The following is a 1,153,433-nucleotide window of genomic DNA, read 5'->3' on the forward strand; positions in this document are numbered from 1 at the left end:
CTTCTTACATACCAGCGCTAAGAACCGTAGAATATCCTTGTGATACATAATACGTATGCTGGAGGGAGAAACCTAAAAGCTGCTACGTATGATTGCGCATGAATGATTGAACCAACCTTGAGGGTACTAGGAATTCTTTACTGTGTTTTTGCCCCTTGGGAGCGTCTCTCCATGGTAACTGGCTTGCCAGGATTCATGTGAGGACACGTCTCTGGCGGCATACGCATAAAGAAGGCTGCGTACGTCCTCTCGGAGAGTGCTAGAGGTACTATTACGGTGTTAAAACGCCGTTACAGACAGGATAGGTCTATCCACCTTCTATTCTGTCTGATACGCACAAACTGCCCTCTAGTGGTGCTAAAGAACTTTGAGGTAATAGGGATTACATTAGCCTGCATACTAATGATAGCTTTAGTCTTCTGGTTGATAAATAAGATCTCTGAGTATACAAGGCTCAGCAGGTTTAGTTGAGGGAAAAGATTTTTACTGGGCTAATAAGAAAATTTGGGTCATATTAGTCTGCCTATAGTTAATTGGATTTGCTCTCTGGTTGATATATAGAATTGCTGAATACGCTAGGACTAACTGTAGAGAAGTGCCATCTCATACTGAGTACGTAGAGATTTAGTGTTAGATGACCAGGAGGGTCATGGCCAGACCACTAAATAGTTAACCTTCTTATCAAGGTTCCCATGGGTTTGATACCTATCAACTGATCAGTTTCAGTTTAGGACACGCAAGTTCAAACATTGAGCGGGAACCTCATAAAACAACGGGATGCAGTCTATGTCGGCATAGATATTGCTAAGCAGGAGTGATAAAGAAGAAGTAGACTTGTTGAGATGTGGGCACACAGTAATAGCGTATATTAAGAGAATAAGTGAATAGCAACCAGAGAAAGAGGCAGATAGAGAGATACGGTCTAGGTGCGGCCTGTACATTGAGTTAGCGAAGTGCAGTCAGTACGGGTCCGCAAGCCATAGGCATTTTACACTTTAGGACAAGCCAGGAGAATTTTTCGCCCCAATACAGTCAAGTATCAACCAGAAAACATAGATAGGATTTTTAGCAGGAGCACCAGGAGGTAATAAGCTTAAGCAGTTAACAGTTTACTGAATCTGTGTGAAGGAATGTGAATGACCTTTGAGACTCTCTGCTGATAAGTGGAAGTGCATGATCTCATGTGTGAAATTCTGTTGTATTGCTTGCCGTGTGTGTGGGTGTGTGTGAGCCAGCTATTCCATGAGAAAATGTCGTGCCCTAATTGCACATTTGGATTAATGTTGCTTATATCTCCTGAAGGTTGGAGAATTGTCAAAATTATACCAGGAGGGTATATCCAACAGCTCACTGGTTTTGGATTTCTGTCAGACAGATTTCCAGAGTATAAAGTGTTTAGGCTCAATGTGCATGGTATTCCTGCAGTTCCCTGGGTCGACGGAATTTCATTAAGTGACATAGAAAATTATAATCTTGTCAGATGTCCATTATATAATGGGCAACCAGAGACGTACCTGGTTGAAGCGCAGCTTGCTGCTTTGCTCACTGGATTCACATTATAGCATAATACGTATTTGAAGAAGGTGTACAGCTAGTTTTTCATAATGTCAAGTTTTTTTTTTTAGAATGCATGTTGATAAGAAAAAAAGGAGAGGCAGATGGTTCAAGGTACAAAGTTGCCTTTGACTTGAAGCAGTGTTAGATATCCATGGAAGGCAATTGTCAGGTAGTAAAGATAAGGAATGCTTTTAGTATGTGTTAAAAAGAAAAAAAAAAAAAAAAAGAGGAAATCCCGTTATATGTGTAATGGAAATCCACCACTCTGCCACCTATTCGGTATTAATATGGTGATTTCCAAAGGGGGGGAGAAGAGAGGAGAGTCAGCTATTTTTAAATATTTTTAATCCATAAAGGTATCTCTCATTAATTTGGATTTTGAGTTTTTCTTTCCGGAAGGTCCAAGAACCTGGTTGTATGGCGATCACACAGCATGAGATAGTAGAAAGCAGAACCACTCCTCCCTCATAACTCTACAGGGGAGGTGGAGTTGACGGCACTCATTGAGGCGTTTAGGGGGCTTTAAGGTAAGCAAGACACCACATATACAAGTCATTGTTTTCAGGTGAACCTACAACTGCAGCCCCATATGGGGAGGAAAGGTCTTTTCTTACATCAACAGGCCCTGGAAGAGGTTGCCATAGTGGAAGTGAGGGTACATATGAGAAGGAACCCGTGGAGCACGAAGCAAACAAAGTGGCTGGGAATCAGCCAGAAGACCAAGGTACTGGGAGACCCCTGAGGCGCCTCCACTGGTCATGGTGAGCATTAAAGATAACCAGTTAGACTTAAGTATCTTACAGGCTCTGACTCGGTCACCAACCGGGGAAGAGACTGAAGTCTGGTCGGAAGCTGGAGCTCAGAACCGTGGATGGTGGGACAGTGGGTATGTTTGCCAAAATCCTTGCACCATGTGATGGCTCATGACTCAACGCACGTGAGTGAAGACAAAAACTATGTGCTCTGAAGAAAGATGCTGGGTCCACCTGTTTAGCTTTACATTTTCATAGATTAGATGCGCACAACAAGATAGACTAGAAAGATGCCATAGACATACACGTGCGCCTGGACCCTCCTATCCGTTTCAATGACTGCAGATTGACTTCATACAGGCTGCCCAAGGTAAGATGTATGAAGTATGTGCTCGTGTGTGTTGATCTCTTTTCAGGGGACTGGAGGCCTTCCTGATGTCAGAAGCTACCACAACTGAGGTACTCTTTTGTCCACATAGATGTTGTAACTATTTGACAACCCCTGCAGTAGGTCCGGAGTCCAGAAGGGACTCCCATTTGTGTACAAATAAGTTTTTGATTCTATTTTAGTTAATCCAGACATTGGTTGCTGACCAAAAGACACGAAGACCACTGGAGCCACTGGTTGATGGTCCCCGCTAAGCCACATCCGTAGGGTTAAACGGAAGACCGGTCTACACAAGCTACTATGAGGTCCTGGAGTGGAAGAATATGGGTCCTGTCCCTGATGATGTTGGCAGCTCTACTGCAAGAAGGACAACTGGACGAGACACTTCAGAATAGCACATCAGTAACCTTGTGGTTTGACACCAAGGCAGCAACAGCTACATTTAGGGTGGACTTGTGTCAGATAGTGAAGTGTCAATGGAATCTTAAATTTGGGAAGAAGAGTAGCAACCCCAATTATAAATATCTAACAGGAGTTGAAGGGGCGGTGGTATATATCTGTGTAACTAGACCTGGAAATGAGAACTGTAATTCTTGGTCAGATGCAGCTTGGAACACGGGAACGTCATGGGGGTATAAGCCAGAGGAAGCCATGACTCGTGTTAGTTCATCAGGAAAGCCTCTCCTCAAGAGGATGAATATTGCTGTACCCATTCCAAAATGGGGTTGTGATCCAGAGGTTTTGGACTGGAGATTCTCTTGCAATCCTCTCCTTATAACACTGGATGAACCCTCTCTTGGAGATGAAGGTCTCTATGTATTGGGACTGTATACCCCAGGTAGACAGGTTCAGCAGGGAACATTTTGGTTAAAAGCTGTTCCTGCACAGGACAAGGAACAAGAGGAGGACAAACCCCAAAGGTCAGGAGAAATGTTGGATGTTGATGGAATTGGAGAATTAGGCTATGAGGAGAAGTTAGCCGTAGAAACAGGCTACACAGAGAGGAATGAATGGTTGCTATGGATGAAGTATACTACAGAGCAAAATAACAAAACTGATTGTATTGCATGTGCAACCGCTAGGCCCCATTTAGGGACTATTCCCCTCAGATATTCAGAACAGGATCAAGTAGACTTACAGTGTATTCTAGCTTTGTATAATGCCACATATGACCCTAGTGATAATGTTCTGTGTCAATCTCTATCAGTCCGGTATCCAATAGCAAAAATTGATCAGGTACCACCTAGAGTTTATGCATATCCAGGTGACTACACTTGCTTCCTGAGAACAGGACCAGGAAGATGGGTAGGAAATCTAACTTCAGAGTTTTGTCACAACACCATCCCAATAAATACAGATACAGGAGGGTTTAAAGCCAGTTGGTTTCAAAACCAAACTATAGCAAGGAGTGACATATGGTGGTTATGTGGAGATATGAAATTGAGGCCTAGGTTGCCACCAGGTTGGGTTGGCAGCTGTGCTCTAGTTCAAGTGCTCATGCCATTTAAAATAATTTCATCAGAAGAGATTAAAGGAGGTGGAATGAATGTTGAAACCCTACACAGAAATAGAAGGTCAGTACCTGCTGGGTCCTTTGATCCTAGAGTTTATATAGACAATATAGGGGTACCCAGAGGGGTACCGGATGAGTACAAGGCCAGGAACCAGATAGCAGCAGGTTTTGAATCAATTTTCTTTTGGTGGGTGACAATTAATAAAAATGTGGATTGGATAAATTATATTTACTATAATCAGCAAAGGTTTATAAATTACACAAGGGATGCAGTAAAAGGGATAGCTGAACAATTAGGCCCAACTTCTTTAATGACACATCAGAATAGGATGGCTTTGGATATGTTGCTAGCGGAAAAAGGGGGCGTGTGCAAGATGTTTGGAACGTTTTGCTATACCTTCATCCCCAATAATACAAGTCCAGATGGGAGTATCACCAAGGCGTTGGAGGGTCTTACATCCCTGTCCGAAGAATTGGCAGAAAATTCGGGTATCAACAATCCCTTCATGGACTGGTTGGAATCCTGGTTCGGTAGATGGAGTCATCTTGTGTCCAGCCTCCTCATCTCTCTGGCAGTAGTAGCAGCAGTACTTGTGACCTGTGGATGCTGCTGCATACCATGTATCAGAGGACTACTTCAAAGACTGATTGATGCGTCTATTACTAAAACTATGTATATTACAATGAAACCTTACAATAATGATTATGAGCAAATGGTTTGAGGTTGAGAATTAGATATGATCTCCCTTTCCCTATGGGGAATTCGGCAGAAGAAGGGTTAGGAAGTCCGACACTGGCATTAGGCCTTTGAATGTACCTATATGTGAATGGTAGAGTCATATCTGTTCTCAAAAGGGGGGACTGACAGGGAATTCTGTATGTCCTTTTAATATCAATGTATTTCTGGGGTCTTACATGCATACTCTGTATATGAAAATGCTGTCTCATGATAATGATTACCTATAACCTTATTCTTCATAAGAAATTGTACGTGATGGATAAACTGTTTACTGCACCCAGTTGGACATTGAAACTACACGTCCACATATTAGGTAGATACTGGGGCCATGAATACTTAGTAAGACAGGTTAATGAGGCTAATGGAGCTATAACTGTCATGAGGATAGATTAATGAGAATGATATTGGGGTCTTGTGTAATTTACCCAAGACCTATTAAAGCTTTCAGCACGTCTACACAAATACTAATAATTAACAGCCGAGTACAATCTGATTGGTTAACGAATATGAATATGATTGGTTGGAACCATTTATGCTTACTGTTGAATGATCAATTGTCCAATGAAATGTGATGATGTAATGTTACCGCCTACTCGAATGAGCATATAAGCTACCTAATTAAATCAGGAAAGGGGGAACATCCTGCAGATACATACCCTGTCTCTGTGTGTGTTTGTTCTCCGCTACTCGAGTAGGCCTCAGACCATAATCTGGCAACCTTCCAGCATATCGATCTCCCTTTGAGAGATAAAGATCAAATCACAAACTCATCAGTGGCTACATGCAGACCACGAAACTTATGGCTGGCTCGTATTGGTGGCCGCACAGGGATCAGGACGTTAAAAAATTTATTCGGGCATGCACCTCATGTGCTCGGGATAGCCTTCCCAGATGGAGTGTGGCGACGACCGCCGACACATGGCGGCGTGCCGCTGTAACTCCCGCTCCCATCGTCTCCCGGGTGTCCCTTCTGAAACCTGGCGATCTTGCCTCCTCTGATGCCTTCCGTGTGTCCCGGTTTACTGTGTCTCCTACTAGGACACGAGGCTCGTTTTCGGACGAGTCTGAGCCCTATGCCACAGTTGGGCATAGGTTGGTGGCTTGGAAGGCTCAGGGAGAAGGGGGCCCTAGGAGGGGGGGTAATGTTAGGAGACAGATTTCTGCCCTTACCATGCAAGAATCTCGACCCTCACATTCTGCAGTCTCCTGCTCAGCTTCTACTACAGAAGAGACTGCAGAGGAGATTGCTTTCCAGCAACTCTCTCCGGAGGCTAAGTCCTTCTATTAGTCTTCTGAGCATGCTCATGGGACAATCTCCCATTGGAGTTCGGGAGTCAGGTGCTCAGGTCCCGCTCCTAATTCCATTGGTGCAGCTCAGAGTTTGGAGACTTCTGGAAGGTCCTGTTTGCTATAAAAAGCGTGCATGGCTGTTCCGCCACGTGCTAGTATAGCCATACTTGCTGCTGTGTGTATGTTGATGGATGCATGTTCTGGTGAATGATTCATTTGAAACCCCATTCCTTTGATATTACGATTGTGTGAGGGATTGAGTTCAGTCAGTATCTGCGCCAGCGCCAGCGCGCTATTGCTCCACAGGCATACCTGCTAGCGTCCAACATCGCGCCAGCGTTATAGCGGTGTTTATCTGCGGCACTGTTCTCGCCGCGCTGCAGTAGCAGCTTTATTGTGCGTTCGCGGTTGCAACGCCATACACACGAACTAATACGGTAGGTCTAGACGGATGCAGTACTGTCATCTAGGGCTGATCCTGTGACCAATTACCGCGTGTGTATCGCTGAGTTCCTGTGCCTCTAATAGGTTCAGCGTTATTTGGTTTTTCCTTTTGTGCTTGCAGCTCTGTGAGTTCAACAGAGATAGCTTGGTGCACCGGGTTGACCTGTAACCCTGTGCACATTACCACCTGATTGCTCTGCCACCATCTAGCAGCGGTTTTTAACACCTACTGCACGGTAGACCCCAAGCGGCGAACGCACTTTATTTACATTTTTTATTTAGTGCGTTACGCCACTCCTAACACATTGCTGACACAGCCTCCAGCTCTATCGCCTCCTCTTCTGAACTTTCAAAAAATAAAAGCACTGAGTCGTCATTGGAGGCTCATGGTCAGGAATAACACCTTTCCTTGTGTCCTTCACCCCTACCAAAAGTAAAGGATGCGGCAGGCCACACTACAGATTACTTTTAAAGCCGGAGTATCAGGAACAGGTTTTGGCGTACATTGCCGAAACAGCCACCAGCTCTATTGCCTCCTCTTCTGAACGTTCGAAACCTGCAAGCATGGAGTCATCAGTGCAGGGTTCTGGTTAGGAAAAACACCTTTCCTTGTGTCCTTCACCCCCACCAAAAGTTAAGGATGCGGCAGCCCACACTTCAGATTACTCTATGGAGCTCTTTTCACATGCCATGCCTGGGTTATCAAGTCAAATCGTGAATTACCCAGTCCAAGAAGAATCTGGCATGGAGTGCACTGATGCACAGCCACTGCTAGATTTATCTGCTGGTACATTCACTCAGAGCACTACATTGTCCTCGCAGTGTATTGAGAAAGAATCTGACGTTGATGAAACTCAGGTGCCCCTTCCCGCATACTATACCACCTTACATGGTGACACAGAGGAAGGTGCACATGACGTTGAAGAGGAGGTGATGGATGACCCAGTTGTTGACCCAGATTGGCATCCATTGGGGGAAGAGGGTGCCGCTGCCAATAGCCCAGAAGAGGAGGAGGAGCATCCGTAGCAGGCATCGACATCGCAATAGCTGTTATCTGGCAGGCCCGGAGCAGTTCAAAAACGGGTTACAAAAACCAAAAGAGTTGCAGGACAGCTAGGCCAGATAGTCAAATTAGCACAGCGTGCAAGGCCTCAAAATGTCTTCCATAGTAGGAAGAGTGCAGTGTGGCACTTTTTTGAACAAAATTCTAATGATCAGGCAAAGGTTATCTGTAAGAAGTGTGCAAAGACCTTTAGCCGAGGGAAAAATCTGAGAAATTAGAATACCAGTTGCATGCTTAGACATTTAACCACCATGCACTTGCAAGCGTGGACGGACTACCAAACCTCACGTACCACATGTGCAACTGCTCCCAAATGAAGGTAGTCAGCAACGCTACATCGTTTCCCCCACTGTAAGCCCACCGGTTAGCACACCACCAGCAGCAAATGTTGAGGTGTTGTCGCAAGGCCAAAGCAGTCAGGGAATCACAATGTTATTGCTACGAAATACTGAATCTAGGCCATCAGAAAGAACACCAACTCCATCACCATCATCAACCCTCAGTCCGCTATGTCCACCGCTAGTTCCACCATATTATATCTCAATTTCTGCCACAAATTTGTGCAGACATAACAAAGGCAAATAGGCAAAAATAGATGAATCAATAAAACCAATCATTTATTAATAAATTTCATAAAAATTTTTACAAGGAAATTTCTAAAAAAAACAAGGTACAAATGTAATGATAAATACTCACAGAGTTCAGCTTTATACAACATAATCACATATCATACAAACATTTTTTTCAATCTTTTTTTTCCCATACAAATAATGTTCATTACTTAGGCATAAATTCATATAGCTATATATATTAAACTTCCATCTGAATGTTTAAGGAAAAAGCCCAATAGTTCTAAAAGAAGAAGGAACACATCCTTAATTAAATAGTGTAAAATACACACTGCTAAAGGTAAGTAACAATTTCGCCGAGCTCCCTACATTATATGTCTGCCGTAATGATCAAAGGCAGAACTAACTAATCCTTAAAGGAATAATCACAATGCATTAATGCTCAAATAGTAGCGACTTTTGTTCTCAGCGTTTCTTTTATCAATTGCAAATACTTACAAACAAAGATACATGATTGCTGCATAAGCTTACTCAATTGTATAAATGTTATAATAAAGGAACAGCCTAATTGCGCTTGCTGCAGGGAAACTTACTCCTCAGTTCAAACATATCAGATGCCTAGTGCAGAGAACTACAGGTTAATCACTGCTTACTCATGTGCCCTGCTTCATGTGCCGGCTATACTGATCCAAGTTAGAGTGAGCTATTTAAAGCTAATACTGCTTTAAATTAACAACAACTTACATGTATAAAACTTCTGTGGCTCTCTCATACACTTACCCGGCTACCCCGACAGCGTCGTTTCGCCATACTGGCTTCCTCAATATGTTTGAACTGAGGAGTAAGTTTCCCTTCGGCAAGCGCAATTAGGCTGTTCCTTTATTATAACATTTATACAATTGAGTAAGCTTATGCAGCAATCATGTATCTTTGTAGGGAGCTCAGCGAAATTGTTACTTACCTTTAGCAGTGTGTATTTTACACTATTTAATTAAGGATGTGTTCCTTCTGCTTTTAGAACTATTTGGCTTTTTCCTTAAACATTCAGATGGAAGTTTAATATATATAGCTATATGAATTTATGCCTAAGTAATGAACATTATTTGTATGGGAAAAAAAAGATTGAAAAAAATGTTTGTATGATATGTGATTATGTTGTATAAAGCTGAACTCTGTGAGCATTTATCATTACATTTGTACCTTGGCTTTTTTAGAAATTTCCTTGTAAAATTTTTTATGAAATTTATTAATAAATGATTGGTTTTATTGATTCATCTTTTTTGCCTATTTGCCTTTGTTATGTCTGCACAAATTTGTGGCAGAAATTGAGATATAATATACTGTATTGAGGTGGCTATTATTTTTTGACTAATTTGTTATGTATAGTTCCACCATATGCAGCTCTCAAGTCCAGCTCACCCTACCAGAGACTATGAGTAGGACAAGAAAGTGCTCATCCTCTCATCCGCATACACTGGGTTTGAACACCCATATTGCCAAACTAATCTCGTTAGAGATGATGCCCTACCGGTTGGTTGAAAGCGAAGCTTTCCGTGAACTCATGGCCTACGCAGTACCACGCTACGACCTACCCTGTCGGCACTTCTTTTCTCACAAAGCCATCCCAGCCCTCCACCTTCATGTGAAAGACCGCATTGTCCATGCACTCAAGCAATCAGTGAGTGGAAAGGTCCACCTCACAACAGATGCATGGTCCAGTAGGCATGGCAAGGGCCATTACGTGTCCATCACTGTGCACTGGGTTAATGTGGTGGATGCAGGGTGCACAGGGGACAGCGGCGGTGGGACAGTGCTGCCTAGCCCACGGTATAGGCAACAGTTTGGTGTAGACGTTCGACCCTCCTCCTCCTCCTCCAGAAGCAAAAGCTCGTCCACAGAGCGCAGTCGCACGAGCACTCCATCCGCAGCTGCCAGTGTTGCACACTCGGTGTCCCACTATCAAACAGCTAGTGGTAAGCGTCAGCAGGCTGTGTTGAAGATGATGTGTTTGGGTGACAGACACACCGCGGAGGTACTGGCTGACTACTTTCAGCGACAAACTGAGTCATGGCTGGGCAGTCTACATCTTGAGGCAGGCAAGGTAGTTAGTGATAACGGCCGGAATTTTGTGGCAGCCACAGCCCTTTCAAAACTCCGACACATACCTTGCCTGGCTCACACCTTGAACCTGGTGGTGCAGTGCTTCCTCAATAATTATCCGGAGTTAACAGGCCTGCTCCAGAAGGTCCGAAGACTGTGCTCGCACATCCGCCGGTCACCCGTACACTCCAGTCGTATGCAGAAGCTGCAGCGAATGCTCCGACTTCCCAAGCACCGCCTAATTATCGACATTGCAACAAGGTGGAACTCCACTCTGTGCATGGTTGAGAGGCTGTGCGAACAGAGGCAGGCTGTAATGCATTTGTGGGAGGATACACTGCCAGGCACTTTGAGGGCAGACATGGAGTTGTCGGGTGTGCAATGGTAGAAGCTGAAAGACCTCTGTAAAGTCCTTCAGTGTTTTGGGGAATGCTCACAACTGGTAAGCGCAGACGACGCCATCATAAGCATGAGCATCCCACTTATGCGTCTGCTCAATCAAACTTTGACGCACATTAAGGAGCAGGCGTCTGCAGCCGAGGAGGTTGAGGAAGAGGAGGAGGGAAGCCTTGATGACAGTCAGCCATTGTCTGCTCCAGGACCTCTCCTGGACGAGGTAGAGGAAGAAGAGGAAGAGGAGGAGGAGGATGGGGATGATTATTTAGGGGAGGAGGATGCTTCTCGTGGGGCAAGAGAAAATGTTGGCATGGCAAGGTCTGGTACAGGGTTTGTGCGTGACTGGAGGGATGTGGATTTGCCAGAAAGTGCTCCTCTACCCAGCACTCACAGTGCACCAATGACACCTGGAACATTGGCCCACATGTCAGATTATGCCTTGCAGATCCTAAAAAGGGACCCCCGCATTGCCAAAATGATGAACGATGACGACTACTGGTTGGCCAGCATCCTGGATCCACGCTATAAAGCCAAATTCCAAAACATCATACCACAGGAGAACCTTGACCAAATATTGGCTAACAAACAAGCAATTCTTTCCACTATCTCACCCGATTTGACTCGTGCCCTGGAGAAATTTCAGGAGGACAAACCTGAATGTTGCCTGTTATGAATGAGTCACCGGAGGAGGAAAAAACAAAAACACAAGCTAAGTCCAGAAAACCGGAGAGGTTGGTAGCTAGCGGATTGCAGACCCCTGATCCTATTCACCACAACTAACAGTAGCCGTGAGGGGTTCCTAAGGTGCCCTAGACCCCTCGTCACAGCCGGAGAGCTAAATAAGCCTAAAGAAAGAAAGGGGAAATCTAAACTGCCCCAGAGCAGACCCCAAAGCAATAGACAGCCCCCAACATGTATTGTCGGTGAAAAACAGATGAAAACACAAACACAGACAGAAAGACAGGCTGAGCAAATGATGGGGCCCTCACTAACTAGATAGGAAAGGACAGAAAAGATGCTGGCTGCAATCACGCAAAAAACCCTGCCAAAAAATAATGTCCAACACGTCTGATAGAAAAGGCCCTGAAGTCACTAGACTTCAAAATCACTATATCAGCACTCAGGTGTATTCTGAAGACAGAGCAAAGAGATCAACTGATCAGAGACAAAAATGGAGTTCAGCCCGTCCCAACCAGGGCAGGCTGAACACAAACACTAAGTAAACAGACAAAATCTCATGGAAAAATAGCAGAGCAAAAACTTAGCTTTTAGTAGACAGGAACTAAACTGGATGCAAGAGCTCAGAGCAGAAAGGATCACCAGCAACTCTGCAGGGCGTCGGCTGCCTTATATCCACTCAGAAATTCCGGATGTCCAATCACACTCCACCTGTTCAGATGACAGGTTCTTCCCATCCAGATCAATTTCACTACCTCCTTTCACCAGCAGAGGGAGTTCTTCAGACATCAGAGGTGAAGGAAAAAATGAACTCATAACAGTACCTCCCCCTTGAGGAGGGGTCACCGAACCCTCATCCACGCCACCAGGGCGATCAGGATGGGCCCGATGAAAAGCACGAGCCAATCTTTCGGCATGAATATCGGATGCAGAGACCCAAGAATTATCCTCCTGGCCATAACCCTTCCATTTAACCAAATACTGGAGTCTCTGTCTAGCCAGACGAGAGTCCAGTATTTTCTCAACCTCATATTCCACTTTACCTTCAACCAATACAGGGTCAGGAGGTGCTACCACAGGAACTACTGGCTCAACAAATCTCTTTAACAGAGACTTATGAAACACGTTATGGATCTTGAATATAACAGGAAGAGCCAATTGAAATGAGACTGGATTAAGAATCTCCAAAATCTTGTAAGGTCCAATAAATCTAGGTTTAATCTTTGGAGAAGCCACCTTCATAGAGATATTCTAACTAAACCATATCATCCACCTTAAACCGGGGACCAATGGTCCTATGCCGGTTGGAAAACCGCTGGGCCTTTTCCTGGGAGAGAGACAACTTATCCACCACTTGGTCCCAGATCTGGTGCATTCTCTCCACCACAGTGTCAACACCTAGGCAGGCAGAAGACTCCACCTGCCCTGAAGAGAATCGAGGATGAAACCCAAAGTTACAAAAAAAAGGTGACATCAAAGTGGCAGAACTAGCTCTATTATTTAAAGCAAATTCGGCCAAGGGCAAAAATGAAATCCAATCATCCTGATCAGCAGAAATAAAACATCTCAAATACGGCTCCAAAGTCTGGTTTGTTCTCTCTGTCTGCCCATTGGTCTGAGGGTGAAACGCAGAGGAGAAGGACAACTGAATTCCCAGCTTGGAACAGAAAGTCCTCCAAAATCTAGAAACAAACTGAACTCCTCTGTCAGATACAATGTTCTCAGGAATCCCGTGCAAGCGAACCACCTGTTGCAAAAACAAGGGCACCAACTCTGAGGAAGATGGCAACTTAGGGAGTGGTACAAGACGGACCATCTTAGAGAATCTATCACAAATCACCCAAATAACAGTCATTCTCTGAGAGACAGGCATATCAGAGATAAAATCCATTGAAATATGGGTCCATGGCGTCCTGGGCACCGGCAAAGGCATCAACAACCCACTAGAGCGAGAACAAGGTTTAGACCGGAAGCAAGTCCCACAGGACTGCACAAAATTCCTGACATCATGAGACAAGGCGGGCCACCAAAAAGACCGACTCACCAAATCTCTAGAACCAAAAATACCTGGATGACCAGCCAATGTGGAGCAATGAACTTCAGACATTACTCTCTTCCTCCACTGGTCAGGAACATACAATTTTCCAATGGGACAACGCTCAGGTTTGTCCTCCTGAACCTCTTCCAGAGCACGTCTCAAATCGGGCGAGATGACAGAAATAACTACCCCCTCACCTAAGATGTTAGCAGGCTTGGTCACAATAGGAGAATCAGCAAAGAAACTCCTAGAGAGGGCGTCTGCCTTGACATTCTTAGTGCCCGGAAGAAAAGAGACCACAAAATCAAAACGTGTGAAAAACAAGGCCCACCTAGCCTGTCTAGGATTCAAGCGTTTGGCCGACTCCAGGTAAATCAAATTCTTGTGGTCAGTAAGGACCACGACTTGATGTTTAGCTCCCTCCAACCAATGTCTCCACTCCTCAAATGCCCATTTCATGGCTAACAGTTCCCGATTCCCCACATCATAGTTACGTTCGGATGGGGAGAACTTTCGGGAAAAGAAAGCACAGGGATTCATTTTAGATGTTACAGGATCTTTTTGGGACAAAACAGCTCCTGCACCAATCTCAGAAGCGTCCACCTCTACCTGAAACAGGAGTGAGACATCAGGTTGCCACAAGACCGGAGCAGAAGTGAATCTTCGCTTCAGCTCCTGAAAGGAAGAAACAGCCTCCGGAGACCAATTCAGCACATCAGCACCCTTCTTACTCAAACCAGTCAATGGGTTGGCAATACCAGAAAAATTAGCTATAAATTTACGATAAAAATTAGCAAAACCCAAAAACTTCTGGAGGGCCTTCAAAGAAGTGGGCTGAACCCAATCATAAATGGCCTGTACCTTGGCCAGGTCCATTTCAATAGTTGACGGAGACAAAATAAATCCCAAAAATGAAATCCTCTGTACCCCAAAAAGGCATTTTGATCCCTTGACATACAGGGAATTCTCCCTCAAAATCCGGAACACAGTCCGAACATGTTCCACATGAGAGTCCCAATCCCTGGAAAAGATCAAAATATCATCCAGATAGATGATCAAAAATTTATCCGCAAAGTCTCGGAAAATATCATTCATGAAGCACTGGAAGACAGAAGGGGCATTAGTGAGCCCAAAAGGCATCACCAGGTACTCAAAATGTCCCTCCGGAATATTAAACGCCGTCTTCCATTCATCCCCATGCTTAATGCGAATAAGATTATACGCCCCCCTGAGGTCAAGCTTGGTAAACCAGCAAGCACCTTTAATTCTGGAGAATAGATCAGAAATCAGGTGTAACGGATACTGATATTTAACAGTAATTTTGTTGAGGGACGATAGTCAATACAAGGCCTTAATGAACCATGTTTTTTGGCCACGAAAAAAAAAACAGCACCTAAGGCTACTTTCACACATCAGGTTTTCGGCGTCAGGCGCGATCCGGCGTCGTGCCGGAACGCCGGATCCGGCAAATGTTTAGTAAAACCGGATGTGACGGATCCGGTTTTCTGCCGGATCCGTCTTTTTCTTGACAGACAAAACCGGATCCGTCTCATCCGGTTCATCCGTTTTTCTATCCGTTTTTCGACGGATTACGCCGGATCCGGTTTTTAAAATTGACCCTTGTGGCCTTCCGAACGGGATTGGCTACTGGAAAACTAGATATAGCATGTTCCTACGGCCCTTCTTTGACAGGTTGTAGAGAAGAAAGTGCAGGTTGGAGAGAAGAGCAAGTTACTGGCGAAGATGGATGTTGTCATTGGAAATATTACCACTAGAAGTTCTGTGACGGTTTCAGGGACAATTTTCCACTATACTTTATGTCACCTCAAGGCAGAGTACACTGGGATGACAGAGTGTGAGAGATTTTTGCCCTAAACTTGTGTACCTTCTGGACCAACAGTATATACCTTTGCCAACCAAAGTTGGCTATCTTGTCATGGTCTTACTATTTTTACCTTTAGGCCACAGGTGTGTACCTGGTTGTGTTTTATGCAAAGTATTTCACCTTTTAACAAAAGTTGTGTACATTGGTAGGAAATCACCAACAATAAACACAACTTTTTAAGTGAAATACTTTGCTTCAAACACAACCAGGAACACAACTGTGGCAAAAAGCTAAAATTTACCCACAGTTATATACCTGGTTTTGAATACCTTTTTACCTTTGAAATACCCTGTATTTAACCTTTTTTTAAAACATAGTTCGCCGCAGAAAGAAATGACAGACAACCATTGTGAAACGATAATTTAACTTTTATTTAAATTTTTTTTTTTTTTGTAAAATGTTTTTAAAGTGCAAAAAAACTTTTTTAGAAAGGTTTTAAACCCAATGGGCATTTTTATTACAAAAAACACACATTACAATTCTGTGTACTGTGGGGTGGAAATACTGCTGGAGGGGCTGCGGGACACTTCGACACTGGGTGTGTGGAGAGAGGACTGGGATCTTGGTGGGGAAGGAACAGTTAGAGGTGAAGGTGTGGAAAAAACTACAGAATGGGTGGACATGTGGGAAGCAGAAGAGGTGGTGGGTGGTGGAGTGGAGGGTTGGGCAGGGACTGTAGGAGCAGATGATGTTGATGGAAAGTTGTATGGGGAAGGAGTTTGGTACGGGGAAGGAGTTTGGTATGGGGAAGGAGTTTGGTACGGGGCAGGTTGCTGGAAGTGGGGAGATGACTGGTACTGGGGAGGTTGCTGGTACTGGGCAGGTTGCTGGTATGTAGTAGGAGGGGGAGGATGAAAAGTGGCTGGAGGGGGTGCAGATGTAATAGGAGGGGGAGGATGGAAAGTGGCTGGAGGGGGTGCAGGTGGAGGAACTACAGTGGTGGGAGGTGGAGGTTGGGAGGTAACCTGCTGTAGAGCACCGTGGCACGAATGCATTACATGCATCTGCTGGGCAGGAGAGAGCGTTTCCATGCGCTCCACAACAGACCTGAAAAAGGTGTGGTTTGGCGAAGATCTTGCTTCTGAATGCATGGTTTGCAGAAGTGTCTTCACCTCCAGAATGCTGGAGTTGATCTGCTGAAAGCCTGCGGAGATTTGCTCTGACAAGACTTTGAGACAGTTCTGGAAAGATGCATTCAGATGCAATAACTCTTGCGCATAACTCTTTTCCTGACCCCTCTGCCGCTGTCGCCCAGTACCCGCAGGTGTACTAGAGGCGGCAGGGGCAGAAGGGTGGGGTAAAGGGAAAGCGATCTCCTCACCAGCAGCTTCATGTAATGTAGGCGGCCACGATGCTCCTGTGCTGGTGGATGGGACAGATGGGTCGAATGTGTGGGAAGGCAGGGAAGGTGCAGATGTACCGGGGCGGTCGAAGTGTCCCTCGGTGCCGGTCTCCTCAGGGATCGCCTCAGAAGGGTCCAATCGTGCAGGCTCCCGAGTGCTGCTCACCGTGCTGTGGGATAAAGAGAAAAAAAAACAATTAAAATACTGACATGGTATGGCCCTGGCTGAAAAAAAAAAGTTACATCTAACATTTTTTTCACATGTGGTGTGTAATATTTACCTTCTGGTGAGCATTGTTTCCCGGAGGAACGACAGGGCTTGTGCGTACTTGTACTTGCTCCTGCGTCCTCCAGATCCACTCGGGGCCCGCATCTCTTTATTGAACTCCTTCTTGAAACGATCCCTCACAGACCGCCACCGATTCACAATTCTGTTCCCTGAAACGAGAAAGGAGTGGTTAGTATACAACATCAGTGTTTCACAAACTCCAGTCCTCATGGTCCCCAGGGGTCATGTTTTCAGGATTTCAATAGTAAATAGAAATCCTGAACACATGATCCGTGGGGACCACGAGGACTGGAGTTCGGGAAACACTGGTTTACATCAAGCAACCGTTACTGTATATACTTACGCTCTTTAATCTGGTCCCGAGCTTCGAGGTCCTCCCAGCGGCCCACAAGGAGAGAACAGATTTCCTCCCAGAGTCGTCGGGTAATGATCAGGTCAGTGTGGCGGCGGTCAGCCATATTCCAGAGCGGCTCCCTTTCTCTGACGAGATCGATGAGGCGGTCCACATCAATCCCTCCATCCTCACCGTCAGAGTCGGGAGCACGCTGTGAAGGCTGTTAAAGAAAAAGACAAAAATAACATAATTAGCCTCCACAAAAGAAATGAAATAAAAAGTGCAAAAAAACAAAGCAAAAATATTTATACTTACACGCTGGTGACCGCCGCGTTGCTGTCGCCGACGACCCTGGGAGGCACTGCGAGGACCTCTTGGCCGAGCACCAGATTGGGAAGACTAGAGAAGAAAACAAAAAATGTTATGAGTTTGGATGTAGGCATTTGTTTGCTGTGTGTGGTCTGCAGAACATTGTTTTCTATGTGTTGTGTGTAGTGTGATGTTGTGTTTCTGCGTTTGATGCAAAAAACTTACGAATTGTGAGCCCACTCCAAGCGTCTGTCCACCCCTTCCTTCTTCTTCTGGGAGCTCCTCTTCATCTTGTGATTCCTGTTTTGAAATAAAAGGCAATGAATAGACATATATTACAGAGATGAAGGATTTTGGAAATAAAAACTTACCGTCAAACGCTGACGATGCGAGGGAGGGCTCCCAGAAGAAGATGTGCTGTCCTGTTGATGGCCAGACTCCATGGCTGTGGGTATTGCTGCTGCCAGTGATGCCATTTCTGCTGCTGCTGCTGCTGCATCTCTTTGGCGGCTGTTGAATAAAGAGAAACAAAGGGCCAATGAATATCTTGATATTCCATGGCCCTAGTTTGGAGGAATGGGGGATTTGATAATTACCGTCTCTCATCTGCTTCTGGACTCCCCTCCCGTTCAGCATGCTGCTCCATTTGGGGTGGTGCTGATGGTGCTGCTGCTGCATCTCTTTGGCGGCTGTTGAATAAAGAGAAACAAAGGGCCAATGAATATCTTGATATTCCATGGCCCTAGTTTGGAGGAATGGGGGATTTGATAATTACCGTCTCTCATCTGCTGCTGGCCTCCCCTCCTCAGCATGTTCTATTTGCTGCTCCATTTGGGGTGGTGGTGGTGCTGATGGTGCTGCAGTGGTCTCCTGCCTTCTCCTGCTTCGCTTGGTTGCTTTCTTGGGTGGCATGTTGGGTGTGGCTGTGGGTCCCACTGTCTTGCTTTTATATATGTCTTGTGGGCAGAGCTACTGAGCATGCTCAGACCAAAAAACCGGATCCGGCGCATTGCGGCGCTCATAGGCTTTCATTGTGTGAAAAAGCCGGACGCACCGGATCCGGCGTGTCCGGCTTTTTCGCCGGAGACAAAAAACGTTACAGTAGACGCCGGATCGCGACACATTGCGACACATTGCCGGATCCGGCGAAAACCGGATGAAACGCATGGCCATCCGGCGCGATCCGGCGCAAATGCAAGTCAATGGGGGTGAAACCGGATCCGGCATTGCATTTCGCCGGATCCGGTTTCTGTCAAAAGCGCCGGATCGCGCCTGACGGCGAAAACCTGATGTGTGAAAGAGGCCTAAGGGTGAAGAGGATGGTCTAATATGAACCTTCTCCAATGACTCCTTAACCCCTTACCTACAATGGATGTAATATTCTGTCCATGTGACCCTGGACCTAATTTCCATGGACAGAATATTACGTCACAGCGATCAGCGGCGCCCACGTGGTGAGCGCCGCTGATCGCTGATTATCACAGCTGACACCCGGCACAATGTGTCAGGGGCGGTCACGGGCCACCCCCGACACGATAACCCCTTACATACCGCCATCAAACATGATCGCGGTGTGCCGGGGGTTAAAGGGAAGCATTGGCAGGGAGGGGGCTCCCTTCGTGCTTCCCTGAGCCCCCCACGGCAGCGCAATGTGCAGCGCTGCTGCGGGGAGCTCCTTTCCTGCAGGTCCCTGGATCCAATATGGCGGCGGGGACCTCCGGGGGCCTGCAGGAAGCTGGCTTCATCAGTGCCTGCAAAGCGCAGGCATGAGGAAGCCTTCTGGACTGCCTGTGACTGATCGCTGATCTGTCACAGTGATCTGTGATGTGACAGATCAGCGATCTGTCACAGGACAGTTATGTCCCCCCTGGGACATTGTAATAAAGTAAAAAAAAAAAAAGTGTAAAAATAATTTTAAAAAAATCGCTAAATAAATTAAAAAAAAAAAAAAAATATTCCCCAATAAATTCATTTTTTGGAAATAATAAAAAAAAAAATAAAAGTACACATATTTGGTATCGCCGCGTCTGTAACGACCCGCCCTATAAACCTGTCCCAATAGTTAACCCCTTAAGCGAACCCCTTAAAAATAACAATAAAAACGAAGCAAAAAATAATGATTTATTATCATACCGCCGAACAAAAAGTGCAATAACGCGCGATCAAAAAGACGCATATAAATATCCATGGTACCGCTGAAAACGACATCTTGTCCCGCAAAAAACAAGCTGCCACAGAGCATCATCAGCAAAAAAATATAAAAGTTATAGCTCTCAGAATAAAGTGATGCAAAAATAATTATTTTTTATATAAAAATTGTTTTCATAGCATAAAAGCGCCAAAACATAAAAAAAGACCTAAATGAGGTATCGCTGTAACCATACTGACCCGAAGAATAAAACCGCCTTATAAATTTTACCTCAGCCGGAACGGCGTAAACGTACTACCCAAAAGAAATTCATGAAACGCTGGTTTTTGTAAATTCTGCGTCCCAAAAAACAAAATAAAAAGCGATCAAAAAATGTCATGTGCTCGAAAATGGTACCAATAAAACGTCAACTCGTCCCGGAAAAAATAAGACCTCACATGACTCGGTGGGTCAAAATATGGAAAAATTATAGCTCTCAATATGTGGTGATGAAAAACTATTTTTACAATAAAAAGTGTCTTTTAGCGTGTGACAGCTGCCAAACAAAAAAACCGCCGTAAATAGTAAATCAAACCCCCCATTATCACCCCCTTAGTTAGGGAAAAATAATAAAATTAAAAGAAAATGTATTTATTTCCATTTTCCCGTTAGGGCTAGGGTTAGGGTTAGGGTTAGGGTTAGGGCTAGGGCTAGTGTTAGGATTAGGGCTAGGATTAGGGCTAGGATTAGGGTTAGGTGTGTGTTGGGGTTAGGGTTGGAGTTAGAATTAGGGGTTTCCACTGTTTGGGCACATCAGGTGCTCTCCAAATGCAACATGACGTCTGATCTCAATTCCGGCAAATTCTGCGTTGAAAAAGTCAAATGGTGCTCCTTCCAAACTCTGCCATGCGCCCAAACAGTGTTTTACCCCCACATATGGGGTATCAGCCTACTCAGGACAAACTGCAAAACAACTTTTGGGGTCCAATTTCTCCTGTTACCCTTAGGAAAATAAAAAATTGGGGGCAAAAATATCATTTTTGTGGAAAAAATGATTTTCTTATTTTCACGCCCGGGCGTTATAAACTTCTGTGAAGCACTTGGGGGTTCAAAGTGCTCACCACACATCTAGATAAGTTCCATGGGGGGTCTAGTTTCCAAAACTGGGTCACTTGTGGGGAGTTTCCACTGTTTAGGTACATCAGGGGCTCTCCAAAAGAAACATGACACCCGCAGACCATTCCTTGAAAGTCTGCATTCCAAGACGTCACTACTTCCCTTCCGAGCCCCGACGTGTGCCCATACAGTAGTTTTCTCCCACATATGAGGTATCAGCGTACTCAGGACAAATTGGACAACAACTTTTGGGGTCCAATTTCTCTTTGTACCCTTGGGAAAATAAAAAAATTGGGGACTAATTGATCATGTTTGTGGAAAAAATACGATTTTTTTATTTTCATGCCCGGGCATTATAAAGTTCTGTGAAGCCCTTGGGGGTTCAAAGTGCTCACCACACATCTAGATAAGTTCCATGGGGGGTCAAGTTTCCAAAATGGGGTCACTTGTGGGGAGTTTCCACTGTTTAGGTACATCAGGGGCTCTCCAAAAGCAACATGACACCCGCAGACCATTCCATCAAAGTCTGCATTCCAAAACGTCACTACTTCCCTTCCGAGCCCCGACATGTGCCCATACAGTAGTTTTCTCCCACATATGGGGTGTCAGCGTACTCAGGACAAATTGGACAACAACTTTTGGGGTCCAATTTCTCCTGGTACCATTGGGAAAATAAAAAAGTTGGTGGCTAAAAGATCATGTTTGTGTAAAAAATACGATTTTTTTTATTTTCACGCCCAAGCATTATAAACTTCTGTGAAGCACTGGGGGAGTTCAAAGTTCTCACCACACATCTAGATAGGTTCCTTGGGGGGTCTAGTTTCCAAAATGGTGTCATTTGTGGGGGTTTCCACTGATTTGGTATATCAGGGGCTTTCCAAACGCGACATGGTGTCCGATCTCAATTCCAGCCAAAAACGTCAAATGGCGCTGCTTCCCTTCCGAGCTCTGCCATGCGCCCAAATAGTGGTTTACCCCCACATGTGGGGTATCAGCGTACTCAGGACAAATTGCACAATAACTTTTAGGGTCCTGTTACCCTTGGTAAAATGAAAATTGGGGGTGAAAAGATCATTTTTGTGGAAAAAATATGATTTTTTAATTGTACCGCTGTACGTTATAAACTTCTGTGAAGCCCTTGTGGATTCAAAGTTCTCACCACACATCTAGATAAGTTCCTTGGGGGGGTCTAGTTTCCAAAATGGTGTCATTTGTGGGGGGTTTCCACTGTTTTGGTACATCAGGGGTTTTCCAATCGCGACATGGTGTCCGATCTCAATTCCAGCCAAAAATGTCAAATGGCGCTCCTTCCCTTCCGAGCTCTGCCTTGCGCCCAAACAGTGGTTTACCCCAACTTGTCGGGTATCAGCGTACTCAGGACAAATTGCACAATAACTTTTAGGGTCCTGTTACCCTTGGTAAAATGAAAATTGGGGGTGAAAAGATCATTTTTGTGGAAAAAATATGATTTTTTAATTGTACCGCTGTACGTTATAAACTTCTGTGAAGCCCTTGTGGGTTCAAAGTTCTCACCACACATCTAGATAAGTTCCTTGGGGGGTCTAGTTTCCAAAATGGTGTCATTTGTGGGGGGTTTCCACTGTTTTGGTACATCAGGGGTTTTCCAATTGCGACATGGTGTCCGATCTCAATTCCAGCCAAAAACATCAAATGGCGCTCCTTTCCTTCCGAGCTCTGCCTTGCGCCCAAATAGTGGTTTACCCCAACTTGTGGGGTATCAGCATACTCAGGACAAATTGCACAATAACTTTTAGGGTCCTGTTACCATTGGTAAAATGAAAATTGGGGGTGAAAAGATCATTTTTGTGGAAAAAATATGATTTTTTAATTGTACCACTGTACGTTATAAACTTCTGTGAAGCCCTTGTGGGTTCAAAGTTCTCACCACATAACTAGATAAGTTCCTTGGGGGGTTCTAGTTTCCAAAATGGGGTCACTTGTGGGGGATTTCCACTGTTTAGGCACATCAGGGGCTCTCCAAACGCAACATGGCGTTCGATCTGAATTCCAGCCACTTTTGCATTGAAAAAGTCAAATGGCGCTCCTTCCCTTCTGAGCTCTGCCATGCGCCGAAACAGTGATTCCCCCCACATATCAGGTATCAGCGTACTCAAGACAAATTGCACAATAACTTTTGCAGTCCAATTTCTCCTGTTACCCTTGGTAAAATAAAAAAATTGAACCTGAAGTATTTTTTTTGTGAAAAAAAGTTAAATGTTAATTATTTTTAAATATTCAAAAAATTCCTGTGACGCACCTAAAGGGTTAATAAGCTTCTTGTATGTGGTTTTGAGCACCTTAAGGGGTGCAGTTTTTAGAATGGTGTCACTTTTGGGTATTTTCTATCATATACACCCCACAAAGTGGCTTCAAATGTGATATGGTCCGTAAAAATAAAATGGTGTTGCAAAAATGAGAAATCGCTGGTCAATTTTTAACCCTTATAACTTCCTAACAAAAAAAAATTTTGGTTCCAAAATTGTGCTGATGTAAAGTAAACATGTGGGAAATGTTACTTATCAAGTTTTTTGTGTGCCATATCTCTGTGATTTAAGGGCATAAAAATTCAAATTTGGAATATTGCAAAATTTTAAAAATTTTCGCCAAATTTCTGTTTTTTTCACAAATAAACGCAAGTTATTTGAATGAAATTTTACCACTAACATGAAGTACAATATGTCACGAGAAAACAATGTCAGAATCACCGGGATCCATGGAAGCATTTCAGAGTTATTTCCTCATAAAGGGACAGTGGTCAGAATTGTAAAAATTGGCCCGGGAGTTAACGTGCAAACCACCCTTGGTATTGAAAGGGTTAATATAGGATCGCATAGCCTCGTGCTCGGGTACAGATAAATTGAAAAGTCAACCCTTGGGAAATTTACACCCAGGGCTCAGCTCAATTGCACAGTCATAACTCCTATGAGGAGGCAAAGACGCAGACTCATTCTCACTAAATACATCATAAAAATCAGCCAAATAGTCATTAACATCATGCGACTGGGGAGAGGTGTAGAAAACAGGAGCGTCACTAAGGGCACACCAACAACCCCAACTCACCACAGACAAAGATTTCCAATCCAAAACTGGATTAAGGATTTGCAACCAAGGAAACCCCAGAACAATGGTATCATGCAAATTATGCAACACCAAAAATCTGCAATTTTCTTGATGGTCTGGGGCGACCCGCATTACCACCTGGGTCCAAAACTGAGGTTTATTCTTTGCCAAAGGAGTAGCATCAATACCCCTCAAAGGGATAGGCGTCTGCAGAGGCGTCATAGGAAACCCACAATGTTTAGCAAAATCCAAGTCCATCAGGTTCAGAGCTGCTCCCGAATCCACAAAAGCCATAGTGGAAAATGTGGACAGGGACAGATCAGAGTAATTGCCAGAAGAAACTTAGGTTGAACACCACCCACAGAAAATGTGTGTCCAAAACGTTTCTCTCGTTTAGGGCAGACAGAAATAATATGAGAGGCATCTCCACAAAAAAAAACACAGCTTATTACGCCTTCTGAACTCCTGACGTTGCTCCCTGGACAAAACTCTATCACATTGCATAGGTTCAGACATTTGTTCAACAGGTGGCAACACCTCTCGTGCAGTTTTGTGTTCACGCAAACGCCGATCAACCTGAATGGCTAATGACATAAAATCGTCAAGACCAGAGGGAACAGGAAATCCCACCATAGTATCCTTTACGGTTTCTGACAAACCCTTCCGAAAGAGAGCTGTCAAGGCACCATCATTCCAGGTAGTAAGGACCGCCCACTTTCGGAATTTTTGACAGTACAACTCTGCAGAATCCTGACCCTGGCTCAATGCCACCAGGGCCTTTTCAGCCTGATCAATAGCATTAGGTTCATCATACAACAACCCCAAGGCTTGAAAGAATGCGTTCACATTAGTTAGAATAGGATCATCAGGTTTTAAAGAAAACGCCCAATCCTGGGGATCGCCGCGCAGCAAAGAGATGACAATTTTATCCTGCTGCGCGGAGCTCCCCGATGAGTTAGGCTTCAAGGCAAAAAATAATTTACAATTATTCTTAAAATTCAAACATTTAGACCGATCCCCAAAAAACACATCAGGAGTAGGGATCTTTGGTTCAGCAGCATGTGAATGAGCAAGATAGGCAGAAATTGCCCGCATTTCAGCAGTGAGCTGCTCCACACGATCAGACAATTGCTTAATCTCCATTGAGAACAAATTCCCCCTACGGCCTCAGAGAAATAGAGGAATAAATATACACAAAAAAAAAAATTCTGACTCTTTTTTTTTTACAATACTTTCCTGCTATTGAGTACCCTAGAATCTGCAGTATGGCTGGTGATTCTGTTATGAATGAGTCACCGGAGGAGGAAAAAACAAAAACACAAGCTAAATCCAGAAAACCGGAGAGGTTGGTAGCTAGCGGATTGCAGACCCCTGATCCTATTCACCACAACTAACAGTAGCCGTGGGGGGTTCCTACGGTGCCCTAGACCCCTCGTCACAGCCGGAGAGCTAAATAAGCCTAAAGAAAGAAAGGGGAAATCTAAACTGCCCCAGAGCAGACCCCAAAGCAATAGACAGCCCCCAACATGTATTGTCGGTGAAAAACAGATGAAAACACAAACACAGACAGAAAGACAGGCTGAGCAAACGATGGGGCCCTCACTAACTAGATAGGAAAGGACAGAAAAGATGCTGGCAGCACTCATGCAAGAAACCCTGCCAAAAAATAATGTCCAACATGTCTGATAGAAAAGGCCCTGAAGTCACTAGACTTCAAAATCACTATATCAGCACTCAGGTATATTCTGAAGAAAGAGCAAAGAGATCAACTGATCAGAGACAAAAATGGAGTTCAGCCCGTCCCAACCAGGGCAGGCTGAACACAAACACTAAGTAAACAGACAAAATCTCAGGGAAAAATAGCAGAGCAAAAACTTAGCTTTTAGTAGACAGGAACTAAACTGGATGCCAGAGCTCAGAGCAGAAAGGATCACCAGCAACTCTGCAGGGCGTCGGCTGCCTTATATCCACTCAGAAATTCTGGATGTCCAATCACACTCCACCTGTTCAGATGACAGGTTCTTCCTATCCAGATCAATTTCACTACCTCCTTTCACCAGCAGAGGGAGTTCTTCAGACATCAGAGGTGAAGGAGAAAATTAACTCATAACAGTTGCCCTATGGGAAAATTATATGTCCCTGACCAGTGGAGGAAAAGAGTAATGTCTGAAATTCATTGCTCCGCATTGGCTGATCATCCAGGTATTTTTGGTTCCAGAGATTTGGTGAGTCGGTCTTTTTGGTGACCTGCCTTATCTCGTGATATCAGGAATTTTGTGTAGTCCTGTGGGAATTGTTCTCGGTCCAAGCCCTGTTCTCGTTCTAGTGGTTTGTTGATGCCCCTGTCGGTGCCCAAGAGGCCATGGACCCATATCTCAATGGATTCTCTTTCTGATATTCCTGTCTCTCAGAGAATGACTGGTATCTGAGTGATCTGTAAAAGATTTTCTAAGATGGTCCATCTTGTACCACTCCCAAAGTTGCCATCTTCTTCTGAGTTGATGTCCTTGTTTTTACAACAGGTGGTTCGTTTGCACGGGATTTCTGAGAACATTATGTCGGACAGAGGAGTCCAGTTTGTTTCCAGATTTTGGAGAGCTGTTTGTTCTAAACTGGGAATTCAGTTATCTTTCTCCTCTGCATTTCATACTCAGACCAAATGGCTGACTGAGAGAACAAACCAGACTTTGGAATCCTATTTGAGATGTTTCATATCTGCTGATCAAGATGACTGGGTCTCATTTTTGCCCTTGGCCGAATTCGCGCTAAACAATAGGGCTAGTTCTGCCACTTTGATGTCGCCTTTTTTCTGTAACTTTGGGTTTCATCCTCGATTTTCTTCAAGGGCTGGTGGAATCTTCGGCCTGCCCAAGTGTGGATTTTGTGGTAGAGAGAATGCATTAGATTTGGGACCAAGTAGTGGATAAGTTGTCCCCCTCTCAGGAAAAAGCCCAATTGTTTTCCAACCGGCATAGGACCATTGGTCCCCGGTTTAAAGTGAGTGATATGGTTTGGTTGTCTTCAAAAAATATTCCTATGAAGGTTGCATCCCCAAAATTCAAGCCAAGATTCATTGGACTTTACAAGATTTTGCAAATCCTTAACCCCATTTCTTTCCATTTGGCTCTTCCAATTGTGTTTAAGATTCATAACGTTTTTCATAAATCTTTGTTGAAGAGGTTTGTGGAGCCAGTAGTTCCCATAGCGGCATCCCCTGACCCTGTTTTGGTTAAAGGTAATTTGGTGTATGAGGTACAGAAGTTATTGGATTCTCGTTTGGCTAGACGGAGACTCCAGTACTTGGTCAAGTGGAAGGGTTATGGCCAGGAGGATAATTCTTGGGTCTCTGCTTCTGACATTCATGGCGAGAGATTGGTTCGTGCTTTTCATCCTGACCGGCCTGGTGGAGTGGATGAGGGTTTGGTGACACCTCCTCAAGGGGGGGGTACTGTTGTGAATTCTCTTTCTGGGCTCCCTCTGGTGGTTACTGGAGGTAGTGGAGCTCGTCAGATTGACAGAGATCTGCCACCTGATGATGATGATGACGATTGGAGATCTGTGGTTACTGATTGGAGTGTTTAAGTCAGCTGACTTCCTTCAATCCCTGCTGGTGATTTCCTTCCTGTACCTTCTGATGTCTGATGTCTCCTGCTCTGTTCCTGCATGCTTCAGCTAAGTGGTTCATTTGCTAATCCTTTGCATCTGATCTGGTTTGGTCTATATCTGCTTTGTGCAGCTTCAGTTTGCTCCTGCTGGGGCTGTGCTGTATCACCGCTCCATATGTTACTGTTTGTGACAGTTTCTTCAGTCCCCTGTTATATTGGTCTCTTTTTGCTTTGCTTCCAGTATATCCCGGAGTGATGTCCCGTACCACACCGCTGACTGTATACAGAGCGGGCTGCAAGTCTGACCAGGGGGACCACGCGCGGGTCAGAAAATATACTCCCGACCTCCGCCGCTGACCTATATCCATCCAAAATGGTTCCGGAGGCTACGGCCCCACCGACACCTTGATCCGTGACTGCGAAGCTACGTATTGGAGAGTCAGGACACATCGCGGCTGTCAGGAGACAGTGCCTCAAGTTCCTTCAGGACCAGGCAAGAGACTTCATGGGTCATCTGCGGTGCCACCGTGGGATCTTCAAGCCTCCACCCTCCGAAAACATCAGACTATTAAGTTTACCTTTTTGTTGAATATTTACTCTTGTGTTGAATCCCAAACTCCCTCTTTCACCTTTTTATCTACCTGCAACGAGTAACACCTGTAATAAATACCCGTTAATCCTAGATCTGCCTGCTGCTTGTCACTGCATCCCGCGCTCCTGCTATTTGCTCTCAAATGGCCGTTGCAGTCCCCCAGTACCAGTTGCCCAGTCGCCATTACATCTCTAAGAAGGATGTGCCTGCACTGCACCAGCATGTCGCAGACAACATCAACTGTTCGCTTTAAAAATCTGTCTGCCAGTGTGCCAATCACCACTGACACCTGGATGAGCAAGCATGGCCAGGGGTGTTACATCTTGGTGACTGGGCAGTGGGTGACTCTAGTGACTGTGGGGCAGGCAGGGAAGCATCTGCTTCACAATTCTTGGTATCCCCAAGGCTTGCATGGCACTTGGGGATGGGAAACTAAACCGCTACACACCAGAGGATGGAAAACTAAACTACTACACATCAGGGTTTAGAGAACTAAACTACTAAACACCTTGGGTTGGAAAACTAAACTAAAGCACCCCACACCAAGGGATGGTGAACTAAACCACTAGACACCAATGGATGGAAACTAAGCCACTACACAGCAGAAGATGGAGATCTAATCTACTAGACAACAGAGTTTGGAGAACTAAGCTACTAAACAACTAGGGTTACAGAACTAAACCACTGTACACCAGGGACGGAGAACTAAACCATTACACACCAAGTAATGGTTAACTAAACAACTATACACCAAGGTGCTCCACAAGTCTTGGAATCCACAAGACTTGTGGGACAAACCTCTGTATATTACACTTCATCCACTGCTTCTGCCTTCTTTACCTCCTTTAGGGCATCCACCTGTGCCTTCAACCTCTCCCTTAATGAGTCTCTCATTCCAACAGTGCAGAGAGAATCCCACCTACCTCTGTACTGCACAGCCAGGGCTTACAGCAATCAGGCAGTGTTTAAATTAATATGCCTTGGAGATTGCTGTCACACAGCTCAAAAGTTGTGGACAGCTATCCAGGCTGAGTTTGAGCAATGGCTGTCTGAACTGAACCAGGAGGCAGGGAAGGGTGTGTGCTTTAGTGTTTGAATCTGTTGGCAGCCCTACGTGGGGGCAACCTCACACACGTTACTTGCAAGGCTCACATCCTCAACCAGGTGGTACAAGCAATTTCTCTGCTACTATCCCGGCCTGGATGCCCTGCTGCACAAAGCATGGCCATTGTGTGCTCACTTGCACGGGTCATTGACTTGCATTGCAACAGAGATCTTTTGGGCTACAGGTTAACTGATTCATATGCAATTTGCCAACACTGTAGAATTCCACACTGCACATGTTGTGGCAACTGTGGCAGCAGCAATGAGTGCAGTATGTCATTTTGAATAGTCTGGGTCAATGCAGTCTGGACGTGGTGAAAATCGTGCTTGCGGAGTGGGCACAGATGAAGGAACTCTTTCTACACAGTTTTGAAATGGCTAGTAAGAAGGGTAGTGCTAATGATGCTATCATCAGCATCACTATTCAGTTTATCTTCATACTGGAGCACACTTTGAATAGTCTGTGCGAGGAGGTGATGGTCCCAGAGGAAGAGGAGGAAAGAGAAAAGGATGTAGAAGGGATAACGATATATCTAAGTTCTAGACTGTCACCGCATAAGCAGGTGCCATGAGAGGGTGGATAACAGCTCGATCGAAGGGGCTCATGGCACCAAACAAACTGTTAGTGAAGGTGCAGGAGCTGAGAAACAAATGGAGGTGGAAGCGGAGGAAGAGGTGATGGGTGCGCAACATTCAGGGGATGAATAGGATGATGATCTCTGTTGTCTGTGGTTATCAGGAGGTGACGAAGGAAGCAAGCTTGAGTGTTACATGGCCACCAACACACCATGGACTTGGACTCTTATGAAGCACCCAACACATGAGCACCTTCTTGCTGCTCTATCTGCAACATGATGCACGTATTGTTACGATTAGAAATAGTGCTGACTACTGGGTTGTCACTCTGTTAGATCAAGAACAAGAAGCACAAGAATATATTTTGCTAGATGCTTCTTCCTCTGGAAAGGGATGTGCGCATGCTGGAGTATCGAAACACCCTTGTAGACAAACTTAAAAGTAGTTTTCCCCGAGACATCGTTTGACACGTACTGAACGTCAGGAGAGGATGGTGCAGGAGTATCTAAAGCTCAATTTCAATGCCATCAGGGGGAGTTTGGACCCTTTAGCATTTTGGTCTTTAAAAATAGGAGAGTGGACCGAGCTCATCTGTCACATCTTTGAGGTTTTGTCAGAGCTGGCAGCCAGTCGTCTTTCAGAACGTGTCTTTACTGAAGACTCTTCAGCGCTGCTGATGGTGTCCTGATGGATAAGCACATCCAGCTGGCCCCTGAAAGTATAGACTGCTGAACTTTTATCAAGATCAACAAGTAATGGATCTCTAATGATTTTTAAACCCAGTCACAGACTGGACAGACTAAGCAATGGTGTAGTTTTTAGTGTGCTGCATTGATCTCACATTATTACACTCTATGACACCTTTGTTGTGGCTTCTGTGCTTGCTGTTCCTACTGCTCCTGATTTTACAAATAATTTTTTGAAATGTGGAAACTCGTAGTTGTGTATCCATGTGCTGGGTTGCCTGTAGTGTAAGGGGTGTCAGAGCCCTATTATACTCTTTCTATTCTGGGGAAATTGATGACACATTAGGGGTGTCTGCCCCTAATTTTTGGAAAGGTCTTGGCTCCAAGTTGGGTGTCCCTAATATGTGCTGGCTGTAGCAATAGGGTTCCCAGACCGACAGGCCAGCACTTTCTTTCAGTCAACTACCTGTGTTTCTATCCTTAATTTTATTAAACAATAGTAGTCTACGAAGCTTATATTTGTGCCACCTGATTCTGGCTGTGCAGAAAAGCAGTATGAGCTGTTGCATGAGGTATCAGGGTTCCCAGCATAGCAGGCTTACACTGGTCCCTCACCAACCTCTTAATTTGAACTTAAATTCAAAGCTGTAAATGCTGGCCCAGGTTCTGGCTCATAAATGGCCCATGTCTAACTGCTACTGTGCTATTATAAAATGTTCCACTATTGGTCAATTGATGCCACTTTTCCTGGTGTCTGCTCCTAATTCTTGGAAATGTTTGGACTTCAAGTTGGCTCTCCTTCATGTGTGTTGTCTGAATTTTGCAGGGCCTACACCAATCACTCGTCCACCTTTTGCTGATTCATTTTTAAGCTAGAAATGCCGGTCCAAGCCCTGTCCCATGCATCCATGCTGCGCAATTTTGGAGAGTTGTGATGTGGGGGGAATCAAGGGTAATTAGGGTGTCACTTCAGAGGACTGTACTGTCTGTGATGTTAAGGTGGAGGAAGCGGAGGAGAGGTCACTTGATGCATGCTGGAGTATCAAAACACACTTGTAGACAATCGGATTAGTGGTTTTCACCAAGACAGCAGTGAGGCACACAGTGTGCATCATAGTTCTAGATGTCCAACCGTTGGAATGCCAACGTGTCATCGCAAAAACATTAGCAGCAGCAGTGTAATTAGCATAAGCAATTTCCGCAAGTCATTTCACACATTTTCTAGACCAGCCCGTGCACCAACAGAACAGAGTACAAGTCTGTCACGTTTGGAACGACTGTAGAGGATAGTTCAGGAATATCTGGAGTTCAATATCAATTCCATCAGCTCGCCTGTCACGCTTTAGAGGTTTTGTCATACCTTGCAACCAGTGTTCGCTCAGAACATGTCTAGCACTGCTAGTGGTGTCCTGAAGGATAAACACATCCAGCTTTTTCCTGAAAGTGTAGACCACCTAACTTTCATCAAAATGAACAAGTCTTGGATATCCAATGACTTTTGCACCCCATTTGCACACTGGGCAGACTAGACGATGGTGTAGTTTTTGTCATGCATTGATGTCTCTTTATTGCAGTCTGTGCCTGCTCTTGCTACTGCTGCAATTTTTTGAAATGTGGGGACTTGAAGATGTGTCTCCATTTGATGGGTTGCTTGTAATGGAAGGTGTGTCAGAGGACTATTATACTGTTTCTACTCTGTGGAAACTGATGAAAATTTTGTGACGTGTCACAATTTTTTTTGAAATGTAGAGAATTCAAGTTGGGTGTCCTTTATATGTGTTTACTGTAGAAGTAGGGCTCCTAGATAGGCAGACCTGCACTGACATTCACTCAACTACCTGTGTTGCTTTCCTTACATTTTTTGTACTAATAGTACTCTATGAAACTAATGTTTGTGCCATTTGAGTGTGGCTGAATAAAAAATAAATTGGAGGTGTCGCATGAGGTATCAGGGCTCCCAACAAAGAAGGCTTACACCGATCCCTTAACCACCAGGTCTTCATTGAAACTTTGATTCAAAGCTGTAAATGTTGGCTTAGTCCCTGATACCTCATGCATGGCACATGGCTGACTACTTCCGTGCCATTGTAAAATGTTCTACTGTGGGTCAATTGATCAGTCAACTACCTGTTTTACTTTCTTTATTTCTTTTCTGTCAATAGTATTATGGTCGGCGGAACGCACCAGATATAAAATAATAGGAGGTGCGTTCGCCGCCCGGGGTCCACCGTGCAGTAGATGGTAAGACCGCTGCTGGGTAATGGCAGATGCACCAGAAGGTGACATAGTGCGCACGGGTTAACATCACCCGAGCGCTAGGAGCGGCTCTGTTCAGACACAGAGTCGCTTGGCAGAAATAAATGTAAAGACGCTGGCCCTGTTAACGTCACAGGAGCCGGCATGTGGTGTCGCAGCCGCTAACACCAATAGCTGCTGTTAATGCAGTGCAGCGGCAACTATAGCCGCAAGCGTTGGCGCCGAGAACCGGGCACCGACGGACGCTAGTGTAGGCGTGGAAAGCACTGGGGCGTGTAGCTTGCCACAATCTGGAGCTGACTAACCCAACACACAGTCACCATTCGTAGTATCCAAGGGAAGGGGTTTCATAATAAGTCAGTCACCAGTCCATGCATCCATCACCATACATACACAGCATAATAAGTCTACACTAGCGCATGGCCGAGCCGCCATGCGGGCTTTTTATAGCCATGCGCTTCCGGGACCTTCCAGTACCCTGAAAAGGACAAATCAGATCCGACACAGGACCTGAACATGTGACCCCTGCTCTCCAGTGAGAGGTCACCTTGCGGGCATGCCCAGTAGCACGGCATGAGGACTTAGCCTCTGGAGCGGTTCCCTGCAGAGCAGGTTGCACTACCATTGCTGCACCAGAGGTGGCAGCAACATCGACACTGTCAGAGCGAGTCTGAGCAGCACCCAGAGTGGTCGGAGGAGAATGGGAGACCGCAGGATGTCTGGCTCTGGATTCCTGCCATGCAGTGTCAGGAATCCGACGCCTAACATTACCCCCCTCCTAAGGCCCCCTCCCCTCTGCGCTTCAGTGCGCTCAAAAGCCACGATCAGGAGCGGTGCGTGGATGTTCTCCACCGGCTCCCAGGTTCGAGCCTCGGGCCCATGACCCTTCCAATCCACTAAATACATTTTTTTGCCACGGACAAACCTGCGCCCTATGATGGCATTAACCTCAAAATCGTCAGATGATAAGTCTGACGACCCGGCCGATGACTCAGAAAAACGGGCCATGTGAACTGGTTTGAGGAGGGACACATGAAACACGTCCGAAATGGCTAAATGTGGAGGAAGAGCCAGGCGGTAGACCACCGAGCTAATTCGCTCAATGACCTTGAATGGTCCAATATATCGCGGCGCGAACTTAGGGGACTCGACCCGTAGTTTGATGTTTCGGGTGGAGAGCCACACCATGTTGCCAGGGGAGAAGCTTGGAGTGGGTCGCCAATGCGTGTCGGCGGACGCCCTCATCCTCTCCTTAGAGGCACAGATAGCATCCTGAGTGTGATCCCAGATGTCCCGGGCCTCCACTGCCCAGTCTGCCACCCTGGAGTCAGTGGAGGACACTGGCATCGGGACAGGGACGCGTGGATGTTGGCGTAGTTTAAGAGGAAGGGTGTCTGTCCAGTGGAATCAGCCACCACATTGTTTAGGGCAAATTCAGCCCAAGGTAGCAGGGATGCCCAGTCATCCTGCCTGGCAGAGACAAAATGCCGTAGATAGGTGACCAGGGTCTGGCTGGCTTTCTCAACCAAGCCATTCGTCTCGGGATGGTAGGCGGAGGACAGATTTAGCTCGATGCTGAGTAGGCTGCAGAGCTCCCTCCAAAACCGAGACGCAAACTGGGGACCTCGGTCACTCACGATTTTATCCGGCATGCCATGCAAATGGAATACGTGCTTAATAAACAAAGTGGCCAGACCTCGAGCGGAAGGCAGGCGTGCGAGTGGCACCAGATGCACCATTTTGGAAAAATGGTCGGTGACCACCCAGATGACCGTACTGCCACCAGACTTGGGCAGGCCAACTATGAAATCCATGCCAACCATCTCCCACAGTCTATCCGCCACTGGCAGGTGATACAACAACCCTGCCGGCCTCTGTCTAGAGGGTCTGTTACGAGCACACGAGACGCATGCTTGCACGTATTCCTTGACATCTCGAGCCATATGTGGCCACCAATATGACCTTGCCAGGAGTTCGGTGGTCTGTTTATTGCCAAAATGACCACCCACCCTGGAGAGGCGAGGACCTCCGGCCGTAGCTGAGTAGGCACCAAGGTCTTGCCTGGTGGCACTGACTCGAGAGCGACTGGAGCCACGGTCGTAAAACTCTCCGGCGGGAGAATTAACTGAGGCTCAGCCTCTCCTTCTTCTGCTGAGACCACCAAGCGTGAGAGAGCATCCGCACGGACGTTCTCTCCTGAAAGGTAGTGCAGGGTGAAGCGGAAGCGGGAAAAGAAGAGCGACCACTTAGCCTGACGGGAGGGCCGTCTGTAAATAGACCAGATTTTTATGGTCCGTATATACCTGGAAGGGAAACCGAGCCCCCTCCAGGAGATGTCTCCACTCTGAAAAGGCCAACTTCATGGCTAGCAGCTCCCTGTCACCGATGGAGTAATTCTTCTCTGTCGGTGAGAAGGTCTTTGAGAAGAAGAAGCAGGGATGCTTCCGACCTTGAGCGTCCTTTTGGAAAAGAACTGCTCCTGCACCGACAGAAGAGGCATCTACCTCTAGTATAAATGGCTTGTTCACATCGGGGCGATGTAGGATGGGAGCGCCAGCAAAATGAGACTTTATAGCCGAGAAGGCCTTGGAGACCTGTTCAGACCAAGTGTTGGGGTTAGCTCCTTTTTTGGTGAGAGCAACCAAAGGAGCTACCAGGGTGGAAAAGTGTGGTATAAACTGGCTGTAATAGTTCACGAACCCCAGAAAGCGCTGCACCGCTTTGAGTGAATGAGGTTCTTGCCAGTCTATTACCGCTTGCAGTTTGGCTGGATCCATAGCCAATCCCTGGGCCGAGATGATGTAGCCCAGGAACGGCAAGGACTCCTGCTCAAACTGGCACTTATCCAGCTTGGCGAACAGAGAATTCGCCCGTAGATGGTCGAAGACCCTCCAGACATCTCTCCGGTGGGTAGTCAAATCTGGTGAGAAGATGAGGATGTCATCCAGATAGACTACCACCAAGGTCGAGAGCATGTCGCAGAAGACGTCGTTGACGAAGTCTTGGAAGACAGCAGGCGCATTACACAGGCCGAAGGGCATGACCAGATATTCATAGTGGCCATCCCTGGTATTAAAGGCTGTCTTCCACTCGTCTCCCTCGCGAATGTGAATCAGGTTGTATGCTCCCTGCAGATCTAGTTTGGTAAAGATCCGGGCCCCTCGCAACCTGTCAAACAGTTCAGAGATCAGAGGAAAAGGGTATTTATTTTTTATTGTTATGGCATTGAGACCTCTGTAGTCAATGCAGGGACGTAACTCTCTGCTCTTCTTCTGAACGATGAAGAACCCTGCACCAGCCGGCGACACCGACTTCCTGATAAAACCTCTCGCCAGGTTCTCCCGGACATATTGTGACATAGCTTCTGTCTCAGGAAGAGATAATGGATACACACAGCCTCTAGGAGGTTCTGTGCCTGGCATGAGGTCTATCGGGCAATCGTATGGACGGTGCGGTGGGAGCATCTCCACAGATTTTTTAGAGAAGACGTCCGCGTACTGGTGGTAGGGTTTTTGTAGAGCGGAGAGATCCGCAGGCACTTCAGTGGAAGCCACCTGAAGGCTGCCCCTCAGACACCTTCCCACACAGTCTTTGCTCCAGGCCAGTATCTTCCCTGTCGCCCACTCGATATGAGGAGTGTGGCAACGGAGCCAGGGAACCCCTGAGAAGCACCTGATCGATGCCATCTGGCAAGATGAGCAGGAACAGAGTCTCACGATGAGAGGGTGAGATAGAGAGCCCAAGTGGAGCTGTCTGATGGGTCACCTGGGATGGTAACGGTGCTCCGTTAACCACCTTGATAGTCAGAGGCTGAGGTAATAGTACCAGGGGAATGATGTGTTTCTGGGTGAAGGTAGAAGACATAAAGCTCCCCTCGACCCTGGAATCCACGGTAACCTCTGCCTCCCAGGTGGAGGACCCACTGTCTAAGATGCCCCGGAATACCGGTTTGGGTGAGAAGGGTTTCATATTGGACTGCCCACCACCTACGGCCACTGGGCGTGGACGCCTTTTCGCCCGCAGAGGACACGTGCTAGCTGGGTGACCAAACTGTCGGCACTGATAGCAACGTGCAGAGCTTCACATCGGTCGTGGCTTTGAGCCTGTGCAAGACACCTCCATAGGTTCGGAAGGTGGAAGCTCCTGTGCGGGGTATATTAGTGGTTCGGTGAATGTGGGAGCCAAGTTAACCCTACGTCTGGATTGTGCCCGTTCCAGCCTGCGCTCCGTAAACCGGAGGTCAATGCGGGTGGTCACGGTAATCAAATCCTCCAGACTTGCGGGAACCTCTCTGGTAGCTAGAGCGTCTTTAATGTGCTCAGCCAACCCTCTCCAAAACACCGGGACTAAGGCTTTGCCCAGCCACTCTAATTCGGACGCCAATGTCCGGAACCGGACGGCATAATGGCTGACCGAGAGTGACCCTGTGTTAGGGAGAGTAATTGTAAAGAGGTGTCGTGCGTGATCCGTGGTCCCAGAAAGACCTGCTTCAGAGGAACTGGGCAGCACCCTGAACCACCATCATGTTCATCACGATCATCACTTTCCCACAACTGTGTAGCCCACTGTAATGCTCTGCCAGACAATAATGAGACGATAAATCCCACCTTAGCCCGATCTGTAAGGAACTGCGCAGCCAGTAACTCGAGCTGAATTGAGCACTGGCTGATAAATCCCCTACAGGTGGCGCTGTCACCCGAGAACTTGTCGGAGAGCGGGAGGCGAGAGATTGTCGGCGTGGGCAATAGTGTGGGCACACGTGAGACAGCTTCAGCAACTGTCTGAGTGGCAGTCAAAGCGGTATTCGCAGCTGAGTTGGCGCTCTCCAGCTGCCGAATATAGCGCTGCAACTGCTGCACGTCTGCCATAAACAGCCAGACCCTGGCGCTAGTGTAATGTTAAGGTCGGCGGAACGCACCAGATATAAAATAATAGGAGGTGCGTTCGCCTCCCGGGGTCCACCGTGCAGTAGATGGTAAGACCGCTTGCTGGGTAATGGCAGATGCAACAGAAGGTGACGTAGTGCGCACGGGTTAACGTCACCTGAACGCTAGGAGCGGCTCTGTTCAGACACAGAGTCGCTTGGCAGAAATAAATGTAAAGACGCTGGCCCTGTTAACGTCACAGGAGCCGGCGTGTGGCGTCGCAGCCTCGAACACCAATAGCTGCTGTTAATGCAGCGCAGCGGCAACTATAGCCGCAAGCGTCGGCGCCGAAAATCGGGCACCGACGGACGCTAGTGTAGGCGTGGAAAGCACTGGGGTGTGTAGCTTGCCACAATCTGGAGCTGACTAACCCAACACACAGTCACCATTCGTAGTATCCAAGGGAAGGGGTTTCATAATAAGTCAGTCACCAGTCTATGCATCCATCACCATACATACACAGCATAATAAGTCTACACTAGCGCATGGCCGAGCCGCCATGCGGGCTTTTTATAGCCATGCGCTTCCGGGACCTTCCAGTACCCTGGAAAGGACCAATCAGATCCGACACAGGACCTGAACATGTGACCCCTGCTCTCCAGTGAGAGGTCACCTTGCGGGTATGCCCAGTAGCACGGCAAGAAGACTTAGCCTCTGGAGCGGTTCCCTGCAGAGCAGGTCGCGCTACCATTGCTGCACCAGAGGTGGCAGCAACATCCAGACTGTCAGAGCGAGTCTGAGCAGCACCCGGAGCGGTCAGATGAGAATGGGAGACCGCAAGATGTCTGGCTCTGGATTCCTGCCGTGCAGTGTCAGGAATCTGACGCCTAACAAATAGTACCATATGAAACTGATGTTTGTGCCATCTGAGTGTGGCTGAAAAAAATGGAGGTGTTGCATGAGGTATCAGAGTTCACCGCAAAGAAGGCTTACACTCCTCCCTTAACCACCATGTCCTCATTGAAACTTAAATTCAAAGCTGTAAATTCTGGCCCAGACTCTGATACCTCATGCATGGCCCATGGCTGACTGCTGATGTGACATTTGGAAATTTCTACTGTTCGTCAGATGATGCCACTTTTCACGGTGTCTGCCCCCAATTTTTGCTGTTTGGCAAGCTTTCTGTCACCCCTTAAGGTGTTGTGTATACATTTGTTTTGGCCATCCATTGAATTTAATAGGGTTTGGGTACGTTGGTCGAACTAATCAGCAAACATGTTTGGCGAATGTCTATGGTTGGTTTTCACTGATCGAAACCCGACCATAGCGAGAGGTTGGTCATGAGGTCGCCGATCAGAGCGCCAAAGTCACATTTCAAATAATGCTTCCAGCGCCTTTTCTCAGCCAATGATGGAGGACGCACACTGTGCTCAACGCGATGGCATGGGCAGCGGCCACCACCATCTTAGAGAAGGGCATTGAAGTGATTGGCTGGCTTTGTGCGGCGTCACAGTGGGTATGAAAGGCTGTGACCGCCAACTGCCATCTTACTTCTGCCAATTTTAGAATAGGGAGAGGTGCTGCTGCTGATTCTGAACAGGGAGAGCGTTAGGCAGGGAAGAAGAAAAAAAACTGCTTCTGCTGATAGCGTTTTTCACTGTACAGTTAGTGTACAATACATACTGTGAAAGCGTCTGTGAATAACAAAATATATACGTAGATTGAATTTTTTAATACACGTTACACAGCTGGACGCTCCTCATACAGTGACATCTCTCTGCTGGTATTTTGGTACATTTTCCCAAACATGAGGAAGTATCATGGAAGAGTCCGTGGATGTGGACAGGGGGGTGCAGCTGGCACTAATGGTGGTGGTGCATCGGCTGGTTCTGGCAAAAGCACAATAGCAGCTAAGGCAGGAGGTGTTGAGCCTGCCTTATCGTCTGGCCCAAGAAGGCCTGTAAGGTTGCCTTTTCTTGGAGTAGGAAAAATGCTCTATTGCCTCCTCTTCTGAACGTTCGAAACCTGCAAGCATGGAGTCATCAGTGCAGGGTTCTGGTTAGGAAAAACACCTTTCCTTGTGTCCTTCACCCCACCAAAAGTTAAGGATGCGGCAGCCCACACTTCAGATTACTCTATGGAGCTCTTTTCACATACCATGCCTGGGTTATCCAGTCAAATCCAGAATTCTCCAGTCCAAGATGAATCTGACATGGAGTGCACTGATGCACAGCCACTGCTAGATGATTCTGCTGGTACATCGACCCAGAGCACTACATTGCCCTCACAGTCTATTGAGCCAGAATCTGACCCTGATGAAACTCAGGTGCCCCTTCCCGCATACTATACCACCTGACACGGTGACACAGAGGAAGGTAAAGAGGAAGGTGCAGATGACTTTGAAGAGGAGGTTATGGATGACCCAGTTCTGGACCCGGATTAGCATCCATTGGGGGAGGAGGGTGGCGCTGGCAATAGTTCAGATAAGGAGAAGGATCCGCAGCAGGCATTAACATCGCAGCAGCGGTTATCTGCCAGGCCGTAGCTGTCCAAAAACGTGGAACAAAAACTAAAAGAGTTGCAGGACAGCTTGGCCAGATGGTCAACTTAGCACAGCGTGCAAGGCCAGAAAATGTATACCATAGTAGGAAGAGTGTAGTGTGGCACTTCTTTGTCCAAAATCCTACTGATGAGGCAAAGGTTACCTGTAAGAAGTGCGGAAGGACCTTTAGCCAAGGTAAACAACTCAGAAATTTGAATACCAGTTGCATGCTTAGACATTTAATCAACATGCACTTGCAAGCGTGGACGAACTACAAAACCTCAGGTAGCACGTGTGCACCTGCTCCGACTGAAGGTAGCCAGCAACGCTCCATCACTTCCCCCACTGTAAGACCACCGCCACTGTTAAGCACACCACCAGCAATAAATGTGGAGGTGTCGTCGCAAGGCCAAAGCACTCAGGGAATCACAATGGTTTTGCAACACAACACTGAATCTAGGCCATCACCACCAATACCATCACCAACCCCCTCTCACTCCGTCCGGTCCACCGCTACTTCCCCCATATGCAGCTCTCCAGTCCAGCTCACCCTACCAGACACTCTGAGTAGGGCAAGAAAGTACGCATCCTCTCATCCGCGTACACTTTGTTTGAATGCCTACATTGCCAAACTAATCTCATTAGAGATGATGCCCTACTGTTTGGTTGAAAGCAAAGCTTTCCGCGACCTCATGGCCTACGCTGTCCCATGCTATGACCTACCTCACCTCTTTTCTCGAAAAGCCATCCCTGCCCTCCACCGTCATGTGAAAGACCGCATTGTCCATGCACTAAAACAGTCAGTGAGTGGAAAGGTGCACCTCACAACAGATGCTTGGACCAGTAGGCATGGCCAGGGCCGTTACGTGTCCATCACTGCGCACTGGGTTAATGTGGTGGAAGCAGGCTCCACTGAGGACAGCGGCGGTGGAACAGTGCTGCCTAGCCCACGTAATAGGAAACAGTTGGCTGTAGGCTTTCGCTCTATCAGCGAAAGCTCGTCCACAGAGCGCAGTCGCACGAGCACTCCATCCGCAGCTGGCAGTGTTGCACATGAGGTGTCCCACTATCGAACAGCTAGTGGTAAGCGTCAGCAGGCTGTGTTACAGATGATGTCTTTGGGAGACAACAGACACACCGCGGAGGTACTGGTCAACTACTTGCAGCGACAAACTGAGTCATGGCTGGGCAGTCTACATCTTGAGGCAGGCAAGGTAGTCAGTGATAATGGCCATAATTTTGTGGCAGCCATAGCCCGTGCAAAACTCACACACATACCTTGCCTGGCTCACACTTTGAACCTGGTGGTGCAGTGCTTCCTTAAAAATTATCCGGAGTTAACATCCCTGCTCCATAAGGTGCGAAGACTGTGCTCGCACACCTGTCTCTCAAACGTCCACTCCACTCTTATGCAGAAGCTGCAGCGATTGCTCCACCTCCCCAAGCAACAGGGTGGAACTCCACCCTGCACATGGTTGAGAGGCTGTGCGAACAGAGGCAGGCTGTAATGCATTTGTGGGAGGATACACGGGCAGGCAGTTTGAGGGAAGACTTGGAATTGTCGGGTGTGCAGTGGCCATCATAAGCATGAGCATCCCACTTATGCGTCTGCTCATGCAAAGTTTGACGCAAATTAAGGATCAGGCGTCTGCAGCAGAGGAGGAGGAGGAGGGAAGCCTTGATGACAGTCAGCCATTGTCTGGTCAGGAAACTGTCCTGGATGAGGTGTAGGAAGAAGAGGAAGAGGAGGAGGAGGAGGAGGGGGATGATTATTTTGGGCAGTAGGATGCTTCTCAGGGGGCAAGAGAAAATGTTGGCGTTCCATGGTCAGGTACAGTGTTTGTGCGTCACTGTAGGGATGTGGATTTGCCAGAAAGTGCTCCTCCACCCACCATTGGTAGTGCATCATTGACACCTGGAACATTGACTCACATGTGCGATTATGCCTTGCGGATCCTAAAAAGGGATCCCCGCATTGTCAAAATGATGAGGGATGACAACTACTGGCTGGCCAGCATCCTCGATCCACGCTACAAAGGCAAATTACACAACATCATGCCCTAGGAGAACCTAGAGATAATATTGGCTAACAAACAAGCAACTCTGGTAAACAGGTTGTTTGAGGCTTTCCCAGCACACAGCAGCAGTGCTGGTTCTCCCACGAGCCGTAGTGGGCACAATGGAAGAGGTGTTCGTGGTGCACACAACCGAAGTGGCGTTGGAGACAGGGGTTTAATGACCATGTTGTGGAATGATTTCTCAAGTACCGCTCACATGACTGCTAATACTACATCGATTAAAAGTGACAGGAGACAGCAGTTGTCAACTATGGTTACAAACTACTTCTCCTCTGATATCGATGTTCTCCCTCACAGGTCATTCCCCTTTGACTATTGGGCCTATAAACTGGACGCCTGGCCTGAATTGGCACAATGTGTCTTACAGGAGCTCACTTGCCCTGCTGCTAGTGTGTTATCTGAAAGAGTCTTCAGTGCTGCTGGATCCATCCTGAGTCCTGACAGAAAAAAGGACCCGTCTGTCTACCCAAAATGTTGATGGTCTAACCTTCATTAAAATGAACAATGCATGGGTTTCAAAGGATTTTGTCCCACCTTCCCCTGATGACACATAGGTTGCCAGAAAACTGCCTCGCTTTTGTCCTCCTCTTCCTCGGACTTGCCCAATTACACCCTTTGTAGCAGCTGAATGTCCAGCCAACACATCAACATATGCCATTTTTTAATCCTCCCTAAGTGGGCTGCCCACCCCCCAATGGCTCGGGTCAACACCTGGCGCACCCGGGCAAGTGCCATTGCTCTGAACAGGTGGATGGGCCCACAGATGGCCGACGGCACTGACACAGGGCCCCTCATCGTACAATACAGTGTCTCTGATGGTGGGGGAGCCCACTCACCGTCAGACACACCAGCATACTATGAGGGACCCTGTGCCAGTACTGTCGACCACGAGTGTGCCCCCCGCTTGGTCATGGCCACAGCACTTGCAAGTTGCAATACTTACCTCTCCCTGCTCCACCGCTGTGTAGTCTGGGCAGTTAAATCCTTCACAGGGACGGCCACTATAAATTTGGTGTATTGATCGATGATGGTTAAGATGTAGCTATGCCCTCTCCTGCTGGCCTCTACCTTCAGATGATCAATGGCTACCATTTGTAATTGATGTCAAATTACAAGCTGATGCAGTGGTGCTTTATGATCACCTTTCACAGTTGTGATAGTCACAGACGTGTGACATTCCTGCCACCATTTTTCAATGTCTCCTCTCATGCCAATCCAATAGAATCGCCTACGGTCTGTGGCTTCTGTCTTTTGCACTCCAAAATGACCAGACACATCATGATAGGCAGTGAGGACCATGTCTACATCTCTCCCTATGATCACAATTTGATGGAGACGAGTAACGGTGATGTGATCCATGCTACTGCGATAAAGCAATCCTTTCTTCACAAAGAACCATTTTCGCTGTCTCCACAGACACAGTAATTGAGGGTCTGCATCGCCTCGGCAACATATGCCGGGAGGTTTTCCCGCGATGAGTAATTCCCAAATTTCTGATAACACTCGACTTTCCATATGTACTTGTATCCATGTAGTTTCCAGTATCAGAGAGTCTGGACTTTCTTACTGAGATTGAAATATATACGAAGATTTAAAAGTACCACAACACTGTATACTGTTGCACGCTTTGACTACCTTTCCCTTTTTCTACTTGTTAAATTCAGGTGTAATACATAGTGAGACTGTGAGTGTCTGTGTCTGACTACGGAAGTATAGACGGAAATTTACAATTACTCTTTCCATATGTACTTGTATCCATGTAGTTTCCAGTATCAGAGAGTCTGGACTTTCTTACTGAGATTGAAATATATACGAAGATTTAAAAGTACCACAACACTGTATACTGTTGCACGCTTTGACTACCTTTCCCTTTTTCTACTTGTTAAATTCAGGTGTAATACATAGTGAGACTGTGAGTGTCTGTGTCTGACTACGGAAGTATAGACGGAAATTTACAATTACCCATAGACTGGATACACCTGGTATTGCTGATACAGTTCCTTTGTTCAAAATTATGTATTACGGTATCATCCATTGCGAGTGAGCGTGTGTGGTTTACGCCTTCTATATATATGGTGAATCAGAGATACCAATTTTTACCTTATACTCGATTCAGCTTGTATCTTGTTATACAGTACCTTTGTTTGACATTTAGTATTACGGTCAAATCCATACTGAGTAAGCATCTGAGACTGACTATGGGACTATGTATACCGATATTTCAATTGTACCCTATAATATATACTTGCTATCTTGTTATCCAGTACCTTTTTTACAACATTTTTTACTATGGTCAAACCCAGACTGAGTGAGCGTCTGAGGGTGACTCGGAAATAAATACCGAGATTCCAAATTTGGCCAACACTTTATACAGCTGTACGCTTGTGTTACATTACCCATTTACAGCTTTTCATATTCTTGTGTAATCCATACTGGGCCTGAGAGCGTTTGTGTCTGCCTCCTGAAATGTATACAGAGATTCAGAATGTTTACCCTATACTATATATACCTTGTATCTGGTGATACTGTACCCTTTTTCACCTTTTTATTTTATTGGGTAATCCATACTGAGCCTGTGAGCGTCTGTGTATGACTCATGAAATATATACAGAGATTTACTGTTATCCCTAGACTGTATAGAGCTGTACGCTTCTGATACAGTACCATATATCTGCTGGTATTTTGGGTCAATTTTCTAAAACATGAGGAAGTATGGTGGAAGAGAACGCGGACATGGGCATGGGGGACCACCTGGTACTGATGGTGCTGGTGGTGCATCTGCTGGTAGAGCCAAAAACACAATAGCAGCTAAGGCAGGAGGTGTTGAGCCTGAATCATGGTGTAGCTCTGGAAGGCCTGGAAGGCTCCATTTTCTGGGAGTAGGTAGACTGCTTTTAAAGCCGGAGCATCAGGAACTGATTTTGGCTTACATTGCTGAAACAGCCTCCAGCTCTGTCGCCTCCTCTTCTGAAGTTTAAAAAAGCACTGAGTCGTAAGTGCAGACTTCTGGTCTGGAGCAGCCACTTTCCTTGTGTCCTTCACCAACACCAAAAGTCAAGGATGCGGCAGCACACACTTCAGATTACTCCATGGAGCGCTTTTCACATACCATGCCTGGGTTAAATAAAAATGGGGCCCATCATATACTGGAGCATTCAAAATGGGGGACATCTGACACTGGAGCATCATCCATGAGGCCCATCATATACTGGAGCATTCTAAATGGGGCAGATCAGACACTGGAGCAGCATCTATGGGGCACATGATACACTGGAGCATTAGAAGTGGGGCCCATTATATATGGAGCATTATTAGGGCCCATCATACACTGGAGCATCATCCATGAGGCCCATCATATACTGGAGCATTCCAAATGGGGCAGATCAGACACTGGAGCAGAATCTATGGGGCACATGATACACTGGAGCATTAGAAGTGGGGCCCATTATATATGGAGCATTATAAGGGGCCATCACACACTGGAGCATTATCCATGAGGCCCATCATATACTGGAGCATTCCAAATGGGGGACATCAGACACTGGAGCAGCATCTATGGGGAACATGATACACTGGAGCATTAGAAGTGGGGCCCATTATATATGGATCATTATTAAGGCCCATCATACACTGGAGCATCATCCATGAGCCCATCATATACTGGAGCATTCCAGATTGGGGACATCAGACACTGGAGCAGCATTTACGGGGCCCATTATACACTGGAGCATTAGAAATGGTGCCCATTATATGTGGAGCATTATTTGGGCCCATAACACACTGGAGCATCGTCCATGGGGACCATCATATACTGTAGCATTATGTGGCGCTCATCATATACTGTATGGAACATTATACAGTGGGGCAAAAATGTATTTAGTCAGTCAGCAATAGTGCAAGTTCCACCACTTAAAAAGATGAGAGGCGTCTGTAATTTACATCATAGGTAGACCTCAACTATGGGAGACAAACTGAGAAAAAAAAATCCAGAAAATCACATTGTCTGTTTTTTTTTCATTTTATTTGCATATTATGGTGGAAAATAAGTATTTGGTCAGAAACAAAATTTCATCTCAATACTTTGTGATATATCCTTTGTTGGCAATGACAGAGGTCAAACGTTTTCTGTAAGTCTTCACAAGGTTGCCACACACTGTTGTTGGTATGTTGGCCCATTCCTCCATGCAGATCTCCTCTAGAGCAGTGATGTTTTTGGCTTTTCGCTTGGCAACACGGACTTTCGACTCCCTCCAAAGGTTTTCTATAGGGTTGAGATCTGGAGACTGGCTAGGCCACTCCAGGACCTTGAAATGCTTCTTACGAAGCCACTCCTTCGTTGCCCTGGAGGTGTGCTTTGGATCATTGTCATGTTGAAAGACCCAGCCACGTTTCATCATCAATGCCCTTGCTGATGGAAGGAGGTTTGCACTCAAAATCTCACGATACATGGCCCCATTCATTCTTTCATGTACCCGGATCAGTCGTCCTGGCCCCTTTGCAGAGAAACAGCCCCAAAGCATGATGTTTCCACCACCATGCTTTACAGTAGGTATGGTGTTTGATGGATGCAACTCAGTATTCTTTTTCCTCCAAACACGACAAGTTGTGTTTCGACCAAACAGTTCCAGTTTGGTTTCATCAGACCAAAGGACATTCTCCCAAAACTCCTCTGGATCATCCAAATGCTCTCTAGCAAACTTCAGATGGGCCCGGACATGTACAGGCTTAAGCAGTGGGACACGTCTGGCACTGCAGGATCTGAGTCCATGGTGGCGTAGTGTGTTACTTATGGTAGGCCTTGTTACATTGGTCCCAGCTCTCTGCAGTTCATTCACTAGGTCCCCCAGCGTGGTTCTGGGATTTTTGCTCACCGTTCTTGTGATTATTCTGACCCCACGGGGTGGGATTTTGCGTGGAGCACCAGATCGAGGGAGATTATCAGTGGTCTTGTATGTCTTCCATTTTCTAATTATTGCTCCCACAGTTGATTTCTTCACTCCAAGCTGGTTGGCTATTGCAGAATCAGTCTTCCCAGCCTGGTGCAGGGCTACAATTTTGTTTCTGGTGTCCTTTGACAGCTCTTTGGTCTTCACCATAGTGGAGTTTGGAGTCAGACTGTTTGAGGGTGTGCACAGGTGTCTTTTTATACTGATAACAAGTTTAAACAGGTGCCATTACTACAGGTAATGAGTGGAGGAAAGAGGAGACTCTTAAAGAAGAAGTTACAGGTCTGTGAGAGCCAGAAATCTTGATTGCTTGTTTCTGACCAAATACTTATTTTCCACCATAATATGCAAATAAAATGAAAAAAAACCAGACAATGTGATTTTCTGGATTTTTTTTTCTCAGTTTGTCTCCCATAGTTGAGGTCTACCTATGATGTAAATTACAGACGCCTCTCATCTTTTTAAGTGGTGGAACTTGCACTATTGCTGACTGACTAAATACTTTTTTGCCCCACTGTATGTGGCCAATTATTCTGTATGGAGAAATATATGGGGCTCATTATTCTGTATGGCGCACAATGTGGTGGCCATAATACTGTATGGAGTAATATGCTGTCCTTTTTTTGAGCTATTGTACAATTTAAAATAGATCAGTCATGTCTCTCAAACGTCCACTTCACTCTTATGCAGAAGCTGCAGCGATTGCTCCACCTCCCCAAGCAACAGGGTGGAACTCCACCCTGCACATGGTTGAGAGGCTGTGCGAACAGAGGCAGGCTGTAATGCATTTGTGGGAGGATACACGGGCAGGCAGTTTGAGGGAAGACATGGAATTGTTGGGTGTGCAGTGGCCATCATAAGCATGAGCATCCCACTTATGCGTCTGCTCATGCAAAGTTTGACGCAAATTAAGGATCAGGCGTCTGCAGCAGAGGAGGAGGAGGAGGGAAGCCTTGATGACAGTCAGCCATTGTCTGGTCAGGAAACTGTCCTGGATGAGGTGTAGGAAGAAGAGGAAGAGGAGGAGGAGGAGGAGGGGGATGATTATTTTGGGCAGTAGGATGCTTCTCAGGGGGCAAGAGAAAATGTTGGCGTTCCATGGTCAGGTACAGTGTTTGTGCGTCACTGTAGGGATGTGGATTTGCCAGAAAGTGCTCCTCCACCCACCATTGGTAGTGCATCATTGACACCTGGAACATTGACTCACATGTGCGATTATGCCTTGCGGATCCTAAAAAGGGATCCCCGCATTGTCAAAATGATGAGGGATGACAACTACTGGCTGGCCAGCATCCTCGATCCACGCTACAAAGGCAAATTACACAACATCATGCCCTAGGAGAACCTAGAGATAATATTGGCTAACAAACAAGCAACTCTGGTAAACAGGTTGTTTGAGGCTTTCCCAGCACACAGCAGCGGTGCTGGTTCTCCCACGAGCCGTAGTGGGCACAATGGAAGAGGTGTTCGTGGTGCACACAACCGAAGTGGCGTTGGAGACAGGGGTTTAATGACCATGTTGTGGAATGATTTCTCAAGTACCGCTCACATGACTGCTAATACTACATCGATTAAAAGTGACAGGAGACAGCAGTTGTCAACTATGGTTACAAACTACTTCTCCTCTGATATCGATGTTCTCCCTCACAGGTCATTCCCCTTTGACTATTGGGCCTATAAACTGGACGCCTGGCCTGAATTGGCACAATGTGTCTTACAGGAGCTCACTTGCCCTGCTGCTAGTGTGTTATCTGAAAGAGTCTTCAGTGCTGCTGGATCCATCCTGAGTCCTGACAGAAAAAAGGACCCGTCTGTCTACCCAAAATGTTGATGGTCTAACCTTCATTAAAATGAACAATGCATGGGTTTCAAAGGATTTTGTCCCACCTTCCCCTGATGACACATAGGTTGCCAGAAAACTGCCTCGCTTTTGTCCTCCTCTTCCTCGGACTTGCCCAATTACACCCTTTGTAGCAGCTGAATGTCCAGCCAACACATCAACATATGCCATTTTTTAATCCTCCCTAAGTGGGCTGCCCACCCCCCAATGGCTCGGGTCAACACCTGGCGCACCCGGGCAAGTGCCATTGCTCTGAACAGGTGGATGGGCCCACAGATGGCCGACGGCACTGACACAGGGCCCCTCATCGTACAATACTGTGTCTCTGATGGTGGGGGAGCCCACTCACCGTCAGACACACCAGCATACTATGAGGGACCCTGTGCCAGTACTGTCGACCACGAGTGTGCCCCCCGCTTGGTCATGGCCACAGCACTTGCAAGTTGCAATACTTACCTCTCCCTGCTCCACCGCTGTGTAGTCTGGGCAGTTAAATCCTTCACAGGGACGGCCACTATAAATTTGGTGTATTGATCGATGATGGTTAAGATGTAGCTATGCCCTCTCCTGCTGGCCTCTACCTTCAGATGATCAATGGCTACCATTTGTAATTGATGTCAAATTACAAGCTGATGCAGTGGTGCTTTATGATCACCTTTCACAGTTGTGATAGTCACAGACGTGTGACATTCCTGCCACCATTTTTCAATGTCTCCTCTCATGCCAATCCAATAGAATCGCCTACGGTCTGTGGCTTCTGTCTTTTGCACTCCAAAATGACCAGACACATCATGATAGGCAGTGAGGACCATGTCTACATCTCTCCCTATGATCACAATTTGATGGAGACGAGTAACGGTGATGTGATCCATGCTACTGCGATAAAGCAATCCTTTCTTCACAAAGAACCATTTTCGCTGTCTCCACAGACACAGTAATTGAGGGTCTGCATCGCCTCGGCAACATATGCCGGGAGGTTTTCCCGCGATGAGTAATTCCCAAATTTCTGATAACACTCGACTTTCCATATGTACTTGTATCCATGTAGTTTCCAGTATCAGAGAGTCTGGACTTTCTTACTGAGATTGAAATATATACGAAGATTTAAAAGTACCACAACACTGTATACTGTTGCACGCTTTGACTACCTTTCCCTTTTTCTACTTGTTAAATTCAGGTGTAATACATAGTGAGACCGTGAGTGTCTGTGTCTGACTACGGAAGTATAGACGGAAATTTACAATTACCCATAGACTGGATACACCTGGTATTGCTGATACAGTTCCTTTGTTCAAAATTATGTATTACGGTATCATCCATTGCGAGTGAGCGTGTGTGGTTTACGCCTTCTATATATATGGTGAATCAGAGATACCAATTTTTACCTTATACTCGATTCAGCTTGTATCTTGTTATACAGTACCTTTGTTTGACATTTAGTATTACGGTCAAATCCATACTGAGTAAGCATCTGAGACTGACTATGGGACTATGTATACCGATATTTCAATTGTACCCTATAATATATACTTGCTATCTTGTTATCCAGTACCTTTTTTACAACATTTTTTACTATGGTCAAACCCAGACTGAGTGAGCGTCTGAGGGTGACTCGGAAATAAATACCGAGATTCCAAATTTGGCCAACACTGTATACAGCTGTACGCTTGTGTTACATTACCCATTTACAGCTTTTCATATTCTTGTGTAATCCATACTGGGCCTGAGAGCGTTTGTGTCTGCCTCCTGAAATGTATACAGAGATTCAGAATGTTTACCCTATACTATATATACCTTGTATCTGGTGATACTGTACCCTTTTTCACCTTTTTATTTTATTGGGTAATCCATACTGAGCCTGTGAGCGTCTGTGTATGACTCATGAAATATATACAGAGATTTACTGTTATCCCTAGACTGTATAGAGCTGTACGCTTCTGATACAGTACCATATATCTGCTGGTATTTTGGGTCAATTTTCTAAAACATGAGGAAGTATGGTGGAAGAGAACGCGGACATGGGCATGGGGGACCACCTGGTACTGATGGTGCTGGTGGTGCATCTGCTGGTAGAGCCAAAAACACAATAGCAGCTAAGGCAGGAGGTGTTGAGCCTGAATCATGGTGTAGCTCTGGAAGGCCTGGAAGGCTCCATTTTCTGGGAGTAGGTAGACTGCTTTTAAAGCCGGAGCATCAGGAACTGATTTTGGCTTACATTTGCTGAAACAGCCTCCAGCTCTGTCGCCTCCTCTTCTGAAGTTTAAAAAAGCACTGAGTCATAAGTGCAGACTTGTGGTCTGGAGCAGCCACTTTCCTTGTGTCCTTCACCAACACCAAAAGTCAAGGATGCGGCAGCACACACTTCAGATTACTCCATGGAGCGCTTTTCACATACCATGCCTGGGTTAAATAAAAATGGGGCCCATCATATACTGGAGCATTCAAAATGGGGGACATCTGACACTGGAGCATCATCCATGAGGCCCATCATATACTGGAGCATTCTAAATGGGGCAGATCAGACACTGGAGCAGCATCTATGGGGCACATGATACACTGGAGCATTAGAAGTGGGGCCCATTATATATGGAGCATTATTAGGGCCCATCATACACTGGAGCATCATCCATGAGGCCCATCATATACTGGAGCATTCCAAATGGGGCAGATCAGACACTGGAGCAGAATCTATGGGGCACATGATACACTGGAGCATTAGAAGTGGGGCCCATTATATATGGAGCATTATAAGGGGCCATCACACACTGGAGCATTATCCATGAGGCCCATCATATACTGGAGCATTCCAAATGGGGGACATCAGACACTGGAGCAGCATCTATGGGGCACATGATACACTGGAGCATTAGAAGTGGGGCCCATTATATATGGATCATTATTAAGGCCCATCATACACTGGAGCATCATCCATGAGCCCATCATATACTGGAGCATTCCAGATTGGGGACATCAGACACTGGAGCAGCATTTACGGGGCCCATTATACACTGGAGCATTAGAAATGGTGCCCATTATATGTGGAGCATTATTTGGGCCCATAACACACTGGAGCATCGTCCATGGGGACCATCATATACTGTAGCATTATGTGGCGCTCATCATATACTGTATGGAACATTATACAGTGGGGCAAAAATGTATTTAGTCAGTCAGCAATAGTGCAAGTTCCACCACTTAAAAAGATGAGAGGCGTCTGTAATTTACATCATAGGTAGACCTCAACTATGGGAGACAAACTGAGAAAAAAAAATCCAGAAAATCACATTGTCTGTTTTTTTTTTTCATTTTATTTGCATATTATGGTGGAAAATAAGTATTTGGTCAGAAACAAAATTTCATCTCAATACTTTGTGATATATCCTTTGTTGGCAATGACAGAGGTCAAACGTTTTCTGTAAGTCTTCACAAGGTTGCCACACACTGTTGTTGGTATGTTGGCCCATTCCTCCATGCAGATCTCCTCTAGAGCAGTGATGTTTTTGGCTTTTCGCTTGGCAACACGGACTTTCAACTCCCTCCAAAGGTTTTCTATAGGGTTGAGATCTGGAGACTGGCTAGGCCACTCCAGGACCTTGAAATGCTTCTTACGAAGCCACTCCTTCGTTGCCCTGGAGGTGTGCTTTGGATCATTGTCATGTTGAAAGACCCAGCCACGTTTCATCATCAATGCCCTTGCTGATGGAAGGAGGTTTGCACTCAAAATCTCACGATACATGGCCCCATTCATTCTTTCATGTACCCGGATCAGTCGTCCTGGCCCCTTTGCAGAGAAACAGCCCCAAAGCATGATGTTTCCACCACCATGCTTTACAGTAGGTATGGTGTTTGATGGATGCAACTCAGTATTCTTTTTCCTCCAAACACGACAAGTTGTGTTTCGACCAAACAGTTCCAGTTTGGTTTCATCAGACCATAGGACATTCTCCCAAAACTCCTCTGGATCATCCAAATGCTCTCTAGCAAACTTCAGACAGGCCCGGACATGTACAGGCTTAAGCAGTGGGACACGTCTGGCACTGCAGGATCTGAGTCCATGGTGGCGTAGTGTGTTACTTATGGTAGGCCTTGTTACATTGGTCCCAGCACTCTGCAGTTCATTCACTAGGTCCCCCAGCGTGGTTCTGGGATTTTTGCTCACCGTTCTTGTGATTATTCTGACCCCACGGGGTGGGATTTTGCGTGGAGCACCAGATCGAGGGAGATTATCAGTGGTCTTGTATGTCTTCCATTTTCTAATTATTGCTCCCACAGTTGATTTCTTCACTCCAAGCTGGTTGGCTATTGCAGAATCAGTCTTCCCAGCCTGGTGCAGGGCTACAATTTTGTTTCTGGTGTCCTTTGACAGCTCTTTGGTCTTCACCATAGTGGAGTTTGGAGTCAGACTGTTTGAGGGTGTGCACAGGTGTCTTTTTATACTGATAACAAGTTTAAACAGGTGCCATTACTACAGGTAATGAGTGGAGGAAAGAGGAGACTCTTAAAGAAGAAGTTACAGGTCTGTGAGAGCCAGAAATCTTGATTGCTTGTTTCTGACCAAATACTTATTTTCCACCATAATATGCAAATAAAATGAAAAAAAACCAGACAATGTGATTTTCTGGATTTTTTTTTCTCAGTTTGTCTCCCATAGTTGAGGTCTACCTATGATGTAAATTACAGACGCCTCTCATCTTTTTAAGTGGTGGAACTTGCACTATTGCTGACTGACTAAATACTTTTTTGCCCCACTGTATGTGGCCAATTATTCTGTATGGAGAAATATATGGGGCTCATTATTCTGTATGGCGCACAATGTGGTGGCCATAATACTGTATGGAGAAATATGCTGTCCTTTTTTTGAGCTATTGTACAATTTAAAATAGATCAGTCATGTCATGTACTACACCTATATTTCTGTGCCGTATTGGAGCATCATGAGTTGTGGTATGTGTTAAAGGGGCGCACTGACACTCTTTGGCCCAGGGCACACAAATACCTGGAGCCAGCCCTACCCTCCCAAAACTTTAGCCAAATAACCCCGTTTTCAATGCGCAACTATTATTATGAAGTAAATTAAGGTTGACAAGCTTCAGTAATAAGAATTGATGTTTTTAGCATTGAAATGGGCACTGTAGGTATGTTTCTGTCCCCCACTCCCTGCCGACTTTGCTTCCCCATTGACTTGCATTGGGTTTCGTGTTTCAGTCGGCCGCCGACTTTTCCCTATAGTCGGCCGATTTCGTTCGACCCGACTTTTGTGAAAGTCGGGTTTCATGAAACCCGACTTGACCCTAAAAACGGCAAAGTCGCTCATCTCTAGACTGGAGGAGATGTGATGGAATGGGGTCAATGGTGCAAGTAGTAGGGCGAGAAGATGCAAGGAGACTGATTACTTCTTCTGTGACTGGTTCAAATTCAGAGAGTGAGCTAGATGCAGTGGGGGAGGGAGGACAGTGCATGGTATGAGGGGATTGGGAGATAATTTCCTCTCGGATGTGGTCAATTTTTTCTTTGAAATAATTGGCCAGATTGTCAGCTCGGAGATCCATGGTTGAGGCCTGCACTCTTCAGTTGAGTAGGGAATGAAAAGTGTCAAAGAGACCTTTTGGGTTATTGGATAGTAAGGTGATGAGGGTGTTTAAGTAGGTTTGTTTGGAGAGGTGAAGGGCAGTGTTCTATAATTTAAGCATAAACTTAAAAAGGATGAAATCTATGGGTAGATTGGATTTTATCCACAGATGTTCAGTGCACCTGGAGCACCGCCATAGGAAACGTGTTTGCAGCGTGTGCCAGGGTTGGTGTGGAAAGTGGGGATGACCTTCGAGGGTGTCATGATCCATGCTGGATCATGACAGATTAAATGCGCTAGTAACCTTTTTTTTTCCTTAAGCTGTGGTGCTTAGAGATAGTTTTGCCCTCGGTGGCCATTAGGGTCATTGCACTGTGGTGGTTTCAGTTCTAGTTTTGCCCCCGGTGGCCATTAGGGTCATTGCACTGTGGTGGTTTCAGTTCTAGTTTTGCCACCGGTGGCCGTTAGGATCATTGCACTCTGGTTTCTTTAGTTTAGTGCATGTGATTATAAAGCAGGTGTGATTGCTCTGGCTTTGCTATAAAAGAGTGTCAGGTGTTGCAATCACTGTTGGTGATATTGCTCATTTCCAACCAAGACTGGTGAAGGAAGGAGAGAGAGAGTTCTTGGCAGCCCAGTCAGAGTCCTGGTGAGGAAGGAGTCAGAGAGGATTTCCTTGCAGCTCTGACAGTGCTTGGTGGCAGCTATTCAGGAGGAAAGCTGCATTCTGGTGGTAGACTCTGTTGGTGGGAGCAAGAGCAACAGAGCAAAGCTAAGTGGTGTTTCCCTGTTTGTATTTTTCCTTGGTGTGTATTAGTACAGCGGTGGGGCCAGTGCCTGCACCACCCAGCTCCCTAGCAAGGGATAGGTGTAGGGTGTGCTAGGGTGACAGGTTCCGGCTCAGCGACAGGTGAGGAGCCTGTATAGGGAACGCTAGGAGTGTGAGGGACACTGACTCAGGGGAGTGCAGGAGATCTCCATGTCCCCGTTCCCTATTGCAGGGCCCACCGTTGTAACTGTTTTCACTTCCCCCGTGTCTGGTCGTTTTAGTTACCGGCCTGTGGGTTGTGTCACACAGGACAGTGACACGTGCCGTGTCTTGTTGTCTTAGTTACAGGCCTGCTGGTCGTGTCACACAGGATGGGTCCACGTGACATTGTCACCAACCATAACATTTTTCTCTGTTGAGCCATGGGCCAAGTGCAGACCGGTGAGCAGTTGCTGCTGGCCCTCACTGAGGAGCTGAATGATGTGTTTCAGCAGCACCTGCAGCGGAATTATGGGTCTGAGGCCTATCCTCTATATGGGTCTATATACGGCTTTGGCTAGGATGTGCCGTGGAGTCCCTGCTGGGGAGCAGGACTTGCTTATTCAGGCGGACGTACCCAGGCAGGTGGGTGGAGTCAGTGTCCCCATGGTGCTGCCTGGTGTTCCCCAAGGTGAAGGGGTACATCTCTGTAGTGAGCAGACTAATGATTTAGTCCTTGGCACTGATGCCAAAATTTCTGTACTATCAGAGAAGCCGTGCCCCCCTGGTCGTGTGGAGGAAGACGACCTGGGAGTGCATATTTCCTCCTCGCCCTCAGAAGGTACTATGTCAGCAGAGGTGATGGTTGGCGAGGTACCTGAGGGCATACCGGTGCTTGTTAACAGTGGAGCAGAAGTCAGTCTGGTGGATGCTCAGTTTGTCCAGTCTCATGGTCTGAGTGGTGAGACGCCGGACAAACCCATAAGCGTCTAGGCCATTAACTCTGTTCCACTGAGCCAGGGGGGGGTTAAACCAAGTCGTAGAAGACATTGTGCTGTATAGTGAACATCATGATGAGTCCCAGTCATACTACGTCTTTAAGTGAAATAAAGCACATATCGTTGTGGGCCCCCTTGGTCTAAAAACACAACCCGGTTTTAGATTGGCGGACTAGGGAAGTAGTCAGCTGGGAGCAGTCGTGTGAGGGCTGCTGCCTCTGCTGTCTCTATACAATCGTCCCCTTCCTCTCCAGTGAGAGCAGCGGAGGTGCTGCAGGACAGTAGGGGCAAGGCTCAACCCTCGCCATTAGCCAACCCTGAGAGGCGCAGACCTCGTAGTAGGAGGGGTTGGAGGGTGGTGTTTCCCTCTCTGAATTGTGGGGGTGTGAGTGTGGTGACACAGGGGGACGCCTCTGTTGTCAGTTCCAGAAAGAGTTCACCGTATTGTGACAAACGAATGTGTGGCAATAAACATTCAGGTCCAGACCTGTGTGATCGAGCATGTATGGGTGGCCACCAAAAACATCCAGTGGAAGTGTGTTGCGGGGGTCTGGAATTCTCAGGTGATTGTGACATATCTGGTGTCGGCTGTCCAGGGCCCGGAGACTTACCAGCTGGAGTTACCCACATACTTGCCCATACACCTCCCGTTCCCCAGATCGGCGCTTTGGAGATGGGTGGTGCCTCCGGAACATACATTGCCAATACCAGCAGTGCTCGTTTGTCATAAACCTGAAGTGCAGGTAGTTGCTGGGATGAACTTTGGACCTGGGCGTCCCTGCTGTAGGTGGTTCCCTGATGAGGAGTGGTCTTGAGGGTCCAGAGGCCCCTCATTAAGGGGAGGGTACTGTCATGATCCATGCTGGATCATGACAGATTAAATACACTAGTAACCTTTTTTTTTTCCTTAAGCTGTGGTGCTTAAAGATAGTTTTGCCCCTGGTGGCCATTAGGGTCATTGCACTGTGGTGGTTTCAGTTCTAGTTTTGCCCACAGTGGCCATTAGGGTCATTGCACTGTGGAGGTTTCAGTTCTAGTTTTGCCCCCAGTGGCCGCTAGGATCATTGCACTCTGGTTTGTTTAGTTTAGTGCATGTGATTATAAAGCAGGTGTGATTGCTCTGGCTTTGCGATAAAAGAGTGTCAGGTGTTGCAATCACTGTTGGTGATATTGCTCATTTCCAACCAAGACTGGTGAAGGAAGGAGAGAGAGAGTTCCTGGCAGCTCAGTCAGAGTCCTGGTGAGGAAGGAGTTAGAGAGGATTTCTTTGCAGCTCTGACAGAGCTTGGTGGCAGCTATTCAGGAGGAAAGCTGCATTCTGGTGGTGGACTCTGTTGCTGGGAGCAAGAGCAACAGAGCAAAGCTAAGTGGTGTTTCCCTGTCTGCATTTTTCCTTGGTGTGTATTAGTACAGCGGTGAGGCCAGTGCCTGCACCACCCAGCTCCCTAGCAAGGGATAGGTGTAGGGTGTGCTAGGGTGACAGGTTCCAGCTCGGCGACAGGTGAGGAGCCTGTATAGGGAACGTTAGGCGTGTGAGGGACACTGACTCAGGGGAGTGCAGGAGGTCTCCAGGTCCCCGTTCCCTATCGCAGTGCCCACCATTGTAACTGTTTTCCCTTCCCCCTTGTCTTGTCGTTTTAGTTACCGGCCTGTGGGTCGTGTCACACAGGACAGTTAAACGTGCCGTGTCTTGTTGTCTTAGTTACGGCCTGCTGGTCGTGTCACACAGGAAGGGTCCACGTGACAGTGGGCTTGCAGTTCTTGATAAAGAATGAAAGAAGGTTGTGGTCAGAGTGGAAGAGGGGAGTTTGGAAATCATCCACTGAGCAAAGCCGAGAGTAGAACAAGTCGAGGGAGTTTCCATCTTCATGCATAGGAGAGTAAGTAAGCTGAGAAAGGCCGAAAGAGGTTAGAGATAATAGGTGAGTGGCAGATGGAGAGAGGGGAAAAGCAATGGGGATGTTCAAATCACCCATGATGAGTAGTGTTGAGCGATACCGTTCGATACCCAAAAATATCGTATCGGATGGTATCGGCCAATACGAAAAAAATATCGGGTATCGCCGATTCCGATACCGGAAGTCCCATTCAAGTCAATGGGACTTCCGGTATCGGAATTAAAAAAAGCCCTTTATTTCCTTGTTGGCTAATTCTACATAATGGAAAACAAATAAGAATCATGTAGAATGTATTGTGGGAGGTGGAGGAGACATTAAAGGCATAGTGGTTTATTCAAATCACATATATTTGCATGTTTTACATATTTCCCATAAGGGATGGGAGCAGTGCTCTAGAATCACTGCGTTGAGAAACACGTGATGGTGTCTCCGCAGTGTCGGATGTTGATCTCCATGAGGTCATTCATCCTCCTCTTTTCATATTCAAATCACATGGCATAGCATTAATTCTAATTTTTTTTTTCAAGACGTTCGGAGTTAAAAAGATATTGACTATGTTAACTTTTTTATATTTTGTCAGATATGTATGTTTCACAACTTCCATGCTCTTCACCTTCTTTTGTACTTCTCCCAAACTTTCTCCTTCATGATCCGCAGCAGTAGCATTTTTTTCATCAACTTTTTCTTCACCTTATTCATCTTCTTCTTCACCTTCTTCCCATTAATTTTTTTTTTCCATTCTTCATATTCTTCTTATTCGGCTACTATTAATTTTCATATGCTATTTCTTCATCTTCTTCCTATTCTTCATTTTCTTATGGTGACAGGCATTCCTGTAGTACTTATCTATAAAAGTTATAAGATTACACCTTACGTTCTGCCTGTCACAAAAGATTTACAACCGGATTTGTCCGCGTTCAGTTTGGCCTGCAGCAGCAGGCATTTTCCAGGGGCACCACGAGGAGGAACGGACTCACCCCCATTTACTGCTTAGTCTTCTTCTGCTTATAATTTTGATTTCTTCTATGCTGATTTTTAGTCTTATGCTTAATTTTCTTCTGCTTTCTGTTCTTCTGCTTTTGCTTCTTCTGCTTCTTGTTCTTCTGTCTTTTGTTCTGTATCTTCGTGGTTGTCGTCATGTTCTTTGTCATCTTGGTCTTCTTATTTAGGGTCATATTTCTGGTCTTCTTTGGTGTGGTCTTCAGGGTCGTCGTCATCAGGGTCGTCGTCATGGAGATCAATAAGGATTACCAAAGACAATTTCAAAAAGCTTGATCTTGGAAATGTAGCGGAAGGTACAAGAAGGCTGAGAAACTGGCGAGAACCAGCTGACAGTACTGGAACCCGTAGTAGCAGCAGAAGGAACAATAGCCAATGGGACTAATGAGGAACAGTTGACTGTGCTGGACCCCGGTTACTATGCAGGAGGTACATGTGCTAGAAACCACTACCAAGGACCAGCTGACGTTGCTGGACCTCAGATACCGAGATGGAGGCACCTAGGCCAAAGGCTCTGGCGAGAACCAGCAGACAGTGCTGGAACCCGGATGGGTAGCAGAAGGAACAAGAGCCAATGGCACTACCGAGGACCAACTGACGGTGCTGGACCACGGTTACTAAGCAGAAGGTACCTGTGCTAAAAAGCACTACCAAGGACCAGCTGACGGTGCTGGACCTCGGATACCGAGATGGAGGCACCTAGACAAAAGGCTCTGGCGAGAACCAGCTGACAGTGCTGGAACCCGGGTGGGTAGCAGAAGGAACAAGAGCCAATGGCACTACCGAGGACCAACTGACGGTGCTGGACCACGGTTACTAAGCAGAAGGTACCTGTGCTAAAAAGCACTACCAAGGACCAGCTGACGGTGCTGGACCTCGGATACCAAGATGGAGGCACCTAGGCCAAAGGCTCTGGCGAGAACCAGCAGACAGTGCTGGAACCCGGATGGGTAGCAGAAGGAACAAGAGCCAATGGCACTACCGAGGACCAACTGATGGTGCTGGACCACGGTTACTAAGCAGAAGGTACCTGTGCTAAAAAGCACTACCAAGGACCAGCTGACGGTGCTGGACCTCGGATACCGAGATGGAGGCACCTAGGCCAAAGGCTCTGGCGAGAACCAGCTGACAGTGCTGGCACCCGGGTGGGTAGCAGAAGGTACCCATCCAAAGCAAAGTAGCCAGGCCGCAAGCCGGCCGCAGTTACCGAAACCCACAGTCCTACAGGGGGTCCATGTCCCATTGGCACTACGGATCCCGCCTTCAGTGCCAGTTCCCGCAGCCCACATAGGAGTCACCTAAACTGCAGGCACCGTAGAGTCGGCTAACCCGGCCGCAAGACGACAGGACTACGGATTGGTGGCATAGTGACCTTGACACTACCCGGAAACAGCTGGCGTGCTGGAACCAGGCTGGGCAACAGGGAGTACCCGTGCCAAAGACACTGCCGAGAACCAGCTGGCGGTGCTGGAACCCAGATGGGTAGCAAAAGCTACAAGAGCCAATGGCACTACCGAGGAAGAGCTGACGTTGCTGGACCACGGTTACTAGGCAGGAGGTACCTGTGCTAGAAAGCACTACCAAGGACCAGCTGACGGTGCTGGACCTTCGGATACCAAGATGGAGGCACCTAGGCCAAAGGCTCTGGCGAGAACCAGCTGACAGTGCTGGCACCCGGGTGGGTAGCAGAAGGAACAAGAGTCAATGGCACTACCGAGGACCAACTGACGGTGCTGGACCACGGTTACTAAGCAGAAGGTACCTGTGCTAAAAAGCACTACCAAGGACCAGCTGACGGTGCTGGACCTCGGATACCGAGATGGAGGCACCTAGGCCAAAGGCTCTGGCGAGAACCAGCTGACAGTGCTGGAACCCGGGTGGGTAGCAGAAGGTACCCATCCAAAGCAAAGTAGCCAGGCCGCAAGCCGGCCGCAGTTACCGAAACCCACAGCCCTACAGGGGGTCCATGTCCCATTGGCACTACAGATCCAGCCTTCAGTGCCAGTTCCTGCAGCCCACATAGGAGTCACCTAAACTGCAGGCACCGTAGAGTCGGCTAACCTGGCCTCAAGACGACAGGACTACGGATTGGTGGCATAGTGACCTTGACACTACCCGGAAACAGCTGGCGTGCTGGAACCAGGCTGGGCAACAGGGAGTACCCTGCCAAAGACACTGCCGAGCACCAACTGGCGTTGTTGGAACCCAAGGACAATCATGGTGAAGGCCGAGGCCTACTTGGTGGTAGTTTGAGATTGTTTGTAGTCTACAACAGACTGTCAACATGCTCCAATTAGGCATCTGTCTCCACTCTGTTTCCAGGATTTCACGTGAGCACCAACACCGCCAGTTGCGTACAGTAGCCATCTGCCCAATCCACACGTGTTCCTGTGTTACGGGGGTTCTGTAATGTCAGCAGATCCCCTGATGTGTGTCTGCCAATGTCTCCTGCTCTGTCCACATTCCCACCACTTGCAGTGGGAAGGTGGACAGCGCAGGAGACTGTGGCGGACACACATTGGGGGATCAGCTCACGTAACAGAACACCAGGAACACAGGAACACGTGTGGAATGCGCGGACGGCAACTGTGAGCAGGAAATGGCGGTGCTGGAGGTCAAGGGAAATACTAGAGACAGAGTGGAGACAGAGGCCAAATCAGAGAATGTTTAAATCTGAAGTAGTTACAATTTGGAGGCAGCAGCACTTTACCCTCCACACAGCAGGGGATCAGCTGACGTTACCGAACCCCACTTTCACATGAACGAGTGTTTTTTTCTGTGTGGACAGCACTTCCGAGCACCAACCAGCATTGTTGGAGCCCAGGGACAATCAGGGTGCAGGCCGAGGCCTACTAGGAGCCAGGTGTAAATCTGAGGTGTTTTGACTTTGGAGGCAGCAGGAGAGTTTGCCGTACACACAGCAGGGGATCAGCAGACGTTACCGAACCCCACTTTCACATGAACAAGTGTGTTTTTCTGTGTGGACAGCACTTCCGAGCACCAACTAGCATTGTTGAAGCCCAGGGACAATCACGGTGCAGGCCGAGTCCTACTTGGCGGCAGTTTTAGATTGTTTGTAGGCTACAACAGACTGTCAACGTGCTCCAATTAGGCATCTATCTCCACTCTTTCTCCAGGATTTCACGTGACCACCAACACCGCCAGTTTATGCGTACAGCAGTCGTCTGCCCAATCCACACGTGTTCCTGTGTTACTGGGGTTCTGTAATGTCAGCAGATCCCCTGATGTATGTCTGCCACTGTCTCCTGCTCAGTCCACTTTCCCACTGCTTGCAGTGGGAAGGTGGACAGCGCAGGAAACAGTGTCGGACACACATTGGGGGATCTGCTCACGTAACAGAACACCAGGAACACAGGAACACGTGTGGAATGCGTGGACGGCAACTGTGAGCAGGAACTGGCGGTGTTGGAGGTCAGGGGAAATACTAGAGACAGAGTGGAGACAGAAGCCAAATCAGAGAATGTTTAAATCTGAAGTAGTTACAATTTTAAGGCAGCAGCAGTTTGCCCTCCACACAGCAGGGGATCAGCTGACGTTACCGACCCCCACTTTCACATGAACAAGTGTGTTTTTCTGTGTGGACAGTACTTCCGAGCACCAACTAGCGTTGTTGGAGCCCAGGGACAATCAGGGTGCAGGCCGAGGCCTACTAGGAGCCAGGTGTAAAGCGGAGGTATTTTGACTTTGGAGGGAGCAGGACACTTTGCCCTCCACACAGCAGGGGATCAGCTAACGTTACCGAACCCCACTTACACATGAGCGAGTGTTTTGTCTGTGCGGACAGCACTTCTGAGCACCAACTGGCGGTGTCGGAGCCCAGGGAAAATCAGGTAGTAGGCCGAGGCCTACTTGGAGCCAGGTGTAAATCTGAGGTTGTTTGACTGTGGAGGGAGCAGGACACTTTGCCATACACACAGCAGGGGATCAGCTGACGTTACCGAACCCCACTTACACATGAGCGAGCGTTTTGTCTGTGCGGACAGCACTTCTGAGCACCAGCTGGCGGTGTCGGAGCCCAGGGAAAATCAGGTAGTAGGCCGAGGCCTACTTGGTGGCAGTTTTCGATTGTTTGTTTCTAGACTACTACTAACTGTCAACGTACTCCAATTAGGCCTCTGTCTTCACTCTGTTTTGAGTATTTCCTCTGGCTTCCAACCACGCCAGTTGCTGCTCTGAAATGCCGTCTGCACAACCCACACTTGTTCCTGTGTTACTAGGGTTCTGTAACAGCAGCTTCTCCCTACAGGTGAGTCAGGCAATGTCTCCTGCTCTGTCCACTTTTCCACTACAAGTAGTGGGAATGTAGACAAAGCAGGAGACATTGCCGGACTCACCTCTGGAGATGAGCAGATGTTACAGGACCCAGGTAACACAGGAACAAGTGTGGATTGTGCAGACGGTATTTGAGAGCAGAAACAGGCGGTGTTGTAGGCCGGAGGAAATACTCAAAACAGAGTGGAGACAGAGGGCAAATCAGAGAACATATTAAATCAGAGGTAGTCAGAAGTTGTAGGCAGCAGTAGAGTTTGCCCTCCACACAGCAGGGGATCAGCTGACATTACCGAACCCCACTTACACATGAGCGAGTGTTTTGTCTGTGCGGACAGCACTTCTGAGCAACAACGGGCGTTGCTGTAGCCCAGGAAATAAAGTTCAGGTCATAGAAACATGAACACAACAGGAGACCTGGATCCTGTTGCCAGCCAATTATTTATTCTGGAAGAGGACTGGCAAATTCAGGTGAGATCCAGGCCTTGTTCATTTTTAGAAAAGTAAGCCGGTCAACATTATCGGCGGATAGTCGCGTGCGACGGTCTGTTACCACACCACCTGCAGCACTAAAGACACGTTCCGATCATACACTGGCAGCAGGGCAAGCCAGCACCTCCAATGCATACTGGCTAAGCTCTGGCCATGTATCCAGCTTAGAGACCCAATACTTGAACGGGGAAGAGCCGTCTGGGAGTACACTAACAGGGCAAGACAAGTAGTCTGTCACCATCTGACGGAAACGTTGCCTTCAGCTGACTGGAGCCGTCTGTGATGGTGTAGCCGTTTGTGGCGGTCCCACAAAACTTTTCCACATTTGGGCCATACTGGCCTTGCCTTGTCCTGTGGCACTGCCTCTGCTACCTCTTTGTGCAGAGCTTCCTCCACTGCCTCTACCCACATGGCTGCTTTGAAAAGCACTACCAGCAACACTTGCGGGGGGAATGGAGAACATGATGGCCTGCACAAGTGTTTCTTGGTACTCCCGCATTTTTCGCTCCCGGTTCAACTGTGGTATGAGGCTTTGTAAGTTGTCCCGGTAGCGAGGATCTAGGAGGGTGTACACCCAATAATCAGCCGTGTGGAGAATGTTGGCGATGCGGCGGTCATTTTACAAACACTGCAGCATGAAATCAACCATGTGCTGCAGACTGCCAACTGGACCGGAAACGCTGTCCCCAGCTTGAGGCAGCATCTCAGCCTGCTCAGCATCACCCCACCCTCGCTGTACACACTGACTACTAGAGCCTTGTGTACCTCCCTCCTCTGGAGAGATGTGTTCCTCCTCCTCCATTGACTCCTCGTCATCCTCCTCACTAAGTGTCCCCTGCCTGGGCCTTTGTGTGGAGGCACGTTGCGCAGACTTGCCAGAAGCAGATGGCATTTCTGACTCCTCATTCTCGACCTCTTCAAAAACCTCCTCGCTTAGTGCTTGTAAGGTTTTTTGAAGCAGACAGATAAGGGGGACAGTCATGCTGACTGCTCACACAACCGCTCCAACATATGTAACGTTGAATTCCACCTGGTGGGGAGGTCACATATGATGCGATGTTCTGGCAGGCGGAATCGGCGATGCAGAGATGCAATGCGCGATCTTGCCATGCTGGAACGCCGCAAGTGAGCACACTCTAGGCGAACCTTGTGCAGCAGTGCATCAAGATCCGGATAGTCCCTCAGAAAGCTCTGCACGACCAAATTGAGCACGTGTGCCAGACATGGTATGTGAGTGAGGTTGCCTAGGCCCAGAGCTGCCACTAGATTTCGGCCATTGTCACTCACTACCAAACCTGGCCGGAGATTCGCTGGCACAAACCACACATCGCTCTCCTGCTTGATGGCATTCCAGAGCTCCTGTGCTGTGTGGCTCCGATTCCCCAAAGAAATTAATTTAAGGACAACCTATTGACGTTTGGCCACACCTGTGCTCATATCTGGCCTAACAGGCTCATGCAGTGCTGATTCCGAGGAACTAGAGTAGGAGGAGGACTTAATATGTACAGACTGCATTCCTGCAATCCTTGGAGCTGGCAGAATACGTACAGAGCCACTCTCCAGATCTGTACCCGGCTCCACAACATTGACCCAATGGGCAGTGAGGGAAAGGTATCGTCCCTGTCCATGGCTACTTGTCCACGCATAGGTGGTCAGGTGGACCTTGCTACTGATGGCGTTTAGTAGCGCATTTTTAATTTTTCCCTCCACATGCTTTTGCAGGGCAGGGACGGCTTGCCTGCTGAAATAAAAGCGGCTGGGCACATTGTATTGTGGAACTGCCAATGACATCAAGTTCCGGAAGGTGTCAGTCTCCACCAGCCTGAATGACAGCATCTCAAGGGCCAGTAGTTTGGCAATGCCGGCATTCAGAGCCAGTGCTCGGGGATGGTTTGCCGAGTATGGCCGCTTTTTCTCCCATGCCTGTGCTACCAATGGCTGGTGAGTGGCCTGGGAGTGTGCTGATGACTGAGAATGTGGTTCATTGGGTGGAATTTCACTGGGTCTCTGGACAACAGTGGCAGTGGTTCTTCCATGGCGTTCCAGTGAGGAAGCCAAACCAGCTGTGTGTGAGCTGGAGGAAGAGGCCCCAACACGAGCTGAAGAGGTGGTAGGTGCTGCTGAAGGTTGGCCTACATCTTCAGTGTGTCTGTGTAACTCCACCTCGTGCTTGGTACGCACATGTTTCCACATATTTGTGGTATTGAGGTTGCTCACATTTTTCCCTCGTTTCACTTTCTGATGACACAGCTTGCATTTGACAAAGCAAATGTCATCTGCAACTGTGTCAAAAAAAGACCATGCACTGCAAGTCCTGGGAGCGCCCATTTTCTGTTTTGGAAGAGGATTGCTCCTCACGGGTGCCAAAGTGGAGGCTACAGGCAACCAAGTCTGCCCCCGCCCTCTCCCTCCTCTTTTGGCCGTTCGGGGAATCTCTTCCTCAGAGCTGCTCCCACCACCTTCCTGGGGCTGATGCCATGATGGGTCAAGGACCTCATCATCTCCACTCCCCTCTTCAAGCACCGGCTGGTCCTGGGTTGTCTCGCCAGCACCGTACGCACCAGAAATTGGCAACTGAGTCTCATCATCATCATCAGATGAGCACTGAGGTGTGCTGACAATAGGCACTGGCCCACCCACCTCTTCAGATTCAGAGGGACAAAGCAGTTGCGCATCACTGCATACTCCTTCTTCTTCACGCTCTAGAATGCTGCTTGGCTGGCCACCTCTTTCCAAGCCAACAGATTCTGAGAACAGAAGTAAAGATTGAGATGGCTCCTGTCCAGGGCTCTCAGACTGCCTGGGCAATTTGGCAGGTGGTGAAGAGACAGATGGTTGCTCTTCAGTGCTATGGCCCTGGGAGGAAGCGGAAGTCATTGAAGTGGATGCGTTAGCTGCCATCCATCCGACAACGGCTTCAATTTGTTCGTCACGCAGCAGTGGGGTACGGCGAGGTCCTACAAAGCTGCGCATGAAGGACTGTTGCCTGGTAAAAGTGGGGGATGCCGGGTCACTGGTGGCCGCAGCAGACACCGAATCCCCCCGTCCTCTCCCTGCTGAAACTCCACGGCCACGACCACGTGCCTTACTCCCTGCCTTCTTCATCTTAGTAGACTGATAAAGATAGGCAGAAAAGTAAAAAAGGGGTGGCTTAGTGTTCTTATTCCTAAACACCTGCTAACCAGTATAAGAAACACTAGTTTGGCTAAGAGTGTGTGGACTACACTTTAATATGGTCTAATGTGGCCTACACAACTGTAAAGTGGAGTGTTTGGTGAACTTTATTTCCTTATTTTTTTTTTGGGGGGGGGGGAGAAAAGGATGTGACCAAAGTTTGAAAGCTATAGTATCGCAAACTTTTTGGAGCGATTACAATGCAGGAAGCTAACCTACAATGCAATTGATGAGGCTCCAAAAAATAGGGTGATACTAGTCTGGCTGGCCCTGAAGGGCACAAGCCAGCAAAAGGCTCCTCTATCTAATCCTATATAGTGTTTGCAACCAACCAATGACAATGGATGCGGATGGAAGCACACTAATATAGGAGCAAAAATCTGGATAAATTAGCTGCAAAAAAAGGACTATGTATGAGGCAGTGACGCACGCTGAGCGGACTACAGCTAGCGGTGGCTGTAGAACACACTGTAACGTGAGCTGCACTCACACACAGAGAGACCTATCAGACAGCCAAAAACAGTGCAGAGAAATGGGCTATAGCACTGAAAGGCTGCTGAAAGGCTCCGCTGTCCACTCCTTTAGTGTTTGCAACCAACGTACACTCACTGGCCACTTTATTAGGTACACCATGCTAGTAACGGGTTGGACCCCCTTTTGCCTTCAGAACTGCCTCAATTCTTCGTGGCAGAGATTCAACAAGGTGCTGGAAGCATTCCTCAGAGATTTTGGACCTATTGACATGATGGCATCACACAGTTGGCGCAGATTTGTCGGCTGCACATCCCTGATGCGAATCTCCCGTTCCACCACATCCCAAAGATGCTCTATTGGATTGAGATCTGGTGACTGAGGAGGCCATTTGAGTACAGTGAACTCATTGTCATGGTCAAGAAACCAATCTGAGATGATTCGAGCTTTATGACATGGCGCATTATCCTGCTGAAAGTAGCCATCAGATGTTGGGTACATTGTGGTCATAAAGGGATGGACATGGTCAGCAACAATACTCAGGTAGGCTGTGGCGTTGCAACGATGCTCAATTGGTACCAAGGGGCCCAAAGAGTGCCAAGAAAAAGTTCCCCACACCATGACACCACCACCACCAGCCTGAACCGTTGATACAAGGCTGGATGGATCCATGCTTTCATGTTGTTTACGCCAAATTCTGACCCTACCATCCGAATGTCGCAGCAGAAATCGAGACTCATCAGACCAGGCAACGTTTTTCCAATCTTCTACTGTCCAATTTCGATGAGCTTGTGCAAATTGTAGCCTCAGTTTCCTGTTCTTAGCTGAGAGGAGTGGTACCCAGTGTGGTCTTCTGCTGCTGTAGCCCATCTGCCTCAAAGTTCGACGCACTGTGCGTTCAGAGATGCTCTTCTGCCTACCTTGGTTGTAACGGGTGGCAATTTGAGTCACTGTTGCCTTTCTATCAGCTCGAACCAGTATGCCCATTCTCCTCTGACCTCTGGCATCAACAAGGCATTTCCGCCCACAGAACTGCCGCTCACTGGATTTTTTTTCTTTTTCGGACCATTCTCTGTAAACCCTAGAGATGGTTGTGCGTGAAAATCCCAGTAGATCAGCAGTTTCTGAAATACTCAGACCAGCCCCTCTGGCACCAACAATCATGCCACGTTCAAAGGCACTCAAATCACCTTTCTTCCCCATACTGATGCTCGGTTTGAACTGCAGGAGATTGTCTTGACCATGTCTACATGCCTAAATGCACTGAGTTGCCGCCATGTGATTGGCTGATTAGAAATTAAGTCTTAACACACAGTTGGACAGGTGTACCTAATAAAGTGGCCAGTGAGTGTATATGGATACGTATGGAAGCACACTATAGAGGAGAAAAAAAAAGCAGCAATAAAATAAAAATGTGTATGAGGCAGAGACACACGCTGGGCGGCCTACAAGCAGACGTGCCTGCAGGACACACTACACAGCGTGGGTCTGCACTCACACAGCCCTTGCAGACAGCTATTAAAACAGCGCTGCTGGGCTACAAAAATGCTACAGTGGTGGATTATGTAGCCTGGGTAGAGCAATAGATATTTTAGATGATTGCTATTTCTAACTGTCCCTCACAGTCTTCAACAGCAGCCTGTCCCTAACTGAATTCACAGCAGAGTGACCAGAAATAGCGGCTGCAGCGGTTTTTATAGTGCATCATGACATCATTTCAGCAGCCAATCACAGCCATGCCAGTAGTTAACATGCCTACATGCCTAACAGGATGTGCCCACACTTCTGAGGATCCCCATTGGCTGAATCAAATCGAGCGGGCTCCTAGCATTATGGGAACTTCCGATTCCGGTATTCGATATGAAAAAAGTATCGGAAGTAAGTATCGGAATTCTGATACAGCTAATATCGGCCGATACCCGATACTTGCGGTATCGGAATGCTCAACACTAATGATGAGGGTGGGGATGTCACAGAAGAGAAAATATGGAATCCAGATGGCAAAGTGATCCAGGAACTGATGAGAGGGGTCCAAAGGACAATACACCACCGCCACTCACATGGAGAAGGGGATGTAGAGTCTGACAGCATGGACCTCACAAGAAGGTAAGACAAGTGAGGGTACTTGAGGGATAACCTGGAAGGTACATTTACTTGATAGGAGCAGACCAGCGCCTCCACCTGCTCTGTTGCCTGATCCTGGGGTATGAGAGAAGTGTAGTCCACCATATGAGAGAGCAGCAGCAGCAGCGGTTGTGTCTGACTGCTGGATCCAGGTTTCAGTAAGAGCCAGAATGTTTAGAGAATCAGAAAGGAAGAAGTCATGGATGAAGGTGAGTATATTACACACTGAGCGAGAGTTCCAAATGGCAAAATTAAAAGACACAGAAGACAAGCATGGAATATTAATGAGATTTGAGGGGTTTCTGAGTGTAGCAGTTGAGAGGTTTGACTTACTATAACATGGGGGGCCGGGGTTGGGAGAGATATCTCCTGCGACTAGGAGATGGAGGATAGATAGAGTAAGCAGATGGTTAAGTGATTTGTCATTGCTTCTCTTGTGTTGGATGGTGGGACTGAATGGATCTGTGCAGTTTAACAATGAGAAAAGAGCATGAATGCTATACATAGGAGAGGAGAGAACTGAGGGATCAATATGGATGAAGTGTAAAGAGTTAATGCAAGAACGGTGGATGTGAGTGAATGCAGCAGCCAGGATATAAATTATACAAATGCATATGTTAAATATTTGTTGTAATCCAAATGTAATTAAGTGATCCAGACTGTTGGCTGGTGAGACTGCACCATGTGGAAAACTGGATGGTACTGCCAAGCATGCTGGAAGCATGGAAGCATTATCTGCTTTCCAACCGACCACCTGTTGGCACTGCTCTGGCTTAAGAAGTAGTGTACTGTGTCTTCCTGCAAAGTGGGACAGGAACCTATGTGTCGTGGATGGGCGCTTCTTGTGCTCCAGCAACCTGCCCCACGTGCTCAGTGACTACGTGCAAATTCATCAGCACTTCCACTTCTTCCCTTACTGGACAACTTGCACGTATTAATGTTAGGTTTTTTGAAACCAAGTTTAGGTTTAATTTAAAAAAAATGTGGTCACCTGCAGTGGTCAAAGCATTTATTTGAAGTTTAATACTACCGTTATGTACCACAAATCACGTAATACTCTATGGATGAGTAATTGAATAGAGAAAAATGTTTCTCAACACTTTTGTAGACTGTTATATAACACTGAAATGTATCACAGACCATATAATGGTATATGGATGAGTAACTGAATACAGAAAAATGTTTTGATGCTTTTTTGGAGTGTTGTATGCCATTGAAATGTATCACTGATCACGTTATATTAAATGGATGAGTAATTGAATGCATTAAAATGTTTCAACGCTTTTTTCGACTGCTATAAAACACTGAAATGTACCACAAACCAGATAATAGTATATGGGTGAGTACCTGAATATAGACAAATTGAAGTGTTATATACCACTCTAATATCACAGAAAACACCTAATACTCTTTCGATAACTAATTGAATACATAAAGATTGAATACATAAACATTTGTGAGAACTTTTAAACTTTTATGAAGCATTTCTTAACACAGAAATGTACCAAGGAGCACATAATACTCTATGGATGAGTAATTGAATACTGAAAATGTTTCGAATTTTTTGGAGGGTTATATACCACTGAAATGTAAAAGAAAGCAAGCAGTACTCTATGAATGAGCAACTGAATCAAGATAAATGTTTTAATGCATGTTTTAAGTTTTACATATTACAAAAATGTACCCCAGAGGATGTAATACTTTATGGATGTGTGTGAATACAGAAACATTTTTGAACACTTTTTTTTAGTTATATACCAGAGAAATGTACCCTAGAGCATGGAATACCCTATGGATGAGTAAGTGACTATAGAACATTTTTTCAACTCTTTCTTAGTGTGTCATGTGCCACAGACATGTACCACAGAGCACAAAACAACAGTTTATAGTTGAGTAATAAAATACAGAACGTTTTCAACATTTTTTGGACTGTTATATAACATTAAAATGTACCACAGACCACATAATAGCATGTGGATAAATAATTGAGTTCAGAAAAATGTTTCAACAGTTTTTTGTAGAATCATATAACACAGAAATGTTCCACAAAGCACCTAATATTTTATGGATGACAATATAGTCAAATTTTCACCCAAAAAAGAAAACTGTGATCAAGTGCCGCAGCTATATATTTAGCAATGTACTGCAAAGTCCTAATCCCTGCCTAGATACTGCAATCAACCACTCTCCCTGCTACTGTATCTCTCTCCCTAAGCAAAATTCAGACTGTATCTGATACAAACAGCAAAGCACAAGCTTAGCCTTTAGAAGGGCTGTTAGTATGATGGTTCAGTTTCAGCCCTAGTTTCAACACTACAGGACTCTGATTCGTAAAACTGTGAACACACATGTCTGGGCAAGCACACTCTCCTGTTATGAATGGGTCACCGAGGAGAAAAAGATTAAACAAGCTAAGTCACAGAAAATCAGAGAGGTTGGTAACTGCAGATTGCAGATCCCTGATCTTAACCATACAACTAGCAGCAGACGTGGAGCGTGCCTACGATGATCTTAGACGCTTCATCACAGCCGGAGGACTAAATAAGTCTAAAGCAAGAAAAGGGGAAAACTAACTGCCCCAGAGCAGACCCCAAAGGAAAGACAGCCCCCACACATGTATTGACGATGAAAGCACAAACACAGGCAGGAAAATAGGCTGAACAAATGATGGGCCCAAACTAACTAGACAGAATAGGAAAGACACTGTCTGCAATCTGCCAAAAACCCTACAAAAATAATGTCCAACACTTCTGATAGCAAAATTAACCCTGAAGTCACTAGACTTCTCCCACTATATCAGCACTCTGAAATATTCTGAGACAGAGCAAAAAGAGGCCAATCTAGCAAAGGAAAAAAAAAAAGCAAATTGGCAAATACAGATAAATAAGAGTGGAAATTCAGCACAGCCCCAGCCGGGGCTGGCTGACCACACAAAGACCTGAATAGACCAACAAAATCAAGTGTGAACATTAGCAGAAAAACTTAGCTTGAAATGACTGGAACAGAGCTGAAGACCAAGACCTGACAAGCAGAAGGAATCACCAGCACCAGAATAGAGCGTCTGCTGTCTTAAATCCAGTCTGAGATTCCTGAGGTCCAATCGTCATCCTCATTATCAGGTGGCAGATCTCTACTGATTAAATCAGCCTTAATACCTCCAGTTACCACCAGAGGAAGCCTGGAAGGAGAACTCGCAACTGGTGGACCGGAAAATGAACTCACAACAGTACCCCCCCTTGAGGAGGGGTCACCGAACTCTCATCCATGCCACCAGGCCGATCAGGATGGGCCCGGTGAAAAGCATGAACCAATCTATTGGCATGAATATCAGAGGCAGAGACCCAAGAATTATCCTCCTGGCCATAACCCTTCCATTTGACCAAATACTGGAGTCTCCGTCTAACCAAACGAGAATCCAATATTTTCTCTACCTCATATTCTACATTGCCTTCAACCAACACAGGGTCAGGAGGTGCTGCCATAGGAACCACTGGCTCAACAAACCTCTTCAACAGAGATTTGTGAAATACGTTATGGATCTTGAACGTAACTGGAAGAGCCAATCAAAAAGAAACAGGATTAAGAATCTCCAAAATCTTATAGGGTCCAATAAATCTTGGCTTAAATTTTGGAGATGCAACCTTCATAGGAATATTCTTAGATGACAACCAAACCATATCACCCACTTTAAACCGGGGACCAATGGTCCTATGCCAGTTGGAAAATCGCTGGGCCTTTTCCTGAGAGAATGACAACTTATCCACCACTTGGTCCCATTTCTGCTGCATTCTCTCAACCACAGTGTCCACACCTGGGCAGTACGAAGATTCCACTTGCCCTGAAGAGAATCGAGGATGAAACCCAAAATTACAGAAAAAGGGTGACATCAAAGTGGCAGAACTAGCTCTATTGTTCAGTGCAAATTCGGCCAAGGGCAAAAATGAGACCCAATCATCCTGATCAGCAGATATAAAACATCTTAAATAAGACTCCAAGGTCTGGTTTGTTCTCTCAGTCTGTCCATTGGTCTGGGGAGGAAACGCGGAGGAGAAGGATAACTGAATTCCCAGATTGGAACAAAAGGCTTTCCAGAATCTGGAAACAAACTGGACTTCTCTGTCGGACACAATGATCTCAGGAATCCCATATAACCGAACCACCTGTTGTAAAATTAAAATGCGTGAAAAGCAAGGCCCATCTAGCCTGTCTAGGATTCAAGCGTTTGGCCGACTCCAGATAAATCAAATTCTTGTGATTGGTGAGGACCATAACTTGATGTCTAGCTCCCTCCGGAGTATTAAACGCCATCTTCCATTCATCCCCATGCTTGATGCGAATAAGATTATACGCCCCCCTGAGGTCAAGCTTAGTAAACCAGCATGCACTCTTAACTCTGGAGAATAAATCAGACATCAGAGGTAACGGGTACTGATATTTGACCGTCATCTTGTTAAGGGAGCGATAATCAATACATGGTCTTAATGAACCATCTTTCTTGGCCACAAAAAAAAAACCTGCACCTAAAGGTGACGAGGATGGTCTAATATGACCCTTCTCCATCGACTCCTTAATATAGGACCGCATAGCATCATGCTCGGGTACTCATATATCATAAATCCAATGAGGAGGCAAAGACGTAGACTTACTCTCACTAAATACATCAGAAAAATCGGCTAGATAATCAGGAATATCATAAGACTGAGGAGAGGTGGAGAAAACAGGAGCGTCCCTAAGAACACACTGACAACCCCAACTCACCACAGACCCAGATTTCCAATCCAAAATTGGATTATGAGTTTGCAACCAGGGAAAACCCAGAACAATAGTATCATGAAAATTATGCAGCACCAAAAATTTACAATTTTCTTGGTGGTCAGGCGCAACTCGCATTATCACCTGGGTCCAAAACTGAGGTTTATTCTCCGCCAAAGGAGTAGCATCAATACCCCTCAAAGGAATAGGCATCCGCAGAGGCATCATGGAAAAACCACAACGTTTAGCAAAGTCCAAATCCATCAGATTCAACGCTGCTCCTGAATCCACGAAAGCCTTAGTAGAAAACGTGGATAAGGAGCAGATCAGAGTAATTGCCAAAAGGAACTTAGGTTGTACACTGCCCACAGCAAATGTGTGTGCAAAACATTTCTCTCGTTTAGGGCAGACAGAAATAGTATGAAAGGCGTCTCCACAGAAAAAACACAGCTTATTACACCTTCTAAACTCCTGACATTGCGCCCTAGACAAAATTCCATCACATTGCATAGGTTCAGACGTTTGTTCAAAAGGTGGCAGCACCTCCCGTGTAGTTTTACGTTCACATAAACGCCGATCAACTTGAATGGCTAATGGCATAAAATCATCCAGACCAGAGGGAACAGGAAATCCCACCATAACATCTTTTACGGTCTCTGATAAACCCTTCCGAAAGAGAGCTGCCAATGCACTATCATTCCATGTAGTAAGGACCACCCACTTTCGGAATTTTTGACAGTATAACTCTGCAGAATCCTGACCCTGGTTTAATGCCAACAGGGTTCTCTCAGCTTGATCAACAGCATTAGGTTCATCATACAACAACCCCAAGGCTTGAAAAAATGCATCCACATTAGTCAGAATAGGATTTTCAGATGTCAGAGAAAAAGCCCAATCCTGGGGATCTCCGCGCAGCAAGGAGATGACAATTTTAACCTGCTGCACAAAGCTCCCCGATGAGTTAGGCTTCAAGGCAAGAAATAATTTACAATTATTCTTAAAATTCAGAAATTTAGACCAATCCCCAGAAAACACATCAGGAGTAGGGATCTTAGGTTCAGCAGCATGTGACTGAATGAGGTAGGTGGAAATTCCCCGCACTTCAGCAGCAAGTTGATCCACACGATCAGACAATTGCTTAATCTCTATTAGGAAAAAAAAAATCCTCCTACGGCCCCAGAGAAAAAGAGGAAAAAATAAATAAAAAAAATAAAAAAAATATTCTGACACTTTTTTTTTCCTTTTTTCTTATTCTTTCAATTTTAACAACTTTTTCCTGCTTTTGAGTACCCTAGAATCTGCGGTATGGCTGGTGATTCTGTTATGAATGGGTCACAGAGGAGAAAAAGATTAAGCAAGCTAAGTCACAGAAAACCAGAGAGGTTGGTAACTATGCAGATTGCAGATCCCTGATCTTAATCACACAACTAGCAGCAGCCGTGGAGCGTGCCTACGATGATCCTAGATGCTTCGTCACAGCCGGAGGACTAAATAAGTCTAAAGCAAGAAAAGGGGAAAACTAACTGCCCCAGAGCAGACCCCAAAGGAAAGACAGCCCCCACACATGTATTGATGGTGAAACAAGATGAAAGCACAAACACAGGCAGGAAAATAGGCTGAGCAAACGATGGGGCCCAAACTAACTAGACAGAATAGGAAAGGAAAGACACTGTCTGCAATCTGCCAAAAACCCTACAAAAATAATGTCCAACAGTTCTGATAGCAAAATTAACCCTGAAGTCACTAGACTTCTCCCACTATATCAGCACTCTGAAATGTTCTGAGACAGAGCAAAAAGAGGCCAATCTAGTAAAGGACAAAAAAAGCAAATTGGCAAATACAGATAAATAAAAACTTAGCTTGAAATGACTGGAGCAGAGCTGAAGACCAAGACCTGACAAGCAGAAGGAATCACCAGCACCAGAATAGGGCGTCGGCTGTCTTAAATCCAGTCTGAGATTCCTGAGGTCCAATCGTAATCCTCATTATCAGGTGGCAGATCTCTACTGATTAAATCAGCCTTACTGCCTCCAGTTACCACCAGAGGAAGCCTGGAAGGAGAACTCGCAACTGGTGGACCGGAAAATGAACTCACAACACTCTCCCTCCAATAACAATTGTCATAGAGCTGAGCAATGGCATCAGTGTGCCAAGTCTGGCTGCACCTGTCCTTTTATAACCCCTGATGATGTCACATGGCCAGCCAATCACAGTAATACCACTATCAATATGGCTTCGTCATTACATTGATGCGCTGGCAATCTCCACATGCTTATTGGCTGTGTAACAAGCACCAAACATGCTGGGCTAGGATTCCAGTTTGAAATTTAGCTACTCAGTTACTCAGCTAATGTTCGCTGAGTAACAAGTACATCCGAGCACTCAGATACGAGAGTGATTTCCGAGTATAACCAAGCACATTCACTCATCCCTCTCCATTAACCATTGTAAAAATTACAAATTTGGGTCTAATATACAATTTTACTGGAAAAAATGTAATTCTTCATTATCACACCCAATTGTTGTAAAGTTCTGTGAAGCACTTGTTAATTCAAAATAATCAACACACCACTAGATGAATCTATCAAGGGGGTTAGTTCCAAAATGGGGTCAATTTTGGAGGTTTCTGCTGTTTGGTACCTCAGGTACTGTGCAAATGAAACATGATGTCAGCAGTCTACTCCAGCTGAATTTAAGCAACAAATACCAGATATCATTTCTTCCCTTCCAAGCCCTGCCGTGTGCCCAAACAGGAGTTTTTGACCACATATGAGATATTGCCACATTCAGGACAAATTATGTAATACATTTTTGAGTCAATTGTAACCTATAATCCCTTGTGAAAAATAAATGTTTTCAGCTAAAGCAATATTTTAGTGAAAAAATGTAAGTTTTCGTTATTTCAATCAACTTTACCTTAATTCCTGTAAAATACCTGAAAAGTTAGCAAATTTCCTAAGAGTATTTTAGAATAATTTTAGGTGTGTAGTTTTTAAAATGGTATCACTTTTGGAGATTTTTCGATAATTAAGGCCCCCAAAGTCCCTTCAAAACTGAATAGGTCCGTAAAAAATTGGATTTGCAAATTGAAAAAAATTAAAAATTGTTCCTAAATTTTAACCCTTCTATCATCTTAATGAAATAATATGACTTTTGAAAACTGAAACTCTTTATGGTTCTACTGAAGAAATTGAAATACCTCAAAACGCGTAGAGAATAAACCATAATACCAATTCCTTTGCCTAATTCTGACTCCTTGATTGGATACACACCAGAAGCGCAGCTCACCCACCATCTCTCAACTACCCACTGAAAAATGATGCTGACATAGACATGTGAGAAATATTATTTATTAACTATTTTGTGTAGTAGGAGAATCTGTTTTACGGATATAAGCATTTGAAAAATTTTCAAAATTATCATCAAATTTTACATATTTTCACAAAAAACGAAAGACTTTTCAACCTAAATTTACCACTAACGAAATGTATCATGAAAGAAACATTCTCAGAATTATTAGTATATATAGAAGCATTCCAGAGTTATTGCCACATAAAGTGACAATGGTCAGATTTTAAAACGAGGGCTTGGTCATTAAGTTCAAAATTGTCACTCAGAGTTTAAGGTGCTCTTGCTGTTGTATATCACAGATACAGTAAGGCTATGTGCCCACGTAGCGTTTTAAAACGCACACTGAAAACCCGAATCCTTCCCAGAAATTGTGCGTTTTTTCAGCGCGATTTCACCGCGATTTTACTGCGATTCTGTTTGCGATTTTGCCGCGATTTTCTCAAGCACTTTCCAAGCGATTTGAAGCAGCGCTTGGAAAGTGATTGACAGGTTAGTCACACTCGTCAAACATAGTGTTTGACAAGTGTGAGCAGCTTTTTACTATTGAGGCTTAACAGAATCGTGGTAAAATCGCGGTGAAAAACACGCGATTTCTGGGAAGGAGTCCGGTTTTCAGTGTGCGTTTTAAAATGCTACGTGGGCACATAGCCTAATTCACAGTCAGGCTGTGTGCCCACGATGCGATTTTTAAGCGTTTTTGCTGCGATTTTCAGCGCGAAAACGTTTAAAAATCGTGTACAGAACGCCCCCCATGCATTCCTATGGCATTCCGCACATGCTGTGCTAATGCTGCGCTTTTTTCCGCGGCGGAATTGCATCGCGGAAAAAATCACAGCATGATCATTCTTTTGTGCGGAATCGCAAAGAATTGCCGCTATTCCGCACCCATAGGAATGCATGAGAATCGCTTACTTCCCGCATGTGGCTATGCCCACCATGCGCGAAGTTAAGCGTCTCATGTGCGGTTGGTACCCACGGTGTGGAGGAGAGGAGACTGTCTTCCAAGCCCTGGGTACCATACCCCTGTAAAAAAAAGAATAAAAAGTCGGTGTATATTTACCTTCCAACATCCAGCGCTGCATTCCCAGCCTCAGCGTTCCCAGTAATGCCTTGTGGCAAGGTCCTGTGATGACGTAGTCTCGCGTGACTCTAGCGGTCTCGTTAGATCGCTATAGCAACGCGAGACCAACGTCATCACAGGTCTCGCAAGGCATTACTGGGAACGCTGAGGCCCGGGAAGGCAGCGCGGGACGTCGGAAGGTAAATATATCCCGATTTTTTTTATTTTTTTATCATTTTTAACATTCTATCTTTTACTATTGATGCCGCATAGGCGGTCTTAATAGTAAAATGCTGCTCACACTTGTCAAACACTATGTTTGACAAGTGTGACCAACCTGTCAATCACTTTCCAAGCAATGCTTCAAATCGCTTGGAAAGTGCTTGAGAAAATCGTGGCAAAATCGCGAACAGAATTGCGGTAAAATCGCGGTGAAACCGTGTGGAAAAAAACACGCGATTTCTGGGAAGGAGTCCGGTTTTCAGTGTGCGTTTTAAAGCGCTACGTGGGCACATAGCCTCACGGTGGTGATGATGAGACCCTACAAAAGTTCACTGTATATCACTTAAATCTTGGATTTCTTTTCAAAGACTGAGACTATCACTCCAATTTTCAATCTGGTTCATCAACCCTAAAGAAGTATAACACAGACGCATTAGGCCTTTTTCTATCCCTTAGGTTTTAATTACACATCAGTATAAAACAATATGAAAATTGGCAGAAAAAGTATATGGTGATTATAGATGGGTGAATATGTTCAGAAAACAATCCCCAAACATAAATTTAGCATGAATAAGGTACATTCAGATTCGTGATCGGTAACACAAGCATTTTTCCTAAAATCAGAAAAAGTCGGTAACTTTTGGTGAAAGATAGAATAAAAGCCGGTAATTCACGTGCCGCGTTCAGTGAAATCACTGCGTGACAGGTTAGAATAGAAAAGATAAAATAGGTATATGCACATAGAATACATATACTGTATATACAGATAGATGTCAGTGACAAACACATATAATATATATATATATATATGTATTGCATAGATCTCTAATGGTGATCTTCGGGACATTGTCATTAGGCATTTATGGCAAAAACAGTAACTGAGTTAGGGTAGTTTTTAGTCTGAATTTTTGAGTAACTATCAGTCAGGAACTATCAATCTGTCAAACTATCAATGAGGAACTATCTCTCAACTAACTACAAGGTAAAAATAGAATGTGAGCTTGAGCTAGGCCTCCACCTTTAAATGTAATCATGACCTCTTCCTATATAATAAGTACACCATTGGTTATATTTAAATTTCTTCTCAGTTTTTTAATATCTAACCTATTAGTATGCCTCATAAGAACCTAGAGACCTCAATTATAGGATTCCAAATTCAAGATGTGAAGTAACAGAGCACCAACAATAGAAAATAAATGGATTTTTATTAGTAAAATTAACAAATGTATGTGAGGAACAAATCTATCTGGCTCTTGACTACATGTTCTGGAGGATGAACATCATGTGTATTGTGAGCAACAGTCATGTCCCAAGAATCAACCACAGCAACAGGAAGATTTCTGAAGACATCTTTCAAAATCAGGTTGTGGATATATCCATGGAAGTCACTGAATCTTTCTGAATTAAGACCATCATTTCTTGTATTTTCATTTTTGATGATGACTTTGGTATCGGGACTCCTCAAAAAGAGACGAATCAAAGATTTTTGCACCAGAATAACTCTTCTTATAAATAGTTGGACTGGGAAAGGCCTGAAGTGCTGACCCAAACAAATGACAATCACATAATTGGAGCCTCCTGCTAGTTGATCTATCTGCTCATGGACATAAGCATCATCCTTGACCATGTAAATGCGACTTGCAACAATTGGATGACTGTGCTTCTTCCACTGTAAATTAATATTTCTTTTTTGATCTACTGCTACCATCAAAGTATCCATTCCTGCTCTATGCAGATTAAATGTCTTGAGACCTGTTCAAAAAGACAGAAAAACATATACTTTAAAACATCAAGACCACGTAATACTACAGTCAAAATCATGGGGCAGTTGCAATGGTTCTGTTATAGCCTATGGATCATGACAAATGCAAAGATGTAATTACCTTGGGCCCTTGAACACTTATAGGCCATCTATATGCTTGAAGCCTACATTATAATGCTGGCCATGTTATAATTTAGTAAATTTATAGTGTTCTTCAGGAACTACAATATTGTATCTGCATATAACTCCAGAGTGATTAAATATTCCTCTGAATAGTGTATGTATTGAGGTATTTTCCCTTAGAGGAATTGGTTTGAGAAGTTCCATTTAAATTCTACTAACTTTTTACCATTACAAAGCACATAACTTCAAGTCTTTCATATTACCATTAATATCTTGTTTGTAGATAAGATTTGACCAAATTAGAAAATATGTCTGTGGCACTCAATGTTGGACCTGGGCAGGGCTGGCGTTAGGGGCAGGCAGACCAGGCAGCTGCCTAGGGCCCCCCCGCTCCCACAGGGGCCCCTGAGAGGCAGGGGGGCCCACCTGCCCCCAGCGCCGACTCTCCCCTCCACCGCGGCATTGAATTATACCGGCGTCTGCCGGTACAGTTCAAAGCAATGATGGAGGAGAGAGTGTCAAGGGTGCCAATCTCCACATTAGGTAGGGTCCAGGTAAACTAGGGGCCTTAGGGAGAGAATAGGGCACCTTTCCCCTTTCAATTTTCGGTGTTTTGATCCAAGGAAGTTGGCTGGTATAAATACATACGGTAAAAAAACTGTGTTTTGTCGATTCCTTAGAGGGTAACTCAGATCTAAAAAATCCCTCTGTGGTGACCTCTTATTCCCTCCTCTATTTCCACCCTGACTACCTCTCCCTCTTCCCCTCTGATGTCTAGATCTTTTCTCAGTATCAGAGACCTCCGCCTCAGAGGAGGAAATGTCTGTCTCGGGTACCTTCAGATTACGGCTCAGGGACACTGAGTAGGCCTTGTTCTCTCTAAATTCTAACAAATCTCTGTTATAGAGTTTGTGTTTCCGTTCCTTTAGATGGAACTGGAATCTTTTGAGACTATTCTGTAGGCTTAGCTCTTTTGCTGAGAAATCGGGCTCACTTGAAAATTTGTTCTTTCAGGGTGTCACTTAACTTGTTTAGAGTGGTTTTTTCTTCTTCCAATAATAATCTCATTAGCCTAATAGAGCTCTCCGTGGCCTCCTTTTCCCATTTAGCTATTAGTCCCGGGCTCTTACATCTATATCCCGATGCAAGATTTATTCTTAGATGTCGTGGGACTATTCCGGCCCTGATGTAATTGTCTAAACTCTGCACCTCCCACCACGATGATATCTGGTCTTTATATGTCTTTGTCAATTCTTTAAAGGCGGCATTGTATGAGAGGGTGTATCTCTTCTATATGAATGTACGATCTGAGAAAACATCTCTAGCTTCAGATATCCAAATATTCGTGTCAATTCCTGTTGAGAGGAACCCTGCCATAGTCTACAAATCAACCAAAAAATACAGCACTAGTAGATCCACTCCTAAATAAATGTGTAGTAGCGACTGGATAAGGATTAAAATATAACTTTTATTATTAAACATAAAATACCAACGTGCAAGGTGCTCAAAACAAACAACACACAAAATGAAGCTGGTGTGCTATAACACACTCCTACCCAACAAAAGTTGGTCAGGTACCTACTTATCTATAGAGTAAACGAAACGCGTCGGGAGAAGGGGTATTATATTCACCACAATGGGGATGAAGGCACATTTGACCAGAACCTGCAATTTGGTGAGACGGTTCTTTTTATTTGCCAGAGAGTCCTGAGTCCAGAGAGTTCTGTCCTATGTCATGCTATAGAACCTTTCATTAGAAAGATGTGGTTATAAGAAGGGAATGCATGACTAAGTTATGTTTTGGTTTAGGACAATACAACCGCGACTCGCATTTTATTGTGTATTGATTTAAAATCCCTAAGAACTCGCAGCATATGACTGCAGTCATTTTAGGGTTGAAGCTATTTGTGCTTTTTGGAGACAGTACACCATGTGCATATTATTTAGGTTGGTTATGCTAGATGAATGTTTAGACCCATGTATTGCTTTTGAGTAATGCATTTAGAAAATATTTAGGTGTCATATGCAATACCAGCGTATTGGGCAAAAGTCTGGCAAACCAGTATGTCATTATATTTCTGATTTATGTGGCAATGTGCAATGGAGTACTATGGTGCTACTGTAATAATAATTAGTTTGCAGCACCGGGACCAATAGGCCTGTGTAGATAAATCCATTTTTGGTGGGCATCTGCAATAAGCATTCTAACACCATTTAATGGTGTATCTGGATGCAGACCCTGGCAGGCATTCCCCTGGATAAATTTGGCGGGCAAGATGCAATAATTGGTGATGGGGGTTATCAGTATTGTGCCAACCAATCAATAGGTGTCTATAGATAAGTAGGTACCTGACCAACTTCGGTTAGGAAGGAGTGTGTTATAGCACACCAGCTTCATTTTGTGTGTTGTTTGTTTTGAGCACCTTGCACTTTGGTATTTTATGTTTAATAGTAAAAGTTATATTTTAATCCTTATCCAGTCGCTACTACACAGGAGAGAGTGTCAACTAATCAACAATAAATCAACAATAGAAAGAAATCTTATCACTTTACTGTTAAAGCTTCAAATAACCTAGACTAAGGGGAAAGATTAAATGAAAATGACCTAATACTCAACAGAAAGAAAGAACAGGTATGGTATTCCCAAAAATAGAAAGTATTAGTTGGATTTTATCACCAAAGAAATGTGACAAAATAGTCAATATTTTGTAGCAGTAAATAAACACCATAGTTTATATAAAAAAAGAATCCAAATGGAATTACATGTAGGTATAGATTGCAATGCATACAGTGTAGTATACTTATGGTCAGCTACTATGATATAAACTATCGTATTGCCAACATTTTCGACTTTAGATGAACATTTAGGGTGCATTTACACAAACTGATTTCTGACCATTAAGCGAGGATGATGGGTGCAGATCGATCACTAATAAATCATTCTGTCCTCATATAGTATCATGTTTTCAGCAGCACATATCCTGTTTCCAACCGTCCAGAACAATTTTTTTACAGCATAAACAATACACGATAAATGAGGATCTTTCTGCTCGCTTGGGTTATTATTGACATGTTTACATCTATAAACTTTTGTCTGGGCTGCTGGCATTTAGAAATGTGCTACTGAAGACATACTATACATATCACAAGTGACACAAACATTATATGTTATATATACATCAGTATTAAATAAAAAAAACAATACAGGAAACAAATTTATATGCAAATTGATCTAAAACTTATTTTTAAATAATGAAGAACATAATATAAAATTAGGAGAATTACTCAAAGGAAACCACTAAAGGGTTGTATAGGATAAATAGTGCAAATGTAGAAGTTTACATTACATTGTAAATCACTACTGACTACAGGGTAACATCATGTGCATGCATAAGCAAGATGGTGGGACACTTGTAAAGCTTACAAATAACCATCCTAATGCTCTATAACATAATTATCAAACCCGTTCTTATCAGAAACTAAATAGTATACAAAATCTTCCTGAACACATACATACACACATATATGCTCAACACATACATACACACATAAATTCTGAACACATACCGTATTTTTCGGACTATAAGACGCATCGGACCATAAGACGAACCCCAAATTTTGGGGTGGAAAATAGCAAAAAAAAAGATTTTCATATTGTGGGGGTCCATCTTATCGTCCGAATTTAAGGTATTTTACCTGAGGGCCGGAGGCGGTAGAGCGGGGTCATGGAGGCATGGCCCCTTCCTCAGGAAACCGGCAGTGGCAGAAGTGAGCAATACTGCAGTCGCAGGGCATTCCCACGGTGTGATGCTGCGGAACCGGTGTCGGCGGTGAGGCAGAGCAGAGTGCGTTGCATGGAGCAGGGTCTGTTCCTCAGGATGACGGTGGCAGAAATGTGGCGATGCTGCGGCCCGGTGTCCATGGTGAGCAGAGCCGAGTGCATCATTGGTTTCTCTGCGGCCATTTTCCTGAAGCCGAGGGCTGCTGAGATCTCAATCTTTCCACGCGCAGCCTCCAGCTGCCATTTTCCTGAAGCCAAGGGCCGCCGAGATCTCAATCTATGCACATGTGGCCTTCGGAGGCCATTTTCCTGAAGCCCACAGCCTCAGGAAAATGGAGCACGAGTAGCCAAGCCGAGATCTCAATCCGGTGGCCAACGGCTTCAGGAAGATGGCCGCAGGAAAACCAATGATGCACTCCACACTGATCATCCCGACATTGAGCTTCAGCATTGCCACACTTCCTTGAGGAATGTGTGCTGCTACACCACTGCCACAACCCCCCGTTAAGCCTGTGTTTCGACTATAAGACTCACCCCCATTTTCCTCCCAAATTTTTTTGGGAAAAAAGTGCATCTTATAGTCTGAAAAGTACAGTATATCCTTTCTCTTGGAATCTCCTCTGTAAAAGTATGAGCTTCATGACTAAAGTCATGTGTACAATTTGTAAGAATATGTCAATATTGCTACTATGGTTTATTTATAATCCACTTGAGATAATGGCTACTTGAAAAATCTAAATGATTTAGTGTAAAAAGATGGACAACAGGTCCTCAAGGACCTGTTGAAGCGCATTGTGCATGAAACGGCTGTTGCCCGTCTTTTTACATTTCTCCCATGCCAACATCCATGCCTATGCCTTGTTTTAATGAAATAAAGTGAACTGCTTTATGAGAACGGTGAGTGCCATCCTACTTTCTTTTTCACTATGACATGTCATGTTTTTTTCATATGGGATTGAGCACCCGTTCAGTGTGGATCTAAGGTGTTACATCAATTGCGGTAATTCAGATATTATGTGGGTGATTTCTTTCCAGTAACGGTGCCGGATTTTTTTTCTTTGATTTCTGATTTTAATATAAAGTCAATGCTGTGTAAAAGAAACTGTGTTTAGTTGATGCGAATTGAATTATTCCAAAAAAGAAGAAATCCAATAGATTTTAGCGCTAAATAATGCTCTATATTATAATATAATGGGTTTGAATCTAAAAATAAGACTACTTGGAAGGGACCAGTAGTTTATTGATTTCCGTAATGAAGTGGGATGAATCACATACATGTGATGGTTATTCGGTTCCATATTGACAAGCCTATAACCTGCAGTAACCACCGATCGACCAAACCGCTGCACGACCAGCTCTACCCTCGCCTACTGTATTCTCACACATCCCTTGTAGATTGTGAGCCCTCGCGGGCAGGGTCCTCTCTCCTCCTGTACCAGTTATGACTTGTATTGTTTAACATTATTGTACTTGTTTTTATGTATACCCCTCCTTACATGTAAAGCGCCATGGAATAAATGGCGCTATAACAATAAATAATAATAATAATAATATTGTTGGAGAGACAAATCAATATAGTGTAAAAGATGATCTATAATGGATTTGATCCCATATAAGGCGGGATGATCAGGAAGGTGAAATAAACTTTTTGGGATTTTAGGTAAAAAAAATAAGGTTATTGACATTATTTAATACAAAGAAAATATTTGTTTTTTTAGAAGATTGTTCTGTTTGATTTAATTACCAACTTAATCATTGTACTGTTTGAAATAATGTAAATAAGGATCCTATGATAACCTTTCATTATATTGCACATCACTCAGGATTAGTGTTGAGCGATACCATCGGACCCATACCCAAAAAGTATGGGGTATCGTCGATTCCGATGCCGGAAGTTCCATGCAAGTCTATGGGACAGAAATATCGGAAGTAAAAAAAACCCTTTCTTTCCTTGCACATCCAGTTCGGGAGGGGGGAAGAGTGTGGGCAGTGCGTGGGTGGACACTGTGCGTGTCTGTGTGTGCGGGGTCTGTGCGGGCCTGCCGGGGGTCTGTACAGGCCTGCCGGGGGTCTGTGCCGGCTGCCGGGGGTCTGTACAGGCCTGCCGGGGGCCTGTGCCGCATGCCGGGGGTCTGTGCCGGCTGTCGGGGATCTGTACGGGCCTGCCGGGGGCCTGTGCTGGCTGCCGGGGATCTGTACGGGCCTGCGGGGGGTCTGTGCCGACTGCCGGGGGTCTGTACGGGCCTGCGGGGGGTCTGTGCCGACTGCCGGGGGGTCTGTGCCGACTGCCGGGGGTCTGTACGGGCCTGCCGGGGGCCTGTGCCGACTGCCGGGGGTCTGTGCGGGCCTGCCGGGGGCCTGTGCTGACTGCCGGGGGTCTGTGCGGGCCTGCCGGGGGTCTTGTGTGAGTGCAGGCATCGTCCGATGGAACTACAAGTACCATCGGGCTATGCCTGCTACAATGACAGTGATTGACACATTAGCCATTGATGGGACAGTAGTAGTCCCATCATCCGGCTAATGTGTTGAATGTTAAAAACACATATATATACATACTACATGTATACAGCATTTATACAACATACATACATACTACATACATACTTCATATATACTACATTCATACAGCATACATGCATACATACTACATACATACTACATATATACTACATTCATACAACATATATACATACATACATACTACACACATACTACATACATACTACATAAATACAACATTCATACAACATTCATACATACTACATACATACTTCATATATACTACATTCATACAACATACATACAGTCATGGCCAAAAGTATTGACACCCCTGCAATTCTGTCAGATAATACTCAGTTTCTTCCTGAAAATGATTGCAAACACAAATTCTTTGGTATTATTATCTTCATTTAATTTGTCTTAAATGAAAAAACACAAAAAGAATTGTCCTAAAGCCAAATTGGATATAATTCCACACCAAACATAACAAAGAGGGTGGACAAAAGTATTGGCACTGTTCGAAAAATCATGTGATGCTTCTCTAATTTGTGTAATTAACAGCACCTATAACTTACATGTGGCACCTAACAGGTGTTGGCAATAACTAAATCACACTTGCAGCCAGTTGACATGGATTAAAGTTGACTCAACCTCTGTCTTGTGTCCTTGTGTGTACCACATTGAGCATGGAGAAAAGAAAGAAGACCAAAAAACTGTCTGAGGACTTGAGAAACCAAATTGTGAGGAAGCATGAGCAATCTCAAGGCTACAAGTCCATCTCCAAAGACCTGAATCTTCCTGTGTCTACCGTGCGCAGTGTCATCAAGAAGTTTAAAGCCCATGGCACTGTGGCTAACCTCCCTAGATGTGGCCGGAAAAGAAAAATTGACAAGAGATTTCAACGCAAGATTGTGCGGATGTTGGATAAAGAACCTCCACTAACATCCAAACAAGTTCAAGCTGCCCTGCAGTCCGAGGGTACAACGGTGTCAACCCGTACTATCCGTCAGCATCTGAATGAAAAGTGACTGTATGGTAGGAGACCCAGGAAGACTCCACTTCTTACCCCGAGACATAAAAAAGCCAGGCTGGAGTTTGCCAAAACTTACCTGAAAAAGCCTAAAACATTTTGGAAGAATGTTCTTTGGTCAGATGAGACAAAAGTAGAGCTTTTAGGGCAAAAGCATCAACATAGAGTTTACAGGAGAAAAAAGAGGCATTCAAAGAAAAGTACATGGTCCCTACAGTCAAACATGGCGGAGGTTCCCTGATGTTTTGGGGTTGCTTTGCTGCCTCTGGCACTGGACTGCTTGACCGTGTGCATGGCTTATGAAGTCAGAAGACTACCAACAAATTTTGCAGCATAATTTAGGGCCCAGTGTGAGAAAGCTGGGTCTACCTCAGAGGTCATGGGTCTTCCAGCAGGACAATAACCCAAAACACACTTCAAAAAGCACTAGAAAATGGTTTGAGAGAAAGCACTGGAGACTTCTAAGGTGGCCAGCAATGAGTCCAGACCTGAATCCCATAGAACACCTGTGGAGAAATCTAAAAATGGCAGTTTGGAGAAGGCACCCTTCAAATATCAGGGACCTGGAGTAGTTTGCCAAAGAAGAATGGTCTAAAATTCCAGCAGAGCATTGTAAGAAACTCATTGATGGTTACCGGAAGCGGTTGGTCGCAGTTATTTTGGCTAAAAGTTGTGCAACCAAGTATTAGGCTGAGGGTGCCAATACTATTGTCCGGCCCATTTTTGGAGTTCTGTGTGAAATGATCAATGTTTTGCTTCATTCTCTTTTGCGTTTTTTCATTTAAGACAAATTAAATGAAGATAATAATACCAAAGAATTTGTGTTTGCAATCATTTTCAGGAAGAAACTGAATATTATCTGACAGAATTGCAGGGGTGTCAATACTTTTGGCCATGACTGTACATACTACATATATACTACTTTCATGCAGCATACATACATACATACTACATATATACAACATTCATACAACATACATACATACTACATACATACTTCATATATACTACATTCATACAGCATACATACATACTACATACATACTACATTCATACAGCATACATACATACTGCATACTACATATATACTACATTCATACAACATACATACATGCTACATACTACATACATACTACATACTACATACAATACATTCATACATTCATACAATACATACATATAGACATACAGTACATATAACAGAGTACATACTCACCATCACTTGTCACTTTGATCCTCGAAGCAAGTGTCATCTGTGAAAAATATGAAAATAACAAACAACTTATATACTCCCTGATCCGCAGAAATCCACGAGTGTCCCACGACGATCTCCCGTGGAGAACAGCAGCATCAGCTGATGCCACCGCTCTCTAGGGGCCCCAGGAATACAATGACGGGAGGTAGGTATCCTTCCGCACTGTATTACTCCACCACTGTAAAAAAATAGTCCCTAGTCTCACTTTTGGCATTGCTGTGTGAGAAAGTTCCCACGCAGCTTTTGCCATAAAGTGAGACCAGTGAACTATAGTAACCTCCCAGTGATGCAGTGCATGAGATCATCGTGGGACACTCGTGGATTTCTGCGGATCAGGGAGTATATTGGTTGTTTGTTCTTTTCATATTTTTTAAAATTAGATGACACTGGCTTCGGAGAACAAAGTGACAAGTGATGGTGAGTATGTACTCTATGTTATATGTACTGTATGTCTATAGTGTATGTATTGTATGAATGTATTGTATGTAGTATGCATGTAGTATGTATGTAGTATGCTGTATGAATGTAGTATATATGTAGTATGTATGTACAGTGTTGGCCAAAAGTATTAACACCCCTGCAATTCTGTCAGATAATACTCAGTTTCTTCCTGAAAATGATTGCAAACACAAATTCTTTGGTATTATTATCTTCATTTAATTTGTCTTAAATGAAAAAACACAAAAGGGAATGAAGCAAAAAGCAAAACATTGATCATTTCACACAAAACTCCAAAAATGGGCCAGACAAAAGTATTGGCACCCTCAGCCTAATACTTGGTTGCACAACCTTTAGCCAAAATAACTGCGACCAACTGCTTCCGGTAACCATCAATGAGTTTCTTACAATGCTCTGCTGGAATTTTAGACCATTCTTCTTTGGCAAACAGCTCCAGGTCCCTGATATTTGAAGGGTGCCTTCTCCAAACTGCCATTTTTAGATCTCTCCACAGGTGTTGTATGGGATTCAGGTCTGGACTCATTGCTGGCCACCTTAGAAGTCTCCAGTGCTTTCTCTCAAACCATCTTCTAGTGCTTTTTGAAGTGTGTTTTGGGTTATTGTCCTGCTGGAAGACCCATGACCTCTGAGGGAGACCCAGCTTTCTCACACTGGGCCCTACATTATGCTGCAAAATTTGTTGGTAGTCTTCAGACTTCATAATGCCATGCACATGGTCAAGCAGTCCAGTGCCAGAGGCAGCAAAGCAACCCCAAAACATCAGGGAACCTTCGCCATGTTTGACTGTAGGGACCGTGTTCTTTTCTTTGAATGCCTCTTTTTTTCTCCTGTAAACTTTATGTTGATGCCTTTGCCCAAAAAGCTCTACTTTTGTCTCATCTGACCAGAGAACATTCTTCCAAAACGTTTTAAGCTTTTTCAGGTAAGTTTTGTCAAACTCCAGCCTGGCTTTTTTATGTCTTGGGGTAAGAAGTGGGGTCTTCCTGGGTCTCCTACCATACAGTCCCTTTTCGTTCAGACGCTGAAGGATAGTACTGGTTGACACTGTTGCACCCTCGGACTGCAGGGCAGCTTGAACTTGTTTGGATGTTAGTCGAGGTTCTTTATCCAACATCCGCACAATCTTGCGTTGAAATCTCTTGTCAATTTTTCTTTTCCGTTCACATCTAGGGAGGTTAGCCACAGTGCCATGGGCTTTAAACTTCTTGATGACACTGCGCACAGTAGACACAGGAAGATTCAGGTCTTTGGAGATGGACTTGTAGCCTTGAGATTGCTCATGCTTCCTCACAATTTGGTTTCTCAAGTCCTCAGACAGTTCTTTGGTCTTCTTTCTTTTCTCCATGCTCAATGTGGTACACACAAGGACACAGGACAGAGGTTGAGTCAACTTTAATCCATGTCAACTGGCTGCAAGTGTGATTTAGTTATTGCCAACACCTGTTAGGTGCCACAGGTAAGTTACAGGTGCTGTTAATTACACAAATTAGAGAAGCCTCACATGATTTTTCGAACAGTGTCAATACTTTTGTCCACCCTCTTTTTTATGTTTGGTGTGGAATTATATCCAATTTGGCTTTAGGACAATTCTTTTTGTGTTTTTTCATTTAAGACAAATTAAATGAAGATAATAATACCAAAGAATTTGTGTTTGCAATCATTTTCAAGAAAAAACTGAGTATTATCTGACAGAATTGCAGGGGTGTCAATACTTTTGGCCAACACTGTATGTTGTATGAATGTAGTATATATGAAGTATGTATGTAGCATGTAGTATGTATGAATGTTGTATGAATGTTGTATGTATGTATGTATGTTGTATGAATGTAGTATATATGTAGTATGTATGTATGTTGTATGAATGTAGTATATATGAAGTATGTATGTAGTATGTATGCATGTTGTATATATGTAGTATGTATGTAGTATGTATGTTTTTTTTGTTTTTTTTTTACATTCCACAGATTAGCCGGATGATGGGACTACTACTGTCCCATCATTGGCTAATGTGTCAATCACTGTCATTGTAGCAGGCATCGCCCGATGGGACTTGTAGTCCCATTGGACGATGCCTGCACACACACAAGACCCCCGGCAGGCCAGCACAGACCCCGGCAGTCGGCACAGACCCCCGGCAGGCCCGTACAGACCCACGGCAGTCGACAGACCCACGGCAGGCCCATACAGACCCCCGGCAGTCGGCACAGGCTCCCGGCAGGCCCATACAGACCCCCGGCAGCTGGCACAGACCCCCGGCAGGCCCGTACAGACCCCCGGCAGTCGGCACAGACCCCCGGCAGCCGGCACAGACCCCTGGAAGGCCCGCACAGACCTCCGGCAGCCGGCACAGGCCCCCGGCAGGCCCATACAGACCCCTGGAAGTCGGCAAAGACCGCGCATCATGATGTGCACAGACCGCGCATCATGATGACATCATTTCAGCAGCCAATCACAGCCACAACAGAGGCTCATTGCATTATGGGGACTTCCGATTCCGGTATCCAATATTGAAAAAATATCGGTACTCGGTATCGGAATTCCGATACAGCAAATATCGGCCGATACCCGATATTTGCAGTATCGGAGTGCTCAACACTACTCAGGATCCGTAGCGCCTCATTCACATAGGTGGACCATTGTAATGTAACAATTGTGCCTCTCTTCACTTTGGTGCATAATACAACCTGATTATTAATTTTCAAGGACGTGATGGCCTGGCGCTTTGCTTTGCTGAGATCATTCATTTTCCCAACATGGTGAAAGTTTTGTTTGACCTTTAGTTTGGAACAGTTTATGCGAGAATGATAACCTTCCCCACAATACAAAGTTACATAGTTATTAGAGTTGAGCGACTTTTGGTTTTTTAGGGTCGAGTTTCGTTTCGTGAAACCCGAATTTTTCCAAAAGTCGGGTCGAGCAAGATCGGCCGACTATAGGGAAAAGTCGGGGTCGTCCCGAAACCCAATGTAAGTCAATGGGGAATAAAAGTCGGCAGTGAGAGGAGGACAGGAAACACTCCCACAGTGCCCATTTGAATGCCAAAAGCATCAATTCTTCTTACTTAAGCTTGTCAACCTTAATTAACTTCATAATACAAGTTACGCACTGAAAAATGGGGGTTATTTGGCTAAAGTTGTGGGGGGGTAGGGCTGGCTCCAGGTTTTCATGTGCCCTGGGCGAAAGAGCGCCCCTTTAACACATACCACAACTCATCATGCTCCGATACGGCAGAGAAATAGCGGTATAGTACAATGAAAAATACTTCACTTTTTACATCTCATGACGAGGCCCATCTATTTCTCCATACAGAATCATTGGTCCCATATAATGTTTGAAACAGTATATGATGAGCTCCACATAATATGTTGGTCCCCATGGATGAAGCTCCACTGTCTTATGGGCCCAAATAATGCTCCAAACATAATGGGCCCCATTTCTAATGCTCTAGTGTATAATGGGCCCTGTAAATGCTGCTCCAGTGTCTGATGTCCACCTTTGGAATGTTCCAGTGTATGGTGGGCCCCATCTATCATTCTCCAGAGTATAGTGCTCCCCAAAAATTGCTGTCCCAACATTGAAAACAATGAAATAAGTCTCCTCGCTAGGGAATCCCTGTACTAGTCTGGACTCCTCGTCGTTCCCATCTTCCATCTCACTGCACAGTATTTCAACCTTGCAAGTGCTGTGATCCTGAGCAAGCAGGGGGGGCCCACTCGTTGGCGACGGCACTGGCACAGGGCCCCTGATAGTACGGTGGTGTGTCTGATGGCGGGTGGGCCGAACCTGCACTTTCATCTGCAGCTTCCTCTTTGTCACCGTGTAAGATGGAACTGTATATGGGAAGGGTAACCTGAGTTTCATCAGGGTCAGATTCAGGCTGTGTAGCGTGCGAGGGGAATGTAGTGGTCTGGGTCAATGTACCAGCAGATTCATCGAGCAGTAGCTGGGCATCAGTGCACTTGTGTCGCCCCCAGGAGTACGGTCGTCACAGTGGCATTACCTTCCTCCTAGGGAGTGTGATGTCATGCTTGGGAGCAACGAAGGATCTCTCTAGCAGGTTAACTGATTGGGCGGCGTTATTCCCACGAGTCATGACCCTCCAAACAGCGTTCATGAAGGCAAAGTGTTTGTTTTACGTGGGCAGTATGGTTGCAAAGATGAACCTTAAAGGAATGTCCAGAAGGGCACCACCAGGAGTGGAGCCTACTGTTTAATTCGACTCCACCTGGGAAACCTCAACCATGCCAGCTACAGAAAAGATGCACACATTGCAAGCTTAATTCCGTTAACGAACGAGACTCCGTCATGCCCCGCGGTCCGAGTCCGGCTTACTAGAGGGACACGTGAGGCTCTGGCTCATGAGATTGGCCAATAACTGGTGTGTCATGCCCTTACATGTCCGTGGCTGCATGTGCGCTACACTGAAAAGGCCAGCGTTTGTCGCTTACAGGTGCAGATAACCCGCTGAACAACGTTAGTGATGGGGATCTGTGATTACAATTATTACAACCGCAGTTCCGGAATTAGGCCTAACAGTCATTCCTGAAAAAATGAAAAACTTACGTGTGCAAACCACAGGTGCTGTAGCTTGCTTAACAGCTCGCCAGCCGTTCTCAGGCCCAGTATGGATTACACGTGATTGCACAAAGGTGAGAAAGGGTACCGTATCCCTGGATAACATGTATGGATAGCATAGTATACACATTCAAAATATATGTCTATACATCAGGAGGCAGGCTCAGACGGTGTCAGGCACAGTATGGATTTGACGGCCCAGACTACACAGCGGAGGAGCAGGGAGAGGTAAAGACTGCAAATGCTGGGGTCCTACCCAAGCAAGGGGGGCCCACTCGTGGGCGTCGGTACTGGCATTGGGCCCCTCATAGTACGGCGGTGTGTCTGACGGTGGGTGTGCACCACCACCGTCAGAGACACTTGATTGCACTATGAGGGACCCTGTGCCAGTGCCCGCGCCCAAGAGTCGGCCTACCAACCTGTCCAGGGCAACGGCACTCGCACGGTGTCGTGCGCTAGGTGGTGACCCTGGCCATGGGGGGGAGGCAGCACAATAAGGGAGTTTTAGAAAGCGGCATATGTTGATGTTGGACATTCAGCTGATGCAAAAGGCGAAATAGGTCATGTCCCAGGAAGAGGTGACCAAAGCAAGCCATTTTTCTGTCACCCTATGTGTCATCAAGGTAAGGTGGGACAAAATCCTTGGAAACCCATGCATGGTTCATTTTAATGAAGGTTAGATCATCCACATTTTGGGTTGACAGACGGGTCCTTTTTTCTGTCAGGATTGATCCAGCTGCACTGAAGACTCTTTCCGATAGCACACTTGCAGCTGGGCAAGCGAGCTCCTGTAAGGCATAATGTGCCAATTCAGGCCAGGTGTCCAGTTTAGTGGCCCAATAGTCAAAGGGGAATGACCTGTGTGGGAGAACATCGATATGGGAGGAAAAGTAGTTTGTAACCATAGTTGACAACTGCTGTCTCCTGTCACTTTCCATCGATGCAGTATTACCAGTTGTGTGAGCGGTACTAGAAAAATCAGTCCACAACATTGTCATGAAACCCCTGTCTCCAACGCCACTTCTGCTGTGTGCACCACGAACACCTCTGCCAAGCTGCCCCCGGCCCGTATGGCTCGTGTGAGAACCATCACCGCTGCTGTGTGCTGGGAATGCCTCAAGCAACCGATTTATCAGAGTTGCTTGTTTATTAGCCAATATTAGGTCAAGGTTCTCCTGTGGCATGATGTTTTGTAATTTGCCTTTATAGCGTGGATCCAGGATGCTGGCCAACCAGTAGTCGTCATCGTTCATCATTTTGGCAATGCGGGGGTCCCTTTTTAGGATCTGCAAGGCATAATCTGACATGTGGGCCAATGTTCCCGGTGTCAATGATGCACTGCGAGTGCTGGTTGGAGGAGCACTTTCTGGCAAATCCACATCCCTCCAGTCACGCACAAACCCTGTACCAGACATTGCCACGCCAACATTTTCACTTGCCCCACGAGATGCATCCTCCTCCCCTAAGTAATCATCCCCATCATCATCCTCCTCCTCTTCCTCCACCTCGTCCAGGAGAGGTCCCTGAGCAGACGATGGGTGAATGTCATCAAGGATTCCCTCCTTGTCAACATTGGCTGCAGACGCCTGCTCCATAAGGTGCATCAAAGTTTGCATGAGCAGACGCATAAATGGGATGCTCATGCTTAGGATGGCGTCGTCTGTGCTTACCAGCCGTGTGCATTCCTCAAAACACTGAAGGACTTTACAGAGGTCTTTCAGCTTCGACCACTGCACAACTGTCAACTCCATGTCTGCACTCAAAGTGCCTGGTCGTGTATCCTCACACAAATGCATTATGGCCTGCCTCTGCTCGCACAGCCGCTCAACCATGTGCAGGGTGGAGTTCCACCTTGTTGCAATGTCGATAATGAGGCAGTGGTTGGGAAGGTGGAGCAATCCCTGCAGCTTCTGCATACGAATGGAGTGTACAGGCGACCGGCGGATGTCTTCGCACCTTCTGGAGCAGGGCTGTTAACTCCGGATAATTTTTGAGGAAGCACTGCACCACCAGGTTCAAGGTGTGAGCCAAGCAAGGTATGTGGCTGAGTTTTGAAAGGGCTATGGCTGCCACAAAATTACGGCCGTTATCACTAACTACCTTGCCTGCCTCAAGATGTACACTGCCCAGCCATGACTCAGTTTGTCCCTGAAAGTACTCGGCCAGCACCTCGGCGGTGTGTCTGTCACCCAAACACATCATCTGCAACACAGCCTGCTGACGCTTTCCACTAGCTGCTCGATAGGGGGACACCTCATGTGCAACAGTGGCAGCTGCAGATGGAGTGCTCGTGCGACTGCGCTCTGTGGACGAGCTTTCGCTTCTGGAGGAGGAGGGTCGAACGCCTACAGCCAACTGTTTCCTATACCGTGGGCTAGGCAGCACTGTCCCACCACCGCTGTCCCCTGTGGATCCTGCATCCACCACATTAACCCAGTGCGCAGTGATGGACACGTAACGGCCCTGGCCATGCCGACTGGACCATTCATCAGTTGTGAGGTGCACCTTTCCACTCACTGACTGCTTGAGTGCATGGTCAATGCGGTCTTTCACATGATGGTGGAGGGCTGGGATGGCTTTGCGAGAGAAGAAGTGGCGACTGGGTAGGTCATAGCGTGGTACTGCATAGGCCATGAGTTCGCGGAAAGCTGCGCTTTCCACCAACCGATAGGGCATCATCTCAAACGAGATTAGTTTGGCAATGTGGGCGTTCAAACCCAGTGTACGCGGATGAGAGACTGAGTACTTTCTTGACCTACTCATAGTGTCTGGGAGGGTGAGCTGGACTTTAGAGCTGCATATGGTGGAAGTAGAGGTGGACAGGGCGGACTGAGAGAGGGTTGATGATGGTGATGGACTTGGTGTTCTTTCTGATGGCCTAGATTCAGTATTTCGTTGATATAACAGTGGGATTCCCTGACTGCTGTGGCCTTGCAACGACACCTCAACATTTGCTGCTGTGCTGACCGGTGGGCTTACAGTGGGGGAAACAATGTAGCATTGCTGACTACCTTCTTTGTGATCAGTTGCACATGTGGTACTTGAGGTTTGGTGTTGTGTCCACGCTTGCAAGTGCATGGTGGTTAAATGTCTAAGCATGCAACTGGTATTCAAATTTTTCAGATTTTTCCCTCGGCTAAAGGTCTTTGCGCACTTCTTACAGATAACCTTGGCCTGATCATGAGGATTTTGTTGAAAAAAGTGCCACACTGCACTCTTCCTACTTTGTCAGACATTTTGCGGCCTAGCACGCTGTGATATTTTGACCCTCTGGACAAGCTGTCCAGCAACTCTTTTAATTTTTGGAACCTGTCTTTGGAGTTCTCCGTGCCTGCCAGATAACAGCTGTTGCGATGTCGATGTCTGCTGTGGATGCTCCTCATCTGAGCTATTGGAAGCAGCACCCTCTTCCCCCAATGGATGCCAATCTGGGTCAACAACTGGGTCATCCATCACCTCCTCTTCAATGTCATGTGCACCTTCCTCTGTGTCACCGTGTATGGTGGTATAGTGTGCGGGAAGGGGCACCTGAGTCTCATCAGGGTCAGAATCTGGTTCTGTACACTGCGAGGACAATGTAGTGCTCTGAGTGAATGTACCAGCAGAATCATCTATCAGTGGCTGTGCATCAGTGCACTCCATGTCAGATTCATCTTGGCCTGGGTAATTCACCATTTCACTTGGTAATCCAGGCATGGTATGTGAAAACAGCTCCATGGAGTAATCAGTAGTATGGCCTGCGTCATCCTTCAATCTTGGTTGGGGTGAAGGACACAAGGAAAGGTGTGGTTCATGAACATGAGCAATGACGACTCAGTGCTTTTACTTTTTACAACTTCAGAAGAGGAGGCGATAGAGCTGGAGGCTGAGTCAGCAATGTAAGCCAAAACTTTTTCCTGCACCTCTGGCTTTAAAAGCGGTTTGCCAACTCCTAGAAAAGTAAGCCTTCGAGGCCTTGTGGAGCCAGACGATGACGCAGGCTCAACACCTCCTGCATTCGGTCCTATTTTGCTTTTGCCACTACCATCAGATCCACCACCAACACCATCATTACCAGCTGCCAACCCCCGCCCAATTCCACCGCCTCTTCCACCAGCCTTCCTCATTTTTGGTAGAAATGTAGACAAAATCCAACAAACTATATAGTAATGTAAAACAAGGTACAAGGTGTCTATAGGACAGGGGAGATTTTGAATTTCTGCACACACTTGTGGACACTGGACACTTATGGATTGTGTGAGGCCCACTGAATATCAGAGCGCTATGTCACAGGCTCGATGGCACAGGTATGAAAAAAGTGACTACACGATCACGGAGATTTTGAATTTCTGCACACACTTGTGGACACTGGACACTTATGGATTGTGTGAGGCCCACTGAATATCAGAGCGCTATGTCACAGGCTCGATGGCACAGGTGTGAAAAAAGTGACTACAGGATCACAGAGATTTTGAATTTCTGCACACACTTGTGGACACTGGACACTTATGGATTGTGTGAGGCCCACTGAATATCAGAGCGCTATGTCACAGGCTTGATGGCACAGGTGTGAAAAAAGTGACTACAGGATCACGGAGATTTTGAATTTCTGCACACACTTGTGGACACTGGACACTTATGGATCGTGTGAGGCCCACTGAATATCAGAGCGCTATGTCACAGGCTCGATGGCACAGGTGTGAAAAAAGTGACTACACGATCACGGAGATTTTGAATTTCTGCACACACTTGTGGACACTGGACACTTATGGATTGTGTGAGGACCACTGAATATCAGAGCGCTATGTCACAGGCTCGATGGCACAGGTGTGAAAAAAGTGACTACACGATCACGGAGATTTTGAATTTCTGCACACACTTGTGGACACTGGACACTTATGGATTGTGTGAGGCCCACTGAATATCACAGCGCTATGTCACAGGCAGAAATTGGCTAGTGTATCACAAACTACAAGGTGTATATAGAATTGGGCAGAATAGGAATCTCCCTAGAGTGTAGGTCTGTAAGAACGGAACAAGTCCTCCACTTATCCTTCCACAGTGACACACAGATAGCTTCACTGTGGCTGTGATAACAGCCGTTACACGGTACTGAGAGGAGCGTGCACGTACACTGCTGTCCGGTGTACGTAAAATTGTCAAGCTCCGTGTTTTTTAAGTATACGGACTGACACACGCTGTCTCTCTATAGTTTTGAATGGGATCAAACAGCAAATATATTTAACTGTTTGAAAGCTAGACAAAACTAGAAGGTGCAGGTCTGTAAGAACGGAACATGTCCTCGACTTATTCTCACAGAGTGACACACAGATAGCTTCACTGTGGCTGTGATAACAGTCGTTACACGGTACTGTGTGAGGAGTGTGCACCACTGTATGGTGTGAAAAAATGCACGCTCAGTACCTCAGCAGGACAAAAAAAAAAAAAAAAAATTGGGATTGCTTTTAAAAAAGCAGTTTGCAGAGCAGTGGGTAAACAGCAATGCAGCCGTCAGGAAGCCTTAGAAGGCAGCCTAACAACCAACACCGCTGATCCACCAAAATATAGCCTCCCCTTGCACTGCACACACAGTGACTGGTGTGTTGTACAGGCAAAATCGCTAGCAGCAGAAGCAGTTTTTTTTTCTTCTTCCCTGCCTAACGCTCTCCCTACAGAATCAGCAGCAGCACCTCTCCCTATGCTAAGATCGGCAGAAGTAAGATGGCGGTCGGCGTGCACGCCCTTTTATACCCCCTGTGACGCCCACCAAAGCAAGCCAATCACTTGCATGCCCTTCTGAAAGATGGTGGTGACCCCTCCCTATGTCATCACGTTGCCCACAGTGTCCGTGGATCCTGATTGGCTGAAAAAGAGCGCAAAGCAAACTTATGAAACGCGACTTTGGCGCGTAAGTCGCCGACCTCGTGGCCGACCTCATCCTAGGGTCGGGTTTCGTTTCATGAAACCCGACTTTGCCAAAAGTCCGGGACTTTTGAAATTTTTCGACCCGTTTCGCTCAACTCTAATAGTTATACATCGTTACAGTGTTTTTCCAGTTTGAAGAAAATGTCTATCAAGTTCAACTCAATAATAGGAAAGGATAAATGGAAGGGGTATATGTAAAAGCACAATGCGTCATCCGGTCATCCCCAGAAGCGCTACTATCTCCCTACTGATCCCAATTGGATTAAATATTCAGAAAAGAACTTTTATTTATGTTATTTTCTTCTAGAGAAGCATTTAAGCCTTTTTGAAACCAGCAACTGTCCTGATGTGATCAGTAGAGATAAGTGAACTTTCAAGGTTTGGTTCGTTTCTTTTCGCCAGACATTTAGATGTTCGCTGAACATGATAGCCAAACGGTTCAAAGAACGTGCCAAAACACCATTAGATTCAATGGGAGTCCAAGGCAAATGTATACACAACACCTTAAGGGGAGACAAAAAGCTTCCCAAACAGCTAAAATTAGGGGCAGACACCATGAAAAGAGGCATCAATAGAATCACAGTAGAAATTTGCAAATGGCACAGCAGCAGGCAGTCATGGGCCATGCATGAGGTATCAAGGTATGGCCCAGCATTTACAGCTTGGAATTGAAGTTTCAATGAGGACCTGGTGGCTAACACCTCCTTTTTTTTATTCCAGCTACACTCAGATGGCGCAAGCATTAGTTTCATACAGTAATATTGCTAGAAAATGTAAGGAAAGTAAAACAGGTAGTTGACAGAAAGTAAGTGCAGGCCTGCCTGTCTAGAACCGCTACTTACAGAGGCAACCCAACAGAAGGAGACCCAACTTGGAGTCTCCACATTTAAAAAATGATTGTCACACACCACTAAAATGGCATCAATTTCCACAGAGTAGAAACAGTATAGTAGGTGTGATGGTGGGGATGATGGCAAGTGGGTATCATTGTGTCTATATCCATATTTTATTGATTTTCAGTGTAGTATAGTGGCTCTGTGTCCCTCTGTGTTTTCCCTCTAATGTTGACTTCTCTTGTAGGATAAGCTGATATTTGTTTATTGATGAAAAGCTGCTATTTGCCATCTGATACCAGTTCCCACAGTTCCCACAGGGTCAGTGAATAATGCTGTATGCTAATATGCTAATGACTAGAGATAAGCGACTTTGCCTTTTTTCGGGTCAAGTCGGGTTTCATGAAACCTGACTTTCGCAAAAGTCGGGTCGAACAAAATCGGCCGATTATCGCGAAAAGTCGAAGGCCGACTGAAACACGAAACCCAATGCAAGTCAATGGGGAAGTAAAGTCGGCAGTGAGTGGAGAACAGGAAACACACCTACAGTGCCCATTTTAATGCCAAAAACATCAAATAATAGTTAGGCATTGAAAACTGGGGGTTATTTGGCTAAAGTGGTGTGGGGGGTAGGGCTGGCTCCAGATTTTCGTGGGCCCAGGGCCAAAGAGTGTCAATGGGCTCCTTTAACACATGACACAATTCATCATGATCCTCTGATACAGCAGAAAAATAGCGGAATAGTACAATGAAAAATACTTCACTTCTCACATCACATGACTGATTTCCATTTTAAATTCTCCAATAGTTCCAAAAACAGACAGTATATTACTCCATACAGTATTATGGCCACCGCATAGTGCGCTATACAGAGTAATCAGGCCCATATATTTCTCCATACAGAATCATTAGTCCCAAATAATGTTCCATACAGTATATGATGAGCTCCACATAATGCTACAGTATATGTTGGTCCCCATGGATGAAGCTCCACTGTCTTATGGGCCCAAATAATGCTCCAAACATAATGGGCCCCATTTCTAATGCTCCAGTGTATAATGGGCCCTGTAAATGCTGCTCCAGTGTCTGATGTCCACCTTTGGAAGGCTCCAGTGTATGGTGGGCCCCATATATTATTCTCCAGAGTATAGTGCTCCCCAAAAATTGCTCCCAACCTTTAAAACAATTAAATAAGTCTCCTCGCTAGGGAATCCCTGTATTAGTCTGGACTCCTCGTCGTCCCCATCTTCCATCTCACTGCACTTGGACTGTTTAGGCAGAGGGCATACAGACGTGATGTCATCTCGTTCTCTGACCAGAATGTCACAGTCAGGAAACGCAGAAGACGTCACGGCGGTGGAGCAGGGAGAGGTAAGTATTTCAACTTTGCAAGTGCTGTGATCCTGAGCAAGCAGGGGGGCCCAGTTGTTGGCGACGGCACTGGCACAGGGCCCCTCATAGTACGGCGGTGTGTCTGATGGCGGGTGGGCAGTGTGTCTTATGGCGGGTGTGCAGTGTGTCTGACGGCGGGTGGGCGCTCCCACCGACAGAGACACTTTTGCGTACTATGAGGGGCCCTGTGCCAGTGCCGTCGCCCATGAGTATGCCCCCCCCACCTGCATCTTCCTCTTTGTCACCGTGTAAGGTGGTATAGTATGCGGGAAGGGGAACCTGAGTTTCATCAGGGTCAGATTCTGGCTGTGTAGAGTGCGAGGGGAATATAGTGGTCTAGGTCAATGTACCAACAGAATCATCAAGCAGTGGCTGGGCATCAGTGCACTTGTGGCGCCCCCAGGAGTACGGTCGCCACAGTGGCATTACCTTCTTCCTAGGGAGTGTGATGTCATGCTTGGGAGCAACGAGGGATCTTTCTAGCAGTTAAACCAACACACAACACAGTTCTCACTCTAGGCCAGCAGAGAGACCTCTGAACCTGACTGCTGAGGAGCTGCTCTCTGTGGTCAGGAGGAGGGAAGTTAGGGCAGTCTGTGAAGGGAAGGGGAAGTGTGTGGATGTGAGAAGGGGAGCTGGAGGATGAGCAGAGTAAAGGCTCACTCCTAGCTGGAGCGCATGGTCCGGATTCCGGTCTCCGAGTTTGTAGGGACACTGACGGTCCTGCAGCAGAAACCGGAGGAAGTAGCAGCTGTAAATGCTCTGTTCTCAACTAAGGCTCGGAGGCCCCAGCAGCGAATTGTGTGAGCCAGAAGCAAAAGGCTACGGCTGCCTGCCTTACAAGAAAGTTTCAAAAGAGAGTCAACAGGGGGAACTTCAGCGAACTCAGTACTGCGAGTACCTCAGATAAGGGATAGAACGGAGGCCACACTACATATCTGCAGAGAGAGAATTCCTAATTTGCTTCCAGGCTGACCAACTACTTCTCCATCTGTACTCTAGGTCCTGTACGGCACTTACCAAGTACAGGCAAAGGAACTGCACGACTGTGTCTGTCATCTTTCTCCTGTGCCTGGCACACGGCTCTGCTACATCCTGCACTGCACACCATCTACCAACTCTTTCATCTGCCCTGCGACTACAGCCCTACCTGTGCAGGGCTTCTACATCTTAGCTGCACCACAACATCTGTCCCAGAGAAGCGACACTGCTGCGCTGGTCAATCTGATCAGAAACCACAGGTGGCGTCACGTATCATTCCCTATAAACGTTATTCACCCCTTTGCATGGACGCCCATGCACACAGACTGGGCCACCACCGTGACATATCCCTCTGAGACCCCGGCCCGGTACCGATTAACCCCACTGCCCTGGCTGGCCACCCACACTCATCTTGGACTGGGGAATTCACGATTTGACTTAATAACCCAGGCATGGTATGTGGGAAAGAGCTACATGGACTAATTTGAAGTGTGGCCTGCTGCATCATTCACTTTTGGTGGGGGTGAAGGACACAAGGAAAGGGGTTCTTCCAGACCAGGAGCCAGCACTTGATGACTCAGTGCTTGCATTTTTTGAAACTTCAGAAGAGGAGGGCATATTTGCTGGAGTCTGTTTCAGCAATGTAAGCCAAAACCAGTTCCTGATGCTCCAGCTTTAAAAGCGGTTAACCCACTCCCAGAAAAGGTAGCCTTCCAGGTGTTCCGGAGCCAGACCATGACGCAGGCTCAACACCTCCTGCCTTAGCTGCTATTGTGCTTTTGCCACTACCAGCAGATGCACCACCACCATCAGAACCAGCTGGCCCCCCCACGCCCACGGCCTCTTCCACCATACTTCCAAATTTTGGAGAAAATGTACCCAAAATAACATCAGATATATGGTACTGTATCAGAAGCGTACAGCTCTATACAGTCAAAGGATAATTGTCAATCTACCTATATATTTCATGAGTCACACAGAGACGCTCACAGGCTCAGTATGGATTAGACAAGAATATAAAAAGTAGAAAAAATGTACAGTATCATCAGATACCAGGTATATATAGTATAGTTTAAACATTCTAAATCTCCATATATATTTCAGGAGGCAGACACAGACGCTCTCAGGCTCAGTATGGATTACAACACAATATAAAAAGCCGTATAATGGTAATGGATCTGAAGCGTTCAGCTGTACACAGTGTAGGGGTCACTGTCAATCTCAGTATTTATTTCCACAGTCAGAAACAGACTCTCACTTGGTCAGTTTGGATTAGACCAGAATATAAAAAGCAGTAAATGGGTAATGTATCACAAGCGCAGAGCTGTATACAGTGTTGGGGAAATTTCTAAATCTACATATAAATTGCAGGAGTAACCCACAGACTCTCACACGCTCAGGATGGATCACACCACAATATAAAAAGAAGATCCGCAAGAAATAATCACACATGTGGGCCAATGTTCCAGGTGTCAATGATATACTTAGAGTGGTTGGTGGAGGAGGACTTCCTGGTAGAAAGGGTACAGTATCACCAGATACCAGGTATATATAGCATAGTTTAAACATTAAAAATGTACGTCTATATATCAGGAGTAGTGTTGAGCCACCCCGCTAGTGTCCGAGTTCGGTTCGGTTCGTCGAACAGGAGGCAAGTTCATCGAATGTTCGTTAAACACATACAAACACATAGAAAACAATTACAAAACACCTTAAAATGTGTCCCAAAGCAGACACAATGCTCAGAAGACAAAAATAACATATGGAAAAGGGCAACTACATATAGAAAAGAGGTGGAGGAGTAAAAGGAGGAGGAGGAGACACAGATATAGGAATGTCATGCCCTTATAAAGTCAAGAAAGGCTGGACTAAAAATCTAAAATAAAAAAAAAAATCTAAAATTCTAAAATCGAAGACGACCATATACCGATGGACGTCCCACCATAAATTATGCCAGCTGCCGATCGGGTGGCGCTATTCACACGACCCTCTGAACAACGTCCTTGAAGGCAAAGTGTTTGGTTTCCGGGGGCAGTATGGTTGCAAAGCTGAACCTTAAAGGAATGTCCAGAAGGGCACCACCAGGAGTGGAGCCTGCGGCTTAATTGGACTCCACACGGTCAACCTCAACCATGCCAGCTACGGAAAAGATGGACAGATTGCAAGCTTTGTCGATTCTGTGGGTGGTGGTGCATGACCATTTTTAGTTGTGCTAGCGATTTGTCAGCTTAATTCCGTTAACGAATGAGACTCCGACATGACCCCGCGGTCCGCGTCCAGCTCACTAGAGGGACACGTGAGGCTCTGGCACGCGAGATCGAGCAATAACAGGTCTGTCATGCCCTTACATGTCCGGGGCTGCATGCGCGCTACACTGAAATGACCAGCGTGTGTCGCTTACAGGTGCGGATAACCCGATGAACCACGTTAGTGATGGTGATCTGGGATTCCAATTCTTCAACTCGAAAGAGGATTTCCCAGTAAGTGCAGGTCAACCGGAATTCCGGAATTATGCCTAATCGACATTCCAGAAAGAATGTGAAAAAATTAATTGTCCAAACCACAGGTGCTGTAGCTTGCTGAACAGCTGGGCTCCTCTGCTGAGTAGCACGCAGTTCTTACATAAACAGGCGGCATAGCTTGGTTCACGGGTGGGCAACTCTGCTGAGTAGCAGACAGTGCTTACATAAACAGGCTGCATAGCTAGGTTCATGGGTGGGCTCCTCTGCTGAGCAGTAGACACATGTACTAGGTCCAAAGTATTGACTGGGCAAAATGGAGTTAAAAAATGGTTCTTACATAAACAGGCGGCACAGCTTGGTATACGGGTGGGCTCCTCTGCTGAGTAGCAGACACAGTTACTTGGCCCAAAGTATTAACTGGGCTAAATGAAGTCAAAAACTGTTTTTTTCATAAACAGGTGGCATAGCTAGGTTCATGGGTGGGCTCCTCTGCTGAGTAGCAGACAGTGCTACAAGGCCCAAAAGGATTTTCTGGACAAGATGTGGTAAAAAATTATTAGAAACACACACGGTGTAGCTCCTTGACAGGTGCACTACACCGCTGGCTACCAGACACCGCTACTATGCCACGAAACTGTCTATTAACATTTAAAGCCATTATTAATGTGAAAATAAAGTTACGCTTTTGGTGAATGAACCATTCTCGAAAGGAACCTCTAACAGCCGAATTTTAAGCAAAGTGTTCGAGTTCGACGAACGGTTCGAACACCGCCCAAAACAGCTTGAATTTGAACTTGGCGAACAGGTCGACTCGAACACCGCTCATCTCTAATCAGGAGGCAGACTCAGACGGTCTCAGGCCCAGTATGGATTCGACATGATTGTACAAAGTTGAGAAAGGGTACAGTATCACTGGATACCAGGTATATATAGCACAGTTTAAACATTAAAAATCTCTGTGTATATTTCCATAGTCCAACAAAGACACTCACAGCCTCAGTATGGATTAGACAAGAATCTAAAAAGTAGAAAAAGGGTAATGTATTCGAAGCATACACCATTATACACTGTTGGGGTATTTTTCAATCTTCATATATATTTCAGTCTCAGTAAGACAGTCCAGACTCTCCGCAAGAGGAAACGAGATGGATACAAGTACAGACGGAAAGTTGACTGATTGCAGAGATTTTGGAATTACTAATCACGGGAAAAACTCCCGAGAGAATTCTCAGAGGCGATGCTGACCCTCAAATACTTGGTCTGTGGAGACAGCGAAAACAGTTCTTGTGAAGAAAGGTTTGCTGTATTGCAGTACCGTGGAACCCATCACCGTTACTCATCTCCATCAAAATGTGATCAAAGGGACAGATGTAGACATTGTCCTCACTGCCTATGATGATATGTCAGGTAACTTTGGAGTGCAAAAGACACAAGCCACATGCCGTAGGCGATTCTATTGGATTGTCATGAGAGGACACACTTAAAAATGTGGGCAGGAATGTCACACGTCTGTGAGTCGGAAAACCGTGAAAGTTGATGATAAACCACCACTGCATCTCATTGTGAGTCGACGTCCATAACAAATGGAAGCCATTGATCATATGAAGATAGAGCCCAGCAGGACAGGGCATAACTACGTCTTAACCATATTCTATCATTTCACCAAATTTGTATTGGCAGTCCCAGTGAAGTATTTAACAGGCCAGACTACACAGTGATGGAGCAGGGAGAGGTAAGTATTGCAAGTGCTGGCGCCCTGAGCAAGCAGGGGGGGACCACTCGTGGGCGGCGGTACTGTCACAGGGCCCCTCATAGTATGCTGGTGTGTCTGACGATGGGTGTGCACCCCCACCGTCAGAGACACTGGATTCTACTATGAGGGACCTTGTGCCAGTGCCAAAGAGTGTGCCCACCCACCTTTCTAGGGCAACGGCACTCGCACGGGTGCATGCGCCAGGTGGTGACCCCGGCCCTGTGGGGGGAGGCAGCCCAGTTAGGGAGGTTTAAAAAATGGCATATGTTGATGTTGGACATTCAGCAGCTGCAAATGGAGTAATTGGAGAAGTCCGCGGAAGAGGAGGACAAAAGCAAGCCATTTTTCTGGCAACCTACGTGTCAACAGGGGAGGGTGGGACAAAATCCTTTGCAACCCATGCATGGTTCATTTTATTGAAGGTTAGATCATCAACATTTTGGGTCGCCAGATGGGTCCTTTTTTCCATCAGGATTGATCCAGCAGCACTGAAGACTCGTTCAGATAACACAGTAACAGCAGGGCAAGCGAGCTCCTGTAAGGCACATTGTGCCAATTCAGGCCATGTGTCAAGTTTACTGGCCCAATAGTCAAAAGGAAAGGACCGGTGAGGGAGAACAGCGATATGGGAGGAGAAGTAGTTTGTTACCATAGTTGACAACTGCTGTCTCCTGTCACTTTCGATCGATGCAGTATTACCAGTCGTGTGAGCGGTACTTGAAAAATCAGTCAACAACATGGTCATGAAACCCCTGTGTCTAATGCCACTTTGTCTGTGTGCACCACAAACACCTCTTCCATGTTGCCCCCTATGGCTCGTTGGAAAAACATCACCGCCGCTGTGTGCTGGGAATGCCTCAAACAAACGGTTTACCAGAGTTGCTTGTTTGTTAGCCAATATTAGCTCTAGGTTCTCCTGTGGCATGATGTTTTGGAATTTGCCTTTATAGCGTGGATCCAGGATGCTGGCCAACCAGTAGGGGGTCCCTTTTTAGGATCGGCAAAGGCATAATCAGACATGTGGGCCAATGTTCCAGGTGTCAATGATATACTGCGAGTGCTGGGTGGAGGAGCACTTTCTGGCAAATCCACATCCCTCCAGTCACGCACAAACCCTGTACCTGACCTTGCCACTCCAACATTTTTTCTTGCCCCCTGAGAAGCATCCTCCTCCCCAAAATAATTATCCCCAACATCATCCTCCTCCTCCTCTTCTTCCTCCACCTCGTCCATGAGACTTCCCTGAGCAGACAATGGCTGACTGTCATGAAGGCTTCGCTCTTTCTCTTCCTCCTCAGCTGCAGACGCCTGCTCCTTAATGTGCGTCAAAGTTTGCATGAGCAGACGCATAAGTGGGATGCTCATGCTTATGATGGCGTCGTCTGCGCTTACCAGCCGTGTGCATTACTCAAAACACTGAAGGACTTTACAGAGGTCTTTCAGCTTCGACCACTGCACACCAGACAACTCTATGTCTGCCTGCAAACTGCCTGCCCGTGTATCCTCCCACAAATGAATTACAGCCTGCCACTGTTCGCACAGCCTCTGAACCATGTGCAGGGTGGAGTTCCACCTTGTTGCAATGTCGATAATTAGGCGGTGCTTGGGAAGGTGGAGCAATCGCTGCAGCTTCTGCATACGACTGGAGTGTACGGGCAACCGGCGGATGTGCGAGCAGTCTTCGCACCTTATGGAGCAGGGGTGTTAACTCCGGATAATTATTGAGGAAGCACTGCACCACCAGGTTCAAGGTGTGAACCAGGCAAGGTATGTGTCTGAGTTTTGAAAGGGCTATGGCTGCCACAAAATTCCGGCCATTATCACTAACTACCTTGCCTGCCTCAAGATGTAGACTGCCCAGCCATGACTCATTTTGTCGCTGCAAGTAGTCGGCCAGTACCTCCGCGGTGTGTCTGTTGTCGCCCAAACACATCATCTTCAACACAGCCTGCTGACGCTTACCACTAGCTATTCGATAGTGGGACACCTCGTGTGCAACACTGGCAGCTGCGGATGGAGTGCTCGTGCGACTGCGCTCTGTGGACGAGCTTTCGTTTCTGGAGAAGGAGGAGGAGGGTCGAACGCCTACAGCAAACTGTTTCCTATACCGTGGACTATGCAGCACTGTCCCACCGCCGCTGTCCCCTGTGGACCTTGCATCCACCACATTAACCCAGTATGCAGTGATGGACATATAACGGCACTGGCCATGCCTACTGGACCATGCATCTGTTGTGAGGTGCACCTTTCCACTCACTGATTGCTTGAGTGCATGGACAATGCGGTCTTTCACATGCACGTGGAGGGCTGGGATGGTTTTTCGCTAAAAGAAGTGCCGACTGGGTAGGTCATAGCGTGGTACTGCGTAGGCCATGAGCTCGCGGAAAGCTTTACTTTCAACCAACCGGTAGGGCATCATCTCTAACGAGATTAGTTTGGCATTGTGGGCGTTCAAAGCCAGTGTACGTGGCTGAGAGGATGAGTACTTTCTTGTCCTACTCAGAGTCTCTAGTAGGGTGAGCTGGACTTGAGAGCTGCATATGGTGGAACTAGCGGTGGACATGGCGGACAGAGAGGGTTGGTGATGGTGATGGTGTTGGTGGAGTTGCTGATGGCCTAGATTCAGTCTTTCGCAGCAATAACATTGTGATTCCATGACTGCTTTGCCCTTGCGACGACACCTCGACATTTGCTGCTGGTGGTGTGCTAACCGGTGGGCTTACAGTGGGGGAAGCGATGTAGTGTTGCTGACTACCTTCATTCGGAGCAGGTGCACATGTGGTACGTGAGGTTTGGTAGTCCGTCCACGCTTGCAAGTGTATGGTGGTTAAATGTCTAAGCATGCAACTGGTATTCAAATTTCTCAGATTTTTCCCTCGGCTAAAGGGCTTTGCGCACTTCTTACAGATAACTTTTGCCTGATCATTAGGATTTTGTTCAAAAAAGTGTCACACTGCACTCTTCCTACTATGGAAGATATTTTGAGACCTTGCACGCTGTTCTATTTTGACCACCTGGCCAAGCTGTCCTGCAACTCTTTCGGTTTTTGTAACACGCTTTTGGACTGCTACGGTCATGCCAGATAACAGCTGTTGCGATGTCATTGCCTGCTGCGGATCCTCCTCCTCCTCTTCTGAGCTATTGGCAGCGGTACCCTCTTCCCCCAATGGATGCCAATCTGGGTCAACAACTGGGTCATCCATCACCTCCTCTTCAATTTCATGTGCACCTTCCTCTGTGTCACCGTGTAAGGTGGTATAGTATGCGGGAAGGGGCACCTGAGTTTCATCAGGGTCTGATTCTGCCTCAGTACACTGCGAGGACAATGTAATGTTCTGGGTGAATGTACCAGCAGAAAAATCTAGCAGTGGCTGTGCATCAGTGAACTCCATGTCAGATTCATCATGGACTGGGGAATTCACAATTTGACTTGCTAACCCAGGCATGGTATGTGAAAAGAGCTCCATGGAGTAATCGGTAGTGTGGCCTGCCACATCCTTCACTTTTGGTAGGGATGAAGGACACAAGGAAAGGTGTTGTTCCTGACCAGGAGCCTCCACTGACGACTCAGTGCTTTTATTTTTTGAAACTTCAGAAGAGGAGGTGAGGGTTGGAGGCTGTGTCAGCAATGTAAACCAAAACTTGTTCCTGAAGCTCCGGCTTTAAAAGTGGTTTACTTACTCCCAGAAAAGAGAGCCTTCGAGGCCTTGTGGAGCCAGACGATGACGCAGGCTCAGCACCTCCTGCCTTAGGTGCTATTGTGCTTTTGCCACTACCAACAGATGCAATACCACCACCATCGGAACCAGCTGTCAACCCCCACCCACTTCCATGGCATATTTCACCATACTTCCTCATTTTTGTGAAAATGTAATCAAAATACCACCAGCTATATGGTACTGTAAAACAAGGTAGAAGGTGTATCTACTATTGGTGAGAATTTGAATCTCACTATAGATTTGAGGACGCGGAAATATTGTCTTAGGCCCAGGAGAGATTACAACTCAATGTATAATGCTGCTCCCTCAAAGGGTATAATGCTGCTCCCTCATAGGGTATAATGCTGCCCTCCATAGGGTATAATGCTGTACCCCTCATAGGGTATAATTCACCCCCTCATAGAATACAATGCTGCCTCCCTCACAGGGTATAATACACTCCCTCATAGGGTATAATGCGGTCCCCTCATAGGGTATAATGCACCACCTCATAAGGTATAATGCACCACCTCATAGGGTATAACGCTGCCCCCTCATAGGGTATAACGCTGCCCCCTCATAGGGTATAACGCTGCCTCCTCATAGGGTATAATGCACCCCCAAATAGGGTATAATGCACCCCTTCATAGGGTATAACGCTGCCCCCTCATAGGGTATAATGCTGCTCCCTCAAAGGGTATAATGCTGCTCCCTCATAGGGTATAATGCTGCCCCCCATAGGGTATAATGCTGTCCCCCTCATAGGGTATAATTCACCCCCTCATAGAATATAATGCTGCCTCCCTCACAGGGTATAATACACTCCCTCATAGGGTATAATGCAGCCCCTCATAGGGTATAATGCCCCCCCTCATAGGGTGTAATGCTTTTAAATAGAGACAGATAGAGAGATATAGAGATAAATATGAGATAAATAGATAGCTCTATGGATGGATAGATAGATAGACAGATGGATAGAAACATAGGGATAGAGAGAGATATAGGGATAGAGAGAGATATAGGGATAGAGAGAGATATAGGGATAGAGAGAGATATAGGGATAGAGAGAGATATAGGGATAGAGAGAGATATAGGGATAGAGAGAGATATAGGGATAGAGAGAGATATAGGGATAGAGAGAGATAGATAGATATAGAGATAGGATAGATAGAGATAGATACAGAGATAGAAGAGATAGATAGATGTATAGATAGAATAGATAGAGATATAGGGATAGATAGATATAGATAGATAGATACTGTAGATAGAAAGATAGACAGCTAGAGATAGCTAGATAGATATAGAGATAGCTAGATAGATATAGAGATAGCTAGATAGATATAGAGATAGCTAGATAGATATAGAGATAGCTAGATAGATATAGAGATAGCTAGATAGATATAGAGATAGCTAGATAGATATAGAGATAGCTAGATAGATATAGAGATAGCTAGATAGATATAGAGATAGCTAGATAGATATAGAGATAGCTAGATAGATATAGAGATAGCTAGATAGATAGATATAGAGATAGCTAGAAAGATAGATATAGAGATAGATAGATATAGAGATAGATAGATATATATATAGAGATAGATATAGAGATAGATGCTAGAGATAGATAGAGATAGAGATAGATAGAGAGATAGATAGATAGATAGATAGAGATAGATAGATAAAAGGAAAAAAAATAGGCAGCACTCAAATTAAATGTGAAAAAAGTGGATACTTTACTGATCCTCAGATGGCAACGTTTCTATAGAGATAGATATCTAGATAGATATAGAGATAGATAGACAGACAGACAGACAGACAGATAGATATAGAGGGTATAATGCACCCCCTCATAGAATATAATGCTGCCCCCTCACAGGGTATAATACACTCCCTCATAGGGTATAATGCGGCCCCTCATAGGGTATAATGCCCCCGCTCATAGGGTGTAATGCTTTTAAATAGAGACAGATAGAGAGATATAGAGATAAATATGAGATAAATAGATAGCTCTATGGATGGATAGATAGATAGATAGACAGATGGATAGAAACATAGGGATAGATAGAGATATAGGGATAGAGATAGATAGATAGATACAGAGATAGATAGATATAGAGATAGATAGAGATAGATACAGAGATAGAAGAGATAGATAGAGATATAGATAGATAGATACTGTAGATAGAAAGATAGACAGCTAGAGATAGATATAGAGATAGCTAGATAGATATAGAGATAGCTAGATAGATATAGAGATAGCTAGATAGATTTAGAGATAGCTAGATAGATTTAGAGATAGCTAGATAGATATAGAGATAGCTAGATAGATATAGATAGAGAGATAGAGAGATAGAGAGATAGAGAGATAGAGAGATAGAGAGATAGAGAGATAGAGAGATAGAGAGATAGAGAGATAGATAAAAGGAAAAAAAATAGGCAGCACTCAAATTAAATGTGAAAAAAGTGGATACTTTACTGATCCTCAGATGGCAACGTTTCTATAGAGATAGATATCTAGATAGATAGACAGACAGACAGACAGACAGACAGACAGACAGACAGATATAGAGGGTATAATGCACCACCTCATAGGGTATAATGCTGTCCCCCTCATAGGGTATAATTCACCCCCTCATAGAATATAATGCTGCCCCCTCACAGGGTATAATACACCCCCTCATAGGGTATAATGCTGCCCCCCTTCATAGGGTATATTGCTGCCCCCCCTCATAGGGTATAATGCTGCCCCCGTCATATAGTGTAATGCTTTTAAATAGAGATAGATAGAGAGATATATATAGATATGAGATAAATAGATAGCTCTATGGATAGATAGATAGATAGATATAGAGATAGCTAGATAGATATAGAGATAGCTAGATAGATATAGAGATAGCTAGATAGATAGATATAGAGATAGGATAGATAGAGATAGATAGATATAGAGATAGAATAGATAGATAGAAATATAGGGATAGATAGAGATAGATAGGTATAAAGATAGGATAGATAGAGATAGATAGATATAGAGATAGAAGAGATAGAGATAGATATAGGATAGACAGAGATAAATAGATAGATAGATAGATATAGAGAGATAGATAGATAGAGAGATAGAGAGATATAGAGATAGCTAGATAGATATAGAGATAGCTAGATAGAGATAGATATAGAGATAGAATAGATAGATAGAGATATAGGGATAGATAGAGATAGATAGATAGATATAGAGATAGATAGATAGATAGAGATAGATAGATAGATATAGAGATAGATAGATATAGTGATAGATACTGTATAGGGATAGATAAATGATAGATAGATAGATCGATATAGAGATAGATAGATATAGAGATAGAAATAGAGATAGATAGAGATAGATATCTAGATAGATAGAGATAGAGATAGATAGATAGATAGATAGATAGATATAGAAAGAGCTAGATATAGAGAGAGAGATAGATATAGAGATATAAAAAACAAAACACAATACTCACCTCTTCTTCTCGCTCCCACGCTGATTCCGGCAGCCATCTTCAGTGTCAGGAGCTGCCCCCTCTGCCAGAAACACAGCGGGTGCGTGATGTAGTGACGTCATCGCGCATCAGCTATGTGAGTCAGCAGAGAGGACTGATGGGACTCGGGAGAGAGAGCGGCGTCATCTGACGCTCTCTCCCATTACAATTGAGGGCAGCACCAGCCCTCACTTACTGCCGCATAGCGGCTTACTTGGCTGGGGACGGGGCCTCTGGGGGAGAGTGGAGTGCAGACAATGAAATGATATTCACTGCTTTCCACGACCATGTGGGCGTGGGAAGTAGTGAATATTAATTTCCTTTTAGCAGCGGAGACAGGGGCTCCTGGCTGCTGCTCCGCTGGCACAGAGCCCCCATTAGCAGCTGTGTGGTGTGCCGCTATTAGCGACACACCACTGGCTGGGGGCCCCTGGAGCGGCGGGGGCCCTAGGCAACTGCTGGCCCTGTATGCCAGCAGGTGCCAGGGCCCACCGGAGAATCCTCCGGTTCTCCGGTGGGCCAGTCCGACACTGGCGCTGCAGGAGTCTCTGTCCAACATGTGTGTTGCTGCTTGTCTATCGGTAAAGGGGGACGCACCTTGGGGCCTTTCACCTGGCACACACTCCTCCGCACAAGAACAGCCCTCTGCCTAGCCCAGCGCGCGGCGCTTTGCACACTCACTGTCTGTCTGGAGCGCTCGCTTAATTTCTGTCGCGGCTCGGCTTCGCACTGTCTGTCACCCTGCGGAGCGTGCCGCACACCTGCTTTTGCTCGCGCTGCTGGTGGGAAACTAACTCTTACTTCGCACGCTTTCAGCTCTGTTTCTGGCTTAAATGCGCCCCCTCTTCCTGGGTCATAGGACCTGTCAGGTCCCATATTCCTTCCTCAGGGCAACATGGGACACAGCCATGACAGTTCTGGACATGGCTCAATACAGGTACCCACAGCCCGGTCTTCCTCCTTACACCATCATGCATGTAAATATACAGAGAATTATTTCATATATGTATTTTACAGCAGAATCTATCAACATTATGACCTCTAACTAAATACCCCTAGTCAAAGAAAAAAGGAAAAACAATTTTTAGCTAGAAAATATACTGCTCAAAAAAATAAAGGGAACACTTAAACAACACAATGTAACTCCAAGTCAATCACACTTCATGGGATATTAATTTTAAATTACAATAATCATTTTTATGTTTTACTAGCTGAAGAGCCTGGCGCTGCCCGGGCTTAGCAACTAACTACGGTTAGTTATAACAAATTATAATGATTATATATATATATATATATATATATATATATATATAAAGCTGAGTGTAGAGCCCCGCCCACTCTGCATAGCCACATTCACTATAATATCCCACATCATCCTGTCAGCCAGAGCTACTGGACTACTACTCCTAATATCCCACATCATCCCGTCAGCAAGAGCTACCAGACAACTACCCATAATATCCCACATCATCTCGTCAACCTGGAGTCAGAACCAGAGCGCTGAGTGGAATGGTCCTAACTTCCATACTGGGGATCCCTTTAAGAGAGGCCTGGCGTCAAAACCAGAGCGCTGAGTGGATTTGCCCTGACTTCCATACCAATGATCCCTTTAATAAAAGCCTGGGGTGAAAATCAGAGCGTTGAGGGATTTACCCTAACTTTCATACCGGAGATCCCTTTAAGAGAGGCCTGGGGTCAGTACCAAAGCGCAGAGTGGATTTTCCCTCACTTCTGTACCGAGGATCCCTTTAAGAGGGGACTTGGGTTAGAACCAGAGTGCTGAGTGGATTTGCCCTAACTTGCATACCGGGGATCACTTTAAGAGAGCCTGGGGTCAGAACCAGAGCACTGAGTGGATTTGCCCTGACTTGCATACCAATGATCCCTTTAATAGAACCCTGGGGTCAGAATCATTGCACCGAGGGATTTGCCCTAACTTCCATACAGGAGATCCTTTTAAGAGAGCCTGGGGTCAGTACCAGAGCATTTGAAGGCAATTGCCCTGACTTCCATACAGGAGATCCCTTTATGAGAGGCCTGGGGTCAGAATTAAAGTGCTGGATGGATTTGCCCTGACTTCCATACCGGAGATCCCTTTAAGAAGGGCCTGGGGTCAGTACTAAAGCGCAGAGTGGATTTGCCCTAAATTCCATACCAATGATCCCTTTAAGAGACCCTGGGGTCAGAACCACAGAGCTGAGTGGAACGGTCCTAACTTCCATACCAGGGATCCCTTTAAGAGATGCCTGGGGTCAAAACCAAAGCTCTGGATGGATTTGCTCTGACTTCCATACCAATGATCCCTTTAGGAAGGAAGATGTGCCTACGGGATGGAGGATGTGTGATGGGTATATGGGCACGGGAGGGGGATTCATTTTTGTCATGTGCTCTCTGCTCCTTTCAGGGGGCAGACAATGGCTGGGGCTTATGTTCTTATATCAGACTGACTCATTAAGAGACGCACATATTAATGTTCTTCGACGTTTTGCCAGGAACATAAAAATCCACCTTATCCTTGAAGGACATGCTTATTGCTGAACTTGAGGCTAATATTGTGGAGCTTGGCTGCTGGCAATGCATATAAGCCCACCATGGATGGTTTTTGATTAATATTTTCTGTTATATACATAATATACAGCTGGATATACTGTTTGTCATCTTTTGTCCTTCATAAAGGGAAGCATAGGCGGCATAGCACAGGTTGCTGTTTTATTTGCACATATGCACGAGCACTTTTTTGGCACTTCTTCGGCACTTTAATTGTTTTTAATGACTGATTAAAAGTTAAATTTTAATAATCAAATTTATATCAATTTGCTACAAATGAGCTTATGTTCCCAGGGATGCTAGATTTCTCCCACCATGTCAGTGTCTGCTGAGGTGTTGTCAAGTGGGAAAACTGTTGGTCATAGCAACCAGTCACAGCTCAGCTTCTTTTAACCAGCTCTGGTGAAATGAAAGATGCTTTGTGATTGGTTGGTGATATACACACACACACACTTTCATTTTTATATATAGAGATTGCTCTCAATGCATTACATGTGTAATGGAAAAAGATTTGCAACAGGAATAGTTCATTCAGTGAACAAGTCCCATCGGGCGATGCCTGCTACAATGACAGTGATTGACACATTAGCCAATGATGGGACAGTAGTAGTCACATCATCCGGCTAATGTGTTGAATGTAAAAAAAAAAAAACCATACTACATATATACTACATTCATACATACTGCATACTACATACATGCTACATATATACTACATTCATACAACATATATCCCTTTATTTTTTTGAGCAGTATAGTTGCAAATCTAATACATCAAAGATGGTATGTGAATGTACCGGGCAGGGGTGGATTAAGGGTAGCCAGGGCCCGGGGCAGTTCAGACTCTGTGGGCCCCCCTCGTCACGTGACGGGTGTCACGAATCGTAGAGCCACACTCTACATAGAGAATAATGGGGCCTCCAGCACCGACCTCCACCCGCAGAGCCGCACTCCACATAGAGAATAATGGGGCCTCCAGCACCGACCTCCACCCGCAGAGCCACACTCCACATAGAGAATAATGGAGCCTCCAGCACTGACCTCCACCCGCAGAGCCGCACTCCACATAGAGAATAATGGAGCCTCCAGCACCGACCTCCACCCGCAGAGCCACACTCTACATAGAGAATAATGGGGCCTCCAGCACCGACCTCCACCCGCAGAGCCACACTCTACATAGAGAATAATGGGGCCTCCAGCACCGACCTCCACCCGCAGAGCCGCACTCCACATAGAGAATAATGGAGCCTCCAGCACCGACCTCCACCCGCAGAGCCACACTCCACATAGAGAATAATGGAGCCTCCAGCACCGACCTCCACCCGCAGAGCCGCACTCCACATAGAGAATAATGGAGCCTCCAGCACCGACCTCCACCCGCAGAGCCGCACTCCACATAGAGAATAATGGGGCCTCCAGCACCGACCTCCACCCGCACTCCACATAGAGAATAATGGGGCCTCCAGCACCGACCTCCACCCGCAGAGCCGCACTCCACATAGAGAATAATGGAGCCTCCAGCACCGACCTCCACCCGCAGAGCCACACTCCACATAGAGAATAATGGAGCCTCCAGCACTGACCTCCACCCGCAGAGCCACACTCCACATAGAGAATAATGGAGCCTCCAGCACCGACCTCCACCTGCAGAGCCACACTCCACATAGAGAATAATGGAGCCTCCAGCACCAACCTCCACCCGCAGAGCCACACTCCACATAGAGAATAATGGAGCCTCCAGCACCGACCTCCACCCGCAGAGCCACACTCCACATAGAGAATAATGGAGCCTCCAGCACCGACCTCCACCCGCAGAGCCACACTCCACATAGAGAATAATGGAGCCTCCAGCACCGACCTCCACCCGCAGAGCCGCACTCTACATAGAGAATAATGGGGCCTCCAGCACCGACCTCCACCCGCAGAGCCGCACTCCACATAGAGAATAATGGAGCCTCCAGCACCAACCTCCACCCGCAGAGCCACACTCCACATAGAGAATAATGGAGCCTCCAGCACCGACCTCCACCCGCAGAGCCACACTCCACATAGAGAATAATGGAGCCTCCAGCACCGACCTCCACCCGCAGAGCCACACTCCACATAGAGAATAATGGAGCCTCCAGCACCGACCTCCACCCGCAGAGCCGCACTCCACATAGAGAATAATGGAGCCTCCAGCACCGACCTCCACCCGCAGAGCCGCACTCCACATAGAGAATAATGGAGCCTCCAGCACCGACCTCCACCCGCAGAGCCGCACTCCACATAGAGAATAATGGGGCCTCCAGCACCGACCTCCACCCGCAGAGCCACACTCCACATAGAGAATAATGGAGCCTCCTGCACCGACCTCCACCCGCAGAGCCGCACTCCACATAGAGAATAATGGAGCCTCCAGCACCGACCTCCACCCGCAGAGCCACACTCCACATAGAGAATAATGGAGCCTCCAGCACCGACCTCCACCCGCAGAGCCGCACTCCACATAGAGAATAATGGAGCCTCCAGCACCGACCTCCACCCGCAGAGCCGCACTCCACATAGAGAATAATGGAGCCTCCAGCACCGACCTCCACCCGCAGAGCCGCACTCCACATAGAGAATAATGGAGCCTCCAGCACCGACCTCCACCCGCAGAGCCGCACTTCACATAGAGAATAATGGAGCCTCCGGCACCGACCTCCACCCGCAGAGCCCCACTCCACATAGAGAATAATGGAGCCTCCAGCACCGACCTCCACCCGCAGAGCCACACTCCACATAGAGAATAATGGAGCCTCCAGCACCGACCTCCACCCGCAGAGCCGCACTCCACATAGAGAATAATGGGGCCTCCAGCACCGACCTCCACCCGCACTCCACATAGAGAATAATGGGGCCTCCAGCACCGACCTCCACCCGCAGAGCCGCACTCCACATAGAGAATAATGGAGCCTCCAGCACCGACCTCCACCCGCAGAGCCGCACTTCACATAGAGAATAATGGAGCCTCCGGCACCGACCTCCACCCGCAGAGCCCCACTCCACATAGAGAATAATGGAGCCTCCAGCACCGACCTCCACCCGCAGAGCCACACTCCACATAGAGAATAATGGAGCCTCCAGCACCGACCTCCACCCGCAGAGCCACACTCCACATAGAGAATAATGGAGCCTCCAGCACCTACCTCCACCCGCAGAGCCACACTCCACATAGAGAATAATGGAGCCTCCAGCACCGACCTCCACCCGCACTCCACATAGAGAATAATGGAGCCTCCAGCACCGACCTCCACCCACAGAGCCGCACTCCACATAGAGAATAATGGGGCCTCCAGCACCGACCTCCACCCGCAGAGCCGCACTCCACATAGAGAATAATGGAGCCTCCAGCACCGACCTCCACCCGCAGAGCCGCACTCCACATAGAGAATAATGGAGCCTCCAGCACCGACCTCCACCCGCAGAGCCGCACTCCACATAGAGAATAATGGAGCCTCCAGCACCGACCTCCACCCGCAGAGCCGCACTCCACATAGAGAATAATGGAGCCTCCAGCACCGACCTCCACCCGCAGAGCCGCACTCCACATAGAGAATAATGGAGCCTCCAGCACCGACCTCCACCCGCAGAGCCGCACTCCACATAGAGAATAATGGAGCCTCCAGCACCGACCTCCACCCGCACTCCACATAGAGAATAATGGAGCCTCCAGCACCGACCTCCACCCACAGAGCCGCACTCCACATAGAGAATAATGGGGCCTCCAGCACCGACCTCCACCCGCAGAGCCGCACTCCACATAGAGAATAATGGAGCCTCCAGCACCGACCTCCACCCGCAGAGCCACACTCCACATAGAGAATAATGGGGCCTCCAGCACCGACCTCCACCCGCAGAGCCGCACTCCACATAGAGAATAATGGAGCCTCCAGCACCGACCTCCACCCGCACTCCACATAGAGAATAATGGAGCCTCCAGCACCGACCTCCACCCACAGAGCCGCACTCCACATAGAGAATAATGGGGCCTCCAGCACCGACCTCCACCCGCAGAGCCGCACTCCACATAGAGAATAATGGAGCCTCCAGCACCGACCTCCACCCGCAGAGCCGCACTCCACATAGAGAATAATGGAGCCTCCAGCACCGACCTCCACCCGCAGAGCCGCACTCCACATAGAGAATAATGGAGCCTCCAGCACCGACCTCCACCCGCAGAGCCGCACTCCACATAGAGAATAATGGAGCCTCCAGCACCGACCTCCACCCGCAGAGCCGCACTCCACATAGAGAATAATGGAGCCTCCAGCACCGACCTCCACCCGCAGAGCCGCACTCCACATAGAGAATAATGGAGCCTCCAGCACCGACCTCCACCCGCACTCCACATAGAGAATAATGGAGCCTCCAGCACCGACCTCCACCCACAGAGCCGCACTCCACATAGAGAATAATGGGGCCTCCAGCACCGACCTCCACCCGCAGAGCCGCACTCCACATAGAGAATAATGGAGCCTCCAGCACCGACCTCCACCCGCAGAGCCACACTCCACATAGAGAATAATGGGGCCTCCAGCACCGACCTCCACCCGCAGAGCCACACTCCACATAGAGAATAATGGAGCCTCCAGCACCTACCTCCACCCGCAGAGCCACACTCCACATAGAGAATAATGGAGCCTCCAGCACCGACCTCCACCCGCAGAGCCGCACTCCACATAGAGAATAATGGAGCCTCCAGCACCGACCTCCACCCGCAGAGCCACACTCCACATAGAGAATAATGGAGCCTCCAGCACCGACCTCCACCCGCAGAGCCACACTCCACATAGAGAATAATGGAGCCTCCAGCACCTACCTCCACCCGCAGAGCCACACTCCACATAGAGAATAATGGAGCCTCCAGCACCGACCTCCACCCGCAGAGCCGCACTCCACATAGAGAATAATGGGGCCTCCAGCACCGACCTCCACCCGCACTCCACATAGAGAATAATGGAGCCTCCAGCACCGACCTCCACCCACAGAGCCGCACTCCACATAGAGAATAATGGGGCCTCCAGCACCGACCTCCACCCGCAGAGCCGCACTCCACATAGAGAATAATGGAGCCTCCAGCACCGACCTCCACCCGCAGAGCCACACTCCACATAGAGAATAATGGAGCCTCCAGCACCGACCTCCACCCGCAGAGCCACACTCCACATAGAGAATAATGGAGCCTCCAGCACTGACCTCCACCCGCAGAGCCGCACTCCACATAGAGAATAATGGAGCCTCCAGCACTGACCTCCACCCGCAGAGCCACACTCCACATAGAGAATAATGGAGCCTCCAGCACCTACCTCCACCCGCAGAGCCCCACTCCACATAGAGAATAATGGGGCCTCCAGCACCGACCTCCACCCACAGAGCCACACTCCACATAGAGAATAATGGGGCCTCCAGCACCTACCTCCACCCGCAGAGCCACACTCCACATAGAGAATAATGGGGCCTCCGGCACCGACCTCCACCCGCAGAGCCCCACTCCACATAGAGAATAATGGAGCCTCCAGCACCGACCTCCACCCGCAGAGCCGCACTCCACATAGAGAATAATGGGGCCTCCAGCACCGACCTCCACCCGCACTCCACATAGAGAATAATGGGGCCTCCAGCACCGACCTCCACCCGCAGAGCCGCACTCCACATAGAGAATAATGGAGCCTCCAGCACCGACCTCCACCCGCAGAGCCACACTCCACATAGAGAATAATGGAGCCTCCAGCACTGACCTCCACCCGCAGAGCCGCACTCCACATAGAGAATAATGGGGCCTCCAGCACCTACCTCCACCCGCAGAGCCACACTCCACATAGAGAATAATGGGGCCTCCGGCACCGACCTCCACCCGCAGAGCCACACTCCACATACATGGCTGCTCTCTGTGCTGTGCGCACAGGACCTGTGATGAGGTCACAGGAGGGGAGGAGACAGGGGTCACATGATCGCAGGCCCTGACACCTTACCTCCTGTGATCTCATCACAAGCCTTTGCACGCTACCAGCAGCATCAGCGTTCACGCTACTTGTAGATGCTGCTGGTAGCAGAGCACATAATGCCGCCCCCACAGTCACTCACTCTTAGGTGTGGAGAAGATGGAGTGCCATTGCAGCAGCCAGCAGGAATGTGGTGGGGGCCCCCTTAGAAGCTCTTGTGGTGGGGGCCCCGGGGCTGAAGCCCCGCCTGCCCTGCCTATAATCCGGCCCTGCGCGGTGGCGGATTATAATGGGGCAATTTACTGGCCTGGGCTGTGGGCCCCTTAACCCCACTGGGCCCGGGGCAACTGCCCAAATTGACCTCATTATAATCCGCCACTGGTACCAGGGTAGAGTGTACATGTGTTAGCCCACCAGCCCCAACGCACGTTTCACCCAAGGCTTCATCCACATATAATTCTCAGCGCTGAGATCTCATCTCTCGAGATCTTGGTGCCGAGATCTCCAACTGTGCATGCCCCGGCAGCCATTTTCCCGGAGTCCACCACACAGTAAACCATGTAAGTGCGTGGGCTCTGGGCTGTCCAAAATGTCGGCAGAGCCCCTGCTCCACCGAACACCCGCAGCAGTGCACATCGGAACACCCCCTCATCCCAACCTGCTACCTGCAGCAACGCTCCACTCTTGCCTCCTCCAGCAGCGACCCTGGGACCCTGCTCCACAGCAACTGGTAAGGTATATCCATATTATAAGACACACCCCCATTTTCCCCCAAAATTTTGGGGAAAAAAGTTTGTCTTGTAATCTGAAAAATATGGTACCTTTATTTGACAATATTATTTACTATGCAAATCAATAGCCATCCACATCATCTTACCTTTAAAAGTTTGCACTAGCGATGTAAACCATTGTCGTACCGTTGAGTCTCCCATGAAGTAGATCATTTTGTCATTTAAACAATTGTACCTCTGCTCTTGGTTAGTGAAGTTGGAAATGCTGCAAAACACAGGTTTCCAGCTATTTTCTAGCACAAAACCACTGGGAAATGGAGACTCCATTCCAATCTTACATTGTTCCAGAGTCAACAGAGAGGAACCTGAAGGAAACAAGGAAAAAACATCAATGGACAATCATTACACACTTGTAGGTCCAAGACACACATTTCATTAGGGCACAGATGAAATATCAGAGTGATTAACAGAGTGAGCTCTGTTCTGATTGCAATGGCTGTTATCAGATCTCTGTCATCTAACCCCTTACATGTTTCGGTCAACAGCAACAGGGACATCTGAGTTTGACAAAAGCAGTGGAGTATTGCTGGGTTAAAAATTTCACAGTAAAGTCCACGTAATAAAATCATATTATTTATTAGATATGCATTAAAAGGGATCAGTTAATAATGTGCCAACCACACAAAAAGGTGTGGGTAAAAAAAGGCAAGAATAATTGTAACACACCTTTGTTAAAATGCCATGTTTTGTCATGTAAAAAAATCAAACCAAGAAGAATAAATTCAGAACATTTTCCACCTTTAAAGTCACCTATAATCAGGGGCTGGCTGGCACTTTTCAACCTGGGGACAATCACAAGGCAGTAGCCCTCGAGTTGTGGTGGACCTCCTTTTCCCTTCTTATCTCTGGCCATTGCATTAAAGCAGCAGCGATAACAGGCTTTAAAAACAGGCTGGTACATAGATATGGGAACAGAACGGAGCTTGCTGCATAGATATGGGAGCAGAACAAAGCTTACACCAGAGATATGGGAGCAGAATAGAGCTTATTCCAGCGATATGGGAGCAGAACCGAGCTTACTACAGAGATTTGGGAGAAGAACGGCGCTTACTCCAGAGATATGGGAGCAGAACAGAGAGTATGACTCGCCCCCAGAGGCTGTGGGGTACTCGGTGCCGGACCCGTTGATTACAATGGGAGATGTCACAGTGGCAGTGACCCGGTCCGTGGCCTCAGGCGGTTAATGTAAAAGGGGTAGAGTGATGGGGATAAAGTTGTTGAGATGATTTGTGATGCCACCCGTGATTTCTGGTCAGTTTGACCAGCGCTGGGTTGCTTCTCTGGGACAGATGGTGTGGTGCAGCAATGATTTTGAAACTCCCCAGGGCAGTGTAGATGAGGCTGGCAAGTGGGGAGATGGTGTAAAGAAGTAGATGTAGCAGAGCCAGGTGTAAGGCGCAAGAATAAGTGGAGGACACAAGAGCATGTAGTTCCAAGGCTTTACTCACAGTCTGGTGCACACAGATGCCCGCTTCTGTGCCGTGTCCTCCAGGTCAGGGGCTCAGCCAACTACCAGGCAAGGTAAAGTACACCTTTCCAGCACTCCTCCAACATGTGCCTTCTCTGAACGTCTCCACACTAGCGCCCAATCTGAAGTACTTGTAGTTGCGTATTAAACTCAAATTCCTCCTTCTTGATGTTACTTGTATGGCAGACAGCTGTAGCCTGCTTCGGGGACTCCTTGCTATCATGTTCTGGCTCTCCCACGTTGTTGTTGTTCCCCCAAGTCTTAGATGGGAATAAAGTGGTGATGACTTCTATTCCTCCGGTTTCTGCTGCAGGAACATCAGTATCCATACAACCTCGGGGACCGGACCCCGACCATGCGCTTCAAACTTGAAGAAGGGCTCTACTCTGACCCTAGTCCTTAGTTCTCTTCTTCTCCTTACGTTCCGTACTAAACTATCTTCCTTCTGAAGAATCAGGCTTTCTATGGTTCTTTCCTGTGCCAGCAGCTCCAGGTCACAGGAGTCTGCTGCAGCACTTCCTTCACTCCATCCCTCTCAGGGGATCTTCTCTCACAGACTGACCTTTTCCTAATATCCTCCCGCTCTCTTGTGCAGTCTAAGCGCCACTCACCTCCCAGCACTCTTCGTGTTCCAAGCAGGGAGCCACCAAAGTTGCTCTGCTACACTACTGGTGTGCGTGTGGGATGTCAGTGTTGGAGTGTGGTCAGGTGTCCCCACCTTACCTGGATAGTGGGGTACCACACCTCAGGAGGAGGTGCAGTACCTCTGTGGCGACTGAACCCTCAGGGGCGCCACACTTACACCAAAAATATGGGAGTAGAACCGAGCTTAATCCAGAGATATTGGATCAGAATGGTGCTTACTCCAGAGATTTGGGAGAAGAACGGCGCTTACTCCAAAGATTTGGGAGCAGAACAGAGCTTACTCCAGAGATATAGGAGCAGAACAGAGCTTACTCCAGAGATTTGGGAGCAGAACAGAGCTTACTTCAGAGATATGGGAGCAGAATGGAGCTTACTCCAAAGATTTTGGAGCAGAATGGAGCTTACTCCAGATATTTGGGAGCAGAACGGAGCTTACTTCAGAAATATGGGAGCAGAACAGCTTACTCCAGATATTTGGGAGCAGAACCAAGCTTGCTACAGAGAAAAAGGAGCAGGACCGAGCTTACTACGGTGATAAGGGATCAGGACTGAGCTTACTACAGACATAAGGGAGTAGAATCAAGCTTAGTCCAGAAATATGGGAGCAGAACAAAGCTTACTCCAGAGATATGGGAGCAGAACCGAGCTTACCACAGAGATATGGGAGCAGAATCGAGCTTACTACAGAGATATGGGAACAGAACTGAGCTTACTACAGTGATAAGGGAGCAGAACAGAGCTTAGTAAGTCCACTACATGGAACTAAGCCTGCTACATAGAAACTGGAGCAGAACCGAGCTTACGGCATACATACGGTACCATAATCTACATTACTACATTGATACAGTGCCAGAACCACGCTTACTGCTTAGATATGGTGCGATAACTGAGCTTACTTACAAACATTAATACAACAATACTGCTACACAGTGCCTACTACTATCACCACTACACAGCGAATACAGTACATAATATTATAATATCACCATTACCTCTACATGAAACGCACTCTATGCAAAGACCAATGATACCACAATACACCTTTTACTATAATGACTGAATTACATTAAGCTGCTACTGAATAAAAAAATGCTACTTAAAAAGAGCAATATTATATTATGTTATAGCCTATGCAGCGAGTGGATGGGCTGCCAAGAATTACGACGCACCCCAATACCCCTTTCACGAGATGTCCAGGAGGGCTTCCATAAAAAATGTTGCATTGAATGCAAGGCCTGCCCTGCTACCAAGTCATATGCACCCCAATAAGCCTTTGAACCCACATACTGTATGGGCACAGGAAAATCCACTTCACATTATTCATTTTGTACTCCCATACTCTTTTCTTATGCATTAACAGCAAGGCCTGCCCTGCTGCTAAGTCATATGCACCCCAATAAGCCTTTGAACCCACATACTGTATGGGCACAGGAAAATCCACTTCACATTATTCATTTTGTACTCCCATTCTGTTTTCTTATGCATTGACTGCAAGGCCTGCCCTGCTACCAATTCATATGCACCCCAACAACCCCAATCCCCCATTGGAAGAAACATGTTGGGGGGCCTCTTAACAAAAAATGTCCCATTAAAAAGGTACGGGTCTCCTAGACTTGTAATGCCCATACTCTAAGTGCATGGGCTGACAAACATTTCTCCATGGGGGCTGTATTTTTAAAAAATATGCTATGGACATCATAGACACCCTTGCCAAATTTTGGACTGCCTGTAGCATCACAGAACACGTTATCCCTGGTCATCTAGTGGTGGAGAATGAGGAGACATTGATGAAGGCCTCTTTAAAAACTAGGCCCAATGTTAAGGAGCGGGTCTCCTAGACTTGTAACGCCCATACACGAAGTGCATGGGCTGACAAACATTTCCCCATGGGGGTACATTTTTCAAAAACATACTATGGGCATCATAGACACCCTTCCCAAAAATTGGACTGCCTGAAGCAGCACAGAACATGTTAACCCTGTTGATCTAGTGGAGGAGAATGAGGAGTAAATCAGACTGAAATCAACCAAATAAATAAAAAATGACTTCACCTTTGATAGAAAATAACAAAAGGGAGGGGCTAACACAGGTTCATAGATATGAAGACAGAATGTGTACAACGAGATATGTTTGTCCCTAGCAACCGCTCAGAGACAGGGATATAAATTAAAATATAATATAATAGTATTTCAATATTTTTCTATTGTAGAGGTATACACTAGGTCCTAAGAGGATGGTACAGAGATAGTAAAACTGGAAAATATAAGAATAAATGGGAAGAATATATATACATCTCATTTTTATGACAATTCCCCCTGGGGGAGTAACATTTATTTTGGTTTCAAATTAGTAACGGGCATCATAAAAACAGCCTTGCACAAAAATTGAGTGACTTTTGCATCGCGGAATACATTCACCCTGGGGTTCTACTGGTTGTGGATGATGAGGATGAGGATAAGGAGGAGGATAACACCAAACAGACCAAATCAGGAAGCGGATACCCATGTGTGGTTGTGAAGAGGTGCATGAGGATACACCTCCACAAAAAAGACAATGTATTTGAGGTTATGTTTCGCTGTTTTCATTCGGTGGTGTACAGAAGTCTTGCCAAATCCTGCCCTTGGTCATTTTTATAAGAGTCAGCCTGTCAGCATTGTCAGTTGACAGTTGGATGCACTTATATGTTATAATTCCACCAACGGCACTAAAAACCCGCTCTGACAGAACGCTAGCGGCAGGGCAGGCCAGTACCTCCAAGGCATAGAGAGCCAGTTCATGCCATGTGTCTAGCTTGCATACCCAATAATTAAAAGACACAGAGGAATCCCAGAGGATGTTTGTATGCTCTGCAAGATACTCCATCACCATCTTCCCAAACATTGCACTTCTTGTGCCAGCACCCCTTGCCTCTGTGCCGGCACGATGGGAGGGTCTGAGAAAACTGTCCAAGAACTTTGCCATTGTTCCCCTTCCTGAGCTGGATTGTACTTCTGTCTCTCTCGCTTGAACTCCTTGGTTGCACAACAAACTCTGATGTCTGCTGCCAGCATTCTCACATGGGAATTTTTTCAGTAATTTCGCTATGAGGGCCCTCTGATACAGCAACATTTTTGTACACCTCTCTGACTCTGGATGAAGAAATTGAAAGTTCTTCTTGTAGCATGGGTCTAGAACTGTCACCAACCAGTAATGAGTGTCACTGAAAATTTTTATAATGCGAGGGTCACAGGAAAAGCAGCGCAACATAAAGTCAGCCATGCGTGCCAGACTGCTAACAGGCAAGACTTCCGTGTCCTCACCAACAGGATGACTGACCATGCTGTCCTCCTCCTCCCTGTCCTCAGGCCATCCCCGCTGAACAGGCGGTATGACAGCTGTGCTTGTAATATTGTTTATAGCGCATGAAAGTAGCTCCTGTTCTTCCTGCTTCTCCTCCTCCTCATTGTCTACCAATCCACATTGTGATGACATGAGGCTGGGCTGAGTGTAATCACCCTGTATGGTTCCTTGTCCCATGTCCTCATGCTCTGCCTGCAATGCATCCTCTTTAATTGTGAGGAGAAAAGTTTTCAGAATGCTGAGAAGTGGGATGGTGATGCTAATTATGGCGTCATCGCCACTCACCATCTTGGTGCAGTCCTCAAAGTTCTGGAGGATGATACATATGTCTGACATCCATGTCCACTCCTGAGGTCTTATGTGTGGAGTCTGAACTAAATATCGATGCAGACAGATGATACCTGATTTGTGGGGGGGAACGACTGTTTCGGCGCATGGCAGAGCTCAGAATGGAAGGAGCGCCGTTTGACTTTTTCAATGCAAAATTGGCTGGAATTCAGATCGGACGCCATGTCACATTTGGAGAGTCCCTGATGTACCTAAACAGTGGAAACCCCCTACAAGTGACCCCATTTTGGAAACTAGACCCCCCAAGGAACTTATCTAGATATGTGGTGAGAACTTTGAACCCACAAGGGCTTTACAGAAGTTTATAACGTACAGCAGTACAATTAAAAAAATCATATTTTTTCCACAAAAATGATCTTTTCACCCCAATTTTTATTTTCCCAAGGGTAACAGGACCCTAAAAGTTATTGTGCAATTTGTCCTGAGTACGCTGATACCCCACATGTGGGGGTAAACCACTATTTGGGCGCATGGCAGAGCTCGGAAGGGAAGCAATGCCATTTGACGTTTTTGGCTGGAATTGAGATCGGACACCATGTCGCGTTTGGAAAACCCCTGATGTACCAAAACAGTGGAAATCCCCCACAAATGACACCATTTTGGAAACTAGACCCCCTAAGGAACTTATCTAGATGTGTGGTGAGAACTTTGAACCCCCATGGGCTTCACAGAAGTTTATAACATAAAGCCATACAATTAAAAAATCATATTTTTTCCACAAAAATGATCTTTTCACCCTCAATTCTTATTTTTCCAAGGGTAACAGGACCATAAAAGTTATTGTGCAATTTGTTCTGAGTACGCTGATACCCCACATGTGGGGGTAAACCACTATTTGGGCGCATGGCAGAGCTCGGAAGGGAAGCAGCGCCATTTGACGTTTTTGGCTGGAATTGAGATCGGACACCATGTAGCGTTTGGAAAACTCCTGATGTACCAAAACAGTGGAAACCCCCCAAAAATGACACCATTTTGGAAACTAGACCCCCTAAGGAACTTATCTAGATGTGTGGTGAGCACTTTGACCCCCCCAGTGCTTCACAGAAGTTTATAATGCCCGGGCGTGAAAATAAATAATTCGTATTTTTTCCACAAACATGATCTTTTAGTCACCATTTTTTTATTTTCCCAAGGGTACCAGGAGAAATTGGACCCCAAAAGTTGTTGTCCAATTTGTCCTGAGTATGCTGATACCCCATATGTGGGAGAAAACTACTGTACGGGCACACGTCGGGGCTCGGAAGGGAAGTAGTGACGTTTTGGAATGCAGACTTTGATGGAATGGTCTGCGGGTGTCATGTTGCCTTTGGAGAGCCCCTAATGTACCTAAACAGTGGAAACCCCCCACAAATGACACCATTTTGTAAACTAGACCCCCCAAGGAACTTATCTAGATGTGTGGTGAGCACTTTGAACCCCCCAGTGCTTCACAGAAGTTTATAACGCCCGGGCATGAAAATAAAAAATTCGTATTTTTTCCACAAACATGATCTTTTAGTCACCATTTTTTTATTTTCCCAAGGGTACCAGGAGACATTGGACCCCAAAAGTTGTTGTGCAATTTGTCCTGAGTATGCTGATACCCCATATGTGGGAGAAAACTACTGTATGGGCACACGTCGGGGCTCGGAAGGGAAGTAGTGACGTTTTGGAATGCAGACTTTGATGGAATGGTCTGCGGGTGTCATGTTGCCTTTGGAGAGCCCCTAATGTACCTAAACAGTGGAAACCCCCCACAAATGACACCATTTTGTAAACTAGACCCCCCAAGGAACTTATCTAGATGTGTGGTGAGCACTTTGAACCCCCCAGTGCTTCACAGAAGTTTATAACGCCCGGGCGTGAAAATAAAAAATGTGTATTTTTTCCACAAACATGATCTTTTAGTCACCATTTTTTTATTTTCCCAAGGGTACCAGGAGAAATTGGACCCCAAAAGTTGTTGTCCAATTTGTCTTGAGTATGCTGATACCCCATATGTGGGTGAAAACTACTGTATGGGCACACGTCGGGGCTCGGAAGGGAAGTAGAGACGTTTTGGTATGCAGACTTTGATGGAATGGTCTGCGGGTGTCATGTTGCCTTTGGAGAGCCCCTAATGTACCTAAACAGTGGAAACCCCCCACAAATGACCCCATTTTGAAAACTAGACCCACTAAGGAACTTATCTAGATGTGAGATGAGCACTTTGAACCCCCAAGGGCTTCACAGAAGTTTATAATGCCAGGGCATGAAAATAAAAAAATCGTATTTTTTCCAGAAACATGATCAATTAGTCCCATATTTTTTCATTTTCCCAAGGGTAACAGGAGAAATTGGACCCCAAAAGTTGTTGTCCAATTTGGCCTGAGTACGCTGACACCCCATATGTGGGAGAAAACTGCTGTATGGACACACGTCGGGGCTCGGAAGGGAAGCAGTGACGTTTTGGAATGCAGACTTTGATGGAATGGTCTGCGGGTGTCATGTGCGTTTGGAGAGCCCCTGATGTACCTAAACTATTGAAACTCCCCACAAGTGACCCCATTTTGGACACTAGACCCCCCACGGAACTTATCTAGATGTGTGGTGAGCACTTTGAACCCCCAAGTGCTTCACAGAAGTTTATAACACTCGGACGTGAAAATAAAAAAATCATTTTTTTCCACAAAATTGATATTTTTGCCCCCAATTTTTTATTTTCCTAAGGGTAACAGGAGAAATTGGACCCCAAAAATTGTTTTGCAATTTGTCCTGAGTAGGCTGATACCCTACATGTGGGGGTAAAACACTGTTTGGGCACATGGCAGAGCTTGGAAGGGAAGGAGCACCATTTGACTTTTTCAACTCAGAATTGGCTGGAATTGAGATCAGACGCCATGTTGCATTTGGAGAGCCCCTGATGTGCCCAAACAGTGGAAACCCCCAATTATAACTCCAACCCTAACCCCAACACACCCCTAACCCTAATCTGAGCCCTAACCCTAGCCCTAGCCCTAACCCTAGCCCTAACCCTAGCCCTAACCCTAACCCTAGCCCTAACCCTAGCCCTAACCCTAGCCCTAACCCTAAGGCTGTGTGCACACGCTGCGGATTTTGCTGCGGTTCCGCAGCGGTTTTGGCTGCTGCGGACCCCAGTACCATGATTCCCTATGGGAATCAAAAACCGCAGTGCAGACGGTGCGGAATTTTCCGCGCGGATTATCTGCGGTTTTCAATCCGCAGAAAGAATTGACATGTCAATTCTTTCTGCGGATTCTCCTGCGGTTTGCCATCTCCTCTATTGAGGAGATGAAAAACCGCAGGACAAAACCGCAGAGCAATCTGCAGGTAAAACCGCAGGTCTTTTGACCTGCGGTTTCACCTGCGGATTTTACAAAATCCGCGCGGATGAATCCCCACCTAATCCGCAGCGTGTGCACACAGCCTTACCCTAACGGGAAAATGGAGATAAATACTTTTTTTTAGTTTTATTATTTTTCCCTAACTAAGGGGGTGATAACGGGGGGTTTGATTTACTATTTATGGCGGTTTTTATGTTTGGCGGCTGTCACACGCTAAAAGACGCTTTTTATTGTAAAATAGTTTTTGCATCACCACATTTTGAGAGCTATAATTTTTCCGTATTTTGACCCACTGAGTCATGTGAGGTCTTATTTTTTGCGGGACGAGTTGACGTTTTTATTGGTACCATTTTCGGGCACGTGACATTTTTTGATCGCTTTTTATTCCTATTTTTGGGACGCAGAATGAACAAAAACCATCGTTTCATGAATTTCTTTTGGGGGGGTGCGTTTACACCGTTCCGCGTGCGGTAAAATTGATGAAGCGGTTTTATTCTTCGGGTCAGTACGGTTACAGCGATACCTCATTTAGGTCGTTTTTTTATGTTTTTGTCGGTTTTATGCAATGAAAACTATTTTATATAAAAAATAATTATTTTTGCATCGCTTTATTCTGCGAGCTATAACTTTTTTATTTTTTCGCTGATGATGCTGTGTGGTGGCTCGTTTTTTGCGGGACAAGATGACGTTTTCAGCGGTACCATGGATAATTATATGCGTCTTTTTGATCGCGCGTTATTACACTTTTTGTTTGGCGGTATGATAATAAATTATTATTTTTTGCTTCGTTTTTTATTTTTATTTTTTAAGGGGTTCGCTAAAAGGGTTAACTAATGGACAGTTTTATAGGGCGGGTCATTACGGACGCGGCAATACCTAATATGTGTACTTTTATTGTTTTTTTTTTTATTATTTTCAAAAAATGAATTTATTGGGGAATATTTTTTTTTTTTTACTAATTTATTTGGCGATTTTTTTAAATTTATTTTTACATTTTTTTTTAATTTTTTTTTTACTTTATTACATAGTCCCAGGTGGGACATCACTGTCCTGTGACAGATCGCTGATCTGTCACATCACAGATCACTGTGACAGATCAGCAATCTGTCACAGGCATTGAAGCAGACTTCCTCTTGCCTGCGCTTTGCAGGCACTGAGGAAGTCAGCTTCCTCAGGTCCCCGAAGGCCCCCGTCGCCATCTTGGATTCGGGGGCCTGGAGGATAGGAGCCCCCCGCAGCAGCGCTGCACATTGCGCTGCCGTGGGGGGCTCAGGGAAGCACGGAGGGAGCCCCCTCCCTGCCGATGCTTCCCTTTAACTCCCGGTACACCGCGATCATGTTTGATCGCGGTGTGCAAGGGGTTAACGTGTCGGGGGCGGTCCGTGACCGCCCCTGACACATAGTGCCGGGTGTCAGCTGTGATAATCAGCTGACACCCGGCCGCGATCAGCGGCGCTCACCACGTGGGCGCCGCTGATCGCGGTAGACGTACTATCCCGTCCACGGTCATACGGGCCCGGGTACCGTGGACGGGATAGTATGTCGGATGTCAGGAAGGGGTTAATTACTATTTGTGAATAGATGCCCTTGGGATGGTGGCTTCCTGCGTCAACCATGACTTAGCCCATAGAGCTAATTTTTACAAACCCTATGTACATTGTGTAGTGGATAAAGCAGGACAGTATTCCTACTCCAGCCTAACTACTATTAGTGATTGGAGGCCCTTGGGATGGTGGCTTCCTGTGTTACCCATGACTCAACCCAAAGGGCTAATTTTTACACACCCTATGCATCAATGTGCATAGGGTTTGTAGAAATTAGCCTTTTGAGTTGAGTCATGGGTGACACATGCAGTCAGGGCCAGCTCCAGGTTTTTGAGGGCCCTGGGCGAAAGAGTCTCAGTGCACCCCCCTTTAACACATACCACGATTCATGATGCACAGATACAGAGAAGCCCCTTAGTGACCACCACAAAATCGTGTATTACTGGTCACTAATGGGGTCAGTGCCCACCCGTTACTGAAGCTGAGACTGAACTGCTCGATATCTGTGGGGCGCCCGACAGAGCGCACCAGCTGTGCCTTGACCAGGAAGGCACCCAACCACACCTGTGCGCCACAGCCAGGAAGACTGATGACTCCCCACCCTCTCAGCCACACGCCACGGCCAAGAAGACCGCCCACTTCATGCCATGGCTAAGACTGACCCCCTCATGCCATGGCCAGGGAGACTACCCCTCCCCCCCTCATGCCACGGCCAGGGAGACCGCCCCTCCCCCCCAAGCCACTACCAGGGAGACTACCCCCCCAGTCACACACCACAACCAGGTAGACAGCCCCCCCAGGTAGACAGCGTCCTGACTTTCCTCTCATGTGGCAGAGTACATACACTATAACATCACGTGGCCACTGACACGAGAGAACAGACAATGATAATCAGTACATGGCTGCCTGAGGACCACCTCACCTTCTCTGAGCTCGGCAGATCCCGTGCATCACTACCATATTCTGCCTCGGGGGGTGAGATATTAGGGCTCGTTCACATCAGGCAGAAGCCCCCAAACCCTTTCGTCCCCATGCACACAGGGCCGATGTGCGGAGGGCTGCCTGTGTGTAGGGGGCGCTGCGGCTCTACACAGCATGGCAGTTCCCACCCACTTGTTTCCCCACCTGGATTTCTCTGCACATGTCACACCTACATTCACATTGGACATTTTCAGGTGTAAAATCTCTTGTGGATTGTATCGCGGATCCGCAGCAAAAATCTGCAACTATCCCAGGAGGTCTCGAGGCGGACGTGCAGCCGATTTCACGTGTTGAACAGAAAAGATGAAATCTGATGGGGAAAGCCCCTGTTAGGCATCGGGTACCTGTCGCTGCACAGCAGGAATCCCGATCCTTACTTCCAGCGGTCTCCCATTCCTCTCCAGCCACAGAGGAGGTTGCTCAGCAAACTCATCCGTCCCGGCTCTCTGCCCAGACCAGCTCCATGGGTTTGCTTGCTGCTGCCACCTCTGGCACAGCTATGGCAATGCATGCTGCTCAGCAGCGAGATTCTCCAGGAACTAAGTCCCCATGTCGGGCCACTGAGCATGCCCGTGGAGTGATCTCCCATTGGAGATCAAGGGTCACGTGCTCAGATTGCCCCATCCGAGAAGCCAGGAAGGTCCCGGACGCTCGCGGCTATAAAAGGTTCGCATGGCCGCTCGGCCATGCGCTAGGATAGCCTGTATTTTCAGACTATAAGGAGTGAGTGGTGTATGCATGTAAGAATGTCTCTGGTGACTGACTCATTATGAAACCCCTACCTTTGGTATGCATGTGTTGTGTAGCCTAGCCTACTAGCGTCCAGGCTTAGGCGTAGGTAGGTCAGAGTTTGAGTCAGGCATTAGCCATCATCAGTGACTCCTCAGTGCCCCGTGCTCCATACTCCATAGTCAGCGTCTATAACTGCGCTCGTGGCAGTGACGCCACGCGCTCAGTGGGCCTAGAAGGACTCTAACCCCATGTCCTTGGGGTAGAGTTCTGTGGCCGCTTGCTGTGCGTTCTTTGGCTGGGCTCTGTGAGTTAAACAGGCTCCGGCATCCACGTTCAGCGGCTGTTCGGCTCTGTGAATTAACAGAGTCCCCTCCTGTTCACTTTGGGTGACGTAACCCATGTGTGACTGTTTTTACGCCGCTCTATTCTTCTGCCACTACCTAGCAGCAGTGTACCACCTCTGCACGCTGGACCCTGGGCTGCGAACGCACCTACTATTATTTTATAATTTGGTGCATTCCGCCAGTCCTAACAGCCTCAGACACAGCCGACAGCGGAGGAGGCGTGGCCCTGAGCCCCCTGCAGAGAGGACAAATCACACAAATCTGCCCAGAAATCCGCAGCCGACCCTCAGAAGTTTGTGCTCATCGTGCAGCCGATCATGACAAACTTTACAGCCAAACACTCAATCTGCATCTGTCAGGCGACTGTCAACCGCAGCCCGACCAGCCCACTATTCACACGGTGCCATCGCTCTGTACTCACTGCTGCAGGAGCCGCCACTCGGAGGAGCCTCAGCGAGCGCCGGGATGTGTTGGATCGTTTCTCAGAGCTGTGCACAAAGCTTCTGTATTCCGCCTGCCTCGTCCTGTCTCCGCCTCGTCACTTCCTCCCTGCGGCACCCATGAGAAGGGATAGGAGAGCTCTCCACCAATCACAGGAAGACAATCCTGACCGTCTGGACTCTGATTGGCTGACTGCGCATAATCATTGTCCTGAATCATATTTTGAATATTCGTCCAATAAAAGCGCGTCTGCTGACGCAGCCACTGGCTGTGACTACTAGGTTATTAAGGTGAGGCTTTCCTATTTGGTTAGTGGGAAGGGCCTCCGCTTATGCCTCTGGGGAAATAATGAGGATTGGCTGTTTTATTACTTATTTCATAATAGACTTTACAGTACTTCAAAGCTGAACTCGCTATTCAGTTGGTTGTTATTAAGAAGAGTTTTCAAGTCCCTCCTAAAAGTGGTGTAAAACTTGGACATTACCCAGAACAAGAATGGATGTGATTACTGAACAAGCAGGGGATGTCGGGAGAATTCATCGAGTTTACATTTTAAGTGATGCTGTGACTATTATGGAGTGTGGGAACAGACTGTTGTGTGCTGTGACTTCTAGAGTACTAGGGTGGGACTTTTCTGTGCCTATTGGGGTAATAAGGAGGGTCTTGTCCTCTACAGGGCCTTCATGGGAAGGGTGCTGCTATGACTAGTGGGAACCTTCTCTGCCTATTAGTGAATTGGAGGCTCTGCTTGGATGACTAGGGGTTCTTTTATAAATACTGGAGGAGCACCGCTCAACTGAACTCAGGCATCTTGCATTTGTTCTGGAATCCCAGAGTTTTACTATTAAGTGCCGACTACTGCTTTTCAATGACCCTATGGATGTTTTTCATGTTGCATTAAATAGGAGCTACTGCTCCCACACTGCAGGGGCAGCACGGAGTGAGATTCCTAGCACATTCCCAGCAGCAGCTTTATTAACCGAGCACATACATGTGCCAGAGCAAGGCTCACAGTGATGTTTATTGTTTTTGAGTTTGAGAGAAGTGGAATAATAGGAATAGGATCTCCCGCTGGACAGTGACAATTTCAAGAGACCCTCAGAGGAAACCCTGATCTGGAGGAAGAAGTAAGGCTGGCTTCACACTTGCGTTTTATCGCGCAGCGCATTGTGCGCTATCGGTCGCACGCGCAATTGTCCCTTATCTTTAAAATAGCATGCGCAGTGTCCAGCGATTGCATGTGGACCTCAGCGTTTGCGTGTGCTGCGCATTTTCCAGGTGTGCGACCAGACGCGCTGGACGCTACATGTTGCCTTTTTTGTTCCACCCAACGTCGTTAAAAAAATCGCATGCGCACGTCAGCGCACACAATGTGCAAAAAAATAGTATTATAGTCTATGGTGTCGCTGACGTGCGCTGTGAAGTGTGCATGTCAGCGCTTTGTGAGCGCGCATGATTTCAGAGTAAACAATGTCTAGACACTTGTTTAATACACCCCCAAAACAAGCAACATTGTTTTGGAGGAGGGTAGATAAAACAAGGGGTCTGTAGTGCCAGATCATTACTCTCCAGACAGACTGCAAGACAAAGAAGACCAGACAACACCCAGCCAGCCAGAGACAATCCACTACTTTGGAGAACACAGCAGCTATAATGTGGGTATTCTAAAATCAATTTATGTGAGCCTGTCCTTTAAAATATATTATGTACTAATGTTTTTTTTTAATTTTTCCAGCATGTCTTCTGGATTCCAATACAGTCCTTTCAGGGAAGAATTGGAAGAAGCAGAGCGTGAGGTGAGTATTTTGCTGCCTTTGTGTAAGTATACCGGCCTCTAGAAATGGGTAAATATTTCTGTTCTTTTTTACAGACCTCAGCATCGGACCAGCCAAGTGAGCCGGAACAGCCAGAGCAGTGTACACAAGTCGCGGCGGGGAGGAGACGCAATGTAAGTATCCATTATTTAAAGTTACCTTTTATTTTAAATTCTGTTTTCTATTCCTGTTTTTATGTCCTGTCTTTCATGCTCTATTTTTTTTTTCTCTATACCATTCTCCACAATTTCCACGATTCTAAATGTATTTCTTTTCTAGGTTCCACAACGGGATGAAGACCTGTACAGTACATTGACAATGAGCAACTGATCATCCTTGTCCAGGAGCGTGTCCCGTCATGGGACAGCCGTGACCAGCAGTACAAGGACATAGTGGTGACCCGGAAGCTATGGAATGAGGTGGCCGCTGCGTTGATGGAGGGCTGGGACAGCGCCTCTGCAAATTTAAAGACAGCTTTTAGTAAGTATTTCACTGTTCTGTGATGCCGCATTGAGTCTTTGTCCTGTTGTTTCCTGATAGATAGATTCTATCAGGGACCATAACAGTGTCCTCAGGAACAGGATTGAATGCATTGTGAATTGTAATGTTGAATTGTTCATGCTTTATCTCTTGCACCTGATGATACTTGTGTATTTCCTGCAAGATATATTCTTGCAGTGAAAACACAAGTGTCCTCAGGTTCAACAGTCAATGCATTGTGTATTGATTTTTTTTTATGCCACATTGACTGTTTGACAAGGGAAATCAGGTGTGCGTGATTATATGAGAGGTTGCCAGCTGTGCATTGTATAATGTTTATTTTATTATTTTTTCAACAGTGAACAAAGTCTGCACACGTTGGCGCTCGATGAAGGACCGCTTCAACACTGATGTTCGTGCTGAGGGACAGGTTCCCAGTGGCTCATCGGCAAGGAGCAGAACCAAGTACCGATATCATCGCGCTTTGGAATTCCTACGACCGGTCCTTGCCACCAGAGCGTAAGTATAATTTCCTTTTTTTTGTGTGTGTTTTCATTGAACATAATCGGTGATTTTATCTTCCACAGATGATCCTTCTTGTAAATGCATGATACTAATTTTTAACTTTTGTTTTCACAGCACCTGGAGCAGCACCCTGCAACCTGTCGCTGGTGCGGTTCTTCATCGATCGACCTCGGACCCGTCCCAGCCATCCGACAGCCAGAAAGCAAGTTGCAGGTCAGCAACACAGACAGCTGGTGATCAGGAAGCTGGTCAATCAGGTGTTCCCCTGTCCCAGGTCTCTGCCACTGGTTATGCGGGCACTACCTGCCAGTGGCAGAGGGACTCGGACAGGAATGTCATGCCCGAGTGTATGCACTTGAGCGAAACCTTTCATGCCAGCCTCAAGACGCTGGCTGAAAGAGTGGAAAGTGGTTTTTCACTAATGGAACGTGGTTTTAACCACATGGAACACCTCTTCCACTCTTCCAACCAGCGCTTTGAACGGCTGGAGGCCGACCTCAATAGACCAGCGCACCATTTCTTTAGCCCTCCGTCAGGCGCAATAGATCTGACAGGCACACAGTAATTAGTTTCACTTCTCTCTCCTTGCCCACTTATCAGAAAACCCCACCCCTCCTAGTTATCTCCTGACTCTACAGGCTCTGTGAAACCTGATATCACAGTGACTCAGCAGACCTTCTAGTGAGCAGATATCAACACTTTGGCTTCTCAGGCACATTGCGCCTGATTTCAACACAAATTGAAAGGTTAGTATTTTCTTTTTTTATTCATCACGATTGTGTATTTAGCTTGTTTTATGAAGGATTAATGCTAAGTTAGTGTACATAAGTACTGTTTTCTTAGACAAAAGGAGGGTGGCTTCTAAGGCACATTGCGCCCTAACACATACTCTTTCTCTCTTGCTTCAGATTTTCTGCTGCAATGGCCAGAAAACAGTATGATTCATCTAAACCCCTTCATTTAGAAGAAATGAAGATTTTTTTGTTAGAAGATGATGAGGAAGAACCAGCAGTAACTGAGGATTTAGAGGAATCTAGTGACATTTCATCTGAAGATGAGGTAGCAGAATGTAACACTGATTCTGGAACAGAGCAGGATGGTGATGACACTGATACAGAGGAAACAGACACAGATCTAGCTTATTATTTGGGCAAAGATAAAAATACAAAGTGGAACAAAAAGGCACCCAAGAACAAACAGCGCAGAGAATCCCACAATATTATTACACACCTTCCTGGAGTTATTGGAAGTGCTAGAAAAGCTAAAACTGCAGTGGAATGTTGGAGTAATCTAATTACAGATAGCATGTTGGAAACTATTGTTCGGTTCACTAACCAGTATATTGACACAATCAAAGAGCAATTCTCCAGAGAGAGGGACATCAAAAACACTGATGTGATTGAACTCAAGGCATTTATTGGCTTGTTATACCTAGCTGGTGCTTTCAGAGCAAATAGGCAAAGTTTGGAGGAGCTGTGGGGGACAGACGGTGATGGCATCGAAAAATTCAGCCTTGTGATGAATCTGAAACGATTCAAAGTCCTGATCCGTTGCCTCCGTTTCGATGATCAAAGTACCCGGACAGAACGAAAAGGTTATGACCGGCTTGCACCAATTCGGGACATATTTCAACAATTTATTATGAATTGTCAAAAAAGCTATTGCCCGGGGCAAAACCTCACTATTGATGAGATGCTTCCAGGTTTCCGTGGAAGATGTGGTTTTCGGCAATATATACCATCAAAGCCAAACAAATATGGAATTAAAATTTTTGCCATGGTTGATGCAAGGATGATGTACACTATGAACATGGAAGTTTATTGTGGAAGACAGCCACCAGGTCCTTTCAATGTGAGCAACAAGCCTAGTGATGTGGTAAAGAGAATTGCTGAGCCAATGTTTGGATCTGGTCGAAATATCACTGCTGACAACTGGTTTACTGACTTTGATCTGATTGATTTTTTAAAAACGAAAAAGCTGTCATATGTGGGAACTGTTAGAAAAAACAAAAGGCAGTTGCCGCCAGATTTTCTATATACAAAAGGCAAACAACAGTATAGCACTATGTTTGGGTTCAGTAATGGAAAGATTTTAGTTTCTTACATCCCACGCGAGAGGAAAAATGTGATTTTGGTCTCTTCATTACATAATGATTACACCATTGATCCAGAGTCTGGGGAGCTAAGGAAACCAGAAATCATAACTTTTTATAATTTGACCAAAAGCGGCGTTGACACTGCTGACCAAATGTGTGGCAATTTCAATGTAAGTCGAAATACCAAACGCTGGCCGATGGTAATCTTCTTTACAATGCTGAATGTGGGTGGCATCAACTCACAAGTAATTTACCTCGGTAATGAACTTAAACAAATGCGCAGAAGAATGTACCTAAAACAATTGGCTAATGAACTGGTGAGTGGAGAGCTAAGCCTAAGAAGTACAAAGACGGTTGGAATGCCCCTTGCCCTGCAACACCGGTTGAAGAGATATCGTCCCAAGGACGTTCCAGAACAAACACCGACTCTACCACCTTCTAAAAGACGCAGTTGTACTACCTGCTCATTTGTATCTGGTTTCAGAAGGCTTTCTAAATATGACTGCAAAATATGTAAAGAATCAATCTGCCTTTCCCATGCAACTTTCGTCTGCCAGCCTTGCTTTTCTAAGTGTACCTGTGCTGCTTCTGCTGCAATTGAAACCACTGAAGATGAGTAGAAAATAATTAAGTAACATCTAAGTGCAATATCCTTTTAAGTTTTTTTCCATAATTTTATATTTAAGCAATAGTTAAGTAAAGATAACTGGAGCCTATTTGGCGGTACTACCGAAAAGTGGTACTTTTAGTTTTAATAAGTTTATGGTTAATAAATGTTTTTTTTTGCATCTGATTTGGTGTAATCTCTTTTAATACATTCCTATGAAGGTCACTGACTACTTCTATAGTCCTGAAATTGAAATATGTAGCTACTATAGGTGGTTTTCTGACCTGTGCTTGTCAGGCACATTGCGCATGAACTGAGGAGAATCTATATTGCGCCTGACGGAGGGTTAGTAAAATTGAACGGGGCATGGCGGATCACCTTAGTCCTGAGCAACAGCTGAATGTGTTACATGCCTGCAACACTGCTTTCTTGCAGGCTATGCAGCAGAATCAGTACGTGCAGCAGTCTGTGGTGTCATTCCCACCTGTGCCACCACTGACTCGCTTCACCACAGTACCGACTTCTACTGCATACCACAGCATGGCCACCTGCATTCCTAGCCAAGCCGGACACCACGACATCACACCAATGCCGAGTGCTGCTGGACACTCCACCCCTGCCACCACCATGTCAAGCACTGCTCCTGTCTGGAGCACCAGTACTGCCACCGTTTCCACATCACGGCGCACCTCCAGCGCAAAATCTGCTTGGCCCACCGCCACATCTCTTGTTCGGACCACAGAGACTACATCATCTCCGAAACGGAGCAACACCACTTCGCATCATCAGCATGGGAGCACAGCCACAACTCCTCATCATTCCAGGAGCACCTCCACCACTCATCATCAGAGGAGCACCGCCACCTCTTCTCCTCATCGTAGCATCACCACCACCACTCTTCAGAGGAGCACCGCCACCGCTTCACCTACTCGGAGCACCACCACCACTCCTCTTCAGAGGAGCACCGCCACCGCTTCGCCTACACGTAGCACCGCCATCACTCCTTATCACAGGAGCACCGCCACCGCTTCACCTGATAGGAGCACTGCCACCTATTCTCCCACCATAAGCACCGCGCACACTTCACCTTCAATTAGCACTGACACTACAAGTTCTCCTGCAAGGAGCACCACCAGCGCCTCCACCGAGCAGCGCAGGGGAAACCCACATTCCATATTTTATTCTTCACAGACACGGTCCAACATCTCAAGGCGGTCAACAACTGTAAGGCGGTCACAAGGTGGTAGTCGGTACAGGCAGGTGACTCCTGCCCCAAAGAAGAAGAAACAAAAGACTTTGTTAGTCAGTCCCCCCTCTCCTTCCAACGTTTCTCAACCAGCCTCCAGTTCCATGCCTGATCTCCCTTCCCCCAGTACTTTAGAAGCCACATCACCTAGAACCCCTTGCTCAATTTCCAGCCGTTGCTCATCTCTCCACACCCCCAAAGTATCCCACTCTTCCCCCCAAACATCCTTCAAAATAAAACTAACCTTTTTTTTAGTTTTACAAAATAAATGTGCAATTTTTCTGGTTCAAAAAAAGTTTGGTTTAATGTGTCTCTCGCCGCCAACACACACTGCGCTGTACACACACTGCGCCATACATTTTTATTTTTTTTTGTCAACACATAGCTCCATTAATGACACGTTTATGTGTGTCAATCTTGGAGATATGTGTAGTCAAAACAAGAAATCTAGATGACTTGTATTTTCCACATCAGTCTCTTCAGTCAGGTAATAAAACACAGACTGAATAGAGGATGGTGTTGAGTGCAAGGCCTATCTATTGTCACCTTGGTTTGCATCCCAAACAGTAACTTCACTATGGTGTTTTTTAACATCATTTAACTTTTTTGGATACAATCCAAGGATTTTATAGCTAGACCTTGTAATTAACCTCATCCTCTATTCAGTGTGTGTGGATAAACTGAGTAGATGATGTTGAAAATACCCGCAAATTGTACAATACCCTGGCCTTGTATCATAACGATCACACCTGGGCAGGTGAATACACATGAGTTGTGTTTCAATATTTTTTATTATTCATTTTAGAATTTTTTGAGGGAAGGGGAAGAGGGTACAATATACACATGAGTTGTAACCAGCAGCGTCGCTTCAGTCTGCATATATATATAACTCAGACTGTAGCGCTGCTGCAGTTAACCTCTTATGTGTATTCTCCTGACAATGTGTGATAAGCGTCTGAAGTGTGGATGCGTTAGTTTTGCCGTCCTCACTTCAGCATGACACCAGGCCTGGGTATTGTAGAAGTTGTATCAACTTTATTATGTCTACAGTCTTGAGTTCTAAACTGGCCACAGTGATGCTAATACAACTAATATGGATATTCAGTGTTTTTAGGTATCATAAATAGTTAGGGATGCTCCTGCATTCCAAAATGAATAATTGTAACATCATGACAGGTGACACAAATATTAGTGGTATTATCTCCACCGTCGCATCACACCGAACTCAAAGTGTAAAGATAATAAAGATCATACAAGTTGTGTGTATGTGTATAGTCACCTGGTCTTGAGTACTATTAAATGAAGGATGCACAAAACACAGCATCATGAATTCAATCATACACCTGGAAAGTTGATTATTATATTGAAATGTCAAAAGACAAAGGGCAATTGGTACAGGTATCAACAATTTTTTTTTATTAACATAAACACAAAAGTAAACTTTGTTACACCATTTGGTCTTGCCAGGCCACCCGTCCGAGATCTGAGTTGAAGTAGGCCGCAAATTGGTCCCTCATTTGGCCAACTTGAACGGATGACCTGAGAGGGTGCTGATTACATTCTGGCAAGGGGTTAGGAGCGGCATCATCGAGTTCAAAGTTCGGGTGCTCTCTAACCATAACAAAATTGTGCAGAACCACACAGGCCTTCACCACCTCATCCACTGTTTCCAGTTTCAGATTAATGGCTGTGGTTAAAATGCGCTATCTAGAGACAAGTATACCAAAGGCACACTCTACAGTTCCTCTTGACCTGGTCAGCCTGTAATTAAAAATTCTTTTGTTGTGGTCCAAGTCCCGGCTGGAGTAGGGTTTGAGGAGGTTTTGGCACATCTGGAATGCCTCATCCCCAACCATTACAGAGGGCTGTGGTGGACCTTCGGTGTTGGGAAGAGGACGTGGCATGGGGAAATTGAACTGGTTGCCATACAACCTCCGGCCCATAGCCGAGTTCTTAAAAGCCTGGGAGTCATTCCCACAGCCAAATGCACCAATGTCCACTGCAACAAACTTACAGACTGCATCAGAAATGGCCATGAGTACTGTAGATAAGTACTTTTTGTAATTATAGTACTCTGATACAGTTCTTTTTGGAATTATAATCCAGATGTGTTTCCCATCCACCGCACCCAAACAGTTGGGGAAATTGCAGACTGTCCAGAATCTTTCTGCATTTTCAATCCATTTTTCCACGGTGGGGAGGGGCAGAAATTCGGGACAGAGAACGTCCCACAAAGCCCGGCAGGTGTCCGCAACTATTCCCGACAAGGTGGAGATTCCAAGCCGGTACTGGAAGTGCAGTGAAGAGAGGGTCTCTCCAGTAGCCAGGAATCTGGGAAACAGAGAAACAACAAAAATTAATATTTGTGTATCTGGAATTTTTACAACACCAAAAAATAAAATTACAAACCAAGAAAAAGGCATAAACATAAATATGCAGCCTTTTCTTTACTACATGGCATAAAAATAATGCTGCAGCCTTTGGTTAAGTACATAGAAGAACAATAATTCATAGTACGGCAAAAAAACACGGCACTCCAGAGAAAAAGGAAGGTTGTTCGGTGCTCAAGTAAGTTTCCAACCCATAAATATGTACAAAATTGCTTGGCACTCAAAAATGAAGAAGCAGTATATTCTTTATTTAGCATCCAGACAAAAATAGACTCATATCGTATTTACGTTTTCGGTCCAACAACGGACCTTCATCAGAAAGGTTTTTTGGTTTCTTTTGGTAGAAAACTGCAAAAGATACCGATAGGGTAATAGATATCCTTAGGTGGTAGCAAAGTCTATACTGCTTAGTGCCTCTAGGAGGAATCCAGGGTGCCGCTGTGTGAGGAGGACCTCATTTTTGAGTGCCAAGTAATTTTGCATAAATAATTCATAGTACATCTGAGAGAACAAATAAAATTAGGCAGGCATTGTTTTTTAAATACTACATACCACTACGTACCGTAAGGTGACCAGGAGCCATTCCTCAGGAGGAATCACACGACGGAGATGTGTGTCCTGTCTCCGGATGGCATCTTGGACACGACCTAGCAAATACATGAAGCTTTGTTGGGACATCCGTGTGTAATCAGTAAATTTATCCGGGTTTGCCTGGAGCTCGCTGTAGAGGGTGTGGTATGCTCCACGGCTCTCCCGGAGTTCAACAATCGGATGTATCCACAAACGCCGCCACTGCCATCTTCGCTGTCTCTCTCTCTCCCTTTGCTGATGGCAAGCAACTGCATAAGCCTGAGCAATCTTGATGTCCCGATCCAAGTTGAATTAAAATGTCTTCCAGCGCAGATTCATGTTGTCAAGAGAAAATCCAAGGAAATGTGAAGAATTCAGCTGTAAACTGGGTCTATATAAAGAATTTCCATAACACAAGCCCACTGCTGTCCCATTGGTGGTGTCTGATGCAAGAATTTTTCTAGAATTTTCCTCCTGCGATTATGACATCATGCGCATAAAAAATGCATACGCATGGAAAACACTTGAAAACGCATACAGACGCTGTGTTTTTTTGCCTTACTGCGCACGATAATGCAACAAAAAACACAACGTTTACAAGCATTTTTATGCATTTTTGTCACGCGTTTGATGTGCGCACCAAACGCAGCGCAGAAAAACGCTAGTGTGCAACTAGCTTAAGAACAACACCTAACCTACACTGAGCAAATCCCATTAACACCAGAGGGCAACTACAGAGAAGAACAAGAAACTCCTGTGGGGAGAAAGTAACAGGAGAAGACCGAAAAAACAACATTGTGTCTATAGGTCACGTGTGGTCTCAGAGAATAGAACAGTCCTACAGTACCAGAAATACTCCATAGTAACATAATATAAACATACCAATACTGCTCTATAGTCACATAATATAACAGTACCAGCCACAGGCTAATGACGGACAGGACATAGCACCTGCCTGAGGAGATGAGGGAGCCCGAGAGGCTGGAGTTGCTGGATGCTGCCTTGCTGGACAGCTCTGGCAGGCAGTAACTCCCCTCTAGCCTATGTCGCCAAGGCTGCAGCCTCCCACTACTTCCTGCTCTATCAGATGAAGCATGCTCCCGTTCCTCCAGGTGTCGGTGTGAGCTGCTGTCACCGAGGACCCGCAGCCTGAGCCGGGATGAGCAGTGCCCACCACCCGGGCAGCAGCCGGCAGCCTCCGCCCCCTGTGCCGTGTGATCACACAGGCAGTGCTGGAGATGGCAGCGTGCGGGGGGCTGCACCGTGCTGGCCTGTCTGTGCTGCCAGAGCAGAGAACTGAAGAGTGAACTTGTGGATGGCATCCAAGTGCTGCTGTCTGCAAACATTGCACAAGATGTGTGTGTGGGCGTGGCACTTTCATTGGTCGCATTCCCAGACAGCGTGAGTGAGCCCCCAGTCTCGCCAGGGCCCCGGCACTTGCCCGGGTGCGCCGGGTGCTGACGCGAGGCCTAAATGCAGTGGACAAACCAGGACAGTATTCCTATTCCAGCCTCACTACTATTTCTGATTGGAGGCCCTTGCGATGGTGGCTTCCTGCGTCAACCATGGCTCAGTCCATTGGGCTTATTTCTACAAACCCTATGCACATTGTGCAGTGGACAAAGCAGGACAGTATTCCTACTCCAACCTCACTACTATTTGTGATTGGAGGCCCTTGGGATGGTGGCTTCCTGCATCAACCATGACTCAGCCCATAGAGCTAATTTTCACAAACCCTATGCATATTGTGCAGTGGACAGACCAGGACAGTATTCCTACTCCAGCCTAACTACTATCTGTGATTGGAGGCCCTTGGGATGGAGGCTTCCTGCGTCAACCATGACTCAGTCCGTAGGGCTAATTTTTACAAACCCTATACACATTGTGCAGTGGACAAATCTTGAATATAGAGTGGTCCTACCAAACTAATATTTGTCATTGGAGGACCTTGTGACAGGTTATCCCATATTGTAACTGAGATAGGGGATACTTATTCAATAGAAATCTAGGTTTGGTAGTTGTTCTTGTGTATCTGTAAAAGTGGCATAATACTGTGACAAACTTAATCCCAGAAACCATATGTGAGTCAGAAATGCATGCAGGCATATTCTCCAGGCTATTCTTATTCTATTTTTTCACTTTCCCATCCATTTCAGCCATTTCCTCAGGCCCGCAGTCCCCTTAGCAGGGTCCAGCAGAAAATGACTCGCATTTCCCATTGACTTGCATTGTATTCGTTATTCGGAACAAATACGCGATTTTTACAACGTACTTGTTACGAGTATAGCGATTATGAACATTACGGAACTCGCTCATCACTACTTGTAAACTATGTGTTAAAAAATGACGCCTGAATTGGCGAATAAAACAAAACATATTCTTAACCCAACAAACAAAATTAAAGTAATTAAAGTAACATTCACATACAGTACATCAATTGAACCCACATATAACAATCAACGTAATTTACAAAATGCTAAATACTTACTGTTACATTTCTCAACATCAACATATTCAGGGTTTTTGGGAATTTCTATTGCAATGTTCTCTCTGAGAAGAAAATGATAAACCAAGGGTATTAAAATTATTGCTAAACTATAATACAGACCAAGAGAAAAGTAAAAAGCTGTTGACTTTTTTTTAATTACTGTGTTCTAATCTGAGCTATTATAAAAATATTCATATGGAATTACAACACCAAAGTTTCCACCTTAAAAATCGTATCAGCGACAATGAATTTAAAAAGCTACACATAAAATACCATGCAATCCAACATTGACATTTATGCCTCTAAAATGTCCAGGTGCACCCCTACACATTAATTACAGATGGTTTGTATTGTGTGCATTTCACCTAGATTCCTTTCTTAGGGTAGGTGTAGACAAGCATATTTTCGGTCAGAGTGCAATCTGATAAAACATCGGATCACTCAGACCAATGTTAGTTTATGGGCCGTATACATGTCAGAATTTTACCTCGGACCACACCACTCAGAGGAAAAAATCTCAGCATGTCATAGTTTGATCCAATATTGTGAACATACTAGGCTATGCAAGTCAATGAGTCCATGGAAACCATCAGAATGCACTCGGATGACATCTGAGTATAATCCGATTTCCACGGTCGGTCAGAATGGAGAAGATGGAGAATTTTTTTTACATCTTCTTATCTGAGAGAATTAGATCAGACTCTTATCGTTCGTTCATAGTTTGATTGCATAATTGGCCCTATTCTCTTGGATGAGAAAATACATGGTCATCTACACCTTATTCTTTTAAAATGAATCATCCAGGAAATTTGGTAGTTGGGAGCTGTGTATTTCAATGATTAATTTAGCCAAAACATGTAGGTTTTTGGTAAGCCTAATCACCGACAATGCTCAGAAACACTTTTAACATTGGGTCAGGTGTATCCCTGGCACTCCCAAGTTCAGGCTCAGTGCGCCTGACAGGCACAGGTGAGGGAACCGCCAATAAAATCTAATTATCTCAATTTCTGGGCTCTAAAAGTAATCAGTGACCTTCATAGGGGTCTATTAAAAGAGAGAAACAAAATCAAATGCAATAAAAAAAGTACTAATAATAACCATAAACGTAATAAAACAAATAGTAATCAAGCTTCAAATCTACAGCCAAAACCTTCTAATTTGTAAGAAAACCATACTTATATCCACAAACATAGCAATATTCATTCATAAAATGAGCAAACTAAACAATTGTAATGAGAAAAAAGCCAGAAGGTACAAACTTTTGATTGTGAGAACCTTCAGGCACAATGAGCCTGAGAGGCCACCATGGTCACACCTGCTATCCGCAAGGATGACGGTAAAACTAAGTGGGGGGTTACAAGCAATACCTAAAGATTGGAACGTACTGGGAGGGGCTGGATCCATTGCTACTTTGGAGAGGAGGGGGAAACAAAAATGTGTGAACTGTGCCTGTCAGTCCTATTGCAGAAAAGGGATATATGGCATTCCTGGTGAGTGACTCTGGTGCCCAGGTGGTGTTCCAACCAAAAATCCAATAGCAGCAATAAACCTGGCACATTAGGATAGTTTCAACACATAACAAATTTATTGGCAATCAATAATTTAGACCTTCATAAGAACTTATTGCTATGTGAGAATTGACAGAAAAGAGCACTGACACAGGGCAATCTGAATTTCTGCAGAAAGGCACCTTGCAAGGCTTGGAATGAAAACAGTGCTATTTGCTTTCTGGTGCGCAGATTTTCCTAGAATAGTTTGTGGACTCCATATACAGAGCCCCCAAGCGCTAGAAGAGCAGAATACCCCCCTCAAATGACCCCATTTGTTCGAAATTACACCCATTAGGGAATTTACGTAGTGTGATGACTTAACTCCATGGGTGTTTTCCAGAAAAAAGCAGCAGTAGATATTGCGGAGTTAAAAAAATTTCAAATCTGTTATTGTGGTGCCCGGACTATGTAGTGCCCAGTATACTGTAGTGTCCAGTGCATTATGACCAGCTTGTGCTTCTGGAGACAAACACCTATAAATTAGGCGGGCTCTGATTGCTACAGAAATGCCAAACGTGGACGCTAAATGTGGTTTAAGCAAATTGTGGGGCTCAGAAGGGAGGGGGCATTTGAATTTAGGAGTGCAAAATTCACTGGATTTGTTTTGGTGTATAAAGCTTTTCCAGACCTTTTCTACTACCAGTAATGTGGAAACCCCTATATTTCCATTGACAGATGACAGACCTGAGTGGGGATTTGCTTTTTTGTGGATTGAGTTGAAAATTTTGTTGGGAACATTTTACATAACATTTTGTATCAGAAATATTCTGCGCTCTATGCTGAGCACTTGCATTGGGGTTTCCATCTAAATCTATGAATGACGTTATTCAGATGAAACCCCCAAGGGGTTCCTTTCACTATAAAGAGGCAGAAGAGTTACTCTGGTCTTCCTCTGATCTCTCTTCAGTGGTGCACAAAAATGTGGCTTACCATGCTTTTATGCATGCTGAAAAAGACGGACACCAACAGATCACAGGCGACACTGCTCAGTGCTTGGCTCCTTCCAATACCTCTGAATGCAAGCTGTTTGTCCCTGTGTTTCTCAGATTATGCCTCTTGCAGGAATTCCATGATTCTGTGCTGAGTGGTCATCCTGGGGTCACTGCCACCCAGAAGGCAGTTGCTAGACTCTTTTGGTGGTTCGCTATGCACAAGGGTATTAGAGATTTTGTGTCTGCTTGTGAAACTTCTGCACATGCCAAAGTACAGCATTGCCGGCCGGCCAGCTGGAGAATTGGCTCCTTGGCCAATTCCTGAAAGACCATGGACTCATTGTTCATGGATTTCATTTCAGATTTACCGCGGTCTGGGGGGATGACTGCTATTTGGGTGGTAGTCCATCGCTTCAGCAAACAAGCTCACTTCATCCCATTATCTGGGTTACCCAATGCTGAAACTCACTCCAAACTGTTTATTATTCATGTGGTACGATTGCATGGGATTCCTCTACATATTATATCTGATAGGGGTGTGCATTTCGTCTCTAGATTTTGGAGGGCTTTCTGCAGAAAACTGGGGATTGATTTGTCCTTTTCCTCTGCTTATCACCCTGAGACTAATGGTCAGACAGAAAGGACAAATCAGTGTTTGGAGCAAATTTTAAGATGTTTTGTCTCTGATCAGCAGGAGAATTGGTTATCGTTTCTACAGCTGGCTGAGTTTGCCTGTAGCAGTCGGGTTAAGCAATCCACCGGGACCTCGCCGGTTTTCTGGAATTACGGGTTTCATTCTTATTTTGGTGAATTTTCCAGGGTAAGTTCTGAGTGTCCTGGGGTGGATGTCACCATTCAAGAGCTGAGGTATGTTTGGAGGAAGGTTAAAAAGAACATTGAGGTGGCTCAGCATCGGCAGAAGCGCAAGGCCAGTAGGATACGCTCATCAGGGGTTGCTTTCAAAGTAGGAGATAATGTATGGCTTTCCTCTAAGAATATTAAGTTGAAGGTGCCCTCGCTAAAGTTGGGTCCGTATGAAATTCTGGAGGTGGTCAAACTAATTGCCTTCTGATTAAAGCTCCCTCGGTCTTTCCGTATTTCTAATGTGTTCTACAAGTCGTTTTTGAAGGAATTTATTCCCCCTGTTTTGTCTTCTTCGCCCCGTCTCCTCCTGTGTCTATTGAGGGAAGCTTGGAATTTGAGGTACAAAGGGTCATTAATTCCTGAATGGTCCAGAATTCCCTTCAATACCTGGTACATTGGAAAGGGTATGAACCTGAGGAAGGATCCTGGGTTCCGACATATTCTGTAAGGGCTGATCTGTTGGTCCAGGCCTTTCATCGGAGGTTTCCTGGGAAACCTGGGGGTCTGGTGGCCCCCCCTTGAAGAGGGTATACTGTCACGATCTCCACTCTGTTTCTGTCTTTTTGTTAGTTTTTGTCGGGGCTGTCAGTCTGCGCTGCAATCACCTGTGTTCATTTTCCTTAATCAGGCTTCTACTTAAGCATGGTAGTTCCTTCCCCCAGTGTCAATCATACACTTACTGTTGCCTGTGTAAAATTGATCTCTTTGCGCTCTATGCCTGACCCAGCTTGACTTGATTCTCTACCCGGACTCAGACCCTTTGCTTGTGACTTGATTTCGCTTGTGCCTGCTCCCTGTATACTGTTTTGTCTCTCTGGCTTTCCTGACCTTGGCTCATGTATTGGATTCCGTCTCTGACTTCCCTTTTTGCACTGCACCATTTCCTGGACCTGACCTCGTTTTGTTTGACCTCCCTTTACTTACAGTAAGTAGTATATATATTTACCATAGTGACTCACGTCACACTCAGCAGTCTAGTCCCGAGTCGGAGTCACCACAGCAAACTTGGTAAAGTGGTCATTCATCACCAGACAATGTTCCTACTCGAGATGAGCTGGGCCCACGGATAAGTAATCGATCATGAAGGGGCAGAAGTCATGATGGTCTGCGTCAGGGTTCTCTGCTCTGGAAGTTTGGCTAGTTCACAGCTCTGACATCATTGACAGGCCTCTTCTACTGCAGTCTTCAAGCAGGGGTGATATACCAGTCTCTGTAGCCACTGGACCAAAGTGAGCCCCACTCTCATGGGCCTCTGTAGCCACTACAAGGAGCAACTTCTCTGGGAGCATCACTTGCCAGGTGATCCCAAACTCCCGCACCAACTGCACTCTTCTATACAGCAAGCCGTCCTCCTACTGGAGTCTCTCCCACTGTCTCAGAATCTGTAGAGACCTCAGGGATAGAGTGTCTCTCTCACGCCAGCTGGGAAGTCACTTCAGAGCCATTCACTGTCTCAACTGGGCAAGTTCCTTATCTGGTTGCTGGAGTTGCACCCAGTCACCCCGAGGTCGTCCCAGCACCTGTTCTTCAGACGCCTCTCCGATCTGTCCCTGCATCACCACCAATGACCTAGCAAGGTCCTGAAAACTAGGAATCTCTTCGGCCTCCAATTCTTCATCTCGGTCATCTTTAGGCAGCTCACGGGTCACTCTCAAAAGAACATCCATGTACATATATTCTCATCTCCGGCCTGATAAGCGATCTTGTACCAATACTTCGCAATGCAGACCACCCATCACTGTTCCAAGGCCCCAAATTTATTATTTTCCAGGTGGGCTAGGGGATTATTATCGGTGGACTATGACTATGACAAGTGTTTTGCAAACTTTTCGGTTATCGCCCACACCAGCGCCAGCAATTCCAATTTGAAGGAGCTGTAATTGTCCGGGTTCTGTTTTGAGTTGTGAAGAGACTGGTTGGCATAGGCAATCACTTGTTCGTTCCCTTCCTGAATTTGCGATAGAACTGCCCCCAGGCAATATAAGCTTCCATCGGTGTGAAGGATTAAGGACTGCAAGAAATTGGGGCCCCAGTCAAGGCCATCTTCAAGGATCTGAAGGCTTCTTCCTGGCTGCTTCCCCATTGGATAGCCCAATTCTTTGAGCCAGACGGTACTCCCTTTAGCAGTACTAGCTGCAGATTAGTGATGTGGGTGAAATTCTTCACAAACCTTCGGTAGAAACCGGTAAGCCCCAGAAAGGCAGGAACGTCTTTCACTGTCTTCGGGGTGGGCCAGTCCTGTACTGCCGCTCTCTTCTCATGGGAAGGTCTCACTCCCGATGTGTCCCAGGTACTCGATTTGTTTGCAGAAAAGGTGACATTTTCGGGGCATCCGATTAAGTTCAAACAATCCCATAGGCAGTATGAATGCTGTCTTCAGCACATCGCGTTCAGCCATCTGCATCTGCCAGTATCCGCTGGCCAGATCCAGGGATGAAAAATGCTTTGCCTTTCCTAAGGCAGATGCTGGGCAATGGATAGGACTTCTGCACCGTACAAGTCATCTGTAATCGACACAAAAGCGCAGGGTTCCATCCTTTTTTCAGACTAGAACAATGGGAGCCACCCATGGGCTCTGACTCTCCCGTATGACTCCACTCAGCAGCATGTGAGCCAGCACCTCCTTTACTTCCTTGTACATCTGAGGCGGTATCTGTCAATATCTCTCCTGGACTGGGGCAGCACTTCCTGTAGGAATTTTGTGGGTTATAGCCGTGGTGCACTCAAATTCATCTTCATGACAAGCGAAGACTTCCTGGTAGCGCTCCAGTACAGCTTCCACATGTTGCACCTGTTGCCGGGATAGTCCTGTCAGTTCGGCCCTCATCTGATCCAGAATTCAATGATCCTCCTTAAGGCCTCCAGGTGGATGTTCCGTTGTCCTTGTGATGGCTAGGGTCCAGGGGTCCCCTTGAAAGGCTGCCAACTGTTCAGCCTCCGGTTGTACCAGCTCTTTCGGCATTTCCAGTCACCTTTGTGACATCAAGTCCCGAGGTTAGTAATGGAGAGGCGTCAATAAGACCACCCTTTTACTAACCCCATAGTCAAATTGTAAATAAAGCAGACACCCAGTAAAAAATCCTTTAATTGAAATAAAGACACAGACTCCTTTAATATTCGTAATTAAACCATACTTACTGCATTGCCTAATTCCCCAACGCCCTCGATCTCCGGTAATAAAAGTAATATAATAAACCATCTCAAATACTTCCTGTCCGACGTAGTCCTAAATAACGAGTGTCCCACGGCAATCTCATGTGTAGAACAGTCAAATCAGGAGATGTGACTGCTCTACAGGGCCTCCAGTGACACACTGACAGGAGATGATCCTCCTGTAGTGTATCAGAGTTCATCATAGTTCATTCTCTCACTTTACGGAACTATCGCTGCATGAGAATTTTCTCACACTGTGGTGCCGCACGTGACAGCATGAACACCGGTGAACTCACAGCAGCAGAGTGATACCCTGCGGGAGGATTAGCTTCTGTCACTCTATCACCAGAGGTCCTGTAGAGCTGTCACATCTACCAATGTGACTGTTCTACACATGATATTATCGTGGGACACTCATTATTAAATGGACTACAGCGGAAAGGTAAGTATGGGCTGGTTTATAATTATAATTTGTTGCAGGAGATCAAGGGCATTGGGGACTAGCTATTTGCTGAGTATGAATTTTTTCTACTATTCAACATAGTCGCCGGATGATGGGGCTACTATCCCATCATCGGCTCATGCTGTCACAGCAGACATAGCCGGATGGGAGTAGAAGTCCCATCAGACGATACCTGCCTACACAGATACTCACACACACAGTCCCGCACACAGCCGTGCACACACCTGCAGACTTCCGCAGACACACACAGATACACACAGACACCCACAGAAAAACAAAGACATATTCTCTGCTCACACATTTTCTCCGCCCAAACACTCTTCCTCCTGCCTTTCGGCAGCGTTTTTTTGCAGCAAATCCGCAATCCTTTTTACACCTGCAGTTTTGCAGTGGATTTAACTGAGAAATAAGTAAGTATTTGATCCCTCTGGCAAAGAAAACTGAATACTTGGTGGCAAAACCCTTGTTGGCAAGCACAGGAGTCAGACTTTTATGTAGTTAATGATGAAGTTTGCACACATGTCAGGAGGAATTTTGGTCCTCTCCTCTTTGTAGATCATCTCTAAATCATTAAGATTTTGAGGCTGTCGCTTGTCAACTTGGAGCTTCAACTTCCTCCATAAGTTTTCTATGGGAGTAAGGTCTGGAGATTGGCTAGGCCACTTCATGACCTTAATGTGCTTCTTTTGGAACCACTCCTTTGTTGCCTTGGATGTATGTTTAGGGTCATTGTCTTGCTGGAAGACCCAGCCATGACCCATTTTTAATGTCCTGGCGGACAGAAGGAGGTTGTCACTCAGGATTTTACGGTACAAGGCTCCATCCATTCTCCCATTGATGTGGTGAAGTTGTCCTGTGCCCTTAGCAGAGAAGCACCCCTAAAACATAATGTTGCCACCTTCATACTTGACAGTGGGGATGGTGTTCTTTGGGTCATAGGCAGCATTTCTCTTCCTCCAAACACGACGAGTTGAGTTAATGCCAAAGACATCAATTTTTGTCTCATCTGACCACAGCACCTTCTCCCAATCACTCATAGAATCAATTTACAGTACCAGATGTTCATTGGCAAACTACAGATGTGTCTGCACATGTGCCTTCTTGAGCAGGGAGACCTTGCAGGCACTGCAGGATTTTAAACCTTTACGGCGTTATGTGTTACCAATGGTTTTCTTGGTGACTGTGGTCCCAGCTGCCTTGAGATCATTAACAAGTTCCCCCCATGTAGTTTTAGGCTGATCTCTCACCTTTCTCATGATCAAGTATAGCCCATGAGGTGAGATTTTGCATGGTGCCCCAGATCGATGTCGATTGACTGTCATTTTGTATTTCTTCCATTTTCTTTATATTGCACCAACAGTTGTCTCCTTCTCACCTAGCGTCTTATTTATGGTTTTGTAGCCCATTCCAGCTTCGTGCAGGTCTATGATCTTGTCCCTGACATCCTCAAAAAGCTCGTTGGTCTTGCCCTTGTGGTAGAGGTTACAGTCTGACTGACTAACTGAGTCTGTGGACAGGAGTCTTTTATAAAGCTGACTATCTAAGGCTGGTTTCACATTTGCTTTTTTTGCGCTTGAAAAAAACGCATACGTGCGCATGCGTTTTTTCCCCCTATATTTAACATGGGCGCGCTTACGTGCGCGCTGGCATGCGCACGTATGCGTTTTTCATGCGCTGCGATTTTTTGGGGTGTGCGTTTGTATTTTCCAGACGCAACATGTTGCATTTTTTGGTCCGCCCAAGCACTGCAAAAAAGCGCATGTGCACGTATGCGCACGTTTTGCGCTAAAAATGGCCATTATGGCCTATGGATGCGCATACGTGCGCACTGGCATGCGCATGTATGCGTTTTTTTAGCGCTGCGTTTTTTGGTGGTGTCCACTAGTTGTACTAGTTATAAAATTCTAAAGTAAAAAAAAAAAGTCTATATAAAGGAGGTGCCTGCCAAAACTCTGCCACTACTACACTGACAGATTGGAGAGCAGACAGTCACCAAGGAACCCATCTTCTATCAGCGTCAAGAATGTGAGTATTATTACATCATATGCCTGTCCTTTTAAATTATGTATGTACTAATGATTTTTATTATTTTTACATGCAGTATGTCTTCAGAATCAGAATATTCCCCATCGCAGCAGGAATTGGCGCAAGCAGACTGTGAGGTGATTATTTTCGTGCATCTGGTAAGTATATCTGCTGCTACTCCAAATCTCTTACGTTTTTTTCAACTTTTTTAAACATCATCATCATTTTCTGCGGACGGGACTACTGAGGGCGAAGAGCAGGAGCAGCGAAGCCAAGTCCCGGTGGTGATACGGAATGTATGTATCAAATGATTTGTAATGTTCTTTATTTTTTATCTTCTATTTTTACTCTTTTTTATGTTTCTTTTTTTTGTAACTTTTTATTCAATTTAATTTGATTATTCTAATGAATGTGTTTTGTCTAGGTTCCACAACGGGATGAAGACGTCTACCTGGATAATGAGCAGCTCATCAGCCTGGTCCAGGAGCGTGCGCCGTTGTGGGACAGCCGTGACCGGCTGTACAAGGACAATGTGGTGACCCGGCGGCTCTGGAATGAGGTGGCCGCAGCGTTGATGGATGGCTGGGACAGCGCCACAGCATCCTCCAAAAAGGCGTTTAGTGAGTATTTCCCTGCTCTGTATTGTGCCGCAGTGACTGTTGTCCTTGACGGCACTGGTGGGTTTCGTGCTAGGTATATTCTAGCAGGAAACCCAACAGTGTCATCGGGCTCTACAGTGACTGCTTTGAGTATTGTATTGCTGTATTGTGCCGCAGTGACTGTTGTCCTTGACGGCACTGTTGGGTTTCGTGCTAGGTATATTCTAGCAGGAAACCCAACAGTGTCATCGGGCTCTACAGTGACTGCTTTGAGTATTGTATTGCTGTATTGTGCCGCAGTGACTGTTGTCCTTGATGGCACTGTTTTTTTTTTCCCAACAGTGGACAAAGTCCGAACACGTTGGCGTTCGATCAAGGACCGCTTCAACAGTGATGTTCGTGCTGAGGGCCAGGTTCGCAGTGGATCTGCGTCAAGGACCAGAACTAGATACCGTCACTATCATGCGTTGCAGTTCCTAAGACCGGTCCTTGCCACGAGATCGTAAGTATTATAAATTGTGGGTTTTTAGTTTTATTAATCTGTGTTTTTCTAATCCACAGCTGATGCTTCTTGTAAAGGCATGGTAGTAATGATTTTCCTTTCTTCCACAGCACCTGTAGCAGCACCCTGCAACCTGGCCCTAGAGCGGTCCTTCCTCGGACGTCCTCTGACCCGTCCCAGCCATCCGACAGCCAGGAAGCACCTTGCAGGTCAGCCACACACACAGCTGGTGACCAGGAAGCTGGGCCATCAGGTGTTCCCCTGTCCCAGGTCTCTGCCACTGGTTATGCGGGCACCACCCGCCAGCGGCAGAGGGCCTTGGACAGGAATGTCTTGCCCGAGTTTATGCATTTGAGCGAGGCCTTTAATTCCAGACCCAAGTCGCTGTCCGACAGAGTTGAAAGCGGTTTTGCACTCATGGAACGTGGTTTTAACCACTTTGAACACCACTTCAATTCTGTAGAACAGCGCCTTGACCGTCTGGAGGCCGACCTCAACAGACCGGCACACCATTTTTTTAGTAAGATTGAAAAGGGCATGGCGGAACACCTTAGTCCTGAGCAACAGCTGAATGTGCTGCAGGCCTGCAACAATGCTTTCTTGCAGGCTATGCAGCATAATCGGTACGGTCAGCAGTCAGTGGTGTCATTTCCACCTGTGCCACCATTGACTCGCTTCACCTCACTACCGACTTGTGCTGCATACCACTGCACGGACACCTCTATTCAAAGCCAGGACACCCACCGTTACACCACCACAAGTCTGAGTGCAGCTGGTCACTTCACCGACACCACCATGGCAAGCGCTGCTCCTGTCTGGAGCACCACCGCCACTCCCATGCATGCGTGGAGCTCAGCCACCACTAGGCAAACATGGAACAGCCCTGCCGCTACAACAACATGTAGTAGCCCTGCCACCACCACTCCGCAAACCTGGACCATCACTGCCGCCACCAGTCCTCCTGCAAGGACGAGCACTGCCAACCAAGAGCAGCAGCAGCAGCCACCTCAGCAGCAGCAGCAGCCACCTCAGCAGCAGCAGCCACCTCAGCAGCAGCCACCTCAGCAGCAGCAGCAGCCACCTCAGCAGCAGCAGCCACCTCAGCAGCAGCAGCAGCCACCTCAGCAGCAGCAGCCACCCCAGCAGACGGGGGACCTACACTCAATATTTGCCCCAAGTTCAAGGCGAAATCAATCAAGGCGGGCATTGGGCCAAAGTCGGTCCAGGCACACAAGCCTACGGCGACATGCCATTACAACAAATGTACCTGAACAGATTTCCTCTCCTCCAAGTGTTCCTAGTTTAATTCCCTTAACTGGACTACCTTCCCCCACAAGTTTTGTTGCCCCTTCCCCTCAAACACCGTCTTCAACTGCAAGTGCTGCATATTCCCTGCACACCCCCAAATTGAAACCATCTGCCCCCAAACGCCGAAAAAAATAATTTTTTTGTTTATTTTTGTGGTTAAAAATAAATTTACATTTGTGGTTCACCATTACAAAGTTTGATTAATGTTGTTTGCGCCGCTCACACACACTGATGGGTAAATACATGTTAAAAACCAACCCAAGGCCTAGTATAGTCATATGTGAAATAACACGGACTAGTATAGTCATACCAAGGCCTAGTGTAATAACTCGAGTTTTACCAACTAGGATCTGGTTTCATGAAAAACAAACTGTTGAAACTTGTCTAAAAAAATAAGTTTCTTTCTTAAAAAATGTTTCAATTTTTTTAGTCAAGTTTCACCAGTTTGTTTTTCGTGAAACAAGATCCTAGTTGGTAAAACTCGAGTTATTACAGTAGGCCTTGGTATGACTATACTAGGCCGTGGTATTTCACATATGACTATACTAGTAGGCCCAAGGCCTAGTATACTCATATGTGAAATACCACGGCCTAGTATAGTCATACCAAGGCCTACTGTAATAACTCGAGTTTTACCAACTAGAATCTGGTTTCATGAAAAACAAACTGGTGAAACTTGTCTAAAAAAATAAGTTTCTTTCTTAAAAAATGTTTCAATTTTTTTAGTCAAGTTTCACCAGTTTGTTTTTCGTGAAACAAGATCCTAGTTGGTAAAACTCGAGTTATTACAGTAGGCCTTGGTATGACTATACTAGGCCGTGGTATTTCACATATGACTATACTAGTAGGCCCAAGGCCTAGTATACTCATATGTGAAATACCACGGCCTAGTATAGTCATACCAAGGCCTACTGTAATAACTCGAGTTTTACCAACTAGAATCTGGTTTCATGAAAAACAAACTGTTGAAACTTGTCTAAAAAAATACGTTTCTTTCTTAAAAAATGTTTATTTCTACACTACCGCAATTTTAAATAAAAGTTGGAATTGAGCTGATTACATTCATCCACTCAATGCTGACTTGTATTCCCCATTGACTTTCATTGGGGTTGGGTTTTGAAAAAAATCACATACTTTTTTTTCAACTAGTTGGACAATTTTCTCTTTAAAAAAATTGGTGGCCTGGTTAATACGCATGAGATTTAACATGCAGCTTTGCTTACGTTCCAATATATTTCACGCAGACTAGCAATGCTGCATTTTAACTCATATGTGTATTTACCTGCGCAGGTGTGTGAACATCAAAAACTTTACAGTTATACATGGGAAGTTTTTTATTTAATTGGAGTTTAAAAAATATAGTGCACTCAGTAATGGTATCAAAGGTTTTTTATTACCATAAACAAACAAAAACATTACACCATTTCATCTTGCCAGTGCACCCGTCCTACATCAGAAATAAAGTAGGCCGCAAATTGGTCCCTCATTTGGCCAACTTCAACGGATGACCTGAGAGGGTGCGGAGTGAATTCAGGCAATGGGTTAGGACCATCTTCGTCCAGTTCAAAGGTCGGGTGCTCTTTAGCCATCACAAAGTTATGTAGAACCACACAGGCCTTCACCACCTCATCGACTGTTTCAAGTTTAAGATTAATGGCCGTGCCGAGAATTCGCCATCTGGAGACAAGAATCCCAAAAGCACACTCGACAGTTCTTCTGGCCCTGGTCAGCCTGTAATTAAATATTTTTTTGGTGTGGTCCAAGTCCCGGCTGGAGTAGGGTTTCAGTAAGTTTCCGCACATTTGAAAAGCCTCATCGCCAACCATTACAAAGGGCAGTGGCGGAGCTTCGGTGTGAGGAAGAGGCCGTGGCATAGGGAAATTAAATTGGTTGCCATACAACCTCCGGCCCATGTCTGAGTTTTTAAAAGCCTGTGAGTCATTACCACGGCCAAATGCTCCAATGTCCACTGCTACAAACATACATCCGGCATCCGCAATGGCCATGAGTACTATTGAAAAGTACTTTTTGTAATTATAGTACTCAGATCCCGTTCTTTTGGGTTTGATGATCCGTATGTGTTTACCATCAACAGCTCCCAAACAGTTGGGGAAATTGCATACTGTCCAGAATTTGTCAGCAATTTCCATCCACTTTTCAGCGGTGGGCAGGGGCATAAATTCTGGACAAAGAACATTCCAGAGAGCCCGGCAGGTCTCCGCAACAATTCCAGACAAGGTAGAGATTCCAATACGGTACTGGAAGTGTAGTGAAGATAGGGTTTCTCCAGTTGCCAGGAATCTGTGAACAGAGAAAGAAGTTAAATTAATATTTATGTATATTATTTTAAAAAACTATAAAATAAAATATTAGTACATTCACGAAAACTAATTACCCAAGGTTTTGAATATTAAATTTTAAAAAAAAGCAATCAGACCGCACCCCTTGGTTTTTAAATATTACGTACCGTAATGTCACCAGTAGCCGTTCCTCAGGAGGAATCGCACGACGGAGCTGTGTGTCCTGTCTCCGGATGGATTGTTGGACATGAGCAAGCAAATCCCTGAAACTTTCTTGGGACATCCGGATATAATCTGTAAATTTCTCCGGGTTTGCCTGGAGCTCGCTGTAGAGGGTGTGGTATGCCCCACGGTTCTCCCGGAGTTCAACAATCGGATGTATCCACATACGCCGCCGCTGCCGTCTTCGCTGCCTCTCTCTCTTCCTTTGTTCATGGCAAGCAACTGCATACGCCTGAGCCATCGCGATGTCCAAATCCAAGTTGAAGTGAAAACTCTTCCAGCGCAGATCCATGGTCACGAGAAGAATCAAGCAAATGGGAAGAATACTGTAGACAGGGTCTATATATTAACATACCACACCCACAATGAAGTCCCATTGGTCTTGTGTGTTGTTGAATGTTTTTTTTTTCTTTTTTGGGGGGTTGTCCAAAAATCTGTAAAAAAACGCAAACGCACAAAAAACGCATACAAACGCACAAAAACGCTGCGTTTTTTTCCTGCATGCGCATAAAAATGCTTGAAAAAAACGCAGCGTTTGTATGCATTTGTATGCGTTTTTTCTATGCGTTTTTTTGCGGGAAAAACACGCTGCAAAAAAAAGCAAGTGTGAAACCAGCCTAAGACAGCTGTCTTTAATGCAGGTAACGCATTGATTAGGAGCATTTAATTGGTCTGTAGGAGCCAGAACTCTTAATGGTTGGTAGGGGATCAAATACTTATTTCTCACTGCAAAATACAAATAAATTTATATAATTTATACAATGCGATTTTCTGGATTTTATTTTTGATATTCTATCTCTCAATGTTAAAATTAACCTACCCTTAAAATTAAAGACTGTTCATGTCTTTGACAGTGGGCAAACTTACAAAATCAGCAAGGGATCAAATACTTATTTTCCCCCACTGTATGTGCTACAATTAACTAATGATGAAGGAAGCCTACCTTTGCTTCTGTGAATCCAAGACCTGACCTAACCTCCTTGATTTTCCTATGGATAAGGAGAGGAGATAGTTTGGCTTATCCTAAATCCACCCAAGGTAGTCCCAGCCAGTGTCGGACAGGAGCACCTTGGGCCCACCAGAGAAATTTATTCTTGGGGCCCAATATGTAGCTGCATAGAAATAAATATAAGACCACCAATTGTGTGGTAAAACATGCTAATATCAGGGTTTAATATAAAGTAGTACACGTCTTAATTATGTAGCAGGGGTTGGGGTAGAATCATAGAGGGATAGCCCCCTCATAGAATATAATGTAGCCTCCCTTATAAAATAATGTAGCCCTCTCATAAAATATAATGCATCCCCCTCTCATAGAATATAACGCAGCACCCCACAAAATATAATGCAACCCCCTCATAAGGTATAACGCAGTCCCCACCCTAGAATATAATGTCGCAACCTCATAGGGTATATTCCAGCCCACCTCATATAGTATAATGCAGCCCCACCACAAAATATAATGCAGTCCCCCCATAGAGTATACTGTAGCCCCCTCATATAGTAATATGTAGCCCCCAGAATATAATGTAGTCCCCTGAGAGAATAATGCAGCCCGACCCCAGAATATAATGCAGCCCCCCATAGAGTATACTTTAGCCCTCTCATATAGTATGATGTAGCCCCCCAGAATATAATGTAGTCCCCTGAGAATAAATGCAGTCCCCCCACAGAATATAATGCAGCACCCTCATAAAGTATAATGCAGCCCCTCTCCACCCCATCATTGTCCTCATCACCACCTGCATCAATGCCTTCTCCCCCACCACCCCTATCATTCTCCCCCACCACCCCCATCACTGCCCATTCCACTACCTTAATCATTGCCTCCTCCCTCACCACCATCATTGTCCATTTCATCACCTCCATCATTGCCTCCCCCACCTCCATCATTGCCCATCACCTCCATCATTGCCTCCCCCCACCACCATCATTGCCCATCACCTCCATCATTGCCTCCCCCCACCACCATCAATGCCCATCACCTCCATCATTGCCTCCCCCCACCGCCATCATTGCCCATCACCTCCATCATTGCCTCCCCCCACCAATATCATTGTCCTTCCCCACCACTCCTCTCTCACACACACACACACGATGCACCGCATCACTCTATCACACATACAAAGCACGGCACCACATACACACTCACAGGCACACAGACACACAGCACAGCTCAACTCCCCGCAGCAGCAGCACATACCGGCAACCTCTTCCTCGCCGGCAGCTTTATGTCTGAGACAGCGCGCTGGATGATGACGTTATCCATTTGGGCTGTCTCAGACAGGAATCGCTGGACAGGAAGCCAGGACATGCTGCACTGTGTGTCTGCGTGCCTGCATGTGTGTATGTGGTGTGGTGCTTTGTGTGTTTGTGGTGCGGTGGTAGAACTTTACATGCGGGCAGTGTTAGCCATAGGGGCATGGGGATGCATGAATATTCATTTCGCTTTAGCAGCAGGGACAAGATCCCGTCTCCAGCTGCTGCTACGCTGGCACAGGGCAGGCCCCCTTGACTCAGGGGCCCCATAGCCCCTGAGTCATACTTTTACATGTGGTACTCCCCTTTGGGGCACTCTGTGACTTTTAATTATGTAATTGGATTTTAACTATTATTAATAATAAAGCTTTAATTTTTTTTATGGATCTCTTCATTTCTTTCTGGAACTACTAGGTACCAGAATTTGTGTTTATGCTAGATTTGAAGTGCTATCAACTTATTTTACTTTACATTTTTTGTGCTAATATGCTCCTGTGTATGTAATCCCTGATGAAGGATGTTGCAACCTTTGAAACCAGATATGAACACGAAATTAGTCCAAATATAAAAATTATGGCATTTCAACATAAATAAGTACACAAGATAGGATACTGGTGTCATGAAACCACAGACCCAGTGAAGAGATCCAAAGAAAAATGCATATAATAGAATAGTAGATTTTATTTCTATCACATAAATATGCATACAAAAAATATGGCACGGAATATAAGCACAGAAATTGCATCCAGAAGGGGGCACCCAAGCAACACTCAATAAATAATCCTGTATACTTCCAATATAAGAAAATATATATTGCGAAAATTCAAATGATCAGGCAAACCATTTTATATAAAAAGTGTCCAAAGGTAAAAAATTCCTACAATAGACCAAGTTCATTCTGGCACAACTAAACAGTAAATGATTCCCATAATCAAATAAGATAAGTTAATGGCAAATAATGTGGCGCTAAAATTTCTCCAGGAGATTTGAATTGCCCCAAAATGCACATAAAAAGAATCAAAATACCCATAATAATGTGACCACTATCAGGACCGCCATGTATAATACCTTAAACGGTTGCCGCAAGTACAAAGGAGTGAGCCGTCCATGCCCCCTCGCCCCGATGCGCGTTTCACCTGCAGCTTCCGGGGGCGTTTCCAATAGGGGTTTAGGAGGGTTTCTTATACCACACGGTGGCCAATAGAGACAGTGGATGTGATTAGGAGGACGAACTGCCGCGATGACTCACTCAGGACTTTTTCGTCAGAATCCCTCCCAATTCACAATAGTACTTCCCAGAATAGCGCCAACTGTATCGCAAGATAGCACACAAAGCGAGCCAGAGATAAGCGCTCCAGGAAGTACATGGAGGGATGACGGTATGCGCATGCGCACAGTCCAAAAGGAGGCAGAAAAGGAAAAAGTGAAACCAATTAAAAACGCAGTGAGAACCGGAGTGGAGTGTACCGGACTATAAGAAAAAAGTGAGCAACCGTCAGCGCATAGAAATAAAGTGAATTTAATCTAACAGCAACAAGTGTTGATTTTAATGTGCATTCCAAATAGTCCTAAAAATCCAATACATATGAGTGTAATAGAGTGACCGTACAGCTAAAAATGGGGAAGAAAATTAAAGTGACACATGTGTATAGCAGTGCCTCATACTTTGTACAAAATAAAGCATCATATGTAACAGTGATAAAGGGACTCATACAATAGACACAAATATAAAGTGACATGTGCAATATTAATATTGGGAAAACCCAATAATACTATCATTGTTGATAATACATGAGCCAATACAAAGTGACAAGTGCATGAAAATAAAATCACATACTTATTCATTAAACTAAAGTGAAAACTATGTATGCATAATATAGAGCGCAAGACTCATTAACATGCAGTTCAACACATAAAAGACCATACATAATTGAAGAAGACACATTATGCAACCGTTTTTCTTTGGAAAATTATCAGGATAAAAAAATCATACCGAAGGGTTTTAAAAGTTCAACTTTTTCCAACATATGATTTAGGTGACTCAGAGTAAATCAATAAGTGGATGGCGGCAGCGTCTCGTTGCTCTTTTGATTTTATACAAATCTTGATAGAAAAGAATACTTCCTCATTAATAGAGGTGGATAAAGATTTGAATACGATTTTTAAAACTTTGTCCAAGGAACTGCCTACAGAACAATTTTCTAAGTGGTCTGAAGATCTGGAGTTAGATATAACAAAATGGGAGGATAAAGTGAGTCAGGATAAATTACGTAAATATCAAAGAGACGTTGCTGATTTTGATAATAATCGGATTTATAGATGGCAACAAAAACGTATTAAACCAGTCTCTGTGTCCAGATCAAGATCAGCATCTGAGGCTTCAGGCACTTCAGGATTTGAGAGCACCACATCCGCTAATGAGTCCGAATCCTCTCGGGATTTTCACCTTAGGAGTGGAGACCGGAGGAAAAAATTTCCTGAAATCTTTAAAAATGTTCGGAGGGGAAGAAGGAATAAAGATCAATTTCAGGTTATTAATTTATCAACACATGAATTGACTTCTGATCAGTTCAAAGTGTTACAACGTGGGTTAACTTTTTCTCCCTCATGTAAACTAGATGCGTTCACGTCTGTGAAGGACACTCATCTATTTGCCAGGAAATTGGTCCTGAAAAAATTGCACGCTCAGAAGTTGGATCCTGGATTATGTACTACCAATGAAGAAAGGGTGGCCTTAGAAGCTTTGATTTCCTTGGAGGAGGAAAATAATTCCCCTCAGGTGATTATGATTCCTCAGCATTTATTTTCAAACTCAAAGAAGTTTCCATCATTGGGTCTTTGTGCAGCGGTAGATGTATTTACCAAACTCGTTTCACAAGACATAGAGGAATTAGCTAGAAAACAGAATTTTCATTCCAACCTCAATAGGAAAGAACGTTTGGCTATCACTGAATTAAAAACATGGGATGATGTGGTCTTTAAGCCAGCCGATGAAGGTGGCAACCGTGTTCAATATGAACATCAAGCCAATGTGTTGTTGGATGATCCGACTTGCTATCATAAACTCACCTATAATCCCATATCTTCATTTCAGGCTTTATTGGTCGACATTATGGAGAAAGCATTTTTTAAGGGGATTATTTCAAAGAAACTTTTGGATCGGGTTTGTGAAGATCACCCTAGGTTCCCCACATTCTATCTGATCCCTAAAATTCATAAGAACAGTCTGGACCCCCCTGGTCGCCCCATTGTTTCCGGGATCAATGGACCGTGTGAGTTGAATTCGGACTTGGTGGATTACTTCTTGAAACCACTTGTTATTGACTTGCCATCACATATAAGAGACACGACTTCAGCGCTTCAGCGCCTGGATCAACTTTGTCTGGATAAAGGTATGGCTATTATCACGGCTGACATTGAATCATTGTATACCTCCATCCAGCATAAGGATGGCCTGGAGACTGTACGACTCTTTTTAAATTCTAGTTCTCTTGATGATGCACTGCCCGATTTCATCTTAATTCTTTTACAATTTTTGTTGACCTACAATGCGTTTATTTATTCAAAATATTTTGAAATGCTGGCCACACACTTGACAAGAAGACTGATGGAAAGAGGCTATAGTAAAAGATCTATCAAGAGAGGAAAAAAACTAACGGAATTAACTTCTCTACGGACCATCTCGGTCATCCAAACAGGATTCCTCTAATGAGGTACGCTTCATTTCTACATATAATAATCAGTGTAATGAGTTAAAATCTATCATTAGGAAACATTGGGAGGTGTTGAAGGTGGACCCATTGTTACGACAAGTGTTACCATCCCAACCTTCTTTTGTAGCGAAAAGATCTGCCAATTTGAGAGACCAGTTGGTCCATAGCCATTTTGAGTCCACAAATCGTATTAGACAGCCCAGGTCACCAGGTTTCTTTCCCTGTGGTCTGTGAAAGGCCTGCCTTAATCATACGAAATCAGGGACTTTTGTTAACTACGATGGATCTCGCTCATATACTATACGGAAACATCTGACATGTAGTTCACAGGATGTGGTCTATCATGCCCAGTGTCCTTGCAGAAAAGTCTACATTGGCATGACGATGAGACAACTAAAGGTAAGGACAAGAGAGCACATTAGGGATATTGATAAAGCTATGACGTGTGAGGATGATTCCACACTAAAGTCTATCCCTAAACATTTCAAGGCCTATCATGCATGCAATTCAAAATTGTTGGTAGTTAAAGCCATTGATCAGATTGATTTGGGACCCCGGGAGGGGACAGAGCCAGGGCGGTGGCTCAATTGGAAAGTCGGTGGATATACCGTCTTGGCACTGTCAATCCAGGTTGTCTAAATGAAAACTTTGGGTTTGCATCTTTTCTTTACAGGAAAGATGTATATCTTTGTACCATGTTAGTCAGAATTGAGAGTCCTCAGTGGTTGATTCCTTTTAATGGCTAACTGAAAAGATGGTAACACATTGCAAGCTTTCGAGACTACTCAGGTCTCTTCTTCAGGCTAGACTATTGTATTAGTCTAGTGTTGTGAGTTCATTTTCCCCTTCACCACTGAGGCCCGATTAACTCCCTCTTCTGGTAAAGAAAGGTAGTGAGCCTGATTATCAAGCATCTGGGCCTAATGATGATGACTGGCTGAGTGGAGTTACTGACTGGATATAAGGCTGCCGACTCCCTTCTGCCCTGCGGGTGATTTCTCTGTGGGATCCTTGGAGACCAGTCTGAATTCCTGCTCTTCTAAAGCTAAGTTTTCTGCTCTGCCTTTTGCATTTGTGCTTTGACTTTGTTTTGCTGGATTTCTGCCATTCCCTGCTGGGGTGAGCTGAATTCCTTTAGCTCTGTCTTCAGAAAATACCTGAGTGCTGATTTAGTTTTTGAAGCCTAGCTGCTTCAGGGCCTTTTTTCATATCAGCCTGTTGGCTTATGTCTTTGATAGGGTTTTGGCAGATTGCAGACTGCAACCGTCCTTTCCTGTCCTGTATAGTTAGCTTGGGCCCCATTGTTTGCTCAGCCTATCTTTCTATCTGTGTGAGTGTTTTTTCATCTTGCTTCACCGTCATTATATGTTGAGGGCTGCCTTTTACTTTGGGGTCTGCTCTGGGGCAGTTTAGATTTCCTTTTCTGTCTTTAGGTTATTTAGTTCTCCGGCTGTGATCGAGGGGTCTAGGGCACCGTAGGAACCCCCCACGGGTACTGCTGGTTGTGTTGATAGGTTCAGGGGTCTGCAATCTGATAGTTGCCAACTTCTCTGGTTTTCTGGCCTTAGCTTCTATTTTTGTGTCTGCCTCCTACGGTGACTCGTTCATAACAGAATCACCCGCCATACCGCAGATCCTAGGGTACTCAATAGCAGGAAAGAATTGTAAAAAAAAAAAAAGAAAGTGTGTATATTTTTTCCTCTATATCTCTGAGGCCGTAGGGGGAATTTTTTTTTCTCTCAATGGAGATAAAGCAATTGTCTGATCGCGTGGAGCAGCTCGCTGCGGAAGTGCGGGGAATTTCCGCCTACCTTGCTCATTCACATACTGCTGAACCAAAGATTCCCACACCTGATGTATTTTTTGGGGATCGGTCTAAATTTTTGAATTTCAAAAATAATTGTAAATTATTTTTTGCCTTGAAGCCTAACTCGTCAGGGAGCTCTGCGCAGCAGGTTAAAATTGTCATCTCTTTGCTGCGTGGCGATCCCCAGGATTGGGCGTTTTCTTTGAAACCTGATGATCCTATTCTGACTAATGTGAACGCATTTTTTTAAAGCCTTGGGGTTGTTGTATGATGAACCTAATGCCATTGATCAGGCTGAAAAGACCCTGCTGGCATTGAACCAAGGTCAAGATTCTGCAGAATCGTACTGTCAAAAATTCCGAAAGTGGGCGGTACTTACTACCTGGAATGATAATGCCCTGGCTGCTCTCTTTCGGAAGGGTTTGTCAGAAGCCGTAAAAGATACTATGGTGGGATTTCCTGTTCCCTATGGTCTTGACGATTCTATGTCATTAGCCATTCAGATTGATCGGCGTTTGCGCGAACGCAAAACTGCACGAGAAGTGTTGCCACTTGTTGAACAAATGTCTGAACCAATGCAATGTGATAGAGTTTTGTCCAGAGAGCAGCGTCAGGAGTTCAGAAGGCGTAATAAGTTGTGTTTTTTCTGTGGAGATGCCTCGCATATTATTTCTGTCTGTCCTAAACGAGAGAAACGCTTTGCACACACGTTTTCTGTTGGTGGTGTTCAACCTAAGTTTCTTCTGGCTATTACTCTGATCTGCTCCCTGTCCACATTTTCCGCCAAGGCTTTTGTGGATTCGGGAGCAGCTCTAAACCTAATGGACTTGGATTTTGCTAAACGTTTTGCTTTTCCGATGACACCTCTGCAGACGCCTATCCCTTTGAGGGGGATTGATGCTACTCCTTTGGCAAAAAATAAACCTCAGTTTTGGACCCAGGTGGTAATGCGGGTCGCCCCAGACCATCAAGAAAATTGCAGATTTTTGGTGTTGCATAATCTGCATGATACCATTGTTCTGGGGCTTCCCTGGTTGCAAATTCATAATCCAGTTTTGGATTGGAAATCTGTGTCTGTGGTGAGTTGGGGTTGTCGGTGTGCCTTTAGTGAGGCTCCGGTGTTTTCCACCTCTCCTCAGTCGCATGATGTTCCTGATTATTTGGCGGACTTTTATGATGTATTTAGTGAGAATGAGTCTGCGTCTCTACCTCCTCATAGGAGTTATGACTGTGCAATTGAACTGAGCCCGGGGTGTAAATTCCCCAAGGGTCGGCTCTTCAATTTATCTGTACTCGAGCACGATGCTATGCGATCCTATATTAAGGAGGTGTTGGAGAAGGGTCATATTAGACCATCCTCGTCACCCTTAGGTGCCGTTTTTTTTTTTTGTAGCCAAAAAGGATGGATCATTAAGACCTTGTATTGATTATCGTGCCCTCAACAAAATTACGGTTAAATATCAGTATCCGTTACCCCTGATTTCGGATCTATTCTCTAGAGTTAAAGGTGCTTGCTGGTTTACCAAGCTTGACCTCAGGGGGCGTATAATCTTATTCGCATTAAGCATGGGGATGAATGTAAGACGGCGTTTAATACTCCGGAGGGACATTTTGAGTACCTGGTGATGCCTTTTGGGCTCACTAATGCCCCTTCTGTCTTCCAGTGCTTCTTGAACGATATTTTCTGAGATTTTGTCGATAAATTTTTGATTATCTATCTGGATGATATTTTGATCTTCTCCAAGGATTGGGATTCTCATGTGGAACATATTCGGACTGTGTTCCGGATCTTGAGGGAGAATTCCCTGTATGTCAAAGGATCTAAATGCCTTTTTGGAGTACAGAGGATTTCTTTTTTGGGATTTATTTTGTCTCCGTCAACTATTGAAATGGACCCGGCCAAGGTACAGGCCATTTACGATTGGGTTCAGCCCACTTCTTTGAAGGCCCTTCAGAAGTTTTTGGGTTTTGCTAATTTTTATCGGAAATTTATAGCAAAATTTTCTAGTATTGCCAAGCCATTGACTGATTTGACTAAGAAGGGTACTGATGTGTTAAATTGGTCTCCAGAGGCTGTTTCTTCCTTTCAGGAGCTGAAGCGAAGATACACCTCCGCCCCGGTTTTGCGGCAACCTGATGTCTCACTTCCGTTCCAGGTAGAGGTAGATGCTTCTGAGATTGGTGCAGGAGCTGTTTTGACCCAAAAGGATCCTGTAACATCTAAAATGAATCCCTGTGCTTTCTTTTCCTGAAAGTTCTCTCCATCTGAACGTAACTATGATGTGGGGAATCGGGAACTGTTGGCCATGAAATGGGCATTTGAGGAGTGGAGACATTGGTTGGAGGGAGCTAAGCATCAAGTCGTGGTCCTCACTGACCACAAGAATTTGATTTACCTAGAGTCGGCTAAGCGCTTGAACCCTAGACAGGCTAGGTGGGCCTTGTGTTTTACACGTTTTGATTTTGTGGTTTCTTTTCTTCCTGGAACTAAGAATGTCAAGGCAGACACCCTCTCTAGGAGTTTCTTTGCTGATTCTCCTGTGGTGACCAAACCTGCTACCATCTTAGGCGAAGGGGTAGTTCTTTCTGCCATCTCGCCCGATTTGAGACGTGCTCTGGAAGAGTTCCAGGAGGACAAACCTGAGCTTTGTCCCAGTGGAAAGTTGTATGTTCCTGACCAGTGGAAGAGGAGAGTGATGTCTGAAGTTCATTGCTCTGCTTTGGCTGGTCATCCAGGTATTTTTGGTACTAGAGATTTGGTGAGTCGGTCTTTTTGGTGGCACTCCTTGTCTCGTGATGTCAGGAATTTTGTACAGTCCTGTGGGATTTGCTCCCGGTCTAAATCGTGTTCTCGCTCTAGTGGGTTGTTGATGCCTTTGCCTGTCCCCAAGAGGCCATGGACCCATATTTCAATGGATTTCATCTCTGATATGCCTGTCTCTCAAAGGATGACTGTTATTTGGGTGATTTGTGATAGGTTCTCTAAGATGGTTCATCTTGTACCACTCCCTAAGTTGCCGCCTTCCTCTGAGTTGGTACCCCTGTTTTTGCAACAGGTGGTTCGCTTGCACGGGATTCCTGAGAACATTGTATCTGACAGAGGAGTTCAGTTTGTGTCTAGATTTTGAAGAACTTTCTGTTCCAAGCTGGGAATTCAGTTGTCCTTCTCCTCTGCTTTTCACCCTCAGACCAATGGGCAGACAGAGAGAACAAACCAGACCTTGGAGTCATATTTGAGATGTTTTATTTCCGCTGATCAGAATGATTGGGTTTCATTTTTACCCTTGGCCGAATTTGCTTTAAATAATAGAGCTAGTTCTGCCACTTTGATGTCACCTTTTTTTTGTAACTTTGGGTTTCATCCTCGATTTTCTTCAGGGCAGGTGGAGCCCTCTGCCTGTTCAGGTGTTGACACTGTGGTGGAGAGAATGCACCAGATCTGGGACCAAGTGGTGGATAAGTTATCTCTCTCCCAGGAAAAGGCCCAGCGGTTTTCCAACCAACATAGGACCATTGGTCCCCAGTTTAAGGTTGGTGATATGGTGTGGTTATCATCAAAAAATATTGCTATGAAGGTGGCTTCTCCTAAGTTTAAGCCTAGATTTATTGGACCTTACAAGATTTTGGAGATTATTAATCCGGTCTCTTTTCGTTTGGCTCTTCCTGTCACATTTAAAATCCATAATGTGTTCCATAAGTCTTTGTTGAAGAGGTTTGTTGAACCTGTTGTTCCGGGGGTGGCACCTCCAGACCCTGTATTGGTTGAAGGTAACATGGAATATGAGGTAGAGAAAGTACTGGATTCCCGTCTGGCTAGACGGAGACTCCAGTATTTGGTTAAGTGGAAAGGTTATGGTCAGGAGGATAATTCCTGGGTCTCTGCCTCTGATATTTATGCCAAAAGATTGGTGCGTGCCTTTCATCGGGCTCACCCTGATCGCTCTGGTGGCGTGGTTAAGGGTTCGGTGACCCCTCCTCAAGGGGGAGGTACTGTTGTGAGTTCATTTTCCCCTTCACCACTGAGGCCCGATGAACTCCCTCTTCTGGTAAAGAAAGGTAGTGAGCCTGATTATCAAGCATCTGGGCCTAATGATGATGACTGGCTGAGTGGAGTTACTGACTGGATATAAGGCTGCCGACTCCCTTCTGCCCTGCGGGTGATTTCTCTGTGGGATCCTTGGAGACCAGTCTGAATTCCTGCTCTTCTAAAGCTAAGTTTTCTGCTCTGCCTTTTGCATTTGTGCTTTGACTTTGTTTTGCTGGATTTCTGCCATTCCCTGCTGGGGTGAGCTGAATTCCTTTAGCTCTGTCTTCAGAAAATACCTGAGTGCTGATTTAGTTTTTGAAGCCTAGCTGCTTCAGGGCCTTTTTTCATATCAGCCTGTTGGCTTATGTCTTTGATAGGGTTTTGGCAGATTGCAGACTGCAACCGTCCTTTCCTGTCCTGTATAGTTAGCTTGGGCCCCATTGTTTGCTCAGCCTATCTTTCTATCTGTGTGAGTGTTTTTTCATCTTGCTTCACTGTCATTATATGTTGAGGGCTGCCTTTTACTTTGTGGTCTGCTCTGGGGCAGTTTAGATTTCCTTTTCTGTCTTTAGGTTATTTAGTTCTCCGGCTGTGATCGAGGGGTCTAGGGCACCGGAGGAACCCCCCACGGCTACTGCTGGTTGTGTTGATAGGTTCAGGGGTCTGCAATCTGATAGTTGCCAACTTCTCCGGTTTTCTGGACTTAGCTTCTATTTTTGTGTCTGCCTCCTACGGTGACTCATTCATAACAGTCTAGCCTGAAGAAGAGACCTGAGTAGTCTTAAAAGCTTGCAATGTGTTACCATCTTTTCAGTTAGCCATTAAAAGGTATCAACCACTGAGGACTCTCAATTCTGAATATGTTTCCATCTTTTCTTTAGTTTTTAACATAATGAGGCATTATTTTAGGGGTTTTTCAGGGTTGTTTTGGGTTGTTCCTGGTTTTTATATTATTTTATTTTATTTGATTTTAATTACCTTTCTTTTTTTCATAATTTATTAGATACTGTTTGGGGATTTTTCCTGACCTACGGTGGCCTTCCTGCTTGTGATTTTTGGAGGACATTTCCTTTCTTCTATGTTGAAACCATTGGACTTATATTTTTATTGGCATTATTATTCATATATCTGTGCATATTGATTTCTATAACATTATGTATATACTTTTTGTTCTATTGCATAATATGTCTTCAATTATGTATGGTCTTTTATGGTCTTTTATGTGTTGAACTGCATGTTAATGAGTCTTGTGCTCTACAGTATATTATGCATACATAGTTTTCACTTTTGTTTAATGAATACGTATGTGATTTTATTTTCATGCTCTTGTCACTTTATATTGGCTCATGTATTATCAACAATGATAGTATTATTGGGTTTTCCCAATATTAATATTGCACATGTCACTTTATATTTGTGTCTATTGTATGAGTCCTTTTATCACTGTTACATATGATGCTTTATTTTGTACAAAGTATGAGGCACTGCTGTACACATGTGTCACTTTAATTTTCTTCCCCATTTTTAGCTATACGGTCACTCTATTACACTCATATGTTTTGGATTTTTAGGACTATTTGGAATGCGCATTAAAATCAACACCTGTTGCTTTTAGATTAAATTCACTTTATTTCTATGCGTTGACAGTTGCTCACTTTTTTCTTACAGTCCGGTACACTCCACTCCGGTTCTCACTGCGTTTTTAATTGGTTTCACGTTTTCCTTCTCTGCCTCCTTTTGGACTGTGAGCATGCGGATACCGTCATCCCTCCATGTACTTCCTGGAGCGCTTATCTCTGGCTCGCTTTGTGTGCTATCTTGCGATACAGTTGGCGCTATTCTGGGAAGTGCTATTGTGAATTGGGAGGGATTCTGACTGGCGCATGCGCCGCAAAAGTCCTGAGTGAGTCATCGCGGCAGTTTGTCCTCCTAATCACATACACTGTCTCTATTGGCCACCATGTGGTATAAGAAACCCTCCCAAACCCCTGTTGGACACACCCCCGGAAGAAGCTGCAGGCGAAACGCGCGTCGGGGCACGAACGGCTCACTCCTTTGTAATTGCGACAACCGTTTAAGGTAATATACATGGCGGTCCTGATAGTGGTCACATTATTATGGGTATTTTGATTCTTTTTATGTGCATTTTGGGGCAAGTCAAATCTCCTGGAGAAATTTTAGCGCCACATTATTTGCCATCATCTTACCTTATTTGATTATAGGAATCATTTACTGTTTAGTTGTGCCAGAATGGACTTGGTCTATTGTAGGAATTTTATACCTTTGGACATTTTTGATATAAACTGGTTTGCCTGATCATTTGAACTTTCGCAATATATATCTTCTTATATTGGAAGTATACAGGATTATTTATTGAGTGTTGCTTGGGTGCCCCCTTCTGGATGCAATTTCTGTGCTTATATTCCGTGCCATATTTTTTGTTTGCATAGTTATGTGATAGAAATAAAATCTGCTTGTCATGATCCATGCTGAATCATGACAGATGAAATGCACTAGAAACCTTTTTTTTCCCTTAAGCTGTGGTGCTTAAAGATAGTTTTGCCCCCGGTGGCCATTAGGGTCATTGCACTGTGGTGGTTTCAGTTCTAGTTTTGCCCCCGGTGGCCGTTGGGGTCATTGCACTCTGGTTTCTTTAGTTTAGTGCATGTGATTATAAAGCAGGTGTGATTCCTCTGGCTCTGCTATAAAAGAGTGTCAGGTGTTGCATTCACTGTTGGTGATAGTGGTCATTTCCAACCATCCTTGGTGGAGGAAGGAGCTAGAGAGAGTTCCTTACAGCTCAGTCTGAGTCCTGGTGTGGAAGGAGTCACAGAGGGGATTTCCTTGCAGCTGTGACAAAGCTTGGTGGCAGCTTTTCAGGAGGAAAGATGCATTCTGGTGGTGGTCTCTGTTGCTGGGAGCAAGAGCAACAGAGCAAAGCTAAGTGGTGTTTCCCTGTTTGTATTTTTCCCTGGTGTGTATTAGTACAGCGGTGGGGTCAGTGCCTACACCACCCAGCTCCCTAGCAAGGGATAGGTGTAGGGTGTGCTAGGGTGACAGGTTCTGGCTCGGTGACAGGTGAGGAGCCTGTATAGGGAACATTAGAAGTGTGAGGGACACTGACTCAGGGGAGTGCAGGAGGTCTCCATGTCCCCATTCCCTATTGCAGGGCCCACCATTGTAACTGTTGCCCCTTCCCCCTTGTCTTGTTGTTTTAGTTACCGGCCTGTGGGTCATGTCACAAAGGACAGTTTCACATGCCGTGTCTTGTTGTTTCAGTTACCGGCCTGCGGGTCGTGTCACACAGGACGGGTCCACGTGACATTATCACCAACACATAACATTTTTCTCAGTTGAGCCATGGGCCCAGTGCAGACTGGGGAGCAGTTGCTGCTGGCCCTGAGTTTAGTGAGGAGCTGAATGATGTGTTTCAGCAGCACCTGCAGCGGAATTATGGGTCTGAGGCCTATCCTCTGCCTCAACTAGAGGGTCCATATACGGCTTTGGCGAGGATGTGCCGTGGAGTCCCTGCTGGGGAGCAGGACTTGCTTATACAGGCGGACGTACCCAGGCAGGTGGGTGGAATCGGTGTCCCCATGGTGCTGCCTAGTGTTCCCCAAGGTGAAAGGGTACGTCCCTGTAGTGAGCAGACTAATGATTTAGTCCTTGGCACTGACGCCGAAATTTCTGTACAACCAGAGAAGCCGCACCCCCCTGGTCGTGTCGAGGAAGATGACCTGGGAGTGTATATTTCCTCCTCGCCTTCAGAAGGTACTATGTCAGCAGAGGTGATGGTTGGCGAGGTACCTGAGGGCATACCGGTGCTTTTTAACAGTGGAGCAGAAGTCAGTCTGGTGGATGCTCAGTTTATCCAGATTCATGGTCTGAGTGGTGAGACGCCGGACAAACCCATAAGCGTCCAGGCTATTAACTCTGTCCCACTGAGCCAGGGGGGTTAAACCAAGTCGTAGAAGACATTGTTATGTATAGTGAACATTATGATGAGTCCCAGTCATACTACGTCTTGGAGGGAAATCCAGCACCTATAGTTGTCGGCCCCCCTTGGTCTAAAAAACTCAACCCAGTTTTAGATTGTCAGACTAGGGAAGTAGTCCGCTGGGAGCAGTCGTATGAGGGCTGCTGCCTAGGGGCTACTGTCTCTGCCGTCTCTCTACAAACATCCCCTTCCTCTCCAGTGGTAGCAGCTGAGGTGTTGCAGGAGAGTAGGGGCAAGGCTCAACCCTTGCCATTAGCCAACCCTGAGAGGCACAGACCTCGTAGTAGGAGGGGTTGGAGGGTGGTGTTTCCCTTGGTGAATTGCGGGGGTGTGAGTGTGGTGACACAGTGGGACACCTCTGTTGTCAGTTCCAGAATGAGTTCACCAAATTTTAACAAACGAATGTGTGGCAATAAACGTTCAGGTTCGGACCTGTGTGTGAACGAGCATGTATGGGTGGCCACCATAAACATCCAGTGGAAGTGTGTTGCGGGGGTCTGGAATTCTCAGGTGATCGGGCCGTATCTGGTGTCGGCTATCCAGGGCCCGGAGACTTACCAACTGGAGTTACCCACATACTTGCCCATACACCTCTCCTTCCCCAGATCAGCGCTTTGGAGATGGGTGGTGCCTCCGAAACATAATTGCCAATACCAGCGGTGCTAGTTTATCCTAAACCTGAAGTGCAGGTAGTTGCTGGGGTGAACTCTGGACCTGGGCATCCCCGCTGTAGGTGGTTCCCTGATGAGGAGCGGTCTTGAGGGTCCAGAGGCCACACATTAAGGGGAGGGTACTGTCATGATCCATGCTGGACCATGACAGATAAAATTCACTAGTAACCTTTTTTTCCTTTAAGCTGTGGTGCTTAAAGATAGTTTTGCCCCCGATGGCCATTAGGGTCATTGCACTGTGGTGGTTTCAGTTCTAGTTTAGCCCCCGGTGGCCGTTGGGGTCATTGCACTCTGGCTTCTTTAGTTTAGTGCATGTGATTATAAAGCAGGTGTGATTCCTCTGGCTCTGCTATAAAAGAGTGTCAGGTGTTGTAATCACTGTTGGTGATAGTGGTCATTTCCAACCATCCTTGGTGGAGGAAGGAGCTAGAGAGAGTTCCTTGCAGCACAGTCAGAGTCCTGGTGTGGAAGGAGTTACAGAGGGGATTTCCTTGCAGCTCTGACAAAGCTTGGTGGCAGCTATTCAGGAGGAAAACTACATTCTGGTGGTGGACTCTGTTGCTAGGAGCAAGAGCAACAGAGCAAAGCTAAGTGGTGTTTCCCTGTTTGTATTTTTCCCTGGTGTGTATTAGTACAGCGGTGGGGCCAGTGCCTGCACCACCCAACTGCCTAGCAAGGGACAGGTGTAAGGTGGGCTAGGGTGACAGGTTTCGGCTCGGCAACAGGTGAGGAGCCTGTATAGGGAACATTAGGAGTGTGAGGAACACTGACTCAGGGGAGTGCAGGAGCTTTCCATGTCCCCGTTCACTATTGCAGGGCCCACCGTTGTAATTGTTTCCCCTTCCCCCTTGTCTTGTTGTTTTAGTTACCAGTCTGCGGGTCGTGTCACACAGGACAGTTTCACGTGCCGTGTCTTGTTGTTTCAGTTACCGGCCTGCAGGTCGTGTCACACAGGACGGGTCCACGTGACATTACTATTCTATTATATGCATTTTTCTTTGGGTCTCTTCATTGATTCTGTGGTTTCATGACACCAGTACCCTATCTTGTGTACTCTAACCTTTGAAACGCGTTGGATGATTAGCCGCACTCTTCTCTTCCTATGTGAAGGAAAGTTTGCGACTTGAGTGACGTCACCCAGGCACAGGATGGGTGACTCCTACAAAGCAGAGTGAAAACAGACGTGACCGGCCAGCATGCTGTCTGCACAACCGGAGGAGGATCAAGCACAAATCCATGACAGCTGACACAATACCTTGGGTAGATCCAGGATAAGTCAAACTATCTCCTCTCCCTATCTGTAGGAAAAACTAAGGAGGGCACGTCAGATCTTGGATACACAGAAGCAAATGTAGGCTTCCTTTAGCATTAGTTAATTGTAGTGCATACATACCCTCTTTTCTTACTTTATGTTTTTTTTATCAAATATTTTGATAATTTCTTTATTGTCGTTCTTTTTAATGTGTGAATAGGGGGTTAATTTGAAATTTTACGGGGTTTTTTCATTTCTTTTTGCTGTATTTATTATTCCTCTTAGGACTTGAGACTGCATTACTTTGATTTCTTGTACATTACACAGCAATACCACAGTTTTGCTGCATATAGTAAAAATCATGGCCCTCTTTTCAAAGGAACTATGATGTCAGGCACTGAGGTCTACAACAGACCATCGGTTCTCATAGCTACCCCTCCATGCCATACAATCGCCTCAAGGGGTGCCGATGGGAGCGTAGATAGGTGTACAATACACCCATGCCCACTTCTTGTTAGTGCTACTGTCAAAGTTTGATAACAGCTTTAACAGGTAAATATTTGCAAGTGGAGCTATCCTCTACCTGCAGCTGTTAGAGGCAGGTCTTTGCTGTGTGTCACAGCCATTTATCCTGATAAGTATAGGTCAGAGTCACCTTGTGAGCCCGCTCCATACACCCGCTCCCAACTTTCACCATACATGTACGACCGATGACAGCAAGTAGTTATAGGGAAGATTGCTTTTCTCCAGTTTACCAAATAAGCTTTTAGTCTATCAAGATGTTTGAGAGAACCAGGTGAATAATTCCCCCAGAAAGAGGTAACTCTTCTCCTCCAATGATGCAGAAATCACCATCTTCAGCAAGCTATAATCTAATGCATACAAGGCTTTAATCCAAATAGATTAAAAATAAAAATTAGTTCTAAGTACAATATATCCGTACCTTTCTAATAGCTTGATTCCAAGTGGATTTAGGAATGAGAGATCCTTATTGAAGGATTGGAGAAAGGCTAGTGACCCACAGCTCAGAGATTCTGGTTTGTAGCAATAAAATACTTCATCATTTTCCTCATTTCTATATTCACAAATGTTTTTGTCAGAGTCCAGCTGGAATCCACATTCACTTTTGACTTGTTGATCACCATTCTCAAAGGTTCCTATGAAGTATACAAATCCATAATTCTTGTTTCTTGCTTTCCATAGAGCTGCAACTGCTTCACTTGGGTGGTAGAGTACAATAGAAATATAAACTCTCCCCTCCCAAAATAAGGAGAAATGGACATTATAAGTTCCATTATTGAAATCTACAACTTTGCCAGATGCTGCTGCCTTGAGGTCAGGTGTGGAGATTCTTACTTTCATGAAGTCTCCTCCATAAGTTTTCTTGTAACCTAAATTGTCAAACATGTCAATTCTGACAATTAAGTTGTCTCCGACACAGTATTTCTGTTTGGGATAGACTATGGTGGCTCTGCTCCTCCTGGCATTTGATGTTTTGTTAAGGTCAGTCGAAGTAAGGTTTGGCATCATGGCGGATATCATGTTGAACATTTCAGTAGTTTTAAGTTCATCTTCTGATGGTGTTGGGATAGCAGCTGACAGATGTTTTACTTCATGTCTTTCAGTTTTTTTATCTTGAGTAAATTTGGTTTTCAGCTGAAAAAAAGGTAATTTGAAATAATTAGAAAGATCACGTGTCTTATGGAATAAATCAAGGTTACGATTCATTAATATATTACATTGTATAAATTCCAAATTGTAGCTAGTTGTGAACCATCATACACATCTATTGGCATCTTCTCAATGTATCTGAGAAATAAATCCAAGAATGAAACAAAATGAACAAGTAGCCTGCTATAAATAAGTAAAAAGCAGGTATATCAGCTGCTCATTCAGTCATTTTGGGCTATGGGATTCTATCCAAAATCCATGTTTTCGTTGGATTTTATTTCTGTCCCAATAACCATGTCTGATGGATGGCTACATAGCCTCAACTATACGAAAGGAGATACAATTACAATCCCCCCATGCTTACGGTTAACATGACGTGCCAATGAGGTGTCTCTGCCATGCCATATATCCCCAAGATGTTTAATTATGCATATATGCAATTCCCATTTGGGTTTCCCAAGTACAAAGATAAATTACCCCCGAGGTTTTACAATTGGCAAAGGATTTCATTAGGTAAGTCCTATTGGTTACAGTGCTTACAATGCTTTTTGAGTTGGAAAGGTATTGGCAAAAGCTGCAGTAGCCACACTTAAAGGTGCCTATAGATCTATTGTGCAGCCAGGTCCCTTCCTTTTTTGGTGGATTAAAATGGCTATGCACCACATCTTTTATTTATTTACCCCTTCTGTATGTAATCAATGTTTTAGGGGAGATAATTAGATTGTGAGCCCCATTGGGGACAGCGATGATAATGTGTGCAAATTGTAAAGAGCTGCGAAATATGTTAGCGCTATATAAAAATAAAGGTTATTATTATTAGATAAAGCTACAAATATCCTGGCTTTAAGTATACCCCAATGCCTTTTTACGACATACATCATTTTATTCTACTAATGATTGTATGTTCCTATCAGTCTTGTCAGGGAATATGAGTCAGGTTTTTGATTGGGGGTCAGTAGAAATGACCTACTCACTGCTATGGCATGTTCATGTGCTGACTCAATGATCCCTTTGGGGCAACCCCTATCCAGGAATCTCCCTTTTGATTTCTTGATTGAACCTGAAAGTCCCTCCAAGATGAACAGATCCTCCTGACTGTAACTAAAGCCCCTTGGGGATACCTCTCTTAAGTGGGGGCAGATGGTAGCTGTCTCACTTAAGTAGGCTGTTGGTTGCCATGGGCTTCAGAAACAAATAGGTTTTTAAAGAGCTATCCTTGTCATTTGATATGCTTACATCCAAGAATGAAATATTGTATTTTTCAACCTACTGGGTAAAGAGCAGACCCATCTTGTTCAAGTTGAGATAGTCAACAAATGACCCAAAAACTGTTCGGTCATCTGCCCAAAGGACGAGGATGTCGTCAATGTTCCTACTCCAAAATAATATTCTGGGGCACCAAACAACATCTTCATCTTCTAAAGACCACAATGTCTTCCCACCAACCCAGGAGCAAGTTAGCATACATGTGGGATGCAGGGGCTCCCCATCATCATACCCCTGAGTTGGTGGTAGTACTTACCATTTAACAGAAAAAAATTATGTTGTATGACAAACTCCATTAGTTCTTCAAGAAAACTAATTTGAGGCCCCAATTGTGAGCCCCTACACTTAAGGTAGTATTTGACTACCTTTATTCCATCACTATGTTGAAAACTATTGTAGAGAGACTCTACATCAATTGAGGCCAGGACTGTCCCCTAGTTTATTGTAATTCCTTCAAGTTTATTTAAGAGGTTCATCATATTTCTCAAATACAAGAGAAGGGACACCCCAAATGGTCTTAGGAGTCTTTCCAAATAAATACTGTAATTTTGACCCAAATGATCAATCCCTCAGATGATTAGTTAGGCGTCGGGATTATCCTGCTACACAGGATAGATTCCAAACGTTGTCTGGTGCAGCAGTCTCTCATTCAGGCTTGGCCACTGTGATGACTGCTCAGCACTGACTCCAGACCTAGCACCTTGTCCAAGCTCATGTTGCATGTGTAGTTGTTGCTGGCTCTCCAGCTAAGCCTATGGTGACTACTGGTATACACGTGCAGTGTTGTGCTCTGGAGCCTAAGTCCGGATTTCACCCTACTGAGCATGTCCATGATATGACGCCTTCTCATTGGTGCTCGGAAGTGAGCTGCTCTGGTGAGGTGGCAGCTTCTGATTGGTCCACAAGCAAGGTCCTGTCTGGACTTGAGCTAAAGGTATAAAAGGGGTGTGTGTGTGTGCGTGCATGCGTGTCAGGTGCTTTGCACTTTGTTTATACCTAGTGACGTTTAACTTGGTGTGTTTACGGTGCTTACTCATGGCTACGCTCTGGCACTGTCCTCTAGCTGCGTTTTCTCCATCACTGCACGGTGGTCCCCGGGTTGTGAACGCATCTTATTATAATTTACATTTGGTGCATTCAGCCAATCTTAACAGTATACTAATGCCATGGTCTGGTTAGCAATGGCGGACAATCAGCATCTTCAGCGGTTCATCCAGCAGTTTGAGAGCAAGTTGACCACTCTAAAACAGGCACCCTCAGCTGTGGACCTCACTGCAATGGTAGCACAAGCAGCCACCAAAACTGCTACTAAGGTTGCTGCTGAGGCTCCTGTTTCCTCAGTGCCGCATTTTTCGCTGCCCAAAAAATTTTCTGGGGCTAGCAAGGCTTGTAGAGGATTTGTGAATCAGTGCTCAATCCACCTTGAGTTACTGGCTTCACAATACCCAACAGAGCTGTTACTCCCAGTTCTGGCCCTGCACCCGGTTCTGGCACTGGCACTGGTCCCTCTCCGGCTCCTGCTCGTGAGGCTGTCCCCTTACCTCTGCGAGGTCCCTGTCAGGATCCTCGCTCTCTGTCAGTCCCTCGGCGTTCTGCTGCTGCCTCTCTCTCCTCTGCTTCCTGGAGTGCTGCCAGCAGGCCTCCAGGGAGAGTGCTTAGGATGCACGTGAGCTTACCTCTGGTCTCTTAAAGAGACAGCGTGCATTTTTTAAAAAATATCAATTAACCAATGGCAGTGCACTGATTACTATTTCTGGCCCCTCTGTCACAAGGAGGGTGCCAGAGCAATGAGTATCTACTCATGCTAATCCCAGTTCTGGCTCTGTTCTGCCTATGCTATTATAGCATTCCGTTTAGCACTCTGCTTATGCTCTTTGTCTCCGCAGAATATCAGTGACCTGTTGTTCGACTATCCTAGACGACATCTGTACCATTACTCTCAAGTTCCATCCCGTTTCGCCACTCGCCCTCCGAACTCTTGGACAACGCTAAAGTTGCTGGAGCCAGCTTCCTCCTATCTATCTGGAACCTGACTATCCTCCCCAGAGCCACCTTCACCTCGTATACCTAGTGTCCACCGGTCAGCTTCACAATATTTGTAATATCTGTTTATTGTCTCGCTGTAACAGCTGCCACGTGTCCGGGGTCTAACTGGAGATGGCACTTGTATCCCCCAGGTATTCCATTCTGGTCCTGTTCGAGGGATCTTACTACGGGTACCTGGTGCTCACTAGTTATGCCCCCATCGAAGCCCCCCGGACCGTGGTCCCGAGGTTCCACTCAAAAAATAAAAGACGAATGTGAACTTCATCACCTGTGCCTGTGCTTCCATTCGCTCCATGGAACCCACTGGATCCCAGAGACCTCCGACTGTGGTGCTTTGCCAAGAGGTGACCCGTCTAAGGGATCAACAGGATTAGATCATGACTTATCTACGCAGCTTGTCTACCCGCATGGATTCCCTGCTGTCCTCGACTGCAAGTGACTTGTACACCGGCATCCAGGTACCCGCCTGCAAGGCAAATAAAGGTCCTCATCAGGCAGCCCTCACTCGCTTCCATGGTGAGCCCACTCAGTTTCAGGGTTTCATCAATCAGTGCAGTCTGCACTTCAAAATCCTGGAGCATATGTTTGCTTCTGACCCAGCAAAGGTGGGCTTCATAATTTCACATCTCACGGGAGAGGTCCTCACCTGGCTGAACCCTCTGTGGGAGAGAGGGGATCCTCTGTTTAATGATCTTCAGTCTTTCCAGAAGCATTTTGCAGGACCTTCGATGAACCTGGTCATGTCACGTCGACAGCTTCAGCTCTGCTCCTCCTATATCAAGGAACTCACAGTGCCTCAGTATACTGTACGGTACCGCACTCTGTCGGCTGAATTATCCTGGAACAACAAGACCTTGGTGGCTACTTTCTGGGAGGGTTTGTGGGGAAGAATCAAGGATGAACAGGCAGGATGGGACAGGCATACTACCTTGGATGATCTGATATCTCTAGCAACCCAGATAGATCTGCATTTTCAAGAACACTCCAAGGAGATAAAACGAGACAAAAGGCCCTACCACCTGGGCTCTAGTTCTCCTATGTCGTCTACCTCGTATTCCTCCCCTGAGGCCATGAAGGTTGATCGTGTAAGTTTGGCCAGCTGCCACCAGGAGGCACGTCGCAAACAGGGAAGTTGCCTCTACTGCGGTAGTCTTGAGCACCTTATTCGTATCCGTCCAAAGAGGTCGGAAAACTCCCATGCCTAGGCTTGGTAGGAGAAGCCACCCTAGGTAGAGGACATTCCTCTCTATCACTGCAAATCTCAGTCTCCGTGTCCTTTGGAGAAATAAAATGGTCTGAACTCTGTTTGTTGGATTCTGGAGCCGCCGGGAACCTCATCCAGCAGGCGGTTATGAATCGTTACCGCCTACTAGTCCATTGTCTTCCTGACCCTTTGCGGGTGACCGTCATTGATGTCAAACCCCTGACCGAGCTCGTCCAGTTTCAAACCGAGCTTGTTGAACTCCGGGTGGGTCTAACACATTCTGAAAGAATCCGTTTTTATGTCTACCTCGGTTTGTCTCACCCATTGCTTTTAGGTGTACCATGGCTTCAGATGCATGAACCAGTCCTAAATTGGAGAATGGGAGAGGTTCTGCATTGGGGAGATTCCTGCATGAATCGATGTCTAACCCAGATTCAACCTGTTTCACCTCCAGTCCAACCAGTTACCCTGCCAGGGTCGCCTTCCTCTTACTGGTCCTTCTTTGATGTCTTTGGGAAAAAGGAGGCAGAGAGACTACCTCCACACAGGTTGTATGACTGTCCGATTCATTTTCTCCCCGGAACAACCCTGTTAGGCATCAGGTTTCTGCATCTGCTCTGCAGGAATCCAGAGCCTCACATTCTGTGGTCTCCTGCTGTCTATCTACTGCAGAGAAGATTACTTTGCAGCAAACTGCTCCAGAGACTAAGTTCCTCTGTGCTCATACTGGGCATGTTCATGAGACGATCTCACACTGGAGATTGGGAGTCATGTGCCCAGGTCCTGCTCCAGATCTCGGTCCATCTCGGAGATCTGGAAGGTCCCGCACGGCTATAAAAAGCGTGCATGACCGTTCGGCCATGCGCTAGTATAGACTATACTTGATATGTGTGAATGGTGACAGATGTATGATTCTGGTGACTGACTTATTAAGAAACCCCTTCCTTCTGATATTACGCATGTTGATAGGGAATTAGTTCAGCAGTCAGCGCCAGTCAGTGGCAAGCCTTAGGACAATGTGCACACCGCACCTCTGCGCTAGCGTCTGACATTGCGCCTGCTTTGTAGCTGTGTCGTCCTGCGGCAGTGTCCTACGCCGCGCTGCAGTTTCAGCCAAACTTGGCGCTCACAGTAGCGACGCCGCACACACGGTAGGTCTAGGCGGATGCAGCTCCTCTGTCTTAGGTCCTGCTCCTGTGACCTGATACCATGTGTGCATTTACCTGAGGCCTGTGATACTAACAGGAAGAGTGTTTTTGTATGTTTATGTTGCGGCTCCTCTGTGTGTGAACAGATCCCGCTTTGCGTACTTCGAGTGAAGTCTAACCCGTGCGCATTATACCGCCATATTGCTTGTCTGTCGCTACCTAGCAGCGGTGTAACATTTACTGCATGGAGGACCCCGAGCGGCGAACGCACTTTATTATTTATTTTTATTTACTGCGTTCTGCCGTTCCTAACATTATACTAGTGCCAGGGTCTGGCTAGTGATGGCAGAACAGCAGCAACTCTTACAGTATATTCGGCAGCTGGAGGGCCGGTTGGCTACTCTTGAGTGCTATCTCAGTTGCGAAATCCACTGAAGCTGCTGTACAGGCAATCGCAGATGAGCTTTCACGTATGTCCACGTCCTCCCACACGCCGACAGTTACCCGCCTCCCATTGCCCGATAAATTTTCTGGCGAAGGCGCCTCCTGTAGGGGTTTCGTCAGCCAGTGCTTTATCCAGCTGGAGTTACTGGCTGCGTGATTCCCTATGAAACGGGCCAAGGTGGGGTTTATTGTTTCTCTTCTGTCGGGCAAGGCGTAGGAGTGGGCTACGCCACTATGCGAGCATGGTGACCCAGAAGTTCGGACCGCTGCTCAGTTTTTAACAGCTATTAAGCAGGTCTTCCTGGGACCACGGGTCACGCATGACACCTCTCTTCAGCTACTTGCTTTGACTAAGGGATCCCTCTCAATTAGTCAGTATGCCGTTTGTTTTCGGACACTGGCTTTCGAGCTGGAGTGGTCTGACAAAGCCCTCATCCCTGTGCTTTGAAGAGGTTTGTTAAGGATGCTCTCTCTACCAGAGAGGTTCCTGCAAGTTTGTAAGAGCTGATTGCCATTTCCACCCGCATTGCTCTCTGTTTTTCGGAGCGCGGCCTGGAGCGTGCTCAATCCAAACAGAAGGTTACCTCGGCTCCCAACTTTTTTGAGCCTCTGGAACCACCCGAGCCAGAGACTCCACTCCCAGAGCCCATGGAGGTGTCTCGTGCCGTTCTCGAGGCGCGTCTGGCACAAAATTCCATTTGTGGTTACCATTGTCAACACGCTGTTCCCCAGGATAACGGGGCCCAGCAAAGGCCAAACTCTGTGCCGCCGGGCAAGACCTTTGTCCCCACTCACCTTCGGCCGAAGGTTCTCGCGTGGGCACACGCATCCAGGGCAGGTGGTCACTGTGGCTACATGCAGACCACAAAACTCCTGGCAGGGTCTTATTGGTGGCTGCACAGGGCTCGGGACATTAAAAAATATATTCAGGCATGCACCTCATGTGCTCGGGTTAGCCTCCTTAAACAGAGAGTGGAGACGTCCGCCGACACACTGCGGCGTTCCACTTCAACTTATGCTCCGGGAGGTTTTGCCGCTCCCGTTGTCTCCCACGTGTCCCTTCTTAAACCTGGCGATCTTGTCGGCTCTGATACCTTCCACGTGTCCTAGTTTTCTGTGTCACCTACCGGGACTTCAGACTTGCCTTCGAACGAGTCTGAGGCCTATGCCTTTGATGGGCACAAGGTGGTGGATTGGAAGGCTCAGAGGGGAGGGGGACCTAGGAAGGGGGGTAATGTTAGGCGTCAGGTCTCTGCATCTGCTCTGCAGGAATCCAGAGCCTCACATTCTGCGGTCTCCTGCTGTCTATCCACTGGAGAGAAGATTACTTTGCAGCAGACCGCTCCAGAGACTAAGTTCCTCTGTGCTCATACTGGGCATGCTCACGAGACAATCTCCCATTGGAGATCAGGAGTCATGTTCCCAGGTCCTACTCCAGATCTCGGTCCATCTCGGAAATCTGGAAGGTCCCGCACGGCTATAAAAAGCGCGCATGACCGTTCGGCCATGCGCTAGTATAGACTATACTTGCTATGTGTGAATGGTGACAGATGTATGATTCTGGTGACTGACTTATTAAGAAACCCCTTCCCTCTGATATTACGCATGTGGATAGGGAATTAGTTCAGCGGTCAGCGCCATTCAGTGGCAAGCCTTAGGCCACTGTGCACACCGCACCTCTGCGCTAGCGTCCGACATTGCGCCTGCTTTGTAGCTGTGTCGTTCTGCAGCAGTGTCCTACGCCGCGCTGTAGTTGCAGCCCTTCTTGGCGCTCGCAGTAGCGATGCCGCACACATGGTAGGTCTAGACGGACGCAGCTCCTCTGTCTTAGGTCCTGCTCCTGTGACCTGATACCGTGTGTGCATTTACCTGAGGCCTGTGATACTAACAGGTTCAGTGTTTTAGTATGATTATGTTGCGGCGCCTCTGTGTGTGAACAGAGCCCGCTTTGTGCACTTCGGGTGCAACATTTACTGCACGGTGGACCCCGAGCGGCGAGCGCACTTTATTATTTATTTTTATTTAGAGCGTTCCGCCGTTCCTAACAATCCCCTTCTCATGGGAGAGTTTATCCTTTTTCTCAAGCAGAAACTCAAGCCATGTCTGACTACATCCTAGAGAACCTGGCCAGAGGATTTATCCGAAAGTCATCTTCACCAGCAAGAGCAGGATTCTTATTTGTGAAGAAAAAGGATGGATCCCTGCGGCCCTGTATCCCTGTATCGAGCACCAGGGCCTAAACCAGATCACGGTGAGAAACAGGTATCCATTACCTCTTGTTTCAGAGCTGTTTGATCATCTCCGAGGGGCCAAGATCTTCACCAAATTGGATCACAGAGGGGCCTACAACCTGATCCAAATTCGTGAAGGAGACGAATGGAAAACAGCCTTCAACACCCGAGATGGCCACTACGAATACCCTGTAATGCCAATTGGCCTAAGCAATGCACCTGCAGTTTTTCAGGAATTTGTTAATGACATTTTCATTGATCTGCTCTAGACTTGTGTCGTTGTCTACCTGGATGACATTCTGATCTTTTCTGCAGACTTGGCCTCTCACCGGAGGTAAGACTCAGAAAGAACAGGCTTTATGCCAAATTTGAGAAATGCCTCTTTGAACAATCCTCTTTGTCTTTCCTCAGTTACTTAGTGTCCTCTGCAGGGTTAAAGATGGACCCGGAGAAGTTGTCTGCAGTCCTCAAGTGGCCTCGTCCGTCTGGGCTGAAAGCCATACAATGGTTCCTGGGGTTCGCCAACTACTATCAGCAATTCATTCCATACTTTTCCACCCGAGTGGCACCCATCACAGCTTTAATCTGGAAAGATGCAAACTCCAAGGAATGGTCCCCGAGGCAGAGGAGGCCTTTGTTTCTCTCAAAAAAGCCTTCGCTTCTGCAGCCATTCTCCATTGTCTGAATTCTAATGAGCAATTTTTTTTTGAGGTAGACACTTCCTCCATAGGTGCAGGACCCGTTCTCACCAAGAAATCGTCTACTGTTTGGATGATCTCCTGTGGTTTTTTTCTAAGGTCTTTTCCACCGCAGAGTGGAACTATTCCATTGGAGGTCAGGAATTGTTGGCTATCAAATTAGCCCTGAAAGAATGGAGACACCTTCTTGAGGGAGCTCTTCATCAGATTGTCATATTCACAGATCATAAAAACCTTGCCTACCTCCAATCCACACAAAGGCTGAATCCCCATCAGCTTTTGGCTCGATTCAATTTTGTTCTTGATTTCCACCCAGCTGACAAAAACGTCAAGACAGATACACTCTCCAGAGCCTTTCTGCCTCCTGATCTGGAAGAAGAACCTCAGCACATCATTGAGCCATTGAGGATAGTCTCAGTGGCCTCTGTTGATCTTGCCCGGCTTTCCCCAGGGAAAACTCTCATGACCACCTCGGAACGTAACCGTGTCCTTCGGTGGGGTTACTCTTCCAAGTTGGCTGGTCTCGCCAATCAGAAAAAGATTGCAACTCATCACCAGTTACTACTGGTGGCCTTCCATGGGTAAGGATATCCAGGAGTATGTCGAAGCCTGTCCTTTGTGTGCCCGTAACAAAACTGTTAAACGCCTGCCAGCCGGTCGACTTCAGCCTCTTCTGATTCAATCTGCTCCCCGGCAGTACATCGCTATGGATTTCATCACGGATCTTCCCATCTCTTCTGGCTGCTCAGTGGTGTGGGCTGTGGAAGACCATTTCTCTAAAATGGCTCACTTCATTCCACTACCCGGTCTCCAGTCTGCTCCTGAACTTGCGGATCACTTCATTCAGCACATCTTCCATCTCCATGGATTTCCTCTCCACATTGTGTCCGCTAGGGGTGTCCAGTTCACCTCAAAGTTCTGGAAAGCGGTCTGTTAACTGGTAAAAATAGAACTGGATTTTTCTTCGACATACCATCCCCAATCCAATGAGCAAGTGGAGAGGACCAACCAAATCCTGTCTGGATTCCTGTGCCACTTTGTCAATGCACACCACTATGACTGGGTACAGATACTGCCTTGGGCATAATTCTTCTACAGTAACCAAGGAAGTGAATCTTCTGGACAATCTCCCTTTCAGATTGTGTTTGGACTCCAACCCGGAATTCCTCTTCCTATCTCTGGACCGTCTGGCATTCCGGCAGCCAATAACTTTACAGAAGATTTCTCGAAAGTTTGGAGAGATACCAAGTCTGCTTTGGAGAGAGCCTCGCAACGTATGAAAAGGCATGAGGAGAAAAGACGCCTGGATGCTCCCACCTTTCTCCCCAGACACAAGGTATGGCTCTCCTCCAAGTACATCCACCTGAAGGTGCCTTCCTACAAATTAGGTCCCCGTTTCATTGGGCCCTTTGAAGTCTTGAGAATGATCAACACGGTCTCTTACAAACTGAAATTGCCTGCTTCTTTACATGTGCCTAACTCTTTTCATGTTTCCCTCCTCAAACCAGTAGTTTTGAGCTCCTTCTTTAAGGATCCGGGTACCATTCCAGATCCTGTCTCTGAGGATTATGTCTTTGAGGTAGAGCATATCTTGGCCACTAAGAGAGTAAGGAGTAAGACCTATATGCTGGTGGACTGGAAGGGCATTGGCCCTGAGGAGAGGTCTTGGGAGCCTAAAGAGAACATCCAGGCCCCTCTCCTTCTTAAAAGATTTCACGCTGGCTTGAAAGAGAGGGGGCATAAAGAGGGGGATACTGTTACACCCGGTTCTGGCGCTGGCACTGGTTCTGGTCCTTCTCTCACTCCTGCTCCCGAGGCTTCCCCTATACCTCTGCGAGGTGCCTGTCAGGATCCTCATTCTCTGTCAGTCCCTCGGTGTTCTCTGCTTCCTGGCACGCTGCCAGAAGGCCTCCAGGGAGAGTGCTTAGGACGTACGTGAGCTTACCTCCAGTCTCTTAAAGAGACGATAAGCATTTTTTGCAAATATCAATTAACCAATGGCAGCGCACTGATTACTATTTCTGGCCCCTCCACCATAGGGAGGGTGCCGGAGCAATGAGTATCTACTCTTGCTAATCCTGGTTCTGTCTCTGTTCTGCCTGCACTGTTATAGCATTCCATTTAGCACTCTGCTTATGCTCTTTCTCTCCACAGAATATCATTGACCTGTTGTTCGACTATCCTAGATGACATCTGTATCATTATTCTCAAGTTCCATCCCGTTCTGCCACTCGCCATCCGGATCCTTGGACAACACTAAAGTTGCTGGAGCCAGCTTCCTCCAGAACCTTTAATTCACAATTTTAAAGGGGTTGTCCGGGCTTTTCACATAATCTCAGTACATATGTGGGCTGCAGAATGCTGACAATAAGTAATTTACCTTCTGTGGCCAGTTTGCAGGGTTTGCTAGATATCAGCTCTTGCTAAGAAAAACGTCCAGGGGGGGTGTTCTGGCGTTGAAATGAGAACTGGTCATTTCCTCCTCACTAGTTTCACTTTCCATAGATCACAGTTCAGCGTGTGTCTGTGGGAGGAGCAGCTGGGAGCACATGTAACCCATGATACCGAACTGCAGCTCCTGGCTCTAACTCAGGGTTCGTCCATGGTTTGCCAGTTTGCCATCAAATTTCGTACTTTGGCTACCGAATTGGAGTGGCCAGATAAAGTCCCAATACCTATTTTTTGAAGAGATAACTTCATCTGGGACCCCAAGCAGCCAAACAATATTCTGAATCACTAAGTTCACAGTCTCTTTAGCTGACGGGAGGCCGGCAGAAAGAGTAAAATGAGCAGCCCTAGTTAAACGATCAACCACCACTATCATCGTATTCATACCACCAGAAGTAGGAAGATCCTGTTAGGAGTCAGATTTCTGCCCCTACTATGCAGGAATCTAGACCCTCACATTCTGCAGTCTCTTGCTCATTTTCTACTACAGAAGAGACTGCAGAGGAGAGTGCTTTGCAGCAACTCTCTCCGGAGGCTAAGTCCTTCTTTCCGTCTTCTGAGCATGCTCGTGGGACGATCTCACATTGGTGTTCGGCAGTCAGGTGCTCAGGTCCTGCTCCTAATTCCATTGGTCCAGCTCAGAGTTCTGGAGACTTCCGGAAGGTCCCGTTTGCTATAAAAGGCGCGCCTGGCTGTTCCGCCAGGCGCTAGTATAGTCATACTTGCTGATGTGTGTTTGTCGATGGATGCATGTTCTGGTGAATGACTCATTTGAAACCCTATTCCTTTGATATTATGATTGTGTGAGGGATTGAGTTATAGCCAGTACCAGCGCTAGCGCACTATTGCTCCACAGGCACACCTGTTAGCGTCCAACATCGCGCCTGTGTTATTGCGGTGTTACTCTGCGTCACTCTCCACGCCGCGCTGCTGTAGCAGCTTTATTGTGCGTTCGCAGTTGCAACGCTATACACACGAACAATTACGGTAGGTCTAGTCGTATGTAGTACCGTCATCTAGGGCTACTCCTGTGACCATTTACCGCTTGTGTGTCGCTGAGTCCCTGTGTCTCTAACAGGCTCAGCGTTATTGTATTTTCCTTTTTGTTATTGCAGCTCTGTGAGTTCAACAGAGTTTGCTTGGTGCACCTGGGTGACGTCTAACCCTGTGCACACTACCGCCAGATTGCTCTGCCACCATCTAGCAGCGGTTTTAACACCTACTGCACGGTGGACCCCGAGTGGCGAACGCACTTTATTTATATTTTTTATTTAGTGCATTCTGCCACTCCTAACAGATCCACAATGAAGTCCATAGAAATTGAGCCACACGGACAAGATGGAACTGGTAATGTTTGAAGCAGACCTGTAGGAGAAGCATGAGGAGTCTTATAACGAGCACATACCTCACAAGAGAGAACATAGTCATTAGTATCTTTCAGGCAAATTGGGCACCAGAAAAAAAAAAATCGGCTCAGGAATCTTTGTGCCAACTTAAGTATCTGCAGATGTACGGCCTCAAGAACATAGATACATCGATCACGGAACCACAAGCCTCCCTTAAGGACAAGATTGAGATCCACAGCCGGGTTAGCAAGAAATACAAAACCATCATAGGCCTCCTTGATCTACGTCCACAGGTCTGGATCATGGATTACTCTGATGAAGTTGGCATCCGATATAATGGTCTTGGGCGGGGATCCAGGTACAAAATCTTCAGAATGGATTCGGAACAAAGAATCAGCCTTCCCATTACGTGAACTTGGATGGTACGAAATAACAAAATTAAATTGGTTAAAAAATAAATTACACTGACCCTGACAGGAAGACAAACATTTAGCAGATCTGAGGAATTCTAAATTGCGATAATCGGTCGGCACTATGATCTGTTGTATGACCCCTTGCAGATGGTCTCTCCATTCCTTAAAGGATTCAATAATCACTAGAAGTTCCTTATCTCCCATGTCATAGATCCTCTCGCAGGGGTAAGCCTATGGGAAAAGAAAGCAAAGGATGTATCAGAGCCTTCTCTCCAGTTCTTTGAGAGAGAATGGCCCCCAACGCCCAATCAGAAGTGTCCACCTCCACGGTGAAAGGAAGTGCTGGGTCCGGATGAATCAAAAGCGGAGCTGAATTGAAACGTAACTTAAGCCGATCAAAGGCTTCCTGAGCCTGTGAATACCACTTAAAGGATTTCTCCTTCTTAGTCAGAGAAATGCTGCGATGGATAATCTCTGAGAAATTTCAGATAAAACGTCAATAAAAATTTGTAAAGCTGATAAAGCATTGAACTTCCTTAATGTTTTTAGGCACCGGCCAATCAAAGATTGCTTGAATCTTACCAGATTCCATGTTTATCCCTTGAGGAGAGATGACATACCCTAAGAATTGTATTTCAGAATGATGGAATTCACACTTCTTTGGCTTGATATTAAGATGTCGTCCAGATAGATTACAACAAACTCGTCCAGTAAATCTTTCAAAATATCTTTTGCCAGATGTTGAAAGGTTGCATTGCACAGCCCAAAAGGCATCACTAAGTATTCAAAATGTCCATACCGACATCAGAAAGCTGTCTTCCATTCATCACCAGGACGGATACGTACCTGATTATATGCCCCGTGAAGATCCAATTTAGAAAATACCTTGGCATGATGGATTCTTTCCAATAGTTCTGGAATCAAAGGCAAGGGATGTCTATTCCGGATGGTCACCTTGTTGAGTTCCCGACAGTTGACACAAGGTCTTAGAGTCCCATGCTTCTTTAAAAAAAAACAGGCGCCCCTGCTTCTGAGGAAGAAGGATGTATAAAGCTCTTGGCCAAGTTTTCATCGATATACTCCTTCAAAGCTTGGCGCTCAGGAGCCACCAACGGATATACATTACTGAAAGGAATGGCTGCCCCTGGAAGCAGTACAATAGGACAATCATCAGGTCTATGTGGTTGGAGCTGATCTGCCTTCTTCTTATCACAAATATCGGAGAATTCCTTAAACACAGAAGGTAAAGTGAGTAATGGTTCTGGAGGTTCTGAATCAAGGGACATCGGCACAGCTTCTATTAAAGCTGAATCACTCCTTGTTGGAAATGTAATCTCTCTGGTCTCCCAGATGATCATTGGATTCTGTGAATGCAGCCAGGGAATGCCTAGAATTACAGGAAAATTAGAAGAGATTAATATGAAGGAGAGCTGCTCCTGATGCTTTGGCTCCAATACAATGGTAAGAGTTTTGGTCTCCTGATCAACAGGCCCACAGATTAAAGGTGACCCATCCACCATCTCCATGGCAATTGGGCAAGCTCTATGCAGAATCTCTATACCGTGTTCCTTGGCAAAAGCAATGTCCATGAAATTACCCCCTGCACCAGAGTCAATCATGGCTGCACTAGAGATCCACTGTCCAGAGAATAAAACCTTTATAGGTAGTGAACAGTGAGAACTCCTCTCCTTCTGCTCAGTGGAAGAAGTAGTCATCGAGAGTGAACAGAAAACAGCATTCACTGATATGCTAAATTCAGAGACATCTGACTCAGCATTGCAATTATCATATTCTCTTACCGCTGCTATCACCTTGCTAGGCCACTTGGGACAGTTGATCAGGAAGTGGTCAGATTAACCACAAAAGAAACAAACTCTCCCGGAGGTGGTGCTCTCAGCATTCATTACTCTCCCGCCTCTGCGCTGAGTCAATTTGTATTGGCACCACCTCTGTCTACCGAGTGGCTTTACCTGCAGGTTCCCTGGGAGAAAGGGAATAGTTAGACATGAGACTAAATACCACCATTTTCCCCTTTCTACGCTCAGTAAATGCGTACACAATGTTGAATAAAGGTTTTTAGCTCTTGTGGTGACTCAGAACGCTTTATAACACTAGACAGACCTCTCCTGAAAATAGGCAATTTTGCATAATAATCTCAATTAGTATCCACAGCTAACCTTCTAAAATCAGTGGCATATTCAATAACTGAACATTTACCCTTGTGTAAAGACAATAAAGCGGTTTCAGCAAAGGCATGGCAGTTAGGATCATCGACCATCAAGGCCATAGCAGCTAAAAAGTCTTCCAAAACATTTAGACGTGGGTCACGAGACTCGATCATCGGATTTGCCCAGGCGAGTGCTCGTGATGTCAATAACATAATTATACACAAAACTTTAGAATGATCGGTGGGAAAGTGGTGGATGCGCAGATCAAAATACAACATACACTGGTTTACAAAACCACAAAATTTGTTGCGATCGATATTGTATCGGACTAGCTGCCTGTGGTTGCCCAGAGAGTAAGGCCACCTGAGTGGCCATCTGAGCACTTAAGTCCTGAAAGGCCTGTCAATACTGGGACTCCATGTTCTTAAATTTACTTTCCTGAGCGTCCATTCGAGTAATCAGATCTTGCAGAGTCTGTCCAAATGGTTCCCAAAAAAATGTCCACAGGAAAATTGCCCACACGGAAAATTGCCCACTCAGAAAATTGCCAATTTCAGCATTACAAAGTTTCAGATCTATGATATTTGAGTCTGTGCAAGGTGAGGATGTTCACATGATATGTGATTACCTTGTGATTTACAGTTGACCTAGTGCAAAACTGCAAAAATGATGAAGATCTGTAGTTTGTAGCAGTCTGTCACTATCAGCAATAGATAGATGTAGTCTGCTCTCATCTCTCACTGATTCTGCCTTACTCCTCCCACCAGCCCAAAACAGCAGCACATGCAGAACCAGAAGCAGTGTGAGCTATAGGAGCCATCACTGCTATCAGTACTCACAAAAGTATCACTGTATAATCTGTGGAGCTACATGGGACTGCAGGTTACATCTAATACATTATCATCTCTGTGGGAGCCCACCAAAAGCAGGGAGCTGCTGGAAGAGATAGTTGTTCCTAGAAGCCCAGAAGGCACAGCAGAAAGGTGAGATTCTGTCACTTTTACCACCTTGTGCTCTTGCTGAGAATGTATATGTTTTTGCAGTGGTGTAACTGGAGTCCGATGGGCCCCAGTGCAAAATTTGGACCTGCCCCTCCACACACACAGGTTGGTCAGATGTATGAGCCCCTGTTGCGTTCTAAATTCTATAAAGACTTATGAACTGCCCTGCTCCCCCTTCATTATGTAGTAATGTCCCCTATCCTGGTATATATGCCCATCATCCTGGTGAATATGTCCGCATCCTGGTATATATGAACCAATGCTGGTATATACAGTATTGTTCCCATCCTGGTATATATGCCCATCATCCTGGTATGTATGGTCATCATCCTGGTGAATATGTCCGCATCCTGGTTTACATGGTCCCCAATCCTAGTTTATGTGTCCCCATTTTGCCCCTAATGCATAATTAAAAACAAAAACATTCTAGTCACCCTTCCTCTGCTCCGACCTTGCCCTGTGTCTTTTGTAGCCACCGCACAGCCCGGCAGCTGACATCGGAGTGTGCGCCATTGTCATCCGCAGCTCCCTGTGGCTGCACCTCCGACATCAGCTCACAGCCACTGCGACGGCAGCATGTATCGCATTGCAGGGACCCGATGGGTCTCTGCAACGCGATGCATGTCATCTGGATCTTTGTCTTCAGTGAGGATGCAGATCCAGCAGAAGCAGGCATATGTACCCCCGTGCCTTGTCGCGGCCTTGATCCCGGAGGCCACAGTCCTTACACCGGTGTTTTTTTCTACTGGCTAACCAATAGTCTTACCAATGTGTGTTCCCTTCACCCTGGTGTTCTACCCACGGGTATCAAGTGCGGGCGTTCAGTGGGATGAGCCCTGTTCTTGCAGGCTCTCGAAAGACAGCCAAGCCAGCAGACAAGAGCACCCACTGACCGGTGTGTCTCCATAGTGATGTCACTGACCAACAGAGGAGGTGGAAGTGCCATAGCAGTGCCGCTCTCCCATTGATTTCAGTCTCAGTGAATCTGGTGCCTGCACTTCCTTTCTTGTCCACTTATTACTATCAAGAGTAAGAGTGAACAGATCCTACATAGTTATGTATCATACACATATACTGCAGGTGTAGGCAGGCATAGGATGAAAGAAAATGCAGAATGGATTTGAATAAGGGTCTTTCGACCCATACATACCACACTGAGAGTGGAATTATTTTTAGCACTGAAGTAATCTCAGGAATGCGGGATGTCGTTACGGTAGGAGACAGATCAAGAGTTAACAGATTTATTAAGAACAAGTATACTCCGCGCAGGGAGTGACGGGAGACGGGGTCAGATAGGGATTTGGGTAGAACTAGGAGCTCAGTAGGGATAGGACAGGGGCGAATGATAGTTCAATAAGTAAAAGGCAGAAAAACTTATCAGTCTGTAGTTGTCTTGATTGCAGCATCTCGGTTCTCCGACGATAGCATCGACAACAGTGGCACGTAATGTCCTGAAAGTTTCCGAGTTCCGTTGGGAAGGCTGTTCCAATCCATGGGGCAGGGGGAGAGCCCTTGATGAATGAGGGGAGCTTCCACTCTCCCAAATGACAAACACTGTGCTCAGTTCAGTACAGAAAACCACCGGAGCGAGGTTTCGCTCCGCGCTGTATACTGGTACTTGATTAACATGCTCTGGCCAAGTCACTTGTTGATTACTGAGCCACGCACACATTACAGTCTCTGGCATCCAATTTGAGACACCTCGCGGCACGGAGGATAGCGGGAAACTGTCAGTCAGTAGTCCTTCTGCAGCGGAATGATGAGTCAAGGTGCCTTGCGTTCACGGGGTACTCTGCTCTCACAACCGATACGGTACCTTAACATCCACTTAGCTATCCCACCTGGACTCTGCCCTAATTGCTGCACGCAGCACTTTTTAAAGCAGCCCCACCTGCCGCAATCACATGCAAGGGTCGGTCCTTGTCCGAAAGTCTTCCCACTGCAACATTGGTGACAGCCCCAGTGGTTCCGGAACCAGTATGAGAGCTGTAGTCCCAATCTTGTCCTTCCTCTTACAGCACAGTGGAATGACAACTCATAAGAGCAGAATCTGTTCTCTGGGACTAGGTATGAGTGAACCAAACCAGTAGAACCTGGAGAAGTAAACTGGACCCACATACCTTTGTTGAAATCCATTCTGCATTTTCTTTTCTGCTTGTGTTTTGCTGTATTGTATTTCAATTGAGCCCATGGAAGTCAATTGGTTTTCCTTGTTGACATTATTTCAAATGGGCCTTCCAGCGTTCCCCCACCCCCATTGTTTCCAATTAGCAATCATGTCATTCCTTATTTCTTTTCAATAAAAGTGTATTTTGAGTTTATCTAAAGTATTCTATTTCTTCTTGTAGTGCAAACAATGGAGTTTTCAAGAAGCAAGAGGAACAACAAAGTTATGATTTACTTGTGGTTTGAATATCTTGCATTTCATGCAGTGGTGACTTGGAGATGTCGACTGCATCGCTCCTCAAAGTGCCATTAAATTCTCAAAACAAAAGATGGCAACGTAGTTCAAGAACCAACAGAACATTGTCATGACTCCTGCCCTCAAAAAGCAGAAGCAAACATTGCCAGAAGCAAAATGAGAGAAGACATGAGAGCAGTAAGTGCTACTCCTCGCAATGTGATGGGAAAGGAGTTGTCTGTGTTGAGTAATGATGTATTGGCCTATATGCCCAGACAATCATCTCTTGCGAGAAGCCTGGTCTATCATAGAGCAGATGGTAATTTGCCTAACCCAAAAACTATACATTTTTGCATTCCGGAAAAGTATAGTCAATTGATACTTCATGATGCAGGAAAGGCTGATCGAAACAGAATTCTTGTTTCAGGAGATAGAGATCTTATGCTTGAACTGAACAAAGATACTATATATGGAGATGGCACCTTTGATAAAGTGTCCAATATATTTTACCAACTGTACACTTGGCATGCCAAGGTGGGTAACTCATATCCGCCATGTTTGTACATTTTACTGCAAAGAAAGGACATGAACATGTAAAAGAGAATGTTTGAAATAATGAAGCTATTGATTCCAAATCTGGCACCTTAAAATGTATTAGTGGATTTTGAGAAGGCTTGTATGACTGCGGTAATGATTGTCTTTCCACTTGCTGATGTTTAAGGCAATGTGCACACGTAGCGGAAGTTACCGCAAGAATTCCGGAATTCCATTCTGTGAGAAAATCGCATTTTAAATTCCTGCGATTTTCCCGCTGAAAAATTAGCGATCTGCCAGCGTAATTAGCTTGCAGAATGCTAGCATTTTCCAAGCGATCTGGAGCATTGCTTGAAGAGCTGATTGACAGGTTGGTCACACTCGTCAAACATAGTGTTTGACAAGTGTGACCAACTTTTTACTACTGATGCTGCCTATGCAGCATTGGTAGTAAAAGATAGGATGTAAAAAATAATAAAAAAAATAAAAAATATTGTTATTCTCACCTTCCGGCGTCCCGCGCAGCCTTCCCGCCTCTCTCCACACTCCCGGCATCTTCCGGTCCCAGTAATCCTTTACACGAATGACCGCAAGACGTCGCGCTCCTGCGACGTCATCGCGAATGACGGCGAGACGTCGCGCTCCCGCGAGACCGCGACGTCATCGTGGTCATTCTCGCAAAGGATTACTGGGACCAGAAGATGCCGGGAGTGTGGAGAGAGGCGGGAAGACTGTGCGGGACGCCGGAAGGTGAGAATAACAATATTTTTTATTTTAATTCTATTTTTTACAGGGATATGGTACCCAGAGCCTGGAGGACAGTCTCCTCTCCTCCGGACCGTGGGTACCATCCGCAAATGTTCTGCTTACTTTTCGCATGGTGGGCACAGCCACATGCGGAAAGTAAGGAGAACAATGCATTCCTATGTGGGCGGAATCACCGTGATTCCGCTAAATTAATGAACATGCTGCATTTTTTACCGTGAAGCGATTCCGCCGTGGGAAAAACTGCAGCATTAGCACAGCATTGCGGAATCCCATAGGATTGCATAGGATGCTTATTTTTTGCGTTTTCACGGCAAAATAGCGCGTTTAAAGCCGCCGCGAAAACGCGAAAAAAGTGCGACGTGTGAACGCAGCCTAAGGGTGTTATTTTCATCTTTGTCAGAGTCTCATTGGAAAAATAAAAAACGTTGGCTTGAAAACAGAATATGAATCTAATATCAACATAAAAATTACACTGAAGTCTCTTGCTACCTGCATTAGCCATTGTGCCAATTGAAGATGTGAGATGTGTGTTTGATAAGCTTGCTGCCACATTCCCAGATGAAGAATGCTATAATGAGGTGCTCACATACTTTTTTTCTACTTATATTGAGGGTGTAGCTGGTAGAGATCCTCAATTTCCTATAAAAATATGGAATCATCAGGATGCAGCCCTGGAACAGTCACCAAAAACCACAAACTGTTGTGAGGGATTTCAGAATGCACGTAATTCCATGTTCCACTGCAGTCATCCCAGTTTGTGGTTTCTCTTTGGTGGATTGCAGAAGGACCTGGCTTGCCACAAATTAACACTGGCTAATGCACAGGCAGGTCGCCTTGAGATAAAAAAGAGAAAGTATGGGGTGCTGTATCACATGGTTACAACTTCTGTACTGGACTATCACCAGATCGAAGATAAACTAAAGTACTTAAGGAGAATAGCTAATTTGCAGTAAAAATAGCTAATTTGCAGTAAAATGGCTAATTTGCAGGTGTGCAATGATTGTTTGCTAAACAGGAGTTATTGTTCTTAGACCTCCTTAATAAACTGTTCTTATTAAACTTGTGGGTAATTTTCTGTGTGAGCAATTTTCACCAACATTCTACTGTGCTGCAGAGCATCTCACCTATAACGCTGTACTGTTTTCTCGTGGGTATTCATGTCTGTGGGCAATTTTCTGTGGGCATTTTCCACATATCATGTGAACATCCTCACCTTGCACCTCAAATATCATAGATCTGAAACTTTGTGATGCTGAAATTGGCAACTTTCTGTGTGGGCAACTTTCCGTGTGGGCAACTTTCCGTGTGGGCAACTTTCCGTGTGGGCAATTTTCCGTGTGGGCAATTTTCCGTGTGGGCAATTTTCCATGTGGGCAATTTTCTGTGTGGGCATTTTTCCGTGTGGGCAGTTTTCCATGCGGGCAATTTTCTAATGGGGCAATTTTCCTGTGGGCATTTTTCCTGTGCGGAATTCTGTGGGCATTTTTCCTGTGGGCATTTTTCTGGTCACCGTGTTTTTTGCACTTTATTTTTTTCAGGGTGCAGCTGGGCCCAGGTGGCTCTGTAAACTGTGGCCTTTGTTCACACAAGATGTATTTTAGTTAGCACTGGGCAGTCCGCCTGATCTAAGAGTATGGGCATCATTAATAGGCTGCAAGCCAGATGCTCTGCATCTTCTATGTGTGAATGATGCCGCGTACAGATTGCGTCTTTTGTGCACTGGTGTAAAAAACAGCCAATCCCTGATTGTAGGCTGGCTGACTTTTCGGCATTACTGCATCTGTGTAGCCGCCATCTTTATTTGGGTCCAAAGCACCCTGATAGTGCATTTGTTTTGATGCCTAGGCAAGTAAGCATCTCTGCCTTTTCCTGTAGTTTTTTATAGATTTTGGGAGGATTTCCAAGTCCTCTTTTTGTGGTTTTTGCGCTGTTCCTTTCTTTTTCTGACTGATTCAGCACTTTCTTGTTGCTACTGTTTAGACCATCAAGATCTCTCTTTCCATAACAGATAAGATACATACAATAGGCTCATGTCTAGGATGGCTATTACATATTTCCTCTGTGACTAATTTAAGAGAGATGTCAATACTTCCCATGTCACCCAGTGGGGGTCATCCTTGTGCTCTAAAGTTTTATATATGAAAAGGAACCTTTTCCAATCCCTCTTTGACCTTCCTTGGAGAGTTCCGTGAGTAGCATAACATCTGGATGGTCATTCGGGGATATGCCCATTTGCTGACACTTCTGCCTGTCATTGTGCACAAAGAATCTTTTTTATTTTATTTTTCTTATGAACAAATTAATATCCTTAATCCATCTAAATGGATCACATCTGGATGTGTGGAAAAATGTTAATTGTTTCATTAACACAGATATTTCTGAATCCGATAGTATAGGGTGGGCCATTTATATGGATAAACCTAAATTAAATGGGAATGGTTTATGATATCAACTTCCTGTTTGTGGTACATTAGTATATGGGAGGGGGAAAACGTTTCAAGATGGGTGGTGACCATGGCGGCTATTTTGAAGTAAGTCATTTTGGATTCCAACTTTATAATTGGCCCTCCCAAGTGTATCCATATAAATGGCCCACCCTGTATATGTAAGGACAGATTGATTATTTGGTTTATTTTCCTGGAATGAGTCTTGATTATCTCTACCTACTGTTTGTTGCCCAATAGGGGGGTACAATCCCATAGAAGCCAGGGACCAAACCCCTGGCATCTAACAAAGAAGAAGAAATAGAGAGTGAAGCTGAACCAAAGGATGATACTTGAGTGTTTGAATGAAATGTTTACCTCATCCAATGAGCTCTTTGTCCCTGCAATCTTTTGTGATTTCCCCTCCCTAGGTCCCTTTTCGGATCTAAAACTTAAGAGCCCAATGATGTGCCCCGCTAGTGACATGGGACGTAGTGACATCTTTCCCAAATTAGTTAGAGAGGAAATTCATAATATCAATCCTAGACACGAGACTATCCAACCTAACTTGTCTATTATGGAAAAGTGAGCTCTTGATGGTCTAAACAGTAACAACCAGATATTCCTGAAACCATAAGAGAAAGGTGGGAACATAGTATTGATGGACAATGCGAAATATATAGAGATGTGTTGGATGATTCTATCAGATCACTCTACATACGATGTTCTCCATAGGGATCTCACAAAGGAGATAAAGGAGCATACCTTAAAATTATCCAAAATCCTCTTGGAAGCCCTCCGTATAGTTCTGCTATCTAAAAATGAGTTACATTTTCAATTGCTGAAATGGCCGGTAACAGAGAATTTCTATGCACTTTCAAAGATTCACAAGAACATCAGTCTCCATGAGAGACTAATTGTCTCGAAGATTGGTGCCCTGGTTGAAATTTCCAGCTTTTATTTTTTACAAACCAGTAAGACCATCTATGATGGCCCTTCCCCCATATTTGAGAGATATGATGGACCTCTTAAATAAACTTGAGGGAATTACAAGAAACCCGGGGACAATCATGGCCTCGATTAATGCAGAACCTCTCTACAGTAGTATTCGGCATAGGGATTGCCAAAAGGCAGTCAAATACTATCTTAAGAGTAGGGGCACACACTTAGGGCCTCACAATAGATTTTTGTAGAACTAATGGAATTTTTCCTATGACAATTTTTTTCTCTTCAATGCCCCCCTGTAGGCCAATTGGCTCATGGGTTTGTGGGAAGACAATGTGGTCTTTAGGGATGAAGATATCATCTTCTCTAGGATGGAGAAGACAGTATTTCATTCTTGGATGTACTGTAAACATATCAAATGAGAAGGATGGCTCTTTAAAAGTCTCTTTGTTTTTGAAGCCCATGGCAACCAACAGCTTATTTAAGTGGGAAAGCTACCATCCATCCCCACTTAAGAGAGGTATCCCCAAGGGGCATTACTTACAGTCAGGAGGAACTGTTCATCTTGGCAGGACTTCCAGGTTCAAATAAAGTGATCGCAAAGGGAAATTCCTGGATAGAAAGTACTCCAAAGGGATCACTGAATCAGCACATGAACATGCCATATGAGTGAGTAGGTCATCTCTACTGACCCCCAATCAAAAATCTGACTGATTCCCTGACAAGACAGATAGTCATAGTAAAGGGCCTTTCACACATAGCGAGATCGCGGGTGATCTCGCTAAATCATCACTGTCACGTGCCCCGTCCTGTGTGACACGGCCAGCAGGCCGGTAACTAATACAACAGGACATGGCACGTGTAATTGTCCAGTGTGACGCGGCCGGCAGGCCGGTAACTAATACAACAAGACACAGGGGATAGGGAAACATTTACAACGGTGGGCCCTGCGATAGGGACCGGGGAATGTGGAGACCTCCTGCACTCCCCTGAGTCAGTGTCCCTAACACTCCTAACGTTCCCTATACAGGCTCCTCACCTGTCGCTGATCACGAACCTGTCACCCTAGCACACCCTACACCTATTCCTTACAAGGGAGCTGGGTGGTGCAGGCACTGGCCCCACCGCTGTACTAACACCAACATGAGGAAAAGTGACAAACAGGAAAACACTTAACTTTGCTCTGATTCACTTACTCCAGGCAACAGAGTCCAACACCTGAGTGCATCTTCCTCCCACCGTGTCCAACACCTGGGTGCAGCGGTTCAGCAACGGAATCCAGCACCTGAGTGCAGCTGTCCAGCAACGGAGTCCAGCACCTGAGTGCAGCGTCCAGCAACTGAGTGCAGCTCTACACCATAGCTGCCACTCCACCAAGCTTTGCAAGAATTCTTCACTGACACCATAGCTGCCACTCCACCATGCTTTACACAAACTCCTCGCTGACACCATAGCAGTCACTCCAGGACTCTGACTGAGCTGTCCAGGACTCTCCTCAGCTCCTTCCTTAACCCAGAATGGTTGGAAAAGACCAACAATATCACCAACATCAGTGAGCACAACTGACACACCTTTATTGAGTAAACACACCTGTTAGTGATTCCCGTGCAATTACACTAACCACCACCGGGGGGCAAAACTATCCCTAAAAACATCAGTGCAATGACTATACCGGCCACCAGGGCTAAACTATCTCTAAGCACAAAGCTTAGAGAGAGGAAAAAAAGGTTACCAGTGCTCTTATCTGACATGATCCCACATGGATCATGACAGTACCCTCCCCTTAATGAGGGGTCTCTGGACCCTCAAAACCGCTCCTCATCAGGAACTACCTACAGAGGGGATGCCCAGAGTTCCCCCCAACAACCACCTGCACTTCAGGTTTATAACAAACGCACCGCTGGTATTGGCAATATAAGTTCTGGGGAACGAGTTATATATGTGTATGTTTGATATGAGCTGGTAAGACTCCACAACACACTCCCACTAGATGTTTTTTTTTGGTGGGACCCATACACACTCGTTCACACACAGGTCTGGACCTGAATGTTTATTGCCATACATTCGTCTGTCAATAATCGGGGAACTCTCTCTGGGATCGACAACAGAGGTGTCCCCCTGTGTCACCACACTCACACCCCCGCATTCCACCAAGGGGTACACCACCCCCCAACCCTTCCCACCGCGAGGTCTGCGCCTCCAGGGTTGGCTAATGGCGAGGGTAGAGACTTGCCCCTACTCCCCCGCAGCACACCTGCTGCTCACACCAGTGAGGGAGGGGCCTGGGATATGGAGGAAAAATACACTCCCTGGTCGCCTTCCTCCACACGACCAGGAGGGGGCGGCTTCTTCGGTGGTATGGAAGATTTGGCGTGAGCCCCACGGACTATAACACCAGTCTTCTCACTACCGGGACATACCCCTTCACCTCGGGGAACCCCAGACAGCACCATGGGGACACCAACTCCACCCACCTGTTTGGGTGTGTCCGCCTGTATGAGCAAGTCCCGCTCCCCAGCAGTGACTGTAGGGGGCTTCATTGCCAACCGCTATTTGATTTCCTGGTTGAGTCAGAGGGAAGGCCCCAGACCCTGATTACTGCTGCTGGAACTGCTTACACACCATGCAGCTCCTCACTCACCTCAGTGAGGCCCAGCAGCAAATGCTCACAGGTCTGAACATGGCCCGAGGCTCACCAGAAAAAAAAAATGTATGGGTTGGTGATAATGTCACGTGCCCCGTCCTGTGTGACACGGCCAGCAGGCAGGTAACTAATACAACAGGACACGACATGTGTAATTGTCCAGTGTGACGCAGCATGCAGGCTGGTAACTAATACAACAAGACACAGGGGATAGGGAAACATTTACAATGGTGGGCCCTGCGATAGGGAATGGGGAATGTGGAGACCTCCTGCACTCCCCTGAGTCAGTGTCCCTAACACTCCTAACGTTCCCTATACAGGCTACTTACCTGTCGCTGATCGCGAACCTGTCACCCTAGCACACCCTACACCTATTCCTTACTAGGAAGCTGGGTGGTGCAGGCACTGGCCCCACCACTGTACTAACACAAACATGGGAAAAGTGACAAACAGGGAAACCCTTAGCTTTGCTCTGATGCACTTGCTCCAGGCAACAGAGTCCAACACCTGAGTGTATCTTCCTCCCACTGTGTCCAACACCTGGGTACAGAGGTCCAGCAATAGAGTCCAGCACCTGAGTGCAGCTGTCCAGCAACGGAGTCCAGCACCTGAGTGCAGCTTCCAGCAAAGAGTCCAGCAACTGAGTGCAAGTCTACAGCATAGCTGCCACTCCACCAAGCTTTGCAAGAATTCTTCACTGACACCATAGCTGCCACTCCACCATGCTTTACACGAACTCCTTGCTGACACCATAGCTGCCACTCCAGGACTCTGACTGAGCTGTCCTGGACTCTCGTCAGCTCCTTCCTTAACCCAGCATGGTTGGAAAAGACCAACAATATCACCACCGTCAGTGAGCACAACTGACACACCTTTATTGAGTAAACACACCTGTTAGTGATTCCCGTGCAATTACACTAACCACCACCGGGGGCAAAACTATCTCTAAAAAACCAGTGCAATGACCATACTGGCCACAGGGGCAAAACTATCTCTAAGCACAAAGCTTAGAGAGAGGAAAAAAAAAGGTTACCAGTGCTCTTATCTGACATGATCCCGCATGGATCATGACACTCACCGATTTTGTGACGCAACAGCGATATCGCTAGCGATCTCGCTTTGTGTGACACATACCTGCGACCGGCCCCCCCGCTGGATATCGCTGATCACACTAGAATGGCCTGGGTCATTTTTTCATCATTGGCGGCCCGCTGGCGCCGACTAGCGACGCATGGACGCAGGCGGAAGTCGTCATCATCGCTGCTGTGTGACAGGTAAGAGCGACCCCCGACGGATCGCTTATCGCTGTTGCGTTGCTGGTGAGATCTGCCTGTTTGGCAGCTCATTAGCGACCATTTAGCGATGCACCAGTGATCCTGATCCAGTCGTATCGTCGGGATCGCTGGTGCATCGCTAAATGTAACGGGACCCTAAGTTATCAGTGGAATAAAATCATAGATGTCTTAAAAAGGCACTGGGATAAACTTAAAACTGAAGCGGATATTTGTAGCTTTATTTCCCCTAAACCACATATTACATACAGAATGAGAAAATCAATAAAAGACCGTGTGCTGCATAGCCATTTTATTCCACTAAAAAGGAAGGGACCTTGCTGCAAAATAGATCTATAGGCATCTTTAGGTGTGGCTACTGCATCTTTTGCCAATACATTTCCACTGAAAAAACTTTGTAATCGTTGTAACCAAAAGTCTTACTGTACTGTTAGGGCTGGTGGAACGCACCAAATAATAAGAAGGTAGTAATAAGGTGTGATTGCAGCCCAGGGTCCACCGTGCAGAGATGTTACCTGCTGCTCGGCAATGGCGGATACTATATGGCGTTATAATAGAAGAACACACGTAGGTTAACGTCACCTGGTGTGTACAGAGGCGGACTCTTTTGCTTCACCGAACCGCACTACCGCAGAATATAAATGCGGTAGCCTGTTAAAGCTCACAGAACTCAGTAAAGTGAGCGCTAGGGTGCAGTCACAGAACTCTGCCCCAAAGACACAGGGATAGAGTCCCACTAGACCCACTAAGCACGCGGCATCGCACCTGCAAAGACTAGAGTTGAGCGACTTTTGTTTTTTAGGGTCGAGTTTCGTTTCGTGAAACCCGACTTTTCCAAAAGTCGGGTCGAGCAAGATCGGCCGATTATAGGGAAAAGTCGGGGTCGTCCCGAAACGCGAAACCCAATGTAAGTCAATGGGGAATAAAAGTCGGCAGTGAGAGGAGGACAGGAAACACACCTACAGTGCTCATTTGAATGCCAAAAGCATCAATTCTTCTTACTTAAGCTGGTCAACCTTAATTAACTTCATAATACAAGTTACGCACTGAAAAATGGGGGTTATTTGGCTAAAGTTGTGGGGGGGTAGGGCTGGCTCCAGGTTTTCATGTGCCCTGGGCGAAAGAGCGCCCCTTTAACACATACCACAACTCATCATGCTCCGATACGGCAGAGAAATAGCGGTATAGTACAATGAAAAATACTTCACTTTTTACATCTCATGACGAGGCCCATCTATTTCTCGATACAGAATCATTGGTCCCATATAATGTTTGAAACAGTATATGATGCGCTCCACATAATGCTACAGTATATGTTGGTCCCCATGGATGAAGCTCCACTGTCTTATGGGCCCAAATAATGCTCCAAACATAATGGGCCCCATTTCTAATGCTCTAGTGTATAATGGGCCCTGTAAATGCTGCTCCAGTGTCTGATGTCCACCTTTGGAATGTTCCAGTGTATGGTGGGCCCCATCTATCATTCTCCAGAGTATAGTGCTCCTCAAAAATTGCTGTCCCAACATTGAAAACAATGAAATAAGTCTCCTCGCTAGGGAATCCCTGTACTAGTCTGGACTCCTCGTCGTCCCCATCTTCCATCTCACTGCACAGTATTTCAACCTTGCAAGTGCTGTGATCCTGAGCAAGCAGGGGGGGCCCACTCGTTGGCGACGGCACTGGCACAGGGCCCCTGATAGTACGGTGGTGTGTCTGATGGCGGGTGGGCCGAACCTGCACTTTCATCTGCAGCTTCCTCTTTGTCACCGTGTAAGATGGAACTGTATATGGGAAGGGTAACCTGAGTTTCATCAGGGTCAGATTCAGGCCGTGTAGTGTGCGAGGGGAATGTAGTGGTCTGGGTCAATGTACCAGCAGATTCATCGAGCAGTGGCTGGGCATCAGTGCACTTGTGTCGCCCCCAGGAGTACGGTCGAAACAGTTGCATTACCTTCCTCCTAGGGAGTGTGATGTCATGCTTGGGAGCAACAAAGGATCTCTCTAGCAGGTTAACTGATTGGGCGGCGTTATTCCCACGAGTCATGACCAACAGCGTTCATGAAGGCAAAGTGTTTGTTTTACGTGGGCAGTATGGTTGCAAAGCTGAACCTTAAAGGAATGTCCAGAAGGGCACCACCAGGAGTGGAGCCTACGGTTAAATTCGACTCCACCTGGGAAACCTCAACCATGCCAGCTACAGAACAGATGCACACATTGCAAGCTTAATTCCGTTAACGAACGAGACTCCGTCATGCCCCACGGTCCGAGTCCGGCTTACTAGAGGGACACGTGAGGCTCTGGCACATGAGATTGGCCAATAACTGGTGTGTCATGCCCTTACATGTCCGTGGCTGCATGTGCGCTACACTGAAAAGGCCAGCGTTTGTCGCTTACAGGTGCAGATAACCCGCTGAACAACGTTAGTGATGGGGATCACTGATTACAATTATTACCCGCGAACGATGATTTCCCAGTAAGTGCAGGTCAACCGCAGTTCCGGAATTAGGCCTAACCGTCATTCCTGAAAAAATGAAAAACTTACGTGTGCAAACCACAGGTGCTGTAGCTTGCTTAACAGCTCGCCAGCCGTTCTCACGCCCAGTATGGATTACACGTGATTGCACAAAGGTGAGAAAGGGTACCGTATCCCCGGATAACACGTATGGATAGCATACACATTCAAACGATATGTCTATACATCAGGAGGCAGGCTCAGACGGTGTTAGGCCCAGTATGGCTTGCACGTGATTGCACAAAGGTGAGAAAGGGTACCGTATCCCAGGATAACATGTATGGATAGCGTACACATTCAAAATATATGTCTATACATAAGGAGGCAGGCTCAGACGGTGTTAGGCCCAGTATGGCTTGCACGTGATTGCACAAAGGTGAGAAAGGGTACCGTATCCCCGGATAACATGTATGGATAGCGTACACATTCAAAAGATATGTCTATACATCAGGAGGCAGGCTCAGACGGTGTTAGGCCCAGTATGGCTTGCACGTGATTGCACAAAGGTGAGAAAGGGTACTGTATCCCCGGATAACATGTATGGATAGCGTACACATTCAAAATATATGTCTATACATCAGGAGGCAGGCTCAGACGGTGTCAGGCACAGTATGGTTTTGACGGCCCTGACTACACAGTGGAGGAGCAAGGAGAGGTAAAGATTGCAAATGCTGGGGCCCTGCCCAAGCAAGGGGGGCCCACTCGTGGGCGTCGGTACTGGCACTGGGCCCCTCATAGTACGGCGGTGTGTCTGATGGCGGGTGTGCATCACCACCGTCAGAGACACTTGATTGCACTATGAGGGACCCTGTGCCAGTGCCCGCGCCCAAGAGTCGGCCTACCCACCTGTCCAGGGCAACGGCACTCGCACGGTGTCATGCACTAGGTGGTGACCCCGGCCATGGGGGGGGGAGGCAGCACAGTTAGGGAGTTTTAGAAAGTGGCATATGTTGATGTTGGACATTCAGCTGATGCAAAAGGCAAAATAGGTGAAGTCCCAGAAAGAGGTGGACCAAAGCAAGCCATTTTTCTGTCACCCTATGTGTCATCAGGGGAAGGTGGGACAAAATCCTTGGAAACCCATGCATGGTTCATTTTAATGAAGGTTAGATCATCCACATTTTGGGTTGACAGACGGGTCCTTTTTACTGTCAGGATTGATCCAGCTGCACTGAAGACTCTTTCCGATAGCACACTTGCAGCTGGGCAAGCGAGCTCCTGTAAGGCATATTGTGCCAATTCAGGCCAGGTGTCCAGTTTAGCGGCCCAATAGTCAAAGGGGAATGACCTGTGTGGGAGAACATCGATATGGGAGGAAAAGTAGTTTGTAACCATAGTTGACAACTGCTGTCTCCTGTCACTTTCCATCGATGCAGTATTACCAGTTGTGTGAGCGGTACTTGAAAAATCAGTCCACAACATTGTCATGAAACCCCTGTCTCCAACTCCATTTCTGCTGTGTGCACCATGAATACCTCTGCCAAGCTGCCCCCGGCCCGTACGTCTCATGTGAGAACCATCACCGCTGCTGTGTGCTGGGAATGCCTCAAGCAACCGATTTACCAGAGTTGCTTGTTTATTAGCCAATATTAGGTCAAGGTTCTCCTGTGGCATGATGTTTTGTAATTTGCCTTTATAGCGTGGATCCAGGATGCTGGCCAACCAGTAGTTGTCATCGTTCATCATTTTGGCAATGCGGAGGTCCCTTTTTAGGATCCGCAAGGCATAATCTGACATGTGGGCCAATGTTCCGGGTGTCAATGATGCACTGCGAGTGCTGGTTGGAGGAGCACTTTCTGGCAAATCCACATCCCTCCAGTCACGCACAAACCCTGTACCAGACCTTGCCACGCCAACATTTTCACTTGCCCCACGAGATGCATCCTCCTCCCCTAAGTAATCATCCCCATCATCATCCTCCTCCTCCTCTTCTTCCTCCAACTCGTCCAGGAGAGGTCCCTGAGCAGACAATGGCTGAATGTCATCAAGGATTCCCTCCACCTCTTCCTCCTCGTCAACATTGGCTGCAGACGCCTGCTCCTTAAGGTGCGTCAAAGTTTGCATGAGCAGACGCATAAGTGGGATACTCATGCTTAGGATGGCGTTGTCTGCGCTTACCAGTCGTGTGCATTCCTCAAAACACTGAAGGACTTTACAGAGGTCTTTGGGCTTCGACCACTGCACACCTGTCAACTCCATGTCTGCTCTCAAAGTGCCTGGCAGTGTATCCTCCCACAAATGCATTATGGCCTGCCTCTGTTCGCACAGCCGCTCCACCATGTGCAGGGTGGAGTTCCACCTTGTTGCAATGTCGATAATGAGGCGGTGGTTGGGAAGGTGGAGCAATCGCTGCAGCTTCTGCATATGAATGGAGTGTACAGGCGACCGGCGGATGTGTGCGCACAGTCTTCGCACCTTATGGAGCAGGGCTGTTAACGCCGGATAATTTTTGAGGAAGCACTGCACCACCACGTTCAAGGTGTGAGCCAAGCAAGGTATGTGGCTGAGTTTTGAAAGGGCTATGGCTGCCACAAAATTACGGCCGATATCACTAACTACCTTGCCTGCCTCAAGATGTACACTGCCCAGCCATGACTCAGTTTGTCGCTTCAAGTACTCGGTCAGCACCTCGGCGGTGTGTCTGTCGCCCAAACACATCATCTGCAACACAGCCTGCTGACGCTTTCCACTAGCTGCTCGATAGGGGGACACCTCGTGTGCAACAGTGGCAGCTGCAGATGGAGTGCTCGTACGACTGCGCGTTGTGGACGAGCTTTCGCTTCTGGAGGAGGAGGAGGAGGGTGGAACGCCTACAGCCAACTGTTTCCTATACTGTGGGCTAGGCAGCACTGTCCCACCACCGCTGTCCCCTGTGGACCCTGCATCCACCACATTAACCCAGTGCGCAGTGATGGACACGTAACGGCCCTGGCCATGCCGACTGGACCATGCATCAGTTGTGAGGTGCACCTTTCCACTCACTGACTGCTTGAGTGCATGGACAATGCGGTCTTTCACATGATGGTGGAGGGCTGGGATGGCTTTGCGAGAGAAGAAGTGGCGACTGGGTAGGTCATAGCGTGGTACTGCATAGGCCATGAGTTCGCGGAAAGCTGCGCTTTCCACCAACCGATAGGGCATCATCTCAAACGAGATTAGTTTGGCAATGTGGGCGTTCAAACTCAGTGTACGCGGATGAGAGACTGAGTACTTTCTTGACCTACTCATAGTGTCTGGGAGGGTGAGCTGGACTTGAGAGCTGCATATGGTGGAAGTAGCGGTGGACAGGGCGGACTGAGAGAGGGTTGATGATGGTAATGGAGTTGGTGTTCTTTCTGATGGCCTAGATTCAGTATTTCGTTGATATAACAGTGGGATTCCCTGACTGCTGTGGCCTTGCAATGACACCTCAACATTTGCTGCTGTGCTAACCGGTGGGCTTACAGTGGGGGGAAACAATGTAGCGTTGCTGACTACCTTCTTTGTGATCAGTTGCACATGTGGCACTTGAGGTTTGGTGTTGTGTCCACGCTTGCAAGTGCATGCTGGTTAAATGTCTAAGCATGCAACTGGTATTCAAATTTTTCAGATTTTTCCCTCGGCTAAAGGTCTTTGCGTACTTCTTACAGATAACCTTGGCCTGATCATGAGGATTTTGTTCAAAAAAGTGCCACACTGCACTCTTCCTAGTTTAGCAGACATTTTGCGGCCTAGCACGCTGTGATGTTTTGACCCTCTGGACAAGCTGTCCAGCAACTCTTTTGATTTTTGGAACCTGTCTTTGGAGTGCTCCGGGCCTGCCAGATAACAGCTGTTGCGATGTCGATGTCTGCTGTGGATGCTCCTCATCTGAGCTATTGGAAGCAGCACCCTCTTCCCCCAATGGATGCCAATCTGGGTCAACAACTGGGTCATCCATCACCTCCTCTTCAATGTCATGTGCACCTTCCTCTGTGTCACCGTGTATGGTGGTATAGTGTGCGGGAAGGGGCACCTGAGTCTCATCAGGGTCAGAATCTGGCTCTGTACACTGCGAGGACAATGTAGTGCTCTGAGTGAATGTACCAGCAGAATCATCTATCAGCGGCTGTGCATCAGTGCACTCCATGTCAGATTCATCTTGGCCTGGGTAATTCACCATTTCACTTGATAATCCAGGCATGGTATGTGAAAACAGCTCCATGGAGTAATCAGTAGTATGGCCTGCGTCATCCTTCAATCTTGGTTGGGGTGAAGGACACAAGGAAAGGTGTGGTTCCTGAACATGTGCCTCCAATGACGACTCAGTGCTTTTACTTTTTACAACTTCAGAAGAGGAGGCGATAGAGCTGGAGGCTGAGTCAGCAATGTAAGACAAAACTTTTTCCTGATGCTCTGGCGTTAAAAGCGGTTTGCCAACTCCTAGAAAACTAAGCCTTCGAAGCCTTATGGAGCCAGACGATGACGCAGGCTCAACACCTCCTGCATTCAGTCCTATTTTGCTTTTGCCACTACCATCAGATCCACCACCAACACCATCATTACCAGCTGCCAACCCCCGCCCAATTCCACGGCCTCTTCCACTAGCCTTCCTCATTTTTGGTAGAAATGTAGACAAAATCCAACAAACTATATAGTAATGTAAAACAAGGTACAAGGTGTCTATAGGACAGGGGAGATTTAGATTTTCTGCAGACACTTGTGGACACTGGACACTTGGATTGTGTGAGGCCCACTGAATATCAGAGCGCTATGTCACAGGCTCGATGCAACAGGTGTGAAAAAAGTGACTACAGGATAAGGGAGATTTTGAATTTCTGCAGACACTTGTGGACACTGGACACTTGGATTGTGTGAGGCCCACTGAACATCAGAGCGCTATGTCACAGGCTCGATGCAACAGGTGTGAAAAAGTGACTACAGGATAAGGGAGATTTTGAATTTCTGCAGACACTTGTGGACACTGGACACTTGGATTGTGTGAGGCCCACTGAATAACAGAGCGCTATGTCACAGGCTCGATGCAACAGGTGTGAAAAAAGTGACTACAGGATAAGGGAGATTTTGAATTTCTGCAGACACTTGTGGACACTGGACACTTGGATTGTGTGAGGCCCACTGAATATCAGAGCGCTATGTCACAGGCTCGATGCAACAGGTGTGAAAAAAGTGACTACAGGATAAGGGAGATTTTGAATTTCTGCAGACACTTGTGGACACTGGACACTTGGATTGTGTGAGGCCCACTGAATATCAGAGCGCTATGTCACAGGCTCGATGGCACAGGTGTGAAAAAAGTGACTACAGGATAAGGGAGATTTTGAATTTCTGCAGACACTTGTGGACACTGGACACTTGGATTGTGTGAGGCCCACTGAATATCAGAGCGCTATGTCACAGGCTCGATGGCACAGGTGTGAAAAAAGTGACTACAGGATAAGGGAGATTTTGAATTTCTGCAGACACTTGTGGACACTGGACACTTGGATTGTGTGAGGCCCACTGAATATCAGAGCGCTATGTCACAGGCTCGATGCAGCAGGTGTGAAAAAAGTGACTACAGGATAAGGGAGATTTTGAATTTCTGCAGACACTTATGGACACTGGACACTTTTGGATTGTGTGAGGCCCACTGAAAATCAGAGAGCTATGTCAAAGGCTCGATGGCACAGGTGTGAAAAAAGTGACTACAGGATAAGGGAGATTTTGAATTTCTGCAGACACTTGTGGACACTGGACACTTTTGGATTGTGTGAGGCCCACTGAATATCAGAGCGCTATGTCACAGGCTCGATGGCACAGGTGTGAAAAAAGTGACTACAGGATAAGGGAGATTTTGAATTTCTGCAGACACTTGTGGACACTGGACACTTTTGGATTGTGTGAGGCCCACTGAATATCAGAGCGCTATGTCACAGGCTCGATGGCACAGGTGTGAAAAAAGTGACTACAGGATAAGGGAGATTTTGAATTTCTGCAGACACTTGTGGACACTGGACACTTTTGGATTGTGTGAGGCCCACTGAATATCAGAGCGCTATGTCACAGGCTCGATGCAACAGGTGTGAAAAAAGTGACTACAGGATAAGGGAGATTTTGAATTTCTGCAGACACTTGTGGACACTGGACACTTGGATTGTGTGAGGCCCACTGAATATCAGAGCGCTATGTCACAGGCTCGATGGCACAGGTGTGAAAAAAGTGACTACAGGATAAGGGAGATTTTGAATTTCTGCAGACACTTGTGGACACTGGACACTTGGATTGTGTGAGGCCCACTGAATATCAGAGCGCTATATCACAGACTCGATGGCACAGGTGTGAAAAAAGTGACTACAGGATAAGGGAGATTTTGAATTTCTGCAGACACTTGTGGACACTGGACACTTGGATTGTGTGAGGCCCACTGAATATCAGAGTGCTATGTCACAGGCTCAATGCAGCAGGTGTGAAAAAAGTGACTACAGGATAAGGGAGATTTTGAATTTCTGCAGACACTTGTGGACACTGGACACTTGGATTGTGTGAGGCCCACTGAATATCAGAGCGCTATGTCACAGGCTCGATGCAGCAGGTGTGAAAAAAGTGACAACAGGATAAGGGAGATTTTGAATTTCTGCAGACACTTGTGGACACTGGACACTTTTGGATTGTGTGAGGCCCACTGAAAATCAGAGCGCTATGTCACAGGCTCGATGGCACAGGTGTGAAAAAAGTGACTACAGGATAAGGGAGATTTTGAATTTCTGCAGACACTTGTGGACACTGGACACTTTTGGATTGTGTGAGGCCCACTGAATATCAGAGCGCTATGTCACAGGCTCGATGGCACAGGTGTGAAAAAAGTGACTACAGGATAAGGGAGATTTTGAATTTCTGAAGACACTTGTGGACACTGGACACTTTTGGATTGTGTGAGGCCCACTGAATATCAGAGCGCTATGTCACAGGCTCGATGGCACAGGTGTGAAAAAAGTGACTACAGGATAAGGGAGATTTTGAATTTCTGCAGACACTTGTGGACACTGGACACTTTTGGATTGTGTGAGGCCCACTGAATATCAGAGCGCTATGTCACAGGCTCGATGGCACAGGTGTGAAAAAAGTGAATTGTAGAATTGGGCAGAATAGGAATCTCCCTAGACTGTAGGTCTGTAAGAACGGAACAAGTCCTCCACTTATCATTCCACAGTGACACACAGATAGCTTCACTGTGGCTGTGATAACAGCCGTTACACGGTACTGTGTGAGGAGCGTACACCGCTGTATGGTGTGAATAAATGCACGCTCAGTACCTCAGCAGGACAAAAAAAAAAATTGGGATTGCTTTTAAAAAAGCAGTTTGCAGAGCAGTGGGGAAACAGCAATGCAGCTGTCAGGATGCCTTAGAAGGCAGCCTAACAACCAACACCGCTGATCCACCACAATATAGCCTCCCCTTGCACTGCACACACAGTGACTGGTGTGTTGCACAGGCAAAATCGCTAGCAGCAGAAGCAGTTTTTTTTTCTTCTTCCCTGCCTAACGCTCTCCCTACAGAATCAGCAACCTCTCCCTATGCTAAGATCAGCAGAAGTAAGATGGCGGTTGGCGTGCACGCCCTTTTATAACCCCTGTGACGCCCACCAAAGCAAGCCAATCACTTGCATGCCCTTCTGAAAGATGGTGGTGACCCCTGCCTATGTCATCACGTTGCCCACAGTGTCCGTGGATCCTGATTGGCTGAAAAAGAGTGCAAAACAAACTTTTGAAACGCGACTTTGGCGCGTAAGCGCCGACCTCGTGGCCGACCTCATCCTAGGGTCGGGTTTCGTTTCATGAAACCCGACTTTGCCAAAAGTCGGGGACTTTTGAAATTTTTTGACCCGTTTCGCTCAACTCTAGCAAAGACCACTAATAGACGCTGGCTACCATGGAGTGCAGACCGAGTGCACAGTTGCGTACAGGCCAAGCCACTACTTGGAGCTGATGCTAGTCCCTGACTCTGCCTCCTACCTGCACTCTCAGCCTAGGCACTAACTGGCAAGGCTGAACAACACATGTGTATCAAGGGTAGGGATTTCATAATGAGTCATTCACCAGAGACATTCATACGTGCATACAACACTCACTCCACGTCGTCTATACCAGCTAACAGCCGTGCGGCCATGGGATCTTTTTATAACTGCAGCCTTCCAGGATCTTGCCGATGGCCCAATCCGAGCTGTTTGAGGACCTGAGGATGTGACCTCCAACCACCAATGAGCGGTCGTCTCACAGGCATGTTCAGGTGAAGAAAAGCAGGACTTAGTCCCAGGGGCGTCTGCTCACTGCTGACTAATGCTGGATGCTTAAAGCTGAACCTGGGGCAGCAGCAGCAACCAAACACACAGCATTAGCCTGAGCAAGATGCTGGGACCGATGTCTCTGCTGAGCAGGAACATCTGTGGCTGAAGAAGAATGGGAGAACGCAGAGGACATGGCTTGAGATTCCCCTGTGCAGTGACGGGAACTTAACACTTACCAAATAAAATGCCTTGCCAATTGTAGAACCTCAGGGGTAGTTTATTTTTGTACCTGCACATGCCCCATGGGTTACAATGAGAAAACCAAACAGAAATTGCATATGCGCATAAGTGACCATCTTGGGGATAAAAGGCATGGCAGGGACACCCTATAGACATTTGGCACGTCATATGAACTTTAAACATGGAGGGATTGTAGTTGTATCTCCTTTCGTGAAATTGAGACTATACAACCACCCATCAGACATGGTGATTGGGACAGAAAAAAAATCCAGTGAGAAACATACTCGGTATTTTGGATGGAATTCCTTTGCCCAAAAGGACTGAATGAGCAGCTGAGCTTCTGAAGTTTCTTCTGACAGATATAGATAATATTTTGGTCACATAGGACCAGCCTTTTTCTTTCCAGTCCTTATGTGTGGCCATGTTTTTGAATAAATATGATCAATTTGGATGTTTTCATCTCATTTATATTTTCGTCTTTTGGGATGTTTTGTTTATAAATACTGTATAGGACATCTGTATCAATCTGACATAAGACCCAAATTGAGCATAATAATGTATTATTTGATATTTACTTTTGGCAATTGAATGTCTATGCCCTCTTTTTTTCTGAGATTTTCCATTGTGGGTATGTTATTATATTATTTTCTTAGGAAGATCATGGTGAGCCATTGTGGCCTTGCTACTCTCTGGTTTACGTACTTTCCCCTCCTTTGAGATATGTCTTGCACACTTTCGCAGTAGGATGGGGTTCCCCTCTAATTCTTGAAAAGTGTTCTGATGCTCTGAAATACTATGTCTATGTGTGAAACTCATGTGCACGCCACGTCCTCGATTGGCAGACATCATTTCCGGTGCATATCATTTTGGAATGCAGGATGCGTTCCACGCGTCATTGTAGGCGATTCATACCTCGTTTTGAAACTGGAAGTGACGCGGATAACCTCTATAAGATGGGAAAACCTATAGGTGAATGACATACACAGTATCCGTGTGGCCTGCTGGAGGGATATTTCTACCTCCCACGAGTCTCATGAGGAGCGCTGGAAATAAAGGGCGGAAACGCGTCAGGACAAAGGACACAGACCCTTATGTCATCATGATTTAGTATAAGTATATATTTTTGGAACTGACTTTATGTGATTCTCATATGGATAGGTACTCTGCTATATGCTCCTGACTATGGGGCATGGTGAGATGAGTTTACTATTTGAATCAGCAGAAAAACAGTGTATATACGTATCTGCATGCTTATTGTCTCAATGACGATTAGTTTACTATTATGAGGTGATGTGTTATGAGAAATATCTTGTTGCTTGGGTTATAAGTTAGTGTTGTTGCTTGGGTTATAAGTTAGTGTACCAATTTATGCTAATAAATCTGCATACCTTGAAGAAAGTTCAAGTATAAGGCTATGTGCACAAGTGTGGAATTGCCGAGTAAATTTCCGCAGCAATTCCGCAACTCCCTGCCACGGGAAATTCACGTGAAATCCGCATGCGGAATTCCCATGAAAAACTAGCATTTCGCAAGCGTAATTAGCTTGCAGAATGATAGCAGTTTCCAAGTGATCTGTAGCATTGCTTGGAAAACTGATTGACAGGTTGGTCACACTCGTCAAACATAGTGTTTGACTAGTGTGACCAACTTTTTACTATTGAGGCTGCCTATGCGGCATCAGTAGTAAAAGATACGATGTAAAAAATAATAAAAAGCATAAAAAATATTGTTATTCTCACCTTCTGATGGTCCTCGATCTGCTCTGCGATGCTCCCGGCATCTTCCGGTCCCAGTAATGCTTTGTGCGAAGGACCTGAGATGACGTCACGCTTACGAGAGCACGACGTCATCGCGGTCATTTGCGCAAAGCATTACTGGGACCGGAAGATGCCGGGAGCGTGGTGAGAGACGGGAAGGACATCGGGGGCCATCGGAATGTGAGAATAACAATATTTTTTATTGTAATTCTATTTTTTACAGGATTATGGTACCCAGGGTCTGGAGGAGAGTCTCCCCTCCTCCAGACCTTGAGTACCATCCACACATGAAGTGCTCACTTCACGCATGGTGGGCACAGCTACATTCGTAAAATGAGCATTTCAATACAGTCCTATGGGTGTGGAATCCCCGCGATTTCGCAAGAAGGATGAGCATGCTGCGGATTTTTCTGCTATGCGATTCTGCAGCGGAAAAATCTGCAGCATTAGCACAGCATTGCAGAATACCATAGGATTGCATGGGATGCTTTTTTTTGGATTTTCACGGCGATATCACACGTAAAAAAACGCCGCGAAAACGCAAAAAAAAAAGCTACGTGTGCACACAGTCTAATGGTACACCCCTACATTTTGAGGATATGATATTTTCCCCAGTTGATATGTGCATGTCTTTCCTCTTTATATATACACACATGTTTATGCTATCTAATCAAGATCTTTTCATTGCTCTTAATATAGTGTAGATTTAACCGGACATTTAGGGACACAATTGTTGAGCAGGGGCACCTTATCACTAAAATTAGGGTGCCAACCTCCGCAGTCAAGTAGGGTGACTAACAGGGATTATTAGGGATTCAATAGCCCCTCACACACCCTATTTTCATATTCCTGTACCTTATGTTTTCACCTGAATATTTTTCACAGATCACATCTCACACATAATCTATTTTCAGAGTGTATTCTGTTCTTTTTGAGAGTATTTAATAATATTAATAAAAGGTTTCTTTAGGAGTCTATATTCTTACGATTTCTATGACCATTGCAACCAACTGTCAGAGACATTTTGAAATCACTGATGCAACCGATGTGGTCACAGGCTAAGATATGGCCGCACGTTAAAGTTTAGCTCAACAATCACACCTATGACTGTTCTACAGACCATATGGCTATTTTAAAAGGGACAATGAAGATCAAGTTTTAGACTGAAATACTAATTCTATATGTGGTTGTACTAGAGGTATGAGAATCTGGCCTAAAGTTGGGTAGAAAATGTACCCCACCCAATATGACTGCAAGATCTAATCAACGTATCTCATATAGAAATGTTTTAACCCCATTTGAACATAATTTTGCAGTTTGTCAATGTGTAATCAATATACCTTTATTCTAGGAATCTAAATACATTAACACTAAACAGCAGAACAAAAATAATAAGCATTAACTACTAAGGATACATTTAAAAACCTGAAATATTAAACTAAAAGCAATTTTTTAAGACATGTACAAATCTTTGCTACATGATAGTCCTTTTTCTAGTAAAAAGAATGATTGTCCTTATATTTTGTTTCTAATAAAATATCACAAAAGATTGACCTTTTCTAAATGTATCTGTGTCCCAAAAAAAATAACACATACACATAACACATAATTAACAAATGTAAGAAAGAAACAGATTGATTTGATTTTTAATGACTATTTCTGGTGGATGGACATGATATGATCCATAGGCTGTGGTCATGTCCCAAGCATCAATTACACCTATGTTAAGTCCCTTGAAGATGTCCTTCACCAAGAGATATTGAATGTATCCATGAAAATCACTAAATCGTTCAACATCGTTATTTAATTCCCTGATGTTTCCTGTCTTTACGATGACTTTTGTATCCGGGCTTCTTACAAATAAATTTTCAATTGCTTTACGAATATTAAGAGCTCTCCTGATGAACAGGCCAAGAGGAAAAGGTCGGAAATGGTGTCCTACAGAAATGACGATTATTGTGTTAGCACCTCCACCAATTTTGTCTATTTCATTAGCGATATAGGCATGGTCCTTCACTGAAAAGAAGTTCTGAGTAACGAAGGGGTGTCCATGCTTCTTCCACTGCATGTAAATTTGATTGGTCATATCGAATTCTAAATATGTCTTATGCCAACTAATTCCATGATTATTAAACAACTTAAGTGCTGAAAACGAGAGAAAAAAAATGAATTGCTTTTAACGTCAAAATAGTTCATTAAAGTAATTTGCTTAAATTGTTATTAACATAATAACATAATTAACTAAAATATTACATATAAAATGTTATAAAACAGAAATCAAATGAATTACAATTCCAAAACTAATTTTATTACATAGTCATGTTCATATAATATAATTTATATAGAGAATGTCTATCTAGTTGTGTCAATTTCAATTTAATTGGACTTACTTAACTTACAGAGTTGGGATCATACCTATATTATCTGATCCCAAGATAGGCAATTACTTGTTAATCTCTGGGGGTTTTACCAGGAGAGTAAGGATCGCAGTTGTAGAGGGTGCGATCGCGACCAGGTCCATGCTGGAAGGGGCTCAGCTATTTAAAGCTGGGTGTTCATTCAGGGATAGACCTCCTGCTGATATGTATCGCCGGGTCTCTGCATTGCAATACACGCTGCCTACGAATCAGAGGCCAGCAGCTGACATTGGAAGGTAGCACATGGCAGTGACATCAAACGTTGCCCACAGCAGGCACGCCAATGTTATCTGTTGTCCTCTATGCCAGCTACAGACGAGGACGCCGTGTGACATGAGAGCCAGGAATGGGAGTAGAATGTGTTTTTTATGCATTAGAGAACAGTGGAAGAACGAGGACATACAGTGGGAAAAATAAGCGTTTGATATACGGCCAATTTTGCAAGTTTTCTGACCTACAAAGAATGGAGAGATCTGTAATTTTTATTGTAGGTGCACTTCAATTGTTAAAGACAGAATCTAAAAAAGTAAAAAAAACAGAAAATCACGGTCTATGATTTTTACATAATTAATCTGCATTATATTGCATGAAATGAGTATTTGATCACCTACCAACCAGCAAAAATTCTGGCTCTCGCAGACATGTTAGTTTTTCTTAAAGAAGTACTCCTACTCTGCATTCAATACCTGTATTAATTGCACCTATTTAAACTTGATACCTGTATAAAAGACACCTGTCCAAACACTCAATCATACTCCAACCTCTCCACCATAGAAATATAGAATATTAGAGTTAGAAAGGAACTCAAGGGTCATTGTGTCTAACCCCCTACTCTATGCAGGATTCACTAAACCATCTCTGACACATGTCTGTCCATCCTCTGAAAACTTCCATTGAAGGACAATTCACCTCTTGATGCAGCAAATGAGAATAAGGCCGGGGTCACACTAACCGACGCAAAATAAGGTCCGTAGTTTACATGCGTAATACGGATGAATGACCCCTAAATAGTGCTCCGTATGTCATCCATAAGCAAGGTGTGGTCGCGTATTTTGCGCATGTCAGCATCCGTATGTAATCCGTATGGCGATATTTTCTCGCAGGCTTGCAAAATGGACATTTAACGGTTTTGAGGCCTGCTAACTATTTAAATCATTAGCCTGCACCCTATTTATCGTCTCAGGAAAAGGTGGCTGCCTCCATTCTGTCCATTTGTGACCTTGCCTTGACTAGGTGTGTTGCTGTTGTATGTGCAACATGGCAGACAGTCTGAGTTTCAATACAACTGAGCAGGTTCTCTTCAACTGGCTTTTGTTACGCCGTTTTGGTCAACCATACCCAGTGATAGTGGATCCGCGGAGGAGGAGACGCAGGTGGGTCCATCCACTTTTGAGGCAACGACTCACAAGAGGTCATTTTCACAGCCTCTATTCTTGTCTGCGGGAGCATCCGAAAAAATTCTACCAATACTGTCGCATGAGCATTGCAACATTTGATCTACTCTTGGAGACAGTGCGCTCTGGGATAACCTTTCAGGAGACAAGGATGCACAAAGCTATATCTGCAGAGGAGCGACTTTTACTCACATTACGATATGTACTACACAACCACATTCTCTATGTTCATGATGTGTTGCCCAAAGTATGTATTTTTTGCTGCTTGGACTAAGTTTAATGCCCTCATCTTATTCCAGATATATTTAAACTTACAGACCAGAATGTTATGTGTAATAAGTACTGAATATCACTTAGTCATTAGTCATTGTGCGACCAAATATATGTGTGTTAGTAGATCTGAATTATTAACAAGTTTGGTATGTATGTACCTGGTTTTTAGTTAATTTGATAGCAAACATATCCGGGTGTGTAAGCCGCCGAACTCTGGCTCCCAATTCTACAATTATAAACAATACTTTTCTGTTGTATTGTTGGCTCTTGCCGACCCTCAATACAAGTTTATAATTGTTGACATTGGGGCCTATGGAAGGACGGAGACTATAGAGTCTTCAATACTTCCATTATGGGTTGGTGGCTACGCACCAACCAGTTGCATCTACCACCACCACACCAGCTACCAGGCTCCACTCAAGAATCAGTCCCTTATGTCCTTGTGGCAGATGAGGCATTTCAGTTAACGCGCAATGTCATGAGGCCATATCCCCGGCGCAACCTGGACCACCGACGCAGAATTTTTAAATTGCGCCTATCACGTGCTCGGCGACTGGTAGAGTGTTCCTTTGACATTCTTTGTGCCAAATGGCGGGTACTCCAGTCTGCCATTCAGCTGAGTGAGCAAAATGTTAATGAAGTTGTTAAAGCCTGTGTGGTTCTTCATAACTTCACCAGGATACATGATTGTTCCTCCTCTGTTTGGTGTTGTGCGTGGGTCGGACAATGTGCGTAGGGCAAGACCACCTATCAACCCTCAAAGTAGACCGCTCACTGGGCTCAAAGTGCGTGATATTTTCACAAATTACTTTATGTCACCTGAGGGGGAATCTTCTTGGCAAGAGCATGCTGTGTTTAGGTTATAATTTTTTGGTTTATGTCTGTCTAAATATATATATTTAAACACCTTATGATTCTATGACTGTTTAATTGCATTGGTAAGCGTATGTTAGTATGCTGTCACTGTTTTTTTGAATTGAGACAGAGTCGTAAAATGTAGTTGACAAATGTTTACTTTTGCCTTTTTTTTTTTTTTTGAAGCAAAACATATTATTGCCATATTGCCATATGAGAAATGTGGCAATGGGCCAAATTGGCCTTTGTGCAGATGTGAAAATTGGGTACAATTAACATTTTCGGACATATAAAACAAACAAAATACCATTAGGCAATAACAAAATAGCAAAATTATAAATTTTGGTACGTCAGGGGAGGAGAAGGCGGAAGACCAGCCTGTGTTTGCTGCTGGCTGTTTTGCCAAACTTGGCCATCGCCCTGTGTGGGGGCATACTGTTGCCCATGATGTGGGTAGTGTACTGCCTCCTGGGATTGTGCTTGGTACTGGCCAGAGTGATACTGGAGAGGGGCCTCTTGTTGGGTCTGGTAGGCCCGTGTCTCATACCCACCAATATAGCCATGTCGTCCCCAACCAGGTTGGGACCAGCCTCCAACACTGGATGGGAACAAGTGGCCATATTGGTGAGGTTGACTAGAGCCAGACATATGTGGCTGCTGTTGGAAAGGTTGGGTAGGGGGAGGAAGGGGGTGAGGTGTAGGCCCATGTATTTGAGGATCCTCAGAGCCTGCTTGAGCAAGCATGTGTGTGGGGTGTCTAAGGCACATTAGATTTCTGGGTGAAAGCTGCCACCTCTCCAGATATTCAAATAACTCATATGGGGTATTGGGGTGTGTGCTTGCATCAAGCAGGATCTGAAAACATCCTCGAATACGGAGACTCACCTCACGGGAAAGGGCATGAAGATAAAGGGCCAGTCTGCGTGAGTATGCCTCCACGCCATCATCGTTATTGACTCTAGCCAGATAGTTCAGTACCCAATGTCCACATTGGTACGGGTATCTTGGGCAGGGATATGGCGCCTTCTTCTTCCTCACCGGGATGGTCCAGCAGGCTGTGGGGAGCCCCGGATCTGGCCATTTGGGCTGCTGCTCATGTTGCCCTGCTCCTCCTGTATGGCTGATGGTGCAGCTGCAGACGGTCCTGCTTGTGGATGTGGTCCTGGTGGTGGGGTTTGTGGCGCAGGCACTGGGTTTTCCTGAGAGGAATTTTCACCCATGCTTCTTGGAGGGGGAGAAGATGGGCCAGCCACCTCATCCCCTACAGACCCAGGATCTATGATGGGCTCGGTATCTGAGCCAGTTCCTCTCTCCGTAAGGTTGGACTGAGTTCTGTTATGAAATAGAACAGAGCCAAAAATAAATCAATTGTTTTGGCCCAGGTAAAGTATCTGTGTAATGTGGTGTGAGGTATCTACTTACGGTCTCAGATCCAGAATAGGAGCGAGGAAGGAGAGGCGGTCATAATAGATGTATTTTCTCTTTATGTGGCCTGCATCACCACTCCTGGACCGCTGCTGACGTTCCCTCCTGTATTGGTCGCGAATGCTGCACCAGCGTCTCATCACATCTTCCACTGCAATGTGACAGGAAATATTTTCAATTTCACATATTTGATAGGTCAAATTTGCTACCAGTAGCCTAGGCATGTGACATTCTGGGGTGTGCTTTCTACCCAGGGTGGCATATATAATTGGGGCATCCAGGCCAGATACACAGGGGCACAATAGTTCATGTATCAAGTAACTACACTTAATAACTTGGTTGGCTAGGAGGATGAGGAGCTTGTGGGCTGGGCCAAATTATGGCAGTGCAAAACCATAGGTCACATCAAAATCTACCCGCCTCATGAGGCAAAAAGTACAAGCACAGGAAGGGGGGGGCTGATTCTAAATGCATTTTTTAAAGTGAGGTAATTTTAAACAGTTTTTGGGTTGTACTTACTCAGTTGCTGCTGCTCCTCACGTGGCCGATCACCAAAATCGTGGAACATCTGGCGACATATGCGCCTCCATGACGCCTCCTTTCTTGCCCGGTTGGCATAATCGGCTTCACGTTGGTCCCAGATTTCTGGCAGCTTCTGCACTAAGACAATCAGCATCTCCACACTGAGAAAATATGGCGCCATGACGCTGCAGGACTCCATTGAGGTTTAGTTCCTGGATGACTGGAGCGCTTTTTGAGCTCATTTGCATGTCTAAGCTTCCTGATGATGGATTGGCCCATTTCCTGTCACCTGCCAAAAGACCTGTGTATTTCTCGCAAGTCACACGTGTGGTCCGTGTGTAATCCATTTTTTTTGCGCGCCCATAGACTTGCATTGGCGTGCTACGGGCGTAGTATGCTGACAATCGCAGCATGCTGCGATTGGCACGGACCGTAGAATACGGGCAAGAATTATACGGCTGTTGGGAGCTGCCCCATAGAGAATCATTTCTCCGTGTGTAATGCGTGCTTTTAACGCCTCTCACTCGTCCGTATTCCTCTCTAGTGTGACCCCGGCCTAATGATGATCCTGCTACACTTTGACATCTCTTCAGATATTTGTAGATGGCTATTAAGGCCGGGGTCACACTAGAGAGGAATACGGACGAGTGAGAGGCGTTAAAAGCACGTATTACACACGGACAAATGGGTGCGCAAAAAAAATGGATTACACACGGACCACACGTGTGACTTGCGAGAAATACACATGCTGATTGTCTTAGTGCAGAAGCTGCCAGAAATCTGGGACCAACGTGAAGCCGATTATGCCAACCGGGCAAGAAAGGAGGCGTCATGGAGGCGCATATGTCGCCAGATGTTTCACGATTTTGGTGATCGGCCACGTGAGGAGCAGCAGCAACTGAGTAAGTACAACCCAAAAACTGTTTAAAATTACCTCACTTCAAAAAATGCATTTAGAATCAGCCCCCCCCTTCCTGTGCTTGTACTTTTTGCCTCATGAGGCGGGTAGATTTTGATGTGACCCATGGTTTTACACTGCCATAATTTGGCCCAGCCCACAAGCTCCTCATCCTCCTAGCCAACCAAGTTATTAAGTGTAGTTACTTGATACATGAACTATTGTGCCCCTGTGTATCTGGCCTGGATGCCCCAATTATATATGCCACCTTGGGTAGAAAGCACACTCCAGAATGCCACATGCCTAGGCTACTGGTAGCAAATTTGACCTATCAAATATGTGAAATTGAGAACATTTCCTGTCACATTGCAGTGGAAGATGTGATGAGACGCTGGTGCAGCATCCGCGACCAATACAGGCGGGAACGTCAGCAGCAGTCCAGGAGTGGTGATGCAGGCCACATAAAGAGGAAATACATCTATTATCACCGCCTCTCCTTCCTCGCTCCTATTCTGGATCTGAGACCGTAAGTAGATACCTCACACCACATTACACAGATACTTTACCTGGGCCAAAACAATTGATTTATTTTTGGCTATGTTCTATTTCATAACAGAATTCAGTCCAACCTTACAGAGAGAGGTGGCTGGCCCATCTTCTTCCCCTCCAAGAAGCATGGGTGAAGATTCCTCTCAGGAAAACACAGTGCCTGCGCCACCAACTCCACCACCAGGACCACATGCACAAGCAGGACCGTCTGCTGCTGCACCATCACCCATACAGGAGGATAAGGGCAACATGAGCAGCAGCCCAACTGGCCAGATCCGGGGCTCCCCACAGCCTGCTGGACCATCCCGGGGAGGAAGAAGAAGGTGCCATATCCCTGCCCAAGATACCCGTACCAATCGGGACACAGAGGTACTGAACTATCTGGCTAGAGTCAATAATGATAATGGCGAGGAGGCATACTCAGGCAGCCTTGCCCTTTATCTTCATGCCCTTTCCCGAGAGGTGAGTCTCCGTATTCGAGGATGTTTTCAGATCCTGCTTGATGCAAGCACACACCCCAATACTCCATATGAGTTATTTGAATATCTGGAGAGGTGGCAGCTTTCACCCAGAAAAGAAATCTAATGCGCCTTAGACACCCCACACACATGCTTGCTCAAGCAGGCTCTGAGGATCCTCAAATACGTGGGCCTACACCTCACCCACTTCCTCCCCCTACCCAACCTTTCCAACAGCAGCCACATATGTCTGGCTCTAGCCAACCTCACCAATATGGCCACTTGTTCCCACCCAGTGTTGGAGGCTGGTCCCAACCTGGTTGGGGACGACATGGCTATATTGGTGGGTATGAGACACGGGCCTACCAGACCCAACAAGAGGCCCCTCTCCAGTATCACTCTGGCCAGTACCAAGCACAATCCCAGGAGGCAGTGCACTGCCCACATCATGGGCAACAGTATGCCCCCACACAGGGCGATGGCCAAGTTGGGCAAAGTAGCCAGCAGCAAGCACAGGCTGGTCTTCTGCCTTCTCCTCCCCCGATGTACCAAAATTTATAATATTGCCATTTTGTTATTGCCTAATGGTATTTTGTTTGATTTATACAGTTGTGGCCAAAATTATTGACACCCCTGCAATTTTGTCAGATAATACTCAGATTCTTCCTGAAAGTGATTGCAAACATAAATTCTTTGGTATTATTATCTTCATTTAATTTGTCTTAAATGAAAAAACACAAAAGAGAATGAAGCAAAAAGCAAAACATTGATCATTTCACACAAAACTCCAAAAATGGGCCAGACAAAAGTATTGGCACCCTCAGCCTAATACTTGGTTGCACAACCTTTAGCCAAAATAACTGCGTCCAACCACTTCCGTTATCCATCAATGAGTTTCCTACAATGCTCTGCTGGAATTTTAGACCATTCTTCTTTGGCAAACTGCTCCAGGTCCCTGATATTTGAAGGGTGCCTTCTCCAAACTGCCATTTTTAGATCTCTCCACAGGTGTTTTATGGGATTCAGGTCTGGACTCATTGCCGGCCACCTTAGAAGTCTCCAGTGCTTTCTCTCAAACCATTTTCTAGTGCTTTTTGAAATGTGTTTTGGGTCATTGTCCTGCTGGAAGACCCATGACCTCTGAGGGAGACCCAGCTTTCTCACACTGGGCCCTACATTATGCTGAAAAATTTGTTGGTAGTCTTCAGACTTCACAATGCCATGCACACGGTCAAGCAGTCCAGTGCCAGAGGCAGCAAAGCAACCCCAAAACATCAGGGAACCTCCGCTATGTTTGACTGTAGGGCTGTGATTTTTTCTTTGAATGCCTCTTTTTTTCTCCTGTAAAGTCTACGTTGATGCCTTTGCCCAAAAAGCTCTACTTTTGTCTCATCTGACCAGAGAACATTCTTCCAAAACGTTTTAGGCTTTTTCAGGTAAGTTTTGGCAAACTCCAGTCTCACTTTTTTATGTCTCGGGGTAAGAAGTGGGGTCTTCCTGGGTCTCCTACCATACAGTCCCTTTTTCATTCAGACGCCGACGGATAGTACGGGTTGACACTGTTGTACCCTTGGACTGCAGGGCAGCTTGAACTTGTTTGGAAGTTAGTCGAGGTTCTTTATCCAACATCCGCACAATCTTGCGTTGAAATCTCTTGTCAATTTTTCTTTTCCGTCCACATCTAGGGAGGTTAGCCACAGTGCCATGGGCTTTAAACTTCTTGATGACACTGTGCACGGTAGACACAGGAACATTCAGGTCTTTGGAGATGGACTTGTAGCCTTGAGATTGCTCATGCTTCCTTACAATTTGGTTTCTCAAGTTCTCAGACAGTTCTTTGGTCTTCTTTCTTTTCTCCATGCTCAATGTGGTACACACAAGGACACAGGACAGAGGTTGAGTCAACTTTAATCCATGTCAACTGGCTGCAAGTGTGATTTAGTTATTGCCAACACCTATTAGGTGCCACAGGTAAGTTACAGGTGCTGTTAATTACACAAATTAGAGAAACATCACATGATTTTTCGAACAGTGCCAATACTTTTGTCCACCCTCTTTTTTATGTTTGGTGTGGAATTATATCAAATTTGGCTTTAGGACACTTCTTTTTGTGTTTTTTTCATTTAAGACAAATTAAATGAAGATAATAATACCAAAGAATTTGTGTTTGCAATCATTTTCAGGAAGAAACTGAGTACTAGGAGGTAGCGACCATGGTATTTTAGAATTTTGGATAACTAGAGGAGGAAGACCTGTGAAGACTCAGACGTCAAGGTTAGATTTCAGAGAGGCAGATTTTAAGGGATTCAGAAAGAGAATTGGAGGGATCCAATGGCTGGATATCCTTAAAGACAAAAACGTCCAGGAAGGATGGGAAATCTTGAAAAATGAAATTCTCAAAGCACAATTGTTAACAATTCCGAAAAGAGGGAAGAATAGGAAGCATTTAAGGAAGCCAGGATGGATGAACACAGAACTTAAGCACATGCTAAAAAGGAAGAAAAAAATGTTTATAAAATGGAAAGAGGGAGGCATATCGAAATAAGAATATAATGCTGTCTGCAGAACCTGCAGGGCACAAATCAGATTATGTAAAGCTGACAATGAATTGAGGCTTGCAAGAGATGTCAAGAGCAATAATAAAGGATTTTGGGGATATGTCAAAAGTAAAAGAAAAGTCAAAGATGCTATAGGATTTTTACAGGATGAAAATGAAGAAATGGTAAGACAGGATGTTGAGAAGGCCGAACTTTTAAATTCCTATTTTACATCTGTTTTCTCTCAGAAAGGAAATGTAACATCAACTGTTCTTCACTCTCCTATTAAGGGAATAGAAGAATCCAGGATATCTATAAACAGAAAGATAGTGAGGAAACACTTAGCTAACCTAAATGAATTCAAGTCTCCAGGTCCAGATGAATTACACCCCAGAGTACTGAAGGAGATAGCAGAAGAAATTTTTGAACCCCTCTCCATAATCTTTGAAAATTCTTGGAGAACAGGAGAAGTCCCAGAAGACTGGAGAAGAGCAAATGTTGTTCCTATCTTCAAAAAGGGGAAGAAGGTGGACCCAGGCAACTGTAGGCCGGTGAGTCTGACTTCTATACCAGGAAAGATCTTTGAACAAATAATTAAACAACATGTATGTCAGTACTTGGATAACAATGAAGTGATTAAACAGAGTCAGCATGGGTTTGCAACTAATAAGTCATGTCAGACTAGCTTAATTTCCTTCTATGATGGAATTAAAGATTGGGTGGATCAAGGAAATGCTGTAGATATCGTATATCTTGACTTCAGCAAAGCATTTGACAAAGTATCTCATACAATCCTTATTGAAAAAATGACTAAGTATGGAATGGACAAGGCAACTGTTAGGTGGATTCATAACTGGCTTAGTGATCGGACCCAAAAGAGTGGTCGTAAATGGCTGCACATCCAGTTGGAAGAATGTCTCAAGTGGGGTACCACAGGGCTCTGTCCTGGACCCTGTATTGTTCAACATCTTTATCAACGATTTAGATGAAGGAATTGAGGGCAAACTGATTAAATTTGCTGATGACACAAAGCTAGGAGGGATAGCTAATACTAGAGAAGAGAGAGAGAGGATTCAAAAAGATATAAATAAACTGGAGAAGTGGACAGCAACTAACAGAATGGTTTTTAACAGGGAAAAATGCAAAGTACTACATCTTGGCAATAAAAATGAAAAAAGCATATACAGAATGGGAGGAATAGGGCTAAGCAACAGCACATGTGAAAAAGACTTGGGTATACTAATAGATCACAGACTGAATATGAGTCAACAGTGTGATGCAGCAGCAAAAAAGGCAAATGCAATTTTAGGATGTATTAACAGAAGCATACAGTCTAGATCACGTGAAGTCATTATTTCCCTCTACTCCTCTTTGGTCAGACCTCATCTGGAATATTGTGTCCAGTTTTGGGCACAACATTTTAAAAAAGACATCAACAAACTGGAGCAAGTTCAGAAAAGAGCGACCAGAATGGTGACCGGTCTGCAAACTATGTCTTATGAGGCAAGGTTGCAGGATTTGGGAATGTTTAGTTTGCAAAAGAGAAGAGTGAGAGGAGACTTAATAGCTGTCTACAAATATCTAAAGGGCTGTCACATTGTAGAAGGATCAACTTTATTCTCATTTCCACAAGGAAAGACTAGAAGCAATGGGATGAAACTGAATGGGAGGAGACACAGATTAGATGTTAGAAAAAACTTTTTGACAGTTAGAGTGATCAATGAGTGGAGCAAGCTGCCACGAGAAGTGGTGAGTTCTCCTTCAATGGAAGTCTTCAAACAGAGGCTGGACAGACATCTGACTGGGATGATTTAGCGAATCCTGCTTTGAGCAGGGGGTTGGACCAGATGGCCCAGGAGGTCCCTTCCAACTCTACGATTCTATGATTCTATGATTATCTAACAAAATTGCAGGGGTGTCAATACTTTTGGCCACAACTGTATGTCCGAAAATGTTAATTGCACCCAATTTTCACATCTGCACAAAGGCCAATTTGGCCCATTGCCACATTTCTCATATGGCAATAATATGTTTTGCTTAAAAAAAAAAAGGCAAAAGTAAACATTTGTCTACTACATTTTACGTCTCTGTCTCAATTCAAAAAAACGGTGTCAGCATACTAACATACGCTTACCAATGCAATTAAACAGTCATAGAATCATAAGGGGTTTAAATATATATATTTAGACAGACATAAACCAAAAAATTATAACATAGACACAGCATGCTCTTGCCAAGAAGCTTCCCCCTCAGGTGACATAAAGTAATTTGTGAAAATATCACGCACTTTGAGCCCAGAGAGCGGTCTACATTGAGGGTTGATAGGTGGTCTCACCCTACGCACATTGTCCGACCCACGCACAACATCAGCAGAGGAGGAACAATCATGTATCCTGGTGAAGTTATGAAGAACCACAAAGGCTTTAACAACTTCATTAACATTTTGTTCACTCAGCTGAATGGCAGACTGGGGTACACGCCATTTGGCACAAAGAATGCCAAAGGAACACTCCAGCAGTCGCCGAGCACGTGATAGGCGCAAGTTAAAAATTCTGCGTCGGTGGTCCAGGTTGCGCCGGGGATATGGCCTCATGATATTGCGCGTTAACTGAAACGCCTCATCTGCCACAAGAACATAAGGGACTGATTCTTGAGTGGAGCCTGGTAGTTGGCGTGGTGGTGGTAGATCCAACTGGTTGGTGCGTAGCCACCAACCCATAATGGAAGTATTGAAGTCTCTAGAGTCTCCCGTCCTTCCATAGGCCCCAATGTCAACAATTATAAACTTGTATTGAGGGTCGGCCATCAATGGCCCCAATACAATTAGGAAACTGGCATTCCTCCTCAAAGTCCCTTGATATCCTCAACCAGTCTTCCATCCTGGGCTGGGGCATGATGAGTTGATGTAGCCTGGACCATATTTCACTACATGTCTACCTGACTATGCCAGAAATGGTAGATCTTCCAATGAGAAACTCATGGTGGAGGGGGCATAAACAGGCCAGTGGACAGGAAGCTGAAGAACAACAGAAATGTAATATTTTAGAATGCACAAATTAACTAAAAACCAGGTACATACATACCAAACTTGTTAATAATTTAGATCTACTAACACACATATATTTGGTCGCACAATGACTAAGTGATATAAGTACATATTACACATAACATTCTGGTCTGTAAATTTAACCCCTTCCTGACATGAGACGTACTATCCCGTCCATGGGACCCGGGCCCCTATGCCCATGGACGGGATAGTACGTCTACCGCGATCAGCGGTGCCCACGTGGTGAGCGCCGCTAATCGCGGCCGGGTGTCAGCTGATTATCACAGCTGACACCCGGCACAATGTGTCAGGGGCGGTCACGGACCGCCCCCGACACGTTAACCCCTTGCACACCGTGATCAAACTTGATCGCGGTGTACCGGGGGTTAAAGGGAAGCATCGGCAGGGAGGGGGCTATCTCCTTGCTTCCCTGAGCCCCCCATGGCAGCGCAATGTGCAGCGCTGCTGCATTGGGCTCCTTTCCTGCAGGCCCCCGAATCCAAGATGGCGACGGGGGCCTTCGGGGGCCTGCAGGAAGCTGGCTTCCTCAGTGCCTGCAAAGCGCAGGCATGAGGAAGCCTTCTGCAGTGCCTGTGACATATTGCTGATCTGTCACAGTGATCTGTGATGTGACAGATCAGCGATCTGTCACAGGACAGTGATGTCCCACCTGGGACTATTTAATAAAGTAAAAAAAAAAAAAAAATGTTAAAATAAATTTAAAAAAATCGCCAAATAAATTAGAAAAAAAAAAAAATATTCCCCCAAATAAATCCATTTTTTAGAAATAAAAAAACAAAAAAACAATAAAAGTACACATATTAGGTTTCGCCGCGTCCGTAACGACCCGCCCTATAAAACTGTCCCATTAGTTAACCCCTTTATCGAACCCCTTAAAAAATAAAAATAAAAAACGAAGCAAAAAATAATGATTTATTATCATACCGCCAAACAAAAAGTGTAATAACGCGCGATCAAAAAGACGCATATAAATATCCATGGTACCACTGAAAACATCATCTTGTCCCGCAAAAACCGAGCCACCACACAGCATCATCAGTGAAAAAATAAAAAAGTTATAGCTCGCAGAATAAAGCGATGCAAAAATAATGATTTTTTTATATAAAATAGTTTTCATTGCATAAAACCGACAAAACATAAAAAAAGACCTAAATAAGGTATCTCTGTAAGCGTACTGACCCCAAGAATAAAACCGCTTTATCAATTTTATCGCACGCGGAACGGTGTAAACGCACCCCCCCAAAAGAAATTCATGAAACGCTGGTTTTTGTTCATTCTGCGTCCCAAAAATCGGAATAAAAAGTGATCAAAAAATGTCACGTGCCCAAAAATGGTACCAATAAAAACGTCAACTCGTCCCGCAAAAAATAAGACCTCACATGACTCGGTGGGTCAAAATACGGAAAAATTAGAGCTCTCAATATGTGGTGATGCAAAAACTATTTTTACAATAAAAAGCGTCTTTTAGCGTGTGACAGCTGCCAAACCTAAAAACCGCCATAAATAGTAAATCAAACCCCCCGTTATCACCCCCTTAGTTAGGGAAAAATAATAAAATAAAAAAAATGTATTTATTTCCATTTTTCCATTAGGGTTAGGGTTAGGGCTAGGGCTAGGGTTAGGGTAAGGGCTAGGGTTAGGGTAGGGTTAGGGCTAAGGTTAGGGTTAGGGTTAGGGCTAGGGTTAGGGTTAGGGTTAGGGCTAGGGTTAGGGTTAGGGCTAGGGTTAGGGCTGAGATTAGGGTTAGGGGTGTGTTGGGGTTCGGGTTGGAGTTAGAATTGGGGGTTTCCACTGTTTGGGCACATCAGGGGCTCTCCAAATGCAACATGGCGTCTGATCTCAATTCCAGCCAATTCTGAGTTGAAAAAGTCAAATGGTGCTCCTTCCCTTCCAAGCTCTGCCATGCGCCCAAACAGTGTTTTACCCCCACATGTAGGGTATCAGCCTACTCAGGTCAAATTGCAAAACAATTTTTGGGGTCCAATTTCTCCTGTTACCCTTAGGAAAATAAAAATTTTGGGGCAAAAATATCATTTTTGTGGAAAAAAATGATTTTTTTATTTTCACATCCGAGCGTTATAAAATTCTGTGAAGCACTTGGGGGTTCAAAGTGCTCACCACACATCTAGATAAGTTCCGTGGGGGGCCTAGTGTCCAAAATGGGGTCACTTGTGGGGAGTTTCAATAGTTTAGGTACATCAGGGGCTTCACTGCTTCCCTTCCGAGCTCCGACGTGTGTCCATACAGTAGTTTTCTCCCACATATTGGGTGTCAGCGTACTCATGACAAATTGGACAACAACTTTTGGGGTCCAATTTCTCCTTTTACCCTTGGGAAAATGAAAAAATTGGGGAGTAATTGATCATGTTTGTGGAAAAAATAAGATTTTTTTATTTTCGTGCCCTGGCATTATAAACTTCTGTGAAGCCTTTGGGGGTTCAAAGTGCTCACCTCACATCTAGATAAGTTCCTTAGGGGGTCTAGTTTTCAAAATGGGGTCATTTGTGGGGGGTTTCCACTGTTTAGGTACATTAGGGGCTCTCCAAAGGCAACATGACACCCGCAGACCATTCCATCAAAGTCTGCATTCCAAAACGTCACTACTTCCCTTCCGAGCCCCGACGTGTGTCCATACAGTAGTTTTCTCCCACATATGGGGTATCAGCATACTCAGGACAAATTGGACAACAACTTTTGGGGTCCAATTTCTCCTGGTACCCTTGGGAAAATAAAAAAATGGTGACTAAAAGATCATGTTTGTGGAAAAAATACAAATTTTTTATTTTCATGCCCGGGCATTATAAACTTCTGTGAAGCTCTTGGGGGTTCAAAGTGCTCACCACACATCTAGATAAGTTCCTTAGGGGGTCTCATTTCCAAAATGGGGTCATTTGTGGGGGGTTTCCACTGTTTAGGTACATTAGGGGCTCTCCAAAGGCAACATGACACCCGCAGACCATTCCATCAAAGTCTGCATTCCAAAACGTCACTACTTCCCTTCCGAGCCCCGACGTGTGTCCATACAGTAGTTTTCTCCCACATATGGGGTATCAGCATACTCAGGACAAATTGGAAAACAACTTTTGGGGTCCAATTTCTCCTGGTACCCTTGGGAAAATAAAAAAATGGTGACTAAAAGATCATGTTTGTGGAAAAAATACGAATTTTTTTATTTTCACGCCCGGGCGTTATAAACTTCTGTGAAGCACTGGGGGTTCAAAGTGCTCACCACACATCTAGATAAGTTCCTTGGGGGGTCTAGTTTACAAAATGGTGTCATTTGTGGGGGGTTTCCACTGTTTAGGTACATCAGGGGTTTTCCAATCGTGACATGGTGTCCGATCTCAATTCCAGCCAAAAACGTCAAATGGCGCTGCTTCCCTTCCGAGCTCTGCCATGCGCCCAAATAGTGGATTACCCCCACATGTGTGATATCAGCGTACTCAGGACAAATTGCACAATAACTTTTAGGGTCCTGTTACCCTTGGAAAAATAAGAATTGAGGGTGAAAAGATCATTTTTGTGGAAAAAATATGATTTTTTAATTGTACGGCTTTATGTTATAAACTTCTGTGAAGCCCTTGGGGGTTCAAAGTTCTCACCACACATCTAGATAAGTTCCTTAGGGGGTCTAGTTTCCAAAATGGTGTCATTTGTGGGGGGTTTCCACTGTTTTGGTACATCAGGGGTTTTCCAATCGCGACATGGTGTCCGATCTCAATTCCAGCCAAAAACGTCAAATGGCGCTGCTTCCCTTCCGAGCTCTGCCATGCGCCCAAATAGTGGTTTACCCCCACATGTGGGGTATCAGCGTACTCAGAACAAATTGCACAATAACTTTTAGGGTCCTGTTACCCTTGGGAAATTAAAAATTGGGGTGAAAAGATCATTTTTGTGGAAAAAATATGATTTTTTAATTGTACCGCTGTACGTTATAAACTTCTGTAAAGCCCTTGTGGGTTCAAAGTTCTCACCACATATCTAGATAAGTTCCTTGGGGGGTCTAGTTTCCAAAATGGGGGTCACTTGTAGGGGGTTTCCACTGTTTAGGTACATCAGGGACTCTCCAAACGTGACATGGCGTCCGATCTGAATTCCAGCCAATTTTGCATTGAAAAAGTCAAACGGCGCTCCTTCCATTCTGAGCTCTGCCATGCGCCGAAACAGTCGTTCCCCCCCACATATCAGGTATCAGCGTACTCAGGACAAATTGCACAATAACTTTTGCAGTCCAATTTCTCCTGTTACCCTTGGTAAAATAAAAAAAATTGAACCTGAAGTTTTTTTTTGTGAAAAAAAGTTAGATGTTCATTTTTTTTTAAATATTCAAAAAAATTCCTGTGTTGCACCTAAAGGGTTAATAAACTTCTTGAATGTGGTTTTGAGCACCTTAAGGGGTGCAGTTTTTAGAATGGTGTCACTTTTGGGTATTTTCTATCATATAGACCCTTCAAAGTGACCTCAAATGTGATGTGGTCCTAAAAATAAAATGGTGTTGTAAAAATGAGAAATCGCTGGTCAACTTTTAACCCTTATAACTTCCTAACAAAAAAAAATTTTGGTTCCAAAATTGTGCTGATCTAAAGTAAACATGTGGGAAATGTTAGTTATCAAGTTCTTTGTGTGCTGTATCTCTGTGATTTAAGGGCATAAAAATTCAAAGTTGGAAAATTGCGAAATTTTCAAAATTTTTGCCAAATTTCCGTTTTTCCCACATATAAACGCAAGTTATTTGAATGAAATTTTACCACTAACATGAAGTACAATATGTCACGAGAAAACAGTGTCAGAATAACCGGGATCCATGGAAGCGTTCCAGAGTTATGACCTCATAAAGGTACAGTGGTCAGAATTGTAAAAATTGGCCCGGTCATGAACGTGCAAACCACCCTTGGGGGTGTAGGGGTTAAATATATCTGGAATAAGATGAGGGCATTAAACTTAGTCCAAGAAGCAAAAATTACATACTTTGGGCAACACATCATAAACATAGAGAATGTGGTTGTGTAGTACATACCGTAATGTGAGTAGAATTCGCTCCTCTGCAGATATAGCTTTGCGCATCCTTGCGTCCTGAAAGGGCGCACTGTCTCCAAGAGTAGATCAAATGTTGCAAGGCTCATACAACAGTATTGGTAGAATTTTTCCAGATGCTCCCGCAGAAAAGAATAGAGGCGGTGAAAATGACCTCTTGGTGAGTCGTTGCCTCAAAAGTGGATGGACCCACATCCGTCTCCTCCTATCACTGGGTATGGTTGACCAAAGTGGCGTGACAAAAGCCAGTTGAAGAGAACCTGCTCAGTTGTGTTGAAACTCAGACTGTCTGCCATGTTGCACATACAACAGCAACACACCTAGTCAAGGCAAGGTCACAAATGGACAGAATGGATGCAGCCACCTGTTCCTGAGCCAATAAATAGGGTGCAGGCTAATGATTTAAATAGTTAGCAGGCCTCAAAACCGTTAAATGTCCATTTTGCAAGCCTGCAAGAAAATCCGGATGCCATGCGGATTACATACGGATGCTGACATGCACAAAATATGTGACCACACCTTGCTTACGGATGACATACGGAGCACTATTTAGGGGTCATTCATCCGTATTACGCATGTAAACTACGGACCATATTTTGCGTCGGTTAGTGTGACCCCAGCCTTAGTCTCCTCCTCACTTTTTTTTTTTGCAAGGTAAACATTCACAAATTCTTTAACCATTCCTTGTAGGACATACTTTGCAGTCCGTTTACCACCCTAGTAGCTCTTCTCTGAACTTGCTCCAGCTTTTCAGTGTCTTTTTAACCTTTTAATGACCGGAGCTTTTTTCGTTTTTGCATTTTCGTTTTTTGCTCCCCTTATTCCCAGAGCCATAACTTTTTTATTTTTCTGTCAGTATAGCCATATGAGGGCATATTTTTTGCGGAACAAGTTGTAGTTTTGAAATACACATTGGTTTTACCATGTCGTGTACTCGAAAATGGGAAAAAAAATCCAAGTGCAGTGAAATTGCAAAAAAAGTGCAATCCCACACTTGTTTTTTGTTTGGCTTTTTTGCTAGGTTCACTAAATTCTAAATCTAACCTGCCATTATGATTCTCTAGGTCATTACAAGTTCCTCAACGCCAAATATGTCTAGGTTCTCTTTTATCTAAGTGGTGAAAACAAATTCCAAATTTTGCTAAAAAAAAAATTGTGCCATTTTCCGAGACCCGTAGCATCTCCATTTTTCTTGATCTCAGGTCGGGTGAGGGTTTATTTTTTGCGTGTCAAGCTGATCTTTTTAATGATATCACATTTGTGCAGATACGTTTTTTTTATCGCCCATTATTGCATTTTAATGCAATGTCGTGGTGACCAAAATAATGTAATTCTGGCATTTTGATTCTTTTTTTTGCTATGCCGTTTAGCGATCAGGTTAATCCTTTTTTTTATTAATAGATCGGGTGATTCTGAACATGGTGATACCAAATATATGTAGGTTTGATATTTTTTTTATTGCTTTATTTTGATTGGGGCGAAAGGGAGGTGATTTAAGCTTTTATTTTTTTTATTTTTTTATTTTAAACACTTTTTTTACTTTTGGCATGCTTCAATAGCCTCCATGGGAGACTAGAAGCGTCCCATACTTGATCGGCTGTGGTACATATAGGTGATGCTCAGATCACCTATATGTAGCAGAAACACAGCATTGCTATGAGTGCCGTCCACAGGGTGGTGCTCATAACAATCTGCCATCAACAACCATAGAGTTCTCGAGGAGACCTCTGGTTGTCATGACAACGCATCGCTGACCCCCGATCACGTGACGGGGTCGGTGATGCGCTCATTTCCGGCCGTGCCCCGGAACCTCTAGTTAAATGCCCGCTGTCGGCGTTTGACAGCAGGATTTAACTAGTTAATAGGCGCGAGCGGATTGCGATTCTGCTCGTGCCTATTGCAGGCAGATGTCAGCTGTTTAAAACAGCTGACATGTCGTGGCTTTGAGGTGGGCTCACCGCCGGGGACACTGACCGCTGATGTACTATCCCGTCAGCGTAAGGGGTTAAAATGTGGTGCCCAGAATTGGACACAGTATTCCAGATAAGGCCTGATGAAGGAGGAGTAGAGGGGGATAATTACTTCACATGATCTAGACTGTATGCTTCTCTTAATACATCTTAGAACTTTGTTTGCCTTTTTTTGCTGCTGCATCATACTGCTAACTCATGTGCAGTCTGTGATCTATTAGAATACCCAAGTATTTTTCACACGTGCTGGTGCTTAGTTCTATTCCTCCCATTCTATAAATGCAATCTTTGTTTTTATTGCCCAGATATAGAGTCTTGCATTTCTCCTTCTTAAATACCATTCTATTAGTCATTGCCCATTGTTCAAGCTTATCTAGAGCCTTCTGAATCCTTTCTCTTTATTCTCTGGATAATTACTGTATTACATAAATGCTGTTTAATAATTTGTTCAAAGATCTTTCCTGGTATAGAATTAAGACTCACTGGCCTGTAATTTACTGACTCCATCTTATTTCTTTTTTTTGAAAATAGGGACATTTGCCCTTCTCCAATCTCCTGGGACTTCTCCAGTTTTGCAGGATTTTTCAAAGATTCTGGCTAGTGGTTTGGCAACTTCCTCTGCAAACTCTTTCAGTACCCTAGGAAGTAATTCATCTGGACCAGGAGATTTAAATTTATTTAAATTAGTTAAGTATTCCCTCATCATTTTTCTTTTTATGGATAGTGTGGATTCTTGTATTCCTATGATGGCACCGTGAAGATCTGTTCATGTTACAATGGCTTTCTTAGAGAACACAGATGCAAAATAGGAATTTAAAAGTTCAGCCTTCTCAACATCACTTTTGACCCTTTTCATCCTGTAAAAGTGCTGTAGCATCTTTGACTTTTCTTTTGCTTTTGAGATACCCCAAAATCCTTTTTTACTGCTCTTGGCCATATACCATGGCCAAGACCTAGGAGCTGTCTAAGAACACAAGAGACAAAATTGTAGACCTGCACAAGGCTGGGATGGGCTACAGGACAATAGGCAAGCAGCTTGGTGAGAAGGCAACAACTGTTGGCACAATTCTTAGAAAATGGAAGAAACATAAGATAACTGTCAGTCTTCCTTGTTCTGGGGCTCCATGCCAGATCTCGCCTCATGGGGTAAGCATGATTCTGATAAAGGTCAAAAATCAGAAAAGAACTACATGGGAGGACCTGGTCAATGACCTGAAGAGATCTGGCACCACAGTCTCAAACATTACCATATGTAACACACTATATCATTATGGATTAAAATCCAGCAGGACATGCAAGGTCCCCCTGCTCACGCTAGCATATGTCCAGGCCCATGTGAAGTTCAATCTGGATGATCGAGGGGAGGCATGGGAGAATGTAATTTGGTCAGCTGAGACCAATATGGATCTTTTTGATATCAATGCCACTCTCCTTGTTTGGAGGAAAAAAAGGATGAGTATAACCCCAAGAACATCATACCAACCGTGAAGAATGGTGGGGGATACACCATACTGGAGGGGTGCTTTTCTGCAAAGGGGACAGGACGACGGCAACATATTGGAGGGTGGATGGATGGAGTCATGTATCGCAAGATTTTGGCCAACAACTTCCTTCCCACGGTAAGAACATTGAAGATGGGTAGTGGCTGGGTCTTCCAGCATGACAATGACCTGAAGCATACAACCAGAGCAGCAAAGCAGTGTGTCCATAAGAAGCATTTCAAGGTCCTGGAATGGCCTACCGAGGCTTCAGACCTGAACCCATTAGAAAATCTTTGGTGGGAGCTGAAAATCAATGTTGCCCAGCGACAGCCTCAAAACCTGAAAGATCTGGAGAAGATCTGTATAAAGGAGTGGCACAAAATCCATGCTGCTGTGTGTGTGCAAACTTTGTCAAGAACTACAGGAAACCTCTGTAATCGCAAAAACAAAAGTTTCTATACCAAATATTAAGTTCTGTTTTGTCTTGTATCATATACTTAATTCATACAATAAAATGCAATTTGATTATATAAAAAGCATTCAATGACTTTCTTCATTTTTTAGATTCTGTCTCTCATAGTTGAAGTGTATCTACAATAAAAATTTCAGACATCTCCATTCTTTGTAGGTGGGAAAACTTGCAAAATCGACTGTGTATCAAATTTTTATTTTGCCCACTGTATATAATAGAAAGGAATCCAAGATGGAGATCATATATATCAGGATGAGGTATATATACCAGGATGGATATATATACCAGGAAGGAGCCCATGGAGGGGGATATATATACGAGGAACAGGCCCAGGATGGAGGAAACTAGGAAACTACACTAGGATGAGGGACATATATACTAGGAAGGGGTCTATAATGAAAGACATATATATCAGAAAGGGAGCCTTGATGGGAACATAAAAACAAGGATGGGGGACATATATAGCAGGAAATAACCCAGCATGGAGCCCATATATTACAGGATGGGGTATATATACCAGGATGGATTTAAATACCAGTAAAGAACCCATGATGTGGGACATGTATACCAGGAAGGGGCAAATATACCAGAATGGGGACATCTATACCAGGAAGGGGCCTAGGGTGGGGGGACATATATTTCAGAAAGGGGCCCATGAGGGGAGACATATATACCAAGAAGGGGCCCAGGATGTCTGGCATATATACCTGGATGGGGACATATATACCAGGATGAGACCTATGATGGGAGATTATATATATATATATATATATATCTATAAGGGCCAGGGTCCAAGATGGGGGGCATTAGTAAAGGAGGGGGACATTACTACATAATGGGGACGCCACACATATACTTATTGGGCTTAGAATGCTACAAGAGCCCATACATCTGACCAACATGAAGGTGGGGGACCATGTCAAAGTTTTGCAGTGGGGACCCATCAGACTCTAGATGCACCACTGGTTCTGACTACTGGAAGCTTTCTGATTCTATAAACAGGTTTCAGAAAATGCCCCATTAGAATGTAGTAATGTCCTCAGAGGCACACCAAACATTCCATTCATTATCTATGGGACTGACAGAGATAATCAAGTGCTCCACTTGTCTATTTACATGGGTGGTTGTGGGGTTGTCCTAATCGCTGGTTCTCCAGCAAACAGCAAGTTATCAGCTAGTTATTATGAATGTTGAAGAAAAAATAAATATAAATATTGAACATATTTTGGGAAGATTACAAAAATTAATAAATCATGAAGACACATACAATGGGGAAAAAGGTATTTAGTCAGCCACCAATTGTGCAAATTCTCCCCCTTAAAAAGATGAGAGAAACCTTGAATTGACATCATAGGTAGATCACAACTATGAGAGTCAAAATGAGAAAACAAATCCAAAAAATCACCTTGTCTGATTTGGCAAGATATATTTTGCAAAATATGGTGGAAAATAAGTATTTGGTCACCTAAAACCATGCAAGACCTGTGACTTCTTCTTTAAGAGGTTCCTCTGTCCTCCACTCATTACCTGTAGTAATGGTGTAAGGAAGACCGGGCTGCCGATACCGAGCTGGGTCCGGAACTGTTCAGGCTGCCTCCCTTGTTGCCTGTGGGAAAGAATGAGGAGCTGGACCAACCGCATGACCCGGGTAGGAGGGGTAAGATAAAAACAAAAGTGTGCGCAGCAGCCGGCAGTTTGGTGCAAACTAGCAGCAGTGTGCAGCCGGGTGAGCAGCGTGCTCCGTCCCCTAAGTACTGGCACCGTGACTGACTGCGTTGGTTGGTCCCTGCCGTCTCCAGTGGGACGGCTGAGGAGAGAGGTATCGTGCACTCAGTGACTGTGAGTATGAGCAGAGGAGAGAAGGCTGAGTACCGGACAGAATCTTGCTGCCTCCTCTGCCTGTGACTTCGCTCCTGTTTGACACTGGGAGTGCTGCAGTCTTGTTTGCTTTGGCCACACGTGTTTATGGACTGGTGGCACAGCGGAAGGTACCCAAGACCGACTGCTAGAAGACAGACCATTGTTAAAAGAACCCCATCTAAGGACATCTTCCCGGACACTGCCGATGCTACAACAAAATGTCTAACCTCTATTGTTGGTAAAATATTTGAAGGGTTTCTGAGGGATGTTATTCTAGATTATCTCATTGAAAATAACTGTTTAACCCCATATCAGCATAGGTTTATGAGGAATCGCTCCTGTCAAACCAATCTAATCAGTATTTATGAAGAGGTAAGCTATAGACTTTGGACGTGGTATATCTTGATTTTTCCAATGCGTTTGATACCTTGCCACACAAGAGGTTGGTACACAAAATGAGAATGCTGGGTCTGGGGGAAAATGTGTGTAAATGGGTAACTAACTGGCTGAATGATAAAAAGCAGAGGGTGGTTATAAATGGTATATTCTATAACTGGGTCGTTGTGACCAGTGGGGTGCCACAGGAGTCAGTGTTGGGACCTATTCTCTTCTACATATTTATTAACGATCTGGTAGAAGGTTTACACAGTAAAATATCGATATTTGCAGATGATACAAAGCTATATAAAGCAGTCAATACAAAAGATGATAGTATCTGCTACAAATGGATCTGGATAAGTTGGAAACTTAGGCCGTAAGGTGGCAGATGCGGTTTAACAATAATAAATGTAAGGTTATACACATGCGAAGAAGGAATCAATATCATCATTACACACTCAACGGGAAACCTCTGGGTATATCTGACATGGAGAAGGACTTGGGATCCTAATTAATGATAAGCTAACCTGGAGCAGTCAGTGACAGGCAGCAGCTGCCAAGGCAAACAGGATCATGGGGTGCATTAAAAGAGGTCTGGATACACATGATGAGAGCATTATACTGCCTCAGTACAAATCCAAGGTTAGGCCGCACATGGAGTACTGTGTACAGTTTTGGGCACCGGTGCTCAGAAAGGATATAATGGAACTAGAGCAAGTACAAACGAGGGCAACAAAATTAATAAAGGGGATGGAGGAACTACAATACCCAGAGAGATTAGCAAAATTAGGATTATTTAGTCTAGAAAAAAGATGACTGAGTGGCGATCTAATAACCATGTGTAAGTATATAAGGGACAATACAAATATCTCTCTGAGGATCTGTTTATACTAAGGAAGGTGACGATCACAAGGGGGCATTCTCTGCGTCTGAAGGAGAGAAGGTTTTACACTAACATAGAAGAGGATTCTTTACTGTTAGGGCAGTGAGAATCTGGAATTCCTTGCCTGAGGAGGTGGTGATAGCGAACTCAGTCGAGGGGTTCAAGAGGGACCTGGATGTCTTCCTGGAGCGTAACAATATTGTATCTTACAGTTATTGTTAGGTTCTTTAGAAGGACGTAGATCTGGGGATTTATTCTGATGGAATATAGGCTGAACTGGATGGACAAATGTCTTTTTTCGGCCTTGCTAACTATGTTACTATGTAAATCAGACAAGGTGATTTTTGGATTTGTTTTCTCATTTTGACTCTCATAGTTGTGGTCTACCTATGAGCTCAATTACCAGCCTCTCTCATCTTTTTAAGTGGGAGAACTTGCACAATTGGTGGCTGGCTAAATACTTTTTTTCTCCATTGTATACTAAATTGATTAATCATTAAAACTAGCAGGCGTAGCAGCTTTGACTTTAAAATCAAGATTACTCAATAGTGAAGTTCCTGTATCCCTGTTGCTCCTAATAATTACATGACATTTCTTTGGAGCAAGGCTATGTCCATCTCTGTCATTGAAGGTAAGTACAAACTTGTTTTCAGAAGTACCAGGAACCCTGATAAAGCTGTAGAGTCCTACACATATCATTTATAAAATTTAATTGACTGGACATAGTAGGATGTTCTCTAGCTTTCTAAACTTCATCTGGATGTATATATAGGATAAACAAGAGATGAAAGAATTCAGTAACACCATACATACTCTTTATGAATTTCTGGATATATTCCATCCACTGACGAATAGTTGAATCTCCCATTAGATATATCATTTTATTAGCCAGACATGATCTCATATCATTGAAAGGTTCATATGTTGATAAGTTACAGTATATCGGAAACCATTGATTTTTAAGGACGTATCCACTGGGAAAAGGGGGAAGCATCCCAATTTGGCATTTTGTTAACACTTTCTTTGAGAGGTCTGTAAAATGCATTTACCAAGAATAAGATTTAGCATTATTTCCTAAAAGTCCATGCTCAAAAATAAAAATGCACAGTGGGTACAGAAAGTATTCAGACCCCTTTAAATTTTTCTCTCTTTGTTTCATTGCAGCTATTTGGTAAATTCAAAAAAGTTATTTTTTTTCTCATTAATGTACACTCTGCACTCCATCATCTTGACAGAAGTTTAGAAATCTTTGCAAATTTATTAAAAAAAGAAAAACTGAAATTTCACATGGTCATAAGTATTCAGACCCTTTGCTCAGACACTCATATTTAAGTCACATGCTGTCCAGTCCATTTTCCTGTGATTCTCCTTGAGATGGTTCTACTCCTTTATTAGAGTCCAGCTGTGTTTATATAAACTGATAGGATTTGATTTGTAAAGGCACACACCTGTCTATATAACACCTCACAGCTCACAGTGCATGTCAGACCAAATGAGAATCATGAGGTCAAAGGAAGTGACCAAGGAGCTCAGAGACAGAATTATGGCAAGGCACACATCTGGCCAGGGTTACAAAAGAATTTCTGCAGTACTCAAGGTTCCAAAGAACAAAGTGGCCTCCACAATCCTTAAATGACAGAAGTTTGAGACTGCCAGAAGTCTTCCTAGACCTGGCCATCCAGCCAAACTGAGCAATCCTGGGAGGAGAGCCTTGGTTAGAGAGGTAAAAGAGAACCCCAAGATCACTGTGGCTGAGCTCCACAGATGCAGTAGGGAGATGGGAGAAAGTTCCACAAAGTTAACACTGCAGCTTTTCACTAGTCGGGCCTTTATGGCAGAGTGACCCGACAGAAGCCTCTCCTCAGTGTCAAAAATATGAAAGCCCGCATAGAGTTTGCTAAAAAACACATGAAGGACTTCCAGACTATTCTCTGGTCAGATGAGATGAAGATAGAACTTTTTGGTGATGATAATTCTAAGCGGTATGTGTGGAGAAAACCAGGCACTGCTCATCACCTGCCCAATACAATCCCAACAGTGAAACATGGTGGTGGCAGCATCATGCTATGAGGGTGTTTTACAGCTGCAGGGACAGAACAGCTGAAGGAAATGTAAATGCGGCCAAGTACAGAGATATCCTGGATGAAAACCTCTTCCAGAGTGGTCTGGACCTCAGGCTTGGCTGAAGGTTCACTTTCCAACAAGACAATGACCCTAAGCACACAGCTAAAATAACAAAGAACTGGATTCAGAACAACTATGTGATCATTCTTGACTGGGTCAGCCAGAGCCCTTACCTAAACCCAATTGAGTATCTCTGAAGAGACCTGAAAATGGCTGTCCACCAACGTTCTCTGTTTAACCTGACGGAACTGGAGAGGATTTGCAAGGAAGAATGGCAGAAGATCCCCACATCCAGGTGTGAAAAACTTGTTGCATAATTCCCAAGAAGACTCATGGCTGCATTAGCTCAAAAACGTGATTCTACTCAATACTGAGGAAAGGGTCTGAATACTTATGACCATGTGAAATTTCAGTTTTTCTTTTTTAATAAATTTGCAAAGATTTCTACATTTCTGTTTCTTTTTTTAGTCAAGATGGGGTGCAGAGTATACATTAATAAGATAAAAATGAACTTTTTTTTAACTTACTTTTGAACTTACCATATGACTGCAATGAAACAAAAATTTAAAGGGGTCTGAATACTTTCCGTACCCATTGTACCAAAATCTTCTGGAAAACTTTGTAGCCACACAACAATAAAACAATGGAAAGAAGTTAAACAAGTACTCCCACTAAGTTCTTAATTCAGTAAATGTGTATATATGCGGCGGATTAAATAAATATTAACGGAAACCTGTCAGCAGGATTGTGCTCAGTGACCTACAATAAACTCTCACACACAAAAAAATTACCTCCTCAAAGATGGTGCCATTGACGCCTGCGCATTAGCATCTATTGGATAATCAATAGATGCTAATGCACAGGCGTTGACTGTGCAGGCACGGCCAAGGCCATTTTAGTGGACAGGGCCATTTTTAGCAAGATGGTGCCTGCGCAGTAGCAGCTATCGGATCGCCGATAGCTGCTACTGTGCAGGTGTGGCCGGCGCCATTTTCAAACTGTTTTTTTTTTTTAAATTAATTTATGGATACCATCAAAGGAAAGTATTAAATACACATCATAGATGCGATCATGCTGGAGTGCAGGCGCCACCGCCGACTGCCTGCAAAAGGTGATTTATTTTTTCAATATATAAATATATAATATTAATTCATTATGAAAAATAGGGGGTAGGTCACTGAGGGATCAGAGACCTTTCAGAAACCATACTGATGAATACCTAATCAGAGCACCACATGAAGACCTCCCCAGAGGCCCACCCCAGAGCACGAGTATATCATTAACTTAAAACTGAAAATAAAGATTAAACAACAACCAAAAGACGGATTTCAGCAACCAAGGTAACATTTTAATCAGTATGATAGTGCCAACCTGACACTGTAGGTTACTCGGCACAATCCTGCTCACAGGTTCACTTTAGGCCTCTTTCACACATTTTTGATCAGTATTTGATCAGTATTTGTATGCCAAAACCAGGAATGTCTCCAAAATAAAGAACAGGGAGTCTGTCTTTCAACTATATTTTTTTCTCGGTAAGTTCCATTCCTGGCTTTGGCATACAAACACTGATGCAAAATACTGACCAAATACTTACATGTGAATGAGCCTTTAAACACATCACCAATTTTCTAAATAAATATATTTCTAAAGGTGCTATTGACATAAAGTTGTCACCAGACGTTAGTAGCAACCAATCAAGTCCACAAAGGAAAATAAATCAAATAATAGAAATCCATATATTAAGCTGTGAGTATTAATAAGAAATTACACAGGGAAAAAGTAATGAGAACATGAAGAGAGAGAGGTGCAAAAAGCCATGGAAAATCATGACACCAGTTGAAATCAGCAAAGAGCAGCTGACAGCACAACGGAGGGGTGGATGCCAGTTCAAAGGTTCATGGACCCAAATGAACAATAGTCCAAATAAGGAAGAGGAGCAGCATCCGGTCTGGGTGAAAAATTGCATCAAAAATTTATTCTGCCAGTACAAAATACAACGTTGAAAAAGGCCACAATATGGCCGAAACGTTGTATTTTGTACTGGCAGAATAAATTTTTGATACAATTTTTCACCCAGACCGGATGCTGTTCCTCTTCCTTATTTGGACCAGTTGAAATCAGTCATTAATTAGAAAACAATCATGCCACATAGTAAAAAATAATATCAGCTGTTCAACTGATGGCCTATGTAAAGGTGTTTCAACACCAAGGAGCCAAACAAGAAACATCTCTTTAAACTACAGTGAGCCCGTTCGGGTCATAAATCAGAGGAAAGAACATCATTTCACGATAAACCGGCCACAACCAGGTACTCCCCATAAGATTTTAGAAAGAGGAATGAAAAGAATTATCAGAAGTCTTGTCAAAGAGCAAATGACCACGTGTGGGGAGTTACAGACCCAGAATTAGCAAGTACAATTGTTTAAAAGAAAACAATAAGTAATGTACTCAGCCTCCATGGTCTGTATGCAAGCATGTTTACAGTTTGCTCAACAAAATTTAGACTTGAAATCCTGGGAGAATATAGTAGCGTCAGATGAGACCAAAATTGAACTCTTTGGATGCCTTATAACACACCAAGTTTTGAGGTTAAAAGGCACTGCATATCATCCCCTAAACACCGTAATATAAATGAAGTTTGGAGGTGGGAACATCATGGTGTGGGGCTATTTTTCAATATATGGCAAACTGGCAAACTCCATGTGATTGAAGGAAGGATGAATGGGCAAATGTGCCAAGACATTCTTGAAAAATATCTGCTGCCATCTACCTGGATGACGAAGATGAAACGAGGGTGGAGATTTCAGCAATGATCGTAAGCACACAGTCAAGGAAACTGTTACTTGGCTTCAGAGAAAGAAAATAAAGCTACAAGAATGGCCTGAATCAGATAGAAAACGTATGGAATGGGCAGACTTCTTAAAAAGAGCTCACAGAACCTTCAAGATTTGAAGAGTGTGTGTGTAAGAATCGGTCAAAATAACACCTGAGCAATGCATGCGACTAGTTTCCCCATACAGGAGGTGTTTTGAAGCTGTCAACACCAACAAAGGCTTTTGTACAAAAAATTAATTCAATTTTAGTAAGTTTGTTCAATACTTTTTGACTGTATCATTTCTCATTATTACACATTACTTTTTAGACATCTAAGGTTTGATCTCTTTGCTTGTGTGGATTGGATGGGTGGATGGGTTGTTATCAATATTTGGCAAGAATTTCATGTCTATAGCACCTTTAGAAATATATTTACTAAGAAAATTGATGACGTGTTCAATGCTTACCGTATATACTCATGTATAAACATAGTTTTTCTGCACATTTTTTGTGTGCTGAATACATCCCCCTCGGCTTATACTTGAGTAAATTGTCATAGAAAGACAGCGGAAGAGGGGGAGCGGCGGAGCAGGGGGTCACAGAGGCAGGAGCCGGCGACTGTGGCTAAAGCCTGTGCCGCTGCTAAAGAGAAATGAATATTCATTTCTCTGTAACAGTGCGCATTGACAGCCACAGGCTTCCAGCACATATAATACTTACCTTCCCTGCGCACCATCGCTGCATCTCATTCGTTCCAGTGCCGGCAGCTTTTCTGACTGAGCGATCACATGGCCCTGCTCATTAAGGTAATGAATATTCTTATACTCCCATTGGCGTGGAGTGAATATTCATTACCTTAACGAGCAGGGCCACGTGATCGCTCGGCTGGAAGAGCTGCTGGCCCGGGAACGAGATGCAGCGAGGGCATGCAGGCAAGGTAAGTAGGATGTTTTTTTTTATAGGAACCATGCATACAAGGATGCTGGATAAAGAGCCATGCATACAAGGATAGGATGGGGGAGCCATACATTCAAGGATAACAACAGGGGAGCCATGTATACAAGGACAGGGACCAGGGAGCCATGCATACAAGCTCAGGGACGGGGGAGCTATGCATACAAGGACAGGGAAGGGGGAGCCATGTATACCAGGATAAGGATGAGGGGACAATGCATACCCGGTTTACACTCAAGTCAGTCCATAAGTTTACCCAGTTTTTCGTCGCAAAATTAGGTGCCTCAGCTTATTCTCGGGTCGGCTTATACTCGAGTATATACGATCACCCACTGTATATAAGTAATATAGCTGGTATTTACGTGTGGAACGGTTTCTACTCTTGATCCTCACTTGCACTCACCTGACCAGGATATTTATTAACATCCCAATGTTTAAAGGAGTTAATAATATTCTCCTTTTATAACAGTTTCATATTTGGTGATTAGGAACTAACCAGAAATTCAATAGCAGTGACAAAGAATAATAAAAAGATGAAACCACTTACCTGAACACTTCTGAGCTTCAATACTTTCTATTGTTTTGGGAATCTCTGCTCCAAAGTTAGAGAGTCTTTTATGATGAAAAAAGTGAAAGAAAACAATAACCAATTTAAGGATGCAGCTAATTTTTGTATTTTTGCTTTCATTTTCTCCTCCTTTTCTTACAAGTGCCATAACTTCATTTTTCAATCAATGAAGCTGTATGAAGGCTTGCTTTTTGTGGCATGAATTTTCATTTTGAATGTTACTATTCAATTTACCATATAATATGCTGAAACAAGATTTAGTGCAATTGTGAAAAAAATGCAATTCTGAGAGCCAAGATGGCCGCCAATGGAACAGGAAGCATGCTGAGAAGCTCCTGCACCCAGGGAAGCAATCCGCAGCATCCGTCCCCTAAGAGACACATTAACCTTTGGTATCTGAGACACAGCCCACCCGGGTACATGGGAGGTGCCTGCAGAAGGACTATAGCCCAATTGGCTGGACTTTAGAGGTCAGGAATCCTGGTGGAACTGAGGAGCTGCTGGGCCTATAGAGACTCTACGCAGCCTACCTGCTCCAACACCTCTTCATCCCAAGTGCCTTTTATCTGAGACTGACCGTGCCTCGTTGGGTGGAGGAGAGGCCATCGGAGTGCGTTCTGAGGAGGGAGACGGCAGGACAATGGCCCTGAGCAGCGGTCAGGAGTCAGGAGACGTCCACAATAAGGGGACCCCCCCGCTAAACCGCATTGTAACCCGCTTGCCGGCAGCCAGGCCTGGTTACCACCGAGGCCGTAATACTTGGGACTGACCTGTACTAACCCTAACGCCGACAGACACCTTGGGCGGTGCGGCAAGTGAGTGGATTTCTGAGTCGGCGCCAGGGATGATGGAGGCCGCTCACAGTTAATATAACGGAGAATCGGCAGGGAAATCAAATGGCTCAGAGTGCCGTGGACAGGAGCAGCGAACTTGCAGTGCAGTTGTGGACCTGATCCACTGGAGGAGGGGAGCAGTGACTGTAAAGCCAGTGGTCATACAATTAATAAGCACAAGCAAGGGCTATGCAGTTTCACTACATAGGGCTATAGACCAAGCAACGTCTCCAAGCAGGAAAATTGATTCCAGTGCAAAAACTTATATGAGGGAAACTCATCTCCTGAGAGACTTTATTAAAAACATCCTTACCTCTGCCCTTGCACCTCTGGAAAAGGATCTAGCTGAAATCAAACAGGATATACAACATATAGGCCACAGAGTAGAGTAGCTGGAGGGAGCTCAAGCCAATCTAGCTATTTATGCAAAAGATCTAATTGCAGGCCTGCAACACCATGAAGATCATATCAACATACTATACACAGCGTTTGAAGACATGGAAAACAGAAACAGATGAAACAACCTTAGGATCAGGGGCATACCCAAGGTCACTGGCCCAGAAGATCTTACAGCGTTCCTGACGGAGCTATTCTCTGACAGACCACTGTTAGTCCTGGAAAGAGCTCACCAAGCATTGAAACCAAAACCAAAGCCAATGGAACTCCCAAGAGATATAATATATTGAATTTTGGCTATTGTATCAAAGAAAAAATTCACAAGAAAGCTAGAACAATAGAAATATTGGAGTACAAGAGTTCCATAATCTATATTTTTCAAGATCTGGCTCCGTCAACTTTGACTAAGAGATGTATGTTGAAGCCGTTTACAGATATCCTTAGGGAGAGGTGATTCCTGTTCCGTTTGCTCTTCCCGTTTGGATTACTCATAACGGCAAAGGACAAGAGATTTACAGCAAGGAACTCGAGATTGCGTTTAATCCAGTTCCAGATTTGAGGTCAGCATTTACCAACCTACAGCTACCACGACTCGCAGCGCAAGACCAATGGAAAAAAGTCGACGCACCAAGAAGTCAGAGAACCAAGAAGAGATTGGCGAGACCTCTTCGGCCTGAGAACACTTGAAATAATGAGAGGTCTTGTAGAGTATAATGTTTTTTTCTCTCCTTCTTCACACACAGGAAGCTATCCAAGAATTGCATGGTTTTGTTAAAGTCAATTTACAGGATGAATAGTTTATTAATGTCTAATTAGACTTAACAAGTTTCCCTAGTTGAGAGTAATCTCTCACCAGAGATGGATATAAAAGAAAAAAATCCAGTCTGATTCTGGCACTCCCGAAAAAAGTGAAATGTGAGAGATTGGTTTACTTGAAAAAAAATGTTTTAAAAAGATTTTTATTCCTAAGTGTAGCAATAAAAACAACAACGCGTTTCGGCTTAAAAAAAGCCTTCATCGGGTAAAATATACATCTATTAGAGATGGATATAAAATTTAGAACAGGGTGCCCAGCCTGAATTCTAGAATAATTAAGGTTCAACGCACACTCTTGTGGATTATCTTTCAAAAGTAGTTTAAGTTTTATTTTACAAGTAGTAAGGGAGCATAACAGAATAATGCAGTTACTACTTGTAAAATAAAATTTAAGCTGCTTTTGAAAGATAATCCACAAGAGTGTGCGGTAAACCTTAATTATTCTATATTAGGGACCACCCGGTCCGTTACACCAGCACCTTGTCAAGTTTTGACTGAGTGGACACTAAAGTTTATTTCTAATCCCGAATTCTAGTCAGAATATTCTTGTTCTTCTCCCTCTCTTTACCCTTTATCCTTTCCCTTCCTACTTCCATTACCACTTTGACTGGAATATTAGGCCACAAGATGACTTTCTTACCTATAATAACTCACTATGGTTGGTCAGATGCAAGCAACCACCATAGCGTCTTATATGGGGAGAGGACTGAACCCCCGGTCAAAAGGTCACAGGTCCTTGCACATATTAAAAAGCTAGGGACAGACATTGCTCTGCATCAGGAGACACATTTCATACAGGAAAAATCCCCGTATTTAGAGAAACATTATTATCGCAGCTGGTTTCACTCGTATTCATCCTCCAGGAAATCAAGGGGAGTTGTGATAACAATTTCTAAACACACTCCTTTTCAATTTTTGGATGCGCTGAGGGATGGAGATGGTCTGTACATCTTTGTTAAAGGGAAACTCACCCATAAACTAATTACGATAGGTAATATTTATGCCCCCAACACAAAACAGGACATTTGGTTCTCCAAAGTAATGCGAGAGGCTAAACAGTTTATAGAAGGGACTATTGTTTTGGGAGGAGATTTAAATACACCCTTGGAGCCGTCTGTTGATACCTCCACAGGGAAATCCAACCTACCCCCCCATAAAATCGCTAAATCGCATTTCTTCAAATCTACACACAATGCAATTAAGTGGTGAATAGAGTTGAGCGAAACGGGTCGAAAAAATTCAAAAGTCGCCGACTTTTATCAAAGTCGGGTTTCATGAAACGAAACCCGACCCTAGGATGAGGTCGGCCACGAGGTCGGCGACTTACGCGCCAAAGTCGCGTTTCAAAAGTTTGTTTTGCGCTCTTTTTCAGCCAATCAGGATCCACGGACACTGTGGGCAACGTGATGACATAGGCACGGGTCACCACCATCTTTCAGAAGGGCATGCAAGTGATTGGCTTGCTTTGGTGGGCGTCACAGGGGTTATAAAAGGGCGTGCACGCCGACCGCCATCTTACTTCTGCCGATCTCAGTATAGGGAGAGGTTGCTGCTGATTCTGTAGGGAGAGTGTTAGGCAGGGAAGAAGACTAGGGATGGGCGAGTCTACTCGCTAGGACTCGTTACTCGGCGAATAGTAAGGGACTCGCTGGACTCGTTACTCGGCGAGTCTCCCAGTGATTACTCGCACAGTAACGAGTCCAATGCAAGTCAATGGCAATCCTAGTTTTGTCAGAGTTTTTTTTTCTCACTCGCTAGACTCGCTATATCACATCGCTGTCAACAGCGAGTCTGAGCGAGTCTACGATTCCGAGTCCTGTATACTGGATTCGGGACTCGGTTATACAGAATCTGTTATGTTCCTACAAGTTTCCAAGACAGCCTATGTCAACACACAGCGATTGTGAGCGAGTCTGAGCGAGTCTACGAATCCCGAGTCCTGTATACTGGATTCGGGACTCGCAAATATAGAATCTGTTATGTTCCTTTGTAATTTGTAAATCGCACATTACTCGCTAAGACTCGCTTCCCCATTCATTAACATTGGACTCGCTAGACTCGCAACGAGTAGCGAGTCCCGGGCTCGGACTCGCTAGAGTCAAGCGATTCCGAGTAATTTAGGACTCGCCCATCACTAAAGAAGACCAAAAAACTGCTTCTGCTGCTAGCGATTTGGCCTGCACAACACACCAGTCACTGTGTGTGCAGTGCAAGGGGAGGCTATATAGTGGTGTATCAGTGGTGTTGGTTGTTGGGATGCCTTCTAAGGCTTCCTGACAGGCTGGCATTGCAGTTTACCCACTGCTCCGCAAACTGCTTTTTTAAAAGCAATCCAATCTCCCTTATCCTCTAGTCACTTTGGTCACAGCTGTGCCATCGAGCCTGTCACATAGCGCTCAGATATTCATTGGGCCTCAAACTGCTTTTTTAAAAGCAATCCCAATTTTTTTTTTTTGTCCTGCTGAAAAGAAAAAAAAACTGCTTCTGCTGCTGATAGCAATTTGGCCTGCACAACACACCAGTCACTGTGTGCAGTGCAAGGGGAGGCTATATAGTGGTGTATCAGTGGTGTTGGTTGTTGGGCTGCCTTTTAAGGCTTCCTGACAGGCTGGCATTGCTGTTTACCCACTGCTCCGCAAACTGCTTTTTTAAAAGCAATCCAATCTCCCATATCCTCTAGTCACTTTGGTCACAGCTGTGCCATCGAGCCTGTCACATAGCGCTCAGATATTCATTGGGCCTCAAACTGCTTTTTTAAAAGCAATCCCAATTTTTTTTTTTGTCCTGCTGAGAAGAAAAAAAAACTGCTTCTGCTGCTGATAGCAATTTGGCCTGCACAACACACCAGTCACTGTGTGCAGTGCAAGGGGAGGCTATATAGTGGTGTATCAGTGGTGTTGGTTGTTGGGCTGCCTTTTAAGGCTTCCTGACAGGCTGGCATTGCAGTTTACCCACTGCTCCGCAAACTGCTTTTTTAAAAGCAATCCAATCTCCCTTATCCTATAGTCACTTAGGTCACAGCTGTGCCATCGAGCCTGTCACATAGCGCTCAGATATCAGTGGGCCTCACACAATCCAAAAGTGTCCAGTGTCCAAAAGTGTGTGCAGAAATTCAAAATCTCCCCTGTCCTATAGACACCTTGTACCTTGTTTTACATACTAAATAGTTTGTTGGATTTTGTCTACATTTCTACCAAAAATGAGGAAGGCTGGTGGAAGAGGCCGTGGAATTGGGCGGGGGTTGGCAGCTGGTAATGATGGTGTTGGTGGTGGATCTGATGGTAGTGGCAAGAGCAAAATAGGAACGAATGCAGGAGGTGTTGAGCCTGCGTCATCGTCTGGCTACATAAGGCCTCGAACGCTTAGTTTTCTAGGAGTTGGCAAACCGCTTTTAAAGCCAGAGCATCAGGAAAAAGTTTTGTCTTACATTGCTGACTCAGCCTCCAGCTCTATCGCCTCCTCTTCTTCAGTTGTAAAAAGTAAAAGCACTGAGTCGTCATTGGAGGCTCATGTTCATGAACCACACCTTTCCTTATGTCCTTCACCCCAACCAAGATTGAAGGATGACGCAGGCCATACTACTGATTACTCCATGGAGCTGTTTTCACATACCATGCCTGGATTATCAAGTGAAATGGTGAATTACCCAGGCCAAGATGAATCTGACATGGAGTGCACTGATGCACAGCCGCTGATGGATGATTCTGCTGGTACATTCACTCAGAGCACTACATTGTCCTCGCAGTGTACAGAGCCAGATTCTGACCCTGATGAGACTCAGGTGCCCCTTCCCGCACACTATACCACCATACACGGTGACACAGAGGAAGGTGCACATGACATAGAAGAGGAGGTGATGGATGACCCAGTTGTTGACCCAGATTGGCACCATTGGGGGAAGAGGGTGCTGCTTCCAATAGCTCAGATGAGGAGCATCCACAGCAGACATCGACATCGCAACAGCTGTTATCTGGCAGGCCCGGAGCACTCCAAAGACAGGTTCCAAACATCAAAAGAGTTGCTGGACAGCTTGTCCAGAGGGTCAAAAGATCACAGCGTGCTAGGCCGCAAAATGTCTGCCAAAGTAGGAAGAGTGCAGTGTGGCACTTTTTTGAACAAAATCCTCATGATCAGGCCAAGGTTATCTGTAAGAAGTGCGCATAGACCTTTAGCCGAGGGAAAAATCTGAAAAATTTGAATACCAGTTGCATGCTTAGACATTTAACCAGCATGCACTTGCAAGCGTGGACACAACACCAAACCTCAAGTACCACATGTGCAACTGATCACAACGAAGGTAGTCATCAACGCTACATTGTTTCCCCCACTGTAAGCCCATCGGTTAGCACAGCAGCAAATGTTGAGGTGTCGTTGCAAGGCCACAGCAGTCAGGGAATCCCACTGTTATATCAACGAAAGACTGATTCTAGGCCATCAGAAAGAACACCAACTCCATCACCATCATCAACCCTCTCTCAGTCCGCCCTGTCCACCGCTACTTCCACCATATGCAGCTCTCAAGTCCAGCTCACCCTCCCAGACACTATGAGTAGGTCAAGAAAGTACTCAGTCTCTCATCCGCGTACACTGGGTTTGAACGCCCACATTGCCAAACTAATCTCATTTGAGATGATGCCCTTTCGGTTGGTGGAAAGCACAGCTTTCCGCGAACTCATGGCCTATGCAGTACCACGCTATGACCTACCCAGTCGCCACTTCTTCTCTCGCAAAGCCATCCCAGTCCTCCACCATCATGTGAAAGACCGCATTGTCCATGCACTCAAGCAGTCAGTGAGCGGAAAGGTGCACCTCACAACTGATGCATGGTCCAGTCGGCATGGCCAGGGCCATTACGTGTCCATCACTGCGCACTGGGTTAATGTGGTGGATGCAGGGTCCACAGGGGACAGCGGTGGTGGGACAGTGCTGCCTAGCCCACGGTATAGGAAACAGTTGGCTGTAGGCGTTCCACCCTCCTCCTCCTCCTCATCCAGAAGCGAAAGCTCGTCCACAGAGCGCAGTCGTACGAGCACTCCATCTGCAGCTGCCACTGTTGCACACGATGTGTCCCCCTATCGAGCAGCTAGTGGAAAGCGTCAGCAGGCTGTGTTGCAGATGATGTGTTTGGGCGACAGACATACCGCCGAGGTGCTGGCCGAGTACTTGAAGCGACAAACTGAGTCATGGCTGGGCAGTGTACATCTTGAGGCAGGCAAGGTAGTTAGTGATAACGGGCGTAATTTTGTGGCAGCCATAGCCCTTTCAAAACTCAGCCACATACCTTGCTTGGCTCACACCTTGAACCTGGTGGTGCAGTGCTTCCTCAAAAATTATCCGGAGTTAACAGCCCTGCTCCAGAAGGTGCGAAGACTGTGCGCGCGCATCCGCCGGTCGCCTGTACACTCCGTTCGTATGCAGAAGCTGCAGCGATTGCTCCACCTTCCCAACCACCGCCTCATTATCGACATTGCAACAAGGTGGAACTCCACCCTGCACATGGTGGAGCGGCTGTGCGAGCAGAGGCTGGCCATAATGCATTTGTGGGAGGATACACTGCCAGGCACTTTGAGAGCAGACATGGAGTTGACAGGTGTGCAGTGGTCGAAGCCCAAAGACCTCTGTAAAGTCCTTCAGTGTTTTGAGGAATGCACATGGCTGGTAAGCGTAGACGACGCCATCCTAAGCATGAGCATCCCACTTATGTGTCTGCTCATGCAAACTTTGACGCACCTTAAGGAGCAGGCGTCTGCAGCCAATGTTGATGAGGAGGAAGAGGAGGAGGGAATCCTTGATGACATTCAGCCATTGTCTGCTCAGGGACCTCTCCTGGACGAGGTGGAGGAAGAAGAGGAGGAGGAGGAGGATGATGGGGATGATTACTTAGGGGAGGAGGATGCATCTCGTGGGGCAAGTGAAAATGTTGGCGTGGCAAGGTCTGGTACAGGGTTTGTGCGTGACTGGAGGGATGTGGATTTGCCAGAAAGTGCTCCTTCAACCAGCACTCGCAGTGCATCATTGACACCGGGAACATTGGCCCACATGTCAGATTATGCCTTGCGGATCCTAAAAAGGGACCCCCGCATTGCCAAAATGATGAACGATGACGACTACTGGTTGGCCAGCATCCTGAATCCACGCTATAAAGGCAAATTACAAAACATCATGCCACAGGAGAACCTTGACCTAATATTGGCTAATAAACAAGCAACTCTGGTAAATCGGTTGCTTGAGGCATTCCCAGCACACAGCAGCGGTGATGGTTCTCACACGAGCCGTACGGGCTGGGGGCAGCTTGGCAGAGGTGTTCGTGGTGCACACAGCAGAAGTGGCGTTGGAGACAGGGGTTTCATGACAATGTTGTGGACTGATTTTTCAAATACCGCTCACACAACTGGTAATACTGCATCGATGGAAAGTGACAGGAGACAGCAGTTGTCAACTATGGTTACAAACTACTTTTCCTCCCATATCGATGTTCTCCCACACAGGTCATTCCCCTTTGACTATTGGGCCGCTAAACTGGACACCTGGCCTGAATTGGCACAATATGCCTTACAGGAGCTCGCTTGCCCAGCTGCAAGTGTGCTATCGGAAAGAGTCTTCAGTGCAGCTGGATCAATCCTGACAGAAAAAAGGACCCGTCTGTCAACCCAAAATGTGGATGATCTAACCTTCATTAAAATGAACCATGCATGGGTTTCCAAGGATTTTGTCCCACCTTCCCCTGATGACACATAGGGTGACAGAAAAATGGCTTGCTTTGGTCCACCTCTTCCTTGAACTTGACCTATTTCGCCTTTTGCATCAGCTGAATGTCCAACATCAACATATGCCACTTTCTAAAACTCCCTAACTGTGCTGCCTCCCCCCCCATGGCCGGGGTCACCACCTAGCGCACGACACCGTGCGAGTGCCGTTGCCCTGGACAGGTGGGTAGGCTGACTCTTGGGCGCGGGCACTGGCACAGGGTCCCTCATAGTGCAATCAAGTGTCTCTGACGGTGGTGGTGCACACCCGCCGTCAGACACACCGCTGTACTATGAGGGGCCCAGTGCCAGTACCGACGCCCACGAGTGGGCCCCCCTTGCTTGAGCAGGGCCCCAGCATTTGCAATCTTTACCTCTCCCTGCTCCTCCGCTGTGTAATCTGGGCCATCAAATCCATACTGTGCCTGACACCGTCTGAGCCTGCCTCCTGAGACCTATATTTTGAATGTGTACGCTATCCATACATGTTATCCGGGGATACGGTACCCTTTCTAACCTTTGTGCAATCACGTGCAATCCATACTGGGCCTAACACCGTCTGAGCCTGCCTCCTGAGACATATATTTTGAATGTGTACGCTATTCATACATGTTATCCGGGGATACGGTACCCTTTCTAACCTTTGTGCAATCACGTGCAATCCATACTGGGCCTAACACCGTCTGAGCCTGCCTCCTGAGACATATATTTTGAATGTGTACGCTATCCATACATGTTATCCGGGGATACGGTACCCTTTCTAACCTTTGTGCAATCACGTGCAATCCATACTGGGCCTAACACCGTCTGAGCCTGCCTCCTGAGACATATATTTTGAATGTGTACGCTATCCATACATGTTATCCGGGGATACGGTACCCTTTCTAACCTTTGTGCAATCACGTGCAATCCATACTGGGCCTAACACCGTCTGAGCCTGCCTCCTGAGACATATATTTTGAATGTGTACGCTATCCATACATGTTATCCGGGGATACGGTACCCTTTCTAACCTTTGTGCAATCACGTGCAATCCATACTGGGCCTAACACCGTCTGAGCCTGCCTCCTGAGACATATATTTTGAATGTGTACGCTATCCATACATGTTATCCGGGGATACGGTACCCTTTCTAACCTTTGTGCAATCACGTGCAATCCATACTGGGCCTAACACCGTCTGAGCCTGCCTCCTGAGACATATATTTTGAATGTGTACGCTATCCATACATGTTATCCGGGGATACGGTACCCTTTCTAACCTTTGTGCAATCACGTGCAATCCATACTGGGCCTAACACCATCTGAGCCTGCCTCCTGAGACATATATTTTGAATGTGTACGCTATCCATACATGTTATCCGGGGATACGGTACCCTTTCTAACCTTTGTGCAATCACGTGCAATCCATACTGGGCCTAACACCGTCTGAGCCTGCCTCCTGAGACATATATTTTGAATGTGTACGCTATCCATACTTGTTATCTGGGGATACGGTACCCTTTCTAACCTTTGTGCAATCACGTGCAATCCATACTGGGCCTAACACCGTCTGAGCCTGCCTCCTGAGATATATATTTTGAATGTGTACGCTATCCATACATGTTATCCGGGGATACGGTACCCTTTCTAACCTTTGTGCAATCACGTGCAATCCATACTGGGCCTAACACCGTCTGAGCCTGCCTCCTGAGACATATATTTTGAATGTGTACGCTATCCATACATGTTATCTGGGGATACGGTACCCTTTCTAACCTTTGTGCAATCACGTGCAATCCATACTGGGCCTAACACCGTCTGAGCCTGCCTCCTGAGACATATATTTTGAATGTGTACGCTATCCATACATGTTATCTGGGGATACGGTACCCTTTCTAACCTTTGTGCAATCACGTGCAATCCATACTGGGCCTAACACCGTCTGAGCCTGCCTCCTGAGACATATATTTTGAATGTGTACGCTATCCATACATGTTATCCGGGGATACGGTACCCTTTCTAACCTTTGTGCAATCACGTGCAATCCATACTGGGCCTAACACCGTCTGAGCCTGCCTCCTGAGACATATATTTTGAATGTGTACGCTATCCATACATGTTATCTGGGGATACGGTACCCTTTCTAACCTTTGTGCAATCACGTGCAATCCATACTGGGCCTAACGCCGTCTGAGCCTGCCTCCTGAGACATATATTATGAATGTGTACGCTATCCATACATGTTATCCGGGGATACGGTACCCTTTCTAACCTTTGTGAAATCACGTGTAATCTATACTGGGCGTGAGAACGGCTGGCGAGCTGTTAAGCAAGCTACAGCACCTGTGGTTTGCACATGTAAGTTTTTCATTTTTTCAGGAATGACGGTTAGGCCTAATTCCGGAACTGCAGTTGACCTGCACTTACTGGGAAATCATTGTTCGCGGGTAATAATTGTAATCAGTGATCCCCATCACTAACGTTGTTCAGCGGGTTATCTGCACCTGTAAGCGATAAACGCTGGCCTTTTCAGTGTAGCGCACATGCAGCCACGGACATGTAAGGGCATGACACACCAGTTATTGGCCAATCATGTTCCAGAGCCTCACATTTCCCTCTAGTAAGCCGGACTCGGACCGCAGGGCATGATGGAGTCTCGTTCGTTAACGGAATTAAGCTTGCAATGTGTGCATCTGTTCTGTAGCTGGCATGGTTGAGGTTTCCCAGGTGGAGTCGAATTTAACCGTAGGCTCCACTCCTGGTGGTGCCCTTCTGGACATTCCTTTAAGGTTCAGCTTTGCAACCATACTGCCCACGTAAAACAAACACTTTGCCTTCATGAACGCTGTTTGGAGGGTCATGACTCGTGGGAATAACGCCGCCCAAACAGTTAACCTGCTAGAGAGATCGTTCGTTGCTCCCAAGCATGACATCACACTCCCTAGGAAGAAGGTAATGCCACTGTGGCGACCGTACTCCTGGGGGCGACACAAGTGCACTGATGCCCAGCCACTGCTCGATGAATCTGCTGGTACATTGACCCAGACCACTACATTCCCCTCGCACGCAACACGGCCTGAATCTGACCCTGATGAAACTCAGGTTACCCTTCCCATATACAGTTCCATCTTACACGGTGACAAAGAGGAAGCTGCAGATGAAAGTGCAGGTTCGGCCCACCCGCCATCAGACACACCACCGTACTATCAGAGGCCCTGTGCCAGTGCCGTCGCCAACGAGTGTGCCCCCCCTGCTTGCTCAGGATCACTGCACTTGCAAGGTTGAAATACTGTGCAGTGAGATGGAAGATGGGGACGACGAGGAGTCCAGACTAGTACAGGGATTCCCTAGCGAGGAGACTTATTTCATTGTTTTCAATGTTGGGACAGCAATTTTTGGGGAGCACTATACTCTGGAGAATGATAGATGGGGCCCACCATACACTGGAACATTCCAAAGGTGGACATCAGACACTGGAGCAGCATTTACAGGACCCATTATACACTAGAGCATTAGAAATGGGGCCCATTATGTTTGGAGCATTATTTGGGCCCATAAGACAGTGGAGCTTCATCCATGGGGACCAACATATACTGTAGCATTATGTGGAGCTCATCATATACTGTTTCAAACATTATATGGGACCAATGATTCTGTATGGAGAAATAGATGGGCCTTGTCATGAGATGTAAAAAGTGAAGTATTTTTCATTGTACTATACCACTATTTCTCTGCCGTATCGGAGCATGATGAGTTGTGGTATGTGTTAAAGGGGCGCTCTTTCGCCCAGGGCACATGAAAACCTGCAGCCAGCCCTCCCCCCCCACAACTTTAGCCAAATAACCCCCATTTTTCAGTGCGTAACTTGTATTATGAAGTTAATTAAGGTTGACAAGCTTAAGTAAGAAGAATTGATGCTTTTGGCATTCAAATGAGCACTGTAGGTGTGTTTCCTGTCCTCCTCTCACTGCCGACTTTTATTCCCCATTGACTTACATTGGGTTTCGTGTTTCGGGACGACCCCGACTTTTCCCTATAATCGGACGATCTTGCTCGACCCGACTTTTGGAAAAGTCGGGTTTCACGAAACGAAACTCGACCCTAAAAAACCAAAAGTCGCTCAACTCTAGTGGTGAACATTGGTATACAATTCATTTGGGGAAAATAAATACACCAAATATCATATCCGAATTCTTAAATCAGTAGTCCCCCAAAAAAGATTATAAATACCATGGACCTAAAATAAGACCAGTTGTCAATAGGTACATATGTAGGGGCGAGGAAAAAAATAAAAAATGACAACCATAGATCTAGTACTTAAAATTGCTTTTTTAGTGGAAGAGCAAGAAATAGTATTACATGCTAAAAGAACCGATAATCAACCACAAATATAAGGACACAGCAGACCTTAGACATCCATAGTATATAATAATCATGTGATATATTCCCTAGATCAATAGAACATGGTATCAGGTGATAGATAAATATATTAGATTAGATATTATATAACATGGCTATACAATTGAAACAGATGCTGATCAAAAGGTGTCATATAAATAGTATCAGACAGATCTCCATGTTACATATAGGAACAGAATAATATATGACATAAAACATCACCTGATAGATGGGCAAGTGCAGGCAAAAAGAGAGTCCACATACCCGCCTCAACGCGAGAATTGGAACACCTTCGTCAGGGACGCTATGTTAAACAGGCAGAGTTTAAAAAGGCCGCAGACCAGAAGAATACTGTCATGATCCAGGACGGGATTTTGTCTTTGTCCCGTCCTGGTCAGACAGGGGTTAATTGTTTCTTCCTCTCTCTGGGCGCTATTTAGTTGCCAATCAACCTAGGTCCGGTGTCAGTTATACTCCTGACTTCGGCTGAGTTAGTTGACCCCTTGCGTGCCTGAGCCTTGTGCCTGATATCTTGTTGCTTGTTTGGTTTTGACCCGGTCCGTCTCCTTGTTGTGAGTTTGTCTACTGTCTTGGTTCTGTGTATTTACCCGTTCCAGTTTACTGATCTCTTGCTACGTCCTTTTTTTTAAGCCATAAATTTTTATCAACAATTTGTGCCAAGCATTACATCGCATTGACATTGATTTCTTAATGAATAACACAATATTATAGCGAATGGGGAAAGGAGGGTAAAAGGGGAAAGGTGGTGACATTACATTTACCATCGAATCACATTCTCTAAGTGCGAATCTACATATTTACTTAACTACAGTATTTAAACGGAAGGATAACCAATTATTCCATTTTTTATGAAATTGAGACATATTATTGCTAGATGCAGCAGTTGTTTTTTCTGATAAACAATTTTCGTTAATCAGCTAGACTACTTCGGACAATGAGGGGCATTTAGAGTTTTTCCAATAGCTAGCAATTTTATTTCTTGTCGCCACAATAATATGTACAATTACTGTGCGGAACTCATAGGGAAACGAGTCTAGATCAATGGCGAGTAACACCTGCTGTGCGGTAAGAGACACTAATATACCACAAATTTGAAGTATCAAATGGTTTATAGCTTCCCACAGACTCCTAACATTACCGCAACTCCACCATATATGTAACATATCTGCGCCAGGGTTTCCACATCTCCAGCATGTGTTTGGGGAACTGCGGAACATCCCGGGACAGCCTACAAGGAGTGAAACACCACCTATATAATAATTTCCTTGCATTCTCTAAGTGGTTAGTGCATTTAGATTGACTTCCAATAATTAAGAAGGATGCCCTCCACTGATCCGATGTAAATGTACAGTTAAGGTCTTTTTCCCACTTTTCTCGTAAACGTCCTGACTATCCGTTCTGTCTAATCCTTTGGTACTGTTGTGCTATCTCGTGCTTTGACCCTAGGCTGATCTGGTTTACGTCCCTGTCTATGCCCCTTGGTAACTTTGTCCTGTAGTTACCCTTCTAGGAGTTTTCCTTCAGCTCCTAGCTCTCTGGAGCTTAGGCCACACCCCCAGCAGTCAGGTGCTTCAGGTCCTATCTGGCCTGAAGCATTCTCTCTCTGCTCCTCCTTCCTCTGGGAGACCTGTGGTCGGCTACGTCCCTTGGCAGTCACATGCTTCAGGTCCTGTTTGTCTGAAGCACGCAACTGCCCCGCTCCACAGGTATCTTTGAGCACAGTTTGTCTCACTCAGGACATGTGCACTGGCTCAGTGAGCAAGTGCAGTGCGGTGTTCCTGACATTATAACTGACCACTACTTTTTTTTTCCTGTGTGTGTGATGGATCCTATGCACGCGCTTTCTGAGCAGGTAAAGCACCTGACTCAGACGTCTCAGAAACTTGATTGGAAACGAGTTCTGGCTCAGTCTCAGCAGCTGATAGCTGACACTGTGCAGGGGGCTTTATCATCTGGTGCTCACGGGACAGGGGCTCGAGCTGTTTCCCCTGAGCCCCCGGTTAAATTGTCGGATACCTTTTCCGGAGATAAAAAGGAATTTAAAGTTTTCAGGGAGGGCTGTATGCTTTTTTTCTCATTAAGACCACACTCTTCTGGGGATGAAAGTCAGAGGGTGGGCATCATTATTTCTCTGTTAAGGGGAGCCCCCAGGCTTGGGCTCTTTCCCTTCCTACCACTGCCCCTGAGAGAATGACTGTGGATGGATTTTTTGAGGCCCTGGGGCATACAGTTGTGGCCAAAAGTATTGACACCCCTGCAATTTTGTCAGATAAGACTACCACCAAATTTTGCAGCATAATGTAGGGCCCAGTGTGAGAAAGCTGGATTTCCCTCAGAGGTCATGTGTCTTCCAGCAGGACAATGACCCAAAACACACTTCAAAAAGCACTAGAAAATGGTTTGAGAGAAAGCACTGGAGACTTCTAAGGTGGCCAGCAATGAGTCCAGACCTGAATCCCATAGAACACCTGTGGAGAGATATAAAAATGGCAGTTTGGAGAAGGCACCCTTCTAATATCAGGGACCTGGAGCAGTTTGCCAAAGAAGAATGGTCTGAAATTCCAGCAGAGCATTGTAAGAAACTCATTGATGGTTACTGGAAGCGGTTGGTCGCATTTATTTTGGCTAAAGGTTGTGCAACCAAGTATTAGGCTGAGGGTGACAATACTTTTGTCTGGCCCATTTTTGGAGTTTTGTGTGAAATGATCAATGTTTTGCTTTTAGCTTCATTCTCTTTTGTGTTTTTTTTCATTTAAGACAAATTAAATGAAGATAATAATACCAAAGAATTTGTGTTTGCAATCATTTTCAGGAAGAAACTGAGTATTATCTGACAAAATTGCAGGGGCACCAATACTTTTGGCCACAACTGTATTTATGATGAGCCTGATCAGATGCGCATGGCTGAGGTCATGGTGATAAGTGTGTGTCAGGGGAAGCACTCAGCCGAGTGGTTTTGCTCAGAGTTCAGACGCTGGGCTGCTGAGGGATGATGCCGCCCTCCGGGGCTTGTTCCATAGAGGCCTATCTGAACGTCTGAATGATGCCTTGGCACTTCACCCTCCGCCTGATTCTCTGGAAGATGCTATGACTCAGGCCGTCCGAATGGATCGCAAGCTGCGGGCTAGAGGTGTGATGCAGTTTGAGAGCCCGTTATTCTCCAGTGGAAGGGGAGCCAGTCCTACATTGGAGTCCAAGGAGATGGGAGCTATCAACCTCAATTAGAAAGAAAGGAGACAGCGGCATTTAGGAAAGCTGTGTTTTTACTGCTGTGATCCTGAACATTGGAAAAAGGACTGTCCCTCCTGCCCACCGACTAACGAGTGACTGAGTCTGGGTGATCATCCTGGAGGTCACTCAGACTCTCAGGTACCCCTTTCTTCATTTTCTTAGATACTCTTAAAGGTGGAACTTGGTGTTAAGAAATGCTTTTCCCTTACTTTGGCTTTTGTGGACTGTGGCTCATCCTTGAACCTGATTGACTCTAAGCTGGTGGCCAGCTGTAGATTAGGGACAGTTAGGTTGGAGATTCCTATAAAAATAATGGCCATGGATTCTACACCTCTCACCAAGGAAAGTCTCCATTTTGTTTCTGAAGAATTCACCCTCGGCCTATACCAGGAGCGTAGGTCATGTTTTGTTTTGGATAACCTCCCTGCTGGCCTGGTGTTAGGGTTTCCCTGGTTGAAACGGCATGACTCGATTATTGAGTGGGGTTCCTTGGATATTGTTAAATGGGGATCTAATTGTTCTGAAAGATGTCTTGCCCCGGAAGTGTGTCCTGCATGTAAAGACTTCCGGAGCATAGACCACACTGGAAAATACCGGCGCATACGCAGTACCGATTATATGCTTCGCCCACAGTTGGGCAAAGCATACTGCGCAGGCGCCGGAGGCCTATTCAATGCGCAAGAGTGGAAAACAATGTTATCTTTGATATTCACAGATGAAGATTACGTTCAGCAAGCCGAGGGGGGGGGGAAGAAGGCGACTAAGCCACGCCCATCAGATCGGACCATCTCCAACAAGATAAAAAAGGTATTTAGGCATCAAAGGTGCGGGGTCAGGAGGAATGCAAAATCCTAATAGAATCCTTATGGGACGCACAAATGGGTGATATCTTTACATGATATCACTAAAAATGGGTGACAGATTCCCGTTAAATAAGATAACTGTGAGAAATACTTATCCCCTCCCACTTATTCCTGATTTCTATAACCAGTTGTCTGGGGCTAAGTGGTTTTCGAAATTGGACCTGCGGGGCATATAACCTTGTCCAGGTTTGGGAGGGGGATGAGTGGAAAACTGCTTTTCTCACTACTGAAGGGTTGTTTCAGAACTTAGTCATGCCTTTCAGTCTGACCAATGCACCAGTAGTCTTAAAAACTTTTAACAATCATGTGTTCTCTGACTTTATTGGGCATTTTATGGTTGTGTATTTGGATGACATACTTATCTACTCGCCTGATAAACAGGCTCACATTGGTCATCTTCGGGCAGTTCTCCAAAGGCTCTGGGAGAACTGTCTCTTTGCTAAGTTAGAGAAATGTTCATTCTTTGTTCAGGAACTGTCTTTTCTGGGGTTCATTGTGTCTGCTGAGGGGTATTGCATGGTTCCTAATAAGGTGCAGGCCATTGTTGATTGGGTTCAACCTCGTGATTTGAAGGCTCTGCAGCATTTCTTAGGATTCGCAAGTTTATAAGGTGGTACACGCAGGTAGTTAAACCTCTCACGGATCTGACTCAAAAGGGGGCTGATATCAAGAATTGGTCAGCCGCAGCGGTTGCGGCGTTACAGTTTTTTAAAAAATGTTTCATGTCTGCTCCGGTTCTTATTCAACCAGACCAGTCTGAACCATTTATTGTTGAGGTGGATGCCTCGGAGGTGGGGGTGGGGGCAGTGTTTTCCCAGGGACCTGCCACTTTGACTAATTTGAGACACTGTGCCTTTTTCTCTAAGAAGTTCTTTCCTGTGGAGAGAAACTATGATGTTGGGAATCAAAAATTTCTGTCCATGAAGCTGGCTTTGAAGAATGGAGGCATTTTTTGGATGGGGCTGTCCATCCTATTACCATGGTTTACGGACCCCAAGAACCTAGTTTACATTGAGTCTGCTAAAAGGTTGACTCCTAGACTGGCGAGATGGTCGCTTTTTTTTTCCGATTCCAGTTCTCCATCACTTTTCGGTCAGGATCCAAAAATGTCAGGGCTGATGCCTTGTCGCGCAGCCTGGATCTGGTGTCTCCCCCCGAACCTCCATTCTCCATTCTTCAACCTGGGGTGGTGGTGGCGGTTGTTTCTACTGTGTTGGAGAGGGAGATTCGGGAAGCTCAGTCTCTTGCCCCTCCGGCTAAGCCGGTGGATAAACTGTTTGTACCAGTTCAATTTCGTCTCAGGGTCCTTCGGGAGTTTCACGATTCAGTTCTGGGTGGACTTCAAGGGATCTCAGCTACCCGGAGGGCCATCGCTAGGATATTCTGGTGGTCTTCTTTAGCCTCTGATGTTGGGGAATTTGTGTCTGCTTGTGGGGTATTTGCCCGTGCGAAAAACCCCCATTACCGGCTGGCCGGGGAATTGGTGCCACTGCCAATTCCTCAAAGACCATGAACCCATTTATACATGGATTTTATCACCAATCTTCATCCTTCCAAGGGTAATACCATCATTTGGGTAGTGTGGACAGGTTTAGGAAGCAGGCACATCTTGTACCCTTGGCGGCTTTACCTAATGCAGAAACGTTGTCCAGATTGTTTGTTGAGCATGTGGTACAGTTACATGGGTACCCTTGAAAGTGGTGTCTGATAGGGGGGTACAATTTGTTTCCAGATTTTGGAGGGCGTTTTGTAAAAAGTTGGTTATTGGTCTGTCTTTTTCATCCGCTTATCATCCGGAGACTAATGGGCAGACTGTGCGGACCAATCAGTCTCTGGAGCAAATTCTGCATTGCCTGACCTCAGCCCGATAGGATGATTGGTGTACTGCATTAGCATTACCTTTGTCCGAGTTCGCATTTAACAACCGCATTAACCAGTCTACGGGAACATCCCCCTTTTTCTGTAACTATGGGTTTCATCCACATTTTGGGGAGTTCTCCCCATTGGACTCTGGGTGTCCTGGGGTGGATGGGACAATCCAGCGGTTGGGGGAATTATGGCGGGAGGTCCAAAGGAAAATTACGAAGGCTCAGACTAAATATAAGTTTTTTGCAGACAAAAAAACGGTCTGTGGGGTCGGTGTTCCAGGTTGGGGATAAGGTATGGTTGTCTACTAAGAACATAATGGTCAAGGTCCCTCTGCGAAACTTGGACCTAAGTTTATTGGTCCTTATGAAATTACAGAAGCAGTTAACCTGGCTTTATGGTTGCATCTCCCGCCATCTATACAGATCCCCAATGTTTTCCATAGGGCCCTTTTGAAACCTGTGGGGTCCTGTGGGGAGGGATCATTGTTTTACCCGCCACCGGTTTTGGTACATGGATAGTCTGAGTACGAGGTGGAAGGAATTGTTGACTCTAGGTTGGTCCTTCGTGCTCTTCAGTATCTTGTACATTGGAAAGGCTATGGTCCGGAGGAACGGACATGGGTTCCTGCCCGATCAGTTCATGTGGATCGGTTGGTCCAGGCCTTTCATGCCAGGTGTCCTGAGAAACCTGGGGGTCCGGTGGCCCCCAAATGAGAGGGGGGTACTGTCATGATCCAGGACGGGGTTTTTTCTTTGACCAGTCCTGATCAGACAGGGGTTAATTGTTTCTCCCTCTCTCTGGCAGAGGGCGGCTATTTAGTTGCCAATTGACCTAGGTCCGGTGCAGTTATACTCCTGCCCATAGCTGAGTTAGTTGACCCCCTGCGTGAATATGCCTTGTGCCAGATATTTTGTTGCTTGTTTGGTTTTGACACGGTCCGTCTCTTCGTTGTGATTTTGTCTACTGTCTTAGGGTCCCGTTTCACATAGCGACGCTCCAGCGATCCCGACAACGATACAACCTGATAAGGATCGCTGGTGCTGTCAAACAGGCAGATCTATTCAATGACGCAGCAACGATACGGCGATCCATATAACGACCTCGGCGGTCGTTGGGACCTTGTCACACAGCAGCTATTCTGAAGACTCACGCCTGCGTCCCTGAGTTCTGCGTCGCCAACGAGGTCGCTCAACGGCGTCAAACATAGCGATGCATGCTGGCCAGCGGGGCGCCAATGATCAAAAAATGGCCTAGAACATTTAAGCACGATCAGCGATATCCAGCGAGGGGGTCGTTTGCCATTATGTGTCACACGTAGCGAGATCTCTGGCGAGGTCGCTGTTGCGTCACAAAACCTGTGACATTTCAGCGATCTCGCTAACGATCTCGTTATATGAGACGGGGCCTTTAGTACTGTGTATTTGCCCGTTCTGGTTTACTGATCTCTTGCTACGTCCTGACTATCCGTTCTGTCTAATCCTTTACTACTGTCATGCTATCTCGTGCTTTGACCCTGGCCTGATCTGGTTTATGTCCCTGTCTATGCCCCTTGGTAACTTTGTCCCGTAGTTATCCTTCTAGCTGCTCTCCGAAGCTTAGGCCACCCCCTCAGCAGTCTGGTGCTTCAGGTCCTATCTGGCCTGAAGCAATCTCTCTCTGTTCCTGCTTCCTCTGGGTGACCTGTGGCTGGCTCCGCCCCTTGGCAGTCACGTGTTTCAGGTGCTGTTTGTCTGAAGCACGCATCTGCACCGCTGCTGCCCCGCTCCACAGGTATCTTTGAGCACAGTTTTTCTCAATGCTGCTATGGCAACCCACACACAAGCCGAGCCCATTGTTATCCAGGCCTTGACATCAGAAACACGTGGGGCCCCACGTGAACTGACGCCCATCGTCCATAGGCGCCACAGCTGGCAGGATAGTGCCAATTAGTACATTCCTGGAGGCACATGCACCCCGCCACAAAAGATTTCACCCATTACTCGCATGCTCAGTCATCATACGGCCATATAGATTAACTCTTAATCCCCTTTCTCCCAGAATTGAAAAATGGCCAAATAGTACCTAGTGTCCACTCAGACTACTCCATACTCGTATTACAAATTGTTATAGGATATAGGCCCAAAAATATTCTGGGGAGACTAAACGAATCTTTACTGACTGGTCTGTCTTCTAAAGACAAAATAGTCAAAACACTAACCTTGTATTTCAAAATCAATACTAGAGACCACACATCTTTCCCTATAGTTTGGGAAGTGCACAAGGCCGTAGTAAGAGAAGAAATAATATCAATCGTCTCATATCTTAAAAAATCAAAACAAGCCACTATTGATTCTCTGTATGATGAGATCCAAGTCCTGGAAAAAATCATAAACAAACTCACACACAAGACACCCTGGCCCTATTGACGAAGAAGAGACAAGCTTTGAGAGATATTTTAAACAAAGACTCAGTAAAAATTTTCATGAACAGGAAGCATCGGTTGTTTGCGCATGGAGACAAGATGTCATAATTTATGATTTCTTTAATTAAAAAAAGGAAAGCATGATTGCTCATATATACTCTAAAAGGTCGAGATAATACCAAACTCACAGACCCAGATAGTATCGCGGCAGCCTTTCGTAATTTCTACTCCTCCCTTTACAACTTACGTACACAAGAGAATATGGAGCAATTAGAATAAAGATGCATTGACATACTGGAATATGTCAGCACTATCAACCTCCCGAAAATTTCAGAGGAGCAACAGCTCAGCCTAAATACACCCTTCACTGTGCGGGAGCTCCAATCTGCCCTGTTGAGATGCCCAGTAGATAAATGCCCCAGACTGGACAGTCTCCCTGCTTCCTACTACAGGGCCTTCCAAGGGATTTTAAGCCCTTATCTTTTGAGACTTTGCAGCGAAGTTCTAGCAGGAGTGGCATTCACAAAGCAGGCTCTTGAGGCCCACATTTCACTAATACACAAAGTGGGCAAGGACCCAGAACTGTGTAGCAACTATAGGCCAATCTCACTGTTAAACAATGATTTAAAACTTTTTGCAAATATGCTTACTAAAAGTTTGGGCATGCTCATGAACATGCTTATCTCGCCTGAGCAAATGGGCTTTGTTGGAGGCAGGGAGGGCAAAGACAATTTGACTATTGCATCTAATGCGGTAGACGACAATTCATCGCAGACCCCTGATTTTACTGGGAATGGATGTGGAGAAGGCATTCGACAGGGTGGACTGGACTGACAAAGGCAAAATCTTCTAGATTAAATCATGACTGGAAGAGCCAGAGCAAGAGCACCTGGAAGAGCACGGGGCCAGGACTCGCAACTACTGAAGCCTGGTGTTCCTGGGCCGGTGTCATGATCCAGGATGGGGTTTCGCTTTGGCCCGTCCTGATCAGACTGGGGGTTAACTGTTCCGCCTCTTTCTGGCAGAGGGCGGCTATTTAATGCTCATTGGACCTAGGTCCGGTGTCAGTTATACTCCTGCCCTCGGCTGAGTTAGTTGACCTTGTGCGTACGTGTGCCTTGTGCCTGATATCTTGCTTGCTTGTTTGGTTTTGATCCGGTTCTGTCCCTGTTACGAGTTCTGCCTGTCCCTCTTGTACTGCGCTACCTCTCGTGTATGACTCTCTGCTTGTGACCCGACTTCTCTCTGCTCGTCCCCTTGGTACCACGTCGCCCTCTTGTGTATGACCTTTGGCTTTGTCTGACCACCCGTCTGTTTGTCCCTCCTATGCCTCGTTTGTCCGTACTGTGTGTGACCTCCGTTTTGCCTGTCTCTGAGTTATTGTATGGTGTCCTGTCATCTCTGAAAGCAGGATGTTAAGCCCCGCCCCCTTGCAGTCACATGACCATAGGTCCTGTGCCAGCTTGCTAACTTCAGCGTCCTCAGGTCCTGTGCATCTCTACTTTCCAAGGAAAAATGATTCACTGCACTCAATATTTTAATTGTATGCAAAAATTCATATGTTTATTAAACATGTCCAATCCAAAAAAGAATGGTGTGCCCAAGAAAAATATTATACAGAGATACAGGACGTTTCGATCCTCCCGGATCTTAATCATGGGGTACACTCTATAGAATTGGTAACAGACACAGGGCACTCGTGTAGGATACAGGTCCCCACAAGGTAACTGAGGAGTTTAGATAACACAGCAAACAGGAAAATTTCCTCGATGTATACCAGTATAATGGTGCAGTCGATAAGTTCCCGCTGGAAGTGGATGAATACTAGTTGGAAGATGGAAGAACTGTAGTATAGAGGTTGCCCCCAGAGGTCACTTAGGTAAACGGTGTTGAGTTTGAAGCTGCAGTAGCCCGTATACAACAGTTTATGTCTGTAGCAGCGTTGAACAGTAGATAGAGGAATATGCCTTAGGTAAATGGTAATGGTTTTGGAGCTGCGGTGGCTAGTATAAATCCATCGGTACCAGAGGCAGAAGCTGCAGTACCCAGTAAACAGAGATCTATGCCTGGGGGATCCTGTGACTGTGAAGCAGTAGATACAGGTGGCGCTCCTGCGCCCTACCTGGGGGTAAAAGAGGGACTGTCCCAAATGGGTACACCTTGTCGTGGTGGGACAGCTTTATACTTTTTTGATCAAAATAGTGTTTACTAAGTACCCTATGTTATTTAATGCACTTGCTTTTTTACTTATTTATTTTTATTAGGGTATATGCATACATTGTTTTTTTTCCTTTGGTTTTGCTTGCTTTTATGGCCAATGTGAACATGCTTTTACATCATGCATGTCATTCAATTCTACTTCAGTTCAGTTTTTTTGTTTTTTCTTCAGCATTTTTGTATTCAGTACAAATAGGGTGTGGCCTCCATTCTACTGAGCTGTGTAGTTTATTTAGTCCCTCTGAAGCTGGGTGTCCGTTTGGGACCCAGAGACTCTGCTACTATTCACACTAGGTAGGTTTTAACCGTTAGTGTAGTTACTGTCTCAAATGGGTACACCTTGTCGTGGTGGGACAGCTTTATACTTTTTTGATCAAAATAGTGTTTACTAAGTACCCTATGTTATTTAATGCACTTGCTTTTTTACTTATTTATTTTTATTAGGGTATATGCATACATTGTTTTTTTTCCTTTGGTTTTGCTTGCTTTTATGGCCAATGTGAACATGCTTTTACATCATGCATGTCATTCAATTCTACTTCAGTTCAGTTTTTTTGTTTTTTCTTCAGCATTTTTGTATTCAGTACAAATAGGGTGTGGCCTCCATGCTACTGAGCTGTGTAGTTTATTTAGTCCCTCTGAAGCTGGGTGTCCGTTTGGGACCCAGAGACTCTGCTACTATTCACACTAGGTAGGTTTTAACCGTTAGTGTAGTTACTGTCTCAAATGGGTACACCTTGTCGTGGTGGGACAGCTTTATACTTTTTTGATCAAAATAGTGTTTACTAAGTACCCTATGTTATTTAATGCACTTGCTTTTTTACTTATTTATTTTTATTAGGGTATATGCATACATTGTTTTTTTTCCTTTGGTTTTGCTTGCTTTTATGGCCAATGTGAACATGCTTTTACATCATGCATGTCATTCAATTCTACTTCAGTTCAGTTTTTTTGTTTTTTCTTCAGCATTTTTGTATTCAGTACAAATAGGGTGTGGCCTCCATTCTACTGAGCTGTGTAGTTTATTTAGTCCCTCTGAAGCTGGGTGTCCGTTTGGGACCCAGAGACTCTGCTACTATTCACACTAGGTAGGTTTTAACCGTTAGTGTAGTTACTGTCTCAAATGGGTACACCTTGTCGTGGTGGGACAGCTTTATACTTTTTTGATCAAAATAGTGTTTACTAAGTACCCTATGTTATTTAATGCACTTGCTTTTTTACTTATTTATTTTTATTAGGGTATATGCATACATTGTTTTTTTTTTCCTTTGGTTTTGCTAACAGTTTATGTCTGTAGCAGCGTTGAACAGTAGATGGGGGACTGTCCCTCTTTTACCCCCAGGTAGGGCGCAGGAGCGCCACCTGTATCTACTGCTTCACAGTCACAGGATCCCCCAGGCGTAGATCTCTGTTTACTGGGTACTGCAGCTTCTGCCTCTGGTACCGATGGATTTATACTAGCCACCGCAGCTCCAAAACCATTACCATTTACCTAAGGCATATTCCTCTATCTACTGTTCAACGCTGCTACAGACATAAACTGTTGTATACGGGCTACTGCAGCTTCAAACTCAACACCGTTTACCTAAGTGACCTCTGGGGGCAACCTCTATACTACAGTTCTTCCATCTTCCAACTAGTATTCATCCACTTCCAGCGGGAACTTATCGACTGCACCATTATACTGGTATACATCGAGGAAATTTTCCTGTTTGCTGTGTTATCTAAACTCCTCAGTTACCTTGTGGGGACCTGTATCCTACACGAGTGCCCTGTGTCTGTTACCAATTCTATAGAGTGTACCCCATGATTAAGATCCGGGAGGATCGAAACGTCGGGTATCTCTGTATAATATTTTTCTTGGGCACACCATTCTTTTTTGGATTGGACATGTTTAATAAACATATGAATTTTTGCATACAATTAAAATATTGAGTGCAGTGAATCATTTTTCCTTACTAAGTCAAACCCGTAGTTGTTTAATTCACTTTCATCTACCTCTATTGATAGACCTGAGTGCGCACCATTCCCTCATACATCTCTACTTTCCGGCGCTGACAGGATCCTGACACTGATAGTTTGAAGCACGCATTGTCACCTCTGCTGCCCTGCTCCACAGGTATCTTTTAGCACTGTTTCTGTACTCAGGACACGCGCACTGTCTCAGTGAGCGAGTGTGGTGCAGTGTTCCTGACAGCCGGATTCTGACATTCCATCACATACTAATACTGAACTGGTTGGACAAGTACATCAAAAAGGAGCCCCTGCATTTTCTATAACAGAACCTAAAGATTTTGACATTTTGGCTGTATTTCAAGCGGTGTAAATTGGAGAGCATGGTGGTCGCAAATGTGATTTCTACACCACTAGCCAAGCTGCCGCCTCACCACCACTCGAGCTGCCGCATCCCCCACACTTTTGTCTCTTCCCTATTATCCTGTAGAATGTAAGTCCGCAAAGTCAGGGTCCTCTCCCCTCTGTACCAGTCGGTCATTGTAAATTTGTTTGCTGTATACGATATCTATTACTTTGTGTGCAACCCCTTCTCATGTACAGCACCATGGAATTAATGGCGCTATATAAATAAATAATAATAATACTATATGGGTGTTTCCACTAGACAATCCATCCAACATGGTATTGAACCAAATTCTTGTTTTTCTTACAACTCTGTTCAGCTGTGCACAAACTATGTCAAATTGGTTGTAGCTAGACCCCATTGGGTCTTGTCACAGTGTCATATTGCCTACAGTCCACAGATGTTATCTAGATCCCTAATCTCATCTCTACTTTACCAGCATGAAGAAATAATAGGAAAAGCACATGGTATTGATGGAGCTGTTGCTTTCTTGCCAAAGAAAGTAAATAAGATCAGATCAGTAAATAAGATGTGGTTAGCCGCACACGGAATGGAGAAATAGTAAAGATGACAATTACTTTCACATTTGAGTTAAAACACACTTCACCAACTTGCTTTAACTTTTACAACATTATATTCCAAAGCCTTGAAGAAAAAGATAAATATATGATGAAGTAAATATATAGGTATGAATAATTATCACCCAAATGATGTTACATAAGTCAGAACATACACAACCTATCTGTGGGGAAATTTTGAAGTATGAGACTAGTGTCATATTGTGGATTGATAGGAGCCACAAAGTCCTTCAAATTGAAACTGTTCTGGATGTAATGTACAAGTTTCTCTTGGAAATTAGAGGAACATGCCTTCTATGATGCTTGCATTAAAGAATTGATTGGCCAGATATGTACGGACTCAGGATGACCGGGCTGCGGGTACCTGTGCTGTGCCGGGTCCAGAACTGTCAAGGCTGTGTCCTGTTGTGAGTTCATTTTCCCCTTCACCTTTGATGTCTGATGAACTCCCTCTGCTGGTGAAGAGAGGTAGTGAAATTGATTGAGATGGGAAGAACCTGTTATCTGAACAGGCGGAGTGTGATTGGACATCTGGAATTTCTGAGTGGATATAAGGCAGCCGACGCCCTGCAGGGTTTGCTGGTGATCCTTTCTGCTCTGAGCTCTGGCATCCAGTTTTAGTTCCTGTCTACTAAAAGCTAAGTTTTTGCCCTACTATTATTCCATCAGATTTTGTCTGGTTTCCTTAGTGTTTGTATTCAGCCAGTCCTGGTTGGGACTGGCTGAATTCCATTTTTGTCTCTGATCAGTTGAACTCTTTGCTCTGTTTTCAGAATATACCTGAGTGCTGATATAGTGATTTTGAAGTCTAGCGACTTCAGGGCCTTTTTTCCTATCAGATGGTTGGGACTTTTTTGTAGGGTTTTTTGCGTATTGCAGCCAACATCTTTTCTGTCCTGTTTTATCTATCGAGTTAGTTGGGCCCCATCGTTTGCTCAGCCTGTCTTTCTGTCTGTGTTTGTGTTTTCATCTGTTTTTCACCGACAATACATGTTGGGGGCTGTCTATTGCTTTGGGGTCTGCTCTGGGGCACTTTAGATTTCCCCTTTCTTTCTTTAGGCTTATGTAGTTCTCCAGCTGTGACGAGGGGTCTAGGGCACTGTAGGAACCCCCCACAGCTACTGTTAGTTGTGGTGAATAGGATCAGGGGTCTGCAATCCGATAGCTACCAACCTCTCCGGTTTTCTGGACTTAGCTTGTATTTTTGTTTTCTCCTCTTCCAGTGACTCATTCATAACAGTGTCCCCTGTTTCCCGGGGGAAGGAGTAGGGGAATGGACAGGCCCCATTACCCAGAAAGAGGGGACATGTTTAGACAGGGAACCTGGCTGTAAGCTTAGGGGAAAAAAATGCAAAGCAGGAGTGAGTCCTCAGCTGTCAACATGTGAGCAGCAAGGGGGGGCAGTGCACTACACACCCGAAGTGCCTGTGCTGCATCGAATTGCAGCAGACAGACCCAGTGACTTAAAGGCAGGGGGGCCAGCTTAAGAGAAAGCGGGCATGACAGCAGAGATTTTTGGTGTGGACAAGCAGCGCATAGGAGGCTGAGCAGCGTGCTCTGTCTTTAGAGCACTGGCGCTGCAAAGGACTGTTCCTTCTGGCTCCCGCCACTAAAAGTGGTACTGCCAGAGAGCAAGGTGTCATGTGCCCAGTGACCGCCTGAGAGTGAGGCGTCGTGTGCCCAGTGACCACCAGAGAGCGAGGCGCCGTGTGCTCCATGACTGTGAGTACAGCACATGTGCGCAGTAGAGAGAGCAAGTTCATTCCTCGTGTTCAGCGTGGATAACCAATAATTATAAGGCACAGAGGAATGACAGAGGACGTTGGTACGGTCAGCAAGGTACTCCCTCAGCATTTTATCAAACTTTCCACTCCTTGTGAGAATCCCCCGAGCCTCAGTGCCAGGGCACTGGCAGGGTCTGAGAAAACTCTCACCGAACTTTGCCAGTGTTCCACTGCCTCTGCTGGATTGGAGTTGTGTCTCTCTCACCTGTACTCCTTGCTTGGCCAACGAACTGTGACATCTGCTGCAATCGTTTTTAGTTAGGAGATTTTATAATTATTCCGTAAGAAGGGCCCTCTAGTCCTCCAACATTTTAGCACATCTGTCTGCCTCTGGAATAAGAGATATAAAGTTCTCAATGTAGCGTGGGTCTAAAAGTGTCACCAATCAGTATTGCCTGTCACCCAAAATTTTGAGAACGCGAGGGTAATGGGAAAGGCAACAAAACAAACTCAGCCCAGTGTGCAAGACTGCTAACACTCAATACTTCAGTGTCCTTACCCAGAGGACGACAGACAATGCTCTCCTCCTCCTCCTTGTCCTCAGGCCTCCATGACTTTCAGCTAACCTCAGTAATATTATTGTAAATACATCATTGTAAATACATAATTATAAATACACCACTGTAGTTTTTATCTCCCCTACCTCATTGTAGATTGTAAGTTGTCAAGAGCAGGAAGGTTTTTTGGGGGGGTTTAATTATTGTTATCATTGTTGCTTAGTGTAGATTGTAAGCTGTCACGAGCAGGTTTAGTTTTATTTCTGTTTAATTATTGTATTATTGTTATCGTTGTTACTTAGGACTGCTGTGTTTGAAACTGTTAAACTGTAAATATGTTGGCGCTTTATAAATAACTATAAATATTAACATTAGAACACAGACAAGCAGGATGGAGATATTAATTTTGGCGTCATTGCCGTTCACCATCTTGGTGGATTCCTCAAAGTTTTTGGAGGATGGTACATATGTCTGACATCCATGTCCACTCCTGAGAATTTATGTGTGAAGTCAGAACTGAATACCGATGGCCTTGTTGATGCTGGTAGTCACCAACTGCCCTCTTCTACTCACAAATCCTTTCCAACATCTGCAGTGTAGAGTTCCAACGCATGGGGACATCACACACCAGTCGGTGAGCCAGAAGCTGCAAACACTGCTGAAACACGGCAAGGGTGGATGAAGCTGACTTTCTAAAATGGGTATGTAGAGCTTCATACAATTCCTAGCAGATCTGGCAGCTCTGTGTCGCTTTTCAGAAAACATTGAACAATGAGGTTAAGCACATGGGCCAGGCATGGCATGTGTGTGAGCCCGCCACCAGGTTCCAGGTATTGTCACACACGACCTTGCCTGGCTGTAGGTTCAGCAGTGTCAGCCACAGATCTGCCTGCTCTTTCCGAGCTGTCCACAACTCTTCAGCATTGTGCGGTTTGCCACCTAAGCATATTACCTTCAGCACAGCCTGTTGCCGCTTGGATGAGGCAGTGCTGCAGTGCTTCCAGCTTGTGACTGGTGTGCTACTTTCAGATATGGAGGCTGAAGAGGAGGCAAAGGAGGAGGAGGAGGAGGTGCAGGAGCTGTAGACTGTGGGGACAACCCAAATTGACGTAGGGCCCGCAATACTCGGGGTTGGGAGGACATGCACCATCCCAAGGTCGGACTGGGTCTGGCTTCCACTCTGTTAACCCAGTGTGCTCTCAGTGAGATGTAACATCTCTGACCACAAGCACTTGTCCATGTGTCTGTGGTTAGGTGGACTTTCCCAGTAACAGCATTGTGGAGGGCAGGGGTAATGTGGTGGGACACGTGCCTGCTTGTGTAATGTCGTGACGGCAGACTGGGAGAAATTGTGGTGGCTGGGGACTGAATACCTTGTGACGGTCACCACCATCAAGTTGCGGAAAGCTTCCGTCTCCCACAAGCCTAAAATGCAACATTTTGAGTGCAGGCCGGTGAGAAATGTGTGAATTTAGTACTGTGGCATTGGCTGCATATTTCCGCTTGCGCTCCAAGGACTGGGGTATGGACAACTGAACGCTGCGCTGAGACAAGGACATGGACGTGCTTGTTAAAGCTACAGATGCAGGACAGGAGGCATCTTTGCATGCACCATGGACAAGGGATTGGCTTGCATACACAACATTGGAAGATGCAGTGGTATCACCCGCAGACACTGTTCATGAAGCCTGGTGTTCAACCAGCAAAGTCAGGTGCTTTGCTGCCATGTGCCTGATCATGCTGGTGGTGGTTAGGCTGGTAGTTTTGCTACCGCTGCTGATGTGGGCATGACCTGTGGTGCAAATGGCCTTCTTGGGGTTATCAGTCTTTAAAAAACAACCAGACTGTTAGGGGGACATTCAGTGTCTCCCTCCTTCCTCACCCACACCACCTCCTCACCTAGACCCCTTGTCTTTTGTTGTTCCCCAAGGCTCAGTTCTAGTACCCCTACTGTTCTCCATCTACACCTTCGGCCTGGGACAGCTGAGGTAATGGCACGGTTTGCAATATCATCACTACGCCGATGACACGCAGATCTACCTATCTGTACCTGACATCAGCTCCTTACTGACCAAAATCACATGTCTTCCTGCTATTTCATCTTTCTTTTCTGCGCTCTTTCAATAAGTGGACATGGATAAAACAAGAATACATCATCTTTGAACCATCTCACGCTGAGTAGACATGAGAGTTGTGTATGCATCATTCGGTACCACTTTAGTAAGAGGGAAAGTTTGCCCAAGAGAAAATTATTTTCCAAACATTCATGGCCTTTTTTGCACATTTTTTGCAGCTGTGATCTTCATCTTCTTGGTGTGGATGTGGTAAATTTCCAAGTCATCAATGCCATCATCGTCCATATCTTGCAAAGAGGAAATTTGGTGTTTCCCAGGGTCGTGGTTATCTACGTTTAGTGGCATTCCTTTAACAGTGTTCGTTACACTAGAACAAATAATTTTCGACTGTGACATTTGGATAATATTGGTAATATGTATGGGTGAAGATGAAGAAGTTTGTGCCACGGGTGTGTTTATAGTTTCGGACGGTGCACTCCTCTTTAAGCTTAGCATCCCTCAGTTTGTTTGGTTTTCCTCCAACACTGATCTGCTTTCTCTAATTCAGCATCTCACAAACATGTTGCACTTTGCCCTGTGCCTCTTTTGCAGCATATTTTTGATGGGCATTTTTTACGCCGAGTTGCACACGTGCATTCTGACGGCCATGAAACACATACTGGTAATTGATGGTAGCTAAATGACTAATCATTGTAGGCTGCATCCTGGATCTCATACCTTCCATAGCCACTGCTGTTATTAATCATGTACATTCCCATTCCTGTCATCACCATGCCCCTTTTCCTGATCACTAGAGTTGAGCGAAACGGGTCGAAAAATTTCAAAAGTCGCCGACTTTTGGCAAAGTCGGGTTTCATGAAACGAAACCCGACCCTAGGATGAGGTCGGCCACGAGGTCGGTGACTTACGCGCCAAAGTCGAGTTTCAAAAGTTTGTTTTGCGCTCTTTTTCAGCCAATCAGGATCCACGGACACTGTGGGCAACGTGATGACATAGACAGGGGTCACCACCATCTTTCAGAAGGGCATGCAAGTGATTGGCTTGCTTTGGTGGGCGTCACAGGGGTTATAAAAGGGCGTGCACGCCGACCGCCATCTTACTTCTGCCGATCTTAGCATAGGGAGAGGTTGCTGATTCTGTAGGGAGAGCGCTAGGCAGGGAAGAAGAAAAAAAAACTGCTTCTGCTGCTAGCGATATTGCCTGTACAACACACCAGTCACTGTGTGTGCAGTGCAAGGGGAGGCTATATTGTGGTGGATCAGCGGTGTTGGTTGTTAGGCTGCCTTCTAAGGCTTCCTGACAGCTGCATTGCTGTTTACCCACTGCTCTGCAAAATGCTTTTTTAAAAGCAATCCCAATTTTTTTTTTTGTTCTGCTGAGTTACTGAGCGTGCATTTTTTCACACCATACAGCGTCAGTGGGCCTCACACAATCCAAAAGTGTCCAGTGTCCACTAGTGTCTGCAGAAATTCAAAATCTCCCTTATCCTGTAGTCACTTTTTTCACACCTGTGCCATCGAGCCTGTGACATAGCGCTCTGATATTCAGTGGGCCTCACACAATCCAAAAGTGTCCAGTGTCCACTAGTGTCTGCAGAAATTCAAAATCTCCCTTATCCTGTAGTCACTTTTTTCACACCTGTGCCATCGAGCCTGTGACATAGCGCTCTGATATTCAGTGGGCCTCACACAATCCAAAAGTGTCCAGTGTCCACTAGTGTCTGCAGAAATTCAAAATCTCCCTTATCCTGTAGTCACTTTTTTCACACCTGTGCCATCGAGCCTGTGACATAGCGCTCTGATATTCAGTGGGCCTCACACAATCCAAAAGTGTCCAGTGTCCACTAGTGTCTGCAGAAATTCAAAATCTCCCTTATCCTGTAGTCACTTTTTTCACACCTGTGCCATCGAACCTGTGACATAGCGCTCTGATATTCAGTGGGCCTCACACAACCCAAAAGTGTCCAGTGTCCACTAGTGTCTGCAGAAATTCAAAATCTCCCTTATCCTGTAGTCACTTTTTTCACACCTGTGCCATCGAGCCTGTGACATAGCGCTCTGATATTCAGTGGGCCTCACACAATCCAAAAGAGTCCAGTGTCCACTAGTGTCTGCAGAAATTCAAAATCTCCCTTATCCTGTAGTCACTTTTTTCACACCTGTGCCATCGAGCCTGTGACATAGCGCTCTGATATTCAGTGGGCCTCACACAATCCAAAAGTGTCCAGTGTCCACTAGTGTCTGCAGAATTTCAAAATCTCCCTTATCCTGTAGTCACTTCTTTCACACCTGTGCCATCGAGCCTGTGACATAACGCTCTGATATTCAGTGGGCCTCACACAATCCAAAAGTGTCCAGTGTCCACTAGTGTGTGCAGAAATTCAAAATCTCCCTTATCCTGTAGTCACTTTTTTCACACCTGTGCCATCGAGCCTGTGACATAGCGCTCTGATACTCTGATATTCAGTGGGCCTCACACAATCCAAAAGTGTCCAGTGTCCACTAGTGTGTGCAGAAATTCAAAATCTCCCTTATCCTGTAGTCACTTTTTTCACACCTGTGCCATCGAGCCTGTGACATAGCGCTGTGATATTCAGTGGGCCTCACACAATCCATAAGTGTCCAGTGTCCACAAGTGTGTGCAGAAATTCAAAATCTCCCCTGTCCTATAGACACCTTGTACCTTGTTTTACATACTAAATAGTTTGTTGGATTTTGTCTACATTTCTACAAAAAATGAGGAAGGCTGGTGGAAGAGGCCGTGGAATTGGGTGGGGGTTGGCAGCTGGTAATGATGGTGTTGGTGGTGGATCTGATGGTAGTGGCAAGAGCAAAATAGGACCGAATGCAGGAGGTGTTGAGCCTACGTCATCGTCTGGCTCAATAAGGCTTCGAAAGCTTAGTTTTCTAGGAGTTGGCAAACCGCTTTTAAAGCCAGAGCATCAGGAAAAAGTTTTGTATTACATTGCTGACTCAGCCTCCAGCTCTATCGCCTCCTCTTCTGAAGTTGTAAAAAGTAAAAGCACTGAGTCGTCATTGGAGGCTCATGTTCATGAACCACACCTTTCCTTGTGTCCTTCACCCCAACCAAGATTGAAGGATGACGCAGGCCATACTACTGATTACTCCATGGAGCTGTTTTCACATACCATGCCTGGATTATCAAGTGAAATGGTGAATTACCCAGGCCAAGATGAATCTGACATGGAGTGCACTGATGCACAGCCGCTGATAGATGATTCTGCTGGTACATTCACTCAGAGCACTACATTGTCCTCGCAGTGTACAGAGCCAGGTTCTGACCCTGATGAGACTCAGGTGCCCCTTCCCGCACACTATACCACCATACACGGTGACACAGAGGAAGGTGCACATGACATAGAAGAGGAGGTGATGGATGACCCAGTTGTTGACCCAGATTGGCATCCATTGGGGGAAGAGGGTGCTGCTTCCAATAGCTCAGATGAGGAGCATCCACAGCAGACATCGACATCGCAACAGCTGTTATCTGGCAGGCCCGGAGCACTCCAAAGACAGGTTCCAAACATCAAAAGAGTTGCTGGACAGCTTGTCCAGAGGGTCAAAAGATCACAGCGTGCTAGGCCGCAAAATGTCTGCCAAAGTAGGAAGAGTGCAGTGTGGCACTTTTTTGAACAAAATCCTCATGATCAGGCCAAGGTTATCTGTAAGAAGTGCGCAAAGACCTTTAGCTGAGGGAAAAATCTGAAAAATTTGAATACCAGTTGCATGCTTAGACATTCAACCAGCATGCACTTGCAAGCGTGGACACAACACCAAACCTCAAGTGCCACATATGCAACTGATCACAAAGAAGGTAGTCAGCAACACTACATTGTTTCCCCCACTGTAAGCCCACCGGTTAGCACAGCAGCAAATGTTGAGGTGTCGTTGCAAGGCCACAGCAGTCAGGGAATCCCACTGTTATATCAACGAAATACTGAATCTAGGCCATCAGAAAGAACACCAACTCCATCACCATCATCAATCCTCTCTCAGTCCGCCCTGTCCACCGCTACTTCCACCATATGCAGCTCTCAAGTCCAGCTCACCCTCCCAGACACTATGAGTAGGTCAAGAAAGTACTCAGTCTCTCATCCGCGTACACTGGGTTTGAACGCCCACATTGCCAAACTAATCTCGTTTGAGATGATGCCCTATCGGTTGGTGGAAAGCGCAGCTTTCCGCGAACTCATGGCCTATGCAGTACCACGCTATGACATACCCAGTCGCCACTTCTTCTCTCGCAAAGCCATCCCAGCCCTCCACCATCATGTAAAAGACCGCATTGTCCATGCACTCAAGCAGTCAGTGAGTGGAAAGGTGCACCTCACAACTGATGCATGGTCCAGTCGGCATGGCCAGGGCCGTTACGTGTCCATCACTGCGCACTGGGTTAATGTGGTGGATGCAGGGTCCACAGGGGACAGCAGTGGTGGGACAGTGCTGCCTAGCCGACGGTATAGGAAACAGTTGGCTGTAGGCGTTCGACCCTCCTCCTACTCCTCCAGAAGCGAAAGCTCGTCCACAGAGCGCAGTCGTTCGAGCACTCCATCTGCAGCTGCCACTGTTGCACACGAGGTGTCCCCCTATCGAGCAGCTAGTGGAAAGCGTCAGCAGGCTGTGTTGCAGATGATGTGTTTGGGCGACAGACACACCGCCGAGGTGCTGGCCGAGTACTTGAAGCGACAAACTGAGTCATGGCTGGGCAGTGTCCATCTTGAGGCAGGCAAGGTAGTTAGTGATAACGGGCGTAATTTTGTGGCAGCCATAGCCCTTTCAAAACTCAGCCACATACTTTGCTTGGCTCACACCTTGAACCTGGTGGTGCAGTGCTTCCTCAAAAATTATCCGTAGTTAACAGCCCTGCTCCAGAAGGTGCGAAGACTGTGCGCGCACATCCGCCGGTCGCCTGTACACTCCGTTCGTATGCAGAAGCTGCAGCGATTGCTCCACCTTCCCAACCACCGCCTCATTATCGACATTGCAACAAGGTGGAACTCCACCCTGCACATGGTGGAGCGGCTGTGCGAGCAGAGGCAGGCTATAATGCATTTGTGGGAGGATACACGGCCAGGCACTTTGAGAGCAGACATGGAGTTGACAGGTGTGCAGTGGTCGAAGCTGAAAGACCTCTGTAAAGTCCTTCAGTGTTTTGAGGAATGCACACGGCTGGTAAGCGCAGACGACGCCATCCTAAGCATGAGCATCCCACTTATGCGTCTGCTCATGCAAACTTTGACGCACCTTAAGGAGCAGGCGTCTGCAGCCAATGTTGATGAGGAGGAAGAGGAGGAGCGAATCCTTGATGACATTCAGCCATTGTCTGCTCAGGGACCTCTCCTGGACGAGGTGGAGGAAGAAGAGGAGGAGGAGGATGATGATGGGGATGATTACTTAGGGGAGGAGGAGGCATCTCGTGGGGCAAGTGAAAATGTTGGCGTGGCAAGGTCTGGTACAGGGTTTGTGCGTGACTGGAGGGATGTGGATTTGCCAGAAAGTGCTCCTCCAACCAGCACTCGCAGTGCATCATTGACACCGGGAACATTGGCCCACATGTCAGATTATGCCTTGCAGATCCTAAAAAGGGACCCCCGCATTGCCAAAATGATGAACGATGACGACTACTGGTTGGCCAGCATCCTGGATCCACGCTATAAAGGCAAATTACAAAACATCATGCCACAGGAGAACCTTGACCTAATATTGGCTAATAAACAAGCAACTCTGGTAAATCGGTTGCTTGAGGCATTCCCAGCACACAGCAGCGGTGATGTTTCTCACACGAGCCATACGGGCCGGGGGCAGCTTGGCAGAGGTGTTCATGGTGCACACAGCAGAAGTGGCGTTGGAGACAGGGGTTTCATGACAATGTTGTGGACTGATTTTTCAAGTACCGCTCACACAACTGGTAATACTGCATCGATGGAAAGTGACAGGAGACATCAGTTGTCAACTATGGTTACAAACTGCTTTTCCTCCCATATCGATGTTCTCCCACACAGGTCATTCCCCTTTGACTATTGGGCCGCTAAACTGGACACCTGGCCTGAATTGGCACAATATGCCTTACAGGAGCTCGCTTGCCCAGCTGCAAGTGTGCTATCGGAAAGAGTCTTCAGTGCAGCTGGATCAATCCTGACAGAAAAAAGGACCTGTCTGTCAACCCAAAATGTGGATGATCTAACCTTCATTAAAATGAACCATGCATGAGTTTCCAAGGATTTTGTCCCACCTTCCCCTGATGACACATAGGGTGACAGAAAAATGGCTTGCTTTGGTCCACCTCTTCCTGGGACTTGACCTATTTCGCCTTTTGCATCAGCTGAATGTCCAACATCAACATATGTCACTTTCTAAAACTCCCTAACTGTGCTTCCTCCCCCCCCATGGCCGGGGTCACCACCTAGCGCACGAAACCGTGCGAGTGCCGTTGCCCTGGACAGGTGGGTAGGCCGACTCTAGGGCGCGGGCACTGGCACAGGGTCCCTCATAGTGCAATCAAGTGTCTCTGATGGTGGTGGTGCACACCCGCCGTCAGACACACCGCCGTACTATGAGGGGCCCAGTGCCAGTACCGACGCCCACGAGTGGGCCCCCCTTGCTTGGGCAGGGCCCCAGCACTTGCAATCTTTACCTCTCCCTGCTCCTCCGCTGTGTAGTCTGGGCCGTCAAATCCATACTGTGCCTGACACCGTCTGAGCCTGCCTCCTGATGTATAGACATATATTTTGAATGTGTACACTATCCATACATGTTATCCGGAGATACGGTACCCTTTCTCACCTTTGTGCAATCACGTGCAAGCCATACTGTTCCTAACACCGTCTGAGCCTGCCTCCTGATGTATAGACATATATTTTGAATGTGTACGCTATCCATACATGTTATCCGGGGATACGGTACCCTTTCTCACCTTTGTGCAATCACGTGCAAGCCATACTGGGCCTAACACCGTCTGAGCCTGCCTCCTGATGTATAGACATATATTTTGAATGTGTGCACTATCCATACATGTTATCCGGGGATACGGTACCCTTTCTCACCTTTGTGCAATCACGTGCAAGCCATACTGGGCCTAACACCGTCTGAGCCTGCCTCCTGATGTATAGACATATATTTTGAATGTGTACGCTATCCATACATGTTATCCTGGGATACGGTACCCTTTCTCACCTTTGTGCAATCACGTGTAATCCATACTGGGCGTGAGAATGGCTGGCGAGCTGTTAAGCAAGCTACAGCACCTGTGGTTTGCACACGTAAGTTTTTCATTTTTTCAGGAATGACGGTTAGGCCTAATTCCGGAACTGCGGTTGACCTGCACTTACTGGGAAATCATCGTTCGCGGGTAATAATTGTAATCAGTGATCCCCATCACTAACGTTGTTCAGCGGGTTATCTGCACCTGTAAGCGACAAACGCTGGCCTTTTCAGTGTAGCGCACATGCAGCCACGGACATGTAAGGGCGTGACACACCAGTTATTGGCCAATCTCATGTGCCAGAGCCTTACGTGTCCCTCTAGTAAGCCGGACTCGGACCGTGGGGCATGACGGAGTCTCGTTCGTTAACGGAATTAAGCTTGCAATGTGTGCATCTGTTCTGTAGCTGGCATGGTTGAGGTTTCCCAGGTGGAGTCGAATTTAACCGTAGGCTCCACTCCTGGTGGTGCCCTTCTGGACATTCCTTTAAGGTTCAGCTTTGCAACCATACTGCCCACGTAAAACAAACACTTTGCCTTCATGAACGCTGTTTGGAGGGTCATGACTCGTGGGAATAACGCCGCCCAATCAGTTAACCTGCTAGAGAGATCCTTCGTTGCTCCCAAGCATGACATCACACTCCCTAGGAGGAAGGTAATGCCACTGTGGCGACCGTACTCCTGAGGGCGACACAAGTACACTGATGCCCAGCCACTGCTAGATGAATCTGCTGGTATATTGACCCAGACCACTACATTCCCCTCGCACGCACGCTACACGGCCTGAATCTGACCCTGATGAAACTCAGGTTACCCTTCCCATATACAGTTCCATCTTACACGGTGACAAAGAGGAAGCTGCAGATGAAAGTGCAGGTTCGGCCCACCCGCCATCAGACACACCACCGTACTATCAGGGGCCCTGTGCCAGTGCCGTCGCCAACGAGTGGGCCCCCCCTGCTTGCTCAGGATCACAGCACTTGCAAGGTTGAAATACTGTGCAGTGAGATGGAAGATGGGGACGACGAGGAGTCCAGACTAGTACAGAGATTCCCTAGCGAGAAGACTTATTTGATTGTTTTCAATGTTGGGACAGCAATTTATGGGGAGCACTATACTCTGGAGAATGATAGATGGGGCCCACCATACACTGGAACATTCCAAAGGTGAACATCAGACACTGGAGCAGCATTTACAGGGCCCATTATACACTAGAGCATTAGAAATGGGGCCCATTATGTTTGGAGCATTATTTGGGCCCATAAGACAGTGGAGCTTCATCCATGGGGACCAACATATACTGTAGCATTATGTGGAGCTCATCATATACTGTTTCAAACATTATATGGGACCAATGATTCTGTATGGAGAAATAGATGGGCCTCGTCATGAGATGTAAAAAGTGAAGTATTTTTCATTGTACTATACCGCTATTTCTCTGCCGTATCGGAGCATGATGAGTTGTGGTATGTGTTAAAGGGGCGCTCTTTCGCCCAGGGCACATGAAAACCTGGAGCCAGCCCTACCCCCCCACAACTTTAGCCAAATAACCCCCATTTTTCAGTGCGTAACTTGTATTATGAAGTTAATTAAGGTTGACAAGCTTAAGTAAGAAGAATTGATGCTTTTGGCATTCAAATGAGCACTGTAGGTGTGTTTCCTGTCCTCCTCTCACTGCCGACTTTTATTCCCCATTGACTTACATTGGGTTTCGTGTTTCGGGACGACCCCGACTTTTCCCTATAATCGGCCGATCTTGCTCGACCCGACTTTTGGAAAAGTCGGGTTTCACGAAACGAAACTCGACCCTAAAAAACCAAAAGTCGCTCAACTCTACTGATCACTTCATCCAACGATTTGTCCGCCATATTTTTACTAAAACCTGCACCTTCCCAGCAGCAACTGTCTAGGAAACCAAGTTACAGTTTTGCAAGGTGTTTATGATGCCCCTTTAAAAAAAAATTACACACTATATTGATATGTACTGCCAGGGGAAATGTTTTTCAGCCCATACACTTAGTGTATGGAAATTCCAAGTATAGATGAAACGCTCCTTTATAATGTGTTTTTTTTTATGAAACCCTCTTCCACGTCTCTTCCAAGGAGGATTGTGGTGCTTGAAAATTAGGGCCAGGCCTTGCATTCACTTCATGGCAAACTTTATGGTAATAAAAAATAAAATAGTAACTTTTGTTTCATGTGGCCATCCAGTACATGGTTTCAAAGGCTAATTGGGGTGCATGTAACATTGATGCAGGGCAGGCCTTGCAGTCAATGCATAAAAAAAGAGTCTTGGAGTACAAAATGAAAAATGTGAAGTGGATTTTCCTGTGCCCATCCAGTACCTGTGTTCAAAGGATTGTTGGGGTGCATATGAATTGGTAGCAGGGCAGGCCTTGCAGTCAATGCATAAGAAAAGAGAATGGGAATACAAAATGAATAACGTGAAGTGGATTTTCCTGTGCCCATCCAGTACCTGAATTCAAAGGCTTATTGGGGTGCATATGACTTGGTAGCAGGGCAGGCCTTGCAGTCAATGCATCAGAATAGAGACTTGGAGTACAAAATGAATAATGTGAAGTGGATTTTAATGTGCCGATCCAGTATGTGGGTTGAAAGGCTTATTGGGGTGCATATGACTTGGTAGCGGGGCAGGCCTTGCAGTTAATGCATAAGAAAAGAGTCTTGGAGTACAAATGAATAATGTGAACTTGATCTCCCTGTGCCCATCCAATTCCTGGGTTCAAAGGCTTATTGGGCTGCATATGACTTGATAGCAGGGCAGGCCTTGCAGTCAATGCATAAGAAAATAGCATGGGAGTACAAAATTAATAATGTGAAGTGGATTTTCCTGTGCCCATCCAGTACCTGGGTTCAAAGGCTTATTGGGGTGCACATGACTTGGTAGCAGGGCAGGCCTTGCAGTCAATGCATAAGAAAAGAGTTTGGGAGTACAAAATGAATAATGTGAAGTAGATTTTCATGTGGCCATCCAGTAGGTGGCTTCAAAATCTTATTGGGGTGCATGTAACTTTGGGGCAGGCCAGGCCTTGCATTCAATGAAACATTTTTTTCAGGAAGCCCTCCTGTACCTCTTGTGAAAGGGGTATTGGGGTGCGTCGTAATTCTTGGCAGCCCATCCACTGACTGCATAGGCAATAAAAGTATAGGAGACCCACTGTTTAATAATGGCCCTTTTTCTGTGACTTTAAGAGTCCCTCCTTCATAAATGAAACAAGATGGGTCTGCTTATGTGTCACACACTACATGGCCAGCTAGGGTTGTTAAATGTTACAATGACATTTCCCAGTGAATGCATTTGTGTTGGTTGAAAGCAGTGGTAACGTTGAAAAACGCATCAAAAACGCTGAGTGTGAACATAGCCCAAGTGGTGGAGTAACATTTTTGTTTTGGGTTAATTATTTTGCCTTATATACAAGTCATTAACCTGGAAAGGATGTTCCTTAACATACTTCATAGCAGCATCCATTTTGCTTTCATTTTTGTAAGTTTTTCTGTATGCCTGTAAAAATGGCTAGAAACTCTGACAACATTGTTTACAGCTGTGATCTAGGAGTCAGAAATGCTTCCAGAGGCATTTGCCATGATGTCCCCATGTCATTTGAGCAGTGTTTCCATCATTTTCAGATGCTTTTAGACCTTAAAAGGACCCCCGGGGGGATCGCGGTAAATATGCTCGAGTCTCCCATAGACTTACATTGGGCTCGTTGTTCTGTCTGAGTACCCGAGTATTTCAATTTGCTCAAGCTGAGCAACGAGCACCCAAGCTCGCTCATCACTAGCAATGACAAATAGTCTGAGCATGATCCGAAGGTCAGCAGCAGAATATCAGATGCAAAGGGGCAATGACAAAAGGGTAGTCTGAACACGGTCCAAAGGTCAGCAGCAGAAGAAGATCAGAACTTACAGCACAGGGTACAGGCAAACACACCAGAGATCACCAGCTTAGAACAAGCTTTTGACTGGCAATGATCTGGGCCAGACATCTCACCTAAATAACATGACAATTACCAAGAATATGAAGCACCTGCGGAAGTTTCTGCATCTTCCAGTTAACCAAGCTGTCAATTACTGACAGCTCTGCACACCCTAGCACAATAATGGATGTCAGAGCTGTCCATCACAGAGCCCCAGACACTCTGAGCAGAGGAATCATGCAGTACCCCCTCTTCAAAGGGGGGCCACTGGACCCCCAGGCTTCCTAGGAAACATACGGTGAAAAACTCTGATCAAACAATCAGCCTTCACTGAATGAGCCGGAATCCAGGATCTCTCATCGGGTCTGTATCCCCTCCAGTGAAACAGATATTGGAGGGAATTATGGACCCTCCGAAAATCCACAATTCTCTGCACCTCATACTCCAAACCTCCTTCAACAGAGACAGGAGGAGGAGGAGAAGAGGCAGACAACACAGACAGAACAAACTTTTTTAACAAGGATTTGTGAAAAACATTGGTGACACAAAGGGACTGTGGTAGCTAAGGCGACAGTATTTACTCCCTCCAAAATCTCATACGAGCCAATAAGTTTTGGGCCCAACTTTGCCGAAGGTGCATTTAACCTTATATTCTTTGACGATAGCCAAACTTTATCCCCACCTTTGAAAGTGAAACCCATCGAACGTTTCCTATGGGCATTACGTTTTTGCCGAAAGTGAGTCACCCCAATATTCCTCTGAATCTTCGTCCAAATATCCCCAAGTTTCTGAATGGTCACCTCCACTCCAGGCATCCAGAACTCATCATATAGAATTCATTAAAATGAGGATGAAAACCACAGTTACAAAAGAAAGGAGAGGTTCCAGTGGACTGATTGACCTGACTGTTAAATTCAAACTCAGAAAGAGGCAAAAATGAGGACCAGTCACAAAACATCTTAAAATTTGTTCTAGCGATTGATCCGTCCTCTCTGACTGACCGTTTGTCTCAGGGTGATAAGCAAAGGAAAAAAAGTCTATCCCCAACTTCCTACAAAAAGTTATCCAGAATTTGAAGTCAAATTGCACCCCCACATCTGATACAATGTTTAAAGGAATGCCATGCAATCTCACCACATGATTGATAAATAACTTGGACAGTGTTTCAGCATTAGGTAACCATGATAATGGAACAAAGTGAGCTTATTTACTGAATCGGTCATCCACCACCAAAATAACCGTTTTTACACCAGATAAAGGCAAATCCATAACGAAGTCCATAGAAAAATGAGTCCATGGTCTTTCTGGAATAGACAATGGAGCAAATTCCCCGGCCGGTTATGACAGACTTTAGCGCATGCAGAAATCTCACAAGCGGATACAAATTCCTTAACATCGTTAAGCATTGATGGCCACCAAAAGAGTCTAGCAATAGCTTTCTGTGCAGCAGTGACTATCGGGTGACCACTTAAGATGGAATCATGAAATTCCTGCAATAGACGTAATCTAAGATACAGAGGCACAAACGATTTAAATTCAGGAGTAGCGGATGAGGCCAACGACTGGACCTCACGAATTCCAGCTTCCAATTCTGAGGATACCATAGAAATCACAATTCCTTGAGGAAGAATGGAGGATGGAGATTTTGAAGGAGAAACAGAATCAAGGTCTGAATGTGATGGAAAAATTGAATCTAGAGAAAAATAAGGATCATCTGGCTTGTCTAGGGGTTAAATGTTGAGCAGATTCAATATAGGCTACATTTTAATGATCTGTCACCACAGTAACAGGATGAATAGCTCCCTCCAAAAAATGCCTCCATTCTTCAAAAGCTAATTTGACCGTGAGCAACTCGCAGTTCCCCACATCATAATTTTTTCAGCAGATGAAAATTTCCTGGAGAAGAATGCACATGGATGCAAGATGATCATAGTTTTGGAACCTTGAGACAAAATAGCTCCTACCCTAACTCCTGAGGCATCCACCTCTATGATGAACGGTTTCTGGAGATCAGGTTGAATCGACACTGGAGCGGACATGAAGCACTCCTTTAATTTATTAAAGGCGCCAACAGCATCCAAAGATCAAACCTTAAGGTTCGCCCCCCTTCGTGTGAGGTCAGTAAGGGGTTTCACTTTCTGAGAAAAAACCCTTGGTAAACTTTCTGTAGTAATTACCGAACCCTAGGAATCATTGCAAAGCTTTCAGATCACGAGGTTGAACCCAATCAATTGTTGCCTACACCTTCCCAGGGTCCATTTTAAACCCTTCAGCAGACACAATGAACCCCAGAAACAATATTTCCTGACCAGAAAAAGTACATTTCTCCAATTTAGCAAACAAAAAATTTTCCCTCTGTTTCTGTAAAACAAATTGATCATGCTCATAGTGAGAATTCAGATCAACTGAAAGAATTAGAATGTCATCCAGGTATACCACAATCAACCTTCCAATAATATCAGAGAAGATGTCATTCATAAAGTTCTGAAAGACTGCAGGTGCATTGGTATAAGTGAAAGCGAATAAGTATTCTTAACTGTATATTTGTTCAGTTCAAGGAAATCGAGGCAAGGACAAAGGCCACCTTCTTTCTTTTTCACAAAAAAGAACCTCGCACCTACAGGCGAGGAGGAAGGTCAGATATGACCCTTCTATAAACTTTCATTAACACCTTTACCCCTAAGGGTGGTTTGCACGTTCATAACCGGGCCAATTTTTACAATTCTGACCATTGTCCCTTTAAGAGGTAATAACTCTGGAATGCTTCCATGGATCCCGGTGATTCTGACAATGTTTTCTCATGACATATTGTACTTATTATTATTATTATTATTATTTGTTATAGTGCCATTTATTCCATGGCGCTTTACATGTAGGGAGGGGTATACATAAAAACAAGTACAATAATGTTAAACAATACAAGTCATAACTGGTACAGGAGGAGAGAGGACCGTGCCCGCAAAGGCTCACAATCTACAAGGGATGGGTGAAAATACAGTAGGCGAGGGTAGAGCTGGTCATGCAGCGGTTTGGTTGATCGGTGGTTACTGCAAGTTATAGGCTTGTCGGAAGAGGTGGGTCTTCAGGCTCTTTTTGAAGATTTCAATGGTGGGTGAGAGTCTGATATGTTGTGGTAGAGAGTTCCAGAGTAGGGGTGATGCGCGAGAGAAATCTTGTATGCGATTGTGGGAAGAGGAGATAAGAGGCGAGTAGAGAAGGAGATCTTGTGAGGATCGGAGGTTGCGTGCAGGAAAGTACCGGGAGACGAGGTCACAGATGTATGGAGGAGACAGGTTGTGGATGGCTTTGTATGTCATGGTTAGGGTTTTGTACTGGAGTCTCTGGGCAATGGGGAGCCAGTGAAGGGATTGACAGAGGGGAGAAGCTGGGGAATAGCGGGGGGACAGGTGGATTAGTCGGGCAGCAGAGTTTAGAATAGATTGGAGGGGTGCGAGAGTGTTCGAGGGGAGGCCACAGAGCAGGAGGTTGCAGTAGTCAAGGCGAGAGATAATGAGGGCATGGACTAGGGTTTTTGCAGATTTTTGGTTTAGGAATGAACGGATTCGTGAAAAATTTTTGAGTTGAAGTCGGTAGGAAGTGGAAAGGGCTTGGATATGTGGTTTGAAGGAGAGATCAGCGTCAAGGATTACCCCGAGGCAGCGAGCTTGTGGGACTGGGGAGAGTGGGCAGCCATTTACTGTAATGGATAGGTTTGTTGGGGGGGTCACGTGAGATGGGGGAAAGATGATGAATTTTGTTTTGTCCATGTTAAGTTTCAGAAATCTAGCAGAGAAGAAGGATGAAATAGTGGACAGACATTGAGGGATTCTGGTTAGTAGGGAGGTGATATCTGGTCCAGAGATGTAGATCTGTGTGTCATCAGCATAGAGATGATACTGAAATCCATGAGATTCTATGAGCTGTCCCAGGCCAAAGGTGTAAATGGAGAAGAGCAGGGGTCCTAGGACTGAACCTTGTGGGACTCCGACAGATAGGGGGCGAGGTGAGGAGGTGGTGTGTGAGTGGGAGACGCTGAATGTCCGGTCTGTTAGGTATGATGAGATCCAGGATAGGGCCAAGTCTGTGATGCCAAGGGATGAGAGGGTATGTAATAATAGGGAATGGTCCACTGTGTCAAAGGCAGCCGACAGGTCCAGGAGGAGGAGGACAGAGTAGTGTCGCTTGCTCTTGGCGGTTAAGAGGTCATTGGTGACCTTAGTAAGGGCAGTTTCAGTGGAGTGGTGTGACCGGAAATTTATTGGTTAAATTTCAATGATATAACTTGCATTTATCTGTGGAAAAAAATGGAAATTTGACGAAAATTTTGCAATTTTCCAAATTTGATTTTTTATGCCCTTAAATCACAGAGATATGGCAAGCAAAAAACTTAATAAATAATATTTTCCACATGTTTACTTTACATCAGCACAATTTGGGAACAAAATTTTTTTTGTTAGGAAGTTATAAGGGTTAAAAGTTGGCTATGGATTTCTCTTTTTTGCGTCACCATTTTATTTTTAGGGACCACATCACATTTGAAGTCACTTTGAGGTGTCTATATGATAGAAAATACCCAAAAGTGACACAATTCTAAAAACTGCACCCTTCAAGGTCCTCAAATCCACATTCAAAAAATTTATTAACCCTTCAAGTGCTTCACAAGAATTTTTTGAATGTTTAAAAAAAGTAACATTTAGCTTTTTTTCACAAAAAAATTACTTCAGGTCCAATTTTTTTTATTTTACCAAGGGTAACAGGAGAAATTGGACTGCAAAAGTTATTGTGCAATTTATCCTGAGTACGCTGTTACCTGATATGTGGGGGGAACCACTGTTTCGGTGCATGGCAGAGCTCAGAATGAAAGGAGTGCCGTTTGACTTTTTCACTGCAAAATTGGCTGGAATTCAGATCGTTTTCACCCCCAATTTTTATTTTCTCAAGGATAACAGGACCCCAAAAGTTATTGTGCAATTTGTCCTGAGAATGCTGATACCCCTTATGTGGGGGTAAACAACTATTTGGTTGCATGGCAGAGCTCGGAAGGGAAGCAGCGCCATTTGACTTTTTTGTCTGGAATTGATATCTGACACCATGCCGCGTTTGGAAAGCCCCTGATGTGCCTAAAGAGTGGAAACTCCCCAGAAATGACACCATTTTGGAAACTATACCCCCCAAGAAACTTATCTAGATGTGTGGTGAGTAGAGTTGAGCGAAACGGGTCGAAAAAATTCAAAAGTCGCCAACTTTCGCCAAAGTCGGGTTTCATGAAACGAAACCCGAACTCAGCGTGAGGTCGGCCACGAGGTCGGCGACTTTAGCGCCAAAGTGGCGTTTCAAAACAAGCTTCAGCACCCTTTTTCAGCCAATAAGGAAGAACGGACACTGTGGGCAACGTGATGACATAGGCAGCGGTCCCCACCATCTTTGAGTAGGGCATGCACATGATTGGCTTGCTTTGGGGGGCGTCACAGGGGGTATAAAAGGGCGTGCACGCTGACCGCCATCTTACTTCTGCTGATCTCAGTATAGGGAGAGATGCTGCTGCTGCAGATTCTGTAGGGAGAGCGTTAGGCAGGGAAGAAGAAAAAAAATCAGCTGCTGCTGCTAGCGATTTTGCCTGTACAACACACCAGTCACTGTGCAGTGCAAGGGGAGTCTATATTTTGGTGGATCAGCCCTGTTGGTTGTTAGGCTGCCTTATAAGGCTACCTGATAGCTGCATTGCTGGTTTCACACTGCTTTGCAAACTGCTTTTTTAAAAGCAATCACTTTTTGTTTGTCCTGGTGAGATACTGAGCGTGCATTTTTTCACACCGTACAGCGGTGTACGCTGCTTTCTCAGTACCGTGTAATGGCTGTTATCACGGCCACAGTGCAGCTAAGTGTGTGACTCTGTAAGGATAAGTCAAGGAGTTGTTCCATTCTTACAGACCTCCACCTTATAGTTTTGTCTGTTTTTCAAGCAGTCTAGTCTAGTTGCTGTTTGATTACATTCAAAACTATAGAGAGACAGCGTGTGTCAGTCCGTATACTAAAAAAACACGGAGCTTGACAATTTAACATACACCGGACAGCGGTGTACGTGCACGCTGCTCTCTCAGTACCATGTAACGGCTGTTATCACGGCCACAGTGAAGCTAAGGGTGTGACTCTGTAAGGATAAGTCGAGGAGTTGTTCCGTTCTTACAGACCTCCACCTTATAGTTTTGTCTGTTTTTCAAACAGTCTAGTCTATTTGCTGTTTGATTATATTCAAAACTATAGAGAGACAGCGTGTGTCAGTCCGTATACTAAAAAAACACGGAGCTTGACAATTTAACATACACCGGACAGCGGTGTACGTGCACGCTGCTCTCTCAGTACCGTGTAACGGCTGTTATCACGGCCACAGTAAAGCTAAGGGTGTGACTCTGTAAGGATAAGTTGAGGAGTTGTTCCGTTCTTACAGACCTACACTCTGGGGAGATTCCAATCCTGCCCTGTCCTATATAACATTTTTCACACCTGCCAAATTCACCCTGTCATACAGCGGTGTGATATACACTGGGCCTGACACAATACATCAGTGTCCAGAAGTGTGTAAGGACATTCCATTTCTCCCGTCCTATATAATATTTTTCACACCTGCCAAATTCATCCTGTCATACAGCGGTGTGATATACACTGGCATGACACAATACATCAGTGTCCAGAAGTGTGTAAGGACAATCCGTTTCTGCCGTCCTATGTCACATTTTTCACACCAGCCAAATTCATCCTGTCATACAGCGGTGTGATATACACTGGCCTGACACAATACATCAGTGTCCAGAAGTGTGTAAGGACAATCCATTTCTGCCGTCCTATGTCACATTTTTCACACCAGCCAAATTCAGCCTGTCATACAGCTGTGTGATATACACTGGCCTGACACAATATATCAGTGTCCAGAAGTGTGTAAGGACAATCCATTTCTGCCATCCTATGTCACATTTTTCACACCAGCCAAATTCAGCCTGTCATACAGCGGTGTGATATACATTGGGCCTCACACAATACATCAGTGTCCAGAAGTGTGTAAGGACAATCCATTTCTGCCGTCCTATGTCACATTTTTCACACCAGCCTAATTCAGTCTGTCATACAGCGGTGTGATATACATTGGGCCTCACACAATACATCAGTGTCCAGAAGTGTGTAAGGACATTCCATTTCTCCAGTCATATATCACATTTTACACACCAGCCAAATTCAGCCTGTCATACAGCAGTGTGATATACACTGGCCTGACACAATACATCAGTGTCCAGAAGTGTGTAAGTACATTCCATTTCTCCCGTCATATATCACATTTTACACACCAGCCAAATTCAGCCTGTCATACAGCGGTGTGATATACACTGGCCTGACACAATACATCAGTGTACAGAAGTGTGTAAGGACATTCCATTTCTCCAGCCATATATCACATTTTACACACCAGCCAAATTCTGCCTGTCATTCAGCGGTGTGATATACATTGGGCCTCAAACAATACATCAGTGTCCAGAAGTGTGTAAGGACAATCCATTTCTGCCGTCCTATGTCACATTTTTCACACCAGCCTAATTCAGTCTGTCATACAGCGGTGTGATATACACTGGCCTGACACAATACATCAGTGTCCAGAAGTGTGTAAGGACATGCCATTTCTCCCGTCATATATCACATTTTACACACCAGCCAAATTCAGCCTGTCATACAGCGGTGTGATATACACTGGCCTGACACAATAAATCAGTGTCCAGAAGTGTGTAAGGACAATCCATTTCTGCCGCCCTATGTCACATTTTTCACACCAGCCTAATTCAGTCTGTCATACAGCGGTGTGATATACATTGGGCCTCACACAATACATCAGTGTCCAGAAGTGTGTAAGGACAATTCATTTCTGCCATCCTATGTCACATTTTTCACACCAGCCTAATTCAGTCTGTCATACAGCGGTGTGATATACATTGGTCCTCACTAGTGTTGAGCATTCCGATACCGCAAGTATCGGGTATCGGCCGATATCAGCGGTATCGGAATTCCGATACTTAATTCCGATACTTTTTTCATATCGGATTCCGGGATCGGAATCGGAATAGGAAGTTCCCATCATGCTATGAGCCTGCTTGCTTTGATTAAGCCAATGGGAATCCTCCGAAGTGTGGGCACATCCTGTTAGGCATGTAGGCATGTTAACTATTGGCATGGCTGTGATTGGCTGCCGAAATGATGTCATGATGCACTATAAAAGCCACCGCAGCCGCCATTTCTGGTCACTCTGCTGTGAATTCAGTTAGGGACAGGCTGCTGTAGAAGACTGTGAGGGACAGTTAGAAATAGCGATTCTAAAAACAATATTGTGCTTTATCCAGGCTACATAAACCACCACTGTAGCTTGCTTTTCCCTAGCAGCGCTGTTTTCACAGCTGTCTGCAAGGGCTGTGTGAGTGCAGCTCACGCTGTGGAGTGGGTCCTGCAGCCACGTCAGGCTGTAGGCCACCCAGTGTGATCACTGCTGCCTCATACATCTTTTATTTTTTGAGCTGCATTTTTTAAATAATTTCAATCTAGTGTGCTTCCATCCGTATCCATATACGTTGGTTGCAAACACTAGTAGTAGACAGCGGAGCCTTTCTGCAGCCTTTCAGTGCTAGTGTCCACTTTGCTGCACTGTTCACGGCTGTCTGAGAGGTCTCTGACTGTGTGTGAGTGCAGCTCACGCTGAGTAGTGTGTCCTGCAGCTACGTCTGGCTGTAGGACGCTCAGCGTGCGTCACTGCCTCACACATATTTTTATTTGAGTGCAGCTCATTTTTTCTTCTATTAGTGTGCATCCATCCGTCTCCATCTACGGTGGTTGCAAACACTATATAGGAGTACACAGCGGAGCCTTTCTGCAGCCTGTCAGTGCCAGTGCCCACTTAGCTGCACTGTTGACGGCTGTCTGAGAGGTCTCTGACTGTGTGTGAGTGCAGCTCACGCTGAGTAGAGTGTCCTGCAGCTACGTCTGGTTGTAGGACGCTCAACGTGCGTCACTGCCTCACACATATTTGTCTCTGAGTGCAGCTCATTTTTTCTTCTCCTATTAGTGTGCATCCATCCGTATCCATCAACATTGGTTGGTTGCAAACACTATATAGGAGTAGATAGAGGAGCCTTTTTTTCTGGCTTGTGCCCTGCCGGCGCAGCCAGATTAGTATTACCCAATTTTTTTGGAGCCTCATCTTTTGCATTGTAGGTTACCTGCCTGCATTGTAATAGCTCCAAAAAGTTGGTGATACTATCAGTTTCAATTCTTTGTTCTCATACTTTGAGTTTGTTTCAAACAAAGAAACCACATAAAAAGTTCACCAAACACTACATTTTGAACTTGTGTAGGCCACATCAGCTCCTATTAAAGTCTAGTCCACACACACACACTTCATAAAATTAGTGTTTCTTGTACCTGTAACCAGCTGTTCAGGAATAAGCACACTAAGGCCCCCCTTTGTCCTTTTTTGCCTATCTTAAGCAGTCTTGCAAGATGAAGAAGGCAGGGAGTAAGGCGCGGGGGCGTGGGCGTGGGCGTGGAGTTTCAGCAGGGAGAGGACGTGGGGATTCTGCAGGGAGAGGACGTGGGGATTCTACAGGTAGAGGACGTGGGGATTCTGGGCCTGCTGCGGGCACAAGTGGATCAGCATCCCCCAGTTTTAGCAGGCAACAGTCCTTTATGCGCAGCTTTGTAGGACCTCAACGTACCCCACTGCTGCGGGAGGAACAAATTGAAGCCGTTGTCGGATGGATGGCAGCTAACGCATCGACTTCAATTACTTCCGCATCCTCTCAGGGTCAGAGCACCGAAGAGCAACCATCTGTCTCTTCACCACCTGCCAAAGTGCCCAGGCAGTCAGAGAGACATGGACAGGAGCCATCACAATCTCTACTTCTGTTCTCGGAATCTGTTGGCTTGGAAAGAGGGGGCCAGCCAAGCAGCATTCCTGAATGTGAAGAAGAGGGAGTATGCAGTGATGCGCAACTTCTTTGTCCCTCTGAATCTGAAGAGGCGAGTGGGCCAGTGCCTATGGTCAGCACACCTCAGTACGCATCAGATGATGACGAGACTCAGTTGCCACTTTCTGGTGCGTACGGTGCTGGCGAGACAACCCCGGAGAAGCAGCTGTTTGAAGAGGGGAGGGAAGATGATGAGGTCCTTGACCCATCATGGCGTGAGCAACAGGAAGGTGGTGGGAGCAGCTCGGAGGAAGAGATTCCCCTACCGGCCAAAACAGGAGGCAGAGGGAGGGGGAAGACTTGGTTGCCTGTACCCTCCACTTCGGCACCCGTTAGGAGCATTCCTCCTTCCAAAGGCAAACCGGGCGCTCACAAGAGTTGCAGTGCGTGGTCCTTTTTTGACACAGTTGCAGATGACATTTGCTTTGTCAAATGCAAGCTGTGTCATCAGAGAGTCAAAAGAGGGAGAAATGTCAGCAACCTCAATACCACAAATATGTGGAAACATGTGCGCACCAAGCACGAGTTGGAGTTGCAGAGACACCCTCAAGACGTAGGCCAACGTACAGCACCACCTACCACCTCTTCAGTTCGTGTTGGGCCCTCTTCCTCCAGCTCACACACTGCTGGTTCGGCTTCCTCACAGGATCGCCAAGGAAGAACCTCTGCCACTGTTGTCCGGAGACCCTGTCAGATTCCACCCATAACAGCACGTTCCCATCCATCACAGCCATCGGTAGCACAGGCATGGGATAAAAGGCGCCCTTACTCGGCAAACCATCCCAGAGCACAGTCTCTGAATGCTGGCATTGCCAAACTTCTGGCAGTTGAAATGCTGTCATTCAGGCTGGTGGACACTGACACCTTCCGGGACTTAATGGCATTGGCAGTCCCCCAATACAACGTGCCCAGCCGCTTTTATTTCAGCAGGCGAGCCGTCCCTGCCCTGCAGAAACATGTTGAGGGCAAAATAAAACATGCGCTACTAAACGCCGTTAGTAGCAAGGTCCACCTGACCACCGATGCGTGGACCAGTAACCATGGACAGGGACGATACCTTTCCCTCACTGCCCACTGGGTCAATGTTGTGGAGCCGGGTACGGATCTGGAGAGTGGCGCTGTACGTGTTCTTCCAACGCCACGGATTGCAGGACTCCAGTCTGTACACATAGACTCCTCCTCCTACTCAAGTTCCTCAGAAACAGCAGAGCAGGAGCCTGTTACGACCGATATGAGCACAGCCGTGGCCAAACGTCAACAGGCTGTACTCAAATTAATTTCTTTGGGGAATCGAAGCCACACAGCGCAGGAGCTCTGGAATGCTATCAAGCTGGAGAGCGATGTGTGGTTTGGGCCAGCGAATCTCCAGCCGGGCTTGGTAGTGTGTGACAATGGCCGAAATCTGGTGGCAGCTCTTGGCCTAGGCAACCTCACACACATCCCATGTCTGGCACATGTTCTTAACTTGGTCGTGCAGAGCTTTCTGAGGGACTATCCGGATCTTGATGCACTGTTGCACAAGGTCCGCATAGAGTGCGCTCACTTGCGACGTTCCAGCACGGCAAGATCGCGCCTCGCTGCTCTGCAGCGACGATTTGGCCTTCCAGAACATCGCATCATATGTGACCTACCCACCCGGTGGAATTCAACGTTACATATGTTGGAGCGGTTGTGTGAGCAGCAGGCAGCAGTCATGGAGTACCAGCTGCATCAGGCGCAAACAAGTCGCACTGTGCGCCGTTCACACTTCAGCACCATTGAGTGGGCCTCTATGAAGGACATCTGCCTCGTTTTGCGTGCCTTCGATGAATCCACGCGGATGGCGAGTGCAGATGATGCACTAGTCAGCATGACTGTCCCCCTTATCTGCCTGCTTCAACAAACACTGCAAGCACTAAGGGATGAGGTTTCAGAAGAGGTGGAGGATGAGGAGTCCCAAATGCCATCTGCTTCTGGACAGTCTGCGCTACGTGTTTCCTCACAAAGGCCTAGGCAGGGGACACTTTGTGAGGAGGATGAGGAGGAGTCGATGGAGGAGGAAGACATCTCTCCAGAGGAGGGAGGTACACAAACCTCTACTCAGTATGTACAGCGAGGGTGGGGTGATGCAGAGCAGGTCGAGGTCACGCCTCAAACAGGGGACAGCGGTTCTTTGGCAGTTGGGAGTCTGCAGCACATGGTTGATTTCATGCTGCAGTGCCTGAGAAACGACCGCCGCATCGCCCACATTCTCGTCTCGGCTGATTATTGGGTGTACACCCTCCTAGATCCTCGCTACCGGGACAGCGTACAAAGGCTCATACCAACGTTGAACCGGGAGCGTAAAATGCGGGAGTACGAAGAGTCACTGGTGCAGTCCATAATGTTTTCCATTCCACCCGACAGCATTGTTGCAAGTGCTTTACAAAGCAGCTCTGTGCGTCGAGGCAGTGGAGGAAACTCTGCACAAAGAGGGAGCAGAGGCAGTGCCGCAGCACAAGGCAAGACCACTATGGCCCAAATGTGGCAAAGTTTTGTGTGTCCACCACAATTGTCTACACCATCAGCGACGCCTCGAGTCAGCAGGAGGCAACGCTTCCGTCAGATGGTGTCAGACTACATGTCTTGCCCTGTCGCTGTACTCCCAGATGGCTCTTCCCCCTTCAAGTTTTGGGTCTCTAAGCTGGATACATGGCCAGAGCTTAGCCAGTATGCATTGGAGGTGCTGGCTTGCCCTGCTGCCAGTGTATTATCGGAACGTGTCTTTAGTGCCGCAGGTGGTGTACTAACAGACCGTCGCACGCGACTATCTTCCGATAATGTTGACCGGCTGACTTTTCTGAAAATGAACAAGGCCTGGATCTCCAAAGACTTTGCCATTCCTCTTACAGACTAAATTAGTGGTTGGCAACTGTATCCAGGTCTGCTGGTGTGTTCATTTTTCTACCACCTGAACTATAATCCCTGTGCTTCAACACAGCCAGTTGTCGCTCAGATGTGTCGTCTGCACAGAGAAACACACTAGCTCCTGTGTTACTGGGGTTCAGTAATGCCAGCTGATCCCCTGCTGTGTGGACGGCAGAGTCACCAGCTCCATCAACATTCAAACCACTACTGATTTTTAACCGTGCCCAACTTAGGTCTCTGGCTCCACTGTCTCTACTATTTCCCCTGACCTCCAACCCCGCCATCTACATCTCTGAAGTGGCGTCAGCACAATCTACACTTGTTCCTGTGTTCCTGTGGCTCAGTCCCATCAGTTTATCCCCTGATGTGTGTCCGGCAAGGTCTCCTGCTCTGTCCACATTCCCATAACCAGTAGTGGGAATGAGGACAGAGCTGGCGAACTTGCCGGACAAACATCAGGGGATCAACTGATGGGACTGAGCACCAGTAACACAGGAACAAGTGTAGATTGTGCTGACGCCACTTCAGAGATGTAGCTGGCGGGGTTGGAGGCCAGGGTAAATAGTAGAGACAGTGGAGCCAGAGGCCTAAGTGGAGCATGGTTAGAATCAGTAGTAGTCCACAACCTCCATAAAAACCGCTGCCCATTGGCCTCTGCATGCGGCATGCGTAATCCTGGGCACCAACAGCGTCAGTTGGTGTTCAGAAGTGTCGTCTCCACAGAGCCAAACACATTCGTTCAAGTGTTAGTGGGGTTCAGCACTGCCAGCTGTTCCCCTGCTGTGGAGATGGCAAGTCTCCTGCTGCATTCACCTGCCAAAATCCAGTAGGCCCCAGCCTGCTCCTCGCCTAATCCTGGGCTCCAACAGCGTCAGTTGGTGTTCAGAAGTGTCGTCTCCACAGAGCCAAACACATTCGTTCAAGTGTTAGTGGGGTTCAGCACTGCCAGCTGTTCCCCTGCTGTGGAGATGGCAAGTCTCCTGCTGCCTTCACCTGCCAAAATCCAGTAGGCCCCAGCCTGCTCCTCGCCTAATCCTGGGCTCCAACAGCGTCAGTTGGTGTTCAGAAGTGTCGTCTCCACAGAGCCAAACACGTTCGTTCAAGTGTTAGTGGGGTTCAGCACTGCCAGCTGTTCCCCTGCTGTGGAGATGGCAAGTCTCCTGCTGCATTCACCTGCCAAAATCCAGTAGGCCCCAGCCTGCTCCTCGCCTAATCCTGGGCTCCAACAGCGTCAGTTGGTGTTCAGAAGTGTCGTCTCCACAGAACCAAACACGTTCAAGTGTTAGTGGGGTTCAGCACTGCCAGCTGTTCCCCTGCTGTGGAGATGGCAAGTCTCCTGCTGCCTTCACCTGCCAAAATCCAGTAGGCCCCAGCCTGCTCCTCGCCTAATCCTGGGCTCCAACAGCGTCAGTTGGTGTTCAGAAGTGTCGTCTCCACAGAGCCAAACACGTTCGTTCAAGTGTTAGTGGGGTTCAGCACTGCCAGCTGTTCCCCTGCTGTGGAGATGGCAAGTCTCCTGCTGCATTCACCTGCCAAAATCCAGTAGGCCCCAGCCTGCTCCTCGCCTAATCCTGGGCTCCAACAGCGTCAGTTGGTGTTCAGAAGTGTCGTCTCCACAGAACCAAACACATTCGTTCAAGTGTTAGTGGGGTTCAGCACTGCCAGCTGTTCCCCTGCTGTGGAGATGGCAAGTCTCCTGCTGCATTCACCTGCCAAAATCCAGTAGGCCCCAGCCTGCTCCTCGCCTAATCCTGGGCTCCAACAGCGTCAGTTGGTGTTCAGAAGTGTCGTCTCCACAGAACCAAACACGTTCGTTCAAGTGTTAGTGGGGTTCAGCACTGCCAGCTGTTCCCCTGCTGTGGAGATGGCAAGTCTCCTGCTGCCTTCACCTGCCAAAATCCAGTAGGCCCCAGCCTGCTCCTCGCCTAATCCTGGGCTCCAACAGCGTCAGTTGGTGTTCAGAAGTGTCGTCTCCACAGAACCAAACACGTTCGTTCAAGTGTTAGTGGGGTTCAGCACTGCCAGCTGTTCCCCTGCTGTGGAGATGGCAGTCTCTCCTGCTGTCTCCGCATTACAAAGACAGTAGGCCTCTGCCTACACCCTCCTATTTCCTGGGCTTCAACACAGCCAGTTGTAGTTCGGAAGTGCCGTCCACACGGAAAGAGACACTTGCTCCCGTGTCTCAGTGGGGTTCAGTAACGTCAGCTGATCCCCTGCTGTGTGGATGGCAGTCTCTCCTGCTGTAAACTCATTCAAAATACAGTAGGCCTCTGCCTACACCCTCCTATTTCCTGGGCTTCAACACAGCCAGTTGTAGTTCGGAAGTGCCGTCCACACGGAAAGAGATACTTGCTCCCGTGTCTCAGTGGGGTTCAGTAACGTCAGCTGATCCCCTGCTGTGTGGATGGCAGTCTCTCCTGCTGTAAACTCATTCAAAATACAGTAGGCCTCTGCCTACACCCTCCTATTTCCTGGGCTTCAACACAGCCAGTTGTAGTTCGGAAGTGCCGTCCACACGGAAAGAGACACTTGCTCCCGTGTCTCAGTGGGGTTCAGTAACGTCAGCTGATCCCCTGCTGTGTGGATGGCAGTCTCTCCTGCTGTCACCTCATTCAAAATTCAGTAGGCCTCTGCCTACACCCTCCTATTTCCTGGGCTTCAACACAGCCAGTTGTAGTTCGGAAGTGCCGTCCACACGGAAAGAGATACTTGCTCCCGTGTCTCAGTGGGGTTCAGTAACGTCAGCTGATCCCCTGCTGTGTGGATGGCAGTCTCTCCTGCTGTAAACTCATTCAAAATACAGTAGGCCTCTGCCTACACCCTCCTATTTCCTGGGCTTCAACACAGCCAGTTGTAGTTCGGAAGTGCCGTCCACACGGAAAGAGACACTTGCTCCCGTGTCTCAGTGGGGTTCAGTAACGTCAGCTGATCCCCTGCTGTGTGGATGGCAGTCTCTCCTGCTGTCACCTCATTCAAAATTCAGTAGGCCTCTGCCTACACCCTCCTATTTCCTGGGCTTCAACACAGCCAGTTGTAGTTCGGAAGTGCCGTCCACACGGAAAGAGATACTTGCTCCCGTGTCTCAGTGGGGTTCAGTAACGTCAGCTGATCCCCTGCTGTGTGGATGGCAGTCTCTCCTGCTGTAAACTCATTCAAAATACAGTAGGCCTCTGCCTACACCCTCCTATTTCCTGGGCTTCAACACAGCCAGTTGTAGTTCGGAAGTGCCGTCCACACGGAAAGAGATACTTGCTCCCGTGTCTCAGTGGGGTTCAGTAACGTCAGCTGATCCCCTGCTGTGTGGATGGCAGTCTCTCCTGCTGTAAACTCATTCAAAATACAGTAGGCCTCTGCCTACACCCTCCTATTTCCTGGGCTTCAACACAGCCAGTTGTAGTTCGGAAGTGCCGTCCACACGGAAAGAGACACTTGCTCCCGTGTCTCAGTGGGGTTCAGTAACGTCAGCTGATCCCCTGCTGTGTGGATGGCAGTCTCTCCTGCTGTCACCTCATTCAAAATTCAGTAGGCCTCTGCCTACACCCTCCTATTTCCTGGGCTTCAACACAGCCAGTTGTAGTTCGGAAGTGCCGTCCACACGGAAAGAGACACTTGCTCCCGTGTCTCAGTGGGGTTCAGTAACGTCAGCTGATCCCCTGCTGTGTGGATGGCAGTCTCTCCTGCTGTAAACTCATTCAAAATACAGTAGGCCTCTGCCTACACCCTCCTATTTCCTGGGCTTCAACACAGCCAGTTGTAGTTCGGAAGTGCCGTCCACACGGAAAGAGACACTTGCTCCCGTGTCTCAGTGGGGTTCAGTAACGTCAGCTGATCCCCTGCTGTGTGGATGGCAGTCTCTCCTGCTGTCACCTCATTCAAAATTCAGTAGGCCTCTGCCTACACCCTCCTATTTCCTGGGCTTCAACACAGCCAGTTGTAGTTCGGAAGTGCCGTCCACACGGAAAGAGATACTTGCTCCCGTGTCTCAGTGGGGTTCAGTAACGTCAGCTGATCCCCTGCTGTGTGGATGGCAGTCTCTCCTGCTGTAAACTCATTCAAAATACAGTAGGCCTCTGCCTACACCCTCCTATTTCCTGGGCTTCAACACAGCCAGTTGTAGTTCGGAAGTGCCGTCCACACGGAAAGAGACACTTGATCCCGTGTCTCAGTGGGGTTCAGTAACGTCAGCTGATCCCCTGCTGTGTGGATGGCAGTCTCTCCTGCTGTCACCTCATTCAAAATTCAGTAGGCCTCTGCCTACACCCTCCTATTTCCTGGGCTTCAACACAGCCAGTTGTAGTTCGGAAGTGCCGTCCACACGGAAAGAGATACTTGCTCCCGTGTCTCAGTGGGGTTCAGTAACGTCAGCTGATCCCCTGCTGTGTGGATGGCAGTCTCTCCTGCTGTAAACTCATTCAAAATACAGTAGGCCTCTGCCTACACCCTCCTATTTCCTGGGCTTCAACACAGCCAGTTGTAGTTCGGAAGTGCCGTCCACACGGAAAGAGACACTTGCTCCCGTGTCTCAGTGGGGTTCAGTAACGTCAGCTGATCCCCTGCTGTGTGGATGGCAGTCTCTCCTGCTGTCACCTCATTCAAAATTCAGTAGGCCTCTGCCTACACCCTCCTATTTCCTGGGCTTCAACACAGCCAGTTGTAGTTCGGAAGTGCCGTCCACACGGAAAGAGATACTTGCTCCCGTGTCTCAGTGGGGTTCAGTAACGTCAGCTGATCCCCTGCTGTGTGGATGGCAGTCTCTCCTGCTGTCACCTCATTCAAAATTCAGTAGGCCTCTGCCTACACCCTCCTATTTCCTGGGCTTCAACACAGCCAGTTGTAGTTCGGAAGTGCCGTCCACACGGAAAGAGATACTTGCTCCCGTGTCTCAGTGGGGTTCAGTAACGTCAGCTGATCCCCTGCTGTGTGGATGGCAGTCTCTCCTGCTGTAAACTCATTCAAAATACAGTAGGCCTCTGCCTACACCCTCCTATTTCCTGGGCTTCAACACAGCCAGTTGTAGTTCGGAAGTGCCGTCCACACGGAAAGAGATACTTGCTCCCGTGTCTCAGTGGGGTTCAGTAACGTCAGCTGATCCCCTGCTGTGTGGATGGCAGTCTCTCCTGCTGTAAACTCATTCAAAATACAGTAGGCCTCTGCCTACACCCTCCTATTTCCTGGGCTTCAACACAGCCAGTTGTAGTTCGGAAGTGCCGTCCACACGGAAAGAGACACTTGCTCCCGTGTCTCAGTGGGGTTCAGTAACGTCAGCTGATCCCCTGCTGTGTGGATGGCAGTCTCTCCTGCTGTCACCTCATTCAAAATTCAGTAGGCCTCTGCCTACACCCTCCTATTTCCTGGGCTTCAACACAGCCAGTTGTAGTTCGGAAGTGCCGTCCACACGGAAAGAGATACTTGCTCCCGTGTCTCAGTGGGGTTCAGTAATGTCAGCTGATCCCCTGCTGTGTGGATGGCAAAGTCTCCTGCTGCCTACACAGTCGTACCACTACTGATTTTTAACCGTGCTCCAATTAGGCCTGTGGCTCCACTGTCTCTCGTATTTCCCCTGTCCTCCAACCCTGCCAGTTACAGCTCCGAAGTGGCGTCTGCACAATCCACACTTGTTCCTGTGTTACAGGTGTTCAGTCCGATCAGTTAATCCCCTGATGTGTGTCCGGCAATGTCGCCTGCTCTGTCCACATTCCCATTATCGGAATGTGGACAGAGCAGGCGACATTGCCGGACACACATCAGGGGATTAACTGACCGGACTGAACACCTGTAACACAGGAACAAGTGTGGATTGTGCAGACGCCACTTCGGAGCTGTAACTGGCGGGGTTGGAGGACAGGGGAAATACGAAAATCAGTGAATCCACAGGCCTAAGTGGAGCTTGGTTCAAATTAGTAGTCTACAACCGATCTTAAAATTTCTTCAATGCAGCCTAAGCCTGCTCCGTGCTTGTCCCTGGGCTTCAACACAGCCAGTTGTTGCTCGGAAGTGCCGTCTTCACAGAGTAAAACACTAGCTCCTGTGTTTGTGGGGTTCAGTAACGTCAGCTGTTCCCCTGCTGTTTTGATGGCAATCTGTCCTGCTGCCTCCCAATTGACAGCACATCAGGCCTCAGCCTGCTAAGTGCTTGTCCTGGGCTCCAACATCGCCAGTTGCTGCTCATAACTGACTTTGGCACGGGTACTCCCTCCTGCCCAGCTTGGTTCCAGCCCTGCCTGCTGTTTCCGGGAAGTGTCAATGTCAGTTTGCCACCCCAAGTTGCCATGTCGTGTTGCGGTTGGGTTAGCCGAGGCTAGGGTGCCAGCAGTTTAGGTGCTTCCTATGTGGACTGCGGGTTCTGGTAAGAAAGGTTTGTTCCATAGTGCCAGTAGGACAAGCACCCCCTGTAGGACTGTGTGATTCGGTAACTGCGGCCAGCTTGCGGCATGCCAACTTTGCTTTTCAGGGGTAACTTCTGATACCCCTCCGGGTTCCAGCACCGTCAGCTGGTTCTCATCAGAGCCTTTGGCCTAGGTGCCTCCATCTCGGTATCCGAGTTCCAGCAACGTCTGCTGGTCCTTGGTAGTGCTTTGTAGCACAGGTACCTCCTGCTTAGTAACCGGGTTCCAGCACCGTCAGCTGGTCCTCGGTTGTGCCATTGGCTCTTATTCCTTCTGCTGCCCCTCCGGGTGCCAGCACTGTCAGCTGGTCCTCGCTATTTCCATTTGCTCTTGCAGCTTATGCTACCCCTCCGGGTTCCAGCACCGTCAGCTGGTTCTCGTCAGAGCCTTTGGCCTAGGTGCCTCCATCTCGGTATCCGAGTTCCGGCAACGTCTGCTGGTCCTTGGTAGTGCTTTGTAGCACAGGTACCTCCTGCTTAGTAACCGGGTTCCAGCACCGTCAGCTGGTCCTCGGTTGTGCCATTGGCTCTTATTCCTTCTGCTGCCCCTCCGGGTGCCAGCACTGTCAGCTGGTCCTCGCTATTTCCATTTGCTCTTGCAGCTTATGCTACCCCTCCGGGTTCCAGCACCGTCAGCTGGTTCTCGTCAGAGCGTTTGGCCTAGGTGCCTCCATCTCGGTATCCGAGTTCCGGCAACGTCTGCTGGTCCTTGGTAGTGCTTTGTAGCACAGGTACCTCCTGCTTAGTAACCGGGTTCCAGCACCGTCAGCTGGTCCTCGGTAGTGCCATTGGCTCTTGTTCCTTCTGCTGCCCCTCCGGGTGCCAGTACCGTCAGCTGGTTCAAGAGGACAAAGAACAGGAAGACAACCACCAAGATGCAGAACAACAAGAGAGAGAAGACAAAGAAGCATAAAAAAAACAAAGCAGAAGAACATTAAGCATAAGACTAATACTCTGAGCAAATGATATTATCTTATTTATAAGCAGAAGAAGACTAAGCAGTGTATGGGGGTGAGTCCGTTCCTCCTCGTGGTGCCCCTGGAAAAGGCCTGCTTCTGCAGGCCAAACTGAACGCGGACAAATCCTGTTGTAAATCTTTTGTGACAGGCAGAACGGAAGGTGTAAACTTCTAACTTTTCTAGATAACAACTACAGGAATGCCTGACACAAACAAGAATATGATGAAGAAGAATAGGAAGAAGATGAAGAAGCTGAATATGTAGAATAATAATTGTTGAATAAGAAGAATATGAAGAATGTAAGAAAAGGAAGAAGAAGAAGAAGAAGAAGAAGAAGAAGAAGAAGAAGAAGAAGAATGTAAAAAAAGGAAGTAGAAGAAGAAGAAGAAGAATGTAAAAAAAGGAATAAGAAGAAGAATGTAAAAAAAGGAAGTAGAAGAAGAAGAAGAAGAATGTAAAAAAAGGAAGTAGAAGAAGAAGAAGAAGAATGTAAAAAAAGGAAGTAGAAGAAGAAGACATACATGTCTGGCAAAATATAAATGAGGCTAACATAGTCAATATCTTTGTAACTCCTAACATCTTTAAAAAAAAAAGTTTAATTCCTGCTATTCCATTTGATTGGGCTAAACCTCTATGGCTTTAATGTCTCCTCCACCTCCCACAATACATTCTACATTATTCTTAGTTGTTTTTCTTCATGTAGAATTAACCTACAAGGAAAGAAAGGGTTTTTTTTAATTCCGATATTTTGGCCCCATTGACTTGCATTGGTTCCCGGTATCGGAATCGGCGATACCGATACTTTTTTTTAAGATCGGCCGATCCATTCCGATCCGATATTTTCAAGTATCGGCTGGTATCGCTCAACTCTAGTCCTCACACAATACATCAGTGTCCAGAAGTGTGTAAGGACATTCCATTTCTCCCGTCATATATCACATTTTACACACCAGCCAAATTCAGCCTGTCATACAGCTGTGTGATATACACTGGCCTGACACAATACATCAGTGTCCAGAAGTGGTAGGAGAATTAAATTCTCCCCTGTCCTATATACACCTTGTACCTTGTTTTACAGTTCCATATCGTTGATGGAATTGTGGGTACATTTTTCAAAAAATGAGGAAGTGTGGTGTAAGAGGCCGTGTTAGTGGGCGGGGGTTGCCAGCTGTTAATGATGGTGTTGGTGTTGGATCTGCTGGTAATGGCAAAAGCAAAATAACACCTAATGCAGGAGGTGTTAAGCCTGCGTCATCGTCTGGCTCCACAAGGCCTCGAAGGCTCCCTTTTCTGGGAGTAGGTAAAACGCTTTTAAAACCGGAGCTTCAGGAACAAGTTTTGGCCTACATTGCTGACTCGGCCTCCAGCTCTATCGCCTCGCCTCCTCTTCTGAACTTGTAAAAAATAAAAGCACTGAGTCATCTTTGGAGGCTTATGGTCATGAACCACACCTTTCTTTGTGTCCTTCACCCCAAACAACATTGAAGGATGCGGCAGGCCACACAACAGATTACTCCATGGAGCTGTTTTCACATACCATGCCTGGGTTATCAAGTGAAATGGTGAATTACCCAGGCCAAGATGAATCTGACATGGAGTGCACTGATGCACAGCCACTGATAGATGATTCTGCTGGTACATTCACTCAGAGCACGACATTGTCCTCGCAGGGTACTGAGCCAGATTCTGACCCTGATGAAACTCAGGTGCCCCTTCCCGCATACTATACCACCGTACACAGTGACACAGAGGAAGGTGCACATGACATTGAAGAGGAGGTGATGGATGACCCAGTTGTTGACTCAGATTGGCATCCATTCGGGGAAGAGGGTGCTGCTTCCAATAGCTCAGATGAGGAGGAGGAGCATCCGCAGCAGGCATCGACATCGCAACAGCTGTTATCTGGCAGGCATGGAGCAGTCCAAAAACGGGTTACAAAAAACCAAAAAGTTGCTGGACTGACTGGCCAGACGGTCAAAACAGCACAGCGTGCAAGGACGCAAAATGTCTTCCATAGTAGGAAGAGTGCAGTGTGGCACTTTTTTGAACAAAATCCTAATGATCAGGCCAAGGTTATCTGTAAGAAGTGCGCAAAGACCTTTAGCCGAGGGAAAAATCTGAAAAATTTGAATACCAGTTGCATGCTTAGACATTTAACCACAATGCACTTGCAAGCGTGGACGGAACACCAAACCTCAAGTACCACATGTGCAAATGCTCCCAAAGAAGTTAGTCTGCAACGCTGCATTGTTTCCCCCACTGTAAGCCCACCGGTTAGCACAGCAGTAAATGTTGAGGTGTCGTTGCAAGGCCAAAGCTGTCAGGGAATCACAATGTTATATCAACGAAAGACTGAATCTAGGCCATCAGAAAGAACACCAACTCCATCACCATCATCAACCCTCTCTCAGTCCGCCCTGTCCACCGCTAGTTCCACCATAGGCATCTCTCAAGTCCAGCTCACCCTGCCAGAGACTATGAGTAGAACAAGAAAGTACTCATCCTCTCATCCGCGTACACTGGGTTTGAACGCCCACATTGCCAAACTAGTCTCGTTAGAGATGATGCCCTATCGGTTGGTGGAAAGCGCAGCTTTCCTCGAACTCATGGCCTGCGCAGTACCACGCTATGAACTACCCAGTCACCATTTCTTTTCTCGCAAAGCCATCCTAGCCCTCCACCTTCATGTGAAGGACCGCATTGTCCATGCACTCAAGCAATCAGTGAGTGGAAAGGTGCACCTCACAACTGATGCATGGTCCAGTCGGCATGGCCAGGGCCGTTACGTGTCCATCACTGCGCACTGGGTTAATGTGGTGGATGCAGGGTCCACAGGGGACAGCGGTGGTGGGACTGTGCTGCCTAGCCAACGGTATAGGAAACAGTTGGCTGTAGGCGTTCGACCCTCCTCCTCCTACTCCTCTAGAAGCGAAAGCTCGTCCCCAGAGCGCAGTTGCAGCAGCACTCCATCCGCAGCTGCCAGTGTTGCACACGAGGTGTCCCCCGATCGATCATCTAGTGGAAAGCATCAGCAGGCTGTGTTGAAGATGATGTGTTTGGGCGACAGACACACCGCGGAGGTACTGGCCGACTACTTTCAGCAGCAAACTGAGTCATGGCTGGGCAGTCTACATCTTGAGGCAGGCAAGGTAGTCAGCAATAACGGCCGTAATTTTGTGGCTGCCATAGCCCTTTCAAAACTCAGACACATACCTTGCTTGGCTCACACCTTGAACCTGGTGGTGCAGTGCTTCCTCAATAATTATCCAGAGTTAACAGGCCTGCTCCAGAAGGTTCGAAAACTGTGCTCGCACATCCGCCGGTCGCCCGTACACTCCAGTCGTATGCAGAAGCTGCAGCGATTGCTACACCTTCCCAAGCATCGGCTAATTATCGACGCTGCAACAAGGTGGAACTCCACCCTGCATATGGTTGAGCGGCTGTGCGAACAGAGGCAGGCCATAATGTATTTGTGGGAGGATACCCGGACAGGCACTTTGAGGGCAGACATGGATTTGACAGGTGTGCAGTGGTCAAAGCTGAAAGACCTCTGTAAAGTCCTTCAGTGTTTTGAGGAATGCACACGGCTCGTAAGCGCAGACGACGCCATCATAAGCATGAGCATCCCACTTATGCGTCTGCTCATGCAATCTTTGACGCACATTAAGGAGCAGGCGTCTGCAGCCGAGGTTGACGAAGAGGAAGAGGATGAGGAAATCCTTGATGACATTCAGCCATTGTCTGCTCAGGGACCTCTCCTGGACGAGGTGGAGGAAGAAGAGGAAGAGGAGGAGGAGGATGATGGGGATGATTACTTAGGGGAGGAGGATGCATCTCGTGGGGCAAGTGAAAATGTTGGCGTGGCAAGGTCTGGTACAGGGTTTGTGTGTGACTGGAGGGATGTGGATTTGCCAGAAAGTGCTCCTCCAACCAGCACTTGCAGTGCATCATTGACACCGGGAACATTGGCCCACATGTCAGATTATGCCTTGCAGATCCTAAAAAGGGACCCCCGCATTGCCAAAATGATGAACGATGACGACTACTGGTTGGCCAGCATCCTGGATCAACGCTATAAAGGCAAATTCCAAAACATCATGCCACAGGAGAACCTTGACCTAATATTGGCTAACAAGCAAGCTACTTTGGTAAACCGGTTGTTTGAGGCATTCCCAGCACACAGCAGCGGTGATGGTTCTCAAACGAGCCGTAGGGGCCAGGGGCAGCTTGGAAGAGGTGTTCGTGGTGCACACATCAGAAGTGGCGTTGGAGACAGGGGTTTCATGACCATGTTGTGGACTGATTTTTCAAGTCCCGCTCACACGACTGGTAATACTGCATCGATGGAAAGTGACAGGAGACAACACTTGTCTACTATGGTTACAAACTACTTTTCCTCCCATGTCGATGTTCTCCCTCACAGGTCATTCCCCTTTGACTATTGGGCTGCTAAACTGGACACCTGGCCTGAATTGGTACAATATGCACTACAGGAGCTCGCTTGCCCAGCTGCAAGTGTGCTATCGGAAAGAGTCTTCAGTGCTGCTGGATCAATCCTGACAGAAAAAAGGACCCGTCTGTCGACCCAAAATGTGGATGATCTAACCTTCATTAAAATGAACCATGCATGGGTTTCCAAGGACGTTGTCCCACCTTCCCCTGATGACACATAGGTTGACAGAAAAATGGCTTGCTTTGGTCCTCCTCTTCCTGGGACTTGAACAATTTCGCCTTTTGCATCAGCTGAATGTCCAACATCAACATATGCCACTTTCTAAAACTCCCTAACTGTGCTGCCTCCCCCCCCATAGCCGGGGTCACCACCTAGCGCACGAAACCGTGCGAGTGCCGTTGCCCTGGACAGGTGGGTAGGCCGACTCTTGGGCGCGGGCACTGGCACAGGGTCCCGCATAGTGCAATCAAGTGTCTCTGACGGTGGTGGTGCACACCCGCCGTCAGACACACAGCCATACTATGAGGGGCCCAGTGCCAGTACCGACGCCCACGAGTGGGCCCCCCTTGCTTGGGCAGGGCCCCAGCATTTGCAATCTTTACCTCTCCCTGCTCCTCCGCTGTGTAGTCTGGGCTGTCAAATCCATACTGGGCCTGACACCGTCTGAGCCTGACTCCTGATCTATAGACATATATTTTGAATGTGTACACTGTGCTATCCATACATGTTATCCGGTGATACGGTACCCTTTCTCACCTTCGTGCAATCACGTGTAATCCATACTGGGCCTGACACCGCCTGAGCCTGCCTCCTGATCTATAAACATATATTTTGAATGTGTACACTATGCTATCCATACATGTTATCCGGTGATACGGTACCCTTTCTCACCTTTGTGCAATCACGTGTAATCCATACTGGGCCTGACACCGTCTGAGCCTGCCTCCTGATCTATAGACATATATTTTGAATGTGTACACTATGCTATCCATACATGTTATCCGGTGATACGGTACCCTTTCTCACCTTTGTGCAATCACGTGTAATCCATACTGGGCGTGAGAACGGCTGGCGAGCTGTTAAGCAAGCTACAGCACCTGTGGTTTGCACACGTAAGTTTTTCATTTTTTCAGGAATGACAGTTAAGCCTAATTCCGGAACTGCGGTTGACCTGTACTTACTGGAAAATCATGGTTCGCGGGTAATAATTGTAATCCCAGATCCCCATCACTAACGGTGTTCAGCGGGTTATCTGCACCTGTAAGCGACAAACGCTGGCCCTTTCAGTGTAGCGCAAATGCAGCCACGGACATGTAAGGGCATGACACACCAGTTATTGGCCAATCTCATGTGCCAGAGCCTCGCGTGTCCCTCTAGTAAGCCCGACTCGGACCGCGGGGCATGACGGAGTCTCGTTCGTTAACGGAATTAAGCTTGCAATGTGTGCATCTTTTTTGTTGCTGGATGGTTGAGGATGCCCGTGTTGAATCAAATTACGCCGTAGGCTCCACTCCTGGTGGTGCCCTTCTGGACATTCCTTTAAGGTTCAGCTTTGCAACCATACTGCCCATGTAAAACAAACACTTTGCCTTCATGAGCGCTGTTTGGAGGGTCGTGACTTGTGGGAATAACGCCACCCAATCAGTTAACCTGCTAGAGAGATCCTTCGTTGCTCCCAAGCATGACATCACACTTCCTAGGAGGAAGGTAATGCCACTGTGGCGACCGTACTCCTGGGGGTGACACAAGTGCACTGATGCCCAGCCACTGCTCGATGAATCTGCTGGTACATTGACCCAAACCACTACGTTTCCCTCGCACTCTACACGGCCTGAATCTGACCCTGATGAAACTCAGGTTACCCTTCCCATATACTGTTCCATCTTACACGGTGACAAAGAGGAAGCTGCAGATGAAAGTGCAGGTTCGGCCCACCCGCCGTCAGACACACCACCGTACTATCAGGGGCCCTGTGCCAGTGCCGTCGCCAACGAGTGGGCCCCCCCTGCTTGTTCAGGATCACAGCACTTGCAAGGTTGAAATACTGTGCAGTGAGATGGAAGATGGGGATGATGAGGAGTCCAGACTAGTACAGGGATTCCCTAGCAAGGAGACTTATTTCATTGTTTTCAATGTTGGGACAGCAATTTTTGGGGAGCACTATACTCTGGAGAATGATAGATGGGGCCCACCATACACTGGAACATTTCAAAGGTAGACATCAAACACTGGAGCAGCATTTACAGGGCCCATTATACACTAGAGCATTAGAAATGGGGCCCATTATGTATGGAGCATTATTTGGGCCCATAAGACAGTGGAGCTTCATCCATGGGGGCCAACATATACTGCAGCATTATGTGGAGCTCATCATATACTGTTTCAAACAGAAGAGAGAGAGAGGATTCAAAAAGATATAAATAAACTGGAGAAGTGGGCCGCAACTAACAGAATGGTTTTTAACAGGGAAAAATGCAAAGTACTACATCTGGGCAATAAAAATGAAAAAAGCTTATACAGAATGGGAGGAATAGGCCTAAGCAACAGCACATGTGAAAAAGACTTGGGTATACTAATAGATCACAAACTGAATATGAGTCAACAGTGTGATGCAGCAGCAAAAAAGGCAAATGCAATTCTAGGATGTATTAACAGAAGCATACAGTCTAGATCACGTGAAGTCATTATTTCCCTCTACCCCTCTTTGGTCAGACCTCATCTGGAATATTGTGTCCAGTTTTGGGCACCACATTTTAAAAAAGACATCAACAAACTGGAGTAAGTTCAGAAAAGAGCAACCAGAATGGTGACCGGTCTGCAAACCCTGTCTTATGAGGAAAGGTTGTAGGATTTGGGATTATTTAGTCTGCAAAAGAGAAGACTGAGAGGAGACTTAATAGCTGTCTACAAATATCTAAAGGGCTGTCACATTGTAGAAGGATCAACTTTATTCTCATTTGCACAAGGAAAGACTAGAAGCAATGGGATGAAACTGAATGGGAGGAGACACAGATTAGATATTAGAAAAAACTTTTTGACAGTTAGAGTGATCAATGAGTGGAACAAGCTGCCACGAGAAGTGGTGAGTTCTCCTTCAATGGAAGTCTTCAAACAGAGGCTGGACAGACATCTGATTGGGATGATTTAGCGAATCCTGCTTTGAGCAGGGGGTTGGACCAGATGGCCCAGGAGGTCCCTTCCAACTCTACGATTCTATGATTCTATGATTCTAAACATTATATGGGACCAATGATTCTGTATGGAGAAATAGATGGGCCTCATCATGAGATGTAAAAAGTGAAGTATTTTTCTTTGTAGTATACCACTATTTCTCTGCCGTATCGGAGCAGCATGAGTTGTGGTATGTGTTACAGGGGCGCTCTTTCGCCCAGGGCACATGAAAACCTGGAGCCAGCCCTACCCCCCACAACTTTAGCCAAATAGCCCCCATTTTTCAGTGCGTAACTAGTATTATGAAGTAAATGAAGGGTGACAAGCTTCAGTAATAAGAATGTATGCTTTTGGCATTCAAATGGGCACTGTAAGTGTGTTTCCTGTCCTCCTCTCACTGCCGACTTTTCTTTCCCATTGACTTACATTGGGTTTCGTGTTTCAGTCAGACCCCCGACTTTTCCCTATAGTCGGCCGATTTCGTTCGACTCGACTTTTGCGAAGGTCGGGTTTCGTGAAACCCAACTCGACCCGAAGAAAGGCAAAGTCGTTCATCTCTAGTGGTGAGAACTTTAATCCCCCTAGTGCTTCACAGAAGTTTATAACGCCCGGGCGTGAAAATGAAAAAATCATATCTTTTGCACAAACATGATCTTTTAGTCCCCAATTTTTTTATTTTCCCAAGGATAACAGGAGAAATTGGACCCCAAAAGTTGCTGTCCAATTTGTCCTGAGTATGCTGATATCCCATATGTGGGAGAAAACTACTGTATGGGCACACGTCGGGGCTCGGAAGGGAAGTAGTGACGTTTTGGAATGCAGACTTTGATGGAATGGTCTGCGGGTGTCATGTCGTGTTTGGAGAGCCTCTGATGTGCTTAAACTGTTAAAAAAACCCACAAGTGACCCCATTTTGGAAACTAGACCCCAAGGAACTTATCTAGATGTGTGGTGAGCACTTTGAACCCCCAAGTGCTTCACAGAAGTTTAAAACGTAGAGCCATAAAAATAAAAAAATCATATTTTTTTCCCCAAAAATGATATTTTTGCCCCCAAAAGTTGTTGTGCAATTTGTTCTGAGTAGGCTGATACCCCATGTGTGAGGGTAAACCACTGTTTGGGCGCATGGCAGAACTCGGGAGGGAAAGAGTGCCGTTTGACTTTTTTCAACGCAAAATTGGCTGGAATTGAGATCGGGCACCGTGTCGCGTTTGGAGAGCCCCTGATGTGCCTAAACAGTGAAAACCCCCACAAGTGACCCCATTTTGGAAACTAGACCCCCCCCAAGGAACTTATCTAGGTGTGTGGTGAGAACTTTCAACCCCCAAGAGCTTCACATAAGTTTATAACGCCCGAGCGTGAAAATAAAAAAGGCAGAGCCTGGAAGGGAAGGAGCACAGTTTGACTTTTTCAACGCAGAATTGGCTGGAATTGAGATTAGACGTCATGTTGCATTTGGAGAGCAGCTGATGTGCCTAAACAGTGGTAACCCCACAATTCTAACTCCAACCCTACCCCCAACACACTCCTAACCCCAATCTCAACCCTAGCCCTAACTCTAACCTTAGCCCTAACCCTAATAGGTAAATTGAAATAACTACATTTTTTTCATTTTATTATTTTAACGTAACTAAGGGGGTGATAAAGGGGATTTTGATTTATTATTTATGCCGGGATTTTATGTTTGGCAGCTGTCGCAAACATAGTTTGGGAAATAGTTTATGCATCACCACATTTTGAGAGCTATAATTGTTCCATATTTTGACACACGGAGTCATGAGAGGTCTTATTTTTTGCAGGACGAGTTGACGTTTTTATTGGTACCATTTTTGAGCACGTGACATTTTTGATCGCCTTTTATTCCGATTTTTGGGACGCAGAATGAGCAAAAACCAGCATTTCATGAATTTCTTTTGGGGGGGCATTTAGACCGTTTCGCGTCCGGTAAAATTGATAATGCGGTTTTATTCTTCTGGTCAGTACGATGAAAGCGATACCTCATTTATGTCTTTTTTTATGTTTTGGCGGTTTTATGCAATGAAAACAATTTTATATAAAAAATTATTATTTTTGCATCGCTTTATTCTGCGAGCTATAACTTTTTTATTTTTTCTCTGATGATGCTGTGTGGCAGCTCATTTTTTGTGGGACAAGATGACATTTTCAGCGGTACATGGCTATTTATATTTGTCTTTTTAATCGCGCGTTATTGCACTTTTTGTTCAGCGGTATGATGATAAAGCATTGTTTTTTGCTTTGTTTTTTATTTTAATTTTTTTAAGGGGTTTACTAAAGGGGTTAACTAGTGGGACACTTTTATAGGGCGGGTCGTTACGGATGCGGCGATACTAAACATGTATACTTTTAATGTTTTTTTTTATTTCCAAAAAATGAATTTATTAGGGAATATTTTTTTTTAAATTTATTTGGGGATTTTTTATAAATTATTTTTACACTTTTTTTATTTTATTTTCCCAGGTGGAGACATCACTGTGAAGTGTCAGATCGCTGATCTGACACTTCACACAGCACTGTGTCAGATCAGCAATCTGACAGGTGCTGCACAGGCTTCCTCATGCCTCCTTTAAGCAGACACTGAGGAAGCCGCCTCCCTGCCGGCCCCCGAAGGCCCCCACGGCCATATTGGATCCGGGGGCCTGCAGGGAGGAGGACCCTCGGAGCGACGCAGCACATCGCATTGCTCCGGGGGTCTCAGATAAGCGCGCAGGGAGTCCCCTACCTGCGCGATTCTTCCCTATCCCCCCGGTACACTGTGATCATGTTTGATCGCAGTGTGCCAGGGGTTAACGTGCATGAGGCGGTCCATGACCGCCCTTGACACATAGTCCAGGTGTCAGCTGTGATAATCAGCTGACACCCGGCCACGATCCCCCCGCGCCGGGAGCGCCGCTGATTGGTTAGATGTACTATCCCATCCTCGGTCATAGGGGCCCAGGTACCATTGATGGGATAGTACATCTAATGTCAGAAAGGGGTTAATATATTCCTTCATAGCGGTACGTTCAGGTCAAGACAATTTATACAGCCGTTCCCGTGGTTGTTCCTTCCCGGTGAAAGACCTGGCTAGTCATTGCTTGCGTTGAGAAACATGTGATGGTGTCTCCACGGCTTCTGTTTTGCATGTTTTACATATTTCACATAAGGGATGGGGGCAGTGCTCTAGAATCACTGCGTTGAGAAACACGTGATGGTGTCTCCGCAGTGTCGGATGTTGATCTCCATGAGGTCAATCATCCTCATTTTTCATAGTCTTCTACTAGGCATTGCTCCTACTAGCCAGTTTCCTACTTCACACTGATGAGGGGCAAATACCCCGAAACAGCTGTCTGTGGATGGATACCATGTTTTGGCATAGGTGGTTTACTTCATTGGAGACTACCCTTCCCGTGGTTGTTCCTTCCCGGTGAAAGACCTGGCTAGTCATTGCTTGCGTTGAGAAACATGTGATGGTGTCTCCGCGGCTTCTGTTCTGCATGTTTTACATATTTCCCATAAGGGATGGGGGCAGTGCTCTAGAATCACTGCGTTGAGAAACACGTGATGGTGTCTCCGCAGTGTCGGATGTTGATCTCCATGAGGTCAATCATCCTCATTTTTCACAATTTATACAGCCGAGCTTTAGGAAATTTGGCATTAGGAATAAGATTTATAGCACAATCATAAGGACGATGGAGCGGTAATATCTCAGCCTCTTTCTCCGAGAATACATCTCCGAAGTTTTTCAGGTAAGCCGGCAGACCCTTCAAACTAGCGGAGCAAATTTGTACAGAGGTAAGACATTTCTTATGACACTAGGAACTCCATTTAGCAATATCCTTCTGATGCCAATCAATAACAGGATTATGCATTTGCAGCCATGGAAACCCCAACACCAACCCAGCCGGTAAATTATCCAACACACAGCAGGAGATGGGCTCAGAGTGAAGAGTTCCCACTATAAGTGTGAATTCCACCGATACCAGCTGGACTAAGTTCTGAAATAACGATATCCTGTCCATGGCGACAATTTGAATAGGTCTTTCCAATCTAACTGTCCCTGATCTTAATTTAGCAACCAGTCCATAATCAATGAAATTGGCGGCAGAGCCACAGTCAATGAAAGCAAGAGCAGATAACCACAGGTTCTGCAAAACAAAGTTCCACGTTCAGCAATACTTTATCTGAGGAGTGAAATGGTTACTGGAAGTCTGGGTGACCTCCCTGAATATCATCCAGACTTAGACATTTCCCGACAGCTTGCTGGCTTGAGTGCTAATGGAGCGGTTTTTGAGGAAATGTGCAGCACGACCACAAAAAAGGCAAAGTCCAATATCACACCAACGCCTCCTCTCCATGACCCAAGAGCAGGCTGTTCCAACCTCCATTGGTTCCATCTCAGGCAATTGAACAGAAATGGGCAGGACGACTGAAGCCCCCTGTCATTCACCATGTATCTCACAAATTCGATGATCCATTCGAATGGCCTGGTCATGGCCTCCCCCAGGGAACAGGATGGAGAATGCAAAGCCAGAGCGTCCTTTAGAATATCAGAAAGGCCACCTGAGAGCTGCATCTTTCCACAAAACCTCAGAGGACCATTGCCGGAACTGAAAGCTATAGTCCTCTGCGTTGCGATCACCCTGTGTCAGGTTCATGATCTTAGCTTCTGCGACCTGTCTGGTTCGTCATACACTATCCCTATGGAATCAAAAAAGGCATCTACGGAAGACTATTTTGGGGCTAATGGAGACAAAGAGAACGCCCAAGTCTTTAGGACTCCCTCACAATAGGGACATGATTATTCCCACCCGCTGGGACTCGTCCCCTGAAGACTGGGTGGGGTTGCAAGGTAAAAAATAGATTGCATCTCTCCCTACACACCCTAAACTGATCCTTCTCCCCTCGAGAATTTGTCTGGAAGAGCAACTAAAGGTTCAGGAGAGACCAATTGCACATCAGAAGTTAAAGGAGTCATTACTACAGTCGATGGTGAGGAGATTTGAGAAGCATACATAGTCCTAGAAAGCACAGCACAGAGGGAGTTGACAAGCAAGAGTCAGGCAAGGAAAGGAACCATGAAAACTTAGCTCAAGGCTTTGCTGCAAAGCTGCACAAAGAAGATGATAGGGAACCAAGACCTCGAACGCCACCGAAGCAACTGATACACTGCTGGCACCAGAGAGCTCCAAACTCCTAGGCAGATCTTCAGAAGCAAACTCTATTACAAAAAGTCACCTGATGCATCATGTGACTGTTTAAAGGATCATGGGAGTGGTCACTAGTGATGAGCGAGCATGTTCACTAACACTCGGTGCTTGCCCGAGCATTGCAGTACTAACGGCGCTCGGCGAGTGCTGAGCATTTCAGGGTTTGCTCGGCGGGAGCTCGGGTCCCCGCCCTGCATGTTGGGCGCTCTTTAGAGCGCCAATCAACATGAAGGGATTGTCTGCCACACATTATAATGCCGCAGCCATGTTGGTTGTGGAATTATTGTGATTGGCTGGCAGCAGAGCTGGCGCAGCCCTGCTTATGACAGTCTGCTCAGGAATCACCAGTGTAGGAAGAATTTCTCCAGAGATAGGGACAGAATAGGTGGTTTTTAACCCCTTCCTGACATTTGATGTACTATCCCATCCATGTGACCTGGGCCTGTATAACCGTGAACGGGATAGTACGTAATTACGATCAGCTGCACTCACGGGGGAAGCATAGCTGATCATGGCCAGATGTCAGCTGATTATCACAGCTGACACCCGACACTATGTGCCAGGAGTGGTCTCAGACCGATCCCGGCACATTAACCCCCGACACACACTGCAATCAAACGTGATCGCAGCGTACCAGGGGCATAGGAAAGAATCACGCAGGGACCGGGCTCCCTGCGTGCTTCCCTGAGCCCCTCAGAACAACGTGATGTACTCGCATTGTTCTGACGGCCTCCTTCCTGCAGGGCCCCGGATCCAATGTGCCCGCGGGGGCCTTCGGGGTCCTTCAGGGAGGTAGCTCTCTCAGTTTCTGCTGAGAGCAGGTGCTGAGAATGACGCCTGCAGTGCCTGTCAGATCGCTGATCTGACAGACTGCACTCCAAAGTGTCAGATCAGTGATCTGGCACAATATAGTAATGTCCCCCCGGGACAGTATAATAAAGTAAAAAAAAAAGAAAAGAAGTGTAAAAATATTTTTTACAAAATTCCTAAATAAATTAAAAAAAATATATTCTCTAATAAATTCTTTTTTTGTAAATAATAAAAAAATTAAAGTACACATATTTAGTTTAGCCACGTCCGTAACGACCCGCCCTATAAAACTATTCCACTAGATAACCCCTTTAGTGAACCCCTTCAAGATAAAAACAAGGCAAAAAACAATGCTTTATCATCATACCGCCGAACAAGAAGTGCAATAACATGCGATCAAAAAGACGAATATAAATAAACATGGTACCACTGAAAACGTCATCTTGCCCCTCAAAAAATGAGCCACCATACAGCATCATCAGCAAAAAAATAAAAAAGTTATAGCTTGCAGAATAAAGGGATGCAAAAATAATTATTTTTATAGAAAATTGTTTTTATTGTATAAAAGCGCCAACATATAAAAAAATGATATAAATGAGGTATCGCTGTAATAGTACTAACCCGAACAATACAACCGCTTTATCAATTTTACCACACGTGGAACAGTTTAAACATCCCCCCAAAGAAATTCATGAAATGCTGGTTTTTGTTCACTCTGCGTCACAAAAATTGGAATAAAAAGCGATCAAATAATGTCACATGCTAGAAAATGGTACCAATTAAAACGCCAACTCGTCCCGCAAAAAAAATAACCTCACATGACTCTGTGGGTCAAAATACGGAAAAATGATAGCTCTCAAAATTTGGTGATGCGAAAACTATTTCACAAACTATGTTTGTGACAGCTGCTAAACCTAAAATCCCGCTATAAATAGTAAATCAAACCCCCCTTTATTACCCTCTTAGTTAGGAAAAAATAATATAAAAATTAAAAAATGTATTTATTTCCATTTTCCCATTAGGGTTAGGGCTAGGGTTGAGATTAGGGTTAGGGTGTGTGTGTTGGGGTTAGGGTTGGAGATTGAATTGGGGGTTTCCACTGTTCAGGCACATCAGGGGCTCTCCAAATGCGACATGGCATCTGATCTCAATTCCAGCCAATTCTGCGTTGAAAGAGACAAATGGTGCTCCTTCCCGTCCAAGCTCTGCCGTGCACCCAAACAGTGGTTTACCCCCACATATGGGGTATCAGTCTACTCAGGACAAATTGCACAATAACGTTTGGGGTCCAATTTCTCCTGTTACCCTTAGGAAAATAAAAAAAATTGGGGACTAAAAGATCATGTTTGTGGAAAAATATGATTTTTTTTTATTTTCATGCCTGGGCGTTATAAACTTCTGTGAAGCACTTGTGGGCTCAAAGTGCTCACCACACATCTACATAAGTTCCTTTGGGGGTCTACTTTCCAAAATGGGGTCGCTTGTGGGGGGTTTTCATTGTTTAGGCACGTCAGGGGCTCTCCAAATGCGACATGATACCTGCAGACCATTCCACCAAAGTCTGCATTCCAAAATGTCACTACTTCCCTTCCGAGCCTCGACGTGTGCCCATACAGTAGTTTTCTCCCATATATTGGGTATCAGCGTATTCATGACAAATTGGACAACAATGTTTGGGGTCCAATTTCTCCTGTTACCCTTGGTAAAATAAAAGAAATTGAGGTCTAAAAGATCATATTTATGGAAAAAAATGTGATTTTTTTATTTTCACGCTCGGGCGTTATAAACTTATGTGAAGCTCTTGGGGGTTGAAAGTTCTCACCACACACCTAGATAAGTTCCTTGGGGGGTCTAGTTTCCAAAATGGGGTCACTTGTGGGGGTTTTCACTGTTTAGGCACATCAGGGGCTCTCCAAACGCGACACGGTGCCCGATCTCAATTCCAGCCAATTTTGCGTTGAAAAAAGTCAAACGGCACTCTTTCCCTCCCAAGCTCTGCCATGCGCCCAAACAGTGGTTTACCTCCACATATGGGGTATCAGCATACTCAGGTCAAATTGCACAATAACTATTGGGGTCCTGTTTCCCTTGGGGAAATAAAAATTGGGGGTGAAAAGATCATCAGGCACTCTCCAAATGCGATATGGCGTCCGATCTGAATTCCAGCCAATTTTGTGTTGAAAAAGTCAAATAGCGCTCCTTCCCTTATGAGCTCAGCCATGCACCGAAACATTGGCTCCTCCTCACATATCAGAATTTAGCGTACTCAGGACAAATTTCACAATATCTTTTGAAGTCCAATTTCTCCTGTTACCCTTGGTAAAATAAAAAAATGGACCTGAAGTAAGGTTTTTGTGAAAAAAAGTTAAATGTTCCTTTTTTTTTTTAAACATTCAAAAAATTCCTGTGAAGCACCTGAAGTGTTAATAAACTTCTTGAATGTGTTTTTGAGCACCTTGAGTGGTGCAGTTTTTAGAATGGTGTCACGTTTTGGTATTTTCTATCATATAGACCCCTCAAAGTGACTTCAAATGTGATGTGGGCCCTAAAAAAAAATGGTGTTGTAAAAGTAAGAAATCGCTGGTCAACTTTTAACCCTTATAACTTCCTAACTAAAAAAAAATTTGGTTCAAAACTTGTACAGATGTAAAGTAAACGTGTGGAAAGTGTTACTTATTAAGTTTTTTGCGTGCCATATCTCTTTGATTTAAGGGCACAAAAATTCAAAGTTGGAAAATTGCAAAATTTTCAAACTTTGCCACAAATTTCCATTTTTTTCACAAATAAAGGCAAGTTATATCAATGAAACTTACCACTATCATGAAGTACAATATGTCACAAGTAAAACAATGTCAGGATCACCGGCATCCATGGAAGTGTTCCAAAGTTATTGCCTCATAAAGGGACAGTGGTCAGAATTGTAAAAATTGGCCCGGTCATTAACATGCAAACCACCCTGTAAAGGCATTAAGTTAGTGTGGGTATACTATCACTGAATGCACAAATCCAGCTAAACCAACAGTCTTTCTAAGGACTAATTACAGGGGTGTATAGATATCAGCGCTGGGTAGGCATGCAGTGCATAAGGCACTATACAGTATATATATCAGTGCTTGGCAGCATGCAGTGTATGTGGGTCTACAGATATCAGTGCTCGGCATGCAGGCAGTGTATGTGGGTATATAGATATCAGTGCAAGGCAGGCAGGCATTATATGTGGCATACTTCATTGCATAAAGCAAGAGGTTCCATTACTGTCTGCTGCTGCCTATTACATATATTGACCGAATATACATAGCCCCAGGTATCAGTGGCCAGGAATAATTTATTTGCTTCTAAAATCTGATTATTTTATTCAAAAGCAATCCAGAGCACACTTTTTTTTCTATATTTGCTTCTCGGCACTGCAGAATACAGCCAGATCCTTTCCAAAGGACAACATGAAAATACAGCTATTTTAAATCGGGGTTTGGACGTCCCACTGAACACATCTGAGTGCGCAGAAAATTCTGCCATTTTTATGGTATTGCAAAATGTTGTTGGAGTGTTTTATACAAGTTCTTGACACCCGTTTTCTGCAAAAAAATAATTGTTACAGGCCAGATATTTTAGACTGTGGTTTCTCTGCACACGGATCACATATAAGTTTGCTCCAATTTCAGCCATTTGTACTGAACATGGATAATATTGTACTCCATGTAAAATGGGCAAGGCGCCAGGCAAGGGACAGGGAAGTGGATGTAATGGTGATGGTGCATGCAGAGGCCGTGGCTGTGGGCAAGTTGAAATCGTGCCACAACAAACACCCACATCTTCTCGCCTTACCTTCTTGTCCCAATTACTAGGGTATCGCAGCAGCACACCATTATTGAAGCCAGAGCAGTGTCAAAAGGTTGTTGGTTGGATAGCGGATAATTCTTCCAGTCACTTTTCCGCCAACACCACCACCACCCCGTCTTCCACACGGTCAAGTCTGAGTAGCCTTAGGTCTGGACCGCATATTCCTCACCCTGATCCTCCTTCATCCCACCATGCCAAGTGCCCGGAGACAACTGATCCCACACTTGGAGACTCTGAAGAGCTGTTCACTTTTCCATTTATAGATTCTGGACTCTCACCCGGTCCACTTGAAGCGGGGCAAGAGGAGATCGCATGTAGTGATGCTCAAATATTTGAGCTGCCACGGTCGCACAAAGGCGATGATGGGAAAGTGTCAGAAGAGGTGGATGATGATGAGACACAATTGCCAGAAAGTCAGGAGGAGGACCAGAGTGTGGAAATGGAGGAGGAGGTGGTGGATGATATAGTAACTGACCCAAGCTGGAAGGCGGAAATGCAGAGCGAGGACAGCAGCACACAGAGGGAGGGAAGCGTAGCACCCCAACAGGCAGGAAGAAGCAGTGTTGTGGCTACAGACAGAAGGCGAGCAATAGTTCCCCATAGAGTTGAGCGACTTTTGGTTTTTTAGGGTCGCGTTTCGTTTCGTGAAACCCGACTTTTCCAAAAGTCGGGTCGAGCAAGATAGTCCGATTATAGGGAAAAGTCGGGGTCGTCCCGAAACACGAAACACAATGTAAGTCAATGGGGAATAAAAGTCGGCAGTGAGAGGAGGACAGGAAACACACCTACAGTGCCCATTTGAATGCCAAAAGCATCAATTCTTCTTACTTAAGCTTGTCAACCTTAATTAACTTCATAATACAAGTTACGCACTGAAAAATGGGGGTTATTTGGCTAAAGTTGTGGGGGGGGAGGGCTGGCTGCAGGTTTTCATGTGCCCTGGGCGAAAGAGCGCCCCTTTAACACATACCACAACTCATCATGCTCCGATACGGCAGAGAAATAGCGGTATAGTACAATGAAAAATACCTCACTTTTTACATCTCATGACGAGGCCCATCTATTTCTCCATACAGAATCATTGGTCCCATATAATGTTTGAAACAGTATATGATGAGCTCCACATAATGCTACAGTATATGTTGGTCCCCATGGATGAAGCTCCACTGTCTTATGGGCCCAAATAATGCTCCAAACATAATGGGCCCCATTTCTAATGCTCTAGTGTATAATGGGCCCTGTAAATGCTGCTCCAGTGTCTGATGTCCACCTTTGGAATGTTCCAGTGTATGGTGGGCCCCATCTATCATTCTCCAGAGTATAGTGCTCCCCAAAAATTGCTGTCCCAACATTGAAAACAATCAAATAAGTCTCCTCGCTAGGGAATCCCTGTACTTCTCTGGATTCCTCGTCGTCCCCATCTTCCATCTCACTGCACAGTATTTCAACTTTGCAAGTGCTGTGATCCTGGGCAAGCAGGGGGGGCCCACTCATTGGCGACGGCACTGGCACAGGGCCCATGATAGTACGGTGGTGTGTCTGATGGCGGGTGGGCCGAACCTGCACTTTCATCTGCAGCTTCCTCTTTGTCACCGTGTAAGATGGAACTGTATATGGGAAGGGTAACCTGAGTTTCATCAGGGTCAGATTCAGGCCGGGTAGCGTGCGAGGGGAATGTAGTGGTCTGGGTCAATGTACCAGCAGATTCATCGAGCAGTGGCTGGGCATCAGTGCACTTGTGTCGCCCCCAGGATTACGGTCGCCACAGTGGCATTACCTTCTTCCCAGGGAGTGTGATGTCATGCTTGGGAGCAACGAAGGATCTCTCTAGCAGGTTAACTGATTGGGCGGCGTTATTCCCACGAGTCATGACCCTCCAAACAGCGTTCATGAAGGCAAAGTGTTTGTTTTACATGGGCAGTATGGTTGCAAAGCTGAACCTTAAAGGAATGTCCAGAAGGGCACCACCAGGAGTGGAGCCTACGGTTAAATTCGACTCCACCTGGGAAACCTCAACCATGCCAGCTACAGAACAGATGCACACATTGCAAGTTTAATTCCGTTAACGAACGAGACTCCGTCATGCCCCGCAGTCCGAGTCCGGCTTACTAGAGGGACACGTGAGGCTCTGGCACATGAGATTGGCCAATAACTGGTGTGTCATGCCCTTACATGTCCGTGGCTGCATGTGCGCTACACTGAAAAGGCCAGCATTTGTCGCTTACGTGTGCAGATAACCCGCTGAACAACGTTAGTGATGGGGATCACTGATTACAATTATTACCCGCAAACGATGATTTCCCAGTAAGTGCAGGTCAACCGCAGTTCCGGAATTAGGCCTAACCGTCATTCCTGAAAAAATGAAAAACTTACGTGTGCAAACCACAGGTGCTGTAGCTTGCTTAAGAGCTCGCCAGCCGTTCTCACGCCCAGTATGGATTACACGTGATTGCACAAAGGTGAGAAAGGGTACCGTATCCCCAGATAACATGTATGGATAGCGTACACATTCAAAATATATGTCTATACATCAGGAGGCAGGCTCAGATGGTGTTAGGCCCAGTATGGATTGCACGTGATTGCACAAAGGTTAGAAAGGGTACCGTATCCCCAGATAACATGTATGGATAGCGTACACATTCAAAATATATGTCTCAGGAGGCAGGCTCAGATGGTGTTAGGCCCAGTATGGATTGCACGTGATTGCACAAAGGTTAGAAAGGGTACCGTATCCCCAGATAACATGTATGGATAGCGTACACATTCAAAATATATGTCTCAGGAGGCAGGCTCAGACGGTGTTAGGCCCAGTATGGATTGCACGTGATTGCACAAAGGTTAGAAAGGGTAACGTATCCCCAGATAACATGTATGGATAGCGTACACATTCAAAATATATGTCTCAGGAGGCAGGCTCAGACGGTGTCAGGCCCAGTATGGATTGCATGTGATTGCACAAAGGTTAGAAAGGGTACCGTATCCCCGGATAACATGTATGGATAGCGTACACATTCAAAATATATGTCTCAGGAGGCAGGCTCAGACGGTGTTAGGCCCAGTATGGATTGCACGTGATTGCACAAAGGTTAGAAAGGGTACCGTATCCCCAGATAACATGTATGGATAGCGTACATATTCAAAATATTCAAAATATATGTCTATATATCAGGAGGCAGGCTCAGACGGTGTCAGGCCCAGTATGGATTGCACGTGATTGCACAAAGGTTAGAAAGGGTACCGTATCCCTGGATAACATGTATGGATAGCGTACACATTCAAAATATATGTCTCAGGAGGCAAGCTCAGATGGTGTCAGGCACAGTATAAATTTGACGGCCCAGATTACACAGCGGAGGAGCAGGGAGAGGTAAAGATTGCAAATGCTGGGGCCCTGCCCAAGCAAGGGGGGCCCACTCATGGGCATCGGTACTGGCACTGGGCCCCTCATAGTACAGCGGTGTGTCTGACGGCGGGTGTGCACCACCACCGTCAGAGACACTTGATTGCACTATGAGGGACCCTGTGCCAGTGCCCGCGCCCAAGAGTCGGCCTACCCACCTGTCCAGGGCAACGGCACTCGCACGGTGTCGTGCGCTAGGTGGTGACCCCGGCCATGGGGGGGGAGGCAGCACAGTTAGGGAGTTTTAGAAAGTGGCATATGTTGATGTTGGACATTCAGCTGATGCAAAAGGCAAAATAGGTGAAGTCCCAGGAAGAGGTGGACCAAAGCAAGCCATTTTTCTGTCACCCTATGTGTCATCAGGGGAAGGTGGGACAAAATCCTTGGAAACCCATGCATGGTTCATTTTAATGAAGGTTAGATCATCCACATTTTGGGTTGACAGACGGGTCCTTTTTTCTGTCAGGATTGATCCAGCTGCACTGAAGACTCTTTCCGATAGCACACTTGCAGCTGGGCAAGCGAGCTCCTGTAAGGCATATTGGGCCAATTCAGGCCAGGTGTCCAGTTTAGCGGCCCAATAGTCAAAGGGGAATGACCTGTGTGGGAGAACATCGATATGGGAGGAAAAGTAGTTTGTAACCATAGTTGACAACTGCTGTCTCCTGTCACTTTCCATCGATGCAGTATTACCAGTTGTGTGAGCGGTATTTGAAAAATCAGTCCACAACATTGTCATGAAACCCCTGTCTCCAACGCCACTTCTGCTGTGTGCACCACGAACACCTCTGCCAAGCTGCCCCCGGCCCGTACGGCTCGTGTGAGAACCATCACCGCTGCTGTGTGCTGGGAATGCCTCAAGCAACCGATTTACCAGAGTTGCTTGTTTATTAGCCAATATTAGGTCAAGGTTCTCCTGTGGCATGATGTTTTGTAATTTGCCTTTATAGCGTGGATCCAGGATGCTGGCCAACCAGTAGTCGTCATCGTTCATCATTTTGGCAATGCGGGGGTCCCTTTTTAGGATCCGCAAGGCATAATCTGACATGTGGGCCAATGTTCCCGGTGTCAATGATGCACTGCGAGTGCTGGTTGGAGGAGCACTTTCTGGCAAATCCACATCCCTCCAGTCACGCACAAACCCTGTACCAGACCTTGCCACGTCAACATTTTCACTTGCCCCACGAGATGCATCCTCCTCCCCTAAGTAATCATCCCCATCATCATCCTCCTCCTCCTCTTCTTCCTCCACCTCGTCCAGGAGAGGTCCCTGAGCAGACAATGGCTGAATGTCATCAAGGATTCCCTCCTCCTCTTCCTCCTCATCAACATTGGCTGCAGACGCCTGCTCCTTAAGGTGCGTCAAAGTTTGCATGAGCAGATGCATAAGTGGGATGCTCATGCTTAGGATGGCGTCGTCTGCGCTTACCAGCCGTGTGCATTCCTCAAAACACTGAAGGACTTTACAGAGGTCTTTCAGCTTCGACCACTGCACACCTGTCAATTCCATGTCTGCTCTCAAAGTGCCTGGCCGTGTATCCTCCCACAAATGCATTATGGCCTGCCTCTGCTCGCACAGCCGCTCCACCATGTGCAGGGTGGAGTTCCACCTTGTTGCAATGTCGATAATGAGGCGGTGGTTGGGAAGGTGGAGCAATCGCTGGAGCTTCTGCATACGAACGGAGTGTACAGGCGACCGGCGGATGTGCGCGCACAGTCTTCGCACCTTCTGGAGCAGGGCTGTTAACTCCGGATAATTTTTGAGGAAGCACTGCACCACCAGTTTCAAGGTGTGAGCCAAGCAAGGTATGTGGCTGAGTTTTGAAAGGGCTATGGCTGCCACAAAATTATGGCCGTTATCACTAACTACCTTGCCTGCCTCAAGATGTACACTGCCCAGCCATGACTCAGTTTGTCGCTTCAAGTACTCGGCCAGTACCTCGGCGGTGTGTCTGTCGCCCAAACACATCATCTGCAACACAGCCTGCTGACGCTTTCCACTAGATGCTCGATAGGGGGACACATCGTGTGCAACAGTGGCAGCTGCAGATGGAGTGCTCGTACGACTGATCTCTGTGGACGAGCTTTCGCTTCTGGAGGAGGAGGAGGAGGAGGAGGGTCGAACGCCTACAGCCAACTGTTTCCTATACCGTGGGCTAGGCAGCACTGTCCCACCACCGCTGTCCCCTGTGGACCCTGCATCCACCACATTAACCCAGTGCGCAGTGATGGACACGTAACGGCCCTGGCCATGCCGACTGGACCATGCATCAGTTGTGAGGTGCACCTTTCCGCTCACTGACTGCTTGAGTGCATGGACAATGCGGTCTTTCACATGATGGTGGAGGGCTGGGATGGCTTTGCGAGAGAAGAAGTGGCGACTGGGTAGGTCATAGCGTGGTACTGCATAGGCCATGAGTTCGCGGAAAGCTGTGCTTTCCACCAACCGAAAGGGCATCATCTCAAATGAGATTAGTTTGGCAATGTGGGCGTTCAAACCCAGTGTACGCGGATGAGAGACTGAGTACTTTCTTGACCTACTCATAGTGTCTGGGAGGGTGAGCTGGACTTGAGAGCTGCATATGGTGGAAGTAGCGGTGGACAGGGCGGACAGAGAGAGGGTTGATGATGGTGATGGAGTTGGTGTTCTTTCTGATGGCCTAGAATCAGTCTTTCGTTGATATAACAGTGGGATTCCCTGACTGCTGTTGCCTTGCAACGACACCTCAACATTTGCTGCTGTGATAACCGGTGGGCTTACAGTGGGGGAAACAATGTAGCGTTGCTGACTACCTTCGTTGTGATCAGTTGCACATGTGGCACTTGAGGTTTGGTGTTGTGTCCACGCTTGCAAGTGCATGCTGGTTAAATGTCTAAGCATGCAACTGGTATTCAAATTTTTCAGATTTTTCCCTCGGCTAAAGGTCTTTGCGCACTTCTTACAGATAACCTTGGCCTGATCGTGAGGATTTTGTTCAAAAAAGTGCCACACTGCACTCTTCCTACTTTGGCAGACATTTTGCGGCCTAGCACGCTGTGATCTTTTGACCCTCTGGACAAGCTGTCCAGCAACTCTTTTGATGTTTGGAACCTGTCTTTGGAGTGCTCCGGGCCTGCCAGATAACAGCTGTTGCGATGTCGATGTCTGCTGTGGATGCTCCTCATCTGAGCTATTGGAAGCAGCACCCTCTTCCCCCAATGGATGCCAATCTTGGTCAACAACTGGGTCATCCATCACCTCCTCTTCTATGTCATGTGCACCTTCCTCTGTGTCACCGTGTATGGTGGTATAGTGTGCGGGAAGGGGCACCTGAGTCTCATCAGGGTCAGAATCTGGCTCTGTACACTGCGAGGACAATGTAGTGCTCTGAGTGAATGTACCAGCAGAATCATCCATCAGCGGCTGTGCATCAGTGCACTCCATGTCAGATTCATTTTGGCCTGGGTAATTCACCATTTGACTTGATAATCCAGGCATGGTATGTGAAAACAGCTCCATGGAGTAATCAGTAGTATGGCCTGCGTCATCCTTCAATCTTGGTTGGGGTGAAGGACACAAGGAAAGGTGTGGTTCATGAACATGAGCCTCCAATGACGACTCAGTGCTTTTACTTTTTACAACTGAAGAAGAGGAGGCGATAGAGCTGGAGGCTGAGTCAGCAATGTAAGACAAAACTTTTTCCTGATGCTCTGGCTTTAAAAGCGGTTTGCCAACTCCTAGAAAACTAAGCGTTCGAGGCCTTATGTAGCCAGACGATGACGCAGGCTCAACACCTCCTGCATTCGGTCCTATTTTGCTCTTGCCACTACCATCAGATCCACCACCAACACCATCATTACCAGCTGCCAACCCCCGCCCAATTCCATGGCCTCTTCCACCAGCCTTTCTCATTTTTGGTAGAAATGTAGACAAAATCCAACAAACTATATAGTAATGTAAAACAAGGTACAAGGTGTCTATAGGACAGGGGAGATTTTGAATTTCTGCAGACACTTGTGGACACTGGACACTTTTGGATTGTGTGAGGCCCAATGAATATCTGAGCGCTATGTGACAGGCTCGATGGCACAGCTGTGACCAAAGTGACTACAGGATAAGGGAGATTTTGAATCTCTGCACACACTTTTGGACACTGGACACTTTTGGATTGTGTGAGGCCCAATGAATATCTGAGCGCTATGTGACAGCCTCGATGGCACAGCTGTGACCAAAGTGACGAGAGGATAAGGGAGATTTTGAATCTCTGCACACACTTTTGGACACTGGACACTTGTGGATTGTGTGAGGCCCAATGAATATCTGAGCGCTATGTGACAGGCTCGATGGCACAGCTGTGACCAAAGTGACGAGAGGATAAGGGAGATTTTGAATCTCTGCACACACTTTTGGACACTGGACACTTGTGGATTGTGTGAGGCCCAATGAATATCTGAGCACTATGTGACAGGCTCGATGGCACAGCTGTGACCAAAGTGACTACAGGATAAGGGAGATTTTGAATCTCTGCACACACTTTTGGACACTGGACACTTTTGGATTGTGTGAGGCCCAATGAATATCTGAGCGCTATGTGACAAGCTCGATGGCACAGCTGTGACCAAAGTGACGAGAGGATAAGGGAGATTTTGAATCTCTGCACACACTTTTGGACACTGGACACTTGTGGATTGTGTGAGGCCCAATGAATATCTGAGCGCTATGTGACAGGCTCGATGGCACAGCTGTGACCAAAGTGACGAGAGGATAAGGGAGATTTTGAATCTCTGCACACACTTTTGGACACTGGACACTTGTGGATTGTGTGAGGCCCAATGAATATCTGAGCGCTATGTGACAGGCTCGATGGCACAGCTGTGACCAAAGTGACTACAGGATAAGGGAGATTTTGAATCTCTGCACACACTTTTGGACACTGGACACTTGTGGATTGTGTGAGGCCCAATGAATATCTGAGCGCTATGTGACAGGCTCGATGGCACAGCTGTGACCAAAGTGATTACAGGATAAGGGAGATTTTGAATCTCTGCACACACTTTTGGACACTGGACACTTTTGGATTGTGTGAGGCCCAATGAATATCTGAGCGCTATGTGACAGGCTCGATGGCACAGCTGTGACCAAAGTGACGAGAGGATAAGGGAGATTTTGAATCTCTGCACACACTTTTGGACACTGGACACTTGTGGATTGTGTGAGGCCCAATGAATATCTGAGCGCTATGTGACAGGCTCGATGGCACAGCTGTGACCAAAGTGACTACAGGATAAGGGAGATTGGATTGCGTTTAAAAAAGCAGTTTGCGGAGCAGTGGGTAAACAGCAATGCCAGCCTGTCAGGAAGCCTTAAAAGGCAGCCCAACAACCAACACCACTGATACACCACAATATAGCCTCCCCTTGCACTGCACACACAGTGACTTGTGTGTTGTGCAGGCCAAATTGCTAGCAGCAGAAGCAGTTTTTTTTTCTTCTCAGCAGGACAAAAAAAAATTGGGATTGCTTTTAAAAAAGCAGTTTGCGGAGCAGTGGGTAAACAGCAATGCCAGCCTGTCAGGAAGCCTTAAAAGGCAGCCCAACAACCAACACCACTGATACACCACAATATAGCCTCCCCTTGCACTGCACACACAGTGACTTGTGTGTTGTGCAGGCCAAATTGCTAGCAGCAGAAGCAGTTTTTTTTTCTTCTCAGCAGGACAAAAAAAAAAAATTGGGATTGCTTTTAAAAAAGCAGTTTGAGGAGCAGTGGGTGAACAGCAATGCCAGCCTGTCAGGAAGCCTTAAAAGGCAGCCCAACAACCAACACCACTGATACACCACAATATAGCCTCCCCTTGCACTGCACACACAGTGACTTGTGTGTTGTGCAGGCCAAATCGCTAGCAGCAGAAGCAGTTTTTTTGTCTTCTTCCCTGCCTAACGCTCTCCCTACAGAATCAGCAGCAACCTCTCCCTATACTGAGATCGGCAGAAGTAAGATGGCGGTCGGCGTGCACGCCCTTTTATACCCCCTGTGACGCCCACCAAAGCAAGCCAATCACTTGCATGCCCTTCTGAAAGATGGTGGTGACCCCTGCCTATGTCATCACGTTGCCCACAGTGTCCGGGGATCCTGATTGGCTGTAAAAGAGCGCAAAACAAACTTTTGAAACGCGACTTTGGCGCGTAAGTCGCCGACCTCGTGGCCGACCTCATCCTAGGGTCGGGTTTCGTTTCATGAAACCCGACTTTGACAAAAGTCGGAGACTTTTGAAATTTTTCGACCAGTTTCGCTCAACTCTAGTTCCCCATAACACCAACACGACGGAAGCTGCCAGTCCAACTGTTAGGTCTTCCCAAGTCTGGATGATTTTAAAGACTCTGCAGATAACCCAAAAAAGGCCATTTGCACCACCCGCCATGCCAACATCAGCAGGAGTAGCAAAACTACCAGCACCACCATGATCAGGCACATGGCAGCAAAACATCCAACTTTGTGGGCCGAACCCCAGGGTCTACGAACAGTGTCTGAGGGTGACACCACTGCTTGTTCCACTTTTGTGCATGAAAGCAAGTCCCCTGTCCATGGTGCATGCGAAGATGCCTCCTGCCCTGCACACACTCAACTAGCACCATCAAGTACGTCCAAGTCCTTGTCCCAGTGCAGTGTTCAGTTGTCCATATCCTAGTCCTCGGAACGGAAGCGCTAATGCGCAGCCAACGTCCCACCGGCCATACTATTAAATTCACACATTTCTCGTCTGCTTGCGCTCGAAATGTTGCCTTTTAGGCTCATGAGATGCAACCTGATGGCGGCGGCCATCCCTCAATACTCAGTCCCCAACCACCACTATTTCTCCCGGTGTGCCATCCCTGCATTACACAAGCACATATCCCACAACATTACCTGTGCCCTGAACAATGCTGTTACTAGGAAAGTCCACTTAACCATGGACACATGTACAAGTGCTACTGGGCAGAGACAATACATCTCGCTGACTGCACACCGGGTTAACATAGTGGAAGCCGGGACTCATTCAGACCTTGGAATGGAACATGTCCTCCCGACGCACAGTCTACAGCTCCTACACCTCCTCATTCTCCTCCTCTTCAGCCTCCATCTCCGAAATGACCACATCAGTCACAAGCTGGAAGCACTGCAGAACTGCCTCAGAAAAGTGACAACAGGCTGTACTGAAGCTAATATGCTTAGGTGACAAACCGCATAAGGCTGAAGAGCTGTGGACAGCTCTGAAAGAGCAGGCAGATCTGTGGCTGACACTGCTGAACCTACAGCCAGGCATGGTCGTGTGTGACAATGGTATGAACCTTGTGGCACCTTTAAAGCGAGGCGAGCTCACATATGTACAATGCCTGTCCCATGTACTTAAAGTAGTTGTTCAATGATTTCTCAAAAGCTGTCGGATCTGCTTGTGAAAGTATGCAGCCTGAGTGCCCATTTTAGAAGGTCGCTTACAGCTTCAGCCGCCCTTGCCATGCTTCAGCAACGATTGCAGATTCAGGCTCACCGACTGTTGTATGATGTCCCCATGCATTGGAATTCTACACTGCATATGTTGGAAAGATTTGTGAGCAGGAGAGGGCAGTTGTTGACTACCAGCATCAACAAGGCCATAGGTATTCAGTTCAGACTCCACACATAAGACCTCAGGAGTGGACATGGATGCTTTCACGTGGACCCGTCCTGTGTGACATGGCTCACAGGCCGGTAACTAAAACAACATGACGCGGCACGTGATACTTTCCTGTGTGACACGGCTCGCAGGCCGGTAACTAAAACAATAAGACAAGGGGTAGGGAAACAGTTACAACAGTGGGCCCTGCAATAGGGAAAGGGGACGTGGAGACCTCCTGCACTCCCCTGAGTCAGTGTCCCTAACGCTCCTAACGTTCCCTATGCCGGTTCTGCACCGGGCGCCGATCAGGAACCTGTCGCCCTAGCACACCCTACACCTATCCCTTGCTAGGGAGCTGGGTGGTGCAGGCACTGGCCCCACTGCTGTACTAATACACACTAAGGAGAAAACACAAACGGGGAAACACAACTTAGCTTTACTCTGTTGCACTTGCTCCTGGCAACAGAGTCCACCACCAGCATGCAGCTCTTCTCCTGAATAGCTGCCACCAAGCTCTCTCAGAGCTACCAGGAAATCCTGTTGTGAGTTCATTCTCTGGTCTACCAGTGGTGAGTTCGCCTTCCAGATGCCCTCTGGTGGTGACGGGAGATGATGAGGCTGATTTGGTCAGTGGGGATCTTCCACCTGATGGTGATGATGACGATTGGACCTCAGGAATCTTAGATTGGATTTAAGATTGCCGACGTCCTAAGTAAGTGCTAGTGATTGCTTCAGGCTGCTCAGGTCTTTGTTTTCAGCTCTGTTCCAGCCTTCTCAAAGCTAAGTGTTTTTGCTAATGCTCACACTTGATTTTGTTGGTCTATTCTGTTTTTTGTGTGTTCAGCCAGCCGGGGCTGGGCTGTGCTGAACTTCCTCTCTTATTTCTCTGTATTTGCCAATTTGCTTTTTAGTCCCTTATTAAATTGGCCTCTTTTTGCTCTGTCTCAGAATATTTCAGTGCTGATATAGTGGGAGAAGTCTAGTGACTTCAGGGTTAATTTTGTTATCAGACGTGTTGGACATTTTTTTGTCGTTTTTTTTGGCAGATTGCAGACAGTGTCTTTCCTTTCCTGTTCTTTATAGTTAGTTGGGCCCCATCGTTTGCTCAGCCTATTTTCCTGTCTGTGTTTGTGCTTTCATCTTGCTTCACCGTCAATATATGTGTGGGGGCTGTCTATTCCTTTGGGGGCTGCTCTGGGGCAGTTAGTTTTCCCTTTTCTTGCTTTAGGTTTATGTAGTCCTCCAGCGGTGTCGAGGCATCTAGGAACATCGTAGGACCGCTCCACTGCTACTGTTAGTTGTGTGGTTAAGATCAGGGATCTGCAATCTGAATAGTTACCAACCTGTCTGGTTTTCTGGGACTTAGCTTTTTGTTGTTCCTCCTCAGTGACCCATTCATAACAAAATCCCCTATGACTCCTTTCACACCAGGGCTCTGATTGAGCTGCCAGGACCTCTCTCTAGATCCTTCCTCCACCAAAGATGGTTGAAATAAACACTATTACCAACACTGATTGCAACACCTGTGACTCTTTTATAGCAGAGCCAGCAATCACACCTGCATAATAATCATGTGCACTATACAAAAGAAACTAGAGAGCAATGATGCTCACCACCACCGGAGCAAACTTAGAACAAACGACACCACAGTGCAATAATCCTAATGGCCACCGGGGGCAAAAACACCTTAAGCACAGCTTATGGAAAAAAAAAAGTTACCTGTGCTTGATATCAGTCCTGATCCAGCATGGATCATGACAGTACCCTCCCCTTAATGAGGGGCCTCTGGACCCTCAAGATCGCTCCCCATCAGGGAACCACCTACGGTGGAGATGGCCAGACCCAGAGTTCACCCCAGCAACTACCTGCATGTCAGGTTGATGAGAAACAAGCCCGTTGGTATTGGCAACGCATGTTCTGGAGGCAACACACATCTCTGAAGCGCTGACCTGGGGAACAGGTTGTGTATGTGTATGTTTGGTATGAGCTGGCAACACTCCACAACACACTTCCACTGGATGTTTTTTGGTGGCCACCCATACACGCTCGTTCACACACAGGTCCGGACCTGAACGTTTATTGCCACTCGTTCGTTTGTCACCACTTGGAGAACTCTTTCTGGGATTGACAACAGAGGTGTCCCCCTGTGTCACCACACTCACACCCGCGCACCTCACCAAGGGGTACACCACCCTCCAACCCCTTCCACCACGAGGTCTGCGCCTCCCAGGGTTGGCCAATGGCGAGGGTTGAGACTTGCCCCTACTCTCCTGCAGCACATCTGCTGCCCTCACTGGAGAGGAAGGGGGGGTCCGTTGAAGAGAGACGGCAGAGACAGTAGTTCCTAGGCAGCAGCCCTCACACGAGTGCCCCCAGCTGACCACTTCCCTCGCCCGCCAATCTATTACCGAGGAGAGAGAGAACCCAGCTTATCATAAGAGATACAAACAGCAGTCAAAAGTCTCCTCTCCCCATTTGTATTGTGCAAGAAAATACAAGATTTACTGTATTGAGATTTATGAAAATGAAAACGTTTGTTAAAACCAAAATTTGTTTCAGTCTCAAAACTTTTGAGCATAATTGAATAATGAAGAGCACTGTCTCCTATGAATGCCAGCCACACACTGGTCTTCATAGGAGCACTGTCATGGCAGATACCGAAGCTTTCATCATATCCCTGGCTTCTATGGCAAACCATTGGTAAATAATAATAATAAATTTTATTTCTATAGTGCCGACATATTCCGCAGCACTTTACATTTCAGAGGGGATTTGTACAGACAATAGACATTACAGCATAACAATAATCACATAGATTATAACAAATACCAAGAGGAATGAGGGCCCTGCTCACAAGCTTACAGTCTATGAGGAAGGAGGTAGACACGAAAGGTGGGTGTTAACAGTTGCCCTGATTGTATGGACCAGCCATAATGTTAAGTGTGTAACAGTACAGACACAGAGGGCTAATGGATGCATAAAGCATGTGGGCACATGATGCGGGGAACCTGGTTATGGTAAAACTTTTGTCTGTGCCACACAGGGATAGATTTGGTTAATGTGTTGAGGCGTTAGGCCAGTCTGAATAAATGCGTTTTCAGGGCACGCTTAAAATAGTGGGGATTGGGGACTAATCATATTGACCTGGGAAGTGCATTCCAAAGAATTGGCGCAGCACGTGTAAAGTCTGTGAGACGAGAGTGGGAGGTTCTGATTATTGAGGATGCTAACCTCAGGTCATCAGCAGAACGGAGGGCGTGGGTAGGGTGGTATACTGAGCTGTAGGGTGATGCTGAGCCATGGAGGGCTATGTGGGTGAGGGTAATAAGTTTATACTGAATTCTGGAGTGGATGCGTAGCCAGTGTAATGACTGACACAAGGAAGAGGCATTGGTGTAACGATTGGTGAGGAATATGATCCTGGCTGCAGCATTCAAGACAGATTGGAGAGGGGAGAGTTTGGTAAGAGGGAGACCGATTAGAAGAGAGTTACAATAGTTGAGACAAGAATGAATAAGAGAAACAGTAAGAGTTTTTGCAGAGTCAAAAGTAAGAAAAGGTCGGATTCTAGAAATGTTTTTGAGGTGCAGATGACAAGAGCGATCCAGTGATCGAATGTGGGGGGCAAAGGAAAGCTCATAGTCAAGTATGACCCCAAGACAGCGGGCATGTTGCTGGGGAGTAATAGTGGAACCACACACAGAAATGGCAATGTTGGGTATAGGTACATTAGTAGAGGGAGGAAACACAAGGAGTTCAGTCTTTGACAGGTTCAGTTTCAGATATAGTGAGGACATGATGTTAGACACAGCGTTTAGACAATCACCGGTGTTTTCTAGAAAGGCTGGCGTGATGTCAGGAGAAGAAGCGTATGATTGGAAACCAAATCTACTGATTGTTTGACCAATAGGGGCAGTGTACAAGGAGAAGAGGAGGGGGCCTAGAACCAATCCTTGAGGAACCCTAACAGTAAGGGGAAAGTGAGAGGAGGAGGAACCGGAAAAAGATACAGTAAAGGAGCGGTCAGAGAGATAGGAGGAGAACCAGGAGAGAACGGTGTCCTTGAGGCCAATGGAATGGAGCACAGTGAGGAGGAGCTGATGATCCACAGTGTCGAATGCTGCAGAGATCCAAGAGAATTAGCATGGAGTAATGACTAGAGTTGAGCGACTTTTGGTTTTTTAGGGTCGAGTTTCGTTTCGTGAAACCCGACTTTTCCAAAAGTCGGGTCGAGCAAGATCGTCCGATTATAGGGAAAAGTCGGGGTCGTCCCGAAACACGAAACCCAATGTAAGTCAATGGGGAATAAAAGTCGGCAGTGAGAGGAGGACAGGAAACACACCAACAGTGCCCATTTGAATGCCAAAAGCATAAATTCTTCTTACTTAAGCTTGTCAACCTTAATTAACTTCATAATACAAGTTACGCACAGAAAAATGGGGGTTATTTGGCTAAAGTTGTGGGGGGGGGAGGGCTGGCTGCAGGTTTTCATGTGCCCTGGGCGAAAGAGCGCCCCTTTAACACATACCACAACTCATCATGCTCCGATACGGCAGAGAAATAGCGGTATAGTACAATGAAAAATACCTCACTTTTTACATCTCATGACGAGGCCCATCTATTTCTCCATACAGAATCATTGGTCCCATATAATGTTTGAAACAGTATATGATGAGCTCCACATAATGCTACAGTATATGTTGGTCCCCATGGATGAAGCTCCACTGTCTTATGGGCCCAAATAATGCTCCAAACATAATGGGCCCCATTTCTAATGCTCTAGTGTATAATGGGCCCTGTAAATGCTGCTCCAGTGTCTGATGTCCACCTTTGGAATGTTCCAGTGTATGGTGGGCCCCATCTATCATTCTCCAGAGTATAGTGCTCCCCAAAAATTGCTGTCCCAACATTGAAAACAATCAAATAAGTTTCCTCGCTAGGGAATCCCTGTACTAGTCTGGACTCCTCGTCGTCCCCATCTTCCATCTCACTGCACAGTATTTCAACCTTGCAAGTGCTGTGATCCTGAGCAAGCAGGGGGGGCCCACTCGTTGGCGACGACACTGGCACAGGGCCTCTGATAGTACGGTGGTGTGTCTGATGGCGGGTGGGCCGAACCTGCACTTTCATCTGCAGCTTCCTATTTGTCACCGTGTAAGATGGAACTGTATATGGGAAGGGTAACCTGAGTTTCATCAGGGTCAGATTCAGGCCGTGTAGCGTGCGAGGGGAATGTAGTGGTCTGGGTCAATGTACCAGCAGATTCATCGAGCAGTGGCTGGGCATCAGTGCACTTGTGTCGCCCCCAGGAGTACGGTTGCCACAGTGGCATTACCTTCTTCCTAGGGAGTGTGATGTCATGCTTGGGAGCAACGAAGGATCTCTCTAGCAGGTTAACTGATTGGGCGGCGTTATTCCCACTAGTCATGACCCTCCAAACAGCGTTCATGAAAGCAAAGTGTTTGTTTTACGTGGGCAGTATGGTTGCAAAGCTGAACCTTAAAGGAATGTCCAGAAGGGCACCACCAGGAGTGGAGCCTACGGTTAAATTCGACTCCACCTGGGAAACCTCAACCATGCCAGCTACAGAACAGATGCACACATTGCAAGCTTAATTTCGTTAACGAACGAGACTCCGTCATGCCCCGCGGTCCGAGTCCGGCTTACTAGAGGGACACGTGAGGCTCTGGCACATGAGATTGGCCAATAACTGGTGTGTCATGCCCTTACATGTCCGTGGCTGCATGTGCGCTACACTGAAAAGGCCAGCGTTTGTCGCTTACAGGTGCAGATAACCCGCTGAACAACGTTAGTGATGGGGATGACTGATTACAATTATTACCCGCGAACAATGATTTCCCAGTAAGTGCAGGTCAACCGCAGTTCCGGAATTAGGCCTAACCGTCATTCCTGAAAAAATGAAAAACTTACGTATGCAAACCACAGGTGCTGTAGCTTGCTTAACAGCTCGCCAGCCGTTCTCACGCCCAGTATGGATTACACGTGATTGCACAAAGGTGAGAAAGGGTACCGTATCCCCAGATAACATGTATGGATAGTGTACACATTCAAAATATATGTCTATACATCAGGAGGCAGGCTCAGACGGTGTTAGGCCCAGTATGGATTGCACGTGATTGCACAAAGGTTAGAAAGGGTACCGTATCCCCAGATAACATGTATGGATAGCGTACACATTCAAAATATATGTCTATACATCAGGAGACAGGCTCAGACGGTGTTAGGCCCAGTATGGATTGCACGTGATTGCACAAAGGTGAGAAAGGGTACCGTATCCCCAGATAACATGTATGGATAGCGTACACATTCAAAATATATGTCTATACATCAGGAGGCAGGCTCAAACGGTGTCAGGCACAGTATGGATTTGACGGCCCAGACTACACAGCGGAGGAGCAGGGAGAGGTAAAGATTGCAAATGCTGGGGCCCTGCCCAAGCAAGGGGGGCCCACTCGTGGGCATCGGTACTGGCACTGGGCCCCTCATAGTACGGCGGTGTGTCTGACGGCGGGTGTGCACCACCACCATCAGAGACACTTGATTGCACTATGAGGGACCCTGTGCCAGTGCCCGCGCCCAAGAGTCGGCCTACCCACCTGTCCAGGGCAACGGCACTCGCACGGTGTCGTGCGCTAGGTGGTGACCCCGGCCATGGGGGGGAGAGGCAGCACAGTTAGGGAGTTTTAGAAAGTGGCATATGTTGATGTTGGACATTCAGCTGATGCAAAAGGTGAAATAGGTCAAGTCCCAGGAAGAGGTGGACCAAAGCAAGCCATTTTTCTGTCACCCTATGTGTCATCAGGGGAAGGTGGGACAAAATCCTTGGAAACCCATGCATGGTTCATTTTAATGAAGGTTAGATCATCCACATTTTGGGTTGACAGACGGGTCCTTTTTTCTGTCAGGATTGATCCAGCTGCACTGAAGACTCTTTCCGATAGCACACTTGCAGCTGGGCAAGCGAGCTCCTGTAAGGCATATTGTGCCAATTCGTTTAGCGGCCCAATAGTCAAAGGGGAATGACCTGTGTGGGAGAACATTGATATGGGAGGAAAAGTAGTTTGTAACCATAGTTGACAACTGCTGTCTCCTGTCACTTTCCATCGATGCAGTATTACCAGTTGTGTGAGCGGTACTTGAAAAATCAGTCCACAACATTGTCATGAAACCCCTGTCTCCAACGCCACTTCTGCTGTGTGCACCACGAACACCTCTGCCAAGCTGCCCCCGGCCCGTACGGCTCGTGTGAGAACCATCACCGCTGCTGTGTGCTGGGAATGCCTCAAGCAACCGATTTACCAGAGTTGCTTGTTTATTAGCCAATATTAGGTCAAGGTTCCCCTGTGGCATGATGTTTTGTAATTTGCCTTTATAGCGTGGATCCAGGATGCTGGCCAACCAGTAGTCGTCATCGTTCATCATTTTGGCAATGCGGGGGTCCCTTTTTAGGATCTGCAAGGCATAATCTGACATGTGGGCCAATGTTCCCGGTGTCAATGATGCACTGCGAGTGCTGGTTGGAGGAGCACTTTCTGGCAAATCCACATCCCTCCAGTCACGCACAAACCCTGTACCAGACCTTGCCATGCCAACATTTTCACTTGCCCCAAGAGATGCATCCTCCTCCCCTAAGTAATCATCCCCATCATCCTCCTCCTCCTCGTCCAGGATAGGTCCCTGAGCAGACAATGGCTGAATGTCATCAAGGATTCCCTCCTCCTCATCAACATTGGCTGCAGAAGCCTGCTCCTTAAGGTGCGTCAAAGTTTGCATGAGCAGACGCATAAGTGGGATGCTCATGCTTAGGATGGCGTCGTCTGCGCTTACCAGCCGTGTGCATTCCTCAAAACACTGAAGGACTTTACAGAGGTCTTTCAGCTTCGACCACTGCACACCTGTCAACTCCATGTCTGCTCTCAAAGTGCCTGGCCGTGTATCCTCCCACAAATGCATTATGGCCTGCCTCTGCTCGCACAGCCGCTCCACCATGTGCAGGGTGGAGTTCCACCTTGTTGCAATGTCGATAATGAGGCGGTGGTTGGGAAGGCGGAGCAATCGCTGCAGCTTCTGCATACGAACGGAGTGTACAGGCGACCGGCGGATGTGCGCGCACAGTCTTCGCCACTTCTGGAGCAGGGCTGTTAACTCCGGATAATTTTTGAGGAAACACTGCACCACCAGGTTCAAGGTGTGAGCCAAGCAAGGTATGTGGCTGAGTTTTGAAAGGGCTATGGCTGCCACAAAATTACGGCCGTTATCACTAACTACCTTGCCTGCCTCAAGATGTACACTGCCCAGCCATGACTCAGTTTGTCGCTGAAAGTACTCGGCCAGCACCTCGACGGTGTGTCTGTCGCCCAAACACATCATCTGCAACACAGCCTGCTGACGCTTTCCACTAGCTGCTTGATAGGGGGACACATCGTGTGCAACAGTGGCAGCTGCAGATGGAGTGCTCGTACGACTGCGCTCTGTGGACGAGCTTTCGCTTCTGGAGGAGGAGGAGGAGGGTGGAACGCCTACAGCCAACTGTTTCCTATACCGTGGGCTAGGCAGCACTGTCCCACCACCGCTGTCCCCTGTGGACCCTGCATCCACCACATTAACCCAGTGCGCAGTGATGGACACGTAACGGCCCTGGTCATGCCGACTGGACCATGCATCAGTTGTGAGGTGCACCTTTCCGCTCACTGACTGCTTGAGTGCATGGACAATGCGGTCTTTCACATGATGGTGGAGGGCTGGGATGGCTTTGCGAGAGAAGAAGTGGCGACTGGGTAGGTCATAGCGTGGTACTGCATAGGCCATGAGTTCGCAGAAAGCTGCGCTTTCCACCAACCGAAAGGGCATCATCTCAAACGAGATTAGTTTAGCAATGTGGGCGTTCAAACCCAGTGTACGCGGATGAGAGACTGAGTACTTTCTTGACCTACTCATAGTGTCTGGGAGGGTGAGCTGGAATTGAGAGCTGCATATGGTGGAAGTAGCGGTGGACAGGGCGGACTGAGAGAGGGTTGATGATGGTGATGGAGTTGTTGTTCTTTCTGATGGCCTAGAATCAGTCTTTCGTTGATATAACAGTGGGATTCCCTGACTGCTGTGGCATTGCAACGACACCTCAACATTTGCTGCTGTGCTAACCGGTGGGCTTACAGTGGGGGAAACAATGTAGCGTTGCTGACTACCTTCGTTGTCATCAGTTGCACATGTGGCACTTGAGGTTTGGTGTTGTGTCCACGCTTGCAAGTGCATGCTGGTTAAATGTCTAAGCATGAAACTGGTATTCAAATTTTTCAGATTTTTCCCTCGGCTAAAGGTCTTTGCGCTCTTCTTACAGATAACCTTGGCCTGATCATGAGGATTTTGTTCAAAAAAGTGCCACACTGCACTCTTCCTACTTTGGCAGACATTTTGCGGCCTAGCACACTGTGATCTTTTGACCCTCTGGACAAGCTGTCCAGCAACTCTTTTGATTTTTGGAACCTGTCTTTGGAGTGCTCCGGGCCTGCCAGATAACAGCTGTTGCGATGTCGATGTCTGCTGTGGATGCTCCTCATCTGAGCTATTGGAAGCAGCACCCTCTTCCCCCAATGGATGCCAATCTGGGTCAACAACTGGGTCATCCATCACCTCCTCTTCTATGTCATGTGCACCTTCCTCTGTGTCACCGTGTATGGTGGTATAGTGTGCGGGAAGGTGCACCTGAGTCTCATCAGGGTCAGAATCTGGCTCTGTACACTGCGAGGACAATGTAGTGCTCTGAGTGAATGTACCAGCAGAATCATCCATCAGCGGCTGTGCATCAGTGCACTCCATGTCAGATTCATCTTGGCCTGGGTAATTCACCATTTCACTTGATAATCCAGGCATGGTATGTGAAAACAGCTCCATGGAGTAATCAGTAGTATGGCCTGCGTCATCCTTCAATCTTGGTTGGGGTGAAGGACACAAGGAAAGGTGTGGTTCATGAACATGAGCCTCCAATGACGACTCAGTGCTTTTACTTTTTACAACTGAAGAAGAGGAGGCGATAGAGCTGGAGGCTGAGTCAGCAATGTAAGACAAAACTTTTTCCTGATGCTCTGGCTTTAAAAGCGGTTTGCCAACTCCTAGAAAACTAAGCGTTCGAGGCCTTATGTAGCCAGACGATGACGCAGGCTCAACACCTCCTGCATTCGGTCCTATTTTGCTCTTGCCACTACCATCAGATCCACCACCAACACCATCATTACCAGCTGCCAACCCCCGCCCAATTCCACGGCCTCTTCCACCAGCCTTCCTCATTTTTGGTAGAAATGTAGACAAAATCCAACAAACTATATAGTAATGTAAAACAAGGTACAAGGTGTCTATAGGACAGGGGAGATTATGAATTTCTGCAGACACTTGTGGACACTGGACACTTATGGATTGTGTGAGGCCCACTGAGTATCTGAGCGCTCTGTCACAGGCTCGATGGCAGAGCTGTGACCAAAGTGACTAGAGGATAAGGGAGATTTTTAATTTCTGCACACACTTGTGGACACTGGACACTTATGGATTGTGTGAGGCCCACTGATTATCTGAGCGCTCTGTCACAGGCTCGATGGCAGAGCTGTGACCAAAGTGACTAGAGGATAAGGGAGATTTTTAATTTCTGCACACACTTGTGGACACTGGACACTTATGGATTGTGTGAGGCCCACTGAGTATCTGAGCGCTCTGTCACAGGCTCGATGGCAGAGCTGTGACCAAAGTGACTAGAGGATAAGGGAGATTTTTAATTTCTGCACACACTTGTGGACACTGGACACTTATGGATTGTGTGAGGCCCACTGAGTATCTGAGCGCTCTGTCACAGGCTCGATGGCAGAGCTGTGACCAAAGTGACTAGAGGATAAGGGAGATTTTTAATTTCTGCACACAATTGTGGACACTGGACACTTATGGATTGTGTGAGGCCCACTGAGTATCTGAGCGCTCTGTCACAGGCTCGATGGCAGAGCTGTGACCAAAGTGACTAGAGGATAAGGGAGATTTTTAATTTCTGCACACACTTGTGGACACTGGACACTTATGGATTGTGTGAGGCCCACTGAGTATCTGAGCGCTCTGTCACAGGCTCGATGGCAGAGCTGTGACCAAAGTGACTAGAGGATAAGGGAGATTTTTAATTTCTGCACACACTTGTGGACACTGGACACTTATGGATTGTGTGAGGCCCACTGAATATCTGAGCGCTATGTCACAGGCAGAAATTGGCTAGTGTATCACAAACTACAAGGTGTATGTAGAATTGGGCAGAATTGCAATCTCCCTAGAGTGCAGGTCTGTAAGAACGGAACATGTCCTCGACTTATTCTCACAGAGTGACTCACTGATAGCTTCACTGTGGCTGTGATAACAGCCGTTACACGGTACTGTGTGAGGAGCGTACACCGCTGTATGGTGTGAAAAAATGCACGCTCAGTACCTCAGCAGGACAAAAAAAAAAATTGTGATTGCTTTTAAAAAAGCAGTTTGCGGAGCAGTGGGTAAACAGCAATGCAGGAATGTCAGGAAGCCTTAGAAGGCAGCCCAACAACCAACACCACTGATACACCACTATATAGCCTCCCCTTGCACTGCACAGTGACTGGTGTGTTGTACAGGCAAAATCGCTAGCAGCAGAAGCAGTTTTTTTTTCTTCTTCTCAGCAGGACAAAAAAAAAAATTGGGATTGCTTTTAAAAAAGCAGTTTGCGGAGCAGTGGGTAAACAGCAATGCAGGAATGTCAGGAAGCCTTAGAAGTCAGCCCAACAACCAACATCACTGATACACCACTATATAGCCTCCCCTTGCACTGCACAGTGACTGGTGTGTTGTACAGGCAAAATCGCTAGCAGCAGAAGCAGTTTTTTTTCTTCTTCTCAGCAGGACAAAAAAAAAAATTGGGATTGCTTTTAAAAAAGCAGTTTGCGGAGCAGTGGGTAAACAGCAATGCAGGAATGTCAGGAAGCCTTAGAAGGCAGCCCAACAACCAACACCACTGATACACCACTATATAGCCTCCCCTTGCACTGCACAGTGACTGGTGTGTTGTACAGGCAAAATCGCTAGCAGCAGAAGCAGTTTTTTTTTCTTCTTCTCAGCAGGACAAAAAAAAAAATTGGGATTGCTTTTAAAAAAGCAGTTTGCGGAGCAGTGGGTAAACAGCAATGCAGGAATGTCAGGAAGCCTTAGAAGGCAGCCCAACAACCAACACCACTGATACACCAGTATATAGCCTCCCCTTGCACTGCACAGTGACTGGTGTGTTGTACAGGCAAAATCGCTAGCAGCAGAAGCAGTTTTTTTTCTTCTTCTCAGCAGGACAAAAAAAAAAATTGGAATTGCTTTTAAAAAAGCAGTTTGCGGAGCAGTGGGTAAACAGCAATGCAGGAATGTCAGGAAGCCTTAGAAGGCAGCCCAACAACCAACACCACTGATACACCAGTATATAGCCTCCCCTTGCACTGCACAGTGACTGGTGTGTTGTACAGGCAAAATCGCTAGCAGCAGAAGCAGTTTTTTTTCTTCTTCTCAGCAGGACAAAAAAAAAAATTGGAATTGCTTTTAAAAAAGCAGTTTGCGGAGCAGTGGGTAAACAGCAATGCAGGAATGTCAGGAAGCCTTAGAAGGCAGCCCAACAACCAACACCACTGATACACCACTATATAGCCTCCCCTTGCACTGCACAGTGACTGGTGTGTTGTACAGGCAAAATCGCTAGCAGCAGAAGCAGTTTTTGGTGTCTTCTTCCCTGCCTAACGCTCTCCCTACAAAATCATCATCAGCAGCAGCTCTCTCTATTCTGAGATCAGCATGAGTAACATGGCGGTCGGCGTGCATGCCCTTTTATACCCCCTGTGACGCCCACCAAAGCAAGCCAATCACTTGCATGCCCTTCTGAAAGATGGTGGTGACCCGTGCCTATGTCATCACGTTGCCCACAGTGTCCGTGGATCCTGATTGGCTGAAAAAGAGCGCAAAACAAACTTTTGAAACGCGACTTTGGCGCGTAAGTCGCCGACCTCGTGGCCGACCTCATCCTAGGGTCGGGTTTCGTTTCATGAAACCCGACTTTGCCAAAAGTCGGGGACTTTTGAATTTTTTCGACCCGTTTCGCTCAACTCTAGTAATGACCATTTGATTTAGCTGTTAGTAGATCATTAGAGACTTTAGTGAGGACATTTTCAGTAGAGTGTAAAGAGCGGAAACCAAATTGGAAAGGGTCGAGAAGAGAGTTATCAAAGAGATAGCGGATAAGACGGGAGTAGACCAGGCGTTCCAGGAGTTTAGAGATGAAGGGAAGATTAGAGACAGGTCTATAGTTAGCGGCCCAGTTTTGGTCGAGGGATGGTTTTTTAAGTAGTGGATGTATGATGGCATGCTTAAATGAGGAGGGAAAAATACCAGAAGAGAGAGAGAGGTTAAATATTTTAGTTAGGTGAGGGGTGACAGCAGGGGAAAGGGACTGGAGGAGATGTGACGGAAATGGGTCACTGGTGCAAGTGGTTGGGTGAGAAGATGCAAGGAGCCTGCTTACTTCTTCTTCTGTGACTGGTTCAAAATCAGAGAGTGAGCTACAGTAGATGCATTGGGGGAGGGAGGACAGTGCATGGTATGAGGTGATTGGGAGATAATTTATGTCGATTCTGGTCAATTTTTTCTTTGAAGTAATTGGCCAGATCGTCAGCTCGGAGTTCCGTGGTTGGGGTCTGTACTCTTGGGTTGAGTAGAGAATGAAAAGTGTGAAAGAGACGTTTCAGGTTATTGGACAGTGAGTAGAGTTGAGCGAAACGGGTCTGTCATATTCGAAAGTCGGCTGAAACGAATCCCGACCATAGCGTGAGGTCGGCCATGAGGTCGGCGACCAGAGCGCCAAAGTCGCATTTCAAAAGATGCTTCCAGCGCCCTTTTTCAGCCAATGATGGAGGACGCACACTGTGGGCAACACGATGACATAGGCATCGGTCACCACCATCTTTGAGAAGGGCATGCAAGTGATTGGCTGGCTTTGTGTGGCGTCACAGGGGCTATAAAAGGGCGTGAACGCCGACCGCCATCTTACTTATGCCGATCTTAGCATAGGGAGAGCTGCTGCTGATTCTGTAGAGAGTGCGTTAGGCAGGGAAGAAGAACCAAAAAAACTGCTTCTGCTGTTAGCGATTTCCACTTACAACACAATACTTTGTGTGCAGTGACAGGGGAGGCTCTATTTTTGTGCATCAGCTCTGTTGGTTATTAGGCTGTCTTATAAGGCTCCCTGATAGCTGCATTGCTGTTTGCACACTGCTGTGCAAACTGCTTTTTTAAAAGCAAAAATACTTTTCTTCCTCTTTTCTGCACAGTTACCAAGCGTTCATTTTTCCACCCTTTTGTGTGTGCACTGTGCAGCAGTCCTGCTTATTAGGCTGCATGCGTCCATACTTGGACTGAGAGCATCATTGTCATCGCCCTCAAATCTTTAGTGAGATCCAAATTCTCACCAATCCTATAGACACCCTTCACCTTGTCATACACCATCCAATTTCAGTCTGTTACATTGAAGTGTAATCTCTCCTGGGCCAGAGACAATAGTTCTGCGTCCTCAAATCTAAAGTGAGATTCAAAATTTCACCAGTCCTATAGACACCCTCCACCTTGTCATTCACCATCCAATTTCAGCCTGTTACAATGAGGTGTAATCTCTACTGGGCCAGAGACAATAATTCTGTGTCCTCAAATCTATAGTGAGATTCAAAATCTCACCAATCCTTTAGACACCCTTCACCGTGTCATTCACCATCCAATTTCAGCCTGTTACACTGAGGTGAAGTCTCTACTGGGCCAGAGACAATAGTTCAGCGTCCTCAAATCTATAGTGAGATTCAAATTCTCACCAATAGTAGATACACCTTCTACCTTCTTTTACAGTACCATATAGCTGGTGGTATTTTGGGTACAATTTCACAAAAATGAGCAAGTATGGTGGAAGACGCCATGGAAGTGGGCGGGGGTTGCCAGCTGGTCCCGATGGTGGTGGTGGTGTTGCATCTGTTGGTAATGTTGGCGCTATATAAATAAAGATTATTATTATTATTATTAGTGGCAAAAGCACAATAGCACCTAAGGCAGGAGGTGTTGAGCCTGAATCATCCTCTGACTCCACAAGGCCTCGAAGGCTCTCTTTTCTGGGAGTAGGTAAACCACTTTTAAAGCCAGAGCTTCAGGAACAAGTTTTGGCTTACATTGCTATCAGCCTCCAGCTCTCTCGCCTCCTCTTCTGGTTTCAAAAAATAAAAGCACTGAATCATCATTGGAGGCTCCTGGTCAGGAACAATACCTTTCCTCGTGTCCTTCACCCCTACCAAAAGTGAAGGATGTGACAGGCCACACTACCGATTACTCCATGGAGCTCTTTTCACATACCATGCCTGGGTTAGCAAGTCAAATCGTGAATTCCCCAGTGCAAGATAAATCTGACATGGAGTGCACTGATGCACAGCCACTGCTAGATTTTTCTGCTGGTACATTCACTCAGAGCACTACATTGTCCTCGCAGTGTACTGAGGCAGAATCAGACCCTGATGAAACTCAGGTGCCCCTTCCCGCATACTATATCACCTTACACGGTGACATAGAGGAAGGTGCACATGAAATTGAAGAGGAGGTGATGGCTTTGAACGCCCACATTGCCAAACTAATCTCATTAGAGATGATGCCCTACCGGTTGGTTGAAAGCAAAGCTTTCTGCGAGCTCATGGCCTATGCAGTACCACGCTATGACCTACCCAGTTGGCACTTCTTTTCGCGAAAAGCCATCCCAGCCCTCCACGTGCATGTGAAAGACTGCATTGTCCATGCACTCAAGCAATCAGTGAGTGGAAAGGTGCACCTCACAACAGATGCATGGTCCAGTAGGCATGGCCAGAGCCGTTACGTGTACATCACTGCGCACTGGGTTAATGAGGTGGATGCAGGGTCCACAGGGGACAGCGGCAGTGGGACAGTGCTGCTGTGGTGCTAATAAAAATATGGATATCTTATATCCTACATATTATAATATATTGTTTATATGCTTTGACATAGTGTGGTCACTAGACAAAGGGTGGAATGTATTGCAAATATGAAATATGGTTGTTTGAATCCAAACACTATATATTGCAATATACTAAGGTGTAATATTTATGCCACTTGAACAAGGAAGTCTGGTGTTCAATAGTAGTATGATGCTCGGAGACAAGGGAGACCAAAATGTTTTGATGGTCTCATGTAGCAATGGTCATGCATGACATCAATAATCAAGGACCGATTGTGATACACATGAGACAAATATGAGTGTGTGCCTGGGTTACGATAGGTATCCAGTTTTCAGAAGAGGTGATTATGGAAGTCATGCTGATCACATGCAACCATCTTAGAGCGTTATGCTATGATCATGAAGAGTTAACTTTGTGACAAGCAACATATGTTGAACTTTGAACAGTGCAACCTTGATTGTTAGAGGCAAACAGATCTTGGGTTGTAATTAGTAGCAAACAACCTTCAAGCATTGTGCTATTGTTAAGACACATACCAATGGCAAATAGATCTTGGGTTGGTGCAAACAAACTTTAAGATTGTAGTAGTCTATAACAAACAGACCTTGAAGTCTTGTGCTGTTATCAAGACAACAACCAACTGTGCAATTTCAAGATTCTGATGATTCAGCCTAAACATACTGCACAGATGTAATAGGGGAGGATCTGGAAGTTGTGTATAAAAAGGTGGACCTGGTTCAGTGAGGGAGGGACATTTCCAGAAGGTATCGTGGATGCACGGTTTCTGTGATAACAAGACCAGAGTATTTCCTTCTCGCTGACACTGTGGTCCCTCCAGTGGAGAAGTGATGTTACAATACTTGGTAATGTATAGTGCTTATTTCTCTATGTACTTGATGTAATTGATATTAATTGTATGTTTCACATGAAATGAATTAACACAAAACAGGGTAATATTATATCTGCCATTCCATTAATTTGGTGTTTTATCATTTAAATTAATCATTGTATAATAAAATTGTGTCATATCTAAGTGGTGCCTTCTGTAAAGCCGTATCCAAACCTTATTGCTAAACAGTTGGCAATACAGCTGCCTAGCCCACGGTATAGGAAACAGTTGGCTGTAGGCGTTCGACCCTCCTCCTCCAGAAGCGAAAGCTCATCCACAGAGCGCAGTCGCACAAGCACTCCATCCGCAGCTGCCAGTGTTGCACATGAGGTGTCCCACTATCGAACAGCTAGTGGTAAGCATCAGCAGGCTGTGTTGAAGATGATGTGTTTGGGCGACAACAGAGACACCGCGGAGGTACTGGCCGACTACTTGCAGTGACAAACTGAGTCATGGCTGGGCAGTCTACATCTTGAGGCAGACAAGGTAGTTAGTGATAACGACCGGAATTTTGTGGCAGCCATAGCCCTTTCAAAACTCAGACACATAAATTGCCTGGCTCACACCTTGAACCTGGTGGTGCAGGGCTTCCTCAATAATTATCCGGAGTTAACACCCCTGTTCCATAAGGTGTGAAGACTGTGCTCGCACATCCGCCGGTCGCCCGTACACTCCAGTCGTATGCAGAAGCTGCAGCGATTGCTCCACCTTCCCAAGCACCGCCTAATTATTGACGTTGCAACAAGGTGGAACTCCACCCTGCACATGGTTCAGAGGCTGTGCGTACAGAGGCAGGCTGTAATTCATTTGTGGGAGGATACACGGGCAGGCAGTTTGCAGGCAGACATGGAGTTGTCTGGTGTGCAGTGGTCGAAGCTGAAAGACCTCTGTAAAGTCCATCAGTGTTTTGAGGAATGCACACGGCTGGTAAGCGCAGATGACGCCATCATAAGCATGAGCATCCCACTTATGCATCTGCTCATGCAAACTTTGACGCACATTAAGGAGCAGGCGTCTGCAGCTGAGGAGGAAGAGGAGGAGGGAAGCCTTGATGACAGTCAGCCATTGTCTGCTCAGGGAAGTTTCGTGGATGAGGTGGAGGAAGAAGAGGAAGAAGAGGAGGATGACGGGGATGATTATTTTGGGGAGGAGGATGCTTCTCAGGGGGCAAGAAAAAATGTTGGCGTGGCAAGGTCTGGTACCGGGTTTGTGCGTGACTGGAGGGATGTGGATTTGCCAGAAAGTGCTCCTCCACCCAGCACTCGCAGTAGATCATTGACACCTGGAACATTGGCCCACATGTCTGATTATGCCTTGCAGATCCTAGAAAGGGACCCCCGCATTGCCAAAATGATGAACAATGATGACTACTGGTTGGCCAGCATCCTGGATCCACGCTATAAAGGCAAATTCCAAAACACATGCCAGAGGAGAACCTAGAGCTAATATTGGCTAACAAACAAGCAACTCTGGTAAACCATTTGTTTGAGGCATTCCCAGCACACAGCGGCGGTGATGTTTTTCCAACGAGCCATAGGGGGCATCATGGAAGAGGTGTTCGTGGTGCACACAACCGAAGTGGCGTTGGACACAGGGGTTTCATGACCATGCTGTGGACTGATTTTTCAAGTACCGCTCACATGACTGGTAATACCACATCGATCGAAAGTGACAGGAGACAGCAGTTGTCAACTATGATAACAAACTACTTCTCCTCCCATATAGATGTTCTCCCTCACCGGTCATTCCCCTTTGACTATTGGGCCAGTAAACTTGACACCTGGCCTGAATTGGCACAATATGCCTTACAGGAGCTCGCTTGCCCTGCTGCTAGTGTGTTTTCTGAACGAGTCTTCAGTGCTGCTGGATTAATCCTGACCGAAAAAAGGACCCATCTGTCGACCCAAAATGTTGATGATCTAACCTTCATTAAAATGAACCATGCATAGGTTTCAAAGGATTTTGTCCCAACCTCCTCTGCTGACATGTAGGTTGCCTGAAAAATGGCTTGCTTTTGTCCTCCTCTTCCGCGGACTTCTCCAATTACTCCATTTGCAGCTGCTGAATGTCCAACATCAACATATGCCAATTTTTCCACCTCCCTAACTGGGCTGCCTCCCCCCACAGGGCCGGACTCACCACCTGGCGCACGCACACGTGCGAGTGCACTTGCCCTGGACAGGTGGGTGGGCACACTCTTTGGCAACGGCACTGGCACAAGGTCCCTCATAGTAGAATCAAGTGTCTCTGACGGTGGGGGTGCACACCCGCTGTCAGACACACCGGTGTACTATAAGGGGCCCTGTGCCAGTGCCGTCGCCAACGAGTGGGCCCCCCCTGCTTGCTCCGGATCACAGCACTTGCAAAGTTGAAATACATACCTCTCCCTGCTCCACCGCCGTGACGTCTTCCGCGTTTCCTGACAGTGACATTCTGGTCAGAGAGCGCGATGACATCACGTCTGTATGCCCTCTGCCTAAACAGTCCAAGTGCAGTGAGATGGAAGATGGGGACGACGAGGAGTCAAGACTAGTACAGGGATTCCCTAGCAAGGAGACTTATTTCATTGTTTTCAATGTTGGGACAGCAATTTTTGGGGAGCACTATACTCTGGAGAATGATAGATGGGGCCCACCATACACTGGAACATTTCAAAGGTAGACATCAAACACTGGAGCAGCATTTACAGGGCCCATTATACACTAGAGCATTAGAAATGGGGCCCATTATGTATGGAGCATTATTTGGGCCCATAAGACAGTGGATCTTCATCCATGGGGACCAATATATACTGTAGTATTATGTGGAGCTCATCATATACTGTTTCAAACATTATATGTGACCAATGATTCTGTATGGAGAAATATATGGGCCTCATTACTCTGTATAGCGCACTATGCAGTGGCCATAATACTGTATGGAGTAATATACTGTCCGTTTTTGAGGCTATTGGAGAATTTAAAATGGATATCAGATGTAAGATGTGAAGTATTTGTCATTGTACTATACCGCTATTCCTCTGCCGTATCAGAGGATCATGAATTGTGGCATGTGTTAAAGGAGCCCATTGACACTCTTTGGCCCTGGGCACACGAAAATCTGTAGCCATCCCTACCCCCCCCCACAACTTTAGCCAAATAACCACCAGTTTTCAATGCCTAACTATTATTATAAAGTAAATTAAGGTTGACAAGCTTGAGTAATAAAATTGATGTTTTTGGCATTAAAATGGGCACTGTAGGTGTGTTTCCTGTCCTCCACTCCCTGCCGACCTTGGTTCCCCATTGACTTGCATTGGGTTTCGTGTTTCAGTCGGCCTTCGACTTTTCACGATAATCGGCCAATTTCGTTCAACCCGACTTTTCAGAAAGTCGGGTTTCATGAAACCCGACTCGACCTGAAAAAAGGCATAGTCGCTCATCTTTAACAGTGAGGTGATGAGGGTGTTGAAATAGGTTTGTTTGGAGAGGTGAAGGGCAGTGTTGTGTATGTTCATTGTAAATATACAATTGTAAATACACCCCTGTACTTTGTATCTTCCTCACCTCATGGTAGATTGTAAGCTCTCATGAGCAGTGTCGTCTTATTTCGTCTTACTTTGTCTTATTTTGCTTTAATTATTGTATTTTCAATGTTGTTACTTATGAATTGTGTTTTGAAACTGTTAAACTGTAAAGCGCTGCGGAATATGTTGGCGCTATATAAATAAAGATTATTATTATTATTATTATGTTCTAAGCATAAACTTATAATGGATGAAATCTTCATGTAGTTTGGATTTTCTCCACAGACGTTCGGAGCACCTGGATCACCGCTGCAGGAAACGTTTTTGCAGGGTGTGCCAGGGTTGTCGCCGTCTGTGTTGTGGTGTTCTATTTATAGGGGGTGCAAATTCATCCAGGGCACTTTGAAGTGTTTCATTGTAATGCTTCAATGCAGAATCAGGACATGAGAGGGAGGAGATAAGGGCCAATGAAGACTGCAAGTTCTTCATAAGTTTCTGGGTGTTAATGGCCTGTATGTTTTTATAAGTATGGACAGTGGGGGTGACCTGAGCAGCCTGGCAGTTTTTGATAGAGAATGAAAGAAGATTGTGGTCAGAGAGCGGGAGAGGGGAGTTTGCAAAATCATCCACTGCACAAAGCCAAGAGAAGACGAAGTCGAGAGAGTTTCCATCTTCATGCGTTGGAGAATTAGTAAGCTGCAAAAGGCCAAAAGAGGAGGTTAGAGATAAAAGGTGAGTAGCAGATGGGGAGAGAGGAGGAGCAATGAGGATGTTGAAATCTCCCATGATGAGGGTAGGGATATCACAGTAGAGAAAATGTGGAAGCCAAGTGGCAAAATGATCCAGGAACTGATGGGAGGGGCGGGAGGCCGATACACCACCGCCACTCGCATGGAGAAGGGGGTGTAGAGTCTGACGGCATGGACCTCAAAAGAAGGGAAGACTAATTAGGGTAGTTGAGGGATAACCTGATAGGTACATTTTGGTGATAGGAGCAGACTATGATTATGATTGGTAAATCATAATCACATCACAGGGGGGCAGTTTGAGCACGGATACACCAGTTTTGTAAGCATTAAATTCTGCTGTCAGATATTCATAGAGGCATTCAAGCGGTTAAAAGCAGTGGGTGATGCTCAGTTTTCAAGGGGTAAGACAGCCATTATCTGCAAGCTAAAGTTCTGTTCTTGATCAAATACAGGGATGCGACCTGTCAGTTTGTTTTTACATATGGAAATAAGCTGAAAAGGCACTTGTCCCTAAATAAAAATGCTACCTTTTTTTGTAGAGATCTGAAATGCCAGCATTTAAGAAATCATGCATAGAAGAAAAGCAAATATATCTGTAATTTCATGGGGGGGTTGTTAATGCACTTATAATATACTAAGTAATAAGTATAGTCTAAATAATGCAATAAAGAATTCAAATATTAAATGCACACATACAGTGCCTTGGAAAACACAAAGTAGTTTTTGTGAAGTGTAAAGGAAATGATTCATGGCTTTCTAACTATTTTAAAATTATAAATATGAAAATTGTGACATGTATTTGTACTCAGATCCCCAAAGTCAATACTTTGCAGAATATCTTTTGGTTATACTGTATCTCTACCAACTTTTACACATCTAGAGGCTGAAACATTTTGACTGTTCTTCGTTGGAAACTAGCTTTAGATTAATTATATTGCATGCAGAGTGTGATGCTGGTTAGCGTCACTTCTCATGGACAAGCCACGAAGCAGGGGAGTCAAGAAGTTCAGGGTCAAATACCAAGAGTGTATGTCAAAGGCATATGGGCAATACAAAAGAGTAAACAGGTCACAGTCTGAAGTCAGCAGTGTAAAATAGTGTGAATTGAGACAAAGGAGCTAGGCAAAAGAATAGCTAAAGGCAAGGTCCGAGGTAAGGCAGCAAAAGATTAGAATAGCAGAACACAAAATCACAAGGTATGCACACCACTTAGTGTAAAGCTATGACTGGCAATGGTCTTACCCTAAAAGGGTTATAAGATAGATAACGTGCCACAACCTTATTTGTTGGTGCTCAAGTAGTGTCCCAGACCTTTACAATTAGCTGAATGAAAACTTGGCACACAAGCAGATGAAAGTAGAAAACTTTTAATGTAGTCCCAAAACATTAGGATGTTCAAACTTGATTTTTCCATTTATGTATTGTATTTCTTTTCATAGTACACTGATTAAGGTTGTTGTTATACCACCAAAACGTTTATATCATTTGTACTGAACCTGTGACTACATATCACGCTTTGGGACTACATTAAAAGTGTTCTACTTTCATCCACTTGTGTGACAAGTTTTCATTCAGCTTACCCTGAAAGGGTGACACCTAGAGCAAGAAACCCAGCAAGTCCAGCCTGATTGGGCTACTGGGAAATCCTAAATTTGCCTTTGAACAGCCCAGCATGTAACAGCACCTGATTTGGCTGCTCAGCTACCCCATTCACAGTACTGACAGCCCAGTACACCCCTGATATCTATTGGTCAGCTAAGCTGGCACTCACTGCATCCCTAGGACACAGTGAAAGGCAACTTCAAGACAGAGAGCTTCTGTGAACAGCAATTTTCGAGTCTTGTCTTGGAACTGAGATCTGAACTTTGACTAGGCCATTCAAGAACATGGAAATGCTTTGACTTAAACCATTCCATTGTAGCTTGGCAGTATGTTTAAGGTCATTGTCCTGCTGGAAGATGAAAAGATGAATCTATACCACAGTCTCAAATCTTTTGCAGCCTCTAACAGTTTTTCCTCCAGGATTTTCCTGTATTTAACTCCATCCATCTTCTCATCAACTCTGGCTAGCTTCCCTATCCATGCTGAAGAAAAGCATCACCACCTTATGATACTGCCACAACCATGTTTGACAATGGGGATGGGTCATGGAGTGGCCTAGCCAGTCTCCGGACCTTAGTCCCATAGAAAACTTATGGAGGGAGTTGAAGCTCCAAGTTGCCAAGCGACAGAGTCAAAATCTTAATGATTTAGAGATAATCTGCAAAGAGGAGAGGACCAAAATTCCTCCTCACATGTGCACAAACCTCATCATCAACTACAAAACATGTCTGACTGCCAACAAGGGTTTGACCACCAAGTCTTGTTTGCCATTTTTCACTGCAAAATGCAAATAAATTTATATAATTTATACAATGTGATTTTCTGGATTTTATTTTTGATATTCTATCTCGCAATGTTAAAATTAACCTACTCTTAAAATTATAGACTATCCATGTCTTTGTCAGTGGGCAAATTTACAAAATCAGCAAGGGATCAAATACTTATTTTACCATATATATATATATATATATATATATATATATATATATATATATATACCCTCTATCCTGGTATATCAGTCCCTTATCCTGGGCCTCATTCTGGTATATATAACACCCATCCTAGTTTATTTTTCCCATTCTGCCGCTGTTCTTTAATCGATAGAAAAAAATAAACTATTATACTCACCAGGGGCGTAAATAGAAGTTATGATGCCCCATAGCAGAAGTATAATGTACCCCCCATAGTCCTCCATAAAGTATAATGCACCTCATAGTCTTTGTTAAAGAATAATGCACATCCCATAGTCACCCATAATGTATAATGCACATCCCATAGTCACCCAAAAAGAATAATGCTCAGTGCATAGTCATCCATGTAGTAGTATGGTCACTGATTTCAAAAATAAAAAATGAATACTCACCATTCCTTTGCTCCACCACCGCCCTCTGCTGAAGATGGCAGCTGACTTCAGCGTGCAACGGGAGCACCTGATGTCACTGTTATGCGCCTCCCCGGTCATGTGCACATTAACATCAGCTGCTGTTCTCTGATTGGTCGCAATCATATATTGCTGCTGACAGGCTTGATGGGTCTGTGTGGTGCAATACACTTCAGCTGGATGAAGTTGAAGTTTCTGGTGGTGTTGGCGGGTCGCTGACCTGTGCAACTGGGACTTCTTATGGCTTAGCTTCAAAAATGGCCTTCTTTTGCCACTCTTCCATAAAGGCCAGATTTGTGGAGTATACAACCAATAGTTGTCCTGTGTACAGATTCTCCCACCTGAGCTGGGTACCTCAGCAGCTCCTCCAGATTGACCATGGCCCTCTTGGCTGCTTCTCCAAATAGTGCTCTCCTTGCTTGACATGTTAGTGTAGGTGGATGGTTTAAAGTTGTGCAATACTCTTTCTACTTTTTGATGATGGATTGAACAGTGCTCTGTGAGATCTTCAGAGCTGGGAATACTTTTTCATAATCTAATGCTAGTTTACTTTTCTCCATAACTTTATTCTTGACCTTTCTATGCGTTCCTTGGTTTTCATGATGTGGTTTGATCCTTAATGTTCTCAAACAAATCTCTGAGGACTTCACAGAACAGCTATACCTTTACTGAGAACAATTACACACAGGTGGACTCAATTTACAAATTATGTGACTTCAGAACACAATTGGTATATTTAGGGGTATTAAATTACAGAGGGTTGAATACCAATGCACATTTCAGTTTTCAAATTTATATTTTTTAAACAATTAGCAAACCATGAATCATTTCCTGTACACTTCATAAATACTTGCTACTTTGTGTTGGCATATCGCATATAAAATCCCAATAAAAGACATTCAAGTTTGGAGGTGTAACATGAAAAAAATGGAAAAGTTCACTGGACATGAATACTTTTTTAAGGCACTGTACCTTGATGTACACAGAAAGCTGTGTTGAAGTTTGCGGATCACGCTAAATAAAATAAATAATAAAGTGCGATCGCAACCCGGGGTCTACTGTGCAGAGATGTAAAACTGCTGCTAATGTGCACAATGATGAACTAAAGACAGTGAGCGAACTCCTAAATAGGACTGCATTAAGGCCTCTTTCACAGATCCGGCTTTTGTAATCCGGCACAATGCGGTGAAATTTTTCATAACCGGGTCCAGCACCGGATCCGGTTTTGTCCCATAAGCTTTCATGGTCGCCGCATCGTGCCGGATGGTTATGCGTCGTGTCCGGTTGTTGCCGGACACAGCAAAAATTAGCCGTCCGGCATCTGCAAAAAACGTTCTCTGCAACGTTTTTTGTCAGCGCCGGACCGGCTTTTTCCACAGCTCATGCCCGGACTCTGTGAATGTTAACCCCACAAGTGCCCGGCGAGAGAGAGATCTCTCTCTGTCACCCGGACACTTGTGAGAGATCTCTCTCGCCGGGCACTTGTGGGGTTAACACTCACAGTGTCTGGGTGAGAGAGAGAGATCTCTCTGTGTGGTTAACCCCACAAGTGCCTGGCAAGAGAGAGAGATTCTCTCGCCTGGACACTGAGTGTTAACCCCACATGTCTCTCTCTCCACCCCCCTCTCCTGTCCCCTCCCCTCTCCTCTCCTCCCCTCTCCTCACCTCCCTTTCAGCAGCTGTCTCTCTCAGCAGCTTCCTCTGTCCACCTCCTCCTGCGGCTCCTTTAAATCCTGTCTGAGCTGTATCAGATGCCGCATACACATCCGGTGTCACGGCTGCAGGCCGTATCCGGCGGGCCGGGTTTTCGAAGCACGCCGCCGGACTCCACACACCGGATGTGTGAAAGTAGCCTAACTCCACACAGTATGAACAGAATGCACAATACTCAGCTCTGTTAGTTTCACAGAGAGGTAGTGCAAAAGGGTTGCACTCGCTCTGTAACTAACTTGTGCCAATAGCACACGTGGCTGAAACAGATGCTGAGTCACAAGAAAAATACAAAAAATGATGCTAGCTACAAACCCTGCAGACTTCACAAGGGAGCGCAGCTCTTTGTTTGGATCTTGCCCTGTACGTTCACTGCGCTAACCTGTAGGAAACAGATGCTAAGCCAAGCAGGTACAAAAAGCCCTAACTGGTTAAAACTCTGGATGTAGCTAAACACACACATGTGCATAGAGTGTATACACTCACACACACCACCCATAAATGATACTAGCCCACCGGCGTGCGCCTCTGAGAGCCTTTTATACATCAGGCTCATGTCAGACAGGACCTTTCCCGTGGACCAATCTGGAGCTGCCACATCACCAGAGCAGCTGACGTCCGACCTCTAATAGGAAGACGCCACATCACGGACATGCTCAGTAAGCCTCCAGAGCGCAAGGATACACCTGTATGCCACTGGTTATTAAAGGCTTAGCTAGAAAATCAGCAGTAGCCAAACAAATGACATGAACATGAGCAAGACACCGGGACCGACGCCTGCACTGAGCAGCAGTCTCAGCGGCCATACCCGAATGGGAGATTGCAGGGCCAGACAAGGCTTCGGATCCATCCAGTGCAGCGGGAAAATCCTGGTGCCTAACAAGCGGTTTTGTTTGTTTGTATGATATAGCACTATGACCAAAACAGTCTGCATCTGACCATTTATTTCATTTTGTTCGGTGGTGCATGTTTGTTGTGATATACTGTAAGCATTTCAAGTCAGACAAATGATAACAAAATTAATAAAACATTTCTATGCACTTTAATTTAATTGAAACTGTTATTTACCTTACAAAGAGATTTTTCTGAACTTTGGTAAGATAAGTATAAGGATTGTTTCCACTCTTCAAAGATACAAAAGCCTCACAAGCTACACCAGGAGGCTTAATGCAGTAGAAAGATTCTCCATATTTTTTGTCCATGTAATTACATTTCTCTTCTTTTGTATCTAAAGTAAATCCACATTCTGTCTCTACCTCTTGACTTTTATTAAGAAATTTCCCAGTATATATGATATATTTGTATCCATGGTTCCTTGACTTCCATAAAGCAGAGGCTCCTTCACTTGGATGCAGTAAGAGAACAGAGATCTTCACTTCACCTTCCCAAAATAAAGTAAAATATACATTATAGGTCCCATTTTTAAAATCTTTAATCTTTCCAGAAGCTCCAGCACCAAGTTTTGGAGAAAAAATACGAGCTCTTAAAAAGTCTCCTCCATAGGTTTTCTTTTCTCCCAAGAAGTTACGCATCTCCACCCGAACTGTTATGATGTCTCCAACACAGTAATTCAGTTTCTTGTCTATGATGGTTGCGGTGCTAGTTTTGGCACTGGTTGTTTCATTTAAAAATGAAAAATCCACATTTGGAACAATCCGATCTATAAGAGTCATTAGTTGACTTATTTGCATATCTATGCTGTTTGGTTCATTTGATGGGATTGATGTGTTAGCCTTTTCAAACACAGAGATATACTGGTTTGATAAGATTTTAAATTCATTAAGCTGATGAGAAATTGGCAATATTTCTTCGGTTACACAAGTAAAAATGTTGTGAAATGCATGATAACTTATCACATGAAGAACTTACCTTAAGATGAATGATGAAGCTAAGCAAGGTGATGAAAAATATTGCAAGGCCTAAGACTATCTTAAAATGTATTGTGCTAGGTTTCGACATTCTTTTGGTTCTCCTAAAAAAAAAAAAAAAAACAATAGGATAAAGACAATTCTCACATAATCATAGATATACAAAAAACCTGTAAGTTTTGGAGGATTAAAATCACAGCAGCGCAATGTTGCTTCAGTCTATTATCTACGCCTTAGTTAATTCTTTAATTTTGGAGGGAAACAACTGTTTCACTTCCACACTATGAGCCCATTGTTAGAATATGTTTGGTGCAACACCTCCATTCCTGTCTGAGTGTTTAGTTGCTAGATTTGTATTTTGTTTATAAAGTAAAAAAAAACTCCCAGAGGCTCACACAGGGATAGCATGTGACTGTATTTCCTGTTTTTCCTGTGTCTGTGTATGAGAGAAGCAGCCTGCTGTAGATGCTGCACAAATAGAGACACACAATTGATTTATTCCTGATCTATAAAGCATATTGTTCCTCATTGTTCCTGAATAAAGAAGCTCTCTTGTCACACGCTTGGAGAGTATCCTGCATAATCCGCTGCTAACAGGTTATGGGCTCAGAGTGACACAGAACCCCAGAGTAACACAACAACAGAAGCTCAAAGCAAAAGCAGCACAGAGCAACAGAGAAGATGTCCACTAGCAACAATACTGTCAAGTTCTCAGTGCCAAGCCTCACTAACCAGAACTACCAGTCCTGTAAATTCAAGGTGAAGATGCTGCTCATAAGAGATGGTATGTTGAAATATACTATGGAACAAGTACCTCATCCATTACCAGATGATTGGCTAGAGAAGGATCAGAAATAAAAAAAAGCATGATCTCCCTAACTGTAGATGTTATTCAGATTGTACATATATGCAAGTGCGCAACTGCAAGGGAGATGTGGGATGAGTTATAGAAAGTACATGAAAAATCAAATCTCAGAAATAAGCTTCTTGTCATGAGAAAGCTGTTTTTGTCTAAGCTAAGTGATGGACCGAATATGCAGGACTATATAGGAAACACCCTAGAGATTGTGAAGCGTCTCAGAGGTATTGGAGAAGAAATCAAACATTTTCATGTTGCTGCACTTCTATTAAGTGGTCTTCCAGAGAGATATGACACACTCGTGACTGCACTAGATGCACGGCCAGATGATGAGCTGACACTAGAATATGTTAAAGGCAAACTTGTGGATGAATTAAAGAGAAAATCCCACCATGTAAGCAGCAGTAATGAATCCAGAGCAGAAACATCATTAAAGACACAGGATTTGAGCGAAACGGGTCGAAAAATTTCAAAAGTCACCTACTTTTTGCAAAGTCGGGTTTCATGAAACGAAACCCGACCCTAGGATGAGGTCGGCCACGGGGTCGGCGACTTACACGCCAAAGTTGCGTTTCAAAAGTTTGTTTTGCGCTCTTTTTCAGCCAATCAGGATCCACGGACACCTGTGGGCAACGTGATGATATAGGCAGGGGTCACCACCATCTTTCAGAAGGGCATGCGAGTGATTGGCTTGCTTTGGTGGGCGTCACAGGGGTTATAAAAGGGCGTGCACGCCGACCGCCATCTTACTTTTGCCGATCTTAGCATAGGGAGAGGTTGCTGCTGCTGATTCTTTAGGGAGAGCGTTAGGCAGGGAAGAAGAAAAAAAAACTGCTTCTGCTGCTAGCAATTTTGCCTGTACAACACACCAGTCACTGTGTGTGCAGTGCAAGTGGAGGCTATATTGTGGTGGATCAGCGGTGTTGGTTGTTAGGCTGCCTTCTAAGGCTTCCTGACAGCTGCATTGCTGTTTACCCACTGCTCTGCAAACTGCATTTTTAAAAGAAATCCCAATTTTTTTTTTTGTCCTGCTGAGGTACTGAGAGTGCATTTTTTCACACCATACAGCGGTGTACGCTCCTCACACAGTACCGTGTAACGGCTGTTATCACAGCCACAGTGAAGCTATCTGTGTGTCACTCTGTGAGAATAAGTCGAGGACATGTTCCGTTCTTACAGACCTGCACCTACTAGTTTTGTCTAGCTTTCAAACAGTTAAATATATTTGCTGTTTGATCCCATTCAAAACTATAGAGAGACAGCGTGTGTCAGTCCGTATACTTAAAAAACACGGAGCTTGACAATTTTACGTACACCGGACAGCCGTGTACGTGCACGCTCCTCTCAGTACCGTGTAACGGCTGTTATCACGGCCACAGTGAAGCTATCTGTGTGTCACTGTGGAAGGATAAGTGGAGGACTTATTCCTTTCTTACAGACCTACACTCTAGGGAGATTCCTATTCTGCCCAATTCTACATACACCTTGTAGTTTGTGATACACTAGCCAATTTCTGCCTGTGACATAGCGCTCTGATATTCAGTGGGCCTCACACAATCCAAAAGTGTCCAGTGTCCACTAGTGTGTGCAGAAATTCAAAATCTCTGTCATCCTGTAGTCACTTTTTTCACACCTGTGCCATCGAGCCTGTGACATAGCGCTCTGATATTCAGTGGGCCTCACACAATCCAAAAGTGTCCAGTGTCCACAAGTGTCTGCAGAAATTCAAAATCTCCCCTGTCCTATAGACACCTTGTACCTTGTTTTACATTACTATATAGTTTGTTGGATTTTGTCTACATTTCTACCAAAAATGAGGAAGGCTGGTGGAAGAGGCCGTGGAACTGGGCGGGGGTTGGCAGCTGGTAATGATGGTGTTGGTGGTGGATCTGATGGTAGTGGCCAAAGCAAAATAGGACCGAATGCAGGAGGTGTTGAGCCTGCGTCATCGTCTGGATCCACAAGGCCTCGAAGGCTTACTTTTCTAGGAGTTGGCAAACCGCTTTTAAAGCCAGAGCTTCAGGAAAAAGTTTTGTTTTACATTGCTGACTCAGCCTCCAGCTCTATCGCCTCCTCTTCTGAAGTTGTAAAAAATAAAAGCACTGAGTCGTCTTTGGATGCTCATGTTCATGAACCACACCTTTCCTTGTGTCCTTCACCCCAACCAAGATTGAAGAATGACGCAGGCCATACTACTGATTACTCCATGGAGCTGTTTTCACATACCATGCCTGGATTATCAAGTGAAATGGTGAATTACCCAGGCCAAGATGAATCTGACATGGAGTGCACTGATGCACAGCCGCTGATAGATGATTCTGCTGGTACATTCACTCAGAGCACTACATTGTCCTCGCAGTGTACAGAGCCAGATTCTGACCCTGATGAGACTCAGGTGCCCCTTCCCGCACACTATACCACCATACACGGTGACACAGAGGAAGGTGCACATGACATTGAAGAGGAGGTGATGGATGACCCAGTTGTTGACCCAGATTGGCATCCATTGGGGGAAGAGGGTGCTGCTTCCAATAGCTCAGATGAGGAGCATCCACAGCAGACATCGACATCGCAACAGCTGTTATCTGGCAGGCCCGGAGCACTCCAAAGACAGGTTCCAAACATTAAAAGAGTTGCTGGACAGCTTGTCCAGAGGGTCAAAAGATCACAGCGTGCTAGGCCGCAAAATGTCTGCCAAAGTAGGAAGAGTGCAGTGTGGCACTTTTTTGAACAAAATCCTCATGATCAGGCCAAGGTTATCTGTAAGAAGTGCGCAAAGACCTTGAGCCGAGGGAAAAATCTGAAAAATTTGAATACCAGTTGCATGCTTAGACATTTAACCAGCATGCACTTGCAAGCGTGGACACAACACCAAACCTCAAGTGCCACATGTGCAACTGATCACAAAGAAGGTAGTCAGCAATGCTACATTGTTTCCCCCACTGTAAGCCCACCGGCTAGCACAGCAGCAAATGTTTAGGTGTTGTTGCAAGGCCACAGCAGTCAGGGAATCCCACTGTTATATCAACGAAATACTGAATCTAGGCCATCAGAAAGAACACCAACTCCATCACCATCATCAACCCTCTCTCAGTCCGCCCTGTCCACCGCTACTTCCACCATATGCAGCTCTCAAGTCCAGCTCACCCTCCCAGACACTATGAGTAGGTCAAGAAAGTACTCAGTCTCTCATCCGCGTACACTGGGTTTGAACGCCCACATTGCCAAACTAATCTCGTTTGAGATGATGCCCTATCGGTTGGTGGAAAGCGCAGCTTTCCGCGAACTCATGGCCTATGCAGTACCACGCTATGACCTACTCAGTCACTTCTTCTCTCGCAAAGCCATCCCAGCCCTCCACCATCATGTAAAAGACCGCATTGTCCATGCACTCAAGCAGTCAATGAGTGGAAAGGTGCACCTCACAACTGATGCATGGTCCAGTCGGCATGGCCAGGGCCGTTACGTGTCCATCACTGCGCACTGGGTTAATGTGGTGGATGCAGGGTCCACTGGGGACAGCGGTGGTGGGACAGTGCTGCCTAGCCCACGGTATAGGAAACAGTTGGCTGTAGGCGTTCGACCCTCCTCCTCCTCCTCCTCCTCCAGAAGCGAAAGCTCGTCCACAGAGCGCAGTCGTACGAGCACTCCATCTGCAGCTGCCACTGTTGCACACGAGGTGTCCCCCTATTGAGCACTTAGTGGAAAGCGTCAGCAGGCTGTGTTGTAGATGATGTGTTTGGGCGACAGACACACCGCCGAGGTGCTGGCCGAGTACTTTCAGCGACAAACTGAGTCATGGCTGGGCAGTGTACATCTTGAGGCAGGCAAGGTAGTTAGTGATAACGGCCGTAATTTTGTGGCAGCCATAGCCCTTTCAAAACTCAGCCACATACCTTGCTTGGCTCACACCTTGAATCTGGTGGTGCAGTGCTTCTTCAAAAATTATCCGGAGTTAACAGCCCTGCTTCATAAGGTGCGAAGACTGTGCGCGCACATCCGCCGGTCGCCTGTACACTCCGTTCGTATGCAGAAGCTGCAGCGATTGCTCCACCTTCCCAACCACCGCCTCATTATCGACATTGCAACAAGGTGGAACTCCACCCTGCACATGGTGGAGCGGCTGTGCGAGCAGAGGCAGGCCATAATGCATTTGTGGGAGGATACACGGCCAGGCACTTTGAGAGCAGACATGGAGTTGACAGGTGTGCAGTTTTCGAAGCTGAAAGACCTCTGTAAAGTCCTTCAGTGTTATGAGGAATGCACACCGCTGGTAAGCGCAGACGACGCCATCCTAAGCATGAGCATCCCACTTATGCGTCTGCTCATGCAAACTTTGACGCACCTTAAGGAGCAGGCGTCTGCAGCCAATGTTGATGAGGAGGAAGAGGAGGAGGGAATCCTTGATGACATTCAGCCATTGTCTGCTCAGGGACCTCTCCTGGACGAGGTGGAGGAAGAAGAGGAGGAGGAGGATGAAGATGGGGATGATTACTTAGGGGAGGAGGATGCATCTCGTGGGGCAAGTGAAAATGTTGGCGTGGCAAGGTCTGGTACAGGGTTTGTGCGTGACTGGAGGGATGTGGATTTGCCAGAAAGTGCTCCTCCACCCAGCACTCGCAGTGCATCATTGACACCGGGAACATTGGCCCACATGTCAGATTATGCCTTGCAGATCCTAAAAAGGGACCCCCGCATTGCCAAAATGATGAACGATGACGACTACTGGTTGGCCAGCATCCTGGATCCACGCTATAAAGGCAAATTACAAAACATCATGCCACAGGAGAACCTTGACCTAATATTGGCTAATAAACAAGCAACTCTGGTAAATCGGTTGCTTGAGGCATTCCCAGCACACAGCAGCGGTGATGGTTCTCACACGAGCCATACGGGCCGGGGTCAGCTTGGCAGAGGTGTTCGTGGTGCACACAGCAGAAGTGGTGTTGGAGACAGGGGTTTCATGACAATGTTGTGGACTGATTTTTCAAGTACCGCTCACACAACTGGTAATACTGCATCGATGGAAAGTGACAGGAGACAGCAGTTGTCAACTATGGTTACAAACTACTTTTCCTCCCATATCGATGTTCTCCCACACAGGTCATTCCCCTTTGACTATTGGGCCGCTAAACTGGACACCTGGCCTGAATTGGCACAATATGCCTTACAGGAGCTCGCTTGCCCAGCTGCAAGTGTGCTATCGGAAAGAGTCTTCAGTGCAGTTGGATAAATCCTGACAGAAAAAAGGACCCGTCTGTCAACCCAAAATGTGGATGATCTAACCTTCATTAAAATGAACCATGCATGGGTTTCCAAGGATTTTGTCCCACCTTCCCCTGATGACACATAGGGTGACAGAAAAATGGCTTGCTTTGGTCCACCTCTTCCTGGGACTTCACCTATTTCGCCTTTTGCATCAGCTGAATGTCCAACATCAACATATGCCACTTTCTAAAACTCCCTAACTGTGCTGCCTCCCCCCCCATGGCCGGGGTCACCACCTAGCGCACGACACCGTGCGAGTGCCGTTGCCCTGGACAGGTGGGTAGGCCGACTCTTGGGCGCGGGCACTGGCACAGGGTCCCTCATAGTGTAATCAAGTGTCTCTGACAGTGGTGGTGCACACCCGCCGTCAGACACACCGTCGTACTATGAGGGGCCCAGTGCCAGTACCGACGCCCACGAGTGGACCCCCCTTGCTTGGTCAGGGCCCCAGCATTTGCAATCTTTACCTCTCCCTGCTCCTCCGCTGTGTAGTCTGGGCCGTCAAATCCATACTGTGCCTGACACCGTCTGAGCCTGCCTCCTGATGTATAGACATATATTTTGAATGTGTACGCTATCCATACATGTTATCCGGGGATACGGTACCCTTTCTCACCTTTGTGCAATCACATGCAATCCATACTGGGCCTAACACCGTCTGAGCCTGCCTCATGATGTATAGACATATATTTTGAATGTGTACGCTATCCATACATGTTATCCGGGGATACGGTACCCTTTCTCACCTTTGTGCAATCACGTGCAATCCATACTGGGCCTAACACCGTCTGAGCCTGCCTCCTGATGTATAGACATATATTTTGAATGTGTACGCTATCCATACATGTTATCCGGGGATACGGTACCCTTTCTCACCTTTGTGCAATCACGTGCAAGCCATACTGGGCCTAACACCGTCTGAGCCTGCCTCCTGATGTATAGACATATATTTTGAATGTGTACGCTATCCATACATGTTATCCGGGGATACGGTACCCTTTCTCACCTTTGTGCAATCACGTGTAATCCATACTGGGCGTGAGAACGGCTGGCGAGCTGTTAAGCAAGCTACAGCACCTGTTGTTTGAACACGTAAGTTTTTCATTTTTTCAGGAATGACGGTTAGGCCTAATTCCGGAACTGCGGTTGACCTGCACTTACTGGGAAATCATCGTTCGTGGGTAATAATTGTAATCAGTGATCCCCATCACTAACGTTGTTCAGCGGGTTATCTGCACCTGTAAGCGACAAACGCTGGCCTTTTCAGTGTAGCGCACATGCAGCCACGGACATGTAAGGGCATGACGCACCAGTTATTGGCCAATCTCATGTGCCAGAGCCTCACTTGTCCCTCTAGTAAGCCGGACTCGGACTGCGGGGCATGACGGAGTCTCGTTCGTTAACGGAATTAAGCTTGCAATGTGTGCATCTGTTCTGTAGCTGGCATGGTTGAGGTTTCCCAGGTGGAGTCGAATTTAACGGTAGGCTCCACTCCTGGTGGTGCCCTTCTGGACATTCCTTTAAGGTTCAGCTTTGCAACCATACTGCCCACGTAAAACAAACACTTTGCCTTCATGAACGCTGTTTGGAGGGTCATGACTCGTGGGAATAACGCCGCCCAATCAGTTAACCTGCTAGAGAGATCGTTCGTTGCTCCCAAGCATGACATCACACTCCCTAGGAGGAAGGTAATGCCACTGTGGCGACCGTACTCCTGGGGGCGACACAAGTGCACTGATGCCCAGCCACTGCTCGATGAATCTGCTGGTACATTGACCCAGACCACTACATTCCCCTTGCACGCTACACGGCCTGAATCTGACCCTGATGAAACTCAGGTTACCCTTCCCATATACAGTTCCATCTTACACGGTGACAAAGAGGAAGCTGCAGATGAAAGTGCCCCCTGCTTGCTCAAGATCACAGCACTTGCAAGATTGAAATACTGTGCAGTGAGATGGAAGATGGGGACGACGAGGAGTCCAGACTAGTACAGGGATTCACTAGCGAGGAGACTTATTTCATTGTTTTCAATGTTGGGACAGCAATTTTTGGGGAGCACTATACTCTGGAGAATGATAGATGGGGCCCACCATACACTGGAACATTCCAAAGGTGGACATCAGACACTGGAGCAGCATTTACAGGGCTCATTATACACTAGAGCATTAGAAATGGGGCCCATTATGTTTGGAGCATTATTTGGGCCCATAAGACAGTGGAGCTTCATCCATGGGGACCAACATATACTGTAGCATTATGTGGAGCTCATCATATACTGTTTCAAACATTATATGGGACCAATGATTCTGAATGGAGAAATAGATGGGCCTCGTCATGAGATGTAAAAAGTGAAGTATTTTTCATTGTACTATACCGCTATTTCTCTGCCGTATCGGAGCATGATGAGTTGTGGTATGTGTTAAAGGGGCGCTCTTTCGCCCAGGGCACATGAAAACCTGGAGCCAGCCCTCCCCCCCCACAACTTTAGCCAAATAACCCCCATTTTTCAGTGCGTAACTTGTATTATGAAGTTAATTAAGGTTGACAAGCTTAAGTAAGAAGAATTGATGCTTTTGGCATTCAAATGGGCACTGTAGGTGTGTTTCCTGTCCTCCTCTCACTGCCGACTTTTATTCCCCATTGACTTACATTGGGTTTCGTGTTTCGGGACGACCCCGACTTTTCCCTATAATCAGCCGATCTTGCTCGACCCGACTTTTGGAAAAGTCGGGTTTCACGAAACGAAACTCGACCCTAAAAAACCAAAAGTCTTTCAACTCTACACAGGATATCCATAAATATAAGACCAATCTAAGAGAAACTTGTGAATGTTTTTTCTCTAAAAAGCCTGGCCACCATAAAGCAGGCTGCAGAATTTGGAAAGCAAGAATGAGTCAGCTTAAAAAGCAGAACAGTCATCAAAGAGTTGAAACAGCTGTAAAGGAAGATTCTGCATGTGTTGAAGCTGCATTTAATGCTAGTACAGGCCCATCTGCAAAGCATATATGTTGTATAGATTCTGGTGCAAACAGTCATATGACAAATAGCAAGGATTTCTTCACTGACCTTAATGACAGCAAGTCAGAAAAAGTCATCTCAGCTAATGGTCACTATATGACTTCAAAAGGAGTAGGAGCCTGCTACCTCCACTGTCCAGTTTCCTCAAAACAAATTAGAAAGATCCCAATAAAGGATGTTCTCTGTGTTACCAGCCTTGAAAGCAATCTTCTGTCAGTAAAGAAGCTCACCCAAAAAAGGGAATGTAGTTACTTTTAGAAATAATAGCTGCATCATCTCAAAGAAGGGTCACACTCTAACAGAAGGAAAAATCCAAGATGAATTTTATCAGCTAAAATGCAAAGAAAGAGTGTACAGTGTTAGACAAGATCTGCATAAAAACTATATCCATGTATGGCACAGACGTCTTGGGCACAGAGACCCAGAAGCAGTAAGGAAGCTAGCTTAATTTGCAAATAGTACTGAAATCAACCAGTGTAATCAAATGATGAAGTGCACTAGCTGTCTTAAAGGGAAAATGTCCATAAAATCCTTTCCTAAAATAAGCACCACTAGATCTGCACAACCTCTGGACCTGATACATACAGATGTATGTGGTCCACTGAGTGTTCAAACTCCTAGCAAGAAGATATATTTTCTCACATTTATTGATGACTACTCCAGATATAAAGTCACATACCTGCTTCACAGTAGGATGAAGTTCAACCATTTTGAAAATGGATGGACTTGTGTTCCAGACTACCATTTCCATACAACCCAGAGCAAAATGGCGTTGCAGAGAGAAAGAACCGTAATCTCTGTGAAAGTGAAAGAAGTAGGTTGCTTGATGTGAATCTACCTACAACGTATTGGGGAGAAGCCATCATGACAGCTTGCTATCATCAAAACAGAGTGCCAGGTGAGGCCACAAAACTTCCATTGAAGTTCTCCTTCAATGGAAGTCTTCAAACAGAGGCTGGACAGGCATCTGACTGGGATGATTTAGCGAATCCTGCTTTGAGCAGGGGGTTGGACCAGATGGCCCAGGAGGTCCCTTCCAACTCTACGATTCTATGATTCTATGATTCTATGAAAACTCCATATGAGCTATGGAACTGCGAGAAGTCTAACCTGAAGCACCTCAGAATATTTGGAAGCAAAATGTTTGTGTATTTTCCCAAAGAAAAATATTCCAAGTGAGAATTTTATGCAAAGCAAGGTGTCCAGGTGGGCTATAGCGAAACTCAAAAGGGATACAGAATCCTGCACCCAGAGACCAACACAGTAACAATCAGCAGAGATGTAGTGATTGATGAAAACTCTGTATCGCTCAAATTACATGAAGTTACACCAGTTATTCAACCTAAGAAGCAAAAACAAGAATCTCAATCACCAAACCCAGACACAAAAAGGAAAACACTGAAGTGTGGATAAGCTCTGAAGCCACCAAGGAAGACACAGAACAACCAAGTCAACCTCCAGTCAGGAGATCAGAAAGGCCAACCAAAGGCATCCCTGCTAGACTGTCTTATATTGTCAGAACACTTCCTGAAACAGCCACAGTCATGGCAAGAGATGCAAGAGATGCAAAAACTGCCTGTCGATGAGACGCAGAAGTAGATAAATGCTGCTATTGAGGAGATGGAGTCGCTTCACCAACTCCAGACATGGGAGCTTACTGAGCTACCACAAGGAAAAAAAGCTATCGGATGTACAGTAAGTGGGTCTTTAAAAACAAATATGATTAAGAAGGTAAAGCTCACCAGTTTAAGGCAAGATTAGTCGCAAAAAGGGTACTCGCAAAAGTATGGTGAAGATTATGATGCTACATTTTCTCCAGTTGCGAAGCAAACCACATTCAGAACTTTATTGTCCACAGCTGAAGTTCACCAGAAGACAGTGATACATTTTGACATCAAAACAGCCATCCTATTTCGTGACAATTGAAGAAGAGTTTTACATGAGCCTACCCGAGGGATATATTAAAAAGAGTGAAGAGCACCTTGTTTGTAAAATGCAAAAATCTCTCTATGGACTTAAGCAGACGGCAAGAGCTTGGAACTTGAAAATGAACAAAGTTTTGATGAATGAAGGATTTAAAAGATCTCAAGCTGATCCATGTTTGTATACGAAAAATGTAGCGAAGGAGTGGATGTATGTTCTCCTATATGTAGATGATGTGATCATGTCTCATCAAGATGAAAAAGAAATTGCAAAGCTAGGTGAAATTTTCAACCAGCAATTTGAGACTAAGGACCTTGGAAATGTGACTTATTATTTGGGAATCCAAATCCAGAGAGAGGAAGATAAAAGTTTTTTTCTCAACCAAAGTTCTAAGATTTCCTCAATCCTAAACCGGTTTAGAATGTCAGAAACCCAAGTTGCGTCAACACAAATGGATCTGTCCAACCTAAAGTTGGAAGGAGAAGAAGATCTGCTACCCAGCAATGAGAGTTACAGACAAGCAGTGGAGATGCTTCTGTACATAGCAACCACAACTCGTCCGGATATCACAACCACAGTTGGAATTCTCTGCCGATGTGTAAACAAGCCACGCCAAAGAGACTGGAATGCAATTAAGATATTTCTTCAATATCTTAACCCTGCTGTTCTGTTCGCATTTGCTATACTCTTGTACTGTTCCCGGGTCAATATGACCCGACCTATTAATTCTTGATTTTTAGCTACTCTAATTGTTTTATTTGAATACTTTTTTCATTAAAATACTGTATGTGAGCATGGTTGATCATAAACAAATGAAAAATTTAAATTCAAACTTAATTATTATTTTTTTTTTCATAAAAAGGTTACACAGGCTTTTTGCAATTATCTTCGATTGTTGACATTCTGCACACAAATAACAAAGAAGCTTTACATTACTATTACTTAAACATGAAATTTAACTTTTTGAAAACAAATTTTATAAATCAACAAATGAAAATTCATAAAATCTTCAACCTTTTTAGAAAGAAAAAAGAAAAAACTGAACATGTTCATGTATTTTTACACTGAACACAATAATAAGACACATGTCCTTTACACAGATATTTTGAACATCCAGCACATGTCAGATTAGTCTTATTGTCACAGGAAGATGGACAGAAGCTACATCTCTTCCTTTTTTTGCTGGTAGCTGTGCTGCTGGTAGCTGTGCTGGTGGAGGCCATGGATGTGGAGTCTCTTTCTTGAGCATGCTGGACACTTTTTACAATGGCTGTTGCTCCATCACTTCTGGGGGTCACTTTTCTGCTCTCAATATATGGCCTCACCAGGGATTTTCCCAATTTCTCAAGAAATAATCTTCTTTTATGCAGCTTATTCCGGTTCCAATCGGGGTCGATTTCTCTCCATAACACAAATGCATTGTATGCAGAAACGTCCAGTATGTTATAAAATAAAATCAATGGCCACCGATTGGTTTTGCGTTTGCATGTATATGTTGATATTGCTTGGTCTAAAGTATCAACTGCTCCCTTTGTGACATTATAATCCAAAATAATGTCAGGCTTTCTGTCTTCTCTATCACTTACGGCATTGTCATGGTGCATTGTGCTCATTAGAATTACCTGTTTGTTTTTTTTTTTTGGAACATAAGAAACAACAGTTGTATTTCCAGAAAATAAAAAGTAGAACTGTACACCTCTCTCTTGCTAAGGATACCTTGCGGTAGTTCAGGTTTGTTTTTTCCTCATCGTACCCAGCATGGTAAGTTGTTTTTTCTTCAACATCTGGCCTAGTTGATAGGATGTAAAAAAGTTGTCACATGTGACATTTTGTCCTTTTGGTCTATGAGTCAAATCGAGAACAACATGCATACCCTGATTTTTTTCAGGTCTTTCATCAGGGGTTTTTCCTGTATACACTTGAACATTTAGAGCATATGAACTTTTGCTGTCGCAAAGTGTCCAGATCTTGATGACATATTTTGCTGGCTTACTTGGTATATATTGTCTGAATGGGCACCTACCTCGGAATGCCACCAGTTGCTCATCAACAGTTACAGTTTCACCACTATTATACAATTTTGGTAGAATCTCTACCCATTGATTCCAAACATTTCTAATAGGGGCTAGTTTATCTTTAGCTCTTCTTTCCATTCTATCTGTTTTAGAATCAAACCGCAGTACTCTAGAAATTTCATGAAACCTTTCTCCTCTCTCACAAACAGACTAGATAATGACTTTCTTACTGATAAGAACAGTTAAACCACCACCATTTTGAGATGAAGTACACATAAAAAAACATAACTTTTGCAGTCAGAAATAATCAGAGACCTGTAGAACAGTATAAAATGCTATCGGGTCATATTGACCCGAACAGTACAAGTGTAACAATCAGCGTGTAGCAAAAAGTAAACAAAAAAAAAAACAAAAAAAAAAAAAAAAATGTAGAGCTCCACAAATGAGGAGAAGTCAAGGAACCACTAGTTTCAAATCCTCATTAAAAAAATCTGCAGGGTCTCAAAAATCATTTCGGGTCATATTGACCCGAACAGTACAGCAGGGTTAAAGAAACTCAAAGGCTAAATCTTACGATATCTGCATCAGGAGATCTCACTCTCAGTGGTTATGTGGATGCAGATTGAGCTGGAGAGTCCAGTGATCGGAAATCAACAAGTGGTTACTTGTTCAAGTTAGGCCTCTTTAACACATCAGTTTTTCGCCGTCAGGCGCGATCCGGCTATTTTTACGAAAACCGGATCCGGCGAAATGCAATGTCGGATCCGGTTTTTCCCCATTGACATACATTAGCACCGGATCGCGCCGGATGGTCATGCGTTTTGTCCGGTTTTGGCTGGATCCAGCAATATGTCGCAATCCGGCGTCTGGAAAAAACGGCAACTGTAACGTTTTTTGTCTCCGGCGAAAAAGCCGGACCCGCCGGATCCAGCGCATCCGGCTTTTTCACACAATGAAAGTCTATGAGCGCCGCAATGTGCCGGATCCGGCCAAAGCCGGATCCGGTGGCCAGATCCGGTTTTTTTTGGTCTGAGCATGCTCAGTAGCCCTGCCCACAGCAAACATATATAAAACCATGACAGTGGGACCCTCAGCCACAGCCAACATGCCACCCAAGCAAGAGAGGCGACAGCCGCAGGAGAAGGCGGGAGACTACAGCACCACCAGCACCACCACCCCAAATGGAGCGAAGGGACCATGGTGACCATGCGGAGGGGAGTCCACCAGCAGATGACATACGATAATTATCAAATCCCCCATTCCTCAAAAATAGGGCCATGGAATATCAATATATTCAGTGGCCCTTTGTTTCTCTTTATTCACCAGCAGAAGTCGCCGTATAGATGCAGCAGCGGCAGCAGCAACAGCAGTGCCAGCAGCAGCAGCAGCAGCATCAGGAGTGGAGACTGGCCAGCAGGAGGACACCACATCTTCTTCTGGGAGCCCTCCCTCACATCATCAGCATTTGACGGTAAGTTTTTATTTAAAAAATCCATCATCTCTGGAATATATGTCTATTCATTGGCTTTTATTTCAAAACAGGAATCACAAGCTGAAGAGGAGCTCCCAGAAGAAGAAGGAAGGGGTGGACAGGGCTCGCAATTGGTAAGTTTCCTGCATCAAACGCAGAAACACAACATCACACTACATACAACACATAGAAAACAATGTAGCGCAGATATCACACAGCAAACACATATGCCTACATCCAACCACATAATTTTTTTGCTTTTCTTTTCTAGTCTTCCCAATCTGGTGCTCGGCCAAGAGGTCCTCACAGTGCCTCCCAGGGTCATCGGTGACAGCGATGCGGCGGTCACCAGCGTGTAAGTATAATATTTTTGCTTTGGTTATTTTGAACTTTTTATTTCATTTCTGTAAGTGTGGTGGCTAATTATTTTATTTTTCTCTTTTTCTTTAACAGCCTTCACAGCGTGCTCCCGACTCTGATGGTGAGGATGGAGGGATTGATGTGGACCACCTCATCGATCTTGTTAGAGAAAGGCAGCCGCTTTGGAATATGGCTGACCACCGGCATGCTGATCTAATTGTGACCCGACGGCTCTGGGAGGAAATCTGTTCGCTCCTTGTGGACCGCTGGGAGGACCTTGAAGCTCGGGCCCAGATTCAAGAGCGTAAGTATATACAATTCCCATTGCTTGATGTCAAGCAGTGTTTCCCGAACTCCAGTCCTCGTGGTACCCACGGGTCATGTTTTCAGGATTTCCTTTTGAGCAACACTATGGGAATCCTGAAAACATGACCCGTTGGGAACCACGAGGACTGGAGTTTGTGAAACACTGATGTTGTATACTAACCACTTTGTGCTTTCTTGTTTCAGGGGAGAGAATTGTGAAGCGGTGGCGGTCTGTGAGGGATCGTTTCAAGAAGGAGTTCAATAAAGAGATGCGGGCCCCGAGTGGATCTGGAGGACGCAGGAGCAAGTACAAGTATGCACGAACCCTGTCGTTCCTCCGGGCAACAATGGTCACCAGAAGGTAAATATTACACACCCCATGTCCAAAAGTAATGTTTACATGTCTAATTTTTTTTTCAGCCAGGGCCAAAGGCATGTCAGTATATTAATTGTGTTTTTTTCTCTTTGTTCCACAGCACGGTGACCAGCACTCGGGAGCCTGCACGGTTGGACCCTTCTGAGGCGATCCCTGAGGAGACCGGCACCGAGGGACACTTTGAGCACCCCGGCACATCTGCACCTTCCCAACCTTCCCTCACATTCGACCCATCTGTCCCATCCACCAGCACAGGAGCATCGTGGCCGCCTACATTACATGAAGCTGCTGGTGAGGAGATTGCTTTCCCTTTACCCCATCCTTCTGCCCCTGCCACCTCTAGTACACCTGCGGGTACTGGGCGGCAGCAGCAGAGGGGTCAGGAAAAGAGCTATGCCCCAGAGTTCTTGCGTCTGAATGCATCTTTCCAGAACTGTCTCAATGTCTTGTCAGAGCAAATGTCCGCAGGCTTTCAGCAGCTCAACTCCGGCATTCTGGAGTTGAAGACTCTTCTGCAAACAATGCATTCAGAAGCAAGATCTTCTCCAAACCACACCTTTTTCAGGTCTGTTGTCGAGCGCATGGCAACACTATCTCCTACCCAGCAGATGCAGGTAATGCATTCGTGCCACGGTGTTCTACAGCAGGTTACCTCCCAACCTCCACCTCCCATCACAGTAGTTCCTCCACCTGCACCCCCTCCTGCCACTGTCCCTACTCCCCCTCCTATTCAATACCAGCCACCTCCTCAGCACCAGCCACCTACCCAGTACCAGCAAACTCCCCAGTACCAGCAAACTCCCCAGTACCAGCAACCTGCCCCGTACCAAACTCCTTCCCAGTACCAAACTCCTTCCCCCTACCACTTCGCAACCACATCATCTGCTACTCCATTCCCTGCCCAACCCTCCATTCCACCACCCACCACCTGGTCTGCCACCCACATGTCTACCCATTCTCTTGCTTTTTACACCCCTTCACCTCTAACTGTTCCTTTCCCACCACGATCCCAGTCCTCTCTCCACACTCCCAGTGTCAAAGTGTCCCGCAGCCCCTCCGGCAGTATTTCCACCCCACACTACACTAATTTATAAATGTGTGTATTCAAATAAAAAAGAGAAAATTTTTTAACAATTAACAGTTTATTAAAAAAGAAAATTTTCAATAAAAGTTAAAGTATTGGTTTACACTGGTTGTCTGTCTTTTATTTCTGCGGCGAACTATGGTATAAAAAAAGGTTAAGTACAGGGTATACAAAAGGTAAAAAGGTATACAAAACCAGGTACATAACTGTGGGTAAAAGGTAAATAAATTTTACCTTTTGGCCACAGTTGTGTTCCTGGTTGTGTTTTAGACAAAGTATTTCACCTTTTTCCAATAGTTGTGTATCTTGTTGGGGATTTCCTAACAATGTACACAACTTTTGGTAAAAGGTGAAAGACTTTGCCTAAAACACAACCAGGTGCACAACTGTGGTCAAGGTAAAAATAGTTAAACCACGACAAGATAGACGACAAGATAGCCAACTTTGTTTGGAAAAGGTATATACTGTTGGTACAGAAGGTACACAACTTTGGTTAAGGGCAGAAATTTATCAAACTCTGTCATCCTGCCAGTCTATTCTGCCTTGAGGTGACATAAAGTATTCTGCAAAATTGTCCCTCATTCGTGACACTGTCACAGAACTTCTATTGGTAATGTTCTGGTAATCTTGCAAGATGGTTTCTTCAGCGGTGTCCTCAATGGAAATGGGTTCCTTGCACATAAAAAAATTGTGGAGTACCACGCAAGCTTTGATCACCTCATTCACAGTTTCTGTCTTGAGGTTGATCGCAGTCAATAGGACACGCCATTTGGCTGTCAGAATACCAAAGGAGCATTCCACCATTCTTCTTGCTCTTGTTAGCTGGTAATTAAAAATGTGTTTTGTTCTTGTCAATCCTCTGCTACAGTAGGGTTTCAAAAGGTGTTCTGACAGCTGGAATGCTTCATCCCCTACACAGACAAAAGGCATAGGTGGACCAGATGTTTGCGGCAGCGGTCTAGGGGATGGGAACTGGAAGGTGTTTCAATACAGTTTACGCCCCATGGCAGACAGTTTGAAAACTTGAGAGTCATTGGAGCGGCCATAGGCCCCAATATCAACAGCAATAAATTTGTATTCCGCATCAGCGATGGCCATGAGGACAATGGAGAAATATTTCTTGTAATTGAAATATTCCGATCCCGATCCTGCTGGCTTTACAATGCGGATATGTTTCCCATCCACAGCGCCAAAGCAGTTCGGAAACTGACATATCTGTAGAAACTTTTCAGAAATTTCAATCCACCTCTCTGTTGTGGGCTCTGGTAAAAACTCTTCAGCTAAGGAGTCCCACAGTGCACGGCATGTGTACTTCACTATTCCAGATATGGTTGAAATCCTGAGTCTGTACTGGAAATGCAGTGACGAAAGGGATTCTCCAGTTGCAAGAAATCTGTTGGGAATTAAAAAACAATAAATTAGTTAAAAATCACAGCATTACATACCAAAACTCAGCTATAACACTTGGAGATACAAACTACCACCAACAAGATTGTAGTGAAAGTGTGCTCTGATGCGAGCATATCCAATAAATGTGGCTTACCTTAAAGTCACCATCAGACGCTCTGCGGGTGAAACGGAGAAGCGGCAATAGGTGTCCGATTTTCTTATGAGGTGTGCAATGCGCTCCACCAAGTAATCAAAATTCTCCATTTTCATCCGAACATATCCAAAAAAATTTTCCGGGTTTCGTCTAAGGTCCATGCAGAGTGTAGAATAGACCCCACGCATCATTCTCTTGGCTGTGATAGGGTGGAACCACAAACGGCGTTGCTGATGCCTGATGCACTGCTGTCTTGCTCTCTCCTTCTCCAGAACAATCACCTTCAAACGGTTCGCCTCCGCTGTAAAATCCACCACATTCTTCAAAATATTTGCAATCACAACATCCATCTTCGCCAGTCACTTGCTTTTCTCTCCAACATGCAGTTTCTCCTCTACAACCTGTCAAAGATGGGCTGTAGGAACATGGTATATATAGATTTCAGCAGCCAATCCCGTTTCGAAACCCCCATAAGGGGCGTTTTTAAAAACCGGATCCGGCGTAATCCGGCGGAAAACAGATGGAAAAAATGGATGAAACGGATGAAACGGATCCGGTTTTTGGTCTGACGACCAAGACGGATCCGGCAGAAAACCGGATCCGTCACATCCGGTTTTGCATAACATTTGCCGGATCCAGCGCGATGCCGGATCGCACCTGACGGCGAAACACTGATGTGTGAAAGTAGCCTTAGGAGAAAAGTACATTTCTTGGTCCATGGTACATGACAGTCGCATTATCTTCTAGAGAAGCAGAATATATGTCTGCTGCTTATGCAAGTCAAGAAGTAATTTGGTTGAAACAACTTTTGGAAGATTTCGGCAAGTCATTAGCTCAACCAACAGTTATCTATGAGGACAACCAAGGATGCATTAAACTTGCCAGCAGTGAGAAGAGTAGTGCAGTGACTAAGCACATTGATGAAAAACATCACGACTTACGTGAATTAGTGAAACGTGGTGTACTCGTATTTGTTTATTGCGAGACAAGATTGATAGCTGATGGTATGACAAAGTTATTATCAAGAGCCAAGTTTGTGGACTTCAGAATCGCAATGGGACTAACAGGATATGTAGTTGTTGAGTGAGGGTGTTGGAATAAGTTTGGTGCAACAACTCCATTCCTGTATGAGTGTTTAGTTGCTAGATTTGTATTTTGTTTATAAAGTAAAAAAAAAAACTCCCAGAGGCTCACACAGGGATAGCATGTGACTGTATTTCATGTTTTTCCTGTGTCTGTGTATGAGAGAAGCAACCTGCTGTAGATACTGCACAGATAGAGACACACAAATGATTTATTCCTAATCTATTAAGCTTATCATATATTGTTTCTGTTAGTTCCTGAATAAAGAAGCTTTGTTGTCAAACGCTTGGAGAGTATCATGAAAAATCCGCTGTCAACACCCTGTTTCTGCTGTACCTAGTGGGTGTTACCTTCACCATTCCTCCTTGCTTGGACAAGGAAGCTTGCCCACTGCCACTAGTATTGTCTTATGGGAATTGTTTCAACATATTTTCCACAATAGTCTTTTGGCATAGCACCATCTTAGTAGACCTTTCCGCCTCAGGAAGAAAAGATGCAAGGTTCTCCTTGTTGCATGAGTTTAGCAGGGTGAACAACCAGTACTCTTTTTTTGGCCAAGATGAATATAACACCAGACTTTCGGGAAAGGCATTGGTACATAAAGTAGCATGTGACTGTATTTCCTGTTTTTCCTGTGTCTGTGTATGAGAGAAGCAGCCTGCTGTAGATGCTGCACAGATAGAGACACACAAATAATTTATTCTTGATCTATTAAGCATACTGTTCTTGATTGTTCCTGAATAAAGAAGCTCTGTTGTCACACGCTTGGAGAATATCCTACATAACCTGCTGCCAACACCCATTCATGGCTTTGAATTGCTCTTTTTAATACACTCCTCATCATTGAAATAGCAACCCCATAAAGGACAAACCATAAAATGTGCAAACCAAGGTAGTAGCAAATGACATTAAGATCTACAAATGATCACATTTTTAAGAATCTAACTGAAATCTTTGGCATGTAAAGGAGTCTAAAAGTCAGAATGTACTCTGATTTTTTTATCCACTTAAAGCCTCCATAATCCGTTGAAGTCTTGTGCCTCACCGTCTGTTTGGCGACGTACCAGTTATCACCAATTAATTGCAAACTGAGACAAACATAGAATCCTGGAGAGACCTTGGTTTTCCCTTCACCAGATTAGTACAGGGTAAGAATTTATTGGAGTGGAATTGAATTCTACTCGAAATTTACAAGAATCCTTTTTCTCCAGAATATAGATTATTAGTAATTTACTCCATGCCAATTCAGCAAAATGGCAGCTGACTTGTTTTGAAAAAATACCTAATACTCACCCCACCTCTATGGCCACCTCTGATGCTTGTTGTCCTCCATTTGGTACTCGGTGTCTCTCATTACCACGGCGGTACTCCCATATTAGAGATGTTAGAAGAGGTGCCAGATAGATGAGCTGTGAATTTTTTTCTGCATATTATGTTTCTTTTACTCTGAAGGGCTGTTAGAATGATGGCTCAGCTTCAGCACCAGTATCAACACTACGGGCCTCTGATTCATATACTGTGCACACAGGCCTAGACAAGCGCGCTCTCCCACCAATGTGAAGTGTCACAAAGCTATGCAATGGTGTCAGTGTGCCGAGCCAGGTGGTGCCTGTCCTTTTATAAACTCTGATAATGTCACATGGCCAGACAATCATAGTAATGCCACAATAAAGTTGTCTACAGCAATATAGTGACTCACAGGCAAACCCAGCATGCGTATTCGCTACGTAATAGGCATCAAAGATGCGATGCGTGGATTTGAGTTTTCATTCGTGCACGGTCCATTGCTCGTCAAGTGACGAGCACATTCTAGCACCATGATACTCGAATGATAAACGAATATCAACAAGCATGTTCGCTCATCCATTAAAACATGCCAAAAATGTTACTTTTTCATCATACGGACACACAAAATGGTGAATAAAAAATGATCAAAAAGTTGTATATATAAAAAAAAAAAAAGATTTAAATGAAAACGCCAAACCATCCCGCAAAAAATAAGCTCTACTATGGCTCATTTGACAAAAAGTAAAAAAGTTAGAGCTCTCAGAATATGACGATGCAAAATCAAATTCATTTTTTTTAAATATTATTTTTAATATGTAAAAATAGCAAAGCTTTAAAAACATAATATAAATTTGGAATCACTTGTACCCACTGTACCAATTCGATGAACAAATTTGTCTGCGAATGACGCAAAAAATAAAAACAATAACTAAATTGCTGTTTTTAGTTCATTTTGTGTTTGAAAATTCTGAATAAAAAGCAATCTAAAAATCATGTGCCCCAAAATAGTACCAAAAAAAAAAAAAAATCTGCAACGCACCCTACAAAAAATGAGCCATCATACAGCTCTGGTCGCCAAAAAATAAGAAAGTTAAAGCTCTCAGATATGACAAAGAAAAATACTACTTTTTATGAAAATTTTTTTTTACTATGGAACAGCAGCAAAACCTAAAAAAAAAAATGATAATAAAACTGGTATCACTGTAATCCACCAACCTGAAGAATAAACCCTTCTTATCAGTTATACTTCACGGCAAACCATGCAAAACTAAAAATAAGTACTTTTCTTGTACTGCTATCTATTTGTTCATTGTACCTCCTAAGGCTAGGCTCACATCACGTTAGTGGCATCCGTTTAATGTATGCTTTTTTTTTTTAGTGATTGCTTATAACAGATGTGCTAATGCATGGTATTACCATGCATTAGCAATACAGGTCTATGCACAGTGAACTCATCTGTTTGCTGTGCGTTAGACTGCATTCGAAGGTGCATCATAAAGTAGTGCATCATCGCTAACGCATGCCGAATTTGACATGTGTTAAGATGCATTACTATAATGGCTGGCAATGGGTGTGTCAACGCATTCGTTACATAGCGTTAGTGCTGCTTAGTGATGGGTGCGTTAAACAGATGCCACCTAACGCAATGGGAACCCAGCCTAAGAATCGGAGAAAATCTTGTTGTTCTCTGCTGAGTGCTTACTATGTGGTTTCTGTGTAAATTCACTGAAACCGCAATTCAGACAAAACCCCCCGATGGAACTTCTCACTTGTAAGACAGATAGAGTCATATTGGACTGGTCTGTGTTCTGGCGGTGTGCCATCATTTTAGGCATTTTTTAGTGCACAGGTGTGGACGACCACAGATCTGTGCATGCCTAAAAAAATGAGTAACACTGGGGCAGACATCAAATAGATTAAAAAGTGTCTCCATATGCATCATTATGGTGAGTGGTTCCTTTAGGGGTTTCATGTGAATCACATTTTTATGTTATCTACACGGAAATCCCGATGTAAGTGCTCAGCGTATAACACAAGAATGTGATCCCAGCGTGTTGGAATATGTTTGGTGTAACAACTCCATTCCTGTCTATGAGTGTTTACTTGCTAAATTTGAATGCTGCTTATAAAGTTAGAAGAAAAAAAACTCCCAGAGGCTCACACAGGGAGAGCATGTGACTGTATTTCCTGTTTTTCCTGTGTCTGTGTATGAGAGTAGCAGTCTGCTGTAAATGCTGCACAGATAGAGACACACAAATGATTTATTCCTGATCTATTTGGCCGTCGTCACAATAGAGAGGAATACGGACGAGTGAGAGGCGATAAAAAAACGTGTTGCCCACGGACCAATGCTTCTCTATGGGGTAGCTCCCATCAGCCGTATTTTTCTCGCGTATTTTCTACGGTCCATGCCAATCGCAGCATGCTGCGATTATCAGCATATTATGACCGTAGTATGCCAATGCAAGTCTATGGGTGCGCAAAAAAATCGCATTACACACAGACCACCCATGTGACTTGCGAGAAATATGCAAGAGTTTTCCTTGTGACAGGAAATGGGACAATCCATTATCAGGAAGCTTAGACATGCAAATTAGCTCAAAAAGCGCTCCAGACATACAGGAAGTACGCCTCCACGGAGTACAGCATCATGGCACCCTACCAGAATCTGAATGTGGAGCTGCTAATTGTTCTTGTGCAGGATCGCCTGGAATTATGGGACCAACGGGATGCACATTATGCTGACCGGGCAAGAAAGGAGGCTACATGGAGGCGCATATGTCGCAAAATGTTCCCTGATTTTGGTGATTGGCCACGTGAGGAGCAGCAGCACATAAGTACGTGCATATAAATTATGTATGTCAAATTACTTGCCATCAAAAAAATATTTTACAAGTAGGCCCCCCACATCCTGTGCTTCTGATATTGGGCTCTTGTGGCTTGTAAATTATTTTTTGACCCACTGTTTGACCCTGAGAGAATGTTACCCTGTCCCCAAGCTCCTCATAATGCCTAGCAAAAACAGTTTAAAGAGTTGCTACTTGCCACATGAGCTATTGTGACCCTGTGCATCTGGCCTGGTTGCACCAATGCTATATGCCACCATGGGTAGAACTCACACCCTAGTAGGCCACATGACTTTGATACTAGTTCAAAAACTTGTTTTAGGCAAATTGTAATTTTTCATTCTTTTATGTCATATTGCAGTCGAAGATGTGATGAGACGCTGGCGCAGCATCCGTGACCAATATCGCCGTGAGCACCAGCAGCGGGCAAGAAATGGTTCAGGGTCCCACACAAAGCGGAAATATATTTATTTCAACCGCCTCTCGTTCCTTGCTCCAATTATGGATCTCAGACCGTAAGTATATCAAAAACACCACATGACACAAATGCTTTATAGGGCCCGATCAAAAATGTCCTTTTTCTACATTTTATATTTAATCACAGAACTCAGTCTAACATCACTGAAAGGGAGATAGGGTCTGAATCAGAGGCCATCATCGATCCTGTAGGTGGAGGGGTTGAGGTGTCTGGCACATCTTGTGACCTTCCAAGGAGCCAGGCCCAAGTGACTTCTCCGGCTCGACCTGATCCTGCCCTAGAACCTGGGTCGCCACTAGAAACGTCACCACCAGGAACAGAGCCACAACAAAGACCGTCAGCTGCATCACCACCCAACATCCAGGATGAACAGGGCAACAGCAGCAGCCCAACTGTTCAGTTAGAGGGCTCCCCCCAGCCTGCTGTGCCATCCAGGTGACGTAGATGAAGGCGTCATATCCCTGCCACTGATATCAGGACCAATGTGGATACAGGGGACCAAAATTCTCGTAACAGAGTTGCCACTGATGATGGTGAGGAGGAGTACTCACGCAGCCTTGCCCATTATCTTCGTTCCCTTCCCCGTAAGGTGTGGCTACGTGTGCGAGGATCCATTCAGATCCTAATTGACGCAAGCACACCCCCCAATACCCCTTATGAGGTGTTTGAGTTTCTGGAGAGGTGGCAGCTGTCACCCAGGAATCTCATGCGTCTTAACCCACACCCCCAAGTGCTTGCTCAATCAGGGTCTGAGGATCCTCCTACACGTGGGCCTACACCTCACCCCCTTCCCCCCTACCCAACATTGGCAACATCATTCCCAAATGTCAGGGTACAACTCAGCACACCAATATGGCCACTTGTACCCAGCCAATATCGGAGACTGGTTCCAATCTGGTTGGGAACAACATGGCCATTTTGGTGGTTTAAACTCACGGCCCTACCAGCCCCAACAGGAGAGTCATGTCCAATATCACAGTGCCCAGTATCCACCTCAAGTCCATGAGCCGGCCCACAACCTCCATCATGGGCAAGAGTATGCCCCCACACAGGCCGAGGGACAAGGTGGCCAAACTAGCCATCAGGCAACACAGGCTGGGCTGCTGCCTTCTCCCCCCCTACATACTACAATTTATAAGTTTGTGTGTGTTTTTGTGGTTGAATGCTGTATTGTAACATTTTAACAATTTTTTTGTGTTCTAAGGACAATTCTGGCCATTTTGCTAAATAACATAAGGCTTCACAAGGCCTTTAAAAAAGGATACATAAAAAGTTTTAACTTTCAATTGTTGTTGTCTTTATCAATGATGCACTTACATCATGACATGCTGCCATATGCTTACACATTGATTTAGAAACAGAGAAAAGACATAAGAGGTTGTAATATATAGTTTCCCAAAGCCCAAAAAGAAAAATTTACAACATAGACACAGTATGCTCTTGCCAAGAAGTTTCCCCTCAGGTGACATAAAGTAATTTGAGAAAATATCACGCACTTTGAGCCCAGAGAGCGGTCTACGTTGAGGATTGATAGGTGGTCTCGCCCTACGTACATTGTCCGACCAGCAGAACACCAGCAGAGGAGGAACAATCATGTATCCTGGTGAAGTAATGGCGAACGCCACATGATTTAATTACTTCATTTACATTTTGTTCACTCAGCTGAATGGCAGACTGTAGGACCCGCCATTTGGCCCAATGAATGTCAAAGGAACACTCCACCAGTCTCCGAGCACGTGATAGGTGCAAGTTACAAATTCAGCGCCGGTGGTCCAGGTTGGGTCGGGGATATGTCCTCATGTCATTGCACGTTAACTGAAATGCCTAATCTGCCACAAGGACATAAGGGACTGATTCTTGAGTGGATCCTGGTAGCTGGTGTGGTGGTGGTAGATCCAACTGGTTGGTGCTTAGCCGCCGACCCATAATGGAAGTATTGAAGACTCTAGAGTCTCCCGTCCTTCCATAGGTCCCAATGTCAACAATTATAAACTTGTATTGAGGGTCGGCCAGAGCCAACAATACAGCAGAAAAGTATTGTTTCTAATTGAAGAATTGTGAGTCAGAGTTCGGCAGCTTAAGCACCCGGATATGTTTGCCATCAAGGGCCCCAATACAATTAGGAAAGAGGCATTCCTCCTCAAAGTCCCTTGATATCCTCAACCAGTCTTCCATCCTGAGCTGGGGCATGACGAGTTGATGTAGTCTTGACCATATTTGACTAAATGTCGACCTGACTATGTAAGGAATGGTAGATCTTCCAATGAGAAACTCATGGTGGAGGGCGGCATAAGACAGGCCAGTGGACAGGAAGCTGAAGAACAACAGAAATGGAACATTTTAGAATGCAGAACTTAACAAAACACCAGTTACATACATACCAAACTTGTTAGTGATTCATATCTACTAACACACATATATTTGGTCGCACAATCGCTACGTGATATTCAGTACATATTACACATAACATTCTGGTCTGTAAGTTTATATATATCTGGAATAAGATGAGGGCATTAAACTTAGTAAAAAAAAACATACTTTGGGCAACACATCATGAACATAGAGAATGTGGTTGTGTAGTACATACCGCAATGTGAGTAGAAGTCGCTCCTCTGCAGATATAGCTTTGTGCATCCTTGTGTCCTGAAAGGTTATCCCAGGGCGCACTGTCTCCAAGAGTAGATCAAATGTTGCAAGGCTCATGCGACAGTATTGGTAAAATTTTTCAGGATGATCCCGCAGAGAAGAATAGAGGCGGTGAAAATTACCTCTTGTGAGTCGTTGCCTCAAAAGTGGATGGACCCACAGGCGTCTCCTCCTCCTCGGATCCACAATCACTGGGTATGGCTGGCCAAAGCGCCTGGACAAAACCCAGTTGAAGAGAACACGGTCAGTTGGGGTGAACTGAAGTGTGTCAGAGATGTTTGCTAACAACCAGCAAAACACCCACACAAGCACAGCACCAAAATGGGCAGATTGGAGGCTGCCACCTGATGTTGAGGCAATAAATAGGGTTGGTGCTGATGATTTAAATTATGTGCAGGCCTCAAAACCGTTAAATGTCCATTTTGCAAGGTTGCGAGAAAAAAACGGTATACGGATGCCATACAGATTACATATGGATGCTTACATGAGAACAATACGCGGCCACACCCTGACAACGGATGACATACGGAGCACTATTTAGGGACCATTTATGCGTATTATGGACATAAAATACGGTCCGTATTTTTCTACCTTGTGTGTGACCCCAGTCTTAAGCTTATCATATATTGTACCTGATTGTTCCTGAATAAAGAAGCTCTGTTGTCCCCAGCTTGGAGAGTATCCTGAATAGTCCGCTGCCAACACAGCGTTATTCTGAAAGTAATAAAAAATATTATAATTATGCAAATTGTCTCTTCAGAGAGGAAGAGGACTAGAACTCTAGTGCCACCTATTGGAGGTAGCAATCCTAAAAGTCAATGTAGACCCTTTAAAGGGTCTACATTGACTTTTAGGATTGCTACCTCCAATAGGTGGCACTAGAGTTCTAGTCCTCTTCCTCTCTGAAGAGACAATTTGCATAATTAGCATATTTCCCAGAGGAGCATTGCAGCTTTAAGTCTCCTCACCTTGACATGCTTAGCATGTCATTCTCCATAAGGAGAAATGATACTTCTTGGATAAAAAAATATTATGTTACACTAAATGTTACCAATAAAAGCCCTAATTTATCCCTCTCAAAACCAGCCCCTACTTAGGTCTGTCAGTGAAATTATAGGGGGTTCCCACATTGCTGGTAGAACAAAGACTCTGGAAAAGAGGCAAGACTCTTGCCCCCTCAAATAAATTCCAGGTATATCTGCACTCCCAAATTCAAATGCTCTTCTCCTTCTTCCCTCTCCATGCCTAAAACACAGTAAGCGGCCACATTTGGCATTTTTGTAATGGAGCGAAGGTATCTAACAATTTATACCAGAATCACAAACTGGGCACAATGTATGGGGACGCTACAGAATATGAGGCTTCTACACACTGTATGGGGACACAAAATATGGCTACTAGACTGGCAGATTTGCAGTTATCCAGAAAAAAAAAGCCTGGTGTGGATATTACAATAGTCACTGCAGCTTAAGATGAATTGAGAGATGCAATTTCTACAATGGGGTCTCTTTTTGAGTTTTTCTGCTGTTCTGGAACCTTTGGGACTCTGCAAATGCCACCCTCAAATTATTCTAGCAAAATCTGTGCTCCAAATGCCAAAAAATCTGCTTCTGTCTCTGCCCTGACGTGTGGCCTATTAGTAATTTCTGACAACCTCTGGGGCAGCACTGTGTTCAGGAGAAATTGTGCAATAAATTGTGGGGTCTAGATTCACCTAATAATCCTTGTGTACCTGACAAATTTGCAGCAAATACAAAAATTACATTTTTACCACTAAAATGGCATATTTCCACATCTCCATGTTATAAAATTCTGTGAGGCACCTAATGGTTCAAAATACTCACTACATCCCTAGATGAATACATTGAGGGGTCTAGTTTCCAAATTTAGGTCACTCACATTTTTCTTTTTGCTGGTTTCACATGTCAGGGGCTCTCCAAATGCGGCATTCACCATCTATCCCAGACAAATAGTGCTCTTTCTTTTCCTAGCCCTGCCATGTGCCCAAGCAGAAGTTTTTGACCACATATGAGACATCATTGCGTTTGGGACAAATTGCGCAACAAATTATGAGGTCCGTTTTTTCCTATTATCCATTGTGAAAATCACAAATTTGGGGCGAAAGCAACATTTTCATGAAAAAAAATTAATATTTTCAATATGACCACCTAATGTTATCAAATTCTGTGTAGTACCTATGGGTTCAAAATGCTCACTATATCTCTGGATAAAATCCTTGATGGGTATAGTTTCCAAAATGTTCTAACTTGTGAGGATTTTTCATTGTTTTGGCACATCATGGGCTCTCCAAACGTGACATGACGTCTGTAGTCCATTCCATCAAAGTCTGCATTCCACAATGTCTCTCCTTCCTTTCCGAGTCCTGCCGTGCGCCCAAACAGTAGTTTTCCTCCACATATGGGGTATTGTCATACTCCGGAGAAATTTCTCAAATAATTTTTGGGGTCTATTTTCTCCTGTTAGCCTTGTGAAAATAAAATTGGTGCTAAAGTTACATTTTTGTGGGAAAAATGTGATTTTTCATTTTCTACATTACAAACTTCTGTGAAGCATCTGAGGGTTCAAGGTGCTCACCACACATCAAAATACATATTCCTTTAGGGGTCTAGTTTCCAAAATGGGGTCACTTGTGAGGGGTTTCCACTGTTTAAATAAATCTCTGACTTCAGTGAACTCACTAAACTAAAGTGTAACTGTTATTAAGAAATCTATAAAATATATACTGTAATATTTCTAATGTACTAATTAGCAGTCTTACCCAGTCCGACCAATTTAGATCATATATGGTTACTGGTATTACACAAGTAAATCTGACCATGCATACTATCCAATTTTTTTTTATTTATCCTTATATTACTGATACTTTGAGGCTACCAAATATAATTATCCAGCCCACAGCAAATATAGTGCACTTTGCCTACTGTATCATATATATTGCACTATGCCCCATTAATTGCACATCACACCATAATATTCCTTGGCAATTAGTAGCTCATTCAGTATAGAATAGCTCTCACATTATCTCCCAATTGGGACATTTTCTAGGTTACAAAGCAGCTGATAGTTGATCAGAAGCTGCTTACCTAAAATCCCTACATTCGCTCATAGCTGCTTGTCATGATCTGGCACTTGATAGCATATCCCCTGTGTGACGAGTCAGCTTTTGCTGAGTCAATTTCTAGAGTGGACCCTCTGGGTCGTGGCACCCACCCACCTAGGGCGAGCTGACCTTGTGAGGAACTAACCCCTATACAGGGAGTGCCAGGGGCAAGACCAAGGGGGTGAGTCACCATGACTGCTGGAACCAGACGGCCGGCTCAAGGAAGACACAATTGTGAGTGTCTGGCAACAGGGAACGTGCAGGATACAAGACAAAGCGTGATCTCAGGGTATCTTCATTAAAGCGTGGTCTCAGGGTAACATCAGATGCAAGACATAATCACGAGGACCAAGTGAAACATAGCAAGGTGCATGCGTGGGCACGCTAAGGTCCAAGGCATGACACGTGCTAGGTGGCACGCCAGGGTTCCGGCAAGGGCTAGATGGCATTGGACTCCGGACATCTGGCAACGATCGACAGGCTCCGGACATCAGCTCCGGACATCAGGCCGCAGTTCAAGACATGGTGCATGCTAGGAGACACGCAAAGGTCCAAGGCAGGGTTTCCGGCAGGATGCGTGCTAGGAGACATACCAGGGTCCAGGGCAGGGTGCATGCTAGGGGGCACACCAGGGATCAAGGCAGGGTGCAAGGTAGGGTGTGAGCTAGGGGGCACACCAGGGTCAGGCTAGGGCCTGTGTGTGCTAGAGGGCATGCCATTGTACGGGCTAGGCCTGTGCGTGCTAGGAAGCACACTAGGGTTCAGGTTAGGGCCTGTGTGCTAGGAGGCACGTCAGGGTTCATGGCAGGACCTGCACGTGCTTTAGAGAAGCACGAGGAGGTATGCCAAGGAGCAGGCTAAGGCCTGCGCATGCCAAGAGGGCATGCAATACACAGTGCAGAGACAGCATGAGTGCAAGGAAGCACAGAGCTCGGCTGGCGCACTAGCTAGCTGGTCGGGCTGAGGCTCAGACAGGCGGGCAAGATTGAGGCGAGCACGGCAGGGGCACAACAGGCGGACACAGCTAAGTTACTGGCCGATGAGCATGGCTGAGGCACAAGCAGGCGGGCACGGCTAAGGCAGGCATGGCTGAGGCACAAACAGGCGAGGATCACATGGTCAGATCCTCCAGGACCATAGAGAGGATTGCTGGATTTGGTCCTCAAGGACCAAAGAGAGGACCACAGCAGGCAGAGCAGAGACGGGCACACACACAGCAAGGGCATGCAGACATGAGGTAAAGCACACATGCACCCAGCAACGACATGCAGCCATGGTGAGGTACGCGTGCACACTAGCAATGGCGCACAGCCATGAGAGGTAGCACATGTGCGCACAAGCAATGGCGTATAGCCATGATTTAGAGCACGAGTTCGCACCAGTAGCAGCCATGAGATGAGGTGCGCGTACACACTGCTCCAGGGGTCATGCAGCATAACAAACATGACGGGCATGACAGTTAGGGGCACATGCACACTGCTCCAGGGGTCATGCAGCATAACAGACATGACGGGCATGACACCCTGCATTGATACAGCTATGCCCTACAACTCGACGGGTTTCACTAACTTATTGTTGTGGGTATATCAGGAGGTTCATTTGATTAATGTAATGTACTAGCTGAAGAGCCTAACTACGGTTAGTTATAACAAATTATAATGATTATATATATATATAAAAAAAAAAATCAAGAAATTGCAGCACTACCAAAATTATACAATTGGTGCAAAACCTATATAGCAGTGTCCAAACAGCCAAGTTAATAAAAGTAAAAAAATAGGCAGCACTCCAAATTAAATGTGAATAAAATGGATACTTGATAAAGACGTTGAATCCTTGCTACCTGAGGATCAGTAAAGTATCCACTTTTTTTCACATTTAATTTGGAGTGCTGCCTATTTTTTTCACTTATATATATATATATATATATATACACTCACTGGCCACTTTATTAGGTACACCATGCTAGTAACGGGTTGGACCCCCTTTTGCCTTCAGAACTGCCTCAATTCTTCGTGGCAGAGATTCAACAAGGTGCTGGAAGCATTCCTCAGAGATTTTGGACCATATTGACATGATGGCATCACACAGTTGGCGCAGATTTGTCGGCTGCACATCCCTGATGCGAATCTCCCGTTCCACCACATCCCAAAGATGCTCTATTGGATTGAGATCTGGTGACTGAGGAGGCCATTTGAGTACAGTGAACTCATTGTCATGTTCAAGAAACCAATCTGAGATGATTCGAGCTTTATGACATGGCGCATTATCCTGCTGAAAGTAGCCATCAGATGCCTGTTCTTAGCTGAGAGGAGTGGTACCCAGTGTGGTCTTCTGCTGCTGTAGCCCATCTGCCTCAAAGTTCGACGCACTGTGCGTTCAGAGATGCTCTTCTGCCTACCTTGGTTGTAACGGGTGGCAATTTGAGTCACTGTTGCCTTTCTATCAGCTCGAACCAGTCTGCCCATTCTCCTCTGACCTCTGGCATCAACAAGGCATTTCCGGCCACAGAACTGCCGCTCACTGGATTTTTTTTCTTTTTCGGACCATTCTCTGTAAACCCTAGAGATGGTTGTGCGTGAAAATCCCAGTAGATCAGCAGTTTCTGAAATACTCAGACCAGCCCTTCTGGCACCAACAATCATGCCACGTTCAAAGGCACTCAAATCACCTTTCTTCCCCATACTGATGCTCGGTTTGAACTGCAGGAGATTGTCTTGACCATGTCTACATGCCTAAATGCACTGAGTTGCCGCCATGTGATTGGCTGATTAGAAATTAAGTCTTAACACACAGTTGGACAGGTGTACCTAATAAAGTGGCCAGTGAGTGTATATATATATATATATATATATATATATAAAGCTGAGTGTATAGCCCCGCCCACTCCACATAGCCACATTTACTATAACATCCCACATCATCCCGTCAGCCAGACCCACCGGTCAGTACCAGAGCATTTGTGTCAGGATCCTGTCACGTCGGCAACTGCCACAGCTGAGCAGGGTGACTTACCCACACTGCGGAAGAGCACGGGGCCCAATACGGTAGTGAAAGTTTAAGCAGACAGAACCTGAGGCATCGAAAATAGTAAGGAGTACCAGGACCTACGATCATGTGACTGCAGGGGGCGGGGCTTAGCGTCCTACTACTGCAGATGATGTAATGTACCTACTGCAGTAGAGGAGAGGAAAACGTAGGTCAGACAAGCAGAGGTCATACACGAGAGGGCAGTGCGGTACAAAAGGGAAGAGCAGAGAATAGCCAAGTCACAATCAGAGAGTCATACACGAGAGGGCGGTGCGGTACAAGAGGGACAGGCAGAACTCGTAACAGGGACAGAACCGGATCAAAACCAAACAAGCAACAAGTTATCAGGCACAAGGCATACGTACACAAGAGGTCAACTAACTCAGCCGAGGGCAGGAGTATAACTGACACCGGACCTAGGTCCAGTGAGCATTAAATAGCCACCCTCTGCCAGAGAGAGACAGAAACAATTAACCCCCTGTCTGACCAGGACGGGCCAAAGCGAAACCCCGTCCTTGATCATGACAGTACCCTCCTCTCAATGGGGGGCCACTGGACCCCCAGGTCTCTCAGGACACTTGGCGTGAAAGGCCCGGACCAACCGATCCGCATGAACCAATCGAGCAGGAACCCACGACCGTTCTTCAGGACCGTAGCCTTTCCAATATACCAGATACTGAAGGGCACGATGGACCAAACTAGAGTCGACAATCCATTCCACCTCGTACTCAGACTGCCCGTCTACCAAAACCGGTGGCGGGGAAGCTGATGATCCCTCCCCACCGGACCACGCAGGTTTCAAAAGGGCCCTATGGAAAACATTGGGGATCCGCAGAGATGGCGGGAGACGCAACTGAAAAGCCACCAGGTTAACCGCTTTGGTAATTTCATAGGGACCTATAAACTTAGGTCCAAGCTTCGCAGAGGGGACCTTGAGCCTTATATTCTTGGTAGATAACCAAACCTTATCCCCAATCTGAAACACCGGTCCCGCAGATCGTTTTTTGTCTGCAAGAAATTTAAATTTATCCTGGGCCTTCGTAATGTTACTCTGGACCTCCCGCCATACCTCCCCCAACCTCTGGATAGTCTCATCCACCCCAGGACACCCAGAGTTCAAACGGGAAAATTCTCCAAAATGAGGATGAAACCCATAGTTGCAGAAAAAGGGAGATGTACCCGTAGACTGGTTAATGCGGTTGTCAAACGCAAACTCGGCCAATGGTAACACAGAACACCAATCATCCTGTCGGGCTGAGGTCAAGCAAGGCAGAATTTGCTCCAGAGACTGATTGGTCCGCTTGGTCTGCCCATTAGTCTCTGGATGATAAGCGGATGAAAAGGACAGACCAATAGCCAACCTCTTACAAAAAGCCCTCCAAAATCTGGAAACAAATTGCACTCCTCTATCAGACACCACATTCAAGGGTACCCCATGCAACTGCACCACATGCTCAACAAACAATCTGGACAATGTTTCCGCATTAGGTAGAGCTGTCAAAGGTACAAAATGTGCCTGCTTACCAAACCTGTCCACCACAACCCAAACGATGGTATAACCCTTGGAGGGGGGGAAGGTTGGTGATGAAATCCATGGACAAATGAGTCCATGGTCTCTCAGGAATTGGCAGTGGTACCAATTCCCCGGCCGGCCGGTTATGGGGGGTTTTTCCATGGGCACAAACATCACATGCAGACACATATTCCCCAACATCAGAGGCTAAAGAAGACCACCAGAATACTCTAGCAATGGCCATCCGGGTAGCCGAAATCCCTGGATGTCCACCGAGAACTGAGTCATGGAACTCCCGGAGGACCTTGAGACGAAACTGAGCTGGCACAAAAAGTTTATCCACTGGCTTAGTCGGAGGTGAAAGAGACTGGGCTTCCCGAATCTCCCATTCCAACATATTAGAAACACCTGCCACCACCACCCCAGGCTGAAGAATGGAGGAAGGAGGTTTGGGGGGGGGCACCGGATCTAGACTGCGTGACAAGGCATCAGCTCTGACATTTTTGGATCCTGACCTAAAAGTGATCGAGAAGTTGAATCGGGAAAAAAAAGTGACCATCTAGCCTGTCTGGGAGTCAACCTTTTAGCTGTCTCAATGTAAGCTAGGTTTTTGCGGTCCATAATTATGGTTATAGGATGGACAGCCCCCTCCAAAAAATGACTCCATTCTTCAAAGGCCAACTTTACGGCCAGAAGTTCTCGATTCCCCACATCATAGTTTCTCTCCGCAGGGGAGAACTTCTTCGAGAAAAAGGCGCAAGGTCTCAAATTGGTCAAAGTGGCGGGTCCCTGGGACAATACCGCCCCCACCCCCACCTCTGAGGCATCTACCTCAACAATAAATGGTTCAGACGGGTCCGGTTGAATAAGAACCGGAGCAGACATGAAACATTTTTTTTAAAAACTGAAACGCCGCTACCGCTGCGGTTGACCAATTCTTGATATCGGCCCCCTTTTGAGTCATGTCTGTGAGGGGTTTAACCACCTGTGAGAACCCCCTTATAAATTTACGATAATAATTGGCGAATCCTAGGAAACGCTGCAGAGCCTTCAAATCACAAGGTTGAACCCACTCGACAATGGCCTGCACCTTATTAGGATCCGTGCGATACCCTTCAGCAGACATAATGAACCCCAGAAAAGACAGTTCCTGAACAAAAAATAAACATTTCTCTAGTTTAGCAAAGAGACAGTTCTCCCGAAGCCTTTGGAGAACTGCCCAAATATGACCAATGTGAGCCTGTTTATCAGGAGAGTAGGTCAATATGTCATCCAAATACACCACCATAAAACGTCCAATAAAATCAGAGAACACGTGATGTATGAAATTTTAGAAGACCGCTGGAGCATTGGTCAGATCGAAAGACATGACCAAATTTTCAAACAACCCTTCAGTAGTGAGAAAAGCAGTTTTCCACTCATCTCCTTCCCGGACTCGGATAAGGTTATACGCTCCCCGTAGATCTAATTTTGAAAACAACTTAGCTCCGGACAACTGGTTGTATAAATCAGGAATAAGTGGGAGAGGATACGAATTTCTCACAGTTATCTTATTTAACTCACGAAAATCGAGGCATGGGCGTAAACCACCGTCTTTTTTCTTTACGAAAAAGAACCCCGCCGCCACGGGAGAAACAGGAGGACGAATGTGTCCCTTACGGAGACTCTCGGAAATGTATTCCTTCATCACAGCCCATTCTGGACCTGAAAGGTTATACAAGCGGGCCTTGGGCAATTTAGCACCTGGAACCAGGTCAATGGCACAATCAAATGGGCGGTGTGGTGGTAAAACCTCTGCCTCTTTTTCAGAGAAAACGTCCGTAGTCTTTTAGGTACTCCGGAATACCTTCCAGGCCCATGGACGACACAGACACAGTAACAAGACATTTTTCAGAACAATAGGGACCCCATTTAACAATGTCCCGAGATTCCCAATTAATCACAGGATTATGTGATTGTAACCAGGGGAACCCCAACACCAGTCCTGCAGGCAGGTTATCCATAACAAAACATGAAATATGTTCACTCAGCATTCTTAGCCAGTGGTGTTTTGTCAATGGCAACAACGTGAATAGAAGTCTCCAACCTAACTGTCCCTAACTTACACCTGGACACCAAGTCAGAGTCAATAAAGTTCAACAACGATCCACAATCTATGAAAGCAGAAGTGGTTGTGGAGACACTCCCACAACAAAGTTCCACTTGTAACAACATTTTAGAAAATGGAGAAAAGGGTACCTGACAGCCTGGGTGACCTACACGACAATCACCCGGGCTCAGTCGCTTGCAGGTTGGTGGACAAGAAGGGCAATCCTTTTTCCAATGTCCGGAATCCCCACAGAAAAAACAGCACTTTCCCAAGCGCCGTTGTCTCTTTCCGTTCTCCTTGAAGTCGATGGTTCCCATCTCCATGGTTTCCAATGTAAGACTGGCTCCCCTTCCTTGAGAAAATAATGGGGTTTCAACCTGCATCACTCCCCTGGCCCGCAGCCTGCAATCCATTCGGACAGCTTGTGTCATTGCCTCCTCCAGGGAATCAGGCGGAAGGTGGAGAGCCAAGGCATCTTTTAGATGTTCAGACAGGCCTCTACGGAACAAACCCTGGAGGGTGGCATCATTCCAGCAGACCTCAGCAGCCCAGCATCTGAACTCTGAGCAGAACCACTCGGCTGAGTGCTTCCCCTGACACACACTCATCACCCTGTCCTCAGCCATACGCATCCGATCAGGCTCATCATAAATATGCCCCAAGGCCTCAAAAAATGCATCCACAGTCATACACTCAGGGGCAGTGGTAGGAAGGGAGAAAGCCCAAGCCTGGGGAGCTCCCCTTAACAGAGACATAATGACCCCTACTCTCTGACTTTCATCCTCCGAAGAGTGTGGTCTCAAAGAAAAAAAAAGCTTACTGCCCTCCATGAACACTTTGAATTCCCTTCTATCTCCAGAAAAAGTATCTGGTAACTTAATCGGAGATTCAGGGGAAATTACTGTAACCTCCCGAGCCCCTGATGATAATACCCCCTGCACAGTGTCAGCGATCAGCTGCTGAGACTGAGCCAGGGCTAGTTGTTCCCCCAGGAGTCTCTGAGACATGAGTCAGGTGCTTTACCTGCTCAGAAAGAGCATGCATAGGATCCATCACACACAGAGGAGAAGGGGAGCAGAGAAAAAAAAATGGTAACGGTCAGACAAGCAGAGGTCATACACGAGAGGGCGGTGCGGTACAAAAGGGATGAGCAGAGAATAGTCAAGTCACAAGCAGAGAGTCATACACGAGAGGGCGGTGTGGTACAAGAGGGACAGGCAGAACTCGTAACAGGGACAGAACCGGATCAAAACCAAACAAGCAACAAGTTATCAGGCACAAGGCACACGTACACAAGAGGTCAACTAACTCAGCCGAGGGCAGGAGTATAACTGACACTGGACCTAGGTCCAGTGAGCATTAAATAGCCACCCTCTGCCAGAGAGAGGCAGAAACAGATAACCCCCTGTCTGACCAGGACAGGCCAAAGCGAAATCCCATCCTGGATCAAGACAATTTGAAGGAAATTGCCCTCAATTCCATACCGGGGATCCATTTAAGAGAGGCCTGGGATCAGACCCAGAGCGCTGAGTGGATTTGCCCTGGCTTGCATACCAATGATCCCTTTAATAGAACCCTGGGGTCAAAATCAGAGCACTGAGGGATTTGCCCTAACTTCCATACAGGAGATCCCTTTAAGAGAGCCTGGGGTCAGTACCAGAGCATTTGAAGGCAACTGCCCTGACTTCCATAACGGGGATCCCTTTAAGAGAGGCATTGGGTCAGAACCAAAGCACTGGATGGATATGCCCTGCCTTCCATACTGGAGATCCCTTTAAGAAAGGCCTGGGGTCAGTACCAAAACACTGTGGATTTGCCCTAACTTGCATACCAATGATTCCTTTAATAGATGGAGGATGTGTGATGTGTATATGGGCATGGGAGGGGGGGTTCATTTCTGTCATGTGCTCGCTGCTCCTTTCAGGGGGGCAGACAATGGCTTGGAGCTTATGTTCCCGGGGATGCTAGATTTCTCCCACCATTTCAGTGTCTGCTGAGGTGTTGTCAAGTGGGAAAACTTGCTCATAGCAACCAATAACAGCTCAGCTTCTTTTAACCAGCTCTGGTGAAATGAGAGATGCTTAGTGATTGGTTGCAAGGAAAACTGCTGCTCATAGCAACCAATCACAGCTCAGCTTCTTTTGAATAGCTCTGGTGAAATGAAATATGCTTCGTGATTGGTTGGTGATACACACATACATACATACATTTATTTTTATATATAAAGATGGTTGCACAGGAGCTGTTTCTCCAAGGCATTGATGTGTGCCGCTTTCAGTGTCATGGACATTAAATATTTGTAGAGAATAACCCTCTGACACATCTCCCTCTAGCCAATCGAAGAGCCTCTCTCTCAAGGCCAACTAGACATGGTCACATCAGCGGGGGATGCCATCGCGTCAAAAGAGTGCCGGAGGTATCCTGGATACCAGACGCAACAGAGAGGTTGGGTTGGAGGTTAATAATTTGTTAATCGGTAGATATTCTAGGGATATAGTTTTTGTTGTTCCTATCGTGATAGCTTACCTACATATTTTCTTAGTTCTCAATGAAGGTGGTGAGGTAAATTATTAAAATGCTCCTAATTATTAACCCCCACAGTTCTCAAAGATGTTAAAGACCTCATTCATCACATGAGATAATTTTAACCAGGACGACTATAGTGTATAATTATAGCAAGGGGTAAAAGAGATGTTTTCATTTAAGCTCAGTGGAGTCACAGTTTTTAATCTGTAAATCCTTTCGGCCTCCTTCCTTAAGATTTTATTATCAAGATCACCCCCTTTTGAGGGTCCTCAAATTTTCTCTATCCCTTGGAATTTGATCGCCATAATATTACCTCCATGCCCATCCCAAATATGCCTCAAGATAGGGTTGTCTTCCTTTCTTCTTATGTCTCCTATAATGCTCTAAAATTCTCACCCTGAACTGACGCCCAGTTTTCCCAACTTAACTTTTTGGACAGTCATATTTCGCCAAATTGACTATCTCCACTCAAGGGCATTTTTTGCTTCAATTGGTGCCTTTCTTTTTAATTGTTTAAGTCTGTCTATGGTATTTTTTATTTAACATTGTAGTTCTTCTGATGAAAAAGCTCATTGAATTTCAAAACGCATTGAGAATAAACCGCATGGTCAATCCTGTACAACGTCTTCTGGATTTCTTTTATTACATCAGCAGTGCAGACAACTACTTCTATCCTCCCTCTACTTGCTCTATATGGTGGGATTGCTCTACCTGAGGGAAAGCAGCAGCTGCCAATCTTTGCTTCCTTGGTTGTGAGATAATGAACCTCAAAAAGGTTAGTAATTTACCTCTCACCTATACAGTCTATCAGATAAGACCGTACTGCTCTTGGTGTTCCCTTGTTTCCAATAAAAATATCAATTCACTGTGCAAATAAAAATCACTCACATATCAACGTCGACACAAAAATAGTAATGTTTCTGGTCTCAAAAAATTGCGACACAAAATATATTCTTTATAAATTTCCAATTTTTTTCACCACTATAATAATAAAAAAAAACTGGAACCATAAAAAGGTTAGTGATTTTTGAAAGTGAAGAACAAATTAAAATGTAAATACAAAAATTGGCTGAACTAGTAAGGGGGTAGAAACCCAAGGAGAAATGATACTTCTTGGGTATATTTTATGCAGATTGAATGAGCCTCAATCGCTTTTACAAATAATATAAAGTATGGTTTGACTCCAAAATATAAAAGATGAGCTGGGAAGAGGTTAAAAAGCAAAAAAATATACTCACTTTGCCTCTCACCTATCCCAGCAGCTGCAACACCCCTCTGGTACTTTGCTTTCTTCTAAAGGCACCATCTCTGGTCTCCTCCTCATGCTAGGCCTCAGCACACATTCAAAAAGTTCATAAAAGCAGTGGAAAAACAGGAATTCAGAGCTTATTTGGTGCCTTAGGAAGATAGTGGACTGGCAGGAAGTTGCAGCAGCTGGACCAAGTGAGAGGTTGTGTGAGAATGATATTGAAAATGATATTTTATTGGTGGCACTAGAGTTCTAGTCCTCTTCCTCTCTGAAGAGACAATTGGCATAATCTGCAGAAAATAAATTCATAAAAAAACAAATTTCCTAACCATATTTGAATGAATCTGCCAAATGTCTTCATCAATATGGTTTAATAAGAAATAAACCCTAGTGGCAAGTGATTATCCCAAAGTCATATCCCAAAGGACTTCTTACTGCTGAACATATGTTGTATTAGAAATCCATTATTATTAATGTATTGGAGGCCTCTCTCATACTATAGAGGGCAATTTAGACCTTGTGTATAAGAAAGGCAATGTCCCGAACTTAAAAAGGACTATGAAATTTTTTGTTTTCAATAATGAACAAAATAGAAATGACGTTCCTATATGCAGAATAAGCATTAATAATCTCAGGTTATGATCCCAGATATTATAGGTTTAATTCATTAAAGTATGTAAATCTATAGTTCCTGTTTCCACTTACTTGCCAAATAGTAATGCGTTATCTTATAATTGTTCCATTTATCTCACCGGCTGTAGCTTATTTACTCAAGATGTACATACATTTTATTAGCGTGTGAATGTTGTAGGGAGTAAGCAGAGGAGCAATATACCATAGACGTCAATTAGTTTTATGACACATCATCAGAGAAGTAATTAGACTTCAATGGGCCCAAAGGTAACTTTTTGACCTGGGAACCTTTCAACACTGACATTTTGCTTAAATCAGATAAATGGACCCTAATGGAGTGTTAAGGGCCTGTCACACTAAGCGATATCACTAGCAATACCGCTATAACGTCACTGGTTTTTGTGACGTTATAGCGATGTTGTAAATCGGACAAGACCTGCGCACTGAAGTCTATGCACGCATGGAAATCATCGGACTGCACTTGGATGACATGTAAGTGTAGTGTGATTTCTCAAAGAATGGAGAAGATGGCGAAATTTTGTCCTTCATCTTCTGCTCACAATGTGCTCCAATTCTCGCATTTGAGAGAATCAGATCACAGTATGCTGACATTCTGCTCAATTTCTGATCAAGAGTGTCATTAGCATAATTGGCCCCATTTTCTGATATGAGAGAATGGACGGCAGCCTGACTGTAGCTTTAGGCTGGAGTCACTCTTAACATATAAAAATACGGTCTGTATTTTACGGTCGTAATACGCAGAAATGTTCCCTGAACAGTGATCCGTATGTCATCCGTTGGCAAGGTGTTGCTACGTTTTTTGTGCATGTAAGCATCCACATGAGATCCGTATGCCGAGATTTTTTTGCCGGCTTGCAAAATGGACATATAATAATAATAAATTTTATTTTTATAGCGCCGACATATTCCGCAGCAATTTACATTTCAGAGGGGATTTGTACAGACAATAGACATTACAGCATAACAATAATCACATACAGTAGATTATAACAAATACCAAGAGGAAAGAGGGCCCTGCTCGCAAGCTTACAGTCTATGAGGAAAGAGGTAGACACGAAAGGTGGGTGGTAACAGTTGCCCTGTTTGTATGGACCATTCATAATATAATGATAAAATGGATCCCATGGACAGGTTAAAACACTAAAACACAAATGAAAGAGTAGATATATGCACATAGAATACATATATATATATATATATATATATATACACAGACATGTCATTGTGACACATATATTTATATATTTATATTTCATAGAGTTCTACATAGCAGAATAGCCGAAAAATCAGTTACCGGCTTCTGTAAAATCAATCCAAAACCCGACATGAAATGACACATGGTTAACATGCAGTAAACCATTTCATTTCATTTAGTTCTTTATATGTCTGTGACTAATAATTAGATTAGGGTATGTGTGTAAAATTTGGGACATATAGGTGTTAAATTAAGGGGTTAATTCGTTGAAAAAAAGTGTGTGGGCTTCTACCAGAGAGAGAAAGCCAGTGAGTGAGGGCAGATATTAATAGCCTAGAAAGGGACCATTGTTTTTAGCCCCCCCACTGGCTAATAAAATGTGCCCCCAGCCATCTATAAGATGTGCCTTTTCTGGCACTTAGCCTCTCTATTCCCATTGCCCTGTAGCGGTAGGTAATGGGTTAATATTGGGTTAATGTCACCTTGCTATTGAAAGGTGACATTAAACCGGATTAATAATGGAGAGGGGTCAATAAGACACCTATCCATTATTGATCCTAGAATAGTAAAGGGTTAAAAAACACACAGTCATTAAGTGAAATTCTTTTAATGAAATAAATACACCAAGTTTTTGACATTTATTCATCTGCTAATCCAAAAAAAGCCATGGATCTGTAAAAAAAATAAAATAAAATAAAAAAACAACAATATACATACCTCTCTGCTGTTCAGTCAGGTCCTCCGCTGAAATCCATCATATGGGGTTAACTAGTTTACAACGGGGACAGGTGCCAATGCGACCGGCCCCACTGTAAACCACTGATGAATGAATTCATTCATCTCTGTGGATCATCAGCTCCTCCTCACTATGCTCCGTTCCATTGGCCTCAAGGACACCGTTCTCTCATGGCTCTCCTCCTGTCTCTCTGACCACTCCTTTACTGTATCTTTTGCCGGTTCCTCCTCCTCTCACCTTGCCCTTACTGTTGGGGTTCCTCAAGGATCGGTTCTAGGCCCCCTCCTCTTCTCCTTGTACACTGCCCCTATTGGTCAAACAATCAGTAGATTTGGTTTCCAGTACCATCTCTATGCTGATGACACCCAGTTATATGTTTCTTCTCCTGACATCATGCCAGCCTTTCTAGAAAACACCAGCGATTGTCTAAATGCTGTGTCTAACATCATATCCTCACTATATCTGAAACTGAACCTGTCAAAGACTGAACTCCTGGTGTTTCCTCCCTCTACTGATGTACCTATACCCGACATTGCCATTTCTGTGTGTGGTTCCACTATTACTCCCCAGCAACAGGCCCGCTGTCTTGGGGTCATACTTGATTCCAAGCTTTCCTTTGCCCTCCACATTCGATCACTGGCTCGCTCTTGTCATCTGCACCTCAAAAACATTTCTAGAATTCGACCTTTTCTTACTTTTGACTCTGCAAAAACTCTTACTGTTTCTCTTATTCATTCTCGTCTCGACTATTGTACTCTCTTCTAATCGGTCTCCCTCTTACCAAACTCTCCCCTCTCCAATCTGTCTTGAATGCTGCAGCCAGGATCATATTCCTCACCAATCATTACACCGATGCCTCTCCTTGTGCCAGTCATTACACTGGCTACCCATCCACTCCAGAATTCAGTATAAACTTATTACCCTCACCCACAAAGCCCTCCATGGCTCAGCACCACCCTACATCTCCTCCCTTGTTTCAGTATACCACCCTACCCGCGCCCTCCGTTCTGCTGATGACCTGAGGTTAGCATCCTCAATAGTCAGAACCTCCCACTCCCGTCTCCAAGTCTTTACACGTGCTCCACCAATTCTTTGGAATGCACTTCCCAGGTCAATACGATTAGTCCCCAATTCCCACAATTTTAAGCGTGCCCTGAAAACGCATTTATTCAGACTGGCCTATCGCCTCAACACATTAACCTAATCTATCCCTGTGTGGCACAGCCAAAAGTTTTACCATAACCAGATTCCCCGCATCATGTTCCCACATGCTTTATGCATCCATTAGCCCTCTCTGTTTGTACTGTTACACACTTAACATTATGGCTGGTCCATACAATCAGGGCAACTGTTACCACCCACCTTTCGTGTCTACCTCTTTCCTCATAGACTGTAAGCTTGCGAGCAGGGCCCTCTTTCCTCTTGGTATTTGTTATAATCTATGTGATTATTGTTATGCTGTAATGTCTATTGTCTGTACAAATCCCCTCTGAAATGTAAAGTGCTGCGGAATATGTCGGCGCTATAGAAATAAAATGTATTATTATTATTATCTCTGCGCAACCTTCCCGGCTGACTGGAGATGAACTAATAAGCGTGGGAAAGTTTCTGAACTTTTTCCCATGCTCCTGAGTACACCTCAGATCAGCCAGGGGATTCCGCGCAGCCTCACTGTCTACAGCTGATGTCCGTATTTCTCTCTAGTGTGACTCCAGCCTTAGTCTCACTATTTGGCTTGACTACACATTTCAATATTTCTGTATTGCAGTTTATTATGCCTTTTAGTGTAAGGGTATGTTAACTCCGCATTTTCTCTACACATTGAAAGTACAATATGGGTGTGATTCATTGAGATGTTTATGCCAGAAAACTGGAGTAAACACCTTGATAAGTCACAATATTTTTTTCGCAACTTGGAAGTTGGGCAAAAATTTAGCAACTTTTGGCATTTACGTGTCATTCCTGGACAGTTTTACCAATATGAGAACAGCATGGGCGGAACATTGACTGAAAGGGATGTGGTCTTGCCCATCAGTCATATTCATCATAACCTACTCCAGGGATATACGCCATTCCCAGACTGATGTACATTTCTGGTGTGGCATTTGCCACTGGGTAACACATGTGATGAATTTAATATGTGGTGCACGCCGCTTCATGAGTCAGGTGACTGTTATGCGCTAAGCCAATCTTAATGATTCACCACCGATATGTTGGGAATATTTTTGTGCCTCCAAAATAAAGTCATGGACTGTCTTATGTCAGCTAATGTGAAGTCAATATAGAATCACTGCACACGTAAATTATGCTAAAGTGAGCTTTTTATTATTTAATTGACGGTGATGAAGTGACAGCTGACGTTTCGGCCTAACAACGGCCTTTATCACATAGTCGCTGAAAATAAAAGAATGTACAATAAGAATTCAAAATAATTATATACAAAATATACAGAATATACAAAATATAGGAATTATATCCGAAGAAGAGACACTATTGAAGGCAAATGTCTTAATGTCATAGGATCAATTAAAAAGCATAGAGACTCCGCACAATTGAAGGGGAACAAGGAGGCGGCAGATATAACAAAGTATAGTTAAGGTGAGCTCATACCCCTTTTGAAGTAGAGTTTTGGTAGTCACCGGTTGATAGTTTATCACTGCTAGGCAATATTTAAAAAAAATGCGGATTATCCTACATGTAGAGGTAAAAGGGAGTGTGATTAGATAAAAGTATATATATATATATTTATATTTATATATATATATATATACACATCTACACCCATAGTATATCTAATTGCAATCATAATGAAGTATATCTATGAAGACCGGTTTCCACATGTATATAGAACAGTATGTGGGATACATGCCTCATTAACTGCTGAGGCACGGCGGTGCCCGCATCCCCCACTGCGTCACCAATGTTTGCAAGTAATGTTTAACTATGCGATCACTACTGAGTCCTGAGAATTTTTTCCTGTATATTCATCTGGACTTTTTTATTTGCTTTACTGCAGTTTTGCCATACCAACAGGATCTCTGCTCCTCTAGCACCTGGACTATTGGCTATATTGGTATTTAATCAAGTCAGCTATTAAGACCTTTTTTATTGCACAAATGCCGCAGCTTAGCTATAATATAACTTTCTTAGACCACATTAGATGGAATCCGCATTTTTTTGAAATATTGCCTAGCAGTGATAAACTATCAACCGGTGACTACCAAAACTCTACTTCAAAAGGGGTATGAGCTCACCTTAACTATACTTTGTTATATCTGCCGCCTCCTTGTTCCCCTTCAATTGTGCTGAGTCTCTATGCTTTTTAATTGATCCTATGACATTAAGACATTTGCCTTCAATAGTGTCTCTTCTTCGGATATAATTCCTATATTTTGTATATTCTGTATATTTTGTATATAATTATTTTGAATTCTTATTGTACATTCTTTTATTTTCAGCGCTTATGTGATAAAGCCCGTTGTTAAGCTGAAACGTCAGCTGTCGCTTCATCACCGTCAATTAAATAATAAAAAGCTCACTTTAGCATAATTTACGTGTGCAGTGATTCTATATTGACTTCACATTTACGGGACCAGAGGCTCCCTTTCACTAGCACCGTTTATTCATTACACTAGTCGAGTGCTAGCCATCTGCCATATCTATTATGTCAGCTATTGGTTACAAAGGAAAGGCAAAGTATAATATGTAGCATATCACCAAATGCATGGAAAATCAAAATTAATTGCCCCAACTGCATCACAATGAATGCCAAGTGGACACCTAGGGCATCCATCTGGTAAATGGGGCTTGTGGTTACGTTCAGCACAAAATGTATTCACCTGAATATGGTGTGAAAAATCAAAAAATAATTTCAGATGTTCTGTTGCATCTCAGCATTATTTTTTTTATACTAAATGCAGATCACCTTGATTCCTCCTGCATTAGCATCAGGTGCCATGTTCTCCAAGGTGAAATGAGCCATCAAACACTGTGCATTCATATCAATTTCATTAATTTAATTTGTATTTATTTTTGGGGACTTGTGGCCTATTTGTACTGTATATTATAGTCTAATTCATTTTGTTCATATAGTGATGTGTCTTTTGACTGTATTGAAAAAATAAAGAAAGCAAGTTCCTGCATATAGCTTTGTTGATTGAATGTTCTCTAGGGTGATATGAAGCTCCTCAAATGCTCCTGTGTCCTCGCTGCCTTGACCCTAAATAGAGGCACCATCCATTACAAAAACCCTGACCTTTCTTTGCACCCTCCCCCTTGGCTGCACTATTTTTTATTACTGGCTGGCATGGGCGGACATACCGCCGGTTCAACTGGTGCGACTGCACCGGGGCCCAGAGCCTCCAGGGGCCCTGCAAGGCGGCTAGTGATGTGGGCAATCTGGCCGTTTTCTCCAGGCCCGAGTGTTGTGAATTCTCTTTCTGGCTTCCCTCTGGTGATTACTGAAGGTAGTGGAGCTGGTCAGTTTGACAGTGGGGTTGCGAGTTCTCTTTCTGGACGCCCTCTGGTGGTTACTGGAGGTAGTGGAGCTGATCTGATTGACAGAGGCTTTCCACCTGATAATGAAGAAGACGATTGGAGATCTGGGGTTTCTAATTGGGATTTAAGACAGCTGACTCCCTCTATCCCTGCTGGTGATTTTCTTCCTGTGCCTTCTGAGGTCTGATGTCTCCTGCTCTTTCCCTGCATGTTCAGCTAAATGATTCATTTGTTATTCTGTTTGCATTTGATCTGGCTTTGTCTATCTCTGCTTTGTGCGGGTCAGCCAGCTCCGGCTAGGGCTGTGCTGAATCACCTCCCATATCCTACTGCATGTGCCAGTTTTTTTGTCCCCTGCTATATTGGTCTCTCTTTGCTTTGCTTTCAAAATATACCAGAGTGCTGATATAGTGGGCGCGAAGTTGTGCGACTTCAGTGTTTTTTGTGAATCAGACTTGGACTTTTTGCAGGGTTTTTGCCTGATTGCAGACAGTGCCTTTCCTTTCCAGTCCTGTCTAGTCAGTGTGGGCCCCATCGTTTGCGAAGTCTATTTTTTCTGCCTGCGTTTGTGTTTTCATTTTGTCTCACCAACAATATATGTTTGGGGGCTATCTATTCCTTTGGGGTCTGCTCCGGAGCAGTTTAGATTTTTCCTTTCTTGCTTTAGGCTTAGTTAGCTCTCTGGCTATGCCGAGGCATCTAGGATCATCGTAGGCACGCTCCACGGCTACTGCTAGTTGTGTTGGCAGGATCAGGGGTCTGCATCCGCTTAGCTACCAGCCTCTCTGGTTTTCTGTGACTTAGCTTGGGCATGCTATCCTCCTTGGTGCCCATTCATAACACCCGAATCTCCGGGAGCCCCTGGCCAGATTGCCCTCTTGTGTAGCGGTGGGCAGGGAACGATCCAAGCAGCTCTGCTGCCAGCAAGAGAAAATTGCAGCTGCAAGGATTTTCCTGCTTCCTGCCCGGTGGCTGAGCTTCCTGTCTCTGACACAGAGAGGAGCGCACCACTGAATGATGTCATCATTCAGCGGCCGCTGCTGTGCAAGAGTGAGGAAGTGCAGGTGATGCTGCAGACAGGTGAGAGGAGAGAGGTGGTGTCTGTCTGTGTGTGTGTGAGAGTGTGTGTGTTTATGTGTGTATGTCTGTGTGTGTGTGTAGGTGGAGTCATGAGGAGTAGGCCGTGATGGGGAGAGGAGGCCATGATGCCTGGTGTGATGGGAGAAGACCATGATGGGGGTGATGGAGAGAAGGCATTAATGGGATCATGGGAGTGATGGTGAGAAGGAAATGATGGGAGTGATGGTGAGAAGGCAATGATGGGAGTGATGGAGAGAAGGCAGTGATGGGGTGATGGAGAAGGCAATGATTGGAGTGATGGGAAGAAGGCAGTGATGGGGTGATGGAGAAGGCCATGATGGGGTGATGGGAGAAGGCCATGATGGGAGTGATGGGGGAAGGCAATGATGGGGTGATGGAGATGGCAATGATGGGAGTGACGGGGAGAAGATAGTGATGTGGTGATGGAGAAGGCCATAATGGGGTGATGGGAGAAGGCAATGATGGGAGTGATGGGGAGAAGGCAATGATGGGAGTGATGGGGAGAAGTCAGTGATGGAGTGATGGAGAAGATCATGATGGGGTGATGGGAGAAGGCAGTGATGGGGAGAAGGCAATGATGGGAGTGATGGGGAGAAGGCAATGATGGGGGTGATGGAGAAGGCAATGATGGGGTGATGGGGAGAAGGCAATGATGGGAGAAATGGCGAGAATGCAGAGATGGGGTGATTGAGAAGGCAATGGTGGGAGCGATGGGGAGAAGGTAGTGATGGGGTGATGGATAAGGCCATGACGGGGTGATGGGAGAAGGCCATGATGGGGTGATGGGGAGAAGGCAATGATGGGAGTGATGGGGAGAAGGCAATGATGGGATGATGGAGAAGGCAATGATGGGAGTGATCGGGAGAAGGCAATGATGGGAGTGATGGAGAGAAGGTAGTGATGGGGTGATGGAGAAGGCCATGATGGGGTGATGGGAGAAGGAAATGATGGGAGTGATGAGGGAAGGCAATGATGGGGTGACAGAGAAGGTCATGATGGGGTGATGGAGAAGGCAATGATGGGAGTGACGGAGAGAAGGCAGTGATGGGGTGATAGAGAAGGCCATGATGGGGTGATGGGATTATTCAATGAAGGGAGTGATGGGGAGAAGTCAGTGATGGGGAGAAGGCAATGATGGGGGTGATGGAGAAGGCAATGATGGGGGTGATGGGGAGAAGGCAATGATGGGAGAAATGGCGATAATGCAGAGATGGGGTGATGGAGAAGGCAATGGTGAGAGCGATGGGGAGAAGGCAGTGATGGGGTGATGGAGAAGGCCATGATGGGGTGATGGGGAGAAGGCAATGATGGAAGAGATGGGAAGAAGGCAATGATGGGGTGATGGAGAAGGCAATGATGGGGTGATGGAGAAGGCAATGATGGGAGTGATTGGGAGAAGGCAATGATGGGAGTGATGGAGATAAGGTAGTGATGGGGTGATGGAGAAGGCCATGATGGGGTGATGGGAGAAGGTCATGATGGGGTGATGGAGAAGGCAATGATGGGAGTGATGAGGGAAGGCAATGATGGGGTGACAGAGAAGGTCATGATGGGGTGATGGAGAAGGCAATGATGGGAGTGACAGGGAAAAGGCAGTGATGGGTGATAGAGAAGGCCATGATGGGGTGATGGGAGTAGGCAATGATGGGAGTGATGGGGAGAAGTCAGTGATGGGGAGAAGTCAATGATGGGGGTGATGGAGAAGGCAATGATGGGGGTGATGGGAAGAAGGCAATGATGGGAGAAATGGCGATAATGCAGAGATGGGGTGATGGAGAAGGCAATGGTGAGAGCGATGGGGAGAAGGCAGTGATGGGGTGATGGAGAAGGACATGATGGGGTGATGGGAGAAGGCAATGATGGGAGTGATGGGGGAAGGCAATGATGGGGTGATGGAGAAGGCCATGATGGGGTGATGGAGATGGCAATGATGGGAGTGATGGGAAGAAGGCAACGATGGGGGTGATGGAGAAGGCAATGATGGGGGTGATGGGGAGAAGGCAATGATGGGAGAAATGGAGAGAATGCAGAGATAGGGTGATGGAGAAGGCAATGGTGGGAGCGATGGGGAGAAGGCAATGATGGGGTGATGGAGAAGGCCATGATGGGTTGATGGGAGAAGGTCATGATGGGGTGATGGAGAAGGCAATGATGGGAGTGATGGGGAGAAGGCAATGATGGGAGTGATGGAGAGAAGGTAGTGATGGCTTGATGGAGAAGGCAATGGTAGGAGTGATGTGGAGAAGGCAATGATGGGAGAGATGGGGAGAAGGCAATGATGGGGTGATGGAGAATACAATGATGGGAGTGATGGGGTGATGGGAAAAGGCCATGATGGGGTGATGGAGAAGGCAATGATAGTAGTGATGGGGAGAAGGCAATGATGGGAGTGATTGATAGAAGGCCATGATGGGGGTGATGGAGAAGGCAATGATGGGGGTGATGGGGATAAGGCAATGATGGGAGTAATGGGGATAAGTCAATGATGGAAGTGATTGTGATAAGGCAATGATGGGGGTGATGGAGAAGGCAATGATAGGAGTGATGGGGAGAAGGCAATGATGGGAGTGATTGGTAGAATGCCATAATGGGGGTGATGGAGAAGGCCATGATGGGGTGATGGGAGAAGGTCATGATGGGGTGATGGAGAAGGCAATGATGGGAGTGATGGGGAGAAGACAATGATGGGGTGATGGAGAATGCAAAGATGGGAGTGATGGGGAGAAGGCAATGATGGGAGTGATGGAGAGAAGGTAGTGATGTGGCGATGGAGAAGGCAATGGTGGGAGCGATGGGAAGAAGTCAGTGATGGGTTGATAGAGAAGGCAATGATGGAAGTAATGGGGAGAAGGCAATGATGGGAGTGATGGAGAGTATGTAGTGATGGGGTGATGGGAGAAGGCCATGATGGGGTGATGGAGAAGGAAGTGATAGGAGTGATGGGGAGAATGCAATGATGGGAGAGATTGGTAGAAGGCCATGATGGGGGTGATGGAGAAGGCAATGATGGGAGTGATGGGGAGAAGGCAATGATGGAAGTGATGGAGAGAAGGCAATGATGGGGTGATGGAGAATGCAATGATGGGAGTGATGGGGGAAGGCAATGATGAGGTGATGGAGAAGGCCATGATGGGGTGATGGAGATGGCAATGATGGGAGTGATGGGAAGAAGGCAACGATGGGGGTCATGGAGAAGGCAATGATGGGGGTGATGGGGAGAAGGCAATGATGGGAGAAATGGAGAGAATGCAGAGATAGGGTGATGGAGAAGGCAATGGTGGGAGCGATGGGGAGAAGGCAATGATGGGGTGATGGAGAAGGCCATGATGGGGTGATGGGAGAAGGTCATGATGGGGTGATGGAGAAGGCAATGATGGGAGTGATGGGGAGAAGGCAATGATGGGAGTGATGGAGAGAAGGTAGTGATGGCTAGATGGAGAAGGCAATGGTAGGAGTGATGTGGAGAAGGCAATGATGGGAGTGATGGGGAGAAGGCAATGATGGGGTGATGGAGAATACAATGATGGGAGTGATGGGGTGATGGGAAAAGGCCATGATGGGGTGATGGAGAAGGCAATGATAGGAGTGATGGGGAGAAGGCAATGATGGGAGTGATTGGTAGAAGGCCATGATGGGGTGATGGAGAAGGCAATGATGGGGGTGATGGGGATAAGGCAATGATGGGAGTAATGGGGATAAGGCAATGATGGAAGTGATTGTGATAAGGCAATGATGGGGGTGATGGAGAAGGCAATGATAGGAGTGATGGGGAGAAGGCAATGATGGGAGTGATTGGTAGAATGCCATAATGGGGTGATGGAGAAGGCCATGATGGGGTGATGGGAGAAGGTCATGATGGGGTGATGGAGAAGGCAATGATGGGAGTGATGGGGAGAAGGCAATGATGGGAGTGATGGGGAGAAGACAATGATGGGGTGATGGAGAATGCAAAGATGGGAGTGATGGGGAGAAGGCAATGATGGGAGTGATGGAGAGAAGGTAGTGATGTGGCGATGGAGAAGGCAATGGTGGGAGCGATGGGAAGAAGTCAGTGATGGGTTGATAGAGAAGGCAATGATGGACGTAATGGGGAGAAGGCAATGATGGGAGTGATGGAGAGTAGGTATTTATGGGGTGATGGGAGAAGGCCATGATGGGGTGATGGAGAAGGAAGTGATAGGAGTGATGGGGAGAATGCAATGATGGGAGAGATTGGTAGAAGGCCATGATGGGGGTGATGGAGAAGGCAATGATGGGAGTGATGGGGAGAAGGCAATGATGGAAGTGATGGAGAGAAGGCAATGATGGGGTGATGGAGAATGCAATGATGGGAGTGATGGGGAGAAGGCAATGATGGAAATGATGGGGAGAAAGCAATTTGGGAGTGATGGAGAAGGCAATGATGGGAGTTATGGGAAAAAGGCAAAGATGTGAGTATTGGAGAGAAGGCAGTGATGGGAGTGATGGGGAGAAGGCAGTGAGAGGGTGATGGAGAAGGCCATCATAGGGTGATGGGAGAAGGCCAAGATGGGGTGATGGAGAAGACAATGATGGGAGTGATGGGGAGAAGGCAATGATGAGGAGTGATGGGGAGAAGGCAATGATGGGAGTGATGGGGAGAAGGCAATTATGGGAGTGATGGGGAGAAGGCAATGATGGGGTGATGGAGAAGGCAATGATGGGAGTGATGGGGAGAAGGCCATGATGGGAGTGATGGAGAGAAGCCAATGATGGGGTGATGGAGAAGGCAATGATGGGAGTGATTGGGAGAAGGCAATGATGGGAGTGATGGAGATAAGGTAGTGATGGGGTGATGGAGAAGGCCATGATGGGGTGATGGGAGAAGGTCATGATGGGGTGATGGAGAAGGCAATGATGGGAGTGATGGGGAGAAGGCAGTGATGGGGTGATGGAGAAGGACATGATGGGGTGATGGGAGAAGGCAATGATGGGAGTGATGGGGGAAGGCAATGATGGGGTGATGGAGAAGGCAAAGATGGGAGTGATGGGAAGAAGGCAACGATGGGGGTGATGGAGAAGGCAATGATGGGGGTGATGGGGAGAAGGCAATGATGGGAGAAATGGAGAGAATGCAGAGATGGGGTGATGGAGAAGGCAAAGATGGGAGTGATGGGGAGAAGGCAATGATGGGAGTGATGGAGAGAAGGTAGTGATGGTGTGATGGAGAAGGCCATGATGGGGTGATGGGAGAAGACAATGATGGAAATGATGGGGAGAAGGCAATTTGGGAGTGATGGAGAAGGCAATGATGGGAGTTATGGGAAAAAGGCAAAGATGTGAGTAATGGAGAGAAGGCAGTGATGGGGTGATGGAGAAGGCAGTGATGGGAGTGATGGGGAGAAGGCAGTGATAGGGTGATGGAGAAGGCCATCATACGGTGATGGGAGAAGGCCAAGATGGGGTGATGGAGAAGACAATGATGGGAGTGATGGGGAGAAGGCAATGATGAGGAGTGATGGGGAGAAGGCAATGATGGGAGTGATGGGGAGAAGGCAGTGATGGGGTGATGGAGAAGGACATGATGGGGTGATGGGAGAAGGCAATGATGGGAGTGATGGGGGAAGGCAATGATGGGGTGATGGAGAAGGCCATGATGGGGTGATGGAGATGGCAATGATGGGAGTGATGGGAAGAAGGCAACGATGGGGGTGATGGAGAAGGTAATGATGGGGGTGATGGGGAGAAGGCAATGATGGGAGAAATGGAGAGAATGCAGAGATGGGGTGATGGAGAAGGCAATGGTGGGAGCGATGGGGAGAAGGCAATGATGGCGTGATGGAGAAGGCCATGATGGGGTGATGGGAGAAGGTCATGATGAGGTGATGGAGAAGGCAATGATGGGAGTGATGGGGAGAAGGCAATGATGGGAGTGATGGAGAGAAGGTAGTGATGGCTTGATGGAGAAGGCAATGGTAGGAGTGATGTGGAGAAGGCAATGATGGGAGTGATGGGGAGAAGGCAATGATGGGGTGATGGAGAATACAATGATGGGAGTGATGGGGTGATGGGAAAAGGCCATGATGGGGTGATGGAGAAGGCAATGATGGGAGTGATGGGGAGAAGGCAATTATGGGAGTGATGGGGAGAAGGCAATGATGGGGTGATGGAGAAGGCAATGATGGGAGTGATTGGGAGAAGGCAATGATGGGAGTGATGGAGATAAGGTAGTGATGGGGTGATGGAGAAGGCCATGATGGGGTGATGGGAGAAGGTCATGATGGGGTGATGGAGAAGGCAATGATGGGAGTGATGGGGAGAAGGCAGTGATGGGGTGATGGAGAAGGACATGATGGGGTGATGGGAGAAGGCAATGATGGGAGTGATGGGGGAAGGAAATGATGGGGTGATGGAGAAGGCCATGATGGGGTGATGGAGAAGGCAATGATGGGAAGAAGGCAACGATGGGGGTGATGGAGAAGGCAATGATTGGGGTGATGGGGAGAAGGCAATGATGGGAGAAATGGAGAGAATGCAGAGATGGGGTGATGGAGAAGGCAAAGGTGGGAGCGATGGGGAGAAGGCAATGATGGGGTGATGGAGAAGGCCATGATGGGGTGATGGGAGAAGGTCATGATGGGGTGATGGAGAAGGCAATGATGGGAGTGATGGGGAGAAGGCAATGATGGGAGTGATGGAGAGAAGGTAGTGATGGCTTGATGGAGAAGGCAATGGTAGGAGTGATGTGGAGAAGGCAATGATGGGAGTGATGGGGAGAAGGCAATGATGAGGAGTGATGGGGAGAAGGCAATGATGGGAGTGATGGGGAGAAGGCAATTATGGGAGTGATGGGGAGAAGGCAATGATGGGGTGATGGAGAAGGCAATGATGGGAGTGATGGGGAGAAGGCCATGATGGGAGTGATGGAGAGAAGCCAATGATGGGGTGATGGAGAAGGCAATGATGGGAGTGATTGGGAGAAGGCAATGATGGGAGTGATGGAGATAAGGTAGTGATGGGGTGATGGAGAAGGACATGATGGGGTGATGGGAGAAGGTCATGATGGGGTGATGGAGAAGGCAATGATGGGAGTGATGGGGAGAAGGCAGTGATGGGGTGATGGAGAAGGACATGATGGGGTGATGGGAGAAGGCAATGATGGGAGTGATGGGGGAAGGCAATGATGGGGTGATGGAGAAGGCAAAGATGGGAGTGATGGGAAGAAGGCAACGATGGGGGTGATGGAGAAGGCAATGATGGGGGTGATGGGGAGAAGGCAATGATGGGAGAAATGGAGAGAATGCAGAGATGGGGTGATGGAGAAGGCAAAGATGGGAGTGATGGGGAGAAGGCAATGATGGGAGTGATGGAGAGAAGGTAGTGATGGTGTGATGGAGAAGGCCATGATGGGGTGATGGGAGAAGACAATGATGGAAATGATGGGGAGAAGGCAATTTGGGAGTGATGGAGAAGGCAATGATGGGAGTTATGGGAAAAAGGCAAAGATGTGAGTAATGGAGAGAAGGCAGTGATGGGGTGATGGAGAAGGCAGTGATGGGAGTGATGGGGAGAAGGCAGTGATAGGGTGATGGAGAAGGCCATCATACGGTGATGGGAGAAGGCCAAGATGGGGTGATGGAGAAGACAATGATGGGAGTGATGGGGAGAAGGCAATGATGAGGAGTGATGGGGAGAAGGCAATGATGGGAGTGATGGGGAGAAGGCAATTATGGGAGTGATGGGGAGAAGGCAATGATGGGGTGATGGAGAAGGCAATGATGGGAGTGATGGGGAGAAGGCCATGATGGGAGTGATGGAGAGAAGCCAATGATGGGGTGATGGAGAAGGCAATGATGGGAGTGATTGGGAGAAGGCAATGATGGGAGTGATGGAGATAAGGTAGTGATGGGGTGATGGAGAAGGCCATGATGGGGTGATGGGAGAAGGTCATGATGGGGTGATGGAGAAGGCAATGATGGGAGTGATGGGGAGAAGGCAGTGATGGGGTGATGGAGAAGGACATGATGGGGTGATGGGAGAAGGCAATGATGGGAGTGATGGGGGAAGGCAATGATGGGGTGATGGAGAAGGCAAAGATGGGAGTGATGGGAAGAAGGCAACGATGGGGGTGATGGAGAAGGCAATGATGGGGGTGATGGGGAGAAGGCAATGATGGGAGAAATGGAGAGAATGCAGAGATGGGGTGATGGAGAAGGCAAAGATGGGAGTGATGGGGAGAAGGCAATGATGGGAGTGATGGAGAGAAGGTAGTGATGGTGTGATGGAGAAGGCCATGATGGGGTGATGGGAGAAGACAATGATGGAAATGATGGGGAGAAGGCAATTTGGGAGTGATGGAGAAGGCAATGATGGGAGTTATGGGAAAAAGGCAAAGATGTGAGTAATGGAGAGAAGGCAGTGATGGGGTGATGGAGAAGGCAGTGATGGGAGTGATGGGGAGAAGGCAGTGATAGGGTGATGGAGAAGGCCATCATACGGTGATGGGAGAAGGCCAAGATGGGGTGATGGAGAAGACAATGATGGGAGTGATGGGGAGAAGGCAATGATGAGGAGTGATGGGGAGAAGGCAACGATGGGAGTGATGGGGAGAAGGCAATTATGGGAGTGATGGGGAGAAGGCAATGATGGGGTGATGGAGAAGGCAATGATGGGAGTGATGGGGAGAAGGCCATGATGGGAGTGATGGAGAGAAGCCAATGATGGGGTGATGGAGAAGGCAATGATGGGAGTGATTGGGAGAAGGCAATGATGGGAGTGATGGAGATAAGGTAGTGATGGGGTGATGGAGAAGGCCATGATGGGGTGATGGGAGAAGGTCATGATGGGGTGATGGAGAAGGCAATGATGGGAGTGATGGGGAGAAGGCAGTGATGGGGTGATGGAGAAGGACATGATGGGGTGATGGGAGAAGGCAATGATGGGAGTGATGGGGGAAGGCAATGATGGGGTGATGGAGAAGGCAAAGATGGGAGTGATGGGAAGAAGGCAACGATGGGGGTGATGGAGAAGGCAATGATGGGGGTGATGGGGAGAAGGCAATGATGGGAGAAATGGAGAGAATGCAGAGATGGGGTGATGGAGAAGGCAAAGATGGGAGTGATGGGGAGAAGGCAATGATGGGAGTGATGGAGAGAAGGTAGTGATGGTGTGATGGAGAAGGCCATGATGGGGTGATGGGAGAAGACAATGATGGAAATGATGGGGAGAAGGCAATTTGGGAGTGATGGAGAAGGCAATGATGGGAGTTATGGGAAAAAGGCAAAGATGTGAGTAATGGAGAGAAGGCAGTGATGGGGTGATGGAGAAGGCAGTGATGGGAGTGATGGGGAGAAGGCAGTGATAGGGTGATGGAGAAGGCCATCATACGGTGATGGGAGAAGGCCAAGATGGGGTGATGGAGAAGACAATGATGGGAGTGATGGGGAGAAGGCAATGATGAGGAGTGATGGGGAGAAGGCAATGATGGGAGTGATGGGGAGAAGGCAGTGATGGGGTGATGGAGAAGGACATGATGGAGTGATGGGAGAAGGCAATGATGGGAGTGATGGGGGAAGGCAATGATGGGGTGATGGAGAAGGCCATGATGGGGTGATGGAGATGGCAATGATGGGAGTGATGGGAAGAAGGCAACGATGGGGGTGATGGAGAAGGTAATGATGGGGGTGATGGGGAGAAGGCAATGATGGGAGAAATGGAGAGAATGCAGAGATGGGGTGATGGAGAAGGCAATGGTGGGAGCGATGGGGAGAAGGCAATGATGGCGTGATGGAGAAGGCCATGATGGGGTGATGGGAGAAGGTCATGATGAGGTGATGGAGAAGGCAATGATGGGAGTGATGGGGAGAAGGCAATGATGGGAGTGATGGAGAGAAGGTAGTGATGGCTTGATGGAGAAGGCAATGGTAGGAGTGATGTGGAGAAGGCAATGATGGGAGTGATGGGGAGAAGGCAATGATGGGGTGATGGAGAATACAATGATGGGAGTGATGGGGTGATGGGAAAAGGCCATGATGGGGTGATGGAGAAGGCAATGATGGGAGTGATGGGGAGAAGGCAATGATGGGAGTGATTGGTAGAAGGCCATGATGGGGGTGATGGAGAAGGCAATGATGGGGGTGATGGGGATAAGGCAATGATGGGAGTAAGGGGGATAAGGCAATGATGGAAGTGATTGTGATAAGGCAATGATGGGGGTGATGGAGAAGGCAATGATAGGAGTGATGGGGAGAAGGCAATGATGGGAGTGATGGGTAGAATGCCATAATGGGGGTGATGGAGAAGGCCATGATGGGGTGATGGGAGAAGGTCATGATGGGGTGATGGAGAAGGCAATGATGGGAGTGATGGGGAGAAGGCAATGATGGGAGTGATGGGGAGAAGACAATGATGGGGTGATGGAGAATGCAAAGATGGGAGTGATGGGGAGAAGGCAATGATGGGAGTGATGGAGAGAAGGTAGTAATGTGGCGATGGAGAAGGCAATGGTGGGAGCGATGGGAAGAAGTCAGTGATGGGTTGATAGAGAAGGCAATGATGGAAGTAATGGGGAGAAGGCAATGATGGGAGTGATGGAGAGTAGGTAGTGATGGGGTGATGGGAGAAGGCCATGATGGGGTGATGGAGAAGGAAGTGATAGGAGTGATGGGGAGAATGCAATGATGGGAGAGATTGGTAGAAGGCTATGATGGGGGTGATGGAGAAGACAATGATGGGAGTGATGGGGAGAAGGCAATGATGGAAGTGATGGAGAGAAGGCAATGATGGGGTGATGGAGAATGCAATGATGGGAGTGATGGGGAGAAGGCAATGATGGAAATGATGGGGAGAAGGCAATTTGGGAGTGATGGAGAAGGCAATGATGGGAGTTATGGGAAAAAGGCAAAGATGTGAGTATTGGAGAGAAGGCAGTGATGGGGTGATGGAGAAGGCAGTGATGGGAGTGATGGGGAGAAGGCAGTGAGAGGGTGATGGAGAAGGCCATCATAGGGTGATGGGAGAAGGCCAAGATGGGGTGATGGAGAAGACAATGATGGGAGTGATGGGGAGAAGGCAATGATGAGGAGTGATGGGGAGAAGGCAATGATGGGAGTGATGGGGAGAAGGCAATTATGGGAGTGATGGGGAGAAGGCAATGATGGGGTGATGGAGAAGGCAATGATGGGAGTGATTGGGAGAAGGCAATGATGGGAGTGATGGAGATAAGGTAGTGATGGGGTGATGGAGAAGGCCATGATGGGGTGATGGGAGAAGGTCATGATGGGGTGATGGAGAAGGCAATGATGGGAGTGATGGGGAGAAGGCAGTGATGGGGTGATGGAGAAGGACATGATGGGGTGATGGGAGAAGGCAATGATGGGAGTGATGGGGGAAGGAAATGATGGGGTGATGGAGAAGGCCATGATGGGGTGATGGAGAAGGCAATGATGGGAGTGATGGGGAGAAGGCAGTGATGGGGTGATGGAGAAGGACATGATGGGGTGATGGGAGAAGGCAATGATGGGAGTGATGGGGGAAGGAAATGATGGGGTGATGGAGAAGGCCATGATGGGGTGATGGAGAAGGCAATGATGGGAAGAAGGCAACGATGGGGGTGATGGAGAAGGCAATGATTGGGGTGATGGGGAGAAGGCAATGATGGGAGAAATGGAGAGAATGCAGAGATGGGGTGATGGAGAAGGCAAAGGTGGGAGCGATTGGGAGAAGGCAATGATGGGGTGATGGAGAAGGCCATGATGGGGTGATGGGAGAAGGTCACGATGGGGTGATGGAGAAGGCAATGATGGGAGTGATGGGGAGAAGGCAATGATGGGAGTGATGGAGAGAAGGTAGTGATGGCTTGATGGAGAAGGCAATGGTAGGAGTGATGTGGAGAAGGCAATGATGGGAGTGATGGGGAGAAGGCAATGATGGGGTGATGGAGAATACAATGATGGGAGTGATGGGGTGATGGGAAAAGGCCATGATGGGGTGATGGAGAAGGCAATGATAGGAGTGATGGGGAGAAGGCAATGATGGGAGTGATTGGTAGAAGGCCATGATGGGGGTGATGGAGAAGGCAATGATGGGGGTGATGGGGATAAGGCAATGATGGGAGTAATGGGGATAAGTCAATGATGGAAGTGATTGTGATAAGGCAATGATGGGGGTGATGGAGAAGGCAATGATAGGAGTGATGGGGAGAAGGCAATGATGGGAGTGATTGGTAGAATGCCATAATGGGGGTGATGGAGAAGGCCATGATGGGGTGATGGGAGAAGGTCATGATGGGGTGATGGAGAAGGCAATGATGGGAGTGATGGGGAGAAGGCAATGATGGGAGTGATGGGGAGAAGACAATGATGGGGTGATGGAGAATGCAAAGATGGGAGTGATGGGGAGAAGGCAATGATGGGAGTGATGGAGAGAAGGTAGTGATGTGGCGATGGAGAAGGCAATGGTGGGAGCGATGGGAAGAAGTCAGTGATGGGTTGATAGAGAAGGCAATGATGGAAGTAATGGGGAGAAGGCAATGATGGGAGTGATGGAGAGTAGGTAGTGATGGGGTGATGGGAGAAGGCCATGATGGGGTGATGGAGAAGGAAGTGATAGGAGTGATGGGGAGAATGCAATGATGGGAGAGATTGGTAGAAGGCCATGATGGGGGTGATGGAGAAGGCAATGATGGGAGTGATGGGGAGAAGGCAATGATGGAAGTGATGGAGAGAAGGCAATGATGGGGTGATGGAGAATGCAATGATGGGAGTGATGGGGGAAGGCAATGATGGGGTGATGGAGAAGGCCATGATGGGGTGATGGAGATGGCAATGATGGGAGTGATGGGAAGAAGGCAACGATGGGGGTCATGGAGAAGGCAATGATGGGGGTGATGGGGAGAAGGCAATGATGGGAGAAATGGAGAGAATGCAGAGATAGGGTGATGGAGAAGGCAATGGTGGGAGCGATGGGGAGAAGGCAATGATGGGGTGATGGAGAAGGCCATGATGGGGTGATGGGAGAAGGTCATGATGGGGTGATGGAGAAGGCAATGATGGGAGTGATGGGGAGAAGGCAATGATGGGCGTGATGGAGAGAAGGTAGTGATGGCTTGATGGAGAAGGCAATGGTAGGAGTGATGTGGAGAAGGCAATGATGGGAGTGATGGGGAGAAGGCAATGATGGGGTGATGGAGAATACAATGATGGGAGTGATGGGGTGATGGGAAAAGGCCATGATGGGGTGATGGAGAAGGCAATGATAGGAGTGATGGGGAGAAGGCAATGATGGGAGTGATTGGTAGAAGGCCATGATGGGGTGATGGAGAAGGCAATGATGGGGGTGATGGGGATAAGGCAATGATGGGAGTAATGGGGATAAGGCAATGATGGAAGTGATTGTGATAAGGCAATGATGGGGGTGATGGAGAAGGCAATGATAGGAGTGATGGGGAGAAGGCAATGATGGGAGTGATTGGTAGAATGCCATAATGGGGTGATGGAGAAGGCCATGATGGGGTGATGGGAGAAGGTCATGATGGGGTGATGGAGAAGGCAATGATGGGAGTGATGGGAAGAAGGCAATGATGGGAGTGATGGGGAGAAGACAATGATGGGGTGATGGAGAATGCAAAGATGGGAGTGATGGGGAGAAGGCAATGATGGGAGTGATGGAGAGAAGGTAATGATGTGGCGATGGAGAAGGCAATGGTGGGAGCGATGGGAAGAAGTCAGTGATGGGTTGATAGAGAAGGCAATGATGGACGTAATGGGGAGAAGGCAATGATGGGAGTGATGGAGAGTAGGTATTGATGGGGTGATGGGAGAAGGCCATGATGGGGTGATGGAGAAGGAAGTGATAGGAGTGATGGGGAGAATGCAATGATGGGAGAGATTGGTAGAAGGCCATGATGGGGGTGATGGAGAAGGCAATGATGGGAGTGATGGGGAGAAGGCAATGATGGAAGTGATGGAGAGAAGGCAATGATGGGGTGATGGAGAATGCAATGATGGGAGTGATGGGGAGAAGGCAATGATGGAAATGATGGGGAGAAAGCAATTTGGGAGTGATGGAGAAGGCAATGATGGGAGTTATGGGAAAAAGGCAAAGATGTGAGTATTGGAGAGAAGGCAGTGATGGGAGTGATGGGGAGAAGGCAGTGAAAGGGTGATGGAGAAGGCCATCATAGGGTGATGGGAGAAGGCCAAGATGGGGTGATGGAGAAGACAATGATGGGAGTGATGGGGAGAAGGCAATGATGAGGAGTGATGGGGAGAAGGCAATGATGGGAGTGATGGGGAGAAGGCCATTATGGGAGTGATGGGGAGAAGGCAATGATGGGGTGAGGGAGAAGGCAATGATAGGAGTGATGGGGAGAAGGCAATGATGGGAGTGATTGGTAGAAAGCCATAATGGGGTGATGGAGAAGGCCATGATGGGGTGATGGGAGAAGGTCATGATGGGGTGATGGAGAAGGCAATGATGGGAGTTATGGGGAGAAGGCAATGATGGGAGTGATGGGGAGAAGACAATGATGGGGTGATGGAGAATGCAAAGATGGGAGTGATGGGGAGAAGGCAATGATGGGAGTGATGGAGAGAAGGTAGTGATGTGGCGATGGAGAAGGCAATGGTGGGAGCGATGGGAAGAAGTCAGTGATGGGTTGATAGAGAAGGCAATGATGGACGTAATGGGGAGAAGGCAATGATGGGAGTGATGGAGAGTAGGTATTGATGGGGTGATGGGAGAAGGCCATGATGGGGTGATGGAGAAGGAAGTGATAGGAGTTATGGGGAGAATGCAATGATGGGAGAGATTGGTAGAAGGCCATGATGGGGGTGATGGAGAAGGCAATGATGGGAGTGATGGGGAGAAGGCAATGATGGAAGTGATGGAGAGAAGGCAATGATGGGGTGATGGAGAATGCAATGATGGGAGTGATGGGGAGAAGGCAATGATGGAAATGATGGGGAGAAAGCAATTTGGGAGTGATGGAGAAGGCAATGATGGGAGTTATGGGAAAAAGGCAAAGATGTGAGTATTGGAGAGAAGGCAGTGATGGGAGTGATGGGGAGAAGGCAGTGAGAGGGTGATGGAGAAGGCCATCATAGGGTGATGGGAGAAGGCCAAGATGGGGTGATGGAGAAGACAATGATGGGAGTGATGGGGAGAAGGCAATGATGAGGAGTGATGGGGAGAAGGCAATGATGGGAGTGATGGAGAGAAGCCAATGATGGGGTGATGGAGAAGGCAATGATGGGAGTGATTGGGAGAAGGCAATGATGGGAGTGATGGAGATAAGGTAGTGATGGGGTGATGGAGAAGGCCATGATGGGGTGATGGGAGAAGGTCATGATGGGGTGATGGAGAAGGCAATGATGGGAGTGATGGGGAGAAGGCAGTGATGGGGTGATGGAGAAGGACATGATGGGGTGATGGGAGAAGGCAATGATGGGAGTGATGGGGGAAGGCAATGATGGGGTGATGGAGAAGGCAATGATGGGGTGATGGAGAAGGCAAAGATGGGAGTGATGGGAAGAAGGCAACGATGGGGGTGATGGAGAAGGCAATGATGGGGGTGATGGGGAGAAGGCAATGATAGGAGAAATGGAGAGAATGCAGAGATGGGGTGATGGAGAAGGCAAAGATGGGAGTGATGGGGAGAAGGCAATGATGGGAGTGATGGAGAGAAGGTAGTGATGGTGTGATGGAGAAGGCCATGATGGGGTGATGGGAGAAGACAATGATGGAAATGATGGGGAGAAGGCAATTTGGGAGTGATGGAGAAGGCAATGATGGGAGTTATGGGAAAAAGGCAAAGATGTGAGTAATGGAGAGAAGGCAGTGATGGGGTGATGGAGAAGGCAGTGATGGGAGTGATGGGGAGAAGGCAGTGATAGGGTGATGGAGAAGGCCATCATACGGTGATGGGAGAAGGCCAAGATGGGGTGATGGAGAAGACAATGATGGGAGTGATGGGGAGAAGGCAATGATGAGGAGTGATGGGGAGAAGGCAATGATGGGAGTGATGGGGAGAAGGCAGTGATGGGGTGATGGAGAAGGACATGATGGGGTGATGGGAGAAGGCAATGATGGGAGTGATGGGGGAAGGCAATGATGGGGTGATGGAGAAGGCCATGATGGGGTGATGGAGATGGCAATGATGGGAGTGATGGGAAGAAGGCAACGATGGGGGTGATGGAGAAGGCAATGATGGGGGTTATGGGGAGAAGGCAATGATGGGAGAAATGGAGAGAATGCAGAGATGGGGTGATGGAGAAGGCAATGGTGGGAGCGATGGGGAGAAGGCAATGATGGGGTGATGGAGAAGGCCATGATGGGGTGATGGGAGAAGGTCTTGATGAGGTGATGGAGAAGGCAATGATGGGAGTGATGGGGAGAAGGCAATGATGGGAGTGATGGAGAGAAGGTAGTGATGGCTTGATGGAGAAGGCAATGGTAGGAGTGATGTGGAGAAGGCAATGATGGGAGTGATGGGGAGAAGGCAATGATGGGGTGATGGAGAATACAATGATGGGAGTGATGGGGTGATGGGAAAAGGCCATGATGGGGTGATGGAGAAGGCAATGATGGGAGTGATGGGGAGAAGGCAATGATGGGAGTGATTGGTAGAAGGCCATGATGGGGGTGATGGAGAAGGCAATGATGGGGGTGATGGGGATAAGGCAATGATGGGAGTAATGGGGATAAGGCAATGATGGAAGTGATTGTGATAAGGCAATGATGGGGGTGATGGAGAAGGCAATGATAGGAGTGATGGGGAGAAGGCAATGATGGGAGTGATGGGTAGAATGCCATAATGGGGGTGATGGAGAAGGCCATGATGGGGTGATGGGAGAAGGTCATGATGGGGTGATGGAGAAGGTAATGATGGGAGTGATGGGGAGAAGGCAATGATGGGAGTGATGGGGAGAAGGCAATGATGGGGTGATGGAGAATGCAAAGATGGGAGTGATGGGGAGAAGGCAATGATGGGAGTGATGGAGAGAAGGTAGTAATGTGGCGATGGAGAAGGCAATGGTGGGAGCGATGGGAAGAAGTCAGTGATGGGTTGATAGAGAAGGCAATGATGGAAGTAATGGGGAGAAGGCAATGATGGGAGTGATGGAGAGTAGGTAGTGATGGGGTGATGGGAGAAGGCCATGATGGGGTGATGGAGAAGGAAGTGATAGGAGTGATGGGGAGAATGCAATGATGGGAGAGATTGGTAGAAGGCTATGATGGGGGTGATGGAGAAGGCAATGATGGGAGTGATGGGGAGAAGGCAATGATGGAAGTGATGGAGAGAAGGCAATGATGGGGTGATGGAGAATGCAATGATGGGAGTGATGGGGAGAAGGCAATGATGGAAATGATGGGGAGAAGGCAATTTGGGAGTGATGGAGAAGGCAATGATGGGAGTTATGGGAAAAAGGCAAAGATGTGAGTATTGGAGAGAAGGCAGTGATGGGGTGATGGAGAAGGCAGTGATGGGAGTGATGGGGAGAAGGCAGTGAGAGGGTGATGGAGAAGGCCATCATAGGGTGATGGGAGAAGGCCAAGATGGGGTGATGGAGAAGACAATGATGGGAGTGATGGGGAGAAGGCAATGATGAGGAGTGATGGGGAGAAGGCAATGATGGGAGTGATGGGGTGAAGGCAATTATGGGAGTGATGGGGAGAAGGCAATGATGGGGTGATGGAGAAGGCAATGATGGGAGTGATTGGGAGAAGGCAATGATGGGAGTGATGGAGATAAGGTAGTGATGGGGTGATGGAGAAGGCCATGATGGGGTGATGGGAGAAGGTCATGATGGGGTGATGGAGAAGGCAATGATGGAAGTGATGGGGAGAAGGCAGTGATGGGGTGATGGAGAAGGACATGATGGGGTGATGGGAGAAGGCAATGATGGGAGTGATGGGGGAAGGAAATGATGGGGTGATGGAGAAGGCCATGATGGGGTGATGGAGAAGGCAATGATGGGAAGAAGGCAACGATGGGGGTGATGGAGAAGGCAATGATTGGGGTGATGGGGAGAAGGCAATGATGGGAGAAATGGAGAGAATGCAGAGATGGGGTGATGGAGAAGGCAATGGTGGGAGCGATGGGGAGAAGGCAATGATGGGGTGATGGAGAAGGCCATGATGGGGTGATGGGAGAAGGTCATGATGGGGTGATGGAGAAGGCAATGATGGGAGTGATGGGGAGAAGGCAATGATGGGAGTGATGGAGAGAAGGTAGTGATGGCTTGATGGAGAAGGCAATGGTAGGAGTGATGTGGAGAAGGCAATGATGGGAGTGATGGGGAGAAGGCAATGATGGGGTGATGGAGAATACAATGATGGGAGTGATGGGGTGATGGGAAAAGGCCATGATGGGGTGATGGAGAAGGCAATGATAGGAGTGATGGGGAGAAGGCAATTATGGGAGTGATTGGTAGAAGGCCATGATGGGGGTGATGGAGAAGGCAATGATGGGGGTGATGGGGATAAGGCAATGATGGGAGTAATGTGGATAAGGCAATGATGGAAGTGATTGTGATAAGGCAATGATGGGGGTGATGGAGAAGGCAATGATAGGAGTGATGGGGAGAAGGCAATGATGGGAGTGATTGGTAGAATGCCATAATGGGGGTGATGGAGAAGGCCATGATGGGGTGATGGGAGAAGGTCATGATGGGGTGATGGAGAAGGCAATGATGGGAGTGATGGGGAGAAGGCAATGATGGGAGTGATGGGGAGAAGACAATGATGGGGTGATGGAGAATGCAAAGATGGGAGTGATGGGGAGAAGGCAATGATGGGAGTGATGGAGAGAAGGTAGTGATGGTGTGATGGAGAAGGCCATGATGGGGTGATGGGAGAAGACAATGATGGAAATGATGGGGAGAAGACAATTTGGGAGTGATGGAGAAGGCAATGATGGGAGTTATGGGAAAAAGGCAAAAATGTGAGTAATGGAGAGAAGGCAGTGATGGGGTGATGGAGAAGGCAGTGATGGGAGTGATGGGGAGAAGGCAGTGATAGGGTGATGGAGAAGGCCATCATAGGGTGATGGGAGAAGGCCAAGATGGGGTGATGGAGAAGACAATGATGGGAGTGATGGGGATAATGCAATGATAGGGTGATGGAGAAGGCAATGATGGGAGTGATGGGCAGAAGGCAATTGATGGGAGTGATGGAGAGAAGGTATTGATGGGGTGATGGAGAAGGCCATGATGGGGTGATGGAGAAGGCAATGATGGGAGTGATGGGAGAAGGCAATGATGGGAGTGATGGGGAGTAGGCAATTGATGGAAGTGATGGAGAGAAGGTAGTGATGGGGTGAAGGAGAAGGCCATGATGGGGTGATGGGAGAAGGCCATGATGGGTGATGGAGAAGGCAATGATAGGAGTGATGGGGAGAAGGCAATGATGGGAGTGATTGGGAGAAGGCCATGATGGGGGTGATGGAGAAGGCAATGATGGGGGTGATGGGGAGAAGGCAATGATGGGATTGATGGGGATAAGGCAATGATGGGAGTGATTGGGAGAAGGCAATGATGGGGGTGATGGAGATGGCAATGATGGGAGTTATGGGGAAAAGGCAATGATCGGAGTAATGGAGAGAAGGCAGTGAAGGGGTGATGGAGAAGGCCATGAAGGGGTGATGGGAGAAGGCCGTGATGAGGTGATGGAGAAGGCAATGATGGGGTGATGGAGAAGGCAATGATGGGAGTCATGGGGAAAAGGCAATGATGGGAGTGATGGTGAGAAGGCAATTGATGGGAGTGATGGAGAGAAGGTAGTGATGGGGTGATGGAGAATGCCATGATGGGGTGATGGAGAAGGCAATGATGGGAGTGATGGGGAGAAGGCAGTGATGGGGTGATGGAGAAGGACATGATGGGGTGATGGGAGAAGGCAATGATGGGAGTGATGGGGGAAGGCAATGATGGGGTGATGGAGAAGGCAAAGATGGGAGTGATGGGAAGAAGGCAACGATGGGGGTGATGGAGAAGGCAATGATGGGGGTGATGGGGAGAAGGCAATGATGGGAGAAATGGAGAGAATGCAGAGATGGGGTGATGGAGAAGGCAAAGATGGGAGTGATGGGGAGAAGGCAATGATGGGAGTGATGGAGAGAAGGTAGTGATGGTGTGATGGAGAAGGCCATGATGGGGTGATGGGAGAAGACAATGATGGAAATGATGGGGAGAAGGCAATTTGGGAGTGATGGAGAAGGCAATGATGGGAGTTATGGGAAAAAGGCAAAGATGTGAGTAATGGAGAGAAGGCAGTGATGGGGTGATGGAGAAGGCAGTGATGGGAGTGATGGGGAGAAGGCAGTGATAGGGTGATGGAGAAGGCCATCATACGGTGATGGGAGAAGGCCAAGATGGGGTGATGGAGAAGACAATGATGGGAGTGATGGGGAGAAGGCAATGATGAGGAGTGATGGGGAGAAGGCAATGATGGGAGTGATGGGGAGAAGGCAGTGATGGGGTGATGGAGAAGGACATGATGGGGTGATGGGAGAAGGCAATGATGGGAGTGATGGGGGAAGGCAATGATGGGGTGATGGAGAAGGCCATGATGGGGTGATGGAGATGGCAATGATGGGAGTGATGGGAAGAAGGCAACGATGGGGGTGATGGAGAAGGTAATGATGGGGGTGATGGGGAGAAGGCAATGATGGGAGAAATGGAGAGAATGCAGAGATGGGGTGATGGAGAAGGCAATGGTGGGAGCGATGGGGAGAAGGCAATGATGGCGTGATGGAGAAGGCCATGATGGGGTGATGGGAGAAGGTCATGATGAGGTGATGGAGAAGGCAATGATGGGAGTGATGGGGAGAAGGCAATGATGGGAGTGATGGAGAGAAGGTAGTGATGGCTTGATGGAGAAGGCAATGGTAGGAGTGATGTGGAGAAGGCAATGATGGGAGTGATGGGGAGAAGGCAATGATGGGGTGATGGAGAATACAATGATGGGAGTGATGGGGTGATGGGAAAAGGCCATGATGGGGTGATGGAGAAGGCAATGATGGGAGTGATGGGGAGAAGGCAATTATGGGAGTGATGGGGAGAAGGCAATGATGGGGTGATGGAGAAGGCAATGATGGGAGTGATTGGGAGAAGGCAATGATGGGAGTGATGGAGATAAGGTAGTGATGGGGTGATGGAGAAGGCCATGATGGGGTGATGGGAGAAGGTCATGATGGGGTGATGGAGAAGGCAATGATGGGAGTGATGGGGAGAAGGCAGTGATGGGGTGATGGAGAAGGACATGATGGGGTGATGGGAGAAGGCAATGATGGGAGTGATGGGGGAAGGAAATGATGGGGTGATGGAGAAGGCCATGATGGGGTGATGGAGAAGGCAATGATGGGAAGAAGGCAACGATGGGGGTGATGGAGAAGGCAATGATTGGGGTGATGGGGAGAAGGCAATGATGGGAGAAATGGAGAGAATGCAGAGATGGGGTGATGGAGAAGGCAAAGGTGGGAGCGATGGGGAGAAGGCAATGATGGGGTGATGGAGAAGGCCATGATGGGGTGATGGGAGAAGGTCATGATGGGGTGATGGAGAAGGCAATGATGGGAGTGATGGGGAGAAGGCAATGATGGGAGTGATGGGGAGAAGGCAATGATGAGGAGTGATGGGGAGAAGGCAATGATGGGAGTGATGGGGAGAAGGCAATTATGGGAGTGATGGGGAGAAGGCAATGATGGGGTGATGGAGAAGGCAATGATGGGAGTGATGGGGAGAAGGCCATGATGGGAGTGATGGAGAGAAGCCAATGATGGGGTGATGGAGAAGGCAATGATGGGAGTGATTGGGAGAAGGCAATGATGGGAGTGATGGAGATAAGGTAGTGATGGGGTGATGGAGAAGGACATGATGGGGTGATGGGAGAAGGTCATGATGGGGTGATGGAGAAGGCAATGATGGGAGTGATGGGGAGAAGGCAGTGATGGGGTGATGGAGAAGGACATGATGGGGTGATGGGAGAAGGCAATGATGGGAGTGATGGGGGAAGGCAATGATGGGGTGATGGAGAAGGCAAAGATGGGAGTGATGGGAAGAAGGCAACGATGGGGGTGATGGAGAAGGCAATGATGGGGGTGATGGGGAGAAGGCAATGATGGGAGAAATGGAGAGAATGCAGAGATGGGGTGATGGAGAAGGCAAAGATGGGAGTGATGGGGAGAAGGCAATGATGGGAGTGATGGAGAGAAGGTAGTGATGGTGTGATGGAGAAGGCCATGATGGGGTGATGGGAGAAGACAATGATGGAAATGATGGGGAGAAGGCAATTTGGGAGTGATGGAGAAGGCAATGATGGGAGTTATGGGAAAAAGGCAAAGATGTGAGTAATGGAGAGAAGGCAGTGATGGGGTGATGGAGAAGGCAGTGATGGGAGTGATGGGGAGAAGGCAGTGATAGGGTGATGGAGAAGGCCATCATACGGTGATGGGAGAAGGCCAAGATGGGGTGATGGAGAAGACAATGATGGGAGTGATGGGAAGAAGGCAATGATGAGGAGTGATGGGGAGAAGGCAATGATGGGAGTGATGGGGAGAAGGCAATTATGGGAGTGATGGGGAGAAGGCAATGATGGGGTGATGGAGAAGGCAATGATGGGAGTGATGGGGAGAAGGCCATGATGGGAGTGATGGAGAGAAGCCAATGATGGGGTGATGGAGAAGGCAATGATGGGAGTGATTGGGAGAAGGCAATGATGGGAGTGATGGAGATAAGGTAGTGATGGGGTGATGGAGAAGGCCATGATGGGGTGATGGGAGAAGGTCATGATGGGGTGATGGAGAAGGCAATGATGGGAGTGATGGGGAGAAGGCAGTGATGGGGTGATGGAGAAGGACATGATGGGGTGATGGGAGAAGGCAATGATGGGAGTGATGGGGGAAGGCAATGATGGGGTGATGGAGAAGGCAAAGATGGGAGTGATGGGAAGAAGGCAACGATGGGGGTGATGGAGAAGGCAATGATGGGGGTGATGGGGAGAAGGCAATGATGGGAGAAATGGAGAGAATGCAGAGATGGGGTGATGGAGAAGGCAAAGATGGGAGTGATGGGGAGAAGGCAATGATGGGAGTGATGGAGAGAAGGTAGTGATGGTGTGATGGAGAAGGCCATGATGGGGTGATGGGAGAAGACAATGATGGAAATGATGGGGAGAAGGCAATTTGGGAGTGATGGAGAAGGCAATGATGGGAGTTATGGGAAAAAGGCAAAGATGTGAGTAATGGAGAGAAGGCAGTGATGGGGTGATGGAGAAGGCAGTGATGGGAGTGATGGGGAGAAGGCAGTGATAGGGTGATGGAGAAGGCCATCATACGGTGATGGGAGAAGGCCAAGATGGGGTGATGGAGAAGACAATGATGGGAGTGATGGGGAGAAGGCAATGATGAGGAGTGATGGGGAGAAGGCAATGATGGGAGTGATGGGGAGAAGGCAGTGATGGGGTGATGGAGAAGGACATGATGGGGTGATGGGAGAAGGCAATGATGGGAGTGATGGGGGAAGGCAATGATGGGGTGATGGAGAAGGCCATGATGGGGTGATGGAGATGGCAATGATGGGAGTGATGGGAAGAAGGCAACGATGGGGGTGATGGAGAAGGTAATGATGGGGGTGATGGGGAGAAGGCAATGATGGGAGAAATGGAGAGAATGCAGAGATGGGGTGATGGAGAAGGCAATGGTGGGAGCGATGGGGAGAAGGCAATGATGGCGTGATGGAGAAGGCCATGATGGGGTGATGGGAGAAGGTCATGATGGGGTGATGGAGAAGGCAATGATGGGAGTGATGGGGAGAAGGCAATGATGGGAGTGATGGGGAGAAGACAATGATGGGGTGATGGAGAATGCAAAGATGGGAGTGATGGGGAGAAGGCAATGATGGGAGTGATGGAGAGAAGGTAGTGATGTGGCGATGGAGAAGGCAATGGTGGGAGCGATGGGAAGAAGTCAGTGATGGGTTGATAGAGAAGGCAATGATGGACGTAATGGGGAGAAGGCAATGATGGGAGTGATGGAGAGTAGGTATTGATGGGGTGATGGGAGAAGGCCATGATGGGGTGATGGAGAAGGAAGTGATAGGAGTGATGGGGAGAATGCAATGATGGGAGAGATTGGTAGAAGGCCATGATGGGGGTGATGGAGAAGGCAATGATGGGAGTGATGGGGAGAAGGCAATGATGGAAGTGATGGGGAGAAGGCAATGATGGGGTGATGGAGAATGCAATGATGGGAGTGATGGGGAGAAGGCAATGATGGAAATGATGGGGAGAAAGCAATTTGGGAGTGATGGAGAAGGCAATGATGGGAGTTATGGGAAAAAGGCAAAGATGTGAGTATTGGAGAGAAGGCAGTGATGGGAGTGATGGGGAGAAGGCAGTGAGAGGGTGATGGAGAAGGCCATCATAGGGTGATGGGAGAAGGCCAAGATGGGGTGATGGAGAAGACAATGATGGGAGTGATGGGGAGAAGGCAATGATGAGGAGTGATGGGGAGAAGGCAATGATGGGAGTGATGGGGAGAAGGCAATTATGGGAGTGATGGGGAGAAGGCAATGATGGGGTGATGGAGAAGGCAATGATGGGAGTGATGGGGAGAAGGCCATGATGGGAGTGATGGAGAGAAGCCAATGATGGGGTGATGGAGAAGGCAATGATGGGAGTGATTGGGAGAAGGCAATGATGGGAGTGATGGAGATAAGGTAGTGATGGGGTGATGGAGAAGGCCATGATGGGGTGATGGGAGAAGGTCATGATGGGGTGATGGAGAAGGCAATGATGGGAGTGATGGGGAGAAGGCAGTGATGGGGTGATGGAGAAGGACATGATGGGGTGATGGGAGAAGGCAATGATGGGAGTGATGGGGGAAGGCAATGATGGGGTGATGGAGAAGGCAAAGATGGGAGTGATGGGAAGAAGGCAACGATGGGGGTGATGGAGAAGGCAATGATGGGGGTGATGGGGAGAAGGCAATGATGGGAGAAATGGAGAGAATGCAGAGATGGGGTGATGGAGAAGGCAAAGATGGGAGTGATGGGGAGAAGGCAATGATGGGAGTGATGGAGAGAAGGTAGTGATGGTGTGATGGAGAAGGCCATGATGGGGTGATGGGAGCAGACAATGATGGAAATGATGGGGAGAAGGCAATTTGGGAGTGATGGAGAAGGCAATGATGGGAGTTATGGGAAAAAGGCAAAGATGTGAGTAATGGAGAGAAGGCAGTGATGGGGTGATGGAGAAGGCAGTGATGGGAGTGATGGGGAGAAGGCAGTGATAGGGTGATGGAGAAGGCCATCATACGGTGATGGGAGAAGGCCAAGATGGGGTGATGGAGAAGACAATGATGGGAGTGATGGGGAGAAGGCAATGATGAGGAGTGATGGGGAGAAGGCAATGATGGGAGTGATGGGGAGAAGGCAGTGATGGGGTGATGGAGAAGGACATGATGGGGTGATGGGAGAAGGCAATGATGGGAGTGATGGGGGAAGGCAATGATGGGGTGATGGAGAAGGCCATGATGGGGTGATGGAGATGGCAATGATGGGAGTGATGGGAAGAAGGCAACGATGGGGGTGATGGAGAAGGTAATGATGGGGGTGATGGGGAGAAGGCAATGATGGGAGAAATGGAGAGAATGCAGAGATGGGGTGATGGAGAAGGCAATGGTGGGAGCGATGGGGAGAAGGCAATGATGGCGTGATGGAGAAGGCCATGATGGGGTGATGGGAGAAGGTCATGATGAGGTGATGGAGAAGGCAATGATGGGAGTGATGGGGAGAAGGCAATGATGGGAGTGATGGAGAGAAGGTAGTGATGGCTTGATGGAGAAGGCAATGGTAGGAGTGATGTGGAGAAGGCAATGATGGGAGTGATGGGGAGAAGGCAATGATGGGGTGATGGAGAATACAATGATGGGAGTGATGGGGTGATGGGAAAAGGCCATGATGGGGTGATGGAGAAGGCAATGATGGGAGTGATGGGGAGAAGGCAATGATGGGAGTGATTGGTAGAAGGCCATGATGGGGGTGATGGAGAAGGCAATGATGGGGGTGATGGGGATAAGGCAATGATGGGAGTAAGGGGGATAAGGCAATGATGGAAGTGATTGTGATAAGGCAATGATGGGGGTGATGGAGAAGGCAATGATAGGAGTGATGGGGAGAAGGCAATGATGGGAGTGATGGGTAGAATGCCATAATGGGGGTGATGGAGAAGGCCATGATGGGGTGATGGGAGAAGGTCATGATGGGGTGATGGAGAAGGCAATGATGGGAGTGATGGGGAGAAGGCAATGATGGGAGTGATGGGGAGAAGACAATGATGGGGTGATGGAGAATGCAAAGATGGGAGTGATGGGGAGAAGGCAATGATGGGAGTGATGGAGAGAAGGTAGTAATGTGGCGATGGAGAAGGCAATGGTGGGAGCGATGGGAAGAAGTCAGTGATGGGTTGATAGAGAAGGCAATGATGGAAGTAATGGGGAGAAGGCAATGATGGGAGTGATGGAGAGTAGGTAGTGATGGGGTGATGGGAGAAGGCCATGATGGGGTGATGGAGAAGGAAGTGATAGGAGTGATGGGGAGAATGCAATGATGGGAGAGATTGGTAGAAGGCTATGATGGGGGTGATGGAGAAGGCAATGATGGGAGTGATGGGGAGAAGGCAATGATGGAAGTGATGGGGAGAAGGCAATGATGGGGTGATGGAGAATGCAATGATGGGAGTGATGGGGAGAAGGCAATGATGGAAATGATGGGGAGAAGGCAATTTGGGAGTGATGGAGAAGGCAATGATGGGAGTTATGGGAAAAAGGCAAAGATGTGAGTATTGGAGAGAAGGCAGTGATGGGGTGATGGAGAAGGCAGTGATGGGAGTGATGGGGAGAAGGCAGTGAGAGGGTGATGGAGAAGGCCATCATAGGGTGATGGGAGAAGGCCAAGATGGGGTGATGGAGAAGACAATGATGGGAGTGATGGGGAGAAGGCAATGATGAGGAGTGATGGGGAGAAGGCAATGATGGGAGTGATGGGGAGAAGGCAATTATGGGAGTGATGGGGAGAAGGCAATGATGGGGTGATGGAGAAGGCAATGATGGGAGTGATTGGGAGAAGGCAATGATGGGAGTGATGGAGATAAGGTAGTGATGGGGTGATGGAGAAGGCCATGATGGGGTGATGGGAGAAGGTCATGATGGGGTGATGGAGAAGGCAATGATGGGAGTGATGGGGAGAAGGCAGTGATGGGGTGATGGAGAAGGACATGATGGGGTGATGGGAGAAGGCAATGATGGGAGTGATGGGGGAAGGAAATGATGGGGTGATGGAGAAGGCCATGATGGGGTGATGGAGAAGGCAATGATGGGAAGAAGGCAACGATGGGGGTGATGGAGAAGGCAATGATTGGGGTGATGGGGAGAAGGCAATGATGGGAGAAATGGAGAGAATGCAGAGATGGGGTGATGGAGAAGGCAAAGGTGGGAGCGATGGGGAGAAGGCAATGATGGGGTGATGGAGAAGGCCATGATGGGGTGATGGGAGAAGGTCATGATGGGGTGATGGAGAAGGCAATGATGGGAGTGATGGGGAGAAGGCAATGATGGGAGTGATGGAGAGAAGGTAGTGATGGCTTGATGGAGAAGGCAATGGTAGGAGTGATGTGGAGAAGGCAATGATGGGAGTGATGGGGAGAAGGCAATGATGAGGAGTGATGGGGAGAAGGCAATGATGGGAGTGATGGGGAGAAGGCAATTATGGGAGTGATGGGGAGAAGGCAATGATGGGGTGATGGAGAAGGCAATGATGGGAGTGATGGGGAGAAGGCCATGATGGGAGTGATGGAGAGAAGCCAATGATGGGGTGATGGAGAAGGCAATGATGGGAGTGATTGGGAGAAGGCAATGATGGGAGTGATGGAGATAAGGTAGTGATGGGGTGATGGAGAAGGCCATGATGGGGTGATGGGAGAAGGTCATGATGGGGTGATGGAGAAGGCAATGATGGGAGTGATGGGGAGAAGGCAGTGATGGGGTGATGGAGAAGGACATGATGGGGTGATGGGAGAAGGCAATGATGGGAGTGATGGGGGAAGGCAATGATGGGGTGATGGAGAAGGCAAAGATGGGAGTGATGGGAAGAAGGCAACGATGGGGGTGATGGAGAAGGCAATGATGGGGGTGATGGGGAGAAGGCAATGATGGGAGAAATGGAGAGAATGCAGAGATGGGGTGATGGAGAAGGCAAAGATGGGAGTGATGGGGAGAAGGCAATGATGGGAGTGATGGAGAGAAGGTAGTGATGGTGTGATGGAGAAGGCCATGATGGGGTGATGGGAGAAGACAATGATGGAAATGATGGGGAGAAGGCAATTTGGGAGTGATGGAGAAGGCAATGATGGGAGCTATGGGAAAAAGGCAAAGATGTGAGTAATGGAGAGAAGGCAGTGATGGGGTGATGGAGAAGGCAGTGATGGGAGTGATGGGGAGAAGGCAGTGATAGGGTGATGGAGAAGGCCATCATACGGTGATGGGAGAAGGCCAAGATGGGGTGATGGAGAAGACAATGATGGGAGTGATGGGGAGAAGGCAATGATGAGGAGTGATGGGGAGAAGGCAACGATGGGAGTGATGGGGAGAAGGCAATTATGGGAGTGATGGGGAGAAGGCAATGATGGGGTGATGGAGAAGGCAATGATGGGAGTGATGGGGAGAAGGCCATGATGGGAGTGATGGAGAGAAGCCAATGATGGGGTGATGGAGAAGGCAATGATGGGAGTGATTGGGAGAAGGCAATGATGGGAGTGATGGAGATAAGGTAGTGATGGGGTGATGGAGAAGGCCATGATGGGGTGATGGGAGAAGGTCATGATGGGGTGATGGAGAAGGCAATGATGGGAGTGATGGGGAGAAGGCAGTGATGGGGTGATGGAGAAGGACATGATGGGGTGATGGGAGAAGGCAATGATGGGAGTGATGGGGGAAGGCAATGATGGGGTGATGGAGAAGGCAAAGATGGGAGTGATGGGAAGAAGGCAACGATGGGGGTGATGGAGAAGGCAATGATGGGGGTGATGGGGAGAAGGCAATGATGGGAGAAATGGAGAGAATGCAGAGATGGGGTGATGGAGAAGGCAAAGATGGGAGTGATGGGGAGAAGGCAATGATGGGAGTGATGGAGAGAAGGTAGTGATGGTGTGATGGAGAAGGCCATGATGGGGTGATGGGAGAAGACAATGATGGAAATGATGGGGAGAAGGCAATTTGGGAGTGATGGAGAAGGCAATGATGGGAGTTATGGGAAAAAGGCAAAGATGTGAGTAATGGAGAGAAGGCAGTGATGGGGTGATGGAGAAGGCAGTGATGGGAGTGATGGGGAGAAGGCAGTGATAGGGTGATGGAGAAGGCCATCATACGGTGATGGGAGAAGGCCAAGATGGGGTGATGGAGAAGACAATGATGGGAGTGATGGGGAGAAGGCAATGATGAGGAGTGATGGGGAGAAGGCAATGATGGGAGTGATGGGGAGAAGGCAGTGATGGGGTGATGGAGAAGGACATGATGGGGTGATGGGAGAAGGCAATGATGGGAGTGATGGGGGAAGGCAATGATGGGGTGATGGAGAAGGCCATGATGGGGTGATGGAGATGGCAATGATTGGAGTGATGGGAAGAAGGCAACGATGGGGGTGATGGAGAAGGTAATGATGGGGGTGATGGGGAGAAGGCAATGATGGGAGAAATGGAGAGAATGCAGAGATGGGGTGATGGAGAAGGCAATGGTGGGAGCGATGGGGAGAAGGCAATGATGGCGTGATGGAGAAGGCCATGATGGGGTGATGGGAGAAGGTCATGATGAGGTGATGGAGAAGGCAATGATGGGAGTGATGGGGAGAAGGCAATGATGGGAGTGATGGAGAGAAGGTAGTGATGGCTTGATGGAGAAGGCAATGGTAGGAGTGATGTGGAGAAGGCAATGATGGGAGTGATGGGGAGAAGGCAATGATGGGGTGATGGAGAATACAATGATGGGAGTGATGGGGTGATGGGAAAAGGCCATGATGGGGTGATGGAGAAGGCAATGATGGGAGTGATGGGGAGAAGGCAATGATGGGAGTGATTGGTAGAAGGCCATGATGGGGGTGATGGAGAAGGCAATGATGGGGGTGATGGGGATAAGGCAATGATGGGAGTAAGGGGGATAAGGCAATGATGGAAGTGATTGTGATAAGGCAATGATGGGGGTGATGGAGAAGGCAATGATAGGAGTGATGGGGAGAAGGCAATGATGGGAGTGATGGGTAGAATGCCATAATGGGGGTGATGGAGAAGGCCATGATGGGGTGATGGGAGAAGGTCATGATGGGGTGATGGAGAAGGCAATGATGGGAGTGATGGGGAGAAGGCAATGATGGGAGTGATGGGGAGAAGACAATGATGGGGTGATGGAGAATGCAAAGATGGGAGTGATGGGGAGAAGGCAATGATGGGAGTGATGGAGAGAAGGTAGTAATGTGGCGATGGAGAAGGCAATGGTGGGAGCGATGGGAAGAAGTCAGTGATGGGTTGATAGAGAAGGCAATGATGGAAGTAATGGGGAGAAGGCAATGATGGGAGTGATGGAGAGTAGGTAGTGATGGGGTGATGGGAGAAGGCCATGATGGGGTGATGGAGAAGGAAGTGATAGGAGTGATGGGGAGAATGCAATGATGGGAGAGATTGGTAGAAGGCTATGATGGGGGTGATGGAGAAGACAATGATGGGAGTGATGGGGAGAAGGCAATGATGGAAGTGATGGAGAGAAGGCAATGATGGGGTGATGGAGAATGCAATGATGGGAGTGATGGGGAGAAGGCAATGATGGAAATGATGGGGAGAAGGCAATTTGGGAGTGATGGAGAAGGCAATGATGGGAGTTATGGGAAAAAGGCAAAGATGTGAGTATTGGAGAGAAGGCAGTGATGGGGTGATGGAGAAGGCAGTGATGGGAGTGATGGGGAGAAGGCAGTGAGAGGGTGATGGAGAAGGCCATCATAGGGTGATGGGAGAAGGCCAAGATGGGGTGATGGAGAAGACAATGATGGGAGTGATGGGGAGAAGGCAATGATGAGGAGTGATGGGGAGAAGGCAATGATGGGAGTGATGGGGAGAAGGCAATTATGGGAGTGATGGGGAGAAGGCAATGATGGGGTGATGGAGAAGGCAATGATGGGAGTGATTGGGAGAAGGCAATGATGGGAGTGATGGAGATAAGGTAGTGATGGGGTGATGGAGAAGGCCATGATGGGGTGATGGGAGAAGGTCATGATGGGGTGATGGAGAAGGCAATGATGGGAGTGATGGGGAGAAGGCAGTGATGGGGTGATGGAGAAGGACATGATGGGGTGATGGGAGAAGGCAATGATGGGAGTGATGGGGGAAGGAAATGATGGGGTGATGGAGAAGGCCATGATGGGGTGATGGAGAAGGCAATGATGGGAGTGATGGGGAGAAGGCAGTGATGGGGTGATGGAGAAGGACATGATGGGGTGATGGGAGAAGGCAATGATGGGAGTGATGGGGGAAGGAAATGATGGGGTGATGGAGAAGGCCATGATGGGGTGATGGAGAAGGCAATGATGGGAAGAAGGCAACGATGGGGGTGATGGAGAAGGCAATGATTGGGGTGATGGGGAGAAGGCAATGATGGGAGAAATGGAGAGAATGCAGAGATGGGGTGATGGAGAAGGCAAAGGTGGGAGCGATTGGGAGAAGGCAATGATGGGGTGATGGAGAAGGCCATGATGGGGTGATGGGAGAAGGTCACGATGGGGTGATGGAGAAGGCAATGATGGGAGTGATGGAGAGAAGGCAATGATGGGAGTGATGGAGAGAAGGTAGTGATGGCTTGATGGAGAAGGCAATGGTAGGAGTGATGTGGAGAAGGCAATGATGGGAGTGATGGGGAGAAGGCAATGATGGGGTGATGGAGAATACAATGATGGGAGTGATGGGGTGATGGGAAAAGGCCATGATGGGGTGATGGAGAAGGCAATGATAGGAGTGATGGGGAGAAGGCAATGATGGGAGTGATTGGTAGAAGGCCATGATGGGGGTGATGGAGAAGGCAATGATGGGGGTGATGGGGATAAGCCAATGATGGGAGTAATGGGGATAAGTCAATGATGGAAGTGATTGTGATAAGGCAATGATGGGGGTGATGGAGAAGGCAATGATAGGAGTGATGGGGAGAAGGCAATGATGGGAGTGATTGGTAGAATGCCATAATGGGGGTGATGGAGAAGGCCATGATGGGGTGATGGGAGAAGGTCATGATGGGGTGATGGAGAAGGCAATGATGGGAGTGATGGGGAGAAGGCAATGATGGGAGTGATGGGGAGAAGACAATGATGGGGTGATGGAGAATGCAAAGATGGGAGTGATGGGGAGAAGGCAATGATGGGAGTGATGGAGAGAAGGTAGTGATGTGGCGATGGAGAAGGCAATGGTGGGAGCGATGGGAAGAAGTCAGTGATGGGTTGATAGAGAAGGCAATGATGGAAGTAATGGGGAGAAGGCAATGATGGGAGTGATGGAGAGTAGGTAGTGATGGGGTGATGGGAGAAGGCCATGATGGGGTGATGGAGAAGGAAGTGATAGGAGTGATGGGGAGAATGCAATGATGGGAGAGATTGGTAGAAGGCCATGATGGGGGTGATGGAGAAGGCAATGATGGGAGTGATGGGGAGAAGGCAATGATGGAAGTGATGGAGAGAAGGCAATGATGGGGTGATGGAGAATGCAATGATGGGAGTGATGGGGGAAGGCAATGATGGGGTGATGGAGAAGGCCATGATGGGGTGATGGAGATGGCAATGATGGGAGTGATGGGAAGAAGGCAACGATGGGGGTCATGGAGAAGGCAATGATGGGGGTGATGGGGAGAAGGCAATGATGGGAGAAATGGAGAGAATGCAGAGATAGGGTGATGGAGAAGGCAATGGTGGGAGCGATGGGGAGAAGGCAATGATGGGGTGATGGAGAAGGCCATGATGGGGTGATGGGAGAAGGTCATGATGGGGTGATGGAGAAGGCAATGATGGGAGTGATGGGGAGAAGGCAATGATGGGCGTGATGGAGAGAAGGTAGTGATGGCTTGATGGAGAAGGCAATGGTAGGAGTGATGTGGAGAAGGCAATGATGGGAGTGATGGGGAGAAGGCAATGATGGGGTGATGGAGAATACAATGATGGGAGTGATGGGGTGATGGGAAAAGGCCATGATGGGGTGATGGAGAAGGCAATGATAGGAGTGATGGGGAGAAGGCAATGATGGGAGTGATTGGTAGAAGGCCATGATGGGGTGATGGAGAAGGCAATGATGGGGGTGATGGGGATAAGGCAATGATGGGAGTAATGGGGATAAGGCAATGATGGAAGTGATTGTGATAAGGCAATGATGGGGGTGATGGAGAAGGCAATGATAGGAGTGATGGGGAGAAGGCAATGATGGGAGTGATTGGTAGAATGCCATAATGGGGTGATGGAGAAGGCCATGATGGGGTGATGGGAGAAGGTCATGATGGGGTGATGGAGAAGGCAATGATGGGAGTGATGGGGAGAAGGCAATGATGGGAGTGATGGGGAGAAGACAATGATGGGGTGATGGAGAATGCAAAGATGGGAGTGATGGGGAGAAGGCAATGATGGGAGTGATGGAGAGAAGGTAATGATGTGGCGATGGAGAAGGCAATGGTGGGAGCGATGGGAAGAAGTCAGTGATGGGTTGATAGAGAAGGCAATGATGGACGTAATGGGGAGAAGGCAATGATGGGAGTGATGGAGAGTAGGTATTGATGGGGTGATGGGAGAAGGCCATGATGGGGTGATGGAGAAGGAAGTGATAGGAGTGATGGGGAGAATGCAATGATGGGAGAGATTGGTAGAAGGCCATGATGGGGGTGATGGAGAAGGCAATGATGGGAGTGATGGGGAGAAGGCAATGATGGAAGTGATGGAGAGAAGGCAATGATGGGGTGATGGAGAATGCAATGATGGGAGTGATGGGGAGAAGGCAATGATGGAAATGATGGGGAGAAAGCAATTTGGGAGTGATGGAGAAGGCAATGATGGGAGTTATGGGAAAAAGGCAAAGATGTGAGTATTGGAGAGAAGGCAGTGATGGGAGTGATGGGGAGAAGGCAGTGAGAGGGTGATGGAGAAGGCCATCATAGGGTGATGGGAGAAGGCCAAGATGGGGTGATGGAGAAGACAATGATGGGAGTGATGGGGAGAAGGCAATGATGAGGAGTGATGGGGAGAAGGCAATGATGGGAGTGATGGGGAGAAGGCCATTATGGGAGTGATGGGGAGAAGGCAATGATGGGGTGAGGGAGAAGGCAATGATAGGAGTGATGGGGAGAAGGCAATGATGGGAGTGATTGGTAGAAAGCCATAATGGGGTGATGGAGAAGGCCATGATGGGGTGATGGGAGAAGGTCATGATGGGGTGATGGAGAAGGCAATGATGGGAGTGATGGGGAGAAGGCAATGATGGGAGTGATGGGGAGAAGACAATGATGGGGTGATGGAGAATGCAAAGATGGGAGTGATGGGGAGAAGGCAATGATGGGAGTGATGGAGAGAAGGTAGTGATGTGGCGATGGAGAAGGCAATGGTGGGAGCGATGGGAAGAAGTCAGTGATGGGTTGATAGAGAAGGCAATGATGGACGTAATGGGGAGAAGGCAATGATGGGAGTGATGGAGAGTAGGTATTGATGGGGTGATGGGAGAAGGCCATGATGGGGTGATGGAGAAGGAAGTGATAGGAGTTATGGGGAGAATGCAATGATGGGAGAGATTGGTAGAAGGCCATGATGGGGGTGATGGAGAAGGCAATGATGGGAGTGATGGGGAGAAGGCAATGATGGAAGTGATGGAGAGAAGGCAATGATGGGGTGATGGAGAATGCAATGATGGGAGTGATGGGGAGAAGGCAATGATGGAAATGATGGGGAGAAAGCAATTTGGGAGTGATGGAGAAGGCAATGATGGGAGTTATGGGAAAAAGGCAAAGATGTGAGTATTGGAGAGAAGGCAGTGATGGGAGTGATGGGGAGAAGGCAGTGAGAGGGTGATGGAGAAGGCCATCATAGGGTGATGGGAGAAGGCCAAGATGGGGTGATGGAGAAGACAATGATGGGAGTGATGGGGAGAAGGCAATGATGAGGAGTGATGGGGAGAAGGCAATGATGGGAGTGATGGAGAGAAGCCAATGATGGGGTGATGGAGAAGGCAATGATGGGAGTGATTGGGAGAAGGCAATGATGGGAGTGATGGAGATAAGGTAGTGATGGGGTGATGGAGAAGGCCATGATGGGGTGATGGGAGAAGGTCATGATGGGGTGATGGAGAAGGCAATGATGGGAGTGATGGGGAGAAGGCAGTGATGGGGTGATGGAGAAGGACATGATGGGGTGATGGGAGAAGGCAATGATGGGAGTGATGGGGGAAGGCAATGATGGGGTGATGGAGAAGGCAATGATGGGGTGATGGAGAAGGCAAAGATGGGAGTGATGGGAAGAAGGCAACGATGGGGGTGATGGAGAAGGCAATGATGGGGGTGATGGGGAGAAGGCAATGATAGGAGAAATGGAGAGAATGCAGAGATGGGGTGATGGAGAAGGCAAAGATGGGAGTGATGGGGAGAAGGCAATGATGGGAGTGATGGAGAGAAGGTAGTGATGGTGTGATGGAGAAGGCCATGATGGGGTGATGGGAGAAGACAATGATGGAAATGATGGGGAGAAGGCAATTTGGGAGTGATGGAGAAGGCAATGATGGGAGTTATGGGAAAAAGGCAAAGATGTGAGTAATGGAGAGAAGGCAGTGATGGGGTGATGGAGAAGGCAGTGATGGGAGTGATGGGGAGAAGGCAGTGATAGGGTGATGGAGAAGGCCATCATACGGTGATGGGAGAAGGCCAAGATGGGGTGATGGAGAAGACAATGATGGGAGTGATGGGGAGAAGGCAATGATGAGGAGTGATGGGGAGAAGGCAATGATGGGAGTGATGGGGAGAAGGCAGTGATGGGGTGATGGAGAAGGACATGATGGGGTGATGGGAGAAGGCAATGATGGGAGTGATGGGGGAAGGCAATGATGGGGTGATGGAGAAGGCCATGATGGGGTGATGGAGATGGCAATGATGGGAGTGATGGGAAGAAGGCAACGATGGGGGTGATGGAGAAGGCAATGATGGGGGTTATGGGGAGAAGGCAATGATGGGAGAAATGGAGAGAATGCAGAGATGGGGTGATGGAGAAGGCAATGGTGGGAGCGATGGGGAGAAGGCAATGATGGGGTGATGGAGAAGGCCATGATGGGGTGATGGGAGAAGGTCTTGATGAGGTGATGGAGAAGGCAATGATGGGAGTGATGGGGAGAAGGCAATGATGGGAGTGATGGAGAGAAGGTAGTGATGGCTTGATGGAGAAGGCAATGGTAGGAGTGATGTGGAGAAGGCAATGATGGGAGTGATGGGGAGAAGGCAATGATGGGGTGATGGAGAATACAATGATGGGAGTGATGGGGTGATGGGAAAAGGCCATGATGGGGTGATGGAGAAGGCAATGATGGGAGTGATGGGGAGAAGGCAATGATGGGAGTGATTGGTAGAAGGCCATGATGGGGGTGATGGAGAAGGCAATGATGGGGGTGATGGGGATAAGGCAATGATGGGAGTAATGGGGATAAGGCAATGATGGAAGTGATTGTGATAAGGCAATGATGGGGGTGATGGAGAAGGCAATGATAGGAGTGATGGGGAGAAGGCAATGATGGGAGTGATGGGTAGAATGCCATAATGGGGGTGATGGAGAAGGCCATGATGGGGTGATGGGAGAAGGTCATGATGGGGTGATGGAGAAGGTAATGATGGGAGTGATGGGGAGAAGGCAATGATGGGAGTGATGGGGAGAAGACAATGATGGGGTGATGGAGAATGCAAAGATGGGAGTGATGGGGAGAAGGCAATGATGGGAGTGATGGAGAGAAGGTAGTAATGTGGCGATGGAGAAGGCAATGGTGGGAGCGATGGGAAGAAGTCAGTGATGGGTTGATAGAGAAGGCAATGATGGAAGTAATGGGGAGAAGGCAATGATGGGAGTGATGGAGAGTAGGTAGTGATGGGGTGATGGGAGAAGGCCATGATGGGGTGATGGAGAAGGAAGTGATAGGAGTGATGGGGAGAATGCAATGATGGGAGAGATTGGTAGAAGGCTATGATGGGGGTGATGGAGAAGGCAATGATGGAAGTGATGGGGAGAAGGCAATGATGGGGTGATGGAGAATGCAATGATGGGAGTGATGGGGAGAAGGCAATGATGGAAATGATGGGGAGAAGGCAATTTGGGAGTGATGGAGAAGGCAATGATGGGAGTTATGGGAAAAAGGCAAAGATGTGAGTATTGGAGAGAAGGCAGTGATGGGGTGATGGAGAAGGCAGTGATGGGAGTGATGGGGAGAAGGCAGTGAGAGGGTGATGGAGAAGGCCATCATAGGGTGATGGGAGAAGGCCAAGATGGGGTGATGGAGAAGACAATGATGGGAGTGATGGGGAGAAGGCAATGATGAGGAGTGATGGGGAGAAGGCAATGATGGGAGTGATGGGGAGAAGGCAATTATGGGAGTGATGGGGAGAAGGCAATGATGGGGTGATGGAGAAGGCAATGATGGGAGTGATTGGGAGAAGGCAATGATGGGAGTGATGGAGATAAGGTAGTGATGGGGTGATGGAGAAGGCCATGATGGGGTGATGGGAGAAGGTCATGATGGGGTGATGGAGAAGGCAATGATGGAAGTGATGGGGAGAAGGCAGTGATGGGGTGATGGAGAAGGACATGATGGGGTGATGGGAGAAGGCAATGATGGGAGTGATGGGGGAAGGAAATGATGGGGTGATGGAGAAGGCCATGATGGGGTGATGGAGAAGGCAATGATGGGAAGAAGGCAACGATGGGGGTGATGGAGAAGGCAATGATTGGGGTGATGGGGAGAAGGCAATGATGGGAGAAATGGAGAGAATGCAGAGATGGGGTGATGGAGAAGGCAATGGTGGGAGCGATGGGGAGAAGGCAATGATGGGGTGATGGAGAAGGCCATGATGGGGTGATGGGAGAAGGTCATGATGGGGTGATGGAGAAGGCAATGATGGGAGTGATGGGGAGAAGGCAATGATGGGAGTGATGGAGAGAAGGTAGTGATGGCTTGATGGAGAAGGCAATGGTAGGAGTGATGTGGAGAAGGCAATGATGGGAGTGATGGGGAGAAGGCAATGATGGGGTGATGGAGAATACAATGATGGGAGTGATGGGGTGATGGGAAAAGGCCATGATGGGGTGATGGAGAAGGCAATGATAGGAGTGATGGGGAGAAGGCAATGATGGGAGTGATTGGTAGAAGGCCATGATGGGGGTGATGGAGAAGGCAATGATGGGGGTGATGGGGATAAGGCAATGATGGGAGTAATGTGGATAAGGCAATGATGGAAGTGATTGTGATAAGGCAATGATGGGGGTGATGGAGAAGGCAATGATAGGAGTGATGGGGAGAAGGCAATGATGGGAGTGATTGGTAGAATGCCATAATGGGGGTGATGGAGAAGGCCATGATGGGGTGATGGGAGAAGGTCATGATGGGGTGATGGAGAAGGCAATGATGGGAGTGATGGGGAGAAGGCAATGATGGGAGTGATGGGGAGAAGACAATGATGGGGTGATGGAGAATGCAAAGATGGGAGTGATGGGGAGAAGGCAATGATGGGAGTGATGGAGAGAAGGTAGTGATGGTGTGATGGAGAAGGCCATGATGGGGTGATGGGAGAAGACAATGATGGAAATGATGGGGAGAAGACAATTTGGGAGTGATGGAGAAGGCAATGATGGGAGTTATGGGAAAAAGGCAAAAATGTGAGTAATGGAGAGAAGGCAGTGATGGGGTGATGGAGAAGGCAGTGATGGGAGTGATGGGGAGAAGGCAGTGATAGGGTGATGGAGAAGGCCATCATAGGGTGATGGGAGAAGGCCAAGATGGGGTGATGGAGAAGACAATGATGGGAGTGATGGGGATAATGCAATGATAGGGTGATGGAGAAGGCAATGATGGGAGTGATGGGCAGAAGGCAATTGATGGGAGTGATGGAGAGAAGGTATTGATGGGGTGATGGAGAAGGCCATGATGGGGTGATGGAGAAGGCAATGATGGGAGTGATGGGGAGAAGGCAATGATGGGAGTGATGGGGAGTAGGCAATTGATGGAAGTGATGGAGAGAAGGTAGTGATGGGGTGAAGGAGAAGGCCATGATGGGGTGATGGGAGAAGGCCATGATGGGTGATGGAGAAGGCAATGATAGGAGTGATGGGGAGAAGGCAATGATGGGAGTGATTGGGAGAAGGCCATGATGGGGGTGATGGAGAAGGCAATGATGGGGGTGATGGGGAGAAGGCAATGATGGGAGTGATGGGGATAAGGCAATGATGGGAGTGATTGGGAGAAGGCAATGATGGGGGTGATGGAGATGGCAATGATGGGAGTTATGGGGAAAAGGCAATGATCGGAGTAATGGAGAGAAGGCAGTGAAGGGGTGATGGAGAAGGCCATGAAGGGGTGATGGGAGAAGGCCGTGATGAGGTGATGGAGAAGGCAATGATGGGGTGATGGAGAAGGCAATGATGGGAGTCATGGGGAAAAGGCAATGATGGGAGTGATGGTGAGAAGGCAATTGATGGGAGTGATGGAGAGAAGGTAGTGATGGGGTGATGGAGAATGCCATGATGGGGTGATGGAGAAGGCAATGATGGGAGTGATGGGGTGAAGGCAATGATGGGAGTGATGGAGTGGAGGCAATGATGGGAGTGATGGGGAGAAGGCAATGATGGGAGTGATGGGGAGAAGGCAATTGATGGAAGTGATGTAGAGAATGTAATGATGGGGTGATGGAGAAGGCCATGATGGGGTGATGGAGAAGGCAATGATGGGAGTGATGGGAAGAAGGCAATGATGGGGGTGATGGAGAAGGCAATGATGGGGTGATGGGGAGAAGGCAATGATAGGAGAAATGGAGAGAATGCAGAGATGGGGTGATGGAGAAGGCAATGGTGGGAGCGATGGGGAGAAGGCAATGATGGGGTGATGGGAGAAGATCATGATGGGGTGATGGAGAAGGCAATGATGGGAGTGATGGGGAGAAGGCAACGATGGGAGTGATGGAGAGAAGGTAGTGATGGGGTGATGGAGAAGGCAATGGTTGGAGTGATGGGGAGAAGGCAATGATGGGAGTGATGGGGAGAAGGCAATGATGGGGTGATGGAGAAGGCAATGATGGGGTGATGGAGAAGGCAATGATGGGAGTGATTGGGAGAAGGCAATGATGGGAGTGATGGCGATAAGGTAGTGATGGGGTGATGGAGAAGGCCATGATGGGAGTGATGGGGAGAAGGCAGTGATGGGGTGATGGAGAAGGACATGATGGGGTGATGGGAGAAGGCAATGATGGGAGTGATGGGGGAAGGCAATGATGGGGTGATGGAGAAGGCCATGATGGGGTGATGGAGAAGGCAATGATGGGAGTGATGGGAAGAAGGCAACGATGGGGGTGATGGAGAAGGCAATGATGGGGGTGATGGGGAGAAGGCAATGATGGGAGAAATGGAGAGAATGCAGAGATGGGGTGATGGAGAAGGCAATGGTGGGAGCGATGGGGAGAAGGCAATAATGGGGTGATGGAGAAGGCCAAGATGGGGTGATGGGAGAAGGTCATGATGGGGTGATGGAGAAGGCAATGATGGGAGTGATGGGGAGAAGGCAATTATGGGAGTGATGGAGAGAAGGTAGTGATGGCTTGATGGAGAAGGCAATGGTAGGAGTGATGTTGAGAAGGCAATGATGGGAGTGATGGGGAGAAGGCAATGATGGGGTGATGGAGAATACAATGATGGGAGTGATGGGGTGATGGGAAAAGGCCATGATGGGGTGATGGAGAAGGCAATGATAGGAGTGATGGGGAGAAGGCAATGATGGGAGTAATTGGGATAAGGAAATGATGGAAGTGATTGTGATAAGGCAATGATGGGGGTGATGGAGAAGGCAATGATAGGAGTGATGGGGAGAAGGCAATGATGGGAGTGATTGGTTGAATGCCATAATGGGGGTGATGGAGAAGGCCATGATGGGGTGATGGGAGAAGGTCATGATGGGGTGATGGAGAAGGCAATGATGGGAGTGATGGGGAGAAGGCAATGATGGGAGTGATGGGGAGAAGACAATGATGGGGTGATGGAGAATGCAAAGATGGGAGTGATGGGGAGAAGGCAATGATGGGAGTGATGGAGATAAGGTAGTGATGGTGTGATGGAGAAGGCCATGATGGGGTGATGGGAGAAGGCCCTGATGGGGTGATGGAGATGGAAGTGATAGGAGTGATGGGGAGAATGCAATGACGGGAGAGATTGGTAGAAGGCCATGATGGGGGTGATGGAGAAGGCAATGATGGGAGTGATGGGGAGAAGGCAATGATGGAAGTGATGGGGAGAAGGCAACGATGGGGTGATGGAGAATGCAATGATGGGAGTGATGGGGAGAAGACAATAATGGAAATGATGGGGAGAAGGCAATTTGGGAGTGATGGAGAAGGCAAAGATGGGAGTTATGGGAAAAAGGCAAAGATGTGAGTAATGGAGAGAAGGCAGTGATGGGGTGATGGAGAAGGCAGTGATGGGAGTGATGGGGAGAAGGCAGTGATAGGGTGATGGAGAAGGCCTTCATAGGGTGATGGGAGAAGGCCAAGATGGGGTGATGGAGAAGACAATGATGGGAGTGATGGGGAGAAGGCAATGATGAGGAGTGATGGGGAGAAGGCAATGATGGGAGTGATGGGGAGAAGGCAATTATGGGAGTGATGGGGAGAAGGCAATGATGGGGTGATGGAGAAGGCAATGATGGGAGTGATGGGGAGAAGGCAATGATGGGAGTGATGGAGAGAAGCCAATGATGGGGTGTTGGAGAAGGCAATGATGGGAGTGAAGGGGAGAAGGCAATGATGGGAGTTATGGGGAGAAGGAATGATGGGAGTGATGGGGAGCAGGCAATGATGGAAGTGATTGAGAGAAGACAATGATGGGGTGATGGAGAATGCAATGATGGGAGTGATGGGGAAAAGGCAATGATGGAAATGAAGGGGAGAAGGCAGTTTGGCAGTGATGGAGAAGGCAATGATGGGAGTTATGGGGAAAAGGCAAAGATAGGTGTAATGGAGTGAAGGCAGTGATGGGGTGATGGAGAAGGCATTGATGGGAGTGATGGGGAGAAGGCAGTGATAGGGTAATGGAGAAGGCCATCATGGGGTGATGGGTGAAGGCCAAGATGGGGTGATGGAGAAGACAATGATGGGAGTGATGGGGAGAAGGCAATGATGGGAGTGATGGGGAGAAGGCAATGATGGGAGTGATGGAGAGAAGCCAATGATGGGGTGATGGAGAAGGCAATGATGGGAGTGAAGGGGAGAAGGCAATGATGGGAGTTATGGGGAGAAGGAAATGATGGGAGTGATGGGGAGAAGGCAATGATGGAAGTGATGAAGAGAAGGCAATGATGGGGTGATGGAGAATGCAATGATGGGAGTGATGGGCAGAAGGCAATGATGGGAGTGCTGGAGAGACGGTAGTGATGGTGTGATGGAGAAGGCAATGGTGGGAGCGATGGGGAGAATGAAGTGATGGGGTGATGGAGAAGGCCATGATGGGGTGATGGGAGAAGGCCATGATGGGGTGATGGCGAAGGCAATGATGGGAGTGATGGGGAGAATGCAATGATAGGGTGATGGAGAAGGCAATGATGGGAGTGATGGGCAGAAGGCAATTGATGGGAGTGATGGAGAGAAGGTAGTGATGGGATGATGGAGAAGGCCATGATGGGGTGATGGAGAAGGCAATGATGAGAGTGATGGGGAGAATGCAATGATGGGGTGATGGAGAAGGCAATGATGGGAGTGATGGCGAGAAGGCAATGATGGGAGTGATGGGGAGAAGGCAATTGATGGAAGTGATGGAGAGAAGGTAGTGATGGGGTGAAGGAGAAGGCCATGATGGGGTGATGGGAGAAGGCCATGATGGGTGATGGAGAAGGCAATGATAGGAGTGATGGGGAGAAGGCAATGATGGGAGTGATTGGGAGAAGGCCATGATGGGGGTGATGGAGAAGGCAATGATGGGGGTGATGGGGAGAAGGCAATGATGGGAGTGATGGGGAAAAGGCAATGATGGGAGCGATTGGGAGAAGGCAATGATGGAGGTGTTGGAGATGGCAATGATGGGAGTTATGGGGAAAAGGCAATGATCGGAGTAATGGAGAGAAGGCAGTGAAGGGGTGATGGAGAAGGCCATGAAGGGGTGATGGGAGAAGGCCGTGATGAGGTGATGGAGAATGCAATGATGGGGTGATGGAGAAGGCAATGATGGGAGTGATGGGGAAAAGGCAATGATGGGAGTGATGGTGAGAAGGCAATTGATGGGAGTGATGGAGAGAAGGTAGTGATGGGGTGATGGAGAATGCCATGATGATGTAGAAGGCAATGATGGGAGTGATGGGGAGAAGGCAATGATGGGGTGATGTTGAAGGCAATGATGGGAGTGATGGGGGAAGGCAATGATGGGAGTGATGGGGAGAAGGCAATTGATGGAAGTGATGTAGAGAAGGTAATGATGGGGTGATGGAGAATGCCATGATGGGGTGATGGAGAAGGCAATGATGGGAGTGATGGGAAGAAGGCAATGATGGGGGTGATGGAGAAGGCAATGATGGGGGTGATGGGGAGAAGGCAATGATGGGAGAAATGGAGAGAATGCAGAGATGGGGTGATGAAGAAGGCAATGGTGGGAGCGATGGGGAGAAGGCAATGATGGGGTGATGGGAGAAGATCATGATGGGGTGATGGAGAAGGCAATGATGGGAGTGATGGGGAGAAGGCAACGATGGGAGTGATGGAGAGAAGGTAGTGATGGGGTGATGGAGAAGGCAATGGTTGGAGTGATGGGGAGAAGGCAATGATGGGAGTGATGGGGAGAAGGCAATGATGGGAGTGATGGTGAGAAGGCAATTGATGGGAGTGATGGAGAGAAGGTAGTGATGGGGTGATGGAGAAGGCAATGATGGGAGTGATGGGGAGATGGCAATGATGGGGTGATGGAGAAGGCAATGATGGGAGTGAAGGGGAGAAGGCAATGATGGAAGTGATGGGGAGAAGGTAATGATGGGGTGATGGAGAATGCAATGATGGGAGTGATGGGGAGAAGGCAATGATGGGAGTGCTGGAGAGACGGTAGTGATGGGGTGATGGAGAAGGCCATGATGGGGTGATGGGAGAAGGCCATGATGGGGGTGATGGAGAAGGCAATGATGGGAGTGATGGAGAGAAGGCAATGATGGGGTGATGGAGAAGGCAATGATGGGAGTGATGGGGAGAAGGCAATGATGGGAGTGATGGAGAGAAGCCAATGATGGGGTGATGGAGAAGGCAATGATGGGAGTGAAGGGGAGAAGGCAATGATGGGAGTTATGGGGAGAAGAAAATGATGGGAGTGATGGGGAGAAGGCAATGATGGAAGTGATGAAGAGAAGGCAATGATGGGGTGATGGAGAATGCAATGATGGGAGTGATGGGCAGAAGGCAATGATGGGAGTGCTGGAGAGACGGTAGTGATGGTGTGATGGAGAAGGCAATGGTGGGAGCGATGGGGAGAATGAAGTGATGGGGTGATGGAGAAGGCCATGATGGGGTGATGGGAGAAGGCCATGATGGGGTGATGGAGAAGGCAATGATGGGAGTGATGGGGAGAATGCAATGATAGGGTGATGGAGAAGGCAATGATGGGAGTGATGGGCAGAAGGCAATTGATGGGAGTGATGGAGAGAAGGTAGTGATGGGATGATGGAGAAGGCCATGATGGGGTGATGGAGAAGGCAATGATGAGAGTGATGGGGAGAAGGCAATGATGGGGTGATGGAGAAGGCAATGATGGGAGTGATGGGGAGAAGGCAATGATGGGAGTGATGGGGAGAAGGCAGTTGATGGAAGTGATGGAGAGAAGGTAGTGATGGGGTGAAGGAGAAGGCCATGATGGGGTGATGGGAGAAGGCCATGATGGGTGATGGAGAAGGCAATGATAGGAGTGATGGGGAGAAGGCAATGATGGGAGTGATTGGGAGAAGGCCATGATGGGGGTGATGGAGAAGGCAATGATGGGGGTGATGGGGAGAAGGCAATGATGGGAGTGATGGGGAAAAGGCAATGATGGGAGCGATTGGGAGAAGGCAATGATGGGGGTGTTGGAGATGGCAATGATGGGAGTTATGGGGAAAAGGCAATGATCGGAGTAATGGAGAGAAGGCAGTGAAGGGGTGATGGAGAAGGCCATGAAGGGGTGATGGGAGAAGGCCGTGATGAGGTGATGGAGAATGCAATGATGGGGTGATGGAGAAGGCAATGATGGGAGTGATGGGGAAAAGGCAATGATGGGAGTGATGGTGAGAAGGCAATTGATGGGAGTGATGGAGAGAAGGTAGTGATGGGGTGATGGAGAATGCCATGATGATGTAGAAGGCAATGATGGGAGTGATGGGGAGAAGGCAATGATGGGGTGATGTTGAAGGCAATGATGGGAGTGATGGGGAAGGCAATGATGGGAGTGATGGGGAGAAGGCAATTGATGGAAGTGATGTAGAGAAGGTAATGATGGGGTGATGGAGAATGCCATGATGGGGTGATGGAGAAGGCAATGATGGGAGTGATGGGAAGAAGGCAATGATGGGGGTGATGGAGAAGGCAATGATGGGGGTGATGGGGAGAAGGCAATGATGGGAGAAATGGAGAGAATGCAGAGATGGGGTGATGAAGAAGGCAATGGTGGGAGCGATGGGGAGAAGGCAATGATGGGGTGATGGGAGAAGATCATGATGGGGTGATGGAGAAGGCAATGATGGGAGTGATGGGGAGAAGGCAACGATGGGAGTGATGGAGAGAAGGTAGTGATGGGGTGATGGAGAAGGCAATGGTTGGAGTGATGGGGAGAAGGCAATGATGGGAGTGATGGGGAGAAGGCAATGATGGGAGTGATGGTGAGAAGGCAATTGATGGGAGTGATGGAGAGAAGGTAGTGATGGGGTGATGGAGAAGGCAATGATGGGAGTGATGGGGAGATGGCAATGATGGGGTGATGGAGAAGGCAATGATGGGAGTGAAGGGGAGAAGGCAATAATGGAAGTGATGGGGAGAAGGTAATGATGGGGTGATGGAGAATGCAATGATGGGAGTGATGGGGAGAAGGCAATGATGGGAGTGCTGGAGAGACGGTAGTGATGGGGTGATGGAGAAGGCCATGATGGGGTGATGGGAGAAGGCCATGATGGGGGTGATGGAGAAGGCAATGATGGGAGTGATGGAGAGAAGGCAATGATGGGGTGATGGAGAAGGCAATGATGGGAGTGATGGGGAGAAGGCAATGATGGGAGTGATGGAGAGAAGCCAATGATGGGGTGATGGAGAAGGCAATGATGGGAGTGAAGGGGAGAAGGCAATGATGGGAGTTATGGGGAGAAGGAAATGATGGGAGTGATGGGGAGAAGGCAATGATGGAAGTGATGAAGTGAAGGCAATGATGGGGTGATGGAGAATGCAATGATGGGAGTGATGGGGAGAAGGCAATGATGGGAGTGCTGGAGAGATTGTAGTGATGGGGTGATGGAGAAGGCAATGGTGGGAGCGATGGGGTGAAGGCAGTGATGGGGTGATAGAGATGGCCATGATGGGGTGATGGGAGAAGGCCATGATGGGAGTGATGGGGAGAAGGCAATGATGGGGTGATGGAGAAGGCAATGATGGGAGTGATGGGGAGAAGGCAATTGATGGGGGTGATGGAGAAGGCAAAGATGGGGGTGATGGGGAGAAGGCAATGATGGGAGTGATGGGGATAAGGCAATGATGGGAGTGATTGGGAGAAGGCAATGATGGGGGTGATGGAGATGGCAATGATGGGAGTGATGGGGAGAAGGCAATTTGGGAGTGATGGAGAAGGCAATGATGGGAGTTATGTGGAAAAGGCAATGATCGGAGTAATGGAGATAAGGCAGTGAAGGCGTGATGGAGAAGGCAAGGATGGGAGTGATGGGGTGAAGGCAGTGATGGGGTGATGGACAAGGCCATGATGGGGTGATGGGAGAAGGACATGATGGGGTGATGGAGAAGGCAACGATGGGAGTGATGGGGAGGCGGCAATGATGGGAGTGATGGGGAGAAGGCAATGATGGGGTGATGGAGAAGGCAATGATGGGAGTGATGGGGAGAAGGCAATGATGGGAGTGATGGGGAGAAGGCAATTGATGGAAGTGATGGAGAGAAGGTAGTGATGGGGTGAAGGAGAAGGCCATGATGGGGTGATGGGAGAAGGCCATGATGGGTGATGGAGAAGGCAATGATAGGAGTGATGGGGAGAAGGCAATGATGGGAGTGATTGGGAGAAGGCCATGATGGGGGTGATGGAGAAGGCAATGATGGGGGTGATGGGGAGAAGGCAATGATGGGAGTGATGGGGATAAGGCAATGATGGGAGCGATTGGGAGAAGGCAATGATGGGGGTGATGGAGATGGCAATGATGGGAGTTATGGGGAAAAGGCAATGATCGGAGTAATGGAGAGAAGGCAGTGAAGGGGTGATGGAGAAGGCCATGAAGGGGTGATGGGAGAAGGCCGTGATGAGGTGATGGAGAATTCAATGATGGGGTGATGGAGAAGGCAATGATGGGAGTGATGGGGAAAAGGCAATGATGGGAGTGATGGTGAGAAGGCATTTGATGGGAGTGATGGAGAGAAGGTAGTGATGGGGTGATGGAGAATGCCATGATGGGGTGATGGAGAAGGCAATGATGGGAGTGATGGGGAGAAGGCAATGATGGGGTGATGGAGAAGGCAATGATGGGAGTGATGGGGGAAGGCAATGATGGGAGTGATGGGGAGAAGGCAATTGATGGAAGTGATGTAGAGAAGGTAATGATGGGGTGATGGAGAATGCCATGATGTGGTGATGGAGAAGGCAATGATGGGAGTGATGGGAAGAAAGCAATGATGGGGTGATGGAGAAGGCAATGATGGGGGTGATGGGGAGAAGACAATGATGGGAGAAATGGAAAGAATGCAGAGATGGGGTGATGGAGAAGGCAATGGTGGGAGCGATGGGGAGAAGGCAATGATGGGGTGATGGGAGAAGATATTGATGGGGTGATGGAGAAGGCAATGATGGGAGTGATGGGGAGAAGTCAACGATGGGAGTGATGGAGAGAAGGTAGTGATGGGGTGATGGAGAAGGCAATGGTTGGAGTGATGGGGAGAAGGCAATGATGGGAGTGATGGGGAGAAGGCAATGATGGGAGTGATGGTGAGAAGGCAATTGATTTGAGTGATGTAGAGAAGGTAGTGATGGGGTGATGGAGAAGGCAATGATGGGAGTGATGGAGAGAAGGTAGTGATGGGAGTGATGGAGAGAAGGTAGTGATGGCTTGTTGGAGAAGGCAATGGTAGGAGTGATGTGGAGAAGGCAATGATGGGAGTGATGGGGAGAAGGCAATGATGGGGTGATGGAGAATACAATGATGGGAGTGATGGGGTGATGGGAAAAGGCCATGATGGGGTGATGGAGAAGGCAGTGATAGGAGTGATGGGGAGAAGGCAATGATGGGAGTGATTGGTAGAAGGCCATGATGAGGGTGATGGAGAAGGCAATGATGGGGGTGATGGAGATAAGGCAATGATGGGAGTAATGGGGATAAGTCAATGATGGAAGTGATTGTGATAAGGCAATGATGGGGGTGATGGAGAAGGCACTGATAGGAGTGATGGGGTGAAGGCAATGATGGGAGTGATTGGTAGAATGCCATAATGGGGGTGATGGAAAAGGCCATGATGGGGTGATGGGAGAGGGTCATGATGGGGTGATGGAGAAGGCAAAGATGGGAGTGATGGGGAGAAGGCAATGATGGGAGTGATGGGGAGAAGACAATGGTGGGGTGATGGAGAATGCAAAGATGGGAGTGATGGGGAGAAGGCAATGATGGGTGTGATGGAGAGAAGGTAGTGATGTGGCGATGGAGAAGGCAATGGTGGGAGCGATGGGAAGAAGTCAGTGATGGGTTGATAGAGAAGGCAATGATGGAAGTAATGGGGAGAAGGCAATGATGGGAGTGATGGAGAGTAGGTAGTGATGGGGTGATGGGAGAAGGCCATGATGGGGTGATGGAGAAGGAAGTGATAGGAGTGATGGGGAGAATGCAATAATGGGAGAGATTGGTAGAAGGCCATGATGGGGGTGATGGAGAAGGCAATGATGGGAGTGATGGGGAGAAGGCAATGATGGAAGTGATGGAGAGAAGGCAATGATGGGGTGATGGAGAATGCAATGATGGGAGTGATGGGGGAAGGCAATGATGGGGTGATGGAGAAGGCCATGATGGGGTGATGGAGATGGCAATGATGGGAGTGATGGGAAGAAGGCAACGATGGGGGTCATGGAGAAGGCAATGATGGGGGTGATGGGAAGAAGGCAATGATGGGAGAAATGGAGAGAATGCAGAGATAGGGTGATGGAGAAGGCAATGGTGGGAGCGATGGGGAGAAGGCAATGATGGGGTGATGGAGAAGGCCATGATGGGGTGATGGGAGAAGGTCATGATGGGGTGATGGAGAAGGCAATGATGGGAGTGATGGGGAGAAGGCAATGATGGGAGTGATGGAGAGAAGGTAGTGATGGCTTGATGGAGAAGGCAATGGTAGGAGTGATGTGGAGAAGGCAATGATGGGAGTGATGGGGAGAAGGCAATGATGGGGTGATGGAGAATACAATGATGGGAGTGATGGGGTGATGGGAAAAGGCCATGATGGGGTGATGGAGAAGGCAATGATAGGAGTGATGGGGAGAAGGCAATGATGGGAGTGATTGGTAGAAGGCCATGATGGGGTGATGGAGAAGGCAATGATGGGGGTGATGGGGATAAGGCAATGATGGGAGTGATTGTGATAAGGCAATGATGGGGGTGATGGAGAAGGCAATGATAGGAGTGATGGGGAGAAGGCAATGATGGGAGTGATTGGTAGAATGCCATAATGGGGTGATGGAGAAGGCCATAATGGGGTGATGGGAGAAGGTCATGATGGGGTGATGGAGAAGGCAATGGTGGGAGCGATGGGAAGAAGTCAGTGATGGGTTGATAGAGAAGGCAATGATGGACGTAATGGGGAGAAGGCAATGATGGGAGTGATGGAGAGTAGGTATTGATGGGGTGATGGGAGAAGGCCATGATGGGGTGATGGAGAAGGAAGTGATAGGAGTGATGGGGAGAATGCAATGATGGGAGAGATTGGTAGAAGGCCATGATGGGGGTGATGGAGAAGGCAATGATGGGAGTGATGGGGAGAAGGCAATGATGGAAGTGATGGAGAGAAGGCAATGATGGGGTGATGGAGAATGCAATGATGGGAGTGATGGGGAGAAGGCATTGATGGAAATGATGGGGAGAAAGCAATTTGGGAGTGATGGAGAAGGCAATGATGGGAGTTATGGGAAAAAGGCAAAGATGTGAGTATTGGAGAGAAGGCAGTGATGGGAGTGATGGGGAGAAGGCAGTGAGAGGGTGATGGAGAAGGCCATCATAGGGTGATGGGAGAAGGCCAAGATGGGGTGATGGAGAAGACAATGATGGGAGTGATGGGGAGAAGGCAATGATGAGGAGTGATGGGGAGAAGGCAATGATGGGAGTGATGGGGAGAAGGCAATTATGGGAGTGATGGGGAGAAGGCAATGATGGGGTGATGGAGAAGGCAATGATGGGAGTGATGGGGAGAAGGCCATGATGGGAGTGATGGAGAGATGCCAATGATGGGGTGATGGAGAAGGCAATGATGGGAGTGATTGGGAGAAGGCAATGATGGGAGTGATGGAGATAAGGTAGTGATGTGGTGATGGAGAAGGCCATGATGAGGTGATGGGAGAAGGTCATGATGGGGTGATGGAGAAGGCAATGATGGGAGTGATGGGGAGAAGGCAGTGATGGGGTGATGGAGAAGGACATGATGGGGTGATGGGAGAAGGCAATGATGGGAGTGATGGGGTAAGGCAATGATGGGGTGATGGAGAAGGCCATGATGGGGTGATGGAGAAGGCAATGATGGGAGTGATGGGAAGAAGGCAACGATGGGGGTGATGGAGAAGGCAATGATGGGGGTGATGGGGAGAAGGCAATGATGGGAGAAATGGAGAGAATGCAGAGATGGGGTGATGGAGAAGGCAAAGATGGGAGTGATGGGGAGAAGGCAATGATGGGAGTGATGGGGAGAAGGCAATGATGGGGTGATGGAGAAGGCAATGATGGGAGTGATGGGGAGAAGGCAATGATGGGAGTGATGGGGAGAAGGCAATGATGGGAGTGATGGAGAGAAGCCAATGATGGGGTGATGGAGAAGGCAATGATGGTAGTGAAGGGGAGAAGGCAATGATGGGAGTTATGGGGAGAAAGAAATGATGGGAGTGATAGGGAGAAGGCAGTGATGGAAGTGATGAAGTGAAGGCAATGATGGGGTGATGGAGAATGCAATGATGGGAGTGATGGGGTGAAGGCAATGATGGGAGTGCTGGAGAGATTGTAGTGATGGGGTGATGGAGAAGGCAATGGTGGGAGCGATGGGGTGAAGGCAGTGATGGGGTGATGGAGATGGCCATGATGGGGTGATGGGAGAAGGCCATGATGGGGTGATGGAGAAGGCAATGATGGGAGTGATGGGGAGAAGGCAATGATGGGGTGATGGAGAAGGCAATGATGGGAGTGATGGGGAGAAGGCAATGATGGGGTGATGGAGAAGGCAATGATGGGAGTGATGGGGAGAAGGCAATGATGGGAGTGATGGGGAGAAGGCAATTGATGGGGGTGATGGAGAAGGCAATGATGGGGTGATGGGGAGAAGGCAATGATGGGAGTGATGGGGATAAGGCAATGATGGGAGTGATTGGGAGAAGGCAATGATGGGGGTGATGGAGATGGCAATGATGGGAGTGATGGGGAGAAGGCAATTTGGGAGTGATGGAGAAGGCAATGATGGGAGTTATGTGGAAAAGGCAATGATCGGAGTAATGGAGATAAGGCAGTGAAGGCGTGATGGAGAAGGCAAGGATGGGAGTGATGGGGTGAAGGCAGTGATGGGGTGATGGACAAGGCCTTGATGGGGTGATGGGAGAAGGTCATGATGGGGTGATGGAGAAGGCAACGATTGGAGTGATGGGGAGGCGGCAATGATGGGAGTGATGGGGAGAAGGCAATGATGGGGTGATGGAGAAGGCAATGATGGGAGTGATGGGGAGAACGCAATGATGGGAGTGATGGGGAGAAGGCAATTGATGGAAGTGATGGAGAGAAGGTAGTGATGGGGTGAAGGAGAAGGCCATGATGGGGTGATGGGAGAAGTCCATGATGGGTGATGGAGAAGGCAATGATAGGAGTGATGGGGAGAAGGCAATGAGGGGAGTGATTGGGAGAAGGCCATGATGGGGGTGATGGAGAAGGCAATGATGGGGGTGATGGGGAGAAGGCAATGATGGGAGTGATGGGGATAAGGCAATGATGGGAGCGATTGGGAGAAGGCAATGATGGGGGTGATGGAGATGGCAATGATGGGAGTTATGGGGAAAAGGCAATGATCGGAGTAATGGAGAGAAGGCAGTGAAGGGGTGATGGAGAAGGCCATGAAGGGGTGATGGGAGAAGGCCGTGATGAGGTGATGGAGAATGCAATGATGGGGTGATGGAGAAGGCAATGATGGGAGTGATGGGGAAAAGGCAATGATGGGAGTGATGGTGAGAAGGCATTTGATGGGAGTGATGGAGAGAAGGTAGTGATGGGGTGATGGAGAATGCCATGATGGGGTGATGGAGAAGGCAATGATGGGAGTGATGGGGAGAAGGCAATGATGGGGTGATGGAGAAGGCAATGATGGGAGTGATGGGGGAAGGCAATGATGGGAGTGATGGGTAGAAGGCAATTGATGGAAGTGATGTAGAGAAGGTAATGATGGGGTGATGGAGAATGCCATGATGGGGTGATGGAGAAGGCAATGATGGGAGTGATGGGAAGAAAGCAATGATGGGGGTGATGGAGAAGGCAATGATGGGGGTGATGGGGAGAAGGCAATGATGGGAGAAATGGAGAGAATGCAGAGATGGGGTGATGGAGAAGGCAATGGTGGGAGCGATGGGGAGAAGGCAATGATGGGGTGATGGGAGAAGATCATGATGGGGTGATGGAGAAGGCAATGATGGGAGTGATGGGGAGAAGGCAGTGATGGGGTGATGGAGAAGGACATGATGGGGTGATGGGAGAAGGCAATGATGGGAGTGATGGGGTAAGGCAATGATGGGGTGATGGAGAAGGCCATGATGGGGTGATGGAGAAGGCAATGATGGGAGTGATGGGAAGAAGGCAACGATGGGGGTGATGGAGAAGGCAATGATGGGGGTGATGGGGAGAAGGCAATGATGGGAGAAATGGAGAGAATGCAGAGATGGGGTGATGGAGAAGGCAAAGATGGGAGTGATGGGGAGAAGGCAATGATGGGAGTGATGGGGAGAAGGCAATGATGGGGTGATGGAGAAGGCAATGATGGGAGTGATGGGGAGAAGGCAATGATGGGAGTGATGGGGAGAAGGCAATGATGGGAGTGATGGAGAGAAGCCAATGATGGGGTGATGGAGAAGGCAATGATGGTAGTGAAGGGGAGAAGGCAATGATGGGAGTTATGGGGAGAAAGAAATGATGGGAGTGATAGGGAGAAGGCAGTGATGGAAGTGATGAAGTGAAGGCAATGATGGGGTGATGGAGAAAGCAATGATGGGAGTGATGGGGTGAAGGCAATGATGGGAGTGCTGGAGAGATTGTAGTGATGGGGTAATGGAGAAGGCAATGGTGGGAGCGATGGGGTGAAGGCAGTGATGGGGTGATGGAGATGGCCATGATGGGGTGATGGGAGAAGGCCATGATGGGGTGATGGAGAAGGCAATGATGGGAGTGATGGGGAGAAGGCAATGATGGGGTGATGGAGAAGGCAATGATGGGAGTGATGGGGAGAAGGCAATGATGGGGTGATGGAGAAGGCAATGATGGGAGTGATGGGGAGAAGGCAATGATGGGAGTGATGGGGAGAAGGCAATTGATGGGGGTGATGGAGAAGGCAATGATGGGGTGATGGGGAGAAGGCAATGATGGGAGTGATGGGGATAAGGCAATGATGGGAGTGATTGGGAGAAGGCAATGATGGGGGTGATGGAGATGGCAATGATGGGAGTGATGGGGAGAAGGCAATTTGGGAGTGATGGAGAAGGCAATGATGGGAGTTATGTGGAAAAGGCAATGATCGGAGTAATGGAGATAAGGCAGTGAAGGCGTGATGGAGAAGGCAAGGATGGGAGTGATGGGGTGAAGGCAGTGATGGGGTGATGGACAAGGCCTTGATGGGGTGATGGGAGAAGGTCATGATGGGGTGATGGAGAAGGCAACGATTGGAGTGATGGGGAGGCGGCAATGATGGGAGTGATGGGGAGAAGGCAATGATGGGGTGATGGAGAAGGCAATGATGGGAGTGATGGGGAGAACGCAATGATGGGAGTGATGGGGAGAAGGCAATTGATGGAAGTGATGGAGAGAAGGTAGTGATGGGGTGAAGGAGAAGGCCATGATGGGGTGATGGGAGAAGTCCATGATGGGTGATGGAGAAGGCAATGATAGGAGTGATGGGGAGAAGGCAATGATGGGAGTGATTGGGAGAAGGCCATGATGGGGGTGATGGAGAAGGCAATGATGGGGGTGATGGGGAGAAGGCAATGATGGGAGTGATGGGGATAAGGCAATGATGGGAGCGATTGGGAGAAGGCAATGATGGGGGTGATGGAGATGGCAATGATGGGAGTTATGGGGAAAAGGCAATGATCGGAGTAATGGAGAGAAGGCAGTGAAGGGGTGATGGAGAAGGCCATGAAGGGGTGATGGGAGAAGGCCGTGATGAGGTGATGGAGAATGCAATGATGGGGTGATGGAGAAGGCAATGATGGGAGTGATGGGGAAAAGGCAATGATGGGAGTGATGGTGAGAAGGCATTTGATGGGAGTGATGGAGAGAAGGTAGTGATGGGGTGATGGAGAATGCCATGATGGGGTGATGGAGAAGGCAATGATGGGAGTGATGGGGAGAAGGCAATGATGGGGTGATGGAGAAGGCAATGATGGGAGTGATGGGGGAAGGCAATGATGGGAGTGATGGGTAGAAGGCAATTGATGGAAGTGATGTAGAGAAGGTAATGATGGGGTGATGGAGAATGCCATGATGGGGTGATGGAGAAGGCAATGATGGGAGTGATGGGAAGAAAGCAATGATGGGGGTGATGGAGAAGGCAATGATGGGGGTGATGGGGAGAAGGCAATGATGGGAGAAATGGAGAGAATGCAGAGATGGGGTGATGGAGAAGGCAATGGTGGGAGCGATGGGGAGAAGGCAATGATGGGGTGATGGGAGAAGATCATGATGGGGTGATGGAGAAGGCAATGATGGGAGTGATGGGGAGAAGTCAACGATGGGAGTGATGGAGAGAAGGTAGTGATGGGGTGATGGAGAAGGCAATGGTTGGAGTGATGGGGAGAAGGCAATGATGGGAGTGATGGGGAGAAGGCAATGATGGGAGTGATGGTGAGAAGGCAATTGATTTGAGTGATGTAGAGAAGGTAGTGATGGGGTGATGGAGAAGGCAATGATGGGAGTGATGGGGAGATGGCAATGATGGGGTGATGGAGAAGGCAATGATGGGAGTGAAGGGGAGAAGGCAATGATGGAAGTGATGGGGAGAAGGTAATGATGGGGTGATGGAGAATGCAATGATGGGAGTGATGGGGAGAAGGCAATGATGGGAGTGCTGGAGAGACGGTAGTGATGGGGTGATGGAGAAGGCCATGATGGGGTGATGGGAGAAGGCCATGATGGGGGTGATGGAGAAGGCAATGATGGGAGTGATGGAGAGAAGGCAATGATGGGGTGATGGAGAAGGCAATGATGGGAGTGATGGGGAGAAGGCAATGATGGGAGTGATGGAGAGAAGCCAATGTTGGGGTGATGGAGAAGGCAATGATGGTAGTGAAGGGGAGAAGGCAATGATGGGAGTTATGGGGAGAAAGAAATGATGGGAGTGATAGGGAGAAGGCAATGATGGAAGTGATGAAGTGAAGGCCATGATGGGGTGATGGAGAATGCAATGATGGGAGTGATGGGGAGAAGGCAATGATGGGAGTGCTGGAGAGTTTGTAGTGATGGGGTGATGGAGAAGGCAATGGTGGGAGTGATGGGGTGAAGGCAGTGATGGGGTGATGGAGATGGCCATGATGGGGTGATGGGAGAAGGCCATGATGGGGTGATGGAGAAGGCAATGATGGGAGTGATGGGGAGAAGGCAATGATGGGGTGATGGAGAAGGCAATGATGGGAGTGATGGGGAGAAGGCAATGATGGGGTGATGGAGAAGGCAATGATGGGGTGATGGGGAGAAGGCAATGATGGGAGTGATGGGGATAAGGCAATGATGGGAGTGATTGGGAGAAGGCAATGATGGGGGTGATGGAGATGGCAATGCTGGGAGTGATGGGGAGAAGGCAATGATGGGAGTGATGGGGAGAAGGCAATTGTTGGGGGTGATGGAGAAGGCAATGATGGGGTGATGGGGAGAAGGCAATGATGGGAGTGATGGGGATAAGGCAATGATGGGAGTGATTGGGAGAAGGCAATGATGGGGGTGATGGAGATGGCAATGCTGGGAGTGATGGGGAGAAGGCAATTTGGGAGTGATGGAGGAGGCAATGATGGGAGTTATGTGGAAAAGGCAATGATCGGAGTAATGGAGATAAGGCAGTGAAGGCGTGATGGAAAAGGCAAGGATGGGAGTGATGGGGTGAAGGCAGTGATGGGGTGATGGACAAGGCCATGATGGGGTGATGGGAGAAGGTCATGATGGGGTGATGGAGAAGGCAACGATGGGAGTGATGGGGAGGCGGCAATGATGGGAGTGATGGGGAGAAGGCAGTGATGGGGTGATGGAGAATGCAATGATGGGAGTGATGGGGAGAATGCAATGATGGGAGTGATGGAGAGAAGGCAATGATGGGGTGATGGAGAATGCAATGATGGGATTGATGGGTTGATGGGAAAAGGCCATGATGGAGTGATGGAGAAAGCAATGATGGGGGTTATGGGGATAAGGCAATGATGGGAGTGATGGGAATAAGGCAATAATGGGAGTGATTGGGAGATGGCAATGATGGGGGTGATGAGAAGGCAATGATAGGAGTGATGGGGAGAAGGCAATGATGGGAGTGATTGGTAGAAGGCCATGATGGGAGTGATGGAGAAGGCCATGATGGGGTGATGGGAGAAGGTCATAATGGGGTGATGGAGAAGGCAATGATGGAAGTGATGGAGAGAAGGCAATGATGGGAGTGATGGAGAGAAGGTAGTGATGGTGTGATGGAGAGGGCTATGATGGGGTGATGGGAGAAGGCCATGGTGGGGTGATGGAGAAGGCAATGATAGGAGTGATGGGGTGAAGGCAATGATGGGAGTGATTGGTAGAAGGCCATGATGGGGTGATGGAGAAGGCAATGATGGGGGTGATGGGGATAAGGCAATGATGGGAGTGATGGGGATAAGGCAATGATGGGAGTGATTGGAAGAAGGCAATGATGAGGGTGATGGAGAAGGCAATGATGGGAGTGATGGGGAGAAGGCAATGATGGGAGTGATGGAGAGAAGGTAGTGATGGTGTGATGGAGAGGGCCATGATGGGGTGATGGGAGAAGGCCATGATGGGGTGTTGGAGAAGGCAAAGATAGGAGTGATGGGGAGAAGGCAATGATGGGAGTGATTGGTAGAAGGCCATGATGGGGTGATGGAGAAGGCAATGATGGGGGTGATGGGGATAAGGCAATGATGGGAGTGATGGGGATAAGGCAATGATGGGAGTGATTGGGAGAAGGCAATGATGAGGGTGATGGAGAAGGCAATGATGGGAGTGATGGGGAGTATGCAATGATGGGAGTGATGGAGAGAAGGTAGTGATGGTGTGATGGAGAGGGCCATGATGGGGTGATCGGAGAAGGCCATGATGGGGTGATGGAGAAGGCAATGATAGGAGTGATGGGGAGAAGGCAATGATGGGAGTGATTGGTAGAAGGCCATGATGGGGTGATGGAGAAGGCAATGATGAGGGTGATGGGGATAAGGCAATGATGGGAGTGATGGGGATAAGGCAATGATGGGAGTGATTGGGAGAAGGCAATGATGAGGGTGATGGAGAAGGCAATGATGGGAGTGATTGGTAGAAGGCCATGATGGGGTGATGGAGAAGGCAATGATGGGGGAGATGGGGATAAGGCAATGATGGGAGTGATGGGGATAAGGCAATGATGGGAGTGATGGAGAGAATGTAGTGATGGTATGATGGAGAGGGCCATGATGGGGTGATGGGAGAAGGCCATGATGGGGTGATGGAGAAGGCAATGATAGGAGTGATGGGGAGAAGGCAATGATGGGAGTGATTGGTAGAAGGCCATGATGGGGTGATGGAGAAGGCAATGATGGGGGAGATGGGGATAAGGCAATGATGGGAGTGATGGGGATAAGGCAATGATGGGAGTGATTGGGAGAAGGCAATGATGAGGGTGATGGAGAAGGCAATGATGGGAGTGATGGGGAGAAGGCAATGATGGGAGTGATGGAGAGAAGGCAATGATGGGGGTGATGGAGAAGGCAATGATGGGAGTGATGGGGAGAAGGCAATTTGGGAGTGATGGAGAAGGCAATGATGGGAGTTATGGGGAAAAGGCAATGATCGGAGTAATGGAGAGAAGGCAGTGAAGGGGTGATGGAGAAGGCAATGATGGGAGTGATGGGAGAAGGCAGTGATGGGGTGATGGACACGGCCATGATGGGGTGATTGGAGAAGGTCATGATGGGGTGATGGAGAAGGCAACGATGGGATTGATGGGGAGAAGGCAATGATGGGAGTGATCGGGAGAAGGCAATGATGGGATGATGGAGAATGCAATGATGGGAGTAATGGGGAGAAGGCAATGATGGGAGTGATGGGGAGAAGGCAATGATGGGGTGATGGAGAATGCAATGATGGGAGTGATTGGGAGAAGGCAATGATGGGAGTGATGGAGAGAATATAGTGATGGGGTGATGGAGAAGGCAATGGTGGGAACGATGGGGAGAACGCAGTAATGGGGTGATGGAGAAGGCTGTGATGGGAGTGATGGAAAGAAGGTAGTGATGGTGTGATGGAGAGGGCCATGATGGGGTGATGGGAGAAGGCCATGATGGGGTGATGGAGAAGGCAATGATAGGAGTGATGGGGAGAAGGCAATGATGAGAGTGATTGGTAGAAGTCCATGATGGGGTGATGGAGAAGGCAATGTTGGGGGTGATGGGGATAAGGCAATGATGGGAGTGATGGGGATAAGTCAAAGATGGAGTGATTGGGAGAAGGCAATGATGGGGGTGATGGAGAAGGCAATGATGGGAATGATCGGGAGAAGTCAATTTGGCAGTGATGGAGAAGGCAATGATGGGAGTTATGGGGAAAAGGCAATGATGGGAGTAATGGAGAGAAGGCAGTGATGAGGTGATGGAGAAGGCAATGATGGGAGTGATGGGGAGAAGGCAGTGATGGGGTGATGGAGAAGGCCATCATGGGGTAATGGGAGAAGGCCAAGGTGGGGTGATGGAGAAGACAATGATGGGAGTGATGGGGAGAAGGCAATGATGGGAGTGATGGAGAGAAGGCAATGATGGGGTGATGGAGAAGGCAATGATGGGAGTGATGGGGAGAAGGCAATGATGGGAGTGATGGAGAGAAGGCAATGATGGGAGTGATGGAGAGAAGGCAATGATGGGGGTGATGGAGAAGGCAATGATAGGAGTGATGGGGAAAAGGCAATGATGGGGTAATGGAGAATGCAATGATGGGAGTGATGGGGAGAAAGCAGTGATGGGAGTGCTGGAGAGACGGTAGTGATGGGGTGATGGAGAAGGCAATGTTGGGAGCGATGGGGAGAAGGCAGTGATGGGGTGATGGAGAAGGCCATGATGGGGTGATGGGAGAAGGCCATGATGGGGTGATGGAGAAGGCAATGATGGGGCTGATGGGGAGAAGTCAATGATGGGAGTGATGGGGAGAAGGCAATTGATGGGAGTGAGGGAGAAAAGGTAGTGATGGGGTGATGGAGAAGGCCATGATGAGTGATGGAGAAGGCAATGATAGGAGTGATGGGGAGAAGGAAATGATGGGAGTGATTGGGAGAAGGCCTTGATGGGGTGATGGAGAAGGCAATGATGGGGTGATGGGGAGAAGTCAATGATGGGAGTGATGTGGATAAGGTAATGATTGGAGTGATTGGGAGAAGGCAATGATGGGGGTGATGGAGATGGCAATGATGGGAGTGATGGGGAGAAGGCAATTTGGGAGTGATGGAGAAGGCAATAATGGGAGTTATGGGGAAAAGGCAATGATGTTAGTAATGGAGAGAAGGCAGTGATGGAGTGATGGAGAAGGCAATGATGGGAGTGATGGGGAGAAGGCAATGATGGGGTGATGGAGAAGGCCATCATGGGGTGATGGGAGAATGCCAAGATGGGGTGATGGAGAAGACAGTGATGGGAGTGATGGGGAGAAGGCAATGATGGGGGTGATGGAGAAGGCAATGATGGGAGTGATGGAGAGAAGGCAATGATGGATGTTATGGGGAGAAGGTAATGATGGGGGTGATGGAGAGGGCAATGATGGGGTAGTATGGGAGAAGGCAATGATGGAGGTGGTGGAAAAGGCAATGATGGGAGTGATGGGGAGAAGTCAATGATGGGAGTGATGGGGAAAAGGCAATTGATGGGAGTGAGGGGAGAGAAGGTAGTGATGTGGTGATGGAGAAGGCCATGATGGGTGATGGAGAAGGCAATGATGGGAGTAATTGAGAGAAGGCCATGATGGGGGTGATGGAGAAGGCAATGATGGGGGTGATGGGGAGAAGTCAATGATGGGAGTGATGGGGATAAGGTAATGATGGGAGTGAGTGGGAGAAGGCAATGATGGGGGTGATGGAGATGGCATTGATGGGAGTGATGGGGAGAAGGCAATTTGGGAGTGATGGAGAAGGCAATGATGGGAGTTATGTGGAAAAGGCAATGATCGGAGTAATGGAGAGAAGGCAGTGAAGGCGTGATGGAGAAGGCAAGGATGGGAGTGATGGGGTGAAGGCAGTGATGGGGTGATGGACAAGGCCATGATGGGGTGATGTGAGAAGGTCATGATGGGGTGATGGAGAAGGCAACGATGGGAGTGATGGGGAGATGGCAATGATGGGAGTGATGGGGAGAAGGCCATGATGGGGTGATGGAGAATGCAATGATGGGAGTGATGAGGAGAAGGCAATGATGGGAGTGATGGAGAGAAGGCAATGATGGGGTGATGGAGAATGCAATGATGGGATTGATGGGGTGATGGGAAAAGGCCATGATGAGGTGATGGAGAAAGCAATGATGGGGGTGATGGGGATAAGGCAACAATGGGAGTGATGGGAATAAGGCAATAATGGGAGTGATTGGGAGATGGCAATGATGGGGGTGATGGAGAAGGCAATGATAGGAGTGATGGGGAGAAGGCAATGATGGGAGTGATTGGTAGAAGGTAGAGTTGAGCGATACCGTCAGATACTTCAAAGTATCGGATCGGAATGGATCGGCCGATCTTAAAAAAAAGTATCGGTATCGCCGATTCCGATACCGGAAGTCCCATTCAAGTCTATGGGACTTCCGGTATCGGAATAAGAAAAATCCTGTTTTTCCCTTGTATAGCCTCTCTGGGGTCTGTACGGGCCTTTCGGGGGGCTGTGCCGGCCTGCCAGGGGGTCTGTGCAGGCTCCGGTGGTCTGTGCCGGCCTGCCGGGGGGCTGTGCCGGCCTGCCAGGGGGGCTGTGCAGGCTCCGGTGGGCTGTGCCGGCCTGCCGGGGGGCTGTGCCGGCCTGCCGGGGGGCTGTGCAGGCTCCGGGGGGCTGTGCCGGCCTGCCGGGGGGCTGTGCAGGCTTCGGGGGTCTGTGCAGGCATCGTCCGATGGGACTACAAGTCCCATCGGGCGATGCCTGCTACCATGACAGTGATTGACACATTAGCCAATGATGGGACAGTAGTAGTCCCATCATCCGGCTAATGTGTTGAATGTAAAAAAAAAAAATAAAAAAAAAAATTACATGCTACATACATACAACATGCATACTACATACATGCTACATTCATACTACATACTACATACATGCTACATTCATACTACATATACACTACATGCAACATACATACTACATACATACTACATGCAACATACATACTACATATATACTACATGCATGCAACATGCATACTACATATATACTACATGCTACATACATACTACATATATGCTACATACATACTACATATATACTACATGCATGCTACATACATACTACATACATACTACATAAATGCTACATACATACTACATGCTACATACATACTACATATATACTACATGCATGCTACATACATACTACATGCTACATACATACTACATATATACTACATACATACCACATACATACTACATACATACTACATACATACTACATGCTACATACATACTACATATATACTACATGCATGCTACATACATACTACATGCTACATAATACTACATATATACTACATACATACTACATACATAATACATGCATGCTACATACATACTACATGCTACATACATACTACATATATACTACATGCATGCTACATACATACTACATGCTACATACATACTACATATATACTACATGCATGCTACATACATACTACATGCTACATACATACTACATATATACTACATACATACTACATACATACTACATGCATGCTACATACATACTACATGCTACATACATACTACATATATACTACATGCATGCTACATACATACTACATGCTACATACATACTACATATATACTACATGCATGCTACATACATACTGCATGCTACATGCATGCTACATACATACTACATACATACTACATGCTACATACATACCACATATATACTACATACATACTACATACAATACATTCATACAATACATACATAGACATACAGTACATATAACATAGAGTAACATACTTACCAATACTTGTCACATTGTTCCCCGAAGCCATTGTCTTTTACGGAATAAATATTAACATAACAAACCACAAAAATACTCACCCACGATCCGAAGCAGTCCACGAGTGTGTCCCACGACGATCTTGGGTAGAGAACTGCAGCATCAGCTGTTGCTGCCGTTCTCTACGGGCTGCAGGAATCCAATGACGGAAGGTAGGTATCCTTCCGCACTGTATTCCTCCGCCACTTAAAAAAAAAAAAAGTCCCTAGTCTCACTTTATGCCATTGCTGCGTGGGAATTTCCCACACAGCAATGGCATAAAGTGAGACTAGGGACTTTTTTTTTTTTTAAGTGGCGGAGGAATACAGTGCGGAAGGATACCTACCTTCCGTCATTGGATTCCTGCAGCCCGTAGAGAACGGCAGCAACAGCTGATGCTGCAGTTCTCTACCCAAGATCGTCGTGGGACACACTCGTGGACTGCTTCGGATCGTGGGTGAGTATTTTTGTGGTTTGTTATGTTAATATTTATTCCGTAAAAGACAATGGCTTCGGGGAACAATGTGACAAGTATTGGTAAGTATGTTACTCTATGTTATATGTACTGTATGTCTATGTATGTATTGTATGAATGTATTGTATGTAGTATGTATGTAGTATATATGTGGTATGTATGTAGCATGTAGTATGTATGTAGCATGCATGTAGCATGCAGTATGTATGTAGCATGCATGTAGTATATATGTAGTATGTATGTAGCATGTAGTATGTATGTAGCATGCATGTAGTATATATGTAGTATGTATGTAGCATGTAGTATGTATGTAGCATGCATGTAGTATGTATGTAGTATATATGTAGTATGTATGTAGCATGTAGTATGTATGTAGCATGCATGTAGTATATATGTAGTATGTATGTAGCATGTAGTATGTATGTAGCATGCATGTAGTATGTATGTAGTATGTATGTAGTATATATGTAGTATGTATGTAGCATGTAGTATGTATGTAGCATGCATGTAGTATATATGTAGTATGTATGTAGCATGTAGTATGTATGTAGCATGCATGTAGTATGTATGTAGTATGTATGTAGTATATATGTAGTATGTATGTAGCATGTAGTATGTAGCATGCATGTAGTATATATGTAGTATGTATGTAGCATGCATGTAGTATGTATGTAGTATGTATGTAAAATATATGTAGTATGTATGTAGCATGTAGTATGTATGTAGCATGCATGTAGTATATATGTAGTATGTATGTAGCATGTAGTATGTATGTAGCATGCATGTAGTATGTATGTAGTATGTATGTAGTATGTATGTAGTATATATGTGTTATGTATGTGGTATGTATGTAGTATATATGTGGTATGTATGTAGTATGTATGTAGTATGTATGTAGCATGTAGTATGTATGTAGCATGTATGTAGTATGTATGTAGCATGTAGTATGTATGTAGCATGCATGTAGTATGTATGTAGTATTTTTTTTTTTTTTTTAACATTTAACACATTAGCCGGATGATGGGACTACTACTGTCCCATCATTGGCTAATGTGTCAATCACTGTCATGGTAGCAGGCATCGCCAGATGGGACTTGTAGTCCCATCGGACGATGCTTGCGCAGACCCCCGGACATCAGCACAGCCCCCCGGCAGGCCGGCACAGCCCCCCGGCAGGCCGGTACAGACCCCCACAGGGTGCACAGACCACCGGCAGGCAGGCACAGCCCCCCGGCAGGCCGGTACAGAACCCGGGCAGTCCACACAGCCCCCCGGCAGGCCGGCACAGCCCCCCGGCAGGCCGGCAGAGACCCTCGGAAGGCCCGAAATGATGGCGCATCATGATGCGCACACACCACGCATCATGATGACGTCAGGCTGTCAATCAACTTTGAACTTCCGATTCCAATGCCGACTTCCGATATTGAAAAAATATCGGAAGTCGGTATCGGAATTCCGATACAGCAAGTATCGGCCGATACCCGATACTTGCGGTATCGGAATGCTCAACACTAGTAGAAGGCCATGATGGGAGTGATGGAGAAGGCCATGATGGGGTGATGGGAGAAGGTCATGATGGGGTGATGGAGAAGGCAATGATGGAAATGATGGAGAGAAGGCAATGATGGGAGTGATGGGGAGAAGGCAATCATGGGGTGATGGAGAATGCAATGATGGGAGTGATTGGGAGAAGGCAATGATGGGAGTGATGGAGAGAAGGTAGTGATGGGGTGATGGAGAAGGCAATGGTGGGAATGATGGGGAGAAGGCAGTGATGAGTTGATGAAGAAGGCAACGATGGGAGTGATGGGGAGAAGGCACTGATGGGAGTGATGGAGAGAAGGTAGTGATGGTGTGATGGAGAGGGCCATGATGGGGTGATGGGAGAAGGCCATGATGGGGTGATGGAGAAGGCAATGATAGGAGTGATGGGGAGAAGGCAATGATGGGAGTGATTGGTAGAAGGCCATGATGGGGTGATGGAGAAGGCAATGATGGGGGTGATGGGGATAAGTCAATGATGGGAGTGATGGGGATAAGGCAATGATGGGAGTGATTGGGATAAGGCAATGATGAGGGTGATGGAGAAGGCAATGATGGCAGTGATGGGGAGAAGGCAATGATGGGAGTGATGGAGAGAAGGCAATGATGGGGGTGATGTAGAAGGCAATGATGGGAGTGATGGGGAGAAGGCAATTTGGGAGTGATGGAGAAGGCAATGATGGGAGTTATGGGGAAAAGGCAATGATCGGAGTAATGGAGAGAAGGCAGTGAAGGGGTGATGGAGAAGGCAATGATGGGAGTGAAGGGAGAAGGCATTGATGGGGTGATGGACATGGCCATGATGGGGTGATGGGAGAAGGTCATGATGGGGTGATGGAGAAGGCAACGATGGGATTGATGGGGATAAGGCAATGATGGGAGTGATGGAGAGAAGGCAATTATGGGATGATGGAGAATGCAATGATGGAAGTAAAGGGGAGAAGGCAATGATGGGAGTGATGGGGAGAAGGCAATGATGGGGTGATGGAGAATGCAATGATGGGAGTGATTGGGAGAAGGCAATGATGGGAGTGATGGAGAGAAGGTAGTGATGGGGTGATGGAGAAGGCAATGGTGGGAACGATGGGGAGAAGGCAGTAATGGGGTGATGAAGAAGGCAATGATGGGAGTGATGGAAAGAAGGTAGTAATGGTGTGATGGAGAGGGCCATGATGGGGTGATGGGAGAAGGCCATGATGGGGTGATGGAGAAGGCAATGATGGGAGTGAAGGGAGAAGGCATTGATGGGGTGATGGACATGGCCATGATGGGGTGATGGGAGAAGGTCATGATGGGGTGATGGAGAAGGCAACGATGGGATTGATGGGGATAAGGCAATGATGGGAGTGATGGAGAGAAGGCAATTATGGGATGATGGAGAATGCAATGATGGAAGTAAAGGGGAGAAGGCAATGATGGGAGTGATGGGGAGAAGGCAATGATGGGGTGATGGAGAATGCAATGATGGGAGTGATTGGGAGAAGGCAATGATGGGAGTGATGGAGAGAAGGCAATTATGGGATGATGGAGAATGCAATGATGGAAGTAAAGGGGAGAAGGCAATGATGGGAGTGATGGGGAGAAGGCAATGATGGGGTGATGGAGAATGCAATGATGGGAGTGATTGGGAGAAGGCAATGATGGGAGTGATGGAGAGAAGGTAGTGATGGGGTGATGGAGAAGGCAATGGTGGGAACGATGGGGAGAAGGCAGTAATGGGGTGATGAAGAAGGCAATGATGGGAGTGATGGAAAGAAGGTAGTAATGGTGTGATGGAGAGGGCCATGATGGGGTGATGGGAGAAGGCCATGATGGGGTGATGGAGAAGGCAATGATAGGAGTGATGGGGAGAAGGCAATGATGAGAGTGATTGGTAGAAGTCCATGATGGGGTGATGGAGAAGGCAATGATGGGGGTGATGGGGATAAGGCAATGATGGGAGTGATGGGGATAAGTCAATGATGGGAGTGATTGGGAGAAGGCAATGATGGGGGTGATGGAGAAGGCAATGATGGGAATGATTGGGAGAAGTCAATTCGAGAGTGCTGGAGAAGGCAATGATGGGAGTTATGGGGAAAAGGCAATGATGGGAGTAATGGAGAAAAGGCAGTGATGGGGTGATGGGGAAGGCAATGATGGGAGTGATGGGGAGAAGGCAGTGATGGGGTGATGGAGAAGGCCATCATGGGGTGATGGGAGAAGGCCATTATGGGGTGATGGAGAAGGCAATGATGGGAGTGATGGGGAGAAGGCAATGATGGGGGTGATGGAGAAGGCAATGATGGGAGTGATGGAGAGAAGGCAATGATGGGAGTTATGGGGAGAAGGTAATGATGGGGGTGATGGAGAGGGCAATAATGGGATAGTATGGGAGAAGGCAATGATGGAGGTGGTGTAAAAGGCAATGATGGGAGTGATGGGGAGAAGTCAATGATGGGAGTGATGGGGAAAAGGCAATTGATGGGAGTGAGGGAGAGAAGGTAGTGATGTGGTGATGGAGAAGGCCATGATGGGTGATGGAGAATGCAATAGAGTTGAGCGAAATGGGTCGAAAAAATTCAAAAGTCGCCGAAAGTCGCCGAAAGAAACGAAACCCGACCCTAGGATGAGGTCGGCCACGAGGTCGGCGACTTACGCGCCAAAGTCGCGTTTCAAAAGTTCGTTTTGCGCTCTTTTTCAGCCAATCAGGATCCACGGACACTGTGGGCAACGTGATGACATAGGCAGGGGTCACCACCATCTTTCAGAAGGGCATGCAAGTGATTGGCTTGCTTTGGTGGGCGTCACAGGGGGTATAAAAGGGCATGCACGCCGACCGCCATCTTACTTCTGCCGATCTCAGTATAGGGAGAGGTTGCTGATTCTGTAGGGAGAGCGTTAGGCAGGGAAGAAGACAAAAAAACTGCTTCTGCTGCTAGCGATTTGGCCTGCACAACACACCAGTCACTGTGTGTGCAGTGCAAGGGGTGGCTATATAGTGGTGTATCAGTGGTGTTGGTTGTTGGGCTGCCTTCTAAGGCTTCCTGACATTCCTGCATTGCTGTTTACCCACTGCTCCGCAAACTGCTTTTTTAAAAGCAATTCAATCTCCCTTATCCTCTAGTCACTTTTGTCACAGCTGTGCCATCGAGCCTGTGACATAGCGCTCAGATATCAGTGGGCCTCACTCAATCCAAAAGTGTCCAGTGTCCAAAAGTGTGTGCAGAGATTCAAAATCTCCTCTATCCTCTAGTCACTTTGGTCACAGCTGTGCCATCGAGCCTGTCACATAGCGCTCAGATATTCATTGGGCCTCATACAATCCAAAAGTGTCCAGTGTCCAAAAGTGTGTGCAGAGATTCAAAATCTCCCTTATCCTCTAGTCACTTTGGTCACAGCTGTGCCATTGAGCCTGTCACATAGCGCTCAGATATTCATTGGGCCTCACACAATCCATAAGTGTCCAGTGTCCAAAAGTGTCTGCAGAAATTCAAAAGATCCCTTATCCTCTAGTCACTTTGGTCACAGCTGTGCCATCGATCCTGTCACATAGCGCTCAGATATTCATTGGGCCTCACACAATCCAAAAGTGTCCAGTGTCCAAAAGTGTGTGCAGAGATTCAAAATCTCCCTTATCCTCTAGTCACTTTGGTCACAGCTGTGCCATCAAGCCTGTGACATAGCGCTCAGATATCAGTGGGCCTCACACAATCCAAAAGTGTCCAGTGTCCAAAAGTTTGTGCAGAGATTCAAAATCTCCCTTATCCTCTAGTCACTTTGGTCACAGCTGTGCCATCGAGCCTGTGACATAGCGCTCAGATATCAGTGGGCCTCACACAATCCAAAAGTGTCCAGTGTCCAAAAGTGTGTGCAGAGATTCAAAATCTCCCTTATCCTCTAGTCACTTTGGTCACAGCTGTGCCATCGAGCCTGTGACGTAGCGCTAAGATATTCATTGGGCCTCACACAATCCATAAGTGTCCAGTGTCCAAAAGTGTCTGCAGAAATTCAAAAGATCCCTTATCCTCTAGTCACTTTGGTCACAGCTGTGCCATCGATCCTGTCACATAGCGCTCAGATATTCATTGGGCCTCACACAATCCAAAAGTGTCCAGTGTCCAAAAGTGTGTGCAGAGATTCAAAATCTCCCTTATCCTCTAGTCACTTTGGTTACAGCTGTGCCATCAAGCCTGTGACATAGCGCTCAGATATTCATTGGGCCTCACACAATCCAAAAGTGTCCAGTGTCCAAAAGTGTGTGCAGAGATTCAAAATCTCCGTTATCCTCTAGTCACTTTGGTCACAGCTGTGCCATCGAGCCTGTGACATAGCGCTAAGATATTCATTGGGCCTCACACAATCCAAAAGTGTCCAGTGTCCAAAAGTGTGTGCAGAGATTCAAAATCTCCCTTATCCTCTAGTCACTTTGGTCACAGCTGTGCCATCGAGCCTGTCACATAGCGCTCAGATATTCATTGGGCCTCACACAATCCAAAAGTGTCCAGTGTCCAAAAGTGTGTGCAGAGATTCAAAATCTCCCTTATCCTCTAGTCACTTTGGTCACAGCTGTGCCATCGAGCCTGTCACATAGCGCTCAGATATTCATTGGGCCTCACACAATCCAAAAGTGTCCAGTGTCCAAAAGTGTGTGCAGAGATTCAAAATCTCCCTTATCCTCTAGTCACTTTGGTCACAGCTGTGCCATCGAGCCTGTCATATAGCGCTCAGATATTCATTGGGCCTCACACAATCCAAAAGTGTCCAGTGTCCAAAAGTGTGTGCAGAGATTCAAAATCTCCCTTATCCTCTAGTCACTTTGGTCACAGCTGTGCCATCGAGCCTGTGACATAGCGCTCAGATATCAGTGGGCCTCACACAATCCAAAAGTGTCCAGTGTCCAAAAGTGTGTGCAGAGATTCAAAATCTCCCTTATCCTCTAGTCACTTTGGTCACAGCTGTGCCATCGAGCCTGTGACATAGCGCTCAGATATCAGTGGGCCTCACACAATCCAAAAGTTTCCAGTGTCCAAAAGTGTGTGCAGAGATTCAAAATCTCCCTTATCCTCTAGTCACTTTGGTCACAGCTGTGCCATCGAGCCTGTCACATAGCGCTCAGATATTCATTGGGCCTCACACAATCCAAAAGTGTCCAGTGTCCAAAAGTGTGTGCAGAGATTCAAAATCTCCCTTATCCTCTAGTCACTTTGGTCACAGCTGTGCCATCGAGCCTGTGACATAGCGCTCAGATATTCATTGGGCCTCACACAATCCAAAAGTGTCCAGTGTCCAAAAGTGTGTGCAGAGATTCAAAATCTCCCTTATCCTCTAGTCACTTTGGTCACAGCTGTGCCATCGAGCCTGTGACATAGCGCTCAGATATCAGTGGGCCTCACACAATCCAAAAGTGTCCAGTGTCCAAAAGTGTGTGCAGAGATTCAAAATCTCCCTTATCCTCTAGTCACTTTGGTCACAGCTGTGCCATCGAGCCTGTCACATAGCGCTCAGATATTCATTGGGCCTCACACAATCCAAAAGTGTCCAGTGTCCAAAAGTGTGTGCAGAGATTCAAAATCTCCCTTATCCTCTAGTCACTTTGGTCACAGCTGTGCCATCGAGCCTGTCACATAGCGCTCAGATATCAGTGGGCCTCACACAATCCAAAAGTGTCCAGTGTCCACAAGTGTCTGCAGAAATTCAAAATCTCCCCTGTCCTATAGACACCTTGTACCTTGTTTTACATTACTATATAGTTTGTTGGATTTTGTCTACATTTCTACCAAAAATGAGGAAGGCTGGTGGAAGAGGCCGTGGAATTGGGTGGGGGTTGGCAGCTGGTAATGATGGTGTTGGTGGTGGATCTGATGGTAGTGGCAAGAGCAAAATAGGACCGAATGCAGGAGGTGTTGAGCCTGCGTCATCGTCTGGCTACATAAGGCCTCGAACGCTTAGTTTTCTAGGAGTTGGCAAACCGCTTTTAAAGCCAGAGCATCAGGAAAAAGTTTTGTCTTTCATTGCTGACTCAGCCTCCAGCTCTATCGCCTCCTCTTCTGAAGGTGTAAAAAATAAAAGCACTGAGTCGTCATTGGAGGCTCATGTTCATGAACCACACTTTTCCTTGTGTCCTTCACCCCAACCAAGATTGAAGGATGACGCAGGCCATACTACTGATTACTCTATGGAGCTGTTTTCACATACCATGCCTGGATTATCAAGTCAAATGGTGAATTACCCAGGCCAAGATGAATCTGACATGGAGTGCACTGATGCACAGCCGCTAATGGATGATTCTGCTGGTACATTCACTCAGAGCACTACATTGTCCTCGCAGTGAACAGAGCCAGATTCTGACCCTGATGAGACTCAGGTGCCCCTTCCCGCACACTATACCACCATACACGGTGACACAGAGGAAGGTGCACATGACATAGAAGAGGAGGTGATGGATGACCCAGTTGTTGACCCAGATTGGCATCCATTGGGGGAAGAGGGTGCTGCTTCCAATAGCTCAGATGAGGAGCATCCACAGCAGACATCGACATCGCAACAGCTGTTATCTGGCAGGCCCGTAGCACTCCAAAGACAGGTTCCAAACATCAAAAGAATTGCTGGACAGCTTGTCCAGAGGGTCAAAAGATCACAGCGTGCTAGGCCGCAAAATGTCTGCCAAAGTAGGAAGAGTGCAGTGTGGCACTTTTTTGAACAAAATCCTCATGATCAGGCCAAGGTTATCTGTAAGAAGTGCGCAAAGACCTTTAGCCGAGGGAAAAATCTGAAAAATTTGAATACCAGTTGCATGCTTAGAAATTTAACCAGCATGCACTTGCAAGCGTGGACACAACACCAAACCTCAAGTGCCACATGTGCAACTGATCACAACGAAGGTAGTCAGCAACGCTACATTGTTTCCCCCACTGTAAGCCCACCGGTTAGCACAGCAGCAAATGTTGAGGTGTCGTTGCAAGGCCACAGCAGTCAGGGAATCCCACTGTTATATCAACGAAAGACTGATTCTAGGCCATCAGAAAGAACACCAACTCCATCACCATCATCAACCCTCTCTCAGTCGGCCCTGTCCACCGCTACTTCCACCATATGCAGCTCTCAAGTCCAGCTCACCCTCGCAGACACTATGAGTAGGTCAAGAAAGTACTCAGTCTCTCATCCGCGTACACTGGGTTTGAACGCCCACATTGCCAAACTAATCTCGTTTGAGATGATGCCCTTTCGGTTGGTGGAAAGCACAGCTTTCCGCGAACTCATGGCCTATGCAGTACCACGCTATGACCTACCCAGTCACCACTTCTTCTCTCGCAAAGCCATCCCAGCCCTCCACCATCATGTGAAAGACCGCATTGTCCATGCACTCAAGCAGTCAGTGAGCGGAAAGGTGCACCTCACAACTGATGCATGGTCCAGTCGGCATGGCCAGGGCCGTTACGTGTCCATCACTGCGCACCGGGTTAATGTGGTGGATGCAGGGTCCACAGGGGACAGCGGTGGTGGGACAGTGCTGCCTAGCCCACAGAATAGGAAACAGTTGGCTGTAGGCATTCGACCCTCCTCCTCCTCCTCCTCCTCCAGAAGCGAAAGCTCGTCCACAGAGCGCAGTCGTACGAGCACTCCATCTACAGCTGCCACTGTTGCACACGATGTGTCCCCCTATCGAGCAGCTAGTGGAAAGCGTCAGCAGGCTGTGTTGCAGATGATGTGTTTGGGCAACAGACACACCGCCGAGGTGCTGGCCGAGTACTTGAAGCGACAAACTGAGTCATGGCTGGGCAGTGTACATCTTGAGGCAGGCAAGGTAGTTAGTGATAACGGCCGTAATTTTGTGGCAGCCATAGCCCTTTCAAAACTCAGCCACATACCTTGCTTGGCTCACACCTTGAACCTGGTGGTGCAGTGCTTCCTCAAAAATTATCCGGAGTTAACAGCCCTGCTCCAGAAGGTGCGAAGACTGTGCGCGCACATCCGCCGGTCGCCTGTACACTCCGTTCGTATGCAGAAGCTGCAGCGATTGCTCCACCTTCCCAACCACCGCCTCATTATCGACATTGCAACAAGGTGGAACTCCACCCTGCACATGGTGGAGCGGCTGTGCGAGCAGAGGCAGGCCATAATGCATTTGTGGGAGGATACTCGGCCAGGCACTTTGAGAGCAGACATGGAGTTGACAGGTGTGCAGTGGTCGAAGCTGAAAGACCTCTGTAAAGTGCTTCAGTTTTTTGAGGAATGCACACGGCTGGTAAGCGCAGACGACGCCATCCTAAGCATGAGCATCCCACTTATGCGTCTGCTCATGCAAACTTTGACGCACCTTAAGGAGCAGGCGTCTGCAGCCAATGTTGATGAGGAGGAAGAGGAGGAGGGAATCCTTGATGACATTCAGCCATTGTCTGCTCAGGGACCTCTCCTGGACGAGGTGGAGGAAGAAGAGGAGGAGGAGGATGATGATGGGGATGATTACTTAGGGGAGGAGGATGCATCTCGTGGGGCAAGTGAAAATGTTGGTGTGGCAAGGTCTGGTACAGGGTTTGTGCGTGACTGGAGGGATGTGGATTTGCCAGAAAGTGCTCCTCCACCCAGCACTCGCAGTGCATCATTGACACCGGGAACATTGGCCCACATGTCAGATTATGCCTTGCAGATCCTAAAAAGGGACCCCTGCATTGCCAAAATGATGAACGATGACGACTACTGGTTGGCCAGCATCCTGGATCCACGCTATAAAGGCAAATTACAAAACATCATGCCACAGGAGAACCTTGACCTAATATTGGCTAATAAACAAGCAACTCTGGTAAATCGGTTGCTTGAGGCATTCCCAGCACACAGCAGCGGTGATGGTTCTCACACGAGCCGTACGGGCCGGGGGCAGCTTGGCAGAGGTGTTCGTGGTGCACACAGCAGAAGTGGCGTTGGAGACAAGGGTTTCATGACAATGTTGTGGACTGATTTTTCAAATACCGCTCACACAACTGGTAATACTGCATCGATGGAAAGTGACAGGAGACAGCAGTTGTCAACTATGGTTACAAACTACTTTTCCTCCCATATCGATGTTCTCCCACACAGGTCATTCCCCTTTGACTATTGGGCCGCTAAACTGGACACCTGGCCTGAATTGGCCCAATATGCCTTACAGGAGCTCGCTTGCCAAGCTGCAAGTGTGCTATCGGAAAGAGTCTTCAGTGCAGCTGGATCAATCCTGACAGAAAAAAGGACCCGTCTGTCAACCCAAAATGTGGATGATCTAACCTTCATTAAAATGAACCATGCATGGGTTTCCAAGGATTTGTCCCACCTTCCCCTGATGACACATAGGGTGACAGAAAAATGGCTTGCTTTGGTCCACCTCTTCCTGGGACTTCACCTATTTCGCCTTTTGCATCAGCTGAATGTCCAACATCAACATATGCCACTTTCTAAAACTCCCTAACAGTGCTGCCTCCCCCCCCATGGCCGGGGTCACCACCTAGTGCACGACACCGTGCGAGTGCCGTTGCCCTGGACAGGTGGGTAGGCCGACTCTTGGGCGCGGGCACTGGCACAGGGTCCCTCATAGTGCAATCAAGTGTATCTGACGGTGGTGGTGCACACCCGCCGTCAGACACACCGCTGTACTATGAGGGGCCCAGTGCCAGTACCGACGACCATGAGTGGGCCCCCCTTGCTTGGGCAGGGCCCAGCATTTGCAATCTTTACCTCTCCCTGCTCCTCCGCTGTGTAATCTGGGCAGTCAAATCCATACTGTGCCTGACACCGTCTGAGCCTGCCTCCTGATGTATAGACATATATTTTGAATGTGTACGCTATCCATACATGTTATCCAGGGATACGGTACCCTTTCTAACCTTTGTGCAATCATGTGCAATCCATACTGTGCCTGACACCGTCTGAGCCTGCCTCCTGATGTATAGACATATATTTTGAATGTGTACGCTATCCATACATGTTATCTGGGGATACGGTACCCTTTCTAACCTTTGTGCAATCACGTGCAATCCATACTGGGCCTAACACCGTCTGAGCCTGCCTCCTGAGACATATATTTTGAATGTGTACGCTATCCATACATGTTATCCAGGGATACGGTACCCTTTCTAACCTTTGTGCAATCACGTGCAATCCATACTGGGCCTAACACCATCTGAGCCTGCCTCCTGAGACATATATTTTGAATGTGTACGCTATCCATACATGTTATCTGGGGATACGGTACCCTTTCTCACCTTTGTGCAATCACGTGTAATCCATACTGGGCGTGAGAACGGCTGGCGAGCTGTTAAGCAAGCTACAGCACCTGTGGTTTGCACACGTAAGTTTTTCATTTTTTCAGGAATGACGGTTAGGCCTAATTCCGGAACTGCGGTTGACCTGCACTTACTGGGAAATCATTGTTCGCGGGTAATAATTGTAATCAGTGATCCCCATCACTAACGTTGTTCAGCGGGTTATCTGCACCTGTAAGCGACAAATGCTGGCCTTTTCAGTGTAGCGCACATGCAGCCACGGACATGTAAGGGCATGACACACCAGTTATTCGCCAATCTCATGTGCCAGAGCCTCACGTGTCCCTCTAGTAAGCCGGACTCGGACCGCGGGGCATGACGGAGTCTCGTTCGTTAACGGAATTAAGCTTGCAATGTGTGCATCTGTTCTGTAGCTGGCATGGTTGAGGTTTCCCAGGTGGAGTCGAATTTAACCGTAGGCTCCACTCCTGGTGGTGCCCTTCTGGACATTCCTTTAAGGTTCAGCTTTGCAACCATACTGCCCACGTAAAACAAACACTTTGCCTTGATGAACGCTGTTTGGAGGGTCATGACTCGTGGGAATAACGCCGCCCAATCAGATAACCTGCTAGAGAGATCCTTCGTTGCTCCCAAGCATGACATCACACTCCCTAGGAAGAAGGTAATGCCACTGTTTCGACCGTACTCCTGGGGGCGACACAAGTGCACTGATGCCCAGCCACTGCTCGATGAATCTGCTGGTACATTGACCCAGACCACTGCATTCCCCTCGCACGCTACCCGGCCTGAATCTGACCCTGATGAAACTCAGGTTACCCTTCCCATATACAGTTCCATCTTACACGGTGACAAAGAGGAAGCTGCAGATGAAAGTGCAGGTTCGGCCCACCCGCCATCAGACACACCACCGTACTATCAGGGGCCCTGTGCCAGTGCCGTCGCCAACGAGTGGGCCCCCCCTGCTTGCCCAGGATCACAGCACTTGCAAAGTTGAAATACTGTACAGTGAGATGGAAGATGGGGACGACGAGGAGTCTAGACTAGTACAGGGATTCCCTAGCGAGGAGACTTATTTGATTGTTTTCAATGTTGGGACAGCAATTTTTGGGGAGCACTATACTCTGGAGAATGATAGATGGGGCCCACCATACACTGGAACATTCCAAAGGTGGACATCAGACACTGGAGCAGCATTTACAGGGCCCATTATACACTAGAGCATTAGAAATGGGGCCCATTATGTTTGGAGCATTATTTGGGCCCATAAGACAGTGGAGCTTCATCCATGGGGACCAACATATACTGTAGCATTATGTGGAGCTCATCATATACTGTTTCAAACATTATATGGGACCAATGATTCTGTATGGAGAAATAGATGGGCCTCGTCATGAGATGTAAAAAGTGAGGTATTTTTAATTGTACTATACCGCTATTTCTCTGCCGTATCGGAGCATGATGAGTTGTGGTATGTGTTAAAGGGGCGCTCTTTTGCCCAGGGCACATGAAAACCTGCAGCCAGCCCTCCCCCCCACAACTTTAGCCAAATAACCCCCATTTTTCAGTGCGTAGCTTGTATTATGAAGTTAATTAAGGTTGACAAGCTTAAGTAAGAAGAATTGATGCTTTTGGCATTCAAATGGGCACTGTAGGTGTGTTTCCTGTCCTCCTCTCACTGCCGACTTTTATTCCCCATTGATTTACATTGGGTTTCGTGTTTCGGGACGACCCCGACTTTTCCCTATAATCGGACAATCTTGCTCGACCCAACTTTTGGAAAAGTCGGGTTTCACGAAACGAAACTCGACCCTTAAAAACCAAAAGTCGCTCAACTCTAGAAGGCAATGATAGGAGTGATGGGGAGAAGGCAATGATGGGAGTGATTGGGAGAAGGCCATGATGGGGGTGATGGAGAAGGCAATGATGGGGGTGATGGGGAGAAGTCAATGATGGGAGTGATGGGGATAAGGTAATGATGGGAGTGAGTGGGAGAAGGCAATGATGGGGGTGATGGAGATGGCAATGATGGGAGTGATGGGGAGAAGGCAATTTGGGAGTGATGGAGAAGGCAATAATGGGAGTTATGGGAAAAGGCAATGATGGGAGTAATGGAGAGAAGGCAGTGATGGAGTGATGGAGAAGGCAATGATGGGAGTGATGGGGAGAAGGCAGTGATGGGGTGATGGAGAAGGCCATCATGGGGTGATGGGAGAATGCCAAGATGGGGTGATGGAGAAGACAATGATGGGAGTGATGGGGAGAAGGCAATGATGGGGGTGATGGAGAAGGCAATGATGGGAGTGATGGGGAGAAGGCAATGATGGGAGTTATGGGGAGAAGGTAATGATGGGGGTGATGGAGAGGGCAATGATGGGGTAGTATGGGAGAAGGCAATGATGGAGGTGGTGGAAAGGGCAATGATGGGAGTGATGGGGAGAAGGCAATGATGGGAGTGATGGGTAGAAGGCAATTGATGGGAGTGAGGGTGAGAAGGTAGTGATGAGGTGATGGAGAAGGCCATGATGAGTGATGGAGAAGGCAATGATAGGAGTGATGGGGAGAAGGAAATGATGGGGGTGATTGGGAGAAGGCCATGATGGGGGTGATGGAGAAGGCAATGATGGGGGTGATGGGGAGAAGTCAATGATGGGAGTGATGGGGATAAGGTAATGATTGGAGTGATTGGGAGAAGGCAATGATGGGGGTGATGGAGATGGCAATGATGGGAGTGATGGGGAGAAGGCAATTTGGGAGTGATGGAGAAGGCAATAATGGGAGTTATGGGGAAAAGGCAATGATGGGAGTAATGGAGAGAAGGCAGTGATGGAGTGATGGAGAAGGCAATGATGGGAGTGATGGGGAGAAGGCAGTGATGGGGTGATGGAGAAGGCCATCATGGGGTGATGGGAGAATGCCAAGATGGGGTGATGGAGAAGACAATGATGGGAGTGATGGGGAGAAGGCAATAATGGGGGTGATGGAGAAGGCAATGATGGGAGTGATGGAGAGAAGGCAATGATGGGAGTTATGGGGAGAAGGTAATGATGGGGGTGATGGAGAGGGCAATGATGGGGTAGTATGGGAGAAGGCAATGATGGAGGTGGTGTAAAAGGCAATGATGGGAGTGATGGGGAGAAGTCAATGATGGGAGTGATGGGGAAAAGGCAATTGATGGGAGTGAGGGAGAGAAGGTAGTGATGTGGTGATGGAGAAGGCCATGATGGGTGATGGAGAAGGCAATGATAGGAGTGATGGGGAGAAGGCAATGATGGGAGTGATTGGGAGAAGGCCATGATGGGGGTCATGGAGAATGCAATGATGGGGGTGATGGGGAGAAGTCAATGATGGGAGTGATGGGGATAAGGTAATGATGGGAGTGAGTGGGAGAAGGCAATGATGGGGGTGATGGAGATGGCAATGATGGGAGTGATGGGGAGAAGGCAATTTGGGAGTGATGGAGAAGGCAATAATGGGAGTTATGGGGAAAAGGCAATGATGGGAGTAATGGAGAGAAGGCAGTGATGGAGTGATGGAGAAGGCAATGATGGGAGTGATGGGGAGAAGGCAGTGATGGGGTGATGGAGAAGGCCATCATGGGGTGATGGGAGAATGCCAAGATGGGGTGATGGAGAAGACAATAATGAGAGTGATGGGGAGAAGGCAATGATGGGGGTGATGGAGAAGGCAATGATGGGAGTGATGGGGAGAAGGCAATGATGGGAGTTATGGGGAGAAGGTAATGATGGGGGTGATGGAGAGGGCAATGATGGCGTAGTATGGGAGAAGGCAATGATGGAGGTGGTGGAAAAGGCAATGATGGGATGGTGGGGGAAAAATAAATGATAATGAGGGTGGTGGGCAAGAATGCAATGACGGTGGTGGTGAAAGGGCAATAATGGGGATGGTGGGGGAGGAGGAAATGATGGAGGTGGTGGAATGGGCAATGATGGGAATGGGAGTGGTGGGAGAGAAAGCAAAGATAGTAATGGGGAGAAGGCAATGATGGAGGTGGCGAAGAGGGCAATGATAGGGTGGGGGGAGGAGAATCATGGGATGCAGGGGGGAGGAGGACAATGAGGAATGTGGAGGATTGGGATGGGAGGAAGGGGGACTTATAATGGCCTTAGGAACAGGGTGAGGTGGAGGAAGACATTATTGCTTATTATGTCTAGCACAGTCTCTTAGAATATAGTGTACTCACTTACTATGTCTAACACAGTTCCTTAGTTTATAGTGTACTCACTTACTATGTTTAACACAGTCCCTTAGTTCATAGTGTATGTACTTATTATGTATAACACAGTCCCTTAGCATATAGTGTATGTACTTATTAAGTATAATACAGTCCCTTAGCATATATTGTACTCACTAATTCTGAATAACACCATCCTTAGTTACATAGTTTCCTCTTTTATTATGTATAACACTGTCCCTTATTACGTACCATCCTCTCTAGTTATATATGGTGCCGTCCCTTATTATATAGCTTCCTCTGCTGTTTTGTATAGTGCTGTCTCTTACATAGTGTATTCTTGTTAATTTTGTTATTCACAGCGCCCTCTTTTGTTACATAGTCCCCTCTCTTTTTAGATATAAAATGACTGCTGATCGAGGAGCCGGTGACTAGACTACCAGTCCATCAGCTCCTCTATTAAAAAGGAAGCTTTCCCATGCTGCATCAGCCATCATTGCAGTATACAGCTAACAAGACAGGACGGTATGTAATAAAAAACAGGGCTCTATATAATCCAATATGTAAAGGATGGTACTGTAAATAACAAGAGGGCACTGTAAAAGGGACAGCAATATACATAATAAAGGAGACTATGTGATATATATAGACGTATGTGTGTGTGGCTATATATATATATATATATATATATATGTAGCTTTGTCGCCATAAAAGGAAGGGGGCCCAGACACATTTCTTGCACAGGGGCCCCAAGCTGTCAGTGTCTTCCCCTGCTGGCTGGCTCTGTATGCTGACTCATAAATGGAGATGTGACATGGGGCATGGCATTATGTCCTTTGTCAGCAATGGGTTATTGACTCATGGGGCTTTCCACCTTGCTTCATTCCTGTTATGCCACTTTCTATTAATTCCATTAATTCCTGAAAAGCACCAGAAAGAGATAATAAACTACCTGACAGCAGTTTTAAATATGACGAGGGTGGCTGTTTTTAGAATGGTACCACAAGTGGGGGTCTTCCAATATTCAGGACCCCCAAGGTCACTTCAGGACTGAAGAGCTCAGTAAAAAAAAGTTTTGAAAATTTCAAAGAAAAAAAAACGAAAAAATACTGCTACAATTTTAAAGCGCGTCTAAAACCCTACCAAAAATAAAAAGAACATTTTACAGAAGATGCTGAAGTAAAGCAGACATGAAGTAAATGTTATTTATTACCTAATTTGTGTGGTATAGGTATCTGGATTAAAGGGATAATCATTCAAATTTTGAAAATTGCTAATTTTTAGACATTTTTGTCAAATTTTTGATATTTTTATAACTAAGCAAATAGCATATCGACTTAAATTTACCAGTGTCATAAAATAATGTGCGTTACCAAAAAACATTCTTGAAATCACTGAGAAATGTTGAAATATTTCAAAGTTATTACCACATAAAGTAACTAGTGATGAGCGAGCCTGCTCGCCACTACTCGGTACTCACCCGAGCATTTCTCTGTTCGAGATGCTCGCAGCTCGCCGAATATTTCCGGGGTTGCGAGGTGGGAGCTCGGGTCCCCGTCCTGCATGTTTGGCGCTCTTTATAGAGCCAACAAACATGCAGGAATTGTCTGGCACTCACTGTAATGCCTCAGCCATGTTGGTTGTGGCATTACATTGATTGGCTGGCCGCACAGAGTCATCAGGTCTATATCAGATCTGGCGCCGCCATGCTCGTCAAAGTCTACTGGAGAATCAGGCAGTGTAGGGAGAGTTGCTGCTGATCTAGGGAGAGATTTGCTTGGTTCTTACTTAGTGTGGGTATACCATATATCATACACATGTCCATCTCAACTAACAGTACTTCTGAGGACTAATAAAGCTGCATAGATATCAGTGCTAGGCAGGCAGGCAGTGTATGTGGCAGACTTCAATGCATATATCAAGAGGGTCCATACCAGTTCTGTCTGCTGCTGCTGCTGCTAAGGCTGGCATCACACTACAGAGAATACGGACGAGTGAGAGGCGTTAAAAAAACGCATTGCACACGGACCAATGATTCTCTATGGGGTAGCTCCCATCAGCCGTATTTTTGTCACGTATTTTATATGGTCCATGCCAATCGCAGCATGCTGCGATTGTCAGCATACTACGACCGTAGTGAGCCAATGCAAGTCTATGGGTCCGCAAAAAATACGCATTACACATGGACCACAGGTGCAACTTACGAGAAATACGCATGACTTTGGCAGGTGACAGGAAATATTCCTAGCAATTATCAGGAAGCTTAGACATGCTAATTAGCTCAAAAAGCGCTCCAGACATCCAGGAAGTACGCCTCCACGGAGTACAGCATCATGGCACCCTACCTGAATATGAATGTGGAGATGCTATTTGTTCTTGTGCAGGATCGCCCAGAATTATGGGACCAACGGGATGCACATTATGCCGACTGGGCAAGAAAGGAGGCTGCATGGAGGTGCATATGTCGCAAAATGTTCCCTGATTTTGCTGATCGCCCACGTGAGGAGCAGCAGCACATAAGTAAGTGCCCATAAATTATGTATGTCAAATTACCTGCAATCAAAAAGTTATTTTACAATTAGGCCCCCCACATCCTGTGCTTCTGATATTGGGCTCTTGTGGCTTGTATATTATTTTTGGACCACAGTTTGAGCATGACAGAATTTTACCCTGTCCCCAAGTTCCTCATAATGCCTAGCAAAAACAGTTTAAAGAGTTGCTACTTGCCACATGAGCTACTGTGACCCTGTGCATCTGGCCTGGTTGCACCAATGCTATATGCCACCCTGGGTAGAACTCACACCCTAGTAGGCCACATGACTTTGATACTAGTTCAAAAACTTGTTTTAGGCAAATTGTAATTTTTCATTCTTTTATGTCACATTGCAGTTGAAGATAGGATGAGACGCTGGCGCAGCATCCGTGACCAGTATCGCCGTGAGCGCCAGCAGCGGGCAAGAAGAGGTTCTGCAGCCCCCACAAAGCGGAAATATATTTATTTCGACCGCATCTCCTTCCTCGCTCCAATTATGGATCTCAGACCGTAAGTATACCAAAAACACCACATGACACAAATGCTTTATAGGGCCCGATCACAAATTTTCCTTTTTCTACATTTTATATTTAATCACAGAACTCAGTCTAACCTCACTGAAAGGGAGACAGGGTCTGATTCAGAGGCCATCCTCAATCCTGTAAGTGGACGGGTTGAGGTGTCTGGCCCATCTTGTGACCTTCCAAGGAGCCAGGCCCAAGTGACTTCTCCTGCTCGACCTGATCCTGCCCTAGAACCTGGCCCACCACCAGAAACACCACCACCAGGAACAGAGCCACTACAAGGACCGTCAGCTGCAGCCCCACCCGACATCCAGGATGAACAGGGCAACAGGAACAGCCCAACTGTTCAGCTAGAGGGCTCCCCCCAGCCTGCTGTGCCATACCGGTGAGGTAGACGAAGGCACTATATCCCTGCCACTGATACCAGGACCAATGTGGATACAGGGGACCAAAATTATCTTACCAGAGTTGCCACTGATGATGGGGAGGAGGAGCACTCACGCAGCCTTGCCCATTATCTTCGTTCCCTTCCCCGTGAGGTGCGGCTACATGTGCGATGATCCATTCAGATCCTAATTGACGCAAGCACACCTCCAATACCCCTTATGAAGTGTTTGAGTTTCTGGAGAGGTGGCAGCTGTCACCCAGGAATCTCATGCGTCTTAACCCACACACCCCAAGTGCTTGCTCAATCAGGGTATGAGGATCCTCCTACACGTGGGCCTACACCTCACCCCCTTCCCCCCTACCCAACATTGGCAACATCATTCCCAAATGTCAGGGTATAACCCAGCACACCAATATGGCCACTTGTTCCCAGCCAATGTTGGAGGCTGGTCCCAATCTGGTTGGGGACGACATGGCCATTTTGGTGGTTTAGACTCACGGCCCTACCAGCCCCAACAGGAGAGTCGTCTCCAATATCACAGTGCCCAGTATCAACCTCAAGCCCATGAGCCAGCCCACTTCCTCCATCATGGGCAAGAGTATGCCCCCACACAGGCTGAGGGACAAGTTGGCCAAACTAGCCATCAGGCCACACTGGCTGGGCTGCCGCCTTCTCCCCCCCTACATACTACAATTTATAAGTTTGTGTGTTTTTTTGTGTTTAATGCTGTATTGTAACATTTTATCTTTTTTTTGTTCTAAGGCCAATTATGGCCATTTTGCTAAATAACATATGGCTCGAATATGGTTTCACAAGGCCTTGAAAAAAAGGATACATAAAAAGTTTTAACTTTCAATTGTTGTTGTCTTTATCAATGATGCACTTACATCTCGACATGCTGCCATATGCTTACACAGTAATGTAGAAACAGAGAAAAGACATAAGGGGTTGTAATATATATAGTTTCCAAAAGGCCAAAAAGAAAAATTTACAACATAGACACAGCATGCTCTTGCCAAGAAGTTTCCCCCTCAGGTGACATAAAGTAATTTGTGAAAATATCACGCACTTTGATCCCAGAGTGCGGTCTACGTTGAGGGTTGATAGGTGGTCACGCCCTACGTACATTGTCTGACCCACGCACAACACCAGCAGAGGAGGAACAATCATGTATCCTGGTGAAGTTATGAAGAACGCCACATGCTTTAATTACTTCATTTACATTTTGTTCACTCAGCTGAATGGCAGACTGTAGGACCCAACATTTGGCCCAAAGAATGCCAAAGGAACACTCCACCAGTCGCCGAGCACGTGATAGGCGCAAGTTAATACTTCTGCGCCGGTGGTCGAGGTTGCGACGGGGATATGGCCTCATGACATTGCACGTTAACTGAAACGCCTCATCTGCCACAAGGACATAAGGGACTGATTCTTGAGTGAATCCTGGTAGCTGGTGTGGTGGTGGTATATCCAACTGGTTGTGCGTAGCCGCCGACCCATAATGGAACTATTGAAGACTCTAGAGTCTCCCGTCCTTCCATAGGTCCCAATGTCAACAATTATAAACTTGTATTGAGGGTCGCCCAGAGCCAACAATACAACAGAAAAGTATTGTTTATAATTGAAAGAATTGGGAGCCAGAGTTCGGCAGCTTACGCACCTGAATATGTTTGCCATCAAGGGCCCCAATACAAATAGGAAAGTGGCATTCCTCCTCAAAGTCCCTTGAGATCCTCAACCAGTCTTCCATCCTGGGCTGGGGCATGACGAGTTGATGTAGTCTTGACCATATTTGACTACATGTCAACCTGACTATGCCAGAAATAGTAGATCTTCCAATGAGAAACTCATGGAGGAGGGCTGCATAAGACAGGCCAGTGGACAGGAAGCTGAAGAACAACAGAAATGGAACATTTTAGAATGCACAAATTAACAAAACACCAGTTACATACATACCAAACTTGTTAGTGATTCATATCTACTAACACACATATATTTGGTCGCACAATCACTACGTGATATTCAGTACATGTTGCACATAACATTCTGTTCTGTATGTTTATATATATCTGGAATAAGATGAGGGCATTAAACTTAGTAAAAGAAAAAAAAACATACTTTGGGCAACACATCATGAACATAGAGTATGTTGTTGTGTAGTACATACCGTAATGTGAGTAGAAGTCGCTCCTCTGCAGATATACCTTTGTGCATCCTTGTGTCCTGAAAGGTTATCCCAGGGCGCACTGTCTCCAAGAGTAGATCAAATGTTGCAAGGCTCATGCGACAGTATTGGTAAAATTTTTCAGGATGATCCCGCAGAGAAGAATAGAGGCGGTGAAAATGACCTCTTGTGAGTCGTTGCCTCAAAAGTGGATGGACCCACATGCGTCTCCTCCTCCTCGGATCCACAATCACTGGGTATGGCTGGCCAAAGCGACGGGACAAAACCCAGTTGAAGAGAACACGGTCAGTTGGGGTGAACTGAAGTGTGTCTGACATGTTTGCTACCAACCACCAAGACACCAACACAAGCACAGCACCAAAATGAGCAGATTGGAGGCTGCCACCTGATGTTGAGGCAATAAATAGGGTTGGTGCTGATGATTTAAATTATGTGCAGGCCTCAAAACCGTTAAATGTCCATTTTGCAAGGTTGCGAGAAAAAAACGCTATACGGATCACATACGGATTACATACGGATGCTTACATGAGAAAAATACGCGGACACACCCTAACAACGGATGACATATGGAGTACTATTTAGGGACCATTGATGCGTATTACGGCCGTAAAATACGGTCCGTATTTCTCTACATTGTGTGTGACTCCAGCCTAATACAGATATTTCTAGACATAGCTCCAGGTATCAGAGGCCAGGAATCATTTTATCCTGATTATTTGCTTAAAAAGCAGTCTAGAGAACACAATTTTTTCTGTTCCATTTGCTTGTTGGCACTGCGGAATCACAGGCAGATCCTTTCCATATTATAGCGATAAAAATCCAGCTATTTCAACCTATGATTTGTCCGTCACACGGATCACATAAGCATAGTCTCAAAATTCCGCCATTTCTGGCCTCCCTTTAAATTTTGTTGCAGTGTGTTAGAGAAGTGATTGATACCAGTTTGCTGAGAAAAAAAATAGTTACCTACAGGCCAGATATTTGAAACTGGGGTTTGTCCCTCACACAGATCACATATCAGTGCGCTCAAATTTGTGCCATTTCAGGTCTCCATTTAAATTTTTTTGCAGTATCTTACCCAAGTTATTGACACCAGTTTGCTGAGAAATAAAATAATTACCTACAGGCCAGATATTTGAAACTGGGGTTTGTCCATCACACGGATTACATATAAGTGTGCTCCAAATTCAGCCATTTGTAGTGAACGTGAAAAATATTGTCTTACATTTAAAATGGCAAGTCCCATGGCAAGGGACAGGGAACTGGACGTGATGGTGTATGCAGAGGCCTAGGCCGAGGCCGCAGCCTTGGGCAAGCTGAAATTGTGCCACAACAAACACCCACATTTTCTCACCCAAGCTTCCTGTCCGAATTACTAGGGGACTGTAGCAACACACCACTATTGAACCCAGTGTCAAAAGGTTGTTGGTTGGATAGCAGATAATGCTTCCAGTCACTTTGCTACCACCACAACCCTGTCTTCCACACGGTCACGGTAGCAGTGAGTCTGGACCACAAATTCCTTACCCTGATCCTCCTTCCTCCCACCATGCCAAGTGCCCGGAGACAACTGATCCCACACTTGGACACTCTGAAAGCTGTTCACTTTTCCATTTATAAATTTGGGCCTCTCGCCGGGTCCACCTGAAGCGGGGCAAGGGGAGATCACATGTAGCAATGCTCAAATATTTTAGCAGCACGGTCACATGAAGGCGATGGTAGGAGTGTCACAAGAGGTGGACAATGATGAAGCACAATTGCCAGAAAGTCAGGAGGAGGACCAGGGTGCGGAAGTGGAAGACGAGGTGGTGGATGATATAGTAAATGGCCCAACCTGGCAGAAGGACATACAGAGAGGACAGCAGCACACAGCGGGAGGCAGGCATAGCACCCCAGCAGGCAGGAAGAAGCAGCGTGGTGGCCGCAAACAGAAGGCGGGCAACCATTCCCCGTAACACCAACATGACGGAAGTTGGCAGCACAACTGTTAGAGTCTTTAAAAAGCAACAAGACTCGAGAAGACCTGCTGATAACCCCAAAAGGCCATGTGCACCACCTGCTAGGACAGCCTTAGCAGGGGTAGCAAAACTACCAGTCTGACCACCGCCAACATGATCAGGCACATGGCAGCAAAGCACCCGACTTTGTGGGTTGAACACCAGGGTCTAGGAACAGTGTCTGCGGTGGATACCACTGCTTTTCCCACTGTTGTGCGTGCAAGCCAATCCACTGTCCATAGTGCATGTGAAGATGTCTTGCACCTGTCATTGCATACACTCAACTAGCACCATCATCAAGCATCTCCACATCCTTGTCCCAGTGCAGAGTTAAGTTGTCCATAACCAGTCCTTGGAACTCAAGCGCAAATTCGCAGCCAACGGCCCACAGGCCACACTAATAAATTCATACATATTGAGACTGCTTGCACTCGAAATGTTGCCATTTAGGCTTATGGAGACAGAAGCTTTCCACAACCTGATGGCGGCGGCCATCCCTTGGTACTCGGTCCCCAGCCGCCACTATTTGCCCCAGTGTGCCGTCCTCGCATTACACAAGCACGTGTCCCACAACACCAGCCGTCCCCTCAACAATGCAATTACTGAGAAAGTCCACCTAACCATGGGCACGTGGACAAGTGGTTGTGGGCAGGGATGGTACATCTTGCTGACGGCACACTGGGTTAACATAGTGGTAGCCGGGACCAAGTCGGACCTTGGGATGGAACACGCCCTTCCGACACCGAGGATTGTGCGCCCTAAGTCAATCAGGGTTCCTCCCACAGTCTACAGCTCCTGCACCTCATCCACATCCTTCTCTTCTTCAGCCTCCATCTCCGAAATGACCACATCAGTCAAAATCTGGAAGCACTGCAGCACTGCCTCAATCAAGCGTCAACAGGATGTACTTAAGATAATATACTTAGGGGACAAACTGCATAACGCTGAAGAGTTGTCGACAACTCTGAAAGAGCAGACAGATCAGTGGCTGACACTGCTGAACCTACAGTCAGGCATAGTCATGTGTGACAATGGCTGGAACCTTGTGGCATCCTTTAAAGTGAGGCGAGCTCACACATGTACCATGCCTGGCCCATGTGCTTAACCTCTTTGCTCAATGGTTTCTCAAAAGCTACCCAGAGCTGCCAGATCTGCAGATCTGCTTGTGAAAGTATGCCGCCTGTGTGCTCATTTTAGAAAGTCAGCTACAGCTTCTCCCGCCCTTGTCGTGCTTCAGCAGCGTTTGCAGCTTCTGGCTCACTGACTGGTTGGAACTCTACACTGTAGATGTTGGAAAGGATTTGTGAGCATAAGAGGGCAATTGTTGACTATCAGCATTAACATAGCCGTCAGTATTCAGTTCAGACTCCACACATAAGACCTCAGAATTGGACATGGAAGTCAGACATATGTACCATCCTCCAAAACTTTGAGGACTCCACCAAGATGGTGAGCAGCAATGACCTCATAATTAGCGTCACCATCCCGCTTCTCTGTGTTCTGAAACATTCTCTGCTCAAAATCAAAGAGGATGACCTCTAGATCAAATGTTTTGACCTATGGAAAGTTACTATTACTCTATCTTCATATTAGAGGTCTGTTTTTGGTTTTATGGTTTAGGCCTGATGGGTCGGTCCCGGTTGGCCATGGTGACTTTTGTATAGGTTATATTAGGAATTTAGGATGCATTTAGGATGCATTGCAGGTGGAGCACAAGGAGATAGAGCAAGGAACCATACAGGGTGATTACATGCAGCCCAGCCTCATCTCATCCCAGTGTGCATTGGATGACAATGGGGAAGATGAGGAGGAAGAACAGGAGCTACTTTCATGTACTATAGACGGTACTCCCTGCACAACTGTTATACCGCCTGTTCAGCGTGGATGGTCTGAGGACAAGAATGAGGAGAGCATGGTCAGTCATCCTCTTGGTGAGGACATGGAAGCCTTGCCTGTTAGCAGTTTGGCAGGCATGACTGAGTTTATGTAACACTGCCTTTCCCCTGACCTTTTTCCTGAGGCAGACAGGTCTACTAAAATGGGGCAGTACCAGAGGGCCCTTGTTGCGGAATTGTTAAAAAAAATCCCATCTGAAAATGCTGGAGGCAGAGGTCATAGTTTGTTGGACAACCAAGGACTACAGGCGAGAGAGACACATCTCCAATACAGCAGAGGCAGGGGAACACTAGCAAAGTTCTGGGAGAGTTTTCTCAGACCCTCCCATCGCACAGGGCCTGAGGACTTGGGGTACTCTCACAATGAGTGCAAAGTTTTTGAAGATGCTGAGCGATTACCTTGCTGTCCGTACTAACATCCTCTGTGATTCCTCTGCGCCTTATAACTATTGGGTATTCTAGTTGGACATGTGACATGAACTGACTCTCTACGCCTTGGAGGTCATGGCCTGCCCTGCCACTAGCGTTTTGTCAGAGCGGGTTTTTAGTGCCGCTGGTGGAATAATAACTGATAAGCGCATCTGCCTGTCAACTGAAAATGCTGACAGGCTGACTTATAAAAATGAACAAGGGCTGGATTGAGCCAGACTTCTCAACACCACCAAATAATAGCAGGGAAACTAACTGAAATCCAGCGTCTTTTTTGGCAGATCTATTCCCATGCACCTTTTCACTGCCATGATCTGCTTAGTTTGTGGGATTAGGTAGTTCAGAGGTTAATCTGGATGGCCTCACTCTGGGATCCTGGGAGGCTTCTTATAGCCTCATTATGGGGTCATTCCTCGTAGCTTACTCTCTGACCCTCGGCGGAGTGTGTGTGACTCTGGTTTGTCTGTGCTTTGTATCTGTGCTACTTTATGTTTGTTTGGTTTTGATCTGGTTCTGTCCCTGTTACGAGTTCTACCTGTCTCTGTATAATGTGAGCATAATAAAACTTATTTTTCTTATCTTTCAGGTCTGATCGCGGGCAGGTGACAGGTTCCCTTTAATAAATGCCAGTATTTTCTTATTGAAGAATGAATCATTTTCTCTAGTGGAATATGTTTAAAATCAAAAATAAACTTTTGTGTTTATTTATTATCCGGCTTCCTATTTTTCTTTTTATCTCTATTGAGTAAATCTTTTTGAGAAAATTTTTTTACTCGTTCATGCGCTTCATTAACAATATGCTGAGGGTAACCTTTCTATGAAACGATTTTTTAACATTTTAATTTGTTCATTAAAACTATTTTCATTGTTATTGATTTTTCTTAATCGTAACATCTGGCTGTGACTTGTTTTATTGTGAGACGGATGTGCGCTATTATAATGCAACAGTAAATTTGTCGCTGTGGGTTTTCTATGTTCCTGAGTCATTATGTAGCCATTTGATACATTAATTTTAACATACAAAAATTCCAGGAAATCACCTCCAAAACATGATGTAACCCTCATATTCTCTGTATTCACCATATTTAAATAATTAACTAAATTGCTGAATTCTTGTGCCATCCCATATCATGAAGACATCGTCCACATAGCACAAAAATGTGCGAATATGTTTGAGAATGGGTTGGACACATTTGTGATATTCTTTTCCTCAAAATGGACTAAAAATAAGATTGCAAAAACACATGCCACCGGTGTGCCCATCGCGGTCCTGACTTTTTGTAGGTACCATTTGTCAAGAAATGTAAACGGATCACTTAACCCCTGGAACACTGCAATCAAACATGATTGCAGTGTACCGGGGCATAGGGAAGAATCACGTAGGGAGGTGGCTCCCTGCATGCTTTCCTGAGACCCTCGTAACAATGCGATATGCTCATGGAACGGTGTAAACGCCCCCCCAAAGTAATTCATGAAATGCTGGTTTTGGTACATTCTGCGTCCCAAAAATCGGAATAAAAAGCGATCAAAAAATGTCACATGCCTGAAAATGGTGCCAATAAAAACGTCATCTCGTCCTTTAAAAAAATAAGATCTCACATGATTCTGTGGGTCAAAATATGGAAAAATTATAGCTGTCAAAATGTGGTGATGCAAAAACTATTTTTGCAATAAAAAGCATCTTTTAGCGTGTGACAGCTGCCAAACATAAAAACCCGCCATAAATAGTAAATAAAACCCCCCTTTATCACCCCCTTAGTTAGGGAAAAATAATAAAATAAAAAAATGTATTTATTTCCATTTTCCCATTAGGCTTAGGATTAGGGCTAAGGTTAGGGCTAGGGTTAGGGCTAGGGCTAGAGTTAGGGTTGAGATTAGGGTTAGGGGTGTGTTGGGGTTAGGGTTGGAGTTAGAATTGGGAGTTTCCACTGTTCAGGCACATCAGGGGCTCTCCAAATGCAACATGGCGTCTGATCTCAATTGCAGCCAATTCTGCGTTGTCAAACAGTGCTCCATCCCTTCTAAGCTCTGCCATGCGCCCAAACAGTGGTTTATCCCCACATATGGGGTATCAGCCTACTCAGGACAAATTGCACAACAACTTTTGGGTCCAATTACTCCTGTTACCCTTGGGAAAATAAAAAATTGGGGGCGAAAATATCATTTTTGTGGAAAAAATATGATTTTTTAATTTTTTTGGCTCTACGTTATAAACTTCTGTGAAGCACTTGGGGGTTCAAAGTGCTCAACACATATCTAGATAAGTTCCTTGGGGGGTCTAGTTTCCAAAATTGGGTCACTTGTGGTGGGTTTCCACAGTTTAGGCACATCAGGGGCTCTCTAAACGTGACATGTCACCTTCAGACCATTTCATCAAAGTCTGCATTCCAAAGCATCACTACTTCCCTTCTGAGCCCCGACGTGTGCCAATACAGTAGTTTTCTCCCACACATGGGGTATCAGCGTACTCAGGACAAATTGGAAAACAACTTTTGGGGTTTTATTTCTCCTGTTATCCTTGGGAAAATAAAAAAATTGGGGACTACATGATCATGTTTGTGGAAAAAATGATTTTTTTTATTTTCACGCCCAGGCGTTATAAACTTCTGTGAAGCACTTGGGGATTCAAAGTACTGACCACACATCTAGATAAGTTCCTTGGGGGGTCTAGTTTCCAAAATGGGGTCACTTGTGGGGGGTTTCTACTGTATAGGCACATCAGGAGCTCTCCAAAATGTGACATGGTGCCCAATCTCAATTCTGAACAATTTTGCATTCAAAAAGTCAAACGACGCTCCTTCCCTTCCGAGCTCAGCCATGCGCCGAAACAGTGGTCCCCCCACATAGCAGGTATCAGCGTACTCAGGACAAATTGAACACTACCTTTTGCAGTCCAATTTCTCCTGTTTCCCTTGGTAAAATAAAAAAATTGTACCTGAATTAATTTTTTTGTGAAAAAAGTTAAATGTTCATTTTTTTCAAACATTCAAAAAATTCCTGTGAAGCACCTGAAGGGTTAATAAACTTCTTGAATGGGGTTTTGAGCACCTTGAGGGGTGCAGCTTTTAGAATGGTGTCACTTTTGGGTATTTTCTATCATATAGACCCCTCAAAGTGACTTCAAATGTGATGTGGTCCCTAAAAAAAATGGTGTTGTAAAAATGAGAATTTGATGGTCAACTTTTAACCCTTATAACTTCCTAACAAAAAAAACTTTGGTTCCAAAATTGTGCTGATGTAAAGTAAACATGTGTGAAATGTTACTTATTAAGTATTTTGTGCGCCATATCTCTGTGATTTAAGAGCATAAAAAAATCAAAGTTGGAAAATTGCAAAATTTTCAACGTTTTTGACAAATTTCCGTTTTTTCACAAATAAACGCACGTTATACGAATGAAATTTTACCACTAACATGAAGTACAATATGTCATGAGAAAACAATGTCAGAATCACCAGGATCCAGGAAAAGTGGTCAGAATTGTAAAAATTAGCCTGATCGTTAACCACCCTTGGGTGTAAAGCGGTTAAGGACAGATAAGGATCTTCAAAGGTATAATCTAACGGCTCCAATGTTTTCATACCGCAGACCCCAAAATCTCAGGGATATTCTTGTCCATAATCAACAAACATCTACAGAAAACAACTGGTTGAAAAGGAACATGCCAAAAGGGAATTTTAAATGTAGGAATTGTGCCAGCTGCCACCTTCATATTACTGACAATCAGCTGCACATTGGTTCCATGATGCATGATGTAACTGATTTCATTTCTTGTAAGACACAATGCATAGTTTATATAATTTTTTTCCCATTCCTTTTTTTACATAGGCAAGACAATAAGACCTCTGATGACAAGGTTTAGAGCAGAGACACACTGGCGTATTTTTCGACCGAGAATCGCATCGTAAAACTCGCACTGGCTGTCTGCTCTCCTGACCTGAGCTTGACAGCTGCATAGTAATCCATCACGCTGTCATGCTCAGGTCAGGAGAGGTGCCGGCCAGTCCGTGCTATGCAATGCGATTATTGCTGGAGAAATTCGGCAGTGTGACTCCAGCCTTAGGGTAAGTTCACACTGGGCGTTTTTGTTGGGGGTTTTTCTGTAGCAAAACCTGATTTCTTGTCAGGAACGAAGCTGTGTCAAAAACGCAGGTTTAGCTTCATTTTTGGTGCATATTTTGGTGAAGATTTGGTGTTGCTTTCGTGCATTTTTGGTGCGTGTTTTGTACCTCTTTGTCTATGCTAACTAATGTCCATGACTTTTCTGTAGAAAAAAATGCTGCAATTAATGATACATGCATTTTTGCAGTGTTTTTTCAACCCCCTTTCAAGCCAATGGGTGAATAACGCTGCAAAAACGCTGAAAGAAGTGACATGCTCTATGTCCAAAAAAAGCAGCAAAGCAAAAAATCCTGATGACACAAAAAAACAATGTGTGTGCATGAGATTTCTGAAATCTCATAGGTTTTTCTGGTACTGTAAAAAGCTGCTGCGAATTAGCATAAAAAAAGCAGCAAAAAAGCCCAGTGTGAACATATCCTTGGGGAACACTATCATTCTATCAGATCAGGAAAATGTTCTTTACGCCTTATACAGCATATGAATGAAAAACACAATGCAAATCCTAAGCTGTTAAGATTTGCAGGTCTTGAAAGAGTGCAATATCCACCACAAGGTGGAAATCTTAATAAAATTCTGCTGAAATGTGAAGCATGATGGATCCTTAAGACTAAGGCCAGGGTCACACTGGCGAGGAATACGGCCGAGTGAGAGGCGCTAAAAGCACGCATTAGACACGGACCAATGATTCTCTCTGGGGTCCCTCGCACCAGCCGTATATTTCTCATCCGTATTCTAGGCTCTGTGCCAATCGCAGCATGCTGCGATTGTCAGCGTACTACGGCCGTAGTACGCCAATGCAAGTCTATGGGTGCGCAAAAAATACGGATTACACACGGACCACACATATGACTTGCGAGAAATACGCACCCGGTGTCTTTTAGCAAAGCCGGCAATTCAGTGCGCTATACAGTAAACTCACACTGACAGGTTTAATAAAGAAATGAAAGAATAGATATAGACACATAGAATACATATATATATATATATATATATATATATATATATATATATATATATATATATATAAAAATATGCATTCTATGTGTCTATATCTATTCTTTGGTTTCTGTTAGAAACCCTGTCATAGGGCTCCATTATATGTCCATTTTGCAAGCCTGCGAGAAAATCTCGCCATACGGATTACATGCGGATGCTTTCATGCGCAAAATACGTGACCACACCTTGATTACGGATGACATACGGAGCACTATTTAGGGGTCATTCATCCGTATTACGCATGTAAAATACTGACCGTATTTTGCGTCGGTTAGTGTGACCCCGGCCTAATGCACAAGGTCCATTAGGCTTAAATGACAGGATAGATTTATCGGTATTTTTGTAAAGAAACTTTACATTTAATTACACATGTCTGTATTTTAGAGGACGGGCTAATACTCACATGCGAGAAACGAGAGACTCGGACGAGTCTCGCACGGCAATACCTGGCACTGCCGCCGGCACTCGGATCGGAGAGTTCAGTTGCATGTATTTCTATTGATGTGCGAGACTCGTCCGAGTTTCTCGCATATGAGTATAAGCCCTTAGTAGTGAATTAGGTTAGTTTAATGGTTTACTGTATATAAACCATGTGTCATTTCATGTCGGGTTGGGGAATGATTTAACAAAAGCCGGCAATTGAATTAGCGGCTATTCTGCTATGAAGAACTCTGCGAAATATAAATATATATATCTGTCTCAATGACATGTATATATATATATGCATTCTATGTGGCTATATCTATTCTTTCTTTTGTGTTAAAAAACCTGTCATAGGGCTCCATTATATGTCCATTTTGCAAGCCGGCGAGAAAATCTCAGCATACGGATGGCATACGGATTACATACGGATGCTTATATGCGCAAAATACGCGACCACACCTTGATTACGGATGACATACGGAGCACTATTTAGGGGTCATTCATCCGCATTACGCATGTAAAATACTGACCGTATTTTGCGTCGGTTAGTGTGACCCCGGCCTAATGCACAAGGTCCATTAGGCTTAAATGACAGGATAGATTTATCAGTATTTTTGTAAAGAAACTTTACATTTATTCACACATGTCTGTATTTTAGAGGACGGGCTCATACTCACATGCGAGAAACGAGAGACTCGGACGAGTCTCGCACGGCAATACCTGGCACTGCTGCCGGCACTCGGATCAGAGAGTTCAGTTGCATGTATTTCTATTGATGTGCGAGACTCGTCCGAGTTTCTCGCATATGAGTATGAGCCCTTAGTAGTGAATTAATGTGTTGTATTTTTTGCACAATTGATGAATTTCACATGTGATATCCCTGTAAAGACCTTGAAAAAGAAAATGTCTTCACTCCTTCACTCAACTGGACCTGTTGAAGGGATTTACGCGAAATGTCCGTCATCCATCCTTGCACTCCTAAGCCTGCATGTCCTCATCAAAGTGTTTTGTCGCACAAATGAAATAAAATAACTTTGATATCCTTCTCAACGCGGTTAGGGCAGCAAGCCTTTTTTCTTTTTTAGGCCGTGGTCACACTAGAGAGGAATACGGATGAGTGAGAGGCGTTAAAAGCACGCATTACTCACGGACAAATGATTCTCTATGGGGCAGCTCCCATCAGTCGTATATTTCTCTTCTGTATTCTACGGTCCGTGCCAATCGCAGCATGCTACGAATGTCAGCGTACTACGCCCGTAGTACGCCAATGCAAGTCTATGGGTGCGCTAAAAATACGCATTACACATGGACCAGATGTGTGACTTGCGAGAAATACGCACCCAGTGTCCCTTAGAAAAGCCGGCAATTCAGTGTGCGATACAGTAAAATCACACTGACAGGTTTTATAACACAAACGAAAGAATAGATATAGACACATAGAATACATATATATATATATATATATATATATATATATATATATATACACATACATGTCATTGAGACACATATATATGTATATATATATATATATATATATATATTTATATTTCACAGAGTTCTTCATAGCAGAATAGCCGCTAATTCAATTGCCGGCTTTTGTCAAATCATTCCCCAACCCGACATGAAATGACACATGGTTTACATACAGTAAAGCATTTCATTTCATGTTTTTTTTTATGTCTTTCATTAGTAATTACTAGAGTTGAGCGACTTTTATTTTTTTAGGGTCGAGTTTCGTTTCGTGAAACCCGACTTTTCCAAAAGTCGGGTCGAGCAAGATCGGCCGACTATAGGGAAAAGTCGGGGTCGTCCCGAAACACGAAACCCAATGTAAGTCAATGGGGAATAAAAGACGGCAGTGAGAGGAGGACAGGAAACACACCCACAGTGCCCATTTGAATGCCAAAAGCATCAATTCTTCTTACTTAAGCTGGTCAACCTTAATTAACTTCATAATACAAGTTACGCACTGAAAAATGGGGGTTATTTGGCTAAAGTTGTGGGGGGGTAGGGCTGGCTCCAGGTTTTCATGTGCCCTGGGCAAAAGAGCGCCCCTTTAACACATGCCACAACTCATCATGCTCCGATACGGCAGAGAAATAGCGGTATAGTACAATGAAAAATACTTCACTTTTTACATCTCATGACAAGGCCCATCTATTTCTCCATACAGAATCATTGGTCCCATATAATGTTTGAAACAGTATATGATGAGCTCCACATAATGCTACAGTATATGTTGGTCCCCATGGATGAAGCTCCACTGTCTTATGGGCCCAAATAATGCTCCAAACATAATGGGCCCCATTTCTAATGCTCTAGTGTATAATGGGCCCTGTAAATGCTGCTCCAGTGTCTGATGTCCACCTTTGGAATGTTCCAGTGTATGGTGGGCCCCATCTATCATTCTCCAGAGTATAGTGCTCCCCAAAAATTGCTGTCCCAACATTGAAAACAATGAAATAAGTCTCCTCGCTAGGGAATCCCTGTATTAGTCTGGACTCCTCGTCGTTCCCATCTTCCATCTCACTGCACAGTATTTCAACCTTGCAAGTGCTGTGATCCTGAGCAAGCAGGGGGGGCCCACTCGTTGGCGACGGCACTGCCACAGGGCCCCTGATAGTACGGTGGTGTGTCTGATGGCGGGTGGGCCGAACCTGCACTTTCATTTGCAGCTTCCTCTTTGTCACCGTGTAAGATGGAACTGTATATGGGAAGGGTAACCTGAGTTTCATCAGGGTCAGATTCAGGCCGTGTAGCGTGCGAGGGGAATGTAGTGGTCTGGGTCAATGTACCAGCAGATTCATCGAGCAGTGGCTGGGCATCAGTGCACTTGTCGCCCCCAGGAGTACGGTCGCCACAGTGGCATTACCTTCCTCCTAGGGAGTGTGATGTCATGCTTGGGAGCAACGAAGGATCTCTCTAGCAGGTTAACTGATTGGGCGGCGTTATTCCCACGAGTCATGACCCTCCAAACAGCGTTCATGAAGGCAAAGTGTTTGTTTTACGTGGGCAGTATGGTTGCAAAGCTGAACCTTAAAGGAATGTCCAGAAGGGCACCACCAGGAGTGGAGCCTACAGTTTAATTCGACTCCACCTGGGAAACCTCAACCATGCAAGCTACAGAAAAGATGCACACATTGCAAGCTTAATTCCGTTAACGAACGAGACTCCGTCATGCCCCGCGGTCCGAATCCGGCTTACTAGAGGGACACGTGAGGCTCTGGCACATGAGATTGGCCAATAACTGGTGTGTCATGCCCTTACATGTCCGTGGCTGCATGTGCGCTACACTGAAAAGGCCAGCGTTTGTCGCTTACAGGTGAAGATAACCCGCTGAGCAACGTTAGTGATGGGGATCTGTGATTACAATTATTACCCGTGAACGATGATTTCCCAGTAAGTGCAGGTCAACCGCAGTTCCGGAATTAGGCCTAACCGTCATTCCTGAAAAAATGAAAAACTTACGTGTGCAAACCACAGGTGCTGTAGCTTGCTTAACAGCTCGCCAGCAGTTCTCAGGCCCAGTATGGATTACACGTGATTGCACAAAGGTGAGAAAGGGTACCGTATCCCCGGATAACATGTATGGATAGCATAGTGTACACATTCAAAATATATGTCTATACATCAGGAGGCAGGCTCAGACGGTGTTAGGCCCAGTATGGATTGCACGTGATTGCACAAATGTGAGAAAGGGTACCGTATCCCCGGATAACATGTATGGATAGCATAGTGTACACATTCAAAATATATGTCTATACATCAGGAGGCAGGCTCAGACGGTTAGGCCCAGTATGGATTGCACGTGATTGCACAAAGGTGAGAAAGGGTACCGTATCCCCGGATAACATGTATGGATAGCATAGTGTACACATTCAAAATATATGTCTATACATCAGGAGGCAGGCTCAGACGGTGTCAGGCACAGTATGGATTTGACGGCCCAGACTACACAGCGGAGGAGCATGGAGAGGTAAAGATTGCAAATGCTGGGGCCCTGCCCAAGCAAGGGGGGCCCACTCGTGGGCGTCGGTACTGGCACTGGGCCCCTCATAGGACGGCAGTGTGTCTGACGGCGGGTGTGCACCACCACTGTCAGAGACACTTGTTTGCACTATGAGGGACCCTGTGCCAGTGCCCGCGCCCAAGAGTCGGCCTACCCACCTGTCCAGTGCAACGGCACTCGCACGGTGTCGTGCGCTAGGTGGTGACCCTGGCCATGGGGGGGAGGCAGCACAGTTAGGGAGTTTTAGAAAGTGGCATATGTTGATGTTGGACATTCAGCTGATGCAAAATGCGAAATAGGTCAAGTCCCAGCAAGAGGTGGACCAAAGCAAGCCATTTTTCTGTCACCCTATGTGTCATCAGGGGAAGGTGGGACAAAATCCTTGGAAACCCATGCATGGTTCATTTTAATGAAGGTTAGATCATCCACATTTTGGGTTGACAGACGGGTCCTTTTTTCTGTCAGGATTGATCCAGCTGCACTGAAGACTCTTTCCGATAGCACACTTGCAGCTGGGCAAGCGAGCTCCTGTAAGGCATATTGTGCCAATTCAGGCCAGGTGTCCAGTTTAGCTGCCCAATATTCAAAGGGGAATGACCTCTGTGGGAGAACATCGATATGGGAGGAAAAGTAGTTTGTAACCATAGTTGACAACTGCTGTCTCCTGTCACTTTCCATCGATGCAGTATTACCAGTTGTGTGAGCGGTACTTGAAAAATCAGTCCACAACATTGTCATGAAACCCCTGTCTCCAACGCCACTTCTTCTGTGTGCACCATGAACACCTCTGCCAAGCTTCCCCCAGCCCGTACGGCTCGTGTGAGAACCATCACCGCTGCTGTGTGCTGGGAATGCCTCAAGCAACCGATTTATCAGAGTTGCTTGTTTATTAGCCAATATTAGGTCAAGGTTCTCGTGTGGCATGATGTTTTGTAATTTGTCTTTATAGCGTGGATCCAGGATGCTGGCCAACCAGTAGTCATCATTGTTCATCATTTTGGCAATGCGGGGGTCCCTTTTTAGGATCTGCAAGGCATAATCTGACATGTGGGCCAATGTTCCCGGTGTCAATGATGCACTGCGAGTACTGGTTGGAGGAGCACTTTCTGGCAAATCCACATCCCTCCAGTCACGCACAAACCCTGTACGAGACCTTGCCACGCCAACATTTTCACTTGCCCCACGAGATGCATCCTTCTCCCCTAAGTAATCATCCCCATCATCATCCTCCTCCTCCTCTTCTTCCTCCATCTCGTCCAGGAGAGGTCCCTGAGCAGACAATGGCTGAATGTCATCAAGGATTCCCTCCTCGTCAACATTGGCTGCAGACGCCTGCTCCTTAAGGTGCGTCAAAGTTTGCATGAGCAGACGCATAAGTGGGATGCTCATGCTTAGGATGGCGTAGTCTGCGCTTACCAGCCGTGTGTATTCCTCAAAACACTGAAGGACTTTACAGAGGTCTTTCAGCTTCGACCACTGCACACCTGTCAACTCCATGTCTGCACTCAAAGTGCCTGGCCGTGTATCCTCCCACAAATGCATTATGTCCTGCCTCTGCTCGCACAGCCGCTCAACTATGTGCAGGGTGGAGTTCCACCTTGTTGCAATGTCGATAATGAGGCGGTGGTTGGGAAGGTGGAGCAATCGCTGCAGCTTCTGCATACGAATGGAGTGTACAGGCGACCGGCGGATGTGCGCACACAGTCTTCGCACCTTCTGGAGCAGGGCTGTTAACTCCGGATAATTTTTGAGGAAGCACTGCACCGCCAGGTTCAAGGTGTGAGCCAAGCAAGGTATGTGGCTGAGTTTTGAAAGGGCTATGGCTGCCACAAAATTACGGCCGTTATCACTAACTACCTTGCCTGCCTCAAGATGTACACTGCCCAGCCATGACTCAGTTTGTCGCTTCAAGTACTCGGCCAGCACCTCGGCGGTGTGTCTGTCGCCCAAACACATCATCTGCAACACAGCCTGCTGACGCTTTCCACTAGCTTCTCGATAGGGGGACACCTCGTGTGCAACAGTGGCAGCGGCAGATGGAGTGCTCGTACGACTGCACTCTGTGGACGAGCTTTTGCTTCTGGAGGAGTAGGAGGAGGAGGGTCGAATGCCTACAGCCAACTGTTTCCTATACCGTGGGCTAGGCAGCACTGCCCCACCACCGCTGTCCCCTGTGGACCCTGCATCCACCACATTAACCCAGTGCGCAGTGATGGACACGTAATGGCCCTGGCCATGCCGACTGGACCATGCATCAGTTGTGAGGTGCACCTTTCCACTCACTGACTGCTTGAGTGCATGGACAATGCGGTCTTTCACATGATGGTGGAGGGCTGGGATGGCTTTGCGAGAGAAGAAGTGGTGACTGGGTAGGTCATAGCGTGGTACTGCATAGGCCATGAGTTTGCGGAAAGCTGCGCTTTCCACCAACTGATAGGGCATCATCTCAAACGAGATTAGTTTGGTAATGTGGGCGTTCAAACCCAGTGTACGCGGATGAGAGACTGAGTACTTTCTTGACCTACTCATAGCGTCTGGGAGGGTGAGCTGGACTTTAGAGCTGCATATGGTGGAAGTAGCGGTGGACAGGGCGGACTGAGAGAGGGTTGATGATGGTGATGGACTTGGTGTTCTTTCTGATGGCCTAGATTCAGTATTTCGTTGATATAACAGTGGGATTCCCTGACTGCTGTGGCCTTGCAACGACACCTCAACATTTGCTGCTGTGCTGACCAGTGGGCTTACAGTGGGGGAAACAATGTAGCATTGCTGACTACCTTCTTTGTGATCAGTTGCACATGTGGTACTTGAGGTTTGGTGTTGTGTCCACGCTTGCAAGTGCATGGTGGTTAAATGTGTAAGCATGCAACTGGTATTCAAATTTTTCAGATTTTTCCCTCGGCTAAAGGTCTTTGCGCACTTCTTACAGATAACCTTGGCCTGATCATGAGGATTTTGTTCAAAAAAGTGCCACACTGCACTCTTCCTACTTTGGCAGACATTTTGCGGCCTAGCACGCTGTGATATTTTGACCCTCTGGACAAGCTGTCCAGCAACTCTTTTGATTTTTGGAACCTGTCTTTGGAATGCTCCGTGCCTGCCAGATAACAGCTGTTGCGATGTCGATGTCTGCTGTGGATGCTCCTCATCTAAGCTATTGGAAGCAGCACCCTCTTCCCCCAATGGTTGCCAATCTGGGTCAACAACTGGGTCATCCATCACCTCCTCTTCAATGTCATGTGCACCTTTCTCTGTGTCACCGTGTATGGTGGCATAGTGTGCGGGAAGGGGCACCTGAGTCTCATCAGGGTCAGAATCTGGCTCTGTACACTGCGAGGACAATGTAGTGCTCTGAGTGAATGTACCAGCAGAATCATCTTTCAGTGGCTGTGCATCAGTGCACTCCATGTCAGATTCATCTTGGCCTGGGTATTTCACCATTTCACTTGGTAATCCAGGCATGGTATGTGAAAACAGCTCCATGGAGTAATCAGTAGTATGGCCTGCGTCATCCTTCAATCTTGGTTGGGGTGAAGGACACAAGGAAAGGTGTGGTTCATGAACATGAGCCTCCAATGACGACTCAGTGCTTTTACTTTTTACAACTTCAGAAGAGGAGGCGATAGAGCTGGAGGCTGAGTCAGCAATGTAAGCCAAAACTTTTTCCTGCACCTCTGGCTTTAAAAGCGGTTTGCCAACTCCTAGAAAAGTAAGCTTTCGAGGCCTTGTGGAGCCAGACGATGATGCAGGCTCAACACCTCCTGCATTCGGTCCTATTTTGCTTTTGCCACTACCATCAGATCCACCACCAACACCATCATTACCAGCTGCCAACCCCCGCCCAATTCCACGGCCTCTTCCACCAGCCTTCCTCATTTTTGGTAGAAATGTAGACAAAATCCAACAAACTATATAGTAATGTAAAACAAGGTACAAGGTGTCTATAGGACAGGGGAGATTTTGAATTTCTGCACACACTTGTGGACACTGGACACCTATGGATTGTGTGAGGCCCACTGAATATCAGAGCGCTATGTCACAGGCTCGATGGCACAGGTGTGAAAAAAGTGACTACAGGATAAGGGAGATTTTGAATTTCTGCACACACTTGTGGACACTGGACACTTATGGATTGTGTGAGGCCCACTGAATATCAGAGCGCTCTGTCACAGGCTCGATGGCACAGGTGTGAAAAAAGTGACTACAGGATAAGGGAGATTTTGAATTTCTGCACACACTTGTGGACACTGGACACTTATGGATTGTGTGAGGCCCACTGAATTTCAGAGCGCTCTGTCACAGGCTCGATGGCACAGGTGTGAAAAAAGTGACTACAGGATCACGGAGATTTTGAATTTCTGCACACACTTGTGGACACTGGACACTTATGGATTGTGTGAGGCCCACTGAATATCAGAGCGCTCTGTCACAGGCTCGATGGCACAGGTGTGAAAAAAGTGACTACAGGATAAGGGAGATTTTGAATTTCTGCACACATTTGTGGACACTGGACACTTATGGATTGTGTGAGGCCCACTGAATATCAGAGCGCTCTATCACAGGCTCGATGGCACAGGTGTGAAAAAAGTGACTACAGGATAAGGGAGATTTTGAATTTCTGCACACACTTGTGGACACTGGACACTTATGGATTGTCTGAGGCCCACTGAATATCAGAGCGCTCTGTCACAGGCTCGATGGCACAGGTGTGAAAAAAGTGACTACAGGATCACCGAGATTTTGAATTTCTGCACACACTAGTGGACACTGGACACTTTTGGATTGTGTGAGGCCCACTGAATATCACAGCGCTATGTCACAGGCAGAAATTGGCTATTGTATCACAAACTACAAGGTGTATATAGAATTGGGCAGAATAGGAATCTCCCTAGAGTGTAGGTCTGTAAGAACGGAACAAGTCCTCCACTTATCCTTCCACAGTGACACACAGATAGCTTAACTGTGGCTGTGATAACAGCCGTTACACGGTACTGAGAGGAGCGTGCACGTACACGGCTGTCCGGTGTACGTAAAATTGTCAAGCTCCGTGTTTTTTAAGTATACGGACTGACACACGCTGTCTCTCTATAGTTTTGAATGGGATCAAACAGCAAATATATTTAACTGTTTGAAAGCTAGACAAAACTAGAAGGTGCAGGTCTGTAAGAATGGAACATGTCCTCGACTTATTCTCACAGAGTGACACACAGATAGCTTCACCGTTACACGGTACTGAGAGGAGCGTGCACGTACACGGCTGTCCGGTGTACGTAAAATTGTCAAGCTCTGTGTTTTTTAAGTATATGGACTGACACACACTGTCTCTCTATATTTTTGAATGGGATCAAACAGCAAATATATTTAACTGTTTGAAAGCTAGACAAAACTAGAAGGTGCAGGTCTGTAAGAACGGAACATGTCCTCGACTTATTCTCACAGAGTGACACACAGATAGCTTCACTGTGGCTGTGATAACAGCCGTTACACGGTACTGTGTGAGGAGTGTGCACCGCTGTATGGTGTGAAAAAATGCACGCTCAGTACCTCAGCAGGGCAAAAAAAAAAAAATTGGGATTGCTTTTAAAAAAGCAGTTTGCAGAGCAGTGGGTAAACAGCAATGCAGCCCAACAACCAACACCGCTGATCCACCAAAATATAGCCTCCCCTTGCATTGCACACACAGTGACTGGTGTGTTGTACAGGCAAAATCGCTAGCAGCAGAAGCAATTTTTGTTTCTTCTTCCCTGCCTAACGCTCTCCCTACAGAATCAGCAGCAACCTCTCCCTATGCTAAGATAGGCAGAAGTAAGATGGCGGTCAGCGTGCACGCCCTTTTATACCCCCTGTGACGCCCACCAAAGCAAGCCAATCACTTGCATGCCCTTCTGAAAGATGGTGGTGGCCCCTGCCTATGTCATCATGTTGCCCACAGTGTCCGTGGATCCTGATTGGCTGAAAAAGAGCGCAAAGCAAACTTATGAAACGCGACTTTGGCGCGTAAGTCGCCGACCTCATCCTCGGGTCGGGTTTCGTTTCATGAAACCCGACTTTGCCAAAAGTCGGCGACTTTTGAAATTTTTCGACCCGTTTCGCTCAACTCTAGTAATTACATGAGGGTTGATGTGTAAAATTTGGGAGGTGTAGGTGTTAATTTAAGGGGTTAATTCATTGTAAAAAAATGTGTGGGCTCCCGCATTGACAAATTACCGCTGGAGCCCACACATTTTTTTTTACAACGAATTAACCCCTTAAATTAACACCTACACCTCCCAAATTTTACACATCAACCCTCATCTAATTACTAATGAAAGACATACAAAACAAAGCATGAAATGAAATGGTTTACTGTATGTAAACCATGTGTCATTTCATGTCGGGTTGGGGAATGATTTGACAAAAGCCGGCAATTGAATTAGCGGCTATTCTGCTATGAAGAACTCTGTGAAATATAAATATATATATCTGTCTCAATGACATGTATATATATATATATGTATTCTATGTGGCTATATATATTCTTTCTTTTGTGTTATAAAACCTGTCATAGGGCTCCATTATATGTCCATTTTGCAAGCCGGCGAGAAAATCTCAGCATACGGAGGCATACGGATTACATACGGATGCTTATATGCGCAAAATGCGCGACCACACCTTGCTTACGGATGACATACGGAGCACTATTTAGGGGTCATTCATCCGTATTACGCCTGTAAACTACGGACCGTATTTTGCGTCAGTTAGTGTGACCCCGGACTTACATTTAATATATGTGCTGAGCACCGAACACCAGTTCAATATGCTGTGTACACGTTCAGTTTACTTAAAGGATCCGACAATAAATGCAAAGTGTAAATAAGACCATTCTGGTGCAGTTCACTTTTTTCTCTTTTCAAAGAGTAAGGCCAGGGTCACACTGGTGAGGAATACGGATGAGTGAGAGGCGTTAAAAGCACGCATTACACACGGACAAATTATTCTCTATGGGTTTGCTCCCAATAGCCGTATATTTCTCGGGCGTATTCTACGGTCCGTGCCAATCGCAGCATGCTGCGATTGTCAGCGTACTACGCCCGTATTACGCCAATGCAAGTCTATGGGTGCGCAAAAAATACGGATTACACACGGACCACACATGTGACTTGCGAGAAATACGCACCCGGTGTCTTTTAGAAAAGTCGGCAATTCAGTGCGCTTTACAGTAAACTCACACTGACAGGTTTAATAAAGAAAGAAAGAATAGATATATACACATAGAATACACATATATATATATATATATATATATATGCATACATGTCATTGTGACAAACATATATATATATTTATATTTCACAGAGTTCTTCATAGCAGAATAGCCGCTAATTAAATTGCCGGCTTCTATCAAATAATTCCCCAACCCGACATGAAATGACACATGCTTTACATTCAGTAAAGCATTTCATTTCATGTTTTGTTATATATCCTTGACTAATAATTAGATGAGGGATTGTATGCAAAATTTGGGAGGTGTAGGTGTTATTTTAAGGGGTTAATTCTTTGTTAAAAAATGCGTGGGCTTCCCATTGCCCTATATTGGTGGCGAGTGGATTAATCTAACAAAGGGTTAATGTCACCATTCGATTGTAAGGTGACATTAACCCTTTGTTAGATTAACCCATTCGCCACCGCTACAGGGCAATGGGAAGCCCACGCATTTTTTAACAACGAATTAACCCCTTAAAATAACAACTACAACTCCCAAATTTTGCACACAAACCCGCATCTAATTATTAGTCAAGGACATATAAAAAACCATGAAATGAAATGCTTTACTGAATGTAAAGCATGTGTCATTTCATGTCGGGTTGGGGAATTATTTGATAGAAGCCGGCAATTTAATTAGCGGCTATTCTGCTATGAAGAACTCTGTTAAATATATATATATATATGTTTATCTTAATGACTTGTGTGTGTGTGTATATATATATATACAGTATATATATATGCATTCTATGTGTCTATATCTATTATTTCGTTTATGTTAGAAACCCTATCATAGGGTTCCATTATATGTCCATTTTGCAAGTCGTCGAGAAAATCTTGCCATACGGATTGCATACGGATGCCATACGGATTACATACGGATGCTGACATGCGCAAAATACGCAACCACACCTTGCTTACGGATGACATACGGAGCACTATTTAGGGGTCATTCATCCGTATTACGCCTGTAAACTACGGACCGTATTTTGCATCGGTTAGTGTGACCCCGGCCTAATAATGGGAACATTGTTTTCACGAGGCTCTCTTGTACGTCTTGGGGTACGTCTAAATTTTGGCCAGGCCTTGCATTCACTGCATAGGAAACAGTACGGGAGAAACACTTACTAAGAATGGGAACATTGTTTTCAGGAGGCCTCCCTGTTCGTCTCTTCAAAGGGGTATTGGGGTACGTCCAAATTCTGGGCAGCCCTGCCACTCACTGCATACGCAATAAAAGTATAGGAGACCCCCTGTTTAATAATGGGAACAACAAAGCATAGCCGGCTGATGGCTCTCTAAGAATAGTGAGGGCCGACTGCTGGCCCTTTAAGAATAGGTAAGGCTGCCTGATGGCCCTATAAAAATAGGCTTTGTGGCTTTCAGAGTCCCTCCTTCATAAATGAAACAGGATGTGTCACACACGACATGGCCAGATAAGGTTGTAAAATGTGAAAATGATATTTCCCAGTGAATGCATTTGTCTTGATTGAAAGCAATGCTAAAATTTAAAAACGCTACATGTGAACATAGCCCAAAGTGTGGAGGAGCATTTCTGTTTTTGGTTATTTATTTTGCCTTATATAAAAGTCATTACCTTGGAAAGGATGTTCCTTAACATATTTCCCAGGAAAATCCATTTTGGTTTCATTTTTGTATGTTTTATTGTGAGTCTGTAAAATTGGTGTAAGACCCTGACATCATTGTTCACATTCCAATTTGCTCGACCAGAGCAACGAGCACCAGAGCATTTTAGTGCTCGCCCATCACTAGTTCTCATACATGTACAGCAGCGGTGCACTATCAGTGTACTGAGCACAGGTATTGTCTGTTACACTGCCAGCACCGAACAGTAATTAATGTAATCGGAGCTATATTCCAGGATTGGTGGGTTTTTTTTTGGTCACTGCAATTCCTCCTACCACACCCACCTAAAAAATGCAATAGAAAAGTGATCAAAATATTACATGTACCCCAAAATGGAAACAATAATAATGTCAGTTTGTCACGCAAAAAAACAAACCCCAAAACAGAGAGACTAATCTAAAAAGTGACATGTCTCAGAATATGGTGACACAAACATAAGGTACTTTTTTTTCTGCAAATGTAACAATTTTTTCAGCACTTAACTAACAAAAAATGTTTCCAGTTTGTATTTCAAAATCTAGTTACATATCCATGATTACACCGATAACCGAATACATTTCCTGGTGTAAACGCAGAATGATGCGTGTAATTGCAGTGTGACTCTTCTTTATCCCCTTCACACCTCAGCCCATTTTCATTTTCCTTTCGTTTTTTTTCTCCTCTTGCTCCCAGAGCCATAAGGCTGTGTGCCCACTAGAGTGACCGGATCTCTAATGGGGGGAAAAAAATGTCGGAATCTTGTTCGTCTGGACCCCACAAAACGATTACCCTTTCCAGATATTGAGATAGCCAAAATTTGAGCTCGATCAAACGACGTCAACCCGTGCCGCTCGTCGCTCAAAGTTTGAAAAAAGGCCAAAAATTTGGATTTTTCAAACTTTGAGCGACGAGCGGCACGGGTTAACGTCGTTTGATCGAGCTCAAATTTTGGCTATCTCAATATCTGGAAAGGGTAATCGTTTTGTGGGGTCCAGACGAACAAGATTCCGACATTTTTTTCCCCCCATTAGAGATCCGGTCACTCTAGTGCCCACGTTGCGTTCTTTAAGCATTTCTGATGCGTTTTTGCTGCTATGGAAACTCTTAAAAAATGCTTAAAAACGCATTCCCATGTAATCCTATGGGATTCCGCAATTGCTGTGTCTATGCTGCGAATTATTCCGCTGCGGAATTGCATAGCGGTAAAATCCGCAGCATGTCCATTAATTCTGCGGAATCACGGCACTGCCATAGAATTGCATTGAAACGCTCACTTTACACATGTGGCTATGCCCACCATACATAAAGTGAGCACTTCATGTGCGTATGGTACCCAGGGACTGGAGGAGAGAAGACTCTACTCCATGCCCTGGGTACCATATTCCTGTAAAAAATAGAATTAAAATAAAAAATCAGGATATACTTAACCTCTGTCGGCCCCGGGAGTCCTTCCGGACGTCAATGGTGATGGCGGCAAATTCCGTTCCCAGGGATGCATTGCGCGAATGACCTCTGATGACGTAGTGGTCTCAAGAGACTGCTAAATCATCAGAGGTCATTCGCGCAATGCATCCCTGGGAACAGAAGTTGCTGGCAGAGCGGCTAAGGACCGGAAGGACTCCGGGGAACAACAAGGGTAAGTATATCCCGATTTTTTAAAAATTATTTTTAACATCCTATCTTTATTATTGATGCTATATAGGCAGCATCAATAGTAAAAAGTTAGTCACACTTGTCAAGCATAGTGCTTGACAAGTGTGACCAACCTGTCAATCACCTTTCCAAGTGATGCTTCAAATTGCTTGGAAAGCGCTAGCATTCTGCAAGCTAAAAACACTTGTGTTTTGTGGGAAAATGCATGTGAATTCTGCATGCATTTTACCCGCAGCGGGGAGTTGCGAAAATGCTGCAGACAATTCCGCAGCATTTCTGCAATGTGGGCACATAGCCTAAGGCTATGTGTACACATAAAAGTGCCGTGCCTACTAAAGTCATGTGCTGATGAAGAAAGCGACCAGAGTTCAGAAAAACTCAAGGAGATAACGCCTTAGTCCACTCAGGAGAAATTATAAAGTGCTATAAGTGTTAAGACCAAAACAGCAATATGTGCAAATAGAATTTAATACCTTCATGGAAGAAGCGCCTTATCCAATTCTACGCAGCAGAAGAATATATTATACAGAAAGAGCCAGTAATCCTAATCCCAAATTTGGGATTAGGATTACTGGCTCTTTCTGTATATTATATTCTTCTGCTGCGCAACATGCAATTTTGGCCGGTCACGTGACCTGAAGACGACACGCAGGTCCTGGTTGTTCACAGAACCTGCCAGCGATCGTCGCGCACACTGTGCTTTCCGTGCACTCTAGCAATCTACCTGGGGAGTCTGCTCTCGACCGCGACACAGCTCCCAGACCAGCCGCTTACTCATTAAGCAGAATTGGATAAGGCGCTTCTTCCATGAAGGTACTAAATTCTATTTGCGCACATTGCTGTTTTGGTCTTAAGGCCGGGGTCACACTAACCGACGCAAAATACGGTCAGTATTTTACATGCATAATACGGATGAATGGCCCCTAAACAGTGCTCCGTATGTCATCCGTAATCAAGGTGTGGTCGCGCATTTTGCGCATGTAAGCATCCGTATGTAATCCGTATGCCATCCGTATGGCGAGATTTTCTCGCAGGCTTGCAAAATGGACATATAATGGAGCCCTATGACAGGGTTTCTAAACAGAAACCAAAGAATAGATATAGACACATAGAATGCATATATATATGTGTATGTATTATATGTGTCTATATCTATTCTTTTGTTTCTTTATTAAACCTGTCAGTGTGAGTTTACTGTATAGCGCACTGAATTGCCGGCTTTGCTAAAAGACACCGGGTGCGTATTTCTCGCAAGTCACATGTGTGGTCCGTGTGTAATCCGTATTTTTTGCGCACCCATAGACTTGCATTGGCGTATTACGGTCGTAGTACGCTGACAATCGCAGCATGCTGCGATTGGCACGGACCGTAGAATACGGATGAGAAATATACGGCTGGTGCGAGGGACCCCATAGAGAATCATTGGTCCGTGTCTAATGCGTGCTTTTAGCGCCTCTCACTCGGCCGTATTCCTCGCCAGTGTGACCCCGGCCTAACACTTATAGCACTTTATAATTTCTCCTGAGTGGACTAAGGCGCTATCTCCTTGAGTTTTTCTGAACTCTGGTCGCTTTCATCATCAGCACATGATTTTAGTAGGCACGGCACTTTTATGTGCTAGATAATTATATTTATTACTGCGACTTTAGATATATCAGTCGGATATGATCTTTTTATAGTTCATTGCGAATTGTTGTACTATTTTATTAGGATGGACACATAGGTTATTCTCTGACCATCAATATTATTGCATATTAATAGGAAGGAACTTTTCAAAAATTTTTTTTTTTTTTTTTTTTTTTTTACTGAGTGCATTTATATATATTCATCTAATAACCTTTATTTTTCAACTCTTAATTTCAGCCGGTTTCAATAGGTTTTCTATTTAAAACTGCAAATCCTCATTCAATATTGAATATTCATCAACAAACCAATACAAGGTACAAAATGTCTTTTTTATCAGTAATGTTTTGTTATGATTGCATCTAAGCGTGTATATACGTATTAATATATTTTTAAATTTTTGATTTTTCACCCCATAGTGGTAAGGGGTGCTTTGATACTTGCAGCTGATTCAAAATATATATGCTTGCGCTGCTAATTTAATTATATTCATGTGTACACATATGCAGAAAATTTCTGCATGAAAACCGGACTCCTTCCCAGAAAATACGGGGTTTTTTTCCGCGCAAAAACAGCGCTTTTTTATGCGTTTTTCCCGCGCATCCCCAGTCTCATAGAAAATAGCTAGAAATGCGGATTTTTCTGCAAAATTAATGAGCATGTTGCGTTTTTTACCGCGATGCATTTTTTTCGTAGAAAAAAAACACATCAATATGCACAAAAAGTGCAGAGTTCATTAAAATGAATGGGATGCTTCTTGTAAGCATTTTTATGAGTTTTTGCCGGTAAAAACGCCTAAACACGAAAAAAACGTGTGCACACACCCCTATTCCTATTTTTCTGTCCACATTGATATATGATGGGCTCGTTTTTGGCAGAAAGAGTTGTACTTTTAAATGACACCATTCATTTAGCCACACAATGTACTCGAAAATGGGAAAAAAATTCCAAGTGCAGTGAAATTGTGAAAAAAAAAAATTCTGACAATGTTTTGTGAGGCTTGGTTTTACCCTGTACATGTTGTGGTGAAAATTACATGTCCCAATTCTTTTATTATTTAAGTGGTGAAAAAAAAATCTGAAGCAAAAATAATTTTTTTTGAGTTGAGTCATCATTTTCAGAGATCCGTAATAGTTTTGCTTTTCATCCACTATAGTGATAGCTTAAGATTTGCGGGGCAAGCCAACGTTATTAGGACAATAGTGGTATATACAGTATGTGACTTTTTGATCGCTTGGTACAGCATTTTTTTTGTGGAATAGTGGTGATCAAAAAACATTATTTTGGCATTCTTTAATTTTTTCAATTTATGGTGTTCACAGATCGGATTAATTGTTTTTTTTTAAGATTTTTGATAGATTGGGCTTTTTAGAATGCGGCAATAGCACATATGTGTATTTTTAAATTTTTTTAATATATTTATTTCCAATAGAGGTAAAGGAAGGTGATTTTAACTTTTGTGGTTTTTAAATTTTTTTCATATTTTTTTAAAACATTTTTTTTTACTTTTTACTGATTTTGTTATCCCCTTAGGAGGCTTTAAGATGCGATCATCTGATCGCTTGTGCTAAATACATCGCTGCATATAGCAGGAATTACAGCCTCCTTTGAAGCTCTGCCACAGGCAGGGTTTCAAAGGGGTTCCATAACGACAAGTACGTGGGTCATCAGCTGACCCCTGGCTGTCATGACAACCCATCAACGACCCGCTATAATGTAATGGGTGCGCCAATGGGTGGAAGAAAGACATGCGTGCTTGTAGGCGCTAGTTATATGCCGCTGTCAGAGATTGCCAGAGGCATTTAAGAGGTTTGCAATTGTGGTCTAGCACCATTCCACATGGTATTGTTAGTGGCAGTTCCTGGCTGTATAACACAGCCATTGCCTGCCGGGTATGGAGCAGGCTCGATGCATGACCCCGCTCCACACACCCACTTCCAACTTGCACCATATATATAAGCTGCATGTAGGGGAAGGTTTAGCATGGAATTAACCCCTTTGTGACCTCTGCCATTCTAGTACTGCGTACTAGTGTAAAAAAAATAAAAGAAAAAAACTTCTAAAAAAAAAAATGAAGAAATGCAATTTAAAATATAAATATGCAGGTATGTCTGTATAATCCTAAACATAAAAACATGCAGTTTGATATTCCTGTAACTTTAATACAGTCAGTGCCAGGGGCGCAGTTACAGTCACTCTCTATACACAGAACTGTGACTAAAGTTGTGCTGGCGCTGCCCAGTATCCAATACCAGAATACTGCTGGGGGAATAAAATTCATTTCCTCCCAGCAGCAGTGCTTTAAGTGGCGGCGCTGGGCAGGCTAAGGGTATGTGTACATGTTGTGGATTGCTGTGCGGAATTTTCCACGCAAAATCTGGATCTGTTGGCAGTATCCGCAGGTCAAAATCCGCGTGGATTCCCTGTGGAATTCTTGCGGATTTCTAGTGGATTTTGTGTAGATTTCGCCTGCGTTTTTACACCTGCGGATTTCTATAATGAAATGGGTGTAAAAACGCTGTGGAATCCGCACAAAGAATTGACATGCTGCGGAAAGTGAACCGCTGTGGATTCGGTGAGGAATGTTCTGCAACATGTGCACAGCCAATTTTTTTTCCCATAGGTTACCATTGTACTGTAAGGCTGTGTTTACACACAGCGTTTTTTTTTAGCGGTTTTCCCAATAAAAACGCTATAAAAACGCTAAAAATAAGCTTCCCATGCATTTCTATGCATTTTGCACTTTTTGTGCATATTGATGAGTTTTTTACGCTTTGTGGTAATAAAGCGCAGCATGCTCATTAATTTCGCAGATTTTCTGCATTTCTGGCTATTTCTATGCGCTTTGAAAACGCGCTGAAAAAAACGCGCATTTTTTGCGCAAAAACCGAGCAGAAAATGCGCAGAAAAAAATGCGTGGTTTCTGGGAAAGGAGTCAGGTTTTCCAGCAGAAATTTTCTGCTACGTGTGCACTTAGCCTAAATCACTTTCAGATCTGCAAAGTCAAATCCGCAGCAAATCTGCAACGTGTGGACAACGCTTAGAATGCTATTAACCTGCAGATTAACCCTATATCTGCAGGCTACTAGCTTTTTTTCACGTGACCGATTCCCTTCTCAAAAAGTTCTGGAAATGTAAGAATAAAACAATGCAAAAACTGAAGATTCCCTGTTGCCTTTAGTGGCTCAGCTCTTAAAAAGTTAAAGATAATCGTTTTTTAGATTGGATACAGTAACACGTATTTAAGTACCTGTCAGTGTACAATCAAACCCTTCAGATTTTCCAGTCTTTTGATATCTAAACAAAATGGCTAACAATCTTTTTTTAACAGTCAAGGATGTATCTACCACAGAAGCAGCTAGTGCACTTTCTATATGGTTCTCTGAAATAAAGTGCCAAACTCAGATTTGGTATTTCCACATTAAAAATCAAACACCAAGAACGTTAAAATTAACAAAAAAAACACTTGTCAATTTGCCACAACAACATTTCAAAACTTTCTCCTTCGCTCTTTGAAATTTGTTACATAATAAAAGAATAAATAATAGATTTTTTTTTTTACCTATAATGGGCTTTCAATGTAAATAAACAGATACAGAAGAGCTAATGGTATCAGATATAGCAATGCTGAGGTTGTTATTTGGTAGAATAGGTTATGGTATTGTTAAATGAAATTTTACATAAGACTATAGATAAATTTAATACAGTTATTAATATGTGCAAAATATCTCCTACATCAGAAATATAACTACATGACGGGCAATTAAAGAAATACTTCACTTACCTATTGTAGCCAGATGTGAAAAATATCAGACTGGAGCTTAGACGCTGTGTGAAAGCAAATAGTAGAATGGCTTACTGATTTACACAGTCAGAGAGGTGTTGCTACAACTCAGAAACATTCTTTGTTAGATGATACTTTAGAAGGTGTTGTAAATTTGCAAATAGTCACATCAAAGCCTTGGAAATTGTTGTAACCTCTGATTTACTATTATTTTTCTGGTAATTTGTAGAAGTAATCATCTCTACTTAATTAATAGAAGGGACGTTGATACAGTAAATATGGGTCACATTGTAATAATATTTTATTTTATTTAATTACTAGAGCATACAATTATATATACTGATAACATATTTATAACTCGAGAAAAATAAATTGTGCAAATTGTGAATTTTTGTAATGTGGAACCAGTGAAGGTAACTTGTTCTGGTCTCTTTGAGCAGGATGATGTGCCAGCACAGCTCATCCCAAACTGGGATACCAAAAGATCTAAATCTGATTGTGATGTACTACTTCAGTTCTGGAGCACATTGAAAATAGGAGTGATATCTCAGTCTGTGAATAATAATCCAAAGATTGAAGCGATATAGAGAGGTGCTGACCCTCCATTTTCTGTGTGACTGTGAATTGATTGATCTGTGATCACGCAGTGTCTTTGCTACATTTTTGCAGGTTTGCATTGCTTTCAATGGTGAAAAAACATTCCACAGGAAATGTAATTGTATCATTTTAATACGTTATCTGGCCATGTGGTGTGTGAGATATGATCAGACACATTGAAAGTTGCTTTTTTTTTTTTTTGCAGGGCCATCAGCCGGTCATCACTATTTGTAGAGGGCCATCAGACAGCAATTTCTATTAGAGGAGTTTTGTGGACAGATGAGACCCAGATTCTTCCCCATCGGACCAAATAGAAATAATATCATAGATAAAACGCTGCCAGAGGACCAGACCCGCACACAGCACGCCCTGTGGGTGTATGTGGATGTCTTCCCACCTACTCACATACAAGTTTGCGTAGCTGGGTGCGAATCTGGTCCCCATGGCAGTGTGGGTAGGTGGGAATCACCTATGGGCAAGAATCAATGTCAGAGTTTTTAACTGAAATTAATAAAAATGAGTTTTATCTAAATTGTTATGAATGAGTCACCGTAGGAGGCAAAAACAGAAATACTAGCTAAGTCCAGAAAACCAGAGAAGTTGGCAGCTATCGGATTGCAGACCCCTGAACCTATCAACAACAACTAGCAGTAGCCGTGGGGGTTCCTACGGTGCCCTAGACCCCTCGATCACAGCCGGAGAACTACATAGCCTAAAGACAGAAAGGGAAATCTAAACTGCCCCAGAGCAGACCCCAAAGCAATAGGCAGCCCCCAACATATAATGACGGTGAAGCAAGATGAAAAAACACTCACACAGATAGAAAGATAGGCTGAGCAAATGATGGGGCCCAAGCTAACTAGATAGGACAGGATAGAAAAGCTGCTGTCTGTAATCCGCCAAAACCCTATCAAAACAAGAGCCAACAGCTGATAGGGAAAAAAGCCCTGAAGACGCTAGGCTTCAAAAAGACTATATCAGTACTCAGGTATTTTCTGAAGACAGAGCAAAAAGGAATTCAGCTCACCCCAGCAGGGAATGGCAGAAATCAAGGAAAACAATGCAAAAGAAAACCAAAACACAAATGTAAAAAGTAGAGCAGAAAACTTAGCTTTTGAGGAGCAGGAATCAGACTGGTCTCCTAGAATCCCTCAGAGAGATCACCAGCAAGGCAGAAGGGCGTTGGCTGCCTTATATCCAGTCAGTAATTCCCGTCACCCAGTCATCATCATCCTGCCCAGGTGCTTGGTAATCAGCCTCACTACCTTCCTTCACCAGAAGAGGGAGTTCATCAGACCTCAATGGTGAAGGGGAAAATGAACTCACAACAGTACCTCCCCGTTGAGGAGGGGTCACCGAACCCTCATCCACGCCACCAGGGCGATCAGGGTGAGCCCGATGAAAGGCACGCACCAATCTTTTGGCATGAATATCAGAGGCAGAGACCCAGGAATCATCCTCCTGACCATAACCTGTTGTGAGTTCATTTTCCCCTTCATCACTGAGGCCCAAGGAATTCCCTCTTCTGGAAAGGAGAGGTAGTGAGTCTGATTATCAGACACCTGAGATTAATGATGATGACTGGCTGAGTGGAGTCACAGACTGGATATAAGGCTGCATACGCCCATTCCTCCCTGCGGGTGATTTCCCTGTGGTATCCTTGGAGTCCAGTCTGAATTCCTGCTCTGCTAAAGCTAAGTTTTCCTCCTGGCTTTTTGCATTTGTGCCTTGCTTTGTTTTTTCTGGATTTCAGCCTTTCCCTGCTGGGGTGAGCTGAACTCCTTAGCTCTGTCTTCTGAAAATACCAGAGTGCTGATTTAGTTTTGAAGCTTAGTTGCTTCAGGGTCTTTTTCCATTTCAGCTTGCTGGCCTATGTTTTTTGCCGACTGCAGACAGCAGCTTTCCTTTCCTTTCCTGTTTAGATTAGATTGGGCCCAAATGTTTGCTCAGCCTATCTTTCTATCTGTGTCAGTGTTTTTTCATCTTTCTTCACCGTCATTATATGTTGGGGGCTGCCTATTACTTTCGGGTCTGCTCTGGGGCAGTTTAGATTTCCCTTTCTATCTTAGGCTATATAGTCCTCCGGCTGTGTTCGAGGGGTCTAGGGCACCGTAGGTACCCCCCACGGCTACTGCTAGTGTGTTGATAGGTTCAGGGGTCTGCAATCGGATAGTTGCCAGCTCCACTGGTTTTCTGGATGTAGCTTCTATTTTTGTGTCTGCCTTCTACGGTCACTCTATCATAACAATAACCCTTCCACTTAACCAAATACTGGAGTCTCCGTCTAGCCATACGGGAATCCAGTATCTTCTCTACCTCATATTCCATGTTACCTTCAACCAATACAGGGTCCGGAGGTGCCACCCCAGGAACTACTGGTTCAACAAACCTCTTCAACAAGGACTTTGAAACACATTATGGATTTTAAATGTAACAGGAAGAGCCAAATGAAAAGAGACCAGATTAATAATCTCCAAAATCTTGTAAGGTCCAATAAATCTAGGCTTAAACTTAGGAGAAGCCACCTTCATAGCGATATTTTTTGATGATAACCAAACCATATCACCAACCTTAAACTGGGGATCAATGGTCCTATGTCGGTTGGAAAACCGCTGGGCCTTTTCCTGGGAGAGAGATAACTTATCCACCACTTGGTCCCAGATCTGGTGCATTCTCTCCACCACAGTGTCAACACCTAGGCAGGCAGAAGGCTCCACCTGCCCTGAAGAAAATCGATGATGAAACACAAAGTTACAAAAAAAAGGTGACATCAAAGTGGCAGAACTAGCTCTATTATTTAAAGCAAATTCGGCCAAGGGCAAAAATGAAACCCAATCATCCTGATCAGTGGAAATAAAACATCTCAAATACGACTCCAAGGTCTAGTTTGTTCTCTCCGTCTGCCCATTGGTCTGAGGGTGAAAAGCAGAGAAGGACAACTGAATTCCCAGCTTGGAACAGAAAGTCCTCCAAACTAGACACAAACTGAACTCCTCTGTCAGATACAATGTTCTCAGGAATCCCGTGCAAGCGAACCACCTGTTGCAAAAACAGGGGCAGCAACTCAGAGGAAGATGGCAACTTAGGGAGTGGTACAAGATGAACCATCTTAGAGAACCTATCACAAATCACCCAAATAACAGTCATTCTCTGAGAGACAGGCATATCAGAGATGAAATCCATTGAAATATGGGTCCATGGCCTCCTGGGAACCGGCAAAGGCGTCAACAACCCACTAGAGCGAGAACAAGGTTTAGACCGGGAGCAAGTCCCACAGGACTGCACAAAATTCCTGACATCACAAGACAAGGCGGGCCACCAAAAAGACCGACTCACCAGATCTCTAGTACTAAAAATACCTGGATGACCAGCCAATGTAGAGCAATGAACTTCAGACATCACTCTCTTCTTCCACTGGTCAGGAACATACAACTTTCCACTGGGACAATGCTCAGGTTTGTCCTCCTGGAACTCTTCCAGAGCACGTCTCAAATCGGGCGAGATGGCAGAAAGAACTACCCCTTCGCCTAAGATGGTAGCAGGCTTGGTCACCACAGGAGAATCAGCAAAGAAACTCCTAGAGAGAGCGTCAGACTTGACATTCTTAGTGCCAGGAAGAAAAGAGACCACAAAATCAAAACGTGTAAAAAACAAGGCCCACCTAGCCTGTCTAGGGTTCAAGCGTTTGGCCGACTCCAGGTAAATCAAATTCTTGTGGTCAGTGAGGACCACGACTTGATGTTTAGCTACCTCCAACCAATGTCTCCACTCCTCAAATGCCCATTTCATGGCTAACAGTTCCCGATTCCCCACATCATAGTTACGTTCAGATGGAGAGAACTTTCGGGAAAAGAAAGCACAGGGATTCATTTTAGATGTTACAGAATCCTTTTGGGACAAAACAGCTCCTGCACCAATCTCAGAAGCGTCCACCTCTACCTGGAACGGGAGTGAGACATCAGGTTGCCGCAAAACCGGGGCAGAAGTGAATCTTCGCTTCAGCTCCTGAAAGGAAGAAACAGCCTCCGGAGACCAATTCAACACATCAGCACCCTTCTTAGTCAGGTCAGTCAATGGCTTGGCAATACTAGAAAATTTTGCTATAAATTTCCGATAAAAATTAGCAAAACCCAAAAACTTCTGGAGGGCCTTCAAAGAAGTGGGCTGAACCCAATCATAAATGGCCTGTACCTTGGCCGGGTCCATTTCAATAGTTGACAGAGACAAAATAAATCCCAAAAAAGAAATCCTCTGTACCACAAAAAGGCATTTCGATCCTTTGACATACAGGGAATTCTCCCTCAAGATCCGGAACACAGTCCGAATATGTTCCACATGAGAATCCCAATCCTTGGAGAAGATCAAAATATCATCCAGATAGATAATCAAAAATGTATCCACAAAGCCTCGGAAAATATCGTTCATGAAGCACTGGAAGACAGAAGGGGCATTAGTGAGCCCAAAAGGCATCACCAGGTACTCAAAATGTCCCTCCGGAGTATTAAACGCCGTCTTCCATTCATCCCCATGCTTAATGCGGATAAGATTATACGCCCCCTGAGGTCAAGCTTGGTAAACCAGCAAGCACCTTTAACTCTGGAGAATAGATCCGAATTCAGGGGTAACGGATACTGATATTTAATAGTAATTTTGTTGAGGGCACGATAATCAATACAAGGCCTTAATGAACCATCCTTTTTGGCCACGAAAAAAAACCCAGCACCTAAGGGTGAAGAGGATGGTCTAATATGACCCTTCTCCAACGCCTCCTTAATATAGGATCGCATAGCCTCGTGCTCGGGTACAGATAAATTGAAAAGCCGACCCTTGGGAAATTTACACCCCGGGCTCAGTTCAATTGCACAGTCATAACTCCTATGAGTAGGCAAAGATGCAGACTCATTCTCACTAAATACATCATAAAAATCCGCCAAATAGTCAGGAACATCATGCGACTGAGGAGAGGTGGAAAAAACCGGAGCCTCACTAAGGGCACACCGACAACCCCAACTCACCACAGACACAGATTTCCAATCCAAAACTGGATTATGAATTTGCAACCAGGGAAACCCCAGAACAATGGTATCATGCAAATTATGCAACACCAAAAATCTGCAATTTTCTTGATGGTCTTGGGCGACCCACATTACCACCTGGGTCCAAAACTGAGGTTTATTTTTCGCCAAAGGAGTAGCATCAATCCCCCTCAAAGGGATAGGCGTCCGCAGAGGTGTCATCGGAAATCCACAACGTTTAGCAAAATCCAAGTTCATTAGTGTTGTGAGTTCATTTTCCCCTTTACCACTGAGGCCCGATGAACTCCCTCTTCTAGTAAAGAAAGATAGTGAGCCTGATTATCAGGCATCTGGGTCTAATGATGATGATTGGCTGAGTGGAGTTTCGGACTGGATATAAGGCTGTCCACGCCCGTCTGCTCTGCGGGTGATTTCTCTGTGGATCCTTGGATACCAGTCTGAATTCCTGCTCTCCAAAAGCTAAGTTTTCTGCTCTGCCGTTTGCATTTGTACGTTGTCTTTGTTTTGCTGGATTTCTGTCATTCGCTGCTGGGGTGATCTGAATTCCTTTAGCTCTGTCTTCAGAAAATACCTGAGTGCTGATATAGTTTTTGAAGCCTAGCTGCTTCAGGGCCTTTTTCCATATCAGCCTGTTGGCTTATGTCTTTTTAGGGTTTTTTGCAGATTGCAGACAGCAGCTGTCCTATCCTGTCCTATTTTTAGTTAGCTTGGGCCCCATTGTATGCTCAGCCTATCTTTCTATCTGTGTGTGTGTTTTTTCATCTTGCTTCACCGTCATTATATGTTGGGGGCTGCCTTTTACTTTGGGGTCTGCTCTGGGGCAGTTTAGTTTTCCTTTTCTGTCTTTAGGCTATTTAGTTTCTCCGGCTGTGATCGAGGGGTCTAGGGCACCGTAGGAACCCCCCACGGCTACTGCTAGTTGTGTTGTTAGGTTCAGGGGTCTGCAATCTGATAGTTGCCAACTTCTCCGGTTTTCTGGACTTAGCTGCTATTTTTGTGTCTGCCTCCTACAGTGACTCATTCATAACAGAATCACCCGCCGAACCGCAGATCCTAGGGTACTCAATAGCAGGAAAGAATTGTTTAAAAAAAAAAAAAAAGGTGTGTATATTTTTTCCTCTATATCTCTGAGGCCGTAGGGGGATTTTTTTTTCTCTCAATGGAGATAAAGCAATTGTCTGATCGTGTGGAGCAGCTCGCTGTGGAAGTGCGGGGAATTTCCGCCTACCTTGCTCATTCTCATACTGCTGAACCAAAGATTCCCACACCTGATGTATTTTTTGGGGATCGGTCTAAATTTTTGAATTTCAAAAATAATTGTAAATTATTTTTTGCCTTGAAGCCTAACTCGTCAGGGAGCTCCGCGCAGCAGGTTAAAATTGTCATCTCTTTGCTGCGTGGCGATCCCCAGGATTGGGCGTTTTCTTTGAAACCTGATGATCCTATTCTGACTAATGTGAATGCATTTTTTCAAGCCTTGGGGTTGTTGTATGACGAACCTAATGCCATTGATCAGGCTGAAAAGACCCTGCTGGCATTGAACCAGGGCCAAGATTCTGCAGAATCGTACTGTCAAAAATTCCGAAAGTGGGTGGTACTTACTACTTGGAATGATAACGCCTTGGCTGCTCTCTTTCGGAAGGGTTTGTCAGAAGCCGTAAAAGATACTATGGTGGGATTACCTGTTCCCTATGGTCTTGACGATTCTATGTCATTAGCCATTCAGATTGATCGGCGTTTGCGCGAACGCAAAACTGCACGAGTAGTGTTGCCACTTGTTGAACAAATGTCTGAACCTATGCAATGTGATAGAGTTTTGTCCAGAGAGCAGCGTCAGGAGTTCAGAAGGCGTAATAAGTTGTGTTTTTTCTGTGGAGATGCCTCGCATATTATTTCTGTCTGTCCTAAACGAGAGAAACGCTTTGCACACACGTTTTCTGTTGGTGGTGTTCAACCTAAGTTTCTTCTGACTATTACTCTGATCTGCTCCCTGTCCACATTCTCCGCCAAGGCTTTTGTGGATTCGGGAGCAGCTCTAAACCTAATGGACTTGGATTTTGCTAAACGTTGTGGATTTCCGATGACACCTCTGAAGACGCCTATTCCTTTGAGGGGGATTGATGCTACTCCTTTGGCAAAAAATAAACCTCAGTTTTGGACCCAGGTGGTAATGTGGGTCGCCCCAGACCATCAAGAAAATTGCAGATTTTTGATGTTGCATAATCTGCATGATACCATTGTTCTGGGGTTTCCCTGGTTGCAAATTCATAATCCGGTTTTGGATTGGAAATCTGTGTCTGTGGTAAGTTGGGGTTGTCGGTGTGCCCTTAGTGATGCTCCTGTTTTCTCCACCTCTCCCCAGTCACATGATGTTCCTGACTATTTGGCTGACTTTTATGATGTATTTAGTGAGAATGAGTCTGCGTCTCTGCCTCCTCATAGAAGTTATGACTGTGCAATTGAACTGAGCCCGGGGTGTAAATTCCCCAAGGGTCGGCTCTTCAATTTATCTGTACCCGAGCACGAGGCTATGCGATCCTATATTAAGGAGGCGTTGGAGAAGGGTCATATTAGACCATCCTCGTCACCCTTAGGTGTCGGTTTTTTTTTTGTAGCCAAAAAAGATGGATCATTAAGACCTTGTATTGATTATCGTGCCCTCAACAAAATTACTGTTAAATATCAGTATCCGTTACCCCTGATTTCGGATCTATTCTCTAGAGTTAAAGGTGCTTGTTGGTTTACCAATCTTGACCTCAGGGGGGCGTATAATCTTATTCGCATTAAGCATGGGGATGAATGGAAGACGGCGTTTAATACTCCGGAGGGACATTTTGAGTACCTAGTGATGCCTTTTGGGCTCACTAATGCCCCTTCTGTCTTCCAGTGCTTCATGAACGATATTTTCCGAGATTTTGTCGATAAATTTTTGATTATCTATCTGGATGATATTTTGATCTTCTCCAAGGATTGGGATTCTCATGTGGAACATATTCGGACTGTGTTCCGGATCTTGAGGGAGAATTCCCTGTATGTCAAAGGATCTAAATGCCTTTTTGGAGTACAGAGGATTTCTTTTTTGGGATTTATTTTGTCTCGGTCAACTATTGAAATGGACCCGGCCAAGGTACAGGCCATTCACGATTGGGTTCAGCCCACTTCTTTGAAGGCCCTTCAGAAGTTTTTGGGTTTTGCTAACTTTTATCGGAAATTTATAGCAAAATTTTCTAGTATTGCCAAGCCATTGACTGATTTGACTAAAAAGGGTGCTGATGTGTTAAATTGGTCTCCAGAGGCTGTTTCTTCCTTTCAGGAGCTGAAGCGAAGATTCGCCTCCGCCCCGGTTTTGCGGCAACCTGATGTCTCACTTCCGTTCCAGGTAGAGGTGGATGCTTCTGAGATTGGTGCAGGAGCTGTTTTGTCCCAAAAGGATCCTGTAACATCTAAAATGAATCCCTGTGCTTTCTTTTCCCGAAAGTTCTCTCCATCTGAACGTAACTATGATGTGGGGAATCGGGAACTGTTGGCCATGAAATGGGCATTTGAGGAGTGGAGACATTGGTTGGAGGGAGCTAAGCATCAAGTCGTGGTCCTCACTGACCACAAGAATTTGATTTACCTAGAGCCGGCTAAGCGCTTGAACCCTAGACAGGCTAGGTGGGCCTTGTTTTTTACACGTTTTGATTTTGTGGTTTCTTTTCTTCCTGGAACTAAGAATGTCAAGGCAGACACCCTCTCTAGGAGCTTCTTTGCTGATTCTCCTGTGGTGACCAAACCTGCTACCATCTTAGGCGAAGGGGTAGTTCTTTCTGCCATCTCGCCCGATTTGAGACATGCTCTGGAAGAGTTCCAGGAGGACAAACCTGAGCGTTGTCCCAGTGGAAAGTTGTATGTTCCTGACCAGTGGAAGAGGAGAGTGATGTCTGAAGTTCATTGCTCTGCTTTGGCTGGTCATCCAGGTATTTTTGGTACTAGAGATTTGGTGAGTCGGTCTTTTTGGTGGCCCTCCTTGTCTCGTGATGTCAGGAATTTTGTGCAGTCCTGTGGGACTTGCTCCCGGTCTAAATCGTGTTCTCGCTCTAGTGGGTTGTTGATGCATTTGCCTGTCCCCAAGAGGCCATGGACCCATATTTCAATGGATTTTATCTCTGATATGCCTGTCTCTCAGAGAATGACTGTTATTTGGGTGATTTGTGATAGATTCTCTAAGATGGTCCATCTTGTACCACTCCCTAAGTTGCCGTCTTTCTCTGAGTTGGTACCCCTGTTTATGCAACAGGTGGTTCGCTTGCACGGGATTCCTGAGAACATTGTATCTGACAGAGGAGTTCAGTTTGTGTCTAGATTTTGGAGAACTTTCTGTTCCAAGCTGGGAATTCAGTTGTCCTTCTCCTCTGCTTTTCACCCTCAAACCAATGGGCAGACAGAGAGAACAAACCAGACCTTGGAGTCATATTTGAGATGTTTTATTTCCGCTGATCAGGATGATTGGTTTTCATTTTTGCCCTTGGCCGAATTTGCTTTAAATAATAGAGCCAGTTCTGCCACTTTGATGTCACCTTTTTTTTGTAACTTTGGGTTTCATCCTCGATTTTCTTCAGGGCAGGTGGAGCCCTCTGCCTGCCCAGGTGTTGACACTGTGGTGGAGAGAATGCACCAGATCTGGGACCAAGTGGTGGATAAGTTATCTCTCTCCCAGGAAAAGGCCCAGCGGTTTTCCAACCGACATAGGACCATTGGTCCCCAGTTTAAGGTTGGTGATATGGTGTGGTTATCATCAAAAAATATTACTATGAAGGTGGCTTCTCCTAAGTTTAAGCCTAGATTTATTGGACCTTACAAGATTTTGGAGATTATTAATCCAGTCTCTTTTCGTTTCGCTCATCCTGTCACATTTAAAATCCATAATGTGTTCCATAAGTCTTTGTTGAAGAGGTTTGTTGAACCTGTTATTCCTGGGGTGCCTCCGGACCCTGTATTGGTTGAAGGTAACATGGAATATGAGGTAGAGAAGGTACTGGATTCCCGTTTGGCTAGACAGAGACTCCAGTATTTGGTTAAGTGGAAGGGTTATGGTCAGGAGGATAATTCCTGGGTCTCTGCCTTTGATATTCATGCCAAAAGATTGGTGCGTGCCTTTCATCGGGCTCACCCTGATCGCCCTGGTGGCGTGGTTGAGGGTTCGGTGACCCCTCCTCAAGGGGGAGGTACTGTTGTGAGTTCATTTTCCCCTTTACCACTGAGGCCCGATGAACTCCCTCTTCTAGTAAAGAAAGATAATGAGCCTGATTATCAGGCATCTGGGTCTAATGATGATGATTGGCTGAGTGGAGTTTCGGACTGGATATAAGGCTGTCCACGCCCGTCTGCTCTGCGGGTGATTTCTCTGTGGATCCTTGGATACCAGTCTGAATTCCTGCTCTCCAAAAGCTAAGTTTTCTGTTCTGCCGTTTGCATTTGTACGTTGTCTTTGTTTTGCTGGATTTCTGTCATTCCCTGCTGGGGTGATCTGAATTCCTTTAGCTCTGTCTTCAGAAAATACCTGAGTGCTGATATAGTTTTTGAAGCCTAGCTGCTTTAGGGCCTTTTTCCATATCAGCCTGTTGGCTTATGTCTTTTTAGGGTTTTTTGCAGATTGCAGACAGCAGCTGTCCTATCCTGTCCTATTTTTAGTTAGCTTGGGCCCCATTGTTTGCTCAGCCTATCTTTCTATCTGTGTGTGTGTTTTTTCATCTTGCTTCACCGTCATTATATGTTGGGGGCTGCCTTTTACTTTGGGGTCTGCTCTGGGGCAGTTTAGTTTTCCTTTTCTGTCTTTAGGCTATTTAGTTTCTCCGGCTGTGATCGAGGGGTCTAGGGCACCGTAGGAACCCCCCACGGCTACTGCTAGTTGTGTTGTTAGGTTCAGGGGTCTGCAATCTGATAGTTGCCAACTTCTCCGGTTTTCTGGACTTAGCTGCTATTTTTGTGTCTGCCTCCTACGGTGACTCATTCATAACACATTAGGTTCAGGGCTGCTCCCGAATCCACAAAAGCCTTGGCGGAAAATGTAGACATGAAGTAGATCAGAGTAATTGCCAGAAGAAACTTAGGTTGAACACCACCAACAGAAAACGTGTGTGCAAAACGTTTCTCTCGTTTAGGTCAGACAGAAATAATATGTGAGGCATCTCCACAAAAAAAACACAGCTTATTACACCTTCTGAACTCCTGACGTTGCTCCCTGGACAAAACTCTATAACATTGCATAGGTTCAGACATTTGTTCAACAGGTGGCAACACCTCTCATGCAGTCCTGCGTTCACGTAAACGCCGATCAACCTGAATAGCTAATGACATAGAATCGTCAAGACCAGAGGGAACAGGAAATCCCACCATAGTATCTTTTACGGCTTCTGACAAACCCTTCCGAAAGAGAACTGCCAAGGCATTATCATTCCAGGTAGTAAGGACCGCCCACTTTCGGAATTTTTGACAGTACAATTCTGCAGAATCTCGACCCTGGCTCAATGCCAACAGGATCTTTTCAGCCTGATCAATAGCATTAGTTTCATCATACAACAACCCCAAGGCTTGAAAAAAATGCGTTCACATTAGTCAGAATAGGATCATCTGGTTTCAAAGAAAGTGCCCAATCCTGGGGATCGCCACGCAGCAAAGAGATGACAATTTTAACCTGCTGCGCGGAGCTCCCTGACGAGTTAGGCTGCAAGGCAAAAAATAATTTACAATTATTTTTGAAATTCAAAAATTTAGACCGATCCCCAAAAAACACATCAGGAGTAGGGATCTTTGGTTCAGCAGCATGTGAATGAGCAAGGTAGGCAGAAATTCCCTGCACTTCCGCAGCAAGCTGCTCCACACAATCAGACAATTGCTTTATCTCCATTGAGAGAAAAAAAATTCCCCCTAGGGCCTCAGAGATATAGAGGAAAAAATATACACACCTTTTTTTTTTTTTTACAATTCTTTCCTGCTATTGAGTACCCTAGGATCTGCGGTATGGCGGGTGATTCTGTTATGAAGCTCACCCCAGCAGGGAATGGCAGAAATCAAGGAAAACAATGCAAAACAAAACCAAAACACAAATGCAAAAAGTAGAGCAAAAAACTTAGCTTTTGAGGAGCAGGAATCAGACTGGTCTCCTATAATCCCTCAGAGAGATCACCAGCAAGGCAGAAGGGCGTCGCCTGCCTTATATCCAGTCAGTAATTTCCGTCACCCAGTCATCATCATCCTGCCCAGGTGCTTGGTAATCAGCCTCACTACCTTCCTTCACCAGAAGAGGGAGTTCATCAGACCTCAATGGTGAAGGGGAAAATGAACTCACAACACTAAATTTTGCTTCCACAGTCAGTTCTCATACAGTGAATTTTTTAGATTTAAAAATATACATTGAAAACAATAAACTAAAAACCTGCACATATATTAAAAGTACTGCTGCCAACAGTTATATTAATATGAACAGCTGTCATTTGCTAAGCTGGCAAATTAATGTCCCATGCAGCCAGTTCATGAGAGCCCATATAAACTGTTCTGATTTAAGCATGTTTGAAAAAAGAAGCAAGTATTCTAACAAAAATATTCATAGATAAAGGTTATGATCAAGACTTTTTGGAATCAGCTAAAAATGAGGTGAAAAAAATTCTTAGATTGGAATTATTTAATACAAAAAGGAGCAATAACCCGCTGAGGAAAATCAACAGGAGGTCCCCATCATAACTCAATATAATGCAAATACTAATATGCTGAAAAAAAACCACTGGCATATTTTAAAGGATGACAAATTATTGGGGATAAGATACCCAGTAAACCCAGATTTGTTTACCAAAAAGCCAGTAACCTGGGTTATTTGATTGCTCCAACCATTCGGGAACCACCTATACAAATGAAATCTTCTCCCTTCTATAAAAATCTGAACGTTTTTTACCAGTGTAAAAAATGTAAAATCTGTAAATCTTTAAATTTAAAGAAAAAAACAGAAATAAAAAAGGGTTTAAAAAATACCAAATAACAGACTTTATTACATGTACATATAGAGGTGTTAAATATTCTATTAAATGTCCCTGTAAGAAATTTTATGTGGGAAGAATAAAGAGACCCAATAATGTAAGAATTAATGAACATTTGCGTAACATTAAGAAAAAAATATGATGATCATCCCCTTTGAAGACATTTTGCCAAAGTACATGGGGGCGCAATCACTGGAATAGATATAATGGGGATCCAAATTATAAAGCAGCATTGGCTAAATGGAGATTTTATTAAAAGAATGTCAAAAGCTGAAAGCCGGTGGATTTTTGAGCTGGGAATACTAAAACCAAGATGATTTAATAATTAAATAGAATTATTTGCATTTGAATAAACTAGAGCGACTATAAAAGACTCTCTTACGAGATCAGGACCATCCCTGAGGAAGGAAAATGCCATTTTTCCAAAACGCGTAGGAATTGGACCTGTCTTCTTACCGTTATAGAGAGTACGTACCACATGATCACAAATTGTCACGTGACTGAAGATGTCACGAAGGTCCTACAGGTCCTGTAGCCATACACGCACGCTCACTGTAGCACCGCAGGACGCCGATATCCAGCGTCTGTCATCATCCGGGACAGCACTATATTACCATAATCTGTATATAGCTCATCAGCATCCTTTGTTTCTTCATATTCATCGTGCCAAATCAGCAATTGGAGCTTTTACCTCAAGCACTGAAGCACTTTATACCATCGCACCTTACATCAAGGAACAGAAGTAAACTAACCAATGATTTAATACCATCATTACCCTGTCATATTTTTATTTAATAGTCTGCAAATTCAGATGATATTATAGAGGAGTACAGACAGCAGATTGTACATGGAACCAGCGCAAAATTGATTTTATTTATTCATTACTAATAGAACCAATTGGCTATTTTGGTTTCAAAAAATGTTCCCTCAACTAGAAGGTGTATACACAGAAAAGGATTTTTTCCCATTATTAAGGAATGGGTCTCTTACACTGGTAAAGCGTATGCACTACGTACAATGGATGGCATAAATTGTAAGCATGCACTGCAATTCCCCTTTGAAGAGACGGAGTGAAGGGCATCAGAAAATATTTTTTTCCCATTATTAACAAGTGGGTTTGCTAGACTCGTAATGCTCATGTAAATAACAGAATGTTCGATGTAGACACCCTAAAAAAATTATAACGAGGGTAATGGAGCGCCCGGCCAGGGCAATCGGGGTACTCGGCACCGGGCCCGTTGATCTCAATGGGAGTTGTCACGGAAGCTGTGACCCGGCCCGTGGCCCTGGGGCTCCATGGCAAAAGGGGGTGAAAGAACAATGAAATAGAATTGATGAAGAGTTCGTGACGCCACCTGTGGTGTTCGGCAAGGGAGATGTTAAGCAGACGCTGCATGCAGATCCTCTGGGACTGGTGGTGTGTTGCAGCCAAGATGGTGAAGCTCCGCACAGGTGGAGCTGTAGTCCCACGGCAGTGTAGATGGAGGGGTAGTTGAGAGGCACAGGCAGTGTAGAAGCTGGTACCCAGATGCAGCGGTACCAGGTGTGTTGGCGCAGGAATAAATGGAAGACACCAGGGCTTGTAGTTCCAAAGCTTTACTCACAGTCTGTAGTACACACAAGTTCCTGCCTCCGTGCTGTGTCCTCCGGGTCAGGGACTCCAGGCAAGATAGTACGCTCCCTTCCAACACTCCGCCAACATGTGCCTTTCTGAACGTCTCCTCTATAGTGCCTTTAAGTGTGAAGATCTCCTAGTACTGAGTTACCTCTGTGGCAACTGAACCCTCAGGGGCGCCACAGTAACATGATCACCTTGTTGATATGGTAGTGGAGGAGATGAAGGAGGACGAGACAAAAAAGACTAAATCCTGAAGCCATGTATTAGGGTTGACCTGGTGTTGTGTACAGGAGCGAACTCTGTTACCTCACAGAGCCGCTGGAACAAGCACCAGAGCCTGTTTATCTTCACAGGACTCGGCAGGGGAGCGCTAGTGTAGAGAGACACAGGACTCTGCCCCAAGGACACAGGGCTAGAGTCCCTCTAGCCTCACTAGCGTTCAGCGCCTGGACAGATGCTTATAGAATGCTGTGCCCTGTTAAAAGTCACAGGGTGATAGTTGCTTACCGCAGTGCGTACAGCGCAGCTCTGGCAGACGCCACTAACCAGCCTAAACTTAGGACTGGAAAGCGCATAGGACGCGCACGGCGCCGCTCAAACAGATGCTGCTGTACATGCGGTAGCGTAGGGCCTTAGGTAGAGTGGCACACTCTGGCGCTAGCATGTGTGATGAGCTGGGAGCACTGCGGCGCTAGTCAGTGCCACAACTCGGTGCTGACTCTGACTCTAAAAACCCTATCTCCTGCACAACGAAGGGTGGGAGTCATAATGCGTCAGTCACCTGTCACAAGCATCCATCATCACACACACATTTAGCCACATTAGTCTATAACAGCGCATGGCCGAGCGTCCTTGCAAGCTTTTTATAGCAGCGTCCTTCCGGGACCTTTCTGATGGTCCAATCTGAGCTGCTTGAAGACCTGAGCTTGTGACCTCTGACCTCCAATGAGAGATCGTCCCACGGGCATGCTCAGTAGGCCGCAAAAAGGACTTAGCCTCTGGAGCTGCTCGCTGCTGACTAGTGCGGATTGCTCAAGCTGAACCATAGGTGGCAGCAGCAAGCAACCCGACAGAACTAGCCTGAGAAAGACGTCGGGATCGATGCCTTTGCTGAGCAGCCTCCTCTGCGGTCGGAACTGAATGGGAGATCGCAGAAGGCAAGTCTCGGGATTCCTCCTATACAGAAGCAGGAACCCGACGCCTAACATTACCCCCCTTCTAGGGCCCCCTCCTCCCTGAGCCTTGCTATGCTCAAAGGCCGCAATGAGCAGAGGAGCACGGACGTTCTCAGGTACCCAGGTCCTATCCTCTGGGCCATGGCCTTTCCAATCCACAAGATAACATTTTTTGCCACGTACCACCTTACACCCCATGATGGCGTTCACCTCATACTCGTTCGAGAACAAGCCTGATGTCCTGGTAGATGACTCTGAAAACTGGGACAACTGAACGGGATTAAGGAGGACGTGTGGAAGGTGTCCGTGATATCCAGGTGTGGAGGAAGGGCCAGACGGTAGACCACAGGGTTAACCTGCTCAGGGACCTTGAAGGGATCTATAAAGCGAGGCACGAACTTAGTAGACTCAACCCGCAGCCTAATGTTACGAGCGGAGAGCCACATCAAGTCTCGGGGATCAAAGGTGGGAGCGGCGCACCGGTGTGCGTCAGCGGAGTACCTCATTCTCTCCTTGGAGGCCCGGATGGCATCCTGAGTGTGGTCCCAAATGTCATGTGCCTCCACCGCCCAGTCTGACACCCTAGAGTCGGTGGACGACACGGGCATGAGCACAGGAACGCGCGGATGCTGGCCGTAATTAAGGAGGAATGGGGTCTGACCCGTGGAGTCGGCCACAGCATTGTTCAAAGTGAACTCCGCCCACGGCAGCAAGGATGCCCAGTCATCCTGCCTGGCTGAGACAAAATGTTGTAAATATGTGACCATGGTCTGATTGGCCCTCTCAACCAACCCGTTCGTCTCGGGATGATAGTCCGAGGAGAGATTTAGCTCAATGCTGAGCAGGCTACAGAGCTCTCTCCGGAACCAAGATGCAAACTGGGGACCCCGATCGCTGACAATCTTATCCGGCATGCCGTGCAGACGGAAAACGTGTTTAATGAACAATGCTGCCAGGCCCTGTGCAGAACATATTCGGGAAAGAGGTACAAAGTGCACCATCTTTGAGAAATGGTTGGTGACAACCCAAATGACCGTGCTGCCACTGGACTTGGGCAGCCCCACCGTGACACAACATGCATGCCCAAATTTAGTCCCTAATGTCACGGACCATATGCAGCCACCAGTACGTCCTCGCCAGAAGCTCAGAGGTCCGTTTTGTTCCAATATATCCACTCACCTTGGATGAATGAGCCCCAGAGAGAACCTCTGATCGCAGATGGGCAGGGACAAATGTCTTGCCTGGAGGTTCTGACTCAAGGGCGACCAGAGCCACGGTCCTCAGGCTCTCGGATGGGACAATCAGCCAAGGCTCCTCCTCCGATGACACCACGGAGCAGGAGAGAGCATCGGCCCTGACGTTCTTCTCTCCGGAGAGAAAATGGAGGATGAAGTGGAACTGGGAGAAGAACAAGGACCATCTGGCCTGCGGAGAATTTAGCCGCTGGGCTGTCTACAAATACACCAAGTTTTTGTGGTTGGTGAACACATGGAAAGGGTGGCGATCCCCCTCCAGGAGAAGGCCAACTTCATCGTTAGCAACTCCCTGTCCCCGATGGAATAATTCCTCTCCGCCGGTGTGAAGGTCATGGAGAGAAAGAAGCATGACCTTGCGTGTCCTTCTGGAACAGGACTGCTCTAGCACCAGCGGAAGAGGCATCCACCTCCAGAATGAAGGGTTTATCTACATCGGGGTGATGTAGAATGGGAGCACTAGCGAAATGGGACTTAATGGAGGAGAAAGCCTTGGAAACAGGTACCGACCTCAACTTGGGATTTGCATCCTTCTTGGTGAGGGCCACCAAGGGGGCCACCAAAGTCGAGAAGTGGGGGATGAATTGGCGATAGTAATTTATGAATCCCATAAAGTGCTGCACCGCTTTGATAGAATGGGGCTCCTGCCAATCCATCACCTCCTGTCGCTTGGCAGGATCCATAGCCAATACCTGGGAGGAGATGATATAGCCCAGGAAAGGCAAGGACTCCTGCTCAAACACACACTTCTCCAACTTGGCATAGAGGGAGTTTGCCCGCAGGAGGTCGAGAACTTTGCAAACATCTGTCGGGTGGGAGTCAATATCTGGAGAGTAGATGAGAATATCATCCAGATAGACTACTACCGAGGTGGTAAGCATATCCTAGAAGATATCCTTCATAAAGTCTTGGAAGACAACCAGGGCGTTACAGAGCCTGAAGGGCTTCACCAGGTATTCATAGTGCCCATCCCTGGTGTTAAAAGCCGTCTTCCATTCGTTCTCCTCACGGATGCAAATCAGGTTGTAAGTCCCCCGTAGATCAAGTTTGGTAAACACTCTCACTCCTGGTAGCCTATCAAACAGCTCTGATATCAGGGGCAGAGGGTACTTATTCTTAACAGTGATGGCATTAAGACCCCTGTAATCGATGCAGGGACGCAGTTCTCCGTTCTTCTGGATGGAGAAGAATCCCGCCCCTGCTGGTGACACCGACTTCCTATCGAATCCTCTTGCCAGATTCTCCCTGATGTATTGAAACATGGCCTCTGTCTCCAGGAGAGAAAGGGGATAGACTCAACCCCGAGGAGGCTCCGCACCAGGCAAGAGGTCAATAGGACAGTAGTAGGGGCGATGAGGCCGAAGAGTCTTCACCGCCCTCTTGGAGAACACGTCTGCATAGTGTTGATAGTGTTTGGGGAGAAAGGAAGGATCTGCGGGGACTTTGGTGGAAGCAACCTGAACACACTCCCTCTGACATCTACCCTCACAGGCTTTACCCCAACCGAGAATCCTCCCTGAGGTCCACTCTATATGGGAGAGTGGAACCGTAATCAGGGAACCCCTAAAAGGACCTGATCAATACCCTCGGGCCTAACGAGGAGGGATATCGTCTCCTGATGAGACAGAGACACCGAGAGTATCAACGGGGCGGTATGGTGGGTAATTTGAGAGGGTAGTGTTGCTCCATTCACCACTCTGATGGTGACTGTCCGAGGTAATAAAACTAGAGGAATTGCGTGCTGTTGGGCGAAGGCAGACAACATGAAATTGCCCTCCACCCCGGAGTACACACAAACCTCCACCGCCAGAGTGGAGGAGCCAAACTCAAGCGTTCCCTCAAAGGACAGCTTGGAGGAAAATGTTGCAGTATCTAGTATGCCTCCTCCAACAGCCACTAGATGCGAGGATTTTCCTGGCCGCTGTGTGCACCTGTTGGCAGGGTGACCAGACTGCTGGCAAATGTGACAGACCACGGGTGATCACGCAGACCAGGACCTAGATCCCACACGAGAATCCCCCATGACCTCTTGGAGCTCGGGTGCCCGATCGGGAAGTTTCAGAGGTTTAACAAAACTGGGTGCCAACCTAAACCTCTGCCTACACTGGGACCGCTCCAACGTTCGCTCCGAAAAACGAAGGTCTATGCGGGTGGAGATGATGATAAGCTCCTCCAGTGTGGCGGGAATCTCCCTGGTGGCCAGAGCGTCCTTTACATGGTAAGCCAGGCCTCTCCAAAACACCGGAACAAGGATCTTATCTGACCACTCAAGTTCTGAAGCCAGCATCCGCAACTGGATGGCATAATGGCGGACCAGAGATGAGCCCAGCGATAATGCCAGCAACTGGAGCACGGTATCATTGGTGACTCGCAGTCCCAAGAAGACCTGCTTCAGAGTACCCAAGAACTGTGAGGCACTCTTCACCACATGATCAGCACGCTCCCACAGCGGTGTGGCCCACTCCAGAGCCCTGCCCAACAAGAGGGAAATAAGAAATCTGACTTTAGCCCACTCGGAGGGGAATCATGCAGTCAGCAGCTCCAGCTGTATGGTACACTGGCTCACGAAACCCCTACAAGAAGCACTATCGCCCGAGAACTTCTCGGGCAATGGGATGCGGGACAAAGCCATGGCAGGGATGGCAGGGAACACACGGGAGACAGCCTCCATGGTTGCCTGAACAGCGACCGCGGCAACATCCACAGCTGAGGCTGAGCGCTCGAGAGCCGCCAACCTGCCCTCCAGCTGCTGGATGTACCTCTGCTGTCGCTGTTCGCCCGCCATTACTAGCCAGACCCTAGTGCTAGTATAATGTTAGGGTTGCGGATCGCACTAAATATAAAATATAAGGAAGTGCGATCGCAAACCGGGGTCCACCGTGCAGAGATAGAAAACTGCTGCTCATTAATGTCGGAGCACTAACTAAACACCGGCGGGTTAACCACTGACCTGGTGTTGTGTATAGGAGTGAACTCTGTTACATCACAGAGCCACTGGAACAAGTGCCAGAGCCTGTTTATATTCACAGTACTCGGCAGGGGAGCGCTAGCATAGAGACACAGGACTCTGCCCCAAGGACACAGGGTTAGAGTCCCTCTAGCCCCACTAGCGTTTAGCAGCTCAGCACCGCGACTGCGATGCCTGGACAGACGATTATAGAATTCTGTGCCATGTTAACAGTCACAGGGTGCAACTGATAGTTGCTTACTGCACTAAGTGCGTGTTAGCGCGGGTGGTCTGGAGCGGGAACTCCGAGAGTGGACCCTCTGGACCGTGGCACCGAGGGACCCCGGGCGAGCTGCCAGGTGGAACCGACCCTATACAGGGACCGTTAGGAGCAGGCCCAGGGGTTCGAGTACCACGGTAGCCGGTACCGAGAGGGGCGACTCAGGATGGACCGGAGTAAGACTGAGACTGGAGTAGGACAGCAGGAGCACTGAAGGCAGGACTGGAGTAGGACAACAGGAACACTGAAGGCAGGACTGGAGTAGGACGGCAGGAACACTGAAGGCAGGACTGGAGTAGGACGGCAGGAACACAAGGCAGGACTGAAGTAGGACGACAGGAACACTGAAGGCAGGACTGGAGTAGGACAACAGGAACACTGAAGGCAGGACTGGAGTAGGTAACCAGGAACACGGGTAGCAGGACTGAGAAGCTGCTGTGAGGAGCAGCCGAGACAGGAACTGCAGGAGCAGAGTGTGCACGATGGAGGGAGGCCAGAGTGTCAGGAAACACAACGATCAGGCGCCTCCCTCAGGGGGAAGCGGCCTGATATGGCCCCATCTGGTCAGCCATTGGTCCAAAGATGCTTCCGGGTCAGGGCACAGCCGGAGCATAAGAAGCAGGAAGGAGGCGCGGCCGCGGCCTATGGCGCATGCGCATAGCATGCAGGGAAGGCATCGGTCGCGGGCCTGTCTCAGGTGACCGCCGTGGCCGTCAGGTGGAGAGAGGCTGCGGCGTGGGAGCGGAGGGCGACTGCGGCGTGGGAGCGGAGGCCGGGTGAGTATGGCGGAGCGGTGTAACAGTACCCCCTCCCCTAAGCCGCCCCCCCGGAGGTTAACAAGAAACCTCTTGAGGATACGAGGAGCATTAATATTCTCCTGAGGCTCCCAGGATCTCTCCTCAGGACCAAAGCCCTTCCAATCAACGAGAAAGAAAGTCCTACCTCTAACCCTTTTCACAGCGAGGATGTCCTGCACTTCAAAAACGTCGTCGGCACCCACCGGCTGAGGACCAAGATCAAGCGAGGAATGGAAACGATTCAGCACCACAGGCTTCAGGAGAGAGACGTGAAAGGTGTTCGGGATCCGGAGCGAAGCAGGCAACCTCAATTTGTAGGCGACTTCGTTAATACGTCCCAGAATTTCAAACGGACCGATGTAGCGTGGACCCAACTTGTAGGAGGGCAGTTTTAATTGGACGAATTTGGAGGAGAGCCAGACCTTGTCGCCAACACGATACGGAGGAGAATCCAACCTCTTTTTGTCTGCATAGTTCTTCATCTGATCAGCGGATCTCTTGAGTGATGTGTTGGTCTCAGCCCAAATCTTAGAAAATTCCGAGGACAAGGCATTGGCCGCGGGTACCTCAGAGGCAGGGGTTATCGGAAGAGGAACACCAGGATGTCTGCCAAAAACAATGAAAAACGGAGACTTGGCCGAAGACTCACCAGCATGGTTGTTATAAGCGAACTCTGCCCAGGGGAGTAAGTTGACCCAATCGTTCTGGTGAGCGTTAGAGAAGTGATGTAAGTATCCCGTAAGCATCTGGTTGGTACGCTCTACTTGTCCATTGGACTGTGGATGGTAGGCCGAGGAGAAGTCGAGGGAAACGTTCATGAGCTTACAAAGCGAACGCCAGAACTTGGAGGTAAACTGAACCCCTCGGTCAGACACAATGCGTCGAGGTAGTCCATGAAGCCTGAAGACTTGATGAATGAAGATTTCGGCCAGCTCTGGCGCTGAGGGAAGACCGGGCAGAGGGATGAAGTGAGCCATCTTGGAAAAACGATCCACCAACACCAGAATGACTGAGCAGCCTGCAGAGCAGGGTAGGTCGGTGATTAAATCCATGGCGATGTTCTCCCAAGGTACCATAGGGACAGGCAACGGAAGCAACAAGCCAGACGGAGATCTCCGTGGCACCTTGTTTTTTGCACAGGATGGACAAGAAGCCACAAAGTCGAGTACATCTTGGCGAAGTGAGGGCCACCAGTAGGGACGTTTGATAAGGTCAAGGGTCTTCTTAGTTCCGGCATGGCCGGCCTGTTTGGAGGAGTGCCCCCATAGAAGAACCTTTTGCTTGAGATTCTCTGGCACAAGCGTCTTGCCAGGTGGAGGAGTAAGCCAGTTCACTGGAGCCACGGTGATGATCCTAGTGGGATCAATGATATGCGACGATTCCTCCGTGGATTCGTGTGGTTGGAAGACCCTGGACAGGGCGTCGGCTTTGGAATTCTTGTTGCCAGCACGGAATCGGAGCTCGAAATCAAATCGGGCAAAAAATAAAGACCATCTGGCCTGGCGAGGGTTTAGTCTCTGGGCAGACTGGAGATAGGCCAGATTCTTGTGGTTCGAGAAGATGACAAAAGGATGGACAGCTCCTTCCAGGAGGTGGTGCCATTCCTCCAAGGCCAACTTGATGGCCAAAAGTTCCCGGTCACCGATCGAGTAGTTACACTCGGATGGAGAAAAGGCCTTTGAGAAGAAGCCACAAGGGTGCAGGCGAACGGAGGCGGTTCTCTGGGACAGCACCGCCCCGGCACCAGTCGAGGAAGCGTCCACCTCGAGTACAAAGGGTCGATCGCTCTCAGGGCGATGCAGGACCGGAGCCGTGGAGAAAGCCCGTTTTAGGGTCAGAAAGGCCTCCTCTGCCTCAGGAGACCAATCCTTGGAAGTAGGCCCTTTACGGGTGAGCACAGAAATGGGTCTTGTGATCGCGGAGAAGTGGGAGACAAATTGCCGGCAATAGTTGGCGAACCCGAGGAATCGTTGTATCGCCTTCAATCTGACGGGGCGAGGCCATTTGAGAATGGCAGACAACTTCTCGGGATCCATCATTAGACCAGCGTCGGAGATAATGTATCCCAGGAATGGCAGAGAGGTCTGTTCGAAGAGACATTTCTCGATCTTCGCATACAGAAGGTTCTCCCGAAGGCGCTGAAGCACCAGGCGGACACTCTTTCTGTGGGACGAGAGGTCCGGCGATTAGACGAGGATGTCATCTAAGTACACGACCACACAGGAGTACAAGAGATCCCGGAAGATCTCATTGATGAACTCTTGAAAGACTGCAGGAGCATTGCAAAGACCGAAGGGCATGACCAGGTACTCGTAATGGCCAACTCGAGTGTTGAAAGCGGTCTTCCACTCGTCACCTGAACGGATACGGACCAGATTGTAGGCTCCTCTGAGGTCCAGCTTGGTAAAGACCCGAGCCCCTCTGAGATGGTCAAACAGTTCCGGAATGAGTGGAAGAGGGTACCTGTTCTTGATGGTAATCTCATTCAAGCCCCTATAGTCAATGCATGGCCGTAGAGTTCCGTCCTTCTTTTTGACAAAGAAGAACCCGGCTCCCGCGGGCGAAGAGGATTTCCGTATAAAGCCTTTGGCGAGGTTCTCTCGGACGTACTCGGACATGGCGGTGGTCTCTGCGGGAGACAGAGGGTAGATTCTGCCCCTTGGGGGGGTTGAACCGGAAACAAGTTCAATTGGGCAGTCAAATGGCCGGTGTGGAGGGAGGACCTCCGCTTTCTTCTTATCAAAAACATTGGCGTAGGAGCTGTAAGCTGGAGGAAGACCCAGGAGGTCTGGAGGTGACCGTGGAGCGGCCGCCAGGCGGACAGGAGTCAGACAGCGAGCTTGGCACGGGTGCCCCCAGCGGAGTATCTCCCCAGAAGACCAGTTGAGAACAGGCTGATGAGTCCTTAACCATGGAAGACCGAGTAGAATGGCGTGAGAGAGCTTAGGTAAAATGTAAAAGGCTATCTTCTCTCGATGTAAGGCTCCGATTTGCAACTCCACCTCTTCAGTGACCAAGGTGACGGTCACCTCTAGTGGTTTGCCATCCACGGTGGCAATCTGAATTGGGTTAGATAGAGTGACTACAGGAATTTGGTATTTGTCTACCTCTTCCGGCCGAATGAAGTTACCCGCTGAGCCCGAATCCACGTAGGCCACCTCGGAACCACGCCTCCCTCCTGAAACCAAAAGCACAGAAATCGTAAGGGGTTGAGAGGAATCATCATCACCTAAGAAGGCCTCTCTTACCTGACCTAGGTGGAGTCGTTTCCCTGTCTCTTAGGACAGGTGCGGAAATAGTGTGACAAATGACCGCAATAGAGGCACAGACCTTGTGCCCGTCTCTCTCTCTGACGTAACTCGGCCAACCTGAGATGATGTATCTGCATGGGCTCACCCGCAGAGAGGGAAGAAGATCCGACTGAACGGGAGCTGGCAGACTGAGTGAAAGGAGAAACTGACCTAGAGGAGCGCCTGTCTCTCGCTGACTCCCGAGCGCGCTCCAGGAAGCGCAGGTCAATGCGGGTAGCCAGCGAGATAAGGTCCTCTAAGGTGGACGGGGTATCTCGACCTGCGAGTTCATCCTTTATTTTACTAGAAAGACCGCGCCAGAATGCCCCCACCAAAGCTGCGTTATTCCAGCCGAGCTCGGAGGAAATAGTGCGAAAGCGAATAGCGTACTGTCCGACCATGAGAGAGCCCTGGTGTAAGTTAAAGAGTGACTCAGTGAGAGAGGCTAACCGACCCGGCTCATCGAAAACCTTACGAAACGTATCCAGGAAAACCGGGAGACTTGAAATGACCGGGTCGTCACGTTCCCAGAGCGGGTTTACCCAAGACAGGGCCTCTCCCTCCAGATGGGACATGATGAAGGCCACTTTGGCCCGGTCCGAGGGATATTGCTGCGGCAGCCATTCAAAGTGGAGACTACACTGATTTAAGAACCCCCTACAGAGCTTAGGATCCCCGGTGAAACGAGGCGGCTTGGCAAGGCGGGGCGTCGGAGGAGCAGTAGACGCAGGGGGAGGAGTCGGCACTGCAGTGGCAGCCTGGAGGGCCGACAAGCGACTGTCAAAGGAGGCCATGTAGGACGAAATGTGGGTTTGAGTATCTTGCTGCTGACCCAGCTCCTGTTGGAGACTGGCCAGCTGAGTGGCATTTCCAGGATCGGCCACCTGTAAGGCCGACAAACGGGTGTCCATCGACTTCATGACTGACATAATGCGCCCCTGATTCTCCCGTAGGAATAGCAACTCTTTCTGGGTAGCAGCCCTAGTACCGGCGGAGTCCATGGCCTGATCGTACTGTTAGCGCGGGTGGTCTGGAGCGGGAACTCCGAGAGTGGACCCTCTGGGCCGTGGCATCGAGGGACCCCGGGCGAGCTGCCAGGTGGAACCGACCCCTATACAGGGACCGTTAGGAGCAGGCCCAGGGGTTCGAGTACCACGGTAGCCGGTACCGAGAGGGGCGGCTCAGGATGGACCGGAGTAAAACTGAGACTGGAGTAGGACCGCAGGAGCACTGAAGGCAGGACTGGAGTAGGACGACAGGAACACTGAAGGCAGGACTGGAGTAGGATTACAGGAACACTGAAGGCAGGACTGGAGTAGGACGGCAGGAACACAAGGCAGGACTGAAGTAGGACGACTGGAACACTGAAGGCAGGACTGGAGTAGGACGACAGGAACACTGAAGGCAGGACTGGAGTAGGTAACCGGGAACATGGGTAGCAGGACTGAGAAGCTGCTGTGAAGAGCAGCCGAGACAGGATCTGCAGGAACAGAGTGTGCACGATGGAGGGAGGCCAGAGTGTCAGGAAACACAACGATCAGGCGCCTCCGTCAGGGGGAAGCGGCCTGATATGGCCCCATCTGGTCAGCCATTGGTCCAAAGGTGCTTCCGGGTCAGGGCACAGCCGGAGCATAAGAAGCAGGAAGGAGGCGCGACCGTGGCCTATGGCGCATGCGCATAGCATGCAGGGAAGGCATCGGTCGCGGGCCTGTCTCAGGTGACCGCCAAGGCCGTCGGGTGGAGAGAGGCTGCGGCGTGGGAGCGGAGGGCGACTGCGGCATGGGAGCGTAGGCTGGGTGAGTATGGCGGAACGGTGTAACAGTGCGTACAGCGCACGGCGCCGCTCTAACGGATGCTGCTGTTCATGCGGTAGCCTAGTGCCTTAGGTAGAGTGGCACACTCTGGCGCTAGCATCTGTGATGAGCTTGGAGCACTGCGGCACTAGGCAGTGCCACAACTCGGCGCTGACTGATTCTAAAAACCCTATCTCATGCACAACCAAGGGAGGGAGTCATAATGAATCAGTCACATGTCACAAGCATCCATCATCACACACACACTTAGACATATTAGTCTATACTAACGCATGGTCTAGGGGCCATGCGAGCCTTTTATTGCAGCGTCCATCCGGGACCTTCCTGATGGTCCAGTCCGAGCTGCTTGAGGACCTGAGCATGTGACCTCCGACCTCCAATGAGACCTCGTCTCACGGACATGCTCAGTAGGCCGCAAAAAGGACAGCCTCTGGAGCTGCTCGCTGCTGACTAGTGCGGATTGCTCAAGCTGAACCAGAGGTGGCAGCAGCAACCAATCTGACAGCACTAGCCTGAGCAAGACGTCGGGATTGACGCCTTTGATGAGCAGCCTCCTCTGCGATCGGGACTGAATGGGAGACTGCAGAAGGCAAGGCTCGGGATTCCTCCTGTGCAGAGGCAGGAACCCAATGCCCAACCCCATGTTTGGGTGGGAAGGGGTGAATGCAAATAGATCAGAAAAAAAACACACTGGATTTGAGTTTAAATTCCACAGCTGTCATTTGGTGGTGTACAGAAGTCTTGTCCAATCCAGCCCTCCTTCATTTTGATAAGAGTCAGCCTGTCACATTTTCAGTTGACAGGCGGATGCGTCTATCTGTTATAATACCCATGGCGGCACTAAAAACATGCACTGACGATGCTAGCAGCATGGCAGGCCAGAACCTCCAAGGACGCTGGTACAGTATGCAAGATACTCCTTCAGCATCTTTCAAATCTTTTCCCTCCTTGTCAGAGTACCCCATGCATCAGGACCTTGGTGCTGGGAGGGTCTGAGGAAACTGTCTGAAACCATTGAGAGGGTTCCCTTGCCTCTGCTGCATCTGGTGTGTGTCTCTATAGTCCCCTATTCTCAATTCCTTGGTTGTCCAAGCCAAAACTTCCCTTTCTCCACCAGGAGCATGACTGTCCATGTTGTCCTCCTCATCCACCTTCTTCTCCTCATCTTCAGGCCAACCATGCTGAACAGATTTGATGAAGGTGGTGTGGGTTGTACCATCTGTAGTGCAGGCAACCAACTCCTGTTTCTCCTCCTGCTCATTATCACCCAATACGCATTGAGAAGCTGAGATGAGGCTGGGCTGAGTAGCATCACCCAGTATAGTTTCTTGATCCATCTCAACTTGCTCTGCCTGCAACTCCTCCTCTTTAATTGTGAGCAGGGAGAGATTCAGTAGACAGAGAAGCAGGATGGTGACGCTGATTATGGCGTCATCGCTGCTGACCATCTTGGTCGATACTTCAAGGTTTTGGAGAATATACTGTATATACACTGTTCAAAAAAATAAAGGGAACACTTAAATAACAGAATATAACTCCAAGTAAATCATACTTCTGTGAAATCAAACTGTCCACTTAGGAAGCAACACTCATTGACAATCAATTTCACATGCTGTTGTGCAAATGGAATAGACAACAGATGGAAATTATTGGCAATTATCAAGACACCCTCAATAAAGGAGTGGTTCTGCAGGTGGGGACCACAGACCACATCTCAGTACCAATGCTTTCTGGCTGATGTTTTCATCACTTTTGAATGTTGGTTGTGATTTCACTCTCGTGGTAGCAGGAAATGGACTCTACAACCCAGACAAGTGGCTCAGGTAGTGCAGCTCATCCAGGATGGCACATCAATGCGAGCTATGGCAAGAATATTTGCTGTGCCTGTCAGTGTAGTGTCCAGAGGCTGGAGGCACTACCAGGAGACAGGCCAGTACACGAGGAGATGTGGAGGGGGCCGTAGGAGGGCAACAACCCAGCAGCAGGACCACCACCTCCACCTTTGTGTGAGGAACAGGAGGAGCGCTGCCAGAGCCCTGGAAAATAACCTCCAGCAGGCCACAAATGTGCATGTGTCTGCACAAACAGTTAGAAACTGGCTCCATGAGGATGATCTGAGTGCCCGACGTCCACAGATGGGGGTTGTGCTCACAGCCCAACACCTTGCAGGATGCTTGGCATTTGCCACAGAACACCACGATTGGCAAATTTGCCACTGGCACCCTGTGCTCTTCACAGATGAAAACAGGTTCACACTGAGCACATGAGACAGACGTGACAGAGTCTGGAAACACTGTGGAGAGTGATCTGCTGCCTGCAACATCCTTCAGCATGACCAATTTGGCAGTGGGTCAGTATTGGTGTGGGGTGGCATTTCTTTGGAGGGCCGCACAGTGTTGGGCTGTGAGCACAACCCCATCTGTGGACGTCGGGTACTCAGACCATCCTCATGATTTACACAGTCAGGGAGGTGTTGCTACAACTCAGAAATATTCTGTTAGGGATGGCGGAAATCACTATTAAATAAATAATAATAAGTGCATTCGCCGCCCGGGGTCCACTGTGCAGTAGGTGTTACACCGCTGCTAGATAATGGCAGACGCACAGTATATCGCACACGGGTTGAACGTCACCCGGTGTGCATTGAGCGTACTCTGTTATCACCACAGAGACACTTAGAACTTAAATGTAAATGCTGAGCCTGTTGACCTCACAGGTCTCAGCGGTGTGCACACACGGTATACGGTCGCAGGACTAGGCCCAAGACTCAGGGTCAATGTCCGTCTAGACCTACCGTACGTGCGGCGTCGCTACCGCGGACGCCAACAAGTGCTGCTGACTGTAGCATGGCGACCGAGCCAGCCGCCAAACGACAATGCCCAAGAGGAGGCGCACTGTCGGAAGCTAGTGCTGTAAGATGTGAACTGTGGCCTGTAGCGCGCCACTGACTGGCGCTGACTCTATGACTAGGTCCCTATCCACACATGTAATATCAGAGGGAGGGGATCTTAATGAGTCATTCGCAGGCACATGCATTCATCATCATTCACACAGATAGCAATAAGAGGTCTATACTAGCGCATGGCTGAGAGGGCCTTTTATAGCCGTGCGCTTCCGGGACCTTCCAGATCTCTGAGATGGACCAATCAGATCAGGAGAAGGACCTGAGTACGTGACTCCCAATCTCCACTTGGAGATCATCTCGTGAGCATGCCCAGTAGCGTGGCGAGAGGACTTAGCCTCTGGAGTAGCTTGCTGCAGAGCAGGCTGCGCTACTACTGCTGGTCCAGAGGTGGCAGCAACAACCAGACCCCGAGAACTGGTCTGAGCAGGGCGTCTCGATCGCCAAGATTGCTGTGCAGTTCCTGGAGAGGTCAGAGGGCAATGGGAGACCACTGCCTGTATGGCTCTGGATTCCTGCTGTGCAGCTGCAGGAACCTGACACCCAACATATTCTTTGTTAGATAATACTTTAGAATGTGTTGTAAATTTGCAAACCTTCACATCAAAGCCTTGGAAATTGTTGTAACATCTGATTTACTAATAATTTTCTGGTAATTTGGGGAAGTAATCATTTCCACTTAATAATTAACAGAAGGGACTTTGATACAGTAAATATGGGTCACATTGTAATAATATTTTATTTAATTAGTAGAACATAAAATTATATATATATATACATATTTTTAACTTGAGATAAGTAAATTGTGCACATTGTGAATTTTTATAGTGTGGAACCATTGAAGGTAACTCGTTCTGGTCTCTTTGAGCAGGATGATGTGCCAGCAATGGGCTAGAAAAAGACCTAAATCTGATTGTGATGTACTACTGCATTTCTGGGGCACATTGAAAATAGGAGTGATATCTGTCTGTGAATAATAATCCAAAGATTGAAGTGATATAGAGAGGTGCTGACCTTCCATTTTCTGTGTGACTGTGAATTGATTGATCTGTGATCATGCAGTGTTAGGACTGGAGGAATGCACCAAATAATAAAGATGATAATAGGGTGCGTTCGCAGCCCGGGGTCCACCATGTAGAGGTGGTAAACTGCTGCTTGGTAATGGCGGATGCTACATGGCAGTGTAAAAGACCACACACAGGTTAATCGTCACCCAGTGTGTACAGGAGCAGACACTGTTACGTCACAGAGTTGCACTACCGCGGAACGTAAATGCCGGAGTCTGTTTACACTCTCAGAGCTCTGCAAGGGAGCGCACAGAATGCGGTCACAGAACTATGCCCCAAGGACACGGAGTCAGAGTCCCTCTAGACCGTTTGAGCGTGCGGCATTGCACCTGCAGACACCACTATAGATGCTGACTATGGTGGAGTGTCAAGCAAGTGCACCGTGGCATGTAGAGCCACCGGTGGACACTGATGAGAGTCTCTGACTCTGCCTCTACCTACACAGAAGCCTGGGTGCTTAACTGGCTAGGCTGCACAACGCATGCATACCAAGGGTAGGGGTTTCGGTATAAATTATTACCAGCTGGCAGCCGGCAGCAGGAGAACAGCAGAGGGCATTGTGATCGCGCACACTGAGTCGCCCGGAAATATTCGCTGACCAAGGTCAGAGCATATACTGCGCTTGCGCACCCACAGTACAGACAACAGAGTGTTTACAATGATGTACGGTGGATCACCAGCCGCAAGTTGGTAATAATTTATAGCTAATGATTTATGTTTAAATAGTTGGTTAAAACAGAACCGGACAAGCTCACCTTGAAAAAGACACCTCAAGTGTCGGAATGCGTGGGTTATTCATACACCACTTTGGCTGCATGACTGCTTCCCATATGATGGGGCGACTGCGTCTTTTCCCTGACTGACTGGTCTGTGGTGATGTATTAGTCCACCTTATTTTATTTAGGCCAGCGGCCTTTCCATCGGGTTGTTTTTTCACTCAGGGTATAGGAATCTGTGATCTAGCAGGAACTCATTGCTGGTTATAACTATATACTTTGCCGTTTCCCTGACAATATGGTGTAAGACCTATCTATATTTTGTGGGGTTATATTAGCAGCATTCCTATATGATATACGGCTTGTACAATAATTAATTATTAGTGGCCACTGGCCAGTGGTTGTATAATATTGATTCTTGGGGACCACGCTTGTCCCAATTTACTATATTTTTTAGTGTTTTTAAATTGTGTGCTGTCTTCTGGTTTTGTAAACAATAAAATTTATTTTGATATATTATTTGTATCTTGTGTGGTGATCCTAAATATATGCATGTTCTTTCTTTATATTGCAAGGGTAGGGGTTTCATAATGAGTCATTCACCAGAGACATTCATATATGTATACAACACTCACTCCACATGGTCTAATCTTTTTCTATATTAGCGCATGGCTGGGCGGCCATGCAAACCTTTTATAGTTGCAGCCTTCTGGGACCTTCCTGGTGGTCCAATTGGAGCAGCAACAGGACCTAAGCAAGTGACCTCCGACCTCCAATGAGAGGTTCTCCCACGGGCATGCTCAGTAGGAGAAAAGCAGGACTTAGTCCCAGGAGCGTCTGCTCGAAGGTGACTCAAGCATGCTACAATAGCTGAGCTTGGAAGAGCAACCAGATGCCTTGCATTAGCCTGGGCAAGTCACTGGGACTGACGTCTCTGCTGAGCAGGAACCTCTGCAGCTGCAGAAAAATGGGAGACCGCAGAGGACATGGCTTGAGATTCCCCCTGTGCAGTGGTGGGAACTCGAAGCCTAACATGCAGTGTCTTTGCTATATTTTTTCAGGTTTGCATTGCTTTCAATGGTGAAAAAACATTCCACAGGAAATGTAATTGTAATCATTTTAATACCTTATCTGGCCATGTGGTGTGTTTGAGATATTATCAGACACATTGAAAGCTGTTTTTTTTGCAGGGCCATCAGCCAGTCATCACTATTTGTAGAGGGCCATCAGACAGCAATTTCTATTAGAGGAATTTTGTGGACAGATGAGACCCAGATTCTTGCCCATTAGCCCAAATAAAAATAATATCATCGATAAAACTCTGCCAGAGGACCAGACCCGCACGCGGCGCGCCCTATGGGTATATGTGGACGTCTTCCCACCTACCCACACACAAGTTTGCGTAGCTGGGTGCGAATCTGGTCCCCATGGCAGTGTGGGTAGGTGGGAATCATCTATGGGCAAGAATCACTGTCAGAGTTTTTAACTGAAATTATTAAAAATGAGTTTTATCTAAATTTTGCTTCCACAGTCAGTTCTGATTCAGTGAATTTTTTAGATTTAAAAATATACATTGAAAACAATAAAATAAAAACCTGCACATATATAAAAGTATGGATGCCAACAGTTATATTAATATGAACAGCTGTCATTTGCTAAGCTGGCTAATTAATGTCCCATGCAGCCAGTTCATGAGAGCCCATAGAAACTGTTCTGATTTAAGCATGATGGAAAAAGAAACAAGTATTCTAGCAAAAAAAAATCATGGATAAAGGTTAGAGTTGAGCGAAACGGGTCGGTCAAATTCAAAAATCGCGGACGTTAGCTAAAGTCGGGTTTCGCCAATCGAAACCCGACCATAGTGTGAGGTCGACCATGAGGTCGCCGAGCCGAGCGCCAAAGTCGCGTTTCAAATAATGCTTCCAGTGCCTTTTCTCAGCCAATGATGGAGGATGCACACTGTGCGCAACGCGATGACATGGGCAGCGGCCACCACCATCTTAGAGAAGGGCATTGAAGTGATTGGCTGGCTTTGTGTGGCATCACAGTGGCTATAAAAGGCCGTGATCACCCACCGCCATCTTACTTCTGCCAATCTTAGAATAGGGATAGGTGCTGCTGCTGATTCTGAATAAGGGAGAGCGTTAGGCAGGGAAGAAGAAAAAAAAATTGCTTCTGCTGATAGCGCTTTTCATTGTACAGTTAGTGTGCAGTGAAAGGGGAGGATTTTTGTTGTGTGCAGCAGCGCTGGTGGTGATTAGGCTGCCTTTTAAGGCTACCTGATAGCTGCATTGCTGAGTGCACACTGCTGTTCAAAACTGCTTTTTTCAAAGCACTCCAACTTTTATTATTTTGTTATGGTGAGTTACCGAGCGTTCATTTTTTCACACACCATCTAGCGGTGTGGGTTCCTCACACACTACTGTGTACTGGCTGGTATCACGGACAAATATAAGCTATCTGTGTGTAACTCTGGAAAAACAAGCCGAGGAGATTTTCCATTTTTCCAGACCTACACCTTATAGAGCTGTCCGCTTTTCAAACAGTTTCGGATATCTGCTGTTTGATAGCGGTCAAAACTATACAGAGACAGCGTGTGTGACTCCGTATAAAAATAGATGGAGATTGACAATTTTCCATACAGACACCGTATAGCGGTGTACGCTCCTCACACACTACCGTGTACCGGCTGGTATCACGGACAAATATAAGCTATCTGTGTGTGACTCTGGAAAAACAGACTGAGGAGATTTTCCATTTTTCCAGACCAACACCTTATAGAGCTGTCCGCTTTTCAAACAGTTTCGTATATCTGCTGTTTGATAACAGTCAAAACTAGACAGAGACAGCGTGTGTCACTCCGTATAAAAATAGACAGAGATTGACAATTTTCCATACACACCGTATAGAGCTGTCCATTTCTCAAACAGTATTGTATATCTGCCATTCACATTACAGTCACATCTATACAGAGTCAGCGTGTGTGTGTGACACTCCGTAAATACATATACGGAGATTGTTAGTTACACAAAAAACGTATACAGCTGTACACTTCTGATACAGTTCCGTATATGTGCTTGTTGTTTTATGCAGGTAGCATTTATGTACATGTAATCAAAGTACATGTATCTAAGTACGCAGGCATTTATAACATCGCTGAATCTAACACGCATCTCTATTCTCTTCATACAGGTATTTATCTCTTTCCAGCAACTTCACTGAATCCTGCATGTGCTCAACCTCTGTCATTCATCTTTGCAGCATATATAATGGTATATGGTTATTTCAGCTCACCCTGCTTGTCCCCTTATGCTATTGAGGTCAAGCAACTTTTCAAAGTGGTTTATGATCCATGTAGGCCTGGACACTTGTTTATCTGCTAAATACATTTATTGTGTCCTGCTGTCCTAACTTAGTTTGATTGATTGCTAACGAGTAAGGAGAGAAAAAAAAAAAAGGAAAATCTTAGAAGTGGCCTTCTATAAATTCAGAGCTAGCCTGGGGAAAGCATTTATGCAGGGGGCATTTATGTACATGTAATCAAAGTACATGTATGTAAGTACGCTGGCAGTTATAACATGGCAGTTAGACAGGTAAGACACATAAATATATCTCTTCCCTGTACATTTGGGCAACCCCAAATATTTACCATATGCATTTGTCTAATTTATATCCTGGCCTCTGCATTTATACACATTCACCGCCGTCCATATTGGCCCCTCACTCCTTTCCTCTCCTATGTATAGCACTCACACTCTTTTCACTTTGCTAAATTGCACAGATCCATTCAGTCCCACCATTCAACATCAGAGACGCTCTCACAAATCACTTAACCATCTGCTCACTCTTTCTATCCTCCTTCTCCTAGTCGCAGGAGACATTGCTCCGAACCCTGGTTCCTCATGTTATAGAAAGTAAAACCCCCCAACTGCTACACTCAGAAATCCCTCTAATCTTATTAATATTCCCTGCATGCCATCTGTCTCTCTTAATTGTACACTTTGGAATTCTTGCTCAGTGTGCAACAAACTCTCCTTCATTCATGACTTTTTCCTTTCTAATTCTCTTAACCTTCTGGCTCTTACTGAAACCTGGATTCAGCAGTCAGACACTACCGTTGCTGCTGCTCTTTCATACGGGGGTCTACACTTCTCTCATACCCCAAGATCAGACAATAGAGCAGGTAGAGGCGTTGGTCTGCTCCTATCAACCCAAATGTACCTTTCAGGTTATCCCTCAAGTACCCTCACTTGTCTTCCCTTCTTTTGAGGTCCATGCTGTCAGACTACACCCCCTTCTCCATGCGAGTGGCGGTGGTATATCGTCCTCCCGGCCCCTCCCATCAGTTACTGGATCATTTTGCCACTTGGCTTCCACATTTTCTCTCCTGTGACATCCCTACCCTCATCATGGGCGATTTCAACATCCCCATTGCTCTTCCACTCTCCCCATCTGCTACTCACCTTTTATCTCTAACCTCCTCATTTGGCCTTTTGCAGCTTACTAATTCTCCAACGCATGAAGACAGGAACTCCCTAGACTTGGTCTTCTCTTGGCTTTGTGCAGTGGATGATTTTGCAAACTCCCCTCTCCCGCTCTCTGACCACAACCTTCTTTCATTCTCTATCAAGAACTGCCAGGCTGCTCAGGTCACCCCCACTGCCCATATTTATAGAAACATACAGGCCATTAATACCCATAAACTTATGAAGAACTTGCACACTTCATTGGCCCCTATCTCATCCCTTTCATGTCCTGATTCTGCATTGAAGCATTACAATGAAACACTTCAAAGTGCCATGGATGAATTTGCTCCTCCTATACATAGAACACCACAACACAGACGGCGACAACCCTGGCACACCCTGCAAACACGTTTCCTGCAGCGGTGCTCCAGGTGCGCCGAACGTCTGTGGAGAAAATCCAACCTACCCGAAGATTTCATCCATTATAAGTTTATGCTTCGAACATACAACACTGCCCTTCACCTCTCAAAACAAACCTATTTCAACACCCTCATCACCTCACTGTCCAATAACCCTAAGCGTCTCTTTGACACTTTTCATTCTCTACGCAACCCAAGAGTGCAGGCCCCTACCACGGAGCTTCGAGCTGATGATCTGGCCAATTACTTCAAAGAAAAAATTGACCAGATCCGACAGGAAATTATCTCCCAATCACCTCATACCATGCACTGTCCTCCCTCCCCCACTGCATCTAGCTCACTCTCTGTCTTTGAACCAGTCAAAGAAGAAGAAGTAAGCAGGCTCCTTGCATCCTCTCGCCCAAACACTTGCACCAGTGACCCATTTCCGTCACATCTACTCCAGACCCTTTCCCCTGATGTCACCCCTCACCTAAATAAAATATTTAACCTCTCTCTCTTCTGGTATCTTTCCCTCCTCATTTAAGCATGCCATCATACATCCACTACTTAAAAAAGCATCCCTCTACCAAAACTGTGCCGCTAACTATAGACCAGTTTCTAATCTTCCCTTCATCTCTAAACTCCTGGAACGCCGGGTTCACTCCCGTCTTATCTGCTATCTCTCAGAAAACTCTCTTCTCGACCCTCTCCAATCCGGTTTCCGCTCTTTACATTCTACTGAAACTGCCCTCACTAAAGTCTCTAATGAACTACTAACAGCTAAATCAAATGGTCATTACTCCATGCTAATTCTCTTGGATCTCTCTGAAGCATTCGACACTGTGGATCATCAGCTCCTCCTCACTATGCTCCGTTCCATTGGCCTCAAGGACACCGTTCTCTCCTGGTTCTCCTCCTATCTCTCCTTTACTGTATCTTTTGCTGGCTCCTCCTCCTCTCATCTTCCCCTTACTGTTGGGGTTCCTCAAGGATCAGTCCTAGGCCCCCTCCGCTTCTCTTTGTATACTGCCCCTATTGTTCAAACAATCAGTAGATTTGGTTTCCAGTATCATCTCTATGCTGACGACACCCAATTATACGCTGCTTCTTCTGACATCACGGCAGCCTTTCTATAAAACACCGGCGATTGTCTAAACGCTGTGTCTAACATCATGTCCTCACTATATCTGAAACTGAACCTATCAAAGGCTGAACTCCTTGTATTTCCTCCCGCTACTAATGTACCTATACCCGAAATTGCCATTTCCGTGTGTGGTTCTACTATTACTCCCCAGCAACATGCCCGCTGTCTTGGGGTCATACTTGACTCTGAGCTTTCCTTTGTCCCCCACATCCGATCACTGGCTCGCTCTTGTTATCTGCACCTCAAAAACATTTCTAGAATTCGACCTTTCTTACTTTTGACTCTGCAAAAACTCTTACTGTTTCTCTTATTCATTCTCGTCTCGACTATTGTAACTCCCTTCTAATCGGTCTCCCTCTTACCAAACTCTCCCCCCTCCAATCTGTCTTGAATGCAGCTGCCAGGATCATATTCCTCGCAAATCGTTACACCGATGCCTCTACCTTGTGCCAGTCATTACACTGGCTATCCATCCACTCCAGAATGCAGTACAAACTTATTACCCTCACCCACAAAGCCCTCCATGGCTCAGCACCACCCTACATCTCCTCCCTTGTTTCAGTATACCATCCTACCCGCGCCCTCTGTTCTGCTGATGACCTGAGGTTAGCATCCTCAAAATCAGAACCTCCCACTCCCGTCTTCAAGACTATACACGTGCTGCGCCAATTCTTTGGAATGCACTTCCCAGGTCAATACGATTAGTCCCCAATCCCCACAATTTTAAGCGTGCCCTGAAAACGCATTTATTCAGACTGGCCTATCGCCTCAACATATTAACCTAATCTATCCCTGTGTGGCACAGCCAAAAGTTTTTTACCATAACCAGGTTCCCCTGTTATGAATGAGTCACCGTAGGAGGCAAAAACAGAAATACTAGCTAAGTCCAGAAAACCAGAGAAGTTGGCATCTATCGGATTGCAGACCCCTGAACCTATCAACAACAATTAGCAGTAGCCGTGGGGGGTTCCTACGGTGCCCTAGACCCCTCGATCACAGCCGGAGAACTAAATAGCCTAAAGACAGAAAGGGAAATCTAAACTGCCCCAGAGCAGACCCCAAAGCAATAGGCAGCCCCCAACATATAATGATGGTGAGCAAATGATGGGGCCCAAGCTAACTAAATAGAAAAGGATAGAAAAGTTGCTGTCTGAAATCCGCCAAAACCCTGTCAAAACAAGAGCCAACAGACAGATAGGGAAAAAAGCCCTGAAGACGCTAGGCTTCAAAAAGACTATATCAGTACTCAGGTATTTTCTGAAGACAGAGCAAAAAGGAATTCAGCTCACCCCAGCAGGGAATGGCAGAAATTCAGAAAAACAAGGCAAAACAAAACCAAAACACAAATGCAAAATGCAGAGCAGAAAACTTAGCTTTTGAGGAGCAGGAATCAGACTGGTCTCCTAGAATCCCTCAGAGAGCTCACCAGCAGGGCAGAAGGGCGTCGGCTGCCTTATATCCAGTCAGCAATCCCAGTCACCCAGTCATCATCATCCTGCACAGGTGCTTGGTAATCAGCCTCACTACCTTCCTTCACCAGAAGAGGGAGTTCATCAGACCTCAATGGTGATGGGGAAAATGAACTCACAACAGTACCTCCCCGTTGAGGAGGGGTCACAGAACCCTCATCCACGCCACCAGGGCGATCAGGGTGAGCCCGATGAAAGGCACGCACCAATCTTTTGGCATGAATATCAGAGGCAGAGACCCAGGAATCATCCTCCTGACCATAACCCTTCCACTTAACCAAATACTGGAGTCTCCGTCTAGCCAGATGGGAATCCAGTATCTTCTCTACCTCATATTCCATGTTACCTTCAACCAATACAGGGTCCGGAGGTGCCACCCCAGGAATGACTGGTTCAACAAACCTCTTCAACAAGGACTTATGAAACACATTATGGATTTTAAATGTAACAGGAAGAGCCAAATGAAAAGAGACCGGATTAATAATCTCCAAAATCTTGTAAGGTCCAATAAATCTAGGCTTAAACTTAGGAGAAGCCACCTTCATAGCGATATTTTTTGATGATAACCAAACCATATCACCAACCTTAAACTGGGGATCAATGGTCCTATGTCGGTTGGAAAACCGCTGGGCCTTTTCCTGGGAGAGAGATAACTTATCCACCACTTGGTCCCAGATCTGGTGCATTCTCTCCACCACAGTGTCAACACCTGGGCAGGTCGAAGGCTCCACCTGCCCCGAAGAAAATCGAGGATGAAACCCAAAGTTACAAAAAAAAGGTGACATCAAAGTGGCAGAACTAGCTCTATTATTTAAAGCAAATTCGGCCAAGGGCAAAAATGAAACCCAATCATCCTGATCAGCGGAAATAAAACATCTCAAATACGACTCCAAGGTCTGGTTTGTTCTCTCCGTCTGCCCATTGGTCTGAGGGTGAAAAGCAGAGGAGAAGGACAACTGAATTCCCAGCTTGAAACAGAAAGTCCTCCAAAATCTAGACACAAACTGAACTCCTCTGTCAGATACAATGTTCTCAGAAATCCCGTGCAAGCGAACCACCTATTGCAAAAACAGGGGCACCAACTCAGAGGAAGATGGCAACTTATGGAGTGGTACAAGATGAACCATCTTAGAGAACCTATCACAAATCACCCAAATAACAGTCATTCTTTGAGAGACAGGCATATCAGAGATGAAATCCATTGAAATATGGGTCCATGGCCTCCTGGGGACCGGCAAAGGCATCAACAACCCACTAGAGCGAGAACAAGGTTTAGACCGGGAGCAAGTCCCACAGGACTGCACAAAATTCCTGACATCACAAGACAAGGCGGGCCACCAAAAAGGCCGACTCACCAGATCTCTAGTACCAAAAATACCTGGATGACCAGCCAATGCAGAGCAATGAACTTCAGACATCACTCTCTTCTTCCACTGGTCAGGAACATACAACTTTCCACTGGGACAACGCTCAGGTTTGTCCTCCTGGAACTCTTCCAGAGCCGATCTCAAATCGGGTGAGATGGCAGAAAGAACTACCCCTTCGCCTAAGATGGTAGCAGGCTTGGTCACCACAGGAGAATCAGCAAAGAAGCTCCTGGAGAGAGCGTCAGCCTTGACATTCTTAGTGCCAGGAAGAAAAGAGACCACAAAATCAAAATGTGTAAAAAACAAGGCCCACCTAGCCTGTCTAGGGTTCAAGCGTTTGGCCGACTCCAGGTAAATCAAATTCTTGTGGTCAATGAGGACCACGACTTGATGTTTAGCTCCCTCCAACCAATGTCTCCACTCCTCAAATGCCCATTTCATGGCTAACAGTTCCCGATTCCCCACATCATAGTTACGTTCAGATGGAGAGAACTTTCGGGAAAAGAAAGCACAGGGATTCATTTGAGATGTTACAGGATCCTTTTGGGACAAAACAGCTCCTGCACCAATCTCAGAAGCGTCCACCTCTACCTGGAACGGGAGTGAGACGTCAGGTTGCCGCAAAACCGGGGCAGAAGTGAATCTTCGCTTCAGCTCCTGAAAGGAAGAAACAGCCTCCGGAGACCAATTCAACACATCAGCACCCTTTTTAGTCAGATCAGTCAATGGCTTGGTAATACTAGAAAATTTTGCTATAAATTTCCGATAAAAATTAGCAAAACCCAAAAACTTCTGGAGGGCCTTCAAAGATGTGGGCTGAACCCAATCATAAATGGCCTGTACCTTGGCCGGGTCCATTTCAATAGATGACAGAGACAAAATAAATCCCAAAAAAGAAATCCTCTGTACCACAAAAAGGCATTTCGATCCTTTGACATACAGGGAATTCTCCCTCAAGATCCGGAACACAGTCCGAACATGTTCCACATGAGAATCCCAATCCTTGGAGAAGATCAAAATATCATCCAGATAGATAATCAAAAATTTATCCACAAAGTCTCGGAAAATGTCGTTCATGAAGCACTGGAAGACAGAAGGGGCATTAGTGAGCCCAAAAGGCATCACCAGGTACTCAAAATGTCCCTCCGGAGTATTAAACGCCATCTTCCATTCATCCTCATGCTTAATGCGGATAAGATTATACGCCCCCCTGAGGTCAAGCTTGGTAAACCAGCAAGCACCTTTAACTCTGTAGAATAGATCCGAAATCAGGGGTAACGGATACTGATATTTAATAGTAATTTTGTTGAGGGCACGATAATCAATACAAGGCCTTAATGAACCACCCTTTTTGCCTTTTTATGGCAGAAATCCAGAAAAACAAGGCAAAACAAAACCAAAACACAAATGCAAAAAGCAGAGCAGAAATCTTAGCTTTTGAGGAGCAGGAATCAGACTGGTCTCCTAGAATCCCTCAGAGAGCTCACCAGCAAGGCAGAAGGGCGTCAGCTGCCTTATATCCAGTCAGCAATTCCAGTCACCCAGTCATCATCATCCTGCACAGATGCTTGGTAATCAGCCTCACTACCTTCCTTCACCAGAAGAGGGAGTTCATCAGACCTCAATGGTGAAGGGGAAAATGAACTCACAACATTCCCCGCATCATGTTCCCACATGCTTTATGCATCCATTAGCCCTCTGCATCCGTACTGTTACACATTTAACATTATGGCCTGGTCCATACAATCAGGGCAACTGTTACCACCCACCTTTCGTGTCTCCCCTTTTTTCCTCATAGATTGTAAGCTTGCGAGCAAGGCCCTCAATTCTCTTGGTATCTGTTATGATCTATGTGATTATTGTTATGCTGTAATGTATATTGTCTGTACAAGTCCCCTCTGAAATGTAAAGTGCTGCGGAATATGTCAGCGCTATAGAAATAAAATTTATTATTATTATTATTGCTGTATTACAGTCAAATACATACTGGGAGAGCGTCATTGACTAACAAAATATATACGTTGATTTAATTTTTTTAATACACCTTACACAGCTGGACGCTCCTCATACAGTACCACCTCTCTGCTGGTATCTTTGGTACATTTTCCCAAACATGAGGAAGTATGGTGGAAGAGGCCGCGGACGTGGGCAGGGGGGCGCAGCTGGTAATGATAGTGGTGGTGCACGGCTAGTTCTGGCAAAAGCACAATAGCAGCTAAGGCAGGAGGTGTTGAGCCTGCGTTATCGTCTGGCCCAAGAACGCCTATAAGGTTCTCATTTCTTGGAGTAGGAAAACCACTTTTAAAGCCGGAGCATCAGGAACAGGTTTTGGCGTACATTGCCGAAACAGCCACCAGCTCTTTTGCCTCCTCTTCTGAACGTTCAAAACCTGCAAGCACGGAGTCGTCAGTGCAGGGTCCTGGTCAGGAAAAACACCTTTCCTTGTGTGCTTCACCCCCACCAAAAGTTAAGGATGCGGCAGCCCACACTTCAGATTACTCTATGGAGCTCTTTTCACATACCATGCCTGGGTTATCCAGTCAAATCCTGAATTCCCCAGTCCAAGATGAATCTGACATGGAGTGCACTGATGCACAGCCACTGCTAGATGATTCTGATGGAACATTGACCGAGAGCACTACATTGCCCTCGCAGTCTACTGAGCCAGAATCTGACCCTGATGAAACTCAGGTGCCCCTTCCCGCATACTATACCACCTTACACGGTCACACAGAGGAAGGTAAAGAGGAGGGTGCAGGTGACTTTGAAAAGGAGGTGATGGATGACCCAGTTCTTGACCGGGATTGGCATCCATTGGGGGAGGAGGGTGGCGCTGGGAATAGTTAAGATAAGGAGAAGGATCCACAGCAGGCAATGACATCACAGCAGCGGTTATCTGGCAGGCCTGTAGCTGTCCAAAAACGTGGACCAAAAACTAAAAGAGTTGCAGGACAGCTTGGCCAGACAGTCAACTTAGCACAGCGTGCAAGGCCAGAAAATGTCTACCATAGTAGGAAGAGTGCAGTGTGGCACTTTTTTGTCCAAAATCCTACTGATGAGGCAAAGGTTACCTGTAAGAAGTGCGGAAGGGCCTTTAGCCGAGGTAAACAACTCAGAAATTTGAATACCGGTTGCATGCTTAGACATTTAATCAACATGCACTTGCAAGCGTGGATGGACTACAAAACCTCAGGTAGCACATGTGCACCTGCTCCGACTGAAGGACCACCGTCACCGTTAAGCACACCACCAGCACTAAATGTGGAGGTGTCGTCGCAAGGCCAAAGCACTCAGGGAATCACAATGGTTTTGCAGCACAACACTGAATCTAGGCCATCACCACCAATACCATCACCAATCCCCTCTCACTCCATCCGTTCCACCGCTATTTCCCCCATATGCAGCTCTCCAGTCCAGCTCACCCTACCAGACACTCTGAGTAGGACAAGAAAGTACTCATTCTCTCATCCGCTTACAATGTGTTTGAATGCCTACATTGCCAAACTAATCTCATTAGAGATGATGCCCTACCCTTTGGTTGAAAGCGAAACTTTCCACGAGCTCATGGTCTACACAGTCCCACGCTATGACCTACCCAGTTGGCACTTCTTTTCTCGAAAAGCCATCCCAGCCCTCCACCTGCATGTGAAAGACCGCATTGTCCATGCACTCAAGCAATCAGTGAGTGGAAAGGTGCACCTCACAACAGATGCATGGTCCAGTAGGCATGGCCAGGGCCGTTACGTGTCCATCACTGCGCACTGGGTTAATGTGGTGGATTCAGGCTCCACAGCGGACAGCGGCGGTGGAACAGTGCTGCCTAGCCCACGGTATAGGAAACAGTTGGCTGTAGGCTTTCGACCCTCCTCCTCCATAAGTGAAAGCTAGTCCACAGAGCGCAGTCGCACAAGCACTTCATCCACAGCTGGCAGTGTTGCACACGAGGTGTCCCACTATCAAACAGCTAGTGGTAAGCAACAGCAGGCTGTGTTAAAGATGATGTCTTTGGGCGACAACAGACACACCACGGAGGTACTGGCCAACTACTTGCAGTGACAAACTGAGTCATGGCTGAGCACTCTGCATCTTGAGCCTGGCAAGGTAGTCAGTGATAATGGACGTAATTTTGTGGCAGCCATAGCCTGTGCAAAACTCACACACATACCTTGCCTGGCTCACACTTTGAACCTGGTGGTGCAGTGCTTCCTTAATTATTATCCAGAGTTAACATCCCTGCTCCATAAGGTGTGAAGACTGTGCTCGCACATCCATCGCTCAAACGTCCACTCCACTCATATGCAGAAGCTGCAGCGATTGCTCCACCTCCCCAAGCACCACCTAATCATAGACGTTGCAACAAGGTGCAACTCCACCCTGCACATGGTTGAGAGGCTGTGTGAACAGAGGCAGGCTGTAATGCATTTGTGGGAGGTTACACGGGCAGGCAGTTTGAGGGAAGACATGGAATTGTCGGGTGTGCAGTGGTCAAAACTGAAAGACTTCTGTAAAGTTCTTCAGTGTTTTGAGGAATGCACACGGCTGGTAAGTGCAGACAACGCCATCATAAGCATGAGCATCCCACTTACCGTATTTTTCGGACCATAAGATGCACTTTTTTCCCAAAAAATTTTGGGGGAAAGTGGGGGGTGCGTCTTATGGTCGCAATATACTTACATCCGTCCATGGCTGGTGGCTGGTGCGGGTGCCGCGGGACTCTGTGATGTGGTGGTGGCAGCGGGCTGTGCTCCGGTGCAGGGGTAGCGGCTCTCTGTGCTCCCTGGGGGGCTCCACTGGCATTTCCTCGAAGCCCGGAGGCACCCGCACATCCGTTGCTGGCTGCTGCCATGTTGCGTTGGCCTCCGGGAATATGGACGCCAGGAGACAAGATTCAAATCTTGGCAACAAGATCTCGGGATGAGATCTGAACCTGCGCATGCGCCCTCCCCGGACCGGCGGCCATCTTCCTGGCGTCCATGTTCCCGGAGGCCACCGCAGCAGCCAGCAACCGATGTGCGGGGGCCTCCGGGCTTCGAGGAAATGCCGGTGGAGCTGCCGCCCCTGCGCCGGAGCACAGCCCACGACCACCCTAACCCCACAGAGCCTACCTGCCCCAACCCAGCCCAGCTGCCCCAGCCCACCTGCCCCAGCACAGCTGCCCCAGCGCAGCACAACTGCCCCAGCCCAGCACAGCCCAACTGCCCCAGCACAGATCACCTGCCCCAGCCCACCTGCCCCAGCACAGCCCACCTGCCCCAGCACAGCCCGCCTGCCCCAGCACAGCCCAGCTGCTCCAGCCCAGTCCAGCTGCCCCAGGACAGAGCCCTCGCCACCACACCAGCCTGGACCACTGAATGACCCCTGTGACCCCTCCTCCACCTGTGCCGGATCCCTTCCCAGGTAAGCTGAATTCGGACTGTAAGACGGACCCCTGTTATGAATGGGTCACCGAGGAGAAAAAACTAAACAAGCTAAGTCACAGAAAACCAGAGAGGTTGGTAACTATGCAGATTGCAGATCCCTGATCCTAACCACACAACTAGCAGCAGCAGTGGAGCGTACCTAGGATGAATCTAGATGCTTCGTCACAGCCGGAGGACTAAAAAAGCCTAAAACAAGAAAAGGGGAAAACTAACTGCCCCAGAGCAGACCCCAAAGGAAAGACAGCCCCCACACATGTATTGACGGTGAAACAAGATGAAAGCACAAACACAGGCAGGAAAATAGGCTGAGAAAATGATGGGGCCCAAACTAACTAGAAAGAATAGCAAAGGGAAGACACTGTCTGCAATCTGCCAAAGACCCTACAAAAATAATGTCCAACACTTCTGATAGCAAAATTAACCCTGAAGTCACTAGACTTCTCCCGCTATATCAGCATTCTGAAATATTCTGAGACAGAGCAAAAAGAGGACAATCTAATAAGGGACAAAAAGCAAATTGGCAAATACAGATAAATAAGAGTGGAAATTCAGCACAGCCCCAGACGGGGCTGGCTGACCACACAAAAAACTGAATAGACCAACAAAAACAAGTGTGAACATTTGCAGAAAAACTTAGCTTCAGATGACTGGAACAGAGCTGAAAACCAAGACCTGAAAAGCCAGAAGGAATCACCAGCACTGACTAGAGCGTCGTCTGTCTTAAATCCAGTTTGAGATTCCTGAGGTCCAATCGTCATCCTCATTATCAGGTGGCAGATCTCTACTGATTAAATCAGCCTCACTACCTCCTGTTACCACCAGAAGGAGCCTGGAAGAACTCATAACTGGTGGACCAGAAAATGAACTCACAACAGTACCCCCCCTTGAGGAGGGGTCACCGAACCCTCATCCACGCCACCAGGCCGATCAGGATGGGCCGGGGAAAAGGACGAACCAATCTATTGGCATGAATATCAGAGGCAGAGACCAAAGAATTATCCTCCTGGCCATAACCCTTCCATTTGACCAAATACTGGAGTCTCCGTCTAACCAAACGAGAATCCAATATTTTCTCTACCTCATATTCCACATTGACTTCAACCAACACAGGGTCAGGAGGTGCTGCCATAGGAACCACTGGCTCAACAAGCCTCTTAAACAGAGATTTGTGAAATACGTTATGGATCTTGAACGTAACTGGAAGAGCTAATCGAAAAGAAACAGGATTAAGAATCTCCAAAATCTTATAGAAAAATATTCAGGATTGAGAGTCCTCAGTAGTTGATACCTTTTAATGGCTAACTGAAAAGATGGTAATACATTGCAAGCTTTCGAGACTACTCAGGTCTCTTCATCAGGCTAGACTAATACAAAATCTGAAGTCACATATTTATGCACAATACAGCCTAGAAAAAATGCAATAGATAAGACAAGTGACGTGAAGGTCCAATAAATCTTGGCTTAAATTTTGGAGATGCAACCTTCATAGGAATATTCTTAGACGACAACCAAACCATATCACCCACTTTAAACCGGGGACCAATGGTCCTATGCAGGTTGGAAAATCGCTGAGCCTTTTCCAGAGAGAGTGACAACTTATCCACCACTTGGTCCCAAATCTGCTGCATTCTCTCAACCACAGTGTCCACACCTGGGCAGGACGAAGATTCCACTTGCCCTGAAGAGAATCGAGGATGAAACCCAAAATTACAGAAAAAGGGTGACATCAAAGTGGCAGAACTAGCTCTATTGTTCAGTGCGAATTCGGCCAAGGGCAAAAATGAGACCCAATCATTCTGATCAGCAGATATAAAACATCTTAAATAAGACTCCAAGGTCTGGTTTGTTCACTCAGTCTGTCTATTGGTCTGGGGATGAAACGCAGAGGAGTAGGATAACTGAATTCCCAGATTGGGACAAAAGGCTTTCCAGAATCTGGAAACAAACTGGACTCCTCTGTCGGGCACAATGTTCTCAGGAATCACATGTAACCAAACCACCTGTTGTAAAAACAAGGGCACCAACTCAGCGGAAGATGGCAACTTTGGGAGTGGAACAAGATGGACCATCTTCGAAAATCTGTCACAAATCACCCAGATAACAGTCATTCTCTGAGAGACAAGAAGATCAGAAATAAAATCCATTGAAATATGGGTCCATGGCCTCTTGGGCATTGGCAGGGGCATCAGCAACCCACTAGAACGAGAACAGGGTTTAGACAGAGAACAAGTCCCACAGGACTGTACAAAATTCCTGACATCACGAGATAAGGCGGGCCACCAAAAAGACCGACTCACCAAATCTCTGGTACTAAAAATACCCTGGTGACCAGCCAATGCGGAGCAATGAATTTCAGACTTCATTCTCTTTCTCCACTGGTCAGGAACATACAATTTTCCCATAGGGCAACGCTCAGGTTTATCCTCCTGAAATTCCTCCAGGGCGCGTCTCAAATCGGGCGAAATGGCAGAAAGAACTACCCCCTCACCTAGGATGGTAGTAGGCTCGGTCACATTAATAGAATCAGCTAAGAAACTCCTAGAAAGGGTGTCTGCCTTAACATTCTTAGTGCCCGGAAGAAAAGAGACCACAAAATTAAAACTCGTGAAAAACAAGGCCCATCTAGCCTGTCTAGGATTCAAGCGTTTGGCCGACTCCAGATAAATCAAATTCTTGTGATCGGTGAGGACCACAACTTGATGTCTAGCTGCCTCCAACCAATGTCTCCACTCCTCAAATGCCAATTTCATGGCCAACAATTCCCGATTCCCCACGTCATAGTTGCGTTCAGATGGGGAGAACTTTCGAGAAAAGAAGGCACAGGGATTCATCATAGAATTCACAGGGTCTTTTTGGGACAAAACAGCTCCTACACCAATCTCAGAAGCATCTACCTCCACCTGAAATGGAAGTGAGACATCAGGTTTCCGAAAAACTGGAGCTGAAATAAATCTCCGCTTAAGCTCCTGAAATGCTGAGACAGCCCAATTCAGCACATCAGCGCTCTTCTTGGTCAGATCAGTCAGTGGTTTGACAATACCAGAAAAATTACCTATAAATTTACGATAGAAATTAGCAAAACCCAAAAACTTCTGGAGGGCCTTCAAAGAAGTAGGCAGAACCCAATCATAAATTGCCTGTACCTTGACCGGGTCCATTTCAATAGTCGACAGAAAGATAAATCCCAAAAATGAAATCCTCTGTACACTAAAGAGGCATTTCGATCCCTTAACAAACAGGGAATTCTCCCTCAAAATCTGGAACACAGGATGTGTTCACTAGAATCACTAGAAAAGATCAAAATATCATCCAGATAGATGATCAAAAACTTATCCACAAAGTCACAGAAAATATTATTCATAAAGGACTGGAAGACAGAAGGGGCATTAGTGAGCCCAAAAGGCATCACCAGGTACTCAAAATGTCCCTCCGGAGTATTAAACGCCGTCTTCCATTCATCCCCGTGCTTGATGCGAATAAGATTATACGCCTCCCTGAGGTCAAGCTAAGTAAACCAGCAGGCACTCTTAACTCTGGAGAATAAATCAGACATCAGAGGTAACGGATACTAATTTTTAACTGTCATCATGTTAAGGGAACGATAATCAATACACGGTCTAAATGAACCATCTTTCTTGGCCACAAAAAAAAACCCAGCACCTAAAGGTGATGAGGATGGTCTAATATGACCCTTCTCCAATGACTCCTTAATATAGGATCGCATAGCATCATGTTCGGGTACTGATAAGTTGAAAAGCCGACCCTTGGGAAATTTACACCCGGGCATCAACTCAATAGCACAGTCATAACTCCTATGAGGAGGCAAAGATGCAGACTTACTCTCACTAAATACATCAGAAAAATCGGCCAGATAATCAGGAATATCATGAGACTGAGGAAAGGTGGAGAAAACAGGAGCGTCCCTAAGAACACACTGACAACCCCAACTCACCACAGACCCAGATTTCCAATCCAAAACTGGATTATGAGTTTGCAACCAGGGAAAACCCAGAACAATAGTATCATGCAAATTATGCAGCACCAAAAATTTACAATTTTCTTGGTGGTCTGGGGCAACTCGCATTATCACCTGGGTCCAAAACTGAGGTTTATTCTCCGCCAAAGGAGTAGCATCAATACCCCTCAAAGGAATAAGCGTCCGCAGAGGCGTCATGGAAAAACCACAACGTTTAGCAAAGTCCAAATCACTCAGATTCAACGCTGCTCCTGAATCCACAAAAGCCTTAGTAGAAAACGTGGATAAAGAGCAGATCAGAGTAATTGCCAAAAGGAACTTAGGTTGTACACTGCCCACAGCAAATGTGTGTGCAAAACGTTTCTCTCGTTTAGGGCAGACAGAAATAGTAAGAGAGGCGTCTCCACAGAAAAAACACAGCTTATTACACCTTCTAAACTCCTGATGTTGCGCCCAAGACAAAACCCCATCACATTGCATAGGTTCAGACGTTTGTTCAAAAGGTGGCAGCGCCTCCCGTGTAGTTTTACGTTCACGTAAACGCAGATCAACTTGAATGGCTAATGACATAGAATCATCCAGACCAGAGGGAACAGAAAATCCCACCATAACATCTTTTACGGTCTCTGATAAACCCTTCCGAAAGAGAGCTGCCAATGCACTATCATTCCATGTAGTAAGGACAGCCCACTTTCGGAATTTTTGACAGTATAACTCTGCAGAATCCTGACCCTGGTTTAATGCCAACAGGGTTCTATCAGCTTGATCAACAGCATTAGGTTCATCATACAACAACCCCAAGGCTTGAAAAAATGCATCCACATTAGTCAGAATAGGATTTTCAGGTGTCAGAGAAAAAGCCCAATCCTGGGGATCGCCGTGCAGCAAGGAGATGACAATTTTAACCTGCTGCACAGAGCTCCCCAATTAGTTAGGCTTCAAGGCAAGAAATAATTTACAATTATTCTTAAAATTCTGAAATTTAGACAGATCCCCAGAAAACACATCAGGAGTAGGGATCTTAGGTTCAGCAGCATGTGACTGAATGAGGTAGGTGGAAATTCCCTGCACTTCAGCAGCAAGTTGCTCCACACGATCAGACAATTGCTTAATCTCCATTAGGGAAAAAAAATCCTCCCACGGCCCCAGAGAAAAAGAGGAAAAAAAAATTATAAAAAATTCTGACACTTTTTTTTTTTTTATAACAACTTTTTCCTGCTTTTGAGTACCCTAGAATCTGCGGTATGGCTGGTGATTCTGTTATGAATGGGTCACCGAGGAGACAAAAACTAAACAAGCTAAGTCACAGAAAACCAGAGAGGTTGATAACTATGCAGATTGCAGATCCCTGATCCTAACCACACAACTAGCAGCAGCCATGGAGTGTACCTAGGATGAATCTAGACGCTTCATCACAGCCGGAGGACTAAATAAGCCTAAAGCAAGAAAAGGGGAAAACTAACTGCCCCAGAGCAGACCCCAAAGGAAAGACAGCCTCCACTAGAGTTGAGCGAAACGGGTCGAAAAATTTCAAAAGTCGCCGACTTTTGGCAAAGTCGGGTTTCATAAAACGAAACCCGAACCTAGGATGAGGTCGGCCACGAGGTCAGAGACTTACGCTCCAAAGTCGCGTTTCATAAGTTTGCTTTGCGCTCTTTTTCAGCCAATCAGGATCCACGGACACTGTGGGCAACGTGATGACATAGGCAGGGGTCACCACCATCTTTCAGAAGGGCATGCAAGTGATTGGCTTGCTTTGGTGGGCATCACAGGGGGTATAAAAGGGCGTGCACACCGACCGCCATCTTACTTCTGCCGATATTAGCATATGGAGAGGTTACTGCTGATTCTGTAGGGAGAGCGTTAGGCAGGGAAGAAGAAACAAAAACTGCTTCTGCTGCTAGCGATTTTGCCTGTACAACACAGCAGTCACTGTGTGTGCAGTGCAAGGGGAGGCTATATTTTGGTGGATCAGCGGTGTTGGTTGTTAGGCTGCCTTCTAAGGCTTCCTGACGGCTGCATTGCTGTTTACCCACTGCTCTGCAAACTGCTTTTTTAAAAGCAATCCCAATTTTTTTTTTTTTGTCCTGCTGAGGTACTGAGCGTGCATTTTTTCACACCATACAGCGGTGCACACTCCTCACACAGTACCGTGTAACGGCTGTTATCACAGCCACAGTGAAGCTATCTGTGTGTCACTCTGTAAGAATAAGTCGAGGACATGTTCCGTTCTTACAGACCTGCACCTTCTAGTTTTGTCTAGCTTTCAAACAGTTAAATATATTTGCTGTTTGATCCCATTCAAAACTATAGAGAGACAGCACGTGTCAGTCCGTATACTTAAAAAACACGGAGCTTGACAATTTAACGTACACTGGACAGCCGTGTACGTGCACGCTCCTCTCAGTACCGTGTAATGGCTATTATCATGGCCACAGTGAAGCTATCTGTGTGTCACTCTGTGAGAATAAGTCGAGGACATGTTCCGTTCTTACAGACCTGCACCTTCTAGTTATGTCTAGCTTTCAAACAGTTAAATATATTTGCTGTTTGATCCCATTCAAAACTATAGAGAGACAGCGTGTGTCAGTCCGTATACTTAAAAAACACGGAGCTTGACAATTTAACGTACACCGGACAGCCGTGTACGTGCACGCTCCTCTCAGTACCGTGTAACGGCTGTTATCACGGCCACAGTGAAGCTATCTGTGTGTCACTGTGGAAGGATAAGTGGAGGACTTGTTCCGTTCTTACAGACCTACACAGATTCCTATTCTGCCCAATTCTATATACACCTTGTAGTTTGTGATACACTAGCCAATTTGACACTGTGACATAGCGTTGTGATATTCAGTGGGCCTCACACAATCCAAAAGTGTCCATTGTCCACTAGTGTGTGCAGAAATTCAAAATCTCCGTGATCCTGTAGTCACTTTTTTCACACCTGTGCCATCGAGCCTGTGACAGAGCGCTCTGATATTCTGTGGGCCTCACACAATCCATAAGTGTCCAGTGTCCACAAGTGTGTGCAGAAATTCAAAATCTCCGTGATCCCGTAGTCACTTTTTTCACACCTGTGCCATCGAGCCTGTGACAGAGCGCTCTGATATTCTGTGGGCCTCACACAATCCATAAGTGTCCAGTGTCCACAAGTGTGTGCAGAAATTCAAAATCTCCGTGATCCCGTAGTCACTTTTTTCACACCTGTGCCATCGAGCCTGTGACAGAGCGCTCTGATATTCAGTGGACCTCACACAATCCATAAGTGTCCAGTGTCCACAAGTGTGTGCAGAAATTCAAAATCTCCGTGATCCTGTAGTCACTTTTTTCACACCTGTGCCATCGAGCCTGTGACAGAGCGCTCTGATATTAAGTGGGCCTCACACAATCCATAAGTGTCCAGTGTCCACAAGTGTGTGCAGAAATTCAAAATCTCCCCTGTCCTATAGACACCTTGTACCTTGTTTTACATTACTATATAGTTTGTTGGATTTTGTCTACATTTCTACCAAAAATGAGGAAGGCTGGTGGAAGAGGCCGTGGAATTGGGCGGGGGTTGGCAGCTGGTAATGATGGTGTTGGTGGTGGATCTGATGGTAGTGGCAAAAGCAAAATAGGACCGAATGCAGGAGGTGTTGAGCCTGCGTCATCGTCTGGCTCCACAAGGCCTCGAAGGCTTACTTTTCTAGGAGTTGGCAAACCGCTTTTAAAGCCAGAGGTGCAGGAAAAAGTTTTGGCTTACATTGCTGACTCAGCCTCCAGCTCTATCGCCTCCTCTTCTGAAGTTGTAAAAAGTAAAAGCACTGAGTCGTCATTGGAGGCTCATGTTCATGAACCACACCTTTCCTTGTGTCCTTCACCCCAACCAAGATTGAAGGATGACGCAGGCCATACTACTGATTACTCCATGGAGCTGTTTTCACATACCATGCCTGGATTATCAAGTGAAATGGTGAATTACCCAGGCCAAGATGAATCTGACATGGAGTGCACTGATGCACAGCCACTGATACATTCACTCAGAGCACTATATTGTCCTCGCAGTGTACAGAGCCAGATTCTGACCCTGATGAGACTCAGGTGCCCCTTCCCGCACACTATACCACCATACACGGTGACACAGAGGAAGGTGCACATGACATTGAAGAGGAGGTGATGACCAGTTGTTGACCCAGATTGGCATCCATTGGGGGAAGAGGGTGCTGCTTCCAATAGCTCAGATGAAGAGCATCCACAGCAGACATCGACATCGCAACAGCTGTTATCTGGCAGGCACGGAGCACTCCAAAGACAGATTCCACAATCAAAAGAGTTGCTGGACAGCTTGTCCAGAGGGTCAAAATATCACAGCGTGCTAGGCCGCAAAATGTCTGCCAAAGTAGGAAGAGTGCAGTGTGGCACTTTTTTGAACAAAATCCTCATGATCAGGCCAAGGTTATCTATAAGAAGTGCGCAAAGACCTTTAGCCGAGGGAAAAATCTGAAAAATTTGAATACCAGTTGCATGCTTAGACATTTAACCACCATGCACTTGCAAGCGTGGACACAACACCAAACCTCAAGTACCACATGTGCAACTGATCACAAAGAAGGTAGTCAGCAATGCTACATTGCTTCCCCCACTGTAAGCCCACCGGTCAGCACAGCAGCAAATGTTGAGGTGTCGTTGCAAGGCCACAGCAGTCAGGGAATCCCACTGTTATATCAATGAAATACTGAATCTATGCCATCAGAAAAAACACCAAATCCATCACCATCATCAACCCTCTCTCAGTCCGCCCTGTCCACCGCTACTTCCACCATATGCAGCTCTAAAGTCCAGCTCACCCTCCCAGACGCTATGAGTATGTCAAGAAAGTACTCAGTCTCTCATCCGCGTACACTGTGTTTGAACGCCCACATTGCCAAACTAATCTCGATTGAGATGATGCCCTATCGGTTAGTGGAAAGCGCAGCTTTCCGAGAACTCATGGCCTATGCAGTACCACGCTATGACCTACCCAGTCGCAACTTCTTCTCTCGCAAAGCCATCCCAGCCCTCCACAATCATGTGAAAGACCGCATTGTCCATGCACTCAAGCAGTCAGTGAGTGGAAAGGTGCACCTCACAACTGATGCATGGTCCAGTCGGCATGGACAGGGCCGTTACATGTCCATCACTGCGCACTGGGTTAATGTGGTGGATGCAGGTTCCACAGGGGACAGCGGTGGTGGGACAGTGCTGCCTAGCCCACGGTATAGGAAACAGTTGGCTGTAGGCGTTCGACCCTCCTCCTCCTCCAGAAGCGAAAGCTCATCCACAGAGCGCAGTCGTACGAGCACTCCATCTGCAGCTGCCACTGTTGCACACGAGGTGTCCCCCTATCAAGCAGCTAGTGGAAAGCGTCAGCAGGCTGTGTTGCAGATGATGTGTTTGGGCGACAGACACACCGCCGAGGTGCTGGCCGAGTACTTGAAGCGACAAACTGAGTCATGGCTGGGCAGTGTACATCTTGAGGCAGGCAAGGTAGTTAGTGATAACGGCCGTAATTTTGTGGCAGCCATAGCCCTTTCAAAACTCAGCCACATACCTTGCTTGGCTCACACCTTGTACCTGGTGGTGCAGTGCTTCCTCAAAAATTATCCGGAGTTAACAGCCCTGCTCCAGAAGGTGCGAAGACTATCCGCGCACATCCGCCGGTCGCCTGTACACTCCATTCGTATGCAGAAGCTGCAGCGATTGCTCCACCTTCCCAACCACCGCCTCATTATCGACATTGCAACAAGGTGGAACTCCACCCTGCACATGGTTGAGCGGCTGTGCAAGCAGAGGCAGGCCATAATGCATTTGTGGGAGGATACACGGCCAGGCACTTTGAGAGCAGACATGGAGTTGACAGGTGTGCAGTGGTCGAAGCTGAAAGACCTCTGTAAAGTGCTTCAGTGTTTTGAGGAATGCACACGGCTGGTAAGCGCAGACGATGCCATCCTAAGCTTGAGCATCCAACTTATGCGTCTGCTCATGCAAACTTTGACGCACCTTAAGGAGCAGGCGTCTGCAGCCTATGTTGACGAGTAGGGAATCCTTGATGACATTCACCCATTGTCTACTCAGGGACCTCTCCTGGACGAGGTGGAGGAAGAAGAGGAGGAGGAGGATGATGATGGGGATGATTACTTAGGGGAGGAGGATGCATCTCGTGGGGCACGTGAAAATGTTGGCGTGGCAAGGTCTGGTACAGGGTTTGTGCATGACTGGAGGGATGTGTATTTGCCAGAAAGTGCTCCTCCAACCAGCACTCGCAGTGCATCATTGACACCGGGAACATTGGCCCACATGTCAGATTATGCCTTGCAGATCCTAAAAAGGGACCCCCGCATTGCCAAAATGATGAATGATGACGACTACTGGTTGGCCAGCATCCTGGATCCACGCTATAAAGGCAAATTACAAAACATCATGCCACAGGAGAACCTTGACCTAATATTGGCTAATAAACAAGCAACTCTGGTAAATCGGTTGCTTGAGGCATTCCCAGCACACAGCAGCGGTGATGGTTCTCACACGGGCCGGGGGCAGCTTGGCAGAGGTGTTCGTGGTGCACACAGCAGAAGTGGCGTTGGAGACAGGGGTTTCATGACAATGTTGTGGACTGATTTTTCAAGTACCGCTCACACAACTGGTAATACTGCATCGATGGAAAGTGACAGGAGACAGCAGTTGTCTACTATGGTTACAAACTACTTTTCCTCCCATATCGATGTTCTCCCACACAGGTCATTCCCCTTTGACTATTGGGCCGCTAAACTGGACACCTGGCCTGAATTGGCACAATATGCCTTACAGGAGCTCGCTTGCCCAGCTGCAAGTGTGCTATCGGAAAGAGTCTTCAGTGCAGCTGGATCAATCCTGACAGAAAAAAGGACCCGTCTGTCAACCCAAAATGTGGATGATCTAACCTTCATTAAAATGAACCATGCATGGGTTTCCAAGGATTTTGTCCCACCTTCCCCTGATGACACATAGGGTGACAGAAAAATGGCTTGCTTTGGTCCACCTCTTCCTGGGACTTGACCTATTTCGCCTTTTGCATCAGCTGAATGTCCAACATCAACATATGCCACTTTCTAAAACTCCCTAACTGTGCTGCCTCCCTCCCCATGGCCGGGGTCACCACCTAGCGCACGACACCGTGCGAGTGCCGTTGCCCTGGACAGGTGGGTAGGCCGACTCTTGGGCGCGGGCACTGGCACAGGGTCCCTCATAGTGCAATCAAGTGTCTCTGACGGTGGTGGTGCACACCCACCGTCAGACACACTGCCGTACTATGAGGGGCCCAGTGCCAGTACCGACGCCCACGAGTGGGCCCCCCTTGCTTGGGCAGGGCCCCAGCATTTGCAATCTTTACCTCTCCCTGCTCCTCCGCTGTGTAATCTGGGCCGTCAAATCCATACTGTGCCTGACACCGTCTGAGCCTGCCTCCTGATGTATAGACATATATTTTGAATGTGTACACTATGCTATCCATACATGTTATCCGGGGATACGGTACCCTTTCTCACCTTTGTGCAATCACGTGCAATCCATACTGGGCCTAACACCGTCTGAGCCTGCCTCCTGATGTATAGACATATATTTTGAATGTGTACACTATGCTATCCATACATGTTATCCGGGGATACGGTACCCTTTCTCACCTTTGTGCAATCACGTGCAATCCATACTGGGCCTAACACCGTCTGAGCCTGCCTCCTGATGTATAGACATATATTTTGAATGTGTACACTATGCTATTCATACATGTTATCCAGGGATACGGTACCCTTCTCACCTTTGTGCAATCACGTGCAATCCATACTGGGCCTGACACCGTCTGAGCCTGCCTCCTGATGTATAGACATATATTTTGAATGTGTACACTATGCTATCCATACATGTTATCCGGGGATACGGTACCGTTTCTCACCTTTGTGCAATCACGTGCAATCCATACTGGGCCTAACACCGTCTGAGCCTGCCTCCTGATGTATAGACATATATTTTGAATGTGTACACTATGCTATCCATACATGTTATCCGGGGATACGGTACCCTTTCTCACCTTTGTGCAATCACGTGTAATCCATACTAGGCCTGAGAACGGCTGGCGAGCTGTTAAGCAAGCTACAGCACCTGGGGTTTGCACACGTAAGTTTTTCATTTTTTCAGGAATGACGGTTAGGCCTAATTCCGGAACTGCGGTTGACCTGCACTTACTGGGAAATCATCGTTCGCGGGTAATAATTGTAATCACGGATCCCCATCACTAACGTTGTTCAGCGGGTTATCTGCACCTTTAAGCGACAAACGCTGGCCTTTTCAGTGTAGCGCACATGCAGCCACGGACATGTAAGGGCATGACACACCAGTTATTGGCCTATCTCATGTTCCAGAGCCTCACGTGTCCCTCTAGTAAGCCGGACTCGGACCGCGGGGCATGACGGAGTCTCGTTCGTTAATGGAATTAAGCTTGCAATGTGTGCATCTTTTCTGTAGCTGGCATGGTTGAGGTTTCCCAGGTGGAGTCGAATTAAACCGTAGGCTCCACTCCTGGTGGTGCCCTTCTGGACATTCCTTTAAGGTTCAGCTTTGCAACCATACTGCCCACGTAAAACAAACACTTTGCCTTCATGAACGCTGTTTGGAGGGTCATGTCTCGTGGGAATAACGCCGCCCAATCAGTTTACCTGCTAGAGAGATCCTTCGTTGCTCCCAAGCATGACATCACACTCCCTAGGAGGAAGGTAATGCCACTGTGGCGACCGTACTCCTGGGGGCGACACAAGTGCACTGATGCCCAGCCACTGCTCGATGAATCTGCTCGTACATTCACCCAGACCACTACATTCCCCTCGCATGCTACACGGCCTGAATCTGACCCTGATGAAACTCAGGTTACCCTTCCCATATACAGTTCCATCTTACACGATGACAAAGAGGAAGCTGCAGATGAAAGTGCAGGTTCGGCCCACCTGCCATCAGACACACCACCATACTATCAGGGGCCCTGTGCCAGTGCCGTCGCCAACGAGTGGGCCCCCCCTGCTTGCTCAGGATCACAGCACTTGCAAGGTTGAAATACTGTGCAGTGAGATGGAAGATGGGAACGACGAGGAGTCCAGACTAGTACAGGGATTCCCTAGCGAGGAGACTTATTTCATTGTTTTCAATGTTGGGACAGCAATTTTTGGGGAGCACTATACTCTGGAGAATGATAGATGGGGCCCACCATACACTGGAACATTCCAAAGGTGGACATCAGACACTGGAGCAGCATTTACAGGGCCCATTATACACTAGAGCATTAGAAATGGGGCCCATTATGTTTGGAGCATTATTTGGGCCCATAAGACAGTGGAGCTTCATCCATGGGGACCAACATATACTGTAGCATTATGTGGAGCTCATCATATACTGTTTCAAACATTATATGGGACCAATGATTCTGTATGGAGAAATAGATGGGCCTTGTCATGAGATGTAAAAAGTGAAGTATTTTTCATTGTACTATACCGCTATTTCTCTGCCATATCGGGCACTGGAAAACCTGGAGCCAGCCCTACCCCCCACAACTTTAGCCAAATAACCCCCATTTTTCAGTGTGTAACTTGTATTATGAAGTTAATTAAGGTTGACAAGCTTAAGTAAGAAGAATTGATGCTTTTGGCATTCAAATGGGCACTGTGGGTGTGTTTCCTGTCCTCCTCTCACTGCCGACTTTTATTCCCCATTGACTTACATTGGGTTTCATGTTTCGGGACGACCCCAACTTTTCCCTATAGTCGGCCGATCTTGCTCGACCCGACTTTTGAAAAAGTCGGGTTTCACGAAACGAAACTCGACCCTAAAAAAACAAAAGTCGCTCAACTCTACTAGTAACCAGATGTAGGCCAGAAAATGAATTCACAACACAGTACAATTTTTATAACATTTTTTTTTATGGTCAAACCCAGACTGAGTGTGCATCTGAGGGTGACTCCGGAAATATTTAACGAGATTTCAAATTTGGCTAACACTGTATACAGCTGTACGCTTCTGATACAGTAACCTTTTTTGCTATTTAAATTCTGGTGTAATCCATAATAAGCCTGTTAACATCTGTCTGTTACTCCAGAAATATATTTGGAGCTTTAAGATTACCCCAACACTATATACAGCTGTACGCTTGTGTTACATTACCCATTTACAGCTTTTCATATTCTTGTGTAATCCATACTGGGCCTGAGAGCGTTTGTGTCTGCCTCCTGAAATATGTACGGAGATTCATAATGTTTACACTATACTATATATACCTTGTATCTGGTGATACTATATGCTTTTTCAACTTTTTTATTTTACTGTGTAATCCATACTGAGCCTGTGAGCGTCTGTGTATGACTCATGAAAAATATACATAGATTTACTGTTATCCCTAGACTGTATAGAGCTGTACGCTTTTGATACAGTACCATAAATCTGCTGGTATTTGGGTCCATTTTTCAAAACATGAGGAAGTATGGTGGAAGAGGACGTGGACGTGGGTGTGGGGGGCCACCTGGTGGTGCATCTGCTGGTAGTGCCAAAAACACAATAGCAGCTAAGGCAGGAGGTATTGAGCTTGCGTCATGGTGCAGCTCTGGAAGGCCTGTAAGGCTCTGCTTTCTGGGAGTAGGTAGACTGCTTTTAAAGCCGGAGCATCAGGAACTGTTTTTGGCTTACATTGCTGAAACCACCTCCAGCTCTATCGCCTCCTCTTCTGAAGTTTAAAAAAATGCAAGCACTGAGTCATCAAGTGCTGGCTCCTGGTCAGGAAGAACCCCTTTCCTTGTGTCCTTCACCCACAGCAAAAGTGAAGCATGCGGCAGCACACACTTCAGATTTCTCCATGGAGCTTTTTTCACATACCATGCCTGGGTTAATTAAAAATGGGGTCCATCATATACTGGAGCATTAGAAATGGGGCCCATTATATAAGAAGCATTATTAGGGCCCATTATACACTGGATCATCATCCATGGGGCCCATCATATACTGGAGCATTCCAGATTGGGAACATCAGACACTGGAGCAGCATTTACGGGGCTCACTATACACTGGAACATTAGAAATGGAGCCCATTATAAATGGAGCATTATTAGGGCCCATCATACACTGGAGTATCATCCATGAGGCCCATCATATACTGGAGCATTATAAATGGGGCAGATCAGACACTGGAGCAGCATCTATGGGACACATTATACACTGGAGCATTAGAAAAGGGGGCCCATTATATATGGAGCATTATTTAGGCCCATCATACACTGGAGCATCATCCATAAGGCCCATCATATACTGGAGCATTATAAATGGGGCAGATCAGACACTGGAGCAGCATCTATGGGCCACATTATACACTGGAGCATTAAAAATGGGGCCCATAATATATGGAGCATTATTTGGGCCCATTATACACTGGAGTGTCATCCATGAGGCCCATCATATACTGGAGCATTCCAAATGGGGGACATCAGACACTGGAGTAGCATTTACGGGGCTCATTATACACTGGAGCATTAGAAATGGGGCCCATTATATATGGAGCATTATTTGGGCCCATTATACACTGGCGCATCATCTATGAGGCCCATCATATACTGGAGCATTCTAAATGGGGGACATCAGACACTGGAGCAGCATTTACGGGGCTTATTATACACTGAAGCATTAGAAATGGGGCCCATTATATATGGAGCATTATTTGGGCCCATCATAAACTGGAGCGTCATCCATGGGGCCCATCATATACTGGAGCGTTCTAAATGGGGCAGAACAGACACTGGAGCAGCATCTATGGGGCTCATTATACACTGGAGCATTAGAAATGGGGCCCATTATATATGGAGCATTATTTCGGCCCATAACACACTGGAGCATCGTCCATAGGGACCATCATATACTGTAGCATTATGTGGAGCTCATCATATACTGTATGGAACATTATATGTGACTAATTATTTGGTATGGAGAAATATATGGGGCTCATTATTCTGTATGGCGCACAATGTGGTGACCATAACACTGTATGGAGTAATATACTGTCTTTTTTGAGCTATTGTACAATTTAAAATAGATCAGTGTCAACACCTGGGCAGGCTGAAGATTCCACTTGCCCTGAAGAAAATCGAGATGAAACCCAAAGTTACAGAAAAAGGGCAACATCAGTGTGGCAGAACTAGCTCTATTATTCAGAGCGAATTCGGCCAAGGGCAAAAATGAGACCCAATCATCCTGATCAGCAGATATAAAACATCTAAAATAGGACTCCAAAGTCTGGTTTGTTCTCTCAGTCTGCCCATTGGTCTGTGGGTGAAACGCAGAGGTGAAGGATAACTGAATTCCCAGCTTGGAACAAAAAGCTCTCCAAAATCTGGAGACAAACTGGACTCCTCTGTCCGACACAATGTTCTCAGGAATCCCATGCAACCGAACCACCTGTTATAAAAACAAGGGCACCAACTCTGAGGAAGATGGCAGCTTTGGGAGTGGTACAAGATGGACCATCTTAGAGAATCTATCACAAATCACCCAGATAACAGTCATTCTCTGAGAGGCAGGAAGATCAGAAATAAAATCCATTGAGATATGGGTCCATGGCCTCTTGGGCACCGGCAAGGGCATCAAAAACCCACTAGAACAAGAACAGGGTTTAGACCGGGAACAAGTCCCAAAAGACTGCACAAAATTCCTGACATCACGAGATAAGGTGAGCCACCAAAAAGACCGAGTCACCAAATGTCTGCTACCAAAAATACCTGGATGACCAGCCAACGCGGAGCAATGAACTTCAGACATCACTCTCTTCCTCCACTGGTCAGGAACATACAATTTTCCCATAGGACAACGCTCAGGTTTGTCCTCCTGAAATTCTTCCAGGGCACGTCTCAAATCGGGCAAAATGGCAGAAAGAAATACCCCCTCACCTAGGATGGTAGTAGGTTTGGTCACAATAGGAGAATCAGCAAAGAAATGAAAGAAATGGCGTCTGCCTTAACATTCTTAGGGCCCGGAAGAAAGGAGACCACAAAATCAAAATGCGTGAAAAACAAGGCCCAACTAGCCTGTCTAGGATTCAAGCGTTTGGCCGACTCCAGGTAAATCAAATTCTTGTGGTCAGTGAGGACCACAACTTGATGTCTAGCTCCCTCCAACCAATGTCTCCACTCCTTGAATGCCCACTTCATGGTCAACAATTCCCCATTCCCCACATCATAGTTGCATTCAGATGGGGAGAACTTTCGGGAAAAGAAGGCACAGGGATTCATTTTAGAAGTCACCGGATCTTTTTGGGAGAAAACAGCTCCTGCACCAATCTCCGAAGCATCTACCTCTACCTGAAATGGAAGTGAAACATCAGGTTACTGTAAAACTGGAGCAGAAGTGAACCTCCGCTTCAGCTCCTGAAATGCCAAAACAGCCTCTGGAGACCAATTCAGCACATCAGCGCCCTTCTTGGTCAGATCAGTGAGTGGCTTGGCAATACCAGAAAAATTAGCTATAAATTTACGATAGAAATTAGCAAAACCCAAAAACTTCTGGAGAGCCTTCAAAGAAGTGAGCTGAACCCAATCATAAATGGCCTCTTCCTTGGCCGGGTCCATTTCAATAGTTGACGGAGACAAAATAAATCCCAAAAATGAAATCCTCTGTAAACCAAAAAGGCATTTTGATCCCTTAACATACAGGGAATTCTCCCTCAAAATCCGGAACACAGTCCGAACATGTTCCACATGAGAATCCCAATCACTGGAAAAGATCAGAATATCATCCAAATAGATGATCAAAAACTTATCCACAAAGTCCCGGAAAATATCATTCATGAAGGACTGGAAGACAGAAGGGGCATTAGTGAGCCCAAAAGGCATCACCAGGTACTCAAAATGTCCCTCCGGAGTGTTAAACGCCGTCTTCCATTCATCCCCATGCTTGATGTGAATCAGATTATACGCCCCCCTGAGGTCAAGCTTAGTAAACCAGCAGGCACCTTTAACTCTGGAGAATAAATCAGAAATCAGGGGTAACGGATACTGATATTTAACCGTAATCTTGTTAAGGGAATGATAGTCAATACAAGGCCTTAATGAACCATCTTTCTTAAGGCCCTTTTACATTTAGCGATGCACCAGCGATCCGACCAGCGATACGACCCGGTCAGGATCGCTGGTGCATCGCTAAATGATCGCTAGTGAGCTTTCACACAGAAAGATCTCACAGGTACACGGGCGCACCTTCAAAAGTGCGCAGCGCACGGCAAAATCCTGCTAGCGCACGGCCAGCGCACGATCTGCGCACCCTATACTAAAGATAGGGTGCGCAGATCGCAAGCGTCCATGTGCGCTAGTAGGCGGCGATGACTGGAAGGGGCGGGCAGGGAGCCGGCAGGGGGCGGGGCTTAGCGGCGGCCGTGCGCAGGCCGTCGCTGCGCTATAAAGCGCAAATGTGAAACCGGCCTAACTCTCACTAAATACATCATGAAAATCAGCCAAATAGTCAGGAACATCATAAGACTGGGTAGAGGTGGAGAAAACAAGAGCACACCGACAGCCCCAACTCACCACAGACACAGATTTCCAATCCAAAACTGGATTATGGATTTGCAACCAGGGAAAACCCAGAACAATAGTATCATGCAAATTATGCAGTACTAAAAATCTACAATTTTCTTGGTGGTCTGGGGCAACCCACATTATCACCTGGGTCCAAAACTGGGGTTTATTCTCCGCCAAAGGAGTAGCATCAATACCCCTCAAAGGAATAGGCGTCCGCAGAGGTATCATGGGAAAACCACAACCTTTAGCAAAATCCAAATCCATCAATTTCAAAGCTGCTCCTGAATCCACAAAAGCCTTGGCGGAAAATGTGGATAAGGAGCAGATCAGAGTAATTGCCAAAAGAAACTTAGGTTGTACGCCACCCACAGCAAATGTGTGTGCAAAACGTTTCTCTTGTTTAGGGCAGACAGAAATAATATGAGAGGCATCTCCACAGAAAAAACACAGCTTATTACGCCTTCTATACTCATGACGTTGCACCCTAGACAAAACTCACATTGCATAGGTTCAGACATTTGTTCAAAAGGTGGCAACACCTCTCGTGTAGTTTTACGTTCACGTAAACGCCGATCAACTTGAATGGCTAATGACATAGAATCGTCAAGACCAGAGGGAACAGGAAATCCCACCATAATATCTTTTATGGTTTCTGATAAACCCTTGCGAAAGAGAGCTACCAAAGCACCATCATTCCATGTAGTAAGGACTGCCCACTTTTTGAATTTTTGGCAGTATAACTCTGCAGAATCCTGACCCTGGTTCAATGCCAATAGTTCTTTCTCAGCTTGATCAATAGCATTAGGTTCACAATACAACAACCCCAAGGCTTGAAAAAATGCATCCACATTAGTTAGAATAGGATTTTTAGGTGTCAAAGAAAACGCCCAATCCTGGGGATCGCCGCGCAGCAAGTAGATGACAATTTTAACCTGCTGCGCAGAGCTCCCCAATGAGTTAGGCTTTAAGGCAAGAAATAGTTTACAATTATTCTTAAAATTCAAAAATTTAGACCGATCCCCAGAAAAGACATCAGGAGTAGGGATTTTTGGTTCAACAGCATGTGATTGAGCAAGATAGGTGGAAATTCCCCGCACTTCAGCATTGAGCTGCTCCACACGATCAGACAATTGCTTAATCTCCATTAAGAAAAAATCCTCCTACGGCCCCAGAGAAAGAGAGGAAAAAATACATATAAAAAAAAATCTGACACTTTTTTTTTTTTACAATTTTTTTTCCCTGCTTTTGAGTACCCTAGAATCTGCGGCATGGCTGGTGATTCTGTTATGAATGAGTCACCGAGGAGGAAAAACAAAAACAAGCTAAGCCACAGAAAACCAGAGAGGTTGGTAGCTAAGCGGATTGCAGACCCCTGATCCTATCACACAACTAGCAGTAGCTGTGGAGCGTGCGTACGATGATCCTAGACGCCTCGTCACAGCCGGAGAACTAAATATGCCTAAAGCAAGAAAAGGGGAAATCTAAACTGCCCCAGAGCAGACCCCAAAGCAATAGACAGCCCCCAAACATGTATTGATGGTGAGACAATGTGAAAACACAAACACAGATAAAAAGATAGGCTGAGCAAACGATGGGGCCCACACTAACTAGAAAGGACAGGAAAGGAAAGATGCTGTCTGCAATCACGCACAAAAACCCTGCAAAAAAAATGTCCAACACTTTCTGATAACAAAAACCCTTAAGTCGCTAGACTTCAAATCCCTATATCAGCACTCTGGTATATTCTGAAGACAGAACAAAAACAGACCAATCTGATCAGGTTCAAAAAACAAACTGGCATAACCAAAGACATAACAATGGAAATTCAGCACAGCCCCAGCAGGGGCTGGCTGACCACAAAAGCTGAGTAAACCAGACGAAATCTCATGTGAAAAATAGCAGAGCACACTTAGCTTGAGAAGGCAGGAACAGAACTGGAAACCAGTGCTACCTTACACTATCTATCTACAGTTGTGCTCAAAAGTTTACATACCCTGCTTTCTTGGCTTTTTTTCAGAGAATGTGAATGATAACACCAAAACTTTTTCACTACTCATGATTAGAGGTTGGCTGAAGTCATTTAATGTCAAAATAATGTTTTCTCTTTTTAAATCATAATGACAACCCAAAACATCTAAATGACCATGATCAATAGTTCACATACCCCATTTCTTAATACTAGGTATTGCCCACTCTAACATAAATGACAGCTTGGAGGCTTTTGAGGTAGTTGTGGATGAAGTTCTTTATTTTCTCAGATGTTAAAGCTGCCAACTCATCTTAGCAAAAAGCCTCCAGTTTCTGTAAATTCCTGGCCTGTCTAACATGAACTGCGCGCTTGAGATCTCCCCAGAGATATTGAGGTCAGGAGACTGAGATGGCCACTCCAGAACCTTCTGCTGTAGCCAATGACAAGTCGACTTGGCCTTGTGTTTTGGATCGTTGACATGTTGGAATATCCAAGTATGTCCCATGCGCACCTTCCGGGCTGATGATTGCAAATTTGCCTCCAGTATTTGCTGGTAACTTGCTGCATTCAACTTTCCTTCAACTTTGGCCAAGTTTCCTGTGCCTTTCTAGATCACACATCCCCATAATATCAGCAATCCACCTTCATGGTTTACAGTAGGCATGGTGTTCCTTTCATCATAGGCCTTGTTGACCTCTCTCCAAATTTAACATTTATGGTTATGGCCAAAAAGTTAAATTTTGATCTCATCACTCCAAATTACCTTGTTCCAGAAGTTTTGAGGCTTGTCTCTGTGTTGTTTTGCGTATTGTAGGCAAAATACTTTGTGGCATTTGTGCAGTAATGGCTTTCTTCTGCCGTTTCGACCATGCAGTCCATTTTTTTTCAAGTGCCTCCTTTTTGTCCATTTTGAAACAGCCACAATTTTCAGAGAGTCCAGTATTCCATCTGATTTTATTTGTGGGCTTTTCTTTCTATCCCAAACAATTTTCCTGGCAGTTGTGGATGAAATTTTTGTTGGTCTACCTGACCGTTGTTTTGATTTTACACAGCCCCTGATTTTCCACTTGTTAATCAGTTTGAACACTGCTGACTGGCATTATCAATTCCTTGGATATTTTTTGTTTTTCATTTCCTGTTTTATACAGTTCAACTACCTTTTCCTGTAGATCCGTTGACAATTCTTTTGCTTTCCCTATGACTCATAATTGGTGATGAGTGAATATGTTTGGAAAACGACCGCCAAACATAAATTCAGCACAAATATGGCACATTCGACATTCGCTTCATGCAGAAGTCCATCTCGGATCATACCCCGGTTCTCATTGACTTCCTTGTGGGTCCTCCCCCTGACAAGCCATTCTGCTGGAAGCTTAACTCAGCTTTGCTATATATACCAGAGTACAAACAAGAGATAGAAAACGCTCTCTTAAACTACTTCAAGGAAAACGTACCTCGTGAAGTAGATCAGTTCACGGTCTGGAACGCCCATAAAGCGGTCCTGAGGGGTTGTCTTATGCAAATTCTTTCTAAACATAAGAAGAGAAATAGGGAAAATATTACAAACCTACAGGCCCAAATTAATTATCTAGAGAAAAAACAAACAAACTTAAAAGTTCCTTCCCAGACCGTCCAGGCTGAGATTTTGAGACTTAGACAGAGTTTGAGATCTGAAATCTACCAGAAATATGATGCAGTCATCAAAGCATCTAGGTACAAATCGCATGCGTCTCTTAACAAGCCTACCAGGTTTATGATGAGGAAATTAAAAAGAGAAAGAATTAAAAGGAGAATAAATAAGATAGTATCTCCCTCGGGTGACCCCAAAACTCACCCTAGGGACATTGTCAACTCGTTTGCAGAATTCTTTAAAAATCTCTATAACCTGAAAGATGACCCCCAAACACTGGTGGTTAACTCGAATTTTGTAGATTCTTTTCTACAGAGTATCGATCTACCAAGAGTCGATGAACTGAACTTGAATTATGTCAATAGCCCCTTTACAGAGAGAGAAATTGTTGACGTTATCAAGAAACTGCAGTCCCAAAAATCACCAGGGCCGGATGGCTTCTCTGGATACTACTATAAATCCTTTTCAAAAGTTCTGGCTAAAGAGCTGGCTTCCGTCTTTGATCTGGCGTCCTCTCGGGGTTCCTTCCCAAAGGAGATGTTAGAGGCAACAATTATCATGATTCCAAAGGAGGGGGGGGACCCCGAGAGGATACAGAGCTATAGGCCAATATCGCTCATAAATAGCAATATTAAAATCTACTCAAAGATCATTGCAAACCGATTAAAAAACATCCTTCCACGTCTGTTGGCAGATGATCAAATAGGCTTTACAGAGGGTCGCCAGGCCTCAGACGGAACTAGAAGGGTGTTGAATCTGATAAATGTAGCGAACAACCTGAGAACCCAAACTGCTTTTCTGGCACTGGACGCCGAGAAGGCGTTTGATAGGCTAAACTGGCTTTACTTAAAAGCAACTCTCGCTAGATTTGGCTTTGACGAGAAGTTTCTATCAACAGTCTTCGCCTTGTACTCGGGTCCTAGTGCCAGGATTTATGCAAACAATTTCCTCTCCGACCCGTTCGACATTACCAATGGCACGAGACAGGGGTGCCCCCTGTCCCCCCTTCTATTTGTGCTTGCCATAGAGCCCCTAGCCGAAAAAATAAGAATAAACAATGATATTAAAGGCTTTGAACTGCCATCACGAAATTTTAAAATTGGATTATTCGCAGATGATCTATTCCTCACGCTACTGGATCCTGCAAACTCCATTAAAGCCCTTTCAGTTGAACTAGAAAAATTCTCTAGAGCATCTTATTTTAAGATAAACCCAAACAAATCAAAATTTATAACTCTAAACATGAAACAATCTGAAATTAACAAAATAAAGGCCCAAACCCAGTTCATTTGGGAGGAGAAAGAGATTGTCTATCTAGGGATTAGAATAGCTTGATCAATCCAAGCCACAGTTAGGGCCAATTTAGACAGCATTATAAAGACTATTACAGGCGATCTATCCTTTTTGGCTCAGCTAGAGACTTCCATCTTTGGGAAGATTCTGTCAGTCAAAACTTTTATCCTTCCCAAAATTTTATACATATTTAGGACTTCACCAGTTAGCTTTCCGCGCCAAACCATTGATAAAGCTCAAGAGCTCATCCGACTATTTATTTGGAAAGGTAAAAAAGCAAGAATATCTGCAGACTTGATGTACAAAAATAAAAAACATGGGGGCGCAGGACTGCCCAACATATACGCTTATTATCAGGCCTCGCTCATTAAACAGAGCTGGCACTGGTTTACTGAAAACATGACGCATCCAGCTTGGTATGGCTTGGAGAGAGATGCTAGTGATAGAGGTTCATTGCAAAAGCTTTTCTTTAACTTCCTTCTGCAAAAGCCCAGTGCAAACTCATCTCATCCTATATTCCGGCCGATAATCTCAGCCTGGAGGGATCTCATTAAGCCGACTAAAAATACCAAAAAAGCAGAGCAAATCTTAAAGTTGCCTCTTTCTTCATTGGCACTGATGGATGATCTCCAGATACCGGAGGTTTGGGGAAAATCTGGAATTAAAAGGGTGGGGGATGTTTTTAGTGGAGTGGAGTTCCTGAAATTCGGTGAGATCAGGGTTAAATATAATTTACCGTCATCTGAGCTAGTCTTTTACAGCATGTTGAAAGACAGAATTTGGAAATTCATAAAAGGGAAGACTTTGAATTATGAAATGCTAACTTCACTGTTGTGCAACCTTAAAAATAAAAACCTCTGGAGTCTGCGTAATTTGTATAGATCTGTCATCAAGGACCTAACGAGCCACAAAAACATATACATGAAGAGATGGGAGTCCGATTTTGGTGCTGGAACGATGCCATCAAAAACACTTACAATTCCAACATATCAATGGGTCTTCATGAGAGTTATTTCAAATTGTTAAATAGGTGGTACTATACCCCAATGAGGTTATCACATTTTAACACAGAGCTATCTTCCTTGTGCTTGAGAGATTGTGGACACCAAGGGAACCTCTACCATATTTTCTGGGGTTGTTCAAAAATCAAAAACCTCTGGCTTCAAGTCACACAGCACATTAACCTCATTGCTAAGGACTTCACAATTACACCCGAAAGAGCACTTCTTTCATTAGACATGGAACAATTTGATGATTCGGTAAGACACATTATCATACACATCCTCTTAGTGACCAAGACCATGTTAGCACAATGGTGGAAGAAAGCAGAGGTTCCCAAGTTTTCAGACATACTTGACAAGATAGGCTAACACAGCGATTTAGAACGCAGATTTGCGATTAACAACAATCACATTCACAAATACTCAAAAAAATGGAAGACCTGGAGCAACAAATTTTATATCAAATAGACTTAACAAGAGGCACTATATTTTGAAGTTTAAACCTGGGCACTTTAGTACTGGGATGCTGTATCTCCTTCCAAGAATGTTACCCCATAATAAGGATTGTCGATTTTTTTTTTTCTTTTATGTTGTTATTCGATATATGTTATTCTATGCCTATTTGTGGGTTCTCTAGTTTTTAAATTTTTTTCCATACCTGTACAAGGTTGTTTATTCCCCACTCCCTTCCCTCCCTTCCTACCTTCTTTTCCCTACTCTGTTTATTTCTAAAAAACCAATAAAATTATTTGAAAACAAATATGGCACATTCAGATTTGTGATAGGAAACAAGCGCTAAATTTTATAAAATCGGAAAAAAATCAGTAACATTCGGTAAAAAGTGCGGTAAAATATTTGCGTTTCCACAAAAGTATTTTCAGCCCTTTAGCAACGATAATGGTGGTGCATCTTGAGCGTTTGGCATGTGTTTGAGGGGAGGGGGTTTGCGGAGCTCATAGGCAAGGCATTCTTGTAAGCAGTCATTTATTTCACAATGTCCTGACACAACGGCTTGTGTCGTGGCTGCTCAAATCACATGTCCCTCGGCATATAAATAGCGAATATAATGTGTTAGCGCCATTTTGACACTGCAACAGTGCAGAGAGGCTTCTCCTGGCACTGCCACTGTTAACAGCAAGATATTAGCTAGTTAGTTAGGTGGTTGTTTATCAGTCAGACAGTGTAGCTAGCTTTTAGGTGTTGGATTCCTGCCTCTGCACAGGAAGAATCCCGAGCCTTGCCTTCTGCGGTCTCCCATTCAGTCCCAGTTGCAGAAGAAGCTGCTCAGCAAAGATGTCATTCCCGGCATCTTGATCAGGCCAGTGCTGTCGGTTCAGTTGCTGCTGTCATCTCAGGGTCAGCTATAGCAGCCTGCACTGGTCAGCAGCAAGCAGCTCCTGGGACTAAGTTTTTCTTTTGGGCTACTGAGCATGCCCGCAGGTCGTCCTCTCATTGGAGGCCGGGGGTCACATGCTCAGGTCCTGTTGCAGTTCGGATTGAACCATCTGGAAGGTTCAGGAAGGCTGCGCCTATAAAAGGATCGCACGACCACACAGCTGTGCGCTAGTATAGACTTTTGTTGTTAGTTGTGTGTATGATGATGGATGCATGAGACTGGTGACTGACATTAAAAACTCTGGTTGTGCTTGTGTTAGGGAATTAGAGTTGGAGTCAGCACCAATGGGTGGCAATGCTTATGCCTCTGTGCTCCTAATATCCACACCCACTAGAGTCCAATTGTGCCTACCCGTACAGGGCACTTTCGTACTTTCGTAACAACAACTGCCTGTGCAGCACCGTGCGCAAGTTGTGCGCTATCTTAGCCCAACCCAGGGCGATTACTGGTGTCCACCAGAGCATGCTGCACACACTTGAGCGCTGTATCTGTAGTGTATCTACTGCTGGCCTCGCAGTGGCGGCACCGCGCGCTTTGCAGGACTAGAGGGACTCTGACCTCGTGTCCATGGGGCTGAGTTCTGTGACCATTTGTGGAGCGCTCCTCATTGCCGAGCTCTGTGAGCTTGAACAGGCTTCGGCATTTATGTTTACGGGTAGTGCGGCTCTGTGAGGTAACAGAGCCCGCTTTTGTACACACCGGGTCAGCGGTTAACCTGCCGGTGTCTAGTTAGTGCAACAACATATAGTCTCTGCCATTACAGAGCAGCAGTTTTCCATCTCTGCACGGTGGACCCCGGGCTGCGAACGCACCTTATACCACCTTTATTATTTGGTGCGTTCCGCCAGCCCCTAACACTAGCTACTGTCCAGTGTGTCTGTAAAATTTACCTTCCAGCATTTTTTTTCTTTTTTGGCCATTACTGAGGTCCACAGACAAAGCCAGCTGGGCACATGTCCTACAGGTATGTTGTGCACTGCTTCTATTGTGCTCCCTGCACGAGTATAGGATTCTAAATAATATTTTTTCACTAGCTAAATGTGAAAAAGCCTGATTTATCCCACGTTGTTATTTAGTGCTGTGGTGATTGTTTCATATCTGCAGACCTAATGCGCGTTAAAGCAAAAGTCTAGTTTTTTCTGTCGCTGAATGTGATACAGCCCGCCGTATCCCACATTGTGATTTTGTGTCATCCTATCAAAAAAACTGGAGACCTCTATTAAAAACAAAGAACAAATCTTTATTAAACACAATATCAATTCATTAAACATAGGGATTGTAAGGTAGCACATGATTAGACAACACATGGTACATTTAGGTAAGAAGTAGTATCAATAATATCAAAATAATTTTTATTGCATAATTATTCTCAAAAAAGTCGTCTTACTCTTAAGTATATAGATGTGGAGTTTTACATAATATTTACCAAAGTGGACTCATTATTAACATTCAAGTACAAGATCTAATAACACCACAAATAATTTTAATCGAAGAAGAGGATATATTTTTAAATATTGTTATACGTAATTTTTATATATATATATATATATATATAAAAAAAAACGCTCAGGGCTGGATTAGATGATAATATACAGTATATTTCTATTGTTACACTGCCATCTAGTAGCAAAGAAAGGAATGGTATCTTATGAACAATTTCAGAGCAATTCTCACTATCAAGTTCCTTACAAAAGTTCTAATGAGGGCAGTGTCGAGCACTGTTTATTAATTATATATAATCATGCTACAAAATCAATAATGAGCATGTATAGAAGGGTCAATTAAAAGTGCAAAGTAGTGAAATATAAAAGTGCTATAATAGTGCTAGGCAGCCCTCATATTAAAACACATATACTTTTAGCCTTTAAGACGACATACCACAGATTCTGTGCCTATGGACCATGTGTAGGAGAGCCCCTAACGCGCGTTTCGCATTCTTGCTTCTTCCGAAGAGGTGTACTGTGTCCTCAGCTATTGATCTGATATACCTCTCTGATTGATTACCTCTGGTGCTGTAAATGTGCGGCGCTGCCATCATAGAGGTAGGCATCTCCATCGTCCGTTTCAGCGTCTTGTATCACATTACCCACAAGCCACTGCTCGATATATCAGAGCCAGGGGCGGGGTAATCATTAGGATGGAAGGACGGAGGGGAAGCTAACATATGCGTGGGTTAATTCATGTAGTGCACCCTCCATCATGTTATCTCCAACATCCTATACTTTTATTATGATTTTATGTGACTTAATATGCCCATAATAGAGATGGTAAAATGATTTTAAAGGACATATCAAGTTTTTTCCACCCATAAGCATAAAAAATGGTAATTAGAAATCAAATATACCCAAAATGGCATAAAAAAAATCAGCAGACATTCTTTCTTTAAAAACATTAAATTTAATGTCTGTTGAAAACCATGATTTTTTATGCCATTTTTGGTATATTGGCCAAAGAGAAGTGACGTAGGAATTCGCCCACATGTTACCTACATTCTTACAGCCTCATTGGCAATGTTAAAAGACCCAGCTGCCCCCACCTCTATACACGCCCCCTGAGGAAGATTATACAAAATGTGCGTTGGGGTGGCGGGAAGCACTGCCAAACCCCACAACAATACAGTGGTTCGCTGCTTGGACCTTCACTGCAATAGGTACCGTATATACTTGTGTATAAGCCGACCCGTGTATAAGCCGACCCCCCCCTAATTTTGTCACAAAAAACTGGGAAAACTTATTCACTCGCGTATAAGCCTAGGGTGGAAAATGCCGAAGCTACTGCCCTTATAATGCTGTACAGTGAGTGGCCCCTTACAATGATGCACAGTGAGCAGCCCCTTACAATGATGCACAGTTATTAGTGGCCCCTTACAATGCTGCAAATTAAGCAGCCCCTTACAATGATGCACAGTTATTAGTGGCCCCTTATAATGCTGCACAGTGAGCAGCCCCTTATAATGCTGCACAGTGAGCGGCCCCTTACAATGATGCACAGTTATTAGTGGCCCCTTACAATGCTGCAAATTAAGCAGCCCCTTACAATGATGCACAGTTATTAGTGGCCCCTTATAATGCTGCACAGTGAGCGGCCCTTTACAATGATGCACAGTTATTAGTGGCCCCTTATAATGCTGCACAGTGAGCGGCCCCTTATAATGATGCACAGTTATTAGTGGCCCCTTATAATGCTGCACAGTGAGCGGCCCCTTACAATGATGCACAGTTATTAGTGGCCCCTTATAATGCTGCACAGTGAGCGGCCCCATATAATGATGCACAGTTATTAGTGGCCCCTTATAATGTTGCACAGTGAGTGGCCCCTTACAATGATGCACAGTTATTAGTGGCCCCTTATAATGCTGCACAGTGAGCAGCCCCTTAAAATGCTGCACAGTGAGCGGCCCCTTACAATGATGCACAGTGAGCAGCCCCTTACAAAGATGCACAGTTATTAGTGGCCCCTTACAATGATGGACAGTGAGCAGCCCCTTACAATGATGCACAGTTATTAGTGGCCCCTTATAATGCTGCACAGTGAGCGGCCCCTTACAATGATGCACAGTTATTAGTGGCCCCTTACAATGCTGCAAATTAAGCAGCCCCTTACAATGATGCACAGTTATTAGTGGCCCCTTATAATGCTGCACAGTGAGCGGCCCTTTACAATGATGCACAGTTATTAGTGGCCCCTTATAATGCTGCACAGTGAGCGGCCCCTTATAATGATGCACAGTTATTAGTGGCCCCTTATAATGCTGCACAGTGAGCGGCCCCTTACAATGATGCACAGTTATTAGTGGCCCCTTATAATGCTGCACAGTGAGCGGCCCCATATAATGATGCACAGTTATTAGTGGCCCCTTATAATGTTGCACAGTGAGTGGCCCCTTACAATGATGCACAGTTATTAGTGGCCCCTTATAATGCTGCACAGTGAGCAGCCCCTTAAAATGCTGCACAGTGAGCGGCCCCTTACAATGATGCACAGTGAGCAGCCCCTTACAAAGATGCACAGTTATTAGTGGCCCCTTACAATGATGGACAGTGAGCAGCCCCTTACAATGATGCACAGTTATTAGTGGCCCCTTATAATGCTGCACAGTGAGCGGCCCCTTACAATGATGCACAGTTATTAGTGGCCCCTTATAATGCTGCACAGTGAGCGGCCCCTTACAATGATGCACAGTTATTAGTGGCCCCTTATAATGCTGCACAGTGAGCAGCCCCTTACAATGATGCACAGTTATTAGTGGCCCCTTATAATGCTGCACAGTGAGCGGCCCCTTACAATGATGCACAGTTATTAGTGGCCCCTTATAATGCTGCACAGTGAGCGGCCCCTTACAATGATGCACAGTTATTAGTGGCCCCTTATAATGCTGCACAGTGAGCAGCCCCTTACAATGATGCACAGTTATTAGTGGCCCCTTATAATGTGGCACAGTGAGCGGCCCCTTACAATGATGCACAGTTATTAGTGGCCCCTTATAATGCTGCATAGTGAGCGGCCCCTTACAATGATGCACAGTTATTAGTGGCCCCTTATAATGCTGCTGCTGTCGCTGCCTCAATTAAAAAAAAAAACCTATATACTCACCTCGTCCCTGCTGCTGCAGCTGCTGCTCCTCAGCGTTGCTGGCTTTGTACAGTGACTTTCAGGCAGAGGGCGCCTGCTAACTACGTCATGGCACCCTCTGACCTGAAAGTCACTGCCAGAGGAAGCAAGACAGCAGAGCGATGCGCAGTGGTGGAACGGGGGACAGGTGAATATGGCTCCCTCCGCTATACTCACCTCTCCTAGCATGTCTCTTGCAGCCCCCGTGCTTATTCCATCTTCTCAGCGCTGTTCTTCCTGCTTTCAGCGGTCACGTGGTGCCGCTCATTACATATGCGCATATGTAATGAGCGGCACCACGTGACTGCTGAAAGCAGGAAGAACAGCGCCGAGAAGATGGAATAAGCGCGGGGGGCTGCAAGAGACATGCTAGGAGAGGTGAGTATGATCTCCTACACCCCCGCCAGGCACCGGTATATGACTCGCGTAAAAGCCGAGAGGGGGTCTTTCAGCCCCAAAAAATGAGCTGAATACCTCGGCTTATACGCGAGTATATACGGTAATTTAACACGTTCTCTACCTGACTACTTTGGTATCTACTGTATATGTGGCATGAAATATGAAGCACTAACGCTTATACTATAATTATATACACTTGTATGTTGCTATGTGGACAACTTTAAAGAGACCTTTTTACAAACGAGGGAGTTGCTTGCTTATTTGCATGTGAATGGTATCCCTTTCAGCATAATCCGTTTTAAAGAAACAAATGCGGATTTTGATTTAGCAGTCCTTCTTGTTCATGATGCGTCTAACTTAGCAATTATACTATATGTGATTTTAAACAAATATATTAATAAAATATTGGATTTTTTTAATGGACATTTTTGTGTAAGTGGTTACCTTTATGTAATCCAGACACTGGAAGAGTTCTGAGTCACAGTGTTGGATTTTCTACTAACATCATACAGTAGGGGATATGTCACTTTGAAATTGTTTGGAGCATCTACTCAATGTTGTTCAGGCATTATCGACAGGCCCAAGTAAATTCTTCTGCTACTAACATCATTCAGTAGAGGACATCTCACTTTGAAATTGTTTGGAGTATCTAGTCAATGTTATTCAGGCGTTATCATATGACACTGTAGGTAACAGCAGGTTCGCAGGATGCAGTGACGAGATGCGAGACTGGTTGAATTTTGAAAAGCAAACTTTTTATAATTTAAAGCTGCTAGGGCTATACTAAGTAACCAAAAAGGGGTAACAACAGTTGTCCTCGCAGGGACTCAGTACAACCAAACACTATTTGAAAAGAACCCGCTAACCTGGCCGAGGCCAGTTACTATGGGGCCACGTTATAGCCATCTACGGGTCCTTATACTCTATAATATCACTTATCCATCCTGACATCCCTCGGCGCCTCTGTGGAAGCTGCGATGTTGATGAAGCTGCTTTGGCGTCTTTGATGAGGCTGCTGTAGCGTCTTTGATGAGGCTGCCTTGGCGTAGCAGCCGCTGGGCCCAGCTGCTGAAGATTTGGAATAGTCTTCGGGCGCCCCAGCGCCCAGGAGGAGTTGGGGCACAACAGGCCCTGATGGAGTCCTGAGATGGAGTAACCCCCTGCTGTAAGAGCGGGGTTGCGCTTTTTAGCGAATTCAATGGGACTCCTGTCCCCAAGCAGGGTTGTGTCGCAGTGCTCAAGAGTGGCAGTTTACTGGCCACGCGCACAGCCTGGGGCTGTGTGCAGAGTGTCTCTGTTGGCAAGGAACAGGTCCCAACTGCCGACTGCAGCGGGGTGAATGCGACTGTGTGCGGTGATAGACAGGCCACAACCATGGGCTGACGTGAACCGGCAGCGTCCGCGGGTGGCAGCGGGCAGGTCGCAACCGCGGGCTGATGGGGAATGGCAGCAGCCAGGAGAGGGAGCGGACAGGCCGCGGAGGGCTCGAGCTCAGCGGTAACGGCCGAGGATGACCGGGGGCAGATCGTAACCCGGGATTGGGGTGAAGAGACAGTCCCCTGTCGGTAAGCTCGGTGCCTCTTTCCTGAGGGCCACTGCGTATCTACCCTCTGCTGCTGGTCTCTTCGCTGAACTGTCAGTGTCCTTCCCGCTCTCTCACGCCTCCTCCGTCTCCTGCTCCGTGTCTGACGTTTCACCAATTGCCTCCTCTGTGCGCTCCCTGCCCCTTTTATACTTGCCCCTCCTCTTGCTGTCCTGTCACTCTCTACAGTTCACTCTCCTCCTCTATCCCCCGGGTACTGTTTCCTTAGGAACTCAGATGGCGGTCCCCTTCGTTCTGGCCCAGACACTCTGTGGGGATCCTCCTCCCTACAACACCAAAATATTCTTCTGTTGCTAACATCATACAGTAGGGGGACATCTCACTTTGAAATTGTTTGGATCCTATCTTCTAGATGATGCGCATCTTTGGCATCCAATTTCTCACGGTCTTCTTTTATACCTAGCTTGAGACACACATCTGTTACACCTATCTTCTGATAAGCATCAACTCCCTTAGGCTCACCGCAGAAGCCCACATCAAAGCGAGGGGACATGTCATGGTCATGTGTGTCTGGACGCAGTGAGTACCGCAAGGCGAACCCATATGACACACATGACCCTGGATACAGCGCCTCCAGTGGGGCGAATTTAAATAATAAGACGTGCAGCTGGATACACCGCCTCCAACTGGCGAATTTAGATATTACACGTATATATACAAAAGTCTGGAAATCCCGCCTCCATTAAGGCGAATTTAAATAATGAAGGGGAAACCTGGATGACAATAACAATAGGGGCCCTGCAATAGGGAACGGGGAAGTGGAGACCTTCTGCACGCCCCTGAGCCAGAGTCCCTGCACTCCTAACGTTGCCTATGCCGGTTCCGCACCGGGCGACGCACGCGTACCTTAAAACCCTGACTTGCCCTGCACCTAAACCCTCACTAGGGAATTGGTCGGTGCGGAAACTAATCCCACCACTGCACTAAACACACATAAGGGAAAATGACAATACAAGGGGAACACCACTTAGCTTTGCTCTGTTGCTTACGCTCCCAGCAACAGAGCCCACCACCTGAGTGCATCTTCTCTTCCAACAGGATCCATCACAATAACCGGATCCATCACCATAGTGCAGCCTTGGAGCAAAGTCCACCACCAGTTGCAGCTGCCCAGTAAACAGAGTCCTAAAGATGAGTCCAGCTTCTGCCAAAAAGTCCAGCATGCTTGAGTCCAACTTTTCTGCCAAAAAGTCCAGCATGCTTGAGTCCAGCTTTCAGCAACCAAGTCCAGCATGCTGAGTGCAACTCTCACCATAGTCACCACTCCACCAAGTCATGCAAGCACTTCCTGCTGACACCATAAACTGCGACTCCACCACGCCATGCCAGCCCTTCTTGCAGACCCCATCTTTGGACTCCACCAATCCATGCCAGCACTCCTTGCAGACTCCATAGCTGCCACTCGTCCCCTCTGGCTGGGCTGCCCAGGACTCTTGTTCAGCTCCATCTTTCACCCAGGATTACTTGTGAATGACTAACTATCACCAACAGTGACCAAACACACGTGACACTCTTATAAAGAGCCTCACACCTGATTTGTAATTACGTGCACATTAAACCAAAGAACTAAAGTGTGATACCACTCACCACAACCGGGGCGACTAAGAATGAACAACACCACGTGTAATAATTCTAATGGCCACCGGGGGCAATCACACCACTTTGGCACACAGCCAAGGGAAAGAAAGTTGCTTTGTGCATTTAAACTGTCAGATCCAAACTGAATCATGACAGGACACTGACATCTGACGTACTATACCGTCCAATGTCAGTAAGGGGATAAAGTCCACAATAATTATAATAAATACCTGCTATAAAGTATCAAATAACTACAATCAGAAACAAAACAAAAAGTAACAATCAAATCATATCCCAGCAAACATAGCCCATGAAGCAATTTTAATTAGGACAGAAAGGCTGGCAGCTACAGGGAGAATATCTGGAAAGATGCCGCTTAAGTTTTGCAATGGGCTTCATTTTATATGGGTGGTGTCACCAAATACATGGGGATTAAAGAAGGGTTTAACTGCAGAAATGTTAGCAGCAGAAGACATGGAGTAAGATGAAATACTGATGTTGCTTAGCCAATAAAGGGATCCATGTAGATAAATAACTTCAGAAAATAAAATATAAACATCCATGCAAAGAATAAATTGCCTCATCGTGGCAATAATTGCAGAGCTGTAGGAGAGATCAGAGCAACATAGGGTTTTATCCGAGGAGTATCACAGGCGATAAATTCAAAATTACGCTTACCTTTTACGAATATCTAGAAAGCATGTAATAAAGCACATCAGCTGCAGCAGATCCACGGCTCAGTAAATGACCATAAGATATCCAGGACAGAAAGGAGAGGTTTGTGGATGGTTTCTGCGCTTGCTGATAAATGATGAGATGTACACATGTGGTCAAAATTGTTTGATAACATAAAAACCCACAATGGTGACAGAAATAACTTGAATCTGACAAAAATAATAATAAATATCTATGAAAATAAACCAATGAAAGTCAGACATTTTCAACCATGCTTCCACAGAATTTTTAAAAAGATGAAACTCATGAAATAGACCTGGACAGAAATGATGGTACCCTTAACTCAATATTATGTTGCACAACCTTTTGAGGCAATCACTGTAACCTCACGACAGGTATTTTGGCCCACTCCTCAAGAGCAAACTGCTCCAGTTGTCTCGTCTTTGAAGGTTGCCTTTTCCAGATGGCATGTTTAAGCTCTTTGCAAAGATGCTCAATAGGATTTAGGTCAGGGCTCATAGAATGTCACTTCCTTTTAGCTATTCTTGGGTGTTTTGAGCTGTGTTTTTTGGGTCATTGTCCTGTTGCAAGACCCATGACCTATGACTGAGACCAAGCTTTCTGATACTGGGCAGCACATTTCTCTCTAGAATCCTTTGATAGTCTTGAGATTTCATTGTACCCTGTACAGATTCTAGACACCCTGTGCCAGATGCAGCAAAGCAGTCCCAGAACATAACAGAACCTCCTCTATGTTTCACAGTAGGGACAGTGTTCTTTTCTTGAAATGCTTCATTTTTCCATCTGTGAACATAGAGCTGATGTACTTTGCCTAAAAGTTCAATTTTTGTCTCATCTGTCCATAGGACATTCTCCCAGAAGCTTTGTGTCTTGACAACATGTAGTTTGGCAAATTCCAGTCTGGCTTTTATATGATTTTTTTTTCAACAATGGTGTCCTCCTTGGTCGTCCCTCATGAAATCCACTTTGGGTCATACAACGATGGATGGTGTGATCTGACACTGATATTCATTGAGCTTGAAGTTCACCTTTAATCTGTTTAGAAGTTTTTCTCGGCTCTTTTGTTACCATTCATATTATCCATCTCCTTTATTTGTCATCAATTTTCCTCCTGCAGCCATGTCCAGAGAGGTTTGCTACAGCCCCATGGACCTTAAATTTCTGAATAATATATGCAGCTATAGTAACAGGAACATAAAGCTGCTTGGAGATGGTCTTATAACTTTTACCTTTAACATGTTTGTCTATAATTTTCTTTCTAATCTCATGAGACAACTCTTTCCTTCGCTTCCTCTGGTCCATGTTGAGTGTGATACACACCATGTCACCAAACAGCACAGCGAGTATCTGTAGCCCTCTATACAGGCCCACTCACTTATTCCAAGATTGTAGACACTTGTGATGCTAATTAGTGGACACACCTTGATTTAACATGTCTCTTTTGTCACATTATTTTCAGGGGTACCATCATTTCTGTCCAGACCTATTTCATGATTTTATTTTTTTACAAATTATATGGAAGCATGGTTGAAAAGCAATGTCTGACTTTCATTTTTTCATTTTCATAGATTTTTGTTTTATTATTACTTTTGTCAGATTCAAGTTATTTTTGTAACCATTTTTTTTTTCTGTCATTAATGTACCAACAATTTTGACCACATGTGTATATCCCAGATTGTTAAGCAAAATAAGGGTTCATTATACACATTTCAAAGTACAAAATACTTTTTTTTATCAGGAAAGACCACAAGTTTAACGAAGGCAGCAAAACTAACGTTTACATAATGAACAGATTTCAAATGTGATTGCCAAAAAAGACATGTGACAGATGTGAAAGTTCGATTAAGGGCCTGTCACACTAAGCGATATCGCTAGCAATATCGTTATAACGTCACTGGTTTTTGTGACGCAGCAGCGATATTGCTAGTGTAGGGAAGGTGACCTGACGGACGGACTGACTGGTCAGATTTCAAAAAGGGAAAACAGCTAGGAAAGTGTAGGTGACGTGCAGTACCTTGAACTTACAGTAGAGGGCAGGGAGGAGTGTGAGCATAGGACTTGACATCAGCTTAGGGCTAAGAAACCGTTGGTCATGGGGGCGGAGTTATAGGGAACCAGGAAAGCTATAAATTTGACAGTAGGGTTCCAGAAAGTTCCAGTCCCCAGGGGGAGCTCAAGTGACAGGAAGACTGCGACAGTTTGTGCACTGTGAGGAGAATCTAACCGGGGGACTGAGGAGAAAGGAAGTCAGGGGGGTGGTCCTGACACGAAGTACCGCAGTATAGATGAGGCTCTGGGTGTAGGACACCGTTTTTGGAACGACGTTTGACCAGTGACATTACTGTTGGTGTACATGCCTACGGCAGCCACAGTGACGGAGCTGTCAGAAGCGTTGCAGAGTGTAAAGGGGACAGTACGTACATATACGTCCCTGGAGAAAGTGCGTGTCACAGTGTGTTCTGTAACCGGAGAGCTGTGAAGAAAAGTGCGGTGTGTTGAGAGGCCGTCTGGCGGACGGCGAAAGAGAAAATAAACTTGGACCTGGTGCACCCGAAACTGCCTTCCGCTTGTGTCTGTACGTTACTGCGCGGTATACAGAGGGACCACCCCCCAGCCCGGCCCACGACCCTACACTAGCAATATCGCTATGTGTGATACTTACCTCCGACCGCTCCCCCGCTGGTTATCGCTGATCACGCGAGAACGTCCTGGACCGTTTCTCGTCGTCAGCTTCCTGCTGGGCTTCCTGTGGCACCGACGAGCGATGCGTGGACGCGGGCGGGAGGACGTCAGGATCGCCTCGTCTGACAGGTAAGTAACGACCCCCGACCGCTGCTATGTCGCTGGTGAGATCTGCCTGTGTGGCAGCTCACGAGCGACCACTTAGCGATGCACCAGCGATCCTGACTGAGTCATATCGTTGGTCGGGATCGCTGATGCATCGCTAAGTGTGACAGTACCTTTAGGTACCACCTGGGATGGCACATGACATACATGTGATGTGTTAGGATAAAATGAATATACGAAAAGATGTATTGATATTATAAAAATATAATTTTTATAAATCTCTGTTAAAGTTATAGGATGAATGTTCTCCATTCAATGTTAGCAAGCAGTGTGAATGGTAACTAACCATATTATATAACTTCAAGAGAAATGTGCTGTCTTCCAGGTGCAAAAATTAAAGATGTGTCTGACAGGATATCAGGACTCTTCAGACCTACAGATGACTACCCATTCCTGCTACTACATGTGGGGACAAATGACACCGCAAGAAACGACCTGGAAACCATCTGCAGAGACTTTGAAGACTTAGGCAAGAAAGTGAAAGAACTGGGAGCGCAGGTGGTCTTCTCTTCCATCCTCCCAGTGGATGGCCATGGAACAAGGAGGTGGAATAAGATTCTGCAAGTGAACAACTGGTTACGTCGATGGTGCCGTCAGCAACAATTTGGATTTCTGGATCACGGAGTGAACTACTTATACGATGGACTACTTGCTAGAGATGGGGTGCACCTTACGAAGACTGGAAAGCATGTATTTGGAAGTCGCCTTGCTACACTTGTAAGGAGAGCTTTAAACTAGAACAACATGGGAAGGGAAGCAAAAGACCAGAAAAAGCCATACACCTGACAAATGCTATTGAGAACTCTGCTATCAGAAGTGGAAAGGAAGAACAAAGACGAAAGATTCTAATTAATAAAAATATTGGAGAAAGAGAAACCAATCACAAACTAAAATGTTTCTATACTAATGCACAAAGCATGGGCAACAAACAAGGAGAATTGGAACTACTAACACAGGAAAAGAAATATGATGTCATTGGAATCACTGAAACTTGGTGGGACAATACACATGATTGGAATACAAGACTAGAAGGATACAACTTATTTGCAAGAAACAGACTTGATAAACGAGGAGGAGGTGTCGCATTGTATGTTAGAAACGCGTATATCTGCACAGAGATTGAAGCTTCAGAGACTGGGAGTTCTGTGGAAACTGTTTGGGTAAGAATACAAGGTCAGAACAATGGAAAGGACACCATTGTAGGCATTTACTACAGACCGCCTGTGCAAGCTGAAGATATGGATGAACTCTTTATGCATCAAATGGCCAAGTTCTCCAAAAAATATGACATAGTTGTCATGGGAGATTTCAACTATCCAGACATTTGTTGGGAATCTCTCTCAGGCAAAACTAACAGGTCAAGGAAATTCTTATCCTCTCTTGCTGACAACTTTATCTTCCAAAAGGTAAGGGAGAAAACAAGGGGAACTGCTACCTTGGATCTAATCCTTATAAACAGGGAGGAAATGGTTGAGGAGGTAAAAATGGCTGGGACCCTAGGAGGTAGCGACCATGCTATTTTAGAATTTTGGATAACTAGAGGCGGAAGACCTGTGAAGACTCAGACGTCAAGGTTAGATTTCAGAAAGGCAGATTTTAAGGGATTCAGAAAGAGAATTGGAGGGATCCAATGGCTGGATATCCTTAAAGACAAAAATGTCCAGGAAGGATGGGAAATCTTGAAAAATGAAATTCTCAAAGCACAATTGTTAACAATTCCGAAAAGAGGGAAGAATAGGAAGCATTTAAGGAAACCAGGATGGATGAACACAGAACTTAAGCACATGCTAAAAAGGAAGAAAAAAATGTTTATAAAATGGAAAGAGGGAGGCATATCTAAAGAAGAATATAATGCTGTCTGCAGAACCTGCAGGGCACAAATCAGATTATCTAAAGCTGAAAATGAATTGAGGCTTGCAAGAGATGTCAAATGCAATAATAAAGGATTTTGGGGATATGTCAAAAGTAAAAGAAAAGTCAAAGATGCTATAGGATTTTTACAGGATGAAAATGATGAAATGGTAAGACAGGATGTTGAGAAGGCTGAACTTTTAAATTCCTATTTTGCATCTGTTTTCTCTCAGAAAGGAAATGTAACATCAACTGTTATTCACTGTCCTATTAAGGGAATAGAAGAATCCAGGATATCTATAAACAGAAAGATAGTGAGGAAACACTTAGCTAACCTAAATGAATTCAAGTCTCCAGGACCAGATGAATTACACCCCAGAGTACTGAAGGAGATAGCAGAAGAAATTTTTGAACCCCTCTCCATAATCTTTGAAAATTCTTGGAGAACAGGAGAAGTGCCAGAAGACTGGAGAAGAGCAAATGTTGTTCCTATCTTCAAAAAGGGGAAGAAGGTGGACCCAGGCAACTATAGACCGGTGAGTCTGACTTCTATACCAGGAAAGATCTTTGAACAAATTATTAAACAACATGTATGTCAATACCTGGATAAGAATGAAGTGATTAAACAGAGTCAGCATGGGTTTGTAACTAATAAGTAGAGTTGAGCGATACCAGCCGATACTTGAAAATATCGGATCGGAATGGATCGGCCGATCTTAAAAAAAAGTATCGGTATCGCCGATTCCGATACCGGGAACCAATGCAAGTCAATGGGGCCAAAATATCGGAATTAAAAAAAAACCTTTCTTTCCTTGTAGGTTAATTCTACATGAAGAAAAACAACTAAGAATAATGTAGAATGTATTGTGGGAGGTGGAGGAGACATTAAAGCCATAGAGGTTTAGCCCAATCAAATGGAATAGCAGGAATTAAACTTTTTTTTTTAAAGATGTTAGGAGTTACAAAGATATTGACTATGTTAGCCTCATTTATATTTTGCCAGACATGTATGTCTTCTTCTTCTACTTCCTTTTTTTACATTCTTCTTCTTCTTCTTCTACTTCCTTTTTTTACATTCTTCTTCTTCTTCTTCTACTTCCTTTTTTTACATTCTTCTTCTTATTCCTTTTTTTACATTCTTCTTCTTCTTCTTCTACTTCCTTTTTTTACATTCTTCTTCTTCTTCTTCTTCTTCTTCTTCTTCTTCTTCTTCTTCTTCTTCTTCTTCTTCTTCTTCTTCTTCTTCTTCTTCCTTTTCTTACATTCTTCATATTCTTCTTATTCAACAATTATTATTCTACATATTCAGCTTCTTCATCTTCTTCCTATTCTTCTTCATCATATTCTTGTTTGTGTCAGGCATTCCTGTAGTTGTTATCTAGAAAAGTTAGAAGTTTACACCTTCCGTTCTGCCTGTCACAAAAGATTTACAACAGGATTTGTCCGCGTTCAGTTTGGCCTGCAGAAGCAGGCCTTTTCCAGGGGCACCACGAGGAGGAACGGACTCACCCCCATACACTGCTTAGTCTTCTTCTGCTTATAAATAAGATAATATCATTTGCTCAGAGTATTAGTCTTATGCTTAATGTTCTTCTGCTTTGTTTTTTTTATGCTTCTTTGTCTTCTCTCTCTTGTTGTTCTGCATCTTGGTGGTTGTCTTCCTGTTCTTTGTCCTCTTGAACCAGCTGACGGTACTGGCACCCGGAGGGGCAGCAGAAGGAACAAGAGCCAATGGCACTACCGAGGACCAGCTGACGGTGCTGGAACCCGGTTACTAAGCAGGAGGTACCTGTGCTACAAAGCACTACCAAGGACCAGCAGACGTTGCCGGAACTCGGATACCGAGATGGAGGCACCTAGGCCAAACGCTCTGACGAGAACCAGCTGACGGTGCTGGAACCCGGAGGGGTAGCATAAGCTGCAAGAGCAAATGGAAATAGCGAGGACCAGCTGACAGTGCTGGCACCCGGAGGGGCAGCAGAAGGAATAAGAGCCAATGGCACAACCGAGGACCAGCTGACGGTGCTGGAACCCGGTTACTAAGCAGGAGGTACCTGTGCTACAAAGCACTACCAAGGACCAGCAGACGTTGCCGGAACTCGGATACCGAGATGGAGGCACCTAGGCCAAAGGCTCTGACGAGAACCAGCTGACGGTGCTGGAACCCGGAGGGGTAGCATAAGCTGCAAGAGCAAATGGAAATAGCGAGGACCAGCTGACAGTGCTGGCACCCGGAGGGGCAGCAGAAGGAATAAGAGCCAATGGCACAACCGAGGACCAGCTGACGGTGCTGGAACCCGGTTACTAAGCAGGAGGTACCTGTGCTACAAAGCACTACCAAGGACCAGCAGACGTTGCTGGAACTCGGATACCGAGATGGAGGCACCTAGGCCAAAGGCTCTGATGAGAACCAGCTGACGGTGCTGGAACCCGGAGGGGTATCAGAAGTTACCCCTGAAAAGCAAAGTTGGCATGCCGCAAGCTGGCCGCAGTTACCGAATCACACAGTCCTACAGGGGGTGCTTGTCCTACTGGCACTATGGAACAAACCTTTCTTACCAGAACCCGCAGTCCACATAGGAAGCACCTAAACTGCTGGCACCCTAGCCTCGGCTAACCCAACCGCAACACGACATGGCAACTTGGGGTGGCAAACTGACATTGACACTTCCCGGAAACAGCAGGCAGGGCTGGAACCAAGCTGGGCAGGAGGGAGTACCCGTGCCAAAGTCAGTTATGAGCAGCAACTGGCGATGTTGGAGCCCAGGACAAGCACTTAGCAGGCTGAGGCCTGATGTGCTGTCAATTGGGAGGCAGCAGGACAGATTGCCATCAAAACAGCAGGGGAACAGCTGACGTTACTGAACCCCACAAACACAGGAGCTAGTGTTTTACTCTGTGAAGACGGCACTTCCGAGCAACAACTGGCTGTGTTGAAGCCCAGGGACAAGCACGGAGCAGGCTTAGGCTGCATTGAAGAAATTTTAAGATCGGTTGTAGACTACTAATTTGAACCAAGCTCCACTTAGGCCTGTGGATTCACTGATTTTCGTATTTCCCCTGTCCTCCAACCCCGCCAGTTACAGCTCCGAAGTGGCGTCTGCACAATCCACACTTGTTCCTGTGTTACAGGTGTTCAGTCCGGTCAGTTAATCCCCTGATGTGTGTCCGGCAATGTCGCCTGCTCTGTCCACATTCCGATAATGGGAATGTGGACAGAGCAGGCGACATTGCCGGACACACATCAGGGGATTAACTGATCGGACTGAACACCTGTAACACAGGAACAAGTGTGGATTGTGCAGACGCCACTTCGGAGCTGTAACTGGCAGGGTTGGAGGACAGGGGAAATACGAGAGACAGTGGAGCCACAGGCCTAATTGGAGCACGGTTAAAAATCAGTAGTGGTACGACTGTGTAGGCAGCAGGAGACTTTGCCATCCACACAGCAGGGGATCAGCTGACATTACTGAACCCCACTGAGACACGGGAGCAAGTATCTCTTTCCGTGTGGACGGCACTTCCGAACTACAACTGGCTGTGTTGAAGCCCAGGAAATAGGAGGGTGTAGGCAGAGGCCTACTGTATTTTGAATGAGTTTACAGCAGGAGAGACTGCCATCCACAAAGCAGGGGATCAGCTGACGTTACTGAACCCCACTGAGACACGGGAGCAAGTATCTCTTTCCGTGTGGACGGCACTTCCGAACTACAACTGGCTGTGTTGAAGCCCAGGAAATAGGAGGGTGTAGGCAGAGGCCTACTGTATTTTGAATGAGTTTACAGCAGGAGAGACTGCCATCCACACAGCAGGGGATCAGCTGACGTTACTGAACCCCACTGAGACACGGGAGCAAGTATCTCTTTCCGTGTGGACGGCACTTCCAAACTACAACTGGCTGTGTTGAAGCCCAGGAAATAGGAGGGTGTAGGCAGAGGCCTACTGAATTTTGAATGAGGTGACAGCAGGAGAGACTGCCATCCACACAGCAGGGGATCAGCTGACGTTACTGAACCCCACTGAGACACGGGAGCAAGTGTCTCTTTCCGTGTGGACGGCACTTCCGAACTACAACTGGCTGTGTTGAAGCCCAGGAAATAGGAGGGTGTAGGCAGAGGCCTACTGAATTTTGAATGAGGTGACAGCAGGAGAGACTGCCATCCACACAGCAGGGGATCAGCTGACGTTACTGAACCCCACTGAGACACGGGAGCAAGTGTCTCTTTCCGTGTGGACGGCACTTCCGAACTACAACTGGCTGTGTTGAAGCCCAGGAAATAGGAGGGTGTAGGCAGAGGCCTACTGAATTTTGAATGAGGTGACAGCAGGAGAGACTGCCATCCACACAGCAGGGGATCAGCTGACGTTACTGAACCCCACTGAGACACGGGAGCAAGTGTCTCTTTCCGTGTGGACGGCACTTCCGAACTACAACTGGCTGTGTTGAAGCCCAGGAAATAGGAGGGTGTAGGCAGAGGCCTACTGAATTTTGAATGAGGTGACAGCAGGAGAGACTGCCATCCACACAGCAGGGGATCAGCTGACGTTACTGAACCCCACTGAGACACGGGAGCAAGTGTCTCTTTCCGTGTGGACGGCACTTCCGAACTACAACTGGCTGTGTTGAAGCCCAGGAAATAGGAGGGTGTAGGCAGAGGCCTACTGAATTTTGAATGAGGTGACAGCAGGAGAGACTGCCATCCACACAGCAGGGGATCAGCTGACGTTACTGAACCCCACTGAGACACGGGAGCAAGTGTCTCTTTCCGTGTGGACGGCACTTCCGAACTACAACTGGCTGTGTTGAAGCCCAGGAAATAGGAGGGTGTAGGCAGAGGCCTACTGAATTTTGAATGAGGTGACAGCAGGAGAGACTGCCATCCACACAGCAGGGGATCAGCTGACGTTACTGAACCCCACTGAGACACGGGAGCAAGTGTCTCTTTCCGTGTGGACGGCACTTCCGAACTACAACTGGCTGTGTTGAAGCCCAGGAAATAGGAGGGTGTAGGCAGAGGCCTACTGAATTTTGAATGAGGTGACAGCAGGAGAGACTGCCATCCACACAGCAGGGGATCAGCTGACGTTACTGAACCCCACTGAGACACGGGAGCAAGTATCTCTTTCCGTGTGGACGGCACTTCCGAACTACAACTGGCTGTGTTGAAGCCCAGGAAATAGGAGGGTGTAGGCAGAGGCCTACTGTATTTTGAATGAGTTTACAGCAGGAGAGACTGCCATCCACACAGCAGGGGATCAGCTGACGTTACTGAACCCCACTGAGACACGGGAGCAAGTGTCTCTTTCCGTGTGGACGGCACTTCCGAACTACAACTGGCTGTGTTGAAGCCCAGGAAATAGGAGGGTGTAGGCAGAGGCCTACTGTATTTTGAATGAGTTTACAGCAGGAGAGACTGCCATCCACACAGCAGGGGATCAGCTGACGTTACTGAACCCCACTGAGACACGGGAGCAAGTGTCTCTTTCCGTGTGGACGGCACTTCCGAACTACAACTGGCTGTGTTGAAGCCCAGGAAATAGGAGGGTGTAGGCAGAGGCCTACTGTATTTTGAATGAGTTTACAGCAGGAGAGACTGCCATCCACACAGCAGGGGATCAGCAGACGTTACTGAACCCCACTGAGACACGGGAGCAAGTGTCTCTTTCCGTGTGGACGGCACTTCCGAACTACAACTGGCTGTGTTGAAGCCCAGGAAATAGGAGGGTGTAGGCAGAGGCCTACTGAATTTTGAATGAGGTGACAGCAGGAGAGACTGCCATCCACACAGCAGGGGATCAGCTGACGTTACTGAACCCCACTGAGACACGGGAGCAAGTGTCTCTTTCCGTGTGGACGGCACTTCCGAACTACAACTGGCTGTGTTGAAGCCCAGGAAATAGGAGGGTGTAGGCAGAGGCCTACTGTATTTTGAATGAGTTTACAGCAGGAGAGACTGCCATCCACACAGCAGGGGATCAGCAGACGTTACTGAACCCCACTGAGACACGGGAGCAAGTGTCTCTTTCCGTGTGGACGGCACTTCCGAACTACAACTGGCTGTGTTGAAGCCCAGGAAATAGGAGGGTGTAGGCAGAGGCCTACTGAATTTTGAATGAGGTGACAGCAGGAGAGACTGCCATCCACACAGCAGGGGATCAGCTGACGTTACTGAACCCCACTGAGACACGGGAGCAAGTATCTCTTTCCGTGTGGACGGCACTTCCGAACTACAACTGGCTGTGTTGAAGCCCAGGAAATAGGAGGGTGTAGGCAGAGGCCTACTGTATTTTGAATGAGTTTACAGCAGGAGAGACTGCCATCCACACAGCAGGGGATCAGCTGACGTTACTGAACCCCACTGAGACACGGGAGCAAGTATCTCTTTCCGTGTGGACGGCACTTCCGAACTACAACTGGCTGTGTTGAAGCCCAGGAAATAGGAGGGTGTAGGCAGAGGCCTACTGTCTTTGTAATGCGGAGACAGCAGGAGAGACTGCCATCTCCACAGCAGGGGAACAGCTGGCAGTGCTGAACCCCACTAACACTTGAACGAATGTGTTTGGCTCTGTGGAGACGACACTTCTGAACACCAACTGACGCTGTTGGAGCCCAGGATTAGGCGAGGAGCAGGCTGGGGCCTACTGGATTTTGGCAGGTGAAGGCAGCAGGAGACTTGCCATCTCCACAGCAGGGGAACAGCTGGCAGTGCTGAACCCCACTAACACTTGAACGAATGTGTTTGGTTCTGTGGAGACGACACTTCTGAACACCAACTGACGCTGTTGGAGCCCAGGATTAGGCGAGGAGCAGGCTGGGGCCTACTGGATTTTGGCAGGTGAAGGCAGCAGGAGACTTGCCATCTCCACAGCAGGGGAACAGCTGGCAGTGCTGAACCCCACTAACACTTGAACGAACGTGTTTGGCTCTGTGGAGACGACACTTCTGAACACCAACTGACGCTGTTGGAGCCCAGGATTAGGCGAGGAGCAGGCTGGGGCCTACTGGATTTTGGCAGGTGAAGGCAGCAGGAGACTTGCCATCTCCACAGCAGGGGAACAGCTGGCAGTGCTGAACCCCACTAACACTTGAACGAATGTGTTTGGCTCTGTGGAGACGACACTTCTGAACACCAACTGACGCTGTTGGAGCCCAGGATTAGGCGAGGAGCAGGCTGGGGCCTACTGGATTTGGGCAGGTGAAGGCAGCAGGAGACTTGCCATCTCCACAGCAGGGGAACAGCTGGCAGTGCTGAACCCCACTAACACTTGAACGAATGTGTTTGGCTCTGTGGAGACGACACTTCTGAACACCAACTGACGCTGTTGGTGCCCAGGATTACGCATGCCGCATGCAGAGGCCAATGGGCAGCGGTTTTTATGGAGGTTGTGGACTACTACTGATTCTAACCATGCTCCACTTAGGCCTCTGGCTCCACTGTCTCTACTATTTACCCTGGCCTCCAACCCCGCCAGCTACATCTCTGAAGTGGCGTCAGCACAATCTACACTTGTTCCTGTGTTACTGGTGCTCAGTCCCATCAGTTGATCCCCTGATGTTTGTCCGGCAAGTTCGCCAGCTCTGTCCTCATTCCCACTACTGGTTATGGGAATGTGGACAGAGCAGGAGACCTTGCCGGACACACATCAGGGGATAAACTGATGGGACTGAGCCACAGGAACACAGGAACAAGTGTAGATTGTGCTGACGCCACTTCAGAGATGTAGATGGCGGGGTTGGAGGTCAGGGGAAATAGTAGAGACAGTGGAGCCAGAGACCTAAGTTGGGCACGGTTAAAAATCAGTAGTGGTTTGAATGTTGATGGAGCTGGTGACTCTGCCGTCCACACAGCAGGGGATCAGCTGGCATTACTGAACCCCAGTAACACAGGAGCTAGTGTGTTTCTCTGTGCAGACGACACATCTGAGCGACAACTGGCTGTGTTGAAGCACAGGGATTATAGTTCAGGTGGTAGAAAAATGAACACACCAGCAGACCTGGATACAGTTGCCAACCACTAATTTAGTCTGTAAGAGGAATGGCAAAGTCTTTGGAGATCCAGGCCTTGTTCATTTTCAGAAAAGTCAGCCGGTCAACATTATCGGAAGATAGTCGCGTGCGACGGTCTGTTAGTACACCACCTGCGGCACTAAAGACACGTTCCGATAATACACTGGCAGCAGGGCAAGCCAGCACCTCCAATGCATACTGGCTAAGCTCTGGCCATGTATCCAGCTTAGAGACCCAAAACTTGAAGGGGGAAGAGCCATCTGGGAGTACAGCGACAGGGCAAGACATGTAGTCTGACACCATCTGACGGAAGCGTTGCCTCCTGCTGACTCGAGGCGTCGCTGATGGTGTAGACAATTGTGGTGGACACACAAAACTTTGCCACATTTGGGCCATAGTGGTCTTGCCTTGTGCTGCGGCACTGCCTCTGCTCCCTCTTTGTGCAGAGTTTCCTCCACTGCCTCGACGCACAGAGCTGCTTTGTAAAGCACTTGCAACAATGCTGTCGGGTGGAATGGAAAACATTATGGACTGCACCAGTGACTCTTCGTACTCCCGCATTTTACGCTCCCGGTTCAACGTTGGTATGAGCCTTTGTACGCTGTCCCGGTAGCGAGGATCTAGGAGGGTGTACACCCAATAATCAGCCGAGACGAGAATGTGGGCGATGCGGCGGTCGTTTCTCAGGCACTGCAGCATGAAATCAACCATGTGCTGCAGACTCCCAACTGCCAAAGAACCGCTGTCCCCTGTTTGAGGCGTGACCTCGACCTGCTCTGCATCACCCCACCCTCGCTGTACATACTGAGTAGAGGTTTGTGTACCTCCCTCCTCTGGAGAGATGTCTTCCTCCTCCATCGACTCCTCCTCATCCTCCTCACAAAGTGTCCCCTGCCTAGGCCTTTGTGAGGAAACACGTAGCGCAGACTGTCCAGAAGCAGATGGCATTTGGGACTCCTCATCCTCCACCTCTTCTGAAACCTCATCCCTTAGTGCTTGCAGTGTTTGTTGAAGCAGGCAGATAAGGGGGACAGTCATGCTGACTAGTGCATCATCTGCACTCGCCATCCGCGTGGATTCATCGAAGGCACGCAAAACGAGGCAGATGTCCTTCATAGAGGCCCACTCAATGGTGCTGAAGTGTGAACGGCGCACAGTGCGACTTGTTTGCGCCTGATGCAGCTGGTACTCCATGACTGCTGCCTGCTGCTCACACAACCGCTCCAACATATGTAACGTTGAATTCCACCGGGTGGGTAGGTCACATATGATGCGATGTTCTGGAAGGCCAAATCGTCGCTGCAGAGCAGCGAGGCGCGATCTTGCCGTGCTGGAACGTCGCAAGTGAGCGCACTCTATGCGGACCTTGTGCAACAGTGCATCAAGATCCGGATAGTCCCTCAGAAAGCTCTGCACGACCAAGTTAAGAACATGTGCCAGACATGGGATGTGTGTGAGGTTGCCTAGGCCAAGAGCTGCCACCAGATTTCGGCCATTGTCACACACTACCAAGCCCGGCTGGAGATTCGCTGGCCCAAACCACACATCGCTCTCCAGCTTGATAGCATTCCAGAGCTCCTGCGCTGTGTGGCTTCGATTCCCCAAAGAAATTAATTTGAGTACAGCCTGTTGACGTTTGGCCACGGCTGTGCTCATATCGGTCGTAACAGGCTCCTGCTCTGCTGTTTCTGAGGAACTTGAGTAGGAGGAGGAGTCTATGTGTACAGACTGGAGTCCTGCAATCCGTGGCGTTGGAAGAACACGTACAGCGCCACTCTCCAGATCCGTACCCGGCTCCACAACATTGACCCAGTGGGCAGTGAGGGAAAGGTATCGTCCCTGTCCATGGTTACTGGTCCACGCATCGGTGGTCAGGTGGACCTTGCTACTAACGGCGTTTAGTAGCGCATGTTTTATTTTGCCCTCAACATGTTTCTGCAGGGCAGGGACGGCTCGCCTGCTGAAATAAAAGCGGCTGGGCACGTTGTATTGGGGGACTGCCAATGCCATTAAGTCCCGGAAGGTGTCAGTGTCCACCAGCCTGAATGACAGCATTTCAACTGCCAGAAGTTTGGCAATGCCAGCATTCAGAGACTGTGCTCGGGGATGGTTTGCCGAGTAAGGGCGCCTTTTATCCCATGCCTGTGCTACCGATGGCTGTGATGGATGGGAACGTGCTGTTATGGGTGGAATCTGACAGGGTCTCCGGACAACAGTGGCAGAGGTTCTTCCTTGGCGATCCTGTGAGGAAGCCGAACCAGCAGTGTGTGAGCTGGAGGAAGAGGGCCCAACACGAACTGAAGAGGTGGTAGGTGGTGCTGTACGTTGGCCTACGTCTTGAGGGTGTCTATGCAACTCCAACTCGTGCTTGGTGCGCACATGTTTCCACATATTTGTGGTATTGAGGTTGCTGACATTTCTCCCTCTTTTGACTCTCTGATGACACAGCTTGCATTTGACAAAGCAAATGTCATCTGCAACTGTGTCAAAAAAGGACCACGCACTGCAACTCTTGTGAGCGCCCGGTTTGCCTTTGGAAGGAGGAATGCTCCTAACGGGTGCCGAAGTGGAGGGTACAGGCAACCAAGTCTTCCCCCTCCCTCTGCCTCCTGTTTTGGCCGGTAGGGGAATCTCTTCCTCCGAGCTGCTCCCACCACCTTCCTGTTGCTCACGCCATGATGGGTCAAGGACCTCATCATCTTCCCTCCCCTCTTCAAACAGCTGCTTCTCCGGGGTTGTCTCGCCAGCACCGTACGCACCAGAAAGTGGCAACTGAGTCTCGTCATCATCTGATGCGTACTGAGGTGTGCTGACCATAGGCACTGGCCCACTCGCCTCTTCAGATTCAGAGGGACAAAGAAGTTGCGCATCACTGCATACTCCCTCTTCTTCACATTCAGGAATGCTGCTTGGCTGGCCCCCTCTTTCCAAGCCAACAGATTCCGAGAACAGAAGTAGAGATTGTGATGGCTCCTGTCCATGTCTCTCTGACTGCCTGGGCACTTTGGCAGGTGGTGAAGAGACAGATGGTTGCTCTTCGGTGCTCTGACCCTGAGAGGATGCGGAAGTAATTGAAGTCGATGCGTTAGCTGCCATCCATCCGACAACGGCTTCAATTTGTTCCTCCCGCAGCAGTGGGGTACGTTGAGGTCCTACAAAGCTGCGCATAAAGGACTGTTGCCTGCTAAAACTGGGGGATGCTGATCCACTGGTGCCCGCAGCAGGCCCAGAATCCCCACGTCCTCTACCTGTAGAATCCCCACGTCCTCTCCCTGCAGAATCCCCACGTCCTCTCCCTGCTGAAACTCCACGCCCACGCCCACGCCCCCGCGCCTTACTCCCTGCCTTCTTCATCTTGCAAGACTGCTTAAGATAGGCAAAAAAGGACAAAGGGGGGCCTTAGTGTGCTTATTCCTGAACAGCTGGTTACAGGTACAAGAAACACTAATTTTATGAAGTGTGTGTGTGTGGACTAGACTTTAATAGGAGCTGATGTGGCCTACACAAGTTCAAAATGTAGTGTTTGGTGAACTTTTTATGTGGTTTCTTTGTTTGAAACAAACTCAAAGTATGAGAACAAAGAATTGAAACTGATAGTATCACCAACTTTTTGGAGCTATTACAATGCAGGCAGGTAACCTACAATGCAAAAGATGAGGCTCCAAAAAAATTGGGTAATACTAATCTGGCTGCGCCGGCAGGGCACAAGCCAGAAAAAAAGGCTCCTCTATCTACTCCTATATAGTGTTTGCAACCAACCAATGTTGATGGATACGGATGGATGCACACTAATAGGAGAAGAAAAAATGAGCTGCACTCAGAGACAAATATGTGTGAGGCAGTGACGCACGTTGAGCGTCCTACAACCAGACGTAGCTGCAGGACACTCTACTCAGCGTGAGCTGCACTCACACACAGTCAGAGACCTCTCAGACAGCCGTCAACAGTGCAGCTAAGTGGGCACTGGCACTGACAGGCTGCAGAAAGGCTCCGCTGTGTACTCCTATATAGTGTTTGCAACCACCGTAGATGGAGACGGATGGATGCACACTAATAGAAGAAAAAATGAGCTGCACTCAAATAAAAATATGTGTGAGGCAGTGACGCACGCTGAGCGTCCTACAGCCAGACGTAGCTGCAGGACACACTACTCAGCGTGAGCTGCACTCACACACAGTCAGAGACCTCTCAGACAGCCGTGAACAGTGCAGCAAAGTGGACACTAGCACTGAAAGGCTGCAGAAAGGCTCCGCTGTCTACTACTAGTGTTTGCAACCAACGTATATGGATACGGATGGAAGCACACTAGATTGAAATTATTTAAAAAATGCAGCTCAAAAAATAAAAGATGTATGAGGCAGCAGTGATCACACTGGGTGGCCTACAGCCTGACGTGGCTGCAGGACCCACTCCACAGCGTGAGCTGCACTCACACAGCCCTTGCAGACAGCTGTGAAAACAGCGCTGCTAGGGAAAAGCAAGCTACAGTGGTGGTTTATGTAGCCTGGATAAAGCACAATATTGTTTTTAGAATCGCTATTTCTAACTGTCCCTCACAGTCTTCTACAGCAGCCTGTCCCTAACTGAATTCACAGCAGAGTGACCAGAAATGGCGGCTGCGGTGGCTTTTATAGTGCATCATGACATCATTTCGGCAGCCAATCACAGCCATGCCAATAGTTAACATGCCTACATGCCTAACAGGATGTGCCCACACTTCGGAGGATTCCCATTGGCTTAATCAAAGCAAGCAGGCTCATAGCATGATGGGAACTTCCTATTCCGATTCCGATCCCGGAATCCGATATGAAAAAAGTATCGGAATTAAGTATCGGAATTCCGATACCGCTGATATCGGCCGATACCCGATACTTGCGGTATCGGAATGCTCAACACTACTAATAAGTCATGTCAGACTAACTTAATTTCCTTCTATGACGGTATCACTGATTGGGTGGATCAAGGAAATGCTGTAGATATAGTATATCTTGACTTCAGCAAAGCATTTGACAAAGTCTCTCATACAATCCTTATTGAAAAAATGACTAAGTATGGAATGGACAAGGCAACTGTTAGGTGGATTCATAACTGGCTTAGTGATCGGACCCAAAGGGTGGCCGTAAATGGCTGCACATCCAGTTGGAAGAATGTCTCAAGTGGGGTACCACAGGGCTCTGTCCTGGGCCCTGTATTGTTCAACATCTTTATCAACGATTTAGATGAAGGAATTGAGGGTAAACTGATTAAATTTGCTGATGACACAAAGCTAGGAGGGATAGCTAATAATAGAGAAGAGAGAGAGAGGATTCAAAAAGATTTAAATAAACTGGAGAAGTGGGCAGCAACTAACAGAATGGTTTTTAATAGGGAGAAATGCAAAGTACTACATCTGGGCAATAAAAATGAAAAAAGCATATATAGAATGGGAGGAATAGAGCTAAGTGACAGCACATGTGAAAAAGACTTGGGTATACTAATAGATCACAGACTGAATATGAGTCAACAGTGTGATGCAGCAGCAAAAAAGGCAAATGCAATTCTAGGATGTATTAACAGAAGCATACAGTCTAGATCACGTGAAGTCATTATTTCCCTCTACTCCTCTTTGGTCAGACCTCATCTGGAATATTGTGTCCAGTTTTGGGCACCACATTTTAAAAAAGACATCAACAAACTGGAGCAAGTTCAGAAAAGAGCGACCAGAATGGTGACCGGTCTGCAAACCCTGTCTTATGAGGAAAGGTTGCAGGATTTGGGAATGTTTAGTTTGCAAAAGAGAAGACTGAGAGGAGACTTAATAGTTGTCTACAAATATCAAAAGGGCTGTCACATTGTAGAAGGCTCAACTTTATTCTCATTTGCACAAGGAAAGACTAGGAGCAATGGGATGAAACTGAATGGGAGGAGACACAGATTAGATATTAGAAAAAACTTTTTGACAGTTAGAGTGATCAATGAGTGGAACAGGCTGCCACGAGAAGTGGTGAGTTCTCCTTCAATGGTAGTCTTCAAACAGAGGCTGGACAGACATCTGACTGGGATGATTTAGCGAATCCTGCTTTTAGCAGGGGGTTGGACCAGATGGCCCAGGAGGTCCCTTCCAACTCTACGATTCTATGATTCTATGATTCTATGATTCAACTTCTGATCTGCACCAGCCTGCATGTATCTCCATTCAATGTTAGCAAGCAGTGTGAATGGTAACCATATTATCCAACTTCTTTGCTATAATTCATCTGTTAGGGCTCATACTCACTTGTGAGAGACGCACACGATTCTCGTGTGAGTCTCTCGCATGAAATCCTGGAACTCGGACCGGAGTGTGCGGCTACATATATTTCTATGCAGCCGCACGCTCCGGTCCCAGTGCCGGTGGCAGTGCCGAGTTTTCATGCGAGAGACTCACACAAGAATTGTGCAAGTCTCTCGCAAGTGAGTATGAGCCCTTACCTTGTTCTCAGGACTTAAGGTGGTTTTACACATAGCGATATCTCTAAAAATATCGCTAAAGCATCATCGACTTGGTGCCGCAGCAGCGATATCGCTTGCGATATCGCTATGTGTGATACTTACCTCCAACCGGCTCCCCCGCTGTCCATCGCTGATCGTGCAGCTCCATTTCTCATCGGGCACTTCCTGCTGTGCTTCCTGCTGGTGCCGACGAGCGACGCGTGGATGCGGGCGGGAGGACGTCAGGATCGCCGCGTCTGAAAGGTAAGTATCGTCCGCTAGATTGCTGCAATGTCGCTGTGAGATCTGCCTGTGTGGCAGCTCACTAGCGACCAATTAGCGATGCACCAGCGATCCTGACCGGGTCGTATCATTGTCGGGATCGCTGATGCATCGCTAAATGTAAAGGGGCTTGTACTGCTGTATATCCATGGGGGGGAATCACTGGAGATGTTATCTCAGGAGAAGTGTTTTAGCATAGAGATGGAATCAGGATTGGCTCTTTGATCATCTTTTGCACACCAAGAGGTGCAGTGCAGCTGTTGCAAATTTATAACTAAGCAGCTCCCACAATCCCTCTCTCTTGGCCCTGTAGTGGGGTATAAATGTAGACTAACTCTAAGGGGCAAGCAAGTGAGGGGTCAGCACGCATTAAGCAAAGCATCGCATTAGCTAAGCATCTTGCAAGACAGTTACTCCATGACAGTTAGTCAGGACAGGAGTCAGGTAACCCACGCTTTGCTGTAATTTTAGCCATGTGCTTTATTTTTAACCTCCTGTGTTCCCTTGCCATCCACATTCACCGCCCCATCCCTCCCCCATCACCACTCATACACATCAGCCCCTCTATTCTTTCCTCTCCCATGTACAGCTCCCATGCACTTCTCACCTTCCTGAAAAACCTCAGTCCATCTTGCCCAAACACATTCAACAAAAAACTTCTAACATTTCAAATAACTACCTGCTCTTTATGTTCTTACTCCTACTAATTTCAGGGGACATCTCCCCCAACCCTGGTCCACCATCCTCCAACCTCAACCCCTACCCTACCCCATATCAAAACCAAAATAATCTAATTAATATTACTTTAACTCCTTCATCTCCATCTTTCAATTGTGCCCTCTGGAATCCACAGTCTGTATGTAACAAGCTTCCTTTCCTGCATAACTACTTTCTGAACAACTCTCTTAATCTGTTGGCCCTCACTGAAACATGGATTCTGGATTCTGACACTGTCTCTCCTGCTGCCATTTTCTATGGTTGCTTACAATTCACTCATTCCCCGAGACCAACAAACAGACCTGGTGGTGGAGTCGGCATACTCCTGTCCCCACAATGCACTTTCCAGGTCATCCCCCCAGTTCCATCACTCTCATTCCCTTCTTTTGAGGTCCATACCATCAGGCTCTTCCGTCCCCTCTCCCTCAGAGTAGGGGTCATATACCGGCCCCCAGGCTCACCCACTTCCTTGACCACTTTTCAGCCTGGCTGCCGCACTTCATGTCCTCAGAACTACCAACTCCTATCCTGGGAGACTTCAACATCCCCATTAACAACCCTACTTCCACATCTGCATCCCAGCTTCTATTACTAACCACCTCTCTCGGCCTCTCACAGCTCTCAACCTCTGCGACACACAAAGACGGTAACACCCTTGATCTGGTCTTTGTCCGGCTTTGCTCAATGTCCTACTTAAATAACTCACCGCTTCCCCTCTCTGACCACAACATTCTCTCCTTCACGCTCACAAATCCTCGCCCACCCCAGCACACTCCTACCTATCACACATTCAGAAATCTACAAGCCATTAACCCTCAAACACTTTCAGACTCTCTACAATCTTCCCTGTCCCCAATCTCCTCTTTTTCCTGTCCTCATCTGGCTGTTCATCACTACAACAACACTCTTACAACCACCCTTGACCAGGTAGCGCCCCTCACCCTCAGAACCTCCAAACACAGAGTAAATCAGCCCTGGCTCACATCGCAAACTCAATTTCTCCAAAGATGCTCTAGAAGTGCTGAACGCCGATGGAGAAAAACCCGCACACCAGAAGACTTCATCCACTTCAAATTTATGCTACGAACCTACAACTCTGCCCTTCACCTCGCCAAACAGACCTACTTCACCACCCTGTTCTCCTCACTAGCCAACAACCCCAAGAAACTTTTTGACACCTTTCACTTCCTCCTCAGGCCAAAAGCACAAGCTCCTATCTCAGACATTTGTGCAAATGACCTGGCCTCCCATTTTATAGAGAAAATAGATAATATCCATCAGGAAATCCGCTCCCAACCACCAAGTGCTGTGACTCACATCCCTTCCTGCATCTCCCCTGGCTCACTTTCCACATTTGATCCCATCACAGAAGAAGTCTCCAGACTCCTCTCTTCTTCTCGCCCAACTACATGCACTACTGACCCCATTCCCTCACAACTCCTCCAGTCTCTCTCTCTAGTCATCATCACAACTCACCTAACTACAATCTTTAATCTTTCCCTCTCCTCAGGCATTTTCCCATCCTCCTTCAAACACTCTATCATTACTCCATTATTAAAGGAACCTGCTCTCTATCCATCCTGCACAAACAACTACAGACCAGTCTCCAATTTCCCCTTCATCTCTAAACTCTTGGAGCACCTAGTCTACTGCTGCCTTACCCGTTACCTCTCCACTCACTCCCTCCTAGACCCTTCACAGTCTGGCTTCTGACCCCTACATTTGACTGAAACTGCACTCATCAAAGTGATCAATGACCTTCTGACAGCAAAATGTAACGATGAATACTCTCTGCTCATTCTTCTCGACCTTTCTGCAGCTTTCGACACTGTTGACCACCGTCTCCTACTCCATAGGCTCCAGTCACTAGGCATTAAGGACACAGCTCTCTCCTGGTTCTCTTCCTATCTCTCTGACCGCTTGATCATGTGTTTATTCCAAACATTGTTGGTAATAAATAAATCCTCAAACACACCCATAAATAAATTTGGATACGTCGGTTTGACCTTGGAACTTATCGTTGTGCCGTGCATTTAATGGTAATAGACCCCTCAAATGTGAAATGATTGTTGTGCATTTCTTGACCCAACCTCCAGCTTTTGTCCCATATCGATGCTCCTGTTCACCTCCAAACTCCTCGAACAACATGTCCATGCTGAACTTTCTTCTCACCTTGCATTTAACTCACTCTTTGACAACCTACAGTCTGGTTTCTATCTTTGCCACTCCACCGAAACTGCCCTAACCAAAATTATTAATGACTTACTTACCACCAAAACTATCGGACCGACTGACCTTCATTTCTTAAAGTAATGATGGCCATTCGTTGTTCTTTACTTAGCTGCTTTTTTCTTGCCATAATACAAATTCTAACAGTCTATTCAGTAGGACTATCAGCTGTGTATCCACCAGACTTCTGCACAACACAACTGATGGTCCCAACCCCATTTATAAGGCAAGAAATCCCACTTATTTAACCTGACAGGGCACACCTGTGAAGTGAAAACCATTTCCGGTGACTACCTCTTGAAGCTTATCAAGAGAATGCCAAGAGTGTGCAAAGCAGAAATCAAAGCCAAAGGTGGCTACTTTGAAGAACCTAGAATGTAAGACATATTTTCAGTTGTGTCACACTTTTTTGTTAATTATATAATTCCACATGTGTTAATTCATAGTTTTGATGCCTTCAGAGTGAATCTACAATTTTCATAGTCATGAAAATAAAGAAAACTCTTTGAATGAGAAGGTGTGTCCAAACTTTTGGTCTGTACTGTACCTAGGAACTTAATCACTGATTTGTGCATGGATGTACATAACAGTAATTTGTTGTTTTTCAATCTTGATTGCAATTTGTGTTTAAATAAAATTTAGAAAGATTTTTTAGCATATTTGAACTCTTGTTCTCCTTATTAGTCATATATTTTCATCAAGATTGCAGAGATAAATCTCATCAACATCATATACTCCTAGGTATTATACTGGTAAATATCTAAAGGGAGATCCAGCACGACATACTGTATAAGAAAAACCTAAGAGACTGCACGTGAACTACAGGAAAAAGGTCAGCAAGATGGGCAGATTATCCAGTATGGACAGTGTGAGATGTGAAAGATCAAAGGTAAGACAAATGGCACACACAAAATGAAATAGCAGACTGAATGAGTGGGTGCCATATGGAGGAAACATATCAGATTGCATGTGACCCAGGAACAGGATCAGCGCCATGAAAGCGGTATATACCCTTAGTTAGAGGTGAGCACTACTATCAGAAGATAATTAAAAGGGAATATAGGAAAGGGGAAGGGGCAGGACCAGGAACGGCATTTCCACCAATAGGAGTATATTATCGAGGCAGGATAAGCCACGCCCCGGGATGTGATGTCAGCATCCAATCATAACACAAGAAATCACATCACATCGTAATGATATACAGGAAAGTGATAATATTGAGTCCTAGAAGGGCAGTAAGGATGTGGGAAATTTCATCTGGCTCTTAGATATGAGAATAAGAATCACATTAGTGAACCTATTGATGATGTAAAATATGATATTTCAACATGTAAATGGGAATTTTGTTCAAAGCAGAGTAATACATCACAATGTTAACCATGAATGTAAAAGACTATTTAGACTATATAGAAGGAATCAGTGTAAAAATATTTATAGTTGACAATTACATAAATGATTGAAGATCATAGTCCCTGTTTAATAATAATAATAATAATAATAATAATACATTTTAATTCTATAGCGCCGACATATTCCGCAGCACTTTACATTTCAGAGGGGTCTTGTAGAGACGATAGATATTACAGCATAACAAATAACAATAATCACATAGATTATAACAAATACCAAGAGGAATGAGGGCCCTGCTCGCAAGCTTACAATCTATGAGGAAAAAGGGAGACAAGAAAGGTGGGTGGTAACAATTGACCTGTTTAAGCCTTTTGGAGACAAAGATTGCAATTCATGAAATGATGAAAGTCTGATATAGACAGAAGCATCTGTATGCAAAATTTTGGACTGTAAATTAAAAATTATTTACATTTATTCACAAACTGAGTGCCAAGTGATTTGCAAGTATATATGTAAAAACTCAGGAGGGCACTACTGAATAAGATATGCGGATCAACCAGCAGTCAGTATAAACACAAACTGAGAAAATGGAGAAAAAGCTACTGACCAAAATGCAGGGATCACTGCAAAATTACAAATTTTATTGGTAACAAAAAGACAACATCCATATAAAAACATTTAAAAAGTCATACAATGACATGAAACTATCACAAAGGCTTATAGTAAAGCCCAAAGAGCTCCCTCCAGTAATTTTTGGACATACATAAAAAAGGCTCTAGAATATATCACATACAATAGCATGCCTGCAATGAAGAAATGTTCAGAGATGTAATACTAAACATCCATTGAATAATCCATCCAAATAGACTATGGTACAATAATGAATGCAAGTAATAACAAATGTAAGCAACTGAGCCATGAGAATAAACACCATAGGGTACTGAGCATAGATGAAAAGTATAGCAATCATGGTGTAGCCAAGAGGCTAAAATGACCAAGATTAAATCCTGCCTGCATAATCCCTATATAATGCCACTTACAAAGGGGGAGCTTGTGGATCATTATGTTTAGTATTACATCTCTGAACATTTCTTCATTACAGGCATGCTATTGTATGTGATATATTCTAGAGCCTTTTTTATGTATGTCCACTTACTGGAAGGAGCTCTTTGTGCTTTACTATAAGCCTTTGTGATAGTTTCATGTCATTGTATGACTTTTTAAATGTTTTTATATGGATGTTGTCTTTTTGTTACCAATAAAATTTGTAATTTTGCAGTGATCCCTGCATTTTGGTCAGTAGCTTTTTCTCCATATTCTCAAGTGATTTGCAAGTGTCACCTTCCTGCTGTCCAGAATTCCAGAGTGTCTATCCGCCATAATCTCTTTCTTCTCTCATTTCCTAAAATACAATGTGTACAAAACTGAACTCATCATCTTTCCTTCATCTCATCTAACCCCCCTACCCAATCTATGTTTCCCAATTAATGACATCAGACTTTCAGAAGCATTAGAAGTCTACTGCCTTGGAGAAACCCTCGACTCTGACCTGTTCTTCAAACCGCACATCCAAGCTCTTGCCACCTCTTGCTGCCTCCAACTCATAAATATTTCCAGAATCTGTCATTTCCTCAACCCTGAATCTGCTAAAATGTTAGTGCATGCCTTCATCATCTCCCACCTCGACTATTGCAATATCCTCTTCTATAGATAACACTCTTGCACCTCTCCAGTCCATCCTTAAAATTATTATCATTATTATTAATAATATTATTATTATTATTATTTATATAGCGCCATTAATTCCATGGTGCTGTACTTGAGAAGGGGGGTTACATACAAAGTTATAGATATCTTTAACAGTAAACAAATTTACAATGAAAGACTGGTACAGAGGGGAGGGGACCCTGTCCTTGCGGACTTACATTCTAAAATCTGCTGTCCATCTAATCCATTTCTTTATGCTACACCTCGGCTTCTCCCCTTTGCAAATCCAGTCATTGGCTCCCAATTGCCCAACGTATCCAGCTCAAACTGCTAACACTGACCTACAAAGCCATCTGTGTTGTGAACTGGTCACTGAGGAGGATGGCAGGAAATGGCTAGGCCACCAGAAAACCAGAACGGTTCGTAACTTAGCGGATTGCAGACTCCTAATCCAAACAACACAACTAGCAATAGCCATGGGGCATACCTACGATGCCCTTGATGCCTCGGCACAGCCGGAGAGCTAACTAAGCCTAAAGCAAGAAAGGAGAAATCTAAACTGCCGTGGAGTAGAACCCCAAAGGAATAGATAGCCCCCAAACATATATTGTCAGTGAGACAAGATGAGACACAAACGCAGGCAGAAAATAGACTGAGCAAATGATGGGGCACAAACTGACTAGATAGGGAAGGAAAGACACTGTCTGCAATCACGCAAAAACCCTAAAAATCCAACACGTCTGATGAACAAAAAAGCACTGAGGTTTCACGACCTCTCCCCCACTATAGCAGCATTATGGTATGAACTGGCAGCAAAGCAAAAGAGACTAATGTAACAGGGGACTGAACAAACTGACACAAGCTGTAACATATGGAGTGGGGTCCAGCACTGCCCCAGCAGGGAGATCGCTAAACCCTAACAACAAAGCAAAAAGAGGCAAAACCAGATCAGATGCAAAGGATTAGCAAAAGAACAACTTAACTGAAAAATGCAGGATCAGGCAGGAGACAGCAGACCTCAGAATGCACAGGAAGAAAACTAATCACGAGCAGCCACTGAATGAAGCCTGCTTACTTAAATACTTCAGTCAGTAACCCCTGATTTCCAATCATCGTCGTCAGGTGGCAGACATCGGCCAGCTCCACTACCCACAGTGACCACCAGAGGGAGCCCCGACTCAGAAGTCAAATCGAGATAGTTCACAACACATCAGTCTCCACCATATATCTCAGAACTAATCCCCCGATATCTTCCAACATGCAACCTATGGTCTCCCTAAGGCCTCCTTCTCTTGTCCACACTCATGCGTTCCTCACCCAATTGGCTCCAAGACATTTCCCAAGTGTCCTCCATCCTCTGGAATTCTGTGCCTCATCACATCTGATTATCCACCAGACTTGGAACCTTCAGAAAAAAACTTGAAAACCCACCTCTTCAAGAAAGCTTACAGCCTGTAATGACCCAGCTGCCACTTCACCACCATCAGAGCTACCGAAACCCACTGCCTCACTGTCCTTCCCCACTATTCTGAAGACTGTAAGCCCTCAAGGGCAGAGCCCTCTCCTTTCTGTACCAGTCTGTCAATATTAGCTTTTTCGCTGTATTTTATATTAGCATTTTGCATGTAACCCCTTCTCATGTACAGCACCAAGGAATTAATAGTGCTATAAAAATAAATAATAATAATAATCAGTCATATATGACCTTCTTTAAAAGTTCCCGCTGGTGAAGGGAGCAAGGTAAACCCTCAGCTAGTGCATCTGACACCAGCTCATAATCCTTCTGTCAAGGAAAACAAAAAAGAAAGCCAGCAATTATAGTATCATTAAAAACAAGGCAGGAAAACGAAAATAAAAATTGTATTCCAAGCATTATAACACCAAATAGAGTAACAATGAAAAATTGGTAGGGAAGAAGAAAGAATATATCTATACATTAAACCAAACTAAGGTTGACAGTCCAGAAACAAACCTAGCTGGACCATCCCTTAACTTTCAACCCCTCAGCATAACTAAAATTATGACAAAAATCCCAGTGCCATGGGCCAAGTCTCAGCATACTACTACTTTCCAAGATAGACCGTAAAACTGTGCCTCTGCCACTCTAAATCTCCATTCCTGCTTTGATCTTTGGTTGAATTACTGCAACTCTTTGATACAGGAAAGATATATATCTTTGTACCGTGTTAGCCAGTAGATAGAAAAATATTCAGAATTGAGAGTCCTCAGTGGTTGATACCTTTTAATGGCTAACTGAAAAGATGGTAACACATTGCAAGCTTTCGAGACTACTCAGGTCTCTTCATCAGGCCAGACTAATACAAAATCTGAAGTCACATATTTATGCACAATACAGCCTAGAAAAAATGCAATAGATAAGACAAGTGACGTGAAGCAGAACTATCAATATGGGAGAGGGAGAAACATAAATATAAACATTGGACCAGTTCATAGATAAGGAGTCCGGATGTTTTATTGTCTTCTGATTGGGGTCTAGTTCTGTGTTGTGATGCCCCCACACGGTTTTAAAAGGAAATTGCATTTTTTCTAGGCTGTATTGTGCATAAATATGTGACTTCAGAATTTGTATTAGTCTAGCCTGATGAAGAGACCTGAGTAGTCTCGAAAGCTTTCAATGTGTTACCATCTTTTCAGTTAGCCATGAAAAGGTATCAACTACTGAGGACTCTCAATCCTGAATATTTTGCAACTATTTGGTAGCCCTCTTTTATTCCTGGGACTTGTGTCTCTGTCAGCCCAGAGGCATTGGAGGTAATTTCTAGCTAGATTATCTTTCTTCCTCCTGCAGCCCTGGGAATCAGTCCCCACTGCCACTTTTAGGCTAACTAGCTTTTGGGTGTATTTAAGTTTCTGTATTTTGGGGAATATTCCTGATTCTCACTTTGACTTGTTTATTGAATATTTTCTTACTTGATGATTTTATACCCTCTTGTACCTTCTGGTTCTGATCTAGTTACTTGACTATTCTTCCCAGCTCGTATAACTAAATATTAGCTAACTCTATTGCCTCAGCCCCTGTGTAAATCCCAATCCCTGCGCAAGGGTTAGCGGGTGAAGACTATTGCAAACTCTGGGTTGCGGTAAATTGAGTGGTTAGTATCAAGGTTGTTTATCGTTACCATTTGTATAGCTGCCAGGTAATTACGAACAGTACCATTATGGCAAAAAACAACAATAATCCAGATGTGTAAGTGATTGAAAGCAGGAAGCTTCAGAGTTAGACACATCAGGGAGCTAGCATCAATTGGTACCATCATAAAAGAGAACAAAATCCATTTTTGACCTAGTGAGCATTTAATGATCTGGTCAACTGGATATGAAATTAAGATCAAAAAGTTCTATTTTTTTTTTAAAAAAACCCACTGTTGGTGTTAACCAAGCTATACTAAAAAATGAAGCAAACTCCTATTAGTGGATGCAATTTAGAAATAGTGGAAAGAATAGAGCAAACATTATCAAAAATTCTATAGCTCACAATTAAAAATATTTGCATCATTTTCAGCTTTGGGAAATGGTTAATATAATAAAAAATATTACATTACCCTTGCTCCTCCTTACCTCAACTCCCTGCAGGTCCTCCACTACCTCCTTTTCTTTCCTTACTCTTCGGTGTCTATAGCACTGGATGTCTCGATTGACTCAAGATGTCAAGATGTCGTGCCAGTGACTTGTGATCATGCAGTGTTATGACGTTGCTTAAGGCCTAGCCAGTGCCGGAGGTGCTGAAGAGAGAAGAACTAGAGGGAGGGAACAAGACAGGTGAGAATTGAGCTCAGTATGATATATTACATATATTATGATTAAATATGTATACATATTTATTTTCTAACCCATCCATATCTTATCCTGAGACCTCCAAGCATGATAAACACCTTTTACCATCGATCTTAATTCATCTCCATGCATAATTCATAAATGCATAAAATAATTTTGATTTAGTGACCACTGAGTATCCTAAAATAAGCTCAAATATTATATAGTAGAGCAGTATTGTCTATATAATGTGTGTAGAGCAGGCGCAATATCAACTACATATTGTATATACAGTAGTTTCAATGTGATCTACATTCAGCAGTCGCGGTGCCTCCTGTGTTATCCTATGTAACATAGTAACATAGTTATTAAGGTTGAAGGGAGACTTTAAGTCCATCTAGTTCAACCCATATCCTATCCTAACCTGCCCTAACATGTTGATCGAGAGGAAGGCAAAAAAAACCCATGTGGCAAACAGTAAGCTTCACATTGGGGAAAAAAATTCCTTCCCGACTCCACATACGGCAATCAGACTAGCTCCCTGGATCAACGCAATATTAAGGAAACTAGTGTATATACCCTGTAATATTATAATTTTCAAGAAAGGCATCCAGTCCCTTCTTAAATTTTAGTAGAGAATCACTCATTACAACATCATATGGCAGAGAGTTCCATAGTCTCACTGCTCTTACAGTAAAGAATCCGCGTCTGTGATTATGCTTAAACCTTCTTTACTCCAATTCCCTCTGCTTGCTGTCTTCTGCAACATATTCAAATGGTACAACTTCCCACCTCTGATTGCTGTCTCATCTGCTGCAATAGACTCTAATGGTAAAAATTCCCTCTGCTTGCTGTCTTCTGCAACATATTCAAATGGTACAACTTCCCACCTCTGATTGCTGTCTCATCTGCTGCAATAGACTCTAATGGTAAAAATTCCCTCTGCTTGCTGTCTGCTGTGTCATCTGCTGCTTTACCATCTAGAAACATAGTTTAATGTGTCTGCTAATTCTTTGTTATAAATCATTTGGTGCATTGTACTTAAAACTCACTGTTGCATTTCCATGACTGGGATCAGTGTAGATCTTATCTGGTGGAGGTGTTAAAATAGATGTTGCCAGGCTGAATGTCTTTGATCATCCCAAAAAAAAACAAAAAAAAACCCTGGTGTGCTGACCCCAGCTGCCAAATTATCCTCAACCAGTTCCCACAATCCATCTCTTCAGACCCTGCAGTCTGGACTATAAATTTAGAACCATCCATAGGGGTGCACGCATGTGGGGGTGCACGCATCACAGAAGCAAAGCGTCACGAAGATAAGCGTCGGGATACAGCAGTTATTACATGGCAGTTAGTCAGGACAGGAGTCAGGTAACCCTCACTCTGCTGTCCCTTTTAACCATTTGCTTTATTCCTATCCTCCTATGTTCTCTTGCAATCCACTTTCACCGACCAATCCCCCCTCCATCACGACTCATATACATCAGCTCCTCTCTCTTTGCTTCTCCCATGTACAGCTCCCATGCACTTCTCACCTTCTTAAAAAGCCTCAGCCCATCTTGCCCAAACACACTGCACATAAAATCTTCATACAATTCCAAAAACTACTTGCTCTTTATCTTCCTGCTCCTACTGATTTCAGGGGACATCTCCCCCAACCCCGGTCCACCATCCCCCAACCTCAACCCCTACCCTACCTCACATCGAAACCTTAATAATCTTACTAATATCACTTGCACTCCTTCATCTCCTTCTTTCAATTGTGCCCTTTGGAATCCACGGTCTGTATGCAACAAGCTTCCTTTCCTACACAATTACTTTCTGAAAAACTCTCTGAATTTGTTGGCCCTCACGGAAACCTGGATTCAGGATTCTGACACTGTCTCTCCTGCTGCCATTTCCCATGGTGGCTTACAATTCTCCCATTCCCCGAGACCGACAAATAGACCTGGTGGTGGAGTCGGCATACTCCTGTCCCCACAATGCACTTTCCAGGTCATCCCCTCAGTTCCATCACTCTCATTCCCTTCTTTTGAAGTCCACACCATCAGGCTCTTTCGTCCCCTCTCCCTCAGAGTAGCGGTCATATACCGGCCCCCAGGCTCACCCACCCACTTCCTGGACCATTTCTCTGCCTGGCTGCCGCACTTCATGTCCTCAGAACTACCAACCCTTATCCTGGGAGACTTCAACATCCCCATTAACAGCCCCACTTCCACATCTGCATCCCAGCTTCTATCACTAACCACTTCTCTAGGCTTCTCTCAGCTCTCAACCTCTGAAACACACAAAGACGGTAACACCCTGGACCTGGTTTTCGCCCGGCTCTGCTCAATCTCCTACCTAGATAACTCACCGCTTCCCCTCTCTGACCACAACATTCTCTCCTTTACACTCACAAATCCTCGCTCACCCCAGCACCCTCCTACCTACCATTCAGTCAGAAATCTACAAGCCATTAACCCTCATACACTTTCAGACTCCCTACACTCATCATTGTCCCCAATCTCTTCTTTGTCCTGTCCTGATCTGGCTGTACATCACTTCAATGACACTCTTAGAAGCACCCTTGACCAAGTAGCTCCCCTCACCCTCAGAACCTCCAAACACAGAGTGAAACAGCCCTGGCTCACATCGCAAACCCGATTTCTCCAGCGATGCTCTAGGTGTGCTGAACGCTTATGGAGGAAAACACACACACCAGAAGACTTCATACACTTCAAATTTATGTTAAGGACATATAACTCTGCCCTTCACCTCGCCAAACAGACCTACTACACCACCCTGATCTCCTCACTATCCAACAACCCCAAGAAACTTTTTGACACCTTTCACTCCCTCCTCAGGCCAAAAGCACAAGCCCCTATCACAGACATTTGCGCTGATGACCTGGCCTCCCACTTTATAGAGAAAATAGACAATATCCGTCAGGAAATCCGCTCCCAATCACCAAGTTCAGTGACTCCCATCCCTCCCTGCATTTCCCCTGGCTCACTCTCCACATTTGCTCCCATCACAGAAGAAGAAGTCTCCAGGCTCCTCTCCTCTTCTCGTCCAACTACATGCACAACCGACCCCATTCCCTCACATCTCCTCCAGTCTCTCTCCCCAGTCGTCACAACTCACCTAACTACAATCTTTAATCTCTCCCTCTCCTCTGGCATTTTCCCCTCCTCCTTCAAACACTCTATCATTACTCCATTACTAAAGAAACCCACCCTTGACCCATCCTGCACAAACAACTACAGACCAGTCTCCAATCTCCCCTTCATCTCTAAACTCTTGGAGCGCCTGATATACTCACGCCTTACCCGTTACCTCTCCACTCACTCCCTCCTAGACCCTTCACAGTCCGGTTTCCACCCCCTACATTCGACAGAAACTGCACTCATCAAAGTGACCAATGACCTTCTGACAGCAAAACGTAATGGTGACCATTCTCTGCTCATTCTTCTCGACCTTTCTGCAGCTTTCGACACTGTTGACCATCCTCTCCTACTCTCTAGGCTCCAGTCACTAGGCATTAAGGACACTGCTCTTTCCTGGTTCTCCTCCTATCTTTCCGACCGCTCCTTCAGTGTTCTGTTTTCTGGCTCCACTTCATCTCCTCTTCCTCTTCCTCTCACTGTTGGGGTACCTCAGGGCTCAGTCCTTGGCCCCCTTCTCTTCTCTCTCTATACAGCCCCAATTGGACAGACCATCAGCAGATTTGGCTTTCAGTACCATCTTTATGCTGATGACACACAACTGTACACATCATCCCCTGACCTTACCTCCGCTGTACTACAGAACGCCACTGACTGTCTGTCTGCAGTCTCCAACATCATGTCTGCTCTCTATCTGAAACTCAACCTCTCCAAAACTGAACTTCTTCTGCTCCCACCATCTACTAACCTCCCTAAATCTGACATTTCCCTCTCTGTGGGTGGCACCATAATAACACCCCGACAGCAGGTGCGCTGTCTGGGTGTTATGTTCGACTCCGATCTCTCCTTCACCTCCCATATACAATCTCTTGCCCGCTCATGCCGCTTACACCTAAAGAACATCTCTAGAATCCGCCCTTTTCTCACCATGGAAACAACAAAAACTCTCACTGTCGCCCTGATCCACTCCCGCCTAGACTACTGTAATGCTCTATTAATTGGCCTCCCTCTCACTCGACTCTCCCCTCTCCAGTCTATCCTTAATGCAGCAGCCAGGGTTGTCCATCTGGCTAATCGTTTCTCAGACGCGTCCGCTCTTCGCCAGTCGTTACACTGGCTGCCAATTCATTACAGGGTACAATTCAAAGTACTTGTTCTCACCCACAAAGCTCTCCACAGTGCGGCACCCCCTTACATCTCCTCCCTCATTTCTGTCTATCGGCCTAACCGACCGCTGCGCTCTGCAAATGACTTTCGACTAACCTCTGCCCTAATCCGTACCTCCCACTCCCGACTCCAAGACTTCTCCCGTGCTGCGCCAATCCTCTGGAATGCTCTACCCCAAAATATTAGGACCATCCACAATTTGCATAGTTTTAGGCGCTCGCTCAAAACACATTTGTTCAGAGCGGCCTATCACATTCAGTAATCAAAGTCATGTTTGTGTGTGTGTAGCCCATTCACTATCTCCATCTAACCCCCACCCCCTGAAGATGGCTGGACCGTCATTGTAAATACATCATTGTAAATACAAACCTGTGCTTTGTATCCCCCCCACCTCATTGTAGATTGTAAGCTCCACGAGCAGGGTCGTCTTATTTCGCTTTAATTATTGTATTGTTAACGTTGTTACTTATGACTGTTGTGTTTGAAACTGTTCAACTGTAAAGCGCTGCGGAATATGTTGGCGCTATATAAATAAAGATTATTATTATTATTATTATTATTACTCCAGACGTAGAGGATGCCCCCTTGTCCCCGTCACAGGTCTAAGAGTAAAAAGATCATTAGAAAGGTCTTTGTACTGTCCCCGCATATATTTATACATTGTAATAAGATCACCCCTAAGCCTTCGATTTTCCCAACTAAATAACCCCAAGTGTATAATAACCTGTCTTGGTATTGCAGACCCCCTAGTTCCCTAATAACCTTGGTCGCTCTTCTCTGCACCCGCTCCAGTTCAGCTATGTCTTTCTTTTACACCGGAGACCAGAACTGTACACAGTATTCTAAGTGTGGTCACACTAGTGACTTATATAGAGGTAAAATGATGTTCTCCTCATGAGCATCTATGCCTCTTTTAATGCATCCCATTATTTTATTTGCCTTTGCAGCAGCTGCCTGACACTGGCCACTAAATGTGAGTTTGTCGTCCACCCATACACCCAGGTCTTTTTCAGTGACAGTTTTGCCCAGTGTTTTACAATTAAGCACATAATTATACATTTTTTGTCACATATCATAGAAGAAAAAAATCAGGACAAAGGCACAGCTGTATGACCTCGGGTTAATGAAGCTGCACACACATCAGGGAATACAGGTGCCACAGGAGCCAAAAGGAATAATAATCGGCGTCCTTGGGCCAAAAGTAGGAAATCTAAGAAAGAATATCTAACCACTGATTCGGACTCTAGTATTAATGAAGAAATGGACACTGTGGCTATTCCGCAGACTTCCAGTACTGACAGAGAGAGGACCAGGAGAGGGAGCAGGAGGAGGAAAAAATACCGGCTTTGGCCACAAGAGAAAGCAATTGTCCTGGAGATAAATAATGACATTCCTGCTGTTTCACAGATCATTAATTTGACAGACCATACTTTGGACGCTGCTGCTGTTTCTGTCCTGTCTAAGGGTTTGGGATTTTGTTTACCTGGGGATTTTGATTTCATTGATTTTAAAATTGACATGTTTAATCATACTAGGAAGATGCATTTAAGCAAAACCATTGCAAATACCAACAAAGGGAATACCGTAGTTTTAGAAGGAGAAAAACCATGTTCCATAGGGCCAATATGCTTCATGGTTACTGGTTTAGAAGAAGAACCTTTAAGTGCGATTACAAATGATGCTGCACTTTTTATGCAGTCTGACTGCAGCCTCAGATGTCATATCAATTCAGAATATAAAATCAGTAGAAAGTCATTTCACAGGTGGCATAAAATCAACATATATGCCCCCTATTTCCCTATTTCCCCGGGTAACGCTATTGATTTATTTGCAGATTTAGTTATTAGAGATGTTGAGTCTCTTATCTATCCAAAAATGCCTTCAAATCTAAATAATAAAGAGAAAAAGGCTCTGAAAATGATCAGAGATTGGAAAGACACTATTGTAAGAAGAGCTGATAAGGGGGTTCAATGCAGTTTTGCTATCTAGAGAGTTCTACGTAAATGAGGCAGTGAGACAATTGTCGGATGAAATCACATATCTTGCTTTACCAAGTGATCCCAATAATAAATATAAAAATGATCTTAGATCTTTCCTCAGAAGACAGGTTGAAAAGGGCGTAATTTTATGCAAACAGGCAGAAAAATTAGTGCCTTATTGGTACCATGTACCTAAAATCCACAAATCCTCCCGGGCGGCCCATCGTCGCAGGGATTGGATCTCTTACAGAACCATTGTCTAAATATCTCGATTGGCTGTTGCGCCCTCTTCTAAAAACGATATCTTCGTAAATAAAAGATACAGGTGAATTTCTAGCGACTTTAAAAGACTTTACATGGCAGGAAGGTTTTTCATTGACCTCCATTGACGTAGAAAGTCTCTATACAAGAATACCGCATTTAGATGGGGTAGATGCAGTGAGAACAGCGTTATCTAGCACAGACAATGGAGAGGATTTTGTGGACTTTATATGTGAGGGATTAAAATTAGTTTTGGAGCACAATGCCTTTACATTTATGGATGCATGGTACCTGCAGCGGGTGGGTACCGCAATGGGCACCCCCGTTGCTTGTACCTTCGCAAACTTATACTGTACCTTGCGATTTTTGAAGAGAAATTCATCTACTCCACAAAAAATTGTTTTTTAAGCAAATTAAACTCCTCCTGAGATGTATGGATGATATATTCATAGTGTGGGACGGGTTTCAGGAATCGTTCCACCATTTCGTGGATCACTTGAACACGTCCAATAATATGAATATGAGTCTCACTGCCAAATTTGGGGGCGAGACTCTTGAATTCTTGGATGTACTATTACAAATTGTTGATGGCTTTTTATGAACAGAAGTATATCGCAAACCAACTTCCACCAATTCACTGCTGCATTTTGACAGCGCTCATCCGCTGTTCTTGAAAAAATCCCTAAATTACAGCCAGTTTTTACTGCTGAAAAGGATTAATAATGACCCCACCAGGTTTAAGGAACAATCCATGGACCTCTATGAACGTTTTTCAGACAGGGCTTACCCCAAATCTGTTTTGGACATGGCATTAAAGAGGGTTGAGGACTGTCCTAGTACAACAGAATAAAAAAGAAAAAAGATTTATTTTTAATTTCAGATTTGGTCCTGTGGATAGTCAAATTAGATCTGCGATGAACCGGAATTGGCATTTGCTAGAGGGAGAAAAAGAAATTGCGGATATAGTGTCCAGGGGCCCGCTTGTTACATACCGGAGGACCAAAAATATAAAAGATATTCTAGTTCGCAATCGTGTACAAACGGAATCTAATAATTGGTTGCAAAAAATTATGCCTGTAGGCAATCATACTGTAAATGCGGAAATTGTTCTTTCTGTTCCTTCCATCTTACTACTAGATATTTGCAGATGGGAGGTATTTCACATAAAGACCAAGATTTTATAACATGCCGCACAAATTACGTTGTATACGTTGTTTTTTGCCCATGCGGTTTTCACCATATTGGAAAGACTATTCGTCCCTTATTTGTACACTTTCGTGAGCACTTTAACTCCATCACCTCAGGTAAAGGGGTCCCGAGACTAATCGAACATGCAAGAAAAAAACCTGCAGGCAATCCTGAAGTTTTACAGTTTGCAGGGATTGAAATCGTTAAAATGCCTGCACAAGTAGGGGACCTAAATAAATTATTATTAAGAAAGGAGGCCGGATGGATTATTCGGACTCCTGCTCAAGGTCCATTAGGTTTCAATGATAAAATCGACATGGCTGTGTTTTTGTGATTTTTTAATCTGTTTTTAAATAATCTGTCTTTTGAAATTTTTTTTGCTTTCCACTTGTTCATAATTAACCCCTTCACCCCCAAGGGTGGTTTGCACGTTCATGACCGGGCCAATTTATGAGGTCATAACTCTGGAACGCTTCCATGGATCCCGGTGATTCTGACATTGTTTTCTCGTGACATATTGTACTTCATGTTAGTGGTAAAATTTCATTCAAATAACTTGCGTTTATTTGTGTAAAAAATGGAAATTTGGCAAAAATTTTGAAAATTTCGCAATTTTCCAACTTTGAATTTTTATGCCCTTAAATCACAGAGATACGGCACACAAAAAACTTGATAAGTAACATTTCCCACATGTTTACTTTACATCAGCACAATTTTGGAACCAAAATTTTTTTTTGTTAGGAAGTTATAAGGGTTAAAAGTTGACCAGCGATTTCTCATTTTTACAACACCATTTTATTTTTAGGACCACATCACATTTGAAGCCACTTTGAGGGGTCTATATGATAGAAAATACCCAAAAGTGACACCATTCTAAAAACTGAAACCCTTAAGGTGCTCAAAACCACATTCAAAAAGTTTATTAACCCTTTAGGTGCATCACAGGAATTTTTTTGAACATTTAAAAAAAAATGAACATCTAACTTTTTTTCATAAAAAAAATAATTCAGGTTCAATTTTTTTTATTTTACCAAGGGTAACAGGAGAAATTGGACTGCAAAAGTTATTGTGCAATTTGTCCTGAGTACGCAGATACCTGATAGGTGGGGGGGAATGACTGTTTCGGCGCATGGCAGAGCTCAGAATGGAAGGAGCGCCGTTTGACTTTTTCAATGCAAAATTGGCTGGAATTCAGATTGGACGCCATGTCACGTTTGAAGAGTCCCTGATGTACCTAAACAGTGGAAACCCCCTACAAGTGACCCCATTTTGGAAACTAGACCCCCCAAGGAACTTATCTAGATATGTGGTGAGAACTTTGAACCCACAAGGGCTTTACAAAAGTTTATAACGTACAGCGGTACAATTAAAAAATCATATTTTTTCCACAAAAATGATCTTTTCACCCCAATTTTTATTTTCCCAAGGGTAACAGGACCCTAAAAGTTATTGTGCAATTTGTCCTGAGTACGCTGATACCCCACATGTGGGGGTAAACTACTATTTGGGCGCATGGCAGAGCTCGGAAGGGAAGCAGCGCCATTTGACGTTTTTGGCTGGAATTGAGATCGGACACCATGTCGCGTTTGGAAAACCCCTGATGTACCAAAACAGGGGAAACCCCCCACAAATGACACCATTTTGGAAACTAGTCCCCATAAAGAACTTATCTAGATGTGTGGTGAGAACTTTGAACCCCCATGGGCTTCACAGAAGTTTATAACATAAAGCCATACAATTAAAAAATCATATTTTTTCCACAAAAATGATCTTTTCACCCTCAATTCTTATTTTTCCAAGGGTAAGAGGACCCTAAAAGTTATTGTGCAATTTGTCCTGAGTACGCTGATACCGCACATGTGGGGGTAAATCACTATTTGGGCGCATGGCAGAGCTCGGAAGGGAAGCAGCGCCATTTGACGTTTTGGGCTGGAATTGAGATCGGACACCATGTTGCGTTTGAAAAACCCCTGATGTACCAAAACAGTGGAAACCCCCCACAAATGACACCATTTTGGAAACTAGACCCCCTAAGGAACTTATCTAGATGTGTGGTGAGAACTTTGAACCCTCATGGGCTTCACAGAAGTTTATAACATAAAGCCATACAATTAAAAAATCATATTTTTTCCACAAAAATGATCTTTTCACCCTCAATTCTTATTTTTCCAAGGGTAACAGGACCCTAAAAGTTATTGTGCAATTTGTCCTGAGTACGCTGATACCCCACATGTGGGGGTAAACCACTATTTGGGCGCATGGCAGAGCTCGGAAGGGAAGCAGCGCCATTTGACGTTTTTGGCTGGAATTGAGATCGGACACCATGTCACGTTTGGAAAACCCCTGATGTACCAAAACAGTGGAAACCCCCCACAAATGACACCATTTTGGAAACCAGACCCCCCAAGGAACTTATCTAGATGTGTGGTGAGCACTTTGAACCCCCCAGTGCTTCACAGAAGTTTATAACGCCCGGGCGTGAAAATAAAAAATTCGTATTTTTTCCACAAACATGATCTTTTAGTCACCATTTTTTTATTTTCCCAAGGGTACCAGGAGAAATTGGACCTTATAAGTTGTTGTCCAATTTGTCCTGAGTATGCTGATACCCCATATGTGGGAAAAAACTACTGTATGGGCACACGTCGGGGCTCGGAAGGGAAGTAGTGACGTTTTGGAATGCAGACTTTGATGGAATGGTCTGCGGGTGTCATGTTGCCTTTGGAGAGCCCCTAATGTATCTAAACAGTGGAAACCCCCCACAAATGACACCATTTTGTAAATTAGACCCCCCAAGGAACTTATCTAGATGTGTGGTGAGCACTTTGAACCCCCCAGTGCTTCACAGAAGTTTATAACGCCCGGGCGTGAAAATAAAAAATTCGTATTTTTTCCACAAACATGATCTTTTAGTCACCATTTTTTTATTTTCCCAAGGGTAACAGGAGAAATTGGACCGCAAAAGTTGTTGTCCAATTTGTCCTGAGTACGCTGATACCCCACATGTGGGGGTAAACTACTATTTGGGCGCATGGCAGAGCTCGGAAGGGAAGCAGCGCCATTTGACGTTTTTGGCTGGAATTGAGATCGGACACCATGTCGCGTTTGGAAAACCCCTGATGTACCAAAACAGTGGAAACCCCCCACAAATGACACCATTTTGGAAACTAGACCCCCTAAGGAACTTATCTAGATGTGTGGTGAGAACTTTGAACCCCCATGGGCTTCACAGAAGTTTATAACATAAAGCCATACAATTAAAAAATCATATTTTTTCCACAAAAATGATCTTTTCACCCTCAATTCTTATTTTTCCAAGGGTAACAGGACCCTAAAAGTTATTGTGCAATTTGTCCTGAGTACGCTGATACCCCACATGTGGGGGTAAACCACTATTTGGGCACATGGCAGAGCTCGGAAGGGAAGCAGCGCCATTTGACGTTTTTGGCTGGAATTGAGATCGGACACCATGTCGCGTTTGGAAAACCCCTGATGTACCAAAACAGTGGAAACCCCCCACAAATGACACCATTTTGGAAACTAGACCCCCCAAGGAACTTATCTAGATGTGTGGTGAGCACTTTGAACCCCCCAGTGCTTCACAGAAGTTTATAACGCCCGGGCGTGAAAATAAAAAATTCGTATTTTTTCCACAAACATGATCTTTTAGTCACCATTTTTTTATTTTCCCAAGGGTACCAGGAGAAATTGGACCTTATAAGTTGTTGTCCAATTTGTCCTGAGTATGCTGATACCCCATATGTGGGAGAAAACTACTGTATGGGCACACGTCGGGGCTCGGAAGGGAAGTAGTGACGTTTTGGAATGCAGACTTTGATGGAATGGTCTGCGGGTGTCATGTTGCCTTTGGAGAGCCCCTAATGTACCTAAACAGTGGAAACCCCCCACAAATGACCCCATTTTGAAAACTAGACCCACTAAGGAACTTATCTAGATGTGAGGTGAGCACTTTGAACCCCCAAGGGCTTCACTGAAGTTTATAATGCCAGGGCATGAAAATAAAAAAATCGTATTTTTTCCAGAAACATGATCAATTAGTCCCCAATTTTTTCATTTTCCCAAGGGAAACAGGAGAAATTGGACCCCCAAAAGTTGTTGTCCAATTTGGCCTGAGTACGCTGACACCCCATATGTGGGAGAAAACTACTGTATGGACACACGTCGGGGCTCGGAAGGGAAGCAGTGACGTTTTGGAATGCAGACTTTGATAGAATGGTCTGCGGGTGTCATGTGCGTTTGGAGAGCCCCTGATGTACCTAAACTATTGAAACTCCCCACAAGTGACCCCATTTTGGACATTAGACCCCCCTCGGAACTTATCTAGATGTGTGGTGAGCACTTTGAACCCCCAAGTGTTTCACAGAAGTTTATAACACTCGGACGTGAAAATAAAAAAATCATTTTTTCCACAAAAATGATATTTTTGCCCCCAATTTTTTATTTTCCTAAGGGTAACAGGAGAAATTGGACCCCAAAAGTTGTTTTGCAATTTGTCCTGAGTAGGCTGATACCCTACATGTGGGGGTAAAACACTGTTTGGGCGCATGGCAGAGCTTGGAAGGGAAGGAGCACCATTTGACTTTTTCAACTCAGAATTGGCTGGAATTGAGATCAGACGCCATGTTGCATTTGGAGAGCCCCTGATGTGCCCAAACAGTGGAAACCCCCAATTATAACTCCAACCCTAACCCCAACACACCCCTAACCCTAATCTGAGCCCTAACCCTAGCCCTAACCCTAGCCCTAACCCTAGCCCTAACCCTAACCCTAGCCCTAACCCTAGCCCTAACCCTAGCCCTAGCCCTAACCCTAGCCCTAACCCTAAGGCTGTGTGCACACGCTGCGGATTTTGCTGCGGTTCCGCAGCAGTTTTGGCCGCTGCGGACCAGCAGCAGTTTTTTCTGCGGTGTACAGTACCATGATTCCCTATGGGAATCAAAAACCGCAGTGCAGACGGTGCGGAATTTTCCGCGCGGATTATCTGCGGTTTTCAATCCGCAGAAAGAATTGACATGTCAATTCTTTCTGCGGATTCTCCTGCGGTTTGCCATCTCCTCTATTGAGGAGATGAAAAACTGCAGGACAAAACCGCAGAGCAATCCGCAGGTAAAACCGCAGGTCTTTTGACCTGCGGTTTCACCTGCGGATTTTACAAAATCTGCGTGGATGAATCCGCACCTAATCCGCAGCATGTGCACACAGCCTTACCCTAACGGGAAAATGGAGATAAATACTTTTTTTTCTAGTTTTATTATTTTTCCCTAACTAAGGGGGTGATAACGGGGGGTTTGACTTACTATTTATGGCGGTTTTTATGTTTGGCGGCTGTCACACGCTAAAAGACGCTTTTTATTGTAAAATAGTTTTTGCATCACCACATATTGAGAGCTATAATTTTTCCGTATTTTGACCCACTGAGTCATTTGAGGTCTTATTTTTTGCGGGACGAGTTGACGTTTTTATTGGTACCATTTTCGGGCACGTGACATTTTTTGATCGCTTTTTATTCCTATTTTTGGGACGCAGAATGAACAAAAACCAGCGTTTCATGAATTTCTTTTGGGGGGGTGCGTTTACACCGTTCCGCGTGCGGTAAAATTGATAAAGCGGTTTTATTCTTCGGGTCAGTACGGTTACAGTGATACCTCATTTAGGTCGTTTTTTTATGTTTTTGTCGGTTTTATGCAATGAAAACGATTTTATATAAAAAATAATTATTTTTGCATCGCTTTATTGTGTGAGCTATAACTTTTTTATTTTTTCGCTGATGATGCTGTATGGCAGCTCGTTTTTTGCGGGACAAGATGACATTTTCAGCGGTACCATGGATATTCATATGCGTCTTTTTGATCGCGCGTTATTACACTTTTTGTTTGGCGGTATGATAATAAATCATTATTTTTTGCTTCGTTTTTTATTTTTATTTTTTAAGGGGTTCGCTAAAAGGGTTAACTAATGGGACAGTTTTATAGGGCGGGTCATTACGGACGCGGCGATACCTAATATGTGTACTTTTATTGTTTGTTTTTTTTATTATTTCCAAAAAATGGATTTATTGAGGGAATATTTTTTTTTTTTTTCTAATTTATTTGGCGATTTTTTTAAATTTATTTTTACATTTTTTTTTATTTTTTTTTACTTTATTACATAGTCCCAGGTGGGACATCACTGTCCTGTGACAGATCGCTGATCTGTCACATCACAGATCACTGTGACAGATCAGCAATCTGTCACAGGCATTGAAGAAGACTTCCTCTTGCCTGCGCTTTGCAGGCACTGAGGAAGCCAGCTTCCTCAGGTCCCCGAAGGCCCCCGTCGCCATCTTGGATTTGGGGGCCTGGAGGATAGGAGCCCCCCGCAGCAGCGCTGCACATAGCGCTGCCGTGGGGGGCTCAGGGAAGCACGGAGGGAGCCCCCTCCCTCCCGATGCTTCCCTTTAACTCCCGGTACACCGCGATCATGTTTGTGCGCTGTATTGTTGACCGATGTACAGTGACACCATCTGCAGCAAGATGATGCTGCAGGTCTTTGGAGGTGGTCTGTGGATTGTCCTTGACTGTTCTCATCATTCTTCTCTGCCTTTCTGATATTTTTCTTGGCCTGCCACTTCTGGGCTTAACAAGAACTGTACCTGTGTTCTTCCATTTCCTTACTATGTTCCTCACAGTGGAAACTGACAGGTTAAATTTCTGAGACAACTTTTTGTATCCTTCCCCTGAAAAGCTATGTTGAATAATCTTTGTTTTCAGATTATTTGAGAGTTGTTTTGAGGAGCCCATGATGCCACTCTTCATAGGAGAATCAAATAGGAGAACTACTTGCAAGTAGCCACCTTAAATACCTTTTGTCATGATTTGATACACCTGGCTATGAAGTTCAAAGCTCAATGAGGTTACAAAACCAATTTAGTGCTTCAGGAAGTCAGTAAAAAGTAGTTAGGAGTGTTCAAATCAAGAAAATGATAAGGGTGTCCATACTTTTGCTCCGGTCAAATTTTGTTTAAATGCAGATTGCACATTTTCTGTTAGTACAATAAATCTCATTTGAATCCAGAAATATAACAGAGTCCATCAGTTATTAGATATATGAAACTGAAATAGCTGTTGCAAAAACCAAAATTGTTATAAAGAAAAAAGGTTAACATTAATAGGGGTGCCCAAACTTTAACATATGACTGTGATTCCACACCAAACATAAAAAAGAGGGTGGACAAAAGTATTGGCACTGTTCGAAAAATCATGTGATGCTTCTCTAATTTGTGTTATTAACAGCACCTGTAACTTACCTGTGGCACCTAACAGGTGTTGGCAATAACTAAATCACACTTGCAGCCAGTTGACATGGATTAAAGTTGACTCAACCTCTGTCCTGTGTCCTTGTGGGGACCACATTGAGCATGGAGAAAAGAAAGAAGACCAAAGAACTGTCTGAGGACTTGAGAAACCAAATTGTGAGGAAGCATGAGCAATCTCAAGGCTACAAGTCCATCTCCAAAGACCTGAATGGTCCTGTGTCTACTGGGCGCAGTGTCATCAAGAAGTTTAAAGCCCATGGCACTGTGGCTAACCTCCCTAGATGTGGACGGAAAAGAAAAATTGACAAGAGATTTCAACGCAAGATTGTGCGAATGTTGGATAAAGAACCTTGACTTACATCCAAACAAGTTCAAGCTGCCCTGCAGTCTGAGGGTACAACAGTGTCAACCCGTACTATCCGTTGGCGTCTGAATGAAAAGGGACTGTATGGTAGGAGACCCAGGAAGACCCCACTTCTTACCCCAAGACATAAAAAAGTCAGACTGGAGTTTACCAAAACTTACCTGAAAAAACCTAAAACGTTTTGGAAGAATGTTCTCTGGTCAGATTAGACAAAAGTAGAGCTTTTTGGGCAAAGGCATCAACATAGAGTTTACAGGAGAAAAAAAGAGGCATTCAAAGAAAAAAACACGGTCCCTACAGTCAAACATGGCGGAGGTTCCCTGATGTTTTGGGGTTGCTTTGCTGCCTCTGGCACTGGACTGCTTGACCGTGTGCATGGCATTATGAAGTCTGAAGACTACCAACAAATTTTGCAGCATAATGTAGGGCCCAGTGTGAGAAAGCTGGGTCTCCCTCAGAGGTCATGGGTCTTCCAGCAGGACAATGACCCAAAACACACTTCAAAAAGCACTAGAAAATGGTTTGAGAGAAAGCACTGGAGACTTCTAAGGTGGCCAGCAATGAGCCCAGACCTGAATCCAATAGAACACCTGTGGAGAGATCTAAAAATGGCAGTTTGGAAAAGGCACCCTTCAAATATCTGGGACCTGGAGCAGTTTGCCAAAGAAGAATGGTCTAAAATTCCAGCAGAGCATTGTAAGAAACTCATTGATGGTTACCGGAAGCGGTTGGTCGCAGTTATTTTGTCTAAAGGTTGTGCAACCAAGTATTAGGCTGAGGGTGCCAATACTTTTCTCTGGCCCATTTTTGGGGTTTTGTGTGAAATGATCAATGTTTTGCTTTTTGCTTCATTCTCTTTTGTGTTTTTTCATTTAAGACAAATTAAATGAAAATAATAATACCAACGATTTTGTGATTGCAATCATTTTCAGGAAGAAACTGAGTATTATCTGACAGAATTGCAGGGGTGTCAATACTTTTGGCCACAACTGTATAGGTCACTATGTGGTGGTAATATGTAGTCTGGATATGGTGCAGTGGTATTTGTCCCTTGCATGTGATATTATTGGTTATTTTAAAAATTGAAAAATAAATTAAAATATACCTAAATTGTATTGCATATTTTAACAAATGTTTAATAGGTTAGAGTAGAGTGGGGCCTGGCCAGAGGAGTGTACCTTGTCGTGGTGGCAGATTAGAAAATCTTCTGGCCAAAACAAAATCTGCTGGTTATATTTGTGATCTGGTGATGGGAACTGTTAATGTGTGTTGGTGAGAAGTGTAGTTTTTCCAAGAGAGAGCAGTAAGACTGTGGACAGTTTGAGGGGTGGAGGCGAGGCTGGGGTGGAGCTTTGGCGGAGTCTCAAGGGGGCCCCGAAAATTTTGCCAGTATGGGGCCCCAAAATTCCTAGTGGCAGCCCTGTTTGTTACGATTTGTTTTATATGTTCCAAAGGGGTGAGATGGAATTACCTCCTTGCTTCTCTTCCTCTAATTGTTCTCAGTGTGTTGATGTTTACATGTGCTAATGTTGGTAATGTCTATGTTAATAGTAGTGGTACTGCTACATAGTAATATGTATTACCGCTCACATTTATGGTACTGCTACATTCATGTAGTGTAAATATTACCATTCTCTGTAGGACTATGTATATCATGTTGCGTTCCTTTAATGTAATACAATAATGTGTTGTCATGCTCTTCACTGTATATAATGTAATAGTGTTTACTAATGCTCATGTACAGTTTAGGGAAAGTGAAGTGTACTTTTCGGACAATAGAGGGGGCATTATAGTGTTTGCAGTTCTCTATTACTAAAGGTAACTGTAGTACTTGTGGGATCCACTAGATGGGAGAATACTAGTGTGCACTGTAGGTATAGTTCATAGTAGGGTTATAGGGGGTTAAGTGTAGGAGGGGCTGTCGGGTGGTAAGATAGGAGTTTTTAGGAACTTAGTTCAGATGGAGCCAAGGTGCCCGAATTGTCCACATGGGCTATAGGCCCATATAGAAAACACTGGCGATTGTCTAAACGCTGTGTCTAATATCATGTCCTCACTATATCTGAAACTGAACCTGTCAAAGACTGAACTCCTGGTGTTTCCTCCCGCTACTAATGCATCTATACCCGACATTGCTATTTCTGTGTGTGGTTCCACTATTACTCCCCAGCAACATGCCCGCTGTCTTGGGGTCATACTTGATTCCGAGCTTTCCTTTGCCCCCCACATTCGATCACTGGCTCGCTCTTGTCATCTGCACCTCAAAAACATTTCTAGAATTCGACCTTTTCTTACTTTTGACTCTGCAAAAACTCTTACTGTTCATCTTATTCATTCTCGTCTCGACTATTGTAACTCTCTTCTAATCGGTCTCCCTCTTACCAAACTCTCCCCTCTCCAATCTGTCTTGAATGCTGCAGCCAGGATCATATTCCTCACCAATCGTTACACCGATGCCTCTACCTTGTGCCAGTCATTACACTGGCTACCCATCCACTCCAGCATTCAGTATAAACTTATTACCCTCACCCACAAAGCCCTCCATGGCTCAGCACCACCCTACATCTCCTCCCTTGTTTCAGTATACCACCCTACCCGCGCCCTCCGTTCTGCTGATGACCTGAGGTTAGTATCCTCAATAGTCAGAACCTCCCACTCCCGTCTCCAAGACTTTACACGTGCTGCGCCAATTCTTTGGAATGCACTTCCCAGGTCAATACGATTAGTCCCCAATCCCCACAATTTTAAGCGTGTCCTGAAAACGCATTTATTCAGACTGGCTTATCGCCTCAACACATTAACCTAACCTATCCCTGTGTGGCAGAGCCAAAAGTTTTACCATAACCAGGTTCCCAGCATCATGTTCCCACATGCTTTATGCATCCATTAGCCCTCTGTGTCTGTACTGTTACACACTTAACATTATGGCTGGTCCATACAATCAGAGCAACTGTTACCACCCACCTTTCGTGTCTACCTCTTTCCTCATAGACTGTAAGCTTGCGAGCAGGGCCCTCACTCCTCTTGTTATTTGTTATAATCTACTGTATGTGATTATTGTTATGCTGTAATGTCTATTGTCTGTACAAATCCCCTCTGAAATGTAAAGTGCTGCAGAATATGTCGGCGCTATAAAAATAAAATTTATTATTATTATTATTATAGGCCTGGACAGCTCGGCAACCACGCAACGTTTAATAGCTGAAGCCAACTTAATCCATGGCCACTGGACATCATAGCAGTGAGCCAGTACAGGAGCAGAAAGATGTGGTGACTCATAGCCTGGGCGGATGTCTTTAGGGCAGGAGTCGGTTGGAGTGAGGAATTGAAGGAAGTTGGAGCTTTGAAGAGAATGGTTCAGATGGGCCAGATGCTTTACCAGAGGCAACCAAACCAGGTGACTGATGATTTTGAGTCTGGGGCGAAACAGGCAGAAGGAATTGTCATCATGGCAAAGTTAAGGCAGGAAGGAACTGGGGAGCAGTCGAAGACGGTCCGGTCCAGGCGTGTGTCGCACAGAAGCGACAGCAAAGCAGGGAAAGATGAGGAAACAAGTGAATTTCATGATATGCCAACTGTGGATGTAACGTGTGAAGTATTAAGTAAAGAGAATCTTCAAGTTATCCAGGACTGTGTCTCCATTACTGGGGGTCACCTGGAAGAGGGGCCATTGCTGCCTGGGAAGTGCCCGGGGGGAACTGGAACCTGGAGATACAGGTACGCTTAGAGGAGGAATACAGTTTTCTGTGAGGGAAGGTCAGAATACAGATGCTTCAGTGTCTCTGGTCACATCTATAGTCCTGGCCTCCCCATACATAGTCTCTTTGTTTTTTCATCAATTGGCTACAGTCCCATGGAGCTTAAATTTCTAAATAATATGTGCAACTGTAGTCACAAGAATATCATGCTGCTTGGAGATGGTCTTATAACTTGTATGTTTAACATGTTTGTTTATAATTTTCTTTCTAATCTCCTGAGACAACGCTTTCCTTTGCTTCCTCTGGTCTATATTGAGTGTGATACACACTGTCAGGGGTCCTTCTCCGATACCACACAATCAACAGAGCGAGGGAAGTGTGAACAATCCCAAGACCTTTATTATAGGCAAAACTAAAAGGTCCATAAACAATCCACCACACTGAGGATACAATAGTCCAGAACACAAATGCAGTTCAGTAACAGGATGAATGTCCAAGGAGATGAGAGTCCAGTAATCCAGCAGACAGAGGATAAAATTGGCCCATATGCTTCCCCTTCTGTCTGACGTGCTGTCTTCACACGATCATCACCACACAGGGTCTAACTTGAACAGCTCCAGTCCTCCCCAGCCCCCACCTTATGTCCAGGGGTAGTCAGACAGGTTGGGGAGGTTTTCAGGCCTCCCAGACCTAACAAAGGTGCTTTGGGGATTAAGGCACTACAGGGGGTTCATCAAGAGGCATAGATACAGTCAGGCTGCAGACAGTAATAATAATAAATTTTATTTCTATAGTGCCGACATATTCCGCAGCACTTTACATTTCAGAGGGGATTTGTACAGACAATAGACATTACAGCATAACAATAATCACATAGATTATAACAAATACCAAGAGGAATGAGGGCCCTGCTCGCAAGCTTACAGTCTATGAGGAAAGAGGTAGACACGAAAGGCGGGTTGTAACAATTGCCCTGATTGTTTGGACCAGCCATAATGTTACGTGTATAACAGTTCAGACACAGAGGGCTAGTGGATGCATAAAGCATGTGGGAACATGATGCGGGGAACCTGGTTATGGTAAAACTTTTGACTGTGCCACCCAGGGATAGATTAGGTTAATGTGTTGAGGCGGTAGGCCAGTCTGAATAAATGCGTTTTCAGGGCACGCTTAAAATTGTGGGAATTTGGGACTAATCGTATTGACCTGGGAAGTGCATTCCAAAGAATTGGTGCAGTACGTGCAAAGTAAGTGAGCTAATTCAATTATCAGACTTTTGGAAGATAATTGAGACTCTAGACAATATGGGAAAACATGGAATGATACAGGGCAACAAGAGAACACTATGGAAATCTGCAAAATATAAATATACACAAAATGATACCCACATAACATATCACACCATCACAACCTCTCCCCCCTCATAATAAGTGAGCACGCCATGAGGTCTACACAGATCTCTGGCCTGCTCACTTTAGTCCACATTGCTCAATCGCTTATAGTTCCTTGTACAGTGGCAGGGGTAGGTTGGCCTGGGGAGCCTATGGTTCTTCTTGTCGAGACAGTCCATAGGCGTTCTGGTGTTGGCCTCCTCTCTTGTATTGGATGGAGAAGCTGTAGGGTTGTAAGGACAAGCTCCACCGCAGCAATCTTCCATTGTCCCCCGATACACGGTTCAGCCATGTGAGGGGGTTGTGATCTGTAACAATTGTAAAGTCTCTGCCATACAAGTATGGCTGCAATTTTTTTAGCGCCCATACAATGGCAAGGCACTCTTTTTTCAATAGTGGCATAGGCAACTTCCCGATCCAGTAGTTTCCGACTGACAAAAGCAACAGGTGTTCACTTGGCTAAGTACTGCCCCAGTCCCAAAGGTGGATGCATTTGTTTGCACGAGGAACCTGCGCTTATAATCAGGGGCAGCCAAGACAGGAGCAGTGATGAGGGCGGTCTTTAACGCTGAAAAGGCATCCTCGCATGCAGTTGTCCACGTCACATTCCTAGGCATGTTCTTGCTGGTCAGGTCAGTTAGGGGCTTGGCCAAGGTGCTGAAATTAGGAACAAATTTTCAATAGTAACCAGCAGTTCCTAAAAATGCAAGTACCTGCTTTTTAGTCTGGGGTCTACACCAGTTGCTAATGGCTTCCACGTTGGCAAGCTCAGGCCTTAGAGTCCCTCCCCCTACTCTATGCACGAGGTACTGCACCTTAGCCATCCTATTTGGCACTTGTCAGGGCGAATGGTCAGTCCTGCAGAAAGGATACAGTCTAGCACTATGCCCAAGTGTTTAAGATGTTCCTCCCAAGTTGTGCTAAAAATGACAATGTCATCCAAGTAAACACAGGCAAAGTCCTGTTCTAACAATCGATCTACCAGTCTCTGGAAAGTAGCAGGGGCAGTTTTCATCCCAAAGAGCATTCCCAGGAACCAAAAAAGACCAAATGGAGTAATAAAGGCTGAGCGCTCCCGAGCGTCCTCCATTAGGGGTATCTGCCAGTACCCCTTGCTCAAGTCTAACGTGGTCACAAATTGTGCACTGGCCATATGATCCAATAGATCATCAATCCTGGGCAAGGGGTAAGCATCACTCTTGGTGGCATCATTTAATCATCTGTAATCATTGCAGAATCGTGTTGTACCATCCTTCTTGCGGACCAGGATGACAGGAGAGGCCAAAGAACTGTGAGATGGCTGAACAACTCCCAGTCATTTAATTTCCTCCAGTTTGTACTTTATCATGCCTTGATCAGCCTCTGGAACCTGGTACGCAGCCTGCTGGATGGGGCGTTGTCCGGGGGTTTCCACATGGTGGCTGGTGAAAGTAGTCTTCCCCGACTTTGAGGAGAAAGCAGCAGCTCTCAGACTTAGTTTGTTTTTTTTTTAAAAAAACCATTCAGGTTAGTTATAAACAACTCAATATAAGCTCATCAACTTAAACATAGCTCTCGGCCTTAGTACGGCAAAAATATCGTCCTTTTGTATATCCGATAAATGGGAGCCCAGGGGCAATTGTTCCAGTGATCCTCCCACTTGGGCGACATGGAGAAGATTGGGGAGACACTCGTCATTGCCGGTATCACTAGGGGGTTGGCAGACGGCTAGAACAGGCAGAGATCGGTCGTGGTATTCTTTCAGCATGTTAATGTGGACGGTTTTCTGTCATCGACCACTAGAGTCCAGGGCAATAACGTAGTTAGTGTCATTAATAGTGTTGAGCGATACCACCCGATATTGAAAAATATCGGATCGGATTGGATCGGCCGATATCAAAAAAGTATCGGGTATCGCCGATTCCGATCCCGGAAGTCCCATTCAAGTCAAAGGAACAGAAATATCGGAATTAAAAAAAAACCTCTCTTTCCTTGTAGCTTAATTCTACATGAAGAAAAACAACTAATAATAATGTAGAATGTATTGTGGGAGGTGTAGGAGACATTATAGCCATAGAGGTTTAGCCCAATCAAATGGAAGAGCAGGAATTAAATTTTTTTTTTAAAGACGTTCGGAGATACAAAGATATTGACTATGTTAACCTCTTTTATATTTTGTCTGATATGTATGTTTCACTACTTCCATGCTCTTCACCTTCTTTTTTACTTCTCCCACACTTTCTCCTTCATGATCCTCAGCAGCAGCAGCATCTTTTTCATCAACTTCTTCTTCACCTTATTCATCTTCTTCTTCTTCACCTTCTTCCTATTATTCTTTTTTTTGTACATTATTCATATTCTTCTTATTCAACTATTATTCTTCTTCCTATTCTACTTCATCATCTTCTTCCTATTCTTCTTCTTCATCATATTCTTATTTGTGACAGGCATTCCTGTAGTTGTTATCTATAAAAGTTTGAAGATTACACCTTCCGTTCTGCCTGTCACAAAAGATTTACAACAGGATTTGTCCCGTTCAGCTTGGCCTGCAGCAGCAGGCATTTTCCAGGGGCACCACGAGGAGGAACGGACTCACCCCCATACACTGCTTAGTCTTCTTCTGCTTATAATTTAGATAATATTTTTTGCTCTGATTTTTACTCTTATGCTTAATGTTCTTCTGCTTTTGGTTCTTCTGCTTTTTGTTCTTCTGCTTCTTCATCTTCTGTCTCTTGTTGTTCTGCATCTTGGTGGTTGTCTTCATGTTCTTTGTCCTCTTGGTCATCTTCTTCAGGGTCATCTTTTTGGTCTTCTTCGGTGTGGTCTTCAGGGTCGTTGTCTTCAGGATCATCGTCAGGGAGATCCAGAGTGAGAACCAAAAACCATTTCCACAAGCTTGAACTTGGAAAAGTATCAGACGGTACAAGAAGGCTGAGGAACTGCCGAGAACCAGCTGACGGTACTGGAACCTGGATGGGTAGCAGAAGGAACAAGAGCCAATGGTACAACCGTGGACCAGCTGACGGTGCTGGAAGACGGTTAATAAGCAGGAGGTACCTGTGCTACAAAGCACTACCAAGGACCAGCAGACGTTGCTGGAACTCGGATACCGAGAAGCAGGCACCTAGGCCAAAGGCACTGCCGAGAACCAGCTGACGGTGCTGGAACTCGGATGGGTAGCAGAAGCTGCAAGAGCAAATGAAACTAGCGAGGACCAGCTGATGGTGCTGGAACCCGGAGGGGCAGCAGAAGGAACAAGAGCCAATGGCACAACCGTGGACCAGTTGACGGTGCTGGAACATGGTTACTAAGCAGGAGGTACCTGTGCTACAAAGCACTACCAAGGACCAGCTGACGTAGCTGGAACTCGGATACCGAGAAGGAGGCACCTAGGCCAAAGGCACTGCCGAGAACCAGCTGACGGTGCTGGAACCCGGATGGGTAGCAGAAGCTGCAAGAGCAAATGAAACTAGCAAGGACCAGCTGACGGTGCTGGAACCTGGAGGGGCAGCAGAAGGAACAAGAGCCAATGGCACAACCGTGGACCAGCTGACGCTGCTGGAACATGGTTACTAAGCAGGAGGTACCTGTGCTACAAAGCACTACCAAGGACTATCTGACGTTGCTGGAACTCGGATACCGAGAAGAAGGCACCTAGGCCAAAGGCACTGCCGAGAACCAGCTGACGGTGCTGGAACCCGGATGGGTAGCACAAGGTACCCATAATAAACAAAGTTGCAAGGTCGCGAGCAGGACACAGTTACCGAAACCCACAGTCCAACATGGGGTGCTTGTCCTATTGGCACTACGGAACCAGCCTTTATTACCAGAACCCGCAGCCCACATAGGAAGCACCGAAACTGCAGGCACCATAGACTCGGCAAACCCCACCACAACACAACAGGACTATGTATTGGTGGCAAAGTGACGTTGACAATCCCCGGAAACAGCAGGCGTGCTGGAACCAGGCTGGGCAGGAGGGAGTACCCGTGCCAAAGACACTTCTGAGCAGCAACTGGCGATGTTGGACCCCAGGGTCAATCATGCAGCAGGCCTAAATGGAGCGAGTAGTAAATAAGATGTAGTGTGATTTTGGAGGCAGCAGGAGACTTTGTCGTCCACACAGCAGGGGAGCAGCTGGCGTTACTGAACCCCACTAACACTGGAGCATGAAGCCCAGGATCAATCATGGAGCAGTCTGAGGCCTACTTGAAGCAAGTTTTATATCGGTTGTACACTACTACTGATTGTAACCGTGCTCCACTTAGACCTCTGGCTCTACTGTCTCTAGTATTTCCCCTGGCCTCCAACCCCGCCAGTTGCTGCTCTGAAGTGGCGTCTGCACAATCCACACTTGTTCCTGGGTTACAGGGGCTCAGTCACGTCAGTTGATCCCCTGATGTGTGTCCGGCAAGGTCTCCTGCTCTGTCCACATTCCCACATTCCCACTACTTCAGAGCAGCAACTGGCGGGGTAGGAGGCCAGGGGAAATACTAGAGACAGTGGAGCCAGAGGCCTAAGTGGAGCACGGTTAAAAATCAGTAGTAGTGTGACTGTGTAAGCAGCAGGAGACTTTGCCATCCACACAGCTGGGGAGCAGCTGGCATTACTGAACCCCACTGACACAGGATCTAGTGTTTCTCTCTGTGCAGACGGCACTTCCGAGCAACAACTGGCTGTGTTGAAGCCCAGGATCAATCATGGAGCAGTCTGAGGCCTACTTGGAGCAAGTAGAAAATAAGATGTAGTGTGATTTTGGAGGCAGCAGGAGACTTTGTCGTCCACACAGCAGGGGAACAGCTGACATTACTGAACCCCACTAACACAGGATCTAGTGTGTTTTACTCTGTGAAGACGGCACTTCTGAACACCAACTGGCATTGTTGGAGCCCAGGATCAAGCATGGAGCAGGCAGAGGCCTGATGGTTTTTGAATGTGGAGGCAGCAGGAGACATTGCCGTCCACACAGCAGGGGAACAGCTGACGATACTGAACCCCACTAACACAGGATCTAGTGTGTTTTTCTCTGTGAAGACGGCACTTCTGAACACCAACTGGCATTGTTGGAGCCCAGGATCAAGCATGGAGCAGGCAGAGGCCTGATGGTTTTTGAATGTGGAGGCAGCAGGAGACATTGCCGTCCACACAGCAGGGGAACAGCTGACGTTACTGAACCCCACTAACACAGGAGCTAGTGTGTTTTTCTCTGTGAAGACGGCACTTCTGAACACCAACTGGCGTTGTTGGAGCCCAGGATCAAGCATGGAGCAGGCTGAGGCCTGATGGATTTTGCATGTGGAGACAGCAGGAGACATTGCCGTCCACACAGCAGGGGAACGGCTGACGTTACTGAACCCCACTAACACAGGATCTAGTGTGTTTTACTCTGTGAAGATGGCACTTCTGAACACCAACTGGCGTTGTTGGAGCCCAGGATCAAGCATGGAGCAGGCAGAGGCCTGATGGTTTTTGAATGTGGAGGCAGCAGGAGACATTGCCGTCCACACAGCAGGGGAACAGCAGACGTTACTGAACCCCACTAACACAGAAGCTAGTGTTTTTCTCTGTGCGGACAGCACTTCCGAGAGACAGCTGGCTGTGTTAAAGCCCAGGATCAATCATGCAGCAGGCAGATGCCAACTTGCAGCAAGTATTATATAGGTTGTAGACTACTACTGATTGTAACCGTGCTCCACTATGGCCTCTGGCTCCACTGTCTCTAGTATTTCCCCTGGCCTCCAACCCCGCCAGTTACTGCTCTGAATTGGCGTCTGCACAATCCACACTTGTTCCTGAGATACTGGGGCTCAGTCACGTCAGTTGATCCCCTGATGTGTGTCTACCGCTCCGTCCACATTCCCACTACTAGTAATGGGAATGTGGACAGAGCAGGAGACATTTCCGGACACACATCAGGGGATCAACTGACGTGACTGAGCCCCAGTAACACAGGAACAAGTGTGGATTGTGTAGACGCCACTTCAGAGCAGCAACTGACGGGGTTGGAGGCCAGGGGAAATACTAGAGACAGTGGAGCCAGAGGCCTAAGTGGAGCATGGTTAAAAATCAGTAGTAGTTCGATTGTGGAGGGAGCAGGAAACTTTGCCATCCACACAGAAGGGAAGTAGATGGCGTTACTGAACCCCATTAACACAGGAGCTAGTGTTTTTCTCTGTGCAGACGGCACTTCTGAGCGACAACTGCCTGTTTTGAAGCCCAGGGATTACAGTTCAGGTGGTAGAAACATGAACACAACAGGAGACCTGGATACTGTTGCCAACCAATTATTTATTCTGGTAGAGGACTGGCAAATTCTGGCGAGATCCAGGCCTTGTTCATTTTTAGAAAGGTAAGCCGGTCAAAGTTATCGGAGGATAGTCGCGTGCGATGGTCTGTTAGTACACCACCTGCGGCACTAAAGACGCGTTCCGATAATACACTGGCAGCAGGGCAAGCCAGCACCTCCAATGCATACTGGCTAAGCTCTGGCCATGTATCCAGCTTTGAGACCCAAAATTTGAAGGGGGAAGAGCCATCTGGGAGTACACTGACAGGGCAAGACATGTAGTCTGTCACCATCTGACAGAAACGTTGCCTCCTGCTGACTGGAGCCGTCTGTGATGGTGTAGACATTTGTGGTGGACACACAAAACTTTGCCACATTTGGGCCATAGTGGTCTTGCCTTGTGCTGAGGCGCTGCCTCTGCTCCCTCTTTGTGCTGAGCTTCCTCCACTGCCTCGACGCACAGAGCTGCTTTGTAAAGCACTAGCAGCACTGCTGTCGGGTGGAATGGAGAACATGATGGACTGCACCAGTGTGTCTTGGTACTCCCGCAGTTTACGCTCCCGGTTCAACGGTGGTATGAGGCTTTGTAAGTTGTCCCGGTAGTGAGGATCTAGGAGGGTGTACACCCAATAATCAGTCGTGTTGAGAATGTGGGCGATGCGGCGGTCGTTTCTCAGGCACTGCAGCATGAAATCAACCATGTGCTTCAGACTCCCAACTGACAAAGAAAAGCTGTCCCCTGCTTGAGGCATCATCTCTGCCTGCTCTGCATCACCCCACCCTCGCTGGACATACTGACTAGAGCATTGGGTACCTCCCTCCTCTGGAGAGATGTCTTCCTCCTCCATTGACTCCTCATCCTCCTCACAAAGTGTCCCCTGCCTTGTAGCGCAGACTGTCCAGAAGCAGATGGCATTTGTGACTCCTCATCCTCCACCTCTTCCAAACCCTCCTCCCTTAGTGCTTGCAGTGTTTTCTAAAGCAGGCAGATAAGGGGGACAGTCATGCTGACTAGTGCATCATCTGCACTCGCCATCCGCGTGGAATCATCGAAGGCACGCAAAACGAGGCAGATGTCCTTCATAGAGGCCCACTCAGTCGTGTTGAAGTGTGTCCGGCACACAGTGCGACTTGTTTGCGCCTGATGCAGCTGGTACTCCATGACTGCTGCCTGCTGCTCACACAACCGCTCCAACATATGTAGCGTTGAATTCCACCTGGTGGGTAGGTCACATATGATGCGATGTTCTAGAAGGCGTAATTGGCGCTGCAGAGCAGCAAGGCGCGATCTTGCCATGCTGGAACGCCGCAAGTGAGCGCACTCTATGCGGACCTTGTGCAGCAGTGCATCAAGATCCGGATAGTCCCTCAGAAAGCTCTGCACGACCAAGTTCAGCCCATGTGCCAGACATGGGATATGAGTGAGGTTGCCTAGGCCCAGAGCTGCCACCAGATTTCGGCCATTGTCACACACTACCAAGCCCGGCTGGAGATTCGCTGGCACAAACCACACGTCACTCTCCTGCTTGATGGCATTCCAGAGTTCCTACGCTGTGTGGCTTCGATTCCACAAAGAAATTAATTTGAGTACGGCCTGTTGATGTTTGGCCACGGCTGTGCTCCTATCGATCGTAACAGGCTCCTGCAGTGCCGTTTCTGAGGAACTTGAGTAGGAGGAGGAGTCAATGTGTACAGACTGGATTCCTGCAATCCGTGGAGTTGGCAGAACACGTACTGCGCCACTCTCCAGATCTGTACCCGGCTCCACAACATTGACCCAATAGGCAGTGAGGGAAAGGTATCGTCCCTGTCCATGGTTACTGGTCTACGCATCGGTGGTTAGGTGGACCTTGCTACTGACGGCGTTTAGTAGCGCATGTTTTATTTTTCCCTCCACATGTTTTTGCAGGGCAGGGACGGCTTGCCTGCTGAAACAAAAGCGGCTGGGCACTGTGTATTGTGGGACTGCCAATACCATGAAGTTCCGGAAAGTGTCAGTCTCCACCAGCCTGAATGAGAGCTTTTCAAGGGCCAGTACTTTGGCAATGCCAGCATTCAGAGCCTGTGCTCAGGGATGGTTTGCCGAGTATGGCCGCCTTTTATCCCATGCCTGTGCTGCCGATGGCTGTAGAGTGGCCTGGGAGTGTGAGGATGACTGGGAACGTGGTGCTGTGGGTGGAATGTCACAGGGTCTCCGGACAACAGTGCCAGAGGTTCTTCCTTGGTGATCCTGTGAGGAAGCCATACCAGCTGTGTGTGAGCTGGAGGAAGAGGCCCCAACACGAGCTGAAGAGGTGGTAGGTGGTGCTGTACGTTGGCCTATGTCTTCAGTGTGTCTGTGTAACTCCACCTCGTGCTTGGTCCACACTTTTCCACATATTTGTGGTATTGAGGTTGCTGACATTTTTCCTTCTTTTGACTCTCTGATGACACAGCTTGCATTTGACAAAGCAAATGTCATCTGCAACTGTGTCAAAAAAGGACCACGCACTGCAAGTCTTGGTAGCGCCTGTTTTGGCTTTTGAAAGAGGAATGCCCCTAACGGGTGGTGAAGTGGAGGCTACAGGCAACCAAGTCTGCCCCCTCCCTCTCCCTCCTGTTTTGGCCGTTCGGGGAATCTCTTCCTCAGAGCTGCTCCCACCACCTTCCTGTTCCTCAGGCCATGATGGGTCAAGGACCTCATCATTTACACTCCCCTCTCCAAACACCTGCTTCTCCTGGGTTGTCTCGCCAGCACCGTACGCACCAGAAAGTGGCACCTGAGTCTCGTCATCATCTGATGCGTACTGAGGTGTGCTGACCATAGGCACTGGCCCACTCGCCTCTTCAGATTCAGAGGGACAAAGAAGTTGCGCATCATTGCATACTCCCTCTTCTTCACATTCTTGAATGCTGCTTGGCTGGCCCCCTCTTTCTAAGCCAACAGATTCATAGAACAGAAGTAGAGACTGTGATGGCTCCTGTCCAGGGCTCTTTGACTGCCTGGGCACTTTGGCAGGTGGTGAAGAGACAGATGGTTGCTCTTCAGTGCTCTGGCCCTGAGAGGACGTGGAAGTCATTTAAGTCGATGCGTTAGCTGCCATCCATCCGACAACGGCTTCAATTTGGTCCTCCCGCAGCAGTGGGGTACGGTGAGGTCCTACAAAACTGCGCATAAGGGACTGTTGGATGCTAAAACTGGGGGACGCTGACTCACTGGTGCCCGCAGCCGGCACAGAATCCCCACGTCCTCTCCCTGCAGAATCCCCACGTCCTCTCCCTGCAGAATCCCCACGTCCTCCCCCTGCTGAAACTCCATGCCCATGTGCCTTACTCCCTGCCTTCTTCATCTTGGTAGACTGATAAAGATAGGCAGAAAAGTACAAAGGGGAACTTAGTGTGCTTATTCCTGAACAGCTGGTAACAGGTATAAGAAGCTAATTTTATGAAGTGTGTGTGGACTTCATTTTAATAGGAGCTAATGTGGCCTACACAACTGTCAAATGGAGTGTTTGGTGAACTTTATTTATTTATTTTTTTTTAAAAACTAAAAGGATGTGACCAAAGATTTGAAAGCGATAGTGTCACAAACTTTTTGGAGCTATTACAATGCAGTAAGGTAACCTACAATGCAAAAGATGAGGCTCAAAAAAATAGGGTAATACTAATCTGGCTGCAGCTGAAGGGCACAAGCCAGAAAAAAGGCTTCTCTATCTACTCCTATGTAGTGTTTGCAACCAACCAATGCAGATGGATACGGATGGATGCACACTAATGGGAGAATAAAAAATGAGCTGCAATAAAAGAAAAATGTGTGAGGCAGTGACGCACGCTGAGCGGCCTACAACCAGACGTAGCTGCAGGACACACTACTCAGCGTGAACTGCACTCACACACAGTCAGAGACCTCTCAGACAGCCGTGAACAGTGCAGATAAGTGGGCACTAGCACTGAAAGGCTGCAGAGACGGTCCGCTGTCCACTCCTATAGTGTTTGCAACCACCGTATATGGATACGGATGGATGCACACTAATAGGAGAATAAAAAATGAGCTGCAATAAAAGAAAAATATGTGAGAGACAGTGACGCACGCTGAGCGGCCTACAACCAGACGTATCTGAAGGACACACTAAGCGTGAGCTGCACTCACGCACAGAGACCTCTCAGACAGCCGTGAACAGTGCAGCAAATTGGGCACTAGCACTGAAAGGCTGCAGAGAGGCTCCGCTTTCTACTCCTATAGTGTTTGCAACCAACGTATATGGATACGGATGGATGCACAGTGCACACTAATAAGAGAATGAAAAATGAACAGCAAAAAAAGAAAAATATGTATGAGGCAGTGACACACTCTGAGCGGCCTACAACCAGACGTGGCTGCAGGACACACTACTCAGCGTGAGCTGCACTCACACTGACCTTGCAGACAGCTGTGAACACTGCTGCAAGGCAAAAGAAAGCTACAGTGGTGGATTATGTAGCCTGGGTAAAGCGCACTATGATTGTGAAAATCGCTATCTCTAACTGTCCCTCACAGTCTTGAACAGCAGCCTGTCCCTAACTGAATTCACAGCAGAGTGAACCAGAAATGGCGGCGGCGGCTTTTATAGTGCATCATGACATAATTTCAGCAGCCAATCACAGCCATGCCATTAGTTAACATGCCTACATGCCTAACAGGATTTGCCCACACTTCTGAGGATTGTCATTGGCTGAATCAAATCAAACTGGCTCACAGCATTATGGGAACTTCAGATTCCGGTGTTCGATATGCTAAAAGTATCGGAACTCAGTATCGGAATTCCGATACAGTGAATATCGGCCGGAACCCAATACTTGTGATATCGGAATGCTCAACACTAGTCATTAATTTTCTTGACAACCTGATAAGTGCCTTCCCACACTGCTTGAAGCTTGTTGGCAGGGGAAGCAGTAATCATGAGCACTTGTTGTCCTTCCATAAATTTCCGGGTCCTAGCATTACGATCATACCAGTTTTTTTGTCTGGACTGGGCCATTCGCTGATGTTCTTTAGCCAAGGTAGCTAGCTGGTCTAGACGGTCTCTGAACTCTAGAACATAGGGAATGATGGGCATTCCGAAATCTGAGATGTCTCCCTCCAAATGTTCTTTCAGAAGAGTGAGAGGCCCACGGACCTTCCGGCTAAACAGTAGTTCGAAGGGAGAGAACCCTGTGGACTCTTGGAGAACCTCCCAATAGGCGAAGAGGAGATGTGGCAGGTAATTTTCCCAGTCTTTTTCAACGTCAGCAAAAGCCCTCAGCATATTTTTTATGGTTCCATTAAAGTGTTCACATAGTCCGTTGGTCTGCGGGTGGTATGGGGTGGTGCGAATGACACCACAGGTATTCCATAGGGACTGGACCAGATCTGACATGAACTCAGTGCCTTGATCTGATAATATTTCACTAGGAAACCCTACCCAGGTAAAGATGGTAGCAAGGGCCTTAGCTACCTTTACTGCTGTAATTCTGGACAGGGCCACAACTTCAGGATGCCGAGTGGCATAGTCCACCACTGTCAGGATATATTTTCCCCGACCGGCTGGGGTGGGCCAGAGGACCTATTATGTCAACAGCTACACGTTGAAATGGTTCTTCAATTATGGGCAGGGATTGCAGGGGTACCTTATTTCGAGCTCCTGGATGCCGCATTCGCTGGCACACATCGCAGGTGCGGCAATAATGGGCTACTGACTGCGAGATGCCAGGCCAGTAAAAACTTTGGGTGAGTCTCTTTTCAGTCCTTTTCCTTCCTTGATGTCCAGCCAAAGGGATGTCATGGGCCAGTTGGAGTAGCTGTACCCTGTACTTCTGAGGGACAGTGAGTTGCCTGGTCGTTGCATCAGGGTTGCCCTTGTCAATGACCTTTGCTACACGATAATACAGTGTTTTCTCAAGTGACGCCATCCCCATTATCTCCCATGTGCCCAGTTTCTGCCTTTCGCCTAAGGGCTGCTAACAGCGTCGGACTGGAACACCTTGGGCCCACCAGAGAAAATCATTCTTGGGGCCCACTATGTAGCTGCATAGAGTTAAATACCAGACCACCAATTGTGCGGTAAAACACGCTAATATCCGGGTATAATATAAGGTTGTACATGTCTTAATTATGTAGCAGGAGTTGGGGTAGCCCCCTCATAGAATATAAAGCAGCCCCCTCATAGAATATAATGTAGACCCCTCATAGAATATAATGCAGCCATCTCATAGAATATAATACTGCCCCCCTCATAGGGTATAATGCACCCCCTCATAGGGTATAAAGCTATATAGATATATAGATATAGAGTTAGATAGATATAGATAGAAAGATAGATGTAGAAATAGATAGATATAGAGATAGATAGTAGATAATGGATAGAAAGTAGATAATGGATAGATATAGATAGAAAGATTCAAAGAGATAGATAGAGATAGATATAAAGATAGATATAGAAAGAAATATAGATAGATAGATTGATAGGTAAATAGATATAGAGATAGATAGAAAATAGATAATGGATAGATAGATAGATAGATAGATATAGAGATAGATAGCTATAGATAGAAAGATATAGAGATAGATAGATATATAGATAGAGATAGATAATAGATAGAGATATACAGATATAATAATAATAATAATAATAATATAGACATATATAGATAGATATAGAGATAAATATATATAGATAGATGGCTATAAATAAAAATAGATATAGATATATATATATAGAGATAGATAGATATAGAGATAATAGATATATAGATAGATAGATAGATATAGAGACAGATAGATATAGAAAGATAGATATAGAGATAGAGATAATAGCTAGATATAGAGATATGTATAGAGATAGATAGATATAGAGTTAGAAAGATAGATAGATATAGAGAGAGATATAGAGATAGCTAGATAGATAGATGGATAGATAGATATAGATAATAGAGATAATAGATAGATATAATAGATAGATATAGAGATAGATATAGAGATAGATGGATAGATCAATAGATAGATAGATAAAGAGAGAGAGAGATAGATAGATAATGAGATATAGAGATAGATATAGAGATATAGTGTTAGATAGAAAGATAGATATAGAGATAGATAGATATAGAGATAGATATGGATGTAGAGATAGATATGGATATAGAGATAACAGATAGATATAGAGATAGATAGATATAGAGATAATAGATAGATAGATAGATATAGAGATAATATATAGATAGCTATAGAGAGAGATATAGAGAGAAACAGATATAGATATAGAGATAGATATAGAGATAATAGATAGATATAGAGATAGATATAGATATAAAGATAGATAGAGATAGAGAGAGCGGTAGATAGAGAGAGAGATAGATATAGAGAGAGATAGATACAGAGATCGATAAATAGATAGAGAGATATAGATATAGATAATAGATAGAGATAGATCGATAAAGATAGATAATAAATATAGAGATAACAGATAGATATAGAGATAGAGTAAGATAGAAAGATATAGAGATAGGTAGATATAGATAATAGAGATAGCTAGATAGATAGACATAATAGATAGATATAGATATAGATAGATATAGAGATAGATATAGAGATAGATGTAGAGATAGATGTAGAGATAGAAAGATAGATATAGAGATAGAGCGATAGATAGAGATAGATATAGATAATAGATAGAGATAAATAGATAGAGAAAGATAGATAGATATAGAGATAGATATAGAGATAGAAAGATAGATAGATATACAGAGAGATAGATATAGAGATAGAGATAAATAGATAGATAGATATAGAGAGAGATATAGAGAGAAATAGATATAGATATAGAGATAATAGATATATATAGAGATAGATAGATATAGATATAGAGAGAGATAGATAGAGAGAAAAGATATAGAGATAAATAGATAAAGATAGATAGATATAGAGATAGAAAGATAGATATAGAGATAGAGCGATAGATAGATATACAGAGAGATAGATATAGAGATAGATAGATATAGATAGATAGCTATAGAGAGAGATATAGAGATAGATATAGAGAGAAATAGATATAGATATAGAGATAGATAGAGATAGATATATAGATATAAAGATAGATATAGAGATAGATATAGAGATAGAGCGATAGATAGCGAGAGATATAGATATAGAGATAGATAGATAGATACAGAGAAAAGATATAGAGATAGATAACGGACAGATAAATATATAGGTATAGAGATAGATAGATATAGATATTAGATAGAGATATATATAGATAAAGATAGATATAGATGGTAGCTAGATAGATAATAAATATAGAGATAATAGATATAGAGATAGATAGAGATAGATAGATATAGAGATAGATAGATAGACATAATAGATAGATATAGAGATAGAAAGATAGATATAAAGATAGAGCGATAGATAGAGATAGATATAGAAATAGATAGATATAGATAATAGATAGAGATAGATATAGAGATAGATATAGATAATAGATAGAGATAGAAAGATAGATAGATATAAGAGAGATAGAGAGAGAGATATATAGAGATAGATAGATAGATAGATAGATAGATAGATAGAGAGAGAGACAGATAGAGAGAGCGAGAGAGATATTAAAAAAAACCAAAACACAATACTCACCTCTCCTCCTCGCTCCCACGCTGATTCCCGCAGCCGGCTTCAGTGTCAGGAGCTGCCCCCTCTGCCAGATACACAGCGGGTGCGCGATGTAGTGACGTCATCGCGCACTGGCTGTGAGCCAGGAGCAGAGAGGACTGAGGGCGGCGCCGGCCCTGATTTACAGCTGTAGTCTGCAGAGCAGCTTACTGGTCTGGGGGCGGGGCCTCTGGGGGTGGAGACTGTGAAATGATATTCACTGCTTTGCAGTGAATATTAATTTCTCTTTAGCAGCGGGGACAGGGGCTCCTGCCTCCTGACACCCGCTGCTGCTCCGCTGGCAGGGGCCCCCATAGCAGCTGCATGGTGTGCGACACACCACTGGCTGGGGGCCCGTGGAGCAGCGGGGGCCCTAGGCAACTGCTGGCCCTGTATGCCTGCAGGTGCCAGGGCCCACCAGATGCCAGGGCCCACCGGAGAATCCACCGGTTCTCCGGTGGGCCAGTCCGACGCTGGCTGCTAAGGTAGCGTCACCCTCTATTTCTCTCCTCAACTCCTCTCTGTCCCAAGACTCTCCCAATGTAGTAGCAGCGAACGTATTGCTTACCAACTCTGATGCGGTTCGTGGTGGTTGCTCCCCGTTGTGGTCCAGATTACGTAGTGCTTGAAGGGCCTGTAGTCGGGTTACTGCTCCCACAAATTGGCACTGTAACTCCCCAATGTCATTTCCAAGGAGGATATCTGCAGGAAGTCCTCCCATAACTTCAATCCAACACAGTTTTTCTCCACAACCATAATCCAAACGCACACCAGCTCGCTGTATATATTTGCGGGCACCCCCCGCCAGGACAATGGGAATTCCCGGACCCAGGTGAATTGCCTCGGGTCAAACCACATGGGAGTCAGCGATAGTCAGGAATTCCCCTGTGTCTCTAAATCTTACTGTGTCTTACTACAGAACGCCACTGACTGTCTGTCTGCAGTCTCCAACATCATGTCTGCTCTCTATCTGAAACTCAACCTCTCCAAAACTGAACTTCTTCTGCTCCCACCATCTACTAACCTCCCTAAATCTGACATTTCCCTCTCTGTGGGTGGCACCATAATAACACCCCGACAGCAGGTGCGCTGTCTGGGTGTTATGTTCGACTCCGATCTCTCCTTCACCTCCCATATACAATCTCTTGCCCGCTCATGCCGCTTACACCTAAAGAACATCTCTAGAATCCGCCCTTTTCTCACCATGGAAACAACAAAAACTCTCACTGTCGCCCTGATCCACTCCCGCCTAGACTACTGTAATGCTCTATTAATTGGCCTCCCTCTCACTCGACTCTCCCCTCTCCAGTCTATCCTTAATGCAGCAGCCAGGGTTGTCCATCTGGCTAATCGTTTCTCAGACGCGTCCGCTCTTCGCCAGTCGTTACACTGGCTGCCAATTCATTACAGGGTACAATTCAAAGTACTTGTTCTCACCCACAAAGCTCTCCACAGTGCGGCACCCCCTTACATCTCCTCCCTCATTTCTGTCTATCGGCCTAACCGACCGCTGCGCTCTGCAAATGACTTTCGACTAACCTCTGCCCTAATCCGTACCTCCCACTCCCGACTCCAAGACTTCTCCCGTGCTGCGCCAATCCTCTGGAATGCTCTACCCCAAAATATTAGGACCATCCACAATTTGCATAGTTTTAGGCGCTCGCTCAAAACACATTTGTTCAGAGCGGCCTATCACATTCAGTAATCAAAGTCATGTTTGTGTGTGTGTAGCCCATTCACTATCTCCATCTAACCCCCACCCCCTGAAGATGGCTGGACCGTCATTGTAAATACATCATTGTAAATACAAACCTGTGCTTTGTATCCCCCCCACCTCATTGTAGATTGTAAGCTCCACGAGCAGGGTCGTCTTATTTCGCTTTAATTATTGTATTGTTAACGTTGTTACTTATGACTGTTGTGTTTGAAACTGTTCAACTGTAAAGCGCTGCGGAATATGTTGGCGCTATATAAATAAAGATTATTATTATTATTATTATTAAATCCTGACACTTTGTATCCGTCAATTAAGACATCCTGCAAGTGGCGTTGCAGTTGCTCTGGGTAGCTAAAGGACAAAGGCCTGAGTCCGTACACTCCAGGAGGGGCATCTATGGTGCCGTGGTCGGTGGTCCACTCTGGTGGAGGTGGTGGTAGCTCTTCCTCAGGTGGGATGGAGTGCACAAGATGCACTGGACGAGGTGGGGCTGTGTGGGGCTCCCTCCGAATCCTTGAGCGATAGCCAAACTGCAAATGTCCAGGTCGCCCACACCCATAACATCTCTCTGTGATACCCCCAGGTCATGGTCAGAACTGTTGGGGCCCAGGATGGTGAGGCGTGATTGTCTTCGGCTTGCGACTAGGTGGAAGGGCAGATATAATCTGAGGGGGACAGGGCGTGGGAGCAGGCCATGGTTTATTGTCCAGAAGCCTCCTCCATTGCGGTCAGATAGTAAGGGCTTCACCGGCCAGGGCTGCAGCTCTATCCACGGTACACAGCGTGCGCTCCTGGACCCATTCCCGTACCTCTGCGGGCACTTGGCAAGAAATTGTTCAATAAGGAATGCCTGTATAACATCTTCCACAGTAAAGGCGTCTTCTGCTTCCAGACATTTCCGACATGCCTGGGACATCTTATGTGCATACATCCTAAATGATCCCCCCATGGTGCATGGGAGGTCTTGGAACTTGGACCTATATGAGTCTGGGGTGATAGCATGGTAATCCAGGTTAGTCCACTTTGCAGTGTTATAATCCCGATTCTGCTGTGAGTCAATGGTTCGGTAAGCCTCCGCCATGCTTCCGTTCAGGAGTCCCACTAACAAACGCATCCAGCCAGAGAGGGGCACCTCCATCACAGCACACTGCTGCTCAAAGTCCTTGAAGAAGCCCTCCACATCTCCAGAAGCCTCATCAAATGGCTTAAACTCTGTCCGGGTGATCTGTACAGGCTCCCGGATCATTGGGTTTACACTCCACATTGCATTACTCCCTCTTTCAAGCTCCATTGCTTCTTGTCTCCGCTGTGCATGATGGGCAGCCTCTTCCTTATACTTCTGAGAGACGCCGGGGCCCAAACCTGCCATCTCTTCGTCGTACCACACCAACCACTGGCTTTTTGGGGTGGGGATCCCTGTCTCCAGCGCTTGTCCTTCAGACATCTGGGAGGAGGTGGCCGGGCTAGCACCCACCAGTAGGTCAATTAAGGCTTCTTTAGTCAGTCCCTGGTAGTTCAGGCCCAGGTCTCTGGCTCTCTCCTGTAAACTGGATACAGTCCAATTTCTGTACTCACTCTGTGGGTGGTTCTCCATTGGGTTACACTCTGTTGATCCCACCGCTGCCACAAGTTGTCAGGGGGTCCTTCTCCGATACCACACAATCAACAGAGCGAGGGAAGTGTGAACAATCCCAAGACCTTTATTATAGGCAAAACTAAAAGGTCCATAAACATTCCACAACAATACAATAGTCCAGAACATAAATGCTGTTCAGTAACAGGATGAATGTCCAAGGAGATGAGAGTCCAATAATCCTGCAGACAGAAGATAAAATTGGTCCATATGCTTCCCCTTCTCTCTGATGTGCTGTCTTAACACCATCATCATCACACAGGGTGTAACGTGAAAAGCTCCAGTCCTCCCCAGCCCGCTCCTTATGTCCAGGGGTAGTTAGACAGGTAGGGGAGGTTTTCAGGTCTCCCAGACCTGACAAAGGTGCCTTGGGGATTAAGGCACTACAGGAGGTTCATCAAGAGGCATAGATACAGTCAGGCTGCAAACAGTAATAAGTGAGCTAATTCAATTATCAGAATTTTTGAAGGTAATTAAGACTCTAGACAATATGGGAATACACAGAATGACACAGGGCAACAAGAGAGCACTATGGAAATCCGTAAAATATAAATATACACAAAATGATACCCACGTAACATATCACACCATCACACACACCATGTCACCAAACAGCACAATGAATATCTGTAGCCCTATATACAGGCCTACTCACTGATTCCAAGTTTGTAGACACCTGTCATGCTAATTAGTGGACGCACCTTGATTTTGGATCACCCCCAGGGCAAGTGGGGTTCTTATTCGGTACTAGGCCGGTGTCTTAAAGGGGATGTGTTGCGGTGGCAGTGACGGGTCCGTGGCCCTGGGTGTCCATGTAAAATAAGAGCAATAAAGTTTATGTGTAGATAAGTTTGTGATGCCACCTGTGGTATCTGGTCAGAGGTGACCAGCTGGCGGAATGCACCTAATTAAATAAACGTAGGGACTAGATGCGTTTGCAGTCCGGGGTCAACCATTGAGAGGTGTTAACTGCTGCTAGACAATAATGGAAGTGTATGTGTCACGCCGTGCTCACCTGGGGGCGGGACCTCGGTTCCGACGTCATCTCTTCCGGAGTCGCGGTCACGCCGGGGGTCCCGCCGGGTGCGCACGCACACCTCTCATACTTAGGTCCCTGTCTCCTCCACGCTATGTCTGCGCTTGCGCGCTTTTCTCAGTTTGGTCTCCAAGTCAGTCCTCTCTATGGTACTGGAGGACTTGACCCGGAAGCTCTCGTGATCATGTGCTATATCAGGCTACCTCTTCCTATGGGATGTGCCTGATTATTGTTATGCTTCCTGGCTTGGTCTGCCGTGTCCCTGCCTGGCTGTGCGCTGTATTCGGGTCCCCTGCCTTGCTCTCTGTTGTGCCTCTTGGCACACGCTCTGAACCTGCACTCTGCCTTGTACTCGGTTGTGCCTCCTGGCACACACTCTGACCCTGTACTCTGTCTCTTACTCAGTTGTGCCTCCTGGCACACGTTCCAATCCTGCACTCTGTCTTATGCTCAGTTGTGCCCTCTGGCACACATCCTGCTCCTGTACTCTGTTACACCTCCTGGCACACCTGCTGCCTGATTCAGTGCTCTGACGTGCTCCTTACACGCATCCTGCTTCACTCACACCCGGAGATACGAAGTCTGTGTATACCACGTGTTCCCATGTCCACGCTTTACACGTTCCTGCAGACACAGTCACCCACTCGTGTCTCCTGTGAGTCGGCCGCCTGGTGCCAGCAGTCGTGGTACCTCACCCCCTGGGGCTTGCCCCTGACACTCCCTGTATAGGGGGTGGTCTTCACTAGGTCAGCTGGCCCTGGGAAGGTTGGTGCCACGACCCAGAGGGTGCACTCCATGAGTCGTCAAAGTATAATCAGGCCATTGACCCCGCTGGTACCACCGCCTCCGTCCAAAAGGAACTGGTGTTCCTACGGGAGAGTCAGGCCAGACTGATGTCGTCTCTGAAATCTATGGAGTCCCGTTTTTCGACTATTCACTCTTCTAATCAAACTAGGATTATGGCCTTTTTGAAATCCATGGAGTCCCGTTTGTCGGCCATGCAGTCCTCTGACCCTGGGAATGCTTCCCAGCTGGCCAGCCTCCAGCAAGAACTCACACAGCAACACGACACCCAGGTCCATATCCTCAACTATATGGCGTCGGTAGACAGTCGGCTCCTTTCCATACAATCCGTTTCTGCCCAGTCCTCGGCCCCGCACCCGCTGCAGCGCCTCGGCAAGCCACCCTGATATAGCGGGGACCCTAAGTTTTGTTGAGGATTTCTGAACCAATGCCGATTACATTTTGAGCTTTTGACGCAGCACTATCCCACTGAACGCGCCCAAATTGCCTTTATTGTTTCACACTTAGAGGGGGAGGCGTTAGCATGGGTGAACCCCCTCTGGGAGCACAATGACCCACTCGTCTCTCAGCTTTCCACCTTTTTGGACACCTTCCGCAAGGTGTTCGACGAGCCGGGTTGGCTGGCCTCTACAACCGAGTCTCTCTTTAACCTCCATCAGGGTACGCTACTGGTGGGACAGTATGCCATCCGTTTTCGTACCTTGTCCTCCGAACTCGGCTGGAACAACGAGGCTCTCGTAGGGATCTTTTGGCATGGCCTGTCCGGTCGGATCAAAGACAAACTGGCAGGTCGAGATACTCCCACCTCTTTAGAGGATCTGATCTCTCTGACGACACGCATTGACCTGAGGTTTCAGGAGCGTGCCCGTGAATCAGCCAGAGAGAAGAGCTCCTCTCGCCTCCTTCGTTCCTGCTCCAAGAAGCCGGGAAACTTCTCTGCCTAGGGTTGGTAGGAGAGGTCTCCCTAGGTGTACGTGGTCCCTCTCCTCCCCTGCTTGTGTCCGTGTTATTGAATCTCGGTGCCAAGCGTTATTCTAAGGAGACTTTTCTGGATTCTGGCGCGGAGGGGAATTTTATCACACTCGAGGCGGTTAAAATTACCGGATTCCTGTCAGATCCCTGGAGACTCCTCGGTCGATTGTTTCGGTCAATGGTACGTCCGTGCAGGAGACCGTTACCCAGGCCATCGAAGAGATCGAGCTGCAGATCGGAGCCCTGCATCGGGAGAAGATCTCGTTCCACGCCTTGTCTACCATGTCTCCCACGCTTCTTCTAGGTCTCCCTTGGCTACTGACTCATGAGCCAACCCTGGCCTGGCGGTTGGGCGATATACTCCGTTGGGGACCGTTCTGTCAGGAGAAGTGCCTGTTGCCCGTCCATCCGATGAACTCTGCCTGTCCGTCCCCGGCACCTACAGGTCTGCCGTCGGCTTACTGGTCCTTTGCAGATGTCTTTGACAAAAAGGAGGCCGAGACTCTGCCCCTCCATCGGCCATATGACTGTCCGATTGACCTCATTCCTGGTTCTACATCACCCAGGGGTAGAATATATCTGCTATCCCCTGCTGAAACCCAAGCGATGTCTGAGTATATCCAGGAGAACCTTGCGAGAGGTTTTATCCGTAAGTCCTCCTCGCCCACGGGAGCGGGATTTTTCTTTGTCTAAAAGAAGGATGGCTCCCTCCGTCCTTGCATAGACTACCAAGACCTGAACGATATCACGGTCAAGAAGAAGTACCCATTGCCATTGATCCCGGAGCTCTTTGACAGGTTTAGAGGAGCTCGAATTTTCACCAAACTGGATCTTCATGGGGCCTACAACTTGATCCGCATTCGTTCCGGTGATGAGTGGAAGACCGCCTTTAACACCAGAGACGGTCACTACGAGTACTTGGTCATGCCCTTCGGCCTCTGCAATGCCCCAGCGGTGTTCCAGGAGTTAGTGAATGACAACTTCCGGGATATGCTGTACTCCTGCGTGGTAGTCTATCTGGATGACATCCTCTTTTTTTCTCCAGACTTCTCCGCCCACAGAAAGAACGTGCGTCAAGTCCTCCAGAGCCTGAGGGAGAACCGCCTTTATGCCAAGCTCGAGAAATGTGCCTTCGAGCAAACGTCTCTGCCATTCTTGGGGTTCATTATCTCAGACTCCGGTCTACGCATGGATCCGGCAAAGGTGTCCTCCATCCTCGATTGGCTACAGCCCCATGCTGTGAAGGCAATCCAACACTTCCTTGGTTTTGCGAACTACTACCGACAGTTCATTCCTCATTTCTCCTCGTTGGTTCACCCCATCTTGTCCCTTATCTGCAAGGGAGCTAACCCAAAGGCTTGGCCCTCTGAGGCTGAAGAGGCCTTCCAGTCATTGAAACAAGCCTTCGCCGCTGCCCCAGCGCTTCACCGACCTGAGGTTAGTAGACCTTTCACTCTCGAAGTGGACGCATCCTCTACCGGGGCTGGCGCAGTCCTTCTGCAGAAATTCTCTTCTGGACGTTTTGTCACCTGTGGCTTTTTTTCTAAAGTCTTTTCCTCCACTGAACAGAACTACTCCATTGGCGACAAAGAGCTATTGGCCATTAAATTGGACTTGGAGGAGTGGAGATACTTACTGGAAGGTGCCATACATCCATTCAAGATCTTCACGGACCATAAAAACCTGGTGTACATCCAGTCCGCACAGAGGCTCAATCCTCGGCAAGCCAGGTTGTCCTTATTCTTCGCCCGCTTTGACTTTGAACTACATTTTCAGCACGGTGATAAAAACGTTAGAGCGGATGCGTTGTCAAGATCATTCCTGTCATCTGATGCAGATGAAGAACCCTCTCATATCATTGATCCTTCCAAAGTAATTACCATGGCTCCTGTCAAGTTAACCACATTACCTCCGGGAAGAACCTTTGTGGCTGAGAATAACCGTAAACAAGTGATAAACTGGGGACATTCATCCAAGATTGCCGGCCACGTTGGTGTCAAAAAGACTTTGGACTTAATATCTCGCTATTATTGGTGGCCTTCACTCTCCCAGGATGTTAAAGACTTTGTGGCATCCCACCCTCCGGTCTTCTGATCCCGCTTCCTGTTCTGTCGGCTCCATGGCAGCACATAGCCATGGATTTCATTACTGATCTGCCTTATTCTTCCGGTTGTACTGTGGCCTTGGTGGTTGTAGACTGATTTTCAAAGATGGCCCACTTCATTTCTCTTCCCGGACTACCCTATGCTACTGACTTGGCGAAGATCTTCATTTCCCATATCTTCATGATTCACGGCTTCCCCCAGCACATCGTGTCAGACAGAGGGGTCCAATTCACCTCTCGGTTCTGGAGAGCTCTATGCGGACTCATGAAAATGTCATTGGATTTCTCTTCCACCTATCACCCCCAAACCAATGGGCAGGTGGAACGTACCAACCAGATCCTTACATCCTACCTCTGGCATTTTTCTAATGTTCATCAGAATGACTGGGTCGGTCTACTTCCTTGGGCTGAGTTCGCCTACAATAATCACTCCAGTGAATCGTCTACCAAGTCTCCTTTCTTCATCGTCTTTGGACAGCATCCCAGTGTGCCTCTACCGGTACTTTCTGTCTCGGGGGTACCTGCTGCCAATTCTCTGTCTATGGAGTTCTCCAGGGTATGGCAGGAGACCAAAACCGCTCTCGAGAAAGCACGGGACAGAAAGAAATTACACACTGGCAAGAGGCACCTGGACGTTCCCCCATTTCTCCCTGGTGACAAGGTGTGGCTCTCCACCAAATACGTCCGCCTTAAGGTACCATCTTACAAACTGGGTCCCCGTTACATTGGTCCTTTTGAGGTCCTCAGGCAGATTAATGATGTTGCTTTCAAATTGAAGCTGCCTCCTTCACTCCGTATTCCCAATTCCTTCCATGTGTTGCTCCTTAAACCTGTTGTTCTTAACCGATTTCATCTTTCACCAGGCCACACACCCCAGCCTGTTGGCTTGGGGGATGAGTTTGAGGTGAATGACATTTTGGCCATGAAGAAGGTAAGAGGGAGAACAATGTTCTTGGTCGATTGGAAGGGTTTTGGCCCCGAGGAGAGGTCATGGGAACCCAGGGGAGAAAATCCACGCACCCCAGATCTTGTCTAAGTTCCTCTCCAGTTTTAGAAAGAGGGGGCGTAAAGGGGGGGTACTGTCACACCACGCTCACCTGGGGGTGGGACCTCGGTTCCGACGTCATCTCTTCCGGAGCCGCGGTCACTCTGGGGTCCCGCCGGGTGCGCACGCGCACCTCTCGTACCTAGGTCCCTGTCTCCTCCATGTTATGTCTGCGCTTGTGCACTTTTCTCTGTTCGGTCTCCAGGTCAGTCCTCTCTATGGTACTGGAAGACTTGACCCGGAAGCTCTCGTGATCATGTGCTATATTAGGCTACCTCTTCCTAGGGGAGGTGCCTGATTATTGTTGTGCTTCCTGCCTTGGTCTGCCGTGTCCCTGCCTGGCTGTGCGCTGTATTCGGGTCCCCTGCCTTGCACTCTGTTGTGTATCTTGGCACACGCTCTGAACCTGCACTCTGCCTTGTACTCAGTTGTGCCTCCTGGCACACACTCTGATCCTGTGCTCTGTCTTGTACTCGGTTGTGCCTCCTGGCACACGCTCTGACCCTGTACTTTGTCTCTTACTCAGTTGTGCCTCCTGGCACACGTTCCAATCCTGCACTCTGTCTTATGCTCAGTTGTGCCCTCTGGCACACACCCTGCTCCTGAACTCTGTTACACCTCCTGGCACACCTGCTGCCTGACTCAATGCTCTGACGTGCTCCTTGCACGCATCCTGCTTCACTCACACCCGGACATACGAAGTCTCTGTATACCATGTGTTCCCTTGTCCACGCTTTACACGTTCCTGCAGACACACTCACCCACTCGTGTCTCCTGTGAGCCGGCCGCCTGGTGCCAGCAGTCGTGGTACCTCATCCCCTGAGGCTTGCCCCTGACACTCCCTGTATAGGGGGTGGTCTTCACTAGGTCAGCTCGCCCTGGGAAGGTTGGTGCCACGACCCAGAGGGTCCACTCCAGGAGTCGTCACAGTATGGTAAAGAATAGCCGAACTCACGCGGGTTAAAGTCACCCGGTGAGTACTGTGGCAAACTCTGTTACTTCACAGAGAGTGCCCTAAATGGCGTAGGGACCGTAACCTGTTCAGCCTCACAGACCACGACTAGGAAAGCGCTAGTGTGATGTCACAGGATGCTACCCCAAGACATGGGGTCAGTGCCCCTCTAGACCCACTAGCACACGGAACCACTACTGCGGTGCCAGGGGTAGACCCTTAAGGTACACTGTGCCCTGTTAACTGTCACAGGGTGCAGCAGACAGTTGCTTACCGCACAGATTGTGTACAGTGCTGCACTGGTGGACGCCACTAACCAGCCTCAACTTAGAGCTGGAAAGTGCACTATCTGCGCACAGCGCCGCTTGATGGGCGCTGCGGAAATGCGGTACCGAGATGCCTTGTGCTGAATGGCGCCCTCAGACGCTAATATGTAAATGGCGCTGAGAGCACTGTGGCAGTGCCAGTACTCAGTGCTGACTCAAAACCCTAAACCCTAGAAACATGCGTATCAAAGGGAGTGGAAATATAATAAGTCATTCACCAGTCTCAGACATCCATCATCAAACACACACTTTAGCAACAAGTCTCTATATTGGTTCATGGCCGGGCGGCCATGCAAACCTTTTATAGCTGCAGCCTTCCGGGACCTTCCTGGTGGTCCAATCGGAGCAGCAACAGGACCTGAGCACGTGACCTCCGACCTCCAATGAGAGGTGATCTCACGGGCTTGCTCAGTAGGGGAAAGCAGGACTTAGTCCCAGGAGCGTCTGCTTGCTGCTGACTCACGTATGATACAATAGTAGAGCTAGAAGGAGTAACCAGACACCTAGCATTAGCCTGGGCAAGTTGCTGGGACTGACATCTTTGCTGAGCAGCCTCCTCTCCAGCTGGAGAAGAATGGGAGACTGCAGACGGCAAGGCTCGAGTTCCCTCCTGTGCAGAGGCTGGAATCCGACACCTAACACCAGCGCTGCAGTGCAGATCCTCTGGGACAGATGGTGAGATGCAGCAGAGCTGTAATAGCTCTCCACAGGCAGAGCTGTAGTCCCAGGGCAGTGATAGTAGTTGTTGAGGTAGATAGTGTAGTGTTTAGGCACAGAGATGTAGCTGTGCTGAGTACGTTGACGTAGGAAGAAGGCAGAGACACAGCTGAATGCAATTTTAAAGTTTTACTCACGTTTCTGGCATAAACAGGTGCCTGCTGCAGTGCTGTGTCCTCCAGGTGAGGGGCTCAGCCAACTTCCAGGCAGATGGAGCGTTCCCTTCTCTTTTCTGAACATCTCCTTGCTAGAGCTAATCTGAAGTACTTGTAGTTATGAATTACACTCACATTCCTTTTTCTTGATGTTACTTAGAACTCCACTCGCATGACAGGCAGCTGTAGCCTACTTCAGGGACTCCTTACAATCATGTCCCGCCACTTGACAAAAAGATCATGACCCCTCCTGGAGTCCTGAATGAAGCCAAACCCCCAGTAGGTGTCAAAATGGAGGACTTGGCCCCATCCCATAGGGTCACGGCATTCCAGCTGTTCCCGCCAGACCTGCTTCTTATGCATTATGTCCCGTTCTGCCAGGGCATGCCTCTGCCTTTGATGCTCCCTCTCCTCCTGCTCGAATTGGAGCACCTGCCTGTGGTAGATCTCCTCCGTGGACAGAGGGAACCCTCTGATGTCAGCTCCCTGTACTTCTTCCCTGAGGAACGCCGGCATGCTGCACTCGATGGCCTGGCTTTGGTATAGGAGCAGGTTCCAGGATACCCCCCGGGTGCGATTTTCTGGTCCCAGGCAACGTCCATGACGACCTGGCTGGATTTTGGGGTCGGTGGTAACCTGATGGGGCCTAGCAGGCCTTCCCATGTCTCAGGGATGGCAGACATACCTGCTCCTCCAGGACAACGGTGATCTTCATTCTCAGCCTCCGGGGACGGGGAGACTGGTGGAGTAGCAGGTGCCGATGATGTTGGTACCGGGGATAAGCAGGTGGGTACCAGCGGTGAGGATACCAGGGGACTGTCTGTAGGTACCGATGGTGAGAGTACCAAGATGGCGGACTCTTCCTGGGCAGCCTGTCTTTTTCGCTCGAGCAGAGCCTGCTTCTGCTGTAATCTCCTGTGCAGCTCTTCTACTTCCTTCTCCAGCTGTGCCAGGTGGAGGTCTGCTGAGGAGCTGGAGCCTGATTCCTTGGAGCTGGGAGAAGCTGACATCTCTCCACCACGCTCTGCAGGCCTCCTGCTGCTCTCCATCATGGCCTCCTGGTACTGTGTCTTCTTCTTTGCTTCCTTTCCCGCTGCGGAGTTTTCCCTTTGCCACCACACCAGGCTAAGATCCAAAACCCTCTCTGGGTAGGCCATGACGCAGTAGCATAGAAGTACAGGCATGGGAGGTTCATGTTGTTTTGTGCTCTTTCTTGGATGCCGCCCACGATGGCACACCTTACTTCACCGCCATGGTGGCCATCTTTACAGTCAAAATCACAGTCCAATTCACAATTCAGTAAAGTTGTTCTTTGCACATTTTAAGTTTGGCATTTTTACTCAAATCAATCAAATTTTCCCCACACAGGTTCGAATCCTGCTTGTGACGCCAAAATGGATCAACCCCAGGGCAAGTGGGGTTGTTACTTGGTACAGGCCGGTGTCTTAAAGGAGATGTGTCGCGGTGGCAGTGACCCGGTCCATGGTTCTGTGTGTCCATGTAAAATAAGAGCAATAAAGTTTATGTGTAGAGAAGTTTGTGATGCCACCTGTGGTATCTGGTCAGAGGTGACCAGCACTGCAGTGTAGATCCTCTGGGACAGATGGTGAGATGCAGCAGAGGACTAATAGCTCTCCACAGGCAGAGCTGTAGTCCCAGGGCAGTGATAGTAGGTGTTGAGGTAGATGGTGTAGTGTTTAGGCACAGAGATGTAGCAGTGCTGAGTAGGTTGACGCAGGAAGAAGGCAGAGACACAGCTGAATGCAGTTCAAAAGCTTTTCTCACATTTCTGGCATACACAGGTGCCCACTTCAGTGCTGTGTCCTCCAGGTGAGGGGCTCAGCCAACTCCCAGGCAGATGGAGCACACCCTTCCAGCACTCACTTCCGTTTGTGCCTTTTCTGAATGTCTCCTTGCTAGCGCTAATCTGAAGTACTTGTAGTTATGAATTCCACTCAAATTCCTTTTTCTTGCTGTTACTTAGAACTCCACTCATGACAGGTAGCTGTAACCTACTTCAGGGACTCCTTACAATCAGGTCACGTTGCTACTGTGTCGTCGAGTCTTAGGTGGGAATAAAATGGTCACAACTTCTATTCTTCCAATTTCTGCTGTAGAACCATTAGTATTCACACAGCCTCGGATACCGGTGCCCGGCCTTTGGGGCATTAAACTTAGGGAAGGGTTCTGTTCTAGCCCTAGTCCTCAGCTCTCCTCCACACATTCCATCCTTTTCTATCTTTAATAATAATAATTATCTTTATTTTTATATAGCACTAACATATTCCGCAGCTCTTTACAGTTTGCACACATCATCATCACTGTCCCCGATGGGGCTCACAATCTAAATTCCCTATTAGTATGTCTTTAGAATGTGGGAGGAAACCGGAGTGCCCGGAGGAAACCCACGCAAACACAGGGAGAACATACAAACTCCTTGCAGATGTTGTCCTTGGTGGGATTCGAACCCAGGACCCCAGCGCTGCAATGCTAACCACTGAGCCACCATGCCGCCTCTGCTGAAGAATTGATCTTTCTCTTCCTTTCCTTGCCAGCAGCTCCAACTCACAGGAGGCTGCTGCATAAATGTCCTCCCACTCCATCCCTCTCTGGGGATCTGCTCTAACTTCCTGTCAGTTTTCCCCCTCTCTAGTGCAACCTAAGCTCCACCCACCTCCCAGCACCCTTCATGAACCAAGCAGGGGTCATAGAGGGTGCCCTGCTGTTCTAAGGTTTCCGTGCTGGGTGCAGGTGCTGGAGTCTGGTCAGGTGTCCCCATCTTACCTGAGGAGTGGGATACACCTCAGGAGGAGGTGCAGTACCTCTGTGGCGACTGAACCCTCATGGGCGCCACAATTTAACATGTCTCTTTTGCCACATTATTTTCAGGGGTACCATCATTTCTGTCCAGACACATTTCATAAGTTTTATTTTTTTTAAAAAAAATCTGTGGAAGCATGGTTGAAAAGCAATGTCTGACTTTCATTTGTTCATTGAGAAATCTCAAACACCTCAATTTACAATCACTCTCTGAGTCCCTTCTCCCTCTTACAGACTTAGCTTCCCTTCATGACATAGATGCTGCTGCTGCCACTTTTTATAACACCACAATAAAAGCAACACTTGATTCAGCCGCCCCCTCACACAGAGCAAAACTTGTACAATCAACAGGCAACCCTGGCTGACCAGTCTGACCAAAGAACTGAGACGGGTTTCCAGGGCTGCTGAGCGGAGATGGAAGAGAACCCATTTAACTGAGCACTTCAACGCATACAAGCAGTCCCTTGCCAGATTCAAGTCCATGCTCTCTGCCGCAGAACAAACTTAGTTTGCATCTCTCATATCCTCCCTGTCTCACAACCCTAAACAGCTCTTCAACACTTTCAATTCTCTACTCCGTCCCACAGCACCTTCTCCCTCTCTTCTCATTTCTGCTGAAGACTTTGCCTCCTTCTTTAAGCAGAAGATCAATACAATCAGAGAAAGCTTTGGCCCGCAGCCTCAATGCCCCTCTTAGCCACTCAGCCCTGTTCTTCCAAAGCCAGCTTCTCCACCATGACAGAAGACCGGCTCTCCACCCTCCTGTCAAGATCACACCTCACCACTTGCATGCTTGACCTGCTCCCATCCCACCGCATCCCTAACTTTGCCACAGTCTTCATCCCAACTCTAACACACCTCTTCAACCTTTCACTTACAAATGGTGTCTTTCCCTCACCCTTCAAACATGCCTCAATCACACCCATCCTCAAAAAGCCCTCCCTCGACCCATCCTCTGTGTCTAACTATTGCCCGGTATCTCTTCTCCCTTACGCCTCAAAACTACTGGAACAGCATGTATATCTTGAACTGTCCTCCCACCTCCTTCTGCCTTCGACACCGTGGACCATTCCCTCCTGCTACAGGTTCTCACATCTTTTGGCATCACAGACTTGGCCCTATCCTGGATCTCATCATACCTAACAGACCGAACATTTAGTGTCTCCCTCTCACACACCACCTCCTCACTTCGCCCCCTGTCTGTCGGTGTTCCTCAAGGCTCAGTCCTAGGACCCCTACTCTTCTCCATCTACACCATCTACACCTTCAGCCTGGGACAGCTCATAGAATCCCACGGTTTGCAGTATCGCCCCTACGCCGATGACACGCAGATCTACCTATCTGGACCTAACCTCACCTCCCTACTGACCAAAATCCCGCAGTGTCTGTCTGCTATCTCAGCCTTCTTTTGTGCTCGCTTTCTCAAACTGAACATGGACAAAACAGAATTCATCATCTTTCCCCATCTCACTCTACCCCTCCACCAGACCTATCCATCAATGTCAATGGCTGTTCGCTTTCCCCAGTCCTGCACGCTCGGTGCCTTGGGGTGATCCTCGACTCTGCCCTCTCTTTCAAACCACATATCCAAGCCCTTGCCTCCTCCTGCCACCTCAAACTCAAAATTATTTCCCAGATCCGCACATTCCTCAACCATACATAGTAACATAGTAACATAGTTAGCAAGGCCGAAAAGAGACATTAGTCCATCCAGTTCAGCCTATAAATTCTGTCAGAATAAATCCCCAGATCTACGTCCTTCTAAAGAACCTAACAATAACTGTAAGATACAATATTGTTACGCTCCAGGAAGACATCCAGGCCTCTCTTGAACCCTTCGACTGAGTTCGCCATCACCACCTCCTCAGGCCGGGAATTCCAGATTCTCACTGCCCTAACAGTAAAGAAACCTCTTCTGTGTTGGTGGAAAAACCTTTTCTCCTCCTGACGCAGAGAATGCCCCCTTGTGACCGTCACCTTCCTTGGTATAAACAGATCCTCGGAGAGATATTTGTATTGTCCCCTTATATACTTATACATGGTTATTAGATCGCCCCTCAGTCGTCTTTTTTCTAGACTAAATAATCCTAATTTTGCTATCTCTCTCAGTATTGTAGTTCCCCCATCCCCTTTATTAATTTTGTTGCCCTCTTTTGTACCCACTCTAGTTCCATTATATCCTTCCTGAGCACCAGTGCCCAAACCTGTACACAGTGCTCCATGTGCGGTCTAACCAGAGATTTGTACAGAGGCAGTATAATGCTCTCATCATGTGTATCCAGACCTCTTTTAATGCACCGCACGATCCTGTTTGCCTTGGCAGCCCCTGCCTGGCACTGGCTGCTCCAGGTAAGTTTATCATTAACTAGGATCCCCAAGTCCTTCTCCATGTCAGATTTAACCAGTGGTTTACCATTCAGTGTGTAATAGTGATATTGATTCCTTCTTCCCATGTGTATAACCTTACATTTATCATTGTTAAACTGCATCTGCCACCATTCGGCCCAAGTTCCCAACTTATCCAGATCCATCTGTAGCAGAATACGATCTTCTCTTGTACTGACTGCTTTACATAGTTTTGTATCATCTGCAAATATCGATATTTTACTGTGCAAACCTTCTACCAGATCATTAATAAATATGTTGAAGAGAATAGGTCCCAACACCAACCCCTGCGTTACCCCACTGGTCACAGCGACCCAGTTAGAGAATATAAAATTTATAACCACCCTCTGCTTTTTAGCACTAAGCCAGTTACTTACCCATTTGCACACATTTTCCCCCAGACCCAGCATTCTCATTTTGTGCACCAACCTCTTGTGTGGCACGGTATCAAACGCTTTGGAAAAATCAAGATATTGCCACATCCAATGACTCAACTTGGTCCATTCTATAGCTTACCTCTTCATAAAAACTGATTAGATTAGTTTGACAGGAGCGATTCCTCATAAACCCATGCTGATATGGTGTTAAACAGTTATTCTCATTGAGATAATCCAGAATAACATCCCTCAGAAACCCTTCAAATATTTTACCAACAATAGAGGTTAGACTTACTGGCCAATAATTTCCAGGTTCACTTTTAGAGCCCTTTTTGAATATTGGTACCACATTTGCTATGCGCCAGTCCTGTGGAACAGACCCCGTCGCTATAGAGTCTCTAAATATTAGAAATAATGGTTTGTCTATTACATTACTTAGTTCTCTTAGTATTCGTGGGTGTATGCCATCCGGACCCAGAGATTTATCTATTTTAATCTTATTTAGCCGATTTTGCACCACTTCTTGGGTTAGATTGGTGACCCTTAATATAGGGTTTTCTTTGTCTCTCGGCATTTCACCTTGCATTTCATTTTCCACCGTGAATACCGTGGAGAAGAAGGTGTTTAATATATTAGCTTTTTCCTCATCATCTACAACCATACTTTCCTCACAATTTTTTAATGTGCCTACACTTTCACTTTTGATTCTTTTACTATTGATATAGGTGAAGAACAGCTTGGGATTAGTTTTAATCTCCTTAGCAATATGCTTCTCTGCTTCCTTTTTGGCAGCTTTAATTATTTTTTTAGATAAAGAATTTTTCTCCTTATAGTTTTTTAGCGCTTCAACAGTGCCCTCCTGCTTTAGTAGTTTAAATGCTTTCTTTTTACTGTTAATTGCCCCTCTTACTTTTTTGTTTAGCCACATTGGGTTTTTCCTATTTCTTGTCCTTTTATTCCCACAAGGTATAAACCGCTTACAGTGCCTATTAAGGATGTTTTTAAACATTTCCCATTTAATTTCTGTATTCTTATTTCTGAGGACATTGTCCCAGTCAACCAGATTAAGGGCATCTCTAAGCTGGTCAAACTTTGCCTTCCTAAAGTCCTGTGTTTTTGTGACTCCCTGACTTGTCCCCTAGCGAAAGACAAGAGAAACTGTACAATCTTGTGGTCGCTATTTCCTAGATGCCCAACAACCTGCAGATTTGTTATTCTGTCAGGTCTGTTAGATAGTATTAGGTCTAAAAGTGCTGCTCCTCTGGTTGGATTCTACACCAATTGTGAAAGATAATTATTCTTGGCTATTAGCAGAAACCTGTTGCCTTTATGGGTTTCGCAGGTCTCTGTTTCCCAGTTAATATCCGGGTGGTTAAAGTCCCCCATAACAAGGACCTCATTATGGGATGCAGCTTCATCTATCTGCCTTAGTAATAAACTTTCCATGATTTCTGTTATATTTGGGGGTTTGTAACAGACCCCAAAGAGAATTTTGTTACTATTTTTCCCTACATGTATTTCGACCAATATGGACTCGACATCCTCATTCCCTTCGCTAATATCTTCCCTTAAAGTGGACTTTAGACAAGACTACATAAAGACAAACCCCTCCTCCACTCTGACTTTTACGATCCTTTCTAAACAGACTGTAACCCTGTAAGTTAACTGCCCAGTCATAGCTTTCATCTAACCATGTCTCGGTTATTCCCACTATGTCATAGTTACCTGTAGATATTCTAGTTCTTCCCTCTTGTTTGTCAGGCTTCTGGCGTTTGCAAGCATGCATTTTAGAGAATTTTGTTTTGTTCCAATCTCCTTCCTGTTGATTGTTTTAGAAATTTTCTTACCTCCCTTCTGAGTATGTTGTCTTGGATCTTCTTTGCCACACCTCATATCATTCATCAGTATAATATCTGGTTTCATGTTCGTGTCTAACGTTTTTGTTCCCATCCCCTCTTCTTCTAGTTTAACGCTCTCCTGATGAGTGTAGTGAGTCTTCTGGTGAATGTGTGTTTCCCAGGTTTGTTGAGGTGTAGTCAGTCACTGGCGAGGAGTCCATTGTATAGGTAATTCACACCGTGGTCCAGGAATCCGAATCCTTGTTGTCTGCACCATCGTCTTAGCCAGTTGTTCGCATCAAGGATCCTGTTCCATCTCCTGGTGCCATGCCTGTCCACTGGAAGGATAGAAGAAAAAACTACCTGTGCATCCAGTTCCTTTACTTTCTTCTCCAACTCTTCAAAGTCCTTGCAGATTGTCGGTAGGTCCTTCCTTGCCGTGTCATTGGTGCCAACATGTATCAGAAGAAATGGGTGGACTTCCTTGGAACTGATGAGCTTTGGTATCCTATCGGTCACATCCTTGATCTTTGCACCTGGGAGGCAGCATACTTCTCTTGCGGTTATATCCGGTCTGCAGATGGCTGCTTCTGTGCCTCTCAGTAGTGAGTCTCCCATCACTACCACTCTTCTTTGCTTCTTGGCTGTACTTTTTGTTGTTACTTCTGGGTGTTGCTGTGTGCCCTTTTCTTTTCATGAAACCAGAAAAACACTAGTGCACGCCCTTATCTCCCGCCTCGACGACTGCAACCTCCTACTCTCTGGCCTCCCCTCTAGCACTCTGGCACCACTCAAGTCCATCCTACACTCTGCTGCCCGATTAATCCACCTGTCTCCCCGCTGTTCCCCAGCCTCCCCCTATGCCAGGCCCTTCACTGGCTTCCTATTGCCCAGAGGCTCCAGTTCAAAACTCTAACCATGACATACAAAGCCATCCACAACCTGTCTCCACCATACATCTGTGACATGGTCTCCCAGTACCTACCTGCACGCAACCATCTATCCTCTCAAGATCTCCTTCTCTACTCCCCCTTATCTCTTCTTCCCACAACAGTATACAAGACTTCTCCCGCACTTCCCCCATACTCTGGAACTCTCTACCCCAACACATCAGACTCTCACCAACAATGGAAACCTTCAAGGACTTGAAGACCCAACTGGTCCCACAAGCCTACAGCCTGCAATGATCCTCAGTCTACTGAACCACTGCACAATCAGCTCTACCCTCTCCTAGTGTATCCTCACCCATCCCTGTAGACTGTGAGCCCTTGCGGGCAGGGTCCTCTCTCCTTCTTTACTTGTGTATCCCTTGTCTTACACATGATTATTGTACCTGTCTATATTTCCTATATTTCCCCTTTTCACATGTAAAGTGCCATGGAATAAATGGTGCTATATATATGTAGAGTAATAATAATGATAATTATTAGAGTTGAGCGACTTTTGTTTTTTTAGGGTCGAGTTTCGTTTCGTGAAACCCGACTTTTCCAAAAGTCGGGTCGAGCAAGATCGGCCGATTATAGGGAAAAGTCGGGGTCGTCCCGAAACACGAAACCCAATGTAAGTCAATGGGGAATAAAAGTCGGCAGTGAGAGGAGGACAGGAAACAAACCTACAGTGCCCATTTGAATGCCAAAAGCATCAATTCTTCTTACTTAAGCTTGTCAACCTTAATTAAATTCATAATACAAGTTACGCACTGAAAAATGGGGGTTATTTGGCTAAAGTTGTGGGGGGGAGGGCTGGCTGCAGGTTTTCATGTGCCCTGGGCGAAAGAGCGCCCCTTTAACACATACCACAACTCATCATGCTCCGATACGGCAGAGAAATAGCGGTATAGTACAATGAAAAATACCTCACTTTTTACATCTCATGACGAGGCCCATCTATTTCTCCATACAAAATCATTGGTCCCATATAATGTTTGAAACAGTATATGATGAGCTCCACATAATGCTACAGTATATGTTGGTCCCCATGGATGAAGCTCCACTGTCTTATGGGCCCAAATAATGCTCCAAACATAATGGGCCCCATTTCTAATGCTCTAGTGTATAATGGGCCCTGTAAATGCTGCTCCAGTGTCTGATGTCCACCTTTGGAATGTTCCAGTGTATGGTGGGCCCCATCTATCATTCTCCAGAGTATAGTGCTCCCCAAAAATTGCTGTCCCAACATTGAAAACAATGAAATAAGTCTCCTCGCTAGGGAATCCCTGTACTAGTCTAGACTCCTCGTCGTCCCCATCTTCCATCTCACTGTACAGTATTTCAACTTTGCAAGTGCTGTCATCCTGGGCAAGCAGGGGGGGCCCACTCGTTGGCGACGGCACTGGCACAGGGCCCCTGATAGTACGGTGGTGTGTCTGATGTCGGGTGGGCCGAACCTGCACTTTCATCTGCAGCTTCCTCTTTGTCACCGTGTAAGATGGAACTGTATATGGGAAGGGTAACCTGAGTTTCATCAGGGTCAGATTCAGGCCGGGTAGCGTGCGAGGGGAATGTAGTGGTCTGGGTCAATGTACCAGCAGATTCATCGAGCAGTGGCTGGGCATCAGTGCACTTGTGTTGCCCCCAGGAGTACGGTCGCCACAGTGGCATTACCTTCCTCCTAGGGAGTGTGATGTCATGCTTGGGAGCAACGAAGGATCTCTCTAGCAGGTTAACTGATTGGGCGGCGTTATTCCCACGAGTCATGACCCTCCAAACAGCGTTCATGAAGGCAAAGTGTTTGTTTTACGTGGGCAGTATGGTTGCAAAGCTGAACCTTAAAGGAATGTCCAGAAGGGCACCACCAGGAGTGGAGCCTACGGTTAAATTCGACTCCACCTGGGAAACCTCAACCATGCCAGCTACAGAACAGATGCACACATTGCAAGCTTAATTCCGTTAACGAACGAGACTCCGTCATGCCCCGCGGTCCGAGTCCGGCTTACTAGAGGAACACGTGAGGCTCTGGCACATGAGATTGGCCAATAACTGGTGTGTCATGCCCTTACATGTCCGTGGCTGCATGTGCGCTACACTGAAAAGGCCAGCGTTTGTCGCTTACAGGTGCAGATAACCCGCTGAACAACGTTAGTGATGGGGATCACTGATTACAATTATTACCCGCGAACAATGATTTCCCAGTAAGTGCAGGTCAACCGCAGTTCCGGAATTAGGCCTAACCGTCATTCCTGAAAAAATGAAAAACTTACGTGTGCAAACCACAGGTGCTGTAGCTTGCTTAACAGCTCGCCAGCCGTTCTCACGCCCAGTATGGATTACACGTGATTGCACAAAGGTGAGAAAGGGTACCTGTCATGTCGGACACTGTTCACACCAGGGTGTCCGGCAGACAGCGGTAATACCCTGTTGGGTATTCTGTTCCAGTCGAGATAGGGTTAACCAGGTTGTCATGCTGGCTGAGGGCTGGGCCACGCCCTTGGTCTTTAAATAGTTCGTCCTGACTATGGGCGTCGCCGACTATAGCTTTAGCCTAGTGCTAGCAATACCGGTCAGCAGTGGTGGTGTAGGAGCGTCTGATATTTGGTGCAGTATATCCCTCAGTGGTTCTTTCTCCAATCTGTTATATATATATTTGGTTGCCCTTGCACATTATTGTATTCCCTTGTGTATTAACTGTGTGGTGTTTCTTTTACCCCTGTCCATACGTATTTGTGGGGTCTGGTGTCTGGTCCCCTCACTGGGTGGAGGGTGGTGGGTTCAGCTTAGGGCTGGACAGGAGACAGGGACAGGGTGGAGGCTCAGGCAGGCACACCTTCAGTGTAAACCCTGGGTAGAGGGACAGACAGGGTTCCCCTAGTCTGAGGGACATCGCAGGGGTCCCGGGGTTTTTGCCTAAAGTAACCTAGGCATACCATGACATTATAGTCGGCCCAAATAATAAAGTGAGAGGAAAAAAAAAAAAAAAGGTATAGATAGGGAATATAGGGGTTACTTACTATGGATCCTATACTTTCCCTAACCAAGCAGCTGGAGGCTCTATCCATACAGGTCACTGAACTCAGGGGGGCGGTCCAGCAACAAGGCCTGTCAGCTCCTGCAGTACCTGCTGAGGCTGCAGCCAGGGCAGCTGAGCCCAAGTTTCCCCTTCCTGAACGATTTGCTGGTGATCGTGGTAAGTTCACGGTTTTTCGTGAATCATGCAAATTGTATTTCCGTATGCGTCCACATTCCTCAGGTAATGAGGCTCAACGCGTGGGCTTGGTGATTTCTTTGCTGAGTGGTGACCCACAGGCCTGGGCCTTTTCACTCCCTTCTGACTCACCGGCATTTGAATCTGTAGATTTTTTTTTCTCTGCTCTGGGTTTGATCTATGACGATCCGGATAGATTAAACTTAGCAGAGTCTAAGATACGCTCACTGCTACAGGGTGATCGACCAGCTGAGGATTACTGCACGGAATTCCGGCGCTGGGCGGTGGACACACAGTGGAATGACCCTGCGCTTAGAAGTCAATTTTTGCATGGGGTTTCTGGAAGGGTTAAACAGACTCTCCTAATGTACGAGACTCCCGCCTCTCTGGAGGCTGCGATGGCACTTGTAGTACGCATAGACCGACGTCTCTGTCAGGGGGAGCTGGTTTCGTTGCCTCCGGGAGGTGGGGGAGTGGTCGGTGAGGTTGCCGCGGGTGAATCCGTGGAACCCATGCAGATCGCTGGTATAGCACAGTCACCGAGTAACAAGCCTAAACGTCCTTGGCACAGAAGGCAGGGGCTCTGTTTTTTTTGTGGCAAAGGAGGACATTTTATTAACGCTTGCCCCCTGGTACCTAAGAAGGGCGCGCCGGCGGAAAACTGATAGGCTCAGAGGGTTTGGAGGAGTCTAGTCTGAGCCTTTGTGTATCCTCTGTCATGGTTTCCCAGTGTATGCTCCCTGCTAGGGTGGTACTTGGGGGGCAAATGCTCTCTATTACAGTATTTATTGATAGTGGCTCAGCTACCAATCTCATTGATGAGAGGTTCGCGCATACAGCGGGATTTCCGGTGGAGAAATTGCCGAACCCCATCTGGGTGGTTACCATCAATGCTTCCCCGTTGTCTCAAGGGGAGATCACAGAGTGTGTGTTGGATATACAACTCCACATCGGAGTATTACACTCAGAGCAGGTAACTTGTAAGGTGCTTAGTAACTTACCGGCTCAGATGGTTCTGGGCTTTCCATGGTTGTCAATGCATAATCCTGTTATTGATTGGAAGACCCAGGACATAATTCAGTGGAGCAGGGAGTGTCAGGAGAGGTGCCTGGCTACATGTATTTCCGCTTTGACCCCCAGTATCCCGGAGCCGTTGCTGGATTATGCGGATGTATTTTCTGAGAAGGGTTGTTCGGAACTACCACCGCATCGCCCCTATGACTGTGCTATTAGGTTGAAACCAGGGGCCAAGGTACCTAAAGCTAGAATGTTTAATATCTCAGGTCCCGAGAGGCTAGCTCTCAAGGAATACATTGCGGATAGCCTGAGCAAGGGTCATATTAGACCTTCCTCTTCTCCTCTGGCTGCTGGCTTCTTCTTTGTTAAAAAGAAGGATGGCGGTTTACGCCCGTGTCTGGATTTCAGAGAACTCAACCAGATTACGGTCCGTGATCCTTACCCTATGCCACTTATACCCGATTTATTCAACCAAGTGGTTGGTGCCAGGTGGTTCTCCAAACTGGACCTCAGGGGGCGTACAATCTTATAAGAGTCCGTCAGGGGGATGAGTGGAAGACAGCGTTCAATACCCCTGAGGGTCACTTTGAGAGTTTGGTAATGCCGTTTGGGTTGACTATGGCACCGGCGGTCTTTCAACACTTCATTAATGATGTCTTCTCTCAGTTGTTCGGGAGGTTCGTTATAATTTATCTTGACGACATCCTCATTTTCTCTCGCGACCATGATACACATATAGAGCATGTTAGACAGGTTCTGCAGTTGCTCAGAGAGAACAGGCTCTATGTCAAGCTTGAAAAATGTGTGTTTTTCGTACAGGAGCTACCGTTCTTGGGTTATATAATCTCCGCCTCAGGTTTTAAGATGGACACCGCAAAGGTGCAGGCGGTACTACATTGGGATCGGCCTGATAATCTTAAGGCGCTTCAGCGATTTCTTGGCTTCTCCAATTACTATAGGAAATTTATTAAGAACTTCTCTATGATTGCCAAACCACTGACTGACATGACTAAGAAGGGTACCGACTTTTCTGACTGGTCTGAGCCTGCGGTACAGGCGTTTGAATTCCTCAAGAATAGTTTTGCCTCAGCGCCCATTCTGGTGCAGCCCGATGTCTCCTTACCATTTGTCGTGGAGGTGGATGCGTCGGAGGTTGGAGTGGGGGCTGTACTGTCTCAGGGCCCTTCTTGGGCCAAGTTGCATCCGTGTGCCTTCTTCTCCAAGAAGCTGTCGCCTGCGGAGCGTAATTATGATATTGGCAACAGGGAACTATTGGCCATCAAATTGGCATTTGAGGAGTGGCGACACTTCTTGGAGGGGGCTGTTCATCAGATTACTGTGATAACCGACCATAAGAATTTGCTTTATTTAGAATCTGCTAAGCGCCTGTCCTCCAGACAGGCTCGCTGGGCATTATTCTTCACCCGGTTCAACTTCATTGTTACCTATCGACCTGGGTCGAAGAATGTTAAGGCAGACGCTTTATCCAGGTGTTTTCCTGGTGGAGAGTTATGTGAAGAGCCGGTGCCTATTCTCCAAAAGGGTGTGGTGGTATCTGCCATCACGACAGAGATTGAGGCAGAGATTGCGGAGGCTCAGGAGGTGGTACCGCCGGGGTTGCCTGCTAATAAATCTTTTGTGCCGCTACATCTACGCTCTAGAGTGTTGGGCGAACATCACGACACGGTACTGGCAGGTCATCCAGGGGTTAAGAGCACTCTGGAACTGGTATCGCGTCGTTTTTGGTGGCCTAAAATCCGGCAGGATGTGGCCTCATATGTGGCTGCCTGTACCACGTGCGCACGGGCCAAGACTCCTCGTTCCCGTCCCGCTGGTAGCTTGCAGCCTCTCGGGGTGCCCAGTAAGCCATGGACTGAGATTTCCATGGATTTTATTACTGACTTGCCCGCCTCGGCAGGGAACTCGGTCATTTTGGTAATTGTTGATAGGTTCTCCAAAATGTCACATTTCGTTGCTTTACCCAATGCTAAGACTCTTGCTCAGATATTTATTCGCGAGGTGGTCAGACTTCATGGTGTCCCGTCTGACATTGTGTCTGATCAAGGTACGCAGTTTGTGGCAAAGTTTTGGAGAGCTTTTTGTTCTCGCCTTGGAATCAAATTATCTCATTCATCGGCTTTCCACCCTCAGTCGAATGGACAGACTGAGCGGATGAACCAAAACCTGGAGCAATACTTGCGCTGCTTTATTTCCGACAATCAGGAAGAGTGGTCAGCGTTTCTTCCTCTGGCAGAATTCGCAATAAACAACCATTGCCAGGAATCGTCTGGGGAATCTCCTTTTTTTTGTGTGTATGGTCAACATCCTCAATTTTGCACCTTGCGTCAGGGGTGCTCAGTTGGCGACCCTGAGGAGGACCAGTTGGGAGCTCAATTGTCGTCTGTTTGGAGGAGAGTCAAGCAGCGCTTGTTGAAGGTGGGTTCCAGGTACAAACGGGTGGCTGACTGCAGACGTGTGCCAGGTCCGGACCTGTGTGTGGGTGATTGGGTGTGGTTATCTACTAGGAACATTAAAGCTCAAGATACCGTCACTTAAGTTGGGTCCCAGGTTCATTGGCCCATTTAGAATCTCCGCAGTGATCAACCCCGTGGCATTTCGTTTGGAGTTGCCGGCTGTGTATAAGATTCATAATGTATTTCACAAAGCATTGCTAAAGAAGGTCATGGGTTTGGTGGATGGTTCCCCCGGGCCACCACCTCCCGTCTTGGTGGATGGCGCGTTGGAATTTGAGGTGTCCAAAGTGGTGGACTCTAGGGTTGTGCGTCGCACTCTACAGTACCTGGTCCACTGGCGTGGCTATGGTCCTGAGGAGAGGACATGGGTGCCGGCCTCTGACATTTATGCTGATCGACTGGTTACTATGTTCCATCGTCGCCATCCGGACAAGCCAGGTCCTCGACATGGTGAGGTTCCGGAGGTCCCTCGTAGAAGGCGGGGTACTGTCATGTCGGACACTGTTCACACCAGGGTGTCCGGCAGACAGCGGTAATACCCTGTTGGGTATTGTGTTCCAGTCGGGATAGGGTTAACCAGGTTGTCATGCTGGCTGAGGGCTGGGCCACGCCCTTGGTCTTTAAATAGTTTGTCCTGACTATGGGCGTCGCCGACTATAGCTTTAGCCTAGTGCTAGCAATACCGGTCAGCAGTGGTGGTGTAGGAGCGTCTGATATTTGGTGCAGAATATCCCTCAGTGGTTCTTTCTCCAATCTGTTATATATATATTTGGTTGCCCTTGCACATTATTGTATTCCCTTGTGTATTAACTGTGTGGTGTTTCTTTTACCCCTGTCCATACGTATTTGTGGGGTCTGGTGTCTGGTCCCCTCACTGGGTGGAGGGTGGTGGGTTCAGCTTAGGGCTGGAGAGGAGACAGGGACAGGGTGGAGGCTCAGGCAGGCACACCTTCAATGTAAACCCTGGGTAGAGGGACAGACAGGGTTCCCCTAGTCTGAGGGACATCGCAGGGGTCCCGGGGTTTTTGCCTAAAGTAACCTAGGCATACCATGACAGTACCGTATCCCCAGATAACATGTATGGATAGCGTACACATTCAAAATATATGTCTATACATCAGGAGGCAGGCTCAGACGGTGTTAGGCCCAGTATGGATTGCACGTGATTGCACAAAGGTTAGAAAGGGTACCGTATCCCCAGATAACATGTATGGATAGCGTACACATTCAAAATATATGTCTATACATCAGGAGGCAGGCTCAGACGGTGTTAGGCCCAGTATGGATTGCACGTGATTGCACAAAGGTTAGAAAGGGTACCGTATCCCCGGATAACATGTATGGATAGCGTACACATTCAAAATATATGTCTCAGGAGGCAGGCTCAGACGGTGTTAGGCCCAGTATGGATTGCACGTGATTGCACAAAGGTTAGAAAGGGTACCGTATCCCTGGATAACATGTGTGGATAGCGTACACATTCAAAATACATGTCTCAGAAGGCAGGCTCATACGGTGTTAGGCCCAGTATGGATTGCACGTGATTGCACAAAGGTTAGAAAGGGTACCGTATCCCCGGATAACATGTATGGATAGCGTACACATTCAAAATATATGTCTATACATCAGGAGGCAGGCTCAGACGGTGTCAGGCACAGTATGGATTTGACGGCCCAGATTACACAGCGGAGGAGCAGGGAGAGGTAAAGATTGCAAATGCTGGGGCCCTGCCCAAGCAAGGGGGGCCCACTCATGGGCGTCGGTACTGGCACTGGGCCCCTCATAGTACAGTGGTGTGTCTGACGGCGGGTGTGCACCACCACCGTCAGAGACACTTGATTGCACTATGAGGGACCCTGTGCCAGTGCCCGCGCCCAAGAGTCGGCCTACCCACCTGTCCAGGGCAACGGCACTCGCACGGTGTCGTGCGCTAGGTGGTGACCCCGGCCATGGGGGGGAGGCAGCACAGTTAGGGAGTTTTAGAAAGTGGCATATGTTGATGTTGGACATTCAGCTGATGCAAAAGGCGAAATAGGTGAAGTCCAGGAAGAGGTGGACCAAAGCAAGCCATTTTTCTGTCACTCTATGTGTCATCAGGGGAAGGTGGGACAAAATCCTTAGAAACCCATGCATGGTTCATTTTAATGAAGGTTAGATCATCCACATTTTGGGTTGACAGACGGGTCCTTTTTTCTGTCAGGATTGATCCAGCTGCACTGAAGACTCTTTCCAATAGCACACTTGCAGCTGGGCAAGCGAGCTCCTGTAAGGCATATTGGGCCAATTCAGGCCAGGTGTCCAGTTTAGCGGCCCAATAGTCAAAGGGGAATGACCTGTGTGGGAGAACATCGATATGGGAGGAAAAGTAGTTTGTAACCATAGTTGACAACTGCTGTCTCCTGTCACTTTCCATCGAAGCAGTATTACCAGTTGTGTGAGCGGTATTTGAAAAATCAGTCCACAACATTGTCATGAAACCCCTGTCTCCAACGCCACTTCTACTGTGTGCACCACGAACACCTCTGCCAAGCTGCCCCCGGCCCGTACGGCTCGTGTGAGAACCATCACCGCTGCTGTGTGCTGGGAATGCCTCAAGCATCCGATTTACCAGAGTTGCTTGTTTATTAGCCAATATTAGGTCAAGGTTCTCCTGTGGCATGATGTTTTGTAATTTGCCTTTATAGCGTGGATCCAGGATGCTGGCCAACCAGTAGTCGTCATCGTTCATCATAGAATCATAGAATCGTAGAGTTGGAAGGGACCTCCTGGGCCATCTGGTCCAACCCCCTGCTCAAAGCAGGATTCGCTAAATCATCCCAGTCAGATGTCTGTCCAGCCTCTGTTTGAAGACTTCCATTGAAGGAGAACTCACCACTTCTCGTGGCAGCCTGTTCCACTCATTGATCACTCTAACTGTCAAAAAGTTTTTTCTAATATCTAATCTGTGTCTCTTCCCATCTCAGTTTCATCATTTTGGCAATGCGGGGGTCCCTTTTTAGGATCTGCAAGGCATAATCTGACATGTGGGCCAATGTTCCCGGTGTCAATGATGCACTGCGAGTGCTGGGTGGAGGAGCACTTTCTGGCAAATCCGCATCCCTCCAGTCACGCACAAACCCTGTACCAGACCTTGCCACGCCAACATTTTCACTTGCCCCACGAGATGCATCCTCCTCCCCTAAGTAATCATCCCCATCATCATCCTCCTCCTCCTCTTCTTCCTCCACCTCGTCCAGGAGAGGTCCCTGAGCAGACAATGGCTGAATGTCATCAAGGATTCCCTCCTCCTCTTCCTCCTCATCAACATTGGCTGCAGACGCCTGCTCCTTAAGGTGCGTCAAAGTTTGCATGAGCAGACGCATAAGTGGGATGCTCATGCTTAGGATGGCGTCGTCTGCGCTTACCAGCCGTGTGCATTCCTCAAAACACTGAAGGACTTTACAGAGGTCTTTCAGCTTCGACCACTGCACACCTGTCAACTCCATGTCTGCTCTCAAAGTGCCTGGCCGTGTATCCTCCCTCAAATGCATTATGGCCTGCCTCTGCTCGCACAGCCGCTCCACCTTGTGCAGGGTGGAGTTCCACCTTGTTGCAATGTCGATAATGAGGCAGTGGTTGGGAAGGTGGAGCAATCGCTGCAGCTTCTGCATACGAACGGAGTGTACAGGCGACCGGCGGATGTGCGCGCACAGTCTTCGCACCTTCTGGAGCAGGGCTGTTAACTCCGGATAATTTTTGAGGAAGCACTGCACCACCAGGTTCAAGGTGTGAGCCAAGCAAGGTATGTGGCTGAGTTTTGAAAGGGCTATGGCTGCCACAAAATTACGGTCGTTATCACTAACTACCTTGCCTGCCTCAAGATGTACACTGCCCAGCCATGACTCAGTTTGTCGCTTCAAGTACTCGGCCAGCACCTCGGCGGTGTGTCTGTTGCCCAAACACATCATCTGCAACACAGCCTGCTGACGCTTTCCACTAGCTGCTCGATAGGGGGACACATCGTGTGCAACAGTGGCAGCTGCAGATGGAGTGCTCGTACGACTGCGCTCTGTGGACGAGCTTTCGCTTCTGGAGGAGGAGGAGGAGGAGGAGGAGGAGGAGGGTCGAACGCCTACAGCCAACTGTTTCCTATACCGTGGGCTAGGCAGCACTGTCCCACCACCGCTGTCCCCTGTGGACCCTGCATCCACCACATTAACCCAGTGCGCAGTGATGGACACGTAACGCCCTGGCCATGCCGACTGGACCATGCATCAGTTGTGAGGTGCACCTTTCCGCTCACTGACTGCTTGAGTGCATGGACAATGTGGTCTTTCACATTATGGTGGAGGGCTGGGATGGCTTTGCGAGAGAAGAAGTGGCGACTGGGTAGGTCATAGCGTGATACTGCATAGGCCATGAGTTCGCGGAAAGCTGTGCTTTCCACCAACCGAAAGGGCATCATCTCAAACGAGATTAGTTTGGCAATGTGGGCGTTCAAACCCAGTGTATGCGGATGAGAGACTGAGTACTTTCTTGACCTACTCATAGTGTCTGGGAGGGTGAGCTGGACTTGAGAGCTGCATATGGTGGAAGTAGCGGTGGACAGGGCGGACTGAGAAAGGGTTGATGATGGTGATGGAGTTGGTGTTCTTTCTGATGGCCTAGAATCAGTCTTTCGTTGATATAACAGTGGGGTTCCCTGACTGCTGTGGTCTTGCAACGACACCTCAACATTTGCTGCTGTGCTAACCGGTGGGCTTACAGTGGGGGAACAATGTAGCGTTGCTGACTACCTTCGTTGTGATCAGTTGCACATGTGGCACTTGAGGTTTGGTGTTGTGTCCACGCTTGCAAGTGCATGCTGGTTAAATGTCTAAGCATGCAACTGGTATTCAAATTTTTCAGATTTTTCCCTCGGCTAAAGGTCTTTGTGCACTTCTTACAGATAACCTTGGCCTGATCATGAGGATTTTGTTCAAAAAAGTGCCACACTGCACTCTTCCTACTATGGCAGACATTTTGCGGCCTAGCACGCTGTGATCTTTTGACCCTCTGGACAAGCTGTCCAGCAACTCTTTTGATGTTTGGAACCTGTCTTTGGAGTGCTACGGGCCTGCCAGATAACAGCTGTTGCGATGTCGATGTCTGCTGTGGATGCTCCTCATCTGAGCTATTGGAAGCAGCACCCTCTTCCCCCAATGGATGCCAATCTGGGTCAACAACTGGGTCATCCATCACCTCCTCTTCTATGTCATGTGCACCTTCCTCTGTGTCACCGTGTATGGTGGTATAGTGTGCGGGAAGGGGCACCTGAGTCTCATCAGGGTCAGAATCTGGCTCTGTACACTGCGAGGACAATGTAGTGCTCTGAGTGAATGTAATAGCAGAATCATCCATCAGCGGCTGTGCATCAGTGCACTCCATGTCAGATTCATCTTGGCCTGGGTAATTCACCATTTGACTTGATAATCCAGGCATGATATGTGAAAACAGCTCCATGGAGTAATCAGTAGTATTGCCTGCGTCATCCTTCAATCTTGGTTGGGGTGAAGGACACAAGGAAAGGTGTGGTTCATGAACATGAGCCTCCAATGACGACTCAGTGCTTTTACCTTTTACAACTGAAGAAGAGGAGGCGATAGAGCTGGAGGCTGAGTCAGCAATGTAAGACAAAACTTTTTCCTGATGCTCTGGCTTTAAAAGCGGTTTGCCAACTCCTAGAAAACTAAGCGTTCGAGGCCTTATGTAGCCAGACGATGACGCAGGCTCAACACCTCCTGCATTCAGTCCTATTTTGCTCTTGCCACTACCATCAGATCCACCACCAACACCATCATTACCAGCTGCCAACCCCCGCCCAATTCCACGGCCTCTTCCACCAGCCTTCCTCATTTTTGGTAGAAATGTAGACAAAATCCAACAAACTATATAGTAATGTAAAACAAGGTACAAGGTGTCTATAGGACAGGGGAGATTTGGAATTTCTGCAGACACTTGTGGACACTGGACACTTTTGGATTGTGTGAGGCCCACTGATATCTGAGCGCTATGTCACAGGCTCGATGGCACAGCTGTGACCAAAGTGACTAGAGGATAAGGGAGATTTTGAATCTCTGCACACACTTTTGGACACTGGACACTTTTGGATTGTGTGAGGCCCAATGAATATCTGAGCGCTATGTGACAGGCTCGATGGCACAGCTGTGACCAAAGTGACTAGAGGATAAGGGAGATTTTGAATCTCTGCACACACTTTTGGACACTGGACACTTTTGGATTGTGTGAGGCCCAATGAATATCTGAGCGCTATGTGACAGGCTCGATGGCACAGCTGTGACCAAAGTGACTAGAGGATAAGGGAGATTTTGAATCTCTGCACACACTTTTGGACACTGGACACTTTTGGATTGTGTGAGGCCCACTGATATCTGAGCGCTATGTCACAGGCTCGATGGCACAGCTGTGACCAAAGTGACTAGAGGATAAGGGAGATTTTGAATCTCTGCACACACTTTTGGACACTGGACACTTTTGGATTGTGTGAGGCCCAATGAATATCTGAGCGCTATGTGACAGGCTCGATGGCACAGCTGTGACCAAAGTGACTAGAGGATAAGGGAGATTTTGAATCTCTGCACACACTTTTGGACACTGGACACTTTTGGATTGTGTGAGGCCCACTGATATCTGAGCGCTATGTCACAGGCTCGATGGCACAGCTGTGACAAAAGTGACTAGAGGATAAGGGAGATTGGATTGCTTTTAAAAAAGCAGTTTGCGGAGCAGTGGGTAAACAGCAATGCAGGAATGTCAGGAAGCCTTAGAAGGCAGCTCAACAACCAACACCACTGATACACCACTATATAGCCTCCCCTTGCACTGCACACACAGTGACTGGTGTGTTGTGCAGGCCAAATCGCTAGCAGCAGAAGCAGTTTTTTTGTCTTCTTCCCTGCCTAACGCTCTCCCTGCAGAATCAGCAACCTCTCCCTATACTGAGATCGGCAGAAGTAAGATGGCGGTCGGCGTGCACGCCCTTTTATACCCCCTGTGACGCCCACCAAAGCAAGCCAATCACTTGCATGCCCTTCTGAAAGATGGTGGTGACCCCTGCCTATGTCATCACGTTGCCCACAGTGTCCGTGGATCCTGATTGGCTGAAAAAGAGCGCAAAACAAACTTTTGAAACGCGACTTTGGCGCGTAAGTCGCCGACCTCGTGGCCGACCTCATCCTAGGGTCGGGTTTCGTTTCATGAAACCCGACTTTGCCAAAAGTCGGCGACTTTTGAATTTTTTCAACCCGTTTCGCTCAACTCTAATAATTATCATTGATTTTTTCACTCACTATTTCTTTTGACAGATTCAAGTAATTTCTGTAACCATTGTGGGTTTTTCTGTCTTTAAACGAGGGATACCAACAATTTTGACCACGTGTGCAGATGACATTAAACATTGTGAGGGAGTGTTGTAGAGATTTGTTAGTTGTGTTATAGGATACCTCAATTACAAAATTTTGAAAACAAAAGCCGTCATCAATTTAACAAAATAATTGGTGAACAGGTGTAAGGAGGGAGACTAGACTGTAGGTGCCTGCATCATGCAGGGTTCAAAACTGCTAAGGCTGTGCCCCATGTTGCCTGGGGGAAAGAATATGGGACAAGACAGGTCCCATGACCCAGGAAGAGGGGGCGTGACTAAGCCAGGCAGTGAGGAAGCAGAGCGGAAAGCACGTGAAGAAACAGTGAGTTTCCCGCCGGCAGCGAGTGCAGAGGCAGGGGTGCGGCACGCTCCGCAGGGTGACAGACAGCGCGGAGACGAGCCGAGACAGAGATTAAGAGAGCGCTCAAGAGAGACAGTGTGTGCAGAATCTTAAGGTGTGTCCCCCACTGCTTATAGACGCACAGCAGCACCCGTGTGAGACAGAGACTAATGCAGCGATCCTTATTTTGGCTGGCACATAGAGGAGCGCATGCCGAGCATAGCCATGCAGAGCAGCCATTCAGGTGACAGCAGCTGCTCAGAGAGACAAGTGCCATGAGGAACCTTGCGGAGAGCTCTACTCTTTTCCTGCCGCTGCTAGAAGACGGTCCATCATTTAAAGGACCCCATCTGTGGACATCTCCCTGGCCTTTGCCGTTGCTACAATCCCTGCGGGGTCATCTGAGGAGGAGGAACATCAAGGACGCCATAAGATGATAATTGGACTGCTACTATTCTGCATTTGCTTCTTTTTTTAATTATCCCCTCAATCATCTCTCTCCCTGCAAGGAGTTAACCCTCTGTTAATTAAACTGTTAAATTGTTAGCCTTTGTTCTGTCTGCCTTGCCTTACTGCATCCGTTTCACCTGCTTTCACTGGCACACAGCCCCACTATTGTGCTGAAAGGCCACAGCCGGTAACTGCCTTTTACATCCACATGAATTGCAGGAGCCATAGTTTTCAAGCAGAAAGTTGCACACAGCACTACACTACTTCCACTACCCTGCTTTCTTCCCATGGAGCATTTTGGTGCCACCTCTCTTTGAGATATGTAATAAGTGAGCACCCAGTTTACGCACTTTGTAAAAATAAGCAGCTATCTAGCACCATTTTCCAATGATCCATGCTATAGTTCTATTGCTCTCAAGCCCATTATAGGCATCTTCGGGTGCAAATCTGGGAGTATTATTGGTGTGAATTTTTTCCTTCCCTCGTAATGACCTTTTCATGGCATTGCCCAGGTGTTCTCCAGACCAATCTCCAGCTATTATTGCATCCAAGACAAAAGTAGGGCTCTCCATTAAAAACGATAAATATCCATTCCAGCTTCTATTATCATCTTGCAGTGTACCATGATAACTATTGAGAGTGGTGAAGTCAATGTGCAGAGTGTAGAAAACCAGTTCATTTGACATGGTTTGGATCCTATTTGTCATTTGTGGTGGTTGTGTTTGAGGTCTAGCGCAGGTAAAGTAGTGGCAGTTGTTATACATGTGCATCAGTGCTGCTGACACTACTGTCCCATAATGGCTGGATGTTTAGTGGCCATCCATGATGGAAAATAAGCAGGGAAGCAGAAGAGCAACAGTAGTGGGAACAGAACTTGCTTTACTTCAAATTTAAAGGATGGCAGTACAAAGCTTTTCGGTTACTGTACATGTCGATGGTATACAGAGGCACATACTTGAAATATCAGTTGACAGCAGCAGAGGCAGGCATTATTATTGGGATGATGGTGTACAGTGCAGCAATACTTCCCAGGACAGGTCATTGGCTCTATATCTATCTTCTGTGATAATGGCCTACATGCTTCACCTTCAGTTACTTCCACTTTATTCAGTGTAGTTACTCCTTAGTGGACCTCAGTGTAACACTTAGCTATAGATCATCAATGTGTATAGTCCAGCAAAATTCCAATCATCTGATTTAACATTTTCATAATGATTCCTCTGCATCCTATCTAGCTGAGTGCAGCTGGGCATCAGGGCAAATTGCAAATTGTCCGCCAACTTGAGGGCTAGACAGGTAATTCTTTATATCGCCTCCTCAGATCTCTTCTGTCTCTTAGACATCTTCTGGGTAATCATATGCTAATCAGATGTTACAATGGTATCCAAAGTTTCATTTGATGACTTGACATTTTTGGATATAATGTGTGTATATATATATATATATATAGTGGGGCAAAAAAGTATTTAGTCAGTCAGCAATAGTGCAAGTTCCACCACTTAAAAAGATGAGAGGCGTCTGTAATTTACATCATAGGTAGACCTCAACTATGGGAGACAAACTGAGAAAAAAAAATCCAGAAAATCACATTGTCTGTTTTTTTTTTCATTTTATTTGCATATTATGGTGGAAAATAAGTATTTGGTCAGAAACAAGCAATCAAGATTTCTGGCTCTCACAGACCTGTAACTTCTTCTTTAAGAGTCTCCTCTTTCCTCCACTCATTACCTGTATTAATGGCACCTGTTTAAACTTGTTATCAGTATAAAAAGACACCTGTGCACACCCTCAAACAGTCTGACTCCAAACTCCACTATGGTGAAGACCAAAGAGCTGTCAAAGGACACCAGAAACAAAATTGTAGCCCTGCACCAGGCCGGGAAGACTGAATCTGCAATAGCCAACCAGCTTGGAGTGAAGAAATCAACTGTGGGAGCAATAATTAGAAAATGGAAGACATACAAGACCACTGATAATCTCCCTCGATCTGGTGCTCCACGCAAAATCCCACCCCGTGGGGTCAGAATGATCACAAGAACGGTGAGCAAAAATCCCAGAACCACGTGGGGGGACCTAGTGAATGAACTGCAGAGAGCTGGGACCAATGTAACAAGGCCTACCATAAGTAACACACTACGCCACCATGGACTCGGATCCTGCAGTGCCAGACGTGTCCCACTGCTTAAGCCTGTACATGTCTGGGCCCGTCTGAAGTTTGCTAGAGAGCATTTGGATGATCCAGAGGAGTTTTGGGAGAATGTCCTATGGTCTGATGAAACCAAACTGGAACTGTTTGGTAGAAACACAACTTGTCGTGTTTGGAGGAAAAAGAATACTGAGTTGCATCCATCAAACACCATACCTACTGTAAAGCATGGTGGTGGAAACATCATGCTTTGGGGCTGTTTCTCTGCAAAGGGGCCAGGACGACTGATCCGGGTACATGAAAGAATGAATGGGGCCATGTATCGTGAGATTTTGAGTGCAAACCTCCTTCAATCAGCAAAGGCATTGATGATGAAACGTGGCTGGGTCTTTCAACATGACAATGATCCAAAGCACACCACCAGGGCAACGAAGGAGTGGCTTCGTAAGAAGCATTTCAAGGTCCTGGAGTGGCCTAGCCAGTCTCCAGATCTCAACCCTATAGAAAACCTTTGGAGGGAGTTGAAAGTCCGTGTTGCCAAGCAAAAAGCCAAAAACATCACTGCTCTAGAGGAGATCTGCATGGAGGAATGGGCCAACATACCAACAACAGCGTGTGGCAACCTTGTGAAGACTTACAGAAAACGTTTGACCTCTGTCATTGCCAACAAAGGATATATCACAAAGTATTGAGATGAAATTTTGTTTCTGACCAAATACTTATTTTCCACCATAATATGCAAATAAAATGAAAAAAAAACAGACAATGTGATTTTCTGGATTTTTTTTTCTCAGTTTGTCTCCCATAGTTGAGGTCTACCTATGATGTAAATTACAGACGCCTCTCATCTTTTTAAGTGGTGGAACTTGCACTATTGCTGACTGACTAAATACTTTTTTGCCCCACTGTATACATATATATATATATATATATATATATATATATATATATATATATATATATATGGCACATACCAGTTTAAGACGATCACCCAGCAATGTACATTTAAGGGTTGCAGTAACACCTCCCTTTCTGTATAAGTGGACAAGCCATTCTATTATTTGTTTTCACACATGATCTCCGCTCCAGTCTGAAGCCTTTCACATCTGACTAACAGGTGAGTGACAATTTTCTATTCCTGTTTATCATACTTAATCCTAAAAAACAGGGAGTCTTTTTGAAATTTAAGCATCATCTTTAGTATTTCAAAAAGAACATGATAAAAGACTAACAAAGTACAAAGGATAAATGTAGCATAAAAAAGGATTATGTTGATTTATGGAATAGTTTATAAGTATAGATAATGGCCTCTTTATAGGTTTACTGTTCATTATATAGTTGTACTCAGATTACCAGGCACTGAGCTAATAATAATGCTTTAAATTTAGTTACAGTCCTATTGAATTTGCTGAAAGTAGAGAAATAAAGTTTTGAAAAATTTCTCATATTTTAGATGAGAGCAATACGTACTTATTACCATAGTCTGAAGATGATAACACAAACCATATGATGAAAATAAGTTGTGTCAGTTATGTTCCAGGATGGGACTAGAAACATTGTTAAGAATTCCAAGTTATTTTTTTTTTGCTGTTTTTGAAATTTTTAAAGTGAATTTGGCAAATCTGAACATGGCAGGTTTGGGATCATTTTTGCTTTGTATTTAATGTTTATTTTTACATTGACATACTGTAGCTATATTAAGGGATGGTTTCAAGATTTTTTAAAATATTACTTTCATTTACAGTCAATTTTAGTCATAGTCTAAATAAATGTTATTTTACTTTTTATTATTTTTTACATCTCATTTATTTTGTTTATTTATTAATTTTATTTTACAGCAAAAACTTTACATGGATAGCAAAATGCATGCATTTATGTTTAGCATTACACAGAGATCCCTTGATTATAAATTCTTCTTTATTTTTTTTTCATTTTAGTAACTTTTTTAACTCTTATCAATATTTCTCTTACACATGTTTGTGATAATAACATAACTGAAACAGAAAGGAAGAAGAAACAGATTAGATATTAGAAAATTTTTTGACAGTGAGGGTGAGCAATGAGTGGACCAGGCTGCCATGAGAAGTGGTAAGTTCTACTTTAATGGAAGTCTTCAAACAGAGGCTAGACAAATCTGTCCAAGATGGTTTAGTAAATCCTGCATTTAGCGGGGGATGGACACAATGGCCCTGGAGCAGGGTCAGACTGAGAAACCGGGACACCGGAGGATATTCCGGTGGCCCTGCCCACAGCCCCAGCTTCTGCCTCCTTCATTAGTCCCTGCCCTGCCCTGCATGTCAATAGTGCCTACAACTGACCGGCCGTGCTGTGTGCAGATGTCAGGAGCATCGGTGGCTGGGCACAACTCCTAGACTAGGTGCAAACTCCCCTCATCCAGCTGAGAGCAGTGTTCCAGCCAATTCCACATCATCCTATAAATCCCAACAATTACGTCGCTGGGCTGCTCTGTGCCCACAGTGCCTGTGATAAGGTCACAGGAGAGGAGGAGTCAGGGGTCACATGATCAGGGGTCTCAGTGGATGCAGGACTCTGCTGTTCTGGTTGTCATGGTGCTGGATGAGGGGAAGTTTATGTGTGGGGTCAGGAAGGGTTTACAGTGTGGATGTAGCAGAGCTGTGTGTGTACAAGGTGTGCAGAGTGGAGCCATGTGTTTGCAAGGTGTACGAAGTGGAGCCATGTGTGTACGAGGTGTACGGAGCAGAGCCACGTGTGTATGGGGTGTACTGAGCGGAGCCGTGTGTGTGCGAGGTGTACAGAGCAGAGCCATGTGTGTATGGGGTGTACGGAGTGGAGCCGTGTGTGTACGAGGTGTACGGAGCAGAGCCACGTTTGTATGGGGTGTACAGAGTGGAGCCGTGTGCGTATGGGGTGTACGGAGTGGAGCCGCGTGTGTATGGGGTGTGAGGAGCGGAGCCGCATGTGTACAAGGTGTACGAAGTGGAGCCGTGTATGTACTTGGTTTACGGAGCGGAGCCATGTGTGTATGAGGTGAACGGACCGGGAGCTTACTTTTCCTACGGACACAGGAGGACACGGCGGAGCCCCGAGGAGCACTTTAAAACCCACAGGTGACATTCCACCGGAAGTGACATTCTGGAAGCTGACCGGAAATGAGGTAATTTCGGGAGGAGATTGTGATGAAACCATGGAGGCATTTCAGTGAATGCTTCAGATCCATCACCGTGTCCTCCTCCCGACAGCGGGGATCGCCTTGGAATCGGGGATGCTGGCTATGTGAGCAGATCATGATATATCCTGCATTGGGAGGCTCAGGTGGGCATTACAATGGGGCTGGGCTGCTATAGTAACTGTTATGAATGAGTCACCGAAGGAGGAAAAAACAAAAATACAAGCTAAGTCCAGAAAACCGGAGAGGTTGGTAGCTATCGGATTGCAGACCCCTGATCCTATCCACAACAACTAACAGTAGCCGTGGGGGGTTCCTACGGTGCCCTAGACCCCTCGATCACAGCCGGAGAACTAAATAAGCCTAAAGAAAGAAAGGGAAAATCTAAACTGCCCCAGAGCAGACCCCAAAGCAATAGGCAGCCCCCAACATATAATGACGGTGAAGAAAGATGAAAACACTAACACAGATAGAAAGATAGGTTGAGCAAACAATGGGGCCCAAGCTAACTAAGAAGGACAGGATAGAAAAGCTGCTGTCTGCAATCCGTAAAAAACCCTACCAAAAATGTCCCAACCGTCTGATAGGAAAAAAGGCCCTGAAGTCGCTAGACTTCAAAAAGACTATCAGCACTCAGGTATATTCTGAAGACAAAGCAAAGAGATCAACTGATCAGAGACAAAAATGGAATTCAGCACACCCCCGGCCGGGGATGGTTGAACTCCAAAAAAACAAGGTAAACAAAACCAAAGCTAATAAGTTCAATAGCAGAGCAAAAACTTATCTTTGGGAAGCAGGAATCAGACTGGTCTCCAAGAATCCAGCAGAGAAATCACCAGCGACTCAGAAGGGCGTCGGCTGCCTTATATCCAGTCAGAAGTTCCCGTTACCCAATCACCATCCACCTCATCAGGTGTTTGGTAATCAGCCTCACTACCTTCCTTCACCAGAAGAGGGAGTTCACCAGACATCAACAGTGAAGGGGAAAATGAAGTCACAACAAGTATCTTTATAGAATCTTTCTTTCTCTATTTCTTTCTCTCTCTCATCTTTCTTTCTTTCTCTCTCTCGGTTCTTTCTTTCTCTGTTCTCTCTTTTTCTTTCTCTCGTCTTTCTTTCCTCTCTTTCTTTTTTTCCCTCTTTCATTCTCTCTCTCTGTTTTCTTCTCTCTCTATGTTCTTTCTTTCTCTCTCTAATCTTTCTCTCTCTGTTTTTTCTCTTTCTTTCTTTGTTCTTTCTTTCCCCTCTTTCTTTATCTCTCTGTTTTCTTCTTTCTCTCTCTGTTCTTTCTTTCTCTCCCTCTCTGTTCTTTCTTTCTTTCTGTTCTTCCTTTCCTTCCCCTCTTTTTTCTCTCTGTTCTTTCTTTCTTTCTCTCTCTCTCTGTTCTTTCTTTCTCTGTCTGTTCTTTCTTAGTTTCTTACTCTGTTTTTTCTTTCTCTCGGTTCTTCCTTTCTTTCTCTCTCTGTTCTTTCTGTTTCTCTCTTTTTCTCCCTGTTTTTTTCTTTCCCCTCTTTCTTTCTCTCTCTGTTCTTTCGCTCTCTGTTTTTTCTTTCTTTCTCTCTCTTATTTCTTTCTTTCTCTTTGTTTTCTTTTTTCTCTCTTTCTGTTCTTTCTTTTCCTCAGTACCAGTCAGTGTGCCCACAGTATCAGCCACTGTGCCCATAATGTCAGCCACTGTGCCCTCAGTACCAGTCAGTGTGATCAACAGTGCTAAATGGGTGCGGTTGGGTTGTGGACTTGGGTGTGACTAGTTGTGAAATGGGTGTGGTTGGGCATGGCCTAAAATTTGCCACAGCGTGCCGCAACCTTTTTCACTCTTTCCTTTCTTCAAAAGTTGGGAGGTATGATGGTGGGCCCTAAGAATGATTTTTCTCTGGTGTGCCCAATGTGCTCCAGTCCGATGCTGCTTCCAACTCTAACATTATATGATTCTATCATATTTTTATATACTCTAAGGATCTTTCTAAGGGTTCAATATGCTTACAAAATGCTTAAAAATCTGACACCTGTCAGGTCCTATTAACCCCTTCACAACAGGATAATTTCTCATTTTTGTGCTTTAGATTTTTGCTCTTTAGGTTTTTCCTCTTCTTCTTCTCAGGGCCATAACTTTTCTTTATATTTCTGTCAACAAGATCACCTGTTACATGCTAAAAAGCCATGAAACCATGTAGAGAAAAAGACGCATTTACATAGCAGGGATCACCGAAGAAATAACAGATAATTCTTTATTGGAAAACCCGAACATACCAAAAACATTAAAAACAATTAAAACTGCAAAAAATGCAATCATGTTTATACCATAACCCATGAGGGTTAAGCCCCTGCAATGACCCCACATACACAATATTTTGTACAGATTAACAAATAACAGGATTAAAGTGGTGCACAATATACCACAATATAAATGTACATATATCTTATATGTCATCCCCTGAAGAAGAAATGGTACACATTTCGAAACGCGTTGGGAAATAAATGGATTAATCTTTCTCTTAAATATTGGATTGGTGAATTTATCTGGTAGCGCACAAAAGTCCAAGAATTTATTCCAAAATCTGAAATGATCTGAGGTTAACATACTCATTAATCAGAACCTCCCATTCCCATCTCCAAGACTTTTCACGTGCCGCGCCAATTCTTGGGAATGCACTACCCAGGCTAGTACGATTAATCCCCAATCCCCACAGTTTTAAGCATGCCTTAAAAACGCATTTGTTCAGGCTGGCCTATCGCCTCAATGCATTAACCTAAATATCCCTGTGTGGCTCAGTTCAAAAATTTTTACCATAACCAGGTTCCTTGCATCATGTTCTCACATGCTTTATGCATTTAATAGCCCTCTGTGTCTGTACTGTTACATATTTAGACTGTTAACTGGTTCATGCAGCAACAGGAACACCCGATTCTTAAACTAGGGATGGTCCAAACAATAAAATCAATAAAAGCAATTGTTACCATCCACCTTTTGTGTCTCCCCTTTTTCCTTACAGATTGTAAGCTTGCGAGCAGGGCCCTCATTCCACTTGGTATCTGTTTTGATCTATGTGTTTAATGCTATGCTGTCCTGTAATGTCTTTTGTCTGTAGAAGTCCCCTGTATAATATAAAGTGCTGCAAAATATGTTGGCGCTATAGAAATAAAATTATTATTATTATTATTATTATTATTATTATTTTGCAGTGTGTCAGCAAGGTGATATAAAAAATACTACTTTTCTATTGGTTGCACACCTAGTGAGCACAGCAGTGCTGAGAGGGATGATTCGTAGTATGAAAACAGGCAAGAAGAGGTAGTGGTTTGACCAGAGGTAGAACTCGACCAATTGTTCCACAGAGCCCCTCCACTCGGCTAGATAACAGGCCGAGGGTGCGTTTTTCCCCTGTATGTCAGTTTTTTCTGAAATTACTTCAGACAGAACAACTATAATTTGAGTCATTTGCCAAACCAAGCTAAATAGAGGCAAGAACACTTCCAACCTGAGCACCACCAGCATGCAAAATCACATGGCAGCCAAGAATCCCAGTAGGTGGGTGGAACGCCTGGGTGCAAAATCTGTCTGAGGGTGAAACCACTGCCCTTTCCCCTGTGTTAGGGCCTTCCTAATCTGCTGTTCATGAAGCAGGTGCTGATGCCTCCTACCCACAATCTGCAGGTGCACAAACAATAGTCAGAAACCACATCTAGCTTGTTGTTCCAGTGCAGTGATCACTTTTCCCTGCCCAAGATGTTTAACAGAAAGCAGAAATATCACCCACAGGTTCAAATGCTGAACACCCACATTGCCAGATTGCTAACCCTGGAAATGTTGCCGTTTCAACTGAGTCTTTCCATGACCTCTTGGCAGTGGCAGCACCATGGTACTTGATTTCCAGCTACCTTATTTTTTTCCTGGTGGGCCGTCCCCACGTTACATAAGCACATGTTACACAATATCAGCCGTGCTCTGGACAACGCAGTCAAAGGGAAGGTCGACCTAACCACAAACACGTGAACAAGTACTTGTGGACAGGGGCACTACATTTCCCTGACAGCACACTGGGTTAACCTGGTGGAGTCTGGGACAGAGTCACACATAACCACACCAAGAAAAGCGGGCCCAACTTATATCCGGGTTTCAGTCTCCTCTTATTCCAGTTCCTGTCTCTCCTCCTCATCCTTAGTGGAACTAGCCTCCCCATCATTCCCCAGGTGGGAAGTCTGCAGCACTGCCTTGGCAGCTAATGAAGCTAATCTGTTTAGGTGATAAAGGTCTCAATGCAGCCGAGATGTTTAAAGGGATAAAAGAACAGACTGATCAGTGGCTCTCCCCGCTGAACCTCCAGGTCTGGTTGTGTGGAATAATAGGTGTAACTTGGTAGTGGCTTTAAAGCTCGGCAAGCTGGTACACATTCCATACATGGCCCAAGTGCTGAGCTTGATTGTTCGTGGTTTTTAAAAACATACCCTGATTTGTCTGACCTACTTGCGAAGGTATGCAGTGTCAGCGCACATTTTCGAAAGCTAGTAAAGGCTTTTGCCGGTCTAGCTTCACTGCAGCAGCGCTTTATATAGTAGCATAGTTAGCAAGGCCGAAAAAAGACATTTGTCCATCCAGTTCAGCCTATATTCCATCAGAATAAATCCCCAGATCTACGTCCTTCTAAAGAACCTAATAGCTGTAAGATACAATATTGTTACGCTCCAGGAAGACATACAGGCCTCTTTTGAACTCCTCGACTGAGTTTGCCATCATCACCTCCTCAAGCAGGGAATTCCAGATTCTCACTGCCCTAACAATAAAGAATCCTCTTCTATATTAGCGGAAAAACGTTCACTCCTTCAGACGCAGAGAATGCCCCCTTGTGACCGTCACCTTCCTTGATATAACAGATTGTCAGAAAATTTCTCGTTTTCATCAGAAATTCCCTGAGAAACCGGGTCCAGGATCGTCCTGAGGCCGCTTCTAAGGAGAGAGAAATGTCAGGACTCTGAACATTTTTGATTACCTTTTGGGCATTCCTGCCCTCTTTCAAGATGGCATCTTTTGTCTCATTTGCCCCTTGTCTTCCTGCTTTATAACTCCACCCCAGCCTTTAGTCTGTGCTAGAGTATTCTGCCTGTGTCCAGCTCCTGACCCTGGTGTCTTTCTGGCTATTTACCTGCTCCTATGAACCTGTGTGGATATTCTGTTTCTCCGCTCTCAGAGTTTCTTCTGCATACTCCGGTTTCCAGTATTCTTCCTGCTTCTGGGTGTTCGAGTTGCTCTCTCCTGCATTTGTTGGACACGTAAGCTGATTGCTGCTTTGCTCTGCAATACCTGAGACATCCTACCCAGGCCTCCCTGGATGAGTCAGTATATTACTTGGACTGGCTTATATCCAAGGACTTACCTGTTTTGAAGCATCCTCAAGTGTAATTGTGCTACACAGACTGCTCCATTGATTATATTTTCCTCTGAGGTTACCTACAGATTTTCCTAACTTGCATTCAATATCTACACTGTGTTTTTATAGACTTTGATGTTTTTCCTGCACCTGTTTGAAACACCATGTGATATAATATAGACTTTACCACCTATAAACTGTGTCCTGTAGCAAACAGACACCTGAGTCATCCATTATAATTAATACACAGATTCTCGAAGAGATTTGTATTGTCCCCTTTTATACTTAGCAATATATACTTACACATGGTTATTAGATGGCCCCTCAGTCGTCTTTTTTCTAGACTAAATAATCCTAATTTTGCTAATCTCTCGGGGTATTGTAGTTCACCCATCCCCTTTATTAATTTTGTTTCCCTCCTTTGTACTCGCTCTAGTTACATTATATCCTTCCTGAGCACCGGTGCCCAAACTGTACACAGTACTCCATGTGTGGTGTAACCAGGGATTTGACCAGAAGCAGTATAATGCTCTCATGTTTATCCAGACCTCTTTTAATGCACCCCATGATCCTGTTTGCCTTGGCAGCCGCTGCCTGGCACTGGCTGCTCCAGGTAAGTTTATCATTAACTAGGATCCCCAAGTCCTTCTACATGTCACATTTACCCAGTGGTTTCCCGTTCAGTGTGTAATGGTGATATTGATTCCGTCTTCCCATGTGTATAACCTTACATTTATCATTATTAAACTGCATTTGTCACCTCTCAACCCAAGTTTCCAACTTATCCAGATCCATCTGTAGCAGAATACTATCTTCTCTTGTATTGACTGCTTTACATAGTTTTGTATCATCTGCAAATATCGATATTTTACTGTGTAAACCTTCTACCAGATTGTTAATAAATATGTTGAAGCGAATAGGTCCCAACACCGACCCCTGCGTTACCCCACTGGTCACAGCAACCCAGTTAGAGAATATACCACTTATAACAACCCTGTGCTTTCTATCACTAAGCCAGTTACTTACCCATTTACACACATTTTCCCACAGACCCAGCATTCTCATTTTGTCTACCAACCTCTTGTGTGGCACGGTATCAAACGCTTTGGAAAAATCAATTTGCCTTGTCACCGACTGATTTGTGACCTGCCCACAAGCTGGAATTCGACCTTTCATATGTTGGCAAAGATTAGTGAGCAGCAGAGGGCAGTGGCTGAGATCCAGCTTCTCAATGCCCGTCAGAGTAACACCCATCCCCCACATGTAACAACTGCCGAGTGGGTATGGATCACTGATATATGTGAGGTTCATCAAAACTTTGAGTACTGCACCAAGATGGTGAACGCTAATGACGTTATTATCAGCGTAAGGCCAGAGTCACACTAGCGAGAAATACGGACGAGTGCTATGTGAGAAAAAAAATCGCATAGCACTCGTCCCAATGTTAATGGGGCAGCTCCCATCAGCCAATTCTTTTCAGGGCCATATTATACGTGCTGAGAAAATCGCAGCAAGCGATTGTCACCGTATTACACCAGTAAAACGCCAATGCAAGTCTATGGGGGCGAGAAAAATATGGATTACACACGGACCAGACGTGTGACTTGTGAGAAATACGCACCAGTGTCCTTTAACAAAAGCCGACAATTCAGTGCATGATACAGTAAAATCACACTGATATGTTTAATAAAGAATAGAAATAATAGATATATACACATAGAATACGTATACATATCAGCGTAAGGCCAGAGTCACACTAGCGAGAAATACGGACGAGTGCTATGCGAGAAAAAAATTGCATAGCACTCGTCCCAATGTTAATGGGGCAGCTCCAATCAGCCAATTTTTTTTCTTGGCTGTATTATACGTGCTGAGAAAATCACAGCAAGCGACTGTCACCGTATTACACCAGTAAAACGCCAATGCAAGTCTATGGGGGCGAGAAAAATATGGATTACACACGGACCAGACGTGTGACTTGTGAGAAATACGCACCAGTGTCCTTTAACAAAAGCTGACAATTCAGTGCGTGATACAGTAAAATCACACTGACATGTTTAATAAAGAATAGAAAGAATATATACACATAGAATACATATATATATATATATATATACTGTATATATATATATATATATATATATACACACACGTCATTTAGTCACATATATATATATATTTAATATTTTTCTACATAGCATAATAGCCGCTAAATCAATTGCTAGCTTCTGTAAAATCATTACAGAAGCCGACATGAAATGACACACGGTTTACATACAGTAAACCATTTCATTTCATTTTTTTATATGTCTTTGACTAATAATTAGATTAATGTATGTTTGTAAAATTTTGGACATGTAGATGTTAAAATAAGGGGTTAATTCATTGAAAAAAATTGTGTGGGCTCCCGCGGTATTTTCTCGGCCAGAGAAGGAAAGCCAGTGAGTGAGGGCAGATATTTATAGCCTAGAGAGGGGCCATTGTCCCCCCCCCACTGTTACAAACATCTGCCCCCAGCCACTCCAGAAAAGGCGCATCTATAAGATGCGCCTTTTCTGGCACTTAGCCTCTCTATTCCCATTGCCTTTAGCAGTGGATCATGGGTTAATAATGGGTTAATGTCACCTTGCTATTGAAAGGTGACATTAATCCTGGTTAATAATGGAGTGGTGTCAATAGGACACCCATCCATTACTAATCCTATAGGAGTAAAGGGTTAAAAAATATACACACACACACAGAAGCATTAATTACAAATTGTTTTAATGAAATAATAACACCAAGTTTTTGACAAAATTTATTATGCTGCCAATCCAACAAAAGCCCTTGTTCTGTAAAAAAAAAATAAAATAAAAAAACAGCAATATCCTTACCTCTCCGCCATTCAGTCTGATCCCTGCTGCAATCCATCACAAGGGGTTAACTAGTTTAAAACAGATGGCAGAATGAATGAAATCACGTCTGTGCAGGCTCGCCGGCTGACCGGAGATGAACTGATTAACGTGGGAAAGTTTCTGAGTATTTTCCCACACTGTCAAGCTCACCTCAGGTCAGCCGGGGACTCCGAGCAGCCTCAGTGACGTCAACGGTAGTCTTTCATCACCCAGTATTTTACCCCTTAATGACCAGAGCTATTTTTGGTTTTGCATGTTCAATTTTTTGCTTTTTTATTTTTTGGTCAAAATGGCCATGTGAAGACTTACTTTTTGTGGGGCAAGTTGTACTTTTGACACCATTGGTTTTACCATGTTGTCTACTCAAAAACGGGAAAAAAAATTCCAAGTGCGGTGAAATTGCTAAAACAGTGCAATCACAGTTGTTTTTTTGTTTTTTTTTTACCATGTTCACTAAATGCTAAAACTAGCCTGACATTAAGAATATCCAGGTCATTATGAGTTCATAGACACCAAACATGTCTAGGTTATTATTAATTTAAGTGGTGAAAAAAAAAAAATCCAAATTTAGTTAATAAAAAAATTGCGCTATTTTCCAAAACCCGTCGCATTTCCATTTTTTTGCGATCTCTGGTTGGGTGGGGGCTTATTTATTAAGTGCCGACCTGATGTTTTTAATGATACCATTTTGGTGCAGATACTATCTTTTGATAGCTCATTATTGCATTTTAATGCAATGCTGTGGTGATCAAAAAAACGTAATTATGGTGTTTTAAATTTTTTTTCTGGTTGCGCCATTTAGCGATTGGGTTAATTATTTTTTTATATTGATAGATCGGGTGAACATAACAACACCATATATGTGTATGCTCGATTTTTTTCATTGTTTTATTTTGAATGGGGCAAAAGTGGGGTGATTTGAACTTTTAAATTTTTCAAAAATTTTTTTTATATTTTTAAAATTCTTTTTTTTTTACTTTTGGCATGCTACAATAGTCTCCATGGGAGACTAGAAGCTGCCATAACCCGCTCGGTTCTGCCACATACAGGCGATGATCAGATCACCAGTTTGTAGCAGAAAACTGATTTTTATAAAACTGCATTGGGCTCTTATATATTAAGAGGCCACTGCACAGTTTTATAAAAATCAGCTTCTCCACATGTCTGACAGCCATTCCATTCCAGTGTCAGTTGAATTCCAACCAGAGTGCACCTCGTTCTGATTCGGTGATCACCTGAACCAAATCTTATTTAACGAAGGAAAGTATAAAAAATCCTGCTGTGGTGTTTACAATCCTCTTGCAATAGGACAAGCTGGATGGTAAAACAAGTGCTAGTAATATCCCAAAAGTAATAGGAATGAAAAAATAACTTTTATCCAAGCCAAAGGAGTTGAAAAGAAAAGTCTTGAGTGAGGAAAAGAAGGGCTCAATTCTGGCTTTACTAGCAGAGGGATACAGTAATCTTCATGTTGCCTCCATCCTTAAAATTTCTAAAAAGTCCATTACAACAAGATCAAGCAGCAGACTTTGGGGACAGCAAAGCTACAGACCGGCAGAGGGCGAAAACGACTCTCCACTGACCGGGATGACCGTCATCTTATTTGAATGTCACTCAGCAATCGCAGGATGACATCAAGTGACCTACAAAAGGAATGGCAAATGGGGTGAAGTGCATGGCAAGAACAGTTCGTAACAGGCTCCTAAAGGCAGGGCTCAAGTCATGTAAAGCTAGAAAAAAGCCTTTCATCAATGAGAAGCAAAGTAGAGCCAGGCTGAAGCTTGCCAAAGACTATAAGGATTGGACCATAGAGGACTGGAGTAAGGTAATCTTCTCTGATGAGTGTAATTCTCAGCGTTGCCCAACACCTGGTTGTGTAATGGTTAGATGGAGATCTGGAGAGGCGTACAAGCCACAGTGTCTTGCACCCACTGTGAAATTTGGTGGCGGATATGTGATGACCTGGGGATGCTTCAGCAAGGCTGGAATTGGGCAGGTTATCTTTGCAAAGGACTTATGAATCAAGCCGCATACAAGGTTATCCTGGAAAAACAGGTGATTCCTCCTGCTCAGGCAATGTTCCCCAACTCTGAGGACTGTTTTTTCCAGCAGGACAATGCGCCATGCCACACAGCTAGGTTAATCAATGTGTGGATGAAGGACCATCACATCAAATCCCTGTCATGGCCAGCCCACTCTCCAGAGCTGAACCCCATTGAAAACCTCTGGAATGTAATCAAGAGGAAGATGGATAGTCACAAGCAATAAAACACAGAACTCCTTAATTTTTGTCTCAGGAGTGGCATAAGGTCACCCAAAAATAGTGTGAAAGACTGTTGGAAAGCATGCCAAGATGCATGAAAGCTATGATTAAAAATCATGGTTATTCCACAAAATATTGATTTCTGAACTCTTCCTGAGATAAAACATTAGTATTGTTGTTTCTAAATGATTATGAACTTGTTTTCTTAGCATTATTTGAGGTCTGCAAGCACTGCATTTTTTTGTTCTTTTGACCATTTCTCATTTTCTGAAAATAAATACAAAATTTAGTGCTTGGAAATTCAAAGACATGTTGTCAGTAGTTTATAGAATAATAGAGCAATTTACATTTTACTCAAAAATATACCTATAAATAGAAAAATCAGACAAACTGAAAATTTTGCAGTGGTCTCTTAATGCTGTATATATATATGTTAGGCATTGGGTTTCTCCCTCTGCACAGGAGGAATCCCGAGCCTTGCCTTCTGCAGTCTCCCATTCAGTCTCAGCCACAGAGGAGCCTGCTAAGCAAAGACGTCGGTCTCGGCGCCTTGCTCAAGCTAGTGCTGTCAGGTTGGTTACTGCTGTTGCCATCCCTGGTTCAGCTATAGCAACCTGCACTAGCCAACGGCGAGCAGCTCCTGGGACTAAGTCCCACTTTCGCTCAACTGAGCATGCCCATGGCTCAACCTCTCATTGGAGCTCAGGGGTCACATGCTCAGGTCCTGTGCCTGTCCCGATTGGACCATGGGGAAGGTCCCGGAAGGTCGCCGCTATAAAAGACTCGCATGGCCACTTGGCCATGCGCTAATATAGACACAAATGGCTAGTTGTGTGCGTGTTGATGGATGCTTGTGAACCGTTGACTGACTCATTATGACACCCTCCCTCTGGTTGTGTTTGTTTATAGGGTTAGGGTTTTGAGTCCGTGCCGAGTATTGGCACTACCTAGCACCGCAGTGCTCCAAGCTCCGCACACCTATTTGTGCCAGTGTGTGCCTCCCAGCATGAGCATGTACCATTCGTTCGGCAGCGCCCATCAGTGCAGCACCATGCACAGTTAGTGCGCTTTCCAGCCTTAAGCTTTTTCTGGTTAGTGGCGTCCGCCAGTGCGGCACTGCATTGCCTTTGACCGGTTTATCCTAGCCTTGTAGTCCCGGCATCGCAGTAGCGGTGTCAACCGTTGGTGAGACTAGAGGGACTCTTCCCGCATCCTTAGGGCAGAGTTCTGTGTCTCTGTACTAGCGCTTACCCTGCCGAACCCTGTGAAGTTAACAGGCTCCAGCGTTGGTTTCAGTGGCTCTGTGCAGTAACAGAGTGCGCTTCTGTACACACCGGGTTAGCGGTTATCCCGCCGGTGTTTAGTTAGTGTCCGCCATTACCGAGCAGCAGTTTACATCTCTGTATGGTGGACTCCTGGTTGCGATCGCTCTCTTATATTTATATTTAGTGCGATCCGCAAACCCTAACAATGTATATATATATATATATATATATATATATATATACACACACGATATATATATATATCAGCACTCTGATTAATTGTGAAAAAGTGGAGGACTCTTTATTAGCCCAAGTGCCAATGTTTCGGGTCCATGACAGAACATTTCTCTAATATGAAACTGAAAATTGCCACATGGGCTAATAAAGAGTCCACTCCTTAAAGGGAGTGTGTACTACTAGGACACCCCCGTCTTAAACTTAATGTTTGGTCCACATAGAATAATGAAGCCTATACTCACCTCCTGTGTCGGCGCTGTTCCCATAGTGGCTGTGATTCGGTGTTGTGACACATGATGCCCGGTGTCAGTCACTGCCTCTGCCTTCGGACTAACTGAAGATTAAGAGGAAGTCCAGGGTGAGCTGCTTGATCCCGGACTTCCTTTTCATGTTCCGTATGTCCCAAGGTGAAAACAGTGACACCAGCGATGATTGGCGCCTGGCATCACATGTCACAACTCCACATCACTGCCCAGGGAGTCATGACAGCTACTATGGGAATGGCAACGGCACGAGAGCGGAGTATTCGCTTTATTATTTTATCTGAACCGACCATTTAAGGGGTTATACTAGTAGTGGACAACCCCGTAAAGATTTGGTGCTGCTCAGTTATTATATATATATATGTACAGTTGTGGCCAAAAGTATTGGCACCCCTGCAATTTTGTCAGATAATACTCAGTTTCTTCCTGAAAATGATTGCAATCACAAATTCTTTGGTATTATTAACTTCATTTAATTTGTCTTAAATGAAAAAACACAAAAGAGAATGAAGCAAAAAGCAAAACATTGATCATTTCACACAAAACTCCAAAAATGGGCCAGACAAAAGTATTGGCACCCTAAGCCTAATACTTGGTTGCACAACCTTTAACCAAAATAACTGCGACCAACCGCTTCCGGTAACCATAATGAGTTTCTTACAATGCTCTGCTGGAATTTTAGACCATTCTTCTTTGGCAGACTGCTCCAGGTCCCTGATATTAGAAGGGTGCCTTCTCCAAACTGCCATTTTTAGATCTCTCCACAGGTGTTCTATGGGATTCAGGTCTGGACTCATTGCTGGCCACCTTAGAAGTCTCCAGTGCTTTCTCTCAAACCATTTTCTAGTGCTTTTTGAAGTGTGTTTTGGGTCATAGTCCTGCTGGAAGACCCATGACCTCTGAGGTAGACTTAGCTTTCTCACAATGGGGCCTACATTATGTTGCAAAATTTTTAGGTAGTCTTCAGACTTCATAATGTCATGCACATGGTCAAGCAGTCCAGTGCCAGAGGCAGCAAAGCAACCCCAAAACATCAGGGAACCTCCGCCATATTTGACTGTAGGGACTGTGTTTTTTTTCTTTGAATGCCTCTTTTTTTCTCCTGTAAACTCTATGTTGATGCCTTTGCCCAAAAAGCTCTACTTTTGTCTCATCTGACCAGAGAACATTCTTCCAAAACATTTTAGGCTTTTTCAGGTAGGTTTTGGCAAACTCCAGCCTGGCTTTTTTATGTCTCGGGGTAAGAAGTGGGGTCTTCCTGGGTCTCCTACCATACAGTCCCTTTTCATTCAGACGCCGACGGATAATATGGGTTGACACTGTTGTACCCTCGGACTGCAGGGCAGCTTGAACTTGTTTGGATGTTAGCCGAGGTTCTTTATCCAACATCCACACAATCTTGCGTTGAAATCTCTTGTCAATTTTTCTTTTCCGTCCACATCTAGGGAGGTTAGCCACAGTGCCATGGGCTTTAAACTTCTTGATGACACTGCGCACGGTAGACACAGGAACATTCAAGTCTTTGGAGATGGACTTGTAGCCTTGAGATTGCTCATGCTTCCTCACAATTTGGTTTCTCAAGTCCTCAGACAGTTCTTTGGTCTTCTTTCTTTTCTCCATGCTCAATGTGGTACACACAAGGACACAGGACAGAGGTTGAGTCAAGTTTAATCCATGTCAACTGGCTGCAAGTGTGATTTAGTTATTGCCAACACCTGTTAGGTGCCACAGGTAAGTTACAGGTGCTGTTAATTACACAAATTAGAGAAGCATCACATGATTTTTCAAACAGTGCCAATACTTTTGTCCACCCTCTTTTTTATGTTTGGTGTGGAATTATATCCAATTTGGCTTTAGGACAATTCTTTTTTTTTTTTTTTTTTATTTAAGACAAATTAAATGAAGATAATAATACCAAAGAATTTGCGTTTGCAATAATTTTCAGGAAGAAACGGAGTATTATCTGACAAAATTGCATGGGTGTCAATACTTTTGGCCACAACTGTACATCTTTCCTGTAACCATAGTTAGTTACTATGCCCGGGCAGCGCGGGGCTCTTCAACTAGTCTATATATAAAAGTTGACTGTGTGGAGTAAATCCTTAGTATCCTTATATTTATACTGCACAGTACCACTTCTCCTGTCCTGTATATATACAATGCACAGTACCTCTTCTCCTTTACTGTATATATACTGCACAGTACCACTTCTCCTGTCCTGTATATATACACTGCACAGTACCACTCCTCCTGTCCTGTATATATACACTGCACAATATCATTTCTCCTGTTCTGTTTATATACACTGCACAGTACCACTTCTCCTGTCCTGTATACATACACTGAACAGTACCACTTCTCCTGTCCTGTATATATACACTGCCAGTACTACTCCTGTCCTGTATATATACACTGCACAGTACCACTTCTCCTGTCCTGTTTATATACACTGCACAGTACCACTTCTCCTGTCCTGTATACATACACTGAACAGTACCACTTCTCCTGTCCTGTATATATACACTGCACAGTACCACTTCTCTTGTCCTGTATATATACACTGCACAGTACAGCTTCTCCTGTCCTGTACATATACACTGCACAGTAGATCTTCTCCTGTCCTGTATACATACACTGCCAGTACTACTCCTGTCCTGTATATATACACTGCACAGTACCACTTCTCCTGTCCTGTATACATACACTGTACAGTACCACTTCTCCTGTCCTGTATACATACACTGTACCAAACAACTTCTCTTGTCCTGTATATACACTGCACAGTACCACTTCTCCTGTCATGTATATACACTGCACAGTACCACTCCTCCTGTCCTGTATATATACACTGCACAGTACCATTTCTCCTATCTTGTGTATATACACTGCACAGTACCACTTCACCTGTCCTGTATATATACACTGCACAGTACAGCTTCTCCTGTCCTGTATACATACACTGCCAGTACTACTTCTCCTGTCCTGTATATATACACTGCACAGTACCACTTCTCCTGTCATGTATACATACACTGTACAGTACAACTTCTCCTGTCCTGTATACATACACCGTACCAAACAACTTCTCTTGTCCTGTATATACACTACACAGTACAACTTCTCATGTCATGTATATACACAACACAGCACCACTTCTCCTGTCCTGTATATATACAGAATACATCTTCTCCTGTCCTTTATATATACACTTCAGAGTACCACTTCTGCTGTCCTGTACATAGCACTGTACGGTACCACTTCTCCTGTCCTGTATATACACTGCACAGTACAGCTTCTCCTGTCCTGTATATATACACTGCACAGTACCACTCCTCCTGTCCTGTATATACACTGCACAGTACCACTCCTCCTGTCCTGTATATACACTGCACAGTACCACTCCTCCTGCCCTGTATATATACACTGCACAGTACCACTTCTCCTGTCCTGTATATACACACTGCACAGTACCATTTCTCCTGTCCTGTATATAAACACTGCACAGTACCACTTCTCCTGTCCCTTATATATGCTGCACAGTACCACTCCTCCTGTCCTGTATATATACACTGCACAGTACAGCTTCTTATGTCCTGTATACATACACTGCCAGTACTACTTCTCCTGTCCTGTATATATACACTGCACAGTACCACTTCTCCTGTCCTGTATATATACACTGCACAGTACCACTTCTCCTGTCCTGTATATATACACTGCACAGTACCACTCCTCCTGCCCTGTAAATATACACTGCACAGTACCACTTCTCCTGTCATGTATATACACAGCACAGTACCACTTCTCCTTTCCTGTATATATACAGAATACATCTTCTCCTGTCCTTTACTCTTCATACTACCACTTCTGCTGTCCTGTACATATGCAGTGTACAGTGCCACTTCTCCTGTCCTGTATATGCAATGCACAGTACCACTCCTCCTGTCCTGTATATATACACTGCACAGTACCATTTCTCCTGCCTTGTATATATACACTGCACAGTACCACTTCACCTGTCCTGTATATATACACTGCACAGTACAGCTTCTCCTGTCCTGTATACATACACTGCCAGTACTACTTCTCCTGTCCTGTATATATACACTGCACAGTACCACTTCTCCTGTCATGTATACATACACTGTACAGTACAACTTCTCCTGTCCTGTATACATACACCGTACCAAACAACTTCTCTTGTCCTGTATATACACTACACAGTACAACTTCCCATGTCATGTATATACACAACACAGTACCACTTCTCCTGTCCTGTATATATACAGAATACATCTTCTCCTGTCCTTTATATATACACTTCAGAGTACCACTTCTGCTGTCCTGTACATAGCACTGTACGGTACCACTTCTCCTGTCCTGTATATACACTGCACAGTACAGCTTCTCCTGTCCTGTATATATACACTGCACAGTACCACTCCTCCTGTCCTGTATATACACTGCACAGTACCACTCCTCCTGTCCTGTATATACACTGCACAGTACCACTCCTCCTGTCCTGTATATATACACTGCACAGTACCACTTCTCCTGTCCTGTATATACACACTGCACAGTACCATTTCTCCTGTCCTGTATATAAACACTGCACAGTACCACTTCTCCTGTCCCTTATATATGCTGCACAGTACCACTCCTCCTGTCCTGTATATATACACTGCACAGTACAGCTTCTTATGTCCTGTATACATACACTGCCAGTACTACTTCTCCTGTCCTGTATATATACACTGCACAGTACCACTTCTCCTGTCCTGTATATATACACTGCACAGTACCACTTCTCCTGTCCTGTATATATACACTGCACAGTACCACTCCTCCTGCCCTGTAAATATACACTGCACAGTACCACTTCTCCTGTCATGTATATACACAGCACAGTACCACTTCTCCTTTCCTGTATATATACAGAATACATCTTCTCCTGTCCTTTACTCTTCATACTACCACTTCTGCTGTCCTGTACATATGCAGTGTACAGTGCCACTTCTCCTGTCCTGTATATGCAATGCACAGTACCACTCCTCCTGTCCTGTATATATACACTGCACAGTACCATTTCTCCTGCCTTGTATATATACACTGCACAGTACCACTTCACCTGTCCTGTATATACACTGCACAGTACCACTCCTCCTGTCCTGTATATACACTGCACAGTACCACTTCTCCTGTCCTGTATATATACACTGCACAGTACCACTTCTCCTGTCCTGTATATGCAATGCACAGTACCACTCCTCCTGTCCTGTATATATACACTGCACAGTACCATTTCTCCTGCCTTGTATATATACACTGCACAGTACCACTTCACCTGTCCTGTATATATACACTGCACAGTACAGCTTCTCCTGTCCTGTATACATACACTGCCAGTACTACTTCTCCTGTCCTGTATATATACACTGCACAGTACCACTTCTCCTGTCATGTATACATACACTGTACAGTACAACTTCTCCTGTCCTGTATACATACACCGTACCAAACAACTTCTCTTGTCCTGTATATACACTACACAGTACAACTTCTCATATCATGTATATACACAACACAGTACCACTTCTCCTGTCCTGTATATATACAGAATACATCTTCTCCTGTCCTTTATATATACACTTCAGAGTACCACTTCTGCTGTCCTGTACATAGCACTGTACGGTACCACTTCTCCTGTCCTGTATATACACTGCACAGTACAGCTTCTCCTGTCCTGTATATATACACTGCACAGTACCACTCCTCCTGTCCTGTATATACACTGCACAGTACCACTCCTCCTGTCCTGTATATACACTGCACAGTACCACTCCTCCTGTCCTGTATATATACACTGCATAGTACCACTTCTCCTGTCCTGTATATACACACTGCACAGTACCATTTCTCCTGTCCTGTATATAAACACTGCACAGTACCACTTCTCCTGTCCCTTATATATGCTGCACAGTACCACTCCTCCTGTCCTGTATATATACACTGCACAGTACAGCTTCTTATGTCCTGTATACATACACTGCCAGTACTACTTCTCCTGTCCTGTATATATACACTGCACAGTACCACTTCTCCTGTCCTGTATATATACACTGCACAGTACCACTCCTCCTGCCCTGTAAATATACACTGCACAGTACCACTTCTCCTGTCATGTATATACACAGCACAGTACCACTTCTCCTTTCCTGTATATATACAGAATACATCTTCTCCTGTCCTTTACTCTTCATACTACCACTTCTGCTGTCCTGTACATATGCAGTGTACAGTGCCACTTCTCCTGTCCTGTATATGCAATGCACAGTACCACTCCTCCTGTCCTGTATATATACACTGCACAGTACCATTTCTCCTGCCTTGTATATATACACTGCACAGTACAGCTTCTCCTGTCCTGTATACATACACTGCCAGTACTACTTCTCCTGTCCTGTATATATACACTGCACAGTACCACTTCCCCTGTCATGTATACATACACTGTACAGTACAACTTCTCCTGTCCTGTATACATACACCGTACCAAACAACTTCTCTTGTCCTGTATATACACTACACAGTACAACTTCTCATGTCATGTATATACACAACACAGTACCACTTCTCCTGTCCTGTATATATACAGAATACATCTTCTCCTGTCCTTTATATATACACTTCAGAGTACCACTTCTGCTGTCCTGTACATAGCACTGTACGGTACCACTTATCCTGTCCTGTATATACACTGCACAGTACAGCTTCTCCTGTCCTGTATATATACACTGCACAGTACCACTCCTCCTGTCCTGTATATACACTGCACAGTACCACTCCTCCTGTCCTGTATATACACTGCACAGTACCACTCCTCCTGTCCTGTATATATACACTGCATAGTACCACTCCTCCTGTCCTGTATATACACTGCACAGTACCACTCCTCCTGTCCTGTATATATACACTGCATAGTACCACTTCTCCTGTCCTGTATATACACACTGCACAGTACCATTTCTCCTGTCCTGTATATAAACACTGCACAGTACCACTTCTCCTGTCCCTTATATATGCTGCACAGTACCACTCCTCCTGTCCTGTATATAAACACTGCACAGTACCACTTCTCCTGTCATGTATATACACAGCACAGTACCACTTCTCCTTTCCTGTATATATACAGAATACATATTCTACTGTCCTTTACACTTCATACTACCACTTCTGCTGTCCTGTATATATACACTGCACAGTACCACTTCTCCTGTCCTGTATATATACACTGCACAGTACCACTTCTCCTGTCCTGTATATATACACTGCACAGTACCACTTCTCCTGTCCTGTATATATACACTGCACAGTACCACTCCTCCTGTCCTGTATATATACACTGCACAGTACCACTCCTCCTGCCCTGTAAATATGCACTGCACAGTACCACTCCTCCTGTCCTGTATATATACACTGCACAGTACCACTTCTCCTGTCCTGTATATATACACTGCACAGTACCACTCCTCCTGCCCTGTAAATATACACTGCACAGTACCACTCCTCCTGTCCTGTATATATACACTGCACAGTACCACTCCTCCTGTCCTGTATATATACACTGCACAGTACCACTTCTCCTGTCCTGTATATATACACTGCACAGTACCACTTCTCCTGTCCTGTATATATACACTGCACAGTACCACTTCTCCTGTCCTGTATATATACACTGCACAGTACCACTCCTCCTGTCGTGTATATATACACTGCACAGTACCACTCCTCCTGCCCTGTAAATATACACTGCACAGTACCACTTCTCCTGTCCTGTATATACACTGCACAGTACCACTTCTCCTGTCCTGTATATATACACTGCACAGTACCACTTCTCCTGTCCTGTATATATACACTGCACAGTACCACTCCTCCTGCCCTGTAAATATACACTGCACAGTGCCACTCCTCCTGTCCTGTATATATACACTGCACAGTACCACTCCTCCTGTCCTGTATATATACACTGCACAGTACCACTTCTCCTGTCCTGTATATACACTGCACAGTACCACTTCTCCTGTCCTGTATATATACACTGCACAGTACCACTCCTCCTGCCCTGTAAATATACACTGCACAGTGCCACTCCTCCTGTCCTGTATATATACACTGCACAGTACCACTTCTCCTGTCCTGTATATATACACTGCACAGTACCACTTCTCCTGTCCTGTATATACACACTGCACAGTACCACTCCTCCTGCCCTGTAAATATACACTGCACAGTACCACTTCTCCTGTCCTGTATATATACACTGCACAGTACCACTTCTCCTGTCCTGTATATATACACTGCACAGTACCACTCCTCCTGCCCTGTAAATATACACTGCACAGTGCCACTCTTACCCTGTCCTATATGCAGTATATACACTGCACAGTATTTCAATTCAATTCAAAGAAGCTTTATTGGCAGGACCATATAAACATTAGTTTTGCCAAAGCACGTGTATTGTAGAGAATAGGGAGTAGCGACTGGGAGGATAATGGATGGGGACTGTGGGAACAATGGATGGGGTACAGGGTGGGAGCTGAGGAAGTCCATGGCATATCATGGTTGTCTTTCTTACAGCTAATGGTACGCGCTCACATATTACGCTGTTATCTCCACTACAGTACCAATTTCTCCTGTCCTGTATATACAGTGCAATGCAATGTTATCATTGCCTGTGTTATATGGACATCTGTCTGCGCCCTAATTAAGAGTCTGACTAGGGGATGTGAGCTCTCTATTTGGAGTCTGCAGCAGAGTTCTCTGGCTTACCAATAAAGAATTCTTTGAATATTCGCTATAAAATGTAATGAATGGTATACTACATCCTCCTCTGTTTACTCCCTTCTACCTATTTAAACAAACTGCACCCCAGACAGACGATCGGTGAGATGGAAAAATATTGTAACAATTATTACTATTTAAACAAGTGAGTTGTAATAGGAACTATAGGTTTACTTACTGTAATGACTCCACCATCTAACATCCGGGAACATAAGCTTCCATAGCTAATGTTTATTCTGCACACAGTAATGGGTCATTTTTAGTTTGTTTAAGATTGGGGGGAAAAAAACCTTACAGAAGCAGTCCCATGAAGATTTTTTTTTACTAAATTTGTGTGTATGTATATGTAGTTTAGTATGTATGTGTGTTAATATACTTACCTACCACAGTCTTCTGTGGGATCCAGCATTATACTGTACTACTCATCTTCTTAGTGACATCAACGCAGGAGGAATAGCCATCAGTGAAACCTGAGCGTGGAATCCTAACCAAATAACTATGTTTACAACTATGGTAGTGCACCCTAATTGTGGTGAGTTTAAGGGATCTTCAGTAGATTATCATGTGGCTACTGAAAATAAATGTTACTCAGGTGGATTGTGGTCCATCTGTGCCATAGTCCTTGATTACCTAGAAGAGGCATAGCCAATTGGCTACCTGGTTTGCGCTAGAGCTCCTCATGGTAGAGTTAGACTTGAGCTGCAGGTAGCAAACAATGACCACTCCTAGGTAGTCCCCGTTACTGCAGTTGCTGACCCCAGGTTCAGGATGGCAGACATGGACATGGGCTTGGAGCTACTGGCAGGAGAAAATTGGGACACTATTCAGACAACACAGGTTCTGGGTCACTGCTCAACAGGGATACAGACTCTGAGTCACTGGGGAGGGCGCAGAGCGTGGGAGGGAGCAGCCTAGGTTAAAAGAGGCAGCTCCTCATTTTGATCTCAGTTTTTCTACTGGCAGGAGGACCATTAGCTGACACGGCCAAGGGAATCCCATAACTAAGATATGAACCTGTGATCCATCAGCACCTCCATGTGGTCACATTCTACATAAGATGATAATTTTAACCTATCTGTACCCTACCCTTGTACTACACTCCAGACTATATATATATATATATACTCTTGTGTGTATAAATATATATATCTGTGTTTTTTGAGTGCACCTTTTCGGTGATTAAATATAAAATTAAACTTGGGCTGGTCATTAATCTCGATACACGAATCCCCATATCCGCACACTCAGTTGGTTATTATACGCTACCCGGCTTGGTTTATGACCTGATATAAGCCTGCTGTCAGACAAGTCTTATATCGAATGAGGAACGGGTGGCAGCATACCATATTGTGCTAATGAAGAGCCCTGACAGTGATGGCCAGAAGGTTATATATATATATATATATATATATATATATATACTAGCTGAAGAGCCCAGCGCTGCCCGGGCATAGTAACTAACTGTGTATAATTATCCTCCATCCCATAGTCCCGTGCCCATATACTCATCACACATCCTACATCCCATAGGCCCATGCCCATATACCCATCATACATATTCGCCATCCCATAGTCGAGTGCCCATATACCCATCATACATATCCTCCATCCCATAGTCCAGTGCCCATATACCCATCACACATCCTCCATCCCATTGTCCCGTGCCCATATACCCGTCATACATATCGTCCATCCCATAGTCCAGTGCCCATATACCCGTCACACATCCTCCATCCCATAGTCCCTTGCCCATATACCCGTCATACATATCCACCATCCCATAGTCCCATGCCCATATACTCATCATACATATCCTCCATCCTATAGTCCAGTGCCCATATACCCATCCTCCATCCCATAGTCCCGTGCCCATATACATATCCGCCATCCCATAGTCCCGTGCCCATATACCCGTCAAACATATCCTCCATCCCACAGTCAAGTGCCCATATACCCATCACACATCCTCCATCCCATAGTCAACCATTATGACATCATAATGAGCGGCGGCAGGGCTTGCAACCTATGATGACATCAGCGTCGCCATGGCAACCATTGTGACATCATAATGAGGGGCGGGGCTTGATACGCACACACTGCTTCCCCAGTATGCAAATAGGGGCATTGTGACATCACAATGAGGGGCGGGGCTTGACGAGCACACACTTTTTCCCCCAGTATGTAAATAGGGGCAAAATTGTTTGGTGAATTGGAACGCGCGGGGTTAAAATTTCACCTCACAACATAGCTTAGGACGCTCTCGGGGTCCAGACGTGTGACTGTGCCAAATTTTGTGGCTGTAGCTGCGACGGTGCGGATGCCTATCCCGGACATACACACATACACACAAACACACACACTTTGAGCTTTATATATTAGATTCCCAGCCTGGACTGGCGATGTATATCCCCCCTCACTTGGAGCGCCTCAAAAACTCGTACCTATAAGGGAAGCCTTTCCGGCGACTATTTGCCCTCAGTGCAGTATCCTGACTGACCTGGGGCAAGTGGTGGTGCCAAAGAGCCGATCCCTCCTGGGTCCTTCTCTCCCCTCCCCAGAGGTGAGTGAAGGTGACAAACCCCTCCCCTGGGCAATCCATCACAGATTGGTGGCAGAGCGGTGGGATCGAGATAATAGTGTGCATGGGATCACTATTCCCAAACATTAAGGACTAACAGCAGTAGCTTTTGCTGATGGGGTCTTAAGATCAGTCGAGCACTAGAAAGTCCAAGTGCAAGTACTGTAGAAATGTGGGTGCCGCTGTGTCCATTACCAAGGGTTGAAAAGACTGGCTGTAAGCACTCGAAGCTAGACCCTGCCACAGGAGAACACTCTCCTACTGCCCTTCTCCCCAGACAGCTCAGGTCAGAGGCTCTCTTTCAAGCTCCTCTGGTGAGTCTCAAGGTGGGGTGCGAGGAGAACGCCAGGCAAAGTGAGAGGTGGCACAAGCAGAGCGGGAGCATGAGGTGGTGGAAAGCCGTGAAGCTGCAGAGCAACAGCATCAGCTGGGGTTGGCTCGGCAGGGTCTCCTACCGCCCCTCACAGCACCTCGTAAACCCAAAACAGCCAAGGTCCAAGTCAAGGTCTTCCCCTTGCTGGAGAAGGATGGAGACCTGGACTCCTTTCTGTGAGCCTTTGAGTGGACCTGCCAACAGCACCATCTGACCCCAGATCAGTGGGCCAAGTACCTGACCCCCCGTTTGAGGGGTAAGTCTCTGGAAGTTTTATGGGACTTACCTGCCAGAGCGGAACAGGACTATGAGAGCATCAAACAGGCCCTGCAGTCTTTTGCAGGAAGTTTCGGAGCCTGCAAAAGGGCCCCAAGGACACTTGGGCGGATCACATGCAGGGCCTCCTGCGAGCTGCAGAGCACTGGACCAAGGATCTGGAGCTCACCACCGGCCAGGAAGCGTTTGTCATGGAGCAATTCCTGTGGAACTGCCTAGAGGACCTCCAGCAGTACCTCTGTGACCAGAAACCAAAGGGGGCCACTGCTACAGCTGCCCTGGCAGATGAATATGCCAATAACTGGGTCCTTGAAGCCAAGTGGGGCGCCCATCGCCCACAGCACCTGGAGAGGGGGTAAGACTCATCCTGCCCCTGTTTCCCCAGCCCCTAGAATGCAAGAGGTGCCCCCCTCTGCTTCCCTCTGCAGGCCAGGTGTAGAACCAAGGAGGTGTCATCTCTGCAATGAACCCGGACACTTCTGGGCCATGTGTCCCCAGCACCACAAGGCGCCGTTCTCATCCCCAAAACCATCCCCTGTCATGTGTGTGGGTGGGGGGAGGTCCCGTGACTATTACCAGTCCATCACCATAAACCACACCACTGCTATGGGACTGTGGGACGCCGGCACTGAATTGACCCTCGGACGGCCTGAAATGGTTTCCCCCCAGGACTTGATACCCGGAAAAACCCTTGCTGTCTCAGGGATTGGAGGCGTTGAACCGGCGCTGCCCGTCGCCAGGCTTCATCTGGGCTGGGGCGCCGGGAGAGGAATGAGGGAGGTGGGAGTGTCGCTGAATATTCCTGCAAATGTTTTACTTGGGACAGATTTAGGGCAGCTAGTGTCACAGTATGTGGCTACAGAGACCCCAAGTTCTGGTCCCCTACTTTGTCCTGGTTTGTCTACTGCTAGTAATGATGTAAGTGTAGATCAGATGGAGCCAGAATACACAGGAAGGTATGAAAATGCCCCACTGGTGGCATTGCTCATCATTGCTGAGCCTTTCCGGGGGGTGGCTGTGGATCTCATTGGACTGCTGTCCTTTCCCAGCTTCTCCGGGAAGCGCTACATACTAATGGTAGTGGATTATGCCACCAGGTTCCTGGAAGCAGTAGCCTTGTCCACTCCTGAGCGGGATTTCCCCAGGAAATTCTCACCAACCAGGGGACACAGTTCATGTCTCAGCTGATGGAGTCCCTGCATAAGCAGATACAAGTGCAACATCTGGTGGCCAGCACATACCATCCGCAGACTAATGGTCTGTATATGCGGTTCAATGGCACCTGTTTTCGCAGGGTTAACTTTTGCTGGCCTCCCTTTGGATCTGGGAGGGGTATCTATACCCACTCCAGACTAGGATTCCCTGTCAGCTATACTGTTGTTCTGTCTGTGTGTCTGACCCCCTGGTGTGCATGTACATGCATTGCTTGATTGCCTCCCGTGAATGACCTGGTCTGTCCCCTCACTCTGTTCTCTGTCTCACATTTTGGTACTGTTGTCTTCTCCGGTTCTGACCTCCTGGCTTGGCTATTGTTACTCCGTTACAGTTTGTCCCTATTGTACCGTCTATTGCCCGTTCTGGTTTACTGATCTCTCGCTACGTCCTGACTATCCGTTCTGTCTAATCCTTTGGTATTGTCATGCTATCTCATGATTTGTCCCCGCCCTGATCTGGTTTATGTCTCTGTCTATGCCTCTTGGTAACATTGTCCCGTAGTTACCCTTTTAGGAGTTTTCCTCAGCTCCTAGCTCTCTGGAGTTTAGATCACGTCCTCAAGCAGTCACATGCATCAGGTCCTGTTAGTCTGGAGCACGCATCGTCACCACTGCTGCCCCGCTCCACAGGTATCTTTGTGCAGCTTTTGTACTCAGGACACGCCCACTGGCTCTGTGAGCAAGTGCAGTGTGGTGTTCCTGACAGCACCATCAAGCAGATGCTTAAGATGTTGGCTGACTTCCACGGAAGAGACTGGGAGTAGTACCTCCCACACCTACTATTTGCCTACCAGGAGGCTCCACAGGCCTCAATAGGGTTCACCCCCTTCGAGCTATTGTATTCACGGCATGTACAAGGAACCCTTGTTCTGGTGAAAGAGGCATGGGAAGGAGACTTGGCCACCCCTGGAGTGTCGGTCATTGAGCACGTCGTGCGCTTCCGGGACAAAATGACGGCATTGACGTGGCTAGTGCAGGACAATATGGCCCAGGCTCAGGCTGAACAGAAGAGCTGGTACGACCAGAATGCTTATGAAAGGACCTACCAGGTGCGTTAGAAAGTGTGGGTACTGGTACAAGTACCACAGGACAAGCTTCAGGCAGCCTAGGAGAGCCCATACTTTGTGCACCTGTGGCTAAATGATGTCATGTACCTGGTCACCCTAGACCACACCCGTGGATGGAGGAAGGCCTTCCATGTGAACATGATGAAGGCCCATCATGAGAGGAAGTCCTGTGCCCTCCCAGTGTGCAACCTTCCCAAAGAACGAGAGGCCGAAACCCTTCTGGATCTGCTCACCTAAGCCAAAGCAGGTGGATACATTGAGGACATTGAGGTTGGCCACTACGCCAAGGACCAATGGTCCCAGCTGGCGGTTACTCTACGCCCCTTCCGTGAGCTGTTTAGCAGCCTACCCGGAAGGACCGAGTAGGCTGTCCAACCCGTGGACACTGGGGATCACCCCCTGATCTGGCGGTAAGCATATCGGGTCTCACTCAAGGTGCAGCAGCAGATGTGCCAGGAGATTGACGAGATGCTGAAGCTAGGGGTGATCCTGGCATCCAACAGCACATGGACATCACCTTTAGTCCTCGTCCCCAAAAAAGACTGAACAACCTGGTCCTGCGTGGGCTACCGGGGGCTCAATGCTGTCACGGTCAATGATGCATTCCGTATGCCAAGCATTGATGACCTGCTCGATCAGTTGGCCGGGGCTAAGTACATGACCATCAGGAATCTGAGCCGGGGATAATGGCAGATACCTCTGACCCACGAGGCCCAGGAAAGCTCTTCCTTTATCACCCCATTTGGACTGTACGAGTTCACCATGATGCCATTCGGCATGAAAAATGCTCCTGCCACTTTTCAGAGGATGGTCAACACGCTCCAGGGACTTGAAGGGTACGTGGCTGCATAACTGGATAAATTCACCTTCTTCAATCCACCTGGGAGGACCACCTAGAACATCTGACGCAGATGCTTAGGTGGATCCACCGGGCAGGTTTGACCATCAAGCCACAAAAGTGCCAGCTGGGTATGAGGGAGGTCCTCTACCTGGGTCACTGGTTAGGTGGGGGGTTCTGAAGCCAGAACCCCGGAAAGTGGATGCCATCACGTCATGGCCCACCCCCTCGACCAAGAAACAGGTGATGTCCTTCCTTGGCACCGCTGGGTACTATAGGAGGTTTGTTCCACAGTATAGCACCCTGACCAAGCCCCTGCTGGACCTCACCAAGAAAAAACTGCCGCTCACGGTAGACTGGTCAGTCGCCTGCGAGACTGCTTTTCAGGTGCTCAAGACCCCTCTCCCCAGCTCCCCAGTATTACAATCTGCTTGATCAATTATTTGCTAAATGTCTCATTTTAAAGTACAGTTAGAAATTAATATGTGCATATGTACTTTATGTATTGCATTCTAACCTTAGGCAGCACTGGCTTCCTGGCTTCTCTCTCTTTTTTATTTGATATTGGTTGTGGCTGACCACCACAGTTTGCCTTGCACGCTGGGTTATTCACACCATTCTTTCTGTGTCTTTTTTGTGATTGATCTAGGCTGCTGTGCACACACACACACACACAGCAGCCCTGCCCTGCCCTGCCCCAGGCTCTATTGTGCACCTGTATCTGGGCCTAGTTCACCCTTCATCTGTGGTTTCTGGTCAGGCAGTGTGGAGGTTAGATAAATACAGTCCAGAAAAGGCAAACAAGTAAAAGGGATGCCAAATCGACCAGCGGCCATAATAAAGTCATGCACTAGCTCCCTACAGGACACTCCTGATTACAAGCATTAATAGAGAAAACCCACATAGGAGTATAAAGTCCATATTTTTTATAAAATGTATAAATTTATTGAACATGTATTAAATATTACATAAATGACAAAGGATCGGGTAATGAAGGTCAGGGTCAAGAATCAGAAATAAGTAAAATGCTGAAGTGCCAGCCACGTATGCATATTTAAATAGGTACTAATATAAACACTAAACAGCAGAATCATTTGCAAGTGCATAAAAATAAGCTGAAATATTTTTAGAACATATAAGCAAAGTGCTTATCCATAATATGCCCCAACTGGACTCGAGCCCACCGCAACCGACGCGCGTTTCGCTGCTCTTTTTCAATGTGCGCTGATGTATGTCTGAACGGACCACTATTTAATAGCCCCATCTCCAGCTGTTCACAATAACGGCGCGTGAAATGCCCCCCGGAACTTACATCACCTGTGGCATGGTAACCAGACGCCGCATATCAGCGCAGCTGAAAGGACGTCACTGACACGCACACGTCATCACAGGCGATGCTCCGTATTGCAGGCATCCTGAGACATGCACACTTTGAACGCATTATAGGAATAAGAACAGGACAGCGTGAAATGTGCTCATGAGTGAAAAGGTGTATATGAGACAAATGTTTCCAGTATAAATTACAAATCTATATACTCACATACAATTAATGTGCCTACTCATATACAATAAAATATGCCTACTAGGGAATATAATAAGGATTATAAGTAGTGCATATTTAAATTATACAATATTAAACCCAAAGGAATATATACATAGATTCCCCCACAAAAATACAGGTATATATGAATAAAAATAAATATAAATAATAAAAAAGGAAAACACACACACACATACAGTGGGGAAAAAAAGTATTTAGTCAGTCAGCAATAGTGCAAGTTTCACCACTTAAAAAGATGAGAGGCGTCTGTAATTTACATCATAGGTAGACCTCAACTATGGGAGACAAACTGAGAAAAAAAAATCCAGCAAATCACATTGTCTGTTTTTTTTTTCATTTTATTTGCATATTATGGTGGAAAATAAGTATTTGGTCAGAAACAAAATTTCATCTCAAAACTTTGTGATATATCCTTTGTTGGCAATGACAGAGGTCAAACGTTTTCTGTAAGTCTTCACAAGGTTGCCACACACTGTTGTTGGTATGTTGGCCCATTCCTCCATGCAGATCTCCTCTAGAGCAGTGATGTTTTTGGCTTTTCGCTTGGCAACACGGACTTTCAACTCTCTCCAAAGGTTTTCTATAGGGTTGAGATCTGGAGACTGGCTAGGCCACTCCAGGACCTTGAAATGCTTCTTACGAAGCCACTCCTTCGTTGCCCTGGCGGTGTGCTTTGGATCATTGTCATGTTGAAAGACCCAGCCACGTTTCATCTTCAATGCCCTTGCTGATGGAAGGAGGTTTGCACTCAAAATCTCACGATACATGGCCCCATTCATTCTTTCATGTACCCGGATCAGTCGTCCTGGCCCCTTTGCAGAGAAACAGCCCCAAAGCATGATGTTTCCACCACCATGCTTTACAGTAGGTATGGTGTTTGATGGATGCAACTCAGTATTCTTTTTCCTCCAAACACGACAAGTTGTGTTTCTACCAAACAGTTCCAGTTTGGTTTCATCAGACCATAGGACATTCTCCCAAAACTCCTCTGGATCATCCAAATGCTCTCTAGCAAACTTCAGACGGGCCCGGACATGTACAGGCTTAAGCAATGGGACATGTCTGGCACTGCAGGATCTGAGTCCATGGTGGCGTAGTGTGTTACTTATGGTAGGCCTTGTTACATTGGTCCCAGCTCTCTGCAGTTCATTCACTAGGTCCCCCCGCGTGGTTCTGGGATTTTTGCTCACCGTTCTTGTGATCATTCTGACCCCACGGGGTGGGATTTTGCGTGGAGCACCAGATCGAGGGAGATTATCAGTGGTCTTGTATGTCTTCCATTTTCTAATTATTGCTCCCACAGTTGATTTCTTCACTCCAAGCTGGTTGGCTATTGCAGATTCAGTCTTCCCAGCCTGGTACAGGGCTACAATTTTGTTTCTGGTGTCCTTTGACAGCTCTTTGGTCTTCACCATAGTGGAGTTTGGAGTCAGACTGTTTGAGGGTGTGCACAGGTGTCTTTTTATACTGATAACAAGTTTAAACAGGTGCCATTACTACAGTTAATGAGTGGAGGAAAGAGGAGACTCTTAAAGAAGAAGTTACAGGTCTGTGAGAGCCAGAAATCTTGATTGCTTGTTTCTGACCAAATACTTATTTTCCACCATAATATGCAAATAAAATGAAAAAAAAACAGACAATGTGATTTTCTGGATTTTTTTTTCTCAGTTTGTCTCCCATAGTTGAGGTCTACCTATGATGTAAATAACAGACGCCTCTCATCTTTTTAAGTGGTGGAACTTGCACTATTGCTGACTGACTAAATACTTTTTTTCCCCACTGTATATATTGTAAGGTAGCGCTGTCATTCAAGGTTGGGGACACTCGCTTGGCAGCCAAATAATCACCTCCGGCATGGGTTTTCCATAAAATAACAGTCCATGCAGTTTATTCAGGCATCATAAACCCACAGCAGCAACATAAAGTTGATATAATCAACATAGAGTTCATGACAGAGCTTCCCTCTGTTAAGCCTGTGGTCACACAGGTTACACAATGTCCAGTACTCAGGCTCTTCAGCCTCACAGATATCTCACCTAGTCAGGGTTACCTCATGGCTGCTTCAGCTCACTGCAGACATTCATTCCCTCTCCCTGGGAACTGTCAGACGCTTGTAGCCATTATTCACAGCATTCACATGCTGTCAGGCAGGAAGCCCCATCTCCCAGCAGGACCTTCCGCAACAGACCAACCGGGTCTAAGCATTCACTCCATGTGACCTACCCTGGCCACCTTATATGGTCCGTAGCCACGCCCACCGGGTCACATGGCTATGACCTCATCACAGGTCCTTCAAGCATTCATACATTCTTTACTATGGTGTACTATCCACACCCCTGGGTGGATTTGTAGGTAGCTCTCCCTAACACATTGGCCCGAAAGATCAGCTCTGCTGATCAGCACATAATCAAGCCTTCATCCCAAGGCCACCCACCTTGAGATACATTACGATCATTCACCATCCTACTCCTATAAGGACACTGGAAATGTTTATACGCCTGTCCTGGGACACCCACACAGTGCCCCCTAGCAGACACAGTGGTCACTACACCACTATATATATATAATATATATATATATATATATATATATATATATATATATATATATATGTGATTAAATATACATGCATATAATATTCAATATAAAATGCTGGAGTTTCTTCTGGTGTTCATATCACATCAATTATGGCCCAAAGCAAGTCTTTATTTCTTCAATCATCCAAATATAGAGAAAATTACTTGATCACTGAAGGCAAACTAAAGAATACATATAAGGAAACAAACAATGAATAAGATAACAAAAACAAAGACAAAAAGACAACTATGTAAAAAACCCAGTTTTTCGGCCCACAAATTTATATTTAATCTATTTAGAAAAAAGAGCTAAAACTCAATTGCTCATTGAGCCCTGCCGGTGCCACGGTACCCAGTAGCGCAATCCACCAGCACTCTGTTTGAGCCAGCACACGCCTAATGTCAACTCCTTTGATGCCAGAACTAACTCGTTCAAAGCCCCAGGCTTGAAAACGTATGAGATTACATTTGTGTTTGAGATGGAAATGTTTAGCTTTAAGAGTGCTAATGTACAACACATCACGGGCGGCCTCAGTGTCTCTTACATGTTCGCTTATGAGGTGCAGGGCTGCAGCGGTGACAGCATCGGCATCTCTGCCAGGGAAGGAGATGCAGAGTCACCAGTGCAGTGTAGGGGAGAGGGCCCCGGAAAAAGGGCCCACCATGTGTCCGGGCTGGAACTAGGAGGGCTGTCACCCGAGTTCCCAAGGGGTTCGTTCCCGGGAGGAACAATTACAGGCCAGGACCGGCCTTTGACCAGGAAACGTGGGGGCGGGTCAAAGAAAGGGGGCGGAGCAGCTATAAAGCAAGCAGTGCAGACCAGCAGGGGGCACTCGGCGGGGAGAGAGATGAGGGACAGGAGGGAGGAGTCTAAGTGGCATCCAGGAGCGAGAGTGAGTCAGCACTTTCGAGACAGCAGTGACAGGGGCCCACCTGACAAGGGAAGTGGACAGTGCTGAGTAGCACGAGTTGGATACTCAGTGAGACCCATGGCCGCCTCTGCCCCGTTACATACCGCGGCTGCGGCCTGTACAGCGAGACCCGCGGCCGCTTCTGCCCCGCTCCATACTGTGGCTGCGGCCTGTACAGCGAGACCCGTGGCCGCCTCTGCCCCGCTCCATACCACGGCTGCGGCCTGTACAGCAAGATCCGCAGCCGCCTCTGCCCCGCTCCATACCGCGGCTGCGTCCTGTACAGCCAGACCCATGGCTGCCTACGCCCCATTCCATTCTGCAGCTGCGGCGTGTACAGCGAGTCTTGCGGCCGCCTCTGCCCCGCTCCATACCGTGGCTGCGGCCTGTACAGGGAGACCCGCGACCACCTCTGCCCCACTCCATACTGCAGCTGCGGCCTGTACAGCAAAACCTATGGCTGTCTCTGCCCCACTCCATACCGCGACTGCGGTCTGTACGCTGAGACCCGAGGTCGCCTCTGCCTCGCATCCAGACGAGACAACCCCGGAGTTGGGAGAGTGGCGCAGGGCCTGTCTCGCCCACCCACCAAAGTGCCCACCCACCAGAGCGCAGGAAATTCCGAAGCCTTTGGCAACTCTTCTATGGCTGGACCCGGCGGCTAAGGCGCCGCCCGGACATCCCCCAGACACCAACTCAGCATAACATCAGAGACCGATAAGTGACACTCCGTTGTTCATATCCCCGCTTAGTCCAAGGTTCTTTAGCCGGCCATACCGTGGCCACATGGCCGTCACTTCTCGCCGTACCGTTTAGTGCTGTGTTATTTGTGTATTAGTGTTTGGCTTCCCTGCATGGAAAACCGTTGTCAGCTTTACCATTTATCTCTATATATAAAAATGAAAGTGCGTGTGTGTGTGTATCACCAACCAATCACAAAGCATCCTTCATTTCACCAGAGCTGTTCAAAAGAAGCTGAGCTGTGATTGGTTGCTATGACCAACAGTTTTCCCACTTGACAACACCTCAGCAGACACTGACATGGTGGGGAGAAATCTAGCATCCCAGGGAACATAAGCTCCCAGACATTGTCTGCCCCCCTGAAAGGAGCAGAGAGCAAATGACAGAAATGAATCCCCCTCCCGTGCCTATATACCCATCACACATCCTCCATCCTGTAGGCACATCTTCTCTCTTAAAGGGATCATTGGTATGGAAGTCAGAGCAAATCCAACCAGCGCTTTGGTTTTGACCCCAGGCCTCTCTTAAAGGGATCCCTGGTATGGAAGTTAGGACCGTTCCACTCAGCTCTGTGGTTCTGACCCCAGGGTCTCTTAAAGGGATTATTAGTATGGAATTTAGGGCAAATCCACTCTGCGCTTTGGTACTGACCTCAGGCCCTTCTTAAAGGGATCTCCGGTATGGAAGTCAGGACAAATCCATCCAGCGCTTTAATTCTGACCCCGGGCCCTTCTTAAAGAGATCTCCTGTATGGAAGTTAGGGCAAATCTCTCGTGCTCTAATTCTGACTCCAGGGTTCTATTAAAGGGATCATTGGTATGCAAGTCAGGCAAATCCACTCAGCGCTCTGGTTCTGATCCCAGGCTCTCTTAAAGGGATCCATGCTATGGAAGTTAGGGCAAATCCACTCAGCGCTCTAGTTCTGACCCAAGTCCCCTCTTAAAGGGATCCTCGGTATGGAAGTGAGGGAAAATCCACTCTGCGCTTTGGTACTGACCCCAGGCCTGTCTTAAAGGGATCTCCAGTATGGAAGCAAGGGTAAATCCCTCAGCGCTCTGATTCTCACCCCAGGCTTCTATTAAAGGGATCATTGGTATGGAAGTCACGGCAAATCCACTCAGCGCTCTGGTTCTGATGCCAGGCCTCTCTTAAAGGGATCCCCAGTATGGAAGTTAGGACTGTTCCACTCAGCGCTCTGGTTCTGACTCCAGGCTGACGGAATGATATGGGATATTAGTGGTAGTTGTCCGGTGGCTCTGGCTGATGGGATGATGTGGGATATTATGGGTAGTAGTCCGGTAGCTCTGGCTGAAAGGATGATGTGGGATATTAGGGGTAGTTGTCCGGTGGCTCTGGCTGATGGGATGATGTAGGATTTTAGGGGTAGTTGTCCGGTGGCTCTGGCTGACAGGATGATATGGGATATTAAAGTAGTGGTAGTTGTCCGGTGGCTCTGGCTGATGGGATGATGTGGGATATTATGGGTGGTAGTCCGGCGGTAGCTCTGGCTGACGGGGTGATGTGGGATATTATAGTGAATGTGGCTATGTGGAGTGGGTGGGGCTCTACACTCAGCCTTTTATATATATATATATATATATGTATAGATATAATCATTATAATTTCTTATAACTAACCATAGTTAGAAGAATATTTAGAATTGAGAGTCCTCAGTGGTTGATACCTTTTAATGGCTAACTGAAAAGATGGTAACAAATTGCAAGCATTCGAGACTACTCAGGTCTCTTCATCAGGCTAGACTAATACAACATCTGAAGGATCACATATTTATACACAAGACAGCACAGAAATAACTCAATAGATAAGACAAGTGATGTGAAGAGGAATAGTCATTATGGGAGAGAGATAAGCATAAATATTGGAGCAGTTCATAGATAAGCAGTGTGAAGGTTTTATATTCTCTATCTACTGGCTAACACGGTACAAAGATATACAGTTGTGGCAAAAAAGTATTGACACCCTTGCAATTCTGTCAGATAATACTCAGTTTCTTCCTGAAAATGATTGCAAACACAAATTCTTTGGTATTATTATCTTCATTTAATTTGTCTTAAATGAAAAAACACAAAAAGAATTGTCCTAAAGCCAAATTGGATATAATTCCACACCAAACATAAAAAAGAGAGTGGACAAAAGTATTGGCACTGTTGAAAAAATCATGTGATGCTTCTCTAATTTGTGTAATTAACAGCACCTGTAACTTACCTGTGGCACCTAACAGGTGTTGGCCATAACTAAATCACACTTGCAGCCAGTTGACATGGATTAAAGTTGACTCAACCTCTGTCCTGTGTCCTTGTGTGTACCACATTGAGCATGGAGAAAAGAAAGAAGACCAAAGAACTGTCTGAGGACTTGAGAAACCAAATTGTGAGGAAGCATGAGCAATCTCAAGGCTACAAGTCCATCTCCAAAGACCTGAATCTTCCTGTGTCTACCGTCCGCAGTGTCATCAAGAAGTTTAAAGCCCATGGCACTGTGGCTAACCTCCCTAGATGTGGACGGAAAAGAAAAATTGACAAGAGATTTCAACGCAAGATTGTGCGGATGTTGGATAAAGAACCTCGACTAACATCCAAACAAGTTCAAGCTGCCCTGCAGTCCAAGGGTACAACTATGTCAACCCGTACTATCCGTCGGCGTCTGAATAAAAAGGGACTGTATGGTAGGAGACCCAGGAAGACCCCACTTCTTACCCCGAGACATAGAAAAGCCAGGCTGGAGTTTGCCAAAACTTACCTGAAAAAGCCTAAAATGTTTTGGAAGAATGTTCTCTGGTCAGATGCGACAAAAGTAGAGCTTTTTGGGCAAAGGCATCAACATAGAGTTTACAGGAGAAAAAAAGAGGCATTCAAAGAAAAGAACACGGTCCCTACAGTCAAACATGGCGGAGGTTCTCTGATGTTTTGGGGTTGCTTTGCTGCCTCTGGCACTGGACTGCTTGACCGTGTGCATGGCATTATGAAGTCTGAAGACTACCAACAAATTTTGCAGCATAATGTAGGGCCCAGTGTGAGAAAGCTGGGTCTCCCTCAGAGGTCATGGGTCTTCCAGCAGGACAATGACCCAAAACACACTTCAAAAAGCACTAGAAAAGGGTTTGAGAGAAAGCACTGGAGACTTCTAAAGTGGCCAGCAATGAGTCCAGACCTGAATCCCATAGAACACCTGTGGAGAGATCTAAAAAAAGGCAGTTTGGAGAAGGCACCCTTCAAATATCAGGGACCTGGAGCAGTTTGCCAAAGAAGAATGGTCTAAAATTCCAGCAGAGCATTGTAAGAAACTCATTGATGGTTACCAGAAGCGGTTGGTCGCAGTTATTTTGGCTAAAGGTTGTGCAACCAAGTATTAGGCTGAGGGTGCCAATACTTTTGTCTGGCCCATTTTTGGAGTTTTGTGTGAAATGATCAATGTTTTGCTTTTTGCTTCATTCTCTTTTGTGTTTTTTCATTTAAGACAAATTAAATGAAGATAATAATACCAAAGAATTTGTGTTTGCAATCATTTTCAGGAAGAAACTGAGTATTATCTGACAGAATTGCAGGGGTGTCAATACTTTTGGCCACAACTGTACATCTTTCCTGTAACCATAGTTAGTTACTATGCCCGGGCAGCGCGGGGCTCTTCAACTAGTCTATATATAAAAGTTGAGTTTAACCCTTGCTCTGTCACCGGCTCGTCACTGTATCCTGCATATCTGCTAGTACCACAGCTACACCAAGCACCAGTCAATGTTCGTCAAGTACTGAGCACATTCGAGCATCCAGATACTCGAGTGGTATCTGAGTATCACAAAGCACGTTGTCTCATCACTATTAAGCAGTCATCACTTTATATATGATGTTGTTGCTGTTTCATTGGCAGATCATTTGCTCCATTGAATTTTACTCACACTTGTTCCTTCCTGATCTCCTTCATTATTATGTTACTGGCTCCATTTACAATATATATTCTGTGCTCAATTGCATTTGGGTGCCATTTAGTGGCTGTACTATATTACTACTGTGTGATTCATTTAATGGACTTTCTGTGTATTGTTTCTAATTGTCAGCAATCTTTTTTTTTACTAATATATAAAAACATTTTTTTGCTAGCAAATTACTTCTAACATTCATGTGTCCTACTTCTTGTCACAATTTGACCTACTACTATACTTTTTATGGATTATTTATTGTATTGTTACCCATTAAACGTTTTGACTTTTTTAATAAAATTGAATTTTTAGGTAAATAAATCTTTTTATTGTTTTGTTACTACCTCGGGGTCAATATACTCTATTTTTAATAAATACACTAATGATTAATCTACACATTCAGGCCGTAAAGCAAAAATAATATAACACCCAGAAATAGCTTTACGAAAACTGCCAAGTATATTGATTAAAAAGAATAATTTTATTGAACACAATAAAAAGTTTTTTTTTGTATAAAAGGTAGTAAAAAAGCACAAATACAGCTAGCATAGTGTGGGTACACCCAGGATGATATAAAGTCTCTTGGGTATCCATATCTGTACAATAACAAAAGAAATCCATCACAAATCCTATTGTACACCTATATTACTCAGCAATATAAGAAAAAAACAACAATAGTGTTAATAGTGTAGCACTACAAAAATGGGGCACATAAAGACAAGTAATGTTCAAGTGGAAGAAATCATGCTCAAATTATATCACAAGTACAGGTAATTAAATTGCATATTAGGAGCATATATTTTCATATAACCATTGTAGATAAGTACATAATATAGTTACCTAAGGCTGTGTGCACACGCTGCGGATTATGTGCGGATTCATCCGCACGGATTTTGTAAAATCCGCAGGTGAAACCGCAGGTCAAAAGATCTGCGGTTTTACCTGCGGATTGCTCTGCGGTTTTGCCCTGCGGTTTTTCATCTCCTCAACAGAGGAGATGGCAAACCGCAGCAGAATCCGCAGAAAGAATTGACATGTCAATTCTTTCTGCGGATTGAAAACCGCAGATAATCCGCGCGGAAAATTCCGCACCGTCTGCACTGCGGTTTTTGATTCCCATAGGGAATCATGGTACTGTACACCGCAGCAAAAACTGCTGCGGGTCCGCAGCGGCCAAAACCGCTGTGGAACCGCAGCAAAATCCGCAGCGTGTGCACACAGCCTTATAAAGAACCTGGGAGACCCACCACACCCGACGCTCGTTTTGAAATTAAATGCTTCGTCCATTTTTTAATAGCCTAAGATGGTCTTATAGGTCTTTGGGAGTAGCAAGACATGTATGACAAAGCCAACAGAAGTATTTCCATGAAAAATGGCAATATTACAAGAATTTAATAAAAGTATGTTATTTTATTAAACATATATGTAAATAGACAAACAGTATAAAAACAGAATAAATAAGGGGATCTACTGCAAAAACTGTTAAAGTCACCGATAAACACAAATATGTGAACAATGTAGAAAGATAGCCGTGAAAATATTAGAATACATATTGGTCCATATTGGGCAATTATACAGCTTTTAGGCTGGTTTCACATTTGCGTTTTTTTTCGCGGTAATTTAGCGCTAAATAGCGCATGCGTTTTTTTTTCCTATACTTTGCATGGGATGCGCTTATGTGCGCATACACATGCGTTTGTACGCGTTTTACCGCGCATGCGTTTTTTTGCGGTATGCGCTCGGGCGCACAAAATGCAACTTGTTGCATTTTTTGTGCGTCCGATTTGCCTCAAAAAAACGCATGCGCGCGCAATGCGTTTTTTTACAGCAAGACACCCATTATAAGTCTATGGTGAGCATATGTGCGCATTGGCATGCTTATGTATGCGTTTTTTTGCACATGCGTTTTTTTTTTACCATTAGTTTAGACAATGGAATTTAGGGGTTTGGGTAAAGTTAGGGTTAGTTAAGGGGGTTTAGGGTTAGGGTTAGGGTCAGGGTTAGGGTTAGGGTTAGGGTCAGGGTTAGGGTTAAGTATGGTTTGGTTAAGGGTTAGGGTCAGGGTTAGGGTTAGGGTTATGGTTAGGGTCAGGGTTAGGGTTAAGTATGGTTTGGTTAAGGGTTAGGGTCAGGGTTAGGGTTGGGGTTAGGGTTAGGGTTGGGGTTAGGGTTAGGGTTAGGGTCAGGGTTAGGGTTAGGGTTAAGGTTAAGTATGGTTTGGTTAAGGGTTAGGGTCAGGGTTAGGGTTAAGTATGGTTTGGTTAAGGGTTAGGGTTAGGGTTAGGGTCAGGGTTAGGGTTAGGGTTAGGGTTAAGGTTAGTTAGGGTTTGGGTTAGGGTTAAGTATGGTTTGGTTAAGGGTTAGGGTCAGGGTTAGGGTTAAGTATGGTTTGGTTAAGGGTTAGGGTCAGGGTTAGGGTTAGGGTTAGGGTCAGGGTTAGGGTTAGGGTTAGGGTTAAGGTTAGTTAGGGTTTGGGTTAGGGTTAAGTATGGTTTGGTTAAGGGTTAGGGTCAGGGTTAGGGTTAAGTATGGTTTGGTTAAGGGTTAGGGTCAGGGTTAGGGTTAGGGTTAGGGTCAGGGTTAGGGTTAGTAAAGTCATGGTTTGGGTTAGTGTGAGGGGCCACCTAATGTTGGAAAAAAACGCAAACGCGGTAAAAACGCACTAAAAACGCATACAAACGCATAAAAACGCTGCGTTTTTTTCATGCATGCTCATAAAAATGCTTGAAAAAAACGCAGCAGTTGTATGCTTTTGTATGCGTTTTTTTTGCGGGAAAAACGCGCTGCAAAAAAATGCAAGTGTGAAACAGGCCGATGGAAATTTTACTATGTCTGTTTCAAGAATAGAATGGATATGTAACTGCACAATGTCTCCACCTTGTGGAATAATATTAAAGACCAATCAAATGCAAAAATATATACAGACTCTTGCTAGTTTATGAAATGATACATATAGTGGCGTTGTTACCCAAAGATTATGAACAAAGAGAATATTTATCAACCAAAGAGGTAGGTATACAATGGAGTAGGTAAAGTGCAACATGCAATAAAAGCAACCTCTATAGTAAATACACATTAATTGCTCTCTTAATTTTTATATACACACCAGGCAGCAAGATACTGTATGTGTCACATCAAAAGAGTGCTATATCTGACATCTTGTAAAGTACAGGATGCACAGATAAAAGTTATGCAGGAGGGAGTGATCCAAAAAAAGGCATTGGGCATTACTGTGCAGAACAGAAAACAGCAATTATTTGACATGTGATATTTACCAGGACTTGGTCCCTCTAACGTGTGTTTTGTGTGGTTCATGATCCTGTCCCATCTGTCTCCATCCTGCTCCATGATCCTGCACCATCTGTCTCCATCCTTCACCATGTCTCCATCCTGCCCCTTGTCTCCAATCCTGCACTGTGTCTCCCATTCTGCCCCTTGTCTCCATTCTGCCCCCGTATCTCCATTCTGCCCCCGTGTCTTCATTCTGCCCCCGTATATCCATTCTGCCCCCGTGTCTTCATTCTGCCCCCATGTCTCCATTTTGCCCTTGTGTCTCCATTCTGCCCCGGGCAGGATGAAGACACATGGTCCATGTGTCTCCATCCCGCTGATGAAACATATTGCCCCGTGCAGCTTTCAATAAAAATAAAAAAATAAACTTTCCTCTTACCTGACTGCGCTCCTGCGGCAATGATCTCTCCAGGCTTTTCAAGCGCGCACTTGCCAGTGAATGACAATGATGTCATACGCCGACAACATGCGTGCTGATGTCACTGCCAGCCTCTGGGTCTTGGACGTAGGTTCAGTTACTGCACAGGCAGAATCCTGCTGCTGGGGCCCAATCAGCAGAAGAGACGGGGCCTGATGCAGGCCCCCTTTGGTCATCAGGCCCTATATGCCAGTCAGGGCAGTAATGCCCTGTTGGCGGCCCTGGTGTCAGACTGCCAACAGTCAAGACTTCTCTGTCCCCACCAAGAGGGTGAGTGTCCATGTCACCGCCGGTCACTGAGGCTACACTTGCAGAAGTTCAGTCACCAGTAGTTCTCAGCCTGGATGATCGCTTCTTGGCACTGTCCAGGTTGAAAATTATTTATTCCTCAGACATGGATTATGGCGTGGGACAGAATGATGGACAGGTGATGGTTATTGTTATTTTTTTATTTTTATTTTATTACAGGAGACAAGGGATTCAGTAGAATTAGGTGTTAGCTGAGTATAACTGTTTTGCTATCTCTATATAAAAATCTGAATGTGTGTGTATCACCAACCAATCACGAAGCAGCAGAGTGGAACACCAACCAATCATGAAGCAGCAGAGTGGGACTCGGTTGGAGAGCACGGCTGAGGATGGATACAGCAGGACAGTGCATGGAGAGCAGGGCTGCGAGAAAGACCGTCTTCAGGACAGGGGCCGAATAGTGCCGGCACCCTCCCAGCCCTGTCCCAGCTCAGTCGGCGCTCCCTGTCACCAACTGCGCTATACCCCCTCTCCCTTGCAACTTCCCGGCCTAAATTTAGTCCCCGGCTTCTACTGCGGCCTACTACAGCGCTAGGCCATGCCCCCTGCAGGCCGCCCAATCACACGCGCTGCAGCTCCGCTCTAGCACCGCCCACTCTGGCTAGCTCCGCCCACTCCAGCCGAACAAACAATCTGCGCACATCTTCGCTCTTAGGCTACTTTCACATTTCCGGTTTTGTAATCTGGCGGCGTGCAGTGAAAAGTTACAATAGCGGATCCGGTAGAAAATGGTGACACCGGATCCTTATTTTGGCCGGATACGCTGCAGCATAAATTTAAAGGAACATCGCATGATAAGCAATAGCGGGTACTGGGGAGGAGAGACGGAGAGAGATGTAGAGAGAGGGGGAGAGAGAGAGAGGGAGAGAGAGGGAGAAAGAGAGGGAGAGAGAGAGGGAGGGGGAGAGAGAGAGAGATTTTCGACGCTTTAGGGGTTAACATGCATGCCAGAGGAATTCTTCCGGGCATGCGCTGTTTAAAAAAGCGGTCTGGCACAGGAAAAAAATGTTACATGTAGCACCGCCACTTTTTGCCGGATCCGCCAAAAAACGGATGCATCTCATGGCCATCCGGTGCAATGCGGCGATAATGTAAGTCTAACCAGCGCCGGATCCGGTTTTTACAAGTTTCTCCGCATTGTGCCTGATGCTAAAAAACTGAAGTGTGAAAGTAGCCTTAAAGGGATCTCCTGTATGGAAGTTAGGGCAAATCCCTCAGTGCTTTGATTCTGACCCCAGGCCTCTATTAAAGGAATCATTGGTATGAAAGCTAGGACCGTTCCACTCAGCTCTGTGGTTCAGACCCCAGGGTCTCTTAAAGGGATCATTGGTATGGAAGTTAGGGCAAATCCACACTGCATTTTGGTACTGACGCCAGGCCTTTCTTAAAGGAATCCCCGGTATGGAAGTTAGGGCAATTCCACTGTGTTCTGGTTCTGACCCCAGGCCCCTCTTAAAGGGATCCATGGTTTGGAAGTCAGGGCAATTGCCTTCAAATGCTCTGGTACTGACCCCAAGCCTCTATTAAAGGGATCATTGGTATGGAAGTCAGGGAAAATCCATCCAGCACTTTGGTTTTGACCCCAGGCCTCTCTTAAAGGGATGCCCGGTATGGAACTTAGGACTGTTCCACTCAGAGCTCTGATTCTGACCCCAGGCCCCTCTTAAAGGGATCCCTGGTATGGAAGTGAGGGCAAATCCACTCTGTGCTTTGGTATTAAGCCCAGGCCCCACTTAAAGGGATCCCCGGTATGGAAGTGAGGGCAAATCCACTCTGCACTCTGATTCTGACCCCAGGCCTCTCTTAAAGGGATCTCCGGTATGGAAGTTAGGGTAAATCACTCAGTGCTCTGATTCTCACCCCAGGCTTCTATTAAAGGGATCATTGGTATTTAAGTCAGGGCAAATCCACTCAGCGCTCTGGTTCTGATGCCAGGCTGACGGGATGATGTGGGATATTAGGCGTAGTAGTCCGGTGGCTCTGGCTGATAGGATGATGTGGGATATTAGGGGTAGTAGTCCGGCGGCTGTGACGGCATGAAATGGGATATTAGTGGAAGTTGTCCGGTAGCTATGGCTGATAGGATGATGTGGGATATTAAGGGGTAGTAGTCCGGTATTTTTAGCGGGATGATGTGAGATATTAGTAGTCCGGTGGCTCTGGCTGACGGGACGATGTGGGATACTAGGGGTAGTAGTCTGGTAGCTCTGTCTGACGGGATGATGTGGGATATTATAGTGAATGTGGCTATGCGGCGTGGGTGGGGCTCTACACTCAGCTTTATATATATAGATATAATCATTATAATTTGTTATAACTAACCGTAGTTAGTTACTATGCCCGGGCAGCGCCAGGCTCTTCAGCTAATTTTTAAATAAAAATGTAAAGCTGTGTTTTATTTTAATTCTAATTAAATACTTTATTCTGGCTGTGTCTTTATTTACCATACAACTATAGGATTTGTAATGGAGAGGAGTCTTTTAGAAGCCTCTCCATTAGTACTCTGTGGGCTGGATGTCACTTGACAATACAAAGGTGACATCAACTCCACAAATATGAACCCCACTTTCCACCACTACAGGGCAAGTGGGAAGAGCCGGGCAAAGCACCAGAATTGGCACATGTAATAGATGCACCTTTTCTGAGTGGCTGCAGGCTGCTATTTTTAGGCTGGGGGGGGCAATATAAATGGCCCTTTACCAGCCTGAGAATACCAGCCCCCCGCTTTAGTAAGGCTGGTTGTCAAAAATGAGGGGGACCACATGCCGGTTTTTAAAAATTATTAATTTAAATAATAAAAATAATACGGTATTGGGACCCCTCTATTCTTGATAAGCAGTCTTGCTAACACTGATAGCTGAGGGTTGCCTGGCTGGTTATAGAAAATACAGGGGAACCTATGCCATTTTTTTCATGTGTTTATTTAGTTTTAGCGCAGGAGGCAGGTGAATATGAATATTCCAATCAGGCGCTCCTGCTGTCACTGTTATTAATGGCAGCAGGTGTAGGCTGATGGGAGTAATAGTCCCAAAAACTGCCACTTGCTGTCATTGTTCTCACTTGAATACAACTCTCATCATTCTCCCCTGCTTGTGCTGATCCCCTGCAGAACAGAGAGGAATGATGAAAGTAATCTTCAGCACCAGGCCCTGGGGAACAGCGCTTACTGCACCGTTGCTTCCCTGGCGCTCGCCATGTGGTACTGATGCGGCACATGGGCCGCACAGGGTTGTCACACGTGTACCACATGTATTACTCACAGAGACACTGAAATTTTTGGTACCGATTTGACGTTTGCATGAGCGCCGTGAGAAAATTTCTAGCAGCATTCGCATTAATGTCAGAAAGGTAGAGTGAGGTCATTGGCTGTGAACTCCCAGGACCTTTCTGATGGCATCAGGAGCATGAGAACTTTCTCACACTTGCATTGATATCAGACAGGTCCTAGCAGTTCACCTCGAGACACTGGGCAGTGGTAGCCGATGCAGCTCAGTGTCTCTGCTGGATGGCAGGCTATATTGTTGCATCATGCAATCATGCAGCCTGCCATGTAGATATAGCAGAGCTAGACCCATCGTGGGACAAATGGATTATCATCTTCTCTGAGGAAAGGTGAGGAATATTATTGTTTGTTTTTTTAATCTTTTGCAGAAGACAATGGTGTTGGTGGAATGGTCAAGGTCTTAAGTATGGTTTAATTAAGATTTATTAAAGGAGTCTGTGCCATTCTTCAATTTTTTTCTGAGTTTGCGTACTTTTATATGATATGACTATAGGGTTAGTAATGGGGGCATCTTATTGACATCTCTCTATTACTAACTTCAGGGATTGATGTCACCTGATAATACAAATGTGACATCAACCCCCCCAACTATCACCCCACTTGCCACTGCTACAGGGCAAATGGGAAGAGCAAGGCTCAGTGCCAGAATTGGCATATTTTTTAGATACGCCTTTTCTGGAGTGGCTGAGAGCTGTTCCTTTTAGTCTGGGGGGGGCCGTATCCATGGACCATTCCTATTCTTTTAATGCTCGCCCACAGCTGTCTGCATAGCCTTTGCTGGTTATTATTTATAGGGGACCCTACATCATTTTTTTAGGGTACCCCATTTTAATAGCCAGAAGAGGCTAAATATACAGCTGTGAGTTGATAGTAATAGCCTGGGAAGCTCCATGGGTTTTACCCTCTTCCCAGGCTATAAATACTGGCTCCCAGGCTACCAGCAATCAGCTTTCCCTCTGCTGGTTAAGAAAATTAGGTGAGAGCCCACACACTGTACTAATTGTATATGTCACTACCAGATATATATATATATATATACAGCTCTTTCAGAAATTAAGAGACCACTGCACAGTTTTATAACAATCAGCTTCTCAACATGTCTGACAGCCATTACATTCCACTGTCAGTTGAATTCCAACCAGAGTACACCTCATTCTAATTGCTTCTGATTAGGTAAACACCTGAACCAAATCTTATTTAACGAAGGAAAGTATAAAAATCCCTGCTGTGGTATTCACAATCCTCTTGCAAAAGGACAAGCTGGATGGCTAGTAATATCCCAAAAGTAATAAGAATGAAAAAATAACTTTTAACCATGCTAAAAGAGTTGAAAAGAAAGTCTTGAGTGAGGAAAAGAAGGGCTCAATTCTGGCTTTACTAGAAGCCCTATACAATGAGCATCATGTGGCCTCCATGCTTAAAATTTCTAAGAGAGCAGTCCATTACAACAAGGTAAAGCAGCAGACATTGGGGACAACAAAGCTACAGACCGGCAGAGGGCAAAAATGACTCCACTGACTGGGATGACCGTCATCTACTTCGAATGTCACTCAGCAACCGCAGGATGACATCAAGTGACCTACAAAAGGAATGGCAAATGGCAGCTGGGGTGAAGTGCACAACAAGAACAGTTCATAACAGGCTCCTAGAGGCAGGGCTCATGTCATGTAAAGCTAGAAAAAAGTATTTCATCAATGAGAAGCAAAGGTGAGCCAGGCTGAAGTTTGCCAAAGACCATAAGTATTAGACCATAGAGGACTGGAGTAAAGTAATCTTCTCTGATGAGTCTAATTTTCAGCTTTGCCCAGTACCTGGTCATCTAATGGTTAGACGGAGAACTGGAGAGGCGTACAAGCCACAATGTCTTGCACCCACTGTGAAATTTGGTGGAGAAAGGTGATGATCTGGGGATGCTTCAGCAGGCTGGAATGGGGAAGGTTAATCTTTGCAAAGGACGTATGAATCAAGCTGCATACAAGGTTATCCTGGAAAAACTGTTGATTCCTACTGCCCAGGCAATGTTCCCCAACTCTGAGGACTGTTTTTTCCAGCAGGACAATGCTCCATGCCACACAAGTAGGTCAATCAATGTGTGGATGAAGGACCACCACATCAAATCCCTGTCATGGCCAGCCCAATCTCCAGATCTGAACCCCATTGAAAACCTCTGGAATGTAATCAAGAGGAAGATGGATAGTTACAAGTAGAGTTGAGCGAAACGGGTCAGTCAAATTAAAAAATCACCGACTTTCACCAAAGTCGGGTTTCATGAAACGAAAGTCGACCATAGCGTGAGGTCGGCCAAGAGGTCGCCGATCCACGGACCAAAGTCGCGTTTCAAATGATGCTTCCAGTGCCTTTTTTCAGCCAATGATGGAGGACGCACACTGTGGGCAACGCGATGACATGTGCAGCGGCCACCACCATCTTAGAGAAGGGCATTGAAGTGATTGGCTGGCTTTGTGTGGCGTCACAGGGGCTATAAAAGGCCGTGACCACCGACCACCATCTTACTTCTGCTGATCTTAGGACAGCTAGAGGTGCTGCTGCTGATGCTGAATAGGGAGAGCGTTAGGCAGGGAAGAAGATAAAAACTTAGCTTCTGCTGCTAGCGCTTTTCACTGTACAGTTAGTGTGCAGTGAAAGTGGAGGATTTTAGATTGTGTGCACCAGTGCTGGTGGTGATTAGGCTGCCTTTTAAGGCTACCTGATAGCTGCATTGGTGTGTGCACACTGCTGTTCAAACTGCTTTTTTCAAAGCACTCCAACTTTTATTATTTTGTTCTACTCATTTACCGAGCGTTCATTTTTTCACACACCGTATAGCGGTGTACGCTCCTCACACACTACCGTGTACCGGCTGGGATCACGGACAAGTACAAGCTATCTGTGTGTGACTCTGGAAAAATAAGCCGAGGCAATTTGCCAGTTTTCCAGAGCAACACCGTATAGAGCTGTCAGCTTTGCAAACAGTTTAGTATATGTGTTGTTTGATTACGGTCCAAACTATACAGAGACAGCGTGTGTCACTCCATATAAACATAGCCTGAGATTTACAATCTTCCATACAGACACCGTATAGCGGTGAACGCTCCTCACACACTACCGTGTACTGGCTGGGATCATGGACAAATAGAAGCTATCTGTATGTGACTCTGGAAAAACAAGCCAAGGCAATTTGCCAGTTTTCCAGACCTACACCGTATAGAGCTGTCGGCTTTGCAATCAGTTTAGTATATGTGCTGTTTGGTTATGGTCCAAACTATACAGAGACAGCGTGTGTCACTCCGTATAAACATAGCCTGAGATTTAAAATCTTCCATACAGACAACGTATAGCGGTGAATGCTCCTCACACACTACCGTGTAACGGCTGGAATCACGGGCAAATACAAGCTATCTGTGTGTGACTCTGGAAAAACAAGCCAAGGCGATTTGCCAGTTTTCTAGACCTACACCGTATAAAGCTGTCGGCTTTGCAAACAGTTTAGTATATGTGCTGTTTGATGACGGTCCAAACTATACAGAGACAGTGTGTCACTCCGTATAAACATAGTCTGAGATTTTACAATCATCCATACAGACACCGTATAGCGGTGTACACTCCTCACACACACTACTGTGTACCGGCTGGGATCACGGACAAATACAAGCTATCTGTGTGTGACTCTGGAAAAACAAGCCGAGGCGATTTGCCACTTTTCCAGACCTACACCGTATAGAGCTGTCAGCTTTGCAAACAGTTTAGTATATGTGTTGTTTGATTATGGTCCAGACTATAGAGACAGCATGTGTCACTCCATATAAACATAGCCTGAGATTTACAATCTTCCATACAGACACCGTATAGCGGTGTACGCTCCTCACAAACTACTGTGCACCAGCTGGGATCATGGACAAATACAAGCTATCTGTGTGTGACTCTGGAAAAACAAACCGAGGCGATATGCAAGTTTTCCAGACCCACACAATATAGAGCTGTCGGCTTTTAAAACAGTTTAGTATATGTGTTGTTTAATGACGGTCCAAACTATACAGAGACAGCGTGTGTCACTCCGTATAAACATAGCCTGAGATTTACAATCTTCCATGCAGACACCGTATAGCGGTGTACGCTCCTCACACACTACCGTGTACCGGCTGGGATCACGGACAAATACAAGGTATCTGTGTGTGATTCTGGAAAAACAAGCCGAGGCGATTTGCCACTTTTCCAGACCTACACCGTATAGAGCTGTTGGCTTTGTAAACAGTTTAGTATCCTTGGTCATCCTAGTTAATGAAAAACTTATCTGGAGCAGACTGGCTGCCAAGGCAAACAGGATCATGGGGTGCATTAAAGGAAGTCTGGATACAAATGATGAGAGCATTAAACTGCCTCTGTACAAGGATATAATGGAACTAGAGCGGGTACAAAGGAGGGAAACAAAATTAATAAAGGGGATGGGGGAACTACAATACCCAGAGAGATTAGTAAAATTAAAAAAACGACTGAGGGGCGATCTAATAACCATGCATAAGTATATAATGGGACAATACAAATATCTCTCCGAGGATCTGTTTATACCAAGGAAGGTGACAGTCACAAGGGGGCAATCTCTGCGTCTGGAGGAGAAAAGGTTTTTCCATCAACATAGAAGAGGATTCTTTACTGTTAGGGCAGTGAGAATCTGGAATTCCTTGCCTGAGGAGGTGGTGATGGCGAACTCAGTCGAAGGGTTCAAGAGAGGCCTGGATGTCTTCCTGGAGCGTAACAATATTGTATCTTAGGCCTCTTTCACACTTCAGTTTTTTGCATCAGTTATAATCCGCCAAAAAGGCGGACAAGCGGATCCGTTCTCAACTGATGTGAACGGATGGCACAGGATCCGTTTTCAGACGGATCCTGAAAATGAAGAAATTTAAAGGAATCGCTGGCCGGGAAGGGGAGAGAGAGAGAGAGAGGGAGAGAGAGAGAGGGAGAGAGAGAGAGAGAGAGAGAGAGAGAGAGAGAGAGAGAGAGAGAATTTTTTTTTTTTTGTCCGGCACCCAGAAAGAAATTCGGGTTAAATCAGTGTTTGCAGGATCCGCCAGAGAAAAAAACGTTACAAGCTCCGTTTTGAAATTTTTGAGGATGGTGACGGACAGCAACTTTTGGCGGATCCTCACAAAAAACGGATGCAACGGACAGCAATCCGTCACAATCCGCCATTAATGCAAGTCAATGGGAAAAAACGGATCCTCAAAAAAAATTTGAGGATCCGTTTTTTTCAAAACCTGGCGGATTGTGACTGATTGTAAAAAACGGAAGTGTGAAAGAGGCCTTACAGTTATTGTTAGGTTCTTTAGAAGGATGTAGATCTGGGGATTTATTCTGACAGAATTTTATAGGCTGAACTGGATGGACTAATGTCTTTTTTCGGCCTTACTAACTATGTTACTATGTTAGTATATGTGCTGGTATCACGGACAAATACAAGTTAACTGTGTGTTTTTCTGGAAAAAAAACGAGGAGATTTTCCATTTTTCCAGACCTGCACCGTTTTGAGCTGTACGATTCTCAACAGTATTGTATATCTGCTGTTCGCATTACAGTCACATCTATACAGAGTCAGCGTGTGTGTGTGACACTCTTTAAATACATATACGGAGATTGCTAGTTACACAAAAAATGTATCCAGCTGTACACTTCTGATACAGTACCGTATATCTGCTTGTTGTATTACGGTCAAATACATACTGGGAGAGCGTCTGTGACTAACAAAAAATAAACGTAGATTTATTTTTTTAATACACCTTACACAGCTGGACGCTCCTAATACAGTACCATCTCTCTGCTGGTATTTTGGGTACATTTTCCCAAACATGAGGAAGTATGGTGGAAGAGGCCGCGGACACGGGCAGGGGGTCGCAGCTGGTACTGATGGTGGTGATGCATCGGCTGGTTCTGGCAAAAGCACAAGAGCAGCTAAGGCAGGATGTGTTGAGCCTGCATCATCATCTGGCCCAAGAAGGCCTGTAAGGTTCCCTTTTCTTGGAGTAGGAAAACCGCTTTTAAAGCCAGAGCATCAGGAACAGGTTTTGGCGTACATTGCTGAAACAGCCACCAGCTCTATTGCCTCCTCTTCTGAATGTTCCAAACCTGCAAGCACGGAGTCGTCAGTGCAGGGTTCTGGTCAGGAAAAACACCTTTCCTTGTGTCCTTCACCCCCCCAAAAAAAATTGAAGGATGCGACAGCCGACACTTCAAATTACTCTATGGAGCTCTTTTCACATACCATGCCTGGGTTATCCAGTCAAATCCTGAATTCCCCAGTCCAAGATGAATCTGACATGGAGTGCACTGATGCACAGCCACTGCTAGATGATTCTGCTGGTACATTGACCCAGAGCACTACATTGCCTTCGCACTGTACTGAGCCAGAATCTGACCCTGACGAAACTCAGGTGCCATTTCCCGCATACTATACCACCTTACACGGTGACACAGAGGAAGGTTAAGAGGAAAGTGCAGATGACTTTGAAGAGGAGGTGATTAATGACCCAGTTCTTGATCCGGATTGGCATCAATTGGGGGAGGAGGTTGGCGCTGGCAATAGTTCAGATAAGGAGAAGGATCCGCAGCAGGCATTGACATCGCAGCAGCGGTTATCTGGCAGGCCCGTAGCTGTCCAAAAACGTGGACCAAAAACTAAAAGAGTTGCAGGACAGCTTGGCCAGACGGTCAAGTTAGCAGAGCGTGCAAGGCCAGAAAATGTCTACCATAGTAGGAAGAGTGCAGTATGGCACTTCTTTGTCCAAAATTCTACTGATGAGGCAAAGGTTACCTGTAAGAAGTGCGGAAGGACCTTTAGCCGAGGTAAACAACTCAGAAATTTGAATACCAGTTGCATGCTTAGACATTTAACCAACATGCACTTGCAAGCGTGGACGGACTACAAAACGTCAGGTAGTACACGTGCACCTGCTCCGACTAAAGGTAGCCAGCAACGCTCAATCACTTCCCCCACTGTAACACCACTGCCACCATTAAGCACACCACCAGCACAAAATGTTGAGGTGTCGTCGCAAGGCCAAAGCACTCAGGGAATCACAATGGTTTTGCAACACAACACTGAATCTAGGCCATCACCACCAACCCCCTCTCACTACGTTCAGTCCACCGCTAGTTCCCCCAAATGCAGCTCTCCAGTACAGCTCACTCTACCAGACACTCTGAGTAGGACAAGAAAGTACTCAATCTCTCATACGCATACACTGTGTTTGAACGCCTACATTGCCAAAATAATCTCATTAGAGATGATGCTCTACCGTTTGGTTGAAAGCGAAGCTTTCCGTGAGCTCATGGCCTACGCTGTCCCACGCTATGACTTACCCAGTCGGCACTTCTTTTCTCGAAAAGCCATCCCAGCCCTCCACCTGCATGTGAAAGACTGCATTGTTCATGCCCTCAAGCAATCAGTGAGTGGAAAGGTGCACCTCACAACAGATGAATGGTCCAGTAGGCATGGCCAGGGCCGTTACATGTCCATCACTGGGTTAATGTGGTGGATGCAGGCTCCACAGGGCACAGCGGTGGTGGAACAGTGCTGCCTAGCCCACGGCATAGAAAACAGTTGCCTGTAGGCTTTCGAGCCTCCTACTCCTCCTCTATAAGCGAAAGCCCATCCACAGAGTGCAGTCGCATGAGCACTTCATCCGCAGCTGTCAGTGTTGCACACGAGGTGTCCCACTATCGAACAGCTAGTGGTAAGCATCAGCAGGCTGTGTTAAAGATTATGTCTTTGGGCGACAACAGACACACCGCGGAGGTACTGGCCGACTACTTGCAACAACAAACTGAGTCATGGCTGGGCAGTCTACATCTTGAGCCAGGCAAGGTAGTCAGTGATAACGGCAGTAATTTTGTGGCAGCCATAGGCATTGCAAAACTCACACAAATACCTTGCCTGGCTCACATTTTGATCCTGGTGGTGCAGTGCTTCCTTAATAATTATCCGGAGTTAACATCCCTGCTCCATAAGGTGCGAAGACTGTGCTCGCACATCCGTCGCTCGGCCGTACACTCCAGTCGTATGCAGAAGCTGCAGCGCTTGCTCCTCCTCCCCAAGCACCGCCTATTTATAGACGTTGCAACAAGGTGGAACTCCACCCTGCACATGGTTGAAAGGCTGTGCGAACAGAGGCAGGCTGTAATGCATTTGTGGGAGGATACACAGGCAGGCAGTTTGAGGGCAATCATGGAATTGTCGGGTGTGCAGTGGTCAAAGCTGAAAGACCTCTGTAAAGTCCTTCAGTGTTTTGAGGAATGCACACGGCTGGTAAGCGCAGACGACGCCATCATAAGCATGTGCATCCCACTTATGCGTCTGCTCATGCAAAGTTTGACGCACATTAAGGAACAGGCATCTGCAGCGGAGGAGGAACAGGAGGAGGTGGAGGAGGAGGAGGAGGGAAGCCTTGTTGACAGTCAGCCTTTGTCTGGTCAGGGAACTTTCCTGGACGAGGTGGAGGAAGAAGAGGAAGAGGAGGAGGAGGAGGAGAATGAGGGAGATGATTATTTTGGGCAGGAGGATGCTTCTTGGGGGCAAGAAATGTTGGCATTCCAAGGTCAGGTACAGGGTTTGTGCGTGACTGGAGGGATGTGGATTTTCCAGAAAGTGCTCCTCCACCCAGCAGTGGCAGTGCATTATTGACACCTGGAACATTGGCCCACATGTGCGATTATGCCTTGCCGATCCTAAAAAGGGACCCCCGCATTGCCAAAATGATGAAGGATGGCGACTACTGGCTGGCAAGCACCCTCGATCCATGCTACAAAGGCAAGTTACGCAACATCATGCCATAGGAGAACCTAGAGATAATATTGGCTAACAAACAAGCAACTCTGGTACACCGTTTGTTTGAGGCTTTCCCAGCACACAGCAGCGGTGCTGTTTCTCCCACGAGCCGTAGTGGGCACAATGGAAGAGGTGTTCCTGGTGCACACAGCCGAATTGGCGTTGGAGACAGGGGTTTCATGACCATGTTGTGGACTGATTTCTCAAGTACCGCTCACACGACTGCTAATATTGCATCGATTAAAAGTGACAGGAGACAGCAGTTTTCAACTATGGTTACAAACTACTTATCCTCCCATATCAATGTTCTCCCTCACAGGTCATTCACCTTTGACTATTGGGCCTCTAAACTAGACACCTGGCCTGAATTGGCACAATATGCCTTCGAGGAGCTCGCTTGCCCTGCTGCTAGTGTGTTATCTGAAAAAGTCTTCAGTGCTGCTGGATCAATCCTGACAGAAAAAAGGACCCATCTGTCAGCCCAAAATGTTGATGATTTAACCTTCATTAAAATTAAACATGCATGGGTCTCCAAGGATTTTGTCCCACCTTCTCCTGATGACACCTAGGTTGCCAGAAAACTGCCTCGCTTTTGTTCTCCTCTTCCTCTGACTTGCCCAATTCTTCCATTTACAGCTGCTGAATGTTCAGCCTACACATCAACATATGCTAGTTTTTAAACCTCCCTAACTGGGCTGCCCCCCCCCCAAGGGCTGGGCTCAACACCTGGCGCACCCGGGCAAGTGCCATTGCTCTGAACAGGTGGATGGGCCCACTGATGGCCGACGGCACTGGCACAGGACCCCTCATAGTACAATACAGTGTCTCTGACGGTGGCGGGGCCCACTCGCCGTCAGACACACCAGCATACTATGAGGGGCCCTGTGCCAGTACTGTTGCCCACGAGTGTGCCCCCCCTGCTTGGTCATAGCCACAGCACTTGCAAGTTGCAATACTTACCTCTCTGTGCTCCACCGCTGTGTAGTCTGGGCAGTTAAATCCTCCACAGGGACGGCCAATAGAAATTTTTTGTATTCATCGATGATGGTTAAGATGTAGCTATGGCCTGTCCTGCTGGCCTCTACCTTCAGATGATCATTGGCTACCATGTGTAATGGACGTCAACTCACAATCAGATGCAGTGGTGCTTTATGATCAGCTTTCACAGTTTTCCTAGTCACAGACGTGTGACATTCAATGTCTCCTGCACAAAAGGAAATTTTCTGCTCACCCCTCTTCACTCCTTATCACACCTCCGACGCACGGAAACACCCTGACCAGGGTGTATAGTGCATGCACAACATAGAAAAAGATTTTCCAGCGTCTCCAGGAGATAAAATAACAATTGCTTTATTGAAAATATAAAATCTTCTTACCATCAAGTAAAAACAACATAAAGAGGCATATGGAGGGGAGCACTTTCCTACACGTTTCACCCTTTATCTCCTGGAGACGCTGGAAAATCTTTTTCTATGTTGTGCATTCAATGTCTCCTCTCATGCCAATCCAATAGAATCGCCTACGGCCTGTGGCTTCTGTCTTTTGCCCTCCAAAATGCCCAGACACATCATGATAGGCAGTGAGGACCATGTCTACATCTCTCCCTGTGATCACAATTTGATGGTGACGAGTAATGGTGATGTGATCCACGCTACTGCGATAAAGCTATCCTTTCTTCACAAAGAACCGTTTTCACTGTCTCCACAGGCACAGTAATTGAGGGTCTGCATTGCCTCTTCAACATCTACCGTAAGGTTTTCCCGCGATGAGTAATTCCCAAATTTCTGCAAACACTCGACTTTCCGTCTGTACTTTTATCCATGTAGTTTGCAGTAGCGGAGAGTCTGGACTGGCTTACTGAAATTGAAATATATATGAAGATTTAAAAGTTCCACAACACTGTATACTGGTGTACGCCTCGAATACCTTTCACTTTTTCTACTTTTTAAATTCTAGTGTAATACATACTGAGCCTGTTAGCATCTGTGTATGACTCATGAAATATATACGGAGATTTACTGTTATCCGTAGACTGTATAGAGCTGTATGCTTCTGATACAGTACCATATATCTGCTGGTATTTTGGGTCCATTTTTCAAAACATGAGGAAGTATGGTGGAACAGGATGCGGACATGGGGGTGGGGGGCTCCTGTTAGTGATGGTGGTGGTGATGCATCTGCTGGTAGTGCCAAAAACACAATAGCAGCTAGGGCAGCAGGTGTTGAGCCTGCGTCATGGTGTAGCTCTGGAAGGCCTGTAAGGCTCCCTTTTCTGGGAGTAGGTAGACTGCTTTTAAAGCTGGAGCATCAGGAACTGGTGTTGCTTTACATTGGTGAAACAGCCTCCAGCTCTATCGCCTACTGTTCTGAAGTTTAAAAAAAAACAATCACTGAGTCATCAGTGCAAGCTTCTGGTCAGGAGCAACCCCTTTCCTTGTGTCCTTCACCCACATCAAAAGTGAAGGATGCCGCAGCACACACTTAAGATAACTCCATGGAGCTCTTTTCACATTCCATTCCTCGGTTCATTAAAAATGGGGCCCATCATATACTGGAGCATTCCAAATGGGGGACATCAAACACTGGAGCAGCATTTACAGGGCCCATTATACACTGGAGAATTAGAAATGGAGCCCATTATATATGGAGCATTAGTAGGGCCCATCATACACTGGAGCATCATCCATGAGGCACATCATATACTGGAGCATTCCAAATGGGGGACATTAGACACTGGAGCAGCATTTACAGGGCCCATTATACATTGGAGAATTAGAAATGGAGCCCATTATATATGGAGCATTATTAGGGCCCATCATACACTGGAGCATCATCCATGAGGCCCATCATATACTGGAGCATTACAATTAGGGGACATCAGACACTAGAGCAGCATTTACAGGGCCCATTATACACTGGAAAATTAGAAATGGAGCTCATTATATATATGGAGCATTATTTGGGCCCATCATACACTGGAGCATCATCCATGAGGCCCATCATATACTGGAGCATTCCAAATGGGGGCCATCAGACACTGGAGCAGCATTTATGGGGCCCATTATACACTGGAGCATTAGAAATGGAGCCCACTATATATGGAGCATTATTAGGGCCCATCATACACTGGAGCATCGTCCATAGGGACCATCATATACTGTGGCATTATGTGGAGCTCATCATATACTGTATGGAACATTATATGTGACCAATTATTCTGTATGGAGAAATATATGGGGCTCATTATTCTGTATGGCGTACAATGTGGTGGCCATAACACTGTATGGAGTAATATACTGTCCTTTTTTTGAGCTATTGTAGAATTTACAATAGATCAGTCATGTCATGTCATGTAAGCAGTGAATTATTTGTCATTGTACTATACCTATATTTATGTGCCATATCAGAGCATCATGAGTTGTGGTATGTGTTAAAGGGGCTCACTGACACTCTTTGGCCCAGGGCACAGGAAAACCTGGAGCCAGCCCTACCCCCCCACATCTTTAGCCAAATAACCCCCAGTTTTCAATGCGTAACTATTATTATGAAGTAAATTAAGGTTGACAAGCTTCAGTAATAAGAATTGATGTTTTTGCCATTGAAATGGGCACTGTAGGTATGTTTACTGTCCTCCACTCCCTGCCGACTTTGCTTCCCCATTGACTTGCATTGGGTTTCGTGTTTCAGTCGGCCTCCGACTTTTCCCTATAGTCGGCCGATTTAGTTCGACCCGACTTTTGTGAAAGTCGGGTTTCATGAAACCCGACTCGACCCTAAAAAAGGCAAAGTCGCTCATCTCTAGTTACAAGCCATCAAGCAAAGGAGAACTGCTTAAGTTGTTGTACCAGGAGTGGCATAAGGTCACCCAAAAGCAGTGTGAAAGACTGGTGGAAAGCATGCCAAAACGCATGAAAGCTGTGATTAAAAATCATGGATATTCCACAAAATATTGATTTCTGAACTCTTCCTGAGTTAAAACATTAGTATTGTTATTTCTAAATGATTATGAACTTATTTTCTTATCATTATTTGAGGTGTGCAAGCACTGCTTTTTTTGTTCTTTTGACCATTTCTCATTTTCTGAAAATAAATTAAACATTTAGTGCTTGGAAATTCAAAGACAGGGTGTCAGTAGTTTATAGAATAAAAGAGCAATTTACATTTTACTCAAAAATATACCTATAAAGAGAAAAATCAGACAAACTGAAAATTTTGCAGTGGTCTCTTAATTTTTGCCAGAATCCATCTTTTCTATCCTGTCGGTTCCTGCTGTGATTTTACATTACATGGTTGCTGAATTGACGGCTTTTCTTCTAGCTATCTATGTAATATACTGTATATACATATATGCATGTGTGTGTCACTGACTGGCTGCTCCATTCCATTTCTTTGGCAGCCATACAGCTGTACCCTTTGCAGATGTGGACCAGAAATAACACGTGCTCCAGTAGATGGCAAGCGCTGCATCAAGTTGCCTCTGCTCTTCTTCCTCCACCTTAAGATCACACACAGTACAGTCCTCAATGGTGGCACCTCAATTACCCTTGTTTTCCCCCACATTATATCTCTCCAACCACCCAACTGACTTTTGGGAACCACAGACTGCTGAGTATGCAGATCTGTTCACATATTGTATGCCATGGGCATCGGAAGTGTACTCCAAAGATTCACAGACTAAAGAGGAGAAAATAATCTGCACCAATATTTTTCTTAGTTTGAGCCATGGCCAGACGAAGTTGGTTTCAAGCCTAATCCAATCCCTCATCAACAGACATTAACTAATTGGGTAAAGGTGATCCATTTGTGATGAGACTCAGATACTTGAGGCACCCATGGACTGTACTATGCTGTCAGGGCAGGAAGAAGAGAAGGGTGCCTCTCAGAGTGAGAAGTGGGAGAACAGAGAGGATGACGATGAGGTAGTAGTTCACACTTGGTGTAGACCCAGAGGCATGCAGATGAGTAGCTCAGCAGAGGAGAAGGAAGAGGAAGATGAGGAGGTTAAGTAGACATTGAGTTATGCAACCATGACAACCAATGCATCCTGACCTCCAACTCTGGCAGTGGACAGCAGCGTTCATGGATCTGCAGTTGCCCAGTTTGGGTCTTTTTTTTAGACCAGCAAAAATCACGACATAGAAGAGTAAAAAAACATAAAATAATTTCAGTACTACATGCATGAACTGGCACATGCACGATCAACATGCATAAATCTGGGAATGTCACTGTACTAAAATGCACCCCATCAACTGCATCTTCTGATTCTTCCTCTTTGCTCACCTTGGCAAGTATTGTCACACGTCCCCAGCAGCAGAACCTCCACTTGCTTACTCCTTACAGTTGGGGTGATTGAGAGCCTGTCAGCTGATACGTAAGTGGACATGCCTGCTGTTTTTGACTGATCTTACTACTAAGCACACCCCATCTTTCTCAATCCACCGTAACATCTCTGCCTGCACCTGTCTCACAGTAGCTTGTCGCGTTCACCCTACTCCACCCTGTGTCAGTACAGCAGTAAACCCTCGTTTGTGCAGTTGACACATAAAAGATTATTTCCTCCTACACATGGCAAATCTAACAGCTTGAACTTCCCCATCTTCAATCTACTAATAATTATAACCTTATTTGTATATCGTAAACATATTCCACATAGCTTTACAAGTCAGCAGTTCATATAAAACAGTCAAAAGTTACCACATTTAAGATGATCAAACAAAGCAAAAATAATGGCAAACTTTACAATCTGCAATGAGGTGGGGGTAACACAAAGTAATAATAATAATAATCTTTATTTTTTTATAGCACTAACAAATTCCGCAGTGCTTTACAGTTTGCACACATTATCATCACTGTCCCCGATGGGGCTTACAATCTAAATTCCCTATCAGTATGTCTTTGGAATGTGGGAGGAAACCCACACAAACACAAGGAGAACATAAAAACTCCTTGCAGATGTTGTCCTTGGTGGGATTTGAACCCAGGACTCCAGCGCTGCAAGGCTATCCACTGAGCCAAGAAGCTGCCCCCCGTACAGGTGCTTATTTACAATGATGGTACAACCATCTTGAGGAAGTGGGGGTAGATAAAGGTTGCATGAGCCTTTTTGGTACGGTTGAGTTTGATGGCGAATTATGTTCAGAGAAGTAGAGAATAAAGTATATATATAAAAAAGACTTTGTTTAGGGAAGGTGATAGGCCACCCTAAACAGATGTGTTTTTAGCGAGCACCTGCAATTGTCTAAGGCTGGTTTCACATTAGCGCTTTTACAGCGCGCGCACGGCCGGGGGTAGCTCCGCCCCCGATCCGGCTCTCTGCCCTATCTTTAGCATAGGGTGCGCCGATCGTGCGCAGGCCGTGCGCTAGTTGCGCTTTGACCTGCGCTGCGCACTTTTGACGGTGCGCCGTGCGTGCCAAAATCCGAAAAGTTTGATTTTGGCGCGCACGGCGCACCGTCAAAAGTGCGCAGCGCAGGTCAAAGCGCAACTAGCGCACGGCCTGCGCACGATCGGCGCACCCTATGCTAAAGATAGGGTGCGCCGATCGCAGGCGCCGCTGTCCGCTAGGAGGCGGTGCTACAAGGAAGGGGCGGTCACGCCGGGCAGAGAGCCGGCTCGGGGGCGGAGCTACCCCCGGCCGTGCGCGCGCTGAAAAAGCGCTAGTGTGAAACCGGCCTAAGTTGTGATTATTCTCCTAATTTCATGGGGGACAAAGAGTAAGAGGTGAGTTATCTAGGTAGGAGATTGAACTGAGCTGGACAAAGTCCAGATCAGGGTTGTTACCGTCTTTGTGTGTCTCAGAGTTTGAACGTTGTGAGAGGCCATGAGAAGTGGCTCGAGAATAGCTATAAGCAGGGATGCAGTTGGGGAGGTGGCGCTGTTGAAGTCTCCCAGGATAATGGTTGGCAATTCGGAGTACATGAAGTGTGGTAGTAGCACATAAAAGGAAGTGGGTGGGTGAGCCTGGGGGCCAGTATATGACTGCTACTCTGAGAGAGAGGGGATGGAGCACCCAGATGATGTGAACCTCAAAAGAAGAATGACATCCAAGCAGCATGTATTTATTTAGTTGGTTAGAAACAGGATTGTTGTTTGCAGCGAGAAGTGCAGGGTTATCGTGGAGTTAGCAATGATCAAACGACGGGATATACACATATTCCATGTGTTCTAATCTGGAGGTGGATAAGCCATACGCTCACGATTACTTTGCTGAGAACTAATTATTGTGAACAACCTGCAGCCTCCTCGGATGATCGTCACCAAATAATATCATTGTCTGGATGATAGGGGCCAGCTGAGAGATATTCGCTTCGCTTGTTTCTGCATAACTCAAGGCCTGTGATCGCTGTGATTATTACAAGGTCACTCCAAACTGTTGGCCACGGAAATGCAGCTTTTCCACCTTGTGGATACAGTCAGTTTCCGAAAACTGATTGCCATCGCAGTCCCCCAGTACCAGTTGACAAGTCACCATTACTTTTCTAAGAAAGATCTGCCTGCGCTACAGCAGCAAGTCGCAGACAACATCACCCATTCCCTATAAAATTCTTTGTCTGCCGGGGTGCATTTCAACACTGACACCTTTGTCAGAGACACCACACTACACTCGCTCACTGAGCCAGTGCGCGTGTCCTGAGTACAGAAACAGTGCTAAAAGATACGTGTGGAGCAGGGCAGCAGAGGTGACAATGCATGCTTCAAGCTATGGGTGTCAGGAACCTGTCAGCGCCGGAAAGTAAAGATGCACAGGACCTGCAGATGCTGAAGTTAGCAAGCTAGCACAGGACCTAGGTCACGTGACTGCAAGGGGGCGGGGCTTAGCATCCTGCTTTCAGGGATGACAGGACACCATACAACAACTCAGAGTCAGGCAAAACGGAGGTCACACAGTCCGGGCGAACGAGGCACAGGAGGGACAAACAGACGGGTGGTCAGACAAAGCCAAAGGTCATACACAAGAGGGTGACATGGTACCAAGGGGTCAGGCAGAGAGAAGTCGCGTCACAAGCAGAGAGTCATACACAAGAGGTAGCGCAGTAAAAGAGGGACAGGCAGAACTCGAAACAGGGACAGAACCAGATTAAAAAAACAAATAAGCAAGCAAGATATCAGGCACAAGGCACACGTACGCACAAGGTTAACTAACTCACCCGATGGCAGGAGTATAACTGACACTGGGCCTAGGTCCAGTGAGCATTAAATAGCCGTCCTCTGCCGGAGAGAGGCAGAACAATTAACCCCCAGTCTGATCAGGAGGGGTCAAAGCGAAACCCAGTCCAGGATCATGACACCTTTATGAGCAAGCATAGACAGGGGAGTTACATCTCAATGACTGGGCATTGGGTGACTCTGAAGGCTGTGGGGGTAGTCGAGGAAGAGACTGAATCAAAAGTATTTCAATCCCCAAGGCTTGCAGTTGCAGGGCACTTAAGGATGGAAAACTAAACCACTGCACACAATAAGATGGATAACTAAACTACTAGACAACAGGGGTTGGAGAACTAAACTACTAAACAGCTAGGGTTCGAGAACTAAACCACTACACACTATAAGATGGAGAACTAAACTAGTAGACAACAGGGGTTGGAGAACTAAATTACTAAACACCAAGGGTAGGATAGCTAAATCACTACACACCAAGGGTTGGAAAACTAAACCATGAGACAACAGGAGTTGGGAAACTAAACTACTAGACAACAGGGGTTGGAGAACTAAACTACTGAACACCTAGGATTGGAGAACTAAACCACTACAAACCAAAGGATAGTGAACTTAAACACTAGACACCAAGGTGTCACTAGACAGCAAGTCTTGGAATCCCTAAGTCTTGCGGAACAAACCTCTGTATCTAAGGCTTCCTCCACTGCTTCTGCCTTCCCCACCTCCTTTAGGGCCTCCACTTGTGCCCTTAATCTCCCCCTCAATGAGACACACATTCTAATAGTGCAGAGAGAATCCCTTCCAACTCGGTACTCTGCAGCCAGGGCTCACTGCAATCAGTGTTTAAAGTAATATGCCTTGGAGATCGCAGTCACATATTTCAATAGTTGTGGACAGCTGTTCAGGCCAAGTTTGAGCAATGGCTGTCTCCACTGAACCTGTAGTCAAGGAAGGCCTTGTGCGATAACAATGCAAACCTGGTGGCAGCCCTATGCCGGGGCAACCTCGCACTCGTTCCTTGCATGGCTCATGTAGTCAACCTAGTGGTACAGCAATTTTTATGCCACTATTCCAGCCTGGATGCGCTGCTTCAGAAAGCACAGTTGCTGTGTGCTCATTTCTGCCTTCCACACCCCGTGTGTCTGTAAGGGAGTGGTAACTCCCCCCAGTTGTACCCTCTCATCCTTCCGTGTGACCACTGTGCCTTTTATGTAAATAAGTTATAACACTTCTCTATGTCTCATCTGATGAATTTGGTAATATGTGTAATAATGTAGAATGTCTATGTATAGTCATGTGTTTTATGCCTTGATGTTATCTTCCTGTGTCTGCCATGAATAACTGTGGTGCTGTGCTTGTAATGCACATACTAGAGGCAGGGACAGAATTAGTTAATTAAGGGGCTGAACTTGCAGCCTGGAGGTAAGAAGAAGCTACTGCTTCCCAGTGAGAGAGACCAGGAACTTCAACCAGGGCAGATGTGTGCTACTGAAGGGGCATTGCCAGACTCCTGGATGGGAGAGATCTGTGGCCCCAGATCAAGGAGTTATACAGACTGAAGGTTTACAACACAGGCCCCCAGTATTTGGGAAAGGCCTTCGCTGCAGGGGTCTCAGGCACCCAGATGCCAGCGATTGGACGACTGCGAATCTCGGCCACTGTGGACGTTGTGAGTACTGCCGCAGCAAGTGTCAGGGATAGAGCAGGAAGCCAGTGTTGAAATTGTCTTTTTGTCCATCTTTCATCGTTGTTCATTAAAAGTTACTTTTCCCTGTTGGAGTTCAGCTGCTTTCCGGACCTTTATTTGCCTGGACTGCTGTGACCAGTGGAAGAGAAGGTAACCTGTGGGGAAAAGCTGTGTTAGCCCCATCTATCTATGTGCAAGGGACTGGGGGTGCTCGCTGATCGTTTGCTCAGTGGACTCTGTCTATGTACTGGGCCTTTAAATAGCCTGGTCACAAATACCCCCCGGTTCCCCCTTGTTATATGTCATCAACTTTCATCACTACAGAGGTCTTTCGGGCTACTGTTTAAGTGGCAGATATGCGCTGGGCCGACACGCTGAAATTCAATTCTGCACACGTTGCAGAGACTGTATGCAGAGAAGTATGACATTTTCCACAGCCTGGCCCAACGCAGTGCGAACATGTAGCAAATCACGCTTGCGAAGTGGGCACAGATGAAGGACCTCTACATCATTTTGCAGTTTCAAAATGGCTACTAAGATGGTTAGCACTAGTGATGAGCGAATACATCCGGCACTATTCATTACTCACACGAATAGTACAGTATTCGGGCTATTCGTAAATAGCTATTCACTTCAGTATATTCGAGTGACCCGCCCAGCATGTTTGGTGCTTTACTTGCAGCCAATGAACATGCTTCTCAATCACAATAATGCTAGCGCCATCTTTGGTGTGACATTACTGTGATTGGCTGGCTTTGCAGCATCATAGGGGATATTGAATCCCTTTCTATACTGGGCTGTAAACATAAGTAAAAACAAGAATACACCTGCGCTAGGACTGAAGCCAGCTAGTACATATACAGTAAAAAGGTGTGCAGGTAGGTGTATTTATGTACTAGATGAGCGTTAACAACAAGCCTGATTTAGTGAGGAGAGATCGCTGTAACATGTCACACATGCAGTTTTTAATGGAGTGATGTGACAAACAATTACAATATAATAAGACGGTGCTAACAATAAAATGCGCGGGGACTTACTTGTACCCAAATGAATAGCAGAATGTGCATAGTAGGTCTAGGAATCCTGCGATATGCCCTCTCCAGTCTCCATACAGCAGGATCAGAGATAAGCAAATGTCACTATTTACCAGTAATTTCCCTGTGTCTGCTGCTGGCATGTGTCATAAAGGCATATTTATCTAGCAGTTGTGCGACTGGCGCAAAGCCTGTGGAGATGCGCAAACATCACTATTTACCGTATATATTTATACCCCATATGCTGCTCCATAAAGGTTATGGCCCCATAAGATGTTCCATAGATTATGCTCCATATGCTGCCCCATAAGATGCTCCATAGATTATGCCCTATAAGATCCTCCATAAGATGCTCCATAGATTATGCCCCATAAGATGCTCCATAGATTATGCCCCCATACTACGCTGCCGCTGCTGCTGCAAATAGAAAAAGGACATACTCACCTCTCCATCGCTGGGGGCAAGGTGCCGGGGCTCTGAGCAGGCGGGGACAGGTGCCGGTGTCGCCGCTGTCTCACGGCCCCGGCACCTGCGATATTCACCTGTCCCTGCTCCAACGCTGCATGCTGCACTGTCTGTTCCGGGTCTTCTGTCAGTGACTATTCATGCAGAGGGCGCGGTGCGCACTAACTACGTCACCGTGCCCTCTGACCTGAACATCACAGCCAGAGGACACGGAGGACAGAGTAGCGTGCAGCGATGGACCGGGGACAGGTGAATATTGCATATACTTACCCCCTCCTGGTGCGGTCTCTGCAGCCCCGCTTCTCCCGCATATTCTTGACTTTAATGAGTGGTACAACGTGACCACTGAAGGAAGGAGCCTGAGACCGAGAGAAGCAGAGGGCTGCAGAGTCCGCGCCAGGGGGGTAAGTATGATCTGACACCCCCGCAAATGACTCGCATATAAGCCGAGAGGGTGACTTTCAGCCCCAAAAAATGGGCTGAAAAACTTGGCTGATATGCGAGTATACAGTTGTGGCCAAAAGTATTGACACCCCTGCAATTCTGTCAGATAATACTCAGTTTCTTCCTGAAAATGATTGCAAACACAAATTCTATTCTATTATCTTCATTTAATTTTTCTTAAATGAAAAAACACAAAAGAGAATGAAGCAAAAGGCAAAACATTGATCATTTCACACAAAACTCCAAAAATGGGCCAGACAAAAGTATTGGCACCCTCAGCCTAATACTTGGTTGCACAACCTTTAGCCAAAATAACTGCGACCAACCACTTCCGGTAACCATCAATGAGTTTCTTACAATGCTCTGCTGGAATTTTAGACCATTCCTCTTTGGCAAACTGCTCCAGGTCCCTGATATTTGAAGGGTGCCTTCTCCAAACTGCTATTTTTAGATCTCTCCACAGGTGTTCTATGGGACTCAGGTCTGGACTCATTACTGGCCACTTTAGAAGTCTCCAGTGCTTTCTCTCAAACCATTTTCCAATGCTTTTTGGAGTGTGTTTTGGGTCATTGTCCTGCTGGAAGACCCATGACCTCTGAGGGAGACCCAGCTTTCTCACACTGGGCCCTACATTATGCTGCAAAATTTGTTGGTAGTCTTCAGACTTCATAATGCCATGCACACGGTCAAGCAGTCCAGTGCCAGAGGCAGCAAAGCAACCCCAAAACATCACGGAACCTCCTCTATGTTTGACTGTAGGTTCCGTGTTTTTTTCTTTGAATGCCTCTTTTTTCTCCTGTACACTCTATGTTGATGCCTTTGCCCAAAAAGCACCTACTTTTGTCTCATTTGACCAGAGAACATTCTTCCAAAACGTTTTAGGCTTTTTCAGGTAAGTTTTGGCAAACTCCAGCCTGGCTTTTTTATGTCTCGAGGTAAGAAGTGGAGTCTTCCTGGGTCTCCTACCATACAGTCCCTTTTCATTCAGATGCCGGCGGATAGTACGGGTTGACACTGTTGTACCCTCGGACTGCAGGGCAGCTTGAACTTGTTTGGATGTTAGTCGAGGTTCTTTATCCAACATCCGCACAATCTTGCGTTGAAATCTCTTGTCAATTTTTCTTTTCCGTCCACATCTAGGGAGGTTAGCCACAGTGCCATGGGCTTTAACCTTCTTGATGACACTGCGCACGGTAGACACAGGAACATTCAGGTCTTTGGAGATGGACTTGTAGCCTTGAGATTACTCATGCTTCCTCACAATTTGGTTTCTCAAGTCCTCAGACAGTTCTTTGGTCTTCTTTCTTTTCTCCATGCTCAATGTGGTACACACAAGGACACAGGACAGAGGTTGAGTCAACTTTAATCCATGTCAACTGGCTGCAAGTGTGATTTAGTTATTGCCAACACCTGCTAGGTGCCACAGGTAAGTTACAGGTGCTGTTAATTACACAAATTAGAGAAGCATCACATGATTTTTCGAACAGTGCCAATACTTTTGTCCACCCTCTTTTTTATGTTTGGTGTGGAATTATATCCAATTTGGCTTTAGGACAATTCTTTTTGTGTTTTTTCATTTAAGACAAATTAAATGAAGATAATAATACCAAAGAATTTGTGTTTGCAATCATTTTCAGGAAGAAACTGAGTATTATCTGACAAAATTGCAGGGGTGTCAATAATTTTGGCCACAACTGTATACATTACCAATAATTTACCTGTATCAGATTTTTCAACAGAAAAAACTATTTTTTTTAATGTGTGTGAGGGTTGCAGACAGCTTCATATCACTGCCACAAAATTACAACGTGGGATACGGCGGCCTGTATCACATTTAGCAGCAGAAAAAAATATTTTCTTTATGTACATGAGCTAAGCACACTGTGGAATTTCACTGCCACTAAGGCTAATTTCACACTAGCGCATTTTACAGACAGCGCACGGCGCCGCTAAGCCCCGCCCCTGACCGCCCCGTCCGGTCATCTCCTCCTATTATCGCACACGGCTGCATGCGATCTGCGCACCCTATCTTAAGCATAGGGTGCACAGACTGTGCGCTGGCCGTGCGCTAGTAGGATTTTTGCGTGCGCTGCACACTTTTGAAGGTGCGCTGAGCGCACCAAAATACATCATGGTGCATTCGGCGCACACCGGCGCACCTTCAAAAGTGCGCAGCGCACGCAAAAATCGAAGCATACACCAGTATACACTGTAGGGGTATTTTTCAATCTTCATATATATTTCAGTCTCAGTAGACAGTCCAGACTCTCCGCAAGAGGAAACGAGATGGATACAAGTACAGACGGAAAGTCGACTGATTGCAGAAATTTTGGAATTACTAATCACGGTAAAAACTCCCGGGAGAATTCTCAGAGGTGATGCTGACCCTCAATTACTTTGTCTGTGGAGACAGCGAAAACAGTTCTTGTGAAGAAAGGTTTGCTGTATCGCAGTACCGTGGAACCGATCACCGTTACTCATCTCCATCAAATTGTGATCACAGGGACAGATGTAGACATTGTCTTCACTGCCTATCATGATCTGTCAGGTAACTTTGGAGTGCAAAAGACACAAGCCACAGGCCGTAGGCGATGCTATTGGATTGGCATGAGAGAACACATTTAAAAATGTGGACAGGAATGTCACACGTCTGTGAGTCGGATAACCGTGAAAGCTGATGATAAACCACCACTGCATCTCACTGTGAGTCGACGTCCATAACAAATGGAAGCCATTGATCATCTGAAGATAGAGCCCAGCAGGACAGGGCATAGCTACGTCTTAACCATCATCTATCATTTCACCAAATTTGTATTGGCAGTCCCAGTGAAGTATTTAACAGGCCAGACTACATAGTGGTGGAGCAAGGAGAGGTAAGTATTGCAAGTGCTGGTGCCCAGAGCAAGTAGGAGGGGCCCACTCGTCGTCGGCGGTACTGGCACAGGGCCCCTCATAGTATGCCGGTGTGTCTGACGGCGGGTGTGCACCCCCACCATCAGAGACACTTGAATCTACTATGAGGGACCTTGTACCAGTGCCGTTGCCAAAGAGTGTGCCCACCCACCTGTCCAGGGCAACGGCACTCGCACGAGTGCGTGCGCCAGGTGGTGACACCGGCCCTGTGGGGGGAGGCAGCCCAATTAGGGAGGTGGAAAAAATGGCATATGTTGAGGTTGGACATTCAGCAGCTGCAAATGGAGTAATTGGAGAAGTCCGCGGAAGAGGAGGACAAATGCAAGCCATTTTTCTGGCAACCTACGTGTCAGCAGGGGAGGGTGGGACAAAATCCTTTGAAACCCATGCATGGTTCATTTTAATGAAGGTTAGATCATCAACATTTTGGGTCGATAGACGGGTCCTTTTTTCTGTCAGGATTGATCCAGCAGCACTGAAGACTTGTTCAGATAACACACTAGCAGCAGGGCAAGCGAGCTCCTGTAAGGCATATTGTGCCAATTCAGGCCATGTGTCAAGTTTACTGGCCCAATAGTCAAAGGGGAATGACTGGTGAGGGAGAACATCGATATGGGAGGAGAAGTAGTTTGTTACCATAGTTGACAACTGCTGTCTCCTGTCACTTTCGATCAATGCAGTATTACCAGTCATGTGAGCGGTACTTGAAAATTCAGTCCACAACATTGTCATGAAACCCCTGTGTCCAACGCCACTTCGGCTTTGTGCACCACAAACACCTCTTCCATGCTGCCCCCTACGGCACGTTGGAAAAACATCACCGCCGCTGTGTGCTGGGAATGCCTCAAACAAACGGTTTACCAGAGTTGCTTGTTTGTTAGCCAATATTGGTTCTAGGTTCTCCTGTGGCATGATGTTTTGGAATTTGTCTTTATAGCGTGGATCCAGGATGCTGGCCAACCAGTAGTCGTCATCGTTCATCTTTCTGGCAATGCAGGGGTCCCTTTTTAGGATCTGCAAGGCATAATCAGACATGTGGGCCAATGTTCCAGGTGTCAATGATACGCTGTGAGTGCTGGGTGGAGGAGCACTTTCTGGCAAATCCACATCCCTCCTGTCACGCACAAGCCCTGTACCTGACCTTGCCACGCCAACATTTTTCTTGCCCCCTGAGAAGCATCCTCCTCCCCAAAATAATCATCCCCATCATCCTCCTCCTCTTCCTCTTCTTCCTCCACCTTGTCCACGAGACTTCCCTGAGCAGACAATGGCTGACTGTCATCAAGGCTTCCCTTCTCCTCTTCCTCCTTGGCTGCAGACACCTGCTCCTTAATGTGTGTCAAAGTTTGCATGAGCAGACACATAAGTGGGATGCTCACGCTTATGATGGCATCGTCTGCGCTTACCAGCCATGTGCATTCCTCAAAACAGTGAAGGACATTACAGAGGTCTTTCAGCTTAGACCACTGCACACCAGACAACTCCATGTCTGTCTGCAAACTGCCGGCCCGTGTATCCTCCCACAAATGAATTACAGCCTGCCTCTGTTCGCACAGCCTCTGAACCATGTGCAGGGTGGAGTTCCACCTTTTTTGCAACGTCGATAATTGGGCGACTGGAGTGTACGGGCGACTGGCGGATGTGCAAGCACAGTCTTCGCACCTTATGGAGCAGGGGTGTTAACTCCGGATAATTATTGAGGAAGCACTGCACCACCAGGTTCAAGGTGTGAGCCAGGCAAGGTATGTGTCTGAGTTTTGAAAGGGCTATGGCTGCCACAAATTTCCGGCCGTTATCGCTAACTACCTTGCCTGCCTCAAGATGTAGACAGCCCAGCCATGACTCAGTTTGTCGCTACAAGTAGTCGGCCAGTACCTCCGCGGTGTGTCTGTTGTCGCCCAAACACATCATCTTCAACACAGCCTGCTGATGCTTACCACTAGCTGTTCGATAGTGGGACACCTCATGTGCAACACTGGCAGCTGCAGATGGAGTGCTCGTGCGACTGCGCTCTGTGGACGAGCTTTTGCTTCTGGAGGAGGAGGAGGAGGGTCAAACGCCTACAGCCAACTGTTTCTTATACTGTGGGCTAGGCAGCACTGTCCCACCACCGCTGTCCCCTGTGGACCGTGCATCCACCACATTAACCCAGTGTGCAGTGATGGACACATAACGGCCCTGGCCATGCCTACTGGACCATGCATCTGTTGTGAGGTGCACCTTTCCACTCATTGATTGCTTGAGTGCATGGACAATGCGGTCTTTCACATGCATGTGGAGGGCTGGGATGGCTTTTTGTGAAAAGAAGTGCCGACTGGGTAGGTCATAGCGTGGTACTGCATAGGCCATGAGCTCGTGGAAAGCTTTGCTTTCAACCAACCGGTAGGGCATCATCTCTAACGAGATTAGTTTGGCAATGTGGGCGTTCAAAGCCAGTGTATGCGGATGAGAGGATGAGCACTTTCTTGTCCTACTCAGAGTCTCTGGTAGGGTGAGCTGGACTTGAGAGCTGCATATGGTGGAACTAGCGGTGGACATGGCGGACTGAGAGAGGGTTGGTGATGGTGTTGGTGGTGTTGCTGATGGCCTAGATTCAGTCTTTCGCAGCAATAACATTGTGATTCCATGACTGCATTGCCCTTGCGACGACACCTCGACATTTGCTGCTGGTGGTGTGCTAACCGGTGGGCTTACAGTGGGGGGAAGCGATGTAGCCTTGCTGACTACCTTCATTCGGAGCAGGTGCACATGTGGTACGTGAGGTTTGGTAGTCCGTCCACGCTTGCAAGTGCATGGTGGTTAAATATCTAAGCATGCAACTGGTATTCAAATTTCTCAGATTTTTCCCTCGGCTAAAGGTCTTTGGGCACTTCTTACAGATAACTTTTGCCTGATCATTAGGATTTTGTTCAAAAAAGTGCCACACTGCACTCTTCCTACTATGGAAGACATTTTGAGACCTTGCACGCTGTGCTAATTTGACCGTCTGGCCAAGCTGTCCTGCAACTCTTTTGGTTTTTGTAACACATTTTTGGACTGCTACGGTCCAGCCAGATAACAGCTGTTGCGATGTCGTTGCCTGCTGCGGATACTCCTCCTCTTCTGAGCTATTGGCAGCGGCACCCTCTTCCCCAATGGATGCCAATCTGGGTCAACAACTGGGTCATCCATCACCTCCTCTTCAATTTCATGTGCACCTTCCTCTGTGTTACCGTGTAAGGTTGGTGTAGTATGCAGGAAGGGGCACCTGAGTTTCATTAGGGTCTGATTCTGCCTCAGTACACTGCAAGGATAATGTAGTGCTCTGAGTAGTGTTGAGCTTTCCGATACCGCAAGTATCGGGTATCGGCCGATATTAGCTGTATCGGAATTCCGATACTGACTTCCGATACTTTTTTCGTATCGGATACCGGAATCGGAAGTTCCCATAAAGCTATCAGCCTGCTCGATTTGATTCAGCCAATGGGAATCCTCAGAAGTGTGGGCACATCCTGTTAGGCATGTTAACTATTGGCATGGCTGTGATTGGCTGCTGAAATGACGTCATCATGATGCGCGGTCTGTGCGCATCATGATGCGCTGTCTGTGCCGACTGCGGGGGGTCTGTGCCGACTGTCGGGGGTCTGTACGGGCCTGCCGGGTGCCTGTGCCGGCTGCCGGTGGTCTGTGCGGGCCTCTCGGGGGTCTGTGCCGACTGCCGGGTGCCTGTGCCGGCTGCCGGTGGTCTGTGCTGGCCTCTCGGGGGTCTGTGCCGACTGCCGGGTGCCTGTGCCGGCTGCCGGTGGTCTGTGCGGGCCTGCCGGGGGTCTTGTGTGTGTGCAGGCATCGTCCGATGGGACTACAAGTCCTATCAGGCGATGCCTGCTACACTGACGGTGATTGACACATTAACCAATGATGGGACAGTAGTAGTCCCATCATCCGGCTAATGTGTTGAATGTAGAAAAAAAAAACATACTACATACATACTACATACATACTACATATATACATACTACATACATACTACATACATACTACATACATGCTACATACATGCTACATATATACATACTACATACATACTACATACATACTACATACATGATACATACATACTACATATACATACTACATATATACTACATACATACTACATACATGCTACATACATGCTACATACATACTACATACAAACATACATACTACATACATACAACATGCATACATACTACATACATATATACTACATTCATACAACATACATATATACTACATACATACTACATACATACTACATACATGCTACATACATACTACATATATACATACTACATACATACTACATTCATACAGCATACATACATACTACATACATACTATATACATACTACATACATGCTACATACATGCTACATATATACATACTATATACATACTACATACATACTACATATATACATACTACTTACATACTACATACATACTACATTCATACAGCATACATACATACTACATACATACTATATACATACTACATACATACTACATACATGCTACATATATACACACTACATACATACTACATACATGCTACATACATACTACATACATACAACATGCTACAGACGTACAACATACATACTACATACTGCATACATACAACATACATACATTCATACAATACATACATACTACATACAATACATTCATACATTCATACAATACATGCATAGACATACAGTACATACAACATAGAGTACATACTCACCAATACTTGTCACATTGTTCCCCGAAGCCAGTGTCATCTAAGGAAAAATATGAAAATAACAAACAAGCCATATACTCCCTGATCCGCAGAAATCCACACGTGTCCCATGCCGATCTCCCGTGGAGAGCAGCAGCATCAGCTGATGCGACCGCTCTCTAGGGGCTCAAGGAATCCAGTGTTGGGAGGTAGGTATCCTTCCGCACTGTATTCCTCCGCCTCTGTAAAAAAATAGTCCCTAGTCTCACTTTTGGCATTGCTGTGTAAAAAAGTTCCCATGCAGCATTTGCCATAAAGTGAGACCAGCGACTATTTTTTTACAGTGGCGGAGGAATACAGTGCGGAAGGATACCTATCTCCCGACACTCGATTCCTGAGCCCCGTAGAGGGCGGTCGCATCAGCTAATGCTGCTGCTCTCCACGGAAGATCGGCGTGGGACACTCACTCGAGGATTTCTGCGGATCAGGGAGTATTTGGTGGTTTGTTATTTTCATATTTTTCCTTAGATGACACTGGCTTCGGGGATCAAAGTGACAAGTAATGGTGAGTATGTAATCTATGTTATATGTACTGTATGTCTATGTATGTATTGTATGAATGTATTGTATGTAGTATGTATGTTGTATGTCTGTAGCATGTTGTATGTATGTAGTATATATGTATGTTGTATGAATGTAGTATATATGTAGTATGTATGTAGTATGTATATATGTAGTATGTATGTAGTATGTATGTAGTATGTATATATGTACTGTAGTATGTATGTAGTATGTATATATGCAGTATGTATGTATGTAGCATGTATATATGTACTGTAGTATGTATGTAGTATGTATATATGTAGTATGTATGTAGTATGTATATATGTAGTATGTATGTAGTATGCATGTAGTATGTATATATGTAGTATGTATGTAGTATGTATATATTTAGTATGTATGTAGTATGTATGTAGTATGTATATATGTAGCATGTATGTACTATGTATGTAGTATGTATATTAGGGTGATGACAATTTTAAAAATTTTGCAAAACGAAAATGAAACCCCTTACATTGGAGGAACAATTGCATTCAAATGACATTAGTATCATCAAATTTGTAAAATATTCAAAAAAGTTCCCCCTCTTTTTCAAAAGATTTTTCGTCTTTTAATTTTAATCTTTAAAGAAAATATCTTTCTAAATTGTAACAAAAAGTGGTATTTTATTCACATCTAGAACATTCTGGAATATTTTAAAATATTTTGGAACTTAGTATTATCTTTTCATTTTCAGAGCAAAGCTTCAAGTTTTACGATCAAGAAGTGCATTCAGAAAATGTCTTCTAGAAATTCCAGCAACAGTGTAAAATAGAGTTGAGCGAAACGGATTGAAAAATTTCAAAAGTCCCCGACTTTTGGCAAAGTCGGGTTTCATGAAACGAAACCCGACCCTAGGATGAGGTCGGCCACGAGGTCGGCGACTTACGCGCCAAAGTCGCGTTTCAAAAGTTTGTTTTGCGCTCTTTTTCATCCAATCAGGATCCACAGACACTGTGGGCAACATGATGACATAGGCAGGGGTCACCACCATCTTTCAGAAGGGCATGCAAGTGATTGGCTTGCTTTGGTGGGCATCACAGGGGGTATAAAAGGGCGTGCACGCCGACCGCCATCTTACTTCTGCCGATCTTAGCATAGGGAGAGGTTGCTGCTGATGATTCTGTAGGGAGAGCGTTAGGCAGGGAAAAAGAAAAAAAACTGCTTCTGCTGCTAGCGATTTTGCCTGTACAACACACCAGTCACTGTGTGTGCAGTGCAAGGGGAGGCTATATTTTGGTGGATCAGCGGTGTTGGTTGTTAGGCTGCCTTCTAAGGCTTCCTGACGGCTGCATTGCTGTTTACCCACTGCTCTGCAAACTGCTTTTTTAAAAGCAATCCCAATTTTTTTTTTGTCCTGCTGAGGTACTGAGCGTGCATTTTTTCACACCATACAGCGGTGCACACTCCTCACACAGTACCGTGTAACGGCTGTTATCACAGCCACAGTGAAGCTATCTGTGTGTCACTCTGTAAGAATAAGTCGAGGACATGTTCCGTTCTTACAGACCTACACTCTAGGGAGATTCCTATTCTGCCCAATTCTATATACACCTTGTAGTTTGTGATACACTAGCCAATTTCTGCCTGTGACATAGCGTTCTGATATTCAGTGAGCCTCACACAATCCAAAAGTGTCCAGTGTCCACTAGTGTGTGCAGAAATTCAAAATCTCCGTGATCCTGTAGTCACTTTTTTCACACGTGTGCCATCAAGCCTGTGACATAGCGCTCTGATATTCGGTGGGCCTCACACAATCCAAAAGTGTCTAGTGTCCACAAGTGTGTGCAGAAATTCAAAATCTCCCTTATCCTGTAGTCACTTTTTTCACACCTGTGCCATCGAGCCTGTGACATAGCGCTCTGATATTCAGTGGTCCTCACACAATCCATAAGTGTCCAGTGTCCACAAGTGTGTGCAGAAATTCAAAATCTCCATGATCCTGTAGTCACTTTTTTCACACCTGTGCCATTGAGCCTGTGACATAGCGCTCTGATATTCAGTGGGCCTCACACAATCCATAAGTGTCCAGTGTCCACAAGTGTGTGCAGAAATTCAAAATCTCCGTGATCCTGTAGTCACTTTTTTCACACCTGTGCCATCGAGCCTGTGACATAGCACTCTGATATTCAGTGGGCCTCACACAATCCATAAGTGTCCAGTGTCCACAAGTGTGTGCAGAAATTCAAAATCTCCGTGATGCTGGAGTCACTTTTTTCACACCTGTGCCATCGAGCCTGTGACATAGCGCTCTGATATTCAGTGGGCCTCACACAATCCATAAGTGTCCAATGTCCACAAGTGTGTGCAGAAATTCAAAATCTCCATGATCCTGTAGTCACTTTTTTCACACCTGTGCCATCGAGCCTGTGACATAGCGCTCTGATATTCAGTGGGCCTCACACAATCCATAAGTGTCCAGTGTCCACAAGTGTGTGCAGAAATTCATAATCTCCGTGATCCTGTAGTCACTTTTTTCACACCAGTGCCATCGAGCCTGTGACATAGCGCTCTGATATTCAGTGGGCCTCACACAATCCATAAGTGTCCAGTGTCCACAAGTGTGTGCAGAAATTCATAATCTCCGTGATCCTGTAGTCACTTTTTTCACACCTGTGCCATCGAGCCTGTGACATAGCGCTCTGATATTCAATGGACCTCACACAATCCAAAAGTGTCCAGTGTCCACAAGTGTGTGCAGAAATTCAAAATCTCCCCTGTCCTATAGACACCTTGTACCTTGTTTTACATTACTATATAGTTTGTTGGATTTTGTCTACATTTCTACCAAAAATGAGGAAGGCTGGTGGAAGAGGCCATGGAATTGGGCGGAGGTTGGCAGCTGGTAATGATGGTGTTGGTGGTGGATCTGATGGTAGTGGCAAAAGCAAAATAGGACCGAATGCAGGAGGTGTTGAGCCTGCGTCATCGTCTGGCTCCACAAGGCCTCGAAGGCTTGCTTTTCTAGGAGTTGGCAAACCGCTTTTAAAGCCAGAGCTGCAGGAAAAAGTTTTGGCTTACATTGCTGACTCAGCCTCCAGCTCTATCGCCTCCTCTTCTGAAGTTGTAAAAAATAAAAGCACTGAGTCGTCATTGGAGGCTCATGTTCATGAACCACACCTTTGCTTGTGTCCTTCACCCCAACCAAGATTGAAGGATGACGCAGGCCATACTACTGATTACTCCATGGAGCTGTTTTCACATACCATGCCTGGATTATCAAGCGAAATGGTGAATTACCCAGGCCAAGATGAATCTGACATGTAGTGCACTGATGCACAGCCACTGATAGATGATTCTGCTGGTACATTCACTCAGAGCACTACATTGTCCTCGCAGTGTACAGAGCCAGATTCTGACCCTGATGAGACACAGGTGCCCTTTCCCGCACACTATACCACCATACACGGTGACACAGCGGAAGGTGCACATGACATTGAAGAGGAGGTGATGGATGACCCAGTTGTTGACCCAGATTGGCATCCATTGGGGGAAGAGGGTGCTGCTTCCAATAGCTCAGATGAGGAGCATCCACAGCAGACATCGACATCGCAACAGCTGTTATCTGTCAGGCACGGAGCACTCCAAAGACAGGTTCCAAAAATCAAAAGAGTTGCTGGACAGCTTGTCCAGAGGGTCAAAATATCACAGCGTGCTAGGCCGCAAAATGTCTTCCAAAGTAGGAAGAGTGCAGTGTGGCACTTTTTTGAACAAAGTCCTCATGATCAGGCCAAGGTTATCTGTAAGAAGTGCGCAAAGACCTTTAGCCGAGGGAAAAATCTGAAAAATTTGAATACCAGTTGCATGCTTAGACATTTAACCAGCATGCACTTGCAAGCGTGGACACAACACCAAACCTCAAGTACCACATGTGCAACTGATCACAAAGAAGGTAGTCAGCAATGCTACATTGTTTCCCCCACTGTAAGCCCATCGGTTAGCACAGCAGCAAATGTTGAGGTGTCGTTGCAAGGCCACAGCAGTCAGGGAATCCCACTGTTATATCAACGAAATACTGAATCTAGGCCATCAGAAAGAACATCAACTCCATCACCATCATCAACCCTCTCTCAGTCCGCCCTGTCCACCGCTACTTCCACAATATGCAGCTCTCAAGTCCAGCTCACCCTCCCAGACACTATGAGTAGGTCAAGAAAGTACTCAGTCTCTCATCCGCGTACACTGGGTTTGAACGCCCACATTGCCAAACTAATCTCGTTAGAGATGATGCCCTATCGGTTGGTGGAAAGCGCAGCTTTCCGCGAACTCATGGCCTATGCAGTACCACGCTATGACCTACCCAGTCGCCACTTCTTCTCTCGCAAAGCCATCCCAGCCCTCCACCATCATGTGAAAGACCGCATTGTCCATGCACTCAAGCAGTCAGTGAGTGGAAAGATGCACCTCACAACTGATGCATGGTCCAGTCGGCATGGCCAGGGCCGTTACGTGTCCATCACTGCGCACTGGGTTAATGTGGTGGATGCAGGGTCCACAGGGGACAGTGGTGGTGGGACAGTGCTGCCTAGCCCACGGTATAGGAAACAGTTGGCTGTAGGCGTTCGACCCTCCTCCTCCTCCTCCAGAAGCGAAAGCTCGTCCACAGAGCGCAGTCGTACGAGCACTCCATCTGCAGCTGCCACTGTTGCACATGAGGTGTCCCCCTATCGAGCAAAAAGTGGAAAGCATCAGCAGGCTGTGTTGCAGATGATGTGTTTGGGCGACAGACACACCGCCGAGGTGCTGGCCGAGTACTTTCAGCGACAAACTGAGTCATGGCTGGGCAGTGTACATCTTGAGGCAGGCAAGGTAGTTAGTGATAACGGCCGTAATTTTGTGGCAGCCATAGCCCTTTCAAAACTCAGACACATACCTTGCTTGGCTCACACCTTGAACCTGGTGGTGCAGTGCTTCCTCAATAATTATCCGGAGTTAACAGCCCTGCTCCAGAAAGTGCAAAGACTGTGCGCGCACATCCGCCGGTCGCCTGTACACTCCATTCGTATGCAGAAGCTGCAGCGATTGCTCCACCTTCCCAACCACCGCCTCATTATCGACATTGCAACAAGGTGGAACTCCACCCTGCACATGGTTGAGCGGCTGTGCGAGCAGAGGCAGGCCATAATGCATTTGTGGGAGGATACACGGCCAGGCACTTTGAGAGCAAACATGGAGTTGACAGGTGTGCAGTGGTCGAAGCTGAAAGACCTCTGTAAAGTCCTTCAGTGTTTTGAGGAATGCACACGGCTGGTAAGCGCAGACGACGCAATCCTAAGCATGAGCATCCCACTTATGTATTTGCTCATGCAAACTTTGACGCCCCTTAAGGAGCAGGCGTCTGCAGCCAATGTTGACGAGGAGGGAATTTTTGATGACATTCAGCCATTGTCTGCTCAGGGACCTCTCCTGGACGAGGTGGAGGAAGAAGAGGAGGAGGAGGTTGATGATGGGGATGATTACTTAGGGGAGGAGGATGCATCTCGTGGGGCAAGTGAAAATGTTGGCGTGGCAAGGTCTGGTACAGGGTTTGTGCGTGACTGGAGGGATGTGGATTTGCCAGAAAGTGCTCCTCCAACCAGCACTCGCAGTGCATCATTGACACCGGGAACATTGGCCCACATGTCAGATTATGCCTTGCAGATCCTAAAAATGGACCCCCGCATTGCCAAAATGATGAACGATGACGACTACTGGTTGGCCAGCATCTTGGATCCACGCTATAAAGGCAAATTACAAAACATCATGCCACAGGAGAACCTTGACCTAATATTGGCTAATAAACAAGCAACTCTGGTAAATCGGTTGCTTGAGGCATTCCCAGCACACAGCAGCGGTGATGGTTCTCACACGAGCCGTACGGGCCGGGGGCAGCTTGGCAGAGGTGTTTGTGGTGCACACAGCAGAAGTGGCGTTGGAGACAGGGGTTTCATGACAATGTTGTGGACTGATTTTTCAAGTACCGCTCACACAACTGGTAATACTGCATCGATGGAAAGTGACAGGAGACAGCAGTTGTCAACTATGGTTACAAACTACTTTTCCTCCCATATCGATGTTCTCCCACACAGGTCATTCCCCTTTGACTATTGGGCCGCTAAACTGGACACCTGGCCTGAATTGGCACAATATGCCTTACAGGAGCTCGCTTGCCCAGCTGCAAGTGTGCTATCGGAAAGAGTCTTCAGTGCAGCTGGATCAATCCTGACAGAAAAAAGGACCCGTCTGTCAACCCAAAATGTGGATGATCTAACCTTCATTAAAATGAACCATGCATGGGTTTCCAAGGATTTTGTCCCACCTTCCCCTGGTGACACATAGGGTGACAGAAAAATGGCTTGCTTTGGTCCACCTCTTCCTGGGACTTGACCTATTTCGCCTTTTGCATCAGCTGAATGTCCAACATCAACATATGCCACTTTCTAAAACTCCCTAACTGTGCTGCCTCCCCCCCCCATGGCAGGGGTCACCACCTAGCGCACGACACCGTGCGAGTGCCGTTGCCCTGGACAGGTGGGTAGGCCGACTCTTGCGCGCGGGCACTGGCACAGGGTCCCTCATAGTGCAATCAAGTGTCTCTGACGGTGGTGGTGCACACCCGCCATCAGACACACCGCCGTACTATGAGGGGCCCAGTGCCAGTACCGACGCCCACGAGTGGGCCCCCCTTGCTTGGGCAGGGCCCCAGCATTTGCAATCTTTACCTCTCCCTGCTCCTCCGCTGTGTAGTCTGGGCCGTCAAATCCATACTGTGCCTGACACCGGTTGAGCCTGCCTCCTGATGTATAGACATATATTTTGAATGTGTACACTATGCTATCCATACATGTTATCCGGGGATACAGTACCCTTTCTCATCTTTGTGCAATCACGTGTAATCCATACTGGGCCTGAGAACGGCTGGCGAGCTGTTAAGCAAGCTACAGCACCTGTGGTTTGCACACGTAAGTTTTTCATTTTTTCAGGAATGACGGTTAGGCCTAATTCCGGAACTGCGGTTGACCTGCACTTACTGGGAAATCATCGTTCGCGGGTAATAATTGTAATCACAGATCCCCATCACTAACGTTGTTCAGCGGGTTATCTGCACCTGTAAGCGACAAACGCTGGCCTTTTCAGTGTAGCGCACATGCAGCCACGGACATGTAAGGGCATGACACACCAGTTATTGGCCAATCTCATGTGCCAGAGCCTCATGTGTCCCTCTAGTAAGCCGGACTCGGACCGCGGGGCATGACGGAGTCTCGTTCGTTAACGGAATTAAGCTTGCAATGTGTGCATCTTTTCTGTAGCTGGCATGGTTGAAGTTTCCCAGGTGGAGTCGAATTAAACCGTAGGCTCCACTCCTGGTGGTGCCCTTCTGGACATTCCTTTAAGGTTCAGCTTTGCAACCATAGTGCCCACGTAAAACAAACACTTTGCCTTCATGAACGCCTTTGGTGGGTCATGACTCGTGGGAATAACGCCGCCCAATCAGTTAACCTGCTAGAGAGATCCTTCGTTGCTCCCAAGCATGACATCACACTCCCTAGGAGGAAGGTAATGCCACTGTGGCGACCGTACTCCTGGGGGCGACACAAGTGCACTGATGCCCAGACACTGCTCGATGAATCTGCTGGTACATTGACCCAGACCACTACATTCCCCTCGCACGCTACACGGCCTGAATCTGACCCTGATGAAACTCAGGTTACCCTTCCCATATACAGTTCCATCTTACACGGTGACAAAGAGGAAGCTGCAGATGAAAGTGCAGGTTCGGCCCACCCGCCATCAGACACACCACTGTACTATCAGGGGCCCTGTGCCAGTGCCGTCGCCAACGAGTGGGCCCACCCTGCTTGCTCAGGATCACAGCACTTGCAAGGTTGAAATACTGTGCAGTGAGATGGAAGATGGGAACGACGAGGAGTCCAGACTAGTACAGGGATTCCCTAGCGAGGAGACTTATTTCATTGTTTTCAATGTTGGGACAGCAATTTTTGGGGAGCACTATACTCTGGAGAATGATAGATGGGGCCCACCATACACTGGAACATTCCAAAGGTGGACATCAGACACTGGAGCAGCATTTACAGGGCCCATTATACACTAGAGCATTAGAAATGGGGCCCATTATGTTTGGAGCATTATTTGGGCCCGTAAGACAGTGCAGCTTCATCCATGGGGACCAACATATACTGTAGCATTATGTGGAGCTCATCATATACTGTTTCAAACATTATATGGGACCAATGATTCTGTATGGAGAAATAGATGGGCCTTGTCATGAGATGTAAAAAGTGAAGTATTTTTCATTGTACTATACCGCTATTTCTCTGCCGTATCGGAGCATGATGAGTTGTGGTATGTGTTAAAGGGGCGCTCTTTCGCCCACGGCCCATGAAAACCTGGAGCCAGCCCTCCCCCCCCACAACTTTAGCCAAATAACCCCCATTTTTCAGTGCGTAACTTGTATTATGAAGTTAATTAAGGTTGACAAGCTTAAGTAAGAAGAATTGATGCTTTTGGCATTCAAATGGGCACTGTAGGTGTGTTTCCTGTCCTCCTCTCACTGCCGACTTTTATTCCCCATTGACTTACATTGGGTTTCGTGCTTCGGGACGACCCCGACTTTTCCCTATAGTCGGCCGATCTTGCTCGACCCGACTTTTGGAAAAGTCGGGTTTCACGAAACGAAACTCGACCCTAAAAAAACAAAAGTTGCTCAACTCTAGTGTAAAAGCAAACAGGTCTATCTGGATGAGCAATCTGCCCTCCTATTGTCAACATAAAAGATAATAATGCAAAATTGCATGTCCTTTTTGGCGGAAAAATACCATTTTTGCCTTATTTCATTTGAATGAAAGGGGGAACTTTTTTTAAAAAACAAAAAAAAGCAATACTTATTCTTAAATAACCCATAAAAGTTCCTCCATTGCACATGGTTTCATAAAAAATTTTTTTTTGTCATTACACTAATTTATATATATATAGTATGTATGTAGTATGTATATATGTCGTGTGTATGTAGTATGTATGTAGTATGTATATATGTAGTATGTATGTAGTATGTATGTAGTATGTATGTTGCATGTATGTAGTTTGTATGTAATATATATATATATATATATATATATATATATATATATATATATACGTATATGTAGTATGTAGGTAGTATGTATGCAGTATGTATATATGTAGTATGTATGTAGTGTGTATGTATGTAGTATGTATGTAGTATGTATGTATGTATGTAGTATGTATGTATGTAGTATGTATGTAGTATGTTTTTTTTTTTTTTTACATTCAACACATTAGCCGGATAATGGGACTACTACTGTCCCATCATTGGCTAATGTGTCAATCACCGTCATGGTAGCAGGCATAGCCCGATGGGACTTGTAGTCCCATCGGACGATGCCTGCACAGACCCCCGCAGCCTGCACAGACCCCCGGACAGTCGGCACAGACCCCCGGCAGCCGGCACAGACCTCCGGGCAGTCGGCACAGACCCCCGGCAGCCGGCACAGACCCCCGGGCAGTAGGCACAGACCCCCGGCAGGCCGGTAGAGACCCCCGGCAGTCGGCACAGACCCCTGGGCAGTCGGCACAGACCCCCGGAAGGCCGTACACACCCCCGAGAGGCTGTACAAGGACAGAAAAGAGTTTTTCTTATTCCGATACCGGAAGTCCCATAGACTTGAATGGGACTTCCGGTATCGGAATCGGCGATACCCGATACTTTTTTTAGATCGGCCGATCCATTCCGATACGATACTTTTCAGTATCGGCTGGTATCGCTCAACACTAGCTCTGAGTGAATGTACCAGCAGAAAAATGTAGCAGAGGCTGTGCATCAGTGCACTCCATGTCAGATTCATCTTGGACTGGGGAATTCACGATTTGACTTGCTAACCCAGGCATGGTATGTGAAAAGAGTTAAATGGAGTAATCGGTAGCGTGGCCTGCCACATCCTTCACTTTTGGGGTGAAGGACACAAGGAAAGATGTTGTTCCTGACCAGGAGCCTCCACTGACGACTCAGTGCTTTTATTTTTTGAAACTTCAGAAGAGGAGGCGAGAGAGCTGGAGGCTGTGTCAGCAATTTTAGCCAAAACTTGTTCCTGAAGCTCCGGCTTTAAAAGTGGTTTACCTACTCCCAGAAAAGAGAGCCTTTGAGGCCTTGTGGAGCCAGACGATGACGCAGGCTCAACACCTCCTGCCTTAGGTGCTATTGTGCTTTTGCCACTACCAGCAGATGCAACACCACCACCACCACCATCGGGACCAGCTGGCAACCCCCGCCCACTTCCATGGCGTCTTCCACCGTACTTCCTCATTTTTGTGAAAATGTACCTAATATGCCACCAGCTATATGATACTGTAAAACAAGGTAGAAGGTGTATCTACTATTGGTGAGAATTTAAATCTCACTATAGATTTGAGGACGCTGAACTATTGTCTCAGGCCCAGTAGAGATTACACCTCAATGTAACAGGCTGAAATTGGATGGTGTATGACAAGGTGGAGGGTGTCTACAGTATTGGTGAGAATTTGAATCTCACTATAGATTTGAGGAAGCATAACTATTGTCTCAGGCACAGGAAAGATTACACCTCAATGAAACAAGCTGAAATTGGATGGGGCATGACAAGGTGGAGGGTGTATATAGTATTGGTGAGAATTTGGATGGATCTCACTAGAGATTTGAGGATGCTGACAATGATGCTCTCAGTCTAAGTATGGATGCAGGCAGCCTAATAAGCAGGACTGCTGCACAGTGCACACACAAAAGGGTGGAAAAATGAATGCTTGGTAACTGTGCAGAAAAGAGGAAGAAAAGTATTTTTGCTTTTAAAAAAGCAGTTTGCACAGCAGTGTGCAAACAGCAACGCAGCTATCAGGGAGCCTTATAAAGCAGCCTAATAACCAACAGAGCTGATGCACAAAAATATAGCCTCCCCTGTCACTGCACACAAAGTGTTGTGTTGTAAGTGGAAATCACTAACAGCAGAAGCAGTTTTTTTTTCTTCTTCCCTGCCTAACGCTCTCTCTACAGAATCAGCAGCAGCACCTCTCCCTATGCTAAGATCGGCATAAGTAAGATGGCGGTCGGCGTTCACACCCTTTTATAGCCCCTGTGATGCCACACAAAGCCAGCCAATCACTTGCATGCCATTCTCAAAGATGGTGGTGACCGATGCCTATGTCATCGCGCTGCCCACAGTGTGCATCCTCCATCATTGGCTGAAAAAGGGCGCTGGAAGCATCTTTTGAAACGCGACTTTGGCGCTCTGGTCGCCGACCTCGTGGCCGACCTCACGCTATGGCCAGGTTTCTTTTCATGAAACCTGACTTCAGCGAAAGTCGCCGACTTTTGAATATGACCGACCCGTTTCGCTCAACTCTAGTCCTTAGTAATGGCAAAAAAAAATTGCTGGAATGTCAATATCACAGCCACACAGGACACAACTGCCTAGCTAACTAAATAAAATCTAGCTGATAACACTGCCAGCATCAAGACAGAGCAGCCTCTCTGTGCTGTTAGGGTATGTGCACAAGGTGCGGATTCTGCTGCGGGTGTTTCTGCACGGATTTGGCTAAATCCGCAGGTAAATCCACAAGTAAAATGACTTGCGTTTTACCTGTGGATTTAGTGCGTTTTAGCCTGTGGATTACCCCTGAGTTTTGACACCTGCGGATTTCTATAATGGAGCAGGTGTCAAACCGCTGCGGATTCCGCACAAAGAATTGACATGCTGCGGATTTCAATCCGCAGCAATCCGTGCGCAAAAATCCACTTCATAGGCACTGCGTTTTTCGCTTTCCATTGACTTTAAAGGTACTGTACAACGCAGCAGAATCTGCTGTGGATCCACAGGGCCAAATCTGCTTAGGATCCACAGAAGACTCCGCACCTTATGCGCTGACCCTTATAGTGTCAAAATGGCGCAAAAACAAGACATCTGCTCTTTATATGGAGATGGACAGGTGATTTTAGCAGCCAATGACACAAGCCGTTGTGTCAGACCACTGTGAGTGATTCCTGCACCCTACTCTGATTGGCTAGCCACAATGTGCACACATAAAGTTAGAAAAAAAATGTTTACAAGCACCGTGCATTTCTGAGCTCTGCAAACCCCCTCCCCTCATCCCCGTGCTCATGATACATGATACACCACCAGCAAAAGTGCTGAAAATACTTTTGTCGCAACGCAAATATTTTCCCGCACTTTATACAGAATGTTTCTGATTTTTTCCGATTTTATATTAATTTTAGATTGGAGGGGGCGAGAGTGTTAGAAAGGAGGCCCCAAAACATGAGGTTGCAGTAGTCGAGGTGGGATATGATGTGGGCATGCACTAGTGTTTTTGCAGATGCATGGTTGACAAATGTGCTGATCCAAGAGATATTTTGGAGTTGTAGTCATCAGGAAGTGGAAAGGACATGAATCTGTGGTTTGAAGGAGAGATCAGAATCAGGCTTGCGGGACTGGGAAGAGTTGGCAGCCATTGATTTCGAGGTATAGGTAATTTGGGAGGGTGGAATGAGATGATGGAAAGATGATGAATTAAGTTTTATTCATATTAAGTTTTAGAAATCTAGCAGAGAATAAAGATGAAATGGAGGACAGACATTGTGTGATTCTGGTTAGTAATGAGGTGATATCAAGTCCAGATAGGTGTCATCAGCATTGAGGTGATACTGAGCAGTCCCAGGCCGAAGTTGTAGATAGAGAAGAGCAGGGGTCCTAGAACTAAACCTTGGGGGACACCGACAGATAGGGGGCAAGATGAGCAGGTGGTGTGTGAGGGAGAGACGCTGAATGTCTGCAGAGCTGTTTGCACATTCTATTCCATGGGCATCACTCTGCACTGATGGGCAAATTTTTTTTCAGTTGGATTCGGGGTCAGACGAAGTAGGGTCCAAGAAGAGTCCCAGGGAGGGTGTCTCTCAAGGTGATGAGTGAGAACAGAGAGGATGAAGATGAAGTTGTAGATACTTGATATGAACCAGGAGGCACACAGCTGAGTAGCTCATCAGAGGAGGAGGAGGAAGGTGAGTAGGTTACTTTGCAGCTTCCTGCAAAGACACTGAGTGATGCAATCACGACAAGTAATGCAACCTCATGAAAACACATGAAAAGAAGAAAGTATATGCACACAAATTGGGATCTCCACAAAGATATGAAAAAAGTATCAATTTTATTAATGGACACAACAAACAGACACTTTGTGGTTAAAAACAATTAAAAAGTCTGAACAACCAGACATTAATAACAAAACAAAGACAATGGGTCATTTTGATAAATAGTTAAATGCTATGGGTCCCAAGACCAACCATACAGTATAATGCCAGGTATCTGCTAGTTACCATAACCTAGGGTCTATCAAATCAATTGTTATGACAATCATGACCTTAGATCAAAAAATACCATATTATCAATAACTACTATGGTTACATAGAAATTCTACATATACCATGGACAGAAAATTGAATGCTTATCATGTTGCCAACACAAATAAACATACATTAATAAGTCCCTTTACCTAGCATGATATCACCTGGTTTCTGAGGATGAACAAGCTACCGGGTAGGTTACATGGGACCCCCAAACCCACGCGTATCGACACAGTGATGTGTCTTTCTCAAGGTCAGTGTGATGTTCTGTTGAAGTCCTTTATATACCTATCCAATTAGTAATCACTCTTACCAGCTGAGTTTCAGAGTGGGGGAGAAAAGTAGATCGGATCTGAGTTTAATGAAACAGCGTCCTGCTCCCATCAGTGTGCAGGAGCTTATATATAATTGTGAAGTCTACGTGTTTATATGTTCATAATTTATCTTGATGAGGATCAGAAGGCGTATAGATGGACACATCATGGAAATAAACGCAATAGAAGTGGCTATAAACAACAGACCAAGAGAAGGGAGGAACTGGTAGACAAGTCCAACTACGCCTCTAGTGATTTTTTATCCTCAGACACGAGCGACCGCGAAAGCGGCACAGATGGGGCAGAAGGAAACACACCAAGACGCAAGAAGAATATGGGACGATACAGAGAGTGGTCACCGAGCTTAAAGCAAGTGACTCGACACAACAACCGACGGTGATGGGAGAGCATAATCAGCAGGGGCCAGAACAAGACATGGCACTGGGTGAGTTGAGGATCATTTATCTTACTTCATATGTGTTGTCAACCATGGAGAGGTCAGTACTGTTAAAAGGTCTTTCATTTTCACTCATGAACATGCTGGATAAGTTTGAATTGACTAAAGATCTTTTCCTCTTTTGTAGGCAGCCGACTTTTAAAATGCTGTATCAAAATCCGTCAAAAATTAATGATGTATCCGATAATGATAGGCAAGTACTTCGGGACCTCCTTGATCTCTTGGAAGAAAATGAACATAATGATGGAAGGCGAAAATTTACAGGTAGGTTGCCTTCTCAGGCAACTCCCTCATTTGCACTCTTCCCAGCCATACAAATCTTCTTTGAGAAGACTAGTAGAGACATTCAAAAATTAAAACTAAATAAACATGGTCATAATAACTTTTCAAAGGGAGAGAGGAGGGCGCTATCTGCTTTAAGGAATAATGATACATTTGAGAAATTTGGTCCTATGGCCTAAGGATATGTATATGGATGAGGCCAGGCGACAATTGACTAATATTCAACATTATCAAGCCCTTCCCTCTGATCCCACAGAGATTTTCAAATCTCATTTAGATAGACTACTCTGTAGGGCATATCAATATGGGATAATAGATAAAAAAGAGAAGGACTTTCTAACAGTAAAACATCCAGTAGTACCAACATTTTACATGGTGCCCAAAGTTCACAAATCCCTGCAAAAACCACCTGGGAGACCGATTGTGTCGGGTATAGGAGGATTATATGAAAGGTCATGTGTATATGTTGACTTTTTCTTGCAGCCTATAGTACAGGGACTGGACTCATACATTCGTGACTCGGCACATCTTATCCAGTGCCTGGAACCCTTGGAACTTCCGGACCACATCCTTCTGGCAACTTTAGATGTCGAGGCATTATACACGAGCATAAAGCATGACATAGGTATTTCGGCTGTAGAGTATTTTTTGGATTTGTTCTCAACAGGGCACAGGGGACATGATACCTTTGTTTTGGATCTTTTGAGGGAAGTACTTGAAAAAAACTATTTCATTTTTGATAGAGTTTTTTATAGGGAAGTCTCGGGTACCGCTATGGGTGCCAGATGTGCACCATCGTATGCGAATCTGTACATGGGATGGTGGGAAAATACTCAAGTGCGGACAAAATCAGCCTTCCAGTGCCATGTGCATGGATGGTACCGCTTTATTGACGATATCCTCATCCTATGGACAGGCTCGAGGGTAGAATTTGATTCTTTTGTTGAGGAACTTAATAACAACAGCTGGAATATACGTTTAACCTCCTGTGTTTCCAACAGCTCGGTGAATTTCCTTGACTTGAAAGTTATGATTCAAGATAATAAGATAAACACGACACTTCATCGGAAGAGTACAGCAACGAATAACTTTCTTCATTACAAGAGTTTTCACCCAGCCCACTTGCGTAATGGGATCCCGAAGGGACAGTTCTTACGATTAAGGAGGAACTGTAGTCGGCTGGAGGATTTCCAAAAAGAATCTCGTGCTCTAACGGAGCGTTTCCTGGAACGTGGTTATCCACGAAATACGGTGTCTAGAGCGTATGAATATTCAAGGAACTGTACGAGACAAGACACCCTGAGGCCTAGGGTGAGAACTAATCTAAGCACAATAAATTTAATAACCAAATTTAATAACCAATGGGGTGATATTTATAAAATTTTGAACAACAATTGGGATATTCTTTGTAGTGAGAATAAACTAAAGGATTTTATCTCTGAGAGGCCTAGGATGATAGCAAGGAGAGCAACAAACCTTAAGGACTACCTTACGAATAGCCATTTCAGACGTTCCAAAACTAAAATCAGATGTGGTAATTCCAACAAGGGATCATTCCCTTGTGGTAATTGTACAGTATGCCCACTGATGATTGCGACTAGGGGGCTTTCAATACCAGGTATACCTATACAGGTCCAGTCTAGGGCATATTTCAATTGTCGTTCGCGCAATTTGGTCTATGCACTGGTTTGTGGTTGTAATAAGGTGTATGTGGGTCAAACCACACAAGAGTTGCGCAGGAGAGTTCAACAACATCTCTCTAATATAGCCACGGCTAGAGTTGATAAAACTAAAGAAAAACAGATCACGTCTGTGGCAGCTCATTTTTTGGAATGTCATGGTGGTAGTCCAAAGTCCCTTCGAGTCATGGGGCTGGAAGGAGTTCAGACAAACATCAGGGGAGGTAAAATTACAAATGAGCTATTGAGACGTGAAGCCAGATGGATCTTTGAACTCAAAAGCTTGGCTCCAGGGGGTTTAAATGAAGAGCTGCTGTATACAGGGTTCTACAAAGAGAGTTAACTTACTATCTTCTTATCTCCTTTGATGACCAGTTTACAGTTGATCTAGATACACTGATTCCTCCCGTGAACCCCCAGCCCCATGACGTTTTCTTTTCTTTTGTTTTGTCCATAGGGCTCTAGGACTGGGATCCAAATCTGGGAGAATACCTTCTGAAAGATACGTGATGATGAAGTTGATTGGGATAGAACAACCACCAATTCGTTACATCTTGGATAATATTTGGACATTTAAGACTAATTATCTTGTGATGATTATGTTTCTTATTGATGGTACACAAGTTGTGGTCTAGTCCTTGTATTATATTGGAATTTCATATGGATGGACCTTTGATACTAAAATAACTCATGTTCATGTCTGACTCAAATGCTCTGTCTTAATATGTTGGTCATCAACATCTACAGGAGAATTTCGTGTAGATGGTTAGCTTCTTCAGGATTAGGTAAGTAACCCTGTTAAGTATATTCTTGAGAAATTATTCTATATCTATATGGGGTGATATCAGAGCCTGGTTTCTGAGTGATTTAAAATATAGGAGGGTGCTTGATTTCATCAAGATAAATTATGAGCATATAAACACGTAGACTTCACAATTATATATAAGCTCCTGCACACTGATGGGAGCAGGACGCTGTTTCATTAAACTCAGATCCGATCTACTTTTCTCCCCCACTCTGAAACTCAGCTGGTAAGAGTGATTACTAATTGGATAGGTATATAAAGGACTTCAACAGAACATCACACTGACCTTGAGAAAGACACATCACTGTGTCGATACGCGTGGGTTTGGGGGTCCCATGTAACCTACCCGGTAGCTTGTTCATCCTCAGAAACCAGGTGATATCATGCTAGGGAAAGGGACTTATTAATGTATGTTTATTTGTGTTGGCAACATGATAAGCATTCAATTTTCTGTCCATGGTATATGTAGAATTTCTATGTAACCATAGTAGTTATTGATAATATGGTATTTTTTGATCTAAGGTCATGATTGTCATAACAATTGATTTGATAGACCCTAGGTTATGGTAACTAGCAGATACCTGGCATTATACTGTATGGTTGGTCTTGGGACCCATAGCATTTAACTATTTATCAAAATGACCCATTGTCTTTGTTTTGTTATTAATGTCTGGTTGTTCAGACTTTTTATTTGTTTTTAACCACAAAGTGTCTGTTTGTTGTGTCCGTTAATAAAATTGATACTTTTTTCATATCTTTGTGGTGATCCCTATTTGTGTGCATATACTTTTTTCTTTTCATGTGTTTTCATGTCAATCCATTTATATGCACTAGGTGATCCCACCTAAATTGATATTGTGGTTGGTGCCCGTTTATTCTATATCTTGTCAAGTAATGCAACCTCATCCACAACTCTGGCTTTGGCAAGCAGCGGTCACGGATCTGCTGTTCGCAGGTTCGTCAAGGGTTGGCTAGCCTGGCTCTTTTTTGAGACCACAAAGGATGACCCAGCTCCTGTTATCTGTCAATTTTGTTAAACACGACTGAGCAAAGGCAAAAAATCCAATAACTTGACTATCACCTGCATGAACCTGCACATGCTCGATCAACATGTGTTCATCTGGTAATCTCACTGCACTAAAATGCGAACTAGCGGGCCTCACCAACCACCAGCTGACCCATCTGCTGCTTCTTTCTCCTATGTCATGATGGCAAGTGTTCTTGCACAGGTCTCTATCTACAGAACCTTCATTTGTTTACCCGCTACAGTCGAGTTGAGTGAGAGCCCATCAGCTGTTACAGAAGTGGAAAAACAGTCCTGTTGTTTTTGACCAATCTCAGACACCAAGCACATCACATCTTTCTCAATTCACCAAAGCATCCCCACCTGCACCTCACTCACAGTACAGCAGTTTGTCATGTTCACGCTACTCCAACTTCCCCTTGGAAGTGCATTGAGCTGTTGGTTGGATTGCTGCTAAAGGGAAAAAAAACTTCTTTAAATCTTCTTCCTTAGCAAGTGTGAACGAAAAGTAAATGCGGACGGAAGTGTGTGACTTGTGATTTAGTGAAAAGGTATTTGTGAATCTTTGTAGCAAATACCTGTGTGAACTGCTGTGAGTTGCAGAATTGTGAATTGATGAGTGCTTTTTCTACCTGTTTAATTTTTCAGGCTTTCTTATCCTATTTTTCTCTCTATAGGTTTACAGTCTCTTATTTTACTATATGTGTGTTTAAGGTTTAACTACATTGCGCTTAAATCCTGAGGTGTAGCTATACTCACAAGGGGTTAATTAAGGGTGGGGGTTCATAATTAAGGGTTTATAAGTGGTAGTTGGTTGGGGGCTTCCAGTCCATTGGAAGTGCATTGAGCTGGATTGCTGCTAAAGGGAAAAAAACTCTTTAAATCTTCTTCCTTAGTGAGTGTGAATGGAGCATAAGTGTGAACAGAAGTGTGTGACTTGGGATTCAGGGACTTTCCAAGGAAGGAACTACTGAATTGCTGTTTGTATTTTATTAATACTTTATATTTCTTTTTACTTAACATTTCTGTCTGGTGCAATCCCCATTAGGAAATAAGCTCCATTAGTGACAATGCCATCCAGTGTACGTCTTGCCACATGTATGCAATCCTAGAACAGCCAGTCATGGGCACATACTGCTGTGCGAGATGTGAGCACGTTGTGCATTGGGAAGCCCAGGTACTGGATTTAAATGAGCAGCTGGCAACACTGAAATCCATAGACAATATGGAAAGGAGTCTGCTGCTCACTGGGATAGATGTGGTGGAGGATGGTAGTAAGGAACTACAGGACAGTGAGACAGCTAGCTGGGAGACAGTTAGAAGGCAGGGTAGAGGGAATAGTAATAAAAAGAGAGAAGAGCCAGCACTGCCAGTGGTCAGAACGCATAACATGAGGTGCATATGCACATATCTTACTGCATTCAAAATGAGACATTTAGCAAAATATTGATCAATATATTGAGCCACCCCGCCACGCCAAGGCAATCTCATATGGGGGGTCCTACTCTACACTTTTATTTATTCACTGTGCCATTGCGGCCTCCTAAATGTTTTAAAAGCAAGACCATATCAAATGCAATCCATACCTGAAGCATATCTGCATCACTCCCGTGCAGCCAGATGGAGCAGGTGCAGATGAACGCCAACCAGGTCTGAACACAGACATCTCAGGTTTGACCTCCACACACTGTGGAGTGCTGGCTCTTCTCTTTTTTTATTGCATAGAGGGAATAGTGCCAGGGAGCCTAGTCCTGATCTGGCACACCCCAATAAGTTTGCTAAGTTGACAGCTGAGGGGGTGTCAGTACAGGGGTAGCACTGCTGCGGCAAGGCATGTCCTCTGAAAGCCAGAGGAGTGTCTGCTCCAGTAAGGGGGAAATAGGGCATGCCAGACAGGTGCTGATAGTTGGGGACTCAATTATTAGGGGAACAGATAGTCAATTTCTCACAAAGGCAGGGATCGTCGAACAGTGTGTGCTGCCTACCTGTAACCTGGCGTTTGAGTACGACACATCACTGATTGGGTTGACAGATTGGGAGGGGCTGGTGAGGACCCAGATGTCACGGTGCACATTGGCACAAATGACAAAGTTAGAGGTAGGTAGAAGGTCCTTAAAATTGATTTCAGGGAATTAAGCTGCAAGCTTAAAGCAAGGACCCCCAAGGTGGTATTTTCTGAAATGCTGCCTATATCACACGTGCCACACCAGAGAGGCAACGGAAGATTAGGGAGATAAATAAGTGGCTCAGGAATTGGCATATGAAGGACGGGTTTGGGTTCCTGGAGAACTGGGCTGACTCCTCAGTTGGCTGCAGGTTCTACGCTAGGGACGGGCTGCACCTCAATGGGAAGGGTGCAGCTGTGCTGGGGGAGAAAATGGCTAGAAGGTTAGAGGAATGTTTAAACGAAGGATTGAGGGAAGCTATTCTTTTTATAGGAGGGCAAGATAGTGCAGATAGTGACCTGGGCACATTTAAAGAATTTGGGGGTGGCGTGGGGGTGGGCTTAGAACGTTAATATTTTAAGAAAGAATAGTGGCAAAGAGAAATACATAAAGTGCATGTATACCAATGCCAAAAGCCTCACCAACAAAATGGAGGAATTAGAATTAATTTTGTTGGAACATAATGATGACATGGTGGGGATATCTGAGACATGGCTGGACGAGAGCCATGACTGGGTGGTTAATTTACAGGGCTATAGTCTGTTCAGAAAGGATGGTACAAATAAGCAAAGGGGGGTGTTTATACGTAAAATCATCCTTAAAACCCATCCTGTGTGATAATATATGTTAATCTAATGAAAATGTAGGGAGGAGGACCCCCACAGAGTGTTTGGGCCGGAACCAAGGGGACCGCCATCTGAGTTCCTAAGGAAACAGTACCCGGGGGACAGAGGAGGAGAGTGGACTGTTGAGAGTGACAGGACAGCAAGGGGAGGGGCGAGTATAAAAGGGGCAGGGAGCGTGCAGAGGAGGCAGTTGGTGATACGTCAGACGCAGAGCAGGAGACGGAGGAGGCGTGAGAGAGCGGGAAGGACACTTACAGATCAGAGAAGAGACCAGCAGCAGAGGGTAGATACGCAGTGGCCCTCAGGAAAGAGGCGCCGAGCTTACTGACAGGGGACTGTCTCTTCACCCCAATCCCAGGTTACGATTTCCCCCCAGTCCTCAGACGTTACCGCTGAGCTCGAGCCCTCTGTGGCCTGTTGGCTCCCTCTCCCGGCTGCTGCAATTCCCCTTCAGCCCGCGGTTGCGGCCTGCCCGCTGCCACCCACGGACGCTGCTGGTTCACATCAACCCGTGGTTGCGGCCTGTCTATCACCGCACACAGCCACCTTCACCCCGCTGCAGTCGGCAGTTAGGGCCTGTTCCTCGTCAACAGAGACACTCTGCACACAGCCCCAGGCTGTGCACGCGGCCAGTAAACTGCCACTCTTGAGCACTGCAACACAACCCTGCTTGGGGACAGGAGTCCCATTGAACTCGCTAAAAAGTGCAACCCTGCTTTTACAACAGGGGGTTACTCCATCTCAGGACACCATCAGGGCCTGTTGTGCCCCAACTCCTCCTGGGCGCTGGGGCGCCCGAAGACTATTCCAAATCTTCAGCAGCTGGACCCAGCAGCTGCTACGCCAAGGCAGCCTCATCAAAGATGGCACACCACCCTCATCAAAGACACCAAAGCAGCTTTATCAACAACGCAGCTTCCACAGAGGCGCCGAGGGACGACAGAACGGATAAGTGACATTATAGAGTATAAGGACCTGTAGACGGCCATACCGTGGCCCCATAGTAACCAGCCTTGGCCGGGCTAGTTGTGTTCTTTTCAAATAGTTTTTGGTTGTACTGAGTCCCTGCGAGGACAACTGTTGTTACCCCTTTTTGGTTGCTTAGTATAGCCCTAGCAGCTTTAAATTATAAAAAGTTTGCTTTTCAAAATTCAACCAGACTCGCGTCTAGTCACTGCATCCTGCCAACCTGCTGTTGTTAAGGGGAAAATATATGGCATATGAATATATACAAGAATCAAAACTGTACCACTATATAGACGCTTTGCTGAATATTGGGATCATGTAACTTTAAGATACTTCCGATTTTCTGAGAATTGTTTCTGTATTGTATAACCCACCTAGGCTTCATGTAATACTGGGTGGACTAGGGTGGATCGGGCTAGAAGACGATAATTATGTACATAATGATTATGTAGCGATATGGGAACATATGAGATCATATGAGATCAATACTAATTTGCTATTTGGGGTAAACAGTAATTTGGAAATGCACCCATGATGTAACACAATGAGATAGCGCAATTTCTGTTATAAAAACTGTACACCTTGGATTAAAGATAGAGATGAATCATATTGACATGATACACCTTGTCTTGTGTATTATTTTCTCCGTGCACGTATAATCACTGCCAGAGATCCAATTCGGCCACAGACAATTAAGACGGGCCACACCCTAGTGTGGCAGAATCCATAGAAATCAACAGTTGGCGCTCAAAAAGTGGGGCTCAGGCGATACCAGACGATTACAGCCGCAACAAAATCTCCCCCTGGACGGACGTCTTTCCAGCAGGACGAGGCTGCAGCTCGAGACCTGGTGAGAAAATATATCATCTTACCTACCCTTCTGTATTCACGTCCGGCTGGGAGGAGATAGTTGGCTGTCTTCTCTGAACCCTTAAACTGACCACGTTTGAAAGTCCTGAGCCTACGGACCCGGTCAGATATATAATTCCTTAATTGTCTGTGTGTATTGTCCGGTCTAACCAATTCGGAGGGTGTGTCTAGAATCTGTCTAGTATCTGTTAAAAAAACTATTTCATACTGCACTAGGGCTACTAGAAGCATATAGAGCAGAGGACAAAGGGGCTGTTTCCACTGGGTTATCACCCTGGTTCCGACCTTAGACGGTCGAAGAAGTTATATATATATTATTAGAGTTGAGCGACTTTTGCTTTTTTAGGGTCGCGTTTCGTTTCGTGAAACCCGACTTTTCCAAAAGTCGGGTCGAGCAAGATCGTCCGATTATAGGGAAAAGTCGGGGTCGTCCCGAAACACGAAACCCAATGTAAGTCAATGGGGAATAAAAGTCGTCAGTGAGAGGAGGACAGGAAACACACCTACAGTGCCCATTTGAATGCCAAAAGCATCAATTCTTCTTACTTAAGCTTGTCATCCTTCATTAACTTCATAATACAAGTTACGCACTGAAAAATGGGGGTTATTTGGCTAAATTTGTGGGGGGGGGGCTGGCTGCAGGTTTTCATGTGCCCTGGGCGAAAGAGCGCCCCTTTAACACATACCACAACTCATCATGCTCCGATACGGCAGAGAAATAGCGGTATAGTACAATGAAAAATACCTCACTTTTTACATCTCATGACGAGGCCCATCTATTTCTCCATACAAAATCATTGGTCCCATATAATGTTTGAAACAGTATATGATGAGCTCCACATAATGCTACAGTATATGTTGGTCCCCATGGATGAAGCTCCACTGTCTTATGGGCCCAAATAATGCTCCAAACATAATGGGCCCCATTTCTAATGCTCTAGTGTATAATGGGCCCTGTAAATGCTGCTCCAGTGTCTGATGTCCACCTTTGGAATGTTCCAGTGTATGGTGGGCCCCATCTATCATTCTCCAGAGTATAGTGCTCCCCAAAAATTGCTGTCCCAACATAGAAAACAATCAAATAAGTCTCCTCGCTAGGGAATCCCTGTACTTGTCTGGACTGGTGCTGTAGCTTGCTTAACAGCTCGCCAGCCGTTCTCACGCCCAGTATGGATTGCACGTGATTGCACAAAGGTTAGAAAGGGTACCGTATCCCTGGATAACATGTATGGATAGCGTACACATTCAAAATATATGTCTATACAGCATGAGGCAGGCTCAGACGGTGTTAGGCCCAGTATGGATTGCACGTCATTGCACAAAGGTTAGAAGGGGTACCGTATCCCCGGATAACATGTATGGATAGCGTACACATTCAAAATATATGTCTATACAGCATGAGGCAGGCTCAGACGGTGTTAGGCCCAGTATGGATTGCACGTCATTGCACAAAGGTTAGAAGGGGTACCGTATCCCCGGATAACATGTATGGATAGCGTACACATTCAAAATATATATCTATACAGCATGAGGCAGGCTCAGACGGTGTTAGGCCCAGTATGGATTGCACGTCATTGCACAAAGGTTAGAAGGGGTACCGTATCCCCGGATAACATGTATGGATAGCGTACACATTCAAAATATATGTCTATACAGCATGAGGCAGGCTCAGACGGTGTTAGGCCCAGTATGGATTGCACGTCATTGCACAAAGGTTAGAAAGGGTACCGTATCCCTGGATAACATGTATGGATAGCGTACACATTCAAAATATATGTCTATACAGCATGAGGCAGGCTCAGACGGTGTTAGGCCCAGTATGGATTGCACGTCATTGCACAAAGGTAAGAAGGGGTACCGTATCCCCGGATAACATGTATGGATAGCGTACACATTCAAAATATATGTCTATACAGCATGAGGCAGGCTCAGATGGTGTTAGGCCCAGTATGGATTGCACGTCATTGCACAAAGGTTAGAAGGGGTACCGTATCCCTGGATAACATGTATGGATAGCGTACACATTCAAAATATATGTCTATACAGCATGAGGCAGGCTCAGACGGTGTTAGGCCCAGTATGGATTGCACGTCATTGCACAAAGGTTAGAAAGGGTACCGTATCCCCGGATAACATGTATGGATAGCGTACACATTCAAAATATATGTCTATACAGCATGTGGCAGGCTCAGATGGTGTTAGGCCCAGTATGGATTGCACGTCATTTCACAAAGGTTAGAAGGGGTACCGTATCCCCGGATAACATGTATGGATAGCGTACACATTCAAAATATATGTCTATACAGCATGAGGCAAGCTCAGATGGTGTTAGGCCCAGTATGGATTGCACATCATTGCACAAAGGTTAGAAGGGGTACCGTATCCCCGGATAACATGTATGGATAGCGTACACATTCAAAATATATGTCTATACAGCATGAGGCAGGCTCAGACGGTGTTAGGCACAGTATGGATTGCACGTCATTGCACAAAGGTTAGAAAGGGTACCGTATCCCTGGATAACATGTATGGATAGCGTACACATTCAAAATATATGTCTATACAGCATGAGGCAGGCTCAGACGGTGTTAGGCCCAGTATGGATTGCACGTCATTGCACAAAGGTTAGAAGGGGTACCGTATCCCTGGATAACATGTATGGATAGCGTACACATTCAAAATATATGTCTATACAGCATGAGGCAGGCTCAGACGGTGTTAGGCCCAGTATGGATTGCACGTCATTGCACAAAGGTTAGAAGGGATACCGTATCCCCGGATAACATGTATGGTTAGCGTACACATTCAAAATATATGTCTATACAGCATGAGGAGGCTCAGACGGCGTTAGGCCCAATATGGATTGCACGTCATTGCACAAAGGTTAGAAAGGGTACCGTATCCCTGGATAACATGTATGGATAGCGTACACATTCAAAATATATGTCTATACAGCATGAGGCAGACTCAGACGGTGTTAGGCCCAGTATGGATTGCACGTCATTGCACAAAGGTTAGAAGGGGTACCGTATCCCCGGATAACATGTATGGATAGCGTACACATTCAAAATATATGTCTATACAGCATGAGGCAGGCTCAGACGGTGTTAGGCCCAGTATGGATTGCACGTCATTGCACAAAGGTTAGAAGGGGTACCGTATCCCCGGATAACATGTATGGATAGCGTACACATTCAAAATATATGTCTATACAGCATGAGGCAGGCTCAGACGGTGTTAGGCCCAGTATGGATTGCACGTCATTGCACAAAGGTTAGAAAGGGTACCGTATCCCCGGATAACATGTATGGATAGCGTACACATTCAAAATATATGTCTATACAGCATGAGGCAGGCTCAGACGGTGTTAGGCCCAGTATGGATTGCACGTGATTGCACAAAGGTTAGAAAGGGTACCGCATCCCTGGATAACATGTATGGATAGCGTACACATTCAAAATATATGTCTATACAGCATGAGGCAGGCTCAGACGGTGTTAGGCCCAGTATGGATTGCACGTCATTGCACAAAGGTTAGAAAGGGTACCGTATCCCTGGATAACATGTATGGATAGCATACACATTCAAAATATATGTCTATACAGCATGAGGCAGGCTCAGACGGTGTTAGGCCCAGTATGGATTGCACGTCATTGCACAAAGGTTAGAAGGGGTACCGTATCCCCGGATAACATGTATGGATAGAGTACACATTCAAAATATATCTCTATACAGCATGAGGCAGGCTCAGACGGTGTTAGACCCAGTATGGATTGCACGTCATTGCACAAAGTTTAGAAGGGGTAACGTATCCCCGGATAACATGTATGGATAGCGTACACATTCAAAATATATGTCTATACATCAGGAGACAGGCTCAGACAGTGTCAGGCACAGTATGGATTTGACGGCCCAGATTACACAGCGGAGGAGCAGGGAGAGGTAAAGATTGCAAATGCTGGGGCCCTGGCCAAGCAAGGGGGGCCCACTCGTGGGCGTCGGTACTGGCACTGGGCCCCTCATAGTACAGCGGTGTGTCTGACGGCGGGTGTGCACCACCACCGTCAGAGACACTTGATTGCACTATGAGGGACCCTGTGCCATTGCCTGCGCCCAAGAGTCGGCCTACCCACCTGTCCAGGGCAACGGCACTCGCACGGTGTCGTGCGCTAGGTGGTGACCCCGGCCATGGGGGGGAGGCAGCACAGTTAGGGAGTTTTAGAAAGTGGCATATATGTTGATGTTGGACATTCAACTGATGCAAAAGGCAAAATAGGTGAAGTACCAGGAAGAGGTGGACCAAAGCAAGCCATTTTTCTGTCACCCTTTGTGTCATCAGGGGAAGGTGGGACAAAATCCTTGCAAACCCATGCGTGGTTCATTTTAATGAAGGTTAGATCATCCACATTTTGGGTTGACAGACGGGTCCTTTTGTCTGTCAGGATTGATCCAGCTGCACTGAAGACTCTTTCCGATAGCACACTTGCAGCTGGGCAAGCGAGCACCTGTAAGGCATATTGGGCCAATTCAGGCCAGGTGTCCAGTTTAGCGGCCCAATAGTCAAAGGGGAATGACCTGTGTAGGAGAACATCGATATGGGAGGAAAAGTAGTTTGTAACCATAGTTGACAACTGCTGTCTCCTGTCACTTTCCATCGATGCAGTATTACCAGTTGTGTGAGCGGTATTTGAAAAATCAGTCCACAACATTGTCATGAAACCCTTGTCTCCAACGCCACTTCTGCTGTGTGCACCACGAATACCTCTGCCAAGCTGCCCCCGGCCGGTACGGCTCGTGTGAGAACCATCACCGCTGCTGTGTGCTGGGAATGCCTCAAGCAACCGATTTACCAGAGTTGCTTGTTTATTAGCCAATATTAGGTCAAGGTTCTCCTGTGGCATGATGTTTTGTAATTTGCCTTTATAGCGTGGATCCAGGATGCTGGCCAACCAGTAGTCGTCATCGTTCATCATTTTGGCAATGCGGGGGTCCCTTTTTAGGATCCGCAAGGCATAATCTGACATGTGGGCCAATGTTCCCGGTGTCAATGATGCACTGCGAGTGCAGGGTGGAGGAGCACTTTCTGGCAAATCCACATCCCTCCAGTCACGCACAAACCCTGTACCAGACCTTGCCACGCCAACATTTTCACTTGCCCCACGAGATGCATCCTCCTCCCCTAAGTAATCATCCCCATCATCCTCCTCCTCCTCCTCTTCTTCCTCCACCTCGTCCAGGAGAGGTCCCTGAGCAGACAATGGCTGAATGTCATCAAGGATTCCCTCCTCCTCTTCCTCCTCATCAACATTGGCTGCAGACGCCTGCTCCTTAAGGTGCGTCAAAGTTTGCATGAGCAGATGCATAAGTGGGATGCTCATGCTTAGGATGGCGTCGTCTGCGCTTACCAGCCGTGTGCATTCCTCAAAACACTGAAGGACTTTACAAAGGTCTTTCAGCTTCGACCACTGCACGCCTGTCAACTCCATGTCTGCTCTCAAAGTGCCTGGCCGTGTATCCTCCCACAAATGCATTATGGCCTGCCTCTGCTCGCACAGCCGCTCCACCATGTGCAGGGTGGAGTTCCACCTTGTTGCAATGTCGATAATGAGGCGGTGGTTGGGAAGGTGGAGCAATCGCTGCAGCTTCTGCATACGAACGGAGTGTACAGGCGACCGGCGGATGTGCGCGCACAGTCTTCGCACCTTCTGGAGCAGGGCTGTTAACTCCGGATAATTTTTGAGGAAGCACTGCACCACCAGGTTCAAGGTGTGAGCCAAGCAAGGTATGTGGCTGAGTTTTGAAAGGGCTATGGCTGCTACAAAATTACGGCCGTTATCACTAACTACCTTGCCTGCCTGAAGATGTACACTGCCCAGCCATGACTCAGTTTGTCGCTTCAAGTACTCGGCCAGCACCTCGGCGGTGTGTCTGTCGCCCAAACACATCATCTGCAACACAGCCTGCTGACGCTTTCCACTAGCTGCTCGATAGGGGGACACATCGTGTGCAACAGTGGCAGCTGCAGATGGAGTGCTCGTACGACTGCGCTCTGTGGACGAGCTGTCGCTTCTGGAGGAGGAGGAGGAGGAGGAGGGTCGAACACCTACAGCCAACTGTTTCCTAGACAGTGGGCTAGGCAGCACTGTCCCACCACCGCTGTCCCCTGTGGACCCTGCATCCACCACATTAACCCAGTGCGCAGTGATGGACACGTAACGGCCCTGGCCATGCCGACTGGACCATGCATCAGTTGTGAGGTGCACCTTTCCGCTCACTGACTGCTTGAGTGCATGGACAATGCGGTCTTTCACATGATGGTGGAGGGCTGGGATGGCTTTGCGAGAGAAGAAGTGGCGACTGGGTAGGTCATAGCGTGGTACTGCATAGGCCATGAGTTCGCGGAAAGCTGTGCTTTCCACCAACCGAAAGGGCATCATCTCAAACGAGATTAGTTTGGCAATGTGGGCGTTCAAACCCAGTGTACGCGGATGAGAGACTGAGTACTTTCTTGACCTACTCATAGTGTCTGGGAGGGTGAGCTGGACTTGAGAGCTGCATATGGTGGAAGTAGCGGTGGACAGGGCGGACTGAGAGAGGGTTGATGATGGTGATGGAGTTGGTGTTCTTTCTGATGGCCTAGAATCAGTCTTTCGTTGATATAACAGTGGGATTCCCTGACTGCTGTGGCCTTGCAACGACACCTCAACATTTGCTGCTGTGCTAACCGGTGTGCTTACAGTGGGGGAAACAATGTAGCGTTGCTGACTACCTTCGTTGTGATCAGTTGCACATGTGGCACTTGAGGTTTGGTGTTGTGTCCACGCTTGCAAGTGCATGCTGGTTAAATGTCTAAGCATGCAACTGGTATTCAAATTTTTCAGATTTTTCCCTCGGCTAAAGGTCTTTGCGCACTTCTTACAGATAACCTTGGCCTGATCATGAGGATTTTGTTCAAAAAACTGCCACACTGCACTCTTCCTTCTTTGGCAGACATTTTGCGGCCTAGCATGCTGTGATCTTTTGACCCTCTGGACAAGCTGTCCAGCAACTCTTTTGATGTTTGGAACCTGTCTTTGGAGTGCTCCGGGCCTGCCAGATAACAGCTGTTGCGATGTCGATGTCTGCTGTGGATGCTCCTCATCTGAGCTATTGGAAGCAGCACCCTCTTCCCCCAATGGATGCCAATCTGGGTCAACAACTGGGTCATCCATCACCTCCTCTTCTATGTCATGTGCACCTTTCTCTGTGTCACCGTGTATGGTGGTATAGTGTGCGGGAAGGGGCACCTGAGTCTCATCAGGGTCAAAATCTGGCTCTGTACACTGCGAGGACAATGTAGTGCTCTGAGTGAATGTACCAGCAGAATCATCCATCAGCGGCTGTGCATCAGTGCACTCCATGTCAGATTCATCTTGGCCTGGGTAATTCACCATTTGACTTGATAATCCAGGCATGGTATGTGAAAACAGCTCCATGGAGTAATCAGTAGTATGGCCTGCGTCATCCTTCAATCTTGGTTGGGGTGAAGGACACAAGGAAAGGTGTGGTTCATGAACATGAGCCTCCAATGACGACTCAGTGCTTTTACTTTTTACAACTGAAGAAGAGGAGGCGATAGAGCTGGAGGCTGAGTCAGCAATGTAAGACAAAACTTTTTCCTGATGCTCTGCCTTTAAAAGCGGTTTGCCAACTCCTAGAAAACTAAGCGTTCGAGGCCTTATGTAGACAGACGATGACGCAGGGTCAGCACCTCCTGCATTTGGTCCTATTTTGCTCTTGCCACTACCATCAGATCCACCACCAACACCATCATTACCAGCTGCCAACCCCCGCCCAATTCCACGGCCTCTTCCACCAGCCTTCCTCATTTTTGGTAGAAATGTAGACAAAATCCAACAAACTATATAGTAATGTAAAACAAGGTACAAGGTGTCTATAGGACAGGGGAGTTTTAGAATTTCTGCACACACTTGTGGACAGTGGACACTTGTGGATTGTGTGCGGCCCACTGATATCTGAGCGCTATGTGACACGCTCGATGGCACAGCTGCCTGTGACCAAAGTGACGAGAGGATAATGGAGATTTTGAATCTCTGCGTACACTTTTGGACACTGGACACTTGTGGATTGTGTGCGGCCCACTGATATCTGAGCGCTATGTGACACGCTCGATGGCACAGCTGCCTGTGACCAAAGTGACGAGAGGATAATGGAGATTTTGAATCTCTGCGTACACTTTTGGACACTGGACACTTGTGGATTGTGTGCGGCCCACTGATATCTGAGCACTATGTGACACGCTCGATGGCACAGCTGCCTGTGACCAAAGTGACGAGAGGATAATGGAGATTTTGAATCTCTGTGTACACTTTTGGACACTGGACACTTGTGGATTGTGTGCGGCCCACTGATATCTGAGCGCTATGTGACACGCTCGATGGCACAGCTGCCTGTGACCAAAGTGACGAGAGGATAATGGAGATTTTGAATCTCTGCGTACACTTGTGGACAGTGGACACTTGTGGATTGTGTGCGGCCCACTGATATCTGAGCGCTATGTGACACGCTCGATGGCACAGCTGCCTGTGACCAAAGTGACGAGAGGATAATGGAGATTTTGAATCTCTGCGTACACTTGTGGACAGTGGACACTTGTGGATTGTGTGCGGCCCACTGATATCTGAGCGCTATGTGACACGCTCGATGGCACAGCTGCCTGTGACCAAAGTGACGAGAGGATAATGGAGATTTTGAATCTCTGCGTACACTTTTGGACACTGGACACTTGTGGATTGTGTGCGGCCCACTGATATCTGAGCGCTATGTGACATGCTCGATGGCACAGCTGCCTGTGACCAAAGTGACGAGAGGATAATGGAGATTTTGAATCTCTGCGTACACTTTTGGACACTGGACACTTGTGGATTGTGTGCGGCCCACTGATATCTGAGCGCTATGTGACACGCTCGATGGCACAGCTGCCTGTGACCAAAGTGACGAGAGGATAATGGAGATTTTGAATCTCTGCGTACACTTTTGGACACTGGACACTTGTGGATTGTGTGCAGCCCACTGATATCTGAGCGCTATGTGACACGCTCGATGGCACAGCTGCCTGTGACCAAAGTGACGAGAGGATAATGGAGATTTTGAATCTCTGCGTACACTTGTGGACAGTGGACACTTGTGGATTGTGTGCGGCCAACTGATATCTGAGCGCTATGTGACACGCTCGATGGCACAGCTGCCTGTGACCAAAGTGACGAGAGGATAATGGAGATTTTGAATCTCTGCGTACACTTTTGGACACTGGACACTTGTGGATTGTGTGCGGCCCACTGATATCTGAGCGCTATGTGACACGCTCGATGGCACAGCTGCCTGTGACCAAAGTGACGAGAGGATAATGGAGATTTTGAATCTCTGCGTACACTTGTGGACAGTGGACACTTGTGGATTGTGTGCGGCCCACTGATATCTGAGCGCTATGTGACACGCTCGATGGCACAGCTGCCTGTGACCAAAGTGACGAGAGGATAATGGAGATTTTGAATCTCTGCGTACACTTGTGGACAGTGGACACTTGTGGATTGTGTGCGGCCCACTGATATCTGAGCGCTATGTGACACGCTCGATGGCACAGCTGCCTGTGACCAAAGTGACGAGAGGATAATGGAGATTTTGAATCTCTGCGTACACTTTTGGACACTGGACACTTGTGGATTGTGTGCGGCCCACTGATATCTGAGCGCTATGTGACACGCTCGATGGCACAGCTGCCTGTGACCAAAGTGACGAGAGGATAATGGAGATTTTGAATCTCTGCGTACACTTGTGGACAGTGGACACTTGTGGATTGTGTGCGGCCCACTGATATCTGAGCGCTATGTGACACGCTCGATGGCACAGCTGCCTGTGACCAAAGTGACGAGAGGATAATGGAGATTTTGAATCTCTGCGTACACTTTTGGACACTGGACACTTGTGGATTGTGTGCGGCCCACTGATATCTGAGCGCTATGTGACACGCTCGATGGCACAGCTGCCTGTGACCAAAGTGACGAGAGGATAATGGAGATTTTGAATCTCTGCGTACACTTGTGGACAATGGACACTTGTGGATTGTGTGCGGCCCACTGATATCTGAGCGCTATGTGACACGCTCGATGGCACAGCTGCCTGTGACCAAAGTGACGAGAGGATAATGGAGATTTTGAATCTCTGCGTACACTTTTGGACACTGGACACTTGTGGATTGTGTGCGGCCCACTGATATCTGAGCGCTATGTGACACGCTCGATGGCACAGCTGCCTGTGACCAAAGTGACGAGAGGATAATGGAGATTTTGAATCTCTGCGTACACTTTTGGACACTGGACACTTGTGGATTGTGTGCGGCCCACTGATATCTGAGCGCTATGTGACACGCTCGATGGCACAGCTGCCTGTGACCAAAGTGACGAGAGGATAAGGGAGATTGGATTGCTTTTAAAAAAGCAGTTTGCGGAGCAGTGGGTAAACAGCAATGCCAGCGTGTCAGGAAGCCTTAGAAGGCAGCCCAACAACCAACACCACTGATACACCACAATATAGCCTCCCCTTGCACTGCACACACAGTGACTTGTGTGTTGTGCAGGCCAAATCGCTAGCAGCAGAAGCAGTTTTTTTGTCTTCTTCCCTGCCTAACGCTCTCCCTACAGAATCAGCAGCAACCTCTCCCTATACTAAGATCGGCAGAAGTAAGATGGCGGTCGGCGTGCACGCCCTTTTATACCCCCTGTGACGCCCACCAAAGCAAGCCAATCACTTGCATGCCCTTCTGAAAGATGGTGGTGACCCGTGCCTATGTCCTCACATTGCCCACAGTGTCCGTGGATCCTGATTGGCTGAAAAAGAGCGCAAAACAAACTTTTGAAACGCGACTTTGGCGCGCAAGTCGCCGACCTCGTGGCCGACCTCATCCTAGGGTCGGGTTTCGTTTCATGAAACCCGACTTTGCCAAAAGTCGGCGACTTTTGAATTTTTTCGACCCGTTTCGCTCAACTCTATATATTATATATATACACATATAGGTGCTCACGTCCGGCCATACGCCCACGGTATAAACTGGGCCCGGTGACGTGAATGACACGGCATATATATATTTTTAAGGAAAGAGGTGATTACTATTTTTCCCCCTATGCTGAAATATCAACCATCTATCTAGAGGTGATTACCACTATTTACTATAAGTCCTAGCACCAAAAACCCACCCTGGTCACGATTTCCTTAATTGTCTGCCTTATCTGCTTTGCCTCTCTGCTTTGCTGTTTTGGTTGTTTGCATACATGATTTTTACCTCAGCCAGCCTGAAAAGGAAAAAATATAGATAGGGAGACGTACTGAGCAAATTCACTGTCACTCTGGTTCCGGTCCTGCTCTCGGCTTGACCGATGATCGCAGAAGTCTGAACTGTGTCTCTCCCAGTGGGCAAGTGGGAGTAGGGGCTTGATTACTCTGAGTGATTTTCCATCCTCTAAGTGATTGGTGACTTCTTGCGGGGTTCCCACCGGACATCACCTGGCTAAGGTGATGGTGTTTTAGCTGCAGCATAGGTTCATAAGTTATACGGGTGGAAGGGTAATTATACTAATTACAATTACCGTGTTGATGTGACAGTGATTGCTCTCTGCCTGAAAAGTATAGTTTGCCGAGGTGTAGATTTTTCACCTCTACAAATCAGGCTGGCATATGGATAGGTAAATTGTGAATTGTTTTGGTGTCAAGGATTCGCAGTATTTGATGTCAGTGCCAGTTTTAAATTCATTGTCTTTTGTCTTTTGTAGTGTGTATGATTTGCCGGGAGGTGTACCAGCATGTGGCTAAAATTTTTTGCTTTCTATGTATATATATTTATATGTTGTGAAATTAGAGAACTGGTTAAACTAGTTTTGTTCTGCATACTATAATTATAAGGTTAGTTGTTAGAATTTGTTCAGGTAGAAAGAGAATTACTTGAATGGTAATTGCTTTGATTTGTACAGATATCTCTGTGAGATCCGAGGTCTATTGTTACTTTTTAGTTATTATTGTTTTACTAATGTCACTACATTTCTCTGTGAAATGTTTTCTTTGCAATGTTTTAGAGCGAAAGTTTTGAGGAAACAGAAATTTTAACAATTTATCAGGTATTTTTAGACTACGCAGTTTCTGGATACACGAGATTTGTGAAATACTCTGGTGTTAGTTGTTGGTTAATTCCCTATATTACTGTGTTCAAGATAGCTAGACATCACTATGTTCATTGAAGACCCCTTTACTTGGACATAAGGAGTACATACAGCTTTTACAGTCACATATCCAACTGTTCATAACCCCGTGAGAATTTGTTTCAAGATGCACACACATGTCCCTCAGACGCATTCAGATGATTGAATGGGTGGGAGCAGTCAGTCAATATCTATAAGACAGATATGACCCATACTGGAGTGAGGAAGAAAATGTATGTTAAGAAACCCTCCGATCATGAGGGCAGGAGAATTAGATAAGAAGGGATGGAAGAAAGTGTTAATGAGTAGAGAGCAGCGTCCCAGCCTCAGGTATTATGAGGTGTTACAGGACCCTGAAGCATTTTATAAGATGGCAGAGGAAGTTAGGAAAAAAAAGGCATTAGGAAAGGAATATAACAAGATTGCTGAATTTTATGCAAAACAAATATTTACACAGGAAGATGTGTCATTTGCAACATCATTTATACTTCTATATCCATTCCCGATGACTGGATGTGTGATAGCTGTCAAGCACAGAATGCAGAATATTGTGAAACTTGTTCTGACTGTCAGATGACCAACCCAAAGAGCCATACTTTCTTTCCAACTATTTATATAGACGGCACGCCTTATGCTACATCCTGTCCAGCATCCATTATAGTTTTATTAATTAATGTAGTTTATGAAAAGAATAATAAAGAAAAAGATGAATATGACATGGAGGTATATAATTAAACAGAACAGGAGGAGACAGGAAATAAATAGCTCAGACTGATAATCTACAGTATTTATCGTTATATGGTGGGGGGACATAATTATCATCATCTTTTAAGCCTCAAAGCTCATACTTTTGTACACAATCTACTCCACGCAAGGACTCAGGGAAAAACCAGGAGACAGATACCCTAGTAAGCAGCTTGCCAGACCCCCCATTCTCCAGGATGTCATGCAGGGAAAAGGAGAACCTGTGGATAGTTTCTTCCACCGATGTAACAAAAAGTTTCTGGATCTCAGATTTGAAATGCAAATTAGTCCCCATTTGGAAGAAGCTTTAACACCCACCAATACCAAGCTCCAGATTTTAATAGGGTATTGGCATACTGATTACACAACCCATGAAAGTACGTATACTCTTACAGCCCCCCCCACAAAAATACAATAGAGAAACAACATCTCTCACCCAGACAGAGGTTGAGGATACTCCGCTCAAGTTCCTGGTGGGTCCCGATGCAATCAGAAGAGTAATCAGGGATATTTGTTATGATTGAGTCACTGTAGGAGGCAAACACAAAAATAGTAGCTACGTCCAGAAAACCAGAGAAGTTGGCAACTATCAGATTGCAGACCCCTGAACCTATCAAAACAACTACCAGTAGCCGTGGGGGGTTCCTAAGGTGCCCTAGACCCCTCGATCACAGCCGGAGAGCTAAATAGCCTAAAGGCAGAAAAGGAAATCTAAACTGCCCCAGAGCAGACCCCAAAGCAAAGTCAGCCCCCAACATATAATGACGGTGAAGCAAGATGAAAAGACAATACACAGACAGAAGGATAGGCTGAGCAAACGATGGGGCCCAAGCTAACTAAATAGGAAAGGAAAGGAAGGTTGCTGTCTGCAATCTGCAAAAACCCTGTCAAAGACAAATGCCAACAGACTGATATGGAAAAAGACCCTGAAGACGCTAGGCTTCAAAAAATACTATATCAGTACTCAGGTCTTTTCTGAAGACGGAGCAAATAGGAATTCAGATCACCCCAGCAGGGAGTGGCAGAAATCCAGAAAAAACAGGGCAAAACAAAAGCAAAACACAAATGCAAAAACAGAGCAGAAAACTTAGCTTTAGAGGAGCAGGACTTCAGACTGGTCTCCAAGAGTCCCTCAGAAAAATCACCAGCTAGGTAAAAGGGCGTTGGCAGCCTTATATCCAGTCAGTGACTCCACACAGCCAGTCATCATCATTAGGCTCAGGTGCTTGATAATCAGGCTCACTACCTTCCTTAGCCAGAAGAGGGAGTTCACCAGACCTCAGTGGCAAAGGGGAAAATGAACTCACAACAGTACCTCCCCCTTGAGGAGGGGTCACCGAACCCTCAACCACGCCACCAGGGCGATCAGGGTGAGCCTGATGAAAGGCACGCACTAATCTTTTGGCATGAATATCAGAGGCAGAGACCCAGGAATTATCCTCCTGACCATAACCCTTCCACTTAACCAAATACTGGAGTCTCTGTCTAGCCAGACAGGAATCCAATATTTTCTCTACCTCATATTCCATGTTACCTTCGACCAATACAGTGTCTGGAGGGGCCACCCCCGGAACAACTGGTTCAACAAACCTCTTCAACAAGGACTTATGGAACACATTATGGATTTTAAATGTGACAGGAAGAGCCAAACGAAAAGAGACCGGATTAATAATCTCCAAAATCTTGTAAGGTCCAATAAATCTAGGCTTAAACTTAGGAGAAGCCACCTTCATAGCAATATTTTTTGATGATAACCACACCATATCACCAACTTTAAACTGGGGACCAATGGTCCTATGGCAGTTGGAAAACCGCTGGGCCTTTTCCTGGGAAAGAGATAACTTATCCACTACTTGGTCCCAGATCTGGTGCATTCTCTCCACCACAGTGTCAACACCTGGGCAGGCAGAAGGCTCCACCTGCCCTGAAGAAAATCATGGATGAAACCCATAGTTACAAAAAAAAGGTGACATCAAAGTGGCAGAACTAGCCCTATTATTTAACGCAAATTCGGCCAAGGGCAAAAATGGAACCCAATCATCCTGATCAGCGGAAATAAAACATCTCAAATACGACTCCAAGCTCCTAGAGAGGGCGTCTGCCTTGACATTCTTAGTTCCAGGAAGAAAAGAGACCAAAAAATCAAAACGTGTAAAAAACAAGGCCCACCTAGCCTGTCTGGGGTTCAAGCGTTTAGCCGACTCTAGGTAAATCAAATTCTTGTGGTCGGTGAGGACCATGACTTGATGTTTAGCTCCCTCCAACCAATGTCTCCACTCCTCAAATGCCCATTTCATGGCCAACAGTTCCCGATTCCCCACATCGTAGTTACGTTCCGATGGAGAGAACTTTCGGGAAAAGAAAGCACAGGGATTCATTTTAGATGTTACAGGATCCTTTTGGGACAAAACAGCTCCTGCACCAATCTCAGAAGCATCCACCTCTACCTGGAACGGAAGTGAGACATCTGGTTGCTGTAAAACCGGGGCGGAGGTGAATCTTTGCTTCAACTCCTGAAAGGAAGAAACAGCCTCCGGAGACCAATTCAAACACATCAGCACCCTTCTTAGTCAGATCAGTCAATGGCTTGGAAATATCGTTCATGAAGCACTGGAAGACAGAAGGGGCATTAGGGAGCCCAAAAGGCATCACCAGGTACTCAAAATGTCCCTCCGGGGTATTAAACGCCGTCTTCCATTCATCTCCATGCTTAATGCGGATAAGATTATACGCCCCCCTGAGGTCAAGCTTGGTAAACCAGCAAGCACCTTTAACTCTAGAGAATAGATCCGAAATCAGGGGTAACGGAAACTGATATTTAACAGTAATTTTGTTGAGGGCACGATAATCAATACAAGGCCTTAATGATCCATCCTTTTTAGCCACAAAAAAAAAACCAGCACCCAAAGGTGAAGAGGATGGTCTAATATGACCCTTCTCCAACGCCTCCTTAATATAGGATCACATTGCCTCATGCTCGGGTACAGATAAAACGAAGAGCCGACCCTTGGGAAATTTGCACCCCGGGCTCAATTCAATTGCACAGTCATAACTCCTATGAGGAGGCAAAGACGCAGACTCATTCTCACTAAATGCATCATAAAAGTATGCCAAATAGTCAGGAACATCATGCGACTGAGGGGAGGTGGAAAACACCGGAGCCTCACTAAAGGCACACCGACAACCCCAACTCACCACAGACACAGATTTCCAATCCAAAACTGGATTATGAATTTGTAACCAGGGAAACCCCAGAACAATGGTATCATGCAGATTATGCAACACCAAAAATCTGAAATTTTCTTGATGGTCTGGGGCGACCCGCATTACCACCTGGGTCCAAAACTGAGGTTTATTTTTCGCCAATGGAGTAACATCAATCCCCCTCAAAGGGATAGGCGTCTGCATAGGTGTCATCGGAAATCCACAACGTTTAGCAAAATCCAAGTCCATTAGGTTTAGGGCTGCTCCCGAATCCACAAAAGCCTTGGCGGAAAATGTGGACAGGGAGCAGATCAGAGTAATTGCCAGAAGAAACTTAGGCTGGACACCACCAACAGAAAACGTGTGTGCAAAGCGTTTCTCTCGTTTAGGACAGACAGAAATAACGTGTGAGGCATCTCCACAGAACAAACACAGCTTATTACGCCTTCTGAACTCCTGACGCTGCTCCCTGGACAAAACTCTATCACATTGCATAGGTTCTGACACCTGTTCAACTGGTGGCAACGCCTCTCGTGCAATCCTGCGTTAACGCAAACGCCGATCAACCTGAATGGCTAATGACATGGAATCGTCCAGACCAGAGGGAACAGGAAATCCCACCATAGTATCTTTCACGGCTTCTGACAAACCCTTCCGAAATAGAGCAGCCAAGGCACTATCATTCCAGGTAGTAAGGACCGCCCACTTTCGGAATTTTTGACAGTACAACTCTGCAGAATCTCGACCCTGGTTCAATGTCAACAGGGTTTTTTCGGCCTGATCAACAGCATTAGGTTCGTCATATAACAACCCCAAGGCTTTAAAAAATGCGTTCACATTAGTCAGAATAGGATCATCTGGTTTCAAAGAAAACGCCCAATCCTGGGGATCGCCAAGCAGCAAAGAGATGACAATTTTAACCTGCTGCGCGGAGCTCCCTGACGAGTTAGGCTTCAAGGCAAAAAATAATTTACAATTACTTTTGAAATTCAAAAATTTACATCGATCCCCAAAAAATACCTCAGGTGTAGGGATCTTTGGTTCAACAGCATGCGAATGAGCAAGGTAGGCAGAAATTGGCAGAAATTCCCCACAGCGAGCTGCTCCACACGATCAGACAATTGCTTTATCTCCATTGAGAGAAAAAAAAATTCCCCCTACGGCCTCAGAGATATAGAGGAAAGAATATACACACTTTTTTTTTTTTTTTTTTTACAATTCTTTCCTGCTATTGAGTACCCTAGGATCTGTGGTGTGGCTGGTGATTCTGTTATGATTGAGCCTAATGATGATGACTGGCTGAGTGGAGTCACTGACTGGATATAAGGCTGCCAACGCCTTTTTACCTAGCTGGTGATTTTTCTGAGGGTTTCTTGGAGACCAGTCTGAAGTCCTGCTCCTCTAAAGCTAAGTTTTCTGCTCTGTTTTTGCATTTGTGTTTTGCTTTTGTTTTGCCCTGTTTTTTCTGGATTTCTGCCACTCCCTGCTGGGGTGAGCTGAATTCCTTTTTGCTCCGTCTTCAGAAAAGACCTGAGTACTGATATAGTATTTTTTGAAGCCTAGCGTCTTCAGGGCCTTTTTCCATATCTGTCTGTTGGCATTTGTCTTTGACAGGGTTTTTGTAGATTGCAGACAGCAACCTTCCTTTCCTTTCCTATTTAGTTAGCTTGGGCCCCATCGTTTGCTCAGCCTATCTTTCTGTCTTTGTATTGTCTTTTCATCTTGCTTCACCGTCATTATATGTTGGGGGCTGACTTTGCTTTGGGGTCTGCTCTGGGGCAGTTTAGATTTCCGTTTCTGCCTTTAGGCTATTTAGCTCTCCGGCTGTGATCGAGGGGTCTAGGGCACCGTAGGAACCCACCACGGCTACTGCTAGTTGTGTTGATAGGTTCAGGGGTCTGCAATCTGATAGTTGCCAACTTCTCTGGTTTTCTGGACGTAGCTACGTGGCGATCCCCAGGATTGGGCGTTTTCTTTGAAACCAGATGATCCTATTCTGACTAATGTGAACGCATTTTTTAAAGCCTTGGGGTTGTTATATGACGAACCTAATGCTGTTGATCAGGCCGAAAAAACCCTGTTGGCATTGAGCCAGGGTCGAGATTCTGCAGAGTTGTACTGTCAAAAATTCCGAAAGTGGGCGGTCCTTACTACCTGGAACGATAGTGCCTTGGCTACTCTATTTCGGAAGGGTTTGTCAGAAGCCGTTAAAGATACTATGGTGGGATTTCCTGTTCCCTCTGGTCTGGACGATTCCATGTCATTAGCCATTCAGGTTGATCGGCGTTTGCGTGAACGCAGGATTGCACGAGAGGTGTTGCCACCAGTTGAACAGGTGTCAGAACCTATGCAATGTGGTAGAATTTTGTCCAGGGAGCAGCGTCAGGAGTTCAGAAGGCGTAATAAGCTGTGTTTGTTCTGTGGAGATGCCTCACATGTTATTTCTGTCTGTCCTAAACGAGAGAAACACTTTGCACACACGTTTTCTGTTGGTGGTGTTCAGCCTAAGCTTCTTCTGGCAATTACTCTGATCTGCTCCCTGTCCACATTTTCCGCCAAGGCTTTTGTGGATTCGGGAGCAGCCCTAAACCTAATGGACTTGGATTTTGCTAAACGTTGTGGATTTCCGATGACACCTCTGCAGACGCCTATCCCTTTGAGGGGGATTGATGCTACTCCTTTGGCGAAAAATAAACCTCAGTTTTGGACCCAGGTGGTAATGTGGGTCGCCCCAGACATCAAGAAAATTGCAGATTTTTGGTGTTGCATAATCTGCATGATACCATTGTTCTGGGGTTTCCCTGGTTACAAATTCATGAAGCAGCGACTCAAGGATAAGTCATTATTATGGGGGACTTCAACTAAGGCCTGGATCACACTTTCTTTTTTTAAAATCCATCAAAATTCGTCTTCAATTAAAAAACCGGATCCGTCATTTTTTGGGCGGATCCGTTTTTTTGTCCCATAGACTTCCATTAGCAGCTACCGCAGATCCGTCAAGAAAAAGGATCCGTTTGCATCCGTTTGCGGCAAAACGGAAACGGATCTGTTTTTTCACACTTTGGCGGATCCATGCGGATGCCAGAAAACGGATGTGTGAAACAGGCCTACCCTGAAATACATTGGGGGAACCGAAACCTGCAGTTCCAGTAAAGGCAATAGGTTTTTGACAACTAGGAGAGACAATTACCTTTCACAACTAGTTCAGGACCCAACAAGAGGGGGAGCACTGCTAGATAGAGTTGAGCGACTTTTGGTTTTTTAGGGTCGAGTTTCGTTTCGTGAAACCCGACTTTTCCAAAAGTCGGGTCGAGCAAGATCGGCCGACTATAGGGAAAAGTCGGGGTCGTCCCGAAACACGAAACCCAATGTAAGTCAATGGGGAATAAAAGTCGGCAGTGAGAGGAGGACAGGAAACACACCTACAGTGCCCATTTGAATGCCAAAAGCATCAATTCTTCTTACTTAAGCTTGTCAACTTTAATTAACTTCATAATACAAGTTACGCACTGAAAAATGGGGGTTATTTGGCTAAAGTTGTGGGGGGGGAGGGCTGGCTCCAGGTTTTCATGTGCCCTGGGCGAAAGAGCGCCCCTTTAACACATACCACAACTCATCATGCTCCGATACGGCAGAGAAATAGCGGTATAGTACAATGAAAAATACTTCACTTTTTACATCTCATGACAAGGCCCATCTATTTCTCCATACAGAATTATTGGTCCCATATAATGTTTGAAACAGTATATGATGAGCTCCACATAATGCTACAGTATATGTTGGTCCCCATGGATGAAGCTCCACTGTCTTATGGGCCCAAATAATGCTCCAAACATAATGGGCCCCATTTCTAATGCTCTAGTGTATAATGGGCCCTGTAAATGCTGCTCCAGTGTCTGATGTCCACCTTTGGAATGTTCCAGTGTATGGTGGGCCCCATCTATCATTCTCCAGAGTATAGTGCTCCCCAAAAATTGCTGTCCCAACATTGAAAACAATGAAATAAGTCTCCTCGCTAGGGAATCCCAGTACTAGTCTGGACTCCTCGTCGTTCCCATCTTCCATCTCACTGCACAGTATTTCAACCTTGCAAGTGCTGTGATCCTGAGCAAGCAGGGTGGGCCCACTCGTTGGCGACGGCACTGGCACAGGGCCCCTGATAGTACGGTGGTGTGTCTGATGGCGGGTGGCCCGAACCTGCACTTTCATCTGCAGCTTCCTCTTTGTCACCGTGTAAGATGGAACTGTATATGGGAAGGGTAACCTGAGTTTCATCAGGGTCAGATTCAGGCCGTGTAGCGTGCGAGGGGAATGTAGTGGTCTGGGTCAATGTACCAGCAGATTCATCGAGCAGTGGCTGGGCATCAGTGCACTTGTGTCGCCCCCAGGAGTACGGTCGCCACAGTGGCATTACCTTCCTCCTAGGGAGTGTGATGTCATGCTTTTGAGCAACGAAGGATCTCTCTAGCAGGTTAACTGATTGGGCGGCGTTATTCCCACGAGTCATGACCCTCCAAACAGCGTTCATGAAGGCAAAGTGTTTGTTTTACGTGGGCAGTATGGTTGCAAAGCTGAACCTTAAAGGAATGTCCAGATAGGCACCACCAGGAGTGGAGCCTACGGTTTAATTTGACTCCACCTGGGAAACCTCAACCATGCCAGCTATAGAAAAGATGCACATATTGCAAGCTTAATTCCGTTAACGAACTAGACTCCGTCATGCCCCGTGGTCTGAGTCCGGCTTACTAGAGGGACACGTGAGGCTCTGGCACATGAGATTGGCCAATAACTGGTGTGTCATGCCCTTACATGTCCGTGGCTGCATGTGCACTACACTGAAAAGGCCAGAGTTTGTCGCTTACAGGTGCAGATAACCCGCTGAACAACGTTAGTGATGGGGATCTGTGATTACAATTATTACCCGCGAACGATGATTTCCCAGTAAGTGCAGGTCAACCGCAGTTCTGGAATTAGGCCTAACCGTCATTCCTGAAAAAATGAAAAACTTACGTGTGCAAACCACAGGTGCTGTAGCTTGCTTAACAGCTCGCCAGTCGTTCTCAGGCCCAGTATGGATTACACGTGATTGCATAAAGGTGAGAAAGGGTACCGTATCCCCGGATAACATGTATGGATAGCATAGTGTACACATTCAAAATATATGTCTATACATCAGGAGGCAGGCTCAGACGGTGTTAGGCCCAGTATGGATTGCACGTGATTGCACAAAGGTGAGAAAGGGTACCGTATCCCCGGATAACATGTATGGATAGCATAGTGTACACATTCAAAATATATGTCTATACATCAGGAGGCAGGCTCAGATGGTGTTAGGCCCAGTATGGATTGCACGTGATTGCACAAAGGTGAGAAAGGGTACCGTATCCCCGGATAACATGTATGGATAGCACAGTGTACACATTCAAAATATATGTCTATACATCAGGAGGCAGGCTCAAACGGTGTCAGGCACAGTATGGATTTGACGGCCCAGACTACAGGAGCAGGGAGAGGTAAAGATTGCAAATGCTGGGGCCCTGCCCAATCAAGGGGGGCCCACTCGTGGGCGTCGGTACTGGCACTGGGCCCCTCATAGTACGGCGGTGTGTCTGACGGCGGGTGTGCACCACCACCATCAGAGACACTTGAATGCACTATGAGGGACCCTGTGCCAGTGCCCGCGCCCAAGAGTCAGCCTACCCACCTGTCCAGGGCAACGGCACTCCCACGGTGTCGTGCGCTAGGTGGTGACCCCGGCCATGGGGGGGAGGCAGCACAGTTAGGGAGTTTTAGAAAGTGGCATATGTTGATGTTGGACATTCAGCTGATGCAAAAGGCGAAATAGGTCAAGTCCCAGGAAGAGGTGGACCAAAGCAAGCCATTTTTCTGTCACCCTATGTGTCATCAGGGGAAGGTGGGACAAAATCCTTGGAAACCCATGCATGGTTCATTTTAATGAAGGTTAGATCATCCACATTTTGGGTTGACAGACGGGTTCTTTTTTCTGTCAGGATTGATCCATCTGCACTGAAGACTCTTTCCGATAGCACACTTGCAGCTGGGCAAGCGAGCTCCTGTAAGGCATATTGTGCCAATTCAGGCCAGGTGTCCAGTTTAGCGGCCCAATAGTCAAAGGGGAATGACCTGTGTGGGAGAACATCGATATGGGAGGAAAAGTAGTTTGTAACCATAGTTGACAACTGCTGTCTCCTGTCACTTTATATCGATGCAGTATTACCAGTTGTGTGAGCGGTACTTGAAAAATCAGTCCACAACATTGTCATGAAACCCCAGTCTCCAACGCCACTTCTGCTGTGTGCACCACGAACACCTCTGCCAAGCTGCCCCCAGCCCGTACGGCTCGTGTGAGAACCATCACCGCTGCTGTGTGCTGGGAATGCCTCAAGCAACCGATTTACCAGAGTTGCTTGTTTATTAGCCAATATTAGGTCAAGGTTCTCCTGTGGCATGATGTTTTGTAATTTGCCTTTATAGCGTGGATCCAGGATGCTGGCCAACCAGTAGTCGTCATCGTTCATCATTTTGGCAATGCGGGGGTCCCTTTTTAGGATCTGCAAGGCATAATCTGACATGTGGGCCAATGTTCCCGGTGTCAATGATGCACTGCGAGTGCTGATTGGAGGAGCACTTTCTGGCAAATCCACATCCCTCCAGTCACGCACAAACCCTGTACCAGACCTTGCCACGCCAACATTTTCACTTGCCCTACGAGATGCATCCTCCTCCCCTAAGTAATCATCCCCATCATCATCCTCCTCCTCCTCTTCTTCCTCCACCTCGTCCAGGAGAGGTCCCTGAGCAGACAATGGCTGAATGTCATCAAGGATTCCCTCCTCGTCAACATTGGCTGCAGACGCCTGCTCCTTAAGGTGCGTCAAAGTTTGCATGAGCAGACGCATAAGTGGGATGCTCATGCTTAGGATGGCATCGTCTGCGCTTACCAGCCGTGTGCATTCCTCAAAACACTGAAGGACTTTACAGAGGTCTTTCAGCTTCGACCTCTGCACACCTGTCAACTCCATGTCTGCTCTCAAAGTGCCTGGCCATGTATCCTCCCACAAATGCATTATGGCCTGCCTCTGCTCGCACAGCCGCTCAACCATGTGCAGGGTGGAGTTCCACCTTGTTGCAATGTCGATAATGAGGCGGTGGTTGGGAAGGTGGAGCAATCGCTGCAGCTTCTGCATACGAATGGAGTGTACAGGCAACCGGCGGATGTGCGCGCACAGTCTTCGCACCTTCTGGAGCAGGGCTGTTAACTCCGGATAATTATTGAGGAAGCACTGCACCACCAGGTTCAAGGTGTGAGCCAAGCAAGGTATGTGTCTGAGTTTTGAAAGGGCTATGGCTGCCACAAAATTACGGCCGTTATCACTAACTACCTTGCCTGCCTCAAGATGTACACTGCCCAGCCATGACTCAGTTTGTCACTGAAAGTACTCGGCCAGCACCTCGGCGGTGTGTCTGTCGCCCAAACACATCATCTGCAACACAGCCTGCTGACGCTTTCCACTAGCTGCTCGATAGGGGGACACCTCGTGTGCAACAGTGGCAGCTGCAGATGGAGTGCTCGTACGACTGCGCTCTGTGGACAAGCTTTCGCTTCTGGAGGAGGAAGAGGAGGAGGAGGAGGGTCGAACGCCTACAGCCAACTGTTTCCTATACTGTGGGCTAGGCAGCACTGTCCCATCACCGCTGTCCCCTGTGGACCCTGCATCCACCACATTAACCCAGTGCGCAGTGATGGACACGTAACGGCCCTGGCCATGCCGACTGGACCATGCATCAGTTGTGAGGTGCATCTTTCCACTCACTGACTGCTTGAGCGCATGGACAATGCGGTCTTTCACATGATGGTGGAGGGCTGGGATGGCTTTGCGAGAGAAGAAGTGGCGACTGGGTAGGTCATAGTGTGGTACTGCATAGGCCATGAGTTCCCGGAAAGCTGCGCTTTCCACCAACCGATAGGGCATCATCTCTAACGAGATTAGTTTGGCAATGTGGGCGTTCAAACCCAGTGTACGCGGATGAGAGACTGAGTACTTTCTTGACCTACTCATAGTGTCTGGGAGGGTGAGCTGGACTTGAGAGCTGCAAATGGTGGAAGTAGCGGTGGACAGGGTGGACTGAGAGAGGGTTGATGATGGTGATGGAGTTGGTGTTCTTTCTGATGGCCTAGATTCAGTATTTCGTTGATATAACAGTGGGATTCCCTGACTGCTGTGGCCTTGCAACGACACCTCAACATTTGCTGCTGTGCTAACCGGTGGGCTTACAGTGGGGGAAACAATGTAGCATTGCTGACTACCTTCTTTGTGATCAGTTGCACATGTGGTACTTGAGGTTTGGTGTTGTGTCCACGCTTGCAAGTGCATGGTGGTTAAATGTCTAAGCATGCAACTGGTATTCAAATTTTTCAGATTTTTCTCTCGGCTAAAGGTCTTTGCGCACTTCTTACAGATAACCTTGGCCTGATCATGAGGATTTTGTTCAAAAAAGTGCCACACTGCACTCTTCCTACTTTGGAAGACATTTTGCGGCCTAGCACGCTGTGATCTTTTGACCCTCTGGACAAGCTGTCCAGCAACTCTTTTGATTTTTGGAACCTGTCTTTGGAGTGCTCCGTGCCTGCCAGATAACAGCTGTTGCGATGTCGATGTCTGCTGTGGATGCTCCTCATCTGAGCTATTGGAAGCAGCACCCTCTTCCCCCAATGGATGCCAATCTGGGTCAACAACTGGGTCATCCATCACCTCCTCTTCAATGTCATGTGCACCTTCCTCTGTGTCACCGTGTATGGTGGTATAGTGTGCGGGAAGGGGCACCTGAGTCTCATCAGGGTCAGAATCTGGCTCTGTACACTGCGAGGACAATGTAGTGCTCTGAGTGAATTTACCAGCAGAATCATCCATCAGCGACTGTGCATCAGTGCACTCCATGTCAGATTCATCTTGGCCTGGGTAATTCACCATTTGACTTGATAATCCAGGCATGGTATGTGAAAACAGCTAGATGGAGTAATCAGTAGTATGGCCTGCGTCATCCTTCAATCTTGGTTGGGGTGAAGGACACAAGGAAAGGTGTGGTTCATGAACATGAGCCTCCAATGACGACTCAGTGCTTTTGCTTTTTACAACTGAAGAAGAGGAGGCGATAGAGCTGGAGGCTGAGTCAGCAATGTAAGACAAAACTTTTTCCTGATGCTCTGGCTTTAAAAGCGGTTTGCCAACTCCTAGAAAACTAAGCCTTCGAAGCCTTATGGAGCCAGACGATGACGCAGGCTCAACACCTCCTGCATTCGGTCCTATTTTGCTCTTGCCACTACCATCAGATCCACCACCAACACCATCATTACCAGCTGCCAACCCCCGCCCAATTCCACGGCCTCTTCCACCAGCCTTCCTCATTTTTGGTAGAAATGTAGACAAAATCCAACAAACTATATAGTAATGTAAAACAAGGTACAAGGTGTCTATAGGACAGGGGAGATTTTGAATTTCTGCTCACACTACTGGACACTGGACACTTTTGGATTGTGTGAGGCCCACTGAATATCTGAGCGCTATGTCACAGGCTCGATGGCACAGCTGTGACCAAAGTGACTAGAGGATAAGTGAGATTTTGAATTTCTGCAGACACTTGTGGAAACTTTTGGATTGTGTGAGGCCCACTGAATATCTGAGCGCTATGTCACAGGCTCGATGGCACAGCTGTGACCAAAGTGACTAGAGGATAAGTGAGAGTTTGAATTTCTGCAGACACTGGACACTTTTGGATTGTGTGAGGCCCACTGAATATCTGAGCGCTATGTCACAGGCTCAATGGCACAGCTGTGACCAAAGTGACTAGAGGATAAGTGAGATTTTGAATTTCTGCAGACACTGGACACTTTTGGATTGTGTGAGGCCCACTGAATATCTGAGCGCTATGTCACAGGCTCGATGGCACAGCTGTGACCAAAGTGACTAGAGGATAAGTGAGATTTTGAATTTCTGCTCACACTAGTGGACACTGGACACTTTTGGATTGTGTGAGGCCCACTGAATATCTGAGCGCTATGTCACAGGCTCGATGGCACAGCTGTGACCAAAGTGACTAGAGGATAAGTGAGAGTTTGAATTTCTGCAGACACTGGACACTTTTGGATTGTGTGAGGCCCACTGAATATCTGAGCGCTATGTCACAGGCTCAATGGCACAGCTGTGACCAAAGTGACTAGAGGATAAGTGAGATTTTGAATTTCTGCAGACACTGGACACTTTTGGATTGTGTGAGGCCCACTGAATATCTGAGCGCTATGTCACAGGCTCGATGGCACAGCTGTGACCAAAGTGACTAGAGGATAAGTGAGATTTTGAATTTCTGCTCACACTAGTGGACACTGGACACTTTTGGATTGTGTGAGGCCCACTGAATATCTGAGCGCTATGTCACAGGCTCGATGGCACAGCTGTGACCAAAGTGACTAGAGGATAAGTGAGATTTTGAATTTCTGCTCACACTAGTGGACACTGGACACTTTTGGATTGTGTGAGGCCCACTGAATATCTGAGCGCTATGTCACAGGCTCGATGGCACAGCTGTGACCAAAGTGACTAGAGGATAAGTGATATTTTGAATTTCTGCAGACACTTGTGGACACTGGACACTTTTGGATTGTGTGAGGCCCACTGAATATCTGAGCGCTATGTCACAGGCTCGATGGCACAGCTGTGACCAAAGTGACTAGAGAATAAGTGAGATTTTGAATTTCTGCAGACACTGGACACTTTTGGATTGTGTGAGGCCCACTGAATATCTGAGCGCTATGTCACAGGCTCGATGGCACAGCTGTGACCAAAGTGACTAGAGGATAAGTGAGATTTTGAATTTCTGCAGACACTGGACACTTTTGGATTGTGTGAGGCCCACTGAATATCTGAGCGCTATGTCACAGGCTCGATGGCACAGCTGTGACCAAAGTGACTAGAGGATAAGGGAGATTTTGAATTTCTGCAGACACTTGTGGACACTGGACACTTTTGGATTGTGTGAGGCCCACTGAATATCTGAGCGCTATGTCACAGGCTCGATGGCACAGCTGTGACAAAAGTGACTAGAGGATAAGTGAGATTTTGAATTTCTGCAGACACTTGTGGACGCTGGACACTTTTGGATTGTGTGAGGCCCACTGAATATCTGAGCGCTATGTCACAGGCAGAAATTGGCTAGTGTATCACAAACTACAAGGTGTATGTAGAATTGGGCAGAATAGGAATCTCCCTAGAGTGCAGGTCTGTAAGAATGGAACATGTCCTCGACTTATTCTCACAGAGTAACACAGATAGCTTCACTGTGGCTGTGATAACAGCCGTTACACGGTACTGTGTGAGGAGCGTACACCGCTGTATGGTGTGAAAAAATGCACGCTCAGTACCTCAGCAGGACAAAAAAAAAAATTGGGATTGCTTTTAAAAAAGCAGTTTGCAGAGCAGTGGGTAAACAGCAATGCAGCTGTCAGGAAGCCTTAGAAGGCAGCCCAACAACCAACACCACTGATACACCACAATATAGCCTCCCCTTGCACTGCACACACAGTGACTGGTGTGTTGTACAGGCACCATCGCTAGCAGCAGAAGCAGTTTTTTTTCTTCTTCCCTGCCTAACGCTCTCCCTACAGAATCAGCAGCAACCTCTCCCTATGCTAAGATCGGCAGAAGTAAGATGGCGGTCGGCGTGCACGCCCTTTTATACCCCCTGTGACGCCCACCAAAGCAAGCCAATCACTAGCATGCCCTTCTGAAAGATGGTGGTGACCCGTGCCTATGTCATCACGTTGCCCACAGTGTCCGTGGATCCTGATTGGCTGAAAAAGAGCGCAAAACAAACTTTTGAAACGCGACTTTGGCGCGTAAGTCGCCGACCTCGTGGCCGACCTCATCCTAGGGTCGGGTTTCGTTTCATGAAACCCGACTTTGCCAAAAGTCGGCGACTTTTGAAATTGACCGACCCGTTTCGCTCAACTCTAGTCATACAGTGGGGAAAAAAAGTATTTAGTCAGTCAGCAATAGTGCAAGTTCCACCACTTAAAAAGATGAGAGGCGTCTGTAATTTACATCATAGGTAAACCTCAACTATGGGAGACAAACTGAGAAAAAAAAATCCAGAAAATCACATTGTCTGTTTTTTTTTCATTTTATTTGCATATTATGGTGGAAAATAAGTATTTGGTCAGAAACAAGCAATCAAGATTTCTGGCTCTCACAGACCTGTAACTTCTTCTTTAAGAGTCTCCTCTTTCCTCCACTCATTACCTGTAGTAATGGCACCTGTTTAAACTTGTTATCAGTATAAAAAGACACCTGTGCACACCCTCAAACAGTCTGACTCCAAACTCCACTATGGTGAAGACCAAAGAGCTGTCAAAGGACACCAGAAACAAAATTGTAGCCCTGCACCAGGCTGGGAAGACTGAATCTGCAATAGCCAACCAGCTTGGAGTGAAGAAATCAACTGTGGGAGCAATAATTAGAAAATGGAAGACATACAAGACCACTGATAATCTCCCTCGATCTGGTGCTCCACGCAAAATCCCACCCCGTGGGGTCAGAATGATCACAAGAACGGTGAGCAAAAATCCCAGAACCACGCGGGGGGACCTAGTGAATGAACTGCAGAGAGCTGGGACCAATGTAACAAGGCCTACCATAAGTAACACACTACGCCACCATGGACTCAGATCCTGCAGTGCCAGACGTGTCCCACTGCTTAAGCCTGTACATGTCCGGGCCCGTCTGAAGTTTGCTAGAGAGCATTTGGATGATCCAGAGGAGTTTTGGGAGAATGTCCTATGGTCTGATGAAACCAAACTGAAACTGTTTGGTAGAAACACAACTTGTCGTGTTTGGAGGAAAAAGAATACTGAGTTGCATCCATCAAACACCATACCTACTGTAAAGCATGGTGGTGGAAACATCATGCTTTGGGGCTGTTTCTCTGCAAAGGGGCCAGGACGACTGATCTGGGTACATGAAAGAATGAATGGGGCCATGTATCGTGAGATTTTGAGTGCAAACCTCCTTCCATCAGCAAGGGCATTGAAGATGAAACGTGGCTGGGTCTTTCAACATGACAATGATCCAAAGCACACCGCCAGGGCAACGAAGGAGTGGCTTCGTAAGAAGCATTTCAAGGTCCTGGAGTGGCCTAGCCAGTCTCCAGATCTCAACCCTATAGAAAACCTTTGGAAGGAGTTGAAAGTCCGTGTTGCCAAGCGAAAAGCCAAAAACATCACTGCTCTAGAGGAGATCTGCATGGAGGAATGGGCCAACATACCAACAACAGTGTGTGGCAACCTTGTGAAGACTTACAGAAAACATTTGACCTCTGTCATTGCCAACAAAGGATATATCACAAAGTATTGAGATGAAATTTTGTTTCTGACCAAATACTTATTTTCCACCATAATATGCAAATAAAATGAAAAAAAAACAGACAATGTGATTTTCTGGATTTTTTTTTCTCAGTTTGTCTCCCATAGTTGAGGTCTACCTATGATGTAAATTACAGACGCCTCTCATCTTTTTAAGTGGTGGAACTTGCACTATTGCTGACTGACTAAATACTTTTTTTCCCCACTGTATATGTATACCCCACATGGGTAATGTTTTTAAATTTGTAAACCTTTGTACATTGTGCAATGGTGAAACTTGTATCCCCTATCTCTGGCAATTATAATTACTGCAAAATGTATTGAGAGGTCCCATCACCATCTCTATCAGCTTGTATGATACAGACCCCTTGGGTAATTTTTGGAATCATTTGTACATTGTGCAATGGTGAAACTTGTACTCTTTATTTCTAGCAATTATAATAACTGCAAAATTTATTGTGAGGTCCCCATCATGGTCTCTTTTGGAGTCTATGATGCAGACCCCTTGAGTAATTTTTGGAAACCTTTTACATTGTGCAATGGTGAAACTTGTACTAGCTATCTCTAGCAATTATAATAACTGCAAAATGTATTGTGAGGTCCCCATCACCATCTCTGCCATCTTGTATGATACAAACCCCTTGGGTATTTTTTGGAAACTTTGTACATTGTGCAATGGTCAAAATTCAACTCTCAATCTCAATCTATATTATATTATAATTTTTTATTGTGTTGCCCTTCTCATTCTTTTTAAGCACGTATCTGGGAGCCTGATGTTGATTTTTGGGTCTGCACTTGGACATTGTGAAACATCAATTCATATATATGCTCCACACACTACTTCAGGTTTCAGCCTTAGACAGAATAATAATAATATAAGTAACAAAACATGCTCTCTCTCTCTCTCTCTCTCTATATATATATATATATATATATATATATAATATATATATATATATACTGCTCAGGGGCGCACCTATAATGAGGCAAGTTGAGCACTTTGCCTCAGGTGGCATTGAGTCCTGTGAAGACAGGGGGAGGCAGCACGGCGCTGCCCCCTGCAGTCAGACAATGCAGTGCCAATGCTTCTCACAACACATAGAAGCCAGTGGGGACAGTACACCTCCTTTGTGCTGCAGACATGTGCATTGTAGGCTCCTCGCTCCATTCTCCTCCTGTGTACCACTTTGTACCCCTACAAAAAGTGGAGGAGCTTCCTCCTTGACACCCAACACTTTCCTACTGCGGGAGCCTAGTTGGTCAAAGGACCTTTGATGATGTCAGGACCACGTGATTCTATGGGAGGAGAGTCAGGCTGTGGGCTGTGCTTGCTGATGTGCTGTGGCAGCACTTCAACAGAAAGGCGAGCTAGTATTACATAGCTTGTGTGGTGCCCGGGAACTCGGGAACAATGGTGCACAGCTGTGTGCAGAGCCTGGCGTGTGTCAGCTGGCTGGGGCAGAGCCAGCCGTGTGTCAGCTGGCTACGGCAGAGCCCAGCGTGTGTCAGCTGGCTGCGGCAGAGCCCGGCGTGTGTCAGCTGGCTGCAGCAGAGCCCGGCGTGTGTCAGCTGGCTGCGGCAGAGCCCGGCGTGTGTCAGCTGGCTTTTAAAAATCTGAAAATGTTCAAAATTTAAAAGTTGATGAAAAAATAGGGCATTAACATATAGTGGTCAAGGGGATGTGATATACGCAATCTAAACATCCAAAAATCCACTTATAATTTTTTGAAAAATACTTTGTGTTTACATAGTCCAAGCAGCCATGCAAAAAAAGAAAAGAAGACACATTGATGTTGATGAAGAGCCCTTGGACATTGAATATGAGACTTTAATAGCATTGGTGCATGCAAAGCCTTCCATATGGGATCAGAGTGACAGCTCGCATAATAATATCATTAAAAACCGGAGATTGTGGGAGAAAATTATTTGTGAGTTGGATCCTCGTTATCTGGAAAAGTCCACCTCCTCTCAAAAAAAAATTGGTAATTAATTGGCAAGTGAAATATATGTTAGTTCATTAAATATTGTTAACGGGAAATAATATTTATGTTTTTGCTTTGTGTTTTTATTGTAGCCGATGCAGTCCATACTCATTGGAGATCAGTACAAGATAGATTTGTCCGTGACTACCGGCACAGCCAAAACACCCCAAGTGGATCTTCAGGCAAACGAACCACCCCTTATGTTCACTACGATCATTTGATGTTTCTGCAAAAAACTTTGTCCCAGCGATTGTAAGTATACAGTAATGTTATTGTTTGTGTTGTAACAAAAATGTGTGAGTGCAACAAGTGTTTCTGAAATTCCCTTTTTTTTAATATAAATTATTATTATTTTTTTTGGGTAGAACGATCTGCAGTACAGCTGCGCCTCAAGAGCCAGAGGCACTGGAGCCATCTTGCCAGGAAACAAGCCAACAGATGGCCACTGAAGATGTGTCTGTCCTAAGCGAGCCATGATCAATGGACAGCAGTATTATGGATCCTGTTGTCAGTGTCCGTTTGCAAGCTCAGGGCGGATGCAAGCGATCAGCTGCCAAAGAAGAAGTAGATGCCATAATTGTTGATGGACTCCAATGGTTAGAGGATCTGTGTCGCAACAAGCACAGAGAGGAAAATTAAGGCGGGAAATTAAGGACCTGCAATCACAAGAATCAGTGTACGCAGCCAATGATTGGACGCTCCTGTTTTTATTTTATGTCCCTTTAGTTAAAAATATACCGCCGCACAGAAATTTACTGTTTCGTCAAAGATTAAACGATCTAGTCGAGGAATTTTTGGCCCCTCAGGAACCCACTTCCTCTAAAACCAAAACAAGTGCAAGCCATTGTACCATGGAGATGCAGTTGTACCAAGTGACAACACAACTCAGAGGTCAGGGTGAACCTGATCTGGAAAGCACCGACAATGTAGCAGTTCAACTTTCAGTTGGACAGGCAATACGCCCATGCAATACCACAATCTATAAAAATGTACAAAAAATTCCTTAAGTTTGGCAATATAGCCTTTAAAAGTTTTATTTTACTTTACACAAAACTTATATTTGAATATTTTAGTAAATCCGTATGGGATCTCATATGTTAAAAATGACTACCAACATTTTGTGTGGGAGACTATTGTATTTCTGACTTGTTATTAAACTGTTTTATTATGCAAAATAAGATTTGAATATTTAATTTGATTTTTAAAACACACAGTAAACATAAATTGCAAATTATATAGGATAACAGTGCATTAACCAAAAAAAACAAAAATAATACAAGAATCACAATCTACACACATTGCACATATGTGAATAAAGATTCCGAAACAATATCACACAAGGCTGTTTTGCCATGGAACCTGACCTTCATTGACAAAATAATTTGCAAATTGATCACGTATTTGCATAACCTCAACTGGCGAATGAACAGTAGTCTACTCAATGCTCATCAGGTTCGACTCACAGTCATTGGGGTCAACCAGCAGGGGTTCATGTCTGGACACAAAATTGTGCAGGCAGATGCAAGCCTTAACTACACAGTCCACATTTTCTGGTTGCAGTTGCATACAAGATAATAAAATCCACCATTTTTGGGTCAAAATACCAAATGTGCATTCTACCTAATGTCTTGCCCAGCTCAAGCGATAATTAAAAATGCATCTGGTGTAGTTTAGACTGCGGTTTGAGTACGGCTTGATAAGATTTCTTCCTAGTTGGAATGCCTCATCCCCAACTAAAACAAAGGGCAAACTTGGACCTTCTGTGCCTGGTAGAGGTCGTGCTGAGGGTATGTTGAGGTGGTTGCTGTACAGACATTTCTCCATGTCGAACTCTTCGAAGACTCGTTAATCATTTGTCCATCCATATGCACCAATATCAAATGCAACAAAGCGGTATCTAGCATCTGCAATAGCCATTAACACAATTGAAAAGTATTATTTGTAATTGTAGTACAGGGATCCACTATGCACAGGTTTTTTAATCCTGATGTGCTTCCCGTCCACGGCACCAATGCACTTGGGAAAATTTGTCACATCCTCAAAGCTTTTGGCAATTGATAGCCACATTGCTGATGTTTGTGTCGCTAGTACAAGTGGATGTAAGTTGTTACAAATGGCATCACAGGTTTCCCGAACAAGTTGGCAAATGGTAGATTTTCCCAGCCGAAATTGGAAGTGCAGTGACGCAAAAGTTTCTCCCGCAGCCAGGTATCTATGAGCAAAAAATAATATTATGACTAGTGTTGAGCGATACCGTTCGATACCCAAAAATATCGTATCAGATGGTATTGCCTGATACGAAAAAAATATCGGGTATCGCCGATTCCGATACCGGAAGTCCCATTCAAGTCAATGGGACTTCCGGTATCGGAATTAAAAAAAGCCCTTTATTTCCTTGTTGGCTAATTCTACATAATTGAAAACAAATAAGAATCATGTAGAATGTATTGTGGGAGGTGGAGGAGACATTAAAGGCATAGTGGTTTATTCAAATCACATGGCATAGCATTAATTCCAATTTTTTTTTTCAAGACGTTCGCAGTTAAAAAGATATTGACTATGTTAACTTTTTTATATTTTGTTAGATATGTATGTTTCACAACTTCCATGCTCTTCACCTTCTTTTGTACTTCTCCCACACTTTCTCCTTCATGATCCGCAGCAGTAGCATTTTTTTCATCAACTTTTTCTTCACCTTATTCACCTTATTCATCTTCTTCACCTTCTTCCCATTATTTTTTTTTTCCATTCTTCATATTCTTCTTATTCAGCTATTATTAATTTTCATATGCTATTTCTTCATCTTCTTCCTAGTCTTCTTTTTCTTCATTTTCTTATGGTGACAGGTAGAGTTGAGCGAAATGGGTCGAAAAAGGAGGTATAAAAGGGCGTGCACGCCGACCGCCATCTTACTTCTGCCGATCTTAGCATAGGGAGAGGTTGCTGCTGATTCTGTAGGGAGAGAGTGCTGCTAGCGATTGTGCCTGTACAACACACCAGTCACTGTGTGTGCAGTGCAAGGGGAGGCTATATTGTGGTGTATCAGTGGTGTTGGTTGTTGGGCTGCCTTCCTGACAGCTGCATTGCTGTTTACCCACTGCTCTGCAAACTGCTTTTTTAAAAGCAATCCCAATTTTTTTTTTTGTCCTGCTGAGGTACTGAGCTGCAAACTGCTTTTTTAAAAGCAATCCCAATTTTTTTTTTTTGTCCTGCTGAGGTACTGAGCGTGCATTTTTTCACACCATACAGCGGTGTACGCTCCTCACACAGTACCGTGTAACGGCTGTTATCACAGCCACAATGAAGCTATCTGTGTCACTCTGTGAGAATAAGTCGAGGACATGATCCGTTCTTACAGACCTGCACTCTAGGGAGATTCCTACTCTGCCCAATTCTACATACACCTTGTAGTTTGTGATACACTAGCCAATTTCTGCCTGTGACATAGCACTGTGATATTCAGTGGGCCTCACACAATCCAAAAGTGTCCAGTGTCCACAAGTGTCTGCAGAAATTCAAAATCTCCCTTATCCTCTAGTCACTTTGGTCACAGCTGTGCCATCGAGCCTGTGACATAGCGCTCAGATATTCAGTGGGCCTCACACAATCCAAAAGTGTCCAGTGTCTGCAGAAATTCAAAATCTCACTTATCCTCTAGTCACTTTGGTCACAGCTGTGCCATCGAGCCTGTGACATAGCGCTCTGATATTCAGTGGGCCTCAGCCAATCCAAAAGTGTCCAGTGTCTGCAGAAATTCAAAATCTCACTTATCCTCTAGTCACTTTGGTCACAGCTGTGCCATCGAGCCTGTGACATAGCGCTCAGATATTCAGTGGGCCTCACACAATCCAAAAGTGTCCAGTGTCCACAAGTGTCTGCAGAAATTCAAAATCTCACTTATGCTCTAGTCACTTTGGTCACAGCTGTGCCATCGAGCCTGTGACATAGCGCTCAGATATTCAGTGGGCCTCACACAATCCAAAAGTGTCCAGTGTCCACTAGTGTGAGCAGAAATTCAAAATCTCACTTATCCTCTAGTCACTTTGGTCACAGCTGTGCCATCGAGCCTGTGACATAGCGCTCAGATATTCAGTGGGCCTCACACAATCCAAAAGTGTCCAGTGTCCACAGGTGTCTGCAGAAATTCAAAATCTCACTTATCCTCTAGTCACTTTGGTCACAGCTGTGCCATCGAGCCTGTGACATAGCGCTCAGATATTCAGTGGGCCTCACACAATCCAAAAGTGTCCAGTGTCCACAAGTTTCTGCAGAAATTCAAAATCTCATTTATCCTCTAGTCACTTTGGTCACAGCTGTGCCATCGAGCCTGTGACATAGCGCTCAGATATTCAGTGGGCCTCACACAATCCAAAAGTGTCCAGTGTCCACTAGTGTGAACAGAAATTCAAAATCTCACTTATCCTCTAGTCACTTTGGTCACAGCTGTGCCATCGAGCCTGTGACATAGCGCTCAGATATTCAGTGGGCCTCACACAATCCAAAAGTATCCAGTGTCCACAAGTGTCTGCAGAAATTCAAAATCTCACTTATCCTCTAGTCACTTTGGTCACAGCTGTGCCATCGAGCCTGTGACATAGCGCTCAGATATTCAGTGGGCCTCACACAATCCAAAAGTGTCCAGTGTCCACAAGTGTCTGCAGAAATTCAAAATCTCACTTATCCTCTAGTCACTTTGGTCACAGCTGTGCCATCGAGCCTGTGACATAGCGCTGAGATATTCAGTGGACCTCACACAATCCAAAAGTGTCCAGTGTCCACTAGTGTGAGCAGAAATTCAAAATCTCACTTATCCTCTAGTCACTTTGGTCACAGCTGTGCCATCGAGCCTGAGACATAGCGCTCAGATATTCAGTGGGCCTCACACAATCCAAAAGTGTCCAGTGTCCACAAGTGTCTGCAGAAATTCAAAATCTCACTTTTCCTCTAGTCACTTTGGTCACAGCTGTGCCATTGAGCCTGTGACATAGCGCTCAGATATTCAGTGGGCCTCACACAATTCAAAAGTGTCCAGTGTCCACAAGTGTCTGCAGAAATTCAAAATCTCACTTATCCTCTAGTCAAATTGGTCACAGCTGTGTCATCGAGCCTGTGACATAGCGCTCAGATATTCAGTGGGCCTCACACTATCCAAAAGTGTCCAGTGTCCACTAGTGTGAGCAGAAATTCAAAATCTCACTTATCCTCTAGTCACATTGGTCACAGCTGTGCCATCGAGCCTGTGACATAGCGCTCAGATATTCAGTGGGCCTCACACAATCCAAAAGTGTCCAGTGTCCACAAGTGTCTGCAGAAATTCAAAATCTTACTTATCCTCTAGTCACTTTGGTCACAGCTGTGCCATCGAGCCTGTGACATAGCGCTGAGATATTCAGTGGGCCTCACACAATCCAAAAGTGTCCAGTGTCCACTAGTGTGAGCAGAAATTCAAAATCTCACTTATCCTCTAGTCACTTTGGTCACAGCTGTGCCATCGAGCCTGAGACATAGCGCTCAGATATTCAGTGGGCCTCACACAATCCAAAAGTGTCCAGTGTCCACAAGTGTCTGCAGAAATTCAAAATCTCACTTTTCCTCTAGTCACTTTGGTCACAGCTGTGCCATTGAGCCTGTGACATAGCGCTCAGATATTCAGTGGGCCTCACACAATCCAAAAGTGTCCAGTGTCCACAAGTGTCTGCAGAAATTCAAAATCTCACTTATCCTCTAGTCACTTTGGTCACAGCTGTGTCATCGAGCCTGTGACATAGCGCTCAGATATTCAGTGGGCCTCACACTATCCAAAAGTGTCCAGTGTCCACTAGTGTGAGCAGAAATTCAAAATCTCACTTATCCTCTAGTCACATTGGTCAGAGCTGTGCCATCGAGCCTGTGACATAGCGCTCAGATATTCAGTGGGCCTCACACAATCCAAAAGTGTCCAGTGTCCACAAGTGTCTGCAGAAATTCAAAATCTCACTTATCCTCTAATCACTTTGGTCACAGCTATGCCATCGAGCCTGTGACATAGCGCTCAGATATTCAGTGGGCCTCACACAATCCAAAAGTGTCCAGTGTCCACTAGTGTGAGCAGAAATTCAAAATCTCCCCTGTCCTATAGACACCTTGTACCTTGTTTTACATTACTATATAGTTTGTTGGATTTTGTCTACATTTCTACCAAAAATGAGGAAGGCTGGTGGAAGAGGCCGTGGAATTGGGCGGGGGTTGGCAGCTGGTAATGATGGTGTTGGTGGTGGATCTGATGGTAGTGGCAAGAGCAAAATAGGACCGAAAGCAGGAGGTGTTGAGCCTGCGTCATCGTCTGGCTCCATAAGGCTTCGAAGGCTTAGTTTTCTAGGAGTTGGCAAACCGCTTTTAAAGCCACAGCATCAGGAAAAAGTTTTGTCTTACATTGCTGACTCAGCCTCCAGCTCTATCGCCTCCGCTTCTTCAGTTGTAAAAAGTAAAAGCACTGAGTCGTCATTGGAGGCTCATGTTCATGAACCACACCTTTCCTTGTGTCCTTCACCCCAACCAAGATTGAAGGATGACGCAGGCCATACTACTGATTACTCCATAAAGCTGTTTTCACATACCATGCCTGGATTATCAAGTCAAATGGTGAATTACCCAGGCCAAGATGAATCTGGCATGGAGTGCACTGATGCACAGCCACTGATGGATGATTCTGCTGGTACATTCACTCAGAGCACTACATTGTCCTCGCAGTGTACAGAGCCAGATTCTGACGATGATGAGACTCAGGTGCCCCTTCCCGCACACTATACCACCATACACGGTGACACAGAGGAAGGTGCACATGACATTGAAGAGGAGGTGATGGATGACCCAGTTGTTGACCCAGATTGGCATCCATTGGGGGAAGAGGGTGCTGCTTCCAATAGCTCAGATGAGGAGCATCCACAGCAGACATCGACATCGCAACAGCTGTTATCTGGCAGGCCCAGAGCACTCCAAAGACAGGTTCCAAAAATCAAAAGAGTTGCTGGACAGCTTGTCCAGAGGGTCAAAAGATCACAGCGTGCTAGGCCGCAAAATGTCTGCCAAAGTAGGAAGAGTGCAGTGTGACACTTTTTTGAACAAAATCCTCATGATCAGGCCAAGGTTATCTGTAAGAAGTGCGCAAAGACCTTTAGCCGAGGGAAAAATCTGAAAAATTTGAATACCAGTTGCATGCTTAGACATTTAAACACCATGCACTTGCAAGCGTGGACACAACACCAAACCTCAAGTGCCACATGTGCAACTGATCACAAAGAAGGTAGTCAGCAACGCTACATTGTTTCCCCCACTGTAAGCTCACCGGTTAGCACAGCAGCAAATGTTGAGGTGTCGTTGCAAGGCCACAGCAGTCAGGGAATCCCACTGTTATATAAACGAAAGACTGATTCTAGGCCATCAGAAAGAACACCAACTCCATCACCATCATCAACCCTCTCTCAGTCCGCCCTGTCCACCGCTACTTCCACCATATGCAGTTCTCAAGTCCAGCTCACCCTCCCAGACACTATGAGTAGGTCAAGAAAGTACTCAGTCTCTCATCCGCGTACACTGGGTTTGAACGCCCACATTGCCAAACTAATCTCGCTTGAGATGATGCCCTTTCGATTGGTGGAAAGCGCAGCTTTCCGCGAACTCATGGCCTATGCAGGACCACGCTATGACCTACCCAGTCGCCACTTCTTCTCTCGCAAAGCCATCCCAGCCCTCCACCATCATGTGAAAGACCGCATTGTCCATGCACTCAAGCAGTCAGTGAGCGGAAAGGTGCACCTCACAACTGATGCATGGTCCAGTCGGCATGGCCAGGGCCGTTACGTGTCCATCACTGCGCACTGGGTTAATGTGGTGGATGCAGGGTCCACAGGGGACAGCGGTGGTGGGACAGTGCTGCATAGCCCACGGTATAGGAAACAGTTGGCTGTAGGCGTTCGACCCTCCTCCTCCTCCTCCTCATCCTCCAGAAGCGAAAGCTCGTCCACAGAGCGCAGTCGTACGAGCACTCCATCTGCAGCTGCCACTGTTGCACACGAGGTGTCCCCCTATCGAGCAGCTAGTGGAAAGCGTCAGCAGGCTGTGTTGCAGATGATGTGTTTGGGTGACAGACACACCGCCGAGGTGCTGGCCGAGTACTTGAAGCGACAAACTGAGTCATGGCTGGGCAGTGTACATCTTGAGGCAGGCAAGGTAGTTAGTGATAACGGCCGTAATTTTGTGGCAGCCATAGCCCTTTCAAAACTCAGACACATACCTTGCTTGGCTCACACCTTGAACCTGGTGGTGCAGTGCTTCCTCAAAAATTATCCGGAGTTAACAGCCCTGCTCCAGAAGGTGCGAAGACTGTGCGCGCACATCCGCCGGTCGCCTGTACACTCCGTTCGTATGCAGAAGCTGCAGCGATTGCTCCACCTTCCCAACCACTGCCTCATTATCGACATTGCAACAAGGTGGAACTCCACCCTGCACATGGTGGAGCGGCTGTGCGAGCAGAGGCAGGCCATAATACTTTTGTGGGAGGATACACGGCCAGGCACTTTGAGAGCAGACATGGAGTTGACAGGTGTGCAGTGGTCGAAGCTGAAAGACCTCTGTAAAGTCCTTCAGTGTTTTGAGGAATGCACACGGCTGGTAAGCGCAGATGACGCCATCCTAAGCATGAGCATCCCACTTATGCGTCTGCTCATGCAAACTTTGACGCACCTTAAGGAGCAGGCTTCTGCAGCCAATGTTGATGAGGAGGAAGAGGAGGAGGGAATCCTTGATGACATTCAGCCATTGTCTGCTCAGGGACCTCTCCTGGACGAGGTGGAGGAAGAAGAGGAGGAGGAGGAGGATGATGGGGATGATTACTTAGGGGAGGAGGATGCATCTCGTGGGGCAAGTGAAAATGTTGGCGTGGCAAGGTCTGGTACAGGGTTTGTGCGTGACTGGAGGGATGTGGATTTGCCAGAAAGTGCTCCTCCAACCAGCACTCGCAGTGCATCATTGACACCGGGAACATTGGCCCACATGTCAGATTATGCCTTGCAGATCCTAAAAAGGGACCCCCGCATTGCCAAAATGATGAACGATGACGAATACTGGTTGGCCAGCATCCTGGATCCATGCTATAAAGGCAAATTACAAAACATCATGCCACAGGAGAACCTTGACCTAATATTGGCTAATAAACAAGCAACTCTGGTAAATCGGTTGCTTGAGGCATTCCCAGCACACAGCAGCGGTGATGGTTCTCACACGAGCCGTACGGGCCGGGGGCAGCTTGGCAGAGGTGTTTGTGGTGCACACAGCAGAAGTGGCGTTGGAGACAGGGGTTTCATGACAATGTTGTGGACTGATTTTTCAAGTACCGCTCACACAACTGGTAATACTGCATCTATGGTTACAAACTACTTTTCCTCCCATATCGATGTTCTCCCACACAGGTCATTCCCCTTTGACTATTGGGCCGCTAAACTGGACACCTGGCCTGAATTGGTACAATATGCCTTACAGGAGCTCGCTTGCCCAGCTGCAAGTGTGCTATCGGAAAGAGTCTTCAGTGCAGCTGGATCAATCCTGACAGAAAAAAGGACCCGTCTGTCAACCCAAAATGTGGATGATCTAAACTTCATTAAAATGAACCACACATGAGTTTCCAAGGATAATGTCCCACCTTCCCCTGATGACACATAGGGTGACAGAAAAATGGCTTGCTTTGGTCCACCTCTTCCTGGGACTTGACCTATTTCACCTTTGGCATCAGCTGAATGTCCAACATCAACATATGCCACTTTCTAAAACTCCCTAACTGTGCTGCCTCCACCCCCATGGCCGGGGTCACCACCTAGCGCACGACACCGTGCGAGTGCCGTTGCCCTGGACAGGTGGGTAGGCCGACTCTTGGGCGCGGGCACTGGCACAGGGTCCCTCATAGTGCAATCAAGTGTCTCTGACGGTGGTGGTGCACACCCGCCGTCAGACACACCGCCGTACTATGAGGGGCCCAGTGCCAGTACCGACGCCCACGAGTGGGCGCCCCTTGCTTGGGCAAGGCCCCAGGATTTGCAATCTTTACCTCTCCCTGCTCCTCCGCTGTGTAGTCTGGGCCGTCAAATCCATACTGTGCCTGACACCGTTTGAGCCTGCCTCCTGATGTATAGACATATATTTTGAATGAGTATGCTATCCATACATGTTATCTGGGGATACGGTACCCTTTCTAACCTTTGTGCAATCACGTGCAATCCATACTGGGCCTAACACCGTCTGAGCCTGCCTCCTGATGTATAGACATATATTTTGAATGTGTACGCTATCCATACATGTTATCTGGGGATACGGTACCCTTTCTAACCTTTGTGCAATCACGTGCAATCCATACTGGGCCTAACACCGTCTGAGCCTGCCTCCTGATGTATAGACATATATTTTGAATGTGTACGCTATCCATACATGTTATCTGGGGATACGGTACCCTTTCTAACCTTTGTGCAATCACGTGCAATCCATACTGAGCCTAACACCGTCTGAGCCTGCCTCCTGATGTATAGACATATATTTTGAATGTGTACGCTATCCATACATGTTATCTGGGGATACGGTACCCTTTCTAACCTTTGTGCAATCACGTGCAATCCATACTGGGCCTAACACCGTCTGAGCCTGCCTCCTGATGTATAGACATATATTTTGAATGTGTACGCTAGCCATACATTTTATCTGGGGATACGGTACCCTTTCTAACCTTTGTGCAATCACGTGCAATCCATACTGGGCCTAACACCGTCTGAGCCTGCCTCCTGATGTATAGACATATATTTTGAATGTGTACGCTATCCATACATTTTATCTGGGGATACGGTACCCTTTCTAACCTTTGTGCAATCACGTGCAATCCATACTGGGCCTAACACCGTCTGAGCCTGCCTCCTGATGTATAGACATATATTTTGAATGTGTACGCTATCCATACATGTTATCTGGGGATACGGTACCCTTTCTAACCTTTGTGCAATCACGTGCAATCCATACTGGGCCTAACACCATCTGAGCCTGCCTCCTGATGTATAGACATATATTTTGAATGTGTACGCTATCCATACATGTTATCTGGGGATACGTTACCCTTTCTAACCTTTGTGCAATCTCGTGCAATCCATACTGGGCCTAACACCGTCTGAGCCTGCCTCCTGATGTATAGACATATATTTTGAATGTGTACGCTATCCATACATGTTATCTGGGGATACGGTACCCTTTCTAACCTTTGTGCAATCACGTGCAATCCATACTGGGCCTAACACCGTCTGAGCCTGCCTCCTGATGTATAGACATATATTTTGAATGTGTACGCTATCCATACATGTTATCTGGGGATACGGTACCCTTTCTAACCTTTGTGCAGTCACGTGCAATCCATACTGGGCCTAACACCGTCTGAGCCTGCCTCCTAATGTATAGACATATATTTTGAATGTGTACGCTATCCATACATGTTATCTGGGGATACGGTACCCTTTCTCACCTTTGTGCAATCACGTGTAATCCATACTGGGCGTGAGAACGGCTGGAGAGCTGTTAAGCAAGCTATAGCACCTGTGGTTTGCACACGTAAGTTTTTCATTTTTTCAGGAATGACGGTTAGGCCTAATTCCGGAACTACGGTTGACCTGCACTTACTGGGAAATCATTGTTCGCGGGTAATAATTGTAATCAGTGATCCCCATCACTAACGTTGTTCAGCGGGTTATCTGCACCTGTAAGCGACAAATGCTGGCCTTTTCAGTGTAGCACACATGCAGCCACGGACATGTAAGGGCATGACACACCAGTTATTGGCCAATCTCATGTGCCAGAGCCTCACGTGTCCCTCTAGTAAGCCGGACTCGGACCGTGGGGCATGACGGAGTCTCGTTCGTTAACGGAATTAAGCTTGCAATGTGTGCATCTGTTCTGTAGCTGGCATGGTTGAGGTTTCCCAGGTGGAGTCGAATTTAACCGTAGGCTCCACTCCTGGTGGTGCCCTTCTGGACATTCCTTTAAGGTTCAGCTTTGCAACCATACTGCCCACGTAAAACAAACACTTTGCCTTCATGAATGCTGTTTGGAGGGTCATGACTCGTGGGAATAACGCAGCCCAATCAGTTGACCTGCTAGAGAGATCGTTCGTTGCTCCCAAGCATGACATCACACTCCCTAGGAAGAAGGTAATGCCACTGTGGCGACCGTACTCCTGGGGGCGACACAAGTGCACTGATGCCCAGCCACTGCTCGATGAATCTGCTGGTACATTGACCCAGACCACTACATTCCCCTCGCATGCTACACGGCCTGAATCTGACCCTGATGAAACTCAGGTTACCCTTCCCATATACAGTTCCATCTTACACGGTGACAAAGAGGAAGCTGCAGATGAAAGTGCAGGTTCGGCCCACCCGCCATCAGACACACCACCGTACTATCAGGGGCCCTGTGCCAGTGCCGTCGCCAACGAGTGGGCCCCCCCTGCTTGCTCAGGATCACAGCACTTGCAAGGTTGAAATACTGTGCAGTGAGATGGAAGATGGGGACGATGAGGAGTCCAGACAAGTACAGGGATTCCCTAGCGAGGAGACTTATTTGATTGTTTTCAATGTTGGGACAGCAATTTTTGGGGAGCACTATACTCTGGAGAATGATAGATGGGGCCCACCATACACTGGAACATTCCAAAGGTGGACATCAGACACTGGAGCAGCATTTACAGGGCCCATTATACACTAGAGCATTAGAAATGGGGCCCATTATGTTTGGAGCATTATTTGGGCCCATAAGACAGTGGAGCTTCATCCATGGGGACCAACATTTACTGTAGCATTATGTGGAGCTCATCATATACTGTTTCAAACATTATATGGGACCAATGATTCTGTTTGGAGAAATAGATGAGCCTCGTCATGAGATGTAAAAAGTGAAGTATTTTTCATTGTACTATACCGCTATTTCTCTGCCGTATCGGAGCATGATGAGTTGTGGTATGTGTTAAAGGGGCGCTCTTTCGCCCAGGGCACATGAAAACCTGGAGCAAAGTAGCCATGCCGCAAGCCGGCCGCAGTTACCGAAACCCACAGTCCTACAGGGGGTCCATGTCCCATTGGCACTACAGATCCAGCCTTCAGTGCCAGATCCCGCAGTCCACATAGGAGTCACCTAAACTGCAGGCACCGTAGAGTCGGCTAACCCGGCCGCAAGAGGACAGGACAACGGATTGGTGGCAAAGTGACCTTGACACTACCCGGAAACAGCTGGAGTGCTGAAAACAGGCTGAGCAACAGGGAGTACCCGTGCCAAAGACACTGCCGAGAGCCAGCTGACGGTGCTGGAACCCAGATGGGTAGCAAAAGCTACAAGAGCCAATGGCACTACCGAGGAACAGCTGACGGTGCTGGACCACGGTTACTATGCAGGAGGTACCTGTGCTAGAAAGCACTACCCAGGACCTGCTGACGTTGTTGGACCTCGGATACCGAGATGGAGGCACCTAGGCTAAAGGCTCTGGCGAGAACCACCTGACAGTGCTGGCACCCGGATGGGTAGCAGAAGGAACAAGAGCCAATGGCACTACCGAGGACCAACTGACGGTGCTGGACCACGGTTAATAAGCAGAAGGTACCTGTGGTAAAAAGCACTACCAATGACCAGCTGATGGTGCTGGACCTCGGATACCGAGATGGAGGCACCTAGGCCAAAGGCTCTGGCGAGAACCAGCTGACAGTGCTGGCACCCGGATGGGTAGCAGAAGGAACAAGAGCCAATGGCACTACCGAGGACCAACTGACGGTGCTGGACCACGGTTACTAAGCAGAAGGTACCTGTGCTAAAAAGCACTACCAACGACCAGCTGACGTTGCTGGACCTCGGATACCGAGATGGAGGCACCTAGGCAAAAGGCTCTGGCAAGAACCAGCTGACAGTGCTGGCACCCGGATGGGTAGCAGAAGGAACAAGAGCCAATGGCACTACTGAGGACCAACTGACGGTGCTGGACCATGGTTAATAAGCAGAAGGTACCTGTGGTGAAAAGCACTACCAATGACCAGCTGACGGTGCTGGACCTCGGATACCGAGATGGAGGCACCTAGGCCAAAGGCTCTGGCGAGAACCAGCTGACAGTGCTGGCACCCAGATGGGTAGCAGAAGGAACAAGAGCCAATGGCACTACCGAGGACCAACTGACGGTGCTGGACCACGGTTACTAAGCAGAAGGTACCTGTGTTAAAAAGCACTACCAACGACCAGCTGACATTGCTGGACCTCGCATACCGAGATGGAGGCACCTAGGCCAAAGGCTCTGGCAAGAACCAGCTGACAGTGCTGGCACCCGGATGGGTAGCAGAAGGTACCCATCCAAAGCAAAGTAGCCAGGCCGCAAGCCGGCCGCAGTTACCGAAACCCACAGTCCTACAGGGGGTCAATGTCCCATTGGCACTACGGATCCAGCCTTCAGTGCCAGATCCCGCAGTCCGCATAGGAGTCACCTAAACTGCAGGCACCGTAGAGTCGGCTAACCCGGCCGCAAGAGGACAGGACAACGGATTGGTGGCAAAGTGACCTTGACACTACCCGGAAACAGCTGGCGTGCTGAAAACAGGCTGGGCAACAGGGAGTACCTGTGCCAAAGACACTGCCAAGAACCAGCTGACTGTGCTGGAACCCAGATGGGTAGCAGAAGCTACAAGAGCCAATGGCACTACCGAGGAACAGCTGACGGTGCTGGACCACGGTTACTAGGCAGGAGAAACCTGTGCTAGAAAGCACTATCGAGGACCTGCTGACGTTGCTGGACCTCAGATACCGAGATGGAGGCACCTAGGCCAAAGGCTCTGGCGAGAACCAGCTGACAGTGCTGGCACCCGGATGGGTAGCTGAAGGTACCCATCCAAAGCAAAGTAGCCAGGCCGCAAGCTGGCCGCAGTTACCGAAACCCACAGTCCTACAGGGGGTCCATGTCCCATTGGCACTACGGATCCAGCCTTCAGTGCCAGATCCCGCAGTCCACATAGGAGTCACCTAAACTGCAGGCACCATAGAGTAGGCTAACCCGGCCGCAAGACGACAGGACAACGGATTGGTAGCAAAGTGACCTTGACAGTACCCGGAAACAGCTGGCGTGCTGGAACCAGGCTGGGCAGGAGGGAGTACCCGTGCCAACGAAACTTCTGAGCAGCAGCTGGTGATGTTGGAGCCCAGGGACAATCATGGTGTAGGCCGAGGCCTACTTGGTGGCAGTATTCTATAGGCTGTAGACTACAACAGACTGTCAACATGCTCCAATTAGGCATCTGTCTCCACTCTGTTTCCAGGATTTCACCTGACCACCAATACCACCAGTTTATGCGTACAGCAGCCGTCTGCCCAATCCACACGTGTTCCTGTGTTACTGGGGTTCTGTAATGTCAGCAGATCCCCTGATGTGTGTCTGGCAATGTCTCCTGCTCTGTCCACATTCCCACCACTTGTAGTGGGAAGGCGGACAGCGCAGGAGACAGTGCCGGACACACATTGGGGGATCAGCTCACGTAACAGAACACCAGGAACAAGTGTGGAATGCGTGGACGGCAACTGTGAGCAGGAACTGGCGGTGTTGGAGGTCAGGGGAAATACTAGAGACAGAGTGGAGACAGAGGCCAAATCAGAGAATGTTTAAATCAGAAGTAGTTACAATTTGGAGGCAGCAGCAGTTTGCCCTCCACACAGCAGGGGATCAGCTGACGTTACTGACCCCCACTTTCACATGAACGAGTGTTTTTTTCTGTGTGGACAGTACTTCCGAGCACCAACTGGCGTTGTTGGAGCCCAGGGACAATCATGGTGTAGGCTGAGGCCTACTAGGAGCCAGGTGTAAATCGGAGGTATTTTGACTTTGGAAGGAGCAGGACACTTTGCCATACACACAGCAGGGGATCAGCTGACGTTACCGAACCCCACTTTCACATGAACGAGTGTTTTTTTCTGTGTGGACAGCACTTCCGAGCACGAACTGGCGTTATTGGAGCCCAGGGACAATCATGGTGTAGGCCGAGGCCTACTTGGTGGCAGTATTCTATAGGCTGTAGACTACAACAGACTGTCAACGTGCTCCAATTAGGCATCTGTCTCCACTCTGTTTCCAGGATTTCACCTGACCACCAACACCGCCAGTTTATGCGTACAGTAGCCGTCTGCCCAATCCACACGTGTTCCTGTGTTACTGGGGTTCTGTAATGTCAGCAGATCCCCTGATGTGTGTCTGGCAATGTCTCCTGCCCTGTCCACATTCCCACCACTTGTAGTGGGAAGGTGGACAGCACAGGAGACAGTGCCGGACACACATTGGGGGATCAGCTCACGTAACAGAACACCAGGAACACAGGAACAAGTGTGGAATGCGTGGACGGCAACTGTGAGCAGGAACTGGCGGTGTTGGAGGTCAGGAGAAATACTAGAGACAGAGTGGAGACAGAGGCCAAATCAGAGAATGTTTAAATCAGAAAGTTACAATTTGGAGGCAGCAGCAGTTTGCCCTCCACACAGCTGGGGATCAGCTGACGTTACTGACCCCCACTTTCACATGAACGAGTGTTTTTTTCTGTGTGGACAGCACTTCCGAGCAACAACTGACGATGTTGGAGCCCAGGGATAGTCATTTTGTAGGCTGAGGCCTACTTGGAGGCAGTTTAAGATAAGACGTTGTTTGGATTTGGAGGCAGCAGGAGAGTTTGCCGTACACACAGCAGGGGATCAGCTGACGTTACCGAACCCCACTTACACATGAACAAGTGTTTTTTCTGTGTGGATAGCACTTCCGAGCACCAACTGGCGGTGTTGGAACCCAGGGAAAATCAGGTAGTAGGCCGAGGCCTACTTGGTGGCAATTTTAGATTGTTTCTACACTACTACTAACTGTCAACGTACTCCAATTAGGCCTCTTTCTTCACTCTGTTTTGAGTATTTCCTCTGGCTTCCAACCACGCCAGTTGCTGCTCTGAAATGCCGTTTGCACAACCAACCCTTGTTCCTGTGTTACTGGGGTTCTGTAACAGCAGCTTCTCCCTAGAGGTGAGTCAGGCAATGTCTCCTGCTCTGTCCACTTTTCCACTACAAGTAGTGGGAATGTAGACAAAGCAGGAGACATTGCCGAACTCACCTCTGGAGATGAGCAGATGTTACAGGACCCAGGTAACACAGGAACAAGTGTTGATTGTGCAGGCGGCACTTGAGAGCAGAAACAGGCGGTGTTGTAGGCCGGAGGAAATACTCAAAACAGAGTGGAGACAGAGGGCAAATCAGAGAACATATTAAATCAGAGGTAGTCAGAAGTTGTAGGCAGCAGGAGAGTTTGCCATACACACAGCAGGGGATCAGCAGACGTTACCGAACCCCACTTACACATGAACAAGTGTTTTTTCTGTGTGGACAGCACTTCCGAGCACCAACTGGAGGTGTTGGAACCCAGGGAAAATCAGGTAGTAGGCCGAGGCCAACTTGGAGCCAGGTGTAAATCTGAGGTTGTTTGACTGTGGAGGGAGCAGGACACTTTGCCACACACACAGCAGGGGATCAGCTGACGTTACCAAACCCCACTTACACATGAGCGAGTGTTTTGTCTGTGTGGACAGCACTTCTGAGCAACAACGGGCGTTGCTGTAGCCCAGGAAATAAAGTTCAGGTCATAAAAACATGAACACAACAGGAGACCTGGATCCTGTTGCCAGGCAATTATTTATTCTGGAAGAGGACTGGCAAATTCAGGTGAGATCCAGGCCTTGTTCATTTTCAGAAAAGTAAGCCGGTCAACATTATCAGCGGATAGTCGAGTGCGACGGTCTGTTACCACACCACCTGCAGCACTAAAGACACGTTCCGATAATACACTGGCAGCAGGGCAAGCCAGCACCTCCAATGCATACTGGCTAAGCTCTGGCCATGTATCCAGCTTAGAGACCCAAAACTTGAATGGGGAAGAGCCGTCTGGGAGTACACTAACAGGGCAAGACAAGTAGTCTGTCACCATCTGACGGAAACGTTGCCTCCTGCTGACTGGAGCCATCTGTGATGGTGTAGCCGTTTGTGGCGGTCCCACAAAACTTTTCCACATTTGGGCCATACTGGCCTTGCCTTGTCCTGCGGCACTGCCTCTGCTACCTCTTTGTGCAGAGCTTCCTCCACTGCCTCTACCCACATGGCTGCTTTGAAAAGCACTACCAGCAACACTTGCGGGGGGAATGGAGAACATGATGGCCTGCACAAGTGTTTCTTGGTACTCCCGCATTTTACGCTCCCGGTTCAACTGTGGTATGAGGCTTTGTAAGTTGTCCCGGTAGCGAGGATCTAGGAGGGTGTACACCCAATAATCAGCCGTGTGGAGAATGTTGGCGATGCGGCAGTCATTTAACAAGCACTGCAGCATGAAATCAACCATGTGCTGCAGACTGACAACTGGACCGGAAACGCTGTCCCCAGCTTGAGGCAGCATCTCAGCCTGCCCAGCATCACCCCACCCTCACTGTACACACTGACTACTAGAGCCTTGTGTACCTCCCTCCTCTGGAGAGATGTGTTCCTCCTCCTTCATTGACTCCTCGTCATCCTCCTCATTAAGTGTCCCCTGCCTGGGCCTTTGTGTGGAAGCACATTGCGCAGACTTGCCAGAAGCAGATGGCATTTCTTACTCCTCATCCTCGACCTCTTCAAAAACCTCCTCACTTAGTGCTTGTAAGGTTTTTTGAAGCAGACAGATAAGGGGGACAGTCATGCTGACTAGTGCATCATCTGCACTGGCCATCCGCGTGGAGTCATCGAAGGCAAGCAAAACTTGGCAGATGTCCCTCATAGTGGCCCACTCAGTGGTGGTGAAGTGTGTCCGGCGCACAGTGCGACTTGTTTGCGCCTGATGCAGCTGGTACTCCATTACTGCTGCCTGCTGCTCACACAACCGCTCCAACATATGTAACGTTGAATTCCACCTGGTGGGGAGGTCACATATGATGCGAAGTGCTGGCAGGCGGAATCAGCGTTGCAGAGATGCAATGCGCGATCTTGCCATGCTGGAATGCCGCAAGTGAGCACACTCTAGGCGAAGCTTGTGCAGCAGTGCATCAAGATCCGGATAGTCCCTCAGAAAGCTCTGCATGACCAAATTGAGCACGTGTGCCAGACATGGTATGTGAGTGAGGTTGCCTAGGCCCAGAGCTGCAACTAGATTTCAGCCATTGTCACTCACTACCAAACCTGGCTGGAGATTCGCTGGCACAAACCCCACATCGCTCTCCTGCTTGATGGCATTCCAGAGCTCCTGTCCTGTGTGGCTCCGATTCCCCACGAAATTAATTTAAGGATGGCCTGTTGATGTTTGGCCACACCTGTGCTCATATCTGGCCTAACAGGCTCATGCAGTGCTGATTCCGAGGAACTAAAGTAGGAGGAGGACTCAATATGTACAGACTGCATTCCTGCAATCCTAGGAGTTGGCAGAATACGTACAGAGCCACTCTCCAGATCTGTACCCGGCTCCACAACATTGACCCAATGGGCTGTGAGGGAAAGGTATCGTCCCTGTCCATGGCTACTGGTCCACGCATCGGTGGTCAGGTGGACCTTGCTACTGACGGCGCTTAGTAGCGCATTTTTAATTTTTCCCTCCACATGCTTTTGCAGGGCAGGGACGACTTGCCTGCTGAAATAAAAGCGGCTGGGCACATTGTATTGTGGAACTGCCAATGACATAAAGTTCCGGAAGGTGTCAGTCTCCACCAGCCTGAATGACAGCATCTCAAGGGCCAGTAGTTTGGCAATGCCGGCATTCAGAGCCAGTGCTCGGGGATGGTTTGCCGAGTATGGCCGCTTTTTCTCCCATGCCTGTGCTACCGATTGCTGGTGAGTGGCCTGGGAGTGTGCTAATGACTGAGAACGTGGTTCAGTGGGTGGAATTTCACTGGGTCTCTGGACAACAGTGGCAGAGGTTCTTCCATGGTGTTCCAGTGAGGAAGCCGAACCAGCTGTGTGTGAGCTGGAGGAAGAGGCCCCAACACGAGCTGAAGAGTTGGTAGGTGCTGCTGAAGGTTGGCCTACATCTTCAGTGTGTCTGTGTAACTCCACCTCGTGCTTGGTACGCACGTTTCCACATATTTGTGGTACTGAGGTTGCTCACATTTTTCCCTCGTTTAACTTTCTGATGACACAGCTTGCATTTGACAAAGCAAATGTCATCTGCAACTGTGTCAAAAAAAGACCATGCACTGCAAGTCCTGGCAGTGCCCGTTTTGTGTTTTGGAAGAGGATTGCTCCTCACGGGTGCCAAAGTGGAAGCTACAGGCAACCAAGTCTGCCCCCGCCCTCTCCCTCCTCTTTTGGCCGTTCGGGGAATCTCTTCCTCAGAGCTGCTCCCACCACCTTCCTGTGGCTGATGCCATGATGGGTCAAGGACCTCATCATCTCCACTCTCCTCTTCAAGCACCGGCTGGTCCTGGGTTGTCTCGCCAGCACCGTACGCACCAGAAATTGGCAACTGAGTCTCAGCATCATCAGAGTACTGAGGTGTGCTGACAATAGGCACTGGCCCACCCGCCTCTTCAGATTCAGAGGGACAAAGCAGTTGCGCATCACTGCATACTCCCTCTTCTTCACGCTCTAGAATGCTGCTTGGCTGGCTACCTCTTTCCAAGCCAACAGATTCTGAGAACAGAAGTAAAGATTGAGATGGCTCCTGTCCAGGGCTCTCAGACTGCCTGGGCAATTTGGCAGGTGGTGAAGAGACAGACGGTTGCTCTTCAGTGCTCTGGCCCTGAGAGGATGCGGAAGTCATTGAAGTGGATGCGTTAGCTGCCATCCATCCGACAACGGCTTCAATTTGTTCGTCACGCAGCAGTGGGGTACGGCGAGGTCCTACAAAGCTGTGCATGAAGGACTGTTGCCTGGTAAAAGTGGGGGATGCCGGGTCACTGGTGGCCGCAGCAGACACCGAATCCCCACGTCCTCTCCCTGCTGAATCCCCCCGTCCTCTCCCTGCTGAAACTCCACGGCCACGACCACGTGCCTTACTCCCTGCCTTCTTCATCTTGGTAGACTGATAAAGATAGGCAGAAAAGTAAAAAACGGGGGCTTAGTGTTCTTATTCCTGAACACCTGCTAACCAGTATGAGAAACACTAATTTTGCTAAGAGTGTGTGTACTACACTTTAATATGATCCAATGTGGCCTACACAACTCTAAAGTGGAGTGTTTGGTGAACTTTATTTCCTTTTTTTTTTTTGGGGGGGGGAATAAAAGGATGTGACCAAAGTTTGAAAGCTATAGTATCACAAACTTTTTGGAGCGATTGCAATGCAGGAAGCTAACCTACAATGCAATTGATGAGGCTCCAAAAAATAGGGTGATACTAGTCTGGCTGGACCTGAAGGGCACAAGCCAGCAAAAAGGCTCCTCTATCTAATCCTATATAGTGTTTACAACCAACCAATGACAATGGATGCGGATGGAAGCACACTAATATAGGAGCAAAAATCTGGACAAATTAGCTGCAAAAAAAGGACTATGTATGAGGCAGTGACGCACGCTGAGCGGACTACAACCAGCGGTGGCTGTAGAACACACTGCAACGTGAGCTGCACTCACACACAGAGAGACCTATCAGACAGCCAAAAACAGTGCAGAGAAATGGGCTATAGCACTGAAAGGCTGCTGAAAGGCTCCACTGTCCACTCCTTTAGTGTTTGCAACCAACGTATATGGATACGTATGGAAGCACACTATACAGGAGAAAAAAAAAGCAGCAATAAAAGAAAAATGTGTATGAGGCAGAGACACATGCTGGGCGGCCTACAAGCAGACGTGCCTACAGGACACACTACACAGCGTGGGTCTGCCCTCACACAGCCCTTGCAGACAGCTATTAAAACAGCACTGCTGGGCTAAAAAAATGCTACAGTGGTGGATTATGTAGCCTGGGTAGAGCAATAAATATGTTTGATGATCGCTATTTCTAACTGTCCCTCACAGTCTTCAACAGCAGCCTGTCCCTAACTGAATTCACAGCAGAGTGAACCCAAAATGGCGGCTGCTGCGGTTTTTATAGTGCATCATGACATCATTTCAGCAGCCAATCACAGCCATGCGAGTAGTTAACATGCCTACATGCCTAACAGGATGTGCCCACACTTCTGAGGATCCCCATTGGCTGAATCAAATTGAGCGGGCTCCTAGCATTATGGGAACTTCCGATTCCGGTATTCGATATGAAAAAAGTATCGGAACTAAGTATCGGAATTCCGATACAGCTAATATCGGCCGATACCCGATACTTGCGGTATCGGAATGCTCAATTCTAATTATGACTAAAAATGAACATATGGCACAGATTTTACGAAAGCTAAGATTTTGTCTGACAACAAACAAAAAGGCAACTGAAAATGAACTATGACAGTAGGCTACATGTAGCAAAGAACAAGACATGCACAATGTTAAATACTTCTTGTCTTTGCCACTGGCAAAATGTAAAGAGAACAAAGGAAAATTACCTCAGTGTCACCACTAAATGTTCTTCTGCAGAAATACTTTCACGGAAAGTGCTGTTTTGATGACGTATCTCATCCTTGACATGCGACAGCAGAATATCAAATGTTTCAATTGTCATTCGAAGATATCGCTGAAATTTAAAGAGATGATCACGAAGTTGAACATAAAGGGTGTGAAAGGCACCATATGTTTTCCGAAAATAATTAACTTCATGAATCCAATATGTCCTTCGGGAAATACGCCTTCTCTGACAACGTCACAACTGCATCAAGCGAAATCTTACAAGCTGAGACACAAACATCTTGCTTGCAGCAGAAGTTCACTCGATGCTTCCAAAAAGGAGAATGTGTGTCCACCCACACAGAACGCTGACAAAAAACAAAAAAATTAAAAAAATTGAACAACTTTATTGACAGTGCCTGAATGCACACAAACGGATGCTTCAGGAACTGACATCAAAATGACATAATGCAGTCACATACGTTAACGCAAGCATTAACGCAATGGCAAATTAAACCAAATTTGGCTCATTATCAGCACATCCGTTTAACAGATCCATTAAATGGACTGCACTAAATGCAATGTCAACCTAGCCTTAGGTAGGAGATTGAACAGAGCCGGACAAAGACCAGGTCAAGGGTGTTACCGTCTTTGTGTGTGAGGTTGAGAGCTGTGAGAGGCCTAGAGAAGTAGATAGTGATAGAACCTGGGATGCAGATGTGGAATTGGGGCTGTTAATGGGGATGTTGAAGTCTCCCAGGATAAGAGTTGATAGTTCTGAGGACATGAAGTGCATCAGTCAGGCCAAGAAATGGTCAAGGAATTGGGTGGGTGAGCCTGGGGGCTGATATATGACTGCTACTCTGAGGGAGAGGGGACAGAAAAGCCTTAGGGGGTGGACCTCAAAAGAAGGGAATGAGAGTGATAGAACAGGGGGATGACCTGGAAGGTGCATTGTGGGGACAGGAGTATGTCAACTCCACAAACAGGTCTGTTTGTGGCTCTCAGGGAATGGGAGAATTGTAAGCCACCATGGGAAATGGCAGCAGGGGAAATAGTGTCAGAATCCTGAATCCAGGTTTCAGTGAGGGCCAACAGATTAAGAGAGTTGGTCATAAAATAGTTGTGCAGGAAAGGAAGTTTATTACATACAGACTGTGGATTCCAGTGGGCACAATTAAAAGAAGGAGATGAAGGAGTGCAACAAATGTTAATAAGGTTAGTAAGGTTTCGATGTGAGGTAGGGTAGGGGTTGAGGTTGGGGGATGGTGGACTGGAGTTGGGGGGAGATGTCCCCTGAAATCAGTAGGAGTAGGAAGATAAAGAGCAAGTAGCTATTGGAATTGTAAGAAGTTTTTTGTGCAATGTGTTTGGGCAAGATGGGCTGAGGTTTTTCAGGAAGGTGGGTAGTGCGTGGGAGCTGTATATGGGAGCGAGAAGTATAGACAGGCTGATGTGTAGGCGTGGTGATAGAGGGGGGATGGGGCGATGAATGTGGATGGCAAGGGAACACAGGATAGAAATAAAGCACATGGATAAAAAAAGAGCAAAGTGTGGCTTACCTGACTCCTGCACTGACTGCCATGATTTAACTGCTTTTTCTAGATGCTTAGCTTCTGGGATGCTTTGCTTAAGGGATGCGTACACCCCACACTGCGTGCACCCCTTAGAATGCTTCTAAATTTATAAGCCAGAATACAGGGTCAGGAGAGAGGGATTGCGGGAGCTGGTTTGTGATAAATTAGAACCAGCTGCTCTACACACCCAAGTGTGGATGGATGATCAAAGACACAAGTTGTGGCTCTATCTTTGCTATAACACCTTTCCCAAGATGGAATCTACAGTGACCCCCAACCATGGATATACAGCAGTAAGTAATGAGTACAATGCTACAGATGAATTATAGCAAATATTCAATAAGCAGAGTATAGTTTTTCTGTTGTCCAAGACCTTGAAGTTCTACCTGGCAAGAGGGTTTGTTGAACTATTTCCATTGTTAAGGCCCAGCTGTTGATTACTGAAACCATACAGTGAGTAGTATTCTTAAAGTCCTTTATTTTCTACTACTTATACAAAACTTTAACAAGTGTAACGATTGATGTTTCAAATATATTCCCATTTAAAAGTGTATCTATTTTACATGTGTGTCAGGTTAGGCTAGTAAAGAGTAAACTAGATTTATTTGTACTAATTTTACTACGGGGGGGGGCAGCACTGTTTTGCAGTTTGCCTCAGGCAGCAGAGAGGCTAGGTTCACCCCTGATGCTGCTAGTTTGAAAATCTTACCCACACATCCCTTTATAAAGGGAAATTCAACATAATACCTTTGTTACCATACGCTGTATACTGCTGACAAATGCAGCACCCCAGTAGGTGAGTAGAATGCTTGGGTACAAAATCTGTGTCTGATGGTGAAGCCACTGGCCCTTCCCCTGTGTTATGTCCTTCCTAATCAGCTGTCCAGGAAGGAGGCACTGATGCCTCCTGCCCACAACGTGCAGTTGCACAGACACAGCAGTCAGCAATCACGTCCAGTTCATTGTCGCAGCGCAGATTTCAGTTGTCCCTGGTCAGCAAATTTTTCTCTTCCCAAATTATTAGTTAGATAGTGCATATATATTCATTAGCACTTTACATTGCCTAGTGTCGGTGCTGGCCAAAGACCATTCCTGGCTTTTCCAGGCTCCTAAATGAGACTTGTGTCTTTTTATTAAATTGTCACTTCCCTTAAATTTTATATATTTTGGTAAAAAATGGTGGTGGGGTATTGGCCAGTTTCTGTACATCTTAAGAAGGTCGAAGAGACAGGGTTAATATGCTCCACAGACCTATTCACGCCGCAGTCTTACACATATTGGAACATGGTCATTGCCGCGCTAAGGTCTTTATCTGAGCTCAGTATCACTGCCTGTCACCTGAGTAATACAATCCACAGACGTCATTATTCTCTGTGACATATCCTGTAATTACTCCAATGTTTCTCAAAGCCATGCAAAAGAAATTCTGCCTGGTTGGGTAGTTTCCAGAAGAAGAGCCTAGGCTTGTGCAGATTGGTCAATGGCACTCCTGTCTTTTTCCCTTGAGGAGGCTGCTTCTAAGTAAAATGAGGCTTGTACATGTTCCTGACATGGGTTTCAGGCCTGACAGACTGACTACAATACTGGCCCTTGCTTGCAAACACTGTAATCAGAATTTAATTCTAAAGCTTTTGATATCTGGTAGAATCCAATTTACTGACATTGATCTTACAGTTGTCAAAATGAACTGTGTAGCTCACAAAACTTAGGTTTCAAGGCATATGCTGGCCCTCTGAAAATGTGAAGCTGGGGCTGCATAACGATATGACGGTGGATATGGTGGTGGTGGCGGGCAAAGCCAAAAATTCAAATAGACATGTTTTAGCTGGCATTGGAAAGTGATGGTGAATATGTATTCCACTGTCTAGCTAACAAGTCTGAATGAGGGATGGCCCTCCCAAATGTAGGAGTGAGAGCTCTCCCAAATGTATGATGCAGGGAGCATAATCACATGACATGGCGGTGGACATAGCCCAAAATTCAAATGTGCATGTTTTAGCAGGCATTGTAAAGAGATAGGAAATATGTATTCCACTGTCCCGCTAACAATTTTGAATGAGGGAGGAACGTCTCAAATGTAACATAGTAACATAATTGGCAAGGCTGAAAAAAAGACATTTGTCCATCCAGTTCAGCCTATATACCGTCAGAATAAATCCCCAGATCTAAGTCCTTCTAAAAAACCTAATAACTGTAAGATACAATATTGTTACGCTCCATGAAGACATCCAGGCCTCTCTTGAAACCCTTGACTGAGTTCGCCATCAACATCTCCTCAGGCAAGGAATTCCAGATTCTCTCTGCACTAATAGTAAATAATTCTCTTCTATGTTGGTGGAAAAACCTTCTCTCCTCCAGACGCAGAGAATGCCCCCTTGTGACCGTCACATTCCTTGGTATAAACAGATCCTTGGAAAGATATCTGTATAGTCCCCTTATATACTTTTATATGCTTATTAGATTGCCCCTCAATCATCTTTTTTCTACACTAAATAATCCTAATTTTGCTAATTTCTCTAGGTATTTTACTTCCCCATCCCCTTTATTAATTTTGCTGCCCTCCTTTGTACTCACTGTAGTTCCATTATATTCTTCCTGAGCACCGGTGCCCAAAACTTCAAACAGTACTCCATGTGCAGTCTAACCAGGGATTTGTACAGAGGCAGTATAATGCTCTCATCATGTGTATCCAGACCTCTTTTAACGCACCCCATGATCCTGTTTGCCTTGGCAGCTGCTGCCTGGCACTGGTTTCTCCAGGTAAGTTTAGCATTAACTAGGATCCCCAGGTCCATCTCCATGTCAGATTTACCTGGTGGTTTCCCGTTCAGTGTGTAATGATGATATTGATTCCTTCTTCCCATGTGTATAACCTTACATTTTGTCATTGTTAAACCACATCTGACACTTTTCGGCCCCAGTTTACAACTTATCCAGATCCATCTGTAGCAGAATACTATATTCTCTTGTATTGACTGCTTTACATAGTTTTGTATAATCTGCAAATATCAATATTTTACTGTACAAACCTTCTAAAAGATCATTAATAAATATGTTGAAGAGAATAGGTCCAAACACTGACCCCTGTGGTACCCCACTGGTCATTGCGACCCAGTTAGAGAATATACCATTTATAACCACCCTCTGTTTTCTATCACTAAACCAGTTACTTACCCATTTACACACATTTTCTCCCAGACCCAGCATTCTCATTTTGCGCACCAACCTCTTGTGTGGCACGGTATCAAACGCTTTGGAAAAATCAAGATATACCACGTCCAATGACTCACCTTGGTCCAGTCTATAGCTTACCTCTTCATAAAAACTGATTAGATTGGTTTGACAGGAGTGATTCCTCATAAACCCATGCTGATATAGAGTTAAACAGTTATTCTCATTGAGATAATCCAGAATAACATCCCTCATAAGCCCTTGAAATATTTTATCAACAATAGAGGTTAGACTTTCTGGCCTATAATTTCCAGGTTCACTGTTAGAGCCTTTTTTGAATATTAGTACCACATTTGGTATGTGCCAGTCCTGTGGAACAGACCCCGTCGCTATAGAGTCTCTAAATATAAGAAATAATGGGTTGTCTATTACATTACTTAGTTCTCTTAGTACTCGTGGGTGTATGCCATCCGGACCCGGAGATTTATCTATTTTAATCTTATTTAGCTGGTTTCGCACTTCTTCTTAGGTTAGATTGGTGACCCTTAATATAGGGTTTTGTTTGTCTCTCGGCATTTTACCTAGCATTTCATTTTCCACCGTGAATACCATGGAGAAGAATGTGTTTAACATATTAGCTTTTTCCTCGTCAACTACAACCTTTCTTTCCTCACAATTTTTTATGGGACCTACACTTTCACTAATGTTTCTTATACTATTGATATAGTTGAAGGACAGTTTGGGATTATTTTACTCTCCTTAGCAATGTGCTTCTCTGTTTCCTTTTCGGCAGCTTTAATTAGTTTTTTAGATAAAGTATTTTTCTCCCTATAGTTTTTCTTCGAGCTTCAATGGTGCCATCTTGCTTTAGAAGTTTAAATGCTTTCTTTTTACTTTTAATTGCCCCTCTTACTTCTTTGTTTAGCCACATTGGGTTTTTCCAATTTCTTGTCCATTAAGGAGTGAGCCAAAACGCTCACATGAGCAAATGCTAAAGAGTTGATATAATTTATTTATTTTTTTATTTTGCATTATGTACATGTAATTATGAAGGAAAATGTTTCTTAGCATTTTTCCCTTTAAAAAAAAAAACTAGGTTTGTTTTGGTAGGTCTCCTTATAAATCCATAGTCTGACATTATTCCCAGATACCATATGTGAGCAAGAGAGTCATGCAGGCATCTTCTCCATGCTGTTCCCATTTAGTTTTAGCACTTTCCCATCCATTTCATATTTATTCTCTGGCCCCCAGACGTGTTTGTTTGGTCCAGCAGAAAAATATTCGGCTTCCCCTTTGAGATGCATTGAATTTGTTATTCAGTACGAATATACAGATAATAGAAATTATTAGTGCCGATTTTCCCGAATCCGAATATTTCACTATTCGCTCATCACTAGTTAGCACAGCTTTTGCCATCATTATCATCATTTTTTCAGTCATCTACATGCTGGAGTACACTTTGAAGAGAGTGCAGGAGGAGGTGGTGGTCAAAGAGGAAGAGGAGGAAGCAGAGGATGATGCGGTAGTCTTGACAATGCATCTAAGTTCTAGACTGTCGTTGCACAGGCGGGTGCCATGGGAAAGTGGATTACAGCGATCAAGAGGTGCTCATGGTATCAGTCAAACTGTTAGTGAATGTGCAGGAGATGAGGAACAAATGGAGGAGGATGAGAATGGATGCCCAACAGTAAGGAGATGAAGAAGATAATGATCCCCTTTCTGTTGTCTGTGGCTGGTGGGAGGGGACAGAGGAAGCAAGCTTGAGTGCTACCTCACCACCATCACACCATGTAATTGGACCTCATGGAAGCGCCCGACACATGAGCATCTTCTTGCAACATGGTGGCATAGTGATTAGCACTGCACTGCAGCCTTGCAGCACTGGGGTTCTGGGTTCAAACCCCATGAAGGACAACATCTGCAAGGAGTTTGTATGTTCTCCCTGTGTTTGTATGGGTTTCCTCCAGATACTCCGGTTTCCTTCCACACTCCAAAGACATACTGATTTTACGGAAATTTCGAGTGTGAGGCCCAATGGGAACATCGGCAAAATGTCTGTGAAGTGTTGTTTAATTCATGGTGCTATATAAATGAGTAAAATAAATTAAAAAAGCAATTTCACACAGTTTTTAGATCAGCCCGTGCACCAGCAGAACAGAGTACAGATCTGCTACGTAGTGAACGACTGGAGAAGATGGTGCAGGAGTAATTCAAGCTCAATATCAATACTATCAGGGGAGTTTGAAGCCTTTTGCATTTTGGTCTTTAAGAAAGTAAGAGTGTCCTGAGCTCGCCTCTCACGCCTTAGAGGTTTTGTCATGCCCAGCAGCCAGCATTCTGTCAGAACATGTCTTCAGCGCTGTTGGTGGTGTCCTGGTGGATAAACGCATCCAGCTGTCCCCTGAAAAAGTAGACCACCTAACTTTCATCAAGATGAACAAGTCATGGATTTCCAATGTCTTTTGCACCCCAGTTACAGACTGGGCAGACTAGGCGATAGTGTAGTTTTTAGTGTGCTGCATTGATCTTGCATTATTTCAGTCTGTACACCTTTGTCGTGGCTTGTGTGCATGCTGTTGCTACTACTGCTAATGTTACTAACAATTTTATGAAATGTGGAGACTTCAAGTTGGGTCTACATCTGGTGGGCTACCTGTAGTAGAAGGGATGTCAGAGCCCCATTATACTATTTCTACTCTGGGAAATTAATAATGTCTTTAAAGCGCTGTGGAATTAATGACACTATATACTTGAGTAAAATAAGTCAATAAAATAAATTGATGCCACTTTAGTGGTGTCTGCTCCTAATTTTTGGAAATGTTTGGACCCCAAGTTAGGTCTCCTTCATGTGCGTTGCCTGAATTTGACAGGGCTCTCTGACCATCAGGCCTACATCTGTCACTCATCCACCTGTTATTGATCAATATTTAAGCTAGAAATGCTGCCCCAAGCCCTGTCCCAGGCCTTGTCCCATGATGAAATGTGGCATGCTGGCTGGACCATACAATTAGTACAAAGGATTTATATACTGAAATGTAGCATACTTTCCAGAGCACGCTATTAACACAAACAATTTAGATTCCGAAATATGGACTCCTGGCTGGAGCCAAACTATTAGGCTACTTTCACACATCAGGTTTTCGGCGTCAGGCGCGATCCGGCGTCGTGCCGGAATGCCGGATCCGGCAAATGTTTTGTAAAACCTGAAGTGCCGGATCCGGTTTTCTGCCGGATCCGTCTTGTTCTTGACAGACAAAACCGGATCCGTCTCATCCGGTTCATCCGTTTTTCTATCCGTTTTTCTATCCGTTTTTCGACGGATTACGCCGGATCCGGTTTTTAAAATTGACCCTTGTGGCCTTCCGAACGGGATTGGCTACTGGAAAACTAGATATAGCATGTTCCTACAGCCCTTCTTTGACAGGTTGTAGAGAAGAAAGTGCAGGTTGGAGAGAAGAGCAAGTTACTGGCGAAGATGGATCTTGTCATTGGAAATATTACCACTAGAAGTTCTGTGACGGTTTCAGGGACAATTTTCCACTATACTTTATGTCACCTCAAGGCAGAGTACACTGGGATGACAGAGTGTGAGAGATTTTTGCCCTAAACTTGTGTACCTTCTGGACCAACAGTATATACCTTTGCCAACCAAAGTTAGCTATCTTGTCATGGTCTTACTATTTTTACCTTTAGGCCACAGGTGTGTACCTGGTTGTGTTTTATGCAAAGTATTTCACCTTTTAACAAAAGTTGTGTACATTGGTAGGAAATCACCAACAATAAACACAACTTTTTCGGTGAAATACTTTGCTTCAAACACAACCAGGAACACAACTGTGGCAAAAAGCTAAAATTTACCCACAGTTATACCTGGTTTTGAATACCTTTTTACCTTTGAAATACCCTGTATTTAACCTTTTTTTAAAACATAGTTCGCCGCAGAAAGAAATGACAGACAACCATTGTGAAACGATAATTTAACTTTTATTTAAATTTTTTTTTTTTTGTAAAATGTTTTTAAAGTGCAAAAAACTTTTTTAATAAAGGTTTTAAACCCAATGGGCATTTTTATTACAAAAAACACACATTACAATTCTGTGTACTGTGGGGTGGAAATACTGCTGGAGGGGCTGCGGAACACTTCGACACTGGGTGTGTGGAGAGAGGACTGGGATCGTGGTGGGGAAGGAACAGTTAGAGGTGAAGGTGTGGAAAAAACTACAGAATGGGTGGACATGTGGGAAGCAGAAGAGGTGGTGGGTGGTGGAGTGGAGGGTTGGGCAGGGACTGTAGGAGCAGATGATGTTGATGGAAAGTTGTATGGGGAAGGAGTTTGGTACGGGGAAGGAGTTTGGTACGGGGCAGGTTGCTGGAAGTGGGGAGATGACTGGTACTGGGGAGGTTGCTGGTTCTGGGCAGGTTGCTGGTATGTAGTAGGAGGGGGAGGATGGAAAGTGGCTGGAGGGGGTGCAGATGTAATAGGAGGGGGAGGATGGAAAGTGGCTGGAGGGGGTGCAGGTGGAGGAACTACAGTGGTGGGAGGTGGAGGTTGGGAGGTAACCTGCTGTAGAGCACCGTGGCACGAATGCATTACATGCATCTGCTGGGTAGGAGATAGTGTTGCCATGCGCTCCACAACAGACCTGAAAAAGGTGTGGTTTGGCGAAGATCTTGCTTCTGAATGCATGGTTTGCAGAAGTGTCTTCACCTCCAGAATGCTGGAGTTGATCTGCTGAAAGCCTGCGGAGATTTGCTCTGACAAGACTTTGAGACAGTTCTGGAAAGATGCATTCAGATGCAATAACTCTTGCGCATAACTCTTTTCCTGACCCCTCTGCCGCTGCCGCCCAGTACCCGCAGGTGTACTAGAGGCGGCAGGGGCAGAAGGGTGGGGTAAAGGGAAAGCGATCTCCTCACCAGCAGCTTCATGTAATGTAGGCGGCCACGATGCTCCTGTGCTGGTGGATGGGACAGATGGGTCGAATGTGTGGGAAGGCTGGGAAGGTGCAGATGTACCGGGGCGGTCGAAGTGTCCCTCGGTGCCGGTCTCCTCAGGGATCGCCTCAGAAGGGTCCAATCGTGCAGGCTCCCGAGTGCTGCTCACCGTGCTGTGGAATAAAGAGAAAAAAAAACAATTAAAATACTGACATGGTATGGCCCTGGCTGAAAAAAAAAAGTTACATCTAACATTTTTTTTCACATGTGGTGTGTAATATTTACCTTCTGGTGAGCATTGTTTCCCGGCGGAACGACAGGGCTTGTGCGTACTTGTACTTGCTCCTGCGTCCTCCAGATCCACTCGGGGCCCGCATCTCTTTATTGAACTCCTTCTTGAAACGATCCCTCACAGACCGCCACCGATTCACAATTCTGTTCCCTGAAACGTGAAAGGAGTGGTTAGTATACAACATCAGTGTTTCACAAACTCCAGTCCTCATGGTCCCCAGGGGTCATGTTTTCAGGATTTCCATAGTAAACAGAAATCCTGAACACATGATCCGTGGGGACCACGAGGACTGGAGTTCGGGAAACACTGGTTTACATCAAGCAACCGTTACTGTATATACTTACGCTCTTTAATCTGGGCCCGAGCTTCGAGGTCCTCCCAGCGGCCCACAAGGAGAGAACAGATTTCCTCCCAGAGTCGTCGGGTAATGATCAGGTCAGCGTGGCGGCGGTCAGCCATATTCCAGAGCGGCTCCCTTTCTCTGACGAGATCGATGAGGCGGTCCACATCAATCCCTCCATCCTCACCGTCAGAGTCGGGAGCACGCTGTGAAGGCTGTTAAAGAAAAAGACAAAAATAACATAATTAGCCTCCACAAAAGAAATGAAATAAAAAGTGCAAAAAAACAAAGCAAAAATATTTATACTTACACGCTGGTGACCACCGCGTTGCTGTCGCCGACGACCCTGGGAGGCACTGCGAGGACCTCTTGGCCGAGCACCAGATTGGGAAGACTAGAGAAGAAAACAAAAAAAATGTTATGTCTTTGGATGTAGGCATTTGTTTGCTGTGTGTGGTCTGCAGAACATTGTTTTCTATGTGTTGTGTGTAGTGTGATGTTGTGTTTCTGCGTTTGATGCAAAAAACTTACCAATTGTGAGCCCACTCCAGGTGTCTGTCCACCCCTTCCTTCTTCTTCTGGGAGCTCCTCTTCATCTTGTGATTCCTGTTTTGAAATAAAAGGCAATGAATAGACATATATTACAGAGATGATGGATTTTGGAAATAAAAACTTACCGTCAAACGCTGACGATGCGAGGGAGGGCTCCCAGAAGAAGATGTGCTGTCCTGTTGATGGCCAGACTCCATGGCTGTGGGTATTGCTGCTGCCAGTGATGCCATTTCTGCTGCTGCTGCTGCTGCATCTCTTTGGCGGCTGTTGAATAAAGAGAAACAAAGGGCCAATGAATATCTTGATATTCCATGGCCCTAGTTTGGAGGAATGGGGGATTTGATAATTACCGTCTCTCATCTGCTTCTGGACTCCCCTCCCGTTCAGCATGCTGCTCCATTTGGGGTGGTGCTGATGGTGCTGCTGCTGCAGATGTCTGCTGCCTTCTCCTGCTCCTGGTTCTTGGCTTGGGTGGCATGTTGGGTGTGGCTGAGGGTCCCATTGTCTTGCTTTTATATATCTCCTGTGGGCAGAGCTACTGAGCATGCTCAGACCAAAAAAACCGGATCCGGCGCATTGCGGTGCTCATAGGCTTTCATTGTGTGAAAAAGCCGGACGCGCCGGATCCGGCGGGTACGGCTTTTTCGCCGGAGACAAAAAACGTTACAGTAGACGTTTTTTCCAGACGCCGGATCGCGACACATTGCGACACATTGCCGGATCCGGCGAAAACCGGATGAAACGCATGGCCATCCGGCGCGATCCGGCGCAAATGCAAGTCAATGGGGGGGAAACCGGATCCGGCATTGCATTTCGCCGGATCCGGTTTCTGTCAAAAGCGCCGGATCGCGCCTGACGGCAAAAACCTGATGTGTGAAAGAGGCCTTAGCACTAATTATTTATATACTGTTTCAGGGCCATGGTATTAGCACAAACAATTTATATTTTCAAATTTGGACTGCTACCTGGAATAAAATATTACCAGCACAAAATATTTTCATGCAGAAATGTGGCATTGTTTCAGGACCACAGTATTAGCATAAAGAATTTTTATTTTCCAATGTGCACTCCTATCTGGCAAAAAATATTACAAGCACAAAAAAATGTATGCAGAAATGTGTCCTTGTTTCAGGACCATGCTATTAGCACCAATAATTTGTATTTTCAAATTCCTGCCTGGTGAAATATATTACAAGCACACCATATTTTTCTGTAGAAATGTGGTCTTGTTTCAGGAACATGCTATTAGCACAAACAATTTGTATTTTCAAATTCCTGCCTGGTGAAATATATTACCGGCACACCATATTTTTCTGTAGAAATGTGGTCTTGTTTCAGGAACATGCTATTAGTAGAGTTGAGCGACTTTTGGTTTTTTAGGGTCGCGTTTCGTGAAACCCGACTTTTCCAAAAGTCGGGTCGAGCAAGATCGTCCGATTATAGGGAAAAGTCGGGGTCGTCCCGAAACACGAAACCCAATGTAAGTCAATGGGGAATAAAAGTCGGCAGTGAGAGGAGGACAGGAAACACACCAGCAGTGCCCATTTGAATGCCAAAAGCATCAATTCTTCTTAGGCTACTTTCACACATCAGGTTTTCGGCGTCAGGCGCGATCCGGCGTCGTGCCGGAACGCCGGATCCGGCAAATGTTTAGTAAAACCTGATGTGCCGGATCCGGTTTTCTGCCGGATGCGTCTTTTTCTTGACAGACAAAACCGGATCCGTCTCATCCGGTTCATCCGTTTTTCTATCCGTTTTTCGACGGATTACGCCGGATCCGGTTTTTAAAATTGACCCTTGTGGCCTTCCGAACGGGATTGGCTACTGGAAAACTAGATATAGCATGTTCCTACAGCCCTTCTTTGACAGGTTGTAGAGAAGAAAGTGCAGGTTGGAGAGAAGAGCAAGTTACTGGCGAAGATGGATGTTGTCATTGGAAATATTACCACTAGAAGTTCTGTGACGGTTTCAGGGACAATTTTCCACTATACTTTATGTCACCTCAAGGCAGAGTACACTGGGATGACAGGGTGTGAAAGATTTGTGCCCTAAACTTGTGTACCTTCTGGACCAACAGTATATACCTTTGCCAACCAAAGTTGGCTATCTTGTCATGGTCTTACTATTTTTAGCTTTAGGCCACAGGTGTGTACCTGGTTGTGTTTTATGCAAAGTATTTCACCTTTTAACAAAAGTTGTGTACATTGTTAGGAAATCACCAACAATAAACACAACTTTTTAGGTGAAATACTTTGCTTCAAACACAACCAGGAACACAACTGTGGCAAAAAGCTAAAATTTACCCACAGTTATATACCTGGTTTTGAATACCTTTTTACCTTTGAAATACCCTGTATTTAACCTTTTTTTAAAACATAGTTCGCCGCAGAAAGAAATGACAGACAACCATTGTGAAACGATAATTTAACTTTTATTTAAATTTTTTTTTTTTTTATGTTTTTAAAGTGCAAAAAACTTTTTTAATAAAGGTTTTAAACCCAATGGGCATTTTTATTACAACAAAAAAAGATTACAAATCTGTGTACTGTGGGGTGGAAATACTGCTGGAGGGGCTGCGGGACACTTCGACACTGGGTGTGTGGAAAGAGGACTGGGATCGTGGTGGGGAAGGAACAGTTAGAGGTGAAGGTGTGGAAAAAGCTACAGAATGGGTGGACATGTGGGAGGCAGAAGAGGTGGTGGGCAGTGGAGTGGAGGGTTGGGCAGGGACTGTAGGAGCAGATGATGTTGATGGAAAGTTGTGTGGGGAAGGAGTTTGGTACGGGGAAGGAGTTTGGTACGGGGAAGGAGTTTGATACGGGGCAGGTTGCTGGAAGAGGGGAGATGACTGGTACTGGGGAGGTTGCTGGTATTGGTGAGGTTGCTGGTATGTAATAGGAGGGGGAGGATGGAAAGTGGCTGGAGGGGGTGCAGATGTAATAGGAGGGGGAGGATGGAAAGTGGCTGGAGGGGGTGCAGATGTAATAGGAGGGGGAGGATGGAAAGTGGCTGGAGGGGGTGCAGGTGGAGGAACTACAGTGGTGGGAGGTGGAGGTTGGGAGGTAACCTGCTGTAGAGCACCGTGGCACGAATGCATTACATGCATCTGCTGGGTAGGAGATAGTGTTGCCATGCGCTCCACAACAGACCTGAAAAAGGTGTGGTTTGGCGAAGATCTTGCTTCTGAATGCATGGTTTGCAGAAGTGTCTTCACCTCCAGAATGCTGGAGTTGATCTGCTGAAAGCCTGCGGAGATTTGCTCTGACAAGACTTTGAGACAGTTCTGGAAAGATGCATTCAGATGCAATAACTCTTGCGCATAACTCTTTTCCTGACCCCTCTCCCGCTGCCGCCCAGTACCCGCAGGTGTACTAGAGGCGGCAGGGGCAGAAGGGTGGGGTAAAGGGAAAGCGATCTCCTCACCAGCAGCTTCATGTAATGTAGACGGCCACGATGCTCCTGTGCTGGTGGATGGGACAGATGGGTCGAATGTGTGGGAAGGCTGGGAAGGTGCAGATGTACCGGGGCGGTCGAAGTGTCCCTCGGTGCCGATCTCCTCAGGGATCGCCTCAGAAGGGTCCAATCGTGCAGGCTCCCGAGTGCTGCTCACCGTGCTGTGTAATAAAGAGAAAAAAAAACAATTAAAATACTGACATGGTATGGCCCTGGCTGAAAAAAAAAAGTTACATCTAACATTTTTTTCACATGTGGTGTGTAATATTTACCTTCTGGTGAGCATTGTTTCCCGGAGGAACGACAGGGCTTGTGCGTACTTGTACTTGCTCCTGCGTCCTCCAGATCCACTCGGGGCCCGCATCTCTTTATTGAACTCCTTCTTGAAACGATCCCTCACAGACCGCCACCGATTCACAATTCTGTTCCCTGAAACGAGAAAGGAGTGGTTAGTATACAACATCAGTGTTTCACAAACTCCAGTCCTCATGGTCCCCAGGGGTCATGTTTTCAGGATTTCCATAGTAAATAGAAATCCTGAACACATGATCCGTGGGGACCACGAGGACTGGAGTTCGGGAAACACTGGTTACATCAAGCAACAGTTACTGTATATACTTACGCTCTTTAATCTGGGCCCGAGCTTCAAGGTCCTCCCAGCGGCCCACAAGGAGAGAACAGATTTCCTCCCAGAGTCGTCGGGTAATGATCAGGTCAGCGTGGCGGCGGTCAACCATATTCCAGAGCGGCTCCCTTTCTCTGACGAGATCGATGAGGCGGTCCACATCAATCCCTCCATCCTCACCGTCAGAGTCGGGAGCACGCTGTGAAGGCTGTTAAAGAAAAAGACAAAAATAACATAATTAGCCTCCACAAAAGAAATGAAATAAAAAGTGCAAAAAAAAAAAGCAAAAATATTTATACTTACACGCTGGTGACCGCCGCGTTGCTGTCGCCGACGACCCTGGGAGGCACTGCGAGGACCTCTTGGCCGAGCACCAGATTGGGAAGACTAGAGAAGAAAACAAAAAATGTTATGTCTTTGGATGTAGGCATTTGTTTGCTGTGTGTGGTCTGCAGAACATTGTTTTCTATGTGTTGTGTGTAGTGTGATGTTGTGTTTCTGCGTTTGATGCAAAAAACTTACCAATTGTGAGCCCACTCCAGGTGTCTGTCCACCCCTTCCTTCTTCTTCTGGGAGCTCCTCTTCATCTTGTGATTCCTGTTTTGAAATAAAAGGCAATGAATAGACATATATTACAGAGATGATGGATTTTGGAAATAAAAACTTACCGTCAAATGCTGACGATGCGAGGGAGGGCTCCCAGAAGAAGATGTGCTGTCCTGTTGATGGCCAGACTCCATGGCTGTGGGTATTGCTGCTGCCAGTGATGCCATTTCTGCTGCTGCTGCTGCTGCATCTGTTTGGCGGCTGTTGAATAAAGAGAAACAAAGGGCCAATGAATATCTTGATATTCCATGGCCCTAGTTTAGAGGAATGGGGGATTTGATAATTACCGTCTCTCATCTGCTTCTGGACTCCCCTCCCGTTCAGCATGCTGCTCCATTTGGGGTGGTGCTGATGGTGCTGCTGCTGCAGATGTCTGCTGCCTTCTCCTGCGCCTGGTTGCTGTCTTGGGTGGCATGTTGGGTGTGGCTGTGGGTCCCACTGTCTTGCTTTTATATATGTCTTGTGGGCAGAGCTACTGAGCATGCTCAGACCAAAAAAAACGCATTGCGGCGCTCATAGGCTTTCATTGTGTGGAAAAGCCAGACGCGCCGGATCCGGCGGGTACGGCTTTTTCGCCGGAGACAAAAAATGTTACAGTAGACGTTTTTTCCAGACGCCGGATCGCGACACATTGCGACACATTGCCGGATCCGGCGAAAACCGGATGAAACGCATGGCCATCCGGCGCGATCCGGCGCAAATGCAAGTCAATGGGGGGGAAACCGGATCCGGCATTGCATTTCGCCGGATCCGGTTTCTGTCAAAAGCGCCGGATCGCGCCTGAAGGCGAAAACCTGATGTGTGAAAGAGGCCTAACTTAAGCTTGTCAACCTTAATTAACTTCATAATACAAGTTACGCACTGAAAAATTTGGCTAAAGTTGTGGGGGGGGAGGGCTGGCTCCAGGTTTTCATGTGCCCTGGGCGAAAGAGCGCCCCTTTAACACATACCACAACTCATCATGCTCCGATACAGCAGAGAAATAGCGGTACAATGAAAAATACTTCACTTTTTACATCTCATGACAAGGCCCATCTATTTCTCCATACAGAATCATTGGTCCCATATAATGTTTGAAACAGTATATGATGAGCTCCACATAATGCTACAGTATATGTTGGTCCCCATGGATGAAGCTCCACTGTCTTATGGGCCCAAATAATGCTCCAAACATAATGGGCCCCATTTCTAATGCTCTAGTGTATAATGGGCCCTGTAAATGCTGCTCCAGTGTCTGATGTCCACCTTTGGAATGTTCCAGTGTATGGTGGGCCCCATCTATCATTCTCCAGAGTATAGTGCTCCCCAAAAATTTCTGTCCCAACATTGAAAACAATCAAATAAGTCTCCTCGCTAGGGAATCCCTTTACTAGTCTGGACTCCTCGTCGTTCCCATCTTCCATCTCACTGCACAGTATTTCAACCTTGCAAGTGCTGTGATCCTGAGCAAGCAGGGGGGGCCCACTCGTTGGCGACGGCACTGGCACAGGGCCCCTGATAGTACGGTGGTGTGTCTGATGGCGGGTGGGCCGAACCTGCACTTTCATCTGCAGCTTCCTTTTTGTCACCGTGTAAGATGGAACTGTATATGGGAAGGGTAACCTGAGTTTCATCAGGGTCAGATTCAGGCCGTGTAGCGTGCGAGGGGAATGTAGTGGTCTGGGTCAATGTACCAGCAGATTCATCGAGCAGTGGCTGGGCATTAGTGCACTTGTGTCGCCCCCAGGAGTACGGTCGCCACAGTGGCATTACCTTCCTCCTAGGGAGTGTGATGTCATGCTTGGGAGCAACGAAGGATCTCTATAGCAGGTTAACTGATTGGGAGGCGTTATTCCCATGAGTCATGACCCTCCAAACAACGTTCATGAAGGCAAAGTGTTTGTTTTACATGGGCAGTATGGTTGCAAAGCTGAACCTTAAAGGAATGTCCAGAAGGGCACCACCAGGAGTGGAGCCTACGGTTTAATTCGACTCCACCTGGGAAACCTCAACCATGCAAGCTACAGAACAGATGCACACATTGCAAGCTTAATTCCGTTAACGAACGAGACTCCGTCATGCCCCGCGGTCCGAGTCTGGCTTACTAGAGGGACACGTGAGGCTCTGGCACATGAGATTGGCCAATAACTGGTGTGTCATGCCCTTACAAGTCCGTGGCTGCATGTGCGCTACACTGAAAAGGCCAGCGTTTGTCGCTTACAGGTGCAGATAACCCGCTGAACAACGTTAGTGATGGGGATCTGTGATTACAATTATTACCCACGAACGATGATTTCCCAGTAAGTGCAGGTCAACCGCAGTTCCGGAATTAGGCCTAACCGTCATTCCTGAAAAAATGAAAAACTTACGTGTGCAAACCACAGGTGCTGTAGCTTGCTTAACAGCTCGCCATCTGTTCTCAGGCCCAGTATGGATTACACGTGATTGCACAAAGGTGAGAAAGGGTACCGTATCCCCGGATAACATGTATGGATAGCATAGTGTACACATTCAAAATATATGTCTATACATCAGGAGGCAGGCTCAGACGGTGTCAGGCCCAGTATGGATTGCACGTGATTGCACAAAGGTGAGAAAGGGTTCCGTATCCCCAGATAACATGTATGGATAGCGTACACATTCAAAATATATGTCTATACATCAGGAGGCAGGCTCAGACGGTGTCAGGCCCAGTATGGATTGCACGTGATTGCACAAAGGTGAGAAAGGGTTCCGTATCCCCAGATAACATGTATGGATAGCGTACACATTCAAAATATATGTCTATACATCAGGAGGCAGGCTCAGACGGTGTCAGGCCCAGTATGGATTGCACGTGATTGCACAAAGGTGAGAAAGGGTTCCGTATCCCCAGATAACATGTATGGATAGCGTACACATTCAAAATATATGTCTATACATCAGGAGGCTGGCTCAGACGGTGTCAGGCCCAGTATGGATTGCACGTGATTGCACAAAGGTGAGAAAGGGTTCCGTATCCCCAGATAACATGTATGGATAGCGTACACATTCAAAATATATGTCTATACATCAGGAGGCAGGCTCAGATGGTGTCAGGCCCAGTATGGATTGCACGTGATTGCACAAAGGTGAGAAAGGGTTCCGTATCCCCAGATAACATGTATGGATAGCGTACACATTCAAAATATATGTCTATACATCAGGAGGCAGGCTCAGATGGTGTCAGGCCCAGTATGGATTGCACGTGATTGCACAAAGGTGAGAAAGGGTTCCGTATCCCCGGATAACATGTATGGATAGCATAGTGTACACATTCAAAATATATGTCTATACATCAGGAGGCAGGCTCAGACGGTGTCAGGCCCAGTATGGATTGCACGAGATTGCACAAAGGTGAGAAAGGTTTCCGTACCCCCAGATAACATGTATGGATAGCGTACACATTCAAAATATATGTCTATACATCAGGAGGCAGGCTCAGATGGTGTCAGGCCCAGTATGGATTGCACGTGATTGCACAAAGGTGAGAAAGGGTTCTGTATCCCCGGATAACATGTATGGATAGCGTACACATTCAAAATATATGTCTATACATCAGGAGGCAGGCTCAGACGGTGTCAGGCCTAGTATGGATTGCACGTGATTGCACAAAGGTGAGAAAGGGTTCTGTATCCCCGGATAACATGTATGGATAGCGTACACATTCAAAATATATGTCTATACATCAGGAGGCAGGCTCAAACGGTGTCAGGCCCAGTATGGATTTGACGGCCCAGACTACACAGCGGAGGAGCAGGGAGAGGTAAAGATTGCAAATGCTGGGGCCCTGCCCAAGCAAGGGGGGCCCACTCGTGGGCGTCGGTACTGGCACTGGGCCCCTCATAGTACAGCGGTGTGTCTGACGGCGGGTGTGCACCACCACCGTCAGAGACACTTGATTGCACTATGAGGGACCCTGTGCCAGTGCCCGCGCCCAAGAGTCGGCCTACCCACCTGTCCAGGGCAACGGCACTCGCACGGTGTCGTGCGCTAGGTGGTGACCCCGGCCATGGGGGGGGAGGCAGCACAGTTAGGGAGTTTTAGAAAGTGGCATATGTTGATGTTGGACATTCAGCTGATGCAAAAGGTGAAATAGGTCAAGTCCCAGGAAGAGGTGGACCAAAGCAAGCCATTTTTCTGTCACCCTATGTGTCATCAGGGGAAGGTGGGACAAAATCCTTGGAAACCCATGCGTGGTTCATTTTAATGAAGGTTAGATCATCCACATTTTGGGTTGACAGACGGGTCCTTTTTTCTGTCAGGATTGATCCAGCTGCACTGAAGACTCTTTCCGATAGCACACTTGCAGCTGGGCAAGCGAGCTCCTGTAAGGCATGTTGTGCCAATTCAGGCCAGGTGTCCAGTTTAGTGGCCCAATAGTCAAAGGGGAATGACCTGTGTGGGAGAACATCGATATGGGAGGAAAAGTAGTTTGTAACCATAGTTGACAACTGCTGTCTCCTGTCACTTTCCATCGATGCAGTATTACCAGTTGTGTGAGCGGTACTTGAAAAATCAGTCCACAACATTGTCACTGTCTCCAACGCCACTTCTGCTGTGTGCACCAGGAACACCTCTGCCAAGCTGACCCCGGCCCGTACGGCTCGTGTGAGAACCATCACCGCTGCTGTGTGCTGGGAATGCCTCAAGCAACCGATTTACCAGAGTTGCTTGTTTATTAGCCAATATTAGGTCAAGGTTCTCCTGTGGCATGATGTTTTGTAATTTGCCTTTATAGCGTGGATCCAGGATGCTGGCCAACCAGTAGTCGTCATCGTTCATCATTTTGGCAATGCGGGGGTCCCTTTTTAGGATCTGCAAGGCATAATCTGACATGTGGGCCAATGTTCCCGGTGTCAATGATGCACTGCGAGTGCTGGTTGGAGGAGCACTTTCTGGCAAATCCACATCCCTCCAGTCACGCACAAACCCTGTACCAGACCTTGCCACGCCAACATTTTCACTTGCCCCATGAGATGCATCCTCCTCCCCTAAGTAATCATCCCCATCATCCTCCTCCTCCTCCTCCTCTTCTTCCTCCACCTCGTCCAGGAGAGGTCCCTGAGCAGACAATGGCTGAATGTCATCAAGGATTCCCTCCTCCTCTTCCTCCTCATCAACATTGGCTGCAGAAGCCTGTTCCTTATGGTGCGTCAAAGTTTGCATGAGCAGACGCATAAGTGGGATGCTCATGCTTAGGATGGCGTCGTCTGCACTTACCAGCCGTGTGCATTCCTCAAAACACTGAAGGACTTTACAGAGGTCTTTCAGCTTCGACCACTGCACACCGGTCAACTCCATGTCTGCTCTCAAAGTGCCTGGCCGTGTATCCTCCCACAAATGCATTATGGCCTGCCTCTGCTCGCACAGCCGCTCCACCATATGCAGGGTGGAGTTCCACCTTGTTGCAATGTCGATAATGAGGCGGTGGTTGGGAAGGTGGAGCAATCGCTGCAGCTTCTGCATACAAACGGAGTGTACAGGCGACCGGCGGATGTGCGCGCACAGTCTTCGCACCTTCTGGAGCAGGGCTGTTAACTCCGGATAATTTTTGAGGAAGCACTGCACCACCAGGTTCAAGGTGTGAGCCAAGCAAGGTATGTGTCTGAGTTTTGAAAGGGCTATGGCTGCCACAAAATTACGGCCGTTATCACTAACTACCTTGCCTGCCTCAAGATGTACACTGCCCAGCCATGACTCAGTTTGTCGCTGAAAGTACTCGGCCAGCACCTCGGCGGTGTGTCTGTCGCCCAAACACATCATCTGCAACACAGCCTGCTAACGCTTTCCACTAGCTGCTCGATAGGGGGACACCTCGTGTGCAACAGTGGCAGCTGCAGATGGAGTGCTCGTACGACTGCGCTCTGTGGACGAGCTTTCGCTTCTGGAGGAGGAGGAGGAGGAGGACGGTCGAACGCCTACAGCCAACTGTTTACTATACCGTGGGCTAGGCAGCACTGTCCCACCACCGCTGTCCCCTGTGGACCCTGCATCCACCACATTAACCCAGTGCGCAGTGATGGAGACGTAATGGCCCTGGCCATGGCGACTGGACCATGCATCAGTTGTGAGGTGCACCTTTCCGCTCACTGACTGCTTGAGTGCATGGACAATGCGGTCTTTCACATGATGGTGGAGGGCTGGGATGGCTTTGCGAGAGAAGAAGTGGCGACTGGGTAGGTCATAGCGTGGTACTGCATAGGCCATGAGTTCCCGGAAAGCTGCGCTTTCCACCAACCGAAAGGGCATCATCTCAAACGAGATTAGTTTGGCAATGTGGGCGTTCAAACCCAGTGTACGCGGATGAGAGACTGAGTACTTTCTTGACCTACTCATAGTGTCTGGGAGGGTGAGCTGGACTTGAGAGCTGCATATGGTGGAAGTAGCGGTGGACAGGGCGGACTGAGGGAGGGTTGATGATGGTGATGGAGTTGGTGTTCTTTCTGATGGCCTAGAATCAGTCTTTCGTTGATATAACAGTGGGATTCCCTGACTGCTGTGGCCTTGCAACGACACCTCAACATTTGCTGCTGTGCTAACCGGTGGGCTTACAGTGGGGGAAACAATGTAGCATTGCTGACTACCTTCGTTGTGATCAGTTGCACATGTGGCACTTGAGGTTTGGTGTTGTGTCCACGCTTGCAAGTGCATGCTGGTTAAATGTCTAAGCATGCAACTGGTATTCAAATTTTTCAGATTTTTCCCTCGGCTAAAGGTCTTTGCGCACTTCTTACAGATAACCTTGGCCTGATCATGAGCATTTTGTTCAAAAAAGTGCCACACTGCACTATTCCTACTTTGGCAGACATTTTGCGGCCTAGCACGCTGTGATGTTTTGACCCTCTGGACAAGCTGTCCAGCAACTCTTTTGATTTTTGGAACCTGTCTTTGCAGTTCTCCGGGCCTGCCGGACAACAGCTGTTGCGATGTCGATGTCTGCTGTGGATGCTCCTCATCTGAGCTATTGGAAGCAGCACCCACTACCCCCAATGGATGCCAATCTGGGTCAACAACTGGGTCATCAATCACCTCCTCTTCAATGTCATGTGCACCTTCCTCTGTGTCACCGTGTATGGTGGTATAGTGTGCGGGAAGGGGCACCTGAGTCTCATCAGGGTCAGAATCTGGCTCTGTACACTGCGAGGACAATGTAGTGCTCTGAGTGAATGTACCAGCAGAATCATCCATCAGCGGCTGTGCATCAGTGCTCTCCATGTCAGATTCATCTTCGCCTGGGTAATTCACCATTTCACTTGATAATCCAGGCATGGTATGTGAAAATAGCTCCATGGAGTAATCAGTAGTATGGCCTGCGTCATCCTTCAATCTTGGTTGGGGTGAAGGACACAAGGAAAGGTGTGGTTCATGAACATGAGCCTCCAATGACGACTCAGTGCTTTTACTTTTTACAACTGAAGAAGAGGAGGCGATAGAGCTGGAGGCTGAGTCAGCAATGTAAGACAAAACTTTTTCCTGATGCTCTGGCTTTAAAAGCGGTTTGCCAACTCCTAGAAAACTAAGCCTTCGAAGCCTTATGAAGCCAGACGATGACGCAGGCTCAACACCTCCTGCATTCGGTCCTATTTTGCTCTTGCCACTACCATCAGATCCACCACCAACACCATCATTACCAGCTGCCAACCCCCGCCCAATTCCACGGCCTCTTCCACCAGCCTTCCTCATTTTTGGTAAAAATGTAGACAAAATCCAACAAACTATATAGTAATGTAAAACAAGGTACAAGCTGTCTATAGGACAGGGGAGATTTTGAATTTCAGCAGACACTTGTGGACACTGGACACTTTTGGATTGTGTGAGGCCCAATAAATATCTGAGCGCTATGTGACAGGCTCGATGGCACTGCTGTGACCAAAGTGACTAGAGGATAAGTGAGATTTTGAATTTCTTCTCACACTAGTGGACACTGGACACTTTTGGATTGTGTGAGGCCCAATGAATATCTGAGCGCTATGTGACAGGCTCGATGGCACTGCTGTGACCAAAGTGACTAGAGGATAAGTGAGATTTTGAATTTCTTCTCACACTTGTGGACACTGGACACTTTTGGATTGTGTGAGGCCCAATGAATATCAGAGCGCTATGTGACAGGCTCGATGGCACTGCTGTGAGCAAAGTGACTAGAGGATAAGTGAGATTTTGAATTTCTTCTCACACTAGTGGACACTGGACACTTTTGGATTGTGTGAGGCCCAATGAATATCTGAGCGCTATGTGACAGGCTCGATGGCACTGCTGTGACCAAATTGACTAGAGGATAAGTGAGATTTTGAATTTCTTCTCACACTAGTGGACACTGGACACTTCTGGATTGTAGAGGCACAATGAATATCTGAGCGCTATGTGACAGGCTCGATGGCACTGCTGTGACCAAAGTGACTAGAGGATAAGTGAGATTTTGAATTTCTTCTCACACTAGTGGACACTGGACAATTTTGGATTGTGTGAGGCCCAATGAATATCTGAGCGCTATGTGACAGGCTCGATGGCACTGCTGTGAGCAAAGTGACTAGAGGATAAGTGAGATTTTGAATTTCTTCTCACACTAGTGGACACTGGACACTTTTGGATTGTGTGAGGCCCAATGAATATCTGAGCGCTATGTGACAGGCTCGATGGCACTGCTGTGACCAAAGTGAATAGAGGATAAGTGAGATTTTGAATTTCTTCTCACACTAGTGGACACTGGACACTTTTGGATTGTGTGAGGCCCAATGAATATCTGAGCGCTATGTGACAGGCTCGATGGCACTGCTGTGAGCAAAGTGACTAGAGGATAAGTGAGATTTTGAATTTCTTCTCACACTAGTGGACACTGGACACTTTTGGATTGTGTGAGGCCCAATGAATATCTGAGCGCTATGTGACAGGCTCGATGGCACTGCTGTGAGCACAGTGACTAGAGGATAAGTGAGATTTTGAATTTCAGCAGACACTTGTGGACACTGGACACTTTTGGATTGTGTGAGGCCCAATGAATATCTGAGCGCTATGTGACAGGCTCGATGGCACTGCTGTGACCAAAGTGACTAGAGGATAAGTGAGATTTTGAATTTCTTCTCACACTAGTGGACACTGGACACTTTTGGATTGTGTGAGGCCCAATGAATATCTGAGCGCTATGTGACAGGACCGATGGCACTGCTGTGAGCAAAGTGACTAGAGGATAAGTGAGATTTTGAATTTCTTCTCACACTAGTGGACACTGGACACTTTTGGATTGTGTGAGGCCCAATGAATATCTGAGCGCTATGTGACAGTCTCGATGGCACTGCTGTGAGCAAAGTGACTAGAGGATAAGTGAGATTTTGAATTTCAGCAGACACTTGTGGACACTGGACACTTTTGGATTGTGTGAGGCCCAATGAATATCTGAGCGTTATGTGACAGGCTCGATGACACTGCTGTGAGCAAAGTGACTAGAGGATAAGTGAGATTTTGAATTTCTTCTCACACTAGTGGACACTGGACACTTTTGGATTGTGTGAGGCCCAATGAATATCTGACCGCTATGTGACAGGCTCGATGGCACTGCTGTGAGCACAGTGACTAGAGGATAAGTGAGATTTTGAATTTCTTCTCACACTAGTGGACACTGGACACTTTTGGATTGTGTGAGGCCCAATGAATATCTGAGCGCTATGTGACAGGCTCGATGGCACAGCTGTGACCAAAGTGACTAGAGAATAAGGGAGATTTTGAATTTCTGCAGACACTTGTGGACACTGGACACTTTTGGATTGTGTGAGGCCCAATGAATATCTGAGCGTTATGTGACAGGCTCGATGGCACTGCTGTGAGCAAAGTGACTAGAGGATAAGTGAGATTTTGAATTTCTTCTCACACTTGTGGACACTGGACACTTTTGGATTGTGTGAGGCCCAATGAATATCAGAGCGCTATGTGACAGGCTCGATGGCACTGCTGTGAGCAAAGTGACTAGAGGATAAGTGAGATTTTGAATTTCTTCTCACACTAGTGGACACTGGACACTTTTGGATTGTGTGAGGCCCAATGAATATCTGAGCGCTATGTGACAGGCTCGATGGCACTGCTGTGACCAAAGTGACTAGAGGATAAGTGAGATTTTGAATTTCTTCTCACACTAGTGGACACTGGACACTTCTGGATTGTAGAGGCCCAATGAATATCTGAGCGCTATGTGACAGGCTCGATGGCACTGCTGTGACCAAAGTGACTAGAGGATAAGTGAGATTTTGAATTTCTTCTCACACTAGTGGACACTGGACAATTTTGATTGTGTGAGGCCCAATGAATATCTGAGCGCTATGTGACAGGCTCGATGGCACTGCTGTGAGCAAAGTGACTAGAGGATAAGTGAGATTTTGAATTTCTTCTCACACTAGTGGACACTGGACACTTTTGGATTGTGTGAGGCCCAATGAATATCTGAGCGCTATGTGACAGGCTCGATGGCACTGCTGTGAGCAAAGTGACTAGAGGATAAGTGAGATTTTGAATTTCTTTTCACACTAGTGGACACTGGACACTTTTGGATTGTGTGAGGCCCAATGAATATCTGAGCGCTATGTGACAGGCTCGATGGCACTGCTGTGAGCACAGTGACTAGAGGATAAGTGAGATTTTGAATTTCAGCTGACACTTGTGGACACTGGACACTTTTGGATTGTGTGAGGCCCAATGAATATCTGAGCGTTATGTGACAGGCTCGATGGCACTGCTGTGACCAAAGTGACTAGAGGATAAGTGAGATTTTGAATTTCTTCTCACACTAGTGTACACTGGACACTTTTGGATTGTGTGAGGCCCAATGAATATCTGAGCGCTATGTGACAGGATCGATGGCACTGCTGTGAGCAAAGTGACTAGAGGATAAGTGAGATTTTGAATTTCTTCTCACACTAGTGGACACTGGACACTTTTGGATTGTATGAGGCCCAATGAATATCTGAGCGCTATGTGACAGTCTCGATGGCACTGCTGTGAGCAAAGTGACTAGAGGATAAGTGAGATTTTGAATTTCAGCAGACACTTGTGGACACTGGACACTTTTGGATTGTGTGAGGCCCAATGAATATCTGAGCGTTATGTGACAGGCTCGATGGCACTGCTGTGAGCAAAGTGACTAGAGGATAAGTGAGATTTTGAATTTCTTCTCACACTAGTGGACACTGGACACTTTTGGATTGTGTGAGGCCCAATGAATATCTGACCGCTATGTGACAGGCTCGATGGCACAGCTGTGAGCAAAGTGACTAGAGGATAAGTGAGATTTTGAATTTCTTCTCACACTAGTGGACACTGGACACTTTTGGATTGTGTGAGGCCCACTGATATCTGAGCGCTATGTCACAGGCTCGATGGCACAGCTGTGACAAAAGTGACTAGAGGATATGGGAGATTGGATTGCTTTTAAAAAAGCAGTTTGCAGAGCAGTGGGTAAACAGCAATGCCAGCCTGTCAGGAAGCCTTAAAAGGCAGCCCAACAACCAACACCACTGATACACCACAATATAGCCTCCCCTTGCACTGCACACACAGTGACTGGTGTGTTCTGCAGGCCAAATCGCTAGCAGCAGAAGCAGTTTTTTTGTCTTTTTCCCTGCCTAACGCTCTCCCTACAGAATCAGCAGCAACCTCTCCCTATACTGAGATCGTCAGAAGTAAGATGGCGGTCGGCGTGCACGCCCTTTTATACCCCCTGTGACGCCCACCAAAGCAAGCCAATCAATTGCATGCCCTTCTGAAAGATGGTGGTGACCCGTGCCTATGTCATCACGTTGCCCACAGTGTCCGTGGATCCTGATTGGCTGAAAAAGAGCGCAAAACAAACTTTTGAAACGCGACTTTGGCGCGTAAGTTGCCGACCTCGTGGCCGACCTCATCCTAGGGTCGGGTTTCGTTTCATGAAACCCGACTTTGCCAAAAGTCGGCGACTTTTGAAATTTTTCGACCCGTTTCGCTCAACTCTAGCTATTAGCACAAACAATTTGTATTTTCAAATGTGGACTCCTGCTTGTCCAAATGTACAGTATTACTAGCACAAAATATTTTTCTACAGAAATGTGGCTTTGTTTCTAGACCACACTATTAGCACAACCAATTTAAATTTTCAAATTTCGGCTGCTGCCTGGAAAAAATATTACTAGCACAAAATATTTTTCTGAAGAAATGTTGCTTGCTTTCTGGAGCATGCTATTGAAACAAACAATTTAGGCTACTTTCACACTTGCGTTTTTTTGCACTGCGCTGCATGCGCAGTGCAAACGCGCATTAAAAACGCATCATTCATTTTCTTGTTTTTGTGCATGGTTTTTACAAAAACCGCATGCGTTTTTTTGCGCTGACGTGCGCATGACTATGCGCACGTCAGCGCACCCATAGACTATAATGTGTTTTTGGGTGAATTTTGTGCGCATTGCAAACACATGCGTTTTTTTGAGACAGGTCAGGCGTACACAAAATGCAACAGGATGCATTTTGTGCGCCTGAGCGCACACTACAAAAAAACGCATGTGCATACAAACGCATACAAACGCATGACTATGCGCACCCATGTTAAGTATAGGAAAAAAAATTGCATGCGCATTTATGCGCAAAAGCGCAGTGCAAAAAAACGCAAGTGTGAAAGTAGCCTTAAAACTCTTAAGTGTGTACTCCTGGACGAAACAAAAATTTGAGCACAAAATTATTAGATATTGAAATGTGTCCTGCTTTCTGGAGCCTGCTATTGGAACAAACATTGTGAAAATTCAAATGTGAACTCCTGGCTCAAGCACAATATTAGCAGCACAAAAAAGTTATTGTCATGACTCTGGACAGGATGGTTCCACCTCCATCCTGGTCAGGTCAGGGTTAATTCTAGTTGACCTCTCTTTGGTTCTGGGGTGGCTATTTAATGTTGGTAGTTCCTGGGGTTGGAGTCGGTAAGACTTCCAAGTACTCGGCTTGTGGTTGCTGACCCAGGTTACTCGTCCTTACTCGTTGTGCCTCTGTGCATGTGTGCTTCACTGTGTATGACCCGGTTTGTCCTTTGACTTTTGCCTCTGTATCCTGCATTTGTACTGCCCTGTCTTTCCTGTTTATCTGACCCCTTGGCTTGTCTCGGTTTATTCTCTTTCTTATCCCTAAGTATCTCGCTCCTGTCTGGCACATGACTCTTGGCTCTCCTTTGACTACGTTTTCGTTCTGTGCCCTGCTCTCTGCGCTCTCTACTGCATTCCCTAGCTGCATGCGTGGTGACTCCGCCCCCTTTTATCACGTGACTGCTAAGTTACAGGTCCTGTGCTCACTGCTAGTCTCAGGTCCTTGCGCATGGTGTGTCTTTGTCATGATCCCAGTGCATGATCCCTGCTAAGCCCCGCCCCCTGCCCGCTCCCTGCCCACCCCATCCGGTCATCGCCTCCTACTATCGCACACGGCCGCATGCGATCTGTGCACCCTATCTTTAGCTAGTAGGATTTTTGCGTGCGCTGCGCACTTTTGAAGGTGCGCCGAACGAGCCAAAAGGCAACATGCTGCGTTCGGCACACACCGGCGCACCTTCAAAAGTGCGCAGCACACGCACAAATCCTATTAGCGCACTGCCAGCTCATGGTCTGCACACCCTATGCTAAAGATAGGGTGTGCAGATCGCATGCGGCCGTGTGTGATAGTAGGAGGAGATGGGACGGGCAGGGGGCGGGGCTTAGTGGCGCCGTGCGCTGCATGTAAAATACGCTAGTGTGAAACTAGCCTTACACTGACAAAATGAGACAAAAACAACATGTTATTTATTCATATGGCGAGGGACATGTGACTTTGGCAGCCAATGACACAAGCCCTTGTATCTGGATGTTGTGGATGGTTTGGGCACCGTGATTGGCTGTTGGAATCATCACACTTTAATGTAAGAAAAAAAAAATCAGTCCACTGCTCCTCTAACCTCTGCCCACCCCCCTCCCCTCATCAAACATGTTCCTCCCGCTCGTCATACAGCATCACTTTCATAGCCAAAGTCCTAACATAAGCATTAGTGAAAAAGCGATCATGTACTGAACTTTGGCTGAATGTTGCTGATTTTTAGTAAAAATGCTCGGGTGTCTGAACACGAATCCAAATGTGCTACGTTTATGCCAAATTTGAGATCGGCGAACGTTTTACCAACAAGTATGCTCATCTCTACTGTTAAGAAAACAGTCAGTATTACAATGCCAGTAAAATTTACCCTCTAAAAATGTACATATAAGACTGTAGTATCAATAAAGCAATAAAAAAAAATTTGCAAACTTTTTTTTGGAGGGGTTTGAGGCCCAATTCTAGCACGCTAATGCACTGTAAAATTTCACATCTCCAAAAATAAAAGGTTGTATTATATCGCCAGGAAAATTTTCAAACCTCAGACAGACGTATCAGACTGCAGTATAAACATAGCAATGCAATTGTTTTTATAATTTCTTTTTAAGGGGGTTTTGAGGTACAACTGCAGTCTTCATTGGCCCCTATCTCCTCCCTCTCATGTCCTGATTCTGCATTGAAGCATTACAATGAAACACTTCAAACTGCCCTGGATGATTTTGCACCCCCTATAAATAGAACACCACAACGCAGACAGCGACAACCCTGGCACATGGTGCAAACACGTTTCCTGCAGCGGTGCTCCAGGTGCGCCGAACGTCTGTGGAGAAAATCCAATCTACCCGAAGATTTCATCCATTTTAAGTTTATGCTTAGAACATACAACACTGCCCTTCACCTCTCCAAACAAACCTATTTCAACACCCTCATCACCTCACTGTCCAATAACCCGAAACGTCTCTTTGACACTTTTCATTCTCTACTCAATCCAAGAGTACAGGCCCCAACCACGGAGCTCCAAGCTGACGATCTGGCCAATTACTTCAAAGAAAAAATTGACCAGATCCGACAGGAAATTATCTCCCAATCACCTCATACCATGCACTGTCCTCCCTCCCCCACTGCATCTAACTCACTCTCTGATTTTGAATCACAGAAGAAGAAGTAAGCAGGCTCCTTGCATCTTCTCGCCCAACTACTTGCACCAGTGACCCATTTCCGTCACAGCTCCTCCAGTCCCTTTCCCCTGCTGTCACCCCTCACCTAACTAAAATATTTAACCTCTCTCTCTCTTCTGGTATTTTTCCCTCCTCATTTAAGCATGCCATCATACATCCACTACTTAAAAAACCATCCCTCGACCAAAACTGTGCCGCTAACTATAGACCTGTCTCTAATCTTCCCTTCATCTCTAAACTCCTGGAACGCCTGGTCCACTCCCGTCTTATCCGCTATCTCTCAGAAAACTCTCTTCTCGACCCTCTCCAATCCGGTTTCCGCTCTTTACACTCCACTGAAACTGCCCTCACTAAAGTCTCTAATGATCTGCTAACAGCTAAATCAAATGGTCACTACTCCATGCTAATTCTCTTGGATCTCTCTGCAGCATTCGACACTGTGGATCATCAGCTCCTCCTCACTATGCTCCGTTCCATTGGCCTCAAGGATACCGTTCTCTCCTGGTTCTCCTCCTATCTCTCCGACCGCTCCTTTACTGTATCTTTTGCCAGTTCCTCCTCCTCTCATCTTCCCCTTACTGTTGGGGTCCCCCAAGGATCGGTTCTAGGCCCCCTCCTCTTCCCCTTGTACACTGCCCCTATTGGTCAAACAATCAGTAGATTTGGTTTCCAGTACCATCACTATGCTGATGACACCCAATTATACGCTTCTTCTCCTGACATCACGCCAGCCTTTCTAGAAAACACCGGCGATTGTCTAAACGCTGTGTCTAATATCATGTCCTCACTATATCTGAAACTGAACCTGTCAAAGACTGAACTCCTGGTGTTTTCTCCCTCTACTAATGTACCTATACCCGACATTGCCGTTTCTGTGTGTGGTTCCACTATTACTCCCCAGCAACAGGCCCGCTGTCTTGGGGTCATACTTGATTCCGAGCTTTCCTTTGCCCCCCACATTCGATCACTGGCTCGCTCTTGTCATCTGCACCTCAAAAACATTTCTAGAATTCGACCTTTTCTTACCTTTGACTCTGCAAAAACTCTTACTGTTTCTCTTATTCATTCTCGTCTCGACTATTGTAACTCTCTTCTAATCGGTCTCCCTCTTACCAAACTCTCCCCTCTCCAATCTGTCTTGAATGCTGCAGCCAGGATCATATTCCTCACCAATCGTTACACCGATGCCTCTACCTTGTGCCAGTCATTACACTGGCTACCCATCCACTCCAGAATTCAGTATAAACTTATTACCCTCACTCACAAAGCCCTCCATGGCTCAGCACCACCCTACATCTCCTCCCTTGTTTCAGTATACCACCCTACCCGCGCCCTCTGTTCTGCTGATGACCTGAGGTTAGCATCCTCAATAGTCAGAACCTCCCACTCCCGTCTCCAAGACTTTACACGTGCCGCACCAATTCTTTGGAATGCACTTCCCAGGTAAATACGATTAGTCCCCAATCCCCACAATTTTAAGCGTGTCCTGAAAACGCATTTATTCAGACTGGCCTACCGCCTCAACACATTAACCTAATCTATCCCTGTGTGGCAGAGCCAAAAGTTTTACCATAACCAGGTTCCCCGCATCATTCTCCCACATGCTTTATGCATCCATTAGCCATCTGTGTCCGTACTGTCACACACCTAACATTATGGCTGGTCCATACAATCAGGGCAACTGTTACCACCCACCTTTCGTGTCTACCTCTTTCCTCATAGACTGTAAGCTTGCGAGCAGGGCCCTCACTCCTCTTGGTATTTGTTATAATCTACTGTATGTGATTATTGTTATGCTGTAATGTCTATTGTCTGTACAAATCCCCTCTGAAATGTAAAGTGCTGCGGAATATGTCGGCGCTATAAAAATAAAATTTATTATTATTATTATTATTACAACTGTAGCACACTAAATGCTGTATAAAATTTAACTGCTCAAAAAAATTGCCGTTTTACAATGCATTATGCCAGGCAAATTTGGACGCCTCAAATGAAAGAATGAGACTGCAGTATAAATATAGCAATGTGATTGTTTTAACAACTTTTTGTTTAGGGTTTTGAGGCACAACTGTAGCCCGATAAATCCTGTATAAAATTTCACTGCTCAAAAAAACCATTTACCTCCAATGGGTGACGACACAACTGACCGCATTTAGGATAGTGGGCTCCTGCCACTGCAGGGTCTATTTACACCCACTAAGCAACTTTCTATTTTTGCTCTCCTGATGAATCCCCTCCATTGGGGAGGAAACATGTAGGGAGAATAACCATTTTTACATACATGGTGGGCAATCAGCAGCAGTTTAAACTTGGGCACTGTCCTTCTAAGGACAGGAGCAATGCAGGGGCTTGATAAAGAGTAAAGAACCCCCCCCCATACACATATTCATTGCTCCTGTTATATGAGATCCTGCTACTAACAGAATTCTGCGAATGGGTGAGATCAAACCATTCTTTTAATGAGCACTGGCTAAGCACGAGCACTTTATATATATGTGTGTGTCATGTTTTTACATGTTAATGTCCGGATTGATATACTTTTACAATGAACTAATAAAGTTTAATTTTTAAACTAGGTGTAGGGAGACAGTAAAATTTAACTTTTATTAGTGTCATATAAAAAGGTTACTCATAAAAAAGTGTTCAATTGCTCAAACGTGTGAAAAACAAATAAATGGAAAATAAAAAATAGATGCAGCTTAAGCCAAAAAGCGTATGGATTGGTCAATGGGTTTATTACCCGTAGCCTCTTTTTAACAAGCAAACTAACATCCTAGTGGCATTGCGACATATTACACTCTTAATATTAAACTATTGAGCTGTGGGTTCCATAACTCACTTATACAAAACTGTAAGCCATTGCACAAAAAATTAGTGCGAATTGGAATCAATGCACATTTATCTCATATTACCACATTGAAAGACCAAAATTCCACATATCAATCTTTCTTTAAGCCATGGGAAAAAACAAACTAAATACTATTTCTTTGGGCTAAAGGTTCTGTGAACTGGTTTTGTGAACATCATGTCATATAAAACAACCAGTGAGTGCTCATTAGTGTCAATGCTTTTGTGTCTCATATCAAGGCATTGAAACACCAGAACCCTACATAATTTGCTTCTCTCAGCAATGGAGAATCCGCAATGCGTTCAAAATAAAAGGGATCATAACAACTCCTCAACGAGTACCCTTATATATCAAATGATAACAGCAAGTAATGAAGTGCATTTGCATCAATGACCTATACTTATTTAAGTTAAATACAGCACTCTCATGTATTAGCAGCAATGTGTTAAGCGCTGATAAATAATTGACACATAAATCACTGTAATCAATGCGGCAATTAATGGAACTCTCTCACCGGGAATTTAGGGTGGGATTCCTTTATTCCCTCATTTCTCTTTTATTTTGCCCGTATTGTGGATTCTTTATTGCTAAGAGAAGCAAATTATGTAGGGTTCTGTTGGTTCAATGCTTTGAGGTCAGGCAGTAACCTTTTTATACGAGACTAATGAAAGTTAAATTTTATCATTTTGCTATATCAATCTGAATCATTGGTCGTATACATCCTAGGTATATATCTAGGAATAGGGAGACTCTCCAAGCTATATCCCCAGTACAGTGCCAGGCAAAATTGCCCAATTGAGATGGACGTAAGAGACTGCAGTATCAATATAGCAATGTTATTGAGATACAACCGAGTCTGTCTACCTGCTTTTGACATACGAATATTATTAGCCATGAGAAGGTTTTTTTTTTTTTATCAGTCGCAGGCTGCAGCATAAAGGACATGCAATTCACCCTATCCTGTCTTATGCGATCCCTTCAGTACAATCTCTCCCTAAGTGCTGCTAACAGCAGTATTAATATGTATTGCTAGAGGTGTGCCCGATGCTATCGCATCGGGAGGGAAGTGCGTGTTTGGGGTGTGTGAGTACGTGTGTGTGTGAGTACATATGTGTGTGTACATGTGTATGTGTACGTACATGTGTGTGTGTACGTGTCTGTGTGTCCCACAGCTGCCTGCCCACCCACCTCCGTGCAGTCACAGCCGGCAGGAAAGAGGGTGGTTTCCAGCCTGTGCTGGAGATGTGAGTACGTGTATGTGAGTACATGTGTGTGTATATGTGAGTACGCGTGTGTGTATGTGAGTACACGTGTGTATGTGAGTAAATGTGTGAATAGGCATGTGTACGTACGTACGTGTGTGTACATTCGCATGTGAGTACGTGTGTGTGAGTACGTGTGTGTATGTATGTGTGTGTACATGTGTGTGTATGTACGTGTGTGTACATGTGTGTGTATAAGTACATGCTAGTGTGTGTACATGCGTGTGTGTACATGTGTGTGTACATGTGTGTGTGTACGTGTGTGTGTGTACACATGATGGGCAGGCAGCGGCAGGTCCATCAAGGGGGTTCTGGAGGCGGGTCCAGTGGCGGCGGTGGGGGGGTTAAGCGGCGGTAGGTCCAGCAGAAGGTCCTGGTGGCGGCCAGCCGGCAGGAAAGACAACGGCTTGCGGCGGTGGGGGGGTCCCGGCGGTGTCCCGCTGGTGGTACTGTGGAAGGGCCTATTACCACCAGCGGGTGCCATATTGAAATACCCATCACTTGGGTATTTCAATATGGTGGTCGGCGTACTTCCGGTCGGCGCGGTGGATTGTGTGATTCGGGGACATCCAGACGGAAGTGGATGATGGACAATTTAAGGCAATTATATATATATATATATAGATATTTAGCCCTTAGTAAAGACTGTTGTTGTACTTCACTGAAATATAAATCTGGTTAAATCATAGGCTCATACAAAGCTACAATTCTGTCCCTCTCTCATCAGCACCTTTCTATATGCTTTTGGGTCTTATATAGACCAGATGACATTATGTGGTAATCCAATCACAATAATGCCACAACCAAGATGGGTACAGCATTACAGTGACGGTCAGGAAATCACAACACATTCATTGACTGTCTACAAGGTGCCCAACATGCGAAGCAGGGGCTCGAGCTCCTGCTCAAACATTCAAAAAATACCAAGAAGAGATGAGTGATCCTTCCAAGCTTTGGTTCGGTTCACATGCTCACCGAACAGTTCACCGCATGTACCTGAACCCCAATAAATTCAATGTGAAGCCAAACAAAACTTATACACAACACCTTAAAAGGTGACAAAAAGCTTCTCAAACAGCTAAAATTAGGGGCAGACATCATGACAAGTGCCATCAATTGATTACAGTAGAAATTTGCTAACTGTACAGCACCAGTCAGCCATGTGTCATGCATGTTGTTTCAATTAAGACCTGGTAATTAAGGGAGTGGTGTAAACCTTCTTTACTGGGAGCCTTGAAACCTCATACAACAGCTTTTTTTCCCCAGCCACACTCAGATGGTACAAACATAAGTTTCATAGATTGGTAGAAAAATGTAAGGAAAGTAACACAGGTAGTTGAGTAAAAGTAAGTGCAGGCCAGACTTTCTGGTAGCCCTACTGCTACAGGCAACACACATGGAAGACACTACTTAGATTTTCCACAAAAAATTATTGTCACACACCACTAAAGTGGCATCAATTTCCACAGAGTAGAAACAGTATAATACCCCTCTGACACACATTCCACTACAGTCAACCCACTAGATGGAGACCCAACTTGGAGTCTCCACATTTCAAATAATTATTTTCACACATCACTAAAGTGTCATCTGTCATGATTCCACCCCTCAGTGTGTCTGGGATATAGTTACTGACAGATCAGTCATCCAATCTGGTAAAGGGGATTGCTGAAGCTATCAGTACTTTGACAGCTCAGCCAGCTAATCTGATACAGGGGCATGCTGAGCTGTCAGTGTGTTGATTGACAGCTTAACTATCCAATCTGAGACTGGGAGGTGCAGGCTGTGTCCAAGTGTTTATTATCCCAGGTGATTACCATGCAACTTAACTGAGCTGTTTCTTCCAGACAGCTGCCAGACGTATATTCAGCCAAGTGTACTTTGTCTCCTCTGTGCCTTGAATTTTATATGCCTGACCTTGGACCTCATTTTGACCATCCATCTGTTAAACCCCTTATGCTTTGACCCGCTATCCTCCCGGTATTCTGACCTTGGAACGCTACCTGACTACACTTTTATCTCTTCCTTCTATTTATGATGTATCCTCCTGGCTTCTGACCTTGGACTTCTTTCGCTATCCAGACTCATGGATTGGCTGTGAGAAGTGACTGGCATCACAGAATCAATTTTCACAGAGTAGATACAGTATAATAGGCCTCTTAAACACCTTCCACTACAGACAACCCACTCGATAGAAACCCAACTTGGAGTCTCCACATTTAAAAATTTTTTGTAACATCAGCAGCAGCAACAGCAGGCACAGAAGCTACGACAAAGTTGTCACAGACTGCAATAACACAAGATCAATAAATGACATTAAAAAGGACACATTCGCATAGTTTACCTAGTCTGTGACTGGGGTTCAAAAGGTGTTGGAGATCCATGACCAGTTCATTTTCATGAAAGTTAGAAAGTCTACACTTTCAGGGGTCAGCCACATGCGCTTATCGTTCAGGACACCTCCAGCAGCGCTGAAGACACGTTCTGAGAGAACGCTGGTTGTCGGGCATGACCAAACCTCCAAGGCGTAACAGGCGAACTCAGGTCACTCTTCCATTTGTGAAGACCAAAATGCTATATTCCCCCTGATGGCATTGATATTGAGCTCGAGAAACTCCTGCACCTTCCTCTCAATTCATTTACAACGTGTCAGACTTGTACTCTGTTCTGATGGTGCACGGGCTGGTCTAAAAGATGTGAAATGACTCACAGAAATTGCTTGACATTCCCAGTGTGGGAAGTCTAGAACTGTGATGCACATTGTGTGCTTCACTACAGTCTTGGAGAAAACCACTCTTAAGATTGTCTACAAGTGTGTTTCGATACTCTAGCATGTTCCTTTCTGGGGGGGAAGCATTTGGTAAAATTTACTCTTGTACCGTTGATCTAACAGAGTGGCAACCCAGTAGTCAACACTATTTCTAACCCTAAAACTATGTGCATCATGTTGAAGATAGTGCAGCAAGAACATGCTCATGTGACAAGTGCTTCCATGAGGTCCAAGTCCATGGTATGTTGGTGGCGGGCTAACACTCAAGGTTGCTTCATCTCTGCCCACTCCATAAGTGGATTTTGTACCAAGTCTGGACTACTTTGGTCCAGGCTATGTAACATGCTGCACCAGGGCTTGTCGCTGCTGCCACAGTCGCTGCAACATGTGCAGAGTGGAATTCCACCGTGTCAGAACATCACAAATCCAATGGTTAACTGGTAGGCCGAAAGACCTCTGTAGCGAAGCAAGTCAAAGATTTGTAGGTAGAGATGAGCAATTATTTCAATATTCGATTTGGATTACGTTTACCAAATTTGCAATATTCGCCAATTAATTCATCGAATATTCGACGAACATTACCCAACTCCATTCACATCAAAAACAAACGCATGCACAACACCTAAGAATGGCCCCAAATGCTGCAAAAACACATTAAATGAGGGACAGACACCAGGAAAGTGACCTCAATTCACCCACAGTACAAATTTCAGCATGGAACTGCAGCAATCAACAAGGCATGAGGTATCGGGGTCTGGGACAGCATTTACAGCTTTCCAATGAACGTTACAGTAAGACAAGGTGGGAGAGGGATTGGTGTAGGGCCTCTTTCCTAGGAGCCCTGATAACACATGGAACACCTCTACCTACTTTCATGCTGAGCCACACTCAGGTGGCACAAATATCAGTTTTCTAGACTACCATTGTCAGAAAAATTTAAGGATAATAACACGGGTAGTTGAGTGCAAGGAAGTGGAGGCTTGACGGTCTTGGAGGCCTACTGCTATAGACAACACACATGAAGGAGACCTGACAAGGAGTGTTCACATTTCCAAAAATTATTGGCAGACACCTTAAAAGTGGCATCAACTTCACCACAGTAGAAATAGTCTAATATGCATCGACAGGTCTTTCACTACACCCAATCCAGCAGATGGACACTCTACAAGTAGTGTTCACATTTAAAGAAATGAGGGCCTTAAACCACAGAAGTGGCATCAATTTCACCACAGTAAAAATAGTAGAATAGAGACCAACAGGTCTTTAACTACACTCAATCCAGTAGATGGACACCCAACTTGGAGTGTTCACATTTTAAAAAATGGGGGTCTGACACCACCGAAGTGGAATAATTTTCGCGAGAATAGAAATAGAACAATTGGGACTGACACGTCATCCACTAAAGCTAACTCAGTAGATGTAGACCAACCATGACTGCTCACATTTCCTCAAATTTGTTTTAACATCAGCAGCAGCCACAGAAGTGACACTAAAGATATCACAGAGTGCAGTTACGTGACATTAATGCATCATACTTAAAATACAATATCACCTAGTCTGTACAGTCTGAGATTGGTGCAAAAGTCCTTGGAGATCCATGACTTGTTCATCTTAATAAAAATTAGGCTTTCAACACTTTCAACACTTTCAGGGGACAACCGTATGTGCTTATCCATTAGGACACCATCAGCGCTGATGACACGTTCTGAGAGAATGCTGGCTGCCAGGCATGATAAACCCTCCAAGGCATGTGAGGCGAGCTCAGGCCACTCATCCATTTTGGAAGCCCAAAATGTGAAAGGGTCCAAACCCTCCCTGATGGTATTGATATTTAGTTCTAGATACTCCTGCACCATTCTCTCCATTCGTTCACCACGTGTAAAAAAAGTGTCAAAGGACTTACAGAAATTGCTTCTTCCACTTCCACCACCACTGCTGCTGCTAATGTTTTAGCATTAATAAATTGGCTGGCCGGAGGTTGGAAGTCTACAGCTGCGATGTGAACTGTGTGCTACACTGTTGCCTTTGGGGAAAAGCTCTCTTAAGTTATATAAAAGCATTTTTCGATATTGCAGCATTCGTGGGTCCCAAAATTTGGTTTTATAATGTAGATCTAATAAAGTGGCAGCCCAGTAGTCAGCATTATTCCTAACTATTACTATACGGGGATCATGTTGCAGCTAGAAGGCAATCATATGTTGGGCTCTACCATGAGGTCTGAGCCTATGTTGTATTGGTGGCTGGGTAACAATGAGACTCGTTGCCTCTGTCCCCTTCCGCCAACCCCGAACAACAGAGAAGGGTGGATTATCCTCTTCATCCGACAGTTGCTCACTAGTGATGAGTGCACATGCTCGCCACTACTAGGTACTAGCCTGAGTATCACTGTTCTCGGCGAATGCCGAGCATGTCCGGGATTATTCGTCGGGAGCTCGGGTCTCTGCCCTGCAAGTTTGGCGCTCTTTAGAGTGCCAATCAACATGCAGGGATAGTCTGCCATGCACTGTAATGCCACAGCCATCTATGTTTGTGGTATTACAGTGATAGACCTGATGACGCTGTTCGGCCAGCCTATATCAGACCAGGCGCCCCACCCTGCTCGGTGCAGTCGCCTCAGGAATCAGACAGTGTAGGGAGAGTTGCAGCTGTGACAGGGAGAGATTTGTGCTTTTTTTAGTTAGTGTGGGTATACCATTGTTGAATTCACATATCCAACTAAACCAACAGTCCTTCTAAGGACTAATTACGGCATATTTAGATTGCAGTGCTAGGTAGGCAGGGAGTGTATGTGGCTACATACACATCAGTGCAAGGCATGCAAGCACTGTATGTGGCTATATAAATATCAGTAGCAGGCAGGCAAGCTGAAATTGTGCCACAACAAACTCTCACATCTTCTCACCCGACCTTCCTGACCAAATTACTAGGAGACTGCAACAGGACATCACTATTGAAACCAGAGGAGTGAAACGGTTGTTGGTTGGATGGCGGATAATGCTTCCAGTCAGTTTGCCACCACCACCCTGTTTTCCACATGGTCAAGTCTGAGCAGCCGTGAGTCTGGACCGCATATTCCTCACTCTGGTCCTCCTTCCTCCCACCATGTCGAGTGCCTGAAGAGAACTGATCCCAAACTTGAACTCTCCGAAGAGCTGTTCACTTTTCCATTTAAAGATTCGGGCCTCACGCCCAGTCCACTTGAAGCGGGGCAAGATGAGATCGCATGTAGCGATGCCCAAATATTTGAGCAACCATGGTCAGCACGAAGGCAACAGTATCACAAGAGGTGAACGATGATGAGACACAATTGCCAGCAAGTCAGGAGGAGGACCAGGGTGCGAAAGTGGAAGCCGAGGTGGTGGATTATATAGTAACTGATCCAACCTGGCAGGAGGACATGCAGAGCAAGGACAGCAGCAAACGGGGAGAGAGGCATAGCACCCCAACAGGCAGGATTAAGCATTGCGGTGGCCGCAGACAGAAGGTGGGCAACCGTTACTCGTAACTCCAACATGATGGATGTTGGCAGTACAATTGTTATGTCTTCATGAGTCTGTTTTTTTTTTTAAAGACTCTGCCCATAACCCCAAACAGGCTATTTGCACCACCTGCCATGCCCACATCAGCAGAGGTAGCAAAACTAACAGCCTGACCACCACCATCATGATCAGGCAGATGGCAGTAAAGCACCCGACTTTGTGTTTGTGGGCCAAACCCCAGGCTCCAGGAACAGTGTCTGTGGGTGAAAACACTGCTTCTTCCTCTGTTGTGCATGAAAGACAATCCCCTGTTCACGGTGCATGAGAAAATGCAAGATGACTCCTGCCCTGCACCTTTCGTTGCCCACACTTAACTTCCACCATCATCAAGCATGTCCATGTCCTTGTCTCCTGCAGTCTTCAGTTGTCAATAGCCCAGTCATTGGAAAGCAAGCATAAAGACGCAGCCAACACCCCACAGGTCACAGTACTAAATTCACACATTTCTCATCTGCTTGCGCTCAAAATGTTGCATTTTAGGCTAATGGAGATGGAAGCTTTCTGCAACCTGAAGGCGGCGGCCATCCCAAGGTACTCGGCCCCAGCTGCCACTATTTGTCCTGGTGTGCCATCCCGACATTACAAAGCACGTGTCCCTCAACATTACCCATGCCCTGAACAATGCTGTTACTGGGAAAGTCCACCTAACCACGGACATGTAGACAAGTGCTTGTGGGCAGGGATGCTACATCTCGCTGACGGTACACTTGGTAACCATAGTGGAAGCCGGGACCCAGACAGACCTTGGTGTAGAACACGTCCTCCCAACGCCAAGGATTGTGAACCCTGCATCAATCAGGGTTGCCCCCACAGTCTACACCTTGTGCACCTCCTTCTCTTCAGCCTCCATCTCCCAAATTACGACATCAGTCACAAGCAGTCACTGCAGCACTGCTTCAGCTAAGCGTCAACAGGCTGTACTGAAGCTAATATGCTTAGGCAACAAACCACACAATGCTGAAGAGTTGTCTACTTCTCTGAAAGAAAAGGCAGATGTGTGGCTGACACTACTGAACCTACAGCCAGGCATGGTTGTGTGTGACAATGGCCAGAACTTAGTGGCTGCTCTGAGGCGAGGCGGGCTCACACAAGTACCATGCCTGGCCCATGTGCTTAACCTCATTGTTCAACAGTTTCTCAAAAGCTATCCTGAGCTGCCGGATCTGTTTGTCAATGTACGCTGCCTGTGTGCCCATTGTAGAAAGTCGGCTTCCGCTGCCCTTGTCATACTTCAGCAGCATTTTCAGCTTTCGGCTCACCGACTGGTGTGTGATGTCCCCACGCGTTGGAACTCTACAATGCATATGTTGGAAAGAACTTGTGAGCATAAGAGGGCAGTTGTTGACTACCAGTATCAACATGGCCATTGGTATTCATTTCAGAATCCACACATAAGTCCTCAGTAGTGGACATGGTGTCAGACATATGTACCATCCTACAAAACTTTGAGGAGTCCACCAAGATGGTGAGAGATGATGACGCCATAACTAGCATCACCATTCCGCTTCTCTCTCTTCTGAAATGCTCTCTGCTTACAATCAAAGAGGTGGCATTGCAGGCAGAGCATGATGAGATGGAGCAAGCAAGCATACAGGGTGATTGCGCACTGCCCAGCCTCATGTCATCCCAACACGGATTGGTTGACAATGAGGAAGAGGAGGAGGAGGAAGAACAGGAGCTACTTTCATGCACTATAGATGGTACTACAAGCACAACAATCATACCGTCTGTTCATCTTGGATGGCCTGAGGACAGGGAGGAAGAGGAAGAGGAGAAGAACATGGTCAGTCGTCCTCTTGGTTAGGACACAGAAGTCTTGCCTGTTAGCAGTCTGTCATGCATGGCTGACTTTATGTTGTGCTGCCTTTCCCATGACCCTTTTATTGCCAAAATTTTTGCTGACAGTCATTGCTGGTTGGTGACACTTCTACAGGGTGGGCCATTTATATGGATACACCTAAATAAAATGGGAATGGTTGGTGATATCATCTTCCTGTTTGTGGCATATTAGTATATGGGAGGGGGGATATTTTTCAAGATGGGTGGTGATCATTTTGAAGTCGGGCATTTTGGATCCAACTTTATTTTTTCCAATGGGAATAGGGTCATGTGACACATCAAAAGAATTGAGAATTTCACAAGAATTGCAATGGTGTGCTTGATTTTAATGTAACTATTCTTTCATGAGTTATTTACATGTTTTTGACCACTTATAAAAAGTGTTCAAAGTGCTGCCCATAGTGTTGGATTGTCAATGCAACCCTCTTTTCCCACTCTTGACACACTGATAGGAACACCTGCAGAAGAAATGCTAGTCTAAGGGGGTCAGATTCCTTGTAAGAATGCTCGGACTTGACACCCATAATGTGGTGGTGCACCATTTTGCTGGAAAAACTCAGGGAATGTGCCATCTTCAGAGCATAAGGAGGGCAACACATCATCATGTAGCAATTTCAAATTTCCAGTGTCATTGAGGTTTTCATTGATGAAGAATGGCCCCACAAACTTTGTACCCCATATACCACACCATACCATCAATTATGGGTGTCAGGTCCAAGCATTCCTACATGAACAGTTTCCTGGAAAATAGATCAGTTCATCGTGGGCCAGTTGAATGGCCACCAAGGCCTCCCGATCTTACCCCCTTAAACTTTTAGCTTTGGGGTCATCTGAAGGCAATTGTCTATGCTGTGAAGATACGAGATGTGCAGCCTCTGAAGCCAGTGCTAGCATTTCTTCTGTGGTGTTGCTATCAGTGTGTCATGAGTGGGAGAAGAGGGTTGCATTGACAATCCAACAATTCCCATGCATCTCTTCACACCGACACATGGGTATACGCTTCCTGATTTTGGCTATTTGCTGTTATCCTCCTTCTCCTCTTCCTCATCATTCACCACCACTAGATCACCATGGTGACCTTGGTCCATCATGCAACAGCCACTAGAAATTTTTTGAAGAATGTTTATGATGCCCGTTCCAAAAATGTTTACACTCTATGTTGGTGTCCCCCCAGGGGAAAATGTTTTTCAGCCTATACACTTAGTGTATGGGCATTACAAGTATCGGATTCCCACTCCTGTTAACTGGGAAAACAGTTTTAGGAGGCCGTCCTGCACGTCTCTTCCGACACCACCACTAGATCACCAAGGTAATCGTGTTCCATGATGCAACAGCCATTATGGTTTTTTGCAAGGGTGTTTACGATGGTTGTAAAAAAAAATATTTACACAGTAGGTAGATGTGTACCCCCTGGGAAAAAATGTTTTTCAGCCCATACACTTAGTGTATGAGCAAAACAAGTATACTGTAGGAGACCTGCTCCTTTAAACTGGGAAAACATTTTTCGGAGACCATCCTCCACATTTCTTCCTTGGGGGACTGGAGTGTGTGCAAAGTTTGGGCAGACTTTGTATTCACTTCATGGGCAAACTTTAGGTGACTTAAAAAAAATCAGAATAATGGGAACTTTGGTTTCATGAGGCCATCCAGTACGTGTATTCAAAGGCTTATTGGGTGCGTGTAACTTTGGTGCAGGGCAGGCCTTGCATTCAATGCATAAGCAAACAATATGGGAGCACCAAATAAATACTGGGAACTATGGTTGCATGTGGTCATCCATGACGTCTGTTCAATGGGTTGTTGGGGTGCTTCCAACAACAAAGCATAGCTGGCTGATGGCTCTCTAAGAATAGTGAGGGTCGACTGCTGGCTCTCTAAAAATACACTTTGTGACTTTTAGAGTCCCTCCTTCATAAATGAAACAGGATGTGTCTGGTGATGTGTCACACATCACCAGGGCTGCCATCAGGGTTTTACTTTCCTGACTTGCATATGGGGCCCGATCAGCAGAGGAGGCCCGCTTCGGGCCCTGTCTCTTCTACTGTTCGGGCCCCAGCGGCAGGGTTCTGCCGTTGCAGTAACTGAACCTGCAGCAAGGATGCAGGTTCAGTTGCTCTATTGCCTTGTGGTCCCGTATGGCCTGCAAGACAATAGTTAATGTTGCCAGCCGATCGTAGGCTGGCAGTGACATCAGTGCGTACATCTCCGGCGTGTGACATTATTGTCATTTGCCGTCAAGTGCGCGCTTGAAACGCCGGGAGAAATCATTGCCGCAGGAGCGTGGCCAGGTAAGAGGAAAGGTTTTTTTTTATTTTTATTTTTATTGAAAGTGACAAGCCACACTATGCTTCACCTGCAGGATGGAGACACATGGACAATGTGTCTCTATCCTGCCCAGAGCCTAAAGGAGACACAGGGGCAGAATGGAGACAAGGGGCAGAATGGAGACATGGGGGCAGAATTGGAGACCCAAGGCAGATGGAGACAAGGGTCAGAATTGAGACATGGGGGCAGAATGGAGACAAGAGGCATAATGGAGACACGGGAGCAGGATTGGAGACACAGGAGCAGGATTGGAGACACGAGAGCAGGATTGAAGACACGAGGACAGAATGAAGGCAGGGCACAGAATGGAGACACAGGGGGCAAGATTGGAGATACAGGGCAGGATTGGAAACATGGGTGCAGGATGGGAGACATGGAGGCAGAATGGGAGACAAGGGGGCAGAATGGGAGACAAGGGGGCAGAATGGGAGACAAGGGGGCAGAATGGAAACAGAGGACAGAATGGAGACAGGGGACAGGATGGGAGACACGGGGCAGGATGGGAGACATGGGGCAGGATGGGAGACACGGGGCAGAATGTAGACAAGGGGAAGAATGGGAGACACGGGGGCAGGATGGGAGAGACGTGGCAGAATGGGAGACATGGGGCAGAATTGGAGACATGGGGCAGGATGGAGACATAGTGCATGATGAAGAGGGATGGGGTAGGAATATGGGGCGGGATGGAGACAGATGTGCAGGATCATGGGGCAGGATGGAGACAGATGGAGCTGGATGATGACAGATAGAGCAGGATCATGGGGCAGGAAGGAGACAGATAGTGCAGGATCATGGGGCAGGATGGATATCATGGAGACAGATGGGGCAGGATCATGGGACAGATGTGGCAGGATCATGGGGCAGAATGGAGACAGATGGTGTAGGATCATGGGGCAGTATCATGGGACAGATGGGGCAGGATTGGGAGATCATATGGGGCAGGATGGGACATCACATGGGAACAGGATAGGAGAACATGTCTGGAGCTAGATATTAGACACAAGGGGACCAGGATGGGGGATATTATTACCATAAGGGCGAATTATGGGATATTATTACTGCAGTGATGTATTTTATTTTTTAAGGATACTGTTTTAAATGGGGGCAGTCCTGTTACTCTGCAGAGCTCACTGTCGCATTTTTTTCTTCATCTGGTGTAGTTTAGAATTTTGGAAAAAAAATAAGTAATGTGTTCTGCAAGTGGTGCTCTAGATAACTGTGTTATTTCCTGCAGAGGAGAGTCCTGGCTGGAAGAAGTGATGGCCGCTTGTGCTGGATGTAGATTAAAAGCGAAGATGAAGGACTTCACCTAGAGATGTCACTGGTGAGTCAGTGTGTTACCTGTACACTGACACTATACACTCTGTACTATATACAATGGTCCTGCGTACAATGTCACCAGTGATAACTGTATTACCGTTACATTTTACACTATAAACAGAGCTCCTGTGTATAATGACACCATGATCACTATTACCTGTACACAGACACTGCATACTAAGTACAGATCTCCTGTGTATAATGGCACTTATGGTGACATTAGTATTGTATTTTTTTAATTACTGATGAGTATTGTAGTATTCAGTCACTATGTGGTGTTAATATGTTGTCTGGCTATGGTGTGGTGGTATTTGTTCCTTGTATGTGGTATTATTGGTCATCATATGGTGGTACTATGTGTTCTGGACATGGTCTGGTGGTATTTCTTCCTTGTATGTGCTATTATTTGGTCACTATGTGGTGGTAATATGGTGTCTGGTCATGTTGCGGTGGTATTTGTCTCTGTATGTAATATTATTGGTCATTTTAAAAATTGAAAAATAAAAGTCTACCTTGTCGTGATGGCGGCTTAAAAAATCTTTTAACTGCTGACAGTTCGAGGGGTGGAGGCGGGGCTGTTTTGGAACCTGGGTGGAGTCTAAAGGGGCCCCTGAAAATGTTGCCAGTATAGGGCCCCAAAATACCTAGTGACAGCCCTGCACACCACATGGCCAAAGAAAGTTGTAAACTGTTTAAATGACATTTCCCAGTGAATGCATTTGTTTTGGTTGAAAGCAATGCTAAAGTTGAAAAATGCATCAAAAACGCTACGTGTGAACATAGCCTAAGTGGTGGAGGAACATTTTTGCTTTGGGTTAATTATTTTGCCTTATATAAAAGTCATTACGCTGGAAAGGATGCTCCTTAACATATTTCCCAGGAAAATCCATTTTGGTTTAGTCTTGTATGTTTTGACTCTGACAACATTGTTCACAACTGTGACCTGGGAGTCAAAATTGCTTCCAGGGACATTCCCCATGATTTTCCCATAGCATTTACTTGAGCACTGTTTCCATCATTTTCAGACGTTTTTATATCCTAAAAGGACCCCCGAGGGGGTCACGGTAAAAATACTCGGTTTTCCCATAGACTTACATTGGGCTTGTTGCTCGGGTCGAGCACCCGAGTATTCCAATTTGCTCAACCCGAGCAACAAGCACACCTCACCTCTTCCTCCACCACTTGTTCCTCGGATCTTGCACCTTCAATAACAGTTTCTCTGTTATCGTCACCAGCCCCCTCGATTGCAGTACTCCACCCGCCCTTGGCACCCACCTGTGTGACGATAGTCTTGAACGTTGAGACAATGTTATCCCTTCCACAGCCTCCTCTGCTTCCTCATCTTCTTCTGGGACCCCCCGCAGGCTATTCAAAGTCAGCTCCAGCATATAAGTGACAAGAATAATGATGCTGATGGCGGTGTCTTCAGTGCTAACTAGAGTTGAGCGAAACCTGTCGGTCAAATTCAGAAATCGCCGACTTAGGCTAAAGTCGGGTTTTGCCGATCGAAACCCGAACATAGCGTAAGGTTGGCCATGAGGTCGCCAAGCCGAGTGCCAAAGTCGCGTTTCAAATAATGCTTCCAGCGCCTTTTCTCAGCCAATGATGGAGGACGCACACTGTGGGCAACGCGATGACATGGGCAGCGGCCACCACCATCTTAGAGAAAGGCATTGAAGTGATTGTCTGGCTTTGTGTGGCGTCTCTGTGGCCATCTTACTTCTGCCGATCTTAGAATATGGAGAGGTGCTGCTGATGATTCTGAATAAGGGAGAGTGTTAGGCAGGGAAGAAGAAAAAAAAATTGCTTCTGCTGATAGCGCTTTTCACTGTAGAGATAGTGTGCAGTGAAAGGGGAGGATTTTTGTTGTGTGCAGCAGGGCTGGTTGTGATTAGGCTGCCTTTTAAGGCTACCTGATAGCTGCAATTCAGTGTGCACACTGCTGTTCAAACTGCTTTTTTCAAAGAACTCCAACTTTTATTATTTTGTTCTGGTGAGTTACCGAGCGTTCATTTTTTCACACACCATTAGCGGTGTACGCTCCTCACACACTACCGTGTACTGGCTGGTATCACGGACAAATACAAGCTATCTGTGTGTGACTCTGGAAAAACAAGCCGAGGAGATTTTCCATTTTTCCAGACCTACACCATATAGAGCTGTCCGCTTTTCAAACAGTTTCGTATATCTGCTGTTTAATCACGGTCAAAACTATACAGAGACAGCGTGTGTTACTCCGTATAAAAATAAACAGAGATTGACAATTTTCAATACAGACACCGTATAGCGGTGTACGCTCCTCACACACTACCGTGTACCGGCTGGTATCATGGACAAATACAAGCTATCTGTGTGTGACTCTGGAAAAACAAGCCGTGGGGATTTTCCATTTTTCCAGACCTACACCAAGGTTGCCTTTTCTTGGAGTAGGAAAACCGCTTTTAAAGCCGTAGCATTAGGAACAGGTTTTGGCGTACATTGCCGAAACAGCCACCAGCTCTATTGCCTCCTCTTCTGAACATTCAAAACCTGCAAGCGCGGAGTCATCAGTGCAGGGTTCTGGTCAGGAAAAACACCTTTCCTTGTGTCCTTCACCCCCACCAAAAGTTAAGGATGTGGCAGCCCACACTTCAGATTACTCTATGGAGCTCTTTTCACATACCATGCTTGGATTATCCAGTCAAATCCTGAATTCCTCAGTCCAAGATGAATCTGACATGGAGTGCACTGATGCACAGCCACTGCTAGATGATTCTGCTGGTACATCGACCCAGAGCACTACATTGCCCTTGCAGTCTAATGAGCCAGAATCTGACCCTGATGAAAGTCAGGTGCCCCTTCCCGCATACTATACCACCTTACACGGTGACACAGAGGAAGGTAAAGAGGAAGGTGCAGATGACTTTGAAGAGGAGGTGATGGATGACCCAGTTCTTGACCCGGATTGGCATCCATTGGGGGAGGAGGGTGGCGCTGGCAACAGTTCAGATAAGGAGAAGGATCCGCAGCAGGCATTGACATGGCAGCAGCAGTTTTCTGGCAGGCCCATAGCTGTACAAAAACATGGACCAAAAACTAAAAGAGTTGCAGGACAGCTTGGCCAGACGGTCAACTTAGCACAGCGTGCAATGCCAGAAAATGTCTACTATAGTAGGAAGAGTGCAGTGTGGCACTTCTTTGACCAAAATCCTACTGATGAGGCAAAGGTTACCTGTAAGAAGTGCGGAAAGACCTTTAGCCGAGGTTAACAACTCAGAAATTTGAATACCAGTTGCATACTTAGACATTTAATCAACATGCACTTGCGCGTGGACGGACTACAAAACCTCAGGTAGCACATGTGCACCTGCTCTCACTGAAGGTAGCCAGCAACGCTTCATCGCTTCCCCCACTGTATGACCACCGCCACTGTTAAGAACACCACCAGCACTAAATGTTGAGGTGTCGTTGCAAGGTCAAAGCACTCAGGGAATCACAATGGTTTTGCAACACAACACTGAACCTAGGCCATCACCACCAATACCATCACCAACCCCCTCTCACTCTGTCGCAAGGGCAAAGTAGTCATGGAATCACAATGTTATTGCTACAAAAGACTGAATCTAGGTCATCAGCAACACCACCAACACCATCACCATCACCATCACCAACCCTCTCTCAGTCCGCCATGTCCACCGCTACTTCCCCCATATGCAGCTCTTCAGTCCAGCTCACCCTACCAGACACTCTGAGTAGGTCAAGAAAGTACTCATCCTGTCATCCGTGTACACTGTGTTTGAACGCCTACATTGCCAAACTAATCTCATTAGAGATGATGCCCTACCATTTGGTTGAAAGCGAAGCTTTCCGTGTGCTCATGGCCTACGCAGTCCCATGCTATGACCTACCCAGTTGGCACTTCTTTTCTCGAAAAGTCGTCCCAGCCCTCCACCTGCATGTGAAAGACCGCATTGTCCATGCACTCAAGCAATCAGTGAATTGAAAGGTGCACCTCACAACAGATGCATGGTCCAGTAGGCATGGCCAGGGCCATTACGTGTCCATCACTGCGCACTGGGTTAATGTGGTGGATGCAGGCTCCACAGGGGACAGCGGTGGTGGAAGAGTGCTGTCTAGCCCACAGTATAAGAAACAATTGGCTGTAGGCTTTCGACCATCCTCCTTCATAAGCGAAAACTCGTCCACAGAGCGCAGTCACAGGAGCACTCCATCCGCAGCTGGTAGTGTTGCACACGAGGTGTCCCACTATCCAACAGCTAGTGGTAAGCGTCAGCAGGCTGTGTTAAAGATTAGTCTTTGGGCGACAACAGACACACCACGGAGGTACTGGCCGACTACTTGCAGCAACAAACTGAGTCATGGCTGGGCACTCAACAGCTTGAGCCAGGCAAGGTAGTCAGTGATAACGGACGTAATTTTGTGGCAGCCATAGCCCGTGCAAAACTCACACTTTGAACCTGGTGGTGCAGTGCTTCCTTAATAATTATCCAGAGTTAACTTCCCTGCTCCGTAAGGTGCGAAGACTGTGCTCGCACATCCGTTGCTCAAACTTCCACTCCACTCGTATGCAGAAGCTGCAGCGATTGCTCCACCTCCCCAAGCACCGCCTAATCATAGACATTGCAACGAGGTGGAACTCCACCCTGCACATGGTTGAGAGGCTGTGCGAACAAAGGCAGGCTGTAATGCATTTGTGGGAGGATACACGAGCAGGCAGTTTGAGGGAAGACATGGAATTGTCGGGTGTGCAGTGGTCAAAGCTGAAAGACCTCTGTAAAGTCCTTCAGTGTTTTGAGGAATGCACATGGCTGGTAAGCGCACACAACGCCATAATAAGCATGAGCATGCCACTTATGCGTCTGCTCATGCAAAGTTTGACACATATTAAGGATCAGGCATCTGCAGCAGAGGAGGAGGAGGAGGGAAGCCTTGCTGACAGTCAGCCATTGTCTGGTCAGGGAACTGTCCTGGACGAGGAGGAGGAGGAGGATGAGGGGGACGATTATTTTGGGCAGGAGGATGCATCTCAGGGGGCAAGAGAAAATGTTGGCGTTCCAAAGTCAGGTACAGTGTTTGTGCATGACTGTAGGGATGTGGATTTGCCAGAAACTGCTCCTCCACCCAGCAGTGGCAGTGCATTATTGACACCTGGAACATTGTCCCACATGTGCGATTATCCCTTGCGGATCCTAAGAAGGGATCCCCGCATTGCCAAAATGATGAAGGATGAAGATTACTGGCTGGCCAGCATCCTCGATCCACGCTACAAAGGCAAATTACACAACATCATGCCACAGGAGAACCAAGAGATAATATTGGCTAACAAACAAGCAACTCTGATATATCGTTTGTTTGAGGCTTTCCCAGCACACAGCAGCGGTTCTGGTTCTCCCACGAGCCATAGTGGGCACAATGGAAGAGGTGTTCGTGGTGCACACAGCCGAAATGGCGTTGGAGACAGGGGTTTAATGACCATGTTGTGGAATGATTTCTCAAGTTCCGCTCACACGACTGCTAATACTGCATTGATTACAAGTGATAGGAGACAGCAGTTGTCAACTATGGTTACTGTAACGTCCGTCTGCGGTTCTGGGCTGCAGCCAGGCAACACCCCGAGAAACACTGATACCCTTTACCCCTATACAGGGATCTGGATTTACAACAGAGCCCAGGAGGTACTGTCTGAATAGGAGCAGCGGCCAGAGCAGGACGGTCGTCAGAGTGAAGTAAAAAACGGCAGGCAATAACAGAGTCAATTTCAGGCCAAGGTCAGAGTCAAAAACCAGGAGGGCGGCAGAGGTACAGAATCGTTAGGAAGTAGCAGAGTCAGAATATCCAGGCCAAGGTCACAAACCAGGAGAGTAGCAGAAGTACAGAATCGTCAGGCAAAAGAGAGGTCAGAAATCCATGCTGAGGTCAGAGTCAAACAGAAATCAATCACTAAGTAACACACAGGGGAACCAAGAATATATCCGGCGGCTTGCAAGACCAGTCCCAAGGTATTTGAGGGATCAGGTCATCCTTCACAGGTTCCTGGACTGGTGATGTCATTATGGCCGCCCCCAGGACCAGGCCAGATGGAGTTGCAGTAACCCCCTGATGACTGACAGAGGGGCGGAGCCTGCGCCCACCAGATGCCTGCGCAGGAGCCACTTCTCTGTCACCACCATAACTCACGGGCGGACCACGGCGCCTCCCAGTGGCCGAGGCAGGAACAGCCATCCCCGAGTCTGACAGTGAAGTGGCGGTCTGGTGCCTCCTAGTGGCCGTGACCAGAACAGCAGGCCTCGAATCCAACGGTGACGTGACAGACCGGCGCCTCCTAGTGGCTAAAGCTGGGACCATAGGCCCTGAGTCTGACGGCGACGTAATAGAACCACGGCGCCTCCCAGTGGCCGAGGCAGGAACAGCCGTCCCCGAGTCTGACGGCGAAGTGGCGGCCCGGCGCCTCCTAGTGGCTGCGACCAGAACAGCAGGCCCCAAATCTGACGGAGACGTGACAGTACCCCCCCTTCCAAGAGGGGCCTCCGGACCCTCAAAACCTGGTTTGTCTGGGTGAAGGAGGTGAAACCTTCTAATTAGTGCTTTTGCATGGATGTCCCACGCAGGGACCCAGGACCTCTCCTCCGGGCCGTAGCCCCTCCAGTGTACCAGATACTGTATGGACCCTCTTACAAGGTGGGAGTCAAGGACACCCTGGACTTCATACTCCAAGGACCCTCCGACCGAAACGGGAGGAGGAGGGGACGGGACAGGGTGAATTGGGGAGCGATACAACTTGAGGAGAGACTTGTGGAAGACATTGGGTAATTTGAAAGACTGAGGGAGTTTTAAACGGAAGGCCACCGGGTTAATCACCTCTATAATCTCGTATGGACCAATAAATCTGGGACCCAGTTTGGCAGACGGTACTTTAAGCTTGATGTTTTTGGTGGAGAGCCAAACCTTGTCTCCAACTCCCAGGTGCGGTCCTTTGGATCGCCGTTTGTTCGCTGCCGAGGTCTGTCTAACCCGGGCCCCTTTCAAGTTAGAGTTTACCTCAGACCAAATGGTTTTTAAACGATGTATATTTTTCTCTACCCCAGGAAGCTCCGACATTCTGGCCGAGAATGAGCCAAAGCGCGGATGCAGCCCGTGGTTGCAGAAAAAGGGGGTAGACTTAATGGAGTCTTGATACTGATTGTTTAGGGCAAACTCGGCTAGTGGCAGATGTTCTGCCCAATCGGACTGGTGTTCTGAGATGTAGCAACGAAGGTATTGCTCCAGAGCCTGGTTGACACATTCGGTTTGCCCATTGGTTTCAGGGTGGTAAGCCGAGGAAAAAGATAGCTCAATACCAATGCGTTTACAGAACGCCCTCCAGAACTTTGACACGAATTGGGTACCCCTGTCAGACACAATATTGACCGGGGCACCGTGTAAACGTACAACATGTACAATAAACAGTTTACTCAACGTTTCTGAGTTAGGTAACCCCGACAGGGGGACAAAATGACATTGTTTACTGAACCTGTCCACCACCACCTAGATACACGTCTTTCCATCTGAGGACGGTAGGTCCGTAATGAAGTCCATGGAGATGTGGGTCCATGGACTCTCGGCGGTGGGCAAGGACTGGAGCCAGCCGGCAGGGCGAGTTTGGGAGGACTTGGCGCGGGCACAGACCTCACATGCTAAGACATATTCTTTGCAGTCTTTAACCACCGTCGGCCACCAAAAATTCCTAGTTAACAATCTGGCGGTATTACTGAGACCAGGATGGCCTGCCAAGACAGAGTCATGTGATTCTCTAAGCACTTGTAGGCGAAACGCAGGCGGAACGAACAATTTGTTGGGTGGCGTAGTGTCAGGGGCTTGTTCTGGGGATTTACGGATCTCCTCCAGAAGGTTCAATGACACTGCGGACACAATGATCCCAGTGGCCAATATCGGAACTGGTTCACAGTCCTCGGCTTGTGAGGGGCAGAAACTGCGAGAGAGGGCATCGGCCCTCACATTTTTTGTACCAGGGCGGAAGGTGATTATAAAATTAAACCTAGAGAAAAACAATGCCCACCTTGCTTGTCTAGGATTTAACCTTTTTGCTGATTCTAGGTATGTCAGGTTCTTATGATCGGTAATTACCGTGATCCTGTGTTTGGCGCCCTCGAGGAAGTGACGCCATTCCTCGAAGGCCCATTTAATTGCCAATAGTTCCCGATTCCCAATATCATAGTTTTTCTCCGTGGGAGAGAATTTGCGGGAAAAAAACGCACATGGACGAAGCTGAGTGAGGGATGTAGTGCCTTGTGATAGCACTGCTCCCACTCCGACTTCAGAGGCATCCACCTCCACAATAAATGGACGGTCCAGATCCGGCTGAACCAAAACTGGGTTGGCCACAAAACTCTCTTTTAACATAGAAAACGCCTGAATTGCCTCAGGATTCCAGTTGGCCACGTCCGCCCCTTTCCGGGTCAGATCCGTGAGTGGCTTGGCAATCTCTGAGAAACCTCTAATAAACTTGCGGTAATAATTAGCAAACCCCAAAAATCGCTGCAGCGCTTTCAGCGATTTTGGTTGCACCCAAGCCTTAATAGGCTGGACCTTGGCAGGATCCATGCGGAAGCCTTTACCTGAAACCATGTATCCTAAAAACTGTACCTCCTCAGCAAAAAAGACACATTTCTCCAGTTTAGCAAACAAGGAGTGTTCACGTAGTCTTTGTAGCACAGAACAGACGTGTTGAGAGTGTGTCACAGGGAAGTGGCGGCCTGCTGTTCCGGTCACGGCCACTAGGAGGCACCAGACCGCCACTTCACTGTCAGACTCGGGGACAGCTGTTCCTGCCTCGGCCACTGGGAGGCGCCGTGGTCCGCCCGTGAGTTATGGTGGTGACAGAGAAGTGGCTCCTACGCAGGCATCTGGTGGGCGCAGGCTCCGCCCCTCTGTCAGTCATCAGGGGGTTACTGCAACTCCATCTGGCCTGGTCCTGGGGGCGGCCCTAATGACATCACCAGTCCAAGAACCTGTGAGGGATGACCTGATCCCTCAAATACCTTGGGACTGGTCTTGCAAGCCGCCGGATATATTCTTGGTTCCCCTGTGTGTTACTTAGTGATTGATTTCTGTTTGACTCTGACCTCAGCCTGGATTTCTGACCTCTCTTTTGCCTGACGATTCTGTACTTCTGCTACTCTCCTGGTTTGTGACCTTGAAGGCCTCGAATCCAATGGTGACGTGACAGACCGGCTAAAGCTGGGACCATAGGCCCTGAGTCTGACGGCGACGTAATAGAACCACGGCGCCTCCTAGTGGCTGAGGGAGGAACAGCCATCCCCGAGTCTGACGGCGAAGTGGCGGCCCGGCGCCTCCTAGGGGCTGCGACCGGAACAGCAGGCCCCAAATCTGACGGAGACGTGACAGTTACAAACTACTTCTCCCATATCGATGTTCTCCCTCACAGGTCATTCCCTTTTGATTATTGGACCTCTAAACTGGACACTTGGCCTGAATTGGCACACTATGCGTTACAGGAGCTCGCTGGCCCTGCTGCTAGTGTGTTATCTGAAAGAGTCTTCAGTGCTGCTGGATCAATCCTGACAGAAAAAAGGACGTGTCTGTCGACCCAAAATGTTGATCATCTAACCTTCACTAAAATGAACCATGCATGGGTTTCAAAGGATATTGTCCCACCTTCCCCTGATGACACATAGGTTGCCAGAAAACTGCCTCGCTTTTGTCCTCCTCTTCCTCGGACTTGCCCAATTCCGCCATTTGCAGCAGCTGAATGTCCAGCCTACACATCAACATATGCCATTTTTTAAACCTCCCTAACTGTGCTGCCCACCAGTCCTCCAATGGCTGGGGTCAAGATATGGCGCACCCAGGCAAGTGCCGTTGCTCTGAACAGGTGGATGGGCCCACTGATCGCCGACGGCACTGGCACAGGGCCCCTCATAGTACAATACAGTGTCTTTGATGGAGGGGGGGCCCACTCGCTGTCAGACACACCAGCATACTATGAGGGGCCCTGTGCCAGTACCGTCGCCCACGAGTGTGCCCCCCCTGCTTGGTCATGGCCACAGCACTTGCAAGTTGCAATACTTACCTCTCCCTGCTCCACCGCTGTGTAGTCTGGCCAGCTAAATCCTTCACAGGGATGGCCACTAGAAATTTGGTGTATTGACCGATGATGGTTAAGATGTCTACCTTCAGATGATCATTGGCTACCATTTGTAATGGACGTCAACTTACAAGTGGATACAGTGGTGCTTTATGATCACCTTTCACAGTTGTGATAGTCACAGACGTGTGACATTCCTGCCACCATTTTTCAATGTCTCCTCTCATGCCAATCCAATAGAATCGCCTACGGCCTGTGGCTTCTGTCTTTTGCACTTCAATATGACCAGACACATCATGATAGGCAGTGAGGACCATGTATACATCTCTCCCTGTGATCACAATTTGATGGAGACTAGTGTTGAGCATTTCAATACTGCAAATATCGGGTATCGGCCGATATTCACGGTATCGGAATTCCGATACTGAGTTCCGATACTTTTTGCATATCGAATACCGGAATCGGAAGTTCCCATAATGCTATGAGCCAGTTTGATTTGATTCAGCCAATGAGGAATCCTAAGAAGTGTGGGCACATCCTGTTAGGCAAGTAGGCATGTTAACTAATGGCATGGCTGTGATTGGCTGCGAGCAGACCACCCAGCTGCTCCTCCCCCAGACACACACTGAACAGTGATCTATGGAAAGTGAAACTAGTGAGGGAGGAGGAAACGACCAGTTCTCATTTCAATGCCAGAACACCCCCCCTGGACGTTTATCTTAGAAGCATGAGATTATATCTTGGAAACCGTGCAGATTAGCCACAGAAGGTAAATTACTTATTGTCAGCATTCTGCAGCCTAGATATGCACTGAGATTATGTGAAAAGCCTGGACAACCTGTTCTGTTATGTATTTCTGCCAAGTTGGATCGCCCGCCAGGGCTGGTGGGGTACTCGGTACCGGGCCCGTTGGTTTCAATGGGAGATGTCACGGTAGCTGTGACCCGGTCCGTGGCCCTTGGCGTCCATTGTAAAAGGAAAATGTTGAACGTGTGGTTGATGATTAAAGTTTATGAGTGAATGATTCGTGACGCCACCTGTGGTGTTCGGCAATGAAGATGTTAAGCCGACGCTGCAGACAGATCCTCTGGGACAGATGGTGTGGTGCATCTTTGATGTTGTGGCCCTCCACAGGTAGGGCTGTAGTCCCAGGGCAGTGTAGATGGAGAGGTATTGAAGAGACGTAGATGGTGCAGTGCCAGGCACAGAGATGTAGCAGTGCTGAAGGTGTTGGCGCAGGAAAAACTAGAGAACACCAGGGCATGTAGTTCCAAAGCTTTACTCACAGTCTGTTGTGCATACAGGTGCCCGCATCCGTGCCGTGTCCTCCGGGTCAGGGGCTCAGTCAACCTCCAAGCTAGATGAAGCACTCCGTTCCAACACTCCGCCAACATGTGCCTTTTCTGAACGTCTCCCTCTATTGCTACACAAACCCTTTAACATAGTCAATATCTTTGTAACTCCGAATGTCTTAAAAAAAAATTAATTCCTGCTATTCCATTTGATTGGGCTAAACCTCTATGCCTTTAATGTCTCCTCCACCTCCCCCAATACATTCTACATTATTCTTAGTTGTTTTCCTTCATGTAGAATTAACCTACAAGGAAAGAAAGGGTTTATTTTAATTCCTATATTTCTGTCCCATTTACTTGCATTGGTTTCCTGTATCGGAATCAGCGATATCCGATACTTTTTGGGTATTGGGCCGATCCAACCCAATCCGATATTTCCCGATATTGGAAGGTATCGCTCAACTCTAATTTAGACGAGTAATGGTGATGTGATCCACGCTACTGCATAAAGCAATCCTTTCTTCACAAAGAACCGTTTTTGCCGTCTCCACAGACACAGTAATTGAGGGTCATCATCGCCTCTGCAACATCTACCGGGAGGTTTTCCCACGATGAGTAATTCCCAAATTTCACACTCGACTTTCCGTCTGTACTTGTATCCATGTAGTTTCCAGTAGCGGAGAGTCTGGACTGGCTTACTGAGATTGAAATATATACGAAGATTTAAAAGTACCACAACACTGTATACTGTTGTACGCCTCGAATACCTTTCCCTTTTTCTACTTTTTTAAATTCTGGTGTAATGCATAGTGAGCCTGTAAGTGTCTGTGTCTGACTCTGGAAGTATAGATGGAAATTTACAATTACCCCTAGACTGGATACACCTGTTATGTGCTGAATGCTGATACAGTACCTTTGTTCAAAATTTTTTATTACGGTATCATCCATAGTGAGTGAGCATGTGTGGTTTACGCCTTCTATATATACGGTGAATCAGATATCAATTTTTACCCTATACTCGATACAGCTTGTATCTTGTTATACAGTACCTTTGTTCGACATTTAGTATTACGGTCAAATCCATACTGAGTAAGCGTCTGAGTGTGACTACGGGACTATGTATACGGAGATTTCAATTGTACCCTTTAATATATATACTTGCTATCTTGTTATCCAGTACTTTTTTTACAACATTTTTTATTATGGTCAAACCCAGACTGAGTGAGCTTCTGAGGGTGACTCCGGAAATGTATACCGAGATTTCAAATTTGGCCAACACTGTATACAGCTGTACGCTTCTGATACAGTAACCTTTTTTGCTATTTAGATTCTGGTGTAATCCATAATGAGCCTGTGAACGTCTGTCTGTTACACCGGAAATATATTTGGAGCTTTAAGATTACCCCAACACTGTTTCCAGCTGTACGTTTGTGTTACATTACCCATTTACAGCTTTTCATATTCTTGTGTAATCCATACTGGGCCTAAGAGCATTTGTGTCTGCCTCCTGAAATATATACGGAGATTCATAATGTTTACACTATACAATATATACCTTGTATGAGGTGATAATGTACCCTTTTTCAACTTTTTATTTTATTGTGTAATCCATACTGAGCCTGTGAGCGTCTGTGTATGACTCATGAAATATATACTGAGATTTATTGTTATCCCTAGACTGTATAGAGCTGTACGCTTCTGATACAGTACCATATATCTGCTGGTATTTTGGGTCCATTTTCCAAAACATGAGGAAGTATGGTGGAAGAGGACACGGACGTGGGTGTGGGGGGCCACCTGGTACTGATGGTGGTGGTGCATCTGCTGGTAGTGTCAAAAACACAATAGCAGCTAAGGCAGGAGGTGTTGAGCCTGCATCATGGTGTAGCTCTGGAAGGCCTGTAAGGCTCCCTTTTCTGGGAGTAGGTAGACTGCTTTTAAAGCCGGAGCATCAGGAACTGTTTTTGGCTTACATTGCTGAAACCACCTCCAGCTCTATCGCCTCCTCTTCTGAAGTTTAAAAAAATGCAAGCACTGAGTCGTCAGTGCAGGCTTCTGGTCATGAGCAACCCCTTTCCTTGTGTCCTTCACCCACACAAAAGTGAACGATGCTGCAGCACACACTTCAGATTACTCCATGGAGCTCTTTTCACATACCATGCCTGTGTTAATTAAAAATGGGGCCCATCATATACTTGAGCATTCCAAATGGGGGACATCAGACACTGGAGCAGCATTTATGGGGCCCATTGTACAATGAAGCATTAGAAATGGGGCCCATTATATATGGAGCATTATTTGGGCCCATTATACACTGGAGCATCATCCATGAGGCCCATCATATACTGGAGCATTCCAGATTGGGGACATTAGACACTGGAGCAGCATTTACGGGGCCCATTATACACTGGAGCATTAGAAATGGGGCCCATTATATATGGAACATTATTAGGGCCCATCATACACTGGAGCATCATCCATGAGGCCCATCATATACTGGAGTATTCCAGATTGGGGATATCAGACACAGGTGCAGCATTTACGGGGCCCATTATACACTGGAGCATTAGAAATGGAGCCCATTATATATGGAGCAATATTAGGGCCCATCATACTCTGGAGCATCATCCATGAGGCCCATCATATACTGGAGCATTCCAGATTGGGGACATCAGACACTGGAGCAGAATTTACGGGGCCCATTACACACTGGAGCAATAGAAATGGAGTCCATTATATATGGAGCATTATTAGGGCCCATCATACACTGGAGCATCATCCATGAGGCCCATCATATACTGGAGCATTCCCAATGGGGGAAATCAGACACTGGAACAGCATTTACGGGGCTCATTATTCACTGGAGCATTAGAAATGGGGCCCATTATATATGGAGCATTATTTGGACCCATAACACACTGGAGCATCATCCATAGGGACCATCATATACTGTAGCATTATGTGGAGCTCATCATATATTGTATGGAACATTATATGTGACCAATTATTCTGTATGGAGAAATATATGGGGCTCATTATTCTGTATGGCGCACAATGTGGTGGCCATACTGTATGGAGTAATATACTGTCCTTTTTTTTGAGCTATTGTACAATTTAAAATAGATCAGTCATGTCATGTAAGTATTTGTCATTGTACTATACCTATATTTCTGTGCCGTATTGGAGAATCATGAGTTGTGGTATGTGTTTAAGGGGCGCACTGACACTCTTTGGCCCAGAGCACACGAAAATCTGGTGCCAGCCCTACCCCCCCACAACTTTAGCCAAATAACCTCCAGTTTTCAATGCGTAACTATTATTATGAAGTAAATTAAGGTTAACAATAGTGTTGAGCATTCCGATACCGCAAGTATCGAGTATCGGCCGATACTTGCTGTATCGGAATTCCGATACCGACTTCCGATATTTTTTCAATATCGGAAGTCGGCATCGGAATCGGAAGTTCAAAGTTGATTGACAGCCTGACGTCATCATGATGCGCGGTGTGTGCGCATCATGATGCGCCGTCATTTCGGGCCTTCCGGGGGTCTCTGCCGGCCTGCCGGGGGGCTGTGTGGACTGCCCGGGGTCTGTACCGGCCTGCCGGGGGGCTGTGCCGGCCTGCCGGGGGGCTGTGTGGACTGCCCGGGGTCTGTACCGGCCTGCCGGGGGGCTGTGCCGGCCTGCCGGTGGTCTGTGCACCCTGTGGGTGTCTGTACCGGCCTGCCGGGGGGCTGTGCCGGCCGGCCGGGGGGCTGTGCTGATGTCCGGGGGTCTGTGCAAGCATCGTCCGATGGGACTATAAGCCCCATCTGGCGATGCCTGCTACCATGACAGTGATTGACACATTAGCCAATGATGGGACAGTAGTAGTCCCATCATCCGGCTAATGTGTTAAATGTTAAAAAAAAAAAAAAATACTACATACATACTACATACATACTACATGCATGCTACATACATACTACATGCTACATACATACTACATATATACTACATGCATGCTACATACATACTACATGCTACATACATACTACATATATACTACATGCATGCTACATACATACTGCATGCTACATACATACTACATACATACCACATATATACTACATACATACTACATGCATGCTACATACATACTACATACATACTACATGCATGCTACATACATACTACATGCTACATACATACCACATACATACTACATGCATACTACATACATACTACATGCATGCTACATACATACTACATGCTACATACATACTACATATATACTACATGCATGCTACATACATACTACATGCTACATACATACTACATACATACTACATGCATGCTACATACTACATACATACTACATATATACTACATGCATGCTACATACATACTACATGCTACATACATACTACATATATACTACATACATACTACATACATACTACATGCATGCTACATACATACTACATGCATGCTACATACATACTACATACATACTACATACATACTACATGCATGCTACATACATAACACATATATACTACATGCATGCTACATACATACTACATGCTACATACAATACATACATAGACATACAGTACATATAACATAGAGTAACATACTTACCAATACTTGTCACTTTGTTCCCCGAAGCCATTGTCTTTTACGGAATAAATATTAACATAACAAACCACAAAAATACTCACCCACGATCCGAAGCAGTCCACGAGTGTGTCCCACGACGATCTTGGGTAGAGAACTGCAGCATCAGCTGATGCTGCCGTTCTCTACGGGCTGCAGGAATCCAATGACGGAAGGTAGGTATCCTTCCGCACTGTATTCCTCCGCCACTTAAAAAAAAAAAAAGTCCCTAGTCTCACTTTATGCCATTGCTGCGTGGGAAATTCCCACACAGCAATGGCATAAAGTGAGACTAGGGACTTTTTTTTTTTAAGTGGCGGAGGAATACAGTGCGGAAGGATACCTACCTTCCGTCATTGGATTCCTGCAGCCCGTAGAGAACGGCAGCATCAGCTGATGCTGCAGTTCTCTACCCAAGATCGTCGTGGGACACACTCGTGGACTGCTTCGGATCGTGGGTGAGTATTTTTGTGGTTTGTTATGTTAATATTTATTCCGTAAAAGACAATGGCTTCGGGGAACAATGTGACAAGTATTGGTAAGTATGTTACTCTATGTTATATGTACTGTATGTCTATGTATGTATTGTATGAATGTATTGTATGTAGTATGTATGTAGTATATATGTGGTATGTATGTAGCATGTAGTATGTATGTAGTATTTATGTAGCATGCATGTAGCATGCAGTATGTATGTAGCATGCATGTAGTATATATGTAGTATGTATGTGGTATGTATGTAGCATGTAGTATGTATGTAGCATGCATGTAGTATGTATGTAGTATGTATGTGGTATGTATGTAGCATGTAGTATGTATGTAGCATGCATGTAGTATATATGTAGTATGTATGTAGCATGTAGTATGTATGTAGCATGCATGTAGTATGTATGTAGTATGTATGTGGTATGTATGTAGCATGTAGCATGCATGTAGCATGTATGTAGTATATATGTGGTATGTATGTAGCATGTAGTATGTATGTAGCATGCAGTATGTATGTAGCATGCATGTAGTATATATGTAGTATGTATGTAGCATGTAGTATGTATGTAGCATGCAGTATGTATGTAGCATGCATGTAGTATATATGTAGTATGTATGTAGCATATATGTAGTATGTATGTAGCATGTAGTATGTATGTAGCATGCAGTATGTATGTAGCATGCATGTAGTATATATGTAGTATGTATGTAGCATATATGTAGTATGTATGTAGCATGCAGTATGTATGTAGCATGCATGTAGTATATATGTAGTATGTATGTAGCATATATGTAGTATGTATGTAGCATGTAGTATATATGTAGTATGCATGTTGCATGCATGTAGTATATATGTAGTATGTATGTTGCATGTAGTATATATGTAGTATGTATGTTGCATGCATGTAGTATATATGTAGTATGTATGTTGCATGTAGTATATATGTAGTATGAATGTAGCATGTATGTAGTATGTAGTATGAATGTAGCATGTATGTAGCATGTAATTTTTTTTTTTTTTTTTTACATTCAACACATTAGCCGGATGATGGGACTACTACTGTCCCATCATTGGCTAATGTGTCAATCACTGTCATGGTAGCAGGCATCGCCCAATGGGACTTGTAGTCCCATCGGACGATGCCTGCACAGACCCCCGAAGCCTGCACAGCCCCCCGGCAGGCCGGCACAGCCCCCCGGCAGGCCGGCACAGCCCACCGGAGCCTGCACAGACCACCGACAGGCCGGCACACCCCCCCGGCAGGCCGGCACAGCCCCCCGGCAGGCCGGCACAGCCCACCGGAGCCTGCACAGCCCCCCGGCAGGCCGGCACAGCCCCCCGGCAGGCCGGCACAGATCACCAGAGCCTGCACAGACCCCCTGGCAGGCCGGCACAGCCCCCCGAAAGGCCCGTACAGACCCCAGAGAGGCTGTACAAGGCAAAAACAGGGTTTTTCTTATTCCGATACCGGAAGTCCCATAGACTTGAATGGGACTTCCGGTATCGGAATCGGCGATACCGATACTTTTTTTTAAGATCGGCCGATCCATTCCGATCCCATACTTTGAAGTATCGGACGGTATCGCTCAACTCTAGTTAACAAGCTTCAGTAATAAGAATTGATGTTTTTGGCATTGAAATGGGCACTATAGGTGTGTTTACTGTACTCCACTCCCTGCCGACTTTGCTTCCCCATTGACTTGCATTGGGTTTCGTGTTTCAGTCGGCCTCCGACTTATCCCTATAGTCGGCCGATTTCGTTCGACCCGACTTTTGCGAAAGTCGGGTTTCATGAAACCCGACTCGACCCTAAAAAAGGCAAAGTCGCTCATCTCTAGTGCTAACCATCTCAGTAGCCATTTCAAAACTATGCGGAAGGGTGCAGGGTCCTTAATCTGTGCCCACTCTTTAAACGTGATATGCGCCACTTCCGTACTGCGTTGGCCCAGGCTATGTGACATGACATACTGTGTCAGGGCTCATTGCTGCTGCCACAGTCAATGCAACATGTGCAGAGTGGAGTTCCACCATGTCAGCACATCGCATATCAAGCTGTAAACTGGCATGGACAAAGACCTCTGTATAGATGCATGCCAATAAGCAGAGGGGTGCGAATGGCAGAAATGAGCATATAGCTTATGTGCTTTCTTGAACAGGTCACCAGGCCAGGATAGTGACTGAGAAAACGCTGCCCCACCAGGTTGAGGATGTGTGCCATTCAAGTCATGTGTGTGAGCTTGCCTTGCCATAGGGCTGCCACCAGGTTCGCACTGTTTCCGGACATGGCCTTCCCTGGATGCAGGTTCAGTGGAGACAGCCATTGATCATATTCAGCCTGGAGACCTGTCCACAACTTTTCAGCTGTATGACTGCGATCTCCAAGGCATATCAATTTTAAGACTGCCTGGTTGTGGTGAGCCCTGGCTGCGCAGTACGGAGGTGGTGAGGGTTCGCTATGCACTGTTGGAACGTGTGTCTCGTGACATCAAGGCAGAGGTTGAGGGTGCAGGTGGAGATCCTAGAGGAGATAGAGGATGCAGAAGCAGTGGAGGAAGTGTTAAATGTGGAGGTGGGGTGTGGCATGCAAGCCTTGGGGATTCCAAGACTTGTGGAGCAGTGCCAGTCCCCACAGCAACCAGAGTCACCCAGTGCCCAGTCAGCGCCCTTGGCCATGCTTACTCGTCCAAGTGTCTGTGGTGAAATGCACCTTGGCAGACAGAGATTTTGTCAAGGAATGGGTAATGTTGTTTGCTACATGCTGATGTAAAGCAGGCACAGCTTTCTTAGAAAAATGGCGACTGGGTAATTGGTACTGGGGGACTGCGACGGCCAACAGCTGTTAGAAACCATCAGTATCCACCAGGCGGAATGGCAGCATTTCCGTGGCCAACAAATTGGACATGGTGGAGTTCAACCTCTTAGTTTTGTTATGCATAGGAGGAAACAATCTTTTCCATGACCACAACTGCGGAACCATGGACTGGCTGCAGTGCTGTGAGACTGCGGAGTATGGTGAACCAGACAAACTGCTGGACTGTAAAAGAGGTGCAGGCATTACTGTGGATTGAGAAACTTGTGTTGTGATCGTTCTCTGAGATTGGTCAAAAACAGCAGGCATGTCTGCTTCCATTACAGCTGAAGGTGGCCTCTCAGTCAGCGTGACTTCATCGGGCAAAGAACCCGAGGTTCTATGGTCAAAGACCAGCATCTCAATACTTGACACGGTAATAGAGGAGGAGGAAGAAGCAGCAGATGCGATAGATGGGGCAGCTAATGGTGGTTGATGTCCGCTGGTCCACATTTTTGCGCAGTGGAATTCTCATACTAAAGCATATTGATTGCGCATGTGAAGGTTCATACATGTAGTAGTCAAATTATTGCACTTTTAACCTCAACTCAGCTTTTTTTTGCAAAGTTGGCAGATTACATGAGTTGGCTCCTCCTTTGCAGTGTCAAAAAAGGCCCAGGCTAGGCAACCCTTGTCACCACTGCGAGCTGCAGACTTGCGGATGCTGCTGGTCAGAGGTACAGTTGTGGTTGAGGATGCATCACTCGTAGTGGCTGCATCACTACGTGTCTGCGATGGACAGCGCAACGTAACCTCTTCGTCTTCCTCCTCAAATGACCTACTCAGCTGTGTGCCTCTATGTTCATGCCAACTGGTATCTAACACCTCATCATCATCCTCTGTGTTATCACATTCCTGGCTATTGGAGTCCACTTGAGCTTCAGATATTTCTGTCTCATCAGGATCACCTCCCCCAGGGGTTATCGACTGATGACAAGGGTCAGGAAGCTGTTGGGACTGTACTTCTTCCTGCCCCAGATCCAAGCTTAAAAGATTTTGGGCATTGGTGCAGATTTCCTCACTTTGACTCTGCAAAGCTTTTGAGTATACTTCTGATGAACGTGGCATAGAATGTGTAAACAACTCTTCAGAATCATCCATCTGTGGTTCCGTGCAGTTAGTTAAACGTTTGGAAAGTTGGGATGTGGAGGGAAGCAAGGGGTACTGGGTGTGATGTTGAGGTGGAGGAAGAGGAGGAGACGCCACTTGAAGCTACACTTGCCATCCACTTGAGTACATGCTCTTTCTGGTCATCATCGACAAGGCGTACTGCTGTGTGTCTGCCAAAGAAAGGTAGTGGTGTAGCCTGTTCAGTAACATAAGTTCTCAGTTGTCTTTGCATAGGACGTGACATTGATTCACTAGTGCCTTCACCAACATTACCACCTACCACACGTACACCTTGATCACCAAGCCTAATTCTCCTTCCACCACGGCCTCACTTTTTCCCAGTCATGTTGCTCAGATAGTGTGGTAGGACCACAGTTTTAACAACCAAAACAGATTTTAAACTCTGCACCGCCTCTGCAAAGAGCTGAATTTTAGCTACAGTAAATTCAAAGTTGAAATATGGCGTGCTGTATCGTGTTAGTCACAGAAAAAAAGATTTTTTCTTTGGACCGAGGATCAGGCCTCTATAACACACTAGATGCTAAAAAATATTTTTTAAGTCAGGTCCCTTACTGTATGACATTAATAACAGAAGTATTTTTTTGGACCAAGGATCAGACCTCTATAACAAACTAGATGCTACAAATTCTTTTTAAACTCAAGTCCCTTACTGCATGACGTTAATAAGTGATGTATTCTTTTTTGAACCAAGGATCAGGCCTCTATAATACACTAGATGCTACAAACTCTTTTTAAACTCAGGCCCCTTACTGTACGACGTTAACAAGAGAAGTACCGCATTTTCCGCTTTGTAAGACGCACTTTTTTCCCCCAAAATTGAGGGGAAAAAGGGTGCGTCTTACAAAGAGGATATACCTTTGCGCTGCCGCTGAGGGTACTCCCGAGATTTCAGTGCCTAGATGTCCATGTGCGCATGCACGGTGGCCATTTTCCAGGAAGAAAGCCACAGGAAAGCAGGCATGGAGCGGCAGAGACCCCCCCATGCTGAACGGGACAGAGCGCGGCGGCGGAAGAAACCACCAGGGGACAGGAGCGCGGCGGTGGTGGTAAGAACCGGCGGACAGCGTAGCAGCAGCATCAGGGCACAGAGTGCCGTGGCAAGTACCCTCAGAACGGGACAAAGCGCGGCGATGGCGGCAAACACCAGGGGACAGGAGCGCGGCGGTGGCGGGAAGAACCGGGGGAGAGCGCGGCGGTGGCGGTAAGAGCCGGGGGACAGAGCGCGGCAGTGGTGGCAAGCACTGGGGGACAGAGTGCAGCGGTGGTGGCAAGCAGGCACCAGGGGACAGAGTGTGGCGTTGGTGGCAAGCATCAGGGAACAGAGGGTGGCGGCAGTATCAGACACCGGCAGCGGCACACTGCACATCAAAACACCCCCTCATCCCAGCAGCAATGTTCCACTCCAGCCTCCTCCATCACCACCCCTGGTAAGCAACAAGACGCATGGATTATAAGATGCACCACCATTTTATTAAAAAAAAGTTTTTTTCCTATTTTTCTCCTCAAAATTTGGGGTGCGTCTTATAATCCGGAGCATCTTATAAAGCGAAAAGTTTTTTTGGAACCAAGGATCAGGCCTCTAGAACAGGGGTCCCCAACCACCGGTCCGCGGCCCATGACCGGGCCATTGCAGTTCTGTTGCCGGTCTGCAGAGCCACGGCTCAGAATTCTGGACACAAGGGGAGCCGGTGGCTGTAGCACTGTAGTGACAGCTGCAACCGCCGGCTTTCAGAAGACATCAATATTCACACTCAGTTCCTGCATCCCTGTCGGGGGCGGCAGCTTCATCCAGTGCTGAGCGGCACATAGTACCGCTCATTAAGGTCATGAATATGGACGCGACTCCACTCCCATAGGCGTGACATCCATATTCATGACCTTAATGAGCAGTACTACGTGACCGCTCTGCACAGGAAGAAGCTGATGCGCCAGGATAGAGATGCAGGGAAGTCAACTGACGGTGTGAGGGTAAGTATGATGGGGGAGGATGGGGGAGCCCAGCCATGCATACAAGGGTGGGAGCAGAGCCATGTATACAAGGGTGGGAGCAGAGGCATGTATACAAGGGTGGGAGCGGAGCCATGCATACAAGGATGGGAGTGGAGCCATGTATACAAGGGTGGGAGCAGAGCCATGCATACAAGGGTGGGAGCGGAGCCATGTATACAAGGGTAGGAGCAGAGCCATGCATACAAGGGTGGAATCGGAGCCATGCGTACAAGGGTGTCGCTGTCTCCGATCACCCCTAGATGGGACCTACTTGTTGCTCGAAAATAAGCCCAGTGCTCCCACTGATACAGGGAAACAAGCCCGGTGCTCCCACTCATTCAAAACATATGGTGAGTTAAGTCACATTTACATTATAAATGTTATAATTAAATGATAAGTATGCACTACTAAACTACAACCCCGTCCATAGTCCCGCCCCTTTATGACCAAAGCCCCACCCCTGCCACACCTTCATCCCCGCCCTGGCGGGCCATGGAAGAATGGTCTTGCTTGAAGCCGGTCTCTGGTGCAAAAAAAGGTTGGGGACCACTGCTCTATAACACACTAAATGCTACAAACTATTTTTCAAGTCATGTCGCTTACTGTATGATGTTAATAACAGGAGAATTTTTGGGGGACTAAGGATCAGGCCTCTACAGCTTAATTTCAACCCAACCAAATGACAATGTGTGATACGATGGGTTGGCTAACTTTTTGCAACTGAAAAATTATAATTTTGTTTTAATGTGCCTTAGGTCTGCAGACAGGTTTATATCACCGCCACAAAATGACTACGTGGGAAACAGCAGACTATTTCACATTTAGCAACAGAGAAAATTATTACTTTTTTTTATGTGCTTTAGGTCACCAGTTTTATTTCACCACAGCACTAAATTACAAGGTGGGATAAGACAGGCTGTTTAATATTTTTTCACTAGCTACATGTGAATTAGAATGCTATACTCGTGCATGGATTACAATAGAAGCAGTGCACTACACGTGCCCTGCTGGATTTCTTTCTGCACCTGAGTATGGCGAAAAAAGAAAAAAAAAGGGCTGGAAGGTAAATTTAACAGTCACATTGAATACTAGGTACCTAAAGTATCTGACTGATATACAACCCCTATATAACAAGCTAATATGTGGGATACAGCAGGCTCTACACATTTACCTACTGATTAGTGTTGAGCATTCCGATACCGCAAGTATCGGGTATCGGCCGATACTTGCTGTATCGGAATTCCGATACCGACTTCCGATATTTTTTCAATATCGGAAGTCGGCATCGGAATCGGAAGTTCAAAGTTGATTGACAGCCTGACGTCATCATGATGCGCGGTGTGTGCGCATCATGATGCGCCGTCATTTCGGGCCTTCCGGGGGTCTCTGCCGGCCTGCCGGGGGGCTGTGCCGGCCTGCCGGGGGGCTGTGTGGACTGCCCGGGGTCTGTACCGGCCTGCCGGGGGGCTGTGCCGGCCTGCCGGTGGTCTGTGCACCCTGTGGGGGTCTGTACCGGCCTGCCGGGGGGCTGTGCCGGCCTGCCGGTGGTCTGTGCACCCTGTGGGGGTCTGTACCGGCCTGCCGGGGGGCTGTGCCGGCCTGCCGGTGGTCTGTGCACCCTGTGGGGGTCTGTGCCGGCCTGCCGGGGGGCTGTGCCGGCCTGCCGGGGGGCTGTGCTGATGTCCGGGGGTCTGTGCAAGCATCGTCCGATGGGACTACAAGTCCCATCTGGCGATGCCTGCTACCATGACAGTGATTGACACATTAGCCAATGATGGGACAGTAGTAGTCCCATCATCCGGCTAATGTGTTAAATGTTAAAAAAAAAAAAAAAAATACTACATACATACTACATGCATGCTACATACATACCACATGCTACATACATACTACATACATACTACATACATACTACATACATACCACATATATACTACATACATACTACATACATAACACATATATACTACATACATACTACATACATACTACATACATACTACATACATACTACATGCATGCTACATACATACTACATGCTACATACATACTACATATACACTCACTGGCCACTTTATTAGGTACACCTGTCCAACTGTGTGTTAAGACTTAATTTCTAATCAGCCAATCACATGGCGGCAACTCAGTGCATTTAGGCATGTAGACATGGTCAAGACAATCTCCTGCAGTTCAAACCGAGCATCAGTATGGGGAAGAAAGGTGATTTGAGTGCCTTTGAACGTGGCATGATTGTTGGTGCCAGAAGGGCTGGTCTGAGTATTTCAGAAACTGCTGATCTACTGGGATTTTCACGCACAACCATCTCTAGGGTTTACAGAGAATGGTCCGAAAAAGAAAAAAAATCCAGTGAGCGGCAGTTCTGTGGCCGGAAATGCCTTGTTGATGCCAGAGGTCAGAGGAGAATGGGCAGACTGGTTCGAGCTGATAGAAAGGCAACAGTGACTCAAATTGCCACCCGTTACAACCAAGGTAGGCAGAAGAGCATCTCTGAACGCACAGTGCGTCGAACTTTGAGGCAGATGGGCTACAGCAGCAGAAGACCACACCGGGTACCACTCCTCTCAGCTAAGAACAGGAAACTGAGGCTACAATTTGCACAAGCTCATCGAAATTGGACAGTAGAAGATTGGAAAAACGTTGCCTGGTCTGATGAGTCTCGATTTCTGCTGCGACATTCGGATGGTAGGGTCAGAATTTGGCGTAAACAACATGAAAGCATGGATCCATCCTGCCTTGTATCAACGGTTCAGGCTGGTGGTGGTGGTGTCATGGTGTGGGGAATTTTTTCTTGGCACTCTTCGGACGATGCCTGCACAGACCCCCGAAGCCTGCACAGCCCCCCGGCAGGCCGGCACAGCCCCCCGGAGCCTGCACAGCCCCCCGGCAGGCCGGCACAGCCCCCCCGGCAGGCCGGCACAGCCCACCGGAGCCTGCACAGCCCCCCTGGCAGGCCGGCACAGCCCCCCGAAAGGCCCGTACAGACCCCAGAGAGGCTGTACAAGGGAAAAACAGGATTTTTCTTATTCCGATACCGGAAGTCCCATAGACTTGAATGGGACTTCCGGTATCGGAATCGGCGATACCGATACTTTTTTTTAAGATCGGCCGATCCATTCCGATCCGATACTTTGAAGTATCGGACGGTATCGCTCAACTCTACTACTGATATATTATTTAGAATGCTATACTCATGCATCGAGAACTATTTAAGCAGTGCACAACACACTTGTTAGACATGTGCCCTATGGCTTTGTCTGAGAACCTCAGTTATGACCCCCAAAAAATAAAAAAAAAATCTGGAAGGTAAATTTTACAGCCACACTGGACACTACCTAGCTACACTATCTGACTGACATACAACTGCCTAACTAACTAACTAGCTAAAATCTTGATGCAAACAGTTGCAGCGTCAGGAGCAGCCTCTCTGCGCTGTTACAGTGTCAAAATGGCGCTAAAACATCATGTCCGCTATTGATATGGAGAGAGCCATGTAATTTCAGCAGCCGTGATGTTGTGTCAGGACATTGTGAGTGTTTCCTGCTCCCTGATTGGCTAGCCGCAATGTGCACACATAAAGTTAGGAAAAAAAATTACTGCTGTGCTTACAAGAACGCCACACCTCTGAGCTCTGCAAACGCCCTCCGCTCATCAAACACGTGTCAAATTTTCATGATACACCACCATCATTGTTGCTAAAATGCGGAAAATATTTTGGTGACAACACAAATATTTTCCCGCACTTTTACCGAATGTTACCAATTTTTTACCTTGGATTGGGCAGCATGTATAAGGTTCACTTTAACTCTTTACAAGGCAATTTCAATGCCAAATTTGTTCCGTGTAAAGATGAGGTTTGCGCTTCTCCTAATGCCCAGTAGGTGTCTACATGTTAGGCTATGTGCCCACGGTAGCATTTTTAAACGCTCAGGAAAAGGATCCCCTTCCCAGAAATCGCGCGTCTTTTTCCACGCGTTTTTTGCGCGATTTTTGACGCGATTTTGATGCGTTTTTGACGTGTTTTTTGACATGCGATTTCTGGGATCATTGGGGATGGCTAAAAACGCTGAGCAATGCAGGAATTAATGAGCATGCTGCGTTTTTAGCTGTTAAGCGATTCCTGAGCGTTTAAAAATGCATGCATTGGCACAAAAAGCCAAAAACGCATGCTAATTAATTAGATGCATCTTTTAAGCGTTTCTGCAGCGTCTGATCCGGCTCAAACGCTGCGGAAACGCTTAACAAAACGCGTTTTCTCCTGTAAACTCTATGTTGATGCCTTTGCCCAAAAAGCTCTACTTTTGTCTCATCTGACCAGAGAACATTCTTCCAAAACGTTTTAAGCTTTTTCAGGTAAGTTTTGGCAAACTCCAGCCTGGCTTTTTTATGTCTCGGGGTAAGAAGTGGGGTGTTCCTGGGTCTCCTACCATACAGTCCCTTTTCATTCAGATGCCGACGGATAGTACGGGTTGACACCGTTGTACCCTCGGACTGCAGGGCAGCTTGAACTTGTTTGGATATTAGTCGAGGTTCTTTATCCAACATCCGCACAACCTTGCGTTGAAATCTTTTGTCAATTTTTCTTTTCTGTCCACATCTAGGGAGGTTAGCCACAGTGCCATGGGCTTTAAACTTCTTGATGACACTGCGCACGGTAGACACAGGAACATTCAGGTCTTTGGAGATGGACTTATAGCCTTGAGATTGCTCATGCTTCCTCACAATTTGGTTTCTCAAGTCCTCAGACAGTTCTTTGGTCTTCTTTCTTTTCTCCATGCTCAATGCGGTACACACAAGGACACAGGTCAGAGGTTGAGTCAACTTTAATCCATGTCAACTGGCTGCAAGTGTGATTTAGTTATTGCCAACACCTGTTAGGTGCCACAGGTAAGTTACAGGTGCTGTTAATTGCACAAATTAGAGAAGCATCACATGATTTTTCGAACAGTGCCAATACTTTTGTCCACCCTCTTTTTTATGTTTGGTGTGGAATTATATCCAATTTGGCTTTAGGACAATTCTTTTTGTGTTTTTTCATTTAAGACAAATTAAATGAAGATAATAATACCAAAGAATTTGTGCTTGCAATCATTTTCAGGAAGAAACTGAGTATTATCTGACAGAATTGCAGGGGTGTCAATACTTTTGGCCACAACTGTATGTCAGTGTATTTCCTACATTCATATAGGGTAGTTCATATATATAACTTCTTCTTGCCGCAATAATATATTTTGAGTTCTTAAATGGGTTTTCCCACAAAGTACATTTGATTAAAATGTTTATTTAAAATTAACTTTGTTCATGGGAAAAAACTCTTCAAAGTGGTTTTATAGTTTATACAAATAAGTCTCATCTATAGTAGCTGTTTCACCAGGATTTCCGTTGTCCAAATGTCTCAAAGGAAAATTTACATAAAATTCAGATATTCATACCAGAAGAGAAAAAAAAATTATTTTCGAGCGAGCTAGTAATTAAAAAAAACTTTTACCAGTGTCTTAAAATTGAACACTTTAAGCTAAGGTACCGCAAAGCATTGACGTTAATGAAAGTGAATGATTTCAACATTGCGTAAAACTTAACAGGAGTCAATATGGTGAATAAGAATCTCATTTTACGTCATCCTATGGAGCGCCAATATAGTCCTAAAGCTTAACTTCAAATTTCATGCCATCACTGCTGTATCTTTGTACCAGCTTTATTAATGGCCTATTAAACATCACTGTGTGCACATAATTTTTTTTTTTAAAGTGAGCCAAACAATTTATATATGCTGCCCAACCCATAGGCGTTAGGCATGATACATTATAACTGTATGATCTCAGCAGGTTTCAGAGAAAAACATATATTAATGACTGCAGGGAACTGAGCAGTGCTGTAAACTAGTTGTACAGGTTCCCAGTGGTATATTCTTGCCCACTGCTCTACTTAGACAGATGTTTGCCACCTTCTGCATAATTGCTGTGATGCCTAGCATTTTAAACTGTTGCCAAAATTCAACGTCTTATAGTTTTTTTTAGTTTTTTTTTATTAATGACATTCAATTTAATTTAATACAACCTAAAATGCTAGATTGTGAATTTGGTAAAGATAGGTTCATTTATTCACAAAATATGTTACCAAAGAGAAATTAATGCAGTAGTAACACAAGGTACTTTATAATTAAAAAGTGATTTTTACTGATAAAACAATATTAAAATAGAATTAAAAGAATGGTCCTAAGTCATTAAAAAAAGGACAAAATGCCATGGGGTGCCATGTAACACAAGCTATTCCAAAACAGCAACCCAATGCTAAGCGATATATAATAAATCCTGAAAAAAATACAGGGCTGGAAAAATGCAAGCATATAAATAATCAATATACTCAATATAGTGATAACCAGAAATAACCAGAAGATATGGCCAAGTAAAGCATCCGACTGTAGGAAATAGACAGGAAACAAATATCAGTCACAAAAGGATGAATCTGTGTTACTATGGGCTGTAATCAATACATGCCGTGTATAGGCAATGGAAGGTGCAATATCCTAGGTGCTGCAGTTTACTAAGGGGCTGCTAATGGCATAAACATGAGCCGCACTACTGGCTAATCAAATATTAAAGTATAACAGCAATACAGCATATAATACCTGTGGTGTGCATGTGGAAATCCCGGGTGTCCCTCTGCCTCAAAGCGCGTTTCGCACTGCTTCTTCGGGAGGCATTTAAATTGATATATGCTTTCCAACCCATAGGCATCGGTTATGAAACATTGATTGTATGATCTCAACAGAGAAAAACATATATTAACAACTGCAGGAGACTGAGCCGTGCTGTAAACTAGTTGTACAGGTTCCCAGTGGATTCCCCTTACCTACTGCTCTACTTAGACAGGTATTTGCCGCCTTCTGCATAATTGCTGTGTTGTCTAGCATTTTTAAACTGTTGCCAAAATTCAACCTCTTATAGTTTTTTCTATTTTTTTTTATCAATGACATTCAATTTAATGTAAGAAAACCTAAGACGTTAGATTGTGAAGTTGGTACAGATAGGTTCATGACCAGCAACAAGGGCAGTATGGTAGTGGATTGTATGGTATCTACAGTTGACAATTAAAACTGGTGTTCCAAAAATTAAGAGACTTTTTATTTTAAAGATACAAATAAATGCCACGTGCCTTTACAATATCGGATGGGACTAGAAAATGTAGGGAGAGTCACTTGCCATATGGAAACCTGTTCAACTGACCTCTGTATTCAGATGGTGACTGTACGCATCTAATATTATGCTAATTGGAGCAATGAAGAAAGCTCAACAAATTATTTTAAACTGTCATGATACCAGTGCTGGGTGACCGGCACTTCTGGGGTTAATGTTCTGATCTCAGTGCAGACACTCACCTGCACACCTGGTACCTATTATGGTGGCCTCTCATTGTTTCTGGGTAGGCTTCTTATAGCCTCAGGAAGCTCCCATCCCCTGTCAGTTATACTTTCACCCTTGGCATTGTGTGGTGACCCCTGAGTGTGTAAGTGCTGTATTCTGGTTGCTTGATTCTCTGTGTATGACTCGGTCTGTTCTCTGGATATCGCTTTGGATTCTGCTTGGTACCTTCTATGTCCGTTTGGTTTTTGATCTCTGCTTGGCCCTGACTGTCCATTCTGTCTCATCCCTGGTACTGTATTGATATCTTGTGTATGACCTCTGGCTTTGTCTGACCTTCCGTCTGTTTATCCCTCCTGTACCTCGCTTGCCCGTATTGTGCATGACCTCTGCTTTGCCTGACTCTGAGTTTTCTTCCTCCTCTGAAAGCAGGATGCTAAGCCCCGCCCCCTTGCAGTCACATGACCGTTCACATGACCGTAGGTCCTGTGCCTGCTTTCTAAACTTCTACATTCAGGTCCCGTGCATCTTTATTTTCCGGCTGTTCTTGTCCCCAGGGGTCCCTACGGTTCGGGTGAGTCCCTGCTTAGCAGAGGCTGTATGCCGGCGCTGTCAGGACCCTGACATTATAACTGATCATTAAGTTTTTTGGGGGGTTTTTATGCAGAGAGTTATGGATCCCATACAGACTCTGGCTGACCAGATGAAAAGTCTGAGTCAGATGTTTCAGGGTTTATCTCTGGAGCAGCAAGCTCTGTCTCGTTCTCAGCAGCAGGTTTCTGAGACAGTGCGGGGAGCTCTAGCTGCTGTGTCTCTGGGGGCTGGGTCGAGTGATGTTGTTTTGGTGTCCCCAGAACCACCTGTTAAATTGCCTGACTTTTTTTCTGGAAACAAAAAGGAGTTCAGGGACTTCATGGAGGGGGTGCAAACTTTTTTTAAGTTTGAGACCACGTTCCTCTGGGGACGAAAGTCAGAAGGTTGGGGTCGTTATGTCTCTATTAAGAGGGTCCCCACAAGCTTGGGATTTCTCCCTTTCTCCCACGGCCCCTGAGAGAGTGTCTGTGAATGCATTTTTTGAGGCCCTCGGGCACATTTATGATGAGCCTGACCGAGTGCGATTGGCAGAGGACATGGTGATGAGTGTCTGTCAGGGGAAACAGTCAGCTGAGTGGTTTTGTATGGAATTCTGCCGCTGGACCGCAGAGGTCTCTTGGAACGACGCCGCACTCCGAGGACACTTTCGCAGAGGTTTGTCCAAGCGGCTGCAAGATGCCTTGGCGTTACATCCCCCACCTTACTCCCTCGAGGACGCCATGACCCAGGCCGTCCAGATGGACCACAGGCTGTGGGCCAGAGGGGTGATGCAGGTGGAAACTCCATTGTTTCCCAGTGGAAAAGAGACTGCCCCTGAGCTCATGGATGTAGGCGCCCTCTCCCTGAAGGATACGGAGAGGAAACGCCGGAAGGACAAGCAGTTATGCTTTTACTGCAGTAAAACGGGACAATGGAAAAGGGAGTGTCCTGATTGCCCATCTTCAAACCCGGTCAGCGGGAAATGACTAGGTCTCGGTAGTCAACGGGGAGACTAGTCAGACCCTCAGGTACCCTTTTCCTCATTTTCTAAAGTGTTACTGCCTGTGCAACTGTTTGTAGTTCTTTTTCCTCTACAGCCTTTGTGGACTGCGGGTCATCGATTAATCTCATTGACTCCCAATTGGTCACACACTGCAAGATAGGGACAGTTAGGTTCAAGGTTCCAATCAAGGTGATGGCCATTGACTCCTCTCCCCTCACTAAGGAGGGAATTCTCTTTATGTCTGACTTGTTCTCGCTCAGAGTGGGCACTACTCATGTGGAAAACCTTAGTTGTTTTGTGCTGGACAATCTACCTGCAGGGTTGGTGTTGGGCATGCCAACCAGGGGAAGAGTCTTGAGGAGATCATCTGCATATTCCCAGTGCATTCTGGGATAAATGAAGAGTCTCCGCGAGCTCAACGATCACTGGGTTTTGGCTGTTGCAGCTGAAAAGAGGAAATCGGAAAACCAGGGGAAGAGTCTTGAGGAGATCATCTGCATATTCCCAGTGCCTTCTGGGATAAGTGAAGAGTCTCCGCGAGCTCAACGATCACTGGGTTTTGGCTGTTGCAGCTGAAAAGAGGAAATCGGAAAACCAGGGGAAGAGTCTTGAGGAGATCATCTGCATATTCCCAGTGCCTTCTGGGATAAGTGAAGAGTCTCCGCGAGCTCAACGATCACTGGGTTTTGGCTGTTGCAGCTGAAAAGAGGAAATCGGAAAGCTCATCTTTCATCGTTTTTAAGAAATCTCAATATGGAAGAGGCCAGGAGCCATTTGGTGAGCTGCATTTCTTGCTACATGTTCACAGACTTACCAGTGGAAAAGCCAAACTTCACATGCCACAAATGCAAGCTTGTGTCCCTGTTGGAGGAAAAGTTGCAAAGTCTCGAAGAGAGGTTAGCTACGTTGAAGATCATTAAGGAAGGCGAAGAGTTCTTGGACAGAGCAGAATTATCTCTTCATGTTACAGAAAGAGAAGAAATTCGAAGTGCACCTGAAGAAACAGAGGAATGGAGACATGTGACCCAGAGAAGCAGGAGGATCAGGAGGCAGTCAGCACCCATACTCCTCAGGAACCATTACCAGGCTCTCATGCAGGAAACCAATGAAGAAATACATCAGCATAAGACTTTGCCCACAAACAGCAACCTTGTACGCCTTCAGAGTCCTCCTGGATGGAGAAAGAAAAATGTTATGAAGAAGAAACGGAGAGTGGTGGTCATGGGGGATTCCCTGTTGAGAGGAACAGAGGCCGCTATCTGCAGACCGGATATAACTTCAAGAGAAATGTGCTGTCTTCCAGGTGCAAAAATTAAAGATGTGTCTGACAGGATATCAGGACTCTTCAGATCTACAGATGACTACCCATTCCTGCTACTACATGTGGGGACAAATGACACTGCAAGAAACGACCTGGAAACCATCTGCAGAGACTTTGAAGACTTAGGCAAGAAAGTGAAAGAACTGGGAGCGCAGGTGGTCTTCTCTTCCATCCTCCCAGTGGATGGCCATGGAACAAGGAGGTGGAATAAGATTCTGCAGGTGAACAACTGGCTACATCGAAGGTGCCGTCAGCAACGATTTGGATTTCTGGATCACGGAGTGAGGTACCTTTACGATGGACTACTTGCTAGAGATGGGGTGCACCTTACGAAGACTGGAAAACATGTATTTGGAAGTCGTCTTGCTACACTTGTAAGGAGAGCTTTAAACTAGAACAACATGGGAAGGGAAGCAAAAGACTAGAAAAAGCCATACACATGACAAATGCTATTGAGAACTCTGCTATTAGAAGTGGAAAGGAAGAACAGGAAGAACAAAGACAAAAGAATCTAATTAATAAAAATATTGGAGAAAGAGAAACCAATCACAAACTAAAATGTTTCTATACTAATGCACAAAGCATGGGCAACAAACAAGGAGAATTGGAACTACTAACGCAGGAAAAGAAATATGATGTCATTGGAATCACTGAAACTGGGTGGGACAATACACATGATTGGAATACAAGACTAGAAGGATACAACTTATTTGCAAGAAACAGACTTGATAAACGAGGAGGAGGTGTCGCATTGTATGTTAGAAACGCGTATATCTGCACAGAGATTGAAGCTTCAGAGACTGGGAGTTCTGTGGAAACTGTTTGGGTAAGAATACAAGGACAGAACAATGGAAAGGACACCATTGTAGGCATTTACTACAGGCCACCTGTGCAAGCTGAAGATATGGATGAACTCTTTATGCATCAAATGGCCAAGTTCTCCCAAAAATATGACATAGTTGTCATGGGAGATTTCAACTATCCAGACATTTGTTGGGAATCTCTCTCAGGCAAAACTAACAGGTCAAGGAAATTCTTATCCTCTCTTGCTGACAACTTTATCTTTCAAAAGGTAGGGGAGAAAACAAGGGGAACTGCTACCTTGGATCTAATCCTTATAAACAGGGAGGAAATGGTTGAGGAGGTAAAAGTGGCTGGGACCCTAGGAGGTAGCGACCATGCTATTTTAGAATTTTGGATAACTAGAGGAGGAAGACCTGTGAAGACTCAGACGTCAAGGTTAGATTTCAGAAAGGCAGATTTTAAGGGATTCAGAAAGAGAATTGGAGGGATCCAATGGCTGGATATCCTTAAAGACAAAAATGTCCAGGAAGGATGGGAAATCTTGAAAAATGAAATTCTCAAAGCACAATTGTTAACAATTCCAAAAAGAGGGAAGAATAGGAAGCATTTAAGGAAGCCAGGATGGATGAACACAGAACTTAAGCACATGCTAAAAAGGAAGAAAAAAATGTTTATAAAATGGAAAGAGGGAGGCATATCTAAAGAAGAATATAATGCTGTCTGTAGAACCTGCAGGGCACAAATCAGATTATCTAAAGCTGACAATGAATTGAGGCTTGCAAGAGATGTCAAAAGCAATAATAAAGGATTTTGGGGATATGTCAAAAGTAAAAGAAAAGTCAAAGATGCTATAGGATTTTTACAGGATGAAAATGATGAAATGGTAAGACAGGATGTTGAGAAGGCCGAACTTTTAAATTCCTATTTTGCATCTGTTTTCTCTCAGAAAGGAAATGTGACATCAACTGTTCTTCACTGTCCTATTAAGGGAATAGAAGAATCCAGGATATCTATAAACAGAAAGATAGTGAGGAAACACTTAGCTAACCTAAATGAATTCAAGTCTCCAGGTCCAGATGAATTACACCCCAGAGTACTGAAGGAGATAGCAGAAGAAATTTTTGAACCCCTCTCCATAATATTTGAAAATTCTTGGAGAACAGGAGAAGTCCCAGAAGACTGGAGAAGAGCAAATGTTGTTCCTATCTTCAAAAAGGGGAAGAAGGTGGACCCAGGCAACTATAGGCCGGTGAGTCTGACTTCTATACCAGTAAAGATCTTTGAACAAATTATTAAACAACATGTATGTCAGTACCTGGATAAGAATGAAGTGATTAAACAGAGTCAGCATGGGTTTGTAACTAATAAGTCATGTCAGACTAACTTAATTTCCTTCTATGACGGAATCACTGATTGGGTGGATCAAGGAAATGCTGTAGATATAGTATATCTTGACTTCAGCAAAGCATTTGACAAAGTATCTCATACAATCCTTATTGAAAAAATGACTAAGTATGGAATGGACAAGGCAACTGTTAGGTGGATTCATAATTGGCTTAGTGATCGGACCCAAAGAGTGGTTGTAAATGGCTGCACATCCAGTTGGAAGAATGTCTCAAGTGGGGTACCACAGGGCTCTGTCCTGGGCCCTGTATTGTTCAACATCTTTATCAACGATTTAGATGACGGAATTGAGGGTAAACTGATTAAATTTGCTGATGACACAAAGCTAGGAGGGATAGCTAATACTAGAGAAGAGAGAGGATTCAAAAAGATATAAATAAACTGGAGAAGTGGGCAGCAACTAACAGAATGGTTTTTAACAGGGAAAAATGCAAAGTATTACATCTGGGCAATAAAAATGAAAAAAGCATATACAGAATGGGAGGAATAGGCCTAAGCAACAGCACATGTGAAAAAGACTTGGGTATACTAATAGATCACAAACTGATTATGAGTCAACAGTATGATGCAGCAGCAAAAAAAGCAAATACAATTCTAGGATGTATTAACAGAAGCATACAGTCTAGATCACGTGAAGTCATTATTTCCCTCTACTCCTCTTTGGTCAGACCTCATCTGGAATATTGTGTCCAGTTTTGGGCACCACATTTTAAAAAAGACATCAACAAACTGGAGCAAGTTCAGAAAAGAGCAACCAGAATGGTGACCGGTCTGCAAACCCTGTCTTATGAGGAAAGGTTGCAGGATTTGGGATTGTTTAGTTTGCAAAAGAGAAGACTGAGAGGAGACTTAATAGCTGTCTACAAATATCTCAAGGGCTGTCACATTGTAGAAGGATCATCTTTATTCTCATTTGCACAAGGAAAGACTAGAAGCAATGGGATGAAACTGAATGGGAGGAGACACAGATTAGATATTAGAAAAAACTTTTTGACAGTTAGAGTGATCAATGAGTGGAACAAGCTGCCACGAGAAGTGGTGAGTTCTCCTTCAATGGATGTCTTCAAACAGAGGCTGGACAGACATCTGACTGGGATGATTTAGCGAATCCTGCTTTGAGCAGGGGGTTGGACCAGATGGCCCAGGAGGTCCCTTCCAACTCTACGATTCTATGATTCTATGATTCTATGGTTACAACGCCATAACCCAGTTATTAACTGGAAAACGGGGGAGATTGTTCAATGGGGTTTAATGATTTTGAGTTATGTGATAAATCCGCACTGCTGGTTGAACCTGTTAAATCTGTGTCTGTATCATCTGTCGAGCTGGAAGGTATTCCGGAATGCCTGAAGGACTTCGAAGATGTATTCTCCGAAAGCGAGGCCGAGACGTTACCGCCACATAGACCCTTTGACTGCGCTATTGAGCTGGTCCCGGGGGCTAAATTACCTAAAGCCCGTCTGTTTAATTTGTCCGGTCCTGAGCGCTTGGCTATGAAGGAGTACATTGCTGAAAGTCTGCGCAAAGGACACATACGTCCTTCAGTCTCACCTGTGGTGGCAGGTTTCTTTTTTGTATGAAAAAAGATGGCGGGTTACGTCCCTGTCTCAACTTCCGGGAGCTCAATCAGATTACTGTACGGAATACGTACCCCTTTCCGTTGATTCCCGATTTATGTAACCAACTATCAGGGGCAAAGTGGTTTGCTAAACTGGATCTTCGGGGGGCATATAATTTGATAAGGGTCCGAGAGGGGGATGAATGGAAAACCACATTCCTCACGACCGAGGGACTATTTGAAAATTTAGTCATGCCGTTTGGTCTTACCAACGCCCCCGCCATATTTCAGAATTTCATCAGCGTGGTATTCTCGGATCTCATTGGTCGTTTTGTCGATATCTATTTAGATGATATTTTGATATACTCCCCCAACAAGCATTCTCATTTGGAACATGTACAAACTGTTCTCCAAAGACTGAGAGAAAATCATCTGTATGCCAAATTGGATAAATGTGATTTCTGTGTGCAAGAATTGTCTTTTTTGGGGTTAATTGTATCCGGTGAGGGTTCACGCATGGACCCCAAGAAGGTGCAGGCCATTGCGGATTGGGTGCAACCCCGAGATCTTAAGGGTCTTCAGCGCTTCTTGGGGTTCGCCAATTATTACCGCAAATTTATCCGGGGGTTTTCGCAAGTGGTCAAACCTCTCACGGATCTAACATGCAAAGGTGCCGATGTGAGAAATTGGTCCTCACTCGTAAAAGAGGCCTTTGCGATGCTGAAAAAATGTTTTATGTCTGCTCCTGTCTTGGTACAGCCAGATCCTTCCAAGCCATTTGTGGTGGAGGTGGATGCCTCCGAGGTGGGGGTGGGGGCGGTATTGTCCCAAGGGTCTGCCACTCTAACCAAACTCAGGCCATGTGCCTTCTTTTCCAGGAAGTTCTCTGCTGCTGAAAGAAATTATGATGTAGGCAATAGAGAGCTTCTTGCGGTTAAGTTGGCGTTTGAGGAATGGAGGCTCTTTTTGGAGGGGGCCAGGCACCCGGTTACTGTGATCACTGATCACAAAAATTTGTCTTACATCGAGTCTGCTAAAAGATTAACGCCCAGACAGGCCCGTTGGTCACTTTTTTTTTCTCGTTTCCAGTTTACTATTACATTCCGTCCAGGGTCAAAGAAAGTCAAGGCTGACGCCTTATCTCGTAGTTTTCACCCTGTGTCTGTCCCTGAGCCACCGTCCTCCATTCTGCACCCTGGGGTGATGTTAGCAGGAATCTCGTCTGAATTGGAACGGGAAATTGAGGGGGCCCAGTCGCTGGCTCCTGCGGCCAAGCCAGGGGGCAAGTTGTTTGTCCAAGAGCAACTTCGCCTTAAACTCTTGCAAAAGTTCCACGAATCCAAGTTGTGTGCTCACCCTGGTATATCAGCCATGCGACTGGCGGTGGCTAGGATCTTCTGGTGGCCTACTCTGGGTTCTGATATAAAGAAATTCATTTCTGGTTGTGGGGTCTGCGCTCGTTCTAAAAGTTCCCATAGCCGGCCGGCGGGGGAGCTGATGGCCTTGGAAGTTCCCGAAAGACCGTGGACCCATCTGCCCATGGATTTTATTACCAATCTTCCCTCTTCCAGGGGTAATACGGTGGTATGGGTAGTGGTGGACAGATTTTCTAAGCAGGCTCATTTTGTACCCCTGTCCGCATTACCTTCTGCTGAGATCTTATCCAGATTGTTTGTGCAGCATGTGGTCCGCTTGCATGGGGTACCCCTGAATGTGGTGTCTGATCGTGGTGTGCAGTTTGTGACGAAGTTTTGGCATGCTTTCTGCAAAATTTAGGGATATCTCTGTCCTTTTCGTCTGCATACCATCCTGAGAGTAATGGTCAGACGGAACGCACTAATCAGTCTCTGGAACAGATCCTCAGATGTATGACTTCTGCTAGACAGAATGACTGGTGTGATATACTGCCGTTGGCTGAATTTGCCTTCAATAGTCGGGTGAGTCAATCCACTGGTATGTCCCCTTTCTTGATCAACTATGGGTTCAGTCCTCATTTTGGTGAGTTTTCTCGTCTGGATTCGGGGTGCCCAGGGGCTGAGGACTCTGTTCAGCGGTTAAAAGATACATGGGCAGAAGTCCAGTGGCGTATATCTAGGTCTCAAGGCAGGTATAAGTTTTTCGCGGACAGGAAATGAACACCTGGTCCCATGTTTCAGGTGGGAGAGAAAGTTTGGCTCTCCACGCGAAACATTAAGTTAAAGATTCCATCAGCCAAGTTTGGCCCCAAATTCATTGGCCCGTACAAGATTGTGGAAAAAATCAACCCAGTAGCGTACAGGCTGTGCCTTCCACCCTCTTTCAAGATCCCTAACATCTTCCATAGATCTCTACTGAAGCCGTTTGAAGCAGTCCGGGGAGAATCCAAGTCTGCTGCTCCTCCGGTTTTGGTTGAGGGACATGTGGAATATGAGATTGGTCACATTGTAGATTCTAGGTTGGTACGGCGGTCAGTACAGTACCTAGTTCTTTGGAAGGGGTATGGGCCGGAGGACAGGTCCTGGGCGCCGGCTCGGTTGATGCATGCGGATGGTCTGGTTCGGGCTTTCCATGCTAGGTACACGGGCAAGCCTGGGGGTCCACAGGCCCCCCCGTTGAGAGGGGGGTACTGTCATGATACCAGTGCTGGGTGACCGGCACTTCTGGGGTTAATGTTCTGATCTCAGTGCAGACACTCACCTGCACACCTGGGACCTATTATGGTGGCCTCTCATTGGTTCTGGGGAGGCTTCTTATAGCCTCAGGAAGCTCCCATCCCCTGTCAGTTATACTTTCGCCCTTGGCATTGTGTGGTGACCCCTGAGTGTGTTAGTGCTGTATTCTGGTTGCTTGATTCTCTGTGTATGACTCGGTCTGTTCTCTGGATATCGCTTTGGATTCTGCTTGGTACCTTCTATGTCTGTTTGGTTTTTGATCTCTGCTTGGCCCGACTGTCCGTTCTGTCTCATCCCTGGTACTGTATTGATATCTTGTGTATGACCTCTGGCTTTGTCTGACCTTCCATCTGTTTATCCCTTCTGTACCTCGCTTGCCCGTATTGTGCATGACCTCTGCTTTGCCTGACTCTGAGTTTTCTTCCTCCTCTGAAAGCAGGATGCTAAGCCCCGCCCCCTTGCAGTCACATGACCGTTCACATGACCGTAGGTCCTGTGCCTGCTTTCTAAACTTCTACATTCAGGTCCCGTGCATCTTTATTTTCCGGCTGTTCTCGTCCCCAGGGGTCCCTACGGTGCGGGTGAGTCCCTGCTTAGCGGAGGCTGTATGCCGGCGCTGTCAGGACCCTGACATAAACAACGTGCACACTTTAATAGGCGTAAATTTGTGTTTAAAGTTTCACAATTATGTTGTTTTGTTCTTTCTCTTTAAGAAAAGAAATAAAATAAAATTTAAAAAAAGTTCACTTCTTTACCAAATAGGATGGGACCGAGAAATTTAGCTAGAATCACATCCCAAAAACTAGCAGCTATATTCACGTGACGTGTGTACGCAGCTATCAGACTATTGGAGCAATGAAGCAGGCTGAAAAAAAAATATTTTAAACAAAGTGTGCACTTTACTAGGTAAATACTTGTGTTAAATTTCAGGATCTAGGAGATATATATTTAATAAATATGTCTGATCATGAAAAACAGGGAGCGCACTTTAATTCACAAAGAGAAGCAACCCTCGAATTCTGATTTAGTTGCAAAATCTGCAATGAGGGGTTTCATACTACATTTGCTTGCTGTCACTATGTGAAATCAAAACAGAAAAAGTAGCTATTAGGTGCTGTTGCTTCTGTACAAGACAGATGTATTAATTCACAGTCACACTCCGAGTGGTGATGATGAGACCCTACAATAGTACACTGTATTTCACTGGAATCTTAGATTTCTATTTACAGACATACTATGGCCAGGGTCACACCTGCGAGTGCAATACGAGAAACTGCCGCCAGTGATTCGGACCGGAGCGTTCAGCTGCTTAGAAAGACGCACAGCTGCACACTCCGGTCCCGAGTGCCGGCGGCAGTGCCGGGTATTGAGGCAAGAGTCTCGCGCAAGATTCTTGCATTTTACTTGCAAGTGTGATCCCCGGCCTTTCACTCGCATTTGCAATCTGGAACATGAACAATGAAGTATTACACCAGAATTGCATTAGTCCATTATCTATCCCTGTCTTGTGTGCTTTTACAGCTCCTATACCTACACAGTACCTGCATAAAATGGCATTCTTTGGTCTCCCCATGTGGTCTATACTGCTTGTAATAGCCCCCATCCCTGATTGGTATGTCAGATAATGTGATCAGAATGCTGCAAAGCAAGTCAAGCAAACATGCCATTGGCCCATTTAATACTGCAACATCTGAGGCACTTTTGGTGATGTGCACCCCAGTCACCTAAAGCCTGATTAAAGATGGTGAGTAGGCTGAGTAGGCTGATTTGTTCTGTTTTGTATGGTCGTATATCTATGATACGGTATTCTGAATAACAAATGTTGGAGGGTGTTCAGGGTATGGAGGAGGGGGTAAACACCTTTGGTTGAGAATGTTATTTTTGTATGTGTAACTGTAATAAAATTAAAAAAATTTACTTGATTAAAAAAAAGATGGGGCGTATGACTAATTTTATTATTTTAAGACCAGCTCTGCTACTTGGAAAACTTTTTTAGAAGTCAAACAACTCCCTTTAATACACAAAACCAAAGAACCCCCAATAGAATATGTCATAAACAAGTTAGTGAACTCGAACTGTAAAGTTCGCGGTTCATACCGGACACCTAGTGTCCGATACTGAACCCTAAACACAGACTTTTTACCAGAAGTTCAAATTACTGTTCAGATGAGGAAAAATTAACTCATTTAATGACAATTTTCAGTTTCACTGTTCCATCCGGGGATTGAGAAGGGGGGCTGGCTGTCAGGGTCCACCGCGTCTCTGGCACACACAGGTCTGGAGCCCTGAGAAAAAAGCTGAAATGAACTGGAAAGTTCTAAAACTAAATGGTAACAGTATGGAGAAGATGATGGCATGCCTTTATGACTCACATATGGTATCTGGGAATAACGTTGTCAGACTACTGCGCCGGTTTTACGGATTTATAAAAAGACCTACCAAAACAAAGCCTAATTTTTTTTTAAAGGGGAGAAAGCTAGGAAACTGTTTTTCGTTCATAATTACATGCATATAATGCAAAATAATAAAAAAAATTATACCTCCTCTTTAGCATATGTTCCCACAGAGTGTTTTGACTTTAGTTTTTCCTTTTACATTTGTGAGGTTTCTCACTCCTAAATTAGGGAAGTCCATCCCTCATTCAAAATTGTTAGCTAGACAGTGGAACACATATTTCCCAGCACTTTACAATGCCAGCAAAAACATACCCATTTGAATTTTGGGCTTTGCCTGCCACCACCACCACGTCCACCGCCATGTCATTTTGTGGCCCTAGCTTCACATTTTCAGAGGGTCAGCAGGTGCCATGAAATCTGAGTTTTGGGAGCTCCACAGTTCATTTTGGCCATCGGATTCCAATGGAGCCACTGTCCTAGCGGGTGAAGCCGCTGTAAGGTGAATATAATACAGGAGTTGGGGAGCAGTATGATCAATGTCAGTAAATTGGATTTTACCAGACACCAAAACCATTTAAATTAAATTCTGAATACAGTGTATGCAAGCGAGGGTCTGTATTGTGGTCAGTCTGTTAGACCTGAAACCCATGTCAGGAACATGTACAAGCCTCATTTTACATGGAAGCAGCCTCCTCAAGGGAAAGAGACATTGACCAATCTGCACAAGCCTATGCACTTCTTCTGGAAACTACCCAACCAGGCAGAATGTATCTTTTGCATGGTTCTGAGCAACAACAAAGTAATTACCCTTACCCCAACCCTAGCCCCAACCCTAACCCTAGCCGCAACCCTAACCATAGTTCAACCCTAACCCTAGTTCTAGCCCCAACCCTAACCCTAGCCCCAACCATAACCCTAGCTCTAACCCCAACCTAAACCCTAACTCTAATGGAAAAATGGAACTAAATACATTTAATTTATTTTATTATTTTTACCTAAAATAAATGGGTTTGATTTTACTATTTTCTTATTTTGATCACTGTGATAGGGTCTATCACAGTGATCAAAATGAACCAATAGGAAAAATTTCCTATTGTTGCGGGCGCACTGCGCATGGCATGCCATTTTCTTCCCGGAAGAAGATGCCAGTGGCCGGGGCACAGGATCGAAGAAAGAGAGTAGGGTCCAGGGACACTGGAGGTACCGGGTGGGCTCGGGGGACCCCATTTCTCCCTCCTCTGATGTGCTAGACAGACACTATTGTGTCTGTGCAACCACAGATTGTGGGTAGGAGGCATCAATACCTGCATCATGAACAGCAGATTGGGAAAGCCGTACCATAGGGAAAGGGCAGTGGTTTCACCCTCAGGACAGATTTTGTACCCAGGCATTCTGCCCACATAATGGGGTGCTTGGCTGCCATGTGCTTTTGCATGCTGGTGGTGCTCAGGTTGGCATGTGTTATTTTCTCTTCTCAGTTTGGTATGGGAGATGCTGCAAACTACAGTTAAAAAAACTGCCATACAGGGGAACAGTGCACCCTTGCACCTCTGTAGAACAATGCACCCTTGCACCTCTGTAGAACAGTTGATAGAGTTTTCCTTGTGATCAAACCACTACTGTTGTGAATTTCCTTGCTTGGATTTCTGAGCTGAAGCTCCCTCTGCTCCCTCTGGTGGTTATTGAGAGTAGTGGAGCTGGCCAGGTTGATGGAAGTGCTCCACCTGATGACGATAATTGGGTACCTGGGATTACTGTCTGGGAGCATATAATTGAGCTGGCTGCTTTTGAAGGTTGCTGGTGATTTTCCTCCTTGTGCATTTGGAGTTCTTTTGTCCCCTGCCTGATCTGCATGGTTCAGTTAAGTGATTCTTTTGCTAATCCTTTGCATCCAATCTGGTTGTGCCTTTTTTTAGTTTCTGCTTTGTTGCTAGGGTTTAGCGTGCTCCCTGCTGGGGGCAGCGCTGGGCCATGCTTCATATGTTACAGCTTGTTTATTACCCTATTATGGTAGTATATTTTTGCTTTGCTTCCAGTTTATACCAGTTCTGATCTAGCGGGGGTGAGGTCGTGTGGCCTCAGGTTTTTTGTATATCATAAGTTTTGGACTTTTTAGGGTTTGGTGCGTGATTGCAGGCAGTATCTTTTCTGTCCTGTCCTGTCTAGACAGCTTGGGCCCCACCGTTTGCTCAGTCTGTTCTCTGCCTGTGTTTGTGTCTCATCTTGTCTCACTGACAATGTATGTTTGGGGGCTGTCTATTCATTTGGGGATCTGCTCCAGGGCAGTTTAGATTTCACCTTTCTGTCTTTAGGCTTAGTTAGTTCTCCGGCTGTGACGAAGCGTCTAGGGCATCGTAGGAACGCTCCACGGCTACTGCTAGTTGTGTTGATAGGATCAGGGGTCTGCAATCCGCTCAGTTACCAACCTCTCTGGTCTTCTGGTGGCTTAGCCTGTTCTTGCTATCCTCTTCGGTGGCCCATTCATAACACACTATCTCTTCTTGCCTGTTTTCATGCTGAGGATCCATCCCTCTCTGCACTGCTGTGCTTGCTAGATGTGTCATGTTGGATCAGTGGCCTCATCATTGAGCATGTCATCTTCCAATTCATCAATATGATCCTCCTTCTGAGTTTTGATTTTATGCTTACTTGATGGCAACTGTGCATCATAATTATCCTCCACCTCTTCAAACATGATATGACCTTTCCCAAAATGGCTTTCTTCTTGTTGCAGGTGCTCAAATGTTTGTGTATCACTGCACTCCACCTCCTCATGACCCTCTTTAATGAGGCACGTTGACAGGCCAGAATAATTACAAGGACACATAATCAGTTTCTCAGAGTGGCAAGTGTTATGGTCATATGTCTCCTGTGACTTTTTATAGGGGGAGGAAGGAGGACCAGGTTGAGGATTGTGAGGCCCAGCCTCTTGGCTACTGAGACTGGACCATGTTGAAGACTTAGTGGTGTTGAATTGTCTGCCATCTAACCAACAACATCCTTGCATTTGTCTGGGTTCGACAGTGGTGTAGCCCACAGACCGAAATTTGACAGGAAGCTAGAATGAGATAAAGTCACCTTCTGATCTGTCACACAGCCTTGGCATGCACCAACACACCCACGTCCCCATTTCTTAACTTCATCATTTCCAAAACTGAATGAGTTATGAATAAAAAAAAATATTTTTTTTTTCACTAGTATCCTCACAGAGGTGTTATGTACAAATTCCCTGTATCTAGTAATGTGTGGGTTTTTTTTAAATTATCAGCTTTATTACACATGGCAACAGCACACTCAGGAAAATTACTAGTAAATAGTGACGTCTGCATATCTCAGGAGTCTTTGCGCCAGTCACACAACTGTTAGATAAATATACTCTATTTATTTGTATTTAACTGTTTTTATTGATTTTGAAGTTTTACTAAGGGGAGGAGTTGGAGGGAAAGTAAGGTTTTAGGAAAAGGGGGAGGGGGTACAATTAGGAGAGGGGGAGGGAAGGGAAATGGGGTGACAATAAAAACTAGAAAACTCCAAATATACATTTCCATAGCTTTGCATATGAAATTAATGCAGATGTAAACTGTATAAACTGTATCCAACTTAAGTTTATATCATAAAAAAAGATTGTAAGCACTTAATGACCAGTATAGTAAAAAAAAAAAAAAAAAAAGGGTTGTGTGTTGACCAGATCTGTGGGAGTATTCCATCAGCCGTACCATAGCGCAGGTGTCGTTTATTATTTGAACAATAAAGTATATCTTTGGCTAAGCTGTAACAGAAATTGATTTCCATTTGTCCCATTTCTTTGCGTGCTTCTTTAAGTTATTATTAATAATAACGAAGCATAGTTCCAAAGAGTAGTGCGAAGAGATTTTCTTCAAAATATCTGAAAACTTTGGCACATCCACTCTTTTCCAGTACAATGCCAGGGAATTCCTAACCACCAGGAAAATATGTATTATAACAAACCTTATCAACCTTATCGAATGGTCGAACTCTTCAAGGTCAATAGAGAGAAGAGCGGTCTTTGGAGTTAACGGGTAATGCCTCTTGAGTAGGGAGTCAACATATATTGATACCTGTTTCCACAGACTTTTAACTTTAGGGCAACTCCAAAAAATATGGAGATAACCGTGTAGTCACCGATTCCTCCAACATAAGGGTGAGTTCTTTTGGTCAATATGAGCTAGGCGAGAAAGGGTGTAATACCATCTAACGAGGGTTTTATAGTAAGTCTCGTGAAGGATCATAGAAATGTTGGACGAATATGAGTTTCTGATAGTGTTTTCCCATTGTTCGTGGTTAATAGAAATATTTAGTTCTGATTCCCACTTTACCATATACGAGTTTTTATAGAAAGGATTACCGTATTTTCCGCTTTGTAAGACGCACTTTTTTTCCCCAAAATTTGGGGGGAAAACAGGGGTGCGTCTTACAAAGCGGACATGCCTTACCTAAGCTGTGATCGGGGCGTCCGGCGGTTGCTGGCCGCTGCTGCGGGTGTGTCCGGTGCCGCGTTGTGTGCCCGTCGATGCCCGGGGCTCTGCCAACATTGTGCGACAGGCCAGAGCCCCGGCATTTCCTCAGTTCCCTGTGTGCCGGTAAAAAGATGGCCGCCGGCGCATGCGCAGATGGGATCTCGGGACCCAGTTCTCGAGAGATGAGATTTGAAATCTCATCTCTCGAGAGGTGGGTCCCGAGATCCCATCTGCGCACGCGCCGGCGGCCATTTTCCCTAGGTTCCCTGTGTGCGCGCGGTGGTGCCTGCAAAAAAATGGCCGCCGCGCGTGCGCAGATGGGATCTCGGGACCCAGCTCTCGAGAGATGAGATTTCAGATCTCATCTCTCGAGAACTGGTCCCGAGATCCCATCTGCGCATGCGCCGGCGGCCATTTTTTTTTTACCGGCACTTCAGCGCACATATACAGGGAACCAAGGAAATGCTGGGGCTCTGGTCTGTCAAACAATGTCGGCAGAGCCCCGGGCATCGATGGGCACACAACGCCGCACCGGAGCACCCGCAGCACCGGCCTCCAACCGCCGGACAAGTGGAGAAACCTGACACCAGCACAAGACTCTGCAGCAGCAACAGCACACATCGGAGCCCCCCCTCATCCCTGAATGCGGCCTGCAGCATCACTCCACGCCTGCCTCCTCCAGCAGCGAGCCTGGGACCCCTCTACACCGCAGCCACCAACCCCGGTAAGCAATAAGATGCAAGGATTATAAGAGGCACCACCATTTTATTAAAAAATATTTTTTTCTTATTTTTCTCCTCAAAAATTGTGGTGCGTCTTATAATCCGGAGCGTCTTATAAAGCGAAAAATACTCTTTATTTAAATAACTATAAAGATTTTTGGTGCTCCATTAAAATTTATTATTAGGATTTTCTAATAATATAGCAATTATTTCTGCCTTCGGATTTTTGTTGCTTATAAATTTACGAATGCTATCTTTTAAAATTAAAATGAACATAACGTCTTGGGAGGTTAGATTAAATTTTTCTTTGACTTCATTAAAGGGTATAAAATTCAGCCCATTATGCAAGTCTCTTACTTTTTTTAATTCCCGATTGCTTCCAATTATCCGGAACATCGATTTTATAGATGTAGTGAGCAAGGAAATTGGGAAGTTTGTTGTTAGTTCTAGTTTGCTTCTTCTCTTGTTAGGTTTAGCTAGTATAGTCCAAGCGCTAGTCAACACCTGGAAGATAGGAGATTTAGGATTAGGTAGGTGTGGTCTAAAAAGGTGATTAATGATTATGTCCTGTAGGGGGCAGTGGTTCTTAACCAAATCTTCTAGATGGGTCCATGCGGGAGAGTTATTTTTGTTAAACCAGTATGCACTATGTTTAACCAAACTAGATAAATAATAGGCTTTATTGTTGGGAAGCGCAATGCCATCATTATTTTTAGACTTATATAAAATGTCTGACGCCACTCTAGCATTCTTCCCGTTCCAAACAAGTGAATTAAAAGTTGCTTGGATTCTGTCTAAAAAATGTGCAGAATAGCTAGGGGTAAGGTCCTAAAGATTTTTAAGACTTTCGGAAGGATGAAAGTTTTTATAGCTAATATCTTTCCCAGCCAAGAGAGACCAAATTTTCTGAAATTTTTTAGATCGTTAACAATAATTTTTAAAATAGATTCCATATCAGAAGATATAGTTAGATCAAAATTCTTGGAAATAGTTATCCCAAGATAGGTGACCTCTCTCTCCACCCAATTAAAATTTGTAGTCTTGGTAAGATGGTTGATGGTTTGGTTATTAATGAAGAAGTATAAACCTTTGGATTTCTGACAATTGATCTTGAAATACGAAATTGTCGAAAAGAAATCCAAAGTAGATAATAAGCCTCAATTGATTTGATAGGATCCGTCAGTGTTAAGAAAATATCATCTGCGAATAGGCTGATTTTGAATTCTCTCGAGTCAGTTTTAAAGCCAGAGATAGATGGGTTGTTTCAGATCTTATCTGTCAGAGGTTCAATGGCCAGTGCAAACAAGAGTGGAGAGAGAGGGCAACCTTGTCAAGTACCATTTGATATGGGAAAGGATTCAGATAGGTTATTGTTGGCATACTTTTTTGCGCTAGGATTTAAATATGAGGCGAAGATTAAGGTGAGTGTTTTTTGTTTGAAACCAAATTTGGTCAGGGTGTCTCTCAAATATTCCCAATTAAGCCTATCAAACGCCTTCTCTGCATTGAGAGTTAGAAAAACTGAGGTAGTACCTTTTGTTTTGATCATGTTTAATATATTAAATAATCTCCTGGTGTCATCCGGAGCTTGGCGTCCCTCCACAAAACCTATCTGGACATTGAAAATAATACGAGGAAGAATGTTACTCAATCTGTCTGCGATAATTTTCGAATACGTTTTTATATCCCCGTTTATCAATGATATAGGTCTGTAATTTTGGACAAAATCTAAATCACCTTTTGGCTTGGGTATTAGTATAATCGCCACTTCTAGCATTTCGTTGGGAAATGTTCCAAGTGTAGCTGCTTGGTTAAATACCCGAGCCAAATATGGAGATAATAGATCAGAGAAAGCTTTATAGAATTCACTAGTATAACCATCTGTCCCCGGAGATTTTTGAGGTTTAAGTTTTTTTTACTGCATCTTCTATTTCTTTAGCCGTGAATGGAGCTGATAATATTTCTAATTCTGCAGTGTCAATTTTTGGCAATTTTAAGTATTTAAAAAATGCGGTGGTATTTTCAGGGTTATAGGGAGGAGTTGGGAGGTCATTAGCTAGATTGTACAGTATAATTTTTTTTTAAATTTCGCAAAGGCATTTGCAATATCCTTTGGGTGATGTTTGTAATCTCCTGTTGAAGACTTGATTTTATCAATCCGTTTTGTTATTCTATCCTGTTTTAATTTATTTAACATAAATTTTGTTGGTTTATTGATGGAGGAGCATGTTTTAAATTTGGAGTAATTAATCATGAAATCATATTCTGAGTAAATTTCTGTCTTTAGCTGTTGCCTCAATGGCATTATTTCTGAGTGAATTGTTGGTGAAGGGGGAGTGAGGTTATTTTGCTGGTCTTCTTTATTTTTTCAAGAGTCGCGCGGCTCTTAGTTACCCGCTGTTTACACAGATGATAAGGAATATAATGAAAAATAGTATAAGAGGGCCATTACACACAACGATGTCCCAGCGATCCCACGAACGATCCGACATGGATGGGATCGCTGGGAAATAGACAGATTCAACAACAATCAGGACCAGCGAGCAAGCTGGTATCTAGGGTAAACAGCAGGTATCCTAGAGCCGTGCGGCTCTTAGTTACCCGCTGTTTACCCTAGATACCAGCGTGTACACTGGTATCTAGGGTAAACAGCGGGTATCCAAGAGTCGCGCAGCTCTTAGTTATCCGCTGTTTACTCTAGATACCAGTGTGCAGCGTCGCTGATCGTTGGTCTCCCGCTGCCACACGCAGCAATGCGTGCTGGCCAGTGGGAGACCAACGATCAAGAAATGGCCCAGGATGATCCTGCATGATCAGAGATACCCGGCGGGGGGGCGGTCGCTGATCAATGTCACACAAATCGAGATCGCTGTGTGTGATGGGACCCTAAGAGACTGTTGTTCCTCTTAAATTCAGTAAGTCAACAGTAATGATCGCCTGCTGTTAAAGATGCAAGTAGAAGGATTTTTAGGCAGAAAGCAAAGCTGTAGCAGTAATCCCCGTATCACTATTATAATTTGAGTAAAGAATGACAGATCCTGAATTATATTACTCCAGAATATCACCTATGGTTTTGCTGTGTGTCTCCCTGAACAGGAGAGGTTAATAAAGAGGATGCTGACTGTTGAAGAATCCTCTGTGTTTCTGCTCCTCTGTAAAGGCTGCGTGCAGGCAGAGCTCAGTTCAGTAATAGGAGCAGGGATGTTACTCACTCACAGTAGGGGAGGGATCTTCTTGTCTGTAGCTGTGTGAAAGCAGCCTGGCAGCCATATTGGGATCCTGCAGCAGTGTGATCTTATCTTCTGTGATGAATATCTTTGGATTAAATGGTCCCAGGGGTCCGAGTTAGGTCCCAAAATGTTCTAGGGGAGAAATGGAATAATACCACGTTGAATTGGAATCTCATAGTCCAATTTTGAGTAGCTTCTCAGGGAAATCCTGTGGGAGCTCCAGACTCCTGCTTCCTCACATGGCAAGAGCTAGGCCACGCCCCCATCTCCGAGTATTTTGGCATGCAAGGAGATTTAGTTTTCATTACCTCAGCTGCATGATTTACGGCAGCTAGATTGGCTGAATACATGAGGGGATTGCTTAACAAACAGACATTTCTCACATGTATTCAGCCTGTCCAGCAGTCGCAAATCATGCAGCTGAGGTGCCGAAAACTAAATCTCTGAGCACGCCAAAATACTTGGAGGACACCTGAGCAACGAGTATACTCGCTCATCACTAATAGAGACACACAAATGATTTATTCCTGATCTATTAAGTTTATCAAATATTGCTCCTGTTTGTTCCTGAATAAAGAAGCTTGGAGTGTTATGATTGAGTCACCGGAGGAGGAAAACAAAAATACAGGCTAAGTCCAGAACACCGAGAGGTTGTTAACTAGCGGATTGCAGACCCCTGATCCTATACACCACAACTAACAGTAGCCGTGGGGGGTTCCTACGGTGGTCCTAGACCCCTCAATCACAGCCGGAGATCTAAATAAACCTAAAGAAGGAAAGGGGAAATCTAAACTGCCCCAGAGCAGACCCCAAAGCAATAGGCAGCCCCCAACATGTATTGACGGTGAAAACAGGAGAAACCACAAACACAGATCGAAAGACAGGCTGAGCAAACGATGGGGCCCTTGCTAACTAGATAGGACAGGACAGAAAAGCTGCTGTCTGCAATCACGCAAAAACCCTACAAAAAATATTGCCAACCGTCTGATAGGAAAAAAGGCCCTGAAGTCACTAGACTTGTAAATACCTATATCAGCCCTCAGGTATATTATGCAAACAGAGCAAAAAAAAGAGCAATTGATCAGAGACCAAAAATGGAGTCCAGCCAGTCCTAGCCAGGCTGGCTGAACACAGACACTAAGTAAACCAGACAAAATCTCATGAAACAACAGAAGAGCAAACTTAGCTTTAGTAGACTGGAATAAACTGGATGCCAGAGCTCTGAGCAGAGAAGTATCACCAGCAACCCAGCAGGGCATCGGCAGCCTTATATCCACTCAGAAATTCCAGGTGGCCAATCAGACTCCACCTGATCTGATGACATGTCTTTCCCATTCAGATCAGCTTCACCACTCCCCTTCACCAGCAAAGGGAGTTCATCAGACATCAGAGGTGAAGGAGAAAATGAGCTCATAACAGTACCTCCCCCTTGAGGAGGGGTCACCGAACCCTCATCCATGCCACCAGGGCGATCAGGATGGGCCCGATGAAAAGCACGAACCAATCTTTAGGCATGAATATCGGATGCAGACACCCAAGAATTAGCCTCCTGGCCATAACCCTTCCACTTAACCAAATACTGGAGTCTCTGTCTAGCCAGACGAGAATCCAGTATCTTCTCAACCTCGTATTCCACATTACCATCAACCAATACAGGGTCAGGAGGTGCCACCACAGGAACCACTGGCTCAACAAACCTCTTTAACAGAGACTTCTGAATCTGAATCAAATCTGGTGCATTCTCTCCACCACAGTGTCAACACCTGGGCAGGCAGAAGACTCCACCTGCCCTGAAGAGAATCGAGGATGAAACACATAGATACAAAAAAAAGGTGACATCAAAGTGGCAGAACTAGCTCTATTATTTAAAGCAAATTCGGTCAAGGGCAAAAATGAAACCCAATCGTCCTGATCAGCAGAAATAAAAAATCTCAAATAAGACTCCAAAGTCTGGTTTGTTCTCTCCGTCTGCCCATTGGTCTGAGGGTGAAACGCAGAGGAGAAGGACAACTGAATTCCCAGCTTGGAACAAAAAGTCCTCCAAAATTTAGAAACAAACTGAACTCCTCTGTCAGACACAATGTTCTCAGGGATCCCATGCAAGCGAACCACTTGCTGCAAAAACAAGGGCACCAACTCTGAGGAAGATGGCAACTTAGGGTGTGGTACAAGATGGACCATCTTAGAGAATCTATCGCAGATCACCCAAATAACAGTCATTCTCTGAGAGACAGGCATATCAGAAATAAAATCCATAGAAATATGGGTCCATGGCCTCCTGGGGACCGGCAAAGGCATTAACAACCCACTAGAACGAGAGCAAGGTTTAGACCGGGAGCAAGTCTCACAGGACTGCACAAAATTCCTGACATCACGAGACAAGGCGGGCCACCAAAAAGACCGACTCACCAAATCTCTAGTACCAAAAATACCTGGATGACCAGCCAATGCGGAGCAATGAACTTAAGACATTACTCTCTTCCTCCAATGGTCAGGAACATACAATTTTACAATGGGACAACGCTCAGGTTTGTCCTCCTGAAACTCTTCCAAAGCACGTCTCAAATCAGGCAAGATGGCAGAAAGAACTACCCCCTCACCTAAGATGGTAGCAGGCTTGGTCACCATAGGAGAGTCAGCAAAGAAACTCCTAGAGAGGGCGTCTGCCTTGACATTCTTAGTGCCAGGAAGAAAAGAGACCACAAAATCAAAACGTGTAAAAAACAGGGCCCACCTAGCCTGTCTAGGATTCAAGCGTTTGGCCGACTCAAGATAAATCAAATTTTTGTGGTCAGTAAGGACCACGACTTGATGTTTAGCTCCCTCCAACCAATGTCTCCACTCCTCAAATGCCCATTTCATGGCTAACAGTTCCCGATTCCCCACATCATAGTTGCGTTCGGATGGGGAGAACTTTTGGGAAAAGAAAGCACAGGGATTCATTTTAGATGTTACAGGATCCTTTTGGAACAAAACCGCTCCTGCACCAATCTCAGAAGCGTCCACCTCTACCTGAAACGGGAGTGAGACATCAGGTTGCCGCAAAACCGGAGCAGAAGTGAATCTCCGCTTCAGCTCCTGAAAGGAAGAAACAGCCTCTGGAGACCAATTCAGTACATCAGCACCCTTCTTAGTCAAATCAGTCAATGGTTTGGCAATACCAGAAAAATTAGCTATAAATTTGCAATAAAAATTAGCAAAACCCAAAAACTTCTGGAGGGCCTTCAAAGAAGTGGGCTGAACACAATCATAAATGGCCTGTACCTTGGCCGGGTCCATTTCAATAGTTGACGGAGACAAAATAAACCCCAAAAATGAAATCCTCTGTACACCAAAAAGGCATTTCGATCCCTTAACATACAGGGAATTCTCCCTCAAAATCCGAAACACAGTCCGAACATGTGCCACATGAGAGTCCCAATCCCTGGAAAAGATCAAAATATCATCCAGATAGATGATCCGAAATTTATCCACAAAATCCCGGAAAATATCATTCATGAAGCACTGGAAGACAGAAGGGGCATTAGTGAGCCCAAAAGGCATCACCAGGTTCTCAAAATGTCCCTCCCGGAGTATTAAACGCTGTCTTCCATTAATCCCCCTGCTTAATGCGAATAAGATTATACGCCCCCCTGAGGTAAAGCTTGGTAAACCAGCAAGCACCTTTAACTCTGGAGAATAAATCAGATATCAGGGGTAACGGATACTGATATTTAACAGTAATTTTGTTGAGGGAACGATACTCAATACAAGGCCTTAATGAACCATCTTTCTTGGCCACGAAAAAAAAACCAGCACCCAAGGGTGAAGAGGATGGTCTAGTATGACCCTTCTCCAACGACTCCTTAACATAAGATCGCATAGCCTCGTGCTCGGGTACAGATAAATTGAAAAGTCGACCCTTGGGAAATTTACACCCAGGGCTCAACTCAATTGCACAGTCATAACTCCTATGAGGAGGCAAAGACGCAGACTCATTCTCACTAAATACATCATAAAAATCAGCCAAATAGTCAGGAACATCATGCGACTGGGGAGAGGTGGAGAAGACAGGAGCGTCACCAATAGCACACCGCCAACCCCAACTCACCACAGACACAGATTTCCAATCCAAAACTGGATTATGAATTTGCAACCAGGGAAATCCCAGAACAATGGTAACATGCAAATTATGCAACACCAAAAATCTGCAATTCTCCTGATGGTCTGCGGCGACCCGCATTACCACCTGGGTCCAAAACTGAGGTTTATTTTTCGCCAAAGGAGTAGCATCAATACCCCTCAAAGGGATAGGCATCCGCAGAGATGTCATCGGAAACCCACAACGTTTAGCAAAATCCAAGTCCATCAGGTTCAGAGCCGCTCCTGAAACCACAAAAGCCTTGGCGGAAAATGTGGATAGTGAGCAGATCAGAGTAATTGCCAGAAGAAACTTAGGTTGAACACCACCCACAGCAAACGTGTGTGCAGAACGTTTTTCTCGTTTAGGGCAGACAGAAATCATATGAGAGGCATCTCCACAGAAAAAAACAGCTTATTACGCTCTCTGAACTCCTGACGTTGCACCCTAGAAAAAACTCTATCACATTGCATAGGTTCAGACATTTGTTCAACAGGCAACATTTCTTGTGCACCTCTACGTTCATGCAGACGCCGATCAACCTGAATGGCTAAAGACATAGAATCGTTAAGACCAGAGGGAACAGGAAATCCCACCATAGTATCCTTTACGGTTTCTGACAAACCCCTCCGAAAGAGAGCTGCAAAGGCACCATCATTCCAGGTAGTAAGGGCCGTCCACTTTCGGAATTTTTGACTCTGCAGAATCCTGACCATGGCTCAATGCCAACAGTGTTTTCTCAGCATGATCAATAGCATTAGGTTCATCATACAACAACCCCAAGGCTTGAAAAAATGCATTCACATTAGCCAGAATAGGATCATCAGGTGTCAAAGAAAATGCCCAATCCTGCGCAGCAAAGAGATGACAATTTTAACCTGCTGCGCAGAGCTCCCCGATGAGTTAGGCTTCAAGGCAAGAAATAATTTACAATTATTCTTAAAATTCCAGAATTTAGACCGATCCCCAAAAAACACATCAGGAGTAGGAATCTTTGGTTCAGCAGTGTGTGAATGAGCCAGACAGGCGGAAATTCCCCGCACTTCAGCAGTCAGCTGCTCCACACGATCAGACAATTCTCCATTAAGAAAAAATTCCTCCTACGGCCCCAGAGAAAAAGAGGAAGAAATATACAAAAAAAAAAATTCGGACACTTTTTTTTTTTTTTTTTTTACAATTCCTTCCTGCTATTGAGTACCCTAGAATCTGCAGTTTGGCTGGTGATTCTGTTATGACTGAGTCACCGGAGGAAAACAAAAATACAGGCTAAGTCCAGAACACCGAGAGGTTGGTAACTAGCGGATTCCAGACCCCTGATCCTATACACCACAACTAACAGTAGCCGTGGGGGGTTCCTACGGTGGTCCTAGACCCCTCAATCACAGCCAGAGATGTAAATAAACCTAAAGAAGGAAAGGGGAAATCTAAACTGCCCCAGAGCAGACCCCAAAGCAATAGGCAGCCCCCAACATGTATTGACGGTGAAAACAGGAGAAAATACAAACACAGATGGAAAGACAGGCTGAGCAAACGATGGGGCCCTTGCTAACTAGATAGGACAGGACAGAAAAGCTGCTGTCTGCAATCACGCAAAAACCCTACCAAAAATATTGCCAACCATCTGATAGGAAAAAAGGCCCTGAAGTCACTAGACTTGTAAATACCTATATCAGCCCTCAGGTATATTATGCAAACAGAGCAAAAAAAAGAGCAATTGATCAGAGACCAAACATGGAGTCCAGCCAGTCCTAGCCAGGCTGGCTGAACACAGACACTAAGTAAACCAGACAAAATCTCATGAAACAACAGAAGAGCAAACAGCTTTAGCAGACTGGAATAAACTGGAGGCCAGAGCTCTGAGCAGAGAAGTATCACCAGCAACCCAGCAGGGCGTCGGCAGCCTTATATCCACTCAGAGATTCCGGGTGGCCAATCAGACTCCACCTGATCTGATGACAAGTCTCTCCCATTCAGATCAGCTTCACCACCCCCCTTCACCAGCAGAGGGAGTTCATCAGACATCAGAGGTGAAGGAGAAAATAAGCTCATAACATTGGAGAGTATACTGAATAATCCGCTGCCAACAACTAGGATATATAACCCTGGTAACTCCACATAAATATAGATACTAAAAGAGACTCGGAGTATCAACCAAAGTATCATGAAAATACAAAATTTATTAAGAGTAAAGTACAAAGCAAAATTACACATTAGACTATAGTTTTTGGCAAAGGACACATGGTGTCAATAACCTACACATCCACACACATAAAAGTAACAGGCATGAAGATAAGATTACATCAAGTACATAATGATTGGCCATGTCATAAATAATGTATAAATAGCCCATAAGTGGGGATACAAATAACATGATATAGTCCATAGAAAAAAATCCAATGACAAGTAATGTTAAATAGTCAAAAATAAATATATCTCACCCATGGTTGCCTGTGTGTTTTGGAGTGCAGACAGCAACAGCCCCTGGTATACCAAACTATCTAGCCTATACATCACTAGTCATCAAGGACATGAGCACAATATGTTACATTAAATATCAGCTTACAAGTCAAAATTACAGGCTTACACAAACCAAAGTCTGCTTTCTTGACCGGGCAGAAAGAAATGCTTTAATTCAAAATTCAAAATACAGATAACAGCCTATCCTTTCTGGCTTTCTAACAATAGTCATCTGGTTAATTATGATACAATGCTGTTGGGTCGCCCGTCAGGGCCGTGGGGTACTCGGTACCGGGCCGAGATCTCAGAGGGAAGTGTAAAAGGGGTAGAGTGATGGGGATGAAGTCATTGGGATGATTCGTGACGCCACCTGTGGTTTCTGGTCAGTTTGACCAGCGCTGCAGGGTTGCTTCTGTTATGAGTGAGTAACCGTAGGAGGCAAAAACAGAATTACTAGCTAAGTCCAGAAACCCAGAGAAGTTGGCAGCTATCGGATTGCAGACCCCTGAATCTAACAACAACAACTAGTAGTAGCCGTGGGGGGTTCCTACGGTGCCCTAGACCCCTCGATCACAGCCGGAGGACTAAATAGCCTAAAGACAGAAAAGGGAAATCTAAACTGCCCCAGAGCAGACCCCAAAGCAGAAGGCAGCCCCCAACATATAATGACGGTGAAGCGAGATGGAAAAACACTTACACAGACAGAAAGATAGGCTGAGCAAATGTTGGGGCCCAAGCTAACTAAATAGGATAGGATAGGACAGCTGCTGTCTGCAATCCGCCAAAACCCTCTCAAAAATAAGAGCCAACAGACTGATAGGAAAAAAGCCCTGAAGACGCTAGGCTTCAAAAGACTATATCAGTGCTCTGGTATTATCTGAAGACAGAGCAAAAAGGAATTCAGCTCACCCAGCAGGGTGAGGCAGAAATCCAGACCAACAAGGCAAAAACAAAACAAAAACACAAATGCAAAAAAGTAGAGCAGAAAACTTAGCTTTAGATGAGCAGGAATCAGACTGGACTCCAAGAATCCCACAGAGAAATGACCCGCAAGGCAGACGGGCGTCGGCTGTCTTATATCCAGTCAGCGATCCCAGGCACCCAGTCATCATGATTCTGCTCAGGTATTTTGTAATCAGCCTCACTACCTTCCTTCACCGGAAGAGGGATTTCATCAGACCTCAATGGTGAAGGGGAAAACGAATTCACAACAGTACCCCCCCCTTGAGGAGGGGTCACCGAACCCTCATTCACGCTACCAGGGCGATCAGGGTGAGCCCGATGAAAGGCACACACCAATCTTTTGGCATGAATATCAGAGGCAGAGACCCAGGAATTATCCTCCTGACCATAACCCTTCCACTTAACCAAATACTGGAGTCTCCGTCTAGCCAGACGGGAATCCAGTATCTTCTCTACCTCATATTCCATGTAACCTTCAACTAATACAGGGTGCGGAGGTGCCACCCCAGGAACAACTGGTTCAACAAACCTCTTCAACAAGGACTTATGAAACACATTATGAATTTTAAATGTGACAGGAAGAGCCAAACGAAAAGAGACCGGATTAATAATCTCCAAAATTTTGTAAGGTCCAATAAATCTAGGCTTAAACTTAGAAGAAGCCACCTTCATAGCGATATTTTTTGATGATAACCAAACCATATCACCATCTGGTCCAACCCCCTGCTTTGAGCAGGGGGTTGGACCAGATGGCCCAGGAGGTCCCTTCCAACTCTACGATTCTATGATTCTATGATTCTATGACCTTAAACTGGGGACCGATGGTCCTATGTCGGTTGGAAAACTGCTGGGCCTTTTCCTGGGAGAGAGATAACTCATCCACCACTTGGTCCCAGATCTGGTGCATTCTCTCCACCACAGTGTCAACACCTGGGCAGGCAGAAGGCTCCACCTGCCCTGAAGAAAATCAAGGATGAAACCCAAAGTTAAAAAAAAAGGTGACATCAAAGTGGCAGAACTAGCTCTATTATTTAAAGCAAATTTGGCCAAGGCCAAAAATGAAACCCAATCATCCTGATCAGCGGAAATAAAACATCTCAAATACGACTCCAAGGTCTGGTTTGTTCTCTCCGTCTGCCCATTGGTCTGAGGGTGAAAAGCAGAGGAGAAGGACAACTGAATTCCCAGCTTGGAACAGAAAGTCCTCCAAAATCTAGACACAAATTGAACTCCTCTGTCAGACACAATGTTCTCAGGTATCCCATGCAAGCGAACCACCTGTTGCAAAAACAAGGGCACCAACTCAGAGGAAGATGGCAACTTAGGGAGTGGTACAAGATGAACCATCTTAGAGAACCTATCACAAATCACCCAAATAACAGTCATTCTCTGGGAGACAGGCATATCAGAGATGAAATCCATAGAAATATGGGTCCATGGCCTCCTGGGGACTGGCAAAGGCATCAACAACCCACTAGAGCGAGAACAAGGTTTAGACCGGGAGCAAGTCCCACAGGACTGCACAAAATTCCTGACATCACGAGACAAGGCGGGCCACCAAAAAGACTGACTCACCAGATCTCTAGTACCAAAAATACCTGGATGACCAGCCAATGCAGAGCAATGAACTTCAGACATCACTCTCTTCTTCCACTGGTCAGGAACATACAACTTTTCACTGGGACAACGCTCAGGTTTGTCCTCCTGGACTCTTCCAGAGCACGTCTCAGATCTGGCGAGATGGCAGAAAGAACTACCCCTTCGCCTAAGATGGTAGCAGGCTTAGTCACTACAGGAGAATCAGCAAGGAAGCTCCTAGAGAGGGCGTCTGCCTTGACATTCTTAGTGCCAGGAAGAAAAGAGACCACAAAATCAAAACGTGTAAAAAACAAGGCCCACCTAGCCTGTCTAGGGTTCAAGCGTTTGGCTGATTCCAGGTAAATCAAATTCTTGTGGTCAGTGAGGACCACAACTTGGGGTTTAGCTTCCTCCAACCAATGTCTCCACTCCTCAAATGCCCATTTCATGGCTAACAGTTCCCGATTCCCCACATCATAGTTACGTTCAGATGGAGAGAACTTTCGGGAAAAGAAAGCACAGGGATTCATCTTAGATGTTACAGGATCCTTTTGGGACAAAACCGCTCCAGCACCAATCTCAGAAGCGTCCACCTCTACCTGGAATGGGAGTGAGACATCAGGTTGCCGCAAAACCGGGGCAGAAGTGAATCTTCGCTTCAGCTCCTGAAAGGAAGAAACAGCCTCCGGAAACCAATTCAACACATCAGCACCCTTTTTAGTCAGATCAGTCAATGGCTTGGCAATACTAGAAAATTTTGCTATAAATTTCCGATAAAAATTAGCAAAACCCAAAAACTTCTGGAGGACCTTCAAAGAAGTGGGCTGAACCCAATCATGAATGGCCTGTACCTTGGCTGGGTCCATTTCAATAGTTGACGGAGACAAAATAAATCCCAAAAAAGAAATCCTCTGTACCCCAAAAAGGCATTTCGATCCCTTGACATACAGATAATTCTCCCTCAAGATCCGGAACACAGTCCGAACATGTTCCACATGAGAACCCCAATCCTTGGAGAAGATCAAAATATCATCCAGATAGATAATCAAAAATGTATCCACGAAGTCTCGGAAAATGTCGTTCATGAAGCACTGGAAGACAGAAGGGGCATTAGTGAGCCCAAAAGGCATCACCAGGTACTCAAAATGTCCCTCCGGAGTATTAAACGCCGTCTTCCATTCAACCCCATGCTTAATGCGGATAAGATTATACGCCCCCCTGAGGTCAAGCTTGGTAAACCAGCAAGCACCTTTAACTCTGGAGAATAGATCCGAAATCAGGGGTAACGGATACTGATATTTAATAGTAATTTTGTTGAGGGCACGATAATCAATAGAAGGCCTTAATGAACCATCCTTTTTGCCCACGAAAAAAAAAACGGCACCTAAGGGTGAAGAGGATGGTCTAATATGACCCTTCTCCAATGCCTCCTTAATATAGGATCGCATAGCCTCATGCTCGGGTACAGATAAATTGAAGAGCCGACCCTTAGGAAATTTACATCCCGGACTCAGTTCAATTGCACAGTCATAACTCCTATGAGGAGGCAAAGACACAGACTCATTCTCACTAAATACATCATAAAAGTCCGCCAAATAGTCAGGAACATCGACTGAGGAGAGGTGGAAAATACCGGAGCCTCACTAAGGGCACACCGACAACCCCAGCTCACCACAGACACAGATTTCCAATCCAAAACTGGGTTATGAATTTGCAACCAGGGAAACCCCAGAACAATGGTATCATGCAAATTATGCAACACCAAAAACCTGCAATTTTCTTGATGGTCTGGAGCGACCCGCATTACCACCTGGGTCCAAAACTGAGGTTTATCTTTCGCCAAAGGAGTAGCATCAATCCCGCTCAAAGGGATGGGCGTCCACAGAGGTGTCATAGGAAATCCACAACGTTTAGCAAAATCCAAGTCCATCAAATTCAGGGCTGCTCCTGAATCCACAAAAGCCTTGGCGGAAAATGTGGACAGGGAGCAGATCAGAGTAATTGCCAGAAGTAACTTACGTTGAACACCACCCACAGAAAACGTGTGTACAAAACATCACTCTCATTTAGGACAGACAGAAATAATATGCGAGGCATCTCCATAGAAAAAACACAGTTTATTACGCCTTCTGAACTCCTGACGTTGCGCCCTAGACAAAACTCTATCACATTACATAGGTTCCGACACTTGTTCAACAGGTGGCAACACCTCCCGTGCAATCCTGCGTTCACGTAAACGCCGATCAACCTGAATGGCTAATGACATAGAATCGTCAAGACCAGAGGGAACAGGAAATCCCACCATAGTATCTCTTACGGCTTCTGACAACCCTTTCTGAAAGAGAGCTGCCAAGGCATTATCATTCCAGGTAGTAAGGACCGCCCACTTTCGGAATTTTTAACAATACAATTCTGCAGAATCTCGACCCTGGCTCAGTGCCAACAGGGTCTTTTCAGCCTGATCAATAGCATTAGGTTCATCATACAACAACCCCAAGGCTTGAAAAAATGCGTTCACATTAGTCAGAATAGGATCATCTGGTTTCAAAGAAAACGCCCAATCCTGGGGATCGCCACGCAGCAACAAGATGACAATTTTAACCTGCTGCGCGGAGCTCCCTGACGAGTTAGGCTTTAAGGCAAAAAATAATTTACAATTATTTTTGAAATTCAGAAATTTAGACCGATCCCCAAAAAACACATCCGGAGTAGGGATCTTTGGTTCAGCAGCATGTGAATGAGCAAGGTAGGCGGAAATTCCCCGCAGTAACCGTAGGAGGCAAAAACAGAATTACTAGCTATCGGATTGCAGACCCCTGAATCTAACAACAACAACTAGTAGTAGCCGTGGGGGGTTCCTATGGTGCCCTAGACCCCTCGATCACAGCCGGAGGACTAAATAGCCTAAAGACAGAAAAGGGAAATCTAAACTGCCCCAGAGCAGACCCCAAAGCAGAAGGCAGCCCCCAACATATAATGACGGTGAAGCGAGATGGAAAAACACTTACACAGACAGAAAGATAGGCTGAGCAAATGTTGGGGCCCAAGCTAACTAAATAGGATAGGATAGGACAGCTGCTGTCTGCAATCCGCCAAAACCCTCTCAAAAATAAGAGCCAACAGACTGATAGGAAAAAAGCCCTGAAGACGCTAGGCTTCAAAAGACTATATCAGTGCTCTGGTATCATCTGAAGACAGAGCAAAAAGGAATTCAGCTCACCCAGCAGGATGAGGCAGAAATCCAGACCAACAAGGCAAAAACAAAACAAAAACACAAATGCAAAAAAGTAGAGCAGAAAACTTAGCTTTAGATGAGCAGGAATCAGACTGGACTCCAAGAATCCCACAGAGAAATGACCCGCAAGGCAGACGGGCGTCGGCTGTCTTATATCCAGTCAGCGATCCCAGGCACCCAGTCATCATGATTCTGCTCAGGTGTTTTGTAATCAGCCTCACTACCTTCCTTCACCGGAAGAGGGATTTCATCAGACCTCAATGGTGAAGGGGAAAACGAATTCACAACATGCTTCTCTGGGACAGATGTTGTGGTGCAGCAATGATGTTGTAGCCCTCCACAGGTAGGGCTGTAGTCCCAGGGTAGAGTAGATGAGGTTGGCAAATGAGGAGATAGTGAGGAGAAGCAGATGGTGCAGTGTTAACACCAAATGTGCCTATCATTCATATTCTCTGAGAAAAGGTCAAGAAAGTAAAAATTCTGCCAGAGTATATAAACTTTTGAGCACAATTGTAACCCTCAAAAAACTTGTTTAAAATATATCGGTATTATTTTGCTCATCCATAGACTTTTACATATTCTTGCATAGATTTCGGCGATATACAAGCCTCAAAAAACTTGGAAAAAACGTTATCGTTCTTGAGTTGCTCATCCATAGACTATTCTGTGGTCTGGTGTACATTTAGTTGGTATATAACCCTCAAAAGTGCATAGCCTTTATGAGTTTAGGAGTATTAATACATGACAATTTGAACAGAATCTGCATTAGGGTTGCCACTCTATAAGATCCACAGTACAAGAGTAAATATTGCCAGATGCTTCACCACTGGAAAGGGACATATAAATGCTGGGGTATCGAAACACACTTGTAGACAATCTTAAGAGTGATTTTCCCCAAGACAACTCTGAGACACATAGTGTGCATCGCCGTTGTAGACTTTCAGACCCCAGCAACTTCAAGTTGTCAACGCGAAAACATTAGCAGCAGCAGTGTAAGTGGCATAAGTAATTTTCTGTGAGTCATTTCACACATTTTTTAGATCAGCCCAAGCACCAGTAGAATGGAGTATAAGTCCGACATGTTGTGAATGACTGGAGAGGATGGTGCAGGAGTATCTCAAGCTCAATATCAATGCCATCAGGGGAATTTGTACACTATTGCAGTTTGGATCTCAAAAATGGAAGAGTGACCTGAGCTTGCCGTTCTCTCAGAACCTGTCTTCAGCGCTGATGGTGGTGTCCTGATGGATAAGTGCATCCAGCTGTCTCCTGAAAGCCCCATTTTAAACTATTGCCCAGGGCCCCACTTTGTCTTAAACCGGCCCTGGCGATGACACGGCAGTTCTCGTGATAAGCCAGCAGCGGTGGGACAGGTAAGAACTTTATGTAAATTACTAGACTAGTGTAGTAAGCTGCGTTTATGTAGTTACTACACATGTGACTAATCATTAGATGCAGTTTTACCGCATCTAATGATAGTCTATTGGAAATTTACAGTGTGGCAACGGAGCATCGCCGCATCATAAACAGACATGCTGCATTCTGGAAAAACACGCTGCATGTTCGTTTACACGGGTCTGCCACCTGCATCATTTAGCTCATAGTGGAGATGGGATTTCATGAAATCCCCTCCACTATGCTGTAACATCTGGACGCTGCAGGTTTGACGCTGCAGATATACGCAGCATCAAACCCGCAGTGTTTCCTGACCGTGGAAACATACCCTAACACATCAAAAATGGAGGGAGGACTTGGAAAATACAATTTGTTTTTTTTTTTTTTACAGTAATACATCTTTATTGAGCTAAAAAAATCTGCACACAAAGCCATATCCAAAATCCGCATGTAAATCCGCATCAAATCCACGTGACATCCACACACAAAAAACGTGAGGAATTTACACTGCATTTTCTGGCAAGAGATGCAGACACTGGGTGTTTTGCTGCATTGTTTTTCTTCAGCAAAACCTGGTTTCTTGGTGGGAAAGAAGCAGCGGCAAAAACACAAGTTTAGGTGTGTTTTTGGTGCATTTTTCGTTGCAGTTTTGGTGCAGTATTTTGGTGCATTTTTGAGCTAACTTGTGTCTCTTTGAGCATGCTAATAAAGTTGAGTTGCTGTCCATGACTTTTCTTCAGCAAAATGCTGTAAATAATGATACCTACATTTTTGCTGCATTTTTTTAATGGTAATTTTCAGCTGCTTTTTACAGTACCAGCAAAGGCTATGAGATTTCAGAAATCTCATGCACACACATTGTTTTTTTTGTCATCAGCATTTTGTGCTTTGCTGCTTTTTTAGACGTAGAGCATGTCACTTCTTTCAGCATTTTTGCAGTGTTTTTCACCCATGGGTGTTGTAAAAATCCTGCAAAAACGCAGGTATCATTATTTGCAGCCTTTTTGATCCAAAAAACGCAACAAAACTGCAACAAAAAATGCACCTAAAACCACAACTAAACAGCAAAGAAAAACACACCAAAACGCACCTAAGGCTAGTTTCACACTAGCGTTTCCTGGAGCATGGCCGCCGCTAAGCTCCACCCCCTGCCACACCCCCTCCGGTCAGCTCCTCCTATGGGCGCATGACACTGCATGCGACCTACGTCCCCTATATTTAGCATTGGGTATGCAGGCCATGCGCTGGTATATTTTTGCCGGCGCATGCACACTTTTGGCACTGCGTCGACGTGTGCCAAATGCACCATGTTGCATTTTGGTGCGCTCGGCGCAAGCGCCGGCAAAAGCATACCAGCGCACAGCTTGCATACCCTTGCTAAATATAGGGGACGGAGGTCGCATGCAACGTCATGCACCCATAGGAGGAGCTGACCGACGGGGGCGCAGCAGGGGGTGGAGCTTAGCGGCAGCCGTGCGCAGCTCCAGGAAACGCTAGTGTGAAACTAACCTAAACCTGCTTTTTTGCCACAGCTTCTTTCCTGCAAAGAAAGCAAGTTTTGCTGCAGAAATAAAAAGCAGCAAACATGCTCAGTGTGAACATAACCTTAACCCCTTTCTGACTGCTGATGGGATAGAACATCAGCGGTCAGACTCCCCTGCTTTGAGGTGGGCTCCGGCGGTGAGCCCACCTCAAAGCCGCGACTTGTCATCTGTTATAAACAGCTGACATGTGCCCGCAATAGGCTCGAGCGGAATTGCCGTCCGTCCATGCCTATTAACTAGTTAAATCCCACTGTCAAGCGCTGACAGCAGGCATTTAACTAGAGCTTCCGGCCGCCGGGCCGGAAGTGAGCTCATTGCCAACCCCCGTCACGTGATCGGGAGTAAGCGACGCGTTACCTGGACAACCAGAGGTCTCATAGAGACCTCTATGGTTGTTCCAGGCAGATCACTTTGAGCGCCGTCCGGTGGCCAGCGCTTAAAGCACAGCAGTAAATATGCTGCATATGGGCGATCTGCTCATCCCCCATATGTAGCAGAGCCGATCGAGTTGTGCATGCTTCAAGCCTCCTATGGAGGCTATTGAAGCATGCCAAAAGTAAAAATAAAACAAACAAACAAAAAAATCTAAAAGTTCAAATCACCCCCCTTTCGCCCCAATCAAAATAAAACAATAAACACAAAAATCACACATACACATATTAGGTATCGCCATGATCAGAATCGCCTGGTCTATCAATAAAAAAAAGCATTAACCCGATCGCTAAACGGCGTAGCAAGAAAACTCAATAACCGGCGATCAAAAGAACGTATCTGCACAAAAGTGGTATCATTAAAAACATCACCTTAGCCCGCAAAATATAAGCCCTCAACTGACCCCAGATAACGAAAAATGGAGACGCTACGGGTCTTGGAAAATTGCGCATTTTTTTTTTTTTTTAGCAAACTTTGGAATTTTTTTCACCACTTAGATAAAAGAGAACATAGACATGTGTAGTGTCTATGAAATCATAATGACCTGGAGAATCTTAATGGCAGGTCAGTTTTTGCATTTGTTGACCCTAGCAAAAAAGCCAAGCAAAAAACAAGTGTGGGATTACACTTTTTTTGCAATTTCATCGCACTTGGAATTTTTTTTACCTGTTTTTGAGTACACAACATGCTAAAACCAATGATAAAAAAATCCAAAAAGGTTCGGCCTACATCAATGGCAGTTCATAGTGAAAAATATCCAACACGACAAGTAGAAGTTATGCCGTAAAATCAATTGCCTTTATTAAATCACAATAATGAACACATAAAAACACTAAAAAAATGCACTTCAGGAGATATGTGTCTAATAACACCCAATAAGTAGTGTTGAGCTTTCCGATACCGCAAGTATCGGGTATCGGCCGATATTTGCCGTATCGGAATTCCGATACCGAGTACCGATACTTTTTTCGTATCGGATACCGGAATCGGAAGTCCAAAATGCAATGAGCCACTTTTGTGGCTCTGATTGGCTGCCGAAATGACGTCATCATGATGCGCTGTCTGTGCGCATCATGATGCGCCGTCAGTTCGGGCCTTCGGGGGGGGCTGTGCCGACTGTCCGGGGGTCTGTGCCGGCCTGCCGGTGGTCTGAGCAGGCTCCGGGGGTCTGTGCCGGCCTGCCGGTGGTCTGTGCAGGCTCCGGGGGTCTGTGCCGGCCTGCCGGGGGGGCTGTGCCGGCCTGTCGGTGGTCTGTGTAGGCTCCGGGGGGCTGTGCAGGCATTGTCCGATGGGACTACAAGTCCCATTGGGCGATGCCTGCTACCATGACAGTGATTGACACATTAGCCAATGATGGGACAGTAGTAGTCCCATCATCCGGCTAATGTGTTGAATGTAAAAAAAAAAATTACATGCTACATACATGCTACATACATGCTACATACATACAACATGCATACTACATATATACTACATGTAACATACATACTACATGCAACATGCATACTACATACATGCTACATACTACATGCATGCTACATACATGCTACGTACTACATACATGCTACATACATACTACATACATAATACATATATACTACATGCATGCAACATACATACAACATATATACTACATGCATGCAACATGCATACTACATATATACTATATATACTACATGTAACATACATACTACATATATACTACATGCTACATACATGCTACATACTACATACATACTACATGCATGCAACATACATACAACATATATACTACATGCATACTACATATATACTATATATACTACATGTAACATACATACTACATATATACTACATGCTACATACATGCAACATACATACTACATACATGCTACATACATACTACATACATAATACATATATACTACATGCATTCAACATACATACAACATATATACTACATGCATGCAACATGCATACTACATATATACTATATATGCTACATGTAACATACATACTACATATATACTACATGCTACATACATGCAACATACACACTACATGCAACATACATACTACATACATGCTACATACATACACACTACATGCTACATACATGCAACATACATACTACATACATGCTACATACTACATACATGCTACATACTACATACATGCTACATACATACTACATATATACCACATGCATGCAACATGCATACTACATATATACTACATGCATGCAACATACATATATACTACATACAATACATACATATAGACATACAGTACATATAACATAGAGTACATACTCACCATCACTTGTCACTTTGATCCCCGAAGCCATTGTCCCCTTGAGGAATAAATATCAAAATAAAAAAACACCAATATACTTACCCCGATCCGCAGAAGTCCACGAGGGTCCCACGTCCATCTTGCGTGGAGAACAGCAGCATCAGCTGATGCTACCGTTCTCTACCAGCTCCAGGAATATAATGATGGAAGGTAGGTATCCTTCCGCACTGTATTCCTCCACCACTTTAAAAAAAAAAAAAAGTCCCTAGTCTCACTTTATGCCATTGCTGCATGGGAAATTATACAACCTTATTGGGCGCGATTCCCCGACGTGCGTTTCGCCTTCGCTTCATCCAAGGAGGGTAAGTAGTATGACCAGGAGTCCCATGTGCCCTTAAATAGCCCCAAGTAATGTGGTAATTACCTTCCAGATCGCCGGTGTCCGGCGTGTGATGCCACCATGAGACGCACCCGCCCACAGCTTCGCCACTCCCCCGTCTGACACGTCAGAGCGGGGAGGAAGCAGGAAGCCGTTTTCGGTGTCGCAACTCCATGACGACGCACACTCCCCACGTGATCTCGCCGCTGGTCACTCAGCTGCGCCTCCCATCCACCGTGTCCTGGATAGAGGAGCAGCATGAGCAGACCCAGCCAGGGCCGGACTGGGACTAAAATTCAGCCCTGGCATTTGAAGTTACACAGGCCCACTAGTCACATGGTGACTATATAATATGTTTGTACACTTGTAGGTTACAAGAAGTGAGAGGAGATTAACACGACTATATAACATGTAGTCAGAGCTGTGCCCAGTATTTCAGCTCCGGCCTATTTATTGCTTTTAGGTACAGTACTCCTCCCAAAGCTCTGTCCCCTTTTGTACGCACGGTGACAGAATTCCTGGCAGAACTGCTATCCACTGGGCAACCAGACCCCCTGGTCACAGCCGCCCTTATCATACCTCTCAACTTTTGAAGAAGGGAAAGAGGGAGAAAGACAGTGGCGCGCCCCGGCCACATCCATTTCACAACTAGTCACACCCATGTCCACACCTAACCGCACCCATTTAGCACTGCTGATCACACTGACTGGTACTGAGGGCACAGTGGCTGGCACTAAGGAAGAGAGAAAACAGAGAGAGCGAGAAAGAAAGGGGAAAGAAAGAAAGAACAGAGAGAGAAAGAAAGAAGTAAAGAAAAGAAAGAAAGAACAGAGAAAGAGAGGGAAGAAAGAACAGAGAGAGAAAGAGAGAAAGATTAGAGAGAGAAAGAACAGAGAGAGAAAGAAAGAACAGAGAGAGAAAGAAAATGAGGGAAAGAAATAAAGAAAGATTCTATAAAGATACTATAGCAGCCCGGCTCCCATTGTAGTGCCCACCTGAGCCTCCTGATGCAGGACATATCATGATCTGCTCACATGGCCTGCATCCCCGATTCCAAGGCGATCCTGCTGTCTGCGCTGTCGGAGGACACGGTGATGGATCTGAAGCATTCCTGGTTCCGTCACAATCTCTTCAAGAAATTATCTCATTTCCGGTCAGCTTCAAGCACATCACTGCTCGGGGCTCCGCCGTGTACTCCTGTGTCCGTGGGAAAAGCCCACTTTTTATGCTTTGTACACACTTGGCTCCACTCCATACACACACACCGCTCCTCTCCGTACATGCGGCTCCGCTCCGTACGCCTCGTACACACACGGCTCCGCTCCGTACGCCTCGTACACACGCGGCTCCGCTCCGTACGCCTCGTACACACGCGGCTCCGCTCCGTACGCCTCGTACACACGCGGCTCCGCTCCGTACGCCTCGTACACACGCGGCTCCGCTCCGTACACCTCGTACACACGCGGCTCCGCTCCGTACACCTCGTACACACGCGGCTCCGCTCCGTACACCTCGTACACACGCGGCTCCGCTCCGTACACCTCGTACACACGCGGCTCTGCTCCGTACACCTCGTACACACGCGGCTCCACTCCGTACACCTCGTACACACGGCTCTGCTCCGTACACCTCGTACACACGCGGCTCCGCTCCATACACCTCGTACACACATGACTCCGCTCCCTACACCTCGTACACATCTGGCTCCGCTCCGTACACCTCGTACACACACAGCTCTGCTACAGCCACACTGTAAATCCTGACCCCACACATACCTCAACCAGCTAGAGGCAAGGCTGAGCGCACAGGACCTGTGATGAGGTCACAGGAGGGGCGGAGTCAGAGGTTACATGATCGGGGGTCTGGACAAAGGCTCCTGATCATGTGACCCCCTGAGTCCTCCCCTCCTGTGACCTCATCACAGGTCCTGCGAGCAGGCAAGCGAGTGCGACGCTGTGAGTGGCTGCGGAGGGGGGGTCTCATGCTACGGCGAGGATGGGGTGCGTGGGGGGGTGTGGCGGCTTATCTCCCTGCAGTGCGGGAGGAACTGGGAAACTATCACCGCGGTGCCCGCAGAGGGCCGGCGACAGGAGCAACAGTGGCCGCAGCAGCTGGCAAGCGGCCAGATGATCGGGAGCTGCCGCCCGCGGCCCACGTGACAGCGGCCCAGTGGGAAAATGCCCGGTTGGTTATATTGCCAATCCGGGCCTGGACCCAGCGGACGACTCACAGTGGAGAGAGTCAGGAAACCGCTAGTGTGTGTGCATGTTGCGCTAAACACATAAAGAAAAAGGATACATAATACGCAATACGCTCCATATTCTCTGATGAAAATTAGGTCATATAGACAAGTAAGTCAGAGAGATATGTACCCATATGTTAAGGACCACTAATTATACATTTAGATCTAAATAATATCATGAATAAATCACATAATGCACAAATATCCGTAAATTACCACTAAGACACACAGACTCATAACAATGCCATACGGGAAGGGCCAAACTATATATATCCCCATGTATGACCCCTACATAGATTTGATTATATCGTAGTCTTCATAAATGAGATCATGTCATACACATTATGTCCTCTGGAGATGCACATAGTTATATCTAAACACATAGGAAAGGTTATCATAATAGAAAACTGTATAAATAGAATAAAGTACATACTCCAAACCATACAATATACAGTACGCCGACTATCCAATACGAGATATACAAAAAAGAACAATGTTAATATAAACAGTTCTATTTTTGTTCCTAGTGATGGCTTCACAATTCGTAGCTGGTCCACACAGGAATTCCATGATGCAGACTTCTTCAATGCCAAGATATTCAATTCTTCACATTAGTTTTCCGTATCTAGAAAGGAATATACACCGGTGGCCCATTATCCAAAGAGCGATCCTTGATGCTAGTGCCATCACCACTCCTCCATTCCCACATAATATATAAAGAAAGAATCTAAAAGACAAACTTAATATTAAAATTCTAAAAACCAACCATAAAACCATACTAAAGAAAAGGGGCAAAACTCAGAACCTCATTGAGGCCTTGTGGTTGTACTGAACCTATTCTATATATCCACTGTGTCTCTAACTGTGCTAATCTTTTTCTCACATTTCCACCTCTATGGTCTACAAAAATCTTATCGATGCCAATCACTTTCAACAAGCTAGGATCACAATCATGTAATGCCTTGAAGTGTTTAGGTAAGGGTTTCAACATGGACGAATCCTCTATCTCGTAAGCATTTTTTATGTCCCTGTAATGTTCCCTGACTCGAACTTTAAGTGGTCTTGAGGTCATTCCCACAAAAATTTTCATGCACGGACATGTCGCATAATATACTACTCCCGCTGTGTTGCACGTGATGTGTTGGGTGATGTCAAATATCTTCTTACCATCACTGGAGGAGAATGTAAATGCCCTGACCATATTTGGACATGAAATGCACTCATTACATGGGAAAAAAACCATTTCTGCCCTTTTGAACCAAAAATCTTCTCAAGTCTAGGACCCCGATGGTAGCTCTGCACCAACAGATATTTAAGATTTTCTGACCTCCTAAAGGTGACAGAGGGTTTCTTTGGAACATATTTTTCCAGGGCTTATCGATCAAAAGTAGGGGCCAGTACTTTTCTCCCTGACCTCACTCCATCTATCATTGTACGTCGCTATAAACCTTACTCTCTGAAGGTCACTGGCATTTTTCTTCCTGGGGACCAAAAGGTCTTTCCTATTAAACTGACTTGCTCTATTGAGACCCCTCCTAATAGTGCGGTTGAGTAGCCTCTGGCTCTAAATCTTTGAGATAAGTCTCCGGCCTGTTCTTGAAAGCTTCTCTCCGTAGAGCAAATTCTTCTAGCCCTGAGAAATTGGCCCATTGGGATACTGTCTATGAGTGGCCTCGGGTGTGAAGACATAGCATGTAGAACTGAGTTAGCAGCTGTCTACGTCCGATGAACGTTACTATGCAAAAAACCATCCTCACCTCTGGATATCAAAATGTCCAGGAAGTCTATACTAGTCTGACTGTATTTACATGTCAATCTAATATTCATGGTGTTATCGTTCAACATATCTCGAAAATAGATAAGGTCCTGCTCTGTTCCCTGCCAAATCATGAGTATGTCGTCATTATAGCGGACCCAGAACAGGACCTTCTCAATGTATGCCACAGGGTTAGTGAAAAAGATCTTCCATTCCCACATGCCTAAAAAATAGGATGGCATATGAAGGGGCAAATGGCGCCCCCATAGCCGTACCCTATTTCTGTAATTAGATATTTTCCTTAAAGATAAAGTAGTTGTGTTCCAAAACATAACAAAGTAACACCACCAGAAAGTTCACAAAATCCGTACTCAAATCTGTCATCCCAAAAAACATCCTAGTTGCCTCCACGCCATCAGCATGTTGAATTGACGTATAAAGAGACTCAACGTCGAAACTGACCAGCCACATGTCAGTATACATAGGGATACCATCTACCTTCTTTAAGACATCACCCGTGTCTCGCACATAAGATGGTAAGTCTATGACCATAGGTTTTAAATAGAAATCCAAATATTTTGAGATAATCTCACAGAGACTTCCCTTACCAGATACTATGGGTCACCCTGGCAGTGTTAAACTATTCTTGTGCACTTTAGGTGTAAAGTAAATGCAGGCCATTTTAGGGTGCTCAGGTACCAGGTTGTCCCTAAGGTCCTTGGTAATCAACCCATCCTCTAAGGCCTTATTTAGTATCTTAAGGATTTCCCCCTGAAATTTCAACGTCGGGTTGAGCGTCATTTTTTGACAACAAACACTATCTCTTAGCTGTCTCAGAGCTACCTTTTCATAGAGTGAAATTGGCCAAATAACGACATTCACACCTTTGTCCGCAGGCTTGATAACTACCTCTTTGAGGTTTTTGAGCTCTTGTAGAGCTCTCCTTTAGACAAAGGTGAGATTGCCATGGCTTATATATTTAGGAATACTGTTGTGAGCTCATTTTCGGGTTTGCCTCTGGCTTCTGGTGAGGGTTGTGGAGCTGGCTGTGCTGACAGAGGAGTAGTGAGTTCTCTACCTGGACTCCCTCTGTTGGTGAAGGGAGGTAATGGGCTGAATTCCCATTTTTGTCTCTGATCAGTTGATCTCTTTTGCTCTGTCTTCAGAATATACCTGAGTGCTGATATAATGATTTTGAAGTCTAGCGACTTCAGGACCTTCTTCTATCAGACGTGTTGGACAGTCCGGACGTGTTCCACATGAGAATCCCAATCACTAGAAAAGATCAAAATATTATCCAGATAGATGATCAAAAACTTATCCACAAAATCACAGAAAATATCATTCATAAAGGACTGGAAGACAGAAGGGGCATTAGTGAGCCCAAAAGGCATCACCAGGTACTCAAAATGTCCCTCCGGAGTATTAAACGCCGTCTTCCATTCATCCCCGTGCTTGATGCGAAAAAGAATGAAGCTGATCTAAATGGCAGAGACCGGCCACCTGAGCAAGAGGGCTGTGATTGGACATCTGGAGTTTCTGATTTAAGGATTTAAGGCAGCCGACTCCCTAGTTTCTTGCTGGTGATTTTTCCTGACTATGGCTCCTGGTTTCCAGTTTGGTTACTGCCTTCCTAAAGCTAAGTTTTCTCTGCTATTGTTCATATGAGTTTTTGTCTGGTTTACTTAGCTTTTGTGTTCAGCCAGCCCTGATCAGTTGATCTCTTTTGCTCTGTCTTCAGAATATACCTGAGTGCTGATATAGTGATTTTGAAGTCTAGCGACTTCAGGGCCTTTTTCTATCAGACGTGTTGGACATTATTTTTGGCAGGGTTTTTGCGTGACTGCAGACAGTTGCTTTTCTTTCCTGTCCTTTCTAGTTAATGTGGGCCCCCGTCGTTTGCTCAGCCTATCTTTCTACCTGTGTTTTCATCTTGTTTCACCGACAATACATGTTGGGGGCTGTCTATTGCTTTGGGGTCTGCTCTGGGGCAGTTTAGATTTTCCCTTTCTTTCTTTAGGCTTATTTAGTTCTCCGCTGTGACGAGGCATCTAGGACCACCGTAGGCACGCTCCACGGCTACTGCTAGTTGTTGTGGATAGGATCTGGGGTCAGCAATCCGCTAGTGACCAACCTCTCCAGTTTTCGGGGCTTAGCTTGCTTTTTGTTTTTTCCTCCTCGGTGACTCATTCATAACAGAATACGCTCAAACTCCTCTGATACTAACTTGACAAAAAGCTCCACATTGGAAAATAGATTCAATGGAGGAAATTTTTTAGGTACCGGGGGCACAAACTTACCCCCTCCAATAGATCTCTCACATTCTCCACTTAATTTCTCCAAAATTGAAATGGCTTCAAGTTCCTTAGTGCTCCATTCATCCTCCTGATTGTCTTTATCGTGTAGTTTTTTAAGTACAAGCTTGCGTGCAAATAAGTGTAAATCTTTTACCGCTGAAAAAGAATCGAATGGAACAGTAGGTGAAAATGAAAGCCCAAGACTCAGTACTTCCATCTGAGGCTGTGTCAGTACAATGTCTGATAAATTAATTACCTGTAACTAAGAGGGTGCAGGCGTATCAGTCCTCTTATCCATTTTTTTGTAATAATCATTTCTCCTTTTGTTCATATTCCTCCTGAGATTATAGATTCTGTTTCCAGACATCTCATCATCTCTAGATGACAAGGAGGATACAGAAGAGGATCTTGTGGTGTCAAAACGGTCTCTGTTATGAATGGGCCACCGAGGAGCTAGAAAGCAAAACAAGCTAAGTCACAGAAAACCAGAGAGGTTGGTAACTATGCAGATTGCAGATCCCTGATCCTACCACACAACTAGCAGCAGCTGTGGAGCATACCTACGATGTTCCTAGATGCTTCGTCACAGCTGGAGGACTAAATAAGCCTGAAGCTTGAAAAGGGGAAAACTAAGTGCCCCAGAGCAGACCCCAAAGGAATAGATAGCCCCCACACATGTATTGATGGTGAAACAAGATGAAGGCACAAACACAGGCAGGAAAATAGGCTGAGCAAACGATGGAGCCCAAGCTAACTAGAAAGGAAAGGAAAGACACTGTCTGCAATCTCCCAAAAACCCTACAAAAATAATGTCCAACACTTCTGATAGCAAAATTAACCCTGAAGTCACTTGACTTCTCCCACTATATCAGCACTCTGAAGTATTCTGAGACAGAGCAAAAAGAGGCAAACTAGTAAGGGACAAAAAGCAAATTGGCAAAACACCGATAAATAAGAGTGGAATTTCAGCACAGCCCCCAGCCGGGGCTGGCTGACCACACAAAAAACTGAATAGACCAACAAAATCAAGTGTGAACATTAGCAGAAAAACTTAGCTTTAGATGACTGGAACAGAGCTGAAAACCAAGAGCTGACAAGCCAGACGGAATCATCAGCAACTGAATAGGGCGTCGGCTGTCTTAAATCCAAGCTGAGAATCCTGAGGTCCAATCGTCATCCTCATTCTCAGGTGGCAGATCTCCACCAATCAAATCAGCCTCACTACCTCCTGTTACCACCAGAGGGAGTCTGGAAGGAGAACTCACAACTGGTGAACCAGAGAATGAACTCACAACAGGTCCCTCATCTCTGATTGCCATCTATATACCATACCACTTTTAAAATCATTGAGATCTCTTTGAAATATTTTTGCCTTTTTATCCTTAACCTCCTTCTCCCATAGATTCAGTTGAGCATCCATCTCTCTATTGAAAGTCTCCACTTCCGATTCCGATATTTTTTCCAATAATTTGGTCCTAGTCTGTTCTATATCAGAATCAAGTTTGTCTAGACTTTTCTTGTTGTTCCCAATTAATAGTTCAATAAGGGATCTGGAGCATGTGTTACAGGCATCCTCCCACCTTGTCTTAAAGGTAGAATTCTCTACAGGATATGAGGGCATGATCCTAATCCTAAGTCCCCTAGGGATAAGGTTCTTAGATAGATAGCTTTCTAAGGAGGCTTTTGTCCACCACATCCTAGTACGCTTCTTCAGCAAGGCTCTCATATTGTTTTTGAGGTCTGTCTTTTGCCCACTTTCCACACCAACATTAGACTCAGTATCTCCATGAAAAACACTTTCCATACTGGTAAGCCAGCTCTGATCTCTGGCTTTAATATCCATAGTGACCACACACCTCTGTAACAAAGTACAGAAAAAAGAAAATAAGGAATAAATCCAAAAAGGTTCGGCCTACATCAATGGCACTTCATAATGATAAATATCCAACAGGACAAGGAGAAGTTATGCCATAAAATCAATTGCCTTTATTAAATCACAATAATCAACACATAAAAACACTAAAAAAATGCGCTTCAGGAGATACGTGTCTAATAACACCCAATAAGGTAATGTATGCATCACCTCATGACAGATAGACAGCACAGAGGAGCATGCAGTAAATCACTGAAAGAGGTTTTCACAATTGCTCCACTGAGTGTCATACAGGCACTGCATATATAAAGTAAGATACTCAATAGTCTACACACATATGCGCCAGTAAGGCCAAAATGGAGAGTATCTTACAAAAAAATGACCCAATGGTCACCGCACCACACCGAGTGAGCGGTGAGGAAGCAGGAAGCCGTTCTCGGCGTCGTGTCTCCATGACGACGCACACTCCCCACGTGATCTCGCCGCTGGTCTCTCAGCTGCGCCTCCCATCCACCGTGTCCTGGATAGAGGAGCAGCATGAGCAGACCCTACGGACAACTCACAGTGGAGAGAGCCAGGAAACCGCTAGTGTGTGTGCATGTTGCGCTAAACACATTAAGAAAAAGGATACATAATACGCAATATGCTCCATATTCTCTGATGAAAATTAGGTCATATAGACAAATAATTCAGAGAGATATGTACCCATATGTTAAGGAGCACTTGGTATACATTTAGATCTAAATAATATTATGAATGAAGCACATAATGCACAAATATCCGTAAATCACCAATAAGGCCTGTTTCACACATCAGTTTTGGTTGTCAGTTAAAATCCACTAAAATGCTGGACAACGGATCCGTTTGTGTACTGACCACAACGTTTGGCACCGGACCGTTGTTTTAACGGATCCGTCGAAGGAAGAATTTTAAAGGAACCGCTGCCTGGGGAAGGAGAGAGAGAGAGAGAATTTTTTTCAGCTGCCAGAACAGGGTTAAATTTGTGGCCGAAGCAAATACTCCGGGCATGCGCAATGTAAAATGCGGATCCGGCTGCACGAAAAACATTGCATGGTCCGTCCAGACATGTCGGCGGACACCAAAATTTTGGCGGATCCGCAAAAAAACGGATCCAATGGATGGCCATCTGTCAAGATCTGCTGGTAATGCAACTCAATGGGAAAAAAATGGATCCGCCAAGGAAAATGGTGGATCCGTTTTTTTTGCAAAACGGCGGATCTTGACTGATTTGAAAAAACTGATGTGTGAAACAGGCCTAAGGCCTGTTTCACACATCCGGTTTCAGGGTTCCGGCGGCGTGCGGCGCAAAAGCCGTACCGCCGGAACCGGCCTGTAGCGCTGACGCTGGATGTGGATGCGTCGCCGGATGCGGCCTGGATAAAATTTAAAGGAGCCGCAGCACCGGGCGACTAAAGCCAGCTGTAGAGAGGGGAGCTGCAGCGATGAGAGCCATCTGGAGAGAGCGGGGGGACGAGTGAGTCAGACAAAGAAAGGTATGGAAGGAGAGAGAGAGATACAGAGATACAGAGAGAGAGAGAGATACAGAGAGAGTCTTGTGCTTGCCGGGCACCTGTGCGGTTAAATCACACAGTGTACGGGCATGCATACTTTAAAAAGCCTTCTGGCGCTGCCAAAAAACGTTACAGGGAACGGTTTTTGCAGATGCCGGACGGCGCATTTTTGTCGTATCCGGAAAGAACCGGGGCCGCCGCATGTACATCCGGCACGATGCGGCGATCATTACTTTCTATGTGACAAAAACAGATCCAGTTCCGGATCCGGTTTTCACACTTTTCACCGCATCGTGCCGGATTCAAAAAGACGGATGTGTGAAAGTAGCCTAAGACACAAAGACTCATAACAATGCCATATGGGAAGGGCCAAACTATATATATCCCCATGTATGACCCCTACATAGATTTGATTATATTGTAGCCATTCCTTCATAAATGAGATCATGTCATACACATTATATCCTCTGGCAATGCACATAGTTATATCTAAACACAAAGGAAAGATATGCGGCGTACTGTATATTGTATGGTTTGGAGTATGTACTTTATTCTATTTATACAGTTTTCTATGATAACCTTTCCTATGTGTTTAGATATAACTATGTGCATCTCCAGAGGACATAATGTGTATGACATGATCTCATTTATGAAGGAATGGCTACGATATAATCAAATCTATGTAAGGGTCATACATGGGGATATACAGTCATATGTAAAAGTTTGGGCACCCCTATTAATGTTAACCTTTTTTTCTTTATAACTATTTTGGTTTTTGCAACAGCTATTTCAGTTTCATATATCTAATAACTGATGGACTCAGTTATATTTCTGGATTCAAATGAGGTTTATTGTACTAACAGAAAATGTGCAATCTGCATTTAAACAAAATTTGACCGGTGCAAAAGTATGGGCACCCTTATCATTTTCTTGATTTGAACACTCCTAACTACTTTTTACTGACTTCCTGAAGCACTAAATTGGTTTTGTAACCTCATTGAGCTTTGAACTTCATAGCCAGGTGTATCAAATCATGAGAAAAGGTATTTCAAGTGGCCACTTGCAAGTAGTTCTATTTGATTCTCCTATGAAGAGTGGCATCATGGGCTCCTCAAAACAACTCTCAAATGATCTGAAAACAACATAGCTTTTCAGGGGAAGGATACAAAAAGTTGTCTCAGAGATTTAACCTGTCAGTTTCCACTGTGAGGAACATAGTAAGGAAATGGAAGAACACAGGTACAGTTCTTGTTAAGCCCAGAAGTGGCAGGCCAAGAAAAATATCAGAAAGACAGAGAAGAAGAATGGTGGGAACAGTCAAGGACAATCCACAGACCACCTCCAAAGACCTGCAGCATCATCTTGCTGCAGATGGTGTCACTGTGCATCGGTCAACAATACAGCGCACTTTGCACAAGGAGAAGCTGTATGGGAGAGTGATGCGAAAGAAGCCGTTTCTGCAAGCACGCCACAAACAGAGTCGCCTGAGGTATGCAAAAGCACATTTGGACAAGCCAGTTACATTTTGGAAGAAGGTCCTGTGGACTGATGAAACAAAGATTGAGTTGTTTGGTCATACAAAAAGGCGTTATGCATGCGCTGTATTGTTGACCGATGCACAGTGACACCATCTGCAGCAAGATGATGCTGCAGGTCTTTGGAGATGGTCTGTGGATTGTCCTTGACTGTTCTCACCATTCTTCTTCTCTGCCTTTCTGATATTTTTCTTGGCCTGCCACTTCTGGGCTTAACAAGAACTGTACCTGTGTTCTTCCATTTCCTTACTATGTTCCTCACAGTGGAAACTGACAGGTTAAATCTCTGAGACAACTTTTTGTATCCTTCCCCTGAAAAGCTATGTTGAATAATCTTTGTTTTCAGATCATTTGAGAGTTGTTTTGAGGAGCCCATGATGCCACTCTTCATAGGAGAATCAAATAGGAGAACTACTTGCAAGTGGCCACCTTAAATACCTTTTCTCATGATTTGATACACCTGGCTATGAAGTTCAAAGCTCAATGAGGTTACAAAACCAATTTAGTGCTTCAGGAAGTCAGTAAAAAATAGTTGGGAGTGTTCAAATCAAGAAAATGATAAGGGTGCCCATACTTTTGCACTGGTCAAATTTTGTTTAAATGCAGATTGCACATTTTCTGTTAGTACAATAAACCTCATTTGAATCCAGAAATATAACTGAGTCCATCAGTTATTAGATATATGAAACTGAAATAGCTGTTGCAAAAACCAAAATTGTTATAAAGAAAAAAGGTTAACTTTAATAGGGGTGCCCAAACTTTTACATATGACTGTATATAGTTTGGCCCTTCCTGTATGGCATTGTTATGAGTCTGTGCATCTTAGTGGTAATTTATGGATATTTGTGCATTATGTGCTTTATTCATGATATTATTTAGATCTAAATGTATAATTAGTGCTCCTTAACATATGGGTACATATGCTCCTCCTCTATCCAGGACATGGTGGATAGGAGGCACAGCTGAGAGACCAGCGGCGAGATCACGTGGGGAGTGTGCGTCATCATGGAGATGCGACGTCGAGAACGGCTTCCTGCTTCCTCCCCGCTCTGACGTGTCAGACGGGGGAGTGGCGGAGCTTTGGTCGGGTGCGTCTCATGGCAGCATCACACGTCGGACAACGGCGATCTGGAAGGAAATTACCACATTACTTGGGGCTATTTAAGGGCACATGGGACTCCTGGCCATACTACTTACCCCCCTTGGATGAAGCGAAGGTGAAACGCGCGTCGGGGAATCGCGCCCAATAAGGTTGTATAATTTCAATATGCACTTTGCACTTTATTGATCTCAGGCAGATTTGGCTTGGTGGCACCACTAATATGTGACAGTTGGTTGTGCATATATTGGAAATTGCAGCATTATGCTGTCTAGGTTAGACTCTGTACTTAGGACGAAAGATAATATATGTGTACTTTGTAGCACTAATAAGCTGTGACGGTATTTTTGGTTATTGAATACTATATTATGCCTACCTCAATGTACAAATATCATCTCTTATCATCTGTGTGGTGCGGTCACCATTGGGTCATTTTTTTGTGAGATACTCTCCATTTTGGCCTTACTGGCGCACATGTGTGTAGACTATTGAGTATCTTACTTTATATATGCAGTGCCTGTATGACACTTAGTGGAGCAATTGTGAAAACCTCTTTCAGTGATTTACTGCATGCTCCTCTGTGATGTCTATCTGTCATGAGGTGATACATACATTATCTTATTGTCGTGTTGGATATTTTTCTAAAACCAATGATGTTGTTCAAAAGTACAACTCGTCCCTCAAAAAATAAGCCCTCACATGGCCACATTGACGGAAATATAAAAAAGTTATGGCTCTGGGAAGGAGGGGAGCGAAAAAAGAAAAATCGAAAAAAGCTCCGGTCATGAAGGGGTTAAAAGGAACTTTTCACCCCCCCAGGGCATTTTTAAGTAAAAGGGCAGAGACACACTGGCATATTTTTCATCCGAGAATTGGATTGTAAAACTGGCACTGACTGTCTGCTCTCCTGACCTGAGCTTGACAGCTGCATAGTGTCACGGTCACATGTCTCTGGAAGCAGCGGGTACCGCAAGGCGAACCCATACGACAACGTGACCCTGGATACAGCACCTCCAGTGGGGCGAATTTAAATGATAAAACGTGCAGATGGATACGCCGCCTCCACCTGGCGAATTTAGGAATTACACGTTATACATACATTCTGGAAACCCCGCCTCCAGTAAGGCGAATTTAAATAATAAGGGGGACCTGGGTAACATTAACAATGGTGGGCCCTGCAATAGGGAATAGGGAAGTGGAGACCTCCTGAGTTCCCCTGAGCCAGTGTCCCTGCACTCCTAACGTTCCCTATGCCGGCTCCGCACCTGGCGCCGCACGTGTACCTTAAAATCCTTGCTCGCCCTGACCCTAATCCCTCACTAGGGAATTGGTCGGTGCGGAGACTAATCCCACCACTGCACTAGAGACACAAAAGGAAAGAAGACAATACAGGGGGACACCACTTATCTTTATGCTCTGTGCTTATACTTCTGCAACAGAGCCCCACCACCTGCGTGCGTCTTCTCCTCCACCCGGATCCATCACCATCCCGGATCCTTCACCATAGTGCAGCCTTGGAGCAGAGTCCACCACCAATTGCAGCAGTCCAGTAACAGAGTCCCAAAGATGAGTCAGCCTCTGCCAAGAATTTAAGCATGCTTGAGTCCAGCTCTCAGCAACCAAGTCAAGCATGCCGAGTGCAACTGTCTCCATAGTCGCCACTCCACCAAGCCATGCAAGCACTTACCGGCAACACCATAAACTGCGACTCCTCCACGCCATGCCAGCCCTTCTTGCAGACTACATAGCTGCCAGTCATCCCCTCTGGCTGGGCCATGCAGGACTCATGTTCAGCTCCATCTTCACCCAGGCTTGCTTTCAAAATGCCACAATATCACCAGCAGTGACACTCTTTTATAGAGCGTCACACCTGAATACTAATTACGTGCATATTAAACCTAAACTAACGTGCGATACCACTAACCACCACTGGGCAACTTAGAATGAAACACCACGTGTAGTAATTCTAATGGCCACTGGGGGCAATCGCGTCACTTTGGCACCCAGCCAAAGGGAAAAAAGTTCAACTTATCCATATAAACCGTCAGATCCAAAACTGGATCATGACACATAGTAATCCATCATGCTGTCATGCTCAGGTCAGGAGAGGTGCCGGCCAGTCCGTTCAGTGCGATGTGATTAATGCAGGAGAAATATGCCAGTGTGTCTCTGCCCAAAGAGCCACCTTCAGCAGCACTAAGGCTGCATTCTGTGAAGGTGGCTCTTATGTTTCTGATCCCTAGTAACACTGAAATATTGACTTTTATAAATTGCACCCCATACCTGTATTGAGTCCCAGAGGTATGGTGTCTCCCCTTGTATCAGCCGCCTCCCAGCCATCCATCTTCCCCCTCTTGCATCTGTGCACCGCCTCCTCCTGTGTTGCTGTTACATGCCGGCAACTGCGCTGTGCCAACAGTTCTTGGGCATTGCGCCTGCGTGTTGCGGAGGCACCAGGTCCTGCCCCGCAGTGTGTACATCATAACACACTGCGGGGCTTTTTTACTTAAAAATTCACTGGGGGTGACAAGTTCCCTTTAACAGCAAGCTGGTGTCAATAACTTCGCTAAGACTATGTGCAGATTTGCTTGTGAAAATTTCTGTGCGGTTTCTGCTTCTCTTGGCAGAAAACGCAGTTGAAATTCCACGCAGATGGAATTTGGCAAAAATTAAGAGACCACTGCAAAATTTTCAGTTTGTCTGATTTTTCTCTTTGTAGGTATATTTTTGAGTAAAATGTAAATTGCTCTTTTATTCTATAAACTACTGACAACATGTATTTGAATTTCCAAGCACTAAATGTTGTATTTATTTTCAGAAAATGAGAAACGGTCAAAAGAACAAAAAAAATGCAGTGCTTGCAGACCTCAAATAATGCTAAGAAAACAAGTTCATAATCATGTAGAAACAACAATACTAATGTTTTAACTCAGGAAGAGTTCAGAAATCAATATTTTGTGGAATAACCATGATTTTTAATCACAGCTTTCATGCGTCTTGTCATGCTTTCCACCAGTCTTTCACACTGCTTTTGGGTGACCTTATGCCACTCCTGGTACAACAAGTTAAGCAGTTCTTCTTTGTTTGATGGCTTGTGACTATTCATCTTCCTCTTGATTACATTCCAGAGGTTTTCAATGGGGGTCTAGAGATTGGGCTGACCATGACAGGGATTTAATGTGGTGGTCCTTCATCCACACATTAATTGACCTAGCTGTGTGGCATGGTGCATTGTCATGCTGGAAAAACCAGTCCTCAGAGTCGGGGAACATTGCCTGAGCAGAAGGAATCAACTGTTTTTCTAGGATAACCTTGTATGCGGCTTGATTCATATGTCCTTCGCAAAGATTAACCTGCACAATTCCAGCCTTGCAGAAGCATCCCCAAATCACCAAGCATCCACCAAATTTCACAGTGGGTGCAAGACACTGTGGATTTTACACCTATCCAGGTCTCTGTCTAAACATTGGACGACCAGGTGTTGGGCAAAGCTGAAAATTAGACTCATCAGAGAAGATTATCTTACTCCATTCCTCTATGGTCCAATCCTTGTGGTGTTTGGTAAACTTCAGCCTGGCTGTCACGATATGTGACTGGCCCTGCGTGGCACGACCCGACGATCTGTCGGTCACCAAACAAGGGGACACCGGGGACACAATTACAACGGTGGGCCCTGCTATAGGGAACAGGGAAAGGAACACCTTCTGCACTCTGCTGAGGCTGAGTCCTAGACTAACCTGACGTCCGTATATGGCTTCTTTCAAACCGTCACCAAACAGGATACTTTGTCCCTCACTTACCCTGCACCTATCCCTTACTAGGGAATTGGTAAGTGCGGAAACTGGTCCCACCGCTGCTCTAATAAAACACCAAGGGGAGATTCAACAGACAGGGTTAAACAAAACAACACTTAGCTTTCTCTGCTTCTAATGCACCGTGCAGCAAAGTAAGGCTCCTTAACTCAGCTTTCAGCAGAATCACCACTGCTCCAGAAAGTTCCTCTCTTCAGCAGAACCACCACTGCTCCAGGTGTTGATTTCTATGGATTCTGCCACACTAGGGTGTGGCCCGTCTTAATTGTCTGTGGCCGAATTGGATCTCTGGCAGAGATTTTACGTGCACGGAGAAAAGAATACACAAGACAAGGTGTATCATGTCAATATGATTCTTCTCTGTCTTTAATACAAAGTATGCAGCTTTTATAACAGAAATTCTGTTATCACATTATGTTACATCATGGGTGCATTTCCAAATTACTGTTTACCCCAAATAGCAAATTAGTATTGATCTCGTGGGATCTCATATGTTCCCATATGGCTACATAATCATTATGTACATAATTATTGTCTTCTAGCCCGATCCACCCTAGTCCACCCAGTCCACCCAGTATTGCATGAAGCCTAGGTGGGTTATACGATACAGAAACAATTCTCAGAAAATCAGAAGTATCTTAAAGCAACATGATCCCACTATTCAGCAAAGCGTCTATATAGTGGTACAGTTTTGATTCTTGTATATATTCATATGCCATATATTTTCCCCTTAACAGTCCCTCCTTTGGAAATATGCAAAATCAAAATCCTAATCTCATCGAACCTATCGATCTGTCCTCCCGGCCTACCTATCTCAACAATGCTGGAACCTAACTAACTAATCTTCACCGTATATACGAGACGACCCATCTCTAGTAGATGGACCCCCTCCTAACGGACTTTGCACAGGAGGAAGTCAGATCCTGGACTTTCCCTCGTTGGTTTGCTTCAGGCAGGCATATTCCGGAGGTGGTGCTTGCATGTTTTCATTGGGACATCTTTCATACAGGGGATCTTCAAAATCGGCATGCATGGTCATCACTGTGGTTTCCATAGTTTTCATCATCATTTTCTTAAGGCATGGAGCTATGCAGCATAGAATTAAGGAGAATATGATCAAAGGACATAAAATAACTTTTGCAAACTTAATGGGTCAATAATTGCCTTTATGGCATCCCCAGTGTATTTTATAAACCGTTGTTGATTATTGTATAAATAGCACAGGTCAACGAAAAAAAATTTTTTTTCTGGTGTCCAAAATATTTTAATGAATTTGGGGTATTTTTGGGGTGCTGATTCTGAATATGTCATCAGTTTTGCCAGATTGGCTCAAGTTTTTGAGATTTTTGGTATCTTATTTATAGCACTTGTTGGTAAATGCGACGCATCATCTCATTAATTTCTTTGGATTAGTACTTGAACTGAGCAGTTCTCAATATAGTTTTGTGTTAATTAGTGTTCTAAAAGTTTGTTCATAGCTTGATTTTTGCACTAACTTTATGTTGTTGTCTGTTTTCCAGTGAAAAGCATGAACTCATCATGAAGAAGTTGTCTTAACGATCCAGACTCATTCTGTTACATTTGTGGTGAATATACACTGCCAAAACATAGAAGAAACATAACAGACTTCGTAAAAAAAGTGTATTTTGCCTATTTTGGGGTTATGCTTGGGGACCAAGACAAGTTTTGGGCACCACACATAGTGTGCAAAGCATGTATCGAATTATTACGAAAATGGAGCAAAGGACAAAGAAAAAGCTTCAAATTTGGTGTTCCAATGGTGTGGAGAGAGCCAAAAAATCATCATGATGACTGTTATTTCTGTGCAGTGCAAGTGCAAGGATTCAATAAGCATAAGAAACGAAAATGGGAGTAACATGGAATCTGCAAGAAGGCCTGTCCCTCATTGTGAAGATGTGCCTGTACCTGTGTTTACCATAAATAACAGTCATCATGATGATTTTTTGGCTCTCTCCACACCATTGGAACACCAAATTTGAAGCTTTTTCTTTGTCCTTTGCTCCATTTTCGTAATAATTCGATACATGCTTTGCACACTATGTGTGGTGCCCAAAACTTGTCTTGGTCCCCAAGCATAACCCCAAAATAGGCAAAATACACTTTTTTTACGAAGTCTGTTATGTTTCTTCTATGTTTTGGCAGTGTATATTCACCACAAATGTAACAGAATGAGTCTGGATCGTTAAGACAACTTCTTCATGATGAGTTCATGCTTTTCACTGGAAAACAGACAACAACATAAAGTTAGTGCAAAAATCAAGCTATGAACAAACTTTTAGAACACTAATTAACACAAAACTATATTGAGAACTGCTCAGTTCAAGTACTAATCCAAAGAAATTAATGAGATGATGCGTCGCATTTACCAACAAGTGCTATAAATAAGATACCAAAAATCTCAAAAACTTGAGCCAATCTGGCAAAACTGATGACATATTCAGAATCAGCACCCCAAAAATACCCTAAATTCGATGAAATATCTTTGGCACCAAAAATGCTGTTGACCAGTGTAGTTTATCCACTTTGCATTCTTATTTACGGGGATGGTGGGTTTAAACACAACTATTGTCTCGCTCTTGACTTTGAATTTGTCAGGGGCTCCCTGTGTTCCCCCACTGGTATCTATGCTTCTTAGCCAAAATTTACCTTTTTTGTCACCATTTTCCCTCCCAAGTTTAGTACTTGAGCCTAGTACATATAACCCTTGCTCATTTTTTGAAGGGTTGTCTAAAGTAAGGTACAGAACTATGCATCCCTCCTTAGGGCAGTGAACGGTAGTGACGGGGAGTATTGAATCTGGAAGGCCACTCTGACCCTTAAAATGGGCTTTGGACAGGGTCATGCGACTTAATAGGCTTATTCCCCATTTGTCCCTTTGCTGTAGGGCCTGGGCTGGTTGATGTCTCCAGTCACTTTCACCAGTGTGCCACCCAACAAGTGACTAATCCTCCCAGTTTGAACCTTCCCCTATTTCAGCAGTAGTGACTCAGATGAATTGTGTATTCAACCCGATATGAAACTGTACCATGGGGCCTGGACATTCTTATTGTGAGACAGTAGTCAAATTGATATGTTACTCTTGAGGTGGAGACATTACACCAGAAAGTCAGTATACCCTTCTCATGAGTGACTACCCATTGGTGACTGACTACTCCTTGAGCTAGGAAAAGGATAAGTGCCAGATGGATGAAGAGTGGCAGCCGCTACTGGACTCTGGATCCGGCATCTCCTTGCAGTGGGAAGCGTGGACCCATGGACTGCTGCAATAGTTGACAGGACTTGGAACAGGCTGTCATCTCTAGGTTCAAGGGTACGTCTGTTGAACCTCTTGGTGATGAGGACTCAGTCACCGGGCAGGATCTGGTGGGCTCCTATGTCCTCAGGATCTGGGATGGATGAAAAGACTCGAAAATGCATTTTAGTCACATGTTTTTAAACTTAGTCTACATATAGGCAATTATTAAGAACAAAATATAATCCTAAACTGTGAATATTTACAAGTAGGATCTTATAGGGCTGAGTTTTGTTGGACCTGCTATTATGTTTGTGTATTTGTGCGTGTGTGTGACACAAGGGAAAGACTAAACTCATGCTATGACTCCCCTGTTTCCTGTATAGCATCAAGTATGTAGAGTTTTGTTTGAGGCCTTAAATTTTCCTTGTTCATCCTTAGTCGTATTTCATCCTGTATAACTTCATCTTAGGTCCATTTCTTCTTTTCCTCCTTGGATACTTGTTTCTGGAGTGTCAGAACATCTTTTTCCAGGGTTATCCCTTTTCCTCTGTTTCCGTGTCAACCGGTATTACTGCTGCTTCTTTTGCTGTTACTTCAGCTAATCTGTTGCCCACTGCTTCCCTTGAAGTGTCTCCAGTGTGTGTGCTTTTACTTTTACCACCGCAACTCTTCCTGGCTTCAACAAGGACTCCATTAATTCTTGTATGGCTTTGTGGTGTCTAGCCGGCGTTCTGCTACCCATGATGAAGTCTCTTTCCCTCCAGATTGATCTTGATAGCTTCATGTTGAGTGGACCTCTCGTATGCTTCTGTCAAGGCCCGCAGTCCTGCCTTTTGGATATAGGCAGTGGTTTTGCTAGCAGCATGTATCTTTTGTGGCTGCTGCTATACCAGTGTGCAAATGGCCTTCTTGGTCTGCATACCTTGGTCTATCCAGAAAGAGCATCAGGTCAGGATCTTCCAGGTGTTCTCTTGCCTCATGACAGCAAGACAATTGCATTCAGCCCTTTCAGAGTCGACTACCTCTTCCACTAATGTGTCAGAGATGTGGTTTTCATCCTCCATCTTCCTCCCCCCTTTGGCAGAGGTAGAAGAGTAGCTGGACTATGGACAGCACATCTGGAGATGGTGACGTTGTCCGGAAGCAGAGTAGGGCATTGCAGACAGGTGCTTTGGGCCAGGATCTTCAACTGGTGACCCATAAAAAAATATCAGAAGCTTTGTCCTGCACAGGCGGGTTGCAAACACGGCTCTCATGCAGGTTGGGACTCCACGAGCCACTGGGTCAAGTCTTGGAGAGTGGAAGCCAGGAGGGCATTGTCTTCCTCCGTGAAGCTGTGTCAGGACTCCAGTTGCATGGTTAGGCTTCTTCATGACATACAGACAAAACAGTTCAGTATAGCGTGGTAGTCCTAGAGCTGTGAAAATGTGATTGCAATTTAGCATATAAAACCCATTGATGCCTTCTTTGGTTAACCTTAAAATAGTTATAAAAAGGTTGCATGTGTAGAAGAGCAGTATTGTCTTGGCTGTCTTCAGTCAGGGTCGGAGGTCATCCATATGTATTGTAAAAAAAGTGGCAGTGGGATGTATCCTCTTCCCGGTCTCCAGGACCGTGGTCATAGCTCGGGTGAACATAGAGAGGCTATACTGTGCCCCTTGAGGCATCATAGTCCAAATATATTGCTGGCCATCGTGTGAAAACAAACAGGTACTGGCTGGCAGCATGTAGAAATAAACTGAAGAAAGTATTGGCCAGGTCGATTACTGTAAACCATAGAAAAATAAATAGAATTGATAAAAAAAAACATAGTGTGTGGGTTTGGCACCATAGATGTGTTCAGTACTATAACTTCATTGACAGCACATAAGTCATATATCATCCATAACTTCATAGAAATAATTGCAGATTGTGAAATGGAGGGTGAATATTGCAATTTCCTTGGTAGCAGGGCTGCTAGCTTCAGCCACACCTTTACAAACTGTATTTTTAGCCTGCCAATATTGAGTTTGGGATCAGTGCCATTAGTTCAATGCCAACATGATCTACAGATGTGTCCTGTAAAAAAAGAAAAGACTACATACTTCTTCAGCAACTAGATCAATATCCCTGATTACTCTTCTGATTGCATCGGGACCCACCAGGAATTTGAGTGGAGTATCCTCAACCTCTGTCTGGGTGAGAGATGTTGTTTCTCTATTGTATTTTTGTGGGGGGGGGCTGTAAGAGTATAAGTACTTTCATGGGTTGTGTAATCAGTATGCCAATACCCTATTAAAATCTGGAGCTCGATGTTGGTGGGTGTCAAGCTTCTTCCAACTGGGAACTAATTTGCATTTCAAATCTGAGATCCAGAAACTTTTTGTTACATTGGTGGAAGAAATTATCCACAGGTTCTCCTTTTCCCTGCATGATATCCTGGAGAATGGGGGTCTGGCAAGCTGCTTACTAGGGTATCTGTCTCCTGGTATTTCCAGGAGTCCTTGCGTGGAGTAGATTGTGTACAAAAGTATGAGCTTTGAGGCTTAAAAGATGATGATGATAATTATGTCCCCTCACCATATAACGATAAATACTGTAGATTATCAGTCTGAGCTATTTATTTCCTGTCTTCTCCTGTTCTGTGTAATTTTATACCTCGATGTCATATTAATCTTTTTCTTCATTATTCTTTTCATAAACAACATTAATTAATAAACCTATAATGGATGCTGGACAGGATGTTGCATAAGGCGTGCCGTCTATATAAATAGTTGGACAGAGGGTAAGACTACTTGGATTGGTCATCTGACAGTCAGAACAAGTCTCATGATATTCTGCATTCTGTGTTTGACAGCTGGCACATGTCCAGTCATCGGGAATGTATATAGAAGTATAAATGAATGTAATGCAGATATTACAACTGACACATCTTCCTGTGTAAATATTTGTTTTGCATAAAATTCAGCAATCTTGTTATATTCCTCTCCTCATCCCTTTTTTCCTAACTTCCTCTGCCATTTTATAAAATGCTTCAGGGTCCTGTAACACCTCATAATACCTGAGGCTGGGACTCTACTCTCTACTCATTAACACATTCTTCCATCCCTTCTTATCTAATGCTCCTCCCCTCATGATCGGAGGGTTTCTTAACGTACATTTTTTCTCCTCACTCCACTATGGGTCATATCTGTCTTATTGATATTGACTGACTGCTCCCACCCATTCTATCATCTGAATTCTGAGTATATCTGAAAAACATATGTATGTGTGCGTCTTCAGTAGTGTTGAGCATTCCGATACCGCAAGTATCGGGTATCGGCCGATACTTGCTGTATCGGAATTCCGATACCGACTTCCGATATCTTTTCAATATCGGAAGTCGGCATCGGAATCGGAAGTTCAAAGTTGATTGACAGCCTGACGTCATCATGATGCGCGGTGTGTGCGCATCATGATGCGCCGTCATTTCGGGCCTTCCGGGGGTCTCTGCCGGCCTGCCGGGGGGCTGTGTGGACTGCCCGGGGTCTGTACCGGCCTGCCGGGGGGCTGTGCCGGCCTGCCGGGGGGCTGTGTGGACTGCCCGGGGTCTGTACCGGCCTGCCGGGGGGCTGTGCCGGCCTGCCGGGGGGCTGTGTGGACTGCCCGGGGTCTGTACCGGCCTGCCGGGGTGCTGTGCCGGCCTGCCGGTGGTCTGTGCACCCTGTGGGGGTCTGTACCGGCCTGCCGGGGGGCTGTGCCGGCCTGCCGGGGGGCTGTGCTGATGTCCGGGGGTCTGTGCAAGCATCGTCCGATGGGACTATAAGTCCCATCTGGCGATGCCTGCTACCATGACAGTGATTGACACATTAGCCAATGATGGGACAGTAGTAGTCCCATCATCCGGCTAATGTGTTAAATGTTAAAAAAAAAAAAAAAATACTACATACATACTACATACATACTACATGCATGCTACATACATACTACATGCTACATACATACTACATATATACTACATGCATGCTACATACATACTACATGCTACATACATACTACATATATACTACATGCATGCTACATACATACTGCATGCTACATACATACTACATACATACCACATATATACTACATACATACTACATGCATGCTACATACATACTACATACATACTACATACATACTACATGCATGCTACATACATAACACATATATACTACATGCATGCTACATACATACTACATGCTACATAAATACCACATACATACTACATACATACTACATACATACTACATGCATGCTACATACATACAACATGCTACATACATACTACATATATACTACATGCATGCTACATACATACTACATGCTACATACATACTACATATATACTACATGCATGCTACATACATACTGCATGCTACATGCATGCTACATACATACTACATACATACTACATGCTACATACATACCACATATATACTACATACATACTACATACAATACATTCATACAATACATACATAGACACACAGTACATATAATATAGAGTAACATACTTACCAATACTTGTCACATTGTTCCCCGAAGCCATTGTCTTTTACGGAATAAATATTAACATAACAAACCACAAAAATACTCACCCACGATCCGAAGCAGTCCACGAGTGTGTCCCACGACGATCTTGGGTAGAGAACTGCAGCATCAGCTGATGCCGCCGTTCTCTACGGGCTGCAGGAATCCAATGACGGAAGGTAGGTATCCTTCCGCACTGTATTCCTCCGCCACTTAAAAAAAAAAAAGTCCCTAGTCTCACTTTATGCCATTGCTGCGTGGGAAATTCTCTAATTTCACAATATATATATATATATATATATAGAATGCAAAAATTTTAGCCACATGCTGGTACGCCTCCTGCCGTCAAATCATACACACTACAAAAGACAAAAGACAATGAATTTAAAACTGGTACTGACATCAAATACTGCGAATCCTTGACACCAAAACAATTCACAATTTACCTATCCATATGCCAGCCTGATTTGTAGAGGTGAAAAATCTACACCTGGGCAAACCATACTTTTCAGGGAGAGAGCAATCACTCAGTCACATCAACACGGTAATTGAAATTACCCTTCCACCCGTTTAGAATAAAACCTATAAACCTATGCTGCAGCTAAAACACTATCATCTTAGCCAGATGATGTCCGGTGGGAAACCTGCAAGAAGTCATCAACCACTTAGAGGTTGGAAAATCATTCAGAGTAATCAAGCCCCTACTCCCACTTGCCCACTGGGAGAGACACAGTTTTGACTTCTGCGATCATCGGTCAAGCTGAGAGCAGGACCGGAACCAGAGTGGCAGTGAATTTGCTCAGTACGTCTCCCTATCTATATTTTTTTCCTTTTCAGGCTGGCTGAGGTAACAATCACGTATGCAAACAACCAAAACAGCAAAGCAGAGAGGCAAAGCAGACAAGGCAGACAATTAAGGAAATCGTGACCAGGGTGGGTTTTTGGTGCTAGGACTTGTAGTAAGGAGATGGAGTCTGTCTGAGCTTCTGTCAGAGTGTTAGCACAGAGGAGGAGGTAGATTTGCGTGGGCGTGTGCCCCACAAACGGCACATGTGTCCCTCCAATCTGGGTTCTGATTTTGGCAGACTGCACATGTCCACCCCTCTGGTGAATACGGAGGTGGTTTATGCGGTGCAGCTGCCAAAGCCGGAGTCATTTTATCAAGAGGTGGCTTATACATATATTCACCAGTGGCAGAATCACAATCTTCAACCCACATTTGTCTCTTAATTTCTCTGGCGGTACGATACCATGCTTCTGCATCCCTCACTACATTTTTGTCACGTAACAATCCTTTCTTGGTAATTAAAGTGTTTTTCCACTCTGTCTCATCAAGTCTCCCCCCCGGGTTGTAGACCCTGTAAGCTTCAGGAGGAGCTTCGCATTTTTAACATACTGTTTGCCTTCTCTTTGTGCCACTACCTCTTGAGCAGAAAAATAATTAGTCTTAGACTCACTATGACCCATGTTTATAACTTAATAACCACTGTATTTTAGCAAAAATCTCATAAACTTTTAGGTTGCCGTAGTTATAGATGAAGGGTTATCGTATATGTGTGTGTACTATAAAACAACTTATTACACTCTATAAAATATAATTTTATATCCTCCGGACTGAATACAAATAATTTAGCATGATTGTTAAACACTTTGAATTCAGGAAATGCAGCTGACGTAGCAGTCTAACCAGTATGGCCGTATATTCAATATGAGAGCTGCGGACAGGCGTGTCTCAACAATGCATCAATTCTACAAAACATAAAAACTATTATGAATAGCAATAAAATAATTAATGTATTCCTTATCCCTTTTACTGTTTCTTTTGTTTCCAAGGCAACTAGGGCTGGGCTTTTTTATCACTTTAGGTGTAGAAAATAGTGGTAATCACCTCTAGAAAGGTGGTTGATACTTCAGCAGAGGGGGGAAAAATAGTAATCACCTCTTTCCTTAAAATTATGTATATGCCGTGTCATTCACGTCACCGGGCCCAGTTTATACCGTGGGCGTATGGCCGGACGTGAGCACCTATATGTATATATATATATACAGTCATATGTAAAAGTTTGGGCACCCCTATTAATGTTAAGCTTTTTTCTTTATAACAATTTTGGTTTTTGCAACGGGTATTTCAGTTTCATATATCTAATAACTGATGGACTCAGTTATATTTCTGGATTCAAATGAGGTTTATTGTACTAACAGAAAATGTGCAATCTGCATTTAAACAAAATTTGACCGGTGCAAAAGTATGGGCACCCTTATCATTTTCTTGATTTGAACACTCCTAACTACTTTTTACTGACTTCCTGAAGCACTAAATTGGTTTTGTAACCTCATTGAGCTTTGAACTTCATAGCCAGGTGTATCAAATCATGAGAAAAGGTATTTAAAGTGGCCACTTGCAAGTAGTTCTCCTATTTGATTCTCCTATGAAGAGTGGCATCATGGGCTCCTCAAAACAACTCTCAAATGATCTGAAAACAAAGATTATTCAATATAGCTTTTCAGGGGAAGGATACAAAAAGTTGTCTCAGAGATTTAACCTGTCAGTTTCCACTGTGAGGAACATAATAAGGAAATGGAAGAACACAGGTACAGTTCTTGTTAAGCCCAGAAGTGGCAGACCAAGAAAAATATCAGAAAGGCAGAGAAGAAGAATGGTGAGAACAGTCAAGGACAATCCACAGACCACCTCCATAGACCGGCAGCATCATCTTGCTGCAGATGGTGTCACTGTGCATCGGTCAACAATACAGCGCACTTTGCACAAGGAGAAGCTGTATGGGAGAGTGATGCGAAAGAAGCCGTTTCTGCAAGCACGCCACAAACAGAGTCGCCTGAGGTATGCAAAAGCACATTTGGACAAGCCAGTTACATTTTGGAAGAAGGTCCTGTGGACTGATGAAACAAAGATTGAGTTGTTTGGTCATACAAAAAGGCGTTATGCATGCGCTGTATTGTTGACCGATGCACAGTGACACCATCTGCAGCAAGATGATGCTGCAGGTCTTTGGAGGTGGTCTGTGGATTGTCCTTGACTGTTCTCACCATTCTTCTTCTCTGCCTTTCTGATATTTTTCTTGGCCTGCCACTTCTGGGCTTAACAAGAACTGTACCTGTGTTCTTCCATTTCCTTACTATGTTCCTCACAGTGGAAACTGACTGGTTAAATCTCTGAGACAACTTTTTGTATCCTTCCCCTGAAAAGCTATGTTGAATAATCTTTGTTTTCAGATCATTTGAGAGTTGTTTTGAGGAGCCCATGATGCCACTCTTCATAGGAGAATCAAATAGGAGAACTACTTGCAAGTGGCCACTTTAAATACCTTTTCTCATGATTTGATACACCTGGCTATGAAGTTCAAAGCTCAATGAGGTTACAAAACCAATTTAGTGCTTCAGGAAGTCAGTAAAAAGTAGTTAGGAGTGTTCAAATCAAGAAAATGATAAGGGTGCCCATACTTTTGCACCGGTCAAATTTTGTTTAAATGCAGATTGCACATTTTCTGTTAGTACAATAAACCTCATTTGAATCCAGAAATATAACTGAGTCCATCAGTTATTAGACATATGAAACTGAAATACCTGTTGCAAAAACCAAAGTTGTTATAAAGAAAAAAGGTTAACATTAATAGGGGTGCCCAAAGTTTTACATATGATTGTATATATATATATATATATATACATCTATAACTTCGTCGACCGTCTAAGGTCGGAACCAGGGTGATAACCCAGTGGAAATACCCCCTTTGTACTCTGCTCTGTTATGTTTCTAGTAGCCCTAGTACGGTATGAAATAGTTTTTAACAGATACTAGACAGATTCTAGACACACCCTCCGAATTGGTTAGACCGGACAATACACACAGACAATTAAGGAATTATATACCTGACCGGGTCCGTAGGCTCAGGACTTTCAAACGTGGTCAGTTTAAGGGTTCAGAGAAGACAGCCAACTATCTCCTCCCAGCCGGACGTGAATACAGAAGGGTAGGTAAGATGATATATTTTCTCACCTGGTCTCGAGCTGCAGCTTCGTCCTACTGGAAAGACGTCCATCCTGGGGGAGATTTTGTTGCGGCTGTGATCGTCTGGTATCGTCCTGAGCCCCACTGTTTGAGCGCCAACTGTTGATTTCTATGGATTCTGCCACACTAGGGTGTGGCCCGTCTTAATTGTCTGTGGCCGAATTGGATCTCTGGCAGAGATTTTACGTGCACGGAGAAAAGAATACACAAGACAAGGTGTATCATGTCAATATGATTCTTCTCTGTCTTTAATCCAAAGTATGCAGCTTTTATAACAGAAATTCTGTTATCACATTATGTTACATCATGGGTGCATTTCCAAATTACTGTTTACCCCAAATAGCAAATTAGTATTGATCTCGTGGGATCTCATATGTTCCCATATGGCTACATAATCATTATGTACATAATTATTGTCTTCTAGCCCGATCCACCCTAGTCCACCCAGTCCACCCAGTATTGCATGAAGCCTAGGTGGGTTATACAATACAGAAACAATTCTCAGAAAATCAGAAGTATCTTAAAGCAACATGATCCCAATATTCAGCAAAGCGTCTATATAGTGGTACAGTTTTGATTCTTGTATATATTCATATGCCATATATTTTCCCCTTAACAGTCCCTCCTTTGGAAATATGCAAAATCAAAATCCTAATCTCGTCGAACCTATCGATCTGTCCTCCCGGCCTACCTATCTCAACAATGCTGGAACCTAACTAACTAATCTTCACCGTATATACGAGACGACCCATCTCTAGTAGATGGACCCCTCCTAACGGACTTTGCACAGGAGGAAGTCAGATCCTGGACTTTCCCTCATTGGTTTGCTTCAGGCAGGCATATTCCGGAGGTGGTGCTTGCATGTTTTCATTGGGACATCTTTCATACAGGGGATCTTCAAAATCGGCATGCATGGTCATCACTGTGGTTTCCATAGTTTTCATCATCATTTTCTTAAGGCATGGAGCTATGCAGCATAGAATTAAGGAGAATATGATCAAAGGACATAAAATAACTTTTGCAAACTTAATGGGTCAATAATTGCCTTTATGGCATCCCCAGTGTATTTTATAAACCGTTGTTGATTATTGTATAAATAGTTTATCCACTTTGCATTCTTATTTACGGGGATGGTGGGTTTAAACACAACTATTGTCTCGCTCTCGACTTTGAATTTGTCAGGGGCTCCCTGTGTTCCCCCACTGGTATCTATGCTTCTTAGCCAAAATTTACCTTTTTTGTCACCATTTTCCCTCCCAAGTTTAGTACTTGAGCCTAGTACATATAACCCTTGCTCATTTTTTGAAGGGTTGTCTAAAGTAAGGTACAGAACTATGCATCCCTCCTTAGGGCAGTGAACGGCAGTGACGGGGAGTATTGAATCTGGAAGGCCACTCTGACCCTTAAAATGGGCTTTGGACAGGGTCATGCGACTTAATAGGCTTATTCCCCATTTGTCCCTTTGCTGTAGGGCCTGGGCTGGTTGATGTCTCCAGTCACTTTCACCAGTGTGCCACCCAACAAGTGACTAATCCTCCCAGTTTGAACCTTCCCCTATTTCAGCAGTAGTGACACAGATGAATTGTGTATTCAACCCGATATGAAACTGTACCATGGGGCCTGGACATTCTTATTGTGAGACAGTAGTCAAATTGATATGTTACTCTTGAGGTGGAGACATTACACCAGAAAGTCAGTATACCCTTCTCATGAGTGACTACCCCTTGGTGACTGACTACTCCTTGAGCTAGGAAAAGGATAAGTGCCAGATGGATGAAGAGTGGCAGCCGCTACTGGACTCTGGATCCGGCATCTCCTTGCAGTGGGAAGCGTGGACCCATGGACTGCTGCAATAGTTGACAGGACTTGGAACAGGCTGTCATCTCTAGGTTCAAGGGTACGTCTGTTGAACCTCTTGGTGATGAGGACTCAGTCACCGGGCAGGATCTGGTGGGCTCCTATGTCCTCAGGATCTGGGATGGATGAAAAGACTCGAAAATGCATTTTAGTCACATGTTTTTAAACTTAGTCTACATATAGGCAATTATTAAGAACAAAATATAATCCTAAACTGTGAATATTTACAAGTAGGATCTTATAGGGCTGAGTTTTGTTGGACCTGCTATTATGTTTGTGTGTTTGTGAGTGTGTGTGACCCAAGGGAAAGACTAAACTCATGCTATGACTCCCCTGTTTCCTGTATAGCATCAAGTATGTAGTTTTGTTTGAGGCCTTAAATTTTCCTTGTTCATCCTTAGTCGTATTTCATCCTGTATAACTTCATCTTAGGTCCATTTCTTCTTTTCCTCCTTGGATACTTGTTTCTGGAGTGTCAGAACATCTTTTTCCAGGGTTATCCCTTTTCCTCTGTTTCCGTGTCAACCGGTATTACTGCTGCTTCTTTTGCTGTTACTTCAGCTAATCTGTTGCCCACTGCTTCCCTTGAAGTGTCTCCAGTGTGTGTGCTTTTACTTTTACCACCGCAACTCTTCCTGGCATCAACAAGGACTCCATTAATTCTTGTATGGCTTTGTGGTGTCTGACCGGCGTTCTGCTAGCCGTGATGAAGTCTCTTTCCCTCCAGATTGATCTTGATAGCTTCATGTTGAGTGGACCTCTCGTATGCTTCTGTCAAGGCCCGCAGTCCTGCCTTTTGGATATAGGCAGTGGTTTTGCTAGCAGCATGTATCTTTTGTGGCTGCTGCTATACCAGTGTGCAAATGGCCTTCTTGGTCTGCATACCTTGGTCTATCCAGAAAGAGCATCAGGTCAGGATCTTCCAGGTGTTCTCTTGCCTCATGACAGCAAGACAATTGCGTTCAGCCCTTTCAGAGTCGACTACCTCTTCCACTAATGTGTCAGAGATGTGGTTTTCATCCTCCATCTTCCTCCCCCCTTTGGCAGAGGTAGAAGAGTAGCTGGACTATGGACAGCACATCTGGAGATGGTGACGTTGTCCGGAAGCAGAGTAGGGCATTGCAGACAGGTGCTTTGGGCCAGGATCTTCAACTGGTGACCCATAAAAAAATATCAGAAGCTTTGTCCTGCACAGGCGGGTTGCAAACACGGCTCTCATGCAGGTTGGGACTCCACGAGCCACTGGGTCAAGTCTTGGAGAGTGGAAGCCAGGAGGGCATTGTCTTCCTCCGTGAAGCTGTGTCAGGACTCCAGCTGCATGGTTAGGCTTCTTCATGACATACAGACAAAACAGTTCAGTATAGCGTGGCAGTCCTAGAGCTGTGAAAATGTGATTGCAATTTAGCATATAAAACCCATTGATGCCTTCTTTGGTTAACCTTAAAATAGTTATAAAAAGGTTGCATGTGTAGAAGAGCAGTATTGTCTTGGCTGTCTTCAGTCAGGGTCGGAGGTCATCCATATGTATTGTAAAAAAAGTGGCAGTGGGATGTATCCTCTTCCCGGTCTCCAGGACCGTGGTCATAGCTCGGGTGAACATAGAGAGGCTATACTGTGCCCCTTGAGGCATCATAGTCCAAATATATTGCTGGCCATCGTGTGAAAACAAACAGGTACTGGCTGGCAGCATGTAGAAATAAACTGAAGAAAGTATTGGCCAGGTCGATTACTGTAAACCATAGAAAAATAAATAGAATTGATAAAAAAAAACATAGTGTGTGGGTTTGGCACCATAGATGTGTTCAGTACTATAACTTCATTGACAGCACATAAGTCATATATCATCCATAACTTCATAGAAATAATTGCAGATTGTGAAATGGAGGGTGAATATTGCAATTTCCTTGGTAGCAGGGCTGCTAGCTTCAGCCACACCTTTACAAACTGTATTTTTAGCCTGCCAATATTGAGTTTGGGATCAGTGCCATTAGTTCAATGCCAACATGATCTACAGATGTGTCCTGTAAAAAAAGAAAAGACTACATACTTCTTCAGCAACTAGATCAATATCCCTGATTACTCTTCTGATTGCATCGGGACCCACCAGGAATTTGAGTGGAGTATCCTCAACCTCTGTCTGGGTGAGAGATGTTGTTTCTCTATTGTATTTTTGTGGGGGGGGGCTGTAAGAGTATAAGTACTTTCATGGGTTGTGTAATCAGTATGCCAATACCCTATTAAAATCTGGAGCTCGATGTTGGTGGGTGTCAAGCTTCTTCCAACTGGGAACTAATTTGCATTTCAAATCTGAGATCCAGAAACTTTTTGTTACATTGGTGGAAGAAATTATCCACAGGTTCTCCTTTTCCCTGCATGATATCCTGGAGAATGGGGGTCTGGCAAGCTGCTTACTAGGGTATCTGTCTCCTGGTATTTCCAGGAGTCCTTGCGTGGAGTAGATTGTGTACAAAAGTATGAGCTTTGAGGCTTAAAAGATGATGATGATAATTATGTCCCCTCACCATATAACGATAAATACTGTAGATTATCAGTCTGAGCTATTTATTTCCTGTCTTCTCCTGTTCTGTGTAATTTTATACCTCGATGTCATATTAATCTTTTTCTTCATTATTCTTTTCATAAACAACATTAATTAATAAACCTATAATGGATGCTGGACAGGATGTTGCATAAGGCGTGCCGTCTATATAAATAGTTGGACAGAGGGTAAGACTACTTGGATTGGTCATCTGACAGTCAGAACAAGTCTCATGATATTCTGCATTCTGTGTTTGACAGCTGGCACATGTCCAGTCATCGGGAATGTATATAGAAGTATAAATGAATGTAATGCAGATATTACAACTGACACATCTTCCTGTGTAAATATTTGTTTTGCATAAAATTCAGCAATCTTGTTATATTCCTCTCCTCATCCCTTTTTTCCTAACTTCCTCTGCCATTTTATAAAATGCTTCAGGGTCCTGTAACACCTCATAATACCTGAGGCTGGGACTCTACTCTCTACTCATTAACACATTCTTCCATCCCTTCTTATCTAATGCTCCTCCCCTCATGATCGGAGGGTTTCTTAACGTACATTTTTTCTCCTCACTCCACTATGGGTCATATCTGTCTTATTGATATTGACTGACTGCTCCCACCCATTCTATCATCTGAATTCTGAGTATATCTGAAAAACATATGTATGTGTGCGTCTTCAGTAGTGTTGAGCATTCCGATACCGCAAGTATCGGGTATCGGCCGATACTTGCTGTATCGGAATTCCGATACCGACTTCCGATATCTTTTCAATATCGGAAGTCGGCATCGGAATCGGAAGTTCAAAGTTGATTGACAGCCTGACGTCATCATGATGCGCGGTGTGTGCGCATCATGATGCGCCGTCATTTCGGGCCTTCCGGGGGTCTCTGCCGGCCTGCCGGGGGGCTGTGTGGACTGCCTGGGGTCTGTACCGGCCTGCCGGGGGGCTGTGCCGGCCTGCCGGGGGGCTGTGTGGACTGCCCGGGGTCTGTACCGGCCTGCCGGGGTGCTGTGCCGGCCTGCCGGGGGGCTGTGTGGACTGCCCGGGGTCTGTACCGGCCTGCCGGGGTGCTGTGCCGGCCTGCCGGTGGTCTGTGCACCCTGTGGGGGTCTGTACCGGCCTGCCGGGGGGCTGTGCCGGCCTGCCGGGGGGCTGTGCTGATGTCCGGGGGTCTGTGCAAGCATCGTCCGATGGGACTATAAGTCCCATCTGGCGATGCCTGCTACCATGACAGTGATTGACACATTAGCCAATGATGGGACAGTAGTAGTCCCATCATCCGGCTAATGTGTTAAATGTTAAAAAAAAAAAAAAAATACTACATACATACTACATACATACTACATGCATGCTACATACATACTACATGCTACATACATACTACATATATACTACATGCATGCTACATACATACTACATGCTACATACATACTACATATATACTACATGCATGCTACATACATACTGCATGCTACATACATACTACATACATACCACATATATACTACATACATACTACATGCATGCTACATACATACTACATACATACTACATACATACTACATGCATGCTACATACATAACACATATATACTACATGCATGCTACATACATACTACATGCTACATACATACCACATACATACTACATACATACTACATACATACTACATGCATGCTACATACATACAACATGCTACATACATACTACATATATACTACATGCATGCTACATACATACTACATGCTACATACATACTACATATATACTACATGCATGCTACATACATACTGCATGCTACATGCATGCTACATACATACTACATACATACTACATGCTACATACATACCACATATATACTACATACATACTACATACAATACATTCATACAATACATACATAGACACACAGTACATATAATATAGAGTAACATACTTACCAATACTTGTCACATTGTTCCCCGAAGCCATTGTCTTTTACGGAATAAATATTAACATAACAAACCACAAAAATACTCACCCACGATCCGAAGCAGTCCACGAGTGTGTCCCACGACGATCTTGGGTAGAGAACTGCAGCATCAGCTGATGCCGCCGTTCTCTACGGGCTGCAGGAATCCAATGACGGAAGGTAGGTATCCTTCCGCACTGTATTCCTCCGCCACTTAAAAAAAAAAAAGTCCCTAGTCTCACTTTATGCCATTGCTGCGTGGGAAATTCTCTAATTTCACAATATATATATATATATATATAGAATGCAAAAATTTTAGCCACATGCTGGTACGCCTCCTGCCGTCAAATCATACACACTACAAAAGACAAAAGACAATGAATTTAAAACTGGTACTGACATCAAATACTGCGAATCCTTGACACCAAAACAATTCACAATTTACCTATCCATATGCCAGCCTGATTTGTAGAGGTGAAAAATCTACACCTGGGCAAACCATACTTTTCAGGGAGAGAGCAATCACTCAGTCACATCAACACGGTAATTGAAATTACCCTTCCACCCGTTTAGAATAAAACCTATAAACCTATGCTGCAGCTAAAACACTATCATCTTAGCCAGATGATGTCCGGTGGGAAACCTGCAAGAAGTCATCAACCACTTAGAGGTTGGAAAATCATTCAGAGTAATCAAGCCCCTACTCCCACTTGCCCACTGGGAGAGACACAGTTTTGACTTCTGCGATCATCGGTCAAGCTGAGAGCAGGACCGGAACCAGAGTGGCAGTGAATTTGCTCAGTACGTCTCCCTATCTATATTTTTTTCCTTTTCAGGCTGGCTGAGGTAACAATCACGTATGCAAACAACCAAAACAGCAAAGCAGAGAGGCAAAGCAGACAAGGCAGACAATTAAGGAAATCGTGACCAGGGTGGGTTTTTGGTGCTAGGACTTGTAGTAAGGAGATGGAGTCTGTCTGAGCTTCTGTCAGAGTGTTAGCACAGAGGAGGAGGTAGATTTGCGTGGGCGTGTGCCCCACAAACGGCACATGTGTCCCTCCAATCTGGGTTCTGATTTTGGCAGACTGCACATGTCCACCCCTCTGGTGAATACGGAGGTGGTTTATGCGGTGCAGCTGCCAAAGCCGGAGTCATTTTATCAAGAGGTGGCTTATACATATATTCACCAGTGGCAGAATCACAATCTTCAACCCACATTTGTCTCTTAATTTCTCTGGCGGTACGATACCATGCTTCTGCATCCCTCACTACATTTTTGTCACGTAACAATCCTTTCTTGGTAATTAAAGTGTTTTTCCACTCTGTCTCATCAAGTCTCCCCCCCGGGTTGTAGACCCTGTAAGCTTCAGGAGGAGCTTCGCATTTTTAACATACTGTTTGCCTTCTCTTTGTGCCACTACCTCTTGAGCAGAAAAATAATTAGTCTTAGACTCACTATGACCCATGTTTATAACTTAATAACCACTGTATTTTAGCAAAAATCTCATAAACTTTTAGGTTGCCGTAGTTATAGATGAAGGGTTATCGTATATGTGTGTGTACTATAAAACAACTTATTACACTCTATAAAATATAATTTTATATCCTCCGGACTGAATACAAATAATTTAGCATGATTGTTAAACACTTTGAATTCAGGAAATGCAGCTGACGTAGCAGTCTAACCAGTATGGCCGTATATTCAATATGAGAGCTGCGGACAGGCGTGTCTCAACAATGCATCAATTCTACAAAACATAAAAACTATTATGAATAGCAATAAAATAATTAATGTATTCCTTATCCCTTTTACTGTTTCTTTTGTTTCCAAGGCAACTAGGGCTGGGCTTTTTTATCACTTTAGGTGTAGAAAATAGTGGTAATCACCTCTAGAAAGGTGGTTGATACTTCAGCAGAGGGGGGAAAAATAGTAATCACCTCTTTCCTTAAAATTATGTATATGCCGTGTCATTCACGTCACCGGGCCCAGTTTATACCGTGGGCGTATGGCCGGACGTGAGCACCTATATGTATATATATATATACAGTCATATGTAAAAGTTTGGGCACCCCTATTAATGTTAAGCTTTTTTCTTTATAACAATTTTGGTTTTTGCAACGGGTATTTCAGTTTCATATATCTAATAACTGATGGACTCAGTTATATTTCTGGATTCAAATGAGGTTTATTGTACTAACAGAAAATGTGCAATCTGCATTTAAACAAAATTTGACCGGTGCAAAAGTATGGGCACCCTTATCATTTTCTTGATTTGAACACTCCTAACTACTTTTTACTGACTTCCTGAAGCACTAAATTGGTTTTGTAACCTCATTGAGCTTTGAACTTCATAGCCAGGTGTATCAAATCATGAGAAAAGGTATTTAAAGTGGCCACTTGCAAGTAGTTCTCCTATTTGATTCTCCTATGAAGAGTGGCATCATGGGCTCCTCAAAACAACTCTCAAATGATCTGAAAACAAAGATTATTCAATATAGCTTTTCAGGGGAAGGATACAAAAAGTTGTCTCAGAGATTTAACCTGTCAGTTTCCACTGTGAGGAACATAATAAGGAAATGGAAGAACACAGGTACAGTTCTTGTTAAGCCCAGAAGTGGCAGACCAAGAAAAATATCAGAAAGGCAGAGAAGAAGAATGGTGAGAACAGTCAAGGACAATCCACAGACCACCTCCATAGACCGGCAGCATCATCTTGCTGCAGATGGTGTCACTGTGCATCGGTCAACAATACAGCGCACTTTGCACAAGGAGAAGCTGTATGGGAGAGTGATGCGAAAGAAGCCGTTTCTGCAAGCACGCCACAAACAGAGTCGCCTGAGGTATGCAAAAGCACATTTGGACAAGCCAGTTACATTTTGGAAGAAGGTCCTGTGGACTGATGAAACAAAGATTGAGTTGTTTGGTCATACAAAAAGGCGTTATGCATGCGCTGTATTGTTGACCGATGCACAGTGACACCATCTGCAGCAAGATGATGCTGCAGGTCTTTGGAGGTGGTCTGTGGATTGTCCTTGACTGTTCTCACCATTCTTCTTCTCTGCCTTTCTGATATTTTTCTTGGCCTGCCACTTCTGGGCTTAACAAGAGCTGTACCTGTGTTCTTCCATTTCCTTACTATGTTCCTCACAGTGGAAACTGACAGGTTAAATCTCTGAGACAACTTTTTGTATCCTTCCCCTGAAAAGCTATGTTGAATAATCTTTGTTTTCAGATCATTTGAGAGTTGTTTTGAGGAGCCCATGATGCCACTCTTCATAGGAGAATCAAATAGGAGAACTACTTGCAAGTGGCCACTTTAAATACCTTTTCTCATGATTTGATACACCTGGCTATGAAGTTCAAAGCTCAATGAGGTTACAAAACCAATTTAGTGCTTCAGGAAGTCAGTAAAAAGTAGTTAGGAGTGTTCAAATCAAGAAAATGATAAGGGTGCCCATACTTTTGCACCGGTCAAATTTTGTTTAAATGCAGATTGCACATTTTCTGTTAGTACAATAAACCTCATTTGAATCCAGAAATATAACTGAGTCCATCAGTTATTAGACATATGAAACTGAAATACCTGTTGCAAAAACCAAAATTGTTATAAAGAAAAAAGGTTAACATTAATAGGGGTGCCCAAAGTTTTACATATGACTGTATATATATATATATATATACATCTATAACTTCGTCGACCGTCTAAGGTCGGAACCAGGGTGATAACCCAGTGGAAATACCCCCTTTGTACTCTGCTCTGTTATGTTTCTAGTAGCCCTAGTACGGTATGAAATAGTTTTTAACAGATACTAGACAGATTCTAGACACACCCTCCGAATTGGTTAGACCGGACAATACACACAGACAATTAAGGAATTATATACCTGACCGGGTCCGTAGGCTCAGGACTTTCAAACGTGGTCAGTTTAAGGGTTCAGAGAAGACAGCCAACTATCTCCTCCCAGCCGGACGTGAATACAGAAGGGTAGGTAAGATGATATATTTTCTCACCTGGTCTCGAGCTGCAGCTTCGTCCTACTGGAAAGACGTCCATCCTGGGGGAGATTTTGTTGCGGCTGTGATCGTCTGGTATCGTCCTGAGCCCCACTGTTTGAGCGCCAACTGTTGATTTCTATGGATTCTGCCACACTAGGGTGTGGCCCGTCTTAATTGTCTGTGGCCGAATTGGATCTCTGGCAGAGATTTTACGTGCACGGAGAAAAGAATACACAAGACAAGGTGTATCATGTCAATATGATTCTTCTCTGTCTTTAGTCCAAAGTATGCAGCTTTTATAACAGAAATTCTGTTATCACATTATGTTACATCATGGGTGCATTTCCAAATTACTGTTTACCCCAAATAGCAAATTAGTATTGATCTCGTGGGATCTCATATGTTCCCATATGGCTACATAATCATTATGTACATAATTATTGTCTTCTAGCCCGATCCACCCTAGTCCACCCAGTCCACCCAGTATTGCATGAAGCCTAGGTGGGTTATACAATACAGAAACAATTCTCAGAAAATCAGAAGTATCTTAAAGCAACATGATCCCAATATTCAGCAAAGCGTCTATATAGTGGTACAGTTTTGATTCTTGTATATATTCATATGCCATATATTTTCCCCTTAACAGTCCCTCCTTTGGAAATATGCAAAATCAAAATCCTAATCTCGTCGAACCTATCGATCTGTCCTCCCGGCCTACCTATCTCAACAATGCTGGAACCTAACTAACTAATCTTCACCGTATATACGAGACGACCCATCTCTAGTAGATGGACCCCTCCTAACGGACTTTGCACAGGAGGAAGTCAGATCCTGGACTTTCCCTCATTGGTTTGCTTCAGGCAGGCATATTCCGGAGGTGGTGCTTGCATGTTTTCATTGGGACATCTTTCATACAGGGGATCTTCAAAATCGGCATGCATGGTCATCACTGTGGTTTCCATAGTTTTCATCATCATTTTCTTAAGGCATGGAGCTATGCAGCATAGAATTAAGGAGAATATGATCAAAGGACATAAAATAACTTTTGCAAACTTAATGGGTCAATAATTGCCTTTATGGCATCCCCAGTGTATTTTATAAACCGTTGTTGATTATTGTATAAATAGTTTATCCACTTTGCATTCTTATTTACGGGGATGGTGGGTTTAAACACAACTATTGTCTCGCTCTCGACTTTGAATTTGTCAGGGGCTCCCTGTGTTCCCCCACTGGTATCTATGCTTCTTAGCCAAAATTTACCTTTTTTGTCACCATTTTCCCTCCCAAGTTTAGTACTTGAGCCTAGTACATATAACCCTTGCTCATTTTTTGAAGGGTTGTCTAAAGTAAGGTACAGAACTATGCATCCCTCCTTAGGGCAGTGAACGGCAGTGACGGGGAGTATTGAATCTGGAAGGCCACTCTGACCCTTAAAATGGGCTTTGGACAGGGTCATGCGACTTAATAGGCTTATTCCCCATTTGTCCCTTTGCTGTAGGGCCTGGGCTGGTTGATGTCTCCAGTCACTTTCACCAGTGTGCCACCCAACAAGTGACTAATCCTCCCAGTTTGAACCTTCCCCTATTTCAGCAGTAGTGACACAGATGAATTGTGTATTCAACCCGATATGAAACTGTACCATGGGGCCTGGACATTCTTATTGTGAGACAGTAGTCAAATTGATATGTTACTCTTGAGGTGGAGACATTACACCAGAAAGTCAGTATACCCTTCTCATGAGTGACTACCCCTTGGTGACTGACTACTCCTTGAGCTAGGAAAAGGATAAGTGCCAGATGGATGAAGAGTGGCAGCCGCTACTGGACTCTGGATCCGGCATCTCCTTGCAGTGGGAAGCGTGGACCCATGGACTGCTGCAATAGTTGACAGGACTTGGAACAGGCTGTCATCTCTAGGTTCAAGGGTACGTCTGTTGAACCTCTTGGTGATGAGGACTCAGTCACCGGGCAGGATCTGGTGGGCTCCTATGTCCTCAGGATCTGGGATGGATGAAAAGACTCGAAAATGCATTTTAGTCACATGTTTTTAAACTTAGTCTACATATAGGCAATTATTAAGAACAAAATATAATCCTAAACTGTGAATATTTACAAGTAGGATCTTATAGGGCTGAGTTTTGTTGGACCTGCTATTATGTTTGTGTGTTTGTGAGTGTGTGTGACCCAAGGGAAAGACTAAACTCATGCTATGACTCCCCTGTTTCCTGTATAGCATCAAGTATGTAGAGTTTTGTTTGAGGCCTTAAATTTTCCTTGTTCATCCTTAGTCGTATTTCATCCTGTATAACTTCATCTTAGGTCCATTTCTTCTTTTCCTCCTTGGATACTTGTTTCTGGAGTGTCAGAACATCTTTTTCCAGGGTTATCCCTTTTCCTCTGTTTCCGTGTCAACCGGTATTACTGCTGCTTCTTTTGCTGTTACTTCAGCTAATCTGTTGCCCACTGCTTCCCTTGAAGTGTCTCCAGTGTGTGTGCTTTTACTTTTACCACCGCAACTCTTCCTGGCATCAACAAGGACTCCATTAATTCTTGTATGGCTTTGTGGTGTCTGACCGGCGTTCTGCTAGCCGTGATGAAGTCTCTTTCCCTCCAGATTGATCTTGATAGCTTCATGTTGAGTGGACCTCTCGTATGCTTCTGTCAAGGCCCGCAGTCCTGCCTTTTGGATATAGGCAGTGGTTTTGCTAGCAGCATGTATCTTTTGTGGCTGCTGCTATACCAGTGTGCAAATGGCCTTCTTGGTCTGCATACCTTGGTCTATCCAGAAAGAGCATCAGGTCAGGATCTTCCAGGTGTTCTCTTGCCTCATGACAGCAAGACAATTGCGTTCAGCCCTTTCAGAGTCGACTACCTCTTCCACTAATGTGTCAGAGATGTGGTTTTCATCCTCCATCTTCCTCCCCCCTTTGGCAGAGGTAGAAGAGTAGCTGGACTATGGACAGCACATCTGGAGATGGTGACGTTGTCCGGAAGCAGAGTAGGGCATTGCAGACAGGTGCTTTGGGCCAGGATCTTCAACTGGTGACCCATAAAAAAATATCAGAAGCTTTGTCCTGCACAGGCGGGTTGCAAACACGGCTCTCATGCAGGTTGGGACTCCACGAGCCACTGGGTCAAGTCTTGGAGAGTGGAAGCCAGGAGGGCATTGTCTTCCTCCGTGAAGCTGTGTCAGGACTCCAGCTGCATGGTTAGGCTTCTTCATGACATACAGACAAAACAGTTCAGTATAGCGTGGCAGTCCTAGAGCTGTGAAAATGTGATTGCAATTTAGCATATAAAACCCATTGATGCCTTCTTTGGTTAACCTTAAAATAGTTATAAAAAGGTTGCATGTGTAGAAGAGCAGTATTGTCTTGGCTGTCTTCAGTCAGGGTCAGAGGTCATCCATATGTATTGTAAAAAAAGTGGCAGTGGGATGTATCCTCTTCCCGGTCTCCAGGACCGTGGTCATGGCTCGGGTGAACATAGAGAGGCTATACTGTGCCCCTTGAGGCATCATAGTCCAAATATATTGCTGGCCATCGTGTGAAAACAAACAGGTACTGGCTGGCAGCATGTAGAAATAAACTGAAGAAAGTATTGGCCAGGTCAATTACTGTAAACAATAGAAAAATAAATAGAATTGATAAAAAAAAAACATAGTGTGTGGGTTTGGCACCATAGATGTGTTCAGTACTATAACTTCATTGACAGCACATAAGTCATATATCATCCATAACTTCATAGAAATAATTGCAGATTGTGAAATGGAGGGTGAATATTGCAATTTCCTTGGTAGCAGGGCTGCTAGCTTCAGCCACACCTTTACAAACTGGATTTTTAGCCTGCCAATATTGAGTTTGGGATCAGTGCCATTAGTTCAATGCCCACATGATCTACAGATGTGTCCTGTAAAAAAGAAAAGACTACATACTTCTTCAGCAACTAGATCAATATCCCTGATTACTCTTCTGATTGCATCGGGACCCACCAGGAATTTGAGCGGAGTATCCTCAACCTCTGTCTGGGTGAGAGATGTTGTTTCTCTATTGTATTTTTGTGGGGGGGGCTGTAAGAGTATAAGTACTTTCATGGGTTGTGGAATCAGTATGCCAATACCCTATTAAAATCTGGAGCTCGATGTTGGTGGGTGTCAAGCTTCTTCCAACTGGGAACTAATTTGCATTTCAAATCTGAGATCCAGAAACTTTTTGTTACATTGGTGGAAGAAATTATCCACAGGTTCTCCTTTTCCCTGCATGATATCCTGGAGAATGGGGGTCTGGCAAGCTGCTTACTAGGGTATCTGTCTCCTGGTATTTCCAGGAGTCCTTGCGTGGAGTAGATTGTGTACAAAAGTATGAGCTTTGAGGCTTAAAAGATGATGATGATAATTATGTCCCCTCACCATATAACGATAAATACTGTAGATTATCAGTCTGAGCTATTTATTTCCTGTCTTCTCCTGTTCTGTGTAATTTTATACCTCGATGTCATATTAATCTTTTTCTTCATTATTCTTTTCATAAACAACATTAATTAATAAACCTATAATGGATGCTGGACAGGATGTTGCATAAGGCGTGCCGTCTATATAAATAGTTGGACAGAGGGTAAGACTACTTGGATTGGTCATCTGACAGTCAGAACAAGTCTCATGATATTCTGCATTCTGTGTTTGACAGCTGGCACATGTCCAGTCATCGGGAATGTATATAGAAGTATAAATGAATGTAATGCAGATATTACAACTGACACATCTTCCTGTGTAAATATTTGTTTTGCATAAAATTCAGCAATCTTGTTATATTCCTCTCCTCATCCCTTTTTTCCTAACTTCCTCTGCCATTTTATAAAATGCTTCAGGGTCCTGTAACACCTCATAATACCTGAGGCTGGGACTCTACTCTCTACTCATTAACACATTCTTCCATCCCTTCTTATCTAATGCTCCTCCCCTCGTGATCGGAGGGTTTCTTAACATACATTTTCTTCCTCACTCCACTATGGGTCATATCTGTCTTATTGATATTGACTGACTGCTCCCACCCATTCTATCATCTGAATTCTGAGTATATCTGAAAAACATATGTATGTGTGCGTCTTCAGACAAATTCTCACGAGGTTATGAACAGTTGGATATGTGACTGTAAAAGCTGTATGAACTCCTTATGTCCAAGTAAAGGGGTCTTCAATGAACATAGTGATGTCTAGCTATCTTGAACACAGTAATATAGGGAATTAACCATAGGATCATAGAATCATAGAATCATAGAATGGTAGAGTTGGAAGGGACCTCCTGGGCCATCTGGTCCAACCCCCTGCTCAAAGCAGGATTCGCTAAATCATCCCAGTTAGATGTCTGTCCAGCCTCTGTTTGAAGACTTCCATTGAAGGAGAACTCACCACTTCTCGTGGCAGCCTGTTCCACTCATTGATCACTCTAACTGTCAAAAAGTTTTTTCTAATATCTAATCTGTGTCTCCTCCCATTCAGCTTCATCCCATTGCTTCTAGTCTTTCCTTGTGCAAATGAGAATAAAGTTGATCCTTCTACAATGTGACAGCCCTTTAGATATTTGTAGACAGCTATTAAGTCTCCTCTCAGTCTTCTCTTTTGCAAACTAAACATTCCCAAATCCTGCAACCTTTCCTCATAAGACAGGGTTTGCAGACCGGTCACCATTCTGGTCGCTCTTTTCTGAACTTGCTCCAGTTTGTTGATGTCTTTTTTAAAATGTGGTGCCCAAAATTGGACACAATATTCCAGATGAGGTCTGACCAAAGAGGAGTAGAGGGAAATAATTACTTCACGTGATCTAGACTGTATGCTTCTGTTAATACATCCTAGAATTGCATTTGCCTTTTTTGCTGCTGCATCACACTGTTGACTCATATTCAGTCTGTGATCTATTAGTATACCCAAGTCTTTTTCACAACTAACACCAGAGTATTTCACAAATCTTGTGTATCCAGAAACTGCGTAGTATAAAAATACCTGATAAATTGTTAAAATTTCTGTTTCCTCAAAACTTTTGCTTTAAAACATTTCAAAGAAAACCATCTCATAGAGAAATGTAGTGACATTAGTAAAACAATAACTAAAAAGTAACAATAGACCTCGGATCTCACAGAGATATCTGTACAAATCAAAGCAATTACCATTCAAGCAATTCTCTTTCTACCTGAACAAATTTTAACAACTAACCTTATAATTATAGTATGCAGAACAAAACTAGTTTAACCAATTCTCTAATTTCACAATATATATATATATATACATAGAATGCAAAAATTTTAGCCACATGCTGGTACGCCTCCTGCCGTCAAATCATACACACTACAAAAGACAAAAGACAATGAATTTAAAACTGGTACTGACATCAAATACTGCGAATCCTTGACACCAAAACAATTCACAATTTACCTATCCATATGCCAGCCTGATTTGTAGAGGTGAAAAATCTACACCTGGGCAAACCATACTTTTCAGGGAGAGAGCAATCACTCAGTCACATCAACACGGTAATTGAAATTACCCTTCCACCCGTTTAGAATAAAACCTATAAACCTATGCTGCAGCTAAAACACTATCATCTTAGCCAGATGATGTCCGGTGGGAAACCTACAAGAAGTCATCAACCACTTAGAGGTTGGAAAATCATTCAGAGTAATCAAGCCCCTACTCCCACTTGCCCACTGGGAGAGACACAGTTTTGACTTCTGCGATCATCGGTCAAGCTGAGAGCAGGACCGGAACCAGAGTGGTAGTGAATTTGCTCAGTACGTCTCCCTATCTATATTTTTTTCCTTTTCAGGCTGGCTGAGGTAACAATCACGTATGCAAACAACCAAAACAGCAAAGCAGAGAGGCAAAGCAGACAAGGCAGACAATTAAGGAAATCGTGACCAGGGTGGGTTTTTGGTGCTAGGACTTGTAGTAAGGAGATGGACTCTGTCTGAGCTTCTGCCAGAGTGTTAGCACAGAGGAGGAGGTAGATTTGCGTGGGCGTGTGCCCCACAAATGGCACATGTGTCCCTCCAATCTGGGTTCTGATTTTGGCAGACTGCACATGTCCACCCCTCTGGTGAATATGGAGGTGGTTTATGCGGTGCAGCTGCCAAAGCCGGAGTCATTTTATCAAGAGGTGGCTTATACATATATTCACCAGTGGCAGAATCACATTCTTCAACCCACATTTGTCTCTTAATTTCTCTGGCGGTACGATACCATGCTTCTGCATCCCTCACTACATTTTTGTCACGTAACAATCCTTTCTTGGTAATTAAAGTGTTTTTCCACTCTGTCTCATCAAGTCTCCCCCCCGGGTTGTAGACCCTGTAAGCTTCAGGAGGAGCTTCGCATTTTTAACATACTGTTTGCCTTCTCTTTGTGCCACTACCACTTGAGTAGAAAAATAATTAGTCTTAGACTCACTATGACCCATGTTTATAACTTAATAACCACTGTATTTTAGCAAAAATCTCATAAACTTTTAGGTTGCCGTAGTTATAGATGAAGGGTTATCGTATATGTGTGTGTACTATAAAACAACTTATTACACTCTATAAAATATAATTTTATATCCTCCGGACTGAATACAAATAATTTAGCGTGATTGTTAAACACTTTGAATTCAGGAAATGCAGCTGACGTAGCAGTCTAACCAGTATGGCCGTATATTCAATATGAGAGCTGCGGACAGGCGTGTCTCAACAATGCATCAATTCTACAAAACATAAAAACTATTATGAATAGCAATAAAATAATTAATGTATTCCTTATCCCTTTTACTGTTTCTTTTGTTTCCAAGGCAACTAGGGCTGGGCTTTTTTATCACTTTAGGTGTAGAAAATAGTGGTAATCACCTCTAGATAGGTGGTTGATACTTCAGCAGAGGGGGGAAAAATAGTAATCACCTCTTTCCTTAAAAATATGTATATGCCGTGTCATTCACGTCACCGGGCCCAGTTTATACCGTGGGCGTATGGCCGGACGTGAGCACCTATATGTGTATATATACTGTATATATATATATATATATACATCTATAACTTCGTCGACCGTCTAAGGTCGGAACCAGGGTGATAACCCAGTGTAAATACCCCCTTTGTTCTCTGCTCTGTTATGTTTCTAGTAGCCCTAGTACGGTATGAAATAGTTTTTAACAGATACTAGACAGATTCTAGACACACCCTCCGAATTGGTTAGACCGGACAATACACACAGACAATTAAGGAATTATATACCTGACCGGGTCCGTAGGCTCAGGACTTTCAAACGTGGTCAGTTTAAGGGTTCAGAGAAGACAGCCAACTATCTCCTCCCAGCCGGACGTGAATACAGAAGGGTAGGTAAGATGATATATTTTCTCACCTGGTCTCGAGCTGCAGCTTCGTCCTACTGGAAAGACGTCCATCCTGGGGGAGATTTTGTTGCGGCTGTGATCGTCTGGTATCGTCCTGAGCCCCACTGTTTGAGCGCCAACTGTTGATTTCTATGGATTCTGCCACACTAGGGTGTGGCCCGTCTTAATTGTCTGTGGCCGAATTGGATCTCTGGCAGAGATTTTACGTGCACGGAGAAAAGAATACACAAGACAAGGTGTATCATGTCAATATGATTCTTCTCTGTCTTTAATCCAAAGTATGCAGCTTTTATAACAGAAATTCTGTTATCACATTATGCTACATCATGGGTGCATTTCCAAATTACTGTTTACCCCAAATAGCAAATTATTATTGATCTCATGGGATCTCATATGTTCCCATATGGCTACATAATCATTATGTACATAATTATTGTCTTCTAGCCCGATCCACCCTAGTCCACCCAGTATTCCATGAAGCCTAGGTGGGTTATACAATACAGAAACAATTCTCAGAAAATCAGAAGTATCTTAAAGCAACATGATCCCAATATTCAGCAAAGCGTCTATATAGTGGTACAGTTTTGATTCTTGTATATATTCATATGCCATATATTTTCCCCTTAACACAGGTAGCTCTAGTCTTCACCACGGTTGATATCCAAAAAGGACCTGTCATAACCAACAGTCAGCTGATACACCAGGTGACTTTATATAGGAAGATGGGAGTGATCACCACCAGCACACGCAGACTAACTAAACATGTAGTAACACCAGCGGCCACCGGGGGGGAAAACTAATATTAACCCCCGATAGCCTGAAAGGAAAAAAGTTTATTTGTGAGCAGTCCAAACTGACACAGATCCAAAAATGGATCGTGACAGTACCCCCCTTGCAATGAGGGGCCTCTGGACCCTCAACATCGCACCTCACCGGAAAACCACCTACAGTGAGGATGCCTAGTTCCCCTAGAGTTCACCTCAGCAACCACCTGACTCTCTGGTTCATGCCAAATGTGGGCTGATGGAGGTGACAACGTATGCTCCGGAGGCGCCACAAATCTCCAGAGCGCCGACCTGGGGAATGAGTTGAGTTAGGGCATTACTGGGGGTAACTCCAGCTGGTAAGTCCCAGGGCTAAAGATGGCTGACACCTGATACAGCCCGATCACCTGAGAACTCCAGACCCCAGCAGTACACTTCCATTGGATGTTTTTGGTGGACACCCATACATATTCCTTCACACACAGGTTCGGAAATGAATGTTTATTGCCACACGCGTTTGCCACAAGATGGTGAACTCTTCAAGGAACTGACAATGGAGGCATCCCCCTGTGTCACCACACTCACACCCCCACAATTCACAGAGGGAACCACCACCCTCCTACGAGGACTCCGCCTCTCAGGGTTGGCTAATGGTGAGGGTTGAGATTTGCCCCTACTCCCTGGCAGCACCTCTACTGCCCCCACTGGAGAAGAAGGGGACGGTTGTAGAAAGGCGGCAGAGACAGTAGCCCCCTGGCAACAGCCCTCACACGATTGATCCCAGCTGACTACTTCCCTAGACTGCCAATTTATTACCGAATTGTGTCTTTCCAATCAAGGGAGGCCTAAAACGATAGATGATGGCATACCCCCAAGACGTAGCATGACAGGGACTCTTCATGATGAGTCCTTATACGCATATGTATATTTTCTACGACTTGGGTCAACCTCCCCTGACTCATTGGGACAGAGTCAATGGCCTGTATGCTTAGGAGTTTGTCCAGCGTCCTACACCTCAGGCCATGGGTCTTGACAAAGTGAGCATCCACCAGATTGACTCCCGCTCCACTGTCCACAAACACCGGTATGCCCTCAGGTACCCCGCCAACCACCACTTCTGCTGATATAGTACACTGAGAGGGCAAAATGGAGGAAATATACACTCCCTGGTCACCTCCCTCCACACGACCAGGGGGACGCGGCTTCTTAGGTGGTACAGAAGTTTTGATGCAAGTCGGGCAGACCCTAAAAAAATGGCCAGTCTTCCCACAGCAAAAACTTGCCCCAAACCACGATGAACCATAGGCAACACCATTGGGAAACCAACTCCTCCCACCTGCCTGGGCTCCTCCGCCTGCACCAGTGAGTCCTCCTCCCTAGCAAGGACTACAGGGGCATATTCGCCAAAGCTGCAAAAAACTCGTCCACCCACCGTAAAGATGGTGAATCTGCCGGCAGGGAGAAGGCCCATGATTGGGGATCACCTTTAAGGAGGGATATGATGAATCCCACCCGCTGTTCCACACTTCCTAATGAACGAGGGCGGAGCTTGAAGTGTAGCTTGCAGGACTCCTGAAAAAACAAAAAGCTATCTCTCCTCCCAGAAAACCTGTCTGGGAAAGATAACTTGTGTTCTTTTTGAGCCTGAACCTGAGCTGAGGTCTCGAACCCCACCAACTGCTGCAGCTGCTGCTCCACCACACCACGCAGCACCCCATGCTTCTCAGTGAGGGTTTGAAGCAATTGGACAAATGTCTGCATTTGGGCCATGGCTCACCAGAAAAAATGAGTGGTTGGTTATAATGTCACGATATGTGACTGGCCCTGCGTGGCGTGACCTGACGATCGGTCGGTCACCAAACAACTGGACAAACAAGGGGACACAATTACAATGGTGGGGAATGGGGAAAGGGACACCTCCTGCACTCTGATGCGGTTGAGTCCTAGTCTAACCTGTCGTCCCTATACGGCTTCTTTCAAACCGTCGCTGAGCAGGATACTTTGTCCCTCACTTACCCTGCACTTATCCCTTACTAGGGAATTGGTAAGTGCGGACACTGGTCCCATCGCTGCACTAATAAAACACCAAGGGGAGATGCAACAGACAGAGTTAAACAAAACAACACTTAGCATTCTCTGCTGTCAATGCACCATGCAGCAGAGTATGGCTCCTGAACTCAGCTTTCAGCAGAATCACCACTGCTCCTGAAAGCTCCTCTCTACAGCAGAACCACCACTGCTCCAGGTAGCTCCAGTCTTCACCACGGTTGGTATCCAAAAAGGACCTGTCATAACCAACAGTCAGCTGATGACCTTATATAGGAAGGTGGGAGTGGTCACCACCAGCACACGAAGACTAACTAAACATGTAGTAACACCAGCGGCCACCGGGGGGAAAAACTAATATTAACCCCCGATGGCCTGAAAGGAAAAAAGTTTATATGTGAGCAGCCCAAACTGACACAGACCCAAAAATGGATCATGACACTGGCTTTCTTTTGCTTCTCATTGATAAAAGGCTTTTTTCTAGCTTTACATGACTTGAGCCCTGCCTCTATGAGCTTGTTACAAACTGTTCTTGCCATGCACTTCACCCCAGCTGCCATTTTCCATTCCTTTTGTAGGTCATTTGATGTCATCCTGTGGTTGCTGAATGACATTCGAATAAGATGATGGTCATCCCGGTCAGTGGAGAGTCGTTTTCGCCCTCTGCCGGTCTGCTGCTTGACCTTGCTGTAATGGACTGCAATCTTAGAAATTTTAAGGGTGGAGGCAACATGGCGTTCACTGTATCCCTCTGCTAGTAAAGCTACTATTCAGCCCTTCTTTTCCTCACTCAAGACTTTTCTTTTCAACTCTTGGCATGGTTAAAAGTTATTTTTTCATTCCTATTACTTTTGGGATATTACTAGCATTTGTTTTGATATCCAGCTTGTCCTATTGCAAGAGGATTGTGAACACCACAGCAGGGTTTTTTTATACTTACCATCGTTAAATAAGATTTGGTTCAGGTGATCACCTAATCAGAGGCACATTAAGTAGAATGAGATGTACTCTGGTTGGAATTCAACTGACACTGGAATGGAATGGCTGTCAGAAATGTAGAGAAGCTGATTTTTATAAAACTGCACAGTGGTCTCTTAATTCTTGCCTGAGCTGTATACGTGTAATACCAAGCCTGAGGTTTAGTAATGAACAAGTGTCAGCCAGATACCCTTATTAATAAAACAGTACAGACAGAGTTAAAAAAAAGAAGCACAAATACGGTCTGTGCGAAATGCAATATCTGTATAATTTTCATAACCAGCAGAGGGAAAGCCGATGGCTGAGGGCTGATGTTAATATTCTGGGAAGGAGCCAATAGCCATAAATGTTCCCAGGCTATTAATATCAGCTCTCAGATGTTTGCTTCGCCTTTACTGGCTATTTTACAGGGGAACCCCAGAAAAAAATTGACGTGGCCCCTCTATAAAATCAAACCAGCAAAGGCTAGGCAGACAGCTGTGGGCTGATATTAATAGTCTGGGAAGGAGCAATAAATATTGGCCCCCCAGGCTAAAAACATCAGCTCTCAGATGCTCCAGAAATGGTGCATCTAATAGATGCACCAATTCTGGCACTTAGCCTCACTCTTCTCACTTGCCCTGTAGTGGTGGCAAGTGGGGTAATATTTTTAGGGTTGATGTTACCTTTGTATTGTCTGATGAAATCAAGCAAACGGATTAGTAATGGAGAAGCATCTATAAGACCTATCCATTACTAATCCTATAGTTACAGTATATGGTAAATAAAGATACAGCCAGAATAAACTCTTTTATTTGAAATAATCACACAGACTCCTTTATCGAATCTTATTTAAAACATACTTACTGCGTCGCCTATTGTCCGACTCCCTTGTCTCCTGCAACAAAAATAAAATAAACCAACATACAATGCTCCCTGTCTGCCGTAGTCTATTTAATGAGTGTGCCACGACGATCTCACATGCAGAAAAGTCACACCGGGAGATGTGACTGCTCCACTTGGCCTATGGTGATACACTGACAGGAGGTAATATCTCCCGCAGTGTATCACTGCACTGCCGTGAGAGTTCATCGGAGTTCATGAGCTATCACTTCTGGCAGTACCGCTGTGTGAGAACTTTCCCATGCAGCAGTTCCAAAAGGGAGAGTACCAGAGCCGATCAGCTGATACACTGTGGGGGCAATTATCTCCTGTCAGTGTATCACCAGCAACCAGGTAGAGCTGTCACATCTCCCGATGTGACTGTTCTATACGTGAGATCGCCATGGGACAATCTGGATTTCCTTGGACTATGGCAGATAAGGAGTATATGTTGGTTTATTATTTTACGTTATTTCTATAAGACAAGGGCGTCAGGGATTTGGTGTGCGGTGAGTGTAATTTTTTTTATTTTTATGTTAATATGTATGTATTATGTATGAATATGTGTGTATTATGTGAATATGTATGTAATTTAATTTTTTTTTAACAGTTTTTTAACTGTGAGGACAGGAGCTGGCAGATGATACTACCCTCCCATCAGCGGCACATGCTGTCACTGTTATCAGTGACACCAGACATAGCCCAATGAGAGCAGTAGACTCATTGGGCCAAGCCTGCTTTTTAACTGCAGGTGACCGCTGCGGATCAGTGTCAGCTGTGGAATCACGCTGTCATCTGACAGCATGATCCTGTAGCGCTGTGACCAACAGTACCAGTGGTAGCGTTACTGCACACACCCGCAGACTGACACACACACACAGCCACACACACATGCAGACACACGCACACAGCTGCACACACAGACACAGCATGTGACGAGCATGGTGGTGCCAGGTCTGATATAGACCTGATGATGCTGTGTGGCCAGCCAATTACTGTAATGCCACAACCAACAAGGCTGCGACATTACAGTGTCTGGCAGACAATCCCTGCATGTTCATTGGCTCTCTACAGAGTGCCAAACATGCAGGGAGGGGACCCGAGCTCCCGCCAAGCAACCCCCTTTAATATTCAGCGAGCGCCATGCATCCTGAGCTGTGACATGCTCGGGTGAGTACCAAATAGTGGCAAGAAAGATCTGAGTGTCATCAGCATACAGATAGTAGTGGAAGCCATAGGAATTAAGTTGCCCTGGCTAAGAGTATAGATAGAGAAGAGTAGGTGTCCTAGGACAGAGCCTTGGGAATGGGAGACACTAAATGTGCTGTTGGAAAGGTATGAGGATATCCAGTATAGGGCAAGGTCTTTGACGCCTAAGGAAGAGAGGATGTGTAGTAGGAGGCAGTGGTCAACTCTGTCAAAGGCAGAGGACAGGTGTAGAATGAGGAGTATAGAGAATTGTCTGTTGACTTTGGCTGTAAGTTGTTACAAATTTTGGCAAGGGCAATTTCAGTGGAATGGAGGGGGTAGAAGCCAGATGGCAGGTTATCGAAGAGCGAGTTAGATGAGAGGTTTAATGAAAGTTCAGCATGAACATGCTGCTCAAGTAGTTTCAAAACAAATGGGAGCAGCGATATAGGGCCATAGCTTTTCATAGCAATGGGGTCGAGAGATGGCTTTTTGAGAATAGGCATAATTGTGGCATGTTTGAAAGCAGAAAGGAAGGTACCATCTCTTTGCAATAGGGTAAAGAGATGGGTGAGGGATGGGATAAGTGTAGTGGTGAGGTTCGAGAGGAAACAGGATGGTATTGGCTCAAGTGCACAAGTGGTGAGGTATGATTTGAAGAGAAGACGAGTAAGATCTCCTTCAGTGATGTTGGAGAGGAAGGTTATGGGGTTAGGGCATTGGTCTGGTAAACAAAATGGTTGTGGTGGTCAAACAATAAAGACTTACCTTGTTTGGTCTATTTTATTTTTGAAGTGCGTAGCAAAGTCCTCAGCAGAGATGAGTGAGGTTGGAGGGGGTAGTTGAGGGTGCAGGAGGGAGTTAAAAGTTTGGAAAAACTGGGGTTGTAGGATAAGAAAGATACAAGGCTTATGAAGTAAACCTGCCTAGCAGAGGTGAGTGCTGATTTGAATGCAAGTGTTGCGTCCTTAAATGCAGTGAAGTCATCTGGACACTTGAGGAAGCTTTTAGTGAGACTGTTTGCCAGGATTGTCTACTGATTCTTCGCACTCTACCATGCCTGAGAGGGGCAACCCCATCAATAGCTGATGCAAGACGGGCATTGTAGAAAACAGTGGTAGTGTCTGTGTCATGGAGTGAATATATCGATGTCAGTGGTAGAATAGAGTGAGAGAATGTGTGGGTGTCAAGATGAGTGAGGTTTCTGAGGGGGTGTGCTAGTTGCTGGACATGGGTGACAGGTGAGGAGGACAGTGATGAAAACATTAGTAGATGGTGGTTAGAAAGGGGGAGAGAGAAGGTTGTGAGGTTAGAGAGGGAGCAGAGGTGAAGAAAAGGTGTAATGTTTGTCCCTCTGTGTGGGTGGATGAGGAGTACCACTGAGTGAGTCCAAAAGATGAAGTAAGCAACAGGTGTTTGATGGCTGCTGACTGACAGGTGTCAGTGAGGATAATAAATTCACCCATAATGATTGTGGGAATGTCAGCAAAGAGAACGTGAAGAAGACAGGTGGAGAACTGGTCAATAAAGGCAGTGGCTGGGCCTGAAGGTCGGTATATGATGGCCAATTCCAGGTTGGAGGGAGAGTAGATTTGGACAGAGTGGACTTCAAAAGAAGGGAAGATAAGGGAGGGTAGAGGTGAGATTGGGTTGAAGTTGCATTTGGTAGAAAGGAGAAGGCCAACTTCTCCACCATGTATGTTGCCAGGACAAGGAGTGTGGGTGAAGTGGAGGTCGCTGTAACACATGGCAGCATGGGAGGCAGTGTCGGAGGATTTCAACCATGTTTCGGTGAGGCCCAGGAAGGAAAAATTGCAAGAGGTAAAAAGGTTGTAAATCACATGGAGTTTATTGCAGACAAATTGGGCATTCCAGAGTGCTCCAGATAGAGGAAGCAGGGGAGTGGGTGGCAGGGGCATGGGTATTGTTATTGTAAAATTTACAATAGATATCACTCATGTAATGTAAGAAATGAAGTCTTTGGCATTGTACTATACCTATATTTCTCTGCCATATCTGTGCATCATGAATCATGGTATATGTTAAAGGGCCCACAAAGACTCTTTCACCTAAGAAAACCTGGTAGTACATAGCAGAGGCAACATTTATTAGATTATCTCAGCTTAGGAACAATTTTTAACACATACAATTGTGGAACTTTTTTTTATTCTAAGATCTATTGATTAAAATGTACTTTGTTCACAGGATAACCCATTTAGGAAGCAATGAGAGTACAGATTGAAGTGACATTCACTTCTTTGACATGATCTTGGATATGCTGCTTGGTTTTCAAACTGTCTGTACAGTTCTGTGAGTTTGCAGGGCAACAGATATTTCACCGTTTGGATGATATACCAATTTATGTGATCTCTTTTTTTTTTAGGCGAAACAAGAGAATGTCTCAGTCTAACACAGTTCGGTTTAAGATAATTTTGAGTTTTGCAATATTTTTCATCACCTTGCTTAGCTTCATCATTCATCAAAAGGTAGGTTCTCAATGAGATTAGTAGTAATCATGCTTTTCACGAGGTTTTAACTGGTGTAACATAACAAATATTGCTAATTTCTCATCAGCAGAAGGACTTTCTAAACCTACACAGCCAGTATATATCTGTGTGGAAACAGGTACAAAAAACAACCCTGTCAACTGAACCAAATAGTATAGATGTGCAAATCAGAGAGCTAATGAGTCTCATAAATCAAACTGTTCCAAATGTGGATTTTACATATTTAAATGTAACAACCAGTGCAAAACATAGCACCGCAAGCATCGTAGATGAGAAACCTACTTACTGTGTTGGAGACACCTTAACAGTTCGGTTGGAGATGTATAACTATTTGGGTGAAAAGAAAAACAATGGAGGAGATTTCTTACGAGCTCGTATTTTTTCACTAAAACTTGAAGCTGGAGCCTCTGGGGAGATTAAAGATTTTAACAATGGAACCTATAATGTATATTTTACTCTATTTTGGGAAGGTGAAGTGAAGATCTCTGTTCTTTTGATGCATCCCAGTGAAGGAGCCTCTGTTTTATGGAAATCAAGGAATCATGGATACAAATATATCAAATATACTGGGAAATTCCTTAACAAAAGTCAAGAGGTTGCGACGGAATGTGGATTTTCCTTAGAAACAAAAGAAGAGAAATGTAACTACATGGATAAAAGATATGAAGAGTTCTTCTACTGCATTAAACCTCCTGGTGTAGCTTGTGAGGCTTTCATATATTTGAAAAGTGGTAATAGTCCTTATACCAATCTTACCAATATTCAGAAGAATCTCTTTACAAGGTAAAATCTAATTTCAATTGCAGTAAAATATCTAAATATATATTTTGCTCATTTATTAGATGAATTGCTTGACTTGAAGTGGTTATGTTTGAAGAAATGAAGTTGGTAAGATCCACCATACAAAATTAATTAAATATGCATCAGCAGGTGGTGTGACTTCATTGCTATAACATAAGCAAGGAGAGTTTTAGACAAATTGTGACCTTGAGTCAATTCAAAGAAGGGTCCCATTGAGGAGTCTTCATTGTGTTTGCTTACATAACTATAATGGCTAAGCGAGTGAGAGTCGCAGAGGTCAACACACCAACTGTGTCCTCACAGGTGCTGCTGTGCAATGTCAGGACTGCATGTATATTGACTGTTGCCAGATCTGTATTTGCTACATCCCGGCACTGAATGCTGGCAATCAGGACACAGTACAACACTGACTGTGAACAGGCAGGAAGAGAATTAGCAAAGGTGTGTCCCGACTCCTGCTACACTGTCATACCTCCTAACTTTGAAAAAATGGCTATGCATCGCTGTGTATATAGTATGCCTTGTCAGTTTTTTTTACATGAATAAATCACTTGCCTAAGCCAACACAGGATATTATGTGGCCATGCTGAAAATATCCAGCAACATTCTTACCCACTGCAATAACATATTTAAATTCCCAACATAGTATGAATCCCCACTGTGTCCCCCCACACAGTAAAATGCCTCCACAGTGTCTTTCACTTTAAGTAGGATGACTTTAGACACCCACTATAATGTCCCCCGTGTCCTGCACACAAAGTATGATGCCTCCACAGTGTCTACACACACAGTATGATGTCCAAGGGTGTTCTAAACATAAAATGTGATGCTCCCACAGTTTCCACAACACACATTATGGCTTATCACACATTATCTTTGCTCCCCCGTGAATTCCTTTAAATGTTTATGTAGCTCAACATACAATAATCCAACTTGCCTTTCAAGCTATAGACCTCCCATGTGTCACCAGTATGCAGATGACCACTTCTTCCTTTCCCCTCTATATTTTTTCTGTCAGAAGTGTCCTGTAACAATTGAGTTTTTGCTTCTGAGCTGCCTCTGAGAATGTCATGTAACTAGAAATTCCTACCTGGTTCTTCATCCTCTACCCAGACCAAATCCTGAAGAAATCTGAAAACTCCCTGCTTCACCATTGTATTCAACCTAATCTCTGTCTTGTAAACACGTTAAAATTTGCACAGGATTTGCAAAGAGCAGCAAAGCAATTGGAATGGGAAGCTTGAACAGTAAAGTAAACAGAACCCAATGTGAGGCAGTTACAGGTGTTATTTGTGAAGGTCACTGTGTGTCCCCCAGGATGCGCATAGAAGCGTATTAAGATCGCTGGAGTGCATTGCAGTCACACAGATATAGCTGTGACTGCAATGCAAAAAGTTTGGTCTTGGGAAAGCTATTTGCCCAAAGCAGATTTAAGAAAACCCAGCATGGGCTTTTGTTGGCAGAGGATTATTCAGGATACTCTTCAATCGTGTGACACCAGAGCTTCATTATTCAGGAACAATCAGGAACAATATATGATAAGCTTAATAGATCAGGAAAAAAATATTTGTGTCTCTATCTGCTCAGCATCTACAGCAGGCTGCTTCTCTCATACACAGACACAGGAAAAACAGGAAATAGTCACATGCTATCCCTGTGTGATCCTCTGGGAATTTTTGTTTTTTTTTGTTCCAACTTTATGAACAGCATACAAATCTAGCAACTAAACAATCAGACAGAAATGAAGCTGTTACACTAAACATATTCCCACACCCCCACTCAACAACTACTTATCCTGTTAGTCCCATTGCGGTTCTGAAGTCCACAAACTTGGCTCTTGATAATGGCTTTGTCATACCATCAGCTATCATCTTGTCAGACTCGCAATAAACAAACTCGAGTACACCACGTTCCACTAAATCACATAAGTGATGATGTTTTACATCAATCCGCTTAGTCCTTGCACTAATCTTCTCACTGCTGGCAAGTTTAATACATCCTTGGTTGTCAACTGTTGGTTGAGCTAATGGCTTGCCGAAATCTTCCAAAAGATTTTTTCTGCCAAATTACTTCTTGACTTGCATAAGCAGCAGACATATATTCGGCTTCTGTAACCACTAGTGATAAGCAAATATACAAGTTGCTCGGGTTATCCCGAGCATGCTCGGGTGTCCTCTGAGTATTTTGGCGTGCTCAGAAATGTAGTCTTTGTCAACGCAGCTGCATGATTTGCGGCTGCCAGACAGCCTGAATACATGTGGAGATTGCCTGTTTGTTAGGGAATCCCATGTTTTCAGGCTGTCTAGCAGCCACAAATCATGCAGCTGCATTGACAAAAACTAAATCTTCGAGCACGCCAAAATATTAGGAGGACACCCGAGCAACAAGTTTACTCAATCATCACTAGTAACCACTTTTTGATTTCTGATCACTTGAATCTACAGCCCAATCTGCATCCACATAACCTCTGAGAGTGAGATCTCCTGATGCAGATATCTTAAGATTTAGCCTTTGAGTTTCTTTAAGATATTGAAGAATTCTCTTAATTGCATTCCAGTCTCTTTGGCATGGCTTGCTTACACGTCGGCAGAGAATTCCAACTGTGGCTGTGATATCTGGACAAGTTGTGGTTGCTATGTTCAGAAGCACCCCCACTGCTTTTCTGTAACTCTCATTGCTGGGTAGCAGATCTTCTTCTTCCAACTTTAAGTAGAATGGTTCCATTGGTGTTGACAAACCTTAGGCTTCTGACATTCCAAACTGGTTTAGTATTGTGGAAATTTAAGAACTTTGGTTGAGAGGAAAACTTCCATCTTCCTGTCTCTGGATTTGGATTCCCAAATAACATGTCACATTTGCAAGGTCCTTAGTCTCAAAGTGTTGGTTGAGAATTTCAACTAGCTTTGCAATTTCCTTTTCATTGTGGTAGCTCAGTAAGCTCCCATGTCTGGAGTTGGTGAAGACTCTCCACCTCTTCATTAGCGGCATTTATCCACTTCTGCTTCTCGTGAACAGGGAGTTTTTGCATATCTTGTCATGACTGTGGCTCTGGTTCGGGAAGTGTTCTGACCATATAAGAAAGGCGTCTAGCTGGGATACCTTTTTTTTGGCCTTTCTGATCTCCTGACTGGAGGTTGACTTGGTTCTTCTGTGTCTTTTTTGGTGGCTTCAGAGCGTATACACACTTCAGTGTTTTCCTTTTCGGTGTCTGGGTTTGGTGATTGAGATTCTTGTTCTTGCTTCTTAGGTTGAATAACTGATGTAACTTCATGGAACTTGAGCGATACAGAGTTTTCATCAATCACTACATCTCTGCTGATTGTTACTGTGTTGGTCTCTGGGTGCAGGATTCTTTATCCCTTTTGCGTTTCGCTATAGCATACCAGGACTCCTTGCTTTGCATGTGATTCCCACTTGGAACGTTTTTCTTTGTGAACATACACAAAGGTTTTGATTTCAAATATTCTGAGGTGCTTCAGATTAGGCTTCTTGCAATTCCATAGCTGATATGGAGTTTTATTTGTGGCTTTACCTGGCACTCTCCTATGAAGATAGCAAGCTGTCATGATGGCTTCTCGACAATACGTTGTAGGTAAATTCGCATGAAACAACACACTTCTTTCACTTTCACAGAGAGTATGGTTCTTTCTCTCTGCAATGCCATGACTGTTGTGACTCAGGGCTAAAACCCCAATAACGTTTCCTCTACCCCACTTAACCAAAATCAAACTCTGAAACCAAATGATGGGTGAAAGTCGGTCACAGCTTTATTGAATGTTTTCTCAAACAAACATTTTAGAGGCACTTAGCTTCTCTTAACACGCGCTCGCTGCCAAATGCCCTGTTCTGTATTCGCAGGCAAGTCGGCCAGCAAGCCGTAGCTTTGTGCCATTGCTTCTTTCACCGCTGTGACTTGAAACTACAATAACCAGAACAGAATGAACATCAGTAAACAATCATAACAAAAGGGGAGGGAGGGTGGGACAAGCACTTCCAGAATCAGCTGCCAGGAGGAAAGAGGGAGGGCAGCCTCGGATCTGGTCCATTATAACTACAGGAAGGGGCTGTACTAACCCCTTCCTTATCCCTATTGGCCCTATAACATTAAGTACCCACCCCAGACCATGACGTGGGTGGGCCAGCTCTATTAACCCTAAGGGAAGGGGAGGGGAGGAAAGGCACCCCAGTCAGGGGCACTTTCCTTATGCAGTACAGTGCCCACCATTTTGTTCTGGGTTGTATGGAATGTTAATTTCAAAATGGTTTGCACCTTACCACTTGTATATTCAGTTCCATTATCTGCACAAAGGGCTTTTGGCATTCTTCCTAATTTGTTAAACACTAAAGCAAGATATTTTTCAAATTTCTGTGGAACTTCATCCTTACTGTGAAGCAGGTAGGTGACTATATATCTGGAGTAGTCATCAATAAATGTGAGAAAATATCTTTTCTTGCTAGGAGTTTGAACACTCATTGGACCACATACTGTACATCTGTATGTATCAAATCCAGTGGCTGTACAGATCTAGTGGTGCTTATTTTAGGAAAGTGTTTTCTGGACATTTTCCCTTTAAAACAGCTAGTGCACTTCATCATTTGACTACACTGATTGATTTCAATACCATTTGCAAGTTGAGCTACTGTAGCTTCCTTACTGCTTCTCGGTCTCTGTGTCCAAGACCTCGCTGCCATACATTGATACAATTCTTATGCAGAGCTTGTTTAGCACTGTACACTCTTTCCTTGCATTTTAGCTGATAAAGTTCATTTTTGATTTTTCCTTCTGCAAGAGTGTGACCCTTCTTTGAGATGATGCAGCTGTTATCTTTAAAAGTAACTACATTCCCCTTTTGTGTGAGCTTCTTTACTGGCAGAAGATTGCTTTCAAGGCTGGGAACATAGAGAACATCCTTTACCGGGATCTTTCTGCTTTGTGCTGAGGAAACTGGACAGTGGAGGTAGAAGTCTCCTACTCCTTTTGAAGTCTCCTACTCCTTTTGAAGTCATATAGTGACCAGTAGCTAAGACGACCTTTTCTGACTTGCTTTCATTAAGGTCAGTGAAGAAATTCTTGTTATTTGTCATATGGTTGCTTGCAACAGAATCTGTATGTAAAGGTCGGCCAGGTGGTAGTCGGGGCTGAGGTTGTCGGGCATTGTACACCCTGGCCTCCCTCTACAGGAAAATGGTACCTTTTCTCTTGCATGTTACAATTGGTACCCACAGGGCTGTTAGCGTATTCTTGGCTGTGGTGACTTGAAGCTGGTCCTGGATCCCAAAGAATAGAGACACAGTCCAGGGCAACTCTTAACTGAACATATTTATTTACTTCAGGACACAGCACATCTACATAGTACCTAGCATTTCCATCTCAGTAAAGACGGCACATTACTTCATCTTTCCCTTCACTGTTCATTGCGTCTATAAGTGACGGGGTGTCTCAGATGACCCCTCAACGTCCTCTTGGTGGAATGTCACCACGGTAGAGCATTCTTCCATCTGCTTTGCCTCAGACAACAGAGATCCAACCCACGAGGCTATCTACCACCTACTGGAGTGACCTGCGTGTACACTTTTATGGTGACCTTCCATCTTCCTCTACTTCCTTCTTTTCCTCTCTACTGTTGTTTCTGCTGTATCTGGTTCTTCTCTATGTTCCCCCATGGATCAATGGGAATACCCTTAAACATTACAGGGTAGTTATGCAGCTCGGGCATATAGCCCACCCGAGCACTACGGGGTCAAGCCTCTGACTGGGCACTTTCAGCTCCCCAGCCCGACTAACTCAAACTAGGAAGTCCTGATATCTTACTCCCCAGCTAACCCCTCCTATAGTTAACTCTTATATTACTAACTCTACAGTGGTGACCTCTATGCACTCATCTAGTGACCACAACCCCAATTGCACTGTCCCTACAATATACATAGTGCAATAACATAAAACAAGGAGAAAGAAAGGAGTAATGGATTCAAAAATAGTATGTAAAAAAAGTATACAAATTTTATTTATCATATGCACAAACAATTATCATATAAATATCATCCCAACCCTAACCCATCTCTTCAACCTATCACTAACAACTGGTGTTTTCCCCTCAAGCTTTAAACATGCCTCCATCACACCTATCCTCAAAAAGCCCTCTCTTGACCCATCCTCTGTATCTAGCTATCGCCCTATATCACTTCTCCCATACGCCTCCAAGCTACTGGAACAACACGTCTACCTTGAACTGTCCTCCCATCTCTCTTCTTGCTCCCTCTTCGACCGCTTACAATCTGGCTTCCGGTCACACCACTCCACTGAAACTGCCCTTACTAAGGTCACCAATGACCTCTTAACTGCCAAGAGAAAGCGACACTACTCTGTCCTCCTCCTCCTGGACCTGTCGGCTGCCTTTGACACAGTGGACCATTCCCTATTATTACAGACCCTCTCATCCCTTGGCATCACAGACTTGGCCCTCTCCTGGATCTCATCATACCTAACAGACCGGACATTCAGCGTCTCCCACTCACACACCACCTCCTCACCTCGCCCCCTATCTGTCGGAGTCCCACAAGGTTCAGTCCTAGGGCCCCTGCTGTTCTCTATTTACACCTTTGGCCTGGGACAGCTCATAGAATCTCATGGCTTTCAGTATCATCTTTATGCTGATGACACACAGATCTACATCTCTGGACCAGATATCACCTCCCTACTAACCAGAATCCCTCAATGTCTGTCCACTATTTCATCCTTCTTCTCCACTAGATATCTGAAACTCAACATGGACAAAACAGAATTCATCATCTTTCCCCCATCTCACGTGACCCCCCCTACGAACCTATCAATTACAGTAAATGACTGCCCACTCTCCCCAGTCCCACAAGCTCGCTGCCTCGGAGTAATCCTTGATGCTGATCTCTCCTTCAAACCACATATCCAAACCCTTTCCACTTCCTGCCGACTTCAACTCAAAAATATTTCACGCATCCGTTCATTCCTCACCCAAGAATCTGCAAAAACCCTAGTCCATGCCCTCATCATCTCTCGCCTTGACTACTGCAACCTCATGCTCTGCGGCCTCCCCTCAAACACTCTCGCACCCCTCCAATCTATTCTAAACTCTGCTGCCCGACTAATCCACCTGTCCCCCCGCTATTCCCCAGCTTCTCCCCTCTGTCAATCCCTTCACTGGCTCCCAATTGCCCAGAGACTCCATTACAAAACCCTAACCATGACATACAAAGCCATCCACAACTTGTCTCCTCCATACATCTGTGACCTCGTCTCCCGGTACTTTCCTGAACGCAACCTCCGATCCTCACAAGATCTCCTTCTCTACTCCCCTCTTATCTCCTCTTCCCACAATCGCATACAAGATTTCTCTCGCGCATCACCCCTACTCTGGAACTCTCTACCACAACATATCAGACTCTCACCTACCATCGAAACCTTCAAAAAGAGCCTGAAGACCCACCTCTTCCGACAAGCCTATAACCTGCAGTAACCACCGATCGACCAAACCGCTGCACGACCAGCTCTACCCTCGCCTACTGTATTATCACCCATCCCTTGAAGATTGTGAGCCCTCGCGGGCAGGGTCCTCTCTCCTCCTGTACCAGTTATGACTTGTATTGTTTAAGATTATTGTACTTGTTTTTATGTATACCCCCCTCACATGTAAAGCGCCATGGAATAAATGGCGCTATAACAATAAATAATAATAATAATAATAATAATAATAATAATAATAAATAGCAAAGTTGCAAAAAAGACACACAAACAGGACGGACTCAGGAGGGGATAGTAAAATAGCCATGTGCGCCAATGCATATCCAGAGATGGAAACAGGTAAAGTAAGGTAACATCAACAGTGGAAATAAGTTATGTCTATTCAAACAGTAACAGAGCCATAGTAGGCAAATTAATCATAAATCAGGGCAGCTAAACAGATGGTGCTATGTACCCAGGACCAGGAGACGACCGCCAATGCGCTTTTCGCGCTCACATTGGGCACTTTCTCAAGGGGATGATGGATGGGGGAATATACAGGACCTTTTGTATCCATAGTGATGAGATCACGAGTGTGGTCACATGGAGTGTATGAGCCAATCAGAACGGCAATACCGACGCATGCGCCGTGCCACCACCTGGTCCTCAGACATGAAGACAGGCGTCAGGCATCAGAGCGCGCGCGCGGGGTTGATAACCCCTGCGACTGCATCGGAGGCACTGTAGACACCGGCCCCCATGCAGGGGACACCAGGGGGACACAGAACGCATGTGCACAGCCAAGTTATCAGAATGGGCAAAGTCACCAGTGATACCGCCAAATACAATGTAATATGTATAGAAAACATTTGAGAGGGCGGACAAAATCACTGGTGATACCACAAGACACAATGTGATACAAGGGAAACAATAAAAAATAAAAATGAAAACAACAACCATAGTAGCCCGAAGGTATAGAAGGAACATATGTCACAATAGCAAGAGTATATTTATATGGGCAGCACGGTGGCTCAGTGGTTAGCGCTGCAGCCTTGCAGCGCTGGGGTCCTGGGTTCAAATCCCACCAAGGACAACATCTGCAAGGAGTTTGTATGTTCTCCCCGTGTTTGCGTGGGTTTCCTCCGGGCACTCCGGTTTCCTCCCACACTCCAAAGACATACTGATAGGGAATTTAGATTGTGAGCCCCATCGGGGACAGTGATAAAAATGTGTGCAAACTGTAAAGCGCTGCGGAATATGTTAGCGCAATACAAAAATAAAGATTATATCATAATTATTCTATTCCACATCAGGGCAATATATAAATGTCCATAAATGAAGATGAAATTTGATGGTTGATCCTATCCAACGGGGTACATTGAAGATCCTCTTATCCGGAGATAGGGATTTAGACATATAGCAACAATATTAAATCCCAACCGATCAATGATATCCCCAACAGCCCACAGGTGTAAGACAAATTGGCTAAAAATGATAGAAGACAAAAAATGTTAAAAAATATTAAAAAATTGCCCCAACAGAACTGGGAATATATACTACTAGCTGAAGAGCCCGGCGCTGCCCGGGCATAGTAACTAACTGTGGTTACTTATAACAAATTATAATTATCCTCCATCCCATAGTCCCATGCCAATATACCCATCATACATATCCACCATCCCATAGGCCCGTGCCCATATACCCATCATACATATCTTCCATCCTATAGTCGAGTGCCCATATACCCATCACACATCCTCCATCCCATAGTCCCATGTTCATATATCCATCATACATATTCTCCATCCCATAGTCCCATGCCCATATACCCATCATACATATTCGCCATCCCATAATCGAGTGCCCATATACCCATCACACATCCTTCATCTCATAGTCCCATGCCCATTTACCCGTCATACATATCCTCCATCCCATAGTCCCGTGCCCATATACCCATCACACATCCTCCATCCCATAGTCCCGTGCCCATATACCCATTAAGACATCATCATCACCATGGCAACCGTTATGACATAACCGTCACCATTGCAACCTAACATCATCGTCGCCATGGCAACCATTGTGACAGCATCTTCGCCATTGCAACCTACTATGACATTAGCATTGCCATGGCAAGCATTATGACATCATAATGAGGGGCGGGGCTTGCAACCTCTGATGACACCAGCGTCACCATGGCAACCATTATGACATCATAATGAGGGGCGGGGCTTGATACACACACACTTTTTCCCCATTATGTAGATAGGGGTAAAATTGTTTGGTGAATTGGAACGCGTGGGGTTAAAATTTCACCTCACAACATTGCCTATGACGCTCTCGGGGTCCAGACGTGTGACTGTGCCAAATTTTGTGGCTGTCGCTGCGGCGGTGCGGATGCCAATCCTGGACACACACACACACACACACACACACACACACACACATACATACACACCCACATTGAGCTTTATATATTAGATAATGCAAGAGAAAAAGAGATAACTATAAAAAGGAAGCAAAGCTCAGAGACTCATTAAGAGCCTTAGGAGTCACTGTATCTAAGGTGACAATCCACTTAGCCTCTCTTTGGGCCAGCAATTTTATGTAGTTGCCAGCTCTAATCCCCAAATGGACACAATCAATGCCCCTCACCATAAATGTTTGTGGATCACATTTATGAAAAGTCCTAAAATGGCAAGGGATAGTTTTGAGGGTAGAGGGATCAGCCACTGTCTTGTCTGCATGGATGTCCAGCACATGCTCACGCACCCTCACACGTAATTTTCTAGATGTTAAGCCAGCGTATTTCATGGGGCACCTGCATGTAGCATAATAGATAACATTGGTGCTTCCAAATGATATACGTTGTCCAATCTGGAAGTTTTTGGACCCATCAGAATAGTGGAACGTTGAGCATCGCAGGACATTCGAGCAGGCAAGACAGTGGCCGCATGGAATGGATCCCACACTTGGGCCTCTGGACCCAAAAGGGTTAACAGGAGAGCTGAGCGACACAGGTCAGTCAGATTCAAAAATCGCCGACTTTCGCCAAAGTCGGGTTTTGCCGATTGAAACCCGACCCTAGCGTGAGGTCGGCCATGAGGTCGCAGATCAGCGTGCCAAAGTCGCGTTTCAAATGATGCTTTCAGCACCTTTTCTCACCCAATGATGGAGGATGCACACAGTGGGCAACGCGATGACATGCGCAGCGGCCAGCATCATCTTAGAGAAGGGCATTGAAGTTACTGGCTGGCTTTGAACGCCGACCGCCATCTTACTTCTGTCGATCTTACAATTGGGAGAGGTGCTGCTGCTGATTCTGAACAGGGAGAGCATTAGGCAGGGAAGAAAAAAAACTGCTTCTGCTGATAGCGCTTTTCACTGTACAGTTAGTGTGCAGTGAAAGGGGAGGATATTTGTTGTGTGCAGCAGCGCTGGTGGTGATTAGGCTGCCTTTCAAGGCTACCTGTTAGCTGCATTGCTGTGTGCACACTGCTGTTCAAACTGCTATTTTCAAAGCACTCCAAATTTTATTATTTTGTCCTGGTGAGTTACTGAGCGTTCATTTTTTCTTGCACCGTCTAGCGGTGTACGCTCCTCACACACTACCGTGAACCGGCTGGTATCACAGACAAATAGAAGCTATCTGAGTGTGACTCTGGAAGAAAAAGCCGAGGAGTTTGTACATTTTTCAAGACCTACACCTTAGAGTCGTGTCCGTTTTTCAAACAGTTTCGTATATCTGCTGTTTGATCACAGTCAAAACTAGACAGAGACAGCGTGTGTCAGTCCGTATACAAATACACGGAGCTTGACAATTTTACATACACACACCGCACTGCGTTGTACGCTCCTCACACCCTACCGTGTACCGCCTTCTAGCACGGACAAATAGAAGCTACCTGTGTGTGACTCTGGAAAAAAAGCAGAGGAGTTTGTCCGTTTTTCCAGACCTACACCTTAGAGTCCTGTCCATTTTTCAAACAGTTTCGTATATCTGTTGTTTGATTACTGTCAAAACTAGACAGAGACAGCGTGTGTCAGTCCGTATACAAATACATGGAGCTTGACAATTTTCCATACACACACCGTACAGCGGTGTACGCTCCTCACACACTACCGTGTACCGCCTTCTAGCACGGACAAATAGACGATACCTGTGTTTGACTCTGGAAAAAAAGCCGAGGAGTTTTTCCGTTTTTCCAGACCTACACCTTAGAGTCCGGTCCGTTTTTCAAACAGTTTCTTATGTCTGCTGTTTGATCACGGTCAAAACTAGACAGAGACAGCGTGTGTCAGTCCGTATACAAATACACGGAGCTTGACAATTTTACATACACACATCGTATAGAGCTGTCCGATTCTCCAACAGTATTGTATATCTGCCGTCCGCATTACAGTCACTTTTATACCTAGTCAGCGTGTGTGTGTGAAACTTCGTAAATACATATACGGAGATTGTTAGTTGCACAAAAATCGTATACAGTTGTACACTTCCCGATACAGTTCCGTATATCTGCTTGTTGGATTACGGTCCAATACGTTGATTTAATTTGTTTAATACACCTTACACAGCTGGACGCTCCTCATACAGTACAATCTCTCTGCTGGTATTTTTGGTAGATTTTCCCAAACATGAAGAAGTATGGTGGAAGAGGTCGCGGACGTGGGCAGGGGGACGCAGCTGCTACTGATGGTGGTGGTGCATCGGCTAGTTCTGGCAAAAGCACAATAGCAGCTAAGGCAGGAGGTGTTGAGCCTGCATCATCCTCTGTCCCAAGAAGGCCTGTAAGGTTGCCTTTTCTTGTAGTAGGAAAACCGCTCTTAAAGCCGGAGCATCAGGAATAGGTTTTGGCGTACATTGCCGAAACAGCCACCAGTTCTTTTGCCTCCTATTCTGAATGGTCGAAACCTGCAAGCACGGAGTCATCAGTGCAGGGTTCTGGTCATAAAAACCCCTTTCCTTGTGTCCTTCACCCCCACCAAAAGGATGCGGCAGCCCACACTTCAGTTTACTCTATGGAGCTCTTTTCACATACCATGCCTGGGTTATCCAGTCAAATCCTGAATTCCCCAGTCCTAGATGAATCTTACATGGAGTGCACTGATGCACAGCCACTGCTAGATGATTCTGCTGGTACATTGACCCACAGCGCTACATTGCCCTCGCAGTCTATTGAGCCAGAATCAGACCCGGATGAAACCCAGGTGCCCCTTCCCGCATACTATACCACCTTACACGGTGACACAGAGGAAGGTAAAGAGGAAGGTGCAGATGACTTTAAAGAGGAGGTGATGGATGACCCTGTTCTGGACCCGGATTGGCATCCACTGGGGGAGGAGGGTGGCGCTGGCAATAGTTCAGATAAGGAGAAGGATCCGCAGCAGGCATTGACATCGCAGCAGCGGTTATCTAGCAGGCCCGTAGCTGTCCTAAAACGTGGAACAAAAACTAAAAGAGTTGCAGGACAGCTTGACCAGATGGTCAACTTAGCATAGCGTGCAAGGCCAGTTAATGTTTACCACAGTAGGAAGAGTGCAGTGTGGCACTTCTTTGTCCAAAATCCTACTGATAAGGCAAAGGTTACCTGTAAGAAGTGCTGAAGGACCTTTTGCCGAGGTAAACAACTCCGAAATTTGAATACCAGTTGCATGCTTAGACATTTAATCAACATGCACTTGCAGGTGTGGACGGACTACAAATCCTCAGGTAGCACATGTGCACCGCTCCATCGCTGCCCCCACTGTAAGAACACCGCCACTGTTAAGCACACCACCAGCACTAAATGTTGAGGTGTCGTTGCAAGGCCAAAGCACTCAGGGAATCACAATGGTTTTGCAAAACAACAATGAATCTAGGCCATCACCACCAATACCATCACCAACCCCCTCTCACTCCATCTGGTCCACCGCTACTTCCCCCATATGCAGCTCTCCAGTCCAGCTCACCCTACTAGACACTCTGAATAGGACAAGAAAGTACTCATCCTCTCATCCGCGTGCACTTTGTTTGAACGCCTACATTGCCAAACTAATCTCATTAGAGATGATGCCCTACCTGTTGTGAGTTCATTTTCCCCTTTGCCACTGAGGTCTGGTGAACTCCCTCTTCTGGTTAAGGAAGGTAGTGGGCCTGATTATCAAGCATGAAGCACTGGAAGACAGAAGGGGCATTAGTGAGCCCAAAAGGCATCACCAGGTACTCAAAATGTCCCTCCGGAGTATTAAACGCCATCTTCCATTCATCACCATGCTTAATGCGGATAAGATTATACGCCCCCCTGAGGTCAAGCTTGGTAAACCAGCAGGCACCTTTAACTCTAGAGAATAGATCCGAAATCAGGGGTAACGGATACTGATATTTAACAGTAATTTTGTTGAGGGCACGATAATCAATACAAGGTCTTAATGATCCATCCTTTTTAGCCACGAAAAAAAACCCAGCACCCAAGGGTGAAGAGGATGGTCTAATATGACCCTTCTCCAACGCCTCCTTAATATAGGATCGCATAGCCTCGTGCTCGGGTACAGATAAATTGAAGAGCCGACCATTGGGAAATTTGCACCCCGGGCTCAATTCAATTGCACAGTCATAACTCCTATGAGGAGGCAAAGATGCAGACTCATTCTAAATACATCATAAAAGTCAGCCAAATAGTCAGGAACATCATGCGACTGAGGGGAGGTGGAAAACAACGGAGCCTCACTAAAGGCACACCGACAACCCCAACTCACCACAGACACAGATTTCCAATCCAAAACTGGATTATGAATTTGTAACCAGGGAAACCCCAGAACAATGGTATCATGCAGATTATGCAACACCAAAAATCTGCAATTTTCTTGATGGTCTGGGGCGACCCGCATTACCACCTGGGTCCAAAACTGAGGTTTATTTTTCGCCAAAGGAGTAGCATCAATCCCCCTCAAAGGGATAGGCGTCTGCAGAGGTGTCATCGGAAATCCACAACGTTTAGCAAAATCCAAGTCCATTAGGTTTAGGGCTGCTCCCGAATCCACAAAAGCCTTGGCGGAAAATGTGGACAGGGAGCAGATCAGAGTAATTGCCAGAAGAAACTTAGGCTGAATACCACCAACAGAAAACGTGTGTGCAAAGCGTTTCTCTCGTTTAGGACAGACAGAAATAACGTGTGAGGCATCTCCACAGAACAAACACAGCTTATTACGCCTTCTGAACTCCTGACGCTGCTCCCTGGACAAAACTCTATCACATTGCATAGGTTCTGACACCTGTTCAACTGGTGGCAACACCTCTCGTGCAATCCTGCGTTCACGCAAACGCCGATCAACCTGAATGGCTAATGACATGGAATCGTCCAGACCAGAGGGAACAGGAAATCCCACCATAGTATCTTTCACGGCTTCTGACAAACCCTTCTGAAAGAGAGCAGCCAAGGCACTATCATTCCAGGTAGTAAGGACCGCCCACTTTCGGAATTTTTGACAGTACAGCTCTGCAGAATCTCGACCCTGGCTCAATGCCAACAGGGTCTTTTCAGCCTGATCAACAGCATTAGGTTCGTCATATAACAACCCCAAGGCTTGAAAAAATGCGTTCACATTAGTCAGAATAGGATCATCTGGTTTCAAAGAAAATGCCCAATCCTGGGGATCGCCACGCAGAAAAGAGATGACAATTTTAACCTGCTGCGTGGAGCTCCCTGACGAGTTAGGCTTCAAGGCAAAAAATAATTTACAATTATTTTTGAAATTCAAAAATTTAGATCGATCCCCAAAAAATACCTCAGGTGTAGGGATCTTTGGTTCAACAGCATGCGAATGAGCAAGGTAGGCGGAAATTCCCCGCACTTCCACAGTGAGCTGCTCCACACGATCAGACAATTGCTTTATCTCCATTGAGAGAAAAAAAAATTCCCCCTACGGCCTCAGAGATATAGAGGAAAAAATATACACGCTTTTTTTTTTTTTTACAATTCTTTCCTGCTATTGAGTACCCTAGGATCTGCGGTATGGCTGGTGATTCTGTTACTGTTGTGAGTTCATTTTCCCCTTTGCCACTGAGGTCTGGTGAACTCCCTCTTCTGGTTAAGGAAGGTAGTGAGCCTGATTATCAAGCACCTGAGCCTAATGATGATGACTGGCTGAGTGGAGTTACTGACTGGATATAAGGCTGCCAACGCCCTTTTACCTGGCTGGTGATTCTGTTATGAATGAGTCACCGTAGGAGGCAAACACAAAAATAGTAGCTACGTCCAGAAAGCCAGAGAAGTTGGCAACTATCAGATTGCAGACCCCTGAACCTATCAACAACAACTAGCAGTAGCCGTGGGGGGTTCCTATGATGCCCTAGACCCCTCGATCACAGCCGGAGAGCTAAATAGCCTAGAGGCAGAAAGGGAAATCTAAACTGCCCCAGAGCAGACCCCAAAGTAATAGGCAGCCCCCAACATATAATGACGGTGAAGCAAGATGAAAAGAAACTAACACAGATAGAAAGATAGGCTGAGCAAACGATGGGGCCCAAGCTAACTAAATAGGAAAGGAAAGGAAGGTTGCTGTCTGCAATCTGCCCAAACCCTGTCAAACACAAAAGCCAACGGACTGATATGGAAAAAGACCCTGAAGACGCTAGGCTTCAAAAAATACTATATCAGTACTCAGGTCTTTTCTGAAGACAGAGCAAAAAGGAATTCAGCTCACCCCAGCAGGGAGTGGCAGAAATCCAGAAAAACAGAGCAAAACAAAATCAAAACACAAATGCAAAAGCAGAGCAGAAAACTTAGCTTTAGAGGAGCAGGACTTCAGACTGGTCTCCAAGAATCCCACAGAGAAATCACCAGCAAGGTAAAAGGGCGTTGGCAGCCTTATATCCAGTCAGTAACTCCACTCAGCCAGTCATCATCATTAGGCTCAGGTGCTTGATAATCACGCTCACTACCTTCCTTAACTAGAAGAGGGAGTTCACCAGACCTCAGTGGCAAAGGGGAAAATGAACTCACAACACCTACCGTTTGGTTGAAAGTGAAGCTTTCCGCGACCTCATGGCCTACGCTGTTCCACGCTATGACCAACCCAGTCGGCACTTCTTTTCTCGAAAAGCCATCCCTGCCCTCCACCGGCATGTGAAAGACCGCATTGTCCATGCACTAAAACAGTCAGTGAGTGGAAAGGTGCACCTTACAACAGATGCATGGACCAGTAGGCATGGCCAGGGCCGTTATGTGTCCATTGCTGCGCACTGGGTTAATGTGGTGGATGCAGGCGCCACTGGGGACAGCGGTGGTGGAACAGTGCTGACTAGCCCACGGTATAGGAAACAGTTGGCTGTAGGCTTTCGACCCTCCTCGACAATCAGCAAAAGCTCATCCACAGAGTGCAGTCGCACGAACACTACATACACAGCTGGCAGTGTTGCACACGAGGTGTCCCACTATCGAACAGCTAGTGGTAAGCGTCAGCAGGCTGTGTTAAAGATAATGTCTTTGGGCGGCAACAGACACACCGCGGAGGTCCTGGCCGACTACTTGCAGCGACAAACAGAGTCATGGCTGGGCAGTCTACATCTTGAGGCAGGCAAGGTAGTCAGTGATAATGGCCGTAATTTTGTGGCAGCCATAGCCCATGCAAAACTCACACACATACCTTGCCTGGCTCACACTTTGAACCTGGTGGTGCAGTGCTTCCTTAATAATTATCCAGAGTTAACATCCCTGCTCCATAAGGTGCGAAGACTGTGCTCGCACATCCGGCGCTCGGCCGTACACTCCAGTCGTATGCAGAAGCTGCAGCGATTGCTCCACCTCCCCAAGCACCGCCTAATCATAGACGTTGCAACAAGGTGGAACTCCACCCTGCACATGGTTGAGAGGCTGTTTGAACAGAGGCAGGCTGTAATGCATTTGTGGAAGGATACACGGGCAGGCAGTTTTAGGGAAGACATGGAATTGTCGGGTGTGCAGTGGTCAAAGCTGAAAGACCTCTGTAAAGTCCTTCAGTGTTTTGAGGAATGCACATGGCTGGTAAGCGCAGATGACGCCATCATAAGCATGAGCATCCCACTTATGCGCCTGCTCATGCAAAGTTTGACGCACATTAAGGATCAGGCATCTGCAGCGGAGGAGGAGGAGGAGGAGGGAAGCCTTGATGACAGTCAGCCATTGTCTGGTCAGGGAACTTTCCTGGACAAGGTGGAGGAAGAAGAGGAAGAGGAGGAGGATGAGGATGAGGGGGATGATTATTTTGGGAAGGAGGATGTTTCTCAGGGGGCCAGAGAAAATGTTGGCATTCCAAGGTCAGGTACAGTGTTTGTGCGTGACTGTAGGGATGTGGATTTGCCAGAAACTGCTCCTCCACCCAGCAGTGGCAGTGCATTGACACCTGGAACATTGGCCTACATGTGCGATTATGCCTTGCGGATCCTAAAAAGGGACCCCCGCATTGCCAAAATGATGAGGGATGATGACTACTGGCTGGCCAGCATCCTCGATCCACGCTACAAAGGCAAATTACACAACACCATGCCACAGGAGAACCTAGAGATAATATTGGCAAGCAAACTAGCAACTCTGGTAAAGCATTTGTTTTAGGCTTTCCCAGCACACAGCAGCGGTGCTGGTTCTCCCACGAGCCGCAGTGAGCACAATGGAAGAGGTGTTCGTGGTGCACACAGCAGAAGTGGCGTTGGAGACAGAGGTATAATGACCATGTTGTGGAATGATTTCTCAAGTACCGTACACACGACTGCTAATACTGCATCGATTAAAAGTGACAGGAGGCAGCAGTTGTGAACTATGGTTACAAACTACTTTTCCTCCCATATCGATGTTCTCTCTCACAGGTCATTCCCCTTTGACTACTGGGCCTCTAAACTGGACGCCTGGCCTGAATTGGCACAATATTCCTTACAGGAGCTCGCTTGCCCTGCTGCTAGTGTGTTATCTGAAAGAGTCTTCAGTGCTGCTGGATCAATCCTGACAGAAAAAAGGACCCGTCTGTCAACCCAAAATGTTGATGATCTAACCTTCATTAAAATGAACCATGCATGGGTTTCAAAGGATTTTGTCCAACCTTCCCCTGATGACACATAGGTTACCTGAAAAGTGCCTCGGTTTTTTCCTCCTCTTCCTCGGACTTGCTCAATTACGCCCTTTGCAGCAACTGAATGTCCAGCCAACACATCAACATATGTCAATTTTTAAACCTCCCTAACTGGGCTGCCCACGCCTCCCCAGCGGCTGGGGTCAAGTCCTGACGTGCCCGGGCAAGTGCCATTGCTTTGAACAGGTGGATGGGCCCACTGATGGCCGACGGCAATGGCACAGGGCCCCTCATAGTACAATACAGTGTCTAAGATGGTGGGAGGGCCCACTCGCCGTCAGACACACCAGCGTACTATGAGTAGCCCTGTGCCAGTACCGTAGACCACGATTGTGCCCCCCCTGCTTGGTCATGGCCACAGCACTTGCAAGTTGCAATACTTACCTCTCCCTGCTCCACGGCTGTGTAGTCTGGGCAGTTAAATCCTTCACAGGGACGGCCACTAGAAATTTGGTGTATTGATCAATGATGGTTTCTGAAAATAAATTAAAAATGTAGTGCTTGGAAATTCAAAGACAGGGTAGGTTTCGTGTTTCAGTCGGCCTCCGACATTTCCCTATAGTCGGCCGATTTCGTTCGACACGACTTTTGCGAAAGTCGGGTTTCATGAAACCCGACTCGACCCGAAAAAAGGCAAAGTCGCTCATCTCTAGTTGACAGGTGCCGGGACATAGTGGATCCTAACCAGAAGGTCCCTGAGATTTTGGATCTCCTGGAGGTCATCATTGGATGATACCCAATGACAGGGCTAGAGAAGGTTCGGAGCCCAAGACTGCCCAATGCTTGGAGAGAATCTCCTTCATATGGTCCCACTCATGGTTGAAAGTTGAGATAAAGCGGATGGAATCGCTCCCATCCCTCCGGGCTGTGTCAGTCCGTGGATATAATTGATCTTTATGTGCAGTGCCTCTAGCCCTGTCATAGCCCCTCCTTATACACCTGTTGCTGTAACCTTGATCATGAAAGCGTACCCGCAAATCTACGGCACGTCTTTCAAATCTGTCATCTGTGGAGCAGATTCGCCTCATCCTGAGGAACTGACCGACCGGGACGGCCCTGATGATAGAGAAGTTGTGCGAGGATTCGGCGAGTAGTAAAGCATTAACAGAAATCGGTTTTCTGTATAGGTCAGTCTGGATACGCCGATTGTCATCAAGTTCCAGAGTGACGTCTAGAAAAATCGATAGATTTTGAGTCATATTTGAATGTCAACTTGATGTTATAGTTAATTTAACACAATCCAACATGTTTGAGAACATAAATTCATTTTCATATTAGAAAAAGAATTGTTCAAATATATCATGGAAATAGGACAACTCCCATATTAGTTATATAATCCTACATCGAATATCCGGAGTATGACGCCCAAAATTCAAACTCAAACAAGCAAATTCTAGTGAGAAAATATATATACTTTTTATTGATACATATACATAAGAAATTTAAGGTATATTAAAAATACAATAATATGATCAGGTGGCAGTAATGACACAAAAAGGAAAGTGACAGCAGCATAAATAAAGTATTGCAAATTGGTACACAAAGTAACCAACAACTCCTCAGCACAACAATGGCTCACTAGGTAAACTGTGCCACAGTCAGTTACATCCAAATTCTAAAGGATAGAATGTAAAATATCACTCCATCTCATAGATGCTATACAGGGCACAATGAGACATGCATAGCAAGAGTTAAAGCGCTAAGTGCAAAAAATAAAGGGAAGGTGCTGTAGTGACCATGCTTACCTGTTATGATTGAGTGACCGTAGGAGGCAGACACAAAAATAGAAACTACGTCCAGAAAACCAGAGGAGCTGGCAACTATCCGATTGCAGACCCCTGAACCTATCAACACAACTAGCAGTAGCCGTGGGGGGTTCCTACGGTGCCCTAGACCCCTCGATCACAGCCGGAGAGCTAAATAGCCTAAAGGCAGAAACGGAAATCTAAACTGCCCAAGAGCAGACCCCAAAGCAAAGTTAGCCCCCAACATATAATGACGGTGAAGCAAGATGAAAAGACAATACAAAGACAGAAAGATAGGCTGAGCAAACGATGGGGCCCAAGCTAACTAAATAGGAAAGGAAAGGAAGGTTGCTGTCTGCAATCTGCAAAAACCCTGTCAAAGACAAATGCCAACAGACTGATATGGAAAAAGACCCTGAAGACGCTAGGCTTCAAAAAATACTATATCAGTACTCAGGTCTTTTCTGAAGACGGAGCAAATAGGAATTCAGATCACCCCAGCAGGGAGTGGCAGAAATCCAGAAAAAACAGGGCAAAACAAAAGCAAAACACAAATGCAAAAACAGAGCAGAAAACTTAGCTTTAGAGGAGCAGGACTTCAGACTGGTCTCCAAGAGTCCCTCAGAAAAATCACCAGCTAGGTAAAAGGGCGTTGGCAGCCTTATATCCAGTCAGTGACTCCACTCAGCCAGTCATCATCATTAGGCTCAGGTGCTTGATAATCAGGCTCACTACCTTCCTTAGCCAGAAGAGGGAGTTCACCAGACCTCAGTGGCAAAGGGGAAAATGAACTCACAACAGTACCTCCCCCTTGAGGAGGGGTCACCGAACCCTCAACCACGCCACCAGGGCGATCAGGGTGAGCCCGATGAAAGGCACGCACTAATCTTTTGGCATGAATATCAGAGGCAGAGACCCAGGAAATATCCTCCTGACCATAACCCTTCCACTTAACCAAATACTGGAGTCTCTGTCTAGCCAGACGGGAATCCAATATTTTTTCTACCTCATATTCCATGTTACCTTCGACCAATACAGTGTCTGGAGGGGCCACCCTCGGAACAACTGGTTCAACAAACCTCTTCAACAAGGACTTATGGAACACATTATGGATTTTAAATGTGACAGGAAGAGCCAAACGAAAAGAGACCGGATTAATAATCTCCAAAATCTTGTAAGGTCCAATAAATCTAGGCTTAAACTTAGGAGAAGCCACCTTCATAGCAATATTTTTTGATGATAACCACACCATATCACCAACTTTAAACTGGGGACCAATGGTCCTATGGCAGTTGGAAAACCGCTGGGCCTTTTCCTGGGAAAGAGAAAACTTATCCACTACTTGGTCCCAGATCTGGTGCATTCTCTCCACCACAGTATGAAGGAGTGTTCCTTGTATAATAACCTGTTCTAGTAAATCCTGTTAACCCCTTCTCTGCCTCTGGCTCTTCACTGTATCCACCGAACCTTATCCCCTTACACAGCAACAATTTATGTGCAATATAATCATTACAATTTGTTATAACAAATACACCACAGTTAGTTACTATGCCTGGGCAACGCCGGGCTCTTCAGCTAGTTGTCTATAAAATGATAGTAGTCTCACATTTGAAGCAGTAGTGGATGGTGAGACATGAAAACTGAAAGTAAAAAGTTCAAAACATTGTTATTCATTAGCTTGTCAGTGTACAGTGCTGTGCAAATTAATTGGGACAAAGCATTTTTTTAAGTAAAATCATAAGTTGGTTACCAGTCAGTGATTCAAACCCGTTTTAACTGCTTTGAACAGGCACTCACACCTGTTCAAAGCAGTTAAAACTGGTTTGAATCACTGACTGGTCACCAACTTACGATTTTACTTAAAAAAATGCTTTGTCCCAATTAATTTACACAGAAATGTATATAATAAAAAAAAATTGGAACAGCACCATAGAAACAAAAACGGGTGCAAGGCCTCCCAAACAAGCATCTTTTTGTCATATAAAAAGAATAAGAAAAGCAAGCAGCACTCCAAAAATTGGGTGAAAAAAAGTGGACTTTGTTAGCCTATCTGGTGTGGCAACCTTTCGGTTGCGAGCAATCTTTACCAAACAATGGGTGGATACAAGCAGGAAACATATATAGCAATATTACATCATATGATAATTACAAGCTCATTAATAAAATACAATCAAAAGCCAAAGTGTGCAGTTCAATGACGTGATAGTGATAAAGTACATAATATATGCATGATGTGAAAAGACTTAAAAATCCGTAAGCTTATCAAAACAATATTCACAGTAGTATAAAGTACAAAGTGCATTAATTGAAATAATATAAGCACATGTGTGGCATTAATCAGAAGATAGACTCACCCATAACAATTTTATCAGACAAATACATTTACATAGAGCGCCAAAGTCGGTGTTTGGTGCACACTGCTAGGTTCAGATAGCGGCAGCTTCCTCAGGCACAAGATGGATCCCCTGGCTCACAGACACAATTGATAGAGTCCTCATGAACAGATGAACAGTGTAGTTTAATATCATTGTACGTCCAGTCCAATTCAAGTCGCTTAAGCGCAGACTTCATAAACAATACAGCTGCTTCTTAAAGGCACATTGACTAACAGTCTCTTTTGATAGCACAGGTCAGCACAGATCAAGACTCTTTACAAAAGGCACAGTAGTACACAGCATTCCTTCTAGCACAGTGAGATGGATGAGGGGGAGGTTTGCTGAGGGAGATGGTCACTTTTTATGTAATTCCTTCCACTCCTTATATTCCTGCTCCTCAAAGACTTTCTCAACTTGCAATACAGGGTTTAGCCCAGCTTCACTCTTTAATGAAATCCTGTGTCCTTATGGTTCACACTCCTGAACTTTTGTGAGAGACAGATGACACACCACCCATCCCTTCAGCTGCTGCCAAAATAGTAAACAAGTTCCCCACAATCCCTGTGGGGCTCTGCTATCCACTCTCTGTCTCCTGTGACTGTGTTAACCCCTCTAGTTGCTAGATGCTTTTGAAGAAACAACACTCAGCACTACTTCTGCATGTCACATCGACTTCTATTCATGCATGTCAAAATCAGATAGGGAATCTTATGGAGAGGAGTTTCTGACATAACTAGTGCATGCGGTCCACGGCTGTGAGCGGCATGCTGCAGAAGAGACGCAATGCAGTGCATCACATTTTGGAGTGCTGCCTGTTTTATATATAAAACTGCCAGAATATTCACTGCTCTGCACGCTGGGACTATGTGCTTGGAGGGCAGTGAGTATTCATTGCTCGCTCTTTAGTAGCAAGCACAGTGTCAGCCGCCAGCTTCCTACAGCTGCTGGGAGTTCACGTGTGCTCGTTACTTAAGAGAAATAAATATTCACTGCGCTCCACTCCCATGGGTGTGAAATGCGGTGAATATTCATTCCCTTTAGTAGCGGGATTGCCCGGCAGCTGCAAAACCAGTTCCTTACCCACCTTAATTTTAATTGAAACTTCATTTGAAAGCTCTAAATGCTGGCCGTGACTCTGATACCTCATGCATGGCCCATGGCTGCTATTATCAAATTTGTGCTGTAGATGAATTGATCATCTGTCAACTACCTGTGTTACTATCCTTACATTTTTCTACCAAGAGTAGTCTACAAAACCGATGCTTGTGGCACCTGATTGTGGCTGAGCAAAAATCTTGTGGAGGTATTGCATGAAGTATCAGGGTTCCTAGCACAGTAGGCTTAAGCCGGTCCCACACCCTACTCATGTTAATTAAAACTTAAATTCAAAGCTCTAAATGCTGGCTCAGACACTGATAGCTCATGCATGACTCATAGCTGCCTGCTGCTGTGCCATTATCAAATTTGTACTGTGGGTGAATTCATCATCAGTAGTGTTGAGCATTCCGATACTGCAATATCGGGTATCGGCCGATATTCGCGGTATCGGAGTTCCGATATTGAGTTCCGATACTTTTAGAATATTGAATACCGGAATTGGAAGTTCCCATAATGCAATGAGCCAGTTTGATTTTATTCAGCCAATGAGGAATCCTAAGAAGTGTGGGCACATCCTGTTATGCATGTTAGGCATGTTAACTAATGGCATGACTGTGATAGGCTTTGAGCAGACCACCCAGCTGCTCCTCCCCCAGACACACGCTGAACAGTGATCTATGGAAAGTGAAACTAGTGAGGGAGGAGGAAACAACCAGTTCTCATTACAATGCCAGAACACACCCCCCCTGGACGTTTATCTTAGAAGCAAGAGATGATATCTAGCGAACCGTGTAGACTAGAGATGAGCGAGTTTGCCTTTTTTCGGGTCGAGTTGGGTTTCGCGAAACCCGACATTCGCAAAAGTCAGGTCGAACGAAATCGGCCGACTATAGGGAAAAGTCGGGGGTCCGACTGAAACACGAAACCCAATGTAAGTCAATGGGGAAGAAAAGTCAGCAGTGAGAGGACAGGAAACACACTTACAGTGCCCATTTGAATGCCAAAAGCATAAATTCTTATTACTGAAGATTGTCACCCTTTATTTACTTCATAATACTAGTTACGCACAGAAAAATGGGGGTTATTTGGCTAAAGTTGTGGGGGGGTAGGGCTGGCTCCAGGTTTTCATGTGCCCTGGGCGAAAGAGCGCCCCTTTAACATATTCCACAACTCATGCTGCTCCGATACAGCAGAGAAATAGTGGTATACTACAAAGAAAAATACTTCACTTTTTATATCTCATGATGAGGCCCATCTATTTCTCCATACAGAATCATTGGTCCCATATAATGTTTGAAAAAGTATATGATGAGCTCCACATAATGCTACAGTATATGTTGGTCCCCATGGATGAAGCTCCACTGTCTTATGGGCCCAATTAATGCTCCATACATAATGGGCCCCATTTCTAATGCTCTAGTGTATAATGGGCCCTGTAAATGCTGCTCCAGTGTCTGATGTCCACCTTTGGAATGTTCCAGTGTATGGTGGGCCCCATCTATCATTCTCCAGAGTATAGTGCTCCCCAAAAATTGCTGTCCCAACATTGAAAACAATGAAATAAGTCTCCTCGCTAGGGAATCCCTGTACTAGTCTGGACTCCTCGCTGTCCCCATCTTCCATCTCACTGCACAGTATTTCAACCATGCAAGTGCTGTGATCCTGAGCAAGCAGGTGGTGTTTCTGACGGCAGGTGGGCCGAACCTGCACTTTCATCTGCAGCTTCCTCTTTGTCACCGTGTATGGAACAGTATATGGGAAGGGTAACTTGAGTTTCATCAGGGTCAGATTCAGGCCATGTAGAGTGCGAGGGGAATGTAGTGGTCTGGGTCAATGTACCAGCATATTCATCGAGCAGTGGCTGGGCATCAGTGCACTTGTGTCGCCCCCAGGAGTACGGTTGCCACAGTGGCAATGACCCTCCAAACAGCGTTCATGAAGGCAAAGTGTTTGTTTTACATGGGCAGTATGGTTGCAAAGCTGAACCTTAAAGGAATGTCCAGAAGGGCACCACCAGGAGTGGAGCCTGCTGCGTAATTTGACACAACACGGGCAACCTCAACCATCCAGCAACAAAAAAGATGCACACATTGCAAGCTTAATTCCGTTAACGAACGAGACTCCGTCATGCCCCGAGGTCCGAGTCCGGCTTACTAGAGGGACACGTGAGGCTCTGGCACGTGAGATTGGCCAATAACTGGTGTGTCATGCCCTTACATGTCCGTGGCTGCATGTGCACTACACTGAAAGGGCCAGCATTTGTCGCTTACAGGTGCAGATAACCCGCTGAACACCGTTAGTGATGGGGATCTGGGATTACAATTATTACCCGCGAACAATGATTTCCCAGTAAGTGCAGGTCAACCGCAGTTCCGGAATTAGGCCTAACCGTCATTCCTGAAAAAATGAAAAACTTACGTGTGCAAACCACAGGTGCTGTAGCTTGCTTAACAGCTCGCCAGCCGTTCTCAGGCCCAGTTTGGATTACACATGATTGCACAAAGGTGAGAAAGGGTACCGTATCCCCGGATAACATGTATGGATAGCATAGTGTACACATTCAAAATATATGTCTATAGATCAGGAGGCAGGCTCAGATGGTGTCAGGTCCAGTATGGATTACACGTGATTGCACAAAGGTGAGAAAGGGTACCGTATCACCGGATAACATGTATGGATAGTATAGTGTACACATTCAAAATATATGTCTATAGATCAGGAGGCAGGCTCAGATGGTGTCAGGCACAGTATGGATTTGACGGCCCAGACTACACAGTGGAGGAGCAGGGAGAGGTAAAGATTGCAAATGCTGGGGCCCTGCCCAAGCAAAGGGGGCCCACTCGTGGGCGTCGGTACTGGCACTGGGCCCCTCATAGTACGGCGGTGTGTCTGACGGCGGGTGTGCACCACCACCGTCAGAGACACTTGATTGCACTATGAGGGACCCTGTGCCAGTGCCCGCGCCCAAGAGTCGGCCTACCCACCTGTCCAGGGCAACGGCACTCGCACGGTTTCGTGCGCTAGGTGGACACTGATGTATTGTGTCAAGCCAGTGTATATCACACCGCTGTATGACAGGCTTAATTTGGCTGGTGTGTAAAATGTGATATATGACGGGACAAATGGAATGTCCTTACACACTTCTGGACACTGATGTATTGTGTGAGGCCCAATGTATATCACACCGCTGTATGACAGACTGAATTAGGCTGGTGTGAAAAATGTGACATAGGACGGCAGAAATGGATTGTCCTTACACACTTCTGGACACTGATGTATTGTGTGAGGCCCAATGTATATCACACCGCTGTATGACAGGCTGAATTAGGCTGGTGTGAAAAATGTGACATAGGACGGCAGAAATGGATTGTCCTTACACACTTCTGGACACTGATGTATTGTGTGAGGCCCAATGTATATCACACCGCTGTATGACAGGCTGAATTTGGCTGGTGTGTAAAATGTGATATATGACGGGAGAAATGGAATGTCCTTACACACTTCTGGACACTGATGTATTGTGTCAGGCCAGTGTATATCACACCGCTGTATGACAGGATGAATTTGGCTGGTGTGTAAAATGTGATATATGACGGGAGAAATGGAATGTCCTTACACACTTCTGGACACTGATGTATTGTGTCAGGCCAGTGTATATCACACCGCTGTATGACAGGCTGAATTTGGCTGGTGTGTAAAATGTGATATATGACGGGAGAAATGGAATGTCCTTACACACTTCTGGACACTGATGTATTGTGTGAGGCCCAATGTATATCACACCGCTGTATGACAGACTGAATTAGGCTGGTGTGAAAAATGTGACATAGGATGGCAGAAATGGATTGTCCTTACACACTTCTGGACACTGATGTATTGTGTGAGGCCCAATGTATATCACACCGCTGTATAACAGGCTGAATTTGGCTGGTGTGTAAAATGTGATATATGACAGGAGAAATGGAATGTCCTTACACACTTCTGGACACTGATGTATTGTGTGAGGCCCAATGTATATCACACCGCTGTATAACAGGCTGAATTTGGCTGGTGTGTAAAATGTGATATATGACAGGAGAAATGGAATGTCCTTACACACTTCTGGACACTGATGTATTGTGTCAGGCCAGTGTATATCACACCGCTGTATGACAGGCTGAATTTGGCTGGTGTGTAAAATGTGATATATGACGGGAGAAATGGATTGTCCTTACACACTTCTGGACACTGATGTATTGTGTGAGGCCCAATGTATATCACACCGCTGTATAACAGGCTGAATTTGGCTGGTGTGTAAAATGTGATATATGACAGGAGAAATGGAATGTCCTTACACACTTCTGGACACTGATGTATTGTGTCAGGTCAGTGTATATCACACCGCTGTATGACAGGCTGAATTTGGCTGGTGTGTAAAATGTGATATATGACGGGAGAAATGGAATGTCCTTACACACTTCTGGACACTGATGTATTGTGTGAGGCCCAATGTATATCACACTGCTCTTTGACAGACTGAATTAGGCTGGTGTGAAAAATGTGACATAGGACGGCAGAAATGGATTGTCCTTACACACTTCTGGACACTGATGTATAGTGTGAGGCCCAATGTATATCACACCGCTGTATGACAGGCTGAATTTGGCTGGTGTGAAAAATGTGACATAGGACGGCAGAAATGGATTGTCCTTACACACTTCTGGACACTGATGTATTGTGTCAGGCCAGTGTATATCACACTGTTGTATGACAGGCTGAATTTGGCTGGTGTGTAAAATGTGATATATGACGGGAGAAATGGAATGTCCTTACACACTTCTGGACACAGATGTATTGTGTGAGGCCCAATGTATATCACACCGCTGTATGACAGACTGAATTAGGCTGGTGTGAAAAATGTGACATAGGATGGTAGAAATGGATTGTCCTTACACACTTCTGAACACTGATGTATTGTTTCAGGCCAGTGTATATCACACTGCTGTATGACAGGCTGAATTAGGCTGGGGTGAAAAATGTGACATAGGACGGCAGAAATGGAATGTCCTTACACACTTCTGGACACTGATGTATTGTGTCAGGCCCAGTGTATATCACACCGCTGTATGACAGGATGAATTTGGCAGGTGTGAAAAATGTTATATAGGACAGGGCAGGATTGGAATCTCCCTAGAGTGTAGGTCTGTAAGAACGGAACAACTCCTCGACTTATCCTTACAGAGTCACACCCTTAGCTTCACTGTGGCCATGATAACAGCCGTTACACGGTACTGAGAGAGCAGCGTGCACGTACACCGCTGTCCGGTGTATGTTAAATTGTCAAGCTCCGTGTTTTTTTAGTATACGGACTGACACACGCTGTCTCTCTATAGTTTTGAATGTAATCAAACAGCAAATAGACTAGACTGTTTGAAAAACAGACAAAACTATAAGGTGGAGGTCTGTAAGAACGGAACAACTCCTCGACTTATCCTTAGAGTCACACTCTTAGCTTCACTGTGGCCGTGATAACAGCCGTTACACGGTACTGAGAGAGCAGCTTACACCGCTGTACGGTGTGAAAAAATGCACGCTCAGTATCTCACAAGGACAAAAAAAAAGAGGATTGCTTTTAAAAAAGCAGTTTGCAAAGCAGTGTGAAACCAGCAATGCAGCTATCAGGTAGCCTTATAAGGCAGCCTAACAACCAACAGAGCTGATCCACCAAAATATAGCCTCCCCTTGCACTGCACAGTGACTGGTGTGTTGTACAGGCAAAATCGCTAGCAGCAGCAGCTGATTTTTTTTCTTCTTCCCTGCCTAACGCTCTCCCTACAGAATCTGCAGCAGCAGCATCTCTCCCTATACTGAGATCAGCAGAAGTAAGATGGCGGTCGGCGTGCACGCCCTTTTATACCCCCTGTGACGCCCCCCAAAGCAAGCCAATCACTTGCATGCCCTTCTCAAAGATGGTGGGGACCGCTGCCTATGTCATCACGTTGCCCAGTGTCCGTTCTTCCTCATTGGCTGAAAAAGGGCGCTGAAGCATGTTTTGAAACGCGACTTTGGCACTAAAGTCGCCGACCTCGTGGCCGACCTCACGCTGAGGTCGGGTTTCGTTTCATGAAACCCGACTTTGGCGAAAGTCGGTGACTTTTGAATTTTTTCCACCTGTTTCGCTCAACTTTAGTGCAGACTAGCCACAGAAGGTAAATTACTTATTGTCAGCTTTCTGCAGCCTAGATATGCACTGAGAACATGTGAAAAGCCCGGACAACCTGTTCTGTTATGTATTTCCGCCAAGTTGGATCGCCCGCCAAGGCTGGTGGGATACTCAGTACCGGGCCCGTTGGTTTCAATGGGAGATGTCATGGTAGCTGTGACCCGGTCCGTGGCCCTGGGCGTCCATTGTAAAAGGGAAATGTTGAACGTGTGGCTGACGATTAAAGTTTATGAGTGAATGATTCGTGACGCCACCTGTGGTTCGGCAATGAAGATGTTAAGCCAACGCTGCAGACAGATCCTCTGGGACAGATGGTGTGGTGCAGCTTTGATGTTGTGGTCCTCCACAGGTAGGGCTGTAGTCCCAGAGCAGTGTAGATGGAGAGGTAGTGAAGAGACGTAGATGGTGCAGTGCCAGGCACAGAGATGTAGCAGTGCTGAGTGTGTTGGCGCAGGAATAACTGGAGGACACCAGGGCCTGTAGTTCCAAAGTTTTACTCACAGTCTGTTGTGCATACAGGTGTCCGCATCCATGCCGTGTCCTCCGGGTCAGGGGCTCAGTCAACCTCCAAGCTAGATGAAGCACTCCGTTCCAACACTCCGCCAACATGTGCCTTTTCTGAACGTCTCCCTCTATTGCTACACAACCCCTTTAACATAGTCAATATCTTTGTAACTCCGAACGTCTTAAAAAAAAATTAATTCCTGCTATTCCATTTGATTGGGCTAAACCTCTATGGCTTTAATGTCTCCTCCACCTCCCCCAATACATTCTACATTATTCTTAGTTGTTTTCCTTCATGTAGAATTAATCTACAAGGAAAGTAAGGGTTTATTTTCATTCCGATATTTGTGTCCCATTGACATGCATTGGTTTCCGGTATCGGAATCGGCGATATCCGATATTTTTGGGGTTTCGGTCCGATCCAATCCGATCCGATATTTCCCGATATCGGAAGGTATCGCTGAACACTAATCATCAGTCAACTACCTTTGATACTGTCCTTACATTTTTCTGCCAATAGTAGACTACTAAAACTGATGTTTGTGGCACCTGAGTGTGGATGAACAAAAATCTTGTGGAAGCTGGCAAATCAGAAGGCCAGGTGTCCACTTAAAAATTGTTGGGACTAAAAAAAAAATGTTAGGACTAATGTAATGTTGCAGCCATGAGGCCCAATTAGCTACTCCAAACCATGTCTGCTAAAACTGTTTGGCTACGTGCACACAGAGTTTATTGGCTCTGCGGATTTTGTAGTAAAAACTGCAGATAAATCCGCAGGACTAAAGTCCTGCGGTTTATCTGCGGTTTCGCCTGCGGCTTTGCCCTGCGGTTTTACACCTCATAATGGATAAGGTGTGAAACTGCAGCGTTTCTGCACTAAAGAATTGACATGCTGCAAATTGTAAACCGCAGAAAAACCGCGCGGAAAAATTTGCAGCATGTGCAATGCGTTTTTTTATTTCCATAGGAAATAAAGGTACTGTACAGCGCAGCAGAATTTGCTGCGGACCCGCAGCTGCAGAAACACTGCGGATCCGCACCGTGTGCACATACCCTTTCAGTGGGAAGTCAGAAGGCCAGATTTCCACTTAAAATTTGTTAGACCTAATATAGTGTTACAGCCAAGATGCCCAATTAGCTACTGCAAATTGTGCTAAAACTGTGTTTCAGTGGCAAATCAGAAGGCCATATTTCCATCTAACAATTGTTAGGCCTAATATAGTATTGCAACCACGAGGCCCAATAAGCTACTCCAAATCGTTTGTGCTAAAACTGTGTTTCAGTGGCAAATCAGAAGGCCTGATTTCCACTTAAAAAGTCATTAGGCATAATAGTGTTGTACAGGCACACTATCTAAGAAAATAAATTGTTCATTTTGACACCTGTGAGCCTAAGGTTGTGAAACAGCATGGTACAAGAGGGGAAGGCTACTTACAACATGAGTGGGAGAAAGCGAGGTTGTGGTGGAAAGGGGAATAGACTTGGTGTTCAACATGTACATGGGTTAAGTGTTAATGTGAATGAAAACTCAACTGAACAAACACTGTCTCTTTCTATCCAAAGACCACTGACAACATCTGTTACTGGCCGGCCTACCCCAGACCCTTTCTTTGACAGCCACACAGCTGTATGCCTTGCTGATGAGGCTCAGAAAGAGAATACACTAGAGAGGATGGTAAGCGCTGCATCAAGGGGCCTCATCCCCTCTTCCTCTACCTTAACATCACACACAGTACAATCCTCTGAGGTGGCATCCCAATCACCCTTTTTCCCTCTTCATCAAAAATTTCCAAACGCCCAACTAACTGTGTGGAACCTCAGATGGGCCATTATGAAGAGTTGTTCACACATTGTATTCCATGGGCATCAGAGGTCTGCTCCAAACAATCACAGAATCCATAGCAGGTAAGCATCTACACTGATGTCCAACATTTTTTCATGTTGGATCCAGAGCTGAACGAAGTAGGGTCAGAGCAGAATCCAGAGTCTCATCACCAGACATTAACCACATAGGGTGGAAGTGATCCTAATAAGATTCAGATATAAGAGGCTCACACGGACTATACTTTGGTGTTGGTGCAGGAAGAGGAGGAGGGTGACTCTCAGGTTGAGGAGTGTGAGAACAGAGAGGATGAAGATGAGGTAGTAGATCCAACTTCATGTGAACCCAGAGGTATGCAGCTGAATAGCTCAGCAGAGGAGGTGGATTTGGAGGAGGTTTATGAGGAGGCTATGTTGCAGCTTCCCATACAGACAAGAAGTGATGCAACCATGACAAACGCTGCATCCTCATCCCCAACTCTGTCTGTGGTCAGGACTGGTCACGAGTGTGCAGTTTGCAGGGGTGGCAAGGGTTGCCTAGCCTGGGCATTTTTTGAGACTGGAAAGGATAACCCAAAAACACATTATCTGTTAAATTTGCAAAGAGAAGCTCAGTAGAGGCAAAAATTGCAAAAATTAGACAACTACATGTATGAACCAACACATGTGCGATCAACAAGCCTTAGTGTGGGAATCTCAATGCACTAAAATGCGGATTAGCGGACCTCACCAACCACCAACCGTCCCATCAACCCCATCTGCTGCTTCTTCCTCGTCTGTCACCATTCAAAAGCTTAACACAAAGGTCTCCAGCTGCAAAAACTACTGTTTTTTACCCACCACATTCGGGGTACGTGAGAGCTGGTCAGCTGTTATGGAAGTAGACATGACGGCAACTTTTGTGTCACCTAGCCTAACACATCTTTCTCAATCCACCATAATATCTCCACCTGCACCTCACTCATAGTCCAGCATTTTGTCCTGTTCTCCATATTGTGACCTCTCTCAGCACAGCAGCCAACTCTCAGTCCCACAGTTGTGGTCACATAAAATGTTTCCTCCTATACATAGCAAGGCTAAGAGCTTGTACTCCACCAGCATTCCGCAGACAACATTACCCATTCCATGAAAAAATCTATGTCTGCCAGGGTGCCTTTCACCACTGATACACTGTACTATCTGTCAATTGATGCCACTTTTCTTTGTGTCAGTCTCTAATTTAAGCAGTTCGGGAAGCTTTTTGGCCCCCCTAAAGGTGTTGTCTATGCATTTGGTTTGCAAATTTAGTTTAATGGGGTTTGTGTATGTTCGGGGAATTGTTTGCAAACATGTTCGGCGAACATTGGGATGTTCATCAACCGAACCTTGAAAGGTTCACTCTTCTCTAATCAGAATTCTTTTTAGCAGAAGAAAATGTTCCTGTAAAAATGCACATGGACAGAGAAGAGTAAGATATGGTGTACACTGTGACAACACCTCTCCAATTCCCATCTCACAGGCATCTATCTCTACCACAAAAGGATGTTCTAGGTGAGGCTAGACCAATACTGTTTCAGATGAAAACAGTTTCTTCAACTCCAAGAACATTTGAGAATTTGAGAAAAAAAACATACAGAATTTTCCAGGCACTGCCAGTAGATGATATATGTCCAAAGGTAGGTAGGTGAAAAGTTTTATTGTTCTGCTCGTTTCAGAGTTGATCCAACGGCTTCCTCAGATTCATTAAAACAAGACGTCATCTCTGACCTTTAAAAGGGCCAGTTATGATGTTACAAATGGCATCTTCCACGATAAACAGCAATTAGTTAATTTAGATATCTTAAAACAATACTAATAGCAATCACCACCAAATTGTAATTTTATATATATAATTAACCAGCAAAGGCTAGACAGTCAGCTGTGGGTTGATATTAAAAGCCTAGGAAGGGGCCATGGATATTGGCTACATATCAGCTCTCAGCCACCCCAGAAATGGCTCATCCATAAGATGCTCCAAAACTGGCACTTAGCCTCTCTCTTCCCACTTGCTCTGGTGTGTTAGCAAGAGGGTTGATAGTATCGAGGTTGATGTCACCTTTGTGTTGTCAGGTGACATCATGCCCAGGGGTTAGTAATGGAGTTGCCCCCATTACTAACCTCATAGTCAAATTGTGAAAATATAACACCCTAAATAAAGTCCTTTATTTGAATAAATGACACAGACTATTTTTTATTGACTCAAAATTAGCCAAAAGCAGTTATACTCACTTTATACCCAATCTCTTGAAGCCAATGTCCCCTGTAAAGAATTAAAGTAATAAACAACCATAATCCTCACCTGTCCGATAAGAAGATAATAATCCAATTGTCCCGTGACGCATCTAGTGCTACTACTTCTAGATGACAGGCTGCATTGTTGAATTATGCAACCATACAGCCTGCCATCCAGCAGAGACACTGAGCAACGCATGATTACTCAGCACAGATACTTGCGGTGATGTGCTAAAGTTGAGTGAAGTTCATATCCAAAGAACTCGTTTCACTTTACTGATGTTAATGTGAGCGAGAGAAATTTTGCACGCTCGTGTTGCTGTCAGAAAGGTCACCTACAGAAGGGAAAGTGTGTTTGAATAAAAAGAGATTCCAGTGTAAGTAAAACAAACCACAAGATAAGAAATAAAGTATTAAGTATGTACAGTTGTGGCCAAAAGTATTGACACCCCTGCAATTTTGTCAGATAATACTCAGTTTCTTCCTGAAAATGATTGCAAACACAAATTCTTTGGTATTATCTTCATTTAATTTGTCTTAAATGAAAAAACACAAGAAGAATTGTCCTAAAGCCAAATTGGATATATTTCCAAACCAAACATAAAAAAGAGGGTCGACGAAAGTATTGGCACTGTTCGAAAAATCATGTGATGCTTCTCTAATTTGTGTAATTAACAGCACCTGTAACTTACCTGTGGCACATAACAGGTGTTGGCAATAACTAAATCACACTTGCAGCCAGTTGACATGGATTAAAGTTGACTCAACCTCTGTCCTGTGTCCTTGTGTGTACCACATTGAGCATGGAGAAAATAAAGAAGACCAAAGAACTGTCTGAGGACTTGAGAAACCAAATTGTGAGGAAGCATGAGCAATCTCAAGGCTACAAGTCCATCTCCAAAGACCTGCATGTTCCTGTGTCTACCGTGCACAGTGTCATCAAGAAGTTTAAAGCCCATGGCACTGTGGCTAACCTCCCTAGATGTGGACGGAAAAGAAAAATTGACAAGAGATTTCAATGCAAGATTTTGCGGATGTTGGATAAAGAACCTCGACTAACATCCAAACAAGTTCAAGCTGCCCTGCAGTCCGAGGGTACAACAGTGTCAACCTGTACAATCCGTCGGCGTCTGAATGAAAAAGGGACTGTATGGCAGGAGACCCAGGAAAACCCCACTTCTTACCCCGAGACATAAAAAAGCCAGGCTAGAGTTTGCTAAAACTTACCTGAAAAAGCCTAAAACGTTTTGGAAGAATGTTCTCTGGTCAGATGAGACAAAAGTAGAGCTTTTTGGGCAAAGGCATCAACATAGAGTTTACAATGAGAAAAAAAGACATTCAAAGAAAAAAACACGGTCCCTACAGTCAAACATGGTGGAGGTTACCTGATGTTTTGGGGTTGCTTTGCTGCCTCTGGCACCGAACTGCTTGACCGTGTGCATGGCATTATGAAGTCTGAAGACTACCAACAAATTTTGCAGCATAATGTAGGGCCCAGTGTGAGAAAGCTGGGTCTCCCTCAGAGGTCATGGGTCTTCCAGCAGGACAATGACCCAAAATACACTTCAAAAAGCACTAGAAAATGGTTTGAGAGAAAGCACTGGAGACTTCTAAGGTGGCCAGCAATGAGTCCAGACCTGAATCCCATAGAACACCTGTGGAGAGATCTAAAAATGGCAGTTTGGAGAAGGCACCCTTCAAATATCAGGGACCTGGAGCAGTTTGCCAAAGAAGAATGGTCTAAAATTCCAGCAGAGCATTGTAAGAAACTCATTGATGGTTACCGGAAGCGGTTGGTCGCAGTTATTTTGGCTAAAGGTTGTGCAACCAAGTATTAGGCTGAGGGTGCCAATACTTTTGACTGGCCCATTTTTGGAGTTTTGTGTGAAATAATCAATGTTTTGCTTTTTGCTTCATTCTCTTTTGTGTTTTTTCATTTAAGACAAATTAAATGAAAATAATAATTCCAAAGAATTTGTGTTTGCAATCATTTTCAGGAAGAAACTGAGTATTATCTGACAAAATTGCAGGGGTGTCAATACTTTTGGCCACAACTGTACTGTTAGGATATATGCTGCCTACTTCCTAAAAGAAACAGAAGTTAGTTGCAAGGTAAAGAAACAGAAAAGAGATAAATTGTAGCTGGTTTTTCACTGACTGAACAGCAGTATAGCTGAAAATTCAGATAATGCTATTACTGGCAGGAATTACCAGCAAGGGGAGAGCATACAAAACCGCACCCAAATGGTGATAGGGCAGACAAATGAGTAAATGAAAACACCTGATACCTGTAACAGAAACTAAACATCTGGAGAAAAGTTGTATCTGTTTAGGAAGGACAGAGAAGTTGATCACAAAGCACAGGCTCAAGGGTTCAAACCCAGACACATGATATGTGACCAATGTCACTTTATGAGGTAATACATTTGGAACTCTTCAACATGTCTAGAGATTTCATTACTGATTTTTCATGACACATTGTACTTTATGGTAGTGCTAACTTTAGGTCGATATTTTTTGCACTTAATTGTGACTATATATATATATATATATATATATATAGTGATATAGCGTTCACTGAATGTGTTGAGGAATACTCATTTGGCAGCGGGATTAAGGCACACAGGAACAATTTTTCACTTAACAATCCAGCCGGTTAATTTGGACACAGCATAAACCGCATAAAGTACAGTTTATTTCATAACAGCAACAAAACATGTTGTGACCACCAGTTTGTTCCCATAGCAGATACACCTGTCTGCCTTTCATGCAATCCCCTTGTCCAAGGTTACCTTCCAGGTGCTTCGCTCCACACATTGACTTCTTGTCAGTCCTGACTTCCAGGGAGAATGCCTTACTGGGATCACTGACCCATACTATGACTTGCTCGACAAGCTCCAACCCGTTAGTACCAGACCCTCAGAAGGACGGTGGCTTTCCCCAACTCAGATAGCCATCACAGCCTCTGCAGGCACATGTCCTCCTCCATGTGCTTTCTAGGAAAACCTGTCCTCTTCCAGCACCTTGCAACACAGAGACCATGTGACCAAACAACAGTATCATTATATCCCATGACACACCCATTGATGGGAGGTAGGTGGTTAACCAGACCTACCAAGCTCTCAGGCTAACCTGCACGCCCAGCCCTCATAAATTAAATAATGCTTGTGGAGCTACGGGTCTCAGAGCAACCTTCCAGGCTTACAGTGCATAGGACCTTCGCCTCTGCGACACATACCAGCCATTCACAATAATGCCGGTCACTGTCTCACAATATATATTATATATATATAAATTAATATATATAATTTTAACAAACATTTTGAAAATTTTGCTATTTTCAAACTTATAATTTTTATACCCTTAAATCAAATAGTTATGTCACGCAAAATAGTTAATAAATAACATTTACCGCATGTCTAATTTATATTAGCATCATTTTTTAAAAAATATTTTGTTAGAAAATTAGGAGGGTTAAAAGTTTTTCAGCAATTTCTCAATTTTTCAAAAAAATTTACAAAACCAATTTTTCTGTATGTCTGGGAAATGGAGGCCTACAAAATTTTTAAAAGCTTTTGTTCACCAAGATCATAGAAATGTACTCCACACTACGAAATAGTGTGTAGCTGAGAAATGAGCCCAGGAAAATGTTTCAACAATTTTTGGCCTTGTTATACAACACAAAAAGGACCTCAAAGCACATAATACTTGATGTATCAAAATGTTAGGAGTCGGATTTCTGCGTTTACTCAGCAGGGATCCAGATCCTTACATTCTGCACTCTCCTCCTATTTTTCCACTGCAGAGGAGATTGCAGAGGAGATTGCCTTGCAGCAAATCTCTCCTGAGGCTCAGTCCTTCTGTCCTCTTACTGGGCATGCTCATGGGATGATCTCCCATTGGAGATCGGGAGTCATGTGCTCAGGTCCCACTCCAGTTCTCATTGGTCCATCTCAGAGATCTGGAAGCATGCAGAAGGTCCCGGCTACTACACTGTGTTACAAATTATTAAGCAAATGATATTTTTCTCTGATTTTCCTAAATAGTCGGTACAAATGACAGTCAGTCTAATTAAGGTCATCACCGGTTACAGTATACATCAAATTTTATTGAAGAAACCTCCCAATGATAACAGTATAATCTCCAAAATGAATAAAAACTCAAATTGCACTGTTCCAAATTATTAGGCACATTAGAATTTCTAAACATTTGATATGTTTTAAAGAACTGAAAATGCTCATTTGTGGAATTTGCAGCATTAGGAGGTCGCATTCACTGAACAAAAAAGCTATTTAACTTCAAAACATTCCTAACAGGCCAAGTTACATGTTAACATAGGAACCCTTCTTTGATATCACCTTCACAATTCTTGCATCCATTGAAATTGTGAGTTTTTGGAGAGTTTCTGCTTGTATTTCTTTGCATGAAGTCAGAATAGCCTCCCAGAGTTGCTGTCTTGATGTGAACTGCCTCCCACCCTCATAGATCTTTTGCTTGATGATACTCCAAAGGTTCTCCATAGGGTTGAGGTCAGAGGAAGATGGTGGCCACACCATGAGTTTAGCTCCTTTTTTGCCCATAGCAGTCAATGACTCAGAGGTAGCATGAGATGGTGCATTGTCATGCATGAAGATGATTTTGTTCCTGAAGGCACGGTTCTGCTTTTTATACCATGGAAGACAGCTGTCAGTCAGAAACTCTATATACTTTGCAGAGGTCATTTTCACACCTTCAGGAACATTAAAGAGCCCTACCAGCTGTTTCCCCATGATTCCGGCCCAAAACATGACTCTTCCACCTCCTTACTGGCATAGTGGCCATCCACCAACCATCCACTACTCCATCCATCTGGACCATCCAGGGTTGCTCGACACTCATCAATAAACAAAACTGTTTGAAAATTAGTCTTCATGTATGTCTGGGCCCACTGCAACCATTTCTGCTTGTGAACACTGTTTAGGGGTGGCCGAATAGTAGATTTATGCACCACAGCAAGCCTTTGAAGGATCCTACACCTAGAGGCTCGAGGGACTCCAAAGGCACCAGCAGCTTTAAATATCTGTTTGCTGGTTTGTAATGGCTTTTTAGCATCCACTCTCTTAATCCGATGAACTTGCCTGGCAGAAACCTTCCTCATTCTGCCTTTATCAGAACAACATGTCTGTGTTCAGAATCAACCACAAATCTCTTAACAGTACGATGATCACGTTTAAGTTTTTGGGAAATATCTAATGTTTTCATCTCTTGACCAAGGCATTGCACTATTTGATGCTTTTCAGCAGCAGAGAGATCCTTTTTCTTTCCTAAATTCCTTGAAACCTGTGCCCTGCTTAATAATGTGGAACATCATTCTTAAGTAGTTTTCCTTTAATTGAGCTCATCTTGTAAACTAATTATCACAGGCATTTGAGACTGATTTCAGTGATCCAAAGAGCCCTGATACACAATACCATCTATGAGTTTATTTGAAAAACAAAAAATTACATCTTTACGACACTTAAATCCAATTTGCATAATAATTTGGAACACAGTGTATAAAAGGCGCGCATGGCTGTTCTGGGTCAACTTCGCACACCCAGGGCAGCGGGGTACTCGGTACCGGGCCGGTGTCGAGGCGGGAATGTGTCACAGCAGTGGTGACCCGGTCCGTGGCCCTGGGCGCCCAATATCAATGGCGGTGATGTTAATGGTGTTAAAGTTTAGCTGCATGCAGATCCGCTGAGACTGATGGTGTGGTGCAGCAAAGATGGTGTAGCTCCCCACAGGTGGAGCTGTAGTCCCAGGGCAGTGTAGGTGCAATGGATGAGGAGAGGCGCAGAATGGTATGTAGGCTGGTACCCAGGTGTAGTGGTGCGGGAATAACTGGAGGACACCAGGGTGTGCGGTTCCAAAGCTTTACTCACTGTTTGCAGTTCACACAACTGCCTGCCTCCGTACCGTGTTCTCCAGGTCAGGGCTCCAGCCAACCTCCAGGCAGGATAGGATTCTCCCTTCCACATTCCGCCAACATGTACCTTACTGAACGACTCCTCCAATGCGCCTTTAGGTGCGAAGCACTCCAGTACTTAGTTACGCTGGAATGCCTCTCTCTATGTGTTCCTAGTCTTTACTTGCATGACAGACAGCTGTAGCCTGCTTCAAGGACTCCTCACTGTGTCCCGGCTCTCTATTCAGTTGCTGTTGTGTCCCAAGTCTATGATGGGAGCAAGGCGTTAGCGGCTCACTACTCCTCCGGTGTCTGTTGCCGGACATAAAGATCCAATCAACCTCGGGGACCGGGCCCTGGCCTTTGCGCTCTCTGGACTGGAAGGGTTCTCTATCTTTCTTCAACCAGCTTCCCACCGTCCTTCTATTCTCCTTCGTTCCGATCTGTTCTATCTCTCTTATGGAATCTGTAGTCTCCAGTCTACATCTCTTTCTCCTTCTCTTCCTTCCCTAGGGAGCTCGTTCCACTAAGACCAGTCCTCAGCCTCTCCTGACTGACTGCCTTCCTCCTCCTTGAGCTCCTCTCAGGCTGACCTGCTGTCAGCCTGCTCTCTCTCTCCCTCAGACCCTCGTCTGACTGACCTCGAATCCTACACCTTCCCTCTCTTTTGTATCATCTCACTCCACCCGCCTCCCAGCACATCTCGTGTTACAAAGCAGGGTTCCAGGAGGGGTGCTCTGCTAACCCCCAGCCTGAAGCTGTTAGGTGGCACCACTGAACTATCCTGTGTGTGGAATGCAGGTGTGGAACGTGGTCAGGAGTTCCCACCTTACCTGGATGGTGGGGCACTACACCTTAGGAGAAGGTGCAGTACCTCTGTGGCGACTGAAGCCTCAGGGGCACCACAGTTCCGCCATGCACTAGTATAGACTATACTTGCTATGTGTGAATGGTGACAGATGTATGATTCTGGTGACTGACTCATTTGAAACCCCTTCCCTCTGATATTACGCATGGTGCTAGAGATTTAGTTTAGCAGTCAGTGGCAAGCCTTGAGCACACCGCACCGCTACTCTAGCGTCCGACATCGCGCTTGCTATCTGGCTTTGTCGTCGAGTGGCAGTGTCCTACGCCGCGCAGCAGTTGCAGCCCTTCTTGGCGTTCGCAGCAGCGACGCCGGACACACGGTAGGTCTAGAGGGACGCAGCTCCTCTGTCTTGGGTCCTGCTCCTGTGACCAGATACCTTGTGTGCATTTACCTGAAGCCTGTGTCACTAACAGGTTCAGCGTTTTGTATGCTACCTGAAGCCTGTGTCACTAACAGGTTCAGCGTTTTGTATGTTTTTGTTGCAGCACCTCTGTGTGTGAACAGAGCCCGCTCTGCACACTCCGGGTGAAGTTGAACCCGTGTGCATCATGCCGCCATATTGCTCCTCTGTCATCACTCAGCAGCGGTTGTTACACCTACTGCACGGTGGACCCCGAGCAGTGATAGCACTTTATTATTTATTTTTATTTAGTGCCTTCCGCCATTCCTAACATCAAAATACCTTCAATTTTTTCAGCACCCACGAAAAAACTGCAGCTATATATTTGCCAACTGACTGCACGTGCCTAATCCCTGTTTACACACTGGATTCTGTCACTCTTCCTGCTCCTGAGACTCTCTCCCCCTAGACTAAATGCAAATTGTATGTGCCACTATTTTAGATTAGCCCCTAAAAGGGCTGTTAGTATGGTGGCTCAGCTGCAGCACCAGTATCAACACCACAGGCCCTGATTTGTTATACTATGCACACAGACCTTGACGAGCATCCTCTCCCCCGAATAGCCTCCCCATGTCCATCATGAGAGCCCCATAGCCTACCCATGTCCAGCATGAGAGACCCAAAGCCTCCCCATGTCCAGCATGACATCTCCAAAGCCCCCCATATCCAGCATGAGACCCACATAGTCTCCCCATGTCCAGAATGAGAATGAGACCCACCATAGCCTCCCCATATCCAGTATGAGACCCACATAGCATCCTAATATTCATAGTAAGACTCCCATAGCCGCCTCTTGTCCAACATGAGACCCCCCATAGCCTTCTCTTGCCCAGCATTAGACCCACATAAACACCCCATGTCCAGCATGAGACCCCATAGCCTTCTCTTGTCCAGCATGAGACCCTAGTAGCCTTCTCTTGCTCAGCATGAGACCCACATACAGGGCCGGACTGGGACTAAAATTCAGCCCTGGCATTTGAAGTTACACAGGCCCACTAGTCACATGGTGACTATATAATATCTTTTTACACTTGTAGTTTACAAGAAGTGAGAGGAGATTAACACGACTATATAACATGTAGTCAGAGCTGTGCCCAGCATTTCAGCTCAGTCCTATTTATTGCTTTTAGGTACAGTACTCCTCCCAAATCTCTGTCCCCTTTTGTATGCACGATTACAGAATTCCTGGCAGAACTGCTATCCATTTGGCAACCAGACCCCCCTGGTCATAGCTGCCCCTATCATACCTCCCAACTTTTGAAGAAGGGAAAGATGGACAAAGACTGCGGTGCGCACAGCGCGCCGCTGCAAATTTTGGCCACGCCCGGCCACACCCATTTCGCAACTAGTCACACCCATGTCCACACCTCCACACCTAATTGCACCCAATTAGCACTGCTGATCACACTGACTGGTACTGAGGGCACAGTGGCTGGCATTATGGGCACACTGACTGGCACTAAGGAAGAGAGAAAACAGAGAGAGAGAAAAAAGAAAACAGAGAGAGAGAGAAAGAAAGGGGAAAGAAAGAAAGAAAGAACAGTGAGAGACAGAGAAAGAACAGTGAGAGCCAGAGAAAGAACAGAGAGAGAAAGAGGGGAAAGAAAGAAAGAACAGAGAGAGACAGAGAAAGAACAGAGAGAAAGAAAGAAAGAAGTAAAAAAAGAAAGAAAGAACAGAGAGGAAAGAAAAAGAAAGAAAGAGGGGAAAGAAAGAACAGAGAGAGAAAGAAATAAAGATTAGAGAGAGAAAGAAAGAACAGAGAGAGAAAGAAAGAACAGAGAGAGAAAGAAAATGAGGGAAAGACAGAACAGAGAATGAGAAAGAAAGAACAGAGAAAGAAAGAAAAAGAGAGAAAGAAATAAAGAAAGATTCTATAAAGATACTATAGCAGCCCGGCTCAAATTGTAGTGCCCACCTGAGCCTCCCGGTGCAGGACCTATCATGATCCGCTCACATGGCCGGCATCCCCGATTCCAAGGTGATCCTGCTGTCTGCGCTGTCGGAGGAGGACACGGTGATGGATCTGAAGCATTCCTGGTTCCGTCACAATCTCCTCAAGAAATTTTCTAATTTTCGGTCAGCTTCCAGCACATCACTTCAGGTGGAACGTCACGTGTGTATTTTAAAATGCTCCTCGGGGCTCCGCCATGTACTCCTGTGTCTGTGGGAAAAGCCTGCTTTGTACACACTTGGCTCCGCTCCGAACATCCCGTACACATATGGCTCCACTCCGTACACACACGGCTCCACTCCGTCCACCTCGTACACGCGTGGCTCCTCTCTCCGTACACCTCATACACGCGCGGCTCCTCTCCGTACACCTCGTACATGCGCAGCTCCTCTCCGTACACCTCGTACACGCGCGGCTCCTCTCCGTACACCTCGTACATGCGCAGCTCCGCTCCGTCCACCTCGTACACGTGCGGCTCCGCACCGTGCACGCGTGGCTCTCCGTACACGCGTGGCTCCTTTCCGTACACCTCGCACACACGGCTCCTCTCCGTACACGCGTGGCTCCTCTCCGTACACCTCGTACACACGGCTCCTCTCCGTACAGGCGTGGCTTCTCTCCATACACCTCATACACATGGCTCCTCTACGTACACCTCGTACACGCGCGGCTCCTCTCCTTACACCTCGTACACGTGTGGCTCCGCTCCGTACACACGGCTCCACCTCGTACACACGGCTCCGCTCCGTACACCTCGTACACACTGCTCCGCTCCGTACACCTCGTACACGCGCAACTCCTCTCCGTACACCTCGTATACGCGCGGCTCCGCTCCGTACACCTCGTACACGCGCGGCTCCGCTCCGTACACCTTGTACACGCGCGGCTCCGCGCCGTACACCTCGTACACACGGCTCCGCTCCGTACACCTCGTACACGTGCGGCTCCACTCCGTACACCTCGTACACACGGCTCCGCTCCGTACACCTCGTACATGCGGCTCCTCTCCGTACACCTCGTACACGCGGCTCCTCTCCGTACACCTCGGACACGCGCGGCTCCTCTCCGTACACCTCGTATACGCGCGGCTCCGCTCCGTACACCTCGTACACAAGGCTCCTCTCCGTACACCTCGTACACACGGCTCCTCTCCGTACACCTCATACACCCGCGGCTCCTCTCCGTTCACCTCGTACACGCGTGGCTCCGCTCCGTACACCTCGTACACGCGCGGCTCCGCTCCGTACACCTCGTACACGCGGCTCCGCTCCGTACACCTCGTACACGCGGCTCCTCTCCGTACACACAGCTCCGCTCCGTACACCTCGTACACACGGCTCCGCTGCGTACACCTCGTACACACGGCTCCGCTCCGTACACCTCGTACACGTGCGGCTCCACTCCGTACACCTCGTACACACGGCTCCGCTCCGTACACCTCGTATATGCGGCTCCTCTCCATACACCTCGTACACGCGGCTCCTCTCCGTACACCTCGGACACGCGCGGCTCCTCTCCGTACACCTCGTATACGCGCGGCTCCGCTCCGTACACCTCGTACACACGGCTCCTCTCCGTACACCTCGTACACACGGCTCCTCTCCGTACACCTCATACACCCGCGGCTCCTCTCCGTTCACCTCGTACACGCGTGGCTCCGCTCCGTACACCTCGTACACGCGGCTCCGCTCTGTACACCTCGTACACGCGGCTCCTCTCCGTACACACGGCTCCGCTCCGTACACCTCGTACACACGGCTCCGCTGCGTACACCTTGTACACACGGCTCCGCTCCGTACACCTCGTACACACGGCTCCGCTCCGTACACCTCGAACACACAGCTCCGCTCCGTTCACCTCGTACACACGGCTCCGCTCCGTACACCTCATACACACGGCTCCGCTCCGTACACCTCGTACACATGGCTCCGCTCCGTACACCTCGTACATGCGCGGCTCCGCTCCGTACACCTCGTACACACGGCTCCTCTCCGTACACCTCATACACACGGCTCCTCTCCGTACACCTCGAACACGCGCGGATCCTCTCCGTACACCTCGTACACGCGTGGCTCCTCTCCGTACACCTCGTACACGCGCGGCTCCGCTCCGTACACCTCGTACACACGGCTCCGCTCCGTAAACCTCGTACATGCGGCTCCTCTCCGTACACACGGCTCCACCTCGTACACACGGCTCCTCTCCGTACACCTCGTACACGCGGCTCCTCTCTGTACACCTCGTACACACGGCTCCGCTCCGTACACCTCGTACACACGGCTCCGCTCCGTACACCTCGTACACGCAGCTCTTCTCCGTACACCTCGTACACGCGGCTCCTCTCCGTACACCTCGTACACGCGGCTCCTCTCCTTACACCTCGTACACGCGTGGCTCCTCTCCGTTCACCACGTACACGCGCGGCTCCACTCCGTACACACGGCTCTGCTCCGTACACCTCGTACACACGGCTCCGCTCCGTACACCTCGTACACACGGCTCTGCTCTGTTCACCTCGTACACACGGCTCCGCTCCATACACCTCGTACACGCGGCTCCTCTCCGTACACCTCGTACACGCGGCTCCTCTCTGTACACCTCGTACACGCGCGGCTCCTCTCCGTGCACCTCGTACACGCGCGGCTCCGCACCGTACACACGGCTCTGCTCCGTACACCTCGTACACACGGCTCCGCTCCGTACACCTCGTACACACGGCTCCGCTCCGTACACCTCATACACACGGCTCCGCTCCGTACACCTCGTACACACGGCTCCGCTCCGTTCACCTCGTACACATGGCTCCGCTCCGCACACCTCGTACACATGGCTCCGCTCCGCTCACCTCGTACACACGGTTCCGCTCCGTACACTTCGTACACACACGGCTCCTCTCAGTACACCTCGTACACACGGTTCCTCTCCGTACACGCGTGGCTCCTCTCCGTACACCTCGTACACATGGCTCCTCTCCGTACATGCGTGGCTCCTCTCCATACACGTCGTACACACGGCTCCTCTCCGTACACCTCGTACACGCGTGGCTCCGCTCCGAACACAGCGCTCCGCTCCGTACACACGGCTCCATCTCGTACACACGGCTCCGCTCCGTAGACCTCGTACTCACGGCTCCGCTCCGTACACCACGTACACGCGCGGCTCCTCTCCGTACACCTCGTACACGCGTGGCTCCTCTCTGTACACCTCGTACACGCGTGGCTCCGCTCCGTACACCTCGTAAACGCGCGGCTCCGCTCCGTACACCTCGTACACATGGCTCCTCTCCGTACACGCGTGGCTCCTCTCCGTACACCTCGTACACGCGCGGCTCCTCTCTGTACACCTCGTACACGCGCGGCTCCTCTCCTTACACCTCGTACACACGCGGCTCCTCTCCGTACACCTCGTACACGCGCGGCTCCTCTCCGTACACCTCGTACACGCGCGGCTCCTCTCCGTACACCTCGTACACGCGCGGCTCTGCTCCGTACACCTCGTACACGCGGCTCCGCTCCGTACAACTCGTACACGCGCGGCTCCTCTCCGTACACCTCGTACACGCGGCTCTTCTCCGTACACCTCGTACACGCGGCTCCTCTCCTTACACCTCGTACACGCGTGGCTCCTCTCCGTGCACCTCGTACACGCGCGGCTCCGCTCCGTACACACGGCTCTGCTCCGTACACCTCGTACACACGGCTCCGCTCCGTACACCTCATACACACGGCTCCGCTCCGTACACCTCGTACACACGGCTCCGCTCCGTTCACCTCGTACACATGGCTCCGCTCCGCACACCTCGTACACACGGCTCCGCTCCGTACACCTCGTACACATGGCTCCTCTCCGTACACCTCGTACACGCGCGGCTCCGCTCCGTACACCTCATACACACGGCTCCGCTCCGTACACCTCGTACACGCGGCTCCTCTCCGTACACACGGCTCCTCTCCGTACACCTCGTACACGCGGCTCCTCTCCGTACACCTCGTACACGCGGCTCCTCTCCGTACACCTCGTACACGCGGCTCCTCTCCGTACACCTCGTACACACGGCTCCGCTCCGTACACCTCGTACACACGGCTCCACTCCGTACACCTCGTACACACGGCTCTGCTCCGTTCACCTCGTACACACGGCTCCGCTCCATACACCTGGTACACGCAGCTCCTCTCCGTACACCTCGTACACGCGGCTCCTCTCCGTACACCTCGTACACGCGGCTCCTCTCCTTACACCTCGTACACGCTTGGCTCCTCTCCGTGCACCTCGTACACGCGCGGCTCCGCTACGTACACACGGCTCTGCTCCGTACACCTCGTACACACGGCTCCGCTCCGTACACCTCGTACACACGGCTCCGCTCCGTACACCTCATACACACGGCTCCGCTCCATACACCTCGTACACATGACTCCGCTCCGTTCACCTCGTACACATGGCTCCGCTCCGCACACCTCGTACACACGGCTCCGCTCCGTACACCTCGTACACATGGCTCCGCTCCGCTCACCTCGTACACACGGCTCCGCTCCGTACACTTCGTACACACACGGCTCCGCTCCGTACACGCGTGGCTCCTCTCTGTACACCTCGTACACACGGCTCCTCTCCGTACACGCGTGGCTCCTCTCCGTACACCTCGTACACATGGCTCCTCTCCGTACTCGCGTGGCTCCTCTCCATACACGTCGTACACACGGCTCCTCTCCGTACACCTCGTACACGCGTGGCTCCGCTCCGTACACACGGCTCCACCTCGTACACACGGCTCCGCTCCGTAGACCTCGTACTCACGGCTACACTCCGTACACCACGTACACGCGCGGCTCCTCTCCGTACACCTCGTACACGCGTGGCTCCTCTCTGTACACCTCGTACACGCGTCGCTCCTCTCCGTACACCTCGTACACGCTTGGCTCCGCTCCGTACACCTCGTACACGCGCGGCTCCGCTCCGTACACCTCGTACACGCGGCTCCTCTCCGTACACACGGCTCCACCTCGTACACACGGCTCCTCTCCGTACACCTCGTACACGCGGCTCCTCTCCGTACACCTCGTACACGCGCCTCCTCTCCGTACACCTCGTACACACGGCTCCGCTCCGTACACCTCGTACACACGGCTCCGCTCTGTACACCTCGTACACACGGCTCTGCTCCATTCACCTCGTACACACGGCTCTGCTCCATACACCTCGTACACTCAGCTCCTCTCCGTACACCTCATACACGCGGCTCCTCTCCGTACACCTCGTACACGCGGCTCCTCTCCTTACACCTCGTACACGCGTGGCTCCTCTCCGTGCACCTCGTACACGCGCGGCTCCGCTCCGTACACACGGCTCTGCTCCGTACACCTCGTACACACGGCTCCGCTCCGTACACCTTGTACACACGGCTCCGCTCCGTACACCTCGTACACACGGCTCCGCTCCGTACACCTCGTACACACGGCTCCGCTCCGTTCACCTCGTACACACGGCTCCGCTCCTTACACCTCGTACACACGGCTCCGCTCCGTACACCTCGTACACATGGCTCCGCTCCGTTCACCTCGTACACACGGCTCCGCTCCGTACACTTCATACACACACGGCGCCGCTCCGTACACCTCATACACGCGTGGCTCCGCTCTATACACTTCGTACACGCGGCTCCTCTCCGTACACCTCGTACACGCGGCTCCTCTCCGTACACCTCGTACACGCGGCTCCTCTCCGTACACCTTGTACACACGGCTCCGCTTCGTACACCTCGTACACACGGCTCCGCTCCGTACACCTCGTACACACGGCTCCGCTCCGTACACCTCGTACACGCGGCTCCTCTCCGTACACACGGCTCCACCTCGTACACACGGCTCCTCTCCGTACACCTCGTACATGCGGCTCCTCTCCGTACACCTCGTACACGCGGCTCCGCTCCGTACACCTCGTACACATGGCTCCGCTCCGTTCACCTCGTACACGCGGCTCCTCTCCGTACACCTCGTACACACGGCTCTGCTCCGTTCACCTCGTATACACAGCTCCGCTCCGTACACCTCGTACAAGCGGCTCCGCTCCGTACACCTCGTACACATGGCTCCGCTCCGTACACCTTGTACACACGGCACCTCTCCGTACACCTCATACACACGGCTCTTCTCCGTACACCTCGTACACGCGCGGCTCCTCTCCGTACACCTCGTACACGCGTGGCTCCTCTCCGTACACCTCGTACACGCGCAGCTCCGCTCCGTACACCTCGTACACATGGCTCCGCTCCGTACACCTCGTACACGCGGCTCCTCTCCGTACACACGGCTCCACCTCGTACACACGGCTCCTCTCCGTACACCTCGTACACGCGGCTCCTCTCCGTACACCTCGTACACGCGCCTCCTCTCTGTACACCTCGTACACACGGCTCCGCTCCGTACACCTCGTACACACGGCTCCGCTCCGTACACCTCGTACACACGGCTCTGCTCCATTCACCTCGTACACACGGCTCCGCTCCGTACACCTTGTACACTCAGTTCCTCTCTGTACACCTCGTACACGCGCGGCTCTGCTCCGTACACACGGCTCTGCTCCGTACACCTCGTACACTCAGCTCCTCTCCGTGCACCTCGTACACGCGCGGCTCTGCTCCGTACACACGGCTCTGCTCCGTACACCTCGTACACACGGCTCTGCTCCGTTCACCTCGTACACACGGCTCCGACTCCGTACACCTCGTACACACGGCTCCGCTCCATACACCTCGTACACATGGCTCTGCTCCGTACACCTCGTACACACGGCTCCTCTCCGTACACCTCATACACACGGCTCCTCTCCGTACACCTCGTACACGCGGCTCCTCTCCGTACATCTCGTACACGCGTGGCTCCTCTCCGTGCACCTCGTACACGCGCGGCTCTGCTCCGTACACACGGCTCTGCTCCGTACACCTCGTAGACACGGCTCTGCTCCGTTCACCTCGTACACACGGCTCCGCTCCTTACACCTCGTACAAGCGGCTTCGCTCCGTACACCTCGTACACATGGCTCTGCTCCGTACACCTCGTACACACGGCTCCTCTCCGTACACCTCATACACACGGCTCCTCTCCGTACACCTCGTACACGCGGCTCCGCTCCGTACACCTCGTACACATGGCTCCGCTCCGTTCACCTCGTACACGCGGCTCCTCTCCGTACACCTCGTACACACGGCTCTGCTCCGTTCACCTCGTATACACAGCTCCGCTCCGTACACCTCGTACAAGCGGCTCCGCTCCGTACACCTCGTACACATGGCTCCGCTCCGTACACCTTGTACACACGGCACCTCTCCGTACACCTCATACACACGGCTCTTCTCCGTACACCTCGTACACGCGCGGCTCCTCTCCGTACACCTCGTACACGCGTGGCTCCTCTCCGTACACCTCGTACACGCGCAGCTCCGCTCCGTACACCTCGTACACATGGCTCCGCTCCGTACACCTCGTACACGCGGCTCCTCTCCGTACACACGGCTCCACCTCGTACACACGGCTCCTCTCCGTACACCTCGTACACGCGGCTCCTCTCCGTACACCTCGTACACGCGCCTCCTCTCTGTACACCTCGTACACACGGCTCCGCTCCGTACACCTCGTACACACGGCTCCGCTCCGTACACCTCGTACACACGGCTCTGCTCCATTCACCTCGTACACACGGCTCCGCTCCGTACACCTTGTACACTCAGTTCCTCTCTGTACACCTCGTACACGCGCGGCTCTGCTCCGTACACACGGCTCTGCTCCGTACACCTCGTACACTCAGCTCCTCTCCGTGCACCTCGTACACGCGCGGCTCTGCTCCGTACACACGGCTCTGCTCCGTACACCTCGTACACACGGCTCTGCTCCGTTCACCTCGTACACACGGCTCCGACTCCGTACACCTCGTACACACGGCTCCGCTCCATACACCTCGTACACATGGCTCTGCTCCGTACACCTCGTACACGCGCCTCCTCTCTGTACACCTCGTACACACGGCTCCGCTCCGTACACCTCGTACACACGGCTCCGCTCCGTACACCTCGTACACACGGCTCTGCTCCATTCACCTCGTACACACGGCTCCGCTCCGTACACCTTGTACACTCAGTTCCTCTCTGTACACCTCGTACACGCGCGGCTCTGCTCCGTACACACGGCTCTGCTCCGTACACCTCGTACACTCAGCTCCTCTCCGTGCACCTCGTACACGCGCGGCTCTGCTCCGTACACACGGCTCTGCTCCGTACACCTCGTACACACGGCTCTGCTCCGTTCACCTCGTACACATGGCTCCGCTCCGTACACCTCGTACACGCGGCTCCTCTCCGTACACACGGCTCCACCTCGTACACACGGCTCCTCTCCGTACACCTCGTACACGCGGCTCCTCTCCGTACACCTCGTACACGCGCCTCCTCTCTGTACACCTCGTACACACGGCTCCGCTCCGTACACCTCGTACACACGGCTCCGCTCCGTACACCTCGTACACACGGCTCTGCTCCATTCACCTCGTACACACGGCTCCGCTCCGTACACCTTGTACACTCAGTTCCTCTCTGTACACCTCGTACACGCGCGGCTCTGCTCCGTACACACGGCTCTGCTCCGTACACCTCGTACACTCAGCTCCTCTCCGTGCACCTCGTACACGCGCGGCTCTGCTCCGTACACACGGCTCTGCTCCGTACACCTCGTACACACGGCTCTGCTCCGTTCACCTCGTACACACGGCTCCGACTCCGTACACCTCGTACACACGGCTCCGCTCCATACACCTCGTACACATGGCTCTGCTCCGTACACCTCGTACACACGGCTCCTCTCCGTACACCTCATACACACGGCTCCTCTCCGTACACCTCGTACACGCGGCTCCTCTCCGTACATCTCGTACACGCGTGGCTCCTCTCCGTGCACCTCGTACACGCGCGGCTCTGCTCCGTACACACGGCTCTGCTCCGTACACCTCGTAGACACGGCTCTGCTCCGTTCACCTCGTACACACGGCTCCGCTCCTTACACCTCGTACAAGCGGCTTCGCTCCGTACACCTCGTACACATGGCTCTGCTCCGTACACCTCGTACACACGGCTCCTCTCCGTACACCTCATACACACGGCTCCTCTCCGTACACCTCGTACACGCGCGGCTCCTCTCCGTACACCTCGTACACGCGTGGCTCCTCTCCGTACACCTCGTACACGCGCGGCTCCGCTCCGTACACCTCGTACACACGGCTCAGCTCCGTACACCTCGTACACGCGGCTCCTCTCCGTACACCTCGTACACGCGGCTCCTCTCCTTACACCTCGTACACGCGTGGCTCCTCTCCGTGCACCTCGTACACGCGCGGCTCCACTCCGTACACACGGCTCTGCTCCGTACACCTCGTACACACGGCTCAGCTCCGTACAACTCGTACACGCGGCTCCTCTCCGTACATCTCGTACACGCGTGGCTCCTCTCCGTGCACCTCGTACACGCGCGGCTCTGCTCCGTACACACGGCTCTGCTCCGTACACCTCGTAGACACGGCTCTGCTCCGTTCACCTCGTAAACACGGCTCCGCTCCTTACACCTCGTACAAGCAGCTCCGCTCCGTACACCTCGTACACATGGCTCTGCTCCGTACACCTCGTACACACGGCTCCTCTCCGTACACCTCATACACACGGCTCCTCTCCGTACACCTCGTACACGCGCGGCTCCTCTCCGTACACCTCGTACACGCGTGGCTCCTCTCCGTACACCTCGTACACGCGCGGCTCCGCTCCGTACACCTCGTACACACGGCTCAGCTCCGTACACCTCGTACACGCGGCTCCTCTCCGTACACCTCGTACACGCGGCTCCTCTCCTTACACCTCGTACACGCGTGGCTCCTCTCCGTGCACCTCGTACACGCGCGGCTCCACTCCGTACACACGGCTCTGCTCCGTACACCTCGTACACACGGCTCAGCTCCGTACACCTCGTACACGCGTGGCTCCGCTCCGTACACCTCGTACATGCGCGGCTCCGCTCCGTACACCTCGTACACACGGCTCCTCTCCGTACACCTCATACACATGGCTCCTCTCCGTACACCTCGTACACGCGCGGCTCCTCTCCGTACACCTCGTACACGCGCGGCTCCGCTCCGTACACCTCGTTCACACGGCTCCGCTCCGTACACCTCGTACACGCGGCTCCTCTCCGTACACACGGCTCCACCTCGTACACACGGCTCCTCTCCGTACACCTCGTACACGCGGCTCCTCTCTGTACACCTCGTACACGCGGCTCCTCTCTGTACACCTCGTACACGCGGCTCCTCTCCGTACACCTCGTACACGCGGCTCCTCTCCGTACACCTCGTACACACGGCTCCGCTCCGTACACCTCGTACACACGGCTCCGCTCCGTACACCTCGTACACACGGCTCCGCTCCGTTCACCTCGTACACGCGTGGCTCCTCTCCGTACACCTCGTACACGCGCGGCTCCGCTCCGTACACCTCGTACACGCGGCTCCTCTCCGTACACCTCATACACGCGGCTCCTCTCCGTACACCTCGTACACGCGGCTCCTCTCCGTACACACGGCTCCGCTCCGTACACCTCGTACACACGGCTCCGCTGCGTACACCTTGTACACACGGCTCCGCTCCGTACACCTCGTACACACGGCTCTGCTCCGTACACCTCGTACACACGGCTCCGCTCCTTTCACCTCGTACACACTGCTCCGCTCCGTACACCTCGTACACACGGCTCCCCTCCATACACCTCGTACACATGGCTCCGCTCCGTTCACCTCGTACACACGGCTCCGCTCCGTACACCTCGTACACGCGTGGCTCCGCTCCGTACACCTCGTACATGCGCGGCTCCGCTCCGTACACCTCGTACACACGGCTCCTCTCCGTACACCTCGTACACGCGGCTCCTCTCCGTAAACCTCGTACACGCGCAGCTCCTCTCCGTACACCTCGTACACGCGTGGCTCCTCTCCGTACACCTCGTACACACGGCTCCGCTCCGTACACCTCGTACACACGGCTCCGCTCCGTACACCTCGTACACACGGCTCTGCTCGGTTCACCTCGTACACACGGCTCCGCTCCTTACACCTCGTACAAGCGGCTCCGCTCCGTACACCTCGTACACACGGCTCCGCTCCGTACACCTCGTACACACGGCTCTGCTCGGTTCACCTCGTACACACGGCTCCGCTCCTTACACCTCGTACAAGCAGCTCCGCTTCATACACCTCGTACACACGGCTCCTCTCCGTACACCTCATACACACGGCTCCTCTCCGTACACCTCGTACACGCGCGGCTCCTCTCCGTACACCTCGTACACGCGTGGCTCCTCTCCGTACACCTCGTACACGCACGGCTCCACTCCGTACACCTCGTACACACGGCTCCGCTCCGTACACCTCGTACACGCGGCTCCTCTCCGTACACACGGCTCCACCTCGTACACACGGCTCCTCTCCGTACACTTCGTACACGCGGCTCCTCTCCGTACACTTCGTACACGCGGCTCCTCTCCGTACACCTCGTACACGCGCCTCCTCTCCGTACACCTCGTACACACGGCTCCGCTCCGTACACCTCGTACACACGGCTCCGCTCCGTACACCTCGTACACACGGCTCTGCTCCATTCACCTCGTACACACGGCTCCGCTCCGTACACCTCATACACTTAGCTCCTCTCCGTACACCTCGTACACGCGGCTCCTCTCCGTACACCTCGCACACGCGGCTCCTCGCCTTACACCTCGTACACGCGTGGCTCCTCTCCGTGCACCTCGTACACGCGCGGCTCTACTCCGTACACACGGCTCTGCTCCGGACACCTTGTACACACGGCTCCGCTCCGTACACCTCGTACACACGGCTCAGCTCCGTACACCTCGTACACACGGCTCCACTCCGTACACCTCGTACACACGGCTCCGCTCCGTTCACCTCGTACACACGGCTCCGCTCCATACACCTCGTACACACGGCTCCGCTCCGTACACCTCGTACACATGGCTCCGCTCCGTTCACCTCGTACACACGGCTCCGCTCGGTACACTTCATACACACACGGCGCCTCTCCGTACACCTCGTACACGCGTGGCTCCGCTCCGTACACCTCGTACATGCGCGGCTCCGCTCCGTACACCTCGTACACACGGCTCCTCTCCGTACACCTCATACACACGGCTCCTCTCCATACACCTCGTACACGCGCGGCTCCTCTCCGTACACCTCGTACACGCGTGGCTCCTCTCCGTACACCTCGTACACGCGCGGCTCCGCTCCGTACACCTCGTACACACGGCTCCGCTCCATACACCTCGTACACGCGGCTCCTCTCCGTACACACGGCTCCACCTCGTACACACGGCTCCTCTCCGTACACCTCGTACACGCGGCTCCTCTCCATACACCTCGTACACGCGGCTCCTCTCCGTACACCTCATACACACGGCTCCGCTCCGTACACCTCGTACACACGGCTCCGCTCCGTACACCTCGTACACACGGCTCCGCTCCGTTCACCTCGTACACGCGTGGCTCCTCTCCGTACACCTCGTACACGCGCGGCTCTGCTCCGTACACCTCGTACACGCGGCTCCGCTCCGTACACCTCATACACGCGGCTCCTCTCCGTACACCTCGTACACGCGGCTCCTCTCCGTACACACGGCTCCGCTCCGTACACCTCGTACACACGGCTCCGCTCCGTTCACCTCGTACACACGGCTCCGCTCCGTACACATCATACACACGGCTCCACTCCATACACCTCGTACAAATGGCTCCGCTCCGTTCACCTCGTACACACGGCTCCGCTCCGTACACTTCATACACACGGCTCCGCTCCGTTCACCTCGTACACACGGCTCCGCTCCGTACACCTCATACATACGGCTCCGCTCCATACACCTCGTACAAATGGCTCCGCTCCGTTCACCTCGTACACACGGCTCCGCTCCGTTCACCTCGTACACACGGCTCCGCTCCGTACACCTCATACACACGGCTCCGCTCCATACACCTCGTACAAATGGCTCCGCTCCGTTCACCTCGTACACACGGCTCCGCTCCGTACACTTCATACACACACGGCGCCGCTCCGTACACCTCGTACACGCGTGGCTCCGCTCCGTACACCTCGTACATGCGCGGCTCCGCTCCGTACACCTCGTACACACGGCTCCTCTCCGTACACCTCATACACACTGCTCCTCTCCATACACCTCGTACACGCGCAGCTCCTCTCCGTACACCTCGTACACGCGTGGCTCCTCTCCGTACACCTCGTATACGCGCGGCTCCGCTCCGTACACCTCGTACACACGGCTCCGCTCCGTACACCTCGTACACGCGGCTCCTCTCTGTACACACGGCTCCACCTCGTACACACGGCTCCTCTCCGTACACCTCGTACACGCGGCTCCTCTCCGTACACCTCGTACACGCGGCTCCTCTCCGTACACCTCGTACACACGGCTCCTCTCCGTACACCTCGTACACGCGGCTCCTCTCCGTACACCTCGTACACGCGGCTCCTCTCCTTACACCTCGTACACGCGTGGCTCCTCTCCGTGCACCTCGTACACGCGCGGCTCCGCTCCGTACACACGGCTCTGCTCCGTACACCTCGTACACACGGCTCCGCTCCGTACACCTCGTACACACGGCTCCGCTCCGTACACCTCGTACACACGGCTCCGCTCCATACACCTCGTACACACGGCTCCGCTCCGTTCACCTCGTACACACGGCTCCGCTCCGTACACCTCGTACACACGGCTCCGCTCCATACACCTCGTACACATGGCTCCGCTCCGTTCACCTCGTACACACGGCTCCGCTCCGTACACTTCATACACACACGGCGCCGCTCTGTACACCTCGTACACGCGTGGCTCCGCTCCGTACACCTCATACACGCGGCTCCTCTCCGTACACCTCGTACACGCGGCTCCTCTCCGTACACACGGCTCCGCTCCGTACACCTCGTACACACGGCTCCGCTCCGTTCACCTCGTACACACGGCTCCGCTCCGTACACCTCATACACACGGCTCCACTCCATACACCTCGTACAAATGGCTCCGCTCCGTTCACCTCGTACACACGGCTCCGCTCCGTACACTTCATACACACGGCTCCGCTCCGTTCACCTCGTACACACGGCTCCGCTCCGTACACCTCATACACACGGCTCCGCTCCATACACCTCGTACACATGGCTCCGCTCCGTTCACCTCGTACACACGGCTCCGCTCCGTTCACTTCACACACACACGGCGCCGCTCTGTACACCTCGTACACGCGTGGCTCCGCTCCGTACACCTCGTACATGCGCGGCTCCTCTCCGTACACCTCGAACACGCGTGGCTCCTCTCCGTACACCTCGTACACGCGCGGCTCCGCTCCATACACCTCGTACAAATGGCTCCGCTCCGTTCACCTCGTACACACGGCTCCGCTCCGTACACTTCATACACACGGCTCCGCTCAGTTCACCTCGTACACACGGCTCCGCTCCGTACACCTCATACATACGGCTCCGCTCCATACACCTCGTACAAATGGCTCCGCTCCGTTCACCTCGTACACACGGCTCCGCTCCGTTCACCTCGTACACACGGCTCCGCTCCGTACACCTCATACACACGGCTCCGCTCCATACACCTCGTACAAATGGCTCCGCTCCGTTCACCTCGTACACACGGCTCCGCTCCGTACACTTCATACACACACGGCGCCGCTCCGTACACCTCGTACACGCGTGGCTCCGCTCCGTACACCTCGTACATGCGCGGCTCCGCTCCGTACACCTCGTACACACGGCTCCTCTCCGTACACCTCATACACACTGCTCCTCTCCATACACCTCGTACACGCGCAGCTCCTCTCCGTACACCTCGTACACGCGTGGCTCCTCTCCGTACACCTCGTACACGCGCGGCTCCGCTCCGTACACCTCGTACACACGGCTCCGCTCCGTACACCTCGTACACGCGGCTCCTCTCTGTACACACGGCTCCACCTCGTACACACGGCTCCTCTCCGTACACCTCGTACACGCGGCTCCTCTCCGTACACCTCGTACACGCGGCTCCTCTCCGTACACCTCGTACACACGGCTCCTCTCCGTACACCTCGTACACGCGGCTCCTCTCCGTACACCTCGTACACACGGCTCCTCTCCGTACACCTCATACACACTGCTCCTCTCCATACACCTCGTACACGCGCAGCTCCTCTCCGTACACCTCGTACACGCGTGGCTCCTCTCCGTACACCTCGTACACGCGCGGCTCCGCTCCGTACACCTCGTACACACGGCTCCGCTCCGTACACCTCGTACACGCGGCTCCTCTCTGTACACACGGCTCCACCTCGTACACACGGCTCCTCTCCGTACACCTCGTACACGCGGCTCCTCTCCGTACACCTCGTACACGCGGCTCCTCTCCGTACACCTCGTACACACGGCTCCTCTCCGTACACCTCGTACACGCGGCTCCTCTCCGTACACCTCGTACACGCGGCTCCTCTCCTTACACCTCGTACACGCGTGGCTCCTCTCCGTGCACCTCGTACACGCGCGGCTCCGCTCCGTACACACGGCTCTGCTCCGTACACCTCGTACACACGGCTCCGCTCCGTACACCTCGTACACACGGCTCCGCTCCGTACACCTCGTACACACGGCTCCGCTCCGTACACCTCGTACACACGGCTCCGCTCCGTTCACCTCGTACACACGGCTCCGCTCCGTACACCTCGTACACACGGCTCCGCTCCATACACCTCGTACACATGGCTCCGCTCCGTTCACCTCGTACACACGGCTCCGCTCCGTACACTTCATACACACACGGCGCCGCTCTGTACACCTCGTACACGCGTGGCTCCGCTCCGTACACCTCGTACATGCGCGGCTCCTCTCCGTACACGCGTGGCTCCTCTCTGTACACCTCGTACACGCGCGGCTCCGCTCCGTACACCTCGTACACACGGCTCCGCTCCATACACCTCGTACACGTGGCTCCTCTCCGTACACACGGCTCCACCTCGTACACACGGCTCCTCTCCGTACACCTCGTACACGCGGCTCCTCTCCATACACCTCGTACACGCGGCTCCTCTCCGTACACCTCATACACACGGCTCCGCTCCGTACACCTCATACACACGGCTCCGCTCCATACACCTCGTACAAATGGCTCCGCTCCGTTCACCTCGTACACACGGCTCCGCTCCGTACACTTCATACACACACGGCGCCGCTCCGTACACCTCGTACACGCGTGGCTCCGCTCCGTACACCTCGTACATGCGCGGCTCCGCTCCGTACACCTCGTACACACGGCTCCTCTCCGTACACCTCATACACACTGCTCCTCTCCATACACCTCGTACACGCGCAGCTCCTCTCCGTACACCTCGTACACGCGCGGCTCCTCTCCGTACACCTCGTACACGCGCGGCTCCGCTCTGTACACCTCGTACACACGGCTCCGCTCCGTACACCTCGTACACGCGGCTCCGCTCCGTACACCTCATACACGCGGCTCCTCTCCGTACACCTCGTACACGCGGCTCCTCTCCGTACACACGGTTCCGCTCCGTACACCTCGTACACACGGCTCCGCTCCGTTCACCTCGTACACACGGCTCCGCTCCGTACACCTCATACACACGGCTCCACTCCATACACCTCGTACAAATGGCTCCGCTCCGTTCACCTCGTTCACACGGCTCCGCTCCGTACACTTCATACACACGGCTCCGCTCCGTTCACCTCGTACACACGGCTCCGCTCCGTACACCTCATACATACGGCTCCGCTCCATACACCTCGTACAAATGGCTCCGCTCCGTTCACCTCGTACACACGGCTCCGCTCCGTTCACCTCGTACACACGGCTCCGCTCCGTACACCTCATACACACGGCTCCGCTCCATACACCTCGTACAAATGGCTCCGCTCCGTTCACCTCGTACACACGGCTCCGCTCCGTACACTTCATACACACACGGCGCCGCTCCGTACACCTCGTACATGCGTGACTCCGCTCCGTACACCTCGTACATGCGCGGCTCCGCTCCGTACACCTCGTACACACGGCTCCTCTCCGTACACCTCATACACACTGCTCCTCTCCATACACCTCGTACACGCGCAGCTCCTCTCCGTACACCTCGTACACGCGTGGCTCCTCTCCGTACACCTCGTACACGCGCGGCTCCGCTCCGTACACCTCGTACACACGGCTCCGCTCCGTACACCTCGTACACGCGGCTCCTCTCTGTACACACGGCTCCACCTCGTACACACGGCTCCTCTTCGTACACCTCGTACACGCGGCTCCTCTCCGTACACCTCGTACACGCGGCTCCTCTCCGTACACCTCGTACACACGGCTCCTCTCCGTACACCTCGTACACGCGGCTCCTCTCCGTACACCTCGTACACGTGGCTCCTCTCCTTACACCTCGTACACGCGTGGCTCCTCTCCGTGCACCTCGTACACGCGCGGCTCCGCTCCGTACACACGGCTCTGCTCCGTACACCTCGTACACACGGCTCCGCTCCGTACACCTCGTACACACGGCTCCGCTCCGTACACCTCGTACACACGGCTCCGCTCCGTACACCTCGTACACACGGCTCCGCTCCGTTCACTTCGTACACACGGCTCCGCTCCGTACACCTCGTACACACGGCTCCGCTCCATACACCTCGTACACATGGCTCCGCTCCGTTCACCTCGTACACACGGCTCCGCTCCGTACACTTCATACACACACGGCGCCGCTCTGTACACCTCGTACACGCGTGGCTCCGCTCCGTACACCTCATACACGCGGCTCCTCTCCGTACACCTCGTACACGCGGCTCCTCTCCGTACACACGGCTCCGCTCCGTACACCTCGTACACACGGCTCCGCTCCGTTCACCTCGTACACACGGCTCCGCTCCGTACACCTCATACACACGGCTCCACTCCATACACCTCGTACAAATGGCTCCGCTCCGTTCACCTCGTACACACGGCTCCGCTCCGTACACTTCATACACACGGCTCCGCTCCGTTCACCTCGTACACACGGCTCCACTCCGTACACCTCATACACACGGCTCCGCTCCATACACCTCGTACAAATGGCTCCGCTCCGTTCACCTCGTACACACGGCTCCGCTCCGTTCACCTCGTACACACGGCTCCGCTCCGTACACCTCATACACACGGCTCCGCTCCATACACCTCGTACAAATGGCTCCGCTCCGTTCACCTCGTACACACGGCTCCGCTCCGTACACTTCATACACACACGGCGCCGCTCCGTACACCTCGTACACGCGTGGCTCCGCTCCGTACACCTCGTACATGCGCGGCTCCGCTCCGTACACCTCGTACACACGGCTCCTCTCCGTACACCTCATACACACTGCTCCTCTCCATACACCTCGTACACGCGCAGCTCCTCTCCGTACACCTCGTACACGCGTGGCTCCTCTCCGTACACCTCGTACACGCGCGGCTCCGCTCCGTACACCTCGTACACGCGCGGCTCCGCTCCGTACACCTCGTACACGCGGCTCCTCTCTGTACACACGGCTCCACCTCGTACACACGGCTCCTCTCCGTACACCTCGTACACGCGGCTCCTCTCCGTACACCTCGTACACGCGGCTCCTCTCCGTACACCTCGTACACACGGCTCCTCTCCGTACACCTCGTACACGCGGCTCCTCTCCGTACACCTCGTACACGCGGCTCCTCTCCTTACACCTCGTACACGCGTGGCTCCTCTCCGTGCACCTCGTACACGCGCGGCTCCGCTCCGTACACACGGCTCTGCTCCGTACACCTCGTACACACGGCTCCGCTCCGTACACCTCGTACACACGGCTCCGCTCCGTACACCTCGTACACACGGCTCCGCTCCGTACACCTCGTACACACGGCTCCGCTCCGTTCACCTCGTACACACGGCTCCGCTCCGTACACCTCGTACACACGGCTCCGCTCCATACACCTCGTACACATGGCTCCGCTCCGTTCACCTCGTACACACGGCTCCGCTCCGTACACTTCATACACACACGGCGCCGCTCTGTACACCTCGTACACGCGTGGCTCCGCTCCGTACACCTCGTACATGCGCGGCTCCTCTCCGTACACCTCGTACACGCGTGGCTCCTCTCCGTACACCTCGTACACGCGCGGCTCCGCTCCGTACACCTCGTACACGCGCGGCTCCGCTCCGTACACCTCGTACACACGGCTCCGCTCCGTACACCTCGTACACGCGGCTCCTCTCCGTACACACGGCTCCACCTCGTACACACGGCTCCTCTCCGTACACCTCGTACACGCGTCTCCTCTCCGTACACCTCGTACACACGGCTCCGCTCCGTACACCTCGTACACACGGCTCCGCTCCGTACACCTCGTACACACGGCTCTGCTCCGTTCACCTCGTACACACGGCTCCGCTCCATACACCTCGTACACGCGACTCCTCTAAGTACACCTCGTACACGCGGCTCCTCTCCGTACACCTCGTACACGCGGCTCCTCTCCTTACACCTCGTACACGCGTGGCTCCTCTCCGTGCACCTCGTACACGCGCGGCTCCGCTCCGTACACACGGCTCTGCTCCATACACCTCGTACACACGGCTCCGCTCCGTACACCTCATACACACGGCTCCGCTCCGTACACCTCGTACACACGGCTCCGCTCCGTTCACCTCGTACACATGGCTCCGCTCCGCACACCTCGTACACACGGCTCCACTCCGTACACCTCGTACACATGGCTCCGCTCCGCTCACCTCGTACACACGGTTCCGCTCCGTACACTTCGTACACACACGGCTCCGCTCCGTACACGCGTGGCTCCTCTCCGTACACCTCGTACACACGGCTCCTCTCCGTACACGCGTGGCTCCTCTCCGTACACCTCGTACACATGGCTCCTCTCCGTACACGTGTGGCTCCTCTCCATACACGTCGTACACACGGCTCCTCTCCGTACACCTCGTACACGCGTGGCTCCGCTCCGAACACAGCGCTCCGCTCCGTACACACGGCTCCGCTCCGTAGACCTCGTACTCACGGCTCCGCTCCGTACACCACGTACACGCGCGGCTCCTCTCCATACACCTCGTACACGCGTGGCTCCTCTCTGTACACCTCGTACACGTGTGGCTCCTCTCCGTACACCTCGTACACGCGTGGCTCTGCTCCGTACACCTCGTACACGCGCGGCTCCGCTCCGTACACCTCGTACACATGGCTCCTCTCCGTACACCTCGTACACGCGCGGCTCCTCTCTGTACACCTCGTACACGCGCGGCTCCTCTCTGTACACCTCGTACACGCGCGGCTCCTCTCCGTACACCTCGTACACGCGCGGCTCCTCTCCGTACACCTCGTACATGCGCGGCTCCTCTCCGTACACCTCGTACACGCGCGGCTCCTCTCCGTACACCTCGTACACGCGCGGCTCTGCTCCGTACACCTCGTACACGCGGCTCCACTCTGTACACCTCGTACACGCGCGGCTCCTCTCCGTACACCTCGTACACGCGGCTCCTCTCCGTACACCTCGTACACGCGGCTCTTCTCCTTACACCTCGTACACGCGTGGCTCCTCTCCATGCACCTCGTACACGCGCGGCTCCGCTCCGTACACACGGCTCTGCTCCGTACACCTCGTACACACGGCTCCGCTCCGTACACCTCGGACACACGGCTCCGCTCCGTACACCTCGTAAACACGGCTCCGCTCCGTTCACCTCGTACACACGGCTTCGCTCCGTACACCTCGTACACCCGGCTCCGCTCCGTACACCTCGTACACATGGCTCCGCTCCGTTCACCTCGTACACATGGCTCCGCTCCGTACACTTCATACACACACGGCGCCGCTCCGTACACCTCGTACACGCGTGGCTCCGCTCCGTACACCTCGTAAATGCGCGGCTCCGCTCCGTACACCTCGTACACACGGCTCCTCTCCGTACACCTCATACACACGGCTCCTCTCCGTACACCTCGTACACGCGCGGCTCCTCTCCGTACACCTCGTACACGCGTGGCTCCTCTCCGTACACCTCGTACACGCGCGGCTCCGCTCCGTACACCTCGTACACATGGCTCCGCTCCGTACACCTCGTACACACACAGCTCTACTACATCCACACTGTAAATCCTGACCCCACACATACTTACCTCAACCCGCACCATGACAACAGCAAAGCAGAGTCTTGCAGACACCAAGAGGCAAGTCTGAGCGCACAGGACCTGTGATGAGGTCACAGGAGGGGCGGAGTCAGGGGTGACATGTCAGGGGTATGGACAAAGGCTCCTGATCATGTGACCCCTGACTACTCCCCTCCTGTGACCTCATCACAGGTCCTGCGAACAGAGAGAGCAGGCAAGCGAGTGCGACACTGTGAGTGGCTGCGGGGGAGGGCGTGGCGGCTTATCTCCCTGCAGTGCGGGAGGAACTTGAAACTATCACCGCCGTGCCGGCATGAGCAACAATGGCCGCAGCAGCTGGCAAGCGGCCAGATGTTCGGGCGCTGCCGCCCGCGGCCCACGTGACAGCGGCCCAGCGGGAAAATGCCCGGTTGGTTATATTGCCAATCCGGGCCTGCCCACATAACCTCCCCATGTTCAGCATGAGACCTCATAGCCCCCTCTTGTCTGGCATGAGACCCCAATAGCCTCTTGTTGTCCAGCATGAGATCCCCAAAGCCATCTGTTTTCCAGCATCAGACCCACATAGCTTCCCCATGTCTAGCATGAGAACCACATAGCCTCCTCTCGTTCAGCATGAGACCTCATAGCCTCCGCATGTCCAGCCAAAGACACATGAAAGAAAAGCACAGTCATCTCGCTCCCATTCTGCTTCTGTTCTCTCTGATACAATGACTTTCTGCAGTGCACAGCTGACGCAAAAAAATGACATCATTGCGTCTGCTGTCTCACACGCTGATTTGATGTTGTCCATCTTCTCTGGCACCATGTCTTCCGAGACCAAAGTCTGACTACTTATGTCTTTCAAAATATCAACTGAAGTTTATATTCCTTATCCCCCAGGGTGATATGGGTTAGGGGACTTAGGGGCAGAATAGAAACAGGTATCATTGATGGATTGTTTTACGCTACGTACATCATCATTAGCTGTTATAGAAGCAGAGGAGGTGGACTCCGCAGAACACTGATTATAGTGATGGTGTCACTGTCAGAGACTACATCATCTTCCTGTGATTGAGATGAAGAATGATTCATATACTCCATTATGCCCTCTACTTCCTCACCACTAATGCACTTTCCAGAGATTGTAAAGGAGTCTAAATGTGACTTGAGTTTGGTATTACTACTGCCATGACAGTTGCTGCCAGCATTACCAGTGTAGTTAATGCTGCTTCTAGTAGCAACCACATTCTTAGCCATTATATGATTTTTTTCAATCACCCTGCCACTTCTGTTGCCTTTGCCATGTTTGGGTTTAGCATATAGTATCTTGGAACAAAATATGTTTAATTTGTTTATAAACTTGGTTAACACACTTTACCAATTTCTGGTTTAAAGTTCTCCCAACCTTGACAAGATAAAAACACTAATTGAAGAGGTTGCTACATAACTACACACAAGGAAAGTGAATTTTGGCAATAGCCAGCAGTATTGTTGTGGCACCTGCGATTGTTAAATTTGACTAGTCAATCAGTTGCAATATCTTAGGCTGGTTTCACATTTGCGTTTTTTAGCGCTGGAAAAAAACGCATACGTGCGCATGCGATTTTTCCCCTATATTTAACATGGGTGCGCATACCTGCGCACTTGTAAGCGCATGTATGCGATTTTCATGCGCTGCGTTTTTTTGGGGTGTGCGTTGGTATTTTCCAGACGCTGCATGTTGCATTTTTTGGCCCTTGAAAAAATCGCATGCGCACGTATGCGCACGTTTTGCGCTAAAAATGGCCATTATAGCCTATGGATGCGCATACGTGCGCACTGGCATGCGCAGGTATGCGCTTTTTTAGCGCAGCGTTTTTTGGGTGGTGTCCACTTTTTATCCTAGTTAGAATCTTCTAAAGTCCAAAAAAAAAAGGCTATATAAAGGAGGTGCCTGCCAAAACTCTGCCACTACTACACTAGACAGATTGAAGAGCAGACATTCAACCAAGAACACATTATATCAGCGAAGAATGTGAGTATATTACATTATATGCCTGTCCTTTTAAATTATGTATGTACTAATGATTTTTATTATTTTTACATGCAGTATGTCTTCAGAATCGGAGTATTCCCCATCGCGGCAGGAATTGGCGCAAGCAGACCGTGAGGTGATTATTTTCGTGCATCTGGTAAGTATATCTGCTGCTTCTCCAAATCTCTTACGTTTTTTTCAACTTTCAGACATCGTCATCATCATCTGCGGACGGGAATAGTGAGGGCGAACAGCAGGAGCAGCGAAGCCAAGTCCCGGTGGTGATACGTAATGTAAGTATCAAATGATTTGTAATGTTTTTTTTTTTTTTTTATCTTCTATTTTTACTCTTTTTTTTTTTTCTTTTTTTGTAACTTTTTAGTCAATTTAAATTTGATTATTCTAATGAATGTGTTTTGTCTAGGTTCCACAACGGGATGAAGACGTCTACCTGGATAATGAGCAGCTCATCAGCCTGGTCCAGGAGCGTTCGCCGTTGTGGGACAGCCGTGACCGGCTGTACAAGGACAATGTGGTGACACGGCGGCTATGGAATGAGGTGGCCGCAGCGTTGATGGATGGCTGGGACAGCGCCACAGCATCCGCCAAAAAGGCGTTTAGTGAGTATTTCCCTGCTCTGTATTGTGCCGCAGTGACTGTTGTCCTTGACGGCACTGTTGGGTTTCGTGCTAGGCGTATTCTAGCAGGAAACCCAACAGTGTCATCGGGGTCTACAGTGACTGCTTTGAGTATTGTATTGCTACATTGTGCCGCAGTGACTGTTGTCCTTGACGGCACTGTTGGGTTTCGTGCTAGGCGTATTCTAGCAGGAAACCCAACAGTGTCATCGTGGTCTACAGTGACTGCTTTGAGTATTGTATTGCTACATTGTGCCGCAGTGACTGTTGTCCTTGACGGCACTGTTGGGTTTCGTGCTAGGCGTATTCTAGCAGGAAACCCAACAGTGTCATCGTGGTCTACAGTGACTGCTTTGAGTATTGTATTGCTACATTGTGCCGCAGTGACTGTTGTCCTTGACGGCACTGTTGGGTTTCGTGCTAGGCGTATTCTAGCAGGAAACCCAACAGTGTCATCGTGGTCTACAGTGACTGCTTTGAGTATTGTATTGCTACATTGTGCCGCAGTGACTGTTGTCCTTGACGGCACTGTTGGGTTTCGTGCTAGGCGTATTCTAGCAGGAAACCCAACAGTGTCATCGTGGTCTACAGTGACTGCTTTGAGTATTGTATTGCTACATTGTGCCGCAGTGACTGTTGTCCTTGACGGCACTGTTGGGTTTCGTGCTAGGCGTATTCTAGCAGGAAACCCAACAGTGTCATCGGGGTCTACAGTGACTGCTTTGAGTATTGTATTGCTACATTGTGCCGCAGTGACTGTTGTCCTTGACGGCACTGTTGGGTTTCGTGCTAGGCGTATTCTAGCAGGAAACCCAACAGTGTCATCGTGGTCTACAGTGACTGCTTTGAGTATTGTATTGCTACATTGTGCCGCAGTGACTGTTGTCCTTGACGGCACTGTTGGGTTTCGTGCTAGGCGTATTCTAGCAGGAAACCCAACAGTGTCATTGTGGTCTACAGTGACTGCTTTGAGTATTGTATTGCTACATTGTGCCGCAGTGACTGTTGTCCTTGACGGCACTGTTGGGTTTCGTGCTAGGTGTATTCTAGCAGGAAACCCAACAGTGTCATCGGGGTGTACAGTGACTGCTTTGAGTATTGTATTGCTAAATTGTGAAGCAGTGACTGTTGTACTTGACGGCACTGTTTTTTTTTATCAACAGTGGACAAAGTCCGAACACGTTGGCGTTCGATCAAGGACCGCTTCAACAGTGATGTTCGTGCTGAGGGCCAGGTTCGCAGTGGATCTGCGTCAAGGACCAGAACTAGATACCGTCACTATCACGCGTTGCAGTTCCTAAGACCGGTCCTTGCCACAAGATCGTAAGTATTATACATTTTGGGTTTTTATTTTTATTAATCTGTGTTTTTCTAATCCACAGCTGATGCTTCTTGTAAAGGCATGGTAGTAATGATTTTCCTTTCTTCCACAGCACCTGGAGCAGCACCCTGCAACCTGGCCCTGGAGCGGTCCTTCGTCGGACGTCCTCTGACCCGTCCCAGCCATCCGACAGCCAGGAAGCACCTTGCAGGTCCCACACACACACAGCTGGTGACCAGGAAGCTGGGCCATCAGGTGTTCCCCTGTCCCAGGTCTCTGCCACTGGTTATGCGGGCACTACCCGCCAGCGGCAGAGGGCCTTGGACAGGAATGTCTTGCCCGAGTTTATGCATTTGAGCGAGACATTTAATTCCAGCCTCAAGTCACTGTCCGACAGAGTTGAAAGCGGTTTTGCACTGATGGAACGTGGTTTTAACCACTTTGAACACCGCTTCAATTCTGTAGAACAGCGCCTTGACCGTCTGGAGGCCGACCTCAACAGACCAGCACACCATTTTTTTAGTAAGATTGAAAAGGGCATGGCGGAACACCTTAGTCCTGATCAACAGCTGAATGTGCTGCAGGCCTGCAACAATGCTTTCTTGCAGGCTATGCAGCATAATCGGTACGGTCAGCAGTCAGTGGTGTCCTTTCCACCTGTGCCACCATTGACTCGCTTCACCTCACTACCGACTTGTGCTGCATACCACTGCACGGACACCTCTCTTCAAAGGCTGGACACCCACCGTTACACCACCACAAGTCTGAGTGCAGCTGGTCACTTCACCGACACCACCATGGCAAGCGCTGCTCCTGTCTGGAGCACCACCGCCAATCCCATGCATGCGTGGAGCTCAGCCACCACTAGGCAAACATGGAACAGCCCTGCCGCTACAACAACATGTAGTAGCCCTGCCACCACCACTCTGCAAACCTGGGCCATCACTGCCGCCACCAGTCCTCCTGCAAGGACGAGCACTGACCAAGAAGAGCAGCATCAGCCACCTCAGCAGCAGCAGCCAACTCAGCAGACGCCACCTCAGCAGCAGCAGCCACCTCAGCAGCAGCCGCCACCTCAGCAGCAGCAGCAACCACCTCAGCAGCAGCCGCCACCTCAGCAGCAGCAGCAACCACCTCAGCAGCAGCAACCACCTCAGCAGCAGCTGCCACCTCAGCAGCAGCCGCCACCTCAGCAGCAGCCGCCACCTCAGCAGCAGCCGCAACCTCTGCAGCAGCAGCCGCCACCTCAGCAGCAGCAGCCATACCAGCAGACGGGGGACCTACATTCCATATTTGCCCCTACTTCAAGGCGAAATCAATCAAGGCGGGCATTGGGCCAAAGTCGGTCCAGGCACACAAGCCTACGGCGACATGCCATTACAACTAATGTAACTGAACAGATTTCCTCTCCTACAAGTGTTCCAAGTTTAATTCCCTTAACTGGACTACCTTCCCCCACAAGTTTTGTTGCCCCTTCCCCTCAAACACCGTCTTCAACTGCAAGTGTTGCATATTCCCTGCACACCCCCAAATTGAAACCATCTGCCCCCAAACGCCGTAAAAAATAATTTTTAATTTTTTTTTTGTGATAAAAAATAAATTTACATTTGTGGTTCACCATTAATAAGTTTCATTAATGTTGTTTGCGCCGCTCACACACACTGATGGGTAAATACATGTTAAAAACCAACCCAAGGGCTAGTATAGTCATATGTGAAATAACATGGACTAGTATAGTCATTCAAAGGCCTAGTGTAATAACTCTAGTTTTACAAAATAGAATCTGGTTTCATGAAAAACAAACTGTTGAAACTTGTTTAAAAAATAAGTTTCTTTCTAGTTTCACCAGTTTGTTTTTGGTGAAACAAGATGCTAGTTGTTAAAAATCGAGTTATTACAGTAGGCCTTGGTATGACTATACTAGGCCGTGGTATTTCACATATACTACTAGCCCCAAGGCCTAGTATACTCATATTTGAAATACCACGGCCTAGTATAGTCATTCCAAGGCCTAGTGTAATAACTCTAGTTTTACAAAATAGAATCTGGTTTCATGAAAAACAAACTGTTGAAACTTGTCTAAAAAATAAGTTTCTTTCTAGTTTCACCAGTTTGTTTTTGGTGAAACAAGATGCTAGTTGTTAAAAATCGAGTTATTACAGTAGGCCTTGGTATGACTATACTAGGCCGTGGTATTTCACATATACTACTAGCCCCAAGGCCTAGTATACTCATATTTGAAATACCACGGCCTAGTATAGTCATTCCAAGGCCTAGTGTAATAACTCTAGTTTTACCAAATAGAATCTGGTTTCATGAAAAACAAACTGTTGAAACTTGTCTAAAAAATAAGTTTCTTTCTAGTTTCACCAGTTTGTTTTTGTTGAAACAAGATGCTAGTTGTTAAAAATCGAGTTATTACAGTAGGCCTTGGTATGACTATACTAGGCCGTGGTATTTCACATATACTACTAGCCCCAAGGCCTAGTATACTCATATTTGAAATACCACGGCCTAGTATAGTCATTCCAAGGCCTAGTGTAATAACTCTAGTTTTACCAAATAGAATCTGGTTTCATGAAAAACAAACTGTTGAAACTTGTCTAAAAAATAAGTTTCTTTCTAGTTTCACCAGTTTGTTTTTGTTGAAACAAGATGCTAGTTGTTAAAAATCGAGTTATAACAGTAGGCCTTGGTATGACTATACTAGGCCGTGGTATTTCACATATTACTATACTACTAGCCCCAAGGCCTAGTATACTCATATTTGAAATACCACGGCCTAGTATAGTCAATTCAAAGGCCTAGTGTAATAACTTTTAATGGAGCAGATTACATTCATCCACTCAATGCTGACTTGTATTCCCCATGGACTTTCATTGGGGTTGGGTTTTGAGTGTTGTGTTTTGAGAAAATCACATACTTTGTTTTAAACTATTTGCACAATTTTATCTTGAAAAAAAATGGTTTCCTGATTCATGGCCTGCAGCTTTGCTCATTCCAATATATTTCACGCAGACTAGCAATGCTGCATTTTAACTCGTATGTGTATTTACCTGCCCAGGTGTGTGAACATAACAAAATTCAGTTATACATGGGAAGTTTTTTAATTAATCGGAGTTTAAAAAATATAGTGCACTCAGTAATGGTATCAAATAAGGATTTTTATTACCATAAACAACAACATTACACCATTTCATCTTGCCAGTGCACCCGTCCTACATCAGAAATAAAGTAGGCCGCAAATTTGTCCCTCATTTGGCCAACTTCAACGGATGACCTGAGAGTGTGCTGAGTGAATTCAGGCAATGGGTTAGGAGCATCATCGTCCAGTTCAAAGGTCGGGTGCTCTTTAGCCATCACAAAGTTATGTAGAACCACACAGGCCTTCACCACCTCATCGACTGTTTCAAGTTTAAGATTAATGGCCGTGCCCAGAATTCGCCATCTGGAAACAAGAATCCCAAAAGCACACTCGACAGTTCTTCTGGCCCTGGTCAGCCTGTAATTAAAAATTTTTTTGGTGTGGTCCAAGTCCCGGCTGGAGTAGGGTTTCAGTAAGTTTCCGCACATTTGAAAAGCCTCATCGCCAACCATTACAAAGGGCAGTGGCGGAGCTTCGGTGTGAGGAAGAGGCCGTGGCATAGGGAAATTAAATTGGTTGCCATACAACCTCCGGCCCATGTCTGAGTTTTTAAAAGCCTGCGAGTCATTACCACGGCCAAATGCTCCAATGTCCACTGCTACAAACATACATCCGGCATCCGCAATTGCAATGAGTACTATTGAAAAGTACTTTTTGTAATTATAGTACTCAGATCCCGTTCTTTGGGGTTTGATGATCCGTATGTGTTTCCCATCAACAGCTCCCAAACAGTTGGGAAAATTGCATACTGTCCAGAATTTGTCAGCAATTTCCATCCACTTTTCAGCGGTGGGCAGGGGCATAAATTCTGGGCAAAGAACATTCCAGAGAGCCCGGCAGGTGTCAGCAACAATTCCAGACAAGGTAGAGATTCCAATACGGTACTGGAAGTGTAGTGAGGATAGGGTTTCTCCAGTCGCCAGGAATCTGTGAACAGACAAAGAAGTAAAATTAATATTTATGTATATTATTTTTAAAAACTATAAAAAAAATATTAGTACATTCACGAAAACTAATTACCCAAGGTTTTGAATACTAAATTTACAAAAAAAAACATCAGACCACACCCCTTTGTTTTTAAAACATACCGTAATGTCACCAGTAGCCGTTCCTCAGGAGGAATCGCACGACGGAGCTGTGTGTCCTGTCTCCGGATGGATTGTTGGACACGAGCAAGCAAATCCATGAAACTTTCGTGGGACATCCGGATATAATCTGTAAATTTCTCCGGGTTTGACTGGAGCTCGCTGTAGAGGGTATGGTATGCCCCACGGCTCTCCCGGAGTTCAACAATCGGATGTATCCACATACGCCGCCGTCTTCGCTGCCTCTCTCTCTTCCTTTGTTCATGGCAAGCAACTGCATACGCCTGAGCCATCGCGATGTCCAAATCCAAGTTGAAGTGAAAACTCTTCCAGCGCAGATCCATGGTCACGAGAAGAATCAAGCAAATGTGAAGAATACTGTAGACAGGGTGTATATATATTAACATACCACACCCACAATGAAGTCCCATTGGTCTTGTGTGTTGTTGAATGGTTGTTTTTTCTTTTTTGTGGGGTTTTTCCAAAATCTGTAAAAAAACGCAAACGCACAAAAAACGCATACAAACGCGCAAAAACGCTGCGTTTTTTTCCTGCATGCGCATTAAAATGCTGGAAAAAAACGCAGCGTTTGTATGCATTTGTATGCGTTTTTTTAATGCGTTTTTTTGCGGGAAAAACGCGCTGCAAAAAAAAGCAAGTGTGAAACTAGCCTTAACCTCTTGTTTGTTTTAAATCTTTAAAAAAACTTATTTTTAAATAATGATGATCAACCAGAAAGAAAAGTAATTTAATGAAATCTGCAATGGTAGGTTGGGAAAATTACTACACTTAGGCTCACAACCAGTAACAAACAGGTGTAAGGGCCAGCGTTTGGAGCAGGCAGACAAGGCAGCTGCCTAGGGCCCCCACCCACAAGGTGGGGGCCCTCTGTCTGCAGCCCCTTTATGAAGTCCTTAATTAGGTCTCCCAAACCCCCTCCAACCCCCCCTGGCTCCCTGCAGTGTGAGGTTAAGTTGAGAGTGAGGGGGAGGGGCCGTCTCACAGTACAGTAGAGGTCACAGGAAGATGTCTGCAGCCCTGTGTGCTTCTGTGTCCGCTACTCCTCATCATGGCTGCTCCTAAACCACTGCATACATGAAGCAGCAGGACCTGGTAAGTATACATATATATATATATATATATGTGTGTGTGTATATATAGTATGTGTGTACATATATACAGTATATAGTTGTGTACATGTGTGGTGCATTTGTGTGTGTGTGTATGCATGTACATACAGTATATAGTATGTGTGTCTGTGTTTATTATATACAGTATGTATACTGCATGTGTGCACTATACTGGGTAAATATATGTATAAAGTGTATATGTATATGTGAGCATACTGTATATAAAGTGAATGTTTCTATGTGTATATACCTTATATAATGCTTGTGCACACTGTATGAGTCTGTACATTGTATATACAGTATATAGTAAGTGTTTCTATATTTATAAAGTATATATGATGTGTGTACATGTATAGTGTATATCTGTGTATATCTACTGCATATATAGTTCTGTAATTTTAGTGTCGCCATAATAGGAATCAACAGTTAATGTCTGATGCCTGTGTCTTACATTAGGGCCTGTTCACACTGTCTTTCTTTACTGCGCCCGTTATGTTCTGCCTGAATTCCCTATAGAACCATAGATTGCGGGAATGGAGCTCAAATCAATTCCACATGTGTTGTTTTTTTCTGAACGTGTCGTCTGTCCCAACAGCCAGAGAAAGTGGACACTTTTGGACGAAAAAACACAGTCTGAGGGTATGTCCACACGGACAGTAATTGCTGCGGCTTGGACGCTGCATTCTTGTGCGGTGTCCAGATGTTACAGCATAGTGGATGTATTTCAAGAAATATCATGCCCACTATGCGTCCACAGACGCCCGCTGGTCACCCGCAGAGAAGGACATGCCGCATGTCTTTCACCTGTACAATGTATTGGATGCAAAAATACCAATATAGCCTGAATTTAGCAATATTTATGTAAATCAGTCAATTATTTATATATAATATTAATAATTCTACTATATATAGCAGCTAAAAGAATGGTAGACCATTCGAAATATTTAAGAAAAAACAACAAGACAGTATTCGAATTTGGGTCAATAAGGAAGTGCCATATTATAATCTGAATACAAATATTCCGGATAATAATAAAAGAAACAATACCTTTATTATAAAAGTATACCTTTATTAAAATAGGGTAACAATAGTATACAACCGTGTCCTCTGTGTACAATAAATAATAATAATTAAAATAAAAAATGGAAAAATACAAAAGACATAGCAGGCTGGCAAGTCATTAATCCCAAATATACACATATATATACACTCACTGGCCACTTTATTAGGTACACCATGCTAGTAACGGGTTGGACCCCCTTTTGCCTTCAGAACTGCCTCAATTCTTCGTGGCAGAGATTCAACAAGGTGCTGGAAGCATTCCTCAGAGATTTTGGACCATATTGACATGATGGCATCACACAGTTGGCGCAGATTTGTCGGCTGCACATCCCTGATGCGAATCTCCCGTTCCACCACATCCCAAAGATGCTCTATTGGATTGAGATCTGGTGACTGAGGAGGCCATTTGAGTACAGTGAACTCATTGTCATTTTCAAGAAACCAATCTGAGATGATTCGAGCTTTATGACATGGCGCATTATCCTGCTGAAAGTAGCCATCAGATGTTGGGTACATTGTGGTCATAAAGGGATGGACATGGACAGCAACAATACTCAGGTAGGCTGTGGCGTTGCAACGATGCTCAATTGGTACCAAGGGGCCCAAAGAGTGCCAAGAAAAAATTCCCCACACCATGACACCACCACCACCAGCTTGAACTGTTGATACAAGGCAGGATGGATCCATGCTTTCATGTTGTTTACGCCAAATTCTGACCCTACCATCCGAATGTCGCAGCAGAAATCGAGACTCATCAGACCAGGCAACGTTTTTCCAATCTTCTACTGTCCAATTTCGATGAGCTTGTGCAAATTGTAGCCTCAGTTCCCTGTTCTTAGCTGAGAGGAGTGGTACCCAGTGTGGTCTTCTGCTGCTGTAGCCCATCTGCCTCAAAGTTCGACGCACTGTGCGTTCAGAGATGCTCTTCTGCCTACCTTGGTTGTAACGGGTGGCAATTTGAGTCACTGTTGCCTTTCTATCAGCTCGAACCAGTATGCCCATTCTCCTCTGACCTCTGGCATCAACAAGGCATTTCCGGCCACAGAACTGCCGCTCACTGGATTTTTTTTCTTTTTCGGACCATTCTCTGTAAACCCTAGAGATGGTTGTGCGTGAAAATCCCAGTAGATCAGCAGTTTCTGAAATACTCAGACCAGCCCTTCTGGCACCAACAATCATGCCACGTTCAAAGGCACTCAAATCACCTTTCTTCCCCATACTGATGCTCGGTTTGAACTGCAGGAGATTGTCTTGACCATGTCTACATGCCTAAATGCACTGAGTTGCCGCCATGTGATTGGCAGATTAGAAATTAAGTCTTAACACACAGTTGGACAGGTGTACCTAATAAAGTGGCCAGTGAGTGTATATATATATATATACATATATATATAAATAATCACGATATATAAAAAATCTTTCTCATATAGATACGTGAAAATATAATAGTGATGGATTTATATATAAACACCCTGAGAAAAAGGAAAATATATTTGATGTAAACAAAATGTGAATTTCCAAAAATTCAAAAAATTATCATCTTAATATAAAGTGCCAAGTGCCAAAAGAACAATATGACTATTGCAAACTATTAAATAAGTAAAAATAGAATATATGGTGCTTTTCAAACCAACAACATATACCTTTAAATCAAAATGCCAAGTGCAATATAAACAGACAAGGGTATAATCATTGAAAGTGCCAATGTGCATATAGCTAGGATGAATAATTAGAGAGAATGAGAAAAGTGTATACCTGGAGCACAGCCTGCCGGTCACAGAGAAACACAGCCCCAAGCACCATATATTCTATTTTTACTTATTTAATAGTTTGCAATAGTCATATTGTTCTTTTGGCACTTGGCAAATATTTGTTACCCTATTTTAATAAAGGTATACTTTTATAATAAAGGTATTGTTTCTTTTATTATTATCCGGAATATTTGTATTCAGATTATAATATGGCACTTCCTTATTGACCCAAATTCGAATACTGTCTTGTTGGTTTTTTTTTCAATGTATTGGATGCAGTCAATCCGCATGGTTCACTGCTCACATGTGGAATAACCTATGTTCAATAGATGGCAGTGCTTTGGACGCTGCGCACATGTGCTGCATCAAAAGAGCTGCCATTTCCTGATCATGAAAAATGAGGATGAAGGAACTCATGGAGATCAACATCCAACACTGCGGAGACACCATCACATGTTTCTCAACGCAGTGATTCTAGAGCAAAGCCCCCATCCCTTATGGGAAATATGTAAAAATATGCAAAACACAAGCCGCGGAGACACCATCACATGTTTCTCAACGCAAGCAATGACTAGCCAGGTCTTTCACCGGGAAGGAACAACCATGGGAAGGGCAGTCTCCAATGAAGGAAACCACCTATGCCAAAACATGGTATCCATCCACAGACAACTGTTTCGGGGTATTGCCCCTCATCAGTGTGGAGTAGGAAACTGGCTAGTAGGTGGTTTCCTTCATTGGAGACTGCCCTTCCCGTGGTTGTTCCTTCCCGGTGAAAGCCCCCTGACGCACTGCAGAAGCGCAGTGTGAACAGGGCTTAATATACTATTGTGTGGAATAGTGCAGTCTACTATACTATTCGCGCTGTCCCAGTGCGGCAGCCAGATACGGACACGGGCAAGACATGGACACCGGCCAGGAGACACTTTTTTTATAAATCTGTTGCTGTCGTCTTTCAGCGCTTCTGCAGCGTTTTTTTCCCTATTCAAATGAACGGGACACAAAATGCAAGTCAAAAGCAGGATATTTCCTGCCAACACTGTACATCAATCCGCAGAAAAAATTGTGCGTGTGAACAGTGTCTACAGGGGTTTTCTGAGAATATAAAAATAATTAGCATGAAATGATAAATCCCTGATGCTCCGGGAGTCTCCATCAGTCTTAGCACTGGGCTGCAGTAGTCTTGTGGCTCTGGGGGGTCTCTGCCAGTCTTAGCACTGGGCTGCAGTGGTCTTGCGGCTCTGGGGGATCTCTGCCAGTCTTAGCACTGGGCTGCAGTAGTCTTGTGGCTCTGGGGGTCTCTGCCAGTCTTAGCACTGGGCTGCAGTAGTCTTGTGGCAGCACCTTATATTATAGCAGCAAAGTGAATAATGACCATCAGGGACCCCGAACCATTGGCCACAGAGCCAGAGAGGATTTAGCAGAGTAGTTTGGGGGACATGTAAGACTTTTTATCACTGTTTATTCTGCTGTTTGCGAGGTAGGATGTAGAAAAAGATGGAAATTCTGCTAAAGTTTTCTATAATGTGACTATACGGCACCTTCACATGACCTATCATGTTTTTCATGGATGCCATGTGTCCCCTATTTAACTTAAGGTGCCGCACTCTAGTCCGTCTTTTCCCAGAAACACAGATGACAAGGGCCAATACAAGTCTATGGCACTGTGTAAACATGCCGTCCATGAGCCGTCCGTGTTTAACATGGAAAGTATGTGAGAGGCTTTGTAATTTCATTTCCAGTATCCATACCGGAAAAACACAGATGGCACATGGACGGCACAGTGATTGAAAACACTGATGACACCGATATCGGTGTAACACGTACATGTTTTATATGGACATGTGAAGGGGGCCTAAGGCCGGAGTCACACTGGCGAGGAATACGGGAGAGTGAGAGGCGCTAAAAGCACGCATTATACACGGACCAATGATTCTCTATGGGGTCCCTCGCACCAGCCGTGTATTTCTCATCCCTATTCTATGCTCCGTGCCAATCGCAGCATGCTGCGATTGTCAGCGTACTACGGCCGTAATACGCCAATGCAAGTCTATGGGTGCGCAAAAAATATGGATTACACACGGACCACACATGTGACTTGCGAGAAATACGCACCAGGTGTCTATTAGCAAAGCCGGCAATTCAGTGCGCTATACAGTAAACTCACACTGACAGTTTTAATAAAGAAACGAATGAATAGATATAGACACATAGAATACATATATATATATATGTATTCTATGTGTCTATATACAGTGGGGAAAAAAAGTATTTAGTCAGTCAGCAATAGTGCAAGTTCCACCACTTAAAAAGATGAGAGGCGTCTGTAATTTATATCATAGGTAGACCTCAACTATGGGAGACAAACTGAGAAAAAAAAATCCAGAAAATCACATTGTCTGTTTTTTTTCATTTTATTTGCATATTATGGTGGAAAATAAGTATTTGGTCAGAAACAAGCAATCAAGATTTCTGGCTCTCACAGACCTGTAACTTCTTCTTTAAGAGTCTCCTCTTTCCTCCACTCATTACCTGTAGTAATGGCACCTGTTTAAACTTGTTATCAGTATAAAAAGACACCTGTGCACACCCTCAAACAGTCTGACTCCAAACTCCACTATGGTGAAGACCAAAGAGCTGTCAAAGGACACCAGAAACAAAATTGTAGCCCTGCACCAGGCTGGGAAGACTGAATCTGCAATAGCCAACCAGCTTGGAGTGAAGAAATCAACTGTGGGAGCAATAATTAGAAAATGGAAGACATACAAGACCACTGATAATCTCCCTCGATCTGGTGCTCCACGCAAAATCCCACCCCGTGGGGTCAGAATGATCACAAGAACGGTGAGCAAAAATCCCAGAACCACACGGGGGGACCTAGTGAATGAACTGCAGAGAGCTGGGACCAATGTTACAAGGCCTACCATAAGTAACACACTACGCCACCATGGACTCAGATCCTGCAGTGCCAGACGTGTCCCACTGCTTAAGCCTGTACAGGTCCGGGCCCGTCTGAAGTTTGCTAGAGAGCATTTGGATGATCCAGAGGAGTTTTGGGAGAATGTCCTATGGTCTGATGAAACCAAACTGGAACTGTTTGGTAGAAACACAACTTGTCGTGTTTGGAGGAAAAAGAATACTGAGTTGCATCCATCAAACACCATACCTACTGTAAAGCATGGTGGTGGAAACATCATGCTTTGGGGCTGTTTCTCTGCAAAGGGGCCAGGACGACTGATCCGGGTACATGAAAGAATGAATGGGGCCATGTATCGTGAGATTTTGAGTGCAAACCTCCTTCCATCAGCAAGGGCATTGAAGATGAAAAGTGGCTGGGTCTTTCAACATGACAATGATCCAAAGCACACCGCCAGGGCAACGAAGGAGTGGCTTCGTAAGAAGCATTTCAAGGTCCTGGAGTGGCCTAGCCAGTCTCCAGATCTCAACCCTATAGAAAACCTTTGGAGGGAGTTGAAAGTCCGTGTTGCCAAGTGAAAAGCCAAAAACATCACTGCTCTAGAGGAGATCTGCATGGAGGAATGGGCCAACATATCAACAACAGTGTGTGGCAACCTTGTGAAGACTTACAGAAAACGTTTGACCTCTGTCATTGCCAACAAAGGATATATCACAAAGTATTGAGATGAAATTTTGTTTCTGACCAAATACTTATTTTCCACCATAATATGCAAATAAAATGAAAAAAAAACAGACAATGTGATTTTCTGGATTTTTTTTTCTCAGTTTGTCTCCCATAGTCGAGGTCTACCTATGATGTAAATTACAGACGCCTCTCATCTTTTTAAGTGGTGGAACTTGCACTATTGCTGACTGACTAAATACTTTTTTTCCCCACTGTATATTCTTTGGTTTCTGTTAGAAACCCTGTCATAGGGCTCCATTATCTGTCCATTTTGCAAGCCTGAGAGAAAATCTCGCCATACGGATGCCATATGGATTACATACGGATGCTTGCATGCACAAAATACGCGACCACACCTTGATTACGGATGACATACGGATCACTGTTTAGGGGTCATTCATCCGTATTACGCATGTAAAATACTGACCGTATTTTGCGTCGGCTAGTGTGACCCCGGCCTAACAGTGTAGTTGGTGGATTATTTCAGGACTGGGGACCCCATTTTGAGTTTTGCCCAGGGCCCCATTTTGTCTAAAACTGGCCCTGACAACAAGGGAAGTATGTATGTGCGTTGTACGGTATCTAGAGTAGACAGTTCAAACAGGTATTTAGAAAATAAAATTAGACCTTTTATATTAAAGATGAAGAAATAACAGACCACATGCCTTTACAAAATAGGATGGGACCTGAAAATATAGGCAGATATTTCCCACAAGCAAGCGCTTACAAATGCTATATCCAGGTAATGTGTGTATGCATCTAGTATTAGATTGTTGTAGCAATGCTGAGAGCTCAAAAAATTATTTAAAACCATGAGCACATTTTAGTAGGTGAACACTTGTGTTTAAGTTGCATGATTAGGGAGATTTCTCTTAAAAAAAATATTATAAAAGCATACATGCCTTTATCAAATAGGATGAGACCAAAAAATGTGGATAGAATAATGTCCCAATAGCAAGTACTTGCAAGTGGGTGCTATATTCAGGTGGAATGTGAGTGTGCCTAATATTAGACAATTGGAGCAATGAAGTGGGAGTGTGCAGCATGTGAGAAATGGCTCTAAGCATTTTTTTTTTGTTGCCGATCCTCTTGAATCTACCGTAATCGCATACTGTTCGAATTTGCAGAGATCAGCGGATTTCAGGAAATTCAAGTCAAATTCGAGTTTATGTACATTCCCATATATCGGTTTTGGGGGGGGATTTTCTTTCTGGCAGATTCCCTTTAAATGTTTTCTTACATTATTTTTATTTATTAAAGATCTTCCAATTTTGGAGCAGAAATTAACAAACTAGTTCAAAGTGTGAACGTCCTGAAGTGTTCAAGTAAGTGGTTTCATTTTTTTTTCATTATTCTTAAGCTTGAAGAGATGCAGGTAGTCTTCCCCTATATACTACCTGAGTCTTTTGTATATCTCATAAGTATGAAACAGATAGTAAATTAAATAATTAAATACTCAAATAGATGGCCTGATATTCTAATAGAATTATAGGCATTAATATAGTATAGCCAAAATATTAACACCAACAGTAGCTTACACAAAAGATCAGATTATGTAAAGAAAGAGTATGGCATATTGTAGCGATATGTGTACAGTGTGAACAAACACCATGTATGGATGCCAAATGATCAAACAACATCCATTATGAAATACTATATATTGATGTCAATGTGTTTTTTACATTATTGGCATCAATTTGAGCCATTGACAGAGTGGGGATTCATGATGCCTGTTACATTATTTTACACTATGTGACTGTGTAGTATATCAGTGCCATCATTTCAAACTTGGTAAAGAAAACTGTATGGGAACAAAAGCGCACAAGACCATCAAGTTATACCCTTTTGGTGCTCACCTGAGTGGGTTATGTGCAAGCACCATTCCTATGAACACCTGAAAATATCAGCTGCTGCTTCCTTATCACTGGGAGATGATCTCCGCCAGGACAGTTGACCTATTTGGAGGATAAAACGATATTAGGCTACACGGCTGTAATGAAAACCAAGATGAGTTGAATGTTTTTTATTTCCACATCTCCTGTCTACAGTGGACTAGCATCTTTTTCAAGTGCAAAAGAAATTGTACAATTGCATAGTCCTTCATTTAACACATACCATTTTCCTCACTTATGTAAACCATCTAGTACAGTATATTATTTTGAGTGACATTCTTACTACATTTTGTATTCACTGGTGATGAAACTTTTGATTAGAACGAGAAACGCGTTGACATCGCTATATAGTTTTTCATAGTTGATGTTGTTTCATCATTTACCATCTATTAATCATCTGTAGCATTGCTGGGAAAATACAAGTGTGGAAGGCACTGGAGTAATCTCTACTCCATCTATGGTCAACGGCCGTATCATCGATGTATACTTTCGCCAAAATACTAGAGCAGTTCAAAGGAAAGTATACACATGGGCCACATGACTCGGTTCACAGGATTCCTTTGAAAGCACAGGAGAGTTCACACAAAAATAATTTTTTTACAGCTGGATAAAAATAGGAGTATATGAGTATTTCTAGAGAAGAACGAGTACAATATTTGCAGTAATTGAAATTTATAAAAAGCAAGTATGCATAAACGGTAAGACTCAACAATCCTAGTCATCTATATAGGCATGCAGGTCATTGGAAGTTGAATAAAATGATACCTTGATATCTGTGATCCGATGTCTTAATCCAAAGGAATCCATATTTTTCTTACAGTGGGGAAAAAAGTATTTAGTCAGCCACCAATTGTGCAAGTTCTCCCACTTAAAAAGATGAGAGAGGCCTGTAATTGATATCATAGGTAAACCACAACTATGAGAGTCAAAATGAGAAACAAATCCAGAAAATCACCTTGTCTGATTTGGCAAGATTTATTTTGCAAATTATGGTGGAAAATAAGTATTTGGTCATTAACAAAAGTTCATCTCAATATTTTCTTATATATCCTTCGCTGGCAATGACAGAGGTCAAACGTTACCTGCAAGTCTTCACAAGGTTGGCACACACTGTTGGTGGTATGTTGACCCATTCCTCCATGCAGATCTCCTCTAGAGCAGTGATGTTTTGGGCCTGTCGCTGGGGTCATGTATTGTGACATTTTGAGTGCAAACCTCCTTCCATCAGCAAGGGCATTGAAGATGAAATGAGTCTTTCAGCATGATAATGATCCCAAGCTCACCTCCAGGGCAACAAAGGAGTGGCTTCGTAAGAAGCATATGAAGGTCCTGGAGTGGCCTAGCCAGTTTCCAGATCTCAGCGCCATAGAAAACATGGATTTATTTTCTCATTTTGATTCTCATAGTTGTGGTCTACCTATGATGTCAATTACTGGCCTCTCTCATCTTTTTAAGCGGGAGAACTTGCACAATTGGTAGCTGACTAAATACTTTTCTTCCCCACTGTATCTAATCTGTATCTTTACCCTTTCAACTTCATTACATAGTTTTTCATGTTTCCAAGAGCAATTGAGAATAAGTACAATCCCTATACACTGTAACATTTTTTTGTGTCTGGACACAGTATACCAGATGGGGTCTGACCAAGTAGGAGTAGCGGGGTATAATTGCTTCATGTTTTCTACACTTTATGCTTCTCTTAACCCCTTAACGACCAAGCCATTTTGTAGGTTAAAGACCAGGCCTTAATTTTGAAATCGGACCACTGTCATTTTATATGGTTATAACTCTGGAACGCTTCAACGGATCCCGCTGATTCTGCCTTTATTTTTTCGTGACATATCGTACTTCATGTTAGTGGTAACATTTCTTCGATATGACTTGCATTTATTTATGAAAAAAATGGAAATATGGTGAAAATCTTTAAAATTTTGCAATTTTCAAACTTTTAATTTTTATGCCCTTAAATCAGAGAGATATGTCACAAAAAATAGTTAATAAATAACATTTCTCACATGCCTACTTTACATCAGCACAATTTTGGAAACAAATTTTTTTTTTGTTAGGAAGTTATAAGGGTTAGAAGTTTACCAACAATTTTACAAAACCATTTTTTTAGGGACCACCTCACATTTGAATTGAGTTTGGGGGGTCAATATAACAGAATAAAACCCAAAAGTGACAGCATTATAAAAACTGCACCCCTCAAGGTGTTCAAAACCACATTCAAGAAGTTTATTAACCGTTTAGGTACTTCACAAGAATTGAAGCATGTGGAAGGAAAAAATGAACATTTAACATTTTTTCCCAAAATTTTTTAATTGGACACAATTTTTTTTATTTTGTCAAGGGTATCAGGAGAAAATGAATCACAATATTTGTTGTGCAATTTCTCCTGAGTACAACGATACCCCATGTGTGGAGGAAGACCAATCTTTAGGCACACGGCAGTGCTCAGAAGGGAAGGAGCATTTGAGATTTTGGATGTCAAATTGGCTGGAATCGAGAGCGGACGCCATGTCGCGTTTGGAGAGCCCCTGATGTACCTAAACAATGGAAACTCCCCATAAGTGACCCCATTTTGGAAACTAGACCCCCCCAAGGAACTTATCTAAATGTGCGTTGAGCACTTTGAATCCCCAAGGGCTTCACAGAAGGTTATAGCGTAGAGCCGTGAAAATAAAAAATCATATTTTTTCTACAAAAATGATCTTTTCACCCCCAATTTTTATTTTCTCAAGGGTAACAGGACCCCAAAAGTTATTGTGCAATTTATCCTGAGTACGCTGATACCCCATATGTGGGGGTAAAATACTATTTTGGTGCATGGCAGAGCTCGGAAGGGAACGAGTGCCATTTGACTTTTTTGATTGGAATTGAGATCGGACGCCATGTCACATTTGGAGAGCCCCTGATGTGCCTAAACAGTGGAAACCCCCCACAAGTGACCCCATTTTGGAAACTAGACCCCCCAAGGAGCTTATCTAGATGTGTGTTGAGCACTTTGAACCCCCAAGTGCTTCACAGAAGTTTATAACGTAGAGCCGTGAAAATAAAAAAATCTTTTTTTTCCACAAAAATGATCTTTTTGCCCCAAAATTTTTATTTTGCCAAGAGTAACGGGAGAAATAGGACCCCAACAGTTGTGGTGCAATTTGTCCTGAGTATGCTGATACCCCAAAAGTGGGGTGGATCCACTGTTTGGGCACATTGCTGTGCTCAGAAGGGAAGGAGCGCCGTTTTGGAATGCAGACTTTGATGGAATGTTCTACGGGCGTCATGTTGCGTTTGCAGGGACACTGATGTGCCAAAACAGTAGAAACCCCCCACAAATGACCCCATTTTGGAAACTAGACCCCTCATGGAGCTTATCGAGATGTGTGGTGAGCACTTTGAACCCCCAAGTGCTTCACAGAAGTTTATAACGCAGAGCTGTGAAAATTAAAAAATACTTTTTTTTCCACAAAAATGATCTTTAATGAGCTATAATTTTTCCACATTTTGGCCTACAGAGTCATGTGTGGGCTTGATTTTTGCGGGAAGAGCTGACGTTTTTATTGGTATCATTTTCATACACATATCTTTTTTGATCGCTTTCTATTCTGATTTCTCTGCTAATTTTTTGAATGAACAAAAACCAGCAATTTAGCAATGCTTTTTTTTTCCCCTCCGTTCCGCATGTGGTAAAATTAGTATGGCAGCTTTATTCTTTGGGTCACTATGATTACAGCAATACCTCATTTATATCTTTTTTTATGTTTTGGTGTATTTTGCACAATAAAAACTTTTATAGAAAAAATTTTTTTGCATCACTTTATTCTGTGTGCTTTAACTTTTTTATTTTTTTGCTGATGATGCTGTATGGCAGCTCGTTTTTTGCAGGACAGGATGACTTGTCAGTGGTACCATGTTTATTTATATCCTTTTTTTGATTGCGTATTATTGCACTTTTTCCAAGCGGTATGATGATACCGCTTGGAAAAAGTATAATTTGCTACTTTTTTGTGTTTTTTTTACGGCGTTCACTGAAGGGGTTAACTAGAGTGACACTTTCATAGATGGGATTTTTACAGACGTGGAGATACCAAACGTGTATGTTTTTGTTTATTTTATTTTTTTACATAAAAATGTGTAATTTTTAGGGAATTTTTTTATTATTTTTCATTATTTTTTAATAATTTTTTAATACTTTTTTTACATATTTTTTTTAAAAATGTTTTTTTCTTACCTTGTCCCTTTACGGGACTTTCACTTTCACTTTGACATTAGGTATAATACATTGCAATGCTCCAGCATTGTAATGCATTATACCAATGCTGAAAGCTGGTGACACCCTGCTGTGAGCATGGTCTCACCAGCTTTCCGTAGGTAAATGACCCGGAGGTTGTCATGACACCTCCGGGTCATCATGGCACAGGTCGGGCACCGCGATTACATAGCGGGGATGCCGACCTGAGGCAGAGGGAGCCCCCTACCCTCTGCCTCCCCCTCATGCTCGATCGCAGCAGTGAGGGGGTTAACAGCCAGGGGCGGTGGGGGCTCCGCTCCTAGCTGTCAGTGCAGGACGCTCAGCCACTGCAGCGCTGAGCTCCTACACTGATATAGGGCAGGAGAAGCTCAAATTTCAGCCTCTCCTGCTCATCATTGCTGTGTTTGGTCTGTCAGATTGACTGACCAATCACAGCGCAGTGGGTGCAGGGACCGAGTGCAAGGGTCCCTGCCCCCCTTGCTGTGCCTCTCAGCTGTCATAGACAGCTGTCGACACTGAACTGAAACTGCGTGTTTACATGCAGTGACAGTTCAAAGGCAGGACGTGCAGAGTCCATCATGGTGCGGGAAGTTACCTCCTGCCATGACGGACTCTGCACATCCATAGACATTAAGGTGTTAATACATGCCAGAACTGTTTGCCTTTTTGCTTCTGCATCACACTGTTGATTCTTGTGCAGTCTTTGATCTATTAGTATATCCAAGTCTTTCTCACACATGCTGTTGCTTTGTTCTATTCCATCCATTCTCTAGATTTCAGTTTCATTTTTCATTTTGGATGTGTAACCATTTATTACTATTCTTTGAGTATGATAACTGAGCCAGTTATGAATCCGCCTAACCTTATCCTTGTTGATGCCATACTTGGTCATTTTTTTAATAAGGATAGTATGAGATACTTTTTCAAATGATTTCCTGAAGTGGAGATATATTATATCTACCACCTTTCCCTTATCCACCTACTGTAGCTACAAACCCCTGCTGGCTCTGGTTTATTATTGTATTCTTATCCAAGTACTTCCATACATACCGTTTAATAATTTGTTCAAATTCTTTTCTGATATGGACGTAAGGCTCATTGGCCTGTAATTTCATGGCTCCATCCATCTTCTTTCCTTTTTTGATGATAGGGACATTTGCTCTTCTCCAATCTTCTGGGATTTCTCCTGTTCTCCAGGAATTTTCAAAGATTCTGGCTAGTGATTTTGCAATTTCCTCTACTGTGTCTCTTAGTAACCTAAGTTGTAATTCATCTAGTCCAGATTTAAATGAATTTGAATTAGCTAAGTGTTCCCTAACCATGTTTATAGATAGAGTGGCTTATTTTATTCCTTTTGATTATTTTATCCTTTTGATAGCACAGTGAAGATCAGTTGATGCTACATTTGTTTTCTTAGAGAAAACAGATGCAAGATAGGAATTTAAAAGTTTGGTGTTCTTAGCATCATTTGTAATCACTTCACCCTTTTAATCCTGTAAAAATCCAATAGTATCTATGTCTTTTGCTTTTGACATACCTCTAAAACCTTTTTTATTGCTTTTGGTATCCCTAGCAAGTCTTACTTCATTACTGGCTTTAGCTTTTCTAATGCTTGCCCTGTATTTGTTGCAGGCAGCATTATATTCTTCTTTAGATATGCCCCCTCTTTCCATTTGATATGCATTTCTTTTTCCTTTTTAGCAATTGTTTAAGTTCCGTGTTCATCCATCGTCATCTCTTTAAGTGCTTCCAATTCTTCCTTCTTTTTGGGATTGTTCTGCAGTGTGAATTTCATTTAGCAAAATTTCCCATCCTTTTTGGACATTAGTACATCCAGTCATTGGACCGTTCTTACCCTCTTTCTGACTTCATTAAAATCTGCCTTTCTGAAGTCGAACTTAAAGTCTGAGTCCTCACTGGTCTTCCTCCTCTAGTAATCCAAAAGTTGAGGATAGCATGATCGCTGCCTCTTAAATTCCCAGCCACCTTTACTTCCTCAACCATTTCCTCCCTGTTGTAAAAAAATTAGGTCCAAAATGCAAGATCCTTTTGTTCTATCTTCTATCCTTTGAAAGATAAATTTGTCAACAAGAGAATAATTTTCTGGACCCATTACTTTTGCCCTAGATAGATTTCTGATAAATATCTGGATAGTAAAAATCTCCCATGATTAGAGTTGAGCGAAACGGGTCGAAAAATTTCAAAAGTCGCCGACGAAACCCGACCCTAGGATGAGGTCGGCCACGAGGTCGGCGACTTATGCGCCAAAGTCGCATTTCAAAAGTTTGTTTTGCGCTCTTTTTCAGCCAATCAGGATCCACGGACACTGTGGGCAACGTGATGACATAGGCAGGGGTCACCACCATCTTTCAGAAGGGCATGCAAGTGATTGGCTTGCTTTGGTGGGCGTCACAGGGGGTATAAAAGGGCGTGCACGCCGACCGCCATTTTACTTCTGCCGATCTTAGCATAGGGAGAGGTTGCTGCTGCTGATTCTGTAGGGAGAGCGTTAGGCAGGGAAGAAGAAAAAAAAACTGCTTCTGCTGCTAGCGATTTTGCCTGTACAACACACCAGTCACTGTGTGTGCAGTGCAAGGGGAGGCTATATTTTGGTGGATCAGCGGTGTTGGTTGTTAGGCTGCCTTCTAAGGCTTCCTGACGGCTGCATTGCTGTTTACCCACTGCTCTGCAAACTGCTTTTTTAAAAGCAATCCCAATTTTTTTCTTGTCCTGCTGAGGTACTGAGCGTGCATTTTTTCACACCATACAGCGGTGCACACTCCTCACACAGTACCGTGTAACGGCTGTTATCACAGCCACAGTGAAGCATCCTGTAGTCACTTTTTTCACACCTGTGCCATCGAGCCTGTGACATAGAGCTCTGATATTCAGTGGGCCTCACACAATCCAAAAGTGTCCAGTGTCCACTAGTGTGTGCAGAAATTCAAAATCTCCGTGATCCTGTAGTCACTTTTTCCACACCTGTGCCATCGAGCCTGTGACATAGCGCTCTGATATTCAGTGGGCCTCACACAATCCAAAAGTGTCCAGTGTCCACTAGTGTGTGCAGAAATTCAAAATCTCCGTGATCCTGTAATCACTTTTTTCACACCTGTGCCATCCAGCCTGTGACATAGCGCTCTGATATTCAGTGGGCCTCACACAATCCAAAAGTGTCCAGTGTCCACTAGTTTGTGCAGAAATTCAAAATCTCCGTGATCCTGTAGTCACTTTTTTCACACCTGTGCCATCGAGCCTGTGACATAGTGCTCTGATATTCAGTGGGCCTCACACAATCCATAAGTGTCCAGTGTCCACAAGTGTGTGCAGAAATTCAAAATCTCCGTGATCCTGTAGTCACTTTTTTCACACCTGTGCCATCGAGCCTGTGACATAGCGCTCTGGTATTCAGTGGGCCTCACACAATCCAAAAGTGTCCACTAGTGTGTGCAGAAATTCAAAATCTCCGTGATCCTGTAGTTACTTTTTTCACACCTGTGCCATCGAGCCTGTGACATAGTGCTCTGATATTAAGTGGGCCTCACACAATCCAAAAGTGTCCAGTGTCCACTAGTTTGTGCAGAAATTCAAAATCTCCGTGATCCTGTAGTCACTTTTTTCACACCTGTGCCATCGAGCCTGTGACATAGTGCTCTGATATTCAGTGGTCCTCACACAATCCATAAGTGTCCAGTGTCCACAAGTGTGTGCAAAAATTCAAAATCTCCGTGATCCTGTAGTCACTTTTTTCACACCTGTGCCATCGAGCCTGTGACATAGCGCTCTGATGTTCAGTGGGCCTCACACAATCCATAAATGTCCAGTGTCCACAAGTGTGTGCAGAAACTCAAAATCTCCGTGATCCTGTAGTCACTTTTTTCACACCTGTGCCATCGAGCCTGTGACATAGCGCTCTGATATTCAGTGGGCCTCACACAATCCAAAAGTGTCCAGTGTCCACTATTGTGTGCAGAAATTCAAAATCTCCGTGATCCTGTAGTCACTTTTTTCACACCTGTGCTATCGAGCCTGTGGCATAGCGCTCTGATAATCAGTGGGCCTCACACAATCCAAAAGTGTCCAGTGTCCACTAGTGTGTGCAGAAATTCAAAATCTCTGTGATCCTGTAGTCACTTTTTTCACACCTGTGCCATCGAGCCTGTGACATAGTGCTCTGATATTCAGTGGGCCTCACACAATCCATAAGTGTCCAGTGTCCACAAGTGTGTGCAAAAATTCAAAATCTCCGTGATCCTGTAGTCACTTTTTTCACACCTGTGCCATCGAGCCTGTGACATAGCGCTCTGATGTTCAGTGGGCCTCACACAATCCATAAATGTCCAGTGTCCACAAGTGTGTGCAGAAACTCAAAATCTCCGTGATCCTGTAGTCACTTTTTCACACCTGTGCCATCGAGCCTGTGACATAGCGCTCTGATATTCAGTGGGCCTCACACAATCCAAAAGTGTCCAGTGTCCACTATTGTGTGCAGAAATTCAAAATCTCCGTGATCCTGTAGTCACTTTTTTCACACCTGTGCCATCGAGCCTGTGGCATAGCGCTCTGATAATCAGTGGGCCTCACACAATCCAAAAGTGTCCAGTGTCCACTAGTGTGTGCAGAAATTCAAAATCTCTGTGATCCTGTAGTCACTTTTTTCACACCTGTGCCATCGAGCCTGTGACATAGCGCTCTGATATTCAGTGTGCCTCACACAATCCATAAGTGTCCAGTGTCCACAAGTGTGTGCAGAAATTCAAAATTTCCATGATCCTGTAGTCACTTTTTTCACACCTGTGCCATCGAGCCTGTGACATAGCACTCTGATATTCAGTGGGCCTCACACAATCCAAAAGTGTCCAGTGTCCACTAGTGTGTGCAGAAATTCAAAATCTCCGTGATCATGTAGTCACTTTTTTCACACCTGTGCCATCGAGCCTGTGACATAGCGCTCTGATATTCAGTGGGCCTCACACAATCCAAAAGTGTCCAGTGTCCACTAGTGTGTGCAGAAATTCAAAATCTCCGTGATCCTGTAGTCACTTTTTTCACACCTGTGCCATCGAGCCTGTGACATAACGCTCTGATATTCAGTGGGCCTCACACAATCCAAAAGTGTCCAGTGTCCACTAGTGTGTGCAGAAATTCAAAATCTCCGTGATCCTGTAGTCACTTTTTTCACACCTGTGCCATCCAGCCTGTGACATAGCGCTCTGATATTCAGTGGGCCTCACACAATCCATAAGTGTCCAGTGTCCACAAGTGTGTGCAGAAATTCAAAATCTCCCTTATCCTGTAGTCACTTTTTTCACACCTGTGCCATCCAGCCTGTGACATAGCGCTCTGATATTCAGTGGGCCTCACACAATCCATAAGTGTCCAGTGTCCACAAGTGTGTGCAGAAATTCAAAATCTCCCCTGTCCTATAGACACCTTGTACCTTGTTTTACATTACTATATAGTTTGTTGGATTTTGTCTACATTTCTACCAAAAATGAGGAAGGCTGGTGGAAGAGGCCGTGGAATTGGGCGGGGGTTGGCAGCTGGTAATGATGGTGTTGGTGGTGGATCTGATGGTAGAGGCAAAAGCAAAATATGACCGAATGCAGGAGGTGTTGAGCCTACGTCATCGTCTGGCTCCACAAGGCCTCGAAGGCTTAGTTTTCTAGGAGTTGGCAAACCGCTTTTAAAGCCAGAGCTGCAGGAAAAAGTTTTGGCTTACATTGCTGACTCAGCCTCCAGCTCTATCGCCTCCTCTTCTGAAGTTGTAAAAAATAAAAGCACTGAGTCGTCATTGGAGGCTCATGTTCATGAACCACACCTTTCCTTGTGTCCTTCACCCCAACCAAGATTGAAGGATGATGCAGGCCATACTACTGATTACTCCATGGAGCTGTTTTCACATACCATGCCTGGATTATCAAGTGAAATGGTGAATTACCCAGGCCAAGATGAATCTGACATGGAGTGTACTGATGCACAGCCACTGATAGATGATTCTGCTGGTACATTCACTCAGAGCACTACATTGTCCTCGCAGTGTACAGTGCCAGATTCAGACCCTGATGAGACTCAGGTGCCCTTTCCCGCACACTATACCACCATACACGGTGACACAGAGGAGGTGATGGATGACCCAGTTGTTGACCCAGATTGGCATCCATTGGGGGAAGAGAGTGCTGCTTCCAATAGCTCAGATGAGGAGCATCCACAGCAGACATCGACATCGCAACAGCTGTTATCTGGCAGGCCCGGAGCACTCCAAAGACAGGTTCCAAAAATAAAAAGAGTTGCTGGACAGCTTGTCCAGAGGGTCAAAATATCACAGCGTCCTAGGCCGCAAAATGTCTTCCAAAGTAGGAAGACTGCAGTGTGGCACTTTTTTGAACAAAATCCTCATGATCAGGCCAAGGTTATCTGTAAGAAGTGCGCAAAGACCTTTAGCCGAGGGAAAAATCTGAAAAATTTGAATACCAGTTGCATGCTTAGACATTTAACCAGCATGCACTTGCAAGCGTGGACACAACACCAAACCTCAAGTACCACATGTGCAACTGGTCACAAAGAAGGTAGTCAGCAATGCTACATTGTTTCCCCCACTGTAAGCCCACCGGTTAGCACAGCAGCAAATGTTGAGGTGTCATTGCAAGGCCACAGCAGTCAGGGAATCCCACTGTTATATCAACGAAATACTGAATCTAGGCCATCAAAAAGAACACCAACTCCATCACCATCATCAACCCTCTCTCAGTCCGCCCTGTCCACCGCTACTTCACCATATGCAGCTCTCAAGTCCAGCTCACCCTCCCAGACACTATGAGTAGGTCAAGAAAGTACTCAGTCTCTCATCCGTGTACACTGGGTTTGAACGCCCACATTGCCAAACTAATCTCGTTAGAGATGATGCCCTATCGGTTGGTGGAAAGCGCAGCTTTCCGCGAACTCATGGCCTATGCAGTACCACGCTATGACCTACCCAGTCGCCACTTCTTCTCTCGCAAAGCCATCCCAGCCCTCCACCATCATGTGAAAGACCGCATTGTCCATGCACTCAAGCAGTCAGTGAGTGGAAAGGTGCACCTCACAACTGATGCATGGTCCAGTCGGCATGGCCAGGGCCGTTACGTGTCCATCACTGCGCACTGGGTTAATGTGGTGGATGCAGGGTCCACAGGGGACAGCGGTGGTGGGACAGTGCTGCCTAGCCCACGGTATAGGAAACAGTTGGCTGTAGGCGTTCGACCCTCCTCCTCCTCCTCCTCCTCCAGAAGCGAAATCTCATCCACAGAGCGCAGTCGTACGAGCACTCCATCTGCAGCTGCCACTGTTGCACACGAGGTGTCCCCCTATCGAGCAGCTAGTGGAAAGCGTCAGCAGGCTGTGTTGCAGATGATGTGTTTGGGCGACAGACACACCGCCGAGGTGCTGGCCGAGTACTTTCAGCGACAAACTGAGTCATGGCTGGGCAGTGTACATCTTGAGGCAGGCAAGGTAGTTAGTGATAACGGCCATAATTTTGTGGCAGCCATAGCCCTTTCAAAACTCAGCCACATGCCTTGCTTGGCTCACACCTTGAACCTGGTGGTGCAGTGCTTCCTCAATAATTATCCGGAGTTAACAGCCCTGCTCCAGAAGGTGTGAAGACTGTGCGGGCACATCCGCCGGTCGCCTGTACACTCCATTCGTATGCAGAAGCTGCAGCGATTGCTCCACTTTCCCAACCACAGCCTCATTATCGACATTGCAACAAGGTGGAACTCCACCCTGCACATGGTTGAGCGGCTGTGCGAGCAGAGGCAGGCCATAATGCATTTGTGGGAGGATACACGGCCAGGCACTTTGAGAGCAGACATGGAGTTGACAGGTGTGCAGTGGTCGAAGCTGAAAGACCTCTGTAAAGTCCTTCAGTGTTTTGAGGAATGCACACGGCTGGTAAGCACAGACGACGCCATCCTAAGCATGAGCATCCCACTTATGCATCTGCTCATGCAAACTTTGACGCACCTTAAGGAGCAGGCGTCTGCAGCCAATGTTGACGAGGAGGAGGGAATCCTTGATGACATTCAGCCATTGTCTGCTCAGGGACCTCTCCTGGACGAGGTGGAGGAAGAAGAGGAGGAGGAGGATGATGATGGGGATGATTACTTAGGGGAGGAGGATGCATCTCGTGGGGCAAGTGAAAATGTTGTCGTGGCAAGGTCTGGTACAGGGTTTGTGCGTGACTGGAGGGATGTGGATTTGCCAGAAAGTGCTCCTCCAACCAGCACTCGCAGTGCATCATTGACACCAGGAACATTGGCCCACATGTCAGATTATACCTTGCAGATCCTAAAAAGGGACCCCCGCATTGCCAAAATGATGAACGATGACGACTACTGGTTGGCCAGCATCCTGGATCCACTCTATAAAGGCAAATTACAAAACATCATGCCACAGGAGAACCTTGACCTAATATTGGCTAATAAACAAGCAACTCTGGTAAATCGGTTGCTTGAGGCATTCCCAGCACACAGCAGCGGTGATGGTTCTCACACGAGCCGTACGGGCCGGGGGCAGCTTGGCAGAGGTGTTCGTGGTGCACACAGCAGAAGTGGCGTTGGAGACAGGGGTTTCATGACAATGTTGTGGACTGATTTTTCAAATACCGCTCACACAACTGGTAATACTGCATCGATGGAAAGTGACAGCAGACAGCAGTTGTCAACTATGGTTACAAACTACTTTTCCTCCCATATCGATGTTCTCCCACACAGGTCATTCCCCTTTGACTATTGGGCCGCTAAACTGGACACCTGGCCTGAATTGGCACAATATGCCTTACAGGAGCTCGCTTGCCCAGCTGCAAGTGTGCTATCGGAAAGAGTCTTCAGTGCAGCTGGAGCAATCCTGACAGAAAAAAGGACCCGTCTGTCAACCCAAAATGTGGATGATCTAAACTTCATTAAAATGAACCATGCATGGGTTTCCAAGGATTTTGTCCCACCTTCCCCTGATGACACATAGGGTGACAGAAAAATGTCTTGCTTTGGTCCACCTCTTCCTGGGACTTGACCTATTTCGCCTTTTGCATCAGCTGAATGTCCAACATCAACATATGCCACTTTCTAAAACTCCCTAACTGTGCTGCCTCCCCCCCATGGCCGGGGTCACCACCTAGCGCACGACACCGTGCGAGTGCCGTTGCCCTGGACAGGTGGGTAGGCCGACTCTTGGGCGCGGGCACTGGCACAGGGTCCCTCATAGTGCAATCAAGTGTCTCTGACGGTGGTGGTGCACACCCGCCGTCAGACACACCGCCGTACTATGAGGGGCCCAGTGCCAGTACCGACGCCCACGAGTGGGCCCCCCTTGCTTGGGCAGGGCCCCAGCATTTGCAATCTTTACCTCTCCCTGCTCCTCCGCTGTGTAGTCTGGGCCGTCAAATCCATACTGTGCCTGACACCGTTTGAGCCTGCCTCCTGATGTATAGACATATATTTTGAATGTGTACACTATGCTATCCATACATGTTATCCGGGGATACGGTACCCTTTCTCACCTTTGTGCAATCACGTGCAATCCATACTGGGCCTAGCACCGTCTGAGCCTGCCTCCTGATGTATAGACATATATTTTGAATGTGTACACTATGCTATCCATACATGTTATCCGGGGATACGGTACCCTTTCTCACCTTTGTGCTATCACGTGCAATGCATACTGGGCCTAACACCGTCTGAGCCTGCATCCTGATGTATAGACATATATTTTGAATGTGTACACTATGCTATCCATACATGTTATCCGGGGATACGGTACCCTTTCTCACCTTTGTGCAATCACGTGTAATCCATACTGGGCCTGAGAACGGCTGGCGAGCTGTTAAGCAAGCTACAGCACCTGTGGTTTGCACACGTAAGTTTTTCATTTTTTCAGGAATGATGGTTAGGCCTAATTCCGGAACTGCGGTTGACCTGCACTTACTGGGAAATCATCATTCGCGGGTAATAATTGTAATCACAGATCCCCATCGCTAACGTTGTTCAGCGGGTTATCTGCACCTGTAAGCGACAAACGCTGGCCTTTTCAGTGTAGCGCACATGCAGCCACGGACATGTAAGGGCATGACACACCAGTTATTGGCCAATCTCATGTGCCAGAGCCTCACGTGTCCCTCTAGTAAGCCGGACTCGGACCGCGGGGCATGACGGAGTCTCGTTCGTTAACGGAATTAAGCTTGCAATGTGTGCATCTGTTCTGTAGCTGGCATGGTTGAGGTTTCCCAGGTGGAGTCGAATTAATCCGTAGGCTCCACTCCTGGTGGTGCCCTTCTGGACACTCCTTTAAGGTTCAGCTTTGCAACCATACTGCCCACGTAAAACAAACACTTTGCCTTCATGAACGCTGTTTGGAGGGTCATGACTCGTGGGAATAACGCCGCCCAATCAGTTAACCTGCTAGAGAGATCCTTCGTTGCTCCCAAGCATGACATCACACTCCCTAGGAGGAAGGTAATGCCACTGTGGTGACCGTACTCCTGGGGGCGACACAAGTGCACTGATGCCCAGCCACTGCTCGATGAATCTGCTGGTACATTGACCCAGACCACTACATTCCCCTCGCACGCTACACAGCCTGAATCTGACCCTGATGAAACTCAGGTTACCCTTCCCATATACAGTTCCATCTTACACGGTGACAAAGAGGAAGCTGCAGATGAAAGTGCAGGTTTGGCCCACCCGCCATCAGACACACCACCGTACTATCAGGGGCTCTGTGCCAGTGCCGTCGCCAACGAGTGGGCCCACCCTGCTTGCTCAGGATCACAGCACTTGCAAGGTTGAAATACTGTGCAGTGAGATGGAAGATGGGAACGACGAGGAGTCCAGACTAGTACAGGGATTCCCTAGCGAGGAGACTTATTTCATTGTTTTCAATGTTGGGACAGCAATTTTTGGGGAGCACTATACTCTGGAGAATGATAGATGGGGCCCACCATACACTTGAACATTCCAAAGGTGGACATCAGACACTGGAGCAGCATTTACAGGGCCCATTATACACTAGAGCATTAGAAATGGGGCCCATTATGTTTGGAGCATTATTTGGGCCCATAAGACAGTGGAGCTTCATCCATGGGGACCAACATATACTGTAGCATTATTTGGAGCTCATCATATACTGTTTCAAACATTATATGGGACCAATGATTCTGTATGGAGAAATAGATGGGCCTTGTCATGAGATGTAAAAATTGAAGTATTTTTCATTGTACTATACCGCTATTTCTCTGCCGTATCGGAGCATGATGAGTTGTGGTATGTGTTAAAGGGGCGCTCTTTCACCCAGGGCACATGAAAACCTGGAGCCAGCCCTCCCCCCCACAACTTTAGCCAAATAACCCCCATTTTTCAGTGCGTAACTTGTATTATGAAGTTAATTAAGGTTGACAAGCTTAAGTAAGAAGAATTGATGCTTTTGGCATTCAAATGGGCACTGTAGGTGTGTTTCCTGTCCTCCTCTCACTGCCGACTTTTATTCCCCATTGACTTACATTGGGTTTCGTGTTTCGGGACGACCCTGACTTTTCCCTATAGTCGGCCGATATTGCTCGACCCAACTTTTGGAAAAGTCGGGTTTCACGAAACGAAACTCGACCCTAAAAAACCAAAAGTCGCTCAACTCTGCCCATGATCACTGTGTCACACTTTTTTTGCGAACAAAGACATTTGATGTAAAAAGAGTTTACCCATATCTTCCATCTGTCCAGGTGTACCATAGTAAATACCTACAATAGTGTCCTTTCTGTTCTCTCCTTGAATTCTTGCCCAAACAGTTTCTACAGAGCTACCATTCTCTGAAACTTGGATCTCTGTGGAGATATACTCTTTCCTAACATACAATGCAATATTGCCTCCCCTCTTGTTTAGCCTGTTTCTTATAAATAAGTTGTAGTCTTCAAGGTTTGTATTCCAATCATGCGTATCAACCCACCCAGTTTCAGTTATGCCTAAGACATCATATCTCTTTTCCTGTTTTAGCAGCTCCAATTCTCTTTGTTTGTTTCCCACTCTCTGCGTTTGTCTAGACGCATTTGTTTGTAGTTGGCTTCGTTTGCTCCTCTATTTTCATTCATACTTTTTTGTTTTTGTTCTTTATTTCCACTTCTAATAGCAGGGTTCTCAAAAGTGTTCATTAAGGCTAGTTTCACATTTGCGTGTCAGGGCGCAGTGTCGGCCTGCGCACGGCTGCCGCTAAGCCCCGCCCCTGCCACGCCTCCACCGGTAGCTCCGCCTCTGGGCGCATGGCGCTGCATGCGTCCCCTATCTTTATCACTGAGGACGCAGGCCATGCGCAGTATGCGTTTGGCGGCGCCTGCGTCCTTTTGACGGTGCGCCAAGAGCAACCAAATTGCAACAGGTTGCTTTTGGCGCTGGTCAGCGCACCATCAAAAGGACGCAGGCGCCGCCAAAATGCATACTGCTCACGGCCTGCGTCCTCAGTGATAAAGATAGGGGATGCATGCAGCGTCATGCGCCTGGAGGCAGAGCTACTGGTGGAGGCGGGGCGGGGCTTAGCGGCGGCCATGCGCAGGCCGATGCTGCGCCCTGACACGCAAATGTGAAACTAGCCTAACTGCATGTTTTTCTGGCCGTATTTTTCCCATTAGAATCAGTCACATCTCTGCAGCAAAGTTGACAGCACTATGTCCCTTTAACCTCTACATGATTATAACTGGTTATATCTACTTGTTCTTTTTTTATCCTCGTTTGCACCTTTTATTTTTTCATTGTTTTTGTAAATTAAAACAAAATGGCTTTTTTATGTTCAATGTTTTTATGAAGCCATTAATAATCAGGAATAATTGAAAATTATCCACCCCGGTGGATGGACAAAATGATAATCCCTTCTTATGTCTGGTCTCTTTTGGTCGAGCACCCAAATTAGCATAGGACAATTTGAGGAGTTCTTCCATTATGGCTTTGACCATGATAGTTGTATTGATGTATATTTGTACCCTCACTTCCCTGCTGCTCAATTGAGCCGTTAAGGGGCATTGAGGAAAATGTAATAGACTAAAATTTAAAAAAATATCTATTCTTATTCTTCTTGCCCAAACTGGATAATTCCCACATTTGTTTAGAGCGACATGTTGGGGTCAAAACTCTATCTTGTGGTCTATATTTCACATTTAGGGCATAAATATTTCTATTATCCCTTTTATTTGTGGGGTTTACTCATTTGCAGTTATTGGGGGCCTTACACGTATCTTGATTATTTGGATATCCTTAGTTTTCTTTTTATATTACCAACCATTATGGTCATAATCATCCCTATCTCTAATGAGATTTTTTTACTTTTTTGAAAATCAAATCAGTTTCAAATACGTTTAATCTCTGGGTGACTACTCTGTCTAGCTGACAAAATTCCAATCTCTTCTTAAAAGCAGACATTACTTCCTATAATCCCTGTATCTTTCTTAATCCCATTTGTACTATACTTTTCCTCTTATCCACCAACATAGACAACATCACCCTAGAACATGGTAACATATATTTATCTCACTCTTCAGTGAATCAGATGTCCTTAGGGAAAAGTGATGTGAAAGACATCCTCAAGCCCCTGGAAATAATGTTTTTGTCCAAATAATCATTCAAAAACATCACATCCAGGGCATGAGGAATGTCAAGGATCTGAATATTTGTCAGGACTTTCTTAATCCCACAAATCCCTGATATCACAGGCTGGGAAGGTCACGAGTGCCACCCTCTGTGACCTTTGGAGCGAACAGCTCTCTGCTGCCTCATATCGTCCGATCAATTACGCGATTGGCCAACGATCAACGGAGAAGGCCGCAGCCTGTTCGAATCACTAGGCCAGCTATTGGAAAATTAGCGCTGAGCATACGGCATGTACACCTCCAGATTCCAACACATGGCATATGTGTACACACCCACTGTACAGCCAGAGTCAACTCTCAAATAACCGCAGACTACTCGCCACCGCCACCACTGTTTCAGTCAAATGGACACCGCTAAACGGTAGCTTATGGCTTTAAGGCGTAGTTACAGAACAGAAGGAACAGGACTATTAAATTTTATATTTAATCCAATAGGAGGCAGTGTTTATGGAAAATATACAAAAGATTTTACAAAGGGAACAAAACAATGCTGCATAAACCGTTACATAAAATAAAAGGGATTAACAGAGGAACATACTACACTGATCGCAGAGACGATTCAGTTTAGCCGAAGGAGAGCGCTTCGATTGGTCTGTCGATAAACAGGGTCCAAGCATACATGAAATGTAACTCTCTGTAAGAACACTGATCATAATTGAGATCAATCTTTTATAAGACTCGCTGAGTCCCACCCATACACCCCTCTATGATGACTTCACAAGGCCCTGGTTCTGGGCCGGACTCAGCCCTTCATAATTTTTGGAAATCCCAATTTACATAACTCCTCATAGAGAGATCACAGAAGGTCGAGACTGATGTCATCTTTTCTATCGGGATTTTAGCTACGCTTAGAAACCAAACACGGCCTAGCTACTGGTGGTTATATGGCCCCTATGAATTTTGGGCCTTTTGGTGGGGGTTATGATTATGAGAAAATATGTGTATGATTGCCTAGTTATGCCGGTGCTGACCATATACAGTACAGACCAAAAGTTTGGATACACCTTCTCATTCAAAGAGTTTTCTTTATTTTTATGACTATGAAAATTGTAGATTCACTCTGAAGGCATCAAAACTATGAATTAACACATGTGGAATTATATAATTAACAAATAGGTGTGAAACAACTGAAAATACTGTATGTCTTATATTCTAGGTTCTTTATGGACTTTATGAGATATGCCAGCACAAAGTAGCAAGTATTTGCAAAGTGTAAAGGAAAAGATACATGTTTTTCTAAAGATATAAAAAATATATGGAGCGCCCCGTGGGGCCTGGGGGTACTCGGTACTTCCATGGGGAACGGTGTCATGGCAGCAGCGACCCGGTCCGTGGCCCAGAAGCATCCAGTATTAAAATAGGGGAAAGTTGTATGGTATTTATGTGGTAAAAATGAAAATAAAGTTATTAGATGGTGAAATACGTGACGCCACCTGTGGTATTCTAGTCAGAGGTGACTAGCGCTGCGGTGTTGCTTCTCTGGGATGGATGTTGGCCGCAGCTATGATGTTGTAGCCCTCCACACATAGGGCTGTAGTCCCAGGGCAAAGATGTTAAATAAATAGTAAAAATGAATGTGAATGTTGGGGTGCAGAGAAATGAGAGAAAGACACAGAGAGGTGCAGTTTCTTTACCTTTTACTGGTAATTGGTTGTAGTCCGGAGTACCACATACAGGTGATGGAATGAGTCCGGCTCGCCTGGAGGCATTCAGGGGATCCACCTTGCCAGGTGTGGATTTAGGACCTTCCTTTCTGCGCTGTGTGTTGGTCTCCACTGCATATAACTATGCTGCGACCCTCTATTCGTGATGGTTTCACTAACCTGTACGGCTGTCAGCGTGAGCCTATTCCACTGGTACCATCCTTTTCACCATCAGCCTCGGGCTCTTTATCCGCTGACGTGCCCTCAGGTATTCAATGTGCACAGGAATTTACAATCCCCTGTACTTTCAGATTCGGCGGCAGGACATACAGCTCCTGTCCACCCAGGTCTCTGACGTCCCTTTTCTCCTTATTAGCGCTTCGCTCAGGGGTCTGCTATATGCACTATTCTAGCTTCCCTAGAGTCTCTCAGTCTCTGCTCTTGTCCTTTCCCTCTTCACAGATCAGCTCTGCCTATCGAGCTCTTCTCAGATCAGCTCCCTGTCTTCATCTGACAGGATCTTCCAGAAAGATCTCTTTACCTCACGTCTTCACGTTTAACTGTCATCATCATTTCTCCTCACAGCTCACAGCTGTTTTGTTCCATGACAACTCCCTCAGCTGATTTCTAGCTGACTCACCAACCCCCTCTGCTGGCCAGAATTTATAAGGAATCTCCCTTTTCTGACTTGCAGCAGGTGTTATGATTGAGTCACCGTAGGAGGCAAACACAAAAATAGTAGCTACATCCAGAAAATCAGAGAAGTTGGCAACTATCAGATTGCAGACCCCTGAACCTATCAACACAACTAGCAGTAGCCGTGGGGGGTTCCTACGGTGCCCTAGACCCCTCGATCACAGCCGGAGAGCTAAATAGCCTAAAGGCAGAAAGGGAAATCTAAACTACCCCAGAGCAGACCCCAAAGTAATAGGCAGCCCCCAACATATAATGACGGTGAAGCAAGATGAAAAGACAATAACACAGACAGAAAGATAGATGAGCAAACGATGGGGCCCAAGCTAACTAAATAGGAAAGGAAAGGAAGGTTGCTGTTTGCAATCTGCCAAAACCCTGTCAAAGACAAATGCCAACAGACTGATATCGAAAAAGACCCTGAAGACGCTAGGTTTCAAAAATTACTATATCAGTACTCAGGTCTTTTCTGAAGACAGAGCAAAAAGGAAATCAGCTCAACCCAGCAGGGAGTGGCAAAAAATCCAGAAAAACAGGGCAAAACAAAATCAAAACACAAATGCAAAAGCAGAGCAGAAAACTTAGCTTTAGAGGAGCAGGACTTCAAACTGGTCTCCAAGAATCCCTCAGAAAAATCACCAGCAAGGTAAAAGGGCGTTGGCAGCCTTATATCCAGTCAGTGACTCCACTCAGCCAGTCATCATCATTAGGCTCAGGTGCTTGATAATCAGGCTCACTACCTTCCTTAACCAGAAGAGGGAGTTCACCAGACCTCAGTGGCAAAGGAGAAAATGAACTCACAACAGTACTTTCCCCTTGAGGAGGGGTCACCGAACCCTCAACCACGCCACCAGGGCGATCAGGGTGAGCCCGATGAAAGGCACGCACTAATCTTTTGGCATGAATATCAGAGGCAGAGACCCAGGAATTATCCTCCTGACCATAACCCTTCCACTTAACCAAATACTGGAGTCTCCGTCTAGCCAGACGGGAATCCAATATTTTCTCTACCTCATATTCCATGTTACCTTCGACCAATACAGGGTCTGGAGGGGCCACCCCCGGAACAACTGGTTCAACAAACCTCTTCAACAAGGACTTATGGAACACATTATGGATTTTAAATGTGACAGGAAGAGCCAAACGAAAAGAGACCGGATTAATAATCTCCAAAATCTTGTAAGGTCCAATAAATCTAGGCTTAAACTTAGGAGAAGCCACCTTCATAGCAATATTTTTTGATGATAACCACACCATATCACCAACTTTAAACTGGGGACAAATGGTCCTATGGCGGTTGGAAAACCGCTGGGCCTTTTCCTGGGAAAGAGATAACTTATCCACTACTTGGTCCCAGATCTGGTGCATTCTCTTCACCACAGTGTCAACACCTGGGCAGGCAGAAGGCTGCCTGAAAATCGAGGATGAAACCCATAGTTACAAAAAAAAGTGACATCAAAGTGGCAGAACTAGCCCTATTATTTTAGGCAAATTCGGCCAAGGGCAAAAATGAAACCCAATCATCCTGATCAGCGGAAATAAAACATCTCAAATACGACTCCAAGGTCTGGTTTGTTCTCTCTGTCTGCCCATTGGTCTGAGGGTGAAAGGCAGAGGAGAAGGACAACTGAATTCCCAGCTTGGAACAGAAAGTTCTCCAAAATCTAGACACAAACTGAACTCCTCTGTCAGCCACAATGTTCTCAGGAATCCCGTGCAAGCGAACCACCTGTTGCAAAAACAGGGGCACCAACTCAGAGGAAGATGGCAACTTAGGGAGTGGTACAAGATGAACCATCTTAGAGAACCTATCACAAATTACCCAAATAACAGTCATCCTCTGAGAGACAGGCATATCAGAGATGAAATGCAGGGGTGGCATTTATGCACATGTAATCGAAGTACATGTATCAAAGTACTTCTGGCAGTTATAACATGGATGAATGTGACACGCATCTCTATTCTCTTCATACAGGTAACCAGCTTTTCCAATCTCTGCTCTGAATCCACTCCTGTGTCTCCATTCAATGTCAGCAAGCAGTTAATCCTGAATGCTATCTATGTGTTTTCAACTCTGCAAGCTTATATCTGGTAACCAGCTTTTCCAATCTCTGCTCTGAATCCACTCCTGTGTCTCCATTCAATGTCAGCAAGCAGTTAATCCTGAATGCTATCTATGTGTTTTCAACTCTGCAAGCTTATATCTGGTAACCAGCTTTTCCAATCTCTGCTCTGAATCCACTCCTGTGTCTCCATTCAATGTCAGCAAGCAGTTAATCCTGAATGCTATCTATGTGTTTTCAACTCTGCAAGCTTATATCTGGTAACCAGCTTTTCCAATCTCTGCTCTGAATCCACTCCTGTGTCTCCATTCAATGTCAGCAAGCAGTTAATCCTGAATGCTATCTATGTGTTTTCAACTCTGCAAGCTTATATCTGGTAACCAGCTTTTCCAATCTCTGCTCTGAATCCACTCCTGTGTCTCCATTCAATGTCAGCAAGCAGTTAATCCTGAATGCTATCTATGTGTTTTCAACTCTGCAAGCTTATATCTGGTATATAGTTTTTTTCAACTTACTCTGCTTGTCCCCTTATGTTGTGAGGTCAAGAAACTTTTCAAAGTGCTTCATGATCCATGTAGTGCTGGACATGTGTTTATTTGACCACAACATTTTATTGGGTCCTGGTGTCTCAATTTAGTGTGATTGATTAACAAGAAGAGAGAGCCAACAAAAAAAACAAAAAAAACTTAGCCTTAACCTCCTATATATTCAGACATAGCTAGGGGGAGCATTTATGCAGGGGTGGCATTTATGCACATGTAATCGAAGTACATGTATCAAAGTACTTCTGGCAGTTATAACATGGCAGTTAGACAGAGCAGGAGACAGGTAAGACATTTATATACATCTACTCCCTGTACATTTGGAGTACAACAAATATATACCATATGCATTTGTGTAATTTATATCCTGGCCGCTGCATTCACACACATCCACCGCCCTGGCATTAACTCTCTACACTCCATCCATATTGGCCCCTCGCTTCTTTCCTCTCCTATGTATAGCACTCACCCTCGTTTCACATTGTTAAATTGCACAGATCCAGGCAGTCCCACCATTCAACATCAGAGACGCTCTCACAAATCACTTAACCATCTGCTCACTCTTTCTATCCTCCTTCTCCTAGTCGCAGGAGACATTGCTCCCAACCCTGGTCCCCCATGTTATAGAAAGTCAAACCCCCCAACTGCTACACTCAGAAAACCCTCTAATCGTATTAATATTCCCTGCATGCCATCTGTCTCTCTTAATTGTGCACTTTGGAATTCTCGCTCAGTGTGTAACAAACTCTCCGTCATTCATGACTTCTTCCTTTCTAATTCTCTTAACCTCCTGGCTCTTACTGAAACCTGGATCCAGCAGTCAGACACTACCGCTGCTGCTGCGCTTTCATACGGGGGCTACACTTCTCTCATACCCCAAGATCAGACAATAGAGCTGGTGGAGGCGTTGGTCTGCTCCTATCACCAAAATGTACCTTTCAGGTTATCCCTCAAGTACCCTCACTTGTCTTCCCTTCTTTTGAGGTCCATGCCGTCAGACTCTACACCCCCTTCTCCATGCGAGTGGCGGTGGTGTATCGTCCTCCCGGCCCCTCCCATCAGTTCCTGGATCATTTTGCTACTTGGCTTCCACATTTGCTCTCCTGTGACATCCCTACCCTCATCATGGGAGATTTCAACATCCCCATTGCTCTTCCCCTCTCCCCATCTGCTACTCACCTTTTATCTCTAACCTCCTCATTTGGCCTTTCGCAGCTTACTAATTCTCCAACGCATGAAGACGGAAACTCCCTCGACTTGGTCTTCTCTCGGCTTTGTGCAGTGGATGATTTTGCAAACTCCCCTCTCCCGCTCTCTGACCACAATCTTCTTTCATTCTCTATAAAGAACTGCCAGGCTGCTCAGGTCACCCCCACTGCCCAGACTTATAGAAACATACAGGCCATTAACACCCAGAAACTTCTGAAGAACTTGCAGTCTTCATTGGCCCCTATCTCCTCCCTCTCATGTCCTGATTCTGCATTGAAGCATTACAATGAAACACTTCAAAGTGCCCTGGATGAATTTGCACCCCCTATAAATAGAACACCACAACACAGACGGCGACAACCCTGGCACACGGTGCAAACACGTTTCCTGCAGCGGTGCTCCAGGTGCGCCGAACGTCTGAGGAGAAAATCCAATCTACACGAAGATTTCATCCATTTTAAGTTTATGCTTAGAACATACAACACTGCCCTTCACCTCTCCAAACAAACCTATTTCAACACCCTCATCACCTCACTGTCCAATAACCCGAAACGTCTCTTTGACACTTTTCATTCTCTACTCAATCCAAGAGTACAGGCCCCAACCACGGAGCTCCGAGCTGACGATCTGGCCAATTACTTCAAAGAAAAAATTGACCAGATCCGACAGGAAATTATCTCCAAATCCCCTCATACCATGCACTGTCCTCCCTCCCCCACTGCATCTAACTCACTCTCTGATTTTGAACCAGTCACAGAAGAAGAAGTAAGCAGGCTCCTTGCATCTTCTCGCCCAACTACTTGCACCAGTGACCCATTTCCGTCACATCTCCTCCAGTCCCTTTCCCCTGCTGTCCCCCTCACCTAACTAAAATATTTAACCTCTCTCTCTTCTGGTATTTTTCCCTCCTCATTTAAGCATGCCATCATACATCCACTACTTAAAAAACCATCCCTCAACCAAAACTGTGCCGCTAACTATAGACCTGTCTCTAATCTTCCCTTCATCTCTAAACTCCTGGAACGCCTGGTCCACTCCCGTCTTATCCGCTATCTCTCAGAAAACTCTGTTCTCGACCCTCACCAATCCGGTTTCCGCTCTTTACACTCCACTGAAACTGCCCTCACTAAAGTCTCTAATGATCTGCTAACAGCTAAATCAAATGGTCATTACTCTATGCTAATTCTCTTGGATCTCTCTGCAGCATTCGACACTGTGGATCATCAGCTCCTCCTCACTATGCTCCATTCCATTGGCCTCAAGGACACCGTTCTCTCCTGGTTCTCCTCCTATCTCTCCGACCGCTCCTTTACTGTTTCTTTTGCCAGTTCCTCCTCCTCTCACCTTCCCCTTACTGTTGGGGTTCCTCAAGGATCGGTTCTAGGCCCCCTCCTCTTCTCCTTGTACACTGCCCCTATTGGTCAAACAATCAGTAGATTTGGTTTCCAGTACCATCTCTATGCTGATGACACCCAATTATACGCTTCTTCTCCTGACATCACGCCACCCTTTCTAGAAAACACTGGGGATTGTCTAAACGCTGTGTCTAATATCATGTCCTCACTATATCTGAAACTGAACCTGTCAAAGACTGAACTCCTGGTGTTTCCTCCCGCTACTAATGTACCTATACCCGACATTGCTATTTCTGTGTGTGGTTCCACTATTACTCCCCAGCAACATGCCCGCTGTCTTGGGGTCATACTTGATTCCGAGCTTTCCTTTGCCCCCCACATTCGATCACTGGCTCGCTCTTGTCATCTGCACCTCAAAAACATTTCTAGAATTCGACCTTTTCTTACTTTTGACTCTGCAAAAACTCTTACTGTTTCTCTTATTCATTCTCGTCTCGACTATTGTAACTCTCTTCTAATCGGTCTCCCTCTTACCAAACTCTCCCCTCTCCAATCTGTCTTGAATGCTGCAGCCAGGATCATATTCCTCACCAATCGTTACACCGATGCCTCTACCTTGTGCCAGTCATTACACTGGCTACCCATCCACTCCAGAATTCAGTATAAACTTATTACCCTCACCCACAAAGCCCTCCATGGCTCAGCACCACCCTACATCTCCTCCCTTGTTTCAGTATACCATCCTACCCGCGCCCTCCGTTCTGCTGATGACCTGAGGTTAGTATCCTCAATAGTCAGAAACTCCCACTCCCGTCTCCAAGACTTTACACGTGCCGCGCCAATTCTTTGGAATGCACTTCCCAGGTCAATACGATTAGTCCCCAATCCCCACAATTTTAAGCGTGTCCTGAAAACGCATTTATTCAGACTGGCCTATCGCCTCAACACATTAACCTAACCT

At 46.2% G+C, this 1,153,433-nt stretch overlaps 3 protein-coding genes and 1 long non-coding RNA gene across 11 annotated transcripts in view; 2 read left to right on the top strand and 2 right to left on the bottom strand.

Annotated features, from left to right (window-relative positions):
- Window positions 1-5,604, top strand: part of LOC141086570 (uncharacterized) — a 6,432-nt gene extending 828 nt beyond the window's left edge. The window contains exon 2 of the long non-coding RNA XR_012231613.1: window positions 2,880-5,604. This is a non-coding gene — a long non-coding RNA (uncharacterized lncRNA). The remainder of the gene's footprint in view (window positions 1-2,879) is intronic.
- A 74,083-nt stretch (window positions 5,605-79,687) lies between these two features.
- On the bottom strand, window positions 79,688-123,945 carry LOC141086572 (NXPE family member 2-like). Its single transcript, XM_073572725.1, has 2 exons — window positions 123,924-123,945; window positions 79,688-81,001 (listed from the first exon to the last, which is right to left on the bottom strand). The coding sequence occupies exon 2, from the start codon at window positions 80,967-80,969 to the stop codon at window positions 80,466-80,468; it is 504 nt and encodes a 167-aa protein (XP_073428826.1). The 5' UTR covers window positions 80,970-81,001; window positions 123,924-123,945; the 3' UTR covers window positions 79,688-80,465.
- A 100,746-nt stretch (window positions 123,946-224,691) lies between these two features.
- LOC141086571 (NXPE family member 2-like) lies at window positions 224,692-949,486 on the bottom strand. Of its 6 annotated transcripts, XM_073572723.1 has the most exons (9): window positions 873,747-874,182; window positions 648,079-648,257; window positions 606,306-606,380; window positions 538,551-538,594; window positions 375,072-375,174; window positions 374,271-374,986; window positions 256,355-256,419; window positions 250,729-250,947; window positions 224,692-225,587 (listed from the first exon to the last, which is right to left on the bottom strand). In XM_073572723.1, the coding sequence occupies exons 5-9, from the start codon at window positions 375,159-375,161 to the stop codon at window positions 225,052-225,054; spliced, it is 1,626 nt and encodes a 541-aa protein (XP_073428824.1). In that variant the 5' UTR covers window positions 375,162-375,174; window positions 538,551-538,594; window positions 606,306-606,380; window positions 648,079-648,257; window positions 873,747-874,182; the 3' UTR covers window positions 224,692-225,051. The 6 variants fall into 6 exon arrangements, with proteins under 6 accessions (XP_073428824.1, XP_073428822.1, XP_073428820.1 ...); XM_073572721.1 differs by lacking the exons at window positions 538,551-538,594; window positions 873,747-874,182 and adding an exon at window positions 949,349-949,486; XM_073572719.1 differs by lacking the exon at window positions 538,551-538,594.
- A 70,883-nt stretch (window positions 949,487-1,020,369) lies between these two features.
- The window catches only part of LOC141086573 (NXPE family member 1-like), a 249,486-nt gene continuing 116,422 nt past the window's right edge, over window positions 1,020,370-1,153,433 (top strand). The window contains exons 1-4 of one of the 3 annotated variants that reach the window (XM_073572727.1): window positions 1,020,370-1,020,558; window positions 1,043,497-1,043,599; window positions 1,043,688-1,044,403; window positions 1,126,427-1,126,491. In XM_073572727.1, coding sequence (XP_073428828.1) covers window positions 1,043,510-1,043,599; window positions 1,043,688-1,044,403; window positions 1,126,427-1,126,491 — 871 coding nt within the window. In that variant the 5' untranslated portion in view covers window positions 1,020,370-1,020,558; window positions 1,043,497-1,043,509. Of the gene's footprint in view, window positions 1,020,559-1,030,762; window positions 1,030,937-1,043,496; window positions 1,043,600-1,043,687; window positions 1,044,404-1,126,426; window positions 1,126,492-1,153,433 lie in introns of those variants that run through there. The other 2 variants (XM_073572728.1, XM_073572726.1) reach the window with 2 other exon arrangements.

The sequence above is a fragment of the Dendrobates tinctorius genome, unplaced genomic scaffold (genome assembly GCF_039654945.1).
Source record: "Dendrobates tinctorius isolate UK_male_01 unplaced genomic scaffold, ASM3965494v1 ptg000032l, whole genome shotgun sequence".
Classification (NCBI taxonomy): Eukaryota; Metazoa; Chordata; class Amphibia; order Anura; family Dendrobatidae; genus Dendrobates; species Dendrobates tinctorius.

Excerpts from the sequence above, each read along its gene's own strand:
- LOC141086571 (XM_073572718.1), bottom strand. The coding sequence starts at position 873,862 with ATGACAATTGAAACATTTGATATTCTGCTGTCGCATGTCAAGGATGAG. Across the intron at positions 375,175-606,305 it reads GAACTGATCTACTTCACGAG|GAGAACCAAAAGAATGTCGA; the intron begins GTACGTTTTCCT and ends TTTTTTTTTTAG. Across the intron at positions 256,420-374,270 it reads CAGAAAAATCTCTTTGTAAG|ACTCTCTAACTTTGGAGCAG; the intron begins GTAAATAACAGT and ends TCATCATAAAAG.
- LOC141086572 (XM_073572725.1), bottom strand. The coding sequence starts at position 80,969 with ATGGATACTTTGATGGTAGCAGTAGATCAAAAAAGAAATATTAATTTA.